The following is an 843913-nucleotide window of genomic DNA, read 5'->3' on the forward strand; positions in this document are numbered from 1 at the left end:
AGAAGGCAGCTGAAGAGAGGAGTGCAGGCGACGTGGCTTCCCTGGGCTGTGTGGTGCTCTGCTATCCCACCCACGCCTCAGCTCAGACGTCTTGGCCCCCAGATGGAGTCAGAGTCCCCAGCTGGGGCTCTGAGCATTTGGGATGGTAGGATTCTATCCTTTGGGCCCAAGCAGCCTGTCTGAAAATCTAAATGGTGTGACTTAGGATCTCTTGATTTTAAGAAATACAGAGACACCCTCAACAACCCATAAGCAATGGGAATTTGTTCTAAGAATACACATTGTTCCAAGAGACAAGATCCTGGGGAAACCCAGGAAGGGCCGGGCCTCAGAAAGATCCAATCTGGAAGGGCATTTGGAATCATGGCAGCTGTCGGCCTGGGCCGTGTTCCTTCCCCTCGGCAAAGTAAGTCTGTGGGTCTAACTCTAGTGTTTTCCATTCATGTGACTCAGGGGCCCTTCTCGGCTGCTTTGACTAGTGATACGCTCAACCCACCCCCTTGTCTACTCGTTATAGATTTCCTCTGCCTCGGGCTTCTGTCTCCTCGTAGCTGCCGATTCTTCCTAGTATGGACTCACTCCAGAGGTCTCACTTTTCCTTCCACCTGAGGTCCTCTCTCTGCCAGCTTCAGCTCCCATTATTGAAGCCCAGTTTTAGTCTGTATTTCCCAGTTTAAATTCCGTATATATACAGAAACAGAGGTAATTAATCTGGTTGGCTTGGCTAAGGGGACAGCGTTTTCCTTCGGGCGGGTTTATGCAGCGCTGGCCAGTTTATGGAACAAGTAGGGCTCCCTGCACCCCCGGGGGCATGGATGGGTACTTTCCAGGAGAGGGCCACAACACCACAGGAAGTATTCGGGAAGCCAGAATACTTCCCCTGCGCCGAATAACCTGCCATGGATTCTCCACGGTGGTGCCAAGATAAAAACAGAGTGGATGGAGGTTTTCTTGTAGCGTTGTTCGACTGTATGTTCTCTTCAGTTCTGCCCCTGTCCTCCACCCTGCATTTTAAGTCTTTACTCAGCTTCCTCACAACGCAAGCAGGGGACGTCTTTCCTCTCTCCTATCTGTGCTCACTGCGTGTCTTCTAAAACCATTTATTCATTTACACATCTGTTTACTCAATATTCATGGAGTTGCTGCTTTGGCACAGGTAAAATACTAGACAGCCAAGACAAAAAATGTATCCATTTAGCTGATGAATATTAATTGACCACTTACAAAGTCTGGCATTATGCGACTTGCTGGGAATAGAAAGATAACTGAGACACTGTCCCTGCCTGAGACATAGTAAAGAATTCAATAAATACTTGTTGAATAAATCAGTGCCTTAAAGAACTTCACAGTCTACTGGGGGAGAGAGGCAAGGATCTTGGCAACTACAAGCACATTGCAAAGGGCCATCCTGGGGAAAGTCCACAGGAAGGGAGGCCTGGCGAGACCAAAAAGGTCTCCCTAAGGGCGTTGATGTCTGTACTGAGACCTGGACGAGAGCTGAGTCAGCCAAGTGAGAAGAATGAGGAAGAAGCACACGCCTCCAGACAGCACAAATGGTGTTGCTCAGCCTTGGAGGTAGGGGAGGGAGTGCGCATCACAGGGGCTGTGACTGAGGACAGATAGGAAACAAAGCAGCACAACTAGGATTTTAGGGCTGGGGTGGAAGTCTGTACGTAGGCTAGTAAAACAACACACCCTTCCTACCCCTCTTTCCTCTTTTTTTTTTTTTGCAGTATGCGGGCATCTCAGTGCTGTGGCCTCTTCCGCTGCGGAGCACAGGCTCCGGACGCGCAGGCCCAGCGGCCACGGCTCACGGGCCCAGCCGCTCTGCGGCACGTGGGATCTTCCCGGACCGGGGCACGAACCCGTGTCCCCTGCATCGGCAGGCGGACTCTCAACCACTGCGCCACCAGGGAAGCCCCCCTCTTTCCTCTTGAACCCAGATTTATCATTTTTCATAGCCCTTGGGACAGCCTGATTTTAAGAATCTGTCTGTTCCCCAGCCTAGAATATATACTTCACAGGCCAAGAGCTTGGCTTTGTTCACTGACATATCCTCTGCTTCTAGAACAATACTTAACACAAAGTAGACGCTCAATAAATATTTATTGAATAATGGATGAATGAATGAATACATGAATGACAGCTAATACAGGATACCAGTATTAACCAGGGGTAATATGAGGGACACAGATATCTGTGCCTTAATCTTTCTTCTTCAACCTAAATCAACTGATTTCATATAACGTATTTTTCTCCCAAAAGGTATCCTCTCAAGGCTTTAATAATTCTGGTTTCTCTCTGAAGGATTCTTGCCATGTTCTTGCAGATTCCTGTGTATGATGGAGTTCAAAATTGAACATAGCTTTCTGAGAAGAACCTGAGCAGACTATAATTAGTTTTCTCTCTTCACAAGTTTCACATGCTTGCCTAGAAATATACCTTTAAAAGATAATCTCCCAGGACATAAGCAAGCCACAAAGAAGCCTGTCTAAGGTCAAGCAGTTTGGAGAGCAACGAAATAAATATTTGTTTGCAGTATCTGCAAACCCCAAACACTGTCTGGAAAATATTAGGAAAAATTCATAATCAAACTCCTGAAATTAGCCATAGATTGTTGTATTTTAAAGTGTCACTTTTCTGTTCAACAAATAAATATCTTCTATGTGCCAAGTAGTGAGCTGGGAGCAGGGACCGTACATGAGAAAGAGAACTTGGTCGCTATGCGGAGGAGAGGGATTCAGTATCTTGGACTCCATTGTTTCTGTTTCCATTGTTATTGTCTGAGACTAATTTTGAAATATTATATTTTTTCTAATAATGCATTTAAATAGGAATTTTATACTTATGGAAAAATATCTTTCATCCAACTTAAAAAACAAGGGAACACAGTATTTTGCTTTCCCTAGACTGCCTTCTAAATTATAAAATAATGATTTTTATTTTTCAGAGTTCATCTCAATTCTCTGAAAGGATTTAACAATGGAACATAAAAATCTCAGGTATTTTCCTTTAGCTCATTTTTTAAACCCTCCTTATACATAACTTACATATTTGTGTTTTATTTATCATCTTTATTGTTTACATTAAATTATAATTATTTTAGAAACAACTTTAGATCATATTTCAATTGCTCTTTTGACATTTCATCGATCAATATTTTACTAAAGGTGTCAACTTTCTCTAGGATGCAGAGAGACTAATAGAATTTACACAAAAATTTCTACTGAATGAATTTTCCCCACCTTCTTGGTGATTGTACACCTGCCTTCCTTATAAGGAGAACAAGGAAGTAAATCATGCTGAAGTTGCTCTTAAGCACAGCTTTTCTTCTTTACCTGTCCAGGTAGCTTCTGTTTTCATTTCAGTCTTAATGAAAACTTTTTTATTTACATCTCAAGTTGCTTTTCAAAGCAGTGTAAGTAGTATTTACAATTTTACACTTCAAGAAAGAAAGACTTTTAACGATGTTCAGCTTTAGTCTTGTAATGTTGAAGGTAATTCATTTTTTAATCTGTCTGCACAGCGAGAACTGAAACGGATGGGGATTGAACTGCTTTGCCTGTTCTTTCTATTTCTAGGAAGGAATGATCACGTACAAGGTAAGACTTTAGCTCTCCAATATATTGCTTTCGTAGTGTGCTTGACAAACCTGCCGTGTGATTCAGAAACTAGATCAGAAGTCATTTTTTATTTGATCTGTTCAATTGCTCTTTTGCCATTGAACGAACACTTTAACAAATTACAGGCAGCCGCAAGGCTGTTCCCACAGCGAACGCTCCGGGCTTAAGATAAATAAATACAAAGGTTGCATGGGCACCTTAATGAGAGAATTAAACAGCACTACTGCACAAGAGGACTTCTTAATACTCTTGTGACAACCATTTTGGTAACTTTTCTAGCTACCTTATTATACAACAGGGCCTTCCACTTGAGAGTGATAACCTTGAGAGAGAAAAGAGACTTAGTTTTTAAATAAAAATACAGTACATTTAAGAGAGAAGTGTTCTTTAATGGGTACGAATAATTTTTAAAAAGTTAAAGGGGGATGATACTGAATGAGGACGATAAATATGATGATCCTGTATTTGTGAACGTTAAGGTATTTTCATATTTTAAGAAAAAAGAGCGTGATTATTTTTGGCTACTAAGACATGCCTGCTTTCAACGTGATAGATGTAAAATATGAAGTTTACTATGGATTGCTCTCGTCTTGAGGACTGATCTTTGAAGACTAAGAAATGAATTTTGGTATTGTTTTGTTCAAGTACCTTAAGAGCCGTAGATCTCGTGAATGGAGTGGCAGAGAGTGTGCTGAATCCCTTGTGTTTTGCTGGGTTTAAAAACAGGTGGCTGTTCCATGGGGGATGCAGAGACCTGTGAGGACTGCTTACTCATCGGACCTCAGTGTGCCTGGTGTTCTCAGGAGGTAAAACAAATGACCTCAGCCTGTGTGTAAAAAGTGCACTTACATTTACGGTAATTCCATCCTTGAGTGTTCTGATAGCTTCCTGCTTTCTCTAGGGTTATAGAAGTAAAACAGATCAGGAAAGGAAAATGTAAGCGTTTGTGATTCCAAGTGTCCTTCGTGTGATTACATTCAAAAGCAATTTGAGGACAGAGTGAATGTCAAAGTGTTCTGAAATATACGTAACTCAAGATTCTTTATTTAACCTGATGCCTCCTCTGATGTTAAAGCCATTTCTAATTGCTTACATGTAAAATGCTGAGGCTCTGGGTAACCAGAGATCATGAAGTTGATAATTTTCAAACATACATTTGATTTCAATATCATAGTTGTATTCCATCTGTGGACCAGCATCCCTTCTGAATCATTACTAGGATCTGAGGGAAGTGTTCTAGGCTTGGGGTAAACTTTACGGTTCAGACATTATCCAGTTCTTTTAAAAACTATGCGAGCTTGGTGACTCTGTACCGCACTGATGACAAAACCCGAAACAGACATTCCTTATCTGATCAAACTGAAAACTACGTGAAGGTAGCAGAAGGGGATTGGGGAATGTATAACAAGCCATCCAGAATCAGTGTCTCCTGTGACACGACTAGGCAAACTGTAAATGATTCCTGGTAAGAAGGAGCTGCCTTAGCTCTTTCTGGAATGAAAGCAGTTCTCTGCTGAATCTCATAAAGAGAATCTAAACACAAATCCAACCATACGAATGCCAAGTTCAGCAAGAATTGAGTAGCATGTTCAAGGGGAACAAACCTGGTCGCCTAACTCAGGTCCAGGCTGTCACTGTTAAAACCCACATTTCGGTTACATGTGTCCGTGGAGGCGCTCGCAGACCGGAGTACAGACACAGCTCACTCCCCCGCTATCGCCTCTGCGGAGGGGGCTCTAGCAGAAGGGCAGACAGTTATGCCATTTGGAGCTCACGTATCAAAAGAAGGTTTGGGAATATACAAAGAGCGAAAACCCCACATTTTTTGACATTGACTCTCTGAAGAAGTCAATGTTAGTTTCATGATAGAGACATAAAACAACAAATCAGTCTAACAAAATGCCCATCTCTAGAATTTTCACTTACGTGCTCCTTTAGCACTTATTGAAGAGAGGCTTTTAAGTTACTGTGGATAGCTTTGCTTGTGGATAATACTCCGTAGTCAAATTTTCATCAAATTTGAAGGCCAGATTATTCTGAGAGGTCACACTGGTATAACAAATAGTAGAAGTTAGAAGTAGTGATATCAGTAGAGACAGCTGGAGCAAAAAGTAAATTAGGCTTCTGCTTAGAGCAGATAGAAAATAGGTTCCAGGGTTAACACTGCCTATGACCTTTTGGCAGATAGAGTGATTATAGGGGGTAGCAGTGACACTGTGTTAAGAAGGATTCTGAGGTCTTGTCAAGCCATGGTTTGCTTTGGATGCATCATGGGAAGTTACAGAATTTGCTACCTCTCTCTAAGGCCTCAAATATACACATGCCTTGATGATAGATAACACATTATATTCTCAAAAAATCAATTTCCAAAGAAATGTAACTTTCTTAGTTGGTGAAACAGGAAGAGTGGCTTAGAATTCTGAATGAGGAAAAACAATATGAGCTTGATTTGCTTCTCTCCAAGTATGAGAATCAACGGGCCCCAAGATCAACCTTGCCCAGAGCCTCAGCTGCTCTAGAGCAGCCGTGGCTATTAGGTGAGATAGGTGTTTCTCTCTCAACTGCATCTCTCTGTTCTGGGTGTTCCAGGGTTGTATGGCCACATTTCTGCCTGAAAACACTTCACCTCACTGCCTCCAGATACCCAGGTGGATCAGAGGGGAACTGGGAAACTCCCGAGTCCTACACAGAAAAGCAGTCTTTTACACAATTTCTCTTTCCCTTCCCTTCCCCACATCCAAATGTTGGAGAAATTTCTAAAAGACCTTAAACTGGAACACTTTAAGACCTTGAGTTTAAAGTCCCCAAGAGGTCAACTTTAGTGAAGTAATACTGTAATAGAAGGGTAAATATATCCATAAATTAAACTGGGACAGAGAGTAGATAGGGAGATGTCACAATCTTTGCCCTTTAGGAAGCCACAGAAAAAGCTCTTTGTCACTGGATTTGGTAATAGACACACTGAGAGTCTGGACAGTCCCAGGATTCCACAAACCTACAGGTTATCCTGAACAGATAATTCACACGATGATGTCAACTCTATGACCCAGCTATTTCAAGGATCTGGTCACAGCACAGGAGACGTTGTAAAGGAGTGAGCATTAAAAAAAAAAGAAAGAAAGAAAAGAAAAGAAAAGGAAAAAAGAAAAAAGAAAGCTGTTAAGTGAATTCTCCTGAATACAATTAAAGGAAATTTCAATTTTACTGGCAGAATTCTCTGGTTATTCTGCTATAACTTAAGACCTACAATCAATGTCAGGCATGTGGGGATATGGTATACTATGACAAGATGCCTAACTAGAAAGCAAGCAAAAAGTAATCATAAGAAATGTCTTCTTTTTTTGTCTTTATTGTCATCTTTTTCTCTTTATTGTTTTTTTTTTTTTTTTTAGAATTTTACCCATCTATCTGGAGTTGGAGAAAGGTGTGATACTCCAGCAAATCTTTTAGCTAAAGGATGTCAACTAACCTTCATCGAAAACCCTGTCTCCCAAGTAGAAATACTTATAAATAAGCCTCTCAGTGTAGGCAGACAGAAAAATAGTTCCAGCATCGTTCAGATTGCCCCTCAAAACTTGGCTCTTAAACTGAGACCAGGTATGTTATGATTTATACACTCACTGGCTCATGTAAATAAATCTAACATCACATGTAGTAATACTGTTATTCCATTAATACACCTTGTACCATATTACATATCATTGTTTGTGATGACTCAGATTTCCCATTCTTAAGGAAATAGAGAGTTGCTAGGCTAACACTTTTCTTTATTCACATTGGTCACTTTGCACTCCAAATGTGTTACCAAAAAGAGCCTTATCTAATAGTAACCATCTGAATTACTCAAATGTTGCTAAGGCTTACCTCACATTTCTTCAAGGGTTGTAATGTAGCTTTAAACTCCTCTTTATTTTCTTCTTTTCTAAACCCACACACACACAAAAAAAATTCAGCTTATCTTCCATCTAAATGGATGCTAGTTCTCCCAAGGAGATATAAAATATCCTAACTTTCACCTCCTTCAGTTACTCTAAATTCACTGCTGAAAGATTTTCATGGGTGTGTTCATTTATAAACTTTACCACACAGTGTATGAATTTGTAAGTATCTTCAGTAAGTTCTTATTGAAATGAAACAGCCAGGGATTGCCTAGTCACAAAGAAGTCTCCATGTGTTTTTATGATTTGCTTTTCTTGCGGGGGTGTCGCAGGCAGTGAACAGACTCTGCAAGTTCAAGTTCGCCAGACCGAGGATTACCCGGTGGACTTGTATTACCTCATGGACCTCTCGGCCTCCATGGATGATGACCTCAACACAATCAAAGAGCTAGGCTCCCTGCTTTCCAAGGAGATGTCTAAATTAACCAGCAACTTTAGACTGGGCTTCGGCTCTTTTGTAGAAAAACCCATCTCCCCTTTTATGAAAACAACACCAGAAGAAATCGCCAACCCTTGCAGGTAAGTAAATGATTTTCTGGCATCTTTGAACACTGATTTCCTGTAGAGCTGGCCCTGCTCTGAGCTGTAGGAGCTTGCTAAGTGCCTGGCAGTTCCCTCCCATCCGGTTGGATCTCTGCAGCTGTCAGTTGCCTAGGTTTTCAGAGCCAAGGGGAAGTCAACTTAATACCTGGTTCTAGCTTGGGTCCTCACAGCATCTGCAGCATCTGTCTCGCTGCGGAGGTCAGTCTGTGACAAATTTGGCTTTGTGCTCTGCAGACAAGCGGACCAAGTCTTTCACTGCAGGTTCCACTGGCCTGAGCCCTTCCCCAGCCCCTCAGAGGCCTTCTATCCTCAATGACCACCACTCTCTGAGGCTATTTGACAGTAACCCACACTTTCTCAGAGTACGTGTCTCCACTCCAATGATTGCAGCCAAAATAACAGCTTTTGTAGCTACCTCTGATATACTTTAGGAGACGTGAATTTCTCTTATTGCTTGGAAAAGCCCTTTGTAGCCTTCACTGTTGTCAAATTCATTAGGAAATTAGGCAATGACTCCATTATAATATGCTCTGATCGGCTACTAAAACCATGTATTATCCAGGTGATGGTCAAGGGCAAGTTGCTTTGAGATGACTTACCTGTACATATCAATGACATGGTCAAAATAAAATTATTTGATATCCTTCTATTGAAAAAGAGCTTCCATTTGCTCTGTGCCAGACCCTATGCTAAAGATTTTACATGGATGACCTCATTCAATCTTCATAATAGCTTCAGGTCAAAGCAGGCTTCATCATCCCTACACTCAGAGGAAGTAACAGAGGCTCTGAGAGGTTAGTAATTTGCCTGAGGCCACCTAACTAATCAGTGATCTGTACCAAGATCTGGGCTTGTCCAAAGCCAAGCCCTTTACTCCTATAAATATAGTATACACGTGAAATGGCTTTCCAAACGTACACTGACTTTGAACACTAGTATACACCCAAGGAATCAATCTCTATAGAAGACAGTTTTTATAGTATCGTTTTAAGACATTTCAATGCGGTTCCCAACTAGAATCTGACAGCAAAAAGAAGAAAAAAAAAAAAAATATATATATATATATATATATATATATTTTTTTTTTTTTTTTTTTTTTTTTTTTTGCAGTACGCAGGCCTCTCACTGTTGTGGCCTCTCCCGTTGCGGAGCACAGGCTCCGGACGCGCAGGCTCAGCGGCCGTGGCTCACGGGCCTAGCCACTCCGCGGCATGTGGGATCTTCCCAGACCAGGGCACGAACCAGTGTCCCCTGCATCGGCAGGCGGACTCTCAACCACTGCGCCAGCAGGGAAGCCCAAAAAATATTTTGACCTTGAAAAGAATTCATCACTGATTGCAACTCTTAGGAATTGTGTTTGGTTGCAAATATCAGAGATAATATCTGTTCCCAACCCCCCTTCTTGAGGTATAATTGACAGGTACTAAAATACACACAGCAGAAATGTTCAGTTTCATGAGTTTTGACAGTTGAATATACCAATGTAAGCACCACTTAAAACATGACATGGAACATTTCCATCACCACACAAAGTTTCCTTATGCCCCATTTCAGTCAGTTCTGCTTCCCCAGAGGCAACCACTTTCTGATTTCTATCAGTTAGATTGATTTTGCCTATTCTTGGATTTCATATGAATGGAAAAAATGGTATATACCTTTTGTGCCTGGCTCTTTTGCTCAACATAATGTTTTCGAGATTCTTCCCTGATTTTGTGTTCACCAGTAGTTTGTTCCTTTTTGTTTTAAGTAATAGTCCCTTGTATGAATTTATTATACTACACTTTATTTATTCATCTATTGATGGACATTTGGGTTGTTTCCCAATTTCTGGTGATCATGAAAAAATACTGCTATGATCATTTGCATATAAGTCTTTGTGTGGATGTATGTTTTTGTTTCTCTTGCATAGATACCTAGAATTAGAATTGCTGAATTGTATGATAAGTATAGTTTTAATTTTTTTAAGAAACCATCAAATTGTTTTCCAAAGTGCATGTACCATTCTGCATTTCCATCAGCAATGTGTGAGGGTTCCATTTATTTCAAATCCTTGTTAATACTTGGTAATTTCAGTCTTTTTAGTTTTAACCATTCTAATAGGTGTGTATCTCATTGTAGCTTTACTTTGCATTTCTCTAATGACAAATGATGTGGAACATCTTTTCATGTATTTTTTTCCCATTCTCATATCTTATTTTGTGAAGTATCTTTTCAAATATTTTTCCTATTTTTAAAAATTAGATTTTCTTCTTAATATTGTATTGTATAGGTTCTTTGTATATTTGGACAAAAGTTCTTTGTCAAATATATTTTGCAGATATATCCTCCCAGGCAGTGGATTGTATTTTTATTTTTCTATCAATGTCTTTGGTCAAGCAAGTTTTTAATTTCGATGAAGTCCAGTTAATCAATTTTTAGCCTTATGATTAGTGTATTTTTTTGTCCTGAGACATCTTTGCCTATCCTAATGTCTCAAAGATTCCTCCTCTGTTTTCTTCTAGAAGCTTTGTGGTTGAAGCTTTTACACTTAGGTCTATGATCTCAAATTAACGTTTCTGTTTGGAATGAGGAAAATGTCTAGGTCTATCTTTTGTTTACATGCAACTATCCAATTGTTTCAGCACTATTTGTTAAGCAGGATTTTCCTTTCCCCATTGAATTATCTTCATATCCTTTGTTAAAAAGCAATTGACTGTATGTGTGTCTAATTCTGGACGTTCTATTCTGTTCCATTGATCCCTTGAATACACCCATGTTACCAGGTAACCATTCATCTGCTCACTCATAATGTCACCTTAGGGAAACCGCTTCACTTCTCAGAGCTTTAGTTTGGAATAATAATACCGATCACACAGAGGGGTTGTAAGGAGTGGGTGAGGTAATGAAAGGAAGCATTTGATATTGGGCTTGACCATGAAGCTCTCAGTAGGTGGTAGCTACTATCAACACCAACAGAGTGGGGTAAAGGAAGGCCAGAGCACTGCCCAGGGTTCGGTGAACGGGAACCCAAAGGAGGATCACATATTTGAGCTCTTGAAAGGTCAGCATCTTCCTATTTCATAGAGGTTTTTCTTTTATTCTTGTTGGCAAAATTTACCATTAGCTAAAGTTATAAATAATGAGTTCTTTTTTGCTGCAACATTATATGTTTTCCTTTCTAATCACGCCCTTAATTCTCCCAGTTTCTCTGTCCAGATTCCACTCGCCACACATTTACACACCAAGAACCCAAACACCAAACACAGAAGTCAATCCTTTGATCAATTCAAACCTTATAATTATGGAATAAAATGTTCTTTAGTACAAAGGCAATGAGAGGTAAGAGAAAAGAGCATGGCGTTTTCCAGACCTGGGCTTAAATCATAACCTTGGAGCTCCCATCTCTTCATTTATAAATGAGGATAATAATATTCACTTCCTGGGCTAATCATGAGAGCTGAATAGGCTCAGAACATAACAGACATTCAAAACCAGTTTTAATTTTTTTTCTCTCATTAACACTTATTTTCTCTAGTTATTTTTATCTAATGGTCCTCAAACTTTTAGATCTCAGGACTCTCTTACACTCTTAAAAATTAAGACATCCAAAAGAGCTTTATATCTATCAATATTCAGTGTCTTAGAATGTAAAACTAAGAAAATATAAAAATAATTATTTATCAATTTATTTAATAATTACAATGAAAAATACACTGCATATTACTATAATAACACACCTTTAGGAATAATAACTACATTTTCCAAAACAGAACAAAAGTTAACAAGATGAGTGGCACTATTTTACATTTTTACAAATCTCTTAAAATATCTGATTTAAAAGAAGACAACTGGCTTCTCATACCTGCTTCTCCGTTTAATCTGTTGTAATACTTTGTTTTGGTTGAATTCCATGAAGAAAGTCAAACTTCACACAGATATATAGGTGGAAAAGGGAGAAGCAGTTAATAGATTTTTCCAATAACTGTAGACATTCTTCTTTGATATTACATTCAAACTGTACAAGAGGTAAATTTATTTTCAATGTGGAATCTGAAAAAATATCAATGAACTTCATATTTTGTTACATTAAAAACCATTGGTCTGTTTTGCACTTTGAATCGCTCTTTTACTGGTGTGTGTGTGTGTGTGTGTGTGTGTGTGTTGTGTGTGTGTGTGTGCATGTGGTTTTGTAATATAATGCTTTGATTATTTGGAAAATGAAGTTTCAGTGAGTTATGTAGATCTTCCAAATTTCATGATATAATATCTAAAAAAATCATATTTGTTAATATCATCATTAATCCCATCAGATAAATCTTGAAGTATTGGGAAGCCGTTAAGCCATGGGTGGCAGATGATAATTTTCTGAAGTTCTAATTTTCTAGTTACTTCAGATTTCAGCATTGGCAACAAATACTGATAGTCGTTTTCCTGGAAGTAGCAGGCTTACTTTCTTCATTTTTAAGAATATGTCTGCCAAAAACTTAAGTTGGAATGATAGTTTGGCTTTCAGATCAAATGATTGTTCCATAAAATAGGCCAGTTCAGTTCAAACAACCGCAAGTGTTTTTCCACTATAAACATGTATTTCAATGTGCAGCAGTAATGCTGTATGCATATTCCCCATGTGGTCACACAGAAATATTTTTTAAAAACACGTATCCAAGGGTGTAGACTTAATAAAATTAATATCTTTTACTGCTTCATCAAGGACAATCAAGTGAAACTAGCATTTAAAAAAAAATTATAAGGAATACTAGGCAGTTTGGTGCCACTGCCTTGATCTGTGCTAAGGCACCAGCAGTTTTAGTCACCATTGCTTTGCATCATCAGTGAAAAAGACAAATAACATCTCTTATTATTATGAAATACGTTTGACCTGAAAAACTCTCTGAAAAGGTGTCAGGGCCCTCTGTGGGTCTGCACACCACACTTTTAAAACCTCAGTTTTAATCTAGTCTCTAGTGCTTTTTGAAGTAGCTTGCGTTCTTTATCTTCGTTAGATGGAAAGTCACTAAAACTTCGTTTCACCACGTAAGAAGCCTGAATGGTTTACGTTTTTGAAAGAAGTTTCTCTTATGCTGCTGTCTAAGAAACATCAAGAAAAACCATATTTTCTCCATTTTCCTATTTGTAATGAATTGTAATATGCATTTAAAAATATTTAACAGCACAAAGATAAAATTTTCTCCATCGAACATTTTGAGGGATTTTTTTTTAACATCATTTCACGTTTGATTTGGTGTTTTGTTTTATTTTTGAAGACTTGAAGTGAGGAATTCATTGTAGTTTTGCAAAAGAGATAACTGAACCCTGAAATGCTTAGATTTCCTATATGTACACACAGAAAACCATATATGAGTATATAATATAATTTTTAATAACAAGCCCAAGTGAGAATACAGACAAAAAGAAGAAAATGGAAATCATTTCTAATCCCACTCAAAAAAGATGGTGTTAACCTTTTAGTATATATCATTATAGTCTTATTTTATGAACTTTATTTAAAGTTTTAATAAAAATATAAGTAGCACTTTTTATATTGTGTTTTACAATTTTAAATTTGAATGCATTTTAAATGCAAATCTATTGTTGTCTAGGGACTCAAAATCAAGTTATTCAGCAATGAGTAGTTCCTTCAATTTCTATCTTAGAAAATAACAACCAAATATAAGCATTTGTTGGAGGAAGAACTTTGACCAAAATAGGCAGCCTCCAGTCAAAATTTTCTGGTGTGACCCAGCTCTGACATTCTGCTTTGTTTTAGCTTCATTCATCTCCCAGCACATGAATATGTTTATTGAATTAAATAAATGTATTCCCCTTTCCAAAAGATTAGAGTTCTAGTAAGAACTACATAGCAAATAATTCTAACCAACAAAAATGCAAATTTCTTACCGAAAGATAGGAATACTAGTTCTCTGGCTCCAGAAGATTCTCAAATGCCATTTTGGTACAGTGTGAACCAACACCCCCAAATAAAAGATCAAACGAAACATTTCCAAGACTAGTTGGGCTCCAGGGACAATGGTATACTTCACACAATTATATACTTTTTATAAAATACTTTTAATGTAATTTTTACAACAACCTTGTGAAGTAACTATTATTATCACCCTCATTTTAGATAGATAACTATTTAGTCTTTTTATTCTCAATCTAATGGCATTTTCTTCTACCCTGTAGCTGCTTTAAATACTACAGGAGCAATTAGGACAAATGCTACATTATTATCACTTAATAGGTTAACTTTTTTTTTTAATTCCTCATTTCACATTTCAAAATACATTCATCTTTGAAGGTGGGAAAAAATCGACTATATAAAAAATTTTAAGGTATATATCCAAAAACATTGTAAACAAAATTTAAAAACAAACTACAAAGACAAAAATTTGATACTATTTAGAGATAGAGTTCTTAAAATCATTAGAAAATAAAAGATACCCCATTAAGAAAATGGGACATCTCAGACTGTACCATTCAGTGCTGGCCACCTTTAACCCCCCCTTGTTCTGAAATCTGAGGACGCATCAGATTATGACCTACTTTTTGTGAAAGTCTACTGACAGGAAGTAAATGATTATCCTTGCAGACACCAGCATTCTGGTTCTGGCAGAGCTTCATTTCTCAGTGTAAGCAAATCCACAGTCATTCTGACTTATATATATATAGTTGATTCTCATCATTTACAGAAGTCTTGTTCTGTAAATTCTCCTCAACAACTGCATTAGAGAATGCTGAGCATTTCTCCTAGGGGAGACACAGGGTTAGGTTCCTACGAGTCTCTGGTCACGTTTCACCAACTGAGCAATACATAACGTTGTTTTCTGTGTGTTTCTATTTAAAGACATCTTAGTTAATACATATTGTTGATTTATTAATGTTGAAATCACAGCCAACAGCACTGTAACTCATGCCAGAATAAAGTTTAGCTAACATGTGTATTTTTCCCATAAGACACATCAAAGTCTTCCTGCACTTAGGAATACCAGACAGCACTTCAACACTATACTTGGGGGGCCACTCTAAACAGCAAAATTACCCCAAAATCACAAAAATGCAAAAAAAAAAAAAAAAACCATGGCACCAGATAGACCACAAAAAGGACATTTGTTTACAGTATGACAGCTGGAACAAGAAGGCTGTCTTATTTGACCTCAGCTGGAAACATATGTATCATATCAGGTGACTCAACTTTTTTTTTTTTGGCTGTATTGGGTCTTCGTTGCTGTGCGTGGGCTTTTTCTAGTTGCGGCGAGCAGGGGCTACTCTTCCCCACGGTGCGTGGGCTTCTCATTGTGGTGGCTTCTCCTCTTGCGGAGCACGGGCTCCAGGTGCATGGACCTCAGTAGCTGTGCCCTGTGGACTCTAGAGCGCAGGCTCAGTAGTTGTGGCGCACGGGCTTGGTTGCTCCGCGACATGTGGGATCTTCCCGGACCAGGGCTCAAACCCATGTCCCCTGCGTTGGCAGTCAGATTCTTAACCACTGCGCCACCAGGGAAGCCCGACTCAGCTTTTTTGTCACTCTGTGCACGTACACGAATGACAGAGAAAGGACTGATTTGGGAGTTACAAATACATTTTAGCAATATGGATTTTCAAAGATATGGAATCTGTAAATAATGAGAATTGACTGTATACCTCAGGCAGATGACTATGGTGATAAAGAGCCTACTCCTCAAAGATGCATCAGCTCCTTGTATGCTGACAAGACAGGCTGTTGAACTTGCAAAGATGCTCACCTAAGTCAGCCAGCTCTCCTCAGAAGCATACCACAGCCTCACTGGGGGCTACTCCTTTTTGTCTCTGTGCTTCTACACCTATGTTTCTCAAACTTTGGAATGCATCAGGAAGACTTGGCTCAACACAGGTCTCTGAGTCCACACCTAACATTTCCGATTCAGCAGGTCCGGAGTCATACCCCAGATTTTGCATTTATAACAAGTTCCCATGTGATGCTCACGTGGCTGGTCCAGGGACCACACTTTGAGAATCTCTGCTCTATGTTATTTATCTCTACTTTACAAAGGAAAACCTAAAGCTCAGAAGGGTTGAGTAACTTGCCCAAAGTCTCATGCACAGCTACTAGCTGGCTTTCAGAATAAAATGTGGCTGATTCAGGATTAGCAATTTCTGTTCTACTGTGATGTCTTTAGGGCAGATCTCATCCTAACATGGCATTTTCCTCACAGGTAAACTGTTTTTAGTGGTGGTTTTACCCCAGGCTTGTCCACAATAGTCTGTTCTATCACAATAAAGTTGGGCTCTAGAATCAAGAGCCTTGCTCTGATTTTCAGGCCCTGGGCAGGCAGGACTGAGCAGAGGACGGAGTAGACAGGTTCCTCTCTCAGTCTTGCTACAGGGAGACTCATCCTTGGTGACAGTTTAAGCTATCAAAATACAAAGGAATTGTTGTCATCATGTAAACTTAATGGTGGATTTTGGTTGAGAGGCAATAGAAGGTAGTGATTACACACACACACACACACACACACACACACACACACACAAACACACACGGGGAGTCTGATCACCTGATTATCTGTTTTCTGTGTCTGAACCAATGCAAGACACACAGCAAGCTCTAAGTGTTAGCTAATGTGGCCAATTTGGAAGGGCTGGGTGGGAGATGATGAAAACAACCTTAACAGTGAGACTCACAGCTAAGTTACGGAGTCGGGCACTTTAGAAAAATGCATCTTCATTGAAGGAAATGCTGTTAGGCTATTAAACCCATTCATTGTGTGTTGCATCATATTTCAAGAACATTTTACATCTTCCTTTTGCAGTAGTATTCCATACATTTGTTTACCTACATTTGGATTCAAGCACATTTTGCCGTTGACAAATGATGCAGAAAGATTCAATGAAATTGTGAAGAATCAGAAAATTTCTGCTAATATTGACACCCCAGAAGGTGGATTTGATGCAATTATGCAAGCTGCTGTATGTAAGGTATGCTGAGGGGAGCAGTGTTTCATTCTGTTGACACAAATTTCATGTCTTGTGAACAAATCTCCTTTGAAAAGCTTAGCTAACTTTATCTTTCCTTTAATCACCATATTTCTACAACAGATACTTAAAATTTTGTACATTTTTTAATTCCATCATGTTGAAACGGGGACAATTTTTTATGCCTAATATTCAAATAGTCTAATAACATTGTAGTACAGTTGGGAAAAATTGGTTAAAAGAATAGTCATGTATGATTAATTTTCAAAGATCCAAATCATATTCATTAGTTTTTGAATCAACCATGGTGAAAAAAAAGAAAAAAACAAAGACAGCAATTAACGAAAAAAAAGTAAAAATGCTCTGATTCAGAATAAACGTCTACATATGATCAGCTATCTATTGTTTCGAACAACAAAATAAGCATCAGAAGCCACAGTGTCTCTACAACAATGCAAGAGTACCTCTCCTCCTTGACAATCAAACTCATACCCATGGGAACGATTCCCCTGTCTTCAGATGACAGTCTTCATGGAAAATATCAGGAAACAGATAGGGCCGAAGGTCCTAGAATGTGGGAGGGCCAAAGAATTAAGGAAGGAAGGAAAAAGATAAGGTACCATGGGGCAGCTACGATGAGCTTCTGTCCAACTAGTTCCTTGAATAATCTTAATTAAAGGGGAGAGCTCTGCAAAGAGACAGAAAACAGACCATCTTAATTAACAGTACTCTGCAGTCATACTTTGATAAGCAGTTTTTATCCTTGTATTATGTTTAGAATTTTTGGATGATTTCAGTAGAAAGAGAAATAGGTACCTACAGGTTGGGTGAAATTTTAATAAAACAGGCTTACTTCGGGTCCATTCTGTATTGCATTCTTACTAGCTCTGCTTCAGCTTGGATTTGGGATAATCTATGACCTCCCTCACTCCCTTCTGTCATTTTTCTGGTAAATTGAAAACTGGACAGTAAAAATAATTAACTGTGTAAATGTCAAGATCAACTGGATACTGATTGTAGTGGAACCATTTTTTCTGAAGCATAAATCATCTGAAAATGTAATCCAGGATAAAACAAAGGTCACAGAATTTCATGTTTTTAATATGTTAATATTACCAACTCACAATAGATGAAACAGTCTAAAATAGATCGAGCAGCAATACATATTTTAATAATCTGAATGTGTCCAAGCATAACTGGTCCACTCTCAATAAACGTCCGCCCCTCTCCCATACAAGCTAAATGCTTCTTTCTCACTGTAGGAAAAAATTGGCTGGCGTAACGACTCCCTCCATCTCCTGGTCTTTGTGAGCGATGCCGATTCTCATTTTGGAATGGACAGCAAACTGGCAGGCATCGTCATTCCTAACGATGGGCTCTGTCACTTGGACAGCAAGAATGAATACTCCATGTCAACAGTCTTGGTGTGTAACCTATACTCTACACTGTTTTCAGGGCTACAAGTAGGCGAATGGAGCAACAATTGCTGTAATACATAGCAGAGTAACCCACCCTTGGTCGAAGCAGTGCACATTTTCTGATTTGAGATTAACACATTGGCCTTTCTCCATCCTCATTGCCCTCAGAGGTCCCCTCAAGAGCACAGATGGGCGGTGGCGATGTGGGATAAGTTCAGATTTGTTATAGTACGAATGATCCCAGAACCTCCCCAATTTTTCAAAGAGCCCGAGGCCAGCAAAATATAATACAGTCAGCTCATTCTGTTTGAACCATAGCCCTGGAAAGGAAGGCTCAGACCAGAACAGTAGTCACCTAGGAGTTGTTTCAGATGATGGTCCCAGAGTCATGCTGCCTCCATAATTCCATGTTTTCATGGACCCTGGGACTCCCTGGGAAACCACTAGTCAGGTGCTGCTCGGTTGGTGCTTATTAAATCTGGCTTATTTTCGTCATTTAAAAAATGCTCGTGACATTCAAAAAGAAGAAAAAACACTTGACTTTTGTAAAACAAGGTAAAAATTTCAGAGCTCTTTTGATGTACATGATCTCATTTGATCCTCACCAGAACCCTATGTGTCTAATTGTTTCCCTTGAACAGACCGTGAGGCTGCCACGCTGGTGCATGTGTCCTTCCCTCTGTCTGCAATGCCCTTTCCTCCAAGGCTGCTGAGAAACTCTTACTGATCTTTTAAAACCCAGCTCGATCATGACTGCTCCGGGGACGGGGAGGACCCTGTCTGACCTCCACTGGGCCCCAAAGCGATCATCTCTCCCCTGGCTCTTATACATAGATGGCTTCTTGGCCATCGCCATACGGAACTGTGCTTGTTGGTTTCTGTCTGTCTTTAACATACATCCTCAGTACCAGAACTGGTTTATTATCTCTATTTGCTGACAGCACAGTGCCTGGAGCACACTAAAAATAGAATTGAATTATGAAGCAGAAACCTGGAAAGGTCATATTATCCCCATTTAACACTTGGGGAAAAAATGGTACAGAGAATTTAAGTGACTTTTGAAAATGACAATGCTGTAGAAGTGTGTGTAGGTGAGAGAAAGAAAGAGGGAAGAGAACCCAGGATTCTGATATCAGATTGGAAAAACTATCCTCTAAAAAGAAAAGACTTTAGTGAGATAATGTACAGAAACGCTTACTACAGCGTTGGCTATTAGTTTTAAAAATCTAATGGTTCATGAATTATCTGCTATCATTTCTTGACCTAAATTTCTAAACTTCTACATGGCTGTTTCTACCTAACTTTTGATCAATAGTGTTCACCAAATTTATATATTTTTAATTGTATCGGTTGTCCTTCCATATTACAGGATTAGTGAGGGTAGCCACATTTTGTCTTTTAGCCAATGAGGGGTAATAAACCATGAGAAGTGGATCCCTTTTTTGTTACTTTTTTCTTGCAACTATTCAAATGCCCCATAATAGACATCTCAGAAAAAAGCAAGATCACAGAAGCAAATACTGCCTGTTGCCTAATATGACCTTCTCCTGTAATACACGTTCAAGTGATTCTTATTAAGTTGTTACAATGTACAGAGCCGTGGGCTATTTCCCTGCCTGCAACATAGCCCCCGGGTCCTCTGAGCACTTTCTATGCTCTCAACACTGGGCCAGGCTCCTGGGGCCGCAAAATAACAGGACATGATCCCTGGCCTTGAGGAACTTAGAATATAATGTGGGAATTAAACCAAAAGATCTGGATCAAATAGAAAACCATATTCACCCGCCTATGGAGGGCTACGTGGTACCATCCTGGCTACACAGGCACAGCAGTTGAAAGTTCCGAGAACATCTGGAGATAAGTAGGGACCAGCGTTGGAGGACCTCAGGCTTAAGGTTGAAGGATACTTAATATTTGAGCAATTGAAACACAGAGACTGAGAATGTCAGAATCAGAAAGGTTTATAGATAGTACCTGGATTCTGCTAATATCCACTAATAAAAATCCAAATGGGATAGAAAGCACGCATTACACAGCCAGATTTGCAGTTGGGTAACTGACCTGAGTATCTTAGGCAAAACTATACTTTTCCCTCAACTTTAATTTTGTGGCTGAAGACAAAAATATTCCGGAAGCGTTGAGAATATATGAACACACCACATTCGTGTGCAAGAAGGCTTATTCGTCAGTGTTCCTGCACTTTGGCTTACTGCAGTCATAAGCAACACGGTATTCTTAGTTCCCTTGTTTGCAGGCCACTCCCTCATTTGAGGGTTTTTTTACACATTATTCACATTTGGAGTCATACGCCAGGCAAATGTGCTCCAGGTTTTCCAGGCTTGGAAAGTAAAGGTCATCTGCAAATATGATAATTAATGACTTTATATTTTAAAGTACTTGTATCACTCAGGAATGAATGTATCAATGGAACAGAAGTAAATTGAATACAATGGCTTTTCAATTGCCCTGTAAAAATATTGCAGCATCCCATAAAACCAATTCGTGACATCAAAAAGGCAGTAAGACCAAATTGGAGAACTGGTACAGGAATATCTCAAGTCAGAGGGATTTAGGAGTGGCAGTGTGTGCTTCCTCAGCAGGTTGGTCCTTCCGCAACCCTCATCCCGCCCCATCCAATTCCAGTCAGAGTTTCAGAGCTGCAAGAGTCACCTCCCTCACCTTCATCATAGTCATGGTCCCTCTCTCAATTCTAAAATTCCCTCCAATATTTACCTGCAGGCAAGTGGCACTTAGAAAAAGACATGTATCTCTACCCTTGAAAAGATGACACACTGTAAGTCTTTAGATAAATTTAGTGATCTCCTTGGAAGTGACAGATCATAATACACCACGTTGACAGGCACTGACTCTAAGGAATTAAATCAACTTACAATAGCTAGGAAACAATTACTAAACCAATTAAGAAAATAATGCTAATTGTGTATTTGTTTACTTGGAGTGATAGACACAGTAATGCCTGTGAGAATTGAAAATGCCAAACTCAGTAAGATATCTTTGAAAGAGATATTCCTTTATTTTACATATTTTTGTTAAGAAGATACTTAAAATCTTTGTGTTCAATTTTAGGAATATCCAACAATTGGACAACTCATTGATAAACTGGTGCAAAATAACGTATTATTGATCTTTGCTGTAACCCAAGAACAAGTTCATTTGTATGAGGTAAGCAAACATGATTTGGGAAATTCCTTCAGGGAGATTATTGGACATGAAACTTTAACTCTGAATTTAATACATGGGAGGCCAATAGGTAATCATTAACACGTACCAGATATACTGGACACTGGCAAAGTGGATTCAGTTACTGTTTGCAATTTAAATTATAAACACAGAGGTGCAGCAGAGAGTGGAGGACAGATATGGTGGGATAAGGAAGAAACAGTTATGGAAATGAAAAGTTGGAAGAGAGTCCCAATAAACACAGGACCACCTATCTAATGGAAAATCAATCTATCTTCCCTTGAGCTCTTTCATCTGATAAGGAGAGTTAACAGTGAGCAGAGAAAATTATGAGAATGGGAGGAGACTTGACTTAAATCTCTGACATTTGCAAATTCGATACATAGAAAATACACAAGTAGAGATACAACTCAAACTATTGAGAAGTGAAAAGTTGAAAGAAAAAAATTTGTTAAACCCTGGGCCAAAAGATAATTTCTCCCTTAAAGTAGTTGGATTTGCAGTTCAGGTTTTTGAATGGAAGCACCAATGGCAGAAAGGAAATTGTTTTGTTAGATGAAAAAAATGTTCATAAATCACTGCATACACAGTAAAACACATATTACAAGTGCAAAAGTTTTCTGTGGCTTCTTTCCAGCCTCAGAAAAACAATATGTCAAAATGCCATGCATTGGGGTACTAGCAAATGATCTATTATTCCTCATGGGCAGTTTCACAGAGGAGGAATCTCCAGCCTGAGTCCTAGAAAATGTTGAGAAAATATGTGTCCGTTAAATCGTCTGTACCTTCTATGCAGAAGCTTCAAATACTCCTAAATTCAAAGTCGGGTCTCCCATTCCTTTTGAAAGGACCTCTTAACTCGCTTGGTGAATTTACAGAGCTCAGGAAACACTGAGATTATTTCACAGAAGGCTTTGATTAAATGCCACTCACTGCTCAGGACGGTACAATCCATGAACTTGCATCAAGTTCTGTAGAAAGGATCCAGGAGGAGATCCTATCTTGCATTTTTAATGAGAGGAGGGTATTGTACTCCAGGTGAGACTGCCTTCTGCTGAAAACGAAGGAAGTCCCTTGCAATCTAGCTACATACTCGAGGGCTTTGTTCTACTCAGAGACCATGTGGGTTCACCTGATCTAGGCATTTTCTTAAGGCTTTTTAGTATGTGATACTCGTTTCCAGTGGTTTTAAGTAGTAGAGTTGCAGTAAAGATTTTTGAAAAGTACCCCAAATACAATAGTGAGTCTATTCTGCCTTTGATTCGTAAGGCTAGAGTGAGAGGACCCTGGGGGTCACCACACCTCCTCCAAAGCAAGGCTCCTGTTTAGGTAGGGGAGGAGAAGTTGCACAAAGTTTTCTTAAAAGAGGGATCTGGGAAACACGATTGATGACCACGAACAGAGACACCCATAACTCCCTTCGGTAGTAGTCTTTAAGACACAACTCATTCAAATGCCTCCTCAAAATTGCTATTAAAAAGACAGAGCAAGGTGAAAAATAGCTCTGTGGCAAAACAGAATCTGTCAGGTTTAAACAGGTTGCATCCACGGTTCCCTGTTGCAAAGGAAATGATCATTTCCAAGGAAAACACCAGATTAGAGCCGGCCTCTAACGTAACAGCAGGACATTTATTTTGCCTGCCTACTAATCTCATTAGGAGGTGAATTTATGTTCCGTTGTGACCTGTGGTTTTTACCATCTAGGCTCCACTAAATTCAAAGGGACATTTGCAGGGAGCCATGCAGTGGACCAGGCCAGCAGCCCGCTCTGTGACTCTGATCCTTTCATTATTTTATTTTCATTCTGATGGACTCATCATTTCCTCTGCATTAGTGGGAGTAGACGGCAGCCTGGTCTAAAGATAATGACAGCAGCATTGCACTTCCCTGAAGGTTTTGCACAGCATGAAAATGCTGGTTTCTTGTTTTATTGATAATGGAAACTGAAAATAGACCAGTAATGGCTTGGGTTGCCTTTCCATTTAAATCTCTTAGAAGGAGCCCTATGTGTGCAGGAGCCCTATGTGACCTGATGTTTGGATAGCTGTGAGAGAGGCAGCATAACGACCAAAGAATCACTGAAAAATAAAACCAGTGATAGGATAAATAAAGCAACTAAGTGGTTGGATCTAATGGAAATTCCAGGAGGCAAACTGTTTGCCCCAGTTCTGTGTTAAGCACAGTTATGTACACACACCCGGGACAGGAGCTAGGTCAGGTTCAATGGTGCCCATCTTGCAGCAAATAAAGAGTTATGTTGCCCGTTCATGGAACGCAAGAAAAAATGACTATTTTTTAAAATAATTTTGGTAAGATGCCTTGGACTGCCCAGGTGTGTATGTTGCCGTACTTTGTGGTAACAGAGATGAACAAACAATGGAAAGGCTACAGTGAGCAGTTTTGCCTCCTGTTCATTATGACTGCAGTGTGTGCCCCAGACTCCAGCAAACAGATGATTTTGAACAAACTTATTATCATGGATAGTTTTCTGTTTGTCCAATTACAGGGTTCAAAAAATAATGATAGATAATAGACTGAGTAGTAGGTAGTATATTACATTCAACTGCTAAATACCATTTTGAATCAGGATTCAATTACCCAAGCTTTAAAAAAAATTTTTTTTATCTCCTCTGCTGTTTTCAAATATTTACTGTTAATTTACATCAATTTAGTATCAGGCTACTAAGCCCCAACTGTCTAATTTGACTAGTCTTTCCTTGCTAATGAGAGACTGAGAAAAGCAATTAAATTAGCATTCTTTACTACATTGTCAAATCCTGTTATTAATCACCTGGGATTATTTGCAAGACTTTAAAATATCCCATTATCTTTCAAAATGTCTACCTCTGGCTGGAAAAGATGAGTTTTATGACATTAATTGTTATTGTATATATATATATAATAATAATTGTATGACCTGGTGTTTATGATGTAATGTTGAAACACCACTTAGAAAGTAAACAAGATGTATTGGTAAAAGACACTTCACTAACATCTGTGGCCACTAATTGATGTCCCTGTGGTTATTAGGACAGAATGATGGGTCTAAAGCATGGGGACAGGGGCCCAAGCAGGTTGTTCTACCAACAAAAAGGCCCTCCCCTCTGGAGGTAAAAAATCTTCTATTATTAACTCTGTAAAGAGCATGGTGGGTCTCGCTCATCTTTCTGTTTAGGCCAATTCTCAATACAAAGTAGATTCTCAGTAAATATTTGTTGAATGAATTAAAAAACAAAAAACTGCAATGCAAGCACTTCATTTTTTCTCAAATGGGCTCAAAGTTTCTAAATAGAGATTTGGAGTTTTGTGTGACAAATGCCTGTCAAGGTCAAGGGAGCCCATGTCCAAGAGCAGGTGGGGGAGCCTGACCTACCATTATGGTCTCCTGCAGCCTTGGCTGTTTCTTCTGCACTTGAATCCAGTTGGCACTAGAGAGGAAAGGAACACTCTGCCATCAGCCTTGGGATCACCCTGTTGGATAAGCTCCAGAGCCTTCTTCCTAGTCTGTAAAAGGAAAACCCGAGTGATTAACCACTTGATGGTCATTAATCCAAAAACAAAGGCTGCTGCAATATGCTATGAGCCTGATGTTTCAGAAGTGTGGCTTCTGAAATTGTCTACCATATACAAGTTTCAATTTTTCAGGAATCAAAAACCCAGTTTTTATTTCACCCTTTCTTTCCTTTTTCTCCTCATCTTTTGAGCTTTTCACCATAGCAAGGGAACTGAAAGGAGGCAGAGAAATTAGGGAGGGAGATAAAACAATAATTGGACCCTTTTGCTATTTGTAGCCTGTTCTATTATTGTTTTGCTTTATAATGTTTACTGTTGGAAAAGACCAAAACAATTTTTTCCAGTGAGAATCCCTTTATCTCTCGGATCGGTTTTTACTGAATAAAAGGACAGGAGTGGATGACCTCCAGCTTTGGTAGTCAATGATTCTGGACCTGGAGGGGGCGCAAATCACCATAAATTCCAATGATTTACACACGGATAAAGTATAGTTAGCTGTAATATAGCTAATTTTAGGTCACGGTCTAAAAAGTTGTTCTTTATCTATGAACTCCACCCTGTAATTATGGGAATTCCAAATTTATGCTTTTAATGAAAATAAAATCGTGTAGGAATTAAAAAGAGAACTTCTGGATTACGAGAAACGTCCATGGAGTTAATAAATTGCTCTCAATTCAAGTGTAATGGAAAAGGATTTTGATTTCTCTTTATTCGCTGGTATCTGAGAATAAAGACCAAGGAGAGCCAGCTGCCTGCACTTTCCTCATTAATAAAAACACCTCTCAGAGAGGGAGATTTTGGAAAAAACAAACTCGTGTCCTCAGATTATCAGGGCAAAGTGGTTGGAAGTATTTTCCAGACTAATTAATAAACCATAAACACGAAAAATCATCAGTAGTTACCCCCTAGGTTACACAGAGTACTTTTCTTCTAAAGAACACAAGGACTCATCATCCAGAAAATAAACACACAGAAAAAAAGATACAAATTTATAGTCAGGGTCTTAATGAGATGCCTTCTTAGGCCAACCCATGTAGAAATATAAAATGAGATTTCATCAATACTAGGCCTAAATATTTCAAGATTTACATAATACCCAGAATGTCTAACATCATTAGAACCAGGGTGCTATTGACCATAGTCTTCATTCATTCATTCATTTATCAAACATCCATGAGCCAGCCCAGGGTTGGTGACTAGAGAGAAGAAGACACAGTGTCTGCCTCAAGAGCATTAGCAGACTTGTCAGCCAATGATTTACCTAAAGGTTAGAGGTTATTTTAGAGGTTATATTCTAGAGACCCCAAGGCAGAGTTTTCCTGAGGGGCCAGAGTTTTCACATCTGTCAATGTTTTTACTCTTTTCTATTCACCATTTTTATTAGAAGGGGCAGCAAATTAATCGGCAATCTTAAAACTACCTTCGATGCTGAGGGTATCCCAGTGCTGGCCCTTCACTTTATAGAGGTGGAAAGTGAGGGCCAGAGAGAATCAGCAACTATGACCATGAGAATAATAGGGAAGGTTTGCTGAGGGCTTATTAGGTGGCAGCTGGGGTTAACTATTTTAACTCACTTTATCTTTTAATCTCCTTTTTAGCACCCCCAAAAATCCAAAAGCAAGTTGCATGTGAGAGCCAGGATTTGAGCCCAGACAGTTTGAGTCAACAGCCCCAACAGTGAGTTAAGTCACAACTGAACTTGAGTTTCTGCAGTGAAAGAGCAGGCCCATTCCTAACCGTTAGGCCAACAGAGAAGCAGCCTTTTCACAAAGTAACCGGCTTTTGAAAGTCATTGAACAGTAAGAGCACAGAGCCCACGGGAGCAGCAGAGCATTCGCTGCAAACGGCAGCGTCCTTCAAGGCCAGTAAACACTGGATTTTACTTACTCTTGCTGTTAACTTAGACAAATAGAGCCATCTGAATATGTGTGGACTTGAAAAGAGACACATCTGGATTCTGCCTTGTGTGACATTTAAGTCCTGAGCGGTAAGAACGGGTCCCACAGTTAGGGAGCTTATGCCATTGGCCAACCGACCAAAAATAGCTAGTCTCTAAGGTGACCGTTATCGAGGTTTCGGCCAAAGGGGGAATAGGGGACACATGGTCTGACACAGGCTATAGGCCTCTTATGATGATACCATTCAAGCACATGGAAAAATAGAGTAACACAATGAACACCCACGTACCTCCTGCCCAGCTTTCTCCAATCTTAACACTTTGCCACTATATTTGCTTCCGATATTTTACAGAAATAAAACATTTCAGATCCAGTTGCCTGCTGTGTAACTGCCCACCTCCCTCTTCCCTTCCATAGAAGTAACCAGTATCCTGAACTTAGTGTTTATCATTCCCATCTTTATTATGTGAAGCATTAAAACATATGTCTACCCATAACTAATTACGTAGTTTGGGCTCACAAGTTTAATTTCATGCTGTATGTGTTATTTCCATAGTTTGCTTTTGGACTCAATGTTATGTTTGGGGTTTTTTTTTTAAATGATGGTAAAATATACCCAACATAAAATTTACCATTTTATAGGTTAAGCATATAGTTCTGTGGCATTAAGTACATTCACATTGTGGTGCTCAAAGTTACGTTTTTGAGGCTTATCTGTGGAAACACTTAGAGCTCTTGTTTACTCTGTTCCACTGCTATACATATTTCATTACGTGTATTTACTGTAGCATGTTCATTTGTACCTGAGGGCTTCAGATCATTTCCGATCCTGCAGCATTACAATTGTTGCAGCCACGCACATCCTTGCAGGCATGTTCTCTGTTGAGGATCCATGTCTGGAAGTGAAGCCCCTGGGTCACAGGGGAGTGGCATCCTCAACCCCCCTGGGTGTATCCAAGTTGCTTTCCAAAGTGGTTGTATCACTTAGTTACTCTCCTACCAAAAACATGGGACTGTTGAAAAAAAAACCCAAAAAACAAAAAACAAAAACCACACATTAAATTACTCTTTTTCTGATGATAAAATTAATACATTATTTAAAAAAAAAGAGGGAGATACAGAAAAGCACAATGAAGAAAATAAAGATCACTCATAAACTCACTGCTTAGGCACAGCTAACCATTCTTGACATTTTAGAATGTCTTCTCTTTTGTTTTTACGTGCATTTACATGTTTTAACATAATTGGTATCAGATTGTACATATTAAGTATGTTCAAATTTTTGGAATGTGTTTATATATTTACAGTCTTAAAAAGGCATAAAAATTAAGTTGCACTTAGTTATATGTCGAACAACCACTTTCATTAATAAGAATAGCATTAGATGAAATCAGGGTCATTCTGCAGAATTCTGAATCTGTGGTTGCCAGACTTAGAGGGTGTGTGTTTTAAAATAAAAGCAAACTTGCTGCCCACCCCTAGCAGCCCCAGAACATCTAGAATTACTACACCTTTACCTACCAGGTCACGTTTTTACATATTCCAATGATACTTGGTTACTTTTTTATACATTCATGCAACATGTTTAATAGGACCAACAAATTATTTCTAGTAACCCCTTTTCTTATCCCTGCAAGTGCCCTACTGGTGAGGACTCTGACATCTGTGAACAAACTCAGCTCCTTCAAAGGCTCTTCTCCATGCTGCAAAGTGCTCAAAGCTGTGTACCTACACTTCCCTTCCTAGGAGGGTCCACAGTGTGAGGGGACTCAGTTACCTATCTATCCCCAGAAGCCTTTCCTATGGCTGCAGGTGGCCACTCTCTATCTGTGAGGCTGGACCAAATTACAGCTATGATTAAAGGAAGCTCACCCCTTCCTGGACCAGCATGCAGAGTTTAACTGTACCCATGCATTCTCCACACGGCACAGCCTTTCACACAATTACAGAGGACATCAAGGCACAAGGGACAAGTTAAACTGACAGCTCCCAAACATAAGAGAAATTTGAGAGTATTATATGTTTTAACTTTATGGCTCATTATCTGAAAGAGCTCAAACTAGGCTACAGCGGGGCCACTGTTAGTTACAACATTGTTCAGTATCTTGTTGCCCTTACGGTCTTGAATCTTCAAAAAGTAATCAGAAAATTTTTGAAACAGAAAATTGTGTTGAGCTTGAACAATTTGGGCACATTTTATTCACTAATTCAGGAGTTGGCATACTTCTTCTATAGGGTTGCCAGATTTAGCACATAAAAATACAGGATGTCCAATTAAATTTGAATTTCTAAACAGCAAATAATTTTTTATGTTTTAGTATGTTCATGCAATATTTGGGCCACATACTAAAAGCTTTGAAAGAATTACTAAGAAAAATGGAACAGAGAGTACAGCAATGGGGAATAATGGAAGAGGAGAGTGTAAGACCTTACTTCCATAGGATCTTCAGGGAAGACCCTTTTTAAGAAGTGATGAATAAAGCAGCAACCTGAAGGTTAAGAGCAGTCAAGAGGAGAAGGAGTGTGCAAAGGCCCTGAGGTAGCAAAGTACTCAGTGCTCAGTGTGTTTGACAAACTGAAAAGAGGTTTGTCAGCCTGATGTGAGCTGGGGTAGAAGGGGATGGAGTGGGAAAGGTAGGCTAAAACAAGACCCCCCCGGTCTTAGTGCTATTCCATGGATAGAAGGCATTCAAAACCACCACTTTTGTTGTTGAGTAGAAAATAGATGTCACAGGTGTATGACAAACTGAGGACCCCATATGGGTTACAGGTGTATAGTTTTAAAAACATAACACCTTTATTTTCCAAATTGCCAGAGCTATTCCTGGAAGCATCCTCTTGACAACAAGAATGGTGTGGACCAGACATTCTTAAACTTTGGCGCTCATTAGAATCATCTAAGAAGCTTTCTAAAAAATCCAAGGCCCAGGTCACACCCTGATCCAATTAAATCAGTATCTCGGAGGCTGAGACCCAGGCATCAGTATTTTTAAAAATCTCCCTTGGTGTCTCCAAGCACCCAGGGAGGCTGTTAAAATATAGACTCTGATTTAGGAGGTCTGGGCTGAGGCCTGAGATTTTGCAATTTTTTTCTTTTCTTTTTTTTTTTATTGAGGTATAATTGACATATAACATTATGTTCGTTTTGTCTGTACAACATAACAATTCAATATTTGTATACACAGCCCAAAGAGATCACCACAATAAGTCTAGTTACCGCCTGGCATCACACTGTTACAACATTTTTTTCTTGTGATGGGAACTTTTAAGATTTACTATCTTAGCAACTTTCAAATATGCAATACAGTATTATTAACTATAGTTACCATGCTGTACATTACGTCCCATGACTTATTTTATAACTGAAAGTTTATACCTTTGGATTCCTTCACTCATGTCACTCCCACTTCCTGCCCCCACTCTCACCTCCCCAACCCTGGCAACCACCAATCTGTTCCCTGAATCTATGAACTTGGCTTTTTTGTTTGTTTATTTTGTTCTGATTTGATTAGTTTTGTTTGTTTTTAGATTCCATGTGTAAGTGAAATCATATGGTATTTGTCTTTCTCTGTCTGACTTGTTTAACTTAGCATAATGCCCTCAAGGTCCATTCTTGTAGCAAATGGCAAGATTCCTTTCATTTTCATCACTGAGTAATATTCCATTGTATATGTATACAATGTCTTCTTTATCCATTCAGCCATTGATGGGCCCTTAGGTTGCTTCCATATCTTGGCTATTTGTAATAATGCAGCAATGAAAATGGAGTGCATGTATCTTTTCAAATTAGTGTTTTCATTTTCTTTGGATAAATACCCAGAAGTGGAATTGCTGGATCATATGATAGAAATAAACCTACTCATGTGTGGTCAATCAATCTATAATGAAGGAGGCAAGAATATACAATGGGAAAAGGACCATCTCTTCAATAAACGGTGCTGGGAAAACTGGACATCCACGTGTGAAAGGATGAAACTAGACCACTATCTTCCACAATACACAAAAATTAACTCAAAATGGATTAAAGACTTAAATGTAAAACCTAAGACTATAAAACTCCTAGAAGAAAACATAGGTGGTAAGCTCCTCTTGACATCAGTCTTGGCAGTAATTGTTTGGATCTGACTCCAAAGGCAAAGGCAAAGTCAACAAAAGTTAAACTGAATAAGTGGGACTACATCAAACTCTGCACAGCAAGGGAAACCATCAACAAAATGAAAAGGCAACCAAAGAATAGGAGAAAATATTTGCAACCCGATAAAGGGTTAATAACCAAAATATACAAAAAACTCATACAATTCAATAGTTTTAAAAACATCTGATTTTAAAATGGACAGGGGGCTTCCCTGGTGGCGCAGTGGTTGAGAATCTACCTACCAATGGAGGGGACACGGGTTCGTGCCCTGGTCCGGGAAGATCCCACATGCCGCGGAGCGGCTGGGCCCGTGAGCCATGGCCGCTGAGCCTGCGCGTCCGGAGCCTGTGCTCCGCATCGGGAGAGGCCACCACAGTTGAGAGGCCCGGGTACCGCAAAAAAAAAAAAAAAAAAAAAAAAAAAAAAAAAAAAAAAAGGCAGGGTAATCTTATTAAGAGAAGATCTGAAGTATCTTCAGGAACAAATACTCAGTGTAGACCCTTTGTTCTCTCAGCCTCCATTCTCCAATGCCTCTCTGTGCAATTGTTTGTCTCAGAACAGTCACGCACGGTGGGCCATTTGTCTTCCCTTATCGCACTGTGACTGCTGCCGAGCACTCGTTCAGCTGTGCGCTGCAGCTTCTCGGCTGACAAGATAATTACATTCCAGGGCAGACTGGGAGAAAGACAGGGAGTGCTCAAAAGTTCCGAAGCCGACTACCTAGTCATCGCTGGTACAGACTTCAAGATCAAGCACCTGATCTAATTAGCACACCCCCATCGCTGCCGGTCTGACTGTGGAATGCTGACAATTAAAAGCCTGAAGGCAAAGCCGATATCAGGCAACCCAGAGACAGACATTCACGCTACCTAGTGCCAGAAACAATTACATATTCTTTTTGGAATCTTGGGAGTCCTAGTAACACAGTCAAGCCTGGGGGTAAACTTTTGCATAATACCGGGAGCCCTGCGTTTACCGATAATGAACAGGAGAATAAAACCTCACAAAAATGAAAGACCTCACGGGAAGAAAGCCTACTGATTACCTTCAGAAGGACTTATTTCAGCCAACCCAGCCGGCCCCCAGCTCTGGAAGAAGCACACTTCCTGACAAAAGCGGGCTTTCACCTGCAAAGAGCTGTTTTACTTTGACCAGATAAAAAGTACAGTACAGTCCCCCAGGAAAAAAAAAATGTTTTTGCCTCTATGGTTTCACGACTTCTTACGTTTCTTTCAAGATGTAGCCTTTCAATGTGAAAGTGATTACGGACACAAAGCTTTTTCTTCCTTTCTTTTTGCTTTGAGTAGGAAAGTGTTCTATAATCTCTAAACCCCTATATATATAAATACCAGGCATTATTACCTTAACTTTCCAATGAGACACCCCCCCCCACCCCGCCATGGCTGTTGGCATTTGCACAGTGAGCACGAAGAGCCCAGTGAGCGCTTGCTTTAAAGTCAAGACCTGTTTCTACCACTTATTAGCCCTGCGACCAGGCAAGGTACTCACTTTTCCAGGTAAAACGAAGGCTTAAAATCTTTAAAGGTTAGGGACTTCCCTGGTGGCACAGTGGTTAAGAATCCGCCTGCCAATGCAGGGGACACCGGTTCGAGCCCTGGTCCGGGAAGATCCCACATGCCGCAGAGCAACTAAGCCCGTGCATCACAACTACTGAGCCTGCGCTCTACAGCTACTGAAGCCCGTGCACCTAGAGCCTGTGCTCCGTAACAAGAGAAGTCACCACAATGAAAAGTCTGCACACAGCAACGAAGAGTAGCCCCCGCTCATCACAACTAGAGAAAAGCCTGCGTGCAGCAACGAAGACCCAATGCAGCCAAAAATAAGTAGAATAAATAAATCAAAAACTATATATCGGGCTTCCCTGGTGGTGCAGTGGTTGAGAGTCCGCCTGCCGATGCAGGGGACGCGGGTTCGTGCCCCGGTCCGGGAAGATCCCACATGCCCGCGGAGCGACTGGGCCCGTGAGCCATGGCCGCTGAGCCTGCGCGTCCGGAGCCTGTGCTTCGCAGCGGGAGAGGCCACAACAGTGAGAGGCCCGCGTACCGCAAAAAAAAAAAAAAAAAAAAAAATTTAGCAAAAAAATATTTAGTAAGTATAGTTAAAGAACAAGAACAGTGACGTTGGTTAATCATATAATGTTGAAAATAAACGGCACTAAGCATAAAATCCCTCCACATCAGTGAGGCTCCATAGAAAGAGTTAAGCAAGCACAAAGCCTAAAGAGAAGAAGCAGGTTGCTCTAAATATTTGGTTTTACAAATTCTTTATTAAAATGCTACTAGCAGATATGCGGCCACTTGACTTCCGACTTCCCCCCCTCTGACGAGGCACATGAGAAGTGTGGTCTGTGTAAAATGGTGGCTGACAGGTCTGAGGTGGCGAGGAACCCATGATGCTATAGCAGAAATGTCACCAGAGGAGGACATGAGGGCACGTTCGAGTCACCATCCAAGGCAAAAACCCAATCACAATGCCCAGCAAGGATACAGCCAATAATAAACTGTATCCCAGAACAGAGCCAGACTCTGAACCTGGAGGTGAGAGTGAACCCAACAGGAAGTGCAGTCAAAGCAGGAATGAAGGCCCCATCGGCAGCTGTCTCTTCCATGGGGAGAACAGCAGTATAGCACCAAGAGCAGCCTAGAGGCTGCCAAGGTCCTCAACCTGAGTCTCTTTAAAGAGAAAACCAACCAACAGCCGGTCTACGGCTACCTGGGGCTGCAGGTATGTGGGGCTGCGGCTCCCCTGCCCTCAGCCCAGCAGGGGTGCACCCCTGATTTCTGGCAGCCGGACGCCCAGAGGCCCTGAACTTAGAGACGCTCTCTGAGAGGAACCTGAAGTGTGCAGGTGTGAATCCAGGTACTATCTTCTGAAGCCTTCGACGCCTGCCCGCTAAATCGCGGCCTGTCCACTTCTGATCCTCTAGCCTTGACAAACAGGAGATTTCTAGGGAGCAAATGCAGACTGTTGGACAAATACAAAATCTTTTTTGAGGTTGGGGCAATGTGAACGAAAAACTAGGCCTTGATGAAAGAAGTTAAGGAAACGAAGGTGAACAGAAAAAGCCAACCTTGCAAACACGAGTGAGAAAAGCAACCTCAGAAACTCCTGGGTGGCATGGTGGGGAGGAAAGGGAGAAAATCCATAATTAAGATAATCCATGGACAGAGAACAGGGAACGTAAGCCCAAGAAATTCAAGTCCAAGCATAGGAGTTTGCATTTCTACTCAGCTCGTGCCACGTCGCGTCTTCAGAGTTCATCATTTCTAATACCCAAGAGTTCTCTTTTCCGGTCACACTGCTATAATTGATCACACCCAGGCATGCAAAATCATCCTTTTTCTAACATTAAACATGTTTAATCAGGACAATTTATAATAACACTTTAGGGCTTTAGTGACAGAAATGAATTTGACACATGATATTTACAGTAATCATAATACTACAAGATTTAAAGTGTAATGTTTTTACAGTGTTAGATCAAGAAGCCAAATTGTCCATGTTCTTAGTTAGTTATTTGCAGTGCTTTTGGGGGGAATCAGCATCCAGAAATTAATTAATAGTCTTCCTCTCCACAATGGTCAGTGTCATCCTGGGTACTTCTCCTACATGCCAACTCCTTTGTACCCTCACTCTGGTGACGATCAACAAATGTGATTAATGTTTCCACTCGTCCTAGTAGCCAAATGTCACACCACATGCAGGATCGTAATTATGCTTTAGGAATTAGATGGATTTGGCTTTGTTAACCAAGAATGAACCCAGAATCTGGAGGCCCCTTGAACCATTGCGTCTGGAAAATACCCATTATGTCTTGGCCTGGGGGATATCAGGACATTTTTCAAGGATAGCAGTTTCATGCAAAGCTAAGGACCTTGAAATTCCTTTTCAAAAGGCTCTAAACCTTTCTTTGTCAAACTCTAAAGTTTCCCTCTGCCTTCTCTTCTGGAACCAGTCAAATTTACACACATTCCAGCTCCACTTGAGTGAAATTCAAGTTCCCATTTAGGTATTTGCTGTTAACCACAGCTCTCACGCTTCATGGCCCTTTTGACATGTGTTTATTTGAAAAGTGAGTCGATGAACCAGTGCCTTCCTCGTATTTGACAAGTTCTATCTGACTTGGGGACCCACCTCAATAGGCAGTGACGGAGGGGCCCAAAGTAACGGGAGGGATGTTACCTGGATTATTATCCACAGCCCCTTCAATAATAAAACACAGTGTCAAGGCGGATGGACGACTGACACTTTTTTAACAGTTCAGCTTTCCAGCAACTTCAAACTTAAACACAATTATGAATGGTGAAATAAGTAGAACATTGCAAAACTCACAAATTAAAACCAAAGCCCATTTTTCCATAAATGAGGAGTAGAAGGTTTGGATTTGAGCCGGGTGCCCACCTCTTGCAAGTGCCTGGGACCTCCCAAAACATGTTGGTGTTCCCACATCACCCTGGCTTCATTTGTTCCTCCCTTGGGTTCCCCTTATCCTGATTTATTTACTTACTATCATGATTATTAATTCTGATTTAGTTTTGTGCATTTTCTAAACTACTTAAATCTTCTTTGGAATAAGATAGGATATCATTATGATTGAACTTTAGGAGATGCCCTAAATTCTTCACTCAAAGCTTAGTTTTCTTTTTTTGCCTACAACTGTGATAAATTCGGTCATCGGATTTCACAATACATGGAAACTTTAGAAGAGAACAGCTGACAAAATGAGTGATCGTTTCTTCTTGATGTAGCAGTGCATATTAAGCCTACTGAATTGATGTTGGTGAATGCAAGAGCAAATGAATAAATGAGTGAATTGGTAGGCGAGTGATACCTTACAGCTTAACAAGGAGAAGACAGAAACTAAAAACAAATAAATGAAACGAAAGCATAGCAGTTGGGGTCCACTTGGTAAGGATGTGATCTATCTGCAAATCCTACGGATAGAAGCCTTTGACGATTATAGAGTTATAGTTAATATTGATATGTATGACTATTTCTTCAAGAAAAAAGTCAAGGTATGCTTGAATGTCTTTATTTATGAAGACAAGAATGTGTCCTGTACATTTTCGGAAACTTTCTGTTTGAAAATAAAGTTTTAAAACATAAAACTTAAGGAAGGGGTAATTTTCAGCTGTCTAGAAAGTTGCCTTCTTTGAAACGCTTCAGTCCTTGGCCATGTTTGGTACCTGAAGGGATGGGCTAATATTGTGAGTTCTCCTCTGGTAGGAACGACATCTCAGGGGAAGCAACGTAGGTGGAGAATGCAGATAGTTTAAAGGTAGGTGCTGATTCACAGGGTCATGATGTGTGGGGAGCGATCCCAACCAACCCCAGTACCATGCTGACATCCCTAAAAGTGTACTCGTTACTGCTAGGAAAGGGGGAGTTAACAGCAAGTATCCGAACAGTTCACTCCTTTGCTCCACCAAGCGATTGACAATGATTGACAATTAAGACCTCCGGACTGAATGACCTGCAGGGCGACCTGAGAGCAGTGAGGGACCCACGTGACCCAAACCTTAGTTTCTGCAATGCTACAAAAAAGAGGAGACAGTTCCTGGTAGTATGCTTAGAACTTTTTAGACAAAGGATGCTCCACGAATGGAAGATGTTATATAAGTGTTATTTTTATTTGAGACTTGAGTCCCATTGTGATGTAAATCACAGCCCTAGACTAAGGCCAACGCAGGGGCTGGATTTCCCCAGCAGCAGCTCTGGCTTTTTCATTTTTCCACCTGAGCACGGGAAGCAGCACCAGACAGGGCTACAGTTTCAGGAGAAACACCCGTTTATTATCTGGAGCCTGTTTCTCCTGGCCAGTTAAAGAGAGGTGATCTCAACCAGCAGGTTGAACCCACACTTAATGCTTCTCAATTGCAGTGAGCAAAGATTGACTTATTCTTTTTCGTTTACAGAATTATGCAAAACTCATTCCTGGAGCTACAGTAGGGGTACTACAGAAGGACTCTGGAAACATTCTCCAGCTGATCATCTCGGCTTATGAAGTATGATATTTCACTGCTGGGTTTTCTTTTTGCATTTCTTTGGTATTTAAAAACTAAGATATGTTTTAGGCTGTTAAATGCCCTCTCCTTTGTTGGTAGAGACAGTGCTTATCCAAAGAAAAGCTCTCTGCATTAATGGATATAAAAAATTATATCCAAAACATAAATTTTGTTCACCTTATTGGCAGATATTCTTCCCGGAAGGTGGGGCAGAATGTAGAAAAATCATAAACCTGATCATAAAGGTTGTTTTTATAGTAATAACCAACAACAGCACTGTCACCTGCAAAATTTTAATTCTACTGAAAAGGCTTCATGAGTCGTACAATTAAGCTTCCCTCTTCTCTGCCTGAAAAAAAATTAAGTTTAAATTGCCAACGAGTAACAGAGCTATGAGAACTAACTCCACAGGCTTAATGAGACTAAATCATAACTCAAGGGAAAAAACACCAAAGCACACCAGGAACCACTTTGTAGATTTTCTGCTTTTGAGAACCAAGGAAATTTTCCACTGGTTTTATGTCATATATGTACATAAATACATATTTTTTTCTTTTGCCTTGTCTTTGTAAATTAGTGCCTGAAGACAGAATTCTTCCCTTAAAATAAGATCCATACCTACAGGGTTGCTATGTTTTCTCTGTATGTCACCGTTTTATAACTCAATCAACAGTGGATGACCAGTTGCCAACTCTTTTTTATTTCGGTTCCTAAATATCATTATCATCCCCCCTTTTTGCCTTTACTTACAAAGAAACACACACACACACACACACACAAACACACACAAAGATGAAGCTCTAAGTTAGGACAGGAATGAAAAAAATAAACTTTTATAAAGCAGTAAAGCTCTAATATTTGCTCTAAACAGAATTACATAATAGCAGATGAATAAAATTCTAATTTTGATCCTTTAAAATGACAAATAAATGACCCATATGCACTCTATGCCAATACTTAGCATATACTGAACCAGTGTTCCTTGACATTTCAGAATCATCTGGAAAGTTTTTTAAAAATAGCTGTGTCCAGATTCCTCTCACAGATGTCTTGGGAGAATTTTAAGGGAAGGAAGAGTCACGTATTTTGAGGAAAAAACCCAGTGTTTTTGACATCACCCCACCAATTTTGAAACTCACCTTAATAGGGAAAAGCAAGTTTTTTTTCTCGAATACATTTTCTCAAAGAAGAAAATACAGATGGTCCATTAAAGTTATAGGATGAGAGGTTTTTTTAAAATTCATACCCTCAGAAACTTCAGTTTTCTTAGCTCACATAAAAAGTTAATCACCATGCTAGTTCATGCTTGAAATTCTTCCAGACAGGAAAGCTTGTCAACAAAATACCATAAAAACCTTCCTCCCTCTTATGCAGTAAAGTTTTAATGTGTAGAATCAAGTAAAATCACATGGCAATTCTTCACTGAATTAGAACACGCTCAATTTTCTTTAACTCAGGACTCTCAAAAGTGCTGGCCACTAATATTTTCAAAGGAGTTAAGCGAAGTAGAAAACAGTGAATTGTCAAAAATATTTCTCCTCCTGTCTGACCAGCCCTGTCTGTGCCCCTGCTTGCTCTGTCAGAGTTTATGTCTCACTTTACATCTCCAATCACTCACATAATTTACAGAGTAGTTGAAATCAAGACATCAAACATTTGAAGTGAATCTTGTGTCTTCATTTTACTGTCTCAAAAATATGAAGTGTCTGTTATTCTTATATCAAACCATCTTGCTCTGGAGGTATGATTGAAACTCTATGAGTCACTGCGAGGTATGCAACAGATCTTGGCACTGGTTCAAATTACTTTTCTGTTGTGTTATCTTTTAAATGTATCCTAAAAGGACCTTAAAATATGGGGATCCATAGACTAGATTTCTTTCCAACCTATAAAAAAGAGAGAGAAGGAAAGAGACTATCTTGAGAGAAAACATAAAACGCTTCTGACTTGTAGTGGGGCAGAGGCAAACAATTTGTGTATATGATTAGTGACGATAAACTTCAGCTCAGTATTTTACAGTGCTGTATTGACATTTAAAAAGCCTTAAATACCAGATGTGTATTCACCTGGCCATCATTCACTACTTTCCTTCCTTCCCTAACCACATAATAAAAGCTGCTGAAATACCCATACTCCCAAGGGTAAGGTCCTCTGTTGGCATTTAAGTTCCAGAAGGGAAGTGACTTGTTTTGTTTTGCCTGGTTCATAGTATATGCTCAATAAATGAATGAGTGAAAAGATGATACATACAAACAAACATTTACGTCTTTTCTTTGGGAAATTCACATTAAAATATTCCTGGTGAAATTTGCAATATGATATTCCAATTAGATCATTGCTGAGATTTCCTTCATTTTGGTTAGATTATGTCACTCACTACTCCTAATTGCTGTCATCTACAAACGTTCAGGTCATATCCCTCATTTCTCGTTTAGTTCACAGTGTCACTGTCTCCAACACAACTCCTGTCTTATTTCTTGATGATTTCAGCCCATATGTATACATATATATGATCCTTCCCGTACCCTGGACTCTCAGTTTCTTGAACTCTGCTTCTGAAACGATTTTGTTCCCTTCCCTTTTAATTACCTCCTCATACCTTCACACTCTTGTCATACCTTAAACGTTATCATTGCCGATAGTCTCAGTTACATGCAATCCATTCTCTGCTCACCATTTCCAATCTTTTCACCTCACTCTTGCTAGTTCCCCTAATATTTCTTCCAACCCATCAGGATCTCCAATTAATTGACCCTGTCCTCTGTGTACAGTTCCTCATCCCCTTGATGTCCTCTCTCACCTGGCCCCTCAGCTTAAATTCAAACATTGTGGTCACTCCTTAGACACTCTCTCAATTCCCCTGCACCTTATCACTCCTTTGAGGTGGTTGGCCAATAGTGGTCCTGGTAAAATCCAACTGTCCACTCTGCACAGCTGAATGGGAATGGGAAAAACATACAATTATGCTACCGGATCTCACTTTAAATTCATGATCACAGACTTCAAGCTGGCCCTCAATGCTGCCCAGCAACCGTGCTATATTTCTCTAGTAAACATCCAAATGGAGAGATCTAGGAGTCAGTTGATATGTTAGTGGGCACATCAGCAGAGTAACCTGGACTCTCCCAAACATACTTCGCCGTAGTTTTCTGCTTCTCAACTCATGGTAATTCCATCCTTCATGTGGCTAGGACCAAAAAGCTTGAAACGATCCTTGACTCCCCCCTCTTTCTTTCACACTGTACATTTAATCCATCAGGAAATCTTGTTGACTCTACCTTCAAATTTATTTAGAGTTTGATCCAATTGCTGCGTCTACTGTCCTCACCCTAATTGGAGCCACCATCCTCATTCACCTGAATTATTGCAAAAGCCTCCTAAATGATATTTCCCATTTCCACCTTTGGCTTCCTACAATCTGTTTTCAGCAAAACAGCCAGAAGTTTCATTAAACATGTTAAGTCAACTCCTATTACTCTTTTGTTGGTAACCCTAATTGCTTTCTCATTTTACGTAGAGTAAAAGCCGAGTTCTTTATAACAGTCTACGAGGACCCTATCAGGTCTGTTCCCCTCCACCCCATCACCTCTGACTTCACCTCGCGTTACTCTCCTCTAATTCTGCTCCAGTGCAGCAAACCTGCCCTCTTTGCTCTTCTGCTCCCAGAGCAAGGCAGACATGGTCCTGCCTTAGGGCCTTTGCATTGGCTGCACCCTTTTCCTGAAACACTCTGTTCACATATATCTGCGTGGCTAATTTCCTCTCACTTTCTTGAAATGTGACCCTCTTTTTTTTTTTTTTTTACATCTTTATTGGAGTATAATTGCTTTACAATGGTGTGTTAGTTTCTGCTTTATAACAAAGTGAATCAGTTATACATATACATATGTTCCCATATCTCTTCCCTCTTACGTCTCCCTCCCTCCCACCCTCCCTATCCCACCCCTCCAGGCGGTCACAAAGCACCGAGCTGATCTCCCTGTGCTATGCAGCTCTTCCCACTAGCTATCTACCTTACGTTTGGTAGTGTATATATGTCCATGCCTCTCTCTAGCTTTGTCACAGCTTACCCTTCCCCCTCCCCATATCCTCAAGTCCATTCTCTAGTAGGTCTGTGTCTTTATTCCTGTCTTACCCCTAGGTTCTTCATGACATTTTTTTTTCTTAAATTCCATATATATGTGTTAGCATACGGTATTTGTCTTTCTCTTTCTGACTTACTTCACTCTGTATGACAGACTCTAGTTCTATCCACCTCATTACAAATAGCTCAATTTCGTTTCTTTTTATGGCTGAGTAATATTCCATTGTGTATATGTGCCACATCTTCTTTATCCATTCATCCGATGATGGACACTTAGGTTGCTTCCATGTCCTGGCTATTGTAAATAGTGCTGCAATGAACATGGTAGTACATGTCTCTTTGTGGATTATGGTTTTCTCAGGGTATATGCGCAGTAGTGGGATTGCTGGGTCATATGGTAGTTCTATTTGTAGTTTTTAAAGGAACCTCCATACTGTTCTCCACAGTGGCTGTATCAATTTACATTCCCACCAGCAGTGCAAGAGTGTTCCCTTTTCTCCACACCCTCTCCAGCAATTATTGTTTCTAGATTTTTTGATGATGGCCATTCTGACTGGTGTGAGGGGATACCTCATTGTAGTTTTGATTTGCATTTCTCTAATGATTAGTGATGTTGAGCATTCTTTCATGTGTTTGTTGGCAATTTGTATATCTTCTTTGGAGAAATGTCTATTTAGGTCTTCTGCCCATTTTTGGATTAGGTTGTTTGTTTTTTTATTATTGAGCTGCATGAGCTGCATGAGCTGCTTGTAAATTTTGGAGATGAATCCTTTGTCAGTTGCTTCATTTGCAAATATTTTCTCCCATTCTGAGGGTTGTCTTTTGGTCTTGTTTATGGTTTCCTTTGCTGTGCAAAAGCTTTGACGTTTCATTAGGTCCCATTTGTTTATTTTTGTTTTTATTTCCATTTCTCTAGGAGGTGGGTCAAAAAGGATCTTGCTGTGATTTATGTCATAGAGAAACAAGTGACTCTCTTAATGAATCCCACCCTGATCACTTTTTAAAAATTGTAGCCTATACCCCCTGCCCACACTCTCTTAATCTTCATTATCCCACCCTAACTTTTTTCCATAGCATTTATCACCTTCCTGGTACTACATAATTTTCTTATTTATTGTGTGGTTTCCTTTCTGTCTTCCCACACTATAGTATAAACTCAATCAAGGGGTAAGCTATTTAGACGTTTTTGTTTCCCAAGCACCTAGAACAGTGTCTGGTACATAGTGGACACTCAATAAATATTTTCTGAATGAATAAACTGGTAATGTAACTAGTTGAGATAAAACAGATTTAAAGGGTATATGTTAATGCTAAATTGGCAGAAATTGAAATCTTAAGACATGGTGGGAATCATCTTTAGGACTGGGAAACGACACTTTAATCTCTGACAAAGACTACATTCTGAAAAGTCAGCCTGTGCCCATCTATGGAAGGAGTGACCACGTGGGGCAAATAACAAAGCAGGGAAGAGGAGTGACTTAGAATTTACAGTCAGCACCTTAGAATTAGGAGGAAAGCAGGGTTATCGTACCATGCAGTTGGCAAAATTATATTTCAGGAAAGTTTGAAGCAGAATATGCTTTTAAAATTCTATCAATGGAATGGGTATAGGGACTCTATCAAATCCTTTTAGATGAAGTATAACTTACTTCATAGTATTTTACAATTTGTTTTTATTCTGTTTTTTAAAAATAATTTGGTTTTGAAATTAATTTGAAATTATTTGAAATTAATTTGGTTTTGAAGTCCCCCAAATACAAACTTCTATAAAAGAAAGAGGAATAAAGAAGGTCTGAATAATAACACTAGCTTTCCCCAAACAGCAGCTCTCCCTTCCCCTTCCTTGACATTCTTCCTCCTGGGAAACGTTGCCTCTACGTACCCCTCTGCCATCACCCACACGCCCTGTATCTAGTCTTCCCCTCTTCCAGCCCCGTCATCGCATATCCCAGCCACTGCATCCCTGCTCCTCACGCCTCAGGCATGGTGAGTGCAGCAACATGCCAGCCTCCTTGACTTAAATCTTCCTGTCCCCTCCTCTGGCCTGTCCTGCACATGCCTTCCAGACAACCTCCCTGCAGCTGCCTTTTCAGTAAATCAGGCCCTTGCTGAAAAGCTTCATGGAATATTTCCCGCAGGTGTTAACTCATCTCTCCAAACCTCAGGGTTCTTTGTGGTCTGGTGTCTCCCCGGACAGTAGGGGTGCAGGCTTGGGCTGAGCCCCTCTTTTCTCCATTCTGTCCCACTCCTGGCACTGAGCTTTCTCTCTTTTGGTCCCCTCGCCTGAAATACCATTGTCATCCCCTCCACACATCTAAATCCAACACAGCCATTAAGGACTAGTCTTCTAATACTTCAGTCTTCACTGACAGCCCTCTTTCCTGAACTCTCCCAAACCCTCATGTATTACACAATTTTTTTTTTCTAATTTAATGGTACATTGACTGACGTTGTACGTTAACTGCTTCACTTGGTTCCACCTAATTTTTTTCAGCAAGATGATCATCTCGAGGGCAGAAATCCTGTCTTATACCCATTCCCCCAGACCTGGCTCTATACTAAATGTACAATAGGGACTCTATAAATTCCAGCACTGATTTCAAGGCACAGTTTCTCTCACATTTTAACATCTCTAAAATTGGGATACATTTTATAATTAGTCATGTCTTACCAATGCTTTCAACAGAATGGAAGTCACAATGTAGTTTTCATGGTCTGCACATGTATAATCTTGGCAGTAACTGTATGTGTTATTGCCACTTCAATTCGTTAAGTACACTGTTGGTAGTGTCGAGTTCAATTGCTATTTTAAAATATCTTCCAGGTTTGCACTATGACTCGATACTGAGAAGTTATTGTTTGTGCAGAAATGTACCAAAACTGAATAAGAGGGAAACAAATACTGATATCAGTGAAGCAAATATTCATTGTTGGAGGAATGATCTGTATTCCTTATAAAGTAACAACCAGCTGCTTTATGGGACCTAAAAATGATGATATGTAGGATACAAGTAAAGCAAGCTATTGTTATATTTTGTTACTGAGATACAGCAAAAGATTTGCCTTTTATATGCCAAGCAATGCAATTCAGGACTGGAGAAATTTTTCCAACCCTCAAAATGGATAAAATAATTTTTAAAGCAATGATAGATGGACAGGTTTGATTCATATGGAGTGCCAAACGATCTCGAGGTATTTTGTCATAGTTTACTTGTCATAAAATAATGGTGTATCTTAGAATTGATGACATCTTAGATTCGATAAAATATGATGTGTGTGTGTGTGTGTGTGTGTGTGTGTGTGTGTGTGTGTATTGCTTGCTTTTTTGCTTGAGTGGTGATATGGTGAATTTCTTTTAGACCCAATTTAATTTTATTTATTTGTTGTTTAATGAACATGATTCACAGATTCTTCTCTTCTGGCTCTATTTTTTGGTTGTGACTTCATTCAACTCTTTATGTCTTATCTAAAGGAACTCCGGTCTGAGGTGGAGCTGGAGGTGTTAGGAGACACAGAAGGACTCAACCTGTCATTCACAGCTGTCTGTAATACTGGGACCCCCTTTCCACACCAAAAGAAATGCTCTCACATGAAGGTGGGAGACACAGTAAGTAGACGGCTCATAGGTCATCTGAAAAAACATCTAGATGATCTGTCAGAAGTTACCTTAGTGCACTGAAGCTAGACTTTTCCGTTCAAGAATTTCAAAAGCGATTTTCGAAGATTTCCTAATAAATGCTTTCGCAAAGCTGATCCCCAAGCAGCTTTGTTTCTTCCCATGCATATTGGTGGCTAGCAGAAGATAATTAGTATTTTCTTTTTTTCCAGGCTTCGTTCAACGTGACTGTGAGTATACCAAACTGTGAGAGAAGAAGCAGGCACATTGTCATAAAGCCTGTGGGGCTGGGGGACGCCCTGGAGATCCTTGTCAGTCCAGAATGCAGCTGTGACTGTCAGAAGGAAGTGGAGGTGAACAGCTCCAGATGCAGCAATGGAAACGGCTCCTTCCAGTGTGGAGTGTGCGCCTGCCACCCTGGCCACATGGGTCCTCACTGCGAGTGTGGGGAGGACACGCTGAGCACCGACTCCTGCAAGGAGGCCCCGGAACTCCCCGCGTGCAGCGGAAGAGGCGATTGCTACTGCGGGCAGTGCATCTGCCACTTGTCCCCCTATGGAGCCATTTACGGCCCTTACTGCCAGTGTGACAATTTCTCCTGCGTGAGACACAGAGGGCTGCTCTGTGGAGGTAGGCCATGTCCAAATCCACCTTACAGGGCGACCTTGCACGTATCAAGGAAGGGCTTTGCATCCTTTGCACCTTCCACAGCCACCTGGGCACAGCAGGTGCTCAATAAATGTTTGCTGATCAGTTGAGTGGGTTGACCTTTAGACTAAGGTAACTGACCTTCCCTTATGTTTTTTTCTGGCTCTGACATTCCCTAGGGGTGAGATCTCTGCCAGCTGAACTTACATCTCTATTATTATTTCCCTGGGAGTAAGTAGGTAAAAGACGGATGCCTTCTCTTTGGTTATTACCCAGACGCCACAAAACTGCATGTAATCGAACTCCGTTATCTTCCAGACTATTCTGGATCAGGCTCTTGGTATCTGACTCAACTCTTAAATGCTTATTACTTTGGAAAGATAAAAAGCCAGGCTACTTAAGGAGCATACTGCAAAGGACGAGGGACACAAAAATTCTAAATGCACTTTCAGGGCCTTCATTCACCCCATGCATATTTATTAAACACCTGTTAGGTAACAGATACTAGGTTAGGCACAGGGTATAATAAAGATGAATAAGGACATATGTGAAGAAGGTTATGGAAAGGGTAAAAATGAAAAATCCTTGGAATTTTTTGAGACTGAGAAAAATTTTAAGTAGCAGAAATATTTATGTTCTAATATCCTTTGTAGAAGTAAAAATCACTTTAGTTTAAAGCTATATTACATATAACATGACTATTATAAAATCATTCTGAGAGATGCACATACATATTTAAGTACAATCTAGTCAGACAAGAATTACAAATGTGTTAATTATACTTTTAAATGATACAGATTTGTGTTACAATTGAAATCGTAACCGACTGCTGAATTTAAGCTCATGGCTTTTTTTTTTCTTTTCACAGTGTGTGAGCAGATAGCTTTTCAAAACAGAAAGCCATTATCTTTACAGAAAACTAAGCAAGTTACGTTTTCAAACCACAGTGTCAGGAACATATAAAAGAGACTGATTTTCAGGGAAAAAGGCCTTTGAAAAACATCTGATACCCTTAGAAGTGCGCCTCCGTTTCATTTCTTGGCTTTTGCTGTTGCTGCCAATAGACTCCTCTGAGGCTGCCTCCTTTCTTCCCCACCAAAGAGTGCAAAGTTTAGGGTCTGTCCAGATTGAGACACATTTCTCTCCCCTTTCATTCAAAGGTGTTTTTCCTTATCTAATGGGTGTGTTTCCAAACCCACATTGGTCTTCTTTTCACACAATGCAGACAGAACACAGCCTGAAGCCAGAGGCCGTCACCAAGTCTCGAAAAGAATCTATTCAGCAGAACCCCAGATTGCATTTCTAATAGAAATCTTTAATAAAATATGTGCTTAAGACATTTGAAATTGCCTTTCCAAAAAAAAAAAAAAAAAAAAAAACTCCAAAGTGTAATCAAATACAGTATAACAGCAATTATGACCCCACCTGTATTTCACCCTTTATATCTGAAGTCAGAGGTCTAAGGCTGTGTAAATCGATGGGTTATGTTCAACAACACAGTTCTTCCCATTTTTTGGTGGTGTTTCAGTTTATTTTGTGTCACGCATGCAGACAGACATAGATTCAGAGTCAACCTGATCTGTGTATTTGTAGTTCAGATGGTCTGACAATAGTGCCTCTCTTTGAATCAGATACAGTGATCGCTAAAGAAATTCTATTTAGAAAATACAATTTTTTTTCATTTGGACTCAGAAAACTTCACCAATGCCCATTTCCTTCATACATTGGGGTACTTTCCCATCCTCAACCATGACTGTTTCTCGAATGCTTTTTTATGTTCAGTAACATCTCAAAGGATGTTCCTCTATTATTAGTAACTTTCTCTTTTAAAAGGTATAACAAAAGTGCAGTCATTCAAATTCAACGAAGAACAATGGAGCACCTACTATGTGCCTGGCATTGTGCTTAGTGTAGGGATAAAACTGATCCTGGCCTTGTGAACACACAAGCTATTGTTGCTGTTGTTTGTCACAGAGGCCTGACTATGCTACAGGCTCATTTCTCATGTAAATCTCACTTATTTTACAACCAACATACTCTGCAATGTGCTGCTTCTCTGAAGGGCCATTATCACAATGTTCTTTTCATGCACCTTCTTCCATCCATCTGTAAGCACTCAAAGATAGAGGGCTCCATTGATTTTTCCCTTGCCCAAATTCCATTAGTCATTTAAATTTTGATTCTAAGAGACTGGAAACTCTAACAGGCAAACAGCACTACAGAAAAAACTTCCTGCCATTGTGCACTGAGTTATCAGTCAATGGCATTCCAGAAAGATATCTCCCTCTCAAAAGAGCCTGATAATTTTTTCTTGATCTTTGGTTATCATCTTGCCTCTACATGAAGCCATTATGAAGTTGTGTTGTGGTTGTTATTGTTGTATGAACAGGTACCTTAGATAATCGGCTGTTTGTGGATATGGATTAACAACATGTGTGACTGGGTTAATGGTTCTGGAAGGCCCACAGAAAGGGAGGGTTTCTAAGTTCTGAAAGGAGCTCTTGGAAGGGTTTTCTAAAATTTCTGCCAAGGAATTCTTATATGCAGTGATACACTTGGGCATTCTCAAAGCCTTTGGAAGTGCACATTTCATTTGACAATATTTATATACCGTATACATTTTTCAGAATAAACTTCAATGTGGAAATCACCCCCCTATCATGAAAGTAAGTTTCCCCTCTTGCTGAGGAAGAAACAAAAAGCAATTGTACTTTAGAGGATAGCTTACATATAAAAATTAAATGAATGGCTTTGGCCTAAATAAACTAACTATTCTTAGCTTGGAATTAATTAGTTCAATTATGAATTAAATAGGTTATGAAATGCAGTCTTAATGTCATGGATCCAGATAAATTTCAAGTCATCTTTCATTAGAGAAGTGTAAGTCTGTTTAGTATATATATGTACAAATTACTATATTACCCTCTCTATATAGATATAGATGATACAGATACAGATGTAGATATATAAATATAGATATAGATACAGGTACATATACACCAGGAGAAGTCAGAATCCAGCTTCAAAAACTTTGTGGTTTATCCTTTGTTCTGTGATTTCCTACTCCATGTCTCTTAAGGCCAGGTCATGAAGATAGAAAAGTCACGACCTTCTAGACCAAAGTTTACAAGAGAAAACCCAGAATGCTTCTTTCTACAATGAACATGGCAGCGTCTCCTACAAATGGAAACCTGCCTCACTTGTGATTTCTTTTACATCTGTTTGGTTTTCAGTATAATCACAGGAGTTTTAATACTGATGGATAATTTTGCTATCAGATTCTTCTTACTGGATAGTGTTTAGGAGTAATGATAATAACTTATATATTGCTTATTTATGGGCCAAGCACTGTTCTAAACATTGTTATATATTATCTCAGGTAATCATCATAACAATCTGATGAAGTAGTGCTATTAATAACCCCTCCTTACCAATGAGGAAACTGAGGCATAGAAAGGTTGAATAATTTTCCCAACTTGTCCCTGCCCGTACCAGAGCCAGGACCCAAACATGTGCTGTCTGGCTCTACACCTGTGCACTCACCCACTACGTACTCAACCACCGCCACCATGCCCACATGCCTTTGGAATGTTGCCAAAGAGCAAAACTTGGGAGGCGATGGCTGGTGTGCTTTTCCTTTTCTGAAGAAAAGTGTCAGTTATGAAATTTGTAAGTAAATGCTGTTTGTTTGGAACAGCAAAAGCTAATTTAGGATCTTGTGCATGGCAGGCACCCAAAAAATATTATGAAAGCGCACATGAGCCCATTTACCTGAAACACTTTATTTAACATTTTACAGTAGTTCGGACGGTACTCTGTGGCCAGTTCTTCAGGAGCTCTTCAGGAGCCGCTCTTGTCTCTCAGCCTCTTCTGTGACGATCCCTTTCTCTGATTACATCTTAAATGCTGATGCTCTCCAGGGATTTCCTCACTCTATCTGCTTGCCCTAGATGATCTCATCCACATCAGCTTCAACTGCCATCTATCCCTGGTGGACTCCAAACCCCAAACTTCAGGGCTATATATACATATTCAACCACCCATGGGTCCCTCAAACTCAACAGAACCAAAAATGAACTCATCGTCTTCCCCGTCCTAAGCTGCTCTTTCTTCTCTGCCTCAGAACAATCTATTCATTTAACAATTAAGCACTCTCTGTGCCAGGCACTGGGGATAAGGCACCGCATGAGTTACTTCCATTCCAGGGCAGTAGACAGCAGCTCCATCCAGCTAGCAGCCCAGGGGGGTGACCTGGGGAGGATTCCATCCTCTCTCTTCCCCTCCCCCACCGCCCTGGGCATCCCATGCAGTGAATTTCACCTGAACCCTTTCCTCTCCATGCCCATGGACACTGTTCAGGGCCTCATATCTTCTTGCCTCTATTGCTGGGAGAACCTCCTTGCTTTTCGGTGTCTAGTTTGACTCTCTCTACTGATGCCAGGACATTTCTAGACACATATCTATCTCTTCAGGTCTCTCCCTTACTTAAAATTTTGTAACTTTCAGGATAAAACCTCTTACTTTAGTCCATAAAGCTTTTCATGATGTGATTTCTGACTTTTGTTGACCTTTTCCTCCTATCCTCACGGACACCCCATACACACCTTTGGCTTTATTCATGTGACTTTACTATGGGTATTAAGCAGGTCACGTGATTACACACTTCTGTCATTTACCTATGCTTTTTTCTCTGCTTATAATGCACGTAACCCTCTTCTTCTATCCTTATCTTCCAAATTCAGCTCAAGCATCACTTCCTCTGGAAACTTCCCCAAATCTCTTGTCTAATTTGGAAACTTCCTCTGTGTGTATGGCACTTATCACGTTGTACTTATTAGCAGTAGTATCTATTTGCCTGTCTCCTACACTAAGCTATAAGCTCAGCCACCTTGTCTTATTTAATTTTGTATCCTCAAGCCTAAAACAATCTTTGGCACATGATATATGCTCAATTAAAATTTGTTAAATAAATGAATTTGTTGGGCGCTCACTGTATGCCTGTAGGACATCTAGTTGGTGAATACAAAGCTAGGAGATTTACACGTTATCTCATCTGACCACAACCATTGGAAGCAGCTTTTATTCCCTCTACTTTATAGCTGAGGCTTTCATGATTACTCAGCTTGAGTGATGTAGAGGTGGGGTTACTAAAGTCTATCTTGTATGTCTATCCTATGGCATCTTAATTGAAAGCAAAAAATTTTAAAAACTACATCTATCTATCTATCTATATATATATACACACACACACACACACACAGTTGGCCCTTGAACAACACGGGTTTGAAGTGCGTGGGTCCACTTATGTGCAAATTTTTTTTCAATAAATATATTGGAAAAATTTTTGGAGATTTGCAACAATTTGAACATACTCACAGATGAACTGCATAGCCAGAATTATCAAAAAAATATTTAGTTATGTCATGAATGCATACAGTATATATAGATACTAGCCTATTCTTACATAGGCGTAAGGTGAGTGATATTTAATATAAAATTAATAATGTGTTAGTTTTCTTACTGTTTTATAACTTTGCTTTCAAAGCATTATATTACTGTACAGTATGCCTTTCTCATAATTGGACAAACTGCATATCAGCCTACCATTACAGGTAAGTGGCTTTTTAGAAAATGTAATCATGCTTCTATGTGAATATGTCTATAATACTGTATGCCATAAACACTTTTAACAATTCATTCGTTGGTGTATAGGCTAGGCTACTGGGAAGCAATTATATCAATTATACTAGGCTACCATAAAGCAATCATATTGCTGCTTCTTCATTATCAAGGCATGAATAGCTATACCTATAAATAAATATGAATTTCTTTTTCACATTATCTTTTCATTTTTGATGTCTAATGTTGGTAAGTTGTATAATATCTACAGCGTTATAAGACAATATTGATGTAGGTACTGCCAGATGATTCGTCTTGTGAATTTACGGCACTGATAAATACAGTACGGTACTGTAAATGTATTTTCTCTTCCTTATGATTTTCTTAATAACATTTTCTTTTCTCTAGCTCACTTTATTGTAAGTATACAGTATATGATATGTATAACATACAAAATATGTGTTAATCAACTGTTTACTTATCAGTGAGGCTTCCAGTCAACAGGAGGCTGTTAGTAGTTAAGAGTTGAGGGAGTCCAAATTTATCCTCAGATTTTGGCCTGGGGGGAGGGGTGAGAGTGGGGCGGGGGCGGGGAGAGTGGGGCGGGGGCGGGGTGTGTCAGTGCCCCAACCCATGCGTTGTTCAAGCGCCAACTGTATATAACACACACGTACTTGCACACACACACACCAAGTAGCTATTATAGGCCTCTGGACTATCTTATTTCATCTGGTTATAAATTCTGTTGGATATAACATCAGGCAATCAAGTTGGTTCAGTTAAGAGACCAGATCAATGAATATACACAGTTCGCAAAATACGTTCCATAAAATCTATCTACGCTTACTCCCCCCCAGCACCCACACACACGCACTCACTTTTTTTCTCGTTTTTTTCTTGTCTTTTCGATGGTGTTCAAAGGCAAAGAGAAAAGATGGCCCCCAAGATCCGGAAGTGGCTTTAGCCCTAAGAAACCCGGGGCTTTGTTTTGCAGATAACGGCGACTGTGACTGCGGCGAGTGCGTGTGCAGGAGCGGCTGGACGGGCGAGTACTGTAACTGCACCACCAGCACGGAGCCCTGCATCTCCGAAGACGGGGCGCTCTGCAGCGGGCGAGGGGGCTGTGTGTGCGGCAAGTGCGTTTGCACGAACCCCGGAGCCTCGGGACCCACCTGCGAACGTTGTCCCACCTGTGGCGATCCCTGTAACTCTAAATGGTAATGTCTCTACGCTCACCAGTCCTTTCTGTCCATAGGGTTCATGGTGATCAAAGTTATAATGACATTTTATACACTCAGACCTCAGATTGTTCTTGCTGGCTTTGGTCTCCAAGCCTCCATTAAAACACACAAACCTGCAGGGCCCCTGCGATCGTCAGCCTGGAACGTCAGCCTCTCCCTTGCCTCTCAGCGCTGATGATCCAGGACCACAAAGTCACATTTCTGCAAGAGAGCCTAGCCGGGAAGCTGAGCTGATGTCCCACGCTGATAACATCGACAGTCTCTCCCTTACAGTACCAACCACACATCAGGAATGCCCTGGGAGTAGACTGAGGACACTCACATTCAGTACTTTTTTAAGGGAAACAGACAAGCTTCTTTCTTATCTAGACGTTTATAGCCTGACCTTACTGATTCATTCCTATCTATAAACTCATAAAGGCAAAGAGGCAGAAAGACGATCTTGGCTTTCCATTCCTTCCCTCTTCTTTACCACTCATGCTCTTTGGCACCTTTCTTTGGTTGTCATTCTACACAGCTATTGTGACTGACACTTTCTTTTATACAATGTGAACAACAACAGCAACAAAACAACCGCATTGTTTTTATTTTCCAGTAAAAAAACAAAAAAAAAGTTTCTTTGCTTGGCAGCTAACTTCTTAATGAAAGCGGGGCAACATTTGCAGGTTAAGTGAAGCAAATCTCCAAATTGGCTGTGTTAGGACATTGCAGGTATAATATATTATACAGCAAACGTGCTTAAGCAGTTCATACTTTCATTAACTCTGGTACCTGAAATGGGGACATGTGCATTTCCAATGTAAACAAAGTAAGAAAATCAATATCAATATTCACTCAGTGGTTGCTCACTATCCAAGGTGTCAGAACTTCTCTGTCACTGTGCCTGGACATATGCCAAGAGAAGCACGGGTGCAAGGTTAGACTCACTTGAATAGAATTTAATATAAAATGTCATTTCAAGGTATTTCTTCTATTATTTTTCTATTTTATCTTCTCTGTAAACATGATTCAATCTTCTTTGAAAAATTTTTTTATTTAACCATAGTTGATTTACAATGTTGTGTTAGTTTTAGGTGTTCAGCTTCAGATTCTTTTCCATTATAGGTTATTACTAGATATTGAATATAGTTCCATGTGCTATACGGTAAATCCTTGTTGTTTTCTATTTTATACATAGTCGTGTGTGTATGTTAATTCCAACTTCCTAATGTATCTCTCCCCTTCCCCTTTCCCCTTTGGTAACCAGAAGTTTGTTTTCTTTGTCAAACATAATTCAATCTTAAATCTGGTTTATAAGACGTGAAATTAATAGTCCAAGTAGTTTGAATTTGAGAAATCGGGTAGAGTGATCCCCTTGGTGTTTGTTAGGTTTGAGGTGAAACCGTTCTATTTATACTTTCATGCACTTATTTATCAAATAGGTATTAAGTACTTACTATAGGCCAGGAATCATGTTAGGCCATAGACATACAGTGATACTGAAACAGTTACAGTTCCTGCTGTCACAGCTGCTGAGCATCTACTGGGAAAGACAGAACATTTTAAAAAGTAATTATAACGATATCTGGGCTAACAGTCACAATAAGGGATAGAGAGGGTGCAGTGGAACTCTATGGCAGGAGATAAAGCTACCAGACTAGCTCGGGCGGCCATCAGCGGGATGCACAGAGGTGTAGAGCCTTCAAGGGCTTTCGCAATCTCAAGCAGCCCCACTGCAAAACCACTCCAAGTAAATATATAACCCAGATACGTGCAGTGTGCTTGCAGTGCAAAGACCACTCCCAGGTAAGACTGCTACCCCTGCTCCACGTAGATTGCTGCTCCTAAACCCTTCCAGCAGAGGAATTCAGAAGCTTCCACTACAAGGGAACTAACTGATAAGGATCAGGGAAAGCTTGCCTAAGAAAGTGCTGTTTCAGCTGAGAGTTGGTGAGGCATGGTGGGCGTGGGGAATGTTTCCAGCGCTTAGAGGAGCACACCTTTCCTGGGCCAGCACAATGTGTGCCCACAGTAAGAAAACTTGCAGCTTCGGGTTACTCCAAACGCTATCCATCTGTAAAGTGATTGTCAGCACGAGATTAATTCAGGGTCTAAGTTTACTTTCCTGTGTAGACATCATTAGAGTAGCTTAATTCCTGGGCTATGTTCTTGGAAATACACTTTTCTATAAGTAGCAATCCTTTATTTAAAAACCTGCATTAATGAGGATCCAGGCTGTAGTCCTCAGCTTTTGAAAATACCCCTATCAAGGCTTGGACGCATTCACAGAAAAGTGAATCTTTAAAATAGTCATTCAGGACATATGAGAATTCTTGGAATTCTTGTTAAAACACAGACCATTTCTATTAAGAAAGTCACACTTTGTCTAGTACCATAAACCCTTCCCAGGAAAATGTTTAATGAAAATATAGCTAAATCAAATACCAAAATAATTGGGTTTTTTGTTGTTGTTGGGGGGAAAAAAATTTTAATCTAACCAATCAGAAGCAATCAGTACAGATGAATGAGGATAGTAGCTATTATCAAGGCTGGCTCATGGAACACTGATTACTGAATGGAATTCAGAATAAAGGAGTTTCCTCTTGGACATCACCCAACCATCTTTCTGAAAGTAACGAAACACAATATCCTCTCTGAGACACTCCTATAGCCAGAACCATAGTAACAGCATTAAAGCAACATCCCAGCTGCGTATCTATTTTCCACCAACACAAACTGATCAACTCTGTTGAATAATGTTTACAGGAGCTGCATTGAATGCTACCTGTCTGCAGATGGCCAGGCCGGAGAAGACTGTGTTGACAAATGCAAATTAGCTGGTGCGACCATCAACGAAGAAGAAGGTTCTACTTGTTTGAAATTGCTTTCCTTTCCTTTGCACAGTTTTGGAGAGGCAGAAATTCGGTGGAGGGCTCTTCAGTAGCTCGACCTCATTTGTACTAGGGTGTTAATTCACTCGCATTCATTTCTAAGAGTAAATGCATTCCAGAAGGCTAAAGACTTGATGGTTTGGGAGACAAGCAATTTAAAGTCCCGGCTATGCTATTTGCTGTGTTGCAAATTCATCTCTGCTTAACACATGCAATTGGAGAGAATTCCAGAATGCTATATTTTTTTGAATTAGAAGAGTGGAAAATTGAAGAAATAGCTAAATGTTAACCTCCTAACCTGAAATCATCCTCTATCGTCCGATTACCTTATTTCACGATAGGACAAAGTAAGGTATAATATGGGTTTTCTGACAGCAACTCTCAGACACCAGGCAGTTTCTGGTTAGTGGCCATTTTTCCTGCCCTCCCCTGCATATGCTTTTACTCCCAGCTTTCCAAACATAGGCATTACATGGTCATCCTTAATTCCCTGTTGCCTTGGTCCCAAACTACGAGAAGGGCCTGTTACCTTTAACTGCTAAGCAAACTCTGCTCTTGCTTCCACCTGCCATTTTTGAAGTTACTTACTTAAAATCAGATTCTTTCTAATGACAAGATATTATCTCAAATCTGTAAATTGGTTGTATTTTTAGCTGGCAATGCATTTAAAAAATAACTTGTGAACTTTAAAACAAAGCCGATGACTGACTTCTCCCAAAGGGACCATCTGGGGGATTTGTTTTTCCATCATCACAAACTCCCTGCCTTACCCCTGCTGCTCAGGTAGGGACGTTGTTCTGCACGCCTCAGAGGCACCGCCACGGTGCATCTCAGGAGGAGTGGGATAACAGACGATCATTTATGACACTCTAGGATATGTATCTTGAATAGACAAAGCTAGAATACAGAAATTAATCCATTTCCAAAGTGAAATAAGTTAGTGATATTTATATTGTTTTGAAACTTACCAACACTGTTTTAAAATTGAGGTTTCTGACTGTGCACAGTTAAATAACCCTGTGTGGAGGGGCGTGATTAGTGCTCATGAAACCCCTTGCCTGTGCTTTTCTGGTGCCTCAGATAAATATGCCAAATAACCATAAATTGGACAAGACGGTATGTACCTTACACTAATACCGAAGGTGAGATGCAGTAGAAGCACCGAGTAAAGTGGGATTTGTAGCCTGTCCACATTAGTAACTAGAACAAAATCTCAGCATATCCTTCTGGCTTCATTTCACAGCACACAGTTGGGATATTTACCAAGTGTTTTAAAGAAATGACTAAAAATTGCAGAAAATGCCCTGCAAATGACTAGAACTGAATTGACTAGCAGCGTGAGAAATCTAATGTGCTGAGGGGAAAAAAGAAGTAAACCTTGGAAACATGTAAATCATGAACAGGGAATTACTATATTTAAATACACAGTTTTCTGAGTATAGGTTATCATAAATGCTTGGATTTGAGAGGAAGACAAGATTCTCAAGTGGCATTTAAAATTTTTGCATTATTTTTCTTGTATAATTGACTAAATTACCTTCAAAATAGGGGACTACAACTATTTCTAGCTCAGAAATCAAAAATAATAATTGGATTACCAGTACCGTTTAAAGCACTAATCTTGATGAATTCGAGAGAAAAACTATCTTTGTCAGCCTGTGAATTAAAAAAGTCACTCTTCTAATGGGCCTTTTTATAAGTCCTATTTCAAGTTACTCATCCAGTTATGTTATTGATCATATTATCTTGAAATTATCACAACATCTTTGCTCTTCCATGGGGTCTTTTATCAGCCCATTCTCCCCCTAATAAGGACATGGAGAGTAAAGTAAGATAACCATAAACTTCATAATCTGAATAAATTATTCCTCACCTGTGCTGTGGTGACTTGTGTGAGTAATTCTAAGGACATATGGTTTAACTTTATTCACTCCATTTTACTGAAGTAGAAGTTTTTAATTTACCCCAATATTCATGTACTCAGAGCATTGTTACTCAAAGTGTGTTCCATGGAACACTAGTTCTGAAAGTGTTCAATGGACAAAAGCACCCATGGTCATATAAACTTTGTAAATGGGAAGCTAAGCTTTTTGTTTTTTTTGCAAGACTGAGAGTTGTCTTGTATATTAAATTAAATGTGCATTGTGAATTTGCAGGAGAAGCAAAGGGAGGAATTAGAGTAAGGAGGGATTCTCAAACTTATTTGACCACAGAACTCTTTTTTTCCCCCCCTTGGGAAACTGTTTTCTCTGAGAACTACTGCCTCAGCCCCAAAGGCGAGGTCTTAAACACATGGTTATCTTGATTCAATGGTGCAGACAGTTTATATTTTCCACATCTTTTCTGGACCTTCCCAGACCCCAGCCTTTTCACCTCCATTCTCACATTTCTTCCTTTTCTAAGTATGATTTCACGGACTGCCTGAGATCTTATTTTCATCGTATTATTCTAGAACAGCACTGCTAGCACTCATAAAAGTGGGTAAAAAAGAAAGGTCCATTTCTAATGAACCAACAAAAGAAAACCTTAGCAGCTAATTATGCAAATCTCCAGCCCAAGCTGGACCTTTTCACTGCACATTCAATAATGCATTTTAATACCCAAACACTACAAAACAGGCTAAATCTAGAGTCATAACAGTCATGCAAAGGAGTGGTGAAGTAATTAAAGCAAGAAGGGAGTCGTGACTCAAAGGTCATATTAGCGGTTCCATTAAAACTTTAAAAATCCTGGCCAAGTAAATTAAGCCTCCCTGTGCTTCAGTGTAGCTCTTTAAGGGAAAATAAAAAAGCAGGATTAATATTACTGAAAGGAGTATTATGAGCTGTCCACATATTTTCTACCTGAGAATAAAATGTTCCATTAAGTAAGTTTGAGAGGAACAGGGCGGGTGTCCACTGTCACGGCAGAGACGGGGAGGGAAGGAAAAGAACTCTCCAAAACAAAAAAAAAAAGCATATTCCTGGAGACTTCATGAATCCTTGCTAACTGGGTGGTTTGGTAGGAGAATGTGTGGTGGAGGTCATCTAAAAATGACCAAAGTATGAATTATATATACAGTGAAATGTATTTGATTAGTGAAATGTCACAAATTTCACTAATCAAATGCTGCCCAGAGGTGCCCAAACCTCTTCATCAGAATCACCTCATTAAAAATACTGTTAACAATTCACTAAAATGCAAACTCCTGTCCAAACCACGGACTTCTCAACTCAGAAGAGCCAGGGTGGGTCCCTGGAATCCACCACTGCAGAACTCTGAGGTGATTTAGATGATGGTAAACATTTAGGACCAGATGAGAATAATTTGTAATTAGATTTCTTAATATTCCTATGTAAATAGATGCTTCTAATGGATCCAAAGACAGTTTGTTCACTTATATTTATCCTCTGAAATCTTATTAATAATGCCAAATGTTTTACTAGTCCCTGTTGTGATAGATAATACAGGCATGCTTCTTACAGACTCTGGCATGAGATGTTTAACTTATAAATTAAATGCAAAAACAACTTAATTTTCTATCTTGCTATGGCGATAGCATTGTTGAACCAAAAAATAGACTATTACTTAATTTTTCTTTGTTAGAATCAGAGGAACACATGTAGATTCTGTTTTATTAAAATCTTTTTATGTTGAAGCTAATGAGAAAAGTTATAGGTCTAACAAGACTATGTCCAAGATTATCTGGGACAGTCCCAGTTTTGTATTCTGACCCACTGTGTCATAATATACTAATTTTGGATCATATGTCTTAAAATTTTAGGATAAGAGCAAAAGGTCATTCTATTTACAGGTTTCTGAAAAAAAGTGTTTGTAACAGTATCATTAAAAAAGTCTCTAACTTAGAAGATAAGAGAACTTTAAGCAAGTTTTTTGTTTTTTTAATTAGAAAACTCCTATGTAATTTTGGCATAGGTACCAGATCACTAAAATGGCTCATAAATAGTATTAGCATCTTAGACTGACCATTTTACTATATTATCAATTTCGGTCATGACATTCATTTTCTGCTTCTTGCCTAAGCTCAACATTTTTCTTCTACTTGGAAAAGATTTGAGGAAAACTGAATTTTTTTTAATTGAGAAAAGGGCTATACTGAGCGGTAGGCCCACTGTCATCCTGGTCTCCTTTTATTCTGGGATTTACCTTTATCCTGGTGGTCCCTGAGCTACGTAACACTTCACTTTCCATTTCCTCATATTAATTTATATTTACTGTTTTGACAATACGTGGCCAGCAATCTTGACTATGCCATTGAGGGAAAGACCCCTTTAGAAATACCACTATCAGTTTGGACTGTGTAGTCCCTTTCTGAAATATAATCTCAGCTTCCTCCCAGATGCTGTCAGCCAAGGAGAACGTATAGCTTCCTCATTACCATAATCAGAGCCATCCTATTCTCAAGACAGCTAAGGGTACCTGCCTTGAAGTACTTCATTCTACTGAAATCCTCCCACCATCATTTTGATGGGTGCATTCGATGGTCAGTCCTGACTGACCACACCTGGAACTGTTCTTCTGGAACAGGAGTAGAAACTAAAACCTCAGTGGATAGGGAAAATTCTATGTCTTTTCTATTCCTATTCTGTAATGTTGAAAATTCCTATTTGTATAATAAAACTCAGTGCCACTTTGCTTTAAAAAAAATCTCTTTTGGAATCTCATTTAACCTAATGAATGACTCTTTTATCTACAGATTTCTCAAAGGATAGTTCTGTTTCCTGTTCTCTGCGAGGAGAAAATGAATGTCTTATTACATTCCTAATAACTACAGATAACGAAGGGAAAACCATCATTCACAGCATTAATGAGAAAGGTGGGTGACATGCCTTCCCTTGCCAATGGTAAGAGATGTTACATGGGAGAGGAGAAAACAACCAGAAAGTTGCTCTGGGTAGCTTGCCAGGAAAGACATTTCCAAATTTTGATGGAGTGCCTCTACTTTCCCAGTGACTGAAAGATACCTGTTGAAAGGTTTGATATGTTCCAACGCCTCTTATTAAGACCAAAGAACAAGAGAAGTGTTTTTGTACCAATCCCTGAAAGCTGGCTGATGAATTGTAGAAAGGTGGACCAATTAAATGCAATGAAAGCAAAAGGTATGTTTTTAGGAAAGACTGACAGGGAAGAGAAGCATAGCAGTCTAAGAGAACGAGCTTTTTTTTTTTTGCGGTTCGCGGGCCTCTCACTGTTGTGGCCTCTCCCGTTGCGGAGCATAGACTCCGGACGCGCAGGCTCAGCGGCCATGGCTCACGGGCCCAGCCGCTCCGCGGCATGGGGGATCTTCCCGGACCAGGACACAAACCCGTGTCCCCCGCATCGGCAGGCGGACTCTCAGACACCAGGGAAGCCTGAGAATGAGCTTTGACTCAGGCAAACCTTGGCTCAAATCCTGCTCCACTACTTCCTTGACATTCTGGAAGATAATTGTCTCTCTGAGTCTCTATTTCCTCATCTGTAAAATGGGAAAAATAACAGTACTTTCTTCTAAGGGTTGATTCAATGATTAAATGAAATAATGCATGTAAAATATGTACCAGTTCATAACCTACCTAATGGGTCTTTAAATGATAATGCTGAGTCGGAAAGATGTGAACAGACAAGGAAGGAAGGAAGTGATCTGTAAAGGAAGTCAGAGTCTGTGAGTTGCTTCTGTGAGTTTTTCTCCTTACCAATTCATGGAGTCAGCTTGGGACTCAGGAAACCCTCACATAAAAATCTCATCTTCAGTGAAGGGGAGAGAGAAACTTGTAGCAGGTAGAAAAGAAATTAGTGGGGAAGGTATTGATACTTTTGTTGAGAAGTTCTTAACTTTTAGTAAGTTTCACCGGGGGAGCTTGTTAAACCGCCAGCCTCCTGAGTCAGCAGGCTGGATGTGTGGCCCAGGACTCTGCATTTTAACACTTCTCCAGGCGCCTCTGATACAGGTGGCTTCCAGACCTCCTCTGAGTGACTCTGCCCTAAAAGCCCTGGCTGCCTTCTTAGATGCGCACAGGTGCCTCACCTTTTCTGTCTTCAGTTAATGATGTGTCCCTAAACCTTCCTGGCAGAAATGACAGCTGCATTAAATCAGACCTCTCCAGATCTTGTCAGCAGCCTCCTCCTCCTTCCCTCAAAAGCTTGAGGCCTAAGTTCCGGCCCAGACCATAGCAGCAAGGGCAGGCTAGAAGACAGATGTGTTCTGTTGTGTGTGCTGGTTTATCGGTGGGCTGACAAAGTATTAAGTCCTGAATTTGAAACCAAGAGTACCAAGCTGCCATCACTTAAGAGTGTGAAAAGCAATGACAAAATTACCAAAAAGTAAGTTCAAGACGTTATGAACTAACCAAGCAAACACGATTAGAAAAGTATCACATTGCAGTGCTGAGGGTCAGGGAGGGAGGGGTCGGCACAATGCAAGAGACAAGTGTATGATGGTGACCATGCCACTCAGGTGGGCAGAGTGCACCAGGAGACTTGCTCTTGAAAAGCTTCTGTAAATTGACTTCTTTGAAATGCATATGTAAAGGGCGTTGTAGAGGTCATTAGTTAAGAAAATCTAAGGTGAATCCTGCTGTACGAGGAAGAAATACTTTACAGTACGAAAACCGGCCTCCTCATTATGTATTTTATTAAGTCAAATTCTTCAACTACACCCCCATCTTCTGTCTGTGACCATGGCAGTGGCTTTAGCCACTGAAATCAAAGCCATTCCTTATAATATTGATTCTCCTGAAAATATTGATTCTCCTGAAATCAAAGCCATTCCTTATAATATTGATTCCATTGGAGAAGCAAGTTCCAAACAAAAATGAACTTCCAGAGTAAGTTCTGTTTTTAATACAGGGGGTTTTGTATCTAGATGGTTTCATTTTGATTTTTTTTTCTTGTGAAACATTTTGGTTGATAAATGCTTGCTCATTACTGAACTGTTGGGTTTTTCTTCTTTATTCATCCACACAATATGAGTGGTACATCAACATGCCATCTTTCCGAGAGCCCTCAGATGCCCTGATATCTTTTTATTAAAGCTTTTTATTCTCCCTATGCTTTTGTAGCAGGGAATAGTGAGGGGAAAATGACCTCCCAGAAGTTTAACAGGAGTCACCTGACGGCTTCAAGGATGCTTCTTTCCTGGTAAATGTTCGAGCTCCTTGATAGGCCCGGAGCTTCCAGGGGCCCTGAGGACAGAGCCCGTCCCCAGGAATCTGTAGTCCCCTCTCACAGCTTTAAGACCAGAGGATCCCAGGGTAGCCGGTTGGAGGCAAGGAGAGAAAAGAGGCAAAATGAGAAAGGAGGATCTGAAGGTTAAGGATGCCCAGTATTCTTCAAACAAATAGAAAAAAAAAAAAAAAACACCCAGTGAAGGGTCACCATCAGTGTGTGTGTGAACATAGGGAGAGCTTCACTCATCTTTTTTCCTTTTGGAGGAAATTTCAGCCACATTCCTGAGAGCCACAGTCAGTGAATGATAGTTGGGGAGCCTTCCTAGCAGGGATATGGGTGTGGATGTTACACCCACAGTTTCCAGCTTGGAGATTCCAAGCCCTTGAGGTCTTGAGGATAGAAAAGCGAGAAGGGTGCATTTGTTGTAATAATAATGATAATAATAATAATAACAGCAGCTCTCATTTATTGAGCCCTTACTAATACCATATATCAGGTGTTATGCTATATGTTTTACATGTATTGGTTCATTTAACACCCTCAACAACCATATAAAGCAGGTATTGCTATTATTTCCATTTGGCAGGTAAGGAAATTGAGAAGTTAATAATTTGCTAGGTCCTGCAGCAATTAAGTACCAGCCCTGATTGGGGATCTCCGGCAGTTTGGCCCAGAGCCCGTGCTCTTAACTACTGTGCTATACTGCCTCTCACTGGCTGTACAAGCATCATAAATATCTGAATCCCCCAAATAGGTCAGATCAGCACTCTCCCATAGAAATGTTATGCAAACCACGTAGTAATTTTAAATTTTCTAGTAACCACATTAAAAAAACATAAAATAATTTTAATAATGTTTTCTTTAATCCATTGCATCCAAAATATTGCTATTTCAGTGTACAATCAATATAAAATTATTAACGAGATATTTTACTTTTTTCATATCAAGTCTTCAACATCTGTGTGTATTTCACACTTAACACAAAACCTAATTCTGAAAAGTCACATTTCTAGTGACTATTGAGCAATAGCCACATGTGGTAGCGCAACCAGATTGGCAGCATTAGAAACTCAGCACCTTAGAATTAGGCGCAGCGCTGACCCAGACTCGATAGGCAACCCTGGACGGAGCACAGTGATGGAGAAAGCATCTTGCCCCACCTACAAATGTCTTTAGTCTGAGCATCTCAAGAAATACTAAAGAGAGTATGGAAAGTGGAAATTTCTGTTGTGTAATACCTGCTCTGGAGCTTGGGCCAAAATCCTTTCTTGAGAAATGTTTAATTCCCAATGACTCTAAGTTCTTAAAATAATTATCTCCACCAGGCCATGGCTGTTTCTCCATCATTTATTTCCTACTGGAGAGCTCTCCTAATTTATGTTCTGACTGCAGGGTCTCAGCAAGCTTCATCTTGCTTCGAGCAGGAACATCCTATGCCCCACCCCAGACATTTCAGTCAAAGATGTAGCCAGTATACATTCTCATTGACACAGGCCTGCCACTTTCTTTGCAGGAGTGTTGCTAACTTATTAGAAGCAGCCATGGTTCATTTGCTATGCTAGAAACAGTCTTTAGATCTTCATACTGTAGTACCTATTTTATTAGCTCCTTTACTTATTTCTGCATAATCTCCTTAAATGGTTTTTTGGCCAAAGCACAAAAGTGTGTGAGGCCAGGCATCATGCTGTTAGGGGGCCATTAATTCCGCTCAAATTCAGATCAGCTATAGATCTTACCTTGAAAGCGGCATGACTAGTCCTGTGTGTATAACCCTCCTTTTTAAATATCTAAAAGCAATAAGAGTTAGGATAAACTGAGCATGATTCATTTCCTCCCAAGTTACCATGGATTTGCCTCACTTCTTGCAGAGGGAAACAGATATTTAATGATAATTTCTGTGTGGGATTTTTTTCTCCCATGAAAGCAAAGGGGGAGCTTAATTATAATGTTTCATTAAGAAATGTATCATCTCCCAGGCATATTGCAAGTATTATTAGTCATTCTGCTGTCAATGAGAGAAGGTACTGAGTAATTGCAAAATTATATTACTATCATCAATAGAGTCAAAATAACATTTCATAGAATGTTCAAGTAGAAAGGATTATACAGAACACCTAATTCCTCAAACTTCCCTGAAGATAAGAATCACTTGGGATACTTTTAATAATAAAAAATTTACGGCTCCATCTAGACCCACCGAATCAGAATCTCAGGGGTTCGGTCCAGCAATTTCAGGGGTGGGTTTAATAAGCATGAGCACCTGGGCTTAAATTTATCAGGAAGTTAAGGAAACACTAAACTCCCACATCTTTGTTTTACAGATGAGGGCACTGGGGCTCAGGGAGATGGAGGGACTTGATGGTTTCAGGCAGCTACTGTCCATCAGATAGGAATGGAACCCATCTCTCCTGAACCCAGTCCAGAAATTTTCCAGGACACCAGGGCACTGCATTAGAGTTGAAATAAAACTGAAAGCCATGATTGTCTTCTGTCTATATATTAAAAAGCCCAAGTAGTGTATTTCCCAGGGGTAGGTTGTATTTAATATTGAGTATAATCTCAATATTAGTATTGAGTATAATCAATACTCAAAATTGAGTATAATCTCCTATACGGTTCAAGAAAATTCATGAAAAAGTAAGTGTGTGTGTGTGTTTGTGTGAACACGTTCCATTTCTGCTTTATCATATACCCAGAAGAGACCATCTTTAGTAAACTATAGTCTTTTTATTGATCCTTTAAATATTCCATGGGTGTTAATTGTCACTGTTTTGAATTCGAATTCTTTTTGAGTCAGCCATTCAAGTATCTATCCATTTGCTTTGAATAACCAAACTCTTACTTTATCTTTTGTTCTACTTTGAATGAATAGGGCTACCCTTCAACAAGTAACTCTTTTTTTTTTTTTTTTCTAATTCAGCGAAACAAAAGGTGTTACAAAAGGAGAAAAAGTATGGTTGGAAATTTTCATGAGAAGTGTTTTCACTACATCAGAACATTAATTGTACCACTTTCTTAATATAATTTTCTTTGCTTCCACAGACTGTCCAAAACCTCCGAATATTCCCATGATCATGTTGGGGGTTTCGCTGGCTATTCTTCTCATTGGAGTCGTCCTACTGTGCATTTGGAAGCTGCTGGTGTCATTTCACGATCGGAAAGAAGTTGCCAAATTTGAAACAGAAAGGTCAAAGGCCAAGTGGCAAACGGTATGTGCACACTTAGGGCTACTTCTTTTCCTGTGTAAAAGATGGGATGTCGGCTTTCTTCTGAGCTGGGAGAGTTAGAATGTCATGCTCTTTCTCTACTCCTCTCACCACGTCCCCAACAGCTTATTTCTGTTCTGCTTTGGGGACAAAGGGACCTCTGTCCATTATCTGGGACCCAGATAGCCCTCACAGCATACATTTGTCTCTCAGTGCAATGAGGATTTCCCCTACTCTGAAGCGTCTCGTGAAACTCCTTATACTGTATAGCTACTTAGAAACATCAAGGAAATGCATTTTATTCTTTACCACCAGGAGGATCCCGCAGGTCCCATTTGATAAAGTATAGGTGCTGTATCTAGATATTTCCATAACTCGGTTGTTAGAGCTAATGGAATAATGTTCATGAGTAGTATGACCGTTCATGCCAATTTCCGTGGAAATACTTATTACTCATAATAAGTTACAAAGTCAAGAAGGCTTTTTAAGTACTGTCCAGTTAGTTTTTCTGAAAAACATAAATTTTAAACAGCTACCTGAAAAAAAACCCCCAAAGTATCAACTTTTAAATATATGTACTCAATAAATGTAATTTATGTGTCTCCTCTTCACAGTAGGCAAACACAAAACAGGACTCCGATTTTCTGTGTTTCTTTTCCACAGGAGAGATAATTCCATTTCTAGAGGCCCACAGAAACAATTTCATGGTTTTAATTTCATCTCTCTCTCTCTAATGGTGTGTCCAGCTATCTGATAGCAATTATCTTACATTGCTGATTCTAAAAACAGCGATATCACTGGAGGCAATACAGGCAAATACAAAGCTCCTTTGGGTTCATCTCCCCAAGTAAATTGATGTTAACACTTTTTGCTCTAGGTCTATAATATCTTCAATACCTAAAGCAAATGGAATGTTCTGTTTTGGATAAATTTATCTTGATAAGGAATGTTTATATCTTGTGCAGTTATTTTGAAACAACTATAATATATGGTGCAGCACAATGGACAATGAAAGCTTTTATCTACTTTATCTTCCCATTAAAAATGCCTTTAGACAGAACAACCAAATGCAATGTATGGATCTTGTTTTGATCCTGATTTGAACACTCTAATATATATTTTTGGACAACTGGAAAAAAGTTAATACAGACTGGTTATTAGACTGATAGCTAGGAATTATGGTTAATTCAATTAGGTATGATAATGGCATGAGGCTTTGCTAGAAAATAATTAAGGTTTATAATGAAAAAGGAGTGAAGGCTGGGCTTGCTTTTAAATAATTCAGCCAAAAGAGAGAGAGAGAGGGATAGTTAAGCAAGTGTGGCAAAATCTTCATAACTATTGAATCTGGGTCTACAGAGGTTCCTGATACAGCCTTCCTCTTCTTCTGTGTGTGTGTGGAGTTTTCCTGATTAAACAAAACCCTTAGGAATGTCAAGTGAGGATTTGCGGTGAGGATATAAGGTATCCGTCTCTAACGAGGTAAAAATGTAACCTGACAGGTTAGTTTGGTGACTTAGAACCTAGTGCTATGAGGCCAAAGTGTTGGAGCAATTAACTTCACCTGACCCCCTGGCCACAGATGCTGTTATTAACTCTCATCCGCTGCCTGGCAGAGGTCAGAAGGCAACCAGGCAAAACAATCTGATTAGTGTGTACTCGTCAATCCCAAACTCCCAATCTATTCCTCCCCTACCCCACCCTTTCCCCTGGTAACCATAAGGTACTCACTACTATAGATAAAACAGATCACCAACAAGGACCTACTGTATAGCGCAGGGAACTCGGCTCAATATTCTGTAATAACCTAAATGGGAAAAGAATTTGAAAAAGAAGCAAGCAAACAGACAAAAAACAATGTGATTCAGTTGGCGCAAAACACGATAGCAGCAGTTAGTCCAACAACCCCCAGCCCAGTGAAGTAGTCTTGACACTTTCGAATGTAAGAAAACTGAGGCTCAGAGAGGTTAAGAGACTTCCCAAACTGTTGGTCCATAGTGGAGCTAAAATCCTAATTGCAGCCTCTTCTTCCAAGCACAGCCTTGACCCTCCTAGAAGGAAGAGGCAGGTGTTCGCAAACAAGCGCTTGGGCAATTATGTGATGTGTATCTACTAACCAGCATATTTTCATGTTCTCCTACAAAGGCATGAATACTGACAAATGATTAATATCTTTAAAATAACATTTTAATTAACAGTTAATTTCCCCTAAAACATGAATTGTTTTCCCTCAGGATGTAGAACATGACTGAAATTCAAATGCTGAATTTTTGCTGTCTCTTCACCTAAAATAGAACAAAAATATGCATTAAACAGATAAAAGCATAAAAGAAAAATATTATTCCCTGTTAAATTGAGTTTCTTTGAATAACAAGTGTTTGATGTTCTGGACTAGATAATGACTGGGTCATAATTATTCACTTGGATGCAAAAGAGGTTTAATTCAAATAACTCAATTCAAATTTCACTAATATGTCCTATTGGAAAAAAAAGAATATTGCTCAGTGCATCCATTTTGGGGTCCTCGATTTGATTCTGTTTTTATCTAAAACCTGTTTCTTCTTGAAGAACTGAATTTGGTCTTCAAACCCCTGGGGATCTCCGGGGACAGTAGTGGGACCTCTGACCCCTAGGCCCCCATTAGACTCTAAAGGTGACAGAGCTCAGGATGCGAAAGAGCTTTGTCCTTGCCTCCTGAAACATTTCCTTCATCGTAGCTATGAAGAAAGGTTACCTTTTATTATGCTTTTAGATATTCTTTATGAAAACACAAAGGGAAGATATTTAAATCCATTTTTGATTCAACATTTTTTCTAGGATGACAAGTCATTAACTAGAGGCAAAAATGTTCAGTCTGACATTCGTTGCAGTCATGGATTGATTTTGTACTGTGCTGAGCAAATCAGGTTTGCGTTTGGCAGTTAGGCAATCATTAAGGGAGCTGTGGGTCGTGACAGAGAGCTTTCTTAATACCACTTTTTCAAGCTCTAAAAATGTGCCATTGCCTTTGTAAAATCCACAGCCTAAATTAGCAACCCCCAGACTCCTGGGGGAATCAGCCTGGTCACCCCAGATGGCTGGGGGAAACCTGACCTTGTCTAAATAGTGCAGGAGTGCAGACCCACCCGAAATGGAGCCAGACCTGAACCTGTGTCTCAGCTGGAAATCCTAGGTAGGGAGGTTGCCACCTACGTGGCACTAGAGGAGGCTGGTGGGACATTGCCACACTTTCACCTGCCAACAAAATCCTGTTTGAGCTCATTCTCCTAAGTTCTGATCATCAGCTGAGGACAGGAAAAAACACTACTGCCCCCTGACAATGTATACTTGCTGTTCCCCACTTTTAAGCTTCCACCTTACCCTCCTACTGTGGTGGGATCTGCTTCATCCCTCAACCCTATTAGCATGCCCAGGCCCTATAACTAGCTTCTTAAGAGATGCTCCCCCCACAACTAATATTGTAGACCTTGATAAACAAAGTTGCTTCAAAACACAGAATGAAAACTGCATAATCAAAATTAAACATTCAACTAAATGTCTGCAAAATAGCATTGTGTATTCAGTCAATTGCAACTCAAGGCACCTCCTTTGTCGTGCATATAAATTATTTTTAGTGTGGGATGTTTGACGTGATCTGGGATGGGGCCCACAACAGAACTCCTAGTCCTACAAAGATCTTCCCTGACCCTGCTCACAGACTATTTACTCTTAACCGAGTGTCCTTTCTGTTTCCTAAGTCCCTCTATTCCTCCAGGACAGTACCCCACCCATCATTCCCAGCCTGCACATTTTACTTTTTCCATCTTTCCTCTTCAGTTGAGTCCTTTATTCTTCTGTAGCCAACTTAAACTTAATAGCTTGCAATCTCTTAAATTTAATAGAATTCTACTCATGATTTTTGTTTGTAAACAAGACTCCACTTGCATCTAAGACCACATAAGTCTGCCCTACACCCTCCAAATCTCAAGTTCTTATTGTAGTAGGACTAAGTAAGGACTGTAGGGTCCTTATGATTATCCAGGCTGACCTCAGGAGTGGAAGCAATATGGTGACTTGGCCTTCACTCACCATCCACCACCAGGTAACCTCTTCTATTTTTGCCTTCATTACTGAGATAGCATCTCTCTCCAAAGGCACATGGACAAAGGTAACGTGTTACTCAGTTAGAGGTCAGGCCACTGACTCTGGGCAATGTAGAAACAGGTGCAGGTGTGGTTCCTCCTCACAATGAAGACACTGTAGCGAATCCAAGGGCAACAAGTGGGAGAGGCCAGGGAATGGTTTTCAGTTTTATTCAGTTCCTCTGAGAGGCAAGAGAAATGTACTGAGGAGACAAGTACAATTGTGTTTTTTTCAAACCTATGCCTAGAAATTGCTACCATCTCTGCAGTTCATGGGATAAGGAGACCAATGTATAACATTTAGTAATTTGGAAGGTTAGAGGTGGTACCCAGACTCCATAATACTCAGAAATGGGCTTAGAAATGTTGAGTCCCAAAGCCCTGGGGGGAGATATCTTTAGTACCCTCTCTAGGACCTAAAAGAAAAGGAAATTCCAAATGTGAAGAAGAGTTATAAGTAAGTACTAATAAGGAGAGGCAGCATTTATTAAACACTTACTATGTGCCAGGCACCTGCTGAAGTACGTTACCTCGTCAACCTTGGGAAATGGGAGGGAAGAAACTGCTCCTCACCCAGACATTGTTCCTGCCTGGAACAATGAAACCAAAGGAGAGAAGTGGGAGGATCAGGCTGGGCATTTCTCCAAACACCTAGAGAGCTTTGGTCCTTCTGGTCCTGGTGACGGCACCTGGAAACACATCTACAGCCAAACAGCACAACTGAATTATCCAGGCTTTGGCACACAACCTTTCTATTGCCGCAAGGGCAAAGCTGTCTTGCCCAACCTGCCTTGGGACCTGTACTCCTTCATGAGCCCAGCGTCCCCCACGTCAGTCTCTTGTGACTCCCTCCTTCTCACACTGTTATTCTCTAGTAAGGAAAAGCCACTGAATTCTTTTACTATCCACATCAGGTGTTTGCTGTCCTGGGGAATCTTTCTCTGCTTCTCTCAAGCAGCTAGCTGTCACTCTTCCTGAATTTTGGTCTCATTTTAGCAAGATTATTTGTGCCCTTGTTTGATGCCTCTCACCAGCAACACATTTCTTAAAGGCGGATACTATGTCGTTCATCTTTGTGTGCTTCTACCAGTTCACTTTTCCCACTTTTATTTTTTACATTTCACTTTTGGGTCCCCTATTGGTTCATTCTATTCATTCAATAAATTCCGAGTGCCTACTGTGAGCTAGCTTTCAGCTCTGATAAAACGGCAGTGACCAAAACAGCCAAAGTCTTGTTTTCTATCCACGATTTAGTGCATTTCCAAAAAGGGTGAGATTTCTAGGTTGCACGCATAGGACTGGTTCTTCATAATAAAAAAAATAAAGATGTATACGTTTTTAAATGCTAAAATTATGACATATCAGATTAATCAAAACTATTCAAATGCCTTTCAAGGTTGAGCCTGACTCTCAACTTCCAATCTGTTATACACAATGAAATTATTTAGCTATATTAAAACCATGTAATAACATAATATACATACTTTCATTTGGACCTTTTTTTTTTTTAGGGAACCAATCCACTGTACAGAGGCTCCACCAGTACCTTTAAAAATGTAACCTATAAACACAGGGAAAAACAAAAGGTAGACCTTTCCACGGATGGATAGAACTACTTTACGCACGGAAAAAGTCTGTTTCACTGATATGAAATGTTAATGCACTATTTAATTTTTCTTTCTTTGTTGTTTCAAAATGAGGTTGGTTTAAGATAATAATAGGTCATTTGGAGATCTGTCATTCTCTGTGTGAAGGTTAGAGACTATGTTGGCAGGTTCAAAATAATCAAGAAGAGAAATATCCTTAAAAAAGGGGTGACTTTGGGGATCATTTCAGGAATACTAACTCTGTTGCATTAATGCCTCAAAAAATCATCAAAATAATTCATGGGGGCCTGATTTGCATTTAAAAAATGTTTGAAATTAGAATCTCATTTCTTGCAGGAATACCTGACGTCTTTGTCTCAGCAAAGTCACAAAGTCCATATGCTCACATTATATACTCACACTTGCCAATGAATTGTAAACTTTTAGTAAATCTGCCCTTTCCTAAAGGAGGATTTTTTTTTAATTTATGAAAAAATGAGATGCTGACTTTTATTTCAGCCGTAGGATGCAATTCTTCCAAAAATATCCCACGTGTAAGAATGAAAATGAAGTGTTAATAATTTCTGCGGATTTGAATGTACCCAAAAGTCAAGTATTTTATTTTACAGATGAAGAAGAAGTAATTTATAAATTAGGAAGTCACCAGTAAAAAACAAAAATAACAAGCCTATCATTAGATTATGTTTAATTACCTGAAAATAAACTTCTATACTCAGTTTCCCTATTGACCCTGAGTTTTCAAACTATTACTCCTTCTGTATTTCTCAACCCATTTTACTCAGTTTCACAATCATGTAAACCCTGTAAATGTCATGTGAAAGTTTTAATTTCTTGTTAAAAAATTTACTGTAAATGGTTAGATAGCTTATTCAAAAAGAGCTCCAATAATATACAAAAGGACCATGGGTTAAACAGAATAAAATTGTTAGTGGTTTTAAATCAAACACATCAAGAGTACACAAGTCTCTCATGAGTAATAGGCTTATTTAAATGTATATTCTTTTCTCATTTGCATAACACAGCTTGCACATTTCAGTTGCATATGGTGAATATGTTACTTTAAAAAGTAAGATTTTACTTGCAAAATACATGTGGGTAATTAGGGATCCATAGGTTAATTGAAGAGATGAACTCTGTAGAATATTATTTTTTATAGTTAATACTGTTTTACAAAACACTTTCATCTCATTTGATCCTCACAAGGAAACTAAGCCTCAGAGAGTGGGTAGAACTGGTCCAGAACTGAGGTCTTCTAGGTCCAAGCCATTGCTTCTTCCCACAGGGTGAGACTGACTCTTGTCAGTGAAATGATAGAAAGATTTTGTTAAGTAAGTGATAACTACCATTTGTTTGATAATGTAGTGACTAAGCAAATAGCACTTAAACTACTGGAATGTAGGTGAGGTCTTGTGCTTTTGTGCAATGTTTATTACCTTTGAGTAAATTGTAATGTGAAGCCTTTTACTAGGTGAGTACTTCATTAGGTAATGGAGGCTTCATGTTTATCCACTGAACTGGCACAGATTAATCTACAGTAAGTCTCTTCAATTCTATCAGTTAGCTTGATACACATTTGATCACTTGGAGACTTTTCTTTCAGGCTTCTAAATAACTCAGGTAAATTAGACACTTGGGTAGTATACAGTTATACTAAAAGGATTACTAATCACTTGGGAAACCTGAAGGGCTGATGTACCCATACGTTCCTGACTGAAGCTCAGGGTCAGTGGGAAATCTAGAGCAAGAAGGAAGTTGCAATACCAATGACACAATAGTGGTATTCATCTCGACATGTGATATTTTTGTATTATTACTGGAATGGGATTTTAGAATATATAAATTTCCTTTGTGTATATATTGGGGAAGGTAGAAAAGAATCTGCTATTTCTCTGAATACTGTTTTGACCCAAGGCTGGACCTTGAAAAGGCCAAAACATTAACAGTAGTACTTCTGTTCACTGAAGAGTTATGTTACGTGATGATAAAATGGGTTTTTTGTAAGTTGTTTTATTGTATTTTGTGTTGACATTAATAAACATGGTAATTTAAACAATGAACCTTAGATGAATGGTAATTCCTTTTATTTACGTGACACAAAACCCTCTTCTTGGATTTCTGGATCCCTGGGTGACCTGTTCTGACCGCCTTGCTGGTCTCAGTCTGGGGCCAAAGAGAAGAGCAGAAAGAGGCAGCCACCAGAGGCAGGAGACAGCAGGGCATGGGCTGTAATTTGCTGCATGTTTACAATACTGAAATCACTAGGTTTTTAAACAGGCCTGGACATTACCTCACATTTTGTAAAATGAAGTTCTTTAGGGTAAGTGTTTTGGGCTGAACTGTGATTCTCACCCCAGAATTCACATTCTGAAGTATTAACCTTTAGTACCTCAGAATATGACTGCATTTGGAGATAAGAAATTTAAAGAGGTAATTAAGTTACAATGAGGTAACCCTAATCCAGTATGATTGGTGTCCTTATAGGAAGAGATTAGGTCACAGACGTGCAGGAAGGGAAGATCACATAAAGACACAGGGAGAAGACGGCTATCTACAGCCCAAGGAGAGAGACCTCAGAAGAACCTGCCAACAACTTGATCTTGGACTTCTGGCCTCCAGAATTGTGAGAAAATTAATTTCCTATTTTTAGGCTCCCCAGTCTGTGGCATTTTGTTATGGCAGCCCCAGCAAACTAATACAGTTAGGTAGTGCTGTCTTCCTGGCCATCCATTTGTATTGGGTTGGCCAAAAAGTTCCTTTCGGTTTTTCTGTAAGATGCTATGCGAAAAACTCAAAAGAAATTTTTGGCCAACCCAATAGATTCCAGGATGCCATGCTCATTTTCCAAATCAGAAAAATTAAGCAGAGAAAGACCAACTGCTCACAAAAGGAGTCAGCTTAGAAAAAATCCTTTCCCTCAGAAAGACCCTCTCTTTACAAAAAGACAGGGGAAGTCAAGTCAAGAGTGCTAATATTCAGAAACAAGCTGTTTCTTGTAGACGAAAGGCCAGATGTCTGGAAATCCAGAAACTGCTTCCACTTTGAATAGCTCTGAGAAAGTCACTTTTCTCCTTAGTTTTTCCATCTGTTAGGTGGTGGCAGTTCCTGTCTTTTCTAGCACCTATAACAATCCCCAACACATAGCAGGGGCTCAATAAATTCATTCAATCTGTATTGTTGAGTACCTAATATATGCCAGACACATTTCTTATGAATATGGATTCAGCAATGAACAAAATAACCAATCCCTGTGCTCCCAAGTAGGGGAGAAGAAAATAAACAAATAACTATACACTATCAGGGTACTGGATCCAGTTTACACACATCCCAGATCCCCTTGTCTCCACCTGTTCCCTGGGTCTAAGCTGGGAGTTGCTCCAACACCTACTCACACAGTTCCCTTAGGGGTAGAGCCTCAACTTCCACCTAACTCCCCAGGGGTCGGGGGCCACAACAAGTCCTGTGCCCAAGTCCGGAGTGGCAGCTAAACCTGGGTAATTAAGAAAACAGAAATGTTAAAAGAAGAATGCAAGAATAAGTCGATCTGAGTTGAGCCATTAAGAGGAAGGGAAAGAAACAAAATGTTTACCCAGCTACATTTGGGGAAGAGGCAGGAAGTTTGGGGGGAAAGGGAAAAGAAAGTTTTTGGGACAGCTACGCTGGGCGATATTGAGAATGAGATACATGGGGGTGGGAGTGGCTGGCTGTTCATTTTAAATGTATTCATCCTTTGGGGCCTGCTGTTCCCCTGACAAAGGCATCCTGCAGGGCTCCAAGGCAAGAGTGAGACAGCCCAGCACCATGGGGATTTCAGCTGAGCCCACGTGGTGCATTTAATCTGGTTCAGGTTTAACCCTCCTCAACATCAGAAACAGTCGTGCCCTGAAATACTCTTGTGAAACCCCCCAAATGGAAGACCCCGAATCCTCCCAAAGCAAGCAAGAGTCCTCTGAATCACTCTCTTCGCCTCTCCACACCCATTTCTTCCAGCACTTCTTGAAGGGACATGATACGACAGAAGCGATCCCACCAATAATATTCTTTAACTGTAGGAGAAAGTTGATCTCTCAAGAGGGTAAATTTATTTAAATGTTGTTCATAATGATTTTATATCAGCCTCATTTTATGGAAATCTAAATGGGAAAAAAATCTCATTATTCATTCCCCTTATTCAGAGGGAATGAAAAACAGGGATTAAATGAAATGTGATAAATAGAAATTCTCCCTTTTATTAAATTTCATTATACAGCAGCAGACTCAAGCCAACACAGCTAAAAAGCAAGGGAACTTAAGTGATCGGGGCCTCTGTTAATAGCTGGACTAGGACGCTCTAGTACTAAATGAGCAGAGTTTTGCATGAGGCCAGGATGGTGGGCAGTGGTCAAATAGTCACTACTTGGGCCAACGTATGAATTCTTCTGAGCTGTGGACTGTAGGCTGTTAAATGTGGACTGTAGGCTGTTAAATGTGGGCTGTAGGCTGTTAAGTGTGGGCTGTAGGCTGTTAAGTGTGGGCTGTGGGCTGTGGGCTGTGGGCTATAGGCTGTTAAATGTGGGCTGTAGGCTGTTAAGTGTGGGCTGTAGGCTGTTAAGTGTGGGCTGTAGGCTGTTAAATGTGGGCTGTGGGCTGTAGGCTGTTAAATGTGGGCTGTAGGCTGTTAAATGTGGGCTGTGGGCTGTTAAATGTGGACTGTAGGCTGTTAAATGTGGGCTGTGGGCTGTAGGCTGTTAAATGTGGGCTGTAGGCTGTTAAATGTGGGCTGTGGGCTGTTAAATGTGGACTGTAGGCTGTTAAATGTGGGCTGTGGGCTGTAGGCTGTTAAATGTGGGCTGTAGGCTGTTAAATGTGGGCTGTGGACTGTAGGCTGTTAAGTGTGGGCTGTAGGCTGTTAAGTGTGGGCTGTAGGCTGTTAAATGTGGGCTGTGGGCTGTAGGCTGTTAAGTGTGGGCTGTGGGCTGTGGGCTGTAGGCTGTTAAATGTGGGCTGTAGGCTGCTAAATGCCGCCTCCCTTGTGCTTTACAGGCATCCAAATGTGAATCACCCTAGGCTGAGCAAAGGGTCAAATATGTGATCTTCTGTTCTCTCCCACTTGGCTGCACAACCAGCAAAGAGGGAGCAGCACGGGCAACTTAGGAATTCTTCCTCTCTTAAGCTTGTCCCGGAGCTAGACCCTGGGAGAGACCAGGCCCTGGAAGGCACAGATTAGACTCACACATGCTCTTTGGTGTTGTGAACCACTTCAAGGCTTTACAAATCCCACAGAAGTTCTAGATCAGTTTGAAATTTCAATCTGATCTTTGAGATTTCTAGGTACACGTTTAATGAGGAGACTTACTGCTCAAACAGTATATGCTTTTCTAGCCTGAAATGTGTTTACATTCATGGTCCTTGTATAGTAGCCAACCCAGTTCCAGGTCAACATTGAAAGACAGTGCATGATGAAACGCCACTGTTTGTCAATAACTGACTGGGGAAAAAGTCGCTGTGTTTTTTTTTTCATCCAGCTGGCTTTGCTAGACCTAATATCAGTGTGTGTTTGTGTGCATATATACATACATATATATTTCTTCCTTACTCTAATAGATGTATCTTATTAGATACATCTATTATTTTAATGGAGGTATTTATTGTTTCTTATTTTAATAGGTGTAACTTACTAGTATTAAATAACTTGCATTGTTAATAAAAATAGGTAACATCTACTGTTCCAAGAGCTTTTTATATGCTCATTTATACAGAGCTCACAACCATCCTTTGGAATGGTATTATTGGTATCTCCTGTTTTACAGATATTAAGTAACTTGCCCAGGTCACGAACTTAGCAAGCTTTGAAGCCAGGATTTGAACTCTGGATTTGGAATCCATGTTCTTAACCACCATGCTCTACTGTCTTATAAATCACAGTTAAGGACATAATAATGATAAAAGCCACCATTCATTGATTATCTACCATAACCAGCATTATGTAAAGTATGTTATGTATCTTATTGTATTTAGGCTTGTATTGTTTTCCCCACTTTACTAAGAGGGAAACTGGCATTCAGAAAGCTGAGGGAAAAGAAACGAAATTGAGTTATTTGTAGTGAGGTGGATGGACCTAGAGTCTGTCATACAGAGTGAAGTAAGTCAGAAAGAGAAAAACAAATACCACATGCTAACACATATATATGGAATCTAAAAAAAAAAAAATGGTTATGACGAACCTAAGGGTAGGACAGGAATAAAGACACAGATGTAGAGAATGGACTTGAGGACACGGGGAGGGGGAAGGGTAAGCTGGGGCAAAGTGAGAGAGCGGCATGGACATATATACAAGGGCAGGATTTTGACCTGAGCGCATCTCACTCTGAAGCCTCCGTCTTAACCACCATACTATCCTGAAGGTCAATGGCAGTGCTCACCTTTGGCTCTGCCCCTTCCTCTGTATGCCAAGAAAGGCGCTACTACTAATCTGCATCTGGTAGGATATGTCTTAGAGTTGCTTTCCCAGATGTAATCATGGATTTGCCCTGAACCACGCAGGCTTCCCTGCAGGGTTATGATCAATCTAGCTATAAAGTAAAGACCCTTTCAGGGCATCAGACTCTAACCAACGAAGTTAGCCAGCCTGAGCATCAGTGTGGGGTGTGTCCAGTTCAGTTCTCTTTCTAGAGCCCTGCCTGTCACCCTTTAAGTCAGATACCTCAGAGGACTGCCACTATGCACACATGTGATGTTCACATTGTGAGTTCTGGCAGGAAAGTTGAGGATGTTTTGGAGGTAGGGATCTTGACATGTCAAGGAAACTTCTCTCAGCAGCAAAGACTTCTATATCCACAGGGGCGCTTTGTGGGACGCTGGTGTTTTATGCTAAGTGGGTGGACTTGGTTATCTGACTGGAGAGCCCCTGTCTTCCTACAAGTCCTTGCTGAGCACACACATTGCTCTCCTCACTGCCCCCCAGCCACCCTCGGGGCGGCTCCAGCAGAAGCCAATACCTGCAAGCCCTCATCTGGCACCTCAGAGAGGCCCAGCCTGGGCGGCAAGACAGAGAACTTGGAGGGAAAAGTGGACAAGTGCCCCCACTTTGCTAGCTAATTAATTAGAAAGGAGAGGCAGGAGTGGGGCTGGGTTGATGGTGATGGCAAAAGAAATCAGAAAATAGTAATGACTGTGGCAGGAATGGCTCTCCAGTATGGGTAATTAGGAAGCCCTTGTTGTGTTTGTTTGTTTCCCCAAACAAGCTAGTGGAGATACAAGTTGTGGTTAGTCTTTGAAATACGAAAGGTGATGATTACCATTTGCTTAAAACTTCTTTTAAGAGTTCTTCTTAGGCTACAGTGTTTAAAGTGCTCAAATTAAAGTTGTAATCGCCTTTATGAAATGTCTTACAAAAAAACACTTCCTAATACTACTAATAAACTTAACAGTTATTTCATAATTCTCCCCTTTGATTAACAACTATTTTGTTTCATACTTTTTAAAAATAAAAACTATGCTTCTTTTATTTGTTTATTCATCTCCTGCAATAAATGACTATATTCTACTATATTCTCTACAAAATACTATTAGTTTTATAAACACTGCAGTGGGAAAATGAACATTTAAATTAAGCAGACTAGCTATTAAACGTATCTTGCATAGTTTTGGTATATTAGATGCTATTTCATTGATTTCAAGAAGTGTGTCAGATTTTGGAAACTCTCTTACGAAGAAGATGGAATTGGAGAAGAAAAATATAAATAAAAGAAGATTAAAAACACTGGGAATAATAAAAGAGATGAATTTGTCATAAAGGCAAGAAAATATATACAATGTTTTTCTTAGGCTTTCTTGGTCATGTTCAGTCATTATTTGGTTTATTCAGATCTAATATTAATTTTAAGAGATAACCAGCCCATGCTTTAATAAAACTCTATGATTAATTAAAAAACCTGAAAATGACTTCAGCTCCAGATGCACACAGGAAAGGACACATAGTAATTTTTTTTTTTTTTTTTTTTTTGCGGTACGCAGGCCTCTCACTGTTGTGGCCCCTCCCGTTGCGGAGCACAGGCTCCGGACGCGCAGGCTCAGCGGCCATGGCTCACGGGCCCAGCCGCTCCGCAGCATGTGGGATCCTCCCGGACCGGGGCACGAACCCTCGGCCCCTGCATCGGCAGGCCGACTCCCAACCACTGCGCCACCAGGGAAGCCCGATACATAGTCATTTTTACACTGCAGCTGCAAAGAAACTTTCTTGGCACACAAAGTTACCTTTTAATATCCTAGACTTAGATGTAGGCAGTAATAGGGTGTGAATATTTAATGTGTCTAACTTCACATACTGAGAAGTTCACAGGGAAGAGGTAATAATCTGACAGACACTCCTGTCCTCATCCGGCTTCTGTTTATCACTACTGCATGTATTCTCACCTATTTCCTAGGGTTGTTGTGAGAATTAAATGAAACTATATATTAAAGTACTTGACATATACACTCAGTAAATATGCAGGAAATGATAGCTGTGTTTATTAACTGAGTGCCTCCAATAATCCCTTCTGTCAGAAAGAGCAGAGTATCCAAGGTTGGCGTCTAGGTATAATTGGAGAAGTGGGGATATAAAGGGAAGAGGTCAAACGGAAGACAAATTTCAGAAAAACCATGGAGTGCACGAAAAAGAATAATGTAGAAAAGTCTCTGATACCATGAGCTAGATAACTGAGAACAAGGGTCAAACTGTAAGAGGAGAATGCTGGTTCTGAGTATATGGGGTGACAGCTTCTTAAACCAGCTCTTAAAAGAATTCTGTGTAAACTGAAGTCTGACCTGCTAAACCCTGAGGCCTATTGTGAGGCCCCTTTGAAAACAGAGGGACACAGTAGAGAGGAGCTGCCTCCAAATGGCAAAAGAAAGACAGATGGTTTCTGTTGGTTGGGAAGGCAGAGCGTCCGGCTGTGGTGCAGAGGTGAGTGGCCATCATGGGACAGGTCCTGCCAGGGCTGCTTGTGGAGCAGAGCCCACAAGCTCAGGAGGGATCACACTGGGTGACGGGAGCCTCAGGGGGGCCTGGAGGCACAGACTCACCTCAGGCAGTGGAGTTGGAGTGATGTTCCGGGCCTGGGTGTGGTACCATGTAGGCAGCTGCCAGAAAGAGCACCACCAAGTTGCCATAGAGCATGGGACGTGCCCCCTGGGGATCCCCAGATACTAGAGGTGAACATGAACCTCAGAAGAGGTCCCTTAAGTCTCCTAGGTACCATGATGAAAAATACCACCAGCGAAATTCAGGTCTCAATGTTAAAAAGACTTTATTCATAACCCACTGGGTGCTGACACTTGGAAGGTTTGGGACTCAAAGGACAGACATATCTGCTACGGAGGTAAACAAAGGAAAAACAATTTCGAGCTACATTTCTCAAATTAACACTTGTACACCCGTAGAGGTCATTGCTCAGCTCTAAAAATAATTTCACAATAATGTATCTCACTTAGTCCTTTCCCTAGCCAGTCCCCCACGAGGGGCAGCCCAGAAAACAAATCGCGGGCTTTTCTGAGAAACAGGAAGGCAGTAGGGAAAATTGGGGGGTGGGAGACAGAGAGTAGAGGAATCATGAAGGTCGTGAGGACCTATAGGCAAAATTAAGAATTCCGATGGAAATAACAAGGCCGCAACTATTTATGATAAATAACGAACACAAGTAACAGATTTCAGATTTCATTTTTTAAGAAACTCAAGCCAAGACCAGTTCAGATTTGGGCTTAACCTTTCTTGAAAATAATTGCTCTTACTAATAAACCAGAATTTGCCTGAATAGAGAGCACAGCCAAAACATAAAAGATGTAGTGAAAAGAGATGCAGATTTTCTGTAGCTCATGCAGGGAGTCACACAACCCCCTCAGGGTGTACAATGAAAGGCAGAGGACCAGAGAAAAAACCCAAGGCAGAGTATTTCATCACCCTGGAGGAAGTGGAATGGTATAGAAAGTACTGTCGAGCTGCCTGGGTGATTTGGTTTAAGCACAGCATCGCTTTATCCAGCCCCCAGAGGGCAAGTGTGCTGTCCCCAGAACGGGAAGTTAAATTACCTGGAAATGACACTAGTGAAAATCGGCACAAATGGAGATGATTAACCCCTGTAGAAATAACCCAAGAGACCATCTTGGAATAAGTGACTCAGGAAAATGTGGATATCCATAAATAGAAATAAGACAACTAGAAAAGGGCTGGAATGTGATTTCTATAAGAAAGATACAAGACAGTTGATGGTACTTTCTACTCTATGGTCTGAGGAAAGACAATGCTAATGGAAGGCAAATGGTTTTCATGGAGCCTAGGAAAAGAAAGGTGAAGGGAAGACCTGGTCAGTGTTTTTCCCGCACTGCCTAAGATGGACCGGAAGCTTCGGAAACAGGGATGCCCTGGCCTGGAAAGGGATGGCTGCTGGAGTGCAGATGGGACCCCTCATCAGGTTTCTCAGGGTGAATGCCTAGTGCAGCCCCTTGTCCTTCAAATACCATTTCTGTGAAATTGGATGGAAACCTGATGTCCCAATGTTAGAATCATTCATAAGACTATGGGTCTGAAGTATTCTCCTTAAATAAAACACAGCCTTCTAAAAACTTTTTATTGGAGTATAGTTGATTTACAGTGTTGTGTTAGCCTCAGGTATACGGCAAAGTGAATCAGTTATACATATACCTATATCAGCTCTTTTTTTTTTTTTAGTCATATAGACCATTACAGAGTATTGAGTAGAGTTCCCTGTGCTATACAGCAGGTTCTTATTAGTTATCTATTTTATATATAGTAGTGTGTATATGTCAATCCCAATCTCCCAATTTATCCCTCCCCCACCTTATCCCCTAGTAACCATAAGCCTATCTTCCACATCTATGACTCTACTTCTGTTTTGTACATAAGTTCATTTGTACCCTTAAAAACACAGACTTTTTAGCCCAGACACTTCAGTAACATGCTTCTAAGATTTTACATCTAACTTGGCTGCTCAGATTTGATTGGTTGGTTTGTTTTTTGTTTACTCATTGGTTCTGAAGTCTACTCATTCTAGCTAAGTGTGAAATGCATTACCGTATGTACTAATCACACACACACACCACACATACTCCTTGGGACAAAACCAAGCAGAGTCATAAGCCATTGAGAAAAAATGTTATTTTACAGATTTCTAGAGTTCCTTATGCTAGTGTTTTCTTCCTGTCTCCTGCTTCCCCTCATCTAAAGGTCAAATGCAGATGTGAGAAAAAATATCCCTAAAAAAAAGACATTTCTGCTTTCAAAAAAAGACAGAGTAATGGGGACCAACCAGATTTACCTTGCCACCTGTATAAACAAAAACAAACAAATAAAACACATGAAACAATGGTTTTCAAGACAATGGACATCAGGCATTAAAGGGCAGTTATCCCTGAGATATAGGAAACAAACAAGGTGAGTCCCTGTTGGGTTGTATCCCTCAGGTTTGCAAGCCCTCTATTTGCCCAGCCTCAAGACTGAAAAAAGAGCCCGGAGTCAGCGACAGAGACATCAATGGTTTAATGGATGGAGGGAATCTTACATGTCTGAAGCAATGTCCTGGGGCGACACCCTACCCAGTGAGTCAGATGATGGGCAAGACAAGGCAGCAGTCTTTGCTACCTGGGGAGAGGGAGGTTACCAGTTATAACGGAAGTTGACGTCAGGTTGGCTCATCGGTTACCAGAGAAACGAGCAGAGGAGCACGCCTCTCAATGACCCTTTGACAAACTATCATATTGGAGAGAGTTCTGACCTAAAGATTAGAACAACCACTAGCTGGTGCCGGGGGCAAGTAGGTAGGCATTTACTGATTAGGCTCTATGATTAAAAGGGAAGGTCCATCAGATGAATAGGGTGTAGGTAAGGCAGACACTGCTCCAGCAGGGGATGTAAGGAAAGCAAGAGAACAGCCATCTTGGGTGGCCTGACCATACAGTCCTACAATTGTCCCAGATTACTTAATTAACATTTCTAGAACACTCTAACCAGAAACAGAAGAAGACATGATCTTTTTAAGCACACATGAAATATTTAGCATAATTGCAGTGACGTGGATGGACCTAGAGACTGTCACACTGAGTGAAGTAAGACAGAGAAAGACAAATATAATATGATATCACTTATACGTGGAATCTAAAATAAATGGTACAAATGATCTTATTTACAAAACAGAAGTACAGTCACAGATATAGAAAACAAACTTATGGCTACCAAGGGGGAAAGGTGAGGCGGGGGAGGGATAAATTGGGAGATTGGGATTGACATATACACACTACTATATATAAAACAGATAACTAATAAGAACTTACTATATAGCACAGGGAACTCTACTCAATACTCTGTAATGGCCTGTATGGGAAAAGAATCTAAGAAAGAGTGGATATATGTATGTGTGTAACTGATTCACTGTGCTGTACAGCAGAAACTATACTCCAATACAGATTAGTTAAAAAAAATAATTACAGATGCTTACAACAGGTATGATATAAATAAACAAGGTACTATAATTTTCACACAAAAAAATATTTAGCATAATAGACCATACTCCTCCAGGCCATAAAACGAATCTCAATAAATTTAAAAGGACTTAAGTCATAAAGTGTCTTCTTCGACCAAGGAATTTCATTAGTAATTAATAGCAAAAAGATATCTGGACAATCCTCAGATATTTGGAAAGTAAATAACACACTTCTAAGTAACCCATGGTCAAAGAAGAACTCAAAATGAAAGTTAGAAAGGTTTTGAACTGAATGAAAGTACAATATACCAGAATACATAGCATGCCACCAAAGCAGTAATTAGAGGGAATTTATAGCAATAAATGCTTATATTAGAAAACAAGAAAGGTCTCAAATCAATGACCTCAGGCTTCTACTTTAAGAAACTGAAAAAGAAGAAAAAAATAAAGCACAAGTAAGCAGAAGAAAGGAAATAATAAAGATCAAACTGAAAACCAATGGAATAGAAAACAAGAAAACAATAGAGGATATCAATACACCAAAAGCTTCTTTAAGGTAAATAAAATTGGTAAACCTTTAGCCAGATTGATGAGGGAAAGAAAAAGAGAGAACACAAGTTACCAATATCAGGAGTGAGACTGGTGACATCACTATAGATTCTACAGATATTAAATGAATAAATAAGGGACTATTATGAACAACTTTATGCCTATAAATTTGAAAGCTTATATAAAATGGAAAAATTCCTTGAAAGACAAGAACTACCAAAGTTTGTTCAAGAAAAAAACATAGGCAACCCGAATTGCCTTATATCTGCAGAAGAAATTGAAATTATAATAAAAACCTTCTCACAAAGAAAACATCAGACCCAGATAGCATCACAGATGAATGCTACCAAATGCTTAAGGAAGAAAAAATACATACCAATTCTACCCAAACTCTTCCAGAAAATTGAAGAGAAGGGAATACTTCCCAAAGCATTCTTTGAGGCCAGCATTAATCTGATACCAAAGCCAGATAAAACATTACAAGGAAAGAGAACTAAAGACCAATATCCTTCATAAACATAGACGGAAAAAATTCTAAACAAAATGTTAGCAAATTGAATCTCACAATATTTAAAATCAAATGGGCTTATTCACATGTAAACAAATGAAACTCATAGTAACAAATATTAACTCAAAACGGACCAGAGATCTAAAAGTAAAATATAAAGCATTTAGAAGAAAGCACAGAACATCATCATGACCTTGGATTAGGCAAAGATAACTAGATTTCAAAAGCATGATCCATAATAGAATAAATTGATAAAGTGAACTTTATCAGAATCTAAAATTTCTGCACTTCAAAAGACAATATTAAGAGAATGAAAAAATAAGCTACAGTCTGGGAAAAATATTTGCAAATTATATATCTGACAAAGAACTCATATCCACAACATATTAAAAACTCTCAAACCTCAGTAATAAAACAATCAAATAAAAAGTGAGCAAAATATTTGAGCAGATACTCCACCGAAGAAGATATATGGTTATCAAATAAATACATGAAAAGATTTTCAACATCACTAGTCATTAGAGAAATGCAAATTTATTTATTTTTAATTGAGGTATAATTGACAAATAAAACTGTATCCATTTAAATTATACAATATATGTATACATTGTGAAATGATTGCTATGATAAAGTTAATTATCATATCCGTCACCTCACATAGTTACCTTTTTTTTTGGTGAGGACACTTAAGATCTACTCTCTTAGCAAATTTCAATACATAACAATACATAAACTTATTAATTACATACAGCACCATGCTGTATGAGAAATGCAAATTTAAGCCACAATGAAATATCACTATACTCCTATTAGAATGGCTAAAATTTAAAAGACTGACCGTACCAAGTGTTGACAAGAATATTAAATTCCAAGGGCTCCCATAACAAAGTACTATAAATTAGGTGGCTTAAACAACAAGATTTATTGTATCACAGTTCTGGAGGCTAGAAGTCCAAAGTCAAAGTGTCAGAAGGTTGGTCCCTTCTGAGGGCTGTGAAGGAAAGATCTGTTCCACGCCCCTTTCCTAGCTTCTGATTGTTTTCTGGCATTCTTTGGCATTCCTTAGCTTGTAGATGTATCACCGTAATCTCTTCCTTCATCTTCACATGGGAATTTCCCTGTATGCATGCCTGTCTCTGTGTCCAAATGTCACGATGACCTCATCTTAACTTGATCACCTGTAAAAACCTCATTTCTAAATAAGGTCACAAGTACTGAGGATTAGGACTTTAACATCTTTTGGAAGGACAAAATTCAACCCATAACAGTGAGGAGGATATAGAGGAACTGGAACTCACATACTACTGGTGGGAAGGTAAAATGGTACAACCATTTTGGAAAACAATTTGGTAGTTTCTTAAAAAGTTAAATACAGGGCTTCCCTGGTGGCGCAGTGGTTGAGAGTCCGCCTGCCGATGCAGGGGACACGGGTTCGTGCCCCGGTCCGGGAGGATCCCACATGCCGCGGAGCGGCTGGGCCTGTGAGCCATGGCCGCTGAGCCTGTGCGTCCGGAGCCTGTGCTCCGCAATGGGAGAGGCCAAAACAGTGAGAGGCCCGTGTACCGCAAAAAAAAAACAACAAAAACGTTAAATACATAACTACTCTGTTATCCAGTTATTCTTCTTGTAGGTATTTACTCAAGAAAAATGAAAGGATGTGTCCACCTGAGGATTTATACATGAATGTTCTTCGCAATTTTATTTATAATAGCACAATACTGGAAACAATCCAAATATCTATCAGTAGGTAAATGGATAAACAGATTGTGGTATATCCATACAATGGAATATGACTCAGCAATAAAAAATAATTGAAATTTTAATGCATGCAACAATATGGCTATATTTGCAAATAATGATATTGAGTGAAGAAACCAGACCCCCAAAAAAGCATATACTATATGATTTCATTTATATGAAATTCCGGAAATTTCAACCTAATCTATAGTGACAGAAAGCAGATCTATAGTTGACTAGGGCCTGGGATGGGAAGGAATAGAAGAGAGGGCTTACCAAGCGTCACAGTGGAATTAGTAAGGATGATGGATATGTTCACTGTCTTGATTATGATAACAGCTTCATGGGTGTAAAGATATGTCAAAAATTCTTAAATTGTACATTTTACATTTATGTAGTTTATTGTTTGTCAATTTCATCTCAATAAAGGTCTCCTACAATTTTCTAATTTTCACTGGATTCACTAGGAATATGTTAAAAATGTTATTTAGCCCATCAATCTTAGTTTAAAAGGCTGAGGTTTCTGGCCTTATATTAATAAATTGCTTTTTCTCTACTAATAAAATGAAAATAAAGCCACTATGCAGGAACAAAACTATATGTTGATTTAATACAGGAAAAATTAAGTTATATTCACAAATTCCTGGTCATTTAGCCAATCATATCTTCCCCTTTTACAAAATCCATACATTCGACAACACTATGACTCCTGTTTTAACTTAGAAAAATTGTTAAGGTATGGAAAAGCTATGCAGTATGCCTTGGAAGATTCTAGAAGCCGAGCAATATAAAACAGGTTTGCCACCTTCTCAGTGCTCTATTTACTTAGCTTTGCAGACCTTCTTCTCAGAAAGCTACACTGGACTTGAATACTTAACTGGTTTAACCTAAGAAGGGCAGGTGAGGACTTTGTCTAGTTCCTTTTTATAGCCCCATGACTATCTCATGTCTATTTTTTTCTTCCGCGCTGAGCTTTAACATTTTGAATTGTCTTAGAAATAAAATTTGACAGGTCTCCAACCCTCCAAGCACACATTATAAGACAAGTAGGAACACACCATAGACTCTCTGCCCCTGATCCATTGGGATCATTTTCCCTCCTGCAGAATGGCTGTGGGTCCCAGAGTATCTGGGTGGCCCTGCTGGTGCGTGGCATTCGACTCACGTTATTTCTCATTTTACAACAACCCTGAATGGTAGGTTTTTATTGTAGGTTTTTGGTTTTTTTTTTCAAAATTGTAATTAGGTATTACCAAATAAAGTAATAAACAACTTTTAAGAATGCAAAATAAAACCACCTTATTTTAAAGCTGCAAAAGCAAGAAAATATGACATAAACTTATCCATTTTAAAATAGTCGTCTGATGGGTAAATGCCATTTCAAAACATTTTCAATAGAAAAATGATTTATAAATCAGTTTTCAGAAGATCAAAAAAAATCAATGTTTAATACCAACTTTAACTATAAATAAAAAGAATATTGTCACCTCTCCTGTTTTTGCTTCAACATTTATATCTTCTGCTCTTTCTCTTTTGGAGAAAATATTGCATTGTAAGGCTGCCGTCTTTTTTTTTTTTTTTTTTTTGCGGTACGCGGGCCTCTCACTGCCGTGGCCTCTCCCATTGCGGAGCACAGGCTCCGGACGCGCAGGCTCAGCGGCCATGGCTCACGGGCCTAGCCGCTCCGCGGCATGTGGGATCTTCCCGGACGTTCGTGTCCCTGCATCAGCCGGCGGACTCTCAACCACTGCGCCAGCAGGGAAGCCCTGCTGGAAATTTTTATGGTAGGTTTTTTTATATTTATATAGTGAAGAAACTCAGCAAGGTTATGTAATTTGGCCAAAGGAACACAGCTGAGAAGTAATGGAAGAAGAATTTTTAACCCATTACCTCTCCCTGCTCTCTCTTTCTCCTCCTCCTGCCTTTACCTAGTCCTTCAACATGTGAACACACCCACAGACTCTGCTTCGATTTATCAGGGAATTCTTTAGATGAAATCAAAAGGTGCAGCCACCCCTCGATTTTGTTATTGTTTCTATTTAAAAGGCGCATTGGTGATTACAAAAACTACCTTACACACTTTTCTGAATATTACATGGAATAGGATATCTAAATTACTAGAAAATGATTAATAAATGGTAAAATAAATATTGATCCATCACCAGGCTTTCCCATTAAGTTCTGGAAAGTTATAGCCTGCAGGGTGACCAGAGATGCACAGCTGGAGAAGGCTCTTTGGTAGCACAAGTTTCCAAATGGGGCCCCTAGAGTCAGGCAGTCCCATAGCCCGTGACAGCCAGGCCAGGTCTCCCGGTCTGCTGTGGCTGCCCATACCTTGCTTCTCCCTCCCTGTGTGATTACAACACAGCCAAGTGGAAACTTTACATCTAAAACTCACCTCTCTCCCTGAACTGAGAGGTTTCTTGTTGGTTTCACTTTTTTTTCAAGTGCCAGACATTATCTCCTGCCCTCATCTATTCAGAATCCAATGCGCGTTCATGGGAGAAGCGAGATGTTCCCCACCCCAGCGGCATATTACAATCACTTTGGGAGCTTAAAAAAAAAAGTACTGCTGCCTGGGTCCTACCCCCGACCCCTTGAGTCAGAATCACTGGGTGTAGGGGCCTCCGTATTGGTGCTTTTCAAAAGTTCTCCAGGGGACTCTGACCACAGTGAGGGCTGAGCACCACTGGGCCAGCTGGGTTTCAGAAAACATGTGACATGCTCTCCGGAGGGGTCTCCTCTTTCCTCTACAAATGGTGCCCCTTTGCCTGCTACCTCTGCACATCCTCTACGAGGTTACGTGTGAGAAGCAGAAGGAGAGCATGAGTATGCAGAAATTAGGCTGTGTGCTGACAGGGGAGACTTAAGATACCCTATGAAGACCCAGTCAAGACAGAGGCTCAGCTAAAACTTCCAAGTGAGTGGAACTTTCTGGCTAAATACCACACACTGGGAAAGCCGTTAATTGAATTAAATTGATATAAATTGCTGTCTAGACTAAGGTGAAAAACTAGTTCATTAACTCATTATGGACATTGGCCCTTAGCCCAATGAATTTTTACTTGTTTTCACCCCTTAGTACTCCAGTCACTGTGGGTGTTATTAGTTAAAATACCACAGTACTGGTAAATCACTACATAAAGCAATATTTTGAACACATCCAGAAGTGTTTAATAAATGGCTGGGGGAAAGCTGCTGAAAGTACATATTAAATAGGTTAGAAAACTCATGTCTTATGTAAACCAATATTCTCTTTTATCTACAGTACAGTTTCCTCTTAATGAGATAGCTTATTATGTGAAGTTAATGAGCAGTTCAGGGTAGGGCTTTAACAGTAAGTCATTTAAGCTCTCTGTCCTCATCAGTATATAATGACTGTAATAATACCTACTTCACAGTGTAACTGTTGTGGGTATCATCTAATAATTGTAGTTACGTCTCATGAGCACTCACTACTTGCCAGGTTTTGGGTGTTTTGCATGTATTATGTTATGGGGTGGGCACTCATCGTGCTCCCTTTTACAGAAAGGAAAGAGAGGCTGGGCGAGGCACAGTGATTTGGTGTAGGTGACAGAGCAGACTCCCACCCAAGCAGACTTACCTCTTCACCACCACGCTGTGGCTACAGGTAGCACTCCAGAAATGGCAGCTCCTTGGAAGAAACACGGTCTATCGTATGGCTTTTTTCTCTACCCAGCAAGAGACCAAATCAATCCTCAGTCTTTGTTTGCCCCCCAGATTTTTTTTTATGTAAGTAATAACAATAATAAAAACTACCTTTGCTGAGTGTTTACTCTGCCAGTCACTGTTCTAAGCAGCTTCCAGGTATTTACTCTTTTAATCTCCATAACAGACCAATGAAATGGCACTATTATTGTTCCAAGTTTGCAGATGAGGCAACTAAGGCACCTGGAGATAAAACCTGCCCTAGTCATACAACCAGCAGATGACAAACCCAGGCTCTGAGACTGGCAGTGTGGCCCCAGAGCCCCCTCTGTCTGCCTCAGCTTGTCCAGCTGTGATCATGGAGCCACGTCCTGTGAGATCCCCTCATCATCATCAACTTCTCTCCTGCCAATATCTTCAACTCCCTGTAGGTAATATCCTGATTGGGTGACATCAATCTGGATGAAGCCCGGTGTCCACCTTTTCCCTGCAGGTAGCTGGGCTACGGAGCATCATTAAGAAAACAAAAATCCACTCTAAAATCATAGTCCCTGACCACATCTGGGCCCCTGGTTATGCCCAGATTTCCGGCCACATTTCCCCAGCAGCTCTCTCTGAGGACGTCAGAGCCAGTCTCACCTCCTCTCCCCAACTCCAGCTCTCCACTCATGCTCAGCAGATGAACGCCCCTGCTACTTCACAGAGAAACTAGAACTTAGCAGAGGAGAGAACTCTCAGCTCTACCTTCAGTTTACAGATTTACCTGTGTCTACAACCATTATTTCCTATATTCCTGCTATCAAGGGAGGCATCACCTTCCTTCCTAAAGTGAATCCTTTCACTTTTTGCTCTGGAAACTTCTTCCTTCTCGAGGACCTCACTCTGAATTTTCCAACAGTAAATATCTTTGAATTCCCCCTCTCTGCTGGATCCTTCCCATCCGCATTTAGATGTGCTCAAGTCGCTCATCTAAAAAATAACAAAGTAGGGCTTCCCTGGTGGCGCAGTGGTTGAGAGTCCGCCTGCCGATGCAGGGGACACGGGTTCGTGCCCCGGTCCGGGAAGATCCCACATGCCGCGGAGCGGCTGGGCCTGTGAGCCATGGCTGCTGAGCCTGCGTGTCCGGAGCCTGTGCTCTGCAACGGGAGAGGCCACAACAGTGAGAGGCCCGTGTGCCGCAAAAAAAAAAAATAATCATAATAATAAATAAATAATTAAAAAAATTTAAAATAACAAAGTAACAAAAATAGCAGCAACTGGTTCACCCTCATCCGCAACCATATACGCACAGCCTGTACAGCTACATGTCCTGCGCCCCACGGCCACCAGCAGCTGGGAAGAGTCGTCTTAGTCATCCCCAAACCACTGACGTGCCTTCTCCTCCAACCATTAGAAGCACTCTCCACAAGGTCATAATTTCCCTCCTCGTCCCCAAATCCAGTGCACAGTTCTGCCCTTACATCCATTGATCTCTCCAGAGAATATGGAGCTGTCAATGATTCTGTCCTTGAAACATTCTTCCCCAGCTTCCAGACACCTAACTCCTTCTCAGTCTGTTTCTCTAGCTATCCCCAAATGCTGTTCCCTATGATTCTTTTCAGGCCTCTCCTCTTTTCTCTTGACCTACAACAACCACGTCACTCCCATGGTTTTAATGATCAACAACAGATAACTTCCAAATCTATGCTTTCTGACTTTAATACCCATATATGGAACTGCCCCCTAGACATCTTCACCAGCCTCTCAGTGTATCCCAGACTGAAACCCTACTCCTTCCCCAAACTTGTTTCTCAGAGGATGAAGCCACTAGGTTGCCATGCCAGAAATGGGACATCATTCTTGATGACTCTCTCTTTCTCCCCAACACACCGGCTCAAACACTAAGTCTTGTTGATCTGATCCTTCCTCTTATACATCTCACAAGGTGTGTTCACTTTCCCCAGTCTTCTACTGTCTCCTTTCTAGTCCAGACAAGAGCCACCTCTTTATCCAGGATCCTGCCGCAGCCTCTTAACCCTTATGAATTGCTCACCTCCAGTCCATTCTCCATACTATGGCTGGAATGTTCTTTCTAAAATGTAACACATAAATCTGGTCACAGTGAAACCCCCTAATGGCTCCCTGCTGGCTCTAGCATAGAGGTTTTTTAACATGATTTAAGACCTAATCTCAGCTTTCCTAGTTAGCCCTAATGTTCCTAGAACCTCCCACCTCAGTACCCAATATCCCTGCTAAAAGAACTTCTCAAACACCTCATGTCCACTCTTGCCTCTATTCCCTCTGTTCTGGAACACTTTTCTGCTCAGCTAAATCTCTCCTCTCCCATCAGCCCCTCATTCCCATTCGCAGGCAACCACTCACCTGCTTTTTGTCACCACATTTTAGTTTACAGTTTCCAGAATTTTATGGAAATTGAAGCATAAAGGATGTACTCTTTTTTGCCTAGCTCTTCCACTCAGCATAATTATTTCAACATGCAACCATGTTGTTACATTCATCAGCTGTTCCTTCCTTTTTATTGCTGAGTGGGCTTCCATTGCTTGGATATACCTAAATCTATCTATCTAATCATCCGTTGCTGGGTATCTGAGTTGTGTACACTTTCGGGCTATTACAAATAAAGCTGCTATGAACATTCGTGTACAAACTTTATATGGACATGTGTTTTCATTTTTCTTAAGTAAACACTTAAGGGTGGAACGGCTGGATCATATGGTTGTTGTACCGGATTGAATAGTGTCCCCCCAAAACCATGTCCACATGGAACCTCAGAATGTGACTTTATTCAGAAATAGGGTATATTCAGATGTAATTAGTTATAATCAGATCATACTGGATCAGAGTGGTCCCTAAATGCAATACTGATGTTTTTATAAGAGAGATATGAAGGGAAGAAATCCATATGATGATGTACTACAAGCCAAGTGATGCTAAGGATTGCCAGCAACCACCAGAAGCTGGTTGAGAGGCAAGGAACAGACTGTCCCTCAGACCCTCAAGATGGAACCAATCCTGCCGACACTTTGATTTTGGACTTCTGGCATTCAAAATTCTGAGAGAACTAATTCCTGTTGTTTTAAGCCACCCAGTTTATGGCACTTTGTCACGGCAGTTCTAGGAAACGAAGTAGTTATATGTTTTTGTTTTAAAACTTTTTAAAAGACTGTCAAACAATTTTCCAAAGTGTTTGCACCACTTTGCATTCCTATCAGCGGTGGGTAAGAGTTCCAATTTCTCCACATCCTTGCTCGCACTTAGTGTGGTCAGTCTTTCTAACTTTAACCATTCTAATAGATGTGTAGAAGTATATCACTGTGGTGTAAATTTGTATTTCCTAATGTCTAATGGTCTTGGAAATCATTTCATGTATTTACTTGCCATGTGTACATCTTCTCTGGTAAAGTGTCTACTCAAATCTCTTGCCCATTTGATATTTGGGTTTTTCTTATTATTGAGTTGGAGAGTTCCTTATATATTCCAGATACAAGTTCTTTATCAGGTATATGATTTGCAGATATTTCGTCCCAGTTGGTGGCTTTTCCTTTCATCCGCTTAAGCATATCTTTTGAAGTTAGCTAGCTATTCAAGGTGCCAATTTGGATGCCACTTTTTCTTCGCATCACTTTCTCTGAGCCTCAAGCTTTGATGAGTGGCCCTTCAAAGGACTTGTCAAGTTTCAGACACATTCTCATATCATGACATGCATTGTAATTGTTATGATATTCGTTTGTTATTGTAATTGCTTGTTTACCTATTTGTTTCTCCCCCAGACTCAGAACTCTGTGATCATGATCAAGGACTCATCACACCCTGCTCTCTGCTGCATCCTCCACACCAGTACTGAGATGGACAGAACATGCTCACGTTCATAGTCACTGTCTGTCTCTCCAGACTCACTGTCCGTAGTTCACCACCCTGCACTGTGTTCTGGAAAGCTGACTTCTGTGGACTCCTGGACCACTGACTACCGGCTGGGTCAGCCAATTGGAAGAGATCAGAGGGCAGGAGAAGAAGGGACAGGCTCTTCATTTTCTCAGCTTCCCCCCTGACAGGCTCCAGTTTGGTAACAATTGCTCTTCTCCTGTCCTGCCAGATGGCCCCTGTCACAGAGGTACAGCTCTCATGAGGTCCCTATAACTGCTCCCTCCCAGGTTCCTTCAGGCCCCGATACAGTCATGACAGCTTCCAGCACTGGCTAGAACTTAGGTCTTTCCCTTCCTGTTTTGGTTCCCTTCACTCTGCCCATAACTTTGTAAATAGTGTTTCACTATAAACCACTATAAATCAGGGTCTCACCCTTTCTTGCGGCGACTCTGATTCCTACAGTGCTCGAAATACATTTGTTAATCTTGACCCTCACCATAACCCACACATTAAGTAAGTTTTAAATCCTGAATCTTCTTCACCATTTTCATTCAACATCATTCAGGTTTCTAATATTTTTCTAGAGTTTCAAATGACTCCATACACTCTATTCCTGTCCACCTCCTTCCTTCCTTCCCTCCTTCATTCACTCACTCAGCAGAGACTTTTGCAGAATTTACTAAGTGCCAGGAACTGTGCTGCCCTGGAGAATCAAAGAGAAGGAAAATGTAGTGGGTTCCTCAAGGAAACTACATTCAGGTGAGAGCTATAAATAAAGAAGTAATTCTAATTCAAAATGATGGAAGATGTACAAGGCCTGCAGGTGCAGGTGTTCCGGGCCGCAGGGGGCAGGAGACATCATTTCAGCAGGACAGAGGTCTGCAGAGCTCGCTCCTGAGCTCCCCTTTGCTCATCCTCCCCACACCCTCACAGCTCCCATGAAAGGACATTGAAAATATGCTAGACTCTGTCCCAAGCACTGCACAATCTTATCTCATTTAATACAGAAGCAAATAGTACCATCTGCATCTTACACGGAAGGAAACTGAGGCTAAGGAGACTAACCGGCTGGTAAGTAGCAAAGCACCTACTTTCACCATCACACTACCTTACCTCCCGAATCTGAAACAGGCGCAAGACCCGGGTATGGGGAAGGATCATTTTCTTGAAGGTGTAAAAGATTTTGCCACAGATTTCCACCTCAAAGAGATGAAAACGAGCCCTTCTGGAATCTTCTAATCATTGAATAGGAAATTTGGTGTCAGGAAGCTGTCATCACCATTCTTCATTACGCTAATTGCTTTGAAGGTGAAATATGGCTGGTTTCTCCTCTTTATCCTGTTCATATTCATAGCCCTGCTACTTTGGAATATCATCTGCTCTGGGTCAGGGAAGGCTTTTTCCCCCCATTAGAGAGAGGATACAACTGAAGCCCATAGCAGGTGGATGTCTCACCGGGATCCCACAGCCAGTGGGAGGCAGTCCTGTGTCCCAGTGACTGACCTCGTTTGCCAGGCTGCCCAGTAGCCACCCATTGCTTCAGCCAGGCCCGCCTACTCACTCTCTCCCGTGCAAGCGTTTCTCACTCCAGACTTCGTATTTTCTCTCACGACTTCCTCCCATCCTAGAACAGCCTCTTCCTCCTAAATACCCTTCACCCCATCTGAACACATCTAGCCCTGCGCAATCACTCTAGCCCCTCGTGGCCTCTCCCACTTTTACGTTCACTGCACTGCACCTCACCAAAGATTAATATCAAGGCTGCACTTTCCTACTTAATTATGCCACTTGGATCGCGCTCAGCTGCCTCAATAGATGCCAGCCCACTCAGACAGGGCTGAACCATCTGTACTTTGGGGTAATTCCCATGACACACGATGTAGTGCTGAGTCACAGGAGAGATTTATAAGTACTTCATGACTGAGGTCTATATAGTCTCTTATGCTGAAAGCATCTTTTTCTGCATGTTTCAGGCAGGGATACTGACTTCTATATGTAATAATATGCTGGAAGTTTTCACATTCTCTCAGCCACACCTCTTACTCCAGCCACCTCTGCAGCAGCCAGCCCTGCACAGGTTCCCCCTGGGGCAACGTGACAGCACCTCACCTCTGGCCATGCCATGCACCTGTTGCTGCCTGCCACAGGGCTTTCCGGTTGCCAAGGCACGGGACCAAGCTTGGAGCTTACCACTGCTATGGAAGTGTGCAGAGGAGTTAATAACCCTAGGACCACCTTCACTAGCAGAGACGGTCAGCCTAAGGATAAATGTTTCCCCCTTTCCTCTTCTCCCCAGGACAGACAGTTCTGAGACCTTCCGAGGCTCCTGCAGGACTGAGCGCATGTTGCTACGACAGTGGCCAAGGCAGTAGCTGTCCTTGCTTCCTTATTTCACTCTGATCTTCAATCCCACTCTCTGCCAGAGATCTCAACCCAGGCTCTGCTTTCTGGAGAACCAGGCTAAGACAGTTTTATTAGTCTGGTTGGGCTGACTCAACAAAATATCAGAGACAGGGTGGTTTAAACAACAGAAATGTATTTCTCACAGTTTTGGAGGCTAGAAAGTCCAAGATCAAGTTCCTGAAGGTTTTGGTTTTTGATGAGGTCTCTCTACCTGCCTTGCAGATGGTTACATTCTTGTTGTGTCCTCCATTCCTTAGTGCCTGTATGGAGAGATCTCTCTCTTCCTCTTCTTATAAAGCCGACCTTATCTAGGACCCCACATTCAAGACTTCATTTAAACTTGATTAACTCCTAAAATTCCTATATCCAAATACAACTACATTTGAGGGGTTAGGACTTCCACATATGATTGGGGAGCTGGTGGGACACAATTCAGTCTAAAACTGACAGTGTTACTCAAAACTATTGGTTTGGTCTTGGCCAACAGGCAGCTGAGAAAGGCAAGGTTCTCCAAGACCCCATCACCTTCCTTTTATTTTTTTAAAGCTCCCTTTTGCTTTCTTCCCTCCTCTTATGTTTTAATGACTAGCGTCAGAAGCAATGTTTTGTTTAATGACTATTTAGGAAAGATCTTACATTAGCCTGTTCTCATAAATATTGAATGTTTCTAGTGTTCCGCCAGTTATTTGAACGACTACCCTTAGAAAGATTACATTCTAGTCAGGGCTTCCTAGTTTAGGGAGGAACTTTTGCCAAGTTAAGGAGTAACCTCTTCTTAGAGCAAATCACTTTGCCTTTCTGGACCGGTTTTCTAGGTATAAAGTGGGACAACGCGGTAACAGCTGTAACACAGGATAACCCAGCTATTTTGCTGGGTTAGGAGGATCCAAGGAGATGGAAGGGGGAGGTAGTTTTTAAATGGGAAAGGAGCTCAACAATGGAAGAAGCTTCAGCGTACTCTGGAGTGAGGAGGGTGGAGACCCCGGCGCACCCCCAGGGATCTCTGGGCTCCACATTCCAGGGGAGAGGAGGTCCAGAGCGCTCCCAGCGCGCCTGGGTCCACGGAGCAGCTCGGTTTCCTCTAAGCTGCCTGCTGCCAAACCCGCAGCGTTTACCATAATCCGGGTGGCTTGCAAACCCAGATGTCAGACTTCCCGTCCCAGAGATTCTCAACTCGCTCACCCCCAACTCCTATTTGGCCTCCGCAAGAAGGAGAGAGAAGGCTGGAAGCAGGAGGCGCGTGCACGGGGCAGCCTCACCCCTCCTCTCTCCCCACCCCAAAGGCAGGAATTTCTGGGATGGGCAGATGGTCCACCCCCTCTTGCTCCCTCCCGCTCCAAGCCGGAGTGGGTAGGGCGGGGAAAATCTCCTGGACTTTTCCGCCTTCCAGCCCATAACCCCGAGTGTCCGCACACTGTGGCGACAGGGGTGACGGTGACGGAGTGGATCTCCGGGACGCAGGGGTGGCGAGGCCTGGGGGAGGGGTGGAGCGCGGAGGAGGCTGCGGTCCCGCCTCGCCCACCGCAGGGCCGGGCGCAGTGTCCGGCGAGCCCAGTGGTTAGCGATGGCGCTGCTGTCGCTGCTGCCACCGCTGCTGCCGCTGCTGCTGGCGGTGCCGGCGGGCTCCGCCGAGGGCGCGGCGGTGGCACTCACCCCCGAGCGGCTTCTCGAGTGGCAGGGTGAGTGTCCCCCGGCCCAGAGGGACCAGATGGGCACGTCGGGGGCGGGGGTGGGCAAGAGGAGGAAGGGGCGAAGCTGGGGCGGGCGAGGGTGGCCAGGATTATACGGTGGCCCGCGTCTCTGCCGTCCGGAGAAAGCCCTGCGGATGGGCTAGTCCTGCACCGGGACAGGCCCTGCACCCCCTCCCCCGCCCCGCTTCCTCCAGGCTTCGGTCGGGGGCGCGGCGTGGGGCGGGGCCTCGGCTCGCAGGCGGTTTGACTCGGCTGCGGCCCGGCGCAAGCTGCACGTAGGAGGGTAGGAGATGTTTCGAATGTAAACTTTCCTAGAGCGGTGTATTTGGGAGGACCATCTCTGGGATACATGACGGCAAAAAGATGTCCCATTTTGTCCCCTCCCAAAGCAAGCGCTCTGGGTGTACGCTGCCACCTGCGGAGTGGCCCCAGCCTGGCTTCTCCTCTCTGCCCCTTCGGGAAAGAAAACAATCTTCTCTGTTAACGCTTCTCAGACCAGATAGGGAAGAGGAGCCCCTGTGGCCCCTATGAACTTGTGAGCTGGAGCAAGTTACCCTCTTTGCTCTTCAGTTTCTCCCCTTTGAAAAATGGGGCCTGTGACAGACATAGGACCACTGAGGGTAAAATGGGATCCTTTGCAAGGCGCGCGGCAGGCCGGCGAGTGGAGAGTTCCTGCGGAGTTACCATGGCCATATACACGTGTACACGGGATCAATGGATCAAACATTTATCGAGCACCTACTGTACATAAAATTCATAAAGGGCTATGGACAGAGACAGAAAGAGAGATCACCGTTTTCGTAAATAACTGTATGGGCTGCCTCTGAGGCAAAGGAGCCAGCGTGCAAAAGTGCAAGCCCATGTGTGAAGGGAGGAAAGAGGTTGGGAGAAGCTAAATAAACCAGGAGGAGCCTCCAGGCAGCCTCCATACTCTCAGCCTTTGGGGATGAGCTTGGACAGAAGGAGTAAAACATGTCACCAATGTCTGTGTTTATTTTTTTCCCCTCTCAACATATTATGTGTACATTTTGGAGGTAATCTTCTCTGGACTGTATTCTCTAGCATTCCTAGGAGGCTTTACCGGGGACAGGTTGAGCAATTCTTATTCTAAAGTGGCCGAAGGTCAGAGGCCTCTTACCTCCTTTGTCATTTCAATAAAAATGCTCCTGCAGAGGCGCCTGTGACCCCCTGTGACTGTCTTCACAAACAGTCGCTGTGCCACGCTTATTTCTTTACATTTTAAAATGTGGGTCTTGCCTGGGCACTAAATGTCTATCTAGAAGAGGGCAGCAGCCGGGAGGACAGAAGCTGGAACCTAGCCACACAGAGAGAATGCGCTGGTGTTCCTCTGAGCCAGGATTAGCACGGATGGGCTAATCGCTTCTATATGTAGCAGATCCAAATCCCGGCTGAGGTAGTTGCTAATCAGTGCCTTCTTTTTAATAGTCAAGGACACTATGACGTTAGAATCATCCACTACCTCCTGTCCACTCCAGGTGACAGTTTGCAAATCTGAAGGCATTTGACATAGTTGGCATAGAGATTCTTCAGATGTGAAAATGCTGCTCCTAATTTCTGAAGAGCACAGAGACTGTGTGACATTGACTGCTCCAGTCCTCACACAGGCTCCCCTCCTTGACTCCAAGCACTCACATCAGTGGAATTTCAAGTATAATCTAGATGGGTTTAAAATCAGGTTTTTCCTGTTTGTCCAAAGATGGAAAAACAAAATCTTAGCGTTAGAAGGGACCTGAGACATTGTCTAGTCCAGCCATCCATTTTTCAGATGTAGAAGCTGAAATACAGCAGTGTTTTTTAGCTGTGTTTGGGCTCCTACGTTTGCCCCTGTGTTCACTGGACTACATTAACTTACTCTTAGCCATGATTGGCATCCCCAGAGCAACCAGGAGAAAATATGCACCTATGTCAGTTTCACATCCACTAATAAGGGATAGGTAGTAATACAAGGCAGATTATACATACAGTGTTTATCATCTGAAAATTTCTTTGATATGTGTTACTGATTGATCTCTTATTTATTATATGCATCCCAGCCTTGAGAGGCAGATGATGGATAGTATTGTGCTGACTTTTCAGTCATTTACCAATAAATTTGTATTAAAAAATCAGTAGATACAGTGTCATACAGTAGTTAAGTTCATGGGCCCTGGAACCAGATTGTCTGGGCTCAAATCCTGGCTCTACCATTTATCAGCTGTGTGACCTTGGGCAAGTTACTTAAGCTCTCTGTGCCTCAGTTTCCTCATATGTAAAAAGGGAACTAATAATAGTACTTACCCAAGGATTGTCCTTTTGTTTCAGTATCACCACGGTGCCCTCTTCCTCTGGCCAGTCCAGACCATCTTGACGTGTTGACAGCCCTGTAACAATTACTTCCCTGTGCACAGCACTGTACATGGCATGTCTGCAGCCTCTCTCCTACCTCGAGTTGCTATAGCAAGGGACCTCATTGTGGTTCTGAAATCTGAGCCCTTCATTCTAGCAAGTGCTAAAACTTGATAATTTCATTCAAGTACTCCAGATACTGGGAGGGTAGAGGGGAGATCAAGGAAGGGGACAGGGCATCCTGGGGAAGAGTGGGCATAGTCTCTGTGGAGGTTGCTAAAGGAAATGAACTGGGGGCAAGTAAAAGAATTTTGAAGCGACGTTGAGGGCTGAAAATTATAAATGTGAAATGACCCCAACCAACATAGTAAGAGAGCTTCCCCTACAGCACTCAGCTTCCCAGCAGCAGGGGTGGAGGGAGCCCATGGCTGTGTCAGTCCTCAGAGACGGTCAAGGTAGGCTCTTTTGAATGGCCAATGACCAAGGGAAGTGAGGGTGAAAGTAAGGAGATGAGAGAGACGGCAGAACAGGAAGGGTAGTGATTATACAATGGAAATAATGGATTTTGGAGGCGGGTCCATTCTCAGTAGTGACCAGGTCCAAGGTATTGCTGCAGAAGTGGTCACTAAAACGAGAACAAGTGAAAGAAGGTCCTCGGAGCAGAGGGGGTCAAGGAACCGAGTGTCCAGAGCAGTACAGACATATACGTCTGAAACAAAAGTTTCATTAAAAAACGCCCTTACCTGATACGATGTGCTGCTACTTTTCTACTCTGTTCTACTCTATTTTGCTTTGTAATGTTCCACTCTATTTTGACTTCATGATGCATTAATGGGCCACAGCCTGCACTGAAGAAAACACCAGGCCAGAGTGTTGGGAGTGAAAGGCCTTGGGGTGGGGAGGCCAATGGAGTGTTTGCTGGAGTCAGGTAGTGAACGTGAGGAAGAGGTTCAGGGCGGTGCGCTCGGTACGGAGCAATGAAGAGAGGGTGCCACGAAGGAGAGGTTTCTGAAAGAGGGTGGTGAGAGCCACCCCCTGGAGGCAGCAGTGGGAAGGAGTCGTGACCCTGAGATTTTCCCCTTAGCTCCCATTTCTAATACAAAGGTCAAAATGCCCCTCACCACAGCCAGCTGGGTGCTATTAGTTCATACCCTTCCCTTCGCAGGTGAAGACAGGTTGAGTAACTTGCACCTACAGGAGCTTGTAGAGTAGGGATGTGAACCGGATCCACAGGCACTAATGCAGAGGACCCCTGTGTAGCCTTGCGACCTGATAAAATAGCTCATTCTTATCCCGCTGTTTGCTGGGAGCATGTGACTTGATCTTGTGACAGGAGGAACAGGAGGCCAGCCTCTTGCTCTCTTCAACTCCTCCTTTTCCAAACCTGTGCTTCCACATGTAGGAGTAAATATTTTCACAAAGCCGAAATGTGCAAAGCCATTGATTCTTTTCTAGGCAATTTATATATCCCTGGGCAATGAGCCATTCTCCTAATCTGGGGATTTGGAATTTAAGTAAAAGCATGATCAGCTCCTGGTTTAGCTGCCCTGCCTGGCCGTCAATCACTCCAACCCTCAGACTCTGTTTCTTCCATCTCCATTCATCATCTTTCAGAAACTCTTCCACTTTATACTTTTCTCATCCCATTTTCTCTGACTGGCTTCTTTCCTCATGAGCCTTTGAGAGTCAGCATAGACTTCCAATTTTTCTGGTCCTTTTTACTCTTTCTCATTAGCTCCTAACCTCTTTTCCTATTATTGGTTGTCACAGTAACTGATACTACACCATGTGGGTTCCACGCCAATTACCAGAAAGGTTGAGCCATACAGAGTTTCGTTGTCCCCTCAGCTTCCCTTCCTTGAGCTAAGAGTTTGCTTATTTATATCAGGGTTTCTGAAGAAACAATTCTTTGTTCTGCCTCTTCTGAACTCATCCCTATGTGATGAATCTTCATATAATCTATCAAAGTAATGTATTTGAGACATTTATAGACCCTTGTCTCCATCTTCTTTTAGAAATTATCCTTGAAAGCCTTTTAGGAGATGTTCCAAAACAAAGCTAGGAACATAAATTATATTTTTTAATTGATCAGAGTGAAAAGAAATATTACAGTTCATAAAAGAGAGAAACCCAAGAACACCTTATAAACACTACAGTGAGTCACTTAGGGTAGAATATTTTATAAAGTCATTCAAAAAAAATGGAGGAATTTTATGAGAATTCCTCTAAACTGGGTTCTGTGATACAGAGCTAAACAAAACAGACAAGAGTTTTCTGCTTTCATGCGGGGCCACATGACTTTCTAACTGACTATACTTTCTAGACTACAACAGCTCCAAAGAAATATGCTAATGAAAATATTTCATTATTTCTGGCTTTTTGCATCACGCTCTTGAGAAATTTCCTTTTCGGTTATGAAAATATAAACAGGAAATTCAAAGTAATTATTTAACTATAAACATTGGTCTTATTTTGCTGCTATTTTTCACTACCCATGTCCAAAGTTAAGATCTGTTTTTCTCTTACAAACATTTATAAAGGGGTCGTAGTGACTGAGGTAGTCCTTATCAAGATCCTATGAGGACAGCACTATAATTAATTAAGCCCATTGTGCAGATGGAGAAACTAAGGCAGATACTCTCAACCTCAAGCAGTTCTGCCCTAAAAGAAGTGCTCTGTGGTTTGCCAAGGTCTTTTTTCCACAGTGTTAGCCTTGGCCAGTTAACAGGGCAGTCTTTATGGGCGTGTGACCAGAACTGTCTCGTAGGGCTCCATGCTCAGCAGGGCCTTGCCCTTGGGGTTGAATGCTCTGTGGTTTGGGATCTTGGAATTCTTAGTAATTTTTTCTTTTTTTTTTTTTTGGTATACGGGCCTCTCACTGTTGTGGCCTCTCCCGTTGCGGAGCACAGGCTCCAGACACGCAGGCTCAGCGGCCATGGCTCACAGGCCCAGCCGCTCCGCGGCATGTGGGATCTTCCCGGACCGGGGCACAAACCCGTGTCCCCTGCATAGGCAGGCGGACTCTCAACCACTGTGCCACCAGGGAAGCCCCTTAGTAATTTTTATTTCTGAATTTGTTCTTTGGGTATGAAATCTTGTGGGACAATGGAGCACAGACCAAGAGATTAAAGCCTCCAGTAAATCTCAGTCCCTCCTCACGTCACCTCCCCATTTTCCTTGGGTGGGTTTTCAGCCTCCCCGTCCATACTCCTGTGCTCCGTCCACCATGGCAACCAGGTTGCCTTGGGGCTGGGAAACTGGAGGCCCAGAGCCTGGGAGTGGACGGCCAGTGGTATCTGGGGGCAGGACAAGGCTGCTGTCCCCACCGGGTTGGCAGCACCATTGCATGTTCCGTGGGGACTGAGTGGGGACCTATCACCTGTCTCCAGTCCAGGTACTGAGTGTGTTCCCAGAGCTTTCTGCCACGGAGGTTGCAACCCCTCACAGGCCCACGGGAAGTGAAGATTGACTGGACTTCCCTGTCCCCTCCAGGGCCCTACATTTTCATTTTACTCTGGGCTCTGTGAATTACGTAGCTGAATAAGAAGCACGGGGCTGTTATGAGTTGAATTGTGTCCCCCTCAAAATTAAGATGTTGAATTCATAACCCCCCAAATACCTCAGAATGAGGCCTCATTTGGAGACAGGGTCTTTTCGGATGTAATCAAATTACAATGAGGTGATTAGTGTGGGCCCTAATTTAATATGACTGACGTCCACCTAAGAAGGGAAAATTTGGACACAGAAATACGCATAGAGAGTAGATGATATGAAGAGACACAAGGAGAAGACAGCCGTCTACAAGCCAAGGAAAGGGGCCTGGAACAGATCTTTCCCTCACAGGCCTCCAAGGAGCCAACCCAGCCGACACCTTGAATTTTGACTTGTAACCTCCAGATCTGTGAGATAACAGATTTCTGTTTAAGCCACTCAGTTTGTGGTACTTTGTGATGGCAGCCTTAGCAAACAAGTACAAGGACTAACAATATATCTACCATTAAGAGTTGGATTTGGTTGTGTTTTCTTTTTCTTTCTTTCTTTTTTTTAAATATTTATTTATTTATTTGGCTGCACTGGGTCTTAGTTGCGGCATGCTGGATCTTCATTGCCATGTGCAGGAGTTCCAGTTGCGGCACACAGGCTCTAGTACGCGGCATACGGGATCTAGTTCCCTGACCAGGGATAGAGCCTGGGCGCCCTGCATTGGGAGTGCAGAGTCTTAACCACTGGATCACCAGGGAAGTCTCTTGGTTGTGTTTTCACTTCTATCTCCCACTTAAGTAAATACATATTTTTCTTAAGTGAGTATATTCTCAAAGCAGATAAGATGGATAGCTCAGTGTAAACGCTTCTGCTTTCAATAACGTCACGTCATTTCCAGGGTTGTTTGGTTGTTGGCTGAGTTGTTTTCTGCTTTTGTTTTGGTGACCCAGTCTTTGAATCATATCCCCCAGGGCTTCCACACGAAGGCATGTTGAGGGAAGTTTAACAATGTTCTGTCTTATTGTTTCTTGCCATAACATGGTCTTCTGTAGCAAGACTCCCTGGTGACTGAGATGGTATATTTTCAGCACAGTCTATAAGGTGTTAACAGAGCTGCTGTAAATAATGAGTTTTACACCAGCAATGTCTGAATGTCTGTTAGATACTTTCCAGTTAAATAAAGACAAAAATGATGGAGGAATAGACTAAAAGCTAAAAGGAAGAAAAATGTTTTCAACTCAGTTTAAAAATTCACTGGTAAGATACAGAGACACAGTGAAGAACTTTGAAAGAGAGAAGATTTTCTGCAGAGGTCAGAAGATCTACCGCTAAATGTGATGGACGAAAGGGAAGGTGGGGAGGGAATGAGAGTGGCAGAGTGGCGAGAACAGTCTGGAAGGGTTAATCTACTTCACACAGGGGTTGGTGACAGGCAATTTGAATCCTGACAAAACTAGAGCCCGGTGGAGCAGATTAAGCCAGGTTTAATTTTTCCTGCATGTGAGAAAGTATTGTATGCCTCGTGGAACTTGGAGTGACGATTTTGGGAGATTAGAAAGAAAAGAGAAGAGAACATGTAAAAAGATTTAGCAAGAGGGGTCCCACGGGCCTGTGGAGGTGGTGATTATCCAGGTTCAGAAGCTGCAGGAGAATAAAGAAGGCTCAAAGTCAAGGACAATGCTAGGGCAGGGAAAGAGAAGAGGTTCTGAGACAGGACAAGGGCATATTTTAAAACATACTTAACTTTTTAGTTGATTATAGAAATCAATTGATAGGAAGCCACGGGCTTTGTTAAGTGCTGTCAGATTGTCAAGAGATAAACACCAAACCTCAGATGATCTGGGATAAAAATGCAAGTATTCATGCAGAGATGGCCAAGGAGGAGAGAACACACTTTTCACTTTGTTCTGTCCTTTCAAGTACAATGCACATGCTGCATACTGCAAACGTCAGAAATTCCTTGCTTATTGGTTTGGAAAGTCATATTAAGAATCCAGCTTCTCTGCATCGTTCAGCCATGAACGGGACTTGATTCAGCCCCACACAGCATCCCTTCCTGCTACAGAGTAATCTAAGTAAGGAAAACAATCAAATCTGAATCGGAGTCACTGGACAGGACAAACCTGAATTTGTGTAGCTGGAAAATGTCGATACATCTCAAGAGAAAAGCTGCTCAACTTTAGATTGGTTTCAGGGCAGAGATGCCCTCCCCATACTTCCTGGACCCTTTCCATGCCGAAACTGAGATACTGTCAGAAGAGCAAGGAACTGGACAGATTCAAGAGATACTCCGGGGAAGGAAATGCGTGAGCCCAGCACCAGCTGTGTGGGTAGATGGAGTAGAAGAGGTTTAAACCCAGGAGAATGGAGTAGGAGATTGAAATTGGAGTGCAGTTGGCAAGCTGTGGGCTTCCTATTAGGAAGCTTGTCTTAAACATTGCACTTGCCGTGAACCATGCATTTGAGCGTTTCCTTCCAGTTCCCATAACATGGAAGGGCCCAGAGGCCGGTTTATACGTCGGTTGGATTAGGTGCCACCGTCATGGTGTTATTTATTAAACACGAGAAAACCCTTTGATTGCCTAAAATCCACCATAGAAAGAGGATTTCTTTAGGAATTGTTTCATTGTTTGTTTCAAGTGTTGTTGTTTTTTTTTAATCAAAAGAACATACATCTCACCAAGGCTTAACATTTCAAATCATATCTTATTTATGTAACACTTCATACCTCAGCCAGTTCTAAGAGGAGCTGTTTAAAGTATAAGGGGACACTAAAAGGTGGGTGGAAGTGATCAGAAGGGGTGCTGAGCATGAAATGGAAGGGCCTCAAGAGGAACTTCCTGCAGGGATCCCCAGTTGGCACTCTTCCGACTCTAATCGCAGCCCTAGGCTTTAGACTCCAACCTCATGGTATCTTAGGGATTGGCCGGCATCTGACAGTGTATCAGATTCCTGAAGCCAGAAAACAAGTCATTGCAACTACCTTTTCCAGAATCCTCCCATTCTATCGAATACCAAATCCTGTCATTTCTTCCCTCTTTGAATTCTCTCTCTAGTGACTAGAGTCTAACAATTCCCTTCCTTTCTCATCACCACCAGTTGAACTGACACCTCTGTCTCTCTTGCCGGATCAAAGCAATAGCCTTCAGACTGTTCTCCATTCTGCACGTGGGCTGTCTCAACCCAGCTAAGTGAGAACTCCTCCAGGGCAGGAACTTGGACATTTGTCTCATACCTCTACTCTCCTAAAACCATGCTGGGGACATAAAAATGCTCAATAAATGTTTTTATCGAATGATTTACCACCCTGATTCATCTTCCACACCACAGCCTCAGTCATGCCTTCTCTTGTTCCAAAAATTCCCTTTATCTGAATAATATACACATTTTTGAATAAAATTTAAGCTTTTCATAAAATGGCCCCAAACCACCTCTTTCCAACTTTATATTCTACAACCACCAAACACTTTTAGAGAGTGAGGTACACATCACTCTAGAGCTAATTATTTTCATCACCTCTGAGCTTTGATGACTTTTGCTCTGTCCACAGTGCCCCCTGACCCAACCCTTCACCTTTCTGTCTATACCTCCTGCACTACCTGAACTCTCCCTCTGTAATGAGGACAGGCACCCATGCTGGTCTAGTTCACCCATGTACCTCCATGTGCAACAAATATTAGGTCCCTATCAAATGTTTGTTGAATGAAAGTGTGTGTGTGTGTTCTTGTGAGAGAGTGACTGATTGATTGATTTCTCTGATCTTCTAGGCCAAAGTGACCCCTTCTAACTCCTGCCTTCCACCTTATTGTGCTTATACCTCTTACGTCAATATGTATTTTGGCATTAAGTTATAGCTCTTCCTGTACACTTCATGATGTACTCCCAGGGAGAACATCAGTTCCTTGAGGGCAAACACTATGGCACATATATCCTTCTATCTGCAGGGCTCCTAACACACCACCGTAATAGGTGCTCAATTAATGTTTGTTTGAAATTTCAAGTCTCCCACTTCAAATTATTTGGCAACAATCTACAGCAGCTCATTTTCTGCTTTCTAGGTTATAAATGAATGGATGTAAATAGAGTTAGACCTATATGGTTTTCACTAAGTATATCAATATAAAACTTTTAAGAAAAAAATGGATTTGGAAAAAGAAATGTATAAGAATGATTCAGTTAAATGAGCTTTACAGTCCCATCCAGTGCTGAAGTTCATGGTTCTGGGTGTATGGGTAGGGAGTCTCCTGTGCCGTGTCCATGTTCCTTCCAGTGCTCTTCTGCTGTCTCCTCCCTGGAAAATGGGCCAGTATGTGCACACACACACACACACACACACACACACACACACTCCACCTAGAAAGGTCTGATGACACTGAGGTGCCGTGTCCACCTCACACATGACATCACTTGAAGATCCAGTCAAGTGTTTTAAATTCTAGTCTATTTTCTTTTTCTTATCTTTCATCCCTTGTTTTTAAGGGCTTATTTTAAGTGCAGTTACAACGTTTACTTTGGAACTGATGGAACTCCCTTCTTTTCATTAACTAGGAGACTTCCCATGATTCCAGAACGAATAGATATCGTTTTAAAGAACAGATATTTAGATAAATGATTCCTCTATCTCTGGTACCATACACAGTGCCTTCCACATAGTCAGCAACCAGTGAATGCTTGTTCAATGAATGAATAAATAAATAAATGAATAAAGAAATTCTCCTTCCATTCCTTAGAAATACATGTGACCTTGTGAGGCCAAAGGGTGGATCTAAAATCATCTTGTCTTGAAAGGAACTCAGAAGTAGAAAGTAGCGCCCCTATCTTCTATGGATTTTATTTTATTTTTTAAGGATGAAAATCAGTTTATAAGTTACTTCTAGTAAATCAATCCTTTTTCTCCTCCTAAACTTACAATTATTAAGGGAAGTATAATAGCATTTTACTGCAAAGAGATTTAGTAATTCTGGCAGTACTTCATTAATCACTTAATCAGTGTTCAAGCAGAACTGATGTCCTTGACATATATAATCAATCTTGATTCCTCCCACATTTGATCTTCATCCTTTTTGAAATCTGTCTACAGACACTAAGGATTGGTGGCTTATTTTCATCTTATGTTTTTGTTAGAGATGACTCATATGCACATATAATGATAATCTGAATATTGATACCTATATTGGGTTTCCTCATAGTCTCTTTGAAAACAGTTGTTTTCTCTTCAGTGAATTTATGGAGATTAATGGTGCTAGGACCAGATTCTATTATAGCTTAATGGGAAAATGGGATTGGGCCGTTTTTTAGCTTAGTGTGACATATTATTCTTTTGGTGATGGCATGTTTATTGTTATTGGTAAGTCAGAGCTACTTGTTTATGATACATTCTGAGGAACTTTTCCAAAGACACATCCTAAAGGCAGCTGGGCTTAGAAATATGATAGCACCCTAAAACTGAGCAGCAGGGAATTAAGTTTGTCTAATATCTTCTGCTTTGGAAAGGTGTTTTTATGACCAGTGGTAGAACTACAAAAGCTCTGATTCTACCACTCCTTTTCTCTTAACACTTAATAATTTGGACATTTTAAAACATTATTTATTCATCTCAAATTTTAGTGATTTATAATTTCCATGTCCATTTACTTACAGACCACTCATTTACCCAACCATACACTGCTGGTTAACATCAAGCATTTCTGTCTTTCTTGTAAGAGAGCTGCAGCATAGACTTTACAGGTTGACAGTGTGGAAGATGAATAGATGAAGACTCAATTCATAATCTCACATGTATTTGAACAAATGAGACAAAAATTTTGTCACCTGGTTATTTGAGGAATATTTTTCCTCCATGAAAGGTGATAGCATGGTATTTCTGGATTGTTTAAAACTAAAAAGTCTACACCTACTATGTGCTGCAGAATCTAAAGTAAGAATGAGCTTTCGTGCTCATGTTACAAGTCTTTGGGGGTATGCTCAAATTAGTACTCTACAGGTGTTCAACCAGACCTACGGCTGGATCTGCAGACTAAGAATCAGGAAGCCAGAAAGATGGTAATGACAATAATAACAGCAACTCACATTTACTGAGTTCTTCCCGTGCCATGGTAGTGCATGTTGTGCTTTGCAAGGGTTATTTAATGGAATACGCTTAACATCCCTATGAGGTGAGTATCATACATATTCCTAGTTCAAAGAGGAAAGGCAAGGCTCACAGAGATCGAGAAATTTGCCCAAAGTTACAAGTCTGGTCTGTGGTGGATCTGCCTGATTCCTGAGCTCTCACCCACCAGCCAGGTAGTCTACCCACCTATCTTAGGTGTAGGAACTGAGGCACAGAGGGCTATGGTACAGCCAGTGAGTTGCAGAGCTGGATATATTTGAACATATATATTAGATAGAAGCTAAAGTACAGAACAATTATAGTAAAATAATTATCCTTTAGTGAAAAATTAATGGGACTCTGGGCTAGCTAGAAAGTTATTAGTAGATTACAACAGAAATTAAGGTTAACATTCTACCCAGGCATGAAAAGGTGAATAGGAGAGCTGGAGAGAAGGTTAATAATTATCAGAGTCCACACTGCATTGGCGAGAGGTAGATTTGATCTTGAATGACTATACTAATAACTACACAGACATGGGCTTCATTAGGAAAACAAATTTCCTGATCTAAATGAAATCTCCCTAAAACAGTTCATTCTCTGCCCCCTGCCCCCACTCCTTTCTCTTTTGTTCTGATGTATGGTGATCAAAGCAATTTTCTGACAACTATTTCAACTCCTCAAATATAGGGTTATAAATAAGGTTATCAATTATTACATGAAGTATAGCTTCCATTAATACATTGACAATCTTTTTTCAACAGTGTCTTAAGCGATTTTGGTTATTGTAAATCAGTTCTTCTTGGCCTGAGCAACTTTAGAAGAACAAAAAGAACTTTTACCAAAATGAAACATTCCAGTGCATGAGGACGCTCATTCTGCAGTGTTCCCAACCTCTAGAAGGCTCTGCCTGTGTCCACTATGCCCCTGCCACCGCACACGCCTGGCCCCAAATCACAGCCGTTTTAAGGGAACCTGATAATGTCCCTTTAGATTTTTGAAGAATGGACAGGAAGTAAGATGTGAGAGCAGAGCCTAGTGAATAGGAGAACAAAAGAGCTCTTGGACCTGACCAGACAGTCTGCGCTGAGTAACCCAGCAACCATGAGCCTAAGTCAGCAGCAGCTGCTGGCGTGTTTAATCAACATCAAACATTTACTGAACTTGCACGATGTGCTCAGGACACTCTGAACTTGGATAAAAGAAGTCAGACATGATTTCCACCTTCAAAAACCCTGTGGGAGGACATGTTCATAACTGTTGTGTAATAGATGCCTTCCAGGCCAGCGACTTGAGGTAAAGTCAGGTAGTGGGCAGGTAGATACCACTAAGTCCTGGCTGGGCCCTGCCAGCTTTTCCAAAGGAAACTCACCCAAATCTCTTCTTCTGGCTCCCAAAGATTAGAGGCTCAGGGGTATATCACAAAATGCCTCCTTCCTCCACATTCCCACGTGGCCTGTGTGGTTTCAATCCTGTCACAGTGCTCTTGCAACCTCTCATGTACCTAGGTGAGGGGCCTCACCTAGTGTCCTGGTCATCTGTCTGCTGTTGCCCAACAAGGGTGCTCCCAGGAAGAGTCCATCCCCACAGCGTATGTCCCCATCCTTCCACACCTGATGGACCCGGCACAGAAAACAAATGTGGAGAAGCATTTTTTCTCACCAGCATTGCGTCTTATATCAAGACACAAAGCAGCCCTTGACTTCTATCCTTTAGGTTTTCTACTGAAATGTGATGGTGGAAATTTTCATTTCAGTGGCTCTTGATTCAGCTGCCATATTCCTAACATTCAGGCACTTGTCTGAAGAAAACCAAAGTGTCACCATGCCTCTGGGCACCCAATGTCTCTCCCTTGCAGCGCTGAGTATTATCACCAGTCCCCGCTCTCTTTTCAGTTGTGGCGAGCTCCTTTTCTATCAGTACCATTCTGGAGTGAATTCACAAGCATCCCTTGTTACTGGAGGGCCAATGCTGTCTTAGACCAGAGGTTTTCCATTAGCTCTAATAAGTCCATGTATGCTTCCCAAGAAACTCCTTTGTTTTGTGCAAATCAAGCCCCTGTGGTGGACCCCACACATCAACTTCAGATCTGTTTGCGACAGCTGTCAGTGTGACATATCACAGCTCAGACATGCACACTGGGATCCTCCGGACACTGGTTAATTATATATGAAGATTGTATACCATATCTTCTATTTTGCTGTTTCAGATAAAGGGATCTTCATTATCCAAAGTGAGAACCTCGAGAAATGCATTCAAGCCGGCAAATCTACACTGACCCTGGAGAGTTGCAAACCACCCAACAAGTACATGCTGTGGAAGTGGGTTTCAAACCACCGCCTCTTTAACATCGGAGGCAGCGGCTGCCTGGGCCTGAATGTGTCTAATCCAGAGCAGCCACTGAGCATATACGAGTGTGATTCCACCCACATCTCCTTGAAGTGGCGCTGTAACAGGAAGATGATCACCGGCCCGCTCCAGTACATGGTCCAGGTGAAGCACGACAACACGCTTGTGGCCTCCTGGAAATATCTTCATAAGTGGGTTTCCTATATGTCAGGCGGTGGAGGCATTTGTGAATATCTGCACAAAGGTAAAAAAGAATTTCAACCAAAGTACGCATGAAATGATATGTTTAGCAAGTTTGCCCATAAGTAAAGATTTGTAAAATATATGAAAGAGGTGCACAGCACCTAGAACCTCCAGGCACTTCTGCTAAATACAATTTAGTTGCTTACTCGCTTATTGTAAAAGGATCACTGGAGGGGGCTTCCCTGGTGGCGCAGTGGTTGGGAGTCCACCTGCCGATGCGGGGGACACGGATTCGTGCCCCGGTCCGGGAAGATCCCACATGCCGTGGAGCGGCTGGGCCCGTGAGCCATGGCCGCTGAGCCTGCGCGCATCCGGAGCCTGTGCTCCGCAACGAGAGAGGCCGCAACATTGAGAGGCCCGCGTACCGCCAAAAAAAAAAAGGATCACTGGAGTCTTGGAATGGGCTTGCTAAATTCTGCTAAAGAAACAGAACTGCGAATTTAAAGGTATTAGAGGAGAAAACACTTCAATAACTTTGGGAATCAATGGAAAGGAGAAAGAACAGGAGGACGAGGGGGAAAGAAAATAAAAATAGAAGGAAAAGATTTTTTGAAGTTAGACTTTCAGGATGAAAATAAGAGCCTCTCCCGTCAATATTTCTTTTATTGTAGAAACTTTGTCCCATGTGTGGAGTGTGTCTGCAGGGCACCTCAGTGCCTCCTAAGGCCTGGCTGGCATCCGTGTGGTGGTCATGTTACAAGGCATTTATTTATTTAATTTATTTTTTAAAAGATTTTTGACATGGACCATTTTTAAAGTCTTTATTGAATTTGTCACAATATTGCTTCTGTCTCATGTTTTGGTTTTTTGGCCCCGAGGCCTGTGGAATCTTAGCTCCCCGACCAGGGATCAAACCCACACCCCCTGCATTGGAAGGCGAAGTCTTAACCACTGGACCGCCAGGGAAGTCCTGTGTTACAAGGCATTTAAAGGCAGACTATTGTCAGGGGTTATTTGATGTGTGCCGGGGAGTAGGAAAGCATGGTTTTGGTGGCAGGTAGGGGGAGGTGTTTTCATTTTCCATAGTTCTGTGATATTTGGTATTTTTAAACAGAGAAAGAAAGCAGCTTAGTTCTGAAATTCTGAAACCTCAAACCTGTTTGTCAGGTTTTGTTTTGTAGCTCTCTTCATTCATTCATCCACCCATTCACCGTCCATCACGCATCCATTGAACACTGACTGTTTCTGTGCCGGGCATCTGATTTACAAAGGCCAACAAGACAGGTGTGGTCCCTGCCCTCATGGTGCTCTGTAGAATTATGGCTTACTAAGAGCTTCTATTTCTAAGAATTCTAGGAAACAGAGCAAGGAGCTACCAAGACCTAAAGCAAGACTTTCTCCCGTACCTGCGAGAAATGAGTAAAGAGAGACAGCCAAGGGCAAGCCATTCTCAGGACTCACTACAATAAAGCAAGTGCTGCATACCAGCACACTGAATAATCTACAGTTCTAAGGAAGAACTTGGCATGTTGTTCCAGGTTAACATTTTAGCCATATGCCCACGCTCACGATGCATGCAGAGGAAGACTGAGTAGAAGGCAGAGGAAGGAAACAAGAGGATGTGCCCTGGTATACCAGTAGTTCCTAACAGCCTCAGCCTCTAGGGCTGGTGGTGTGGAGTGAGCTCAGGCAATACCCACCCCCCACCAGCTGTGGGAGAGGGTGGGAATCTCCACAGCCAGCCCCTTCGCTCCAGGACCTACTGATTTAATTGAGGGTGGCCCTGATCTCCCTCACTATAGAAAGCCCCAGCTGAGTTATGAAAAGTTGTTGTTTTCTGCTTAAGGCCAAGGATGACTGATCATTGAAATACTCTGAGGGAGCAGCCAGCCGGCCACTCAGCAGGGCCATCTTTCTCCTAGACCACTGCAGGGGCCTCCAGCCGGGCATCCACTTTGTCTTCTCTCTGTGTACATTCTGTTTGCCACTGTGCACCCCGTGAGTCTTTAAAAATCGGATCATGTGACTTTCCCATTCAAAACCCACTGATGACTTCCCACCGCCTCCAGGGTAAAGGTCAAAGCCCATGATGTGGCAGAACCGGCCCTCTGTGAGCTGACACTCCAGTGCCTTCCTGGTTCTGCCTCACACGGGGCCTCCCTGCGCTTCCCCGTCCGCCCCTCACAGTTCTTGTCGCAGGTCCCTCGTGCTCCCCGGTACTTGCTGCTCCTTATGCCCCAAGAACTCTCTTCCAAAGACTTAAACCTCTTCCCCCAGTTCTTATTCAGAGAGGCCTGCCCTGACCACCTTATCAAAAATAGTGCCTCTACCCCTTCACACACACACACACACACACACACACACACACACACACACGCACACGCACACACACACACAGAGTCATTCTGTTCTTACAGTATTTTGTTTTTCTTCATGGTACTTACCACTACCTGAAATTACATGTTTACTTGTATATTTGCCTTCTCTTTTTTTCTCCCCACTACAACAGAAGCTCCATATGAAAGCCAACTTTTACTCATTTGTTCATTATTACATCATATACCCAGTGCTGGACACATTAAATGCTCAACAGATGTCTGCTGAATGAATAAATTAATAAATGCCTATGAACCTCGAGATTCAGATGCTGATGGCTGATGTATTTGGGGACTGGAAGATATTTTAAAGTGAAATCTCCAACTACATACAGTATCTTGAAATAACCAATAATGGAAAAGAATCTGAAGCTGTATACCTGAAACTAACACAATACTGGAAATCAACTATAGTTAAATAAAAATAATAATAAATAGATAAATTTTTTCTTCTCATCCATTCACAAATATGTATGCTACTGTAGAAGTGCACCATAGTGAATAAACAAGGAGATAAACATACAAACAAGCCATTTATCAGCATTTCCCCTGAACACAGCACTCAGCCTTGCACTTTTCCATACACTATACACTGAAGTCCTGAGGGTTCGCTGTGGTAAAGCGAGGGCCTTGCACAGTGTAGATTTTCAGTCAATAAAAAATGCATTCACTTTATGACAGTTTCCAAAGATAAAGCTGACATACTACTTATTTGACTTTGTCCTTTTCTTTCTCCTAGATTTGTATACAATCAAAGGGAACGCCCACGGGACACCGTGTATGTTTCCCTTCCAGTATAACCGGCAGTGGCATCATGAATGTACCCGGGAAGGGCGGGAAGACAACTTGCTGTGGTGTGCCACGACCAGCCGATACGAAAGAGATGAGAAGTGGGGATTTTGCCCAGATCCCAGTAAGAATAAAATCTAGTCTTCCCCATATGTCATGAAGGAGTCAAGGATGATTAGAAAGTTTTTGTATCTAAAGGAAAGCACTGAGATTGATCTACTAAAATCTGAATAAGCTCTTTGATTCCATTTATCCAGGCTTTGATTTTGTGTTTGTTTTTGCCTTGAAAAGACAATTCTGATGTATATTCCTTTTTTTCCCTAAGTTTGAAAGATGTTAATTAGCCATTCCTCATTAAGTTCAGTACATAAGGATGCTTTAACCGGAATCATATTATAATACTCTGCGATCTCATTAATCCCAGCTTCCAGGAAGGATACTTCAAAACAAACCTGAATGTGTATAAAGCTCAGTTATCCTTCCAATCCACTCCCTCTTATGAGCTGCCTTAACTTCTCCATGTCCTGACTGCTTGCTTTGCCCATTGTCACGTCCAGGCATCAGCTGGCCCTTGATGATCTTTTTAAAATCACAGTCGTCCTTGTTATTACTCGACAATGAGTTCTTGTCTTGATTCCCTTTCCTTGTTACTCGATTTCTAGCTATAACCTCAAAATCTTTTTCTCTACTTAACCCAATTTTCAAGGTCCAATGACAGCTGCAATGTTCTAATTTTTTTTTTGTCAGTTAGTACTTTATTATTTTATTGTATTTTCATTTAGCTTAAAGGTTGCCAGTGGTTCTTAAGTATTGGGGGTTATTTATATATACCTTCTACTTTCTGTATTCAATTTCCTTCACCTTGGTTTCTGCAAGGCAGAGAATATAGCTTTTGCAATCTCTTCATCTTCCATGCCTACCTTCCCTCTGCATAGTTAACAAAATGCCACAAAGAAATGGAAACAAAAAGAAACTGAAGAGATTAACTCCAAAGAATCTGATTTATAAATTGCCTGTTGAATTGTTTTCTAATCTAAGAGCCAGTACAGCTTAGTGAATTAGAAAGAGTGTAGGTTTTGAAATCGGAAAGACGAAGGTTGGAGTCCTGTTTCTTCCCAACAATGAGATCCTGAGTCTCAGCTTCCTCATTATAAAATGGAGATAATAACAGTACCTATTCGGGTTATTGAGAGGATACAATTAGATGATGCATCTAAGCCACTTATCATAGTACCTGGTACTCACCAGGATTACCATCATCATCATCATCATATCATCATCAGGCCTAATTTATCCTTTCGGCATGTGCTTCTGAATCAATGATCCTATGTCTTTATTATCTGTCAACAGCACTAAGCTAAGCATAGCGTTAGGACTTAGGACCCTCTCTTCCAAGAACTTGGCCTCTAGATGGAATACAGGACAGACGGATTTGCTCCATGCCTGGAAATGCAGACTATATTTGACATGATGCTCTAGAATCACCTGGGGGATAGTTTAAAACATATATCCTTGCCCAGTCCCGGAGATGCAGTGAGCGTTTGCATTTTTGACAAGTGGCCCAGGTGATCCTGTGGCAGATAATTCTTCATCAGATAATTCATAATATGCAGGTAGTTCTACGCAACATACATCTATATACATGGGTGATATCAAGACATTTAGCAACCAATCTAGTATGAGCTCTTGGCCAGTCCAAGTGGAGACCTTAATGGGGAGGTTAGGAGTCCCAGAGGCCCACTGCTGGTATTAACCCCGTATCTGCTGTAATGTGAGGGGATGCTGAGGCAGCAAGGGGCACTTGAGGAGCTCAGGACAGCAGCTCTTCACCAACCAGCATGAAAGTATTTCATCATTTATTGACTGTCAGATCATCAGCCTCCTCTATCTGAATCTGAATGTCTGTATGGAGGTGTATGTGCATGTAATCCCTACACTGCTCGGATTCTTGAGTCAGACGTCACATTATTTACATCATCTGCTCTTTCCATTTCTATCTCCAGTAGATGGCATTATTAAAAGTAAAGAAACCAATACTAATAAGATTAACATGTATTTCACATGGCCCTAATACTGTTTTAAACTACACTATTCTCCTTGAGATTCTTTGAAGGGCACTGTCACCATGCTCTGTCACTTTAGCCAGTTATGGTTTCCCAGGTGGAAGCCTGGGTTTAGTTGTGCCCAGGGCTTTTCAGTGCCTAGACTATCTATTTGTTCAGCTTCCTACAGTTCAGAAGCGTCCTCCACTTGACAGCTTGCCAGATTCCAACTCTCCTAACCTCTACCACAACCACCAGAGAGCATGTTTATTTGCGCAGTGCTAAATTACATGTCCAGTCTTCTTCCTTTCTTGTTACTTTTGGTTCCTGGTGGCCAACTTAAGTCAAAATGATGTGCCGGAGACTGGAATCTGAGCAAGCAGATAGTTCTTTCCATGGGGTCAACGAGTGGACAGAACAGAGAGGAGTGAGTAGATTAAAGCAAAGATTCACACTTCTGTATCTCATCTTCCTTACACAGAAATTTTTTAGTATCTCAATGTAGAATAATGCCCTTTTTTAAAAACGATTGTAAGTGATCACAATGTAAATTTAGTGCCAATAAACACATACAAAAACACACTAGCAGGGAGGGATATGATAAAACATCTGTCACTATAGATCTTCAGGAACAAGGATGATATAGAAGAATCTTTCTGGGTTTGTTTAGAGGCAATTCTGTGTCATACTATGTCCGTCCTGGTTGTGTGTCTTACATAGCTGGAGAGTTAGGCTTAGTTAGTTTGAGATATTTTTAGGGTACCAACCTCTGGGATGATCTGATTGCCCTGGAACCTTATTCACCTGATACAATTTTTATCAGTAACTTGAATGAGGTAACAGAGCAGATAGGTACTAATATTGATGTATGACCGCCAACCTCGGCTTTGTCAGCAGTATTATTACGTGTCTCTTGTCATGCTGCTCTCTCACTCCCAGCAAGGGTCATACAAACCTCTCTACTCTCACCTGACTTCTAACCCTGCCCTACATTCTCCTTCCCAACTCTTAAGAGATGACCTCAATCCCTACCTCTCAAAGAGAACAGGATCCATCAGAAGGGAAGTTTTGACAACTTCCTGCTCCCAAGCCTTTAAGCCTACCTGGGTTTGCACCCATCTCCTTTTTCTCCTTCCTGTGCAATAGTGTTCCTCCTCCTACCTAGGGCAAATCTCGCCATCTGGACTCTGGAGTCTCCCGTCCAATCTTCTCCAACTTCTATCTCAGTGTTTCTCAAAGTGTGGTTCCAGCAGCATCAGCATTCTCTGAGAACTTGCTAGAAATGCAAATTACCAGCCACATCCCAGACACCTATATCAGACATTCTAGAAGTGCAGCCCCAGCAATCTGTGTTTTAACAAGCCTTCTAGGTGATTCCAGTGCACACTCCTACTCTAACATAGATGAATGATGGATCCTTCTCATTAGCAGTTAAACCTACTCACGTCTTAAAATAACATCTTAAAATAATACAACTCCTTCATCTCCACTTCAGCCTCCTGAAAATACCTATATCTCATCCCCTGCATAGACAGACTTCTCAAAAGAATTGTCTCCCCCGCCTCACCTTGCTTTCGTTCCTCAGAGCACTGTCTCTTCTTGGCTTCTATGAAGATGTATGCCTGACCTCCACTTCCACAAACCATTCATTTACTCTTTTCCACAAATATGTACTGAACACTGGCTATGCACCAAGCACTCAGCTGGGTGCTGTGATTATAATCACAAATGTGAAAGATGAAAGTCATGGTGCCTGCCCTAATGAAGTTCACATTCAAGTGAATGCTGCTGAAGGGCCTGATTTGACAAGGTCTGAAACTAAGTGTTTGCTGCATCTGGCAACATGGAGGTCATTGATGGCCTTGACAAGATATATACTCTAGTTACCAGATTGAGTGGGTTAAAGAGTAAATGGAAAAACAGAAGAGGAAGGAAGGAACACTTCCCAATTCATTTTATGAGGCCAGTATTACCATGGTACTGAAACTAAAGACATCACAAGAAAAGAAAACTATAGACTAATATCTCTTATGAATATACATGCAAAAATCCTCAACAAAATACTAGCAAACAGAATCCAACAACATATAAAAAGAATTGTACACCATGACCAACTGGAACTTATCCCAAGAATGTAAGATTGGTTGAAAATCTGAAAATCAATTAATGTAATACCTATATAAATAGGAGAAAGGACACACAATTATCTCAATAGGTGCAGAAAAACATTTGACAAAACATTACATCCTTTCATGAAAAAAACAAAACTAAACTAAAAACAGAAGAGAATGTCCTCAACCTGATAAAGGCCATCTCTGAAAAACCCACAGCCAGCATACTTAATGGTAGAAGACTAGATGCTTCCCCATAAGATCAGGAATAAGACAGACTATCCACTCTCAACACCTCTATTCAACATTGTACTGGATGTTCTAGCCTGGGCAAGTAGGCAAGAAAATTTAAGTCATCCAGATTGGAAAGGGGGTTGTAAAACTATCTCTATTTGCAGATGACATGATCCTGTATGCATAAAATTTTAAGTAACCCACTAAAAAACTACTACAACAAATAGACTCATTCACAGGATACAAGATCAATATATAAAAATCAATCGTACTTCAATACTGTAGCAAGGAACAATCCAGAAATTAAATTAAGAAAACAAATCAAAAAAGAGACAGACAGAAAACAAATCCATTTATTGTAACGTCCAAAAGGATAAAATCCTTCGGAAAAATTTAACGAAAGACATGAAAAACTTCTCTCTAAAAACTACAAAATATTGTTGAAAGAAATTAAAGAAAATTAAATAAATGGAAAGACATTCCATGTTCATGTGATCAGAGGACTTAATATTGCTAAGATGGCACTACTACAGCAATCTTTATCAAAATCCTAGCTGACTCCTTTGCAGAAATTGACAGGCTCATCCTAAAATTCACATGGAAATTCAAAGGACCCAGAAGAGCCAAAATAATCATGAAAAGGAAGAACAAAGTTGGAGGACTTATACTTCTCATTTTCAAAACTTATGCAAAGTGACTGTAATCAAGACAATGTGATACTGTCAAAATGGAATAAAACTGAGAGGCCACACTTATGATTAACTGATTTTTGACAAGGATGCCAAGACAATTCCATGGGGAAACAATAGTCTTTTCAAAAAATGGTGCAGGGAAACTGGATTCCACATTCAAAATAATAAAATTAAACTCCTATCTCTCACCTTATAAAAAAAATTAACTCAAAATAGATTTTTAAAACTTACATGGAAGAGATAAAACTATAAAACCCTTACAAGAATACATAGGGGTAAATCTTCATGATCTTGAAAATGCAATGAATTCTTAGATATGACACCAAAATGCAAGCAACAAAAGAAAAAAATAAATAAGTTGAACTTTATCAAAATCAAAAATTTTTGTGTTTCAAAGGACACAATCAAGAAAGTGAAAAGACAACCCATGGAATGGGGTAAAAAATTTGCAAATCAGATATCTAATAAGGGACCTATATCTAGAATATATAAAGAACTCATAACTCAATAATAAAAAGACAAAAATCCCAATTTAAAAATGGGTAAAGTGTCTGAATAGACATTTCTCCAAAAATAGATTTACAAATGGCCAATAACCACATGAAAAGATGCTCAGTATCATTAGCCATCAGGGAAATTCAAACAAAAACTGCAGTGAGATACCACTTTACATCCCACAGGATGGCTAAAATCAAAGAGACAGACAATAACAAATGCTGACAAGGATATAGAGAAATTGGAACTCTTATCCACTGCTGAAAGGATTGTAAAAGGATACAGCTGCTTTGGAAAACAGTCTGTCAGTTCCTTAAAAGGTCAAACATTGGGTTACCATATGACCCTTAATTCTACTCCTAAGTATATATCCAGGAGAAATGAAAACATATACCTACACAAAAACCTTTACACAAATGCTTATAGCAGCGTTATTTATAATAGCCAAAAAATAGAAACAACCCAAATGTCTACCTATTGATGAATGCATAAATAACATGTAGTATACCCAGTAGTATTTAATGGGATATTATTGGACAATGTAAAGAAATTAAGTACTGGTACATGCTACAACATGGATGACCATTGGAAACATTATGCTAAGTGAAAGAAGCCAGTCACAAAAAGATCACACACTGTATAATTCCACTTATATGAAATGTTCAGAATAAGCAAATCTATAGAGACAGACACTAGTTTAGTGGTTGCCTTGGGCTGGGGGTAGGGGTGAGGACTGAGGGAAAAATGGTAAGTGACTGCTAATGGGAATTGGGTTCCCACAAAAATGTTCTAAACTTGATTGTGTGATGGTTGCACAATGCTTTGAATATACTAAAAACCATTGAACTATATACTTTAAATGGGTGAGTTATATGGCATGTTAATTATATCTCAGTGAAATTGTTTCTTTTAAAGAGTAAATGAGAGATGAGAAATTGGAGACAGCATACATATAAAAATATGTGATTAATGGGGGTAGAGAAAAGGTAGAGACTGCGATGGGGAGGCCAAGGGAGGGATTTTTTTTGTTTCCTGTTTTTGAAGGATGAGAGCTGCTAGGTCACCTTTGAATGCTTCTGGAAAGGCTCTAACAGAAAGAGGTTGAGGATGCAGGAAAGTGAAACAATTGGTGAAATAAATATGGTCTCTCAGAAGGCAGAAGGAAATAGGGTCCAGATCAAAAATGGACAGACTGACCTTTTATGGATGTAAAGACAACTCCATGGGAGGGAAGAAGGAGAGGATAGTACAGGTCCAAGAAGGTTGATGGATTAAGTGATGGGGAAAATGAGGAGAAACGAGTCCAGTGGCTGTGGACTTTCTCTGAAGAAGGGGAAGAAAGAGTGAGAGGTTTGGACAACAGGAAAGGTGTGAAATGAACACGGTGGCTGCTGGGAGAGCAAGCTTTAAACCGGTAATGTTTCCAGGAAGTATTGGGGGTGGTTGATAATGAATCCATCGGATGACTTTTCTTGGCAGTGCTCATCTGTTGGGTGCAGGCATGGAGCAGGCAGATGATTGGGTCCCCCTGTTGGAACGTGCTCCATAAAGTCACTAATGGACTCAGTCCTCATCTTACTGAAAGATTCAACAACGTGTAACAAACTGACACCATCTCTTTCCTTGGGCTTCTGGGGCCCACACCTGCTAGTTTTCCTGTTTCCTTTGTGGCCACCACTTCTCCGCTTCCTTTGATAGCATAGTCTCCTCTGCCTAACTGCCTTTAAATTCTGGTGGTAAGCTTGGGAAATAACATGAAAAAGTTGGAACATGGTACCTGCTCTCCTGATACTTAATTTTATCAGGAAAAACAGACAATCAATAAGCAATCCCATAATGCGTCATTTAATCTCAACTGTGATCAGGCCTACCAAGGAGCATGTAAGGCATTGGGGATGAACAGCAGAAAGTGCTGACTTGGTTTGGTATCCCTTTTACATGAGATTTACCAACAAAACACTTTTCAGGGAGCAGATATTCAATAACTATTTGCTAAGTGTATGAAAGACCAAAGAGAGAAAAATAGTAACTCTGTAGCCTGGAGTTGCTTCAATAGTATAAGAGTTCTGTTTTTAAAAAGAATTCAACCATTTTTTAAAGTGGCAGGAAAGATACACCTGGGACAATGACAAAGCTGTATACTTAGGGATGACAAAAAAGCCATATTAATAGAGAAGGAGAAATGGCTGCATCTCAGTCATAATCTATAATAAAATCGGTGTTGACATGAATATACTTCAGTTCATTAGAAGAAAGGTGTATTTTGAAAGGGAAAAAAATCACCATCATGCAAAAGATTTTTGGCAATCTTTCTTCAAACAGTAGGAGATGCAAAGATATATAGGATGGGCTTCCCTGGTGGCGCAGTGGTTGAGAGTCTGCCTGCCAATGCAGGGGACACGGGTTTGAGCCCTGGTCTGGGAAGATCCCACATGCCACGGAGCAACTGGGCCCATGAGCCACAACTACTGAGCCTGCGCGTCCGGAGCCTGTGCTCCACAACAAGAGAGGCCGCGATAGTGAGAGGCCCACGCACCGCGATGCAGAGTGGCCCCCGCTCGCCACAACTGGAGAAAGCCCTCGCACAGAAACGAAGACCCAATGCAGCCAAAAATAAAAATAAATAAACAAATAAAAAGATATATAGGACATAGCTGCTTCCTTCAAGGAGCTCAGAATTTAGCGACAGAAGAGATGATATAAAGACAACCAAAGATGCAAAGAAATATAACAATCTGATGGCATCCCTTAGACTAGAATTTTTCAAGAAAAAGTAAACGTACCAGCCTACAATTTTCAGTGGCTTAGAAGCAGAAGTTAGTTATGAATAAGCAAGAGGATTAAGAATAAACACACGCAAATGCCCCGGGCCAGGACGGGACCCTGTGGCAAGGGAGTTCCCTCCCGGGGAACAGTCTCCGAGGACAAGATGAGCATGCAGGAGGCCTCCTGGGGAGGAGTCTCAGGATCGATACACACGGAAACGAAGGGAAGAGAGCAGGATTGCACAGGACGGTGATGCAGGGCTGGTGACTCCCGACACTGACCCACAAGGAGTTCTCAGGCTGGATTTGTCCCTAGTTGGGGTGAGAGGAGGGGTCTTATAGCCCTGCACTGACCAGTCATGGTTTGCAGACTGCACTTAGGAAGGGAGAGTGGTATTGGGCAAGGAGCCTCTTCCGCCAAGGCAATCCTTGAAGAAGGCTTCATGTTGAGAGGTGTCTGCTGGCAGCTGGGGAAATTAGGCCTTCGGTCCTGAAGGGAGATCAGAAGAACACATCACAGTGCCCAGGCCCAGGGTGGCACATTCATTCCACTTGTTACCATGAAATCTTCAAATCGGATCCATGGAGTGACACGCAGCCCATCTAGAGAAGCAAAGAGAGGACTTGTGTCCGACGGCATAGAAATACAAATTCTTATGTTTTAGTTACAACCAAATTTTAATGACAAATGGATTGCCTTGTTAGAAGAATATGGGCACCTTTTGCAAACATTTGACTGGGGGTTTCCTTTTGATTAAACTTAAGAACTGGCACACATAACACAAAGCCAGGGGAGATCTAACAAAACTGGGAAGTGTAATTTGTAGCCCAGACAGGATCACCTGTAAGCCTCTCATCTTAACTGTTTAATGTATAGAATTCAGGAAGATTTCTGCAAAAGGCTGCCTTTACGTAGCTTAATCCATGTCCTGTTGAAAGGGCAGGACCAACTCTTGGCAAAAATGGGAATGAGATCAACTGAAGTGTCCTCCGAACCTTTTCTTATCATGGCATGGCTTATCATGGAGGTTTATAATTAGGACTTATTATCAAATCTTTACCCAAGGCAGTAGATGAGAGGTAGGTACCCTATACCCAGACCTCTCCTTTTGACATCCTTCTCCTATCTCCCCTTCTGACATCCTTCTATCTTCTAGTAGCCAAAGGCTGCTCATACCTGCTCTCCTTGGGAAGTGCTTCAAATGATTTCTTTCAAACCAGGGTTTCCCAGTGTTTGCTTTGTGAACCATTTGCATTAGAATCAGTAATACGTTAGAAAGTCAGCTTTCTGAATCCCACCCCGACCTTCCAATTCAAAATCTCTGAGACTGAGAACCAGGAACCTGTGGTTTTTTTAAGAAGCTGGCTAAGTGATTTTTGTGCACACTGAAATTGTAAACACTCCTCTTTCATGGCCTCAGCTCTCACACGGGATGAACAGGGCTAAACTGATGTCCGATAATGCTTAGTGTCCATCTCATGGATGGCATAGCTTTTTAACTGAAGATGGTCTCTAAGGGTTCAAACTCAATGGGGAAATTTCAGCCACCAGGGCAAGATGATTACTGAAGACGTCCTCCTCCCTTTCTCTTCCTCTTCCTACAGTTTTCCTTGGTGATAGACTTGTCTTCTTGGTGATAGATCCTCCTTCAATCTTGGATCCTTCTATAAATACACGTGTCAGTCAGGAAACTCTGTAGACGACCTTAGATTTATATAATAACTTCTCCTTAACTAACTCCGTTCTGGGGAAGGCACATTGCAACCAGATATGAAAACAAACTTTCCACATTCCCAAGGGAGCCATCTAACTAAGTATTGTGGGGAAAAAGAAAACAAACCAAAAAGATTTCATTGTCAAATAAGTTTGAAGTATACTGAATTAAAATGAAGCTGTTTCTTTATTAGAGAACTTCTCAGAGGCTTTAATATGCTGCTGTATATTATGAATTCCCTGGAGGAGGCTACGTATGCACTGTCCCAGCTCTTCTTGGAGAGCTCTTGAAGCTGTCATACTCTGTGGATTGCACTTTGGGAAAAGTTGTTCTAGATTTTAGCAGATTGTCTGGTCATCAGTTACACTCATGCTGTAGCGTGGTTCCCATTGTCTGAAATTCTTCGGCTGAGTTTGACTTCAGGTAATTTTTATGGCTGCTTAGGTTCACCTTAGGGTTTGATTTAAAGCACCCAAAGTAGGTCTTCATTTTCTGTTATTTCAATAAACTTCAGATTTCAGAGCCACGTCTCATGTTTTATTAAATTTACTTTTAAGCAAACCACACAATCCTTGGCCAATGTTTTGCAAGTGGATTTTGCTTCTCCTCCTTTTGACTGAAAGAACTTTCTTAAACTAAATATCAGTGTTCCTGTTCTCAATGTGTATTTGAAAACTTCTGTTCATTTTAGAGTCATGTTTCTACTGTATCCCTTTTATTCCATCTAGCATTTTGGTATTGGCAGGGAAAAGCTTTTTGAAACGATATTTGCATCTATCTCAGATAAATACTTCCGGTCACACAGCTTTCAGTATAAAGTTCTGACTTTAAAGAATTCAGATGTTATTTTCACAAATATCTATACTCCAATTATATTTCCTTCTCTTAAAAATAGCGAATGTCATTTTCCCAGAAAGGATCAGAGCTTCTTTATTGATAATTTCTTGAACTTCCTTTCAATCTTGAACAGGTTTTACCATAAAGTGTTTACAGGAAAACAATGCAGATTTCATCATAAAGACCTAATCAAGAATAGATAAGGGCTCTGAAGAAGTTTTAGGAGTTGCAATCATGCCATTCAAATTCATCTTAGAAATATATCGCCATATAAATAAAATAAGATTATAACGTTTTAATGGATTTTGTTTTCAGCATCTACAGAGGTGGGTTGTGACGCTGTCTGGGAGAAGGATCTCAATTCACACATTTGCTACCAATTCAACCTGCTTTCCTCCCTCTCCTGGAGCGAGGCACACTCTTCATGCCAGATGCAAGGAGGTGCTTTATTAAGTATTGCAGATGAGACTGAAGAAAATTTCATAAGGAGTAAGTAGGTGGATGATGCACATTGATGTCGGTACAATTAAAATGATCGGTGTTTACAGTTATGTCCATGTATGCCAAGATGCCTTCTGGAAAGAAAAGGTCCCTTGGAAAATATTTTTCTGTTATTAACATGGCCCAAACTCACACCCAGAATTTTGACCTGAACCCTGGGTCATTCCATTTGACACCTGGCCGTGCCTCTCTTATTTTCTCCCGCCCTGGAAAAGAGAAGTTGAGGCTACAGCAAGGGACCCAGGAGAATTTTCAGCTCCAACAAGTGCATAGGGAGACTTCTAAACTTAAGTCCGAATTCCTGTTTTGCTGGGGAGCTTAGCCATTCCGTTTCCATTTATAAATAATTAAGCTGTTTACTAATTAAGCAGAATCTTACCTGTCAGTCACTGTGTGTAGTAGGGTTTCCAGTGGATGCCAAAGAACTTAAAATTTAATTGGAAAAGCAAAAGCACACACATGTTAACTAATGCTGTAAAGTAATAACATAAACTGTCAAAAGACTGCTAAGGAGCTGGGTCTGATCTGTTTCACCTCTCACCTAAACTCTCTTTTTACTTCTCTTTTATAGATTAAATGTGTTTGTAGATGTGTACATGCAGCATTTAAAAATCTTTCTGAAACATTTGAAAGTGTCACAAAACTAGTCACTTTCATTAAAAGTTTCTGATGCTTTTTTTCCAAATTATATTACACATGTTTCTTCTAGAATAACAATAATAAAATTATTCTAGGATAATTTTAAAAGTTCAAGTATACAGAAAGAAAACCAAAGGAAAAACTCTCATAGTTCCACAATCCAGAGATAACCATGTTTCTTCTGCAAAAAAACCCCATACAAATGCATGCATAATCCATAGTATCTATGAAAAATGATATTGAATAAAAAGATGAGGTGGTTGTTGCACAGAGGTTAGGAACAGGGGCCAAAGAGCCACCTGCATGGGTTTGAATCCCACCTCCATCACTTACTAGCAGTGCTAAAGAAGTAACTTAACCTCTCTGTGCCTCAACTTCCCCCCTCTACCAAATGGAAATAATAACAATACCTACTTTTTGGTGGTGAAAATTACATATTATAGAACAGGTGAAAATTTAGAAAAGTGCCTGGCACACAAATCAAACACTCAGTATGTGTTAAACCTTTAACAGCAACTACGCGCACAGTTTAGTAACATGCTTATATAATTTACCTGCATAGAATGAACATCTGTCCGTGTCTATAAATATAGATCTATATCATAGCTTTTAATGGTTACATAGCGATACAGGTTAGAGATAATATATTTAGCTAATCTTTAAATATTAGATAGGGATAGGTAGATAAAATTCTTTATTTTGTTTTTATTTACTTATTTGTTGCTATGTAAAACCACCCCTCACATACCTTTGTGCATAGATCCCTGATTATTTCTCTCTAAGTTTGTAGAAGTGGATTCACTGGGTGGAAGAAGAAGCATATTTTAAGGCTTTTGAAAGTCATTAATAACTTCTAGAAGGATTGTAACAAATGCATGAACAGTATATGTCTGCCCCTTTCCCCACAGACTTGCAAAAGTGGGAAATTATCACTGAAACTGATCTGAGTGAGTCATATTGCAGGAAAACACCCATTTCCAAAATCATTATTAGCCTGTAATGGTATTTATAGAAAATTTTGTGCACAATTTATGAATTAAAATTGTTATCTATTCTGACTGCTGGGATCTTTAATAAGAGGGTTTGGACTTAATCAGACTTGAATAAAGATTAAAGGAATAAGATATGTCAGAGACTTTGATTTAAATACCACAATTTTATAATTAGATTTTGGGGATTGTTTAGATTGGGAAAACAGAAGAGTATTCATAAAGACAGAAGCTTGTTCTGACCAAGGTATTTTTTAATATTGAAAATAGTCTACTGTTTCTTGTTAATCGCTGATGAACATTAACTATGGTATAAGGAATTATCTAAACTGCCACAAATGCCAGGAAATAGCCAAAGGAATTTCAGTTTGCATTTATTAGTATAGAATTGTGAGCCAATTTACTTGTAAAGCTAAATAGACTATTTTTGTACTTTTAAACACAGATTAGAAATTATACAATGATTTTTTAATATGTACTGTTAAAACAGTCACACAGAGGGTATTCAAAATAACTCTAAGGTAAGAATAATTAATACTTAAATATTTTAAGTAGATTACTTGAAAGCAGCACTTGGCACTTACCCCGATATGAAATGTGGAAATTTCTCCGTCTTGTCAATCCATCTTCCATTCTGCCTTCTGTCATAATGACACCAGTTAGATGATTTAATCAAATGGTGCTATTGGAAGGACTAACCAAATAGACATTAGAAAGAGACTTGTGTTTATGCCCCAGAAACTTGGAAAGGCAGAGCCCATGAATGCTGTTCCTGTCCAGTGATTTCAGGGATCTCAAAATTATAAAGCACCTTTTTCTCTTTCCTTAAAGGTTTAGCTTCCTCCAGTTTTCCACTGTTGTTTCAAAATACCCAATCACAGAAGGTGCTGCAGCCTTGTGATGTGAATGCACTAATCTTTACAACCTTGGTGACCATACAATCGATCATCCAGACTGAGACCCTTTGAAGAGTAAAAGGTTCTGCCATCAATACTTATTCTGGAACTACCAGGATAAGCCATGAATTTTCCAGGCAAACTGGAACATACAGTCACCCTATTTATCACTCTTATCTGTCAGGGTCTCAGTCTCAGGCAGGGCCCCTGCATCTGGCTCAGAATAAATTGGGTTCTGAAGCAGATGAATCATAAGGGATCAATGCTGTCCTTTATAGATTAGAAGATTCAACGGCAACATTTGAAAGTGTCACAAAATTACTTTCACTAAAGTCTCTGACACTGTTTTTTCCCCAAATATTACAGCACGCGTGGTACATGTTTGTTGTAGAGTAATTTTTTAAAGTTCACGTGCACAAAAAGGAAAACCAAAGAAAAATTTCCCCTAATTCTACAATTTTGAGAAGCATATTTTTCTACACAAGCATGTCAAGGCACATGTTTCTACATAGCACTGATAACAAAATTGGAACTGAATTAAAACAGGAGGAGCCGAGGCACAATGGTTAGGAGAAGGGGCCTACAGAAAGCTTTCTCCCACACCAAGCTGAAGAAGCATTTGCACTGCTCATGGCCCCAACCTGCTATTTTTTTTTAACATCTTTATTGGAGTATAATTGCTTTACAATGGTGTGTTAGTTTCTGCTTTATAACAAAGTGAATCAGCTATACATATACATATATCCCCATATCTCCTCCCTCTTGCGTCTCCCTCCCTCCCACCCTCCCTATCCCACCCCTCTAGGGGGTCACAGAGCACCAAGCTGATCTCCCTGTGCTATGTGGCTGCTTCCCACTAGCTATCTATTTTACATTTGGTAGTGTATATATGTCCATGCCACTCTCTCACTTTGTCGCAGCTTACCCTTCCCCCTCCCCATATCCTCAAGTCCATTCTCTAGTAGGTCTGTGTCTTTATTCCCATCCTGCCCCTAGATTCTTCATGACCATTTTTTTTTTTTTTAGATTCCATATATATGTGTTAGCATACAGTATTTGTTTTTCTCTTCCTGACTTAACTTCACTCTGTATGACAGACTCTAGGTCCATCCACCTCACTACAAATAACTCAATTTCGTTTCTTTTTATGGCTGAGTAATATTCCATTGTATATATGTGCCACATCTTCTTTATCCATTCATCTGTCGATGGACACTTAGGTTGCTTCCATGTCTGGGCTATTGTAAATAGAGCTGCAGTGAACATTTTGGGACATGACTCTTTTTGAATTATGGTTTTCTCAGGGTATATGCCCAGTAGTGGGATTGCTGGGTCATATGGTAGTTCTATTTTTAGTTTTTTAAGGAACCTCCACACTGTTCTCCATAGTGGCTGTATCAATTTACATTCCCACCAACAGTGCAAGAGGGTTCCCTTTTCTCCACACCCTCTCCAGCATTCATTGTTTGTAAATTTTTTGATCATGGCCATTCTGACTGGTGTGAGATGATATCTCATTGTAGTTTTGATTTGCATTTCTCTAATGGTTAATGATGTTGAGCATTCTTTCATGTATTTGTTGGTACTCTGTATATCTTCTTTGGAGAAATGTCTATTTAGGTCTTCTGCCCATTTTTGGATTGGCCAACCTGCTATTGATCCCTCTACATACTCTGGTCCCGTGGATTCTGCTCTCCTCTTGGCCAGACAACCCCCATTGGCTCTCGACTGGACAGCCCTTCCCCCATTTCTTTAGCATACCTTAAATTTGAGGGCTTGCCTCCCGGCACTAACAACACTTAATATGCCTTCTGCTTCCTAGCCAGACCCCTAAGGAAAAGGTCCTCTAAGTTGTTCAATTTTTTTAACTGTGAAATATTTCAAGAGTATTGACAAGTGTAAACATTACATCTCTGCACACACATACCCATTATAGAGATTTAATAGCATTTCTTCCTATTCCTCTTTCTCAGGGCCTGAGGTAGCCTGAGCTCAGTGTACTTGAGTCCTGAGCCTCCAGATTGAGGCCACCAGACACATGTGGCAAAAAAAATAGGAAGACAGAGGGGCACTTTGTAGGACTGGCCCTGGGCACTTCCTCCTTCCCCCTCTAAAACCCTCAAGTGGGTAAGCTCACACGGGTCAGATGGTCTCAGATTTGTAACCATGAACTGTTGATGGATTGACGACCGTTGAGAGGCAGCATTCCTGTATGCTTAGATTAAACACTGCACAGTTGCTGTCAGTGAGCCTTTAGGAGACTGCCATGTTTCTCAGGCTGGCTTTTTTTACTCTGAAGCACCAGGGTGGGGTTTAGTAGCACTTAAACTCTTTTCTGCCATTGATGGAGTTAATTTATGACTCCATGCCCCAGGAACAGGAAAACAAGAAAGACGTGTAACATTGATATTTTTTTTGAAACTCCGTATTTCTCTTATTTCAGAGCACTTTGGCAATGAAGCAGTGGAAGTATGGATAGGTCTGAATCAGCTAGATGAAAATGCTGGTTGGCAGTGGTCGGATAGAACACCACTCAACTATCTGAACTGGAACCCAGGTACCTGCAGCGTTTTGTTTACCTTCAACAGGTGGCATCGTCCCATAGCCTAAAATAGCAATATTTCCCACATATGTATACGACGTGTTATTGTGAAAGTGGCTTATAAACATTTTTAAAGCCTGATTGAATTTCTATAAGGCATGCTTTTCCAAACGAGAAAATGGAGGCCAAGAAGTAAGCCAAGGGTGCATGAGGATTTGGGTCAAAACCAAGATTCTAGTCAGTTGTTTTAAAAATAGCAACAGAGATAAGAAATTAAATCTCAGAAGTAGATGTTTATGTACAGATTGTTTTCGTATATTTTTTCCCACTCTCTCCTAGTCAATTTCCTCTCTCTTCAGTTAACCTTTGCCCTCCAAAGATATGATCAATTACTGTCTTACATCAGTATGTCTCACACAAAAAAAGGAAAATTGGTTTTTCTTATGGATTCTAAGTCAATTACATTAACTGTGTAATACAACGCACTCACATTCTGTTTAAATGTGTTGTTTAAAAGATTGTTATAGTTGAACCTTGAATAACTAGAAAATATAATAAAGTACGATTGCACTTTGTGAAAAAAAATAGCAACAGATTGAAAAATATCTCTCTACCTTAAAACAATAAAATCAGCTGTTGCTATCTTTGGGAAATCATTTCATTGTCATGCCTGGACTTCAACTGCAAAATCATAAATATAATATCTTATAGGATTTACTACATATGCCAAAGAGAAGGGCTGTCTCCTTGATGCTAAAACTACATTTCAGTATATATTGAACTAACTGCTTTTGCTTCTAACATTAAGTACACACATATTGTATTTTCAGAAATAAATTTTGAGCCATTTGTTGAATATCACTGTGGAACTTTTAATGCATTTATGCCAAATGCCTGGAGAAGTCGGGATTGTGAGTCCACTTTGCCTTACATATGTAAAAAATATCTAAACCATACTGATCACGAAGTAGTTGGTGAGTGTTTTTATTTTAAGCTGTTTTTATAAGTAAGTTGCTTACTTGCCCTCTCAATATATTCAAAGTCCTTTACTTTTTGCTAATAATTTATAATTTAAACTTAGCTAAGGCTAGTTTTTATATGAATAAAAATGTGTAACAAGATAAGATCTGTTATTCCAAAGGTACCATGAATTTAATAAATGCATTTAGGTTTTTACTAAAAACTAAAGCAAAATAACCTAAGTATAGAAAACATTTTCTCCCTCTCTTTTTAAAAACTTTGCTTTCTTATTCATTCTGCCTTAGAAAAACAAGATATGCTTCATTTTCTATTCTAGTTGAGTTTTATTTATTTATGGTTACCCTAGAAATTAAACATATGAATTAGAAAATAGTTTTATAAAATTATTTACTTCATTGATCTCCTATCATACTCTATATCTCTTGTTAGTAATACTTCCTCCTTGAAATAACAAACAAAATTTTAGGTGTACCTAAGACTTAAATGCCACATAATTACAATCTAGTACCTGAAGCTCAGTTATTTCTATTCTTAAGATCTATTACTTCTTCTTAGTTTCTATGGAATTAATGTCTGAACTCAGGAAGTAGAGATAAAAACATAACCATTTTTAAAGAATCATTACCAGCATAATTAGAAACAACTCTACATTTAAAACAATAATCTGAATTATCTTTCTAAAATATTATCCCTTACAGTTAAGCTTTTATATTTTATTTTATTTTTTTATAGATTTATTTATTTATTTATTTTTTTGGCTGCGTTGGGTCTTCGTTGCTGTGTGCGGGGTTTCTCAAGTTGCAGCGAGCAGGGGTTACTCTTCATCGACGTAGGCAGGCTTCTCATTGCGGTGGCTTCTCTTGTTGTGGAGCACAGGCACGCGGGCTTCAGTAGTTGTGGCCTGCGGGCTCTAGAGCACAGGCTCAGTAGTTGTGGCTCACGGGCTTAGTTGCTCCGCGGCATGTGGGATTTTCCGGGACCAGGGATTGAACCCATATCCCTTGCATTGGTAGGCAGATTCTTAACCACTGCACCACCAGGGAAGTCCCCAATTAAGCTTTTTAATTTACGATATTATGTTATGTTAATTTACAATATTGTGTTAGTTTCAGGTGTACAGCAAAGTGATCTAGTTGTGTGTGTGTGTATATATATATATATATATATATATATATATATATATATATATTCTTTTTCAGCTTCTTTTCCATTATAGGTTATGACAAGATACTGAATATAGTTCCCTGTGCTATACAGTAGGTCCTTGCTGTTTATCTATTTTACATAGAGTAGTGTGTATCTGTTAATCCCAATCTTCAAATTTATCCCCCCCTTTCCCCTTTGATACCCATAAGTTTGTTTTCAATGTCTGTGAGTCTATTTCTCTTTTATAAGTAAGTTCACTTGTATCATTTTTTTAGATTCCACACATAAGTGATATCATATGATATTTGTCTTTGTCTGACTTACTTCATTTAGCATGAAAATTTCTAGGTCCATTCATGTTGCTACAGATGGCATTATCTCATTCTTTTTTATGGCTGAGTAGTACTCCATTGTATATATGTACCATATCTTCTTTATCCATTCATGTGTCGATGGACATTTAGGTTGCTTCCATATCTTGGCTACTGTAAATAGTGCTGCTATGAACATTGGGATGAATGTATCTTTTTGAATTAGAGTTTTCATCTTTTCTGGAGTTTTCAGGAGTGGGATTGCAGGATCATATGGTAACTCTATTTTCAGCTTTTTAAGGAACCTCCTTACTGTTCTCTATAATGGTTGTACCAATTTATGTTCCTGCCAACAGTGTAGGAGGGTTCCCTTTTCTCCACACCCTCTTACAATTAAGCTTTAACTTTTATTTTCCTTTAAGTAGCTAAGCCTAAAGATATTGTAGAATATGGGGGTGAGGAGAAGAAGCATCTCATCATTTTTTTACGTAGAGCATTTTTCATTATGTCAAGAATGTGCTGACATTGCTATCACTGTTATTGTCCTGTCCCTCCCTCTTTTCCTTTCATTTTCCTGCCTCAATTTCTTCTGTCTTCATTTTTTTTCTTATGCCCTCCTGCACTGCCTCCTGCTATCCTTCTTTTCTTCAATTTTATTTGCTCTCCTGATCTATTAATTGAGGTCAGAAGACCAGAAATGATGGCAGCTAAGCTAAGTTTGTTTGGATTATTTGCTGTTGTTTCAAGTCCAAAAAATACTTTTGATGATCTAGTCCAGTGTCTTCCAACTGTGCATCCAGGGTCCCCAGTTTCTTTCCTTATCTCCACCCTTATGTCAATCAGAGAAGTTCCTCTTTTATCTTTTTATCTTACCTCTAGAGTGAAGTTTAGGGTTCCTTTTTTCAAGGGGTCTGTGACTGTTTTTAGGTTGATATTATCTATCTATCTAAATGTTCTAACATTCATCCACTGTGATTCTAATAGCTGTCAGAGTCCTAGAAGTGATTTTAAAAGAATGTCTTGTTTCCCAAATTAGCAGTGAAGTTGTTTCTAACTAAGTTAGTGCTTAAGGAAGGCACCCAGTTGTGGTTAATAAAATAAAGTAAAAATGCTGTCATCAGGCTGGGGGCAAGCTCCTGGAAGAGGAGAGCCAAAGTTGGCATGCACACAGCTGCCTTCCCTGCCAGTGTTAAAGCATCGTGGCATTATTTTGCTGTAAGTCGAACCCAGAGTCCATATGAACCCAGAGGGACATCAGAGGCACTAAGCCTGACCCCCAAAATAAAAGCTATCATCTCTGCTCTAGATAAAGCGGCCAGAATTTCAGATTCTTTTCAGCTGAGAATAACTATCTACCCCCTGCACCTAATACTGTATATAAAATCCTTTAAAAAGCATTTAAATTGTGTTCCATAATACTCCTTTTTTAGTGTAAAAAGGTTTTTTTAAATGGATAGCTCTAAATGCTAAATTTTATATCTAGCCCTGACTCTCACTTTGGTTGTATGACCTTTATCAAGTCTCCTTAACCTCTTTGTGCCTTAGATAGCTCATCTGGAAAATGAAGCACTGAGATCCATTAGATCCTAGTCCAGATCATAGATGGGATCCTTTTCAAGTCTGAAGATCTAGAATGCTATGATCTATATCTTATTGTATCATATGCTTCTGTTTTTCAAATTTAAAAAATAATCATATATTAATGGTGATTTATATTGGGGGTAATAAGTAATGTTAAAACAATTGTGGTAAATAACTTCGTTTTTTGTTGGTTCAAACAGAAAACGATGCTTGGAAATATTATGCTACCCACTGTGAGCCTGGCTGGAATCCCCACAATCGTAATTGCTATAAACTTCAGAAAGAAAAAAAGACCTGGAATGAAGCTTTGCATTCTTGCCAGTCCAATAACAGTGCATTAATAGACATAGATTCGTTAGCAGAAGTGGAGTTTCTTGTAACCCTCCTTGGAGATGGTGAGTGCCAAGTGTCTTTGGTTTAAGAAGTATGAAATTAATGGAGTAACTCTCTTTATTAGTGAAGTTGAAAAGAAATTAAGCTATTTAAAATTGATTCTTTATGGCACATGTATCTGAAATTTCCAAATAATACCCAGGAGTGAAAATTCACTGAATTTTTACAAAATACATATTCAGAAACTTTGTAACATCTCATAGATGCCAGATATATTACATGTTTTCATTTTTGGGTTTTTTTTTTTTAAGGGGGAAAGGTCATTTCCTGAAATTTCTAATTTAAAAAACCTGAACCTGTAATTTAGCATAATGAGCACTAGATAGCAGTAATGTGCTGTGGCCATGTAATCCAAGCAATAAAGGAAATTCCTTACAAAATTGATTATATTAAAATAACTTTAGCCAGTGAAAATGGGTAATTTATTTGGTGTGGTGTTTTTCAAGCTGTGTAGCATGCTCAGGGGTTCCAAGCTCTGAGGCCTCCACCCAGCTTTACCCACCAGAGCAGATCTGCCCCTACCTATGTCATATATGGACATAGAATTCTGCTGGAAAACATTGAAATCACTGACTGAGAGTAAATCTTTTTTTAGTGGAAAAATCTGGAGTCTACTCTATTTCAATGTTAGGTTTTAGTTTGGAGTGAAAACAAAACTCCTTCTGTCATTGTTCCTCACCCTTTGCATTTGGGATTGAAAGAATCCTGTGGCTGCCTCTGTGTCAGCGGGGCACTGGAACACTCTCCCAGCCATCGAGGGTCTTTTCTCCCTACCTAGACTGGCCAGCTTTATTTTATTTACTTTTCCAGCAACCCCACTGCTCCTATTCAATGTTTCTAAGAATTTCTGCTCCTTTTTTTTCCCTAGCCAAAAGAAAAAAAGTAAAGCTAGACATCATTAAAAGGTTTTTTTCTAAGTGCCTTTTCTTAATTTGATTGACCTTCCTATTTTTGCTTTTTCGGGGTAGAAGAAAAACCAGACTTTGCAGATCTACTTTCCATACTGTAGCACGAACTAACTAGAGTCCTGGCAATCTGACTTGCTTAAGCTTTCTCCTTGCCCTGGCTTTCACTGACACTCTGCCTCACTTATAAGGCCTATGTTGAGCAGATCTAGATAGATTAAGGGGGGAAGGGTTTAAGCAGGTATTTTATACCAAAACTTAAACAGGTTTCATTCCAAGAAGAAACAAAGAAGGAATCACATGCAAAGTGGTATATATTGGTAATAGCCCCTCTGTGTTATCACCTTTGCAGATACTAGGATTCTTGTAAGTAATTTACATTTATCTCTTGCAGAAAATGCATCAGAAACATGGATTGGTTTGAGCAACAATAAAATTCCAGTTTCCTTTGAATGGTCTGATGGCTCCTCAGTCATCTTTACTAATTGGCACACACCTGAGCCCCAAATTTTTCCAAATACAAGCCAGCTATGTGTCTCAGCGGAGCAATCTGTAAGTTGATTCATTTGTTCAATGCTCACTTTGCTGGACTTGTACTGAGGGCCACCTGTGCCAGGGACTTGGGCTGTGGCAGAGACCAAGACAGGCACAGTGCCTGCTCCTCCTGGGGCTTCCACGCTAAGCAGTAAAACATATACACACTAAAACCACATGGTAATTATAGTTGTGATAATAGCTCTGAGGACATAGGTTCAAGATGGTGAGAAACTTGGGTTGGGACAGCTACTTCAGACAAGACAGTCAAGGAGGGCTCTCTGAAGAGGTGACATTTAAGCTGGGACTTGAACAAAAAAAAAATCTCTTGAAGAGCAGGAGAACATTCCAGGCAGGGGGCAGCTGCCCAAAGGCAGGCCAAGGCTTGCCATGTTTGATAATCAAAAAGGAGACCAGGATGGTGTGGAGGTATGGACGGTGAAAGGTGGTAGGAGATGGGGCAGGAAGAATGCAAAAATGTGAGGCTTATAGGCCTGGGATAGGACCCACTAAAGGGCTTCAAGTAGATGAAAGCATGATCTGATTTACATTTTAAGATCAACTGTGGCTGCTACATAGAGAATTGATTGGAGAGAAGAGAGTGGAAGCAGAGAAACCAGTTTGGAGGCTACTCCTGTGGTTGAATTAGAGTAGTGAATATGGAGACAAGAAGACAGATTCAAGGATCCTCTAGAAGACAGGAATTGTTGCTAAAGCAGACGTGGGGGTGAGAGACAGGTAGGTTTTGAGCACCACCATTTTGGTGGATGGGGGTGCCACTGACCACCCTGGTGAAGATGAGGGGAAGAACCAAGGAGTTCGGAAATTACTCTGGAAGGTGATGGTTTTTAAGCTCCATTATCTTCTTAACATAAAAGGATTTCAACACTGCATGTAACCTCTTTGAAAACTGCAAATCAATGGAAAACCTTGCTGTTTTCTTCACATGAATGTGATGGTCCCAGTGACCTTAACATTACACTTACCTTTATGTGCTAGTCTCTCATTTATCTAAAACCTCTGATTATACAGAATTTGTTTAATCCCAAGCCATTTGAAGGGTTTTTTTTATATGTTTAGAATAGACAATCTCTTTGATCAGATGGCTACTGAGCTCACTGGTGAAGTTTTAGGAGGTTATTGGGATTTGGTAGGCATGCTTACTCTTTTAAGACACCGGGATACCATATCAAGTTCCCCCAAGAAGCAGTTTATTAAATGTTACTTAAGTAGCTTGACAAAGTGATTGTGCCAGCCAAACATGGGAAATGTCTAAGCACTTACTTTTTTTTTTTTTTAAGCACTTACTTTTATGACACATTTCATTGTTTTATCTTTCAAGGCTGTCACAAATCCATGCAGTTACAATGATAGTGCTCAGGCAGTGTCTCAGAGTCACACCTGAGGGGGAACAATGACCTCTCCAAATGTTTGTTTTGGGTGTTACTCTGCTGAAAACCACTGTAGTTTATTCTACAGTATTTGATGCTTTATTGGTTCATTAGTTTTGATATAATTAAGGTGATCTTAGTTTCCTATTGACATTCTCCTTTTTTATTTGACAGACGTGGGTATTTCACTTAGCATATTCACAAAGCAGGAGCCAACATTTGGACCGAGAAGTTGTTTTTAAGAGAGTGAGGATAGGTATTAATATTATTGGATGTGTTAGGATGCTGCTGCTGTAAATGTGGTATTTTGTGGCCCCTTTTTAGCAACTCAGTAGCTCCTTAAACAGTAGATGCATAAAAAGTAACACTTATTCCCTTAAAGTTGAACTCAATATGAATGTAATTATTATAATTAACTAGTTACCTAAACATGGTCAATACCTCAATTTGAATCTGAGAGGTTGGTAGCCATTCATCTGTCCATCCAATAGTTACTAAGCAATTACAGTGTGCCTGACAATATCCTATAACTGCATGGTTTTCTGGAGACTCCATGGGGATGGGCTACAAGGCTGCTCTTACAGGTGAAGGTGTCAGCCTCCTACATAGTATGTTTCTGAGGGTCATGGAAGAGCTCTCTACTCACCTAAAACCCTGCATGCCTGAGATACCTAAATTTTGAATTTGAATTGTGTGAAAATTTAAATTGTGTGGTTTTAGCCTAAAGGTCTGGTTTGTGTTAAAATAAAAAATCCTTTGGGAGGATAAAATTTTAATCAGTTAGCAGTTATTGTATTTCATCATCAATGAAGGATATGAGAACAGCCTTCATTAGAACTAGGAGAAGACATGAAGGTATCTGCCCGTCATATAAAGAGGAAATGGAGTGGGGCTTTGGAGAATTCGTGATGAAGAAGGGTACTGGGGGTTGAACATGAAGTTCAGCTATGATAATGTTATCTCGGGTGATTCATGGTGCTTTCCAGGCATTTCCCCAGCATCAGGTTTATACAGCATCAGGTAAGCAGCAAAGCATTCAATTTAACACCTAGAAGTGATTGGAGAGAAGAAGCAGCATTCTCACTTGGTCAGGGGAATAGTTTCATATAAGTGGTTCTCAAAGTGTGGCCCCCAGACCAGCAGCATTCACATCAGCTAAAAACTTGTTAGAAATACAAATTCTCAGGTCCCACCTGACTTACTGAATGAGACACACAGATCCCAATCAACTGTGTTTTAGTTACCCCTCCAGGTGATTCCAGTGCACACAAAAGATTGAGAATCACTACTTATCCCATCTTTAACAAAATATTTAGAGCAGTTTAATGTAAAGCCAGACCTCCCACTCGTATGTAGAGAATCAACCTTTTCTAACACAAGATCCTGACACATTACGCCCCCTTGAAACATGCATTATTAATCATATTTTAATTCAGAATTATTGACTTTGATTATCAGCATCAATAATGGAGTGTATTCATTCATCTTGTAATATTTTTTCTCTTAGGAGGGACACTGGAAAGTTAAAAATTGCAAAGAAACACTTTTTTACGTTTGTAAGAAAACAGGCCGTGTCCTTTCTGACACTGAATCAGGTTGCCAAAAGGTAAGAGCTGTGAACACTGCAGGGACTTCATAACCAGACTGATTTATCCACCATCAAATTAAAGTGAATCTCTCTCCCTCTCTTTCCTGCCTTGGCTTCCTCCTCTCTCTCTTTCCCCTCCTTCCCTTCCTTTCTTCTTTCCTTCCCTTCGTTTTTTTCTGAGTGGGCTCTTGTAACAAACCAAACAATTATCAGCTAGGGGCACATGAAAGATTTACAGCTCTTGGAAGGATTGTTGTCTTACCATCTATTTCCACCCAAGACTAGTTTTCTTTTGAGATAAGAAATGTAAATGATCCTGTTATACCATCTGTATAAACAATGCCTATCATGTGATACACTGTCTCACACGCGGTTTTCATTGTCTTCCAATGAAGACTGTCAGAGTGAAAGCAAATGCATTCCTTTGAGTCAGAGAGTGACCTTCTGCACCCAGAGTCTTGTTTTCCTTTTCACTTTTCTTAAACTTGAATATTTGAATAAAATACAATAACAAAGAGAAATGCATGTTTGCAACACATTTGTTATTTAGGAAAGGGATAATAAAAATACTTTGTATTTTAAGTAATAAACTATTTTTGGTACTTAAAGTACTATTTTCAGTACTAAAAATAATAAAAAAACATACTTTAGGTTTAAACTTTAAAGGTAGAAAATAATCTGTCTTAAATTTCTTAAAATACATTCAATATTCTGCTGTGTTACAAACAATTTATCTATCAGTGTCCTTAGCACATGCATTCCCTCTCTCTCTCTCTCATCACACACACACAAACACACACACACCTAAAAATTTTGGATTTAACTATTGGAGATTTTTATGCTCTGTGAGTCTCAAAATGTTCACAAATCTTGTTTTTATGCAATTCTCTTTTAATTATTTTCTCTTCTAATCCAGTTACTTATGTTCCAATTAAACGATAACCCCTCTCTTCAGAAACTGCATTTGATTCATTCATCCATGTGTAAGCATATTAGTTACTCTTCACACTTTAGCTGAACAATACCTGTGCCATAGCTGACACGTGACCAGACGTCTTACCTAATGATTACATTTCCTGAATTAGTTATTACTGATCACTGATCTAATCTCTATCTGCTCAGAAATATTGAAAAAAATCCATCCTACAGTGGCTTTCAAGGCAACTCAACATGTTTTATTTGTGTCAAAAGAGTAATTAACTTCTTACACAGCAGAAACAACTGATGTTCTATCTAAACTTTTGTATACTGCTTCCCTCTTTCTGACCAGCCTTATCAATATTTAAGGATTCTGGGTTCAGAGCCAGTTCTTTACTCTTATGGCGAAATTCCATTAATTTCTTTATGCATCTATGAATATGGTTTCGAAAGTTTCCTTTCTTTTAGCCATCTGCTTCAGTGCAATTCTCTACACAGTCTGCACATGCAAAACCAACTTACAAAATAAGTCTGGATAATTTCAAAGCAGAAATTTTTTAAAATTTTATTTCCATCTGAGTCACCTTTGGGGGACTAGATAATATGAGCAACGTTTCAGTACTGTCACCATCATGATTTCATGTAAAATGAAATGGCATCTCATGTACAAAGGATATTCACAAATACAATCAATTATTCTTCCCGCTTTCATTGTGCGGACAAAGGCTTATAGTAGAGTCTTTGTTTTCCGGTTATTACTATGCCACATTTCCCCCTCTTTCCTTGAGCCTGTTCAAGTTCTTGGGTTTTTTGTTTTGCTAAGCAGCCTATGATCTAAAAACCAGTAATGAAGAAGGAGTACTTTGTCAGAAAGGTCAAATTGTCAGCCTTCCTCCTCCTGTCCTTCCAAATACAAAAGCAGTCTAACCTCCCTGCCCCCTCTGGAGTGACCCACGGAGGGGTTCTGGCTGACACTGTCAATTACTCACACAGATAAGGCTGGAGAGAGAAGTTAAGGGAGTGAATTCAGAGCACATCCTGGCGGGCTGGATGTGGTGCTCCTGTGATCCACGCCTCATTTAATAATGTTTTGAACTAAAATAGCTTATTTCTAAAATAAGATTTTTCTCTAATTTACTGCAAGGTTGAGACATTTTCTGAGTAGTATAGCAGAAATCGTTTTATATCTGATCAAAATCTGGCAAGTATTGGCATGACACAAAATGAAGTGTATTTTAAAACTGGTGAATACATAAAAATAGACTGATAGAAGTGATATGATTTTATAATATTGGAAGAGAAAGAACTAAAATAACTAAGTCGAAATATAGAAGACTAATGAACCCATGTCTCCTGTACTGTATGATTTTAAAGAATAGAGCCACCCTTCTTTGCTCCCAGGGCTTAGCCATACACGTTTGTCATTTTTTGTCTAGGTGCCAAAGCTTGTTTGCTTTCTCTCTAAGAGGCTAGCCAGTTGACTAAGGAGTAATCTTTACCAAAAAGTATATATATATATTTTAGCCAATTTCTATTTGGAAGCTTGACGATCCAGACAAAACCATTCTGGATTGCACCAAAATTAGGTTCCAGGCCAGTTTATCCACAAGTCTCTCACTTAGATTATCTAAGTCCCTAATCTCAGTGGGATAACATGAAATAAGCAGTATGAAAGACCCTTAAAAAACAACAACAACAACAACAACAAAAACAGTACAGTGTTATCTAGATACTTATGTCCTCTTTGCTCATACTGAGTTCCTGGCTCTATTCTGGGGTCTCTGCCTGCATTTTCTCCCCCTGATTCTCAGAACAACCCCATGAATACTATTATTATCCATATTTACAGAGGAGAAAACTAAGACACATAGCGATTAAATAAGGTCACATGATGGTGGAGCCAGGATTCAAACTCATGCATTCTGTCCTTAAAGCCAACATGTTCGATTTTTACCATCCCATAGGAACCATTTACAGTAAATCTTATAAGTCTGAACAGAGAGAGAGAGAAGGAGAGAGAGAGAGAGAGTGTGTGTGAGAGAGAGAGAGAGAGAGAAAGAGGAAAGGAGAGAAGGAGAGATCTTGAGTGAATGTCCCTTTTCTTTAATTTGCTTTTAAGGTTTTGGGCTTAAAGATTTTAAATTAGTTAAAACATTTAGGTTTTAATCATTAATTAAACAAATGTAGAAGTGGCTGTAGCTAATGGCAGATAGAATAAATATAAATATATCAAGACAAACATTCAAGTTTTGAGTGGGTCAGAGAAGAAACTGGTAAATGAGAATACACCAAAAATATATATATTTTACTGTTTAACTAAATCAGATTGTGTCCTTAATTTTCATTTTCCTTGTTTAAGGGATGGGAGAGACATGGTGGATTCTGTTACAAAATTGACACCGTCCTTCGAAGCTTTGACCACGCCTCCAGTGGTTACTACTGTCCTCCTGCACTTGTAACCATTACAAACAGGTAAAATAGAAATTTTCTATCAGAAACATGCAGTGCTTTTTTGCCGTGAGGGTTCTTGGGATGATAAAATCTAGCCACAATCAGTAACTAGTGAAAATCTAAAGTGTACTGTACAACAGAGTATTAAGTTATTTAAATTATTGATTTAGATGAATTTAAACCATACAATGTTAATTTTTTTTTTTTTTTTTTTTGCGGTACGTGGGCCTCTCACTGTTGTGGCCTCTCCCATTGCGGAGCACAGGCTCCGGACGCGCAGGCTCAGCGGCCATGGCTCACGGGCCCAGTCGCTCCGCAGCATGTGGGGGGCACAAACCCGTGTCCCCTGCATCGGCAGGCGGTCTCTCAACCACTGCGCCACCAGGGAAGCCCCTACAATGTTAATTTTAAATTGATTTTTGAGTAACAAATAGTAAAATTTAAGATGTCTTTTATTTTCCATAAAGATTTCTTAATTACCTAGCTTTGCTAATATATTCAGTTGTAATGATATTTTATCTAAGTGCTTGCAATAGAAAAGAAATATGTTATTTAAATATGAAGTGTTTTTTAAATGTAATGTGTATGAGTCATGTGGAGTTTTTTTAGAACAAAAGTAAGTAAAACTAAACTGTGGAGGATTTTCAAATGCTTCCCCAGTGCTTCTTAGGTCTACGTTTGTTTAGATTTAGATTTCTCTATGCACAGGTATCTTTACCATACAAACAGAGAAACTGTGCCCTTTTCACACTCCATACAATTTGCAACATGTTACAGATGTGTAGCAAGGGATAAAAGTACCAACATCAGAAGAGACCTCAGTGTCATTATCAATGCCAGGAGGACAGTGAGAGCTGGGAGACAGACTCCTCCAGGCTGAAGACAGAATCAAGGTAGAACTCTTCAGTGGTTCCGTGGAAAATTATACCCACAAAGCAAGTCGCTTGCTTTTTTACCGAGGTCATTGCCTTTAAAAAAAATCTGTTGAAGACCAGGAATCAGGACAACTGGTGCTATGGTTTTATCTAGAGACCCCTTCACATGCAGGTCTAACCTGTAGGAGGAATTCTGTGTGCTTTCTCTGCTCTCCCCACATGGGACGTCAACGTCAAAGCTGCCAGTGTTTCCTTCCTCCTCTTACCTCTTACCTTCTGTCTCAGTCTTTCCTCCAAACAATGCACAGGAATGCACACATATACACACACACATACACACACACAGAGGGACAGATTGACCGCATTTGGCAAAATAAATTGCCAGGTGAAAAATTTTATGCTCAAGAAACCCTTTCTTCGGGGCACAGCACCACTTCTGATGTATCTCAGTGTTGTTTTTAGTTCTCCTTTCTCCTTCCCAGAATAGCTACCAGGCAGAAGAAAGCCTTTATCCTCAGCCTTGTTCACCCACCCACAAGCTTTCGAGAGTACCTTGGGCTAGAAGTCCTCCAGTCAGTGAGTCAACATTGGACTTTAGTCATGATCTTGACCAATGAAGATATGCTCTTTCATTAATTATAATGTTTTTCACTGAAGAAGAAGGTCTAATTATTTCACCTGTTTTTACATCTTATTCTTTCTTTTTTTGTGTGTAATATTCATTGAGTGTCTATCATACCTGGCGCTGTGTTAACTACTTTTCATATGTTATCTGACTATGCAAAAATCAACAGTCAAGAGTTTATTAGAGGGACTTGCCTGGTGGCACAGTGATTAAGAATCTGCCTGCCAATGCAGGGGACACAGGTTCGAGCCCTGACCCGGGAAGATCCCACATGCCACGGAGCAACTAAGCCCGTGTGCCACAACTACTGAGCCTGCACTCTAGAGCCTACGAGCCACAACTACTGAGCCCACGCACCACAACTACTGAAGCCTGTGCACTCTAGGGCCCATGCTCCACAACAAGAGAAGCCACTGCAATGAGAAGCGCGCGCACTGCAAGGAAGACTAACCCCCGCTCACCGCAACTAGAGAAAGCCTGCGCACAGCAACGAAGACCCAACACAGCCAAAAAATAAATTAAAAAAAAAAGTTTATTAGAAAATTATTTATTGAATATCTATACTGTGAGAGGCATCATATTAAACACTGGCATGCTGTACAAAAAAAAAAATAAAAGGCATAGTGCAGTTGCCCAGGTACCACTTGCAGGCCAGCAGCAAAAGAGATAGAACATAAACGCATGAAACAAGTGAAGAAAGTGGAATAACACAATAAATGGACAAACTCAAAGTGACATTACAGATAACTCATAGTGCCAAAGTGACCCAAGTAAGGCAGAAACCTGTTAGAGTTCAAACACTTCATTTTCTAGGAATCCTTTGGGGACCTCATGCAAATGATAGCAAGAGTCTAGAAAACAACCTACTATGTTTCATTTCCCCCAAAACTGAATAAGAGAGTGTGCTGTGAATACTATAAATTTTTTTATAAACTCTATTCAGTAGCCAAAGCTGATGTGTAGTCCAACTCTAAAATAGATCTATAGCTTGGGTAAATTTGTTTTCATCCCCTCCTCGACCTCCTAGGCCCCCCAGGTGACCTTTTGCTGGCATGCTACTCAGTCACCAGTCAAGCCCCCGAGTACTACATGTTAGTCCCAGTGAGGCATCTCTCCCAGGCAGTTAACATGCATCAACACTGCCTTGCAAACATGTCTGCATCCAGAGCAATGACTCAAGACTGAGACATACAAGTTGAAGACAGGAAGTGTCCTAAGCTCTTGATTTTTATTCATTCAGACCTTATCAGATAAGAAACAAAGACCCACGGCATACTGTTCTTTGAGTGACAATTCGCATTCGAGTATTTTTCAACAGCATCTTTTGTCTGAGAAGGTTGGGCAGTAGATGGACAGTCTCCTCAGATCCAGGAGTATCCACTAGCAACCTTGGTAATCATTTTCTTCCATTACTGATTTCCTGTTTGAGTTAAGACACCCCTGTCACTCACCAGTACCTAAGCTTGTAGCTGCTAATTGATTTTCTGCTCTTCTGCACAACTGAGCAAGAGATTTTACGGGCACAATTAGAACCACCTGCTACAAATTACGTCCTTCTTTTGTTACGGGCCAACTGCTCCTGGCCTAGGACTTTTAACACTTTGTGGAAGAGAGAGGGGAAGAAAAACAAACCCTTATTCCCAAATAACAGAATTTTATTTGCTTGCTGTTAGAAAATTTTGTTAGGCCTGGCCACCTGCTTTCAGACAGAGCAGGAATGCAAAACTTGAGTTCCAGAGTTACTATGGATAATTGTCTAAATGCATATATATCTAAACCTTCGATCAATCAGCCTTGGAATATTTGTACAAAATAATCCAAATGACATTCGATTTTGAGAATTTTGCCCCAAATGAGAAATGCTGCAATATCTCATTTTTCCCTAAGTTTAAACGTGCATTATTTGCAAGCATTTTTATAGCTCTGCCGTTTTCTTGCAACCATATCCCCTAAACACTTTTACAGTTAACTTTTTAATATTGTGGAAAAATATAATACATAACAAAATTATCATTTTAACCATTTTAAGTGTACAGTCCAGTGGCATTAAGTACATTCATATTATTGTACAATCATCACCACCATCCAGCTCCAAAATATTTTTCATCTTCCCAAACTGAAATTCTGTATCCACTAAACACTAACTCCCCATTTCCCTTGCTCCCAGATTTTGGCAACCACCATTCTACTTTCTGTGTCTGTGAAGTTGACTACTACGGTTACCTTATAACTAGGATCATACAGTAGTTGTCTATTGTGCCTAGTTTATTTCACCTATCCTGATGTCCTCTAGGTTCATCCATGTTGTAGCATGTGTCAGAATGTCCTTCCTTTTTTTTTTTTTTTAAAGAAGATGTTGGGGGTAGGAGTTTTTATTAATTTATTTTTGCTGTGTTGGGTCTTCGTTTCTCTACGAGGGCTTTCTCTAGTTGTGGTAAGCGGGGGCCACTCTTCATCGCAGTGTGCGGGCCTCTCACTATCGCGGCCTCTCTTGTTGCGGAGCACAGGCTCCAGACGCGCAGGCTCAGTAGTTGTGGCTCACAGGCCTAGTTGCTCCACGGCATGTGGGATCCTCCCAGACCAGGGCTTGAACCCATGTCCCCTGCATTGGCAGGCAGATTCTCAACCACTGCGCCACCAGGGAAGCCCTGTCCTTCCTTTTTAAGGCTGAATAATATTCCATAGTATGGATATACGACATTTTGTTTATCCATTCATCTATTGATACACACAAGATACTTCTGCCTTTTGGATATTGTGAATAATGCTGCTATGAATATGAATATCCAAATATGTTTCAAGTTCCTGCTTTCAATTATTCTGGGTACTATACCCAGAAGTGGAATTTCTGGATCATATAATAATTCTATTTTTAACTTTTTGAGGAAAAACCATACTGGTTTCCATAGGAGCTACAACATTTTATATTCCCACCAGTAGTGCACAAGGGCTCCAATTCTTCCACCTCCTAGCCAACACTTGCTTATTTTCTGTTTTTACATATTAGCCATCCTATGGATGTGATGTGGTATCTCATTGTGATTTTGATTTGCATTTTCCTAATGATTAGTGAGCTGAGCATCTTTTCATGTGCTTATTGGCATCTTTATATCTCCTTTGGAGAAACGTCTATTCAAGTCTTTTTCCCATTTTTGAACAGAAGTGTTTGTTTTCTGTCATTGAATTGTAGGAGTCTTTATATATTCTGGATATTAATTGTTTATCAGATACATAATTTGCAAATACTATCTCCTATTCATGGGTTGCCTTTCACTCTGTTGATAGTGTCCTTTGATGTGCAAAAGTTTTTAATTTTGATTAAGTCCAATTTATCCTTTCTTATTTTTTTGCCGGTGCTTTTGGTGTTTTATCCAAGAAATCACTGTCACATTCAACGCCATGAAAAATTTCCCCTATGTTTTCTTCTAAGAGTGTTACAGTTTTAGCTCATATGTTTAGGTCTTTGATCCACTTTGTGTTAATTTTTGTAAATGGTGTAGGGTAAGAGTCCAGCTTCTTTCTTTTGTAGGTGGATACTCACTTTTCACAACGTTATTATTGAAAAGACTGTCCTTTCCTCATTGAATGGTCTTGGCACCCTTGTGGAAAATCATTTGACCATATATGCAATGATTTATTTCTGAGTTCTCTATTCTATTCCATTGGTCTATATGTCTGTCTTTACGCCAGTATCACACTGTTTAGATTACTGTACTTTTTAGTAAGTTTTGAAATCAAGAAGTGTGAGACCTCCAACTTCATTCTGCTTTTTCATGCTTGTTTTTGCTATTCAGGATGTCTTGAAATTCCGTATGAATTTTAAGATGAATTTTTCTACTTCTGCCAAAAAAAAAATCACTGCGATTTTTACAGAGATTGCATTCAATCTGTCGATCACTTTGGGTAGTATGGACATTTTAACAATAAATCTTCCAATCCATGAATATGGGATGTCTTTCCATTTATTTGTAGCTTCTTTATTTTTTTAACATCTTTATTGGAGTATAGTTGCTTTACAAACTTGTGTTAGTTTCTGCTGTATAACAAAGTGAATCAGCTGTATGTCTACATATATCCCCATGTCCCCTCCCTCTTGCGTCTCACTCCCACCCTCCCTATCCCACCCCTCTAGGTGGTCACAGAGCACAGAGTTGATCTCCCTCTTTCTATGCAGCTGCTTCCCACTAGCTATCTATTTTACATTTGGTGGTGTATATATGTCAATGCTATTCTTTCACTTTGTCCCAGCTTACCCTTCCCCCTCCCCGTGTCCTCAAGTCCATTCTCTACATCTGTGTCTTTACTCCTGTCTTGCCCCAGGTTCATCAGAACCTTTTTTTTTTGATTCCATATATATGTGTTAGCATATGGTATTTGTTATTCTCTTTCTGACTTACTTCACTCTGTATGACAGACTCTAGGTCCATCCACCTCATACAAATAACTCAATTTTGTTTCTTTATATGGCTGAGTAATATTCCATTGTATATATGTGCCACATCTTCTTTATCCATTCATCTGTTGATGGACTCTTTGTATCTTCTTTAATTTCTTTCAGCAATGTTTTCCAGTTTTCAGTGTACAAGTCTTTTGCCTCCTTGGTCAAGTTCGTTCCCCAGTACTTTATTATTTTTGATGCTATTGTAAATGGAATTATTTTCCTTTTCAGATTGTTCATTGTTAGTATATAAAAATGCAACTGATTTTTGTGTGTTGACTTTGTATCCTCCACTTGCTGAATTCATTTATTAATTCTAACAGTTTTTAATTTTTTGGTAGAATGCAGTTAACTTACTTTTTAAAAACACACTTTGGGGCTTCCCTGGTGGTGCAGTGGTTGAGAGTCCGCCTGCCGATGCAGGGGACACGGGTTCGTGCCCCGGTCCGGGAGGATCCCACATGCCGCGGAGCGGCTGGGCCCGTGAGCCATGACCGCTGAGCCTGCGCGTTCGGAGCCTGTGCTCTGCAACGGGAGAGGCCACAACAGTGAGAGGCCCGCGTACCGAAAAAAACACATTTTGGTTACCCTTTTTAAAATTACACAATAGAAACATTCTCATTGGTATAAATGCAAGCAAGCCAGAAGAACATCGATTAAAAAGTGAAAGTGCCCCCTTACCTTTACTCTTGCCCCCTCCCCGCCAATCTCTCTTCCCTTCCCAAAGGTAACTGCCACTAAAAGTTTGCATTGCTCTTCCAGGTTTATTTCTTGTGTACATCTTAGATGTATTTTCTAATTCTATATTTTTCTTCTAGTCTTTTGAAAGAAACAATATCCAAAAAACTTAACATTTCTAGTTCTTGAGGAATACCGTCAGAAACTTCTTGCAGTAGTGGTCATGACACGCCTCCCATTTGAAAACTACTGATATTCTACTGCCATTCTTCATTTAAAAGAAAGCAATTTATCACTTTAATATTAGTTCAGCAATAGAGTTAGTTATTTGAAAATGGTATCAAAAGTGCTAACAAGTGTTTTATTGGGAGAAATACAATTGCAATTACTCAGCTCAAAGCTGAGTCCCTCCTAACCAAATCATGTATGTATATATATATATATATATATACATACATACACATATTGTTTAAGTTGAAATGGCTCTCTAGTGAAGCTACTTCCAATGCATTACGTTTTTTCAATCTCTGGTCTTAGGTACCGCAAACACAGTCATTAATTACTGATTTCTGCTAACTACTGTGTTATTCACAGACAAGAAACATCTTTTTTTTTTTCAGCTACATATGTCACTGGCTAAACTGATGAAGAAATATAATGTTCAATTAGAGATTTAAGCATAAAATACCTTTTTCAAAGTGTGCATTTTTGAAATATAAAATATTTACTTTGAAATGAAAAAATGTGTCAAGTATGCCCAAAAAATGCATTGCTATCTTCAAATTGCATTTTTTTAAAATTAAAATTTAATGTTTAGCACCATGAGCAACAGATTCTTCTCAAACTGATAGAAGTTCAAGATACACTTGTTTTTTTCTGGTTTACATTGAAAATAAACATTTGATCGCTTGCCTTTTTAAAGGATTGATGGGAAATTTTTTTTCCTGATTTTTAAGTAGTATTCACCTACAGACTTTGATTTTATAAGTAGGTTATAAGCAAAATATTTTATCATTTGTTTTTCTGAAGAATAACAATTTTTACTTTACTGAATTCCTCAAAAAATACATAAAAATATGTACATATGGTTATTGTTTGTTTCTTAAATCATAATAACATTTAAATTAAACAACATCGGTAAACCAGACAGAAAATCCAGGTATGAAACTCTGGAATATTCTCAAATGAAGAATTCTAAAACACAGGGCCAGAAAAGACTTTAAGAGGTCATCTGCTCTATTACCGTTAAGCCAGAGTTTTCACAACTCTTTAAGTGTTTGAAGCCAAACAGTGAGTGACAAAGAATATAAAAAGATCTCTGTTTCTTTATCAGTTGGAAACAGACACTCAAGAGATTGCATGCTGTTATCCAGAGTTAATTTCTTAGAGTACATGGTTTAGAAAAAAGATATAGTTGCTGAATTTTGTTATTAACAATGCCGTCTTCTAAACTGGACCAGGAAAAACTAGAGTCCTGTTTTTATCTGAAGGTTATAGGATTTAATGTATTAGTATTATATGTAACTGCTTAAAAGATATACTTGCCAATTCAAAAAGCAGATTTGTATTGTTTTGAGCAATGATAAATGGTTATAAAATAGCAAATCAGAGTGGATTAAATAAATCTAAAACCAACAGGGGACAAAAGCAAAGTGTTGTCATGAATAATGATACCAGAAGCCAAGCTCACAGACAACGTTATCTCTCCATTATCCAATAAATGCCATAGTACAAGGTAATGGAAGAACCAGTGATGTCCCCTGGGTTTAGAACCAGCACAGTGCCTAGTGGTCCTGACCGTAGCCTCCATGGTGCAGTGCCTTGCTGGCCTCCTAGCATCGTCGTTTCAGGCACCAGCTATGCATGATAATGATGCTACTCTGCCTCAGAGGGGAGAAGGAAAAACAGATCCCATGTTATAAGAGCATGGACCAGTGGAAGTGTAAGGAAACTTACACAGCATCTAGAGAGTATTTACTTTTATATACCTTCTTTTTTTATATATACCTTCTTTCTGAAGCATGTTTATGCAAGGTTCTGCCACTGCAATCTGATTTAAAAAGAACTTTTCTAATTTCAAATGTGTGCTATTTAGATTATCAATAGACTATCTGCAGAAAATATTCACTAAAGCATATGCTTTGCAAAGATGAGTATCATGGATGCCTCATAAAACTAACTGTTGCTAGTGATGTTCATAAGGCAGTTAAAAAGTTTGCCTCTTTGTGTCCTTTTCTCTTTCTCTCCCCTATTTCCTTTGAGACTCCTCTATTCTTGAATGACCCCATTTCTTCTGCTTCCTTTAGCAAGTTAAAGATGCATGGTAATGAAAAAAATCCAAAATCAGATGAAAAAGTCTAATTTGCTTTCTCCTTAGGTTTCCTGGATAATTTCATCAGGTGTTTCCCTTCTTAATGACTCAGCGGGTCTGGCCAAAAGTTACCACTGTTTGAAAGGTGTTTCTTCAAAACTTTACATGTATTGAAAGTAAATTTTTCAAGATAGTTTCCAATTTAGCTTAAAACTTCAATGCTGGTTAAAGTTTAATACATGTTTCTGTTAGGTATTCATGTGGAAACATGTATACAAATTTTCTAGATTCTGCTTTCAATGCATTCATGTTGAAGAGGGAGCATTGCCAGCAGTCAATGAACACTAATTCATTCAGCCATTTGGGGAATATAGTGGGTGTACTTCTTTGGATTAGTTCCTAAGGTTTTAAATTTATCTTCAGTGAATACGCACATCTGAACGCATTTGAATAAGCCAGTGACTCCATGTGCCTGTGAACAAACTGCTCTGGGAGACATAAAATTGCTACTCCAATTTCTGTTCCATTCTCACCAGGCAAGTGTGGTGGGTGGGCGCATGTGAACCCTGTGTCCGGCAGATGCTCATTCAGAAAAGCATAGGGTCCCTCCTCCTCCCTCTTCTCCACCTCCCCCACCGCCACCTCCCCACCACATGCACATTACAGCATGTGTGTGCTGTGTGGCCTAATTACACAACAGGGCATATGTTGCGCCAAGAAATGTATCGCTAGCTTTCTGGACTTTACTACCTACACTCCGAAACTGGAACCGGACTCTGTTCCTTGAAAGAATTGAGCACCCCCTTTGAGGATCAAATTTTCCTCACTCATATATTTCTGGAAATTGCACTGATGTTTGGCATTTATTAGTAACATTCAGGGTCTTTGAGTATTTTTCTGTCCCATGTTCTAAAGAATTCATGAGAAATGCTTACACGGGTGCCATTCTGTGCACCTTATTATGTTTTAACGACATTTCTTTATTGCCCAGAAACTTACTATAATCATTTCCTTTTTCCCTTTTTCAGGTTTGAACAGGCTTTTATTACCAGTTTGATCAGTAGTGTGGTAAAAACGAAGGACACTTATTTTTGGATAGCTCTTCAAGATCAAAATGATACAGGAGAATACACTTGGAAGACGGCAGGGCAGAAGTCAGAGCCGGTGAAGTACACACACTGGAATGCACGTCAGCCCCGTGAGTAGAGGGCACTGTCACACCACTTCTCCCTCCTGTTTTCTTTGCCCCCAAATTCTATCAACCTCACGGTCCACCTCCTCTGATTCTTCCTTAGTGTTTTCTTAATGCATAAATCAACTAAAACAATTACCACCGGTTCTCAGGGGTGATATATGGCTGGCCATTTTTTAAAGTATAATTCATATGAGTCATTTGACGAGTTCAAGGTATAAATTCATTGCTCAAGACCACACATGCCTTTGTTAGCAGAAGTCCAGTTTCTCCCTCCTAAAGTCTTTTCCTCATCTGCCCTCATTGTCCAAGAATCTCAGGGGCTTACTCAGTCCAGAATACTCTGTCATACTTCAAAGCAGAGTGAATGGCCACATTTGAGCATATCTAATCAGTTCACAGTCACTGCCACGTGACTTTGCTGTGGAATGTTACTTAGGTAACATTCTTGCTAGTCCATCTCCTCCATGGACTTCTGTGGTACCTTAGCCAGAATTTCAGAGTTACAGGTCTATTAATTCACCATCCTGTGCTCAGCTCTGGATCCCAAAGCATGAAACTGTGCCAGAGAAGCTAATGGTTTCAGCCATAATCTACACTAAAACCAGGCCCTGTGGACCAAGCTTTAGGCCCTTGTGTTAATCTTAGGTCACCAACCTAGATCCAACACACCTTTACCTCAGTGTGAACCCTGTTTGGATGCCTTGATCCCTTTATTTTTTGAAAAAAAATAATTTTATTTATTTTATTTATTTATTTTTGGCTGCATTGGGTATTTGCCGCTATGCACAGGATTTTTCTACTTGCAGCAAGTGGGGGCTACTCTTCGTTGTGGCTTGTGGGCTCTGGAGCACAGGCTCAGTAGTTGTGGTTCACAGGCTTAGTTGCTCTGTGGCATGTGGGATCTTCCCGGACCAGGGCTCGAACCCATGTCCCCTGCATTGGCAGGCAGATTCTTAACCACTGCACTGCCAGGGAAGCCCTTGGTCCCTTTCTTGCCTGGGGATCTCAATCAGGGCTACCCCAATAGACAATAGGCAATAGGTTATCTTTAAATTTGTATCTAGAGGAAATGGGTTAGAGGCCTCAAGCTCCTCCCTGAGGAAAGATAACTATTATTATAATATTATAATAATTGTTATCATATATCACATATATAACAATAATTAGAGAACTAAACACCAATTAAAAGATATTTTTAGAGTGGTTCAAAAAATAAGACCCAAGTATATGTTGTCTAAAAAAACCCCACTTTAAATACAGACACCTATAGATTAAAAGTAAAGGGATAGAGAAAGATATCCATGTTAACATTAATCAAAAGAAAGCAGGAATAGTTATATTAATTTGACACAGAGCAGACTTCAGAATAAGAAAAATTTCCAGGGATTAAAAATGGACATTACATAAAGATAAAAAAGTCAGCTCTAAAGAAGACATAACAATCCTTAATGTGCATGTACCTAACAACAGAGTATCAAAATATATGAGGGAAAAACTGATAGAACTCCAAGGAGAAATAGATGAATCTACTGTTATAGTTAGAGACTCTTAACACCCCTATGACAGAAATGGACAGATCCAGCAGACAGAAAATCAGTAAGGACAAAATTGAACTCAACAGCACTATCAATCAACTGGATATGATTGACATCTCTAGACTACTTCATCCAACAACAGCAACAGCAGATTACACATTCTTCTCAAGCTCATGTGGAACATCCACTGAGATAGACTACATTCTAGGCCATAAAACACACTTAACAAATTTAAAACAAGTCATACAATGTCTACTCTCAGATCACATGAAATTAAATAGAAATAAAGAACAGAAAGATAGCTGAGAAAATTCCAAAATACTTGGAGATTAAGCAGTACACTTCTAAATAACACATCGGTCAAAGAAGAAATCTCAAGAGAAAATTTTTTAACATTTTAAATTAAATGAAAATGAAAATACATTTATGAGATGAAGAGAAAGCAGGGCTTAGAGGGAAATTTATAGCACTGAATGCACATAATAGAAAAGAAGAAATATTGAAAATCAGTAACCTAAGCTTCCACCTTAGGAAACTAGAAAAAGAAGAGCATATTAAATTCAAAGTAGAAGAAAAGAAATAATAAGAATTAGAGCAGAAATCAATGAAATTGAAGACAGGAAATCAATAAAGAAAATCAATGAAGCTAAAAGCTGGTTCTTTGAAAATATCAATGAAATTGATAAGCCTCTAGCCAGGCTCACTAAGAAAAAAGAGAGGAGACACAAGTTACTAGTATCATAAATGAAAAAAAGGGACATCACTACAGATCCCATGGACATTAAAAGGATAAAAAAGGAATATTATGAGCAACTCTATATCCATAAATTTGACAACCGAGGTGAAATTGACCAATTCTTTGAAAGACACAATCTACCAAAACTCACACAAGAAGAAATAGACCCTCTGAATAAGCCTACATCTATTAAGAAATTGAATCAGTAATTCATAACTTTCCAAAACAGAAAGCAGCAGGCTCATATGGGTTCAACTGGTGAATTCTACCAAACATTTAAGGAAGAAATCATACCAGCTTTCTACAACTTCTTCCAGAAGTTAGAAGCAGAGGGATACTTTGTAACTCGTTCTATGAGGGCAACATTACCCTAATACCAAAGTCAGACAAGGACATTACAAGAAAAGAAAACTACAGACCACTATCTCTCATGAACATAGGCACAAAAAATCTTTAACAAAATATTAACAAATTGAATCCAACAATGTATAAAGAGGGTTACACACCTCAGTCAAGTGGAATTTACCCCAAGTATGCAAGGCTGGTTCAACATTTGAAAACTTATTAATGTTATCCATGACATCAACAGGCTAAAAAAGCAAAATCACATGATTGTATCAATAGATGCAGAAAAAAGCATCTGACAAAATTCAACACCCATTCATGTTAAAAACTGTTAGCAAACAAGGAATAGAGGGGAACTTCCTCAACTTGATAAAGAACGTCTACAGAAAACCCACAGTTATCATACTTAATGGTGAAAAACTAGCAGCTTCCCCACTAAGATCAGGAACAAGGCAAGGATGTTCCTTTTCAACACTCTTTTAAACATTGTACTAGAAGTCCTAGCTAATGCAATAAGACAAGAAGAGCAATTAAAAGGTACAGATTGGAAGAAAAAAATAAAACTTTGTTCACAGATGACATGATTGTTTATGTAGAAAATTAGAAAGAATCAAAAACAATTCCTGGAACTAATAAGCAATTATAGCAAGATTGCAGGATACAAGATTAATGCTCAAAAGTCAATTGCTTTTCTGTATACCAGCAATGAAAAGGGGAACTTTAAATTAAAAACATATTACATTAACACCCCTCAAAATGAAATTTTTAGATATAAATCTAACAATATATATAAGATCTATAGAGGAAAACTATAACCTTTAATGGCAGAAATCAAGAAGAACTAAATAAATAGAGAGAGATTCCATGTTCATAGGTAGACTCAGTATTGTCAAAATGTCACTACTACACAAATTGACCTACAGACTCAATGCTATCCCAATCAAAACACCAGCAAATTATTTTGTGGATATTGACAAACTGGTTCTAAAGCTTATAATGAGAAGCAAAAGACCCAGGATAACCAACTCAGTACTGAAGGAGAAGAACAAAGTCAGAGGATTGATACTACCTGACTTCAAGAGTTATTATAAATCTACAGCAATTAAGACAATATGGTTTTGGCAAGAAAAAAAAAGACAAATAAATCAATAAAAAAGTATAAAGAGCCTAGAAATAGACTGACACAAAAATATTCAGCTGATCACTGAAAAAGAAGCAAAAACAATACAATAGAAAAAACTTTTTGACAAACGGTGCGTGGCCAATTGCACATCCACATGCCAAAAAAAAAAAAAAAAAAAAATTAGACACAGGGTTTACACCCTTAACAAAATTAACTCAAAATGGATCATAACCCTAAATGTAAAACACAAAGCTTTGACATTCCCAGAAGAAAAGATAATAGAAAACCTACATGACCTTGGGTATGGTGATGACTTTTTAGATAAAACACCAAAAGCAAAATCCATGAAATAAATAATTGATGAGCTAGATTTCATTAGAACTAAAACTTCATTAAAACTTGTGCTCTGAGAAAGATAATGTCAAGAGAATGAGAAGACAAGCCACAGAATGGGAGAAAATATTTGTAAAAATCATATCTGATAAAGAACTGTTATACAAAATATACAAGGAACTCTTAAAACTCAACAAGTAAACAAAAAACCCAATCTAAAAATGGACAAAAATCTTAAAGAAGATATATAGATGAAAAGTAAGCATATGAAAATATGTCGAACATCATATGTCATTAGGAAATTGCAAATTAAAACAACGAGATACTGCCACACACTTATTAGAATGACCAAAATCCAAAACACTGACAACACCAAATGCTGGCAATGATTTGGAGCAACAGGAGTGCTCATACATTGCTGGCAGGAATGCAAAATGGTATAGCCACTTTCAATGACAGGTTGGCATTTGCTTACGGAAGTAAACATACTCTTACCATACAATCCAACACTTACACTCCTTGGTGTTTACCCAAATGAATTGAAAACATGTCGACACAAAGACATGCATACGGATTTTTTTTATAGAAGCTTTATTCATACTTGCCAAAACTTACAAGCAATCAAGATTTCCTTTAGTAGATGAGTGAATAAACTGTGTTACATGCAGACAATGGAATATTATTCAGCGCTAAAAAGAAATGAGCTATCAAGTCATGAAAAGACATGGAGGAAACTTAAATGTGTATTACTAAGTGAAAGAAGCCAATCTGAAAAGGCTGCATACTGTGTAATTCCAACCATATGACATTCTGGAAAAGTCAAAACTATGGAGACAGTAAAAAGATAAGTGGTTTCCAGGGGCTGGGGGAGGGAGGAGTTTATAGGCAGAGCACAGAGGATTTGGAGGGCGGTGAAACCATTCTATATGATACCACAGTGGTGGATATATGTCATTGTACATTTGTCCAAACCCACAGAATGTACAACATCAAGAGCGGCCCCTAATGTAAACCATGGGCTTGGGGTGATAATGATGTGTCAATATAGGTTTTAACAAATGTACCATTCTTGTATGGGATGTCAGAAGTAAGGTACGTGGGGCACAGGGTATAAGGGAAGTCTGTACCTTCTGCTAAATTTTTTCTGTGAACCTAAAATGCTCTAAAATATATTGTTTATTTATTTATTTTTAAAAAATCTATACTTTTAAAGGATGCATGCAAGGTGAAGTAAGACAAATTAGATTCTTTGTGTATAACCATTGGTTTAGGAAATTTGTATATAAACCGGTGACTGCATAGCTCTAAACAAGAAACATCACAATTCACTCAATAAACAACCTTCTCATTCTACAAATTTATGAATGTTATTAAAATGCAGAGAATAGTAAAGTTCCATGTCACACTATTACTGGAAAAAAAACCCAGGTATCATTTCTAATATACTTTGTAATTTTGTGAGGAGTGTCTATACCTGTCAAAATAAATTAATATATTTTGAGTAGACAAAGTTCTTAGTTTTTAATGTTATCTTCCTTGGGGCATATTTGAATGTCTAAAATTTGGAATTGAAGCAGAACTCCTTGTCATTCATAAGTTTCTGCTGTAATTTATTTGAGTGGCACTACTCTTTTTCTCTTTTCCCTGAAGCAAAAATAATACCGTGATGCTCAGTTTGGCTGCTCAGGCTGATTGACATTGAGTAAATTGTCTCTGAAAATGTAAATCTTTTTTTGAAGAAAACAGCAATATAAAAACCCCTGTGTTTCCTTTTTTCTTTTAAATTGCAGTTTGCAGAAACACCATCCTAAATGACATTTTTTTTTCCTGCCTGTCACAAAAGAATCCAATAGCTTGGTTCCCATGTCAGAACCTTAATCCAGCCCAGACTGACTACATAAATTGACCACTGAACAGGAAGCCTGCAGCTTTTTATAAACTCAGTGAAGACTCTGTCCTTATGTCATATCATCAAAATATTCAATCTGTGGTGGAATCATAGTCCTGCCATTTTTTCAACCTTATATTATGTTCACCAAATAGCATAATGAACCACCATATATACCCATCACCCAGTGTCATCAATAATCAACCCATGGTCAATCTTGTTTCATCTATACTCCCACCCACTCCTCCCATTTCCCATATTTTTTCATAGAAAATCCCAGATATCATATCATTTCATCCATAAATATTTCAGTGTTATCTCTAAAAGATAAAGACTCCTTTTTAGAAACATGACTATAATACAATTATCACAACTAAAAGTAATTAACTATAATTCCATAGCATCATAAATCTTCAGTTAATGCTCAAATTCCTAAATGATTCATAACTATTATATAATGTATTTTAGAGTTCTTCATTTGAATCAAGATCAAGAAAAGGTGCATGCACTGTAATTGGTTGGTATATCTCCTAAAGTCTGTTTTAATCTGTGTTTTCCTCTTCCTTGCCCACTGTCATTTTTTAAAATTTTTATTTGTTGATGCAAATGTGTTTGTCCTGTAGAGCTTCCTTCAGTCTAGGTTTTATTTTATTTTATTTTTTGCAGTACGCGGGTCTCTCACTGTTGTGGTCTCTCCCATTGCGGAGCACAAGCTCCGGACGCGCAGGCCCAGGGGCCATGGCTCACGGGCCCAGCAACTCCGCAGCATGTGGGATCTTTGCGGACCGAGGCACGAACCCGTGTCCCCTGCATCGTCAGGTGGACTCTCAACCACTGCTCCACCAGGGAAGCCCCTAGGTTTTCTTACTGTATCCCCACAACACATTAAAAATGTGTTACTCTTCTGGAAGAGGCCCGCCTGCTATTCTAGGAAGTAACAGTTCACTAAAGAGTATATACTGCTTGTTGAGCTGGAAGAATAACAATATACTACCTTTGGTATAAAAAGCAAACATTTGAGTATTCTTTGCACTGAGTGTCACAGTGCTAATAAATGGAAGTCTTTAATATAAAAAAAGTTACTCTATTCTTTTTATTTTTCATAAAATTGATATTTTTAAAATGACATTTTTAAAAAGTTGGAATCAGAGGCCTGATCTAAATCAGACTCTTATTTTTTTGGAAAGACCATTTCATAGATAGTTGTATGCTCCATATGGAGGCATATAATGTCCAGTTCTCTTACTATTTGCAATGTTAGAAGCCATTAATGATCGATGCCTAGATTCATGGATTCATTAGGGATTTCTTCATAGCTTCATAGCTGGGATATTTCTATAAAGAGATAATTTCCTGCTATCCTTACTAAAACAACAACAAAGAGACTATGGTACTTGGTATTTTAAGAGAAGTAACCATTCAGGTAAAACAGGAAAAACAGTTTTGATCCATACTAACTAGTGCCACTGATTAAAGGGAAAGATGGCAAATAGGGCCTTTCTCATTTAGGGAGAAGCTAATGCATTAGAAACCTAAATGTACTTTGTACTTAGATTAAGGATTCAATATAAATGGAGGCTGCTCTATGGTGAAAGAAAACAGGTTAGTCCATCCTTTAAGACATTCAAAAATACTCTTCCAAGTTATATTAGAGTTTCACAGTTATTTCATAGAGAAAATTTTGCATCCATCCATAACTCAGGCTCTGTGACAAAAGGTTTGTGTTTCTAGATCTAGATAGCACTGTGAAAAAGGTATGTTTCACTCATGGGATAACTCCAGAGTATTTACCCTAATTGTCTCAAGTCAGTGGAAATCTTCTCTCAGTGACAAGGAAAATGGGATTGCTTAGTCAGATCTGTTTTCTTGAAACTGCCCTACGCATGGAAAGGAGAACCGTATCTAGCCAGCAGATAGATAGTTATCCATTTTAGGTCACATCAGAGTACTGAAATGAACCAACACATAAATGAGGACAAACAGCCTCATTTCTGAGCACCCTTTGGGTATTTCCCATATCTTTTTATAAATATATAGGTAACTGTCATACACACTAAAAATGTGGTAGTAGATCTTCAATGAAATGCTATGGTCTCACCAAGGAGAGAAGCATGACCAGGGGAAAGAGAGGGAGCTCCATAGAAATGGAGAAGCATAGTTAGAGGGGAAGATTCAAGCATTCATTCAACAGCTATTTATTGAATGTCCACCTCCTCTGTACCTTGACATTGTCTCATGGTAGACTCAGTTAAATATGGTTTCAAATTCCAGATCAAACCCTCAAGAACTACATGGCCCTAAGGCAAGTTACTACACCTCTGTGCCTTGGTTTTTCCATTAGTGAACTGTAGATGCTAATATCCACCTCAAAGAGGTTTTGAAGTTAAATAGGAAAAAGACCATATAAAATGCCTAACATGGTATCAGGCAGATAAGCAGAACTCCATGAAACCTCACCTTCCCTGACCCAAAGCTTCACTTTTCTCCACGGAGAAGGAGAGGAGAGAGATGGAAGGTGGCTGGGGCAGAGGGCCTGAGATTAAGGATGTGAAAGTTGTTGCAGGGAAAGGGAAATGAGTAGACAGGCTCAAGTAAAATAATTGTCTAAAGGCCCAGTTATGATTCCCTCCTGCCCTGAGGCCACAAATAGATTTTGTTTGTTTTCAGGTATACGGCCAGAGAAGTGAAAGATGGCGGCTTTCCCAGGTTGGTTCAATTTACTATAAGGCTAGATAGCTTTACCAAATTGAAGAGACTAGACTAGTGAATTGGAATTTCTTAATTAACTGAAAGTGTTCCCATTTGTGTTTGATGGAGAGGGTAAAGGGGCGGGGATAGAGGGAGGCTAAGGCAGGTGAGGAGAATCAGTTCAAATGTGAGATTCACCGCTAAGGGATAGGATGACAGTTGCTCTTTTCCAGTGGGAAATGAGTTAATCAAATTGGAGAACAATTTCTCTGGGAGAAGAAACACCTCTGCTCTTTTCCACACCCTACCCTTATTATTTGGCTTCACAAGCATCCCCACAACATAAAATTATAAATTTGGTTTATATCTCCCTTAGCCCAGTCTCCCTTTATTATACCACTTTACTGCTTCTTTGAGGCTGAGACTCTAAAATTTAGGTCAAATGTTTCATTAAGTTAACCATTTTCGAATACCAATAACACTACTGCACACTTTTTATCTTCAGAGCAGCTCACAAACATCTTCTTCGCTAATGAAGATGAGTTGAATATCTAGTGTCTAAAACCAAAGCTATTTAATCATTGTCTGATGTGGGAAAGTAAGACAAAATGCAAGACCAACAAAAAAGTATATCGCATTTTAAACTTGCTGATTTGAGCTTTTTAAAAATTCTTTGAACATGCAGGCAGAACCTGTGCCACAAAATCCCAGCTTTTGTAATGAAAACAGTCAAAATAAGAATAGAAGCAACATCTTAGTGATGGTTTTAGCCCTTCATATCTTTCAGGGAGCTTTTTAATATATTATTTTATCAGATCTTCACGAAAATCCATAAGAAGAAAAGGAATTATTGCCCCTATGTTTTAGACAAGGCTTTTTGTGATTTATGAACCTTGAGTTTCAAGTTACTAAGTATTTGTGCTGGGACTAGAACCCCAGAGTTCAGACCCCAAGTCAAAGGCTGCTGGGAAGAAAGGATGGAACAGTCAGGTGGGAGTGTGTGTTTTTTCCTGCTCTTTCAACTAGAGCAATTCCATCCATATACATATTAGGTTTTCGGATTCCACATGGATTTCCACAGTTCAATTTCATTCGAATTTCATTACACAGAGCAGGCAGCATCTCCTCTGTTGTTCATGACTCAGCTAGATTGTGAGCTGCGTTCCACAATTACACTCAGCAGGCCTGCAGTGCTCCATCACAGCAGGGGCAGTGGCATGCTATACTCTCTCCCCTGCTGGGCCCCCCAGACTCCACCTTGAACTCTAACTAGCTCTTCTGGCCAGTGGAGCCAACTGATGGCCTTTGTGTGGACCAACTCTCTCTGTTGACTTCCATTCCTTCTGCATGTCACACAATCATGTTTTCTTGTTTACCACTGGTCATTTTCATCTCCGTGGGTCTCTTTGACCATCAGCGTGCACACACACATACGACTGTGAGCTTCCTGCAGGTGTCTAACACGGGGTGTGCAACCAGGATTGTTGAAGACACAAACACTCGTGTTGTAGCTTCATTATTCTTTCTCCTTCTTCAAAAACTCTTTTCCATTCCTTCAGGAGGAATGTAAATCTTTGTACATCTTCCTCTGTCTTCTTCCTTCTCATTCCACTCCTCATTCTCTCTCTCTTTAGTCTTTCTATCAGCATTCAACAACCAAAACATGGCTGGCAAGGATAATGTCAATTACCCTGTATCTACAGAAATTGAAGCCATTACTTCTGAAGGGAAATTAAGCAAGACAAATATCTAGTACCAAGTGACTACATTTTTTAAAGTGCCTTTAGGTCCAGAATCGTCACAAGTCTTTAGATGCTTCATCTATAATCACTTGCTTTTTTAAAAGCACTCCTTGAAAACTTTTCTCTCCTTTTCATCCTTCAAACTTCAGCTCAAATGTCATTTCCTGCAAATCCTTTACTGACATCCTGAGACTCCATCACTCCTTCTGAAGTCTCCCCACAGAAATTTTAACACACTGTTACCATAGCACTTAATCCATCATGTTTGCTGCCATTAATCGTTTATCTGTTTGTGTCTCACACTAAACTAAATGTTTTTTGTCCTTCTATCTCAAGCAGCTAGTAATATAAAGCCTAGCCTGGTACATAGATACAGATGCATAATTTTATTGTTGTTGTTGTTGAATGTTGATTTAGTTAATTGAATGATTGCTCTGGACTGATGAAAAAAGAAGCTCATTTTTACTCCATTTTTATTGTGTTTTTGGAATGGGATTGTTTTCTACTAGTCACTGAAATTTGAAGTGCATTTTTTAGCTGTCTTATGAGTTGTATATATTTGATGACAAACTTGAGAATCTTAACATAGAAATTGCTTCTATGGAAAAACATGTTTCATCTTCCAAAATGTTCAAACATATGCAAAAGAATAAAATGGAATTTGTCCATAACTAAATGGTCTTTCCCTTTTCCCTGATGTCTGCCCCATCCCTGCCCCCAGAATTTCACCCCATTTAGAATATACCTCATTCTCTCCACTCTTCCATGGTGTACAGTTTGGTTTTCTGTTGTGTACCTTGCAGTCTGCTCTACTCCATCATTTATGTATTTTTTTCCTGTTGAATCTATTTCCCAGAGGATCAACACCATGCATTTTTCATTGTTAATTTTTCACAGTAGGGTTTCAAAGCACAGTGTACGGGGTAGGTATTCAATAAATGGCGAGTTAAATTTTCCTCTGCACAGTTAAAACGCTCAATAATTCAAAGTAGAGGGATGTTGGCATTTGATGAGATATGGGGGATATTTCAGTCCCAAGTTGGAACAGCACCTAATTTCCCATAATTTGCCATCTGAGCTCAAAATGCCCCAATTTTAGGCTTCATATTCTCCCTTCTCTCACTTTGCCATCTACTATTCTCTTCTCCAGAGATGAAGAGAAATGAGATGATCACGCCAATAAAACATCCTTTTTCATCTTTATTGTTCTTGTCTGGATGCTTCATTATGAGATGTCAATTATTCAACACTCTAATGAGCTGTCTTCCAAGCACAAAACGTTCTCGTCATCTGGTATTAAAGTGTTGTTTTCTGCTTTTAGGCTACAGTGGTGGCTGTGTTGTCATTCGAGGAAGGAGTCCCCCTGGTCGCTGGGAAGTGAAGGACTGTAGACACTTTAAGGCAATGTCCCTGTGCAAGCAACCAGTGGAAAATCAGGAGAAACCTGAGCAAGAAGAGAGATGGCCCTTTTCCTCCTGCTATTTGGATTGGGAGTCAGAGCCTGGCCTGGCCAGTTGCTTCAAGGTAATATGAAGGTTACATGGGCATTCTCAATGGGACCAACATTATTCATACAGATTTACAGAGAGATAGATATAGAGTGAGATATAGATAGAGATATATAGATGTAGAGAGAGATACAGGTATAGATATATACACATATGTGTTAGAAATGTCTTTTTGCAAATCATCTTTAGATCCTAGATTTAAATCAGTATCTACAATCTTCTTCTCAGAAATACGTTTTTGAAATATGATGTTTTTGTTTGGTGGTTTTGTCTTTGGTTCATTTTACAAATAGAGATTTCCAAAATCCTGGGAGAAAGTTCTTCTCCAGCACCTGGGCACATGAAGAGCAGAATGGAGACAGCCTCTACCTCTAGAAATATTGCAGTCTCATAGATGGCCTGAAACACCTGTAATACACTAAATTTAAATGTACACAGGTATAATCCTACATTAAATTCATGGAATAATAGGCCCAGAAGTGACCACACAGAGCAATAAGTTAAACCTTAGAAATGAGTAAACTGCGGCATGAAGTGAGATGAAGTGATTTGCCCAAGATCAAAATTATTTATTGACAGAGTTGGAATAAACTGCGGTCTTGGGACTCCCAGTCCAGTGCTTTTTCTACTACACATCACCCTGATATGTCAACAAATACATGGTGTGTTTGATGGGCATAGCAGTAGGGCTTATGAATTTAAAGTGATTCGAGAAAAGGTTCCCAGCGGAGGTGGGTTTTGACATATAATTTAAAATATGGAAATGCTGTGCTGTGGTCCATGGGACTGGGAAGGTTATTCATCCCGGTCTCAGCAAATCAGAGCCTGGTGAAGCCTGGCCGCAGGGTGCCTGCCGGGCATTAGAGACTCAGCATAGTGTCAGGCAGTTAAAAATGAGAAGGGTGCAGAGGCCAGAATCTGAAGCTCCAGGTCTTCAGTTCCTCACCCTTGACCTTAAATAAAGTCAAAAGTATGCCCGCCATTTGACTGACTTCTTCCTGCTATTGTGAGGACAGCTGAGAAACAGGAAAGAATTTAGTCACAGCTAAGACCCAAAGACCCTAGAAATATACCCGCCCTAGGTCCCAGGTCTCATTTCTCATTTCTTTGCCTGGGTTAGCCAGATTCATTCAGCTATGGAATACTAGGTCTAATCCTAGCTCTGCTAGTTTGTGGCTGTGTGACCTGAAATTTGTAACCTCTCTTATCCTGGCTGTCCTCATCTCTTGACAAACATTTTATTAAGGGACAAGCATATCCCAGTCACAGGAAATTTAGGAGGGGGAAAAAAAAGAGTTCTCAAGGAGGAAAAGAGTCCTCATCTGTTAAACTGAGCCTATCATATCCTCCGCATGACTTTGTCATGAGAATCAAATGAGATAATGGTATTACAACAACTAGACACACTTTAGTTCAATAAATGTTATTTCTCCCTACTTGGTCAAGCTTTTAAAGTAGAATAATGACAACAATTATATTATTGTCATCTTCTTGTCCAGAATTAAACAGCCTCACCTTATTCATGACCGTGTCAACTTTTTTTTCCTTTTACTACACAGGTATTTCATAGTGAAAAAGTTCTGACGAAAAGAACATGGAGAGAAGCTGAAGAATTTTGTGAAGAATTTGGAGCTCATCTTGCAAGCTTTGCCCACATCGAGGAAGAGAATTTTGTGAATGAGCTTTTACATTCAAAATTTAATCGGTAAATACTTGTTAATTTTGAAAAATTTCAGTCGCATATTTTGTCTCCAAGTAATGGCTTCTTAGGCATGAGTATCCCAATATCGGCGGGTATTTGGGATATTCAAAATCTCAAGTATTTAAGTCTAAAACCAACTAAACACTAGTTGTGAAAGAAAAATACATACTTACAGTTTTATATTTATATTGCACCCACGACTCATTCCATAAAACAAAGAACAAAGTGACGATTGTTTTGATATTTGAAATCTTTTCTGTGTACCTCAAATCAGAATTTTAGAGCTTTTCTGCCAAGTTCAGAAATTATCTAGCCCAGTGGTTTTCAAAGTGCTGTCTGAGGGTCCGGAGGGTCCTGAGCCCCCAGAGCAGGAGAGGCCAAGTGGGCAGAGCTCCTGGTTCCCTGCTCACTGACTCAGCAGGTCCAGCCAACTCCCCTTCTAGTTGTTTTGTATATAACAGGAGTCCATGTGAGATTTGGTTTGAAAAAAAGAAAGTCCCACTAATTTTTTAAAAAAATTCCAATCCAACCTTCTAATTTTACCTCTGAGGAAACAAGCATTCACTTGTCTGCATCCATTTTGCAAGTTGACAGAATCTTGAATTTAACGAAGTTGGAAAATCAATCAAATTTAAATTTGAAGAAACATAGGAGGTCTTGTGCTACCTCTGACCCAATATGGGAATTTCTTCTACTTACATTCCCGTGGTCATCTACTGTCTACATCAGGGGTCCCCAACCTCCGGGCCGCAGACCAATACCGGTCCGCAGTGTATTAGGAACTGGGTCACACAGCAGGAAGTGAGCGGAAGAGCGAGCTAAGCTTCACCTGCCGCTACCCATTGCTGGCATTACCGCCTGAACCGTCCCGCCAATCCCCCCACCCCCGGCAGTGGAAAAATTGTCTGCCACGAAACCAATCGCTGGTGCAGAAATGCTGGGGACCACTGGTCTACATAATTCCTTTCAGTTTCAAAGTGCTCTTTACTTGGGATAAAACCCATTCCATCGTTGGAGGCTAGTTTCAAAGATCAACTTTCTAGTAAGCCAGATCAAGTCTACTCTATTTTCAAATATTTGAAAATAACCATCATGTTCTCTTTTAGTAAGTCTTCTCATCCCTTGGCCTCTTTCTCTAGAATGTTCTTGTCGGTTAGCATGTATTTTGAGAATATCTTCTATGGAAGGGACCCTATTATATGCATGGGTGGCTGGAGAATGCAATAGATATGACAGACAAAATCCTGCCCCTGAGGATGTCGTGGTCTGGGGGCGGGGGCATGCCTCCATATATATGTAACACAAATATAATACCAGGTACTCTGTTCCATGCTCTGGAAATCTGAAGTCTCAATGAAACACTTACCTGAATCTCAGAGAAAATCCAGAACTACTTTTTGAGGAAAATCCTGGCCTTCCCCACAAGTTTCCTTTAGGACCCTCCCCTAAGAAGGTTAATATGTAACATCTATCAAATTATTCATCTCCAGCATCTACAAAAATGACCTCAAAGGTGGGAATATCTCCCAGTGTGTGTCTCATGAAGTACTCCAGGGGAAATAGGGGGATTTTGTGGTCAAATATGTTTGCAAAACAAGGCACGATCTTGGAAATTTGCCATATACTTTAGCATTGTAAAGGCTTCTAGAAGGAAGCAATTTCTTTGACTGCAAAACCCTTTTTTTTTTTTTTTGAGACCAATTACCAACATCCCATGGAACTTCTAGTCCCTGCAGGAAATGCTGGCCTGAGACCATACTTCCCAAATCTGGCTGATTCTCACACTCACTTGGGAGACTTTTTCACACAGTGCCCTCTGGTCTCACGCCAGAGCCGCTGAGTCAGATTCTCTGAGGTTGAAGAAAAGTTCAAGAAGCTTCCTTGTCGATTGGTTTGCTAGTCTGGTGTGGGGCCTCAGATCCAAGGGAGATGTGATCGTCTCCACTTTTCTAAGTTGTAACTTGGCTTCATGACTTCAGCCCCTTGCAAAACACCCTTTCATACTTGCATATTGTGAGGTTTGCTATATGAAACAATACATGAAAACTGCTTCCAAGTTTGCTGTAACATCAAATTTCATTATAACACTTGTATTTATATAAATTCTCACACTTGGAATGTCAAGAATTTAGTGAATTTAGTGTCAAGTATCTATCAAATTATTGATCTTCGGCACTTAATCACGAAAGCTATATAACGTATGTTTTACTTTTTGTCCAGACTGCCAGGGAGTTCAGTCAAATCTCATGCTTAATTATACCAAATAAACCAGTTCTCATAGTTAGCATACATGTTTCTTCTCCTTCTTATGGCACTGCTTTTCTATTTTATTATATTCATATTATATTATATTAATTAAAGTTACATAATTTTAGGAAAATGATGAAGAGAAAATAAGTACCAGTTCATCGTTTAGGAGCCAATATATAGCAGGAAACATGTAAAATTCTAAATTCAGTGAGGAAAGGAATAAAAAGCTCTCAAGGCAGGGAGAGTGATGTGAGTTTTCAGCCTGGCCATTAAGATTAATATGCCTGGTTTAACCTTAAGGCAGCATTCTCACCTTCCCACAACCTTAAATGTAAGTTATTATCATGGCAGTGACCAATGCACCTCCGTGATTCTGACCTTTTCTAAGTCACATTTTACTTTCATTTGTATCGTTCAGGCAAAGGAGCTCAAATATCTGAGAAGGGGATGCTTCAGAACAGGCTTGCTTCGGAACAGGCTTTCTTCTGCGCACTAAGGAAAATAAAGCATCTGTCATGACTTCTGAATCTTTTAACTCTTTAATTCTTCAAAATTATTCTCAGAAAATTATCTTAGTCAGATGATTCGTTGTATAATTAGGCTTTATTGCTTGATTTATTGAGTGCTCTCTGGTTTGACGCATTCGTCCTCAGCCTAATAGGAGGGAAGATGGTTCTCTGTGGGGCTTCTCACCAAGTCTAACCAGTGGTGACGGCTGAAGTTAATCTACCGTGCCTCAGACTGGTTTGCTGTGGAATTATTTACATTGGGACATTTAAAAAAAAAACCAAAAAAACAAATCTGCTGTGTACCTTTTATTAAATGGGGTGGTGGTGATTAACCTTCAGAGAATACATGAACATTTGACAAAAGAACAACAAATTAAAAGAGTAAAGTAGTATAAATAGTATAGTAAATTAGCAAATAAATAGTCCTCTAGGGAAAAGATGTTCCAAAAGTTCTTACCAACTTGCTTTCATGTGTTCTTGTCTTAATTGAAAGATATTGCCGTTCCTAATGAACATGCGAAAGCCATGTTCTCAATACGGGCTGACTGTTTCCCCCAACTGCCCATCACCAATGAGCACACCATACAAACCAAGAGAAATGGGAAGTGAGATTAATCTTCTCTCAGTTCATTTTATAGCTCAGGTTTTGCTTACAGGAAATGTTCAATAAATGCTTGCTGACTTGACCAGTTTTGCCAGCAGCATCAGCTGTTCCCTACACAACTAAATACTTTAAAATATTTCTTGAACATTTTACAGAATGTTGTGAATTCAACGGGAAGAGCCAAGTTTTTGTTTCCTCTCTTCATAGGACAGAAGAAAGGCAGTTCTGGATTGGATTTAACAAAAGAAACCCACTGAATGCTGGCTCTTGGGAGTGGTCTGATGGAACTCCTGTAAGTCTTTCCAAGCTAGAGAAAAGAAAATGAATTCAAAGCAGGTGGCCCTGGAACCACTTGGTAAACCAACCAAGAGAACCTGGAAAGAATGACCATCTTCCCCACGACCCAAACCTAAATCAAAAACTGCACCAGACCTTGGTACCAAAAGAGTTATTTCAGCAAGGTCTTGAGAAACCTTTGCTAGCCAGATAGTTCTAAAGCCAGCTATAAGATCTCGTCCCAAAAAGGAATCAAATTCTCTGAAAAAGCCCCCAAAACCATCTCCCATGTGAAGAATCTCCAGCAGAGAAGCAACTGTTCTCTAAAATAATACCAGGCTTCCTTTGCACCCCCCCCCCACACCTCTGCTGCGTAGTACCTGATTGTGTGAGTGTGGGACCCTTGTCTGTGTCACAGTGAAAAGAAACATTTTCAGTTTCTCTCACTCTAAAAGAACAGAAATGCCAGCCTTAGAAACAGCTCCTCCTTCCCAGACAAAGCAAGTTATTTGGAAGGGAAAAAAAAGACTTGCTTTTCATTCAGCCTCATGTGTAAAAAAAACCTCTATGAAGGAAAGAGGGAACTCACAATTACGTTTTGGGTTTTTTTTTTTTTCAGGTGCAATGAGGATTTCTCAGATTTTCCTCATAATAGGGAAAAAAACAGTAGCAGTATCCCAGATTAAAATGAGATCCATCTGAAGGCACATGCAAACTCAAGTTAGGCACATGCAAAATCAAGTTATTCAGTTTCACCTGTGAACTGGGGTTAGCAACAGCCTGCAGTGAGCATTTAATGCAGCTCCTGTTCATTGAGCCCTAATTATGTTCTGAGCACTGAGCTGAGTGCACTCCTGCATGATCTCATTTCATCCTTACAGTGATTCAATACAGTGGGTATTAAAATGATTAAAGAGTTTGCCTAAAATAATATATAAGAGAGACAGTATTTGTACACAGGTTGTCTGCCTCCAAAGCCACAATATCATAATGTCTCCTCGTTGGCAAAACAGCGGCAGCCAAACTTTGAAATAGTAAACATCAATAGAGAAAAGGGATCTATCTCTAGGCCTGCTACATAGATGGTGTTCAAATCTGTAGCAAGCAAGGGGTTTGCAGAAAAGCTACATGCTTATAGTGGGAACAAAAATAGTAAGAGTGTGCTAGTTTAAAAAAATAACGATTCTACCCCAGGACTGCTTCTTTGAAAAGGGCATCAGAACCAGAGAACAGGAAGAGATCTTAGAGATCACCCAGCCCCACCCAACTGTTTTGCTGATGAAGAAACCAAGGCCCAGAGAGTGGAAGGGGCATAGCAGGGTCGACCTACCCCATAAATGGCAGCCACCACATGGCACAGTTGGGTGGTTAACATTAATACGGCACTTGGAGAATAAGATGTGGTACATAGAGGTTGAGAATGCGTTTTAGTAAAACAAACAAACAAAAACTCATCAGTAATAGAGGAATAGACAATTTGGTTCAGAATCAATGAGATTAAGCGATGAAGCAGTGGACTGAGTCCCTTGCCACTTCCCTCTGGACAAAATAAATATCAAACTCATGCCATTCTCTGAATCTGAGCTTATATATATTTAAGTTAGATGAATGGTTGCATGACCGTGTAGATGTTTGAGGAGTATAAATGGTTTCAAAACCCTCTTTTTTTCAAATTTTGTACCTCAGTTTTACTCACGGCCCATCCACTCTTCTGTCAAGTAGTCATCAAGGCATTGAGAAGGTTGAATCTCTAGTCACTACCCCGTTACGTGATCATTCCTGGAAAACATTGGATAGTTTCCTGATTAAAGCTAGGGTTGACTTAGAAGTCAGTGATTAGAGACTAAAAGCCTAGTATTTATGCAAAAGAATCTACATCAAAGGTGAGACTCGATTCTGAAAGATCTTTGAGCCTCTAAACAGTTTACCCAGGATCCCAGGGCTAGCCTAATCTTGCCAGTGAGAAAACAGTGCAAGTTCATCTGACTTGTTCCTTCTGGAGAAAAGAGTAGAATGCCTCTTAAAGAAAGAAAAAAAAAAGGCATCTTCAAGAAAAAAATGATAAAGCTTTGATTAGCTTGCTTTTCACAAATGTGGAACCACCTTTAACTGGCATCATAACCTACTTCCTCCAGAAGTCTATTGTGATTTATTTACAGGGATGTCTTTTTGATCTTTTGAAACTTTTTGCGGGGGATCGTTATTAAGGAATAATGAACTTCATCTGCTGCAGGTTGTCTCTTCATTTTTAGACAATAATTATTTTGGAGAAGATGCAAGAAACTGTGCTGTTTATAAGGCGAATAAAACGTTGCTACCCTCATACTGTGGTTCCAAACGTGAATGGATATGCAAAATTCCAAGAGGTAAAAATATTAATAAGATCTTTACTATTTGTTTGCATTCTAATAATCTATAGCATTTTCCCAAGTGAACAGTTACAGAGGTCTAAAATTTAAGCACCCTGGAGCACAGTACCAACAGCCTTCATGATGAAACAAATTGTACTCTTTTAGCAAATAATGTATCATGGGGGAATGAGAAAAGGTGACACCAGTGCAGTACGCTAACTTAGTAGGAAATGAAAATAACTGCCTATGTTGTGGAATACTGTATTTTGCAAGTACAACCTGGAAGAAATGTCACTGTGACATTACAAGCAAACAAAATTACTTATCAAATGAGTACGTGAAAGCACCTGGCACAGTGTGTGACACACAGTAGGCTCTCAACAAGTATTCACATCCTTTTCTCTTTAACCAGAGGTCTCTCTTGAGCTTCCTCTTCAAGTATGAGAACTTACCACTTTCCAAACAACACCTGGTTCTTAAATGATCTTTTAAAAAGCAAAGTCCAAAATATTGTGTTTAGACCTGAAGTAATTCAGAGATAGTACACCTGTAAGTAAAGTTCACTCAAACCGGTTTGCTTTCACTCTGCAGATGTGAGACCCAAGATTCCACCCTGGTACCAGTATGGTAAGAACTATCCTGGCAGTTCTTGAATTTCTAATTCTGTGCTGTTTTGTAGCATTACTGTGTTATTAGGTAGCTCCAATCGAGTTTCTCTTTTCTTGTGTCAATTGAGAACTAATTTTTTCAAATTAACAAATTCATCATTAATAAATAATCAAACTGATAAATGTCACTAAATATTACTGAAGACATATCATAGCTTAACTCCATTTTCATGACACATGATTTAAAAATATGTATCTATCCCGGACTTTTGAATATACGTGAATGTTTCTTATATGAAATAGACCAAGGAAAATAAGTAAATTGTATACTTATTTATGTGTGGGAGTGGGTGTATACACACACATTTTCTTAATGCTGAGTGACCAAATTACACATTTGGGGTCAATCATAGTATACCCTGTTTAAGTCTGTATTACATTGCTCAGTAATTGTTGCCTCACCTGTGTTGCTTATTTTTCTTTCAGATGCACCCTGGCTCTTTTATCAGGATGCAGAGTACCTTTTTCATACCTCTGCCACGGAATGGTCCTCCTTTGAGTTTGTCTGTGGCTGGCTGCGCAGTGATATTCTCACTATTCATTCTGCACGTGAACAAGAATTCATCCACGGCAAAATAAGAGCGGTACTTAAATATGATTAAATATGAGAAACTCGGAGCTTAACTCCTTCTTCTGTCCTTGAGGGATTTTGTTTTTATATTACTTCAGACATTTATCTGTTTCATTAAAAGTCTTAGATTTTTAAGAACTGTTTTTCTTCCTGTCACAGAGATTTAGAGCAAATAATGGAAACACAGGTTTACGATGCTGGTCAGTCATTTCACTTCTCCTCATGCTTTTTTAGCAACAAAGGATGAGTAAATAGCATTTTATTGTTTTTGTGAGGTTCATTCCATCATTCAATGCATATTTATTGAGTCTACTCTTCTAGGGGCTGAGGCTCTATCAGTGATTAAAATAGACCAAAATTCCTGCCCACCTGGAGTTTTTAGTCTAGTCTGGGAAGGAAGACTGTAATCAATATAAATAAATAGAATTACATAATATTTTAGAAAAAGATAAATGGATAAATGCCATGGAGGAAAATAAAGCACAAATGAGCGACAAAGAGTACTGGGAGGTGCATGGCTGTTTTAATGTTTCAAATTTGACTTATAAGAGTACAATATTGTTTTAGACTCTATGCAGAAAATGGTAAGCAGTGGTTCTCCATTTCAACTTCAGATAGAGAAATCCTTTGAGAAGCTAGGCTTGTTAGAAAGCAGCATGCAAAATCCATTCAACAATGAATAGACTGCCAAGGAATAGTGTTGGTTTTCAGTGTATTTCTTCAGCAAGCATTTATTGAGCATTAGGTATGTCTCAGATATTGTGGTATTTGTCAAGGACACAAAAATAAAATACAGTCAGTGTCTTTAAAAAGCTGGAAATAACATGATGTAATAAGGGAAAAGGGAGCAGTATGTACAAATTACCAAGGGGGGCACCAGGGAGGAAAAACCTCATTCCCAATTTTCCCTAGGAAATTGTTGAAGATAAGAAAGAGCCTTTTTTCTTTTCCCATAATTTAACATTAGTTCATGCTCTGCAGGAATCCTTGGTTGCTCTATCATCTTTTCCTATGCTTGTAAGTTGACTGTTAAAATGAAGCTCTGGATTAAAGCATCCTTGACTTGTAAGAGAAATGTCTCCCCTCACACCTCATTGGGCTTTCCTGTTTCTATAACTCTGTTTGATACACATACAGCCTGTGAAGTGCATGCAGGTTGGGACTACTACTGCATTTTGATGGAAAAGTCAAGAACCAGAGGAGTTAGGTGACAACTGCACGGCCTTACAGAGACTCAGTGGCAGACCAACCATGAGAACTGGATGTTCCCCAGTATTATTGGTTCACGCATTGTTTTACTTCTCTTCATCTCCTACAAATGGAACACTCAAGCCAAAACTGTAATATTAAGTATCAACAAATTACATATCATGACCTCGGAAAATACATTTGTTTCTTTAGCTAGACAGCAGACTCCTCACCCCTGGTGGCAATAACAAGAGATCGTGTGAATGGCTAAAAACGAATCCATGGACATGCAAAGTGCACGTCCCAAGAGGAGCTGATATTTGGCCAATACTTACTGTAACAGTGTCAAACACGGCTAAGTACTAACATTTAATGGCATTTAATCTTTCTAAGAACTCTCTGTGGGAAGTTCTATCGTCAGCATAATTTACAGATGAAGAAGCTAAGACTCCAAAGAGGTGAAGGAACTTTGTTACACAGCAGCTAAGTAGTGGAATTTGGAAGTGATCTCAGGTCATCTGACTTACAAGGTCATTTTAAAAAATGGCCACAGGCAGCAGAACAGCATATTCATTACATTAAAATGCTAGTTCTAAAATCCATCCAAAAAAAGGAAACCCTTGTTCATTGTTGGTGGGAATGTAAGTTGGTGCAACCTCTACAGAAAATAGTATGGAGGTTCCTCAAAGAACTAAATCCAGCAATTCCACTCCTGGGTATATATCTGAAAGAAAAATGAAAACACTAGAAAAGATACATGCACCCCAATGTTCATAGCAGCACTATTTACAGTAGCCAGGACATGGAAGCAACCTAAATGCCCATCAACAGAGGAATGGATAAAGAAGATGTGGCACATATATACAATGGAATATTAGTCATAAAAAAGAATGAAATTTTGCCATTTGCAACACGTATATGGACCTAGAGGGTATCATGCTTCGTGAAATGTCAGACAGAGAAAGATAAATACTGTACGTTATCACTTATATGTGGAAGCTAAAAAACAAAACAAATGATTAATAGAACAGAACAGAAACAAACTCACTGATACAGAAAACAAACTAGTGGTTATCAGTGGGGAGAGAAAAGGAGGACAAGATAGGGGTAGAGGATTAAGAGATATAACCTACTAAGTATAAAATAAATAAGCTACAAGGATATACTGTACAGCATAGGCAAATATAGCCATTATTTTATAATAACTTTAAATGGAGTATAATCTATAAAAGTTTTGAATCACTATGTTGTATAGCTGAAACTAATATAATATTGTAAAACAACTATACCTCAACTTTTTTAAATTAATAAATAAAATAAAATAAAATCCCTCCCCAAAAGATGGCTGTCAGCTATGTCTCAGATATGCACAGTAAAGGGCTTCTTTGATCGTTCCAGCAGAGCTTAGCTCTTTTAGGAACCTCTGCAGGTCTTCTCTCTTAACCTTTCCCTTAATTCACTCTCCCAGTCTTTGGTTGTTGGGAAGTCAGTGGAAATGGCAGAGTTAATACCTCCCATTGAAAGGAAGAGTAAAACCCCACAGGCTTAGACATTTGAAAAGGCAAAGCCATTGCCATGATCTAGTTGAGGACTAGATCTAGTGATCTCAAACCAGACAAACCTTGTAGTGTCTTATATGGCAACATTATTACCAAACCTATGACCATATTAATAAAGAATGCCCTGTCAGTATTATGGGTGAGTGGCTGACTGATCTGACACCGCACTGTGCCACAGAAGAAAATCATCATAGGGAATGTGCAGACCAAGAATGGAGCAAGAAAGCCAAATGGGAAAGGTATTGATTTAGAAAAAAGAATGCTGTACATTTCGAAAGCAGTTCTTCCTCCTGCTTAGTTTATAGCAGTTAGGCAATGTTTGTTGGTGGTAGCGGTGGTATTTATGGTGACCATTTACATTTCTTAACTAAGAAATCCCATGTCTAAGAACGTCTGGCTGGAATGAGTCAGTCCAGAAGTTCTGGATGAGGAACTAAACATGTAGAGGTCATACCACTCATTCTTGTGGCATGCCCATCCTATAGTTACAGGAAGAATAAGAATTAAATAATTAAATAGTTTTAAAGTTATATATGTATTGTGTAGCTCCTCTAAGAAGAGTAGTAACTCAGAAATGTGAAAGACAAAGACAACATTCAGTTGGGGAGTAGAAGAGCTAATTATTGAAAAAGAAAGCTGGATGCATTTTTTTAAATCTGAAGCAGAATTTTTTTAACAGAATATTTCCAGCTTGGAAAAGTGATGAGTCAGAATTTCCTCTTTGACTAACAGAAGACCACAAGGCATTATGCGAGGAAATTTTTGAGTACTAGTTTTTTGAGCCATCTTGTTGGTCAGATTAATGCCAAAAAAGTAAAAAAAATGAGCACTTTAGGCATTGTTTGACATGAACTAGCATTTTTATGCTGTGTTATACAATATTTGCATTTCAAAATTACAATTTACTCTTACTTTTAAAATTTTATTTCAAAATATTTCTAACAAAAGTATATCAAATCTATTAGTCATCCTCAAAAATCTGGTGTTTTAAATCCGTAAAATAACTTGGTTTTGCTATTTTTATGGAAACATTTTAAGAGATGACAGGTTGTTCTTCCTTATACTGCTTAGTAGATTAATATATTGGCTATTGCTGTGGGTTATTTCTTTTTGGTGTGTTCTTCCATATGATGCTATCTATAATGACTGCTTTTCTGTAACAAAACATAATTGATACTATGAGGTACACGGTTGTATCACATTTTTTATACAAAAGAATACTAATGTCTTCTATTGTTGCGGTTTCATACCTAAACTGAAATTTACAACATCTATTTTTCACATTGGATTTTTCACTTTGGGTGTCTCTATCTTGTCCTATGAACTTCTGTTCCATATCACAACAGGTTGTGATGTGCCCTGTGGAGGATTACCGTGCTATAATCGAGGTAGTAATAAATATGCCACTTAAGATGCAGTAGTTATACTTCCTCTTTAGAGGTCCTTAATTGGGGCAGTGAACAATCGGGCCATGATTTCCACTCTTGTTGAACATAAGACCTCTTTAGATTGAATGAAATTGTTGTGGTTCTTCCACTGATTTCAAAGCCAGTCTCCATGGACCCATTCCAAAATCTGACAATAGGAGTCTAAATTCAGCATGTAAGAACACGTCCATGAAACAACAACTCAGGGATCCAAAATTATAGTTGCTCCATCTTGCATTATTTTCAAATTGCTGATATGGCAGACAGCCACACTGATTAAGGAGTAAAAATACCTGTGTATAAATTAGAATGTTAGAGAGCTATTAGGTTCTGTTGTATGATGATCTGAAATTCACATGGAAAAATATTTATATATCTTAAAATGCATTCCCAAGTCTTTACAGAAGAAATGAAAGTGTAAATTTAAATGTACAATGCCTTCAAATTAACAGGATTTTAGCATAAAAAATTAAGTTACATTTCACACACAGCACACACACAATAAAGAATATTGATTTAAAGACCTTAGAGAAATCCCTAATGCCTGTTCTTCTTTTATAGTTAAAGAGGGAATTTCAATTTCCTGGGTCATAAGTCCAGTATTACATCTGCTCTAATGTGCATATGCATGTGCATGCCTATGGTGTTTCAAGTTTGTTCTTTATTGTACTGGGATCTATGTAATAAATAATGGTGTAAATTCATAAAATATATAAAGGATAATTTTCTAGTTGTCAAACACTGGAAATACTGTAGTATTATTCTGTCCTATAATGCAGTTTCCATTTGAATGGGGAGGGTGCTAGTACTTAGTTTAAAAACTTACCGATCAGACTAGTGCCTAAAATACAAATTATTTTTACTATTGAGGTCTTTGTGCCTCGAATTGTTTTTCAAGTAGGTGGCATGTATAGTAAACTTCTATAAATCACTGAGCGCATAAACCACTAAATTTTTAGTCAAAAAAGGAATCCACATTCTATTTTACTTTACAATATTACTTTTTAAATTCCTATTATGAGAGTTAGAGAATTTACTTTTAAATATATATAGGAAACATTGTAACAAAGTTATGGCATGTTGTATGAAACCAAAAGAGCTTTCAATATTTGATTCCAATTTTCTTACATAATGAGGAGGGAGTAGTTTAGAATAATGAAGTTTCAGGTCTTCTAAAGATGCTAGGCCTCAGTGTACTCTTCTTTAGATAACTGGGTAAAATACTGAAGAATAGAAAGCTATTAACAGTGACCCCATTAATCTTAATAGTGAAAAGGGAAAAAAAGTAGGATAAATGCTGACATTCTCTCTCTCTTTTTTAAATAGCTATCAAAGTATGGTGTAAACTGGTGGATTGGACTTCGGGAAGAAAGAGTCAATGATGAATTTCGGTATGGACATTGATTCATTTGCATTTAACTTTGTTTAACAGGTTTTTATTTGCAGAATGATTGGACTATATCTTAATGGTTAACTTGTTGAATAGGAGATTGGTTTAAGATGGTGCAGTAGAAAGATATGCTCTCACTCCCTCTTTCGAGAACACCGGAATCAGAACAAATGAACAGTCATCAACAGGAAAACACTGGAACTCACCAAAAAAGAAACCTCACATCCAAAGACAAAGGAGAAGCCACAATGAGACTGTAGGAGGGGCACAATCACAATAAAATCAAATCCCATAAATGCTGGGTGGGGGACTCACAATCTGGAGAACAGTAATACCACAGAACTCCATCCACTGGAGTGAAGGTTCTGAGCCCCACGTCAGGCTTCCAAACATGGGCGTCCAGCAATGGGGGGAGGAATTTCTAGAGAATCAGACTTTGAAGGCTAGCGGGATTTGATTGCAGGACTCCAACAGGACTGGGGGAAACAGAGACTCCACTCTTGGAGGGCACACACAAAGTAGTGTGTGCATCGGGACTCAGGGGAAGGAGCAGTGACCCCATAGGAGACTGAACCAGACCTATCTGCTAGTGTTTGAGGGTCTCCTGTAGAGGTGGTGGGTGGCTGTGCCTCACTGTGAGGACAAGGACACTGGCAGCAGAAGTTCTGGGAAGTACTCCTTGGCATGAGTTCTCCCAGAGTCCACTGTTAGCCCCACCAAAGAGCCACATAGGCTACAGTGTTGGGTCACCTCAGGCCAAACAACCAACAGGGAGGGACCCTAGCCCCACCCATCAGCAGACAAGCAAATTAAAGTTTTACTGAGCTCTGCCCACCAGAGCAACAGCCAGCTCTACCCACCACCAGTCCCTCCCATCAGGAAACTTGCACAAGCCTCTTAGATAGCCTCAGCCACCAGAGGGCAGACAGCAGAAGCAAGAAGAACTACAATCCTGCAGGCTGTGGAACAAAAACCACATGCACAGAAAGATACACAAGATGAAAAGGCAGAGGGCTATGTACCAGATGAAGGAACAAGATAAAAACCCAGAAAAACAATTAAATAAAGTGGAGATAGGCAACCTTCCAGAAAAAGAATTCAGAATAATGATAGTGAAGATGATCCAGGACCTCAGAAAAAGAATGGAGGCAAAGATTGAGAAAATGCAAGAAATGTTTAACAAAGACCTAGAAGAATTAAAGAACAAACACCTAGAAAAATTAAAGAACAAACAAACAGAGATGAACAATACAATAACTGAAATGAAAACTACACTAGAAGGAATCAATAGCAGAATAACTGAGGCAGAAGAATGGATAAGTGACCTGGAAGACAGAATGGTGGAATTCACTGCCGCAGAACAGAATTAAGAATGAAAATAAATGAAGCCAGGGCTTCCCTGGTGGCGCAGTGGTTGGGAATCCGCCTGCCAATGCAGGGGATGCGGGTTCATGCCCCAGTCCGGGAAGATCCCACATGCTGTGGAGTGGCTGGGCCCGTGGGCCATGGCTGCTGAGCCTGCACATCTGGAGCCTGTGCTCTGCAGTGGGAGAGGCCGCGACGGTGAGAGGCTCATGCAAAAAAAAAAAAAAAAAAGAAATGAAGACAAGCCTAAGAGACCTCTGGGACAATATTAAATGCAACAACATTCATATTATAGGGGTCCCAGAAGGAGAAGAGAGAGAGAAAGGACCTGAGAAAATATTTGAAGAGATTATAGTCATAAACGTCCCTAACATGGGAAAGGAAATAGCCACCCAAGTCAAGGAAGTGCAGAGAGTCCCATACAGGATAAACCCAAGGATAAACATGCGAGACACATAGTAATCAAATTGGGAAAAATTAAAGACAAAGAAAAATTATTGAAAGCAGCAAGGGAAAAACAACAACATACAAGGGAACTCCCATAAGGTTAACAGCTGATTTCTCAGCAGAAACTCTACAAGCCAGAAGGGAGTGGCATGATATACTTGAAGTGATGAAAGGGAGGAACCTACAACCAAGATTACTCTACCCAGCAAGGATCTCATTCAGATTCGATGGAGAAATCAAAAGCTTTACAGACAAGCAAAAGCTAAGAGAATCCAGCACCACCAAACCAGCTCTACAACAAATGCTAAAGAAACTTCTCTAAGTGGGAAACACAAGAGAAGAAAAGGACCTACAAAAACAAACCCATAACAATTAAGAAAATGGTAATAGGAACATACATATTAGTAATTACCTTAAACATGAATGGATTAAATGCTCCAACCAAAAGACACTGGCTCGCTGAATGGATACAAACACAAGACCTATATATATGCTGTCTACAAGAGACCCACTTCATACCTAGGGACACATACAGACTGAAAGTGAGGGGATGGAAAAAGATATTCCATGCAAATGGAAATCAAAAGAAAGCTGGAGTAGCAATTCTCATATCAGATAAAATAGACTTTAAAATAAAGAATGTTACAAGAGACAAGGGAGGACACTACATATTGATCAAGAAATCAATCCAGGAAGAAGATATAACAATTATAAATATATATGCACCCAACATAGGAGCACCTCAATACATAAGGCAACTGCTAACAGCGATAAAAGAGGAAATCAACAGTAACACAATAATAGTGGGGGACCTTAACACCTCACTTACACCAATGGACAGATCATCCAAACAGAAAATTAATAAGGAAACACAAGCTCTAAATGACCCAACAGACCAGATAGATTTAATTGATATTTATAGTACATTCAATCCAAAACCAGCAGATTACACTTTCTTCTCAAGTGCACACAGAACATGCTCCAGGATAGATCACATCTTGGGTCACTAATAAAGCCTCGGTAAATTTAAGAAAATTAAAATCATATCAAGCATCTTTTCTGACCACAATGCTATGAGATTAGAAATCAATTACAGGGAAAAAAATGAAAAAAACACAAACACATGGAAGCTAAACAATACATTACTAAATAACCAAGAGATCACTGAAGAAATCAAAGAGGAAATCAAAAATCACCTAGAGACAAATGACAATGAAAACACGATGATCCAAAACCTATGGGATGCAGCAAAAGCAGTTTGAAGAGGGAAGTATATAGATATACAAGCCTACCTCAAGAAACAAGAAAAATCTCAAATAAACAATCTAACTTTACACCTAAAGGAACTAGACAAAGAAGAACAAAAAAAACCCAAAGTTGGTAGAAGGAAAGAAATCATAAACATCAGAGAGGAAAGAAATGAAATAGAAACAAAGAAAACAATAGCAAAGATCAATAACTAGAAGCTGGTTCTTTGAGAAGATCAACAAAATTGATAAACCATTAGCCAGACTCATCAGGAAAAAGAGGGAGAGGACTCAAATCAATAAAATTAGAAATGAAAAAGAAGTTAGAACAGACACCACAAAAATACAAAGCATCCTAAGAGACTATTACAAGCAACTCTATGCCAATAAAATGGACAACCTGGAAGAAATGGACAAATTCTTAGAAAGGTAGAACCTTCTAAGACTGAACCAGGAAGAAATAGAAAATACGAACAGACCAATCACAAGCACTGAAATTGAAACTGTGATTAAAAATCTTCCAACAAACAGAAGTCCAGCACCAGATGGCTTCACAGGTGAGTTCTATCAAACATTTAGAGAAGAGCTAACACCCATCCTTCTCAAACTCTTCCAAAAAATTGCATAGGAAGGAACACTCCCAAACTCATTCTATGAGGCCACCATCACCCTGCTACCAAAAGCAGACAAAGATACTACAAAAAAAGAAAATTACAGACCAATATCATTAACGAATATAGATGCAAAAATCCTCAACAAAATACTAGCAAACATAATCCAACAAAACATGAAGAGGATCATACACCATGATCAAGTGGGATTTCCCAGAGATGCAAGCGTTCCTCAATACATGCAAATCAATCAATGTGATACACCATATTAACAAACTGAAGAATAAAAACCATATGATCATCTCAGTAGATGCAGAAAAAGCTTTTGACAAAATTCAACACCGATTTATGATAAAAACTCTCCAGGAAGTGGGCATAGAGGGAAACTACTTCAACATAATAAAGGCCATAAATGACAAAGCCACAGCAAACATCATTCTCAATGGTGAAAAACTGAAAGCATTTCCTCTAAGATCAGGAACAAGACAAGGATGTCCACTCTCACCACTATTATTCAACACAATTTTGGAAGTCCTAGCCCCAGCCATCAGAGAAGAAAAAGAAATAAAAGGAATACAAATGGGAAAAGAAGAGGTAAAACTGTTACTGTTTGCAGATAATAAGATACTATACATAGAGAATCCTAATGATGCCACCAGAAAACTACTAGAGCTAATCAATGAATTTGGTAAAGTAGCAGGATACAAAATTAATGCACAGAAATCTGTTGCATTCCTATACACTAATGATGAAAAATCTGTAAGAGAAATTAAGGAAACACTCCCATTTACTATTGCAATAAAAAGAACGAAATACCTAGGAATAAAACTACATAGGGAGACAAAAGACCTGTATGCAGAAAACTATAAGACACCGATGAAAGAAATTAAAAATGATACCAACAGATGGAGAGATATACCATGTTCTTGGATTGGAAGAACCAACATTGTGAAAATGACTATACTACCCAAAGCAATCTACAGATTCAATGCAATCCCTATCAAATTACCAATGGCATTTTTTACAGAACTAGAACATAAAATCTTAAAATTTGTATGGAGACACAAAGGACCCCAAATAGCAAAAGCAGTCTTGAGGGAAAAAAAACGGAGCTGGAGGAATCAGACTCCCTGACTTCAGACTATACTACAAAGCTACAGTAATCAAGACAATATGGTACTGGCACAAAAACAGAAATATAGATCAAGGGAACAGGATAGAAAGCCCAGAGATAAACCCACGCACCTACGGTCAACTAATCTATGACAAAGGAGGCAAGGATATACAATGGAGAAAAGGCAGTCTCTTCAATAAGTGGAGCTGGGAAAACTGGACAGCTACTTGTAAAAGAATGAAATTAGAACACTCCCTAATACCATACACAAAAATAAACTCAAAGTGGATTCGAGACCTAAATGTAAGACCGGACATTATAAAACTCTTAGAGGAAAACATAGGAAGAACACTCTTTGACATAAATCACAGCAAGATCTTTTTTGATCCACCTCCTAGAGTAATGGAAATAAAAACAAAAATAAACAAATGGGACCTAATGAAACTTCAAAGCTTTTGCACAGCAAAGGAAACCATAAACAAGACGAAAAGACAACCCTCAGAATGGGAGAAAATATTTGCTAACAAGTCAATGGAAAAAGGATTAATCTCCACAATATATAAACAGCTCATGCAGCTCAATATTAAAAAAACAAACAACCCAATCCAAAAATGGGCAGAAGACCTAAATAGACATTTCTCCAAAGAAGACATACACATGGCAAAGAAGCACATGAAAAGCTGCTCAACATCACTAATTATTAGAGAAATGCAAATCAAAACTACAGTGAGGTATCACCTCACACCAATTAGAATGGGCATCATCAGAAAATCTACAAACAACAAGTTCTGGAGAGGGTGTGGAGAAAGAGAACCCTCTTGCACTGTTGGTGGGAATGTAAATTGATACAGCCAGTATGGAGAATAGCTGGAGGTTCCTTAAAAAACTAAAAATAGAATTACCATATGACCCAGCAATCCCACTATTGGGCATATACCCTGAGAAAACCATAATTCAAAAAGACACATTCACCCCAATGTTCATTGCATCACTATTGACAATAGCCAGGTCATGGAAGCAACCTAAATGCCCATCAACAGACGAATGGATAAAGGAAATGTGGTATATATATAGAATGGAATATTACTCAGCCATAGAAAGGAATGAAATTGGGTCATTTGTAGAGACGTGCTTGGACCTAGAGACTGTCATACAGAGTGAAGTAAGTCAGAAAGAGAAAAACAAATATCGTATATTAATGCATTCATGTGGAACCTAGAAAATGGTACAGGTGAACCGGTTTCTAGGGCAGAAATAGGCACAGATGTAGAGAACAAATATATGGACACCAAGGCAGGGAAGTGGCAGGGGTGGTGGTGTGGTGGTGTGATGAATTGGGAGATTTGGATTGACATGTTTACACTGATGTGTATAAAATCGATGACTAATAAGAACCTGCTGTATAAAAATTAAATTAAATTAAATTTTTAAAAATTTGTTGAATAGCCTTCAAACATTATCTTTAACTTACAAATTTTCATTTCCCTAACCACAGACATGAATTTTTTTTTAATTTAATAAAATATTATGCCTTCAGTCCATATCCCAGAACTCCAAAAATGGTGTTGGAGATTGAACGTGCAGAATGAGAGAAGACCTTTAATTTTTTGATTTTCCTGCAGCTGGAGAGATGGATCACCAGTAATATACCAGAACTGGGACAAAGGAAAAGAAGAATCCATGATTAATCAGAGCCAGAGATGTGGCTTCATTTCATCCATAACAGGTTATTTTGTTCATCCACTTTTGGGTTTATAATACAAACATAATTTTTAGAAGACTTGAAGTCTCCTTTTCATTGCATTAGTTCAGTGAGAAGGTTTTATTTGGTTATTTTGCTTTTCAACTGAGTGTGTTTAATTTTATATGTCTTAAGTCTTAAGGATGACCATTCCTACAGTTTATTCCATGCATTCATGTTCTTGAAAATAATTTACATCCAGATAAGTCCTTCCTCTTGAACCAAAACTACCAAAAATGGGCCCACTGAAATGGGTTAAAAATTGCCTGACAAATACTATTCTCTGTGAAATTTCAACATGGGCCCATTTTTTAAAATCTCTTTGTAGGATCCAGTTTATAATTGGTCAGAACTTTAACCTCTGAAATTTACTTTCATTTTCCCATTTAAGAAAAATTTTCATTGAATTCAGTGTTCTTTTTTTAACACCAGGCATTAATTGCTGCCTGCCTTAGAACACCAACTCTTTGCCAGTTGGATTTAGTACATGCACATTTAAGATGGGTTTTTAAATTCTATTCATCAATACAGTGTTATTGGGGTTGATTGTCCACTCATATCCATCCCGCTGTTTCTATCCAATAAAAGGTAATGATGTCCCTGACTCTAACAGATTCTCCCAAGTCAGAAGAGGGATAAACATGGAAAGCAATCTCTGATGTAAGGGCAGCTGCAGAGAAAGTTAAGAGAGGAAAAACCATGTTGTTAATCAGCTCGCTTTTGCCAGCAGGTGTCACAACAGCCTACAGAAAGGCTATTTGTGATTCTGGAAGAATGGCAGCTAATCGGCATTGAAAATAGCATTCCGGCCCCTCCTTCAGAATGCCAATGTCTTTTTGGCTTATACCCCTCACACTAGAAAACTGAATCTGCCCTTGCAATTTACATGCATCCTTGCCCTATTCTGGAATTTGTAACTTGAATGCTAATGAAATGCATTCTATAAACCTTTACTCTGAAAATATAGCTCTTCTAATTAAAAGAACATTTTCCAAGAGACTGAGGACTTTGGGCTATATTCCCGAGGGCATGTCTCTAAATGTGTGTGTTTTGTTTAAGGGTCAGGGTTCAGAAGTGCTTCTTCCGTAGAAGTTCCTGAGTTATTTTTTCTAAATTATTATATTTTTAATAATTATAAAGTAGAAATGATCATCTATTGTTTTAGAATTTTTTTATCTTGAGGTTGAATACTTTAAGTCAAAAATATTACTCTACAAAGTATTCTTTGGCTAACCAAGTCAAATATTCTTAAAACTTTCATCAGTTTTGTGATTGCAATCGCAGTATTTGTTTAGATTTTTTTTTTCTTTTGCATTTGCAAACTTTCTACATTCTTAAATTAGAATTACTGATTTGGCACCTTGCCCAGTTAGCTCTTGTCACTAGAGAATTCTATGATTAGTAGTTAAATTTAGTTCAATTTCTAGATTTAACAAAGTCTGGTAAACCACAGCAGTCATAAAAAAACAGTGACCAATAGAGAATGCCTACAAAGAGTCACCATTGTTTCTGGTCATTTCTAACCATTTTCTCTTCCAGGACTCTGGGCTAGTGAAGAGTGTTCAGTTTCTATGCCTAGCATCTGTAAGCGAAAAAAGTTTTGGATCATAGAGAAAGAGAAAGATACACCAAAAAAACATGGAACATGTCCCAAAGGATGGTTATATTTTGACTATAAGGTAAACTTGTTTTCAGAAAGTTGCTTTTGTTTCTCTTTTGTAGGTTTTAATTTTAGAAAGTAATCAAAAAGCAGGTGTGGCTTTGAAAAACTATGAGTTGTCCATTGGACCTGGAATTTTTTTGTCACAATTTTCAAGAGATTTGAGAAGTTTTCTATTTAGGGACAGATCTCTTGAAATTAAAAGGTTTTGTCAAAAACAGCCTTGACACCACCCTTCATACGTATACTCAGTTTTTGCTACTGACATTGTCATTCATTGCGCTGTATGAGTTTCATTAGGTGGGATGTGGATGCGTGCACATGTGTGTGGGCGTGTGTGTGCGTGTGGGCATGTGTGTGCGTGTGGGCATGTGTGTGGGGGTGGGCACGTGTATCTAGGCCCTGTTCCCAAATGAGCTGTCAGCTCCAGAGGGCCCAGACTGTCTTCTTCTTTTGTGTCTTCCCTGCCTGGAGCCCTCATAGAGCTCTATCCGCCTTGTCACCTGCCTGACTAATAATGTAGCTCCGTCAGCTTTGTCTTGAGCCTCATATAGCTGGCACTTCCACGCAGAATTGGATTTTTTTTCTAAATGGCCAGTGGGGATACTGTAAACTAGATTTATTATTTCTGATACTGTCTCCAATTAAGGCTGAGACTTCCCCTCTACTCCTTATGTTTTAAAATAAAATAACTTTATAAGCCTTAGGTGGAAGTAATTAAAATGTATCTCAAATTATAAATGTTTAACTCTTTGATAATTAAAAACTCAAACTGTGTCATAATTTCATATGCTAGTATGAAATTGCTCCTCCATCATGGACAATTTTCAGTCTATGTGTTTAGTTACATGGGTAGGGCATTGCCTCCCTTGTGATCTTCCTCTCATTGTTAATTTGTGAAATGGGGCCATTTGGACTTAATACACATTTATTGAGCACCCACTACATATTTGGCACTGATATTTTTAACTGTGTTAATATTCACATAATATAGAATTTACCATCTTGACCGTTTTTAAATGTATAGTGCAGTAGTATTAAGTATAATCACACTGCTGTGCAATGACTCTGCAAACGTTTTTCATCTTGTAAAACTGAAACTCTAAACCCATTAAACAACAACCCCTCATTCTCCCTCCCCACAGCCCCTGGCAACCACTATTCTACTTTGTCTCTATTAATTTGACTATTTCGGACACTGCATGTAAGTGGAATCATACAGTACTTGTCCTTTTGTAACTGGCTTATTTCACTTAGCACAGTGTCCTCCAGGCTCACCCATGTTGTAGCATGTGTCAGAATTTTCTTCCTTTTTAAGACTGAATAATATTCCATTATATGTACATAACACATTTTGTTTTTTCATTTATCCATTGATGGACATTTGGGTTTCTTCTACCATGTAGCTAACTGTTTCTGCTGGCAATTTCATATATATATAATGAATATATATATATATAATGAATATATATAATGAATATATATATGTATATAATGAATATATATATAATGAATATATATATTTCTTGTTTTATTGAATTTTTAAAATACACAGAATTGTTATCCCATCTTACCTATGAGAAGACTGAGTCTAATAAAATTGTGTGGTTTTTCTGAAACTTACAGCGAATAAGTGTCAGGCTGAGAATCAACCTTAAGTTTTTTGACCCTGAGTCTTGTCCCTTTCCTACAGCTGTCACTTCATATAAGAACTTAAGAATTACCAATCACCTTAGCTCTATGACACAATCAGTCCGGAGGCACTGTGAAATATTTTCTAAAATAATATAGTCATTCTCTAAAATGTTATATAGTATTGAGACACTATTTTTAATAGTTGATACCTTCAGTCTGCTTCTTATTTTCTCAAACCATAAACTCTTTCTACCAGTTGTAAATTATTTATACATTTCAATATGACAAACATAGCAAATAGTCAATAGAACTTGAGTATAACTAAGGTTTTTATTAAAACCTTTGACAATTAGCTTTTTATTGTGGTAAAATATGCATAACATAAAATATGCCATTTAAACCATTTACAAGTGTACAATTCAGTGGCATTAATTACATTCACAATGTTATCCAACCATCACTTCTATTTCCAAAACTTATCGTCATCCCAGACAGAAACTCTGTAATTGGTTAAGCAATAGCTCTCTATTCCCCATCCCCTCTAGCCCACAGTAAGCTCTAATCTATTTTCCATGTCTATGAATTTGCCTATTCTAGATAATTCATATAAATGAACTCATACAATATTTTCCTTTTGTGGCTGGCTTATTTCACTTAGCATAATGTTTTCAAGGTTTACCCATGTTATAGCATGTATCAGAACTTCATTCCTTTTTATGACTGAATAATATTCCATGCCACATTTTGTTTATCCATTCATCTGTTGATGGATTTTGGTTATTTCCACTTTTTAGCTATTGTGAATAAATCGGCTATGAACATTGGCACACAAGTATCTGTTGGAGTCCCTGCTTTCACTTCTTTGGGGTATATACCTAGGAGTGGAATTGCTATATCATATGCTAATTCTATGTTTAACTTTTTGAAGAACGAGCAAACTGTTTTCCACAGTGGCTGAACCATTTTACAGTCCTGCCAACAGTGTATGCTAGCAATTTTTCCTCATCCTTGACAACACTTCTTTTTTTGTTTTTGACAACACTTGTTATTACCTGTCTTTTTGATTACTGCCAACACTAGAGTCTAGTGTTATCTCACTAGATTTGGTTTTGATTTGCATTTCCCTAATGACTAATGATGTTGAGCATCTTCTCATGTGCTTATTGACCATTTGTATATTGTCTTTGGAAAAATGTCTATTCGACTCCTTTGCCCACTTTTTTATTTGGGTTATTTGTCTTTTTGTTATTGAGTTGTAGGAGTTCTTTATGTAAAACCCTTATCAGATATATGTTTTGTAGGTATTTTCTCTCATTCTTTAGGTTGTCTTTTTACTTTATTGACAATGTCCTTTGATGCACAAAAGTTTTTAATTTTAATGAAGTTCAATTTCTCTAATTTTTCTTCTGTTGCTCATGCTTTTGGTGTCATATCTAAGAATATGTTGCTAAATCCAAGTTCACAAATATTTACCTCATGTTTTCTTCTAAGAGCTTTATGGTTTTAGCTCTTATATTTAGGTTTTGGTCCATTTTTAGTTAATTCTTGTACCTGATAGTTTTTCACAACTATTAAAACAAGTGCATCCCATGTATAAAAAAGAATATTTTAAGGAAATTCATGACAAGTCATACCCTTGGCATTAGAGAAATAATTCTTAGAAACTTACAATGGTTGTTTTTGGTTTACCCTTGGCCATTGTCCTTTCCTTAAACTTTCTTATCTACACAGCTTAGCTATATTCCATGTTTCCTCCTGTGTAAACATGGGGAGTATGTACACATATGGGCATGGTAATAGTGATGGTACAGCAGACCCAGGGCAAAAGAGCAAGTGAATGCTTCCTTTGAAAGAATAAGAAGGGGCATGAGTAAAGCATAGACACACACATGAGAGGAGAAGGGCTTTCTGAGGCTAACTATGGAGCAGGATTAAAACCCCCTCATGTAGCTCAGAGGGTATTTTTAATTTTCATTGATAACTAGTAGCTAGATTAATGGTTCACAGCCCTGATCAAATATTTAGAATCACCAGGTGGGCTTTCTAAAAATATCAAGGTGCAAGTGACATCCTAAAGATTCTGATTTAATTGATCTGCATGGGATCCAGGCATCAGTATTTTTTAAGAGCTCCCTTGGTTATTCTAATGTGCAGCCAATAATTGCCCAGCAATGCAACAGTTACACAACTTAGTCTTCTAATCATTCAGAGGATTTGATTACTAAGGATAGGGTCACAGCAGGCTTCATGAGAGGGTGACCTTTTACAGAGTGAGATTTCAGGGTCCCCAAGTGTGTCTCCCCACCCACAGTGCTCTCCCCTGCATATTAATGGCTAAAATCCCACCACTGGAGTCTCATTCCTTTGCCTTAACACTTTCCATTACGTTTTTTAAGGGAAATATTTCTGAGATGGCCTCATCTGTCACCTACACTTTGGGATAAGTGGGTTTATCAGATCATTAGAAAAGGTGGGAATAGGAGGGTTAATAGTTGAGAGGAGTGGAAAGCCCAGTGGGCATAGTTCTGACTAACAAAAAAAAGCTACAGAAGGAGAACTGGGAGATAGCAACGACAGACATTACTCACTTCAGAATTATGAATAAGCGTCATTGTATTATGTTCCACTAAACTTTGCTTCTCGTTTGTCAACTTCCTAGGACAAATTTTCATTGGTTATTTCTAAGAAAAGAATCCCACTTGGTTGACTCTTCACCTTTAAGAGTTTCAAAAATGAGATACCAGAAGTTAAGCGTCTTTTCTCATTTCTCATAAATTATTTTCCCCATGTTTGATGATGTAAAAGAGGTTTGACCAGGGATTGCCCCAGGAAGAGTGAGTCATCTAAGATACTTGTCACAGCAGAGTTGTATGTAAGAGGAAGAAATTCTCTGTGTATATTAGATTAACTCTTGTGCTTCTACTTATACATTTTTATTCAGGGACCTGGATTTAGTGCTGATGGCTGCTTTGCACCATCTAATTTTGGATTAGCCAATATTTGGTTTCATGCACGACATAGTTTTTCCTTAAAAAAAGAACAACACTCTCTCCTCTTTTAAATTATTGAAATTCTTAGCACTTTATTCATTCACTGCATTTAACTATGCTGGATATTGGCAACTCAATGGTGAGGAAAACAAATATAATCCCTTCTCTTTGGGAGCTTACAGACTAGAGGGGGAGAAAACATTAGCAAATCAATCAGGAAAATAACTCTAATTTACAACTGTGACACAAGCGATGGAGAGTTACACAGTTCCATAAAAGTATATAACAGGAGGACCTGACTGAGGTGGTCAGAAGGACAGGAAACATTAAAAGTAGGGGAAACTACATGTACTAAGGACCTGTGGTGAGAAGGAATGTGACATATTGAAGAAAGTAAAAAAAGCATAGAGAACTAGAATGTAGAAAGTGAGACAAAAGAAGTAGGCAAGGGCGATTATTGTGTTAAGAGTTTCTGGTTTTTATCCTAAGAGCAATAGGAAACCCTGAAGGGTTTTAACTAAAGAGGGATATGATCATCAGGGTTGAGTTTTGAAAAGAATCATTCAGGCTGCAGTACCAAAGATAGACTGGAGGAAGGCAAGGTTGAGGAAAGTAAGAGCAGTGAGAAAGATATTGCAATAGTCCAAGCAAGAGATAAGTCCTTTGGGCTAAGATGATGGTGGCAGAGACTGTGGGGTGGTGGGAATAGGGAGAGTGGTGAAGGTCTCAGAAATGAGATGTCCAAATGGTAGGACCGAAGGGGTGATGAAGGTGACTGAAGGGTGAGAAGATGCTCAGGTTTCAGATTTAGGTAAATGCATGACTGACTATGCCATTCAATGTCAGTAAGAACACTGAAAAAGGACCAAATTTGGGAGGAAGATCATGAATTCCATTTTCAAGTATTGAACTGGAAATGACTTTGAGACAAAAGAGTTTTATATTCAAAACTCCTTTGGAATACAGTAAGGTATCCTTAATTCACAGTAATATCAGAGATGCATTAAACTTGATCACATTTTGCAAATCAGTAAGTAAATAAACAATTTAAAATTGAGGGTGTTGTACTCCATCTTGCTACTTTGCTTTAATTATTGACACAATTTCAAAGTGTGTTAGTAAACATGTTATATTTTTAGAAACAATGAAGTTGTGGCAATGGGGGTCTACACTCCCATACTCAAGCTGGTAAATCCTGGCTGAGGCAAACAGGGTGGGGGGTGGGGGCTGGGTGGGAAGCAGGGGGTATGTGTGTGTGTTTTCTGGAGAGATTTATTGAGCTAAATGAAACAGTGAGGTTCATTGGTATTTATGAATGGTTCATTAGTGCAACTATCTGAACACAAGGTGAATTCGCATTAAATGATAAGACTTCCTAATAATTAGTATGCGCCACTCTTTGGAATTTGTAATTAGAGGAAAGAGGCAGAATGAAAGGAAATTGATAAAAGGGTAGTTGTTATAAAATTAAAACCCTTTAAAGCCAATTCCATTTCTTTGTGAAGCAAATAAGGTAAAGGGGATCAGAAGAAGAGAAAATGTACTTCCTCTCTTAGTTGGCAACTCAAATTCAGGCTAGATCAGAGTTTCTGGTTTTTATCCTAAGAACAGTGGAAAATCCCTGAAGGGTGACATGTTCAGAATTGGTTTCTGAAAAGAATTACCTGAGCAGTACTGACATCAGGGGCTGGATAATTCCTTGTTGTGAGGGACTGACCGGTGCATTATAGAATGTTTAGCAGCATCTCTGGTCTCAACTCGCTAGCTGCCAATAGCAGTCACCACCCCCTCCCCCCTTGAACTGTGACAACCAAAATGTCTCTAGACATTATGAAGATATCACCTGAGGAGCAAAATGGCCTTGTTTGAGAACCACTGGACTAAATCTAGAATCCTGAGAATGTCATTTGACAATCATTTCAGGGTCTATTGGCTTTTACTTTGTTGCCTAAATATTTACTGAGGACCTTGTTTGTTTTGCTGTTCAGAGAGGAGCAACACTTAGTCCCTCTGCTTTGTAAGGCGTCTATGACGGTAGCGAAGGGATGGGGGACTGATAAACTTAGAAATTAAAGAAGGATGCAGAAGGATGCGCTCTCACGTGGCATGGAGGTTGCCACATTAGCCTAGAATAATCTTGTAGCTGGGATTTTCTCAGTGGCAGACCTCAAGATCACACCTATCAATGACCAGGGTTGGCTATGTTCATTAATGAGAGAATAATCCACATGGAATATTTTTGGCATAAAGTCTCTCCTGACTTCTCTGGAACTTTGCCTGATCTGTTGCAGCCTTTCTCTTCTATCTTTCCCTCTCCCCTGACTCCATATAGCCCAACCAACATGATTAAATTTCACTGAGCTTGGTGAGGGGGTGATTTTCTTCAACTTGCCTGATCTGCCTAGCAGTTACCATTCCATATTTCTCATCCCATAATAAGTAACCCCTGCCACGCCATAGACATGATTCTCTCTCGAGTGAAAATCAACTCTCACTGCCAACCCCACAGCCTTCTTTCTTTTTTTTTTTTTTTTTTTTTTTTTTTTTTTGCGATAGCGGGCCTCTCACTGTTGTGGCCTCTCCCGTTGCAGAGCACAGGCTCCGGACGCGCAGGCTCAGCGGCCATGGCTCACGGGCCCAGCCGCTCCGCGGCACGTGGGATCTTCCCGGACCGGGGCACGAACCCGCGTCCCCTGCATCGGCAGGCGGACTCTCAACCACTGCGCCACCAGGGAAGCCCCCACAGCCTTCTTTCTGAGTTCCTTTTGACCTTGTTGGCATCCCTCCCCTTTGTTTCTCCTTCCTAGGTTTCCTTGGTCCTCCCTTGCTTTTCTTCCCACGGGGCTCATTTTTTTCTTTTCGGCCTCTTCCTCATTGACTTTTGGACCACATGGCTGACTCCAAGTATTTAGTGAATTTAAATACCTGATATGGTTTGATTCCTCAATATTCCTCTCTCACTTAAAGTGAGGAAGCGTATTTGTAAATAAAATGGAACAAATCTATTAACTAACACCAAAAGAAATATTTTCAAGATTAAATCCTCCACTGTAAACTGTGCAGTCAGGCTGGCTCCTTTTTAAAAGGAATGCTATTTTTCCTCAAGCTGAAGACATCGTTCTGACATCCTGCATCCTCTGTTCCCACCCGATGCAAATGTACAAAAGGCACTGACTCACCCTGAAAGCTGGTCCTCTTTGTTTTTCTTTCACACCTCTGGAGCAGCTGGGGGGGGAAAAAAAAAAGAGTCATTTCTGTGCAAGAAAATTATAAAAAATTTTCAAAGCTGGTGCTCAGTATCTTTAGGAAACTTTTAATTCATTTAGGAAAATATGGAAATGAATGCTTTTTTGGACATTTTTATAGTGCCTTTTGATGAAAATCCCCAAGGACCCAAGCGATTGGAAGAACTGGACATCTGCTCAAGATTTTTGTGTTGAAGAAGGGGGGACACTTGTCGCCATTGAAAATGAGGTGGAACAAGGTAGAGTACTCAATGTTCAATCAGGCAAAAATCACCATTTTTATTCAAGCGTCTGTTAAAATAGTCCTCCAAAATACTAACATTTCCAAATCAACATTTTAAGTGTTATATTGCTGGTGACACGTAAGTTTTCAGTCTGACCTATAAGGTTTATATCATGACATCTGTAAAAGTTAGTACACTCCATTGTTTACAAACTGCTGATTTTTGGGAGCCTTTTGTCTCACCAGGCGTAGTGGAAAGAATAAGGATATATTTATGATCGGCATTTCAAAATGGCTAAAATAATCTGAGGTATAGTCGATTATAATTGCATGGTATAATTTTTTAGATCCCTTTAGACTTACCTACACACTTTCATTTGCTATTTAGGCAATAATCGTATACTTTAGTTAAGTATAATGGATAAACCCTCTTTTGTTTAGAAAGGCATTGAATGAACACTGGAAATTGTTTTACTAATGATATGATGAAATCCCAGGCTTAGCCAGCTAATTGCTGTCAATTTAAACTGAACAAAAGTGACAGAGACGGCATCATCTTAATAAGGACAAAGTAACAAACTCCTACGGTTGATTCGTAATTAAGTTTTGCTATCATTTAAATAAAATCATAGCTATAAACAGAATTTGATGATTACCCAAATGGTTTATATGGTATTAAATTTGATAATGTATTCTTATTTTTCAGCTTTCATTACTATGAATCTTTTTGGCCATACCACTAATGTGTGGATAGGGTTACAAAATGATGATTACGAAAAATGGCTAAATGGAAGGCCCGTGTCATATTCTAATTGGTCCCCATTTGATATAGTAAATGTAAGTTTTAAGATTTATTTTTTAGAAATCATTTTAGCAAGAGATCCTATTTGAGACTTGTTTACTGAAGTTTTTCTTTTTTTACTTCCTATATTTCGTAGGCATAAATTTTTATTAGTTGGTTGTTAATATATTAATTTTTAATAATGTAATTTCATATAATTGTCATGTGTTCCACGAATATAATTTCTTTACTCATCACAATAATTATTTATTTTGTGGGTTATGAACTGATTTGTGAACAGGTTTATTAAATGCAAATAAAGGAATAACAGTGTTTGAATTTTTAAAATTATGTCCTTAATAAAAATATCAACGTTATAATAACGTTATATGTTACCATTTTTAAAAAAACATGTATTCTTTTGAAGATTCCAAGTCATAACACCACCGAGGTTCAAAAACGCATTCCTCTCTGTGTCTTGCTGTCAAATAATCCTAATTTTCACTTCACTGGAAAATGGTATTTTGAAGACTGTAGAGAAGAAGGCTATGGGTTTGTTTGTGAAAAAATGCAGGGTAAGAAATATTTGTTTTTTTATTCCTTTCATTTCCATGGCCCACTCTTCTCTTCCACATTTGTTTTACACACTGTATAAATGATAGTTTCATAGCTAAGTGCCAGCACTTATTTTTTAAGCTTTACATATATATGGTCACTTAATCTCCACTACCTCAGGGTTGTGCCCCCTAGTGGGGTTCTAAGGACTCCAGAGACCACTTGAGTGATGACCAAGTTTATGCATCCATCTTGGTCATATTAAAAGGCTTTACTGCTTGTTCTAGGATTATGTGTCTGTTCAGATATTTTAAAAAAGACACTGAAAATATGTTGGAAGAGAGTCAAGGAAATAAACCAACTCAATACTTACTCCTTTCTTGGAACCCTAAAATGGTCTCTGTGGCTAAATATGGCAAACAGCACGTTTCTAGATATCAGAACCCCCAACGACTTCTGGTATGAAATACCAAAGCTATAGTATTACAGGTAGCCAGTGGGGGCATGAACAATGTGAATGCACTGTAAGTGACCTTGAGTAACAAAAATAAAAACAACAACAACAACAGCTCACATCTCATGCCTTTACTGAGTCCCAGGCTTCCCTAGAAGGCCATAATTTGTGTCTGGAGCTGTGTGGAATTCCAGGCAGCCTAGGCTACCTATGCTTACTTGGAATATGAATTATACCTCTCAGTGTTGCATACATGTGAACTCTTTGATGATACTAAGTATCAACCCATCCTCAGAAAAGCCGTTCCAGAGAAATCCTCTTTCCTAGTTCACAGTTATCACTTTAGCATGGTAGTGGTCAGGAACTGAAAGATACCAGATCAGCTATAGCAAGAGTATTATAAGAAGAGCAGAGTCTCGTCAGAAAAGAAATAACATCAATACGTCATTACTTGTACACTTATGATGCGCCTGGCACTGTGCCTTGCTTTTTATAAGTATTGTGTCATAAAGTCCTCCCGACACTTCTATGAAGTAGGTAAAAGTCTCCGCATTTTACAGATGAGGAACTTGAGGCTTAGGAAAAATAAGTAACATACTCAAGTTCTCTCAAATACAATGATTCTATTCTAGGACCTTGATGTTGATCTCTTCTTGAAATGTACTCTCTGACCACTTTCTCTCTTTGATATTTTTGGGACTAACAATGTTTATGTTCTTTTGGAGATAGTATAGAGCAGTGGTGGTGGAGTTCAAATCCCACCTGGGTTCCTATTCCACCTCTATAAATAAACTGTCAGTCAAGTTTCTTATCTTCTCTGAACCTTGATTTCTGCATCTGTAAAATGGAATAATAACTATCTCACAGACTCTACATATATACAATGCTTAGCAAGTTCCTAGCATGTGTTTAACAAACAATTGTTGCTTTTGTTATTATTGTTTCTAATATATTATTATTCAACTACACAAGTTCTTGTAGTCTACAGTGAATATCCAAATTCTGACTCCTCTTCTTTGTGTGCCATGTGAGTATGTGTTTACATTGGGTTTCGAACCTAAAGTCTTTGATCTGCCTGAAAGAATAAAGATATCTGAATAAAAAGAGAGACAAGGGCAAAGTCAAGACCCCCAATTTTGAACTTGGTTTCCAGTGGATCTTTCTCAGGGCAGCAGATGGCAAAATCATAGTGCTCAAAATCACTTATGTTTTGAAACTTGATGAAATCAATAACATAGGGAGAAACTCATATATGTGAAAATACAGGGGCATGTCTTAGTGGGGAAAACCAGTTAAATTGGTATTTGGGTCACACATACAAAGAATTTCAGTTACTTTAATTTTAATAATTGTTATCATTTTTAAATGGCTACTTTGGTATTATGTTGGTTTTGTATAAATAACATTTAGTCTTGGTACATCAGCTGGCAAACAGACTTCTACAAAGAAAAACAGATGATGAAAGTGTGGTCCATCAAAATTTAATTGGTGAATAGATTAATTTTACTTTGGTTTTACAATATGTACTACTGCTATACTGAGGTAACAGTTTCAGGAAAAGTCAAAGCCTCACCCTGCCATTTTTATTTGGGAGAGTGTGACAAGAAGAGGAGAGGAGAGCAAGAAGCAGCATTTATTGAGTGCCTGCTGTGTTCCACATCCTACAGTAGGTGCTCTATGTGCGTATCTCCTTGAATTTTACCCACACGCCTCTAACGAAGGCCTTAGTAATCTCTTACAGACCAGAAATTTAAAGTTTAGAGAGATTAACTAATTTGGCTATTTAGGGTCAGGACTGCGATCGAGTCCCAGGTCTTTGGACCTATCCACCATGCTCCTTTTCAACCCCAAACGTGATAAAAACCAGTATACAGAGAGAAATCCCAGCCACCTTGGATCAGACAGTTGAGAAATGCTTATCTTTTTTGTGTGTTTTAGGATGCCTAAACTCGGCCTAAAGATAGTACAGAACAAAAAGGCAAATGCACTTAGTAAAGAGGAAACATCTGTATGTAACACATGAGCTTGGTTCTCACTTGATCACAGCCACTCATTTATACAAAGCACCAATGATCATGTGTGGGAAAACCTTGTCTTTTAATTTATAAATCTTGACTCTGATAGGTGACATATTAATAGTAATGGTTTCTAAGAACTGTATGTATTTCTAAGCATTAACTTATTTTTTAACTTCTCTGTAGAAATTATACATGTTAGCATTAAACATGATAGCAATTATCATACAGTCCCAAAAGTTTAATAAAGTATTATATCTGAGAATATGCACTTGTAAATTGTGTTTGCAAAGCAGTGTTTGACTACATTATATATGTTAATATTCTCTTAGTAAGTATTAAGTTCTGCCAGCGGCATGCGTTAGGCTGAGTGTACCTAGTAGAAGTAAGCTTGCCTAAGGAGATCCTATCAGTTCCACCAAAAAGTGGTCAGTTTGACAAGGGATTGTCAAAACTGGGAAATCTAGAAATGATTCAATATATGTTTATATATATATTTAAAACTCATTCATTAAATTTCCTAAGTGTTTTCATTCTTTAGTATTACCTATGCTTACAGGTATTGTCTTCAGTTTGAAATAGTCAATTCTGGGAAGAAAAACTCTTGATGTTAACGACAGCATGGATCATCGTACAGGGATCCATGCCAAGCTTTGCCTCCCCCTTCTCATCCAGGTTCTACAAATAATTTTTATTGTTCTTTTTCTAGATACTTCTGGACACAGTATAAATACATCTGATATGTACCCAATCCCCAATACCTTAGAATATGGAAACAGAACTTACAAAATAATTAATGCAAATATGACTTGGTATACAGCACTAAAAACCTGCCTGATGCACGGAGCAGAACTGGTCAGCATTACAGACCAGTACCACCAGTCTTTCCTCACTGTTATCCTCAACCGGCTAGGACATGCCCACTGGATTGGACTGTTCACTGAAGATGTAGGTGTCCTAAAATCCCTTGGACAATCCTTGCATAATTAAGTTTCATATCTACATCCTTAGTGATATAGCCACTGAAATCAGCACAGAAAAAAAAAAGCCATGAAATAACAGTAAATGTAACATTTAGGTAATTGGATTATACAATAACTACTGACCAACCTCATGAGCAGCATATAACTACAAAAGGTGTCCCTTTTTAGGGTAAACATCTACTTGCCTAATTTCTGGAAATTCATGCGCTTCAAAGTTTCTCTGAAGATGTCTGAAAAATTTCAGGATACTGACTTATATGTGCACTGGAATACATACTGAACTCAAGCACCTGCGTTTGGGTAATATGTTGTCTTTAAAGAATCCCCAAGAAAAATGAATCATGCTTCCTGCATAGAAATCCGGTTATTAATTAATTCAGTACCCCTTGGAATTTAACATGTGCGTTATTTTCCCCCTCTAGGGAAATGGTTTGGAAAGTAATATTTTTAATTTTTTTTAAACAAAAGTATTACACACTCAAATAGCGAAAAGTAAATCTATTCTATCCTGACCTCTAGTTCTACTCCTCAAAGTTAATCACCGTAAACAGTTTCTTGTGTGTCATTTAGAAAGTTTCTGTGTATGCATATATATACACATGTAATGGATTAGTATGTATATTTTTTTAAAATATAAATGAGCTCATACTATATATACTGTCCTTAAGCTTGCTTTTAATTTAATATACGTTGTTCAGCTTTCTATGTCAGCTCATAAAAATCTAATACATTCTTTGAGACAGCAGCATATATGGATATACCACAATTTATTAAATCATTCTCATGTGAATGGACATTTGGGTTCTTCCCAGTTTTCACAACTCCAAACAATGCACAACAAATATCCTTGTACAAGTAGGATAAATCCCCAGGAATGAAGTTGCTAAGTACCCTTTATAAATTTTAACAAGGGATGGTGCCAGATTGCCCTCTAAAATTTTGTGCCAATTTACATGCTAACAACAGTGTATGATAGCATCTAGTTTTTTCACATCCTTGCCAACATGGGGTATGTCAAAATTTTAATCCTTGCCAGTAGGATAGGTGGAAGGATGGTATTTCATGGCTGTTTATTGTATTTTTGTATTACAGAATTTTTAACTTTATATAGTCAATTTTGCTTTATGGCCTCTGGATTTTTTTTTATCAGACTCGGAAAAATTTTTCCCATGTCAAGAGTATAAAATATTTAGCCAAGTTTTCTTTAGCACTTTTATGTTTTCAATTATATGTATGAATCTTTGATCAATCTTAAATTTATTTTGGTGTAAAGAACAAGATATTGATTCAACTTCACTCTGATTGCTTACCAGGAAATTATGGTGGGAGGGAACCAAGGATTCCCCAAAACTAAAGAAGATATTGCTTATGGCAGATAGTCCTTTTTGTCAGGCCATTTCCACAAGCTGTCCTAGACTTCCTGAAATATAAGTCTAGATGTGGAAATATAAATCCATGCGTGAAGTGAGAGCTGCTCAGACAGCATTGGGTGACGTTGCCAGCATTCATGGCAAGGAAATGATGGCTCAGTTTCCCTCCACAGAATGGTCTTAATTTTGACTGGTCAGATGGCACCAAATCCTCCTTCACGTTTTGGAAAGACGATGAGTCATCCTTCCTGGGTGACTGTGTTTTCGCCGACACCAGTGGACACTGGAGTAGCACAGCCTGTGAGTCATATCTGCAAGGAGCCATTTGTCACGTGCCCACAGGTAGGTTCAATTCTATTCAACTCAAGAAATACATACTGTGAACCTACTGTATGCAAGGCACTGTGCTAAGCAAGAGCTGTGAGGGAAAGTAGTAAGAAGTATCTGCCCTCGAGAAGTATTCGGTTTGGTAGGTGATGTACAAATGTGTTACATGAGGCAGGGCTACCAAATGATATAAGAGCCATAGCAAGTGCTGTGGGGGGTTAGCAAGAAAATGGACACATCAGATCCACTCGGGGAAAAGCAAAAAGCCTTCTTGAAGGACAGGACTGTGGAGATTGGTCTTGAAGAATGGGTGTGATCAGGAAATGATGGGACATGGAGAGGCATTCTGAGCAGAAAAGCTTGGGCAGACATGGGAGGAAGAAAGGACTGGGCATGTAGCTGAGCAAAGCTGGTGTTGAGATTTTCCTGCATGGCAGGTTTTTGGTAAGAGAGAGGTAGGAAATCAGGTTAGAAACGTAGGTTAGGAGCATGTGTGGAGGACCTTGAATACCACTGAAGATTTATGTTTAAGTCAAAGATTAATAGGATTCTAGAGCATCATCATCACCATTATGGTAATAATATTTGTATTTATATTATATATGTATATACAAAACATGACAGTAATGATAATAGTATCTTATTACACTGAATGTTCACCTCGCCCAACCAGATGAGCATTATTTTAAAGATGAAACTTAAACTCAGAACATTAAATAGCTTCCTGAAGATCTCACAGATGTCTGTCAACAGCACCAGGAGCAGAAGCCAAGTTTCCTTGATCTCTGATATCGTGTTTATCCCATTAAATCAGGTCCCCTTTCCTTTGATTGCTATGGTGTACAAAAAGAAATTTCCTTAACACTAACTGGTTTCTTTTTAAATCTCTCATTTAGTAAATGTGCATGTATTTACTTACTCTCTGGATACTGTAAGTCAAATAACACACACATTATGTAAGTTCAGCTCAAAACAATTCAGGACAAAAATATAAATGATAGCCATATGTATTGGGAAACCTAATTCTCCTTCTAAAACACCATGAAGTTATCCTTCTTTTTTAAATAACGCTACATTTATTGAGTGCTTAAGTGACAGGCACTAGCTCACCTAACTTCTTAAGTTGTAAGAAAGATGTTATTGTTAGCTCTCTTTTATGTGTGTGGGAGTGTGGGGAAGATAGGTAACATACCCACAGCCATGCACCTAGGATCTCAGTGTGGGTGCGTCTGACTCTCATGCTTGCCCTCTGAAACAAAGACTTCCCCCAATTCCCCTTAGTTATGTGTTGTGTTATGTTATGTCATGATATGATATGTTGTTATGATATGATTTTTTATGTTATGATATGTTGTGTTATGTCATGATATGTTATGTTATGATATGTTATATATTATGTTATACTAATGTTATGTTATGTTATGATATGTTACTTTATTGAATGCTTTATTTTCTCTAAGTTGACTAGCAGGTAAGGATTTACTAAATCTTCAGCACTGAATGGAACACATTCTGTGCATTTGGAAGTGTCTTTCACCAACTTCATTCAGCTGCCAGTATTTCTCTGAATCACATCCCCCAGTTTTTCCAACCTTTAGGACACTAATTGTAAATATTAAAGATAACACCCAAACTAAGCCTATGAAGCTATGCATGAATATACCCTGTTATGTGTAGGAAAAGATTATTTCTGCCAGACATGCTATAAGCCATTCCAGTTTTGTAATCATTTACATTAAACCCACTCTTTCAGATTATTATCATGAAAATCTCATTACATATATTTATCTTGGTCTTTCATAGAATGTAATGCAATGTTTATCTCAATAAGTGAACCCAGTCACCACCCTGAAATCATAACTCACTTTGTTCATAGAAACAAGACCATTTGGATACCCAGAGTTGTGCTCAGAAACATCTATTCCCTGGATAAAATTCAAAAGTAATTGCTACAGTTTTTCTACCGTCTTAGACAGTACGAGTTTTGAGGCTGCTCACGAATTTTGCAAAAAGGAAGGTAATTCTTTTGTTGTGGTAAAATGCTTTCAATGTGTTCCTTCTTGACATTTCAGTAAACAATGTAGTTTTCTTCATTTGTCTGATTATTTAGTGATTTTAGAGGCAACAAAAAGAATTGAAAAAGTAAATATTATTGAATTTGCTTGTTTGGGGGATGGCTAAAATGTTCAATGTCCAGTATACAATTAAAAACCCAAGACAATATCTCAGGATACTGCACTTTCCCAAAAAAGTGTTCCCTTTGAATGAATTTGAATTATGAATCTTTAATGTTCCTGAAAATTAATATTCTATTCTTTAAGTACAAGCTTGTATCTTTTAATAAATGTCATACTACTTTTAAAATTCTAATCAAAAATTACTTATTAACAATGGAAACTTTCACTTTTCAAAGCCTGAGCTTTTTAATTTTTTTATTGAAGTATAGTTGATTTACAATGTGTTAGTTTCTGGTGTACAGCAAAGTGATTCAGATATGGATAGATAGATAGATATATAGATATATATTCTTTTTCAGATTCCTTTCCATTATAGGATATTATAAGATATTGAATATAGTTCCCTGTGCAACACAGAAGGACCTTGTTGTTTATCTATTTTATACATAGTAGTATGTATCTGTTAATCCCAGGCTCCTATCTTATGCCTCCCCCAACTTTCCCCTTTGGTAACCATAAGTTTGTTTTCTATGTCTGTGAATCTGTTTCTGTTTTATAAATAAGTTCATTTGTTTCATGTTTTTAGATTCCACATATAAGTGATATCATATGATATTTGTCTTTTTCTGTCTGCCTTACTTCACTCAGTATGATAATCTCTAGGTCCATCCATGTTGCTGCAAATGGCATTATTTCATTCTTCTTTATGGCCAATATTCTATTGTGTATATATACCATATCTTCTTTATCCATTCATCTGTCGATGGACACTTTAGGTTGCTTCCATGTCTTGGCTATTGTAAATAGTGCTGCTATGAACGTTGGGGTGCCTGTATCTTTTCAAATTAAGAGTTTTCACCTTTTCTGGATATATGTCCAGGAATGGAATTGCAGGATCATATGGTAATTCTATTTTTCATTTTTTAAGGAACCTCCATACTGTTCTCCTTAGTGGCTGCACAAATTCACATTCCCACCAACAGTGTAGGAGGGTTCCCTTTTCTCCACACCCTCTCCAGCATTTACTATTTGTAGACTTTTTGATGATGGCAATTCTGACTGGATAGCATCTCGATATTATTGAGATGATATCTCAGTATAATTTTGATTTGCATTTCTCTAATAATTAGCAATGTTGAGCATCTTTTCATGTGCCTGTTGGTCAGCTGTATGTCTTCTTCGGAGAAATGTCTAATTAGGTCTCCCGTCTATTTTTTGACTGGGTTGTGTTTTTTTTGATATTGAGCTATATGAGCCGTTTGTATATTTTGGAAACCAAGCCCTTGCTGGTCACACTGTTTCCAAATATTTTCTCCCATTCCATAGGCTGTCTTTTCGTTTTGTTTATGCAAAATTTATAAGTTTAATTAGGTCTCATTTGTTTACTTTTGCTTTTATCTCTTTTGCTTTGGGAGACTGACCTAAGAAGACATTGCTATGATTTATGTCAGAGAATATTTTCCCTACATTCTCTTCTAGGAGTTTTATGGTGTCATGTCTTATATTAAATCTTTAGACCATTTTGAGTTTATTTTTGTGTATGGTGTGTGAAGGAGTGTTCTAACTTCATTGATTTACATGCATTAAAGCCTGAGCTTTATGAATTATGGTATAGAAGACATTATTTTAATTGTATTTACATGTAAACACAAATAGTTATTCATTTGCTGTTTGTCTCTTTTATAGGATCTAATCTTTTAACAATCAAAGATGAAGCTGAAAATTCATTTCTCCTAGATCAGCTTTTAGCTTTCAGTTCTTCTGTCAAGATGGTTTGGCTGAATGCTCAATTTGATGGTGACAGTAAGTGACTGGGTAGAGAAGAGGAGAGGGCATAAATAAATACACAATGGTCAAGGTTGATGGAAATGGCATCTGCAAACCAGAAAACTTTCCTTGGATACATTGCTGTTTAAAAAAATATCATAAATCCTAAAGCCATTTCTTCCAAAGACATCATTGCTAACCCCTTTTTATACCTTCTTGCCCTTTGAAATAATCCCAGAAAACCAAAAATGAAAACAAACAAGTTTATCTCATACTTAATCTTGCATTATGAAGATGCTTGGCTGGAACTTTGTGTTCACAGACTTAGTCATAGACACCAAACCATATTTACTTGAAAATACCCCAGGTTTCTAAATGTTATAAGAGCACCACAGAGTTATGGAAATATTTCAGTGATAAATAGTGCTAGTAGAACTGTTATTTGCTACTCATAAAAACCAGCGTTTGTAATCAGATGAGAGCATGCTATTCTTTTCTTTATGTAACTGATGGTTGTTGAAAGTACTTGTAAAGAAAATTACTTTAACTGGTATAGAGAACTTGTTACAGTGGTGTACCAAGGTAGAGGATGGGTCCATGCTGGCAAGGAAGAGTATTTCAATCACCGACATTGCTTAAAACTTCTAGCACAGGGTGATAATAAAAAGCTGACTGACTTATGCTTAGTTTTATTGTTTGTTTTAAATCCTTATCACCTACACATGGATGGATTCTACCACTGCCCCCACCCCTTGGTATACCACTGGCTTGCTTTTTAAAGAAGCTCATTGTACTCTGTGCTCATAAAGGACTGTTTGCAACTACTTGATTTCTAAGATATTCAATACACTGAAGTAATGAAGTTTTTTTTTCTTTAAGCTTTTAAGTTCAAACTACAAATTTTATTATTCTATCTATAAATCTAATAAATTTTAAGGGGCACTTTACAACAAAAAAGAAGCTCACTGTAAAATTATTTTAGAAAGTTATCTACTTTGTAATGATATAGCTGTTAGGACTTTAAATGATTTCTTTAAATTGTTTGTAATGACAGGGAATATTTCAAATTCAAACTGTTACATTAAGAAACATGATATCTTGAATGAACTAAATTAGAACAATATATCTAAAATAAAGAGAGTTGTTCACAAGGCAATTTCACTTATACCTACCTTTTGATGTTGAGTTCATGACTGTTAGTGCATCAGATAAGGAGAGAGTCTCATTAAATTTAGGGGCTGCTTTTTAAGGTTCATTCCAGACTTAGTATGTTTGATAACCATGCACATAATTCATGTTAGCATTTTTTCCACAGATGAAACCATAAAGTGGTTTGATGGAACTCTCGCAGACCAGTCAAACTGGGGTATTAGGAAGCCAGAGATGGACCACGTCAAACCCCATCTGTGTGTTGCCCTGAGGATTCCCGAAGGAGTGTGGCAGTTATCCTCATGTCAAGACAAAAAAGGATTTATATGTAAAATGGAAGCAGGTGGGTAAAGTTAGAAAGTAAATCTTCATTTTGCTTCTACCTTGACTAAAGTTGACCCACCTCCTTAGTACTTAAAGCTTTTAAAATCTAAGTATTCAGAGAGTATTCAGATAGATTCTAACATTGTCGTCTTGTTTTACATCAAACAAGTCGGAGAACATTTCAGCTCCTTCCTCTGATATGAAGGAAAAAAATCATTATAAATCAAATCAAAGACTATGACTTTCTTGTGTCACCCTAGCTGTTAACTTAATGGGCAAAAGAAGAAGTTCACCTCAAGCAAATAGAGCTGGGAATGTAAACCAGCAACCCTCATTCTGGCAGCTTCTACTCAGAATTTTAAGCTCCATCTTTGGTCCCAGGAAATATAATTCAGGTCTAGGTATCCTTGTTGTGGATAAGTAGATGCGATTCTCTACTGCAGGCCATAATATACTATAAAAGTCATATAACTTGATCTTGAGCTACATACTTAGGTTGTGGTGATTATAAATAATTTTAGAAATATAAGCCAGAAAATTCTAGTCCATTGCAAATAATAGAGCTTTCTAAGAGAAGACATTAACAAGGATCATTAACAGTGGGAAGGTGTTTATAGTAATCACAACAGTTTCTAGATGCTGGTATTAACAAAGAAGGAGGGATTGATATGGCCTGGGCTCCTGAAGACAACTTCATAGAGGGGATGAGTCTTTGGAATTGCAAAAGATAATGAGAATAGAGGAGGGAAGGAATATTGGATAAAAGGTCCAGAATGACTAAAGGCAGAAATTGAGAATGAGCTTCGACTGGACCACGTTAGGTGGTGTTGGGAATAAAACCGTATTACTGTAGGATCCATCCACAGAAAGTGCTGGGCTAAAGAGCTGAACTCCATGGTGAAGGATGCAGGGGACACCTACATGCTCTAGAGACACCAACAGTGGAGTCACACCCATCTGATGTAAAGGGAGACGGTTGTAATTTGAGTGATAGAACTGGAAACAAAAAAGGGAAGGTGGAAATGGGAAAAGAGAATCATCAGGCTTTGGTGACTGATTAGATATTGGGAATTAGAGCAAAAACTGGTAGGTGTGGGAACCAAACTTTGAAGCTCTGAAAGTGTAGATATCAACTCTGTGTGGAAACCATGACTATCCTATTAGTGTGGCCAAGCAACCTCTAGCATTCGACTATCAAGAACAAATCAGAAACATCTTATGTCTCTTCAGGACTTTAAAGCTTCCTGTACTACATAAGACACCTCTTTTATCCTACACAGCAACTTTCCAAGGCAGTGAAGCAGATACAGTATTCCCATGTTACAGATGAGAAAAGTACTTGTCCAAACTGAGGCTACATGGAGAACTACACTCCACATTTTCTGATTCCATATGCCCCTTCTATACCTGCCCGCTGCCTCCATCCTGAGAATGAATACTCGTTTAACAGTCTTTCTTTAAAAAGTATCTTTACACATACACAATACTACATGTTTTCAATAATATTATGCAAAATTATACAATATTATTTTAAAATTGCAAAATCGAGGTTTTTTTTTTTTTAAAGTGTATTTTTGCTATTGGTAATGTTGACATTTCTTTTAAGAGTGAATGAGCATAAGTAGTGCACTAAGGCACTTCCTCCACTCACAAATCCTTTACTGCTCTGCCTCTGGGTCATTCCCTACATATTTCTCTGGATCTTTGCTTAGAGCAAAAATAGCAGAGTTCAAACTTTGATATAGAGTCTACTTGGAAAAGATACATTCTTACAGTAGAAAATCCTCAAACAGGAACCCTCTAACTTTTTGAATGGAGGAGCTATTATTCATTTCCCAAGATTCTTGAGATCTAAAAGGTGAGAAGGTCCTGATTATTTTAATCTTTGCAAAAAGCCAGGGAGGTTACCGTTGCTGGACCAACTCCACATCAGATCCCAACAAAACTGAGTTCCTTGCAGGCAGGGACTATATTTTACTCATATTTTTAATGCAGCACCGTGCTGAAACTGGATAGGGATTCTTCAGCTTAAAAAAAAAAAAGCAGTGTATGTGTTTGTGAGCACTAATAATGATTATTATAAATCAGGGGTCAGCAAACTTCTCTTTAAAGGACCAAATAGTAAATATTTCAGGCTGTAGGAGCCATATGGTTTCTGTCACACTGCCTTTGTAGCACAAAAGCAGCCATAGACAATAGAGACATTATTAGTGTGGCTGAGTTCTAATAAAACGTCATTTGTAAAAACAGGTGCCCAGATTTGATCCATGGACCATTATTTGCTGAGCCCTGCTATAAGCAATGACATAACTTTGCTGATTAAAAGGAAATTTTCATCTCAGTATTTTTTGTATTTGGTTTTAGATATTCACACAGTAAAGGAGGATCCAGGAAAATGTAGGTTTAGAACAGTAGTGAAAGTTTCGATTTTTCATAGAAATAATAAAATGGAAAGTAACGGGCTTCCCTGGTGGCGCAGTGGTTGAGAGTCCGCCTGCTGATGCAGGGGACACGGGTTTGTGCCCCGGTCCGGGGGGATGCCACATGCTGCTGAGCGGCTGGGCCCGTGAGCCATGGCCGCTGAGCCTGCGCGTCTGGAGCCTGTGCTCCGCAACGGAAGAGGCCACAACGGTGAGAGGCCCGCATATCGCAAAAAAAAAAAAAAAAAAAGTAACTATGTGACAGTATCTATCTTACTACTTGTCATTGAAGTTTTCTTTTTTTCATCTTCTTTCAGGACCAAGTCACAGCATTATACCCCTTGCAGTAGCAGTGACACTGATAGTAATTCTGGCAATTTCCACACTTTCCTTCTGCATATACAAGCACAATAGTGGTATCTTCAGGAGACTTGCACAGTTTGGAAATCCTTACTATCCTGCAACCAACTTTAGTACAGTAAATTTAGAAGAAAATATTCTCATTTCTGATCTTGAGAAGAATGACCAATAATAATGAAGTGAGAGGATGCCACGGCCATGAGAATGAGTAAAGAAGAGTACTTTCCTTTACAGACCAGATGCCGCTCTAATGTGAATCGTGTCACCATTTTAATTATTCTTAAAATGATTACTGGTTTTGAATTGTAACCAAATCAGATAGGTGTTCATTTATTCATTTCCTCGAACTGTGATCTATTCTTTAAAAGGGGAGATTTTACAATGGCTATTCTTCAGAAAACAAAAACTATTAAAAGAAACTCCCAAATGAAAACTCTCAAACCAATGTGAATAATAGTTTTTGCATTAATATGCTTCTACCAAAAATTTTTGGGAATTTTAAAACTAATCTGATATCTATTCAGACATTTGCCAATACTCATTCCATTAAAAGAGAGAGGCAGAGAAAAGCAAAACAAATTTTAAAGTCCTACACTTGTATAAGAGAGGAAAAAAGAAAAGGCTTTTGAGAGGTTTCTTGTTTGTTTTTTAATTTGATCAGTTTAACAGCAGGGTTTGGAAAACACTAATTTCTAAGCTTAAAACTCACAGGTTCTGGGCTCTATACTAGTATTTAGGGTGACATTCATTTTTATTAGTTCTGACTTCTCAAACTAAAGAAGAAGAAAAATAACCTTTCTTTAAGTAGTAAAAATCTTGGTTAGCAGCACAATTTCATAAGCAACCATGCAATGTGGCCTAAAATCATCAATTACTAAATGATGACAAAGTTGGATAGTTAAAAAATCTTATAGATAAGCTCAGAGGGACTTATTGTTATCCTAATACTGTTAAAATTCACAAGCTTTATCAAAGACTAAAGGTATAAAATGTATATATACCACTTCTAATAACCAAAAGATATAAATAACTTGAATTTAAAGGGGAAAAATGAAAGATGTGAATTACAGTTTCATCAGAACAAGACAAGTACTAAATAAATTACTCTTCAGCAGTAATCTAGATACCTTTGCTATATAAAGGAGTTTATTTGAGGAGTTCTATTGAGTAAACTCGGGTTTGGGGGAACCGACTCCATTTGCATTGGGCTAGTTCATGCAGTCAGGAAAAAATGATTAAAAGTATGATACTATCCATAAATTAAAACTCACAGATTTGATCTTCCTTCATTAATTTCTTATAAAGTAAAAGGACTTCATAATCAATGTTCAAAAGTTTACTCATTGCATAAATGTTTACTGAGTTCCTGTTAAGAACCAAGAGCCATTCTAGAAATTGGAGGTATTGGGGCGAGCACTTATTTTTGAATGAAGGAAAACCTACAGTAAACCAGTAAAGAAATGCATAAGAAGAAAATATCAGGTGATCATGAAAATTAAGTAAGGTTCTGTGATAGAGAGAAACTGGGGGAGTCTCCCTAGAGTGTGCATTTTAGTTATTACAACCAGCTGCCTCAAAACTGGTGACAAGTAGTCACAAGATGGAGCTTGGGAGAAAGTATGAATAAGTTTCTGAGTGGAAAACTATCATCATTAGAAATACGATTTGAAGAACGTGTCCTAAGAATGAAGTCCTTGCAGCCTGAAACAGTTAATATAGCTTCCAAAAGCAGCTCTTTGCTACTGCTGTGCAGTTTACACACTGAGACAATCTACTTCCATAATTTTGTTTGTTTGGGGACTTTATTTTTTTTTAAGATATTACATTATGTGACAGTTGTATATTTATAACTCAAAGGAAACATTGGCTTGGACTAACCAGATGTTATAAAAGCTCAATTTAATAATCTGTCAAGTGAAATTAAAGTTCTGTTCTTTTTAGTGGACTTGGTAAAAACTGCTAATCAATTATCCTTCCAGTCAAGGTACATTGAAGTTGAGTAGTCAGTCACACATAAAAATTTGACCAAGTATGTCATTAGTAAAGTGGTTCTGCAGGAAAGAAAAAAACTGTATTGCTCGTCAGTGCTCTGTGCTTTTATATTTAGTATTGAACCACATCCTAATGGACAGATCACGCGCTGCTTCCCATTACTGAAATTTCAGAAATAGGAATTACTGAAATACTCTGTTTTATTCACATACGTGCACTTTTAAAAACTTTCTTCCACAACTATTTTTGATCTGAGCTAGGTTTCATGCTATACATGAAAAGAAAAAAGTAGCAGGGTCACAAACTCATTCACACGTAATTAATGTGCCCCCTCCAGAAAACAGTCAATTATTTTCTATAACTCTGAGTAATAGGAAATCTTGGATTTTTCCAACTGAAGGTATATTGGGCTCTTCCAATTAAAACAGTCTTCTTTCAGTTTAAATGTTTCTTCTATTGAAAGTTCCATTCCCTATCAAGGGTGCATTACATGGTCTCACTAGATAAACATTCAGTCTTCCGGAGTTTCCATTCCCTCCTCAAAATGGTGGTTGGATGTATGAGAACTTGTTGTGTCCTTGTGGTACTGTGGGGAGTAGGTGATAACTGACTGTGTCTGTGTTATCTGGTGTCCACTGATGGTAGCTGTCTGGCCCACACCTGGGAATTCTACTGGCGTCTCTATGAAGTCTGTATTTGGTGTAACCTGTAGTCTAGTCTCTTTGGACTGGCCCCATCCTGGCTTTCCCTGGCATTGCCTTATCCCTGGCTGTGACTCCCATTCAGTTCCGTACCTGGACATTACAGTTCTTGGCAATAAGGCCATGTCACCTCTGCAGCACTATCAGTTACTCCCTTGGTCAGGGGAGGCTTAATACTGGACCAAACAATCCCAAAATCTCATTGGCTTAACACAGCAAAGGTTTATTTTTCATCCACACTAACGTGGGGTTGCAGGAAGACTTCAGTTATTCATTGGTCCAGGCTCCTCCTAAATAGTAGGTCCTCCATCTCCTAAGGCCTTGGTTGCCTCAGTGGGTCCCCTACCTCTGCCTGACAGAAGAAGTTAGAGATCTATCTTCGATTAATTATGTAGCTTCCATGGGCTATTGAAATACATTCTCTAAGTTAACAGTCTTTAAATTGAGAATATGTACCCTGTGGATACATAAAGACTTCCAAGGGATACAGGGGCATGGAGATATATATATATATATATATATATATATATATATATATATATATATATATATATATATATATATATTTTTTTTTTTTTTTTTTTTAGCAGTACGCGGGCCTCTCACTGCTGTGGCCTCTCCCATTGCGGAGCACAGGCTCTGGACGCGCAGGCTCAGCGGCCATGGCTCATAGGCCCAGCCGCTCCGCGGCATGTGGGATCTTCCCGGACCGGGGCATGAACCCGTGTCCCCTGCATCGGCAGGCAGACTCCCAACCACTGCGCCACCAGGGAAGCCCCAATATTTTTAAGGAGCTCAGTTTCCAGACTCATTAACCTTTATATATATTTTTTCTTAGAACTGACTTGCCTGAGATCAAGGTGTCATGCTGGTTCTTCTTTCCCACCTCTTTTTGCAGAAATGTCCTTTTCTACCTCAAAAAAAAAAAAAAAAAAAAAGACGTCTTTTACTCCAAATATTATGATGATGCCTTCTCTTGGTAAAATCCTCCATGGCACCAGACAAAGACAAAATTTCAAAATAATGATGTCAGTGAAACTTCTCACGTAAATTCTCACGTCTTCCTCTGTTTTCATACATTTTTCTGTTAAGGATGAAGTGGTGGATTAGAAAAGGGTTATTTTGCCCCATGTTAGGATAGTCTAAATATGCATTGTGTGTGTGTGTGTGTGTGTGTGTATATATATATATATATATATATATATATATATATAAACTGCAGGAAAGATAACTGCCTTCCTTTGAGACTTTATCTCATCCAGCCCCTGTCTATTATGAAAGACTATTTCTGGAGAGAAAATCTAGGGAAAGCAAAGTAAAGACAGTGCAGCTATTGATAAGATCCTGAGGTGTTACCTTATCTGGGCTAAGAGCTCATGGCAAGACTTTGCGCTTTATTTATCTTAGATTTCTAACTGAGCTTTGGGGATGAGTATTATCATGCTTATGTGAATTGCAAAATGAAATCAGACTTTTTTTGAACATTGTCTTATTTGGATCATTTCTTTGACAATGAAGATTGGCTTTACCAATTAAGTTTTATGATGAACATTTTCATTCAATTGGATGAATTATATGTGCAACTCCAGTGTTCTGATTAAAACATGTATTCATATAAAGACATTTTAATAGAAAAGTAGTATCAACAAAAGTATGATGAAATTAACAATATTTTATTTTTCCAAACCTTACTTTGTATGCCAGGTAAAGCAAGGTGCCCGTAAGTGAAAGAGTAACAGGCAAAATTGATAGTCATTTTTAAAAGGAGTAGAGAACTCAAGTTTCTGGGTCTAGAAACACAACATGGCACTTCCGCTCACATATCATTGGCCAGAGTTATTCACAGGGTCCATCCTAACTGCAAGGAAGTCTGGGAGGTCTCCCAGTGTGCTCAGGAAGGAGAGGATAACGGACGACAGTGAGCACCAGCAATCTCTGCCAGATTTTCTCAGCACATATAGCTACAAAAGAAAGGGAGTGCGGGAATAGAATTCATGCTGAATCCTGGCTCATTCTAGCAATTTTTAATTAATATTAATTACTTTCTTCTATGATACATCCATTTCATTAAGAGATGCATTACCTATAACATTTTAGTTTTATATATACTGATTATTTATTAAGCATTGTAATATATTCATGTTGGTCTGATCAACTGTGTGCTGATAGTAATTGAAATGGCAACTCAATACAGAAGAAAATGTATAACACTGCCTATGTTCACAGGGAAATTTTTAAAGATAATTTTAACTTATACACATATTTTACTACAGGCAAATATGGCAAGGAAATGAGTAAAATAGTTTCAAGAATAAAATATTAGGATAAAATTCTGTGTGGAGATTAGAATGGAAATACAAGACTAAACAGAAAAAGAAACAAGAAACTCTGACTGCTAAGAGCTTGTTTCTGTGTGTTTCTATCTTTAAATAGACTATGATAGAATTCAAATTATCATGGTATCACCAATCAAAAGAAAGAGAGCTCCTCGGTGAAGTGGTTGATTCCAGGTCTGGGGCAGGAAAAATACAAGATGAAACTGAAATATCTTGTGATGCTAGAAAGTAAGGAAATGCTTACAAAAAGATGGGGTCATGTCCAAAGGACATAGGACTAACCTGAAGGAGTCCCCAATGGCCAAAATTGGAACGCTTTGAGAAACGAAATAAAAATAGTACTGGATTTTAAGCATAGAATAAATATCTATGAATCCATATTAATGTAAATAAATAAATGAATGAATAAATAAGTAAATCAGGGAGGAGCAACAGTTCTTTTCTACAGAAGAATCCCAATTAAAAATGTAGAAGGAATGAGAGAAAAATCACCATTAGGAAAACACAACAGTAATCATTGTTACAGGCAAGATCCACCAGTGGGTGCTAAAATTCGTGGATGAACATTTAAGGAGAAACGGGAAATGTTCATAGCTTTAAAATAGTGCCTCCCAAATAGTCATTAATTACAACTGGAAAGTACTAACTTTACAATGGAGAAAACTCTTTAATCGTGTAATCAAGGTTAACTTAAGCAGTAATAAGCCACATCAGTATCATGTATCCTCTAGAATGATGCCCTGAGAAGGGCACACGACTTTTTTGGTATCCACCCCAAAATAATGTATAATCCCAATTTAACAATAAAAAAATCAGACAAATCCGAATCGACGAACATTACACAAAATAATTGATGACTTCATAAGTGTCCAGGTCATGAAAGATAAGGAAAGATTGAGGAAATGTCACAGATTGGAGGAGAACAAGGAGCCATGACAACTAAATGCAAGGTAGAATCCTGGATTGGATCCTGGAATGGAAAATGCACATAATGGAAAAATGTGAAATTAAAATCTATAGTTAGTGGTACTGTATCAGTATTAATTTCTTAGTTTTAATGACTGTACTATGTTTATATATGTACCATTAGAGGAAGTTGGGTGAATGGTGTATAGGAATTCTCTGTACCGTGTTGGCAAATTTTCTGTAAATCTAAAATTATTTCAAAATAAAAAGTTAAAAATCTGCTATGATATTAGATTCCACTGGATATATTGAAAGGGTGACATGACGTGTTTACTTTTAAATGTTATTATAATTTGATGAAAATTGCATCCTAATTATAAAAAATTTTAGATGTCAAATTAGAAAGGCAGGAAGCGATATACATTTTTTTTCAAAATTCTTTTAGGAAGTATGCAAGCAAAAATGTTTGAGGACTACTGCTGTATGACATTCTTTTCTCCTGCCCCAAATGAGAAGGAAGAAAAACCCAACTTTTCTTCAATCCGTCTATAACAGCTCACCCGGTGGAGGATTTGGACAAACATAGGTCTTGTCAGCCACGGTTACTTCTATTTGCTTTCTGGCCTCTACGTTCTTCTTTTATTTCACCTCCATAGTGTCTTATCAGCACTTCTAATTCTCTCACTTGTGCTTATCCACTACAACCTAATGGCTTAGTCTTCATGGTAGACAAAGTACAGAAAGGGAAAAAAACAAAACTTGCTTAGTTTTCTCTTTGTTCTTCGGGAACGAGCATTGGGAGGTATTTCAAAATGTTACATCCAACAAAATTCTTATTACCAACATTTATAAGAAACTTTGTGGTGATTATTACTATACATGGTTGGAATCTTTATTCCCTCTTCCTCCACCCCTCAAAACAACGATAAAGAGCAGCAATTGGCAGGGCCAAGTCCAGCCTGCTGCCTGTCTTTGTAAATAAAGTTATTGGAACACAGCCATCCTCATTCATTCACTTATTGTGTATGATCACTTCTAGGCTACAACAGCAGAATTGAGTGGTTACAACATTGATAAGCAATTCTGATCAGTAAACATTTATTGAGAGCCTACAGTGGCCCAGAGAGGGCCCTAGGTTCTGGAGGTGGCAGTATGAACAAAACCCCATCTCTGTGCTCATGAGGTCTCAGAGGAAGAGGAATATGTAAATAATAAGTGTAATATAATGCAATACAAATATAAACAAGATGAAAAGAATCAGAAAAAAAGGGTACTGATTAATTCTGTCAGGTAGAGAAAGAAGCTTGACAGAGAGAGTAGTGCCTATTAAATAGTAGAAAATTTTAGATAAAACAGATTTCTTTGATATCTTCTTGAGTTAGAAAGAAAGTTTTTAGTTTTGGGCCAATAATGAAGAAAAGATGTACCGAATTTGCATACACTTAACTTTTGAATCCTCAGAAAAAAGACAATCACAAGAATGGCAAACATTATTACCTTTGAACTAGGGCTAAATCTATTTAAAGCCAACTTGTTTATAGTTCTTCCTAGTTATTACTGGAGTGGAATGGAAAGGGTGAGTAAATCTGCATTGCTGATCATACCATGGCATTATTATTTACTTCCATAAACAATTTCAGTTTAAAAGTCTATATTATATCACGTGTTATATGAGCAACATAACTAACACACATTACGGCTCTCTTAATTCTTAGGCATAAAAATATTGGCTTATATTGAAAAAAACTAAAGGTTTTATAATTGAACATTAGAAATAAACACTTAAAAGTTATATCTATTTTAGAAACATTGACTTAGCTGTTCATGGTTCTCTAAAGATGAAACTTTTGGTACCTTGGATTACTTACAAGAATTTACAGCGTTCAGAATCTTATCTCTGATGTTTACAACTCAGTATAAAATGACCGAAAACTCGGATTTGTTCACTTTTATGTTGTAAAATTTGAAGTACAATAGTGTATGCACTTTTTAAAATTCAGTTATAATATTCAGGCTTATATAAAAGGTTAATATTTTAGGTGTACTTATAAATATGTTGAACCATATGTTTTATTTCTTAAGTCAATTCCATTAGTACTGTTGCAATTTTAAAGTTTTTTAGAGAAAAACAACAGTGTGCCTAAATCTAAAATGCTAGATAAAAAAAGTGAAAATCTGCATGTGTTTATAAAGCCTAATGAAGAATTCTAATTGCAAAAGAAAATCTGTAACCAAAGCCACAAAATGAGTACTATGTATACCAGTGACCTTCTTTACTCAGAGTTAATTAACACAAGCACTTGCTTCTTGCAGAGCACTTTGCTGTAATTTAGAACAAATTAAGGGAAAAAATCATTCAAGTGCTGTTTTCTTCACACCATGAAGTGAGCACGATGGGCCAAAGTTTACTCATTTAAAATATTGTCATCCTTTTCTTGTAATTATGAGTAGCAATACCTTTTTTTTTTTGAAAAAACAAAAAACAGACATCCTGATCTATGCCATTTTCAATTTTTCCCAGGCTTCTATTTAATAATGGAAATTGATTTTTAAAACTAAAATAAAATGCCGTTTTCCGTTTCTCATTTCTCCTAAGTCTCTCATTTACATTAAATTCAAGCATTATATATTATCCTGGGTATTTTCCAAATATTTTGAATTTAATATGGCAAATTATTAAAGGAACTTTTCCATATTTTTCTGCCCCTCCTCCAACCCTGAAATTTCGACTTTATTACTGTTTCTGTCCGGTAGTTTATTAATTAACCTGAGCTCCTTCAGTCCCAACTTATGAGGTCATGTCCCCAGGAGGTTGTTTAAACTTTACTCTTCACCTTCTCTGACAGTGGAGCTTTGCAGGAGCTGGAAACCCAACTCAAAAGATGTAGGAATCAGCAGGAGTCTTACCTCTATAGAGTTTGGTTAGAGGGGAAGACCCAGAACAGAAGGCAGAGTCAGGAAAAACTCACTGGAAGGATTAGGGAGGAATGGGAACTTAACAGGGGTGTTACCTCATGTGTCACCAAAAGCTTTGGCATTCCTGATTAAAAATTTGATTCTGTGGAGACTGAGAAATTTGTTCAAGATTGAGCATCCCTGAACAGATGCAGTGTTTACCCAAGCCATCAGTACTTGCAGTCTTCAAGCAAGGGCTCCTCTGGTTGGACCCAAAATTGTTTTATTCCCATTTCACTCCCTGTGACACCTAAAGGTGCAAAGGAAAAGCAGTCTCTCTGCTCACTGCCCAACAAGCGGTGCATCTGAGTGAAGCAGCGCCTCCTGGCAACAGGGAAGGATCAGAGAGCCTGGTGATTCTGGCACTCAGTAGAAACTCCCTGGAGTTGCTACCTCAATTTATACTCCCCAAGGGAAGTTTAGAGAGATATTGAGCAAGAAGACCAATTTGTTTATCTTTTGCTTTAGAAGATAATCTGTAATCGCATATTAGTAAGTAAATTTCCTGTTCCATTTTAATAATAAACTGAATTTGTTTAAAAATGTAGTTCCATGGGTGGTAGCCCCTATAATTATCCTGTAGTTATTATCATTACTCATACTGCATTTGAAGCACTCTCATTTGACTCAGTTGGGATCTCTAGTTAGGGAATCAAAAATATCAGTTATAGCAAGGAATCATAAAAAGTGATAGATGCATAGGTAGCATAGACATTTTATTTTTCATTAGAACACATAAATATACATTTATCCACAAATGTCTTGGTATAGGGACAGTATCATTCATTTCAGTATGGCTTCCTGTTGGTCTCGTGCATAAAGCATATCCGTAAGGTCTCCTTCAAAATCACTGGTTTCATGGTCTTTAGTGGAGTGAAAATTTAAAGATATCTGTAAGCCAATCTGAGTGCAAAGCCCTAATTTTTTATAATTTTCCCCAATATTTATAATTGTCTTGCTCAACAACAGAAATTTTAGCTATTCACCTTTATTGAGTCTTTGCAAAGCTTTTAGTTTTCATAAAAGAATTCTCTTTTTATACTCATATTTTGCTTCAAAATTTAATTAAACTATAAAACTACAATACCTAGTACAACTGGCATAAATGGATTTGGGAACAGACACAGCCCATCACATTACCCATGTATATGAGAGAATTGGTGGGAATGCAGCCTTGTCTTCATTTTTTTTTTTTTTACTCTCTGGAGTGTCACATTTATTAAACCAGTGCTCTCTGAGAACACCTTACAATGTAGTGCCTGTTTTATTTTTCATTTTTTGAATTTTATTTATTTTTTTATACAGCAGGTTCTTCTTAGTTATCCATTTTATACATATTTGTGTATACATGTCAATCTCAATCTCTCAATTCATCCCACCACTACCACCACCACCCTCGCCATTTCCCCCCCTTGGTGTCCATACGTTTGTTCTCTACATCTGTGTCTTTATTTCTGCCCTGCAAACCAGTTCACCTGTACCATTTTTCTAAGTTCCATACATACACGTTAATATATGATATTTGTTTTTCTCTTTCTGACTTACTTCACTCTCACTCTCTAGATCCAACCACGTCTCTACAAATGACCCAATTTCATTTCTTTTTATGGCTGAGTAATATTCCATTGTGTATATGTACCACATCTTCTTTATCCATTCGTCTGTTGATGGGCATTTAGGTTGCTGCCATGACCTGGCTATTGTAAAGAGTGCTGCAATGAACATTGGGGTGCATGTGTCTTTTTGAATTATGGTTTTCCCTGGGGATATGCCCAGTAGTGGGATTGCTGGGTCATATGGTAATTCTATTTGTAGTTTTTTAAGGAACCTCCATACTGTTCTCCATAGTGGCTGTATCAATTTACATTCCCACCAACAGTGCAAGAGGGTTTCCTTTTCTCCACACCCTCTCCAGCATTTTTTGTTTGTAGATTTTCTGATGATGCCCAACCTAACTGGTGTGAGGTGATACCTCACTGTAGTTTTGATTTGCATTTCTCTAATAATTAGTGATGTTGAACAGCATTTCATGTGCTTCTTGGCCATCTGTATGTCTTCTTTGGAGAAATGTCTATTTAGGTCTTCTGCCCATTTTTGGATTGGGCTGCTTGTTTTTTTAATATTGAGCTGCATGAGCTGTTTATATATTTAGGAGATTAATCCTTTCTCCGTTGATTCATTTGCCAACATTTTCTCCCATTCTGAGGATTTTCTTTTCATCTTGTTTGTAGTTTCCTTTGCTTTGCAAAAGATTTTAAGTTTCATTAGGTCCCATTTGTTTTTTGTTTTCATTTCCATTACTCTAGGAGGTGGGTCAAAAAAGATCTTGCTGTGATTTATGTCAAAGAGTTTTCTTCCTATGTTTTCCTCTAAGAGTTTTATAGTGTCCAGTCGTACATTTAGGTCTCTAATCCACTTTGAGTTTATTTTTGTGTATGGTGTTAAGGAGTGTTCTAATTTCATTCTTTTACATGTAGCTGTCCAGTTTTCCCAGCACCACTATTGAACAGACTGTCTTTTCTCCACTGTATAGCCTTGCCTCCTTTGTCATAGATTAGTTGACCGTAGGTGCGTGGGTTTATCTCTGGGCTTTCTATCCTGTTCCATTGATCTATATTTCTGTTTTTGTGCCAGCACCATATTGTCTTGATTACTGTAGCTTTGTAGTATAGTCTGAAGTCAGGGAGTCTGATTCCTCCAACTCCATTTTTTTCCCTCAGGACTGCTTTGGCTATTCGGGATCTTATGTGTCTCCATACAAATTTTAAGATTTTATGTTCTAGTTCTGTAAAAAATGCCATTGGTAATTTGATAGGGATTGCATTGAATCTGTAGATTGCTTTGGGTAGTATAGTCATTTTCACAATATTGATTCTACTAATCCAAGAACATGGTATATCTCTCCATCTGTTTGTCTCATCTTTGATTTCTTTCATCAGTGTCTTACAGTTTTCTGCATACAGGTCTTTTGTCTCCCTAGGTAGGTTTATTCCTAGGTATTTTACTCTTTCTGTTGCAGTGGTATATGGGAGTGTTTCCTTAATTTCTCTTTCAGATTTTCTGTCATTAGTGTAGAGGAATGCAAGAGATTTCTGTGCATTAATTTTGTATCCTGCTACTTTACCAAATTCATTGATTAGCTCTAGTAGTTTTCTGGTGGCATCTTTAGGATTCTCTATGTATAGCATCATGTCACCTGCAAACAGTGACAGTTTTACTGTTTCTTTTCCAATTTGTATTCCTTTTATTTATTTTTCTTCTCTGATTGCCATGGCTAGGACTTCCAAAACTATGTTGAATAATAGTGGTGAGAGTGGACATCCTTGTCTTTTCCTGATCTTAGAGGAAATGCTTTCAGTTTTCACCACTGAGAATGATGTTTGCTGTGGGTTTTTCACATACGGCCTTTATTATGTTGAGGTAGTTTCCCTCTATGCCCCCTTTCTGGAGAGTTTTTATCATAAATGGGTGTTGAATTTTGTCAAAAGCTTTTTCTGCATCTATTGAGATGATCATATGGGTTTTATTCTTCTATTTGTTAATATGGTGTATCACAGTGATTGATTTGCCTATATTGAAGAATCCTTGCATCCCTGGGATAAATCCCACCTGATCATGGTGTATCATCCTTTTAATGTGTTGTTGGATTCTGTTTGGTAGTATTTTGTTGAGGATTTTTGCATCTATATTCATCAGTGATATTGGTGTAATTTTCTTTTTTTGTAGTATCTTTGTCTGGTTTTGGTATCAGGGTGATGGTGGCCTCATAGAATGAGTTTGGGAGTTTTCCTTCCTCTGCAATTTTCTGGAAGAGTTTGAAAAGGATGGGTGTTAGCTCTTCTCTAAATGTTTGATAGAATTCACCTGTGAAGCCATCTGGTGCTGGACTTTTGTTTGCTGGAAGATTTTTAATCACAGTTTCAATTTCAGTGCTTGTGATTGGTCTGTTCATATTTTCTATTTCTTCCTGGTTCAGTCTTGGAAGGTTATACCTTTCTAAGAATTTGTCCATTTCTTCCAGGTTGTCCATTTTATTGGTATAGAGTTGCTTGTAGTAGGCTCTTAGGATGCTTTGTATTTCTGTGGTGTCTGTTCTAGCTTCTCCTTTTTCATTTCTAATTTTATTGATTTGAGTCCTCTCTCTCTTTTTCTTGATGAGTCTGGCTAATGGTTAATCAATTTTGCTTATCTTCTCAAAGAACCAGCTTTTAGTTTTATTGATCTTTGCTATTTTTTTCTTTGTTTCTATTTCATTTATTTCCTCTCTGATCTTAACGATTTTTTCCTTCTACTAACTTTGGGTTTTGTTTGTTTTTTCTGTAGTTCCTTTAGGTGTAAGGTTAGATTATTTATTTGAGATTTTTCTTGTTTCTTGAGGTAGGCTTAATTGTTATACACTTCCTTCTTCAAACTGCTTTTCCTGCATCCCATAGGTTTTGGATCGTCGTGTTTTCATAGTAATTTGTCACTAGGTGTTTTTTGATTTCCTCTTTGATTTCTTCAGTGATCTCTTGGTTATTTAGTAACATATTGTTTAGCTGCCGTGTGTTTGTGTTTTTTACGTATTTTCCCTGTAACTGATTTCTAATCTCATAGCATTGTGGTCAGAAAAGATGCTTGATATGATTTCAATTTTCTTAAATTTATTGAGCCTTAATTTGTGACCCAAAATGTGATCTATCCTGGAGGATGTTCTGTGTGCACTTGAGAAGAAAGTGTAATCTGCTGGTTTGGGGTGGAATGTGCTATAAATATCAATTAAATCTATCTGGTCTATTGGGCCATTTAAAGCTTGTGTTTCCTTATTAATTTTCTGTTTGGATGATCTGTCCATTGGTGTAAATGAGGTGTTAAGGTCCCCCACTATTACTGTGTTACTGTCGATTTCCCCTTTTATGGCTGTTAGCATTTGCCTTATATATTGAGGTGCTCCTATGTTGGGTGCATATATATTTATAATTGTTATATCTTCTTCCTGGATTGATCCCTTGATCATTATGTAGTGTCCTCCCTTGTCTCTTGTAACATTCTTTATTTTAAAGTCTATTTTATCTGATATGAGTATTGCTACTCCAGCTTTCTTCTGATTTCCATTTGCATGGTATATCTTTTTCCATCCCCTCACTTTCAGTCTGCATGTGTCCCTAGGTCTAAAGTGGGTCTCTTGTAGACAGCATATATATGGGTCTTGTGTTTGTATCCACTCAGCGAGCCTGTGTCTTTTGGTTGGAGCATTTAATCCATTCATGTTTAAGGTAATTACTGATATGTATGTTCCTATTACCATTTTCTTAATTGTTATGGGTTTGTTTTTGTAGGTCTTTTTCTTCTCTTGTGTTTCCCACCTAAAGAAGTTCCTTTAGCATTTGTTGTAGAGCTGGTTTGGTAGTGCTGAATTCTCTTAGCTTTTGCTTGTCTGTAAAGCTTTTGATTTCTCCATCGAATCTGAATGAGATCCTTACCGGGTATAGTAATCTTGGTTGTAGGTTCTTCCTATTCATCACTTTAAATATATCATGCCATTCCCTTCTGGCTGCCGAGAAATCAACTGTTAACCTTATGGGAGTTCCCTTGTATATTATTTGTCATTTTTCCCTTGTTGTTTTCAATAATTTTCTTTGTCTTTAATTTTTGTCAATTTGATTATTATGTGTCTTCACGTGTTTATCCTTGGGTTTATCCTGTATGGGACTCTCTGTGCTTCCTGGACTTGGGTGGCTATTTCCTTTCCCATGTTAGGGAAGTTTTCGACTATAATGTCTTCAAATATTTTCTCCGGTCCTTTCTCTCTCTCTTCTCCTCTGGGACCCCTATAATGCAAATGTTGTTGCGTTTAATGTTGTCTCAGAGGTCTCTTAGGCTGTCTTCATTTCTGTTCATTCTTTTTTCTTTATTCTCTTCCATGGCAGTGAATTCCACCAGTCTGTCCTCCAGGTCACTTATCCATTCTTCTGCCTCAGTTATTCTGCTATTGATTCCTTCTAGTGTAGTTTTCATTTCAGGCATTGTATTGTTCATCTCTGTTTGTTTTTTAGTTCTTCTAGGTGTTTGTTCTTTAGTTCTTCTAGGTCTTTGTTAAACATTTCTTGCATCTTCTCGATCTTTGCCTCCATTCTTTTTCCGAGGTCCTGGATCATCTTCACTATCATTATTCTGAATTCTTTTTCTGGAAGGTTGCCTATCTCCACTTTATTTAGTTGTTTTTCTGGGATTTTATCTTGTTCCTTCATCTCGTGCATAGTCCTCTGCCTTTTCATCTTGTCTATCTTTCTGTGAATGTGGTTTTTGTTCCACAGGCTGCAGGACTGTAGTCCTTCTTGCTTCTGCTTTCTGCCCTCTGGTGGATGAGGCTATCTAAGAGGCTTGTGCAAGTTTCCTGATGGGAGGGACTGGTGGTGGGTAGAGCTGGGTGTTACTCTGGTGGGCAGAGCTCAGTAAAATTTTAATCCGCTTTGTCTGCTGATTGGTGGGTCTGGGTTCCCTCCCTGTTGGTTGTTTGGCCTGAGGCAACCCAACACTGGAGCCTATGTGGCTCTTTGGTGGGGCTAATGGTGGACTCTGGGAGGGCTCACACCAAGGAGTACTTCCCAGAACTTCTGCTGCCAGTGTCCTTATCTCTGCGGTGAGACACAGCCACCCCCGCCTCTGCAGAAGACCCTCCAACACTAGCAGGTAGGTCTGGTTCAGTCTCCTTTGGGGTCACTGCTCCTTCCCCTGAGTCCCGATACGCACACTACTTTGTGTTTGCCCTCCAAAAGTGGAGTCTCTCTTTCCCCCAGTCCTGTCGAAGTCCTGCAATCAAATCCCACTAGACTTTAAAGTCTGATTCTCTAGGAATTCCTCCTCCCATTGCTGGACCCCCAGGTTGGGAAGCCTGACGTGAGGCTCAGAGCCTTCATTGCAGTGGGTGGACTTCTGTGTTATAAGTGTTCTCCAGTTTGTGAGTCACCACCCAGCAGTTATGGGATTTGATTTTATTATGATTGTGGCTCTCCTAGCATCTCACTGTGGCTTCTCCTTTGTCTTTGGATGTGGGGTATCTTTTTTGGTGAGTTCCAGTGTCTTCCTGTCAATGATTGTTCAGCAGTTAGTTGTGATTTTGGTGCCCTCACAAGAGGGAGTGAAGGCATGTCCTTCTACTCTGCCATCTTGAACCAATCTCCAGCCTTGCCTTCATTTTAACAGCATATTTCACAGAGGGCTTGGCTGGCCCACCAAGGCAGTGAAGTTTTCAGCTTCTTCTTCAGCTGTTAGAGTTTGAGATTTACTCCAAACACAGGAAGTGAGAATTTCCCTCAGAACTTAACTCTGAAATCCACACAGAATGGATCTGAACATAAATAAGCAAGTCATCTGAAAGAGAGAAAATAGCTCCCCAGGCCACCTGTCTACCGTCTAGATTTCAACTTGATTAAACATGTCTGAGGAAAGAAAGCAAGTAGGTGCTGAGGAAGGGAGTGGGGAGGGGAATCACTGCCCCATGGAAGTAGGCTCAGAGACAGACATCCTCGACAGTGTTGGGGGCAAGGGGAATTGGATATTGGGCAGAGTATACAAGCAACTAAAAGCAAAGTTACCCATCTACCTTTTTTGATGGATCTTACGAATAGCAAGATTTCCTCCTGCAGTCCTGGATAGTAGCAGGAATTAGGTTGGTTTCTGTTTTGTTCTGTGTTCCTAGAGACCAACATATTCTTGCTAAAAGCTAGTGCATTGCATTCCAACTTGATTAAAGATACAAAACAGCTCTGAAAGTCACATAACCTGAGGAACAAGAGAACTTTGAAAGAGTCCTTTTTATGTGTAATGGCTAGAAAGCAGAAAAAACGGGAACTAGTAGATCATTGAGTTTAGGTTCTAATCGGTCACATACGTATCAGATAAAAATGCAAAGTCTCTTAGCATCAGTTTTGTTCATGTTTCCTCACTTGCAGTCTGGTACGTATGCTGGATGGTCCTCCAAATCCACGCCCCACCTGTCTTCACCTTGCTCTGTAACTCAGACTATATCACTTGGACTTCCTTGCCTTCCAGCTTTCGTTGGGTCCCCCCAATGGGAGACTCTGCAAAGAGATTTCAAATCTCCCTGACTCCCTCCTTGCCTAAATGCAACCGAACAGTGACCACATTCTTCTACTGAGGCCACAGCACCCATACCCTGCCCCAGTCCCACAGCCTTTTCCAGATCCAGGAACAGCAAAACCACTTATCTCTTCAGGCCTGGGGTGGTAAAGTCTCCTAGTGCAGGAATTCCTGGGTGCTTCACTGTCCTTTGTTGCTCCCTGGTACCTTCCCACACCTTTATAAATAGTTCCTTCATTAAACTCTCTTCAGTTCCACTTCTCATGAGCTCCCCATTTCCTGGAGGGCCCCTATAGGTACAGCAAGCTTGGGTCATGCTTTTGATATTGGAACAGCTCACACTTTGACAGTCTTTATCCTCCAGCTTTCAATTTCATTTTTGTGTGAAGCTTTTTCAAGACAACAACATAAAACTCCAATTAAACACATGTTCAGCCCTACTAGACTCTAACAGCAAGCACAGTAAATCATTCCCAAGTAAGCCATGCTTGGGCTAAAATTAGAGTGGACACTGTCAAGGGAAAAAAGGTTATTATAAGCCCAAACTGTTAAATTATACTTTCATGACTGAATACAACTGTAATCTATATTATTATTTTAAATTACACTATAAAAAGCAGTCATTTATCGCCTTTCCAAAACATAGTGATAATATATTACCAAATTACCAAGGGTCCTTTATTAAAGCTCTTGAATTTGATTTATAATGCATGATGTAGCTTACCCTTGAGAAAAATCTACTAAAAGGTATGCTTAGTCTTAAAGTCAGTGAAATAAAATCTCCCTCTAATCAGCCGCCAGAAAGCTTCCACTTCAATGCTTTGTTGATACTGGTGTCAGCAGGACATTAAAAGCTCGAAGCTTTTTATGTTTGATCAAATACCAGAATTATGCTGAAGCAGAAGTATTAATTCATGGAGTGAAGCTTCCAAAACTTCTCCAGTTCTCCTTCATCATTCCTCCCCCTACCACAAAGGTCACATCGAATGAGTGGGTTGGCGTTAAAACAGAGATGGACATTTGGTGAATGTTCGATATACACAAAACCACTCTAGAACCCAAGGGAGAGACAAGGACTAAAATATACTTTTCTAAAAATGCCAGTCATATCTAATAAAGGAAGAAGTGACTGGTGCTGGAAAGTAAGAAAGTGACATGGTTATGATTCTCATCTTATAATGAGAAGCGGAGTGCCAGAAAGTGTTAGGTATTTGCCCCAAACTTTTCAGTCAGTGTCTGGAGGAGCCAAGATCATTGTCAATCAGGTCGTAACAGTCCCTTCCCGAATAATATCTCTCATCAAAGAAATAGGAAGCCTCTAAGGTTAAAGAAAAAATAAATTTTTTCACAACTCTTTTTTCATCACTTTGATTCTGGGTCTCCAAAAGAAAGTTTTTGTTATGCTGTCAGATTCACAAAAAAGTGCTCGAGGGAACAAATTGGATTTTAAGTGTGTCTTAGAAACCTACAGCTAAGTGTCAACAATAAAAACAATGTTCTCAGATTATTTATACAGAAGAGCCCAAAATGTATTTACATTGACATCTATGCAGTTGCTATAAATGCTAATCTCAGTAACTTTTACATGGTTCCCTCCCTGTCTTATATACACATGCACCTCAAAATGTAGAATTATTGCTCTGCCACAGTTATTTGGACAACCTGTAAGATACCTACCACCACTGTAATACTATTAAGCCATGGCATTTCTTACCAGACTATTTGATTTTTTTTTTTGACAGACTGATTAGGCAAATAAAAGTTGGCACCATTATTTCTAGCAGACATACAGGTGAGAGGAGCTGGGAAAATTAATTGCTGACATGGAGGCTCACATGTGCATTGGAAAAAAGGGGGGAGGTACAAGGAGGACCTTTTGGTTTGTTTGAAAATCATATCAGGGAGTTGAAAAATCAGAAGTTGTCCATCTCCTATTGTCCAAGTCCTTGTTGCCATAAATGTATTGGACGATGCTGGGCACCACAGGTGTGATATACATCAGACCAGATAAGAAATGGAATTTACCATGACATTATAACCAAATGTTATTCTTAACAAAATATAGGATCTAACTGAATTGTCCACTCTAGGGTCCTAGGGAAGATTTTTCCTGTGATCAAAGGAGGAACACAGCCCAAAGCTGTCCCTGAAGTTTTTGTTTTGTTTTTGTCACACACCCCTCCCCAAGTCAAAGAAAGTGATTTTGCAGGTTGATAATTTTCCTTGTCCGTAGTTGCATGGCTTGAAATTTGGTGCCCAAGACAGTCAGCCATAAGTAGCTTCTCTCAGTTTAAAGATTTTCGCACCAAGTTCATTTTTATGATGCTTTGGTGACTATTTTAGTTGATATTTGACATATATTTTGTCCATTTATCATCTTTGAACACCTTCCCTGATAAGCTTACTTCCCAGCCTCCCTTGCAGCTCAGCAGCAGGCATGTGACCTGGAGTCCACCAGGGAGGTGTACACAAGTGAGACTTCAGGGCAGAAGAAAACACTATGGTAGGCAGGCTGAGTGATGGCCCCCGAAGAGATCAGGTCCTAATACCTGGAACCTGTGAATGTTAACTTATAAGGTAAAGACTTTGCAGATGTGGTTAAATTAAAGGTATTGAGACAGGGAGAGTAACCCGCATTATACACACATATACACATACACGGCATTGCATGTCTCCTTAAAAAAGGAGGGCAGAGGGAGATTTGACACATACAAGGAGGAGACAACAATGTGATGACAGACCAGACAGGGATTTGAAGATCCTGGCCTTAAGGACTGGAGTTATGCAGCTAAGCCAAGTAATGCCAGAAGCCAGAAGCTAGAAGAGACAAGGAATGGATTCTCCCCTAGAGCCACCAGCGGGAGCACAGCCCTGCCTGCAGCTTCCTTGATTTCTGCTCAGTGATACTGATTTCTGACTTCTGACCTCCAGAATTGTGAGCAAATAAATTTTAGTTTTAAGCTACTCAGTTTCTGGTAATTTGTTACACACTGGAAACGAACACAAAGTCGAAGAAAGAGGCTCTGCACAGAGCCCACTGTGGTAAGAGTGGTGGCAGATGCACACAGCTGAAGAGGCCGAAATTCCAGAACTACTGCCAAATATGCTATGAGCTGCGGATTCTATGTCCAAAGGGTGTGGCTGTGGAGTCCTCTGGTATAATTTATGCACTGCTTTTACTGTGTAGTCTCAGACCCTCTCAACGATTCTGTGAGCTGCCTAATATACTTTCATAAGTTACTTTTCTGCTTAAGCTAGAGTGGGTTCACTTTTTTGCATTTAAGTATCCTAGCTATAACAATAATTAAATTATCATTATCTTAAAAACGTTGGGTCATCCTCACCTACAGCAGATCACATATGGAGCATCCCCTTCTTCCCACACATTTATCCACTTGAAATTCAATTAAACTAAGAAGTGAGGGTAAGCATGGAGTGGAAAAGAAAAGAAGTTGCTATCAGAAGCATATTCAATTCAATTAAAATAAATTGATGGAGTTACTGTGTTCAACCAAAATAACAATTTGCCAAGCCCAATCCCTGTCTTTGAGGAGGCAAAATAGGCACTTTAAAAATTGTAGAATAGTACAAATAAATAATACACAGAAGGAGGACTTCATGGAGGAGATGGCATTTTGCTTGGCACTGAAGTTGACTCTTGGGTTGAGTACAGAGAAAGAGACTCCATGTAAAGAAAACACCCTAAGCAAAGGCCTGAGAGTGGGAGAGTATGGAACATGATTATGGGTCATAAAGTGTTTTTTAAAATCCTACCTATAGGATAAGAAAGGTTGAAGTAGGTTAGGATCTGACTCTGGGTGGCTTGAGAGTCAGGTTTTAGAGTTTTCACTTTAGACTGCAGCACAGAAGGTGCGCGAAAGGGCAGGAGAGACGGTGCTGTGCCCAGAACCGTGTTTTAGGAAATTTAATCTGACCACATGTGTCAGATTGATTCGGAGGGACAGCTAGAGGTAGGAGCTCAGTGGGGAGCATGTGACAATTGTTCAGGCAACAACAAGGTAATGACAGTATGAGGGAAAGAAAGGATTTTTTTTTTTTTAAGTTTTTGGCCACACCCCACAGCATGTGGGATCTTAGTTCCCCAACCAAGGATCAAACCCGTGCCTCCTGCGTTGGAAGGCACAGTCTTTTAACCACTGGACTGCTGGGGAAGTCCTGGAAAGAAAGGATTTGAGAGGTATTGGTCCAGAAAAAAATAAAAAGGACTTGGTACTATTGGGGGATGTGAGGGACACCATAGAAAGAAAAATCCAAAGTCTGGGTGTTCAGCAAGAAAAATAAATTTGGAGAAATTGGTTTATTAGCGAGATGGAAATTGGTGAGTCTGAATTTTAGTCTTACTGGTTTGGGTGCATCAGGACAGGCAGTGGGTGTGCATATGGAAACATGAGATTAGATTAGAGCTCAGGAGAGAGGTGGAACCTGGAAAAAGTTTTGGGAAAAATCAACATAAAGGTGGTAACCGATATCTGGGAAATAGGTGAGCTTGCCAGTGCTAAAAAAAAAAAAGTGTGGATGGTAAAAAAAAAAAAAAGAAACAATAGGCAAGCAAAGAGCTGGGAGGAATACCTTCACTTAAGGGTCAGAAAGAGGAAGAAAAGAAAATGTACTAGCCAGGGGTCTTGGGGGCAAAGCAAAGAACCCAACTCTGGCTCACCTAAGCAGAAGAGGAGGGTATCGACAGGACATGGGCTTAGAGAGTGGGAAGGGGAAAACCGGGCCCAGAAAACAATGACCAAATGAGGCCAGCAGCTGTGAGGAGGAACAAGCTCACACAGGCCAAGGAAACGGTTTGGTGACAAAGGGACCGCAGTGCTGTCTGCAGGGCACGCCCCGCAGAGACTTTAGTGCTATCTCCACCTGCAGAAGACATTCTGACTGTCTTGGGCAGAAGCCTCTGACTGGGAAGGTGCAGTCAACCGGGCTAGCCCCCGGGGTGGGGGAGGGGAGGAAGAGGGCAGCGAAGGGGCAGGAAAGGCAGCCGAGAGATCAGGTGTGCAAGTCTCTCTGGAGAGAAGAGCAGTGGTCACGTGATCGCCAGAGGCAAACAACCAGGAAGCCAAAGAGGACGCGGGCAAATGGTTCCTGGATCAGCCCATTGCGGTCGCTGGCACCTTCAAGAGGAAACAAGCCAGACTTGAATAAGAAACGAGCCGCTGAGAGGAGCGACAACATGGAGGCTGTATATAAACTTTTTTTCTAAGTGCGGGAGTAGAAAGAAAGATAGCCAAGAATGGTTATTTTAGAATGAGGGACATTGAGCATATTTCAGGCCACTGGGCAGGAATCTGTAGAAGGTGATGAAAATTCCAGAAGAAGAAAAGGAGGGAAATAAGATCCTAGAGGATGTGGGAAGGGTTGAGATAAATACCAGCAAGTGGTGGTGGAAGGTGGTGGCTGGAAGAGAGAATGGAAATGGGGACAAGCAAATCTTGGTATGGCTCCTATAATTCAATGTAACTAATATTTACGATGTGTCTACTATAAGCAAGTACTCTGCTCGGAACTGGGGGTTTACAAATTTGGGTAAGGCAAGCCGTGACCTCAATGAGCTGAGGAGCAAGCCACATTAGACAACCTGTAATGTTCATTCAACCTTAAATGTGCTATAACTTTGACATTTTTAACTGAAGATATCAATAAAAACAAATTAGAATTTAATAAGGTCAAACAAGATACAAATTGCTGTAGGAGTTCAGGGCAGGAAGCAGGCACCTGCAGCTGGAAAGGTTTCCAGGAGGAAGCTGGCTAAAGGATAAATACACACAGTGGGGATGATGAGCATTTGGAGGGTTTGCCAGAGAAAACAAAAGGTATAAACAAGAGCGCACACACACAAAAATTGGATGTTAGAGAAGATATGCATTAATTATGAGGCTTCCCAGCATTTGAATCTCTTGTCTGAGGTTCCTCTGAATTATGAGGCAGAGAGCTATCACTCTAAAAGCTGAAAGGTCAGATCCTCAATTGCCCTGTCACCTCTAAGTCCAGGACAGAGGCGCATGGGTTAGATCCATCAATTAGGCACACCCACCACTGACTGTAACAGTGGATGTCACTGCAGTGGCTCTGTGACATGATTTTATCCATGGTTTCCCATCTACTGCCTAGATTCATTTTCAGAGCTGGTTTTCCAGCCCTCCCAGCAATTCCACACGCTCTCTGAATCCATTCAATAAATTTCTTTTCTTTTTAAATCGGCTATATTTTCTTTATCTTGCTTGCAACTAAGAATCCTGACAGATATGATAATCCTGACCAATACTGATGTGGAAAAGCTCATAATCCAGCTTAAATGAAGAACTGGGGGGATCCATTAGCCAAGGCTTGTCAGGAAAACAAAAAGCTCTCTAAACACATCAAGTTAAAGGGGATTTAACACAGAAAATTAGAGGATTACTCGGTCTCTAGAAGGTCCAGGGAAAAGGTCAGAGCAAAGGTCAGAGAAGCCACTGCTGGAATTCAAGGAATTTAGAAATGCATACATTGTAGAAACCACTATTGAGGATCTCAGCCCTCTGCAGCAGCAAAGTAGGTGATTCTCAGGAGGAAGCCTGGAAATCTTGGCATGTCTGCCCAGATGTCTGCCATCCACAGATGCTCATGCACTTGCGCATACCTGCAGCTGGAAAACAATGGTTCTCCTCTTCCACCTCGCAGATCTCATGGGTTCAAATGTTGCTAGGACCAATTACTTAGCTGTATGACCTAGGGCAAGTCACTTAAACTCTGAAAGTCTCTGATTATTACCTTAAATCAGGGGTAATCACAACTTCTCAGAGTTATATGAAAAGTGCTCAGTTAGCACAGTTTGGCATGCAGTGAGTGTGTATTAAATGTAACCTGTTACTGCTTAGGCCTTGAACCTCCATGATCTGGCTGCCCCCTCTTCTAGTATTGACACTGCCCCCATCAAGGCCCCCAGTGACCGAGTTGTTAAAGGTGATAAACATTTTTCCATTTATTAGAAGACAGCACTTTATTTAATTTCTTCAAGGTATTCCACACTGTGGACCCCTCTCTCTTAATTAAAACCCAATCTCCAAAGTGGGGCATACAAGATGATTCACTTGGGTGGGAAAAGAAAATCTTGCAACTTCCATTGATTGTAACAGGCACCATTATTTTATGTATCAGTAAGAAGGAAAAATCATGCCAATTAAATGCGATACAGCTTTCTTGTCATTTACACATTTAGTTAATACTTTTTACAAGAACTCTTTTAGCTTTATGTAAACTTATATATTTATTGAAACTTACAAATATTGGTGGTATGATTCGTTGTGACTAAATTCATGTATGTGTGGACACTGATGTCGTTTCAGCTCCCTGATAGACAGACATAAAATGGGAAAAATAAACATCTTTTACTAAATAAAATATATTTAGTTTATACCTAAAACTTAGAGAAATTAAGTTTTACTAATAGTTACTTATGGATTGATAATGTTATATGTATATAATTCATAAGTAAATATATATATATGGGTATTGTTCAAAAAAGCTATCGATTGGATACACAATTTTTAAAGTTTGCAGACCACTGATTTAAGCCATCTCCAGTAAGTAATAGTTTCACGGTTTTCTTCCTCCACCTTTTCTTTCTGACTGTCTTCATGCCTCCTCTCTCCCCTTCCTCCCTCTTTCCCCCTCCATATTAGTATTCCCTAGAATTCTTTCATTGTTTAGACAGTCCTATAACTTCATCTGATGACTCTCAAATCTCTGTCTCCAACACAGATCCCTCCTGAATTCCAGACTCAGTGAATTTCTCCACATCCAGACCATTAATACCTCAAGTTCACCAAATCTAAAACAGAATTTGTCTTCCGCTTAAAACCTCCCCCTCCTCCAGTCTCCCTTATCACAGTAAATGGTACCATCATTTGAGTTGCCCACTTTAGAAGCTTGGAATTTATTCTTTCAATTCCCACTTTCCACTTTCAGATACCAAACCTTCCAAATAGCTCTGGAATATGTCACCTGCTCTCCTTCTCCACTGTTACTGTTCTAATTTAGGCCCTGGCTGCAATAGAAACTAGGTTATGTTAAAGGCCAATAGCTCCATCCACAATGTAAAATTAAAATGAAAAAATAATTTCCATCATTAGTTTATCATGCTAGAGTTACCGAGATCATCAAAATGATCCAAAACCAAGACATCTGCTGCTAAAGGGTGTGTGCCAGGACTCAACACAATATTGTTTTAAGCCAATAATTAACTGGGATGTTGAATTGATTTTTTATCCCATAATTTGGTGTCTAGTGACTTAAGTATCTGGCTGCTAGAGAAAATCCTATTTTTATTTGGCAAACGATTTTAGACTGGATTGATTAGCCATGAAATGAATGCAAGTGATTTGCACAGCTTAAATATGCACCTAATAGTTTAAATATGAGATGATCTTGACAGCTTTCCAAATAGTGCTGATATTCTAACAGAGCTATTCACTAACATATACCAATATACTCCTTACATAATACCATTACCATCCCATGTTTTCTTTATATCTCCAGAATTTCCCATTTTCATCTTGACTAAACTCCTAAATTCTTCATTCTAACACCTTTCAGCGATGATGGACTGTGGCAAATACAAGACAAGCTACACAGACGATTGCAGCTTTATGGCTGACTTCATTCTCCTCTTCCAATATTTACAAGTTAAATGCAGACAAGTTTGGTTGCAAAGTACAAAACCCAAGACCACAGTATACAGTCTGAAGAGAAATGCAAAGAATCTCAACTGTACTTGGATTGAGAGTCATCAAAGTAAGTTTCGTTAAAATAATTGGGAAACCTAATTGTATAATACTATAAATAACAATTATATCTCTCACCCTTTCAATAACAGCTTATAATATTCAATGTCCCTGAGGAGACCTTGAAGATGGCAGAGGAGTAAGACGTGGAGATCACCTTCCTCCCCACAATTATATCAAAAATACATCTACATGTGGAACAATTCCTACAGAACATCTACTAAATGCTGGCAGAAAACCTCAGACTTCCCAAAAGGCAAGAAACTCCCCATGTACCTAGCCATGTGGCTGACAGGGTCTTGGTGCTCCGGCCACGTGTCAGGCCTAAGCCTCTGACGTGGGAGAGCCGGGTTCAGGACATTGGACCACCAGAGACCTCCCGGCCCCACATAATATCAATCGGTGAGAGCTCTCCCAGAGATCTCCATCTCAACGCAAAGACCCAGGTCGACTCAACGACCAGTAAGCTCCAGTGCTCAACACCCCATGCCAAAAACTATCAATTAGATACACAATTTTTAAAGTTTGGAGACCACTGATTTAAACCATCTCCAATAAGTAATAGTTTATTACAATAAGTAACTAGCAAGACAGAAACACAACCCCACCTATTAGCAGAGAGGCTGCCTAAAATCATAGTAAGTTTACAGACACCCCAAAACACACCCATGGACACAGTCCTGCCCATCAGAAAGACAAGTTCCAAACTCATCCACCAGAAAACAGGCACCAGTCCCCTCCACGAGGAAGCCTACACAACCCACTGAACCAGCCTTACCCTCTGGGGCCAGGCACCAAAAACAATGGGAACTACGAACCTACAGCCAGAGAAAAGGAGATCCCAAACACAGTAAATTATACAACATGAGAAGACAGAGAAATACGCAGCAGATGAAAGAGCAAGGTAAAAACCCACCAGACCAAACAAATGAAGAGGGAATAAGTAGTCTACTTGAAAAAGAATTCAGAGTAATGATAGTAAAGATGATCCAAAATCTTGGAAATAAAATGGAGAAAATACAAGAAATGTTTAACAAGGACCTAGAAAAACTAAAGAGCAAACAAACAATGATGAACAGCACAATAAATGAAATTAAAAATTCTCTAGAAGGAATCAATAGCATAATAACTGAGGCAGAAGAACAGATAAGTGACCTGGAAGATAAAATAGTGGAAATAACGACCACAGAGCAGAATAGAGAAAAAAGAATGAAAAGAATTGAAGACAGTCTCAGAGACCTCTGGGACATTAAACGCACCAACATTCGAACTATAGGGGTCCCAGAAGAGGAGGAGAAAAAGAAAAGGTCTGAGAAAATATTTGAAGAGATTATAGTTGAAAACTTCCTTAATATGGAAAGGAAATAGTCAATCAAGTCCAGGAAGTACACAGAGTCCCATACAGGATAAATCCAAGGAGAAACACCCCAAGACACATATTAATCAAACTATAAAAAATTAAATACAAAGGAAAAAATATTAAAATCAGCAAGGGAAAAACAACAAATAACATACAAGGGAATCCCCATAAGGTTAACAGCTGATCTTTTAGCAGAAACTCCACAAGCCAGAAAGGAGTGGCAGGACATATTTAAACTGATGAAAGGGAAAAACCTACAACCAAGATTACTCTACCCAGCAAGGATCTCATTCAGATTCCACAGAGAAATTATAACCTTTACACACAAGCAAAAGCTAAGAGAATTCAGTACCACCAAACCAGCTTTACAACAAATGCTAAAGGAACTTCTCTAGGCAGGAAACACAAGAGAAGCAAAAGATCTACAATAACAAACCCAAAACAATTAAGGAAATGGTAATAGGAACATACATATTGATAATTACCTTAAATGTAAATGGATTAAATGCTCCAACCAAAAGACATAGACTGGCTGAAGGGGTACAAAAACAAGACCCATATATATGCTGTCTACAAGAGACCCACTTCAGACCTAGGGACACATACAGACTGAAAGTGAGGGGATGGAAAAAGATATTCCATGCAAATGGAAATCAAAAGAAAGCTGGAGTAGCAATTCTCATATCAGACAAAATAGACTTTAAAATAAAGACTGTTGCAAGAGACAAAGAAGGACACTACATGATGATCAAGAGATCAATGCAAGAAGACGATACAATAATTGTAAATATTTATGCACCCAACATAGGAGCACCTCAATATATAAGGTAAATGCTAAGAGCCATAAAAGGGGAAATCGACAGTAACACAATAAGAGTAGGGCACATTAACACTCCACTTTCACCAATGGACAGATCATCCAAAATGAAAATAAATAAGGAAACACAAGCTTTAAATGACACATTAAACAAGATAGACTTAGGACATTCCATCCAAAAACTACAGAATACACTTTCTTCTCAAGTGCTCATGGAACATTCTCCAGGATAGATCATATCACGGGTCACAAATCAAGCCTTGGTAAACTTAAGAAAATTAAAATAGTATCAAGTATCTTTTCTGACCACAACGCTATAAGACTAGATATCAATTACAGGAAAAAGACTGTAAAAAATACAAACACATGGAAGCTAAACAATACACTACTAAATCAAGATATCACTGTAGAAATCAAATAAGAAATAAAAAAATACCTAGAAGCAAATGATAATAAAAACATGACGACCCAAAACCTATGGGATGCAGCAAAAGTAGTTCTAAGAGGGAAGTTTATAGCAATACAATATCCTACTTCTAGGAACAAGAAAAATCTCAAATAAACTACCTAAACTTTCACCTAAAGCAATTAGAGAAAGAAGGACAAAAAAAAAACCAGAGTTAGGAGAAGGAAAGAAATCATAAAAATCAGATCAGAAATAAATGAAAAAGAAATGAAGTAAATGTAGGCAAAGATCAATAAAACTAAACACTGGTTCTTTGAGAAGGTAACCAAGATTGATAAACTATTAGCCAGACTCATCAAAAAAAAAGGGAAAAAACTCAAATCAATACAATTAGAAATTGTATAGAAAAAGGAGAAGTAACAAGTGACACTGCAGAAATACAAAGGATCATGAGAGATGACTACAAGCAACTATATGCCAATTAAAGGGACAACCTTGAAGAAATGGACAAATTCTTAGAAAAGCACAACCTTCAGAGACTGAACCAGGAAAAAATAGAAAATATGAACAGACCAATCACAAGCACTGAAATTGAAACTGTGATTAAAATCTTCCAACAAACAAAAGCCCAGGACCAGATGGATTCACAGGCGAATTCTATCAAACATTTAGAGAAGAGCTAACACCTATCCTTCCCAAACCCTTCCAAAATATAGCAGAGGGAGGAACACTCCCAAACTCATTCTACAAGGCCACCATCACCCGGATACCAAAACCAGACAAAGATGTTACAAAAAAAAGAAAACTATCACTGATGAACATAGATGCAAAAATCCTCAACAAAACACTAGCAAACAGAATCCAACAGCACATTAAAAGGATCATACACCATGATCAAGTGGGGTTTATCCCAGGAATGCAAGGAATCTTCAATATATGCAAATCAATCAATGTGATACACCATATTAACAAACTGAAGGATTAAAAACCATATGATAATCTCAATAGATGCAGAAAAATCTTTCGACAGAATTCAACACCCATTTATGACAAAAACTCTCCAGGAAGTAGGCATAGAGGGAACTTACCTCAACATAATAAAGGCCATATACGACAAACTCACAGCCAACATGGTTCTCAATGGTGAAAAACTGGAACCATTTCCACTAAGATCAGGAAAAAGAAAAGGTTGCCCAGTCTCACCACTATTATTCAACATAGTTTTGGAAGTTTTAGCCACAGCAATCAGAAAAAAAGAAAAAAATAATAAAAGGAAAAAGAAATAAAAGGAATCCAAATCGGCAAAGAAGTAAAACTGTCACTGTTTGCAGATGACATGATACTATACATAGAGAATCCTAAAGGTGCCACCAGAAAACTACTAGACCTAATCAATGAACTTGGTAAAGTAGCAGGATACAAAATTAATGCACAGAAATCTCTTGCATTCCTATACACTAATGATGGAAAAGTCTGAAAGAGAAGTTAAGGAAACACTCCCATTTACCTTTGCAACAAAAAGAATAAAATACCTAGGAATAAACCTACCTAAGGAAACAAAAGACCTGTACACAGAAAACTGTAAGACACTGATGAAAGAAAGATGATACAAATAGATGGAGAGATATACCATGTTCTTGGATTGGCAGAATCAACATTGTGAAAATGACTATACTACCCAAAGCAATCTACAGATTCAGTGCAATCCCTATCAAACTACCACTGGCATTTTTCACAGGAGTAGAACAAAAATTTTCACACTTTGTATGGAAACACAAAAGACCCCGAATAGCAAAAACAATCTTGAGAAAGAAAAACGGAGCTGGAGGAATCAGGCTTCCTGACTTCATACTTTACTACAAAGCTACAGTAATCAAGATAGTATGGTACTGGCACAGAAACAGAAATATAGATCAATGGAACAGGATAGAAAGCCCAGAGATATACCCATGCACATATGGTCACCTTATCTTTGATAAAGGAGGCAAGAATATACAATGGAGAAAAGACAGCCTCTTCAATAAGTGGTGCTGGGAAAACTGGACAGCTACATGTAAAAAAATGAAATTAGATCACTCCATAACACCATACACAGAAATAAACTCAAGATGGATTAAAGACCTAAGTGTAAGACCAGACACTATAAAACTCTTAGAGGAAAACATAAGCAGAACACTCTATGATATACATCACAGCAAGATCCTTTTTGACCCACCTCCTAGAGAAAGGGAAATAAAAACAAAAATAAACAAATGGGACCTAATGAAACAGAGGCTTTGCACAGCAAAGGAAACCATAAACAAGACGAAAAAACAACTCTCAGAATGGGAGAAAATATTTGCAAACGAAGCAACTGACAAAGGATTAATCTCAAAAATATACAAGCAGCTCATGCAGCTCAATATCAAAAAAACAGACAATCCAATCCAAAAATGGGCAGAAGACCTAAATAGACATTTCTCCAAAGAAGATATACAGATTGCCAACAAACACATGAAAGGATGCTCCACATCACTAATCATTAGAGAAACGCAAGTCAAAACTACAATGAGGTATCACCTCACACCAGTCAGAATCGCCATCATCAGAAAATCTACAAACAATAAATGCTGGAGAGGGTATGGAGAAAAGGGAGCCCTCTTGCACGTTGGTTGGAATGTAAATTGATACAGCCACTATGGAGAACAGTATGGAGGTTCCTTAAAAAACTAAAAATAGAACTACCATATGACCCAGCAATCCCACTACTGGGCATATACCCTGAGAAAACCATAATTCAAAAAGAGTCATGTACCAAAATGTTCATCGCAGCACTATTTACAATAGCTCGGACATGGAAGCAACCTAAGTCTCCATCGACAGATGAATGGATAAAGAAGATGTGATACATATATACAATGTAATATTACTCGGCATATTAAAAAGAAATGAAATTGAGTTATTTGTAGTGAGGTGGATGGACCTAGAGTCTGTGAAACAGAGTGAAGTAAGTCAGAGAAAAACAAATACCGTATGTTAACACATATATATGAAATCTAAAAAAAAAAAAAAGGTTCTGAAGAACCTAGAGGCAGGAAAGGAATAAAGACACAGATGTAGAGAATGGACTTGAGGACACGGGGAGGGGGAAGGGTAAGCTGAGACGAAGTGAGAGAGTGGCATTGACATATATACACCAAATGTAAAACAGATAGCTAGTGGGAAGCAGCCACATAGCACAGGGAGATTAGCTCGGTGGTTTGTGACCACCTAGAGGGGTGGGATGGGGGGGTGGGAGGGAGAAGCAAGAGGGAGGGGTATGGGGATATATGTGTATGAATAGCTGATTGACTTTGTTATACAGCAGCAACTAACACAACAATGTAAAGTAATTATACTCCAATAAAGAGGTTAAAAAAATATTCTATACCCCTGCATGATCTCCCTTATCACTCATCTCCTCTCATTGTAACTGTCCTAGTTAACACTCTCCTTTCTCTTGCTGGACTTTCCTAACAGCTCTCCCAGTCTTACCAACTTTAAATGTATCCACAGCTGGCAGAGCCATCTTGTCACCTTTTTAAAATGTAAATCTGGTTATATGTTTTGTTCTTGTTGTTTTGGTCAAACCCTTTCAATGGTGTGCAGTATGCAGGATAAAGTCCAAGCTCCTAAGTGTTGCACACAGAACCTTTTCTTGACATGGCTCCACCTTACCATCCAGCATCACCTGTGGCCACTTCTGCACCGACAGACCTTGCTCCGCTTCTAGGTATCCACTCAAGCTCCCAAATGCTCTGCACTGTGTCATGTCTTTATGACACTGCATATACAAGTCTCAGTACTAGTAAGTCCTTCACCCCTCTCTCATATAACAACCTCTTTCAGCTCCCAGAACCTCCTACTCTGGAAAATCTTTCGCTACTTATCTAAGCAAAATTAACTGGTCCCTCTTTTAAGCCAGGACCCTGGTGTTAATGTGTCTCTACTGTTGCACTGAATCCTCCTAAATCATAAATGCTTCTTCACATGTCTCATTTTCCATTAGGCTCAGAGCTACTTGAAGAGAAGGACTGTATCTTGTCTATTTTTATATCTCCAACACTGACTTGAGTAGCTAACAGTAATAATAAATATTAGTGATTACACACTAGAACTGTCTCAGGTGCTAATCTAACTGCTTCCCTCATGTAATTCTTACAATACCTTTATGAGTTAGGTAATATTATTAGCCCCATTTTATAGATAAGAAAAGTAAAGCACAAAGTAGGTGCTTAATAATGTTAATGAATATTGTTGCTTTTTAAAAAATTTAATGTATTCATATCATCATTACTCCTGAGAGCTCCCAGATACTATTACAACATGAAGTGGGTACCTTGGCGCAGCAGGGTAGATGCAGTGGCATGAGGATAGCTATTTGATTTGGGAAGACCTAGATTATCTGCCATTCTGAATTCAACTCCACATGTAATGGGCTTCAAGATTAACTGCTTTGTTTCTGTTGTTGTTTTTGTTTTCACATGCTATACTGGCTTTGTAAATCATTTTCCCCTTCCCTAATCTTGTCTGTACCTAAACAACATGAATCATTGGCATTGGTATTTCTTGTCTATTCCCTTAAAATGTCCAATACAGAGATAAGGTTGCCAGGCCTGGGAAGAAAAAAATGCCCACCTCAATACCACTGACTGAGCAGTTCTTGTGCTAATTTAATATTTATCTGGTTTGAGTCCTTCTCTCCAGCAAGTCTCACTATTAAGATGGATTTGAGAGTTATCCTAGATTGCAAGAAACAGTTGTTCTGTGAAACTACAGTTTTGCAATTCTTCAGCTACATCACTGCACATGAGCACATGAACTTAGATTGTTAACCAATACTGGTTATTTCCAGAAAACATTTTCATTTTAACAACTCCAATATGCTGAACTCAAATGCATAATAAATGGGGGGGGATGGTGGCTGGGTGGAAGATGAGAGGCTGAGGTATTTGTCCAAGGATTGGTGCCAAATCACACAGTTTGTAGCAACTACCTACTGCCCACCATGAAGCTGGCTCTGCCAGTGAGGTAGAGAAGTGTTACAAAAACACCTTCAGTTTCTAGACTAATTCATCAGAGATGCCCACCACCCATACTGAAAATCACAGAAGGATAAGTTCAGTAACAATCTAGTTAGTCCTTCCAGGTGGAATCCACACCTCACCTGACATAGGTGAGGAAAAGGGAAAACAGAAGCAGAATAATAAAGTAGTTGAACCCAAGGATTTGACTATCTTGTTCTTCTGTTGTGGGAGTCATGCCTGTTGTCTTTACTTTACACTTAAGGTATTCTGTCATTACAAAAAGCAGTGATGGGGGAGTTCCCTGGTGGTCCAGTGGTTAGGATTTGGTGCTCTCACTGCAGAGGCCTGGGTTCAATCCCTGGTTGCGGAACTGAGATCCCGCAAACTGAGCAACATGGCCAAAAATTTTTTAATTCCTTAAGTTTTAAAAAAAGCAGTGATAGAATAATAAAAGACTACTTCCCCAGGGGAATGAGAGAGTTCAGCTGAGTGAAACCATGGCACATGCCCACAAACAAAGAATTCTGTACACTTTTACTTCTACTCTTTTCAACTCTTTCTACTGCTTCTTGCTCCTGGATCCTGCTGCCTCATGAATTCTTGCTAACTCTTTGTATTTGTCATCCCGAGATCCATAAGAGAGAGGATGTGATTAGTTCCATGAATCACAATAGTCCCTGCTGAGCAACCTCTAATGCCAGGCCTGTAGAACACAACTAACGGTGCTCTGTGCAGATCCCCTCTGGTGGTTGTGCTATGTCAATGCACTTCAGTCTTGCAGTGCTTTCACTCCCAGCAGCCAGCACCTGCATCTCTTTGTCAGGGAGCTGCCCTCAGGTTGCATAAGGCCCAGCTTTTTCTGCATGCACAGAGAGCAGACAGTGCCTGGGAATTGATATCCCCACCCCAGCCTCAGCTTTTGGCCAAAGACTGATGAGTATGGGAGTATAAATGCCCCAGCTCCCTCACCCCTGATGGGATTGTCTGTGGTGAGACCCACATGTCTCCAAACCTCTCTACAGAACAGTTACAAAGTTACTTTCTGTGGGGCTTTGCTTGACATCCCACCCTTGTTTGTCTTACTTTTATCCTTGTCCCAGGTCCACACTGCTCTAGATTTTTCTGGGAAACTTCCTATCTCAAGAGTCCTGTGACAGTGAGATAAACTCTATATTCTATTTGAAGATTCTTTTCAGGAGGGCACTTTCACACAATTATCCCAGGGCCTGCTTTTGAGGAACCCATCTCAGAAAAGGCCATTTCATTTTTTTTCTTGAGAGTTTTCAATCTGCCCTTCTTAACAGCCTACCTTATGGATTTTGGTTTATGTTCATAGAAAAGAATATTTCATACTCTGTTAAGCCATGTAGAAACTGGCTCTCTTTGAGGCAGAAGCCCATCTTTGATCTAATCAGCTGTGATTGGAGCTGCAGGGTCATGTGGAACAGAGAGCATCGTAATCTGTGCCTACCCTTTATCAAAGGCTTTGGCCATAGGCCTTGGCAGCCTCTCTGAGTAAGAGAAACAGAATCTCAGAGCCAGAGAGCTTCCCTGAGAACATATTCATATTTATTTGGATAATGCCTGCTGGGCATAAATATGGCAAGGGGATAACAAGTAAAGGCAATAATTGCGAACTGTGTATGTCAAATTGAAGAAACCAAAATGCTCTCTGTAGTGGAAATGATGAAAAAGTGTGGAAATGATAATGTGTCATTTGTAATCATAAAGCAGTACCTTAAAATATGAAAGACAAAGATGTAATAAACAAACTTGGGAGTATAGTATCAAGAGGGAAAGCACACCTACAGGTATGCACGTGCACATGCACATGCACGTGCACACACACACATCAACTCTTTTCACTAAGAGCAATGTGAGGTTGAACCATGTTTAAGAACCTTAACAGTATCTCCTTAGTTTTCCATTAATTCACTCATAGGGGAAGTCTGACCACCCATGGGGCAGAAACTGTTTACAGCTATTTACAAGATAGCAAGGGTATACATTTATTTATGGTTGTATTCTGCTTTTAATTTTTGAATTGTTAGGTATCTATCTTTCATTCTGTAAATTGCATACAGAAACATGGTAGGTGATTTACAGATTAAATCATTTAACTGTAAGAATAATAAAACACTAAATAAAACACTAAATAAAACACTAAATAATAAAACACTAAATAATAAAACACTAAATAATAAAACACTAAATAAAAATAAAACACTAATAATAAAACACTAAAGAATAATAAAACACTAATCCTTTAGACTTGATAACTACTTACCTTAACTCACACACAGACATCACAATACAGCAGTAACACTATAAGACAGCCATGAAATGAAAGAAATCACAAACACACAAGGTACTTTTGAAGGAAATGAGAAGAGAAAGGTCCACAAATATTCCACCCCCCCAAAAAAAAATTCTACCCAAATTTGTTTGTGATGACCTCATACAGCACAATCATCCAAACTCTACCCACAAAAGGCAGGGAAAAAAACCCCAGTGTCCTTTATGGAACAAGCAAAGGTTTTAATTTTTATTCTTGAATTATCATCCATTGTTGTTGCCTGACAAGATTTTCTTCTTTGCATTAAAAGGAAAAGATTTATATATTTGACTAAGTTAAAGTTTAAAATGTCTGGAAGATAAAGGAAAAAGATATACATCAAATTTGTAAAAGATATATGTAATACATATAACTGAAAAAGGTTTGGTATCCAGAATATATAAAGAACTTCTAAAAACCAATAAGAAAAATACAAACAAATCAGTAGAAAGACAGCAAAACAATGACTATCAACACACAAAGGAAGAAGATCAAAAGGCAATAAACACAGAATGCTCAATCACTGACGACAATATAAAGCAGTGGAAACTGAGAGTTCACATTGGTGAACTGAGAGTTCAATTGCTCACCATTTTGGTGAACAATTGGCGATATTAAAACAAGTTGAATACACATACCTTAATTTCTAGCAATTTCCCTCCTAGCTGTATATTTTAGAAAAAGTTTCATTCATGTACCCAAGGAGTCACATGGCCACCAGTTTCCTCATCATGTGTTCACCAAATATTAATTTATCTCCACTGTTTTCTTTAGTGTGGAGCTTCTCTAGTCCTCATCCATCTTTTGATATGAAGGCAATGCAGTGCAGAAGGTTTGAGAAGAAAGAGTCTGAACCCTCCAGGTTGCTCTGCACATAAGTATTACAATCAAGAAAGATGCTTTTTTTCTCACACCATATACAAAAAATAAGCTCAAAGTGGCTTAAAGATCTAAATGTAAGACCTGAAACCAAAAACTCCTAGAAGAGAACATAGGCAGGACACTCTTTGACATAAATCACAGCAATATTTTTTTGGATCTGCCTCCGAAGGCAAAAGAAACAAAAGCAAAAATAAACAAATGGGGGCTTCCCTGGTGGCGCAGTGGTTGAGAGTCCGCCTGCCGATGCAGGGGACACGGATTCATGCCCCAGTCCGGGAAGATCCCACATGCCATGGAGCGGCTGTGCCCGTGAGACATGGCCACTGAGCCTGTGCGTACGGAGCCTGTGCTCCACAACGGGAGAGGCCACAACAGTGAGAGGCCCACGTACCGCAAAAATAAATAAATAAATAAACAAATGGGACTTAACTGAACTCAAAAGCTTTTGCACAGCCCAGGAAACCATCAACAAAACAACCTATTGAATGCGAGAAATATTTGAAAATGATATGACCAATAAGGGGTTAATATCCAAAATATATAAACGGCTCATACAACTCAATATAAAAAAAAACAGCCTGATTAAAAAGATGGGCCAAAGACCTAAATAGATATTTTTCCAAAGAAGACATACAGATGGTTAATAGGCACATGAAAAGCGCTCAGCATCGCCAACTATTAGAGGAATACAAATCAAAACCACAATGAGATATCACCTCACACCTGTCAAAATGGCTATCATCAAAAGATCTACAAATATATTACAAATATTGTCAAGGAGGTGGAGAAAAGGGAACACCTGTACACTCTTGGTGGGAATGTAAACTGGTGCAGCCACTATGGAAAACCTCCACTACGGATGTTCTTCCAAAGACTAAAACCAGAACTACCATATCATCCAGCAATTCTGCTCTTGGGTATATAGCTCAAAAATTCCAAAAACAAAAACAGTAACTTGAAAAGACACATGCACCCCAACATTCATAGCAGCTTTGTTTACAACAGCCAAGACATGGAAGTAACCCAAGTGTCCATCAACAGATGAATGGATAAAGATGTGGTATATATATACAATGGAATAGTACTCAGCCATAAAAAAAGAATGAAATTCTGCTATTTGCAATAATGTGGTTGGACCTAGAGAGTATTATGCTTTGTGAAATAAGTCAGACAGAGAAAGACTAATACTGTATATTATCACCTATATGTGGAATCTAAAAATAAGACAAACGAATGTACATAACGAAACAGAAAAAACAATAATAAAAAGCTTTGCAGTGGCTCTTACCCGACTTTGAGTCATAGCTCTGCCATTTGCTAACCATCTAGCTTTTGGCAAATTTTCAAGCTAAGTCTCAATTTCCTCATCTGTTAAGAAGGGCTAATAAAATCCACCTCAAAACTAAGAAACTAACATTGGTGCAATACGGATAACTAAACTACAGACTTTATTTAGATCTCCCTAGTTTCTTCACTAATATCTTTTCCCAAAATCCAATCCAGGACATCACATTATATTTAGTTGTCCTATCTCCTTAGTCTACTCCTCTCTGAGAAAATTCCTCAATCATTCTCTATCTTTCATGACCTAGGCACTTTTGAAGACTAATGGTCAAGTATTTTGCAGAATATCCCTCAACATGGGTTTTCCTGATGTCTTCACATGATTAGACTAAAGTTATGGATTTTGAGAAAAAAATACCACGAAACTGATGAGTCATTCATTACATCATACAGAAGGTACATGATATCAACATGCCTTATTTCTGGTGATATTTGTTTACCTAGGTTTTTTATTTTGGGTAATTCATTAAGTTGTATACTAAGTCATTGCATTTAATATATATATATGTGTGTTTGAATATATATTCTTAAGTTGAAGTATAACTCTATATGTGTTATATATCACACATATATGTTATATAACAAAACACATATAAACAATTTAAATGTTTTTAAAGCTTAAAAAATATAAACCAAAGAATAGGAAAAGATATTTGTAATATTTATAATTGAGAAAGGACTAATTTCTAAAATATGCAAAGAGTTTCTACAAACTAATAATAAAAAGATAGACAACTAATTTTTTTCAATGGGCAAAACACTTGAACACATATTTCACAAAAGTGAATATCCAATCAGCCAATTAACACATGGAAGCGTGCACAATCTCATTAGTCATCACAGAAAAGCAAATTAAAATCACAATAAGATACTACCACACATATACCAAACTGGCAAAACTTAAAAGTCAGAAAATCTGTTGGTTTGATTGCAGAGCTATTAAACTCTTCTACACTGCTGGTGAGAGAGTAAACTGGCAAAAGAATTTTGGAAAATAGTGTGACATTATCTGTTAAAATTTGATATATTCAAACCCTGTGACCAAGCAATTCCACTTGTGCAATATTCTCAAAACAAACACATGCACTTGTACATCAGAATATTTGTACAACAATGCTCAAAGTGCCTTATTTCTATTTGCCAGAAACTGGAAACATCATCAAATGGATAAACAAACTGTGGTATATTCACCCAATGGGATATACACAACAATGAAAATGTTAAAAAAGCACAGCTACACACAACAATGTGAATAAATTTTACAAATATAGTATTGAGCGAAAGAAATCAGATATAAAACCATACATAGATCATGAACCCATCCATATGTAGTTCAAAAACAGGCAACACCTAAGGGGTCTATTTGTAAGAGTTCCAACTATAAAGTAAATCAAGGACATTATTACCATGAAAATGCAAATAGTGGCTACCTCTAGAGAGGAGGGAAGGGTGTGTGATAAAAAAAAAGCTTCTGGAGTACTGGAAATATTATATACTTTTTGCCTAAGTGGTGGTTACATGGATATTCACTTTGTAATTGATTATACTGTACATTGATGCTTTACATACTGTTTCATATATGTTATGTTTCAAAATAAAATATAACAAAACAACTGTGCCATCAGTGATGTGACAGTATTACTGGGGAAAAGACATACATATATGGAAAAATTATTGAAACAATACAAAACATATGATCAAATGCCAAAGATAAGAGGTATTGCCGTAAGAGGTCAAAGAGAACAGGCTTTGAAGGATCAAACTTTGCACAAAAGAGAAAGGACAGTCCAGGTTGGCGGAACGTGAACAAAAGTTGCATATTCAAATTTCCAGTGGTTAGTATGGAAAAGTAATGAATGATAAAGTTGAATAGGTAGCATTGGATCAGTTTAGTAAGCCCCCTCTATTTGATAACATGCATATCTGTGTTAATGAAGACATGAAATATTAATAGCTACTATTTATTGGTTGTTTATTTTGTGCTAGGCAACTTAAGGCTTGCAATAATCTTATGACTATCATTATCTATTCTTTTTTCAAATGAGGAAACTGAGGCTCAAGTTAAGAACAGTGGGCCCTCCACACCCATGGGTTCTGCATCCAAGGATTCAACCAACCACGAATCGAAAATATTCGGAAAAAATTCCATAAATTTCCAAAAAGCAAAACTTGAATTTGTCACATACTCCAGCAACTATTTACATAGCATTTACATTGTATTAGGTATTATAAGTAATCTAGAGATTATTTAAAGTATATGGGAGGATATGCATAGGTTATATGCAAATATTACACCATTTTATATTAGGAATTTGAGCATCCATGGATTTGGGTATTCAAGGGGGGTTCTGGACCCAATCCCCTGCAGATACCAAGGGAAGACTGTATCTTGCCTAAGGACACAGCTACGAGTAGTGGGGTGAGGACTCAGACTCATGTCCACATGTTTTGAGTTTAAAGCCCATGATGGAAATAAGGACCAACCTATCAGGAATGAATACTCCTAGTAAGTAGTTGTCTCTAAATACCATTTCCTACTTAAGGAAGCAAAGATCTTTAGAGAAGTGGATGATTCCAGCTCTGAAACCAGAAATGTACAGGTTAAAGCTGAAACAGCTTGTCATTCCAGATCACAAGGAAACTATGAAACTCCTACAGCCATGACTCTGCTGGCCAAAGTGGAATGTCAATAAATATGATAACTACAAGGGATTAAAACACATAAAATATGACTAAATGATTTTTAAAAAACTAAAATCTCATTGGTCCCCTTTGGAGGATGCTAGGGAACCACCTCCTTATTTTTAAAACTGATAAATAAAGGGAAAGAATCAAGCATTTTCCTGCCTTTCCTATATGATTTGTAGCTCTGGGTAACCAAATAGTTGATAAGGGAAAGCTTCTCTTTAAAGAAGCATCCAGCTAATAAGTGAAGGAAAAATGGTAGAATTAGAACATCTCCCTTTTCTAATTCTTAATAAACTAAAGGTTCCAGGTAATGATCATCAGTGGCTGATAACATCACCAAACAACAAGAAAAAATATGACATTTTGTGCTCCCTGACGGAAAAGTACCACACATAGGAAATAGTACTGTCAAGAATAAGTTGAATCTGAATCTTATAAAGCCTACTATGAATTTATAGGAAATATGAGGGATAATGGAACATGTTAAACAACACAACACTGATGGAATAATAAAAGTTCAGACTGTGAGAAATTCTACAAATGAGCTGGCTCTTCCTCACACAAGTACAAGGGGAAAAGAATGGAAAGACAGGGTGCCCAGAGATTAAGAGATAACTTAAGAGCTATATCAACTGGTGTCAATGTAAAAGCAAAAAACATTTATAAGCTAACTGGGGAAATGTGAACACCAGTTGGATATTTAACAGTATTAAGGAATTGTTGTCAATGTTTTTACGGGAGATAATACGGTTGAATATTTTACGTGATCTTATCTTTTAGAGATGTATGCTGACATATTTACAGATGAAATATTTGATGTCTGAGATTTGATTCAAAATAATCTATGAAGAGTGGAGAGTGGGTCAGAGTACAGATGAAACAAGACTGGCCACATATTGATAACTGTTGAAGGAGGGAAATGGGAACAGCAATTGTCTCTACTTTGGGTGTCGCTTTTACATTCTACAGTAAAAAGTTTTTTTAAAAAATTTAAACATGCTCAGAGTCTCTCTTCCTCTGATTCATGGAGAAGGAGAGACAAAAAATATTGAAGAGGGGAGAAGTGTGATTGGGAGCACAGTTAAAAAAAGGGGGGGCTGGCTTTTCCTCCAAGGCTGAGAAAAAGATAAGTTTACAGAGAGGAAAAATAGAGACCTAGTGAACTCACATCAAGTGGCCTCTAGCCTATCAGCAAAGTGAGAGGAATGTTCCTCTCCATGGAGGAAGCCCATGGGGAGATGGAACTGGGTCCTGAAGAGGAAATGGTTTGGACCATCTGCTTTATGGAGATATTAGTGAGTTGACAAAAGGCGAGCAAATGGTAAAATTGGTAAATACGGTAATGTCATAGGTTCATGCCCCTAGGTAATAGAATTTCTTAGTAGGATTCTCACCATTACACTTCACATATATTTCTAAAAATTAGCAATCCAGCATTCTTAACTTCACCCTTAACTAGCAGGTTAGGTGGTCCTGAACTTTGTCCCTGGGTTATGAGTCAGCTTTGGTATATGGTCATAACACCTCTGATTTCTAAAGCTGGAAAACCTGACCTTCTTTATCTTCTGCTAAAGTTGGAAAAATAACTGTTCTAAAGTGTAAAGCTGATCAGTTTCCCCGAGAAGCAAGGACTCCTAGGCTTTGGTTATTTATCATTTGAACTGTTGTTTTCTTGGAACAGATTTGGGCAATGGATTTAGTTAATCTGAGAAAAGAGCCTCCAATTACATAAGGAAAAAGCAAACACATCACCTCAGTTCTTGCCTCTTTGACAAAACATAGTGAACGCATGTCTCTGGCAAAGTCAAAACTTACCCCTTCATCGCATTTCCCACATCCAGAAAATCATCTGTACCACAATTATTTCCTTATTCTTCAAAGCATGCTCCTTTGATGAAAATGTTTCCTAGAGAATTCCCACCATGCTTGAGATATTGCACTCCTATCTGAAACACATCACTGATCTTTACAACACACTCCTACCAGCTACACAACTCCTACAAGCATCAGCATCCTCTTGATCTGTGACCCACCCTTGCACCATCACCTCACACCCAAATTCCACCTCTGCCCCCAATCAGAAGTAGCTCGCTAGCCCTAAGTTGCTCTTGTTGGCGTTTTGGACTCTTCCTATGAATCTCAGGGGTCTACAACTAACCCCTTTAGTGTTCCTCATATCCACAATGGTCACTGAATCCTCTGAGCCTCAGTTTCCTTGTCTATCAAGTGAGAGGGCTGATAATGAACTCCAAGATCTCTATGAGCTCTGTAATTCCACAGTTCCTTGGTGTCTGTGCATGAGGTTAAGTCAAGCAAGTGAAAACGTCTACCACATCGACTCCTTGTCTAGTCTCTTGCGTCAATGTTCTGTAGACATCCTAACAGAGTATTTCCTCATCTGAGAATTCTACAGTTGAAAGTCTGTGAAGGAAGTTCAGTTTACTTTAACAGGAAGAGTTGTTTAAATTTTTTTCTTTGTTTTTTAAGTGGATGAATTACAATCTCGTCTTTGACCTTTGGGGTCTATGTCTATGACTATAGTTCTCATGAGTTTAGTTATGACCAGGAATAAGCACAGATCTTTATTATCATAGTGTAGTGGGAATTGTTTAAAATTTATTCTTAGACCAAGCCCTTGCCTGGGTCTCCTGGATCTTCCTTACTACACCTGAGACCATCTGTGGGCAGACTCAGTTTAAATGCATCCCACGCCGGCTCTCCTTATGCCACAGCTCCTTGTGCAGTGAACACACTCCACTTGCAGTTTTTCTTCTTTACATACTAACTCAATTTTGGATGCTGTCTCAGGTATAATTTTTTTGTAAGTTGAATCAGTATCACCAAGGTCCAATAAGGAGAACAAAACAAGTTCAACAGAAGAACTTTACTATCGAGAAAGAACTAGTTACAGAGGTGTTGGAGGGGCTAAAAACAAGTGCTAATGAGGCTATGTAGAAGGTAACAACTACAAGAAGCTACTACTACCCATGGGGCCTGAGGGACAGAAAAGGGCTGGTGCTATCAGCACAAGAGCCAGGGCTACCCTGTGGGAGCTAGAACCTTGGAGAAGGAACCATTCAAAAGGAGCTAGAAACAAAACAGGGGTTGCCTGGTGGGTGAGGCTTCCAGGCAGAAGCTGGAACCACAGAAGAGACACAGCACTGCTAGACAAACTTGCAAAGCAGAGAGGAGAGAAACACCTCAGGGCCTCCCCTTCCCAAACTTCCATCTCCTGTCAGGAACTCCCACTAGCTGAACCTAATCAGAAGGCAGTGGGTGAGGGAGCCTGAAAAATGCAGAGCAGCCCCTTGGGAGTCAAGGGAGGGAAGGTCATGGAATGGATCCAAGAGAAAACAGACAAATAACCTGTACAAGAACTGGAAAAGGAAATACAAATAACCAATAATCATAGGAAAACATGTTCAACCTCATTAGTAATCAGGGAAATGCAACTTTAAACCACAATCAGATACCATTTTGCCTCCCACCAAAAATGTTAAAATGCCAAGTGCTGATGGAGGTGTTCAGCAGTGGAAACACATGTGCACATCACTGGGAGAGCAGAATGGAAAGCGCATTGACATCGTCTAATGATGTGATGCTGAACATACACTATGCTCCAGGAATTCCACTTCTAAGAACACACCCTCAGGAAAATCCAGCAATGTGCACAGGAGATGTGTACAAAAACGTTCACAGAAGCATTGCTAAGGACAGCAAACCACCCAGCTGGAACCTACCCAAATGTCCACCAATAAGAGAATGGATAAAGTGTGCTTTATTCTTATAATTGAATACCACGTAAAAATGAATGAATTATACCTACAAATGCCAACACGGATGAATGTCACAGGTGTAATTTTGAGCAAAAAGGAGAAGTAGGAAAAAAACTTGAAATGATTCTATTTGCATAAAATTCAAAAACAAGCCAAGTTACATACACTGTTTAAGAAATGAATCATAGATGGGAAACTGTAAACAATGAATGGTAATTCAGAGGAGTGTTACTTCTGTGTGGTAGTGAGGTGGGTATAATCAGGAGGAGGCCCCCAAGCATAGCCACTCTTTTTTAGGTATGATATACTTTACAATTAAAAACATGACTTCAGGGGGGACCTTCAAGATGGCAGAGGAGTAAGACGTGGAGATCACCTTCCTCCCCACAGATACATCAAAAATACATCTACATGTGGAACAACTCCTACAGAACACCTACTGAATGCTGGCAGAAGACCTCAGACTTCCCAAAAGGCAAGAAACTCCCCACATACCTGGGTAGGGCAAAAGAAAAAAGAAAAAACGGAGACAAAAGAATAGGAATGGGACCTGCACCACCAGGAGGGAGCTGTGAAGGAGGAAAAGTTTCCACACACTAAGAAGCCCCTTCACTGGTGGAGATGGTGTGTGGGCGGGAGGGAAGCTTTGGAGCCACAGAGGAGAGCGCAGCAACAGGGGTGCAGAGGGCAAAGCAGAGAGATTCCCGCACAGAGGATCGGTGCCCACCAGCACTCACCAGCCTGAGAGGCTTGTCTGCTCACCCGCCGGGACCGGTGGGGGCTGGGAGCTGAGGCTCAGGCTTCAGAGGTCGGATCCCAGGGAGAGGACTGGGGTTGGCCACGTGAACACAGCCTGAAGGGGGCTAGTGCACCACAGCTAGCTGGGAGGGAGTCCGGGAAAAAGTCTGGAACTGCCTAAGAGGCAAGAGACCATTGTTTCAGGGTGCGCGAGGAGAGGGGATTCAGAGCACCGCCTAAACAAGCTCCAGGGATGGGCGTGAGCTGTGGCTATCACGTGGACACCAGCGACAGGAATGAAACGCTAAAGCTGCTGCTGCAGCCACCAAGAAGCCTGTGTGCGAGCCCAGGTCACTTACACCTCCCCTCCCAGGAGCCTGTGCAGCCCGCCACTGCCAGGGTCCCGGGATCCAGGGACAACTTCCTGGGAGAGCACACGGCATGTCTCAGGCTGTTGCAACGTCACACCAGCCTCTGCCCCCACAGGCTCACCCTGCATTCTGTACCCCTCCCTCCCCCCTGGCCTGAGTGAGCCACAGCCCCCTAATCAGCTGCTACTTTAACCCCCTCCAGTCTGGGTGAAGAACAGACGCCAGAGGGCAATCTACATGCAGAGGCGGGGCCAAATCCAAAAATGAACCCCAAGAGCTGTGCGAACAAAGAAGAGAAAAGGAAATCTCTCCCAGCAGCCCCAGGAGCAGCGGATTAAATCTTCACAATCAACCTGATGTACCCACCAACTGTGGAATACCCAAATAGACAATGAATCATCCCCAAATTGAGGCAGTACACTTTGGGAGCAACTGTAGACTTGGGGTTTCCTTTCTGCATCTACTTTGTTTCTGGTTTTATGTTTATCTTAGTTTAGTATTTAGAGCTTATTATCATTTATAGATTTGTTTATTGATTTGGTTACTCTCTTCCTTTCATATATTTTTTTTTCCTTTTTCTCTTTTTGTGAGTGTGTATGCTTCTTTGTGTGATCTTGTCTGTATAGGATTGCTTTTACCATTTGTCCTAGGGTTCTGTCTGTCTGGTTTTTTGTTTGTTTGTTTGTTTTTTAGTATAGTTTTTATCACTTGTTATCATTGGTGGATTTGTTTATCGGTTTGGTTGCTCTCTTCTTTCTCTTTTTACTAGTTTTTATTTTTTATTTTAACAATTTTTTCAATTTTTTATTTTAATAACTTCATCTTATTTTATTTTTTCTTGCTTGCTTGCTTTTTTTTTCTCCCTTTTCTTCTGAGCCGTGTGGCTGACAGGGTCTTGGTGCTCTGGCCGGGTGTCAGGCCTGAGCCTCTGAGGTGGGAGAGCCGAGTTCAGGACATTTGTCCACCAGAGACCTCCTGGGCCCAAGTAATATCAATCAGTGAGAGCTCTCCCAGAGATCTCCATCTCAACACTAAAACCCAGCTCCACTCAATGACCAGCAAGCTACAATGACGGATAGCCCATGCCAAACAACTAGCAAGACAGGAACACAACCCCACCCATTAGCAGAGAGGCTACCTAAAATCATACTAAGTTCACAGACACCCCAAAATAAACCACCAGACACGTTCCTGCCCACCAGAAAACAAGATCCAGCCTCATCCACCAGAACGGAGGCACCAGTCCCCTACATCAGGAAGCCTATACAACCCACTGAACCAGTCTTACCCATAGGGGGCAGACACCAAAAACAACTGGAACTACAAACCCGCAGCTGTGAAAAGGAGACCCCAAACACAGTAAGTTAAACAAAATAAGAAGACAGAGAAATATGCAGCAGATGAAGGAACAAGGTAAAAACGCACCAGACCAAACAAATGAGGAGAAAATAGGCAGTCTACCTGAAAAAAGATTCAGAATAATGATAGTAAAGATGATCCAAAATCTTGGAAATAGAATGGAGAAAATACAAGAAACGTTTAACAAGGACCTAGAAGAACTAAAGAGCAAACAAACAATGATGAACAACACAATAAATGAAATTTAAAATTCTCTAGAAGGAATCAATAGCAGAATAACTGAGGCAGAAAAATGAATAAGTGACCTGGAAGATAAAATAGTGGAAACAACTAACGCAGAGCAGAATAAAGAAAAAAGAACGAAAAGAATTGAAGACAGTCTCAGAGACCTCTGGGACAACATTAAATGCACCAACATTCAAATTATAGGGGTCCCAGAAGAAGAAGAGGAAAAAAAAGGGACTGAGAAAATATTTGAAGAGATTATAGTTGAAAACTTCCCTAATATGGGAAAGGAAATAGTCAATCAAGTACAGGAAGGGGAGAGAGTCCTATATAGGATAAATGCAAGGAGAAACACACCAAGACACAAATTAATCAAACTATCTAAAATTAAATACAAAGAAAAAGTATTAAAAGTAGCAAGGGAAAAGCAACAAATAACATACAAGGGAATCCCTATAAGGTTAACATCTGATCTTTCAGCAGAAACTCTGCAAGCCAGAAGGGTGTGGCAGGACATATTTAAGGTGATAAAAGGGAAAAACGGACAACCAAGATTACTCTACCCAGCAAAGATATCATTCAGATTCGAAGGAGAAAATAAAACCTTTACAGACAAGCAAAAGCTAAGAGAATTCAGCACCAAAAAACCAGCTTTACAACAACTGCTAAAGGAATTTCTCTAGGCAAGAAACACAAGAGGAGGAAAAGATCTACAATAACAAACCCAAAACAATTAAGAAGATGGTTATAAGAACATACATATCGATAATTACCTTAAGTGTAAATGTATTAAATGCTCCAACCCAGTCATAGACTGGCTGAACGGATACAAAAACAAGACCCACATATATGCTGTCTACAAGAGACCCACTTCAGACCTAAGGACACATACAGACTGAAAGTGAGGGGATGGAAAAAGATACTCCATGCAAATGCAAATCAAAAGAAAGCTGGAGAAGCAATTCTCATATCAGACAAAATAGACTTTAAAATAAAGATTATTAGAAGAGACAAAGAAGGACACTATATAATGATCAAGGGATCAATCCAAGAAGAAGATATAACAATTGAAAATATTTATGCACCAAATATAGGAGCACCTCAATACATAAGGTAAATGCTAAGAGCCATAAAAGGGGAAATCGACAGTAACACAGTAAGAGTAGGGCACATTAACACCCCACTTTCACCAATGGACAGATCATCCAAAATGAAAATAAATAAGGAAACACAAACTTTAAATGATACATTAAACAAGATGGACTTAATTTGTATTTATAGGACATTCCATCCAAAAACAACAGAATACACTTTCTTCTCAAGTGCTCATGGAACTTTCTCCAGGATAGATCATATCTTGGGTCACAAATCAAGCCTTGGTAGATTTAAGAAATTTGAAATCATATCAAGTATCTTTTCCGACCACAACGCTATGAGACTAGATATCAATTACAGAAAAAAACTGTAAAAAATACAAACACATGGAGGCTAAACCATATGCTACTAAATAACCAAGATATCACTGAAGAAATCAAAGAGGAGATCAAAAACCACCTAGAAACAAATGACAATGAAACGCGACAGCCCAAAACCCATGGGATGCAGCAAAAGCAGTTCTAAGAGGGAAGTTTATAGCAATACAATCCTACCTCAAGAAACAAAAAAATCTCAAATAAACAACCTAACCTTACACTTAAAGCAACTAGAGAAAGAAGAACAAAAAAACCCGAAGTTAGGAGAAGGAAAGAAATCAAAAAATCAGATCAGAAATAAATGAAAAAGAAGGACACAATAGCAAAGATCAATAAAACTAAAAGCTGGTTCTTTGAGAAGATAAACAAAACTGATAAACCATAAGCCAGACTCATAAAGAAAAAAAGGGAGAAGACTCAAATCAAGAGAATTAGAAATGAAAAAGGAGAAATAACAACTGACATGGCAGAAATACAAAGGATCATGAGAGATTACTACAAGCATTATATGCTAATAAAATGGGCAACCTGGAAGAAATAGACAAATTCTTAGAAAAGCACAACCTTCCAAGTCTGAACCAGGAAGAAATAGAAAATATAAACAGATCAATCACAAGCACTGAAATTGAAACTGATTAAAAAATCTTCCTACAAACAAAAGCCCAGGACCAGATGGATTCACAGGCAAATTCTATCAAACATTTAGAGAAGAGCTAACACTTATCCTTCTCAAACTCTTCCAAAATATAGCAGAGGGAGGAACACTCCCAAACTCCTTCTACAAGGCCACCATCACCCTGATACCAAAACCAGACAAAGATGTCACAAAAAAAGAAAACTACAGGCCAATATCACTAATGAATATAGATGCAAAAATCCTCAACTATATACTAGCAAACAGAATCCAACAGCACATTAAAAGGATCATACACCATGATCAAGTGGGGTTTCTCCCAAGGATTCTTCAATATATGCAAATCAATCAATGTAATAAACCATATTAACAAATTGAAGGATAAAAACCATATGATCATCTCAATAGATGCAGAAAAATCTTTCAACAGAAATCAACACCCATTTATGATAAAAACCCTCCAGAAAGTAGGCATAGGGGGAACTTACCTCAACATAATAAAGGCCATATATGACAAACCCACAGCCAACATCGTTCTCAATGGTGAAAAACTGAAAGCATTTCCACTAAGATCAGGAACAAGACAAGGTGGCCCACTCTCACCATTATTATTCAACATAGTTTTGGAAGTTTTAGCCACAACAATAAGAGAAGAAAAAGAAATAAAAGGAATCCAAATTGGAAAAGAAGTAAAACTGTCACTGATTGCAGATGACATGATACTATACATAGAGAATCCTAAAGGTGCCACCAGAAAACTACTAGGACTAATCAATGAATTTGGTAAAGTAGCAGGATACAAAATTAATGCACAGAAATCTCTTGCATTCCTATACACTAATGATGAAAATTCTGAAAGAGAAATTAAGGAAACACTCCCATTTACCATTGCAACAAAGAATAAAATACCTAGGAATAAACCTACCTAAGGAGACAAAAGACCTGTATGCAAAAGTTATAAGACACTGATGAAAGAAATTAAAGATGATACAAATAGATGGAGAGATATACCACGTTCTTGGATTGGAAGAATCAACATTGTGAAAATGACTATACTACCCAAAGCAATCTACAGATTCAGTGCAATCCCTATCAAACTACCACTGGCATTTTGCACAGGAGTAGAACAAAAATTTTCACACTTTGTATGGAAATACAAAAGACCCCAAATAGCCAAAGCAATCCTGAGAAAGAAAAACGGAGCAGGAGGAATCAGGCTCCCTGACTTCAGATTATAATACAAAGCTACAGTAATCGTGCCGGTATGGTACTGGCACAAAAACAAAAATATAAAATAAATGGAATAGGATAGAAAGCCAAGAGAGAAGCCTACGCACCTATGGTCACCTTACCTTTGATAAAGGAGGCAAGAATATACAATGGAGAAAAGACAGCCTCTTCAATAAGTGGTGCTGGGAAAACTGGACAGCTACATGTAAAAGAATGATATTAGAACACTCCCTAACACTATACACAGAAATAAAGTCAAAATGGATTAAAGACCTAAATGTAAGGCCAGACACTATAAAAACTCTTAGAGGAAAACAGGCAGAACACTCTATGACATAAATCACAGCAAGATCCTTTTTGACCCACCTCCTAGAGAAATGGAAATAAAAACAAAAGTAAACAAATGGGACCTCCTGAGACTTAAAAGCTTTTGCACAGCCAAGGAAAGCATAAACAAGACGAAAAGACAACCCTCAGAATGGGAGAAAATATTTGCAAACGAAGCAACTGACAAAGGATTAATCTCCAAAATATACATGCAGCTCAATATCAAAAAAACAAACAACCCAATCCAAAAATGGGCAGAAGACCTAAATAGACACTTCTCCAAAGAAGATATACAGATTGCCAACAAACACATGAAAGGATGCTCAACATTCCTAATCCTTAGAGAAATGCAAGTCAAAACTTCAATGAGGTATCACTTCACACGGGTCAGAATGTCAATCATGTAAAAATCTACAAAGAATAAATGCTGGAGAGGGTGTGGAGAAAAGGGAACCCTCTTGTATTGTTGGTGGGAATGTAAATTGATGCAGCCACTATGAGAACAGTATGGAGGTTCCTTAAAAAACTAAAAACAGAACTACCATATGACCCAGCAATCCCACTACTGGGCTATACCCTGAGAAAACCATAATTCAAAAATAGTCATGTACCACAATGTTCATTGCAGCACTATTTATAATAGCCAGGACATGGAAGCAACCTAAGTGTCCATTGACAGATGAAGTGGATAAAGAAGATGTGGGACATATATACAATGGAATATTACTCAGCCATAAAAGGAAATGAAATTGAGTTATTTGTAGTGAGGTGGATGGACCTAGAGTCTGTGAAACACAGTGAAGTCAGAAAGAGAAAAACAAATACCCTATGCTAACACATATATATGGGATCTAAAAAAAGAAAAGGTTCTGAAGAACCTAGGGGCAGGACAGCAATAAAGACTCAGACGTAGAGAATGGACTTGAGGACACAGGGAGAAGGAGGGGTAAGCTGGGACAAAGTGAGAGAGTGGCATGGAGATATATACACTACCAAATGTGAAATAGATAGCTAGTGGGAAGCAACTGCATAGCACAGGGAGATTTGTTCCATGCTTTGTGACCACCTAGAGAGGTGGGATAGGGAGGGTGGGAGGGAGACTCAAGAGGGAGGATATTTGGGGATATATGTATATGTATAGCTGATTCACTTTGTTATAAAGGAGAAACTAACACACCATTGTAAAGGAATTATACTCTAATAAAGATGTTAAAGAAGAAAAAAAAAACATGACTTCAGGGGTCCTAAAAGTTCATACTCCCTCTCCTTAATTGTAACTGGCAATAAAATAATAGTAACAACCACACACACTCATGCAAATTCTTGGTATCTTCACTTATGGCTACTGACCATGGTCAAGTTGTTGATACTGTCTGTGTTGTTTCAGTTTCCACAATGAGTATAATAGTAATAAATAGTAGTGAAATGGGACTTCCCTGGTGGCGCAGTGGTTAAGAATCCACCTGCCAATGCAGGGCACATGGGTTCACGCCCTGGTCTGGGAAGATCAAGGCCTGCAGACCCTCACTTTCACCCTGATTTCTCCCTCTTTTAAATACCTAGACCTCCTGTTACCTGCACCATTTATGAGGCATTTACCACGTATTTATTCTTTTATTCATCCAGCAACTCATGGGCTAGGTACTGCGAACATAGAAGTGACTAAAATAGATACAGTCACCACATTCATGGGTCCTATGGCCTGGGGAGGGAGACAGACATTCAACAAACGTGCAAGCACGTAATTATTTAATCCAGCTGTGCTAAGTGCTATCAAGACAAAGTGTGGCATGCACTGAGAACCTGTCACAGAGGAAGCTCACCTAGCCTGCAGAGTCAAGAAAGGTTTCTTTGAGGAAGTGACATTCAAGTTGAGGCTTAAAGGATACACTGCTTTCTACTGTCACCATAGACAATAAATGTTTATTTAGGATCTATAACCTAGGTGGAATGTCAAGGCACATGTACTTACAGAAAAAATAGCCGCAGGAGGTAGCACTACCAAGGGAACAGAATGTACCTTCTACCGATGATTGGAATACCGGAAGGTTAGAGACCGTCTTAGAAACATTTTATATAAAGTATGAGATTTGAGCAGGGCCTTAACTGGAAAGGTGGAACTAAGACAAGGATGGGGGAAAAGAGGAATTCTTGATAGGGGAAAATATAAACTTATGGGCAGAGATAGGAAAAGGCAAGACATTTAGACAGGTTGCTTGAATCAAGGAGTGACATAGGAAAGTAATTAAAGACAAAGAGTGGGGTCATAGAGGGGCTTGCTTTATCTTACATGGAATTTTCTTCCTTCTTTGAAGGAATGGCCTTCTTTGAGACTCTCATGAAAGCCTTGGACCCCTCCTCATAAGAAAGAAAGAAAAGAAAAGAAAGAAAAGAAAAGAAAAGAAAAGAAAGAAAGAAAGAAAGAAAGAAAGAAAGAAAGGAAGAAAGGAAGAAAGGAAGAAAGGAAGAAGGGAGGGAGGGAGGGAGGGAAGGAAGGAAGGAAGGAAGAAAGAAAGAAAGAAAGAAAAAGAAAGAAAGGAAAGAGCATTCATAAAGCTGCATACAATTTCAGGGGTTCACAATCCCCCTGAACTCCCATTTAGGAACCCCTGCTATAAGCAAGTAGCACTGAAAGGGTGTGAGTGAAGGAAAGGCAGCACGTTTCAGACCATGTTTAGAAGCCTTCACTTTCCTGAGAGGCTAACAGCTGTTGGCAGTGAGGTTAATTGAGAAACTATTGCAATATAATGCAAGCCAGAGCTCATACCGCCCTAGGCTAAGGTAGCAGCTTTAGGCACTCATTAATTAAGTAAACTAATATTTATCGAGAGCTCACTCTGAGACAGGCCTGGTTCTATTAATGAAGAAAAAAAGATCACTGCTGTCAAGGAGCTCCAAGCTGGGCAGGATCAGAAAGGTAAGCAGCCACAGACGTCGAGGGAATCAGAGCAGTAGCAGATTGTCTTAACCAGAACTTGCCACTGCCCATTCCCTACAGAATTAAGTCAAAGTCTTTAATATCTTGTTCAAGGCATTTCACAAAATAGCCACATCTCACTTTTCTGCTGTCATTTCCACTTAGGCCTGCATGACAGCTTCTTTCAACACGCACCTGCACCCTGCAGGGTGGCCACACGGGACTCTTGACTATCTTCTGACACTGCTTTGCCTTTTCCTGCCTCTGTTCTGTCAGTATTTTCCTCCCACCAGCTGTGCCTGGTCAAATGCCTACCCATTTCCCATGCTTCAAGGCCCATTTGAGGTGTTGCCTTCCTTGAAGCTTTGTGGAGTCTCCCCATTCATTCTGCCCTGATTTACTGTGTGTGCCTCACTCTCCCCCAGTACTCAGTAAGCTGGAGAGGGCAGGGTGTCATCCTTTGATCTCATCCTGGGAAGTGCCCAGTTCCTGTGCTGACAGGTGCTCAATATATACACTGAACCGAAAGGCAGGGGCTTGGTGAGAGAACAGGGCCAAGGGAGCTTTGGAAGCCATCATCCAAGCCTTGGTGGTTGGCATCAGAAAAGGTAAACTTCCTATTCACCTCTTCCTGGAAGAATTCACCCTGTAGGGAGGGAGGGAGGCCATCCCCGGCACACACCATGCGCTCAGTAAATACGGGTTTAAAAATATAGGACATTCAGATCCAGGTAACTTAGATCACCCTGTTTATAATGATGGCGGTTCCCACAGGCTGAGGATAAATTCTACTCTCACAATTACCAGTTTTGGATGCAGACTTCCACATTTCTATTGGATTATTATTGTTGCTGTTTAATTATTAAGAAAAGAGCTTACTTGCAAAAGCCAAATGGTTATAAAGCCTAATCATCCTTGGAAGTATTATAGGGTCACTCGAATAGCTCTTGCTTTTAATTCTTTAACAACTGTGGGTCGAACCTCATTGTGCCATTACCTCACCTTTGTTTGCATTATCAAAATACGCAAGACGTTGCCAAGGACGACTGAATTCTTTGGCTCGACCGCAGCTGTAACAGGATGGGTGCACATTTCCCTCTTTGGGGTACGAGGGGATGTGGGTGCCTTCCCAGGCCAACCGTGCAAAAGGAAGAAGTCTTGCCTGACTGAGGGGGGCTAGGCAGAAATCAAGGTCCTAAAATGAACACTCACCAGGGCAGTGCCAAGTCCCAGCAAGGGCCGCGTCTCCTCAACTTTACTGAAGAAGCGGCGGGCCGCAGGCCCCCCTCATCCGTTAGTCTGGGTGACGCTCTGCCCTCTGGCCTGACGCTCACCACCCGCCTCCTCGCGGGGCCGCCCTTCGCAGGTGCGCAGAGCTCCTTACGCATCGTCTTCCCGCCTTGTATCCGCACCGCCCCCCCACGCCCTGGGGCCGAGGACGTGCTGATCCGATTGGCCGAGGGCGGCGGGGGCGGGTCCGGAGCACCGGGGGAAGCCAGGGGCCAAAGGCGCTGGCGGGGCTGACTGCGCGCAGCGGGAGTGCTGGGTGCTGAGTGCCCCCGAGGACTCGACTGACCCGCCCGAGCCGGCTCAGGATGAGGACGCGCTGGGCCACCCCTCTCTGTGCGGCGGAGCTGCTCGTGCTGCTCCTCCCGTGCTTCGGTCTGGTGGAGCCCTCTGACCGCTCAGGTAACCGCGGGCGCGTCCGCTCGCCGGCCGGCTAGGGACCTCGACGTTGCCAGGCCGGCTGACTTTCCTCAGTTCGGGTTAGGGCTGCGCTCCGGAGTCACGTCACCTCTGCTTTGCTAGGGGCTGGAGCCGGACAAGTGAGCCGAAGGGAGGTCCAGGGAGAAGCAGCTCCATTACCCCCCGGGGTCCCGGAGGAGGGCTGGGTGGGGCGTGGGAGCGCCGGGCTTTTCTCGTGCTGAGGGCGAGGAGTCCACCGTAGCGGAGGCACCCAGAGTCTTTTCAGAACGAGGCTCCCGCTCCTTCCTCGTCCTCTCTCCTCTAAAATCTTGCTTCCCTAGAGTATAGGGCTCCTTAACACCCCCCCCCCAAGCCCCATCCCGCCCATCTCAACCCCTCCTTCGTCCCTTGGTCACCTTGGCCACTCAATGTCAAGAGGAGCTTTCCACCCACAGCGCCAGAATGAGTAACGATGCCCTGACTTCACTGCGCTCATGGTGCACATCAAAAAGCCATGTCTCCTCCGGTGACCATGGCCGTGACTCTGTTATGATGCCCTCCCCCAGTGCCTCGAGCAGCGAGCGTTTCTTCTACTTGGCTTATCAGCTCCAGACGACCGCCCCATGCCCTACCCCAGAGGCCGGTGGTCCCGCGGTGGAGCTCAGGTTGCTTGCCCGGAGACCTCCTGCCTGTCGCTTCAGAAGCAGGACCAGGATCGCTGATGCTCTGGGCAGTGCTTGCCGCACCAACCCCTTCGCAGCACCTGGAGTATGCTTTTACTTTCTCTTTTTGCCTTGGTCAAAGGTGCGCTGAGGATTTTGTTTCTTAGTCTGGCCGCTTAATAGGCAATCCGTGAGCCGTCCCTACCTATCACTTCCGTCATCTTGTCTAGATGAGGAAGTAAAAGATGGTCGAGGGAGTTTTTGAAAAGCTTCAGTTTGCTTGTGGCATTTACTTTCTTTGCAGCTAAACTAAGTTACTATCTGAGTTATAGTTTGTTCAGCGTATGAGTGGCATCGTCTTATCTACATTCAGAACTTTTTAGTTGACCCTGTGCTGATTCACATTTCTGTGTTCTTTGATCCTCCATGTTGGAAACTACCTAAAGGCCTTTACTGCTGTGAGAAATTCTGTTCTGCCTGCCCCCTAATCCAGAGAGAAAATTTTCACCGCAGCGACTAACTATAGTCAAAACACTCTAGCCTTTCAATCACTATACTCTTGGTTTCCATCTACATTTGCTTTAGTCTTATCTGTTTTTTAGTCTTATCCCCCATAGAACTCAAGACTTCCTTAATTTTTGCAGTCTCTGCAATCCCTGGCCTTTCTCATTAACCCAAAGCAAAGAGCACCAGCTTAACGCCATTCTTCCTGCACTAGGTCCTCGCAGGTATTTGTTTTCCTGCATCCTTCCCCACCTTGAGCAGCTGCTCTGATCAGCTTACACGCACCATCAGACCAGACTTGTGGCCCTATTAAGGGAAGCGCTGGAATTTTGAAACCCTAGCCACTTGGGTAGCTTGTTGGCAGTATGCCGGCTTCATGATGCTGGTGATGGCGTGCACTCCATCCCATGTACGCAGCTAGGTTTGCGCAGGTGGTCTCCATTGCTCAGACGCTGGAGGAGTACCTCTGTGTCCTTGGGGAAATGCCAATTGCTTAGTTAACTTTTTTTGCCTCCTTGGAGAGCCAGCAGCTTGAAGTAAACTCATTCTTCAGGGACTTCTGAGGTTCTCACCAGCCCACACCACCCAGTCTGAACCCCATGACTTTCTGACTGCTAGTACACTGATGTGGACCCAGGTGTCACTTCAGGACCTGTGCTTTGTTTGTTTGTTTTGGCTTTATTTATTTATTTTTGGCTGAGTTGGGTCTCCCCGCTGCTGCACGCAGGAGGACCTGTTTTTGAACTGGCAAATCCAGACTTCTGAGTCTCTCCTAGTGTACACTCTGTGCACACATGGTAGCAGCTCCACAAAATGCTTAGCAGTGTGGGCTGTGGAAGTTCCCCTGAAACTAAAAAAGCTGCAGTCTTCATCCTTCTTGCCTTCCCAAGCCATCTCTTCTCCATTTGTCTGTGGTTACAAAAAGTTGAGGTCCAACTTCTCTTTGGAATGTGCAGAACTCTTTGGTTTAGGGCTTGTAACAAAGGAGTTACTTCACAATCAGACAATAAGAAATAGTTTTCCTGTGATGGTCTAAAAATTCATTTTCAATTATGATAATGCTATGTAGCCATTTCCTCTCAAACACCAGTAAAATGTTTATATAAAACGAAACATTAAAAAGTGCTGCTAGAGGTGTTGAGGCTTCTTTTCATCAACCTCTGTCTTTTAGACTTGTCCCAATATTGTATTTGTAGGTAAATATTAAAATTCCATTTAGGGCCAGTATAAAGTGAACAAGATGCAATATAGGGCTATCAATAAAGAATCTGTTTTATAAATTGCTCTGCAATCACCTTTTCAAAGTGTAATACATTTCTGATATATGTCATAGACCCTTATTAAACAAATTTTCTAAATAAATTATTTTCACACCTTCTTAGTTCTTCTTCCCACTCTTCAACCTACCCTCCCAATAGGGTCACAAGACTGGGGCAGACTGAACGCTTCTTCTTAAGGGTAAAGAAAGATAGGGGAAAACATCATGAGTACAAGACTCTCCCTACGTTATGTATTATGTACGAATGCTTACACATACATCATGTATGAAGGCTAATAACAAGTTTCCTTAAATCATATCAATAATTAATGTATTTGCTAAGTGATCACTATAGGTGTCAAGCATTGATATTACATACTTGGTTAAAAGACAGATTTAGAATGAGGCAAGTATCTATAATCACAGATGTTTGCGATTAGGTAAGAAGCTTGGCAATTCCTATTCAATGTAGCTACTCCACACCTCTCCTGTAGTCTTTCAGAGGTCCTACAAGCTTGTTAAGTCCATGGGTGTCCTAAAAGTTAAACATACAGTAAATGGGAAAGGTTAAATTTTTTTTCTCTTCTAAAGAGTACTTATAAAGCAGCACTGTCACTTAAGTGCACATGCCCAATACAGATGGAATTCAAATGACCTAAAATTCTACTAGCATGACATAATAAAGTTGTGGACATCTGTTTAAGAACAATATGCAATGAACTTAGCACAGGCCTGTAAAGCCTACAAGGCTAGAAAAACTCAGTTAGTAGAAGCATAGGATGTTAGTACTGGAAGTGACTTAGATTTCTTATATCCACTGCTTTCATCTTACATTTGGAGATTAGAAGACCCTGAGGAGATTAATTGACTTCCCCAAGGTCTCCCAGCTAACCAATAGCAGAGGTAAGTCTTCAGTCTAGGACCCTAACTCCTTATTCCACTGCTCTTTCCACTATTCTAAGAGCTGTAGCTAATCCATTGCATTCTGCAAAGGCAACTTAGAAAATCTAGAAATCCAGATTGCAAAGGTAGGCAAAGCTGGGGTCAAAGGGCACAGAGCAAAGTGCCCAGGAAAGATTATAATGTGCAGAGAGATTATAGGGCAAGAGAGGGGACGGTTCCAGCAGGGGTGGCCACCGCCCACTCTCCTGCAGAAGCAGACTTCTTTTTTTCTGCGGTAATTCCTGATACTTTGGAACACAGGAGAGGTGAGAGGGAATAGGTTGGGAAAGAGGTACATCACAGTCTGATAATCTTCTAAAATAGTACATTTTCCTTTTTTTTGTTAACTATCCTTCCAAGCTGTGCCCATAAAATAGAGAATGGCAGAGTGATGTCAAAGAAGAGTGAGGGATGGAAGCTGCTATCCAAACAGATCTAGCTGCAACCCTAGGCAGTATTTTAAAATACCAATTTGAAAGCAGAAATAAAGTTTTAAAGGATTTTGTTCTTGTTGTTCCTGTTGTTTCTCTTGGTGCTGCTACTGCTTTTTTTTTTTCTTTTGCGGTATGCGGGCCTCTCACTGCTGGGGCCTCTCCCGTTGCGGAGCACAGGCTCCGGACGCACAGGCTCAGCGGCCATGGCTCACGGGCCCAGCCGCTCCACGGCCCATGGGATCTTCCCGGACCGGGGCACGAAGCCGTGTCCCCTGCATCGGCAGGCGGACTCTCAACCACTGCGCCACCAGGGAAGCCCCTGCTACTGCTATTTAAAACAAACAAAACTTCCGTCCAAAGTTCAAACTGGAATTGGACTTAATTTTATAGTTGTTATTTGCATGGTGAAATTTCCCCTCAAGGCCTTACTTAGTGTGAGAATTTTTAACTCTGCAAGCCTGTGAATTATTACTAGAAAAGGTGTTTAGTGTTAGTAAAACCACTGAATGTGAGGCTGGTATCAAAATCAAAGTGCCTTTTGAGAACTAAAATCTTACAGCTCCTTCTGCTGAACCCTTTGGTTCATTGACAAAGATTGCTTACGTTTGTCTAAACTGTTTCAGCTCACCAACATGAGGTTCTGTGCTATACCTTCAAAAAGTGTTTCTTTGTCGGAATATGTTTCTTTGTAAAAGCACTGACCAAATTGTTCAATTGTGGTTTTCTGTAACAGATGTGACTCTTGCTCCACAAACTCATAAAATCAAATTAAGTTTTGTTCTGAGGTCCCATTCTACCAGATTAACAGAAATTCAGTTTCTGTCACTACTGAGGTCTTCCCCAGCTCATGCAAAACTGCCAGGGAAGCATTCAGGGAGATCCCTCCCTTTGCCCTCAGCTCACACTGATTACTTCCGAGTTTCCCGTGGTCCAAACCTACTGAGTCTTGAATCCTGTGGCTCAGGTGATTTCTGGAGCTCAGGTTTGACCTTCCCGGGCGATCCAGGTGGTCAGTCCCCACATCCCCTCCCCAGGGGCATCCTGTCACCTTCCTGGAGGTTCAACAGTGGAGCTTGTCATAGGTGCCCCTACCGTCAGAACCCAGGCCACCATTTCCTCTCATCCTTTTATCTCACTATTCTGCTTCTACCCTATTTCCTCTCAGACACATTAATGTTATATAACAATTTACCCTGCTGTAGTAGCCAAAGTGTAAGCAAGACAGAATTGCAGTCCTGAATAAGCTCAGGATATCTTTCATTGACTACAGGTCACTTATCTAAAGAAGATGAAAACTAAGGAGTTTCTTCATCTTACTAAATAAGGGGGAGAAATAGTTGAGTGAATGGCAATAACAAATATGCATACTATTCTAAGTGCTGTACATGTATGGGCTCATTGTATCCTCACATCTACCCTATGAAGTACTGTTTTACAAAGGAGGAAGCTGAGGCATAGCAGGTAAATAACATCCTGATCACATGGCCGGTAAGTAGCAGAGGCAAGCTAGAAACCCAGGCAGACTGGCTCCAGAGCCCATGCTCTTACACAACACTGAACTGCCTCTCTGGCTCTCACTGTCCTCCGACCTTGCGTAGAACATTACAGTTTATACAGCTTGGAGGGTCTTAACAGTCCAGGGGTGCTCAGACTCTCCTTAGCAAACAGGGGCCAGGGCATATCAACCACATAATTCAGAATCCTGAAATGTCTTTTCTGCCTGTCTTGTCTCAGGTAATGATTCATTCACCATCGTTAATGAAAACACAGGCAAGTGCATCACGCCACTGAATGACTGGATAGTAGCAAAGGACTGTGATGAAACCAAGGACATGTTGTGGAAGTGGGTGTCCCAGCATCGACTCTTTCATTTGCAATCCCAGAAGTGCCTTGGCCTAGACATTACCAAACCCGTGGATACCTTGAGAATGTTCAGCTGTGACTCCAATGCCATGCTGTGGTGGAAATGTGAGCACCACTCTCTGTACGGAGCTGCCCAGTACAGGTTGACTCTGAAGGGTGGACATGCCATAGCAAGTACCAATTCATCTGACGCCTGGAAAAAAGGAGGCTCAGAGGAAAACCTCTGTGCCCAGCCTTACCATGGTGAGTACTGGAGAGGCACTTTGACTCACTTGCTGCTGTATTTGGTGAAAGTGGCCTTGAACATGTACCACTGACCACAAGGAGAGTCATACACTTGTGAGGGGAGTGAGCTGGTGTTTAGTTCCAGACACCGATGTCAGTGCCATTTGCTTCCTTTAACAGGCAAGGCTAGGAGAGGTTAGGTGCCTTGTCAGAGGTCTTGCAGCCATTCTGTGGCACCCTGGGATTCGAATCTCTCCGATGCCTGAGCATATGGACTTCCTATGATTACATCCTGAACTCCAGAGAAAAGGAAATGTTAGAGGAACAGGAAGTCCTCTACACAGGATAAAAGTCAAATGATCTAGTAAAGTTGAACCTATTCTAAGTTAAAAAAGAAGAAAGAGAAAGGAAAAAAAAAGGAAATGAATTTTTTCTTGTCTGCAGATTTGGATGTAATGGAAAAACTTTAAGAGTCTTGCGGGCTTTACTTTTATTTTTGGCATGCTATCACACTTTGATGTTTGAATTTATGATTCAACATTTTAACAGTGGACTTTTTCCTCACTTCCTTCCAAAAATAAGTATATGAATACAGATCTTCCTCCACTAACAATGGGGTTATGTCCCTATAAACCCATCATAAGTTGAAAATATCATAAGTCAAAAATGCATTTAATACACTTCTAATGAACATCATAGCCTGGCCTACCTTAAATGTGCTCAGAACACTTACATTAGCCTACAGTTGGGAAAAATCATCTACCACAAAGCTTAGTTTAAAATAAAGGGTTGACTATCTCATGTAGTTTATTGAATACTGTACTGAAAGTGAAAAACAGAATGGTGTGTGTCAGTTGTTTACCTTCATGAGCGTGTGGCTGACTGGGAGCTGTGGCTGCTGCTGCCCAGCATCATGGGAGAGGATTGTACCATGTACTGAGAGCCCAGGGAAAGACCAAATTCAAAGTACGGTTTCCATGGAATGAGTCCCGCTTTCACACCATCACAAAGTCGAAAAATCATAAATCAAACCATCGTAAGTCTGAAACTGTCTCTGTTGCCTTTGGGGGAGCTGATCATGAACTTTGTTTTGAGTCTAGAGACTCAGTGATAACAAATTTCTGAGTTTAGAAAGAAAGAGTAGATTCATTTTTTAAACCTCTAAATGTAAATTACCCAAGCAAATCTTTTTTTCATTATGTTGCTCTAACTTACATCAAATGTTGGTGCATATATATATATATATTTAATTATCTAAGTCTTAACTATTGTCTGTGCTCTTCTTTGTACATTTACATAGCTTTACAGAGATTTTCCTCTTCTCTTAAGCTAAATGTGGCCTCCCATTCTTCTTGTTGTCTGCATAATTTTTTCTCCTAGGGGAACCTCTTTCTGTTTCCTAGTGAAGATGCAGCAGCTTCTGAGATGTCAGGTTCTGCTGTTACGGGAAATATTAGAGAATCAGAGATGGCATTTTCCTTTTCTTTAGTCCTCATCCCTTAAGTAGTTGAAAAGTCTGCTTCTGCTAGCCACCTTCCTCCTAACCTTAAAGAGCAACTGGGCTTCCCTGGTGGCGCAGTGGTTGAGAGTCCGCCTGCCGATGCAGGGGACACGGATTCGTGCCCCGGTCTGGGAAGATCCCACGTGCCGCAGAGCGGCTGGGCCCGTGAGCCATGGCCGCTGAGCCTGCGCGTCCGGAGCCTGTGCTCCGCAACGGGAGAGGCCACAACAGTGAGAGGCCCGCGTACCGCAAAAAAAAAAAAAAAAAAAAAGAGCAACTGCTTTCTGGATCCCACTTAATGGCAAGCTTAAATTTTGTGCTATAAAAGCCTTTCTGTAACTTGGCAGCTAAGAGAAAACATGGAACCAAACAAATTGCCTTTTGAACTGGATTTGACTTGTTTCCTTGTATTTGTTCAAGGATTAGAAAAGATAATTTTCTTGGCAGGGCTCTTTCTGTCCCCTGCTCCTAATTCTTTTGAGGGACATAGTTGTAATTATAAATTCCTCAGTCCCCAAAATGCCTTTATTTCAACGTAACTGGTTTTCTTTGTAATCCTATGTGTTTTATATTATGCATTTATAATATTCTGCTGAGAAGGGGGCTCGTGTGCTTCACATGGCTGCCAAAGTGATCAGTAGCACAGAAAAGATTAAGAACTCACCTAGGGGACTTCCATGGTGGCACAGTGGTCAAGAATTCGCCTACCAATGCAGGGGACACGGGTTCGAGCCCTGGTCCAGGAAGATCCCACATGCCGTGGAGCAACTAAGCCTGTGCGCCACAACTACTGAGCCTGTGCTCTAGAGCCCGCAAACCACAACTACTGAGCCCACACACCTAGAGCCAATGAGAACAACAAGAGAAGCCACTGCAATGAGAACCCGTGCACCGCAATGAAGAGTAGCCCCTGCTCGCCACAACTAGAGGAAGCCCGTGCATAGCAACGATGACCCAACACAGACAAAAATAAAATTAATTAATTAATTAAAAAACAAACAAAAGGAACCCACCTAGGATGTTACCCCAGAGAAAGCTAAACAGTGCTCACCAGCAAGAGCCCGTAGGCATAGAGTGTTTCTTGACCTTAGCAAATACAGTGTTTGGAACACTAAATTTCCAGATAAGAAACTTAAAAATTTCTAAGAAAAGATGCATGTAGTCCTGACTTATCAACACATACCTCGAGTTTTAACATGCACAGAGGCCAGGGCCAAACGTGCCTCTTCTTCATTCCTCTCCAGGTGACTTGTACCATCGAAGTTGCATATGTCAGAAATCTACAAGTCACTCTAGAGTTGCCCTGCTTTCTTCTCCCACCATTCAAATTCAATCAAATATTAAGTCCTGGCAATTCTACTCTTTTAAATTTATGCAGTCCCTTCCTGTTCTTGGGTTGTAGACTGCTGTCTTAAGTTAGGGACTTCCCCTAGGACTGCTCTCTCAGACTCCTCATGTTGGTCCCTGCCCCCTCCTTCCTGTCTAATTGTACAGAATAAGAAAGATAAGATACCTGAGTTCAACAAAATGAAGTTCAAGGTAACCCAGCTTGTTACAGCAAAGCTAAGGCTCAAAACCAGCATTGTGTTCCCCAAATTTAGCTTCTTTTTTTTGGGCCTCTCACTGTTGTGGCCTCTCCCATTGCGGAGCACAGGCTCCGGACGCGCAGGCTCAGCGGCCATGGCTCATGGGCCCAGCCGCTCCGTGGCACGTGGGATCTTCCCGGACTGGGGCATGAAGCCGTGTCCCCTGCATCAGCAGGCGGACTCTCAACCACTGCGCCACCAGGGAAGGCCAAATTTAGCTTCTTTATTTCTCCCTTGGCTTTTGCTGTATAATTTCTTTTTTTATTACCTCTGATATAAGAACATTTATCTGTTGTTGTGTCCTGGGTTACCTCTCTCCCCAACCCCCATCCTGTGTGAGCCATGTTTCTCTCAGAGAAAAATTTTAGCTGTATAAATTTTATGAATAAATTGCTCTTGACTAGCATCCAGGTATGCATTTATATCATTAAGATATCTTGACCTCACTAGCAGTCTTCAAGTTTTGAATGTTTGGTGAATCATGCAGAGGAAGTAGACAGTGGAGGGGTGGCTGTAGAAGTGTCTAAATTCTGAGCAACTCAGAAGCCTGCCGAGCTCTCTAAACATTGAAACTGTTTTGTCTTGTGTTACCAAAGAGATTAATGTTAGTTTTCAGGACTTCCCTGGCAGTCCAGTGGTTAAGACTCTGTGCTCCCAATGCAGGGGGCACGGGTTCGATCCCTGGTCGGGGAACTAGATCCCGCATGCAGTGCCATGCGGCCAGAAAAAAAATGTTTTCCGTGTAAGCATCTCATCTCACAAATTTGTGCCTATCGTAGAATAAGCTGCTGTCTTAAGGCTGCCATCACCATAAATTCATACATTCAGAGAAGGTTCTTCTCAAGAAAGCCTGTGTCTCTGGGGAGACGCTTGGGACTTAAGAGGTCCAGTAGCATCGAACAATGTGCAAGAATAAAACTAACACAGTATTGTGAAGCAGTTATACCCCAATAAAGATCTATTTAAAAAAAGAACCCTTAGTGAGCAGTTAGCATAATTTAGCTGCTGCTCTTGTGGTGGTTGTTCCATGTTATCATTCTTTAAAGCATATTGTGAACAGGAGAGCGTTTTAATTGAAGCCCAGCTTTGAGCTATGACACTACCTTGGAACCTGAGAAAGCAGCCATTGGTGTCACAAGTTGTCCTTATATGTCAAGGACTCTAATCAGAGAGTCAGTTCTCATCCCTGGCACAGCTGAATGACTGAATGTTTCACTTAACTTTGCAAAAATGGGGATTTCACAAACAAGTGTAATACTTGCCCTACTGATCTTGTGGGCTTATGGGAAAGAACAAGTGAAAGTACTTTGTATTACAGAAACACAAGGTTTTACAAGAAAACCCTGATGGTTCTACAAATGATAGTCATTGTGCTCAGGGACTCTCCTTTTAAGTGCTGTAATTTGGGAAGAGAAATTGGTCATGAGCTATTGGGAGTTTTGGTATGGTTAAAAATAAAACATGCTAATAAGCAGAATCCTTATAAAATATAAGGTCAAATTACTCTTTAACAGAAGTACACTGTTCAAAACCATTTATATGTCAGAGGAAAACCCAATGTTCCTTAAAAGATTGTTTGCAAGTAAAAGCATCTAGATTACTCTTCCTTTTGCTGTACTGCTCCTTAATACATTCTAAACTGTCAAATTAAGTCTCACACTTAAGTTAAATGAACATTTGAGAATAATAAAGGATATGGAATCAAATTCTACCTTAAGCACACTTTCAAGCAAATCTATGAGACATTTTGAGGGACCCTAATAGCCTGGTAAATGATGCTAAGATCTGATTACTATGCTTTACCTAATAGTCATTATTTGATCTGGTAACAACCACGGTTTTAAACAAATTAAGGCTATGGAAAAAAGTGAGCGAGATAGTCACAGGGTTAGCTGTTCTATAAGACACCTCTCCAAAAGAACTGTTATCAACATAAGTATTTAGCACTTCCTCCAGCATTTCCAGACATATTTGAGGTTAGAATAATTTTTCAGTTCCTCTCTGTGTACCAGAGGAAATTGTTAAAAGGAAAAGCTAGTTCTGCTACCTTGCTGGTCACCAGCTGGTTCCATGACTGCCTAGCTGAAGCTGGTTCTTCTTTCAGAACCTGAATTACCATGTCCTGCCCTCTCCAAGAGACTGCTGAGAGACTCAGCAGCCCTTCGTCCTCCTTCCTCAAAACACACAGCCTCAGTTCTACCACCAGACTGTAAACAACAGGGCTATTTGTGCATCTCTCTAACTGCACAGTTAGTTTCAAAGTCCACAACCAGCCTCAGTGATTCCAAGGTATTTTTCTAGCCTCACTCTTACTAAAGAAAATAGAGTGTAAGTTTAATCTCAAGCGGGGCACCCCTTCTGGTGAAGTACTCTGCTACCCACAGTAGTCCGTTGATCCTTACTGGGTAAAGCTGGAATCTTTTAGCTCTTCATCGCATCACAGTTAATGAAGCTTTACATGGATCATCTCATAGAATCTCATGAATAACGCTATGAGCCCCATATCATTATTCCTAATTTGCAAATGCAGAAACTGAGACTGATAGAGGTTGGAAAGCTTGCCCACAGACGCACAGATGATCAGTGGGGGAGCCGGCATCCATGCTCTGAATCTCCACACTGTGCAGCCCACCCAGATACTATATTCTCATACATGTGAAAACATAATCTTTGTTTCACAACAGTTTTAGAAATTAGTTAACTAAAGCTGGTTATCCAGTTTTTAACTCTTCTTTCCTCTACTTTCTCCCCAACCCACAGAGATCTATACTAGAGATGGGAACTCCTATGGGAGACCTTGTGAATTTCCATTCTTAGTTAATGGGACCTGGCACCATGAGTGCATTCATGATGGAGATCGCAGTGGGCCATGGTGTGCAACCACCTTAAATTATGAATATGATCAAAAGTGGGGCATCTGCTTACAACCAGGTATGTATGGGCTGGTAAACTTCATATGTGGAAGGGAAAGGATACCATTCCTATGAGGCAAAAGGGAGAAGGAAGGGTCCGTCGTGACTCAAAAATGACGAAAACAAATATCCTAGAGAAGGGGTATATATTTGAGGAAAGAGAGAGAAGTCGTGTGTAGCTAAGAACTTACTTTCAGAAGTAGGCCAGGAAGAAAACCAAGACAGAATGTTGTGATGGAAGACAAAGGATGAGGAAGTGTTCTATACCCCCAGATACCTTAGGAAGGGGAAATGGACCAGGCAGGAGCAGTCAGGAAATTGCTGTTGGCCTTTAATAGAGCAGTTTCCAAAAAACTAGTGTTCAAAGAAGATGGGTGATAGTGGACTGAGGAAGCTTCTTTTCAGATGATGGAGACCTAAGTATGTTTATGGCCTGAGTAAAGAGCAGCGAACAAGAGACAGATATCCCTATCCCTCTCAAAATTGGTGACGTTGTTCCTTCTGCTGTACCTGTACGTTGGTCAAAGCATTTTTTCTAGTTGCTTCTTACTTGAAGCAAACTCTTCAGGGTGTGCTAAAATATTCATTGTTCTTTAGAAAGAGAGACCAAAGCAGCAGCTGCGTCACTATCCGGTATATAACCGAGACATATTTTCTCGATAATCTGGTGAGAATTACAGGGGATCATGGTACCTGACATGTGATGGGTGCCTAAGAAATATTTTTTAATGGGCAATAAGTTAAAAGAATCTACAGTAAATAGAAAGGAAAAAGCTCCAGGCCTAAGTAGTAATAGTTATTACTTAAAGTAGTAATAGTTATTACCTGGCACCGCCGAGTGTCAGGTACTATTCTAAGCATTCAGCCTTTCTTAACTCATTTAATCCACACACAGTGCTATAAAGTAGGTACCATTATTTAGCACCATTTTACAGATGAGCAACGTGAGGCACGGGGGAGTTAATTCATTTGCCTAAGGTCACATAGCTAATAAATTTCAGAGCTAGGATTCAAACCCAGGATATCTGGCTCTGAAGTCCTTGCCTCAAATAACTGTACTATCCTGCCTTATTCAGTAGTCAATCTGGTGGTATTAGTAATACCACCACCAGAGCTCAGTTCTCCTTAAGGGAAGCTGAGCTTCAAAATGCAGAGTCCTAAGCAACTTGAAGAAATTATATTGAGCCAATGGTTCTCAAACTTCAGGTTGCAACAGAATCACTTGGAGAGTTTGTTAAAATACAGATTTCTGGGGCCTTGGTTGATGAAATAGCCTGTCTGGGTCAGACCATATTTGTGTGGAGCCGGGTGGAGATCCCAGGATTCCTGACCCTTATTCCCCTGTGTATTTATCCCATTCTACCTTGCTGCCTTGACTGACATGTGTCTTGGTGCCTTTAGCCTACTTTGGATGGAAGGGGGGATTGTCAGTGCATTCATGTGACTCCCTTTCTACAGAAGAAGCAAGATTGTGAGTTTCTCAAACCTGAGAACTGCCAAACCACGGAGACTGTATTTTATAGCAAACACACTGCCCTCCTGCTGAAAGTTTCCAGATTTACAAGTGTTGGCCTTAGTGGTAACAAAGAACTTTTAGGCAATGCACTTGCAAATCCACCTATTTTGTTTTTACCAAATATCAGAACAACGTCTGTTGTTATTTAGGACATTCAGAAGTGGCTGAAGAAGCAGTGTATGCCATTCAGAAGATCAACACCACCAGACTTAGACAACAGTACTCTGGTTATAGCTTTGCCACAAACACCCCTATATCTTTGTTCCTATCTGTGAAATGAAGACATGACACAAAATGATCTCTAAGGGGCCTTCCAGCTTGAGAGTCCATAAGTTTGACTGGTTATGGGAGACCCTTTGGAAAAACCCCAAGTGAAACCTGGGATACGCTTGACATAAGTTATGTTGGTTTTTTCTTCTTGTTGGGAGCACATAGGAGGCTGTGAGTATATTTTTGAACTAGTTGTATCAAGACCTACAAATCTTGTCCCAGAAAGAGCTTGAAGGTTCTTCATCTGAAATTATACATGCTTTTTAGATATTTGTGAAAGAAAATGATGTTCACATGCGTATCTGTATGTTTATAAACACAAATATGCACATATATATGTACATATAGATATACAATGCATGTATAATGTTAGTTATATAATATTTGTCATATATTAAATCATCTATTAAAATATTAAGGAGAAAATGGACTGAGTTTCCCAAATAAGCTATCACTAGGCTTTAAATCTTGGGTACTTAAGCAGCATGTCTAAACACACACACATGCATATCCAGTGGTTTCACTGCAGGCCATGAGCAAACCCCTCTGCAGTCTGCCACCATCTTTAAGTGAGCTCAGGGGTTGAGCACAGTTGAAGACTCCTACTTTGAGGCAGAGGGTAGGCATGGGCTAAAACATGGCATTGTAATTGATGGGGGTAAAGGGAGGGTAGAAGATAGGAGAGTGGAAGCTTTAGCCAGCCTAAGTCATTTCCTGTCCTATGACTTCAGTTTTTTTGTGTAACCAAAGAATCAAAACGTTGTCCAGTAGAACAATAACAGCCTCCATTTTAGCATATCCTAAGAGTATGCAAATTGAATGGCAGTATTTGTAAGCATTCTAAGTAATAGACAACATTGTGCCCTTACTTTATGATCACTAACATATCTTTTTATCAAAGAAAATGGCTGTGAAGATAATTGGGAAAAGAAAGAGGAGATGGGAAGTTGCTACCAGTTTAACACTCAGGCAACTCTTTCTTGGAAAGAAGCTTATGTTTCATGTCAGAATCAAGGAGCTGACTTACTGAGCATCAACAGTGCTGCTGAGTTAACTTATCTTACAGGTAGGTTTAAGTTGCGTGTGGTAGAGCAAATTGCTGCGATTGTAAAGGTGCTGTCTGCCTTCTGTTTTCGTATCTAGGTATGTTGTTTTCTGCATATATTTATCTTTTCTTGGGATTTAAACTTCAACACCAAAGCCCACAAGTAAAAAATACTGAATATAATCCTATTCTGTCTATTGAAAATGCATCTCATGATAGAGACCAAGAGAGGTTAATATTCAGAAAACGAGGTGAGGTAGCAAGATTAAACTGCTACCTGAAGCCTAGGTGAAAGGATTTGAAGAAAGGTAAGCATTAAACTCTTTGAACATTGAATGGTAGAGAACTTGAGGAAGGTGGAGAAGGTGGCTGAGTCAGAGTAGATCACCTCAGTAAAAAATCTTCACACTTGAATAAATGAGTTCAGTTCCACATCCGTAGATTCAACCAATCATAGATTGTATAGTTCTGTAGTATGTATTTAGTGAAAAAATCTGCATATAAGTGGACCTGCATAGTTCAAACCCATATTGTTCAGGGGTCAACTATAATTTAATCATCATTACAACACCATAAGACAAGTATTTTTATCCCCACTTACAGATTAGGAATTGATGTTTAGAAATAATATACCCAACATCTCAGAGCTATGAAGTACCAGAATTGGGATTTGAATATCAACATGTATAACTCCAGAGCCCTTGCTTTTTTACTATAGTACTTACTCCTCTTACATATCTTTTTTTTCTTTGTTTTCATCATTAAAAGTCTACTGGACTTTCACATTCCCACCAACAGTGTAAGAGGGTTCCCATTTCTCCACATCCTCTCCAGCATTTTTTATTTCTTGCCCTTTTGACAACAGCCATTCGAACAGGCATGAGGTGATGTCTCATTGTGGTTTTGATTTGAGTTTCCCTAATAACTAGCCATGTCGAACATCTTTTCATATGTATGTTGGCCATCTGTATGTCGTCTTTGGAAAAATGTCAATTCAGATCGTCTGCCCATTTTTCAATTGGGTTGTTTGTTTTTTGCTGTTGAAATGTATGAGTTCTTTGTATATTTTTAATATTAACCGTTATAGGATAAATGACATGCAAATATTTTCTCCCATTTGGTAGATTGTCTTTTTGTTTTGTTGATAGTTTCCTTTGCTGTGCAGAAGCTTTCAGTTTTATATAGGCCAGTTTATTTACTTTTGCTTTTGTTTCTCTTGCCTAAGGAAACATATCCAGAAACATTGCTAACACTGGTGTCAGAGAACACACTGCCTATGTTTTCTTTTAGGAGTTTTATGGTTTTAGGTCTTACATTCAAGTCTTCAATCCATTTTGAGTTGATTTTTTTGTGTGGTACAAGATAGTGGTCTAGTTTCTTTCTTTTGTACATGGCTGTCCAGTTTTCCCAATACCATTTATTGAAGAGACTGTCCTTCCTCTGTTGTATGTTCTTTGCCCCTTTGTTATAAATCAGTTGTCCATATATTCATGGCTTTATTTCTGGGCTCTCAATTCTGTTCTTTTGATCTATATGTCTGTTTTTCCTGCCAATACTCTACTGTTTTAATTACTATAGCTTTGTGGTAAAATTTGAAATCAGAGAGTGGCTACCTCCAGCTTTGTTCTTCTTTCTCAGGATTGCTTTGGTTATTTGGGGTCTTTTGTGCCTCCAGGTAAATCTTGTTTATATAAAATTTTGTTCTATTCCTGTGAAAAACCTCATGGGGAGAACTTGAGAGTATTGTGTTAAGTGAAATTAGTCAGACGGATAAAGACAAATACTGTACGGTTCCACTCATGTGAAATATTTAAATAAATAAACGAACAACCCAAACCAAACAAAAACAAACACATAGATACTGAGAACAGAGCAATGGTTATCAGAGGGGAAGCAGGGAGAGAAGTGGGTGAAATGGGTAAAAGGGGTCAACTGTGTAGTGAAGGATGGAAACTAAAATTTGGTGGTGAGCACGCTGTAGTGTGTACACAAGTTGAGATATAATGTTGCGCACATGAAACTTCTGTAATGTTATAAACCTGCGTAACCTCAGAAAAAAGTCTGCTGGTCTTTTGTCATGCTTTTTGGCTTAAGCTTTATTCAGACCTCTTTCTTATAGTTTTAACCTTTTCCTGCGTTGTTCGGGACTTAAATAATCAGACGTCTTGAATAGAAATCTGTCAAAGAAGCATAATGGGCTAGTGTTTGGCAATGGAATTCTATTCCAGACCCCGCTGAAACCTTACGAAAAATATTTTTGAGAGTAGACAGGACCAATACATTTAAGTCTCCCAAAATACTGACATTTGGAAACTGATAGCTTCAATGAAGGAAAAAGGTGTCAAAGTGTGACTATCAACACCATACCAAACAATCTAATGATGCCTTTGGAGGAATAAATGTTGCAGGGTTCCTTTATGCATCAGTTTTCTTTAATAACACATAAAAGTGAGAAAATGTGTTGAAGGACCCAGTTTTCCCCTATCCCTGGCCAGACACTCCCCACATTTTTTGCATATCACTAATTTTAGAGGTACAGCCCTTTCTAGTGATCCAAGCTTCTCTTTCACTGTGAGTGTTCTTTAGGGATATCAGTATGCCTAATTATGACTGCCGGTTTCCTAAGACCTAAGAAAGCTGTACTTTAACATCTGGAACATTTCTTGAAGTCCCTGTTAATATTGTGTTCCTTCCCTGAAAACTACCATGTTAAACAGTGGGCTAGGAACAGTGGGGCCCACAAAAGTGAATCAGAGATTTTGTGATCAAAGTGCTTGATCTACTCAGGGAAATAAGAGTTGTACATACGCAGAGGATAGTGGAGAATGTTATTCCTAAAGGACTTCAGGGTTTCGCAGCTACTAGTTAGGTGGGACTAGGGAATTTGCTGACAGAAATAAAGCAGAATCAGCTCTCTTGAAGATAAATCCCATGCAGTCTAAAAGAACTTTCTTTCTCTTTTGTGCCTGCCCTGCACCTAATTAGCTTGTTTCAATTTTGTTTTACTAATACAGGGACCTACGGTGGGGGATTTGGTTTCCTCAGCCTCGCTGGATTCTGTTTGAGAGTCTAATTTCCTATGGCTCTGGCCTTCGCGGGGACCTGTAACCACAGATTCAACCCCAGAGCTCAAAGGAGGACTGAGAGTCCCCAGAGCAGGAACAACACATTTCAGTTCTTTCTAATTTATCTCTGACCTCAGGGGCTGCTCACTTTGAACTACCTTGATAGTGACCCAAGGCTAGAACACTCCTAGGTCAGGGCCTCTGCTTGCTGTGGCCTTTCTGGTGTTCATCCCAGATGCATGACCATTATCAGGCCCTGCAGTTTCTCATTGTGGGAAGAGGAATAGAAATATAGGGTCATGTCGGAATAGGGGTGTTGGGAACAGTCAAGAACATCTAGCTCATTGGACTCGCCCATTTGATTAGATATAGGAACTTACGCTAGCAATCATCTGATTCTTGATGGCAAAGATGGGCATTGATAGAGTCTCAAATTGGTCAACGCCCTGCCAAACAATCTAATGATGCATTTGGAGGAAATGCATCATAGCTTTCCTTGCCTGGACTCTAGGAAGGAAAAAATCAAGCTCCAAATTGTCCAGGCCATATAAGAAATCCCTGCCCTTTGCATCTGCCCAACCAGGGCCTTTAAAATTTATCACACCCACCTGGCACGAGACACATAAAGAGCATTTGAATTTACCAACACAGTCACAATTTTAAAATCTTATGATTCTAGTGAAGAATAAGTCATCATCAATACAGATCACAAATAGAACATTGTGATGAAGTAAACAAGAGCCTGACACCCTCCAAACATCATTTCGTTCCATTGTAAATGTGTACTTGTCATATGCAGGTGAACAATAGGATTATTCATAGGAAGCAGTAGGATTATTCAGACTTCCTGCTGGGGGATATCTGGAAAGTCTTCATGGAAAAGAGGACATTGAACTTGGGATAGATGGGAAGGATTGGTCCTCTATAGTATCCCTGGTTGGATTGGTCCTCTATAGTATCCCTGGTTAGAGATGAATGAAAGGAATTCTGAATGTCAGGGTATGGTTGAGTCTGGAGTACCATCAATATGTCATAGTTCCCAGGACTTCTTTAGGAATGCTGGAAAATCAATCACATTTACTAATGAAGAAAGATTTAGATTAGAGTAATTCCTCAAGGTCTTGCTATGCCAGTGCTGGCAGCCTTTGCTTATGCTAACAAGGTGAAAGAAAAGGATAAATCCAGAGTTCCCTTCAACATTCTCCTCAAGCCATCTACCCAAACATCCACCTTCTCCTTCCTTAGTAGAGAGTATCCTTATCATCTATCTCCTTGAGAAAAGTGAGGTGAACCCTTAGTTTGTCACCCTCACACTTACAAATTTATCTATACTGTTATTTCTCCAGCTCGTTCAAGGTTAACTACTTCCTCCAAGCTCATTGTATCCACGTCAACTGTTTCTTCTATCTCTTATACTTTTATCGACACTCTATTAACTCTTCTCCAGTAGGCTATAAACTTGTTTAAACTTCTACCATTAAAAATTTTTTCCCTAGACCCTGAAGCCCTGCCTCTATCTTTCACAGTGAAGCTCCTGGAAAGCACAGTGTATCCTTAAAATTCACTTTTTTTTTTTTTTTTTTTTTTTTTTTTGCTGTACACGGACCTCTCACTGTTTTGGCCTCTCCCGCTGCGGAGCACAGGCTCCGGACGCACAGGCTCAGTGGCCATGGCTCACGGGCCCAGCCGCTCTGCGGCGTGTGGGATCCTCCCGGACCGGGGCATGAACCCGTGTCCCCTGCATCGGCAGGCGGACTCTCAACCACTGCGCCACCAGGGAAGCCCCTACAATTCACTTTTAACCTCACATTTATTCCTCACTGGAGTGATAATTGGGCCTCTGTCCTACCACCCTCTTCCCAGACTCCTGCCCATCCCTTGGATGTTGGTGTCCAGGTTACTGCTCTTGGCCGCTTTTGTCTTTGCTAGTGCTATTTCTGCTTTACCCAGGGATTCTCCTCCACTCCCAGGTGTCAGTTCTGGTGAAGTTACTTGTTTTAGGCATTTGGGTTCTAAAGTGTGAAAGTAAGGCAAAAATTACATATAGTCAAAATTACCCTCAAAGAGCCCTTAAAGTATGGATATGGTTCTCTGCATGCAAATCACACAGATATATCTGATATGTATGATGGAACAAAATCCATACTTTAAGAATTATTTATACTTATGTAATATATATATATTATGTAATATAGAATTGTATTTTACATTTATATAGAGAGATACATGAATTATATATATAATACTATAATATATCATACAGAATTCTCTGGGAGGAATTGAGAAACTGTTATCATGTGTTTTATTGCTGGGAATATTTCAACAAATTTATAGAGATTCCAACCTGTTAGCTCTTCCTGTTTGTCAACATCATCCTTGTCTTCTGTAGACCATTTCATTAGTTGCTTTATCTCTTCTACCTGGCCTTTAATATCTTCAAATTCTTTGTGATGTCGATAAAGTCTTACCAGGTTCTTGAATAATGGTGTTGACTTCCTTGACAGTGGTGTGAAAATCCTTACAATTGTTCGCACATTCTTTTTTTAATACACATGGCCCCATACAACAAGCATGATTGCATCCATTGCTTGTGAGCATGTGCACATTGAGTGGCATATCAGCACTTAGCTTCTCTATTTAAAGTATTTCTGCTTCTCTTTTTCTTTTATGCTAATGTCATCTAGTTGTCAATAACTTTGAATGATGTATCTCAACTGTAACACGAGTGTTTGCGTGTGTTTGTGTGTGTGTGTGTGTGTGTGTGTGTGTCCCATTCTGTATCTCCAGCCTTAATGTCTCCTCTGGACTCTAGAGTTGTATATCCCTTGCCTAGCTCAGTACATATTTCTGAAACAGTACTGGTTACACTTCACCATTTGGGGATCCATATCTGTGTCCTACTAGATTGAACTCGTCATGAGGGCAGGACTTTATCGTTTTGGTTTTTATGTCCTTAGTACCTGGCAAATGATATGTGCTTAACGAATGTAAACTGTCAGTCTGGAATATAATCAGACCTTCAAAACTTAGATATGTAATGGAAACTACTTTTTCTATATCAGTACAAGAGGGTTAAAAGTAGATAGTGAAACATCTACTCTGAGAAAATTCTGTTCTTACTAGAAGAAAGGGAATTGGACAAGCTAATGGGAAAGCAGCAGCGAATTAACTTAGCAGCCTTTGGGTTTCTCAATAGACTGCAGTTTTGTTGCCTCTCACATCATCTGCCTTTGTTGGATAGACAGCCTCCTACAGGGTTCCTGCCTCATAATCAAGGCCTTCAGATATTTTTGCTATTAGTATAAACTTAAGTCTGACTTAGATTATAACAGGTAATTTTGTCACTTTTTAAAAATGTGTAATTCTTACAGAAAAAGAAGGCATTCCAAGAATTTTCTGGATTGGTTTAAATCAGCTGTACTCTGCTAGAGGCTGGGAATGGTCAGACCACAAGCCATTAAACTTTCTCAACTGGGACCCAGGTAATTGCTCCCTCTTCCGCTTACTATGCACAGAGCACAGGCTTCAAAAAAAATAAGAGCTTCCCATCCCCTGAGAGCTTGTACAAATTTCAAACCTTGACAACTCTTATTATGGTTACCTCTCAGAAGAATATTTTTTCCTACACGCTTGTGATTCCATTATAGGCAAGTTGACCCCCAGCATGGGCAACTGAGCATTTGTCCCTAATCTTTAGAGTGACCCTGCATTTTTAGATAGGAGCAGAATGAGCCCCGCTACGTGGCCCAGGAACCATTCTGTGTCCCTGAGAGGACTTGACGTGTCCATGACTGACCCATGTTGTGTTTCATCTGCAGCTTAACTCTGATATGGAAATAGTTCCTCAAACTCTTGGTGTCTTCCACTGCAGCACCCAAGTACTGACAACATAATGGTTATATTTTAATACACAAAGACCTTAAAGAAAATTTTATACTAAATAAACAAACCCTAACTCACTAACTAGCCAAAATGCCTTTTTTCCCCCTGGAAAGAAGGTTTAGATACCTTTTTAAAAAATAAAACCATAGGCTTCTGACAAATGTAGAATGTAAAAGTTAACACTAACTTCAGTACCAAAATATTCTGCATACATATAAGAAAAACAAGTTAAGCACAATAAGATACCAATACATGGGGCATTTTAGTTAATGGAATTTTATAAGTAGTAAATAAATTTTCTATTATCTCAGTAAATAAAATCTTTAAAGAGAATTTAATCTTAAAGCCTTAAAGGCATGGCAGAATCATAAATCGGTATTTTTATTGTGTAGGGTAACTACTGACCACAAGATATGACATGCAAGTTGGTTTGGGGCAGAGGTTTGGTTTTTGGTTTTGTTTTTTAAATTAACTACAACAGATCAGAGTATTCCTGCCCCCCCCCCGCCCCCGCCACATCCTGTATTTAAGAAGACATAGGTAAGCACATGATTGTCCATTGCAGCTTAAACATTTCAATTTAGTTGAAAGTTTTAACTATTTTATGAGTCCCCCTAAAAGCAGAAAATTAGGAATACAAGTTATTTTTTTCTAACCACCACCCTTGCCCCCAACCTTCTTCTTTTAACTCTTTGAAAATCCTGCTGTTCAAGATGTGCCGAGTGCACCTATAATTGACAGATCAAGCTGTGCGAGAATGGATGCCGACTCGGGTCTGTGGCAGAGTTTTTCCTGTGAGGCTCAACTGCCCTACGTCTGCAAGAAACTGTTAAATAACACAGTGGAGTTGACAGGTACCTTTCTCACTTCCTCCAACAAAGAGGTGCCACAATTACAGTTTTGTGAAGTTAAGTGAATCCATTTCAGATACCTGTTTTCCCCTTTCCTTCACCTGATACTGCCAGTGCAGGGGAGTATTTGGTTTTGAACCTGTGGTTAGATATTATCAACTCCACATGAGTAAAGTTTTGGTTTGGTATATGCCCATGAGAAGGCAGAGATATTCTAGATAGGAAATATATTTCTGTTCACAGGTGGCTCTTCTTTCTCTAGAGCAGAGTGGTTTCCCCAGACCAAGAGCATCAGCTTCACCTGTACCTTAAGAAATGCAAATTTTCAGGACCTACCCCAGATTTACTGAATCAGGAACTCTGAGGGTGGGAACCAGCAATCTGGGGGTTTAAAAAGCCTTCCAGGTGATTCTGATACACACTCAAGTTTGAGGGCCACGGCTTTAAGGCCAGGTCTTACATATTACCTACCTCCGTGGGAAGTAAAAAATGATGGACACGGGAATGTTCCCACCCCCTTCCCCACAATGCCCACCCCTTCTTTGCCCACCTCTCTCTCCTTCTTTGCCAGACTAGTTCTTTGTGTTGCTAAGTCAGGTAGAAAGGAGGGGTGCAGATGGACAAAATATGTGCACAGAGGGGTTTTTTTCCAGGGAGTTCGGGGATAAGAGAGACACAGGACAGCTGCAACTTCTGAGCTGCAGAAAAGTTTAAAAGTTTGAAAGAAAAGTCTTTGAAAGAATGGAGAAGAGAAATACCCTACTGTCTTTCACAGCGCCCACCGTATACCTGGTATTTGATTAAATCCTCACTGAATAAGAAAAACTAATACTTAAAACTGGGAGGAGAAGAGGAGGTTTTAAAATGTCTTGCTTTAAGGAATGTTGGGGGAAGAGAATAAAGCATAAAATTTCTTATCATCCAAATAGGAGCATAAAGCTATATTTTAAGTTTAAAAAATAATAGGGGAAAATGAACATTTATCTTCCAAGTTGATTCAAACCAAATTTAGTCCATACAATAAAAGGCATAGCAGAAAAAACAGCACAAATGAAAATAAACCAGGATGACTAATGATAGATCAAATAAATATCCTGTAGTATCAATTGTTAAGTAAATTAAGATGCTTCCACATGATTGAACAGTATGCATTTATTAAAATAACTGTGCCAGCAGGAAAATACAAAAAGCAGAACAAGGGGCTTCCCTGGTGGCGCAGTGGTTGAGAGTCCGCCTGCCGATGCAGGGGACACGGGTTCGTGCCCGGTCCGGGAAGATCCCACATGCCGCGGAGCGGCTGGGCCCGTGAGCCATGACTGCTGAGCCTGCGCGTCTGGAGCCTGTGCTCTACAACGGGAGAGGCCACAGCAGTGAGAGGCCCGCCTATCGCAAAAAAAAAAAAAAAAAAAAGGCAGAACAAAATCATATGCCTACCTATCATTTTAATCTTGTAAAAATATGTATTCATAGAGACAAAGACTAGAATATGAAAATAATTATTTCAAGTTCAATTATGGGTGTTTTTCCCTCTGTTCTTTTATTATAATTGTAAAATATCATAATAATAAGCGCTATTTTAGGACCTTAAAGCTAATTGAGTTATTTTACAAGTGTGAGAAGCTGAACCTGAATTTTATCGTTTAGTAAAAATCAAACTGTCCACATTTTTAAGATGCTATGTTTTCTTATAACAAACATTCCAAGTGGTCCGAATCCATGAAGCCTGAAAAGCCAAACTGTTTTCTAGTTCTTTTAAGAGGGGTAGGTAGAAGTATTTTGTATGGTTTATACCTTGCTCTTTTTCTCTAATCTTTCTTGACCATCACTTGAATGAGTTTTATTATAGTCAAAACAAAGAGTCCCTCATTCCATGGACTGTAGGACCTGCAGAGGGGAGGAAAGAAGAGGTCCAGAGATGCCCTTTTCCTCCAGTGATGCCATTTCTTGGGTGTGAAGTGAATAAATGTTTTATTATGTTCCTTAAATCTCTGCCTGTTCTCTGTTCAACAGTGAGCATTAATGCACATTCCTTTGCTAAGCTGACCATACATGCAAAGGAGGCTCAACTTCATAATCTCTCAAAGTCAGAGACTGGAGGGGAACCTCACAAATCCCATACCCAGGAAGAGATTTGTCAACAACTGGCTTACCCCACACTTTTCTTCTGTCTACTAGGACTAAGGGCAATCCCTCTTTAAATAGTCTGTGGCCAGCCATGTAGCACATTTGTATCACTTTAAAGTCACATTATTATCTGAATCCCTGCAGTCACTCTTATGATGTTATGTATACCTTAGGCACCACAAAAATGCATGTCACTGATCTGACATCGCATTCTCCAGTTTTCCAGAAGTCTTATGACTCAAGAAAGAAGAATTTGCAATTCAATATTCAGGAATTTAAATATTGATTCAAAATAGATGTGTCTTTACTGGAATATAAATAGCTTCTTTTCCTCCAGATGTTTGGACATACTCAGATACCCGCTGTGATGCAGCAGACTGGCTGCCAAATAATGGATTTTGCTATCTGCTGGTAAATGAAAGCGATTCCTGGGATAAGGCACATATGAAATGCAAAACCTTCAGCAGTGACCTCATCAGCATTCATTCTTTAGCAGATGTGGAGCTGATTGTCACAAAACTCCATAATGGGGGTAAGTTTTTAAGATATCCTCTTTGAGAGGTTTAAAACATTTGAAAGTATCCCCGTTTTCAGATTCTTAGCAAGAATGAAAAGCTTACAGTTTGATCCTGTACATCAGCATGGTCTAATGGAATTTTCTGCAGTGATGGAACCGTTCTGTAATCTGTGCTGTCCAATTCAGTAGCCACCAGCCACTTGCGGCTTTTGAGCCCTTGAAATGTAGCTAGGGCGACTGGAGAACTGAATTTTTACTTATTTCATTTTAATTGATTTACAGTTTTAAATAGCCGCATGTAGCTAGCAGCTACCAACCTGACAGTACAACCATTGATTGAATCATTTCCCTCTTCTCATAAGCTAAATGCTGTTTAAATTACTCCCAACACTTAAGTGACGATTGTTTCACTTTTATAATTATTTGAAAGCTGAAAAATGAAGAACGAAACACTAGAGAGCCAGTATTAAGACCTCCTCCTAGGATTCACCCATAGTAATAGTAAGTACTAGATACCTATTCTGTGCCAGCATGGTGCCAGCTGTTTTACCTGGGAAGGCAGTATAGTCATTCCATGGCCGTGATGGACAATATCCTTATTCTAATTGGAATATCTATGACTGTATTTGTAGAGTTTCATTATTTCTCATAAAGCAAGGTTTATCTAAACCAGGTATCAGGAACATCCAGCCTACAGGTCATAGTACAGCTGTTCCACCTGTGTACCCTACCTGTATAAGTGACCTGAAAAGCCCTCATCATCGGGCCTGCCTAACTTATCAATGCTTTTACAGGTTAATTAAGAGTACCATTTACTGAATTAAAATTTTAAAAGAAAAAAAATACCGTCAAGGCTCCTAACACCCCATATCAGAATGTAAAACTCAGTAGCGGTGTACATATTGAAGTATGTAATTGAGTAACCAAACAAATAAAACATTTTTCTTTTAGATGCCAAAGAAGAAGTATGGACAGGCCTTAGGAACATAAATACACCAACTCTATTTCAGTGGTCAGATGGTACTGAAGTTACTCTGACCTATTGGGATGAGAATGAGCCACATGTTCCCTACAATAAGACTCCCAACTGTGTTTCCTATTTAGGAAAGGTAGGAAACCTCCTCAAGTTTATTTATATCCTTATTGTTATACCTGAAAATCTAATAATAATAATAAGATGACTTTGGTTGGGATATTTGTGTTTAAGCTGGGAAAGAAAATAAAAGGTAAAAACACTGTAGACTGTCTTTCCAGTAGCTGCTGAGAAAAGGTAAATAAAGCAATTACTAAAGAAGCAATCCAATTCCTGTCTGAGAGTATCTTCTCTGGTGTGAAACAGATCAAGAGAATCCCTTTAGAGCTCAGATTCTTGTGCCAGATTGCTTCTGAGAAGCTGCTTTCTCTCAGTACCACCAGTGTGATATTTAGCAGGTAGCCACAATGTGACCTGGAAAATCCCATCTTCTCATGTTCAGATCAAAGTAAGCCAACTTTAAGAACTGAAAAACTATTGTTAAAAAATTAGGTCTGACTTTGTTCAGAGACTATCTTACTCCTATAGAATGCATAAATGTTTACTGAGCATGCTTTGGACTTTCAGAAGAGTCCAAAATAAACTATTGAGCCGAAAGGACATACGTATCTCTATATTTTTGTTTGTAGCACTTTCCTGTGGACTCCTAATTGTTTGGGAGGCCAGTCGTGTCACTCAGACTTCTAGAGAGACTTAAGTGGAAGCCATAAATGGTAGGGCTATTTAGAAGTGTTTCAATAGTAAAGATGTTTTTAGAAAGGTGTAAAGCTGAATTTAGAAGGGTGTCCCATTTAATGCTCCATTTAAAAGGGTACACAGGATATCTTTAAAAGAGTATCAAAGATAGAAATGAGGTCCCATAGGCCAGAGTGAACTGATGGCTGATCTAGACAGCTTCCAACATTCAAAACTGACCCGCATCACAATTGACTTACTAAAATTTAATTCAAAGAAAGCAGAGTGACTTAAGCAAAATCAATGTTAAGGAGCACATTTGAAAGCTGGAACTTTGACGTCTAGACTGAAGTAGAGTTGGCAGAAACTTTTGATTCTAAATTCTTAGGGAGTAGCTATTCTAATCACCATCATCATCTTAAATATGAGGAAACTCAGACAGGGAGATTAGGTGACCTGCCCCAAATTTTCTTTTGTTTGTTTGTTTGTTTAACATCTTTATTGGAGTATAATTGCTTTACAATGGTGTGTTAGTTTCTGCTTTATAACAAAGTCAATCAGCTATACATATACATATATCCCCATATCTCCTCCCTCTTGAGTCTCCCTCCCACCCTCCCTATCTCACCCCTTAGGTGGTCACAAAGCACTGAGCTGATCTCCCTGTGCTATGTGGCTGCTTCCCACTAGCTAGCTATTTTACATTTGGTAGTGTATATATGTCCATGCCACTCTCTCACTTCATCCCAGCTTACTCCTCCCTCTCCCTTTGTCCTCAAGTCCATTCTCTACATCTGCATCTTTATTCCTGTCCTGCCCCTAGGTTCTTCAGAACCATTTTTTTTCTTTAGATTCCATATATATGTGTTAGCATACGGTATTTGTTTTTCTCTTTCTGACTTACTTCACTCTGTATGACAGTCTCTAGGTCCATCCACCTCACTACAAATAACTCAATTTCGTTTCTTTTTATGGCTGAGTAATATTCCATTGTATATATGTCCCACATCTTCTTTATCCATTCATCTGTCGATGGACACTTAGGTTGCTTCCATGTCCTGGCTATCATTGCCCCAATGTTTTTTAACCTGTGGACAAACTGGCTGTGTCATATGGAAGAGGACTAGAACTCTGGCAACTCTGTGGGCTGGGTTCTTCTCTCTTCAACTTCTGTATAGTGTCCTTTGGTGGTTTTATTGTCACTCTTATAAGAAAATGAAATTCATCCCCACTGTGACCTTGAGGTGATGCTGAAGTAACAGGCTTCCAGGTTTGTTGGGTAGCATTTTCTAGGAGTATGTTCTCAGATTTAATCATTCATTTATATTCCTTTCCTCCCCCTCCCTTTCCTCCTTCCCCTCCTCCCCCTCTCCCTCCCTGATAGTTGTGGGAAGAAACTATCTTGACTTAAGATAAGAGTTCAATTCTAAATGTGTGGCAAATAATTTCTCTTGTGGGAAAAATTATTTTCTGTTTTTTTAAAAGCTAGGTCAGTGGAAGGTCCAATCATGTGAAAAGAAACTTAAATATGTATGTAAGAAAAAGGGAGAAAAATTGAATGATACAAGATCTGATAAGATGTGTCCTCCAGATGAGGTATGTAAAACCCCTGTGGAAATTTTTCTAGGCAATATTATACCTTCTTGGTTAGATATGGTAGTTGAGACTTAAATACTTTAGACTTGGAAAATAGAAGAAATTACTAGGTTCTGTTCATTTATACGTTAGAGCAAGCCAGAAGGTGGTGAATCATAGATATCGGCACTCTTACAGAAGAAGAAAGAGTTATAGGAAAACTAATTATCTATTCATGAATTTCTATAAAAATGTATATGATTATATCCTCAATGCTAATTTTTTACTTCTCTTACTTGTATTATTCTTATTCAAAAATAATTGAACTAACAACTGTTATACTTTTATGATGAGCTAGGCATTAGGGGTAAAGAAAGTTAAGACATTCCTTCTGTCTGACACAGGCTCACAGGCTTATGGAGGTTTTCTATGAAATTGTATCCCACTCTCATCATGTGTTTAAATTCCCTGTCCATGTCCTTAATTTCCCTTAGTTGTAAGATGTTACTTATGTAACAGAAACTGGCTTGTTATCAAGTGCAGAAGACAGTGTGATATTTTTCCTCTGATTTAGGGCTGGAAGAGACATGGAGAAGCCTGTTACAAGATTTACAAGGATGAGGTCCCCTTTGGAACCAACTGCAATCTGACTGTAACTAGCAGGTGTGAACTTTTAACTCTGGGTTCCTTTGCTAAATAATCTTCCTAAAAAAAGTGCGTCTTCAATTTATATAGTATTTCAGTCACTGTAAAAAACACCTACTAATTTGACTCTCATTTTGTAGATTTGAGCAAGAATACCTGAACGATATGATTAAAAAGTATACTAAGTCTCCAGAAAAATACTTCTGGACTGGCCTGAGAGATACAGATGCAAGTGGAGAGTATAGTTGGGGAAGTGCTGGTGGAATAAAGCGGGCTGTAACCTTTTCCAACTGGAATTTTCTTGAGCCAGGTGAGTGCCTTAGCCTTGAAAGCAGTAGAATACAGTGACTTGTGAAAGGCAGCATTCCTCCCAAATCTGTTCTTCACATACCTTTGAAATACGAAGGAGATGATGATTTTCAGGACTAGAGTCTGTCTACGGAACCATAAATAGAAGCAGCGACTATGTCTTCCCTATGAAATCCTCGGCAATTACCCAATAAAAGCTAGAAAACTCAGTTCTCAGAAACCACCATCTAATGGCACAGAGCTAGAAGCATCAGTGTGAGTTTGTTATCTTTTCCACATAGTCTCAAACAGAACCTAGAAGCTTCATTGAGGAGCACTTTACATTTTCACCTCTCTGCTTCTTAACTTCTTTCTGCAAAATTGAATGTGTTTATTTCTATTATTCTCAATGGGTGAGAATTAAGGAGGCAATGTATTATAGGTATTATTTTTTCTGAAAGGTAGTTTATCCTTCTTTAGCCTAAAGCGTTGACCATAATTAGTCATAGAATCAGAACATTTGAGCCAGAAAAGGCCTCAGAAGGCCCTTCTGATTTTAGAGTTGAGAAAACAGAGGCTTAGAAAGGTGACTTACTTGACGAAGGTTACCTGGTTATTGAATTGCTAAAATCCAGATCTGATTTCTAATTCAATGCTTTTTAGAGGACTTTCGTTTTTTATGAGACAGCATTCGACTTTTCTTCCTTTGAATTATTTATATTTTCTTATGTTTGTATAATGGAATCATGAAGACCATTTTTATAACATAGAAATTGGAACATGTGAATGTGTAGTTAAACACACTGTTTGAAATAGAGAATGCCCACAAAATTTGTAATACATGATCATCAGTATAAATATGAGTGGTATTGATAATAACAAGGTCATCTTTTTACTTGTAGAAGATGGAGGATGCAGATGCTAATCCTGGTTAAATTTCATCTTAAATTAGAATGTTCTAAAATACAAAATACATGATTTCTTTTATAGACACTCAGACATTTTAGAGTCAGTGTCACATTCTTCATGGATAAACCTCAGTGGTCGGGGGCAGGGGTGCTTAGGAAGTAGCTGTAATAGCTATTCTCTCAGTCTGTAGCCAGAAAGACTGCCTGTAAGTCCTCTTTACCATTATTACTCCCAGATTCAGCCAGTTTGGTTTGCATTGGGCAAGCCATGGATAGGGGGTAGAATAAGAGAAAATAGCACACCCATCCAGGGTAACACAGCATTATTTTTCCCAGTTCCTTGTTCCTCTTGCTGTCCTTGTATAATGAGACATGAGACCATATGGCTTCTCTGTGTGATGGAATGGAAGTTGTCCTTATTACTTTGCAATGTATGTTCTTCTTGTCCTCTGTGCATTTTCAGCAGTGTGATGTAATGGGAAAGGGAGCATGGCATTTTGCCAGACAAATCTGGGTTCAAGTTCTGACTCCTCCACTCACTAACTATGATTGTGGGCAAGTCACTAATTCTTCATCTGGAAATGGATCTGACAATACAAACTATCTTTTAATGTTGTAGTGAGTAAATAAAATTCTGGCTGCCATAAAATTAATAGAAACAAATGTATATTACCACACACCTCCTTCTACCTTTATGGTACCAGCTCTTCCTTTGGATCTGAATCTGAGAGTCTTGTTTTGAGGTTTACTAAGTTGCTTAAAAACTGTTGAAAGCTGTTAGGTGAATATGAACGATTTAGACTGTTCTGAGCATCATAGTGGTTTAGGGTACAGCTCTACACACACACCACCTAGATTCCAATTCTGGATCAGCAACTTTCTCACATGTGACCTTGGACAAATCACTAATCCTCACTGTACCTCAGTGTGACAATAGAATCCACTCTATGTGAGGATCAATTCACTTAATCCTCTTAGAATAGTACGTGGCAAGTAGTAAACACTTCTCTGTATTACTGTCATCATTATTATTGTGAACAACACATTTATTTCCTCCATTTTCTTTACTATTCTCTCTCCCCACTTTGAATCAAATAAAGTGTGTAGGCACTAGAAAATGTTTGGGCTTTAATTTTTTAATGTTTTTTAAAAATATTTATTTTATTTTTTGGCTGCTGTCGGGTCTTAGTTGCAGTACCTGGGATCTTCATTGAGGCATGCGGGATCATTGTTGTGGTGCACTGGGTTCTCTCTAGTTGTGGCATGCAGGCTTCTCCCTAGTTGTGGCTCACGTGCTCAGTAGTTGCGGTGCACGGTCTTAGTTGCCCCGCAGCATGTGGGATCTTAGTTCCCTGACCAGGGATCGAACCCGCGTCCCCTGCATTGGAAGGTGGATTCTTAACCACTGGACCACCAGGGAAGTCCCTTTAATGTTATTTTTAATTAAACTTTTCTGTTCAACCCCAGCTTCTCCAGGAGGGTGTGTGGCTATGGCTACGGGAAAGTCTCTTGGAAAGTGGGAGGTAAAAGACTGCAGAAGCTTCAGAGCACTTTCAATTTGCAAGAAAATAAGTGAGCACCCTGAGCCTGAAAAAGCAGCCCCCAAGCCTGAAGACCCCTGTCCTGAAGGCTGGCATAGTTTCCCCTCAGGTCTGTCTTGTTATAAGGTAAAGTAATATTCTCATTCAATCCCTCAATGAAGCTATCTGTCTACTCTCCTAGTCCATGTTTTTGTCCAAACTGTGCTCCTTCCCAGACATATACATCACCTCCTGAAGTGTTTGGGAGCACAGAGTCCTTGTCAGGGTATCATTGAACCTCTGGTGTCAGATGACTTATTCCCATATAAACGCATGTGCTACCCAAAAGAGCAGGGCCAGAGCCAGAACTGGCTCTTTCCTAGGGTTCTTTTGTTTTGGGAAATTGGGTGAGCTGCATGCCATGCTAATACTTTGCTTACGATTCTCATATCCCTTTAATTATTGTTGTCAAATGAAGAGTTCTGTCACTTCTTACACGTCAAAAATTTTACTTTAGGGTCCGTGTCAGTCTGGCCTCTAGTTGACACTTTCAACAGGACCTGTTTGTGTCACAGTATATGGGCCTTTACCTATGACTTTATTACGCTTCTAAGAGTCCATTTCAGGGGCCCACACATTTGACTGTAATTGACTTTGAACTTATGAATACTTTATGATTATACCAGGAAACAAATTAACATTATATTTTGTTAAGCTATTTCATATAGAAAGAATTGTAAGAAAGAGGAACTGGGAAGAAGCTGAGAGATTCTGCCAAGCACTTGGAGGGCACCTTCCTAGCTTCAGTCATATGGATGAAATAAAGAAATTTCTTCACTTTCTAACAGACCAGTTCAGGTAATACTTTTAGAATGAGATCTTCTCTGTTAAATTTGATGTCCTCTAGGTATTCAGAATTGACATGTTTTATTATCTAAAAGGGTTTTTCAGTACTTTAACAGTCATTCAACATCAAACATTTTTATGTGCAAGACGCTATGAGGGATTCAGAGATGAAGGAGACAGAGACCCCACCCTTTGTGTAGTGTAATAGTGTGCAGCAGTGGGGATAAGAAAAGTATGGTGGAAAAATCTAGAACACGAGTAGGGAGAGGCCATGGGAATTTAGAGGAGGGAGGAAGTGTTTCTGGGAGGTATAATTGGGGAAAATGTTATGAAGAAGGATGGTTCTTAGGAAGTAAGGTAATATTTGAAAGTTAAGATGGGAGAAAAAGCCAGGGAAAGCAGAACATAAGCAAAGGAACTGGGACTAGAATATACAGATATGGTGAAAGAGAAATGAGCCAAAGAACTTAGCTAGAAAATGGAATTTGGGTATAAAATTGAAACACCCTTTCTTGCCAGGGAAGGAGTTTAGTAAGTCAATAGGCAAAAAACAAACAAACAAAAACAAAGTGTGTGTGTGTGTGTGTGTGTGTGTGTGTGTGTGGAGAGAGAGAGAGAGAGAAACAGACAGACAGACAGACAGACATGGTAGGTAGATGCAGAACAATTAATTATAAGGCTATTACAGCCCAGCTGGTAGAAAACTACATTGAAGAAGGGCAGTAAGATGGGACAGTAAGGAAGTGATCAGAGATGTAACAAAGATGGAGTCAATAAGCCACTGTGATTTTGATGTTATGTAGAAGGAGGATTCCTGAACAGTTTTCTTGGTGTCCTTAAAGATAATGTGGAGAAATATGGGCAAGGTGTTGCTGCCATAGAGGGAATTTTTTCTGAAGCTTTGGGGACAATCATAGGTATGAGGGGCTTCTACTTCACAATTTATTTTTCCCCTCACTTTTTTTTTTCTTTTTTAAGAGAATGAACTTTTAAATTTATTTATTTATTTATTTTTGGCTGTGTGGGGTCTTAGTTGCAGCATGCGGGATCTTTCATTGCAGCACATGGGCTCTTCGTTGCAGTGCACAGGCTTTTCTCTAGTTGTGGTGCGCGGGCTCCAGAGATCGTGGGTCAGTAGTTGCGGCGCACAGCCGCTGTAGTTGTGGTGCGCGGGCTCCAGACATCGTGGGCTCAGTAGTTGTGGCACACAGCCTCTGTAGTTGTGGTGTGCGGGCTTCAGAGATCGTGGGCTCAGTAGTTGCGGCACACAGGCTCTGTAGTTGTGGCGTGCAGGCTCCAGAATGTGGGGGCTCAGTAGTTGCGGCGCAATGGCATAGTTGCCCCGTGGCATGTGGGATCTTATTTCCCGGACCAGGGATCAAACCTGCATCCCCTGCATTGGAAGGCAGATTCTTAGCCGCTGGACCACGAGGGAAGTCCCTCCCGTCACTTTTTGAATCGAAAAGAAGACCAGAACTTGGGGTTTCCCTGGTGGCGCAGTGGTTGAGAGTCCATCTGCCGATGCAGGGGACACGGGTTCGTGCCCCGGTCCGGGAAGATCCCACATGCCACGGAGTGGCTGGGCCCGTGAGCCGTGGCCGCTGAGCTTGCGCATCCGGAGCCTGTGCTCCGCAACGGGAGAGGCCACAACAGTGAGAGGCCCGCGTACCGGAAAAAAAAAAAAGAAGACCAGAACTTGTAAATCAAGGATTCAGGGTATACCAGGCAAAATTATGGAAAAGAAATCACCACCTGGACATACCCTAGTGAATACTTTCCTGATCGTTTTGACTCAAAAAAACAAAGACTTCAAAGAAAAATAGCAAAAATAAAACAGGTACCAAAACACAAAATCCAGCTAGCCTTCTTCTCTAGGACATTAAATATAAGAAGGCATTTTAAAAATTGACATCTAAAGAGTTTTGAACTGGAACATGTGGGCAATGTGTTGATCTTAGTTCCCAGTTGTGTGGTTTTTCATTTGTGAAGATAGTAATTGATAATGCTCCCTACTTGAAAAAAATTTCAGACATATTCCAGTTGAGAGATGAATAAAAATCAAAACACATGAACAGGTATTTTGTTGTTAAAGAATTAGAAGGAAGAATACATAACATAAAAACATAGTCCCAGTCTAAATAATGCAATATATGTAATTATAAAATTACCCTAAATTATCCTAAAGTTAGAATGTAATTATCCTAAATTCTGAAAGAGAAACAAGAATATTTTAATAAAACCAGGTGTTAACTCTGGTTAATACCAGAGTTTATAACTGTTTGTAAATAAAAACTGAGATGTAAAGAGATAAAATGATTGTGAAAACTGAAAGTATAATAAATTCTTCATTTTACCTGGAAATCATATTTAGAAACACAGAGTTTGTATTTTTTTAAAACTGTAAAGAGTATGTTCATCTACTGAATATGTAATGAGTGGGGAAAAAAAGGCCCATACAGCAAATTATAAAGGAATAAAATAACAAAGCATAAAGTCCGGCATAAAGAAGATGGCAGAAGACCAAATGTATCCATTATCAGTTATGTTTAAGTCCAAGTTTGCAAATGTGTTCAGTAATGAAACCCAACTCTATGCTGTTGAAAGATACCTAAAACAAATCTTGCCAATTAGTACCTTTCCAGCCCTAGGAGTATTATGTTCTTTTCCTGGAAGGAAGGGACCACAAAGTGTTTCAGAATCAAAACATTTTGATAAAATCCATATTTTCTGACACTCTTTTTAAAATTAAAACTACTGGCATCATTTTCATATTGCAGCAATAATTAGTGCTGATTAGCCAATGGCCCACCAAAATGTGGCATCACTCTCCAATTTGTTATGGTCTCCAATTTATTACTCCTTGGCCACTTCACTTATGTTATTTTATTTCTTTATAATTTGCTGTATGGGCCTTATTCACCCAAGTAGCATTGAGTTAATAATCACAAACTTAATGTAAAACTTAGAATGGGAAAATTAAAATAATGGGCAAAATTATATTGTGTAAATGTGAATGAAAAAGCTAGAGTTGTAGTATTAATATTAGATAAAATACAATTGAAGTAAAAAGACATTAAATGGGAAAATGAGATCTTATTATTGATTAAAGGTACAATCTACAGTGAAGTTATAATAGTCAAGAACCTTGACTTAAGATATCAAAATGTATAAAGCAAAAATATTAATTATATTGCTAAAATTTTTCAATAAAAAATAGTAATGAGAGACTCTAACACTCATCTCATTTATCAACGAACGAGACAGGCAAAATAGAAATAACATAGAACATATGAATAGTATAATTAAGATTGATTTAATAATATCCTCTTTATTTATAGATTAAAAAGTCTGTATATACTTCCTCTTCAAGCTCTTTGCCTGGATCACTTAAAATAATGGATCTATTAGGCTAAAAAAAAAAAAACCCTAACATTTCAAAGTGGCAGAATTATACAAGTTACATTAGAAGTGAAATCAAATCCCCTTCACCTAAAAATTCAGTGTTTTTTAAAAAAAATTTATTGGAGTATAGTTGATTTACAATGTTGTGTTAGTTTCAGGTGTACAACAAAGTGAATCAGTTATACATATACATATATCCACTCTTTTTTAGATTCTTTTCCCAAATAGGTCATTACAGAGTATTGAGTAGAGTTCCCTGTGTTATACAGTACATCCTTATTAGTTATCCATTTTATATATAGTAGTGTGTATGTATCAATCCCAGTTCCAAATTTATTCCTTCCCCCACCCTTTCCCCCCCATATCCATGTTTATTTTCTACATCTGTGACTCTTATTTACAAAATAAACATTCAGTGTTTTTAAGAACTCTTTTGGCAAGTAAATCAAAACTGTATAGATGATAATAAAAACACTCATTCTGAAATTCATGAGATATAACCAAAGCTATAGCTGGAGGTACATTAATAGCTTTAAGGGCTTTAATTATTAAACAAAAATAATGAAAATAAGCATTCACCTAAAAGTTAAAATATTTATCAACATAAATAAAAGGAAACCATAAGAAAGAACCTAATAAAGATAAAAGTGAAATGAATTAATTAGAAACTGGAAAAGCAGTAGAACTGACAAATCCTAGAGTTTTATCTCTAGAAATAAAACTACAAAACAGAGGAAAAAAATCTACTGATGACTAAATCATGAAAACAAAAAAGAAAACAGATACTTAAAATGAAACCTAAGTAACAGATTATAAAATCCTTTCAATGGAGAATTTTTTAATTGGTAAGAATCCTATGCATAATTCTACGTTATTATAATGAAATTATTAAAGTGAACAATATCTAGGGAAATATAAATTAGTATATAATTGATTTAATAAGTGGAAACCCAGTATTCCAATAGCCATGGAAAAAATGGAAAAAGTTAACAAAGAATTTCTTCCAAGAAAAAGATAGTAACTACATATATGGTTCTATATGTGATCTCCTTCATATCTTAAAAAAGAGATCATTACCACGTATTTCAGTAGTATAACCAAGAGATTGTATTCCATTACATAGAAACTGGTGCAAGCATTCAGTTTATTTCACAAATAGTCTAATTCTGATATCACAACCTGTCAAAGATAGCACAAAGAATTATAGACCAACCTCATATCTAGACTTGAAAAAGTAAATACTAACGGGGGATACAATAACAAACGCAGATACACTGCTTATTGCATGCCAGATAATGTCCTAAGTATTTTCTACTAACTAATCCTTACAACGGCCTATGAGGTAGGTTACTATGCCCATTTTATCTAAATGGGGAGATGGAGACACAGAGAAGTAAAACAACTTGCCCAAGGTTATATAGTTAGTAAATAAAGGATCCAATATATGAACCCATTAGAGCCCACTTTCTTAACCGACTGTGTTATAGTACCTCAAAATAACATGCCTTGATCATGTAGGATTTCTTCCAAGAGTACAAGGTTGGGCCAGTATTAGGAACTCTATATATCTAGTCAAATACGTGATCATCTTAATAGGTGCTGAGAATGCATCTGGTAAAATTCACTATTCATTCGTGGTTTTATATATAAATATATACTTAACATAATTAACACATAATTTCTTATTAAATTAAAAATAGAAGTGTAGTTCAACCAATAGCCATATGACACTTAATGATTAAACATTAAATGCATTTCCATGAAAGTCAGAAAAAAGGTAAAGATGCCTAGTATCATCACTTTTGTTGATCTTTGTTTGGAATTTATCCCCTGTTCATTAAGATTTTAAAAAAGAACATTACAACATGCAAGTATTTATAATGTATTAAGTGGGAAGAAAGGCAAATTATAAAAGAGTAGAAAATATACTATTTACATCAAAAATTAGACTGCAAAACTACGTCAGAAAAGATCATCGTTGTTACCTCTGGAAGATAAGATTTTGAATGCGTGTTTAAATGTTTGAACATTTTTCCACATTTTCCAGATTTGCATCAATATGCTAACGATTGTATTTTCTTCATTAAAGCAAGTAAAGTCTCACTACAGTGTGCTTGGAATCTGATGAAAAATACAATACATGCGTTCCATAAATAATCATTTATTAAGCATCTGTTGTATAATTTCTAGTATTTTAGACTTCATTTTCTAGCATTAGAAATTAATATTCAAAATTTCATTGCACACTAAGCTAATTTGAATATACAAACTCTTAAGTTTCTTTCAAGGTGAGTGTTTCTTAGCTACTGCCCACAACCTTGAGAGTAGAGTATAATGAATGCAATATTCAGACCGAATCTTTCCAGACATACATTTATTAAACAGTCATTGAAGCAGGCAAAAAACATGTTATATAACCTGTCTTGTAAGCTTACAACATCCCGGTAGTCTGTCCTTTTAGGTTCCAGTGACCATCTTGGCATGGAACGCTCATTTGAGGTAAATGTGACAATGTTCCAAAAGCAGGATTCTTCTGTTCCCACTATAGCTGGCATCAGGCAGTCCCAGTCACCTGACCCAATGACTGGACATGGGACCATTAAAAGATCAGGCCCCAGGGCTTCCCTGGTTGCGCAGCGGTTAAGAATCCGCCTGCCAATGCATGGGACATGGGCTTGAGCCCTGGTGCAGGAAGATCCCACATGCCGTGGAGCAACTAAGCCCGTGCGCTATAACTACTGAGCCTGCGCTCTAGAGCCCGCAAGCCACAACTACTGAGCCTGCGCTCTAGAGCCCGTGCTCCACAACAAGAGAAGCCACCGCAGTGAGAAGCTTGTGTACTGCCATGAAGAGTAACCCCCGCTCGCCACAACTAGAGAAAGCCCGCACACAGCAACAAAGACCCAACGCAGCCAAAAATAAATTAATAAAAATAAATAAACTTTTTTAAAAAAGAGGGATCAGGACGTAGATCCATTTCCAGTGGTACAAGATACCAGCCTCACGAGATTCTCATACCCTTTCATGAAGAGTGAGAGTGTCCCTAAGTATTTTTAGCTATTCCTCATATCTTCAATTTTACCAATGAGTGCCCATTTCTAAGATCATGCTGATTAACAAGCTTCTAAGTTTGCTGATATTAACCTATTTCTGACATTTACTCTGCTAACAACCAAAGTCTCAGGTACGGCTTTTGGACTGCAGTCTCCCTTGTGGTGGCTGCCTCTGGAACATAACCTTTGTAATGCCCTGCTGACCCTCCCTGAAGAGAGAATTTCAGCTGGGCAGCTTGCTAGCCCCTAGATCTCAAGCTTGACACACACAGTATCATACTGTCTAAGCTAAAGTATCTTTAAGGAAAATACTGACATAAACAAACTGGGTTTTGAATCAAGTTCCTAACCCAGCAAGAGATTAGGAACCTTTAAGTGGTTCAGGGAGCCATGGATAAGTACTAAGCAATGAGGTTGTGGATACAGTCAGCCCTCCATATCCACACGTTTCACATCCGCAGATTCAATCAACTTCAGATCGAAAATATTTGAAAAAAATTCTGGAAAGTTCCAAAAAGCAAAACTTGAATTTGCCTCATGTTGGCAACTATTTACATAGTATTTACACTGTTTTAGGTATAATAAGTAATCTAAAAATAACGTATATAGGAGGATATGTTTACGTTACATGCAAATACTACATCATTTTATATAAGGGACTTGAGCATCTTTGGATTTTGGTATGAGGGAGGTCCTGGAACCAATCCCCTGTGGATACCAAGGGGCAACTGTATTTGTGGGAATCAGTTGATGAAAAATGGAATATCATATATGATATAAATGATCATTAAGAGCTTCTATATACAGAACAAATTACACTAGAAAACAAAAGTCTGAGAGGTAATTAAGGACTCTTTCTTGATTTTTTAATTTCTAATCACACTTGATGAGTTCTCCCCCTCAATTAAAAATTTAAAAATACAGGTTCATTATGTAAAATTGGGGAATGTAAAAAGTGATAATGAAGAAAATTAAAATCACCTCAAATCCTAGCTCCTAGTTATAAACTTAGTTAACATTTTGTGTAAATCTTTTCCATTTTCTTCTATTCCTATCATATACTTTATTTTCTACAGAATATACAATGATTAGGTTTTTTTCTGATCACAGAGGAAATGTATATTGAATTTAGAAAACAGAAGAGCACAAAGGAAAAACACATCACCTAATCCTTTCACTCATAGGGACTATATTTTATTTGTACTCATCCTAGCAGCTAATATAGTACCATGTATTAAGCAGAGTGTAACGTCTGCTTAATACGTGCTCCATTAATAGAGAGATCATTTGCCCATGCTATATTTAGACAACGTATTCTAAAACTTATTCAATATTATAACCATGGCTTGAAGGGAAGAAAGGAAGCCAGCCCATTTATATCAGAAAATGATTCTAAAGCTTATTCCTTGAACACCTTAGCTTTTTATTGCAGGGATTGACCTTGCTCAGCAAGACGTCCATTGCCCAAATTGTGTTTTGCCTGCCAAGGAATAAGGTCAGATTACTGCTCTACTTCTCACAATCTAAGTTCCATGTCTCTGTATTTCAATGAAAAGGGTTCATGGTGCACCAGATCATTAAGGCTCTAAAATCTTTGCAACTCTTAACAGCAGCCCACCAGGGAAAGCCATTGTAGAACGAAAGTAGTTTTAGGATTAGGGAAGAAAGCCTTGTTTGCAGTGCGATTGCTGCTGTATGCACTACCTCCAGTGATGTGGCATGAGTGGATTTGGATATAAATCTAAGGCTTTGCAGACTAAGCGCCCTCATCAAATAGTGTTTACTGGGGGTTATGGTTGAGGTGCTGTTTTCCTTAGGAACCAGATGCAGCAGGAAATTTGATTGAGAGTAGAAATTTTAACGCAAATACACAAAGTAACCTTTCGTGCAATGTCTTCTTAACCTCATAGCCTTAAAACCATATACTTAGTGTTTGGAGCAGAAGAAATTTATATACAGAGAGAAATTTTCAGTTTGATTTAATTCCTCAGTTATGATCCATTTCTAACCACAAATTTTTTTTCTTCCCTCGAATTTTTGAAAATCCACATTAGAGGTGTGCAACAATTAATGTGATTTCGAATTTCTTCTTCTCTTTATCTACCTACAGACAAATCAGGCCAAACCAGGAAGAAGTTACAAATGAGGAAATACTTTCCACCTCTTACCACACACACAAAAAAACCCCACAAGTAGCTACTATTTACTATATTTATAACCGAATAATAAATCTCTTGAAATGGAAGCTAAAAACTATAAAGGTCTGGGTTGCAATGAAGTTCAGTCTCAGAAAGTAGTGAAGATGAGAAGCTTCGGACAACGGGATAAACTTCTCTCTAGGAAACTGTTCTCTGAGATGCAGCAGAGGAGGCAGAAATGGGCTTGAAAGCAGAGGTTTCTAAGGGAAGATGGGGAGCTAAGAGCAGACTGAGTGGAAATGGTGGGGACAGACCCCTAAAGAAGCTTTCTGTGGGAGCTGCCTATAGAATAAATGCAGATGGCAAACGATCTTTGATCATCTTCCAGTCGTACTGTTGATTGTGCAAAGAAGATAAAATATCTAATGCTTACTTTAGGAAAACACAAAATTCCGCACAAATTCTCCAGGCCCAAATACATAATCTACAAAAATTAGAAAGAAGTGAAGTTTGAGGAAGCAAACTTGACCTCCTCTTTATTTTAGCTGTCTGACTTTAATTATAATGTATATGGCAATTATCTAGACCTGGTGGTTTAGAAATCCAGCAATCAGAAAGTATGATACATTTGGAAGTCCGTAGGAAAGCTCTGATTAGTTGAAGACACAAACTGCAAAATCCTTTTTTAGCTGCTAAATTCAAACTAGACTTAATTGTCTCCACTGGAGTTATCTTAACTCTGCAAATTGGTAATCTTTCTTTCTGAAAGAAAACAGTAAAACAATAAAAACTGAAAGGGGACCGCCCTCATATTCCATTGCAGTAAGTTGAAAAGCTTGAGGTTGGTAAGGTGAAAAACATGCTTATTGATGTTAAAATATGAGGGAATGTTGAACAGAGGAAAGAGACAAAGAAAAGCAGTTATTTCATTAAAAAGTGAGAAATTAATTTAAAATTAAGTTTGTTCCTGCCTTGGATTCACTGGCAAATATTTTTAAATGCAGACTTACTGTGTTTCCCAGCAGTCTTGTAACTGTACGTTCCATATGTTCCATATATTCTACTGAACTTGAGAGTAGGGATTAACTTTAGATTTGGGTTCTACCCCTTTTCTAATATGTGTTCTATTTATACTTAGCATTTATGTATGCATTGTTTTGCATATATAACATTCACTCTTGTACTGGTGGTACATGACATATACAATCAGAAGGTTAAATTATATGGAAATAACCAGCATCACCAACCCACCACCCCCACCAAAAAAAAAATTGCATGGTAAATGGTCTACTTTTTAAGGCCTAAGAAGTATACTATATTTTAGAGAGTATTTTCAAATGAAGTTAGAGGTGGAGAAATTTCTTATGGTTATATCGCTTCAATTTATTGAAAATATCTCCCTGGTTTGAGTATAAGTTTAATTGAGGGGAAGGGATCACTTACAATGTATGTCCCTGCCTCTATATGTTGTTGTATGTATTCTTCCTTGGAATGCCTATCCTTTCTCTGCTCAGCCAACCTGAATACTGGCACGTGGTAAACACTTAGATTATGGCTCGAAAGAAATGTTGGCAATTCTTCAAAGACTGTCTTTTGTCCTATTAACTCTACAAAATGTTTCCTGACTTCCTACAGTCCACAGTGACCTCTCCTTTTTCCGAAATTTTTGTAGTGCTTAAAATGTATGCAAATTTTTATCATTTGATGTTTTTCAAAAATGGCCTCATATTTTCTTTGTTCATATATATCTTGTCTCCCTGACTAGTTTATATGCCACTTGAGGGTAGATATTATGTCTTGTACTTCTCTGTATCATCATTGCACATAGCTCAATGCCTTGTACATAAAAGCATCATAGTTATGACGGTTAAATATATTCACTTAAGTGATTGCTTAATTATATTGCTCTGGTATAACCCATGGAGTTTGGTATTTAGAAAATATTGAAACTTGAATGCTTGTTTTACTTTAAACTTAGTGGGCAGAGGGAATTAAATTTTTTTTTAAATCTCATTTAATAAAAGGTTAGCCAAGCCAAAGGTTAGCCAAGTTCTTCATTTTAAAGAAAAGATACTTGATAGTTATAGACAAATGCTTTAAGGAAATGCTATGGTTGTTTTTGTATCTGAAAACATTATCTAAAATTGAAGCTCTTCAGTAAAAGTTTTGAATTAATCATACACTTTTTTCCCCCTCCTAAGTTTTTCAAAGCAGAATAGTTTTTGCCTTTCATATGAAGAAAATAACATAAAATTTAGTTTAAAAAAGTCTGGTACTTTTTTGATAGCTACCCTGTAAATAGGGTTCAGTTTCATTTCAGGAGACTTGTTTATATAGCTTGAAACTATGTTTCTCAGTTAGTGAGAAGGACTTCTGAATAAGCTTACATGTCTTAAGCATTTTAGAGATGTGGATGCTAAATGTTTTTGCCAAATGCTGTGCTCAAATTTTCTTAACACTTCCTTTTCACATAGTGACCAGCGTTGGCTTTGGATAGGTTTGAATAAAAGGAGCCCTGACTTACAAGGATCCTGGCAATGGAGTGATCATACACCAGTAAGTTTAATCTTTCTCGTTTAGGATAATATGGAAAGAGTATTTATTTCAATAACAAGAAAGTTGATTGTTAATTAATATAGTCATACAACCATTAAGTTATGTAGATGTATCTTTATTGAAATGGAAATAGATTCACATATATGAAGTGGGGAAAAATAAGTTACTAATCTCACTTTTATTAAAAAAATAACCATACACATAGTCTCTCTACATATAATCCAAAATACATAAAAATATAGATGTATAAATATAGCGGTAATTTTGGGGTAGTAAAAGTGATTTTTTTTCTTTTTCTTTGTTTTTTTTCCCTTTTTTTCATAATGAGCAACATTTATTTTTATTATTTAAAAATATGAGTTATATAAAAAAGAAAGAATTTTAATTGGAGGAAACAATTCAGGAGAACCTTAAAAAGTCCTTAAATATTATTTCAAATGTTTACATTATCCTAAGGAGAGGTTTTAGGTAACACTTAGAGGAGCAAATTATTCTCAGGTATTAAATATTTGCTCCACATTACCGTTGTGTCAAGTCATTGTGTGTTCTTTCGAAATGTAAAATTCCTTGACTTCATTTTCAAACTGTAGCATATCCAAGAATAGTCAATCGAATAACTAACATTTCAACACATGCATTTAAAAAAAGTATTTTGCAAGCTCCTGATTCTTTATGACTCCAACTGTGAACTTAATACATGATTAACCTCCACTTCTGAAACTGTAGCCTCCTTTGTTTGGAATCTGAAGACCTCATGGCATTTTATAAGTCCTCACGTGATTTAGCATCCTGACATAAAAAAGAGATGAAAAAGTTTTCCTCTCTTGGCTTTTGAACACACTTGAGTTATTAAAGCTGCCTAAATTACATCTAAATTGCAGATATTTATACATCAGTCTTAAGTTATCAAGCCTCTCTTGTCTTTTAAGGTGTCTACTATTATCACGGCAAATGAGTTTCAGCAGGATTATGATATCAGAGACTGTGCTGCTGTCAAGGTCAGTACAATGCTGGAAAATCTGCATATTTAAAAAATAAATCTGGCAGTATGTGCAGTCAGGCAACAGACCCATGAAGTGCCTTTTGCGTGTGGAGCATGATATTGGGTGCAGTGGGAGGTTAGAAGTACACCCATGGCCCAGCCCTCAAGCAACCTAACTGACACTTAATTTGAGAAGATAAAATTCATATTCAAGAAAGACGACTCTTGTTACTATGCAGTAATAAGCTCCAAATGAGTGGGCTGAGGAGGGTTAGTGAAACTCAGAAGAGGAAGTGATTTCTATTGCCTATTTCCAGAAAGAGGTGGGACCTCAGCTGGACCTTTAAGGATGGATAGAGTTTGTACAGGTAGGATAGGGTAAGGCATAAAAGAAAGTGGGAGTGGAAGGGAGAGGCTAGGGCAGTGAGGGGAACAATGCAGATCAAGAAGTTTTAGTTGGTGCTGTGGTTGAAAACAAAGGTGGGAAGTTAGACTGATGCCAGGTTAAGGAGTTTGTGCATTTTTTTGGTAGGCAACAGAGCATGATTAACGGTTTTTGTCAAGAACTACGGAGGGTGTGAGAAGATTCATCTTGAGGCAGATTTCAAGATGCAAAAGATAGGACCAGAAGACATGGAAGACCAGTTAGGCCTCTTCCTTTGCAGACTTCATTTGTTTATTCGTTCCATAAGTAGTATGTCCAAGCAGTCTGTGATGCTCTGGGGGGTCAACAATGACAAGATATAAAACAGTCATTGTCTTCACAGAACTTACAGTCTCGTAGGAGGTAAAGACAAGTAAAAGGGCAATTACAAGGGCTATGACAGACAAAGTGTATGTTTTATGCAAGAACAAGAGTGTTCCAGGAGAGTAACAATGACGGTGATGATGGTTATGATACAGCAGCTAACACTTGTTGACTCATGAGCCAGGCACAGTCATGTCACATATATTATCTCACTTAATACTTAAGCAACCTTGTCAGGTAGGTACTGTTACTGTATCCATCTTACGGGGAAGAAATGTGAGCTCTGAGTAACTTACATGATCACAGAACTGAAATTTAAACCCAGGTGTATGGGTCTACTATGCTATGTATGGCATTTACAGAAACAGTCAGAAGGGGTATTTGTTTATGGAGAAAATAGTAGTACATTTTAGTTTTAACTGATGTCTTGAATCCAGGCTTGCAGTAAGAAATATGCTGTAGTAAGTTAGAATAAAGAAACTGGAGTTGAAGGAAAATGTTCATTAAAAAAAGAGTTCTCTAATGGCCTAGTGGTTAGGATTCTGGGCTTTTACTGCCAGGGCCCAGGTTCAGTCCCTGGTCAGGGAACTGAGATCGCACAAGCCACGCAGCGCGGCCAAAAAAAGAAAAAAAAAAAAATCGCAAAGGGCCAAGAAGTGGATTTGAGGCGATTACCAACATTTTATAAAATGTAAGAGGATGAGGAGGGAGGAGACATCTAGAAAATATCTTTGCTATGTAAGCCCAAGAAAGAGATTCAGGAAGATGATTGACCAGAAACGTTGCACGAAGGTTGAGACCAAGTACTGAGAAGGCCATTGGAAAGCATTATTTCAAAGTAACTGTTTTAGTAAAACACTCTGTAGTATCATGCTGTTTTTATAGAATTCCCAGTTTAACACATGAAAGAATGAAAACTTAATAGAAGTTTGTGAAGTTTCCAGAACACTGATGCAATAAACTACATTCTATGCAAGTTGTGTCCCTATGTGTGAAAAGATTGGAAGAACCTACCAAAAAAACTAAATAGAAGAGACATTGATCAGTAACAAGGCCAGCTAGGGCAGTGTCTGGAAGGAGAATCTTACCTCACCTGCCACGTTCTAACCCTCCAGAATGTTGCCCTTAAGAGATAGCAGTCCAAAAACTGATGGATGCTCCTACCAGGTCCTGTCCTCCCCTTTCCTTTCCCTGTTGCTTGCTGCCTGGAATTTGTAGAGAGCCATCTTAGACCACACAGAGGAGGGCAATATCCCAGAAACACAAAGCAACGTCAAAGGTGGAACTTGGGCCCCTGATGCCAGAGTTTTATGTCACTTTTCACAGATCTGCTATGATCACAGGCTGGTGTTTGGAAACCACTGAACCAAATATTCTTTTCTAGCTTGATCTTCCCAAAATTTAAAGTTGCAAGATTCTACAATTTCATACCAACAAAAAACAGAAAAAAAAAAACCCAGTAATTTGCATTTTGGACATAAACATGACCCTATGCTATATTTTATCAGTCCCTTTGAAGGCTCTTGCTTAGACTGTTACTGCTTAAACACTGCATTCTTTCATGTGTTCATTCATAAACATATATCCTAGGTGCTAGAGCTAAAACAGAGTTAAAGACCATAGGGCTTACAGTTTAGTGTTGTACAAGGGCTGCATCAACTTGAAAATATTCTACAATCCTCTTCCTCCTTTAGGTCATTAATAGGCCATGGCGAAGAAGGTGGTATTTCTATGATGACAGAGAATTTATTTATTTAAGGCCTTTTGCTTGTGATACAAAACTTGAATGGATGTGCCAGATTCCAAAAGGTAAATGTAGTTATTCCTTTTCACAGTCTTCTCGTGGGAACTTGTGAATGCTGAGCCAGAGTACCTAGGAGGGCATTTTAGTCTATAATTATAATTTTAAAAGCCTTTGACACTACAGTTAATATATTAAGCTCCATCCTGCCTGACTCCTACCCCTAGTAAAATGCTGCCTTATTGAAATTAGAGACTACCTTCCTCTTCTGACATGAAAGAAATTGTATAGGAGATAAAATTTAAGGCTAATTTAGGGAGATTAGGTCTTGGGATGAAGGATTATTTCAAGTGAAAGGAGAGACGAAGTAGAGGGAATCATTTTAATTTTTATTGTGTTGCAAAATGAAGGACGAAATGAAGACAGGCTTGGGAAGAATGAAGCAGGTCCCCAATCTAAATCTTACAATTTAGAAACAGTTTTCAGTGAGCTCAAGATTACTAGTAGTTTATCTCATTCAAATTCAGGAAACCAGTTAGCTTGATAGTAGAGCCTTTGGTGACAAAACAGAGAGAAAGGGTAATAAATAGATATCCTTTTACTTCACTTTTTAGTAGGAAAATGTCAAGGATGTATTACAGAAAATGTTAAGATTTTAACTTCCAAATTATTTTTAAGCAGATATTAGATACGTTAAATTAATTAATATAATGGTAAATGCACAGGAAGTTCCAAAATGAATTTCTGAACTGAGTGTAAACAGATCATTGAAACTAAAGGGAATTCCTCATATAAGTTCTCAGAAACCCAAAGATTATCTCATGGAACTGCCCATTAGGAGATTGTTCTTCTTTCCTAAACAAAGCTACCATCTTGCCTTTAAAAGAGCTTCAGATGCAACATGCAGTGCAGTAACTGGAAAGTCTCTTTCACAGGGCAAACTGGGGGGGTCATTAATAAAAGGGGAATTGTGTGTGTGTGTGTGTGTTGATGGGGTTTTTCTTTTTTGTGTGTGTGGAATTTATTTTTATTTATTTATTTAAATTTGTATATTTATTTATTTTTGGCTGCGTTGGGTCTTCGGTGCTGCATGCGGGCTTTCTCTAGTTGCAGCGAGCAGGGGCTGTTCTTCACTGCAATGTGTGGGCTTCTCATTGCGGACGCTTCTCTTGTTGTGGAGCATGGGCTCTAGGTGCACAGGCTTCAGTAGTTGTCACGGGCTCAGTAGTTGTGGTTCATGGACTCTAGGGCACAGGCTCAGTAGTTGTGGCGCATGGGCTTCGTTGCTCCGCAGCATGTGGGATCTTCCCAGACCAGGGCTTGAACCCGTGTCCCCTGCGTTGGCAGGCGGATTGTGAACCACTGCGCCACCAGGCAAGTCCCTGATGGGGGTTTTCTAAAGGAGAAATTATACCTGAGTTAGTTAGTCCTGATTATTGATTAAACCTGAAAGAAGAAAAAAGGAAAACCAGCTTGGATACCTTTCAAACAAGTGGCAAAGTAACTAATATATAATTAACTTGGACAATATCTCTGGCTCGAAGCATTAGTTGTGACACTCCTATTATTCTTTGGTATTTGGCATGCCACAGAGAGTGTCACTGCTCCCTCCAAAGTATGCTTTCACTGGTAGCTGTTCCCCTGCCTCATGTTTGAGTACTGAGGCAAACCCTAGAGTATACACCAGGAAAACCTTAGAAATGACAAACCAGTAACCACAGGAAATATTATGAAGAACATATAGTTTTCTTTTTTCTTTTTAATGTATTTGTTATTTTAAACAAAAGAGAAGGGAATTAACTAGCTTAGCAAACATAAATCAGGTAACCAAATAAATAAATCTTTTAAATAATTGCACCCCTGCTCTCTCCAATACAGAAACAAAATTAAAAACTAAAGAACTTCCTGCCTCAGCCTATTTGCAGTCATTTGAAGCAATCAGTGATGGTTTGATCCAGGGTTTAAATGTTATATTAACTCCGCTTTGACAGTCCCTAAATTTCTGAGTTACAATGTGTCACATTCACTGGTTGGATATTTTCTTGGCTATTAGAACAGCCAAAGCCTGCTCAACTGGACACTTCTGTATTAATCTGTGTTTTCTGGTTTTCTTAAAGCAGTTTACCTCTTCAATAGCCCAGATCACCAAGCCTTTTCTCTAGCTCTTGCCTTTTTTATTACCGCATACAGCTGGTTCTAATTAGTCCCCTCCTCTCTAAAAGGGATATTTTGACAACCTACTTTTTTTTTAATTATCGTAATCACTATGGATATATATACTTTTTAAACATTCCTTTTTAGTTGCAAAAACAGTAGCAAAAATAAGGTTCATATAAGTGTTTTTAGGAAAATGACCTATAAACACAACTTTTTTATATTGTGTTTCTTGATACCTTGTACACACATGCATGTTTGCAATCCTGTGTAAAAAGGCACCTTTTATTTTGCTTTTCTCACTAATTTAAAGAAATTTAAAGGTTAGCCATAGCTTTCCCCCAACATACAAATGAACAGAATTCTTTGACAAGATTACAAACAAGAAACTATGTCTATTTTTTTTAACTGATTTGCAGCATTGTTAATGGAAATTATCCAACATACAGAGGACTGAGTTAGAGAGAAAAACCACAGATGCTGGATATATAGGCAGTCCTCGAAGTAGGGTCCTCTCGTGCATTGGCCCTGATACAATAGCAAAATTAAGAACAGCTATTTTACCCTGTAATTTCTAAAATTCCTCAGATTATGTCTTTGGCTTGAAACCACGTGACCTATGACCAGCATAAAAAGGGAGAGGAAAGCAGCTAGCATCCTGAGAGGAACTGTTCTGTGCCTGGCCCTGTGCGGGGTGCTTGCATAGGGGTGATCTTATATGATCTTTACATTGTCTTTGTGAGTTAGGTAGGAGAATTTCATTTTTATAGACTAGAAAGTTGGGGCTCAGGGAGTTAAACAACGGATCCCAAGTAGCACAGCAGCAGAGTCTGAGGGCGTTTAGACACTGACTCACCCAACTTCAAAGACCATAATTCTTTGTACGGTACCATATTTCCTGCTGGGTGAATTTTATTATTTTCTTCCCAGTTTTGTCTCTCATTTTCTCAAAAGTTTCAGTACTGGATCACAGAACATTTTTTTCCAAGGATATCTTGGGAGGCAATAAACTCTACCAACCTAGGTGTATTCAAATTGCATTAGATGGAGACATGGTTCCTGAATAACCTCATCCTACAGTGATGATTATTTTGGTGCATGTTCCTTAGTGCTTCTATGTAATGTGTACAATGTATTCATTTACTTATTTGTACTTTCTAATTATTATCTATACTTTATCCATCTAGTCTTCCTTTGTGACTTCTGTGATGTAAGGTAGAGAACTGCTAGTAATGCTCTATTAATATTTAACAAATCTGCCTTTTTGGTTGCCACAAAAACAACTTTAGTGTGGGCCCCACAAAATTCAGTGTTATGAAGTGATCCTAACATGAAAGGAGATGGTTTGGCCAGAAATGGACAAATCTCAGCCGTACTGCAAGTCCTCTTGAGTTAGACTAAAGGCACTTATTAGTACGCCATGGTCTGTAATTGGATACTAAACTTAAGCCATTTGCTTTCTTCTACAGGTCGTACTCCAAAAATGCCAGACTGGTACAATCCAGGTGAGTTAAGAAAACTAAAATGTATCCAAAGCTGCTTTTACCTTTTCAGTGACGTATTTAGTTAATTACTTAAGCCCAGGCCTAAGTGCCGGCTTCTTCTCTGTCGTGTCTTCAAATGAGATGAAGTATCTCCGTGCAGGGAAGGTGATTAGCTGGTGTGGGGTGAGACTCTGAGGCTGGATTTGTCCTTCTCTGTGAGTACAGGAGGGTAACAGAGTCACTCACTGGCTCAGGAATCCTTGGTTGGATCCTTCCAGGCAGCACTGCCCTGGCCAAAGAGAGCCAGTAATCTAAATGGATTATTATTTATAAATAGTTTTGAAAAATAATCCATGCTGAGAGGGTACAGTTTGGTTTATGCAGTCATAATTGTGCTATTTTTCTTCTTTAGAGCGTGCTGGAATTCATGGACCTCCAGTTGTAATAGAAGGGAGTGAATATTGGTTTGTTGCTGATCCCCGTTTAAACTATGAAGAAGCCGTCCTGTATTGTGCTAGCAATCACAGCTCTCTGGCTAGTGTAACATCTTTTGCGGGACTAAGAGCCATCAAAAACAAAATAGCAAATGTAATTTGAAAGAACGTATTTTTTAATATTTTCTTATTTTTACATTTATTCTGTTAAAAAAATTTCAAAAATCTACAAAAGTTAAATGTTCCTCTCAAGTAAAATTTGCCTAACAACATATAAGTTCATCACTTCGGGTTAGAAAAGTTAAAAAGAATTGCTTAATGTTTTAAAACATTCAAGATTAATTATTAATGTCAGTTGGTAAGATGAGCTTCAACAGATAATATAAATTAGTCTAATTCCTTGTCACGTTTTTTACTAAAAGTTAACTTGGTAGTTAACTTGAGATTCTGTTTCTAATAATAACTAATTTTGCAAAATAGTTTTTTGGAGGAAAAATAATTTGTATATTTTAAAATTTATAACTAGTAGCAATAGGATACTATTCAATTTATATATGCCCATAATTATAAATTATAAAATTTATAACTAGTAGCAATAGGATACTGTTCAATTTATATATGCCCATAATTACGGTGACCATATTTTTTGTATGCAAACTAGGGCCTGTGAATATAAAAAGAGTTTCTAAACTACTTTCTTCTGTGAAAGGACCTGGTTTATGTAATTTAGAGACCAAAGTAATGAATATCTGGAAATTATAGTGGTTTGTGGTTATGATGGGCCAGGGTATTAAATCAAAACTCTTCTAGAAAAGTCAGCATATATAAGGATGGGTGTTTAGTTGTTTTTTGTTTTGTTTTGTTTTTGTGGGGTTTTTTTTCAGATATCTGGCGATGAGGAGAAGTGGTGGGTGAGAACTACCGACCAGCTAATAGAACGTCGTTTTTTGAGGTATGTGACATCCTGGATGGTGCCTTTGTAAAGTTATCGTTTAAAAGAAGCAGTCCCAAATCCCTTTTTACTAAATGGAGTACTGTTTGTAATTAGTTTTGAACATTAATCCATAAACTACCTAGACTAGAGAAACCAAATCCTTTAGCAAATGAGCATCAAAAAAAAGTAGTATAAAATAATGGCCTAACCTTAAATTTAGAATTAAAATTACTTCAGGAAAAAACAGAAGGGAACATGTAACTACGTTATGAGCTGACACATCTCTTATTTTCTTTCAGCTCACGACATCCGTTTCATCACTTTCCTATAACATTTGGAGAGGAATGCTTTTACCTCTCTGCCAAGACTTGGTTTAGCGGTAAGGTTAATTCCCAATCCTTTAACGTTAATTACGTAATATGTGAACTTCAGTTTCAATTACTAGCTTGATCTCGCTTTCCTTTTGATTATATGTTTGGCAGCTTCGTCATATTCTGATTTATTGCTGATGACAGTAGATCAAGTTCCAAATGCAAATAAAGGTGCTTTTCACTGTGAATATTTCGACTTCCTTTATCCTAAAGCAGTTACTTAGAAATAAACTGACCACTTTCATAACCAATAAGGATATAGACAAATTCACAAAGATGAACAGGCAGCAATTCTAAAGTATAGTTTAGGTCCCTTTCCCCCTCATTAGCCTTCTTCAACTCTATTTCCTGCCATCAGGAACCATAGTAACTGTGTGTGTACCAAGTATGTTCATTTTTATAGGCAATATTTGTATGCTGCAACTTACTAATATGAATGATAATAATAGAAGACAAAAATAACTAGGGAAGAAAAGGAATATATTTTAACCATTTGGGAAAGATTGATTTAAAGAGACTTTCTTCACTACTGGATGGTTTTAAAATGTGCTGAATGGAAAATTCTCACCACAGTAATCCTGCTTTTCATTTCTCAGACATACATAAACCAGCAGACTGTAGTACGAAGTTGCCCTTCGTCTGTGAAAAATACAATGTATCTTCATTAGAGAAATACAGTCCAGATCCTGCCGCTAAAATACAGTGCTCTGGGGATTGGATTACTTTTCAGAATAAGGTAAAAAGAGAATTGCTACGTTGTGCAAATGATGATTGCTTTCATGATGGTCATATGGCCTGTGGCAGAATGGCATCCCACCAAGTAACTTCACTAAGATAGACTCTGCATATTTCAGTATCTCACCTGATTCTCTACATTTTCAGAAACGAAGTTAACTCTCAAGTTAATCACGCGTACAGGTCTTTCAGAGTACCGTGTTCCTGTTCTGTTGCTACTGACACTTAAACTGCCAAAGCTGGTCTTTCAGTGAATAGTAATATATTGACTAGTCAGGACTATCTCTTTGGCATGTAGGAAACTGGCTTAATTTCTGGCTGATAAATTTTCCCCCTTAAGGAAAACATCCAAGCAGCATTTACCAATCAAATTAGAACAGCATTTCCCAAACTACTTTTTGGGAATATACACATATGCTAACAAAATGTTAATCATTGATGTTGCTTCCAGAGCAGGGTTTATGATTAAGTAGCTTTGGGAAATGCCACATTCTATATTTGCTTCCTTGAGATGCACAATTCATATTGGTGTATGTATCTCTTAGGAAATGCATTTGGCTGCTAAAAAGATTACTATAGTATGCTAAAACATTTATTCTCTCAGATAAAAGAAGTTTGAAGATAAGCAGGCTGGGGTTGGTATGAAAGCTCTGTGGTCTTCAAAACCAGGCTTCCTTTGTCTTTCTGCTCTGCCATCCTCAACTTATGGCTTCCAAGCTCAAGTTCGGGGTGTTCTCTCTAGAGTCTTTTCTAGAAGCCACCCAATGACTTTATATTTCTCTGGCCATTCCAGTCTGTAAGGAGGCTGAAAAAAAAAAACCCATTTTATAGCATGTTTCAAGGAACACAATTTGGGACATGCTACTCCACACTAACATGATCATAATATCAAGAAGAAAAAGGAAGAGGTGTGTCTGACAGCTGAAAGCATCTGTAGTAAAGTTAAAATATTAGGGGTATATTTTGACTTTTTAAAATTTGGACAATCTTCCCCCCCCCCCAAAGTACTAGATTAATTTACATAGTTGATGTAAATTTATGGTTTTTTTGTTTGTTTTTATTGAAGTATAGTTGAATGAAAATATATTAGTTTCAGGTGTACAACATAGTGATCTGATATTTCTATAGATTACACACCATACAAAGTTATTATAAAATTACTGACTATATTCCCTTTGCTATGCATTACATCCCTGTGACTTATTTATTTTATAACTATTAGTTTGTATCTCTTAATCCCCTTCACCCCATTAAAATATCCTGTCAAGAGACAGGGGCATGATTTCTTTAAAAATGTGGTTTTTTTAATATAAGGTAATGATGAAGAATACATATTTGAAACCAAATGGAGCAGAGTCTAAATGCTGACCATACCATGCTATGGCTATTTCACTTATGGGTAAAGTTACTTAATGTCCTTGTGCCTCAGTTTTCCCATTTGTTGTGAGAATTAAATGAGATAATACTGTGCAAAGTGTTTTAGGAAGGAAGCACTCAATAAAAGGGAGATTTTTTTTTAAAGTAGCTCAAGGACTACTCTTCAGTTGCTTAAATTAAGTGTAGCGTTGCATTCTTGGGACTTCCCTGGTGGTCCAGTGGTAAAGAAGCCACCTTATGATGCCCGTGACATGGTTTCACTCCCTTGTCAGGGACCTAAGATCCCACATGCCATGGGGGCAACTGAGCCTGCACGCCACAACTACTGAGCTCTTGTGCCTCAACTAGAGCCCACGTGCCACAAACTACAGAGCCCACGTGCCCTGGAGCCCACGCGCCACAACTGGAGAGAAGCCTGAGTGCCACAACGAAGAGCCCGCGTGCCGCAACTAAGACCTGACGCAGCCAAAAATAAGAAATAAAATAAATAATAAATAAATCTTTCAAAAAAAAAAGAGTGTAGATCTGCATTCTTTTGGTACTACTTTGTGAGTGTCTATATCTCACAAACAGAAAATTAGCAGCCTTCTAAAAGATGAGGCATTTTCTTCCTATGTGAGCTTTCCCATGTGTGGAATCTTATACTTCATATGTGTTCTTTGTTTGCAGTGCTTTTTAAGGATCAAACCTAAGTCTCTTACATTTTCTGAAGCCAGCGATACTTGTCACACCTATGGTGGAACCCTTCCTTCAGTGCTGAGCCAGAGAGAACAAGGTAGCAGAATTTTTTCGTAAACATGTTTTATTCTGATCTGGAGGCCATGTTTGTGTTGGGAGGCTGTGGGGAATTAACACATACAAAGAATCTTATTAAATTACTTTTTACAGAGTAGGTGAAAGATTATCCTGGTAGTTAGATAAGCAAGAGGTATTCATTGACATTTTTAGTATATCTTTAATTTGAATAAGTCAAATGTTTTTTTTTTTTTTTTTAAATCTTTCTGACAGATTTTATTACATCCTTGCTTCCGGATATGGAAGCTACTTTATGGATTGGTCTGCGCTGGACTGCCTATGAGAAGATAAACAAATGGATGGATAACAGAGAGCTGACATATAGTAACTTTCACCCATTATTGGTTGGTCGGAGGCTGAGAATACCAACAAATGTAAGGTTGTTTTTTTTTTTAATCAGTAAACTACGTAGCTCTATGAAATACCTGAGTCTTCCACAAATTATTGGATTAAGAACAAGGGCCTATTTCATGAGTCGACTTATATGAAACGTCCAAATAGGCAAATCTATAAAGATAGAAAGTAGATTACTGGTTGCCAGAGGCTAAGAGGCTAGAAGGATTGGTGGTGATGGCCTAAAGCGTATGGGATTTCTTTCTGGGGTGGTGAAAATGTTCTAAAATTGATTAGGGGTGATGGTTGCACAACTCTGTGAATATACTAAAAACTATAGAATATATGCTTTAAATCAATGAATTATACCATCTATGAATTATATCAATAATGCTGTCACAAGAAGAAGAACAACAGAGCTTCCACAGCCTTCACGTAGATGCCCTAGTTTTTCATAGTAGTATCAGATTCCATAGCACTTATTTCATAACCATGTAAAACCATCAATAGTGAGTTACAAATAGAAGCTAATATAAATGCTTTACTTATCATCTTGGAATTTGGAGCTGTCAGCCTCAGTCTCCTGAGGTTAAAACGTACAAAGTCTGTGGTTAGTGATCATTTTTCCCTAAGATCTAAATGTAAAGAAGCTATAGAATGGAAGAAGGCATTATATCAACAGTAGTTACCCTGTACCATGATATTGCTGCCCACTACTTCTGTCTTCCTTATTTACTGGATACAAACCACCTTTTGCACAAAAGGCAAAGATTAAGAGATTAACTTTAAAGTTGAATTCCAAAAGTACATCCTAGACAATATCAACTGATATTCCTGATGCAATGGCACTTTGCTCAACGTTGACGTTGGTGGTAAAGGGAACTCTGCAACATGTGTAATTATGTACAAAGTAAATATCAAAATAATGCTTGGTTATTGTAGAACATTTGGAAGTTATAGAAGAGTAAATAAAATAAAGAAAAATATCAACCCTTATCCTGCTTATACTTAGGCTGGTAGCTTTTAAACTTTTAACTCATGACCCATAGTAAGAAATAAATTTAAATTACCATTCAGCACATAGATATAAATATAATATTGAATTGAAACAAAAGTTTCAGGAAATAATACTTACCCTTAGAGCTTATATTTCTTTCTTTTCTATTCTACTCTAGTCTGATCTAGTCTAGTCAACCTATTTTCTGTGTTCTATCCTATTCTATTTCATTGTCACAAATAAGAATCAAGATCCACTGAACTGGTTTCATGAGCTACTAAATAAGTCTCAAACCATATTTGAATCCTGATCTAGGAAATTACAATGAATATTTCAGCATTTTTCTTCTAGGGCTTTTCTATACATTGTCTTCTTGACATAGATAAGATCATAGTATATATACTGTTGTATCTACTTTTCTCACTTAGTATTATATCATAAGTAGTTTCTTATGCCATTAAAAGATGTGCTTGATAAGCATTTTGATGGCTGCACAATATTTCTTGATAGATATACCATCATTTACCTAAACAATACTGGGTATTTTGGCTGTTTCCAGTTTTGCATAATTCTTAATAGTGCTGCAATTAACATCTTCATGCATAATCTTTGCCGTATATTTCAGGTTACCTCCCTAAGATAGATTTAGGAAGTGATATAGCCAGATCAAAAAATATAAGTAGTTGTAAAACTCTGGTTACCAAATTGGTTTCCAGAACGGTTTATGAGTTTATATTTTTGTCAGCAATATATTGTGATTACTTTTCTATTCATACCAGTGTGTTAATAATTTCCAACATTTATTGAGCAGCTAATATGTGTCAGACACTCTGCTAATGCATCACATGCATTATTTCATTTAATCTGCACAATAGATGTGAAACAGTCTGTACTCCTCTCCTATCTTAGAAATGTGGAGACAAACAGAGAGAGTCATGTAACTTCCCAGAAATCATGCAGGGTATGCGTGCAGGGTCGGCATTTAAATCCAAGTCTGCAGAGTCAGCATTCTTAGCTTCTCCACTGCATTGCCTCTACTACAATGCTCTAAGGAGAATTATCTTTTTAAAATTCTTGCTAATTTGATAGTTTAAATGATATCATATTTTCATTTGTATTGCTCTGATTTCTAATGAAAACATATAAATTCAGTAATAATTTGAATTTCATCCAATGTGAATTTCTTATTCTTTGACAATTTATCAAAGCCTTCATGTATTTCTTATTGATTTTATGACTGTGTAAATACTAAGTGTGCTAACCCTGTGTTTCTTGCATTTATTGCAGATATTTTCACAGGTTTTTTTTTTCTTTAGGTCTAATACCAAAAATATTACAGAAATAAGTTTTGATTTTTTTGGTATGTGTTCAACTCTATTTCTTTTTTTCCCCTCCATTGCTTTTAGGTTAGAAAGTCCCTCATGTAAATGTTAGTTAAATGAATGCCTTTATTTTCTTCATTTTGTTTTATAGCTTGCTTTTTTGTTCTGACAATATGATACATCCATGGTATATGGCATATGTTGTCAATGGTTACTTAATCCTTTTCCCTAATCCTGGCCAATTGTCTAGCATCATTTGTTGTATATACTTCCATCTGTTAAAATCAATATAGAATGCCTTTTTTATCATATGTGAAGTGTGCATGTGTATGTATCTGTGTGTGTATGAGACATATTCTTGTATAGCTCCCACACTGATCTAAATACTATAATGTTGCCATATTTCAAAAAATATAATAGGATTAGTTATCCTTTGTTGTATGTCTTTTAAAAATATTTTAGCTGTTTTTGTCTATTCTTCAAGACAAACTAGAATTATTTAGTTAATTTCCAATCTAAACAATTCAATAGAAAACTTCTGATAAGAATTTGACAACATTTTAGGAAGAATTGACATCTTTGTATTAATTTTCCCTCAAGAATATGGTGTAACATATCTCTCCATTGATTCAAGTCTTCCTTTTAAATTCCTCAGTGAAGTTTTTAGAGAAGTTCTCTTTCTTTTTGCCATTGAGAATGGCAGCTTTTTAAAACTGTCTTACTGATATGTAGGAAATCTATTATTTGGGTATTTTTGTATATTTATTTCATAGGCATCCATCTACTAAAAGCTCTTATTACTTCTCAGAGTTTTTCAGTAGATTTTCTTGGGTTTTCTAATTAGATAATCATAATTGGCAAATAACCATTCATGCTTCACTACATGTGGTAGGATTTCCAGAACCATGGTAAATACCAGGAGTAATAAATAACATCCTAGACTTGATCTAGACTTTAATGGGAATATCTGCAGTCTTTCATTATTATATTTGATGTGGACTTTTTGTTTAAGATATATCATTTATTTAGAATTTTTATTCAGGAATAAGTAGTGGATTTTCTAAAACTTGTTTTCACCATCTATTGAAATTGTCATACAGTTTTTCCCATTAGGCCTATGGATATGTAGTATAATACATTAATAGATGTTATATTAAACCATTTTTATCTCCTTATCATAAAGTCTAGTTGCTGAGAGTGGGTTATTATTTTACTACTGAATTAGATTTGTTAGAATTTTATTTGGGAATGTTTTCATCTCTGTTCATAGAGTTAATTTTTTTAAGCTTTTTTTTTTTCTGATCATGTCAGCTTCATAAGATGAGCTGGGTAGTTTTCTGCCTTTGTGTTTTGAAATTATGACTCAGTCTGGGGAATTATCTTTCCCTGAAAGTTTGAAGGAACTGTATACAAAACCATGTGATATTAGAACCCTGTTCAGAGATCATTGTTTAATACTGAAGGGATTTGGTGTAGTAGGTGAGGGCTAAACTCTAGAGTCAGGTTGAGTTTGAATTCCATTCAGCCATTTCGTAAGCCTTAGGAAATTCACTTAACTTTGCTTAAGTCTCATTTTTTCATCTGTAAGTTCTGATACTGTTGTTCCTACAGCACAATGTGAGGATTGCATAAAATATTTCATTTAAAGCTTTTAAGCACAGTACCTGACATATAGTTTTAAAAATGAGCATTATTATTAATTTTCAATTTCCTCTAAAGTTACTGGTACATTTTAGTGTTTCTACTTTTCCTTGTAACAGTTATGCTAATTTGTATATTTCAAGGAAGTTGTCTATTTCATGTAGATATTCAAATGTATTAGAATAAAGTCGTGTCTGCTATTATCTTTTAAAATCTCCATGTCTTATTTTAATCGTTTTTACTTTTTCTTATTTAGATTTTTACAAAAACTAGTGTATGTTACTGGTTTTTTCCTCCCCTTTCTCCACCGCCTACTCCTATTGCTTGAGATATACAAATACTACTACATGTTTCTATCCTGTTTCTCTTGGAGTTATATTTTTGCTGATTTTCTAATCTCATATTGAATTCTTAGTTCATCTTTCCTTTAAAAATCAGAATGCATTTAATAATACATGTTTGCCTTCACATAAAGTTTTATTCATATCTCTTGTAATATTTCTCATATTAGTCTTTCCTATAATTTTTTCATTTTTGTTTTAATGTTTATTGAATAGCATGGGAGTATGCAGTTTTTTTTAAACTTTTTTAGCTCCTGGGATAAGCTTACTTTTCTTATTTTTCTGAGTGTGATATGTTTCAACCATACAGAAAAGTATAGGGACAATATACTTTGAATAAATTTCCATGTCTAATGTTATTGATTTGTGGTCAGAGAATGAAATCTAGATAGATACTTTTATTTATGGATGTTTTATAGTGACAAGTATAGGATCAAAGCTTTAAGGTGAGTTCTCTATTGTGTGGTACACCATTTGTCATTATAAAAAGTTTATAAACATCTAATGAGTTGAATTAACAGTCATTACTTTTTTGCTTACTTGCAACGTCAAGAAGGAGAGCAGAGTGTTAAATATTATTATAATTGTGTATTTGTCTTCTAACAGTTTTTCTTTATCTGTTTTGAAGATGTATTCATCAATATCGCCACTATTTTGTTCTATAATTTCTAAAGTTAATTGCCCTTTCACATGTTTTGAAAGTTTATCAGAAGACACAGACCTACTAGAGAATGGACTTGAGGATATGGGGAGGGGGAAGGGTAAGCTGTGACAAAGTAAGAAAGTGGCATGGACATATATACACTACCAAATGTAAAATAGATAGCTACTGGGAAGCAGCCGCATAGCACAGGGAGATCAGCTCGGTGGTTTGTGACCACCTAGAGGGGTGGGATAGGGAGGGTGGGAGGGAGGGAGACACAAGAGGGAAGAGATATGGAAACATATGTATATGTATAACTGATTCACTTTGTTATAAAGCAGAAACTAACACACCATTGTAAAGCAATTATGCTCCAATAAAGATGTTAAAAAAAAAAAAGTTAGTTTATCAGGATTTTCTTAGTGATTTCATGGTCAGCTCCTTAATGGAGTTTTTTACAGGAAGAAAAATCCAATTTGGAATATAAAGTTCCCTTGCTGGGATCTTCAGACTGTTAGTTTCATAATTGCTTGTACATATTTGCCTTTTTGTTTAGATTTTTGATGAAGAGGGGTCCTACCACTGTGCTCTAATGCTCAACCTCCAAAAGTCACCTTTTACTGGGACGTGGAATTTTACTTCCTGCAGTGAACACCATACTCTGTCTCTCTGTCAGAAATATTCAGGTATAGATTATTATTTAGATAACTATGGTACTTTATGCTGTTAGATATATACAGTACTTTTTCACAAAAAAACTTATAAATTAATATTAATTTGTAATCATACAGCTTCCTTAAAATTTTAGCAGGACTAAATCCATACTGGCTCAGTGAGTCAAATTAGCTCAAATAGAATGTGATTTTTTGTCAAGATCATTGCCATAATTAAATATCAAAATTAAGTATCCAATGGAGTTTGTTAATCGGTGTTATCTAATGACAGTAAATTATGGTTGCATTTTGTTCTCCTTTCTACTCTGGAATTTTTCAGATTTTACTGTCATGAGGAAAGGAGGAGACAAAAAATGTTTTTAACTGAGTTCGGTATAAACAATCACGGTTAAATCTAGGACTCAAAAAAAAAAAAAAGGATGTGAAGCATTATAAATGGATCACTGTCTATGCCCTCCTATAATCCAAATAAAAGTAAAATGTTTACTTAAAAGTAGGAATCATCTATATATTCAAAAAGATTTTTTTTAAAGGTATTAAATCGTTTTCATTGGTCACAGTAAGTTTTTAAACAGACAATTAAAAAAAAAAACCTTTGCCATGTAATGAGAACTTCAAGTAGCTAATCCATGTGCTTCTGGGTTTTTATTTTATTTTATTTTTATACAGCAGGTTCTTATTATCTATTTTATACATATTAGTGTGTATATGTCAATCCCAATCTCCCAATTCATACGTTTGTTCTCTACATCTGTGTCTCTGTTTCTGCCTTGCAAACCAGTTCATCTGTACCATTTTTCTAGATTCCACATGTTTGCATTAATATACGATATTTGTTTTTCTTTTTCTGACTTACATCACTCTGTATAACAGTCTCTAGGTCCATCCATGTCTCTACAAATGACCCAGTTTCATTCCTTTTTATGGCTGAGTAATATTCCATTGTATATATGTACCACATCTTCTTTATCCATTTGTCTGTCGATGGGCATTTAGGTTGCTTCCATGGCCTGGCTCTTGTAAGTAGTGCTGCAGTGAACGTTGTGGTACATGCCTCTTTTTGAATTATGGTTTTCTCGGGGGATATGCCCAGTAGTGGGATTGCTGGGTCATATGGTAATTCTATTTTTAGTTTTTTAAGTCACTTCCATACTGTTCTCCACAGTGGATGTATCAATTTACATTCCCACCAACAGTGCAGGAGGGTTCCCTTTTCTCCACACCCTCTCCAGCATTTGTTGTTTGTAGATTTTCTGATGATGACCATTCTTACCGGTGTGAGGTGATACCTCATTGTAGTTTTGATTTGCATTTCTCTAATAACTAGTGATGTTGAGCAGCTTTTCATGTGCTTCTTGGCCATCTGTATGTCTTCTTTGGAGAAATGTCTATTTAGGTCTTCCGCCCATTTTTTGATTGGGTTGTTTGTTTTTTCAATATTGAGCTGCATGAGCTGTTTATATATTTTGGAGATTAATCCTTTGTCCATTGATTCATTTGCAAATGTTTTCTCCCATTCTGAAGGTTGTCTTTTCGTCTTGTTTATAGTTTCCTTTGCTGTGCAAAAGCATTGAAGTTTCATTAGGTCCCATTTGTTTATTTTCGTTTTTATTTCCATTGCTCTAAGAGGTGGGTCAAAAAAGATGTTGCTGTGATTTATGTCATAGAGTGTTCTACCTATGTTTTCCTCTGAGAGTTTTATAGTGTCAGGTCTTACATTTAGGTCTCTAATCCATTTTGAGTTTATTCTTGTGTATGGTGTTAGGGAGTGTTCTAATTTCATTCATTTACATGTAACTGTCCAGTTTTCTCAGCACCATTTATTGAAGAGACTGTCTTTTCTCCATTGTGTATCCTTGCCTCCTTTGTCATAGATCAGTTGACCATGGGTGCGTGGGTTTATCTCTGGGCTTTCTATCCAGTTCCATTGATCTATATTTTTGTTTTTGTGCCAGTACCATATTGTCTTGATGACTGTAGCTTTGTAGTATAGTGTGAAGTCAGGGAGTCTGATTCCTTCTGCTTAGTTTTATTCCCTCAAGACTGCTTTGGCTATTCGGGGTCTTTTGTGTCTCCATACAAATTTTAAGATATTTTGTTCTAGTTCTGTAAAAAATGCCATTGGTAATTTGATAGTGATTGCATTGAATCTGTAGATTGCTTTGGGTAGTGTGATCATTTTCACAATATTGATTCTACTAATCCAAGAACATGGTATATCTCTCCATCTGTTTGTCTCATCTTTGATTTCTTTCATCAGTGTCTTACAGTTTTCTGAGTACTCCATGCGCTTCTGAAGAACTTTTTGCTAAATTAATCTTTGCTCATTTGTCTCATACTTTTTAGTAACTGCCTTTTTCAGAGAGATACTGTAAATCAATAATTCAAATATATCCTCTTAGGGGTGGTTGTATACATTTTTTCGTGGGTTCTCCCAGATGAAAACTTGTAAGGGGACACCCAACACCTCCTGTTGAAGCAGTTCAAACAAAGGAAGAATTCGACACCGATCTGAAATGGTAATCTTATTGCCATTAGAAGTCGTCTACTTTTATTTATAGCTTTTCTCCTATTGCAGTTTACTTTTATTTATAGTTTTTCTCCTTCCTAAATCAGATCAACTAAATCAGAATTTTGTTCTAATTGTAAAAAACAAATTTGTGGTTCACAAATTTCCCTAAGGTATACAGCAAAACATACCTAGTTCTCCCACCCAAAGTCTAAAATAAATGAATAGATAAGTAATACCTAAAGTACATTATTACAGGGAGAAATTTGAAAAAATGTCCCATGACTTGCCAAGTAGGTGGTTTTTGTGGCTTTATTTTTCTTTTACACACAGAAATTGAAAGCAGACAGACCTTGCAGAATACTTCAGAAACTGTGAAGTATCAAAATAATCTGTACAAAATAATGCTGAAGACTCTGACTTGGACTGATGCTCTCAAGGAGTGCCAGAAAGAAAACATGCAGCTGGTGAGCATCACAGACCCTTACCAGCAGGCCTTCCTGACTGTGCAGGCGGTCCTTCATAACACTTCCTTATGGATTGGACTCTCCAGTCATGACGTAAGTTTTCAGTCCCACTGCCAGGATTGGGTGACGGAATGTGACATTTTTTTCTGCACACAGCATCTCTCATATCAGACTAAAAGAAACCAGAGATCATAAAATCTTACTCCAGTGAATGAATTTCATGAGGTATGTCATTTTTAGCAGCAGTCATCTTTCCACTGTTGAAAGATCAGGTGCTTTATCGTTTGGCTTAAGAAAAATGTCTAATAGACATAGGTAGCTGAGCACTTCTTTTTATTTATTCCAGTCGAAGATGGAGCTGGAATCAGGAGCTGCCATGTCTCCTCAGCCAATGAAAAGAAGAGAGGGAGGGAAGAATTAAAAATTCAGATGGGGTTGGGTGAGCAGAAGCCCGTGAACGTTATTAAAGGGCTTTTTATCCCTTTCCGAATCAGCAGACTGAAATTAAGCCACTCTGCAAAGGGATTAGAATAGCAGTTTGCCACATCTCAAGCCCTGATCTTGGGTACTTCTCATTCATTTCATAGCCCAGCAAAGAATGCTAGTCTCCTATTAACTCCCAGCACTAAACTACATACATGTAGCACAAACAGGAATGTTTATGCTGCTAAAGATTTTGGCTATAATTAATAGAGAATCTTTTTTTTTTTTAAATAAAGCTGTAGCATTCCTCTTAGCATTGTAGGCCATTTTTGCCTCTTTTCTGAGCCTTGTATGTAATAAGCTGGTGCTCTGCCCACGGAGATGTATTGAAAAGTAAGATATAGGGCTGGTCTAAAAGGCTGCGTACGTTGTGCACTGATGGGGGTGCCACTTATTTATAAAGATTGTGATGTGAATTTTGCTTCCTGCGTCTCTGCAGTGTGTGACCCGTAAAGCCCTAGTTAGATAAGTGTCACCTGAACCAGTATACCTAATCCACTCTCGGAGGGAAGGTAATTGGGAGAGTAGGAAAGAAGTGTCCATTGCATTATGAAGCAAACCTGAGTTATGTAGATGGTAGGCTAACCCTCAGTATACCAAGATGGTTTTAGGGCTGCATGGAGAAAATGCGATTGAAGACAAGTTAAGTCCTTGCGCAAACCCCAAGTTGAACTGGAGAATGGATGAAAAACTTAAAACTTAAGACTCAGAAGTAAACATTATCTTTGACAAACTGTGGACTTACTACCACCAGCATTTGTCAGAAGCTCAATTAAAGAAGCAGTATTTAGAAATTGCTTGAAGACTAGCTTCTCCAAAATTCTGGATTTTAAAATGTACCCTCAGGTCCAGCCAGGTTATCAGCTTGAACTGCTTCCCTAGACCTCACAGTATCAATTCCTTCATAACATTGCTTTACTTCCTTTCTCTTTTGTGTTTGGCATTATGTGAAACCCATCACTGTGTCTCTTGTGCGGGTGGTAATTAAGTTATCACATTTCCTAGTTTTAACCACCTTAAACCTTTTTAAACAAAAGCAGTATTGTCGCTGGAGAAAAATCATGAAGTTAGAATAAATTAAAAGAATAAAATTGGAATCACCTATAATTCCAGTATCTAGTGATAAATGTGGTTTAAATATTTGGTATATATCCTTCAAGTTATTTTTCTATGTACACGAATTTATTTTTAAGGCACTTCGGATCATACAGTTTTGTAACTTTATTTCCCCACTTGATGATTTCGGTCTTCTTTCTTATCCTATTTTCAGTCATCACCTGTGTTTTTCTTTTCCCTTTTGCTCTTTAACATATTAAATTTTACATAGCTCTTTCTTTTGTATCTTCATGAGCTGCCTGAAATCTTTGGAACATGGCAGAGTGTAAGTAAATACAACTTTACATTGAAAGCAATGGGAAGGTTTTGAAAGATTTTAAACATGGTAGTACCAATATCAGATTTTGACTTGAGAAAAACTATGCTGGGCAGAAGCTGGGGAAGGAAGTGAGCAGTCCAGAGATAGAAGACCAGTTAGAGTTTCTTGTAGACATTCATGCAGGAAATGATGTTGGTCTGGACCGAGGCATGTTTACAGTGTCTGCAGTGCAGCAGTTCTGGGTTATAGAAGGTCTGGAGTGTGGCTGTGAGAGCAGGTCACTCGAGTACATAGAAGTGAAAGTCCATAGAAGAAGAGGAAGTCAAGAAGGCTTGGGAACGGGGTGAGTCATCCACATGAACATAGACGTCCCTAAGTCAGTGGTATGACCAGGAGGACAGAGCAGGGCATGGGACACCTCCTTAGTAAATATCAGGAAGGAGCAAGGGGGCCAAGACCAAAGTGAATGTCAGAGAGATGGAAGGACTCTGGGAGTTTGCCAAGACCTCAGTGAATGTCAGACAAGAAGGGCATAAACCTCAAAGGAAATGACTGAAGGAAATAAAAATACCCACTACCTCATTCTCATGGCTCTGTGATATCTGAGACTAAAAAAAACAAGCAGCCTTCCCTTGGGGATGCTGAAAGGAACTTATTCTATTAGAAAAGACAGGTTTTAATCAAGATCAATCAAGGTCTAGAATTTAGTGAAGAGATACTTACAGTCTTAATAAAGAGATTTAGTGTTCAGTAAAGAGATGGTGGGAGTGGGATGACTTATCCACAAGGAACAGAAGTTCCAAAGGCCCAGGGACCTGGGTTAGTTGGGAGTGCAACAAGAGGGAAGGAATCCAGGGTAATACTCAGTACAGGCAACATCACAGGGGCAAAGGGCCACATTTGAGGCCACTTGGTTTAGAGATTAACTGGCCATAAGTTTACAACTGGAACACTGGTAGAGAACACTTCTGAATGAAACAGTTGGTGGTGTTGAGGTTTGGCCACATTTGCTAGTTTGGGTTCACTAAGGAGACTGTGAGACTGTGTGTGGCCTTTGGCCCAATATTCCAAATAAACCAGTGATGCAAAATTGCCCCAGGCCTCAGGAAAGCATAGCTCAGTGGGTCAGTGTGGAAGGGCTGGTGCTCTGGCAGCACCACAGGAAAACTCAGGCAGGCCTGTACTTCACAATCCATCTCCTGCACATCTGTACCTACCTTGTAAAGCCTCTCTCAAGACAGGTGGGTGGTCAGGCCCTTGTCAGGATGTAAAGATAGATGTTCACAGACTTCTAGCGCACAATAGAATGTAGTGAATAAGGACGTTTCTCTTCAAAGACAAATGTGAAAAGGGTGGCGTGAGATCCACAGGGCCTGAAGGTTTAAGAGGAAGGGAGCTGACGTCTCTGTAGCTCTTCTTGTATACCAGATAGCCACTGACTTATGTGTCTTACACGTTACCCCATTAATTCCAACCCCATGAGATTAAGTGTCACATCCATTTAATAGATGAAGGGATGGAAAAGTGGCAAGGTAATGCCACAATCAAAAGCTAACAAGTGACCGAACCGGAATTCAAAACTAGGTATGCTTAGCTCTAAAGCCTGTGTTCTTTCCACTACTACATATTATCTCTAAGTTAATCAGAGCTTACAGTGGTCCTCACTCCATTTTAGCTTTCTGATTTCCAACAACCAATGGTTCCAATTATGTGTGAGGCAGCAAAGCATAATGGTTCAGACCATGGACTCCAGGGCCTAACGGCCTGGATTTGTATCCCAACACTGTGGTTTACATTCTGTGTGACTGTGCACATTACATGACTTCAGTTTTCTCATCTGTAAAATGGATATAATAATAATACCTATCTCGTATGGTTGTTATGAAGATTATATAATATTTGCAGAGTACCTAAAACAATGCCTGGTATGTAGTAAGTGCTGTGTAAATATGTGCTAAACATAAGATAAAATTAAAAATTATTAGATTGGGGACTTCCCTGGTGGAGCAGTGGTTAAGAATCCACCTGCCAGTGCAGGGGACACGGGTTCAAGCCCTGGTCTGGGAAGATCCCACATGCCACGGAGCAGCTAAGCCCATGCACCACAACTACTGAGCTCACACACCACAACTACTGAAGCCTGCATGCCTAGAGCCCATGCTCTGCAACAAGAGAAGCCACCACAATGAGAAGCCCACGCACTGCAATGAAGAGTAGCCCCAGCTCACCAGAACTAGAGAAAGCCCGTGTGCAGCAACGAAGACCCAACACAGCCAAAAATAAATAAATAAAATTAAACAAATTTAAAAATTATTAGATGGACCACAAGGGTCAAAATCATACAATAGGGATAACATGAAGTGTAACCACTTAAGATATATTTCTGCTCCATACAGGATGAACTCAACTTTGGTTGGTCAGATGGGAAACATCTTCAATTTAGTCGCTGGGCAGAAAATAATGAACAACTTGAAGACTGTGTAGTATTAGACACTGATGGATTCTGGAAAACATCTGACTGCGATAATAATCAACCAGGCGCTATTTGCTATTATTCAGGAAGTATGCTAATTTCAAGTATTTTAATTCTTAAATTGTTATCAGTCTCATGAGTAGTGGAATTTTGAGGAAATGGTTTTGTAAAATCTGGTTTTAAAATTATAAAGTAATTATAATCATGTCCTTTTTACAACAAAATCTGTTGTGAAAATTTGTATTTGAGGAGAATTATTATATGTTAAATATTTTGTCATTAATTTGTTATTTTAGATGTTTTATCTTTATTTTTGTCACCTGACGATAGTAATTGACCTTTGAGTTTTAAGTCCTTGTTAGCCTCATTTTGCATACATTTTGTGTTTATATTCTTATGGAAAACTTACACTTGTGGGAATTCTTTTGTAATTCTTATCATCAATGGGTAACATTTCTTTTATGAGTCACTGTTAAGATTCATTTGGTTGCTAACAGTAATTAGCTCACGCTAGCTTAAGCCCAAAGGAAAATTTAGATCCTCAGAAATGGGGATAGAGCTGAGCCTCCCGAGGAGAGGGGATCTCAAAGCCAGAAATGCTGTCTTGCACCTCTCCTTTCTGTTTCTCTCAGTGGATCTGCACTCTTCTCTTTATGTACTTCCTGCTTCTCTCTGCACTTCCTGCTTCTCTCTGCACATGGTGAAACATGGCAGCTCTGCAGCTTTCAATTTTAGCCGTAACTGGAGATGAATTGACTATCTCTGAATTCCATTTTCAAATCTGAAAAGAATTGAAAGAGAGAATCTGATAGACTCAACTTAAGTCAGATATGCCGTCTCTAGCCCAGTCGGAGGAAAGTGGTTTTACAGCTTCCAGGGGCCCACATTTGTGGGTTTGTGGTTAGAAAAAACACTACTTCACAAAGGGAGTTGCTGTGAGCTGGGAGAAATATTGCATAGTCTCTACCATGTGTTGAATCAGTGTGATTGGCTTTGAATAGAGCATATCTCTATTTGCATCTTTTTGAATCTGTGGCCTTTTCATAAAATGAAAAAGAAATGCTGAATTCAGATTTTTCTAGATGTCAGATTTTAAATTATTTCTGTTTGCTTTGGTTAAAGCAATAACTTATTTAGAACATCAAGTATTTCATAAAATATTCTTTTAAAGTTAGAGAAGGTATCAGTAACCAGAAAATTGAAGATGAATTCTCAAAGTCATATTTAGGTGCCTCTTATTATGTTTGTATAGTTTCTCTGAAGTGGCCCCTTGTATTAGAAGTTTGGTGATGCAGGAAGACAGAAACTGCATTTAACCTAATAACACCTCATTTTCCACATTCTTCTACTCATTCCACATCAGGGAAAAGAAAATTGTATTAAGTAATTTCCTTCCTACAGAAAGCCGGTTAAGAGGTCACATTTTATTTGAGCATAAACAGAACAAGCATCACCAGGCTATTATTTCTTGGCTTCCTGAATATTTCCTACAAATCAAGTCTAAATATGATGAACAGGATTTAACATTTATATCTGAAGTTAGAATTCTTACCATTAATTCTTTTTCTAGATGAGACTGAAAAAGAGGTCAAACCAGTTAACAGTGTTCGATGTCCGTCTCCTGTTCTAAATACTCCATGGATACCATTTGAGAACTCTTGCTACAATTTCATGATAACAAAGAATAGATATATAGTGACAACACGAGATGAAGTTCATTCTCAATGCCAGACACTGAGTGAGTATGTTGTATGGCCATTATATGTTGCATTGTGCTCGTTAGTAAACAAATCTCATCTGAGTGTATTATATTCAATAAATATCTCTAATTAGCGCTAGTAACTAGAACTCAAAAATATTCCTCTCCTAATTTCTACATTATCAATGACAAAGTATTAAAATTTGTGTTTAGTTAAAATGGAAAGTATAGGAGTTATCTCCTTTCTTACCCATCCATTAGGGAACTAGTCTCTCTTTAGATGTATAAACGGGTTCTACTTAAAAAGAGAAAGAAATGACACTAGAGAGCAGAGAGCTGGATATTAAATCAAGTTAGGCTCTGGGCAGAGAGAAAATAGGCCAGTTTGAGTAGTTGAAAACTTAGATAAGCCAGAAAGAAGCAGCTCTGCTTAAAAGAAATACACATTTCATACTTTCAGCTCTCAGGACTCTCCAGATATTTCCTATGAGATCCACTGAGGATTTGTGACTTTTGAACAGTGGACCCATCAACTTTATAGGAAGTTCCTATGGAAAATGTCAAACCGTTATTCCCCAAAGTGTGTTCTGTGGAACACTACTCTTGAGATGTTCTGTAAAGAAAAAGATCCTTAGTTAAAGAACAAGGGTGAGAAATACCACACATCTTCACTTCCTTTTAAACATTATCAAATGTGCATTAGCATATACTTTAAGAAATACTGACATGAATGAACTAGTTTACTTTTGGTTAACCAAAATTTGTAAAGTTTTTTTCAATGTAGCTCTTTTCCGAGGAACACACTTTGGGAAATATTAAACTTTTAAAATCCTGTTATAACAGTCATCGCTAAGGAAAAGGAAGGTCTGTCTTTTAGCCCATCTAAGAGGTTTTTATTTATTATAGTCTTTGACAGTGTGTCATTAATATAGGTGGATTTGTACCAACTCAAAATAAGCCTTAAATGGGGAAAAGGAAAGTGAATCAATGTTTCAAATTCTCCTCTCAGCTACTAGTTTTCCACTATTCTGTGAGACCAAATTGAAGATCAAAACGTTTGAAAGGGCTTCCCTGGTGGCGCAGTGGTTGGGAGTCCGCCTGCCGATGCAGGGGACATGGGTTCGTGTCCCAGTCCGGGAGGATCCCACATGCCGCGGAGCGGCTGGGCCCGTAAGCCATGGCCGCTGAGCCTGCGCATCCGGAGCCTGTGCTCCGCAACGGGAGAGGCCACAGCAGTGAGAGGCCCACGTACCGCAAGAAAAAAAAAAAAAAAAAGTTTGAAAATGTTTTAACCTATTCATTTAGTACAACAAGATAGTTTTAATTTATATGTCTTTCTTATTTTCTACTATTGTTTAAGTTTTGGAGTGTGTTAAACTGGGAAATAAAAATGACTAAATCTATCAAACAAAGTGTTCTAAATAATTAATTATTTAAATTATTGACTCTTTTTTATTTAACAGATCCAAAATCACATATTCTGAGTATTCGAGATGAAAAAGAGAATAACTTTGTTCTTGAGCAGCTTCTACGCTACCATTACATGGCTTCATGGGTCATGTTAGGTATAACTTATGAAAGTAAGTTGTAAATCTACTGTTTTTCACTATTTATATTCATAGTTCATTATAAACTACTTGTTTATCAAGCTGTGAAAGTATATTCTTCAGAGTATATGTTAATCAGTATACAAAATTATAATTATGCACTTAGCATAACTTAATACAAATACCAAGACAGTTTTTGTGTCTCTGCTCTGCCACTAAAATGCCTTTACCACCAAGCTTAGAGTTAAATGGTGGAAAATAATTTCCTTTCTTCACCCTCCCTCCTAGCAGTACAAGACTAACTAAAATGACTGCACTCCTGCATAAATCTCCAATACTTACTTTATATCTCTATGTATGTGGGATGAGTGAGAAGAGAAATACACTTCTACTAATGTTGCATCTTTGGTTTTATATCATTGGCTTGGGGTATACATTACAAAAATGAGACACATAGTCTGCCAATGGGATAGAATATTTGAGATTGCAAATGCCACAAATTCAAGATATAATTGCTATGAAATTTTTTTTAAAGCACAGACTCTAATAATAGGGGAAGTAAGACCAATTTAGAAAGATACTCAATTAGAGGTATCCTGAAAATCATAAAGTTTTGGAATTAGAAAAAAATCACTGTGTGGGCATAAAGCATTAAAATCATACATTCACCCCAAAAAAGGGGCTTAATAAGGGGCACAGGACAATGATAGCTAGAGGTAGGGTAGGCAAAGAAACTTAATTACTCAAATCTGACCATTTTAAAAATAGTCTTCTCTTTGCTATCTAACCTGTCTCTTTCTTAGAATTACTCAGGTTTTTCTTAAATGTTTATGGCTTGCAGATGAGTTAACAAAAATTAAGCTATCAAGTAATGGGTAAGACTTGGGTTGCCAGCTGAAGATTAGTTCATCATGGTAGGACTTAGTTGCCCAATTCTTTTCTCTGATGATGCTTGAACACTCTTAAATTTAAGAATGGAAGAAAATGGAGAGGAACTAGGTAGAAAGTTCCCAGGCTTTACCTGAAAGTGACTGAGGAAACAGTGATCCCATGTGGAGCAACAGAAACTATACCCAGGATATAGTTAGAGATTTCAATTGTACCCTTTGCTGTACTTTGTTAGTTATATTATCAGAAACAACTGAAAATGTATTCTGTATTCTGCAAAGCATTTTCAGATCTGTAGGCTTTCTTTTAATCATCTTAACTTCTTTTATAAGATGTAGTTGTAACAAAACTTCTATTAAAATATACAGACATATAAGAGACATATAGAAAGATATTTCCAGCAAACAGTAAATTTGGCTTAAAACTAATTCTCACTGGCTTAATTTATATCCATAGTGGTTTTTTATCACTTAAATATGCTTAAATATTATTTAATTGTATATACCACCTATACAAAGGATTCTGGTTTTTTTTAAAGTTCTGACTCTTCAAAAGTAGGGCCGCGAATAGAAATTACTAAGAGAAGCCATGTGTCAACTGAGAGATATTTCAAGCCAAGTGAAAAAGTGACTCTTTTGTTATAACAGCTTTAGAAATATACCATTGCCCATCGCATGGGCCAGAAAATTGTAACTTTATTAACATTGGGGGAGAGGGAGAGAGGGACTCAAAGACATGAGGTGAGATAAAGCAGCAAGCAAGAACCAAATCACATGTACCAGATTCCTTGTGTATCATGGCTGCAGGCAGATGTTTAGGTAGAATGCCTTGGGAGACGGTAATCAGTGAAAGGAAGAAATAACCAGGACAACAAGGAGTATGTGTAGGTAATAATGACATCACTCTTCATACCAATTCATAATTTTAATAGGCCTAGCAACTTGTTTTACCAAAAACTTTAGTAAGGTATATTCACGTAGCATACAATTCAGCCATTTAAGGTGTACAATTTAGTGGCTTTTGGTATAGTCACAGGGTTGTGCAACTATCGCTGTCCCCCAAAGAAACATCATACCCATTTAGCAGTCCCTCCTCATTCCCCATCCCCTCTCCCAACCCTCAGCAACCACTGATCTATTTTCTGTCTCTACAGATTGCCTACTCTAGGTATTTCATGTACGTGAGATCATATAATATGTGACTATTTTGTGAATGGCTTATTCCACTTAGCATAATGGTTTCAAGGTTTATGCATGTGGCACTGTAGCAAGTATCATTCCTTTTTTGGCTGAATAATATCCCATTGTATGGATATACCTCATTTTATTTATCCATTCATTAGTTGATGGGTATTTAGGTTTTCACTTTTTTGGTTATTATGAATAACATTCATGTACAAGTTTTTATGTGGATATATGTTTTTGTTTCTCTTGGGTATATACCTAGGAGTGGAATTGCTGGGTCTTTGTGTAACTCTTTGAAGAACTAACAGATGGTTTTCCAAAGCTGCTGTACCATTGTCCATTAGGGGTTCCAATTTCTCCATATCATGCCAACAGTTGCTTTTATCTGTTATGTTGATTATAGCCATTCCAGTGGGTACGAAGTGGTATCTCATTGAGGTTTTTATTTCATATCCCTATTGATTAATGATATTAAACATCGTTTCATGTGCTTATTGACTATTTGTATGTTATCTTTGGAGAAATCTATATTCTGATCCTTTTCCCATTTTTTAAATTATTTGTCTTTTTTATTACTGAGTTTTAAGCACTTTTTAATGTATTCTGGATATAAGTCCCTTGTCAAAGAAATGATCTGTAAATATTTTCTCTCATCACTTTCTTGGTAGTATAATTTGTAGCACAAAAACTTTAAAAATTTTAATGAAGCCCAGTTTGTCTATTTTTTATTTTATCACTTGTGTCTATCGACTTTGCCTATCCTAGGCTCGTGAAGACATACTCCTGTGTTTTCTTCTAAGAGTTTTATAGTTTTAGCTCTTACATATAGGTCTGTGATCAATTTTGAGTTTTTTGTATGGTGAAAGGAGAAGGTCCAACTTCACTTTTTTTGCATGTAGATATCCTGTTGTCCCAGGAACTATTCTTTCCCCATTGAATTGTCTTGGCGCCCTTGTCAAAAATCAATTGACATAAATTGTGCACAGTTTAGGTCCAGAGAAGAGGTTTCTATCACTAGTTTTATATATGTTAATTTTTTAAATAAAATAATTGTGTTAATTTCCATTACAATTAAACATATATGTAGGAAAAAATGAATATTGGATGAAAAAAATAACAAAATGTAAAGTTATTTCAGGATGGTAGAATGATAAATAAATATTAATTTTCATGTTTATAATGTGTACTTTCTATATTAAAAATAAGCATGGTTTACTGTTAGAAAATATTTTAGAGGGATGCACATAATTATACAACCTTTTAGAAGGTGGTGAAAGAAGAAAGAAAATTAGTTGAGTTTGAAATATTAACCTCATAAGTGTAACTCAAGTCTTGATTTAATCTCTAAGCATAGAAAAAAGTGTTTCTTTTCTAGATAATTCTCTCATGTGGTCTGATAAGACCATGCTGTCATATACACACTGGAGATCAGGAAGACCAGCTGTAAAAAATGACAAGTTTTTTGCTGGCTTGAATACTGATGGTTTCTGGGATATTCAAACCTTCAATGTTGTTGAAGACATACTTTACTTTCACCAGCACAGCATTCTGGCTTGCAAAATTGAAATGGGTAAGTATGCTAATGTAGGGTTTCTACTCCAGGGAAAGAGAATGTAAAGTCATTAGCTTCACTAGCGGGAATCATGCAGTTGTACTTTTTGAGTGGCTCCCTTGTATTCAGTCCTATGAGAGGCGCTGTAGACGTCACAGAGAAAGGAAAAGACACACTCCCTGGTGTCATGGTCTTGATCTCAAGGAATAAAATGTAGTTGGGGAGACAGCATTAAATGTTTATCACTGTTTTATGCAGGTTAGTCTTAGGTTATTTGGTACAGGCTTACATTTGTTGGGAAGTCAAAAGAGACCAATGAAAACAGGAATAATGAAAACAAAGAATGTACTGAGGAGGAGGAAAAACTTGGTTGGGCCTTGAAGGCTGGATAAGATTTCTATAAATAAGGAAGTGTGTTTGGGTAGAGTTTTGACATTACAGGCCGAAAGTGAATGTCTCTCAACCTTGCCTAATTCCTTAAATACGTGTATTTTTAAATGCATGTCAGTTTTTAAATTTTCACAGCTTAAAAACTGTTCCTATGGCCATTCTGCTCTAAGTCCTCTGCTAACATGGAGCCCATCACAGTTGCATCCAGGCCCATTTTCTCCCTTCACAGTCCTGCAGAATAACTTTCTGATGCACCATTTCCATCAACAATCTCCAGGGATTCCCTATTATTAATTGTTTTGAGTTCATGTAAGCTTTTGAGACTTTTTAGAAACCAGAGTCTCTTCTAAAATTCTAGGCTTTCTCTCAGTCTCCATTTTTTTCCCCATTTTTGGTTCAGTAAGTATCTTTTCCTGTCACGCTGATCTCTTCACTGTCCCATGTACAGTGTATACCCATTCTCATTTGCACCTTTATTTATGGTTTTTTTTCCTGTCATGATGTCTTCTACCTTCTTTTTTCTTTCCTTTCTAAATAAAATTTTCATTTTAGAATAGTTTTATATTTACAGAAAAGTCACAGAGATACTACAGAGAATTTCCATATATACCATAACCAGTTTCCCCTGTTGTTGACATCTAACATTAGTATGGTACACTTGTCACAACAAATAAACCAATGTTGGTAAATTATTATTACCTAAAGTCCATACCTTGTTCAGATTTTCTTAGTTTTTACTTTATGTTGGTTTTCTGTTCAGGAATTCATCCAGGATACTGCGTTACACTTGGTCTTCATGTCTTCCTAGGTTCTTCTCAGCTGTGATAGTTTCTCAGATTTTCTTGCTTTTTTGGACAATTTCAAGGAGCACTGGTCATGTGTTTTGTAGAATGTCCCTCAGTTTGGGTTGGCTGATGTTTTTCTCATGATTAAACTGGGGTTATGGGTTTGGGGTTTAGGGAAAAAAACACAGAGGTAAAATGTCATTCTCATCACATCCTGTGAAGGGTATATTCTGTCATCATGACTTACTTACCACTGTTCATTTTAACCTTGATCACCTGGGTCTAGGTAACGTTCATTAGCTTTCTCCACTGCAGAGTTACTCTTCTTCCCCCTTTCCATGTCATACTCTTTGTAAGGAAGTTACCATACTCAGTCCTTACTTGTGGAATGGAGAGTTATTCTCTATCTTCCTGAGGTGGGAAGTATCTATATAAGTTACTTGGAATTCTACACAGGAGATTTGTCTATTCTCTCCCGTTAAAAAAATTTATTTCGTCATTTATTTATATCAGCACAGGCTCATGGTTATTTATTTTATACTTTGGGTTATAATCTAATAAACTATATTATTTAATATTTTGCTCAAATTGTTTCAGATTTGGCCATTGGGAGCTCTTTTACTTGGCTTCTGTGTCCTTTTGAAATACCATCATTGTGGTTTTGTTATTACTGTTGTTTGTTTTTAGCTGACTTTCTGGTTACCTTATTTCTTTTTGGTCCTAATTTCATCTAATCTAAAGTCTGGAGATCTAATTTATCAAGCAGGTTTTCTGACTCCCTTAATTCAGATGACTCTTTCTTTCTCTAGTCAGTCACACATATTTTAGTGGTTAATTGTTTTGCCCTCATTTCAGGTGGTGTTGTTTTCTGTGCCCAACTAATATGTGAGCTCCTTAAATAAAAGACAATGTTTATCCCTTTTTTTAATCACTCAGACAATTGTAATAGTTAAGAGCCTATTATATATGCTGTGGCTATAAGAGAAAGTATGCATTTGACCTCCCTTATTAATAAGAGGCCCAGTTTTATTTATTTTTTATTTATTTTTTAAAGTATCTGATCAAGGCTATCCAAGGGTTCAGGGGAGGAAGTTTTTTTTTTAAATATTGATTTATTGATTTATTTTTGGCTGTGTTGGGTCTTCGTTTCCGTGCCTGGGCTTTCTCTGGTTGTGGCAAGCGGGGGCCACTCTTCATCGCGGTGCGCGGGCCTCTCACTGTCGCGGCCTCTGTTGTTGTGGAGCACAGGCTCCAGATGCGCAGGCTCAGTAATTGTGGCTCACAGGCCCAGTTGCTCCGTGGCATGTGGGATCTTCCCAGACCAGGGCTCGAACCCGTGTCCCCTGCATTGGCAGGCAGATTCTCAACCACTGTGCCACCAGGGATGCCCCAGTTTTATTTAACTTTTGAAATGATTGCATGTCCAACCTTACCCAAAATATGTATTTTGAATAATTTAAATTTAATCACTAACACTTTTAATTTAAATATTACAGTTGACTACAAGGAAGACTATAATACTACTCTGCCACGGTTTATTCCACATGAAGGTGGTATTTATAATGTTATTCAAAAAAGGGTAACATGGTATGAAGCATTAAATACATGTTCTCAAAGTGGAGGTCATTTGGCAAGTGTTCATGACCAAAATGGCCAGCTTTTTCTGGAAGATATCGTAAAGCGCGATGGATTTCCACTATGGGTTGGGCTCTCAAGTCACGATGTAAGTCTTGTTTTGTTTTCCAGAAATTTTCCAAATATGTTAGAGGGCTGGAAATCTGAGCATAAGATATTAATTCAAAGTATAACATCAGATTGAGTCCTCGGATTACATTTGCATCCCATAGTGCTTTCTATCTTTTCACAACATAGAGCAAATGGAAAATTATATTTATAGAGTGATCTAGGCAAATGGCCAGGACTGCAGCTGCCCTGGGCACTGCCAAGCCATCCCAAGGGCTTAGTAGATTAATGTCTCAACGACACCCCTGTAACCTATTTGGGATAGACCAGTTGGAGAGCTGGTGAAAAGGGAATAGCACAGGATCAGAAAAACCTGAGTTCCAATACGAGTGGCAGGTCTTCTGTTTACATGTTGGGTGATCACAAGCAAGTTATTAAACCTTTGCAAGCTTATTTCCTCATCTGTAAAATTGGGGTGATAATGTTTTCCTTAATAGAGGATTATTAGCACAAAATTTATACTGTATAAGGTGCCAAGTAAAACTCTTAACATTAGGACTAATAGATGTATATTTTCTCCCCACTTTCCCCCTAGAAATTAACACTAATTTGAAAATAATTTTCTGCAGGTAAACACATCTTTTGTACCACTATTCGAACCCTATTAATTAGTATATTCATGTACTGATAATGATGTCTAGTATACAAAAAATAGACATCCATTGAGATTAGAATTGAAGGCTTAATTTAAATAATCTTTAGAACAAAGTGGGGAAAATAAAAGGATGGCAAATTAGGATTATAGAATCGAGGACAAGTCAAAACTAATCTTCCCGTATGAGTTTCTTGGGAAGTATTTTTCTCTTCCAGACCCCTGCTGGTTGATGACTTCTGTAATATGAAAAAATCTAGCCAGAGACACAAACCACAAAACTATAAAACATAAAAGACAATATTTAGAATAATGTGAAGGTTGAGACTGTAAATCTGTAATTGTGACAAATGGAAGACATTTGCATGTCATCTAATTTCAAGTGTTATATAAACTCATCCTTTAAACAAAAAAAACAAATCTAGAGATATAGTAACCCTGTCTTTAACTTTAAAGTCCTATTTAAATTATGCCAGAGCAAATGTCTCAGATCAATGCATCAAAAATAAATCCCTGATTTTACAAGTAGGTCCAGATCTACAATACTTGTAAGCAAATAATTAACACTCCATCCCTGTATTTTTTATAGCATGCATGTTCTTCTTTTTTTTTTTAACATCTTTATTGGGGTATAATTGCTTTACAATGGTGTGTTAGTTTCTGCTTTATAACAAAGTGAATCAGTTATACATATACATATGTTCCCATATCTCTTCCCTCTTGCATCTCCCTCCCTCCCACCCTCCCTATCCCACCCCTCCAGGCGGTCACAAAGCACCGAGCTGATATCACTGTGCTATGCGGCTGCTTCCCACTAGCTATCTACCTTACATTTGTTAGTGTATATATGTCCATGCCTCTCTCTCCATGCATGTTCTTCTTAATGTTCTTTTTGAAGTCATACATCTGAATTCAAGTTATCTCTATTATTCTTAACACAGGGAAGTGAATCAAGTTTTGAATGGTCTGATGGCAGTGCCTTTGACTACATCCCATGGAAAGATAAAAAATCTGCTGGAAATTGTGTTGTCTTGGATCCAAAAGGAATTTGGAAACATGAAAAATGCAACTCTGTTAAGGATGGTGCTATTTGTTATAAACCTACAAAATGTAAGACTTGATTTCAAATAACTGTATATTTACTGAAACGTGACATTTATTTTATGCACATGATTAAATACTCAAAGGAACTTTTTGTATATTTTAAATAAGGTTTATTCACAAGTCCTATCAAAATACTTTTGATACTTTGTGAAGAGAAACAAATATGATATGCCCATTCAGGGAATTTGTTCTCAAAGACTTTCAATTGTTCTGTCACTAGATGAGTTTTACTCTAGAATTTGTGAATTTTAATTTCACTTAGCAATGTTTTTCAAAGGCTGAGATGCTTCTTTTAAAAAAGGGTTCTACAGCATAGAAATTTGGGAAATACCTCTATGATTTACCATATTGATGGCTCTGAAAGTTTCTATAGTAAAGAGTTTCTATAGTAAAGAAATGTTTTGTGTAACTAAATGTTTTCCAAACATATAGGATCGTTAAAATCTAAGGAAAGAGCCCCTTCCATCAGGGACTGGACCTGGGGTCGTCCCTGGTGGGTGGAGTATGAATCATGATGAAGAGCACAAGAACCTACAACACAAGCTGCAGAGGCGCTCTGGGCAGGCCACGAGATGGTGGCCATGTGGTTATCTGAAGCTTCTGGTTCTCTCAGTGCTTACCATATTTTCTGTTCTGAAGAATCCTCAAGAGAAGATTTAACATTTGGAATTTCAATGGATTTAAGCAGAAGAAAATGTGAACACCTTATCTAGATATACGAGTGAATACAAGAAAAGGAGAATGATATAGAGAATGAGGAATAAAGACACAATCAAGAACTGACATCTTAGTTGTTAGGTATAGAAAATAAATTTAATCTTTTAGAAAAACAATTGAAATACATGAGAAATATGATAAAGTATGTAGAAATGGAGAGGACATCTGTGTTAGAGAAACAAACTTTATAGGATAAAGGAGAATGAAAACAGCTCAAACACAAATTCAGTGATGTACTGGGTTGAATGGTGTTCCCCAAAATGCATGTCCACCCAGAACCTCAGAATGTGACCTTATTTAGAAATAGTCTTTACAGAGGTCGTTAGTTACGATGAGGTCATACTGGATTAGGATGGCCCCTAAATCCAGTGACTGGTGTTCTTATAAGAGGAGAGACTCAGACACACAGGAAGAAGGCCATTTGATAACAGAGGCAGAGATGGCAGTGATGCAGCTACAAGCCAAGGATTGCCAGCAACCACGAGAAGCTAGGAGAGAGGCATGAAACAGATCCTTCCTCAGAGCCTCTAGAAAGAACCAACCCTGCTAACACCTTATTTTCAGACTTGTAGTCTCCAGAACTATGAGAGAATAAATTTCTGTCGTTTTAAGTCAACAAGTTTGTGCTAATTGATTATGGCAGCCCTGGGAAACGAATACAAGTGCAAACTTATACTGGATCTTAAAAAGAAAATAACAAGTACTGGTGAGGATGTGGAGAAATTGGAACCCTTGTGCATTGCTGGTGGGAATGTGAAATGGTATGTAGCCACTGTAGAAAATGGTATGATGACTCCTCAAAAAATTTAACATAGAATTACTGTATGATCCAGCAATCCCACATCTGGGTATGTACCCAAACCAAGTGAAAACAGGGACTCGAACAGATATTTGTAAAACCATGTTCACAGCAGCACTATTCACAATAGCCAAAAGGTAGAAGCAACTCAAGTGTCCATTGATAGATGAATGGATAAGCAAAATGTGCTGTGTACATCCTGTGGAATATTGTTCAGCCTTAAAAAGAAAGGAAATTATGACACATAATGCAACATGGATGAACCTTGAAGACATTAACATTATGCTTAGTGAAATAAGCCAGTCACAAAAGGACAAATACTGTATGATTCCACTTATATGAGGTACATAGAGTTGCCAAATTCACAGGGACGTAAAGTAGAATGGTGGTTGCGGGGAGGAGGGAGGAATGAGGAGTTATTATTTAATGGGAACAAAGTTTCAATTTTGCAAGATGAAAAAATTTTGGAGGTGGATGGTGGTGATGTTTGCACAATAATGTGAATGTACTTAATGCCACTGAACGGTACAGTTAAAAATAGTTATAGTGGTAAATTTTATGTTGCGTGTATTTTACCCCTTTCAAAAAAGTTGAATCTTCTTGAGAGGAATATAACAAACTTACCACAGTGCAAGAGTTGGAAGCAAAACTTCATGAAGAACAGTGAGGAAAGAAAATGTATGCAGTCTAAAACAGCCCAGTTGCAGCCTGGACTAGAAACAAACAGACTTTGAAGATAAGGCATTTCCATATGTTCCCAGTGTAAGAAGAATTTTTTTTAAGCCAGCCCATTCATAAAAGTCCACTTGTCCTAGCCATGCATTGGTAGCCAATGTTCAACATGTTTTGCATCTAATGAAGCAACACACATTACTGCCTGTGCAATGAAGGAGTAGTCAGCTGTATATTTTTGGCAAAGAAACTATATTCACAATGTGGTAGAATCAAGAGCTTGCTAATACCGTCTTCCTCCTCCAGCAGCATTAATGAAGAATTGTCACAAGTCTTACACACTTTGCAGATGAATTTGCAGATGACCAAACGTCATCTGCAACTAGGAAACTTACCCAGGAGTAATCAATTGTCAAACTGAAGGAAGACTTAGAACTCAAACTAGTGGCATTAGTGGGAAGTATGGAGGCAGAAGCCAATCAAATAACTAGATTTCAAAAAAGAACAAGCCCAGGTGGAGAAACAGAGGATAGAGAAGCAGAAGGAGGAATGGAGAGCCATCCTGAAGTCTCTTGATGAAGAAGGAAAGGACAGCAGCCATTCTTCTGGAATCACAGGGATCATAAATAAAAAGAATTCTACCAAACTGTGACAAGGATAAAAAAGCAGAAGAGGCCTTCAGTGACTGAAGGATATGCAGACCATACATAATGCATACAGAAAAATGGTTTGGGTTGAGATTACTGGCCATACGAGGTCAGATATTTGATTCAGATAATCTGTACCCCACCAACAGGATGCCAGCAATTTACTTTCCAGTTCTCATACTCTCTTCTGTTGGAATTAACAATGGTCTTAAGGGGTACAGGCTTCATTACACAGGCTTCTTGTGTTACACAGCACAATTAAAAATTAAAGAGTTTAAATGGAAACAAGGGGAATTGTTAAGAGCTGCGAAGCTACACTTCTTTTGTTTGAGACAGATTTTGCTGTGCTGATCTGTTGTGCTTTGTAAACAAATTACCAAATTTTCACTTGTGGGTGTGATTTTTTTTTTTGTGGCAAGGTACAACTACGTTTTTATTATTACTATAAAAAGGAATCCAAAGAAATAAAGAATTTTAATTATTATTTCAAAGTAGTTACAGGTCTACCCAGGCTGTCTTTTCTTCTTCTCCTAGTCTGTCTTTCCAACTGTTTTTACTTTAGTCTAAATTCATCTTAGAGGGCTAAGTACTTTCCTTTGTATTCTCAGTTTTAAAAATGGTATCCCAAAAACTAACAAGAATGCAAGTGTGGGCTGTAGCTCTCTCCGATGTGTATTGAGTTGAATGCTTCTTACCCACAGGAACCACAGTGTCAACCACAGTGTCAGTGACATTTAATGAGATTTTAAAAGTCAGTCATTTTTTTCTGTGCATTTTCACAGTTATGTCTAACATTTTTACAGCTAAAGAGGTGTCCTCTCATACATACTCATCAAGATGTCCAGCAGTAAAAGGGAATAAGTCACAGTGGATTCAGTACAGGGACCACTGTTACACATCTGATCAGGCATTGCACAGTTTCTCAGAAGCCAGACGGTTTTGTTCGGAGCTTGGTAAGTTAAAATGTGTTGACTTTCTTTGACTCAGTAATTTAATCATTGGAATTTTTCTTAACGAAACCCTTTAAAACAAAGATTATGTTTTTGAAAATATTTCTAAAGCACTCACTAATTATAATAGCATTATTACCCAATTGCCAAGTGGTGGGGAAATGGGTAAGTATTTTATGATATATGAGCTCAATGTAATATTGAAATAGCCATTAAAAATGATCAGTGTCAAAAAAAAAAAGATCACTGTCAGACCTAGGGACACATACAGACTGAAAGTGAGGGGATGGAAAAAGATATTCCATGCAAATGGAAATCAAAAGAAAGCTGAAGTAGCAATTCTCATATCAGACAAAATAGACTTTAAAATAAAGACTATTGCAAGAGACAAAGAAGGACACTACATAAGGATCAAGGGATTAATCCAAGAAGATATAACAATTATAAATATTTATGCACCCAACATAGGAGCACATCAATATATAAGGCAAATGCTAACAGCCATAAAACGGGAAATCGACAGTAACACAATAATAGTAGGGGACATTAACACCCCACTTTCACCAATGGACAGATCATCCAAAATGAAAATAAATAAGGAAACACAAGCTTTAAATGACACATTAAACAAGATGGACTTAATTGATATTTGTAGGACATTCCATCCAAAAACAACAGAATACACTTTCTTCTCAAGTGCTCATGGAACATTCTCCAGGTTAGAGCATACCTTGGGTCACAAATCAAGCCTTGGTAAATTTAAGAAAATTGCAATCATATCAAGTATCTTTTCTGACCACAACGCTATGAGGCTAGATATCAATTACAGGAAGAAAGCTGTAAAAAATACAAACACATGGAGGCTGAACAATATGCTACTAAATAAAGAAGAGATCACTGAAGAAATCAAAGAGGAAATCAAAAAATACCTAGAAATACGTGACAATGAAAATATGACAGCCCAAAACCTACAGGATGAAGCAAAAGCATTTCTAAGAGGGAAGTTCATAGCAATACAGTCTTACCTCAAGAAGCAAAAAAAAATCTCAAATGAACAACCTAACCTTACACCTAAAGCAATTAGAGAAAGAAGAACAAAAAAACCCCAAAGTTAGCAGAAGGAAAGAAATCACAAAGATCAGATCAAAAATAAAAAGAAATGAAGGAAACAATAGCAAAGATTAATAAAACTAAAAGCTAGTTCTTTGAGAAGATAAACAAAATTGATAAAGCATTAGCCAGACTCATCAAGAAAAAAAGGGAGAAGACTCAAGTCAACAGAATTAGAACTGAAAAAGGAGAAGTAACAACTCACACTGCAGAAATACGAAGGATCATGAGAGATTACTACGAGCAACTACATGCCAATAAAATGTACAACCTGGAAGAAATGGACAAATTCCTGGAAAAGCACAAGCTTCCAAGACTGAACCAGGAAGAAATAGAAAATATAAACATACCAATCACAAGCAATGAAATTGAGACTGTGATTAAAAATCTTCCAACAAACAAAAGCCCAGGACCAGATGGCTTTACAGGCGAATTCTATCAAACATTTAGAAAAGAGCTAACACCTATCCTTCTCAAACTCTTCCAAAATATAGCAGAGGGAAGAACATTCCCAAACTCATTCTACGAGGCCACCATCACCCTGATACCAAAACCAGACAAAGATGACACAAAAAAAGAAAACTACAGGCCAATATCACTGATGAACATTGATGCAAAAATCCTCAACAAAATACTAGCAAACAGAATCCAACAGCACATTAAAAGGATCATACACCATGATCAAGTGGGGTTTATCCCAGGAATGCAAAGATTCTTCAGTATATGCAAATCAATCAATGTGATACATCATATTAACAAATTGAAGGAGAAAAACCATATGATCATCTCAATTGATGCAGAAAAAGCTTTTGACAAAATTCACCCATTTATGATAAAGGCTCTCCAGAAAGTAGGCATAGAGGGAAGCTACCTTAACATATATGACATAAAGGCCATATATGACAAACCCACAGCCAACATCATTTTCAGTGGTGAAAAACTGAAAACACTTCCTCTAAGATCAGGAACAAGACAAGGCTGCCCACTCTCACCACTGTTATTCAACATAGTTTTGGAAGTTTTAGCCATGGCAATCAGGAAGAAAAAGAAATAAAAGGAATCCAAATCAGAAAAGAAGAAGTAAAGCTGTCACTGTTTGCATATGACATGATACTATACATAGAGAATCCTAAAGATGCTACCAGAAAACTACTAGAGCTAATCAATGAATTTGGTAAAGTAGCAGGATACAAAATTAATGCACAGAAATCTCTTGCATTCCTATACACTAATGATGAAAATTCTGAAAGTGAAATTAAATTAATTTACCATTGCAACAAAAAGAATAAAATACCTAGGAATAAACCTACCTAAGGAGACAAAAGACCTGTATGCAGAAAATTATAAGACACTGATGAAAGAAATTAAAGATGATACAAATAGATGGAGAGATATACCATGTTCTTGGATTGGAAGAGTCAACATTGTGAAAATGACTATACTACCCAAAGCAATCTACAGATTCAGTGCAATCCCTATCAAACTACCAATGGCATTTTTCACAGAAGTAGAACAAAAAATTCACAATTTGTATGGAAACACAAAAGACCCCAAATAGCCAAAGGAATCCTGAAAAAGAAAAATGGAGCTGGAGGAATCAGGCTCCCAGACTTCAGACTATACTACAAAGCTACAATAATCAAGACAGTATGGTACTGGCACAAAAAAGAAATATAGATCAATGCAATAGGATAGAAAGCCCAGAGATAAACCCACGCACATATGGTCACCTTATTTTTTTATAAAGGAGGCAAGAATATACAATGGAGAAAAGACAGCCTGTTCAACAAGTGGTGCTGGGAAAACTGGACAGCTACATGTCAAAGAATGAAATTAGAACACTCCCTAACACCATACACAAAAATAAACTCAAAATGGATTAAAAACCTAAATGTAAGACCTGACACTATAAAACTCTTAGAGGAAAACATAGGCAGAACACTCTATGACATAAATCACAGCAAGATCCTTTTTGACCCACCTCTGAGAGAAATGGAAATTAAAACAAAAATAAACAAATGGAACCTAATGAAACTTAAAAGCTTTTGCACAGCAAAGGAAACCATAAACGAGACGAAAAGACAACCCTTAAAATGGGAGAAAATATTTGCAAACGAAGCAACTGACAAAGGATTAATCTCCAAAATATACAAGCAGCTCATGCAGCTCAATATCAAAAAAGCAAACAACCCAATCCAAAAATGGGCAGAAGACCTAAATAGACATTTCCCCAAAGAAGATAATCAGATTGCCAACAAACACATGAAAGGATGCTCAATATCACTAATCATTAGAGAAATGCAAATGAAAACTACAATGAGGTATCACCTCACACTGGTCAAAAAGTCTACAAACAATGCTGGAGAGGGTGTGGAGTAAAGGGAACCCTGTTGCACTGTTGGTGGGAATGTATATTGATACAGCACTATGGAGAACAATATGGAGGTTCCTTAAAAAACTAAAAATATTGCTACCATATGACCCAGCAAGCCCACTACTGGGCATATACACTGAGAAAACCATAATTCAAAAAGACTCATGTACCGCAGTGTTCACTGCAGCTCTATTTGCAATAGCCAGGACATGGAAGCAACCTAAGTCTCCACTGACAGATGAATGTATAAAGAAGATGTGGCATATATATACAATGGAATATTACTCAGCCATAAAAGGAAACAAAATTGAGTTATTTGTAGTGAGGTGGATGGACCTAGAGTCTGTGAAACAGAGTGAAGTAAGTCAGAGAAAAGCAAATACCGTATGCTAACACACATATATGGAATCTAAAAAAAAAATGGTCTGACGAACCTAGGGTCAGGACAGGAATAAAGACGCAGACGTAGAGAATGGACTTGAGGACCCTGGGAAGGGGGAAGGGTAAGCTGAGATGAGGTGAGAGAGTAATATTGACATAAATACACTACCAAATGTAAAATAGATAGCTAGCGGGAAGCAGCCGCATAGCACAGGGAGATCAGCTCGGTGCTTTGTGACCTCCTAGAGGGGTCGGATAGGGAGGGTGGGAGGGAGACGCAAGAGGGAGGGTATATACGTATGCATATAGCTGATTCACTTTGTTATACAGCAGAAACTAACACAACATTGCAAAGCAATTATGCTCCAATAAAGATGTTAAAAAAAAAAATGATCGGGCTTCCCTGGTGGCGCAGTGGTTGAGAGTCTGCCTGCCAATGCAGGGGACACAGGTTCGTGCCCTGGTCCAGGAAGATCCCACATGCTGTGGAGCGGCTGGGCCCGTGAGCCATGGCCGCTGAGCCTGCGCGTCTGGAGCCTGTGCTCCTCAACAGGAGAGGCCAGAACAGTGAGAGACCCGTGTACTGCAAAAACAAACAAACATACAAACAAAACAAAACCAAAAAAATTGCTAAGTAAACTAATATGTGAAAATACTGACAAATGAAACTGTTTTAAATATAGCTAGATATGCTTAAATGAAAGGATTAAGAAGCTGATTTTTTGTAAAGTTGGTTAAGTAGTAAATGCAAAATTGTAGATTTTTCATTACCTAGTCATTAATAAGTAAGCTTAGCCTGACCAGGGTAACAAAGTCTAAGAAGTATGGGTTGTTCATCCATTCTGCAAAAGGGATGGCCCACACCTCTGAACACTATAAGGGACAGGACTTTTTGTCTTCAGATTTAACTAAAATGAAAGAGCAGCAATGATTGGCTCCCTCCCATGAGAAACTTGGCGGGTAGTCAAACTGTGAAATGACTTCTAGGGAGACCACCTAGAGTATTTCAAGTACCTGCATCCTTGGGTCTCAGTTTAAGCAGGCAGATGACATTTATCTTATTTATTTTACTAACTTGTGGAGACACTTTACTGATTTAAAAATCTCCTTGTTACTGCTTAACTACATGATGGAAACTTTTGTGTGGGAACTGTTGTGTGTTATACATGTTACACGTGATAGGAACTATTTTGAGCTCTATATACATGTTCTGAAAGTCAGAAGCCTTTTGCTCCTAAAGGAGAAAAAAAGGTTTACTGTCATTGTAGTGTAGGGTTTAAGCACTTAAGTCTTGGAGACAGGTCTGGGTTCAAATCCCAGCTTCCATACTAACTAAGCTGAATGATATTGTGGAAGCTACGTAATTGTTTCTCTTTCTCCTCTGAACAATGAGAATGAAAATAGTACTCACTTCAAAGTTTGGGTAAAGGTTGGGTTGTTATAGGAATGAATGAAATGGGATAATGTGTGCTAATTTATCACAGAGCTCTGCAAATGGAGAGCATTCGTAACTACTCTTATCATTAGAAAGATTGAGATTGACTTTCTATTTCTAAAGCTGTCTAGCTATGAAAGTCTGACAAACTTCCTTAATCTTCTTGCCCCTCCATTTCTACATCTGTAAAATAGTGATAATACCTTTTCTACAGGATTACGTAGTATTAAACAAGGTAAAGTACCTGCACACTGTGGTGATCTGTAGAGGAGAAAAGCCTTTCCTTTGCCCTTCTTTAAATACTTCACACCACAAAAGAAATGCTTTAGTTCAAGTATGGGTAAGCTTGTTTGGGTTGAAGACTATTTGATTCCATTTAGGATGGATTTCCAAGTCTAGTTATTATTTTGTTTCTATCCGTTGCCTGATGCTGGTGATAGCACTGTTATCTCTGTGGGTTTAGGGCAACCTCTCAAACTTCAAGAATACTCACTCATTCAGTGCCATACTATATTTAGGAACTTACAATGGATGACCAAGTACTCTTATGTATAAAATAATATTAAAAGGAAGGCCAATGCTCTCTGACATCCCAAACCTATTTGCTTTCATTTTAACAGAAGCAAAGTTAAAGCTGAGTTATTATACAGAACTGGTTGTTGAGGAGAGAGTGTTGAAAGTCTATAGGGGAGCACAGACTTCTACCATTACATACCCCATTCTTATGACTTGCTGTTTATACAGAAAGGTCTCACTGGTTACGTAGTTCCAAGATCCAAAAATATCACCAGGTAAACATTTTGAGGAAATGTAAAATTTCTATATGCAAAGTTTCAATCTAGAACATTACTAACTTTTTTAGAAGCTATTAATGTTATATTTTTAAAAATCTGAAATAAATATCAGATTTTAAGAACATTCCATGTCAAGTTTGAATATCTTCGTGATCTTGATCATGATAGTTTTTTTCAAATGGCTGGTTGAGAATAAACCGCTTCCCTAGTTTGCATAAAGCTAATTGGTTTGGGGTTTGTTTTCCTTCAACAGATCATTCTGCAACTATCGTTACCATAAAGGATGAAGATGAGAATAAATTTGTGAGCAGACTGATGAGGGAAAATAATAACATCACCATGAGAGTTTGGCTTGGATTATGTCAACTTTCTGCCGGTAAATGACATATCTGTATGTACAGTGTGCAAAGAGAGTTCTAACTTGTCCTAAATACCAAGTCAGCCTCACTAAAGAATGTCAAGTGGTGGCTAATTCGAATGCTTCTTGGTGATGAATAAACTAGATCTGCTGTTTTAGAGGCTCATAAACTCCTAATGAATAAACAGGTGACATTAGTAATGATGGAAACACTAATGAAATAGAAAATCAGGTTAACTCAACTGGAATTGTTTTAGAGGCTTAAGATACTTGGGTCAACAGAATTTGTTTTTCTCCTGTGGCAATATCTGTGTCCCTCGTGTCCCCCACCAGGAACCCTTAGATTTCTAGTGTCTATCACACAGTGTTTTTGTAGCTTTTAACTGTTATTCAGAAGTTCTCTTCCTGTTGTTCCCTTCCCTCTTGGAACGTTTTTTACCATAGAGCTAAATTAAGTATTTTGTTTGTTTGTTTTTGTTTGTTTGGTTGGTTTTTTTTTTTTTTTTTCTGTACGCAGGCCTCTCACTGTTGTGGCCTCTCCCGTTGCGGAGCACAGGCTCCGGACGTGCAGGCTCAGGGGCCATGGCTCAGGGGCCATGGCTCACGGGCCTAGCCGCTCCACGGCATGTGGGATCTTCCCGGACCGGGGCACGAACCCGTGTCCCCTGCATTGACAGGTGGACTCTCAACCACTGCACCACCAGGGAAGCCCTAAATTAAGTCTTAATGGTGATTTTTTTTTTCATACTAGCTTAGTAAAATGGCAGAAATTTGGTTCAAAAAGGTTTGTGGAAGAGTTTTTCAATAAGGCGCAATAGATAGAGGGTTTCAATGCACTTGGAATTGGTAAAGAATGAAGAGTACAAATTTGATAGAAGAATAGGAAGTCTGCTTCACATTTTATGCAAATTTGAATTCTAAATAATTAAAATGTGAATTCCAAAATATTAAGTATGTGTCAAAAAGTCAGTGAATTCAAAGTTGGCCATCTAAATGAATTATAAATTGTGTTTATACTATCACCACAAGGTGGTGCAACCTCAGCTGGAAAGCAAAAATGGAGTCATGGTGAGGAGGCCTTCTTGGACCCCGCTGTACCTTTCCTCGCCCACCAGCACACTGGGAATGATTTTTAATGGGGGAGGGGGGCGGAGAGCAAGAGAAAAGGGATACAGGTCTTTAGAAGTCTATCCGTCACACAGTAAATGTACAGGCATTCTGCACTTTAATCAAAGCACCATATTCTACATCAGTGCTGTCTAACAGAACTTTCTGCAAAGATGAAATTGTTCTATATCTTCTCTGTCCAATGTAGTAATCACTAGCCATATATGGCTATTGAACACTTGAAATGTGGCAAGTGCAGGTGATGGACTGATTTTAATTTTTTCACTTTCAATAAATTTCATTTTAAAATAGTGGCACAGCACAGTTCTAAGGAAATAAATTATATGAGCCATGCACCTTTTAACCTTAGTAATTTAGTTGCAATAAACATAGTTATACTTAATTTCTTTCTTTAGATCAGTCCTGGAATTGGTTAGATGGATCAAAAGTGACATTTGTCAAATGGGCAAATAAATTTAAGAGTGGCAGTGGACAATGTAGCATTTTGTTAGCTTCAAATGAAACTTGGATAAAAGTTGAATGTTCACGTGGCTATGGAAGAGTTGTCTGCAGAGCTCCCTTGGGTAAGTATGTAACCTGTCCTTAAGGAACACTTTGCAAAATAGGTCAGGAAATAATTGTACAATTCAGTTATGTGCAAAGTTTTGTACTTTGTCCTAAAGTACTTAGTCCTTAGAGTATATCCAAACAATCTTAACTCATAGATTCTTTTCCTCAGAAAAATAGATAGATTACAAATGACAGTAAATGCAAAAGATGTCTAGGACTCCCAGAGGAAAGTGCTAAACTGTCCAAACTTTGTATATTCTTTCCTAAGAAAAATGGAAGCTGCCAGAGTATTAGGGAGGTTGTTTCTATGAAAATGTTAAGATGTATTTTATTCCATAGTTCAAACATGTAAAAACTCAAAGGTCTAATTCTGCAGTGTGTTTCCTTTCTCCTCATTCCCATACAACTCATAATTAAGAACAATGCAAAACTATTTAATTACTTAAAATGTCCTGAGTATCTATAGGAAATCATAACTTGAACTTCCATTTCATCATAACTGATACATAAAATAACCACAAAAATCTTAATAAGCTCTAAAATTTTCACATCAACATTTTTAAAGATTAGCATAAAATGTTCAGTTTGGTGTACAAATATTAAAAATAAAACCCTAATTCTAGGTGACCAGTATCTATATATTTATGCATTGATTCAGCAAATATTTAGATTATCTGTTTTATGTGTGGAGCTGTTACCCATGTACAAGACAGATAAGATTCCTTTTCTCACAGAGCTTACAATCTAATAGGGGAAGACATAATAAGTAACCAAGCAGGTCTATTTTTAAAAGAGAGGAAAATATCAAATAGTTATAAACTCTATATAATGGAGACTAGGAGGTTGACTACTCTAGATCAGGTTATCAGAGAAGACATCTTAGAGCAGGAGATATTGAAGCTGAGATCGGAAAGGCCTTGGGAACCAGGGTAGGAGTCATAGCAGGCAGAGGTGCCAGCTGGAGCAGAGAGCCTGAGACAGAACAACCTGCTGTGGCCTCAGGGAAGAGCTGCCAAGTAGACAGGTGCCAGACACTTAGGGCTTTGGAATCCCGAGTCAAGAGTTCAGGTTCCATTCTGAGTGGAATGGAGAGTGACTAAAAGATTTGGGGGGGAGCAGGGTTAGAGTGGTATAAACCAAGAGTTCTGTTTTGGCATTTTGAACTATCCATGTGGAGATGAGCTATCCACATGGCATGTGCGGTGTGTGCCTTTGGACGTAGGAGAGAGAAGGGAGGTCAGCATAGAGACGGTATTAAAGCCATGGGAAAAAATGAGTCCATCTCGACAGCATGTAGACAGGGGCCTGGGACAGTGTTTGAAATTGAATAGCAAGGAGCTAAATGAGGTCATCCTAAAGGCTTAAATTCCTTTAAAGCAAATAATACTTTATTTGGCACTAGGTAAGTCAAACACAAACATTTACAACTTTTAGCAATTTGCTATCAAAGTAAGGTAATATACTGGGAATGATGGTCTCAGAGATGATGGGAAGGGAAGTGAGAATAATGATAGCACTTTAATTTCTTTGGAAGAAAATTGCTATAGCAATGAAGAGGATTTGAATGAAAAGAGTTAAATTGGAAAAGAAAGCTCTTAAGTATCTGATGATGAATTTGAATTGTGTTCACACTATGAAACAATCAGGTAGTTATTGTATCTAATTTGTACAGTGTTTACATATGTGACATAGAGCCTAATGTATAAAATCAATAATAATCACGTTTATATTCTCTCCTCCACTGTCAAACCTTTCCCTGTTCTAGGCCCTGATTACAGAGGAATGGGTATCACATTTGCTGTGCTAAGTTTCTTAGCTCTCATCAGCGGATTGATCTGGTTCCTTTTCCAAAGGAACCGTTTGCACTGGGTGGGCTTCTCTTCAGTTCGGTATCAACAAGGAGTCAATGAAGATGAAATTATGCTTCCTTCTTTCCATGACTAAACTCTTCTAAAGGTTTGCTAATTTGCACTGATGGTTTAGGAAAAATGGGCCATTTAAAATTTTCCCAGTGTCAGTATTTACTCTGTTTCAACGTAGAAGTCTTAAGTACTTTTTCTTTTTTTGTTTAATTGCTATCCTGGTATCTACAATTACACAATTACCCACAAATGCCATGTTTATAACTACTTAATAGAATGAAAAGGAACCAAAGCTGGAACTAAAGTCCAAATTGTTCATAAGGTAATGTTTAATGTGCATTTTTCTCTGTAAGAATGTGGTTGGTAATAAGGATATGTATATTTTAATGGTATTTTAACACAACGTCTTAGGAAATCAAAACTGGCATATTACTAGGTCACAGATCTACCTTTTAAGAACATCCGAGCCAAATGCAAAATTAGTACCTCAAGGTAAAAACACAACTGTAAATAATGTCAACATTGTTTTAAAATAGTCATTTGTAGCATTTGGGGGAAATTATTGAGCAATGAAACATGTAAACAGCAAAATGGTGCCTCTTGGCAAGAGTTTCTTATACTATTCCAAAGATATTTCACACCAAAATTATTTAAATGCAAATGTTTTGTTCTGGTCATAGTTTTCTTTAAAAAAAAGACTTTAAAAAAAGATTTAGTACTTAACATTTTTCTGAAATGTGTTTTTTTGTTTTAGGTACAACATATAACTGTTTTCTTTTTAAAGGGAATCAGCTAAGGATAAGATTTTTTGAAAATTTCACAATTAATATACTTATATAGTATGGCAACTTCTGACTAAGAAATTTTTATTACTTTGTTGCCTTTTTACATAAGCTAAAGAGAAAAGAGGCCTGTGAAGGTAACGGTGTATCTCACATTTGTAAAAATGAAAATTTTACCATGAAACTAAACCTTGTGATTACTACTAAAATATTTAAAATTAGGAATGGTTTAGGAAACAGTCTTGTGGTTATCGTTTAGAATTTTACCACCTAGAATATTTTCTTAATAATAGCTTCTACTGCATATGATGAATGTTCTATTCAGTGTTTAACTTATACTTGTACTTTAGAATATTTTTGTATAAAATCCACAGATTTATTTTAAAATTTAGAGTGTTTATACTGTGATAACATTGTAAATAAATTTCTAAGACAACGTTAGTATAGTCTAAAACTCTATAGTACAGTTGTCCTGAACTATTTTTTACTGAATTTGTTAAAGTAATTCTCTTGCTCTATGATCTGTACAATTTTAGTTGTTAAGACTTTCTTCAAAGAACTAAACAAACTGGATGCAAAAAGTACAGGTATATGTAGTAGTGATGCCATAATAAAGTCATTTTATTTTTTAAGTAAAAGTGTTGTTGATCCTTGTTGGGGAAAAAATATCTCTAGATTGGGCTTTATTATGTTAGGCATATAGCATGACAAGAAATAAAGTGTCCAGCTATTGTAAAGCAAGGCATCCTTAAGATTTTGTGTGCATTTTTAAAAGAATAAACGTAATCATCCCTACATCTCTGAATGTTTGCTTTTAGGCTCTTTTTTCGATTCCTCTGACTCAGCGTTTCTTTAAACTACTGGATCAGCAGGGATTCCACCTATGATCCACTTGCTTCTCATTCTGTGTGCTCCCTTCAGGAGATCCAGTACACCACCTCCCGCCCCACGACATTCATCAACCACTTCTAAGTCAGTAGTTCAAATATCTAGTTTATGTTTCTAACTCCCACTGAACAATCTCCATGAAAGTCCTTCTCAACACGATCAGAACTGCCTGTATTGTGTTCCCTTCCTCATTTCCCCTGTTCCAAATGTCTCAGAGGAACTGAAGACAACTTTTTCCGATCTTCCTAACTAATCCAACACCCACATGTGGTCTGACAAAATTGATATTTCAAAACCAGGCACCTAAAAAAGCAGGCAAATACACCCAATGATCAGGTATAGGGGACAAATTTAGAAGTGCTACCAATGACTATCCTCTCACAGCATGTTCCCTTCCCTGATCCCAGGCCAAGATGTTTCGTTATCTGGGAGATCTCCTCTGCAAATAGTGTTGGCAACCCCCAGTCCTGACCCCTCTGCTGAGTTGAATCTAGGGAAAGCCAGAGATTCAGGTTCCTTTCTCTTAGGTTCATTTAATCCTAAAGCCCTCTTGGAGAAACAAAGACCTAATTGTTAGGTCTTTGCTCAACAACTTTTTATCTAAAAAGACAAATTTTAACTATATATATCAAAGACTTTTTTTTTAATTAGACCTCATGATCTGTACAAAGTTAACTCTGATTTCCTGTATAATCTAAATTCAGACATTTTCACAATATTACATCTCAACAACTTTAGTATACACCTATTTCTCTTTTTTCCCAAGCTAACTTAATCACAAGCAGAATTTGAGACTTTTTTCTATTCTTCCAAACAGTTCTTCTTCTTATATTCTCCTTGAATTAATATGAAGACAATATACCCCTTGTTTCCCAAGCTAGAAACTCAGAAATCATCCTTAAATTCTCTCTTTCTCATCTCTCTAATCCAACAATTCTGTCAGTTTTTTCCCACACTTCTCATGAACTGGTTATCTCCATTGCCAGCTGTCTTAATTCAGACCTCTATCCTTTTTTGCTTCCTGGATTATCTGCACGAGGCTTTTCACTGGTCTTCCTCATCAGCCTTTCCTCTTCATCCCATTTTTCCTGTTCCTGGGCCTAGGGGACCTGAAGTTCACAGAGGAGGACTCCTCCTCTGTTTTGGTCTAAAGTTATCTAGGCCTAACTTATCTCACAACAAGGGAGCTCAGCAGTGCCCAGCCCAGGACCCTCCCCAGGGACCTTATGTGGGTTGATGTCAGTCCTGAGAAGTCCTAAGAGGGTATCTGGTTCCCTGGCCAAATACCCTCTTAATACAATGTAGGGTCAAGTCAATATTGCTCCAATTGCTAAACAACAAAGAGCCAAAGTCAGATAAAACTGGAATCCAGGAATCAGGAAAACATTGGTGATTTTAACCAATGGAAATGCAGGAGATCACCAGAATCCAGATGGGAGTGAGCTGAAAAATGAAAGGGAAATTAGGAAATAGAGAACATGAAATCTTGAGAAGTATGTAGAGATGGGCCATACCTAGAGAGAGGAGGAGGGTTGAAGAAGATTTTTTCCCAAAGGAGAACAGAAAGAGATTCACACGTTGAGAAGCTTAGAGGAAAGAAAACAAAACACATCAAAAACTAAAAACGATGGACAGTAGTTGATGATGCCGGGGAGAGATGGGGCATCATTAATGGAAGAAAATCTTGGAGCAGATGGGATGAGAGGCGCAGTTCTAAACCCACATAAAGAGGAACTAGGTTTGGATGGGATGGGAGGAAGCATGCATTCCTCTCTGAGGACAAAAGAGAAAGACCTGTGTGAAAGGGAAGGGGAGAGCAGATAAGTCTTTGAAGATGTTTGTCTACACCTGATGGCCCCTATTTTCCTACTGAGTAGAAGGTGAGGTTTTCTGCCGAGAAAGACAAGTATCAAATGGGGTTTCAGCTTGAAGAGCATAATAAAAAAATTGAAATATTCTATGTGGGGAATGAGAGAGGATAATGACCAAGACAAAATAAAAAGACTGCAGAAGAGGCTTACTGGGCCCAGATGAAATTAAAAGCCATATATTAGTAGAGGCAAGCATCAAGAGGATTAATAGATTTCCTCTACCTGCCCTCAGCTACTTCACTAGAATTGAGGGAAAGGAGACTATGAAGAAGAAAGAAGAGACCCCATCCTCAAAAAATTAAAAACAGAACTACCATGTGATCCAGTAATCCCACTTCTGGGTGTATATCCAAAGGAAATGGAAATAGGATCTTGAAGAGATAACTGCACTCCCATGTTCATTGCAGCATTATTCACAATAGCCAAGGTATGGAAACAACCTAAGTATCCATCAATGGATGAATGGATAAAGAAGATGTGATACACACACACGACTATTATTTAGCCATGAGAAGGAAAGAAATTCTGCCATTTTCAACAATATTGGTGAATCTGGAGGGCATTATACTAAGTGAAGTAAGTCAGACAAAGAAAGATAAATATGTATGATATCACTCACATGTGGAATCTAAAAGAGCCAAACTCATAGAAACAGAGAGCAGAATGGTGGTTACCAGAGGTGGGAGTAGGGGAAAAGGGGGGATGTGGTTTAAGGGTACAAACTTCCACTTATAAGATGAATAAGTTCTGAGGAATATACAGCATGGTGATTATAGTTAACAATACTGTGTAATATAGTTAAAAGTTGCTAAGAGAGTAGATATTAAATGTTCTCATCACAAGAAAGAAATGGTAATTATGTGACAAGATGGAACGCTATGGTGGTAATCCTTTTGCAATATACATCAAATCAACACACTGTGCACCTTAAATTTACAAAATGTTATATGTCAATTATATTTCAAAATATTTCAATACAGCTGGAAGTTAAAAAAATTTTTTTTAATTTGGAAAAAGAGGGAAAAAAGGAAGAGACCCCAGGAGTCAGAGTTGGCCAAGTGGATGCAACAGAGAAACAAGGGAGGGTATGGTATCCAGGCTGGATGAAGAAGGGAGAAATAAAAGGCCAGGAAAAATGAAGTCAAGGGATTGGAGTCTGGAATGAGGTCAAAGAGAAGTGAAAGAGAAGGAAAAATAAAAGGTATGAGGTGTGACTGGAAAGTAGAACATCATAGTGAGAGATTTTGATGAAATAGTGTATTATTCCATGCAGACGTGGTTAAGTAGTCTGTTTTGTCATATTAGCATAAAAAATGAGGAAGTATGCATCAGAGTTAACAGTGGGGAAAATATGCCTTCCCTTAGTTCAAATGACTTAAAAATAAAAGACTGCTGAAAAGGGTTATTTGCCTAAATGGTGTTGATTCATTAAGGTTCTACTTCTATTGTAAATCTAACCATTATTTGACAATTAGTTTTCATGCAAAGTAATCCAGATTGATACAATATGCTTTGGTGCCCGAGGCGGGGGGTGGAGATGACTTTTCCAAATACATGACTGCATAGAGCTGTTCATTTTACTTGTGTAGTTAGCAGGACAGAAGTGTCCAGAATCAGGATGTTTTCGTATTTAATAAACATTGTGTACATTTGGAAGGATTTGCTTTGGATTTGGGTTTAGTATATAAACCCGTTATTGACAGTCTGAGAGGAATGATGGAAATAAATAAGTTGAGCAAGACATTGATACTTTGGCAAGAGAGACTGAACCTGGAGAGGGTGGGAGAGTCCAGCAGAAGACCTGGGCTCTGGTTCATTTTTTGGCATTCACTGTGTGCCTGTGGCTAAGTGATATCCCTTCTTTGGACCTCAGTTTCCTTATCAGTAAATGAAGATGGCCCCTACCACCTCTAACATTCTGTGACTCTCCTTATAGACCCCTTTGGTCAGATAGATTTCCTTGGTGCAATCACTCCATTTCCGACTGGACTATTAGAGAAATGGAAAGGGTTAGAAAGGATTGGAAAAGGTTAGACTTGATCTTTTAGAATAGACTTTAATTTTTGAGCAGTCTTAGGTTAAAAAACGAGCAGAAAGTACAGAGAGTTCCCATATACCTCCTTATCCCTCGCCATGTTTCCCTATTATTAGCATCTTGCATTAGTGTGGGACATTTGGTAAAACTGATGATCCAGTATGGATACATTATTATTAACTAAAGTCCGTAGTTTACATTAGGATTCATCTTTATGTTGTATATTCTATGGGTTTTGACAAATGTATAATGATATGTGTCTACCATTATAGTATCTTACAGAACAGTTTCACTGCCCTGATAGTTCTCTGTGCTCCACCTATTCATGGCTCCCTTCCCACCTCCCCCAACCCTTGGCAACCACTGATCTTTTACTGATACCACAGTTTTGCCTTTCCAAAATATAAAGTTAAAATTACAGGGTATGTGGACTTTTCAGATTGTCTTCTTTCACTTAGCAATATGCATTTAAGCTTCTTCCATGTCTTTTCATGGCCTGATAGTGCATTTCTTTTTAGTGCTGAACAATATTTCATTGTCTGGATGTACCACAGTTTATTTATCCATTCACCTATTGAAGGATATCTGGGTTGCTTCCAGATTTTGGCAATTATGAATAAAGCCACTGTAAATATCTACATATAAATTTTTGTGATAGGGACTTCCCTGGTGGTCCAGTGGGTAACCCAATACAGGGGGCCTGGGTTCAATCCCTGATCAGGGAACTAGGTCCCACGTGCAGGTCGAAACTAAGAGCCCTCATGCCGCAGCTAAGAAGTCTGCATGCTGCAACTAAAGATCCTGCATGCTGCAACTAAGATCCACATGCCACAACTAAGACCTGGCACAGCCATAAATTAATTAATTATTTTTTTAAATTTTAAATAAAATTTAAAAATAAATAAATAAAATATTTTTTAAAATTTTGTGAATATGTAAGGTTTCAGCTTGTTTGGATAAATACCAAGGAGCATGATCACTGAATCACATGGTAAGAGTATATTTAGTTTTGCAAGAAGCTGCAAAGTGTCTTCCAAAGTGGCTGTACCATTTTGCATTCTCACCAGCAATGAATGAGAGTTCCTTTTGCTCTCCATCTTCATCAGCATTTGGTGTTGTTGATTTTAAAAGCCATTCTAATAGGTGTGTAGTGGTATCTTGTTTTAATTTGCAATTCCCCAGTGACATGTGACGTTGTATGTTTTCATATGCTTTTTGCCATCTGTGTATCTTCTCTGTCAAAGTGTCTGTTCAGCTCATTTGTACATTTTAAAATTGAGTTGTTTGTGTTTGTAGAGTTTAGACTTGATTTTAAAGCACTCTTTTGGTAATGACATGAGACAATGTCAGGGTTTAAACAAGCAGCCTGCCTGGCCTTGACTGTCTGGTTCCAGAGACACTCACTGGTGGAGTTACAGTTGCATAGTTTATACATATAATAAGTATGGGTGGTTTCCCTTTTTTTTTTTTCTTAAACGACAGAAATTTATTGTGCCACAGTTCTGGAGGCCAGAAGTTCAACATCAAGGTATCCATCAGAGTTGGTTCCTTCCACGGGCCGTATAAGCGTAGTTTAAAGACCCTTAATCCAGGAGCTGCTGACAGAGAAGAGTTGTCTGAGGGCCACAGTCCACTGAGAGAAGAGCCTTTGAAAAGGTTTCTGACCATTAGGTCCAAAGGACAAACACCACTTTAACCAAGGGATCAAAGTTGGCATCACCAGTGATGAGACAGAATGACATGGTCCTCCTGGGCTGGGCATATGCCTTCTGTGGTACTCTTGCCAGAAAACAACAACAAAACAAAAACATAACCTGAATCCTGTTCTTCTAATCTCCCTCAGGAGGAGACATCAGACAAACTGAAACTAAAGGACATTCTACATAGCGACTGGCCAGTACTCTTCAAACTTGTATCCAGATCGATGGTGAAAGATAAGCAATGACGCAGGAACTGTCCCACATTAAAGAGACTGAGGAGACGTCATATCTCAATAGTGTATGACCCTGGATTGGATTTTAGAACAGAAAAAGAACATCAGAGGGACAATCGGTGAAACGTGATAACGGCTGTAGATTAGTCCACAGTATTACACCCGTGTTAATATGCTGGCTTTGACTCATTGTACTGGAGTTACATACGACGTTAATATTTAGAAAAGCTGGCTGAAGGGTTATAGAAATTCCTTGTACTACTTTGGCAACATTTTTGAGAGGCTGAATTTATTTCGGTTCAGATGAAAAGTTTTAAAAATCACGGAGAGCCGGAGCGCCGGCCGGAAAGCAGCGCGGGCGGGCACTCGGGCGGGTTAGGGGCCGCGGGTGGGAGGGGTCGGGCGGCGGCTCCGCACTTCCGAGCAGCGTGCGCGCCGGGTCCGCAGCGCAGTCATGCCCCGCGCCGCGCCCCCCGCTCTCCTGCTGCCGCTGCTGGGCCTCACAGTCGCCGCCGCCGCTGCGGGTAAGCTGGCCCCTTGCCGCGCCCCCTCCTCGGCCTGGGAGCCCGGGCCCGGAGCGACCGCCTTCCCGCCGCCCGGCGGAGACTCTCCACCCCCTCCGCGGCCGAGGGCTTCAACTCCACGGGCATTTCGCGCTCCCCTGCACGCCCACCCCGCGCGCACCCGTGCGCCCTGGCGTCTGGTCATCCCCCCCCAGCACCTCCGCGTTCGGTGGGTTCCGAGAGAGCGCCCCCGGGGAGGGGGTAGCCGGGGACCCGAGAGCGCCCTTCGTCTCCCGCCGCGTCCACATCCTCGGCGCAGACCCCACTCGCGGGCAGGGGTCCCAAACGGCGCTAATTGACAGGAGAGCGGAGGGACTTCGAGCCCCAGGACGAACATAGTTTCAGGGCCATTTGGGGCTGAAAGGAGAAGTGGGGAAGTTGGCTGCGGAGATGTCCTCAGCTGGTGAGCGGCGGGGGCGGGGGCTGGGAGGAAGCTGGCCCTCTTTTGCTCTCGGCGTTGTTTGACCAATTGGTTGGTGTTCAAGTTGTCCAAACAGGAAAACAGTTCAGCCAAATAACCCTGAATGGAAGTGGGACGAGAACAGGCGAGGCCTGGATTCCATTTAAGTCGTGTGATTTAAAAATCTTTAAGTCCAGTCTGCTGTTGTGCAAGTGACATCTGAAAAATTACTCTTGATTAGTCAGTCATTTCCAAAATGAATCGTGAGGAAAATGGACAATTCTCTTGAATGTTTTGTGTTTTTTTAAACAAGTTTCTCTTGCAAACATGTCAAAAATGTTGATGGGGGAAACTCTGGGGAAAGACTTCCATCCAAAATCACTGATTGAACAATTCCAGGAATTAAGGAGCAAAATAAACAAGAACTAAGTGAGTACTTGCGTGGGTTTGAATAAAATGATTATGCAAGAGTTTGGCTCGTGAATTTCACTGCCCCCTGTGAATTTCACTGCCATTTTATAAATTCCTGCTGGAAGCCCGCTGACAGGCAGGAATATATTAAAGGATCTCAGTATTGGAGGCAGCAGTAGAGTAAGCATCTCAGAAGTTGCCTTTTTTTACAGACTCAAAGCTCCTATCCTGACACCTTTTGTCGACCAGCATTTATGACCAGTTATGGCATCTGCTGCCTATGGAGGAGCAGAAACAAGAGTTTCACACTGTTGAGACTGAGCACATTCGTTTTGTCCAAAACAAGGCTGGACCAGAGATTCTGTGAATCCCTCCTTATGCACGCCCTCCTTATGTTTGCCAGTAACATCTAAACGCCCATTTAAGCCACCCTCTGGGTTGCCGCGCCTTCATATGTCAGGCTCAGTAAAACAAATACTTTTCTTGTCAGATTTTTTAAAAAGTCCGTTTCTAGATTGTGTGGTATTTCTCTTCTTAAGAGAAGCTGTTTTGATCAGCAGTGGAAGACAGGCTGTTACCCACCTGGGCTCTTGGGCTCCTTAATAGAAATTGACGAGGCCAGATGAGGAATTCAGGCGAGGCTTTATTAGGGATGCTGCAGCGTGAGGGAGTGAGAACAAATAACAAGTGCCCTTGCTTGCTCCCTAAGCGGGGAGCGAGCTGATCCCCTAAGTGGGGTTGAGGGTAGGAGCAGACATGGGTGGCTGGAGAGGTTGCTTAGGTGGGCTGCCCACCCCCTTGGTGGTGCTGTGTGCAGGGATCATGCGCAGTACCCTGCCTTTGCTCCTGGCAGCTCAGAAGCGGCAGTTGGGTTTTGATCTTTTTGTATCTTGTTGCTCATAATTTGCCCCAACTGTGCATGCGTGCAGTTATTTTTAGTCTCTTATAGTTTCTTTGCATTCTGTTGCTGGAGGAGACGTTTGTCCAGGTGCAAGCATTGCAGCAAAGGGTCCCAGGTCCCAGCCTGTCTCAAAACTATCTTTGGAAAGTTTTGTTCTTTTTCCTTTTATAAGTCAAGTATGGTTAAATAGACTTTTCAAGAGCTGAAGAAGTGCCTGTCGAATAAATGATTGCTATTAATGAATCAGCTTCTCTCAGGAGGTTTGAAGGATTAATTTAGAAGGAGTATGAGCTTTGGAGTTAGGTACAGACTCTGTGGCCTTGATCGAATTGTGCAACTCATTGCACTTCAGTAAAATGGAGATAATACCCATGGGGCTGTAGTGAGCATTCAGTGAGAACTCCATGTCTAGCACCTATTCCAGACATGGTGAATCTTGGTTTTCCTTTGTTCTCTTCATACGAAGTGAAGGGTAATTATTGCAACTAGAAAATTATGTCACAAGTGCCGCTTTATGTCTGTTGATGTGTATGGTTACCGAGCACATTCCCATACATGTTGATAACACAGGGCTGAAAAACTATGTGTTTTATCATCATACTTCACAAATCTATCTAGACAAGATCAGGAATCACATTTGGCTTAGAACTAAGTAAAGAAAGAGCTTTTCAAGTTTCTCATGGAATTTGCTGAATGGCAAGGTCTTAACAGAAAAGCTCCTAGGGTGTTGCATAAAGCATAAATGTAACATTGAAATGGAAATTATTGTTCTCTGTTATTTTGGAGTTTATTAGTGTAAATGATCTTGTGTTGTTCTTAGATATTATCTTGAAAAATCACAATGAACAAAAAATACCTGAGTAAGGTTCCATGCCATCCCTTTTAAAAAGTTCTTCTGTAACGGCACTTGTTGTACATAGTACATGATTGGTGTCTGTTTCTTGGGTCAGTGGTTTCCTGTGAGCAGCGTGAATATAAGTGAACACAAGCATGTTAGAGGAAACCCCATTCTGTGGTCACTGAATCGTTTCTCACTTTGAGTTGCCGTAGCCTACAATACTCTGCCTCCTTCCCTGACGCCACCTCTTACCACCCTTCCTGCTATCCACTCTGTTTATCCACGATGACCTCTGGGCACTCAGCCACCTCCTGGCTCTTCTGCCCAGACCCCCCTCCCCTTCCCCAGTCCTTGGCATGGCTACCCACTCCCATATCGTTCAGAGCTCTGTTCATATGCCACCTTCTCTATCACATCCCCGTGTTTTCTCTTCTTCAGAGCACTGAATTCTCTCAGAATGAATCTCGTTTCTTCACTCTCTTCTTGCTTTTCGCTCCCCTTACCAAGGGAGCTCCATAACAGCAGAAACTTTACTATCTTGTGGATTTTTTGTTTTGTTTTGTTTTGAAAAGTGTCTCTGTACTTTATTCTAATTTATAATGAAAGGATAAAAAATTTAGATGAATGATTTAAGAAGTAGGGGGCGATAATGGGATTGCAGTTTCCTTCAAGTTATTTTTACTTCCGCCCATGAACTCATCTCATAATTGAATTCAAAGCATTAAGTCACCTTAATCTATTGATGTGACTTTTTCTGGCCCTTTGTGAATGGAGCAGTGATGTTTCAGGGGAAATTATTTCAGATTGTAAATTTTGAAATGTTAGTAAGTGTTCATTTGCCTTCCAATGAAAAAGTGAAATAGTAATTAGGTATTATTTCAGGACTTCTTTCATTGTTGAGAAGCTTTTAGAAATGTGCTTCCGTGTTGAAAATTAGTTTTGCAACAGGGTTGCTGTCCACAATTTTTTATTATACATATCAAGTATTTAAGATTATTTTAGATTTTGAGGACAAATCTTGAGATTGCATCTATAAGAGAATAGACCAGCGTTGCCCAGTAAGAAAGGTGCAGAGATGCACTGGCACCCTCATTCTATGAATAAAAGTCATGACAGCTTTTCTGAGAAGGGACGTGAAGGGAGAAGATGGGGGTGGACATCTTGGAAGCTAGGTTGGGTAGCGTGGGGAGGGGACTGAGTGTCAGAGTGGCTGAATTTCCTTACAATTCAGGGATATCTTTGCAGCCCAGGCCCTCCGGATTATCAGGGGCCTGGTACACCATGTCCTCCTCCATACTTAATAAAGGTAATAACCAGCGCCTCTTTCTTCCTCCTCCTCTGCCCTTGTGGAAGGTAAGTGACTGACTCATGTCTAATAGGAGAGGGGCGAAGGTCTTATTATTGGCAAGGAAAAAAAAGTACAATCTTGCCTCCTTTGTTAACATTCAGAACAAGTCTGTCCCAAGGATCACTTCCTCTTATGCTGTGCCTGGTTCTTTAAAAAAATTAATTACAAGGGAACAGAGAGTTCCATTAGAGCTGACTGGTAATGCAAAACATTCTTGTGGCTCTGCCATTTTAGTCTTTTAGCACATGATAATTTTTTTTGTTTTTTGGTTTTTGGCGGTACGCGGGCCTCTCACTGTTGTGGCCTCTCCCGCTGCGGAGCACAGGCTCCGGACGCGCAGGCTCAGCGGCCATGGCTCACGGGCCCAAGCCGCTCCGCGGCATGTGGTATCTTCCCGACCGGGGCACGGACCCGTGTCCCCCGCATCGGTAGGCGGACTCTCAACCACTGCGCCACCAGGGAAGCCCAGCACATGATAATTTTAAGCGGAGGATTTATTTGGAAACTTTTGGAGTTAAGTACAAGCTTTCAAAATTTTCATCAGGCTCCTAAATTTCTGTACATATTAAATCAATAGAATTATAAAATTATACAATCCATGAAGAGTCATTTAGGTGCGTTATTAATAACAACCTATCTTTCAGCAGCTGTGAAGAAGCAAGAGTAACAGAAAAGCACTTTGGAGAGAGCATTGTGGGCAGGATTTTTTTTTTTTTTGACCCAAGGATGTTTCTTGAAATATACTTTCTAGAAAACATTACAGAACCCGTAATTGAAAACTTGTGGCAGTATTTTGGGGAGACAGGTTTTTCATTATAGCAAAGATACTTGGCATTGAAAAAGACTTAGTTTAGCCTTTCTGCTTATGAAGTGCGTGAACCTCCGTAGTTCCCTCACAAGAGGTATCAGCCTCTGTTGGAACACTCTTCTCCCAAAGTAAATATATATCTCTTGAGTAGTGCTTAAAGCTTGTTTCTGGAGCACTCACTCTGACTGGTAGCATGAGAAGAAGGGTTCAGTGCTACATTAACTGGAGTTAATTGCTAATGCTGAAATGAGCCTAAGGAAGAAACAGTTGAAAGTTGGAAGGATCTGAAGTTAGCAGTTTGTTTTCTGCTTTTCTGCCTATAGCTTTTTGTTTTTATTTTTGGGTTTTGGGGCTTTTTCTTGTCTTATCACATACTGCTTATTGAATTATCCAGCAAGGGGCTTTGTCAGTTATCATTATCATCACACTCATTCCCATCCCAGAGGCCTGTGTGACCTAGATAAGTACTTGGCTCTTTTCCTTCAGCTCCTTCAGATCTCTTTTTGTATAGGTCACCTTTACAGTGACGTCTTCCTTGGACACCTTTCTACAACTTCAACCCCAGCCCCCACCCTACAGTCAGGACCTGGCATCTCTTATCTGTGGTTGCTAGCCTCCAAGGTGGCCCCAAAGATTCTTGCTTCCTGGTGTTCATACTCTTCACTGAATAGGGCTGACCTGTATCCTGTATAACCAACAGGACACTGTGGAAATAATGGAGAGTGGCTCCCAAGGCTGGATTGTAAAAGACATTGCACTTCTACCTTGTTCTCATTTGAATCACTTGCTCTTAGGGAAGCCACCTGCCATGTCATAAGGACCCTTGAGCAGCCCTGTGGAGAAGTCCAGATGGTGAGGAACTGAGGCCTTCTACCCACAGCCAGCTCCTACTCACTTGGTGGCCGATCCTCCAGCCCCAGTTCACTTTTCAGATAGATGCAGCCTTGACTGAAACTTTATGAGAGGTGCCAAGCCAAAATCACCCAGCTAAGCAGCTGCTTCTGAATTCCTGATGCAGAGAAATTGTGTGAGATAATAAAGGTTTTTATTGTTTTAAGTTGCTAATTTGTTACATAGCAATAGATTGCTAATGTACTATCTAAATAAAATACCAGGGCTTCCCTGGTGGCGCAGTGGTTGAGAGTCCGCCTGCCGATGCAGGGGACACGGGTTCGTGGCCCGGTCCGGGAAGATCCCACATGCCGCGGAGCGGCTGGGCCCGTGAGCCATGGCTGCTGGGCCTGCATGTCCGGAGCCTGTGCTCCGCAACGGGAGAGGCCACAACAGTGAGAGGTCCGCGTACTGCAAATAATAATAATAATAATACCATCTAACGTATTATTTTACCTATTTATCTTGCCTTCATGTATCTGCCTCAACTAGAATATAAGCTCCAGGATGGCAGAATTTTTGTTCCTTTTTATTCACTGTGGAATCCCTAGCACCTAAAACAATTTTCTCACAACAACTCCCTGAGATAGGTACTGTTATCATCCCCATTTTACAAATAGGGAAATTGGAGCACAGTTAAGTAACATACCCGAGGTCATGTAGTCAGAGCCAGACTTTTCTCCATAGCTTAATGTGCTTAATCAGAACCCTGCACTGTCCCATTTCTCTGCAGGCTATCTGTGTTATGTACAAAACTCTATCATAGTTATTATTGGGGGTACAAGTTAGGTTTAAGTTATGATCTCTGTTGTCATGCAGTTAACAGTCCAATTGGGAAAACAGGATAGGTATCAGATAACTACCATACAGAAAAGCAAGATTTGTCAGTGCACATGAATGTGTGTTGGTCATCAAAGGATAACACAGCCCCTTTTCCAAGAATGGCTTCCTACAGTTCTTATGCATAGGGCCATGGTTTGTTCCGTATTATGCTCACCATCCAAGCCATAAGTAATCAAAATAAGGATAATTTCCTATATCAAAGGCTGACTACCCTAAGCTAGGTAGGGGTACCTAAGGGGTACCTTGTATGTAAGAGCCCTAGGAGGCCTGTTTGCTGGGATAATATCCTCAGATTTCTTATTACCCCATGTATCCTTGCAAAACATCTCTATTATTTGGGGTAACCTGAACAAGTCTTTAGTCTTTATAACCAGAAAAGGCCTCTTACATGTTGTGTAGTGCAAAGTCCTGTAGAAGTTCAGAGGAATCAGAGGTTATGGGAAGGTGAGGGTTGGACATTTCATGGAGAACTGACACATGAGTTGCTACTGATAAAAAGAATATACTTTATAGATGGTTTGGAGATCAGAGTTCATTGTAATTGTAAAGCCTAAGAGCTACAAGTATACAAAGAAATAATATAAATTTCACTTCACTTGGTGTTGATTATATTTTTGTATACTTAATAGACATGCTTTATTCCATTTAAACAGTATTTCAAGAATTATTTTTTTATATTCTTGAGTTATTTATTGTCAGTACAAAATCCTATGTATAGTTTTGACTAGAAATGATACAAGAGGGCATTTCTTAACCCGTGGTTCAAGACTTCCAGTGTTTCACTTTATAAAGGTGTTTCAGGTGTCCTTAAATGTGGTAATGGAGTCTGTTTCCATTTCCATTTGTTTTCAATTCCATAAGGCTAAAGAAAAAGCAACAAAGGGAACCAGAAGAAAATAGGAGAAGAAAAAAGAGTCAAAGTTTGCGATTCAGAGTATGTGCCCTTGTGACTTTCAATTTGAGTTTCATTCTGGAAATGATTGCTTTTCTTTTCTCTCTCACGTCTTAATACATAAAACATCTGGTAGAAGGAGTGTAGGGAGGGAGAGACCTGCTTAGTTCACCCATTCAACAAATATTTGACTCCTTACTAGGTGCCTGTCACTGTGCTTTTTATGGTGTTCCATTCTGCCTGGGATTTCTTTTTCCTTTTCCACATGGTAAACTCATTTGTCCTGCGAATTGCAGCTCAAATATTGTCTCCTTTTTGAAATGGTTCCTTACTCTACAAGTTATTACTTTTTCATCTATAGTCTTACAGCATTTAACCCCTCACACCTTTGTTATTTATATGTGTCTGACTCTCCTATCAGACTGAGCACTTCAAGTGTAGGAACAATTCCCCTTAAATCCTTTTATCCTTACCCCTTAGCACTGACCGTTGTATCTGACACGTGGGAGTTGCTCAGCAAATGATTGTTGGATGGATGATGGTAGCACTTATCGATAACTTGCTTAAAAGTGTGAAAGAGGGAATTCTGCTTCTGGCTATAGTGGAGTGGGATACTAATGCTCCCACTAAGAACAACTGGAAAATCTAAATAAAATTCCATAATAATGGTTTTTGCAGGCATCAGAGAGCTGCTAAGGCAACTCGTTGATGCGAGCCCAATATTCTGTGCACTACTTTTCCCTTTAGGAGAGTTGCCCAAATTTTAAGCAGCTAAAAGCAGAGCAGAGTTTTTGGCATTCTCATGGTGTTAAGGAGACAAAAATTTGAGTTTTTACTTGCCAAAGAGGAGGGACTTTAGCTAATATCCAGGCTTTCAGTTGGAATCCATGGATACTGGGCCTCACAAAGGCTGTAACATCCCCCTCAGGTGGACTCCACCCTTGATTGTATTAAGATAATCTTCAATACTCCAGATGCCTACCAGAATCCTTTCTAGGGGAGAATGACATCCTCTAGAGCCTCTGCAATGTTTTTAACTTTAAATATTAGATACCAGATACTGTGCAATTTTTCCTGCACAGTATCTGGTATTTGATAAAAAAAAAAAAAAAAAAAAAAACTACCAGGCATAATAAGAAACAGGCCAAAGCGGGGAAAATAAAAACAGACCAACAGGTGACCCAGAAATTAGAGTTTTCAAAAATGAACTTTAAAATAATCGTAATAGGGACTGCCTTGGTGGCACAGTGGTTAAGACTACACACGCTCCCAATGCAGGCGGCCCGGGCTCGATCCCTGGTCAGGGAACTAGATCCCACATGCATTCTGCAACTAAGGAGCCAGCAAGCTGCAACTAAGGAGCCCATGAGCCACAACTAAGGAGCCCATGTGCCACAACTACGGAGCCCGCCTGTGCAATCAAATAAATAATAAAATAAAAATTAAAGAAATAAAAAATAAAATAATCGTAATAAGTTCGAGAATGTTTATAAGATTGAGAATTTCACCAGAGACTCAGAATCTATAAAAATACAAACAAGCTGAAATTCTGTAACTGAAAAATAGCTGACATTATGAACTCAGTAGATGGGTTTAATAGCAGATTTGTTAAAACTGAAGAGTAGATTAGTAAACCAGAAAGAACAAGATTATGATATGGAGAGCCAAAAGTATTAAAAATAGAAAAGAGCAAAGTGAACATATTGGACATCGTGAGAAATCTAACATATATGTATTTTGAGTCCCAGAAAGGGAGGAGAAAGAAAATGGAGGAGAAGCATTATTTGAAGTGATGATGGCCAAGAACTTTCCAAAAGTGAACAGTGAAAATAAACCCACAGATTCAATAACTGCATTACATTATTACCAGGATTAAAAAAAAAATACTAGGCATACCACTGTCAAACTACTAAAAACCGAAGACGACAAAGAAAATCTTGAAAGCAGCCATCAAAGAGTAACAATCAGACTAATACCTGATTTCTCAATAGGAATGATGGAAGCCAAAACAGTAAAATTATATACATCTTCAATGAAAGATAAGCTGCCATTCTAGAATTTTGTACTTGCAAAAATAGCCTTCAAACAGGAAGGCAGTATAAAGACATTTACAGAAAATCAAGAGTTGAGGGAATTTGTAATAGACCTACCATTAAAGGGGTTTATTCAGGCAAACAGAAAATTATTACAATTAGTAATACAGAAATGTAAGAAGGAATGAAAAGCAACAGAGAAGGTAAATATGTGTTTAAAACTAAATGAACATTGACCGTGCAAAATAGTAATAACAATAACACAAAGGAAGAGAAGTTAAATTACTGTAAGATCCTAGTGCTGTCTAGGAAATGGTAAAAGTACTCATTTATTTTAGGTACTAATAAATCAAGGTTGCATGCTGTAATTTTCAGGGTACCCACTATAGAAATAAAATTAAAGAATGTGTAATTAATAAGCTAAAAGAAAAATGGAATATAACATTGTTTAATAATCCAAAAAGAAGACAACAAAGGGGGAAAAAAGAACATAAAACAGGTAGGACAAATAGAAAATGAATAGTAAGATGGTAGATATACACTCAAATACATCAATAACTATGTTAAATATTAATGGAAATACTCAAAAGACAAAGATTATCAAACTGGGGTTTTTGTTTTTTTTTTAAAGCTACTTGTTTAAAAGGATTATAACCACCTTGGAAAAGTGTTTGGCAGTATCTGTCAGAGCTGGACACATGTACACTCTATGGCCCAGCAATCTACTTCTAGAAATATACCCACAAGAAAGCATGCATATGTGCACCAAAACATGTGCAGAGGTTGTTTATAGCATCATATATTGTCATGGCCACGAACTAGAAACTACCCAGACATTCATCAACAGAATGAATAAAGTCATACAATACTATATAGCAATGAGAAAGAACCTACAGCTACATGCTACAACATAAATAAATCTCATAAAAGTAATGTTTATCAAAAGAAACCAGACACTAAAGAGTACATACTGTATGTGTTCATTACTGTAGAGTTCAAAAACTGACAGAACTAATCTGTGGTGTTAGAAGCCACACTTCCAAAGGTGTGATTACCTTTGGAAGTGAGTGGACCAAACGGGTTTGGTTAATGGTCTGTTTCTTCATCTCACCGATGATTACATGGGTATGTTCATTCTATGCAGATTCACCAAGATAGGTATGTATGATTTGCACATTGTATATTGTATTTCAGTAAAAAGTTTAATTTTTAAAAAGTATAGTCTCTCGGTATCTTCAGGGGACTGGTACCAGGACCCTCTGTGGATATCAAAATCCGAGGATGCTCAAGTACTTTATATAAAGTGGCGTAGTACAGTCGGTGCTCTGTATCCGAGGGTTCCACATCCACAGATACCGAGGGCCAAGTGTACCAGTAACGGTGTTAGAACTGGCAGCAAGGTCAATCCAGTTCTATTCCAGGGTATAAGAAAACAGCATGCTTCTAGAAGGAAAAGATGAATACACTGCAAAGGGAGTGTTTGAGGATGCTGAAGGGATGATAAATTAAGCCATTTAAGGATGTAGAGATAGGATTCATTCATTCATTTAGCAAAATATTTTGGTCCCTATTATAGTCCAAGGAGCTATCTGAGGTGTTGGGGATTCAAAAATAAGGCTCGGCCCCTATTTTCAGAGAGGTCACTGTCTCTAGTGAAGGGTGCCGAGGATGGTAGAGTTAATAAAAGCTACAATATATTGAGCACCTTCCTTGTACTAGGCGCTGTGCTGTGCAGTTTTGTTGCTTCTTAATGTTCACAACAACAGTCCAATGAGGTCGTTATCCCTTTTTGCCTGAGGAAATACAGGAAATAAGTTGTCCAAGGTCTCACCACCAAGATAAAAATACAGGTCTGTCTGACTTCAAAGTTGTGTTCCTTCTGCTACTTTCCGTGGCCATTGGATGGTGAGTTCGAAGAGAAAGAACTATGTGATGAAATTACAAGCAGAAGTTAAAATACATTACAGTGGTGGTGTCTTAGAGAAAGTGGTGTAGATAGATGGCCTGAATCTCAAAGGATGAGCAGTGGGTAATGTTGATGGTCTGGAAGTGGAAACGGAGGAATAAAAGTCTTTTCTTCTGAAAAGAAGGCAGCAGAGGTGTATGGAGAAACTGAGATGGCTGAGTACTCTTTCTCAGGAAGAGGATCTAAGGGTTTGCTCCACATACAGACTTTCAACCAAGCACCTTGTTTTCAGGCCCTTCCTGAGCCTTCTTCCTACAAAATGCCTTTCCAATTCCTGAACTTTTCTAGACTTCCTTGCTATTTTAAAATTTAATTTAATTTTACTTTATTTATTTTAATTTTTATTGGAGTATAGTTGATTTACAATGTTGTTAGTTTGTTAGTTATGTTAGTTTCAGGTGTACAGCAAAGAGAATCAGTTATACATATACATATATCCACTCCTTTTTTGATTCTTTTCCCATATAGGCCATTACAGAGTATTGAGTAGAGTTCTGTGTTATACAGTAGGTCCTTATTAGTTATCTGTTTTATATATAGTAGTGTGTATATATGTCAATCCCAATCTTCCAATTTACCCCTCCCCCCCGTTACCCCCGGTAACAGTAAGTTTATTTTCTATATCTGTAACTCTATTTGTTGTGTAGATAAGTTCATTTGTACCCTTTTTTTAGATTCCACATATAAGTGATACATGATATTTTAGACTTCCTTGCTTTTTAAACATTGGAATCATACTGCAGATACATTTTTATAGTGAGATTTTTAAAAATTAATGGTTTACTGTGAGCATTTTCCCAAAGCAAAGTGCTTGTTGTTAAAACATCCCTCTCCAACTTTAAGCCACCATAATGGGAAAGTTCTAGATTCCTACCCGAGTTCAAACCAAGGTAGTCACATGTGTAAGACAAGAATTTATAAACAGCAGGAAGGAAAAAAAAAAAAAGAACCTATATACAAAATAAATTGTATCTTGAGATGCCTACCCTCAGGCTAGTACATCTTGGATGGTTTAAATGTAGCAGTATGAGGCCAGAGAAAAACTCCTGACTCCCAAATTGAGATAATTTTAAGTAGCCCATTGTATTAATTAGGTTATTGATTCAGCTGCTATAACAATGACCTGAATTATCAGTGGCTTAACAAGATTGAAGTTTATTTTCTCTCTCTTTACAACCTGAGTGTGATATGTTGGCTTCACTTAGGATCCTTTTATCTTGTTGCTGTTATTCCTAGGCTGTTTCCATTGTTTACACAATTGATTGAAGATACCTCTACATTTTAGCCAGAGGGAAAGAGGAAATGTGGTCCAGGGAGCACACTCTTTCCTTTTAAAGGCATATTTTTGCACATTTCACTTCTGCTCACACTTCATTATCCAGAAGCCACCAGAAAACTGGGAGATAGTGTAGCTTGGTGGCCTGTAGTCTGTGCTGTATACGAAGCTGAGGTTAAGTACTGGAGACAACGAATGGGCTCGGCCATATTCTGAGCTTAGTGAGATGGAGGTTGTTGAATTTAGACTAACATAGCTGGCTGTTCAATTCTGATCTTTGTAGTAAGCCATTCTTCTACTTGTTTATATTAAAAATGTAATTCAGGGAGTTCCCTGGCTCTAGGTCTAGTGGTTAGGATTTGGTGATTTCATTGCTGTGGTCTGGGTTCAATCCCCGGTTGAGGAACTGAGATCCCGCAAAAATAAAACCAGGTAAAAAGTGATTTTCCCTGTACAGACCTAAGAGAATATGGAAGGTTAATGCCTTAATGTTCCTTTATTCACTGGAATTCAATAACATCTTCACATCCTTTCTCCATTCTGGCCAGTGAAATCAAGGTCTTAACAGGCCTACTTTTGCTTCTAATGCTAACTAGTGAAATTCCAGAGGCAAGGCTGAAAAATACACATCTTTATAATGAATAACACCAAAAGATAGAGATGAAGGAGATGACCCTCTACAGCAAGAGAGGAAGAAGTATGGTTCTGTTTCATAAAACTAGTTCAAAGAATCTGCTTTGATGAAGTGTTAAATTAAAACGTTCATAAAAATATCAATCTTGTTTTCTTGTGCAATAGGAAAACTTATCTGAATATTCATAATCTAGCAACTTCTTTTCTTCTCTGTTCTTGAAAGTATATTTTGAACAAAAAGATCTTGTAAGACTCTTACGACTTATGAAATTGAATTGTTACTATATACTGCAAAGATAACCTTGAAAGAGAACTTGTAATTCTGATTGGTTTTCTTCCTTGATAGTTTATTGCCTTGGTTATTAGGATATGTAATATGCTATAATTTACATGTCTGAACTACTAAACACCTAAAGACTTGTAACTTTGCTCTGTCAAATCAGAAGGGAATCAGTGGCGCATTTTCCTTTTCCCATATGTACAATGGTGAAAAAGAAATTCCTATCACGCTAGTCAATTTCTTATTTTAACAAAGACCAAGAGCCTTATGGCTAAATTAACAAGGGAAATTGCCATTCTTTTTCTTTTGTGAAAATTTAATATCTAATATCTTTATCTTTAGGAATTCATGAAATTAAAGTTATTTAATAGCGTATCTCTTTTTCCACATAGACTGCCCTTCATCCACCTGGGTTCAGTTCCAAGACAGTTGTTACATTTTTCTTCAAGAAGCCATCAAAGTAGAAAGCATAGAGGATGTCAGAAATCAGTGTACTGACCATGGTAAGGAGCTTTTTCTGTTTTGTTTTTTCACAGATCAGTAAAGAGTGTTCACTAATTTCTTTAAAAAATAGTTTTGTCGTATCTCACTTTTACCTTGGTCCTTGTAATAAATGGACAGCTTTTATTCTATAAGACACAAACAGTGGAATTGGGGTATACCCTTGAGCTGGAAGACAGTTGTTGGACCACACTGCCCAAAGCAGAGTGACAGAACCTTAGCAAGAGCAGGGTGTATTTAATGTAAGTACTCTGTGTCAGGCACTGTTCTTAAGCACATAATATACTTTAACTGGCTTTAATTATTACAGCAAACCTATCAGGTAGTAAATTATTAGCCTCCTTTTATCAAGAGAATAAAACTAGTTCAGTTATTTGTTAGAGGTCACACAGGAAATCATTGGCACAGCCAGGATTCAAACCAGGGACTGTCTGATTTTAGGACCAGCGTTCTTAATCACTCTTATTCTGCCCTGACAGTACTGTTTCAGGCATGCAGTGGGGGCAGAAGTTAGATTACATGGGACTGTGACATGAGACGGTGGTAAAGAAGCATACCGTTAAATAAAAATTTAAAAAAGGCTATGTATTTGCTACATGATATGCTCAGTATTCTCTGGGAAATATAACTTCACATTTTGAAATCTTTTAAATAAAAATGTCATTTTAAAAAAGGTGTGCTTGGGTGCTCGTTATATATTTGGCTGTTTGGCCCAAAGTGCATCCTTGTTGTTAAGCCTCTTATTGTGATACTTGTCAGCTCAAACTAAAACGATGGTGTGAATTACCATGTTTTTCCACTGAGATATCTGTGATGGTGAGATGAGAGTCCTTGATTATTTAAAGGTACTTTTTATTACTGTGTGAGATCTAAAAATCTCTTATTTCATTAAATTTTGTCTTAAGCATATTCATAACACCAGCATTTAAAAATGTGCTTTACTGGGACTTCCCTGGATGTCCAGTGGTTAAGACTCTGTGCTCCCAATGCCGGGGGCATGGGTTCCATCCCTGATTGGGGAACTAAGATCCCGCATGCCACAGGGCACGGCCAAAAAATACATAAATAAAAAATAAAAATAAAAATGCCCTTTATCTATTTTCTGACAACCCACCAATTAACATTTTGGAAGAATATCAAATTGCTTTAATTAAAATCATATTCACTTATTATAGAAGGAATAAATGTAAGCATAGGAGTTTTAAATCCTACGAAGTGCCACGTACTACTCAGTACATATTTTCCTTACTTGCTAAATGGTGTTGAACATTGGCTCTTTGAAAACAAGACATTTCCGACATGCTAATATGGTTTCACTCCAAGGAAATGGAGTAATAGGAATTTTGCTGGTCTTCCAAGATTTTTATTTATATATATATGTATGTACGTATGTATGTATGGCTGTGTCGGGTCTCTGTTGCTGCGTGCGGGCTCTCTCTAGTTGCAGCAAGCAGGAGCCACTCTTCATTGCGGTGGCTTCTTTTGTTGTGGAGCACAGGCTCCAGGCACGCGGGCTTCAGTAGTCGTGGCGCACGGGCTCAGTAGTTGCGGCTTGCGGGCTCTAGAGCACAGGCTCGGTAGTTGTGGCGCACGGGCTTAGTTGCTCCGCGGCATGTGGAATCTTCCCAGGCCAAGGCTTGAAACCGTGTCCCCTGCATTGTCAGGTAGATTCTTAACCACTGCGCCACCAGGGAAGTCCACAAGATTTTTTTAAAGGGTGTTTCCCCAACAACTATTTTCTATCTCTTTTTTAAAAACCATTTATGTCAGGTATACTTGGACATAAACACAGATTTCAATAAACAAATTACATTGGAGGCTTAGAGCCAAGAAAAGACATGTTCCTGTACTCCTATTAGCTTGTATGAACCACAAGGTCAGATTTCGTCGTCCAGCTTTAATACTTAACTTCAGCAGTTAAGCAACTGCATACTCTACAGAGGCATAGTTAATATTTGTTGACTGACTTCCTCTACAACTAAACTGTAGTTAATTGTATTTGCTAATTTTTTTTTTAGAAAAAGAAGCAAAATGAAATTGAAAACACCCAGCAACTTTGAGGCCTAAGTTTTGATTATTTGAAGTCCATTAACTCTACTTGTTCAAGTAGAGTAGCCACTTAGGAATTTTAAATCGTTGTATATAAATTTGCTTATAAAGTTTATCTTGTGTCTAAAGAAAAATGTCTTTTTTCCCAGTTAAATATTTATAAATTCAGTTTGTCTTACTGATTTGATTTTTTTTTTAATTTCTCATACATTTCTGATAATCTCATCATTTATTTGATCATCCTCTACATTTGCTTCCACTCTGGAAATATCCATTTCATTGATGAATCAGAAAATTAGCTAAAATTGGTTAATATTACCATTACTTTTTTTGGCTAGGGTGGTGTTTTGGTTTAGAACAGTAGGTGGACATGAGTTCAGTGTTTGCTATAGATGAAGAAGGAAAAGCATTAAGGAGTACTAGGACATTTACATTTGGATTTATAAAATCTTCACAGGTGTACAAAATCCTATCTTAAACCTATAATTAGGGGTATAGAAAATAGGTGACTTGTTACCTTTTGGACTGCTGAGAGCTATATTTAGAAATATTCCCAGTGCTTTGTGGTAATTTACTTGATGTTACTTGTACTTATTTTGGGTACTGTTACGTTCATCTAGGAAAATAACTGCGAGAGGCTAAAATTTTTCTTATTTTGCAACATTTACCTTTGATTTAGATATTTTCATTATAATAGAACAAATAAATATTTCCAGTCTTTCCTTTTTGTGATCTGTGTATGAGCTATGTCACTAACCATAAAAAGAATTAAAGACCCAAATTACATCTCAGCAGGTAGCATCACTGGTAATGCATTGTAAAAAAAAAAATTCGCTTGAGCACATGTGTTCTTCAGGGATTTATGCTATCATTTGTTAAAGAAAATTAAAGTGTGTCTTTTTTCCTGACATATTAATTTAAGTTTATACAGTATTTACTTAAATTGCAATGTTAAAAATCATTCAAGTTCCATTGGCTGACACAAGGTCAGAGAAAGGAATGAAAATCTCATCTCTGAACACCTAAGCCTAAACTCTAACCTAGTTAAATATCTCCCTTGAGGATTTTTCTAAAATGGCATTTTGGTTACATTTCACAACTAAATACAAGTAAGTATGAGGGTAAAACAGATTAAAAGTCTGTATGACATTTAACAGGAGGTGATAGCAGCTAGAACTGATAAGAAAACCATAATAGAATTTTTGAAAATGGAGCTATGACTGAGAGAGAGAACCTTGCTGAATTCTAACTTTGGATTAAAGTATTAAGTATTTTAGAGGCTTCCCTGGTGGCGCAGTGGTTGAGAGTCCACCTGCTGGTGCAGGGGACGCGGGTTCGTGCCCCGGTCCGGGAGGATGCCACATGCCGCGGAGCGGCTGGGCCCGTGAGCCATGGCCGCTGGGCCTGCACGTCTGGAGCCTGTGCTCCACAACGGGAGGGGCCGTGGCAGTGAGAGGCCCGCGTACCACAAAAAAAAAAAAAAAAAAAAAAGTATTAAGTATTTTAAAGGTCAGTCTTATTTTTTCTTTTCTTTTAAAAGTTCTTAATTACACGATTAGTGCACAGTCGCTATACAGAAAAGCACATATGCAAATATTTTAAAAATAAAATTACCCTAAACTGTACCATCCTAAGGAAATGTAATAACTATTAACATTTTGGTGAGTATCCTTCTAGACTTCCAACCCCTCAGGCAGATATATTTTAATAAATATTTGATATATATGTATATATACATGTATATACTATATGTACATATATATTTCCATAATCTACATTTTCCCTTAAACATATTTTTCCATGGCAGTAAATATAGAATGTATATTTCCTAATAACCGTACACTATTCCTCTATATGGATATGCCGTAATTGATTTAATCCTCTAATATTGGTTATTAAATTATTTCCAGTCTTCCAGTGTTGTAAATGTGATGATCATCAATGATTGTGCCTATCTGAGCAGAGCCAACGATTGCCTTGCATACATCTTGCCAAATTGTCTCCAAAAAGGTTTTACTAATTTTTACTCCAACTAACCACTTACGAGTTCCTATTTTTCTACACCCTAAGCCGGCACTGTTTAATTGGCACGTCTGAAACTCTTATTTTCATTCTTTTACCAGTGAAACTGCATTTTTCACACACTTCTTGTGTTACATTTCCTTTCGTGAGGGTGAATTGTCTTTTTTTTTAATTGAAGTATAGTCGATGTACAATACTAAGTAAGTTACAAGTTGAACAATATAGTGATTCACAATTTTTAAAGGTTTTACTCCATCTTTGGTTACTATAAAATATTGGCTATATTCCAGTGTTGTACAATATATCCTTGTAGCTTATTTTATGCATAATAGTACCTCTTAATCCCCACCCCTATGTTGCCCCCTTCCCCCATCCCTCTCCCCACTGGTAAGCACTAGTTTGTTTTCTATACGTGTCTACTGCCTTTTTTAACAGTCTGAGACCAATTTTTTTTTTCTTCTGTTAGGGTGTTTGCCTGTTATTTTTTATTCATAACAGAGCTTTAGTCTGCCCAGTTTTTCTTCTTTAACAGTATGGTTTGTTTGGGGGGAGATTTTAGGTCCTGTAGTTTTCTTTTCCCCTGTAGTTAAATTTATTTTTTAAGCCTCTTTTAGAAGATGTGAAAGTAATTGCCTAATACAAATTTTTCTTACCATGTCATGACCTAATGGTCCTTTCTCGTCTCCATATATCTGTTAATTACCAAAAAGTTACTGATTTTAGAGTGGTGTCATAAATACAATGGCCTATTATTTAAGTTTCCTATAATTTCTCAGTGTGTTCCCTGGATCGGCAGCATCAGTGTCACCTGGGAACCGGTTAGGAATGTAAATTCTCAGGCCCCATGTTACTCCAGCTAAATCAGAAGCTCTGGGTGTAGGAGCCAACATTGTTTTAACAAGCCCTCCATGTGATTCTGGTGCACACTAAAGTTGGAGAGCCACTGATCCAAGGCAGTATTCTCAAGTTTTCGGAAGTTTTTGTTAAGTCAGGATGATTTGGGAAGAATGTAATTTAATAATAGGAAAGACTTCCTCATCTCTCCATGTAGTACCTGGATTAGTCGTAGTACCCAAAGCTTCCAAGATAACTTTAAAAATGTTTAGGATCAAACTAACACACCATTGTAAAGCAATTATACCCCAATAAAGATGTTAAAAAAAAAATGTTTAGGATCAATGACTTCTCCTTGGAAAATTATGAAAATTTTAACTTCTAAAATTACTGAGACTGGAAAGTCATGTTTCTTAGAAACATTTTGATGTTTATTCCTCACTTAGCTGAGTACAGCTGAAAGGATGTATTTTTCCCAGGGGTTAGATGTACCTTCCCCACCAGATTTCTGGTTGCTTTTAGGCTCTGATGTCATCATTCATTCTTCACTTGCAAAAACATGCAATATCATGAGAGAAACGAACTCCATTAGCGTTTTCTCCTAAGTGTTATCCAGTTAAGACAGTGGAATGATTTTTTTTAATTTGCAAGAGAATCTTTGTTGGGTAAAGAAACAAGATTAAATATATCTGGGAAAAGTGAAGTTATTGCTAATATTTTATAGGCTGCTATGTAGCTTTTAGATTGAAAGGCTAGAAAATGTGAGACATAAAATATATGTGGCTGCTGCTCCTTACTCAAACCAGGTGAGACAGTACTAGGAAATATCAGCTATCCAATGAGAACAAGGACCAAGGACCTCCTTTATCACTTTCCCTAACCAGGACTTCCCTAAGGGCAACCACAGAGGAAAATATGGGAAGGCATAGGCTTCAGGCAGCAGGCACATGGCCAGTTAAGTGAGGCCGGTCAGAGACCACTTGTTACTTGAACTTCACTAGGTCTTGGGACTGTTCTGGCAAGTTGCCCTGGTAGTTTTCAGCTCTCCTGAGTGTGGTCAGAGCTACTCCTCCCTATAATTGTGAACTGAGGGCAGGAGGGGCCATGATTGCTAGAGGAAGGGGCAGTGAAAAGTTGAGATGCAGGAAGTGTGTTCTACTGCTCCAGCCTTCCCATGATGTTTTCTTTCCGTGTTGTTTACGAGATTAGTTACTAACCCTAAGTGAATGAAATAAAAAGTATGATTCTGTTCAGTTTATCACATTATCATTTTACTTTTCTCATGAGTATATCGTCTCTTCAGAAATGTGCATGTCTTTTTCAAGCTTAATTTTTTAAAAGGATGTAAAATATAATGTATTATAATAATGTATAATTTGTATATACTTCATGTGATTTTCATTGATTTGGGGAACATGCTGATTTCTTCTCCCTAAAATAATTTCAGGAGCAGACATGATAAGCATACATAATGAAGAAGAAAACGCTTTTATACTGGATACTTTGCAAAAGCAATGGAAAGGCCCAGATGATATCCTATTAGGCATGTTTTTTGACACAGATGGTAAGTGATATTTATACTTAAATTGTTTCTTACATTTTTTTCTTAATGTTAGTAAAACTGATAACTTTCTTTTAGATTCTTCAATTCTGTAGTTCGCTATTTCCTGTGGTTTCCAGGGACTGTATTTTCAGTATGCACCCATGTACCACAGCTTTGCCCTGAGCAGCTCAATGTGTGTCACATATGAAAGTTAAAGTTGATTCTTTCATCTGGATTAAAATATGGCTGTAGACTCAGTATTTCTGTAATATGGTAGGGTAATAAAAATTGGTACTAGTGTCAACAATAGGATAAAGATAGACAACTGTCAGGGTAATACTATGTAAATGTATTTACTGTCACTGTTGAAAATAGAAAGTACATAATTTTCAAAATGAAATGAAATTACTAAGGTTACCATTAACATTTTAACTATTTTCTTGACTATTTCTTCATGAAAATTATATATATATTTTAATCACAAATGGGATCTTCTTCAGAACCTTTTTGAACCAGTATCTTTTGCCTGTGTACAGGATATATTCCTCCTTCTAATTTAAATCCTACAATCAGAAGTTTAGACCAGACATATCTTAGTAACTTCCCACCTTTAAAACTAGACCCAGGAAATCCCTGGTGTCCAGTGGTTAGGACTCCATGCTTTCACTGCTGAGAGCCCGGGTTCGATCCCTGGTTAGGGAACTAAGATCCCACAAGCCATGAGGCGTGGTCAAAGAGTTAAAAAAAAATAAAGCTAGACCCTTTCTTTGACTTTCTTTTAACACATTTTATACTGTCATAATGTTAAAAATTTTCCTTAACTGACAGATGACAGCTTCAAGTGGTTTGACAAGTCAAATATGACATTTGTTAAGTGGTCAGACCAAGAAGATGACAAGGATCTAGTTGACACCTGTGCCTTTTTGCACACCAAGACAGGTGATTGGAAAAAAGGAAATTGTGAAGTTTCTTCTGTGGAAGGAACCCTTTGTAAAGCAGCTAGTAAGTATAATTGAAGGCTTTTTTCCATTCTAAGAGAGGTGGGGAAAATAGGACTGGTTTTAAAATAATTTTCTTTGTGATGTGTGCCTCAATATAAAGAAGAAGTAAGACTTCAGAAGATACTGGGTTGGTTTGCTCCCAAGACTCTTGGAAGTCAAATATGTAATCCTATTACATTTCAGAGGTAGGGCCAGATCATGTGAACCAGGCATACTTTTATTCTATCTGCTTATTCTTAGAGCTTCTAAGAAGTCAAAAATTTCTTATGTTGTTCAAAGGAATTATAATAGCCTCTTTGTGATTTGGTTAAACAGTGGAAGTGGTGAAAAATAATCATGGCTGATTCCAGAATTCTAATGTTAGTGTAAAAAGAATTTGATTCAAGGACATCTTTGATTAGGCCAAGAAAAATTGCATCATAGTTTATAATTTACTCTGGATTAAAGTATAAGTTTTCTTCTCTCACATCACAGTGCTTTCTAATGAACAAAATTATCCTGTCCCAAAATATTTTCATATTATTGTTAAACATTAGTTCTTTTATGTTGTAGAAAGAATTGTTTTCTCACTAAAGACATTTAAATTTCAAAATACAATTTTGGGTTGCTTGAAACAAGACAGAAACAGACATTTCCCGCATTGCATCCTTAATATTCCCCCCTTCTACTCCAACTGCAAACCAAAACTGTACATCTGCCTCCGATTATTTCCTTTCTTTACATCTGGAACTACATACAATTTTTTTTTTTTTAAACTTGCCCCAGCAGGGTTTTTGACTAATCAGTCACACTTTTATGGTAGTAGCATTTGACTTCCAATATTTGTTGGATTTTTAGAAAGTTGGTTCTTTTCATATACTATGCCTCAGGGCACCATTATATAAGCCAAATTTTTAATTAAACTATAACTTCAATACATCAGAAATAGTGAGCAAGTCTGTACTACCAAGGTAAGGTCACAATTGTATACTTTTACTGTTTCTACAGACTTTCCAACCCAAATCCTCTTATTTCCCTCACTTCATCACACTGTCTTTTTCTTGAGTTCCCTTATTCTTTTTCCACCAACTGAGCTAATGAGTTTTTACCTCTCTACATCCTTTTTTAAAAAAACTGAGTTCAAAACAGATAATACAGACACATGACCAAGCAACAGAAATATGGGTAATACTAAGCTATTAAAGGGTTCGTTTTAAACTACTTTGAAAGTGTTTAGAAGCATTCTTAGAATAAGGCATACTTAAATTAATTATGATTTTCTTTTGTATTCTAGTCCCATATGAAAAGAAATATTTATCAGGTAAGTATGGTCTTTTGTTATATTTTTCCCACAAGAAAGAATATATTAAGATTCTAGCATATTAAAGTAGTACTGAAGACCTCTTTAATTATATGACAGTGTAAAGTAGAACAACTTTTATAAGAATACAGAAACACTTGACACTTTAAATATATCTGCAAGTTATGTATGAAATGAACATTTTTTTAAAACCAAATTCTATCTCCTCATTGCTCCATTATCTGTTTTTGTGGAAAATGACTGCATCTTTTGTTAAAAAATTTTTTTCTTATAGCTGTAATTACAGTTCATGAAGAATCTGTCTTAGGGCTTACTAAATGTATTTTTTGGGAAAGGAACAGGTAATATATTTACATGGTTCCAAAAGCAAAACTATATAAGGCAAACACTGAAAACTCTGTCTCCTTCCATCCTATTCTACCTGAACCCTTATTGGGCACTAATTCAGTTTCTTCTTTAAATGTCTAGTGTTTCTTTTGCCAACATAAACAAATTAAGAGATATGACTTACTTTTTTATTCACTAAATATCTCTCCATATCATTACCTATAGATAAATCTTCATTCTTTTTTACAACTGTATACTCTTCCATTGTATAGATACATTCAATTATTTACCAACTCCAGACCCCTACTGGGTTGTTTCCAAACATTTGCTATTATTACAGTGCTGCAAGGAATGAATCACCTTGCACAAAAACATGTTTATCTTAGATTCCCTGAAATATAACTGCCGTATTGAACGTGAATATGTAACTTTGATCAATACTGATAGTTTCAGAGAAATTGTACCATTTTGCATCCCCAAAAATAATGTGTGAATGCCAGTTATGAAATTTTTGCAAATTGTGTAGCAGTTTTTAACCTCCATATTTTTGATGTGTAATTAACTGAGGATAAAATGCACAATCTTAAATGTACACCTTGGTGGTTGCTTATGTATAAACCTGTATAACCACCACTCAAATCGAGATAGAACATTTCCATCACACCACAAAATTCCCGCATGCCCCTCCCAATAAACGCCCACCCTACCAGCATCCACCCCACAGGCAACCACTTTTGCTTTCTATCATCATAGGTTAGAGTTGTTTGCTCTTGAACTTCACATAAATGTAACTTTTTCAGTCAGAATATTTTGATTCATCAGTGCTGCACATATATATTGTACTTTTTCTATTGCTGCATACTACTTTATAAACACACCATAATTTGTCCATTCTCCTGTTTATGGATATTTGATCATTATTAGTCTGGCATGAATGTGATCGTACTATGAACATTCTCATACTCTGTTTTTTGGACCTTTGTTCTCATTTTCCTTGAAACAGCCATAGGGTAGCTAATAATGTTTAGCATTATTAGAAATAATTTTTCAAAGTGGTTGAACCATGTTAACATTCCTGCTGACAAGTTCCATTTGCTCTACGTCTATCCGATGATGGTCTTGTCAAATTTTAGCCATTCAGATGGGTATGTAGGGTGATCTTATTTTTATTTTTTTGCGGTACGCGGGCCTCTCCTGTTGCGGAGCACAGGCTCCGGACGCGCAGGCTCAGCGGCCGTGGCTCACGGGCCCAGCTGCTCCGCAGCATGTGCGATCTTCTCGGACCGGGGCACGAACCCGTGTCCCCTGCATCGGCAGGCGGACTCTCAACCACTGCGCCACCAGGGAAGTCCGAGTGATCTTATTTTAATTTCCCTGATGAAAAATGAAGTTGAGCACCTTCACACATTTATTAGCCATTTGGATATCTTCTTTTATAAAATGCCTATTCTTTTGCCCTTATTTTTTCCTTAATATCATGATTATTCAGTTTGGAGCTTGCTATGACAGAAGAGGAGGAAAGGAGTGTTTATGGGTTCACTGGGTTCATGTGTATATAGGAGAGTTAAATCCTCACTCTTCTATAAGATGAATATAACATCTAAAAAAAAATCAAGCAAAGCACCACCTCACACTCATTAAGTTGGCTATCAAAAAGAAAAAAGAAAGGGAAGAAAGGGAGAAAGAAAGGGAGAGAGAGAAAGAGAAAGAGAGAGAGAAAGGGAGGGAGGAAGGAAGGAAAGAAAAGAAAGAAAACAGAGGGACTTCCTGGTGGTCCAGTGGTTAAAACTGTGTGTTTCCACTGCAGGGGGCATGGGTTTGATCCCTGGTTGGGGAACTAAGATCTCACATGCTGCACGGTGCAGCCAAAACCAAACCAAACCAAGCCAAAAAAAAAAAAGAAAACAAAATAACGAGTGTTGACAAGAATGTGGAGACCGTGGAACCTCTGTGCACTACTGATGGGAATGTAAAATGGTGCATCCGCCGTGGAAACAGTACAGGAGCTTCCCCCAAAAATTTAGCATAGAATTACCATATGATCCAGTATATACCCAAATGATGTGAAAACAGGGACTTGAACAGAATTTAAACAACCATGTTTATAGCAGTATTATTCTCAGTAGCCAGAAAGGTGGAACCAAATCAAGTGTCCATCTACAGATGAATGGGTAAGTAAAACATGGTATATACATAGTATGAATATTATTCAGCCTTAAAAAGGCAATTCTGACACATGCTACAACATGCATGAACCTGGAGGACACTAGGCTAAGTGAAATAAGCCAGTCACAAAAGGACGAATACTGTATGGCTCTAATTATTTGAGGTACCTGGAGTAGTCAGCCTGAGAGACAGAAGGTAGAATGGTGGTTGCCAGGGAGAGGGGGGAATGGGGACTTAATATTTAGTAACAGTTTTCAGGTTTGCAAGATGAAAGTTCTATAGTTGAATGGTTGTGACACAGCACAACAATGTAAATGTACTTAATGCTACTGAACTGCACACTTTAAAATGGTTAAGATGGTAAATTTTGTTATGCATATTTTACAATTAAAAAAATTTTTTAAATCAGAGAGCAGTATAAGCATGCATGGAGGCAAATAACAGAAGTAACAAGAGTGGCTGCTTTGAGGAATGGTAATTAAGGGTGAGTAGTAGTAGGGCAGGAAGAACACAGTATTATCATTACATACCCTGTAGAACTATGAATTTTAAGCTATGCACATGTATACTCTGGATAACATAAAATGATATATGCAAACAGGAAATATATGGTGAAACCTTCAGTGTGGATAATTTCCATTTTAGGATCTTAAAGTAGACTGGAGACCTGCAAAGTTTATTTCAAATTTTGAAGTATGGCAATTATTCAAGCTAAGAAATAATAAATCTTGATAGGAATAAATGTGTGTAACTGTTTTTCTAACCAATGTGAGAAATTCTCAAAATAGTGAAATATTTATGTGATGAAACTATATTTGTGCTCCCCAAAAAGCAATGCTATCAACTTGTGTATCCTGATTTCCCATATTTTCTTTTGTCTTTTCCTTTTCAGATAACCACATTTTAATATCAGCTTTGGTGATTGCTAGCACAGTAATTTTGACAGTTTTGGGAGCAGTCGTTTGGTTCCTGTACAAAAGAAGTTTGGATTCTGGTTTCACCACAGTTTTTTCAGCTGCACCCCAATCACCTTATAATGATGACTGTGTTTTAGTAGTTGCAGAGGAAAACGAATATGATGTTCAATTCGACTAAGGTTCTGGAAATCTCAGATTAAGACATCAAATACCTTGACAGTGATTCCTATGCAAGATTTTAATATAAAACCTAACAATGAAAATCATGGTTTTTATGATTACCTAATTCCAGTAACGTTCACTATTCTCATGTTATCACTGACTGTGACAAAAATTAATCTTTAGGATTATAAGAACAAAGTTTTTTAAAAAGGAACAATCTTAGATATAATTTAATGGTTTTAACCACCTCCCCAAATGCACCTTTCACTTGAATGAAGGAAAGCTTAAAGCCTGATTTACTATTTACTAATAGTAAATCAGGTAAAAAAAAAACCAAAAAACCCAGTCTACTTGTTTTACCTCCTCCATCTTCCCTCCCAGAGTGAGTTGAATCACCTTGGTTTATAGTTGAATTAAAAAAAAAAAAAGAAAACTTCTACTTATCACTATAATTTTAGCAATCACTAGGCCTTTAGTAATTTCTATGGTCTTGCTCCTTTATCAATAAGATATGGAGAATAAACCTGACCTTAAAATAGATTCTCTATATTTAGATATCACTTATGCTGGTTACTCTGATAATTCCTCTAATATTTCCATCTTCATGATTTACATGCAGAAAATTTTACAGATTTTTAACACCCCATATGCCATGTAATTATACAGTTTCAGTACTCTTAGAACACTGTTTTGGACCACAAACAAACAGTATTTAGCACTGATCATAAATGGTCAGAATTTCAGTAAGATTTAATAAATTTTGTGAAACAAAAAAAAAATTACAGCCATACCAGGAAGGTGTAGAGGAGGCTGGCATTGCGGGTTAACGCTTGGGTCATAGTGTCCTTCAAGGATTTTTCTCCTACTGCCATATCTGTTCCTATATATCTCATGCTCCTCAAGCCTTGATGAAGTTTATCATTCAATGACATGAAACCTGTGTAAGCAATAACTGCAGAGAAAAACTAAATACTACTGTAGTGATCATGTTCAAAGTTTTCAGTATGTGTATTGTACATTTTAAGACAATGGTGAAATAATCATTTGGGGGGTAAAAAATGAAAATGGAAGAAAGCTGAAACTATGATTTCTTTAGCAACTTAAAAACACAGAATTAGAAAAGATAATGTATGTACTTCACATAAAATTGTATTTACTTTACGTAGAAACTTGGAAGTGCGAGGAAAGTAATCTCTCTCCCTAATGCATATCCCATCATCTATCATCTTATGGGAATACTTTTCATATGGATAGAGACACTATCTCTCAAGGTTGACCAGTGGCAACGAAGTCCTAGCTTGCGCCATCTGTTTCCACTGGCCACCATGAATCAGAAACATCCCTCGTCACAATTAATGGCAGTTTTCTTAATGAGACAATAACTGCAAAGTGAATAATGTGACTATGTGGTACTAAAAAATAAATTTTATACTAGGTGTTATTACAAAACAATTATGCTCTGTAAAAGCTTTGAGATTTTGTGTATTGATTGAGATGTCTATTTTATTACTGATAGAGTATTAATAGTGCTGCTAATCGTGAACATTAGACTGGAATTCCTTACTGCTTTTGCTACTCAAATTCTACCACTCCTTTAAGAACTGAGGCCAGCCATCTGTTCCTTAAAGCTTTGTAACTATCAATCACAGATCTTTACAGTATCTAATACAGTAGCCACTAGCCACATGTGGCTATTTAAATAAAGTTCATTTCCTCAATTGCACTAGCCATATTTCAAATGCTCAGATCACATGCAGTTAGGAGCTACCACGATGGGCAATGCAAATTGTAGAACATTTCCATTATCATAGAAAGTTTCAGTGGACAATGCTGCTCTAGAGTCTCCCCTTCCACTTCTACATAACTAATTTTCTTCAGTTCATTTCAATAACTTCTACCTAATAATGACAGCTCTACCAAAATGGCTGTTTTAACTGATTTAATTTTCCATGTTTGATTTTATTTTCAAACAAGTCCTTAAAGACCCCGGTAATGCAGTGCTAAATCTTAATTCTCTTTATATATCTGAACATCTGTAGTAGGCCCTTGTATCTATTTGGTGGTCAACAGATAACTGAATCATTCAAGTCTGTGTTTATTTTTAATATTAACAGTAACATTAGCATGCCTGTTTATATTCAGAATGTATAAACTGCTTTCTTCAAACATCTTGGTTCTACCCAATAATGACAATGTAATTCTTATGTTTGGCAACTATTACTACTATCATTACTTTTAGCTGCCATTTACTTTAACTACATTTTCTTAGGAATTTGCAATCTTAAATTCTTAGGAACTTGAGTAGTATATGGTCTCTATTTTGTTCAGAATTTAAAAGTGATACCAATGAAAGATTTTTCTTATTCCCTCTAATTCACATTTACAGGACATATGAAGCTAATACAACATTGAAATACTAAGTGGTACAAAGGAACTACAAGAATACTATAAAGCCCAAGCCACTGTCTGTATCTGTCATTTAGCAGTTAATATAGCAAAACCATAAATAAATTGTATGCACACCAATGGAATGTTTTCTACCATTTACTTAAAATTTTTAAATAAAAAATTCTGTGGGTTAACACACTACATTTTCATGCTGAGTTCTATTAAAAGCATAAATGTTTCAAATTCAAAGCATCCCTAAAGACCTGTAGAATAGATATTGATACTGACATCCTTAAATTTTGCATATCTGCTTTAAGGAAGGCAACGCAAAGATAACAGGCAGAAGTTGACAGGCAGAAGCTGAACAAATATTTTAGAAACAATTATATTTCATATAAAATGGGATTTAAAATAAGATTCTTGGCTATAAGGTTTGAAGGCTTCTTTGAGCACCAGTTTAAAAGGAAACATTTCAAACTATAAAGTAAATCAATCAGTATGCACTTTATTTCAAGCCGAAGTTTTACATTAAGACCAACAATCTGACTGAATGTGGGCAAACTGTTGATTCACATGTGAGAAATTACATGGTTTCTATTTGGGTTCTGAAAAAGTAGCTGGACAAAAGACTTTATTTAACCTGAAACCCACCTGCAGGCGTTTTTAAGTGTATCCTAAGGGTGTTGACAGAGAAAATATACAGTGTTATGGACATATACACAACTCAGGACCACAGTATGGTGAACAGTTAATGTTCATCTCTTCTCTAAAGGTAGTGAGAAATATTAAGTCATCAAATAAATGCTTAGAATTACCAAGGAACAGTTAAAAACGACCAGGATCCAAACAGGTTATTTATATCATATTTATCTATAAAGAAGTGACAACACTAAAAAACACATTGAAAACCAGTGTTTTAAATTCTGAATGTGGGATTTAAAAATATTTAACTTGAGACTGCAATAATATTTTTAACCAAATAGCATCTGACTGGCAATTCTGATATAATTTACAGCTGTAATATTCCTAAAAGGAATATCTACATACTATGGCCTATCAAATATAATCTGCATTTTGCACATCAATACAAAAAGTTATCCATTTGTACACTTTATATATTTTAAAAATTAGACCATTGCTAAGTGAATTTAGAATTCAAATTAAATTTGGAAATCTAATATAATGAATGCTCTTCTTAACTTTCTCCCCATTCTTTTTTTTTTTAAACACTGGAAGCAAGTGATTATGAAAATGAGACCGCAACTTAAGGCATTTTAAAAATAAAAATAATTAGGTGCCATTTGGCAATTTATTCTAAAAGCATACTTTGTCCCACTTTTTTCACTAACGAGACTAAAACACCAACCTTTTTTCATAAATATAACTACAGTAATCACAACACAAAAAAGGGCTGTCAGCATTGCTTAGATATTTAAAACAAGGGTAACACTTTCCCCACTCATCTAAAAGAAAAATACTTTTAATTACCAGTTTATAAACATCAGATTCACTGGCCATGTTAAAAGGTCCAGCAGAATTTTAATTCAGCAACACTTGAGAATGAACATATATATACATGCATAATATGTGTGTGTATATATATATATTTTTTCATTCTATATATATGTAGACAGTAAATGTATTCAATAGGTATTTCCCCAGAAAATTAATTCATACTTAATTGCCAGTTTTAATAAACACTGTTCACAGATCATCCATTTGTCTCATGTGAAGTTAGGCAATATCAAATGTTCTGTTATGGTCTCCATCTTCTTCAGAATCATCCTCTGAAGCTGTTGAAAGAAAACAGGATGATTAAGAATGATTTTAAGGGGGATGAGAATGGAAGTGTAAGTATGAAGCCAGAACAGCAATGACTTGTACGATAAAAACCCCAATGTAGTATATGCCAGGGTTAGGGCGGTCTGACTGTGGGTGAGGCCCGTCTACAACGCTCCCACCCCCATACTTTTTTCTTCTGTTAGTTTTTATTAAAATGAAAATGTTTAAAAATGTGATCCAAGAACATCTAAAAAGTTTCTGAGATCAATTTGTGTTCATAGTAGCTAATGAGAAATACACTAGAGAAAGAAAGAGTAAACTTAAGGCAAGTGCTCTCACACACCTGAGTAGAATCTGGCTTATTACCGCTGCATGTTTGATGTATCCGATGAGAATGAAAAAAATGTACATAGAATAACAGGTTATGGGTGTTCTTGAAATTTACATCAGAGCTATGTCTATACAATGCCAAGAAAAAGCTCTAGTTAGTCAAAAAAGCTTTATATAGACACAGCCTAAGTTAATATAATTGGATTTAGTAAAAACCTTTTGTTGAGATTATTCCTATGCCTCCACATTGTCAGAAATTTATCACTCTCGCAACATGTCCGACCTCAATTTATTTTAAAGTCATTAGTGGCTCAAGAGTTTAATATAAAACTTCCACGAACGTCTTTAAGAAGGACACAGTAAGTACAAGACTATGTAACTGTCTGCATGTGAAGGAAAACGGAAATTCACTAAACATCCTACCAGCATTTCCCCTATTATCAAGGGCAGAAAGGTTAAATGTACACTCTTCTTGTATTTAATACTGGACAATTTAAGGGCAACCAGCAAATGGAATCAACAAGAAAAAATTATGCAACACGTATAGATGAAACTTCAATCTCCATATATTTACCTTGCAGAAATTTAAAATCCACTTTAAATAAATATCAAGCATATACTTAGCTCATGAAGAGTAAATCCTATGCTTAACTTTTATGCAATATCATGGAGAAATGTTAAACTAAGAAATAAAATAGCTTTTCAGAGAATTTCTCATGTTTTCTATTGGATTAACTCTACAGAACAAAATTCAGTCAGAACCAATTTTCAGAATGTATTAATACTCTAGTACTTAGAAGTTAACTTGTAGCACCCACATCTTTCACTCTCAGTTGAGTCTGGGTATATATTTCAACTTCACCTTTTTCCTCTCATTCACAGGTTGGGAGTAGACCCTCCTATATGTTTAGAAAACTAAATTCTAAATGAGAATGTTAGTTGAAAAAAAACAAGCAAGCTGGGGAAAATGTACACTGCAACAAATTACTCTCATCACATTTGACAAAGTATCAATTATAATTTACAAAAGACAGAACTAATCTTTGTACTAGCTAACATGATGGATCTGAACTAAGAAGGAATGAAGGAAAAAAAGATTTACACTAATGAAGTCCCACTTTATTATACCATTTGATTCCTTTATATACCATTTCCACACATACTAAAATTGTGAAAATGCATTACCTAGTTGTACCTCTAATCCTTTTAAAACTTAAAAAAACCTTACTTCAAAGGATGCTAAGCTTTCTCTAGAGGTAAAAATATTATGCACACTACAGGTTAACAGTCCAAGTATTTTGAAGATGAGTATAGAAGATAATCAATTGGAGAAAACATATATAAAAACACTTCAAAGAGTGTACTGGAATCTGATCATGGGATGCCAGTTGCTTTGGGTGAAAAAGCACAATAGGGTAATCTTGGATTCCCAGGAACTGTTCCAGAGCCACCAATATCTGTGCCCACCTGGTATGAAGCACCCTGGAGGTTGTAGGACTTTGAGAAGAGGGTAAGCTGTGCAGATGCCTGTAAAGATTTGGGCATTAAGTGCCTTCACATAGGAGCCCAGGCAGAAGTCCTAAAGCTGGAACGTGATCTTAAGAGATTGGAGCTGCTGGCGGAGCTGGCTGCCTATTAAAGGTCCATGAGGACCTGAACAAGGAGCAAAAAAAAAACAAAAAACTATGGCTTCTGTTAGGGACTCAGAATTAGGACTCTTTCACCATTATATTCCTAGAACTATATATAAACCCAGGGAACACCTTTTATGATCTAACAAAGCTAAAGAACAAGTAAAATTTCACACACAAAAAATCTAAAGAAGTGTGTTTTGATTAGTAGTTAAACGTCTTCTTTTAAAAAAGTGTTAACATTAAAAGTGTTAAAATTAAGGTGATTAAATATATATTTTTATTTTAAATAAAATACCGATGGTTATAACAACACCCTTCCATACATTAAAATTAATTTAATTTTTAAAAAATAGGCTCTTAAAAAACTAGTGTCAGTTGCCCAACCCATCTTTCCCAAATCAATTATTCTGGTATTATTAAGCCTATAAATGAAGCTCTAATTTGGTAGAAAGAGTATATATATACTTAGGTTTTGCTCTGTGGGTTTAATTTGCAAAAGTAAATTCAACAAGTCTGGGGAGGGGAAATTCCACCTACTTTCGAGATCTTCCATATGTGCCTGAAGAGTTCTTGCAAGGTTAATAAACTAGAAACAATGCAGAAAGAAATACAGTAGTTTAAATGTAGCAAATGGATCTAAAGAGAGAATCAGTATAAGAGATTCATTTCTACTGAAAAGTCAAACATAATTTTAAGCCTTTAAATAGGGGGTCTTTCTCCCCCCACATCAAAACTTACAAGCTTAAGGATATGATTTTTTTTAATGTCTTATATAGTCATTATTACCTATGTAAAAATCATATATTAATCATGTAGAAACTGGGAGCAGATATAATATTCTATGAATACCGCTGTCTTCTTGCATTGATATAATACTTCCAAAAACTATGGAGAAAAAAATTAAACCTCTGCATTTTGGACCCAAGTGAACTTTAGTGGTCAATTAAAATAATAAATCAGTATTTTCCTGCCTAGAAGTATTACATTTGACTCCGTACTTTTAAAAAAATAAAAGTGACTTCCACTTTAATATTAACTTGTGTATACCTTTTACAAAGGCATGAATTCAACACATATTATTATATACTTTATATGGTTCGTTCACTCTGAAGAGGTAAGTTGCCTGTTTAGAAATCAAGAGCTCTTTGCTCAAATTCTGAAAGCTCTTGATAGTTCGTTCTCTTTTCTCTGAATGATAATAAATCTGTCAACTGGCTCACAGGAATAGTGTTTACATGATTACAGAAAAATGTTCTACCCATATACACTGAATTGGCTATTTGATAATTTTCAAAATATAATGGAAACATTATACCTCACCATAAACTCTACTAAATTTTCATCACCAAGAGAATATCTATATAAAAAATAGTTTGAAGGATATGTTTATGAACACATTTCAAGATAGTAGGTGTTCAGAATGCTACTGTAATGAGATATAGACTCTAGTCCCCACTACATAAAATGGGCAAGGCAGTATAAATTTCCATAACAGTACCATTTAATTAAAAATACCTAACAAACAGCTAGCTTAAGTGTTAAATTAAGGCAATAGGGTATAGACTAAATACCAAATAGTCCAGATCTTAAGTAGTTTGAAATATGGAGGCTTAAAAACTACTACACTGGTAATCTTTTACAAGATAGTAACAAATAAATTGAAGTTAATTTCCCATACTCTTTCAGTTTTTGGAGTTCAATTTCAGGTTTCTAAGTTAAAATACTGAGTCTTGTTTTTGTTTTTTAATTAAAAAGAGCATTTTCCTTAGTACTTCCAATTCTGTCCCCGTTTTTCACTGAAATATATTCCAATCACCTTCAAGAGCTAGAAAATTACTTCTTTTTCTAAAACAGCTTTATGAGAAAATAAGGTTGCTTGATAAAGAGGTAAGGCAGACAGCAATTTCTATTAAATCTACAGTACCTTTAATTTTAAGAAAGATTTTAATGTAAGAACTCCCCAAAGGAAATAGACTGTGAACATATAAAACAATCTGCTTTCCAAAGCAAACACTTGTTGCATCACATCCTCCCTTTTCCCCTGCTCCAAGGTTACTTACTCGGACACGTGTGCTTGGTTCATTCGTATTTCCCATCATATCAGAAAAGCTTTGTTCGCACAAGTGCAGTAACACAACTAGGTAGAGACCAGAGCTGATAAACTCATACTCAGCCTTCAAAAGGGAAGCAAACAAGAAAAAGAATATGGAGAATGAAAAATTAATAGACAAGAGATTGACATCCAAAGTATACTGAGAAACTAGAGAAAATGTATTCATATCCAGTCTTAGTAAGAGATACAGCATCATCCATTAAACCAAGAAATAAAAAGTCACGCTCCATAATTTCATAATTTTACTAATGCTGTAAGGTGTACAAATAGGTGTGTGAATATCCTCTTTATTTTCATACAGTCTTCTTTTATGTAATTTATATAAAAGTGGGACTTTTAACTCATTTGATGGTAGAATGAATGCTCTGGTTCTATCAAGTTATAATGCGCCTAACAGATTTTATTAATACAAATGGCTACAAATGTTTACTTAAAATTATCATTTCATCTATAGCTAAATCAATAAATTATACAATTAAAACCTAGTCAAATGGGTCAAGTGTCTATTACATAATATAATTAACTTTAAGGCAACAGCAGATATAAAAATGAATAAAGGTAATAGAGTAACTGTTCTTCGTATCATTCACATAGAAATTTATAGTGGGTAAAAACTGTCCTTTGGTTCAAAATTGTTGTTCTGAAGCTAAGAATACAAGTCATGAATATAGTGTTATTAAAAACCTAATCTGTCCTGTAATTTTTATACAGTGAACTACCTGTAAGTTGTACCATTTTTGGCAATTAACTCATCTGAAGTTAAGAACTATATGTTCTTAGTAACAACTTCAGCAAGTAACGGGTTATCAGATTCCACAGAGCATTCAAGAAATCTGAAATTGACTTATTAAAACTTTCTTTAAATCTTCACTTACTTTTCTTATTTTTAACTTAAAAGGAAATAAATTTATGTCCTCAAAATTTTTAAAAAATTTTTAATGCTTATCATCTTGAAAAAATTGAAGCTACTGGACAATGAGGAAATAAACTGCATTAAACTAATCATTTCAAATGAGAGTAGTTCTTGGGCCCCCAGAATCCAAGATTCACACAGAACAAAGTTAAAGCCAGGAAGCTTAATCAAGACTGTCATTGCTTTTATAATGACCCCACCTAATATTTCCTCACACTTAAATTATTTAAGATTGTGGGTCATTAAATCCTTGGAGAACCATGAAAACATTCCTGGTTGAATCGAAATGCCAAAGAACCACCTTTAAGAGACATGATGGAGCACCTAGAGAAGGAAGAATGGCAGAAGAAAACCATCCTTTGAAATCTACTCTCATTTTGAAAAGATGAAAAAAAAATTTTTTTCTTTCCATCATTCTATTTTTACATACTCTTTCCCCCGTTCTTTAAAATACCAATGCTCAGCTATCTAGAAAGACTCCTTAGGGGTTGAAGACAACTCCTTGCTGAAAACACTATTCTCTTTGGACAAGTGGCTCATTAAAGAATAAAGTAATAATTAGTATGAATAGCATCTATGCTACATCAATTGCCTTAATGGTTCATTAATTAAATCAGTGATTCTTAACCTGGATCTAAGTAATCAGCTTCAAAGGATCTGGGAATCCCTTAAATCATATACAAATATTGTGTCTTTGTATATTTTGTTAGGAGTGTGATTTTAATCAGATTTTCAAAGGGTATTCATTATTCCCACATTTTAAAAGTAAAGGGTATCCATAGAAGATCATGTTGCTTGATTCCATTTATATGAAATATCCATAATGGATAAATCCAGAGAGACAGAAGGCAGTTGGAGGTTGCCGAAGGAAGCAGGGGACAGGGAGCAACTGGCTAACGGGTACAGGATTTTCTTTAGGAGAGATGAAAGTGTCTTAGATGGCAGTGGTGGTTGCACAACATCGCAAATATACCGAAGTGTTCACTTTAAAATGATTTTTATGTTTATGTGAACTTTACCTCTATCAAAAAAAGGGGGGTGTCCACTACTCCTTTAAGTGTTTTTCAAGCATTCATGCATTCTCCCACCATCATATCTCTTTTTATAACAATTATGCTAAGCACACTTGGAGAGTACGGTTCTTGAGTCATCCTTGTAATCTCCTTTAACATCTTTTTTCCCCAGAATTTTCCTTTAGGAGGAAGAAAAGGGGGATAATATTGAACTCTTCATTCTACCTATCTAAGCATCTCAAAAAATTTTTTTAATTTAAAGCTTCAAGAAACAAAAATTAGTGACCAAATCATTATTAGGAGGAAAACATTTATCAATAATACCCCAAAATCTGAGAAATGAGAATATTTGAAAAAAAATTTAATAAGATCAGATTATTCATTATATGAACAGACTATAATGACACAAATACTAAAAGAAAGAGGTTTATAAACAATGTGAACTTGGAATAAAAGATTTCATAAGTTGTTCAACATAAAGTTGGAGGTAGGAATGAGGAGAGTGGAGGGAACCAGGATAGTAGAAGAACATGGGGGCAGATAGGCACATAAAAAGCTATTCCTAACATTAAAAAAAATGAAGGGAGGAAGGGAGGGACGGAGGGAGGGATGGAGGGAGGAAGGAAGGAAGAAAGAGGATGAAGATCCAGGGCTTGGTGTTTCAAAAATGTTCTAGGACTAAGAGGTATTCACAACTAAGACAGCTCTTAGCATGCCTATTTGGGGACCACTTAGTAAGCCTTTATTTTCACTTTTATTTAGCAACCATATAATAAATTTTACCTTAATTTTAAACCTGTGACTTGCTTTTTTGCCTTTCACTTTCAAAAAGTTATAGGAAAGTAAAGAAAAATTATAAAATCATACCTAATGCAGTAAAAGAAAATTGTTGTTATTATTTTAATGCAGGTTTTCTGACCATGATTTAATCTTTTCTTCAAGAGTTGTCCTTTAAGCACAGAATAGACACTTACCAAGGTAAATTAGGCAAAATATACTAACTTGTTCATTTGCATGAGCTCTATGTAGTTCATGAATATCAAAATCCTCCAGGTTAAGCTGCAACTTCTCTTTACAGAGTTCACAGGTGGTTACAGCCTCTAGCGAAGAACCTGGTAAAAAATTACAAGTAAAGCTTAATTTTGCAGGGTCACCACAAAACATTTTTCCTTGTAGGTTTAAGCTTGGAATACAGAAAACTGAAAGGAAGGCAGGGAGGAAGAGATAGCAGGGAGACTGTGCTACAACCATAAACCAGTAATGTCTCCTAAAATATCAATCAGTAACACCTGATGTGCATGTCAAGTCCTAATCTGTGGTACCTAAGCCTCCACCCATTATTTGTGGTTCAGCCCACCAGATGCTCATACATTTTGATATGGGAAGCTGACAATGGAATGTTATCTGTACTTCCTACTTCCTCAAGTACTCTGGCAAGATGCCAAGAAAACATGGTATCTAAAACGACTAGTTACATATACTCAGGCTAGCATCTTTAATGTGACAACATATACTAAGACCTTCTGTGGTCTAAGAAATGTGTCTTCCCTGCAGGATAGAAGGCAAAAAAAGGGATCCACCTTTGTTCAGATAAAAACAGCCCCCCTCCGCCATGAAAAGAATGAAGTCCTTATACATGCTACAACTAAGTAAAATAAGGCACAAATAAGATACAAAAAGGACAAATGTTGTATGATTCCACTTGTAAGAAATATGTAGAATAAACAAATTCACAGAGAAAGTAGATCAGAAGTTAGCAGGGGCTGGGGAGGAGGGGGAGAAGGGTGTTAGTGCTTAATGGGTATAACATTTCTGATTAGGATGACTTAAAAGTTTTGTAAATAAATAGTGGTGATGATCACAAAACATTTGGAATATACTTAATGTCACTGAATTATATACTTAGGATTGGTTAAAAGGGCAAATTTCATGCTATATCAATTTATATTTTACCACAAATAAAATTCCATCTGTCCTATAGGCACTCAACATTTGGTTACTCCTAAGCTTCTGGCTCCAATTAAGTAAGTCTTGTCTAATTAAATAAATAGACATTTTCCCCCTTGTGTTTATTTTTAGACAGGGTTTTAAAATGAAAAAATGTACTAAAAATTAGAGCAAGTCATGTGCATAAACAAGATAAAGATTTAGATTCAATTTAACTAACATTTACTGAGTGTTTGTTATGTGCCAAAATAGATTAGAAGTTCTGGAGATTCAGGATAAGTCCATAGTATTATGACCTGATGGAGAATATAAATAATGTGAAACTTCAGAAGGCTTTCTCTTATCAGACATTTATTCTCTGATTCAGAAGCAGGAAAAAATGTGATGGTCATAAAATATGGACACTGGATATCATTAAAACAAAGTCTTTCACATCTTAGGGTTTCATTTTTCTCTTCCACGGAACAAGTGACCTACAGAAGTTGTTCAAAAAGGCCATACGCAGATGGGAGGAACCCATTTATCCCTACAGTCTTTAATCCAGGACTCTGTCCTTTACACCCCACCTCATTCAGTAGGCCCTGACTGCATTTGCCTAAACTTGTACTAGACGTATTCTATTTATCTTTGAACATCCTGTAAAGTTTTAACAGTCCATATATAGTAGCTGCCTAATAAATGTTGAAATGAATCTCTACCAGAGAATCACCTACCAGATGGGGTCTTTATGTAAATACGAGAAAGCCTTGTGGAAACTTAAAAGGAAGGTTCAGTTCTTGAGATCTTAACATTCATTTGACCATGAATACTTATTATTACCTTTAAAACCTATTTAATTGAGTACTTACTATGAGTCCAATACTGTGAGAAACTATTCATAAACATCATCTCATTTGACCATAACAACAAGCTATTACTCAATTTTATTCATGATGAAACTGAGGCTCAATCCCAGACCTACTTAAAAATGTTTAGGAATGGATGTGAGGCATCTATATTTTTAAAAACTCCAATGGTTAATATTTTGATCAGCAACCAGGGTTCAGAACCAATGTTAAAAGAGACTTACTCAAAATCCTATAGTTAAGTGTTAGAGTCAATATTCCAACCTAAGCATGTCTAACTCCAAAAATCCAATGTTCTTAGACAATATATTGTGTTATCTGTTTTCCTGCCTACATAATACTAACAATCCAATTGCAAATATAACAGAAGGTGAGTCAAGTTGTTTTTCATTTTGGTAATACCTAACATCTCTGGACCCTTGCTAAGTGTCAAGAACCATGCTGAGCACTCATTTTATCTTAATAACACCCCAGGGTGGTGACTAATAAAGCCTATGAGGCTGTCATAACACTATACAGCCAAGAAGAGGCTGCTACAGGTAAGACAGCCCTATCCCACAGGTTCAGGAGCAGGTTAGGTTACAAGAAAAGATAACCCCCTACCCCAAGGAGGCCTTTGCTAACCTTGCTGCAGGAAAAAAGTTTCCCACTAGCCTCGTAATCTCCAGTTTGAATAGGTTACTCAAACTTCTCCAACAGATTATTAAAATTAATACCATCATACCTCACAACCTGTTTGCCTATGCTACCCAGCTATCATCATCAGACTGTCCTTTTCACACAATTATGTACATTTATTACTCTGGTCTAATTTCCCACCCTACTAGTCACATTCTTACCCTACGAGTAACATTTCACTAGGTCCTCTGGTACTTATAGTCTAACATTAAATTCCTCTTAACCAATCTCCTTTATGAATTATCTCTTCAACTGCAAGCCTGAACCACAGTGCCTCACAAACTGATACATACTCTTCTGCAGCCATTTTTTCCCCCACAATGCTTTGTACCTCAGGACCAAGAAATAGGGATAGATGCCCCCTCCCCACACCTATTGCTGTTTTGAAACCCTAAGTCCCTCCTCATTCATTAATGACTTTAGCACGTCTCTTCTTTACCCAGCTTATTTCCTGGCTATTTCAACATGCACATAAGACCACATTTGATTCTGACTTCCTCAACATCCCTGCTTCCAATATTACCCTTCCCCACCTAAGCCACCTACTTTATGGTCATACCCTTGACCCTGTCATTGCAGTGTACTACTGCACTACTCCTAAAATCCGTATTTTAAGCATCGTCTCCTGTGCACCTACAACTTTTCATCATTTTAGCTCACCTACTCTGGCAATTCTCTTCAATGTCACTGAGATTCAGAGACACTGACCCTACCACTTCTCGCTATCCACTTCCTAATGTCCTTACTCCCTTCCTTATTTCGTCTAATTTCTAGGCTTACCACAACTACAGCCTTATAACACCCTTAACTCCCTTCATCATACTTGCCTGGCAAAGGTCCCAACCCCATCGAACTCAAATCCTCATCTGTATCCAAGTATCTGAAAACTGCTTCTTAAAAAAATGTACATGTATCCCAATCCCACTTTTAAATCATATTCATGGCCACAGATTTTTATGGACATTAGTACTACCTGAAAACCCTGAAAGCACTTTAGAATGTTATTTTCCCCACACATGAAAATCTCTTAACCCATCCCCTCATCAGCTAAAGACCTTACTAAGAAAACAAGCAATTATATAGGAATTCAAGCACCTTCTCACCAAAGCAACAAACTGATCAATAATCCATATCTACACTAGCTTTCTAGCGATGAAGTACCCTTTTTCCTATGAAAGGCTAACTACTCAACTTGTGCTCTGGATCCCATCTTTCCCTTCCCTTTTTTTTTTTTTTTTTTTTTTTGCGGTACGCGGGCCTCTCACCGCGGGTACGCAGGCCTCTCCCGTTGTGGAGCACAGGCTCCGGACGCGCAGGCTCAGCGGCCATGGCTCACGGGCCCAGCCGCTTTGCGGCATGTGGAATCTTCCCGGACCAGGGCACGAACCCGTGTCCCCTGCATCGGCAGGCAGACTCTCAACCACTGCGCCACCCTCCCTTCCCTTTTCATAATTTTTTTTCTCTCCATTGTATCTCTTGTTAAAATAAAAAATGCCCTCAAATTTCTACCTCGAAACAAAAACAGAACAAAAACATGTACCATGACCCCATATAACTCTCCAATTCCTACTGTGTCTCCAATCTCCTTGACAGTAAAGCTTATTGTAAGAGGGCGTCTATGCTGCTGCTTTCTCAGTCTTACTCAGCTCAATTTAATCATAAAGACACCTCCCCACCACCTCCCCAGCACTGAAGTCACCAAGGTCATCCATGCTACCAAATCCAGCTGTCATTTCTTTGTTCCTTTTTTTTTTTTTTAAGATGTACCTGGGCCTCTCACTGTTGTGGCCTCTCCCATTGCGGAGCACAGGCTCCGGACGCGCAGGCTCAGCGGCCGTGGCTCATGGGCCCAGCCGCTCCGCAGCATGTGGGATCTTCGTGGACCGGGGCAGGAACCCGCGTCCCCTGCATCGGCAGGCGGACTCTCAACCACTGCGCCACCAGGGAAGCCCCATTTCTTTGTTCTTATCTCTTTGTTCTGATTTCTTTGCAGTACCTGACAGGGTTGGTTACACCCTCTTAAAACATTTTCTTCTTCTGGCTTGCACAACACTACATTTTCTCAGTTTTCTTCATACCAGACTGAGGCTGCTCCTCAAATCTCCTTCTCTGTTCCCACTAAGCGTTTGGGTGCCTCAGGGCTCTGCCCTTGGGCTCATTTTTTTAATATCTGCTCTTGCTCAAGTGACCTTACTTAATCTCAAATCTTAAAATATTACGTGCTCATGATTCCTAAAACTGTTATTTTCTGTGCTAAAACCCCTGAAACATCACGCCTGTCTTGCTAACTGCCCATAACCATTTCCATATGGTTATTTAATAAATACAATATTTCTTCAAATACAATATATACAAATACAATATTTCTAAAACAGAACTACGTTTCCTCTCCCAAATTTATTCTATTCTGTCTTCTTTATTTGCAGTAAATGGCCCCACCATTTATTTAGTTGCTCAAGGCAAAAATATGAGCTTCGCTAAATGTTCTTTCTCCTTCACGCCACCACATCCAATCCACTGGCGAGTCTTATAGAATCTACCTCCAAAACATACCAGAATCCCTCATCCATTTCTACCACCACCATCACTACCTCTTGTAAAGACAGACTCCTGGTTGGTCAACACAATAGATTCCCGGTTGACCTCCCTGCTTCTACTCTTGTCCCACTAAACTCCACTCTTCACAGAGCAGCCAAAACATAAATAAGATCATTTCACTCCCCTGACCTTCAGTGGCTTCCCACGACACTTACCTAAAAATCTAAGCTTCTGACATTAACTCTCGAAGTCCTAAATGAGCTAGCCTCTGCTAATCTCTCTTACCTCAACTTATCACCCCTCTCCTTTCCCACTAATTATATTCCAGCCATGCTGGGCCTTCATTCAATTCCTCAAACACACCTAAGTCATTCCCACCTTAAAGTCTCTGTACTAGTTGTTCTGTGTGCTGGAATGCTTTTCCTTTCATTCTAGAATAGCTAGCTCCTCTTCGTTCAAGTATAAATGTCCTCACCTCAACAAGGCATTCCTTTAACACGTAATCCCACCAGGAGAGCAAGTGCCTTGTCTGTCTTGTTCTCTGTATCCCACATCTAGAACAATGCCTGGCTCCATAACAGGCACCTAATAAACAACGACTCCCTACAGTAATCTTATTGCTGCATAGCAACATTAGAGACAATAAAACTTTCTCAAGGACACATAGTTGGTAAACAGTAAGAATATTTCTTTGATTCAAAAAGATATTGCATGATGTAAGGGTTACCAACAATAACAAATTACAGTTGCATTATACATGTATGACAGTAGATTGTTCAGTAAATGAAATATAAGAAACACTATTATACGTTAAATTTATGAAGCAAGACTAATGCTCTTCAATGCTTTTGCTTCAAAAAATGATTGATGCTTTTGATAAGAGTATAAATTTGACAATCAGTAAATTATAACCATATTTGTTAATTAAAATGCATACATACGTGCATCTCTTGAAAAAACTGTGAAAACAAAATACACAAAAGGGTAAATCTTACCAGAGTTAATTTTGGCCTGTAACCATTTTTTCATACACTCTTGGTGGACATATTGCAAACTTCCTGTGCACTTGCATGGCTCTATCAGCAAGTTAGAGGATGATGCAGCTGCCATCTGACAAATTCTACATAAATCACCTTCTTCTTCTTCAGAGTCCTCTAAAAGGAGGCTGGAAAAGAAGGTACATTTCCTAAACAGAGCTATCAAAACCATCCTGGTTGGTCATTTCCAATCATACATAATCCCAAACAATATCATGGTCTCTCTAGGTAGAAAAAAGGCAAACAACAATAATAGTAAACAGGAACTTCTAAGAAAAACTGTATCAGTAAGAATAAAAATTATAATAAATATTTTAAAGGTAAATAAGGTAGGCTATCCTATTACTTATCTTCAAATGGTTTAAGTAATTATCTTTTGTACCACAGTTTATTTTTTTAAATTTTATTTACTTTTTATACATCAGGTTCTTACTAATCTGTTTTATAAATATTAGTATATATATGTCAATCCCAGTTTCCCAATTCATCCCACCACCACCACACCCCACCCCTGCTACCAGAGTTTAAATTCCATATTTTTCACAATCCATTTGTAAGTTTCACTAAGATTTTAATTTCTGCAGTACCACAGACTACTTCAATTCCAGCAGTATAAAGATAATGTACTTATATACCCATCACTTTTGTCCCTGCAAAACTTTTTTTTTTTTAATATTTATTTGGCTGCACCAGGTCTTAGTTGCGGCACGAGGGATCTTCGTTGCAGCTTGCGGGATCTTTTAGTTGTGACATGTGGGCTCTTAGTCGCAGCATGCGGGATCTTTTAGTTGTGGCATGTGGGATCTAGTTCCCCAATGGGATTGAACCTGGGCCCCTGCATAGGGAGCACAGTCTTAACTACTGGACCACCAGGGAAGTCCCTGTTCCCCCAAAACTTTTAAGACAAGTTTGATGAATTAAACAAATATTGACCTGTGATTTTTCAATTTACATGTTAGCAGAGCCACATATGTTTAAACTGATAAGCTTTTTGTATTAAATCATAATAAAAAAAACCAAAAGAAGAGATTTAAAAATTTTTCATTTTCCCCACCCCAGCGATGTTATTAAATCATCCTTATTTCTAAAAGGGTAGGCTTTTAAAGTGTGGAGCAGTTTCCATTAACCTATGTCCTCTATTTCACAGGCCAACATGGACTGCTTAATTTAAACGCAGAATGATCACTGTAAGACAAGTAGTTTTTTAAATTAAAATCCCTATTGCCTTAGTGTACTGCTGACATGAAAAAGGTACTCAGTAAATTGATGATACAGAATGCTAAACTGTTACTGAAATATAACCTGGATTATATGGGTTCCAAATGAGTTTAGCAAAAGATGTGTGGAAAGAGGAACAGGCGTACTTTTAGGTGACTTTCATGCCTAGGATTAACCAGAGATACAACCTCAAGCATTAACATTTATGTTTTACCTTTAGATATAACTTTCTTTGGTTGGTAAGTTTTTACTTTGGGAGACTCAATTTTTTTATACTTTTATTCATTTAATTGTAAAGTATCTTATAATCCTCATTTTTAAGCAAAATATGTAATAAAGGAACACACACATATAAACTCTGTCAAAATAAGCAACAAATGCTGCTTTTTAAACTATCTTACCAGACAGGGTGGTGATGGCTTACTTAGTTTCTCTTTGGAAATCACTAAATTAATTTTTTGCCCTACTTACACTACTGCACTCAAATTAATCTAACTTTGAGCACAAGAAATATAATAGTTACTACATTACTCAGTAGACAGCTTGCAATTAGAGGGAGCCCCTGTAATAACATTAAAGCTAACACTACCAGGGCAGAGTAAATCTTTCTACAAGGAAGGAAAAAGCGCAAATTTTAAAAGAAGAGAACAGTCACATGGTAACAATTTGTCCTATATAAGGGAAAGTGGGAAGATATTAGTCAATGTTCAGTATCTCAGAAAGCATGCGAAGCTCCCTTTATTCCCCAGAGCAAGATTTGAATGTATTTCCTGTTAAAGACCATAAGACCCTAAAATGATATAACAACTATGCTCCCCCAAAATTCCATCACATGGGGCCTTTATGAACAAGAAAAAACAAAAACACCCAACGACCTTAGCTTTACGTAAGTCTTTTCTTCTTACAAGTATATTTTACATCTACTATCCTATCCCATTTTATCATAAAACTAATTTTAATAGGTGGAAAAAGTAAGTAACTACACTTACACAACAAAATAATTAAGTTGGAGTGAAAAATCTCAGATCTTTAATCTTTTTTTTTTTTTCGGTACACGGGCTTCTCACTGTTGTGGTCTCTCCCGTTGCGGAGCACAGGCTCCGGACGCGAAGGCTCAGTGGCCATGGCTCACGGGCCCAGCCGCTCCGCGGCATGTGGGATCTTCCCGGACCAGGGCACGAACCCATGTCCCCTGCATCGGCAGGCGGACCCTCAACCACTGTGCCACCAGGGAAGCCCTTTCCCAAAGATTTTTAAGCAACTAAACTCTACAAAAGATTTCACATGAATAAAAAGATTCTAAGTCCTGAATTTAAACTGCTATCTCTGTCAAATAGTCACAATATATAAAGAATATTCAGTATACATTTGGACTTAAAAAGAAAATTTTAAAATTTGTGGAAACGATTTTAACTTATTCCAAAAAAGATCTGAAGTGAGAAATACAAATAAATGGTAAATAAATGATCTTATTTTTTTGTTATTTATTTATTTTGCTGCACTGGGTCTTAGTTGTGGCCCGTGGGATCTTTAGTTGCAGCATGCAAACTCTTAGCTGTGGCATGTGGGATCTAGTTCCCTGACCAGGGATCAAACCCAGGCCCCCTGCATTGGGAGCGCAGAGTCTTGGCCACTGGACCAACAGGCAAGTCCCAATAAATGATATTATAAAGGCTGAAACATTGTCTTGATAATCCACAACGACTTGGGCTGCTTTACCAATCCCATTTAGCACTAGTCTACCTAGAAACAGGGTAAGAGATTAAGATTTTGTATATGTAAGATTTGTATATTAAGATTTTGTATATTTTATATATACACATATCTATATGTATCTGTAGCCAAAGCTGGTTAAAAATAACCTTTAGATTATTTCCCAATGCAATCTACACCCCCAGTGCCCACCACCAGTATTAATTCTTATCCATTTTACTTCTGAGCAAGACGCTAACATCTTACTGGATGTAAATTTTAAGGCAAGAAATTTCAGACATCACTCTTTTTTGGCGGGGGGTTCACAGGCCTCACTGCCGTGGCCTCTCCCGTTGCGGAGCACAGGCTCCAGACGCACAGGCTCAGTGGCCATGGCTCACGGGCCCAGCCGCTCCGCGGCATGTGGAATCTTCCCGGACCGGGGCACGAACCCGTGTCCCCTGCATCAGCAGGCGGACTCTCAACCACTGCGCCACCAGGGAAGCCCCAGACATCACTCTTATGAGAAACCATTTTAGAAACAAACAGTTCTTTCTCTCATCTGTTCTTCAGAGGCTTAAGATAGGTATTCAAACTTACCTCTCTTTTATTTTTTGCAGTCTTTCTGGGTCTCTTGAGGGTACACTTTTAGTTTTATCATTTTTTCCATCAGATGAACTCCAACCTGAAGGAATAATATCTACAGTGATCATGACATTGTCGGTCAAATTACTTCCAAGTGCCGGGGGCACTGCAAATCGGAATAAGGAACCAGGAAGGATCCCTGTTATTCCTGTACTTCGTCCACCGTGAGCCGAATCCGATATGGAGCCACCCGTAGCAGCACTGCTTGGTGCTGCAGATGCTTGTGGTCTGCTGGCAGTAGCCCCAAGGGGATCACTCTGTGCTTCAAGGTGAACCACTTCATTTGATTCTCTTCTAAAAATATGATGAGATCTAGATGGTATATCAGAGGTAGATATCCTTGAAGATTCATCTCGTCCCTCTCGCCTCCTTCTAGAGAACAAAGGTGTGCATCTATTTCTAAGTGAGGAAGATAACCATGGTCCTGTATTTCTACCTTCAGATTCTTGGTTAAAATTTTGGGAATCTGGCTCAGAGCTATGATTTTGGCTAAGAGATGACAAACCCCATCTTCGCCGAAGAAATCGAAATCCCTGAGAAGCTTCGGATGCCCTGTTATCAGGACCATCAGAAGCTGATGCTGCATTACGAGACTGTGAAGCTGTCAAGATTCTTGGAGAAATGTAAGAATTCTCAGAACTCAGTGATCTTGTATTCAAGGAATCCTGACTAGACCTTCGTGAAAAAAAAGTAGATGACATACTAGAAGCTATACGTGACAGCAATCTCCTTGTTGTACGCCTACCTTCATTGTCAGAAGATTCTTGAAATGATCTTTGAGATGAGCCAACCCTATTTGAACTGCCTATAGTTGAGGTTTCACCTCTATTTGAAATATAAGAAAATCCAGGCTGTATACTGCTTTGGGGAGATTCTAATTCTCTTGGAGAAAAATTTGATCTTAAAGAATTTCTACCAGAGTCCCTAGAACATGGTATGGTCTGATGTTCAGAAGGCATTTGGTGATTTGTAGATGATGTATTCAATTGTAAAGTGCTCAAAGAGTTCTCTTTTGGTCTTGCTCCTTGTGAATATGAAGAAGGAACTCTGTCTTGAACATCTATTTTTGAAAGAAAGGAAAGGTAGTCAATTACATGAAAAATTTGTGCATTATTAAGGTTGTGTCTATTAACCACTAATCACTGCCAAAATTAAACACTGGATTCAAACTGAATACTGGCATATTATAACTACACAGCTTAACTATTATTACAGAAAAAAAAACATATTTATCTATCTTTCTATACCTTTGGTAAAATCCAATACTGCTGTATAAAGTCAGCATTACAAATTTTTTAAAAAAGAAATGTATTATAGCTTATGAGAGGCAAACATCAATCTACCAACTTGATGAAGTTAAAACAGTTGAATTTATTAATCAGAAATTGATATGGTAGAAGAATATCTAACATCTAAATGGATAAGGGATTTTAAATGGGCAAACAAATTCAAGGTAAATGACTCATAACAAGTAAAAGCAAAATAATAATAGAGTGTTTTGGAGATTTTTCTTACTCTGGAACAAGAACAAAAGTTATTTCACATAAATACTATCACCCTTATAATTTTACAGCAAACCATGCTAACAGTTCAAAATTTCTCCAATGTTTTATCTTTTCTTTCAAGTTAACAGCAGTGACTCTTACACCCGGTTACTCATCAGACATAACTATGCTTTTTTTTTTTTTCCAATACTGAGTCAGAAGAGAGCCCTGGCATCTGCGATTTTAATAGTACACTACTGATGGTTCTAATCATCAAATGGAAAGAGAAATACCAAAGCATTCCTTCATAAAGAATATTCATCCATACATCTAGTTTAACAGCTAGATTGCTACTGTGCTAATACATGGTGCCTCATGGAAGGATTAACTGTTAGGGACCAAATCAATTCTATTCTGTACATTTTTACGCCCCAAACCGAGAAGCTACCGACACTGTCTACTAAAGCTCCTCCACCCAAAGCCAAGCAAATGAAAAGATGCTTTCATTTGTCTTAAATAAAGCAACGGCTTGCCCCAACAGATTATTTAAAATAATCTAGTTAAATCTTTAAATAGAAATGTATCTTCTTCTCTGTAAATCAAATTCCACTTCTGTCTGCTATATTTCTCAACTTCAATTAGCACCTTTTATCTTCAGTTATTTAGTATTATTGTTTTATGGCATTTATTTTTTTTAAGGTGGCTCTGTCGCACAATGGACAGTGCATTGGACTTCTATTTTTTTTAAAGTTTTGGCTTATGTACACTGACAGAAACAGTGTGGGTCTTTATTCCAACTAAATGAAAATAAAGACAAATTCATGTTAAACTAAAGGAATTCTAAATTATGTCTTAAAATGATGATTTCAGGTTTTAGTTAATTCACAAGGCAAATTATATTGTAGTATACAAGAATTATCAAGTATATGTAAAACATACATTCTTAAGAGTGAAAAAATTATAGGCAGACAGAATCTGGATACTCATGTATATCTAAATATTTTATATTTACATTTTTAAAAGTAAAATGACAAATAAGGTTGAAAACATATCAAGCTATCCTGTATTCTAAATCTTTATAATATTCACTTCATTTATTCCTTTGTACTGTGATTTTAACGACATACAAAGACAAAAATGTAACATTATTAGATAAATTATGCATAACAATATAGTTTATACATACATGATGAAGTTGTGAAATCACCACTTCGGTGACTATAATCCATAAGATTACTAATGGAGGAATCTGCTCTCCTCTCTCTCATTAAGTCAGTTCCAAATGATCCAAGTACCACTGATGACGATCTGGGAACTTGACTATGCCTCCAAGAAGAATCTTAAAATAATTGAAGAAGTCTTAATTCACAGAAAGCTTTCAAGGTTTCTGATGACAACAAATCTTCAGTATTACACAGAGAGGTAATTATGGTTTATTACAGGAATCCCCAGTTACACAGTTGCAATCAAAAGCAAAACTGAGCAAAACATAAATTATTCACTAGTGAAATAATCACTTATAAAATTATCTCCTACTCAAACACATCCTTCTCTAATACTATAATCTACCCCCATCTAGGATGTCAATGTCTCACTCACTAGAACATCTGACCATACGATATATAAACATGACGTAAAATGATTACAGAACAAAAATATAAAGCTTGCCAAAGATGCAGAATTTCATGAAAAGTTGATCAAAGTGATGTCGGAGAACAGCCAAAATCAAAATCAAAGCCATCTCGAAATGAAAGAGGTTTATACTGTAGGTTATAATACTATTTTGTCAGAACTATTATTGCCACCATATTTGGTTCATTCTTATGCTAAGAAGTAATGTATCGTTGCAATTATAATCTAAACTTTGTTAGATATGATTTCATTTAAAAAGAAATTAAAAACTAAGTCTCAAAACTTTCCCCCCTCACCATTTACCTTGAAATTCTGGGTCTTCCTCTCCTAGTCCTAACAGCCTTAATAATTTCCCTTCGTTAAGGGAAACAGCCCAGGGTTAATGCTATGCCTTCACAGACCAGAGGAGAACAAAAGTATCTCTACACAATGGTATTTGTCTACAAAGTTAAGGTCAGTCTGCTCTTACCCATCACACTACTCTTAAAATCCTTCAGATGGGCAGTGCCTTTCCCATGGCGGTCCTGCCTATCGAAATAGAAAGGAATCGCTTACACTAATTCAATTAGTAGTACATATGCATTTCAAGAATATTATTCTCCAACTGTGTCATCACAAGTTTTATCTTACCTTAAAACTATTTCAGGCATTGGCTAGTGTTTCATTTGAAGAGAAGTATAAGTGAGGAAGTACCTCTCAACAAAAGATCTTTCCAATTTGTGCAACAAATGTGTGCCTGTATCTTAGTATCTGTGAGTACAAGATACTAAGCATGGAACTTTAAGCGTAAGTCTTTCATACCAGAGTGGTAAAGTGACTTGTCCAATGTCACATAGTTAGAGGACTAGAACCATAGCTTTCTAATTCCTTGTATAGAACTCCCACTAGAATATCGCCAACTATTTTTTGTTTAACTAAAGAATTTCTACATTTTCTGAAAATATGTGTTATATAGCACAATGTTTATTATTTACAAAAAATATGCTAAGGAAACATGTATCAGTAAATCTGGCTTTCTTATTAACAATTTAAAAATTTACCTCCTATAGTAACCAGCAAAATACATGTCACTTTTACTAATTTTATTACCATATGTATCAGCTATTCTAATTAATTAAAATCTGCTAATATCCTGTTTGTGTAAGATATCTGTACCAAATTTAGAACAAAAATCCAAGATGAAGAGTTAATTTCAGTTCTAACTTAGTTAAGATTTTGGAACCTCCGCTCTATTTCTGACCCAGTCTTATGTGCAATCTACTTGCTTATTAGTACACTACATCTTGGGAAAAGGGCTTTTGTCCAAAACATACACAGTGATTTATATTTATACAAATTTAATTATTACCTGATACTGCATTTAAACCATGTCCAACACTTCTCCCAGCTGAGGTAGATGTACAGTTTGTACAGGAAAGTTTAGGTCTTTTTGAATCATGATCCCGTTGCTGGTTTTGCGATCTTGAACGTGCTCCCTGAGTTATCTCAGACTCACTATACCATGTAGACTGAAATGGTAATGCAGATGCTGATGCTGATGTAGACTGTAAGTTAAAAAAAAGTTTTTTAAAGGAACAATAAAACACTTGCAATTTTTAAATATTAAATTTAAATATTACATTTAATCTACAGTGCTCTAATAAATTCCCAAGGACCATTCATTCCTCACAGACACAAATTTTTCTACCATGTAGGTTTTTCATAGTCTTTGTTCCCTTCTACCACTTGTCCCTTTACTTTATACTTTAATTGTACTTTGCTAGGTAACCAATCTGATTTAGATTATGTCTTCTATGTAACTGAATATAAACACTAGTCTAGGAAACACTGAAGAGTAAAAACTTTATATGTAATCATTTTGTTCTCCTGGTTTAATATTAACCTTTTGAGGAACCTTGTTTCCTCTTCTTAGATAAACAGAACACCAAGAAAGGCACCAATACAGAAAGTGACTGTGAATACTCCACTATAAAAATAAGATTTTCAACTAATACAAAATGTATCTGGATCTTATGTCCATCTCAGGAATACAGTAAAACACTATAAATGGTACTAAAAAAAAATCCTAATATACGGAATTTCTTCATCAGTGAAGGAAGAAACAGCTAAAACTACATACTGTAAAACTCTAAGCTCAAGGTTTTTTCTTTAAACATATAATTATATGTACAACAACATGAAATAACACAGAAGTTACAATGTACACACACACACACACACACGCAAACACAGAAAGAGACCAAGAAGGACGAATTTGACGCATAATCTCTGAATTGCTTGAAGACACTTACCACTAACGTAAAAGTTATTTCTAGGAAATAACTTATTCTAGGAAATAAAGGAAAAAAGACATTTATAAACCATTTTAACATGTAAGTAGATGGTAAGTAGTTCATTTTATTGAAGAATATTAAAATGAAACAACATTCTTTAAAGTGTTATATTTCTTGACAAAAGAAAAGTTAAAAATGGAATGTTATCATGGGCCATAAATTCAGTCTATATTAACCTAGTATTATAAACATAAGAGCCCAAATAATGTGCTCCATCAAAGAGTTTTAGAGTACAGATAAATAAATAGGTATAATGTAAGTAAGTACTGTAATAGGAGATATGTTGAAAGTTTTACAGAAAAAAAAAAAACTATGAGGAAAGCAGGGGAGAATTCATAGATGATTAACTATGAACTCCATAGGTGGAGTTCACTGAGTAGGCAAATGAGGAAGGAGATTATAGACAGACAACACAAAAAGATAAAAAGATGTCTCAACTATTCTGCCATGGGAATTCTTCTAAGGCATCACTACTTACTTGATCTCCGATTATCTTTTAATTATGAGAAGCATACTGCATGCATTCAGGGAACTGTATTAGTCCATGGTAACTCTACAGAATAAACTGTGCACATACATGGAAAAGCAGAAGATGCAAAGCTGAAAAAAGTAGGAATGGGCATATCAGGATTTCATCCATCCCTTGCCCATTCAATATTTTGCTAATTAAACGTAGAACTCCTCAGCTTAGCACAAACTTGGTCTCACAAGCCTTTCACACCAAGCTGTCCACAGAGCCCCCAATCAATGAACTGGAATAGCACATGAGACGAAATTCATGAGATATTTCAAAATGAAATCATTTTATGTGCCATTGTCAAGGTATCAGGGACTTAATCCTGCAGGCCAGTGGTTCTAAGACCTTTGAATATCAAAGACCAAAAATTAAAAAAAACTGGTTTGATTTAAAATTTAGGAAGAACTGCCACTTTTGACAGGTAAGGAAAACGAGAATAGCGAATACCACCTAACCCCATTCCCCAATCTTTTAAAAAGGGCATTTTATATGCTCCTAAAACAAGAACATAACAGAATAAAACAGACTTGTAAGGTGAATAAATTTTACTTGTACAAAATTCCTAACTTGTCCTTATTTTTCTCATTTTGCATGGACTGGACAAATTGTTATTGAATAGCACCTCCACAAATAAGACTTTAGGAGCTACTGAAGGAGGTAATACCATCAGATCAACTACTTACAAAGATCTTTAGAGCATTGTGGAAGGTTAAAAGAGTGGTATGGACAAAAAGTGGGCAAATCAGGAAGTCACTGGACTAGCAAGAAATGCTAGTAATTCCCATTACTTTCGTTTGTTGGGACGAAAGTAATGGGAATAGAGAGCCATTATAAAAGATAAAAATTCATCAAATTTAGAGACAACGTGAGAAATGAACAAAAAGTCTATAAAGTCACTCCACAGTTTTCTGGCACTGGCCACTGGTGAGATAAAGACACACTCACTGTTCGGCAATTTTCATGACTCACAACTCTAAAAGGTAACCTATATGTCATCCCAGAGACAAAAATACTCAGTATAGGAGAGGAGAAATAAAGTCTGACCAATTTTTCTGCTGGCTTAAATTCAAAGTCAAACTTTTCCCTGGTTCCTACCAATTCAATTTTGTCCACTGTTCAAATATTCTCAGTGTGAAGCAATTAGCTTTTTTCCCCCTCTGAATTCTTTTAACAATTAAATAAAGGATGGGGTTCATTTATACACTATCTTATCTCTTTTGCTATCTAAAACTACTGGTGGCCAAACGAAATCAGGAAGAGTCTGTCTCCAAAGTATACTTAAGTATACTGCCTTGCAGACACCAGATGCTTAAAAAAGTATTTTTGGGGTTGTTTGCACTTAGTTGTTATGAATAATGCTACTATGAACGTCTGTGTTCAAGTTTTGCGTAGACATGTTTCTAATTTTCTTGGGTGTAACTAATGGGTCATATAATACCTCGAAGTTTGACTTTTAGAATAATTAATAAACTGTTTTCCAAAGTGGCTGTACCAGTTTAAAACCCCACAAGCAATTTATGAGGGTCCAAATTTCTCCACAACCTTGTCACCTCTTGTTATTGTCTCACTTTTTAATTTTATTTTAGCCATTCTAGTGGGTATGAAGTGGTGTCTCATTATAGTGTACATTTGCATTTCCTAATGGCTGATGTTGAGCATCTATTTATGCGTTCATTTGCCATTTGTACATCTTTGGACACATGTCTATTCAGGTCCTTCGCCCATTTTAAGCTGGGTTTTTTTTTATTGTTAGGATGTAAGAGTTCTTTACATAGTCTGGTTACAAGTTCCTTGTCAGATAGCATATCATTTACAAATATTTTCTCCCATTCTGTAAGTTGTCTTTTCACTCTCTTCATGGTATCACTTGACTCACTAGTTTTTTAATTAGTTAAGTCCAATTAATCTTTTTGCATTCATTACCTCCAGACTAAGAACATTCATATGAAAATAAGAAGTGGATAGAATTATTAAATATCCATTCAAGTTCCATGGAGTTCTCTCTCATTTTCACTAAATTTCCAGTCTCTACCCCAAATAAGTAACAGATTTGGCTCCTGTAATAAACAATTTTTATGGGTTACTCTCAAAAGGCTATCTGTGATTAGAAAGGAAAATTGTATGGTATGTGCAGGGGGCTGTCTAGCCCAACCAAAGTAGCTGAATACTACTTTGTGTATCTGAGAAATCATATTAAACAGTTTGAAAACTTGATGGAAGGGAAGTTTACAAACATTCTGTAACTACTAGCAGGCATCCAATTTTCATTTTATTTACTTATTTTTATCTTCATGATACTTATTTAGGTTGCCCTTCCAACAAGAGGTTTTTGGGAAGGACAGTCAATGAAATCATTATTTATTTACCATTAGTATTGTATAAGTCAGTATTTGCATTCAGAAAATAATTACTTCTAAAAAAGGCTAAAAAATATTCCCAATGCAAATGCCCTTAAAACAGTACAGCAAAAAAGAACCTTAATGAGAAAATATTTGTAAATCATATACCTAATTAGGAACTTGTAACTAGAATATATAAAAGAGTAAGAATCAAGAGTAAGCTTTCAAAACAGAAAACACCAAGCCCACATGGGTTCACTGGAGAATTCAATCAAACATTTAAGGAAGAAGTTATACTAATTCTCTACAATCTCTTTCAGAGGAAAGCAGCAGAGAAAATACTTCCTAACTCATTCTATGATATGATGAGGCCAGCACTACCTTAATTCCAAAACCAGACAAAGACATAAGGAAAGAAATCTATAGAGCATTCTCTCTCATGAACACAGCTGCAAAAATCCTGAACAAAATATGAGCAAATCAGGAAGTCCCTGACAGTATAGTGGTTAGGACCTGGTGCTTTCACTGCTGTGGCCTGGGTTTAATCCCTGGTCAGGGTAGTAAGATCCTGCAAGCCGTGTGATGCAGCAAGAAAAAAAAAATTAGCAAACTGAATCCAAAAAAGTACAAAATCCAATACCCCTTTATGATTAAAAACTCTCAGCAAACTAGAAATAGAGGGTAGCTTCCTCAACTTGATAAAGAATGCAAAGAATGCACAGTTAACATTATATTTAATGGAGAGAAACTCAAAAGCCTTCACACCAAGATCAGGTACAAGGCAAGGATGTCCTTTCTCACTTTTTTTAAAAACTGACATATATTGATATATAACATTATATCAGTTTCTAGTGCACAAGGTAATTATATAGACACACATATATAATGACCACTACAATAATTCTACTTAACATTCCCCACTACATAGTATAATTTTTTCCTTGTGATGAGAACTTTTAATATCTACTCTCTTAGCAACTTTCAAATACACAATACAGTATTATTAATTACAGTCACCATTCTGTACACTACATCCCCATGATTTATTTTATAACCGGAAGTTTGTACCTTTTGACCACCTTCACCCATTCTATACTCTGCTTTGGGTAGTACAGATATTTTAAGAATATTAATTCTTCCAATCCATGAGCATGGAATATCTTTCCACTTATTTGTGTCTTCTTCGATTTCTTTCATCAATGTCTTATAGCTTTCAGTGTAGAGGTCTTTTACTTCCTTGGCTGAATTTATTCCTAGGTATTTTATTCTTTTTGATGCAACTGTAAATTGGATTGTTTTCTTAATTTCTCTGACACAATAGATTTTTGTGTATTGATTTTATATCTTGCAGCTTCACCAAATTCATTTATTAGTTGTTTTTTGATGGGACCTTTAGATTTTTCTATATATAGTATCATATCATCTGCAAATACTGATAGTTTTACTTCCTCCTTTCCAATTTGGATTCCTTTTATTCCTTTTCCTTATCTGATTGCCCTGGCTAGGACTTCCAATACTATACTGAATAAAAGTGGCAAGAGTGGGCATCCTTATCTCATCTTGCTCCTGATCTCAGAGGAAAAGTTTTCCACATTTCTCCAGTTAGTATGATGTTAGCTTTGGGCTTGTCATATATGGCCTTTATTACAATGAGATACGTTCCCTTGACACCCATTTTGTTGAGTTTTTATCATAAACGAATGCTGAATTTTGTTCAATACTTTTTCTGCATCTATTTGAGATGATATGATTTTTAGCCTTCATTTAGTTAATGTAGTGTACCATGTTAATTAATACGCAGATGTTGAACCATCATTCTTGCAAGCCAGGGATAAAATCTCCCTTGACCATGGTATACGATCCTTTTAAATTATTGCTGAATTCAGTTTGCTAATATTCTGTAGAGGAGTTTTGCATTTATGTTCATCATGGATACTAGCCTTTAATTTTCTTCTCTTGTAGTGTCCTTGGCTAGTGTTGATATCAGGGTAATGCTGGCCTCATAAAATGAGTTAAGGAGTGTTACCCCTCTTCTGTTTTTTGGAAGAGTTTGAGAAAGACTGGTATTAATTCTTCTTTAAATGTTTGGTAGAATTAATAAGTGTTCTGATCCCAGACTTTTTTTGTTGGGAGGCTTTTGATTACTAATTAAATCTCCTTACTCATTACTGGTCTGCTCAGATTTCCTAATTCTTCATGATTCAATCTTCATAGGTTTTGTGTTTCTAGGAATTTATCCATTTCTTAAAGGTTGTCCAATCTTTTGGTGTATAACTGTTCATAGTAGTCCCTTATGCTACTTTTTATTTTTGTGGTATCATTTGTAACATCTCCTCTTTCATTTTTGGTTTTATTTATTTGAGTCTTTTTTTTTCTTGGTGAGTCTAGCTAAAGATATGTCTATTTTGTTTATCTTTTCAAAAAGCCATCTCTTATTACACTTATTCTTTTGTCTTTTTAGTCTCTATTTCATTTATTTATGTTCTGATCTTTGTTATTTTCACTTCACCACTCTTTTTTTCAACACTGTACTGGAAGTTCTAGCTAATGCAATAAGGCAAGAAAATAAAGTAAAAGGTATACAGATTGGGAAGAAAGACCTTACTTGCAGATGACATGATTATACAGAAAATCTGAAAGAAAAACTCCTGGAACTAACTAATAATTATAGAAAGGTTTCAGGATACAAGGTTAATATACAAAAGTCAATTGTTTTACTACATATCAGCAATGAAAAAGTAGAATTTGAATTTGAAACTAAAAACTCTTACAATTCAATAATAAAATGACAAATAAACTGATTTAAAAATGAGCAAAAGATCTGAATAGACATTTCTCCAAAAATATAAAAATAGCTAATCAGCACATGAAAAAATGCTCAACATCCTGAGTCACCAAGGAAATCCAAATCAAAACTACAAGACACTACACTTCACACCCACGACAGGATGGCCAGAATCAAAATGTAAGATAAGTACAGGAAAGGATGAAGAGATCAGAACTTTCATGTATAACTTCTGTGGGAATATAAAATGGCCCAACGGGTTTGGAAAACAGTGTAGCAGTTCCTCAAAAAACTGAACATAGAGTTATTGTATGTATGATTCAGCAAATCTACTCTTAGGTATATACCCAAGATAACTGAAAACATTAGTCCACAGAGAGACTTGCACATGAATGCTTACAGCAGCATTATTCGTAATAGCCAAAAGGTGAAAACATCCCAAATGTCCATCAGTGGTTGAATGAATTAACAAAATGTAGTACATCCATACAATAGAATATTATTCATCCATAAAAAGAAATGAAATACGGATACTGCTATCATCATGTAGATGAACTTTAAACAAACATGCTATGTAAGACAAGCTAGTAATAAAAGACCATACAGAATGTTTCTACTCATGTATATGAAAGTTCCAAATAAGGAAATCTACAGAGACAGAAAGTAGATTAATGGCTGCTTATTGCTCAGGGGGAGAGGAGGGAGACAGTTTAGTGACAGCTAAAAGATCTGGGATATTCTCTTGAGGTAATGAAAGATTCTGAAGTTGACTATGGCAATGGTTTGCACAATTCTGTGAATATACTAAAAATCACTGAACTGTACACTTTAAATGGGCAAGTCATATGTTATATGATTTATAACTCGATAAAGCTATTATTAAAAAAAATAATCTTAACAATTGCTGCAAATGCAACCAATGTTATCCACTGGACAACGCTTAATCAAGAGAAATCATATAACGCACAGTAATGGAAGCAAGTCCAGAATAAAATGCTCTTCCTTGTCTCCTCATTTCCATGAATCAATGCCTTGACTGTGATGACTGACAATTCCTGCTTAAAAATTTTCCAGACCATAAGCAACAACTTAAAACTTTGACCTCTTCTTTATTTTAAATATTCACATGCTGGAGAGTATCCATATCCAGGCTAATGCAGAAGTCTTACATTCTAGTTTCTATTCAGAATGAGCAGTCTTCTCAATTATCACAAAAAAGACAGCTGATCTTAAGAATGTATGGATTCATGATGCCCAACTTTATGAGAAATCTAGGTAAGAAACCTTATGTTTACACAAAATGGAATGACTAGGAGTTCATTTATCCCTCAAAATATCCTAGGATTAATATCTGGATCAAGACAGACTACAAGAATGTTAATATTTAGATCACTCTGTTGTCCCTTTACAGAACTGTTTTCACTGACCTGTAGTTTGACATCATGTCCTTTGCATATACTGTTTACCAAGAAATAGTTTCACTAAACTAGGTATATACTTATAGTATGAATACTGCCCTGAAGACAGTGTCTTCTATATCATTCACTGTCCCCGCTTTCAGACTACACTGCCAAGCACTGCTTCCTTTTCCTTATGAACAAAACACCTTATAGACCTGGTTGTGTTTCCCTGTGATCTCCTGCCACCCACACAAGGGCCGAAGTTTAACTTTAGAATACTGCCAAGGGCTTACAAATGCATACCAATGTTATAAACAACCTTAACTCACTCTCAATATTTTATTTGTATTTTCCTGATTTTCATTTTCTTGTCCAATTGTGTGTGTGTGTGTGTGTGCGTGTGCGTGTGCGTGTGTGTGTGTGTGTGTGTGTATGTATATATGTATGTATTTCCCTGGAAACTACCTTTGTAGCAGATAAACAAACCAAAATGAGCAGAAAAAAGGTTAATGACCATTGGTTATTTTAATTCTTGAAAATATATACTTTGCAAAATACGCAATAGTACTGAGTTCTGTAACTTAATATACAAACTAGAAAAAGATGTAAAAAACTGTAAAAAACACCTAGAGGGCTTCCCTGGTGGCGCAGTAGTGGGAGTCCACCTGAGGATGCAGGGGACACGGGTTCGTGCCCCAGTCTGGGAGGATCCTGCGTGCTGTGGAGTGGCTGGGCCCATGAGCCATGGCCGCTGGGCCTGCGCATCCGGAGCCTGTGCTCCGCACCGGGAGGGGCCACAACAGTGAGAGGTCCGCGTACCGCAAAAAAATAAATAAATAAATAAAATAAAATAAAACAACACCTAGAACCTCCATAAAAAGCCTATTTTATTATTTCATATTAAAAGTAATCAATCTCTCCACAAAGCAAGAAGTGGGATTAGGGGTTGCTTAAATTAAGTTACAGAAAAATATATAAAAGTAACAAAAATAATTACATATTCACAGAATACTCCCAAATTTTCACTTTTAACAATATGAATTACATAAATTTTCTTTCCAAAAATATCTAAAATTCTATTTACTGTTACCAAAGAGATTAAGGTGATCACAGTTTTCTACCATTCAAATTGTAACAAAAATTTAAAGATAGAGTAACAGAAATATCAGCAAGATTAACAGCAGAGGCAGCCCAGCTTACAAATGGCCAAGAACCAAAAGACATTTAGAAAATCAATTGTTTGGAACTTAGAACCTATATTTGCCAAAGACACAATGCTATCCAGAAGTCTTAGATTCTTCAGCTCAGGCACACTGTATACTAATCCTGGAACTGGGAGAAACCACTTATCTTTCCAGATTTCAGATCTTTATTTATGAAATGACACAAGCATCTGTCCTATTTAACTAAGATTAAAAATTTGCTGCAAAATGTCAAGCACTGTATAAATAAGGTGTTTTCTTATCATCTGATCCATAATGTAAATGAGATTGAACTACTATGCCCTGTTCTGACCCTCCTTTCTCAAGGTTCACTAAGTATAATAAAGAAGGGGAGGGACTTCCCTGGTGGCACAGTAGTTACGAATCCACCTGCCAATGCAGGAGACAAGGGTTCAATCCCTGGTCCGGGAAGATCCCATATGCCACAGAGCAACTAAGCCTGTGTGCCACAACTACTGAGGCTGCGCTCTAGAGCCTGCAAGCCACAACTACTGAGCCCACATGCCACAACTACTGCAGCCCGCGTACCTACAGCCTGTGCTCCACAACAAAGAGAAGCCACCACAATGAGAAGCCCACACACCGCAACAAGGAGTAGCCCCCACTGGCCGCAATTAGAGAAAGCCCGTGCACAGCAATGAAGACCCAATGCAGCCAATAAATAAATAAATAATTTTTAAAAAAAGGGGGGAGGAAGAGTGTTGTGTCCCAGATGGTTTTGAGTCAGAAAATATCAGCAATTAACCAAAAAAGTTCCCTTTGATATTCAAAGGTCTCTTTCATTCATTAAGTACACATCTTGCTGAATAATCTTAAGAATATTAAATAAAACTAAATGTGTGATATATAATTTAAATATTCTGATAACATATTATACTATCCCCTAAGGATATTAATTATCTCTTTAAACCAATGCAAAGCCAGGAAATGATAACAACAGCAGTCACAATGATAATTATAACCTGTAACATCTGCACTCTTACTAGGGTCCAGGCACTGTTGTTCTAAGTGCTTTACATGTATTATTTCTTCCAATTAATTTTAACAGTAACTATGTGAGAAAATTACCATTGTCACCATTTCACAGAAGAGGAAACAGAAAAGTACTTTCCTCAAGAACACAGGAATTTCAGTTCCTAAATCAAAACTAAAAGAGCAAAGCAGCCTACAAATAGTTGACAAGATTGGAAATATTCCTATAACCCATTAAAGAAAGAAAGAAAAAGATCGGAAGCTACTTAAAATAACTGAAAAACATTAAGGAAAACACCAAAATTTATAAAACTGATTAATCTTACTAAGAACCAATAAAACATTTAAAATTTTTTTTCATGTTTGCATTTGTTTAACTTCCACAATGAAAAATTAGACTTTCAGAATAATCTATGACATTAAGAACTGGAAGAAAAAGTCTGAAAATATTACTTTAAAGTGAATGGCAATAAGTTTTCTAAATATATTCAAGACTTCTGGTCTCGTTTCAGAGTCTGTGTTCCTCACTAATTAGCTATACGAAAAATTAGACAAAGATCAGTAGACAAAATTTTATTAATATAGGAAAAAACCCCAATTGTGTGCTCTTAACAAGTCACAATCATTTAACCTACAACATTTCTGTAGAATGGAAAATATGTGATTCTGCACCTCTGGCAAGCATACTCTTGCCTAGCAACAGAGTAAAAAAAATACATTATCAAACAACATTTAAAATAAGTCCAAGTAAACAGTACACATAATGTCAGCAGGCTGGCAGTAGATATAGGCATTTTAGAGAAATTATTTTATTTCATTTGTGCTTCTCTGAGTATTTTATAAAATGCTTATTACTACGCAGAAGAACTTTCAAATGACTTTATCATATAGTACATTGCATGATATATAAATATATAAACATTACTTAAGACTTAAACAGACATTTTCACTAAAGGATTCTCTTAGAGTCAGTTACCGAAACATCAGACTTTTGGCAAATGTCGTGCGATTTAATGAGGTGTTCAGCCAATAATGCGATAAACTTAACATTTGAAAGATGAGCAAGATAAACTGTGTTAAAGCTACAAACCATGCCTCTGAGATTTACAGTTTTATACTACAACCATTGTTATAACAATAATAAGCTATTTCAAAAACCAAAGTGTTATTGGTCCTAAGGAAAATTAGCTACATAAAAGGAACTTAGATTGCTTTATGTAGATTATGAATCAATGCAAACTCATTACTAACTGTAAAAATAAAACCCCATAATTCATGTAAAAGACAGCCTGTTAATTCAACTGATACTTCAATGCTTTTAGGTTAGAAGGTTTCCAAGTCTTTGGAAACTATGAACATTTTACTTATGACCACAATCCCTTATTCAAAATTCTTAAGTTCAAAACTTTGAAAAACATTAAGTTTTTGCTAGTGTGGAACATTAAATCAGTCCACTGCAGATATATTAATCTTTTGATTACAGGATGCCTCAGATCCAGCTGAGGGTGTTATAAACACACTACTACTTTTCTAAAATCCAGAAAATCACATGGCCCCAAGGATTTTGAAAATGAGACTGTGTATATACACACATTCCAAATTAAGATGTTACCTGATATTCAGAATCCAGTCTAAACGAAGAGTCCCTTGAGTGATAGGTATCATTTAAACTACTTCCTCTGCTTCCAGACATCATCCTAGCACTTAAAGAGCTAGAGGGTTGAACAGAAATTCTTCTTGGAATCCTTGAAGGTTTAGACTCCATTCTTAATGTTTCCTGTGAAATGCAAATTTTGATTAATTGCCTTTTGGAAATCATGCAAACCTTTGATTCTTAATCCTCTCCTTAATGATCAGCTCAAATCAAGAATTAACCATGCAAATTAACCGAATGGTAAACTGTGAGATTATCATCACTCTCCTTCTACAGGCAGAGGTCTGAAGACCATCAAAGGTTCCCTATTGCCCATAAAATGAAGCAAACATGATAAAAGTGGTGATGAGAAACTGAGGTTTGTTGTTTCTAAAGCCTGAGCTCTTTTCCTTATTCAATTTCCTCTATATAAAATCCTAGGGACTTCCCTAGTGGTCCAATTGGTAAGACTCCACGCTCCCAATGCAGGGGGCCCGCGTCTGATCCCTGCTCGGGGAAGTAGATCCCGCATGCATGCTGCAACTAAGACTCTGCATGCGGCAACTATGAAGTCCGAGTGTCACAACTAAGACCCGGCACAGCCTAAATAAGTAAATAAATAAAGTAAATAAGTAAATAAAATCCTACACGAATCAGCCCTTGACTCTTGTTATTCCTATTATGAATGTTCGATACTCATAGCATTAGCTATACTGTAGTATCTGTACATTCCCTAACACAATATGCTCTCACAGGACTTTGTATGTGCCTGCAAAGTCTATACATTCCCCATTCAATTCCTGGGCATAGTCTTAAAACAAGATCAAGTGTTACTTCCACTTTTTACATACTTTTTTAAAGACATCATATTACACACTGTAATTTGTTTTCCTGTCTCCCCTTCTCAAAAGTGAGAATAATTTCTAAGTTTTCTTCACTAAACATTCCTCAACACATGCCAAGAGTCACCATTAGCTGTGCCTTATTTTTTAACTCTCTCTATAAGTGGATTCATACAACATGTACTCCTTTATGTCTGGCTTCATTTGCTCAACATTATATTTGTGAGACTAATTCTGCTGTTGCATGCAGTTGTAGTAAGTTCACTCTGATTAGTTTATGTAATATTCCACTGTATCAATACACACAATTTATTTGTCTATTCTACTGCAGATGGACACTGGACTGTTTCCAGTTTTAGGCTATTACAAGTAAGGCTGCTATAAAAACATTAATTTTATAAATTAAAGAAAAACTTTTAAAGTTTTCTGGGGAGAGGATTTACAATGAGGCCTCTGAACAACTGAGATACCACCAGTCTTGAGAGTAAAAAGAGAAGGGCAAAAGAAAGTAACAGTAAAAAAAAATCACAATAATCTCTTCAACTCCTCCCAGTTACCCACTTTCAAGGTCAAAAATTATTCCCTTATTTTTCTGGTAGTGGATTGAAATTAAGGCAAGAAAAATGTACTTCACTTGCCTAGATAGGTGTATTTGCTGTATTAAAACCTTCAAATCTAAACATTTAAGTTAAAAATATCTAATTCACTTTCAACTCATTAACTTATCAGCTAAGTTTTAGCATCATTCTACCTTAAAAGTTACTACAAAAGAATTTCCTTTTTCAATATCTGCCTCAAAAACAGGGTGTCAAGCAATGACAGAAAAGAGGATGAAGACGCAAAAACATCAACAAAACATATGGCCAATACTGCAGTAGGATACACAACAAACATGAAAAAGATATAACACAAGCCTAATATCAATTAAAATTATTCGACTAAGAGTATCTAGCTAATGAGAAACCAGAGTAAAAGCTACACTCTGGGACATGATTAAATCAAAGATAGCTTATCAGAAAAGGTCTGTTTGAAGTCCCAGTTAAACATGACAAGGTTATCCTTATGCATCTGTTTTGGTCCCTCTTTCCAAAACCCCTATAAAATGACAGTCGATGAATCCAAAAGCTTTAACTATGAAAAGAATAGGAAAAGGGACCATAATAGGCAAGAGATTTCAATGTTATATTTGGAAAATCCAAAAAAGTCCGAGGAGAGGTAGAGTAATTCAGCAGAAAGGATAAAAAATACACCCTAGGTACTTTCTAGAAAGAGGTAGGAACTGGAAGCAAAGCAGTTGGCCTTAGCATCCTAGAAAGAATCAAGACCTGGAGATACAAGGTATCATAAAAAAGGGATGATGCATGGAGTTGCTGAATTAAAATCTGTAGTTGGAGCAGTAAAACCCTCAATTCTCCCCCTAGTACCATTCTTCCGAAAACAGGATATTTATTCTCTGGAGAATAAGGATCTCCCATGTAACCCTCCCCACCCCCACCCAGGAAATATACAACCATCTCTGCAAAGGTTAAGTATAAGGAATAAAAGAAAATCTATATATTCAATGTTGAGACCCAAAAACTCTTTCCTGGTGCTCTTTTTACAATGCTGTCAGAAAACCAAACAAAATACCTGAGATAAAATTTCTGGATACTGACATTTGGAATGCTTCCAATTACACAGCTAGCCTGCCATTTGACCATCCTACCCAAAGCAAAGTCCACTAGTCACTAAGAGTTTCTAATCAGCTTTTTTTAGTGCTTCCCTCTAATAGACAAACATCAAGGATCACTAGGTATCCAAGGAAAACCTCCCATAAGACTAAAGTAAATAACAAAAAAAGGAACTTAAGAGAAAATCTGGGGAAAGGAGCTAATTAACTACTATCCTCAAAGGGAGCAAAAGACATTCATTCATAAAATAAAAACAGGATGCTTGAGAAAGCAATCAGTATAATGAACAGCTTGTGGAAATTCAAAATGTTACACACTTAAAAAAGAAATGTGATACACTAAAATAAACCAACAGAAAGATTGGGACACCTCCCAGAAGTAGAAAATGTAACTCAAAAAACAGGAGAATTGTCCAGGGGAGTTATCGATCATTTGACCGTAAGTATGGTTACAGAAAGAGAGAAAAAAGAAAATAAGGTAGAGAAAATTATCAAAAAAAAGAAAGAACTTTTCTAGAATTGAAGGACACAAATCTCCACATTGAAAGGGGTCAAGAGTACTGGGCAGGATCAAAGAAAAAAGACCAACACTAAGTATCATTTATCATCTTGAAATTTCAGAACATCAGAAAGAAAGAGAAGATTCTATAATTTACAAGAATGGAAAAATGGGTCATATACAAAAGAAAAGTAATCAGAATGGCTTCTTAATTACAACTTTAAAAACTCTCAAGACAATAAAGCAATGCCTATAGTACTGAGAAAAAAATTTAGCATTGAACTCCTATCTAGCAACTAAATGTGAGGTGGAGAAAAGAGTATTCAGACATGAAAGATTTAAAAAAACTATTAAAAAACAAAACCATAAGAAGTTAGTTAAATGAAGAGCAGGTCCTAGGAAAACAGGAGTGTAAAGAATTAAAGAACCAGACACAGAACCCAGGAAACAGTTACAAAATTATGTGGAAAGCATAGGGAGCAACTGATCAAGACTGGAACAGGATCACAGAAAATGGAAGCAAATTCTCAGGAAAAAATAGCATCATACGGAAACTATTTTGGCTCGTGGCAGAGATGATAATACAATTGGGAAAAAAATGCTGAGTACTTAGAACAAAAGGCAAATTTAATACATTAATTTTGTAACTTGGGAAAACAGAGCTATTGATTGTTCAAGAAAGGAGATGCTGCAGTGTTTGGGTGAACTCTTTAATATTTATATAGTTAAGATAGTGTAAACATAAGATTACTGTATCAATTTTGCTACAAACATGCTGTGTGATTGAGCCACCACAATGGTGAATAAAAAAGCACATATATAATACTAAAAAATCATGAACACATCATTTAGAAATATGAAGGTAAATCCTAAAACAGCTAAAAGGTGAGGATTGCTGCCTATGGAAAGCGGGACTGGGAATGAGGTAAAGGGTGAGGCAAAGGACTGCTGTTTTCCTTTTAAGCAGAGATGACCATATTTCCTGGTTTGCCTAGACCAGTCCCAGTTTATGGCAAGAAAAGTCCTAATTTGTGCTCATTATCCTGGGACAATTATTAATAGTACTTGCACTGTCTCTTAAAAGTGGCCTGGTTTGAATGACAAAGCATACAGTCACCTAACATAAATCTTTACTTCCTTCAGCTTTTTATAAATTCTATATATACATCCATATAAAAATTTTTATTAAAAAGGTGAATTATGAATTGGACATTTAAAGAAGGCATACGTTAGTAGAAAGAATACTAATGGTTAAATACTGACATGCAACAGCCCATAAAAGATTTAACAAGTAGCAAATTTGTTATTTTATCAAGAAGGCTCTACAAACACTAAACAAGGGACTGTATTTGTTGAGGATTTTAAAAGGGAAGATAAAATGTCTTTAAAAAGATACAGGTCTATAGATGGTTCTTTAATAACAGTGCTTCTTAATCATACCTCTCGTATTTTACTTTGATTATATTTATACCCAATTCTTACTGCAGAATAAAACTAACCTAGTAGGAAATCTCTCAAAACAAAGCTCTTGGGAGAAAGCAAAGAGGCAGGGTCCTCCGAGAGCTATAATTTATACTGCATGAAACTATTTTTGGCAACTCCTCTACATAAATTGATTGAATTTTGACAATGTAGGTGTTACCAGAAAACTTATGTAATCTGGTTGTATAAGCTGTAGGTCAAAAGCACAAAAAATAGAATAAAATAAATAAAATTAATTAAAATAAGCAGTCCTTGAAAAACTTCTACCAGACCACTTACAAGGTACTACAAGGCATCTTTTCAAGTTCATTCATTCAAGAAATAGTTTTTTACATGCTTAGTATGTGCTAGGCACATTAATTAATACCAAACAAAGGGGACAGGGAAAGGGGACAACACTGAACCTACTAAGATAATGACTATGAAGAAGCTGTAGTCTAGTAGAGAACAAACACAAATAACCATACAACTTAAACAGTTATAAGTGCTCTAAAGGAAAAGGTATAAGCCAGAAAAAAAGACTAGCAGGAAAAAAGTATCTGAAGCTCAATGCTTTTAACCAAGACTTAAAGAGTAAAGCACAAAAAGTTCATATGTACAATCTTTCCTCAGTGGTCAATATAATAGCCTCCTTCTTTCCTTTTGCCTCTATGTAGTTTCTTTAAATTTGATTCTAGAGTTGGATAGTTGAACTGTCTTTCTAGTGATAAGATAAAAACTTATCACCAGGGCTTGGTTTATAGATGTGTGTCCACCTATGCTGACACATGGGATCCTATGCTTGATTAAAAGCTCTACTGCTGACATCTTGAAATCATTAGTACTTTAACCTCTGAACTTGTATTTTGTAAGTGAAGTCAGATAGGATAGTGAAGCATGAGCTTGAGAAGAAGAGATATGTACCTGTCTGCTATGCCTTGCCACTCAATTTGCATACAGCCCTCATTGCTATGAAGCTTCCATTATTAACATGCTTAATTTTTACTCTCTTTGAGCCTCACTCAAGTCCTAGGCATGATGGATCCACTGGACTTGTGTGCTCATGTTCCTTATCAACACATCTATGTCTGAGTAAGCTGAGGCACTGACAGCTCCAAGAGGTCATTCCATTTCCATTCTTCAGAACTTGCTTCAACTTCAAATGCAGAAGGAAGGTAATGAACCACAAAGCCACAAAAATCTTATGATCAATATTTGAGATTTTTACTATATTGAACTTTTCAACTTGTGAAGATTCTCTGAAGCTGATTTTTAACTGCTAGTTTACCCAACTAGTCTTAATATCACTGTTAAGTGTTCCCTTACCTTCAGGCATTTTAATAGTAATTGGCATGAGCAAGAGGAGTGGAAAACAGATATTCATACCAACTCCAAAATTTATGTAGTCTTTCGTCTCATAAACCTGTGGCTTGTTACCTAGTAAAAAATTACTACATTTTTAATAGGTAATTTCATTCAGCTGGGCTTCCTAGGAAACCTCTGAAGAGTTCTTTAAAGCAAGTTCATGTTTTTGGTGGCCCATTAAACACTATAAATCTTAACTTAAACTTTCTTAGTCTAGGTAAAAAGCCTCAAAGAATTCTCTCATTACCTGACATGCAAAGTTCTGTGCCTAATGCTATCTGCAAGTTAACAAGATCTCATAGTCTCATGTCAAATGCAACTGAAAACCTATCACACAACTTATACTAAAACAGACAAATTTAAATTGAATTTTACAATGTTTTTCAGCAAGACTTTACTTGAATATGAGGCCTACTCTAAGTAAACCAACAAAGTTTGTCTCTAATAATACCACACTAGGCCTTGTCTAAAGAGAACTCATCATTAATCCACACATTTTCTTCGTTTCTATTTCACCCTACTAGTAACAGCACCACTCCCCAATCATACTTTCAACTGTTTTTCTACTACTTTAAAAGCAAAGTCTAAATTCTTTGCCCCAGTATCCAGAACTCTAACCTACCTTTTCCAGTTAACTTCCAACTACCGCCTTAAAAAAAATCCTAGTTTCAGTTCACCCTGGTGGGGAGAATGTGGCAGGAGTCTGCCTGCACGCTATACCCAGGAGACAGGGAGAAGGGCATAAATCTTGGGACAGCCCCACCTCTGAGGATCAGGCACACAGAGCTTACCTAAGACTGGAGATGGATGCATAAAACATAGAACACCTCCTTTCACCATGAACTTTGCTCCAATAGGAAGGTGCAGCAGTTTACTGCTGAGGGAGTTACAACAGCTTTAGAGCCTTAGTGGTGCAGATGTGCAGGGCCTGCAGGAAGTTGAGGCTAGTGAAAGAATACTCAAAGAAATCCTCCAGCACTCCAGCCTCACACTAAGCACCATGCAGCAGCAATCCACTACTGCAATACTTTGAAAATATATAAAGCAATAATAAAGTTCAAACCCAGCCTTAACTACAGACTAAACCAACTCAACCCACCACACTAACAGTGACAGAAGAGTATGTCCACATCCAGGCATCAAAATTATTGATCTCAGTCTCTACTATTCTTTTATTTCCACTGTTTCCCATTCAATCAAAAATTAAGACACAAAAATACAAGGAAAAAAAAAAAAACAGTCCATCATCAAGAGATAAAAATCAACAGAACCAGATGAAGAGATGGCCCTAATGTTAGCAAACTGGGAAACTGATGCATTTACCAGTAGCCTAGGCAAACCTGAAAAACTAGGGAACTGGGAAATAGGCTAGAGGAAAACTATCCAGAATGAAGTTTGGAAAAACAGATAATGGTAAATACAAGAGACGATTTAAGAGACACTGAGGAAAGAATAAAAAAACTACTGTACATTTAAGTAAAGTTACAGAAGGAAAGAACTAGAGCACAGAAAAAATTTGAAGAGAAATTGGCTGAAGTGATTTGATCACAGTCAAGAAGCCCCAAAAAAACCAACTAAAATAATTAGCAATTACACTAATTGCTAGATTACACATTCATACCAGACTGCTAAAAATCATTACACTTAAGAAAACTCTGAAAATGCTATGGGAGCATTGAATGGGGATCCAAAAGTTCCAACAAGATGAGAAAGATTTCAGATGAGGTGTCATCTGAGTTGACCTTTGAAGATTGAATATAAAAAAAGAGGAGGAAACATAAAGATGCTAAAGCATGTTGAAGAACTGGAAAATAGAAAATAATGTGTTAGGGATGAAAGCAAAGGCATGGAAAAGGAGAACATGAAGGACTCTCAAGGAAATAAATACATAAGGTAGATTATATCCGGATTGTAAAGGCAATCTTGTGTCCTTTGCTCGGAAGTTTGTACTTTAATAAGGCAACAATTCTGAAGCTTTTTACAAGCAGGTTGTGTATTACTTTTCTCCCTAAGGATCCCAGAAATTAAGTTCCTGACAGGCAATTAGAGCTTTCAAAGATGAAACAATCAGTGGTCCAACAAAACTTCAGTTTTGCCTAGCCTTAATAATAGATTTATATAGTTCCCTGAATTTCTTACAATTCTGAAAGTCAATAATCTTATTACCTTTGTGGAACCATGGGAAAGAAACCACTGCTATAGGCTTTAGTAGGCTCAGTATCTACTAAAAATTTTGAGGCAGCTAAAAACAAACCACCCACCCACACCCCAAACTAAGGACAAGTTATTAGGAAGAGACACAGTGGCTCCAAACAAATTAGTGAGAGCCAAAATATGGATAGAAGGTAGATTCAGAACATCCCAAGTAGAAAGGAATGTAATGGGGGTGGGGTGGGGATTGGATTATTCAGCATACTGATGAAAAACATTTTTCTCTTTATTTATTTGCAGGGAGTTGGGAGTGGAGGACAAAGAAGCACACCAAGATGAGTTGGTTATAAAAAACAGGTAGCCTGAAGTACCCAAAAGAGGTCTAGAAGCATGCTAGAAATAGTTCTGAAAACCCAGGAGCGCAATCTGGGCTAACTGATTTTCAATCACTTACACTGATTTTACTTTTTCCCATACACATATGCTACCTCCTTGCCTTCTGCTTGAACTGTAACTTCTATCTCATCACTCTTGGTAGCCCCGCCCCCCCCCCCCCCCCACTGAATGTCTAATTAGTAGAATTTAGGGCACTATGAAAAAGTAAACTGAAAAACTTCAGGCAGTATAGGAAAACACTTGGAACAAAGGAGTTCTACACATTACTTAAGAGTAAAGTTTTTTCTGAGCACCGTAAAGTTGTCTACCAAATAGGACTTGAATTTTTGTTTTCTACCAAATTTGGAAAGCTGTTAATTCCTAAGAGAAATAGCAGAGCAACGCTCAAAGGTTTTTCGATGATTCTGCTTATAAAGGGATCTCTCAAATAACATGTATCCTCTCAGATCCTCTCATGTGATCCTCTACAAATCACTGTGTCCCCTTCCTACAATAACAGTCTTGTTCAGGATCTGTCAACAGTCACATAGTAGTCATAAACCAAATGACCAGACAAACAAAAAGGCTCCAGCCCCATTCATACTAACAAACAGTACAACCTACACCTAAGACTTTCCCTTTATTTTAAAACTATTCATTAACAAAGGTTCTTTTTCCAAAACAGGAAACAGGATAGGCAAGATAAATTAAGCACTGCCCAATTTTTAGCATATGAGCCAACTTCTAACTTTTGTAAAAACATAGTATTTGAGAATGCTAGCTTTTAAGTCTGTCCCTTACTTGGTATGACTCTAGCCTTAATCTAATGCTTAATTTCTTCACCTACAAAATGGGAATAATAATAGTACCAACTTTACAGGTATATCATGAGCTTTGCTGGCACACAGTATATAATCCTCAAATACCAGCTGTTATTAAGCAATACCATCAGATGTTAAAAGATTTTCATACGAACAGCTTAGTAGGCATTATTTTGGCTTTTTCATTATTTGAAATTTGTCTTTAATACATAGTGAAGACTTTTTAAAATCATTCAGATTTATGTACAGGAGAATACTTGCTGCTGAGTAAAGAAAACGTACATACCTCACATAAGTATATGCATACGAAATTGGGGGAAAAATAGCCATTATTCACATTTTACTGTACATCTGGGTGGGTTTTGTTTTCTTAACTTAGTTTTCCAAAACTTCTTTAATGTATTTGACCTAACTTTGATAATTAAGGGAAAGTTACTGGCAGAAGAAAAGATTTTTTTTTATCTTACATTACAATAAAATCTATAAAGAACTCCTAAAAACAATTCCCTTTATAAATTGTAGTACTGCTAGTTTATACCCCTTAGTATCTGTATACCACAAAGGAAGTAGTAAATACTAAGCAACAGAGTACTATTCTATTCTGGTAATAATAAATGGAAAATAAGGTCAAAATCACTTTGCAAAATGGAGTTTAGATTACCTGAATACGCTTAAAAAAATTTTTTTTTTACTATGAAAAAATTTCAAACTTACACAAAAGTGGAGACAATAATAAGCCTCCAGAAGCCAAACAACATTCTTCAACAATTATCAACATTTGACTACTTCACCCTCCTCTATTTTAAAGCAAATCCCAGTGATGACATCCTTAAGAATGTCTGTTCTTAAAATATTCTAAGCAACCTGTGGTAATTACAAAGTATGGCTACAAATCCCTCCCAGCTGAATACCCAGACCCTTTTGCATTGTCCTCTAGCTGGTCTGCCTGAGAGGAGGTGGAATCTATTTCCCCACCCCCTGAGTGTGGGCCACCTTGTGAGACTTACTTTGACTAAGAATACACTATGACATATGATTTCCAAGGCTGTAAGAAGTCTTATAGCTTCCACTTTCACTCTCCTGGAATGCTGTCTTGGGACCCCCATGTCATAAAAGACCACACTAAGCAAAGCCTCCATGTTTAACCAACACCAAGTGCCAGAAATGTGAGTGATGCCATCTTGGACGTGCCAGCCTGAGAAATCCTTCAGCTGAATAACTGATACATGAGTGAACCCAGGGGAAACCAGAACTACCCAACAGGCACAGAGAACTGTAAAAACACTGTAAACAGTAGTTTTAATCCACACGGTTTTGAGGTGCTGCGTTACGTAGCAATAAAGTAAAGCTTTGTAACTTATTCCTTTTACTTTCCTACAATTATCATTATGCATCCGGTCTTATGAAAAATCTGATTCGATTTCAGGGTCTAACTTAGACTTCGTCTTTAATATCCAGGGGAGTTACAGTTACTGAATTACCAAAAGCACAACATTACTATACAATAAATTCATGGCATTAAGACCACAGTTATCATAGAAAATACCAATGTATTTCAATAGCCAATAATCTTCCAGAAATATAAACACAGTTACAATTCCTTTATTTACCTCTATTTGGTATATCCTTTTGTTTAAAAAATCTGCTTCTGGGAAAAAACTTTTTTTTTCTTAATGGGAAATCCTAGTGTTTTATTGATCCTAGTGAACATGGAGACATGAAAACTAAAGGTAGTCACATAAGGAAAGCACTTCTAAAGCACAGAACTTGTGGGGTCTTTAAAAAAATGCCTTGATTTTTAGCTGACAAATATTTAACACATAAAGGTACAGACAGGTCTTAAAAAATACTATCAATAACTAGAAAAAAGTTCAACATCTCCACGAAAAACAGGACTATGATGTTAAGTCTACGTTAGAATACTTTGAAGTAATCTGTCCTCCTTTGAAGTGTATTTAATCTGTGTCAAGTTTCAATCTTCATTCCATAACTGGAAACCATTTTAGAGTTATTCTGAAAGTGGGAAACACGTTACACTGAAGTGCAATGATCATAATGAAGAGATGAAAACTAACTTTTAAGGTTCAAAATATGCCTTCTTAAAGTTATTGACAAAAGTGGGTATATGACAGTAGGTAATTTTAAAACCAGGTGTTCAACTTATCTAGTCTAACCAGTAGAGCCAGAGAAATACATTTGAGAACAAGAAAAACCAGTTTTCACCACATGAGTTTGGACCAGAGAAGAAAAGTTAAAAATTAAGATCATGAAAAGTAAAACGCAGCCAACTCTCAAATTATAATTTTATCCTGCTCCCCATTTCTGTGTTCATCTTATGATTAGCAAGTGTATTAAAAATCGAATTTCTGCAAAATAATAATTGTGAGAAGATAAATTATTTCACTATAATTCTGCTTTAGTGAATTCAAGTAGATCTTAGTAAGAACTCAAAATCTTTACTCAGTTTTAAACTGTAATTACACTAATGTGATCAGTTGTTGATTAAGTTATTTAACAGCTAAAATGTTCATTAGTTAAGTTTAATTTGTTGGTTAAAAATGAGGTTTGATACAACCTTGTGCATTTCACTTATGCATTCCCCACTGTTCTTTATTACTAGCACTTAATTATCTGTAGTAACAGAAGGATGTATCAGCATACATAATTTAAAATCATTTTTTATTTGGCTTAGGGACACAACAGCTCTTTATTCCCAACAGCATAGAGCGCTAACTTTCAAAAACAGTACTGAAGGTCTTTCATGTCATGCTCTAACCCTCCATTCAATTGTTTCAGCTATGGGGAACAAACTGTATATTCCTAAAACAAACCATGATACCATGACTTTCAGTTTCCTTATCAAACTCCTAATCATCCTTCACATCTCAGTTCAAGTAATACTTCCTGTAAAAATTTCCCCCAAGATCAAACACCTCTTCTCTGTGCTCTCACAATACTACCATATATCAATACTTACACTAAGATAATAGCAGTTGTTGTTTATACATTAGTCTGATGATTAAATTGTGAGTTGTGGAAGGTGGAAGCTGTGTCAACCTCCTTCTTGTAATGTGAAGCCCTAATCTAGTAGCTAAAATACAACAAATAACAAACTTTCAAAAATTTTTACATTATTTGATAGTTTTACACCATTACAATTATTTTCCTAAAATTAAGCGGGCAACTCTTGAACATATACCAGATGAACAGCTGTGTGAAATGGATATGTAGCTGGTTAAAAACTGGGGCCATGGATGTTTTTATGTTCAAGCTGATTATCTGACACCTTCACATAGAACATATGTACATGTCTATATAGGGGCATCTTTGTGCTTTACCTGGGAAATTAAGCTCTCTTACCAATGTGACAGAAACAGAAATTGCCTGTACTTAAATAAGCAGGAATTTTTAACCATTCTTATTCATGACATTTGACCCAGCACGCAACTTCAGAAAAAAACTCAGGACTATGCTTACCGACCATGCTGATATCTGTGGTATAATTTAGGGCAAACGAAGAGCTGTAAAATGTTCTTATCTAAAAACATTTGTAGTATAGAACTTATATAAGTGTATATTATTGTGTGTGTTGAGAAGCAATCAGTACTCTGTGAGGGACATATTACAGGGAGAGTAAAATTTGAAGAATGCATGAATATAAACAACTGGACTTAGTATCATTTCCAACTGCTTACATTCATCCAAAGTTCATTCTGCAAGTATTATGTCCCCCAGCGTGCTGACTGCTACACACTATTTCATCTAATTTAATCCTCATTTCAACTCTAGGAAGAGGTTAAATAATTATGGCGAAATCAAGACTCAAACCCAGAGCGGCCTCTAATGCCTCCTACGCCACTGCTGTTTCACAAAATGCTGTAGAGCTGTAAATCAAATACTGACCCCATTTCTGAAACACAATTTTATCTCACGGAAAAGAAAAAATCTAGTTACAGTGTGTGTCTGCCTTTTTAACAACAGTATACTGTTTGATTTTAAATCAAAAATTCATCTTTAACCTTATCTCTTAGTCCTAGACAGAAACGAACAGATGAGAGAAAGAAAAGGGGAAATTTTAAAATTATTTTATTAAAGAAAAAACAAAACCTAAAACATCCTACAAAACCGAAAAAAAATTACTCAATTTCACTTGGCACCTTTGCTCTTAATAGCGCCAAACGACAACGGTCGTGATCAATGTACTACCAAGACAGAGATGTTCCCCATATATTTACATCTGTTCGTAGGAAAAAAGAATTGTAGTATTTTTGCTGTGTGTACACATTCATCTTCTCTACGCAGTTTCAACAAAATGAGGGAGTACTGTATTCAACTACTAGTGCCTTCCATATTTCACTTCTTACGCCAACAGGTCCGTTTTTATACATACCACCACGTAGTTCAATTTGAATAACATATAACTTACCACAATACAAAAGGAATCCCAAAGTATCACGATACTCAAGATCTGGGACGATCAATGAGCAAACCTTTATCCCATCTAAGGGGCTGGCAAAGTCCCTTCAATTCGAACCTGGGTTGGCAGAGCCCTAAGCCTCCCTGTCTTCAACACCTCGCTCATTAAATACCTCACTCGTGACACTCCTGGCCCGCCCCGGAGGACCGTCCTCACCCCCGTCGAGGAGGAGGTAGCCAAAGGCCAAAACAGGGCTCAAGCCCCTTGCCCTCGCCCGCCGCACGTCCACAACGAAGACGCACAGCCTGCCCCCTCCAACCGTCACAAACTCCAACACGGGACGAAAGGCCGCCGGCAGAGGAGGCCTGTGCCCGGTTCCCCTTAGTACCCGCGGTCCCGGATCAAGCTCCTCCGCCCCGATTCTGAGAGGAAGGAGGCGGCCTCGGCGTCCCCAGGCTAGCACTTCGTTTCCTCCCCTCCCCCACCCGCGGCCTTTACAACCCCCTCCCCGAGAGGGAGAATCCCGAGCTCCGCAGCTTATTACCCCTGCTCCAGAGCTGGCACTGAACAGGGCCCGTCCCGCTTCCAGCGATCACACCGCCGCCTTCCTCCTCGGAGTTCGAGGCCTCTAACAGAGGCAAAAGAGTCGGCCCCGAATCACAATGGCGTCCGCCCGACTCCCGGATCCGGCGCAGAACCAGCCACCACCGTTAAATGCCCCTCCCTTCTCCTTCCTCCACTTCGCGGCCTCCCCCGACCTCTCGCGAGAGTGGTGGAGCTGAGCGGATCCGAGAGCTGCGGGCGGGCTCGACGTACCCCACCGCGGGGTGGTGCTCTGACTGCGACAACCGTTGAAAGGCTGCCTCCGGGGAAGCAGCGAGGCGCCACCGGTAAGCGGCTGCGGCTGGTCGGCCATCGGGCTGGTGGCTGGGCCGGCGAGTGTGCGGGCCGCGGGAGCGGGGCGCTGGAGGCCCGGCCCTGGTTGGCCGCCGTCGCCTGCCTGGTGAAGGGCTCAGATCCAGCCCTGCCGCTCCCCAGCGTCCAAGTCCGCGCCACAGTGTCTTGCCCTCTCCGGCAAACCTGCAAGGCCCACTGCTCGAAATACCGCCCATCTTTTTTTTTTTTTTGGCGCTTGGTGAGTGGCGCAGTGAACGTTTATTGACTTGAATCAAACACTGCCTTTCCGACCTCCCCTCCTCCTATTCCCTGCCCGCCCTAGGTGGTGGCAGCGAGCTGTCTGTCCTCTATAAAGGCTGGAGCTCATTTGTCTGGGACCTTTCGTTCCTTGCGGTAATTCGGTGTTGGTGGTGGTGTACTTTTGCAGTCATGTCTTTTAAATCGTGATACTAATCTTTGGTAGTGTAGCTACAGATTTTCCAGTAAAAATGCATCCATTTAGAAACAGGGAGGAAAATTGTGAGGTAAATGGTCTGATGAGAATGAAACGAAACCTTCAAAGAGCTATAAATGTGGTGAACGAAGATGTAAGTGAATACTAATGAATAAAAGAGAGTAGGTTAGAGGAAAAAGCCACAGTTTCTGTGGATTTAGGTGATATGTGGGTTTTGAATAATGTATCAAACATACAAGTTCTTCACCGGTGAAGATAAGTTATTGAAACTTGGAGGCATACTGATGACACTTGATTTGTAAACTGACCTGTTTTATTGGGTTGTTTAAGCAATTCATTGGATCCAAATAATTTCAATAAATGAAGTATGAAGTTTATGTGTATTTCTTTGTCATTTCACTTGGAGAGTGTGCACTATCAGTATCATCTCTATTTCGCTCTGTCTTGGGGACTAACAGACTGTCCATGCTTCACTATTGTAAATTGTAAAATACTAAAGATCATTATTATTTAAAGTTGGCACATAAATGCCAGTATAACTTTTAAAAATGTGAGTTGAAGATTAACCATCTGGTGTGGGATAAAGTGAACAGAGATTAAGTTTGAGAAAATTAATTTACCCTGTATAGAAAACTGTTATTTTCCCGCCAGCCTGTTTGAGTGTACCTGTAGCATTGTGGTTATGGGTATACACACCCTGAAGCATCAGACTGCATGGGTTCAAATCCCAGCCCAGCCTCTTACTACCTTTGTTGTCTTGAGCAATTCTTTAACCTTGCCAAGCCCAGGTTTCCTGTAAAATGGAGTTAATAAGAATACCCATAACCCACAAGGTTGTTGAAAGGATTAAATGAGATAATGCATCAGTTCCTGGAACATAATAAGCATTCCATAATTGTTAGCTATTACATTCCTTGTCTAAACCACTACTAATATTATCTTCCTGGGGCTTATTACACAGGTCCCTTAAACATCTTCTTCTGAAGTACATTGTACGCTAGGAGGAATGACTGCACTATTTTCCTGAGCTATGGCAGTCAGACTTGATAGAGGTGACTTCTCTACAGAAACCCCAAACCTGGTAAGGATGGTTCAGATTTTGGCAGATTGTCGCTTCATCCCCACCCAACGCTGATAATATCAGCAGAGGTGAGTGTGGCACCAATTTCCTATGCTAAACAGAACTTCCAAATCAGTTTCTTGTTGATGCTAGTAAATAAAGACCACTAATAAGTATTCTTCTTAAGAATTATTAGTTGATATTGTTTTTAAATGTCCTTTCTCTGATTTGAGTTTCCAGATAATTATCATTATCAGCAAATAATTAAGATTTTCTACGTTAAAGACAGTTTGATAACAGATTGTAGATACAAATAGGTATGATAGTGACTATATTTTCTGAACTTAAAATCAGGACCAATGATTTGATGGCAACTTATTTGAAATTAGAACTGTTCTGACCAATTTAGACCCCGCAGTTGCCTTTTTTTGCAGAGTTCCCCCACTTGACCTTCCTTTGCTGAACTTTTTATGCTTATGACCAACTCTGACGTACTTTTTTGTATCTAAATATCTTTGTTCACCACTTGCCACACCAACCCATTAGTTTCCATTTCCGAACTTGACTTCTCTAAATTAAGGTCTTCTTTACTATTATTAATTTATCCCCTTTTACTTTATAAATTTGTCTGTCATTTGGCCATGATCATAACAACCCTTTACTCTTATGCTTAAGTATTTCTTCAGCTACTTGATAGGTTAGAATTCTCTTTCAGATATTGAATTTCAAAGTTCCTGTTTTCCCCACATTTTAACATTTACAACCTTACCTTCCAAGAAGCTTCTCTATGGTAAGGGTAATTTTATAGATATTCTCCACTTTGCATAAATGATGTGATCGTGAAAAGATGTGATTATATTTGCTTTTTGTAAATCAAATTAATTTAAATGTAGGTTATTTCTTAAACTTTTGAGGAACAGAAGGTAATACCTGGGATGAAATAAGAGTGCTTATTGGGGGGCCCCTAAGTTGAAAACAAAGGATGCCAATTCTTCTTAAATGGGAGTTTTATTAATCTCTGGAGAAGGGAACCTTGTGGCATAAACCAAACTGAGGCTCTACTATTTAAAGTTATAGATAACTTTAAGTGTATGGTACTTATTATTGAAAAATAGCTATAGATTGAAGACTCTGTCTTCAAAGGAATATGTTACTTAAAAGGTTCTTTGCTTTAAATCTTTGATGTAAAAAATTCTTTTTACCAAAAATAATAAACCCCTGATTTAGTGAATTTTAATTTTCCCCTTATCAAGTTCAATTGAAAGGTACCCCATTTAATAAGTGAGCATCCAAGACATGCTGTTGGTTCATTTCTGTTGGATTAGAAGCAATAACTTTCAATCCCTAAAGCCAATAGGTAAAACAATATAAAAACAAATAAAAAGAATACCATCTTGAAGCCTTCTCTGAGAAACTCTTTCTTATGCTTAAGCTATGGTCTAGATCTCACTGGTTCTAGAAAAATCATTCCAGATCACATTGCTGCTCCAGAACATCTGGCCTGGTCAGGAACAATTCTCAGCTTATGGAGCACTTGGAATCCATGTGTGAAACACCTTTCACACTGCCTGAAACATGGAGTTTTTAATAAAAGCAACTATGTTTTATTATCGATAGTACTAAAGGTTGGAAAACTATGGTACAAGGCCAAATGTGATCCACTACCTGTTACTGTAAATAGTTTTATTGGAACACAGCCAGGTCCATTAATTTATGTAGTCTTTTTTTTTTAATTTATGTAGTCTTATCTGTGTATGTCAGGGTTCTCCACAGAAACAGAACCAATAGTATGTGATACCTAACTATCTATCTACCTGTCTACCTATCTATCTATCTATCTACAATTACTATACAAAATATCTTCACTACAATGCCTAAATTAGCATATGATTAAATAACTCGATACTCTGGCCTCCCCAATTTAACCACAAAATTAACCATCGAAGTCTATGACTGCTTTTGCCTACAGCGGCAGAGATGAGTAGCTGTGATAGAGATGATATGGCCCAGAAAGCCTAAAATATATTTACTATTTGGTTTTTTCATAGAAAGTTTGTTGACCTCTGGAATAAACCATAAAACCAGATTGAAGTGACCCCTGTTCCTTTAATGCTGTCAAGCCAAACACATACATAACAACTTCAGATTGATAATAATCAAGGACTATGCTCGGCCTCCATGGCCACTTTGGACTATATTTTGTGAGAATGCAAGCAGAAGAGCATCTAAATACTGATATGAATTCCTTGGATATGCCCTCTGGCAAGTTTGGTTGCAACGTCCTTTTTAATCTTAATTTTCTTTTCATGTCTACATTTGTGTACAATTTTATAACAATGTAGGTATGTGATTACATCGTACATACTAGCTATTTTAGTACAGGATGGTTCTTTTGCTTTTTTTCCCCCTTTTTCTTTTCTTTTTTTTCTCTTTTCTTCCCTTATAATTTCCTTTTTAATTTGGCTCTCTTACCCATATTTACTACTCCATAAACATTCTTGAAAAATTAGTGAGTATCCTGCATTTTTTCCTGCAGTTATACAATGTTGAAGGAATAGTCATTTAACACACACACACACACACACAGAAATACTCATATAGAAATTTTTTTTACCATTTATTTTATAAAACAGCATCAAATTTCAATGTGCATATTCATCTTAATTTTTCAATCAAAAGTACCTTTTTCTCTAAATCCCTATTTATATTGATTGTTTATCCTTTTGTTTTTTTTTTTAAAATAAATTTCTTTCTTTATTTATTTTTGGCTGTGTTGGGTCTTCGTTGCTGTGCCCGGGCTTTCTCTAGTTGCAATGAGTGGGGGCTACTCTTCATCGCGGTGCATAGGCTTCTCACTGTTGTGGCTTCTCTTGTTGTGGAGCACAGGCTCTAGGCGTGAGGGCTTCAGTAGTTGTGGCACATGGGCTCAGTAGTTATGGCTCGCAGGCTCTAGAGCACAGGCTCAGTAGTTGTGGTGCATGGGCTTAGTTGCTCTGTAGCATGTGGGATCTTCCCAGACCAGGGCTTGAACCTGTTTCCCCTGCATTGGCAGGCAGATTCTTAACCACTGTGCCACCAGGGAAGTCCTATCCTTTCTTTTTGATGTCATAGATATTACTACTCTGTCCTTCCTTCACAGTGTTTTTTCAACTCTATCATGTGTCTGTTGACTTGCCATTTATTATCTTTTGCTATAGATATGTTCATATGGTAAAATGTGTCTGTGATTTCTTTTATAATTTTGGGGTTTGTATCTTAGCTTAAAAAGTATTACCTATCCCTATATTCTATCATGTAATATCCTAGATTTTTCTAGACTATGTTTAATTAAACTCAAATCAATGTTTGTATATGGAATAAGATAATAGGATCTAATTTTATTTTCTTCTCAATGGATAGCCAGTTTTGCCAGTAGCATTCCTTAAATAATCTATTCTTTGTGATTAGAAAGACTACTTTTGTTATACATTGACTTTTCAGATTTCTACTGGATTTATTTCTGGATTTTCTATTTTGAAAACAGAACTATTCAGAACTATAAACTAAACAGAACTATTTAGAACTATAGTTTATAGTTCTAAATATTGTTTTGCTCCCTTTTGAATCTTTTTCATATATCAATACTGTTCTGCATTTCTGTCACCTACCTATTCAATTATAAGGAATGGTAACTATTTCCTTCAGACTCACCCAATATACTTAACCAGCTTTGCATTATACAGTGCATGTTATACTACCAAACTGCCTAAGAATTATCTTAATTTCTTTTCCCACTATTCTTGTTTCCTTTTCTCAGCAGTTTGCTAAAGCCATTGAATATACTTCAGTTATCTAAAAACATCTCATCAATACTTTTGTATATCATAATAATTTTAAAAAAAGATATACCTACGCACATACATACTATTCAGTTTCTTAAATCACCCTGTTCTCTATCCCAGAGTCCAACCTAAGTTTTCTACCATGGAGCCTTAGTCACTCTTGATAAGTTGGCTATTTGTACCATGGACAATATAGAAGAAATCCTACATTTTCTCTATTATGTCATCATAAAAGGTATGAAAATGGTGATGTGCTTTAAATCTTTCATGTAGGTTTAATGTTTGTAATTCTTAGCTTTAGCACATCACACAAACGTGGTGTTTGTTGATTTTTGTTGTGGTTTGAATATTCTCTTCAAAGCTAAGAACTCTGTACTTTAATTAATTATATTTTAATTCAGTTTTTAGAAGATATTAATTCAGTACTTTTTTTGTTTTGTTTGCATACTGTAAATTTTGCCTAAATTTGTGGGAAGGCTTTTCTCAGGACAGTGATTGTTTCATTGTTTTCAAGTCCATTTAGTAAGATATTTTTAAATCTTATGAGCTTTATCTCAAATAGTTACTTGAATTGAAAGTTTTGGGCATGTGTTCGCATATTAGCGTCATGGGATTTGAATGAAAATATAAATTTAATGAATATTTGGTTTCCTTTATGTCTTTTAACAGTCTTATAAATAAATTGATATTACCATTTTGTTAGACTTTACTTCCTTAGGTTGTTTGATAATCAAATGCTTTTCTGATACCTTAATTTTATTACTAGTCATAGTAATACAGATTGCTAGAATACTTCTAAAATACAATTATTTTTGTGAAGTTGTATATCAGGATTTTAATAGGCCTTATTAATAACTTTTTATCTGAAGAAGTAAGATATTAATCAAAGTACAGCATTAAAAATTAATTGAGGGCTTCCCTGGTGGCGCAGTGGTTGAGAGTCCGCCTGCCGATGCAGGGGACATGGGTTCGTGCCCCGGTCCGGGAAGATCCCACATGCCGCGGGGCGGCTGGTCCCTGTGAGCCATGGCCGCTGATCCTGCGCGTCCGGAGCCTGTGCTCCGCAACGGGAGAGGCCGCAGCAGTGAGAGGCCCACGTAATGCAACAATAAAAAAAAAAAAAAAAAATTAATTGAGTAGATGAAAATATGTATCTAAAAAGTTTGGGAAAAGAATTTAATGTTAAATTTAAATAATTCTTATTGATAATGTCCAGAAAGGAAAATGTTAGTATTTAGTCTTACCTGTGCTTGGAAGAAAGCCACATAGAAACTATTACCACTTCTTCTCTTTGTTGAAAGAAAGATGTATACAAAGAAGTAAATGTTACTACAAAACTTCTAAATGAACCAAAGTAGGAGAAAAGCAACTCTTAGACATTGATAGAAGTATTGCCCTATTTAGATTTTTCTTGCTATCAGAACCACATTTGGAATTTAAGCTTTGTTCACAGCAAAATTGGCACAGACTATCTTTGCAATACTCCTAACTTACTATTACTTTTTTTTAATTTGGCTGTGTCAGGTCTTAGTTGTGGCACGCAGGATCTTCGTTGCAGCACGCAGGATCTCTTGTTGCAGTGTGCAGGCTTCTCTATAGTTGTGGCACGCAGGCTCTAGAGTGCATGGGCTCAGTAGTCACAGCGCATGAGCTCTCTAGATGTGGCAGGTGGGCTCCAGAGCACATGGGCTCAGTAGTTGCCACACGTGGGCTCTCTAGTTGTGGTGCATGGGCGCTAGAGTGTGTGGGCTCAATATTTGCAGCACGCAGGCTTAGTTACCCCGCAGCATGTGGGATCTTAGTTCCTCCGCAGCATGTGGGATCTTAGTTCCTCAACGAGGGATTGAACCTGCATCCACTGCACTGGAACGCAGATTCTTAACCACTGGACCACCAGGGAAGTCCCATTCCTAACTTATTTTATGCAAGAAAAGAATGTGTCATGGAAAAGAAATGAACAAAAATTATTAATATAAGGTAGATGAAAAAAATTCCTTTTAAGACAAATAGAATGTGAAGTTGATTTTTAGAATATTAAATATTATTAAAATTTTTAAATTTAAAATTATTAAAAATTTTTTAAGTAGTAGTAAGAAATTATTAAAAATTTTTTAAGTAGTAGTAAGAAAACATTTCCCCTTTTTTCTGAATTAAAAAAAAATTAGAACTTAGCATTCCATCACCTCCTGCAGATGAATGAGTTAATTACCTTTATTTATAAAAAAACAAATGACTCAGGTCTCCAGTCCTTAAGAATGGGACCATGTATTTCTGTTAAAAATCAAGGAATAGTTGTTCCAGTTTCCACTTTCACATAAGGAGCCTGGAAGTCCTCCGTCTACCTTAACAACAAGTAAAAAGCTAAACAGACTGAAAAATCAATAACTCTTTATGGATCCATAAGAGAGGGAAGAACAGAAGCAAACCTCTACCCCCAAGACTGGAGAAACAGACAGGCATTTGAATACAGGGAGTTGTGGTTTATGGGAGGAGAGACTCAAGAACTCAAATCACCACAGGAAACAGGGCCAGGTAGGAAAACCGGAACTGTAATTGATGAATTGCTGGAGGCTCAGTGTGGACAACTCTAAGAGTTTAAACTCCAGGGAGACCCAGTCACAGGGGGCGCCCCACAGTATTGTGAGGTTTACCTCCAGGAGCTTAACCAGATTTCCACAATAAATATCAAAGAAAAGTTCCATCAAGCTTCTGGCAGGGAGAGAGGAAAAGGAACCATTTTGAAATACACCACAGCATTCTACTCTTTTTTTTTTCTTACAAGTATCCATTCTTTATTTTTTTTTAACATCTTTATTGGAGTATAATTGCTTTACAATGTTGTATTAGTTTCTGCTGTATAACAAAGTGAATCAGCCATATGCATACATATATCCCCATATCCCCTCCCTCTTGCATTCTCTTCTTAAGAAACCCTGCCCTCAGGGGAAACTAGTTAATTACAGCCTAACCTGCTGAGGTATTATCAGAGCCTAAGTAACCTTGGGAAGAGAAATAACCAACTCTAGCCATTTTGTCCCACCTAAGGGGATAGAAAAAAACTAAGAAACTCTTGTGAAGTTCATGGTCCAGAGGCATAAGCTCACTAAAAGACTGAGACCTAACCATAGGACTGTAGAATGCTTCCCATCCCCCCATGCCTTACCACTACATTAATAAAGGCCTATTTATGGCAGTTCCTTTTACTCAGTATATTGTGTCTGGCTATCAAGAAAAAATTACAAGGCATACCAAAAGGTGAAAAACATAATTTGAAGAGACAGAGCAAGCATCAGAACCAGACATAGCAGAGATGCTGGAATTATCAGTACAGGAATTTAAAACAACTATGATTAATATGCTAAAGACTCTAATGGATAAAGTAGACAGCATGCAAAAACAGCTGGGCAGCGTAAGAAGAGACATGGAAATCCTAAGAAAGAACCAAAAAGAAGTGCTAGAAATAGAAAACACTGTAAGAGAGATTAAGAATGTCTTTCATGAATTTATTAATAGTCTGGATATATGGCTGAGGAGAGAATATCTGAGCTAGAGGATATATCAGTAGAACCCTTGAGAACTAAAAATCAAAGAGAACAAAGACTTAAAAAGAAAAAAAAGGACAGAATATCCAAGTGTTACCTGAAAATGGGTTCACCTCTTGGTGGGTGTCAAGCCAAAAGAAACAAGCAAGGCAAAAATCGGGAGAGTGAAGATTTATTACTTGCAGCAAGTAAGGAGAACACCGGAGATCTTTCCCAAAGTAGTATCTCCCCAACAGCAAAATTGGGGAATTTTTAAGCTGAGGGTACATGCATATTCATGAAGGGACTTGAGCAGGAGAATTCAGCATAGATTTGAGGAAAAGGTTGACAGAGTCTAAGCTTTAGTTGATTGAAGTCACAAGGGTCAGAAAGAATCTGAAAAAGAATAGATATATTGTACATGTATAACTAAATTACTTTGCTGTACACTTGAAACTAACACACTGTAAATCAACTATACTCCAATATAAAATAAAAATTTAAAAAAAAGAGAGAGAATGTAGAGTCCCCCAGATGTGAAAGATTTTTGAACATGTTATTTAACTCTATCTAGAAAAGATGAAAGCATCACTTTTATATAAATTTCATAGGAAGAAACAAAAAATCAGCAGTAAATGAAGACTTTTTGAGGCAATATTTTTCTAGTAGAACATTGTCATATTATCTCAATATTTCTAAAATATTTTAATAAAATAAAAGTTTATTAATAAAAATAGTAAATTCTAATGGATAAGATATACATTATATTATTAAAAGAAAAGGTCAGCATCATCATCCCTTAGGTTCCAATTGATCTAGTGGTTGAGCACTTTAGGCTAATCTTTACCATTGAAACATAATTGGGAGTCTTTACAGCAGTTATATATTCTTTTGTTACTATTTTGTTACTATTGTTACTTCTCTTGCCTGATAACAGTTGTTTGTTCCTGGGTTCTTTTGTTCCCTTAAGATCATTAATTACTGAGACCTGTTCAAGTTCAAGCACTGTGGCCAGGATTAGATCACAAAATGGCCTAGGCCAAAAATGTCTTCCCTTATGTCAAGAAAGCCATGCCTGGTTCTCTTTTTCCGGGGACCCTCCACCCTATCTGCTTACACAAAGACTGAGGGACAACTAGAAAAGGTTTAACATAAGTGTAATGTTACTATCAGAAGAAAGAAAGGAACAGAACTATTTGAAACAAAAATGACTGAGAATTTCCCCCAAATTAATGTTAGACACCTAACCACAGATCCAGGGAGCTCAGAGAACATCAAGCAGGGTAAATGTCCCCCAAAACTATACCTTAGCATATCACTTTCAAATAAAAAAAAAATCAAAGATAAAGAAAAACATCCTGAAAGGAGACAGAGTTAAAAAACACCTTACCTATAAAGGAACAAAATAAGAATTACATCCAACACCTCCTCAGAAACCATGCAAACAAGAAGAGCGTGGACTGAAATATTTAAACTGTTGGGAGAAAAAAACCCTCCAACCTAGAATTCTATATCATGTGAAATTACCTTCAAAACTGAAGGGAAAATTGACAAACAAAAATTGAGAGAATTTGTTGCCAGTAGACCTACCTTGCCAAAAAAAAAAAAAAAAAACACTAAGTTCGTTACAGAGAAGGAAATTAACGTAGTTCAGAAACTCAGACCTACATAAAGAAAGGAAGAACAGGCTTCCCTGGTGGCGCAGTGGTTGAGAGTCCGCCTGTCCATGCAGGGGACACGGGTTCGTGCCCTGGTCTGGGAAGATCCCACATGCCGCAGAGCGGCTGGGCCCGTGAGCCATGGCCACTGAGCCTGCGCGTCCGGAGCCTGTGCTCCACGACGGGAGAGGCCACAACAGTGAGAGGCCCGTGTACCGCCAAAAAAAAAAAAAAAAAAGAACATCAAAAGAAGGAAAAAGTGAAGATAAAATAAGAACTTTTATCTTCCTTATTCTTAATTGAACTAACAGTAGTTTATTCAAAATAATAATACCAAAACTATATGCAACTATGTATATATATATACTTAAGTATTCTCATATATAAGTGAAATGAATAACAGCAATAATATAAGGAATAGGAGGAAGAAATTAGAATTATTTTGTTATTATGAGGTATACTACATGTGAAGTGGTGTAGTGTTATTTGAAAGTGGATTTGGACTATTGTAAATGTATACTGAAAACTCTAGGACAACCAATAAAAAAGCAAAAAATGGGGCGTCCCTGGTGGCGCAGTGGTTGAGAATCTGCCTGCCAATGCAGGGGACATGGGTTCGAGCCCTGGTCTGGGAAGATCCCACATGCCGCGGAGCAGCTGGGCCCGTGAGCCACAATTACTGAGCCTGCACGTCTGGAGCCTGTGCTCTGCAACAAGAGAGGCCACGATAGTGAGAGGCCCGTGCACCACAATGAAGAGTGGCCCCCGCTTGCCACAACTGGAGAAAGCCCTCACACAGAAACGAAGACCCAACACAGCCCTAAAATAAAAAAATAAATAAAGCAAACTGTCAACAAGTAAAAATAAATAAACACTATTATATTTTTTTTAAAAAGCAAAAAATGAGGTATAACTGATATACTAAGAAAGGAGAGAAAGTGGAATCATATAAATTCTCATTTAAAACCATAAGAGGAAAAAAAAGGAAGAAAAACCCATAAAGCTAAGTTCTGTAGGTATTTATAACAAAAAGAAAATAAAACCACAAGAGGCAGGTAAGAGAATACTGTGAACAGTTATATGCCAACAAATTGGATAACCTAGAAGAAATGGACAAGTTTCTAGAAACATACAGCCTATCAAAACTGAATCAAGAAGAAATAGATAATTTGAACGGACCATACTAGAAGTAAAATGGAATCTGTAATTTAAAAACTTCTTCAAATGACAGTCCAGGACTGCATGGCTTCACTGGGGAATTCCACTAAATAAACAAAGAACTTGTACCTATTCCTCTCAAACTCTTCCAAAAGATTGAAGAGGAGGGAACACTTCCAAAGTCATTCTATGAAGCCACTATCACCCTGATACCAAAACCAGGCAAAGACACTACCCAAAAAGAAAATTACAAGCCAATATCTTTGGTGAATGTAGATGCAAAAATCCTCAACATAATTTTAGCAAACTGAATCCAACAACAAATAAAAAGGATCATACACCATGATCAAGCTGGTTTCATTCCAGGGTCACAAAGATGGTTTAGCATATGCAAATCAATCAATTTGATATACCACATTAACAAAAGAAAAGACAAACACCACATGATCTTCTCAATAGATGCAGAAAATCATTTAATAAAATTCAACAGTAACATCAACAAAAATCAACATTTATTCATGATAAAAACTCTTGCCAAATTGGGTATAGAGGGAACATATCTCAACATAATAAAAGCCACTTATGACAAACCCACAGCCAACATAATACTAAACAAAAAGCTGAAAGTCTTCCCATGAAATTCTGGAACAAGACAAGAATGCCCATTCTCACCACATCTATTCAACATAGTATTGGAAGTCCTAGCCACAGCAATAAGAAAGAAAAAGGAATAAAAAGCATCCAAATCAGAAGGGAAGAGTAAAATTGTCACTATGTGCAGATGACATGCTGTATAGAAAACCCTGAAGACTCCACACGAAAACTATTAGAACTGATAAATGAATTAAGCAAGGTAGCAGGATACAAGATTAATATACAGAAATCTGTTGCATTTCTTTACACTAACAATGTAATATCAGAAAGGGAAAGTTAAATAAAATTGTTTTAAATTGCATTAAAAAATACCTAGGAGGGCTTCCCTGGTGGTGCAGTGGTTGAGAGTCTGCCTGCTGATGCAGGGGACACAGGTTTGTGCCCCTATCCGGGAGGATCCCACATGCCACGGGGCGGCTGGGCCCATGAGCCATGGTCACTGGGCCTGTGCGTCTGGAGCCTGTGCTCCGCAGCGGGAGAGGCCACGGCAGTGAGAGGCCCACGTACCGAAAAAAAAAAAAACTAGGAATAAACCTAACCAAGGAGGTGAAAGACTTATATGCTTAGAGCTATAAAACATAGGTAAAGGAGATTGAAGAGGGTTCAAGGAAATGGAAAGATAGCCCATGCTCTTGGATTGGAAGAATTAATAGAATTAAAATGGCTATACTACCCAAAGCTATCTACAGGTTTAATGCGATCCCTATCAAATTACCCATAACGTTTTTCACAGAACTAGAACAAATAGTCCTAAAATTTATATGGAACCACAAAAGACAGAATTGCCAAAGCAATCCTGAGGAAAAAGAACAAAGTTGGAGGCATAACCCTTCCAGACTTTAGACAATACTACAAAGCTACAGTAATCAAAACAGTGTGGTGTTGGGACAAAAACAGGCATATAGATCAATGGAACAGAAAAGAGAGCCCAGAAATAAACCCACACATTTACAGTCAATTACTCTGAACAAAGGAGGCAAGAATATACAGTGGAGAAAAGACAGTCTCTTCAGCAAGTAGTGTTGGGAAAGCAGGACAGCTGCATGTAAATCAGTGAAGTTAGAACACTCCCTCATAACATACACAAAAATAAACTCAAAAGGCTTAAAGACTTAAATATAAGACATGTCACCATAAAACTCCTAGAAGAGAACATAGGCAAAACAGTCTCTGACATAAATCGTAGCAATGTTTTCTTAGGTCAGTCTCCCAAAGCAATAGAAATAAGAACAAAAACAGACGAAGAGGACCTAATCAAACTTAGAAGCTTTTGCACAGCAAAGGAAACCATAAACAAAACAAAAAGACAGCCAGTAGACTGGGAGAAAATGTTTGCAAACAACGCGACCAACAAGGGCTTAATTTCCAAAATATACAAACAGCTCATACAACTCATTGACAGAGAAAAAACACAATAAAAATATGGGCAGAAGACCTAAATAGACATTTCTCCAAAGAAGACATACAGGTGGCCAAGAAGCACATGAAAAGCTGCTCAACATCACTAATTATTAGAGAAATGCAAATCAAAACTACAATGAGGTATCACCTCACACCACTTAAATGGGCATCATCAGAAAATCTACAAACACCAAATGCTGGAGAGGGTGTGGAGAAAAGGGAACCCTCTTGCACTGTTGGTGGGAATGTAACTTGATACAGCCACTATGGAAAACAATCTGGAGGCTCCTTATAAAACTAAAAATAGAGTTGCCATATGATCCAGCAGTCCCATTCCTGGGCATATATTCAGAAAGGGTGAAAACTCGAATTGGAAAAGATTCATACATCCCAATGTTCATAGCAGCACTATTTACAATAGCCAAGACATGGAAGCAACCCAAGTGTCCATCAACAGATGAATGGATAAAGAAGATGAGATTATGTGTGTGTGTGTGTGTATGTGTGTATATATATATATATATATATATATATATATATATATATATGGGGTGGGGAGAGAGTGAAATATTACTCAGCCATAAAAAAGAGTGAAATAATGCCATTGCAACTACATGGATGGACACAGAGATTGTGAAACTAAATGAAGTAAGCCAGACAGAGAAAGACAAATATTATATGCTATCACTTACATGTGGAATCTAAAAAGTAGTACAAATTAATTTATTTACAAAACAGAAACAGACTCACAGGCATAGAAAACATATTTATGGTTACCAAAGGGGAAGGCGGGGAGGAATAAATTGGGAGTATGGAATTAACAGATGCACACTACCATATATAAAATAGATAAACAACACGATTTTACTGTATAGCACAGGGAACTATATTCAATATCTTGTAATAAATTATAATGAAAAAGAATTTTTAGAAAAGAGTGTATGTGTGTGTGTGTGCATGTGTATCTCTGAATCATCACTTTGCTGTACATCTGAAACTAACACAATATTGTAAATCAACTATACTTCAATTAAAAAAAACACAAGAGGCAGAAAAGGTGGAAGACAAAAATAGGAACAAAGAACAAGGGCAGAAAATATAAAACAGTAACAAATATAGTAGATATAAATCCAAATATATCAGTAACTATGTTTAATGTCAATGGTCTAAATGCATCAATTAAAAGACAGATCATCACAGTGGATCAAAAAACAAGACCCAAGTATAAGTTGTCTACAAGAAACCACTTTAAAGATAATGAAACATATAGATTAAAAGTAAATGGATACACCTATCAGGGAGGACAGAGAAGGCTGGGCTGCTCCTCCCCAAGGTATTGTGACCCTGTGCCTGTAGCCCGAAAGGGACACACAGCCCTGTGATGGCCTGTGGCCACAGGGGCCCTGCTCTGCCCCCACTTTGTCCGTGGTGACATGACTGTGCCTTCTTTGTGTGCTAACTTATCCCATTACTACCTCGATATTCCCACTGATTCCCTTTCCTGTCAATTTCTTCAACTTTAAAATACTGTATTGAGAGCAGTTTCCTAAGTTACCCCAAATCCTGTTCAGAACAGGGATGCTTCCTGAAGTCAGGATGGGGGGGAAACAGGCGCAGTTGGGGAAGGCTTCTGCTCCAGAAGTGAGTGGATGTGAAACAGCCCTGCTCCACAGTGACTGGTTTTGTCCTGCTACAGTTTAAAATTGAGGCGTACTTGACATAACAAATGCACAGACTTTAAGTGTGTGGTTTGAGGGGTCATGACCAATGTCCACACACGTGTAACCATCCCAACCAAGGCAGAGGTTGAAGATAACAGATTTCTATCTTCAGTGATTTTTTTTTTATTGGCCGCACTGTGCGGCTTGCAGGATCTTAGTTTCCTGACCAGGGATTGAACCCAGGCCCCGGGCAGTGAAAGCGAGGAGTCCTAACCTCTGGACCGCCAGGGAATTCCCATATCTTCAGTGATTTTTAAAAAGAATTTCTGCTGATAAAATGCATGCTCATGGTAGAACACTCGGATTGTGCAGAGAAATCCAGGGCAGGATGTGGCAGGGCCCCCACCATGCAGCTCCCAGATAAAGAGGCTGTCCTCCTGCCTGGTGGCATCACACCACCCAGACAACCACTGCTAGCATTTCGGTGTATTTTCTTCTGTTTTTTTCTATGCACATATATACATATGTTAAAAAATTTTTCTATGCATACTTTTTTACATATGACATCAGATCAAATTTAGTATTTAAAAACTTACTGTAGAATAAGCATTTCCATATATTGTAAAACATTGTGTAAATATGATTTTTGAGAAGGCTTTGGTGTTTACTTTGTGATATTTGATTCAGCTAGTGTTGATACAATAAAGAGTTGATGTTAGAAAAAAAAAGTAAATGGTTAGAGAAAAATAGTGTTACCATGCTAACACTAATCAAAAGAAAGAAAGCAGCAGTTAGCTATTTTAATTTCAGACAAAAACTAGATTTCAAAGTAAGGAAAGTTATCAGTGATAAAGAAGAGGCTTACGTAAGTGATAAAGGGTTCAATTCTCCAAGAAGATACAACAATTTTTAATGTGTATACATCTACTAACACAACATCAAACATGAGACAAATGCTGATAGAACTGCAGGGAAGAGTAGATGAATTCACTATTATAGTTGGAGACTTCCACATCCCTCTCTCAGAAATGAACAATCCAGCTGGCTGAAAATCAGTAAGGACTATTTGAACTCAACAACACCTTCAGTCGACTGGATATAATTGATATCGATAGACTGCTTCATCCAAAACAGCAGAACTCACATTTATCTCAAGCTTAAATGGAACATTTACCAAGATAAACCACTTTCTGGGATATAAAACACACCTTAACAGATTTAAAAGACTAGAAATCATACAGTGCTGTGGTCTCAGACCATAATGGAATAAACTAGGAATCAATCACAGAAAGACAGCTAAAAAAGATCCCAAAATATATGGAGATTAAACAACACACTTCTAAATAATATATGGATCAAAGAAGAAATCTCAAAAGAAATTTAGAAATATTTTAAACTTAATGAAAACAACTTATTAAAATTTGTGGGATGCAGTGAAAACAGTGCTTAGAGGGAAGTTTATCACATTGAAAGCAAGTATTAGAAAAGAAGAAAAATCTAAAATGAATATTTCCACCTTAGGAAACTAGAAAAAGATCAAATTAAATTCAAAGTAAGCAGAAGAAAAAAATAATAAGAACTAGGACAGAAATCAATGAAATTGATGTCTCTAGCCAGGCCAATTAGGAAAAAAAGAGAGGACCCAATTTACTAATATCACATGTGAAAGAGAGGACATCACTACAGATTCCATGGGAATTGAAAGGATAGTAAAGGAATACTATAAACAACTCTGTGCCCACAAATTGGATGACCTAGATGGAATGAACCAATTCCTTTAAAGACACAATCTGTCAAAACTCACACACAAAGAAATAGATAACTGAATAGGCCTATATCTATTAAAGAAATTGAGTCAATAATCCATAACAATTCCAAAACAGAAAGCATCAGGCCCACATGGGTTCACTGGTTAATTCTACCAAACATTTAAGAAGAAATTAAACCAATTATCTACAGTCTCTTTCAGAGAATAGAAACAGAAGGAATACTTCTTTTTTTTTTTTTTACTTTATTCTAATTTGAGTCAGCTTACACTTACACATATAATCAAATATTAAATTAACTTAATTATCAAAAAAAGATAATTAGAAGAAACTTAAGAGACCACAGAGAAACAGGCACTCTCATATTGCAGATGGGCGTATGAAGTGTTACAATCCCTACAAAGGGGAATTTGGAATTCTAGATGAATTTACCACTTAGACCTCAAAAAATCCACTTCTAGGAATATATCTTGCAAATACACCTGCATCCATGAGAAATAGCATATGCATAAGTGTATTAATTATCTATTGCTACATCACAAATATACTTACCAATCGTCTCAGTTTGTCAAGGACTGTGGATTTTACTGAAACTCATAACTTTCAGTGCTCAAACTAGAACAGTCCCAGGCAAACACAGACTGTTGGTCATCCTAAAAACAAATTGTCCTAAAATTTATATTTTTTCTTTTTTTTAATTTATTTTTTTATACAGCAGGTTCTTATTAGTCATCAATTTTATACACATCAGTGTATACATGTCAATCCCAATCGCCCAATTCATCACACCACCACCACCACCCCCCTGCCGCTTTCCCCCCTTGGTATCCATAAGTTTGTTCTCTACATCTCTGTCTCAATTTCTGTCCTGCAAACCTGTTCATCTGTACCATTTATCTAGGTTCCACATATATGCGTTAATATACGATATTTGTTTTTCTCTTTCTGACTTCACTGTGTATGACAGTCTCTATATCCATCCACGTCTCAACAAATGACCCAATTTCGTTCCTTTTTATGGCTGAGTAATATTCCATTGTGTATATATACCACATCTTTATCCATTCGTCTGTTGATGGGCATTTAGGTTGCTTCCATGACCTGGCTATTGTAAATAGTGCTGCAATGAACATTGGGGTGCATGTGTCTTTTTGAATTATGGTTTTCTCTGTGTATATGCCCAGTAGTGGGATTCCTGGGTCCCCAGGAATAGGGTTCCTTTTTAAAGAACCTCGATACTCTTCTCCATACTGGCTGTATCAATTTACATTCCCACCAACAGTGCAAGAGGGTTCCCTTTTCTCCACACCCTCTCCAGCATTTGTTGTTTGTAGATTTTCTGATGATGCCCATTCTAACTGGTGTGAGGTGATACCTCATTGTAGTTTTGATTTGCATTTCGCTAATAATTAGTGATGTTGAGCAGCTTTTCATGTGCTTCTTGGCTACCTGTATGTCTTCTTTGGAGAAATGTCTACTTAGGTCTTCTGCCCATTTTTGGATTGTGTTGTTTGTTTTTCTAATATTTAGCTGCATGAGCTGTTTATATATTTTGGAGGTTAATTCTTTGTCTGTTGATTCATTTGCAAATATTTTCTCCCATTCTGAGGGTTGTCTTTTTCTCTTGTTTATGGTTTCCTTTGCTGTGCAAAAGCTTTGAAGTTTCATTAGGTCCCATTTGTTTATTTTTGTTTTCATTTCCATTACTCTAGGAGGTGGATCAAAAAGATCTTGCTGTGATTTATGTCAAAGAGTGTTCTTCCTATGTTTTCCTCTAAGAGTTTTATAGTGTCCGTTCTTACATTTAGGTCTCAAATCCATTTTGAGTTTATTTTTGTGTATGGTGTTAGGGAGTATTCTAATTTCGTTCTTTTACATGTAGCTGTCCAGTTTTACCAGCACCACTTATTGAAGAGACTGTCTTTTCTCCATTGTATATCCTTGCCTCCTTTGTCATAGATTAGTTGATCATAGGTGCGTGGGTTTATCTCTGGGCTTTCTATCTTCTTCCATTGATCCATGTTTCTGTTTTTGTGCCAGTACCATATTTTCTTGATTACTGTAGCTTTGTAGTATAGTCTGAAGTCAGGAAGTCTGATTACCCCAGCTCCATTTTTTTCCCTCAAGACTGCTTTGGCTATTCGGGGTCGTTTGTGTCTCCATACAGACAGATTTTTTGTTCTAGTTCTGTAAAAAATGCCATTGTCATTTGATAGGGATTGCATTGAATCTGTAGATTGCTTTGGGTAGTATAGTCATTTTCACAATGTTGATTCTTCCAATACAGGAACATGGTATATCTCTCCACCTGTTGGTATCATCTTTAATTTCTTTCAGCAGTCTCTTATAGTTTTCTGCAAACAGGTCATTTGTCTTCCTAGGTATTTTATTCTTTTTGTTGCAATGGTAAATGGGAGTGCTGCCTTAATTTCTCTTTCAGATTTTTCATCATTAGTGTATAGGAATGCAAGAGATTTCTGTGCATTAATTTTGTATCCTGCTACTTTACCAAATTCATTGATTAGCTCTAGTAGTTTTCTGGTGGCATCTTTAGGATTCTCTATGTATAGTATCATGTCATCTGCAAACAGTGACACCTTTACTTCTTCTTCTCCAATTTATATTTCTTTTATTTCTTTTTCTTCTCTGATTGCTGTGGCTAGGACTTCCAAAACTGTGTTGAATAATAGTGGTGAGAGTGGACATCCTTTTCTTCTTCCTGATCTTAGAGGAAATGCTTTCAGTTTTTCACCATTGAGAATGATGTTTGCTGTGTGTTTGTCATATATGGCCTTTATTATGTTGAGGTAGGTTCCCTCTGTGCCCACTTTCTGGAGAGTTTTTATCATAAATGGGTGTTGAATGTTGTCAAAAGCTTTTTCTGCATCTACTGAGATGATCATATGGTTTTTATTCTTCAATTTGTTAATACAGTGTATCACAATGATTGATTTGCATATATTGAAGAATCCTTGCATCCCTGGGATAAATCCCACCTAATCATGGTGTATGATCCTTTTAATGTGTTGTTGGATTCTGTTTGGTAGTATTTTGTTGAGGATTTTTGCATCTATATCCATCAGTGATATTGGTCTGTAATTTTCTTTTTTTGTAGTGTCTTTCTCTGGTTTTGGTATGAGGGTGATGGTGGCCTCATAGAATGAGTTTGGGAGTGTTCCTTCCTCTGCAATTTTTTGGAAGAGTTTGAGAAGGATGGGTGTTAGCTCTTCTCTGAATGTTTGATAGAATTCACCTGTGAAGCCATCTGGTCCTGGACTTTTGTTTGTTGGAAGATTTTTAGTCAGAGTTTCAATTTCATTACTTGTGATTGGTCTGTTCATATTTTCTATTTCTTCCTGGTTCAGTCTTGGAAGGTTATACCTTTCTAAGAATTTGTCCATTTTTTCCAGGTTGTCCATTTTATTGGCATAGAGTTGCTTGTAATAGTCTCTTAGGATGCTTTGTATTTCTAAGGTGTCTGTTGTAACTTCTCCTTTTTCATTCCTAATTTTATTGATTTGAGTCCTCTCCCTCTTTTTCTTGATGAGTCTGGCTAATGGTTTATCAATTTTGTTTATCTTCTCAAAGAACCAGCTTTTAGTTTTATTGATCTTTGCTATTGTTTTCTTTGTTTCTATTTCATTTATTTCTGCTCTGATCTTTATGATTTCTTTCCTTCTACTAACTTCGGGTTTTGTTTGTTCTTCTTTCTCTATTTCCTTTCGGTGTAAGGTTAGATTGTTTATTTGAGATTTTTCTTGTTTCTTGAGGTAGGCTTGTATAGCTATAAACTTCCCTCTTAGAACTGCTTTTACTGCATCCCATAGGTTTCGGATTGTCGTGTTTTTATTGTCATTCGTCTCTAGGTATTTTTTGATTTCCTCTTTGATTTCTTCAGTGATCTCTTGGTTATTTAGTAACGTATTGTTTAGCCTCCATGTGTTTGTGTTTTTTACGTTTTTTTCCCTGTAGTTGATTTCTAATCTCATAGCGTTGTGGTCAGAAAAGATGCTTGATATGATTTCAATTTTCTTAAATTTACTGAGGCTTGATTTGTGACCCAAGATGTGATCTGTCCTGGAGAATGTTCTGTGCGCAGTTGAGAAGAAAGTGTAATCTGCTGGTTTTGGATGGAATGTCCTATAAATATCACATAAATCTATCTGGTCTATTGTGTCATTTAAAGCTTCTGTTTCCTTATTTATTTTCTGTTTGGATGATCTTAACTTACTCTGTGTGGCCAGCATTAGCCAGGTTACAAAAGCAGACAAAGACATTACAAGAAAATGAAACCAGAGACCAATATCACTTAAGAACATATGTGCAACAATTCTCAACAAAATATTAACAAACCAAATTTGCAAAAGTATAAAAAGAATTATATATCATACCCAGTGGGATTTATCTCAGGTATGTACAGCTGTTTCAACATTTAAAAATCAATTAATGCAATACATCACATCAACAGACTGATAAAGAAAAAACACATGATCATGTCAATAGATGTCGAAAAAACATTTGACAAAATTCAATACCCATTTGTGATAAAAACTCTCAGCAAACTAGGAATAGAGGGGGACGTTCTCAGCTTGATAAAGACTATCTACAAAAACCCTACAACTAATGTCATACTTAATGGTGAAAAACTTGAAGCTTTCCCACTAAAATCAGGTAGGAGGCAAGGATGTCTCCCTCGCACCACTCCTTTTCAACATTGTACTGGAACTCCTTGCTAATGCAATAAGGCAATAAAACTTATACAGATTGGTTCACAATATATACGTATATCAAATCACTATGATGTAAACTTTAAATATCTTACAATTTTATTTCAGTCATATCTAAATAAAGCTGAAATTCGAGGGGGAAAGGTATATAGTTTGGCAAGGAAGACATAAAACTGCCTTTATTTGAAGATGACATGATTGTCTATGTAGAAAATCTGAAAGAATCAACAAAAACTGGAACAAATAAGCAATTATAGTAAGGATGCAGGATACAAGGTTAATATACAAAAGTCAATTGGCTTCCTATATACTGATAATGAACAAGTGGAATCTGAAAGTAAAACTCAATACTATTTACATTAGCAACCCCCAAAATTAAATACTTGGGTATAACTATAACAAAATATGTATAATATCTATAATGAGGAAAACTACAAAACTCTGATAAATGAATCAAAGAACTAAATAAATGGAGAGAGATTCCATGTTCATGGTTAGAATTAGTCAATATTGTCAAAATGTCAGTTCTTTCCAACTTGATCTGTGGATACAATATTATTCCAGTTAAAATCCCAGCAAGTTATTTCATAGATGTAGACAAACTGATTCTAAAGTTTATACAGAGATGAAAAAAACTCAATAGCCAACACAATACTGAAGAAGAATGAAGTTGGAGGACTGATGCTACTCAACTTCAAGACTTATTCTAAAGCTGCAGTAATCAGGAGAGTGTTGTATTGGTGAAAGAATAGACAAAATAGATCAATGGAACAGAGTGGAGAGCCCAGAAATAGATTTTCATAAGTATAGTCAACTGATCTTTGACAAAGGAATAAAGGCAATACAATGGAGCAAAGATAGTCCCTTCAACAAATGGATATCCTCATGCAAAAAAATAAATCTAGACACAGACCTTACACCGTTCATCAAAATTAACTCAAAATGGATCATAGACCTAAATGTAAAATGCAAGAGTGTAAAACTATAGAAATAACATAGGAGAAAACTTAGATGATCTTCAGCATGGTAATGCCTTAGTAGATGTAACACCAAAGACATGATTCAGGAAAGAAATAATTAATAATTGGGACTTCATTAACATTTAAAACTTCTGTTCTATGAAAGACAATCACAAGAGAATGAGAAGTCAAGCCACAGACCGGGAGAAAATATTTGCCAAAGAAATGTTTGTTGAAGGACTGTTACCCAAAGTATACAAAGAGGGACTTCCCAGGTAGTTCAGTGGGTAAGACTCCATGCTCCCAATGCAGTTAGCCCAGGTTCGATCCCAGGTCAGGCAACTAGGTCCCGCATGCATGCCGCAACTAAGATCCTGCATGCATGCTTCAACTAAGAGTCTGCATGCCGCCACTAAGAAGCCCACATGCCGCACACTGCAACTAAGACCTGGTGTGGCCAAAATAAATAAATAAATAAATATTTTTTTAAAAGTATACAGAAAACACTTAATCCTCAACAGTAAGAAAATAAACAACCTGATATTAAAATGAGCCAAAGACCTTAACAGACACTTCACTAAAGAAGATATACAGATAGCAAGTAAGCATATGAAAAGATGTTCCACATCATATAGAAAAAAAGTTTGCATGTCATCAGGGAAATACAAATTGAAACAACCGGGAGATACCACTATATACCTATTAGAATGGCCAAAATCTAGAACACTGACAACACCAAATGCTGGCAAGGATGTGGAGCCACAGCAACTCTCATACAGTGCTTGTGGGAATAAATGTTACAGCCACATTGGAAGATAGTTTCTTACAAGATGAAAATGATTTCTTACAAAATACAATTACTCTTAACCATATGATCCAGCAATCACACTACTTTGTATTTACCCAAAGGAATTGAAAACTTATGTCCACAGAAAAACTGCACATGAAAGTTTATAGCAGTTTTATCTATAATTGCCAAATCTTGGAAGCAACCAAGATGTCCTTTAATAGCTAAATGGAGAAATAAACTGGCACAACTAGGCAATAGAATATTATTCAGAGCTAAAAAGAAATGAGCTATCAAGCCATGAAAAGACATGAAGGAAGCTGTAATGCATATTGCTGAGTGAAAGAAGCCAATCTGAAGATATGAATCCAAGTATTTCACGTTTTGGAAAAGGCAAAACTATGGAGACAATAAAAGATTAGTGGTTGCCAGCGGTAGGGGTGGGGACAGATGAATAAGCATACCACAGAGAATTTCTAGGGCAGTGGAAATATCTGTATATTATTATGATGAATATATGTCATTATACATTTGTACAAACCCATAGAATGTACAACACCAAGAGTGTAAACAGTGGACTTTGAGTGATAATGATGTAGGTTCATCATTAGTTAAAAAAAAAAGTGCCATCTGGTGAGTGAGGTCGATAATGGGGGAAGCTCTGCATGGGTGAATGGTGGGTGGTATATGGCAAATGTTTATTCTTTCCTCTCAATTTCAATCCTAAAATTGCTCTTAAAATATAAAGTCTTTTTTGAAAATCAAGGAGTATATTAGAATAACCTTCATTATTATAGAAAAAATTATTACTTAGAGAATAAATATATAAAAAATAAAAATTAGCAGCTTCTGTGTATCTATAACTGAATACTACCTTAATATTTGCACTGTAAAACATACATATAAATTTTATTTTAGAATAGATGTGTCTTTTTCTTGGTGGCTAATGACTCAGGCTAATCACATTTAGATTTAATTTATAGAATACTTTATAATTTTTTTTTAATCTTCTGGCCACCCTGCACGTCATGAGGGATCTTAGTTCCCAACCAGTGACTGAACCTGCGCCCCCTGCAGTGGAAGTGCAGAGTCGTAACCACTGGACCGGCAGTGAAGTCCCTATAATATTCTTTTTGATTGCATGATTAGAAAATTTTTCTGTAGTTTTTATTAAAAGCTAAGCATTGCTCTATTTAGCACATCAAAATGAAGTTTGTAGTATTTTTCTTTAATCAAAATTTGTTTGCCAGTTAAATTTGCTCTAAAGTTATTTATGATTAGTAAATCACCTGTTTAATTTAACCATGAAATCTATTCACTTAGAGTATATATAGGTAATATAAATTGTGCTTGAACGTCTTTTTTCTAAGAAAAAGTAGACTACACCACTTTTTGAGATTAAGAACTTTTTCATCCTGTCCACTAGTGTCATGGACTGAATGTTTGTATCCGCCCCCCATATTCAAATTCATATGTTGAATCCCTAACCCCCTAACATGATGATATTAGGAGGTGGTACCTTTGGGAGATAATAGGTTTAGATTATGTCATGGTAGTAGGACCCTCATAATGGAATTAGTGCCCCTATAAGAAGAGGAAGAGAGAGTCATGTGAGTATACAGTGAGAAAGTAACTGTCTGCAAACCAGGAAGTGGAGCCTCACCAGACACCAAATCTGCAGGCATCTGATCTTGGAGTTCCTAACCTCCAGAGTTGTGAGAGATAACTGTTGTTTAAGCCATCCAGTCTATTTGTCCTAGAAGTCCAAGCTAACTGAATAAAATAGTATAGAATAAACAGTAATAGCAAATAAATAGTATAAAAAGATTCTGTTAAATGGAACTTACAATTAGTAGCATTTACTCTTTTATAATTATTTTGTAAATTGCAAGTCTGATATTAGGGAAAAAAGTAGTATCTTTGAATTGCCAGACTTTATTATTTAAATAATTAGTGTTTGGGGGTAGAAATCGCCATCTACAAATAAAATGTCAATAGCAAGTAAAATAAAACAAAACCGATTCAATTATTTATTTTATATTCTAAATGCTTGAATAGCAGTTCACTGAATTATGGTATCTTCCTATAATTTAAAAAGAGGAAAATGACATTTAAAAACTTTATGGATATCTGTTGTGAAAAAGATTTTTAAGTGGTTAAGTTGAAGATATAATTCATTCTCTAAATTTCTTTCAGATAGCCATTATTGGGAATTCCCTAGTGGTCCAGTGGTTAGGACTTGGCGTTTTTACTGCCGGGGCCTGGGTTTGATCCATGGTTGGGGAACTAAGATCCCACAAGCTGCAAGGAGCAGCCAACAAAAAAAACATAGCTATTATTATAGGTTAATTTTTTTCATATGCACTGTTTTTCCTTTTTCTGTCTTCTTGGGAGAGCTGTAAGTATCTTACATTTAAATACGAAACGCAGACTCTTCAGAATATATGCATAAGGCTTTCTATGTCATTCCAAATTATCATAGATGTTAAAGATATGATATAGAAATATAGTATTAATGCCAAATTCTCAAAGCTTTTTAAAAAAACATTTATCTGAAAGGTGAATAGCTGGCTGTCTAGGGTTATTTACGTTTGTTATTTATTTAAAATAATTTTACAGATAAAAAAATTTAAAATAAATTCGTTAGTTTAAGGCAGTTGGTAAGATACAAAATTTGAAAACTTTATGTCCATATCCTTTGCTGTGTTATAATCTAACATATATTTAGTATGCTTTACATTGATGTTTTAAAAGTATGGTAAAATAGTTTTCTATTTTAAATACTTAGAAAGTTTTATTAGGATAACTTGATTAAGTGATTTATACTAGTAATGAGAGATAGTATTGACAGCTCGTGTATTTCAGACTCAAGAGACCATTTTAAGGTGGGCACTTTTTCATTACTTCACATCTTTAATTTTTGAACAATTTCTAAAGATTCTTACTTGTTTGACCTTTTTCTGCCAGTAATGAGTTTGCATTGTAATGCCATATGAGTAAAAGTCCCTGGACTGTTGACTCCTACGGCTGAGATGAGCAGCTAAGATTAATACATAAGGTTCTAGGAATTATGAGTTGATAGAATGTGTTGTAATATAAGATGAATAAAATCCATTGTAGGCTTTGTGGGTGTGGCATTGCAACTGGACCTAGTAGGGGTGAGATTCAAATAAAAAGAAGTGAGAAGTAGCATTTGGGGTGATTGATTAATCAAAATGTGGAGGCAAAATACTAAAGGACATGTATCCACTGAAATTTATTATAAGCTCCATGAAGAATAGAATTTGAAAATTCAGGGTTTCTTCCTAACCATGGCTTTTAAATAATAATATTGATGTGCTTGGACCTACTTAAATATTGATTTAATCTACTCAATTCAAAAATCTCTAATGAAGGGGCACACTCAGTTTTTCAAGGGTTACTTGAGACTGTTCCTCAGTTGTATGTCATCACAACCCTCTGAGGATAATGAGTATGTCTAACTCCATCTTACATTCTTTGCTCTGTTGCCACATACTGTTTCTAATATTTGGGATAACCAGAAAACAGTCCTGGCAGGATGTAGGCACTCAGTAAATGTTAAGCAAATGAGCGAACAAGGAGAACAAGGAGATATTGGGGTTTTGTTTTTTGTAAGGTACTTAAAGTTAGTTAAGCGGTAATTATCTGGTAGTAGTACATATGCCCTAAATACATTTTAGGCAGAGTAAATACTGTTGCTGAGAAATCTTTAGTTCAAGATACTATTTAATTATGTAAGAAATGTTTATAACCATTAGAAATTTTAAAATTATCGGGACTTCCCTGGTGGTCCAGTGGTTAAGAATCCGCCTTCCAATGCAGGGGACGTGGGTTCGATCCACGGTCGGGGAACTAAGACCCCATTTGCCGCAGGGCAACTAAACCCACACCCGGCAACTAAGCCTGCACACCGCAACTACTGAACTGAACACACAAACCACAACTATAGAGCCCACGTGCCCTGGAGCCCGCATGCCACAACTAGAAAGAAGCCTGCGCGCCACAACTAGAAAGAAGCCTGCACACCACAACTAGAGAGAAGCACGTGTGCCACAATGAAGAGCCTGAGTGCTACAATGAAGAGCCTGAGTGCCACAATGAAAGATCCCGTATACTGCAACGAAGATCCTGCATGCATGCTGCAACTAAGACCCAACACAGCCAAAAAAAGAAAAAAAAATTTTTTTAAATTATCATTAGTGCTTTTGGATACAGCTGTAAAGTGAACAGACAGATCTTAACTCCCAAGAACATTAAAAAAGAAAGCACTGATTCAAGGTAGTATTAAAACTCACCATTATATAGAAATATGATAGGAAGGACTAAACATTTTTATTACGTGACGTAGTAGCTCATATTAAAATCTTTTTATATTAAGAAGAAAAAGACTTTGTAATACTATATAATATATAGTATTTGATAGAAAGGGATAAAAGTTTTTTTATATATGATAAAAGAGTACCTTTTAGTGAAATATTTTTATATTGAAGAGAATAGTAGATTGTTGGAGATACTTTTAGCTTCATAAGATACCACAACAAGTGCTCTTGCAGTGTTTTTTAGCATAGTAACATATACTAGGCAAAATTATAATTATTGGTAATTTGCTTTAAGTCTTTTCATTCTAATATTTCAAAGTATATTAAACCTTTCAAAACATCTCATAATAGGTATTATCAAATTAATTACATATCTCATATGCAAAAACAAAAGCTGAGAGTGGCAAGAGTATTTACTTATGATCACATACCATTTAACTGATGGAAAATGAGTAGTCCCAAATTCCCAGTAATCATTTCTAACTCCTATATAAAATAAAATCAGTACAGTAATACCTAAGGAATGCTATTGTAGCTGCAAAAATAAAAATACTACGTCACAGCAATTTAAAGAAATATCAATAGCTTTACAAATAACAATTTTGGAGAGGATGTGGAGAAAAGGGAACCCTCCTACACTGTTGGTGGGAATGTAAATTGGTACGGCCACTATGGAAAACAGTATGGAGGTTCCTCAAAAAACTAAACTAGAACTACCAGATGATCCAGCAATTCCACTCCTGGGTATATATCTGGAAAAAACAAGAATACTAATTTGAAAAGATACGTGCACCCCAGTGTTTGTAGTAGCACTATTTACAATAGTCAAGATATAGAAGCACTCCAAATGCCCATCAACAGACGAATGGATAAAGAAGATGTGGTATGTGTATACAATGGACAGTTAGTCATAAAAAAGAATGAAATTCTGCCATTTGTAGCAACATGGATGGACCTAGAGAATATTATGCTTAGTGAAATAAATCAGACAGAGAAAAACAAATACTATATGATATTACTTATATGTGGAATGTAAAAGAATAATACAAATGAATGTATATGCAAAACAGAAACAGATTTACTGATAATGAAAATAAACTGGTTTTAATAAGGGAGTGAGAAGGGGGAGGAGCAATGGGATTAACAGTACAAACTACAGAGTATAAAATAGATAAGCAACAAGGATATATTGTATAGCACACGGAATTATAGCCGTTATCTTATAATAACTTTTAATGGAGTATAATCTGTAAAAATACTGAATCACTATGCTATACACCTGAAACTAATATAATATTGTAATTCAACTGCACTTCAATTAAAAGTAATAAAATAAAGAATAAATATCTTCACTAAAACAAGTATTCCAACTTAATTTCTGTTAAATGCAGATAAATGTATTTTTGTTAGATATTTGTATTTAAGGAGATAGTAATTTCATTTGATATTTTATTTTTAATGTCATGGTCATTAAGGTTTTGACATGGGCTCTGTTCTGGTAAGCAAAGCTCAAGAAAAGCCAAAAGTAGCATAGGCTGTGAATCAAATAGTGTCTCATATAGACTATTTATATGAGAGTACAATAAACTACTAATTTATTAAACTTGACTATTAAAAGAAAAAGAATTTTCCTAGTGGAGAGAGAAATGTAAACAAAAGAAAGTAGCTCGTTTTGCATATAGGACTTTTGCATTATTTTGTATTTTAGTTAATAGTTTTTTTCTTCCACTGTTGTCATCACTGATTAGATAGCACATGATATATTAATTATTTGAATATCATGGTAGAAGTACAGTGTCTTTAATAAGAGTTCACCTTATAGTGTATTGACCATTGAGTCAATGAAGATTAGCCAGTTGCAATATCATCCTCAAGTAATATTACCATTGCAGTACTAGAGTAGACGTAACCTAGACTATTAAGAACCCAAAAGTCCTTCATCCAGGAAAAACAAACAAACAAAATGCTTATAAAAATATTAAAAGATTGACTGGGTAACTGAAATAATGGCAAATACATGAATCTGAATTTCCCCACACATCCTTCAAAAAAACAATAAAGAAGAACATAAAACTACACATAACCCATGTCTCAACATAACTAGAACATAGAGAACATTCAAACTTCAAATTATCTGTAAGTAGAAAAATTAATACCAAATCATTCACACTCTTGTGCAAGCCTTGGTGGAGAGCATGGGTAGTCTGCGAAAAACTGCACAGGATAAGAGGGGAACTAGTTACAGGCTTAAGACTGATCTAAAATCACTTCCGGGAAAATAAATTTCTCCCACATTACTGAAAAACATCCTGATAGGCAAGAATAGACCGCAGAAAAGGGACATAGAAGTTTGCATAGGACTCAAAGAGGCAGTTTTGGAAAGGCAACTGTTTTGGGGAGAAGAGGGTTAAAAAGGAAGAAATAAATGCCTTTTAGAAGCTAAACAGTTAAATAGAGAAGGGAGAGAAGAAAATTTAGGAACCTGCAAGGCAGAAGAATATTTTTTAAAATAGGAGGGCAAATTGTTCACACCGCCCAGCCCCCAAGTCTAATCAATAAAGAAACCGTACTTTACCTAAAGCAGAGGACACTTTTGAAACTAGGAATCTTATAAACTCCCCCAAATTGCCAGTTCTATTCACAGACGTGCAGAAGCGACAGCAACTTGAACTATATAAAACTCATTTAAAAAGAAAACAGAGGGCTGGGCTTCCCTGGTGGCGCAGTGGTTGAGAGTCCGTCTGCCAATGCAGGGGACACGGGTTCGTGCCCTGGTCCGGGAAGATCCTACATGCCGCGGAGTGTATGGGCCCGTGAGCCATGGCCGCTGAGCCTGCGCGTCTGGAGCCTGTGCTCTGCAATGGGAGAGGCCACAACAGTGAGAGGCCCGTGTACCGCAAAAAAAAACAAAACAAACAAAAAAAAACCAGAAGGTGAGGATAAAAAGAGTTCAGTTGATGAAAATATCTATTACCTACCTCTACCCCTGCAAAAAGGCATAAAAATAGACACATAGATCCATGGAATAGAATTGAAAGTCCAGTAATAAACACTTACCTCAGGACTTCCCTGATGGTGCAGTGGATAAGACTCTGTGCTCCCAATGCAGGGGCCTGGGTTTGATCCCTGGTCAGGGAACTAGTCCCACATGCATACCCCAACTAAGAGTTTGCATGCCACAACTAAGGAGCCTGCCTGCTGCAACTAAGACCTAGTGCAACCAAATAAATAAATTTTTAAAAAATTACCTTTATGGTCAATTTATCTTCACTAAGAATGCCAAGACAATTCAATGGGGAAAAAATAGTATTTTCAACAAATGCTGCTGACAAATGGATGTCAACATGCAAAGAATGAAGCTGGACCCATATCTCACTCACATCATGCACAAAAATTAACAAAATGGATTGAAGATCTAAATGTAAGAACTAAATATAAAATTCTCAGAAGGAAGCGTACGTATAAATCATCCTGACCTTAGATTCAGCAGTGGCTTTTTAGACATGACACCTTCAATCAACCAAAGAAAGAGTAAATAAATTAGATGTCATCACAATTTTAAATGTGTGTGCTTCAGAAGACACCGTCAAGAAAGTGGAAAGACAGCAACATACAGGAGAAAAAATTTGTCAGTCATATATCTGACAAGGGACTTGTATCCCGAGTACATAAAGAACCTCTTACAACTCAATGATAAAAAGACAACCTAATTTTATTTTATTTTTCTTTCCCATTATGGTTTATTTTTTTTTTTTTTTTTTTTTTTTTTTTGCGGTACGCGGGCCTCTCACTGTTGTGGCCTCTCCCGTTGCGGAGCACAGGCTCCGGACGCGCAGGCTCAGTGGCCATGGCTCACGGGCCCAGCCGCTCTGCGGCATGTGGGATCTTCCCGGACCAGGGCACGAACCCGTGTCCCCTGCATCAGCAGGCGGACTCTCAACCACTGCGCCACCAGGGAAGCCCCCCATTATGGTTTATTATAGGATTTCAAACATAACTCCCTGTGCTGTACAATAGGACCTATAGTTTATCCATTCTATATATAATAGTTTGCATCTGCTAGTCCCAAACTCCCAATCCTACCCTCCCCCACCACCCCTCCCCCTTGGCAACCGCAAGTCTGTTCTCTTTGTCTGTGAATCTGATTCTGTTTCATATATAAGTTCTTTTGTGTTGTATCTTAGTTTCCCCATATAAGTGATATCACATGGTATTTGTTTTTCTCTTTCTAATTTACTTCACTTAGTATGATAATTTCTAGGTCCATCCATGTTGCTGCAAATGGCATTATTTCATTCCTTTTTACGGCTGAGTAATATTCCGTTGTGTATACTTACCCCATCTTCTTTATCCATTCATCTGTTGATGGACATTTAGGTTGAGGAAATCACTTTTCAAAGTCCTCTGCATCTGTCCTCCTACTGTAGCAAGTTTGCATTCACATCAGACCCATGTATCACACCTTACTCTGTGATATATGCTTTCATATGTGTGGTTTTTTACTACTGCCATCAAGAACAAGGCAAGGATATCTAGTAACTCCACTACAGTCCAACATTTTACTGGAGATATTAGGCAATGCAATTAAATAAAAGCAATCAGAAGAGGTATAACAATTGGAAATTAAGAAATAAAACTAACTCTATTTGACTATGATAGGAAAGTATACGTGGAAACCCTAGAGCAAAGATCAGCAAAGTAGCCTGAGAGCCACATCTGATCACATCATTTTGTTTGTGTATTGCCTGTAGCTACTTTTGCCCTACACTGGCAGAGTTGGATGGTTGTGATAGAAAGGGTTTGGCCCATAAAGTTGAAAATACTTTATCTGACATTGTACAGAAAAAGTTTGTGGACTCCTGCCCTAGAGAATCAAATAATAAAACTATCTCAAACAATAAAATAATTCAGTAACTAGAAGGTATATTAGCATTCAGAACTCAACATTCTTTACATATACAAAAACTTACCAGTTAGAGGATATAGTGGTTGGGAAAACCCCAGTTAAATAACAACAAAAAAGATAAAATATTTGGGAATAAATGTAACACATGTACAAAAGCTATTTTAGAAAAACTTTAAAACACTTCTGAAAGACACAAAAATTGAACTGAACCAATGAAAAGACAATTATCCCTACTTTATAATTTTAACATAATTTCAATAAAAATACCTACTCCTTTTTTAAAAGAGAGCTAGACAAGTTGATATAGAATTCATACGGAAATACAAATACATCAAAATAGCCAGGAATTGTTTCAGGCAAGAATCATCAATGGATCGTACAACTAATTCATGAAGAGGTGATGACAAGGAGGATATTTTTGCAGTGTCAAAATAACCTCACCACAAGGTACTAACTAATCATTAATGGAAGAAAAACAGCAACTTTACAGTGGAGGCATCACCTTTACCATTGTCAAAATTAATGTTATTAGTAATGGGACAAATAGACATCATGAGTCCTGATAGGATGCACTGAAAAGAGCATAACATCACTTCTGTGGCATTCCTGCAAAAATGTATAACCTGAATTTAAACAAGAAACATTAGTCAAACCCAAATTGAGGGGCATTTTGCAAAATAAATGGCTTATATTCTTCAAAAATGTCAAGGTCAAGAAAGACGAAGAGGGCTTCCCTGGTGGCGCGGTGGTTGAGAGTCCGCCTGCCGATGCAGGGAACACGGGTTCGTGCCCCGGTCCGGGAAGATCCCACATGCCGCGGAGCAGCTAAGCCCGTGAGCCATGGCCGCTGAGCCTGTGCGTCCGGAGCCTGTGCTCCGCAACGGGAGGGGCCCCAGCAGTGAGAGGCCCGCGTATCGAAGAAAAAAAAAAAAAAGAAAAAGACAAAGAATGAGGAACTTGTTCCAGATCAAAAAATACTAAAGAGATATGACAATTAACTACAATTCTTACCCTGGAATAGACCATGGGCCAAGACAGAAACAATAATTTATTTTATTCTGTTTTTGTTATAAAGTACATTAGTGGAACAATTGGTGAAATGTGAAGGTCTGTGGATTGGATAGTACTGTATTAATGGTAATTACCTTATTTCGATAAATGTACTTTTTAAGGAAATACATTGAAATATTTAGGAGTAAAGGGGAATGATGTCTGCAGCTTGTTATCAAATTCAGAAGAAAATCTGTAGAGGGAGGAGAAAGAGAGTGATAAGGCAAACGTGGTAAAATGTTAATGAGTTTGGAGAATCTGAAGTGTATATGGCAGTTATTTGTACTTTTTAAAAAAATAAACTATTTTATTTTAGAATAATTTAATGTTTACAGAAAAGTTGAAAAGATAGTACACCCCTCACCCAATTTCAGTTTCCTCTGATGTCATTTTTTTTTTTTTTTGGGTACGCGGGCCTCTCTGTTGTGGCCTCTCCCGTTGTGGAGCACAGACTCCGGACGCGCAGGCTCAGCAGCCATGGCTCACCGGCCCAGCCGCTCCGCGGCACGTGGGATCTTCCCGGACCGGGGCACGAACCCGTGTCCTCTGTCCTCTGATGTCATTTTAAATTACCGTGGTACATTTTTCAAAACTAAGAAACAAACATTGGTACATTACTATTAATTAAACCACAGGCTTTATTCAGATTTCACCCATTTTCCATTGAATGTTCCTCTAAACTCCAGACTTTAATCACGTTTCACTAATGTTTCCTTTAATATCCTTTTTCTGCTCCAAGATCCAATCCAGGGTACCACATTTCATTTATTCATCATCTCTCCAATCTCCTCTGGTCTGTGACAGTCTCATTCTTTCCTTATTTTTCATGACTTTCATAGTTTTGAGGAGTCTTGGTGAAATATTTATAGGTTGTCTCTCAATTTTGGTTTGTCATATGTATTTCTCATAATTAGACTGGTGTTATGGGTTTTTTAGAAAAAGTACTACAGAGGTGAAGTACCATTCTCATCTCACATTATGTCAGGGAGTGAATGCTATCAACAGGGTAATTCTAGTGATGTAAACCTGGTTATCTTGGTTAAGGAAGTACCTTCTAGGTTTCCCCTCTGTAAAGTTCCAGGTTTTCCCCCATCCTATTTGGAAGGGAGTCACTAACTCAAGCCCACTCTCAAAGGCAGGGGCAGGGGGCAGGTTTAAACTTCACCTTCTGGACAGGATTGTTTCTACATATATTATTTGGATTCCTCTGTAGGGAAGATTTGACTCTTCTCCCCTACTTATTTATGTATCATTTATTTATATTTGTATGGGTTTGTATATTTTTATTTGGGAGGTTATAATCTAATACCCTCTTTGTTTGGTCACTCTAGTAGCTCCGGCTTTGACCATCTGGAGTCCTGATAGACTTCTATGGCCTTTTGTCATGTCCCCACCCTTTTGGTTTGTGAGCATTCCCTTGCTTTCTGGTAGTACAAAATGCTTCTGCCTTGTCTTGTATTGATATTTTCCCTGTTCCAGCTCTACAGTCTGCTGTTTCTTCACAGTCCCTGGCTTTTTTTTTTAATCAGAGGATGATATTTAAAAACTGCATTCTTGGCACTGAGTGGTTTGTGTTTTGTAGCTTATAAGTCTGAAATCACTTCAAAATAAAAAATAAAAATAAAAAAATTGAGTTAAAAATTGTAAAATGCACATCCTATTTATTATTTTTAACTGTTCTACCTTAGTTAAGTTATTATGTAAGTTATCAAATGTTACATTTTAAAATTCATAGATGTGCATTCTTTCTAAATAAATTATACTTACATTTTACTTGGTATCTGTAAATTATTAATAAAATTTCTACAGCCTCAGTAGAACATTTTTGTATGTTTGAGGAGATATGGGGATATATGTATATGTATAGCTAATTCACTCTGTTAAAAAGCAGAAATTAACACACCATTGTAAAGCAATTATACTTCAATAAAGATGTAAAAAACAAACAAACAAATAAATAAATAAATAGAGTGGAAACACTCATATCTCCCTCTTACGAAAATCATAGAGTTCTATGATTAAATTCATAAAACTTTATATTACAAAATTAATGAGCAGTATAGTTCAACATGCATACATGAAAGGGCATAAAAAAAGATTTCGACATTACTCTTAATTCTTTCAAGCAATGATACCTCCACCCTCAAATTCCATTTTAGTAAATAAGCATGATGTGGACAGCTTGGCCTGTTTTTGTTTGTTGGTTTATTTGTTTGCTTTTGCGGTACACAGGCCTCTCACTGTTGAGGCCTCTCCCATTACGGAGCACAGGCTCCGGACGCGCAGGCCCAGCGGCCATGGCTCATGGGCCCAGCCGCTCCACGGCATGTGGGATCTTCCCGGACCAGGGCATGAACCCGTGTCCCCTGCATCTGCAGGCGGACTCGCAACCACTGCGCCACCAGGGAAGCCCAGCTTGGCCTGTTTGACAGGAAATTCTGTATATGAAAATGTAGGGACTTCCCTGGTGGCACAGTGGTTAGGAATCCTCCTGCCAATGCAGGGGACAGGGTTCGAGCCCTGGTCCAGGAAGGTCCCACATGCTGCAGAGCAACTAAGCCTGTGCGCCACAACTACTGAGCCTGCACTCCAGAGCCCGTGAGCCACAACTACTGAGCCCATGTGCCACAACTACTGAAGCCCGTCTGCCACAACTACTGAAGTCTGTGAGCCTAGAGCCCGTGCTCCACAATAGGAGAAGCTACTGCAGTGAAAAGCCCAAGCACCACAATGAAGAGTAGCCCCCCATTGCCACAACTAGAGAAAGCCTGCAGGCAGCAATGAAGACCCAACACAGCCAAAAATAAATAAATAAACAAACAAATAAATATTTTTAAAATGTAGCATTTCTTGGGACTTCCCTGGTGGTCCAGTGGTTAAGACTCCACGCTCCCAATGCAGGGGGCCTGGGTTCAATCCCTGGTTGCGGAATTAGATCCCTCATGCTGTGACTAAAGATCCCACATGCAGCAACTAAAGATCCTGCATGCCACAACGAAGATCCTGTACGCGGCAACGAAGATCCCGTGTGCCACAGCTAAGGCCTGGCGTGGCCAAATAAATAAATGAATATTTTTAAAAAAGAAAGAAAATGTAGCATTTCTTAGAGAAGGTTTTTAAAATACCTCTTTGTTCTGTGACGTATAAGAAGGTTATTACTATACCAGATGCTTCTATTTTGTGTCTTAGAAAGTCATTGTAGGAAATAATTTCTTCCAGACTATAAGAATGAATAAGAAAAGTGTGCAAATGAGGATATAGTTATGCTTTAACTCTTAGTGACACTAAGAGTATATTAATAAATAATGTAAAAAGGAATATGAATAAGGATAGTTACAATGTAACAAAGGTACAATTTGTATAATCTCATTTTTATATAAAAGAATGTATACAGTTGTTCCTTGGCATCCGCAGGGGATTGGTTCCGAGACCTTCTGAGAATACCAAAATCTGCCATTGCTCAAGTTCCTTATATAAAGTTTGCATATAACATATGCATGCACATCCTCCTCTATACTTTAAATCATCTCTACTCTACTTATAATACCTAATGCAATGTAAATGGTATGTAAATAGTTTCTGGTACACGGCAAATTCAAGCTTTGCTTTTTGGATCTTTCTGGAATTTTTTTTTTCAAATATTTCTGACCCATAGTTGGTTGAGTCCATGGATGTGGAATCCTCAGATATGGAGGACTGACTGTATATATGTGCATAGAAGATTTCTCAGTCCTTGTCAATCTACAGGTTGCTACTATTGGTGTGTCATGAAATCAATTTAGTAAGTCCACAGCGAGCATTTTTTCAAGTTAAATAGAGTTGAAAATGTCAGTGTTTAGCACATAGTGTAATTACTATTACTGCAACATTTATTTCAAGTGTATATGTGTGTACGACTGATTTCTGGGTTGTGATGTAAAATGCATTTCTTATTTTGAGTCTGAATTTTAAAAAGTATTTGAAAAATATGTTTCTAGAACTGTAGACCAAAAACATTTAAGAGTGGACCTCTGAGGACTTCCCTGGTGACGCAGTGGTTAGGAATCCGCCTGCCAATGCAGGGGACACGGGTTTGAGCCCTGGTCCGGGAAGATCCCAAATATCACGGAGCAACTAAGCCCGTTTGCCACAACTACTGAGCCTGCGCACTAGAGCCTGTGCACCACAACAAGAGAAGCCACCTCAATGAGAAGCCCGTGTGCCGCAACTAGAGAAAACCCACATGCAGCAACAAAGATCCAATGCAGCCATAAATTAATCAATCAATTAATTAATTAATTAAAAGAAAAAAAGAGTGGACCTCTGGTTACCAGAAGAAAGATTTTTGCAGTTAGATGTTTTGGGAGAAAAGGTCTGGAAGCTTTAACTTCTAACATGGATTTTTATTCAAGGCATACGGGCTTCAGTAGTTGTGGCTCACAGACTCTAGAGCACAGGCTCAGTAGTTGTGGCGCACGGATTTAGTTGCTCCACGGCATGTGGGATCTTCCTGGACCAGGGCTCAAATCCATGTCCCCTGCATTGGCAGGCAGATTCTTAACCACTACGCCACCAGGGAAGTCCTGGAAGCTTTAACTTCTTTATACTCTTTTTGCATAAACAGTACAGAGAAACAAGGTAACAAAATCATGCAAATTGGTGATTAATTTGCAGCTTCCAAACAAAGTTAATACAGTTTGTCATATCTTCCCTACCATGATCTCTTCATAGCTCTGTAGAAGCTTCTGAAGCCTGTTGTCAACTCTCTTCCTCTCACCTTGCTACTTAAGCCATGTTCCTCAGAGCTGGCTAAATGTGCTATGTAATATACAGTATATGGACCACATTAATTTTCTAACATCCTTCATCCTCCCATAAAATCTGAATTCTGAAGTATTTCTGGTCCTAATATTTCACATAAAAAGTTGTTGATTTATTTCTTTGTTATTTCATCAACAGTTGATGAAATGCCTGCTGCCAGTCTTAATTTTCATACTTTTAGGAAATCTATTTATACTTTCTGGTAGATTTAAGATTTTCTCTTTATCTTTAATATCCCACATTTTCATCATAATGTATCTGGTTGTGACTCTTTATTCTGCTTGTGCATTATCAATCTGTCGATTTAAATATCTCCTCAGTTCTGGAAAATTTTCAGCTATTATCTATTCAGTATTGCTCCTCTATTATTCTCTAAGTAATTTCTAATATTATTATTACCTATATGTTGGAGCCTTTAGTACTATCTGTCCTGTCTCTTAAATGTACTTTTCTATTTTTATTTCTATATCTTTCTGTATTGAGAATTCATCCTATTTCCTTGGCAAACAGTGTTGTATAACCAAAATCTATTTCCTCCACTTTTTCTTTATGAACACTTTTTCATTGTTTACTCAGTGGGTGACTGTGTGCTTTAGAAGAGACATAAGGAGTACAGACACATTGGAACACTGTTTGGCAGTTTCTTAGAAAGTTAAACATGCACTTACCATGCAACCTAGCAGTCCTATTCCTAGGTATTTACCCAAGAGAAATGAAAACTATGTTCACACGAAAAAACTACACATGAGTGTTTGTCAAAACCTGGAAACAACACAAATGGCCCTCAACTTGTTAATGGATAAACATAGTATGGTACATCCATGCAGTGGAGTACTTCTTAGCAATACCAAGGAATGAACTACTTATAAGTGCAGTATAATATGGATGAATCTTATGTGCATCTTGCTAAGAAACCAGACTCCAAAGGCAACATACTGTAATCATTGTGTTTATATGACATTCTGGAAAAGGCAAAGCTATAGGGACAGAACTAAGAGGACAGTGGTTGCTGGCAGCTGGGTGAGAGAGGAGTTAACTACTCTGGTAGACTGAATAGTGGCCCCCCCAGAAATGTCCACACCTTAATTTCTAGAACCTAAAAATGTTGCTTTGTATGGCAAAAGGGACTTGCAGATATGATTAAGTGAAAGAACTTGAGATGGGACATTTATCCTGGGTGAATCCTAGATATAATCACAAGATATTTTATAAGAGGTTAATAGAGAAGGTGGCAATAGGACAACAAAGCAGAGATTGGAGTAATGTAGCCAGGAACCAATGGATGCTGGCAGCCTCTAGAAGCTGAAAGAAGGAAGAAACAGATTCTTCGAAGTCCCCAGAGGGTAGCACCCTGTCAGGACCTTGATTTTAGCCCTAAACAACTCATTTCAAACTTCTGACTTGCAGAATTGTAAATTGGTGTTTTTAAGGCACCAAGTTGACACATCTTGGCTATTGTGAATATTGCTGCAATGAACATAGGGGTGCAGACATCTCTTTGAGATCCTGTTTTCATTTCTTTGGATGTATACCCAGAAGTAGGATTGCTGGATCGTATGGTAGTTCTATTTTTAATTTTTTGAGGAGCCTCCATACTGATTTCCATAGTAGCTGTACTAATTTATATTCCCACCAACAGTGTACAAAGTTTCCTTTTCTCCACACACTGTGTTAGTTTAACTAAAGGTTTGTCACTTTTATTTATCTTTTTCAAAAACCAACTCTTAATTTTATTGATCTTTTTAATTATTTTTCTGCTTTCTATTTCATTTATTTCTGCTCTGATCTTTATTTCCATCCTTCTACTTAGTTTGTTCTTCTTTTTCTAGTTGTTTGAGGTATAAAGTGAGGTTGTTTTTTTGAGCTTTTTCTTTGTTTTTAATATTGGCCTTTACCCTTTTAAACTTTCTCTCTTAGAACTGCTTTTGCAGCATCCCACAGGTTTTGATATGTTGTCATTCCATTTTCTTTTTTTTCAAGATGCAGGCGTACCTTGTTTTACTGTACTTCACCTTGGTGCTTTCCAGATACTGTGTTTTTTACAGATTGAAGATTTGTGGCAACCCTGGGTCAAACAAGTATATTGGGACCATTTTTTCAAAGGCATTATTTTAAAATTAAGGTATATACATTGTGTTTTTAGACATAATGCTGTTGCACACATAGTAGACTGAAGTATAATGTAAACATAACTTTTATACGTACAGGGAAACCAAAAAATTCATGTGACTCACTTTATTGTGATATATGCTTTATTATGGTGGTCTGGAACCCATGATATCTCTGAGGTATGTCTGTATTTCTTGATTTCCCTTTTGATTTATTCTTTGACTCATTGGTTATTTAGGAACATATTGTTTAATATCTGCAATTTGTGAATTTTACAGGTTTCCTCACGTTACTGATTTCTCGTTTCATACCACTGTGGTCAGAAAAGAAACTTGGTATGGGTTCTAGGTACTTTCACCATAAGCATCTTTGCCACAGACATCTTTGCCACAAGCATTTCTGCAACATAACTAATTGACCTTAAGTCAATTTTTCCGTGAAAGTTAAAATAACTGATTGACGGTTTGGGGGTTGACAGTTTGGTTTCAACTCGTTGAAATGCTTTGGCATTTCTTCTGGTCAGCAACATTATTGATGGCTTTATCGAGATAATAATGATTTGCCACAAGTGTTGGTTTCTTATTTTGAACACATCCTATTGCAGGAGAATAAGGGCAAGAGCCTTGAAGGCACATAGTGGAACCCACATTTCGTGTAAAACTTCGAAATGTCTATCAAGGGACATATGACAATATACCAAGAACAGCTAACAGCGTAGAAGGCTTTCACAATGCAATGCAAATCTCTTTTACAAATATGCGTCCTAGTATTTGGAAAGTGATACCACCTCAATGAAGGAAGAAATTTTGGCAATAAAGAAAAAAATGCAATGCCAAAGGAGGAGATGAATCAACAAGCAAAAAAAAAGTATAAAATACTATGAACAAAAGACTTGGAAAACAAATGCTTAGGTGCAACACACAAAATAAAATCAGTTATTTGCACAGCATTGCCATGAATCTACACACATTTTAAACACATTCAAATACTTTGTATTTCACAGGAAAGTCTTCTTAATTTTGTTGTTAATTTATCATGTTTCTTTATGTCCTTTTTAATGCCCCTCTTTTATTTTTCATTTCATTTTTTATGGCAAAATTGCCTTATGGCCAGTTAGTTATATGGCAGAAATGTTCTTGGCATCTACAGCAAAGATGCTTGTAACTGAAAGTACCAGACGTGCTAGGTATGATTTCAAACTTTTAAAATTAGCTAAGACTTGTTTTTTGACCTATCTTGTGATATATGCTGGGAAATGTTCCTTGTGCACTTGAAAAGAATGTGTATTCTGCTGCTATTTGATGGAATTTTCTGTATATGTCTGTTAGCTCCATTTGGTCTAAAATACGGTTCAAGTTCAATATTTCCTTGTTGATTTTCTGTCTGGATGATTTATCTATTGTTGAAAATGGGGTATTGAAGTTCCATGCTATTCTTGAATTGTCTATTTATCTCTTCAGATCTGTTAGTATTTGCTTGATATATTTAGGTGTTCTGATGTTAAATGCGTATATATTTATGATTGTTAAATTGTCTTGTTGAATTAACCCCCTCATCATTATATAATGACCATCTTTGTCTCTTGTTACCATTTTTGACTTAAAGTCTATTTTGTCTGAAATAAGTATGGCTACCTCTCCTCTCTTTTGGTTTCTACTTGCGTGGAATATCTTTTGCCATTCCCTTGCTTTGGGCCTATGTGTGTCTTTAAAGCTGAAGTGAGTCTCTTATGGGCCGCATACAGTTGGGTCTTTTTTTTTAATCCATCCAGCCACTCAATGCCTTTTGATTGGAGAATTCAATCTATTTACTTTTAGAGTAATTCTTGATAGGTGAGGACTTACTAATGCTATCTTATTGTTTTCTGGCTGTTTTATAGTGCCATTATTACTTTTTTCTTTTTTGCTGCCTACCTTTGCGGATTAATGACTTCCTGTAGTGGTATGCATTAATTCACTTCTCTTTATCTTTTTCTGTATTAACTGTAGGTTTTTGTTTCGTGTTTACCATGAGGCTTACATAAAGTATCTTATATATATACAACAGTCTGTTTTATAATGGTAACAATTGAACACATAAAAAAACTCTGTCCTTTTACTCCCTTCCTTTTATGTTTTTGATGTCACCATTTACATCTTTTTATATTGTATATCCCTTAACAAATTGTTGAAGCTATAGTTGTTTTTAATACTTTTGTCCTTTAACCTTTATCTAGAGTTAAGTAGTTAACGCATCACTGTAATACATTATTATTAGGGTATTCTGAATCTAGCTATATGCTTACCTTTATCAGTGTGTTATATATGTTCCTATGTTTTCATATTACTAATTTGCATCCTTCTTTTCAGGTCAAAGAGCTCCTTTCAGTATTTCTTTTAAGGCAGGTTACTGGTGATAAATTCCTTCAGCTTTTGTTTACTAGGGAAAGTTTTTATTTCTACCTTCAATTCTAAAGGACGGGTTTACTGGGTAAAGTTTCTTGGTTGTCAGTTTCTTTCTTTTAGTACTTCGAAGAATATATTATCCCATCCTCTTCTGGCCTGCAAGGTCTCTGCTGAGAAATCCCTTGATAGCTTTATGGGGGTTCCCTTGTATGAGAACATTTTTTTTCTCTTACTTGTTTTAGAATTCTTTTTTTGTCTTTGGTTTTAAACAGTTTTATTATGATGTCTTGGAGAAGGTTGTTTTGTATTGAAATTTTGAGGTGACCTATGAACTTGGATGTCCAAATATTTCCCCAGATTTAGGACATTTTCATCCACTATTTTTTAAAATAAGCTTTCTACCCCTTTCTCCCTCTCTTCCCCTTCTAGGACTCCAGTGATACATGTATCATTTCACTTGATGGTGTCCCATAAATACCATAGGATTTTTTCTTCATTCCTTTTCATTTGTTTTTCTTTTTGCCCCTATGATTGGATAATTTCAGTTGCTCTGTCTTCTAGATCTCTCTTCTGCTTGTTCAAGTCTACTATTGAAGCTCTCTACTAAAGTCTTCAGTTCAGTCACTGTATTCCTCAGCTCCAAATTTTTGCTGCTTCTTTTTACGTTTTCTATCTCCTTGTTTAAGATCTGTTTTATTCTTCTCTTGTCTTCCTGATATCATGAAATTGTTTTCCTGTGTTCTCTTGTAGCTCTCTAAGCAATCTGTAGAAAAATTATTTTGAATTATTTGTTGGGCAATTCCTGGGTCTCCATTTCTTTGGGGCCACTTACTAAGATTTACTGTATTCCTTTGGCAGAGACATATTTCCCTGATTCTTCATGATCACTGTAGCCTTGCATAGGTATCTGAGTGTTTGAAGAAGGAGTCACCTCTTTCAGACTTTAGGGACTAACTTCAGTAAGGTAACTGTTTCACCTGGTGGGGGCACACTAGATGAAGTTGTGACCTTGGTTCTAATGGTGTGGGGTGTCAAGTGCAGGGGCATGTGGCCGTACCAGGTACAAAGGGCATGATATCTTTTTGACTCAGGCTGCTGGAATTCATAGCATCGATAACTCTGTGGGCATTGGAGAGCACTGCAGGTGATTTACAGTGGCATCAAGGGCTGTTGGTGTCCTCAGCAACTCTTCCAGGTCCAGCAACTAGGGACAAGGGCAAGCAGTGGTGGGAGCTGGAGTCAGTGGTGTGCTTACACTTGGCTGTGGGGGTCAGCTGCTAGTGCCTATGTCGTGGCAGGGGCCAGTTGCAGACATACATGTAATGGTAGGGGCCAGGGCTGATTATGGGCTTACGGAAACTGTGGAGGCCCTGACTGTTGGCATGCTCTCCTGTGGCTGCCCATGCTTACACCAGGTGTGCACACTGCAGTGGAGGCCAGTGATAGGAGTCAGACTGGGGGCATGCAGGTGCACAGCTGGAAATGCTGGCTACAGGTGAGTACTGTGGTGCCAGCTAGAGACAGGAGGCAGGGCCTGATCTGGTCCCACAGCAGCTGCGGGGCCTTGGCTTTCTGCATGCTCGCCTGTGGGTGTACCCGCTCACCCTGGGCATGTGCACTGTAGTGGGGGCTGATAATGGGTGTCAAGCCAGTGGTGTGCAAGTGCACAGGTGGAGGGTCTAGCCCTGAGCACAGCAGTGGAGGTTTAGGCTGATGTCTTGCACTTATGTAGCTGTAGAAGCCCCAGCTGGCTGCTAGTGTGACTACCAGACTCTGGCAGGGACAGGGAAGGACTCAGGTGGCTAGTGACTTAACATTTGTGCAGCTGCAGTGAGCTGTTTTTAACAAAATTCTATTTCCTGTGAGGCGAAATCTGCCGGTGGTCTTCAGAGGCTATGCTGGCTATTGGCTTTATCAGTAGTGAAATCTGCTTAACTCTGTGAATCTAGATCACTCCTGCTGCATGTCTGTTAGTAATAGCCTCTGCTTTTCTTCCTTGTACCCAGCTGTCTCTATATGTCTCAGCTTAGCTGGTCTGGGCCGGGTGAAACCAAAGCAGTACCTTCATGGAGTGCCCCAAGAGGCTGGAGAAGCTGTTCACCCTGCTCTTCCTTTCCTGGCAAGAAGAACTCTTTCTAACTGGAAAGTTCCTTCTTGGTGCTGAACAATACTAGCTTGGGGGATGGGATGATGCAGCCAAAATGAAGGTGTCTCCCTTCTCTTCTTGTGTGATTATTTTCAGTTTGTTATGTTGCATTGTGTTTCTAAAACTTCCTAAGTGACTTTAGAGGTCTCCCAGAGCTAATTCTGCACATTGATAGCTGTTCAATCCTTGATCTTTCTGGGGGGGATGGGGAAGCTGGGTTCTCCTATGTTACTATTTTTACCTACAACCTCTCCTTAAAATTTTATCTTCCATTTTTACGTTTGAAATATAAGGAGGGAGTCCACTATTATAATCTAACACTGATGTTTACCAAATAGGTAGTATGAAGGCATAAAAACAGACTTATTATCAAATAAGTGCCACACACAGAACTGGAAGAGTTAGCTTAATACAATGGGTGACAAATAAGATTTTAACAATTTCCCAACGAACTATAACCTTCTCCTCCTCTTTTTCTTCCTTATCCTCCTCCTCCTTCTTTTTATCTTCCCATCCTCCCTTCTTCTTCCTCTTATTCCTTTTCTTCTTCCTTCTCCTCTTCTTTTTTCTTTTTACAAGATTAGGCTCCTTTCCCTTGTATACTTTGGATTTTGTTCTGGTACTAATGGCTGTCCAGAACTACCCTGTCAGTGTTTCTCTTGCTCTGTCTTATGAAAAACTACACATTTGGAAGGTAATAGACCTAGGATTAAGGGTACTACAGAGCATTATTTTTTTTCCTAAAATATTGTATACAGACTGCGCTTTGTTGAGAATAATTTCCCCTAAAACCAGAAATGGAAAATTTGTTGCAACTGGAGTCCCAACTCTGATTATGCAGTAGTAGCAAACCTAGAGCTGTGTATTGAGCATTCTGAGGCTACATCAAGGCTCTACAGCAAAGTGTGCCTTGATTGACTATTGACATACGCCATGAGCAGAGGAAGAGGAAATAGTGGACCCATTATTTGCCATTCCCTTCCTGTGTGTTTAAGTAAATTATGATGTATGCCTGGAAGTTTGATTATTCAATGTTTCTATTTCATGTTTCCCATGTATAAGTAGAAATAATTGTCCTCTTAATGCCAATTCCTGAATAGTGGTGAAGTAATTTAGACATTGAAAGTATTTATTTAAATTCTTACCCTTATGAAAGTTATATTTTGTGTCACATTTTCTGTATACATATGACTTATGAAATGCTTCTAATAGTAAATCCCCTACATTTAAGAATTACAAAAGAGCCTAGACACAAATGTTTATAGACTCTTTATTCATAATCACCCCAAACCAGAAACAACCCAGAAGTTCTTCAATGGCTGAATATGTAAACAAACTATGGTATTTCTCTTTACGCTGTACTATGCTATATACCATCCCATATATTATATAGTATACCATAGAATACTATTCAACAATAAAAAGGAATGTACTGTAGATACATGAAACAACTTGAATGAATCCCAGAGGCAACATTGCTGAAATGACGAAGCCATTCTTGAGAGTTAACATTCTGTATGATTCCCTTTATAAACTACCCTTGAAAAGACAAACGTATATTGATAGAAAAACAGATCAGTGGTTGCCAGGACCTAGGGATTGTGGGAATGTGTGACTTCAAATGTATAGTACAAGAGATTTGGGGGGGTGGGGGGTGATAGAAGTGCTCTGTATCCTGATTGTGGTGGTAGTGACATGAATCTGTACATGTGTTAAAATTCATAGAACTATCTACTCCCAAGGAAAATCAATTTAATATAATTTTAGCCAAATTTTAGAAAAGAATGTAGAATAGTAGTTTGAGTTACCTTCAGGTTGTAAGTGTGCTATGGTTTGAAGTGAATGGAAAATTCTGAGGATAAAAAGATCTAAGAAATTCTATATACAAAAAAACCCCAAAGAACCCACCAGTGTATACCTAGTTGGCACTTGGGGTTATTATTTAGTGTCTTATGAACTTGATTTGTATCTTGTATGTACTTGTATTTTGTAATGGAAAGGGTATAAAACATCTATATTATTGATATCACTCTATCACTGTCTGGTTGAATAAACTTGAGCAAGTCATTTAATTGCTCAGGTCATCAGATTCTTTTTCTATAGAATAAGAAGTTTGGATCCTGTGCTTTTTAAACTGAAATACTCCTAATAAGCATTTTACTCCAGAATATGTGTTTGCCTTAATATATAGCATTAAGTAAAATAGAGGCTCTAGGACATGCTTCATTGTTTTTTTTTTTTTTTTTTCTGTTGGCTTCATATAGTTCCTGACATCCCATTACATCCTCTAGTTGAAATAGCGTGAGACTATATAATCTAATAATCTCTCTCCTAGCTGTAAATTTTTGTTTTGTTTTAATTTTTTCCAGATAACTCTTTTGAGTTTTCAGTTTTTAAGTATTCAATTTTTAAATACTAGGCAGAATAGAAAGTTAAGACCACTAGATGGGGATGTAAACAATACAGTGTTTGTTGTTTGTCTTGTGCTCAGAAGTAACTCCACACAGTCTTAAGCATAAGTCCCTGAAGAGTGCAGAAAACAAAGAACAAATCCACACAAGTACTTGTTTTTATCTTTCTAAATGTCGGTGATATGGATTTGGGAGAAATTAACCTTCTGAATTAAGAGTGAAGTCTTTGGTCAAGTAGCATATTGTAAAACCATAATTTCTTTGAATGACTCTCCATGGTCACAATATGTGATATTCATGGTTTTATGACTTTATTTTGTCCTGCTACATATTTAATGATAGGTACAAAATCAGAAATAAAATGTAACAATTAAGATACATTGTAATTTCTTCTTCTGGGTTTTTCCATCCTCTTTTCAATACTTTAAAAAAGAGTGATCATTTGTCTCTTTAAAGGTAAATCTAAAATTATGTTAGTTTCATGACTTAGTAATTTTTAGCTTTCTATATATAATTAGCAAAAACATAGCTACACAAAACATTATCTTTAAAGAATTGCTTTTAAACAGAATACCATTGTGTTATATTAAAAGACTGTGCAAATAGTCTTTTAAAGAGTACTTAGGAAAAAATTAGGGAAAGGGAACTTTCTTTTTTCCTTTCTTATCTCTCAAATGAGGGGAGTTGAAATTGCCTTATTTCTTGAGAATTTTCTTAGCTCATACTATATATTTTTTTACTTTTCAAACAAATGCACATGGTTATTGATAATTATATGAGCTTTGGTATCTATACATCATATCACTGTTGAAGATTACCCTTCAACACAGTATAGGACTTCTATCCAATAAGGGCTGACACTTGTTTTCTTTTAGGAGACTGTCTTAGGTTTTTAGTTGTTCAGTATTTCATCCTCAATATTTGGGCTCAGCTAAAATACAGAGGATTTTAGCACATTTATTATAATTTAAATGATTTATCCAACAGGGAAAACTATGCCAATTTATGGCATAATTGGGATGAATTATAGATTATTACATATCTGAAATTCTCAGGTAAAATCTAGCCCCAAAATGGAGGTCTAAGACTATGATATATATATTTATTTATTTATTAAAGCCTGGTGGGATTTTTTTTTCTTCTTCTTTATTTTTGGCTGCGTTGGGTCTTCATTGCTGCATGGGCTTTCTCTAGTTGCGGCCAGCAGGGGCTGCTCTTCGTTGCGGTGCACTGGCTTCTCATTGCGGTGGCTTCTCTTGTTGCAGAGCACAGGCTCTAGGTACGTGGGCTTCAGTAGTTGTGGCACACAGGCTCAGTAGTTGTGGCTTGTGGGCTCTAGAGCGCAGGTTCAGTAGTTGTGGCACACGGGCTTAGTTGCTCAGCGGCATGTGGGATCTTCCCGGATCAGGGATCGAATCCAAGTCCCTGCATTGGCAGACGGATTCTTAACCACTGCGCCACCAGGGAAGTCCCTATGATATATTTAATATTTACATCTTAGATGAATAAATGTAACAATTTTTAAGGGAGTAACCCTTCTTGTAAGTGACTGTCTACTTTTTTAAGACTGTGATTAAAATACATATAACGTAAAATTTACCATGTTAACCATTTAAAAAAATTGTGGTAACAAAGACATAGCATAAATTTTACCATTTTCACCATCTTTAAGTGTAAAATTCAGTGGTAGTAATGACATTCACACTGTTGTGCAACCATCTGCTGTTTCCAAAGCTCTTTCATCACCACAAACAGAAACTCTGTAACTATTAAGCAATAACTCCCCACTCTTACTCAGCTACTGGTAACCTCTAATCTAATTTCCATCTCTGAATTTGTCTTGAATGACTCAATTTTAATATGATTGCATATTTTTAATTTTTCTACTTGGATGAAAAACATCTAATGTGGTAAAGCCTACTGTTTTCGTTTAGAGAAATTAAAACACTGAGCAGTACTGTGTACATACATAAAAACACACAAATAGCTATGAAGCATCACAAAGAAACAAGCCCCTGGTATCTGTAAGTTTACTAAACATCTTCTTCATTCTTAGGGTTTCCTAAATTCAGGATGAAGAGAGCTTACATTTCTTTTGTACTATCATGTACTTTATCTTAAAACAAAAATCAGTTAACCTATATACATACATACATAATTAAGGTCCCTATTTTATTCATTTAAAGGTGACAAATATAATAAAATAGTATAACATAGGAAATAAATAGAGGAATACAAATGAGAGGGAAAAAGGATTTTTTAAAAATCTTTCATTTTAAAGGTGTTTCCATTTGTTTAACTGTTTTAGGTTGTACTCAGGACACATTAGTTTAAAACTACTAATGGAAGCAGCAAATAAATGGTATAAAAATATTTTTACTGATTTTAAGAAACTGCTTGTCAGATGAAACTATTTTAAAGATAGGACTTGCACTGTAAGTCAAACATAGCCACTGGAGTTTTTCTGAACAAGAGTCAATAGAGACTTATAAAGATTGGTGTCAACAACTAACTATTCATACCTAGAATTTTCTGAAGAGGAAATTTAGACATGATTCATAATTTAATTAAAGGCTTCAGATTTTGGTGTTGCTAAATGGGAAGATACACAGTAAGTAGATCAACAAGTGAACAGAATCCTTATAGAACTTTCTGTGCTAAAATTAATATTTGATTCATATCATAACTAGATATATTGAACAACACTGGTAGGCAAGAGATAATTGAAGTCTTTCACTTAGACAAGCTAATATTTTGTTATATTCTCTAATAAGTTGATATGCTGGGAAATATAAAAATAGATGGATAATAAATCAGTTGGGGAAATATGGAGAATTATTTTTCTGTACATTATTTTAGATAAAAGTGTACCTGAATTGTCCCAGAAAAATAGTTACTTGATCTGTTTTTTAGTATCTCTTTGATGGGCTTTCTTAAGTTTCATAATTCTATAACTGGAAAGGTTTTTTTTTTGTAATGTTTCACTTATGTTGCTATCACATTCTTTACCCTGAACTTATCCTTCATATCCTCACTTGAGTAGAAATGGAGAATAGTTCACTAATGCATACAATTTTTTCTATCTCTGATTGAGGAAACAGAGATTTTAGAGTTGTTTGGCTTGTTCAACATCCATTAAATTACATTCTGTTGGTGCTTTGTTGTACTGAAGAGACTGGGAAGCTGAATATTGCATTTCCTGAATCCCTTGCTGCTAGCATTCTGAATACACATTAGATCCCTCTAATAAAATGCATTCCTGAAAATGTAGAAGGAAGAAGTGAAGTAAAGGCTTCTGCTCCTCTTGGCTGTTGCTGCTAGCCAGCAGGTTCAAGGAGATGTTCAGAGGGGTTGTTCTGGGAGTCATTTTTAAAGGCTTTTTAGAACCTCTTCCTCCAGCCCTTCTTGCAATTTTGTATTCATCTCATTCCCTGTGTCAAATACCTTTGTTATTTGGGAAACAATAGAAGCATTGCCACCAACTCAGGAAAAGATAAGGATGCCTAATATTGCCTTGGAAGTTTTAGAAAGACAAAGAATTTACAGGCATAAAAAATTGGAAAGGAAGAGAAACTGTTTCTGTTTACAGAGGGAATAATTCTATATCCAAAAAACCCCAAAAGAATTAGTGGAAAACCTAGTGAAAGAATGAGAGAATATAAATATCAGGTTATAAAATCAACATTAAAAAATGAACACTTTTGGGACTTCCCTGGTGGTGCAGTGGTTAAGAATCCGCCTGCCAATGCAGGGGACACGGGTTCGAGCCCTGGTCAAGGAAGATCCCACATGCTGCAGAGCAACTAAGCCCGTGTGCCACAACTACTGAGCCTGTGCTCTAGAGCCCGCAAGCCACAGCTACTGAGCCCATGTGCCAGAACTACTGAAGCCTGCGTGCCTAGAGCCCGTGCTCTACCGCCAGAGAAGCCACCACAATGAGAAGCCCACACACCGCAATGAAGAGTAGTCCCTGCTCGCCACAACTAGAGAAAGCCCATGAGCAGCAAATGAAGACCCAACACAGCCAAAAATAAATAAATTTAAAAAAAAATTAACACCTTCATAGACTCAAAAATAAGCAGTTAGAAGATGTAATGGAAGAGGAGACTAAATTTTTAGTAGCAAGACAAAAATAATGCAAGAAAAAAAATCTAGATATAAACTCAATACAAAATGCCTAAAACCATAAAAAAAACAAACAAAAACCACACAGAAGGAGCCCAAAGGAGCCATGAACCAATAGAAAGGCATATTATGTTTTTGGATATAAATTTATTAACATCATTAGAAGGTCAGTTTTTCTTAATTTATAAATTGAAATGTAAACCTCAGTACAAATATCCTCCTTTTTGTTTCTTTAGTTCATAAAGTTTATTAAGAAAAACAAAAAAAGCAAGAATAACCATGAAAATATTATAAAAATGATATTTTAAAAAAATGATACAAATGAACTTATTTGCAAAACAGAAATGACTCAGAGACATACAAAACAAACTTATGGTTACCAAAGGGGAAGGGGAGGAGGGATAAACTAGGAGATTGGGATTAAAATATACACACTACTATATGTAAAATAGATAACCAACAAGGACCTACTGTATAGCACAGGGAACTAAGTGTCTTGTAATAACCTAGAGTGGAAAAGAATCTAAAAAACAAATATATATATATATATATATGTATAACTGAATCACTTCGCTGTAACCTGAAACTAATACAACATTGTAAATCAACTATATTTCAACCAAAAAAAATTTTTTAAGACAATAGAACATACAGTACAGCTACTATAATTTAAACAATGGTTTCAGCTCGCTAATGCAATAGAAAATCTATAACTAGACCCAATTTGTTAAAATAGCATTTAAAATCAGTGGGGAAAAGAAGGACTTTTAAACAAGTATTGTTGGGATAAACTAGATATACACATAAAGGAACAGCTGTAAGTGAAATGTTTCTCAACCATACACCAGAATAAATTCCAAATTGAACTGTGAAAAATGGAAATGTACAAAGTGAAACCATATAGTTACTAGAAGAAAACATGGATTAATTTCTTTATTACCTAGGAGTGGATAAATCTTTTCTAACCATGATAATAAACTATTGATAAAACTGACTATTAAAATGTTTTAAATCAATAGTTCATGATAATAAAATAAACTATTGATAAAATTGATTATAGAAAAACATTTATTTTTCAAAAATAAGTTTTTTGAAAAATAAAAAGCCCAACTTTCAAACTTATAGAAGAATTTTCTTTTATACTTTTCACCTCAATTCATAACTATTAACATTTTCCACATTTGCTTTCTCTCTCTTTCTATAACAGATACATTATTACTATTATTATTATCATCTGTTTAATAATAGTTGCAGGCATCATGACCCCATACCTTTACTTTAACATGTATCTGATAAAAACAAGGATATTCTGTTACATTACTATAGTATAATTATAAAAATCAGGAAATTCACAATTGATAGACTACTAGTATCTAATAATATGCAGTCCTCTTTCAGAATTTGTCACTTTTATCTCAGCTGTTCCTTATAACAATTATTTTTCTCATGTATTGTCATTAATTGTCATGTCTTGTTAGTCTAATCTGGAATACTTCCTTAGCTTTTGTCTTTTATGAAAGTGACATTTTTGAAGTGTAGTCCAATAGTCTATAGAATTTCTTTAAAATTGGGTCTGCCTTATTGTTTTCTCATTAAATTCAGATTATGCATTTTTTCATAGCTTTATTGAAATACATTTCACATACCATAAAATTGACCCACTTAAGTTGTACAGCTTAGTGGTTTTTGATATATTCACAGAGTTGCACAACCATCACTACTGTCTAATTTTAGAATATTTTCAAACTCCAAAATGACATTAGCAGTCATTCTCAATTCCTGCTCTTCTCCCCACCCCTACCATCCCAGTCCTAGGCAACCACTAATTTAGTCTCTATGAATTTGCCTGTTCTAGACACTGCATATAAAAGTAATCACAAAAATGTGGATTTTTTTTTTTTTTTTTTTTTTTTTACTGGTTTCTCTCACTCAACATAATGATTTCAAGGTTTATCCTTGTTGAAGCATGTACTGGTATGCCAGCCATTCTTTTTTATTACCAATTAATATCCCAGTGTACAGATATACCCCATTTTGTTAATCAGTTCATCAGTTGATGGACATAGGTTGTTTTCACTTCTTGCCCGTTACGAATAGTTTTTTTTTTTTAAAGAACATTTATTTATTTATTTGTTTGTTTATTGGCTGTGTTGGGTCTTCGTTGCTGCGCGTGGGCTTTCTCTAGTTGTGGCAAACCGGGGCTACTCTTCGTTGCGATGCGCGGGCTTCTCATTGCGGTGGCTTCTCATTGCAGAGCACGGGCTGTAGGCACGTGGGCTTCAGTAGTTGTGGCTCGCAGGCTGTAGAGCGCAGTCTCAGTAGTTGTGGCGCACAGGCTTAGTTACTCCAGGGCATGTGGGATCTTCCCGGACCAGGGATCGAACCCATGTCCACTGCGTTGGCAGGCGGATTCTTAACCACTGTGCCACCAGGGAAGTCCCTGAGTATGTGTTTTTAATTCTCTTGAGTATGGAGAGTGGAATTTCTGGATCACGTGGTAGTTCTATGTTTAGCATTTTGATGAACTGCCAAACTGTTTTGAAAGCAGCTACACCATTTTACCTTCCCACCGGCAATGTGTTGATATCAGGGTTCCAATTTCTCTGCATCTTCACTGATACTTGTTATTGTCTATCATTTTCATTTGCTATCCTAGTGAGTGTGACGTGGTATCTTATTGGTTTTTATTTGCATTTCCCTAATAACTTATGATATTGAGCATCTTTTCATGTGTTTATTGGCCATTTGCATTTCTTATTTGGAGAAATGTCTATTTAGATTCTTTGCCCATTTTTTATTTTTATTTTTTGGAATGGTAAGTTTTTTATATATTCTGGATAAAAGTCCCTTGTTAGATATATAATTTGCAATTGTTTTATCCCATTTTGTGAGTTGTCTTTTCACTTTCTTACTTGTGTTCTTTGAAGCACAAAAGATTTTTATTTTAATAAGGTCCAATTAATCCATTTTTTTAGTTGCTTTTGCCTTTTTGGTGTTGTATCTAAGAAATTGTTGCCTAACCCAATATAATGAAGATATACTCCTATGTTTTCTTCTAGGAGTTTTATAGTTTTAACTATTATATTTAGGTCTGTGATCCAGTTTGAGCTTGATCCATTTTGAGACCATGTTTAATTTTTGTTTATAGTGTGAGGTAGAGGTCCAACTAAGTATTTTGCATGTGGGTATCCAGTTTCCTTAACACCATTTGTTAAAAATGTTCTTCTTTCCCCATTTAATTCTCTTGGTACTCTTGTAAAAAATCAATTTACCATAGATATAAGCGTTTAATTTTGGACTCTCAATTCCTTTTCATTGATGTATAAGTCTGTCCTTAGGCCAATACCACACTTTCTTGATTACTCTTGCTTTGTAGTAAGTTTCAAAATTGAGAAGTGTGAGTCTTTCAACCTTGTTCTTTCTTTACAAGATTGTTTTGGTTTTCCTGGGTCCCATATGAATATTAGGATCAGCTTGTTGATTTCTGGGAGGAAAAGAAAGCAGCTAGGATTTGGATGGCGATTGTGCTGAATCACTTCATCACTTTGGGGAATATTGCCATTTTAATAATGGTAAGCATTTCAGTTTGTGAACATAGGCTATCTTTCCATTTGTTTAGATCTTAATTTCTTTCAGCAATGTTTTATAGTTTCAAGTGTACAAGTCTTGCAGTTCTGTTGTTAAATTTTTTTCAAGGTAGCTCATTTTTTTAAAAAATTTATTTATTTATTTTTGGCTGTGTTGGGTCTTCGTTTCTGTGCGTGGGCTTTCTCTAGTTGCAGTGCATGGGGACTACTTTTCATCGCGGTGTGCAGGCCTCTCACTGTCGAGTCCTCTCTTGTCGTGGAGCACAGGCTCCAGACGCGCAGGCTCAGTAGTTGTGGCTCACGGGCCCAGTTGCTCCGCGGCATGTGGGATTTTCCCAGACCAGGGCTTGAACCCGTGTCCCCTGCATTGGCAGGCAGATTCTCAACCACTGCGCCACCAGGGAAGCCCAAGGTAGCTCATTTTTTTAAGTACTTATTTTCTTTCTGTTACAAGATACTCTATGCCTGTCTTGTTCATTTCTTTACCCAGACTTAAAATGAGCCATTTCTCCAAGGAGCCCTGATTCTGTATAATGGGTAATGGTATTTAGAAAACATTATCAGAATGCTCAGTGTGTTCTAAAATACTCATTGTAGAGAGGAAACTAAGGCTCTCTGAGCTTAAATATCTTGTTTGTTGGCCTTCTGCAGACACTATTGTCAAGTAAAATGAGCCAGAATTGTTTGGAGAACACTGCATTCATGTTTGCAGCCAGAATAAATAAGACTGGTCTGGAATATATTATTGTTGTGAGATAGCAAGAATACTTTCCAAGATGTTTAGAAGTACTGACAAAGATGCCAGTTTCAAAGACCTTTTATTGGCTGAATTTTGATAATTTAAATTTGAAAAAGAAGACCATGATTATAATAACTAGAACTAGTTGAATCTGTAAAAAGCCGTAAGTCCATGATAATGCTCAAAAAGAACAGATTGTGTTCCGTAAAATCATACCTATATATGTCTGGGGATCTATGGTCCTCAGTTACAAAATACACAAAAATATATACCTCATGGCTACTGGCTAAATAACTCATCAAGGATCAAGGAGTAGACTGTGGAGAAATGGATCTGTAACTGTGGTCCTTAGACCATGTTCAGTATAAGAACCTTCCCAATACAAGTGTGGTTGTACATATGTTGAAGGAGCCTTCAAGGAAGTCTGCGGCTTAGTTCTGGACAAATGCTCAGGGAAGCTTGGGATTTGACCTATAACTCACCTACCTCTCAGTAAATTCCCCCATGCTAGGTGTACATTGTATACATATATCAGGTTAGCTGGCAAACACTTTCTAGAATCTCAAGCAGTGGGAGAAGTCAGGAAGCTATAACACTCCCCTCCTATCAGGAGTATAAAGTAGGTGCTGCATATCCCTGCAAAAAAACTTCATTCTGTTTGGTTAGTATCACGCAACTGTGTATTTCCACGAGGATTCTAGGGACCCAGGATGCTGTACAGGAGGAAGTGTTGTCTAATTTCTATTTTTCCTATTTTAATGAAAGTCATATAGTTCTTTTTGTGTTTATCCTTCCCAATTGACACATTTATAGGAAAGAAAAAGTAGACAATTTTGACAGCTGTTGAAGATTCTTTATGTACAATGTGAGTCTTTGGAACTAGCAATTAGAAGGTTACAATTTGTGTATTAAACTGGTAGAATAATATAAATTAACTAAATGATAATCCTTAAGTGTATCCACAGTTGTTATACCCTTTGATCTTCAGCATTTTTGAAGTGTGTACCATAAATCCCATTGTTTGACTACGAGCGCTCATATTTTTGAGCAAAATTACTATTACTATTTTCCTGTCAACCGGAAAACTATTCTTATATCATATACAAAAGTTTAGAATGTTTATTTATGGAAAATTAAATAGTAATTTCACTATAACATGATAATGATATATTTTTTAAAAAAGGCAAAAGACAAAGGGTTTGTGGGATGAGTGTGATGTGAAGAATTTTCAGGTCACTCTGAGGTCTGACAGAATGATTATATAATTGTATATTTCCCAAGTGAACCATTCTAGGAGGAGTTGAACAATATTGCATGCAATTGGGATTTGTTGTTTTATAAAAGAATTTATTGATATAATTACAAACTATATCCATGAGAAGTGGCTGTTAGTGAAGAAAATACATGGTGAAAGGCAATTAGCATAAGCATATCCAGTCTTTGATCTTAGTGATATAAATATATTCTTTACTAAGAATATGTGAATCCTTTGTTTCTATTAGTTTGACCAATATCCTGAGTATCTCTGAGCAGAAAACATTCATGTTCACCTGCTGAGCAGGCCTCTGATGACTTCAGGAAGACTAGACAATTTTTTCTTTTGTCTTATTGGTGAAATCACCCCATAAGTTCTAACTATCCTATCTGATTTGTTCTCTTCTTTTTAAAATTGGAACTTTTACCTCTGAACTTATTTAAAAGATATTATACTACTCATTTTAAAAAGGATTTAATGTAGCATCTTCTAGAAGGGGTTAGTTTTTGATGTCTTATGTAGCTACTAAGTATTTTCTATCTTAGTGCATATCTCTCCTTCATGTATTTTTTTTTATTTGGAATGGTCCTTTGGGAGAATTAAAGTATTTTCCAGGAACTCTGATGACTCAGTTGAATTATAAAACATCAACTTGTAAGTGAGCAGCTCTGGTCATTCCAACATGGACAGGTTATGAGTAAAGATAGTAGGAAGGACTAGGTTTAGAGGACTGATATATTGGATATAACAGGAAATCAAGGGATGAGGTGTGTTGCAGTGCAGTTTAGATCCATGAGGGCTATTCTAAGAAAACTATGCCTAGACACATTACAAAATGAAACCCTAAGATAAAGAGAAAATCTTGAAAGCAGACAGAGGAAAGTGATGCTTTACATACAAAAGAACAGTGATTCAAATGCCAACAGATTTTTCATCAGAAATCAGTGGCCATAAACGAAAACAAAAACAACGGAAGAAATCATAGTGGCCAGGAGACTTTAAAACTGAAACTTCAGTCAACCCAAAATTCTGTGTCCAGTGAAAATATCCTTCAGAAATGATGGCAAATTTAACACAATTTTATAAATGGAAAACTAAGAGAAATTTGTCTCCAGCAGACCTGTACTACAAGAAATGGTAGTGGAAGTTCTTCAAAGGAAAAAAGAATATTAACAGAAAAGTTGGATCTTCAGGAGCAAATGAAGAGCATCAGAAATGGTAAATATCTGGATAAAAATAAAAGACTATTTTTATCCTCTTAAGTTCTTTAAAAAAGACCTGTGGATGTTTAAAAGAAAATTATAACATTGTTCTTTGGGGTTTTCAATGTATGCAGATGTAATCCATAAGTGTATAATAAAACAAATCAATAAGCTGCTAGGAAATATATAAAACTATTTCAGAGTGTGGTTGGGGGGAGGTGGTTAAAGGGACTGTATGCTTGTGAGGTGTCTATATTTTGCATGAAAATGTACAGTATTCTGGTTGAATTCTGATATATTTTCTTAAATAAAATACTAAAAAAATACAGAGATATGTCTTAAAAGTTGATAGAAATATTAAAAGGTAAGATTAAAAATTATTTGTTATATTTTTAAAAGATAAGAAAGAAGAAATAGCAGCAATAACAGCAGAGAGATAGAAAGAATAATAAAATATTGAATGAGATCTGATGATAACAGTAATTATATTAAATATTAAAGGTCTAAACACTGCAATTAAAAAGCAGATGTTGTCAGAGTGGATAAAAAAGGAAGACCAAACTATATACAGCGTACAAGAATTATCTTTTAGGTATAAAAACACACAGGTATGATGAAAGTAAATGAATGGACAAAACTATACCAGGCAAACAATAAGCATTAAAAGCAAGGAATAACTATATTAATATCAGATAAAATAGCTTTCAAGATAGAGGGTATTATCAGAGATAAAGAGGGATATTTCATAATGTTAAAAGGACATTTCAGGGGAAATGGATCAAGATAGCAGAGGAGTAGGATGTGGGGCTCACCTTTTTCCCACAAGATACATCAAAAATACATCTACATGTGGAATGACTCTCACAGCACAGCTACTGAATGCTGGCAGAAGACCTCAGACCTCCAAAAGGGCAAGAAAATCTCCATGTAACCAGGTAGGACAAAAGAAAAAAGAAAGAAAAGAGCAAAAAAGGAATTGGGATGGAATCTGTGCCCCTGGAAGGGAGCTGTGAAAGAGGAAAAGTTTCCACACACGGGGAAGTCTCCTCACTGGCCGGGAGATCAGCCGGGACAGAGGGAGAGATTTGGAGCCTTGGAGGAGAGCACAGCAACAGGTTTGTGGAGGGCAAAGCTGAGAGAGACCTGCACAGATTAGCGGTGCCAACTGGCATTTCCCAGGCTGAGATGCTTGTCCTTTGGGGCTGGTGGAGGCTGGGTATTGAGGTTCGGGCTTCGGAGGTCAGACACTGGGAAGAGGACTGGGATTGGCTGTGTGAAGACAGCCTGAGGGGGCTAGGGTGTGGTGTACCACATCTGAGGGAATCTGGGAAGAAGATCTCCTTCCCAGAAGGAGAAGGGTGTGCTTGCCATAAGAGTTTCTTTCTCCTTGTGCTCTCAAGTGGCAGGGCACCGTCTACATGAGTGGGGGCAGGCGTGAGCCGTCGCTGCCATCTCAGACTCCAGAGGCAGTGCGGACTGCAGCCTCTGTGGAGGTTCCTGTGAACAGGTGCAGGTCACCGCCTCTACCTTCCCAGAAGCTTGTGCAGCCCACCAACACCAAGTGTCCCGCAACCCTGCACCAACCACTGCCCCTGCCTCCCCTGGGGTGCATGTGATCCATGCCGCTTCTAAGGGTGCTCTGACCTGGCACCAACCACTGCCCCCACCTTCCTGGGAGTATGTGCAGCCAGCTGCCTTCGCCAAGGGACCCATGACCAGGAGCCAACCGCTGCCCCCGCCTTCCTGGGAACGTGTGTGTGGGCCGTGCATCCGCACACCCCTTATCAAGGGGATAATGGCCAGCACAGGCTGAGGAAAGAGATGGCAAGCATCCAAACCAAAAACAGCACTCACACCAAAAAAATATTAAATCCACATAAGCTATGCAGACATGCTCCTGCATGTAAATAGCCCTCCAACACTACAGTAGATAATTTGTTTGTCCTAAACTCACAGAGTAAGAGAAATATAAGCAAAATGAAGAAGCAGAGGAACCACTCTCAGTTAAAAGACCAAGAAAATTCCCCTGAAGGAATAAACAATGAAACAGACCTCTTCAGTCTAACAGACACTGAGTTCAAAAAGGAGGTAATGAAAATACTGAAGGAATTAAGAAAGGCTATCAACAGAAATGCAGTTTACTGTAAAAAGGGACTAGAAACTATAAGGTGGAGCCAAGAACAATTAGAAAATTCATTTGCCAAGATGAAAGCTGAGCTCAAGGCAATGAATAGCAGAACGAATAATGCAGAAGAAAGAATAAGTGACATGGAAGATAGAATAATGGAAATTACCCAATTTCCAGACAGAAAATTTCCATTTGACGGAAAGCCAAATTAAAAAAAAAAATGAAAGCAATATAAGAGACATATGGAATAATATAAAGCAGGCCAATCTATGCATAACAGGGATTTCAGAAAGAGAAAAGGGGATTGAAAATGTATATGAAGAAATTATGGCTGAAAACTTCCTACACCTAAAGAAGGAAACAAATATCCAGATACAGGAAGCACAGAGAGTCCCAAACAAGATGAACCCTAACAGACCTACACCAAGACATAGTATAATAAAAATGGCAAAGTTAAAGATAAAGAGAGAATTCTAAAGGCAGCAAGAAAAAAAGAGTTAATTACAAGAGAACCCCCATAAGGCTATCAGCTGTTTTCTCTACAGAAACACTACAGGCCAGAAGGGAGGGGCAAAATATATTCAAAGTCTTGAAAGAGAAAAATCTGCAACCTAGAATACTCTACCCAGCAAGATTATCATTTAGAATAGGAAGAGAAATAAAGAATTTCTCAGACAAGCCAAAACTAAAAGAATACAGCAATACTAAACCTATCCTAAAAGTAATATTGAAAGGTCATCTCTAAATAGAAAAGAAGCAAAAAGATATAGGAAGGAGGAAATCACAATTGGAAAGTAAATCACTTAAATTAACCAGGCTACAGATCAAAAAGAAAAAAACTGTGAAAGCAATGATAAATAAAAGGAACAGCAAAAGGATAAACATGAAGATGTAAACAGGGACATCAAACTCATAAAATGTGGGGAAGGAGAGTAAGAAAATGCATATTCTTTTTTCTTTTTTAGAATGTGTCTAAACATACATGACTATCAGTCTAAAGCAAGCAGATATAGGGAGGGGTTAACATACTTGAAAAACAGGGCAATCACAAATCAAAAATATACAGTAAATTCACAAAAACCAAAAAGAAGAGAACACAAGCATAAAATAAAAGGAAATCATCAAACCATAAAAAGAAAAACAACAAGAAAAAGAAGAGAACAAAGACTACACTTGATCTTAGCCAAAAGGCCGAGAAGCAATTGAGAACAAAGACTAAACAAAGAATCAACTGGAAAACAAGATCTGAAATGGCAGTAAATACATATGTATCAATAATTACCTTAAATATCAATGGACTGAATGCTCCAATCAGAAGACATAGAGTGGCAGACTGGATAAAAAAACAAAAGCCTACAATATGCTGCCTACAAGAGACCCACCTTAGAGCAAAGGACACACATAGTTTGAAACTAAAGGTATGGAAAAAGATATTTCAGGCAAACAGAAATGACAAGAAAGCAGGAGTTGCAATACTCATATAAGACAAAATAGACTTTAAAGTAAAGACTATAAAGAAAGACACTATGTAATGATAAAAGGATTAATACAAGAAGAGGATATAACATCAACTTATATGCTACATATAAGCATTTAGAATGCTACACCGAAAAAAACTGCTGAACACATATTCTTTTCATGTGCACGTGGTACATTCCCACATATAGATCATATGATTAAAAAAAAACAGATCAACAAATTTGAAAGGAATGAAATTATATAGAATATATTCTCTTAACCCAACACAATTAAAATAGAAGTCAATAACAATAAGATAGGAATATACAAAGTATTTTGAAATTTAACAACGTACTTTGAAATTTAACAACATACTTTTTTCCTTTTCTTTTGGCAGCGCAGCTATGTGGGATATAAAGTTCCCTGACCAGAGATTGAACCTGTGCCCCCTGCAGTGGAAGTGCAGAGCCCTAACCACTGGAATACCAGGGAATGCCCAACAACGTACTTCTAAATAAATTATAGAGCAAAAAAGAAATTAGAAGGGAAATTAGAAAATATTTTGAAGTGAAAGACAGTGAAAACACAACATATAAAAATTTGGGGGAGGGGCTTCCCTGGTGGCGCAGTGGTTGAGAGTCCGCCTGCCGATGCAGGGGACATGGGTTCATGCCCCGGTCCGGGAAGATCCCACATGCCGCGGAGCAGCTGGGCGCATGAGCCATGGCCGCTGAGCCTGTGCGTCCGGAGCCTGTGCTCCGCAGCGGGAGAGGCCACAACAGTGAGAGGCCCGCGTAGTGCAAAAAAAAAACGAAACTGCTCCCAAAAAAGTACATTAATTTTTTTAAAATTTAAGCAGAGTCATCAGTGATACACACTGTAACATAGACAGATTCTGCAACTTAAGTTCAGGCAAGTTAGTGAGACAAAAACTTTCTGGAAAATAAAGCAGAATCCAGAGTTGCTATATGCTCTCTAAAATGTAGTTTTCAAAAATAGTAGACATGCAAAAAAAAAAAAAAAGAAACAGTGACACATACCAGAAAATAAGATAGTCAGTAGTAACTAACTCTGGGTCCAAATGTTAGACTTAGCAGACAAAGATCTCAAAGCTAGGGAGACAAATTGAAGAAAAGTGATAAAAAAGAATCTCAGAGAACTTTAGGATAGTATGAAGTATCCCAACATACATTTAATGGACATGCTAAAATGAGAGGAAGGGTCGGGAGTGGCAGAAAAAATAATTAATGAAAACCCCCCAATTTTGATAAGAACATTAAACTACAGATTGAAGAAGCTCAACAAACTCCAAATATGAAAAAGACAAGGGATACACCTGGATACTTTACAGTGAAACTGTTGAAAGGCAAAGACAAATAGAAACTCTTGAAAGAAGCAATAGGAAAAAAACTCATCATGAATAAGGGAGCAACAATGTGATTAATAGCTAAGTTCTCTAATCAGAAACAAGAAGAGCATCAAGAAGACAATGTAATGACATATTCAGGGTCCTGGAGTTGAGTCTGGTAGGGGAACTGACAACTAAGAATTCTATATGCAGTAAAATTATCCTTCAGTAATGAAAGTGAAAAACATTCCTTCTAAGAAAACAAAAACTAAGATTTTATTGCTTAGCAGATCTGTACTACAAGCATTACTTAATGAAATTCTTCATCATTACTTAATGATACTTAGCAATAACTCAGAGCCACATGAAGGAATGAAGAGCACTAGCAATGGTACATGTGTGGGTAAATACAAAAGACCATATGATGTTTTTCCTTGTCTTCTTATTTCTTCAAAAACCAAGTGTTTAAAGCAATAATTATAGTACTTTATTGTTGGACATGTATATGAAAGTAATATAATTAATATTAAGATTACTAACGAGGGTGGTTGATATGGACCATATAGGAGCACATTTGCTATAATAGAATTAAGTCAATTATTTATCTGAAATAGATTGTCATAAGTTAAAGATTCGTTTTTTAACCCCTAAAACAATGACTAAAAAGAAACTTTACAAAATCAAATAATTTAATCGAAAGAGGAATTACAATGTTACATTGAAAACATACTTATTTTATGTAAAAGACCCTAAAGGAGTAACAGAGGACCAAAAAAGACATTTAGAAAGCAAATATCAAAATGGAAAATAAAATCCAACCGTATCAGTAATTACAATACTTGTGAATGGACTTCGATTGAAAGACAAAAATTTACATTTCTTTTCTTTATTCCTGTAAACAGTATTATGACTGTCTTCCATTTGCCTTTCCAGATCCACTCTTCTCCTTAGTATACTTTGCTTTTTGCCATAGGAAGCTTATTTGTTTGGATCATATGGGTGTACCCTCTGGCACCTGGTCAGTTTTTACCAATGAGGAGACCCTCAGGAATACTGCAGGGAAGAGTATGTAACAAGCATTTATTTTCCCTGGCTCCCTGTGGGGGCACAGCAGGCTATCTAGGTCTGTACACTGAAAGTGGCCTTTTCTACACTACTCCCTCCTTCTGATTACAGTCACTAACCCCTCTACTTAAACCTACAGGTATAAGGAAAGGGAAAGTTCTTCTGCTGTTAGCCTTGGATTATGGCACTGTCCCCTGTGGTTCCTCTTCACTCTTACTTTTATAAATAGTACCTTTGTACCTTAACCTCCCTTGGATTGTCCCAAGTTGAATATGCCATCTGTGTCCCAAATGAACCCTGGCTGATAATATCTATGAATTTTTAGGTAGGATATTTTTTTTTACTCCATATCAGCCATCTTCTTTTAAATCTTTTTCAATGTTATATATATTTTTCTTCATTCTGAAAAATCTTCAAAACTCTCACATCTTTATTCTGTTTTAGTGTGCCTATAATGCATATATTAATTATTTTATTTGTTATTTTGCATTATGTAATTCCTTCTATTGATGAATTGTTTTTCAGTCCATCTTGTCTTTTTAATTTCTATCTTTGCCTCTCCTGTTGCATATTCTTTGAAGTAACCAAGCAGATGAAAACTGTATGTTTACATTCTGTTCAGAGGAAACCATTTATAGAATGTATGCTATTTTACATTTGCCACAGTGTCTTTTCAAAGCAGTCTCCTCTTTCTCCCTCCCTCCCTCCCTCCCCCCCGCCCCCCGCTTTCTTCTCATGTAACCCCATCTGACATTTTTTTCAATACACAGCATTGAAGAGGCACCCCTGTATATGTAAATATATATATGTGTATGTATGTGTATATATATATATATTTATTTATTTATTTATTTATTTATTTATTTATTTATTTTTTGCGGTACGCGGACCTCTCACTGTTGTGGCCTCTCCTGTTGCGGAGCACAGGCTCCAGACGTGCAGGCTCAGCGGCCATGGCTCACGGGCCCAGCCACTCCGCAGCATGTGGGATCTTCCTGGACCGGGGCACAAACCCGTGTCCCCTGCATCGGCAGGCAGACTCTCAACCACTGCGCCACCAGGGAAGCCCACCCCTGTATATTTTTACTTTAAAACAACTGCTGGGAAATAGCCCTCTAAGCATTAACTTTGAAGGCAAATTTCTACCTCATTTTGAAATACCCATTGACATTTGTCTTGTATGGATTAGTTGACCTGTCATGTGTTTTTTGTCTTGGGTTTTCTGTCTAAGTTAGTGTGAGATCTCAGTTTACAATGCTTAGAATGTATGTGCTATATTCAAGTCTATCTTTCCATCCTTTTCCACTCCAAGTATGCAAAATTTTGTAGGTTTCCACCATGTGCCGCTGCTTCTTTATATTTCATGCTGACAGTTTTAGTCTCTGAAGATATTACAGACAAAAGAAGCTAAGGTGGAACCTTTGGAATCAACCTTCTGATTCTGGCTGCCTCGGTATATCATTTTGTATAATTGGGAAATGCCTATCTTTTTACTCATCAGTACATTGCAACATGTAGTGGTAGTTGAGTTCTTTTTCTGTCTGTGTTAGTCTGTGCTATTCTTATTCATGGAATGTACTACTGATTCCATTCCCATTTTGTAACAGTGAAAATTCCACTAAAGTTTTATTGTTTAAAGTTTCTGTACTCTTTTAAGTCAACTCCCGTGTCCAGTTACTCTTGCTATTTTGTACTCCATTAACTCCCAAAGAATTTTAGATGAGGAAGAATTCATTAGAGATTATCTAGTAGAATTTTCTATTTGTTGAAGATATAGTAAAGAGGTTAAATTAGGATTCTAGGAACAACCAAATGTAATAAAATACAGGCAGGTCTTCTGTTTGCCAGTCCACTGCCCTTTGCATTATTTCATGCTACATGTTTTATTATTTGAGCTTATTTGTAGTGAATTCCATTAGAAAGAACCCTACTATAGTGATCAACATATCTAGCTTTTAGTTATAGATATGTCATTAATTAGCTGAAAGATTTTGGAAGTCACTGAACTTTATTTGTAATTACAAAATAGATCATATAAGCCAGCTGATCCAGGTTTCCTTTAAGATCTATTTCAGTTTTAAATTCAATTCTAAATGGTTTTCATTTATAAGATGCCAAGCAAAGACTACCTTAAGTTTTGGTGAGAGGGACCAGGTGACTCAAAACTTGTAAGCTACGATTCTTTCCAACTCTTTTATATATTCTTTTAAAGTAAGTATACAATATCTATCTCAACTGTGCACAGTTGAGATTATGCACACATTTGAACAAATTCAAAAATAGTCTAATAGGAGAAATCTTACAGAAATGACATTTTTGAAAAACCACTAATGTCAAATGCTTATCAGGTATTTGTTAGTTAAAATTTTTAAACAGTTTTTTATAAAGAGGTAGTAGTGTAGGAGGTTAGTTGAAAATGCCATCTTGAATACTCAACATCATTAATTATGGTGAAATGTAAACAAAAAGCACTTTACACTCTTTACACCCATTAAGGATGGTTACAATATCAAAGACAGAGAGCAGCAAATGATGGTGAGGATGTGGAGAAATTGTAACCCTCATATGTTGCTGGTGGGAATACACACGTTACAGCTACTCTGGACAATAGTTTGGCAGTTCCTCAAAAAGTTAAAAGTATATGACTTAGCAATTTCACTCCAGGTGTATACCCAAGGGAACTGAAAACATAGGTTCACCAAAACCTGTATATGAATGTTTATAGCAATATTATTCATAATAGCCAAAAGGTAGAAACAATCCAAATGTGCATTAGTGGACAAATGGAAAAAGAAAATGTGGTATATCCATACAGTGAAATATTATTCAACAATAAAGGGAATGAAGTACTGATACATGCTACAATATAGGTGAACCTTAAAAACATTATGCTATGTGAAAGAAGCCAATCACAAAAGACCACATGTTGTATGTTTCCATACATATGTAATGTCCAGAATAAGCAAATCCATAGAGAGAGCAAGTCGATTGGTGGTTGCTAGGAACTGGGTGAAGAGGAGAATTGGTAGTGGCTGCTAATGGGTATAGGATGTCTTTTTAGGGTGATGAAAATCTGGAATTAGACAGTAGTGATGATTGCACAAACTTGTGAATATACTAAAAAACATGGATTTGCATACTTTAAAAGGGTGAAATTTATATTAAGTGATTTATATTTCAATAATAAACATCTAGGAACTTCCCTGGCGGTCCAGTGGTTAAGACTCTGAGCTTCCAATGCAGGGGGCATGGGTTCAATCCCTGGTTGGGGAACTAAGATCCCACATGCTGCGCAGAGTGGCCAAGTAATAATAATAATAACAATAATAATAATAATAAACATCTAAAACATGATAAGGTAGGTCATCACGAAATTGTTCAAAACCAGTGATAAAGAGAAAATCTTGAGAGCAGTTTGAAGAAAAGAGACACATGACTACAGAGCAACAAATATCAGAATTTAAGCAGATATAGCATCAGAAACAATGTAAAGAGGAAGACCATAGACCAGCATCTTTAAAATAAAGAAAATACTTTTAACCGAGAATCCTATACCCAGCAAAAATCTTTGAAACATGAAAGTGAAGTCTTTTATAGATATACAAAAGCTGAAAGACAAGTGATTTTTGATAAAGGTACAGAATCAACTTAATGGAAAAAGGATAGTCTTTTCAGTAGATAGAGCTGGCAAAATTGGATATCCATATGGCAGAAATGGATTTTCATCCATACTTTGCATGATATGTACAAAGTAACTCAAAATGGATCACAGGCCTAAATGTAAATAAGACCTCAACTATAAAGCTTCTAGAACAAAACATAAGGAAAGGAGAAAATCTTCATGATTTTCTACTAAGATTTCCAAAAGCTGGATCAATAAAAGTAAAAACTGATAAATCAGTTTTTATCAAGATAAAAATAAACTCTGCTCTTAAAAATATACCCTTAGGGCTTCCTTGGTGGCGCAGTGGTTGAGAGTCCGCCTGCTGATGCAGGGGACACGGGCTTGTACCCCGGTCCAGGAAGATCCCACATGCTGCGGAGCGGTTGGGCCCGTGAGCCATGGCCGCTGGGCCTGCGCGTCCGGAGCCTGTGCTCCACAATGGGAGAGGCCACAACAGTGAAAGGCCCGCGTACCACAAAAAAAAAAAAAAAAAAAAAATACCCTTAAGGGAATGAAAAGATGTATTCATTTCACTAGCCACTCCTTCTTAATTTCTTTTCCTGGTTTTTCCTCATATCTCCACCTTCTAAGTATTGCAGTATCACAGAACTTAGTCTGTGTGAAGTCACTCTTTGATCTCACCATTTCATATTTTAAATACTATAAGCAACTAACTCCCAGACTTGTATTTCCAGCCAGGACCTTACCCCAGACTCCAAACTTATATAGCCTTCTTTGTGCTTAACATCTCCACCTGGATATTTAATTAGTGTCTTCAACGTAACAAGTAACAAACAAACCTACTGATTTTTAAAAAAATATATTTATTTTATTTATTATTTATTTTGGCTGTGTCAGATCTTAGTTGCGGTGTGCTGGATCTTTGTTGAGGCATGCAAGATATTCGTTGCAGCACTCAGGTTTCTCTCTAGTTGCGGCGTTCGGACTCCTCTCTAGTTGTGGTGTGCGGGTTTTCTTTCTCTAGTTGTGGCGTGTGGGCTCCAGGGTGCATGGGCTCTTTAGTTGTGGCGTGGGGGCTCCAGAGTGTGTGGGCCTTGTAGTTTGGGGCATGCAGGCTCTCTCGTTGAGGCTCACGAGCTCAGTAGTTGTGGCATGTGGGCTTAGTTGCCCCACAGCATGTGGGATCTTAGTTCCCTGACCAGGGATCAAACCTGTGTCCCCTGCATTGGAAGGTGGATTCTTTACCACTGGACCACCAGGGAAGTCCCAAACCAACTGATTTACACCAAACCACAACACCCTCACCCAAAGCAGCTCTTTTGCAGTCTCTCTATGTACATAAACACTAACTTTTGCCTTCTAGTTCCTGAGGACAAAAACCGTGGAGTCATCATTCACTAGAACTCTTTCTCTTATAGCACATATCAAATCCATCAACAGATCCTTTACCTCTACCTTCAACATATATAAAGAATCTGACCACTTTCTACTACTTCAATCACTACCATCAATTCTAACCTTAGTATGATCATCCTTTGCTTAGAATTTGCAGCGATCTCCTACATGGTCTAACTTTCATTCTTTTTTCACTACAGTCTGTTCTAATACTAAAGCCAGAGAGAACTTTTTCAAAAGTAAGTCAGGCCATGTCCTTTCGTTGCTCAAAGCCACACAGTGGTTTCCTCCTCAGGATAAAAATTCAACATCTTTGTATAATGGCTTCAAAAGCCCTGCAGAATATGGCGCCATCTGTGGCACTCTCTTGACCTTATCTCTTGGTGCTCTTCTTGACCACATCAGACTATTTACTGTTTGTTGAACAAACTAAGCATGCTCCTGTCACAGGACATTTGTAAATCTTGTTCCCTCTGCTTGGGAAGCTCTTCCCCCATAAGACTACATGCCTTATTCCCTCACTTTTAAAAAGTCTGTGCTCAGATGTCTTATCAGAGGCCCTTTCTCACCTTTCCTAGAACTTCTTGTACATCTTGCTTTCCCTACTTTTTTCCGTAAGACATGTCAAAATTATATATAGCAGGCATGTGCAAACTATGGCCATTGGATAAATCTTAGCTACCACCTGTTTTTGCATATAAAGTTTTCTTGGAACACAACTATGCTCACTTTTTTATCTGTTGCCTATGGCTGGTTTTTCACTACAATGACAAAGTTGAGTAATCGCAATAGAGACATGAGACCTCTAAAGCCTAAAACGTTTACTGTTTGGCCATTTACAGAAGAAGGTTGCGGACCCTGATATGCACTATGTGTCTGCTTGTGTTTATTGCCTGTCTCTCCCCATGAGAAAGTAAGTCCTATGAAGGCAGTTACTTTTTTCACTGCTGCATCCTTAGCACCTAGAATAGTATCTGGCACATAATAGGTATTCAATAAGTATTTCAGGAACAATTAAATGACAATTAAAGAGAATACATGATATGATCTAGTAATTAAAGGATATATTAAAGGATTTTAGGCTTTAAAGACAAAAATTCTTCTAGATTATAAGCTTTGTTATTATGTATCATTATCATCTAAAAATAAATACACTTTTTTTTTTCAATTAAGCATGTTTGCAATTAAGAAAAGAGACTCCTGTGTAGGGGGAATTCCCTGGTGGCCTAGTGATTAGGATTCCGGGCTTTCACTGCAGTGGCCTGGGTTCAGTCCCTGGTCGGGGAACTGAGATCCCGCAAGCCACGCATGTGGCCAAAAAAAAAGACTCCTGTGTAAAGATGGTAGAAAGAAGCTACAGAATTTCCCTCCTCTGATACCTAATGATATGATCTTCAACATATCATTTTTAAAAAAAATGATATGATCTTTTTTAAAAAAAAGATAAGAACAGCAGAACCAGAAGAAAAAAAGAAAACAAAACATTTGTCAGCAGTAACCAGAAATAAGAAACAGGATAGAATCTCAATGTCATATATTTCAAAAGATGATAGCTGAGGAAAGAAAAAGATTTGCCAAAGCATGGAATGGCACCCAGCCCCATTCTCCCCCAAATCTTATCTTAATGTCAAGATTAATGATGATCTTGAGATTCATCATTGATACAACTGAAATAGTAGGGGGAGTAACTGTGTAGAGTCTCCTTACATTTTTCTTTTTCTTACTATGTGAAAGTAGAAAAAGCTGCTGGGAAGAGATGTCTGGAAGGTGAAAAGTGAGGATTAGGGATGATTTCCTGGCAGAAGCAGAGGCTTCAGGACTCCTGAATTGAGGGAATGGTCTATATCCCAATGGCTATCTCCCTATAGGAATAAGTTTGTTCCCTCCCCAAGTAGTTAGGGTGAAACGCCAGGAAAATCTCAAAGAACTGATCCCAATTTCTCCAACAAAAGCCACACATAAAAGCTGCCGCACACAAAAACAGAAATATGGATCAACGGAACAGGATAGAAAGCCCGGGGATAAACCCACGCACATATGGTCACCTCATTTTTGATAAAGGAGGCAAGAATATACAATGGAGAAAAGACAGCCTGTTCAATAAGTGGTGCTGGGAAAACTGGACAGCTACATGTACAAGAATGAAATTAGAACACTCCCTAACACCATACACAAAAATAAAGTCAAAATGGATTAGAGACCTAAATGTAAGGCCAGACACTATAAAACTCTTAGAGGAAAACATAGGCAGAACACTCTATGACATAAATCACAGCAAGATCCTTTTTGACCCACCTCCTAGAGAAATGGAAATTAAAACAAAAATAAACAAATGGGACCTAATGAAACAGAGGCTTTTGCACAGCAAAGGAAACCATAAACAAGATGAAAAGACAGCCCTCAGAATGGAAGAAAATATTTTCAAATGAAGCAACTGACAAAGGATTAACCTCCAAAATTTACAAGCAGCTCATGCAGCTCAATATCAAAAAATCAAACAACCCAGTCCAAAAATGGGCAGAAGACCTAAATAGACATTTCTCCAAAGAAGATATACAGATTGCCAACAAACACATGAAAGGATGCTCAACATCACTAATCACTGGAGAAATGCAAATCAAAACTACAATGAGGTATCACCTTACACCAGTCAGAATGGTCATCATCAAAAAATCTACAAACAACAAATGCTGGAGAGGGTGTAGAGAAGAGGGAACCCTCTTGCACTGTTGTTGAGAATGTAAATTGATACAGCCACTATGGAGAACACTATGGAGGTTCCTTAAAAAACTAAAAATAGAAGTACCATATGACCCAACAATCCCACGACTGGGCATATACCCTGAGAAAACCGTAATTCAAAAAGAGTCATGTACCACAATGTTCATTGCAGCTCTGTTTACAATAGCCAGGACATGGAAGCAACCTAAGTGTCCATCGACAGATGAATGGATAAAGAAGATGTGGCACATATATACAGTGCAATATTACTCAGCCATAAAATGTAACGAAATTGAGCTATTTGTGGTGAGGTGGATGGACCTAGAGTCTGCCATACAGAGTGAAGTAAGTCAGAAAGAATAAAACAAATACTGTATGTTAACACATATATATGGAATCTAAAAAAAAAAGGTTCTGAAGAACCTAGGGGCAGGACAGGAATAAAGACACAGACATAGAGGATGGACTTGAGGATACGGGGAGGGAGAAGGGTAAGCTGGGATGAAGTGAGAGAGTGGCATGGACATATATACACTACCAAATGTAAAATAGATAGCTAGTGGGAAGCGACCACATAGCAGGGAGATCAGCTGGTGCTTTGTGACCACCTAGAGGGCTGGGATAGGGAGGGTGGGAGGGAGACGCAAGAGGGAGGAGATATGGGGATATATGTGTATGTATAGCTGATTCACTTTGTTATAAAGCAGAAACTAACACACCATTGTAAAGCAATTATACTCCAATAAAGATGTTAAAAAAAAAAAGCTGCCACAAAAGCTCCTCTCTTCTTATTCTTTGGCCATACAAAAAAATTCACAGTACGTAAGTTTCTTTTTTGACATTTTTAAAGATTCAACTTATATTATCTTTTTTTTTTTTTTTTTTTTTGATGTCTGATCTTATTTATTTGTTACTCTTAGAACATCTCACTTTTGACTGGACTCAGAAGTAGACGCTCTCAGAGAGGACAGCCTCCGTTTCTTCGCAGTCTCTTCCTGGTGTTTTTCTTTGGCCTCCTTCATTCTCTTGGCCAAAAGTTTAGCATATTCTGCAGCCTCTTATTTTTCTTAGTTCGCTGTTTCTTCAGAGCAATACGCCGACGTTTGTGTTGCAGAACACGTGGAGTAACAAGACGCTGCACCTTGAGTGTTTTGGTCCTAGGTTTCTTACCTTCTTTGTTTAGGGGCTTTTTCACAACATACTGGCGGACATCATCTTCTTTAGGGAGTCTGAAAAGTTTGCGGATTCTGCTAGCTCTTTTGGGCCCCAGGCGATGAGGCACAGTAGTATCAGCGAGTCCAGGAATATCCTTCTCCCCTTTTTTTACGATGACCAAATTGAGAACGCTCAATTTGGCATCCACAATGCAACCCCGCACAGATCTGTGCTTTCTTTCTCCAGTCCTCCTTGGTCTGTAACAGGAATGCCCCTTACTCAGTAGTAGGCAGACTCGGCCATGTCCAGAAATGGGCAGAAGACCTAAATAGACATTTCTCCAAAGAAGATATACAGATTGCCAGCAAACACATGAAAGGATGCTCAACATCACTAATCACTGGAGAAATGCAAATCAAAACTACATGGGTCAAGACACCCTGCTTCATGGGGAAACCCTGTTTGTCGTTCCCACCACTGATTCGGACCACATAACCCTTCCATTCTTCACCCAGAGCGTCAGCAGCAACTTCTGTAGCCATACACTTCTCATAAAAGCTACGAAGTTTTCATTTATCTTCCACTTCAATGAGTTTCTGGCAGCCAGTGGCTGGAAAAGAGATGTTCAGCCTCATTCTGAAGCAGCCGACCACCTCCGAGGCGCCAAGAAAAAGAGCTCAACTTATATTATTTCCATGTGATTTCTATCATTTGATTTGCCTCTCAGAGGATAATTTTTTTTTCTCTCTCTCCAATTGCCTCTCTTCAGTCAAGAATGGGAAAGAGAGAGAAAGGTTATAGATATATGGGGGGAGAGAGAGAAGTAATAAAAAGTAATTTTAATGCACTTGGGCTAGGATCTGTGTAGCAAGCGGGATCTTATTTCCCCAACCAGGGATGAACCCATGCCCCCTGCAGTGGAAGCATGGATTCTAACCCCTGGACCACCAGGGAATTCCCTGGGCTGGGGTATTTTAAAGCCATTGACTCTGTTTTAAACAAAATATGATGACTTTTTTTGGGTAAACTATTCTGGTAAAACAGTAAAAGCTTCCCAGAATAAGCACAAAATAACACTTTTCAGTATTTTTGTCTCTAAAGGTGGAAAAGACACTAAAGCTAAGGAAGTATTAATTCAGTGTTGCACTTCTCAGAGCAAAAGTAGATATAAAACCATACAGTTGCCAAGTTTATTAAACCTGCAGCAAAATAATAAATATTATGTCTGGCAAGAACTCAGGATCAACTATTGGCAGAATTCCTTTAATGTGATAATTTTGGACATTATAATATCAATGATGTAATAAGAAAGCATAGTTACTCTACCTACTCTTTTCTTAATATAAATTTATTTATTTATTTTTGGTTGTGTTGGGTCTTCGTTTCTGTGCGTGGGCTTTCTCTAGTTGCGACGAGCGGGGGCCACTCCTCATGGCGGTGCGCAGGCCTCTAACTATCGCGGCCTTCTCTTGTTGCGGAGCACAGGCTCCAGACGCGCAGGTTCAGTAGCTGTAGCGCACGGGCCTAGTTGCTCTGTGGCATGTGGGATCTTCCCAGACCAGGACTCGAACCCGTGTCCCCTGCATTGGCAGGCAGATTCTCAACAACTGCACCACCAGGGAAGCCCTCTACCTACTCTTAACATGTGCATGCTAACAGATACTTTACAGTTGGGTGAAACCTTCTATGTAAAGAGCATACATGGATGTTTTACTGTTTATGAGGGAAAAGTGCTTGACAGCTTCTTGTTTGTTTTTCTTTTTAATCACTGAAAATCCATGCTTAAAGGGGAAGAAATTTTTAAATTTTGGCTTGTGGTTATTTTCTGAGCCAAAAAATTTTCTGGAAAAGGTTTGTTGGATTCAGTATTGACAGAGTACAAGCAGAGAACAGGAACAACATCTCTACACTAGTTAAAGAGTTGACACGTGAATATTATTTCTCATAGTGCATTATTGCCAGAGCACAATTGTCTGTAAACAATATGGACTTTGATCTTGATTCAGTTTTTAAAGGAAATCATGAGAATTGTGCCTATGATTGAATTTTGGTCCTTGAGTATATATTCTTCAAAATGCTGTGAAAAAAAATGAGCAGTGAATAGAAAACTCTTGTTTTCCACCTTGAAACAGGTTGGCTGTCAAGAGGGAAGTTAGTCATATGAATTTTTGAAATCAGATATGATATAAAAATATTTTTTCATGGGAATTCTCTGGCAGTCCAGTGGTTAGGACTCAGCACTTTCACTGCTGGGGTCCGGGTTCAATCCCTGGTCAGGGAACTAAGATCCTGCAAGCTACTCGGCAAAAAAAAAAAAAAAAAAAAAAATTTATTCATGACCCTAAAAAAGACCATTTCTGTGATTTCAGGTGGCTTGCCCCAATGGCAGCATGTATCAGAAGCTTGAAAAGCCTAAAATTGTCTTTCAGGGCTAAATTATTACATTAGGGCTAAATTATTACATTAGTGCTGAAAATAATATATTAGGACAAACTATAATGCAAAGAAGGCTTTATTACTATGAGATGGACTGTTTCACAAATTAGGATATGCATTCTTCTTCCGCCATCTCCACCCAGAAAAAATAACCACTTCTAATGTGTACTCATTTCACTTTGAATACCTCTATTAGAGTATTTAACACATTGTATCAGATATTTTGGAGTATTTACATTTCTCAGTTGGACTGTGCACTCCTCAAGGGCTAGTGATCGTGGTCCTCCCCAAAAGAGGTGTGCTAGTAAATCTTTCTGGGAATAAAAATAATTACAATTTACAAATAATAACATATACAATACTGTATTGTAAAATCCATATAGGTGATTGATTCTTACAGAATGCTTTGGTTGATTTTTACCAAACTCTTGTTTCTATAGCCCTGTCTGTAGCCAACCTATAGGTGTGCAATTGTTGAAGAATGTAGTGTTAACATAAATGGTCATTGATATTTTTGTCTAAGTAAAAGAGTAAGATGAAAATTAAACTTTACTTTTTCATCAATGATGTGACTTCTCACTAACTCATTAATAGTTTAAAAATAGTATTAGAAGATTATTTATTTCAGCGTAACACTTTAAATTTAATTTGATTAATACTTTTTTCTATTAGTTAAGTCTAGACCAGTGGTTCCCCAACCTTTTTGGCACCAGGGACCAGTTTCATGGAAGACAATTTTTCCATAGACTGGGGGCAGGTAGGGATGGTTTCAGGATGATTCAAGCACATTACATTTATTGTGCAGTTTATTTCTATTATTATTACATTGTAATGTATAATGAAATAATTATATAACTCACCATAATGCAGAATCAGTGGGAGCCCTGAGCTTGTTTTCACTTGCCACTCACTGATAGGGTTTTGATATGAGTCTGCAAGCAACTGATTTATTATGGTCTCTGTGCAGTCAAACCTCTCTGCTAATGATAATCTGTATTTGCAGCCGCTCCCCACTGCTAGCATCATCACCTCAGCTCCACCTCAGATCATCAGGCATTAGATTCTAATAAGGAGCACGCAGCCTAGATGCCTCACATGCACAGTTCACAGTAGGGTTCGCACTCCTATGAGAATCTAATGCCACCACTGATCTGACAGGGGGTGTAGCTCAGGCGGTAATGCAAGAGATGGGGAGCGGCTGTAAATACAGATGAAGATTTGCTCGCTTGCCCACTGCTCACCTCCTGCTGTGCGGCCCAGTTCCCAATGGGCCATGGACTGATACCAGTTCGTGGCCCAGGGCTTGGGGACCCCTGGTCTAGACTATCAACAAAACATTAAGCTCATGCCCTGATTTGTAGCATTTGCCGATTTCTAGGTTGTAAACATTCCCACTGTGGTCTGTTTCAAGCTACCAATGTGATATCACTGGTAATAGAGTTGGGAAGAGATGGGCAGTAGCACACCACTGTATAGCTTTTTCTGCATGCTACAATGGACATAAATAACCTCAAGGGCATCGATAATAGTAAAGCATAATAAAATAAGAAGTGATGAATTGTATTTATTTGTTTTTAATATAAGTTTGAAAATATTTATTTTTGGTAATGGCTGTGTTTAACTAGTAGCTTCAAGAATCCCTAAAGATTTAATTTTTGACAGCATGTGCTTGTATGAGTTGGATTCATCACACTGCTGCCCCTGGAGTGGTCCCATGCATAATCTACACAGCCTTATGTGACTGATTTGTTAATTGATTTAATGCAATCAACTTAACATGTTCATCATATGCCCTTGGCTTTTATGGAGGATTGCTATAAGACCATACAAATGATGTCTATGCATTGGCTATAAGATTACATCAAAACTTTGATATTTTACTCCAATGTTTTAAGTTTGTCTTATTGAATTGGTTACTTTCTTATTTATCAGACAAGAATAGTATCCTGTTCCCTCTTTGTTTTATCTGCCTTGAAACTCACAGGTAAATTGTACACTTGATCATAATAACTGTTAGTGCAGACCAATAACATTTCATTTAAAAGAAATCTTATGTTCAAATTTTAAGAGATATATATATGTATATATACGTATGTACATATACATACATATATACATATAATACATATACAGACCTTCATTCATACATATATATGTATACATACAAACACAATTTCAAATTAGGTTTCCTAAGGTACATTTGATATGAAATGTTGAATAAAGTCTTAATTTGTTTCCTTTATTTACCAGTTTTCAAAGTAATGAGTTGGTTCCCTAGCATTCTTCAAAGGTGAACAATGTGTTTTTTAAGTATCATTATGAACTCATGTCTTAAGATATATTTGTTATGTTTCAATCCATTGTAGTTATTCTTAAGAAGTTCAAATTGTCTCATCTTTGGCCAGTGGGAGCCAATTCAAGTTGGGTTCTTCAAATTTACTCTCAAGTCCTTTTTATATGACCCCAATAATCTTTGATAGTTTTCATGCTTAAAGGTATGATAGGGTATTTTAGGCTTATCTTGGCCATTACCTATCCCAAACCTAGAATCAACCTTTGCTTCAAGGAATTTGTTTCAGGGGCAAATGATGTTTAGTGTCTATAATTGGAAACATAAGTATGTGCTTGTTGCTACTGAAGTAGTCCCTGGTTTTAGGCATTTACAGTGGGCAGAACTAAGAAATATATATTTTTAAATATAAAATATGTGATGAGTTCATTCTAATACATCCAGTTCAAATTCATGATCACAGAATTTTTATGTAACTCATTGATTTTACATCTGTTTCTTTTTTGTCCCACATCAAAAACACCAACTTAATTATCCATTTGCTTTTTCTCAGACTATGCATACAATAATATTACAATAACACTGCCAATTAATACCACAAAACTATGGCTAATGATAACAAATTAAGTTCCTATTTTGTTGCTTCTTTAAAGTTCATTTTCTTAGTTTAAATCCTATGAGGAAAGTACTGTTAAATTATTGTGTTTGTATGTGATTTTTAAAAATTACTGTGTTTAAAGTCACTTAGAATATTCTTCTCTGTATGGTTATGCCACCAACTCCATATACAATTAAGTTCATTTATTTCATTTAGAAGGGATTGCTTTTAAAATTTAATGTATTTTTGTTTTATAATTATGTAAATTATTTTATGTTTCCAAAATCACATTTTTATGAGAAACCTTCCTACTATTCTATCTTTACTACCCTGCTCTTTTCCTTTTTACAGGTAACCACGTGTTTTAAGGTTTTGACTTTTCATTTCATTTAAAAAGTGAAATACATATATAGATGAATGGTAGCATACCATAGATGCTTTTCTCTACTTTGATTTTTTTTACTTAACAAAATACTGGAGCTGACAGTGAAATACTTTATATTCCATATATTCTTTATTCCTTTTAAAAAATTGCATAGTACTTCACTGTATGTGTGTACCATAATTAATTCAGCCATTTCCCTATGATGGAGATTTGTGTTATTTCCAGATGTTAACCTAAAACAATAAACGGTCAGATATTTTACCAGCAAAATGGGTTTATTTGGGGGCAGCAAAGAATTGCAATTTGTGACATGCGACTCTGTGAATCACATGCAAGTCCAATAAAGAAAAGGAAAGAAAATTTTTTTATAGAGGAGAAGGGGAAGTTGGGAGAGATGTTGATAAACAAAAAGTCCATTGGAGGAAACTGGGAATTCAAAGTATAATGGCTCTTAATTGGCTGAGTTGTGACAGTTTCATTGGCTGAGCTGTTGCCAGGCAAGGAAGAGATCTTTCTTCCTTCTGCTGGCATTTGTAGTAAGTAAAACAGTGTCACTTCCAGCTGGAGATGCATGGTATGTCTTTTCCTATTGGGATCATTGTATGGACCTTGACTGGTACATGGGCTCCCTCTTTTGGCCTTCAGACTCCATTTTAGTGAGGTTTCTCTATTAATTTTCATGCAGACTTTTGCTATAAGAAACAGTGCTTCAATGTATATTTTCTTATATACTTATTTTATATTATTTCAGTTTTGGTCAGATTCTTGGAAGTGGGATTTGCTAGACACAAAATAAATGCATATGTAACTTTGCTAGATACCGTAAAATTCTCTCTCGTTGGAGTTTTTCTATTTTTCACTCTAACAAAGAATATTTGAGAGTGTTCCTTTTCCCCACAACTGCCTCACTAACAGGCTGTGTTGTGAAACTTTTGGATTTTTGCCAATTTGTTGGGCGAGACATAGTATCTCAGTGATTCTTAATTTGCATTTCTCTTATGAACAAGGTTGAGAATGTTTCTATTTAAGGGGCATTTGCATTTCTTTTCCTGTGAAATGTCTGTTCATATCTCTTGCCATTTTTCTCTCAGGGTGTTGGTGTTTTATTCATTTTTAGATACTCTTTATATGTAGGGTTATTAAATTATCTCTGATATGTTACAGATTTTTTTCACAGTTTCTCATTTGTCTTTATACTTCACTTGCAGTATTTTTTTCTTTTTCTCAATACAAAAGCTTTTTATTTTTACATATTGAGATTTACCAATATTTCACTTTACTGCATCTAGTTTTGACCATTGTTAGGAACGTTTTCCCTACTCTCCAACTATAGAGGAATTGACCCATAATTTCTCCTAGTACTTGTGTGGTTCAAATTTTTATATTTAAATATCTGATCTTTTTGAAATTTATTCTTGGAACAGATCCAAATTCGTCTTTTTCCTTATGACTACCCAGTTATCCCAACATCACTTATGAAAACGTCCATCTCTTCCTTACTGCTTTGAGATACAGCCTTTGTCTAAGTTAAATTTCCATATGCACTTGGGTAATTTCTCAACTTTCTATTGTGTTTATTGGTCTTTTTATTTCATGTGCCAATGCCACTGTTAAATTATTAAGCCTTTATAGCATATTTTAATATCTGATATTACACCCTTCCCCTACTCCCAATGCTCTTTTTCAGAGTTTTCTGGGCTTTTCTTGTTTTTTTTTATTCCAAATGAATTTTATAACCAACTTGTGCTTATAACAGCATTCTTTTTTTGGGGGTGGTGGTGGTGGTGCTGTGTGCCTTGTGGCACGGCATGCAGGATCTTAGTTCCCCGACCAGGGATCAAACACATGCCCCCTGTAGTGGAAGGGTGGAGTCTTAACCACTGAACCACCAGGGAAGTCACACAACAGCATTCTTAATCAGCAGTGTTTATTTGAAGCACCATCAGAATTTTTTTAAAAAAGGAAATAAATACTAGGCCCCCACCCAGACCTAGTGAATCTCTAGATATTGGGCCTGGGTATGTATATTTTGAAAAAGCTGTCCAGTTGATTTTAATAATCCCATTTAAAAATGACCTAAGGGGACTTCCCTGGCGATCCAATGGTTAAGACTCTGCGCTTCCAATGCAGGGGGTGCGGATTCGATCCCTGGTCAGGGAACTAAGATCCCATATGCTGCGCAGCGTGGCAAAAAAAACCCCAAAAAACTTACAAAGCATAAATTCAAGGTCTAATTCCAGACTACCTTATGATTTGTTTTACCTTACGTATTCTGGACCTTACTAAGTGACTGCAGCATTTACCCAGTTCCCTAAGCCAGAAGCCTCTCTAGTTTTCCTTTAGTTCTTCCTTTCCTTTAACTCTCTCTGTTTTCAGTTGGTCACAAAATCCACATTTTATCTCAAAAACGTCTGGCTTTAAACCTCCAATACCACTGTCTCTTACCCCTTTTCTCATGGACTGTTAAGCAGTCTCTTCATACTACAGTCTATTATCTGCACTGCCTACACAGTTTATTTTCCCTAAAAATAAGGTCGATCATGTCACTTCTTTGCTGACCTTTGTTGGCTCTCAGGATAAATTCAACCATGGTACTTAAGGCCTTTCACTCTCAGGTCCAAGCCTCCTTTTCCTCCTTAGTTCCTGTTATTCCACACCTCACACTGAATATTCCTGTTACAATGAATTTCTCACTAGTGGATGGACATCACACCTAGTAGCTCTTTGCATTTAAATTTATGGTTTCTTTCACTTAGAAGCTGCTCCTGCCTTCCTTGCCTGGTAAGCTCTCAGTATTTGAGATGCAGTTCAAATGGCATTTCTTTGATAAAGCTTTTTATAGACTCTCAGTCAGAATTAGTTGCCCCATTCTCTTTATTCTCACAAAACTTTATTATTTGTATCTTTATAATGTGATTTTTGTGAGTCTGTAATCTCCCAGGAATTTCACACTTTCAACATCAACCAGAATGTGAGCTTTTCATGTTTTTCCAGCCTCTAGCAGAGTGCACAGCATACAGCAAGCACTCAAATGTTTGTTCAGTGAATGAAAACAAATAAAGCTTCATTAGTCTGTACTGATTGAAACAGAAACAAGACATGACAGTGGCCAACTTGTTCTACTATTAAGATCTCTCCTTCGTTTGGCTTTTTGTAGTTTATAGTCAGCCTAGACTTTGTTCTCTGTCCATGGCAATTCCTTACTCTTTGAAGGTCCATGTACAATACCTACAGTAGTAAATACCTGTCCATCTTTATATCTGCCTGTTTAAGAAGTTCTGTCTTGGTCCTAAAAATAGATGATGCTTTATAGAAGAAAGTGCAACAATTTAGTCTATAGTGGTGGAATAATTAGTTTATGGCATTATAATTTAGTTAAATTATTGGTATTAGTAATTAGTTTAGGTATGTATCATATAGAATTTCAGAAATAATTATCAGTTATATTGGAAAAGATCTATTTGATCATTAAATTCTTTTACATCAGGTATTGATTTAGATGATGATCTTAAGTAGAAGACTAAGTGCTACGGGAGACAAATTATTTTAAAACTTGTGATTATTTTCTCTTTTTTTACCCCCTCAGCTCTATGATTATGTTGTCATCTCTGAAATGATCAAATGTGATAACATGAAAAAGGGAAGGAATCATATTAAAAAATAATTTAGGCACAACTTCTTAGTAAATGGGTATCAAATACTGGAGTAATCCAGTTTCAGATTTTTAGTGTATCATTATTTTTAAAAATCAGTTTTAAAGGTAGATTAAATTGGATAATTAATATATTTGAATTACCAAATAACAACAAATTATTTTAAAGATATATTTTAATATAAAAATTGAAGCTTTTGTTTTTTATTGAAATATAGAAAATTCATTTTATGAATTTTAGATATCAATCTGTGTGAGTTTTTCATTTGTCAACTATTTTGTTAATTATTGATTTTCATTTAACTGTATTTCACCTTTAAGAATGTTGCAAAAATATTTTTCAAACTATGTAAAGAGCCCTGATGATAATAAAAATATAGTTTTAATATATTTTAAAGACACCAAGATCAAGTTCTTCATTATCACCAGTTTTATCCCTTATTCTAACCTTTGATGACACTAAGTCTTATTTTAAGTTACTTCATCATTCAACCAAGGAAAAGACAACTTTGTGTTATATGTGGCTTCAATTTTAAATTATATATATATACATTCACACACGCTCTTTAAAAATTTTTTTGAACTGTGGTTCTAAAGTCTCCCAGGAGAATGATAGGAATTTTTAATGTGAATTTTTCTATAAGTTAATCACTTTCATTATCTGTGAACCATTTTTTCTATTGATTAGGCATATATCCAAACTTTAAATTACTAAATGAGTTTTCTTATGTTAAATAGTTTCCCCCACAGGTTTTTTCCTCTAAAAACTAGGCAATGTAAATTACATATTCTTATGAAACTTATTGTTTGGAAAACCAATGTGCCATCTTCAAACCCAGTATTATTTCAAAATGTTATTGGAACCAAAAATTGAACTATGCTTTGCAGTATACTGTTTAAAGTATTTAAGTAAAAGATACATCCTAGTTATCTAAGTTATTCAAGTGTGCCACAACTTTATTTCAAGAGAAATGTTTTAAGAGAATTCTTTATGAAAATTGAGACAATTTGAATCTAGCTATTTCTTTTTATCCTTTCAAAATTGAATATTTTCAACAGTAATGCTAGTGATTAGGCAAAATATCAGAAATGGATTGTTGAAATATTAATATTAAAATACTTTATTTACATATAGAAATATCAGTGAATTGTCTTGTTTACTTCCAAATATTTTAAAATACTGTTTTGAGTAATGACCACTATTCTATAAAATGCATGAACTTTTTTATATGTTACTTTGCTAAAGTAATATGTAAATGATGGCTTTCCACACTTGTTGTAGTCTGTATTTTTCTTCTGTAACATTATTAGTAAATTTTGATATTGTGGAACTGTTGACCAGTCATACATGTACAGAGCTTGGCCTCTGAGTTAATTAAATATGAGTTAATAATATATTATAAGGAAATTATTATCCTTATTACAGTTATTAGGTAGTTACTCAAATTATAGCTTCAAAAGGAATGCAGAGCATGGAAAACTCAGGATTAAATTATGCATTTGAACCTTAGGCCAGCTTTTACTGTAGAGACAGTTTTCTGCTAAGACTGAAATTGTATGTCATTGAAATTAAATGCTTTTCTGGGGATGGAAGGTTCCAGTTTTTAATGAAATTACTGAGTGTGGTGTAGTGAAATGATTAAAATCTGTATTCCGGGAATGTGGCAGGGAAAAAAAATCAATAAATGCTAGCACAGCTTTGCTGCTCAATGTGAATCCTGAGAATGAAATAAACTACTACAAAAATAATAATTAAAAACATATCAGCACATTAATTTATTTAGCATCAGTCTCCTGAGACATCATCTTCACTAATTTTTAGCATACATTTTACTATATAATGAGCAGCCTTCTTTTCAGATATCCCTATTAGACAGGCAGTATTTCTGCCCTTCCCCCCAGCGCTCCTGCATTGCAATCATTGTACTTGCACTTATTATGTTACAAATGACCGAGGTAAGGCTGACATTCTCAGTGCATGCAAAAAGACCTAGTCTGCCAAGCTTTTTTTTTTTGTCTTAATGAAGCAGCTTTGTGAAATCTCCCCATGTGTTAATACTAATGAAGATCCTCCAGCACAATTAAAATCACAGCCAGTGGCTGAAGAGGAAACATAAAACAATAGCATCTTTTAAGATACATTTATCCACATATGCATGTACAAAATATACATATATGGTTAAATTAATTTTCTATAGCTTGCCTTTCACTTGCTCTTTATCCTGAAAATTAAATTAGGCAAGTTTTAATTATATGAACTTTTGAGACTTTAATGTGTTCCAGGGGAAAAACACTACCTCAATGAAAAAATTTTTAAATTATTTATCTTCTTGGGTAATAAAGCGTTACCACGGTTAAGACCTTTTTAAAAGAATCATTTTTAGGAAGCTACAGGGTGGTGTGCCGTAGGAGGGAATTGGGTGGACTTCACCTTTAACTTTTTTGGTTTTAGGATGCTGAAATTGGTGGGAGAAAATGGAAGGGTAAAAAATAGGAAGTTGGAAGAAATTCTGGGGATAGACAAATAGCATACCTTGTGTGTAATTTAAAGATGGAGCAATGGGCTACCCAGTTTTCACTTGATTTTTTAAGTGTTCTAATTCGTACAATTAGCTATCCTCCCCCCTTTTTCTTTTGCCCTCTCAGAAGCTGGGGGGAAAAACTACTGAGGTTACCTTTTACAGTTCTAACGTATAACTTTAAAATGATTTACTATTTTAACGTTTTATATAAATTTTAACTCAATCCATAAACATTACAGCAGCTTAACTTGCCGGTGTCAGGGCAGTAACGTTTTTACCCCGGGACCATTTTGCGTCCTGCTTTTTATTTTATTTTGAGTTCCAAACATCCACGAATTTTTGGCATATTACATTAGTTGGCTTTTAGAGTTTAACCAAATTCTGAGTTTACAGACAAAAAAGTTTAGGTAGAAATGGTTAATATATGCTCCCTATTCGCCAGTGTACTTTTTTTTAAAATTACGTGTTCAATCCTATTTTCTGTCTTCTCTACTTTTAACGGCAAAACAAAACATTTGAGTTTCTTAACTTTTTCCTGGGACAAGGATCGGTGCAAACTCAAAGCTACAGGATTCTTGGGAGGAAGAAGCAACCCCCTCCCTCCCTTGGCTACTTTAGGAGCTGATAGGTCATTTATTATTGGAACTGAAATGGTATAAACAATTCTCTTTTTTCCCTTGTTAACAGCAACTTTCATTGTTAGAGAGAGGAGAGAGAGAGAAGCCTCGTTGGTTGACGTCACTTGGTTCATGAAGCCTTCGCCTAGAAGTGAAGCTGCTGAACAAACCTTGAGAAGAATCATCTCCTGCTTCAATCTGCTGCTGGATAGGAACTAATCAGAGAGAGAGAGGCGGAAGACGGAGAAGGAGGGCGTCCAGGGCTTTCCCGATCACAAATTTCACCTCCACTCCAACTCTCTTTATACTTTTCTTGCAAAAATAATAATAGAAATAAGGAGGTGGTGGGGCTTCCAAAAACAAAAATCGTAACCTTCAACCATCTGGGGAAGGCAAAAATCCCATCAACCGCAACTCTCAGTTCGAAAGTAAAGGTGAGTTTAAAATCCTCGGGTGTGAGGGGTGCGGGTGACGATGAAAATTCCAAATATCGTAAAGCCGGTTGAAACCGAAAAGGAGAAACTACGCTCCAGAGAGCGGGTGACTCCAGAGTTGCTTATCTCGAGGCGCTCGCCCTGCCCGCCCTGCTCGCCCTGCTCGCCCTGCCGCGGCTGTTTACCCTCGCCGGTCGGTCTGTCTCTTTGTTGTGCTGGCTGGAAGGCTGGGGGTGGTGCTCGGGGTCCCGAGTGCAGTTTGGGGGAGGAGGACGCGGAGATGCGCGGTTCTGGGTGGGAGGGGGGGTGCGGTCTCAGGAGAATGTAAACTTTATTCCTAGCTGCCGGTGCGGGACTTCGGTCTAGCAGGGCCGCGGGCCGTGCCTTCGCCGGCGCGGGCATACGCTGCCGTGGCGAGTCTGCCTCCTTTGTGCCGGCCGCCCTGCTCGGCCGCCCGGGCTTCGCGTGTCCTTCCTCCCTTCGGCTTCCAGCGCTCAGGTCGCCGCCAACAGTTTGGCTTCTCAAAAAAAACAACCTCTGGCACTGTTGCGATCGCCGTTCCTACCCGGGAATAGCCGCTGCTCCCCCCATCCCCGCCGGGGTAGTTTCAAGATACCCCCCCCCCGTCCGCCTACTGCTGCCCTTTTTTGCCTCCGCCCCCTCTTCCCTGTAGGACTGCTTAGCTGCGCCTGCTACACCCCCCCCCCCCCCCATTCGGGCCTCTTTTGCTCTCTCTCCTGTAGTAGCTTGGAGCTCAGGAGTTTACGGAAAGTGAGCTGGGGGGGGGGGTGGTGCAGGTGGGACTGGGAAAAGATCTGGATACCTGTGAAGGTCTGTTTCAGTACGCAGAGGATTAGAGGAGCATAGCTTTTCCGACAGTAATGTCTGTCTCCCAGCAGTTCTTCCCCGGGAGCTGCCCCCTGCTCTCAACTCTTCTTCGGTCTTCTAGTGTTCTTGTTGCTCCCCCTCCCCCCTTCCCTTTCGCGGCTCCTCTCCTCTTAAAGTAGTTCCACGAACCCTAGAATTGGGACTTGGGAAAGGAAGGAAGTGTTCGGAGAGTCAGAGCTGGCCCTGCTGTTTGGGAGATTTTCTCTTCTTTTCTCTCCCTCTGTATTTATCTTTTGTGTGTTGCTTCCTTATAAAGAGAGAAGCAGCTGCAGTCCTTGGCCGAGTTGTTGAAATTTATCCCTTTGTGTATATTACAATATCCTCCATTTTTTCCCTCTGCCCTCTAAACAACAAGCGTTTCGCCATCTTGGGCAATTTTTATTCCCAAGTCCCTCTTTTTTTTTTTTTCTTATTTTTTAAGGAATGGAAAGAAGCCTTAGAAAGTCGAAAAGTGTGTCTGGGTAAGACAAAGTTTAGGGAATGTTCAGGGGGTCCAGTGACGTCATGTAAACTTTATGGAGAAATTTTCCCAGGAGTAAATTTTTCGCTTAATTTTTTTCCTGTTTTAAGCGACCATGTAAAGGACCATGTAACTTAACAGGCTGACGATAAGCTGTGCTGCTTATTTTTGTGTTCTCTCAAAGTGAGCCCTCAGTTTCTGCACATTTTATGTTTTGGTAACAGGTGGAAAATTATGTGCAAAAAAATGGTGGTAACTTTTATAGTGTCCTTTGGTATTCACTTAGCTTTTGTCTGCATGTTTCTTTAAAGGATTTGAATGTTATTTTTAATTAACATGTTTCCTTTCTTATTTACTCCACTCTCTTCTGTGGATTTGTCTTTAATCAGCTTGGTTAATATTTACGTATACTTATTTTAGATGACTTAGATCCCCTTTTGTAATTAACTTATATATTTTACATATGCCTTTACATTTGAAAAGGTACAACTATTGAAAATACCTGGAGATACTGGAAACTTTAAAAATTTAGTAGCAGTATTAAGTAAAACTATTGGTGAAAATGTAGTTAGTATTTAAAAGGCAGAATAGATTTTAAAATATATTCTATAATCTCAAGTTATATGCCCTTTGTCAACCATTATGAAAAGATAAACAGTAAAACTGGCGTTTTAATTTTCTTGTCTAAAATAGTTTTTCACCTCACTAAAGTTCGGTTGGTCACATGATCAAACTTAATGATACACTGGTATATAAATAAGAGGCACTGTAAATTGAATGGGAAAGTGGAATTCTGTCTGCTGTAGTCATTTTCAGTCAGCATATTTACTTCTCTTCTAACAAGGACATGAAACTGTCTATTTAATTTGCATTCTCTTTGTCTTCTGGGTTGGGGAAAAACATTGACTACAGTTAACTCAAAAAAAGCTAATAGAAACATTTCTGAGTACATTGAAAAGGTTTGTCTAACACATAAAAACTTATGTTGTATGTGGTATGCTTTTATCTCTGTAGCAGTCATATTTGGTGTTTTCTGCTATGTTATTTATTTAGGGATTTGCTTTATGTAAAACGCTATATAGAAAGCTTGACTGAATTGAGCCTGCCATTTATGTGAATTGTAGGTAGGTGAAAAATGTTTAAATAGTTAAAAGCACATAGAACAGATGGTTCTAAATTATACATGCAACAAAGGACTAGAAGATTTGGCAGATTATAAATGGCAAGCAACAGAGGATAAGCAGTTTAAGAAAATGTTAGTTAAGTACATTTGATGTCTCACACCTATTGTAAACACTGTACATATTGTCACTGTGCTGCATAATCAATAACTTAGACACATTGAGGTGCTTGTAAGTTTCAGATAGAAAAAAGTAAGATTTTACAAATGTTTGAAACAAATTGTTGAATATAAAATTATTTTAAGCCTGTGATGACAAGAGTTTTTTTTTAGAAAATCCAATTGTATGCTTTAAAACAGGAAGTTATTTATAAGAACTTAATATTGTTGTACTCATATAATGGTTTGGAGAGAAGTAGGAGTAGATATATATTTTGAAATACAGAGAATAGTATATTTACTGTTATTATATGTTAAACTAGGGCTGAACTGTGTAGCAGCATTTACTCTTTCAAACACTACTGAAAAATATTTTTAGACTCTGCAGTCTTGGAAATGCATTTAATAGAGTACTGTTGGCATAAGTTACTAAATACATATTAAATGAAAGAAGGGTATATTTTAGTATTAATTTTTGGGTTTGTGCATAACAATAATAAGGTTTTACTTGGTAACTATAGTTTACTCTCAGTTTTAAAAATGGAAAGATTTGTGTGTAGGTTTTGCCTTTCTAGAAGAATCTGAGTAATTATATTTTGCATTTTCAAAAGATTTAAAATAAAAGTATTCAATTTGGCAGAAATTTGTTTTTATTTTTATAAGCCATTTATTTAAAATGCATATGAGACTGTAATGGAAACCTTGGAATTTTAATTCTGTTGCCCTTTCTCCCATTTCTTTGTTTGCATGTTTATTATAGAACTGCAGTGTAAAGGAGCAGATGTTTTGCCAAACATCCTGATGTGTTGCTTTTTCTTATGGGAGTGCATAACTGTTCCTTCTGATGCATCAACTTGACAGCTGGTTGATTTCATGGAGCTGCTAAGAAGCCATTAGTGGTGTCATTGAATTGAAACAGAACAGTCACTCCCAGCTCGAACTGCAATTGTTAATGTCTTTGTTGCTACTTTTGTGTTACTATACAAGATGTAGGATATCACAGTTGCATGAAAGTTCAGTTTTTTGTCTTATCTCCTTGAATTAGTGAAAGTATGCATTAGAACTTGATTACTTTTAGGTTTAAAGGTTTCTCAAAGGAAGCTTTTAAGTTGTAGTTTTTGGGTTTTTGACCTAGTCCTAGCTAGAACCACCAAAAGAAGGTATGATTTAGCACAAAGTAATGTGGGGATTTTGACCCCTAGATGAAATTACATCATCAAGGTTTAATGGTTTTTAATAAACTTGATATTCTGAGGGATTAATTCAATTACCTAGCGAGGTATTTTAAGAAGTTTTTGCTTGTATTTAATTAAATATTTTATATCATAATGTTTTAAAAATACTGTGCTTTATTTAATAAATGTTGACTTGTTTGAATAAACATTTCTTTAAACTTTTGTTGCAGAAGATAATCAGAGGAGAAAAGAATTATTGAGGAAAAGGGCAATTTGGGGTTTACTTTTCTTTATAAGGAGGTAAAATATCACTAAATAATTGACTATTAGTCATTAAATGATTTTAAAATTTGAAATTATATTTTTATTGTACTAGTAACTTTTATTGGTAGTTTCAACTATCATACTGTGGTACTAAAATGATGTCAGATCACCATTGATGCCAAAGTGTTTTCTACTTTTTCTAATTACTTGCTTTTTTTTTTGGTGGGTGAGGAGATGGGAAGAGAGAATTAAGAGTGATAATCTCAACAGAAAAAAACACATTTAAAAAAATTTGTGTAAAAAAAACGTAAGGGTGGTAAGTTTAAGGATAAAACGTAGCTTATCACTGTTAAGAGATATTTTCTAGTTGTAATATTTATTGATTTTTAATTTTAAAATCTTTAAGTACACTAACAGTTTTTCAAAGAGCTTGACGTTTATAACATACTTAAAAGTTTGCTTTTAAAAAATTCTTAAAATGAAATTGATAATTAGAATAGATAATTTGCTGAGGTAAATCCCATTAAAAGGACTTCTTATACAATATAAACAAATTTAAACACTTATAATACACTGCTGAGTGATTTCAGAATTATGATTTCCTGAAATAATAAGTTTTCTGAACATGCTTTTCTTTTAAATAGATCATACATTACTGAGACTAAAGGTAAAATTTATATTTGGATAATAATGCTTTTATATAACCTTTTAGTATAATCACCATGCAGTTTCTTGAAATTATTCTGTTACCTTAGCCTATGATTCAATTTTTGAGAAATATATTTACTCATAAAATATTTGTGTCATGTCAGATATTCATATAAACTAAATGGTAAATTGAGTTGTATATTAAATGTAAGCTTTTTTTAAAGGAAGCTCAATGCTTTGCTCAGTTTTAGAGATGACGTAATTTTAATTGTAGTGCAAATAAGCATCCCGTAATTTAAGTAGGAGTTTTTCCACATTGGGTTTCTTAAAGGAAAGCAGTTCTAAACAGAAGAGTCATAAAAAGTTTAAACTTTCATTCATAAGTTTTTCTGTTGACTCTATTAACTTTGGAATTATGAACAATAAATATATTTGATTGATTTACAATTACATATGGAGCTTAAACTAAAACGAATTTACATGACTTTCAAATGTGTTTTGAATGCTTTGTGATTTGTGGCAAGTCATAACATAGTTTGAGATGTGAAATATCTAAGAGAACTGATATTTTAAGTTAAACTTGAGCTTTTTAAATGAATAGCTCTTATAAGAATATGAGGTGAAAGTAAGTACAGTTTTTATCCCACATATTTAGAATTTACTATGTAAGATAAGGTGTTTTTAGAAATAAATTAATGCTTTGAAAAGTTGTTTTTATAATTTATGACATTTGGCTTGTACTTTGGTTTTTTTAATGCCTTTCAAATAAAAATTAAATGTTAGTGATAACAGTAATAATGAAGGTAATACATAGATCAGAACCTTTACTAACTTTATGTATGCACACGTATGCATGTGTATGTAAGGAAAAAGGAGGATTTTGTTTGAAGATAATTATTGTACTTCAGCTATGTGTAGACATAATTGTGTGTTTTTCCTCTGTTTTCTCCTCTTAACACTTTTCCACAAGCGTGCACTCATTAATCAAAGACGGTGCACTCCTGCTGAGGGCAGAGAGGTTCATCAAATTGGCAGTCAGTTTGGTGTAAAGAACGGTGTCCTGAAGCTCTTAACTCGCTGGGACATAAATAAATCTAAGGTCTTTGTATGCAAACCCTGGAGGTTAATACTGTATAATTCAGTGTCCTGTCTTTGTTTTTATGATTGATGTTTTTAAATGTTTCAAGCTTGATGCAAGTCTTCTAGTAGGTCAGGTCTGACAATCTGATTGGCCGAAGTAAGAAAGCATTAGGTTGTCAGAAGGACTTTGAGTTTGCTGCAGAGATTTTGATTTTTTTTCATACGAGATCATTGTTATATTGCCTGAGCTGTTATAGGAATGTACCAATGATTGACATCCCCTGCTGTGATAATGGACCCAGTGCATGAAATGCCAATAGTTTGGTCCTATTTGTTCAGAAGCTTACTGCTATTTGTATCCTTAACAGAGCTAACATGTAGAACAAGCAAAACTACTGGGATTTCTCTGTAGAAATAGTGCTGGGATTTGGCTTTAACATGAATTGGTTGCATATTCATAATTTAAGAACAGCTGGTTACAGCAAGCACATAGTCATTTGCAAGCTATTATAAACCATTCCACTCACACATGGAGCCTGTGCTTGGTGGATTTTTTTTTTTTTTTTTTTTTTATTGATCTACCTGCATTTAAAATCTGGTCACTGCTGCTACAGAAGCTCTTCATTTTAGCTGTGTTTGCAACATAGAACAGCTTCAATTTTAAATATTTAAACTAAATGCTGAATAAAATGAAGAAGCTTTGAAGGAACCAAATGTAAAAGGTCAATAATGTATTACTCATTATATGTCTCATCTTGGCCCAAAACCAACCTAGATGGTACAACCATTGTAATTTTTGGAAAATATGTTTTATGATTTTGTCCATAGATGAATAATCAAATTATCTTTGATATGAAAATATTGTTAATTATATTTTACTAGTTATGTATAGTTTTAAGAAACAACACAAACAATAAATTGTGATTAATTAGCGTGTAAAACAGTTTCATCTAATATATAGTAAAATGACAGTACTTTTAATTTTGAGTGGTATAAGGCAAGATAGAAAGGAAAATCAACAAGACATTACAATTGGATTAGAATAATGCTAATCCTAAAACTATAAAGCTATTCAGAATTTTTAGAAGGAATCTAATGAGGAGTCTCTTCTGCTTTTTGGGTCACTTCTGGAATATAAAGCACAGCTATACAGTTACAGTATTGAAATGACATGTGTAAGCTAGTCCAGCTATAATAGTGTCCTGCATGTTGTGCTGCCTAGTAGTGACTGAAAAGAGGAGAAAACCACTACATCCCAAGTTTTCACACTGAAAAGAAAATCACTTATCCCAAGTGAGAAGAGTAGGAGGAGAAAATGTTAAATGTGATTTCAGATATTCTGGTAGGAATCACAGGGAGCTCTGCCTTGATTTGTGTATGTTAAAGTAAGTGGATGCCTGAGTGATTTACAGTGGTGTGGTGATTATATCAAGCTTTCCACACAGCATAGTGTTAGGTTCACATGTGCATGCATGTGTTTGTCCCTACACTAGATGATGAAGTAGCTTTCAGCACTTCAAGGTTGAGTACCAGTCCTAAGAGTGCATTTTACTGTTTCTTGGCTTCACAAATGGCTGGATATGTTGGTAATATCACAGAATATATGGCCAAATTTAATCCAGCTGACAGTAGGCTGTACTTTTTTTAAATAATAAATTCAAAGGTTATTAAAGGACAATGTTTTAGTTTTGCAATAACTTATATATATATATATATATATAGTTAATTTGCCATTATTGGAGGTTGCATTAGTCATTTTGTGAATTATTCTATGCCCTTTTTTTCTCTCCCTTTTGACGATTGGCCTTTCAGTTATTTCCCTGCTCTTTAGCATCTTAACACAGAATAAGCTGAGGAAATAAAAGGAAGTAAATTTCAAATGAGTCTAGTTTTGCTTCCTCCCCCAGTTCTTGGTAGATCAGATGGAGAGAAGTCCTTAGATTTTCACCAAAATGAAGGTTTAGGATTTTATTTGTCTACCTTTTCTGGTTCTCATTATAACAGATAATTATATTTAGATAAAAAGAAAAGTGAGTTAATGGATTCAATTTTTAAAATATTAGTAACCCAACAAAACAGTAGAAAATTTAGCCAGTACTTGAAAACTGAATTGACTCAATAACCACAACTACAGGAGAACCACAGGTATTTGATACACTTTTATTGTTCTAGCACTAATAATAGGGGAAAAGGAGGGCAGCTACCTGCATTCATCAAGTTTGTACTGAATGCTGTCTTCAGGCATACTCGTGGAAAAAAGTTTGTGAAAGCTCAGAGTAGGCGAGAGATGACTTTTGTTCGGAATCATTAGAAAAGGCTCTTTGGTTTAGGCAGCTTTGAATTAGACCAAGAAGAATGAATAAACTGAATATTCAGAGATCTGGAAGAAAGAATGCAACTAAAATAGGACAGCCTGAGCCCCCTCTAGAACAAATTAATTCAGGCTAGATCTACTGAGCATCTGGAGTGGTTATGCAGCCTTTTTGAGGTCACCCCAGAAGGAAGAGAAAATGTTATGGGGTCCTACTTTTCCTCCATTGCTTTAAAAGTCTGCTGCTTGGCTTTCTCTGGAGAAGGTGGGTTGATCAGTTTCAAATCATCCATTTCAATGATAGGATTGTTGTTTGTGGAAGCCAGGTTATAACTGACAAAACTGCCCTTTCTGGTCAGAGTTATTCAAATATTGTGCTTAACGTAAGATTAACCAGAACCACTTTCTTCTCCCTCATTATATTCCTATGCTTCTATAAATGTTTTTTCTTGAAACCTAATGCACGGTCATACCTACTAAGAACATTGAGCAAAGAGGACATCACCTCTGTTTCCCTTTTTTTAGATTTGATGATGACGAACTAGCTTTCCAAGGGGGTTTGATGTCTTCTGACTCAAACACTTTTACTTCTTTTAGTTCCTTTGGATGAATGAAGACAGACAGACATACTGGCTGCACTGTCAATAATGGGAATATCCATAAGGACAAAAAGCAACCGAATGTATAAGCCCTTACTTTAAATTACATCAGTACTGAATTTCACTTATAATAGAAATTCCACGAAGAATAGAAAATATGAAAAGGAAAGATTTAAAAAAATTCAAAGACAAATGTACAAGAAAGTGTCATAATTTTCATTGATTAGACTTTTCCATACTTCATTGTTGCTGTACTAAGATAATGAAGCTTATTCATTTTCCTTATTTGCAATATTGTGATGAACATTTACCTGAAGGGATGGGTTAGAAGAAAACCTTAAAACTTTTATGTAATCATTTCTTAATCTTGATGATGATGAGTTTTGAGTAAATGAAATGTGAAAATGAGTGGAAATAGAAGGCTATCTAGTATCTGAGTTTAGAGAGAAGCCATACTTATTATCTTTTCTGGTTTCCATGGTGACATGGTTGTTGAAACGTAACTTCTGGACTTCCTTGGGAAAAGGGTCATTGTTAACAAAAAAAACATTACGGTGATGTAAGAAGGAGCAAAGCCTATCTTGTGCATCTGAAAAAATTAGGGAGCAGCCTGTAAGTCACAGGATAATGTATTTCTCCTTTTATGGGTTATTAGTGTAGCATAATGAAAGAAATAGGGTCTGCAAGGCAACAGTAACAGAGATTGTGGGTCAAATCTATTTTAAAAGAAGGGTACTGCAGAGCTAAAGGAAATGTTGAGGGTAGGCAGTAACAACAACAAAAAGAGGAGACAGTTTTAAAGAAGGCTTTTAAATGGAGTCAAGAGGAGTGTAGCACTATTACGTAATTTAATCCGCTTGGAAAGTATCAAGATTTTCTTCATTCTGGTCTAAGTACCTTAGCATTAAAATTCCTGTGCGTTCTTATTAATATTTTTAGCAGTTGTTGAGAAAATAACTCTTATCTATAATCATACCTTGGGATTTTGAAGTAGGAAGTTGACGGGTTAGGGAAGGGCTGTGTAAACAGTGAGATAGTTTGTCCAGGAAGAGAACATGTAATAACTTTGGCCAGTTAGGTAAAAGCTCCTTCCCCTTCCCTCTCCAGAAGGAGATGTACTTGCCAAAACTCATAAAAGAGAAGAATTGGTTTAAAGAATATGTAAATGCTTTTGTACTAAGTGTGAAATGGGAGGGGAGGAGCAAGGCATGCTGGGGGGTGGAGGGGAAGAGCTAAAGAGAATGTGACCCGAATTTCCCTGTTTTTGTTTTAAATGAAGTGTTTTTCTATGACATAGTACCTTGAATTTGACCTTTTTCATTTTAATGTGAAACACCGTTTGTGAAATAGGTCATTTTTGGCAATTTATTGCAAATATTTTATTCTTAGGAGGGAGCATCTGATATGTTGCAGCTGAAGTCCAGAGATACAACTAAATTAAGTATATGGGCCTGGGTAAAAATGAATGTTTTTTTCTGTATTTGTAATCCTAGCGCTTCACAAGTGAGCAAAAAATAATCCTGTAGCCACCCATGGAAACAATCACTTAACTAGTTCCTCATGTTTAGTACTGTTGTGATATGTTAATAGTTCTGTATTAGGCAGCAGTGATTAGTTAAATAAATTGTTAGTTAAATTGCGAACGAGAAACGGGTCAGCATCTATTTTTTAATAACTAGAAACAATTCAAGGTGCCCAGAAATAAAATGTATCGTCTATAATATGCTCAAGGAGTTAATAATTTACATAGAAAGGATGTACAGAAAGTCTCATCTTTTGTGATTTTTGTATTAGATATTCAATTATTTATGTCAGGAAAAAAGTTTGGGGTAGGAAAGGAAAAACAATTTCTTTTTAAAATTAATTAATTAATTTTTGGCTGCATTGGGTCTTCATTGCTGTGCGCAGGTTTTCTCTAGTTGTGGTGAGCAGGGGCTACTCTTCAGTTGCGGTGTGCAGGCTTTTCATTGCAGTGGCTTCTCTTGTGGAGCACCGGCTCTAGGCGTGCGGGCTTCAGTAGTTGTGGTGCTGGGGCTTAGTTGCTCTGTGGCGTGTGGGCTCTTCCCGGACCAGGGATTGAACCCATGTTCCCTGCATTGGCAGGCGGATTCTTAACCACTGCGCCACCAGGGAAGTCCCGAAAAACAATTTCAATAGCCATCATTGACTTAGTGAACTTATGCTCCAAGTGGGATACATGTCCGGTGCTCTCTGTTCCTGAGTAACTCTCACAGTGGGGCATCTTGCAGTAAATGTGGCTCTTATGTCTTAATATAAATGTTTTTTGTATATCATCATAGCTTCTAAATGCAGGCTAGCTATGGGTATCCTGAGCTCAGTTACATAAATTGCATCTGCTTTATTGGTGGTGGTAAAACTGGCTGTGTTGGACTTATGAGGAACAGTATAATCTGTCTTCAGTGTGGTCCATGTCAATGATATATATTTAAAATTGTAATAATATTGGAGTATGGTTGATTTAAGGTGATATTTTTTATTATATTTTAATACAACCTACTGAATAGAACCTACCACACTCCCCAATCCACCAGTAAGATGAGTTTCTACTGTATATGAAGGTTGCATGGTTTGAGATAGTTTATATGCTTAAGTATTCCTGTCCCCAAAATGTTAAAAAATTGCTTTGGATTTAAAAGGATTCAGGGAGATGGTGAAACTTCAGTTGGGCTTTTTTTTTTTTTTTTTTCAGTTGGGCTTTGAAGGAAGTAGTAGATATTTTAGCTTAGAACAGCAACCTGAACAAAGGAGAGGATGGAGGGAAACCTACCTAGCTAAAATTTGTTTGAAAATCATGGGAGATAAAGTTAGAAAGCGGGTTGGGTTAGCTAATAGATTTTCAAGCAGAGGTGTGACATGATTAAAACGTTGTTTTAGAAAGATAGATTTGGAAGAAATCTGTTAACTGTATTGGAAGAAATCTGTTAACTCTGTAGAAAGAAGAGGCTATTAAAAGATCAGTAATTTATTACAGAAATTCCAATGTTAGGTGATAATGACTAGACTAATAGCAATGTGAATGGGCAGAAGGATTGATATGAGGTACATAATTTAAAGGAATGGGGTTGGGCTAGTTGGGGGAGGTAGGAGATTGTATTACCTTACATTTAAATTAATTTCATATGACCATAACAATAATTTGATGTAGTTGAACGCTTATTTCCTCCTTTTCAGACGATGAAAGTGAAAACTAGAGAGATTGACTGTGGCTTACCGCTCACCAGTGGTTAGATATTTTTTCTAATACATCATACAATCTCATGATGAGTTTAGCTTAAGACAAACTCTCATCTGCTTTTTAAAACCCCTCTACTTCCCTCCTGGTATATCACATTATGTATAGATGAATAATCACATCCAGTTAGCCTAATATTTTTCATTTGCATTTATGTTTATAGCTCTGTATGTATTTATACCACTGCCAGACATCACTTTCTGAAAGCCACTGGGAGATAGGAGGCAACATACCGTATGTTATGGATCCCTGAGCGTAGACTTTCATGACTCCATGATTTTGCATATGATCTTCCCTATATGCAATGATTATTTTCTTTCTTCTTGCTTGATAGAATCTGCTTATTTTCTAATATCCTTCTGAAGAGTTACTTTTGTGAAATCTTCCCAACTGTCTACCTCCCCACAAGATTATCAGATTCTTCCCTTTGTGCCCCAGTTGAGTGCTAATGGTGGAATACATTGTTGTGCAAATAGATTCTTTCCTTCCTACCTTTATAAATAATGCTTCAATGAACATTTTTTATTCATAATGCTTTTATTTGTTGTTGTTTGACGTTATTTCATAACATGAATTCCCAGAAATGCAATTGCTGGGTCAAGTGCTAGGAATATTTTAAAACTCTTAATCTATGTATTGTGAATTTGGCTTTTGCAAGGATTGTATGATTTTATATCTCAGTAGCAATACGTAACTTTACCTATTTACCCCACTTTCATTGGATTGGGTATATTCATTATTTTTAGCCCTTGCCAATTGCATTGCAAAAAACTGTACCTTATTTTTTATTTTATTTCTTTGACCATGCCACACGGCTTGCAGGATCTTAGTTCCCTGACCAGGGATTGAACCCAGACCCTCGGCAGTGAAAGCGCGGAGTCATAACCACTGGACCACCAGGGAACTCCCAAAAATGTATCTTATTTAATCTGCATTTCTGTGAATAATTAGAGTGACCATTTTTCAGTGTCTTAACCTGTTGTATTTCTCTTCTGTAGTTAGTCTTTGACATTTACCTGTTATTGCACTGAGATCTTAGTATGTTTATGATAAACTATAAATTCTTCTAAATATTAATGGTATGTTTTAATTATATTTACTATAATTATTTGGCTTTATAATAATGTTTTAATTTACAGAAATGTGAAATATTAAATTGTCAGTTCTTTAGATTTTAAAAAACATTTTATTTCCTTTTTTTTTTTTTTTTTTTTTTCCTGTACGCGGACCTCTCTCTGTTGTGGCCTCTCCCGTTGCAGAGCACAGGCTCCGGACGTGCAGGCTCAGCCGCCATGGCTCACGGGCCCAGCCGCTCTGCGGCATGTGGGATCTTCCTGGACCAGGGCACGAACCCGTGTCCCCTGCATCGGCAGGCGACTCTCAACCACTGCGCCACCAGGGAAGCCCCCTTGGCAGAATGTTTATAGTCACTTCTCATATTTTTATCTTATTTATTTATTTAAAAAAATAAGTTTTGGAGGACTAATTTTTCTCAATGAAGGTATAAATCTTTAGATTGAAGAGAAGCAGAGTTTTCTTTTTAAATTGAAGTATAGTTGATGTATAGCATTTTGTTAGTTTCAGGTGTACAGCACAGTGATTCAGTTATATATATATATATATTTTTTTTTTTTTTTCAGATTATTTTCCATTATAGGTTATTAGAAGATATTGAATATAGTTCCCTGGGCCATACAGTAAATCTTTGTTGCTTATCTATTTTATATATAGTAGTTTGTATCTGTTATTCCCATACTTCTAATTTATCCCTCCCCCGACTCCCTTTCCTCTTCGGTAACCATAGTTTGTTTTCTATGTCTGTGAACCTATTTCTGTTTTACATATAGATTCATTTGTATTATTTTTAAGATTCCACATATAAGTGGTTTCATATCATATTTGTCTTTCTCTGTCTGACTTACTTCACTTAATATGATATTCTGTAGGTCCATCCATGTTGCTGCAGATGGCAATATTTTCTTCTTTTTTATGGCTGAGTAATATTCCATTCTATATACAAACTACATCTTCTTAAACCAATAGTCTGTTAATGAGCACTTGAGTTACTTCCACATCTTGGCTATTGCAAATAGTGCTGCTGTGAATATTGAAGTGCATGTATCTTTTTGAATTAAGAGTTTTCATCTTTTCCAGCTATATGCCCAGGAGTGGGGTTGCTGGATCCTGTGGTAACTCTATTTTTAGTTTTTTAAGGAACCTCCAGACTGTTTTCCACAGTGGCTGTACCAATTTACATTCCAACCAACAGTGTAGGAGGGTTCCCTTTTCTCTATACCACCTCCAGCATTTATTATTTGTAGGCTTTTTGATGATGGCCATTCTGACCAGTGTGAAGTGATGATACCTCATTGTAGTTTTGATTTGCATTTCTCTAATAATTAGTGATGTTGAGCATCTTTTCGTGTGCCTCTTGACCATCTGTATGTCTTCTTTGGAGAAATGTCTATTTAGGTCTTCTGCCCATATTTTGATTGGGTTGTTTGTGTGTGTGATCTTGAGTTGTATGAGTTGTTTGTACAGTATTTTGGAAATTAAGCCCTTGTCGGTGGCATGGTTTGTGAATATTTTCTCCCAATCTGTAGGGTGTCTTTTTGTTTTGTTTAGGATTTCCTTTTTTGTGCAAAAGCTTTTAAGTTTGGTTAGGTCCCATTTGTTTATTTTTGCTTTTATTTCTATTGCCTTGGGAGACTGACCTAAGAATCAGTCAGAATCAGCACTGACATTGCTACAGTTTATGTCAGAGAATGTTTTGCCTATGTTCTCTTCTAGGAGTTCTATGGTGTCTTACATTTAGGTCTTTAAACCATTTTGAGTTGATTTTTGTATATGGTGTGAGGGTGTGAAGAAGTGTTCTAATTTCATTGATTTACATGGAGCTGTCTAGCTTTCACAATACCACTTGCTGAAGAGACTGTCTGTTTTTCCCCATTGTATATTCTTGCCTCCTTTGTCTTAGATTAATTGACTGTAGGTGTATGGGTTTATTTCTGGACTCTCTGTTCTGTTCCACTGATCCATATGTCTGTTTTTTGTGCTAATACCACACTGTTTTGATTAGTGTAGCTTTGTAGTATTGTCTGAAGTCTGGAATGGTTATGCTTCCAACTTTGTTCTTTTTCCTCAGGATAAAAAAAAATTTTTTTTTATTGAACTATTGTTGATTTACAATACTATATTAGTTTCAGATGTACAACATAGTGATTCAATATTTGTATCGATAATACTCCATCTAAAGCTATTACAAAATAATAGCTATATTTCCCTGTGCTGTACAATATATCCTTGTTGTTTATTTATTTTATACATAGTAGTTTGTATCTCTTAATCTGATACCCCTATCTTGCCTGACCCCCTCTCTCTACTGGTAACCACTAGTTCTGTATTTTATTTTTGGCATTTAAGTCTTCCCCATTCCTTTTTGCTAGGAAAACTGTCTTTTAATGCCCATATTAAGGCCCAACTTCCCATCAGTACTTATTATCTATACTACATTTCCTCAAAATCTCTGCTATAAGGAATGTTAAACTAGATAACTAAACGTCAGCTTTTTAAAGCATTGTCAATTTTTTATTATTTTTTTCTACCTCTTGTAAAAGGACTCTTTCTAAAAAATATTAATTTTATTAGATAGTTCTGAACATATTAAAAATAAATTTTCATTGATCAGGTAAGGTTGTTATCCTGGTAAATAATTCTATTTCTTATTAGATACCTGAATTAAGACTATTTGAGAATATAACTTGGACCTTTAAAAATAAATTCTAATATTATATTTGAGCTGTTTGCTTGTTTATGATAAAAATAAATTGTAAATGCAGCTCTACAGCTTGCCGGTTATTTCTTCTTACAATTAATCATGTTCATTGCCCTTTGATTTTTCTTTTTTTATATTCATTTTATTGTTTATTTTCTAACTTTAAAAAAAATTGAGGTATAGGGGCTTCCTTGGTGGTCCAGTGGCTAAGATTTTGTGCTCCCAGTGAAGGGGGCCTGGGTTTGATCCCTGGTCAGGGAACTAGATTCCACATGCCACAACTAAAGGTTCTCATGCCACAGCTAAAGATCCTGCATGCTGCAACTAAAAGATCCTGCATGCTGCAAGGAAGATCCCGCACGTGGCAAAAGAAGATCCAGTGTGCTGCAACTAAGACCTGGCATAGCCAAATAAATAAATAAATAAATATTTTTTTTAAAAAAAAGAGCACTCTAAAAAAATAATTGAGGTATGATTGACATATAACATTATATTAGTTTCAGAAGTACAACATGACTTTTCTTAAAATTAAAAGTATATTTTTTACTAAAAAATACTCTCAGTTTTGAAAAACACAGAAAAGTATTAACATAAAACTTTCAAATATCCAAAATTCTATTATTTGCTTTTTAAATTTATTTTATGTTGCAGTTTATTTAGTGAAACGAAAGTGTTCATAAATGAAACAGCAAGTTAGTGTGATGAACCTCCCCCTCTAAAAGGTGTAAATGAGGGGAGTGGGCATGGAGTGAAATACTTTTGTGATATCAACTAAGAAAGAACCAAAAAAACCCATTGGATTAAGCAATAAGAACACTGGTGACCTTGGCAATAATAGTTTCAGTGGAATGGTTTGGACTAAAGATGAAGAAATAGAAACATGGAGTTTAGATAGGTTTCTTTCTTTCTTGTAAAGGAAAAGAAAAATAGATTGGGAAGTGTTCAGGAAGGAAATGTGGGCTTGAAGATGACTTTCTTCATAATGAAAATAAAGATATAGCGGCAGGGAATATGATTCAGAAATTCTTTGAGAAATTAGAAGAAACAGGTTCCAGACCCATGTTAGACTGATTGACATTAACTAGGAGGAGGAGTACTTCTGTAATTAGGGGGAATTGGAAAATCTGTGGATGTATACACCAGTGAGATTGCAGCTTTGGTGGAAAGAAATTTCAGAGAGTTCAGATTCCAAATATCAGAAATTCTTCAACCAGAAATGGCTTTTTGCTGTTTTTTAATAAAACAAAGTTTTAATTTCCAATCTTTTTTCTATGTATGCATGTATATATGTATATGTCAATATACACATATATATTTTACAAAATAGCAATGTTATATGTAGTTTTGCATTCTGCTTTTTACACTTTATTTTCTTTTTGGATTATATTATGAGCATTTTCTCATATCATTAAATATTTTTAAACAGCATATCATAATTGATTCAACTATCTAAGTTTGGGACATTTAAATTGCTTTTGGTTAGCATATGTTACAATATATAATGGAATAATATTACATCAAACATCCCTAAGCCTTTTTGCATATTCTAATTTATTTCTTTATGATACATTCCTGGAGATTGAATTGCTGTGTCAAAGCATATGAATATTTTACATATACGCAGCGGTATTCTGGTATTCTGGTAAATGTTAACAACTGGCTTGTATGTCTGGTGGAGGGAGCCCTGATTTGTAGTGTGTGTTGTTTCCTTTGGTGTAATACTCCAAACATGGTCTATTTCAATCCAACAACTTAATACCACTGAACAGATATGAGATGTGTAGTCATACAACCATTATATAGTATTTACACCAAACTGGTAAAGTAGACGTAAATGATGTCAACAGCATAGGCAATAATAAAATGTAATAAAATAAGTGAGGTAATTAGGGAGTGATCAGTTTTAAGTGTTTATTACCTTATTTTTAATATAATTTATTGAATGGTAAGTTTATGTAATTTAACTTTTAATAATGACTATGTTTAACAACTGGGTCACAACATTCCTGAAAATTTAACAGTTGGCTCTTGTGAACTATTATGAGTAAGCTCCAGCACACCACTGCTAGGTTATCTTTTTTTTTTTCTTTTTTTATCCTCCTCTTCCTTTCCTCTTCTCCTTCCTTCTTCCCTTTTCTGATATTTATGGTGGAATTTTTCTTCCAAGATTGCTGTTTTCAATATAGGAAGAAATATAAATACTTAGAAGACAAATGTTTTACTCTTTTTGTTTATGGCTTCGAGGTTAATCTTGCTTTACTCTTGAATTTTATTATAGATGGACTCTATTCAAGTGAAAGAAGTGAGGTGTGGATTCCCAGCTTTTTTTCCCCAAAACTCTCTTATTGTTTCTAATAATTTTTTACTTGATTCTCTAGGATTTTCTAGATATATAATTATATTATGCAAATAAAGATAACTTTGCTGCCTTTGATCCTAGTACTTATAACTTTATTTTTCTGTGTAAAGAATAAAGTTGGTCAGTACCTACAAAGCAGTGTTAACATTGAGCATCCTTATTTTTTCCTGATTTTGGAAATGCTTCAAATACTGTATCATCGTCTATTAGCTTCTTTAATGATGGCATTTCCCTCACTAGTTTTGGCGCTTTTTTGGCGGCTTTCGGTTTGTTATATGTGTTTATGAAAATCACATTAAGCAAGTATCCATTTATTTCTATTTTATTAAGACTTAAAAAATTCAGAAAGGAAGTTTAATTTTATGTAAATGCATGAGAAGCTTGGTAATTCTTGATGACCTTCTCCATTTACCTTAGTGTTATTTAAGTTGGTTGGTTGGTTTTTGTTTTCTATTTTGTGCTAGAGGTTTAGATATTGATGGCCTTTGATATTTGGGGTAAGCAACAAGGTGACCTGAGCAACAGAAAATAAAATTCAGATATGTTTTCCCCTGGAACTTTTTCTCTGAATCTCTTGAGATCTGTGTTGTGGGTGTACCTGTGATCCTATGTTTGAGGGTCAGCCTTTGATTTTAGCAGTTCTACTGCTTCATCCTGGCCGACCTGTGAATGGGGCCGTGGGAGGGGGCAGCAGGAAGAGGACAATGGCCACTCTAATACTGTGGTTTATGAGTTTTTTATGGTGAGTCAGTGCTTACTTACGTCTGCCTAGTCAGACTTGATCATTACCTGCAAAAAAATGGCTCCTTTTCAACCCTAATGACTGGTTGAGGAAAATGAAAACAATGAGGCCAAAACGTAGCCCATGATGTTTTTCTGCTGGGTGAACATGGGTCCCAAGTTCTGTGATTCCCACTTCTCCTATAGGCCTTTCGTGTCCCTAAACTTTAATTCTGCAAGTTACGACTTAGGGTATTTCAGAATATTCTCACTTATTTCCTAAAATCTACACCTTGTATTCTTGGGGCATATATGTATAAAATAAAAATCTTTTTATAATGTTGGTATTTTCCCTGGCTTCTTGAATAATGGCATTTCCCTCACTAATTTTGGTCCTTTTTGGTGGATTTTTGGCAGTGATTATGTGAATGGATGCTATCTTATTCAGATTTTAAAGCTCGTTTCACATATCCAAAAAATTCTCCTCAGAAAAGGTATACCATTTTAAACTACTGCTGCTGGACTTTGAGAATTTTTTTCATTGTATTCTTAATGGGAATCATTTCATTTTAATTTGTATATCCTTCATTGTTACCGATAATCATAGGTTCCTAAATATATTGAGGTATGGTATTTATGTTTGAATTGTTTAGAAGGAGTGGTTTTGGCAAGAGTTTTGGAGTGATGTGATAGCAGTAATCCCCAAACAGCTGGTCTCATTGTAAGGTATGGCTGGTTATTTTCACAGGTGCAAAAAGAGTTAACCATGTAGGCCTCCTTGAGTTGGCTTTTGCAAACCTAGAGCCTATACACTACTGTACAACTATTAAGGCTACAACATTAACTTGACTGTAACTTCCCATAGGGAATCTCAGCTAGGACATTTAAAAGCTACTGTTATTTGCTTTCCTCAGGCTAGGAAAGCAAGCCCAGGACACTACCAGATTTCACCTACAGAAGAATCCTTAAATATCCCTCAAATTTCCTAAGGTTCCTAGCCTGCCAGCAAGTGATCTTCCTTATCACATGTAAGGCTGAGCCTTGTAAGCCAGGGACCAGGCCAGGTTTCCTGCAAGGGCTCTCTAGGCATTGGATCCTTAAGTAAAGCCAACGTTAGTTTCTTACAAATACCTGTTTAAATGAGCATTGTTCTCAAATGTGATACTCTAGGTAACAAAACTTGGGTTGCTTAATAGATTTGTCCAATTATATCCTAATAAAAAGGAGGACAGATTCTTAACTGTATCTGTGCAGATATCTCTACTGCCATGAAAGGGTGATTCACTAAAGAGTTTCTGAATTCTAAGGGTTAGAAAGAGTCAGATAATATTTTTAAAGCTTCATTTTAGTTTACAAAAGCAGAGTTTACTAAAGTGTTGTGGTTATAGATAGCTTAAGAAGAAAGAAAACAGAACACTAAAACATTGTCAACAATATTCCAGTCAAATTAACTTTCCATAGTCAGTTCATTCAGTACTATGTGTGTAGTTTTTGTTGTTGTTTCTCTGGAGCTTGGGTTAGCTGTCTGTTGTTATGTACGTTTCTGCTTCTAGACTAAAAAGAGTCCTGGAAATTTTTACTTAGTCCAAAGATGGTCTGAAAGTTGTTCGAGAGATGTCACCAAAAAGCCTTACCGATATTTTATTCTTTGAAGTGTTAATAGTTACAACTACCTGGCACAATTCTTTCCACAAACTCTGAAAGTTTTTTGTTGAAGACACAAACTCTCGCTTATAGCTTATAGGCAGAGCTTTCAAGAAAACATCAAAGTAAAACAAAAGCTCTCTGTGGAAAACAGAGACTTAATGGCTGTGGTTAATTTGTTACTCTAATGCATAATATGAAAATGGAAGAGAGTAAAATTCTCTATTGGGGTATGGTATGTAAATATGTCATAAAAGTTTTGATCAGCATTTCCCCTGAGGGTAAAAATATAATGGACAGTGAGGGCGTTGACACATCTCCAGGGACTTCTCACACCACAAAATTTCTGAAATATTTACATTAATAACATGTTACCTATACAGACTTAACCTAGGAAAGGATAGGTGTCTTTTTTGATTTGACAATTTTTCCCATGTGACTCTTAGAATAGTAACATATAAAACAAACCTAATTCTTTCTAACACCTCTGTTTTTATAAGGTGAAGCAACAAGGCTTTTTGGCTTCCTTGAGGCACTCTGGGAAGTCTCAAAGATAGGTTAGTATAAAATATTGTAAAAAGTTTTATATAGTCTATATTTAGGATATGATTAGGAAAATGCAAAATTGAGAGTTGTTAGAAGATTCGGGGCTTGATAAAAATAGAATCGTGGGTACCTGAGAAGTGATATTTGGTTATCTCTTTAATCAAAGTAACATTAAAAATAAACATAGAAGATAATATGTTTGCTGATTCATAAGTGAGGAAGAACCTTAATTACTTTTTTTTTCTTTAGATAATCAAGGAAATAAAAATGTGAGCATAAAGCACAGAAAATTATTCTGGTAGGACACAGCATTTCTACTCTTTGCGCACACTGCACAGAAGGTATGGAATAGCCTTTCGTGTTGAAGATAAAGGTATTAATCAGTACCTCAAGGAAGCAAGCCCATCAACATTGAATGAAATTTGCTAAAATTTAAAATGTTTCATAGCTTCTTTTCAGAATTGGCTGTTATAAATCAAGGCAAACAAAATTCACTTTCCAAGTTAGGTCCTTCTTTATTTTCTTTCATGTTCTGGAATAAACAGACACTTCACTAAGATCCCCTTAGAGGTTAGTGGTTCTCTCTAAGGGGATCTGCGAGGTCAAAACAATATTTGTAACAATACTAAGATGTTATTTGTATTATTGTGCAATACATTAATCACTGCTATTTTCAAATGTATCAGTAAATAAGTATTTAAAATAATACCTCGGTTTTAATTTCCAATATGGTAAACATCAATAGCTATAATCCATATAAAATAAAAGCTCTTTGGAGTCCTCAATAATTTCTAAGAGTGGAATGGGGTCTGGAGACCCAAAAAAGCCCAAGAATCCCTTCTTTGGGATGAAACACTTTTTTTTTTTGGACAAAGAAATGCACATACTCAGTTGTACTTCTCTGTCACTGTTGCTCCTAAGGTAGCCTCAACTGCTCATATTGATTGTACCTTTTAGCTAAATTAATTTCTGTTTCACAGAGAAAAGTTAGAGGTGGGTAATTGAGAACTGTCTGCCACACACCAGCATTTTAGCAGACTAGCAGAGCTCTTGATCACACACAAGACAACTTTTTATAGCCATATAAATGCCTTTAAACCTTAAAGAGGCAAAAATTGACACTTTCATTAACATGACCCAGAACTATAGCCTGTCAATATTAAAATAAGAAGCAAAAGTATATAAACTTAAAACTATGCTTAGTAATTAATGTTTCAGTATTTTATCTTACTTAGATTTTTTCCTAGGACTCTAATAATCATCATTTAGTTAACTCAATTTAGTATCAGTCCAAGGCTTTAGGTTACCTAAAGATTTTGAAATTACCTTCAAGCTGCCATGCTACAAAATAGTTACTGTTGAAGAAAAATTTTGCTAGAATAATGATCCTATTTATTAGAACATAGAAAATTTTCAAAATTATAAACCCTGTATGGGATTAATTTTAGCTTATTGGGTTAAAGACATAACTTTTATTTAAATAAAATTTATTAATCTGTTTACCAAAGATTTTCCTTAATTATGCAAACTTGGGTTCTTAAAAGGTCCTGACTTTGTTTTTATTATTTTTAAAATTTGTTTTGTAATGCACATTTAAAATATTAGAAGTTCAGTTTTTTTATTCTCTGAGAAATTTGGTTTAAAGACAATGAAAGGCCTGGAAATGGATAGTGGTGGTACTGCACTATATGAATGTACTTAATACCACTGAAATGTACATTTAAAAATTATTACAGTGGTAAATGGTATGTTATATATATTTTACCACCAAAAAAAAAAGACAATGAAAGGCGCAGATAACTAGGTAAGATGTCCTAGATAGGATATCAGCAATCTTTCTTTGCCTTTGGTAAGTCTTCCACCATTTTTCCTCTTAGGAACATTATTACAAGAGAGGTGAGATTTGGATGTGCAGAACTAAAGGTATAGTTCAGATTGTCTATAGATAAAGATGAGATGCAAAAATTTGGCCAACATTTGAATATTCACTGTGCAGAACAGTCGTAGATAGGGTTGAAATATAGCTTTTGGACATACTCTTTGTTTTCTGATGTTTACAGGTGAGGGTATCATATGTTTTATAAATGAACATTAAAAAAATTATTTCATTTGTCACAAGGAGATGGGGGCTTACAATTTTTCTGTTTCCCTTAGCAGTAGGGCAAGCCCATTTGGTAGGAGTTTTGGCCAAACTGCATTATATTTTAGTGCTTTACTTTGTGATATATTTGTCAAGTATTTACTAAAGTCAAGGAACTCTTAGAGTTGGGATGGGAGAAAATAAAAAGATGAATAAGATACTTTATTGATTATCTAATTCTGTTTAGCAAAAAATTTCTAGGTTTAGCAGCTTAAAACAACAAATATTTATTTCAGTTTCTGGGGGTCAGGAATCTGGGATTAATTTAGGTGGTTTTAGCTTGGGTTTTCTCACGAGGTGGCTGTCAAGTCTGTAGGGACGGCAGTCATCTCAAGTCTCAGCTGTGGCTGGCGGATCTGCTGCCAAGCTCACAGGTTACTGGCCGACCTCAGTTCCTTGTTGGCTTTGGCAGGAGGCCTCAGTTCTTTGTCACATGGTCATTTCCATAGTGCTGCTTCTGACATGGCAGGTTGCTGCCCCCAGAGTGAGTGATGAGAGACAAGAGACAGAGACTCTTTGCAGTGACAGTGTTTTGAGAGAGGAAGAAGAAAAGTTTGAACATAAAGCAATTTGGAAAAGAATAAACAGTTTAAAAATTCTAATAAAGTCATGATTTTGAATACTGACAAACTTAAGATGATCCCAGAAATACTTAGAAAATATACTGAAGAAATTTCCATTCTAAACACATTGTATATATTTCACTGGTATAAGGGGGGGGGGTGTGTGTGTGTGTGTGTGTGTGTGTGTGTGTGTGTGTGTGTGTGTGTGTGTGTGTGTGTGTACAGGAAAGGTTCATATCCGTACTAACAGAAGGTTTATTTTCATTCTTAAAGATAGCTGCTTTGCTTCACTTAAAAAGTCATATTAGGATCACTATTTCAAAGAAAAATCTTAAAATCACGTTCTATTTAGGATCACAAAATATGGTATCATATTTAAAAGCCTTAAATCTAGTACTGTGAATTTTGTTCTAGAAAGTGAATCAGGACACTTGGTGATTCTAGGTTTTTGTTTTGTTTTTGTGGCCACCCATGGTGGGAGTGGAATCAAATTTTTAGAAAAGTTAAAAGTAAAATGTAAATAATTCTCAATTAAAACAATCAAGGGAAAAATACTGGACTGGTAGGCTCCTCCTTTTGAGTCTTTAAGATTGTATGAAATATGATTCCCTTCTTCCTTTTTACATTTTAGATTTTCTTAAAATGAAATTACTGTATATGCCATTCAATACTTGACTCTCACTATTTAACTGTTAAAGTATTTGCTTCTGCTTCCTGATTCTACCTTTGTTACCATAGAAACAGAAGCAGACTAGGGAACTTTTAAGATGGCCAGTAACTGAAATTAATGTGCATTCTAAGTCATCACCTGTAGTTGTTGTGTCCCATTCCTACTCTTGTTTTAATAGAAATAAGCAGGCGACATAAGGCCTGTTGACTAGGAGGCCTTAAAAAAAGTAGAAAGGACTAACCGATAGACAGACACCTTTATTCATCACCTGTGTGTGCTCCCCCAACCCCGTGAGGCCCCCAGGACGATAGTCAGCCCTGCTTCAGCGGTACCTGGCCCCTCAAACCTGCCCGCCCTGTGCAGGTGTTCGGCACCAGCCCCTAGGAACATATGCTGAGGCCGTGGAGCGTGTGAAGAAGGCCAAGGTGAGGCTGCTGCCCACCTGGGCAGACGCTGACCAGCGCAGTGCTCGTGTGCAGGGGCTCGGGGTGGAGGGGGCACAGGGCTGGGTCCATGCTGAGCCCCGAGAGGCCCTCACACCCCCACCCACCCACAGGCTCCCACAGGGAGGGAAAAAAAAGCCGACAACTTAACTCCTTTGCTTCAGACTTCTTCACTTGCCTAGAAAGCTACACTATGATGAAAGAGCTTTTCTAATAGCTTGGGAAAGAGATTTTCATTCTTGTGAAACGGTTAGATCACTTTCCATTTCCATATTATTATACATTAAAATGTTTATAATGTGCTTTTCATTTGTAGGTATTAAAATAATACATGTTTTTCTAGGGGATGAGTTTTGATATTATTTTGATGTTAGCCTCCTGTGGTCAAAATTTTTTTTACATGTTATTTAAGTGAACCTTGAAAAATAAATACAGATCTTAAACTCTGTAAGAAGGTATTAAAATATTATTAAATTTAACCAGACTGTTATTTGTTTATCATGTCAAGAAATAAATGTTTTAGAATAGTTAAATTTTAGGAAGTTCCCTGGCGGTCCAGTGGTTAGGACTCAGCGCTTTCACTTCCAGGATCAGATTCGATCCCTGGTCGGGGAACTAGGATCCTGCCAGCCACATGGCGTGGCCAAAAAAAAGAAAAGTTATATTTTAAAATGTAAAATGTCGTGTTTTAAGGCTAGTTAGCAGCTTTTAAAACGTGCTTCTTTGCATTTTTTGTTTTCCTCTTGAAATGTAGATAAATCTGATAATGTCCATATTGGGAATAGGAATTATTAGAGATTGCTAGAAGTTTGCTTCCTTCATTTTTTCCCCCGTTTTTTTGTAATTAAGAAATAGCATACCTTTTGGAATTTTTTGCTTTAGAAACCTAAATTAAAGTTTCCTTCCTCTGGTTGTTGCCTTTAAAAATTTTAATTCTTATATTGAATCTATCTTATAGATTTATTTTTTGTTTAGTTTTGGAGAGCTTTTACTTGGTTTTCCTTTGAGTGGTTGATTAACAAAACAGTAGTCCCTAGGTTGGGCGTTGTTTCCAGGACCCCTGTGGATACCAAAGTCTGTGGATGCTCATGACCCTTATATAAAATTGCATAGTATTTGCATATAACCTAGGCACATCCTCCTGTATGTATGTGTGTGTGTGTGTGTGTGTGTGTGTGTGTGTATATATATATATATATATATATATATATATATATATATATTTTGACTTTAAAATAACACCTATTTTATTTTTGAGTTGGGGCACAGAATACCAAAACTGGTTGATTTCCTTCCCCATGATTCTCCTACTAGCCATTAAGATAAGCCCAAGCCAAATGTATCACTTTTAAAAAATATACTGAGTTAGGACATCTCTGCATATTGTGTCCTTTCTTGGGAGTTAACTGATGTTTATGAATCCCGGGAAGGCTAGTTCTGGGAGGGATTGTGGAAGGTTTCCAGTGACAGCATCAAACATCTCCCCTATCAGTGTGAAGATTGTGATGTATCATTATGGGATGATCTCCAGCCAGTTATCTCGACTCTCTGGGTCTCGGTGTTCTCACTGGTTAAAATCGGATGCCTGTATACTTTAAATCATCTCTAGATTACTTATAATACCTAATACTATGTAAATGCTATGTAAATAGTTGTAAATACAACATAACGGCTATGTAAATAGTTTCTGGATTTGGGGCAAATTCAAGTTTTGCTTTTTGGAACTCTCTGGAATTTTTTTTCCAACGATTTTTTGATCCTCGGTTGGTTGAATCTGTGAATGTGGAACCTGCAGGTATGGAACCTGCAGATATGAAACCTGTAGATACTGAGGGTCAACTGTAATTGCTTCTTGCTGGGTGACCTTTGTTAGGGTATTGTCTTTAAATCTGGTTCATTCTTAATTCTTCTTAGACTACATGATTTTTAGCCTCCAGTCTTCTATATTAATGGTCTTGTTCTGAACTATTTTTGATTGTGCTTCCCTATCAGTTAAAATTTTTTGGAGCATAGATCACCAATATATGTACATTCTTAATGAACTACATAAATTTAATAATATTCTAATATAGTATGTAGGATATATGATGTACTAATGAATATAAATGAAAATAAAATGAGATAAAGATGATATAAATAGGATCCTAAAATATTTTGCTAATGATGAAGACTTTATATTATTAACCAGTTTCTCAAAGTGCATTGAACATGTAGGGGGGTAGTTGTTAACAATAGCAGATATCTATATTTCAAATGATGTATTGTTAAACTCATAGTTATTTTTAGCTGAGGTCATCCTTGTTTTTTCCTCATAATGTGGCTGATAACTTGGAGCAGAGGCATCAGCTTTGGCATTTTCACGTTGTCTCTTGTGACTTTATTACTAGTATTATATTCTGTCTTAGTCCGTTTAGCCTGATGTAACAGAATACCATAGACTGGGTGGCTTGTAAACCACAGAAATTTATTTCTCACAGTTCTGGAGGCTGTGAGATCAAGATCAGGGCGCTGGCAGATTCCAAGTCCGGTGACAGCCTGCTTCCTGGTTCCATAGACCATGGCCATCTTGTTTTGCTGTGTCCTCATGTGGTTGGGGGAGCAAGGGAGCTCTTTGGGGCCTCTTTTTATATCGGCACTAATCTCATTCATAAGGGCTCTGTCCTCATGTCCTAATGTTAGCTAGCAAGGGGTCACTGCCTGATTCACATAGTAGCCAGTACTATGGTACAGGCTTTTGAGAAAAGAAGAAGCTTTATTGTGATGTGAGCTGGCAAGGCTCAAATCTGTCTCTAAGATCTAGGGTTCGGTCAAGCTTTTATGAGTTAGCTGGTAGGGTTGGTATGTGGATCTTCCACTTGGAGAGCTTTGGAACCTGGCCATTTATGGTAAAGGGGCTTCAACATCACATCTTCCTGGACGATGGACCCTTTGCTTCTGAATGGGTTCTGGTGTTCTCGTTCCGGTCATGTCCCGGTCCTTTGGTTCCATGGAGCGGGGGGATAAACTTTGGTTCCAGGTGTATTTGAGGTCAAAATTTTCTCCTCTGCACATGCTTCAGCTGCATGATTGGTGGTTTTGTTCTGTAGTCTCTTAAAAAACAACTCAGTTATCCTTCTAGAAACAGGATAGGGTCAGTTTGGGCTGGTTACACTAATTATCTCCCAGAGGCCCTCCCTCTTAATACCATCACACTGGGGTTAGGATTTCAATATAAATTTGGAGGGGGTGGTGACACAAACACTCAGACCATAGCATATTTAATGCATTACTTTTTTTTTTTTTTTTTTTTGCGGTACGCGGGCCTCTCACTGTTGTGGCCTCTCCGGTTGCGGAGCACAGGCTCCGGACGCGCAGGCTCAGCGGCCATGGCTCACGGGCCCATGCTCCGCGGCATGTGGGATCTTCCCGGACCGGGCCACGAACCCGCGTCCCCTGCATCGGCAGGTGGACTCTCAACCACTGCGCCACCAGGGAAGCCCAATTATATATTTTTAAGTATATTTTTATCATGAAAAAGGGAGAAAAGTCACTATATCCCACCTGAATGGCTAAAAGGAAAGAGCTAAACAGTATCAAATGTTGGCAAGGATGTGGAACAACCAGGACTTTAATACATTCCTGGTGGGAATTATTATTTCCACAGTCATTTTGGAAGGAAAATAGCTTGGCAGTATAATCAGAAGCTGAACATATGCATATATTCAATTCCATTCCTATGTATATGCCGAACAGAAGTTTATGTATATTTTTACCAGCAGATCTGTATATAAATGTTCATAATAGCACTATTTTTAATAGCCCAAAACTGATAATAGCTTAAATCAATAACAGAATAAGTTGTAGTATCATCACACAATGGAATACTGTATAGCAGTGAAAATAAATGGACGATCGCCAGGAAAGTCATGCACAAACCTCATAAATATAACGTTAAGGGAAAGAAACCAGAGTCAAAGAGTACATGCTATGTGATTCCAGTATGTAAAGTTGAAAAAGCAAACAACATTCATCTATGGTGTTGGAAGCTAGGGTAGTGGTTACCCTTGAGTGACTGCAGGGGGGCACTTCCAGAGTTGCAGTGATGTTCTGATTCTTCGCCAGGTGCTAGTTTCGTGGGGTTGCTTATCTTGTGAAATGTCATCGAGTGGTATGCTTACGATGGCACACTAGCTAATACTTGCGGTTCTGATTGCGAGCTAATACCTGGGCAGGGAATGGCTAAGTCTAGATGAGAGTGCTTGCGGTTCTGATTGCTAGCTAATACTTCTGTCCACTGAATAGCCCGAGGGGACATGAGTCCTGTTCTTGCTTTGTTTACAGACCTTCAGGGGAAATAAGCGTTTATAAAAAGAATAGGGGGATAGTGAAGGAGAGCTTCCCAGACCATAGTCTGACTTTGAGCCATGGCCCTGGGGGGCAAAGCCAGAAAGGAGTGGAGGCCAGATGCAGCACTGCTGTTGGCGCTGAGCATGTGTGTGAGGTGGGGCTGCCCTTGTCTGGACACTGGGTCTCAGACTGTGGCACAGCTGACATCACAGAATCCACTGTGAGGCTATGGCTGGGCTTCGGGACCTAGAAATTCCGACAAGACACTGCATGCATTCTCAGATTGTTTGGTTTTTTATTTAAATTGCAGTAAGGAAGCTGAAATGGGCTCTCCAGGGGTATTTCCCTGAGCCCTGGTCCCCTTTGCAGCTCCCAGCTCTAGTACTATTGATGGGCTTCAACGGTCACTGGCTACACGGTCTCAGATGTCACACCTCCAGTGATCTCCAGCCCCTGGCCACTCTCTGCTGTCTCTACGATGGCCTCCATTCGGATCCCTTCCACTGGCTTCGCCATGATGCTCACATATTTATCACGTGAGGAGGCCACTGTCTTTGTAGTAAGGCTGGCTCTGACGTTCCTGAAGAAAGAGCTGATCCTGCTGAGTCTCTCGGTGGTGGGACCTGAACTCGCTGTAGATAAGCTCCTGCCCGATTTGTGCGAGGTCCTGGACTCGTTGGTGATGGGAGCACGGCTGATGTCTTTGTGAGCAGTGCCCTGCTCGCTGCCCCCCGGGCTGCCGTGGCCTTTGTCCTTTTGGTCATCTCTAGTGGCTCTGCGGCCGCCTGAGCACGGGCCAGCTGCTTTCTGGATGGTCTTGTTCCCCGCTGCCTTGTGGTGGCTTTCCACTGAACTGCAGAGCGAGGGGCTCGTAAGAGCTCTGTCCTCTCCCCAGTGCTCCCTTCTCTCCCTTCTTCCCTTGCGGGCCTGGGACACCCTCTGTGAGCTGCCATCCTGTTCACTCACTTTGCCTTCCTGTGGCAAGGTTGAGATGAGGGTCCCCTCGTCCTCCTCGTCGGCTCTTCCTTCAGCAGCCCCTGAATAGTTCGCGGCACCTGCCAAGCATACCCTGAATTTTTCGCAGCACCGTTTTCCTGCTCCTCAGGGATGTTCTGGCAGTGCCCCCAGTGGCTATGTTGGTTTTGCTTCCTCCTGGACCGTTGCTGGCTGTGGCTGCTGTGGCCAGGCTCTGCTCTTCAGGGGCAGGAGACTTGATCACTGCCACGCTCAAAGCACCCGCTGCGGTGCCTCCTGCCACCCCTGCTGTCTCCACCTTTGTCGTTGCCCGCGATGCTGACGCTTTGTCAAGCACTGTAGGTTTTGCTTTTGCAGTGGCCACATCGGGCATGGTGTCGGGCTTGTGGGAGTCCAGTTGGATCCCCTCCCCCCCAGCAAAAGCGGCAGACGTGGCCCCGGACAGCTCAGAGCACGTGTGGAGGCTGCAGATGCTCACCTGGTCCTGATCCCACTTTCCTTGGAGATCCTCCACTGCTGGGCTCCTGCCGTCCTCCTCCTCCTCGAACACAGGCAGGCCGATCATGTCCCAGGCTGGAACGGCATAGGTGCGGCTGTAACTCTCCACTGGTGGTCGCAGGAGGTAAATCAGCTCTTCCCAAGAGGTGAAGAGGTCTTCCTGTGCGTCCGGAGGGGCACACAGCTGCAGGTACCGGGAGCGGCCAGTGGCAAACTTCACACGCAGCTGTTGTTTCTCGCGATTGTGAGTGGAGATGCTCACGAACGTCAAGGGAAGGAGCCTGGTGAGCTCTAAGGTCTTTGCAGGCTCGTGGCTCTTGCCCTTGGCGGCCTGGCCGTGCTCAGCGTGCTCTTCACAGTCGGTGGCCCATCGGGCCAGCAGCATGGTGTCTGGGAGTGGGAGGACGGGGCTGCTGGATGTGATGCCCACGGTCACCATGCAGACACAGTTGTGCACGTCAATCAGGTCTCCCCTCTTCGTGATCTGGATAAAGTCGCTCTCGAATATCGGTGCGTACTTGAAGATGTCATATTCGCCATTGCGCAGTTGCTGCTGCAGCTTCCCCGTGGTGGTGTTGAGCAGGCCCACCCCGGTGCTGCTCTGGGCCGTGTGATACGGGAGCAGAGAGTCCCCACTCATGGCTGCCTTTGATCACGACAGGCAGCGCGGTTAAGGTGGGCCCCTGGCTCTTCCCTCCCTCGGCCTCACTGGCAGAAGAGCGAGCTGCGGTGCTCGTAAGTCACACACAGGCGGCCCTACGGCAGGTCTTCCAAGCCCGCCCCACAGGCCCCCAGCTTTGCCTCAGGGTCTCCCAGAGGCAGGGGTGTGGGTAGGGGCACAGATGATCACAGCGGGGACGCTGTAGGGCGCCTGGACCCCAGGCTGAATCTCTTCAAGTGTGTAGAGAGGGTATGGTAGGCTCCCCCTCTGCCTCCCCTCACTTCTGCTTCTGGGTTTTTATCTCCCCAAGAGGGTGTGGTAAACTTCAGTCCTAGTGAGAGAAGTAACCACTTTCTCAGCCTAACCCCCTGGCACAGCCTATTTATCCTCTGGGCCCTTTGTGACCTATCACTGTCGCATAGCCCTTTGCCTCATTGTGACCTATCACTGTCACACTTTGCCTCATCCCCCAGCTGCCCCCTCAGGGCAGGGCCCCCATCCTCTCCCAAAGGAGGGGGAGGACATGTCCTCCCGCGGAGGACAGGCCTGTCCTGCCAGGGACTCAGGTGCGTACCGAAATAAAAATGTCTTCAACTGGGAAAGTTCTGTGTGGGTCCTTTTTCTTTTCATCCCCCAAATTCAGCTACTGGATGAAATCTGTAGGAATGTAAGATGATGGGATAAATTTGAACCATTTAAGCTCATGGTTTAATTGTATCGAATAACGTAGAGTTGGCAGTTGCGATCCTTAGTCTGTCCTTTCATAAAATCTCAGTAAACGTTGACGACGGTGATTTTTAATAATCACATTAAAAATTGCTTCTCCTAGGCACCATGCTGCATTCTTCACATATGGTGGTGAGAATGCACTGAGTTTGGTACTGTTAACTACTGTTCCCAGTTTATAGGTGAAGAAATTGAGGTTGTATCTCCTGTTTAAATTCCCAGAGCTAATGGTAGCAGAGGCACTATTTGAATGTAGGTCTACCTGATTCTAAAGCCTTTGTTCTGAACCACTACAGTACTTAGCCTCACAAAGAAAGCTTGGCCCAGCCAAATGTTTTCAAACTGGACTGATTTAACTACCTTTAAGAGGACCTATTTGGTGCATTATTAGAAGTTGTGTAATTAATTTTATGTGTGTATATATGTTATGGAGAGAACCCAAGACAGCAGTTGGGCTGACATGGGGATTAAATTATCCAGGGGATCACTCAGATCCTCCCTTCCTTTATGCTTGTGCAAACAGCCTGTGTGTGGAAACCTAGTTATTCTTATGACATGTCCTCCCCCAGTGAAATGGGGGGTGAGTAGCCTGAGATGTAAGCTTTGATTCCAAGAGCCTGCCAGATGCCGTCCTGTAGTAACCTCCCTACCAGGCAGAAGTGGTTTGGAAGCCTTGACACCTGTGGGGAGCATGTACCATTAGACATCCTGCCTCATTGCCACTCCCACAGAGCTAGTCACAGAACAAGTGATTTCTAAATTGTGACTTGAAAGTTCTGAGAAAGGCCCTTGCTGCCAACTGTCTTATCTCCAGTTTGATGTTATGCTTGAAATCCCACCATAGAGATTCATTCCTTGAGGATAAAGGCTATCTTTCTGTTAAAATACACACACCTGTCCCTCAACAGATGCCTGGATAAGCAAAATATGGTCTCTCCATACAGTGGAATATTGTTCGGCCATAAAAAGGAATGAAGTACTGATATATGTCACAACATGGGTGAACTTTGAAAACATTATACTCAGTGAAAGAAGCCACATATTGTGTGATTCTATTTATAGGAAATAGCCAGAAGAGGCAAATCCATAGAGACAGATATTAGATTAGTGGTTGCCTAGGGCTGGAGAGAGCAGAAAATGGGGAGTACAGGATTTCCTTTTGTGGTGATGAAAAATTCTGGAACTACATAGTGGTGATGGTTACACAGTATTGTGAATGCACTGAATGCCACTGAATTGTACACTCTAAAATTACAGTGGTGAATTTTATCACAATCACACACACACACACTCCTGCTCATTTAATAGATGGGTTAAGAGCAGTTATCTTTTCATTGTTCCCTGTCTCAGGGGAAATCATTCAATCTTTCACCATAAAGTATGTTGTTAGCTGTAGTTTTATTTCAGAATTGCCCTCTGTGAAGTTTAAGAAGTTCAATTCTATTCTTAGTTTTCTGAGAATTTTTATCGTGAAGGATTATTGATTTTTTTTCAAATGCTTTTTCTGCATCTATTGAGCTGATTACTTGATTTTTTTTTTTTTTTTTTTGGCCGTACGCGGGCCTCTCACTGTTGTGGCCTCTCCGGTTGCGGAGCACAGGCTCCGGACGCGCAGGCTCAGCGGCCACAGCTCACGGGCCCAGCCGCTCCGCGGCATGTGGGATCTTACCAGACCAGGGCACGAACCCGTGTCCCCTGCATCGGCAGGCGGACTGTCAACCACTGCGCCACCAGGGAAGCCCTAGCAAATTTTTCTTATTTTTCGTTACTAAAATTTTTTTTTGAAGGTCTAGTTGGCTTCATTAGGCAATTCATGAATCAGCCAGCATCCCATTAGCAACTAGAAGGGCACTCCAAGGGGTTGTACAAAATGGAAGGGTGGGGCAAGGGAGCTATTAGCAAAAGAAAAGAAAGAATTACTTTTAGACCAGGACATCTTTTTGAAGTCAAGGGAAGGCAGGGATTTTTTAGGTGCAGATTGCTTCTTTTTCCTCTGGGGGCAGGGGGCAGGGTTGGGGCGGGGTGCAGGTTGGATGGAGAGGGCCCATGTGACAGATTACCTCATTGCTGCCAACCAGAAAATTCTAAACTGGTTGATTAAGATTACATTTCTGGGGAAGAGCATAACTGCAATTGTCAGGTATTAAGTCTAGGTTTGGTAAAATTATGGGCTTTTGCACAAGTGATGCCATTTTGGGCCAGTGGTTTCCTCTTTAACAATTCCCTCCCCTTTGATCAGACTCTCAGCTTAACAGAGAGATGTGATTAAAAATTAATGTATTAGTGTCACTCTCAGCTACTGATCCTTGGCGTGGCATGAAGTTTTTGCTTAATCTCTATGACATCTATGGGTCACAGTTCCAGGTTCATGAATTTTAAGTTGGTCATTCTTTTGGTTACTTTTCTGACATTCCAGTCTTAGGGATATCATTTGCTTGGCAGTTGGCTGCTGCAAAATGCATTTAAAATTTTTGAGAGAATACAGTGCCAGGGAGATTATTTTGATTTAACTATGAGCAGGATAATTCCCAGTGTTTGGAGTGCACTTCAGAGCCCTGGTCTGCAGGACTCAAACCAATCAAAGACCCCCTTGAAGGGGGGGTCTTGGAGTCACCCTTTTAAGCCAAGTGGCTTGCTCAATGGTCTTACGTAACTGAGTTTTAACTTTCCCAGAAATGTCAATCCAGATACAACGGGGGGTGGTGGCCCTAGCACCTTCTTGCTTAGCTAGAAGATAATCAATGGCTATTATATTTTCAAGAACAACTTTGGCTAGAGAGCGTTAGGATCTTTGCTGGGCAGCTAATGCTTTAGCAGCAGCGGATTCTGCAGTACGTTCAAGAGTTAAGGAGAGGCTTCTGATTATATTCTCATTCATATTTACTCCTAACCAGGGAAATACAGCCCTGCCAAAGGAAGCGAACCCTGTATCATGAAAATCCTCCTGGTAGGTTTTTTTTTTTTTTAGAACAGTGAGTGGCACAGTTAAATAACCTAAGAGGCATTGCCCAGCTGTGCACTGGTCATCTAAGCATTCATAAGCCCAAGGATAATGATAATCACAGACAAAGATAAATCCTATCAGGGCACAATTGTCCATTCAAGCCAGGAGTTAAGTTCGATTTTCTTCTAGCCTGAAATAAAGAGTTATTCTAAATCCAAAGATTACTTCCCTTAGCAATGGCCTGGGAGATACAAATGAGGGTATTATCTTTCCAGGCCAATGTCAGAATAAAGGAAAGAAAGAAAAAAAGAAAGGGTTTCATGTTTAGCTAGAGTAGGGAGTCTTGATCCGGCATCTTGGGCAGAAGCAGTCTACATCGATATCAGCTACTTCTTTTCCTCATCAGTTTGATTTGTAGGTCTCCATTGTTTATACAGGACCAGGTATCAGGTGGGGCCTTTTTCAGCTGTGAGATGTGTACCCAAGGCTCAATACTTTCTAGTTTTGCAGCAGTGTCAGTGGTTAGGAGCAGTTGGTAAGTGGGGCTCCAGGGTTGACTTTATTCTTGGTGATTTCCAATCAGAAGTGTGGGAGAAAATGGGAAACATTAGTTTGGTGAGTCTAGCCAGATATTTGAGGAAACTAGAAGAATTCGGATCTAGTCCAGTTTACAGGTATATAACAAAAGCTCAAAGGCAGTTAACAGGACTAGAATCTAATGTCTACAAAGGTGCAAACATAATTTTTCTCTCTACAATTACCCCACTTTTCCCCAAAGATAATCATAGTGAAACAAATTTGTTTATATTAAACTTGGCCTGATTTATTTATAAGTACAGCAAGAATACTGATTGACCATATAATTTCTTTTTAAAAACTGCTTTGCCTGGGACCTTGTAAGCAGGGTTCCAGGTTGATTTTTCCAAGCAGTTCATTGAAGCTGTCTGGTCATATCTGAGTCTATGCACATCTCTCTCAAATGTGACATTCCATTCAAAGCCTTAGTAATATAGCCCATGTATCGCCCCAAATTGGACTCTGTATGATTTCATCCTATATTTAAATAAATTGTTTAGTCTTTCTTTTGCTTATGTATATCTCTTTAAGGTAGAGAGGCTAAATATTAAATCTATACCTCATATACAAAGAAATGATTTTATATTAAATTTTTTATTTTACACGTATTTTAATTTTTAGTTTTAAAGATACACAGCAACATTCTCTATGGAGTAGATTTATTTGCAAATAAAGTTGAACAAAGTCACAAAGTTGAAATAAGCAGGAGTTATCAAGGGAGAATTATTCACCTAGGGGGCACTTTCAAGTATGTTGGATGTATTGATTCCATAGTGACTAAAGGGCAGCTGTTGACACTGAGAGTGCAAGGCCAGCAGTATTAACCATCTGCAAGGTTTGGAATAGCCTCACTCCAATGAAGAATTGTCCCATCCAAGATGATAGTAGTAACTGTGAAACACAGGGCTAAAGTTGTATTTTAGAGTTATCATTTGTTAGGAAGACTCACAATTAATTCATAGATTATTTTTTCTATATTATAGATTAAAATTAAAGCTCATTTACATATGTTGATATAATGGCAAAGTATGACCGTAAAAGATATTTTCCTTGCATTGGCAAATTGTTTTTGCTCATAAAATTCATTGTAGCACTGAGCAACTACTATTGGTAATTCATTTGGCCAGGTGCTGAGACTATAGAGATAAATAACAGTTACTTTTCTCCCTGTTCACAGGCTAGTAGGAGGAAAGAGTCATATAAATAATTACAATAAAGTATGATAAGTACATCAGAAGAATTAGATTTAATGTAAAGAGGTAGCTCTGAGAAAGGTAGCTCAGAGGGGTAAGGTTTTAGGGAGAAAGTCATCATATTGTTAAACTCTCTGAGGGAAAGGACTGCCTGCATCTTTTCATCTAAAAGTTACATATTTACAACACATGTCACTGGACCTTAAACTTGGTAGTGTAATCATAGTCAATCAATATTAGTGATTAAACAAGTTGATATCTTAGCAAATTTTTTTTGGGGGGGGGGGCATGCCATCTTAGCAAAGTTTTGAAGAATTAATTGAAGTATGGCCAGGTAGGCAAAGTGGGAAGGGACAGTCAGGCTTAAGGAACTTGGACATTGTAGGAAGTGTTAGCAAATAACGTTAGAAGATGAGGCTTAGATTAGATAAGCAGTGAAGAAGCTTGCAGGTGATGGGACATCATTAAAGTTATAGGTTTGTTTTTGTTTTTGTTTTTAAATATTTATTTCTTTATTTGGTTGTACCAGGTCTTAGTTGCGGCGGGCGGGCTCCTTAGTTGTGACATGCGAACTCTTATTTGCAGCATGCATGTGGGATCTAGCTCCCTGACCGGGGATCGAACCCAGGCCCCCTGCATTGGGAGTGCAGAATCCCATCCACTGTGCCACCAGGGAGGTCCCAAGTTATGGGGTTTTAAGATTAAGTATTTAGAAAGGGGGAGAGATATAATTAGATTTAGTTAGATTTAGATTTCAGAAAGGTATCTCTCTTAGCACTGTGGAAGATGTAGAGGGAGAAGAGAGAGACGTTATCATTTCTTAGTTGTGAACTTAGCACATGTAAGACCTTGTAGGATCAAAATATTACCTGAAAATCAAGTTTTCATACTTTAATTTATATTATTTAGTCTTAGAGTTTACATTATTCTAGTCTATATTTTGTATTGAATAATTTTAATTTTTCAATGCATTTTTAGTTATCCTTTATAACTGAGTAAGTTTTTTAATGTTCAAAATAACTAATTCATTTATGCTAGTGGTGTTTGGATATAGACAGGGAGAATAATTAGTGATCTTGCTTAATTTTTTTTTAAGTAAGGAAGTTTTAAGCCTGAAGTTAATAAACTGGTTCAGCTGAAGATTAGTTAACATTTTTAAGGCAGCTTGATAAAAAGCTTAGTAGTAATTCACAAGAAAAATTCTGAGTTTTATGTAGAATTAAGTGATTTGATTACTTCTACTCAGCAGACTTGAATATAGCCTAGTACCTTCCACACAAAAACCCAAACAAACAAAACTATTTGGGTCACAAAATGAAAATATATTTTCCAGAGTCAAGTGATAACTTTTTGTCTTGAGATCCTCTCAAATCCTTTTTTGCTATGCCGAATGTAACTTCTAATCATAATATAATTACCACAGACTCTAGATCGTCAATAAGTTAACAATTAAATGGCGATCTTTTTTTTTTTTTTTTTTTTTTTTTTTGCGGTACGCGGGCCTCTCACTGTTGTGGTCTCTCCCGTTGCGGAGCACAGGCTCCGGACTCGCAGGCTCAGTGGCCATGGCTCACGGGCCCAGCCGCTCCGCAGCATGTGGGATCCTCCCGGACCAGGGCACGAACCCGTGTCCGCTGCATCGGCAGGCGGACTCTCAACCACTGCGCCACCAGGGAAGCCCACGATCTTTTTTTTAATGTGATTTTTAATGTTAAGGCTGGAGCTGTGAAATAATTATATTATTGTAAAAACAATAATCCGCATCTTTACCACACATAAAATGACTTATTAATACATTTAAATTCTAAATATTAACTCTGCCTTACTCATACTTAAAATAAGAAATTTCTTAATGAGCATTGTAAAGGTGACTTTTGCTAAAATATGGAATAAGTAGGCCTGTAAAGAAAAAAGCCATTTATTTAGGTCAATAATGTTAAAAAGATTATTTTTAAGTAAGCATTCAGGCAGCAAGCAGGTCACTGCTACAAGCCTTCTCATAAGAGAGAGAACTGGAAAACTTGAAAGCTGTCTGGCTGGTGCCATTTGACATAGGGACAAAGTCCTAGTCATTTAATGAAAGCATCACCGTATTATGGCCATAAAGCTAATACATAGGAAATATCTGATTGATTTGTTAGGTGATTCTGAGTATCAGAAAAAAGGCAACTATTTAAGGAAGAAGGGAAAGTATCTTAACCGTTTTATTTAGAATATTTAAATGTGGATACTTAAATTTTTAAAAATGGCTTCTGTTATTTGTAGAATTTACAGGAACGAAAACTTCTCCAGTGCATTTGGAGCTGATAGCTATTTATTTGATCCTTTTAGTTCAAAATGGGAAATCATAAAAAAAGACATACACATTTAGATGTAAGCATTTAATAAATTGAAACTTTCACATTCATTTGCAAGTTTTTAATGTGTTTGCGAGGGCCAATCCATACTTTTTCTTTGAGGATGGATTCCCTAATTGGAAATTATTGTTGTCTTTCTTGAACACACGTTGTTTTTCTTGAACAAACTCCCCGAATAGAAGTTTCATATCAGATTCTTTAAATTGGTGCCAGAACTTAGCCACTTACTAAAATTTCTGGGTGCAGATCCCAGTACATTTTTTATCATGTTTCCTGCCAGTATTTTATACTTGTTTTACCTACATATAATTTACCTACATCTAATTTAACAGTAAGTTTTTTTAAAAACCCACTTTTATCAAGTTTTTCAGAAGCATTGAATTTTCAGGGAAATACCTTTTCTTTTTGCACTGATTGTTTTATATTGTAATTAACTGAATTATATGAATACAGTATCAGATATTACTAACCTTAATAGGTTTGAGAACAAACAAAATTTCTTAGGCATGCAAATAATGGAAACAAAAATATGATGGCCTACTGGAAAGAGAAATAAATAATTGCCATTAGGATTTTTGCCTTTGCCAAACTTCTTCGTTCCATGGGCCTGGTATTACCCACACTCATCATCACATCAAATCATCTTTGAAAGGTATCTCAAAGAGATCTGCCCTGAGGTAGTTTTGGGAGGTCAGCCCTGGTATACTCACCCTCCTGCTCCCCCATACCCCTGAGGTTTTTATTACATAGACATAACACCTTCTGTTTTCCTATAGTGTCTTCATATTACTCACTTATCTTCCTCTTGCATCATAGTTTTTCCCTTTCTTGGATTATTACCATCAACATGCTAGGAAAAAAAAAATCCTCTCGACATTTTCATTCCCTTCATTATTGTCCTAATTCTCTATATTTGCTACTTATAATGCTCTCCTACCATTCCTTCTTGATCTGGCTTCAGTCATGCTTTTGCTTCATATCAACTTCACTGAAACTGTTCTTGCCAGTGTCTCTGGTGACCTCTGTAACTTCGGTCAGCTCTCAGTTCTCATCTTTCATGACAAAACTTGTAGCATTTGACACATTTTACCACTCTATCCTCCTTGAAACATGCTTTTTACTTTTCATTCCAGAATTTCATAGTTTGTTTCTTCTCCTAGTTTTCTGTTCTCACTTTTTTGCTTGTTTCTCTTCATCTCGCCATCCATACTCCAGGCTACAGTCCTTGCACAACTTCTGTTCTTTCACTGTCATCACTTTATTGTGAAATAATTCACTCACCTGGATTTAGATAGCATCTAAATGCTAATGACTCCCAAATTTGTTTATTTCTTTTTTTAAAAGGGGAATTTAAAAAATTGAGATATAATTGACACATAATGTTATTTTGGCTTGAGGTGTACAGCATAATGATTTAATATTTGTGTATATTGTGAAATGATCACTACAGTGAGTCTGGTTAACATCCATCACCACATATAGTTACAAAATTTTTTTCTTGTAATGAGAACTTTATTCCCTTAGCAACTTTCAAATATACAATATTAACTATCGTCATCATACTGTACATTACATCCCATGACATTATTTTATATTCAATTCCCTTCATCCATTTCACGCACCACCCCCATCCATTGCCTCTGGCAACCACCAGTCTGTTCTCTGTGTCTATGAGCTTGGTTGTCCTTATTGTGTTTTTTTCTTTTTAGATTCCACGTATAAGTGAGATCATATGGTATTTATCTTTCTCTGCCTTATTTTAGTTAGCATAATGCCCTCAAGGTCCATACAGTTATCACAGATGGCAGGATTTCCTTTTTTATTGCTGAATAATATTCCACCATATATATACATATATATGTGTGTGTGTATGTATGTATCACATTTTCTTTATTTGTTTCTTTATACATTGATGGACACTTGGACACTTAGGTTGTTTCCATGTCTTGGCTGTTGTAAATATTGCTGCAGTGAACATCAGGGTGCATGTATCTTGTCCAGTTAGTGTTTTCATTTTCTTTGGATAAATACCCAGAAGTGGAATTGTTGGATCATATGGTAGTTCTGATTTTAACTTTTTGAGGACCCTCCGTACTATTTTCCATAGTGACTGAACCAATTTACATTACCACTAGCAATGCACAGGGATTCCCTTTTCTCCACATTCTTGCCAACACTTTATTATTGTGTGTATTTTTGATGGTAGCTATTCTAACAGGTGTGAGGTTGATATATCACTGTTTTGATTTGCAGTTTTCTGATGATTAGTGATTTTGAGCACCTAATCATGTATCTGTTGTCTGTATGTCTTCTTTGGAAAAATGTCTATTCAGATATTCTGCCCATTTTTTATTCAGATTGTTTGTTCTTTTGCTTTTGAGTTTTATGAATTCTTTATATGTTTTGAATATTAACCCCGTATCAGATATGTGATGTACAAATATTTTCTCCCATTCAGTATTAATTGCCTTTTCATTTTTTTGGTGGTTTTCTTTCCTGCATAGAAGCTTTTTAGTTTGATTTAGTCCTACTTGTTTATTTTTGTTTTTGTTGCCTTTTCTTTTTGTGTCAAAACCAAAAAGTTATTGCTAAGACCCATGTCAAGGAACTTACTGCTTATCTTTTCTTTTAGGGGTTTTATGGTTTCAGGTCTTACATTCAAGTCTTTAATCCATTTTGAGCTAGTTTTTGTGTATGATGTAAGGTAGTAGCCCAGTTTCATTCTTTTGCATATGGCTGTCCAGTTTTACCAGCACCATTTATTTAAGATGCTATACTTCCCTGGAGAGTGGTCAAGATGGCGGAGTAGAAGGACCCTAAGCTCACCTCCTCTCACGAGCACACCAAAATCACAACAATCTGCAAAACAGCCATCATTGAAAAAGACTGATAGCTACCAGAAAAGATCCTCAGATCCTCTACAGATAAAGACATAAAGACAGAACCACAGCTAGACTGGTCGGAGGGATGGACTTGTGATATAATCAAATCCCATACCCACCCCAGGTGGGCAACCCACAAACTGGAGAATATATTACAGAGGTTCTCCCACAGAGTGAGAGTTCCAAGTCCCATGTCAGGCTTCCCAGCCTGGCAGTCCGGCACTGGGAAGAGGAGCCCCCAGAGCATTTGGCTTTGAAGGCCAGTGGGGCTTGACTGCAGGAGCTCCTCACTCTTAAAGGCCACACACAAAATGTCATGCACACTGGGACCAAGGGCAAAAGCAGTAATTTGATAGGAGCCTGGGCCAGACCTACCTGCTCGTCTTAGAGCATCTTCTGGGAAGCTGGGAGGCGGCAGTAGTCAGACTGTAGTCCTGGGCACATAGACAGTGGTGGCGAATATACAGGGGAGTATTCATCTGCATGAGCTCTCCTAGAGGCTGACATTTTGGCGCCAAGACCAGGCCCCACCCAGCAGCCTGTAGGCTCCAGTGCTGGTAGGCCTCAGGCCAAAGAACAAACTGGGCAGGGGCACAGCCCTACCCATAAACAGACAAGCTGCCTAAAGACTTTCTGAGCCCATAGCTGCCTCTAGACACACCCCTTGACATGGCCCTGCCCACCAGAGGACCAAGACCCAGCTCCACCCACCAGGCGTCAGGCACAGTCCCCTCCTACCAGTAAGCCTGCACAAGCCTCTAGACCAGCCTCACCCACCAGAGGGCAGACACCAGAAGCAAGAAAACTACAGTCCCACAGCCTGCAGACACAGGCCAGACACCACCCTGGGACCAGCTGGCCTCTGGCCCTTGGGTGATCAGAGAGGAGTGCACTGCTGGGATGCATAGGACATCTCCTACAGAGGGCCACTTCTCCAAGGTCAAGAAATGTAACCAACCCACCACACACGTAAAAATACAAATAGCAATTTAGACAGAATGAGGTGACAGAGGAATATTTTCAGAAGAAGGAACAAAGTGAAATGACAGAAGAAGAATTAAGTGATGTGGAGATAGGCAATCTACCCAAGAAAGAATTTAGAGTAATGATCATAAAGATGATCAAAGAACTAGGGAGGAGAATGAATGCACAGAGTGAGAAATTAGAAATTTTCAACAAATAATTAGAAAATATAAAGAACATCAGGAAACGTACACAAGCCACTTAGATAGCCTCATCCACCAGAAGGCAGACAGCAGAAGCAAGAAGAACTACAGTCCTGCAGCTTGTGGAACAAAAACCACATTCACAGAAAGATAGACAAGATGAAAAGGCAGAGGGCTATGTACCAGATGAAGGCACAAGATAAAACCCCAGAAAAACAACTAAATGAAGTGGAGATAGGCAACCTTCCATAAAAAGAATTCAGAATAATGATAGTGAAGATGATCCAAGACCTCGGAAAAAGAATGGAGGCAAAGATCGAGAAGATGCAGGAAATGTTTATCGAAGACCTAGAAGAATTAAAGAACAAACAAACAGAGATGAACAATACAATAACTGAAATGAAAACTACACTAGAAGGAATCAATAGCAGAATAACTGAGGCAGAAGAACGGATAAGTGACCTATAAGACAGAATGGTGGAATTCACTGCTGTGGAACAGACTAAAGAAAAAAGAATGAAAAGAAATGAAGACAGCCTAAGAGACCTCTGGGACAACATAACATAAGATGCAACAACATTTGCATTATAGGGGTCCTAGAAGGAGAAGAGGGAGAGAAAGAACCAGAGAAAATATTTGAAGAGATTATAGTCGAAAACTTCCCTAACATGGTAAAGGAAATAGCCACCCAAGTCCAGGAAGCACCACGAGTCCCATACAGGATAAACCCAAAGAGAAACATGCCGAGACACATAGTAATCAAATTGGGAAAAATTAAAGACAGAGAAAAATTATTGAAAGCAGCAAGGGAAAAACGACAAATAACATACAAGGGAACTCCCATAAGGTTAACAGCTGATTTCTCAGCAGAAACTCTACAGGCCAGAAGGGAGTGGCATGATATACATAAAGTGGTGAAAGGGAAGAACCTACAACCAAGATTGCTCTACCCAGCAAGGATCTCATTCAGATTCAATGGAGAAATCAAAAGCTTTACAGACAAGCCAAAGCTAGGAGAATTCAGCACCACCAAACCAGCTCTACAACAAATGCTAAAGGAACTCCTCTAAGTGGGAAGCACAAGAGAAGAAAAGAACCTAAAAAAACAAACCCAAAACAATTAAGAAAATGATCATAGGAACATACATATCGATAATTACCTTAAACGTGAATGGATTAAATACTCCAACCAAAAGACACATGCTTGCTGAATGGATACAAAAACAAGACCCATATATATGCTGTCTACAAGAGACCCACTTCAGACCTAGGGACACATACAGACTGAAAGTGATGGGATGGAAAAAGATATTCCATGCAAATGGAAATCAAAATAAAGCTGGAGTAGCTATACTCATATCCAATAAAATAGATTTTAAAATAAAGAATGTTACAAGAGACGAGGAAGGACACTACATAATGATCAAGGGATCAATCCAAGAAGAAGATATAACACTTATAAATATATATATGCACCCAGAATACGAGCACCTCAATACATAAGGCAACTATTAACAGCTATAAAAGAGGAAATCGACAATAACACAATAATAGTGGGGGACTTTAACACCTCATTTACACAAATGGACAGATCATCCAAAATGAAAATAAATAAAGAAAGACAAGCTTTTTTTTTTTTTTTTTTTTTTTTTTTTTTGCAGTATGTCGGCCTCTCACTCTTGTGGCCTCTCCCGATGCGGAGCACAGGCTCCAGACGCGCAGGCTCAGCGGCCATGGCGCACAGGCCCAGCCACTCCACGGTATGTGGGATCTTCCTGAACCAGGGTATGAAACCGCGTCCCCTGCATCAGCAGGTGGACTCTCAACCACTGTACCACCACGGAAGCCCAGGAAACACAAGCTTTAAATGACACAATAGACCAGATAGATTTCATTGATATTTATAGGACATTCCATCCAAAAACAGCAGGTTACACTTTCTTCTCAAGTGCGCACAGAACATTCTCCAGGATAGATCACAACTTGGGACACAAATCAAGCCTCAGTAAATTTAAGAAAAATGAAATCATACCAAGCATCTTTTCTGACCACAACTCTATGAGATTAGAAATGAATTACAGGGAAAAAAACGTAAAAAACACGAACACATGGAGGCTAAACAATACGTTACTAAATAACCAAGAGATCACTGAAGAAATCAAAGAGGAAATCAAAAAATACCTAGTGATGAATGACAATGAAAACACGACGATCCAAAACCTACGGGATGCAGCAAAAGAAGTTCTAAGAGGGAAGTTTATAGCAATATAAGCCTACCTCAAGAAACAAGAAAAATCTGAAATAAACAATCTAACCTTACACCTAAAGGAACTAAAGAAAGAAGAACAAACAAAACCCAAAGTTAACAGAAGGAAAGAAATCATAAAGATCAGAGCAGAAATAAATGAAATAGAAACAAAGAAAACAATAGCGAAGATCAATAAAACTAAAAGCTGGTTCTTTCAGAGGATAAACAAAATTGATAAAGCATTAGCCAGACTCATCAAGAAAAAGAGAGAGAGGACTCAAATCAATAAAATTAGAAACGAAAAAGGAGAAGTTAAAACAGACACCACAGAAATACAAAGCATCCTAAGAGACTACTACAAGCAAATCTATGCCAATAAAATGGACAACCTGGAAGAAATGGACAAATTCTTAGAAAGGTATAACCTTCCAAGACTGAACCAGGAAGAAGTAGAAAATATGAACAGACCAATCACAAGTAATGAAATTGAAACTGTGACTAAAAATCTTCCAACAAACAAAAGTCCAGGACCAGATGGCTTCACAGGTGTATTCTGTCAAACATTTAGGGAAGACCTAACACCCATCCTTCTCAAACTCTTCCAAAAAATTGCAGAGGAAGGAACACTCCAAAACTCATTCTATGAGGCCACCATCACCCTAGTACCAAAACCAGACAAAGATACTACAGAAAAAGAAAATTACAGACCAATATCACTGATGAATATTGATGCAAAAATCCTCAACAAAATACTAGCAAACAGAATCCAACAACACATTAAAAGGGTCATGCACCATGATCAAGTGGGATTTATCCAAGTGATGCAAGGATTCTTCAGTATATGCAAATAAATCAATGTGATACACCATATTAACAAATTGAAGAATAAAAACCATATGATCATCTCAATAGATGCAGAAAAAGTTTTTGACAAAATTCAACACCCATTTATGATAAAAACTCTCCAGAAAGTGGGCATAGAGGGAACCAACCTCAACATAATAAAGGCCATATACAACAAACCCACAGCAAACATCATTCTCAATGGTGAAAAACTGAAAGCATTTCCTCTAAGATCAGGAACAAGACAAGGATGTCCACTCTCACCACTATTATTCAACATAGTTTTGGAAGTCCTAGCCATGGCAATCAGAGAAGAAAAAGAAATAAAAGGAATACAAATTGGAAAAGAAGAAGTAAAGCTGTCACTGTTTGCAGGTACATGATACAATACATAAAGAATCCTAAAGATGCCACCAGAAAACTACCAGAACTAATCAATGAATTTGGTAAAGTAGCAGGATACAAAATTAATGCACAGAAATCTCTTGCATTCCTATACACTAATGATGAAAAATCTGAGAGAAATTAAGGAAACACTCCCATTTACTATTGCAACAAAAATAATAAAATACCCAGGAGTAAACCTACCTAGGGAGACAAAAGACCTGTATGCAGAAAACTATGACACTGATGAAAGAAATTAAAGATGATACCAACAGATGGAGAGATATACCATGTTCTTGGATTGGAAGAATCAACATTTTGAAAATGACTATACTTCCAAAAGTAATCTACAGATTCAATGCATTCCCTATAATATTACCAATGGCATTTTTTACGGAACTAGAACAATAAAATCTTAAAATTTGTATGGAGACACAAACGACCCCGAATGGCCAAATCAGTCTTGAGGGAAAAAAATGGAGCTGGAGGAATCAGACTCGCTGATTTCAGACTGTACTACAATGCTACAGTAATCAAGACAATATGGTCCTGCACAAAAACAGAAACATAGATCAATGAAACCAGATAGAAAGCCCAGAGATAAACCCATGCACCTATGTTTAAATAACGTATGACAGGGCTTCCCTGGTGGTACAGTGGTTGAGAGTACACCTGTTGATGCAGGGGACGTGGCTTTGTGCCCCGGTCCAGGAGGATCGCACATGCCGCGGAGCGGCTGGGCCCATGAGCCGTGACTGCTGAGCCTGCGCGTCCGGAGCCTGTGCTCCGCAACGGGAGAAGCCACAGCAGTGAGAGCCCCGTGTACCACACACACAAAAAACCAAACAAACAAAAATAAAACAAAACAAAAAAAATAATAATCTATGACAGAGGAGGCAAGGATATACGATGGAGAAAAGACAGTCTCTTCAATAAGTGGTGCTGGGAAAACTGGACAGCTACATGTAAAAGAATGAAATTAGAACACTCCTTAACACCATATACAAAAATAAACTCAAAATGGATTTGAGGGCTTCACTGGTGGCGCAGTGGTTGAGAGTCCGCCTGCCGATGCGGGGGACATGGGTTCATGCCCCAGTCCGGGAGGATCCCACGTGCCGCAGAGCGGCTGGGTCCGTGAGCCATGGCTGCTGGGCCTGCGCGTCTGGAGCCTGTGCTCCACAATGGGAGAGGCCATGGCAGTGAGACGCCCACGTACCGCCAAAAAAAAAAAAAAAAAAAATGGATTTGAGACCTAAATGTAAGAGCAGATACTATAAAACTCTTAGAGGAGAACATAGGAAGAACACTCCTTGACATAAATCACAGCAAGATCTTTTTTGATCCACCTCCTAGAGTAATGGAAATAAAACCAAAAATAAACAAATGGGACCTAATGAAACTTCAAAGCTTTTGCACAGCAAAGGAAACCATAAATAAGACGCAAAGACAACCCTCAGAATGGGAGAAAATATTTGCAAACGAATCAACAGACAAAAGATTAATCTCCAAAATATATAAACAGCTCATGCAGCTCAATATTAAAGAAACAAATAACCGAATCCAAAAATGGGCAGAAGACCTAAATAGATATTTCTCCAAAGAAGACATACAGATGGCCAAGAAGCACATGAAAAGGTGCTCAACATCACTAATCATTAGAGAAATGCAAATCAAAACTACAATGAGGTATCACCTCACACCAGTTAGAATGGGCACCATCAGAAAATCTGCAAACAACAAATGCTGGAGAGGGTATGGAGAAAATGGAACCCTCTTGCACTTTTGATGGGAATGTAAATTGATACAGCCACTGTGAAGAATAGTATGGAGGTCCCTTAAAAAACAAAATAGAATTACCATATGATCCAGCAATCCCACTACTGGGCATATACCGAGAGAAAACCGTAATTCAAAAAGACACATGCACTCCAATGTTCATTGCAGCACTATTTACAATAGCCAGGTCATGGAAGCAACCTAAATGTCCATCGACAGACGAATTGATAAAGAAGATGTGGTACATATATACAATGGAATATTACTCAGCCATAAAAAGGAATGAAATTGAGTCATTTGAGATGTGGATGGATCTAGAGACTGTCATACAGAGTGAAGTAAGTCAGAAAGAGAAAAACAAATAAATTAACGCATGTATGTGGAACTTAGAAGAATGGTACAGATAAACTGGTTTGCAGGGTAGAAGTTGATACACAGATGTAGAGAACAAACGTATGCACCCGGGGGGGGAACCGTGGGGCGAGGGGGGCCGGATGGTGGTGTGCTGAATTGGGCGATTGGGATTGACATGTATACACTGGTGTGTATAAAATTGATGACTAATAAGAACTTGTATAAAAAAGTAAGTAAATTCAAAAAATTCAAAAAATAAAGAAAATATAAAGAACAATCAAACAGAATTAAAGAATACGATAACTGAAATGAAAAATATATCAGAAGGAATCAATAGTAGACTAAATGAGGATGAAGAATGGATCAGTGAGCTGGAAGACAGTAATGGAAATCATTGACACTGAATAGAAAAAAGAAAAAACAATGAAAAGAAATGAGGACAGTTTAGGAGACCTCTGGGATAGTATCAAGCATGCTAATGTACTGACAAGGGATTAATTTTCAAAATATATGAGCAGGTCATATAGCTTAATATCAAGAGAAAAAAAAATTGGTCAGGAGACCTAAGTAAACATTTCTCCAAAGAAGACATACAGATGGCCAACATGCACATGAAAAGATGTTCAGTATCACTAATTATTAGAGAAACGCAAATCAAAACTGCAATGAAGTGTCACCTCAGAGCAGTCAGAATGGCCATTATTAAAAAGTCTACAAATAATAAATGCTGGAGAGAGTGTGGAGAAAAAGGAGCGCTCCTACAGTGTTGGTGGGAATATAAATTAGTGCAGCCACTATGTAGAACAGTATGGTGGTTCCTTGAAAAACTAAAAATAGAGTTACCAGGACTTCCCTGGTGACACAGTGCTTAAGAATCTGCCTGCCAATGCAGGGGACACAGGTTCAAGCCCTGTGGGAAGGGGAAGATCCCACATGCCGCGGAGCAACTAAGCCCGTGCGCCACAACTGCTGAGCCTGTGCTCTGTGCTCTGGAGCCTGCAAGCCGCGACTACTGAGCCCACGTGCCACAACTGCTGAGCCCACGCACCTAGAGCCCATGCTCCACAATGAGAAGCCATTGCAATGAGAAGCCTATGCACCACAACGAAGAGTAGTCCCCGCCCGCCGCAACTAGAGAAAGCCTGTGTGCAGCAGAAAAGACCCAATGCAGCCACAAATAAATAAAAAAAAAATAAATGTTCCTTTAAAAAATTAAAAATAAAGTTACCATATGATCCTGTAATCCCACCCCTGGGCATATATCTGAAGAAAACTCCAATTTGAGAAGATACATGCACCCCAGTGTTCATAGCAGCACTATTTACGATAGCCAAGACATGGAAGCAACCTAAATGCCCATTAACAGATGAATTGATAAAGAAGATGTGATGTATATATACAATGGACTATTGCTCAGCCATGAAAAAGAATGAAATAATGCCATTTGTAGCGACATGGCTGGACCTAGAGGTTATCATATTAATTGAAATAAGTCAGAGAAAAACAAATATCATATGATATCCCTTATTTGTGGAATCTAAAAAAAATGATACAAATGAACTTATTTATAAAACCAAAAGTGACTCACAGACACAAAACAAACTTATGGTTACTAAAAGGGAAAGGGGAGGGATAAATTAGGGGCTTGGAATTAACATATAAACACTACTATGTTTGTTTAAACAACAAGGACTTACTGTATAGCACAGGGAACTATACTCAATATCTTGTGTTAACCTATAATGGAAAAGAATCTGAAAAAGAATATATATAAAACTGAATCACTTTCCTGTACACTTAAAACTAATACAGCATTGTAAATTAAGTATAGTTCAACTCAACAAAAAAAGATGTAGGACATCATGGGGAGAAAAAGATGATATCCACTCCGTAATGTGTATTCTTGGCTCCTCTGTTTAATTAATGGGTTTATTGCTGGGCTTTCTTTTCTGTTCCATGATCTATGTGTCTGTTGTTATCCCAATACCACACTCTTTTGATTAATATAGCTTTGTAATAGTGTTTGGAAACGTGATGCCTTCAGCTTTGTTCTTTTTTTCTAAGATTGCTTTTGCTATTTGAGGTCTTTTGTAGTTCCATACAAATTTTAGGACTGTTTGTTCTATTTCTGTGAAAAATGCCATTGAAATTTTGATAGGCGTTGCATTGAATCTGTAGATTGCTTTGGGTAGTATGGACATTTTAACAATATTAATTCTTCCAATCTATGTGCATGGACTGTCTTTTCATTTTTTTGTGTCTTCATCAGTGTATTATAGTTTTCTGTGTACAGATCTTTCACTGCCTTGGTTAACTAATACCTAGGTATTTTATTCTTTTTGATATGATTGTAATGGGGCTGTTTTCTTTTTTTTTTTAATTGAAGTGTAGTTGATTCACAATGTTATGTTAATTTCTTCTGTACAGCAAAGTGATTCAGTTATACATATATGTATATATTCTTCTTTTATATTCTTTTCCATTATGGTTTATCACAGGACATTGAATATAGTTCTCTGTGCTATATAGTAGGATCTTGTTGTTTTCTTAATTTCTCTTTCTGATAATTCATTTTTAGTGTATAGAAACAACAGATTTTTGTATATTGATTTTATATCCTGCAGCTTTACTGAATTCATTTTTTAATTGTGACAGTTTTTGGTAGAATCTTTATGGTTTAAAGATTCTGTATATAATACCATTTCATCTGCATATAGAGACAGTTTTACTCCTTTCTTTCTGATTTGGATGCCTCTTATTTCTCTTTCTTGTCTAACAGCTTTGGGTAGAGCTTCCAATACTATGTTGAATAAAAATGGTGAGAGTGGGCATTCTTGTCTCTTGTCTTGTTCCTGATCTTACAGGAAAATCGTTAAGGTTTTCACCATTGAGTATTATATTTGCTGTGGGATAGTCATATATGGCCTTTATTATGTTGAGGTATATTCCTTCCATACCCATTTTGATGAGAGTTTTTATCATAAATGGATGTTGAATTTTGTCAGATGCTTTTCTACATCTATTGAGATGATGATATGATTTTTATCCTTCATTTTGTTATTGTGGTGTTTTACATTAATTGATTTCTGGATGTCAAGCCATAGTTGTATCCCAGAGATAAGTCCTACTTGATCATGATATATGATCCCTTTCATGCATTTTTATAATACAAAATATAATACTTTGTTCAGGAAATTTTCATCTGTGTTCATCAGATTTAATAGGTCAGTAAATTTCTTGCAGTGTCTTTGTGTGGTTTTAGAATCAGGGTAATGCTGGCCTGAATGTGAGTTTGTGTGTGTTTCCTCCTCTTACATTTTTTGGAAGAGTTTTGAAAAGGACCTCTTTTTAAAATGCAGTAATTAAAAGTTGAAATTTTTTTTCTTGAACTCAGATTCTCATAGCTAACTGCCTCTTTGATATCCATACCTGCATGTTTACTAGGCATCTCAAATTTAACATGCTCAATGTTAATGTTGGAGAACTGATACTACCCAACTTGAAGACATACTATAGGACTGCAGTAATCAAGACAGTGTGGTATGGGCAAAACAATAGACAAATAGCTGAATTGAACAAAATGGAAAACCCAGAAATAGATTCACATAGGCAACTGATCTTTGACAAAGGGGCAAAGACAGTAATACAGTGGAGCAAGATAGTCTTTTCAACAGTTGGTGCTGTGATATCCGGACATCCACGTGCAAAAATTAATTTTGACACAGACCTTAGAACCTTCACAAAAATTAACGTAAAATGAATCATAAACCTAAATGTAAAAGGCAAAACTATAAAACTCCAGAGGATAACATAGGAAAAAACCTAGATGACCTTTGGTGTGGATGCCTTTTTAGATATAACACCAAAGCCATGATTCATGAAAGAAATTATTGATAAGCTGGATTTTATTAAAATTAAAAATTGTCCTATGAAAGACACAAGAGAATGAGAAGATAAGGCACAGAGTGGGAGAAAATATTTTCAAAACACACATCTGATAAAGGAGTGTTATCCAAAACATATAAATAACTCTTAAAACTCAACAATATGACAAGTAAACAATCTAATTAAAAAGTGGGCCAAAGATCTTAACAGATAATTCACCAAGGAAACACTGATGGCATATAAACACATGAAAAGATGCTCTGTATCATATGTCATCAGGGAAATGCAAATTGAAACAACGAGATACCACTATACACCTATTAGAATGGACAAAATTCAAAACATCGACAACACTGAATTCTGGTAAGAATGTGGAGCAACAGGAACACTCACTATCTTTCTTTTTTCTTTTCTTTTTTGATGGTGGGACTGCAACACAGTGCAGCCACTTTGGAAGACAGTTTGGCTGTTTCTTACAAAACTTACCATATTCTTACGATAGGATCCAGCAATTGCTCTCCTTGGTATTTACTCAAATTAGTTGAAAACTTTTGTCCACACAAAAACCTGCAGTTTCATTCATGATTGCCAAAACCTGGAAGCAACCAAGATGTCCTTTAGTCGATGAATGGGTAAAAAAACTGTGGTACCTCCAGACAATGGAATACTATTCAGTGCTATAAAGAAATGAGTTATCAAGCCAGGAACGGACATAGAGGAACTTTAAATGCCTATCACTAAGTCAAAGAAGGTAATCTGAAAAGGCTACAGACTGTATAATTCCAACTATATGACATTCTGGAAAAGGCAAAACTCGAGACAGTAAAAAGATCAGTGTTGGCCAGAGGTTGCAGGGGGAGAGAGAGATGAATAGGCAGAGCAAAGAGATTTTTTAGGGCAATGAAACTACTCTGTATGATGTTATAATGGTGGATATATGTCATTATACATTTGTTCAGACCCGTAGAATGTACAACACCAAGAGTGAACCGTAATGCAAACTGTGGACTTTGTATGATAATGATGTATTCATGTAGATTCATCTTTGTAACAAATATACAATTCTGGATGTTGATAATGGGTATGCATGTGTCAGGGCGAGGGGTATATGAGAAATCTCTGTACCTTCCTCTCAGTTTTGCTGTGAACCTAAAACTCCTCTAAAAAATAAAGTCTACAAAAACCAACTAACCAACTAACCCACATGAGTCCTTGCAGTAACCTGTAAGGCCTTGCATGATCTTCCTTACAGCCCGTTAACCTCTTTCACATCATTTCTTGCTACATTTCCTCCAGTTTACTCTAGGCCAGCTACACTAGCTTCCTTATTGTTTCTTCTATACATGTCAGATACACTCTTGTCTTAAGACATTTGCATTCCCCATTTCTTCAAATAACCTTATGGCTTGTTCTCATCTCTTTCAAACCATTGCTCAAAGGGATCCTTTCACATGACTCTTTCCTTTAATACCCTAAGCAAAATTGGAAACCTTCCACCCTGCACTTAACTCTCTATCCCTTTTTCCACTCTGTTTTTTTTATGGCACTTACAGCCTTCAAATATTTTTATTGTAGATTTTCTCTAGAAGAAGGCAAGAATTATTTTTTGTTTCGGTTCACTAGCGAACAGCATCTAGATAGCGCTTGGCACACAGTAGGCACTGAATACATTTTTTTGTGGAATAAATGAATCTCGTATTATAATTGATTTACTTGTCTCTATTTCACTTGACTATAAGCTTGATAGTCAAGTGCTGCAACTTCTGTTTCTTCAGGGTTTAGCACACATGGTTGCATACATTTGTTCAATTTATCAAAACATATACTTCTCATTTTACACAAGTATAATCATAACAAAATTACACATTGGAATTTTTTCACTTATGTTGACAAGTATTATTTTAGTTGCTATGGATTCTACATAGTTATACATATCATTTTGTTGAATTAACTTTCACAATTCTTATGAAACCATGTAGGGAATTAATAAAACAGATAACACTGAAAAATTCTCTTGGGTTGTTGTTTATCCTTTACTTAGCTATTTATTGTTAGGAGCATTTAAGTTTTTTACAGCTTGTATTTATTACAGATAAGGTCTAAGTGAATATTTCAGGAAGCCTTTAATTCAGTAACCTAGAGGTACACCATGGTATTAAAAAATGCATGAAATTTCACATTTATAAAAGAGCCAGTATATTTCTGTTGTGAAAAGATTCACTTTAAATAGTATGAACTGCCCTAGTGCATTTATATTTTTTTCTTGGCTACTTGTTTTTATTACAGAAAGATATACTTTTATTTGGAAAAACTTGAATCTATCAGTTTATAAAGTAAATGTATCCCCTTAGGCCCTGCCAATTGCCATTTCCAGAATCACTGTTAAAGATGTTCGTTATGTATCCTTTTAGATCTTTTTATATACATATGACTACATATAAATATATGTATACATACGGTTGACTCTCCATATCCATGAGTTCCATATCCGTGGATTCAACCAACCACAGACTGAAAATATTCAGGGAAAAGAAATTCTAAAAGGTTCAAAAAGCAAAACTTGAATTTGCTGAGCTGGCAACTATTTACATAGAATTTTAAAAATAAATAATTAATTTGGCTGCATTGGATCTTAGTTGCGGCACACAGGATCTTCGCTGCAGCACGTAGGCTTCTCTCTGGCTGCAGTGCCCGAGCTCCAGAGCACATGGGCTCAGTAGTTATAGTGAGCGGGCTCTCTAGTTGTGGCGCGAGGCCTTCAGAGTGCACAGGCTCAGTAGTTGCGGTGCATGGGCTTAGTTGTCCTACAGCATGTGGGATCTTATTTCCCTGACCAGAGATCAAACCCGCGCCCCTTGCACTGGAAGGCAGATTCTTAACCATTGGACCACCAGGGAAGTCCCTACATAACATTTACATTGTATATACTACTACTTAACATAGCATTTACTTTGTATTAGGTATTATAAGTAATCTGGAGATGATTTAAAGTATACTGGAGGATGTGCATAGGTTAGCAAATACTGTGCCATTTTATATAAAGGACTTGAGCCTTTTCAGATTTTGGTATCCTTGGGGGTCCCTGTGGATACAAAAGGACAAGTGTATACACAAAAACTAAAATTAAAAAAAATTGCTAGTTAATATCTGTATTTTTCTGTAGTTTATCTCTTCTAACTTGTGTCACAGAGATCTGCCATATCAATATATAAAATATATTCTTTGTAAAGATTACACAATGATGTATAATTTTATAATTTCTTTACTGACAGACATATAGTTTATATCTAATTATCGTTAAAAGTAGGTTATACAAAGTTAAATATTTTCTTTCTGCAGTACAGTGTGTATGAATCTCCAAAGAGCGTAAATTATATGCAATTTCCTGAACTTATTTCACCAATATTTTCATGAAGCATGTAATTCTTTCAAAGAGCTTGTCATAACTCTGATGCTCTATTAAATGTATTTGGAGCTCTGGTCAATCTTATTTTACTTGTAAGAAAATTGAGACTGAGGTAATGGAAAATTGAAACCATACTCACGGTTTCTTGATACTTGTTCCATGTTGTTCCTTTTGCTTTGAAATTAATCTTCATTTAGTGCTTTTTCCTGAATTCAAATAGGAAAGTTAAACACTGGAAATTTTTATAAGGGAAAGATACTACAGGAAGTTAACATTTGTGTGTCTGTAGGTTTTTCTTGATATCAGTATGCTATGTCTTGGTAGGTAACTAGTGACAAGTGAAAAAAAGTTAGGATTCAAGCAGGTTTCTCTTTGGAGGATGATAATGCACTGTACTGCAGAAAAGAAAATATATAACTTTGTATAAGCCACCCTTTCTCATAATTAGAGACAAATAAAGGAATTATTAAAAATTATACAACTTTCCTTAAATCATTTAAGTCCTGTGACATGAATGAACTACTAGTTCCTTTCTTATGTTGAATAATTCTTTCAGTAACTTTAAGAGTAAGAGTTACTTGAAAAGTAGTATTAAGTTTGAATGTGCCTAGTAAATTTCATAGTTGTTTCTTTTGCCTTGGTCTTCATCATTCAAGTTCCTAGTTTTAATTATTGTAGTGTATAGGAAGACTCTAGTCAATCTAGATTAATTCTAGGTATGTCTTAAAATAGAGATACTGTTGAATCTTGTCACCTTAATTGATCTTACTTTTGCCTTTCTCTGAGCTGTCAGGTTCCCTCCCTTTTTTTTTTTGTCTCCTTGAGAATTTTATTTTATTTTTTACATCTTTATTGGAGTATAATTGCTTTACAATGGTGTGTTAGTTTCTGCTTTATAACAAACTGAATCAGTTATACATATACATATGTTCTCCTATCTCTTCTCTCTTGCGTCTCCCTCCCTCCCAGCCTCCCTACCCCACCCCTATAGGTGGTCACAAAGCACCGAGCTGATCTCCCTGTGCTATGCGGCTGCTTCCCACTAGCTATCTATTTTACGTTTGGTAGTGTATATATGTCCATGCCACTCTCTCACTTTGTCGCAGCTTACCCTTTCCCCTCCCCATATCCTCAAGTCCATTCTCTAGTAGGTCTGTGTCTTTATTCCTGTCTTACCCCTAGGTTCTTAATGACATTTTTTTTTCTTACATTCCATATATATGTGTTAGCATACGGTATTTGTCTTTCTCTTTCTGACTTACTTCACTCCGTATGACAGACTCTAGGTCCATCCACCTCATTACAAATAGCACAATTTTGTTTCTTTTTATAGCTGAGTAATATTCCGTTGTATATATGTGCCACATCTTCTTTATCCATTCATCTGATGATGGACACTTAGGTTGTTCCCATCTCCTGGCTATTGTAAATAGAGCTGCAATGAACATTTTGGTACATGACTTTTTGAATTATGGTTTTCTCAGGGTATATTCCCAGTAGTGGGATTGCTGGGTCATATGGTAGTTCTCTTTATAGTTTTTTAAGGAACCTCCATACTGTTCTCCATAGTGGCTGTACCAATTCACATTCCCACCAGCAGTGCAAGAGTGTTCCCTTTTCTCCACACCCTCACCAGCATTTATTGTTTCTAGATTTTTTGATGATGGCCATTCTGACTGGTGTGAGATGATATCTCATTGTAGTTTTGATTTGCATTTCTCTAATGATTAGTGATGTTGAGCATTCTTTCATGTGTTTATTGGCAGTCTGTATATCTTCTTTGGAGGAATGTCTATTTAGGTCTTCTGCCCATTTTTGTATTGGGTTGTTTGTGTTTTTGTTATTGAGCTGCATGAGCTGCTTGTAAATTTTGGAGGTTAATCCTCTGTCGGTTGCTTCATTTGCAAATATTTTCTCCCATTCTGAGGGTTGTCTTTTGGTCTTGTTTATGGTATCCTTTGCTGTGCAAAAGGTTTGAAGCTTCATTAGGTCCCATTTGTTTATTTTTGTTTTTATTTCCATTTCTCTAGGAGGTGGGTCAAAAAGGATCTTGCTGTGATTTATGTCATAGAGTGTTCTGCCTATGTTTTCCTCTAAGAGTTTGATAGTTTCTGTCTGTACACTTAGGTCTTTAATCCATTTTGAGCTTATTTTTGTGTATGGTGTTAGGGAATGATCTAATCGCATACTTTTGTATGTACTCGTCCAGTTTTCCCAGCACCACTTATTAAAGAGGCTGTCCTTTCTCCACTGTACATTCCTGCCTCCTTTATCAAAGACAAGGTGACCATATGTGTGTGGGTTTATCTCTGGGCTTTCTATCCTGTTCCATTGATCTATATTTCTATTTTTGTGCCTGTACCATACTGTCTTGATTACTGTCGCTTTGTAGTATAGTCTGAAGTCCGGGAGCCTGATTCCTCCAGTTCTGTTTTTCGTTCTCAAGATTGCTTTGGCTATTCAGGGTCTTTTGTGTTTCTATACAAATTGTGAATTTTTTTGTCGTAGTTCTGTGAAAAATGCCAGTGTTAGTTTGATAGAGATTACATTGAATCTGTAGATTGCTTTGGGTAGTATAGTCATTTTCACAAGGTTGATTCTTCGAATCCAAGAACATGGTATATCTCTCCATCTATTTGTATCATCTTTAATTTCTTTCATCAGTGTCTTATAATTTTCTGCATACAGGTCTTTTGTCTCCTTAGCTAGGTTTATTCCTAGATATTTTATTCTTTTTGTTGCAATGGTAAATGGGAGTGTTTTCTTGATTTTATTTTCAGATTTTTCATCATTAGTGTTTAGGAATGCGAGAGATTTCTGTGCATTAATTTTGTATCCTGCTACTTTACCAAATTCATTGATTAGTTCTAGTAGTTTTCTGGTAGCATCTTCAGGATTTTCTATGTATAGTATCATGTCATCTGCAAACAATGACAGTTTTACTTCTTCTTTTCCATTTTGTATTCCTTTTATTTCTTTTTCTTCTCTGATTGCTGTGGCTAAAACTTCCAAAACTATGTTGAATAAAGGTGGTGAGAGTGGGCAACCTTGTCTTGTTTCTGATCTTAGTGGAAATGCTTTCAGTTTTTCACCATTAAGGATGATGTTGGCTGTGGGTTTGTCATATATGGCCTTTATTATGTTGAGGAAAGTTCCCTCTATGCCTACTTTCTGGAGGGTTTTTATCATAAATCAGTGTTGAATTTTGTCGAAAGCTTTCTCTGCATCTATTGAGAGGACCAGACGGTTTTTCTCCTTCAGTTTGTTAATATGATGTATCACATTGATTGATTTGCATATATTGAAGAATCCTTGCATTCCTGGAATAAACCCCACTTAATCATGGTGTATGATCCTTTTAATGTGCTGCTGGATTCTGTTTGCTAGTATTTTGTTGAGGATTTTTGCATCTATGTTCATGAGTGATATTAGCTGGTAGTTTTCTTTCTTTGTGACATCCTTGTCTGGTTTTGGTATCAGGGTGATGGTGGCCTCCTAGAATGAGTTTGGGAGTGTTCCTCCCTCTGCTATATTTTGGAAGATTTTGAGAAGGATAGGTGTTATCTCTTCTCTAAATGTTTGATGGAATTCGCCTGTGAAGCCATCTGGTCCTGGGCTTTTGTTTTTTGGAAGATTTTTAGTCACAGTTTCAATTTCATTACTTGTGATTGGTCTGTTCATATTTTCTATTTCTTCCTAATTCAGTCTTGGCAGATAGTGCATTTCTAAGAATTTGTCCATTTTTTCCAGATTGTCCATTTTATTTCCATAGAGTTGCTTGTAGTAATCTCTCATGATCTTTTGTATTTCTGCAGTGTCAGTTGTTACTTCTCCTTTTTCATTTCTAATTCTATTGATTTGAGTCTTCTCCCTTTTTTTCTTGATGAGTCTGGCTAATGGTTTATCAATTTTGTTTATCTTCTCAAAGAACCAGCTTTTAGTTTTATTGATCTTTGCTATCATTTCCTTCATTTATTTCTGATCTGATCTTTATGATTTCTTTCCTTCTGCTAATTTTGGGGTTTCTTTGTTCTTCTTTCTCTAATTGCTTTAAGTGCAAGGTTAGGTTGTTTATTTGAGATGTTTCCTGTTTCTTAAGGTAGGATTGTATTGCTATAAACTTCCCTCTTAGAACTGCTTTTGCTGCATCCCATAGGTTTTGGGTCGTCGTGTCTCCATTGTCATTTGTTTCTAGGTATTTTTTGATTTCCTCTTTGAGTTTTTCAGTGATCACTTCGTTATTAAGTAGTGTATTGTTTAGCCTCCCTGTGTTTGTATTTTTTACAGATCTTTTCCTGTAATTGATATCTAGTCTCATAGCATTGTGGTTGGAAAAGATACTTGATACAATTTCAATTTTCTTAAATTTACCAAGGCTTGATTTGTGACCCAAGATATGATCTATCCTGGAGAATGTTCCATGAGCACTTGAGAAAAATGTGTATTCTGTTGTTTTTGGATGGAATGTCCTTTATAAATATCAATTAAGCCCATCTTGTATAATGTATCATTTAAAGTTTGTGTTTCCTTATTTATTTTCATTTTGGATGATCTGTCCATTGGTGAAAGTGGGGTGTTAAAGTCGCCTACTATGAATGTGTTACTGTTGATTTCCCCTTTTATGGCTGTTAGTATTTGCCTTATGTATTGAGGTGCTCCTGTGTTGGGTGCATAAATATTTACAATTGTTATATCTTCTTCTTGGATCGATCCCTTGATTATTATGTAGTGTCCTTCTTTGTCTCTTCTAATAGTCTTTATTTTAAAGTCTATTTTTTCTGATATGAGAATTGCTACTCCAGCTTTCTTTTGGTTTCCATTTGCATGGAATATGTTTTTCCATCCCCTCACTTTCAGTCTGTGTGTGTCTCTAGGTCTGAAGTGGGACTCTTGTAGACCGCATATATATGGGTATTGTTTTTGTATCCATTCAGCCAGTCTGTGTCTTTTGGTGGAAGCATTTAATCCATTTACATTTAAGGTAATTATCGATATGAATGTTCCTATTCCCATTTTCTTGTGTTCCTTGCCTAGAGAAGTTCCTTTAGCATTTCTTGTGCAGCTGGTTTGGTGGTGCTGAACTCTCTCAGCTTTTGCTTGTCTGTAAAGGTTTTAATTTCTCCATCAAATCTGAAGGAGATCCTTGCTGGGTAGAGTAATCTTGGTTGTAGGTTTTTCTCCTTCATCACTTTAAATATGTCCTGCCAGTCCCTTCTGGCTTGCAGAGTTTCTGTTGAAAGATCAGCTGTTAACCTTATGGGGATTCCCTTGTGTTTTATTTGTTGTTTTTCTGTTGCTGCTTTTAATATGTTTTCTTTGTATATAATTTTTGACAGTTTGATTAATATGTGTCTTGGCGTGTGTCTCCTTGGATTTATCCTGTATGGGACTCTTTGCTTTCTGGACTTGATTAACTATTTCCTTTCCCATATTAAGGAAGTTTTCAACTATAATCTCTTCAAATATTTTCTCAGTCCCTTTCTTTTTCTCTTCTTCTTCTGGAACCCCTATAATTCGAATGTTGGTGTGTTTAATGTTGTCCCAGAGGTCTCTGAGACTGTCCTCAGTTCTTTTCATTCTTTTTTCTTTTTTTTTTTTGCGATACACGGGCCTCTCACTGTTGTGGCCTCTCCCGTTGTGGAGCACAGGCTCTGGACACGCAGGCTCAGTGGCCATGGCTCACGGGCCCAGCCGCTCCACGGCATGTGGGATCTCCCCAGACCGGGCCACGAACCCGTGTCCCCTGCATCAGCAGGCAGACTCTCAACCACTGCACCACCAGGGAAGCCCCCATTCTTTTTTCTTTATTCTGCTCTGCAGTAGTTATTTCCACTATTTTATTTTCTAGGTCACTTATCCATTCTTCTGCCTCAGTTATTCTGCTATTGATCCATTCTAGAGTATTTTTAATTTCATTTATTGTGTTGTTCATTGTTGCTTGTTTTGTCTTTAGTTCTTCTAGGTCCTTGTTAAATGTTTCTTGCATTTTCTCCATTCTATTTCCAAGATTTTGGATCATCTTTACTATCATTATTCTGAATTCTTTTTCAGGTAGACTGCCTATTTCCTCTTCATTTGTTAGGTCTGGTGGGTTTTTATCTTGCTCCTTCATCTGCTGTGTGTTTTTCTGTCTTCTCATTTTGCTTATCTTACTGTGTTTGGGGTCTCCTTTTTGCAGGCTGCAGGTTTGTGGTTTCTGGTGTTTTTGGTGTCTGTACCCAGTGGCTAAAGTTGGTTCAGTGGGTTTTGTAGGCTTCCTGGTGGAGGGGACTAGTGCCTGTGTTCTGGTGAATGAGGCTGGATCTTGTCTTTCTGGTGGGCAGGTGCACGTCCGGTGCTGTGTTTTGGGGTTTCTGTGGACTTACTATGATTTTAGGCGGCCTCTCTGCTAACGGGTTTGGTTGTGTTCCTGTCTTGCTAGTTGTTTGGCATAGGGTGTCCAGCACTGTAGCTTGCTGGTCGTTGAGTGAAGCTGGGTGTTCGTGTTGAGATAGAGATCTCTGGGAGATTTTCGCCGTTTGATATTACATGGATCTGGGAGGTCTCTTGTGGACCAGTGTCCTGAAGTTGGGTCTCCCACCTCAGAGGCACAGCACTGACTCCTGGCTGCAGCACCAAGAGCCTTTCATCCATACAACTCAGAATTAAAGGGAGAAAAAGTAGAAAGAAAGAGAGAAAGAAAGAAAGGAAGAAAGGAAGGAAGGAAGGAAGGAAGGTGATAAAATAAAATAAGGTACAGTAAGATAAAGTTATTAAAACAAAAAAAATTATTAAGAAAAAAAATTTTTTTAAGGAAAAAAAAAAAAAATGGACGGATGGAACCCTAAGACAAATGGTGAAAACAAAGCTATACAGACAAAATCTCACACAGAAGCATACACATACGCACTCACAAAAAGGGGAAAAGGGGAAAAAATAATAAATCTTGCTCTCAAAGTCCACCTCGTCAATTTGGGATGATTCGTTGTCTATTCAGGTATTCCACAGATTCAGGGTACAGCAAGTTGATTGTGGAGATTTAATCCGTGGCTCCTGAGGTTGCTGGGAGAGATTTCCCTTTCTCTTCTTTGTTCACACAGCTCCCGGGTTTCAGCTTTCGATTTGGCCCTGCCTCTGCATGTAGCTCGCCGGAGGGCGTCTGTTCTTCGCTCAGACAGGATGGGGTTAAAGGAGCCGCTGATTCAGGGGCTCTGGATCACTCAGGCCGGGTCGAGGGAGGGGTACGGAGTGCGGGTGAGCCTGCAGTGGCAGGGGCCGTTGTGACGTTGCACCAGCCTGAGGCGCGCTGTGCGTTCTCCCGGGGAAGTTGTCCCTGGATCCTGGGACCCTGGCAGTGGTGGGCTGCAGAGGCTCCCCGGAAGGGGTGTGTGGATAGTGACCTGTGCTCGCACACAGGCTTCTTGGTGGCAGCAGCAGCAGCCTTAGTGTCTCATGACCATCTCTTGGGTGGGTGCTGGCTCGCGCAAGTCTCTGGAGCTCCTTTAAGCAGCGCTCTTAATCCCCTCTCCTCGCACAGCAGGAAACAAAGAGGGAAGAAAAAGTCTCTTGCCTCTTCGGCAGGTCCAGACTTTTTCCCGGACTCCCTCCCGGCCGAAGCCCGAGCCTCAGCTCCCAGCCCTGCCCACCCCGGCGGGTGAGCAGAGAAGCCTCTCGGGCTGGTGAGTGCTGGTCGGCACCGATCCTCTGTGCGGGAATCTCTCCCCTTTGCCCTCTGCTCCCCTGTGGCTGCGCTCTCCTCCGCGGCCCTGAAGCTACCCGCCTCCGCCACCTGCAGTCTCCGCCCGTGAAGGGGCTTCTAGTGTGTGGAAACCTTTCCTCCTTCACGGCTCCCTCCCACTGGTGCAGGTCCCGTCCCTATTCTTTTGTCTCTGTTTGTTTTTTTTTCTTTTGCCTTACCCAGGTACGTGGGGAGTTTCTTGCCTTTTGGGAGGTCTGAGATGTTCTGCCAGCATTCAGTAGGTGTTCTGTAGGAGTTGTTCCACGTGTAGATGTATTTCTGTATATCTGTGGGGAGGAAGCTGATCTCTGCGTCTTACTCTTCCGCCATCTTCCCCCTCTCTCGGTTCCCTCCCTTTTTGTGGACATACTCTTTTTTTTAAAGATTTTTAAAAATATTTAAGTAATTAATTTATTTACTTTATTTTTTTTGGCTGCATCGAGTCTTAGTTGCAGCATGTGGGATCTTTGTTGCGGCATGCGGGATTTTTCGTCACAACAAACGCCCTCTTCACTGCGGTGTGCGGTCTTCTCTTTAGTTGTGGTGTGCAGGTTTTCTCTCTCTCGTTGTGGTGCTCGGGCTCCAGAGCACATGGGCTTTGTAGTTTGTCGCACGCAGGGTCTTTCATTGAGGCTCACAAGCTCAATAATTGCAGCACACAGGCTTAGTTGCCCCATGGCATGTGGGATCTTAGTTCCCCAGCCAGGGATTGAACCCTCATCCCCTGAATTTGGAAGGTGATTCTTTTGTTTTTTAAAAAAATTTTATTTTAGTCATGTTTTTATACAGCAGGTTCTTATTAGTTATCCATTTTATACATATTAGTGTGTGTATGTCAATCCCAATCTCCCAATTCATCCCACCACCGCAGGCCCCCCCCCCCACCACTTTCCCCTCTTGGTGTCCATACATTTGTTCTGTACATATGTGTCTCAGTTTCTGCCCTGCAAACCAGTTCATCTGTACCATTTTTCTAGGTTCCACATATGTGTGTTAATATATATTTGTTTTTCTCTTTCTGACTTACTTTACTCTGTATGACAGTCTCTAGATCCATCCTCATCTCTACAAATGACTCAATTCTGTTCCTTTTTATGGCTGAGTAATATTCCATTGTATATATGTAACACAACTTCTTTATCAATTCATTTGTCGATGGGCATTTAGGTTTCTTCCATGTCCTGGCTATTGTAAATAGTGCTGCAATGAACATTGGGGTGCATGTGTCCTTTTGAATTGCGGTTTTCTCTGGGTATGTGCCCAGTAGTGGGATTGCTGGGTCATATGGTACTTGTGTTTTTAGTTTTTTAAGGAACCTCCGTACTGTTCTCTATAGTGGCTGTATCAATTTACATTCCCACCAACAGTGCAAGAAGGTTCCCTTTCCTCCACACCCTCTCCAGCATTTGTTGTTTGTAGATTTTCTGATGATGCCCATTCTAACTGGTGTGAGGTGATACCTCATTGTAGTTTTGATTTGCATTTCTCTAATAATTAGTGATGTTGAGCAGCTTTTCATGTGCTTCTTGGCCATCTGTATCTCTTCTTTGGAGAAATGTCTGTTTCGGTCTTCTGCCCAGTTTTTGATTGGGTTGTTCGGTTTTTTTAATATTAAGCTGCATGAGCTGTTTATGTATTTTGGAGATTAATCCTTTGTCTGTTGATTCGTTTGCAAATATTTTTTCCCATTCTGAGGGTTGTCTTTTTGTCTTGTTTGTAGTTTCCTTTGCTTTGCAAAAGGTTTGAAGTTTCATTAGGTTCCATTTGCTTATTTTTGTTTTTATTTCCCTTTCTCTAGGAGGTGGGTCAAAAAGGATCTTGCTGTGATTTATGTGAAGGAGTGTTTTTCCTATGTTTTCCTCTAAGAGTTTTATAGTGTTTGGTCTTAATTTAGTTCTTGAATCTATTTTGAGTTTATTTTTGTGTGTGGTATTAGGCAGTGTTCTAATTTCATTCTTTTACATGTAGCTGTCCAGTTTTTCCAGCACCATTTATTGAAGAGACTGTCTTTTGCCCATTGTATATCCTTGCCTCCTTTGTCATAGATTAGTTGACTGTAGGTGCATGGGTTTATCTCTGAGCTTTCTCTCCTGTTCCATTGAGCTATATTTTTGTTTTTGTGCCAGTACCATATTGTCTTGATTACTGTAGCTTTGTAGTATAGTTTGAAGTCAGGGAGTCTGATTTCTCCAGCTCTGTTTTTTTCCCTCAAGACTGCTTTGGCTATTCGAAGTCTTTTGTGTCTCCATACAAATTTTAAGATTTTTTTGTTCTAGTTCTGTACAAAATGCCATTGGTAATTTGATAGGGATTGCATTGAATCTGTAGATTGCTTTGGGTAGTAGAGTCATTTTCACAATATTGATTCTTGCAATCGAAGAACATGGTATTTCTCTCCATCTGTTGGTATCATCTTTAATTTCTTTCAGCAGTGTCTTATAATTTTCTGCATACAGGTCTTTTGTCTCCCTAGGTAGGTTTATTCCTAGGTATATTATTCTTTTTGCTGCAGTTGTAAATGGGAGTGTTTCCTTAATTTCTCTTTCAGATGTTTCATCATTAGTGTATAGGAATGCAAGAGATTTCTGTGCATTAATTTTGTATCCTCCAGCTTTACCAAATTCATTGATTAGCTCTAATAGTTTTCTGGTGGCATCTTTAGGATTCTCTATGTATAGTGTCATGTCATCTGCAAACACTGACAGTTTTACTTATTCTTTTCCATTTTGTATTCATTTTATTTCTTTTTCTTCTCTGATTGCTGTGGCAAGGACTTCCAAAACTATGTTGAATAATCGTGGCAAGAGTGGACATCCTTGTCTTTTTCCTGATCTTAGAGGAAATGCTTTCAGTTTTTCACCATTGAGAATGATGTTTGCTGTGGGTTTGTCGTATATGGCCTTTATTATGTTGAAGCATGTTCCCTCTGTGCCCACTTTCTGGAGAGTTTTTATCATAAATGGGTGTTGAATTTTGTCAAAAGCTTTTTCTGCATCTATTGAGATGATCATATGGTTTTTATTCTTCAGTTTGTCAATATGGTGTATCACATTGATTGATTTGCATATATTGAAGAATCCTTGAATCCCTGGGATAAATCCCACCTGATCATGGTGTATGATCCTATTAATGTGTTGTTGGATTCTGTTTGCTAGTATTTTGTTGAGGAATTTTGCATCTATATTCATCAGTGATATTCGTCTGTAATTTTCTTGTTTTGTAGTGTTTTTGTCTGGTTTTGGTATCAGGGTGATGGTGGCCTCATAGAATGTGTTTGGGAGTGTTCGTAAGATGATTCATTACCACTGGACCACCAGGGAAGTCCCATGTGGATATACTCTTAATTTGTTTCACCAATCAAATTGGTTAAACAAGGAATGTAAGTTTCTTGCTTTTCACTGTCAGAGATGTTGCTGTGAGAAATGCTTGTGTGTGTGTGTGTGTGTGTGTGTGTGTGTGTGTGTGTGTGTGTGTGTGAGAGATTATTTCCTTAACGTGAAGTAGAATTATTTGATCAAGAGTACATACATTAAATTTTATCTATTTTGGCAGATTTCTCTGTAGAAAAGTTGTGCCAATTTATAGTAACATTAAGTGTATGAGAGTTCCCATTTTCCCACCCTTTTAATCCTTACCAATCTAATAAGGAAAAAATTATATAACATTTAGATGTATGTTTATTAGAACATTAGATGTAAGTCGTAGTGTCAGATTTCTTTGGTATTTACGTTTTCTCTGGAATTTCCTGCCTGTATATTTTGTCCACTTTTCTTTTAGGTAGATGTCCTATTTTAGTTATTCATAAGAATGAAATTTTACCACATATGTTGTAAATATATTTTTCACAGTTTGTTGTTTACATTTTAACTTTGTATAATTAAGTGTATAAATTTAATTGTATACATGTTCCTTATGAAAGATTTTCATTTCATAAGTACTAAGATTTTTCTTTTCCCTTTACATTTTACAGCTTTGATGTTAAAGTATATGCTAACCTGCTATAACAAAGAGAACGAAACTGCTAAATAAGATAAAACTTTCTTTTTCACATAATAGCCCAGAGTGGAGTGGTTGAGGAATGGCTTTGTCATCCCTACCATGCGAATTCCATATGTGAGTCCAAGGTGACTGTACTAATTGGTGCTTTCCTTTCTCCCAGCATCAGAGAGGGAGGCAGAAGTGGAAGGTGGGCCTCTTTTAAGAATATAACTTGGAAGTTGCACAAATCACTTTGTTCATATCAAGTTGTCCAGAACTTAGTCAGAAGGCTACAAGAGAGCATTGGGGAATGAAACTGACAGCTGATAGTGAAGTGCCCAGCTAAAATTTGGGTTTTTGTGAGGTTTTGGGGGGAATAGAGTTCTGTCACTAAGCTAAAAAGGAGAGAATGGACATTGAGGGGATAAAGAGTATTCTGTGACACAGGTGCCATGCTTACTTAGCAGGATGTCATTCTTTGTGCTAAAGTGATTCTGCTGATATTTTTTAATGTTTTCCTTTTAGTCTGATTTGGAAATCTGGAATTGTGTGTTATGGATTCAGTCTAATTTTTCTCTTAAATTTCTAGTCAGTTGTCCCAACACTGTTTATTGAATACTTATCCCTTTTTTCACTCATTTGAAATACCTCTTTTAAAATATATACTAAACTCACAGGTGGGACTTCCCTGGGGGTCCAGTGGTTAAGACTCTGTGCTCCCAATGCAGGGGGCGCGGGTTTGATCCCTGGTCAGGAAACTAGGATCCCGCATGCTAGCAGCATGGCCATAAATAAATAAATAAATTCACAGGATTGTTTTTGTATTGTTTGTATTGATTTTGCATCTTCTTATTTCTTCCTCAGTACCTCACTTTTAATTGCTAGCTGTTTAAGTTTTGATATTTCTTAGGGCAGACCTCTAATCTTTGCTCATTTACTTAAGAATTCTTCTGTTAGTTATTTTTTTCAGATATATTTTTACCATTTTTGTCAAGTTCCAAAAAATAACCCTTTGAATTTTGATTAGGGTTGGATTAAATTTACAAATTTTGATTTATTCTGTTGTTTTATTTCATTTTATAATTTATAGATACAATTTTTCTTGATTTTCCCGGGAATAGAGGGTATTTTTTCATTCTTGTTTCCTCATATATATCTTTTTCATTAATCTTTTACATACTGTGTTTATTTCATGCATTTTAATGACCAAATTTTTGTTCAGCTTCCTTTTTTCCTCATTAAGTCATCTTCATATAAGGGCAGATTTATATAGACCTATTATTTACTTAAGAATAGGTAAGATTCTTGATTTTCTTCCCTGTTTATCTGGATACTGTTTTGTATCCAGAGGGCTTTGATAATGTAGCTTTATGCAATCATTTAGTTCCTCATTCTGTAGCCTGAGAGGGTTAAGGAGGAAATTTAACCTTTCACTTTGTTGATTTTTTTTTTTCTTTGAAACCCGTAAATTCACATTTAGGCTGATACATTTGAGAAACTGCTTGCCCAGGCTCCAATTCTGTTTTCACTCACACTTTAGAGTGCCCACTTGGTAAGAAGATAGTTTGAAAATTTATCCCGCTGCCTAAAAGCTCTCTATCTGGTGAGACTATATCCATCCATGCTCTCATCCCTACCAAGTGTGGCCTCTATTGCTGTTATTCTACAGCTGTGAAAAAACTCCAGGGAGATTGGTGTCGATCTTTCCTGTAGTGTTGCTTCTTATATATTGCCAACTTGAGAGATTATCCCTCCAACCACACCCCATGATCAGAGCGAGCCCTAACGAGTCTTTGGAGTCTGGGTCAGAGGTAAACGATGAGGACTGGCTATGCTTATTCACTTTCAGCTTTGCTTCTGCAACAACGATGCTTTTGATCAATGGCAAGGGAAAGCATATTCCAGTGTGGTGGACCAGCCTTTTTCCACGACTCTCTTCTGTCTTCATTCCTTGCTCCTAACTCATTTGATCCTTTATTTGCTTGGTTCCGGGTTATAATTACAATGATTCAGGTTAAACCCTTCTCACTGAAGAGCTCATCTTGAAAGAGAACTAATGTATATTTCACCATTATTTACTATTTGCTCTCCTATTGGTTCTTCTATACATGCCCCAAACAAAAAGCTTTTAAAATCACTGATTCAGTGTTTTTAGTGTAGCAGAAATTTTGGAAGTAGAACATGTTTGCCTTTTGCTGACCAGCACAAAATGAAGTGCCAAGGTGCCTGTGCTTCTATGAGGTATCTAGCAGATATCATGAGATAATCTTGATGGTTTAGATCTAGTAGGATAGTGACAGTATCCTGCTTTTGGTTCTGCATAGCCATTTTTTAATATTTCCCTTCTCCTATTCCTGTCACATGACCAAGAGAAGTCCTTCCAGTTGTTTAGGTTTGGAGCACATTGGTGTTTAAGTCCTGTGTGATCTGCCACTTTACTGTCTGTATAATTTTGTTAAATCACTTGATCTCTCTCTTAGCTTCAGTTGCCTTTCCTTCAGTGATGCTTGCTCTATGTACCTCATTAATATATTAAGAAATAATACAAAAATATATGTAAAGTATTTTCATAAACTGTAAAATTTTATTCAGATAGACAAGATTGGAGCTAGGACACTATAAAGCAATTACAGGAGACAGATTTGGAGTTCTATCAGAAGATTCTTTACTACTTATATCTTTTCTATAATTAAATCAGGGCGTTAAGCCCTTCCATGAATACAAAGTCTTACTCACCTTTTTGTAATGTAAATTGTTTATAGGGCTTATCTAGTGATGACATAAGGCAAAAACCAAGGATGGTATATAATGTGAGAAAGCAACACTGTCCAGCAGTCTATGTATGGTATTGGCACAAATACCTTAATATTGTAGGAATGAATTTTCATCTGAATATATAACTTCTAATTTACTAAGGCTCAGATTTTGTAGAAAATTAACAGAAGTAGATGGGAAAAAGCACTCTAATCTATTTTGCTCTTATGTTCATCTTTTGTGTCAATCATATTACCATACTTCCTTCTCATCATTATAAACTGAGACTAAATGAATAATAATAAATAAGATAAAACTTACAATTGAAAGGAAAAGTAAGATTAAAAAATAATGAAAGAAAAAACAAAAAGGCTACTGAAAAATTAAAACAAAGAAGCAGGAAACAAGAAAATGAACCAAAAGTAAGATAAAATAATTTTAAATAGATAGGATAAAAATAAAACACTTATGGAGTCTCATAAGGATCAGACACACAAGTTGACATTTTATTTGTTCTGCTGTTATTGAATTATACTTGTCAATTACCACATTGGCTGAGTCAACAGAAAACCGATTCATTTTGATCCATGAAGTGTTAGTCAGCAAGAACTAAATTCAGCGATGCAAAAAATGTTTTTTCAACATTTATAACATTATAAACAAACATAGCTCAAGGTAATTTCCCACAAGTAATGAATCTTAAAATTACTGACCAAGATGCAGAATGTCCTGATGCAAATGACCCCATTATATTTGCCGAGTTTCATGAAAGGCACAGATCTGACATCATTCACAATTAGGTATGATAAATTGATAGTGCTTTGAAATTACATGTATTTTTAAAAAATTATTTTTGTAAGAGCTATATGTTAATAATTCCCTGTATTCTTTAGTGTTGTGAATTAGAATTCCATTTGTAGCTTGTACCTAATTAAGCACAATTTTTAACTCTTTGTGTATAATTTCAAACTGCAGAAAAGTTGCAAGAAAAAAAATCCTGGAGAACACCCAATGTAGCCTTGATCCCTTTTTCCAAATTCACCTACTTTTGCTGTTGTTGTGTACCATTTGAGAGTAGTGGCCCTTTACCCCTAATGCTTCAGTGTTTAATACTTAAGAATAAGGGTAAAGTTATAACCTCCTGTGCACATTTCTCTTTAATAGAAGGAATATTATCCTTTGCATTTATCCTCCATTCAATACGGAATCCATTCTAGGATGAAGTCGTGCAATTGATTGTTATTTCTCTTTGGTTTCCTTTAAGCTATAACTTCTCTACAGCTTTTCTTTATCATCTTTAACATTGACATGTTTGAAGAAAATATCCCCCGTCACTTTCTTTTCAATTGAGTGCTCCTAATTTGGGGTTGTCTGATATCTTTGCATGGTTAGATTTAGGTTGCACATTCCAGACCAGAATACCACAGAATACTTGCACTGGCACTGACCACCTTTATGTTCAGTTCACTGCAGTTAACTCATTGAACTTTCTTTTTGCTTAGCCCTTTTACTCTAGTTGTACCACACACAATCAGGTTGTTACTTAAGAGTGCTCTTAAAAGAACACATGGTGTGTGGCTGACAGGGTCTTGGTGTTCTGACTGGGTGTCAGGCCTGTGCCTCCAACGTGGGAGACAAGTTCAGGACATTGGTCCAGCAGAGACCTCCCAGCCCCATGTAATACCAAACGGTGAAAGCTCTCCCAGAGATCTCCATCTCAACGTGAAGACTCAGCTCCACTCAAGGACCACCAAGCTACAGTGCTGGACATTATATGTCAAACAACTAGCAAGACAGGAACACAACCCCACCCATTAGCAGAGAGGCTGTCTAAAATCATACTAAGCTCACAGACACCCCAAAACACACCACTGGACACAGTCCTGCCCACCAGAAAGACAAGATCCAGCCTCATCCACCAGAACAGAGGCACCAGTCCCCTCAACCAGGAAGCCTACACAACCCACTGAACCAACCTTAGACACTTGGGGCAGACACCAAAAACAATGGGAACTACGAACCTGCAGCCTGTGAAAAGGAGACTCCAAACACAGTATGTTAAGCAACATGAGAAGACAGAGAAACACACAGATATAGGAGCAAGGTAAAAACCCAACAGACCAAACAAATGAAGAGGAAATAGGCAGTCTACCTGAAAAAGAATTCAGAGTAATGATAGAAAAGATGATCCAAAATCTTGGAAATAGAATGGAGAAAATACAAGAAACATTTAACAAGGACCTACAAGAACTAAAGAGCAAAGAAGCAATGATGAACAACACAATAAATGAAACTAAAAGTTCTCTAGAAGGAATCAATAGCAGAATAATTGAGGCAGAAGAACAGATAAGTGACCTGGAAGATAAAATAGTGGAAATAACTACCGCAGAGCAGAATAAAGAAAAAAGAATGAAAAGAACTGAGGACAGTCTCAGAGACGTCTGGGACAACATTAAACACACCCACATTTGAATTATAGGGGTCCCAGAAGAAGAAGAGAAAAAGAAAGGGACTGAGAAAATATTTGAAGAGATTATAGTTGAAAATTTCCCTAATATGGGAAAGGAAATAGTCAATCAAGTCCAGGAAGCGCAGAGTCCCATACAGGACAAATCCAAGGAGAAACACGCCAAGACACATATTAATCAAACTATCAAAAATTATATATGACGAAAAAATATTAAAAGCAGCAAGAGAAAAACAACAAATAACATACAAGGGAATCCCTATGAGGTTAACAGTTGATCTTTCAGCAGAAGCTCTGCAAGCCAGAAGGGAGTGGCAGGACATATTTAAAGAGAAGAAAGGGCAAAAACTACAACCAAGATTACTCTACCCAGCAAGGATCTCATTCAGATTCGACAGAGAAATTGAAACCTTTACAGACAAGCAAAAGTTAAGAGAATTCAGCACCACCAAACCAGCTTTACAACAAATGCTAAAGGAACTTCTCTAGGCAGGAAACACAAGAGAAGGAAAAGACCAACAGTAACAAAGCCAAAACAATTAAGAAAATGGGAATAAGAACATACATGTCGATAACTACCTTAAATGTAAGTGGATTAAATGCTCCAACCAAAAGACATAGACTGGCTGAATGGATACAAAAAACAAGACCATAATAATAATTATTATTATTTTTTGCAGTACGCGGGCCTCTCACTGTTGTGGCCTCTCCCGTTGCGGAGCACAGGCTCCGGACGCGCAGGCTCAGCAGCTGTGGCTCATGGGCCCAGCCACTCCGTGGCATGTGGGATCTTCCCCGACCGGGGCATGAACCCGTGTCCCCTGCATCGGCAGGCGGACTCTCAACCACTGCACCACCAGGGAAGCCCGGGTATACAGTAATTTTGAAGTTTAGAATTTGGAAGACCTAAGAGGGGTTTTCATAGATCTCCTTTACATTGTGTCAGTTAGTTAATAAAAGCAAAGCATTTTCCACTCAAATATTGGTATTCAGAATTCACAGCACTTCAATTACTGTATCCTTGAAAAGAGATATGTCTTCTAGAATAGACGTAACTTAAAAGTTGCTGATAGAAACAAAATATATTTGTATAAATTTATATTATAGTTTCAGAGATTTGTCTTTGATTATTATACAGTTATCTGTTTTCTAGGGCAGAGAAATTCAAGTAAAATGTTTTGTAAATAGACATTATTAAATGTATTAAGGAAACATCTATCTAAAAAGACCCTGTTTTGAATCTTTCTATATATTGCTTCCTGCTGTCCAGTTACTGTATTATACTGGCAATTCTATCACTCATTTCTAATAAACTGAACTTATAGTACATTCTCCACAATCAAGACTCTAAATCTTTTTCACTTTTCTCAAGCCCTCAACCCCTCTACCTTCCCTTGCAATGTTTTTGTTTGTTTGTTTTTAAAATAATTTTTTAACATCTTTATTGGAGTATAATTGCTTTACAATGGTTTGTTAGTTTCTGCTTTATAACAAAGTGAATCAGATATACATATATCCCCATATCTCCTCCCTCTTGCCTCTCCCTCCCACCCTCCCTACCCTACCCCTCTAGGTGGTCACAAAGCATCGAGCTGATCTCCCTGTGCTATGTGATTGCTTCCCACTAGCTATCTGTTTTACATTTGGTAGTGTATATATGTCCATGCCACTCTCTCACTTTGTCCCATCTTACCCTTCCCCTTCCTCGTGTCCTCAAGTCCATTCTCTATGTCTGCGTCTTTATTCCTGTCCTGCTCCTGGATTCTTCAGAAACTTTTTTTTTTTTTTTAGATTCCATATATATGTGTTAGCATACGATATTTGTTTTACTCTTTCTGACTTACTTCACTCTGTATGACAGACTCTAGGTCCATCCACCTCACTACAAATAACTCAATTACGTTTCTTTTTATGGCTGAGTAATATTCCATTGTATATATGAGCCACATCTTCTTTATCCATTCATGGACACTTAGGTTGGACACTTAGGTTGCTTCCATATCCTGGCTATTGTAAATAGAGCTGCAGTGAACATTGTGGTACATGACTCTTTTTGAATTATGGTTTTCTCAGGGTATATGACCAGTAGTGGGATTGCTGGGTCGTATGTTAGTTCTATTTTTAGTTTTTTAAGGCACTTCCATACTGTTCTCCATAGTGGCTGTATCAATTTAAATTCCCAGCAACAGTCCTTGCAATATTTTTTAAAACTTAAAAAATTTTTAAACATTGCAAACATACACACTATAAAATAATACAATGAAAATGCATGTACTGTACCTATTATCTTGTTTTAATAAAAGTTAACCTTTTGCCACATATGCTTCAACTTATTATTTTAAATGAATAACAACAGATACATTTGAAACCTCGTATAATGGATAACCCAATCCCATTCTTTCTCTTCCCTCTCTCCACAGAAGAGAGATTTATGTTGATCATTCCTATGAAAGTGTTTGTACCATTTTTTACCACACATGTATATGGTATGCAGCATTGTTTGGCATGTTTTAACACCTTATGTAGCATTATACTGTATATATCATTTTTCAACTTGTGTTTTTCAATAGTTTTTTTTTAAATATTTGTCCATTTTTATTCATGTACTGTAAGTCATTCATCATAATTGCCGAATCATACTTCATTGTATGACTATAATACAATTAATTTCTCTTCTCCTAATAATGGATAGGTAGAATGCTTATAATTTTTTACTATAAATGCCACAAGGAACATTCTTCTATTTGTCTTCTTAGGCATAGCTGTGTGAGTACTGAAGCATATCTATCTAGAACTAGACTTGCACCTTGAAATGATTAGCTGTTGACAAATTGCTCTCTCTCTGATGGTTGTACAATTAATATTCCACAGACCAGTCTGTGCTGTGTTTTGGCACAGCTCTGACCTCATGGCTGCCAGTGGACCACTCTCCCATCCCTCAGGGTGTCCTCTTCAGTGTTCCCAAGTGGCTCAATCCCCCAATGCCTACTGCTGTCTTGGCAGTAGGCCCCTGGCTTTTCTAAACATCATCATTCAGGAGAAGTCGCTGTGACAAAAATGCATGCAATTTTCCATTTCTTTTGATACTGAATGAATTTGATATTCAAACTTAAATTTTTTACCAGTCTGACTGATTATTAAATGATAGCTGATTGTTATTTTAAATTCTCTGATATTTCTGGTTGAGGAGCTTTCATGTGTTTACTAGTCAAAGTTTCTTCTTTTGTGAATTGCCTATTCATATTCTTGGCCTATTTTTCAAAATTAGGTGTATTTCTTACTCTACATATATCCTAAATGCATTAGATATGTCTTCTCTCATTCAGTGCCTTGTCTTTTCACTTTGATTTAAGTGCCTTTGTTGTATAGCAACTTAAAAATTGTTAATTTTCAAAGTTAGCTTTTTATTTTATGATTATGCTTTTAAAAAAATTTCGCTGTTGTTTCATTGTTCCAGTGAGAACGCAAAACTTAGTTGCTTTAATCAACAACAGTTATTTTATTATATATCCTGGTTTCTGTGTGTTCAGAGTTCAGAAAGCTTATAGCAAAGTTGCCTTGTTTCTGTTCCACATGCCTCAGATGGAATGACTGGAAGTCTGGGGTGGCTTGACTGCTGTGGGCTGGAATTATCTGGAGATACCTTCGCTGGCATCTTGTGGTAGATGCTAGTTGTTGACTGGGACTTCACCTTGGCTGCGAGCCAGAAATCCCACAGACTTAACTTATTTCATTGAGTAGGAATTATAATATTAAGCAGAAGTGGTAACAACAAACATTTACCTTTGTTTTTTTAACATATTGGGAATGCTTCTTTATTTTAACTATTGTTTTTGACTATTAATATGTTGTCCTCTTAAAGAAATTCTCTACTGTTCCACTAAGTTGGATAAGAATTTTTAATCACAGTTTAGAGTTAAATTTTCTTGAATACTTTTTATTTCTCATTTTTGAGAAGATATTATAATTTTCTCTTTTGAATTAATTAATATTGTGACCATGATTAATAGCTTTTCAAAAACAGACTCATCATTGCATTCTCTGAATGAAACCTACTTAATCATGATTTGTTAATAGTATTTTAATATTTTGCTTGATTTGATTTACTAGTTTATTTAGAATTTTGCAATTAAAATTTGTTTGGTTTTGCTTTCAAAATTAAACTAGATTCATAAAAGGAGCCTTTTCCTCTTTGTCTGTCTTTCCTCATTTTCATAATAAATGATATATACTTAATCCAAAAGAAAGCAGGAAAAGAGGGAAAAGGAACATAAAAACATAGGACTAATAGAAAACAGGTAGCAAAAGGGTGGATTTAAATCCAGTCTTATCAATAATTATAATAAATGTAAATGATCTAAATACTTCAATAAGAACAAGAGATTGTCAGATTGGCTAAAAGTCTAAGGCCCAACTATATGCTGTTGAAGAGAAACTCATTTTAAATATAAAGACCTAGGTAGATTAAAAGTAAAGTGCTATAAAATATATACTCTACAAATGCTAATTAAAAGAAAACTAGATTGATCATATTAATTTAAAGCAAATTAGATATTAAAGCAAGGAATATTATCAGGGCTGACAGAAATTAATGATAAAGGATTGCTTTCATCAAGACTTATCAAGACATAAAAATCCTAAAATTTTGTGCACCCAAAAAATAACAAACAAATAACTTTATCTCAATAAGTTGACGTCTTATATAAAATGTATAATTTCCTAGAAAAATGAAGTAGCAAAATTGTTTCAGGATTTTTAAAGACCGGAGTAAATGAAGAATCAAGAAAGAAACACTGTCAACAATTACAATTACCCTCCCATAAAATAAGAAAAAAATAAACGAACTAGTCATTAAGGAACAGATAACTGTATTTTATATAAAACTTCTAACTTTGAAGCTATTACTTTATTGTGTTTTAGTTTCTGTTGTTGCTGAAGAATAGTATGTCCTTATTCCTTATGAGGTCATCTGTCTTTTTCCCTTTGACATCTCTTATGATTTCCTGTTTATCCCAATGCTTTGGAGTTTCATCTTGTGGTGTCTAGATATGGATGTATTTTTATTTAACCTTTTTGAGACACAAAATATACTTTCAATCTAGATACTTATCCTTTCCTCAATTCTAACAATCACTTAGCTGTTAACTCTTCAAATACCAGTTCTTTATCATTTCCTTCATTTCTTTCCTATGGCCCTCCTATTAGTTATGTCTGAGCCTCTTAATGTCTCCTATGTGTCTGTTAACTTTAAAAAAAAAAAGGTTTATTGAGATATAACTCACATCCCCAAAATTCTCCCTTTTAAATACACATACAATTCAATGGTTTTTCATATATTCACAGAGTTGTATACCCATCACCACTAAGTAATTTAAATTAATTAATAACATTTATTTACTTACTGTGCCATGTGGCTTGCAGGATCTTAGTTCCCTGCCCAAGGACTGTACCTGGGCCATGGCAGTGAAACCACCATGTCCTAACCACTGGATGGCCAGGGAACTCCCTTAGAACATTTTTATCATCCCATGAAGAAATCTCATATAAACCAGAAATCACTCCCTGTTTTCCACTCTCCCAGGCCTTAATAACCAATAATTTACTTTTTATCTCTATAGGTTTCCCTATTCTGGACATATAAATGGAACCTTATAATACATGGTCTTTGTGACTAGTTTTCTTCATGTAATATAATGTTTTCTAGGTTTACCTATGTTGTAGCATGTATCACTGCCTTCCTTCCACTTTATTACCAAATAATCTTTCATTGTAGAGATATACCATATTTTGTTATCCATTTATTAGTGATGGAGTTTTGAATAATTTTAAATATTGAATAATTAGGAATAATGCTGCTATGAACACTCATATATAAAATCTACGTACATATAGATTTTTGTATGGACATATGTTTTCAGTTCTCTTGGGTATATACCTGGCAATAGAATTGCTGGGTGACATGGTAATTTATGTTTAACTTACTGAGGAACTGCCAAATATTTTCCAAGGTGGCTGCAACATTTTGCAATCCCACTGGCAATATTTAAAGTTTACAGTTTTTTCACATCTTCACCAACACTTGCTATATTTTGTATTTTTCATTTTAGCCATTCTAGTGGGTGTGAAATGGTATCTCATTATGGTTTTGCTTTGCATTTCCCTGATGGCTAATGATATTGAGCATCTTTTCTTGTGCTCATTGGTAATTTTTATATCTTCTTTGAATAAATGTCTATACAAATCCTTTCCCCATTTTTAAATTGTGTCATTTGTTTTTAATTATTGAGTTTTAAGAGTTTTTAATATATATTTTGGATATAATTCCCTCATTAGAGATATGATTTCCAAATATTTTCCCACATTACATTGGTGTCTTTTCACTTTCTTCATAGTGTCCTTTGAAGCACAAAATTTTTCATTTAGATAAAATTCAATTTATCTATCTTTCCTTTGATTACTTGTGCTTTTGACTGATTGCTTTTACTTTTAATGTCAGATATAAGAAATTATTGCCTAATCCAAGGTAGAAAAGATTTACATCTATATTTTCTTTAAAGAGTTTTATAATTGTAGCTCTTACATTTGGTTCATTGATCCATTTTGAGTTAATCTTTGTGTATGGTGTGACGTAGGGGATTCAACTTTGTTCTTTTGCATTATGGTTATCCAGTTGTCCCAGCACATTTTGTTGAAAAGACATTCTTTCCTCATTGAATTGTTTTGGCACTGATGTCAGATATCAATTGACCATAAAAGTAAAGGTTTATTTCTTGATTTTCAATTCCATTTCATTGATCTAAATATACAGCAGTAAAGCATTAGCACACTGCTTTGATTGGTGTAGATTTGTAGTAAGTTTTGAAAGCAAAAAGTGGAGCCCTCTGACTTTGTTCTTTTTCAAGATCGTTTTAGCAACTCAGGGTCTCTTATTACCAGACTTCTTGCATCAAGTTTTCCTTTCATGTCTTACCTCTGTGTAGTCTTGTTAACATTTCATGTTTTTTTTTAATATGAAATTATTTTCTTGAGGATCACTTAAAATATTCTTTGGGCAAATTCAGTCTACCCCTTATTCCCCTGTCCCATCCTGTACTTTTTTTTTTTTTCAATTTTCTATCTTTCCCTTCTTCTCTCCCAATTTCCAGAGTTTTTTCTAACTTTTTTTCTCTTACAATATTTCCTTTTCTCTTCCAGCTAGTTAGTAAGTACCCTTCATATCCTTAGTACTCTGCTAATCTCTGGAAAAGAAAATCTTTTAAACACTATTCTTACATTGCTTATGGTAAATAATATAAGAGACAAGTATATAAATCCATGCTAGATCCTCTTTCATAAAGGAGAATCAGATTTTTGTTTTTGATTTTGATAATATGCTTTGGTTTAAGTTTTGGTGAACTTGAAAGTAATATTCAGTTTAAAGGAGAGTGCTTATGCTAAAATAATTATTAAAGATAAAAGCAAACATTATCTATATACAAAAATTGAATACAAAAGAATAGGAAAAAGGAAAAGCAAACTCTAAAAAGTGACACAAGAATGACTATACATTTTAATAAATAAGTGTGATTTACTTCTTTTGTATTTACTTTTCACTCATTCATTTCTCCAAAAATAAGTATTGAGTATTACTGGGTTTTTTTCCCAAAAACGAGCAATGAATTCTCCAATTCTTCAACACCAACTGGGTCTCCAAGAATTTAATTCAATCCGTACACAAACTATTCAGAGTTAGTACAGATTCCATAGATTGAGGTCTCTGTCCTGCAAGACTGCTCTCATTTCTTTTTTAAAAAATTTAATTTATTTTTTGGATGCATCGTGTCTTAGTTGTGGCACATGGGATCTTCACTGAGGCAGGTGAGATCTTTTGTTGCGGCATGCAGGCTCCTTTCTAGTTGTGGCATGTGAGTTTTCTCTCTCTAGTTGTGACACATGGACTCCAGAGTGCATGGGCTCTGTAGTTTGCAGCATACAGGCTCTCTAGTTGAGGCACCCGGGTTCAGCAGTTGTGGCGGCGCAGGGTTTGCCCTGCGGCATGTGGGATCTTAGTTCCCCAACCAGGGATCAAACCCGCATCCCCTGCATTGGAAGGTGGATTCTTTACCACTGGACCACCAGGGAAGTCCCTGTTTTATATTTTTATTGAAGCTTCTTTTTTGTTTAAGTATATGATAGGAAAAGGAAGAACACAGTGTGCACATTTTGTAGTATGTAGTTATTCTTTGGATTGCTCCAAAAACAGTCATTGTTTCATCTTGAATAGCTCACTTCACAATTGTTTTAGAAACTAAAGGCAGATATTCTCTTTGAAATATTACAACCTTTATGCTTGTTTAATTCACTAGCACTTTTAAGACCAAGAATCTATTTTTCACTTAAACCATCTTTTTAACTTGTTTTGAGAACAAAGCTGGGTGTTATTAATATGTAATGATTATGTATCACTGATAATATCACAAATATATGTTGGAGATATAAGGCAAGACATATTTGTTATGATGTTATGATGATGTATATTCATTGTTACTTGATAAATGCTGCCTGCACATCACTAGGTAGAGCAGAGAGCATGCCAAGTAATGTGAGGGGTTAGGTCATGGAAACTCTAATATAAGGAAAAAAAGAGTAAGTAGCATAATAAAACTTAGTATGATAGAAGTGAATTAAAATTATGTCTAATAAGACTTAGATATTCAAGTACTTTAGCTTAGTAGCTTTTCATGATCTTGTCCTCTACTCCCAGCAAATTCAGTATTATCTTTGTTTCAAATTCCATCTCCTAATAATCACAATCAGGAAACTCAGAAGTGTTCTTTTCACCATCCTTTTTACCATGAATTCCAACTGCTGTTTGAATCTGGTTAACTAGTTTGATGATCAGTAAGGTACTTTTTTTCTAACCTAGAACTTTAAAGAAAAACATTACCTGTTCAAACTAGAGTAATACAGGCACTGGCATATTCTTGGACGTTGTTGAAAAAAATCAAGCCAGCATTGCTTTTAAAGCCCCAAATAAGAGAGCTTTTAATTTTTTTAAAGCTTTTCAGTCTGCATAAGAACTCAATGAGCATGCAAGTATTATGTGCTGTTACTTTTTCAGACAGTAATCCATTTATCTTGTTAAGTTTTTTTTGAACTCCTGCAAGCTGTTTTAATATCTCCCCTTTTTTCTGATTATTTGACAATTGCCAGTTTTTGTTGAATGTTAAAACAATATGCCTCCTTATGGATATCAACTGTTCATTAACTAGGTGGTATATTTGATGGTGAAGAGGAAGAGAATTCGCAAGCAGTGCAAGGATTTAGTGTTGACATTAATATTATACAATAGATCCTTATGATATCGAGATGTGTATTCTGTCTCAAAGTAGTTTTGATCTGCCATCTTCATTTTCACAAATTATAATCTTTTTTTTTTTTTTTTTTTTTTTTTTTGCGGTCCGTGGGGCTCTTACCGCCGTGGCCTCTCCTGCTGCGGAGCACAGGTTCTGGACGCGCAGGCCCAGCGGCCATGGCTCACGGGCCCAGCCACTCTGCGGCATGTGCGATCTTCCCGGACCAGGGCACGAACCCGTGTCCCCTGCAACGGCAGGCGGACTCTCAACCACTGCGCTACCAGGGAAGCCCCACAAATTATAATCTTTTACGTTTGTCACTCTTAATTTAGAAACTGGTAATAGATGACAATCTTAAAAATTCATTTTGAACACAACAGTGTTCACAGTGTGAACGCCACAACAAAAACGATAACCCAATTAAAGACTGGGCAAAGGATTTGAATATTTCTCTAAAGAAGTTATAGAAATGGCAATAAGCACATGAAAAGGGACTCAACATCATTAGATATCAGGAAATGCAAATCAAAACCACAATGAGATAATACTTCATATCTACTAAGAAATATAAAAAGACAAAAACTGACAAATAAGTGCTGGCGAGGATGGAGTATATGGCAGTCTCATATACTGTTTGTGGGAATGTAAAATGGTACAGCCGCTTTGGAAAACAGTTTTGCAATTATTCAGTAAGTTAAACATAGAGCTACCGTATGACCCAACTTCCATTCTAGGTATATATCTAAGAGAACTGAAAATTTATGTCCACACAAAAACCTGTACATGAATGTTCATAGTGTTATTCATAATAGCCAAAAAGTGGAAACAACCAAAATGTCTATCAGCTGACGACTGGGTAAGTAAAATGTGCATATAATTGGATATTATTCAGCCATAAAAGAGAGTGAAGCACTGATATAAGCTACAATATGGATGAGCTTTGAAAACATGCTAAGTGAAAGAAGCCACACACAAAAGTTCACGTATTATATGATTCCATTTATATGAGATGTCCAGAATAGGCAAATTCATAGAGACAGAAAGTAGATCAGTGGTTGCCAGGGGCTGGAGGAGAGAGTGAAGGGGAGAATAGGTAATGACTACTTAATTGGTATGGTGTTTCTTTTGGGGTTGATGAAAATGTTCTGGAATTAAATAGTGGTGATGGTTGCACAACATTATGAATATACTAAAACCACTGAAGTGTACACTTTAAAATGGTGAATTTTATTTTATGTGAATTGTATCTCAATCTAAAAAATTCATTGTGATTTCTGAAATTTTAATATTTGGCAGAAGAATCCCTGAAACATGTAGAATACTGCTCTGCATTGTCCATATCTTATCCTTGAATTAAACTTATGTGTGACATACTTGAACCGTATGCTGTTTTAGCTGCTAAAATGCTCTCTAGTATGATGGCAATGGCCAATCTCTGAGGGAAGTTAAAGAAATAGTTCTTCAAAACTCATTATTTGGGAATTCCCTGGTGATCCAGTGGTTAGGACTCCGTGCTCTCACTGCTGGTGGCCTGGGTTCAATGCCTGGTTGGGGAACTAGGATCCCACAAGCCATGTGACATGGCCAAAACAAACAAACAAACAAAAAAACACACAAAAAACTCATTATTTTGTTTATTGCTGGAATATTTTTGACCACTCAATACAACGACTTTCCTCAGGTCACAGTAACAAAAAGAGCTGTGCTTTCTTTAAGAAAATTATTTCTTTTCACTTTATGAGTACTGTGAATAATATATACAAGCAAAAGCTGCATATGACAATCATTTCTTCTTTGCATTGGTTAACAGGAAACTCAAAGGCATATATTTCATCCTTCAGCAACATAGAGTACAGGGCCTTATGGCATGCAGTTTTGAAACCAAGCTCTTGGCCTGATCTTATTTTTTTCACTCTCAGGTTCTTATTTTTATTATGAATATTATGTACCTTATTAGTAGCTTACCTCATCTTAGTTTATTACCTCATATTTTAGAACAAGACAGGGTATAAAAATATACAGAGATAAAGGATGTTATAATTAGAGGGAAAAAAAGCCTGAAATGCAAATGTGTTTGAGAAACTTATCTAGATTAATTTACCCTAATATGTAATTAGTAACTGTCTTTATAACTTTCAAATTCCTTATAACTATCTAAGTTTTAACTTTTTTAAGGAGGCAGGGGAAAATGGTAGGAAGTAATAAGCAAAAAGAATGGAACTTTGGAAATGATAAACATTTGTATAAATGATTGATAAACATTTGTATAAATGATTGATAATTGTATAAAATGATTGATAATATCAATATAATGATTGATAATATGAATTGCTTTCTGTTTTGAATAGGGTGATAAGTTATAGAATAGGATGGTGCTGGAAATCCAAAAGTGGAAATAGGTCAGTCAGTACAGAGGAGGGAAAAGGGAAAATATGGTGGAGATGTTTTCTGAAATTGCTGGCTGTACTTTTTGTCTAACATTAATCCTATTTAAGCCCCACTGTGCATAATCAAATAAGAGCTGTGTATGGCATTATTTTTATACTGTGCCGCTGCATGTGTATAGCTTAGAAGGACATTGCTGTCACATCATAAAATATGTCAACATTGCTTTCATATTTTTAACATGGCAGCCTCTATTACAAAATAATGTTTCTAAAGGATTTTTAATTTAATTATATGTGGTATTTTCCCCTATCATTTTTAATATAGTTTCCATAGAATTATTAAATTAGTTCATGTCTTTATTATCTTTGCATTTCTAGCAGCAAGGACAGATTTATACATTTATTAAGTGCTTAGTAATCATTGATTTTGCTTTTGTAATTTTCCCATCAGCATTTTTTCCTTCCCTAAATCCATCTCATCAGCATATAAACATGCTGTAGTATTCCTCCATCTTAATACAAAAACCTTTCAAGGTCCCACATCCCCCTCAAGCTACAGTGCTGTTTCTCTACAGTTTTTTATAGCAAACCCTTTCGAAGAGTTTTCCATATATGCTGCTTCTACATCCTCATTGCACTTTCTCTGCTTTACTTATCCTATTCAGTGCTTTTGTCCACACCACTCTGATGACAACATTCGTGTCCTGGGCACCAGTGAAGTTTATCTAGCTAAATCCAATGGTCATTTCTCAGTCCTTAGGTTAAGTGTTTTCCCAGCAGCATTGTCACAGGCAATCATGTCATGTTTTTTTCTGAAACTTTTCACTTGGGTACTTTGCCAAAACCAAATTCTTGATTTCTTAACACTATCACTATCGCCATCACCAAACTTATTCCTACCCAAGTCTTCTCCATCTCATCCATGTTATCACTAATAAATGCTTTTAAGTGGCATTTTTTTTCATCAAGTACATAGCAAATAATTGGATCTGAGCCTTACACCTCTCTTTCATCTGTATACCTCAAAAAATTTTATAAGCATAATTAACTAAAACTTCACAACATCCTTGTGAAGTAGATAATTATGGCATGGCAAACTGATGTACTAAGAGATTGCCTAAGGTATCTTATGCATGTATGCCAAAATTTTGAAAGTGGACCAGGGTAATGTAGTCCCTGTTGGAAGCATTAGACCAGATTTCTTTTTTATGATGAAATCATTCTAAGAATTCTCAGGAAAAGTAAAATAGTAGTAATGATTACTTAATATCCCTAAATATTCATAGCAAAGTTCTTTTAATAGAAAAGAGTAAAATGTGTATTATCTGAAATCTAGTATTTATTAGTGATGGCAACTTTGTTATATCTAATGAAATATATATTTTTTGATTGTATGTTGTTAGATTGCTTAATTGCTTCACCAAGTCTTCATAGCCGTAATCTGAATTGGATCTTTGAAGGTTTGGAGTGGAATAGTTTCATTTAAGTCTTTTAGCTATGGTACATGAAAGCTTTATAAAACTACGAGCTTTGTGTTTGTCTTGATTGCTAGCCTGTTTGAGTAAGGGGGTTTTTTACAAGGCAGTCTTATCAGTGGCAAATTATTCGTTTGGCATTTGTTGACAAGACTGAGATGGACTCTAATTTAGATAAAAACTAAAATTTCCCCAAAATTTATATTCAAATAATGTATTTTAGTTTAGTTAATAGTAATTCCTAAAGGCTTTACCTCTCTATTGCTACAATTTGAGTTGAATTCCCTAAAAAACTTATAGTTAGAGAAATAAAAATACAGCCAAAACAGCATATAATTTTTCTCAAATGAAGCCCTTCATTATATTACTTCATCTAAGTGATTAGTTCATTTTTGGATATTGTGTATATATTAGCCTCAAGAGTGTTTCAACACCTCTTGACAGTGCTACCACTTTCTTCTTCTACTGGATACCCATTTATGGCTCTAAAGCAGAAACCCATGAAGAGGGAGTAAAGATTTTGAGAGGTACTAATTAGTGTTGGAAGAATAGGGTGGTAAACTTTAGAAAAACACACAGCTTTATATATACTGAAATTAAAAAACAATTCACCAAGTTTAATAGCCAGTTGTGCTTTGTTTGCGTGGTTTTTATTATCAGCAAAATTATAAAGTTGCCATCTGAGCTCTAGCTAAACTTCATTGTAGTAAAGCTTATGTTAGTTGTCTAAAAATTTTGTATGTTAACCTGTGGGAATTATAACTCTTCTAGAGAAGTTTCAATCACACAGAACAGTAAGGACAAGTGTTGCAAGTAAAGGATATGATATATTTTGAGGGAATGACAGCTTTTTGTAGTAAGGATAGTGAAATTATTGATATATTTTGGTAATTTATGGAAATATAATTTTATAAGAAATGTAAAATCACTGATAATACAAGAAGTACTGTTTTATTTTATATTTATTTTTTATTGAAGTATAGTTGATTTACAATGTTGTGATAGTTTCTGGTGTACGGCAAAGTGTACATATAGATTCTTTTCCATTATAGGTTATTACAAGATATTGAGTATAGTTCCCTATGTTATACAGTAGGACCTTATTTATCTATTTTACATATACTAGTGTGTATCTGTTAATCCCAAGCTCCTAATTTATCCCTCTCCCCTCTTTCTTGTTTGGTAACCATAAGTTTGTTTTCTATGTCTATGGGTCTATTTCTGTTTTGCAAGTAAGTTCATTGGTATCATTTTTTTAGATTCCACTTATATAGATATATAAGTGATATCATGTTTGTCTGACTTCACTTAGTATGGTAGTCTCTAGGTCCATCCATGTTTCTGCAAATGGCATTATTTCATTCTTTTTTTAAAAAATAAATAAATAAATTTATTTATTTATTTATGGCTGCGTTGGGTCTTTGTTGCTGCGCACAGGCTTTCTCTAGTTGCAGCGAGCAGGGGCAGCTCTTCGTTGCAGTGCGCAGGCTTCTTATTGCAGTGGCTTCTCTTGTGGCAGAGCACGGGCTCTAGGTGTGCAGGTTTCAGTAGTTGTGGCATATAGGCTGAGTAATTGTGACTCGTAGGCTCTAGAGCACAGGCTCAGTATTTGTTGGGCATGGGCTTAGTTGCTCCACGGCATGTGGGATCTTCCTGGACCAGGGCTCAAGCCCGTGTCCCCTGCATTGGCAGGCAGATTCTTAACCACTGTGCCACCAGGGAAGTCCCTATTTTATTTCTTTTTATGGGTGAGTAATATTCCGTTGTATATATGTACCACATATTCTTTATCCATTCATCTATAGATGGACATTTAGGTTGCTTCCGTGTCTTGGCTATTGTAAATAGTGCTGCTATGGGCATTGGGGTGCATGTATCTTTTCAAATTACAGTTTTCTCCAAGAAGTGCTTTTTTAAATGCTATCTGTTTATATTTGGTTTTACCAGAAGTAGTATTTAGTAGTTTAGTATGAAGTAGTTTAGCTGAAGAGAGTAGTAGTTTGGAAAGAGTGGCAAAAAGTTAGAATCGTGGTAAATCATCTCTTTAAGAACTTAAAGAGATGTACAACTTTTTTGTTTCTGCTTTTGGTTTTCTTTAATACTTAAAGCAGTTCTCTTAAGGGGAAGCTCACTTTGTTTTAGGTTGTGATATGACAAAGTTTGGTGTTTTAAAATGAGAGACTATCATTTGTTTTATTTCTAGACTTCTCTTGGGAGGCTTCTCTTGGGAGGCTTCTCTTGGGAGGCTTCTCTTGGGACACTTCTCCTGGGTATCTCTAGTTTAGATAGTGGGCTCTGGTTATTTTCTAACAGCAGGTGTTGAATTACAGTCGTCCCTTGGTATCTGGTAGGGATTGGATTAATTTGCATGGATTAATGTGCAGTGGCAGGAATCATTGGAACTCTGGCCTTCACAGCTTCTCTGAACATTAAGGGAAGATGCACATCTAATATTTTACTGAATACCCTGCTTAGACCTACAGGTGAAACTGAGGACAGAAAGCATTCAGTGAGTATTATGCACCAAAATACTGCGTGGAATTGGAACTATCCATTCAAGCTGCCTGTTTTCTTTCCTTCGATGTCTTCCCCCCATGAAATCAGAAAAACAACTTTTAGCCAGACACCAACATAGTCAACTGTTTGTATGGGTCAGGAAATGATTTCTATCACTTTAGAGCTTTGTTGCTTGTAGATAAAGTATCTAAATTGATTGGTGCTTTTATAATTTGACAAAACTGCTTAACAAAACTTATATTAATGTTATATAAAGTCTTCTATTTATATGCCTACTCTAGACTAGACGGCAGGCTTCTTTCATACATACCGTATTACGTGCTTAGTTAAATAAAACTCTTGTCTTGTTGTTAAAGCTTGCTCATGTTTTTTTCTTAAAACATAATAAGAAAGGGAAAATAATTGTTGGAAAAAGAGGTTCCCAAGGATCAGAACTATTAAAATTGTTAATAAAATAAATTTCTTTTTTTGCTAAGTTCTGTTGAGGTTTTAGTCATAACAGTGCATGAATAAATGAAGTAAACCACTTCTACCCAGCTGATTTAGATTTAAATTTAAAGAGATTTAAAACTCAGTTCTCCAAAATCTAAGACTACTTCCTCTTATAAGCACTATGGTACATTAAGAATTCTGCAATAAAGTAAACCTTCTTTTCCACCCAACATAAACTTGAAAGTTATTTGAAGATAAAATAATTTCCCTCCAAATTTGGAGCACTGTTCCTGAATGGAACATATTCTGCCCAACACAGTTGACGGTTTTTTCCCTATGTCTAAAAAAAATAGAGAAAATAAATTTTCAAATATTTTAGGAGGATCATTTACACTTTGATCTTAGTATAGTTTCAGAAATGCCTAGTTGCGCTAATACGGTAGTCACTAGCCACATGTGGATCCTTAAATTTAAATTAGTTAATATCTAAAAGTCAGTTCCTTAATCACACTAACCATATTACAAGTACTCAGTAGCCACATTTGGCTATGGGCTGGGTATCGGACAGTGCAGATAGTAAACTTTTCCATTATTGCATTAAGTTCCATTGCACGGCTCTGTATAGAATAGAGTTGTCCCTTGATATCAGTGGGGGATTGATTCTAGGACCTGCCACAGGTACCAAAATCAGTAGATGCACAAGTCTCTTATATAAAGCAGCATAGTACAGTCAGGCTTCCCTTATCTGTGGGACCCACATCCCATGAATATTTATATGTATTCCATTAGTGGTAGATCACATTTTTACCAGTTTCTCCGGTTTTATAGATTCCTATTATTTACAAGTATCCTTCCCCCCTAAAGTATTGCTTATTGAAGCATGTGATTTTTTTCCTACCAAGTAATTTCCCCAAGTAATAAAAATAATAATAATAATAGACAGGATTTGAAATAGCTAGATGATGGTAGAAGCATGTTTAGATTTTTATAAAGTTTGTTATTAACCTTAAAAATGTATGCCAAATTGTGCATACTTGTGATTCTCTAAAAAGTGAATGATAAAGACAGAATTTCCATGTCTACAATCCAAGATTGCAACACTGAAATAGCCTACCAGTAGCATATGGTTTATGAGATTACTTTTCATATGTAAATTTTAGAGAGAATTTTTATTATATAACCACACCTTGAAATGAGCATAGAACACAGAGAAAACATTAAACTGGTATATGAATTAATGATTAAATATTTTAGTGACTATTACTTTAAATGAATTTTAGGGTTAATTAGCATATATTTTCATGTTCAGATTGAATAGAGTGAGAAAAAGCCAGTAAATTTTTTATTCATTTATTCCTTTGAACCTTTTCAATAAGCTTGGTAGGGATAAATATCCTTACGTTGTATATATTGAAACTTATGTAAGGTTGTCAAGTGAAGGTGAAGTCTTGAGTATGCTAAAATTGATTAGATAAGGAAAGACTTTTTCCATTTGGGGGCAGAGGAAGAAGAAAAATAGAGATAGTTACATGCTAATTACTGGAAACATAGTAAATATGGTTGGTAAACTGGTAAATATAGTTGAGATTTTCTCTGTGCATATTTACTAAGATGGTGTCTGGTGGGGGAAAAGTATATAACCAATACATTAGTTGAATTATGTTTTCATAAAATGTAATATTACTTTTTATATGTCTAATTTGAATATATTTCCTAGTTTCAAGATGATTTTAAAGAATTACCTTTTCATTGTAAAAGCCACCCAGGATTTTTATGAGAAGCCCTAAGATTTGTCTGACTTTAACCTCTAGTGTCGTCTTAATTTCATGTATTTTTTTTTCTCATGCATTTGCAAATATCCAGTAAGTTATGTGTAAAAATTGCTACTACCATGATGAAGGAATGCCTTTTTTTTTTTTAAATAAATTTATTTTATTTATTTATTTATTTTGGCTGTGTTGGGTCTTCGTTGCTGCGCGCGCGCCTTCTCTAGTTGCAGCGAGCGGGGGGCTACTCTTCCTTGCAGTGTGTGGGCTTCTCACTGTGGTGGCCTCTCTCATTGTGGAGCACAGGCTCTAGGCACACAGGCCTCAGTAGTTGCGGTATGCAGGCTTAGTAATTGTGGCTCACAGGCTCTAGAGCACAGGCTCAGTAATTGTGGCTCACGGGCCTAGTTGCTCCGCAGCATGTGGGATCTTCCCGGACCAGGGATCGAACCCATGTCCCCTGCATTGGCAGACGGATTCTCAACCACTGCGCCACCAGGGAAGCCCAGGAATGCCTTTACAAGGTTTTTATACTCTAAGGATTAGGGCTTTAAATCAAGTATGCATTTTAAATTATAAATTTAGTCTTAATTATCTTGTTTTTGTCCAAGAAAATAAAAAATAAAATGGAACATTTATCTTTTTATTCAGTTACTTATTTTATTTGAATGTAAGTATTTAAAAATATTTAATAGCTTTTTAAATTACAGAGTTTTATAGAAAGTATATTTGGTTCTTTCACAAGCCTTTTTATTGACTCTTTACCATCACAAGCCTGTTTTTTTTTGTATTGATTGAAGTTGAAAGCATAATGCTAGGAAGGAGTTCACTGAAGGCAGGTCTTTGGACACAGAGAGTAATGCATTCCATCTATGTAGGCTTTTTCTGATCTGATCTGATACGGTGGGAACAGATAATTTGGAGAGAATAAGTTTCCGGTCTTATATTCTTTTATACCTCCATGCATCATTTAAAGCTAACACGTTCTCCTCCTTAGAAATCTTTCCTCTTTCGCCTTCAGTGTATTTTCCATTTCTCTATCTCTTGGACTTAAAACATAACAAAACACCGTACAGTGTCACCTCTCTTGCTTCCCATGAGCCTTATTTATAGGTATCCCCCAAATTCTGTTGGATAGTCTTGTTTTTTCTTTATATTCATTACCTTGGTAAACTCTCTTGGCTTGAATTGTACTTTTTATATGACTGATTTTTAAACCTTGGACTATTCTAAATCGCAATATCTACCCGTTGTTGAGAAGCATCTCCATTTGAATAGCCTGTGGTAACACTGGACTGACTTACTGTCCAAAATAAAAGTCACTTCACCCTACCACTACAGGTTTCTTTCATTGTGTCCCTGGTAATCTTTCTCTGCTGTCCTCGTTCCTGTACTTAATTTAGCATGAAGTCCTCTTGTTTCTCCATGTAAGATGTATCTTGGGTTTCCCATTCTCTCTGTACTCATCTGCACTATCCAGACCCTCATTGTATCACATCTGTTAACTCACTACAACCACTTTCACACCAACCCCGCTTTGCCTTTTTTTTTTTTCTTGAGCTTCCCAAAATCTCCCTACAGTGACTTTTTAAAATGTATACAAAGTTGTTAATGCATATTTTCCTTAAATAGAAATTGTAAGCATTTTTATTTATATATCCCTCTGGGCATAGTGCTGGATGCGGTAGGGAATCAGTAAGTAATTGTTCACTCATTCATTCAGCAGCTCTTTCTTGAGTAGTTGTTGGATTCCAGCTGTTATACTAGTGCTCCAGTGATCTCTCATGCAGCTTACAGCTGAAAACAGTCTCTGGTGAGAAGAGAAGGCTTCTCTGAGGAGGTGGCATTTGTTATCAGACCTGAAAGAAATGAGAAAGCCAGTCCTGCAAAGATATGGGGAACAGTTCCTGCAGGCTGAGAGATCAGCAAATGTCAAGGCCCTGAAGAGGGACAAGTTTGGTATGTTTGGGGAGTATCAAAAAGGTCACTGTGACTGGAACATAGTAGAGAGAGAGTGACAGGAGATGTAGTCAGGAGACCAGGTGACAGAGGGACTAATAGGCCATGGTAGGTATTATGGATTTTATCTTACGTGATGGAAAAGCCTTTGGACAGTTTTGAGTAAGGGAGTGTTGTGAGCTAATATATTTGTTGCTAAGTTAAGAATAGAAGTAGGGAGACTATAATAGTAATATTGGAGAGCAATATCTTGAACTAGTGAGGTAAAAAGCAGTAATAAGTGTTTTGAATTAAGGATAGAATGAGGAAGAATGGTTGGCAGGATAGATTGGATGGGAGGTGTGAGATAAAAAAGGAACCAAGGAAAACTCAGTTCTGTGTGCTTGGACAAGTCATGTATCCTCTCCAATATCTATTTTCCTGAGTATATAATGAGAAATACCTCTTTCCCACTTCTTGAAGGAATTGTTATGAGGATCTGATGAAATAACACATGAAAGCTAATTATGAATCTTAAAACACCATTAACATTGTATTAATTTTTAACACTAAACATTTTAAAGTTCACCTTAAATTAAATCATACCTTGTTAATTAAGAAATTTCTAAAAGCTTAGATTTGACAGGAATAAGAACTCTAACCCATATACAGCTTAGGAAATAGTTTAACTTATAACTTTCCCTGGGTTTATAGTATATAGTTCCTTTCCAATTATATTTTCAATCTTTAATAGTTTTGACACTGTTCATAAGGAATAGCATGAAGCAATTTCTCCTATTAATTGATAATAAGTAGATCATGTTCTGGCCATAGACTACACTGCTAATCTAATCATAGAGAAAAAGGTAAACAATACCTGGCTGTCTTTTGTTCTGTAGTATATTTAAGACACTGTGATTCTCCTCTCGGTAAATATTTGAAAACAAATAAAACTAACCCAAATGACCTATAGTTTATTTACTAATATGTTATATTACGTTAACCCTGGGGTGTTGTTGATTATAACAAAACATATTTTACCATACTATAATAAATAATGACCTATAAATAAACTCCAGGTGTTTTAGGCTTATTTGTGTCATGCCAATTGTACTTTTCCTGACAATTTTAGATTAATTTAAATATGACTTATGGCATCAAGAAAGACAAATATTCTAAACAAACTTTTTAGTTTCTGAAATCACTTACTCAAGTATGATTCAGCTGAATGCTATTTCTGTTTTTTTATTGCAGATTTCTCAACAGTTATGTCACAAGATTGACCACATTGATCACAGTAAGACTAAAATGATAATTAAGCTTTTAAGGATGTTTTGTTTTCTCTGAGAATGAGAATTAAGTTAGAAAATATTTATGATTTTAGATTGTTGTTCTTCCTTTCAAGAGCCAAATGAATGTTTACATTTAATGATTCACACCTCACACTCTACTTATTTAAATACTTCTTTAAATGATTTTAAAACATTTTAAATGAAAAATACACTTAATTTATAACTGAAATTATATGCCTAATTATACTAACATATTTCAGTGTGAATCATAATCTGAACATCATCTTTTTTAGTTTTTGTTTTTATTAAAATATGGCATGAAACATTTAAGGTGACTTCACATTAGGAAAAAAATTACAAAAATAAAATTACTTGGGACTAATCACATATTAAGGAAAGACTGTGAAAACAGCATTGAAAGGATTCTTAGACTTCTTGATTAAATTTTTCATTGATATTTAAATGATTTATAAACAGTCTTCCAAATATGGAGAGTTGTTGAAAAAGGATAGTTCTCTTAAGAAACTGAACTTTTCCGCTTTAATTTTATTTAAAGTGTTAATTTCTACTGTGTATAAGGTAATATGTTACTTAAAGAAAAACTTTTATCCAAGGCCTTGATCTACATTATTAGAAAATTCTAACTATTAAAATCTGAATTGCAGTAATGAAATTTTACAGCATTTTTGAAAACTCCTTTTAAGTAACAGAGGAAAAAAATTGAGTAAATTATTTACTCAGTTAATCTGCTTCTTAAATCCCGTTTTAATTGTTCATTAGAAGCAGTAATTATCAGAAATGTTATTCCGTGTATATAAAACCTTAATGTTTTAATATTTTTTTGGAAAACTGGTACATTTAACATTTTTCAGAGAGGCAAGAGACAACTTTTATTCTATTCTATTTTTAAAGGCTTTATCATCATCATTGAGTCTACAGATGTATATGGCATGTTCATTTTCCTAAGGGAGAATTTTAGCTATCTCTGATTTGTTGCTCTTTGCTTGTTTGTTTTTTCTTAATCAGAACTTTATTGCCCTAACTGAATGGTTTACAACAAAATATTAACATATTTCTGTAGTAACCTTCTGTTTTGCATCTAATGTTTTATAATCAAGGAAGTTAAAATTAGCATTGGATGAAAAAGGTGGTTTTTTTTAATTAAAAAATGCTAACTCTCAGTACATTTTTAGGGTAATATTAAGGGAACACTTAATTGCAACTGTTCTGAATTCAAGAATTTCAGGAAGAGAGGTGGTGTTCAATATTATCAGATGTTAAATAAGTTAAAAATTAAGAAGTATTCATTTGAGAGTTTCATAAGTGACTGATAGTAGAAACCCTGTGTAATAATGTACGGGTTGTGAGGCTTTCTCTAGCTCCTTGTGTCAAGAAGAGGGTAGATTTCATCACTGATTCAGGCTGAGGGCATTGAGAGAGTAGTTCAAGTGTTGACCATGGGACTGGAATAAAATGAGGCCAGGGAGAAGGGCTGATATATTCAGAGAAAATGGAGAAAGGACTGGTCAGAGGTAGATAAGCTGGTGAAATGAGATGATAAAGAACTAAAAGAGTAGAATGCTGTGGTTAGGAAGGGGCTATTATAGATTGTTTCAGAGCTGGAGCTGGAGTATTCATATATAATATATACCTTGTGTATTTTTTTCTTCAGAACTCAGGAGAATTTCTCTTTTTACTCCTTATGTTACATTTCTCTGAAGTGTCAAGATCTTCTAAATGATCTCTTTTCCTCCTGGCCATCATCAATTCTATTGAAGCCTATATGTGATCCTCAGTTGAACTTTATTAAAGCGTTGCTCTGATTCTTTTATGTCTCTACCTGAAGATGTATAGTGACTTTCCATTTCTTATAAGTTCAAATTAAGGCTTTCTAACTTGGTATTCAAGACCCCTCCTCAGTTTGGCTCTAACATATTTCCCAGACAAATATCCTATTATTCAAGAAGAAGAACCCTACATTCTATACAATGTGAACTACATACTCCACCTTGAGTATACATTTTGTCTCCATACTTACATTCATGTCATTCCCTTTTCCTAGAATATTCTTTTTCCTTTTCAGTCTTTTGTTTCTCCTGATGAAATCAAACCTCCCTTCTAATGCCCTGTATACCTGTAATCATCTCTTTGAGGCCTTCCCTAATCATCCTAATTGAAAGTGATTCTCCCTCCTTAGTAGTTTGGTGATGCTTAATTTTTATTATTCTTATGTAACTGATAACATATATTCCCTTGTATTCTGCATACTTTAATATGTATTTTCCAATTGAGCAAATGAGTATTTAGCAAATGTTGCTAGTAATCATAAATACCCCAGAAAGAACTAAATTAATTAGTATCTTTAGTTTTCTTATATTAAAATTGAAACAAGAATATTAATACATGCATATCCAAAATTGAACCATGGGAAGCAGGGTAGTTAGGAAAGGGCATAGGTTTTAGAACCAGAGCGAGTTCAAGTACTGATGCCGCTGTATACTGTGTATATGACCTTTAGCAAGTCAGCCTCTTTGTGCCTCAGTATCTGCAGAAGATGATTTATGCATATATTTAAAAGGATTTTTATAAGTATTAGTTACCTTTCTTCCCTCTTACTTGTTTAATGTTATAGTTTACTCCTTTATTGATATGAGAGGGGTAGGACATCAACTATAAAGATCAGGGATATATCCAAATTTACCTTACTTACACATTGTGATCCTTTCATTTGTACGTTTTAATGTATGGATTTTTAGTTTCTACATTACATATAGTAATGATAACTTTGTTGACTTACATAAGTTCCAGCAAGGAGGCTGATTAGATCTATTGATACAATGTGCTTTTTTCGGGGTGGGGAGAGTCAGACCTTACTAGAATACAAATATCTTAAAAGGCCAGAATGAACTTTAGAAAAGTTTAGGTTGTGCTACATTCCCCTTATATAACAGATGAGAAAACCAACATCCAGAGAATTTGAAGGGAAGTAACATGCATAATGGTTAAGAAGAGGAACTGGGTCAGAAAAACCTTTAAGTTTGTGCTGTAATATTTATATAGCTGTTTTGATCTTAAGTCAGTTACATAGTCTAAGATCCAGTTTTTTTCTCTCTAAAGCAGAGTAGTGTTTATACTTCAGGAGTGTTGTGAATATTAAATTTTAAAATGCTTATAATAAAAGTGCAGCACAGAGGCTGACATGGTAAATTCTGTTGACCCCTTGTCATAGTCATCATCATCTATCTGTAAAGTTACTTGCCCAAAGTCACATAGTGTGAGATCTTGATCCAAACCTGGTTTTGCTTTATTCTATTATAATTTTTACTTCTGTTTCATGATCACCTCTTAATTGATTAAAAATCTCTGAATGGCATTTGTAGGAAGTATAATAAAGTAACTCATAGACTTTTTTCTTCTCGCATCTCCCCAAATCCTCTATCTTCTCTGAGAGTATTCGTGCAATTTTGCTTATGTGCAGTTTTGTTTATATGTAATTTTATTAATACAGTGGCTATATTTTATTTTAAATATTCTTATTTAACATTTTGCTTCATATTTAGTAACTTGTTACAAAGCAACTTTTAAAATAAAGTGGCTTTTCCTGTTTTTATTAAAATTTCTTTTTTTCCTTTGGTAATTTTATTGTGAATATTATTTAAATTTCATAGAGATTTATGTCTACCAATAGAAATATTTAACTTAAAAATTCAAATTTAGAAGAAATTACTATATAATTTTACGGTGTACACACTATTAGAAATATTGGTGTTAGATAGTAAATTTTAAATGTCAGTTAGGTACCTACCACAGATAAGATATAAACAAGCATGGCAATGACTGATTGTTGTACCCTAATATCAATTTTCTCCGTCTACTAGTTTTGTTCCCAGCCTACGACTACCTGGAATAAAAGTATCACTTTCAGTCTCTCTTACAGCTAAATGTGCTCATGTGACTAAGTTTTGGCTAGAGATACATAAGCAGTAGTACTGTGTGCACCTTGCAGAAAGTATTGTTAAAGGAAGGCGGGCATACCCTATTTTTCCCCCATCCTCCATGCTTGCTGAGATGTGGGCATGATAACTGGACAATGAGTGGAAACCACAAGCTAAGAATGGGCAAAGCAATAAGATGGAAAGTCCCTGATAACTTCAGGATGTCACCCTGCCCGCAGTGACCTATGACTTGAGTGAGATAAACTTCTATCTTGTAAGACACTTGAGTTTTGGCTTTCTGTCACTCATGACCAAAATTAATCCTGATTACATCAAGATAATTTTACAAAGTTTATGCCATTGTTTAAATGTCTTTGATTTGTTTACATTTCATTTATTTTTCTTGGACTCTTGTCACTTTTTTGATAGCTTCAATTTTAGGAGGAGAATACAAAAGGAAATAATTCACTCACTCTGTCTAGGAGAGGAGACTAGGGAAATCTCTAAAGAGAGGGGAGACATTTAGGCTAGATTTTTGAGATATGAGTTAGAAGAGAATCCAGAAAGAAAATAGGCATATAGATTGGAAACAACATATGTTCAGGGACATGCAACTATTTTAGTTAAATATTGTTGAAATGTAAAATTTGAGTAAGTAAATGAGCCTAAAGGTCAGATCTTATAGGAATTTACAAACCAAGAAGTTTGGTAAGTGCTAAGTACCTAGCGAAGTTTCTTTTAATGTTAATAATTTTAATATTACTTATGGTTTTACCATTAAATATTTTTAAAAGAAATACATTTTTATACAAGCTTTTAGGAAGGAAGAACAAAACTATTATTTATTTATTCACGGATTAAGATACTAGGTGATTTCTATTTGAGCCTTTAACAATTTTAGAAGACATATTATTACATTTTACAGATGGCTAAACTGAGACTCAGAAGAGTCAAGTGTCTTTCCCAGTGTGGTAGTTAAGTCATTATTTGGAAAGTACAGAAATCAACCATTTAAGAACAAGTCTGCTATATGTTGTCTGACCTTTATTTTTCTACTTTTCTAATACCAAAAAGAGCGTTATAGTCAAATTTAAAATATCTTTGGTAAAATATAGTAACAGTGATCAAACCAGAAGTAAAGTCTATATAAGAATTTCCATATTTTATGCCAATGAATACATCTAAAATATTAAATTAAAAAATCTAATATCTTAAAGTTATAAACTAGTAAACATTTTGTTTTCTAGAGTCTGAATTGTGAAGAGTATCTTCAAAGTTAGTGTATAGTAGCCATTTAAATTACTTCATACAAATCAAATTTCCATTGCTATTCCTAAGTGTATATTTGGATAAAAGAAACCTCCATCTCCTATTGCACCTCACCAAAAAGTTGCACTGTTTTAACATTAATGCAGCTAAAAGCATGCATGGTGTTCTTAGTATGAGTACCTATAGATAGAAATGACACCCTGCTGCAGAGACCCAACTGAACTTCTCTGAACAAGTAAAAGTATATAATGTTACACACTCATTTGGTTTAAAGATTACTTCTTATCTGAAAACTCTAAATGAGCTACTATTTAATAAATCTGCCTAAAAATAGAAAATACAGTAACCTTAATATATCTTAGAGATAATTGTAGAGGCATGAGAGAATATAAAAGAAAAACTAATTTTCTAATTTGGTTTGGTGTTTTTTAATTGTAATCAGCAAAGAATCTAGCACCTAGACCACTAGGTCAGTATTTTATGAATTAAAGTGACTTGAAAGTTAATCTGGTTAATACATTATTCTTTTCCCCTCACACTTTCTAGAACACCATGCATACATCTGCTGTGAGATGTACATTCATTGAAATGTTAGTCAAGGAGTAGATAAACTACAAGTACAGTCTACAGAAACTGTTTTTAGGGATGAGAAGAGGGTGTTATAGACTGAGTTATGGGGTTATGATATTTGACTCTTCATTCCTTTTCTATAAATACACAAATGAAAAACTGGAGGAGAAAATATTTTGATATAAATGGAAAAATTCTTATTTTATTGCATCAAAAGGGTACCTAGGGGCTTCCCTGGTGGCACAGTGGTTGAGAGTCCGCCTGCCGATGCAGGGGACACGTGTTCGTGCCCCAGTCCGGGAAGATCCCACATGCCATGGAGCAGCTGGGCCCGTGAGCCATGGCCGCCGAGCCTGCACATCCAGAGCCTGTGCTCCGCAACGGGAGAGGCCACAACAGTGAGAGGCCCGCATACCGCAAAAAAAAAGGATACCTAAAATTAGCATGTCATAGATGTTTAAAAAAATCTGACTAATACAAATATTCCTGATGCTCTCCTTATGTGAGTATATTTAAAAAACATTTAAAAAACATTGCATCAGTAGGTACATTTCCATCATAATATAAGATAGTATGTGTAAACTTTTCCATGTTCAAAGTATGCCACTTATTTTTATAATACTTGCAATTTTATTATCTGATTTTCTTTCTTAGGAAAATGTCCTCAACTTTTGTTCATAAAATTCATAATTATTGTCTCTTTATTGCCTTTACCAATGAAAATTCCTGTGTCTTTTTTTACTCGTTTGTTTCATATGTTCAGTGTCGATCATACACACTTGGCACTAAACTTAAATATCATAGCTCCCCTCAAATGTTGCCTCTTCCATGAAACCTCTGCAGTTGGAATTACTCTCCCCATCATTTCTGCCTGTCTAGTATTTGTTATTTCTATCACAGCATTGTTCTTCAACACTGGAGTCCTTGGACCTCCTGAGTATGTAGATATATTCTCTGTGGGGGAGAGAGAGAGTTTGCTATAAGAATTTACAAAGTTCAACATTAATGTAAAAGAAATATTCTTGGATCATCCGGGATGCTTACCTTATAAACAGTCACTGTCATCGACTTTCAGGGCAATGATTGTATTTAATTATGTCAGTTTAATAAGAAAAGAACAAAAATAGATTTGATATGTACAAATGGTTCATTTGTACCAACTGAAGGCCAGTTGACATCAGAGTGAACTAAATTATAGCTTTGTAGTAATTTGAGTAGAAAGAAATGGTGGAATATTAAATTGTTCAGCGAATGCTAGACCATAAGATACACATGCCAAACTCAAAGGTAACTGGAAACTAATTAGCAGTCAATACCATATTCATGTTGAGTACAATGATTTTATTTTAGCAAAAACATCATATTGATAACAATTAGAAATCCGTTAGTTTTGTAGCTTTTATATGCACACTTTGTAAATTTGTTTCGATACTATTTTTGAATAAGATCTGGAAGCAAGAAGAAGAGTTTATCCTTATCCATAGTTTTACTTTTCTAGGTATTTCAGTAACATAATAATTTAATTAGTGTGTCAGCATGTGTCCACAATACATTTTTTTCTCCTTTTATGAGGATTTATACATAACCTAAGTTTCAGAAACATTCTTATAGAGCCTTTATCTGCCATATGAGGTAATTTGTGTGTTTGGCTGTTTCAACTATTAGATGGTAAAGTCCTTACAGTCTAGTGAAGCCATAGATTATGTTTTATTAATTCTTGCAGTCCCCTTAGAGTCTATTACAATGCCTTATCCCCAGTAGTGGCACAGCAGATATTTATGAAAAAAACTGGCCTATGCAAGTGTGCCTCTTAGTGTTGATAATCTGTTCAATTGAACTAGAATGGATAAATATATAGAAAACAATATAGGCAATATATACATTTTAACAATTTGAAATTCATATAAGTTAACAAATTCCTATTTTTTTTTTAAGGAAACACACTCTCCTTATGACTTTTGAGTGGTTTGTTCTTTTTTTAAAATTAATTAATTAATTAATTAATTTATGGCTGTGTTGGGTCTTCGTTTCTGTGCGAGGGCTTTCTCTAGTTGCGGCAAGTGGGGGCCACTCTTCATCGCGGTGCGCGGGCCTCTCACTATCGCGGCCTCTCTTGTTGTGGAGCACAGGCTCCAGACACGCAGGCTCAGCAATTGTGGCTCACAGGCCTAGTTGCTCCGCAGCATGTGGGATCTTCCCAGACCAGGGCTCGAACCCGTGTCCCCTGCATTGGCAGGCAGATTCTCAACCACTGTGCCACAGGGAAGCCCACAAATTCCTATTTTTAAATTAAATGTCCTGTAGGATTTTGGTCACTTACAGTGTTGTATGAATTACTTTAATTAGGTAATCAAAGGACCTGTAGGGTGCCAGTGGGAGAATGAAGGTTTCATGGCAGGCTAGAACTGAATGTGGAGATGTAACAAGAGTGCTTCAGTGCTTTAGAACAAACGTATATTTGATCCGTTCTTGTGATTTATTTCACCTTTCAATTCCTGTCCTTTAAGGGAGAATTAATAATGAAGGCTAATTATGTGCCAGAGAGTTTCCAAGTATCATTTTATCTTAGACTTATTGATGTTAAGTAACTGCTCCAAGTTGACATAATTAGTTATGGTCGTAACTGGGTTTCAGGTTCGTATTTCTCTAACTAAAGACAATAATGTTTCTACTATAATTTATTCAAAGAATATAAAACCAATTTGTGTTCAAGAGAACTGAGTATATATACTTAGAAATAAAGTACATAATGCTCAATAAATATTTGTTAGCTGATTGAATGACAGAAGCAGAATTATGGGAGAAAAGAATTCTAGAATCAGCCGGTATGTGCCCTGAGGTGATTTTCTAAGACACATTCTTCAAACAATTCATATACTGCCTTTCTCTCTCTTATTTAATTATCTTTAGTTTTGTATACCTTAGTTATAGTATTGATACTCAGTAAGGAAAGAGACATGATGTATGCTGTAAATGGAAAGTTGCTTGTTCTCAAATATTCTAATAAAATATTCCCTAGGTAGGGATTGTGAGTCTTTCATTCGGTCAATCAATATATTATGTGCTTCACATTCAGTCAGTCACTCATTCATTTGTTCATTCATTCAACAAACATTTATGGAGCACAGACATATTCTACCATCTACCAGTTGGGGATGCTATGGTCAATAAGACAAAGTTCCTTCTGCTATTAAGTTTACTTTCTAGTAGGAGAACAGAAGTAAAGAAATAAATATTTTCAAATATTGATAAGGGCTCCAAAGGAGGGGGGAAAGTAAGGAAAATGTGATAGCGTACACGGGGGGCAGGGTAGAATGAAGGGCAAAATACATATAAAAGTGTGGGAAGACCTCCGTGAGGAGGCAGTGCTTGTGTTGAGAAATGAATCACCAGAAGGAGCCAGCCACGTGAGGATCTGAGGAACTGGGAATCACAGTGCCAATGGAGCTAGGACACTGTGAGCTTGGGGAATTGAGGTAGACAGATGTCACTGAAACTAGTTAGAACTCTTTCTAATGTGAAGAGAAGCCACTTTATAATGGTTGATTTTATTTCCCCTCATCCCTTGTTTAACTTGAAAATGTACTACATTCAGCTTCCTATTGGAAGCTTTAAGGAGGAATGTCTATTACATTGGTGACATTAAAGCATTATTGTAAATTCTTTATGTTTTGTATGAATTTATATTTTTAGAGACATTCTACCATCTTATTCCTAAATTAAATACCATTACTATTGTAGTTAAGAAGTTTCTATCATCTTAAAGAGAAATTCATGGATATTCATTATTCCTTTTGAATTACTTAGGAAGTTTATAAACATGGAAAATATACTGTCCCTCTTCTCTTCTTTGAGAGCTTACAGTCTAGTGGAGAAACTGACACACAAACCAGTCATTACATATGTGGAGGATGTCACAATAGAAGTATATGTATAATATTTTTTGAATATAGAAAGGATGGTGTGATCCCTGTGGGTGGGAAAGGCCTCATCAAAAATACTCATTCTATAAAAATGCTCATTCTACAAAGATTTTCATCCTGCTTTTTTTAAAAAATAAACAAATAAATAAATAAGTTTGTTTGTTTGTTTATTTTTGGCTGCATTGGGTCTTCATTGCTGCTTGTGGGCTTCTCATTTTGGTGGCCTCTCCTGCTGCGGAGCACGGGCTCCAGGTGCTCGGTCCTCGGTAGCTGTGGCTTGCGGGCTCCAGAACGCAGGCTCAGCAGCCGTGGCACACGGGCCCAGTTGCTCCGAGGCATGTGGGATCCTCCCCGACCAGGGATCAAACCGTGTCCCCTGCATTGGCGGGTGGATTCCCAACCACTGCATCACCAGGGAAGCCCTCATCCTGCTTTTTGAAGCATACTAGGAGCCAGGTATCAGTATTTGAACAGGAATGTTTATGCTGCAAAAAAATCTTTACAAAGAGTTTATGATTTCCAGCTATATAGCAAAATAAATAAATGGTATTTAACTTATACACTAGAAAGTCAAATTTCTCTTCTAAGTGGAGGGTGAAAAATCGTTATGGTGCTCTTTATTACTGCTGCCCTTTTCCCCTTCTGTTTTCTCTCACCCTTTACCTTCCATTTTTGTAAGTGTACCTGTAGTAGGAAGAAGATAAAATGTTAAAAGTTTTGGAGGAAGTCTTCACAGCAAGTTTCGTTTATTGTTTTTGTTTTGTTTTGTTTGTTTTTTGAAGGGGGTGTGTCATTGTAAAAAGAGAATTGATTTATTTCTGAGCGGTGATAGCATCTTCTGAGGTCCTCAACTGGGAGCTTAGATCTTTCAGTGGTGAAAGCAGGCGTTCTTTTCTTCTTCCTGATCTTAGGAGGAAAGCTTTTGGTCTTTCACCATTTACTATGATGTTAGCTGTGGGTTTTCCAGAATGCCCTTCTTATGTTGAGAATGTTACCCTATATTACTAGTTTTCTGAGTGTTTTTTTAATATGAAAAATTGGTGGATTTTGTCAAACATTTTATCTGTGTTGGTTGAGATACTCATGTCATTTTTCCCCCCTTCGTTCTGCTGTGGTATGTTACATTGATGGATTTTCTTGTATTGAACTATTTATTCTTAAAACTTATTTGCCTTCTCAATTAAGCCTTTCTTACACTCCCAAATTGAATAAAATATCACTGTGCTCCTCTCTAGGATGGAGAACCGTGACTATCTTTTATTATTTCCTTTAGCTGCTGTTTATAATTTATTTGCTTACATCATTTTTAATATTTTTAAGGTCTCTTAAACCTTGTTTATAATAATGTATAGTCTTATGAATCTCTTTAGGAAATATAATCTCTAATCAGTTTTTGTATAACATATAATAAGTTGATTTTCAGTAAAAATGCTATATGTTTGATCAGTACATCAATAAATATAATATCATTTGAATTTAATCTTGATAATTTTTTAATATATAAAGGCTTTTTTTGTACTTTGCAAGGGTAGAAAATGCACTATTTTATTTTATCAATAAATTTATTTATTTATGGCAGTGTTGGGTCTTCGTTGCTGTGCACGGGCTTTCTCTAGTTGCGACAAGTAGGCGCTACTCTTCATTGCAGTGCGTGGGCTTCTCATTTCGGTGGCTTCTCTTGTTGTGGAGCACGGGCTCTAAGCGTGCGGGCTTCAGTAGTTGTGACATGTGGGCTCAGTAGTTGTGGCTCATGGGCTCTAGAGCGCAGGCTCAGTAGCTGGGGTGCACGGGCTTAGTTTCTCCGCGGCATGTGGGGTCTTCCGAACCAGTGATCAAACCCTTGCAAGGGACACAATTTTAATTTATTTTTAATTATATAAGACATACCTTATCGACTTTTAAGCCAGGCACCTCTGAATAAGCACCTGAGGGTTTTTTCTTTTTTTTACTGTGATAAAAATGCATGACATAGAATTTACCACCTTAACCATTTCTGATTGTACAGTTCAATAGTGTTAAGTATATTCACACTGTTTTGCAACCAATCTCAGAACTTTTTCATTTTGCAGAACTCCCTCTAGCCCTTGGCAACCACCATTCTACGTGCTGTTTCTATGAATTTGATTACTCTAAGTACCTCATATTAGTGGGTTTATAAAATATTTTTTGTTTTGTAACTGGCCTATTTCACTTAGTATTTATAATGTCCTTGAGACATTCAACCATACTGTAGCATGTGTCAGAATTTCCTTCCTTTTTAAATATATATATTGCATTTTATATATATATATATATATATATATATATATATATATATATATATATATATATACACATACACACCACATTTTCCTTATCCATTCGTCCTCCAGTGGACACAAGTTGCTTCCAACTCTTCACTATGGTGATATCAACATTTTTAGATGACATTTTTATTTCGTTTATTAAGCATAGGTTTAAATGTAACAGTGTTACAACAGTTTAAAAGTTCAAAATTGCTTTCATTTGCTAATGTTTGAAGTTCTTACAGTATCAACAAATACACTGGTTTAGTTTTTTTTTATTTTTTATTTATTTAGTCTGCACTGGGTCTTAGTTGTGGCTCGTGGGATCTTCCTTGTGGCATGCGGAGTTCTTAGTTGCAGCATGCATGCGAGATCTAGTTCCCCACCAGGGATCAAACCCGGACCCCCTGCACCAGGAGCACAAAGTCTTACCCACTGGACCAACAGGGAAGTCCCACACTGGTTTAGTTTTATAATTTTTGTCCTAATTCAGAAAAAGATAACTGCATCCAGTTAGGCTTTTCATTTTAAAGAGAATTATCATTACAGTTTTTCATCTTTACATTGGTTTTTTGAAATAATAAAGACATTTCGAGGTGCTGTATAAGAATTTTTTTTCAATTTATTTTTTATTTTTATTTTTGTCTGCGTTGGGTCTTTGTTGCTGCGCACGGGCTTTCTTTAGTTGCGGTGAGCAGGGGCTACTCTTTGTTGCGGTCTGCGGGCTTATTATGATGGCTTGTCTTGTTGTGGAGCATGGGCTATAGGAGTGCAGGCTTCAGTAGTTGTGGCACGTGGGCTCAGTAGTTGTGGCTTGCGGGCTTAGTTGCTCCGTGGCATGTGGGATCTTCCCAGAACAGGGCTTGAACCCATCTCCCCTGCATTGGCAGGAGGACTCTTAACCCCTGCACCACCAGGGAAGCCCTGTATAAGAATTTTGATGAGATGAATGCAGTAGGAATTTGGTGGAGATCTTGGGATGATTTTGCTGAATTGTCATTTTATGTCCTTATTGGCTTTCATTTCTTTGTTAATGCACCTCATGCTTCTATTCTTTAACAAATTAAAAAATGTAAAAAAGCATCAAAACCTTCATGGCAACTATGCCAATGTTCATAGGGATTGAGTTATCATGAGCATCCTTAACAGTTGTCCCTCATTACCATACGTGATATACATTTAGGGTTCTCAGACTATTCTTTTCTGCGTATTGAGAAAGTTATATTTTCTTTGTTATTAAAAATAGATGTTTAAGCTATTACCTCATTTAAAAATATGAACACTGTGAAACTATGCATGAAACTCTTTGAGAAGTTTTTAACTAACAGTATTCAGTTGTAACCTCTTTGTGGACAAAACTATCTTATTCACATATGTCTGTTCACAGTGTTGGAGTTTAAGCCCTCAAACTTGTTTCCAGTAAGTATTTGTTGGATTGAGGTTTCTAAATGTGTATGTATAGTTATTTACACATGTATTCAGCAAATCTGTATATAATTTTACCCATACTGTGATCCAGTTACCTTCTATTAATTTTTCTTGTCTAAGGCACCATTTTTTTTTAACATCTTTATTGGGGTATGATTGCTTTACAATGGTGTGTTAGTTTCTGCTTTATAACAAAGTGAATCAGTTATACATATGTTCCCATATCTCTTCCCTCTTGTGTCTCCCTCCCTCCCAGCCTCCCTATCCCACCCCTCCAGGCGGTCACAAAGCACCGAGCCGATATCCCTGTGCCATGCGGCTGCTTCCCACTAGCTATCTACCTTACGTTTGTTAGTGTGTATATGTCCATGCCTCTCTCTCGCCCTGTCACAGCTCACCCTTCCCCCTCCCCATATCCTCAAGTCCGTTCTCCAGTAGGTCTGGGTCTTTATTCCTGTCTTACCCCTAGGTTCTTAATGACATTTTTTTTCTTACATTTCATATATGTGTGTTAGCATACGGTATTTGTCTTTTTCTTTCTGACTTACTTCACTCTGTATGACAGACTCTAGGTCTATCCACCTCATTACAAATAGCTCAATTTCATTTCTTTTTATGGCTGAGTAATATTCCATTGTATATATGTGCCACATCTTCTTTATCCATTCATCCGATGATGGGCACTTAGGTTGTTTCCATCTCCGGGTTATTGTAAATAGAGCTGCAATGAACATTTTGGTACATGACTTTTTGAATTTTGGTTTTCTCAGGGTATATGCCCAGTAGTGAGATTGCTGGGTCATATGGTAGTTCTATTTGTAGTTTTTTAAGGAACCTCCATACTGTTCTCCATAGTGGCTGAACCAATTCACATTCCCACCAGCAGTGCAAGAGTGTTCCCTTTTCTCCACACCCTTTCCAGCATTTATTGTTTCTAGATTTTTTGATGATGGCCATTCTGACTGGTGTGAGATGATATCTCATTGTAGTTTTGATTTGCATTTCTCTAATGATTAATGATGTTGAGCTAAGGCACCATTTAAAGAGGGATTAATATATGAGAACTTGGGGACCAAACCAATTATCAAATCACTGTAGTAGCAATAATTCATTTAGACTGTTGTCACACAGATATCCTCAGCATTGTTTAAGGAAGCTACTGGACAACTGCAGTAACTCCAGACCACTTTTTACTGTGGATTTCACTTGGAGAGGTGGGGAGAGAGTTGATTTTATTTTAGTTAAATGTTAATAATGAAAAGAGGATATTCATATCTTTGAAGAGAGCTGAGTTCATTATTATCTGAAGTTGTACTTCTATAAGTAACACTATTTCTAATCTATTTTTTTTGTCTATTTTAAGTATTGTATTGTGATCATTTTTGCATACTGAATATTGGACTTATTAGGAAAACTAGAGAAGGTTTAGTCTTCAAATAAAATAAACATATATTTTAATAAGAAAGGTGTCACCCTGTAGATCGAAGTTTATGAGTGCATAGAAATATTTTTCCCAAAGAATAAAAATTTACCACACTGTAACATGTGTAGTACCTGCCAATGTAATTATATCTTTGGTTGAGTATAATGTAAATATTAAGTACTGAGAAATTAATAGTAATAAGCTCTGATATGCTGTTTTAATTATTTATTGTAAGCATACTTCATGGAAGAAATAAGGCATTACTAGAAGTTGACTTCCCTCTTTTGTATGTTTGTTAAATTTAAGTAGTTTCCTGAAAAATATTAAAGCTATAACTTAATATAAAAATTATTTTCAGAATACAAATTATTTCAGAATATGATTTAATTGTAATTTAACGTTTAGGAAAAAATTGTTTTATTTTGTTTCACACATACCTCTAGAAGCACACTTTATAAATCCTCCATATATATATATATATATATATATATATATATATATTTTTTTTTTTTTTTTTTTTGTGGTACGCGGACCTCTCACTGTTGTGGCCTCTCCCTGCTGTGGCCTCTCCCGTTGCGGAGCACAGGCTCCGGACGCTAATGCTCAGCGGCCATGGCTCACGGGCGCAGCTGCTCTGCGGCATGTGGGATCTTCCCGGACCGGGGCACGAACCTGTGTCCCCTGCATCGGCAGGCGGACTCTCAACCACTGTGCCACCAGGGAAGCCCCTCTATATGTTTTTAATCATGACATTGGAATAAATATGAGGTCCTTTTCTTGAAATTATGAGTAATCATTGTATAAAAATAAGTATGAAATATGAATAAAATTTTGATTTGATTGTGGCCTCTCTTTTTAAGAAACTTTCTAAGAATATTTTCTCCTTTAACCAAAGTTTATATCCATTATGTTTTTTAGATTGCACTTTGGGGTTCATTTCCCCTTTGAAATATTGTTAAGCTATGATTTTCTTTGTATGTGGGTTAGTCTATATCAAAAGGCAACTTTTTATTAGTTTACATACATTCATTTTACCTCACCAATAATGTTATGATAAGCTTAAACATGGAAACTATTCTGTTTTGGTTTTCCCTTAGTTCCTAGTAAAAGGTGTTTAATGAGTTAGCTAATGAGTAATGTAGGATCAAAAATGCAGGGTTAGTCCTGAAATTACTGCTTTTGCCTTTAGTTTTGTGGCACTTGTGTTTTGGTTGTACCTGTAGGTGAAAATAAACATTTAAATAATTTTTTGGTTGAATTACTTTGTATTTCTCAACTTTTCATATGTACGCAAAATGTTAAATCTTCAATCAGTCAGGATTAAGACTATTTCAAAAGATTGCCTCTACAATTTCAAGTTTATTCAGAAATTAATATGATGTGTTATTATAAAACTGAAAAGAATCTTAAAATCATATTATGTTCAGTACTCTCCGTTTAGAAAACCAAACCTTAGAGTGATTGGCTGGATGTTACACAGTTTATGGCAGAGACTCCAGCATCAGTAGCTACTTCCTAATCCAATTCTTTTTCTGAAAATTAGATGATTTTATTTCTTTTTAATGTATTATATATTTCTTTCATATTATTTTAGAAAGATGATCACATTTCAGGTCTATTTCTGTTACTAGTATCACTATTTCCCACATCAATATATGAATGCTGTTATCATTTTGCATTACTCTCCTTCCTCTGGCTCTAGATAATCCAAACTTAAAAGTGGCTGTGTTCTAGCTTCAGTATATTTTGCATTCTTTGTCTTCCTGTCATTCCTACCACCACCCTCTTTAGGTCATGTTTAGATTGCTCTATTGCTTTACTTACTAGCTTCTCTGTCTCCAGGATCATGTCTCCTCTTCTTACTGCTTATGGTTAACATTGCCATATTAACATATCTGAAATCATGATTTCTTTTTCCGTGTCTTTGTTTATAATATTCCCTTTTTTTGTGAAGATTCTTTTTCTGCCTCTGCATATATATTCAAATGCTGTACATCCTTCAAGACCCAATTCAAATCTCATTTCCTTTTCAGGACTAGCCATATCTACCCAAAGGGAGTACCCTTTGAAAATTTAGGGTCAGTTAGTATCTGTAATCATCTGACGTCTAGACTCATGGTATCCTATTATCATAGCGTGCTAGAGCAGGAAGAGACTTTAGATATCACTTATTCTAGTCACCTCACTTTACAGGTGAGTAAGTGGTTTTTCTAGATTAATGACTAAGTACTTGGAGGGTTCAGAGCAAAGATGTATTTAGACTTGTCTCCTAACGTGTAATCTATAATTTCTTCTCGTGTAACACACTTCCGCTCACTGTAAAATACCTTGTCTTTTTATATAGTTTTTCATGAGTACATTTATTATTTCCTCTACTTGAGGCCGAGAATCTTGTTGTAAACTTTTTACACTCCCCTTAATGTTTTGCACAGAGTAGGTCTTAATTCATTATTTACTTTGTAGAGAAGCAATATTTTAAGTAAGGTTATTTCCATTTTTATAAATATTGATGATTAAGTATTATACTGCTTTTTGTTTTTTGGCTGCACCGTGTGGCATGCGGGATCTTAGTTACCCAACCAGGGATGGAACCCATGCCCCCTGCAGTGGAAGCACGGAGTCTTAACTGCTAGACCGCCAGGGAAGTCCCTATACTGCTTTTGTTTAAAAGGAATGGAAGAAGAATTTTTAATAGTTTTTGGCAGTTTGCATCTATTTCCACTAAAAAATAGTAGGAAACAACAAAATATAATTGAAAAATTTTCTCTTTCATTGCTAAGTAAATGGGTTTCACTTGTTTACAATGTAAAGAACACAGATTCGAGTGCAAAACTAAATTTTATCAACATTTCTTCATTGCTTTAATGTTCTCAGTTTTTAAGGAAATAAAATGTTTTATATGAAATAATTTTAGAGTAGATTATATTAAATGGAAACATGATATAGTTCTGTTGTCTTAGTTGAAAACTACCTAGTACAGTCTTTTCAGGTTTTAAAGTTTTATGAATATATCTGATTGAAAGCAAGTAAGTAAAGCAACAAGAATTATAGCAAATATATGCACTTTAAAATTCCTTTACAATTCAGCATGAATAAAAATGGTACATTAGAGGGTAGTTTAAATACCTATCAGATGAATAAAGCATGGGCTTCATGCTTATAGTTGGGGATATATGTATCTTCGGCATTAGATGTATTACAGAGGTGATGTCAAGGTGAAAGCAAGCTTGCAGAATGGTTGAAAATCATTGATATTCTGACTTGGAGGCTGTAAATGGCTCAGTGGCAGATGGAGTCTTTGTCAAGGAAGAAAAATGGCAGCTTTGGAGCATCATAGATGTTTTGCTAGCAGCTCAGCACACAGTCTGTGACCTTCTAGACTCCTTCTAGGAGTCTTTCTTATGCTCTAATAAATTGTCCTCAGCTTTTATTCACCTAACATAGTTAACCAGTACTTATCATATTTCAGTACAAATTGAGGTGTTTTCGTTACAGAGAAATAGAAATATGTTTTATTATCTAGTTCTCAAAGAAGTAAGCTTTTAAGGGAACAGGAATTTCTTGGAATCAGAAATATTTCTCAGTTAGTTTGCAAGGGTAAAAACAATAGAGTTTAATTGAAAAAGTATATTTTTAGAATTACAGAATATTAAAGCTAGAAAATATGTTAAAAATCCTAGACAAACTTTCTCATTTTACAGATGAAGGAACTGAGTCTCATAGACTGTGATTCAACCAAGGTCATTAAACTAGTTCATGAAAAACGTTAGATGACTCTTAGATTATGACTTGTTATACATATAAAATAGCTTTAGTTATGAAGGTAAAAGAAACTAGTCTCTTTGAATAAAACTTAGAATACTACAGAGTATACCTACTTATTCATGACCACTGCATAATGAGCATACATAATTTTGGAGACTTTTATTTACTATTTAATTGCACATATTTTTATTGGAAAGACTTCAAGTTTATCATTTTAATCATTGCTAGATTGCTGTATAGAAGAATTTTTGTTGAATGAAGAGTTTATACCTGGGTCAAATATGTATCTTGTGTTGATTTATTTGTGTATTTTTAAAGGTTCTTTCTTTTAGAGATAGCATTTCATATTAAAATATTTGAGGGTTTTGTAGATTTTGTACTGAAATGTTTTGAATGAAATATTGTTGCATGTATCAGTGAGAAATCCAGTTTTTAGAGGAATCCAGCTTTTAGAGGTCTCCATGAGAGTGTACTACCATGTGGAGTATATTCAATTGGACAGCTGACTTATACTGAAGAGTAGTAAGTCATGGCCAAAATTAAAAGTGGAAGCATTACACACGTAAAACCTACTAAAGCATTTGACAGTTGCTAAAGTTATAGAAAGGAATCTCTGTACATCACGGAAGAAAACTACCCTTTGTTCTAGAAGGTCAAGGTTGCTGTACAAATTGCTTCAATTTGTAGTCTTTCTTAAGCCAGTGTCTAAAGAAGTAAACTTAAAGAGAAATTTAACAACAATTATTCAAAATAATGTCCATGCATTTTCTAAAGATAAAATTATACAATTAGGGCTTCCCTCGTGGCGCAGTGGTTGAGAGTCCGCCTGCCGATGCAGGGGACACGGGTTCGTGCCCCGGTCCCAGAAGATCCCACATGCTGCGGAGTGGCTGGGCCCGTGAGCCATGGCCGCTGAGCCTGTGCGTCCGGAGCCTGTGCTCCGCAAGGGAGAGGCCACAGCAGTGAGAGGCCTGCGTACCGCACAAAAAAAAAAAAAAAAAGAAAATTATACAATTAATTGTTTTTGATTAGGAGAAAAATTTGAAAGGTCCCCAAATCTTGAAGTAAGTTTTTTTTCTTTTGGGTTTTTGTTTTTAAGGATAAAACTGGTTAGACCTTTTAGATAGAAAGTGGGCATAAAAAATATTAACCATAACATCATAAAGAATACTATTCCTATCAATGGATATGTTGATATGTAGCTATTCACCTATAATCTACTTTGATGTGAAGTAAATACACTCAGATAGAGGTTAAATGATGGTTACTAAATTATTCAATAACTAATTATTGGGTGCCTAGTACATGCAAATGCTGAGGATAAGGCAGTAAACAAAACAGACTGTGCACACGTGGGGCTAACAGTCAATGAGCGAAAGAGATAACAGTTAATAAACTAATATTTACTATATTAGATGGCAATCAACACTATGAAAAAAGATAAAGCAAATTAAGAGTCATGAGTGTCAGGGTTGTGAAGTTAGTATTTGTTATAGGGTGGTTGGTGAAGCCCCTCCTAAGAAGATGACAGTTTAACAGAGATCTTAGGAAAGTGAAGGAGCAAGTCATGCATATATCTGGGTGATGACTCTTCCAAAGAAAACAGCCGGTGCCAAGACACTGAGGAAGATTGTACTTGGCATATTCCGGTAACAATAAGGAAACCAGTGTGTCTGGAGTGCTGTGAGTAATGAAAGGGAGTAATAAATGAAGCTAGAGAGATTTCACATAGACCTACATTTAAGAATTAAGTTTTTTTAAAAAAAGAGAATATTGAAAAAAATTATGCTGTAAGCTTAACTAAAGCTCATATTGTTGCTAAACCAGTGATCCCCAAAATAGTTTTGCTAGAGCCTTAGTTGTGTAGAGTGAGTATTGCTTGATAAAAAGATTCCATGGTCAAGTAAGTTTGGAAAACCTAGGGTTAATGTTAAGCAAAGGTAAACAGGTTTTGTTTTGTTTAACAACTGTTTAGGCACATCTTTTAATGTGCTAACATGTTTTGTGAATCTCCAATCTTTGACCCTTCCTTCAAAGAACCTCTTAAGAGGGGCTAGTGTTTTTCAATGCTTTGGTAAATGCTGTATTATATAATCCTACAGATTAATTATTGGTTACTAAAAGGATTTTCCACAATTGCTGTTTCATAACCTCTATGCTCCTTAAGCCAACATTTCTCTCTGCCTCCTTTTTCAGTAAAGACAACATTTCTTTATTGTTTTCCTAAGTAATTCTCAAATCCATCCTTTTTTTCTATTCGTGATGCCTAAATCTTTATGTAGGTTTGCATCATGACTCACCTGGGCTATCACAGTAGCCTCCTAACTGGTGGCTCTGCCTCTAGTCTTGCTGTGTCCAGATTCAGCGTCCTCTTCAGTGACCATTTAAATGGTATCACAAATCTAACTTGATTATTCACCTACTTAAAATCCTTTACTAGCTTCCCATCACTACAGAATAAAATTTAACCTCATTTACAGGGCACATGATATCTTCTACAATCTGTCTCCTATCTACATCTAAAATTTTGCCTAAATTTCCCATACTTAGTATTCCCCAACTTTGAAACCATTTATACTTCCTTAAAGCAGGCAGTGGGTATATAGTCTTTTTGCCTTTGTTCAGTGCTATTATTTCTTCCTGACATAGCTTTCCCTCTGTGAGTAGCCTAATTTCTCCATTCTTAAAGACTTAGAGCAGACATACTCTTCTTGAAGAATACTCTCAAGTTCTTCCTGTCTAAGTCAGGTACACTGATGTACAATTCTGCCAAAGCACTTAAAACAATGAAGTAAAACTATGTGTTTTCTCCATTCTCTGTATCCTGTACCTTGTATCTGTATCTTAAGTGCTTCATACTTTAAGTAGATACCCAATAAATATGGCAAATAACTCTACCAAGTAGTTGAAGACTTTCTTATAAACAGATCTATCAGTTCCCCTTTTTTCCAGTTCAAGATCTGTTTGGATTATAGACATAAATGTAAAACATAAAACTGTAAAACTTTTAGAAGAAAACATAAGGGAAAATCTGTAAGTCCTAACTTGGTGAAGCGTTCTTATATTGATACCTGACACAAAAAAACACAACCCTTGAAAGTAAAAAAATCAGTAAATTGGACTTTGCAAAAATTAAAACTGTTTGCTTTGTAAAATACCCTGTTATGATGGTGAAGAAACAAGCTATATACTAGGAGAAAATATGGAAAACCACATATCTGACAAAGGACTCATATCTAGGATATATAAAAACTCTCAAAACTCAACAGTAAAAATGCCAACAGTCTAATTAGAAAACTCAGTAACATTTCACTGAAGTAGCATTTCACTGAAGAGGATATCCAGATGTCAAACGAGAACATGAAAAGATGTTCAAAATCATTAGCCATCAGAGAAATACAAAAATGAACTATCACTAGTCACCTATCAGAACAGCTAAAACAAAAATTAGTGACAATATCTACCACTGGCAAGAATGTGGAGAAATTGAGCTCTTATACATTGCCATTGGGAATGTAAAATGGTACAACCACTCTGGAAAAGAGTTTGGTAGTTTCTTAAAAAAACAAGAAAACAACTAAACATATGTGAAATACATGACCCAGCAAATGCACTCCTGGTCATTTATCCCAGCAAAATGACTGTACATGGTTGTTTATAGCAGCTTTATTTGTAATAGCCAAAACTGGAAACTATCAAACTGTCTTACAATAAGTGAATGGCTAAACACGGTATGGTGTGTCCATATCATGCAATACTACTCAGCAATACAAAGGTATCAACTATTGATACACAGATCTCAAGGACATCAGGCTCAGTGAGAAAAGTCAATCTCAAAAGGTCACTCAATAATTCCATTTATGTAAAGACAAAATTATAGAGACTGAGAACAAATTTGTGGTACCAGGGGTTAGGGATGGTAGAGGAGAGCGGGGTTTGGGTGTGACTGTAAAGGAGTAGCATGAGAAAGATCCTTGTGGTGATGGAATAGATCTGTATCTTGTTTGCAGTGCTGTTTACATGAATCTAGATCTGTGGTAAGATGACATAGAACTATATGTATACATTGTAGTTAGTTTCCTGGTTTTGATATTGCACTATAGTTATATAAGGTGTAACCATTAGTGGGACCTGAGTGATGAGTACATGCAATCTCACTATACTATTTTTGCAACTTTCTGTAAATATATAGTTATTTCAAATTAAAAAGTTACAAAATTGTCTTTTTTTCTTCTACCTTCCCACCCATCTCTGAGAAAAAAAAAATTGTTTTACCTTGCACCTCCATGTTTATTGCAGCATTACTTAACAATAGCTAAGACGTAGAAAAAACCTGAGTCCACAGGTGGATAAGTGGATAAAGAAAATGTGTTATATATTTATACAATGGAATATTACTCAGCCATAAAAAGAAGGAAATTCTGCCATTTGTAGCAACGTGGATGGACCTTGAGGGCATTTTGCTACATGAAGTAAGACAGAGAAAGACAAATACTGTATGATCTCATTTATATGTGGAATCTAAAAACAAAAACAAAAAAAATTACCCAAACTCATAGTTAATAGAGAACAGATTGGTGGTTGCCAGAGGTGGGGGGGTGGGTGAAATCGGTGAGGGTTTTCAAAAAGTACAAACTTCCAGTTATAAAATAAATCAGTCCTGGTAAAAACAAACAAAAAATGTTTTGCCTCCTTACCAAACCTAAGAGTTTATTCATGCTTTTTGATTTTTATCCTTTTCTGTGTCCTCCAGAGACTTGTTTCATTGATTATTCATAAGACATATCCAGCTTCTCCTTACTTGACTGATTTATTTCAGATTGTCGTATCTTAAATAAAATGATAAATAGAAGTAAACAAACCAACAAAACCTTTACTTCCCATAAGTGGTTGTATTTGTATATTAAAGATATATATATCCATGTTAACATGTGTAGCTCTAGTTCATTTATTTTAATTGCTATATATTTCATTATAAAAACACACCACAATCTTTTATTTATTTTCTAGTATTTCACTATACAAATAATGCTGTAGTTTACATTTTTGTATATGACTTTATGCATATGTATGAGAGTTTTTCTGGGTTACATACCCAGAAGTAGAATTTCTGTGATATTGACTACATACAGCTTTGATTTTACTAAGTATTGCTTAATTTCTTTCTGCAGTGGTTATATGAGTTTACACCATAAGTGCATAAGAGATTTCCTGGTCTACATTTTTCCCAACTTTTGGATTTTCCTTAATTTTTGCCTTCCTACCCCGTCTATGTGGAATTTGCTATGAAGTTCAATAGATTTTACATCTATAATTTAATTTTTTGTTTCTTGCTCTACTTTGACCAGTCAACAAGTAAAAAAAGAATTGATTCATCTTATCTTTCATATTCATATTTATCTCCGTATTTCTGACTCAACTGCCACAATCTTAGTTCAGACCCTTTCCTCTTGCCTAATCTTTTGCAACAGGCTGAATATTGTAATATCCCTCTTGGAAATCGCTTTCTGCTCCAATTCATCCTACTTAAAACGGCTAGATCAATATTTCTAATGCAAGTAGTTTACCACTGTTTGCAGTGTTGAATAAATTTAACACTTAAAGTGATGTTCAAGGTTGTCTCTAATAAGGTCCTAAACTAGCTTTTCAGCCACATCTCCCACTATTTTCTATATATGCCTTATATACTAGCTAGACTAGATTACATTCACTTATTGATTGATTAGTTCATTCAAACAGTAGATACTGAAAGCTTTTATTAGGCTATACAAGTGTATTAACACTTGAGTTTTGTAAGTGCTACTACTATAAAAATTAATAACTCATGCTTCTTGTTATTGGGGGACTTGCAAGCTACCTCAAGCTATTCTTTGAGCATGCCCAATACTTTTCAGCCTCTACCTTCAGCATATTGTTTTCCCTCCACTTAGTATACCGTTTTCCCAGTTCCTCTGCCTAGCCATCTTTGCCTTTCAAAAAAATCCTATATACTTTTCAAGGCCTACTTAAGATGTTAGCTTTGCATGAAGTCTTTTCTGATATCCACAGTTAACTCTGCTCCTGTAGTACTATATTTCTGTTGCTTTCATTGGCACATACTGTATTTCATGTATTTGTCTTAGCCTTCCACGGTGATAAGTACTTTGTCTATTCATCTGTATTGCCCATATAGCATATAACATAATGTCTTATATAAGGTAGGCAAACTGTTAACTAAAATAATTTAATTGAAGATAACATATTAGTTAAATCCAAGTTCACCAATTAGACCTATTTGGGGAAAGATCAATTTGAATTAGGAAAAAAATGCTTAATTATGTAATTTTATCTAGTGTTCTTACTTTAAAGCAGTATAGAGAAACTAAATTATGGGTGGGTTTCTATTTAGTGATCTTTACAACTTGCTTTGATGAATAGTAAACTTTATCTGTGATCAGTATAACAGTTGTTCAGTTCACTTTTAGACTCTTAAGTTCAAATTCCCTTAAATCAGGTTTTCAAACTGTACTCTGAGGAATCGTATGAGTTGGTTCTGTTGAGATGTGTTGGCTACTGCTGGGTGCTTCCTCTGCCCCAATGAGCAGCCCTTTATTTCTTTTTTACTATACAGGGCTTCTTCACAGGATTTTATTTAAGAAAGTATTCTTTTGTTGAAGTAGTTTAAAATAATTGCTAAGACTGTGTAATACTTCAATTTTATCCATTTATTTAATATTTTCTAAGATCTTACAAAAAATACATTATTCCCACCTTATTTTTTTGTATTACTACAAATTTAAAATCTGTAGTCCATGTGAATACGAAACTTCAGATAATTAAGCAAATAGTAGGTAATGGGCTTTGAACGTGACAAATAGTTTATTCTCCGAGTATTCTACATTTTCATATGGATTTTTGAGGAGTTATTAGAATATCAGGAGTTACTGGAATTGATATACAAATTGTTAGGTAGGCTAAGGAATTCTCTAGATCATGGCTTCTTAAAATTTAATGTGCATAAGATTCTGATTCATTTGGTCTGGGCTAGTGCTTGAGATTCTTTATTTCTAACAAGTAGTTTCAACGTTGCTGGTCTGTGGACTACAGTTTGAGTAGCAAGGAGCTTGATAACCTTCCAAAGCCTATCACCACATTTTATTAGGATTTCATCCTTTGCCTTAGTGAAAGTAGGTTCTCAGTATTGCCGTAGACATTTTTTTAGCTGTCTGTTTCTCTACAGTTGGATTTATAATTTGCCATTTTAACAGAAATTTCTGGGGTTTTAGGGAAATACTTTGTGTGTGGATTAATGATTGCCCTGTGATTATGTAGTTCGTTTAAAATTATCCTTCACTATTTTTAAAATAGTTAGCCTTGAGAACTATTAGACTGTCAGTGCCAACTTTCAGAGAATTTAAGTTTGATAAGGAATGTCTTGTTTGGTTTACTTTTCCAATAAAACTGTAATATTTATTGACTTGTTATTTTTCAGGATATTGTTTGAGGTTAGATATTAAGTTGTTATGAAAATAAAAATAGGAAACAGTTTTGTTTGGCTGAAGTTGTTTTAGCTGGTATAAGTACTGCTTTTAAAAAAAACTATTATAATCATGAATTAGTAGCAGTTGTATACCACAGCAGGCTAGGCTGTTAATTTTATCTGTAGTATACGTGAACTGAAAACTTAATTTGTGTAAATGGACAACCAATAGGACAGATAGTCATTTAGTTAAATAGCTTATACTCAAAAAGATATAAATCAATTCTGAGGGACATTAATGCTTTTCTTTAAGACATATATATCAAATATTTTCATAGCCTTTTGGGCTTTTATAGAAAATTATAATAACTAAATCGTAAATTTAAGTCATAAATCTTTAAGAAAATTCTCAAAATTGCTTATTTTTGATAAATGGAAATTAGTGATTAACTTTGTAGACCAGAACAGCAGAGCATTTTGGGGGGAAAAGTTACGATTTTTATCTAAAAACATGATTATTATATCAGCCTTACATTATTTCACTTACTAATTGTCAGTAGTGAGAACTGCTGGAAGAATTACATTATTACAAAAGTGACTTTAAAATATATTATTATTTTCTTATTTCTTTAGTAAGAACTAATATTGCTATAAAAGTTTTTATATGGAATTTATGTCAAATGTTGATAAAAGTTTTCTTCAAACCTGATTCAACAATTTTGTATAGAAATAAACCTCCTTTGTTTCTTCTGGTAGCATCTATTGATTTTTTTTTTTTCCCAAAGATACATTAATAGTGCTGATAGAAGCAGAACAATTGGAATTTACATTAAAAATAAATGTGATGAATAAAAAGCAGTACTCTATATAATAATGTTATAGTCTTGATTTTTCTTTACCAAAGTTCCAAAATCTAAAGGACAAAAATACTGACAAGGTCAAGAAAAAATGAAAGAAAGAACAAACGGTGCAAAAAGAAAATGACACTGGGGTCTTGGTTTAATACATATGTATTCCAGGTTGATGGTTGATTTCATTAGCAAATCTCATTGTTATGCAATGTCTGTTCTTCTGCAGCAAAATGAATATTGTATTTTTACAGGCTCTGTGTGTATCTATTATGTTACAATAAATGAAAAAATATATATGTGTAGCTTTCTTTGGTTTACTCTTTTCAGTTTGTCTTTTAGGAAAAGAAAGAAAATTGAATTATATTCTTTCTTTTGTTATTAAATTTATTCAAAGCTTTCCAATTTATATTATAGATATATTTCCTACTTTTGTTCCCTGAAATAAACAATTGTAAGGTGGTTAATAATGTAACCATTTAAATTATCCTATAACTTTTTACATGAATAGACTATAATCTTGATTGATTTAAGCTGATAATTAATATGAGGTTAACCATAGCTTTCTAACATATTTTTAAATGTTAGGATGGGTTTACTTATCGCAAGAAGAATGTTAAGCAAGTGTACATATTACGCCAAATGTAAATACTACTACCTTTTGCAACAGCAAAAATTGTATGTTGAGATTACTATAGTTAGATTTCAATTTTCATAAAATAGGAAATTCAGAAATAACAAATTTCAGTGGCTCCACATTGGAAGAGTTCATTTAATCAGGTAAAAGACTGCATGACTCTTAGGGTTATGTATATGAATTCAAATGTGGATCAAACTGTACTGGACACAATTGTCATTTAATTTTAGTTATTTTGAGGTCTGACAATAATTTAGAAAATCTAGTTGGCTTTTGGTAGTGTTATCAAAAGTTGTCACAACTAAAATTCTTTTGACAAGCTCGAAAATAGAAAAGCCCAAGATTTGATTTAATATAGGTTGATTGTATATCATTTAGAAATTATCTATATAATAAAAATTGGGGACTTCCCTGGTGGCACAGTGGTTAAGAATCCGCCTGCCAATGCAGGGGACATGGATTCGAACCCTGGTCCAGAAAGATTCCACTTGCCGTGGAGCAACTAAGCCTGTGCGCCACAACTACTGAGCCTGCGCTCTAGAGCCCACGAGCCACAACTATTGAGCCCACATGCTGAAACCACTGAAGCCCGCACCTAGAGCCCATACTCCGCAACAAGAGAAGCCACCACAATGAGAAGCCCGCGCACTGCAACGAAGAGTAGCACCCACTTGCTGCAACTAGAGAAAGCCGGCGCGCAGCAACGAAGACCCAACACAGCCAAAAATAAAGAAATTAAAATAAAAATTGGCCTTCTGGTTCACTTGATGCAATCATAATAAGTAACTTGTTTATGTTGGACAAACATGAGCTGTTATAAATATGTACAGCAGTTTATTAATGCACCATCTTAAGTTAATTTGTACTTATAATGTTTACATTTTATTGTTCACAATGGGTAATACAAAATACGAAATTTCAAAATCTAGTAAGGGAGATCCCTAAAATAATTAGAGAGTAATATAGAGCTAAATCATGTGGAGAAAGAAGGTTTTCTGGGCTCAAATAGTTAGGCTCTGAGTGAGGAGCCTCCTGAAAGTGATGAGATCTAAGCTGATAGTGTGGTAAGGAAGAAATGGGAAACAATATAAACAAACTGGTAGGTAAGAGAACATAACCTTGGCATCTTTGGGAGACAGCGAAGAGACCAACACAACTGTAATGGAATATATTTGCTACTACTTATTTATTTTACCCCACATAAAAATTAGATTGTAGCATTGTTAAATTTTAGTATTATTCAGTCCAGATGTATGGTGTGTTGAGGTGCTACTATTGTGGACCTTGTTTTATCTTGTATAATGAAATGGGAAATAGGAAATTGCTTTTATATTAATTTTACTGTCTTTCTCCCCCACCAATAATATGAAAAGTAAATGCTGCAAAAATATGCCAAGATTCATGCTCTAAAATAAATTGAAATTGGTGCAGACTGTCTGAGAAGGTAGGAATCTAGAAACTCTAATAAATCAGATTTCTCTACCATAGTTACAAATACCAAACTGAGGAGGAATGTAAATCATCAGAGATTGGGCTCCCAGGCTGTTCAACTGAGCAGGATCATGGAGGGTCAACAAAGAGGGAGAGAGGAACTGTTTTAAGTTAAAAAGAGAGATCCCTCTTAAGTGTCTGGACCTATCCTACCAATGTCTTCTCCTTGATCTGGAACCACAGTTATCACTTGCATGTCCATTTTATTTACTCATCCAGCAGAAGAATCTGCATTTAGAAAATGAAATATTAACTTGGAATATGAAAATGGACTGTGAATTTAACAAAAGATGCTGGGGATTGTTAGTGTTTGTTTAAAGATCCCAGTTAGATACATAGCTTCCTAGCAAGTTGGCTCATTTTCTGGGTAACCTTTCATCATGTTATGATACCAACTTGCCCCGAAGAAAGGTTGAAAGGAATTCCATATGAAATTTGTTATTTAATCTCTGTAAAGATGCTGTTGAGAAAATTATTTTTTTGTCCAGGGTTGCATTATTGAAAAGTATGAAGATATTTCTCTCAGTTCTAAGTACTAGGGAAAGCTTTGGTGCTTATTTGTAAAATGCAGCTTATACAAAATGAGAATTTTATAATTTGATCTTGTTTCCCACTTTACTTTGATTGCTAGGAAGCTCAGAGCTGAACCACTCACGTCTTAGAGTTGTGCAAGGCCTTATGACAGGCGTTTCTATGTTCCAGCTTTACTTTGTGTTTCATCTTCTTGCTTCCCTTTATTCATATTAATTTACATTTTGAAAGCATTCTGTTTTACTAATCATATGTCCATAAGTCACCTTAAGTTATTTTGAAATAAGATGGGATATAAATAACTATGGAAAGCTTCTTTATTGTCAGCAGAATGTAAGCAAATAAATATAGGAGCCTCTCTTCCTTCTCCTGTCCCCTTTCCTGTCTTTCATTTTCATTTTGCATGAATTCTTTAAGTCATGGAGGACTAATCTCCTCTGTGGTTCTTAGACCTGCCAGGGGCAAGGGAATCATTTCTGGAGGTTTTTCCCTGTACAGAACTGCCAGGTATAGTTCGTTGTGCTAAGTGTGCTTTACGCAAGAGTGCCTGACTGCGAGAACAAGTTAGAGCTGAAATATATCTAGAGGAGGAAAAGGTTTCCTTTTCTCACATGTTAGCTCAGAGGGGGTCTTTTTCTAACTCAGAGGGTATCATATTTACCCTGGTTTTCACCCTTGCCCTTTCAACCGAATTGTAAACTCTTACCCTGAAATTTGCTGACATTTGATAAAAACTACCTTGAATGAAACAAAATTTCAAATTTATTTTCTTTACTTCTCTATTTTAATTTCATTATCCTTTAAATTTGATCCATATGGGAAACTAAGATACTCATGGCTCTTTGAAATAATTGAAATAATAGTTTTCTAATTTAAAATTTTGTTTTGTTTCCATATATGAATTACATAGTCAAAGCTACCTATTTGGTAGGAATTATATCTTAAATTATCTATAAGGGAAATAAGAGCTGTGTCTTGCATTCCAAGTAACTATAGGATATTTGAATTATTTAATTGGACCAAGAAATTCAGCTGAAACTTTTAGTAATAGTTTTCTGAAAATTTGCTATTTCATGCGTCATCATAGTAAAGATGGTGGTTAGCAACTTGCATTAATGTTGTTCAGTATTAAATATGTACTCCTTTCAAATGATACATATTAAATGTTTGTAACATAATCTGTTCTGATATTTTGTATTCGTGGCACAGTCTTGTCTACTTAGGTGTTCTTTTTGTTGTCAGTGATTTTATTGTCACTTTGTTTTGTTTTCTGTTGCAATACATTAGAGTTTTATTTTGCAGAGTAAATATACACCTGATTTAAGTTATATAATTTAATGCCTTGATTATATTGCTGTAAAAGGGTCGTTAAGAGCTCTTTGCATTAAAATTAAAGCATGCTGTGTTCATAATAGTTAGGACAGATGCTGGGCCTTAGAATATATAGAATTTTAAAGATAAATGAAATTTTGTAGATTAAAAAAGTCTCCTAAATATTTTTAAATTAGTGAATTTATCATTTTGACAGAGTGTGTGTTTGTTTTATACCCTTAGTTAGTTTAAATCAATCTTCATTCAACTATACTAGAAATTTCAGAGTGAAAAACAGCAATTTGGAGGAAAAACTAAGGACAGAGAAATTTAATTTTCAAGCTAACAATATGTATTTTTAAATGCTCAAGTTAAATATTTTAGGTTTTGTTTTCTTTTTGAAATATGAATTTTAAATGATGCAGGGAGTAGCTTCAAGTTATGTAAACTTTTTGATTCATATAATTGAGATTTTTTCCCAAAGACTGCCACATGAATTATAGTTTTATTTTGCAAGAGCTTGTCTTTATTTATAACTCAGAAACTTCTTTTATCTATTTTCTTGAAGGAATTGAAATTCAAAGACATTTCCCTACAGTTAGCAGGTTTTTGAACAGTTAATCTTAGTTTCTTTTCAAACCTTGTTAGCTAGTGTTGCCTTGTTTTTAAATTTACCTGCCGAGAAGTAATTTTTAAAACCTACTTAAACAGATTCGCTTCTCAAGCATTCCTTATTATAAACTGTGTGCCTTCACATGTCAGGAATAAACCCTCCTTAAAAAAGGAAGAAAGAACTCTTTATTGTCTGTTTTGACGTTAATAAAATTAAGAAAAGAAAGATTGAGACATCAACCTCACCTGGCTTAGTTTTGTCACGTGAGCATTCACGGTTACTGGTGATCTAAGTGCTCCACCTGCCTTTCAGTTTGTTTACCAGGAAATCAAGATGTGTAAACTGCAGGAAGTACTATTTGACCCTCTCCGACAGTATCTCATTACAATAATTGCTAATCTCTGAATAAGACAGCCATGTTTTGTGAGTAACTGAGAGAGGGAGGTTGTGTTAGGTAGATTTTAGGTGTTTCAACAAATAAAGCATTGTAAATGCTTACTTGGATTATGTTTTCATGATAGCTTCTGATAAAAGACATATGGTGACCTTTGGGGTCAGCAAAGCTAGGACACAATAGTAGGTATTCTTTCATGCCTTTTAACTGAAAAATATCACGGCTTGTTGTTTTGGAGTGCTGTCACTGCTCTGAATCGAAAGGATAATGGCTACTTCCTGATTAAACCCACTCTCCACAGTAAGCTGTTAATATTATACTGTATGTCTTTTTCTCCTGTAAATGCAGTAGTATTTTGTGTTTTCTTTACTTTTTATCATTGTCTTTTCTTAGATATATCTGTTGTAAGTAATTCTTGAAGTTGAAGTTTACAATTAGAGTAGAAACTACTGTTTTAAGTTTGGAGGATTTTTTTTTTTTAATGGAAAAGTATGTTTGGTATTAAATCCAACCTTCTCATATACTTACTGTAGATTTTGGTTAGAGAAATTAGCTTTTAAAAAAGACATTGAAATGATAAATTATATTAAGCTGTCACTTTCTTGGCACTCTAATCAAAATTTTAAAAATAACTTATGTAGTAAATCAGATTAATTTTTTCAGGGAATATTTGGGTAAACTAATTTTATTTTTATTTAATACATTTCAGAAGTCTATTTAAATATATTGTCAGGATTATTGATAATTGTTTTAATTATTAAATTAAATTATTATTCTTAAATTAATTATGAGATCCCTGTGATGTAAAAACAATATTAAGTACTCAGAATATAAGAAGGGGAATAATGAGCTTCTTAGTTTTAATCCTAAAGCTGGCAGTCACTCCATCTGTGGTCTTGGGACAATCATTTAAACTGCTTACCTTGGTTTTCTTGCCTACTGTTCATATGTGTGCTAAGTAAAATGAATGTTGTTTTTCTTTATGGTAGTACAAAGTGTAAAGAAAATGATTATTCATAAGTATTTTATAAAATGGACAACAGACCCTGAACATAGAATAGGAAAACATTTAGGAGTCACAGTAGACAAGGAAATAATAGAAAAATTATTTCTATTGTAAAATAGTGGAAAGTAAAGTTTAAAATAAACACCATATAACTGCCCTTTTAATTTCAACAAAATTGTTAGTTTTGCTAAATCCCTAATATAACATTACCAGAGGATTCTACATATTGTTGGGTACATGACTAAAATGAGAAGTGGAAAGCTTGGAGGTGATTTAGTAAAGAGTCACAAATATACTTAAATTATTTAACTTTTTCTCAAAAGTCTTATTCCTGGAAATGAGATTATTTAGAGTAGAGGGAAGAAGATGTGTATATATTATAGGCCTATAAGTATAGTTCACCTAAAAAGTAAGATGTTTAATTTTTAAACTCTAGAACTAGGCATCCTGGTTATATTTAAAAATACTATGAAATTATTAAACACTGAAGGCAGCTACTGAAGATGGTCATAGAACCTAACATTCAGAAATATTTTAAAAATATTCTGGGATAATGTAAATACTTTTGCTGAGACAGTTAAGGTAACTTCTTTTGCAAAATGATTATCAAAGATATTTTAGGTAACTTGGTAATTTATGTTATTGGTCATTCTAAGGAGATTCCAAAGATTGTATTTAATGAATATTCCAACTTGGTCAAGTTATTGAAGTAGGACTTATAGTAGTGCCTCTGTTTAATTTGTTATTTATTTATTTATTTGTTTTTGCTGCATTGGGCCTTTGTTGCTGTGCGTGGGCTTTCTCTGGTTACGGTGAGTGGGGGGGGTACTCTTTGTTGCGGTGCGGTGGCTTCTCTTGTTGCGGAGCACGGGCTCTAGGTGTGTGGGCTTCAGTGGTTGTGGCATGCGGACTCAGTAGTTGTGGCTTGTGAGCTCTAGAGCACACGGGCTTAGTTGCTCTGTGGCATGTGGGATCTTCCTGGTCCAGGGCTCGAACCCATCTCCCTTCACTGGCAGGCGGATTCTTAACCATTGTGCCGCCAGGGAAGTCCTGTTTAATTTGTAATAGCAAATAATAGATGTCACTTATTGAATACTTAATATGTGCAAACTACTGCGCTAATTTTATTGTAGGAGAGGCAAACTTTTAACTTTACCCTCTTAGAGTTCTATTTGGCAGGGCCTGAGAATTAAATTGACGTAAGATAGATCAACAGGAGAAAAGCATACAGCTTTATTTAACACATAGTTTTGTGTGAAACAGAGTCTGCAAGAGGAATGAAGACCAAAGAAATGGTGAAATCTACTTTTTTTATGTTAGGTTGACCAAAGAGAGGCAATTGTGGAAAAGTGACTAAGCTATTTGGAGAGACTAAAGGAAGATAAGAATTATTTTAACAAGGTCTGTTTGTTGAGAATTCTCTCAGTCTCAACTTTTCATCTTTGATGATAAGAATATTACTTTCCTTCTGGTATAGGGAGGACATCTTTCATATAGTAATTTCATTTCCTGCTTTTAAGAGAAAGGAGGAAAGTCAGTGTTTTTCTTGTATTTGCTGTTTTTCAAGTGCCTTTAACTCAAAACAGTCAATATGCCAGAGCAGCGTATTTTGAAGAAGGATGTTCTGAATTCCTTCATTATCATCTTATTTTACATTCATGATAATCACATGAGGTATAGGTAGTATCATTACCCCCATTTCTGCTGATCAGGAAATAGCTGTAGAGAATTTAAATGATTTCGTCAATGTCCTTTAGTCAGTAAGTGCCAGAGCCAGACCAAAATCTCTAACAAAATCTAGAAAGAACTCAGTCTTCAGTGTCATGCCTTTAAGCATTGTGTTTATATTTTGGAGATAATAAAGGCGTTAAAGCCTTTGATTTAGATGGGGTTTTTTTTCAGCAGTTTATCAAATATTAGAATCCTTACTAAGTGTCAGACACTATAAGTACATTCTGCGATAGTAATGGAAAGCAAAATTAAGTCCCTCGTTTCACGAAACTTACAGTTTAGTGGAAGAGGCAAAAATATAACAGCCTATTATAGTACCATGTGATAACTGATATAATAGGGGTAAGTGCAAGATACTAAAGGTGACACAAAGAAGTTCTAATGTCTTCTTTTATTTATATATTTAATTTATATTTGGGGTGCTGTTCTAGGGATATATAAGTAAATAAAATTTTCAAACGTCTCTGCTCTTGTGGAACGTATATTGGGGCGGAGTCAACAGTAAGCATAATAAATAAGTATATAGCATGTTAGAAGGTGACAAGTGTTATGGAGGAAAGAAAAAGTAGAGAAGGGTAAGAAGGCTGTGGTGGTGATGAGTTGGGTGATGTTTGAGCAACGATCAAGGAAGTTAACTATGCAGATATCTTTGGGAAGAGCCTTCCAGGTAGAGGACTCAAGGCAAAAGCATACCCGGTGTGTTCAGAGTAATGATTGGAGTAGAGTGAGGGAGAAGGGAGAGTAGGAGGTTTTGACAGAGGTAACTGGGGCTTTACAGAGCACTGTAGGGACTTTAAGGAGCCATTGCGGGCTTTCGGTAAATCTGGCTTATATTTGTAAAGGTTCACTCCACTTGCTATGTTGAGAATAGACAGTAGGGAGGCATTGACCACCAGTTAGAAGTCTCTTAGAGTAATCTGATTGAAAAGTAGTGGCTTAGGTAAGGCTGGTAGTGGTTAAATTCTGGATGTTTTTAAGGTACAATCAAAATGTTTTCTGATGGATTGGATGTGGAATATGAGAAAAAGAGAAGGCCAGATGACTCCAAGGTTTTCTGCTGAGCAACTAGAAGGATGGCATTGCCATCAACTGTGAGATGGGGACGGTTTTCATAGGGAGCAGGTTTGGGATAGGGATAGACAATCAGGAGTTTGGTTTTGGATGTGGTAGATTTTTAAGTGTTTAATAGATATGCAAGTGGAGATTGTGGGAAGATTTTCCAGAGGAGATACCATCTAAATTGAGGCTGAAGAGTGAATTGGTGGTGATTTATGATGAACTTTGAGAACATTCTTTATACACTTAAATGAATTGGCTTTTTCTACTTTTACATATTTACAAACTAGAGTTACGTTACGTTAGAGTAACGTCTAAACATCTAAAAAGTAATAACATTTAAAAGTAAAAAAATTGTTTATCCCAACAAATTATTCTAAGTAGTTAAGTTTTCAGAGTATTTCAGTAGCTACTGTATTCATGAGTTGTGCTGGGTGCTTTTACATATATTGATTCTCACCATAATGCTGTAAGGTAAGTTTTATTTCCATTTTACATTTGGAGAAACTGAGTCTGAAGGAGATTACAGTTGCCTAAGGTCATTGATATATTAGGTGATGGGTCTGGATTCAAATCTAGGTATTTAGATTGTATTGTCCATGCTCCTTATTTTAAAAATGTATATTTTTAACCTTGCAAAGTTTTAAACATTTGTTTAAGGTCTCAAGGAGTTGTCTTTTTGAGCATTAGTTATTCTGTATTGTAGCATAATGATACCCTTGAGACATAAGATTTGTAGACTCTTGGTCATGGAGTCAAGCCATTTGTTGGTCTTTTTTAAGTTCCTACACAGCTTTCAGTACAGTTTCCTATTACAGATACTCTCTCCATTCCTGGCCCTCGTTCCCATGTGTAGTGCTTAATATGTGCTTAGAAATTTACAGCTGCTATCATCATCATCTTTATCCCTCTTTCTAATATGCTGGGACCTTGGGAATCTCAACCCAAGCTTGTTGGATCATGTGTAAATTATAATGCCTCAGAGATTAAGGGTAAGAGGACTTCCCAATTAATGAAGAATGAGTTTTAACTCATTTATTTTGTCTGATGGAAACCATTTTTTGTTTCCTTCTCTTTATTGACTGTTTTCTGGGGAACTGAATTTGATAAATAGCTGTATTTCTGGCTGGAAAAGCAATATTCTCTGAGACGCCAGTGGGTATTTTCACTGTAAAAGTGAACATAAGTCATTCTACTTCGGTAGGGAATAGAAATATAGCTGTTCATTGAAATAGATTTACTTTTGAGGTAATGATGCCATATTTTAAAAACTTAAACCTTCTGCCTTTAGATCAAAATACGTTATTTCTTAAATTTCATGTGAGCTAATACCCTTTTGCGGTACGCGGGCCTTTCACTATTGTGGCCTCTCCCGTTGCGGAGCACAGGCTCTGGACGTGCAGGCTCAGCGGCCATGGCTCACGGGCCCAGCCGCTCCGCGGCATGTGGGATCCTCGTGGACTGGGGCACGAACCCGTGTCCCTTACATCGGCAGGCGGACTCTCAACCACTGCGCCACCAGGGAAGCCCTGAGCTAATACTCTTTACATTTATGATATGTTTTCAAAGACATACTTAAAGAGCAAATCATTCAGACATTCTGCAGGAAAGAAATATTTTAACAAACACATATTATGCATTTCTCTAAGTACCAATTAAAAAAAGAAAACCCTGCTGTGGATTAAAATAGCCTATAAGCCTCAAAGGTCATTTTAAGCATATACTAATTTTCTATATAGGTAGAAAATTTACCTAGCCTTTGTATCTCTGTTCTATAAGTATATAACTTTATCGTAAGTGTGCTATATCTATTTCTCAAGTTTTTATGCTATTTTCCAAAGGAATATCTCATATATATATATATTCATTCTTCTTATTCTTTTCTTTAAAGTCTTCCTTCTCTCTCATCATTATACCCCAAATTCTTATGTATAATTTATTTTAAGATCACTATAATCACTAAATAAGATTTTTAAGTAAACAAAACTTTTGGTTGGCCCCCAGACACCTTTTTTATTATAATTAAATTGTGTAATTTCATATTTTATTTAATCCTGTTCAGGATTAAATGTATATATCCTGTACCTTTCTACTTAGACAAAAAATATTTGTATATATGTTAAATGTGTATTCCTCACCTTTTTTTTTTTTTTTTTTTTTTTTGCGGTACGCGGAACTCTCACCGTTGTGGCCTCTCCTGTTGCGGAGAACAGGCTCCGGACGCGCAGGCTCAGCAGCCATGGCTCACGGGCCCAGCCGCTCCGCGGCATGTGGGATCTTCCCAGACCGGGGCACAAATCCGTGTCCCCTGCATCGGCAGGCGGACTCTCAACCACGGTGCCACCAGGGAAGCCCTCACCTTTTTAATTTTTTGTTTGGATCGTATCTTATCTTTAATTCATTTGGGGAAAAAGAAAAGTGATTGGTCAAACAACATTTTCTGTTAAAAGTATCCTACTACCTATTTTTAATAGTTATAAAACTAAGTCTATTACATCCTTGATTCATTGGAGTGCCCAGGGAATGAGTATTCTGATTATTTTTTCCCAGAAATAACAGTTGTTATTGAAATTCTTACTTAATGGATAAGTGCAAGTGTAAAATTGAAATATTTTTTGATAATTTGAAGATGATAGAGGGCTGTTGGATTCTGATTTGACAATTTCAGCTACTACTAATCTCGTTTGGTAAAAAAAAAGTACAAACAAATATTAAATATGAGTCTTGATTTGATAATTTGAGCAACTAATCTTGTTTTGTAAACAAAGCATGATCAAATATTAAATGTGTAATAGTAATTTAAAAACACCAGAGATTTCAAAAGGAGGATGAAATTTAGTGCTAAATGAGTGATATAAACAAGTAAAATACTATGAGTTGATAATAAGAGAAGGTCATAGAATGATCAAGGAAGGCTTCTTTAAGGAAAAGGGACCTGAGCTTCAAACATTGAAGAGGGACTTCAAACATTACTTGTTATAACATTTTTATTGAGATATAATTTATACACCATACAGTTCACCCATGTAAAGTGTACAATCCAATGGCTTTTGGTAAATTACATTATTACATTTTTGAAATGGTGGTAAAAGTATATAACATAAAATTTGCCTTTTTAATACTTTTTATGTTTACAATTCATTGTCATTAATTACATTCAAAATGTTGTGCAAACATCACCACTGTCTATTTCCAAAAATTTTCATCATTCTAAATAGAAACTCTATAACTGTTAAGCACTAACTCCATTTCTCCCTACCCCTGCCCCTGGTAAACTTGAATCTACTTTCTGTCCTGTTGATTTGCTTATTCTAGATATTTCCTATAAGTGAAATCATATAATATTTGTCCTTTTGTGTCAGGTTTATTTCACTCACTGTAATGTTTTCAAGGTTCATCCACGTTATAGCATATATCCCAACTCCATTGCTCTTTAGGACTCAGTGATATCCCATTATACATATAAATAAATATTATATATATAATACAAACATATAAATGTATATATATATATATCATTTTATTTGTCCATTCATCTGTTGATGGACATTTGGATGTACAAATATTTGTTCAAGTCTCTTTGAATTTTTTTTGGTATGTATGTACCTTGGAGAAGAATTTCTAGGTCATGTGGTAATTTTATGTTTAGCTTTTTGAGGAACTGTCAAACTGTTTTCCATAGCAAGCATCTTATCAAGCATTAATTTTTATTTTATTATACTATAGATATACAGTATGTAAAAAATTAAGCTGAATGAATACTGGCTTCGGTAAATACCATATATTTTTTAAAAAAGGATCAAGGAAAGAAAAGAAACAGAAAGCCATGTGTTACACATGACAAAATGTGTATATATAAAGAGCTACCTCTTAAAGTGAATTTTAATAAAATAATTAAACCTTCGGGTTGTATGTTATCTCAATATTGCTCTAGTAGTTTATAAAACATGGTCACCAAATTTCTATTTCTCAGTCCCTAGGCATCTATTATAAATAGATAGGTACAGCTATTTCTGTAAGTAGTTAGTGCAATTTAGTTTATTTCTGCCCAATTTTAAGGTACTTCTATTTTAGTTTTTTAGTTGCCTTTTTTGCACTGTAAAGTAAAATCTCCCTTAATTATCTCTAACTGGAAAATATTCCAATATATTCTATTTAGTTATTTTATATTTATTTACTTCATATAGGCTAACATTTTATATAAGTCTGAGACAAAAGACTAGAGGTATTTCAGTTGACATTTAAAAAATGACTCTCTTAAAGTATAAATTCTGGAATTCAATGTGAGTTAGGAAAACAGTGTTTACCTATCTTTTCATATATCAGTGAGGGACCACTAAGCCAAAAGAAGCTTATTTCATGGGCTTGATAAGATCATGTGACTCAGGAAATGGGAAGCAATATTGGGATAGGGAAACTTTTTGACCTAATTACAGATTTCCCTAGGAGAGATATGTAATATCACAAGCACACATACAGTAATGAATCACGCTTGTGAACTCAGTATGGAAATAGTAACAGCAGATGTAATGAGTCTTCCTGGTAAGAATATTGGTTAGGATATCAGAGAGGTATTTCTCATCAAAGATGTACATGTGAATATTTGATGCATAGGGAGTTTGAAATAGCCAGCAATTTTGAGAAAATTGACACAAGATAGCTCATAGAATAATTTTTGTTTTCTTTGTTCAAACCTCTGAGACAAATTCCTTAATATTGATTTGAGCTTAGTGAGTCTTTCCACACCTAAGTAGGAAGAGAGATCAAGGTTATGGGGTGTCTAAATCATCAACAAAGTTTAGACTTAGGGAAAAACTTTGGGGAAATAATTTTCCACTTGGTTAAAACCAAAAAGACAATAGTCTATTAAGTACAGAATTGTGGTAGACTTTTAAATACTTTGAATAACCTACTGAAAATTAAATAATTAGATAAAATATTTTAAAAAATTTTTATTGTGGCATTGTTGAGCTAAGGAAGTAAAGAATTTAAAGGGATAAAAGACTAAGTGAAATAGAAAATTTGAGGAGGGGGATTAGAAGACAATATTCTTAAAATGTCCATAGTACATAAAGAGACCTACAGACTGAAAGCAATTCCTATTAAAATCCCAATGACATTTTTCACAGAAATAGAAAAAAAAATTCTAAAATTCACATGGAACCATGAAAGATCACAAATAGCCAAATCAATCTTTAGAAAGAAGAACAAAGTTGGAGGCATCAATTTCCTCATATAAAAATATATTACAAAGCTACAGTGGTCAAAACAGTATATTACTGACATAAAGACAAACATATAGACTAAAGGAACAGAATAGAGGATCCAGAAATAAATCCATGCAGATACAGTCAATTAATCTTCAAAAAGGGTGCCAAGAATATGTGATAAGGAAAGCCTAGTTTTTCCAACAAAAGGTGTTGGGAAAACTGCATATTCACATACAAAAGAATTAAATTGGACCCTTATCTTACACCATACACAAAAATCAACTCAAAATGGATTAAAGACTTCAATGTAAGATCTGAAGCTGTAAAATTCCTAGAAGAAAACTCAGGGGAAAAGCTTCATGACATTGATCGTGGCAAAGGTATCACGGATATGACACCCAAAGCATTGGCAACAAAAACAAAAATTAATGAGGGAGACTGCATCAAACTAAAAAATCTTCTGCATAGCAAAGGAAACAATTGTCAGAGAGAAAAGGCAACCTATGGAATGGGAAAAAATATTTGCAAACTACATATCTGATAAAGTGTTAATCTCCAAAACATATGAGAACTCTTACAGTTCAATAGTAAAAAAACTAATAGTCTGATTTTAAAAATGGGCTAACAACTTGAGCAGACATTACTCCAAAAAAGATATACAAATGGCCAACAGGTATGAAAAAATGCTCAATGTCACTGATTATCAGAGAAATGCAGATCAAATCCACAATGAGATATTACCTCATACCTTTCAGGGTGGCTATTATCAAAAAAACAAAAAAACAGTGAGTATTGGCTAGGATGTGGAGAAATTGGAACCCCGCACACTGTGGGAATGTAGAATGGTGCAGTCACTTTGGAAAATAGTATAGAGGTTCCTCAAGAAATTAAAAATAGAATTGGGCTTCCCTGGTGGCGCAGTGGTTGAGGGTCCGCCTGCCGATGCAGGGGACACGAGTTCGTGCCCTGGTCCGGGAAGATCCCACATGCCGCAGAGCGGCTGGGCCCGTGAGCCATGGCCGCTGAGCCTGCGCTTCCCGAGCCTGTGCTCCGCAACGGGAGAGGCCACAGCAGTGAGAGGCCCGCGTACCGCAAAAAAAAAAAGAAAAAAAAAGAAAAATAGAATTAGCATATAATCCAGCAAACTCACTTCTGGGTATTTATCCAAAAGAATTCAACTCACAATCTTAAAGACATATTACTGCACCTATATTCATTACAGCACTGTTCACAGTGGCCAAGTTGTAGAAACCACCTAACTGTCCATCAGCAGATGAATAGATAAAGAAAATGTAGTTATAAGAATACAGTGAAATAACTATTTCGCCTTAAAAAAAGAAGGAAAATCTGCAATATGCAACAACATGGATGAACCTTGAGGACGTTATGCTTAGTAGAATAAGCCAGTCACAGGAAGACAAATACTGCATGATTCCACTTACATAAAATATCTAAAATAGTCAAATTTATTAGAATCAGAGCGTGGGATGGTGGTTGCCAGGGACTGGGGGGAAGGAGAAATGGAGGGTTACTAGACAGTGGGCACAAAGTTTCAGTTAAGAAGGTAAATAAGCTCTAGAGATCTGTTGTGCAGCATTGTACGTACAGTCAACAGTAGTGTATTGTACACTTACAAATTTGTTAAGAGGGTAGATTTCATATTGAGTGTTCTTGCAACAGTAAGAAAAATTTTTAAAAAAAGAAATTAAAAGAGGGTAAAAAAAGACCACTGAAGTCAGCTTTCCTTTCAAGATACTTGCTGCACCCTGGTGATAGGAGTATTTATTAGGTTGTGTAATATTCCATAGTAGAAATCAAATTATCTTGCTATTAATTCTTTTTTTAAAAAATATTTATTTATTTACTTGGGTGCATCGGGTCTTAGTTGCGGCATGCGGAATCTTTTAGTTGCGGCATTCAGGATCTAGTTCCTTGACCAGAGATCGAACCGAGGCCCCCTGCATTGGGAGCGTGGAGTCTTAGCCACTGGACCACCAGGGAAATCCCACCTTGCTATTACTTCTATTTCAAAATATCTCTACTTCCAGTTAGAAGCAATATGGTCCCTTTTGAACCTCACTTTTTCAAACTTTTAAGTTCCTTCTTTTTAAAAGTATCTGTACCTTTAGTATAACTAACTGTTACCTACTTTGCCCCTTCTCATTTTTGTTATTTTAATTATTCTTTTATCATTCAATTTTAAAAGATTACTGGTCATGTGGTCAGAAGCATCAAATGAATCCTAGATCTAATTTTATTGCCAGTATCTTAGTGCACTGATTGAAAAACACATCTAATTTTCCAAAATCAAATTAATCCCTGATGAACATGTAGACACATACTCAAATAGACTTAATGCCTTAGAACTTTCTGGAACTAGTTTATGTGAAATTCAAATGAAATTTTTTTAGAGATACCACTGCTTTTTTTCTAGGAAGAATACCTTTCCAAGTCTTAGTTTTCACCTAATAGTTGGAATTAATTTTCTTTCTAGATATAATTTCTTTATTGCCATTTCTTGAGAGGTTGTATTCTAGAGTCTAGTGCTTCTACACTTTTTACATACAAAAAACAAAAGGAAAAACTGTCCAAATAGACTCGGAGGTTGATATTCCAATTTGAAGAATCCTCCCCTTTACTGGTCCAGGTAATGTTTCCTTTCACTTTGAAAGCTTTTCAAGGTCCTCTAAGGAAATATGGTTAGAATTAGTGTCTCTGTTTGTCTCTGACATATTCTCTGAGTCTTCCACGCCTATCAGTTTTTCCAGGATGCTACCCCAGACCTTGTCACCGGTAACCCTATCAGACTGGATGGAGTGGTGTTCAAGGTATGTTTGTGGCCCTTGCCTACTATGCAAACACTGGCCTTTTCCAGTGTAACACCAAATGTGGATGAGTCAACAGCTGGGGAATTTCTTTGCTTGCTGTTCCTCTTCCCAGATCCCCCTTTTTATCTTCCTTCTTCCAAGATTGGCCAGAATTCCTATTATCTCGTTACTCTATTGTAGTATTTGAATTCTGAATTTTATTACTGAGTCAGCCTAATAAACTTTTTCTAGAGTTCTTAGCAGATTTCTCAAGGTTTTGGGCTTCTCTTCAGTATATCAGGCTACATTTTAGAAGAAAACCTCAATTTTTTGTCCTCAGGAACATTGAGGTCTCCTTGCTGCCATCCAGCTTTTCTTTGATGGCCATCTAGCATCTGTCAGAAGGCTCTCTTTTCTTATAATTCCAAACTTAATTGGGGACCCCAGGAATCTATAATTTTTCATTACCATAGTTTAGATACTTTTTTAGGAATACCACGACTTCTCTGTTGGCTTATCCTGTAAAGTATCATACTTGATATTGAACAAAGGGTTTGTTTGTGAGTGATGGATTACTTATCAGTCCTACTAATAGTGCCAATTTTTGGACTCTTTAACCTCTTTGGATATTTTATATTGTTAAGATTCTTTTACTTACCTCATTCTTTCCCTTTGCTTTTTCTTACCCTCCTCACATCCTGGGACACAACTTACAGAGGGTGGAAACGGACTTAGTACTCTCAGTTATTCATCTCTAACTCCAAAAGGAAAGTTTTTAGGATCTCAAAAATTGGGAAGTGGAGAACAGGACATTGGTGGTAATGATGTTTCCCTTGCTGGCCCTGTATTGTAATAAATATATAGTTTGTAAAAGGCAGGTCCTGTTCTCTAAACTGTAGCCTAAGTTATTAATAGTATCCTTTCTGAAGGTTGGGGTGTTTCCTGAAACAGGCCTATCTGGTTCTTTGTGGAATTACTGCCTAAGTACTGGGAGATATTCCTCCACCTAATAAACAGCTTATAGAAGTCTATATCTATCTTCCCTCTCTGGAAGCTTTTCTAAAATCTTTATTGCCTAAGAAGATTGGTTTATTCTAATCTGTTTATTTCATTAATCATTCTGTAGACATGATATTGAAACTGAACTTTATGGATATTCAATTATCTTAGTATAATATGGCAAATTATAATTCAAATCTCTTGAATATTTGGGACAATAGGTTCCATTGCTAGGTCCAGTTACCCTCCCATCTTCCTGGCTCCCTCTGTGTGGGTGAAGTGGAGACCGAAGAAGTGATAGACCATGGTAAGGGCTACCTGGTAAGGGATATGTGGGTAACTGTAGAGCCTTACCCAGATAGTCACTTGTCCTTGTAGAAACTTTTTTGGAGGAGTGGTGGTCCCGTTTCCCTACTTCCTTTCAGTATGCCTAGTGTATATGTAAAACTCAGTTTAAATAATCTACTTATAGGACATAGCAGCCAGCGCCTATGAGAGTTCTTTGAGAAGAAGTGGAAGGAGAGATCCTTGGTTTGGATTTCTCTGTCCTTACTATGACAGGAAGATGGCTGGAAGTTCTCATACCTGCCCTTGTTACCAATCACCCTGAATGCTCACCTGGATACAGGGTAGACAGTCTGTAATATTCATTTAGCTTATGCATATATACCTATTTAGAACCTTTGTGTAACAGTAAAGCCAGTTATAGAAGCTCCCTTTACATGTATTTGCTGTTATGAATTATTTGCTGTATACAATTACTTACTGTATGAATTATTCTGTTTTTATTTTCCCACTTGGCTTTTGGACTTTAAAATGGTGATTATTTCTGTTTTTTTCCCATTTTCTCATTGTGCTCTTCTTTTCCAGGCTGTCTGTATATTTTTCCTACTCTTCTTGTACTCATCTTAATCCCTCTCACCACCTCATTTTAGCAGATCTTTTTCTTTTTTTCTTTCCATTTTAGTCAGACTTATAGCATCCTTAATATTAGTAATATTATATACCAGGCCAACAGTGCAGTCAACACTAGTTGATTGTTATTTTCATTTGAACCCCCAGATTGATATTATCTAGTAATGTTGAATTGAAGCTTTGTAAAGCACTGTGGCAACGATTCTCAACCCTCCTTGCCCATTAAAATCTCCTAGAGGGCTTTCTAAAATTATTAATGCATAGCATAGCCCCCATCCCCAGAGATTCTGATATAATTGGTCTGGAATTGGGCTCTGCATGTATATAAATATTTTTAAGATCCCCCAGGTGATTCTAATGTATAGCCAGGATTGAGAATTATTGCATTAAAGAAAGTCTAGGGTAAAACTTTTTGTAGTAAAAAATTCATTTAATAGTAAATATTTGAAAACCTAGTAGTTGAAGGCACTATGCCCAATTCTCTTCTACTGTGAAATAAATCATACACTCCTTTGTTTCACTAGATTCTAAATTAAGATTTTTTTAATTGGTCAAACTTTCTCTGAGTAGATGAGTCCCTTCATTTGTAGTAGCTTATTTTATCTGGATATTTTGTAAATCATTTTCATAATGTTACTCCTCCTGTTCATCAAGATTTAAAATAACTTGATAGTGTTTATATAATAAACATGTAGCTTTGTAAATCAAGTTCTGTTTACTAAGGCAGATTTTGAAACATTTTTGCTGTCTGTGTCTTTGTTTAAAATATAACCTTTATAAAAAAAAATATATATATATAACCTTTATATAAGATTGAAGAGTAGACCCAAACAAATTTATGTGAAACTTTGTTAGAGAAATATTCTAGACCTGTACTTTTATGTATTTGTATATAGTATTTTATATTTATATGAAAAAGTATCTTATTGTGTACGCTGGGTGGAATCTCATTTATCTATCCTCTATGGGACTCCGATATACGTCTTAAGAGAGAGATGTTCAGTGAGATTCATAAAACAAATGTGACTCAACTGACCCCAGGGTGTCGCTATGTTTTAAGTAAAGTAAAATTAGCTAGCAAAAATGAACTAGTAGACCCTAACTCCTTACTTTAGCGAATTTGAGAAGTTTGGTATAACTATGGAAAAGAGTTTATTAGCACAAATAGGTCACATGAATGGCAAGTTACTTTTTTTTTTTTTTTTTTTTTTGGTTTCAACAGTTTATTAAAATTCGGAAATGAGGACTAGGTGCCAACAGAAGACACTCTGTACTGTGTGCTTTACAAGTCAGGTTTCTTGAATGATAGATAGGGTAAATTACTAATCAAGAGTGATGCTTTTCCTTTAATTATCACATTTATAGTATATTTGTAATATACTTAGACAAAGTTAAAACAAAGTGTAGACATTTATTGTATTCAATTTACTTGACCAGTTTGTGGAAGCTTTTTGAAGAGATTTTCTGATTTACTTTTTTAGGTGAATGAATTTTTAGAATTAAAGAGGTCTTCAGCTATTTATTCAACAAATATTCTTTGAACACATTCTATGTGCCAGGACTCTTCTAGGCTTGTGAAGATACGGTAGTGAACAAAATGGATATATTAGTCAATAGTCTTGTGGGGGAGTCAGACAAATTAGAAAAATAAATGAAATATTTTAGATGGTAATAAGTGCTAAGGAGAAATGGTGCTGGTGATGTAGTGCTGATTTTTAAATAATATGGCCAGGAAAGGCCTCATGGAGAAGGCAATGTGACAGGACATTTGAACATCCTGAACTAAACTTTCAGGAGAAGGTTAAAAAAAAAAAAAAAAGGAGCATTACTGGTGTATTTTAAAAAGTAAAGTCCCAAGCCTATGGGAAAACTATAGTCTAGAGATGTTAAATTGCCCAGTGTCACATGCTATTGGTTAGTGTCATAGCTGCAAATGGAATTCAGGCATCCCTATTCCCTATGCTCTTTTCTTCCTTGTCATTTTACTCTTATTTGGGGATATGAGGATGAGGTGAGGTTAGTTATTAAATATGTTATTGTTAAACCTTTCTGCTATTTATTTAGAAGATCTATAATCACCTAAAAATTGATATTTTAGGTAAGAAAACATAAACAATGATAAAATGTGTTGCTCCTAAGTACAAAATTACAGAAGACCAAAAAGGATAAGTTAATATTCATACTTAAAACAGAGTGGGTACTGCTTGAAAATAAGAATGAGTAAATTTTTCTACTATTATGGTAGTGGGATTAGGTTAAGTGATAAAAGACTTGGAATGCAAGATAAAGACTACTTTGTATTAACTTTAACAAAGTTATGGGAGTTGTCCAACAAAGCAGCTGGGAAACACTGGAGTTAGTATAGGGTATCAAAATAGTTTTCAAGGGAAGCCAAGGTCTTACACAATAAATGAAACCATCAAATCAGAAAAATGAGGAAGAATGAAAAGTTGATAGTAGTGACAGCACTAGAGTAGAATCAAGTAGAAACAGGAGAGCGGGTTCAAAATTAGGCTCATGATTGACAAGTATATGTCTGTCCCTCTTACAGGTCCTCAATATTTGTTGTTGACTTTGGAGTGATAGATTAAAGGAAATGTGTAGGCCTCGTTGGTCAACATTTTTCTACTTCAGAAACTGAAAATGTATAAGCAGTTTGTGTAGTTATTGACAAGTATATTTAAGAAAACTTACTTTAAAGTTATTCCGACATAAACAATTTATAAGAAGTAAGGAGAGACTTTTCTCAATCTTAAGTTTCTCATTTTTTTTAACTGACTGATAGATATTAAGTCAGAATTCCTCATCTGTAAAATTGAAGTAATAATGCCTGATCTACCTACTTCAGGGTTTGTCCTTAGGGTAAAGTGAGAATATATGCACATACTTTTTTTGGTAAATTATCAAGTTCCATATAAATTTTAAAGATTATTATACATTTTCATTCAAAGCCTTTTATTGAGGTCTTACATTCTAGGTTTAAGGCTGTAAAGGTGATCAGCAGTAGTCCCTGCTTCTCAAGGATCTCACATCGTGGTAGGAAGTCAGATATCAAAACAGAAAATTGCTGTACAGTGTTGTAAGTGCTTTAATTAGGGAATATACCAGAGCAACAAGAAAGGAGTACCTAAGACTACCTCAGTGAATTAGACCTGTTCCCCAGATTAGGTAATAACATGAGATGAAACCTAGAATGTGTATAGGAGTTTAACAGGGAATAAGGGAAGGACATTTGAGGGAAGTGAACACCATGTACCAAATACATGGCATGGATACATGGGAGACCATATTATATTTGGGGAAATGGTGAGAAGTTTAGTTACTTAGTGTATGAGAAGAGAGTGACACCAAAGATGAAGTCACAGGCCTCATTAAGAAGAGCTTTTTATGCCAAACAGAGGACCTGGGATTTTATCGTGTATTTGATGGAGAGATAATGAAAGATTTTTTTAAGTGGTAGAGTGGCAGGATCAGATTTTTATATTAAAAAGATTACTATTAAAATAAATAGGATTGCTGTGTCTGCGTGGAGGAGTGGAGAAGAGAAGCAGAGGGACCTCTTAGAAGGCTCTTGCAGTATTTCCAGTAAGAACTGATTTAGGATTATGCTAAGATGATGGTGGGAATAGAGAGAAGATATTTAGGAATCAGAGTCAGCAGAAGAGAGTGAATAATTTGTGGTTTAGAATCTCAGGCTTATTTATCTCTGTTAAATCCCTCTATTATAAAAATCTAGCTGGTCATGTGACTATTGGAATGAAGTTGTGGAACAAGTCTGGTAAGTACTTAGGAGCTTATATGTTGGATAAACCTGTTAGTTCCCAAACTGAATTAATGTAACTTTAGCAAGTTAATAAATTATTTCTGTATCTATCTCTGTCTCTGTCTCTACCTCTGTCTCTGTCTCTATATCTATAGAGAGGGAGAGAGAGGGAGAGAGGAGGGAGGGAGGGAAGGAGGTAGAAGGGAGAGAGGGAGAGTGATGTAAAATTAACTAAATGGATGAGTGCCTGAGTTTGATAAGTGAAACATGAAAGGTCATACTACATTCTACATTTAGTCTTGAGGGACATTCTACATTTAGTCTTGAATATGGAGGCTAGAATTGAGAATACTGATTTTTAAATTTCAATAGAGAATACATTAAGTCAAATAGCATTTTATCAACATGAGATCCAAAGGTTCTTGTTTTTAACAGCTTTATGGACATACAATTCACATACCACACAATCCACCCATTTAAAGTATGTAATTCAGTTTTTAGTGTATTCACAGAGTTGTGCAACCATAACCATAGTCAACTAAAACATTTTCATCATTCCCAAAAAGAAACCCAATTACCATTAGTAGTCATCTCCCATTTTTCCTCAACTGTCCCATGGCCCAAGGCAACTACTAATCTACTTTGTGTCTTTATAGATTTGCCCTTTCAGGGCATTTCATATACATGGAATTATGCAGTATGTGGTCCTTTATGATTGGCTTATTTCACTTAGTATAACATTTTCAAGGTTCCTCCATGTTGAAGCATGTATCAATACTTCATTCTTTTTATTACTGAATAATATTTCATTGTATAGATATAGCACATTTTATTTATCTGTTTATCAGTTTATAGTCATTTGGATTATTTCCACATTTGTGTACAAGTTTTTGTGTGGACATATGTTTTAATTTCTCTTGGGCATATAATTAGGAAAAGGATTGCTGGGTCATCTGGTAACTCTATGTTTAGCCTTTTTTTTTTTTTTTCTTCAATTTTTTTTTCATTTTTTTTTTTTTTTTTTTTTTTTTGCGGTACGCAGGCCTCTCACTGTTTTGGCCTCTCCCGTTGCAGAGCACAGGCTCCAGACGCGCAGGCTCAGCGGCCATGGCTCACGGGCCTAGCCACTCTGCGGCATGTGGGATCTTCCCGGACCAGGGCATAAACCTGTGTCCCCTGCATTGGCAGGCAGACTCTCAACTACTGCGCCACCAGGGAAGCCCATATGTTTAGCCTTTCGAGGAACCCAAATATTCTTAACTTTTGAACATTTGAAGTGGAATATTCAGATGAGCATTTAAAGTACAGACAGTTTTGTAGTTTCAATAGAAATATATGGTTCTATCATACTACATTTATCTTAGTAATCAGTAAGCTATTTATAAAGGATACTTAAATTTTTTTTATCACTTTAATGCTTGTTTTTAGAATGATCTTATTATTGAGTTGGTACTTTGTAGAAATACTAAAAAAATGGCTTATAGTTGTATTTATTATATCACTATATTTAACAGTTATATGATGTTTTCATGTATTTAGTGCAGGTCATGTTAAGACACATTTGAGATGTATACTTAGAGCCTTGTATTATGAAAGTAGGCAGTTAAATTCTCTCTGAGCAATGTTTTGAAGGGTCTTGAATCTTCCAAATGAAAAGTTAGGAGTATTATTATATTAATATTTTGGCCTGTCGGTGCAATAAGGAATGGACCATCTATATGCAGTTCAGAAAATAATAAAAAATTAAGAGGAAAATGGAAGAGGCATATTTGAAAGGATGTTAGTGCATAATTTGACTAAGTTTTATAGCTAAGAGATGGTATAGGGAATTATTGTAACTATTTGTGAATTTTTAGAAATTATTGAAGTCATAAAGGAGAAATCTTGGTCTTTAAATTACTAAAAAAAGTTATACTCTGAACAAAATTAATTTTTTGAATAATGAAAGTTATAAAATTATGCATTATCTTCTCAGGAAAAAGCAATTTTACTATTTTGCTTATCTAAAAACTAAACTGAAAGTGTTGCTGGTATCTAAAAACAAAATTTTAAATTTTAGTATTATCTAAAGCTAAAGTAATGATAACACTCTTTTGAGAGGCAGATTGACAGGGGATACTCTAATATACTTCTTGACCATCTATTCAGATTTACCTGTGAAAGAAATCTGCTTGGGAATGAAAATGCTCTTGACATTTTTAACTTATTTTTGCTCACACTGAATTTATGAAAGAAATAGTATTGACTTTTAATGAGCTATTTTCTCACTCTTGTATATTTAGTTTGAAGAAAATAAAGATATTTGCTTCTGAATTTTGGCCAAACACTCAAGAACAAAGTACCTAGCAGGAAATGTGCTAAGCATTCTCTTCACAATTGCTCTTTGAAGGAGGTGTAATTAATCCGTTTTACTGATTTAGAAACTAAGACTCAACAGACATACTGGCTATGTGTTGAATAATATAGTGAATTCATAAAACAAATACAGTCCATGTAATTAGTAGCTTCCTGGGTAGAAGCTAAAATGCTCTATAGTTCAAAGATGGGAAGTTGTGGCCTAGGATTAGTCAGATACAGCTTTATGGATAAAGTGATTCTTGGGCCTATATTTGAAGGAATATAGTATTTAGATTGTTGAAAGGGAAAACAGAATAGGTAAATAGCATGAGTAAAGATGACAAAAGAAGACTAAACATGACATTTGTTGTTAGGAAGTTTTCTACCAGTCTCAGTTGCAAATAACAGTAACCCACTAAAACTCAATTAAAAGGATAGGTACTTGGAAGGCTACAGAGAAGTCTCAGGGAATATAGAAAAATCAAAAAGGCAGTCTAAGGAAAAGTACCTGAGATTGACCATACTCTTATCTCCTCTCTCTCAGGACCACTGACCTCTCTGTACATGTATTCTTTCAACATTTTTCCCAACCCACTTTTCTTTAGCTTGTATATCTTTAGGCCCATAGCCTTTATAATCTCCTACTCAACAACAACTTCCCCTCCTATTAGTTAAGACATGTGTCAGGGAGAATCTGATTAGATCATAGCATCTTTCAGAGGCAGCTAACACATGTCATAGATTTACGGTCAGCCATTATCTCCTTGGGTAATGTCTGGTTCACACAGCTTTGACCACAGGAGTGGGGTCATATGACCCATTGTTGAGGGTCAAGAATTACCGCAGTAGCAAAAAGTCCTGTCTGGTACCTTAGATGGTCTGTATAGAGGAAGCATGAGTGAAGCACAGGGAAATCTCAGTGGGGCATGGACCTCCTACATCCTGGATGTGGGTGAAGGGTAGGATTTTGCCTTCAGGGAAACTGTCATCATATAAAAATTACTTCAAGGCAGAGATCTTTTTTTCTTCCTGGTTGTTTACTCTATTAGTGATGTTGTATCTCCCCAAACTCTTAAGCTTTTGCACTCCCACCCTGCCTGCCCACCCCTCTCATCACCCTAGCTCTTCTTTCCCACTTTTATGTAGTATGTGAGGAGGTGGATTTAAAATTTTTCCTTCCTGTATTTTCAACATATTTTCTGAATTTTGTAAAGTTAGCACATACATTTCTCTTTACTAGAAAAAATTTTTTTAATTTGTAGTAATTTATATTTGGATTAAATTATGGTGAGAATAGTGTGAAATGAAGATTATTTGATGATGAACTTTTATAAGGGAAAGATTAGACATTCATCTTTATATTCTAGCAACTAAGCCATTATATAATTTTGTAGTAGATGATCAATAATAGTTGTTAAATGAATTAGCAATAGGCCAGCTATAAGAGGCAGAGAGAGAATGAATCCTTTATGTAAAATAATTTTTCCTTGAAATTTTACTAGAATTCTCAAATTTCTCATTGTCTTTAACTTCAGTAGTATTGAGTTTTTAAATGTATTTCTTCTTTAATTAAAATTTATATACAGTTTTGGGTACTCATCTCTTTCTCCTACTTTACTGTAATATGAGATACTGCCATGTGGTCTCTGTAGATATTGAAATTTACAAGTATAGATGAACCATAAATGTAATCCTTAGAGAATAATTAAAAGTATATAAATATCCTGTATATAATAAAACAATTATAAATCTGTACTTAGAATTGGATTCTAGAATGGCAATTTATTTTCAGAAGCATTTTACTTTTTCATACTAAACGTTTTATTATTTTCCTGAATATGAGAAAATGTGTAGCTTTTAATATAGAAATACCTAATCGTTAACAAAATAAAGGATAAATGTGATATCTTTCCACTGCATATTTGACTTATTTTCCTACTTGACTGTTTGCTCATCGACACATATGGCCCCCCAAAAGGCTACCCCAACTCCTAAGTCTATACCATCTTTCAATACCTGGTATCACTGTGACAGTCACATAGCTCAATTTCTTGCAAGTAAGAATCTGTTTAACTTAGCCTTGATTAGATTTCCACCATTGCTTCAACCTGTTAGACTCTAAAACCTTGAAGTAGACTACTTAACGTAATTGACTTATTTGTTATATCCCAAACACCTAGCATCCTTCATGGTTTAATAAGTGTTGTCTGAAAGGTTGAACATAGAATGTTTTCATAAATGGTTAAACTTTGTATAATTGATGTCCCTTATAGTATCTGGGTGAAAGAACTTTGATCTATCCTTAATTAGCTAAGTGTGCAGAGTAGAAGACTAGTATTTAGGTGGCATCCCAGGTGCCCAGCAAATATAATGCCCCATATTTCTTTGTCATAGGCTGGAAAATTAGCAGTATAGATCTCTGGGTCCTAAAGGAATTCTAAGAATTTTGTATAACCACTTTCACTTTAATGGACTGTTTACAAAAAGCATGAATTCTGCTAGTGTAGTAGTATACACACAAACACACACAAGAGTGTATATATAGTGGTATATATAGTACATATATATAGATGCTATACTAGTATAGCATCTAGTATGACTAGGGATTGTAAAATCCTTCTGTGTTTGCCTGTAAAAACTGTACATTATTGGGAAGCCACATAGATCAGCGTTTTTCAAACTTCTTTGACAGCAACCCAGAATATTTCACTTTTTATGACCCTACTATGTGGATGGATTTCATGATCCTCTGATGGGTTATTACCCACAGTTTTAAAAATATGGCTGCAACTTGGACTAAAGAATTCAGTAAATAGGAATGACTTAAAATTTGAGGATTGGTAGCCAGTGTTTCCTGTGTATTATTTATCTTCTGTCACTGGAGTAGTGGGTTTTTCTGAAATTCTGATATAAGTTCTAGTATAAAGAGTAGTAGTTCACCAAGTCTTTAGCTTCTTTTCCAACTCTTGAGAGATCCTACCTATACCGAGTGTCATCAGCATCAGTGGAGGGGCAAGGGAAAACCCAGGCAAAGAAATCCTGTATCTGCTCCTGTTCTATGAAGCCACTTTTTTTTTTTATTTTTCTGTTTAATTCTGTCTCTAACTAAACACATTGAGAACTTTTAGCAGGTATATGTGTATCACCTCTTCTGCAAATAATAATTGGACTTACAATGTTGTGGATAGAATAAAACGCTTCATGGTTTAATAAGTGCTGTCTGAAAGGTTGGACATAGATTGTTTTCGTAAATGGTTAAACTTTGTATAATTGATGTCACAATTGTGTTAGGGATATTTTAATGGAAACATTTAAGAAGTAATGCAAGATGTAACGAGAGAGTTATTTGAAGTTACCTTCTAAGTGAATAGTTCAAGTTTTTAAGTGAATAGTTTATAAATAACTCAACTCCATTTTAAATAATCTCCAAGAGATTTTAAAGATATTTTCGATATTTTGGTAATATACTCTGTAAACAAACCACGACAGCATGATAATAGTTTCAGTTTCTTCATGGAGGTTACTGCTGACCCAGATAACTTCTTGTCCATCAACCTTCCTCTAGAAAACTTTAATAAGGTAGTATCTGCCCTAAGGCTGCCAACTCATGCTTTGACAGTTTTAACAGCTGTAGTTACTCAGTATGAAGCAGGCTACCTCACTAAGCAAGATTTCAGTGTCTGAGGGAAGAGTATCATTTAGACAAGTGCTATAGAACAGAACTTTCTATAATGATAATGTGATGTCTGTTGACCACTTGAAATATAGCTAGTGTGACTTTTAAATTTTTAGTTTTAATTAAGATTAATTATCTGCGTGTGGTTGGCTAATGGCTACCATATTGGACTGTGCAGATTTAGACATTGCTTTTGATACACTGGTCTTTGGTTCATCAGAATTGCTTGTCTAGTTGAATGATGTCCATAAAAATTGGAATGAAATCTAATGAAAAGACTTGATTTTTAAAATCTAGTTAGAGGTATAACCACACAGAGGAGAACTATTTAAGGTGACTTAAATATTGTAATTTGACTATATGTCCCTAGTGGACTATATTCTGAGGACCAAAATCACTGTGTTTTCAGTGAACATATTCTTGTATTATTATAATTTTGGTATTGTTATTCTGAGGCTATTGCTTGTATATTGTGTCATAAATCAGATGAGTAATTCTGTGTTGTAAAAATTGATCAGGTACAATAAAAATCCTATAGTCCTGAGTTTAAACTGAAAGTGTTAACAGGACCCTAGTTGTAAAAGAATGAAATACAATTAAAAAAACCATTTTTTTCTATGTTCCAGGCCTGTAACCTAATTTCATATACTCACAATAGCTGAAATCTTTGCTGAGGCTTGCACTCATGAGGGTACACTCTTCCATTCTTACTCCCCACAGTTATGTACATGTTCTTGACCCCTTATCATGTCTGACCCCTTAGTTCTTTTAACCTTTTGACCTGATTTACCCATTTCTCCCATCCCTCTTCCACCCCCTACCTACGGAAACCACCAATCTGTTTTCTGTATCTCTGAGCTTGGTTTTGTTTTGGTTTTGAGATTTCACATATAAGAGAGATCATACAGTGTTTGTCTTTCTCTGACTTATTTCACTTAGCATCATGCCCTCAAGGTTTATCCATGGTGTTACAAATGGCAAGATTTCATTTTTCTTATGGCTGAATAACATTCCATTGTATATTTATTTATCACAATATTTCTTTATGCATTCATCCGTCAGTGGACACTTAGGATTATCCCATATCTTGGGTATTGTAAATGGCCCCGCAGTGAACATGGGGGTCCATATGTCTTTTCAAGTTAGTGTTTTCATTTTCTTAGTATAAGTACCCAGAAATAGGATTGCTCATAGTATATTCTTGGCTCCATTGTCATAAATTAGTTGACCATAAAAATTGCTGGGCTCAATTCTGTTCCGTTGGTCTATGTGTCTGTTTTTTAGGCCAATACAATGTTCTTTTAATTACTATAGCTTTGTCATAAAGTTTGAAATTACGTAGCATGATGCCTCCAGTTTTTTTATTCTTTCTCAGGATTGCTGTGGCTATTCAGGGTCTTATGCGGTTCCATACAAATTTTACAATTGTTTGTTCTGTTTCTGTGAAAAATGCCATTGGAATTTTGATAGGGATTGCATTGAGTTTGTAGGTTGCTTTGGGTAGTAGGGACATTTTAACAATATTGATTCTTCCAACTCATGAGCACAGAATATCTTTCCATATTTTTGTGTATTCTTTAATTTCTGTAATATCTTATGGTTTTTAGTATACAGGTCTTTCACCTCCTTGGTTAAATTTATTCCTAGGTATTTTATGCTTTTAGTTACACTCATAAATGGAATGTTTCCTTAAACTTCTAGTTCAGATAGTTTGTTATTAGATTATAGAAGCACAACAAATTTTTGTGTATTGATTTTGTATCCTGCAACTTCACTGAATTTATTTATTAGTTCTACTAGTTTTTTGATAGAATCTTTAGGTTTCTCTCTATGTAGTATTATATCTTCTGCAAATACTGAGAGTTTTACATCTTCCTTTCCAATTGGGTTTACTTTTACTTCTTTTTCTTATCTCATTGCTGTGGTTAGACCTTCAATACACTATGTTGAATAAAAGCAGTAGGAGTGGGCATCCTTGTTTTGTTCCTGATCTTAGAGGAAAAGCTTTGAGCTTTTCACCATTGAGTATGATGTTAGCTGTGGGCTTGTCATTACGGCCTTTGTTATGTTGAGGTTATGTTCCTCTATACCCATTTTGATGAGTTTTTATCATAAATGGATGTTGAATTTTGTCAAATGCTCTTTCTGCATCAAGTGATATGATCATATGATTTTTATCTTTCATTTTGTTAATGTGTTGTATCACATTGACTGATTTGCTGATGTTGAGCCAGCCTTGCATTCCTGGAATAAATGCCACCTGATCATGGTGTGTGATCCTTTCAGTGTATTTTTAAATTCAGTTTGCTAATATTTTGTTGAGAATTTTCACATCTATGTTCATCAGAGTTACTGGGTTATAATTTTTTTTCTTGTGGTGATCCTTGTCTGCTTTTGGTATCAGGGTAATGCTGGCCTTGGAAAGTGAGTTTGCAAGAGTTCCCTCCTCTTCTATTGTTTGGAAGAGTTTGAGAAGGATTGGTGTTAATTCTTCTTTGAATGTTTTATAAAATTTACCAGTAAAGCTGTCTGGTACTGGACCTTTGCTTTTTGGAAGAGTTTTGATTACTCATTCAATCTTCTTGCTAGTAATCAGTCTGTTCAGATTTTCTATTTCATCATAATTCAGTCTTGGTAGGTTGCATGTTTATAGGAATTTATCCATTTCTTCTAGGTTGTTCAATTTGTTGTTGTTTGATTCTTTGTAGTAGTCTCTTATGGTTTCTCATATTTCTGTGGTATTAGTTGTAGTGTCTCCTCTTTCATTTCTATTTTATTTATTTGAATCTTCTCTCTTTTTTCTTAGTCAGTCCATTTTGTTTACTTTATTTTATTTTATTTTATTTTGGTCATGTGCACGGCTTGCGAGATCTTAGTTCCCCGACCAGGGATCGAACCTGGGCCCCCTGCAATAGAAGCACAGAGTCCTAACCACTGGATTGCCAGAGAACTCCCCAACTTGTTTATCTTTTTTTTTTTTTTTGCGGTACCCGGGCCTCTCACTGTTGTGGCCTCTCCCGTTGCAGAGCACAGGCTCCAGACGCACAGGCTCAGCGGCCATGGCTCAGGGGCCCATCCGCTCCATGGCATGTGAGATCTTCCCAGACGGGGGCACAAACTCGTGTCCCCTGCATCGGCAGGCAGACTCTGAACCACTGCGCCACCAGGGAAGCCCTTGTTTATCTTTTTAAAAAACCAGCTCTTACTTTGATTGATCTTTGCTCTTGTCTATTTACTCTCTATTTCATTTATTTCTGCTCTAATCTTTTTTTATTTCCTCCCTTCTACTAACTTTGGGCTTTGTTTGTTCTTCTTATTCTGGGTCTATCAGCTATAAAATTAGGTTGTTTATTTGGGACTTTTCTGGTCTATTGAAACAGGCATTTATCACTGTGAACCTCCCTTTTAGAACTGCTTTTGCTGCATCCCATAAATTTTGGTGTGTTACATTTCTACTTTCATTTGTCTCAGATATTTTTTTACTTCTCCTTTGACCCATGGTTGTTCAGTAGCATATTTTTTAATCTCCACCTACTTGTGAATTTTCAAGTTTTCCTTGTGTAATTAATTTCTAGTTTCATGCCATTCTGGTTGGAAAAGTTGTGTGACATGGTTTCAATCTTCTTAAATTTATTAAGACTTATTTTGTGTTCTAACATGCAATGTATACTGGAGAATATTCCATGTGCATTTAACAAGAATGCATATCCTGTTGCTTTTGAATGAATGTTCTATAAATATTTGTTAAGTCCATCTGGTTTAATGTGTCATTTAAGGCCAGTGTCTCCTTGTTGATTTTCTTTCTGGATGATCTATCCATTGATGTAAGTGGGTATTAAAGTCCCTTACTATTATTGTATTGCTTTGTATTTCTCCCTTTAGGTCTATTTATATTTGCTTTACATATTTAGGTGCTGCTATGTTGTGTGCATATATATTTACAAATTTTTAAAGTTTATTTTGTCTGATATAAGTATAGCAGAGCTACTCTAGCTTTCTTTTGGTTTCTGTTTGCATGGAATATCTTTTTCTGTCCCTTTACCTTCAGTCTATGTGTGTCCCAACATCTTAAGTGAGTCTCTGGTAGGCAGCATATAGATGGGTGGGTTTCTTTCTTTTTTTTTTTTTTTTTAAATCCATTCAGCCACTCTACATCTTTTGATTGGGGAATTTAGCCCATTTACATTTAAAGTAATTATTGATAGATATGTGCTTGTTGCCATTTTGTTAATTGCTTTCTGGCTGTTTTTGTTGTTCCTCTCTGTTCCTTTCTTCTTCTCTTGCTCTTTTCCTTTGTGTTTTGATTACTTTTTTGTGGTATGCTTATATTCCTTTCTCTTTTCCCCTTGTGTATTTACTATAGCTTTTTGCTTTGTGGTTACCATGAGGCTTACATAAAACAACACATATCCATAACAATCTGTTTTAAAGTTGATAACAAACTTGTTTGATTTCATTGTAGAGCTCAACATTATTACTCTCCCTCCCTCACCTATATTTTATGTTTTTGGTGTGCTGTTTTGCATAATTTTATCTTGTGTATCCCTTAATTAATTATTATAATCATAGGGTTTTTTTTTACTACTTTTGTCTTTTAACCTTCATACTTGCTTTATAAGTGATTAATCCACTACCTTTATTATATATTTACCTTTCCAGTGAGATTTATTCTTTCAAATGTTTTCTTGTTACTAATTTTTTTCAGCTTAGAGAACTGTCTTTAACATTTCTTATAAGGCAGTTTTAACTCCTTTAGCTTTTTCTTATCTGGAAAACTTTATCTCTCTTTCACTTCTGAATGATAACTCTGTGAGATAGAGTGTGCTTGGTTGGAAATTTTTTTTTTTTTCAGCACTTTGAATATATCATGTCAGTCCTTTCTGGCCTGCAAAGTTTCTGCTGAAAAGTCTCCTTATAGTCTTATGGCAGTTCCCTTGTTCATAAAATTGTTTTTCTCTTGATGCTTTTGATATTCTCTCCTTGTCTTTAACTTTTAATATTTAGTTATAATGTGTCTTGATGTGGGTCTCTTTAGGTTGCTCTTATTTGGAGCTCTCTGTACTTCCTGGATATGGATATCTGTTCCTTTCCCAGGTTAGGAATTTTTCAGCCATTATTTCTTCAAATAAGTTTTCTCTCCCTCTTATCCTTATGGGATTCATATCATGTGAGTGTTAGTCCATTTGATGTTGTCCCATAAGTCCCTTAAGCTGTCTTCATTGATTTTCTTTTTGTTTTGTTGTTTGTTTTGCTGCTTTGATTGGGTGAGTTTCCCAGGCTTGTCTTCAAGTTGATTGATTCTTTCTTCTGCTTCATCTAGTCTACTGTTGAACCTCCTCCCCCCACACCTCACCCTGTGTATATTTCATTTCAGTTCTTGTATTCTTCAGCTCCGTGACTTCTGTTTGGTACTTTCTTGTATTTTCCATCTCTTTGTTGAAGTTCTAACTGAGTTAATTCTTCTCCCCAGTTCAGTGAGTATCAGTAGGACTATTACCTTAAACTCTTTATCACATGTATTACTTATCTCTGATTTTATGCTTTTTTCCCCCCTCAGGTTTTATCTTATTCTTTCACTTGTGACATATTCCTCAGTTTCTTCTGCTTGACTCTCTGTGTTGGTTTCTATATAGTAGGTGAAACAACCACCTCTCCCATTCTTGAAGGAGGGGCCTCTAGTATGAGATGAACTTTGTTATTCAACACTGCCTCAGCTCTTGGTTTTCTCTCCAACCTTTGAGCTTGTCCAAATAGCCTATTTTTAATAGCTCCCAGCAGTTGAGAATGTTCTAAGATCTGTCACTGTCCTAAAGGGGAGGATCTCAGCACCTAGACCCTCAGACATCAGCTTTTATAAGTATGCAAATATGTACAGTCCTGTGGGAGAACAAGTATAAGCCCTGCTTGCCACTAGAGCCAGGTGATCTGGAGGTGTCCCCTGGGCAGAAATCACAAAAGTCAGACCTCCAGATGAGTATATTAGCTCTTTTCTGGGTTTTACCAGCAAGCTGGAGTAAGGCAGTGGGAGAGTACCAAGTCTGCCCCTCAGGCCGGAGTTTCAGGACAACCAAAGAGGCCTTCTTACAGAAAGACTGGGGACTGTGCCTCAGTTCACTGTCTGCATAGTGCCATGGTGATGGTAGCCTGTCCAGAAACGTCTCTGCCACAGTCCCATAGGATGCAAGAATGCAACCTCCCCGCAGCCACCAGAGCCAGGTGATGAAGAGTGTTCCCTGGGTGATAGCTGCAAAAACTGGGCCACCAGACATAAAATCCAGGGCATCAGACGTTTGTAATGTTCCCCTCCAGGAGACACTGACATTGTGAAGCATGGCAGAGGGTAAACACGAAGATAAGGCCTGCCCTCTGAGGTGTCTGGAAAGGATTACAGTCAGCCCCCAGACGCATGTTTATTTAGAAGCCTGCCCCTCAGTCCACAGGCATGATGATTAGCTAATAGGCCTTCAGAGAAAGACTGAGCTCCTGGGTCTGTTGTCTCTTGCTGTGCCCCTGTGCCCTAGAGGTGGTAGCTATTTAAGAACTCTTTCTTCATGGGTTATAGTCCTGTGGGACCCACAGGCATAAGCCCTACTGGTCACCAGAACCAGGTGATGTAGAGGGTCCCCTAGATGATACCCACCAAAATTGGGGCACCTTCCTGGAGATACTGGTGCTCTGGAGCACAGCAAAGGGAAAATGCAAAGATGCAGCTTGCATCCCTGGTGAGTATTCCAGCACTCTCCTAGAAGTGTGTGTTAAATTAGGTGTCTGCCCCTCAGGTGAGAGCCTCCTTCATTTTTTAAGTCTGGACACCATACACGGCCTCTTAGCTGGGCCCTGGGGTCCGAGCATGTGAGTTCTTTCAGAGGGCTTTCTCAGATCTCTGCAGTCCTGTGGGTCTCGAGACAGGAACCCTACTGGTTTTCAAAGTTAGATTTTTTAAGGACTCATGTCTCAAGCATCTGGGATGCCCGATGTGGGTTTTGAACCCTCAGCTCCTCAGGAAGAAGCTCCAGGTTTTGAGTTCCTTCTGCATTGTGGGTTGCTGCAGCAATGGTGGGGTTTATGGTGGGGTTTCATCCCAGCCTCTCCTACCATCTTTGATGTGTTTTTCTTCTTGTTTGCCCAATGTGTAGTCATCATCCACCCAGACTTTAGGTTTTTTGAAAGGAAATTCTTCCATATATAGCTGTAGGCTCAGTGTGGCTGTGGGAGGAGGTGAGTTCGGGATTTTCTTATGTCACCATCTTGAACTGGGACTTTTGCACAACATTCTGAAAGATAATTTCTTGCAATAACAAACCTGTAGAAATCTTTTTAAAAATTAGTTTAACTGTCATTAATACTAGCACATTGTAAATCATTCAAGTGGTTAAAAAAAAGAAAAAGATATATAGTGAAAAAGAATTCTCGCATCCTAGATTAATTCCCTAGTCTCTTTACCTACAAGGAAACACAGTTGCCAGTGTCTTATATATTTTTCCAGAACTATTCTGAGCATACATTCATGAGAATATATCCCTTTTTTTCTTTTTCACACATGAGATCTTGCTATTTCTATTCTTCCTCACTTTACTCTTTTCATTCAGCAGATTAGCTAGTCTAGATCTACTTCATTCTTTGGTAGCAGCTGCATAGTATCATAATTTAACAGCTTCTTACTGATGGAATTTTTTGTTTGTAAAAGTCTTTGCAGTTAATATGTTATAATAAATATTCTTCACGTGTATCTTTACCCATATGTGTGATATGGATAAATTGAAGACTTTTGAACAGGAGAGTGATAATATTAGATAGAGTTAAGGTGACCAGGACAAAACTATTTCTGCATTGGTGTTCATAAACTTTTAGGCTAATTTTGTTCTTTAAGAAGTATGCTGTTTTCCCTGTTAGGTTAGCTCTGCTTCTTCCCCATTGAAACGCATTATTTATTCTAGTTTATCAGTCATGTAGTACTTGGCATCTTTCTTTCCTTGACTTCTGAGTATATGTAGATATTTTACATAGAGTTACTTGATTTTGGTTTGTTACCCTGTTTTATTTTCTCAATCTGTTACTAATCCGCCTCAGTTACTATCCAGAAATGTCTTAGAAATTTCAGTTAATTGTAATTGTGTTTCTTAGTTAAGCAAAGATTTGGGTCTTTTTGCTTGTTCTTTGGGACCCCTTGCATTTGTAGGTGAAAGGATCAATTAATCAGACATTGTCTCTCTTTTAATCCTTCTAACATTTGTATCCTTTTTAGATATTGTTAATTCTCATCAGTATTTAAATTCACAGACTCTACCTACAGTTTAGTTGATCTGTATATGTTAAATCTTGTTCAAATGTTTCTTTAATATTCTTTTATATCCTTTCTTGTATCTTAGGATAACCTCTTCCTCACAGATAGCTCGTTGCAAAGGAATACTTAATCCTTTGGATGGAAAAGTTTACTCCTTGAATAGATATTTACTGAGCAGTATGAAAATCAGTGCTTTACTCTTGGCTAATTTTCTCATCATCAAGTCTCTTGAGGTATAAATAAAACAAGAGTAAATCTTTAAAGATTTAACAGAAATCTGTAATTTAGAATGACATACATTTGAAGACAGAATGAAGGCAAGTGGTAGGGAGGATGAGGGAAATGAGGAATTAAATTGTTAAATATGTTAATGGAATGTGAAGGTTTTTGGTTGTTGTTTTGTTCTTTTTCATCAAATTGATATGGATTTGAGGGCTAGTTTAATTCAATCCCATCATTTTTCTGGTAAGGAAACTATTATGTAGAGGTATTGTCAGAGACTTGCTCCAGCTCACAGGCTGCAACCAGAGCACCTGACTGCCAGCCCACTTTTGTTTGGGGATGTAATTGCTTGACTGTTTACTGTAGTAGTTAAAAATGTGTCAAGCGGCAAAGGAAATTGATCCCTTTCATATATTCTTGTTTTAAACTACAATGTATTATACTTAATAAGTTGAAATGACTATTTCTGAAAATGTAGGTAAATAAAAATGTTATAAATAGAATCATTTTCCTTCAAAAATATTATACTCAAAATAATCTTGTTCGTTGTCTAATAAGGTATTTCTGCCTCATCTCCTATTTCTCTAAATCCTTTAACAGAAAAATTTTTGTTGCTTATTTTTTGTTTTGCTATGTAATATTTTGAAGTATTGTTTATCCAAATATTCAGTTTCCTGTAAGTTATTTTTTAAATAGTTATATAGGGCTTCCCTGGTGGCGCAGTGGTTGAGAGTCCGCCTGCCGATGCAGGGGACACGGGTTTGTGCCCTGGTCCGGGAAGATCCCACATGCCGCGGAGTGGCTGGGCCCGTGAGCCATGGCCGCTGAGCCTGCGCGTTTGGAGCCTGTGCTCCGCAACGGAAGAGGCCACAACAGTGACAGACCCGCGTACCGCAAAAAAAATAAAAATAAATAATAATAAAAAATAATAGTTATATAAAAGCCTTTGTCAGAACTTTGAGAAAATAATTGATTTATAAAGCTCTAGTGTTAGTGATCCTGCTAAAGCAAAAGAAGCAGCATAGTGACTGTCTCCTGATATTCTTTGCAATTATTGTTTTTCACGTGAGGTTATATTGTAAGGAAAAGTGAGTGTTCGCCAAATCTACTTTTGTGCCTTGAACTCCCACAGAGAACTTTTGGTATTGTTAGCAAAGATAAAGACATTCTAAGAAAACTCTTTGCAGGAGAAATATCTGTCTATTTATATATTTACTTTCTGAATCTTCAGTCTATTCTATAGCTATACTTTTAAAGGATTCATGCAGGTGAAACAGAGGGCAGCTGATCATGTTTATGTTTTGGAGCCAACTTGTCTTGCCCGTCCCTATTTGCACCTGTTCACATTTACACCTAGCAGCTGTCAGTGTTCATAAGCTCTATGTTTACAGAAAAAGGAACATCTGATATGTGTGAATTTGATTAGTATTATCATTAACAACTAATCATTGAATTTTTTTGGCGTGTATAAAATCATCATTCAGGGAAGAAGTTGTTGTGGTAATTCTGATTTTTGTCTGTTCTCAGAATTGTTATAGGTAAATATCATCTCAGTAAAATACAGTAAATTCATGTTACCCAGTGTGCGTGAACATTATGATGTGCATTAATTGTATATTATACATGATCAGTTTTAAACAATTAGGACGAAATGTAAAATAATAAACTCTGGCAGTATGCTGATAAAGATAGGTTGAATATAATTTTATCATTTATTGCAGTGGCAATAAATCAGCTTGAAATATCTTCTTATAATTATAAAGAACTGCTACTTAACAGAAAGTTTTGGTTGATTGAATTCCAAGTAATACAGTTTTTGATACTTTAGATCAGAATTTCTTAACCTTAGCACTACTAACATTCTGGGCCAGGTAATTATCTCTGTGGGAATGTCCTGTGAATTGTAGGGTGCTTAGCACTATCCCTGCCTGGACTCTTTCTATGTGATACCAGTAGCACCTTCTCAGTTATGACAATCAAAGCTGTTCCCAGACATTGTCAAATGTTTTCCTAGTAGATGAGGGGGTATTACAGCATCACCTCTGGTTAAGAACTACTGCTTCAGACCATGGGAAAGATCTCTAATGGATCAAATCATTTAAAATCCCTTCATCATCACACATTTTTCACCCATTCACATCAACAACTTTTTTTTACTGTAGTGTTATATGTTAAATTTCAGTTGTAGTAATCTTTACCCTACCTGATTAGCTTTGTAAATAAGAAAATCCTGAAGTTATACATTAGAAAATATCCTCTCATGAATGGCCTTAAGCTAAACGACATACCTACTAATTGATATCCTCCCATAGGTGAGTGTGTTGTGGTGGGGATCATGTTCTTACAGTCTGCTTATTTTTATCTTGTGTTTGGGCTGGTTTTGGCCACAAAGAATTGATTGGATGGTGTTTGTTTGGAACGTGAGATGAAGGTAGTATTCTTAACACACAGAGTGAGAATGAGAGGCTATTACAGGAGTGCAAGTATCAGATCTGGATGCTTTGGCCAGAACCGAAATCTGGGAATAGGTGGCTCTTGGATCCTATTTTTATTTTAATGAATGTATTTTTCTAAGATGGTTTGAATAAATGGATTTCTGCCAACTTTTATGCAGTATGCTTGAATGATGAATAATAACTCATGTGATCACAGAGTAAATTTTTTCAACTGATAATTAATATGTTAATTTTCATTTATATTTGTGCTCCAGGTTTTTTTTGAAAGTTTTGAGGTAAAACACCTTGCCATTTGTACTTATAGAATTGTGAGGCTTTTTTTTTTTTTTACTTGTTTCTTTTATTTTTTTTTATTTTTAAAAAAATTGTTTTACATCTTTATTGGAGTATAATTGCTTTACAATGGTGTGTTAGTTTCTGCTTTATAACAAAGTGAATCAGTTATACATATACATATGTTCCCATATCTCTTCCCTCTTGCGTCTCCCTCCCTCCCACTCTCCCTATCCCACCCCTCTAGGTGGTCACAAAGCACCGAGCTGATCTCCCTGTGCTATGCGGCTACTTTGTGAGGCATTTTTAAAAAATGTTTTAAAAATATTTTATTTTATTTATTTATCTTTTGGCTGCATTGGGTCTTCGTTGCTGGGGCTTTTCTCTAGTTGCGGTGAGCGGGGACTACTCTTCGTTGCGGTGCGCGGGCTTCTTATTGCGGTGGCTTCTCTTGTTGCGGAGCACGGGCTCTAGGTGCACGGGCTTCAGTAGTTGTGGCACGTGGGCTCAGTAGTTGTGATTCGCTGGCTCTAGAGTGCAGGCTCAGTAGTTGTGGCGCACAGGCTTAGTTGCTCTGCAACATGTGGGTTCTTCCCGGACCAGGGATCGAATCCATGTCCCTGCATTGGCAGACGGATTCTTAACCACTGCGCCACCAGGGAAGTCCCAAGGCATTTATTTTAAATTCTTTATTTTTAAATTTTTATTTGAGTATAGTTGCTTTACAATGTTGTGTTAGCTTCTACTGCACAGCAGAATGAATCAGCCATACATATACATGTATCCCCTCCCTTTTGGATTTCCCTCCCATTTAGGACACCACAGTGCATTAGAGTTCCCTGTGGTATACAGTATGTTTCCTCCAACAGTTGTCTATTTTATACATAGTATCAATAGTGTATATGTGTCAATCCCAATCTCCCTATTTTAAATTCTTATCATAATTTATCTGGGTAAAAAATGTCAAACATGCTATGCATATACATATAACCTATAAATAGATGTGACTCAGAAATATTTACTTGAAATGAATAATCTAAAAATACCTTTTACTGCCACATATACCCATGGATAATTATATGCACAGACATTCATTTATTAAAAACAATTGCTGACAGTTATTGAATGCTAGGTATTCAGAACTTTATATGCATTATCCCATTTAATCTTCCCAGTTATATCTTCATACTACTCATGAGGAAACTGGAAGTTCACTGAAGTTACATAATTTATAAGGTCATAGCTAATAAGGTTCAGATACAGTTTTTAAACCCAGATAACATCTATTATCAAGTGTCTTGCTGATACAATGTAATCTCTTTCTTTATTTCTTCAAGGTCTAAGTTTACACTCTTCAATCCCAATGCATACACATATATATATATATATATTATATATATATATTTCAAGTGCTTACTGTATGCCAGACTTTGTTTTTTCTTTTCTTTACTTTTTATTTTGAAATAATTTTAGACTTAAAAAACAGTTAAAAAGCAAATACATAGTATTCACCTATATTTTTTACCCAGCTTTCCCTAATGTTATTAATTTATATAACCATAGTACAATTATTAAAATTAAAAAATCAGAAAATTTACATTGGTACAATGCTATTAACCATAAACTACATATCTTTTATGAATTTTACCAGTTTTTCCATTAATGTCCTTCTTCTGTTCCAAAGTCCAATCTGATCCCACATCATTTAGTTGTTGTATCTCCTTAGTCTTCAACCTATGGCAGTTCCTCAGTCTTTCCTTTTCTTTCATGACCTTGATACTTGATGAATACTAGTCAATTATCTTGTATATGGTCTCTCAGTTTGGGTTTGTCTGATGTTTTCTCATGATTCAATGGAGGTTATATGTTATTGGGAAGAATACCACAGAGGTGATATGCTCTTCTAAGCACATCAGAGGATACAGGATATCAATATGTTTTATTATTGGTGATATAGTTTCCCCACTGTGGTGTTTGCCCTTTTTAATTAGTATATATCTTAAAGGAGATAGTTTGAGACTATGCAAATACCTTGTTTCTACTCAGACTTTCACCTACTGCTTTTAGCATCCTTTGGTGCACATGTATTTTAAACTTTCTCCTTTGAATAGTTCTTACAATATGGCAAGCCAATGATTGTTTTGTGAATTATTCACTGTTACAAAGGCATTGCCTTCCTACCTTTTAACTTTCAAGTTGGTGGCTAGGATTCTTTCCAGAGTTAAGCTTAACAGGGAACAATAGTAAATAAAATCTGAATTCAATAATATTTAACTTAAAAAGAAAAACTTGAAAAGCCAGTCCTTGTTAATGCAGGCATAAAACAATCTTCATTCTAGAGTAGCAAAGGCTAGAGTGGATTTGTTAAATTTCTTTAAAATGAAAAGAAAGGTATCTATAAATGAACATGGAATAGTTGACCAAATTTTGAGTTACTAGAACTAAGAAATACCTATTAAAACATGAGAAAAAAAGTTTTAACTTAAGGCCAGTGTAACAAAAAGTACTTTATGTATGAGAGGAATACTGGCTAGAAATATATATCTGAGATTAAAACAGTTGAAATAAAAGAATATATGAATAATGTATATAATAGAACTTCTAAGGAAAATGGCTGCATAAGCCTGTTTTTTAAAAAAGAGGTAAACTTTCCCCACTTAAATGAACAGCAAGAACAACCAGAATAAATGAGAAAACTGCACTTTTACTGAAACTGAAAAAGGCCCCCAACCTCATACTACTAGCTCTAGTTCTACTCTTCTGTACTGCCAGGTTTCAATTTTATTTTACCTTTAAACAGTGTTATAACAAAGGAACTATTTGTGCCTTATTTCTATAGAATAGAGTCTTAAAAGTAGATTGGTAGGGCTTCCCTGGTGGCGCAGTGGTTGAGAGTCCGCCTGCCGATGCAGGGGACGCGGGTTTGTGCCCCGGTCTGTGAAGATCCCACATGCCGCGGAGCGGCTGGGCCCATGAGCCATGCATGGCCGCTGAGCCTGCGCATCCGGAGCCTGTGCTCCGCAATGGGAGAGGCCACAACAATGGGAGGCCCACGTACCGCAAAAAAAAAAAAAAAAAATTGAGATATAATTCACATATAACATTATATTAGTTTCAGGTGTACAACATAATGATTCGATATTTGTGTGTATTGTGAAATGAACACCACAAAAAGTTAATATCCATCACCACACAGTTACAAATTGTTTTCCTTGTGATGAAAACTTTTAAGATCTACTCTCTTAGCAACTTTCAAATGTACAATAAAGTATTATTAACAATGGTCACCATGCGGCCCATTACATCCTATGACTTACTTGTTTTATAATTGGAAGTTTGTACCTTTTGACTCCTTCATCCATTTCCGTTCCAGATTTTTAATATCAACATAAACTATTACAATAAGACCAATGTAAGGTTGTACCCAAAATAGCTAAGCAAATTAATACAGATGCTTAGAAGTGGTTAAGTCATTATAAATGGATCATACTAAAGACATTTTGAGACCATAGTTCAGACTAGACTCTAGTATAAACTCTAAAATGTATTTGTCTATTTTGGGCAGGACTTACTGTATTGGGGATTACCAGGTCAGATTCATGGATGTTTAAGACCTACAACTATATTGGTATCTGGATTTAGAAGACAGGGTTACAGTTCACTCAGACGTGGTTGTATCTTCTTGATTCATTAAGATAATATGGGTATTATGATGTAAGTGAGTAGACCATGAGATGATTTAAGAAGAATAAGAAGTTAATATGCTAATTTTCCTAAAGTTATGGCAACACACAGTTTTATCAAGTTACTGTATTCAAATGACTATTATTATTATTTGTGTGTGTGTGTGTGTGTGTGGTATGCGGGCCTCTCACTGCTGTGGCCTCTCCCGTTGCGGAGCACAGGCTCCGGACACGCAGGCTCAGCGGCCATGGCTCACGGGCCCAGCCGCTCTGCGGCATGTGGGATCTTCCCGGACCAGGGCACGAACCCGCGTCCCCTGCATCAGCAGGCGGACTCTCAACCACTGCGCCACCAGGGACGCCCTATTATTTTTTTATATAAGAATATTCTGCAAGTCTATTAGAAGAAAATTTGGTATACTTAACATTAAACTTATTTCATAAACTGGTATTTTAAATTGTATTTTATTTATTTCATATTTTATCTCTCTGAAGAACATGTATTTCTAAACTTATTTCATATTTTAAAAAAGTATTCCTAAAAGTTTGACTTATTTTAAATATGTTTAATTCTTTTGCTTAATTCCACTATTTAATACTGTAAATTAACATTTGTCTCCCTCCCATAGATATGGAGTCTGGAGAACGGTTACCGTCCTCAACAGCCTCCTCTGCTACACCAACTTCATCTTCTATACCTTCTGTGGCTTCATCAGTTTCAAAAGGCGGCCTTTCCACTGGAGCTGCTTCACTTAGCTCTACAATCAACCCATGTGGTGAATACCCTTTATTAACTCAATTTTAGAATGCCATCCTTTTACTAATTTGCATTCATAGTGTTTTATTGAACTCTGAATCAAATGTTCTCATTACATCTGTTGATCTGTTGAACAATGGCTAGGTTAAACATTTAGTCTCTGCTTTTTCTGTATTTTATCAGCACACTGGAGTAGCACTGCTTATTCCATGTTTTCTATGATTTTTAGAAGCTTTGAGAGTTTCATTTTAATATCTTCCTTTGACCATTTTAATTAATAAATTAATACATGCAAACTCTTTTAAAAGAATAGACCCATGAGGGAGTGAAGAAATATAAAGGAATCCTTGATGGTAAGATAAGGTCCCAATGCCATGGACCATTTGCCCTAAATTTGCTTCCAGTATTCGAAATGACCTTCACCAAACCCCAGCTATCCTAGTTCACAAGATGTATACTAAGGCATATCATTTACCTGATGGAAAATATGTTTAAAGTTTTAAATATTTTGAAAAATATTTTAAGATATTTGACAAATTTTTCTTAAACATGAATGAAGTTTATACTGCTAAAAAGGGAACTTTATTTCAGTAGTGAAAATATCCTCAGTTTTAGTTTTATGTGGAAGGTACTTTTATTTACCCCTCAAAATCACTTTTTGCCCAAACACGTGTTTGGATATTTGGTAGAATACTTTCTTTTTTTCAACTTAAACTTGATTAACTTATTCCTTTATCACTAGGAAGATTTTTAATCTTAAATATATTTTATCTTATAGATTATTTCATATGTTTAAACATTAGAACTAAACGATATTTTACTTTTTAAAAATTAGATTTATAATTTTGGGTAAATGAAGTACGTAAATATGGAATGTTTGCTGACAAAATACCCTAGCAAATTGTCAAATATATATTTATTGAATTATTCTGATTTTTTTCCAATCAATGGAATGACAAGGATGTCATTTTATCAGAACAATTTTCTAACATTTTCTTAGTGATTATAAAATAACTAAAATAAAATACCATTACATTTAAAAAAATAAATAAAATTCCTGTTCTCCCGCACCTTGTACAATCTTGGTTAAGGCATTCATTTAACAACTTCAACCACATTTCCCTTGTGTATAAAATGATGGCTATATATAAAATGATGAATGCCTTTGATGATATGCTGTGTTCAAAAATAGTGATACCATGGTTGGCATTTTACCTTGTTTCTTTGTCTAAATGATTGCACACAGCTGTACTTTTGTAATTATTCTTTCGTGCTTTTTATAACTCTTCTCCTTTCGTTTGTGTCAGCTCCTTTCATTGTGTTCCTCCCATCTGCTGTCTTTGTATTTACTTGTGAATTTGTATTTAAAATATATAATATTTCTAGGGAAATGTCCTTTTTTTTTTAATGTTGAAGCTTTCACTCCTTGAGTACAGAGCCTTGAGTTTTCTGGACCCTTTGCTACCACCTATTTCTCACTTAGTTTTCTGAATTAGTGACACTTGAATTGTTTATGATTCTGAGTAGTCACCTGTTGGGCGCTATTTTTTGTTCGTGGTAGTTGAGAGTTGCAGAAGGGTGGGGTATGCTTAGTTGCTGAATAACATCAGAAATTTCCTTATCTAGAAAGGAATTAGTTTTCATCATTTATTTGCAAGTAAAATAGGTTGTTGAATTTTTATGTGGAGATACTTAAATTGAATGAAACTATAGTTTATTTCAATGTTTATTCCAAAATATATCACTTATTAACACATTATATCTTTAGTACCTACAGCATGAGTTTTTTTCTTTCTAAGGAAATTATTTTTTGTTTTTAACATTTGCAGTGTTGTGGTTTATGTTTAAAGTAGAGCCTTACAAGGCATGGAGAATGCTCAGTTGTCCTGCATAATTCAGTTTATCATATTTTCCTGTCTTCTCTTATTTGATTCATTGTTTTTGGCCTAGTCGTTGTCTGTAATTTTCTCCTTTTAAAAGTAAAATTATAGAATGATAATGCGCCTAGCCTCTTTATTTTAAACAATTTGAATCTCCTCAATGTTTTTGATGTATAGAAACAACAAAAAAGAATTTTCATATGAAAAATGTCAAAACCTCACCAGTTCTTTAATGGTCCCTTTGAGGACATTCTTTTGTTTTAAACAGTTATTTTAATTGGCCTTTCTCTATCATCTTCATTAATGATATTTCTGTAGGAATTCTTCTGAGTTACAAAGGATTTAATTCAAGCCTACTTTCGAACTTTGAATGATCAACTAATTTCTTTTGAATCAACACCTTGTCAGGGTCTGGGAGTATACATACGTACTGTTACTATTATGATGCTAGTAGAAGATGTGAGACTCCTAGGTCAGAGATTTTATTACTATAGCATAGCAAATAGCATAAACATCATGTTGGCATTGGCTCCCCATGTCTCCCAAGTCCCACAGGGGCAACACGGAGGGGCCCAGTTGAATCTTATACATATAGTGGAGGTTGTGTCACGGCTTAGGCAACCCACTGCTTTTATAGTAAATGAAAGCAAAGCCGCTCTTTGTCTGGAAGGAAATGTTACCTCATCCATCAAGGTTGCTCACTGCAGTCCTGAGAAATGGCCCAGTTTTAAAGAATGGTCAAGACCTTGCATTCTTGGCAACAACATGCAGGGACCTTGGAGGACTGTCTCTCACAACACACCTTTAATTTTATTATAGTAACTTGGATAGAAAATAACACTGCAATAAAGATTGATTAATCTAAGGCTCTCTGCATATAGTGGGTCTTGTCAGTCTTAGAAGAGTTATATTTCTTTTCCCTTTAAAGTATAATTTTTAAAAAATAACTTGCCTACTTCTAAATAATTTTGGACAGCTTTCAATAAATATATTGTCATAATAAACAAAACAATTAACTAAAATATTAAAAGATAGGCTCTAAAAAGTATAAAAGTATTAGCCAAGGAAAGCCACAGATATTGAACAAAAAAATTAACTAATTAGCTGTTAAGAATAAAAAGAAAACATAGTGGGCTACATGGCTCACATACTAGTGCTAGTGAACATATCAGTTCCTCAGAGAAAAACGAACTTTTTCCTGGCTCTGAGTGGTTTGGGGAATATACCACCAGAACCTTTGTATAAAAGGCCACATGATACACAATATCCTATATGCCAGTTTCATAAGTATTCAGACACTATTTCACATATTATCTCTGAGTGAAAGCTGAAAGAATAGTATTTCAGCATAGTTCCAAAATTAAACTTTACAGAGTGGATTTGTTCGAGATTTGTGGTCATTTGACCTAATACAAACAAAGCATAGAACTTTGAGAAATTTCAGTGATAGTTAAACTGTGCCATAGACCAGAGGTTTTCAATCCATTTTTGAGGTAGAACCCTTCAAACAAAACTTGTAAAATGCTGAATGTATAAAACAGAGAAACTGTTTAAAACTTCTCTCATTAAAGCTGGGGTATGCCTACTTTTCTTTTAAAGTTAGGGACTGAATTACACATATATCTTATGCGCAGGCTCAGCGGCCATGGCTCACGGGCCCAGCCACTTTGCGGCATGTGGGATCTTCCTGGGCCGGGGCACGAACCCACGTCCCCTGCATCGGCAGGCAGACACTCAACCACTGCGCCACCAGAGAAGCCCCACACATGTATCTTAATTGCAGGCCTACCTCTGTAGAACTGTGCCAAATCATGGTATATTGAGGAAATCGCAAGTTGATCAGTCAGGCCTCAACTTAGGGTATGTGTCAGTTATGACAATGATTAACTATGAATAGGAACACATGGCAAATACACGTACCAGTCCATATATCCGCAGTTCTGAGGTGGGTGATGCCATCATAGACCTGGGCTCCTAATTTTATATCCTGTCTTCTGAGGTATGGGACCTTCATGCTCATGTGTCTTAATCTCATGGCTTTTAGAAGGCTGATCCACCTACAGCCTGTTTTCCAGGAAGGAAGAAGGTGGAGTAGAAGAGGGCAAAATTTGTATGCCAGCTTACTTTGACCCCTTTTAAAGAGCTTTCCCAGAAACCCCATCCAGAGATTTCCACTTAGTATCTCTTTTGTCGGAACTATATGAATGGTAATCTCAGCTTCAAGGAAGGCCAGGAAAATTAGTTTTTAGCTGAGCATATTGCCATCCTGAAGAAAATAGAGGTTATTAGTAAGGAATAAGGAGAGAATGGATAGCCAGTATCTGCTATGGCTAAATAGAACAGAGGGACAGGAGATCAAGCTGGGGAGTAGGTTAAGGTCAGATCATTTAGAACTTCATGCACCATGTTTAAGAGTTTAGACAGAATGATCTATTGACTAAAAGCAAGGACTTTGCAATTGAAAGGCCCTGAAATTGAATCTTGGCTTGTCCACTTATTAGCTATGTGAATTTGGGTACATTACCCCTTTCTGAACTTCGGTATCTCATCTATAAAATAAATATGATACCCATTTTATAATGATAATTGAGCTAATGCCTGACATAGAACAGGTGCCTAGCAAATTGTAACCTTTACTTTTATTCATACTTGATCAAGTGGAAGGATTTTAATGCTTTGAAAATGCTAGCATGCTAGCAGCATGTAGAGCATCAGTTTGCAATGAGGATGGGACTAGAGGCAAAGAAGACCATTAGAAGGTACTTAAATTTATCTGGGTGAGAAATGATAAGGGCCAAAATTAAGGAGTTATTGGAGATGGAGAAAGAAACAAGGTTCCAGAGATATTTGGGGAGTAGATTCTTATAGGATATAATGACTGGATTTGGGCAAAGGGATGTTGAGAGAGAGATTGAGAGAGAAACCCTGACATGACCTGGATAACTGGGAGACGGGTGATGTAATGAGAAATGTGGAGGAAGAATACGTTTTAAAGTGTAAAAGGGTCATTTATCTTTTTGCATGTTGCATTTGAATGGACTGTACATCCATGTAAATACTCTTGGTAAATATTAGAGTTGTTGCCAACTTTTGCCAGTTACAATGTTATGACCATCATTATTCATGAATCCTGATGCATATGCATACGGTTTTGAAGATGTCTTCAACTTTACCAGTAGTACCAATTTATTTTCTCATCAGCTGTGTATTATAATTCCTGATGCTTATCATTCATGTTGACACTTGTCATTGGCAGACTTTTTGATTTTTGTCGATGAATATGAAGTAGTGTTCATTAAGGTGGCTTTTAATAAGTTTATAGCTTTTGGGGTTTTCCTCTCTTTTGAAGTGATTGTTTAGGGCTTTGGTGCATATTTCTATTGGGTTGTGCATCTTTTTCTTATAGATTTGTGAGTTCTTTTTATATTTTGGATGCTGGTCCTTCTTTCAGTTATCTTTGTGGGAGATAGCTTTTCCCACATGGTGTGTCTTTTTTTATTCTACATTGTCTTTTGATGAAAAGAACTTCCAATTTTAATGTCGGCAGATTTACCAATATTTTTATTTATGGTTATGCTTTTTGTCTAAGAAATTGTCCTCTACCTCCAAGGTTATGCATATATATTTTTGAGATTTCACTTATCTCTCATTTAATATTACTTTGAAAAGTATATGGTTATCAGATACCAGGCCAGTTGTGATAGACTGAATTGCCTTTTTGTTTTGGAACTATCACCAGTTGAGATTGTTGTTTGATGTATCAGTGAGTTCAGCTAGAGATAACATAAACCACTGATGCTATTTTAAGCAGAAAGATTTAATACAAGGAATCAGGTACTTATAAAATTATTGAGGAGCTGACCCCTGACCCCCGTGAGTGATTTCAGAGCATTACTGTTGAATTGACCTGCTTAAGGAAATTACCTCTAGTTCAGTCAGGACACCATTGTGCTAACTGGTGGCTCCATGGATCATACCACCTCAGCTGCAATCCCGTGATCAAGAACCACTGACATAACAGGCTCCAGGGCTGTTCTGTGCTGCCTGCTAGATCTGCACCAGCAAAAAGGATACCTCATGTCCTGCCAATCTAACAGCTTAACTCAGTGCCAAATACATCTGATTGGCAGAATCTAAATTATATCCAGAATCCTGGCTGCAAGAGAGACTGGTAAATATACTTTTTAGCTGTTCAGCTTCTGCATCACAGGAAGGTACACTAAAAGGAGGTTGGGGCACATGTTAAATTATGAGCCAGTTATCTATCCATTTCAGCTCATCTGGTGATAGCCCCCCTGCCATATCGCCCCACCTTTGTATTATAATAAACTCCTGATACCTGTACATGAACTTTATTCCACCTTCAGTGGTTCTTTTCTTCTGAAAAAAATAGTATTTCATTAGTGCATCTAGTAGCTCATATATACTTACTACAGATCTCTTTTGATATACTATTCTATGTAATAATATAAGTTAAACCAAATAAAATAAATGCTTAACTCAAGACGATATGGCTCTTAACTGTCACAAAAGCAAATACCTATCAATTCTTTTTAAAGATTGCAAAAAACTTTTCAAGGACTCCATTCCTCCTATACAGTATCATTAATTTTTCTGTATTTATTGGATCATGTCCATTAGTATAAAAGCATGCTCATAGTATCTCCCATCTTAAAAAATAATACACACCAAAAACCCTTCCCTCTTTCACCCCGAACACTCTTCTGGCGATTACTCTGTTTTCTCCCTTACTTTATAACCAAACTTCTCAAAATACATAGTTGTATGTGCTTTATCCTTTTCCTCATCTTTTATGTATATCTCAGTCCACACCAGTGTCACTTTTCTGTCCTCATCTCACTCAGCCTCTCGGAAGAATTGACACAATTGACCAGTCCTTCCTTCTTAAAAACCTTTTTTAGGGAAGAGTTTGTATCAAATTGATAATATTTCTTCTCTAAAAGTTTGGGAGAATCCACTCTGAAGTCATATGGGCTTGGAAGATTGTTGTTTTTTTATTTGTTTTAATGTTGTTGTTGAGGATAATAAATCAGGAGTTCAGCATTTTTTTTGGCCACGCTTGTGTGGGTTGTGGCATTTTTTTAGTTCCCCATCCAGGGATTGAACCCGGGCCCTCGGCAGTGAGACCATGAAGTCCTAACCACTGGACCACCAGGGAATTCCCAGGAGTTCAACTTTTAAAATAGAAGTATAAAACTATTCAGGTTATCTTTTTCTTTGTGAGTGAGCTTTGTTAGTGATGTCTTTCAAGGAATTTGCCCATTTCCTCTAAGTCGTTGAATTTACAGGTACAGAGTTGTTCCAAATAGTACCTTATCCTGGGACTTCCCTGGTGGCGCAATGGTTAAGAATCCGCCTGCCAATGCAGGGGACATCGGTTCGAGCCCTTGTCCGGGAAGATCCCACATGCTGCAGAGCAACTAAGCCTGTGCGCCACAACTACTGAGCCTCCACTGTAGAACCCGTGAGCCACACTACTGAGCCCACGTGCCACAACTACTGAAGTCCGTGCGCCTAGAGCCCATGCTCCACAACAAGAGAAGCCACCGCAATGAGAAGCCCGCGCACCACAGCAGAGAGGCTCCTGCTCGCCGCAACTAGAGAAAGCCTGCACACAGCAACGAAGACCCAACGCAGCCAAAATATTAATTAATTAATTTAAAAAATAGTACCTTATCCTTTGAATGTCTGTAGGATTTGTAATGATATCTTCTCTTTCATTATTGATATTAACAATTTGTGCTCTTTTTTCCTTTAATTAATCTTTTTGACAAACTAGATTTTGGTTTCATTGATTTTTTTTTTCCGATATTCTGTTTTCTGTTTCATTGATTTCTGCCCTTTATTATTTCCTTCAGTTTTTCCATGGATCGGATTTCCTCATCGTTTCTCCTAATTTCTTGAAGAGAAAACTTAGATCATTTATGTTAGACCTTTCTCCTTTTCTTATATATGCATTTAATGCTATGAATTTCCCTTTTAAATACAACTATAGCCACTTCCTACAAATTTTGATAGTTTTCATTTCATTATCATTCTAGTAAAAATATTTTCTGTTTTCCTTTGTGAATTCTTCTTTGACTGATGGGTTGTTTAAAAGTCAGTAATTTAACATTTAAATGTTAAATGTTTCAGTTGATGTCCATTTTAGTTTTATTGTGGTCAAAAAACATACTAATGATATGTGCTCTGTTTTTTGGCTTCCCACTGCCACTTTTGCAGACTGGCCCCCTGTGGGTCGCGACCTCTGTGCCTGTGAAAGTTGTTGGGTCAGCCAACTACGTGGCAGAGATGCTTCTCTTTCTCTTTGTGGTTTCCTTGCTCCTAAGATTACCCCTTGATTTCCAGCTGCTCTGCCAGCTTTCGACTCTGTTCTCTGATACTTCAGGCTTTCTAATCATGGTGAATGTATGCACTCAGTTAAGGAATACAAGTTAAACAGATCTGCTGTGTGTAGCTCCGACTTTCTGTACGTTCTCTCCTGGCTATGTTGTGGTGCCCCACGCACAGTGTACTTTTAGCTAGTCACTTGGAAAGTTTAATCTCTGAATTTGAGTCTCCTTCTTTCTGTTTGATCACTGCCAAGATTTCCCCTTTAAACTTCCTGATTTCCTGATGTTTTCTTAGCCCTGGAGTCTGACCTCTGGCACCTTTAGTTGATAAGCCTGCTGTTTCATCTTCCACTGTTTTCTGGAGTTATAGCTGTGAGGTTTAGACAGCAGTATCAGACCAGAAAGCCACAAAGTCACACTCCTCACCCCTTCTTGTTACCATTTTTTCCAGATTAAACCTTCCCCTGACTTTTCTCTGCTTTTGGATGCTTTGCAGTATCTTTAGTTTTGTTGTTGTTGTTTTTTGATATTTATTTTTTTATTTGGCTGCACCAGGTCTTAGTTGTGGCATGCGGGATCTTTTAGTTGCTGCATGCGGGCTTTTAGTTGCGGCATGCGGGATCTAGTTCCCTGACCAGGGATTGAACCCCCGGGGTCCCTGCATTGGGGGTGCGGAGTCTTAACCACTGGACCACCAGGAAGTCCCTTGTTTTTGTTTTAAATCACATTTTTAAAATTATTTTCTGTGGATGATTTGTGTGGCCACTTCACTACTACTCTACCATTACCTGAAGTTGTCCCCCGCAAAACGAATCACTTTCTTTTTTAAAAAAATTTTCACCTGAGACTCCAGGGGTGACATGTGATACAATCTAGCCAGTCCAAACATCATATTTCCCACACAACGATGGTTAAGTGATTGGTTAAGGAAGGCACATGAGACTAATCAAAGGCAGAGAGATTCTGTTCTAGGATTTTTACTGGGACTGGTGAGGGAGGATACCCTTTTGTCCCACAAACCTAAAAGGAAGGGCCTATCTGAGGAAGTAGAGCCAAGAGACGAAAGAGAAATTAAGTCCCAGTAAGCTTTCAGCCAACCTTCTTTATCTGAAGTGTGCCTTTTCCAAATGTTTTTATGTTATGTGAATCAATACGTTTACCTTTCACTTAGCCATTTTGAGCTGGATGTTTTGTACTTTTCAACCTAATTGATATACCCTCCATGATCGAATCCCAACTCAGGGTCTCAACCATGTTCTCTCTTTGTCTTAGAGGAACTGCATAAGGCTGATTTTCATGCTTTGTCTCAGGTTAAGTGTCCTGAGACATTAGAGAAGTCTCCTCTGTTCATAGTGTCTAGGTAATTGCTCTACTATTACCTGTTTTTGCACCTAGTAATTTCCTCCATAGTACTCTTTAACAGTTTATAATTATAGATTTGGTGTTGTTTTACTTATTTGTCCCTTCTTCTACATTTAAAAGGCAGGAACCATACGGTTTTTTTTATTGATATGTATCCAGTCAGTGCCTGGCACAAAGTATATGCTCAAGAAACAATTGTTGAAGAAAGGGAGGGAAGGAGAGGTGAACTCTCAGGAATAGGACTTGCAAATTAAATGATAAATTTACTCTAATTAATAAGTTTTCTAGGCTGTATTATGCTTTGCTCTGGTAATACCAAATAACTGTGCTGATTTTAGTTAGAGATGGGCATTATAAGCCACAGGGTGAAGAATCTTAAAAGATCAGACCTTACTGATGAGGCATTGAATAAATAAACCCTGAAAATACAAAGCTATTAATTAGAACTTCTTATTTAAAAGATGGAGCTTACGTTTACAGTCAATAGAGAATTGTCAAGAGAATGAGATAGGCTTATTCTTGAGGGTTTGGATATAAAGCCAAAGTTTTAGTCTCTTTGAGTATTTATATTATAGTATGAACTATTATAACAATAATTGTTTTTTAGTTGTCTATATTCTAGATATCTCTAAGTCACAAATAAAGGCCCTGGAATGTTCAACTGTCTAGCTTTTTTTGCCTTTCAGTAGATTTATTTAATGAAGGGTTTGATCACAAGGCACCAGGTATTTTTGAAATATATTTTACCTAACTTTAAAAAAAAAATTATTTATTTATTTATTTATGGCTTCTTTGAGTCTTCGTTGCTGTGCGCAGGCTCTCTCTAGTTGTGGCGAGCAGGGGCTACTCTTCCTTGCGGTGAGTGCGCTTCTCATGGCAGTGGCTTCTCTCATTGTAGAACACGGGCTGTAGGAGCATGGGCTTCCGTAGTTGTGGCATGCAGGTTCAGTAGTTGTGGCTCACAGGCTCTAGAGTGCAGGCTCAGTAGTTGTGGTGCACGGGCTTAGTTGCTTCGCGGTATGTGGGATCTTCCCAGACCAGGGCTCAAACCCGTGTCCCTTGCATTGGCAGGTGGATTCTTAACCACTGCGCCACTAGGGGAGTCCTTACCTAACTTTCATGAGTAGAACTTCAGAGTTTTAATTAGAATTTTATAGGTAAATTACTAAAGAAAGGTAATGCCTTCAAATCAACTAAGTAATCTTAAAAATGAACCTAGGGTTATGGATAAAATTGTTTCTTCCTCCCCCCAAAAATATGTTGAAGTCTTAATCCCTGGTTCCTCAGAATGTGACCTGTTTGGAAATTGGGTCCTTAAAAGAGGTAATCAAGTTAAAATGAGGTTATTAGGGTGAGCTCTAAACCAAAATGACTGGTATCCTTATTAAAATGGGGGAATTTAGACACAGAGATGTGTACAGAAAGAAGCCCATGTGAAGACATAGGAAAAAATGCCTGAGGTTACCAAAAGTTAGGAGAGAAGGATGGAACAGATCCTTCCTTAGTACCTTCAGAGGGGGCATGGCCTTGCCCACACCCTGCTTTCAGACTTTCGTAGCTCCAGAACTGAGCCAATAAATTTCTGTTGTTCTAAGTCACCCAGTTTGTGGTACTTTGTTATGGCAGCCCCAGCAAATTAATATATGACTTTCATTTTAATGCACATTTTAATGCACTACCATTTTTGATGATTAGCTGTACTTTGCAGGTTGTAAACTAGAGGCTGATTTTGCAATGCTGTAAAAATATGCTGATCGTTTAAAGAACTAGAGAAAAGAGTTTAAAGACATGTTGCAACAAGTTTATGTAGCAATGAAAGGTGTGTTTTTCAAAGTTGGTTTTAGTAATTTTTGTTCATTATGGGAAAACTAAGACTTCTTTATTGAAACATAAGTAAAATAAGATTTTAGAATTAGATTGTTTTCACTGTTATTTTTTATATTTCATTATAAAAATAAAGTACATCTATATTTGAATATAGAAACATATATATAATATAGTGTAATTTTAGTATTTTAATCTGTGAACTCTAAATTCTTTCATTAGATCTAACAAAAATGCTTTTTTACAAAAGAGCAGCTGCTCCTATCTTTGAAGAATAGCCATTTGCCTGAAGATTGATACATATTGGCTGAACTGAATCAAAATCTTGTTCACCATGTTCAGTGTTATGTAGAGTAGTAGATTTTGTTCCCAAGGCTGCCTAGACTTTTTTTTTTTTTTTTTTTTTTTTGGCTGTGTTGGGTCTTCGTTGCTGCGTGCGGGCTTTCTCAAGTTGGGGCGAGCGGGGGCTACTCTTGCTGCGGAGCACAGGCTCTAGGCGCGTGGGCTTCAGTAGTTGTGGCACACGGGCTCAGTAGCTGTGGCTCACCAGCTCTAGAGCGCAGGCTCCGTAGTTGTGGCGCATAGGCTTAGTTGCTTCATGGCATGTGGGATCTTCCCGGACCAGGGCTTGAACCCGTGTCCCCTGCAATGGCAGGCGGATTCTTAACCACTGCGCCACCAGGGAAGCCCTACCTAGACTTTTAATGATTTTTTTTTCTAATGAAAAGACTGTTTGAAAGGAAATTAGTAACTTTATATTGAATCCTGGCAGATACTAACTTAATCGAGTGATCAAAGTTAATATCACCAGCACCATATAGCAACATCACAGACCCCAGATATGTTGTGCTGAGGACACATTGGGTACTCTTCCCAATCATGTTTAATTAACCTCTTCTAATCATGAGAAAGCATCAGACAAACTCACGTTGAGATACATTCTACAAACTACCTGACTAGTACTCTTTAATGTATCAAGGTCATGAAAGACAAGACTGAGGAACTGTCACAAATTGGAGAAAATTAAGGAGACACAGTAACTAAATGCAATGTGAGATCCTAGATTGGATCTTAGCACAGGAAAATGACACTAGTGGAAAAACTAATGAGATCTGAATAAATTCTTTATTTTAGTTAATTAATCGGGGTTAACTTCTTGGCTTTGAAAATTATTTTTTATCATATAAGATATTAACGTAGGGGAAGTTGGAACTCTGTACTATTTTTGCAACTCTTGTAAGTCTAAAACAATCTCAAAGCAAATACTTAAAAATAAAATGAAAGACTTTATTTCCATATCATGCTTTTCTAATGTTAAAATGTAAAGGTTAACTACTAAAAAAGGTATGAGAATAAAGGAATGAAATGAAGATTATTGGGGGGAATATTTTGTCACCATTTGCTATAGAATTCTTTCTGTTTGTTCTTTAATCAAAGTTCAAGTTTGTAGAATTTGTACATTGTGAGTTTCAGAATATTTAAACATTAAGATATTTAAGAATTTTAATATATGGGCCAATAATTTGAGCATTTCTTTAATTTACAGTAATTTCACTTTGTTTATTACACTCGGTTATTACTAGTGTTAAAGTACTCTTGTAACCTATATTTGAATGTGCTACCATTTTTCATGATTAACCATACTTTGCAGGTTGTATACTAGAGGCTGATTTTGCAATGCTGTAAAATGTGCTAACAGTTTAAAGAACTAGAGATAAGAGTTAGAAGACATGCTGCAACAAGTTTGTGTAGCAGTGAAAAAGTAAAGGCATTTTTAGCACACAAAACACAGCATAGGTAGAATTCTGTCATAGTAAGCAGTCTCCTTGGTTTTTTAAAAAAGATTAGATGCTTTAGGATACTTATTCCTTATAATCATTTTGTTTTAATTTGCTATTTGGGCTTTTCCTTATTGATAGGAGATTTGTCCACTGGTAGTGTAGGTTCAAGACATTAGTACAGTATTTATATTATTTTGTTCTTGTGGGAGGGAAAAACCCTTATTGTGTCGCTACGTGAAGTTCATTAATATTAATAAAGACACTTGCAGTTACCGTGCATTGCTACTGAGACACTGGCATTTTGTGTAACTGCTTTTAATCACTTACATATAGATTGGCTAGTACAATCTGAAAAGCTCTGCTAAAAAGTAGTCAGCTTACTATAACGTAAGTTGAGGATTTAGACATTACAGACATATATTTTCATTATGCAGTACGTGCACATTGTTACCTGTCAGTTAAAATGGAAACTAATAAAAGTTGCATCTATAATATTGAAACTATGCTTGAATGTTAATATCTGTAAAAAAGAATAATTATGGTGTTCTAAAACTGTTTTCATTTTATGATGTAATTTATCAGTTTGCAAATGTGTTCTCTGAGCAAAATTGAAGAGTTTTAATCATAACAGGTTTTTATTTGGGAGGATCTTCTGATATTAGGTATATTAATGTAGAAAAAAGTTACTTCTCCAAAAGTAGGGCATGCTAACATCCAAATAATTTTATTTTTGTAGTCATAAATCTAATAGAGCTGGTTTGGCTTGTGTTGTCTTTTGTTTCCTATAAGAAGATATTCTGCTCTTTTGTTAATACAGAATATGCTTTGTTGTAAATGTAGTTGTAGAGTTCACTGAGTCATCTCCAGTCTGTGATCAAAAATCCCCTTGTGAACAGTAGCTTGAAGTTTCAAGACAGTTGGAGAAGGCGAAGGGCATTGTCCTGGCAATGAAACCAAAGGGTGTAACCGAAACAGCACCCTCTTGCTGTATAACAAGATTAAAGCCACAACATAGATGTCATTAAATTAGCTTCTAATTACCCAAAGAGCTTTTAGTAACATTGTGAATGCTTTTTATAATTGGAACAGAGAAAAAATGTGATATATTGTTATCACTTAAAAATGACTCCTGGTTATTCTAGCTTTTTAAAGGAAGAGAGAAACAAAGAATTGAAAACTACCATTTTAGAGTTATCCACAGCAGGTATTATTATGAAGTATTATCCCTGCAACTGCTAACAGTTTGCTTTATACAGTGTTTTGTACAGAGTAAAAATGATTAAGAAATGATTCTTTCCTTTATAACCTTATACTCTAGTAATGGTATGATGAAAGATTGTGAATAATCATGAATATTCAAAGGAGGTCCAAAACATATCTGTCTGGGAGATTCAGGAATACTTCTTGGGCAATATTTTTTTGAGATGATTATGAAAGGATAGTTAATGTTATAAAAGGCAAAAGAAGTCAAAGAGCATGTTATATAAGCATGGAGGGTCTAAAGAAGAAGAAATAGTGTGACCCAAAATACAACAGTGGGAAACATTCATTAAGCACCTGTTATATTTCAGATTATGCCAGGTATTGGGGATTACCGAGATGAATGAGATTCAGTTTTGCTCTCAGGGAGCTAAAATCCTAGTTTAGAATTCATGTGCATAGAAGTGATAGTTAAAATAGTGGAAGCCCATGAAATGACTGAGGAAGAAAATATAAAGAGGAAAAAAGAGACAGTTGGACAAAATCTTTAAGAATCTTACATTTAGAAAAAAGAAAACCCAGTAAAGTGGACAGTAGTATTATGGAAAAATATAGTTAAGAAGAACATCAAAATAATTCCATGACCCAGAGCTTAAGGATAAACATGGGTTTTAATAAGGAAGAGGTAATCAGCAATGCCAGATTTATAGAGACAGGTTAAAAATGAGAAGGGCAAAGATTAATGGAATCTAGTGGTTAGGAAAACTTAAGTTCCTTTACAGACAAAGTGGAAGGGAGGCTTGGACTTGGCACAGCTATTAAAGATTCTGAGAAGTGAGGAGGAAGTAGACATACAAGTGTAAGAGTTTTCTTTCAAGGTTAACAAGGAGAGATGCCGAGATGGGATTGAGAGGGAAGGAGATAGATAGGGTCAAGGGACTGGTAGAAGATTGAGAGAGACCAACGGTCATGCTGAGAAATAAGGAAATGGAAATGTGGAAACCATGGTTAGAGTAAAATTTAAGAATTTAAGAACTTGGAGGTGGTAGAATTTTATGTGATCAAATCCAACATGTGGCCTAAATGGAATCAAGGAGAAATAAAAGGCCAAGTGGTAATTAAAAAAAAAAAATTAAGACCCAGGGTTGGTGACATGTAAGGCAAAAGGAAACTAGTAAGAATCATCCTTGCAAGTTTAAATGAAAATTCAGGACAACTTCCTATTCTGATGAAGCCCTTTGGAATCAGTCCCATGGATGTGCCTCTTCTGCTCTTAATGAGTAATCAATTCACTCAACAGATATTTATTGTATATCTACTATGTACAAGACACTGTTTTAGGTATTTGGGATCTGTTACTAAGTCCTGTATGTGACAGTACCAGTTTATAATATTAAAATATTAACTAACTTGTTTTATACATTGTGGTATGAAAAACAGTCTTATACTATTTCAATTATGTTCAAACCATTGAGTTCCTTAAGACTAGGGATTATGTCTTATTCATCCTTGTATGCTAATTACTAAACATAGCACCTGGTGCTTAATAGATATGTTCATGAAATGTGTGAATTATGGAAACTGTTGAATAAAGAACAGTAATTTTGGAGGGTTTTTACATGGAATTAGTAGCTGGCTTTTTTTTTAAAGGCAGTGGCAAAAACAATACTAAAATTGTATGTAGTATTACAGAGCCTTTTAATGAGAAAGATACACTTTTGTATCACTGACTTCTATATTCTTGCTATAAAGGCAAAATTTAATAAAGACTATTAAATGTAATATGAAATTATTTCTCTTCTGTTTTATAACTTTATCCATGTAAAGCAAAGAAAATCTCTAATGTGTGTTTTTAATAATGCATGGTATCATTGTAATCATTATAATGTGGGCCTGATATTCTTTACTAAATACAGACGTGAACCTTTTCTTACCAACAAGGAATAGGCCCTATCGATTCTGTTGTCACTCGAGTACTTTCTATGCTTTAATTATCTTCAAGAGTTTTATAAGAAAGAATAAGAAAATAGAGTAAGGTAGCTTCTTCGTAATTTTGCTAGGCATAGATATAACTCTGTGAACAAGACTATATTTTTTTCCCCAGTTTGAATCTATGGTGAATAAAGCTCATATTTTGTTGAAATTTTATATTCAGCTCTTTCTAGATATCACTCTTTTTAGAGTTAAAAAAAAGAACTTTTTAAATTATCAAGTTGTGTAAGATCTATTCTTAATTATTGCTGCAAGAGTGACAACTTCATTCAGGTATTACTCATGTTTTCTGTTCATGAGACTCCAAGGTTTAAGCTCATTTATTTCTTCACAATTAGAAAATTAATGTTTTAACTATACATCTAAGAATGCTGCTTACTAGCAACTATTTCTATCAGTTTCTGACCCTTTATAATTTTAATGTGTTCTGAATTTTTATAATATTTTGTGTAGTTTTGAGCTTACCTCACAAAACTTTTTGTATTAAGTCACTGATACATATATATAGTTGACAAATATAATTTAAGAACTTTTATTTTATAAAATATAAATGAAAAATTATTCTAAAATTCACAAACTGAGTGTTTAGCTCAACTTGCTTATCAAGAAAACTGATGTAGAAGGAAATGTAACAGATCATAGTATGTTTATAAATAAAACATTTGATTAAGGACATGTCATTCAGGAAGTTGAATTGATTAGTGAGAATCGGGGATTTTATAGGCAATCACATGTGAAAATAAACACTGGCTCTTAATGTTATAGGCTCATTTTTTAGAGAAACTAGCTGGGTTTTTGAGAATTTGTTCTCCCCCCCCCAAAAAAAAATTTACACAATCTTTCTGGTGCCATAGCACTAGTCTTAAAAATAGTGATGTTTGAGTAACCGCCTTTCTTCCAGTAGCATGCCCTATTTTGTTTTGACTTAACTTCGGTGCTAATTGCAGTCTAGAATTCTGATTACACAAAAGTACCAAATTCACAGATTTTCTGCTTAGGCTTTGATGAACAAAAACTAAGATGGGCTGACTTAGAAAATATACTCAAGTTTGTATCCTTCCCTTGTTCTCCTCCCTCAGTTTCTTTGTGAGCCTTCCTTGTAAAGGCACTTTGAGGATCTTCCCTATGAGATCTACTTATTGCTTTGTTATAGTGGGACCTCAACCCTCAATCAGAACTTTTTACCTTCTAGGCTAATGTAAGATATACTTGATACAATCTATTTAAATCTTACTACTTCAATGAAAAATATAGTGTTATTTCAGTAAAGAATATAGGGCTTATATTAGTCAATGAGAGTACACTGTGACCTCTTTGATGACTTCCTCTTAGTTTTCAGCGAATAAAAAAGCAAAGAGGAGGGATTTTGTTGATAACTAAATGATAACAAAAATATACTTATTTTTAAGTTGTATTTTTAAATTTACTTTAAACATATTGTATTGAAACTATATTGTAGTGCATAGTCAGGTCTGATATAAACAGGATAATAAGGAAGCCTTATGTTTATTTTAACACAGAGCGCAATAGCTTTCATGCAGTAAATTCTTAAGATAGCCTGGAGTGTGGGTTTTTGATATTCTGTTTCCACAGTATCAAGCCAGGGAAACTTAATTATTTCCTGGAAGTAAAAGGAAGATTTCCAAGTATTAACAAATCTTCTGCCAAATCCCTACAAACTATGAAAAATAAGTTGTGTTTTTGATGGTATAACACTGCAACTTGGGGTTATGACACTTAGTACTAGATTCTCTTTAGAGTAAACGTAGAGATTGAAAAACCACACATTTGGATTGAATATGAACTTTCTATCACAATGTTTAAACATGATTTTTATATTGATAACCACCCTCGGATGCATTTAGAAATAAATTAGTAAGTTTATTTATTAAATCTTTATGCTGTCGTATACATTGCCTTATCAGGCTAGAATATAATCCATTTTTGGTATCAACTCTCCTCACTTAAAAGATGTTCGATGGAGGACATAGCTTCAATTCTGGCACATGGAAACTAGGAACTCTTTGCCTAGAGTGTATGACAGTTTGAGTAATGAATTGGTGACAGATTCTGGATTTATTTTATTGATTTTCAACTTCGTATTAACTAGATGTTTTTATCTTCCTTCTTATGAGTAAAAAATTTTGATAAAATATTAATGTGCATGTATTAGCAGAAAGTTTGCCTCACTTCGGCAGGTCAAACTTTACAATTAGTGAAAGTTATGTACTTAAAGTGTCATTCTCAAATCTCAAAATTCAAAGTAAATAAGGTTATACCATTCGTTTTAATTATTTTTAGAGTACTTTCATGTTTCTAGAAACATTCTGCAGGGTTTGAAGAACAGAAATGCAAAAGAAAAAAGGTATAATAAAAATTTAATAGATAAACTATTATAAATTTTAACCCACTATGAACGCTGAAATCAGATAAATCTCATCTGTTTTTTCTAGTACAACTTTAAGTGTGTTTTTTTCCCTCCCAGGACATTTATTCAGAGCAGCTGGGGATCACCTGTTTAACCTGTCCACAGTGTCGAGTGCCTTCCCAGTGGTCAGCCACCCAGTCTTTGGTCTGCATTCAGCCAGCTCAGGGCATTCAGAATTTGGTGGTTTGGGGACACTTGGTACACCCACAGCCTTAGCTGCACATCCCCAACTAGCGTCTTTTCCAGGTAAACATCTGTTACAAACAGTGTTCAAGGAAAGGAGGAAAGCTTGAAAATGTTCAAGCAGTAGTTTGGTAATTAACTTGAACAAAAAGAATAGTATTATGCCTGGTATATTAAAGCTCTTGTGCAAGAATTAACTCAGTCCTTTTTATCCTGTGCAAAAAAATAAAACACTCTGTGTGCTAGGTGGCAGCACAACTGACTCGGTATTCAAGTGTTAAGCTAGAAAAATAGGCATCTGCCACAAAAGTGAGTAATTAGGCCAGGTTTTTCTCATGCTTTTTATTGAAGTAGAAAAGTATATGTATGGGAAGTATAGAGTTTGATTAATTATTCTCAGCTTTATTTGATTTTTTAAAAAAATATTTAACTTACAGTGGAAAACTGCAGTCCAGTTCTTATAATGAATACACTTTTATTTTGAGTTCTCATTTCTCTGCATTTATAAGTAAGATGAGCTTGGCTCTTAAATTTCTACTTTTTTCATATTTCATTAAAACAACCATAGATTTGCACCACTTGTGTGGCAGGAAGACCAGAATTATCCCAAATTCTACAGATTATGAGGATTCAGGAGTTCAGTAAGACACCAATTAAAGCTTAATTTAGACAAACATGCTGTAATTTCTCTTGTTATATTATTTTGAAAGTCTAAACTTTAATGTGTTTCCTGATTAACTTTACCTTAATAAATTTTAGTTAAGGATGCATGATTTACTGTTATAGAAAGTAGTTTAAAAATTAGAGCATAATTCAGAGACAAATAGATCTGAATTTAAATCTGGCTTTGTTACGTTTTAGCTGTGTGACCTTGATTGAACAAGTAATCTGACCTCTCAGCCTCAGTTTTCTCATCTGAAAAATGAGAATAACAATAATAATAATAATAGTATCTGCCTCTTAGGGTTCTTGTGAAGATTAAAGGCAATAAGCCATGTTTAGTGCTGAATGCAGTGTTTAGCACACCTAATTAGTATGTAATTGGTAACCATCATTTTTATTCTTGTCGAGTGTTTCTTTAAAAGGAAACAAGTATCTTGTTTGAATTATATATGTAGAATGGAAAGTTGGCTAAGTATATATTTCAAGTACTATTTCTTGAGTCATATTATTTCTTTAATTCAGAGAGGAGATAGTAATGTGGCTAGAAAGTTAAAACAAAGTCTTAAACTAAGTCTTGACATTTGCTTTAAAAATACTAATAGGAATTTATTTCAGTCAGTTTTGAGCATGGTTGCTTAGCAAGATGAGTATTCAATAGGTATTTGCTGAAATATAGTATTGCTGAATAAAAAATTAAAATAATAGTAATATAGATAGTTGCTAGTACCTTAAATTTTAAAAATTGTTTTATCATAGTTTATTATATTTGATATAGTTTGATATATAAAGTATTAATTACTTTTGAGCATTTCTAAACCACAATGTAATTATTGTATAATTAAAATCAAATATCTTTTGCACTGAAAACATGGTTAACAGGTGTAAAGAGTTACTCATCTCAACTTCAATAATGTTAATACTTCCACTGTATAGAAAAAAATTTTGATAACTTCCCTAGCCTACATAAACTATTCACTCATTCATTTCTTATACAAAGTTCTTTGAGCATCTACTATGTTCTGTGCAGTAGGCCAAGCACTGAGGAATATACTAACATAGTATATGTTATGTTGCTTATAGTTTTTAGGAGATAAACAGACAATTACAAGACAGAGTCTTTAGTGGTAAAAGTATGCCTGTATAAGCATACTTTTTTGCCAAGTGAACAGACACTATACCTTGTTTTAGAGGCCTCATTTGTTTAAGTTGTACGTTTTGTATAACTTAAATTTAAATTTCCTATGATTAGTTTTATTCAAAAGGGTAACCAAAATGCCAAAAATTTTAAATCACCTACTAAATAGATGAAGACACACAGGAAGAAATTACTAGGAATTTTAAACGAGAAATAGTTTATTTTTAAATATTATCCACTTCTAAATGTGTCTACATTTCAGATGACTAAATCAACACATGCAAATTACTTAATGGATATTAGTATAGTAAAGTTTTTTATATTGAAATAGTATTTCACGGTAAGTTCTTTTAAAACATTTACAGTTTTTAATCATTATATTTGTATATTACCGTGAATTTTCATGAAGTATCTGACTCTATCAAGTTTGAAAGATTTTTAAATTCTCCTGTCTTCTATGTTCAAATTGAGATTCAGTATATCCTCTGAAATATTAGAATCTTTCAGTTGAATATGATTAATGTTTTTACCATGCAGTTACTGCCCTTGAATACATTTAGAAATTCATCATGTGCTGGTTTATGTGATTCTTATTTTGTATATTTCATTTTATCAACAAGCTAGTTTGTGAGTGACTATATTTTGTTTTTTTATTTTCCTAAATTTGGAAGAGAAATAAGCTCATCACTTGTCAAAAATTCTGTTATTTCCCATGAATTATTAGACATTTATGAAGCTTGTGATCAGAAGCGCTATCTTTTTCATCTTTTTATTTAATTAATCTTATTTACTTGTATTTTTACTCATGGTGTCACCTTATTTATAACGTACACATTTTCCAGTTGTGTTTTTTTCTAATCCCTATTGTGTGCTTATTTACCATTGACATTCTAAGTACATTTTTATGTTGTTTCTGAGTTTGATTATGTCTAAAATATTTGAGTCTTATTACACTTTGACTGTCTGACCGATTTGTGGGTTGTTTACAAAGTCTGAACGTTCAACTGTAATGCTTTAATTATAGACTCTATTTTAAATAATATGAATATTTCAGGAAACTGAAGTTTCCTTTTTTATCAGCTATGTAGGACCTAGTTTTCAAACCTATAAATAACAACAGATTCCAGCTGTGCTAATACAAGCCCCAAATACATAGTTTTTCTTCCTATCTACATACAGTTCTTTCATCTAAACAGTAGATAAATGATTTATGGTTTTGTATAGTTATTCTTGGTTCAGTTCCCATCATTCAGCCACTGCTGAATATACATTGGTGTCATTTCACTAGCAGTGCCTTCCTGCAGTGCAGAAGAATAGCTTTTGTAGTTTTCTGCTTATACTGTTTTTTAGACCTTTCAGAATGTCAGTTACCATGAACATTTCACTTTTTATTAAGCTAAACTTTTGTCTTTAGCTAATGAAGGTGCACATCACTTAACATCCTACTTTTAATAAAGAGATATTCCTAGAAAAGCTTTAAAGATCATATAATACAGTACACTGACAATATTGAATTTTTCCCATACTATATTATTGGGGTTTTTCCTCTAATTTTTTCGTGGTTATCAAGTCAATGAAAAGTATCCTATATCTCTTGGAAGACTAGCCTGAAAGGTAATAACTGATTTGGTAATCTAGCTGGTTAGCCAATTGGAAAATATTCTTTCCGAGATTTTACATAGGGCAATACAAGACTGTCCATTGGGTTATTTCAAATTTCTTCTTAATCTTCACCCTTCCCTAAATAATGTATTCTATAAAATTTGTCTTCTCTCCTTTTCTAAAAGTTTTAACTAAAAGCCACTGTTTGAATATCTAAATTGCATTTGATGATTTTCTACCGTTTAGTCATTTTACATTGATAAAACATTGTTATCTGTAATTTATGAGAGGAAGTATAAATAAAATTCAGGCTTTCTTCATTAACTTTAAGGGGAGAAACTATAAATCTTTTATATTTTAATGTGACTTAACTTGTTTTAAAAATCTTCTTTGAAGCACTTTTCATTGCTTAGACACCACCCCCCCAAAATAAAAAGGCTTACTGATTTTGCTATCTCTATTGTTTTGAGTATAGGATGTTTTCCTCCAAAAATGCATTTGAGATATGCTGGATTACAGTGGTCTTTGTATTATTATTTAAACCACCTGATTTATCAAAGCCAGCTTTATATTGTATGTAATTTAAGGAAATTCTTAACATAGGTTGTAGATGGTAACCTTAAATTCTAAGGTTTTAAAGTAGATTAAAATAGTCTTAAATATTGTTTCTTTACTAATTTAGAAAAATTATGATGTAAGTCATCAAAGAGTCACAGTTCTTTAATATACCAAGTTTCCCATTTTATTTTTAAAACCGTAGACTACTTTTGTTCTTCATAAATTTGAACTCAAGGAAGCTGCTAAGTGAAGATCCTTGGATACTGTCTTAATGAGCAGAATAATGAGTGTATAACTTCTAATCAGCTGTCTTATAATTAGAAAGATGATCAGAACTATGTGTAATTCAGCAATTCTGTTCCAAGATGAAATTTGAATTTTTTTTTCAGGAATAAAATATAAAAAGCACTGTTAAATTAGCTAGAAAGTTAATTCAAATATTTTTGCTTGTTTGATGTTTGACTTTGAGGTGCAGAATGGTGGCGAACAACAGATGTTCATACGCGTGCAGGGGCAACCTTCTTTCCACCATTACTGGGAATTCCACCACTGTTTGCTCCTCCAGCCCAGAATCATGATTCTTCTTCATTCCATTCGAGGGCTTCAGGAAAAAGTAATCGAAATGGTCCTGAAAAAGGTATCCATGTTAACTTTAAGTGAAGTACTACAAATCCTCCATTTCAATACCTATTTTTAATAGGGTTCACATTTAGTAACAATTATGGGGCATTGTGCTAGACACTTTCACATTGTCTTGCTTAATCCTTATAATAACTCTTTGAGATTGGAAGCATTGTCATTTTGCAGCTAAGGTTAAATAAGTTATTCAAGGAAGCACTGTTTACATGTTGACATTGCATAGCAGAATTTAACCCAGGTTTTCTAACTCCAGACTCCACTGCTTTTTCCTCTGTATCTCATTACCTCCTTCACGTTCACTCAATAAAATATATTACTTTTTCTGTAATTAAGCATTAAATTAATTAAAACTAATATGTTAGTATGCCTTTTTCTTTTAAATTGTCATTAATATTTCATAGTTGATAACTGTTGTTAGAATACATTTGCAAATTATAATAGCATTTTAGATGTTTTTTATTACCTTTCTTTTCACTTAAGTAAGTGTTTGGGGAGTTTGCTCCGAAAGGGGGAATACTCGCATTTAATTATCTTTCTAAAAATTTTTTAATTGAAGTGAAATTCACATAAATGTAAAATTAACCAATTTAAGCTGAACAATTCAGTGACATGTAATGCATTCATAGTGTTGTACAACAACCACCTCTATCTAGTTTCAAAACATTTTCATCACCCCGAAAGGAAACTTCATCCCCGTTAACCAGTTTGTCTCTATTATTCCCTCTCCCAGTCCCTGGCAACCACTAGCTTGCACTCTATCTCTATAGATTTACCTGTTGTGAATATCTCATATAGATGGAATCATAATTTGTGTCTGACTTCTTTCACTTAGCTTAATGTTTTCAAGAGTCATCCACATTGTGGCATATGTCATTACTTCATTCCTTTTTATGGCTGAATAACATTCTCTTGCATAAATATATTTATTTTTACTTTGAAGGTGTAAATGGGTCAATAAATGGAAACAATACGTCATCTGTATCTGGTATCAACACATCTGTACTATCCACTACTGCTTCAAGTTCTGTGGGACAAACTAAAAGTATAAGCTCAGGTGGAGGAAATCGAAAGTGTAGTCAGGAACCAAACAAAACCCAGCCTTTGGATGCTAGAGCTGACAAAATCAAAGATAAGGTAAGTTGTTCTTTGAGACACAAATATAACAGATCGATATAAGTATTCTAAAGATCAAACCACCTGAATCTATGGAATAACTTTTTATGAATTATCAACTCCTATTTTTATAGATATTCATTTTTGCGGGGTGGTTTTAGTATTATGCATCAAAAAATTAAAACTGTCAGCACCAGTATAAATAATACAAATAGTAGTCATAGATAAGATTTATTGAGAACTTAACACAGGCCAGTTCTGCTGTAATTGCTTTGCATATAGTATCTATTTCAATCCTCCTTATACCCCTACTGAGGTAGGTACTATTATTATAAACTGGGAAAAAGAGCCCCCAAATAGTTGGCCATTAAGTGGTCAGGATTCAAAGTCAGGCAGGTTGACTCCAGAGCCCATGCTTTAGGAAAACAAAAACAAAAAAACTTTCATTATGGAAAATTTCAAATATACACAGAAGACAGAATAGCATAATAATCCTGTGTATCCATTATTCAGTTTCAACAGTTACCATCTCATGGCCAATTATATTTCATCATAACCCCAGCTGAATTCTCCTTTTCTCCTTTGCCAGTTGGCACTATGTTAGACCTTGTCATTAGAGGGTTCTAGAGACACACTGGAAGAGGAAAATGCTTCTGTTCCTGGTTCAAGTGTTTTCTTCTTGGTCTTATGCTGTGGCTGCCAGTGGGTGGCTTCCTCACCAGCTGGCGGCTACTCTGCCAGTTGTGTTCAGGAGACCCAGTACTGTATACTGTCTAGTGAGTGTCACTGACATCCCAGCAGGCAGCTTATTAGTGAGTTTTTCTGGGATGCCAGTGGTTGGCTTTCTAGCTAACTTTACTGTCACCCCTGATAGCAGATTCCCAGCAAGTTTTTCTGGCACTCCAGCAGGTGGTGTCTCCTGTGTACCAGCCTTGATCTGTGATACCTCAGTGAGCTTCTCTGCCATCCAGTGGGCAACAGCCACATCCTTTCCAACAAAGTCTGAAGTTCAGCCTTGGGTGAATGAGGGGTTGGAGAAGAAAGACCCTCTTCCGAGTTTATTTTAGTACTCTACCTCAGCCATACAGGAAGTGGCTCTTCCCTACATCGGCTATTCTGGTATTCTTCACAGGTCTCTTTCCCTCTTAGTAGTTCATGTTCTGTTACTAGTTGTTGCTTCCTTATGATAAAATCTCGCTGTTCAAATTGATCATGTGGTTTCTGCCTCCTGACTAGACCTTGTCTGCCGTAGAAGCAGTATCAGGAGTAGGGTGGGTATGCAGATTGCACACGGTAAATTCACTCCAATATTCTGGTCACTCTGAGCCTTTGGATTTCCTCTTCCACATCATGCCAGGGAAGCTGTGACATTTCAACTTTACTAAGTATAGTTCACCACTGTGTCCAGATTTCATTCATCCAACCAAGTAAGCTGAGATACCTCCAGCTACAGGAACTACCACATTATATCCAGAATTTCTAGTAAGTGCATCTGTATCGGTGAATTTGGTCTGCTCCCATTGGGAATTTCTTCTTGAGAGAGAAGTCTTGGTTTATTCTGAGTTAAAGCCTTCGCATCAACTGCAAACATTTCGGAAACAAAGATAATAACTAGAGCAATGTCTTTTCATCTAGATTTTATAAAAACCACTTTCAGGGCCTGATTTTTCTGGGGGAAGAGAGTCAAAAGTTTGTGATACTGTAATACCACTTTCTCCATGACCTCAGCTATAATAATAAGGGAATTGAAAAGCTTGTGACACACCACAGCAAGAGCAAGGTATGAGTAGTCACTGATTTCAGATAGCGCTGATTTGAACTTTAAATCTGAACAACATGCCTCCCAGGCTCCAATTTTTAACCCCAAGGAACTATTTTATCAAACTTTTCTTTGTCCTTTCTCAAGACAGCATTGAGCTCCATATATTTTCCAGGATCAGCTAAACAAATAAAGGTTTCTTCCCTTTTGCCCAGCATATTTTATAGAAATACTTCCTCTAGATCTTTCAGTTCCCTCTCAACAGAAGATAAATGTTTTCCAGCACATAGCAAGACATATGAGGGTCTGGGGGAAGGTCATCTGGTGAAGCCTCAAAGCCTAATGATAGCCATCACAAAAATTCGACAGGCCTCTATTTAGGCCCCAAGGCAAACATTTACTTTCCTCTTCAAGCCACCCCACTGAGCACTTGAGCAAATGTGATAAAAGACTCTTGGTTGTTTCCTTCCAGGGACACAGGTTTTAGGGTCATACTTTCCACCTGTTCCTCTTCAACTGCTCTTTACTCTTTTCCCTTATGATTTGTTTCAAGGGCATTCTCATTAGTACGAGCTCCAAAGGCCTGTCTCTGTACTGCTTCTAGCTTCTCTGCACACCAGACGCTGTCTGAAAACACCACCCATTCCTTGCTCCCATGGTACTTTGAAGCAGGTCGTAGACATAGTATCATGGAATATATTTATATCTATATGTATTTCTAAAAGTTAAGTGTCCATGTTTTTAAACTTTACACTATCCTACCTCTTAGAAGTAGTGCTAAATCTAGTAACAAGGTACAAGGCAAGACTTTGGAGGAATGGATTTGAAACAGATCGTGTCCTTAGTTCTAGTAAGGAATCAGTATTGACATTCCTAAACAAAATTGGTGCTGTTAAAGTAGAAAATATTTCCAGGAGCAGGTATTAAAAACTTGCAGAGGTACCTCTTTAATGATATAAAGAAATTCCAGGTACCATAGGGGTGTTGATTTACATCTACATAGAAGTAACACTGGAGAGAGATTGACTATCAATGTGAGGGATACTAGAACTTAAGATTTCAGAAGCGTATCTTTGGATAATACATGGTCTGGAATGAATTTGCGTTAGTAGGTTGTTAAATGAAGATGAAGGGAGTTGAAACTGAAGAAGAAAATCCGATACTTTTATTACCCAATGTTTTTCAGTTTTAAAAACTTAAAAAAAAAAATTGCTTCATCAGCCCTTTTCATGTGTAGTTTGAAAAATGTTCTTCAGCTGATTTTGATAATCCCTCCTGGGAGGCAGGGTTACTTATCTCAGTAGTACTCATTGAAAATCATTGATTAAGTCCAGTTCCCTCTCATAGTCTACATGTATATTTAGAATAAATGTAAGTATTTTAAATTAAACAATTAAAGTAAGTCAACACAAGCTAAAATATACTAACATACAGCCTGTTGAGAAAAAAAAATAAGACAATTCAAGGTTAAGTTCCACTCCTGCTGCCATACAAATTATTGTTACCACAGCAGCTGTAACAGTCTTTTAAAAACATAAGTGATTTTTTACCGTTTTAAAACATCCTGTGTTATCACTCTGTCTAATAGTTTCCTATCCCACTAAGAATAAAATCCTTGCCATGGCCCATAAGACCATGTGTGGTCTCACCCCTGCCAGTCCATCCAGCCTTATTTCCTACTGTTCTCTCCCAGGTTTCTGTGCTGTAGCAGGTCTAGCTGACTTTTCCATTCTTTGAACGTGTCAAACTTGTTTCCAGCTCGTGGCTTTTGCCTTTGCTGTTTCCCCTGTCTTGAAAGGCCCTTTTATCTTTCTATGACTGGCTCTTGCTCTCCATTTAGGTCTCAGCTCAGAAGAGTCTTACCTGACAACTACATCTAAATGTCCATCCAGCACACACTGTCTACTCAATTATCCTGTTTTAGTCATGGTATTTATCACTGAAAAACCCTTATTTATATTGTTTGTTGATTCTCTTCTCCCTGTTCCCATGAGAGCAGAGTTTCTGTCTGTTTATCACACCCTTGTATCCCCAGAGACTAGAGCAACTGTGCCTGGTACATAATAGCCTTGAATATGTATTTGTTTTGCTATTGAATGTAAGAAATATACAGTGAAATGAAAGTTCAAGGAGAGGGTTCTGAAAAGCTTTCCCAGGTTCGTTGGGGGGTGGAGTTTATTATTAATAAACTCTCCTTTGATCATTTTTTTATGAACCTAAGAAGACTCATTTTTAAAATGTATAAATGACAGAAAAAAGACAGACTACCTAATTGTGAGCAGGCAAAAGGACCACCCTCACCCCCCACACATGTTAATAGGGACCAAGGAGATGGAATTGGTGATATTGAAATTCATTTTTCTCTAATACTTGGACTTGTCTACTCATGTCTACTTTTTTTTTTTAACATAGGTACTAAATTTGTTACCTTATAAAACACAAACCCTTTGCACACTGTCAGAGTATGCTCTGCAAAGACCACCTGCACCAGAATCACATTAAGGGCTTGTTTCATACAGATCCCTGTGCCTGTTTGGAATTGGGACCCAGGAATCTGCTGGTTGCAGCAACTTCTGTGCTGAATATTATGCTCCCTAAAGCTTTAGAACCCGCATCTCTAGACCCACTCTTGGGGAGTATAGGACCCATCTGTCATGCTGCCTTTAAATTAAAACTACACAGATTACTTGGACATTGAAATAGGAGTTTATTTTTTTCTGCCAAATCACGGTAGCTCCCTCATGCCCTTCCTTACTTAGCCTCTACTAAATCCAAAAGAGATAACTTTGGATTTGACTTTCATAGTCAAATGAAATGACTTTCATAGTCTTGCTATACATGCTTAGAAAACTCCACAGCAGATTTTGGTTGCAAAGAAGGAGCGGTTTCTCTGCCAAATAAATGATAGGCTTAATGTTATTATATTACTATTGTTTCCCTTTAATCTCTACTTTGGTGTTTCTCATCCTTTGATTTCCTTTATTCCAATTCACTTTCTGCTTTACTGTGAGCGAAGAAGGTAGCTCAGGGAATGATGGAAATATTAGCTTATTGAAGGGTGTGTCTGTGGAGGAAGCATTACAGTTGCTAGTTTGGAGCAGTTAACACAGTACCATGGCAAACAGAATATAACAGGAGTGACTCTCCTCACTCATGTATTTTATATGATTTAAATCAAATTTTAGAAGACACAAAGGAAAGAGTGTAGGTTTGCAATCTGTAACTACGGCTTCAACCTGGCATCCTGTTGTAGAGGTGTATTACTGTCTTTTATTCTCCAAACCCAGTAGTTATGAAAGGCTGTATTGCTATTAAGGCCATAACTTTTCTAATTTGCTGCTTTTGTAATTTATTGCTGATTTTTCTGTATCTTGTTCTCTATTTTATCTACCAGCAAACACTATAGAAATGTTCCTAAGTAACTTTGGATTGTACTCAATCTTGTTGCTCTGTCGTTTTGACATTTCTCCTTTATAGTCTTCCTATTGGCAGAATTTTAACTTTTTCATTGTTATATAGTTATTAGTTATAATTCATCTCATTATTTTTCATCTTTTTATCCACTACCATTGTCTGTCCTTTAAACACACAACTTTCCTTTTATGCGACCAAATGTCCCTTTCCAGCTTTGGATTTTCATTGTCCTATAGGATTTTAAATGTTCCAGAAATTAATCTCCTTCTTTATCATATTTTTCTATCTTTTTGATTCAGAAGTATTAAAACACTTAAATTCCTTGACCCTAATTAAAGCAGCCCCTTAAGCCTTTTTCTACCTATTTTATCTTCTCTCCAGTACTTTTTACTATATGGGATTATTTGTTTTGAAATTACTCTCTGTCTAGTCCACCACCACCACCACTAGAATGTAAGTTTCTTGAAGGCAGAGGCTCATCTTAGACTTCACTGGAGTCCAGCACCTAGAAAGGTGTGTTTGGCTACTGACTCACTATTTGCACAAAGAAAGAAGACTAAAAGCTAAATGTAGAACATCAGTGTATGTAACCCTATCATAAATTGCTCTTTTTAATCTGTCCTACATTTTGAAGCATGGCAGTCATATGAGTGTGTATATATGTATACATATGTACATATATACACACTATATTGATGTTTTCAGTATTCTATACAGAATACTGTACAGCATATTGACAGAGTTTATACTTTTTACTGGAGAATTCCTGTCAGATAAGTTAATTTGATCAGTTGGTTGAATAAATACCCTTAAAACATGTGACTTTTTACTTTTTTCTAAAATGACATTTTAGAAAAATGTTTTGAGATTGAAAATATCGTTAAAAAATTAAAAGAGCATACCTCTTACTGAAACTTGAATTTTCTCCAAAAACAGAAGTCTTTTTAAAAATCTTGTCTTTATCCAGAAACCAAGGAAGAAAGCTATGGAAAGTTCTAGCAACAGTGATAGTGATTCAGGCACATCATCAGACACATCAAGTGAAGGCATTAGTAGTAGTGATTCAGATGATCTAGAGGAAGATGAAGAAGAAGAAGATCAAAGTATTGAAGAAAGTGAAGATGATGATTCTGATTCAGAGAGTGAAGCACAACATAAAAGTAACAACCAGGTAGGTACAAATCATTTCATTGGCAATATCTACACATTATTCAAATTTAGGAATTAACTGTCTTATCTTAACTCTCAAAGTCTATAAAGTTTAAAGTTAATCATTGCCTTTAGTTCTTCCTTTTACATAAGAAAAAAAAGGAGGTGGTGAAACATTTTTAAAGGAACATTTTGTGTATTTTTTAGTGAGTTTTATACATCTATTGTAAGTCATTAGGAACACTTTTTTAAGTACCCTTTTTTTCCTCCATGTTTTACTCCTCGATGCTCTTTGTTTTAATAGACGTTAAGAAGTTGCCTTTTAATTTGTATTTACAGGTGCTATTACATGGTGTTTCAGACCCAAAAGCAGAAGGACAGAAAGCAACTGAAAAAGCCCAGGAAAAAAGAATACACCAGCCATTACCTCTTGTGTCTGAGTCCCAGACTCACTCATCATTCCAATCCCAGCAGAAGCAGCCTCAGGTTTTGTCACAGCAGCTTCCATTTATTTTCCAAAGCTCTCAGGCAAAGGAGGAATCTGTGAACAAACACACAAGTGTAATACAGTCTACGGGATTGGTGTCCAATGTGAAACCTTTATCTTTGGTAAATCAAGCCAAAAAGGAAATTTACATGAAACTCATAGTTCCTTCTCCTGATGTACTTAAAGCAGGGAATAAAAATACCTCTGAAGAATCTAGTCCTTTGACCAGTGAATTGCGTTCCAAGCGGGTGAGTTAAAAATTATTTATAGAAGAATTTTACTATTATAAAAACAGCTTTTATATAGTCTTATACAAGTTTAAACTGAATTCTACTCTTATTGTTATACTTTCTTAGTCACCAGGAATAGAATATGCACATCAGAAAACTAAATTTCTCTGATTTTATATTTACATACACATCTGTTGAATGTATTTTTGGCAACACAGTCTTGTCATTTTTCCCCAGGTTTAATGATTTAGCAGTAAGGGGAGAAATATGTTTGAATTGGACATACTTTACAATTACTTTTGTTTAAAATCAATGTCCTTTTTTTTCTAATATTAGTATATTCTTTTTTAAAGAAATGAACTCTTGAGTCATTTACCTCTGTAGTCCTATAATTTGTCAATTTTAAGTATAAAAATCCTTTATAAAGAATGTTTTTCCTTTACCATTCTTAATTAATTATACAAAATACAAAATATTTTTAGTAACGTTACTTCTATAAACACCAGAACCACTCTCATCAGAGAATTTTTTTCATCTTTATTTTCTTGCTGTTAGTTTTATATTATAATATTATATAGTCTACAGTCATATGTCCAGAAGAATTCTAGTAATTAAATAACCAGTGCTTTTTATTCTAGAACTCACCCAGACTAGAGAAAAAATATTATTTTTGAACACAGTCTCCTGTCTTTTGGTTATACAAATTACCAGTAGGCATCCTAATCATTGGAAAAGACCTGTAGAGCACTTACTGTTTTGCCAGCCATTCATTGTTTTAAGTGCTGAACATGCATTTACTCATTGGATACTAACATCTGTAAGTGCCACTAATAATATTATGTCCATTTTCAGATGATCAAATTGGGATTCATAAGACTTACATAACTCTCCCAAGATCACACTGCTAGTTGGTGATGGAGCTAGAATTCAAACCTAGGCAGTGTGGTACTAGAATCCTTGTTCTTAATCACTGTGGTATGCTGCCTTTCTTTCTCAAAAAAGTTGCAATGTCCTTGTCCACTGACTTTTATTTTACAGTGAAGAATTTCAGAACAAGGTCAAAGAAAAATGACTTGAGCAAATCAGGCTCTTTTGAGAATCTAAATGAGTAGTTCTCAAGACTAAGTGTACATTAGAATCACCTGGGAAACTTTAAAAATGAACTAACCACCTTAGAACAATTTAAAATCAGGATCTCTTGTGTTGAGACTGAGGTATTACATGTCTAAAAAGCCTCCCAAGTGACTCAAACGTGCAGCCAAATTTGAGAACCACTGATCTAAATGGAATGACCAGTGGTATCGTAGTATCACACATATGAGAATTTGTAATGCATGGGTCAATCATAAGGAGTTATTGGCATCACATTATTGACTCTCCTTGAGAAATTAAGCAAATTAAAAATCACACTGGGTTATTTTAATTTTTCATTAATATATATTCCACTTTAAGACAAATGAATGTATAGAGCCACATCGAGTTACTTGCATTATGAAAGTTTTCGTAATTTTTTCAGAGTTTCTTAAATTCTTATTTAAAGATTTTCATATGACTGCCTATTAGAAAGTCATTTGTTAAACACTTGCTTATTTAAATGTAGCCAAGCTAGGCTTTCTACACATAGGATCTTATGTAATCCTTACAAAATTGTGTCAGGTAAAGGAACTAAGGCTCAGAGAGGCTAAGTCACTTTTCAACATCATATAACAAGTTAAGAGCAGACAGGTTTTAAACCAAGATCATTCTGATTTCAAAGCCCATGATTAAGATGAAATAATTTGGTGTTTCTGAAATGATAATGGTTGTTAATGGGAAATATTTTATGTGAATGGGCATTCACAGTAGACTCAACTCTCAATGACTTTATCTACTTTTTATTGGTATCTACTATTGAGTTAAAGGGTATTTTTAGAAATATTTCTCTTATATCAGTTCTCTTTCTTTATGTGACAGTCTAACATAGAATTTTGCTTGATTTCTTATGATAGTCTCAATTGTTTCATGCTTCCTGCTATGTATCTGGCTCCCACACTAGTCTTATGATTTTCTTCAGTGTTATTTAATCATTGGATCCTTTCATACCCTTATACTGTAGACATTTAATTTAAATCAATATACATTAATCATATATAAAGACCAGGAGTGAAAAGTCTTTATCAAGTTTTGCCTAGTGGATTTTTTATGGCCTTACAGAGACTCAGGTAAGAACTAGGGGAGCAAGAGCTTGGTGGTAGGACAAAGCTTCGAACCTCTCTCTTCTCATACTCCTGTCACCCAAGGGGATATCTTAAAGTAGCAGGACACTTGCTGCTATACAGGTCTCTTTTTTCTCCCCTCCTACTTTATGTACACCCCTAATATCAAAAAAGATAGCATGTTTGCTATAAAAGAGTTACTGATACTAGTCTTGGGATAAAATACAGTGATTGTTGGTTATTTTCGAAAACCTTCAGATGTCAGCATATGAGGAGTGATTCTTCAGAGTTATAGAGTGAGAAACAATTTCAAAAAATTAAAATATAAAATTTAAAACTAAAGGGAAAGTTTTAATTTTCATTACTCTTTTGATCCTATGTATTTGGAAGGAATATTTACTACCTATTAAAAAAAGAATACAAAATGATTATGTGACAAAATTTTGTTCTAAGAAATGAAAATACACTAAATTTTTCTGCTGAAAATTTAAATCAGCATATGTATAAAATATGAAGTATAAGTACATTATATGTATACTCACATAATATAACATAAAATATTTATGTTTCATATAAATATTAAGTAAAATTATATTAAAGTATCTTATGTAAAAATTTTGCCATAAAATTCTTTTAAAAAGGTAAACACAATTATGTAGTATAATATTCCATATTTTATGCACTGAATAAATACCAATTAAGCAGTTTCTCTTTGTGAGGCATTGCTTTATGTATCAATACAAATATAATGTGACAGTCTTTGTTTACAAAGTACTAACTTAACTTTCTAAACAAATACAGTGAGGATAAGTTAAATAAGATAAAGAAGTTTATATGGGAATTTCTTACTGCTTATTAGTACTGGTGCTTTAAAATATTTAATAAGTCATTCTATATGGCATTCCATCTGCATTTATACTTGTGAAATAACCCACCACAAGGCTTTGCTGACTTGAGTGTTAACAGCCCAGGTCCAATGCTGACAGTACTGCTGATTTTAATTTCAAGGCAACCATTTTCATTACAGAATTTTACCTTTCAAAATTCAACTCTATTTCTATTAACTTGATATTTTAATCATCCTATTTCGGTTTGGTTTTTTATATTTTAATTATACAAATTTAATGAAATTCATATGATGTTATTCTTTTCATGAAGATTCTGATAGCCAAATAATTTTTTGTTTCTTATTTACATATGTAAATTTTATGGCTTAATGGTTTACAAAATAATTTTTCCCAAGGAAGGTATAATTTTTCTAAATTATTTTCTAAACTCTTTCCAATGTTAATGTGCTGAAGGCACTCAAAAGTATATCCCACAGAATGTTGAGCCAGCCTTCCCACTAACCTCAAATCATGATTACTGTAGGTAATACAGGATAGAATAAAAGGGGGTATAAAGGAGCTCAAGGATAGAGGCAATGAGTGCTTTGGGCTGGGACAAACATGGAAAGCTTCTTGGGTTGGCTTTTGAAGAATGAACAGGATTTCATCTGCTTGAAATTTATTAGAGGAAGATATTTCACGCAAAGAAAATGGTGATGGCAAAATGTGGAGGTGGTGAAAGTATGACATACACAGGGCATGGCAAATAGTCCACTTGGACAACAAAGGTAGTAAAAAGTAATTTGAGGATCAGATTTAACTGTTTAGGGTTTATAAAGTTGGCAATGATGGAAGAGGCACTAAAGGTTTTGACCAAAGAGCTAATATAATAAAATACGGCTTATATAACGAGAGAATTGGCATTGGCATATAGCATATATTGGGAGTTGGTTAGGAAGAAGTGATAGTACAGCTTAAATTTGAGCAATATTTCAATGAGAGAATCCAAACCACATAGTAATATGGCTGACTTGGAAAAAAGAAAAGTAAAAGATGTTTTGAGAGTTTCAAGTTTGGGTTATTGAGAAAAACGGGAGCTGTAGTAATAAGAGGTGGGCAGTCAGGAAACATGTTTTGAAGCAGAAAGACTAATTGAAGTTTTAAATATATTATGTCTAGCAAGATTCAGGAACCAACTAGTCATTATTGCCACTACTTTTGTAGCACTTGTATATCATGATTTAAATTTGTATATGAGTAGCTGTGTCAGATACAGAAGGCAAAAAAAAAGTAATTTTTGTTCTTATGGTACATTATTGTTTTTTTTTTTTAAACTTATGTTTCAACAGGAACAATATAAACAGACATTCCCAGCTCAGTTAAAGAAACAGGAGTCATCTAAGAGCCTGAAGAAGGTTATTGCAGCTTTGTCAAATCCAAAAGCAACCTCTAGTTCACCAGCACATCCAAAACAAACATTAGAAAACAACCACCCTAATCCTTTCTTGACAAATGCACTTTTAGGTAATCATCAACCAAATGGAGTTATTCAAAGTGTCATTCAAGAAGCTCCTCTGGCACTTACTACCAAAACTAAAATGCAGAGTAAGATTAATGAAAACATTGCTACTTCAAGTAGCACCCCTTTTTCCTCACCTGTAAATCTGAGTACAAGTGGGAGAAGAACCCCTGGCAATCAGACAACTGTCATGCCCTCTGCCTCTCCCATACTGCATAGTCAAGGGAAGGAAAAAGCAGTTAGCAATAATGTGAACACAGTAAAAACACAGCATCACTCTCATCCTGCAAAATCTTTAGTGGAACAGTTCAGAGGAACAGATTCAGACATTCCTAGTAGCAAAGATTCTGAAGATTCAAATGAAGATGAAGAGGAAGATGATGAGGAAGAAGATGAGGAAGATGATGAAGATGATGAATCTGATGACAGCCAATCAGGTTATTTTCTATTTTTAAGTTTAAAGTATTTCTCTAAATGCTATGTGAACCAAAACATTTTAAAGAGGTTCTTAATTCACAGACTGAAAATCATTGTCATTCACTGTGTTTCACACAGCTATGCGCCTTTCTATAATGAGTGGTAAAATACAGGAATAATTGAAATTGGAAATCCTAAATTAAGTTCTCAGCTCTGCTATTCATTTAACATTAAACAAATAACTTTAAATTGAATATAAATAATTCATGAATTAAGAAATTCAGGAACTTGCTTCATTTTCATTTAATTCATGACCACTCATTTGTCCTTTCTTTTTCATCTCTTCTGCTGCTTGTTATATTGTGTCACTAGATATTTTGAATAAAGGTAAAATTGTAGTCACAGTCATTCAGAAAATACCAAAAACCTATATCCCTATGAATATTTGTTAGCAACACAGAATGTATTTAACAACATATATAGAGTACCCCCTGATTTTATTTTGATTTACTTTCTAGTTTTCTTTTTAATTTCTTTTTGTTTTATTTCCTCTTAACTCTCCTTCTTGTTCCACAGAAGATTGAAAACATAAAATATAAGATAGCTTAAAATTTAAATACAAAGATGAAATACATATTATGAAAGGTTTTGGATTTGTTCCTAGTCAGCCACAAATCCAATTGTAAATTTTCTATCTACCAATATGAAGAGGAAAATATAGTCAATTATACAATTTAAAAAGTGTCTATAAGGTAAAAACAACCTATTTGCTCAGGGTAAGAACAGCTTTTCCTGATATTTTTCCTAGGGTTCCCATAAACACAACTTTGCATGATAGATCATGGATATCAATATTAATCACTTTCAAAGATAATTTTTATAATGAACTTCAGTGTAGACAGCTAGTACTACACAAAAAACAATTCCACAGAAGCTGTTGTTCTGGGAACGATTAAGATACAGTCCAAGTATTAGTCCTGTGTTATCAAGTTTAACCCAGAAATAGATTTTACATATCTATAGGAATGGATGCATTTATAGGACTACATTGCTAGCATGAACTTAAATTATTAAATCATTAAATTATTCCCCACAATTATTTCTGTAATCCTAGTCTTTTGTAAAGCCTGAGAAACTTGATGAAATCTTGCAGCTAAATAGAATAACTGTAACCTCCAAAGCCAAACATCTCCCCGCAAAAATTGTTTTCTTTGGCCTCAAAGCCCAGAAGAAAGGATAATGATAGTTCCAGAGTTCTCTTCCTCATACTGAACCTAGTATACTTCTTAAGCTACTAGAATCTATTAATTTAAATAATCAATTCTGTTTCCTCTATACTTTGGCTTCTTTATTAAATTAAAAGTGCTTTTGAAACCACTAAGCAGAAACTCATCATGTGAATACTGTCGTGTGAGAAGAACTGTTTTATGATTTAAGTTTTATAATTTGAGTAAAACAGTTACTTTTAATGAAGAATTTTGAGGATTTATGGCCTGCATACATTGTACTCAAATAGCTTTTAAGATAGTAATTTTTACATTTACTCTTCAGAAAAGTTGCTCACTTGAGCTCTCAGTCACAGATGCTGATTCCTGAACTATTCCATTTAGATACAAACTGCAAACTGTTGGTGATTATCTAGTTATAATATACAAATGCTTCTTTTACTTCCCAGAATCAGATAGTAATTCAGAATCAGATACAGAAGGATCAGAAGAGGATGATGATGATGATAAAGACCAAGATGAATCAGATAGTGATACTGAAGGAGAGAAAACTTCAATGAAACTGAATAAAACAACTTCCTCTGTCAAAAGCCCTTCCATCAGTCTCACAGCTCACTCAACACCTCGTAACCTCCACATAGCAAAAGCCCCAGGCTCTGCTCCTGCTGCCTTATGTTCTGAATCCCAGTCACCTGCTTTCCTTGGCACACCTTCTTCCACACTTACTTCAAGTCCACACTCTGGTACCTACACTTTATTTTTATTATTGTGAAGTAGAAGTCAAACCATAACAAGAATTCTTATTTATACAGTGTTCTGGGGATGATCTCACTGGAATCAAGGGCTAGATTTTAGGTTGGCTAAGAAAGGTCAGCGTGTATTTTCAAAGGATATGACTCATTACCATTTTTATTCTCTGTGCTTCCAATTTAAGAACCTGATTGATGGCAGCTTTTGAGTTTGCATACTTTCCTGTTTTTGTGTTCAGTTTATGCTTCTAGAATTTAGAGTTTGACAGTGGACTTTTTTTGTAATTTATAAAAATGAGCTCACTTGGTTACTTAAGGTACAATTGCATATCTGCCCAACACATAGCCAATGTCATTTGTATTAGTGAGTTAGCATTATTATTCCTTTAACATGCCGTATCTTTTTTTTCTATTTGACCTTTTATAAACTTGCAGAGGTCTTCATTAAAAGGTTTTACATTAATACTCCCAAATTAATCTCTATTCTCATTCAATAGCTAAGAAAATATAGATGTGTATAGTAAAGTATTATATTGTTTTACATATTTCACTGTTTTCTTGAAATTTTCTAGTTTTGTTTTCATTTGCCGCAAACCAATATGATATCCTACTAATATAAGATGTGTGCATTTGCATTGGTGAAGCTTGATCATTATCTAAGAAAAATTTTCCATATAATCATAATCCTATTCTTTGTACTCTAGATTAATTAAAAGTGTTTTTGACTATAGATTCATATGGCTGTAGAAGTTATATTATTTTAAAATGTATGATCCAGATGTTGAAATTTTTCAGCATCTTAAAACTCATATTTTCAAAGAAAACAGCTGTACATAGTTTTCCAAAACCTCTATCTGCTATTTTCCTCCTACTTCTTTAGCCATTTCATTAATAACAAAATGACAGGAAAGCTGTATATTTTTACCTTGCATTGTCTTTTCATTAGAGAGGAATACTAGTTATTCTGTCATGCAGACCAAAGAAAAAAGAAAAACACCCTTTACTTTATATACAATGTGTTTTGTTGAAAAGAATCTAAAAATAATGCACAAGTTGCAGAAATACACTAAATAATTCAAGTCATTAAGATATATTATTCAAAGAAAAGTTTCAAAACTATCAGAAAGTTTTCATGTATGTAAACTAATCTTTTATGTTAACTGGTTGAATTTTCTTGAAGGCACTTCCAAAAGAAGAAGAGTAACAGATGAACGTGAGCTGCGTATTCCTTTGGAATATGGGTATGCAAAATAAGATATATCTTTATACTTCCCCCCACATATTTAGGCATGTTTGATTTCTCATTCTCTACTATTAATAAGAGAAGTGAATATACTGCATAGTTATTTGTTAGAGCAGAGGAGCAAAGCTGATATATCTGAAGTTGATATACCAGAAAAAAAATTAAGACTAACTTCTGGGTTTAGGTATGACAGATGGGAACATATGCATCCAGGTGGGAATATGACTGAAACAGTCACAAGAGCAAATCATTTGGCAAAGAGCAGAGACACAGTTAAGAGTGTCAGAGGTTTTTGTGAAGATAGATTTAAAGGAAGGTGAAAGCCACTGTGGGCGAAACTGAGGGGCTTGAGCAGAGTTTGGCTAAAATGGTTGAATAGGAACTGAGAATTTTCATGATCCCCAAAGAGCAGAGAGCCAGGTTTACTGTACTCTTCTCATTTAAAGCTTTTCAGCTGTAAAAAAATCAGTACACATTGACACATGTGCCTGAACATGTCCGAATACCCAACGTAATGCCAGTATGATCTCTTAAAAAATTTAATGGAGTTTAATATTTGTAAATTGAGTCCTTGATTAATTTTTAGTTGAATTACTTAGCAAAAATATCTAAATTATTTTAATAGTAAATGTATCTGAATTGCATGACTGGCTGTTTATATTTGTTTTCTTTGTATTTTTCATGTTTTCTAAAGAGCATGTGTTCTCAAACTTTTTTAAATTTTTATTTTTAAAAGCTTTCTTAAAATTACGTGTGTGATAACCCTCATTTCTATTATGTGTAGCTGGCAGAGAGAGACAAGAATAAGAAACTTTGGAGGGCGACTTCAAGGAGAAGTAGCATATTATGCTCCATGTGGAAAGAAACTTAGGCAGTACCCTGAAGTAATAAAGGTACATACTTTTCACCAAATGACACACATTTGGTGCCTATTAAGCATGCTTATGGAAAAAGAAGTACACTCCTTTCTCAGATAAAGTTCCTTGATACAAAATATTCTCTTGTATGGGACTAATGAATGTGCTTAACCTAAATTGATCTCCTGTAAATCCATAGCCCCTTGATAGAATATGCAAAACAGTAGTGTCCTGAAGATAGCTATACATCAGAGCTGGGTTGTAATTATTAAAACCTGAAGTGGAAAAATATGTGATTTTTTCAGTATCTCAGCAGAAATGGAATAATGGATATCTCAAGGGACAATTTCAGCTTCAGTGCAAAAATAAGATTGGGTGACTTCTATGAAGCCAGAGATGGACCGCAGGTATCCACTTTTTAAAAAGTACAGTCTTTGAACCAAAAAGTAGTAACATAACCTAAATGAAGTAAATTTCACTACACTCTGGAGCATTGCCTTTTGTTAGTTAACTCGTGTAGCTATACATATACCTTTGTGGTAAACACTCACAAGACCTCAATTTACTATATTTCAGTAACGAGGAGCTTTGACATTTTTTTCAAATTTCTTAAGTAAAGTTTTTCCTGTTTGTTAGTTCTGTCATTAATTTTACAGTTTATACAGGTATAAAAGAATCTGTATGTTCATGAGAAATATAGGAAAACCTTAATTCCCTGAAAGGTAAACAGTTTTTTGAAAATTAATTTGAATAGGAAAAAACATGTTGTTTATAAGTCAGTCCAAGAGAGGATAAATATGCCTTCGTTTTTGGAAGGATCTTGTCCATTTGATTATGCCATACTACATGATTCATTGTCACAAGTCTGATAATTTTTGATGGGGGTAGGGGGAATTCCATAATATTAAATGAGTGAAATTTCTGCTTTTTGCAGAAATTGAATTTTTAAATAATTATACACATTTCTGAAATAATGACCACAGCTCCCTTTGAGTTTGAGGATTAAGTACACAACCTCACCGATCAGCGCAAAGAACTTCCCACTGAAACCTTGTTTCCTATATGTGTCCTTTAATGGTTTGCCTTTGTTCCTTACTTAGATTCAGCTACATATGCTTATTATTCCCTTTAACTTTATTAGCTCCATTGAAAGAGGTCATAGCTACGGACTAAGGAGACCTAGATTCTTGTTAACCCATGAAATAGTTTTGTGATTTCAAACAACAAAATAATGCCCACTTTCTCTTCAGTTTCTTTATCTGCAGAATAGAGACAATCATAATTTTACTTCTGCCTCATAGGATTATGGAGAGGTTAAAATGAGATCATACGCATGACAATGTTTCAAAAGGTTAAAATGCTCAACCAACTGAAGTTGTTATTTTCTTTCTTGATTGAACCTTTCTCTCTTTTGGCCCATTATAATGCACAGAAAGATTTTTTCTGGCAATTAATATTTTCTGTTGTGAATAGACAGGCTTTTCCATACTATTTACCCTTTAATTTTATAGTTATAGAAATAGAAGAGGCCTTCCTAATTCTGCAGGAAGTTCATTTTGAGAGCTCAAAGATTAAGGGAGTTTTCCAAGATTACACAACCTCAACCAGGCAGAGACATAATTGAACTCAAAATTTCTAACAAGTGTTCTTTTGCATTCATTGTGTAACCTATTTTCCATTGTTGTCCATGACTTTTTATGTCCACATCCACTTGTTTCTTTACCCGTAATTCTAAAATGCCAAAATATATTCATCTGAGGTTTAACTTATTTATGGAAATATATTCTAGGATTTTTCTTTTCTAAACTTAAAAATGTGTCTAACTTGGACTAAATTTGTCACCAAACAGATTCTCGGAATTTTAGTGAACCACAGTGTTATTTTACGCACTCCATATATACTAGATCAGTTTTTAAGTCACAAAACATATTAGAAGGCAATAATAATTTTATTTAAAAATTCTCATTTTTTAAATCTTTTGATTTCCATGTTATCATAACCTTACTTGTTTCATTTAAATATGCTAAAGATATCTTTATGTTTTTAAGTTCAATAGAATTTTATTCTGAGAGGAAAGCTAATTGCTGTCCAATACGTAAAGGACTTTTAGTTTTTTATCAGTGATAATTAGACTCAGTCTATAAAGCCTTATTAGGCAGAACAGATTGTTCTTTGACATCCATTCACTTTTTATTAAACATAATCAGTGTTTTCCAAAGCATATTGTCTTGTTGAGAGATCAATTCCAATCAAGGAAATATGATGAATTACTAAATCCAGAATGTGTTAAGCTGCCAACATTTCAGCAGACTACTAAGGGAAAATATTAGCAATTTTGACTGTACTTCTCTTGGTTAAAAAATAAGAGTAAGTTGAATTCATTTCAGGATACTTTTAGAGAACAACAATTAAAGGTGAGTAATCAAAACAACATTTAGTTAATTAATTAGAGATGCATATAGTTGAAGAACCATATACTTTTTTATTGTATGATCAATATGTATAAGCATATAGTTAATTAGAAATGTATATACTTACAATTTTCTATGAAAATGAGCAAAGATTACATATTTTTGGTAGAGTAACTGTCATGTGTAATAACTTTGATTGGCTTAAATTTTGTAGAAGATATAAAATATAATTTGGGATAAAGACACCATTACCAAGCAGTGATGATCTGTATATGTTTACAATAGGTCTGCCTCTATACAAATTGTATAAATGGTATGATGGCTGTACGTATATTGAAAAACAACACTATGCATATTGAAAGACTGAAAGGAAATGTACCAAAATTTTAGTGATGGATGTAATGATTGGTGGTACAGTGGAACTTTTTTTTCCTATGTTCTTGCATGTTTCATAATTTCTAAATTGTGCTTGTATTACGTATATAGTATGAAAAACAATTTCCTATTTAAAAAATAATTGCATCTACCCCTTGTAATCCAATAAAGCTGAGCATGCAGTTTTCCAAATGCATGGAGATTTTACATAACGATTTTAAGTGTTACCGCTACAGTTTTCCAAGTTTCATATATTTATTTTTGGTGTTTGATAGCAAATGAAATGCTGTATTTGTAAATTCATTAGTATTCTTAATCACTCTCCTAATAAAACATTTGCATTGGAAAATGTAATTTTCTCCATCATATTTTTCTTTTTTCTCTTAAAACTTACCAAAAACAAAAACAAAAACAACCAATAGTAGTTCTCTAAGTTCTAATTTCATTCAAAGTATTTCAAAAAATTGCAGCAATGGTATTCCAAAGCTCTATATTTTACAGATGAAATTTAGGAAATGGTAATTTCTGTTAGAAGATAATATCTGCAGTAGAGAACCGTGGTTATTTTATATGTTAATCATTTTTGACTCAAGGTATTTCTGAGCTTAAGACAGTGACTATATATATATTTATTGACAGCAAACATTTGTTGAAAGTATTGACTAATTTTATGTGCAGTACAGTAAGATGAGAGGTATGAGAGTTCATATTTATTGAAATTTAGTAAATTCATCAACTAAAGGACAAAAATCTAATGATTAACTTTAAAAAAATTAAAAAGAGAAGTCCTTAATTAAATAAGATAGGGTTGACACAAGAAATTGGGGTTGGGGGAGCCTTTATCCATTATCAATTTTATTTATTTCAGTCTACAAATGTGGTAAGAGATTTGCAAAATCATCTACTGGTTAGTATCTACTGATCCTTAGATACCAAACACTTCCTCCTGGCTTCTATAAAAATCATGATTTTAAGGATGGTAGATTTCATGGAACAAAATGAACCATGGCACTCTTTATAATCACGTGATATACTGGCTGGCTACCTTCTTACTGAAATTCTTTTAACTATTTTAATCAGTGAAACCCCTTTGAAAAGGCAATAAGGTAAATATATTTCTTACAGACTTCTCCATCACATTATAAAGAACTAGTTGAACCTAATGTTTATCATTGTTTTCATTTTATTTTGTTTTTGAGTGTCAGAATAATAGAAAGTGTGGTTGAGCTAGGCAGATTTTGGTAAATATAAAATAGGGTTATTTTTATTTTCCTAAATATGATACTTAGGTAAAAAGGTAAAAAGTATTCACATTTTTGTTAGCGATATATGAAGGTTTCAAAATGAATTGTTAATGGCAAAGATTATTTTGAAATATATGATAATCTAATTTGGGAAGGATTTTTTGTGTGTGAATGGTAGAGAACAAAACGTCTAAGCATAAATATGACAATTAAGTTTATTTTTTTCAACCAGGAAGTTAACAAGCAAAGGTCAATGAATGTCTGCTGCATTCATGCCAAAAAAGCAAAGAAAAGGAAAGCTGCAAAGAAGGAATAATTAAAAGTGACTTAGGAAAAAAACGTTGCTCTCTCTATTTGAGATGTATTTTTTAAGATATTTTTTTAATGGCATAATGCCACGAGAAAAGAAAAACATCTATAGTTCTTACTGAAAAGAGCCTTTTGTTCTTAGTCATTTAATCAGTTGATATTTGTGGCAAATACTTAATGTTCCAGGTATTTCTTCCCAAATAAATTTTCCCTAAAGGCATTTTCCATAAAGGAAATTGTGAACACATTTCACTACAGAAATGAACTTGAAAGCCTGACTCTGAGGAAAAACTAATGTTCATGGAGAAACTGCAGAGTACAAAAGAAATAGAAGTTATGATCATTGGTTTAGAGAAGCTTGTTGTCTGGGGAAGATAAAACACTAAGCACAATGCTTTTCAGCTAAAATCAGGGTTTTGTTAATAAGGAATAAGGGGAGACTTCACAATAAAGCAGTCAACACGCAGTCTGTGGCAAGACTGTAATGCCGGTAATTATTTCAAATAAGTAAAGAACAAACGATTGGGAGTCAACACCCAGGGTTCTAATTCAACTCTACTGTTAACTGTCATACCGAATGCAACACAGCTGTGGGCATATATGGACCCTGAGAACACGAAAGATCAGTACCAGAAGTCCAAAACTCTGGAAATTTATGTCACTAATCTACCAGGTAGGATTTTTGATGGCTAGGCAAAGGCCTCTACTAGGAAGCCAACTGTAAGAATCCAAGAGTAGCGCTAAGGAGATATCTGACAGTCCTAAGTCTTTGAGGGTAACCTACTGTCCCTGGAAATCATAGTCAGTGTTATGGAAACAATTGTATCAAACCACATCTTCCTCAACTGTTTTTAATAGGTGACAACCATCTCCCAGCATAGATAACTATTCTTACTCTTTCACATCTTTAAAGTGCTATTCAGTATATGATATTAATATAGTTTATTATTAAGATTAAGAATCCCTAATGCTGTAAAGTTTATGGTATATAAAGCTCTCACTACCTACCTCTGGCACCACAAAGTAGCTAAAAATAGACATAATACTAAACTGTGAATTAGGTGTAAGGAAATCCAACAAAATTCTGATTTTTCTCATGAAAATAACTTTAATGTTTTTCTTAAAATATGGAATGTCAAGTCCTGTGAAAAATATTTGATGTCCTTGCTTTGCTTGTGCCCTAAGATTTTTCTTAGACTCCTAGCAGGGTAATTCAGCATCCTATGTTACTTTGAAAAACGGAATCCTACTTTTCTAGGCCTTAATTTCCTCATCTGTAATGTGAAGTATATATATTATAGGAGGTCTTTAAGATCAGTTCCCTTTTAGGTGTGACATTCTAAAGTTTTTTAATAAACTAAGTATCAGGAAGTAAAAGATTCTGAAATTACACTTAAAAGAGAAAAGTAGTAGAAAACAATTATCTTTGTTTACTTGAACCGTGGTTAAATTTACTGAAAATTATTTAGCCAGAAATCAATTCGGTAAATGATCCTTCACTCAATGACCAACAGACCTAAAATTGTCAGACCAATGCCTTAAGCCAGATTTAAAACATTCATCACAGCTATTTTTCTATCAGAGTCAAAGACTGGGATAGATAGAGGTCCTGATCCAGAAAACTATGAGTAAAGATCATCTATTCGCTTATATAACATTGAGCGTTCTAGAAGTAGTAGGCATCTCAAATATTAATGAGGGCATTGACACTTAGTGGCCCAGGACTGCAAATCCCTGGTGAAATTGCTGCAGCAAAGTCTTGGTGATACTAAAACTTAAAAAAACAAAAAATAAAAAACCACAGTAACTTGGTAAATAGATCATTCAGTGAATTGGTTTTTGGTGGACTGGTTTACTTTACTTATATACTGCTTTCCCCCCAAAATAAATAAACCTTCAAGTATACAAAATCAAGCAAAATGGGAGCAACAAAAGAAAAATAAAGATAAGCTAGAGTATAAAATTGAAGCAGGAGTGAGACTTGATAACACCTCCCTTTAAGACCTAAACATGTTTCTGGTAAGCCACAAATTGACTTTAGTTATCAGTGAAATGTAAGAGTTAGGACTGTCAAATATCTCCTGAACTAGACAATTCAGTGTCCATAACATAAGGTGAAAACAAAGCAGTTGCTCATGTGATGTTCAGAGTATCATTTATGAAGAATAATAGAAAGGTTGAAATAGAAAATCCTATTTAAGTTAAATTTCTTAGCATCTTTTTTGAATTTCTGAATACAGAAAACATTTAAAAACTAACTCATTTCAAATGTTTTCTTTAAAGCTCCATTTTGTCTTTAAAGTATAAAATACCTGAAAGCAATAAATTTATTTGCCAGTTTTCTCAAGTATTTCTCCAGACCTTTCTGGTCTCCATTCAGACTTCTCTCCTTCACATCCAGGAAGTTCTCCCTCCAAAAAAAGACTAAAGTATTCACTTTCCTTTCCACTCTGATTCTCAGGTCCTAATCTAGACCATCATTATTTTTTAAGTGGACAATTGAGGCAACTTACTGTCCCAACCTCTAAACTTTTTCAAATTCATTACTGCTGAGGGTGTGGTCCTTGAATCACCTGCATTAGAATAGCCGGAGCCTCGGGTCCTAGTTAAAAATGTTGGTCATTTGGGGGAGAGAACTCTGTCTAGTTTACCTTTAGAAAATGTTATGCCGATACAGAGTAGGTACTTCAACAAATGTTCAAGTAGTTGGAAACTATTTCTATTATACATTACAGTCTTACAGTGTAGTCTTGTATAATGCATTAGAGTGTATAGTATATAATGTAGTTATCTCATTCACTTAACCTTAATTATTTTGTTCAGTCTTCTGAAATAAAACATAAGCCCTTTTTTCCTTCTCTTCGTAGTATTTACAGAAGTAAATTAGTAACTCTTGAAAGTGGAATTATAATGGTATAAGAGACTTAATCTGCCATCATCTCCATCATGTTGAATATCTATTTTCTTTTTATCCATATCTTTTAAATCTTAGTCAAGAAAGATTATTTTCAGGAACCATTTACTATCTTAGTTTTAAAAATTAAGAAAAAAAGTAATAAATTTACTCTTTTGATGAATAATTTCAAAAAATTTATAGCATATGAATCAAGTGATGTAAATTGTATTTGCTTTTCCTAAGGAAAAGTTTATTAAGAAAAATGCTTCTTTTTTTTCCTTACCCACGGTTATCTTGGCTACTCAGTGAATTAAAGCTGTAATGTAAGCTTCAGATTCCTAACAATCCATTTCTCATTTTCTAAAATCCAGGAGTCAAAAGACATTATATGTAGTCCAATATATGCAACTCCCTTAGAAGGCATTTACTTTATAAATGCCAAGGGCAAAAATGTAAATGATAATGTCGCTATAATGTTACCAGTTTGGGGCACCAACATATTCTATTCCTTTTTTGACACAGGCAGGTATATTTTCCTAGCTGAATAAAACATAACTGTAAAATTATAACTGAATAAAAAAATAAATTGATGAAACCCTTCAAATCTTGGCTAAAAGTTGATTTTATTATTAATAAGGTACTTTAAAAACTGAATGCAGATTCCTTTACAGACTCCTTTATTAGTCTTTGTCTTCTACTTCAAGTGTCACGAATGTCACTTTTATATTTTTCAATTTATGTGATGCATGCTGCCTTGGTGCCTAAGAGCATAATAGAAAAATGAAAGCCTGAACTAATCAAAAGCTTCCCATATTGGTGAACATAAAAATGTTTCGATGGCTTCCTTCTTAGTGGTTTATGGCATGAAAATGCAGTTGGTACAACTACTGTTTCTGTTGACTTCATTGAAATCTCAGCCAAAAAAATTCTTCCTTTCCTCAGAATTAATTTGTAAAATTATTTTTAACCTGGCAATTACTGAAAAGAATTAGTATAGATATTATTTTAAACATATATGGGTTATACGCATTAATTTTTTTCTGCCACAATCTTGCCTTGCCATAACCTTGGCTGTGCTTTCATGGCTGAATATTGTGATCAGTCATTTATCAAGTATAAGAACATCTTTGTGACATCAGTTAAGTACATGTAGTGGTTAAGAGCACAGGTTTGAGAGTGAGACAGTTGGGTTCAAATCATAGTTCTGTTCCTTATTGCCTCCTTACCTTAGGAAATTATTCAACTGGGCCTGAATTCTCTCAGTTGTAAAGTAGGCACAGTAAAATCCACCATATTAGATAGTACTGTTGTGAAGATTAAAGTACATAATGTAATCAAAATGCCTGGAACTAAGCAGAGTGCTTGGAATGTGGGATGTAACCATCATCCGTAGTGGTAGCAGGAGTGGTATTTGTGTTTTTCGTACCCATTGAATGAGATATTCATAGTCTCCTTGCCCCAAGTTAGGTATCATGGCATAAAGTATACCTCAAGAACTTTTGATTATTTTTGGTTGCAGAATTGCCCATAGTGGTTCAAGCTAAATTCCTAGTTTGAGATTCTTTTAAGAAAAAAAGCATGTTTAAAACATTTTCTTAAATGTCACACTAAAGGAATTATCTCTTTAAAAAAAGAAATAAGAAAACAATTATATTAGAAGGATTATTTTTAAAGGGTGCCTTTTCTGTATTTGAACATGTTGATTTGGAAAATAAGTAAGGTAACATAATAATGTATTTTTTAAGAGAAAAGCAGCTCATCACAAACAAATAATATATTTGTTTTGAATGACATATGAAGGATAATGAAAACCAGACACTGATGGTATCTATACACTGAACAGGATTATTCCTATAATACACTAGCATTATGCTGGTGAATGTGTTTCCATCAGGAGACTTATAATGGGAAATCTCAATTATACACCATATATTCATCATTGGCTGTAGAAATTATCATGTGGCCAATATTATTTTACATATACCCCCATCCACTTCTCCTCTTCCATAATTTGTTGAAGCAAATAATATACATGTTATTTCCTCTATAAATGTTTCGTTCATATCTCTAAAAGATAAGGACTCTTGTTGTCTACAAGGGTACCATGGTACCATTATGACACTTTAATAGTTCCTTGATATCATCAAATAATAGTCATTGTTCAAATTTTCAGTTTCCCTTAACTGTCAAAAGTTTCTGAACAGTTCGTGTATTTGAATCAATATCTAGGTAAGCTCCACACTTTGGGATTGTTTGGTACATCTTTTAAGGCTCCTTTAATTGTCCCACAGGTTTTTTTACCTCTTGAAATTTATTTGTTGAAGAAACTGTTGAAGAAATTTGTAGTATTTCCTCGACTGGATTTTGCTGTGTAGTTAACCATACACTTCTCACCCAGTTTTTCCTGTGAAGTTATAGTGATTAAGTCTAATCTAGATTTGATTTCATTTTGTAGGGGACAAGACTAATTTATAGGTGATCGAGTGAACCTCCATCAGGAGGCTAATGTCTGTCTGGTTGTCTCTCTTTTTGGTGATTGGCAACCATTCAAGTTCAGTGCTTAGACTCATTAATTCATCAGGTATTGCAAGATGCTGATATTCTAACTCTTACATTCCATCTTGATTTATTAGCTCTAATATTTCTATAAAGAGAACTTTCATCTATTATTTGGATAGTTTAATGTTTGGTTTAACTGTTAACCCATGAGAACAATCCACAGAGGTGTCATCACACAACTAATTTTCAAATATCTGCCAACTTTATGGTCATTGTAGTTCAGAAATGGTTATTTAAAAATATATATCTATTTATATGTTTATAGATACAGATATAAATCTCTTTGTGTTTAAAGTTGAATTCATTAAGAATATCAAAACGATGCCAAGTCCATGAATAATTATAAATATAAATTTAATTAAAAAAATAAAATTCCTAAAGTTTGTACCAGCTTTATAAATTTCAAAATATCTGTGAATTTGCCTAGAATTTTCTGACATATTGATCACTTGTGTTTATTTCGTTTGTAATCTTTATTTCTATAAAATGTTAATTAAAAGGGAATGCAGTGGTGTCTTTTGAAAGAAGAGGATGTCATTCCCCGTATCAGGGCAATGGAGTGTCGTAGAGGAAGACCACCAAATCCAGATAGACAGCGAGCAAGAGAGGAATCCAGGATGAGATGTCGGAAGGGTCGGCCTCCAAATGTTGGCAGTGCTGAATTTCTAGATAACACAGATGCCAAGTTACTAAGAAAACTGCAAGCTCAAGGTAAGAAACAGAACGTATCTGACACTGTAATAGTCATATTAAAAAGTGTAAATATTTCTTATATTTTTGACTGATGAAAGATTAACACTGCTCTCAATTTCTAAAAAGTAGATATTTGTGTTAGAATAAAAATGAGAAAATAAGGAGTCCCACTGGTAACTGGAGTTCTTTGATTAGGTAAGCTCCTTTCAAGAGCCATATTCATAAACACAGCAGACCCTGTGTGTTGAGAACTACAAAGGTGGGTGATAAGCTTTGAAGGCTTGCACTGAAAGGGCATCTACCAGCACTCGGCACATGCCTTAAGGTTGTGCCAACCTTCTGGAAATTCTCATTTTAACAGCTCCCGATTCCTTGAGGTGGTACAAGGGGATAACTCCAAAATATGTGGATCTGTGGAGTAAATTTTCAGTCAGAGAACTCCAATTACTGGTAAGTAACCCCAGTCTTTGGGTTCTTCTGTAGTATGCACATATTACAGATATTTTCAAAATGCCCAAGTAATAGATTTAATTCACAGATATTTATTTTAAGACCATCAGAAAGTATCACTGTCAAGCACAAAGTGCTCATAATAACCTCAAATGTATTTATGACTCAAAAGTGTACATAGCGCTTCCCTGGTGGCACAGTGGTTGAGAGTCTGCCTGCCGATGCAGGGGACACGGGTTCGTGCCCTGGTCCGGAAAGATCCCACATGCCGCGGAGCGGCTAGGCCCGTGAGCCATGGCCGCTGAGCCTGCGCGTCTGGAGCCTGTGCTCCACAACGGGAGAGGCCACAACAGTGAGAGGACTGCGTACCGCAAAAAAAAAAAAGAAAAAAGCATACATAAATTGTTAACATTAAGTTCCCAGGCTATGTCTGACACAGAAAAAGCTGGCATAAATAAAACAGTCCTGCCCTGAGTTTGAGTTACTAGTTACAACTGGGAAGACTCTTCTTGTGAAGGGAAGGGCTTCTTGTGAAGGCTATCTGAATATATATCAGTATATGTGTTCGTGTCTTATATTCACAAGCATATATATAAACATATATATCAATGTAAAATAAAAGTTCAACAATAAGAACTAACTTAGAAGACTAACAGGATTTTACTTCTCATAGGTTCTCTCTGGGGGAAAAGCCTGACTTATTTGTTTATTGTAAACAACATCATAATGTTGACTTCTTTGTAGCTCCTTTGTTTTTGTTATGAAACAAATATCTATGACAAAAGCTCATAGAACAGAAAACTTTCTGTAAAAGATATTCATGAGTGGAATCATTATTAACAGTTTTTTGTTAGGCTATCAGAGACTCGTATACATAAACTGTACATAAACTCCTATAGCACATGCCTTCAAACACTCATATATATACATATGCATATACAATATGTTGTATTACATATATATCCTTTTTGATTTCTAAAATAAATGGCTTATAGTGTACATACTATTCAGCTTGGCTTTTTTTCCACTTAATTTATCTTGAACATCTTTCTGTATCAGCACCTAAAAATCAACCTTATGCTTTTAATGGCTGAATAGTGAGTGATACTGTGTATGATTCTACCACACTTCATTAAATTAGTCTCCTTTTGGTGACTGTTCTAGCTATTCCTGACATTCGCTATCACAAACAGTGCTGCAGTAGTACATATTACACATATCTTCACATCCTTCTACAGGTGTGGCTATGTATAGTATAAAATCCTAGAGCTAGAATCTCTGAATCAAAGGGTGTGTGCGTTTTCAATTTTGGTAAATAGCAGGCAAATATTATCTCCAAAAAGTTGGCACCAGTTCATACTTCCACCAGTGGCATGTAAGTTAATTGCCTGCTATGTAACTTAATGTTGTATAAGTTTTTCTCTGTCTTAGTATGTTTTTAAAATATTTTTAGAAGTTATTCTGTTTGGTTTCTATTAAGACGTTTATCTCCCTTGAAGAGTTATTAGTGAAGGTTAAAAATAAGTTAATATATTAACAGATACAGCCATACATGATGAGTTTTTAAAGTTAGTATTGTCAATAAACCACTGGCTCTTCTAAAGAATGTATAATAGTGGGGAATGTGCATTGTTTGCGTAAAATAAGAAAGCTTGAAATTAACTGATGTCCAAAGTCTGGGCTTTTCATGCATGTTTTGCATATCTTATACAAATAGCATTAATACTTAGTATCCAAAATGGCAACTTTATATTTGCAAAAGTAACTAAATTTTTACAAAATAGAAGTTGATTATTCAACTTTTACTCAAGGTTTTTTCTCCCTCTAGATTTCAAATTGGTTTGTATTCCGTTACATACTTTTCCCTTGTTGTATTATGTTGCATTTTGCAAATTATTTTACATTTGACCTTACTGTGTATATATGTTCCTTCTCGCATGTATATAAATGTTAAATATTTAACATTAGATAAATAATAATTATTAATATGTACAAGCAACTGTGGTATAATATGTATTTTTTTTTTCTTGGGAAGAAAAGAAAATAGCAATGAATCACTATCACCCCTTTTATTTCTAAAAGGTTTCTACATTAACAGTTTGAGGGGGTTATCCAAGGGGATTCTATAAGTTTCTGTTATATATTATCATCGTACAAGGACTCAACTAGGCTGAACAACTGGACTTAATTTGAAGACAGATTCAGAACAGTAAAATAAATGCAAACTTTGAATGTACTTTCAAGCACTGTGAAATGAGAGGTCTCTAATTTCTCAGGGAATACAAATAAGAATCTGACAAAGTTTGAATATGAAAAAACCTTTTAACCTATCTAAATAAACCTGCTTCTTAATTGGCCAATACCATTCATATCTCAGATTTTCTGAGATACCGAGTAACACTTGTCCATTTCATACATTGTAGGATCTGAGATGCCCTAGTCTGTGCAATGCCCCAGTATTTTAAGATGTTCCACTAAGGAAGAAAAGAGCTGCCAATGTCTACACACACTCTGATTTTAGACATGTGTAAAAATGCATCTTAGAACCAAAGAAGTGTGGTATATGTAAAATATCCCTAATTCTAAGTGAAAATAAACTTTATTTCAAAATAAGTTTTTACCTTTGAAATTTAAAGAGACAAATTCTTCAACCATGAAAGATAGTTTTCAAATTAATATTTCAAATGCTCATTACAATAATAATATATTCAGGGCTTCCCTGATGGTGCAGTGGTTGAGAATCTGCCTGCTAATGCAGGGGACACGGGTTCGAGCCCTGGTCTGGGAAGATCCCACATGCCGCGGGGCAACTGGGCCTGTGAGCCACAACTACTGAGCCTGCGCGTCTGGAGCCTGTGCTCCGCCACGAGAGGCCGCGATAGTGAGAGGCCCGCGCACCGTGATGAAGAGTGGCCCCCGCTTGCCACAACTAGAGAAAGCCCTCGCACAGAAACTAAGACCCAACACAGCAAAAATAAATAAATTAATTAATAAACTCCTACCCCCAACATCTTAAAAAATAATAATAATAATAATATATTCAGCAACCATAAACCAAATAAATGAGAAGATATTGGGAGCAGTTTATTCCTCAGAGCCTGAGTGAATTTTCTTGGTCTCTAGCTCATTCTCCTTCCTCCATAGTGTCTCTAATTTCTTTTAACATTTTTTTTTCATGTTTTCTCCAACTGTTCGTAACGTGAAAGTTAAGCTATATAAATGTTAAGTGATTAATCCAAATTGTATCTTCCTTGCTAAAGTGAAAAGATATGAGTTGAGCTTTTTAATGTTTTTCTTTTCCAGGAGTTTAAACATGAAAATTACTGTGAACTTGTGTGGAGTTTGAAATTGACTGATACATTCATATACAAAAAAATACGCCAATATATGTGATAAAAATTTCTTTATTATAAGCCAAACTTCTATTAGAAAGCATCAGTTTAGCTTGGAACAAAGCATCATACTTATGCCACCTTTTCTAGGAAATTTTTTTTTAACCACTTAGCAACCCTTTACATTTTAAGGCAGATTTAGGTCTTTATATCAGAGTTCAGTGAAAGCCTTCAATTCTTATATGTTAAAAAATAATGTTTACCTGGATCTATCGTAGATGAGAACAGTGTCCTGCAGGTGTATTATTATCAGAGCTTGCTAACTCTGCAGGCCAGTTGATACATTTTTATTTCCCAGAGTATTTCGTGAACAGGAGAATCCTTTTTATGCGGCTCAGAAATTTTTGATGATGCTTAAAACTTAATACTGAAAATTATTGGAAGATTGGAGGTATACTTTAGTATCAGCTTCTGTTTCATCTTTTATTAACACTTCAAGTTTCCTAGATAAAATCAAACCTTCTTATATCCCCTCCCCTTTTTTTAAGTCTTCATGATAGGAAATCAACCGTAGTAACCAACTGCACCTCAGCTGTTACAAGGACATAGGGTTAAGTTTCTTTCTAAAATCTCAAGGCATTTAAATTTCTCTAAGGGTTTTAGAAGTAGTAACATATAGACTGTGAAGTCAGAAAGTCCTGGGTGTGTATCTTAGCTTTGCTCTTTAACTTCTGGGAGCCTTAGTTTATTTCATTTGTAAGCTGGGCATAATGTTGCCTATCTCATAAGGTTGTTATGAAAATTAAACAAGATCATGTAAATTTAATACAACAGTTCAGTAAATGGTGGAGGTTATGAATAGAGCTCAAGTGATTACCTAATCATATTCATTATTAGTGAATATAAGTTTCTTAAAATTCTTCACCTGTTACAAAGTTGAAAACAATGTCTAATGTAAAGTGGTATTTTCTAAAATGATTTTATGAATGATACACCACTTTTATAGTTAGCAGTATTTTGATCAAGTTTGCCAGCAGAAGAATGTGTAACGTTACATGCTTTTCTGTATCAGCTACCTATTGCCACATTAAGGCCAACCACAAAACCTCAGTGGTGTACAGCTCTAAGCATTACCTATTTGTGCGGATGGAATGAGCTGGTGGCAAATTAGCAGTTAGGCATCTCTGCTGATCTTGGCTGGGCTTTTTCACATTAGTGGAGTCAGCTGCCTCCATGTGTCCCAACCTCAGGCAGCCTAGCCCGAACTTGTCCTCATAGTAAAGGGCAAGGCACAAGAGTAAAAAGAGTAGAAAGAGTACAGGTATACTTTCAGACTTCTACTTGCATCACACTGTTTACATCCCATTGGCCAAAGAAGATCACATGGCTGAACTCAAAATCAAGGAACAAGAAGATATATTCCACGCATGTCTTGATGAGAGGGGACCGCAAAGTCACATTACAAATGGCATGGATAGTCAAGGAATGAAGACTTGGGACCATTAATTATGTCAGTCTATCCCAGTTTCATACATTTGTCCTTAAAAAGTATGAGAACGAGGTTGTCCTTAAAACTCATTGACATTCTGTACTCTTTATTTAGGAGATGTAGTCGCTTTCCTTCATAAATGAAAATATCAATGGATTCAAAAATTTTACCATTTATATAGCGCACTGAAATGCTAAGTTTGGGGGCTTTGTTCTATTTTGGGTTCTCTTTCTTTTTTTTATGTATTTTGTTATTTTTAAGACTGAAGCTGAATCACTTTTTTTTACATATTAGCAGGTACTTTCATACTAAGTGAGGGTTACATGAAATGTGAAAAAAAATGTACTTATATTAGCCTTTGCAATGAGGAGTAAGAGAGGCATCATTTTTCTTATGTATATGGGATCATATTCGATTAAATAGTTTGGCAATTTCTAGGGGAAATGAACATGACATTTTCTGAGGTTCTCCTACTTGGTATCTAATGTTTGGCAATTTTCTTAAAAATTATGTCCTTCATGATGATACCAGTTTCACAGGTATTGTTTTTAGGTTAGCAGTTATGTAAAGTTGTTAATAACATTCCTTGAAATTTTGTATTTTTCAGAAATAGCCAGGCAAGCAGCACAAATAAAGCTTTTGAGAAAACTGCAAAAGCAGGAACAGGCTCGGGTTGCCAAAGAAGCTAAAAAACAACGAGGTGGGTGATTTAAATGGTAGCCTAAACTTGAAGAGTGAGGATTGGGTAATTCATAAGAGGCATCTCTTCTTTGTTCCTTTTCTGATGATATCTGTGCCTTGATTTTTCATCATAGCAATAATGGCTGCTGAGGAGAAGCGAAAGCAAAAAGAACAGATAAAGATTATGAAACAACAGGTATGTTTATTCATTGGAACTGATTTTTAAAACACAGGCATTGTTTTGGGGATCTATCTGTATCTTTCTCTGTGTACATTATTTTCATTTTGATTTCTGAAATAACTGTATTTCACATTAATGTTATGTATCTTATTTAGAAAGTTGTCCTCTTTCATTAGTTAAAATTCACCTCATTTTATTTATTTTTATTTTTATTATTTTTATTTATTTATTTATTTTTGGCTGCATTGGATCTTCCTTGCTGCACACAGGCTTTCTCTAGCTGCGGCAAGCGGGGGCTGTTCTTCACTGCAGTGCGCGGGCTTCTCACTGCGGTGGCTTCTCTTGTTGCAGAGCACGGGCTCCAGTAGTTGTGGCACGTGGGCTCAGTAGTAGTGGCCCGTGGGCTCTAGAGCACGGGCTCAGTAGTTGTGGTGCACAGGCTTAGTTGTTCCATGGCATGTGGAAAGTTCCCGGACCAGGGCTCAAACCTGTGTCCCCTGCATTGGCAGGTGGATTCTTAACCACTGGGCCACCAGGGAAGTCCCTAAATTCACCTCATTTTAAAGCGAAGTCTTCTACTTCCAAGTTTTTCTAAGAATTGATTACCACCGGAGCCTGTGCTCCACAACGGGAGAGGCCACAACAGTGAGAGGCCCACGTACTGCAAAAAAAAAAAAAAAAAAAAATTGCTTACCAAACAGTAAATTTTGTATAAGTACTTTTAATATCCTGATAGACTTTGAATATAAGTTGACATCATGAATAACTTTCAAACTTTTTAAATTAATGTATTAGTAAATGAAGGATATTCCTTAAATATTCAAATTTTAATAAGAAAAGTTGTTGTCCTAAAACATGTAAAATACTAGTAAAAAATTAAATTCAAGTTATATAGAATAAGGTTTGCCTCCATTGCTTGTGATTGCTTTCAGAGTTACTAAAAAATTACTGCAGTCGTCTCTCAGTATCCACAAGGGATCGGTTCCAGGACCCCCATGGATACCAAAATCCACAGATGCAAGTCCCTTATGTAAAATGGTGTAGTATTTGCATATAACCTATGCACATCTTCCTGTATACTTTAAATCATCTCTTGATTATTTGTAATACCTAATACAATGTGAAGGCTATGTAAATAGTTGCCAGCATGGGGCAAATTCAAGTTTTGCTTTTAGGAACTTCCTGAAAAATTTTTTTTCTAATTTATCTTTGATCCATGGTTGGTAGAGTCCATGGATACAGAACCTGCAGATAAGGAGAGCCAACTACAGTGCAAACAATGAAAAAAGCATCATTTCAGCAGCATTCTGTTGTATATCTACAGTACCTCTCCTGTGTGTAGTTTTCAAAATTAAGTATAGGTAAATAAAGTAATTTTAAAATTCTTACAGGTAAAGTATTATATGACAAGATATTCAACTTTATTGAAGATGGGAATGTGTACACTACTCTCCCATCTCCATATATTCACTGTAATCATTAAAGCAGAAAGGAAATGGGGAGAACTAATATTCTTTAAAAAATTTTTAAATGGCAAGTAGTTATTTCTGAGTATGAAATGAAGCCAATTGTGTTATTATATAAATAGCTGCTAAATAAACGGCTTGGATTGGATTTGATGTGGCTGTCTCGAAGGTTCTTTCCAGTATTGACTAAAGCAGTATGATTAGAAAGAGTTGATAAGGAATTGGGATTCAGAATTTAGTTTACAGTCAGGCAGACTGTAAGAGTTGAATATGGGCTCTGCTACTTAAGAATTTTGTAACCTTAGATGAATTTCTCAACCTCTAAGTCTCTGTTTCCTCCACTGTGAAAGAAAATAACTGCATTATCTGAAGATTAAATGAGGTGATAAATGTAAAGTACATGCAACAGTGCCTGGCACAAAGCAAATGCTCACTTTTTAAAAGATGATATAAAACACCAAACTGCATACTAAACTCTTTTACCGTAATTTAAAGTAGTCAGCAGTAAACTTGAATTCCTTTAGTTTGTTAATTCCAAATAGTTTGTTAATTGTCACTGCTAAAGACACTGTAAGATTGACTTATAAATATCTGGTCTAATGAATGCCTTTGTTAAAATATAAATATTTACTGTATATCACATATATATAAAAATAAGTTTATGTTTCATTTTCAAGTGAAATACTATTGTTTCTAAATATTATACCTTTTTATAGCTCATCCTATTTCCTAATGGCTAGAGATCCATCAAATCTTATCAGCACTTTAAATTCAGCTTTGTGACCCTAAAGTCTTGAAGTGGCTACAACCTAAATATACATGGTTTTTGCTGCTCATCAAAAAATCAGCTGCATAGCACAGGGAGCTCAGCTCTGTGCTTTGTGACCACCTAGAGGGGTGGGATAGGGAGTGTGGGAGGGAGACGCAAGAGGGAGGAGATATGGGGATATATGTATCTGTATAGCTGATACACTTTGTTATAAAGCAGAAACTAGCACACCATTGTAAAGCAGTTATACTCCAATAAAGATGTTAAAAAATAAAAAAGCATTGGAGTACCAACGTTTCAGCAACGTTAATACAAATGAGCTGATCGTAGAGTTTTGTCAAGATATTTATCTGAGGCTGGTTTCAGAATACAGTCTGACTTATTCCTTATTGCCAACAAAGTGAATCAAAGTATAGCTTAGGTCTACTCACATAGTCAGTTACATAATGCCTATTTTAAAGTCAGCTTTAGATCTAGAATAAAATAGTAGCATGTGCTTCTGGATTATTTTTTCCACCTAGTAGGCCAGTATCACCAGATAGTCCTCAAGACAATATTCTGGAAGCTTACAGAAGCATTATTATGAAGCAGAAGGAACAAAAGCATTGGAATGTGACCAAGGCTCTGTATTTACTATTTGATTTAAGGCAAAATATTTACTCTCTAGGAACTTTAGCTTTCTATTAGGTAAAAAGAAGATAATTTCAACTCTTTTCATGATCAATAAGATATTTTATGTAGAGTGCCCAGTTGAGGGGTTGGATACCCAATATTATAAAGTGAATCTGTATTACAATAACTTATAAATAATGTTTATCTCTACTAATGCTAATGACACCACTACCATATATATGTGTGTGTGTATATATATGTCTATGTATGTCTATGTATGTATATATTGAGATCAATAACATCAGTGTACATAAAAAGAAATGTTTAAAAACGTTAAAGTATAGCTTGCAAAGGTACAGCTAGCATCTGGAAATTGGAACAGGTATTATAACATTAAGCAGTATAAAATGTGTTCGCTCTGGAAATCCTACGACAAATGCAATTTGCTAGTAGGAAAATTGGGGTGTTTGGGGGCAAACGATGTATTATTATTGAGTACCAGTTTGGGACTTTCAAAGGGGTTTCTGAACATGAAATTGTTAACATTGTGCTGATAGCATATGAGATAATGTTTTTAAATCAAAATGTAAAGTTTTATCAAACTTTAATCACTGAATTCTAAAACAATAACTAGTACATTAAATTTAGACAATGTGAACACCAATTATGCCATTGGAATCATTCTCTAGAATGTTCAATTGTAATTAAGCCTTTTTAAAATAATATTACAGATTATTTCTGAATTTGGCTTATTGTAGTAGTTAAAAGCAATGTAGGGCTTCCCTGGTGGCACAGTGGTTGAGAGTCCGCCTGCCGATGCAAGGGACACGGGTTCGTGCCCCGGTCCGCGAAGATCCCACATGCCGCGGAGCGGCTGGGCCCGTGAGCCATGGCCGCTGAGCCTGCGTGTCCGGAGCCTGTGCTCCGCAATGGGAGAGGCCACAACGGTGAGAGGCCCGCGTACCGCAAAAAAAGAAAAAAAAAAAAAGCAATGTAATATTATCATGTGAAGTAAGAAATTATAGTATGGAAATTGTTAATGATAATCGATTACAGTTGTGTGGCACCACACACTTTTTTTTTTATTATAAATTTATTTATTTTGGCTGCGGTGGGTCTTCGTTGCTGCCCGTGGGCTTTCTCTAGTTGCGGTGAGCAGGGGCTACTTTCCGTTGCAGTGCACGGGCTTCTCATTGCAGTGGCTTCTCTCATTGCGGAGCACGGGCTCTAGGCACGCGGGCCTCAGTAGTTGTGGCTCGCGGACTCTAGAGCGCAGGCTCAGTAGTTATGGCACACGGGCTTAGCTGCTCTGTGGCATGTGGGGGTCTTCCCAGACCAGGGCTCGAACCCGGGTCCCCTGCATTGGCAGGCGGATTCTTAACCACTGTGCCACCAGGGAAGCCCCTGCCACACACTTTTTTAAGCATTTTTAATTTATTCATGACATAGTGAGAGAGGGCAAACACCTCTCCCCATTTTACACAAGAGTAGTTATTCTTTGCTCAAGATCATCGTATGAATGACAGTAACTCAGGACTAGCCTTAGGTTTTCTCACTCCTGATACATTATTTTTCTACTTTTCTGTCCTGTTTTTGTTTAAAACTAAGTATAATTGTAACTGCAGATACTTATAAAAATTCACAGGCTAAATGAGTTTAGTTTATGTAGTTTCTGTATACATATTTAGCATTTGTATTTTACAAATTGTTTTGAGAAATTTTATAAAGTCATATTAATTTGACATGAACTTATATATGATGTTAAACTAAACAAGTTTTACATCCACCATGGGCAACCTTTGGTAACTCTGTATTTATATCTTAACTTATTTGATTTGACTTAAATACTTTTCACCTAGATATTTAGTTTATTTTATTATCTTAAATTATTATAATTTTTTCTACAGGAAAAAATTAAGAGAATACAACAAATCAGAATGGAAAAAGAGCTTCGAGCCCAGCAAATTCTAGAGGTAGAATTCTTAAATGTGATATGATTAAAGTAATATAGTCATATATTTTAAAGTCTCCCAAAATAAAAATCTTACCTACATATTCTGTCACTTATACAAATTAATATGTCCATCAGAAACTCTCTTTAAACATAATGCATAGAGTAAGACCTTATCTGATCCTTATTTAGCAGACTCATCTAATCCTAACAACCCAGGAAATAAGACAAAAGAGAAGAAGAAAACAGGGAAACCTCTGAACAGCCAGTATAGGTGTCATAAGGTTCATGTGCTGAAACTCGTGTTCTTTACTTTTAGAAAACTCATTAGGACTTATAGTCAGATATTTACTTTTAATTTAGAAATAAAACATTACAAGAGTGAAAGTAAATTTTAAATGTAGAAACAGTTTAATCAGCTTGTTTTTTTGGCTTCTAATATACCCTGCTTCCCCACAAGCTGATGGAATAGGACTAGAGGACATATATTGGAATCAGTAAAATAATAGCCACAAGATAGCAAGGGAAAATACAGAAAAACTCCAACCAGCATGTATAGGAATTCAAAAGCCTACCAAGAGTCTGTAATCTTTTAGTTGAATAGCAAGCAATTTTCAACACCTTAGCAGCTGAAAGGCATTACTCTGTGGAACTGTACAGTATAATAACTGATGTTCAGAATAATTGCCCCAAGTCATCAAGAAAAAGCCAAATTATATTTAGCGTAGTGTGTCTAAGCAGTATATATCTCAAAACTATTTCCATCCAAAATAGTGAAAATAAACTTTTAATGTTCAGAATTGCTATAACCTCCCAGCTATTCAGGAAACTCTTGGTATAAACGATTTATTCCCTGAGGGTGTCAAATAGCTGAAGTGTTCTATGTTACATGATTATTCCTTCTAGAAATATACACATGTTTCCTTATCCATTTCAAATTAATTTTAAAAATCCAAATCAAAAGTACTCCTACCTTCAAGTAAATTAACAATAGCTACTGGATAGTTATCAAACTACTAGATAATTAATGACTTTAACATTATGACGCTCAGATTTGGTATCATGACCTTGATATTCAAAATGTACTTCATGAAAGATTATAAGTTTCCATTCTATCTTTTTAAAAAACCTTGAATTTAATCACAATATACAGCTAGAGAAAATCAGATTTAATGTGTTTCATTTATATCAGCTGAGTAATGGATTACTTTATCTCAAATTTCAAGTATTAAAAAAATCCAAATAGACATGTTCATTTTTAAATGTGTTACTGATTTATTATTTAAGTAACTTTTATTATCAGTTAAAATCTATCCCATCTTCTGAATTTTTTATGATCATTTTTTACTTTTAAAAATCAGAAAAAAAAGGAAAAATTACATAAAATTTTTTCTGTGATTAAGTTTTAATGTAAAATAATAAACAATTATTTCAGACTTTTAATAGAGTTTGAAGAAGTCAAGAAAAGCTGACATACTCTTATGAATTTAAGAATTTTTTATATCTTAATGCTAATCTATACATTAGAAATGAAATTAGTATGTTAAGTACAATATTAACTGTGGGAAAATCTGTAATTGTTTACATATATGTTCCATGTTGTTTTGTACCTGTGAGGCATGTAGCTCCATTTTCAAGTCATAGATTACTTTCAAGTTGCAGTGGTGCTGTTGCATGACTTTGAGACCTGTTTTGCATGCACAGGCAAAAAAGAAAAAGAAGGAAGAAGCAGCAAATGCCAAATTATTGGAGGCCGAGAAACGAATAAAGGTTAGTTTAGATGAGAATCAGTTTTCATTTTTCAAAAATAAAAACTGTATGATATTATACCAGTATCAATTGTATTAAAAAAAAGCCCTCCTCAAAATGACTATCTAAAAAAATGTTTAGCACAGATAAAACATGTGTATAGTGTGTGTTTTTATTGTATGTATATTGTATGTATATTTTTATATTTCGTTATACAGGTTATATGTGATACTTTGAGCTCTTTAAATAGCAGACCAAATCAGAAATGCAAACTATTGCATAATACCTGTATATAGTTTTGATGGATAAGATCTCCCCAGAGCTATTTTGTATCATTTATGTTTAAGTTTCAAATTGTGTTCCAAATCCGATTCTCTCCTTAGATTATAACGTTCTCTTTGTTAATGTCTAATAACTGTTTTAACTATTAAAAAGTGAAAAGCCTACAGAAACAAAAACCTAACTTTATCAGCTATAATTTACCAATAATAAAAGTAGCCATTGTTACATATTGTAACTTGATGTGTTGTTTGGGGATGTTTTGGTTTTGATTTTCTGGCGTGAAACATAAGAGAGTTGGACCCTCACTCCCCCACCAGCCTCCACCCCGACACACATTACACCCCTACCTTCCATTTTTTCTGATAGTTATTTACTGAAATTGGGCAGCCATGTGGTCCTACTGGTTCAAGAAACAGCCACTACAGCTATATCTTATAAAACCAGGGAACTGTTTGTTACCTTTTTCTACATAGACTCTCTTACTTTGTTCTTTAAATTTCTACTCCTTTTCAAAATGGCTGCCCTTAATATTAATTAATCCGTATTTTATCTTTATAAAAAGATTCAAATTGGTGACATTCCCAGAACTGTTTGGATTAAGCCCTACCCCTTTGGGATGGTGCCCTCAATCATAGGTGGACATAAAAATCTCCAGCTGATTCCTTTTCTCTTGTCACTTTCATTCCTACACAGTGATGGAAATGATATAGATGCTGTTAATCCCAGAGTGTATTTAGGGATTTATATTCAGAGTGGAGAGAGTTTTAATTAGCTAGATTTGAGGGTTGCTTCATTATGTTTTCTTTTCTTTTTTTTTTTTTTTTTTTAGTGCCAGTTGTATCTGATATGCTCTGTCTATCTAGCTAGTCAGTTCAGTGAATGGGTCATTGAAGTGTGTTTACTATTAGGTCACTGAATTTTAACTCTAAATGTCTACTGAATAAGGATCCTTGCTCCTGTCCTACAGTTTTTATATATTAGGTAGAACCATATGAAGTTGCCACTACATAAGTAAAAAATTATTGGATGTTTGCAGTTTCATATGGTTCAACCTAATGGAAGACTATAGAATCTCAGAAAAGGAACTTTTAATACTTGCTGCATGTTCTAAATTTTCCCTAAAAATCCATCTTAAAAGTTTCTTATTTTTAAGGAAAAAGAAATGAGAAGACAACAAGCTGTTCTTCTAAAGCATCAGGTCTGTAGACACATAGTTATACAGTTGTCGAAATGTACATTTTATAATTTTTCTTAAATCTATTTTTGGAAAAATCTTCAAGATATTTTCTTTAAAAGTTCCAGTATAATTCCTGCTTAAATTCCTGGTTTTGGGATTGGTGTCTTTCGGGGGGTTAAAAATTGGTTTCATGACTCTGTGATTTCTGTTTCATAATGTTGTGCCAACTCTTTCTACCAGGAGTTGGAGAGGCATAGACTAGATATGGTATGGGTATGTTTATTTCTGTACATCTAACACCGCATTGTGATTTGGTTGTGATATGGTTGTCATAGCAATGCATAAAGTGTAGCACTGGCTGCTGTCATATTACATACTGCTGCATGGCTTTACAGCACAGTGCATTGCATACATCTGCTTGTCTGTCTATAAAGAAATATGGTACATTTCCAAGATTTTCAATTGAATTGGGCAGGCCTTATATAAGGCTGCTGTCTAAAAGTTTACGTTACTGATGTCACAGTGAAAGTCGGATCACTATCCAATTAGATATGACTATGACCCATATTCTCCCATCATTCTAGATGCAAAACTGCCATTGAATACAATGGGAATTTTGAGTTAGGTTGATGAGAGAATATGAAATATATTCTGGTTTTATGGACAAATTTTAGAAATTTATAGAAATATCCCTTTGGGGGAACCACGTATATTTAATCAAAAAGAATGATTCAGTACTATAGCTATGTGACTTCTTTATTTTAAAGTAAAATGAGACTATCGAAGTAAGCTAATGCTTACCTTATTTTCATACTGTGCCTTTTAGATTCCACTTACGAGCCCATGGTGCAGCTTTTGTGGCTTTAAATAGTGCATCAAGTGGCAGACATCAGTAAACAGGAATATCCCATTTCATTGATGTTGTTATATGAATCATGCCTATAACAGCTTGAAAAAAACTTTCTAATTTGTCGGTGGCTTATTGGATTTACAAAATGATAGTGTACTTGAAATAAAAATAACTAATTCTAAAACCATGAAGTGAAAGTGAATATAAATCAATTTCTACCTGATCTAAAAATTTAAGAACAGCACAACCTTTGGTTTAATTGGCTGTAGTACATATTTGTGGTTTTTCTAATAGCAGATGTAAGGTAACTGACCTGTTCCAGCCAACCATTATGCTTTTTGTTCTGCCAGCTTTTGAAGGAGCATCACAACTGACCATAAGTAAACCTTGTATGCTTCTGTTTACACTGTCTCCATGTTCATTGCTTTACCTTTTTGCTTTTGATTGTTCTTGTATTTGCTTTCTAAACCTGAACTAAAACATGCACAGACTGGCCATTCTTGTCTTATATTTAGTATTTACTGTGACTTGTCTATAAATGCTAAACATGCTATACCGAGTTTTTTTGTTCTGTTTTGTTTTGTTTTTCCATTTGAAAATCAAACTATTAACTATGGTTGAGTTATATTCCTAATTTTATCTGGCCTAATAGGAACGAGAGAGAAGGAGACAACATATGATGCTTATGAAAGCTATGGAAGCGCGTAAAAAAGCAGAAGTAAGTGTATGTTTCTGGAAAAATATTATCTTGTCATAAATTAATATTTTTTCTTAAAACATTGGCTCTTCTAAGTATAGATTTTTTGGAGTAGGGATTGTCATGATTTACCGACTCTCATACATAAGCAAACGAAAGGTTAGAGATAGTAACCAAGTGTTAGAACATAAAAGAATCCATAGGATGGATTCCAATGTATGAGTTAATTTTCTTGGCTGAGATTTTAATTACCTTTTTAAAATATAGTGAATGGCATTCATTTGGATAAAATGAATTCTTCTTACTGTGACCAGAGTTTCACAAAATTACAGGCATGCCTAGACAAGTCCTATGTGTCCTAATTCAAACATCAGTCAGTTCAGCCATGGACTTCTGCCCTCAGAATTACTCTTTAGCATTCTATGTGTAAAATTAGGCCTAAGTACTATCTTTGAAATAGACTTTTACCATATACTTCAGAATAAGAAAATTATTGCAATAAGTCAAAATGAACTTATATGGATGTTAATAGAAATTACTTAAAGGTTAAAAAATGTTACAAAGGAATGCATTCTGAATTAAAACAGTTGAATAGAGGTATGGCCATTATAACCAGGGCTTTGGAGTTTCAGAGACTCAAATACCTATGCTGGCTCTAAACCAACTTGCTCTAAGCTCATCAGGTTATTTCTTCTTTAAAATTGAGAAAATGATTCTGGTAGGATTATAAGATTATCAAGTGGGATAAGCATTTAATAAATAATAATTAATGAAAATGAGACTATTTGGTCTAGAAGTTGAGTGCCCTATATTTCAGTTTTTTAGCCTCAGCTGTGGCTTAAACTCTCATTACAGATTTCTGATATGAAGGCACAGTATGTGTATTGTTTAGGAACCTGGACATTGTAACCAAATGATCAGGATTTGAATTCTAATTTCATACATTCCAGCTATATGACCTTGGGCAAGTTATTTAACCGCTCTGCGATTCAGGTTTTTCATCTGTAAAATGGAGATGATACTAATTCCTATTTCATAGGGTTTGTAGTTATGATTAAATGGGTGTGTGTCTATATGAGCGTATGTGTAAAGTTCTTGGAATGGTGCCTGGCACTACATAGTGCCTACTTACTTATCACAATAAGTTATTTATTACTATGTAGGTGTTTTTTCCTTACTTGTTAATTATCCAGGGCCACTGACACCCTCTACACCTAACACAACAAGGGAATCTACACATGGATTTATAACCACAATCTCTGAAAAATGACAGGCAGGGAAAGAGAGAGAGGTGACAGATTCCAGGATTGGGCATGGCTGCGAACTCTGTTCCCTTCTGAATGCAGTGGCGGGAAGAGTAGGGAAGGGGATTAATTAAAATTCTAAAAGCTCGACCTAATTTTCTCCTATCTGGAGAGATGGGAACTGAGGGAGTAACTCAGGGAAAAGACCTGGAATATCCCTCAAGAGTCAAGTTCTTCCCTGCCAGGTATTCCTCTTACCAGAAGGACCAAGAAGAACCAGGGCTTGTTATTCTGATTTTTCCTCTTGGAGAGGAAAGCTAAAGAAAGGCAGAATAATGAAAATAACCAAGAGCATTATCTCCAGACGTACTAGGATTTGGTAGAAGGGAACACCCAAGAGAATAGTAAGGATAAGATCATCCGAGGGAGTGAATGCTCAGGTTAAGAGGTACCCAAAAGGCCCAAAAGTCATGTCCTCTCTCACTGGTTTTTTTATATTTGCTCTGTGGCCTGGGAGGAGAGTAAGAAAAGCTGCTGAAGAGAGGTGAGTAAGATCTGCATTGAGTGGAAGGTAGCAACCATGGGATAAATGAAGATAATTCAAATGAAATCTTCTAAGAATCTCTCAAGACCCAAGAGCATCTTTCATGGGAAAAGGATATACCCTTGACTAGATAGAGTGAAATCAGGTACACTGCTTCCAATAAAACTTGGAAAGGGATATGAGAAACCGGGTACAGCTCTCCCTCTTCTAGCTACCTTCATCCTCAGAAAAAAAGGAACATGAATAGCATACAAAATACTCTTCAATTTGAAGTACTTTGAAATATAAAAACAATTATCAGATAAAGTGAGAAGAAACTAAAGGAAAATTAACCCACCTACATTGGAGCAATGCAAGTTCGTGATAGGGCTGCCCGTATCAAGCATGAGTAATTAGAAAAGAAATGCAAGAAAACTATTCCAAAATATCAAACCAAAAATATATGTGTGTACGCATGTGTGCATGCATGTATACATACAGTAACAGCTTAAAGCATAATAACTTAAAGAACCTGTTTTCCCTGCTTTCATTCTTGCTTTCCTCAGCACACTCCCTATGCATTCTCCACAGAGTAGCCGGAGTGATCTATTCAAAAAAGAAACCAGATTATATCTGGATAAACACTATCCAGTGGCTTCTCATTACAATAGTAATAAAGTCCAAATTCCTCACCAGTGACATATCAGACCCACATGCTCTGACCTCTGCCAACCTCTCCAACTTTACCTCATACAATTTGTACCTTACGTACTATGTTCCAGTCATTTTTGTCTTTTTATTATTTCTAAACAAAGGGTCTTTACTGTTGCTGTTCTTCCACTGAATATTCAAGTGGTTCTTGTCTATTGTTCAGTCATAGGTCAAATATTAACTTATCAAAGAGGCCTTCCCAGAACAGAGTACATTATATGTTTTCTGTCTATATAATTTTCTTTATATAATAATAATAAAGTCATTTTACTTTATTCTAGGTGGTTTTCTTTTTTTAAACACTTAGGAACTATTATTTAAAATAACAATACAATAACATATGTTACAAATAATCCTTTATCAGGATGTTTGAGAGAATCCCATAGGTAAAGCTGAATTCTCAAAATGTTTTTATCCTCTGATAACTATAGACCTGTGAACAGGACTAGAGAATTTTACCAGTTATTCAGATTTTTTTTTTTTTGACCACACCGTGTGGTATGCAGGATCCTAGTTCCCTCCGACCAGGGTTCAAACCGCGACCCCTGCATTGGGAGCTGTGTAGTCTTCTTAACCACTGGACTACCAGGGAAGTCCCCAGTTATTCAGATCTTAAGTTGTGTTCCTCTGTTGAATGATACCTATAGATCTTAGTAATCAGCTAAGTATGTTTTTACATTTCTTAAAAGACTATTGTGTACACAGCATTAAATTAGATGCTGCAGGAAAAGCAAAAAAATTAAAGACGCTTTTTATCATATCAGAGAGAGAAATCTTTACAGTATAAACAGTTAAGCAGTGACTAGGCATATATTTTTACTGATAATCCAAACTTTCACCATATCTTTTACATAAACTTACACCTCCGTGAATATTAACAAACCCTTCCTATGTCTATTTGTTCATTTCTTCATTATTAATGTGCATGAGATGTAACTAGAGTAATGCCAGTAATGGGCACATCTTGGCTTCATATTCTGCGTCTTATTACCTCCTAATAGCTCAACTGCAGTTTTTTCTGTTATTAACTGTTAAAAGAACAAACTTTATTGTAAAGTTAAAGCCATATGATACTTAGGCAAGGCCAACTCAAAATTCTAAAATAGCCTATGTGTAACCCTTGATTCTAAACTTTAATACCTTTAGACATTTAATTATTAAGTTGTGAAGAAAAAAATAAGATAAACAAAAATGCTGATGTTATGGGTAATGTTTATAGAATTATGAGGTTAAAAAATTAATTGCTTTCACCTTGTTAATTAAAAATCTCTTATAACATCTGAATTTATTCTAAGAAACTCCCATAGTCATCAAAAAGGTAACACAAACACCATTTTTATGTTTCTTTGTGTACACTACACTGATCTTACTTTTTTTTTTTTTTTTTTTTTTTGCGGTACGCGGGCCTCCCACTGCTGTGGCCTCTCCCATTGTGGAGCACAGGCTCCGGACGCGCAGGCTCAGCGGCCATGGCTCACAGGCCCAGCCGCTCCACGGCATGTGGGATCTTCCCGGACCGGGGCACGAACCCGCGTCCCCTGCATCGGCAGGCGGACTCTCAACCACTGCGCCACCAGGGAAGCCCTGATCTTACTTTTTGATTTAGTGTTAACTTATTTTTCACTAAAAACATCCCAAATTTATATTGGTTCCCTAACTTAGGAATCTAATTTCTATAGTTTTTCCTTTATATAAATCTATAATTAATAAGAATATTCAGACATAAATTACCTTACTTATTATTATATTAATTTTAGTGTATCATCATAGTTCATAAATATTTTTATTATATAATGTAAGAAAGGATAATCTTTAGCCTCATGAATAAAAAAGGCTTATGTCCTAGTATAATTCAAGTCTTAATATATTTGTGCTCTCATTATTACTAATCACTGGAAACTTAGGTTGGTTTAAGCAGTGTGACAAAGTAGCTCAAAATCTCCTGTTTCATTTATAAAAACTTCAAACTATGTCAGTCACAAATTTATAAACACTTTACTCATATTATCTGAATAATCAACTGTCGTACCGTAACAGAGTCTTTTGTATATGTGTCTCCCCAAGGATCAATAAACAACAAAAGGTTGTTAAACATGCGTCTATTACAGAATGACTATGTCAGCACTTTAGGAGACAAAACCATAAAATAGAAGAGAGTAGTTCAGGTTTCAGAAACCATCTAATAATTTGCAAGCATAAAAAATGTATAACCCATTCAATGATTCAAGTCATGAGAATATTTTATAATCCTATATTTATACTAATCATTACTTAGTGAAAAATAAAAAGAATTGCTCATGTAGACAGTTTGTTTAAACAAACCCATTTTTCAGTTGAAGATATAATAAATGTACTTATATGACATACTTGTGTATTGTACTTTATATAATGTACTTAATTTCAATTTTAAAATTAAATTGTCTTTAAAAACATGTAAGGGCTTCCCTGGTGGCGCAGTGGTTGAGAGTCCACCTGCCGATGCAGGGGACACGGGTTCGTGCCCCAGTCCGGGAAGATCCCACATGCCCCGGAGCGGCTGGACCCGTGAGCCATGGCCGCTGAGCCTGTGCGTCCGGAGCTTGTGCTCCGCAACGGGACAGGCCACAGCAGTGAGAGGCCCGCGTACCTCAAAAAAAAAAAAAAAACCATGTAAAATGATTTTATATTAACTATTCAGTAAAATGTTAAATGTCATACACGTTTAAAAGATACATGCACAATTTTGGAACGAATTATTATCAATGTAATTTAGATGTATTAAAATCTCTACTTATCTGACTCAAGAATTAACAATTTTGATTTTAATTTAGGAGACATTTGAATAGTAATAGCTACTCTAAGAATATTTGGTGATAGTTAATCTAAAGTAAGTACAGACTTTTGTGTAATACTTTGGTGGATTTTATGAAAATGTGATAACTGGAAATTTTTACTCTTTTTAAATAGTATTTTATATTGATACCTGTAAAATACAATAAAATATAATATAAATAATATAATTTTATTAAAAATTTTAAATATAAGGATTTCTTTTATCATGGATTCATAATTTTTTCATTTGTTTAAACTTAATTTATTATTACATTTTAAATGTAAAAATAGGCCCTTTAAAAAAATTACCCTGATTTTTCTACTCACGCTCAATATGTGATGTAAAATAGTATCACTTTTATTCTTTATATCTGTCTTCTATAAATGGCTTATGTTATTAGTCTTATTTACACTTTATTCTTCTTGCACCCTGAGGTAAATCTGTGTCTCTTAAAGAATATTTATGTCTTTGAAATTTAAGTACAGTTGCTGTGAAAAGAAATGTAATCTCCTAATTATGCCCAGAGCAAACACCTAAGAGACTCAGTAGAATCATAAAATACAGGAAACATAGGCATCTTTGCAACATGGCCTCTTAAAAATGGCCTGTTTGGCAATTTGATAAGTTGTAAAACTTTATAATAACAGATCCTCCTACCACACTCATTGCTTAGTTTTTAAACTTCTATGATTCTAAAATAGAATAAATTCATTTCATACCTTTGTTATTTTGCTATAGAGTTCTAGAAATACTTTCAGTTATGCGTTTAGAGTCCCTAAAATAATCCCTTTATGCATTTTAAATTTTCACCCTATGTATCTTAGGCTATTTAGTGTAATCTAAATTTAACACTTTTGCTATTGAAAAGTGTTGCAACTTTGAATGAAATTTAAATGACTTCTTAATTAGGATATTAGTAATATTTTGATACAGAAAATTTCATTACTATAATTAAGATGATATAAAGATATTTTATTGTAAATGACATATATACCAAGAATCTACATTTATTTCATAAATTTTTACATCTAGAAAACTGCGTAAGGACGGGGAAAGTTGGGAATAAAGGCCCAAAAAATTGGAAGGAGACATTCTAATTTGCTTGTAATTGTTTATAGTCAATCTAAAATATAGTTAAGAGCTATATTTCGTAGTCATTTGTAGACACTGTAAGTTATTGCCCTGAAATTTAAACAATGTGGCATTTGTAGATTTAATCATTCAGCAAATTAATTAATGCTTAAATAATTTTTATATGCTAATGCACACTGTATATGTCCATTAGAGACATATGATAACTATTATAGTTGGAAATAAGAACAATATTTAGACCAGTGCGAGAGGAAAATTGCACTGATACAGGCTTGAGTTGTCAGAGACAAAGATAATATTAAAAACTCTCCTGAGGGTTTCTGGCAAATTATACTGCTGGGAATTGAATAGGTCCACAAAGAGGTGCAGAAGTTGGTTCCTCTGATCTCTAGAAGTTCACACTACAGTGCGAGAGATCAACTTTAAACAAATAATTGTCACTGAGTGCAATAAATGCTGTAATAAGTTATGTGAAGCTCAAAAAAGGGAAATATTAAAACTCCTGAACTAGCTGTGGGAAAAATTAAAACACAGGCTTTATTTTCGTGTGAAGTAGGAAGGGCTATGCATTCCAGTCAGAGGGGATGACAGGTACATAAATACAATGTTGCAACTAAACAGGACCTCTGGGGTCTTGGGAGGAAGGTACAAAGAGGGGGTTAGTCAATTTTAACCTTGTGCATATACCTCTCTTGGCTTTGCTGCTTCTCCTCCTCTTCTTCGCCCTCCTCCCCCCTCTCCTCCCCCACCCCCCCCCCCCGCCCCTCATGATCCATTATCATTATCATCCAAGCAGTGCCTCAAACTGGTTACACTGTTTGCTCAACACAGTTGTATCACAAAATGTGCCTAGAGTTTGGGAGATTCACTGAGAATCATGAGATAGGAGACCAGAACTTGTGTGGGGCTAGATTGTGACTGTCTTTATATGCCATTTTAAATATTAGTTGATCGTTGAGGGGATCCTAGAAGCTCTGGTTCTTTGAGAGTCATTTTATACCAAAACCACAGGATTTGTATTAGTCCTATACAATTCAGTAGAAGTCACTAAATAAATTAGTGAATAAATGCATTAAATTTAGAGACTCCATGTTTCCCTCAAAGTATCCCATTGAGGGAGTAGATGCTTGTCTTTAAGTAATAAAGGTCCTATGAATTTTTAAGATTTCTTGCAAACCTCCATTTCATCCTAAGGTATAGATGTCACTTTTACATTCTATTCCATATTATGGACATGCTTTTTTAATTCGAAAGATACTGCATATCACTAGGTAAAAATAATAATATCCAAGAATCGTGCTTTCTCAGCTCTTGGCTGGGAATGTATTACTTCTCCACTCCTCTCTGTCTCCCCCTTGGCATGCTCTGACGCAGCAGTCAGCGTGCTGTCTTACCAGTGATAATTGAAATGGAGATGGTTAAGATATGGGCAAAAATGCTAATATACTAGAGGAAGCAATAGTGCTAGGTTAAAATTATAGGTAAGAGCTATAATTAGGTAAGACAATTAAGAGAAATTAGGAATAGGAAGGAGGTGGAGGTTTTTAATTAGGATTTGTATGCAGGATGGGAATAATGACCTTCCTAACTGGAGTACACCAATACAAGGAGGTAAGGAAACAATAGATGTTTATCAGGAATAGCAAATAGTTTGACTAAATTTACATAGACTATAACAGTGGGAGATAAGGTTGGAAAAGAAGAGAGTCCTGAATTCAAAGGTAAGGATTTGGACTTTATTTTGGCAAAAATAAAGAAAATTGAAAGATGTATGTGGTAATAGTTTAGAATTGCCTGTTGATTCTACCATTATTTCTCCTCTAATAAATAAGAGTTGTATTTGATTGGATTGTGGGCAGAGGACAATGAGATATAACCTCACACCTGTCAAAATGCCTATTATCAAAAAGACAAGAAGTAACAAGTGTTGGCAAGGATGTGGAGAAAAGGGGATGTTTGTCCACTGTTGGTGGGGATGTAAACTTGTGCAGCCACTATAGATAACAATATGGAGGTTTCTCAAAAACTTAAAAATAGAACTACCACATGATTCAGCAATCCCACTCCTAGGTGTTTATCCAACGAAAATGGAAACACGAACTCGAAAAGATACATGCACCCCCATGTTCACTGCCTCACTATTTACAATCGCCAAGACATGGAAGCAACCTCTGTGTTCATCAATAGACGAATAGATAAAGAAGATGATATATATATGTATATATACAATGGAATATTACTTAGCCATAAAAAAGCATGAAATCTTACCATTTGCGATAGCGTGGATGGACCTGGAGGGTATTGTCTTAAGTGAAATAAGTCAGACAAAGACAAACACCATATGATTTCACTTATATGTAGAACCTAGAAAGCAAAACAAACATAAAACAGAAACAAGCTCGTAGATACAGAGAACAAACTAGTGGTTGCCAGAGGGGAGGGGGATTACGGGGAATGGATGAAATAGGTGAAGGAATTAAGATGTCCAGTTATAAAATAAATAAGCCATGGGGATGTAATGTACAGCATAAGGAATATAGTCATTAATATTGTAATAACTTTGTATGGTAACTAGACTTGATTATGGTGATCATTTCAGAATGTATAAAAATATCGAATCACTGTGTTGTACACCTAAAACCAATATAATTTTGTAAGTCAGTTATACTTCAGTTTAAAAAGAGAATTGTATTTGATGTGTGACGATAAAGTAATGACACCAGTATTATTATAGAAAGTCACTTCTTCCAAAAGAATGCCATACTCTACAACAGGGAAACAGGATGATTATTTCCATATTGTTGCCATTACCCAAAATAATTTTAAAGCTTTTGGAATTGCCTTCAAAACCCATTTTACATTATTTTAAATGTTGTTTAGAGTGGTAAATAATATTTTTATTTCATCATAGGTGCACGTCTTAAGACTAGCTAATTCACTTTGAAAGAACTGCGTTTGCAGATTCAAACATGTTGCTTCCATTTTCATGCTGTAAATCTTTTCTTGCTTCCTTGAGCTACACAAAAATTTTTGTTCATACTAGTTAACTTTTTTTTATGAATATTTACTTGCCCATGTGCATTTTATATACCTGCTTTTATTAATAACTATTTTATTCTCATATTATAACCTGGGAAAGGATTGAATAAATTTTGAATAATGAAATAATCTGGGTTGAAACTAATATTGATATTTTGTATATGTATGTATATATACATACAGTCATAAGATTATTTTGAAACTCAAAAGGTGAAAACGCTGAAAAGCAAAATACGTCATTGTTTCTATGTAATTCCAAGTCTATTCCTAAACATCCTAAGAGAATTTTTTTCATGGAAATAACACTTTGATTACTTTTTAAATTTTAACTGGAGGTTTTTTAAACACGTATAATGATTAAACAGAATATGTGGACATGGTTTTCTTTTTAAGGAAAAAGAACGGTTAAAGCAAGAAAAACGTGATGAGAAAAGATTAAATAAAGAACGTAAACTAGAGCAACGAAGATTAGAATTAGAAATGGCAAAGGAACTAAAGAAGCCTAATGAAGACATGTGCTTAGCAGACCAAAAGGTAATTTATCAAGTAAACCATTTAATTTTTTCTGTGTTCTCACCTGATTCCTTTGCCAGAGCTGCCGTTATGAAAGCCTTGTGTTTTTAGCTGGAGCAGTGGATTTCCAAGTCTAGGTCAATCTGTCCCTCCTGGATGGCCACGAGTAAACCTCTCTAGAGCCCTGTGCTGATAATGGCAGTTCTTAATATACAAACGGAGCACTGCAAACCTTTTTAATTTAAGTAGAAATACTACAGAAATCTATAAAAATGAATTATAGAAATAGATAGGATTTCTGTGTTTCATTTGGTCCTTCCCAGGCATTTAGTTACAGAAAGATCTAACTCCTCCCCCATGCCTCCATGGATGTTTAAATAAATTAGGATTTATAATCTATAACCTCCTTCAATGCTTTAGTGATGGTAGCTAACTATTGAGTATGTCTAGTACATGCCAGGCCCTGTGCTAAGTGCTTTAAATGAATTTTCTCATTTAATCCTCACCACAATCCTATAGGACTGGTATTTATGCCCATTTACAGATGAGAAAACTTGAGACACAGAGAGGTTAAGGAACTTGCTCAACATTATACAGCTCATAAGTGGCAACTTGGATGCAGTCCCCAGTTTTTTAAACTCCAGAGCCCATACTGTTTATGATCCTGAAAGCCAAGAAATGTATCCAAGCAAAGTACCTCATGTGTGTTTTCTCTTCCATCATGCTTCACAGATTTATAATGTTGCTAAAATACAGAAAAGTAGCAACTTGGAAAGAGCAAAATCACCGTGATAACTGGCATGATTTCACATACTTATGAATAGAAATCAATTATGTTTGGCTATAGTTAAGAAGATAGTATTCCTAGAAAATTATACAATAATGCATATCATGTCTGTAATACTGTCTCAGTAATAGAATATTATACTTGGTCAATAGCATCTATATTTACTTACATGCCATATGATATACAGATAGTGCTTGTCTCTTGATTATGCAAGCTCTTTTCTAAAGTGTTTAAAGCAAACTTTAGTACCCAAGTGGAAAATTTAATGATACTAATATTCTATTTATTTACCTAGCATAAATGCTTCTAAATAAAAGTGAAAGTATGCATTCTAGTTTTAGTCAATTGGATGTTTAAAATTTCCTAAGCACAGAATGGGTATAGTGGTTAGTCAACACGTTTAATAAGCTCCTGGTGAGCAATTTTTTTAATCCTAAGTGAGCTTTATTTTCTTGCTAATCCTAAATGATCTTTTTTTAATCCTAAATCGTCCTAAGTGATCTTTTGTTTTCATTTAAATCCATATGCACTATATCAAATATTTGTAAGTCCATTTTAAGCCTTACTGTCGTTAGCTTTGTTATATAAATTTTTAGAATCATATGGAAATGTGTATGTCTGATCTGATTCAGGAAAAAAGAAAACTCAGAATTAAATGGTTTTCATATGTAACAAAAGATTTGTATGATATCAGCAACTGTCCATAGTTCTGTGTTTCCACACACTATTAGTAGAAAAAGTCTTTGGTTAGTTATTTCAGCAAGCACAAAGTGGAGGAAACGTTTTTGAACAAGGGCAAATTTAGATAAATAGAAATATTTACAAGGCACCTTTTTCTCAATCAGAATTGAAAGTACTATTATTGAATCCCATTCTTGGACAAAAATGTTTTTAATTTAGGTTACTTATTTATCTAACTTCTAAAATGTCCATAACAACTGATAATACAGTTAGTCATTAAAATGTTAATATGTGAGCATATTTGAGAAATAGCAAGAGAGCTCTCTAATTTTAACACTGAAATTCAATGTTTCGCTAATATACGGGAAACCTAAAGACTGATAGTTGCAGTATTACTGGGTTCTTGATAGGGTCATGGGTTCTGGTCATGTGGACCTAGTAATTTATCTGCAGTCATTAAACAAAGATGGTACTCTCTCCAACCATACAGCACACAGATGCACACTGTTAACTTCTGAGCTCCCAAAAAAGTGTGAATTATAAATCAATGGACATCAGTAGAAGAAACTATTGCACATGCCCTACTAAGTATGTCCATATTAAAGTACTTTTGAGATGTTTATTTCTTATGTTACCTGATTTTTGGTCCAGTTGTATAACGTGTGTTTTATCAATACCTAAGTTAAAATTAGTGTTCTCTTTTGCAGAGACCTAAGTTCATGTTGAGTTCAACCAAAATTTATTAGTGGTTACTTGTGTTCAGGATTCTATGCTTAGTACCATGGGGTTATAGAAATGCCCCCAGGGAATTTACAGTCCAGCGGGAAGACCACTGGTATAACGCAAGAGAAAAATAGCAACTTACTTTACTTCAGGAGCTATAAAATCATGGCTTTTTGAACTACTTTTTCTCTCTTTTCTTTTATTTTCAGCCTTTGCCAGAGTTGCCTCGTATTCCAGGACTTGTTCTCTCTGGAAGTACATTTTCAGACTGTCTGATGGTGGTGCAGTTCTTACGAAACTTTGGTAAAGTTTTGGGCTTCGATGTGAATATTGATGTTCCAAACCTGAGTGTTCTTCAAGAGGGATTGCTAAATATAGGAGACAGCATGGGTGAAGTACAAGACTTGCTTGTGAGGCTCCTCTCAGCTGCTGTATGTGATCCAGGTCTAATTACAGGATACAAGGTAAAAAAACCCAAAATATAATTTTTTTAATTTGTACTATCAGTGCATTGATAGCTGGCTTTAGTGTATTAGCAGAAGATTGTACAAACATCCAATTTTTTCTACATAACTTCGTACAAAGTTAAAGGTAGATTGGTACAACTGGTGCAAACTTAGAAAAACCTGGTTCACAAAGCCTAAGGAATGTAAATCATTACCAGATTACTTTCTTTCCCTCTAGCTTTTGGTAAAAAGCAATCTGATTTAAGGAAATACCTAAGTGATATTCAGCAAAACAGAGAACTCTTAATTCATAAAGCAATTAACTTATGTGTGCCTTCTGAAATTATACTGTGTTCTCTCTGAAACACTATGAATAACCGAGGCTAATCAAGGCCCCTACAGACCAGCATGTTAAGATACTGTACTGCTAAGTGGATACTCAATAATTCAAATTTATCTTAATTCCAATTAAGATACACATTTCAGTCAGCTTTGCTCTAGGTAATGTAGAGAGAATCTTCCAGATGCACCTGTTACTTTTTTTTCCATCTCCCTATTCATTCAGCATACTAGGCAATAAAATCCGTGACACCATAGAGCAAGAAAACACATTGCTAGTACTTTTCAACCTCTCCCCCACTACTACTGGTAGAGCCTGGAAAAGCTTGGGATAGTGTCTGTAGTCAAAGAAGGTATGGTGAGACCATTTTTAGCCACAAGTTTACACACCCTTCCCCCCACCAAACTTTTTAACCAAGAGTTTGAAGAAGGAAGAGAAAAATTACAAGTACTTGAAAACTTGTCTATCATCTGTTGACTAAATGACGTTGAACGTCATGTTTTATCGCCACTTCATCAAAAATGTGAATAAAGCCCTTGTCAGTAATACCTAAATCATATAATACCAATATTTAAAAGTCTTATTGTTTAAATCTTATGAGTCGTTGTGGTCAATACTGATAAAAATGCCAACCTTTTATAGGCCAAAACAGCTCTTGGAGAACATTTGCTGAATGTTGGTGTGAATCGAGACAATGTTTCCGAGATTTTGCAAATTTTTATGGAAGCACACTGTGGACAAACTGAGCTTACTGAAAGCCTGAAGACCAAAGCTTTTCAGGCTCACACTCCAGCACAGAAAGCCTCAGTTCTGGCTTTCCTGATCAATGAACTGGCGTGCAGCAAGAGTGTGGTGAGGTAAGCATATGCCCAGACATTTCTGGTGATTCTTTTCTGTTTTGAATTTGTCTGGTCACAAAGTAATACAAATTGCTTATAGAAAATTTTGAAGTTACAGACTACCACAAAGAAAAAGATTAAAATTACACTAATCTCACCATTCAGAGATGACTACTGCTAATAATGTTTCAATGTATTTCTTTGCAGTCTATTGGAAAAGAAATTTTGAATCATACTGTGTATAGTCTTTGTAACCCGTTTTGTTTATTTGGTAATTTTGTTATTTATTTGTATACTGAAGTGTAAGCAGGTTTTTCTTGCTATGGCTCCAGAATCCAGCACTGTTGCAAAAACCTAGAATTTTTCTTTCATCTTTTGATGATAAATGACTACCTGATTTTCCTTAGTAGCTGCCATTTGTAGAATTATCTACCTACTTTTTATCATGTGCTGATACAATCTTAATATTATTTATTTATTGTATATTAATTTGCACTTAAAAAAAAGTACTTAATCTCATTTCAGAGTCAAAGTAAGTCCTCCACTATAGTATTTGAAGATTTGGTGAACAAATTCCATGTTCATCTTGTTCTTACTGTTCATTATTTTACAGATTTTAATTATGTTACTTTTATTCCTTTACCTTTCTAGGAAAATAATCAATCCAAACATTTCAGAGCCATGCATTTCTACCATTGCTGGGCATCTCTAAGTTTTCTACGCATCTCTTAGCTATGTATTAATATAATTTTTCATTTGTTTTTGCTGTTCATTGGCAATCATCATTTGTACTTACCCCAAAACTGCATCATTTTGCTTACCAAATTAATGTATTGCATAATGGATTAATATATGTCTTCTAATAAACTTTTGCATTGGCAGTGAAATCGACAAGAACATTGATTACATGTCAAATTTGAGGAGAGATAAATGGGTGGTAGAAGGTAAACTCCGCAAGTAAGTCATGTTTTATTAAAACTAATATACTGTTTTCCTTTTTTTGCAAGTTTCTGAGTAAAACATACAAATTGCAAAGGTAGAATTTAAACTTTATTTTATCTAAGAATTAGAAAAGGTAAAGCTTAATTAAGAGGAGATATGAAACTAATAGAACTCAGTGCCAGAATTTTCAGTAGACAAAAGATATAATGATATTCACTGAGCTCATATGCTTCAAATTTAGAAGAAAGTCAATTTATCTTTTTTCTTTCAAAGAAGTCAAGCAATCACATATTCTAAGATTGTTGTTGCTATCAGGTTATTTTTGTCACAAGTAGAATCTGTTTGGAACTACTACTTTTTTCCTTAATTGCTTTCTAATTAAAATTTGCTTTTATAGAGGGCCTAACATATCCAAATGTATTCAGCATTAAAACCTAATTAGCTTCCTGCTAGGAAATATAATGCTGAAATTATTCAGCTTCTGTGTTAAGAGGATAGTTTCTTTGCAGTAACTTGAATTGAAACTTATTCAGTCAGATAGTATAGGATCAGGTCTTACCACTTGGCCATTCCTGAGTTAATCTTCTCAGTTTTCTGGTTTTTTAAAAAATGTATTCTAATTCCAAAGAGATAGCCAGAATAATTCTTGAATGTTAATATATTTTGTAGTTTCTGGGAACATACTTCTTAAGTTTCCTTCATGCTAATTTTTATTGTCATTCATTTATTGATTAGTGTGAGAGAAATACCATAAGGTATTTTTGCTTACAACTCATAGTATGCTCTTCAAAAAGTATAAGAAGAAGGCTTTTCTTCCATGTCATCATTTTTTCATACTTAAAGGCTCAGAATCATTCATGCTAAGAAAACAGGCAAAAGAGACACTTCAGGTGGCATTGATCTTGGAGAAGAACAGCATCCATTGGGCACACCCACTCCAGGACGCAAACGAAGAAGGAAGGGAGGAGATAGTGATTATGATGATGATGATGATGATGATAGTGATGACCAAGCTGATGAAGATGATGAGGATGAAGAAGATAAAGAAGACAAAAAAGGAAAGAAGACTGAGATCTGTGAAGATGAGGTAATCAAATTTAGGTCGATTTCAATACTTAACTAATATTACGTAACATATTGAAAATAACACAGAATTTGAAGTCAAATAGATTTGGGTTTGAATTTCGTTGTCACACTTGACTCAGTTTCTTCATCTGAAACTGAATATTATAATATTCACCTCAAAGTTTTTTGTGATGGTTAGGTAAATATTGAGTAGAATACAATGCCTTCTATACCTAGAGGGCATTTACATTGAATAAAAGAAGTTAAATTTTCCTGTTTATATAATGAGAGTTCTCCAGAGAACTATTCAGATTCTTAATTTTAGGTATCCTTTTTCATTCTATCTATTTAACATGCTATCTTACATTTATTTTGTACAATACTTCATGCCTTAAAAGTGTTGTCAAGTTTAATGAAACTGATGTATTTCTCAAAGCCCAATTTATTAAGTGCCTAGCTCTAGGCTTTTTTTCTTTTCCCTTTTTTTTTTTTTAGCTCTAGGCATTTTTGATCAAAGTCCCCTCTCAATTTACAGTCTCACTGAGGAAGATTTACAGTAAGAAAATGTAATGTGTTAAGTGTTAACTGCTTTGATAGCGGTATTTACAATGTACTAGGCAGGTACGAAGGAAGGACATTGAACCTTTCTGAGGAATAAATTTTCACAAAGGCTTTCTGGACTCATTAGCTGAGGCTACAAGTTGGACTAAATGTTAACCTAGAGAAGAATCCAGGAATCCATGGAAAAATCTTCAAGCAGAGAGAACAGCATGAGCAAGGGCGCAGAAGCCTTGAAACCACAACGTGCTTTAAGCGACTTACAAGTGCTCTAGTGTTACGAGACAGCTTCACATGCCACAACTGTGAACTCGGATTTTATAGTTTTGTGGTAATAGGAAGCCACTGAAGGTTTGTAAGTGAGGGAATGACATTGGCAGACTGGATTTTTTTCATTGGCTCACTATGGCAGCTCTGTGGAAGATAGAAATAGATTTGAATAGAGCAAGATCAGAAGTAGGAAGATCAATCAGGAGATATTGCAGTAGTTTAGGTGAATTACGAGGGGTCTGAAACTGGACTAAAGGAAGGAAAGGATTCAATAAATATTTAGGAGGAAAAATGAGTAGTATCTGAAGATGGACTGTGTAGGTTGATGGAGGGAGAGGTAGGATTGATACCAGCTATCTGGCTTGGGGACTGCTTGCTCTGCTATTGTTGCCATTAACTGAGACGGAGAAATCAGAAGGAGCAGAGGAAATAGATGACAGGGGAGGAAGGGAATATGGAACAGATAACTGAAGATAGGAGATGATGGTAGGTTTATTTTGGACATGTTGAGTTTGAGGTGCCTGTTCAGAAGCTCAGCAGTCGGTTGGATTTAAGAATCTAAAGTCTGGGGACTTCCCTGGTGGTGCAGTGATTGAGAGTACGCCTGCCGATGCAGGGGACACGGGTTCGTGCCCTGGTCCGGGAAGATCCTACATGCTGCGGAGTGGCTGGGCCTGTGAGCCATGGCCGCTGAGCCTGCGCATCCGGAGCCTGTGCTCTGCAACAGGAGAGGCCACAAGAGTGAGAGGCCCGCGTATCGCAAAAAAAAAAAAAAAAAAAAAAAAAAAAGAATCTAAAGTCTGGAGAAGAGTTTAGTCTTGAAAGTGTAGATCTGGAAGTTATTAGCACATAGACAATAGTTTAAAATAATGAGTTGGATAAGCTTGCACAGCGGGATTGGTTTATTAATTAGAGTAGTGGACTGAGGTTGGAACCCCAGGGAATGTCAATATTTAAGAAGAGCCCACAAGGCTTCTTGTTGAAGAAGGAACAAAGATGTAGAAAATTTCTGTAGTGGGTCAGGGATTTCCAATACCAAGACCACCTCCAGAGTCAGAGCGATTCACTAGGATGACTCACAGAAATCAGCATCTAGTCATGCCATGGCTACAAGTTATTACAGCAAAAGGAAACAAAGCAAAACCAGCAAAGAGAAAGGCATATGGGCCAAAGTCCAGAGGAAACCAGGCCCAGCTTTCAAGAGTCTTTTCCCAGTGGAGTCACACAGGATGGGCCTAACTCTCCCAGCAGTGAATTGCAACAATCTGTGAAATGCTGTGTTCTAAGGAAGCTCATTAGAAACTCTGTGCCCAGAGTTGTTTATTCAGGACTGGCCACATAGGCACCCTCTGCATAACATGTGCCAAATTCCAGATTCCCAAAAGAAAAGTAGATGTTCAGTATAACCCACATTGTTAGCACAGTTTAGGTCCAGTGAGCTATTCTTATCAGTTAGGGTGGGGGAACCCCCCAAAATTCAAGTTTCCAGACACTAGCCAAGGGCAAACTTTGTAAGCCGACCTTTCAAGGGCCTACAGTGTTAACTCTCTTCTACACATGTCATAATAATAAAAATCAAGAAACTTGAACATTTTAAAAAGGAGGGAATGATAAACAATGTTAAGGGAGCAGGGGCCTAGTGTGACGAGGACTGAAAGTGTTCGTTGTATTTGGCAACACAGAGGTCATTGGTAACCAGTGCCAGCACCGTTTCGTTGGAAGGATGAGAGCACAAGCCAGGCTATGATTGATTGAAAACAATAGAAAGTAAGAAAGTAAACTTAACTATTTCAAGCATTATGCCTCAAAAGAAAGGGTAGTTCCTAGAGGCAGACAAAGACCAAGGATTTTTCAGATGCAGAAGGTTTGAGATGATTTTTGGTTGAAGGGAAAGAGCCAATTAAATAAGAGAGGGGCACTGAAGATTAAAGAGAGGAAGAGAATAATTAATGATATAAGGTCCCTAAAAATATTGGAGGGGATTCAATTAAGGTAAAGAGAGGGGCTAGCGTTTTTTTTTTTTTTTCGGTACGCTCGGGCCTCTCACTGCTGTGGCCTCTCCCGTTGCGGAGCACAGGCTCCAGACGCGCAGGCTCAGCGGCCATGGCTCACGGGCCCAGCCGCTCCACGGCATGTGGGATCTTCCCAGACTGGGGCACAAACCCGCGTTCCCTGCATCGGCAGGCGTACTCTCAATCACTGCACCATCAGGGAAGCCCGGGGCTAGCTTTGAAGAGCAGGCTAAAGGGAAGAAGGCAAGGTCACAGAGAGGGGTGTGTGTGTGTGTGTGTGTGTGTGTGTGTGTGTGTGTGTGTGTGTGTGTGTGTGTGTGTGTGTGTGTGTGTGTGTGTGTGTGTGTGTGTGTGTGTGTGTGTGTGTGTGTGTGTGTGTAAGGGAAACTACCATAAGCCATGGAAATGGACATATATAAAAGGGAGATAAAGGTTGATGTTTACCTTTTACCAGAAAAGAATGCTAGAAATATTGATAAGGTTGCAGAATGGCATTCAGAAAACAATATACAGCCAACTATTCCTTCTGCCCTTGATGCCAGGAGTATTTAGCTAAGGAAGTCTAGAAAGAACTCTTCTCCTTTCTTGTATCAACTCAGTACTGCTGGAGAAATAAAGAAAGAAGACTTAGAGAGATGAATTATTGATGGAATGGGTGAAAATAATATCTAATCAAGACCAATGACAAATTACTGAATCAAATTTTTTACTAAATCTGGATAATAATATAATTTATAAGATCATGTGCTATACAATTTCTCGTAAGTAAAAATAGCATAAATACAAAATGTTTTCATAAATTCCACCACCCATGTTATATTTTAAACCAGAATGATAAAAATCGTTAGAGTGAGCTTTACTTCTCTTAAGAGTACCAGGCTGAAAAGGAGACTACACTGAGATTCCTTGCAGAAATTACTTCATAATGTTGTATTTCTGAAACCACTTGATCAAATACTTTCATGCTGTGACAAATAATGTGCAGGGTATATAATTTGGGTATCAGTATTGTAATTACCCAAAGATACTATTTATAACCAATCTGCTTCATTTGGCAAGTAGAACTGTTTCCACAGCAGGAATTAAACTTTTCTGACCAATACTAATCACCTTTTTATAGAATTAGCATCCCTTTTCAGCACTTAATATTATAAATTGTTTTAAGGTGTTAACTCTCATAAATTTGACAGCCTTGTGTTGGGACTTCAGTATCTTCTACTGGGTGGTCATCCCACTAAATTGGAATTTATTTACAGAAATTATGTGTTTCACCTGGCCTTTTTCACATGGAGAATTAACAAACTATGCATTTGTTTTTCTTTAAGGGAGATGAAGACTATTAAAAACCAGTACTAATGATTTAAACATCATTTTTAATATTTTAAGACGGATGTGTCATTTAAAGTAGTCATTTTTAATGAATGTTGAATTATAGAATTAATTAGAGTGATCAAAATCCTGGCAAATGTGTATTTGTTATTAATGTGAGAAAACAGTTTAAAAACATTTGAAAATAATGAATATTTTAGGACCTAAGAAACCAAATTAGCATTTCCTTTAAATGATTTGAGAGTTTTTCTTTATCATGAAGAAGTGGTAACCACTTATCAATTTCCTAATAAAATTAAAGGTTAACTATTTAATGAACCTTATTGATAAGATTATCCTCTGAAAATAGGTCTGGCCTCTTGATTAAAGTATAGGTAGAGTGTCAGTAATTATACTCCTTAAAGGGCTAATTGCAGGAGCCTTTCCATTGAGACCCGTGTGATCCCTTTCAATTAGAAGATACTGCCCTGAGACTAAGTCCCAGCCCTCTGTCTCAAGGGTGATTCCCACTTTTCTTCACTCTTCATTCCTTCAACACATGGACTCTTTCCCAAATACTTAGGTTTGTGTTGAAATCTATATGAGCTTTAACCTCACAAGTTGCTGTGGAGGAGGTTATGTGGACAATTAAACTTTGATATGTAGTGACACATACAACAGCCTTCTCTTCTGATTGGGAAACCATGGGGAACCATGGCAGGGATAGATTCTGCGTTCTTAGCTTTGTAGTTATTGCCTTTCTCTCTGGCCTTTCAAATTCCTTCATATCTCTTAAATTATAAGGACTATTAGCCAAAGCTCCTTTAAATAAAACTCTAGTAGATATTTTACTTCTTTTTCATCATAAGAAAAGTCTTAGAACTGGTAGTTAGCTAATTTGGCTGTTACATAGCTACTTTGATGTCTTATTTCAAATATTTGTTGATACAGTTGATTTTTATGTAAGCAAATTTTCAAACATCCTGCTGGTCAAACGGTCACTATACAATCATATAGCTATTAAATATCTATTTAATTGAAGAGTCAAGGTTTAAGGGTCATTGAGCCTGTTCTCTTTTAAATAGAAATGATGTATATATGGAATCTTAAAAAAAAATGGTTCTGAAGAACCTAGGGGCAGGACAGGAAAAAAGACTCAGACATAGAGAATGGACTTGAGGACACGGGGAGGGGGAAGGGTAAGCTGGGACGAAGTGAAAGAGTAGCATTGACATATATACACTACCAAATGTAAAATAGATAGCTAGTGGGAAGCAGCTCATAGCACAGGGAGATCAGCTCGGTGCTTTGTGACCACCTAGAGGAGTGGGATAGGGAGGGTGGGAGGGAGGGAGACGCAAGAGGGAGGAGATATGGGGATATATGTATATGTATAGCTGATTCACTTTGTTATACAGCAGAAACTAACACAACATTGTAAAGCAATTATACTCCAATAAAGATGTTTAAATAAATAAATAAATAGAAATGATGTTATTACCACAAATAATATGCCTAAATGCCTTTGTAAATTGGTCCCCTAAATTTGGGTAAAGAATAGATAGAGAATGGTAAAACTATTGAAGTTTTCCTTTCACTTCTTTCTGTTGGCGAGATAACTATACTGGTTTAGAAATATCTGTTCATGAGGGTGGTTGGTGGCAGTGTGGCTTTTTTAAAAAGCATATAGAAAGTGAACATCAAAAACAATTGCTTATGTTTTTTAAACCTGAGATGTACCTACATTTTCTAATTAAAGGACAACTTTCAGAAAGAAGGAAAGTAACCTTATTTATATATTATGTACCAGGAACTCTGTTAGTTGCTTTCAGATCTGTTCTTATTTAGTCCTCACAAAAATCCCATGTTACAGATAATGTTATCACAAGATAATGTTATCACCAATTTACAGATCAGGAAACAGTTTTAGAGGAGTTAAATAATTTGCCTATATGAAATCGTGCAGCTGAGGTCCAAAGAAGCACATATACTTTATATTATGTCATGCTTTCCCTCTAAAACATATACTTTGGGTGTAGCTTTCCTATATTCATTTTGTAGAATGAAAAATTTTATATAATCACAAAATTTCTATTTATGAAATCAGTACTCTATATAGTAGGGATTATTTTTCTTCTAAAAGCTCAATGTGTTCAAAATATAACTTACCCTTTTTTGCTCTAAAATGACTCTTTCAGTTAATGATACCAATATTTCTGCAGTCTCCCAGATTTAAACCCTTAATATCATAATTTACTCCTTCCTTCATCTCCCTCACCCATTTCTGCCTTGTATCCGTGAGCTGCCAGGACTTAACAGTTCTGACTATGTACTATCTCATATCCATTTCCTTTTCTCCTTTTCTATTTCTTTTATCCTAGTACGACCCACATCCTCTTTTCCTCTTGAATCATTGCAACAATTCGCTAACTAGATTTGCCAACTGTAGTCCTTTCCCTGCTCCAGGCCATCTTACAACTATTACCATACTAATCTTTGTAAAGCATAGTTCTGGTATTTAATCTCCCTCAAAGGATCATATTATTGTCCATTGCCAAGCACTTACAGCTCTAGATAATTTAGCCCTAAACTCATCTGTGCCTCATCTCCCCACCTTACGTCTTCAGGTCAAACTCTTTCTGAAATGCCCTGTCCTCTTTTCTCTGATCAATCAAATCCTAACAATTCTTCAGTAGCTAATTAAAACATAACTTCTTCCATATAGCCTCTCTTGGTATAGGTTCCCACTAGAAGTAACCTCACCCTTCCCTGAGCTCCATGACTCTTAATCTCCACCTCTCTTGAGGTCCTTATAGCTTTCTGCTGTTTGGCAGTTTTTATTTATTAGTGTAATGTTTTATGTGTCTCCCTACCAGATTAACACTTTATCGGGAGCAAGAACTGATATTGATATTCTCATTTCCATGGTGCCTATCCTAGTACTTTGTATATAGGAAGGAAGCTTTCATTAAATATTTACTGATTGACTGAATAAATAAATCTTAAAAACAGGTAAATGATACTGTATTTTGTTATGTATAGGATGAAGGTGACCAAGCAGCAAGTGTTGAAGAGCTAGAAAAACAGATTGAAAAACTGAGTAAAGTAAGCACTTTTCAGATTACAGTTTATTTATTTATTTATTTATTTATTTTGCAGCATTTCAAAAATCCACCTTGTATGGGATTAGTTTTTCTGGTTGCTAAATAAAAACAAGCTTTTTTGTAACTAGCTAAAATGAGGAGATTTAGAAACATTCTCACAATTAAACCTTAAAAGTTTAATGCCAAGGTTAAAAACTTGCCTCTTAAGACATGGTACTAAATTTCACCAGGGCTTCTATTCTTCAGGTCTTCTTTTAAGTATAAAATACCAATAAATGCATGGTTTTATTTCTTGGAATTAATTACTTTAAAAATTCAGTCGAATTTTATGATAATAGTTTTGGCAGCTCATGTTTTATTTTATATTAGTACATTTGTGGGTGTTATTTTCAATGGATTTGTAAACTATAAATGTTTATGAACTTCTCATTAAAAATTGAATTTCAGTAGTATTAGTGAAGTTTTAGATGAATTTTTTGTTTTAAAAAAATGAGTTTTTAAAAGTATTATGAAATTGATATTATGAGATACCTGTATACTATAACCATGTTAGATTCATCACAAATTTATCCCAAAATTTAGTCATATGTTACCTAGGTTTACAACATGAGTATAAAAATAGGCAAATAGAGGTCTGGTCAATTACATATATGAGTGTTATTTGTTACATATTGTAATCAATAGAATTAAGCCAATTTGCTTTGGCTTAATGAAATACCTGGTCACACTGTTTATTATTAAGTATAAGACATGCTTTACTATACTATACTTGATAAAATAAACTTAACTCTTTAATCCACGGCAACAAAAATATTCCATCTACCCTCAAAGTAATTTCTATATTTATAAGTGTAACTAAAATTGAAGTCAGGCTTGTAATATTTAACTCTTTTGCTGTCTTTTCCCAGTAGTGAAATGTATCTGCTCTAAAGGCATAATAAGTGTAAAGTCGCTTATGTATTAATTTTTAAAGCACTTAACATCCATAGCTTAATTATATGCATCATTTTTTAACAGCAACAGAGTCAGTACAGAAGGAAGCTCTTTGACGCTTCTCACTCTTTACGTTCGATGATGTTTGGCCAGGATCGTTACAGACGCCGGTACTGGATTCTTCCCCAATGTGGGGGGATTTTTGTAGAAGGCATGGAGAGTGGTGAAGGTAGGAACTATTAATCTGTTACAAAGTAATATAAGGAACCATATTTTTTAAAAACCCTGTTACTCCTTCAATATATTTTGTGCTTCCAGAATCAAATCTGCTTTATGGATAAACATTGTAAAACCTTGATTCCCATTCCTTTTGAACTCATAATGCCCCTTGCTCTGATAAATATTCCTTCTCTCTCCATGATTTTTCTTCTGCCACTCTTTCTGACATCAAACATGAACTATTCTTTTTCTTTAGCAGACAAAGGTCTTCACCTGTATTATTCTTTATAACTACTCCTCCATTTCTCGTCCTTCCCATTTTCAAGTTTTCCAACATGTGGTTTTATTCTTTAACCTTCCCAACAAGCATACATCCCAGCAGTATCCCTGGAGGTAACTTGCTTCAATCTAAGACCCTTATTATAATCCTCATTCATCTTGAAATCTTGTTCATGTTTGAAATTTGTGATCACCTCCTCCTCCATTAAACTTCTTCCTTTCTTCAGTTCTGAATTACCACACAATTCTACAGTCTACCTTTGGACTATTTTTTCGCTGGCTCCATTCCTGTTACATTAACTAGCATGTAACATAATGCATATACGTGCTCAATAAACCATCTGAATTGAACTTTTTAGAACTCTGTACCTGGACATTTACAAATGCTTAAATTCTGATGGGGGCAAAAGCGTTATGTCAGTGCTTACAGGTTTCAGGGTATAGCTATTTCCCCATGGTGGTACATGGAGGAAAAACTTCTTGCAAAACATTTTTTTTTTTGGAATACCCACTATATGCCAGGCATTTCTAGGTACTGCAGGAAGTTGAAAGATATGAAAAACAGTCCATGCCATGTAGAAATTTAACAGTCCATTGGAGAGAGGGGATTTATTAATCACATAGACATCTAGAACAGAAATCATATAAAGTAGTTGTTTTTAAGTTGATGTAGATGTTGATTTAATAGGATAGTGTGGTGGGTTCTTTTTTTAACTGTTTGCTTAAAATATTTAAAAATAAAAGTACTTTTAACCATGGAAAATATATTAATTAAAATAATAAGTTAAAAATAAATAAGTGGGACTAATCATATTAAAAAGCTTCTATACAGCAAAGGAAACCTTCAACAAAATGAAAACGTAACCTATTGAATGGGGACAAATATTTACATATTATATATCTGATAAGGGACTAATATCCAAAATATATAAAGAACTTATACAACTCAATAGCCAAAAAAATCTGGTTTAAAAATGGACAAAAGATCTGAAAAGACATTCTCCCAAAGAAGATACACAGATGGTACATGAAAAGATACTCAACATCATTAATCATTAGGGAAATGCAAATCAAAATTACAGTGAGATATCACCTCTCACATGTCAGAATGGCTGTTATCAAAAAGACAAGAAGGGCTTCCCTGGTGGCGCAGTGGTTGAGAGTCCGCCTGCCGATGCAGGGGACATGGGTTCGTGCCCCGGTCCGGGAAGATCCCACATGCCACGGAGCAGCTGGGCCTGTGAGCCATGGCTGCTGAGCCTGCGCGTCTGGAGCCTGTGCTCCGCGACAGGAGAGGCCACAACAGTGAGAGGCCCGCGTACCGCAAAAAAAAAAAAGACAAGAAATAACAAGTGCTGGTGAGGGAGGATGTAGAGAAAAGGGAACCCCTGTGCACTGTTGGTGGGAATATAAATTGGTGCAGCCACAATGGAAAATAATATGGAGGTTCCTCAAAAATTAAAACTAGAACTACCATATGATCCCTAGAAATCTAATTTAAAATGACAAAGCTGTGAGTCACTTGAGGGTGCAGAGCCTTGGTAAAGCTAAAAAGCAAAATAAAGAAATGTCCCGGTGAGTGGCTTTGCCTTAGCTGTGTTAAGAATCACCTGAGAAGCTTAAAAAAAAAAAAAGTGAGCCCTACCCCAGAACAATTAAATATCCCTCAATTTGATTAAGGGTTACCTCATTCGTAGTCACTTGGGCATGTAAACTTGAAGTTATCTAGGACATAAACTTTTCCTTCCAAATATCTGCAGTCAGTCTCTTTGCAACACTAGTGAAATCAGGTCTTTTTCAATATATATCTGAATTATTACCGCTGTCCTCAGCTTCTCTCTGTGCAATCCCCTTCTTCCATTGCATTCTGGCATTGTATCATGTCTGTACTCCAAAACCTCAAATGACTCCCTATTGCCTATAAGATGTTGAAATAAATCTGTGTGTAACCTGGCATTCGAGGCCCTCTATAAATCTGACCTCAGAAGATCTTTACATGGTTCTCCAGTATGAATGTACATAAGCCAGTCTATTTACTGTTGCTCAACACATGTGTATTCCTCCCCCTGTAACTTCACTGTGCTTTGCCAAATTCTGTTCAATGTAATGCTAATTTGCCTTTTCTTCAGACATCTAAATTTTGCCCGTCTTTCTTGATCCAGCTTAAATCCTAGCCCTTTTGAAACTCTTCTCTAGCTTATTTAAGTGGAACCAATTTTTACTACCTGTGAGTTCCCAGAAAACCAAATAATTATACCATTATCCTGGCACATTGATCCACATACTATTTATTTATTTTACTTAAATTTGATAATCCTTGTATGTACAACTTTTTATTTTCCATAGTGTTAAGCATAGTACCTTATATACCTAGGCACACTAAAAATGCTTTAATTAAGAAAGTAAGTAAATAATTAATTAAATGTCTATAAGGTTTATAAGAATAGCTTCTAGGAGACTTTCTTTTTTTTTAAATGTTAGGCCTCTCCAGTTAGATAGCATTCATTGAATTTGTAGTTGTTAGAACTCAGTTTCCATTCAGGCCCCACCACTTAACCTCTCTAGACTCTGATTTTCCTCTCTACAATAGAATTTTAATAGGCTCTGTATAAATTCTTTGGTTGTTATAAGGATCGTGTCACATAATGAATCTAAAAGAGCTACAAGATATTTAACTATTAATTGTACCTTATACTATTATTTGGGTTCATTGCACAGTACACGGGAAAGGTAGGAATAACTTTTTATTTAAAGATTATTTTCTCATAAAATTTTTATTAATTCGGTAATTTGCATCTGCTGTATTATTCTAAGTGCTATGGAAGTCATAAAATAAATAACAGATGTAGATTCCTTTTCTTTAATCGTGTTTACTATGCACCTATACTGTGCCTTGTACTGAGTACTGTGGAAATACAAAAGAATCAATTAACCTATCTCTATCCACAAAAAGATCACAGTCTAATTGGAAAGATATGGCATATATGAAGACAAAGAACAAAAGCATGTAAATATGTAACATTATAGGCAAGTACTATATCTGAGAGGCAAGGCTGATAAGGATGAATAAGTACCAGCTGTTAGAAACTACCATGAAATAAGTGGGTAATGAAAGTTAATAGAGTGTTACCAATATGCTTTTTTTTTTTTTTTTTTTTGTCTGTGTTGGGTCCTCGTTGCTGCGCATGGGCTTTCTCTAGTTGCGGCGCGCGGAGGGCTAATCTTCGTTGTGGTGTGCAGGCTTCTCATTGGGTGGCTTTTCTTGTTGTGGAGCACGGGCTCTAGGCGCATGGGTTTCAGTAGTTGCAGCACGCTGGCTTAGTAGTTGTGGCACACGGGCTCTAGAGCGCAAGCTCAGTAGTTGTGGCGCGTGGGCTTAGTTGCTCCGCGGCATGTGGGATCTTCCCAGACCCGGACTCGAACCCATATCCCCTGCATTGGCAGGCAGATTCTTAACCACTGCTCCACCAGGGAACCCAACAATATGTATTTTTATATTCTGCTCATTTATCACTTTTTAGAAGTTCTATAAAAGCACAGTCTTTACTTAATAAAGTTAGATTTAATACTCATCTATTTAAAAGTTTAAATATACAAGTTTTTTAAAAAATCCCTCTAATATCATTATGATCAATAATATTACACAGAGATGATAATCAGATCTTGGATTACCTATATGAGTATAAGGCCTGTGGAAAAATCTCCCACTTCTAGAGTGAGTGTATAACAAATTTTAGAACTGTTTGGAGTGAAGGGAGAATCAAAATTGACCCTTCTGTGGGTATAGCTAGTGAGTTTCATCTGGAAAGCAGGAGAGTATCTACATTTGTATCCATCCATTCATCCGTAATATGAACAACAGGAACCGCCCAACCACCTACTGAAATCATGAAAGGTACCAAAAAAGGAGAGGAATATTGAGGTATAAAAACTCAGGATCCCGGGCTTCCCTGGTGGCGCAGTGGTTGAGAATCTGCCTGCTAGTGCAGGGGACACGGGTTCAAGCCCTGGTCTGGGAGGATCCCACATGCCGCGGAGCAACTAGGCCCGTGAGCCACAACTACTGAGCCTGCGCGTCTGGAGCCTGTGCTCTGCAACAAGAGAGGCCGCGATTGTGAGAGGCCCGCGCACTGCGATGAAGAGTGGCCCCCACTTGCCACAACTAGAGAAAGCCCTCGCACAGAAACGAAGACGCAACACAGCAAAAATAAATAAATTAATTAAAGTCTTAAAAAAAAATTTTTTTTTAATAAATAAATTTAAAAAAACTCAGGATCCTGGCATACCAAATAGAGTCCTCATTTCTGCTCTTCAACTCCAGGAACTTCACAAAAGTAGGAGGACCTTTATGAGGTATAAGCAGTATTCAAAGTAAAAACAGTCCAAGGTAGCCAGACCAGACAAGTCTTACAGAGGTCATTGTTGAAGGGGTTGGTGCAGCTATCTTTTATTTTTTTATTTTTTTAAAACACAACATGATTATATTTTAATACACAACCAAAATGCAAAACACTATAGTAAATTGATGGCAATAAAATATAATATTGATATTTCATTTGCATTGCATGACAGATGGTTAACATCCTTAGTCCTAAATGAGTTCTTAGAAACCAGTAACAAAGACATTAATAAACCAAGGGAAATTAAAACAAAAACAAACCAGAAGAAAATGAAATAACACAAGTGACTAGTAAGGATTAAGCATATATGAAGATGACTGAGCTGAACAATAACAGAAGAAAAGCAATTTCTTTGAAATATCATATCACTAAAGATTAAAAATTTAACATTTGTACGGTTTTAGGAAACATACCCACATAAACACTGGGGGACAAGATGAGGTCCCATCTATATAGTAGGGGAAACTCTAGTTTGGACTCAAAACTATAAAATTTTGGATATCCTTAGTTCTAGCAGTTCCAATTCATTGGAATTATTTCAACAAATTAGTTGGATAAATTTACAATTTATATATAAATCATGTTTACTGCATGGAAAATGTGTAGCTAGTATATAGACCCCCCAAAAATGACTTGCATATTAATTTATCAGTACACCCAAAAGTATGTGTACAAAATTTCATTAATAGTAGATAACATAGTCGGAGGTGGCAGAATTAGAGGAGGAAAAAAGGCATTTAAGAAGTAAAATATTGGGCTTCACTGGTGGCGCAGTGGTTGAGAATCCACCTGCCAATGCAGGGGACACGGGTTCCAGCCCTGGTCCAGGAAGATCCCACATGCCGCGGAGCAACTAAGCCTGTGTGCCACAACTACTGAGCCTGTGCTCTAGAGCCCGCGAGCCACAACTACTGAGCCCACATGCCGCAACTACTGAAGCCCGCACTCTTAGAGCCTGTGCTCTGCAACAAGGGAAGCCACCACAGTGAGAAGCCTGCGCACCAAAACGAAGAGTAGGCCCCACTCGCCACAGCTAGAGAAAGCCCGTGCACAGCAACAAAGACCCAATGCGGCCAAAAATAAATTAATTAATTAAAAAAGAAAAAGAAGTAAAATATTATACTTCACAAATTTCCACATCCTTTGAAATTTTGAAAAAGATGATTTTTTGTTAATCAATTTTAAATTTCCCTGTGATAAGTGAAAATTTTAAATATATGCACTTAATACTTACGGGAGCATTGAAATGAAGCCTCAGAATCACACCATTCTGAGCTTCTCCGTGTAATCATGCCACCATCATTCAGGCTTCTGAGATTTAGTCCAATGGCAACAATGAGAACAGTCAACATGCCTGGTTACAATTGGAGCTATCTTTCAGAATGCTATTTCTGCATTCTCTACTGCCTGTGGGTAAGGGGGAGCATGAACCAGCCACCCAATACCATATTAGTAAGCCCATTGTTAAATGGCAGAAGCTGTGAAAAAAATCCCAATTGTTTGTATAATTTTTGGAAACTCCAATATATAACAAATACGTTTCAGTCTTGATAGTATGTGTATTGTCTGCACACACAAGGGACACAGTAACTCCATATCCAGAAAAGGTGTATATTATTCAGTGGCTAGAGGAAATCAGATATCCAAAAGCTAGCAAATGTCATCAGAGTCTCTTTGTCAGAGACTTTAGTCACAGATACTTGTAGTGCTACTATCAAATAAAGTTGACTAAACAAGGTTGTTAAATTGTGAAATGAGGTTGCTCAGTACCCCTACCTGAATCTCTGCTTGTTTAAGAAATGCAATCTCGGGGCTTCCCTGGTGGCGCAAGTGGTTGAGGGTCTGCCTGCCGATGCAGGGGACACGGGTTCGTGCCCCAGTCTGGGAAGATCCCACATGCCGCAGAGCAGCTAGGCCCGTGAGCCATGGCCACTGAGCCTGCGCGTCCGGAGCCTGGGCTCTGCAACAGGAGAGGCCACAACAGTGAGAGGCCCTCATACCACAAAAAAAAAAAGAAAGAAAAGAAATGCAATCTTGGGCTTCCCTGGTGGCACAGTGGTTAAGAATCCACCTGCCAATGCAGGGGACACGGGTTCGAGCCCTGGTCTGGGAAGATTCCCACGTGCCGTGGAGCAACTAAGCCCGTGTGCTACAGCTACTGAGCCTGCGCTCTAGAGCCCACGTGCCACAACTACTGAAGCCCATGTGCCTAGAGCCCATGCTCCGCAACAAGGGAAGCCACTGCAATGAGAAGCCCTCTTACCACAGCGAAGAGTAGCCCCCACTCACTGCAACTAGACAAAGCCCATGCACAGCAACGAAGACCCAACACAGCCAAAGATAAATAAATAAATTTATTTTTTAAAAAAGAAGAAGAAATGCAACCTTTCTCCTCCAGGTATGCAACACTGTTGTACAACCTGGCCCTGTAAGTATAGCTGGGTTTTGGCAACATACCTGACCAACAGTATAGAAGCTACCAGTAGAGGTCACAAAAAATAAGTCCAACTGATATGTGGGCATCCTTGTGCAGGACTTAAATACCTCAGTCTGTCCATGCCAGGTATGCAACCTGAGGAAGGAATGAGTTCATGCAAAAACTTTTGCAGTGGTTGTGATTCTGGTCTTCCAGCCATAGTGAACCCAGAATCCCAACCCCAGTAGGGAAATGTGTTTGCCACGGCTCTGTTGCATTCTGGAACAGTAGATACTTGGTTCCTCATGTCTAGCAAGCCCATGAACGTTTGAGGCTGTTCTCCTTTCCAGCATAATGAACTGAGGAGTATGGTTAGTGATCCCTTGGAGGAGACCCTGGGGACTGAGCCCAGCCCTGGTCCTCCTTAAGTTTGAAAGAGCTTAGGTCAGGGAACAAAGAAACCTGGCTTCAGGAGTTGAGTCAAACTCATAAGGTGGAGCTGATGTAATCCCATTTCAAGAGAGTCAGGTTAATGTAGGGTATTTCCCTCAGCTCTATTCTCTGAGTTCTTTTCTGAGGAGTGTAGAGGCCATGCGATCTTACCAGATGGTTTGTGGGAGTGAGGCTTAATAGCTGTAATCCCTGAAGGAGATTCCTTACCAGGGACCTTCTCCACCTAATCTTCTGGTGTCTCCCACTCTTCTAACAACTCTTCAGTATGGCATGTGAACCATTCAATATTGTGTCTTACCTCACAGGAATCTTTTTCACGGTCTCAGTAGGTCTTTCAAGTTTCTGAATAGGACCACATTCCCGCACTCCAGGATTACACAACCATCAACTTCTGTCCTATTAATCCTTCTGCTTGTGAGCAATACCACAGTTAGTGGTGTGCGGGAGCCTCTGCCAGAAGTCTAGCCTGTCTTCGATTCTTTTTTATTTTTATCTTCTCCTTCCTTTGTTCCTTTTTTCTTTTTCTTTTGTATGGAAACCTGTACCACTTACTAAGCTCCCTCTTTCCATTTCCTCCCCTGAGATGGGGCGTGTGTGACCTAAAAGAACTATTTCATTTCTATCAGTGCTTCACACGTGATGGAGTAAAGTCAAAGCAGTCGTCCACTCAGGTGGACCTGTTCTGATTTGATCATTCAACATAATTTGCACCAAGAACATGTTGTCAGGCCTTCCCCTCTCAAGCCCTGGGTTTTCTTATAATCATGCTAACACAGCCAGGGTCTCAGAACAGCTACATCCTCTGCGGATCTAGTCCCACTCACATTCAAGGGTCAGGAAAATCACGGGGCTATATTTTACCAACACTACCAAGCATTCTGTTTGGAAACAGGGTGGCAACGCCTATCTCAGCATTATTAGTCAACCCAGACGGCTCATTCTGTAACAGGGGCATGTGTTCCCCCTTCTCAGCTTCATTTAATATCACTGCTGTCCCTCCATCATGCAAACAAACACGCCAAACCTCTAAGGATCCTTCCAAGTGCGTATGGTAGTAGACCTGTTGAGAACCTAGTTCTTACTCTGTACACTGCTGGATTTCCTCCCGCTGTTGTGTCCACTCAGATTCCTTTAGAGCATGCCTCACAATAACTGGCTTTTCACGTACACAGGGGCCAGTTGCCTCGTGTATTAGTGGGAGTTTGCCCCACTCTCCCTTCTAAAGGGGCTGCCGTCACCCTTTTTAGTTTACCATCCCCTGCTTAGGGCTCATGAAAATCTCTAAGCTGGTAAGGAAGAAAGACAGAACTGGATTTCAAGTCAGCTTATCACCACTAGTCATCCTCTTTCGTATACCACTTTTATGGCTTCTGCCGTCTTCAGGCATTGCTACTAAGACCATTCTAACTCCACCAAGTGAATTACCACTGACCCCGAGAAGGAATTCTTCCACCCCTGGGTGTGCCCCTTCCAGAAATCCATGACATCAGGATTTTGTTGGTCACCAATTGTACAAGATGCATGGTCACAAAAATCACTAATGACATACATAGTGCTAATAACAGCATAATTTATTACTGAAGGCAACTTATAAGCAGAGAAGTTACAGTACATAGGATCTCCCAGCTCCCATAATGGTTCCATAGGACTTGGATGTGTGACAAGAACACTCCAAGAGACAAAACATTATACCCCATACCTTGCTCTCTATTTATGGGTTAGTGTAAGAAGGGGTAAGAAGCACTGAATTTCTCTAAGTAACAGTAAACATGTCAAGGGACCTTTGGGTCTAGGAACAGTGCTTACAGGTATGCATACCAAGAATCAAAATCTACACACCAAGGATCCTGAGAACAGTTGACATTAGCTGGCTAAAGGCCCTGCTATCCTTCTGCTGGCCCCCAGGAAAGTGGGAAGGAAGAAAGCCCCATGGCCATGCAGCCAAAACCAAGGATTTGTTGCCCTTCAATTCACTGTTCTGTTTGGGGTATATTGGATTGTGGTTGATTCCTTCAATATTGGAAGGAAAATGAAACAAGTTTTTTGAACTGTGATGTGAATATTACTCTTCCATTTTGTATTAGGATATGTTTACAGCATTAGGTCTATAAGTATAGAAACTAATTCCTGTTAGGATGAGTGGAGGAATCTTACCTGAAGGATGAAGGTATTATGGTAAAAGGCATCTTTTAAAAAAATTCCTGGATCAGACTGGGAAGGAACAATCCTAGATAGACAACGATAAGAACCTGCTTCCTTGAGTCTTCTCCACAGTAATAGCAAGATGTCTCCTAGGAGCTGAGTTGTGGTAGTACTGACAACATGAAGTCACTTAAGGAGCTGTGAAAGTACTCCTGAGGTTAGGCTATACTGAATGGGTGAGAGCCTTTGAACGCTGGGAGGAAGCCACTGAACAGAGACCTGTATTCTAAATGCCAGTGTTTTTACATTTCTTGTGTTCTTTGTTTGTGTTTCACTTAGATTTTAGTAAAATCTATTTGAAAGTTTTAGTCTGCTTCAGCCCAACTAAGAAGAGCCAAAGGAAAAAATTTCATTCGAACTGAGAATCGTGGACCCCTAGGGTCCAGTGACAACTATTAGGTAAACTAAAGGGTTTCAAAGTGATTCTGATTAAGCTCAAGAAGACATAGTCTCTTTTCCAATAGCAAACTTGCTCTTATTAGGATTGGTTTCAATTGGTTTAATTGGGAAATGGTATTTTCTTTGTCATTATATACTTGCAGTTACTACCAAGGAAATCAATCAAGTGAACGGCACTCCCTGTTTCGTCTCTTACTTATTTTCCTCTTCTTTAGTCTGTTTTGAAGACTTTTTTTTTTAACATCTTTATTGGAGTATAATTGCTTTACAATGGTGTGTTAGTTTCTGCTTTATAACAAAGTGAATCAGCTATACATATACATATATCCCCATATCTCCTCCCTCTTGCGTCTCCCTCCCACCCTCCCTATCCCATCCCTCTAGGGGGTCACAAAGCACTGAGCTGATCTCCCTGTGCTATGTGGCTGCTTCCCACTAGCTATCTGTTTTACATTTCGTAGTGTATATATGTCCATGCCATTCTCTCACTTCGTCCCAGCTTACCCTTCCTACTCCCCATGTCCTCAAGTCCATTCTCTACGTCTGCGTTGAAGACTTTTTTTAACACTCATTGATACATGTCAGAGAAGTAAGGACTGGAAAGAACAGAGGATTGTGTGAAATAGGAGATAGACAACTATTTAAAAAATCTTTTTACTAAATATCCTGTATATTTTTCAAATTTTTAAAAATAATTTTACACTTCTGTTAGAGGTTTAGTTGTTTATAATTAAGCAATTTGAATATAAAAGTTAAAGACAACCACGAATAGGCTATTGAAATGTATCATCAACTCACTTTCCTAGGTGCAAATGGGAAGTCATCAACTAGTCTCAAACCAGTAAAAAACTTGTCTGTTGGTTGGTTGGTCTGTTTGTTTTTGGATATATGACAGTGGTTTTTGAGATACTAGTTCTCAGAATAAATCAAGCACAAATATTAATATTTCCTTACTAGCCAATAATTTGTGTAAAGTTAAGGAAATTTGTGAGCATGGGTATTTGAAGAGAATATTTGTGACTCTTTTCATGTGTGCCTATTGGAGGTGATGAAGTAGGGTGGTCTTCTAAGGGCAAATGTGCAGAAGTGCATAAAGATCATATGAGGCACAATAATTTTTTCTGGCTGTTTTTAAGATTTTCTCTATTATTGGTTTTGAGCAATTAGATCATGGTATGTCTTGGAGTAGTTATGTATCTTCATGTTTCTTTTGCTTGGAGTTGAGTTTTTTGGATCTGTAGTTTATAATTTTCATCAAATTTGGCAATTTTTCGGCCATTATTTTTCAAATTTAATGACCTTGTCTGCTAATGCTACTGTCTTGTCAGTTTGAGGTTAGTTTTCATTGATTGAGTTCTCTAATTATGTATCATTCATGTATGTCTTTTAATTTTGATTGAATGCGAGACATTGTGAATTTTACCTTGTTTGGCGCTGGATATTTTTGAATTTCTATAAATATTTTTGAGATTTGTTTAGCTGAAACACAGTTAAGTTACTTGGGAGAAGTTTGATCCTTTCAGATCTTTCTTTAAAAATTTGTTAGGCAGGACTAAAACAGTGCTCAGTCTAGTTTATCCCCTAACTAGTAAAGCAAGATCCTTCTGAGTACTCCACCTGATGGCCGTGAATCTTGAGGTTTCCCAATCTGGTTGGTAGGAACAGGTACCAGATACCCAGCCTGTATGAGCACCTGGCACTGTCACCTCCAATCCTTTCAGGTGGTTTTTTCCTGGTCTCAGATAAGTTCCTCACATGTACACACTGCTCATTATTCAGCTGAATACTGCAGATCTCTGGAGTTCTCTCTCCATGCAGTGCTCTCCTCGCTAGTACTCTCTCCTGGGCACTGTAGCTACTTTGATCTCCCTGGACTCTCAGTTCCATCTCCTCATCTCAGGGAGTCTGCCAGGCTCCACCTGGATTCTTCCTCCCTATGCTGTAGCCTGGAGATTAACCCAAAGCAATAAGCTGGGGCAATCATAGGTCTGACTGTGTTTGTTTTCTTTTTTTGTTGTCTGACGTCCAGTTTCTTGCAAACTGTTGTTTCATATATTTTGCCTCTTTTTTGGTTGTTTCATGCAAGAGTGTAAATCTAGTCCCTATTATTCCATATTGTCCAGAAGCATAAGTCTGAAGTATAGGATTTTAATTTGGGGTAGAAACTAATTTCAAGAGAAGCATGTGAAAGCCATTTCAAACATTAGTAGAAGATTGGTTAAGTTATGATGTATCCATAAAATAGAATATTATTCAGCTGATTGAAAAAAATGAAGTACAGTTATATGTTTTAGCATGGAAAACTGTCTAAGGTATTTAGTGAAAATATCAAATCCATCCTTTTATTTCATCGTTCAAGAAATATTTATGGAGCTTCTATTTTATAGCAGCCACCATGTTAGGCATTTGGGATCCAATAATAAGCAAGAAACATTGCTCTACTTTTAAAAGCTTGCTGATTTAAATTCTAGTGTGTGGGTGAGAGTGGAGTAGAAAATAAACAGATAATTAGGTTATTGTTTATAATGATAAATTCTGTGACGGAAATATGTAGGATGATATTCTAAAGTGAATGGGTAAAATAAGACACAAGGCTGTATTGTACAACACAGGGAACATAGCCAATATTTTTAAATAAGTGTAAATGGAGTATGACCTTTAAAAATTGTAAATCACTACATTATGTACCTGTAACTTATCTAATATTGTACGTCAACCATATGTCAGGAAAACAAATAAATCAAGTGAATGGAATAGGGAACCTACTTCAAATAAAATGATCAGAGAAAACCTCTGTGAGGAAATGACTTGATCTGAGACATGAAGGATAAGGAGCCAGTCAACAAAACAATATCCCAGGCACAGGGAGCAGCAAGTGCAAAGTGCCCAGAAAAGGAGAGAACTGGGTATGTTTGAGAAGCTGAAAAAAAGGAAGAAAGGAAGAGCAAGGTTAGCAAGGACAAGAGTGGTCAGAGGTTGTAGGAATTTTCAGGAACCAGACCATACAGCATTGTAGGCCTTGCTTAGGAGTTTGGATTTTATTCTGAGTTGCAGAAAAGTGAAGGGTAGTATCCATTTATGTAATACTGCAAAATGATATTCCTATAGATGCATGTAAGATTTCCAGAAGGATATATAGACATGATAGATTAACCATGGTTACCTCTGAAGAGTAGAAATAGGGACGAAGGGAGTAGGGCAGAAAGGGTTTTTTTTATACCTCTCATTACTGAATATTTTACCTTGGACATATATTACTTTTCAAATTGAATAAAGTAGTGGATTTATATTTTTTAAAGAGTTCTTATAAATTATTTTAAAAACACTGTTCAAAAATATGAACCAGAAGTTCACAAAGGAGAAATGCCAGTAAGCCCATGAAAAGATACTCAGCCTTACTGGATATCAGAAAAAAAAAAAATGCAGCTTAGATTTTTATTGCCCAGATATTGACAAAAACAAAAAATACTGATAGTATTTAGTTTCCTTGAGGGTGTAGGCAAACAGATGCTCTTGCTTCTGGTATGAACGTGTACTGATCTAGACTTTCAGTTTGACAACATATTTCAAAAACTCTGAAAAGTATATATCTTAGGACTCAGTAAATCATTTATAGCATTTTTTATAATAGTGAATAACTTGGCCCTATTAATAGTAGAAGATTGATTATTTAAATTATGTTATATTCTATTGAATATTCTATAGCCATTAAAATTTATGATGTAGTTATATATTTATTGACATATCAGGATGTTTACAGAGAAAAACATGTAGGTTAGGCATTATGTATACAATAAGATTTCCTTTTTTTTAATTTATAGGTTTTTAAGTGTGTATGTGTGTACATATAGAATGCCTGGAAGGATTTAGACAAAAATATTAATAATAATTTTTGCTGTGTATTAGGGCTTTTAAATTTTTTATATTTTAGTTTTTCTAAAGATTAGTCACAAAATTACATTAATTTTCCAATGAGCAAAAGAATCTAATCTATAAAAAAGGGGAAAATGGGGAGTATTAAGTAATCTAGAAAAGTTTCCTAAAATATTTATGCATATAACTTGATAAGTAATAAAAGAATATAATTATAGTATTGGTTTGATCTGGAGTAACTGATCTTTATAATGCTTTTCAATTTTTTAGGACTAGAAGAAATTGCAAAAGAAAGAGAAAAACTAAAAAAGGCAGAAAGTATCCAGATCAAAGAAGAACTATTTGAGACTTCTGAGGACACTTTAAATTGTTCAAATCCAAATCATTGTGAGCAAAAGGAAGATACTAAAGAAAAAGATAACACAAATCTGTTTCTTCAGAAACCTGGTTCATTTTCAAAATTAAGCAAGCTTTTAGAAGTAGCTAAGATGCCTCCTGAGTCAGATGTAATAACCCCCAAACCAAACAGTAGTGCAAATGGGTGCACATTGTCTTATCAAAACAGTGGAAAACATTCATTGGGCAGCATTCAGTCAACAGCAACACAAAGCAGCGTGGAAAAGACAGACTCTAATAATCTGTTCAATACCAGTTCAGGTGGTCCAGGGAAGTTCTATAGTCCTCTCCCCAATGACCAGTTGTTAAAAACACTGACTGAAAAGAATAGACAGTGGTTTAGCCTTTTGCCAAGGACACCTTGTGATGACACATCACTTACCCATGCAGGTATGTCAACTGCTTCTTTAGTGACCCCTCAGTCTCAGCCACCATCTAAGTCACCTTCGCCTGCCCCAGCTCCTCTTCTTGGATCATCTTCTGCTCAGAATCCTGTTGGCCTAAATCCATTTGCTTTATCACCTCTTCAGGTTAGTGCTGCTAATTGTAACTCATTTTTATGTTGCTTTATTTAATCTTTGACCCCATAAAGATTTTCTCTCAAGGGAAATCAGTTGAATATTTATAATATTATCTCCGCCATGGTTTGAAAATTGAAGAGTCAGACTTGCTATCACCAAGATTCATCAGAACTACTGATGTCTAAGTCAAAGCCTTCTTTAATTACTTTTTAACTTATTACTGTTGCATTATATCCAAAAAGAAATTACTTGGGGAGCAAATGAAATGACGTATGCCTCTAATTGTGATAAGTGAAAGAATGTTTTTTCCGAATTTTGTAAATAATTTCTGGTTCTAAACACTTTTCCTAACTTCTTAGATTGTTCTACTTTTTAAATGTTTTGGGTTTTTTTGCAGATGAAAAGTGGAGTATCTATGATGGGACTCCAGTTTTGTGGGTGGCCCACCAGTGTGCTTACTTCCAGTAATCCATTTACATCACCTTTACCTAGTCTTGGATCAGGGTTGGGATTATCAGAAGGAAACAGTAATTCATTCTTGACTCCTAATGTTGCTTCAAGTAAAAGTGAATCTCCAGTACCACAGAATGAAAAAGTCTCTTCAACTCAGCCTGTAGCTGTTGAAGTAGCAAAACCAGTAGATTTTCCTAATCCAAAACCTATTCCAGAAGGTAGGTACATTGAGATGGTTTATAGCCACTTACTTTATTTTATTGTTATAGATTCCTGCATTATAACCGAATCTTTGATGGTTTTCTACATAGTTATAAGTCTTCTGTTTTGCATTGTGCCATTAATTTATATTCAAAATATTTGTAAAAAGATCTACATATTTATCTTAACTCAGAAATGCAGTTTGGTTGGTGGAGAATTATTGACCCAGAGGACCTAAAAGCTTTGCTCAAAGTACTCCATCTCAGAGGAATAAGAGAAAAGGCGTTACAAAAGCAAATTCAGAAACACTTGGATTATATTACTCAAGCTTGCATCAAAAATAAGGATGGTATGTACCTAAAAGAGACTTCTGCTCTCTTGCTTAGTTATGAGAATTAGTTCTTTTATCTTAAAACATATTTTAGTATATCCTAATTCTTAATTTATTACTAATAGGCTTTTTTTTCTATGTTGTTCAACAAACAGTAACTCTTTACATTTCTTAAATAGGTATTACTTTCTTACAATTTCTCACAACCTGCAGACATATTGTTTTGTTTCTTAAAAAAGAATATTCCTACTTTTAAGAGTAATCTGCCTGTGTATGCACAAGTACATTTGTGTGTGTTAAGTTACACGTATATGTTATCCCTGGAACCTTATTCACTTTTTAGAAGAAATCATTGAGGGATGAAGTGGATTTTAAAATTAATTTCTTTTCAAATATAGTTGCTATTATTGAATTAAATGAACATGAAGAAAACCAGGTAACTCGAGATATTGTGGAGAACTGGTCAGTAGAAGAACAAGCAATGGAAATGGATTTGAGTATTCTTCAACAGGTAGAAGATCTAGAAAGGAGAGTTGCATCAGCAAGTTTGCAAGTGAAGGTAAAATTGATTGGAATGAAATCTGTTTTAAGGATGATGGAAGGTAACTATTATTTGTTGTATACCTGATATGTGCCAGTTACTCTGCTAAATGTTTTCACTTTATCTCATTTAATTCTCAAAATGATCCTGAACTAATTTCCCCCATCTTACAGGTAAGGAACAAGACTCAAAGTAAGTAACCTGCCAGTGGTCATATCGTAAGCTAAGTGTGTATTCATCCAAGTCTGTCTGACTCCAGAACCTGTGTTCTTTTTACCAAATCTTGCTGCCTCCTTAATGGTATTCAAAAGTGTCATTTCTAGTTTTACCCATGATAAATATAATGCTCTATCAAATTCCTACTGAACTGTTTCATATAGAGGAACCTCCTTGCATCAAGCTATGTTGTATGTCAAAATTTCGCTCTATATAATTTAAAATTGGAGAATATAGATATATCCAAATATACACTGTATCATTATACACATACCCACACACCCTACATATATATGTAAATTTTAAATTTATTTATCTACTGGGCATTACCATGTCACAAGCATTATCATGATCAGACTGGCTTCCAATGGACGGGCAAAAGGAAAGCTTTACTGTAGTGCAAGAATTTTTAGTTTTGGTAGGAGAGATATAAAGTCTTCTCAGTTGATAATAAGGTGATGTCTCTGAGAATAAATGGATGGATGATGAATAAGTATGAGACACCTGAAAAGGTTTAGAAAACGTAGTATCCATGTAATTTGATTTGCTATTTTATGTTTTATTCAGAATGAGAAACTTATGCCATAATACTATCCTATGGCATTTGGAAACTTTTGAAGTTCTCCAAAAAATGTCACTTTCCAGAGCTAATAACATATCCCTTTCTTGCCGCAAACATAATTACCAACTTTGGGAAACAAAATTTATCATTTGTTGACTCTATTTTGCTAGCAAACTATATCTTCCTCCTAGTACTATAATACAGTATAAAAATGCCTCATTTATTTGGCATCTTCAACAAATGAAGTCTTCCACACAAGTTAATTTTCTAGAGAAATGAAAATTATTCCATTTAGCACCATAATTTTTTAACATGTTTGTCAAATCGCTTATGTTACGCATTACACTACCTTCTTAAATTGAGAATAATGAGTTTGATTTAAATTATGTTGGTGACACAGGATCATTAGTGCGAAGACCAATTATTAGATGATGATTCCCTCAGGAAATGTGAAGAGGTTTTGCCCCTACATTAAATGGTCCTAGTGTGCTTTGCTTTTAAACGACTGTGTCTGCTTTCTATAGTCTGTTTCTGTCTTCTCTCATGGTCAGTTGCTACTACTTGCTGGTTTAAATTTGGTTGGTTCTTCTGGCCCAATTTTCCCCCAACTTCCTCCACCTAATTTGCCAGTTCTAATTGGCTATTGGTTGGGAAAACATATCACCAAGATTTTTTTTTTTTAAGATATAATTTTATTTATTTTTGGCTGAGTTGGGTCTTCGTTGCTGCACGCGGGCTTCTCATTGTGGTGGCTTCTCTTGTTGCAGAGCACAGGCTCTAGGTGCGTGGGTTCAGTAGTTGTGGCGCACAGGCTCAGTAGTTGTGGCACATGGGCTTAGTTGCTCTGCGGCATGTGGGATCTTCCCCGACCAGGGCTCAAACCCGTGTCCCCTGCATTGGCAGGTGGATTCTTAGCCACTGTGCCGCCAGGGAAGTCCCAAGCTTTTTTACGTTAAGTATAAAGTCAGGGTGTGGGCCTGAAACATTTTCCTGGAGCCATACTCATATTTTCCTGCATTAACCTTATCACATTACTGGCTGCTTAGACAATCTTGGCTGTGTTCTAAGTATATAAGAAAAGTAGAATTTGTTTTTTAAGTGAAATGTTTTAATATTCTGTTATTAAGGTATTACTAAATTGTTCTGTATTATTCTGAAAAAATGAATTATATTATTCTTGAAGAGTCTAAAAACACAAATGATGAAAATAACCACAAGACATTATTTTAACATCTATAGAAGATTTAATGTTTTTTTTTTTTTTTAAGAAAATAGAGTTATATGTTTAACGTGGGGAACTAGCCATTGTGAAGACACATCACACAGGTGGCCTGTGGGACTTACTTAGGTGCATTCATTTATATTTTTAATATTGCTGATAATTTGGACATTCTTTATTATTTTGTAGGAAAATCTGCAAGTCTCTTGTCCTAGTTCTGTTGTTGCGAGTATACAAAGAACCTAATTACTCTTCCAGCTCCTCTAAAGATAGCTCCTGTGTCTCTAAGTTTTCTCTTTTACAAGCTAATTAATTCCTTCAACCATTAGTCCTGTGAAAGAGTTTCCATGTACACGATTCTCTTCTGTATAAACACCAGTGTTAATATCCTTCTTAAAATGTTGTATCCATAACTGTACATAGCGCTGTCTGAATGTGTTCATGGGACTTTTACTTTCCTCAATCCAGCACTATACTTCCATTAATGCTGCTTGAATTTTGTACTAGCTTTTTGGCATCCACATCATTCTCTTGCTTCACTGAGTATACGCTATGAAAAAACAAACTCTGGCCCTCTTTCAAAGAGCTTTTAAGCAAGTTGTATCACATATAGTATTCAATATTTCTGTGATTAGTTGCCTAACCTTCAAACCTAAAATTTACATTTATCATTGTTTTATTTTTATTAATTTCATGTGGGTACATTTTTCAGCATATGGAACTATTTTTATCTTAGTCCTGTTATACAGAATATTAAATTTTCTCCCTAATTTTAAATCATCTGCAGATTTAATAACAATCAACCAAGTTACTCATAAGTGTATTAACAGGACAAACCAAGTACAGAGCCTTTTGGACACTGGCACTGGGGACCTTTTCTAAGGTGACACAAGTTCTGTCAATCACCATTTTTTGGAAGCAGTTTTCAACCGTCTAGATTTCTTTAATCTAGTCTTCATTTTTTGTCTTGTCATTTGCCTTGCAGACATCAAGATATGCTATGTTTACAGGGTTCTCTTGATTTATGAATTTAGTACCCTTTTCAAAATACGGGAATGCGGTTCATTTGACATGACTTGTACCTAATGCACTTACATGTACTATTCATAATTCCATCCTTACTTCACAAATATAAATGTTCTACTGAATTAAAGAAGAGGAATTGATCCTAATATACAAGATAAAATAATTATCTCTAAAGAGGTTTAATAAAAAGGATAATGTTCATTCTGTTTGTCATTTAATATGCATTTACTAAGCCCCTATTCCACATCAGACAGTAGGCACCACAAAATTGGATAAAATGTGGTTTCTGCTGTCAGAAATCTTGTCATCTAATAGGGAGATAAGTCATATATACATCTCCACAGAATCTGTTAACTGATCCCAGAGGAGTACAGAGTCATACATGAATTTAGAAAAAGAATGCATAACTTCTGATGGAGACATGGGAGAGATCAGGGAACATTTCACGTAGAAGTCGAGATGGAACTTGAGAAGGTGTGTCAGCTTTTGACAAGGAATGCCATACTAGGAAGAGGGAACAGCCTGAGCAGAGCACCAGGATCCAGAAGTTTAGGGCATGTTTGTGGAGTTGCAAGTTGTGGAATTTGCAGTGTAGGATATGTGAACGGGAACATGAGAGGAAGAGGCAGATTGAGGTACTTGAATGTCATGATAAAAATATGGACTTTGTTAAACAGTAGGGAAACTTTGAAGGATTTTGAGGTAGAAGATCAATAAAAGCAAGCTGAGTTATAAGATCATTCACTTATTCAATCAACATGTGTGTATTGAGTGCCTACTCTTTGCTTTCACTGTGCTGGAGATAAAAGGAGTAAAAGCAGACGTGGTCCCTGCCATCATGGAATTTAGAGGTAAAAAGATGTGAATCAAATAATCACAATAGTAAAAAATTGTGAGTACCACAAGGCTGTGGCATACTATATGGTCCTTTGTGGGCTTGTAATATGAAGACTTACCTGCTAAAGTAGGTCAGGGAAGGATTCCCTGAGGACTTTTAAAATGAGAGCTGCAGGATGAGTGGATTTAACCAGGTTAAGAGCAACAGGGAAAGGCTCTACAGACAAATATAACAGCTCACGCAAACTCCTACGGCTGGAGGAAAAATGGTAAGTATTGTACAGACCCCTGTACTGAAGAGTGGTAGAAGGAATGGAAATGGAAAGGAAGAGCTGAATTCAGAGACCATGGAGAGATTTCTGTTGAAATGAATAAGCATGTAGTCTAAAGTCTCTCAGAATACTTTGCTGATTTTCATTATACCTTTCATAATATCAAAAGTTATTAAATTTTCTTTTTCAAACTTCTCACAACTGTTTCTTTTAATTTTTTATTCTTGTTTCTACCTAGCATTAGGAAACACAAGATAATAACTTTTAGAAAAGATCCTTAAGGTCTGCTGGTGTCTGCTGCTGTATTTTAAGTAAAGGTAATTCACCCAGCAGGCATTTTAAGAGGAAACCATAATAACATTATTCTTTTGATATATAGGGTTGGATGTGTCCAGAGCCTGCATCAGAAAGGGAGGACTTGGTATATTTTGAACATAAGTCATTTTCTAAATTGTGCAAGGAGCATGATGGAGAATTTACTGGCGAAGAAGAAAGCAGTGCACATGCACTGGAACGGAAGAGTGACAACCCCCTAGATATAGCTGTAACCAGGCTGGCTGATTTGGAGCGGAACATTGAAAGAAGGTATCTGAAGAGCCCCTTAAGTACCACCATTCAGATCAAACTGGATAATGTGGGCACAGTTACTGTCCCTGCTCCTGCACCATCCATTAGTGGTGATGGTGACGGGTAGGTTATTGAGATTAACTTGAAAAATTATTGTGCTTCTTTGCTAATTGGAGCCTATTTTCTATTGCCTGTTATCTATGTATCTTCTTGTATGTCTGTGATCCATATGGATCATGCTGTTTGCATGGTGCTTTGTAAAAACATTTTTTTTTGTTGTTATGTGCGTTGATAATCCTGCAAAGTGATCTTACATTTACCTGGTTGTGACTAAGCTTTGAGGCACGTAGCCACAGTCTGTGCACTACATCAAATTTAGTTGCTTAAACCTTATACTTATTGGCTGTTACATGTTTTTGTCATTGCTTGGCTTTCAGTGTGATGATTGTTTCACATTCAGTAACCATAAATGTGGACGTGACCTACTTAATTTTTCTATATTTCAATGCAGAATTGAAGAGGATATTGCTCCAGGGCTCAGGGTATGGAGAAGGGCATTATCAGAAGCTCGCAGTGCTGCACAGGTAGCTCTGTGCATTCAGCAGTTACAGAAATCAGTAGCATGGGAAAAATCAATTATGAAAGTTGTAAGTGTTTTTATTTAAGAAATACTATAATTTACTTTGTCCTGTTTTTTTTCCAATCTTCAGATATTTCTTAATTATGCATTACTTATTGTCAAAATAATGTATGCTGTACTTGAGAATTTCCTTAATTCTTAAATACTGTATAGTTTGATACTTTCCTCCTTATTTTGAGCTTTTTGAAGGAACCTACCAAATGTTATCTTTCATTTTTTTAAATCTTGTCTTTCTCTCCTTTGAATATTGTTTATAACTCTGACTGAAGTTGTCTTCTCCATTCTGTCAACATAATAGTTGTTAATCTGAATGTTTTGAAGGCCCTTTCAATCTTGTAAACACTCCAGTTGCTAACATTACCTGCTAGGTACGTTCACTTCGTTTCTAAAATATCTATATTTGTATCAATTTTCTTTTCTTAATGCCAGAAATACTTAGCTAAGTAAATACAGAATAAGCAGAGAGCTCTTCCTTTATGCACCAATATCATGTTTTGGGTTGGCCAAAAAATTGCCTTAGGTTTTTAAGTAAAAATAAAAGATACATTTTTCATTTTCACCAAGAACTTTATTGAACAGCGTATTCACCCTTTTGTTCCACTACCTTCTACCATTTTTTAGGCAACTTCATAATTCCATCTTCCCAAAACGTTTTATCTTTTTGAGCAAAGAACTGATCCAGGTGCCTTTTACAGTCTTCCAGGGAATTAAAATTTTTTCCATTAAGAGAATTTTGTAAAGCCTAAATAAATGGAAATCCAAAGGTGTAATGTCTGGTGAATAAGCTGGATGAATCAGAGCTTCCCAGCTAAGCTGTAACAGTTTTTGCCTGGTCATCAAAGAAACATGCAGTCTTGCATTATACTGATGGAAGATTATGCATTTTCTGTTGACTAATTCTGGACACTTTTTGTTGAGTGCTGCTTTCAGTTGGTCTAATTGGGAGCAGTACTTGTTGGAATTGATCGTTTGGTTTTCTGGAAGGAGCTCATAGTAGAGGACTCCCTTCCAATCCCACCATATACCGGCCTTTGGTGTGGTTGGTGGTGTTTCATTTCGCTTGCCCCACTATCTCTTCCATTCCACATTATTGTACAGTATCCATTTTTCATCACCCATCACAATGTGTTTTAAAAATGGAACATTTTCGTTATGTTTAAGCAGAGAATCGCATGAGGAAATACGGTCAAGAAGGGTTTTTTTTGCTTAATTTATGTGGAACTCAAACATCAAAGCGATTCACATAACCAAGCTGATGTAAATGATTTTCAGCACTTGATTTGGATATTTTGAGTATGTTGGCTATCTCCCGCATGGTATAACGTTGATTGTTCTCAATTAATATCTTGATTTGATCGCTGTCAACTTCAACTGGTCTACCCAACCGTGGAGCATCATCCAGTGAGAAATTTCCAGCGTGAAACTTCACAAACCACTTTTGATGTGTTCAATCAGTCACAGCACCTTCTCTATACACTGCACAAATCTTTTTTTGCATTTCGGTTGCATTTTTACCTTTCTTGAAATAATAAAGCATAATATGCCGAAAATGTTGCCTTTTTTCTTCCATCTTCAGTATTAAAATGGCTACACAAAAATTCACCAATTTTGATAAGGCTTTTTTTAAATGCACGCTGATATGATAGGTGTCACATACAATCTAACAAAATTGTTTTGAATGCACTTATAGACAACTAAGTGTTACTAAAGCCATCTTGCGGAAAAAAAGCGAACGAACCTTTTGGCCAACCCAATATTTGGATATAGTTGGCATTGAGTAGATCTTTTAGTCTTTCCTCTAACAGTTAAAAATGTTTTTTCTCCTTCTTTGTTCAAGCTCAGTTAGTTATCGTGTAGTGGCCTCTACTTTGTACTAGGCAACAAATGCTATATGTTCAAAATAAAAGCTATATTTCTTATATTTTCCAGAGAGAGATTTATTTTAAATCATGTACGTGTCCCTTTTGCCTCTTTTGTATCATATACAGAAATATCTATTATATGTAGACTTTTATGAATTTCTTTAACAGTTGCTTTTGAATTACAGGTTAACTTTAAAATTCAAACATTTGAGATTTGTTTTCATGAATGACTAAGGATAAAATACCTATTTTAAATAATCTTCGCCAAAGAAAAGAAGTGATTCTTAAATAATTTAGCATTCTCTCCTTCCTTTTTACCTCTATACTTAGACTACTCAATACTTTATTCATTCTATACAAATAAATTTGCTTTCTTCTATGGTTTTTTTCACTTCTTTCTAAAATGTCCATGGAATAATGAATCTGCATTTTTCACAATATGCTCAAATTTAGGTCTTTCCCTATATAGATTAGAATTTACTATAAGTTTTAAGGCATTGTTCAGGTCATCTGGTAGCATTTTTACCAGGTAAAAATAATTTTCCTTCTAAAAATTATTATTAAAACCAGTTTTAAAGTCACCTTAGACAAATATATTTGGTGAAATGTAGGCTATAATGATAAAAAAAGATTCAATTCCTATATCAGAATGAAATTTGTACAGTTACTTTTCTCATCTACACCAAAACAATCATCACAATGTAGGCAGTTTTGTTATAACCTATACACAGAAACCCAAAACTTGTACCAAAATCTACCTTTATATTAGTGTACTTACTTTCTGCAATCTAAAGTTTTATTTCAGGTTTTGCAAACTTCTTTTCTATTGTTATTAATAAATTAATATACATTCATCATTATTTAACTCCATCTCATAATTTTTATTTCTTTTTTTAATGTTTAATAATACAATATTTGCTATAAAACTACTTTGAAAAGAAGGCAGAGTTTCTTATTCAAAGATTAATGAACACTTGGTAACCTTGAATTAGAAATGTAACAAAACCTATAATAATCCTCATAAGAAGTCCTAAAAAAAAATGTTAAAGTGCTCAATGTCTTTAGAAATATCCTCTTTGCCAGAAACCATGCTTACTAGGAAAGAAGGAGCTGCCATGATTTGCCTCCAGATACTTCTCAGCCCACAATATGTTTTCTGTTGTTAATGTTAAGCAATCGGCAACATCCACTGTTTTTTTTTTTACTGTGGTAGCAAAGGAGTTAAAACCAAATATTACTACATTTGCTCTAACATATTGTGAGCTATTACTGTGGATTTTCAAAAATGTTATGAACTTGATACCTGCCACCCTTTCTTAATAAGTATCAGAAAATAATTTTATTTTTAAATCATAAATGTGAGATGTAAGACAGGCTTCATAGTATTTTTAGCTATTGTAGAAAACAATGAGAATTTACTTAATGTTCATGAACCTGATTTTTAAAATTTATTGTTATAGGGATTGAAATATAACCTTCGAAATGTTATTTCTCAATGAGTATTTTTATAATAGAAATTTTAAAGAAATAACTCAAATTTGGAGAAATAACACCATATTAAGGTATTTAGTGATGTGGTTATCAGGAAAGGTTATAAAATAAATACTTACTGTTGGGATATTAAACTCTACTGCTTTTGCTCTTAGTACATATGCCAGTTTCAGTATTGCATGTATATTACATATATTTGGTAGATATTTGTTAAGGTGAATAGCATGTATCTGCTGTTTTGATAAGATTCTTAAGCTATCATTGGTGTACGTATTGAGTTATGAAAGACTATTTTAGACATTCCCAGATTAAGATTTAATGTTTTATTGAAATTAATTTAAGTTTGAACAATTAAGCTATTTTGTTTTTAACAGTATATAAATGCATAACTTAAAATTAGTACAAATGATTTATAATTTAAATGTTTTAATTATTTTCAATTGAAATATAGTTGTACAATATTATATTAGTAATGTTTTCATTTTTTGGAATATTGATTACAGGACATTGTCTACTGTGACTGAAATAAAAACTAAATGTCAAAATATAATGTTAGTACTTACCATTTTTTAAAGCCATCTTTAAAGTTTTTACCTGTCTAATCTTCCTTCTTTCCCTTTGTGAAACTTGTTATACAGAATATGTGTGCATGGGGGAAAAAAAATCTCTTTATAGATTTTAAAGTTCTTAATGGTATTAGAAGTTTTTCAACAGAGAAGGAACAATTTTATTTTTAGTCCTAGAAAATAAATTATGACTTCTAAATTCTTTTATTTAATTTATTGTATCAATTTCTTTTTCCCTTAGAAATCATTTTGTAGGATCCATTTTCTACATTTGTGACACATGTTTGATTTGGGTTGATTTCCAAAGTTTCCTGATTTGGACATAGTCAAAATACAGTGACATCTTATTATTATTATTTATAATTCTGTTACTAATACATGTTCCTAATTTTGATCTTAAAAATTACTCTAACTCTTACTTATTTCTTTCTCAGGATATCATGAGGATGCTAAGATAAGCAAACGATGAAATATATTAAAAAATTAAAACACCATGTATTAAAGCTATTCATTGCTTTATGTGCTCTAATGTCATGTTAATTATTTCGTATGTTAATGTGTACATGCTTCTGAAGTGTGTGCAGGCATTCAACCTCTAGCTTTGTTTTTTGCAGTGTACCTGAAATGTGCATTTACCCCAACTGAACTGCTCACCCCATCATGTGGTCCATATCTGTGTAACGAGAGATACATAGATGTGTATGGCTACTGTATATTTGTTAGCAAGCGGAATGTTCATTACTAATATAAATTAGGAATTAATGGTGTGTTTAATATCCCCAAAACTATTATTTGTAGCAGAGTGTTAATTTTAAATGATTTTCCATGTATTATAGTACTGCCAGATCTGTCGAAAGGGAGATAATGAAGAACTGCTCCTCCTTTGCGATGGCTGTGACAAAGGCTGTCATACATACTGTCATAGACCCAAGATTACAACTATACCAGATGGGGACTGGTTTTGTCCAGCTTGCATTGCTAAGGTAAGACTGATCTAAAACTAAATTTTTTTTATTGAAGTATAGTTGATTTACAATATTGTGTTAGTTTCGGGTATACAGCAGAGTGATTCAGTTATATATTTTTTTTCAGATTCTTTTCCATTATAGGTTATTACAAGATTTTGAATAGAGTTCCCTGTGCTCTACAGTAAATCCTTGTTGCTTATCTATTTTATGTGTAGTAGTTTGTATCTGTGAATCCCATACTCCTAATTTATCCTCCCCACCACCACCCCCAGCACCTTTCCCCTTTGGTAACCGTAAGGTTATTTTCTAGAAATCTGTTTTGTATGTAGATTCTGTTTTGTATATAGATTCATTTGTATTATTTTTTAGATTGCACGTATAAGTGATATGATATTTGTCTTTCTCTGTCTAACTTACTTCACTTAGTATGATAATCTCTAGGTCCATCCATTTGTTGCAAATGACAATATTTCATTCTTTTTTATGGCTGAGTAATAGTCCATTGTATATGTGTACCACATCTTCTTAAACCAGTTGTCTGTTGATGGGTACTTGGGTTGGTTCCATGTCTTGGCTATTGTAAATAGGGCTGTTATGAACATTAGGGTGCATGTATCTTTTCAAATTAAGAGTTTTCTTCTTTTCTAGGTATATGCCCAGGAGTGGGATTCCTGGATCATATGGTAGCTCTATTTTTAATTTTTTAAAGAACCTTCATACTTGTTTCCATACTGGCTGCACCAATTTACATTCCCACCAACAGTGTACTAGGGTTCCCTTTTCTCCACACCCTCTCCAGCACTTATTATTTGTAGACTTTTTGATGATAGCCATTCTGACTGGTGTGAGATGATACCTCGTTGTGGTTTTGATGTACATTTCTCTAATACTTAGTAACGCTTAATGCTGAGCATCTTTTCACATGCCTGTTGGCCAGCTGTATGTCTTATTTAGAGAAATATCTATTTAGGTCTTCCACCCATTTTTCGATTGGGTTGTTTGTGTTTTTGATATTGAGTTGTATGAACTGTTTGTGTATTTTGGTTATTAACCCCTTGTCAGTTGCATCATTTGCAAATATTTTCTCCCAGTCTGGTAGGTTGTCTTTTTGTTTTGTTGGTTTCCTTTGCTGTGGAAAAGCTTTTAAGTTTGATTAGGTCCCATTTATTTTTACTTTCATTTCTTTTGCCTTGGAAGAGTGATCTAAGAAAATATTGCTATGATTTATGTCCAAGAATGTTTTGCCTGTGTTCTCTTCTAGGACTTTTATGTCTTATGTTTAGGTCTTTAAACTATTTTGAGTTTATTTTTATATGTGGTGTGAGGGTGTGAGGGAGTGTTCTAATTTCATTGATTTAGCAGTCCAGCTTTTCCAACACCACTTGCTGAAGAGACTGTTTTTTCTCCATTGTATATTCTTACCGCTTTTGTTGTAGATTAATTTACTGTAGGTGTGCGGGTTTATTTCTGGGTTCTCTATTCTGGTTCATTGATCTATATGTCTGTTTCTGCCCCAATACCACACTGTTTTGATTACTGTAGCTTTGTAGTAGTGTCTGAAGTCTGGAAGGGTTATGCCTCCAGCTTTGTTCTTTTTCCTAAGGATTACTTTGGCAATTCTGGGTCTTTTATGGCTCCATATAAATTTTAGTATTTTTTAAGTAGTATTATTACTTAAAACTTTTTAATTGCCAGATCAAAATGAAGAGTTTTATGGGGATTTTTTTTTGAGATATAATTTGTATACTGTAAAATTCATTTTAAAGTGTGCAATTCAGTGGTTTTTAATATATTCACAAAGTTGTACAACCATCACCACTATCAAATTCCAGAACATCTTCATGATCCCCAAAAAGTATGCTTGTACACATTATCATTCACTCCCCATTCCCCTTCTCTTCTCAGCCTTTGGCAACCATTAATCTATTTTCTATCTCTGTGGGTTTGCCTATTGTCATTACATATACATCAAATCATACAATATGTGGCCTTTTTCTTTCACTTAGCACAATATTTTCAAGGTTCATCTATGTTCGAGCCCTTCATCTTTAAAGTCAAATGATATTTCATTATATGGACAGAATACATTTTGTTTATCTGTTCAGCTGATGGACATTTGGGTTGTTTCTACATTTTGGCTTTTATGAATAATGCTGCTATGAACAGTCATACCCAAGTTTTTGTATGAATATATGTTTTCAATTTTTCTGTTATATACCTAAGAGTAGAATTGCTAGGTCATATGGTAATAAGCATATGTATTTTAAGTCACTTTCCAGTCACATATAAATTGGAAACCTGTGAATTCTAATACTAATTGATTAAAGAGTAGCACTATGATAAAGTAGAAAGAAATGGGTTTTAGAGTTATAAAGTAAGGAGTAAGAAGTGTGAAAGGGTTAGAATGTATTGAGGGCCAAACTCTTCATTAGGTTTTCCCTATCTCAGACACTCTCTTCCATGTTTAATCTCTTGACGTAGTTACTACCAGTAACTACCACCACTTCATAAACTCAGTTTCAAGCATCCATCTCTCCACTGCCTCCTTTCTTTCCTGTTCACTCCCTCTAGTGCTCCAATTCCAATAATTCTTTGATCTCATCAGGACCTTCAATTCATTTATCTTAAGACCTTTTCACTGTCCCTCTCCCCATTCATGTCCTCTCTTTCCTCCTATAATCACTGCATCCACCCTTAGCTCCTGTGCCTCTCTCTCACTTGGTAAAACCATCATTCTGGTTAATCCAACTCTATGACTGCTCCGGCACCTATATATACAGATACAAAGGTATCTTGAATGTGGCTGGAGAAAACACCCACCCTTTTAAATTTAAGGCTAAGAGGGCCTTTAGTGGTACCTGATAATTTACTGTCTCCTCCATCCTCATTCTCAGCTGATGACCTTATTCCCATTTCACTATGATGGCTTCACTAGGAAGCCATCAGAAGAAAATATCACAAGCATCCACCACCACACTTACCATCCTTCCTATATCTGGGCTCTCATACTCTACCCTCCCTCCTGTTGCCATGAACTGCTTGTGTGCCCCTAACTAAGCCAATAACCCCACTTGTGCTTCAGATCCCATCCCCTCTCACCTCCTTAGGAGAATGGCCCCAGCAGTTCTGTCTTCTCCTGCATCAACAGTTTTCCCTTCTACACTGGGTTCTTTCTCATCAGCCTACTAACATGGTACTCTTTCTCCCATCTTACAAAAACTAAACAAAAACCCTCTTTTGGCCTCACTTCTTCCTTGATCCGCTTCCCCCATTTCTCCCCTTCCCTTTACTGGAAAGTTTTCTGTCTGGTTCTTTCTGATTCACTCTTAAACTCACTCCAGTCATATTTTCATCTCCACAGCTTCTCCAAAATTTCTCTTACTGTGCCCACAAATGACTTCCACATTGCTCGGTCCAGTGATCAGTGCTTAGATCTCATCTAACCCATCACTTACATTTGATAGAATGGAACTTCCCCTCCTCCTTGAAATTCTGTTTTCACTTGTCTTCTAGGATACCATACTCACCTGATTTTCTTCTTGCTTTTGCTCCTTTTCAGTCTCCTTTGCTGGTTTTTCTCACCTCCCAGATCTATAAATATGGAGTGCTTTCTTAGCTTCAAAGATATATCTGTAAAATGGAATCGTATCTGCTTTGCGGGAATTTGTAAGGATCAAATATTGTGTGTTTGAAGGTTTTTATGACTTTAAAATTCTGTGATCTATTTTGGGGGGGATATATTTATATTAATACCTTATTATATTTTAGGCTATACTTTACAAAATAGCAGAGGTCTCACATGGCACCATATTCACTAATAATTGCTTTTTTATTTCTCATTACTTGATCATTTTTGTTATATATAGTTACATGTAGTTTAATAATAATCTTCCCTGGTGGTACATAACTTATCTTTTAACTTCATAAATGTCAAGTTATAGAAAAGTGTCTCTAATACTTTATGAATTACTAACAAATCAGTGTTTTAATTCTTGGGGGTATCATCTGGTAGGCTATAGGAGGTTTTGTTTTCTGTAAATTTGCTTAAATTAGAATTCTGGCTATCTATCATTCCAGGAATGGACTAGAAGATGTGAGGTGTATGATCTCATCTAAACCCTTCTATGTAAATGCAGCTTTCTAAGCCGCTGCTTTCTTGTTTTTTAAATGTGGTGGATTAGGTGTTATGTTTCTTACAGCAATAAAAAATGTTAAAAACACTGGATTTTGGTAAAGATTTTTAAAGTTAAGATTTTTAAAATATCTTTCCAGTAATTCAGTTATTTACAAATATCTATATTATACACCTTGCTCTCAAATAGCTATTTCTGCATACGTCATTGTGACTGTTTTTATTCTGTGTATATGTGTGTTTTCATGCCAATATACATACATACACTATGTATATATATTAAAGATAGATATATATACTTTCTCTCAGGATCACAGAATCAAAAAAACTTGCATGTGTGTATATATACATACTTATACACACTCATACACACACACACAAGAAATTTTAAATTCCAGTGCCTACAAAAGCCAAATAACACAAAAGAGTTGGGACTGTAGCAAACAGGAAAGTCAAGCCATGGCCCATTTATATGTGACAGACATTGCTCAACTCCAGCCGTCATGTAGACATGTGGGCCCAGTGTTCCAGGATCTACCAATATTTCATTATGGATTTTTATGCATGCCCTCCCAAATGTTAAATGTTGGCAACAAATTCAGGATTTTTACAAGCATTATGAGCCAAACAACAACACATTCTGTGGGCTGTTTACAGCCTCTGAGCCACCAGTTCACAACTTCTGATATATAGATATACAAGCATAACAGAAATGAGCCCTTGTATGTGTAATCTGATAGGTTCGGCTTAAAATATCCTGAAGTTCCTCTTTGGATTTGGGCTCTAATAAGATAGAAAGGGTGGGGAACGGGGACTTCTCTGTCCAAGAACAAAGTCATCAGTAACAGAGCAACTGTGTAAAAGCTTGCTTTTAAAAGTGTATGTGCATAGGGCTTCCCTGGTGGCGCAGTGGTTGAGAGTCTGCCTGCCGATGCAGGGGACACGAGTTCATGCCCCGGTCCGGGAAGATCCCACATGCCACGGAGCGGCTGGGCCCGTGAGCCATGGCCGCTGAGCCTGTGTGTCTGGAGCCTGTGCTCCGCAACGGGAGAGGCCACAACAGTGAGAGGCCCGAGTACCACAAAAAAAAAAAAAAAAAAAAAAAGTGTATGTGCATGATCTAATGAGGTAAGCTGATAAACATCATTTATAAAAGAAAGAGAGAGGCTCCATTGTCTTTTTAAAACATCGCCAAAGTTTTTATTTCTGTGGATTTAAATTTCATGTTTTCTTACTATGAGTATTAATTTGTTAGAATATGATCCCAAGTATTGGGATCCGTAACATCTTATAGAAAAACCCGAATGAACTTTTTGGCCAACCCAATAGTATTTTCGTTCAAATAGGAACTAGGAATTTTGACCCATTATTCATGAAATTTTGTTCTTTTTAAGTAACACAATTATTCAATCTAACTTAATTTAATCTTCATTAAATAGACCTCTTTTCCTCATGAACTAAGCATTCTCTTTCTCTTTTTTTATGATTTCAGACTGCTAAAATCTCAGTGTAATATAAAAACTCAAAATAATCAGATTTTAGTGACTAAAAATTAATAAACTAAATGGAGAAGAGACTTAGTAAAACATTTTAATTATTCCAGTTAGTTTCAAGGGGTAGTGATTCTTTCATATGGTATGGGGAAGATGTTAGATTTATGGTTTGTTTTATTATTTTAGTCAATTAAAATATCTCTTTAACTATACTTTTAACCTACCAATAGAGAAACAAATAATTTTAATTGCTTGATTAAAAGCAATTTTTAAAAATAATGCTAGAAGAGGTCCTGAAATCCTCAAAGAAATTGGTATGAAATACTCCAGAGAAACGTTTTTCAGCCAAATTCATTTCAAGGATACATCCAACTTTAAATTACAGCTGATTGATATCTGACCCTAAGTCTTAAGTCTAAGATTTCAAAATAGTCTGGGTAAGAGAGGAAATAATTTGCTAAAAGAGGATAAACACTGTTCCGGAAAATTAAAACAAAAACCATACATTACAGGGTCTTTGCACTGATATTCTTCTATGATCTGATATATTTATTGTAGTATTGTAAAATCTGAAAATACAGATTTATTTCGCTATTTCTAGGTTGGGGGATGTGGTGGGCAGCTATTGTTACATCAGTGTGCTGCCTGTACATTGTAGTTAGATTGCGTAAGGCCATGTTGAGTTTTTTTGAAGTTTTTTTTTTTTTTTTTTCGTGTAATTTTAGAGCTAGAATGACCGTACGAATTGTGTGGCTTATCTTTCTTATTTTACAGGTTAGAAAACAGGGACTCACAGATATTTTTGTACAAAGTTCCATAGCTAGTTACTGACAGAGCCATAGCTGGAAATCATATTCTTTGGTTCCAAATATAATCTCTTTTATACTATTTCTTTATTGTTTTCCTCAAAAACAGGCATTTTTTTCCCTCTTCCTTCACCTCTGCTTTGTTCACATCTGGTAACCACAAGTTTGTGGAACTCTATTCTTATAGAAAATGCTTTTTTTCTTTACCTAGAAAGAAATATCAATTTCCAGTAGATCTGATCATTTACAAAGGACTTTTTCTCTATTGGACACTTCATGAGCTATTTTCCTTGTTTTGGCCTAGCTTCTTAATTATCTCAACTTTCTTATTAATAAGATCTACATTTTTGTTTATATTCAACCTTTGTTCTTAATTATACTGTGCTCCAAAAGATAGTACTTTTATATCTTTAAACTCATTCAGTTAGTGACCTAGACCAGGGGTCCCCAACCCCTAGGCCTCAGACTGTTACCTCGGTGGCCTGTTAGGAACCAGGCCGCACTGCAGGAGGTGAGTGGCAGGGAGCGAGTGAAGCTTCATCTGCCGCTCCCCAATCCTCCCCATTGCTCGAGTTACCGCCTGAACCATCCTCCGTCCATGGAAAAATTTTCTTACGTGAAACCGGTCCCTGGTGCCAAAAAGGTTGGGGTCCGCTGACCTAGATTAAAGAAATACTGCTGATAAGTTCTATAGTTTCGAAGATGGATTACCACGAGATCAACATCTTCAGATTTTAAGAATTCCTAAAATAAATTTTTCACGCTTTATTAGATTTTTGCCTCATTATTATGGGAGAACAAATTCATAGATCTCTCTTGAAAATAATAAAATGATCAACCTTTGAGATCAGAGATAATATTCTTTTTGTTGGCCCTGTCAGGCTTTCCTAACTTAAAATAATAAAAGGCCTGTAGACAGTTATTTTTCTTATACCTCATTTCCTTTTTTTTTTAAATTAAAGGCAAGTGGTCAAACTCTAAAAATCAAAAAACTTCATGTCAAAGGAAAAAAGACTGAGTCAAAAAAAGTCAAGAAAGTAACTTTAACAGGGGATACTGAGGATGAAGACTCTGCATCTACAAGTAGTTCATTAAAAAGAGGAATCAAAGACCTGAAAAAAAGAAAAATGGAGGAAAATACTTCTATTAGTTTGTCAAAACAAGAAAGTTTTACTTCTGTTAAGAAACCTAAAAGAGATGACTCCAAGGACCTAGCTCTTTGCAGGTATTATTTCAGTTTTCATGTACTGTATATTTACAACTTCCTATTTTATTTGCTTAGAAATCTTCTGCCATACTAAAGGCAACTTTTTGACAATTTGTGTAAGTAGTAAATGAAAGTCTATAGTATAAGTAAATATATTCTTTTATCTTTTTAAATAAATTAATTTGCATTTTTTACTTGAAAGATTATGAAAGGTAAATTTTTAATAAAAATAGATATTTCTAAAGCATAGATACTGATTTCAGGCATTGTTTTCTTTAGTATGATCCTTACTGAAATGGAAACTCATGAGGATGCATGGCCTTTTCTACTTCCTGTAAACTTGAAACTTGTTCCTGGTTATAAGAAAGTTATTAAGAAGCCTATGGATTTTTCCACAATTAGAGAGAAATTAAGTAGTGGACAGTAAGTAAATCATTTCAGTTCGATATTTATTGAATGCTTGGTACATGCTGGGTACTTTTCGAGTGAGCCAAAAATACATTAACAACAAAGACAGGCTCTGCCTTTGGAGAGGGGTGTGTGTGTGTGTCACTCGCGTTTGGTCAGGGTAGTATAGTATGTAAGACAAATCAATTAAAATTATGTAAATAATTAAAAAGCAGTGTGATAACGCATTTTGACATTGGAAGGGCACCAAACTCAGCCTGGAAGGTAAGGAAGAGTATCAAGAAAGCCTCCCAAAGTAAATTACATGTAAGCTAGAGCTTGTATTGTACATCAGTGGAATATTGACACTGTCTCATGTGGATTTAATAAAAATTGACCCTGTAATATTTTCAGATTATTACAATGTAGAGATAGAAGATCACTGGAAATTTTAACTATTAAAAGCTTTATTGTGGGGCTTCCCTGGTGGCGCAGTGGTTGAGAGTCCGCCTGCCGATGCAGGGGACACGGGTTCGTGCCCCGGTCTGGGAAGATCCCACATGCCGCGGAGCAGCTGGGACCGTGAGCCATGGCCGCTGAACCTGCGCGTCCGGAGCCTGTGCTCCGCAACGGGAGAGGCCACAACAGTGAGAGGCCCGCGTACTGCAAAAAAAAAAAAAAAAAAAAAAAAGCTTTATTGTGAGTTGTTGGACAATACTAAAAATGTGGAAGAAAATTATTATTTGCTCCTCTCTACCATATTCTCTTTGTGATCCTATCCAAAGAGCAAAATGACTTCTGGCCACAGTTAATGATCTTTGTTAGATTGCCTCAGACTTCTTGCCAGAGGGTAGCAGCTGTTAGATGTTGGCATTTAGTTGGTTCTGGACATTGGACACTGGTTCTAGACATTTTGGAGCCACAAGAATAAGGCTGTTCTCTTACAAAACAATCCCACACAAAAGCATTCCATGTGTTAATGGCCAGGAGCTGTGCATCTCCCTTCTCCATTCTCCCTGCACCCTTTATTCCTGCATACCAGTTTACCTTAGTGTAGCCCATGCGCATCACTTCAAGCAAAGTTATAAATAAGGAGAAAGAAGGAACTTTACATTTTAAAAAACTATAAAATATATTTAATTGCATTATTATTGTTATTATTATTATGTTCTTTCTAGATATTCTTTTGGTGAAAATCACTGTAATCTGTAATTTAAACTCAGTTTAGAAGAGTTGAGTAGAACTTAACTCATAAAGATCAGTGTCTGTCTTACATGTATCAGATGATTTACGAGACTGACCAAACGACTAGTTTATTTCTCTGGAGGCTGAACTGTCAATCTTTTAAAGAATTATGTCTGTCCCATTTTATTATTTTTTAATTTCGAAATGGACCTGCGTAAATTCCGAAAACATTAAAACTATTGGTTCTTTTTTTTTTTTTCCGGTACGCGGGCCTCTCACTGTTGTGGCTTCTCCCGTTGCGGAGCACAGGCTCCGGACGCGCAGGCTCAGTGGCCATGGCTCACGGGCCTAGCCGCTCCGCGGCATGTGGGATCTTCCCGGACTGGGGCACGAACCCGTATCCCCTGCATCGGCAGGCAGACTCCCAACCACTGCGCCACCAGGGAAGCCTTAAGCTCCCTTTTGAGAATGAGCGCCAGTAAATGGAGGAGGTCACAGCAGAAGCAAGCAGAGAGAAGCAGTTCTGTATAATCCTGTTTGTGATGCCAGGTGTGGGAGACAGAATTCAGAGAATTCAGACTCCTCTCACTTCGACTTATTTCATTAAACCCAAATTAATGAGCTGGGACCCAAACAGTATTTCAAATTTTAAACTAGAAACTTAGAGGACAGAGGAGAGGAAGTGCCTCCTTTAATGAATCTTTCTGGGTTCCATCAGCTTCCCCCTCCTTCTGTTGTACTTATTACATCTAGAATCTCGCCTAAAATTCTCTCCAGGATTTGTCTCCCTAGTGCTAATCATTAACCTTTTCTTGTAGTAAGGAACAGTCTAAAGAGATAAATATTTCTCAAGGCAACTTTAAAATATTTTATAAAAATTATTCCCACACATGTTATATGGTTGCATTTATATGAAATGTCCAGAATAGGTAAATGTATAGAGACCAAAAGACAAATTGATGGTTGCCACGGGCTGGGGATAGGAAGGAATAGAGAGTAAATGCTTAATGGATAGAGTTTCCTTTTGTGGTAATGACAGTGTTTTGGAACTAGGTAATGCAATGTTGTGAGTGTGCTAAGTGCCTTAATTATCTACCTTAAATGGTTAATATGATGTTATGTGCATTTCACCTTAATTTAAAAAATAATAATTCTCAGAAGAAAAGGAAAATGGGTGAGGTTACACAGGGCTGACAATTCTGTGAGCTCATTACAGATAAAGAAATTTTCTTCTTTTATTATTGCACATATTAGAAGAAAGGAGTGAAAAGACTGTACAAGGTATTTCATCAAAGAAATAATTCCACTTTTACCAGATCTCAGAGCTTCAGTGTGCGCTTCATAGGTATTTCTAATGGGTAAATTATTTTAGTATTCAATTTGTCATAAGTTAGAGTTAATTTAAATTTGACTTTCCAAAAGCCCTTTTTCAAAATGTATTGATTTGGCTTGAAATGCACCACTCCTTCCTTACTAATAAGTCTAGTCGTGCACCTTTCAGTTCTCTTCTCTGTGTTCTTACAGGGAAAGAGGCCTGGGATTATCCCACCAAAAAAAAGCACTGAATTTACAGTGCTTCTCATTGAAAGGCAGTTTCCTGATAATGTTATCTCCAGTAAAGAGATAGCACATGCTTTTTTTGCTTGTTTTCGATCATCATATGACAGTGTTTGAGCAAAAGAGCATATCTGAAGAGAGAAGAAGAGAAATGGGAAAGGGGCAAGGTTTAACACAGAGTGACCTATCCTGGGATGTATGTAAAAGCTACAGGGCAAGTGTCATGTACATAGTGCATGGGAAGCATTTATATTATTTCTACTGTAGCTAAATATTTTTGAGTGTAAAAAATAGGGTACTGCAAGTGATACAGTTGGTCAGAGTTAATAAACTAATTAAGTAGGATGAGTCCTGTAACAAAATTGTGATACAGGTCGAACAGGAAATTGGATGTAAGAAAAATGCAAGTTTGTTGAAATATATCTTGATCTTCAAGAGAAATCTGTTTTCCATTTAACCTGTCTTTAAATTCTATATGTCCAGAACACGTGCAGTCTTTTAAACGTCCTATTTATAAGAGGGTATAATATGTTTTATATCAGTTTAAATGCAGTTACCCTAATCTTTTTCTTTTTTCCTTTCAATTTTATGTTTTATTTTATCTTTTATTACCTCTTCATTTGTTTGCAAAACAAAACCAGCCTACAAAAGCAACCTGTAATCATGTGTTTTCTTCCAGGTATCCAAACCTTGAAACTTTTGCTCTAGATGTCAGGCTTGTTTTTGACAACTGTGAAACATTTAATGAAGATGATTCTGATATAGGCAGAGCTGGCCACAGTATGAGGAAGTATTTTGAAAAAAAGTGGACAGATACTTTCAAAGTGAGCTGAAGTTATAATAATCTCTTTTTTTTTTCCTTTTAAACAAGGACAAACGAACCAGCAATGTGAACTGTATTTACATACATGTGCAAGGCACATACATAATGACGTTTTTTTCCTTAAAATAAATATCACACAAAAAAAAAGTATCAGAAGAATGATACCGTTTTTAAAGGCTTCACTCCTACAACAACCAAGGCCCTTGGTTATTGGTTTGTGTGATTTATCAGCTAATTTAGGTAGAACAGGGAAGCACACCCAAAGAATTTTCAAAGGAAAGGGTGTTATAGTGCAATAGCAATTAAAATGTATCAAATCGCACTGAATATTCAACACCAGAGCTCTAACGTGGGAAATGGTTCTCCTTTCCCTCTCAATAAATATCTATTTTTCATTTTTTTACTTTGTAGTTTATTTTTTAGTGAATGTATTTAATTTTATGAATTATTTATGATTAAACCACATCCAGAATCTTCGTTTTCTGTGAAAAGGAAGAACTAGAAAAATTGCTTTAAATCTTGAAAATACAACAAGGAATGTTTTAAAATATAAAACAAAGCCAAGTTAAACTGTTTACACTGATGTGCTATAAAAGCACCAAAAATAAACTTTACTGTAGAGTTACAAGTACATTTATATATATATATATATATATACATATATATATGTGTATATATATATATGTTGCTGCATCACTTGTGTAGTTAAATTGTATTTCAAGACAGTGAAGAAAAATTGACATGTATATACTGTTCATTATTGTTTATATTAAGTCTTGTTTTAAATATGTATTATGTGTATATATTGTTTGCAGACATTATTGTTTATGCCTTAGAAGGATTGTAGCATTTTATTTTAGTCTGAAGGTAATTATAGCTATACAGCTTGTACAGTAATTATCCTCTACCAACACTGTGGCATCTCCTTGATCTTGGTAGTGCCTGCCTTTGAAACAGGGTGTAGGGGATATTAGTTTTCCATTTTTTCTATTTTGTTATATAATTTTAAGCCACCAGGGCCTAAATTAAAGTATAATCATTTGTATCCATGTGGAATAAAATTGTGACAATTTCCTACGCACACAGTATTTTTTCATAGAAACATTTCCCTCCCATTTGCCTTGCCTCAGAAATAAATTTAAAAGACATTTGTAACCACTGTGTTTTATCTACTGTGTGTTGTGGTGGCCTGTTGGAGGCAAGTAGATCAGAATTTTTTTGTACCTATGTAAGAGTACTTGAAGTTTTATTTAAAATAAAATGTTGTGGAAAAGGTAGCATTCTTTTTTTTAGGAGTGTTATTTTTCACTACTATGTGTGGCACGGATACAATAAAAGACTTTTACAAACTAGTTTTTTAGTTTTTCTTAATGAACCTGGAATTTTTTTTTTCTCAAAAAAAGCTAGTTAATTTAAATTTGCTTTTTACAGAATCATAAAGGAGGAGCAGCAGAGTGTGGTTCAAAGAGCATTGGGCTGGGTGGAGGAAGGTGGTCTTAAGTCAAGTGATGTGACTTTCATGAGTCTCTGAACCTCTCTGGACCACTTTTTATTGTTTATTTCACATTTCTAATATGAAAATATTAGAATATTTTTTAAGGTCTTGTTCTAATAGGTGAAATGTCTCTATTGTAGACATACAACCCAGTTGTCATTAAGAAAAATTTATTATATAAATTTGTCTAATAAGTCATGAGATACAAGTTCAGGCATTCATGAACTATGATTTGATGCCTTGCTGGGGTCTGAGGAATCATTGAATGAACAAGACAGGCACAGGCCCTACCTTCATGGAGCTTACAGTCTAGTGCAGACGTGATCCTTAGCTAATGTCCTTAGTAAAGGGCTTTTCATAAGTAGTGAAGGGAGAATAGAAAAGTTTTGAAGAAATATTAAGCTTTAGAATGCTTCATAACCTCAGAGTATTTTCCAAAATTCCTAGAGTGTTTGTGAAGGCTTATATGAAAATCTGCTGTTATTATGTACATATGTTAACCAAATATTACAGTGATGCCTTAAGGAGCTGGTGCTCAATCAAAAATACCATGTGGAACAGAGAACAAGGTGGTGCTGTGAATCAAGTGTGTGGTTTTTGTGTTTGTAGAACTGGCTGCCAGATGCTCCATGGAGAGTCGTCTTCATTGGGGTGTTTTGCCTTAGGGAGCATATGTGGTTACATTACTTTATATTAGCTGGCATATAAGAGCTTGATATTAACATGTCTGGTGTCCGAGGGGCGAATGAGAAATAAAATACTTAAACACACACGAAGAACAGTTTTTCAATGATTAATTTTCTTTTAAAAATAAATTAAATATCCCTGAAAAAAAGAAAGGTGACTATTGGCTACTTTGGACTGCTGTCTTCATTGTTGCTACTCAGCAGGAGTAGCTGTTCAAGAAGTACTGGCCATGATCCCCAAAGGGCCACAATTAGTCTCCAGAACAATTGTTACAATACACATGTGGATCATTTGTTATGTGAATGACTCTTGCATTCACGGTGCCATAGGTTGGGCCTATCTTCAGTAAAACCAGTATTATTATTCTCCTCAAATATAAAAACATTTTCCTAACCCTCTGCTATCATACAATTACAAGTAGGCACAACATACTTTTTCTAAGATAAATTAGGTTTTAACCTGAACCTTCTCCATTTTAGTCCTGGTTGCTCTGTGAATTGTAAAAAATTGGCCTGACCTCAAGTATAGGTTTTGATTTATCCTGAGGATAAACCAATCAATCCACTACTACCGAACCCCAAAAATAGTCATCAGTTTGAAACAACATCTAGAGAGTAAATTAATATATTTATTTAGTTGTTAACCATGGTTAAAATTAAACAAATGAAAATTTATCTGTGGGTATACCTTGAACTCAAAAGAACTAAATTACCATAAATGCAAGGTAATCTCTTTTTCTTATTTCAACCCCAAAATGAAATTTGTTAAAAACACTAGTTTTAATCAAAATCATGAGGGAGCTGATCTGTCTTTGGTACCTTACTGCACCCGCTCTGTGCTCCTTCTCTTTTCTATCCCCTCTACCCCCATACCCGTTCAAGAAATTTAAAATCCTGTTCATTTAGGCTCCTATGAAACACATCCTTAACAAGGAGATCTGATATCAATGATTTACTCCTTTTTATAAATTGTATTTGTGGGCTACCTCTCTCAAGATTATTTGCATTTGAGAAACAAAAGAAGTTTGTGTTCTGTTAAAAGAATTTCATTCCAACAAGGAGATAAGAGAGGTATTCTAAGACAATTGAAATTTTCCTTCCACAGGAATATGACTCATAAAAAATACAACACAGAGAAACTAGTAGAACCTTATCTACTAGGAATTTTGCCTCAGTTAGATCTCTTAGGAGGCCTGCTTGGACCACATTACAACTCTGCCTAAAAAAAAAAAATTTTTTTTAAACCTCAACTACACAGAATTAAGATAATTCCTCTCCTCAATTCATGACACACTCTTCACATTGTTGTTGCAAAGCCCCTTTTCTTTCATTTTCTTACTTCTTCCTTCAGCTCCTCTTCAATGCCCTTTCCCCCCCCACATACAACCACATATGTCTTTCCAGTCAACCTTTTATATATATATTTAGCAACACATACATCTTTAAAAATATATGGTGTGGGAAAAAAAAATATATATATATACAGTGTTTTTCAAACTTGTATCAGTTGCATTATGCTATACATGTCTATTTTTGTTTCTTTTGAGTTGAAAAAGGAATACATAAATCTGGTTCATTACTTTTGATTGCTACAAGGTATTCCATCACAGGCGTATACCACATTTTACTTTCAAACTTCTCTCAGAATGAAAACCTAAGTTGCCTGCAACTCCTTGTCACTGCAAATAATACTGCGGTGAATGTTGTCATACATGTCTTCTATGGACCTGCGTATGCAAGCCTGTTTCCTAGATGGTCCCACATGATTCATGCCCCTGTGTAATCCCTTCCCACATTGTATCGGGTTTCGCCTGTGTGACCAACATAATGTGGCAGTGATGTGTGAATTCCCAGACTAGGTAATAAATACATTGCTATTTCCACCTTGTTCTCTTGGATCACTGGCTCCTGGTAAAGCCAACAGTGTTCTTGAGGACACTGTAGCAGCCCCATGGGACAGCCAACAGCTAGCACCAACGTGCATGTCATGTGACAGCAGCATCTTAGAAGTGGATCCTTCAGCTGAAGTTAAACAGATGACAGGAGCCCCGGCCAACATCTGGACTGCAACTTTACAAGAGACACTCCTGAATTCTTGACCCATAGAAACTGTGGAATAATAAATGTTTATCGTTGTTTTAAGCCACTCAGTTTTGAGTAATTTGTTACATAGCAATAGATAACTAACAGACTGTGGTAAGAGTTTCTCTAGGATCTATATGTAGGGGAGAATCCCCAAGTTGTTAGGTATGTGCACACTAACTTTCCACGCTATTGCCATACTACCCTCCAGATGACTACACCAGTTTACACTCCTACTAGCAGTGGAAGAGGATTCTTCCCCCTACTTCTCAACCAGTATTCAATATTTGTTTGGATTAATTTTCACTAACAATTTATTACAGATTTTGAATTCGAATACCATGTTTTGAGGGATATCGAGCAATTTCTCCAATCTTTTTAGCAGCTTCAACTTTGATTCTTTTTATAGTTTTTGTTTTATGTAGACATCATATCTAACCCTATCTGCTTTTTAGGGACTATAAAACTGCCCCAAATTTTATATTCAGCCAATGATATTCAGGAGACGGAACATTCAGGAGATGAGCAGGCAAAAGCTCAGGTAAATGGAGGTGAGTAGAAAATATTGAGAGTTCTTGGGTATTGTTGGAGCTTATATAGACTTATGAGTTACTGTAGCAAAAGCAGTGCTTGGAAGTGTGATGGGTAACAAGTTGGCTAAAGGCAGGGTTAAAGGAAAAGATAATTTGGATCTTCTGGACCTTCACTGGAAGAGAATTTTGCACCGTAGCAAAATTAATATCTGAGATTTATTTGTTCTATCTCTACCCTGACCAAACACATGAAGATCATTTGGGTTGTTCTCACTTGGATGACTAAATAAAAGCATTGTGAGGTATGCTATAAGTGGTATGTAGTTCATTCTTGAAATTAAAAAAAAAAATTTAAGTATCAAGCTGGACTTCTAAGAGTGCCCTTATTCTCCCTGAACAAACTCCTTACCATGTCCTTTAATAAAAAATAGCCCTGGGACTTCCCGGCTGGTGCAGTGGTTGAGAATCCGCCTGCCCATGCAAGGGACATGGGTTCAAGCCCTGCTCTGGGAGGATCCCACATGCCGCGGAACAACTGGACCCGTGCACCACAACTACTATGCCTGCTCTCTAGAGCCCGCGAGCCACAACTACTGAGCCCGTGTGCCACAACTACTGAAGCTAGCATGCCCAGAGCCCATGCTCTGCAACAAGAGAAGCCACCACAGTGAGAGGCCCACGCGCCCCAGTGAAGAGTAGCCCCCACTCGCCACAACCAGAGAAAGCCCCCATGCAGCAACGAAGACCCAACACAGCCAAAAATAAGTTTGTTAAATAAATAAATAAAAATTTTAAAATAGCCCTAATAATCATGGTAATGGTTACCAAAGAATGTGGTTGAATCTTGAAGAGGGATTCAGTAGTGAATGAAAGAGACCTAAGGCTTATAGCCAGTTGAGAATAAACCTTGTGCTGAGATGAAAGGAAAGCTCAGCAAGGTCATTACATCACCAAAGGCTAACAAGACATTTACATGGCAGGTTTGTATGGAGAGAGTGGAAGGCCTTGAAAGGTATGGTCTCATCTGTGATTCCTCCAATTCTTCAATTACATTTACAGCTCTTCTTCAAAATTGCTTTTCTGAATATCCTCATTATAGCAAATCTCAATTCTTTTGAATATAGAAGTGACTGTTTAAAAACAAAGGCTGATTCTATTCAGCCATTAAAAATTATCATGAAAATCTATATTAATATTGGTAAATTAAGTGAAATGGCTGGTTATAGTATAGTATGTATAGTAATTCTGTTAAAATATATTTAATGCACTTAGCATGGGGCAAACTTTGCTGGGATGCATATACTAAAATGTTAGTGCTTTTTTCCTGCAGGGATGTATAAAACATTAACAGTGCTTTTTTTCTCTGGTTGGTAGAATTTGGAAAGACTAACATCTTTGTCATCTTCCTTATCTATAGATCATAATATCTCTGCAAAAAAGTGTGCTTTTTTTAACATTTAAAAAGTCACAAACCAAGTATGGTAAATTTAGCTGGTAAATATAACTGGTGAATATACTGAATGATGCCATTTAAAGGTTAAGGCATAACATTTACATAATAATTGAGTTGTGGATTACTTTCACATCTATTATTTCACTTAAGTTAAATAGCTTTTTATTGTATAGGTATTTTTCATGTGGAAGACACTTTAATTGCCTATTCAGTAGCTGGCTGTCTTGTCTTCTTCCTTCCATCCACTCTGTAGATGTTGGTTGGCTGTAAACATCATGGGAAAGTGGGCACTTTTTTAGCCCCAGGAGGATAAATCTTTTAATTAGTAAGCCAATCATGGTAATTCCATTCCTGTTGAAAGTGATTGCTTAAAGAATGAGCATGTGATATAATCCTGGGCAGTGACATATGTGAGAAGTCTTCTGGGGAATTGTTCAGAGGAGAATTTCTGTCCCTTTTGGTCTTTGGAGATGGTTATAGGAGGCCATGATGCTTGGAGCTACTGCAACCATCATTCAGCTATGCAGAGACAAACCTGAGAGATGACAACAGTAATGCTGAAAATGGGGGAAGTGAGGGAGATGGAAAGGACTTGGGTTCTTGATGACATGAGCCATCAAATTAATCTTAGAGCCACACTACCTCTGAACATTTTGCTAGATGAGATAATTTATTGCATAAGCAATTTTGATTTGAATATTTTGTTTCAGATGAAAGCATCTTACTATAGCCTGGGCTACTGCTTTGCAGCAATTCAGGCTACATGCTGTACAATTCCAGAGGGCCCCATTCATATAGGCCAGGATGTAGCCCATTTTACAGATGACAAAACCAATACCAAAAAGGTCGAGTAATCTACGCATTGGCAGCAAACTTAGTAAGCTTCAGTTGGTAAGGTCTTTGGCCTTCAAATAAAATTCCTCAGAACATAAGACTGATTTTCTTGATTACTTTGAACATTATTTGAATGCATTTTCTCACCAAAATATTCCACAACTAATTTGAGCATTGGTAGTGTTATGGAATAATAACAAGATGGTAATTTTTAAGAGATGAATGTATTCTAGTTTATTTAGAAATAGTTACACTGCTATGGAATCAAAATCTGAAAAGAATATTGAACACTAAGTTCACTTCTGTACATGAGGAAGGAACTGGAATTATCTTTAGCCTCCTGCTGTAAGCAATCAGGCAACTGAACAAAGTATATAAAACAAATGTTTTTAGACATTAGACTACAACACAAGACTAATTCCTGAAATAAGAGTAAGAAATGAAGCTGGCCTTACAATTACCCTGGCTAAAGATTTAGTATCTGGAGGTGCTCCAGTCTTAATTTTATTATCTTACCCATTATTTTGATTAACTCAGCACTTTACAGCATGCGATGCAGTATCCTCCACAGGTAGAGGATTTTCATTGCAGTTCATCCTTTGGTGTTGATGTTTTTCATTATGGGACTGGTGCTATGATGGCATAAAATATGTCTAAATCCTCAAGGTAAGTTAAGAGTCATATTATATGAAAGACAAGTGGAAAGGAACTTGATTTTATAATGTGGGGTAACCCAGGTTTGAATATAACAGATTGATGTCTTAAGTAAACTTGGAATAAAAGTTATATTCCTTACTCATCTTCATATAGATTCAAGTATTGCCTCTGTAGTGGTTGCCAATCTTTTCACTATTATGTACAACTGTTATTGTTGTTTTTATTTCCATGTCACAATGCTTGAAGAGTTTTATTTACAAAGCAGTGGCATTTAAAAAAAATAATACCTTGTACACCATAATTACAGGCACACGTGCCATTCATTTGAGACTATTTGGGTCATTAAAAATAGCATAAAACCCCTAGTTATAACATTCAGAGTCTGCCTAGAAGTTGGAAAACCTCAGGCTTACTTATCATTGATGATTCCTGTATCAATAAATACACACTATATTCTTCTTCTGACCTCAAACTCTATCTTAGGACATGACACAGATAACACAACCTCAACAATCTAAAAATGATCTCATTGTCTTCCTACTTTTCACACTTGCTCTTTCCCCTGTATTCCATACCACGGTTAACAGAATCAACATACATCTAGCCACCCATGGTAGGAAACCTCAGAATTCCTTTGGACTTCTCACTTTACCCATCCCTCCATGACATCCTGAAGAATCTTTCTCTAAAATTCCTATGGTGTACATTTATCTCCAATTTTCCATTCCCTCTGCCACTATACTAGTTTAGGCCTCATCATTTACTAAGTACCAGTATCTCATTTTTTCTAGCCATCCTCCCTTTTTTATTTTATTTTTTTTTAACATCTTTATTGGGGTATAATTGCTTTACAATGGTGTGTTAGTTTCTGCTTTATAACAAAGTGAATCAGTTATACATATACATATGTTCCCATATCTCTTCCCTCTTGCGTCTCCCTCCCTCCCACCCTCCCTATCCCATCCCTCCAGGCGGTCACAAAGCACTGAGCTGATATCCCTGTGCTATGCGGCTGCTTCCCACTAGCTATCTACCTTATGTTTTGTAGTGTATATATGTCCATGCCTCTCTCTCTCTAGCCATCCTCCCTTTTTAAAAAAATTGTGGTTAAATATACATGACATAAAATTTGCCATCTTAATCATTTTTAAGTGTACAGTTCAGTGGTGTTCAGTAGATCCATATTTTTGCACATCTATCACCACTATCCATTCCAGAACTGAGACTCTATCCATTACACAGTAACTCCTCCTTCCCCCAGCCCCTGGCAACCACCATTCTACTTTTTGTCTTTTTGTATCTGACTTATTTCACTTAACATGTCTTCAAGATTCATCCATGTTGTACCATGTATCAGAATTTCCTTTCTTTTTAAGGCTGAATAATAATATCATTGTATATGTATAGACCACATTTTGTTTATGTATTCATCTGTTGATGGACATTTGGGTTGCTTCCATTCTATAGCTATTGTGAATAATGCTGCTATGAACATGGGTGTACAAATATCTCTTCAAGACTCTGCTTTCAGTTCTTTTGGGTTTATACCCAGAAATGGAATTGCTGGATCAGATGGTAATTCTATGTTTTAGTTTTTAAGGAACTACCATAATGATTTCCACAGCAGCTGTACCATTTTACATTCCCTCCAACAGTACACAAGTTTCCAATTTCTCCACGTCTTTGTCAACACTTGTTTTGTTGTTTATTTTTTGATAGTAGCCATCCTAACAGGTGTGATGTGGTATCTCACTGTGGTTTTGATTTGCATTTCCCTGATGGTTAGTGATAAGTATCTTTTCACTTGCTTGTTGCTCTTTTGCACATCTTCTTTGGAGAAGTGTCTGTTCAAGTCCTTTGCCCATTTTAAAATCAAGTTGTTTGTTGTTGTTGAGTTACAGGAGTTTTTTTTAATATATTCTAAATATTAACAACCCTTATCAGATATATGATTAACAAACAGTTTCTTCCATTCCATGGGGTGCCTTTTCACTTTGTTGATTGATTATATCCTTTGATGCACAGAAATTTTTAATTTTGATGTAGTCCAATTTGTCTGTTTTTTTCTTTTCTCTGTTTTTGGTGTCCTATGCAAGAAATCATTTCAAATCCAAGTCATAAATCATTCCCCCTATGTTTTCTTCTAATAGTTTTAGCTCTTACAGTTAGGTTTTCGATCCATTTTGACTTAATTTTTGTACATGGTATAAAGTAAATGTCCAGCTTCATTATTTTGCTTGTGGATATCCAGTTTTTGCCATACCATTTGTTGAAAAAACTCCTTTCTCCATTTCGTGGTCTCAACACCCTTGTTGAAAATCATTTGACCATATTTGCGAGGATTTATTTCTAGGCTCTCTCGTCTTTCCCAATGTTTTTTTCCATTGTTGTAATAAGTTTTGAAATCAGTCTAGTCATCCTCCTTTTGTCCACCACTCTGCCATCTTGAACCCAGATCTGATTCTGTTAGTCCCTTGCTAAAAAGGTATTTGTGTAGCATTAAAGGCTCTTCAGACTTAGCCTCGGCCTAATCTTAGTCTTTTGTCCTATCATAACCCCATCCTCTCTTCCCTGCATTAGCTACTCATCCCACAAAATAACTCCAGAACACAATGTATACCCACCCACCACCTGCTAAATGCTATTATTTGTGCCTTCCTCTATTCTCCTTCCCACCCTCCACCCCCAGGTGGCAGTTACTTTTTACTCCTATAGAATTTTGTTACTATCAGAGCCATTATCACATCAACTAAATTATGATGGGAAAGATTCCATTCAACTAGCTAAAGTACCATGTCCAGGTTTCCAGTATCGTGATATCTAAGAAAGAGACTGAATTATCTGAAATATACTAGGTGAGCATATAGACTCAACACAATGAGAATGAGATATGCTTGGGAGTGTTTTATCCAGGCATGGTAAGGGCAGGCGAATCAGCCCTTCTCCACAACACAGCAAACCAAAATGCAGTCTCTATCTGACAACTTCTGGGGTTCTTTCCTGGACAATACATACAAAACAGCATATTTTACCCCTCAAACTCCCCTTTTTCTCTGTTCCATGATGCTTATCCCCATTTTTTGTTCCTGAGAAAATGAAATATCTCAGCTTCCTTGATTATCACATTTTCCAGTTCTGCCTATTTAAAATTATTTCTAGCTATCTGATTGGAATTCTGCACATTTCATGAGTCATGTGTTTATCGACATGCTCTTATTTTATGACAAGAGATAACTGTCCATTATATATGGATTTAACTGGCTTTCTTAGTCCTCCACTCAAATTTCCTGTGAGCAGCTAGAATTCATATTCTCCCATAACTAAGGGTATTGCTGTTATGGGCTGTGTATCTCCCACTCTCACCTGACACAGCTTCTCAAGAGATTGTGTCTTACACATTTTTTAAACACCCAGTATCTAGTATAATGTCTGACATATTAATGGCACTCAGTAAAACTTTGTCAATAAAGCCTTCCCATCAAGGAAGTTACTCAAAAGAATGAGCTATACTCTCTGAAAGCAATGCCAAAATCCAGGTTCTAAATATCTTTTAGGTAGCAGCTATGCTGGCATAAATGTTTGAATTTTCCAAATGATTGCCTTGAAAAGGATAGCTCTTATTGCACGTATATGTTGGATTATATTTCATGAAATATGAGGTCATATTACTTTATAATCATATCTTGAAGCCTAGTAATGTTCTGATAGCATACAGCTGCTTCCTGGGACGTGTTAAAGAGGCTCATGTCTGTAATAAAAGACCTAAGACGTCCCAGGTGAACTAAATAGGTCAAAAAGAAGGGATTATCTGGTACAAAGTAAAACTTCTTTGTAAGTCTGCAGATTGCTTTCCTCTGGTCTCTAACTTTGATCTCATTTCCTTTCTAAGAGGAGAGTACCTATCATCTGGTATAGTCATTAATACCATAAAATCAAAGACTTATCTTCCTGGGCACATGATGGAATTGTATTTCCTATACTCCTTGTGGTTGAGTGAGGCCATTTGACAAGCTAGTTCTGGCCAAAGAGATGTGAATATAATTATCATGTGCATCTTGTTGGCCAAGTATTTACTTTCTCTCCTCTCCCTCTGGCACAGCTACTATTAATGCTCAAAATGACTCATGTTCTGTTAGCCCAGGTCTCTGATTAACTATGTTGAACATAATTCCCAATGGACACATAGCATAAACAAGAAATAAACCTTATTTTAAGTCACTAAGATATTAGGGTTCATTGTAATTGCCTCATATCCTAGGCTATCCTGATGCAGACTGGCTATTAAACCATTGGATTAGAAGGAAAAAAATAGGCCCTGTAGGGCATAATATCTTACCTCTCTGTATCCCATCACTTATGAAATGGTCCTGGAAAAGAACTAAAATGCACAATTGAAGAGGGTCTTGGCAAAGTAAGTAGATTGAACTGTAGTAATGTGTCATGGTCAGGAAAGACTGCTAATATATTTTACCTTAGGTTCAAAGGGGAGACACTGCTTTTGAGAAACCTCATGATGAAAAACACACAACCAATAAGAAAGTGGAGGGGCTGGAGTGCATTTTGACCCAGTGAAACTTTGGGCTGATATGGATTTGTGTGGACAATGCTTTATGCTATTATTGAGACCCAAATTGTGATCGACCTAAAAAAGATCGGTAGATTTTATTAATACAAAGAATTACAGGGCTTCAGCCAACGCAGTGGTTAGAGGGATATTTATAGTTGTAAATCCTATATGGAAAAAAAATCATAAATCAGTAAGCTAACCTTCCAATAGAAAAAGAAGACCAAACGAAGCATTAACAAGCAGGAGGAAGGAAATAATAATTAGAGCAGAAATTAATAAAAAGAATAGAAAAAATTAATTAAATCAAAAATTGGTTCTTTGAAAAGATCAACAAAATTGACAAAGCTTTAGCTGAACCAACTGAGAAAAAAGAGGGAAGACTAATTACTAAAGTCAGGAATGAAAGAGGGGACATTGTAGAAACAAAAACGGACTTTAAGTGAATACTATGGACCAAGTAGATAACTTGGATGATAATGACAAATTCCTATAAGATACAAAGTACTGCAACTGACTCAAGAAGAAAGAGAATATCTAAATAGACCTATGACAAAGAGATTGAATTAATAATAATTCTGTAAGTTGGGCTATTATCAAGTGAATTTGATTATACAATGTCTATTATATTCTTATAAAAAACAAGGAATCTGAAAGTAAAAATGTGGGTTTCTTTTTCAAAACTGTATTTTAAATCTTGAATTCTCTTGTGGAGCATTAGTAACAAGATACTGGAAAATAAAGAATTTGAGAAGATGAGACAGAAGAAATAAGAAAAGAAAAATTTTAATTATAGGAAATAAAAGTCCATAAAAATCCATAAACAAGAAGAATGTTTCTTGTACCAAAGAGGAAGAAAAGGCATAGTTGGAACTGCAAAATTTCTTTAGCATGTACAGATACCAAATGCCATCACATTTCTTTCTTGTCTGCTTATTTTTAGCTACATGTATGTTTTCTATCAGGCAGCTCTCACTGTGCCCAGTGTGAGCCTTCCTCATCCTCATTTGGCAGCCCCTGGGTCTTTCTTCTATCTGTATGAAACACCAACTTAAAGAACTCTATCGAACTCTTATTACTTGGCTGGCATCCAGGACTATGGGTGGATTAATGGAAACATGGCCAGTTAGAGGGTGTAAAGTTTATTTAATGGCAAAGGATAAGGGGAATTCGGAGACTATTCCATAATGCAGAAGATAACACAGCCTGCACCCAGTTACAGCTTCTTCTCTGCTGGGAGGTAGCGCTGCAGATAATACCAGGTGTGGAAAGTGAATGATTGCATCAGTATGAGAGAATCCCTGGGCCTTTCTCATGGATATTTTTAGAAACTTTTTTTGAAGTTTAATATACACTACACACAAATGCATGTATTATATATATTGAGCTTGATACATTTTTTGCAAACTGAACACCTCCAGGGAGTTTTTTACATCTTGTACTCTACCTTGCCTGATGGTTCTGGAAACTCTGGCCTTATTTGCCTGCAAAGCAGAACAACCCAAATGCATTCCTGAGTATTTACTGTGAAACTGGGTATTTCCCAAGCTCACCCCTACACCCACCTTTTCTAATTACTTCAGTGCCTATCATCTCTCTCTCCTTTGAGCTCTTGGTTACTCTCAACTGAACATTGGAATAATCATTGACTCACTAACTGATTCACACCTATTCTGTTCCCACTGGATTGTATTTGGAGAGCATGTATTGCTTATTATTTAACTGAAAAGTTAGTTTTCCTTTAAATATACCACTTAAAATCGTTTTCTATATTCCCCAAGAAGCATTATTACAAGGAACAAAACTAGAAATTAATGATAAAACAGGATTATTGACCACAGTTACATAATTAGAGCAAAAAATATATAAAGTGTTCAAATCTTTAATGTTCCAAGTTCCAATTATTTGACACTCTGTCCTATGTAGTAGGATAACCAGTTCACTCATGTGATCAAAGATCTCCATAAATTCTTAAAATGTTTCTCTAATATATTGCCAAGATATTTTAATTAACATCTCCCAAATTGCAAATTCACAGACCAGAGACCAGCTACAATAAAGCTTCCCACTTTGAAACTGCCTGTCCTGCAAAACTGACCATACTGAGCTTGAGATCTCCATGCTAAATTACTGGCCTGTGTAGTCAGGGGTTTCTTTTACATATTCTACTTGAAGAATATTATAACAAATCTTACCCATCAAATTAGTGAAAATTTAAAAAAAATTACTCAAGTCTGTCAAGAATGTGGAGAGACAGGCACCACCATATGTTGCTGAGAGGTGAAACCATACAGCCTCTCTGAAAAGCAATATGGCAATATTTATTAAGACTATTTACACCCTTATGCCCAGTAATTCCATTTCTAACAATTTCCTTAGCAAATTTCATTAAAGTAAATATTTATGTACAATGTCATTGAATCCAGTATTATCTATAATAAGCACAAAAATATAGAAACAACTGGGAAAATGTTAAGTAAATTATGGTATGTTTCTGGGGCTGTGGACCATTAGGCGGAAACAGTAATTACACTACTGAGAAATTTTAGACGTGGAAAATGCTCAGGATACAAGTTTAAGTTGAAAAAGGTAGTTAGCAGGTCCTTTTGTAAAATTATTGATATTATTATTCATGAAAGACTGAAAGTAAATGTATCTGAGTGGCTTATTTTTGAGTGGTGTGATTATTAGTTGTTTTTCTTATTTATAGTTTCTATATTTCCTAGAGAGAGCTCTATTATTTATACAATCAAAAAGTTACTTTTAGAAAAATACTGTTTTGGCAGTACTTTGGCCTGTAATCAGGTTTCAAAGTGTCAGTCATAATGCACTCGTTAATCAATTTAAAAATCATAGGAACATCTCAAAATCATGAATTTTGATCTCCTCTTTCCCCTTTGTCTTTTTCATTACAAATCTTCAGCGAATCTCAATTTCATGTTTAAATTTGAGTATTTTAGGTTATTACTCTTCAAATATGTGACTTTGGTTTCCTCAGGTTTGTAATTTTTAAATGTTTCCTCGCTGAAGAAAACTCTTTGTACCTTTGATTTTAATCTGAACATGGTTCAATACTGTGACGTGCACTTAGTTCGTAAGTGTTAGCACGCCGAGGAACTTT

The 843913-nt window shown here is 37.2% G+C and overlaps 5 protein-coding genes and 3 pseudogenes across 36 annotated transcripts; 5 read left to right on the plus strand and 3 right to left on the minus strand.

Annotated features, from left to right (window-relative positions):
• Positions 1–3526: 3526 nt before the first annotated feature.
• Positions 3527–71387, plus strand: ITGB6 (integrin subunit beta 6). Of its 2 annotated transcripts, none has more exons than XM_060016700.1 (15): positions 3527–3602; positions 4350–4429; positions 7016–7220; positions 7834–8080; positions 16873–17038; positions 18298–18459; positions 21541–21636; positions 37137–37226; positions 44783–44917; positions 45139–45556; positions 52188–52410; positions 55180–55277; positions 60001–60120; positions 65493–65659; positions 71289–71387. In XM_060016700.1, exons 1-15 carry the CDS (start codon positions 3542–3544, stop codon positions 71385–71387), a joined length of 2367 nt encoding a protein of 788 aa, XP_059872683.1. In that variant the 5' UTR covers positions 3527–3541. The 2 variants fall into 2 exon arrangements, with proteins under 2 accessions (XP_059872683.1, XP_059872684.1); XM_060016701.1 differs by having other exon boundaries at positions 3542–3602; positions 7016–7224; positions 7838–8080.
• Positions 71388–97962: 26575 nt separating this feature from the next.
• Positions 97963–214936, plus strand: PLA2R1 (phospholipase A2 receptor 1). Its single transcript, XM_060016699.2, is given in 30 exon segments — positions 97963–98245; positions 112387–112770; positions 115824–115997; positions 127080–127253; positions 132233–132346; positions 133162–133305; positions 136551–136745; positions 138043–138200; positions 141081–141179; positions 144439–144551; positions 154486–154655; positions 166364–166566; positions 168110–168255; positions 171823–171907; positions 174125–174257; positions 174834–174869; positions 175337–175494; positions 180982–181046; positions 187452–187555; positions 189110–189249; positions 197222–197339; positions 198030–198160; positions 198532–198679; positions 201838–202076; positions 203655–203823; positions 205685–205825; positions 207672–207788; positions 209068–209244; positions 211963–212168; positions 212170–214936. Coding segments are annotated over 30 exon segments (4404 nt in total). The 5' UTR covers positions 97963–98130; the 3' UTR covers positions 212218–214936.
• Positions 214937–267281: 52345 nt separating this feature from the next.
• CD302 (CD302 molecule) lies at positions 267282–397578 on the plus strand. 4 transcript variants are annotated; one of them, XM_060016725.1, is made up of 39 exons: positions 267282–267375; positions 272907–273278; positions 279108–279278; positions 281947–282111; positions 288527–288637; positions 289751–289891; positions 292350–292544; positions 293481–293638; positions 295723–295833; positions 296387–296475; positions 296598–296767; positions 299121–299320; positions 299889–300031; positions 311087–311168; positions 312098–312166; positions 314593–314707; positions 318263–318298; positions 318690–318865; positions 319596–319663; positions 319945–320024; positions 320613–320752; positions 322798–322903; positions 323137–323297; positions 328757–328886; positions 331717–331943; positions 336105–336270; positions 337752–337919; positions 339344–339460; positions 342875–343069; positions 345723–345949; positions 347503–347671; positions 351304–351453; positions 357798–357920; positions 359426–359593; positions 383426–383536; positions 389887–390003; positions 390811–390984; positions 392257–392283; positions 395669–397578. In XM_060016725.1, the coding sequence occupies exons 1-39, from the start codon at positions 267282–267284 to the stop codon at positions 395869–395871; spliced, it is 5625 nt and encodes a 1874-aa protein (XP_059872708.1). In that variant the 3' UTR covers positions 395872–397578. The 4 variants fall into 4 exon arrangements, with proteins under 4 accessions (XP_059872708.1, XP_059872709.1, XP_059872710.1 ...); XM_060016726.1 differs by lacking the exon at positions 359426–359593; XM_060016727.1 differs by lacking the exons at positions 383426–383536; positions 389887–390003; positions 390811–390984; positions 392257–392283; positions 395669–397578 and adding an exon at positions 361345–362891.
• LOC132428743 (centrosomal protein of 57 kDa-like) lies at positions 349019–350622 on the plus strand (annotated as a pseudogene).
• Positions 397579–398171: 593 nt separating the features above from the next.
• On the minus strand, positions 398172–447247 carry MARCHF7 (membrane associated ring-CH-type finger 7). 7 transcript variants are annotated; one of them, XR_009520163.1, is made up of 11 exons: positions 447091–447247; positions 432926–433090; positions 421093–421288; positions 419299–419451; positions 416584–417688; positions 413032–413201; positions 407031–407140; positions 404050–404163; positions 402527–402575; positions 401823–402008; positions 398172–400036 (listed from the first exon to the last, which is right to left on the minus strand). XR_009520163.1 is itself a non-coding variant. In XM_060016733.1 (11 exons), exons 2-11 carry the CDS (start codon positions 433076–433078, stop codon positions 400024–400026), a joined length of 2088 nt encoding a protein of 695 aa, XP_059872716.1. In that variant the 5' UTR covers positions 433079–433090; positions 447091–447247; the 3' UTR covers positions 398172–400023. The 7 variants fall into 7 exon arrangements, 5 of the variants coding, with proteins under 5 accessions (XP_059872716.1, XP_059872715.1, XP_059872713.1 ...); XM_060016733.1 differs by lacking the exon at positions 401823–402008 and adding an exon at positions 400369–400393; XR_009520162.1 differs by having other exon boundaries at positions 401823–402575.
• Positions 447248–447301: 54 nt separating this feature from the next.
• BAZ2B (bromodomain adjacent to zinc finger domain 2B) lies at positions 447302–829765 on the plus strand. Of its 22 annotated transcripts, none has more exons than XM_060016702.2 (41): positions 447302–447436; positions 448859–449046; positions 506041–506140; positions 533590–533953; positions 627994–628036; positions 698961–699107; positions 717966–718154; positions 722519–722686; positions 723629–723822; positions 729942–730145; positions 730463–730858; positions 735212–735818; positions 737474–737767; positions 738954–739014; positions 739801–739909; positions 740179–740280; positions 750168–750378; positions 756239–756331; positions 756447–756508; positions 761248–761313; positions 762996–763061; positions 764476–764520; positions 764740–764772; positions 766002–766067; positions 775861–776001; positions 778381–778635; positions 779600–779814; positions 780679–780753; positions 781582–781825; positions 788994–789056; positions 790073–790217; positions 804500–805155; positions 805544–805817; positions 805994–806149; positions 806530–806690; positions 811184–811494; positions 811883–812018; positions 816767–816913; positions 824292–824554; positions 824816–824959; positions 828345–829765. In XM_060016702.2, the coding sequence occupies exons 6-41, from the start codon at positions 698963–698965 to the stop codon at positions 828496–828498; spliced, it is 6651 nt and encodes a 2216-aa protein (XP_059872685.1). In that variant the 5' UTR covers positions 447302–447436; positions 448859–449046; positions 506041–506140; positions 533590–533953; positions 627994–628036; positions 698961–698962; the 3' UTR covers positions 828499–829765. The 22 variants fall into 22 exon arrangements, with proteins under 22 accessions (XP_059872685.1, XP_059872695.1, XP_059872691.1 ...); XM_060016712.2 differs by having other exon boundaries at positions 811184–811389; XM_060016708.2 differs by having other exon boundaries at positions 764740–764766.
• Positions 520791–521654, minus strand: LOC132428157 (small ribosomal subunit protein eS6-like; annotated as a pseudogene).
• On the minus strand, positions 562223–565209 carry LOC132428158 (Golgi-associated RAB2 interactor protein 4-like; annotated as a pseudogene).
• Positions 829766–843913: the final 14148 nt, after the last annotated feature.

This window comes from Delphinus delphis, chromosome 7 (genome assembly GCF_949987515.2).
Source record: "Delphinus delphis chromosome 7, mDelDel1.2, whole genome shotgun sequence".
In the NCBI taxonomy this organism is placed as follows: Eukaryota; Metazoa; Chordata; class Mammalia; order Artiodactyla; family Delphinidae; genus Delphinus; species Delphinus delphis.

What these genes read in the sequence shown, in the direction of transcription:
- BAZ2B (XM_060016702.2), top strand. Translation starts at nt 698,963, where the DNA reads ATGGAGTCTGGAGAACGGTTACCGTCCTCAACAGCCTCCTCTGCTACA. An exon ending in CGTATTCCTTTGGAATATGG is followed by an intron (nt 739,015 to 739,800) that starts GTATGCAAAATA and finishes TATTATGTGTAG; the next exon opens with CTGGCAGAGAGAGACAAGAA. An exon ending in TTGCTTTATCACCTCTTCAG is followed by an intron (nt 805,156 to 805,543) that starts GTTAGTGCTGCT and finishes GTTTTTTTGCAG; the next exon opens with ATGAAAAGTGGAGTATCTAT.
- MARCHF7 (XM_060016729.1), bottom strand. Translation starts at nt 433,078, where the DNA reads ATGGAGTCTAAACCTTCAAGGATTCCAAGAAGAATTTCTGTTCAACCC. An exon ending in TGGTTTAAATGCAGTATCAG is followed by an intron (nt 419,452 to 421,092) that starts GTAATAATTAAA and finishes AATTATTTTAAG; the next exon opens with ATTCTTCTTGGAGGCATAGT. An exon ending in CTGCAAAAAATAAAAGAGAG is followed by an intron (nt 413,202 to 416,583) that starts GTAAGTTTGAAT and finishes CTTCTTTTCCAG; the next exon opens with CCTCCTTTTAGAGGACTCTG.
- CD302 (XM_060016725.1), top strand. Translation starts at nt 267,282, where the DNA reads ATGAGGACGCGCTGGGCCACCCCTCTCTGTGCGGCGGAGCTGCTCGTG. An exon ending in AATGGAGTGATCATACACCA is followed by an intron (nt 311,169 to 312,097) that starts GTAAGTTTAATC and finishes TTGTCTTTTAAG; the next exon opens with GTGTCTACTATTATCACGGC. An exon ending in TTGGGCTCTCAAGTCACGAT is followed by an intron (nt 345,950 to 347,502) that starts GTAAGTCTTGTT and finishes TTCTTAACACAG; the next exon opens with GGAAGTGAATCAAGTTTTGA.
- ITGB6 (XM_060016700.1), top strand. Translation starts at nt 3,542, where the DNA reads ATGGGGATTGAACTGCTTTGCCTGTTCTTTCTATTTCTAGGAAGGAAT. An exon ending in GTGCCTGGTGTTCTCAGGAG is followed by an intron (nt 4,430 to 7,015) that starts GTAAAACAAATG and finishes TTTTTTTTTTAG; the next exon opens with AATTTTACCCATCTATCTGG. An exon ending in ACTCCATGTCAACAGTCTTG is followed by an intron (nt 18,460 to 21,540) that starts GTGTGTAACCTA and finishes GTTCAATTTTAG; the next exon opens with GAATATCCAACAATTGGACA.